General features: G+C 45.7%; 1 long non-coding RNA gene across 1 annotated transcript; it reads left to right on the top strand.

The window, feature by feature from the left end:
- The first annotated feature begins 214,974 nt into the window (after positions 1–214,974).
- LOC138578189 (uncharacterized) lies at positions 214,975–709,388 on the top strand. The gene is made up of 3 exons (XR_011303985.1): positions 214,975–215,175; positions 415,901–416,010; positions 709,198–709,388. It is a non-coding gene; the product is annotated as an uncharacterized lncRNA (long non-coding RNA).
- The last annotated feature ends 444,045 nt before the right edge of the window (positions 709,389–1,153,433 follow it).

Raw genomic sequence — 1,153,433 nt, forward strand, 5'->3', positions numbered from 1 at the left:
TTTAATACAACCATCATTTTCCAGTTCGTGCAGCAATGACCTCTTTCCCTATGTGTGTTGGCTAATGCATTTGTGCCAGTGCTATTTTCAAAAGCGCTAGTGGCATTACCACTTGCACTGTCATTTTGTCGCCAAATTAATTCTGTTGGGAACATGGAACGTCCACCCCTTACACCTATTTCTCTCCTCCTGTGGTGAACTGTCAATGAAATGTAGGCCTCCCCCCTCAAGTGCACCTTCTTCCACCTTGTGTGTCTTATTTAATTGTTCTGTGTTATTCGTGTATTCATGAGCCCAGTCTCCTCACTGAAAGATGTGTGCTCAAAATGTAGCTAAATGTACTCTCTTGTGATGCGCTATCATTATGCACCCCCCTCTGTACCGTGCACCCCATTATGCTTAAACAATCTTCCTTACTTTCAACATGTGTATGCCTGGTGTTTAACAAGTTATGGATTTCTCTGTTAATAAGGTGGTCGTGTCCACATCGCTCATGATGTCACAAATGCCTCTTCCCTAATGCATGGTCTAGTCGCCCCACTGTCACCCAGAAAAGAAAATGTTTTGATACCTATCACCACCCCTATGCAATTGTCCTCTGCATTATTGTGTGTGCGTGAGTGTGTGTGTCGGCGCGCGTCTCGCCCGCTCTGTCGGGGAGGTGGAGCATGAGTGTGTGTGGCAGAGTGAGTCAAATCAAGTTTGTCTTGGGCTGTCCTATTAGCGGTATAATGTCAATCTATGTCCTTTGAAAGGTTTGTTCCCCATCAGGAAGACCCCACCCAGTCATGTAACCGGTACCATTGCTATTGTGTCAGTGTTCTGTATGGGTGCTGGCTGCTTTGCAGTGCCCCTGTGTTGTGATTCTAGTCAGTCCTGGGGTAGTGGTGCTGTCATTTGTTGTGTCTGTACATGTAGTGGTGACAGTACCTGCGTTGGTGCTTGTGGTGTCTGCTGAAATGATCCCATCCTGCCCCATGTATCCTCCCCACATGGGCGGTGCATATTGTGGTGATTGTTGACACTGCTATTGTGATTCTTGTGCGTGTGTGTTGAGGCTGTTTTTAACTGCCTCTCCCATTGCATACTTTAATAATTTATTTTGTGCCTACTTGTCCTCATCTGCCTTTCTCTGCCCCTGTGTCATCAAATATTACACTCCCGGAGGTTCAGAAGGGTGAGTCCCCTCTTCCCTCTGCTCGCGCTGGTTCAGCATCAGCTGACCCCTCGCATCTTCCCTTTCCTTCGTGCACACATATCAACTGTAGCCATGTGCTTTTAAAGCTATTCCCGTGTAAGTGCTGTGTATGTGTGTCCTTAGCGATTGCTGCACGCTTCTGGAGAAGCCGCCTATGAGCAGCCATGGTCTTTTTTAATTTACATTCAGTACTTTTCAATCGTTGCACACTATGTTTTACTGATTTATTTCGGCATGGAAGCTGCGTGCTACACAACAGGTGAAGGGGAATCGTTTCTCTATTGTGTGATACATTTTACCTCTATTCAATTCGAAAATTTCGATAGTACGCTGTTCAGGGAGCAAAAGTTAGAAGATAATTGAACATTTTTCAACTTCTGTGAGCCTTCTTGGCTCCGCACCTTAGCCAGTGCACTCCACGTGCAGCCCATCTTCACCAAACCATTGCCTTCTCCGGCACACCCCCACAATCTTGCGCATGTGTCTTCCACACACCGCCTCTGGGTCACCTATTCTCCAAATCCAAAACCACACCACTATCTCCTCACCATCAAAACTCTGTGTCCTATGCATCAATCTGAAGGTGACGTCACCAAACTAAAAACACAGTGCAAATGAACAGACAAATGTGCATACACAGAACAATAACTCATTTCTCCCAACCCCACAAAAATCCCAAAATAAAACCCCACAATCCCCACAGCCGTCTTCCTGTCTCAACTGGAACAAGGTAAACCACAATAAAACTCTTATAATTGGACTGCACACGCTGCGTCGCCTAACGTGTGATACGCTCCTCACCAGGGGACCTTAACCAGCCAACTTTCATCCACTCACTGAACTAAAACGCTCAATTAGCAGGGAACCTCATCTACTCATTGATCTATAACGTCAATTCATAGGAAATACAGACCCCGTACATGAAATCACCATCCAGACCAATCAGCAAGGCACTCCTGTTCTATATGTAGGGAGTCACTACCCCACCCAATAGGCTCAAAAACACAAGAAGGGACCACTGCCACCGCCCCAGTCCCAACTACAATTCACGTGCCGATCACCACCAATGCGCTGAATTTTGCGACAATGTACAATCACCCACCACCCAATTTACAATCCCTCCCTCAGATTCTACCCAAACAAAAGAACTTAACATTTCTGCAACATACTGATCAACAATGCATCATAATACTTTAAACATTTCCCCCCCTCAAAGCCCATGTTGCTAGTTGACTTACATTTTCCTATGCTGCACTGGCAGTTGCTCCGCTGCTGGACACCCCCTCAAGGCGCTTCACCGGACCCCTTCTCCTGCAGGGCTCTCACCTGCCCTCAAGTGGGGTATTTCCAAGTGGCCCCCGAAGCCTTTAGCCGGTTACGCATTTTCCGGTGGTCTTCAGGTGCAGGCGAGGGTCCCGCAGCTTCCTTTAGTTGGCGGCAGGGAGTTCAGTTCAACGAAGGGCTTGCGCAGGCAGTGCTCATTCACCCATGTTACAATGAGCAATGAGCCTCACAGAGGGCACCAACTTGTTGGGGAGAAGCTGGACCCCCACCAGGGCAGTGGGGGCCAGCAGCCATACCCTCACCATCTATGGGAGACCCCAACACCTCCCATATGGCCCCCAGAAATGCAACAGAGTCCCAAGCAGGCAGCAGCATGTTCCAAACTGCGTTTATTTCTGGGCAACAAAAAAAGAAAAAAACACGCAGAGCATCGTGCACATCGAGAGTTCAGGCGCCGTCTCCCCCGGGGCTGGCTTGCAAGCCAGCTTTGTAATCACACTGCAGGCTGACCTCACAGAATTGGATCAGCTCCCAGAAACCTATCTCCTCCTACTATTGGCTGCTAAGTGGTAGGTTACCTATGTAGCCCTTATAGAGAGACTGACAATTGGATATTAGCCTTTTTGCGTCAGTGGGTTGATTTAGCTGTGCCTGCCCCCCTTACCTAATTCTAACTTGTTGCAATATGACCCTGTTCCCATAACTTTTTAGCTGAACAAGCAGTTCGCACCTGGGCTCTGGGCGCAGATTGGCTGGGCTGCGCCATTCTTGTTACAATTTATGTTTCAAATGTTGTGCGAGTCCTTGAGAAAATGTCTTTCTTTCCCGGAAAGAAAAAAAAAAGCACACTGGGTTGCCGTGATTTATTCGCATTTGTGGATAATTAAAAAATGTCTGTCTGCAGAAAGCAATCTTATCTTGAATGTGCGGCCTTGGCAGGTCGGAGATTTTGCGAGGAACATTACTGAAGGCTCCCGCAGCCAGTGTTCAGTGAGAGAAATGAACTTGGCTGTAATTTTCCTGAAACATGGCTTTACAGTGTGCAATTAGACCATGTTAATTCATATAGGCAGGGATTTTTGTGTTTGTAGATTCTGATATTGCAGCATTGATTCTAATGTAGCATGGAAGTTGCACTGTTGGTGAAGTGGGTGTGTTTCAGCATATTTGTCACCCATGGGTGCGCTGGGGCCTGGTTCAAATGATAAGTGCGTTCCTTGTTCTTCCTGCTGTTCTTCTATATATGCGCTTGGGGTGAGGGGGCATGGGTTTGGTCTCGATTTTCCCTCTTCACCATCTTCCCCCGATGGGCCCTGTGGGGTCCCAGCTGCCCCTTATGCTGCCGAGGAGTCCAACTCCGACCTCCGCCTCTTGGACTTCCCCCCGGCAGCTGCGGCCTGGGACGCGGCACCGGACTAATCTCTCCCCGACGAGATGACAACCTGGGAGGGGAGCCGGGCCTTGCATCTCCAGCTGGCGGTGCGATCCCTGCCGCTGTGCTCCACAGCACCTTCTCCGCCCTCTTCATCAGTTGACGCTGCAGACAGGGAGAAATAAATCACAGGCATCAGGGCACTGTACAATGGACACATACACACATGACAGTTGTACATGAGTGGCATTGGCAAACCTCATACATGGCATCACAGTCGACAACACACATGTCATTTCAACTCGCACACATGAGCCATACCACAGTCATATCGCAACAGCCAGCACCATCCATACACATACAACAGCATGAGCAGGCAAAGGTGAGCCAGACATCACATGCAACACAGGGAGTGCACTACACATGCACACACACCACCACACTTGCATGCATGTGTACACCTCTGCCAACTGTCGCAGTGTTGAGATCGGCATCCATGTCACATCTGCCAATAAGGGTTCCACATCCCGGTGTCACATGCATCCATGTTGCATCACTGTTGCACCCTTGTCAAATACACACACATGCACATGTACACAGTGCAGATACATGCAGCTGAAACCAACATCCATGTGTGACATCACGAACATGCCTACTTACATACACATTCATTCAAACATGTGTGCCCACACATCTGCATTTGGCATGCAAGCCTACACACACAAGCACCATCCATGTCTCACACAGGAGAGCCCTCGCATGTGTTAGCCTCATGGCCCTGTACACCCCCCCATACTTGGCCCCATAAAAACACATGTGCAACCTGCACACTACTGGCACACCACCACACGCACAGCTTACAATCAGGATGCATGTACACTTACCGCTCGACTCCAGACGGGTCTGGCTCTCAAGGACATGGACGTGGAGCGCTGGGGATATGCATTCCAGGACCCTCATCTGAACTTCCGACAAGTGGCACCGGCGCCCCTTAACATCCCTTGCCTTCACGAGGCGCCGGGCCTTGTTGAGGGTCCTGGACCTGAAGTCCTCACAGCGCTTCTTGAGATGATGGAATAGTCGGACTGCCACCCCCTCCGCGTTGATGGCAGTCACGATGTCCATCCGGATCCGAGTCCGTCCTTCCTTGTCGGCGTGCAAACTTCCGAAGAGGGCATCATACTACCCCAGGACTTGCTCCACCACGACACCAACTTCAGTGGCAGTGAAGCTGGTGCCCCTCTGCCTCTCTGGCTGGGGGTTGCCAGTGGTGCCAGATGTTGCAGTGACCGACATGACAACCCCAGAGGCAGGCGTGGGTGGGCAACTGGGTCCTGGGGCTGGTCTGTGGAGCGATGGAATCCCAGTCGGGAGTCTTCGGTTCCAGCAGGGGTGGTCACAGCAACAGCACCCGTGGCTGATGTGCAGGCAGCAAATGGCAGGGCACGTGGGCAGCAGGCAGTCAGGCAGCAGCAGATGGCAGGTGGGAGCGTGCTCGGGACTCTGGGGGGCAGTAATTCGGCCTTCTGGGCAGGAGCGTGGTCTTCCGTGTGCTTACGCGTGGCCAGCTTGATACGGAGTGATTTGGCACGTGAAAATCCAGCACGTCTGCGTGTAATTCGAGGAAAGGGCCGTAGCGCGTAAGCGCGTCAGCACACGTACGCGAATTCATTGGCCCAAAGGCCCCCAGAGTGTAGGCGTGTCTATGACGTTATGCGCACATGCGTTTTCCATGGTGCGTAGAAAAAAATAAGCACATCAGAGTGTCATAGCGTGTAATTGGTGGAAAGGGTCTCAGCGCGTATGCGCGTCTGTGACGTGCGTGCGCGGGCATTTCCCTATACATGAGTGCATGTTACACGTCCAATGACTGCACGTCAGAGTGTCAGCTCGTGTAATTGGAGGATAGGGCCTTAGCGCGTACACGCGGAAGTGACGCTGGACGTGTGGTATGTTTAAAAGGTACGTGTAGAACATCATTTCCTTGTACGTACTTTTCGTGGAGAGCGAGTGGGTGAAATCTGTACTTCTTGTCGGTTCACGCGCGGTTTACTTCACGGCGTTCCAAGTTCGTACTCCCTGTTACCTCTGACAGCTTTGTCTCTTTTTGTCTTTTTCCTGGGCCTGTTTCCTCAATCAGCATTCACTTCTTCTGTTTTCCTGTCTCCTCAGACAGCGTATAATTCTTCTTTTTGTGGGGGGTGTTGCCAACGTGCATACGCGCGTCTTTTTCACGCTATTTTTCCAGGCAGACGGTGAGTCGCGCACGTATTTAACATCTGTGCTTGCCCCGTGTGTCGCGTACCCCTTCAGAGGTCATTCTAGGCTGCGTGTGACACGCATACGTTCATTTTTGTGTTTCTGGGTGCCACAGCGTAGTGCAGGTTTATTTTTCCACGCACGTGGTCTAGGAGGAGTTGCGTGCACATTATCTCCCTTTTTTGGGGTGCCTGTGCGTTGCGTGACCCGTCATCTTCCCCCAGGGGTCACATACAGCCTTGCTAGAGCACTAGGGTATGAATTCCATCTAGTACCCTACCCCTTTCACCCCCAATTGCCCAGGACAATGGTTTACTGCAACTCCCATACGCACAACAACATCAGTGCCATGGTTGGGAGGCGAGCACGCAGTAAGGGTGGCAAAGGTGGCCGAGCCTCAAGAGGTGGGTGTGATGGATACGGTAGGGGACGTGGCCGGGACTTGCAGGGTGCCCCTAGTCCCCCATGTGTGGATGACCAGTCAGGGACACCCATGCCCCCCCCTGGTTGAGAGTAACGTGGCTGACACCATCCCTGCTCAGCCCTTGTTGGACCAGCCCATTGTGGCACCAGACCTTGCACAGGGTGACTCCATGGCTGTGTGTGTGTTCCAGGTCAGCAGGTCTAGGCCACGTGTGGCGGTGCACGTTGGTGTCACCACGCCACGTGGATCAGGGGCAGCTATGTCATCTGCTGCCCCGAGTAGGCAGGGTGGGGATTCTGCAGGGGCAGCGGCGGCTCCATCCACCCCAGCTCTGAGTCTCCCAGCCAGGACAGTGTCGGTCCCAGTCCATCCTGTTGACTTCCCCCTGACTACATCACACTTCAGCTAATGCCTGCATCAAGTCCCATGGTGAGTGTTCATTCCCACACTCCTAGTCCACAGTCCACCGGGCCTCCTGCCTGTAGTGTCCAGAGCGGTGCAGGACACTCAGGATCCCCACCACCTTCCAAGCGGAAGAGGAAGAGTGCTCATCCAGTACAGGCTGATGCCCCAGACACGGCTACACAGTCCGGCCCACCAAGGAAGCCCAATTTCAATCAGGCCGAACTTGATGCACTTGTGGAGTATGTGTCCGCACATGAAAGCAAAATGGTGATTACTGCAGGATGCAAGGCCACACCTGCACAACGTCTGGCACACTGGTAGACCATCGTGGACATCATAAGTGCCCTTGGATTTGTGAGGCTCACAGCTAATGATTGCTACAAGCGCTGGAATGACCTGCAGGGCAAAGAAAAAGCAGGCCTCAAGTCATGCCGCTACTCTAGTGACTCGAGGTGGGTCTCCAGCAGAGAACATTGAACTCACTCCACATGAGTATGTTGCTGGGACCTACGTCACGGAGGGACAGATCCAAGGCGTGGGAGACCTGCCAGATTACAAGCCATTGTCCGGTGAGTGCACATGCATGTGTGTGTCATCCATGTGCATGGTGTGTGTGTGAGGGCTTCTGATTGAGTGCCGGGTGAGGGTGTGTGTGCCTGAGTGGTTTGGGTCACCCATGTGCTTCATCCAATACATTCTGCGCACCGGGATTTGGGTATTGCAGTATCCCTTCTGGAAACAGTAGACATTTAGCCCAACCTCACGCCAGTTGCCCTTGAAGTGTCAACTTGCCACAACATTGTTGCGTATTATTCTGTGTTCATTCAGGCTGATTGTTTGCATTCCACCACTTTCACTAGGCATTTCTCAGTCCTATTGTCACATGGTTGACATGGCTATGGTACATGCCATCTGTGTGATGGCATGTGTCATGTATGTGTATTGGACATGCCAATCACAGGCCAATGTGTGATGGCACTGCTAGCCAGCATGCAGCAAATGTGTTGGTCTTCCATCTTGGTTTCATCAATGTGTGCCATTTGCCTCCCCTTCATACGCAGTGACGGTGCATGCATGGGAGGGTTATAGTCATGTGGGACATGTGTCAATGAAGTACTGGTTCTGTTGCTTCTCATCCCTAATTGTGTGCCATGGTGCTAATGCCTGTTCCCATTTTTTTTCTTTCATGTCTTTGCAGGGGATGATGCACTTGATACTGCTGGGGTTGTGGAGATGGTGCAGACCCAGGAGGGGTCTCAGGCCCGACCGGGCACCAGTGAGGGACGTGGTGTGGTGGTGGGTGAGAACCCACACTTGCTGCAGACCATTCTCTCAAGGGGTGTCTCAGGGTGCACCTCCCCCGAGCTCTATTCAGGTGTCGATTTGGATGATGAGACCTATGTGCTGGCACAGGTAAGTGTTTCTGGGAGGGATTCTGTACTGTCCAACCCAACTGCACCAGGGGTAGAACCCTCAATGGGGATGTCAGTGTTGGTAGGTCCACCTTTGTTGGTTACGGATGCAGGGTCACACTCCGCAACATCTGATCCTGTTCCTGGGCCAGCAGATCAGAGGGGGAATGCAGTCCTGCAGCCTCAGGCAGTGCCGGCACAGCAAGGCGCAGTTCGCCTTGCCCCAGACAGGTGTGGTGCCCGCCGATGCGGTGGCTGTACGCCACCTGGCAATACCGCATGGTAGCAATCCATATACAGTATGGCAAACCAACAGGCAGCATCATCTGAGATGATGGCTCAGGCCATGGATAGGGTGGCCACTTCCATTGTCCCCCAAGAAAGGCTGATGGAACAACTACAGCAGGCAACAGACTCCATTTGCCAGTCACACAGGGAGGACATGTTGGCGACCAACAGGGACAGACGGGCGGCACTGGAGACTCTGCAGGAAGCCATTTCTATTGAGTCCCAGGGCCACAGGGAAGCCCTGAGGGTGGAACGCCGTCAGCTCAGGGTGACTCTTGTTGAGCTTGAGGCTTCAACTGACACGAGGACAGAACAGCAGCTGGAGCGGCTCACACGTATGTGCTCTCAGCTGAGATGCAGGCAACTCGGGAAGAGGTCCGGGCATCCCGTGAGTTGTTGCATGGGGATCTCTGCACGATTATCCTCCAGAACCAGACCTTCCACACCCGTTTGCTTGCTGAATGGAGGACCAGACTAGGGCTTTGCGTGGGCTGCCTCCCATAGTACCACCACCTCCTGATGCAGCTGCAGAGGGTGAGGAGAGCGACAGCAGCGATTCTCTCACAATAGGGTAGCCGTGCAGGCCATGAGCCCATGGAGGTGTTTTTTTTTCCAAAAATCCACACAGGTGGGTTTTGGTGTGCACCCTGTCCTCGGACCTCCTGGGTGGCCTCCCCCACACTCCCTTGCCCATAAATGGCCATTTTTGATTTTTGATTTTTGATTTTTGAATTTTTTTAACAGTGTGTTGCCTTGTGTGGCTCCCGTGGGCATATGCTGTATTGTGGCTGGGCACATGCAGGCTTGTCCTGAATTTGGGTTAGATGCTTGGGTTTGTGTGACACACACCCCTCCTGCTTCCCGTTTCCATGGGCTTGCAAAGGGTGTGCCCAAGTGACATTGACTTACACAGTGATGTTGGACTCCCATTTGCTGTGTGGGCAGTCTGTAGTCAATACTGTGTATACATTCCTAGTGCATATTGTTGTTGTATTGTACACTGCATGGTGTATTGATATGTGCCTCTGCATCCATCTCATCCTCCTAATTTGCAGGTCCATTTCTCATGTCTTCACAAGGCGGTCTACTTTGGAAATGGAGTCCATGTTATAAGCAGTGCACATACACTTTTGCGTGGCGATAACACTGTACAGTTGGAAGTGGTCGAAGTGCTGCCATTATCAGGTATTGAGACTACCAATTTTTTAAATCCGTACTGTCATGTTTATGGTAGGTTTGAGATTGTGTAGCTGATTTGTATTATTGCTAAATATTTGGTAATGTGTGTTGTTGGTTCTGCATTACTGTGAGCATTTCATGTGTGGCCAGTTTCCATTAGGGACACTGTACTTTGTGACACTTGTGTCATGTTGTGGTGATTACTTTGTTTGCTCTCACATAGCATGACATGCCATGGTGTGTTGTGTGGCAGTGGTGGGGAGGGGTTGGGTGACATGGCACTGTTCACATGTTGTATTTTGCAAGTGGGTATTCATTTTTGCTGCATAGAAGTGTGTCTTTTGATGACACTGCATTGGTGGTGTTTGTATAGGTAGGGATGCACATATTGTGACACTTCCAGGTAAACAATCTCAGGCTGCTATGGTTCTGACAGTTGACTGTCCCTTCATTCATCATAATTGTCAGATTGAGTCATCATTGATTGTCAGATGGTATGTGCCAGGGCTGTGTGCACTCCACAGGGGTGTGATTTCTATGTGAAGTAATAAGCCACCAGCTGCGTACGGGCTGCCTCACCCCGTGCCGTTTCCCCTCCCATGCGCAGCGGGCGTGCATGTGGTTGGGGATGTGGGGGCACCACCATGTCCACAGCCAGGCCCCGGCATGTTGCAATATTGTGCAGGACGCATGCTGCCACTATGATCCTGCACACTACTGGGGGAGCGTATAACAGCTGCCCGCCAGAACGGTCAAGGGAGCGAAAGCGTGACTTGAGCACTCCGAATGTGCGCTCCACTGTGCCCCGGGTTGCAATATAGGCTGTGTTGTATCTTACCTCAGGAGGCGTGATGGGGTTCCGAATTGGCGTCATCATGTGGGTGCTCAGAGGGCAGGCACTGTCCCTTGGGGAGGTGGTGATGGGTATCATTAGTGGGGTAGTGACATTACTCTGTATCTGACATGCATGCGTGTGCAGTGGCATTTATACTCACCAAGCAGCCATGCATCGCCATGCCGCCCAGCTTCCATGTCCCGGTTTAGGGTTGACATCCTGTATATGAAGCTGTCGTGGGTGAACCGTGGATAGTTGGCATATACTGAGGTGATGATTCCCTTGGCATCACATACTGCCTGGACGTTGATGGAATGCCAGTGCTTGCGGTTTCTATGGATGTGCTCAGATGCCCTGGGGGGACGTAGAGCCACATGGGTGCAATCAATGGCACCTAGCACTTTGGGGAATTGTGCCACCCCGTAGAAATCCTGGCTGACAACCTGCCTTTCTGCAGGTGTTCTGGGCAGGAATATGTGCCTGTGGACTGATGGGCGTGCAGTGATGATGGCCAACACCTGGTGTAGGCACCGTGACTGCGTGGCCTGTGACACCCCCCCACTATGGCACTTGTCCGCTGAAATGATCCGGTAGCCAAGAAGTGCAGTACATTGAGGACCTTCTCCAGGGGGCTGAGTGCTTGGGAGCACAGGGTGGGTGATGTTGAGGTCATCCTCCCACTCACTGACCAGGTCGAGTATTATGTGAGGTGGAAACCTGTACCTCCCATACACCTGGTCATCAGGAATACCAAAAAGGCTGGTTCTGGGTGTAAAGATTCTGGCCCTGACTATCCTCCTCCTCCTCCTGTGGTATCCCATGGCCACTGCTGCTAGGAACAGTATATTCATCCTGGCGTCTGGGCTTGTTTGTTGTTTGCGCACACTTTTATGCTGCGCGGGTCGACGTACGCCTGCTTCCTGTGAGTCGACGTGCACCTGGTTCATGCTGGCGTACATGTTTCCGGATTGGACCGCCTTTTTTGGTGAGTTGTAGGCGACCGTGTAAATCTTCCCGCTCACCCCTGGAATACATGTAACACGCTCTCCCAGGCCCAGTCGCGTGTAAATCTTCCCGGCCACCCCAGGAATACACGTACCCCACTCTCCCAGGCCCAGTCACGTGTGGAAGTTCATGCGAACCCCGTAATCCACGTACCCTGCTGATATCGCGTGTGGAAGTTCACGTGGACCCGTAATACACGTACCCTGCTGAAATCGCGTGTAAAACTACCCGCGCACCCCTGAAATACACGTACCCAGGCCAAACGCACTGCTGGGGGGTGGGGGTGCAGGCGACATGAGTTGGACATGAGTGGGGGCCTGCTGGCAGGTGCCCTGCACTGCTGGGGGGTGGGGGTGCAGGGAGACATGAGTTGGACATGAGTGGGGGCCTGCTGGCAGGTGCCCCGCAGTGCTGGGGGATGGGGGTGCAGGGGGACATGAGTTGGACATGAGTGGGGGCCTGCTGGCTGGTGCCCTGCACTGCTGGGGTGTGGGGTGCAGGGAGACATGAGTGGGGGCCTGGTGGAGGGTGCTCCTGACTGCTGGGGGGTGGAGGTGCTGGGAGACATGAGTGGGGGCCTGGTGGAGGGTGCCCCTGGATGCTGGGGGTGGGGGTGCTGGGAGACATGAGTGGGGGCCTGGTGGAGGGTGCCCCTGACTGCTGGGGGGTGGGGGTGCAGGGAGACATGAGTTGGACATGAGTGGAGGGTGCCCCTGACTGCTTTGGTGTGGGGTGCTGGGAGACATGAGTTAGACATGAGTGGGGGCCTGCTGGCAGGTGCCCCACAGTGCTGGGGGTGGGGGTGCAGGGGGACATGAGTTGGACATGTGTGGGGCCTGGTGGAGGGTGCCCCTGACTGCTGGGGGTCGGGGTGCTGGCTGGGAGACATGAGTGGGGGCCTGCTGACAGGTGCCCCTGGATGCTGGGGTGTGGGGGTGCAGGGAGACATGAGTGGGGGCCTGGTGGAGGATGCCCCTGACTGCTGGGGGTGGGGGTGCTGGGAGACATGAGTGGGGGCCTGGTGGAGGGTGCCCCTGACTGCTGGGGGGTGGGGGTGCAGAGAGACATGAGTGGGGGCCTGGTGGTGGGTGCCCCTAACTGCTGGGGGTGGGGGTGCAGGGAGACATGAGTTGGACATGAATGGGGGCCTGCTGGCAGGTGCCCCTGGATGCTGGGGGGTGGGGGTGCAGGGGGACATGAGTGGGGGCCTGGTGGAGGGTGTCCCTGAATGCTGGGGGGTGGGGGTGCAGAGAGACATAAGTGGGGGCCTGCTGGCAGGTGCCCTGCACTGCTGCACTGCTGGGGGGTCGGGGTGCAGGGGGACATGAGTGGGGGCCTGTTGGAGGGTGCTCCTGACTGCTGGGGGTGGGGGTTCTGGGAGACATGTGTGGGGGCCTGGTGGAGGGTGCCCCTGACTGCTGGGGGGTGGGGATGCAGGGGGACATGAGTTGGACATGAGTGGGGGAATGGTGGAGGGTGCCCCTGGATGCTGGGGGTTGGGAGTTCTGGGAGACATGAGTGGGGGCCTGATGGAGGGTGCCCCTGGATGCTGGGGGGTGGGGGTGCAGGGAGACATGAGTGGGGGCCTGCTGGCAGGTGCCCTGCACTGCTGCACTGCTGGGGGGTGGGGGTGCAGGGGGACATGAGTGGGGGCCTGTTGGAGGGTGCTCCTGACTGCTGGGGGGTGGGGGTGCTGGGAGACATGTGTGGGGGCCTGGTGGAGGGTGCCCCTGACTGCTGGGGGGTGGGGATGCAGGGGGACATGAGTTGGACATGAGTGGGGGCCTGCTGGCAGGTGCCCCTGGATGCTGGGGGGTGGGGGTGCAGGGGGACATGAGTGGGGGCCTGGTGGAGGGTGCCCCTGGATGCTGGGGGTGGGGGTGCAGGGAGACATGAGTGGGGGCCTGCTGGCAGGTGCCCTGCACTGCTGCACTGCTGGGGGGTGGGGGTGCAGGGGGACATGAGTGGGGGCCTGTTGGAGGGTGCTCCTGACTGCTGGGGGGTGGGGGTGCTGGGAGACATGTGTGGGGGCCTGGTGGAGGGTGCCCCTGACTGCTGGGGGGTGGGGATGCAGGGGGACATGAGTTGGACATGAGTGGGGGCCTGCTGGCAGGTGTCCCACAGTGATGGGGGGTGGGGGTGCAGGGGGACATGAGTTGGACATGTGTGGGGGCCTAGTGGAGGGTGTCCCTGACTGCTGGGGGGTGGGGGTGCTGAGAGACATGTGTGGGGGCCTGGTGGAGGGTGCCCCTGACTACTGGGGGGTGGGGATGCAGGGGGACATGAGTTGGACATGAGTGGGGGCATGCTGGCAGGTGCCCCACAGTGCTGGGGGGTGGGGTGCAGGGAGACATGAGTTGGACATGTGTGGGTGCCTGGTGGAGGGGGCCCCTGACTGCTGGGGGGTGGGGGTGCTGGGAGACATGTGTGGGGGCCTGGTGGAGGGTGCCCCTGACTGCTGGGGGGTAGGGATGCAGGGGGACATGAGTTGGGGCCTGCTGGCAGGTGCCCCACAGTGCTGGGGGGAGGTGGTGCAGGGGGACATGAGTTGGACATGTGTGGGGGCCTGGTGGAGGGTGCCCCTGACTGCTGGGGGTGGGGGTGCTGGGAGACATGAGTGGGGGCCTGCTGACAGGTGCCCCTGGATGCTGGGGGGTGGGGGTGCAGGGGGACATGAGTAGGGGCCTGGTGGAGGGTGCCCCTGGATGCTGGGGGGTGGGGGTGCAGGGAGACATGAGTGGGGCCTGGTGGAGGATGCCCCTGACTGCTGGGGGGTGGGGGTGCTGGGAGACATGAGTGGGGGAATGGTGGAGGGTGCCCCTGGATGCTGGGGGGTGGGGGTGCAGGGAGACATGAGTGGGGGCCTGGTGGAGGGTGCCCCTGATTGCTGGGGGGTGGGGGTGCAGGGAGACATGAGTGGGGGCCTGGTGGAGGGTGCCCCTGACTGCTGGGGGGTGGGGGTGCAGGGAGACATGAATTGGACATGCGTGGGGGCCTGCTGGCAGGTGCCCCTGGATGCTGGGGGGTGGGGGTGCAGGGGGACATGAGTGGGGGCCTGGTGCAGGGTGCCCCTGGATGCTGGGGGGTGGGGGTGCAGGGAGAACTGAGTGGGGGCCTGCTGGCAGGTGCCCCTGGATGCTGGGGGGTGGGAGTGCAGGGGAACATGAGTGGGGGCCTGGTGGAGGGTGCCCCTGGATGCTGGGGTGTGGAGGTACAGGGAGACATGAGTGGGGGCCTGGTGGAGGGTGCCCCTGACTGCTGGGGGGTGGGGGTGGGGGTGCAGGGAGACATGAGTTGCACATGAATGGGGGCCTGGTGGAGGGAGCATCTGGATGCTAGGGGGTGGGGGTGCTGGGAGACATGAGTGGGGGCCTGTGGAGGGTGCCCCTGACTGCTGGGGGGTGGGGGTGCAGAGAGACATGAGTGGGGGCCTGGTGGAGGGTGCCCCTGACTGCTGGGGGGTGGGGGTGCAGGGAGACATGAGTTGGACATGAGTGGGGGCCTGCTGGCAGGTGCCCCTGGATGCTGGGGTGTGGGAGTGCAGGGGGACATGAGTGGGGGCCTGGTGGAGGGTGCCCCTGGATGCTGGGGAGTGGGGGTGCAAGGAGACAGGAGTGGGGGCCTGCTGGCAGGTGCCCCTGGATGCTGGGGGGTGGGGGTGCAGGGGGACATGAGTGGGGGCCTGGTGGAGGGTGCCCCTGACTGCTGGGGGGTGGGGGTGCAGGGAGACATGAGTTGGACATGAGTGGGGGCCTGGTAGAGGGTGCCCCTGACTGCTGGGGGGTGGGGGTGCAGGGAGACATGAGTTGGACATGAGTGGGGGCCTGGTGGAGGGTGCCCCTTGATGCTGGGGGGTAGAGGTGCTGGGAGACATGTGTTGGTGGGCAGTAGTGCAAGGTGACATGTGGGTTGGCTGGGGGGCATGACCATGGTGGATGGGCTACCTGCGGGACATGTGCAGGGGTGCAGGGTAGTCCCCTGTGGTGTGGGCTGCCTGCAGGGGCCGTGGAGGGTGTAGAGGGAACACCTGGGAGGACCCACATGGCCAATTCACGTGTAGTACTCCCCGGCACCCCCGAAATACATGTGGGCTGCTGGATTCGCGTGTGGAACTTCCCGCGCAACCGGAGTACACGTACCCTGCTGAAATCGCGTGTGGAACTTCACACGCACCCCGAAATACACGTACCCTGCAAATTCGCGTGTGAAACTTCCCGCGCACCTTGGAATACACATACCCTGCTGAAATCGGGTGTGAAACTTCACACGCACCCCGAAATACACGTACCAAGGACAATCGCGTGTGGAACTTCCCGCGTACCCCGAAATACACGTACCCAGGCCAATCGCGTGTGGAACTTCCCACGCACCCCGAAATACACGCACACGCTATTTTTCACACAGCGGGTGTCCGTGTTTGTCACCTACCCCTTTGCACCTCATTTGTCCTAGAGGGCCACAGTATGGATCATTCATCATAGCTGTATACAGGTGCTTTTTGTTAGCACACATTTTGGTGCACATTTATTTCAGGTGCAGGGACGCTAGCGCCTGCTTTCTTGTGGCGGACTTGTTTGGCCCTGTACGCGTCTTTGCCCGTGCGCTGGTTTGCCCTATTCGATTCCATGAATACGAGTTGTAGGCGAGCGTGTGGGCGTTCCGCGCACTTGCCTCCTGTACTTCACCCGTGACGCCCATATTTTCACGCGTTGTTCCCCATTCCGAGTGTTACGCCCAGTGTTCCGCCTACTTTTGTTATGTGTGCCGCGCTATGTGCGATTTCGCTGTGGCCGTGGTGCATGCCGTTGGAAGAGCTGTGCGCCGGCGTGCGCCGCGCTCTTTTTCAACGCACATCCAATATTTTTCTCGCGCACGGACTTCCATGAATCGATGTGCGCTGGTTTCCCTGCGATTTTCGCACTTGCACTGTGATTCGCACGTTTTGGCACCTCTGCGCCGGAATTTTCGGCGCACATTAATTCCATGAATCGGCCAGTAAATACAAAATGACTGACTCCTCAATAGTGTACGTGTACTGCAACACAAAGCTTGACAATAACCAAATGCCATCATGTGCTATCGCTAAAAACATAGCATATTCACACTTCCAAAAGCTCTCCAGGAACCTAACTTGTATGAGGGCATTATAATAATTCAAACAGTACACCGATTCAAGCTATACTATGCCTTCAACCGAAATCAGCCAAATTACCTCCATTCGAGTTACTAAAGTACATCCGTGGCAAAGTAGTATGTTTGCCATTAGATCTCAAAGAAAATGTAGAAACTCCAAGAGTAGTAATGGTGTACTAGCAAAAGACAAACACATTTGGCAACAACTAGTCGACTTAACCAAAGTTAGACAAGCCCTACAATATCTAAAAGAAAATTTTGAATACTACAAAGATATAAACGTAGAGAACAACCTAAGAGAAACCACCCAAATAATTCAAGATTCAACAGCAACTGTCCAATTTGAGCATGTAGATCCTGTTACTGCAGCCAACATTTTGGACCAGTATACAATCCACCCACTACACTCCAAAGACACCATTCAAGATGCATAAAAAACATATCAAATGCGTCAAGCCAAAGGATACCAATTAGCATATGGGAAGAAAGTGTAGAAGTGCATACTTTTCCTCTACTCATTCCTACAGAAAAAGGAAGAAGATATGATGAAAGGTCCACACAAATTAGTGCATCAGAATATCGCTCTTTACGAATGTATTCTGAAGACCCCAGATTCAGACAAAATGTAGAATACATTTTTCACCTCCTGTTTGAAAGCATACTTGCAACTCTATGTTATGAGTTGCACACACATTAAAAACAGGCTCTAATTTTTTAAACATGTCCGCTAGCCAACTGCTTCAAAAGATACAAGACAAAGATGAAGTTTTGCAGTCAAGTATCACAAATGTTTTGGCAAACATACGTGATACAAAAGAAAACTGGTTCTGACTTCACGCTGATGTATGTTGTATGCTATGGAACTTATGTCCACCCACATGGTTTGTTACGTTAAGTTGTGATGAGTACGAATGGAATGACTTGCACAACTTCATATGCACTGCAAACAAAAAAAGAGGTAAAACATTTTAAAAAAACACCAGGAGAACTTTGTTGCCTTGACCCTGACATTGTATCAAGGTACTTTCACCTTCGCTTCATTACTATTCTGCACTTTATCTGCAATAAAAATACTCCTCCGCTCAGAGAAGTGCAACACTTCTTTTGGAGAAAAGGAGATCAATCCAGAAGAGCTCCACACATCCACATGCTTTTGTATATAGAACATGCTCCTAAATGTAGCCATGACAGTGACCCCACAGCCATGACAGTTTATTGAAAAATACATTACCTGTGACATCCCTTCAGAAATCGCAGAGAATGACCTACATACACAAATTGGACACTTCTAAAAAAATAAGTGTGGCAAATACTGCTGACGTAGATATCAAAACAAAGGTAAATACTATACCAAATGTTGCTTTGGCTTCCCTATACCAGTTTGCAAAAAAGGTAAATAGCTTCATGTCTTCTATTAGACGCAGAGCAAAAGGCAAATCTTCTAAAAACACATACAACATTAAAGGGGACGAAACATCCAAGTACATCAATGATTACAATGCAATCATTGCCTTCTTGTAGAATGCTCACCTAGACATACAATACATTGCAGACAATTCCACTGCAGTTGCCACATATGATACAGCCTCGACAAAGCTGAGAAAATAGAGCTAAATGACCTCTGGGATGACATATCATCTGACTAAACATTATCACAAAAATTGTAAAGCTTCGCTATAAAAATGCTCTCCCATTCGCAATGCTGGTACTATGAAGCTGCAGCCCGTTTAACAGGTGCAGCCTTACATGGCAAATATGAACACATTGTCTGGCTAAACCTTGGTCCAAATCCATCCCAAAAATGAGTTCTGAATTCCTACCAAGAGATAGGAAAAATAGCCACAAATGATACCAACAGCCAGGACATTTCAAAAAACAATATCATACCCAAACAAAAGTACTGCTTTGGAAAACATGTGCTTATATGACTTAGCCCAAAACTACTCCTACAAAAACAATGTCACAGCAGATGAGACAACTGGGAAATATTCCGCCTCAACTTGTGAAGGAAGCCTAGTAAAATTTACCAACCCAGCCTAATGAATCATGTAAAGTTACAGTTTAAATCTCTACAACATAGAGAACTGTATTATTAAACCTTGGTGAAAACAAGAATTATTAGGTAACTATGACTCATTTGAAACTGCATTCATAGCAAATAAAAGTAGTATAACAAATGTCAATTTCAAACAATACAAAGAAATGTTGGACAATTAACGCCAACAAGAGTAAGAAATTGAAGCTGAACTAGATAAAAACACTCCTGGGGGCAGTCAACCTTCCCTTAAAGAGAGCCAAGAACCACTTGGAGAACCACTCATTCTAAATGAACCAGAAATAGCCATGACTGAGGTAGAAAATGTCATGTGACAATATTTCAACAAACTTGCTTAGAAAAAGATGGGCAACCCCTGTTTGGTGCTTGGGTCAATTTGACCCAGGCCTTTGATACCATCAATAGGGGGTGGCTGTGGGAAAAATTTAAAAACTGGTGCACACCAGATAGTCTGCTGTCAAGTCTGATTTAACTACATCAGAATTCTACACTCTGTGTTAGGCGGATTTATCTAAGATAAATATGAGTGTCCGACAGGGATGCTTAGTTGCCCCCTTTCTTTTGAACCTTTTTCTGGTGGACCTCTTTGATTGGCTTCAAGGTCTACTCTCAGTGAGCCCTAAATTGGGTACAACAAAGATAGGGGGTCTGGCTTACCCAGATGACATCACTATTTTTGATTAAACGCAAATTGGCTTATAGTGTTTACTAAATGCCCTTGCAGAATATGCTAGAATAAAGCAACTGATAATGAACCCCTCAAAATCAGGTATTGTAATTCTTAAACAACCTCAGAAAAAGGTCAAATCTTTTACCTAGCAATTAAATAATGAAGTTGTGCCAATTCTAAATGAGAGTACCTACCTGGGCTGTAAGTTCTCTGCATTTCAAACTAAAAAAATGATTCTCCAAGACCTGGACAACAACATTTTGAATCTGGGATCTCAGATGATAAAAATGTACAAGAAATTCTGTAAATTTTCTATCTTACCACTGGTTCAGTACTATGTGGGAAAAGTGGTTCCCTCCTTATTATTCGGTATGGAATGCAATGCCCAGAGTTTTGTCATTGATTGGCAGAAACCTGAGGCAAAGCTGTGGAATAGAATGCCTAACCTGCCTAACTCAGTCCTGATGGTCTCTGTGCGTTTTGAACTGGGCCTGACCTCTCTTTTAAGGTGGATGGAATGGATGTGGATTTCTGTATATAGATTAATTCTTGCCCCTCCATCTCTGTACCTCTATGAGGATATGTCGGTCCAGTTTCAGAAGGGAGATAATTGGTTCTTATGTGCCCTTAAGGAGAGAAATATGGAGATTCTTAGGGTAATGGATTCAGACGCAGATCCACTGCTACAGAACCCGCTACAAACCAAAGAAAGCATTAAAAGAGGGGACTGGATGCGATCCATTGAGCGAATTAGATTACTAAAGCTTTCCTCATCTCTCACCATCTGCGATAAACCTAGATCGTTTCTGGCTACATATCGGAGAAGGTCACCGGATGCGAGTGTGAGAATTGATTTTCTCAGATTTAGACTGAATAAACTGCCAACACTAGAAATTTTACATGCAAGAGATAGAGAAGCATAGACATCTGACATCTGCCAGGGATGCGAGCTGGGTCTTAAGCACTCAACTAAACATGTCTTAAATGAATGTCCAGGCACGTGGGCCTTGAGGGCAGCTCGATTTAGTAGATTTGTTCATAACCTACATTTCTTGGACTCCCCCATGTTTTGGGAGAGACTAGTATCTGGTAATGAGATTTTTCTCACAACTAAAGTGGTCAATCTCCTGAGGTCCATGAAACTTATGGATAAAATGGGTAGTGTCCTGAATGAAGGCAAGTTAGGGGTTTTATGGATGAGGTATGATAAAATGTTAAAGCTCTTTATCTATTTTTCTTGTGTTGGTTTTGCTTGTTTTAGGTTTTTTATTTGGTTTTAGGAATTTGAAGAATTTATGTTTATTTTAAATGTAAATGAAAGTGATCTGTTTGAGTGTTTGGGGGTCATTACGACCCAGGCGCTAATTGCGCCAACTTTACCACCATGGTGTAAACTACGTTTACACCATGGTGGATTATGGATTTACCGCCCCATTCCAAGGTGAGTGGGGCGGTAAATCCCCATTTCCCATTTTCCCTTCCCCATTCCCATTTTTGCCCCATAGGGCATAATGGGAGTGGGGAAGGCGCTAATTACGCCACCGTAAATTACGGTGGCGTAATTAGCATCATGGCTGGTTAGCGCCATGGATTTTAATGGCTGCTAAAAGCAGCCGTTAAAATCAGAATCAGGGTTAAGGGTTAACAACGGCGTGAACCCTTAACGCCTGGGTCGTAATGAGGCCCTTTGTGTGTAAAGTCAGAATTGTTTTTGGTTAATGCACCTTAAATAAAAAAAAAGAAAATATTTTCAACGAACTGAAGAATACTTGTCAGTGCTCAAATAAAAGCTAAATAATGAGCAACTCACCATTTATCTAAAAGTCACTAAAGAAATTGAACATGAAACTAAAATTTGTAACTGTAAAAATTATAAACTTCTGTTCCTGCATGTAAGTGGTGAAGCTGGTTCTACTAAAACATTCTTAATTAAAATAATCAGCAATTTCTACAAACCTTAACAAACAACAACCTTTTGGCTGTTGTGAAAGCCCCCACAGGTTTAGCTGCCTACTACATAGGAGGTGCAACTTTACACTGACTACTCCTCCTTCATGTAGAGCACCAACATAAATTAGAATACTAAGATTATCAGCAGATGCTTCTACTGAAGTACGCAGAAATTTTGAAACAAATGAAAGTGCTCCTAATAGATGCGGTAAGCTTGGCTTTAATTCACCTCAGAATACAAGAAGTCCTAAAAACCGACAATGAAGAACTGTTTGGAGAAAAACATGTTATTGTTTTCGGAGACCTCATACTGTTAACACCAGTTAAAGGTCTATCTATTTTCAAAAATACACAAACAAAGCCGCAACACACTTGGCAGCATTGGAAATGTAAATCTCTGGCAACATTTTCAGTAAAGATAGCGAACTCAAAACATGTATCAGTCGCATACCTCACCTAGGCTAAAATTTTTAAAAAAACATTAGAACTGGTCAGCTTACAAAATATGCAAAATCCATCTTAAATACTAGACTAATCCATGAGCTATATGGGTGAAACACACCTGCTCCTGATATCATGGAAAGATTAAGTCAACAAAATCTAAAATGTATGTCCTTAATGTCAACCCTTTCAAGCTGTACTCAATTCAACGAGACAATGTTAAAAAAAAGGAAATGCAACCCATACTGCATATCAGCTCTACAGACAAACTAGAAGTGCACGAATGATACTCCCTCTTTGTCAGCAAGAAACATCATGACTAAATAGCTTAGAAAGATCTATCTCCAACAAAGCTGAATTGGAGAAAATATTAACTTTCTGCCTAAACAGCAGAGTAATTCTACAACGTAACCTCAATGAAGAACAATCTTTAGTTAATGGAGCAATTGGTACAGTTGTTGGCTTCCAAACATAGCCACATGACAACATTCAGTTTGTCAACATCCATTTTGGCAAACTTGCATATGTTAACAAAATTGGCTGCACAATAGCACATTTCCTTCTTTTCAAAGACATGTACGTACACAGAGAAGAAGTTTCGCTATATCTTTCATATGTTGTCACTATCCACAAATTGCACGGTTTAACACTAGATTATGCATTAATTGACATTGGCAGTACAGTATTTACGGAAGGTATGAGTTATGTAGCACTTTCACAACTGCGTACACTGAATTGTCACTTCCTAGTTAACTTTGATGCAAACAAAGTCAACGCTGACATTCCTTGCATCCGATAATACAACAGGCTATGTGCACTGTACACCCACATCTAAATATGTTTCCTGTACCGCAAAAAAGAAAATCTTTTTTAAAAAAATGAATGCAAACAGAATCTACAACAATACAGCTAAAGTAAAAACAACCAACTCCTTCTCAATCAAATAATACAACCACAAAACTGTCTACTACAAACTCAACTGCACGTCCACCAGAAAAGAAAGAGACAAATATCTCTTCACCAAAAAAATCTGCAGGCTCATCAAACGATGCAAACACACAACTCTCTGGTCCATTTAAATTCAGAAACACAACTGGAGTAAATTGCTATTCAAATGTAACAATCAATCCTCTCTTTCAATTGCCACCAATTGTTCACAACATTTACTTAAATGGTATGGACTAGTTATGTTTGCAAATGCTTGCCCTTAATAGAAATGCCACAAATAATCCTGACACCACTTACAGTGTCTAAGGTATAAGGCAATAATTGGAATACTGTGCAGGAATGATATCATTTACCATGAACACACAAGAAGATCTGCAAGAATTCCTGCTGCACTAACTACAAGTACTGGAAATCAAAAATATCCTTATAAATGAAATCTTCCTGATTTCATACATGTGGAAACATCCATGCACTCTCCACAACCATGTTTCACAGGAGCACAGCCCTAATGAATGATTTGAATATGGATCTATACCAAATTGTGAATACATTCCATTTCAAAAGCTTCTGTAGAATGCAAATCATGGCAAATTATGTCATTTGTGAAATTCATACAATTGTTCCAGCATGCAACTCAACTCACATACCCAATATGTCATACTACAATGCACATGGTACCAAAGATAACTGTAAGGTTACTAGCTTCACGATGGCCAAGTATCTCTTGGTAAGAAAACCTTCATAACAGTAGGTATACTATACCACTCTGGTGCCACAACCACTTCAGGGCACTATACTGCATATGTCAAAAAAAGAAGTGGTTGGTTTGAATGTAACAACACCTCTGTTACTCCAAAACATAGGTTACCAGCAAATTAAACAAATGCCTTCTAAATATTCCTTCAACTGAAATGTACTCACTGAACTGTAGCACAATAAACAGTTAGCATATGTCAACAGGTATCCTAATAAATCCATAATACTACAATAATCCTTGTAAAAGTCAAGATAGTTAGAAATCGCCAAAAGATATCTAACTACCTATAAAATACCCTTCAGTACAATACACTTGAAATATGCCATCACAATTCTTGTTGCTACAAAAAACGTTTTCTAAAGTTTAATGTAGTTAGAATACACCAACAGGTATCTAACTCCTTTAAACATTCCTTTAATAAAAACACACTTGAAACAAACATACTATCACACTTACACTGACATAACTGTAGTCCTTTCATTTTATCCTCCATGGATTTTTTTCCCAATAATCATTCAAGTCAATACAACAACAGTGTAACATGCACTAATGTACCAAACATAGTACATAACATGTAGTATGAGGGTCAGAAAAAGTAAATGTATATGCAACTTTGTATGCAATTAAAGCCTTTCGACTATACTGCTTAACAAATTATACTGTTTTTTTTCTCACAGAAAAAGAACCAGAGATACCAGCTTTACTAATTTACACAACTAAGTAACCGTACCAAGAGTGAACAAATACTTATTCCATAAGCACTATCCTCAATTGTACTAGAATCTGAAATGCCACATACTTTCTACTCACGCTACAGTACCTATAATTACTATACACATATTACTATAATGGTTGTGGGCAATTGTTAGTCCAAAAATATGAGGCTACTGCAAAGAAATGAAGACACACCAGTCACATGGAACAAATATATAACAACAGTTTATTATCGCTTAAGCAGTCTCAGGTATGTCAACACATGTATACAGGCATAGAAGAAGTGAGCTAAGGCATGGGGGAGTGAGCATACTTTAAACATAACATAAGGGTGAATTCCTGCTAACCCATCATGTGATGAGGGTTCATGACCTACAGATGTGGGCATTTTACCATAGCAACAAATGCTGGAAAACTCTGCGTCATCTCGCAGACAATTTAGTGTCTGGGAGGCAAAGCGGAGTGGGGTGTAGGAGTATATTGTGTTCCTAACACAAGGTAACATTCCTTGCGCTACTTTATCTATGGTGTTTCTAGACTCAAAGGTCAGATTGTATTTCTAATCAGTAGCTCTGTCTTTCAGAATAACATTTGCCATGAATTGTGCTTCATTTAATAGTCTCAATGAACATTCACAATTAGCTGTGGAAAGGGCAAGAGGCACCTAATTTAAAGATTAGCTACGTTTGTGCCAGTACTTCAAGGCTCTAAAGTTGAAGACAAACAATGTGCTTAGAAGATTTAGCATTCCCGTGCAGGGGCATATTTGAGGAGTTTCCGAGCAGTGACTTTGTCAATCTTTACCGCGTTCAGAATGAAAACTCGGAAATGAGAGCAAAGCGACCAAGATGGCGTGTTCGGGAAAACCGTGATGGCGCAGTTCAATGTGTACCTGCTTAGGCCACCATTATAATGCAAAATGGATATGTTTTTACAAACCCTCCTTTTGGCCAAAGCCAACACATTGCTAGTATTATGTGATCATGTATCACCATCATCATCATCAGATCAACCAGAGTCATCACTGTCATCTATATTGATAGCCATAAACTGTTTGATAGCAACATCTTGCATGATCAAGGCATTAGTCATATTTACAGGACAATGAGGACCAGTTTTTTGCTTCAATACAGATCTAGAACAACAGTTACCTAATGCAGAACCTAGAACTGGCAAACATTGTATGCAGCAACAGCAAAACAGAAATACCCCAATGATAACAGCAAGTGCTGAGAAGATTTTCCAACCCAAGGTTCTAAGCATGTTCCAGGCCCATGTTTCAATGTCCCAATCCCCTTCGGGAACATGAACTTCAGTACTTAGTATATGTAATCTTTTGATTGCTTGTAACACCGTAGGAGAGGAGTAAGGTACGTACACACAACACGCGGACCCGACCATTTTGCATACACCACCACTCTGAACTAAAATGACGTCTAAAACCATTCCATTATGAAGAGCCACTAACCTAATAGCTTTTTGTTCCAATGTCATGTTGGACAGTATATCAGTAGTTTTGTTCATAGTATTTTGTAACACTCTAGCCAGTCTCCTAATATCCTGTGAATTTATGATTTGACCCCAAAAAATTAAGCATGGCTTTTGCTACATCTCCCCATACCTGGAGAGGGGTATCATCATCTATTCCCCTCTGAGGGCGATGCTTCAATATGTCGGCACTGGATGTAACATAAACTCCTGGCAATAATATCCCCAGATAACAAGTCCCCTTCCAATTTTTACGCAACCATGGATAGGCTTCCTTTCCACAAACAAAGTAAATGGGTCCCCCAATGTATAAGGGCCTATTTTTGTTTACCAGAAATGCAGTGTTCACCATTTATCATACGTGCTCATATACCGGGAACCTTCTATCCGTAAGCAAAGTGGAACTATATCTGGATCATGATTAAAGGTGTAGAACGGAGATTTTGCGTCTCTGTTTCCTACTGGTGACATTCTAAATGAGATCATGGATTGGTAGGGTCTAGCATTCTTATCAGTACTTTTAGTGGAGGCAGTATTGGTTGTACTTTTGTTTGCAAAGACAGAACAAATCCAGAGGTAACAGAACTAGTCGATCAAACTCATTGATGTTTGTGCCATCAAAGTTATCAGTGGCACTATCGTGCCCCTTACCAAAGAATAGGGTTCCAAATGATGCATAACAAGAAGTCGATAGTGGAAGTGGATAGATGTACCAGCCTGCAGCTTTCTCACTGTGTTGTGGGAGGTGAGAACATACCCAGCAGTTAGTTTTGTTAAAGATTGCGTGTTTTGAATTCATTATCTGTATGAGTGTATTATTATGATACCCTTCTCAGTGTTTCAGATCAAGTGTAAGAAGAGTGTAAGAGTGTACATAGAGAGGAGATAAAGTGGTGCTAACAGTAGGCAGCAGTACAGTAAGCGGATGTGAACTCTACAAGTACCATAATACAGGTATTAATGTGATCATGACACAGGCTACAATTGCTATTTTTATCAACTTTTCCTTTGTGGATTATAGCCCTCGAGATATGGGCTTTCCAGTGGCAATGCTTTCCATGTCCTCCATTCTATGTGTCCCGAATATAGGCATAGTTTTCAGTGTCCATTAAGAAGCCTCACTGAAACAGGCTTTATAAGTTCATCCGTAGGTGACACCTGACCACGTGAACAATCTTGCTTGTAGTCTTCTTCTTGCCCTGCCCCCTCTGGAACTCCTTCCACCGTCTTTAGGGGGATTGGAGGGAAGGTTGTTGGTTTCTTGTGGGTGCAGTATACAAACTACACTTGTCTAGTCTATAAAAATGTAATTCCCTAACTATTTCTGTGGTCGGAGGTTGTACCTTGTGATTCCAGAAACAGAGTGTTGATAAACAAAGTAACAGAATCTGGAGAAAGTGAAGAATTCTTGAGTTGTTTGGGCTCAAAATTATGCTCAGGATCAGAATGGGTGCCCTCATTCAGAGGCACACTTTTGGATTTAGCATCATCAACCCCATCCTTAACCCACTTGTCATAGGGTAAAGGCAAGGGCACTCGTTTCAGGTGCGCTGAATGTATCCAATGGCATTTGCCGTCAACTCGAACAGCCATCTGAGTAGCCAGTAGTACCTGATAGGGTACTTTCCAACGAGCTGCAAGGCAGGACTGCCCCTCGAAGTCCTTCACTAAAACAAAGTCCCTAGGTTGGATGCATTGACCAGGTCCTTCATATTTCCCGGGCAAAGCAGCTCGAACCTGTTGGTGAATCAAATACAGGTTTTGAGTCAATTGATCACAGTAGTCAGTTAATAACGGCTACTCTATCTCACATAGTTTTCGAAGTCTAGTTGCATTCCATACATTAGCAGGTCTCCCCATAATGATTTCATAGGGAGAAAGTCCTGTTCTAGACTGAGCCGCTGTACTCATTGACAGTAAGGCTAATGGTAAGGCGTGAGGCCATTTCAGTTTACTATGTGCACACACCTTTTCTAGTTTATTCTTAAGGATACCATTATGGCGTTCCACCAAACTGGCACTCTGCAGATGCCTTGCGGAATTAAACCTCTTATCAATGTGTAGCGCCTAACATACTTGTACTATGATAGCCGTTATAAAGTGAGGTCCATTATCGGACCAAATTACTCTGGGTAATCCAAATCTAGGGAAATACTCTTTTAGCATTACTTTTGCAGTGGACATGGCAGTGTTGTCTCTTAAAGGGAAAGCTTCAACCCATTTACTAAAGGAGCATATTACTACTAACACATACTTGTAGTTTTGGCATCACTCCATCTCGATGAAGTCAAAGTGAATCACTTCAAATGGTATTGAGGAAGGTCCAAAACTACCTTTGGGTGCTGGTATTCCCTTACCAATGTTGTCTTGCAAGCAAATCATACAGTTCTGAACTAATCGTTCTGCAATTTTGGGAATGTTATTATTGTACCAGACTGCATCTAAGTGTTTACAAATGTTCTTTGCACTAATGTGTGCTGGGCCATGTGCCATAGAAACTACTGCTGCTACATATGCGTTGGGCAGCATCCATCTCTGTTTCTCCCGGTCAACCCAACAACCCTTATTATCCAACCCTGCAGGTCCAGAAGCCCAAGATTCAATCTCTTCCTTTGTGGCCTCAGGCTGAATCTCTTTCACACTACTAACACCTTCCTCCATCATCCCAGTTTAAGCAACCCACGTAGCAGAATTGAACACATACATTTGTGAGTGTGGGTCAGTGGCAGTTTTCTTGGCTATTTTGTCTGCAAATGCGTTTCCTTTTCCAATGTCGTCACTCACCCTCTGGTGTGCGGTGCATTTCATTATAGCTAATTGTTTGGGAAGGGCTAACACAGATAATAGCTACAGGGGACCATGCTGAATTTTTGTACCATGAGATGTTAAGAAACCCCTTTCAGCCCATAGTCTTACAAAGTTTTGGGTGACTCCAAAGGCATACTGAGTATCAGTATAAATATTTACACCAAGCCCTTGGGATATCTCACAAGCTCTATTCAAGGCAACTATCTCCGCAGCCTAGGTGGAGTTGTGTGGAATTCTGTTTCTCTTGATAATGTTGTCTAATGTGGTGATTGCTTAGGCAGCAGTGGAAGTGCCATCGGGTAGTTTAAAACAATATATATCACAGAATAGCTTTCCATCGGGAGATGTCAATGGCGTTTCGTTCAAATCAATTCTGCCTTTTGTATCCTGTTCAGGAACATACAGGCAGTCATTCGATGCATTATTATTGCAATCCTCGTTCAGAGGAGGCAATATTTCAGCCAGATTCAAAGAACAGCATCGCTTAATTTTGATGTGAGGTGTAAATAGAATAAACTCATACCTCATGAGTCAGGCAGATGTGAGATGCTGAGTCTGTGTTCAATTTAACAGAACATCTACTAAGTGAGGTACCATTATGGTTAAGGAGTGACCCAAAACCATACCCTCACTTTGTTTCTCTGAGGTGGCAGCAGCAGCTGCAGCCCTGAGACATATCGCCAAAGCACATGCAACAGGGTCTAACGCGGAGGAAAAATAGTCACATGGTCTGCTTCTTCCTCCATGTTCCTGCGTCAAAACAGCCAAAGCACATCCATTCCGCTCATGCACAAATAAAACAAACTCTTTGTTATAGTTTAGTGTGCCCAAAACTGGCGCCAAACATAACACTGTTTTGAGCAGATCAAAAGCTTCCTAACAATCCATATCCCAAGGTAACGCTTAAGCTACGTCCGTCCTCGTTAATGCCAACATTGGCTTAATCAAAAGAAAAGTGGGAAATTCAGAATCCATTGCCTACAATACGAAGCCATGCCAATAAAGGCCCTAATTTCTTTCTGCGTATTTGGAACAGTCATGCCAGAGATGCTTTCCATTCGTTCAGGCGCAAGGCGCCTACCCTCCTTCGATAAGAGATAGCCTAAATAGGCAACCTCATGTTGACAATATTGGAACTTCTTCAAGGATGCATTATGGCCATGCTCAGATAGATTCTTCAATAATAAAACATTGCCCTCCTTGCAAGCGTCCTCTGAGTCGGCAGCAATAAGTCGGTCATCAATGTACTGTATCAGTGTGCAAGTGGAGGGCAATTCAAGCATATTGAGTTGTTCCTTAAGGTTTCTGCTGTAAATGCTAGGACTCTCAGTGTACCCTTGTGGTATGCATGTGAAAGTGAAAGAGCGTCCACCAAAGGAAAATGCAAACAAGTATCTAATGTCTGGGTGGATGGGTATGCTAAACAATGCCTTCTTCAAGTCAATGACAGAAAAATGTGTAGCCGTAGCAGGAATCATAGTCAGGATGGTGGTGATGGCGTGGACAAAGGGGAACTGTGGTGCTACTACCTTGTTAATCGCGCGAAGATCAATAACAAACTGGTATCATAATGCTTTGTCGCCTTTCCTCTAAACAGGCAAAACCGGATTATTACATGTACTACCAGAAATCTCTGCAGTAACACCTTGCTGCATTAAATCAGAAACAATACTTTTAAGTGCTTGTTCACCTTCAACAGATACTTTATACTGCGGAATGCATGGTAACGTATTACTGGATTTAATATTATGCATACAGGTTCAACATTTAGCATCCCTACATCGTTGTCGTTTACTGCCCATAAATGCGTAGGCACTTGTAACTCACTTGGTAAACGCAAATTCATAAATTGTGAAGTGAAATTCAGCTGGGGTCAAATGCTCAAATACACTCCATTTGGGGAGCAGTAGATCACTGCATTCAATTTCTTTAACAAATTTAATCCCAGCAGACTCTCACCACAATTTGCAGTCAATAAAAATGGACATGAGTCAGTGAATGGGCCCAAAGCTATTGGCAACGGTCGAGAAACCGGACTCACTACTGGAGTACCAGAAAACCCTACAGAAACATTATTCAGCCCTGACAGTGGGATATCTAGAACCCGCAGATGGTCAATGGAGCACTTCTGTGCTCAGGTGTCTACTAGAAAAACATGCAAAAAAGCTTTCATACATCTGAAAGCAGCCGCCATCGATCATATTGATGAGTCAGTCTACAAGGAATTCCATCAATTAGGCCTTTCTTTGAAGGAGTACAAGAGATCTAGGGAGACCGAAGCACCCAGAGAGATTTTGACAGAGAAATCTAAAAGTCAAATCCATTATAGATCCAAAACGGAAGATCTATACCTGCAAACCGGAAGGCTAAATACTCCGGAAAGGCAGGAGACTCATAGACGCCAATACCATCAAGGCAGGGGCACAAGATACCCCGCAGATAGGAGGGTGAGAGAATACACAAATCAAAGTAACGGCCACCACTCCAGAAAACATTCTGATTGGACAAAGCACCCGATAAGAATCAACAGAGAAGACAAAGGATCCACTGGACATCGTACAAGGTCGGATTGTTTATCCCCCGAGGTTTTCGCAAATGGAGTTGACACGCAGCAGAAAATGACGGAAGAAGAAAGACAACTGAAAGGGCCATGGAAATGGCTTATGGCAAATTGGGCAAAAAACAACGGCAAATAGCAACGACCTGGGTTAGCTTGTCGCATTGACGTTAACAAAACCTCCATCGACAAATGCAACGAGCAATCCGTTAAGGGAGCCTATAATCTGGGCTCATGGAACACAAGAGGCCATATGCACCTTACTTCACCTAGAGATGTCGATCTGGGTTCGTATGATATTCTTTGTTTGCAAGAAACCTGGCTCGTCCACCAACCTGCCCTCGATGGGTACTCTGTGCTGATTTCCCCCGCAGCGAAAGGCCTGCTAGGTAGACCGTCTGCGGGTTTACTAACAGCTATAAAATCTGGTTCGGGACTGAGTGAACCCAAAAAGTGGAAACAATCTTATGAAATGCTAGTCATCTTGACATCTCAATTACAGGGAAAGATCACAAGGAAAAATGGCCCCCAACAGATGGTGGCCATTATAAACTGCTATTGGAACCCCCAGCGAATGTCTACCAAATTATTCTGCAACAACATCGCCGAAACAATTGATCAGCTTTACGCAGAATTTGAAATAATCGAGCTCATCATTTGCGGGAATATGAACGCCAAATGTACAGAAGCCCGGGACTCCGTCGCAAGCGGGCACCGGAGAGACCTGGATCCGGCCATTGAAAGAGGTAAAGCCTTAAATGAAGTGATCAGCAAAAGAAATATCCAAAATGTGTCGTCACTGTTCCCAAACCAAATAAACTATCCAACATGGGAACGCAACGACTCTAAAGCTACTTTGGATTATATCTTCATTTCCAACGGGCTCATCCATGAGCTGATGGGTTTTGAAGTCAAAAAAACCGTTCATAGTGACCACAACCTACTCAGCTGTACATGGCGTTCCACAACCAAGATACTCAAATCATACGATTGGATGTTAGAGTTAAACCAGCAGCAGACTCGCCTTCGGCTAAGTGAAAAAGACATCGAGAAAATTAAAAGCACCTGGGAGACGAATATAAGAGACCAAGTATGGGCTGACAAGAAGAAAAGACCAAACTACCTACCGTTACTCCTAGCTTTCCAGGTCAAGGGAGCAGGGAAAGCAAAGATCACGCCTACTACCAACCATTCGTATAATAAGACGGTGGTTGAAAAAAGAAAAAGTGTACAGCGCTTACGAAGAATTGCAAAGAAATCTAACGATGAGCTTGATTGGGAAAACTGGCGCATAGAAAATAAAGGCTACAAGAATAGGCACAAACATCATAAAGCAAATCAATACCAACAGGATGCCGAGGCGATGATGCAAAAACTTCAAACTAAAAAATCTAGCGAGTTTTGGGGATTGATAAAAGAAATGAATAAGCCCCTCTCGGCCCCTATGGTAAACACTGTAGCCGAAGAAAACTGGATCCGTTATCTCACCGCAGAATTTGATGGCCCCACTAGTGTCACCCAAGGAGCAAACCAAAACCAAGCGTCAACGTGGGTCGATCTTTCCAATCCTGCGGATATTGAATTAGCGATACGGTACCTAAAAACTTCTAGAGCGCCAGGCCCAGATGGACTCACAAATACGGACTTGAAAATGTCCCCAAAAAAATGGGCTGAAATGATTAGTAAAATCTTTGCGGAATGTAGAAGAACAAACATGGTGCCGGAATCGTGGCAGAGAGCGGTAATCGTCCCGATTTACAAAAAGGGGCCGAGACAAGAACCCGCAAGCTACAGACCTATCGCCCTTCTGGATATTCTAGGAAAACTGTCTGCCACCCTGCTTCTCGTCCATTTTCGAGTCTGGGAAAAAGATAGCCAGGCCAAAGACAAACTACAAACTGGATTCCAGAAAAATGGGTGTACATTGATCAATCTCCTCATATTTAACATATTGAAAGCAAAAGTTAATGAAGGGGCGCCTAAAGTGTTCCTGGCATTCGTGGACCTGTCCAAGGCGTTCCATAAGATTGACAGACAGTCCTTGTGGGCAAAGCTAGAAGATTGGAATTGCCCTACTCAAATATTGGAACCTATAAAAGCTCTCCATACGAACACCAAAATCAGAGTGAAACTCAACACCCAGGGCTTACTTTCAGAGGAGATTAATGTAAGCGAAGAAGTAAAGCAGGGGTGCCCGATGGCGCCGGTACTGTTCACTGCCTTCCTAGGTGATTACCAGTGGTCTGAGGAAAAAGTACGATCCTGTCCCCCTAAAATCGGGAAAATGGAGATCCCACTGCTACTCTATGCAGATGACATCATTGTGATTGATCAGACGAAGGTGGCTCTGAAAAGAAAAATCTGTAACTTGGAGGCGTATATCCTGCAGAACAATCTGGAAATTAATAAAGCGATGACAAAGATCATGGTCCTCGAGAAAGTTCCCAGTAAAAAGATGAAAGATTTAAAGTTCACCCTGGCCAAGGCCAAAATTAAAATCGTTACCAGCTTCAAATATCTGGGGATTCAAGTCGACAGTTCGGGTCTGGGTCTGGAAAAGAGTCTTGTCGATCAACTCTGGGAAAAGGTGAAAAGGTTAACAACGCAAACCAGAGCAGTGGATCGCAAGTACGGCAAATTTTCCTTGATTCCGGCTATAACTTTCTATAACGCTAAAGCTGTGCCGGCTTTGACCTATGGAACTGAGTGTGCGTTATATCTTCGGCGACATATCTGGACTAAACTTGAAGGCCACCTCTGAAAACAGTCCTAGGCCTACCTAAATCTACCACCATGTCTGCTATAAGAAGAGAGCTGGGCCTTATATCGTTAGCATCGACGGTGGATCAAAGTGCCATGCGCCTTTATAGACGAATCATCATGGCGGACACTCTACCCATCTATAACACCATACGGGATGAAATTGAATTAGGCAAGTGTGTGGCCTTGAACAAATGGGTGGAAGTGAGAAAAAATGATCTGTTCAGAATTGGAAATGCAGAGAAAGACCTAAAAGAAAATCCAGAAGAATTAAAAAAAAGATGGACGATATGGATTGGATCAAGACAACAGTAAAAGCGGTGGGAAATAAACTCCTAAAACATCTCCCCCCCACCTTCAATAAGGGGAAAAAAACCCTATTGTATTGTGCCAAGTTTCCAAATAAGAAGATGAGAATGTCGGTCATGAGAGCAAGGCTCAACCTCCTCCCCACGAGAGAGATCATAACTATTAGAGGAGCAGGAACTGAAAAACATTGCCGGCTATGTAAAAACGACCAAACTATCGAGACATTAAAGCACCTCGTGATCGAGTGTCCCTACACAATTGAAAATAGAAAGGCATACCTCCCTTCTTTGGCTGAAAATATGTGGATCTATCAAGAAGATGAAATCTGGAATAGACTTATTTCGGGAGAAAAGACAAGATGGACTCAGGCTCTGGCCAAAATTATCCATTCGATTTTTGACCAGATAAATACCCTTAAGATTGAGGGGGCCTTGATACGGAACAATGATCCTCAGGAATAATGCCCACTAGGCTTCGGGATAAGGTCGCCGAACTTGAACGTCAGGCCAGGCCAGCCTTTCGAGGGAGGTATTTTATGTTTTATCTTAATACAAGTAAATTGGAATAAGAAGATTTTGACAAAACTCAGTTTTCACTGAGTAAAGCTCAAATAAAAAATAAATAAATTTAAAAAAAAACATGCAGACTATTCCAAATTTTCATTTTACGTAGGGTGCTTTCTGATCTACGGGAATAGAAATAGGTTCCAGACTCAGCTTGGGGCTGTCCTAGCGAAACAAAACATTGTCAGATGTGAAATATTCAGTGAAATTGGAGTGAAAATTGGTGTCAAAAGTGTTCATATTACCAGTATTCTGTTGCTGACCTCCCTGATTACCCACATTATTATCCTGTGGCTGTGTCTGTTGATTGTGAGCAAACTGATTCCTATTTGCACCGGGCATGCCACTGCATGCTCTCAAACTTCTACCGATCGTACCATTCGCTGCTCTCTGCTGGAGAGCCAGACACTGTGCCCTCCAGTGACCCTCTTGCCTGCAATAGGCACAATTATTCATATGAACAGGCTCTGTTTGCGGTGTGAACTGGCCTCTCGGTTTTGTATTCCCATCCGAGATCCTCTCACTATTTGTTGTAAATATAACCTAGTCTTCAAATCTCCTTTTTTCTTCTCTATTTTCTCTTTTTAAGCCCCCCATTTCATGTAGATCACTGCATTCAATTTCTTTAACAAATTTATTACCAGCAGATTCTCACCAAAATTTTGCAGTCAATAAAAATGGACATGAGTCAGTGAATGGGCACAAAGCAATTGGCATCGGTGGAGAAGCCGGACTTACTACCGGAATAACAGAAAATCCTACAGAAACATTATTCAGCCCTGACAGTGGGATAGCCTATGCAACAAGCAAAGGGTGGCGAAAGTGTTTCCCACTTTATCCAGTGTTCGCTGTGCAGACCCCAGAAGTAGCAATTGATGTAGAGAGGACAAACAGGTAAGAAGATGGGGGCGAGGAGAGAGAGATAGAGAGGCGTTAGGGGCTTTTGGGATGGGATGTGGTATGGGAGTAGCTTTAAGGGGCACTGGGCATGCTGGGGTACAGAACTCCCCATTAAGTGCACAGTTAGAGAGGTATGTTCAGTGGAGGGGTTACGGGGATAAACTCCACATTAGCTTTGAGGGCAGGGGACGAAGGATTGACCGAACCATAATTCCCTGAGTGGGACCACAAGTGTGTTTCGGGAAACCGTGGCTGGAATTGGGGTGTGGAATTCAGGGAGATAAGCTTCCATGATGGAAGCATGAAGATGTCTGATTTTCATCTTGGTAAAAAGTTTGCCCTCAAAACACACCATGATTTCTTAGAATGAAAACATTTAAAACACAGCAGCCATGGGAAAATGAAAGGGGTCTTAGTCTTTAAAAAATAAAAGACACCCTTTCTATTTGCATTGAGGGGGAACTGCACCCAGTAGGTGCAAAGTTGCAGAATGCCATTGAGGGAACTAAACAAAGGAACTTTCGTCCCTTCCGTTGCTCAACTGAGCTGTCATAAAGGCAAGCCAACCGATAATGTCCCTGTCCATCTGTAACTATGCAACATGCTGCTTGCAGGTGGATGGGGTCAAATAAACTCTTGGGGCCAGCCTGGTCTGGGTAAGCCAAACACTACGCCAAGCAACCATTGGATCAAGTAAATGATGGAGTCCCAAGCTCTGTACATGGGTAAGAAATGACCCGGCCCAGCCCTTTCCTTCAATGTTAATGTTTTTATTTTAATTACTGTGACTGGGTACGCTGGTCCGCATGCAAATTCTAATTTCAATTCTGTCCACTCCTCTCCTCGGCTGGGCCAGGCAGGCTGCACTGCAGGCAGGCAGCTCCCTCCTCGAATAAACCCTTGTTGTACGGCACATGCTCTGGTCAGAGCCTTCTTTGTGACCGTCACAATCTGCTTGTACCTCGTGCTGGGTTGTGACTGGCTGCACTCAGACCCAGGCCAGCAGGCTCACCATCACACCATGTGCATGACGGGACCTGTGATGCCACATCATGGCCACACGCATGATTGGCTGCTGCAGCCTGCCTGCCATAGAAACAACAGGCACAAGGCGCAGCCACTGCCACCACCTCACCACCCAAGGCTCAGTCAGGAACCAGGAGAAGGACTCACACAGGCAGCCCCGGACCAGCCAGCCACCCCTCCCCCCAGAGCAAACATGATGTACTGTACACAACAACATGATCTGAGGGAGGCACAAGCTCAGCCTCTCTCATCACAAACGACCGGCCCCACACACCCCACCCCCAGAACAATCTTTTGGAAATCTTAATCTGACCAGTTCACAACAAATCACTGTTGAGGAGCAGCTGCCTCGGCCTCCTGACTGAGGCCATGCCGGCAGATGGCTGGGGCACTGCCAGCACGGCCTAGCTATTGTGATATATTGATCAAATCAAATACAACACTTAGGTGTTAACTTTCTTTGATAAATGCATCCACTACGCGAGCGAGCTGGCTGCCCGGTGGGCCACAGCCCGCAGGCAAGCAACATTACATTACTTAAACGTTACCGTGACCACAAAAATCATGCAAAACGCAAAACTGTCCCCAGGGTGACTTATGAAACCGGCCCCAGGGCCATCCATTTTGGCCCCTGACCGAACATCTGATAGTCCAGTCTGCCCCTGGAAGTCCTGCAGCATTTGTCATCAACATTTGCAATATCGGCCAACATGCAATGAAGACTTTGCCCCAATATGAGACCCTTTTTGTCAGTGACAAGCCTCTGTGGAACTTGCTGCTAATTTTCCATTCATTAAGAAACCTCAAGGAAAACAAACAGCACTGGCCTGGTGACATAATGGGCCTCATTACAACTCAGGCGGTAAGGGTTTTACGGCGGCGTAAACAGCGCTGACCCTTACCGCCTGTGTACGAGGTCCCTTAGCGCCATGGCGGATTTAACACCTGCTTTTAGCAGGTGTTAAAATCCATGGCGCTAAGGGACCATGGAGTTAATTACGGCACCGTAATTTACGGTGTCGTAATTAACGCCTTCCCCACTCCCATTATGCCCTATGGGGCAAAATGGGAATGGGGAAGGGAAAATGGGAAAATGGGGATTTACCGCCCCGCCAAGGTTGGAATGGGGCGGGAAGTCCGCCTACCACCATGGCGTAAACGTAGTTTACGCCATGGTGGTAAAGTCACGGCCCAGGCGGTAACTTACCGCCTGGGTCGTAATGAGGCCCAATGTGTTTTACTTTACATTATGTATGTTATACATCACTAGTGAAGTGGCACTGTATGCCTGCTGAACTCTGAATAGAAAGCAGCCATAGGAGCCAGGTTCAAATGTCACTTCCTCCAATGCCTTTGCTTGACATTTGCTTGTTTTTTAATAGTATTTAAGTGCATTGCTTTTTCCCCTTCCACAAACAGTGCAAACACATAAATAGATGTGGAAGAACACCTGCTGCCTCCTGTAAAACAATGCTGGATAATGTGAGGTAGGCAATCCACAGATCGGAATTCCCGTTCACGGAACCACTTGACCACAATTGTAGCTTTCTTTTACTAACAAAATACTAATAAGTGACAGTAATAGATTTTGTATTATTTTTTGGGAGCAATCACACTCATTTTGCTGATTTGTTTAATATGTCGATTTTAATCTTTTCGGGCATGTCCTATAATGCACTTCAAATGAAATAAAGCCAAAGCTCTGATAGGGGGGTGAGAAAAGGAGGCATCAGAAGCAGCCATCAACAGTATATATCTCCCCACTATTAACCATCTGACATGTTTTCAATCACCTCTGCCCCCCTGACAGACATCATGCTGTGCTTAATGAGTCTTTCTGTGTATCTCATGGAGTGATGTCCTTGTCATAGAAATGCTATATTAGTACCAACCTACAGCAGCAGGCTGAAATTGTAGTCATGTCTCCTGCAAAGTACCATTTACTTAATGTCTGTTCTCTCTGGCTTTTTTATCTGGGAAATGTGTGTGTTTGCACCTTTTAAATGAGCAGTTTCTGTATATCTGTTATGCCAGGCGAGTTGAGTCTGAGAGTAACAGTGCCAAGCTCATGGTTGTTAATGCAAACTGTAGCAACTTGTGAAGACAAGCATTCATTGTCTCTTTTCAGCTCAGCCATACAATGCATAATAACTGTGTCCATGAACTGTTACTCTCTTCTCAAGTTTACTTTAAAACAGCATTACTGCGCTCCCAGCATGCCATGCCAGATGCACATTCCTTTTAAAAAAAGGCCATGTTGAATATAGAACGACACAATTTTGTGTCACACCCACTAATTTTGAATATGACTCTCTTCTATGCAAAGTGCTGTCACTGCTTCTGTGATCATATAAACGCTGGGGTGGCTGATATTAAAAACCTATTAATTCGGACAATACACTGTAAGAAAGTTTCACTCATCAGTAAGATGCAATCTTTTCTATTTTTCCAGCTCTTTAAAGATGTATTACTCCTAGACCATCCAGCCAACACATATAGTTTAGAATGTATAAAGTGCCTTTCACCAAAAGCGCTATTACAACATATTAGAAAACAGTACAATTTACATGATAATGCAAAATAAACTAAAAGCAGAAGGAGGGGGAGAGAAACAGAACATCACTAAATAGAAGGAAGGGAGAGAAGATAAGCTTCCAGGTTATATTGAAAAATACAAAGTGATGAAGAATGGTGTACAGAGAGGGAGAGAGGGAGAGAATTCCAGTGTTTATGGGCTAAGAGGGAAAAAGATCGGAAACTGGAAGAAGCAAAGGGGGATTTGGCGTCAGTGAAAAGAAGTGCATTCTATGATTGAAGAGTCTGAGAGGGAGAATAGAACGACAGTAGCGAAGAAAGATAAGGCGGAGCAAAGCTGTGAGTAAATTTAAAAACAGTAGAAATAAAATGGTAGAGAACACTTGATTCAAAAGGAAGCAGTGAAATAGACAGGAAAGAAGATTTGACAGCGGAGCAAAGGTAAATAGAAGAGAAGAGGAGCCGAAGAATTATAAAGAGATCGAAGAGGTTGAAGATGCGAGGCAGGAAGGCCAAGAAGAAGAGAAGAGCAGTCATTGATATACGAAAAGACCAGGCAGAACAGAAGAAGTTTGCTAGCATGAAATGTGAAATAGGAACGAGCACAACAGATGTTAAAAAGGTCAAAATAACAAAAGCGAGCAACAAGGAAATTGAGGGAGAAAAGATAACCCCCAAATTGTGTGCAGACGAGGAAAAGGACAGAGAGGAAGGAGGACAAAAGAGAGACAGAGTAGGAAGAGTAGATGGAATAGTTGAAGCCAGAAAAACAAAACCTCAGTCTTAGAAGGCTTGGGGTATAGAAAATGAGAAGACAGATTTGGAAAGCAAAAAGGCAAGTTGATACAGTGGAGTGCAGAATAGAGTCAAAGGAAGATTAAATGAAAAAATAAGAGAAGAGAGTGGGGCAGTGTAGAGAGAGAAAAGGAGAAGACCAAGTACAGCAACTTGAGGGACACTGTAGTGAAGGCAAAGTGAGGAAGAGGTGTGTCCAGCCCAAGTTGGAGAATAGGACAGCTGAGAAAGAAAGGAGTGGAACTATTCAAGGACAGACCCAGTAATACACAAAGAATAAAGGGCGGAAACAAGAAGAGTGTGGTCAAAAGCATCAAATGCCACAGATCGATCGAGAACAATATGTATTTATGAGAGCTTAGAATGAGGAGCAGAGAGAAGAGAGTTGGATACATGCAAAAGAGCAGTATAAGTAGAATGAGAAGGATGGAATCCAGATTCGAGAGGTGGTAAAAGAGAATGAAGTTTTAGGAAACTAACAACATGGGCATATGCAGCCCACTCAAGTATTTTAGAGAGAAAGGGAAGAAGTGAAAATGGCTGAAAATTAACAAGGGTGGAAGTGTCAAGCATTGTTTTTTTTTTAGAATCAGGAAAATAAGAGCATGCTTTAGGGTAGCTGGGAGTTTGAAAGAGAAGAATTAATCAGTGACGTAAGATAAATAAGATGTGTTAGACATGTGGAATAAGATAAGAGGGAAGAGGATCAGAAGGAGACACCGCTGGATGAGCAAGGGTAAGAAGAGCAGAAGTATCAGAATCGGTAAGACGAGAGAATGAGGATTAAGATTATGAAGATAAATTAGAAGAAGAGGAAGGAGGAGAAGTGGGAGAAAAAGCAAAAGCAGAACGAAGATTAGCAACTTCAGTTGTGAAGTAAAAGACAGAGGAAAAAAGAGATGAAAGGAGGGACCAGTCAGGAGATTTAGGAGACAGGATGTTGTGGGGAAGTTGGAAAAGACGACAAGGAAGGTGAGAAAGAGAAACAGTACAATCTTAAAAGTACAATTTTTTGAAGCAAGTAAGGCAGAGTCAAAAGAAGAGTGTAGAGATGAAAGTGGCCTCCATCCACTCTGGAGCTGCAGCGCACAACGAGGTATGCTCCCACCACCGACCGACTGCTCATGTGCAGATGTGCCATACTCCCTTTCACTACTACAAAGAGGTAGGAGTTGTTGCGAGCACGGAGCAAACTCATCATCGTTTTTCACAAATTTAAAAGAAGAAATTGAAATTAATTTTATTTTGGGCATTTTACACTGTGTGTCCTGCAACGCTGCGTGGCATCTCTTTGCTGGGTGCAACATCTCTTTTGGCCTTGAGTGGCTTGCAGATCACCTTACTGTGTGCCCTTCTTGCCATCCTCGCAGCAATTTCAAGATGGATGCCGCCATCTTGCAAGGCTTGTAGGAGAGCCTTGGCAAATCAATATTGCTTAAGTCCATCTGCAGGACCATATTAAAGATCGATGGAGACTGACAGTACCCCTGAGGTAAACATTTACTTTCAGCTTAGTCTGACGAAATGTAAATGACGTAAGATCTTGGGAATCTTTGTGCAATGGGACTGAGAAAAATGCATTTTTTCAAGTCAATCACCATAAAATATTGTGCTTCTGGGGGAATACTGCATACAATCGTCACAGGATTCAGAACTAGAGGCAACTCTGCCTCTACAATTTAGATAATCAGCCTCATGTCCTCAATTAAACGCCATGACCCACCCTTCAATTTTTTAATCGGATACACTGCAGTATTACATGGTGACTCTGCCATCTCCAACATGCCTTTCTCCATCATGACCAACATAGTCTTGAAAATGCCCTTGTCTGCCTCTCAAGACATAGGATACTGTCTTCCTCAAGGTAAAATTGCTCCTGGTTTCAACTTAATCTTGACTTCTCCCACCCCCTTTAACAGGCCTACATCATAGGGGCCCATAGTCCATGAAGACGTTTGCACTTTTTTCATGCCCTCATCAAAAAATGCTGGACGCTGCCGCACTATCACCATTCACTGAGGGATCTCTCTTCTTTCTATACTGATCCAATAAGTTCATGCTCATTTCAAACACCACTTCATCATCCGGTGGGGCATCTTCAAACATATCAGCCGGTCAAGTGGCACTGCGAGTAGAGCGCTCGCTTTGACACCCGTGCAGAGCCTGTTAACGCAGGTTCGAATCCCGGCAGGGCCAAACTCAGCCTTTCATCCTTCCGAGGTCGATAAATGAGCACCACACACCGTGGGTAATAATAAGCAGCGCTCAGATACCTGAGGGTTCGTAGCGCTATATAAAAGCCTAATTATTATTATTATATCCTCGTCAGTGACATCAGTCAATCTGTACCCTTCCCCAAAGGCAATCATTGTTTTCCAAGGCCTGAATTCATCATCAAATCCTTCGAGCCCAGCCAATTCCCCTCGCACTATAGCTGCCTGTAATTCTAGGGGAAAAACCTGCCCCCCCCCTCTTAGGTATCTGTGGCCTGAACAAAAATTCATCAGGGATTCTCATAATCTTGCCCACTAAACTAGGTAGCCATGTTAACAAAATGTGTACCCCATAGTGAAAAAATTCTGGCTCTAACGGTGTACCCCGCAGAGTTATTTGTCCTGTAAATGCCATGATAAATGTGCCCACATTTGTATCCCAGGAATGGAACACACTATGCCTTCCTCAGTGAAGGAAATCATATTATTTAAATTTGTCATTAAATCTCAGCCCAAAATATTAACTGGATCGGCCTTGAATACAACAATGGGACAGACATATCACACTCTCCTATAGAGACTGGTAATTTCTCAGTAAAAGGAACTCTACTTGTAGCTCCAGAGAACCCTTGAGCATTCATGGAATTTCCTGATAATGAAAATGTTCCCTGTCGTATACATGAGCGAGTTGCCCCAGTGTCTACTAAAAAAGAAAAGAATTTGCCTCCTGTAGTAACATCAATCCTTGGTTCCTCTTGAGGATTTGGTGTCACTGATAGTACTTAACACATCAGGTCACCCTGTGAGCGGTCCTGTTGTGGGTACATGCTTATTCCCATGCCTGTAAACGGATTTCCTCCAGCGATAGTGACACCCCTACTCTAGGAGTCAATGACTGTCCTGTGTTTGCAGTCTACTGTATCTGCATGGGTGCGTGCTGTGACTGCACTTGTGGCGGATTCAATGGTGCTTGATGTGGTTGCAAAGCCTGTTCCATTCGTGGTGCTTGTGCTTGATACAATGTCTGATCTTGGGCGAACCCATCCCTACTTTTTGGGCTATATGCTGGAGGATAAGCTGTCCCCCTCTTGAGAATTGCCCATTCTGTACATACCCTTGGCTGCTACATTTTCACGCAATGTGCCCTGTCATTCCACATGCCCAACACACAGGAGGGAGTTTCCTAATCTGCCCTCCCTGCATGCCTTGATTATCATTCTTCACATTCTGAAAACCATCTTGCTTATTTTGGAAGTTTCCCTGAGTATTCTGAAAGCCTCCCCTTCCTCTGAAACCTGTTCCTCTGTCTCTCGGCATGAATTAATTCCCTCCTTGATCTGACTGCCACTGATTATTCGCCTGCGGCACCCCCACTACTTGCTGTGTCCCCAGCCCCTCTCTGCTTGTCAACATCACCCCTTATATAGCATATTTCGACAGTTTCTTCTGAACTAGCTTAGCTTCCTTGAGCTTCCTAGCATCTTCCCTTTTCTGATTTTCTCTTGCAACAATTGGCTATGGCATGCAATGGTCAGCTGTAATTCTGGCCATGGCTTCGCTTCCATACCCACCAGCTTATTGAGCTGTCTCTGTACCTGTTCTGGCAATCCCTGAAACAGAATATGATAGAATACAGGTATTTATTTTCTCCTATGGCTCTCGAGTTTCCAAAGACCACTACTCCTGAAAATTCTGAATGTAATCAAGCGGATCCTTGCCTTCCTGCAACTTACGTGCCATAATTGCACACATATACCCGACGTATCAGGATATTGTACGCTAAGTGTTTTCCAGACTGCCACTCTGCAATTATTAAACAATGCTCCATCATGCACTGTGTTCTGTGCTGTGACATTTGAGTATCCTGCCTTCGTTCAGGTGTCGTCATCCCTTTGCCCTAGGATAGCTGCTAGAAGACCCTTAAGGTCCCCTATAGCTAAGGTATTTCCTCCGGTCATTTTTTCCAATTCATATATACATTTCCCCACCCCAGCCATTAAGCTGGTCAGTTTGCAACTTAAATTGTCTTTATCCATCTGAGGCCATGGGATATACTGTGGTCTGATCCCTCCTTTTTCTAACAGAGGGAATTGTAAAATACCAAAATCGCAATCGGCTCCCATTGTCTGCCTATCCATAGTAGGGAAAATGGTTCCTGATCACCTTCCTCCTGGTAATGATCTCAGTCTGTTCACATATGGTGGCGATTCCCCCCTCTCACTATGAGATCGCCTTTTAGGTCGCTCTGGGTATGCGATAGGCTCTGGCATCTCTGGCATCCTTTCTTTAGGCTGGTCTAAATCCAACCACCTTACTTCCTTATCTGTCTGAAAACATCACTCTGGACCACATGCACTAACACCCTCCTCCCAACGGAAGGGTTCCCTGTCTTCGTCTGACATATCTTGTCCCCTTCTGGTATGGCTGTTATCTTTCTTATCTCTGTTTAGGGTTAGCCTATCCAAAGACAAGGCTTTGTGTTCGAGACTAAACAAGCTTCCCTCCTTGCTTTGTGACTGGGCAATTTCAGATTGATTGTCTTTCCCTCTATTTCTCGATTCACTGTTTGTCCTCATCTCCTGATAAGCCTTCTCAATTCTGTCTCTGATACTTCCTATCTCGAAATTCTCCTCTAGGTTTAACCTGGCGAGTCCTGGCATTGCTTATTGCAACGGGAGAAACTCCTCTATGTCTTCCGATAATACTACTGGACTTGGTTCCATTAGCTCTTTCTCGATCAATATCGCATGCCCTCTGTCTTCTCTTTCGTTCCATTTGTTCATCAAATTCCCTTTGTTTCTTTGCTTCCTCTATAACGCTGTCTTCTTGCTAAGCTTTCGCTTCTCTCTTCTCATTTGCCCTACACACCTCTTCGTCTTTGATTCTTTTATCCTTTCATTTCTGTTCTTCCACCTCTTCTCTCTTCTTTTCTAACCTATTTTGTTCTTCGATTGCTCTTTGCCTGTTGTCATATCTTCTTTAATCTTCTTCCCTTTCTCCCTTTCTTAGCTGTTCTTCCTTATACATCTGAACTCCTCTTTGTCTATTCTTTCTTTTACACTCAATCGCTTCTCTTGTTCCCTGTCTTTTTTATCCTGCTCATCTTGATCATCCCTTTGCCTTACTCCTCGATGCTCTTCCTATCTAGTTTGAGCAGTATATGACCACCCATCCATTCATTCTGTATGAGTGCTCTGTCTTCTTCTCCTTTCCATCTCTTAATTTCCCATTCTATGTCTTGGGTCAGACTCAGCCATTCACTTTTCTCTTTGTCCTATGGGATTTTAGAGATCACATCCTTTTCTGGAGTCCTTTGTGGGCTCTCGTCACTGCTCACTGCTATACGCAGGTGGTTCATGTATCAGATTACTGTATCCTGTCGCTGCTTTAAGCTCCCTTTATGGATACAATCCATCATCGTTTGCATTATCGCCATTTACTTCAGGCGTGGTAGGGGGAGCAGAAGTCTGAACATCCCCCTCTTCACAGTGGTTAAGCAACCAGTCTTCAGGAGGCAGGTCTTCCTGTTCCTCCTGACACATCTTTCAAAGCTCAAGGCTAGCTAACCTTTTTTCCAATTTCTTTCCCGTGTAAGCAGCATGCAAGTATGTGGTCATGTGTTGCAAAACTGCTTTTGACAGCAATCCCCCTTGTGGCCATGGCATGAACATTTTATCTGCTGTGCCCTTAACCCATTCTGCAGTTTATTGCTTAAGCTTGGGTGCATGTTTTGGCAGCTGTTTACATAGGTGCATAAGTGGAGCAACATCCTCCATGGTGACAAGTCTCAATCGACTGTCGATACTTACTGTTATTTTACACAGAAATACTTTTCAGAAAAACAATGAAATATGAGCGTGCACCAATTATCGCCGCTCCAAACCTCTATGTCTCACTTTACTTCAATCTACCTATTCATTCAATACTATTAATGACTAAATAAATAATTTACTCTCAATCCTCTTAACACAATCTGTCATTTGTCGCTTTTCGACATCTCATTGTTTCCTCTATACATAAAATACATATAATACACAAACAGACAAACTAGCTGGCACCAAAATATATCTCTTCTCAGCGCTCCTCGCTCCTATTATTGGCCCTAAATTTTACTCCGATGGGAGTGTAAGTTATTTCCTTTAGTAAACCTTGTTCGCTTGTCGCCTATTTATCCACTTGGATTTTCAAATAACTTCTTCTAAACATTCTTTGCACGTGGGATTGTGGGCTTATCTGTGACGCTCCTCGTCATATATACTTCGATGTGAGGCTCTTCGTCATTTACTAAATAACTTTCTTCCCATTACCACTTTCCCCACTAAATGCTCATTCATTTTTTGCCACCTTTCTCAATCTACTTGCTTTTCAGCTCCTGACCCTCGGATCGTCTCCTCCTCAACCGACCAACTGCACATGTGCAGATATGCCTGCCTCCCTTTCACTACAACACAGAGGTAGGAATAGCTGCAGGCACAGAGACATTTCATCATCTTTTTTCACAAATTTAAAAGAAGAAATTGAAAATAATTTTATTTTGGGCATCTTACACAACATGTCCTTCAACGCTGCCTGGCGTCTCTTTGCTGGGAGCAACATCTCACCGGGCCTTGAGTGGCTTGCAGATCACCTTACTGTGTGCCCTTCTTGCCATCCTCGCAACAATTTCAAGATGACCACCGCCATCTTGCAAGGCTTATAGGAGTGCCAACCATCTTGCTTCCTGCATTCCTATTGGGCACTCGGTTTGCTAAAGTTGCCAACTGGGGACCAGCAGGCTTGAGCCAGCTCCCTCCTCAAAGGCCCACACACTAAGGCCATGTCTGCTCCCTGTCCGCTGCCTGGTCGGCACTGGGAGGTCATCCTGCACCCCCTCTCTTGAACATTGGGGCTAGTGCTCATTCACTGCTCCGAGAAGCTGGGACTGGATAATCTGGATCTATCGTGACACTCTCAATTCATTGCACCATGGGTTAGTCACCTCTACCTATGAATGCTCCTACCCTTCTGACTTCCCCAGACTCATTCCATCTCACCTGGACTCTCATTCTATTGCCAGTGGCTGTACAGTATTTTCACCTTTTTGAAAAGTTTTGAATCTAGCTGTGCACTTAGGCTGTACTGTGTTTTCCCATTTTTGCTAAATTTTTAATCTAGCTGTGCACTGTGGCTGTACTTTGTTTTCACCTTTTTGCTTAATTTTGAATCTAGCTGTGCACTGTGGCTGTACTGTGTTTTCATCTTTTCGCTAAATTTTGAATCTAGCTCTGCACTGTGGCTGTAGTCTATTTTAACCTTTCTGCTAAATTTTGAATCGTGCACTGTGGCTGTACTGTGTTTTCACCTTTTTGTTAAATTTTTAATCTAGCCGTACACTGCGGCTGTACTGTGTTTCAATTTTGGCTGTGCCCAGTGACTGCATTGTGCTACTCTGTCCTGCTATTCCTCTATTGTTCTGCCTCTTCTGCTTGCTCCCCTCCACCCCCCTCTCTCTTTCTCCTTGTTCCCCTCCTCCTCATCGCTTATGGCACTCTCTGTTTCTCCTATCCTCTCTAGCTGCTTCTCCATTGAATATCCTACCCTTCTCACTAAGTGTGATAGGAAGAAGTGAAAGAAGTATATCTTGATCTGCAACCCTGGTCTCCCTATTGCTGACACCTAGACCAGCGCATCCTCCAGACAGACCCTCACGGACATCCTCTTTGTCGTTCCTTCGCCAGACCTTTGGACTCCTCATATGGTCTCTGTGCTCTCTGCCTTCTCGTCTTCTCCCATTAATGGTGGCACCCGGTGCAAGGCCCTACTGGACCAAATCCACTCTTCTAAGATAATCATTAATGTCTATCAGAACGGCACCGTTCTGGTCCAAAGCCCTCAGGCCAACCTTCTCCTCTTTGAAAGACACTGCCCGTGCCTCATCAATTTCCTCCCTTCGCCTGCTGTGCCTTCTCTCTCCTCTCTGGCGTCCTTGTCTCCCACCTCTGCCCCCTCTTTGGCTACCTTGCCATTTCCTCCTTCCTCTTCTACCCCACCTAAGGCTCCTTCTACACCTCTGCAGGGCGTACCTCTGATTTGTACCCCTGCCCGGAAGTCTTTCAAGGTTGGCAACCTTCTCCATAATGCCACTCTCAACTCTTGCTCGGCTGTCAAACACTCCTCTAACATCTGCCGCCTCCTGGAAGAACTCGACCTTGATGTCCTCAGTCTCACTGAGAAACATTCATGGCCAGCTCTGTCACAAGCTTTGACACTCTCCTCCTGACGGCTACATGATCCTCTCCAATCCCAGATCGAACCGTCCTGGTGGGGGTGTAGCCTTGATCGTCCTGGAGTGGATTCCTGCCTCTGTGATTCCTATTCAGGCCTACTCCTCCTTCAAATGTCTTGTCTGCAGGCGTTCTCTATCTCCTGGCCACCCCCTCACCATTGCCACTATCTATCGACCACCTGGTCAGACTACCTCTTTCCTCTCTGAGTGAGCTGACCTTGCTTTCTCCCTCCTGGCCTTGACCACTCAACTCCTCCTCCTTGGAGACATCAATTTCCACTTGGATGCTTCCAGCCCCTCCTCTGGACTCTTCCACGACCTCTGCAACTCTCTCTCTCTCTTTATATTCTTCCCTCTGGTCCAACTCACCCTGCAGGGCACACTCTAGATGCTCTCATCTCTTCTGATCTTACCCTCTCTAACCCTCTCCCCACTCCTCTCTCCTGGAGTGATCACTTTCTACGTTCTTCCCATCTCTCCCTCCCTACCCTGCAGGCCAAGCCAGCTCCAGCATTGCCACCTACCTTCTCGGTCATCCGGCCCATGAAGCGTGTGTCAGTTGAGGCTTTCGCTGCCACTTTGTCTCCCCCTCCTCCACCTCTGGCTGACTCTCAGCCTGACACTGCCGTTTCCAAGCTCCACTCTGCTCTCTCTGATACTCTCAATGTTCTTGCCCCTGCCATGATGATCCGCCTTGTGCCCAAAGCCAAGTGCAGCTCTTGGTGTTACTCTGACCTTGTCACCCTTAAATGCAAGTGTAGAGTGGCTGAGAGAAAATGGCAGGCATCTTGTGCATCCCCTGACAAACTGGCCTGCTGCATGCTCTAAAGGCAAAACCGGCTCTTTGTCCACACTAAGAAGAGAGCCCACATCCTAGCCCATGTCTCCGAGGCATCCAATAACTCAGCTGAACTCTTTAAAATCTGCAAGGAGCTGGTCAATCGTGCTGCAGTCTCCACTTCTCATGTCCCCTCCCAGGCCGTGTGCACAGCCCTGGTTTCTTATTTCATCTCTAAAACTCAGGTCATCCTATCCACCCTCTTCTCCTCTCCTCCTCTTCCCTCTTCTCTCTCTGCTACCTCTGCCCCCTTGCAGTCACCTCTCCTCCCTCTTTCTCTTCCCTTCCTCTGTTCTCGCCTGATGAGAATCCTAGACAAGTCTGATCTATGTTAGTCTCGTCAAAACAGGTTCTTCCCTGTTTGTCGAAAATCATCAAGGACCATATTGACACCCTCGCTCCTGCCCTGGATGACTTCTGCAATCACTCCTTCACCACTGGAGCATTCCCCACCCCCCTGAAGCACTCTCTTGTGCACCCTCTTCTCAGGAAACCCACAGCCAACCCTTCATTCCTGGCTTACTATCACCTGATCTCTATCACTACTTTCCTCAGCAAACTCCTGGAAAAGCTTGCCATCTCCCAGTTTAACCTCCAGAATGATTGTATTGGTTGTCACCATGTCCTTCAGTCTGGCTTCAGAGCAGCCAGAAGCATGGAAACTGATCTCCTGAACATCCGTGATGACCTGCTTTCCAACCTTGACTCTAATCTCCTCTCTGTCCTTATCTTACTCTTATTGTCTTCTGCCTTTGACACAGTCAGCCATGCCATCCTGCTCAACCACTTCCGTGATAACCTGGGTATCACTGATCTGGCTCTGGCCCGGATGTCCTCTTTCCTCTCTGACCAACGCTCCCAGGTCCAACTTGGCTCCTTCCTTTCCTCTATCTCACTCTCCACCTGGGGTGTTCCCCAGGGGTCTAACCTCTCTCCCTGGCTATTAAACCAATACCTGGCACCCCTCGACCACCGCATTGCTGCTCTCTGCTCCAACTTTCAGTGCTACGTGGATGATACTCAGCTTGTTTTTAGGCTCCCCTCTGCCACCTCTTCTCCCTCTCTCAGCTCTGACTGTCTGTCTTCAATCCAGGAGTGGTGTGCCGCCAACAACCTCTGTTTTAATGCCAGCAAGACAGAGATCCTCCTCATCGGCACACCTGCAACCTCCTTTCCTGCCACTCTCTGGCCGGCCTCACTTGGCCCTCTTCCTGCTCCTACCTGTGAGGCTAAGGAACTCTGTGTCATCTTCGACTTCACACTTTCCTTTTCTCCACACATCTCAGACGTCCCTAAGAAGTCAGACTACCAACTGCACCTACTCAGAGGTATTCTTCATTTCCTCTCCTTCCCCCAGAAGCTCACTGTCTCTAGAGCTCTGGTTCCCTCCAGGCTGGACTACTGCAACATCCTCTTTCTAAGTCTGTCTGCTACTACTCTCCGCCTTCTGCAACTCAGCCAGAACAGGACTGCAACACTTGTCCTTGGCCTCAAGCCCAGGGATCATACCTCTCCAGCCCTGAAATCTCTGCATTGGCTCCCTATGGCTGCAAGGATTAAGGTCAAGACCTTGTGCATTGTTCACAAGGCATTCTGGGCTTGGGTCCTAAATACCTTCAACTCTCCCTTCGGAAATACCTTCCTACTCAAGCTCTTTGCTCCTCCACCTTCAACTCCCTCAGAGTCAGTTGCTTCTCCAAGCAACGAGTTGGTGGTAGATCTCTTTTTTCGGCTGGGGCCTCCATCTGGAACAGCCTCCCAGCCTCTCTGAAACTTGAGGAGAGCCATCTTCGGTTCCGGGACCACCCCAAGACCTTCCTCTTTGCTTCTGCCTTATCTCTTCCTCTCCCCTGCTGATCTCTGCCTGCTCCTGCACTGGTCACCTGGCTACCCTTCTGAATCCAGGCCCAGATTCCTGCCCACCCAGCTGCATACATGCACTGCCCCCTGGCAACCCTTGCACTTGGGTTTTTATCTGCAACCCTGCCGTCCCCTTACCTGCACTTAATAAACACCTGTTAATTGTGCTTAATTCTTGAACTAGCCAGTTACTGGCCACACTACCTCTTCTTGTTTGATCATGTGTTCAGCACTTTCCTCTTCTCCCGTGCCCCTTGCACTCTCCTCCTCCCCTCTCCCATGCACTTGCGCATTCTGAATGTCACTGGGCCTAGTAAGATTGTTGATTTTCCTCCTTTGTATGCCTCCCTTGCCCCTGAAACACTTGTGTATGGGCGCAATATAAATAAATATCACATCATATCGTAAGTTCAGCAAGAACAAATGGTGATGCAAATTTTTTCCAGTGCCACTCAGCTTTACCCAGATGGCGGTGGATGGAGATTAGATCAGAAGTAAGCAAAGTCTGAGGAGTTTTACGAGTGAGTGCAAAATATCAAAGAGGAGAGACAGAATGAAGTACAGACAGCGAAGTAGAATGTAGGGTGCTAGCAGCCACATCAGGAGACAGTGAAAGTAGGAATAGGTGGAAGAGAAGAGTGTAGATCAGAGAGAAAAGATACAAAGTCAAAGGAACGAAGATTACGATGAGTAAAAGTAGGTGAAGAAGGAAGAGTAGTAAAAAAGGTAAGAAATAGTGATCAGAGGCATAGAAGGGACAAGAAGACACAGGTTTGGCTGAAGGAAGTGAGGAAAATATGAGGTCAAGAGGAGAGCCAGACTGATGGGAGGAAGAGGATGGGAGCAGCTGAAGATAATATCAGTCAGTAAGTGAGATTAACTGAGAGCAGGAATGATTTGAAGAAGGGAGATTAAAGTCACCCACAAGTAGGAAAAGTGATGAAGAAGGAAGAAGAAAGGATTGACAGAGATCGAGAAGATCACCGGCTGATCTACACAACAAGAAGAGAGACTGGAAAGAGGCTCCAGAAGGAAGAAAATTTATATGCAAAAGAATTCAAGGTTGTAATGCCAGAAAAAGATGGTAAGAGAGTCCAGGAGGAATTATAGAGATCCTAACAATGTTGCTACAAGAAATCACTGGGGGAGTGCTGTCTAAGGGGTTCGCGGTGGAAAGGGCTCACAGGGCCCTAACGAGGAGACCACCGCCAGGAGGCCCACCTAGGCCGGTGATCGCTAAAATACTTAATTACAGGGATTGAGAAAGGATCCTGGAACACTTCCGCAAAGGTGGGACAATACAGAGTGGTTCGGCAATCATAACGGCTTACCCGGATTATACCCTGACGGTGCAGCAGAGCAGAATGAACTTTGGGGCAGTCAAAAGGAGATTGCGAGAAGCGGGTCATAAATACATGCTGCTCTACCCGGCCAAACTGAAGGTTTTTCATAAGCACAGAACTTTGTTTTTTGAAACTCCGGAAGAAGCCATGGGATGGCTCGACACGCACTGATGCCACCAGGAGTCGGACTTTCGGACAGGACAAGGAGCTGACGCGGATAAGTAAAGAACGAGAGGGGCACCAGGGGGTCTCAGAATTTAAGACTATGGGACTTGATTATAGTCACTAAAGTAGCCAGCGGAATGGTGTTGTCGGGATGAGATATATTCATGATCCGTGAATATTGCGATTTAGACTTTAACTAGGAGCCTTGCAGGACCAACCTGTACATCCCCCATTTAGAGTTTAGTTAGGTTACCGGTGCGGTGACGCCCTGCTGGGTCTTGCCCGGGGTACCAGGGTAGGCCCAAACGCGGGGGAGCCTGAGATCCAGGGATGGAGCTGGGCAAATGTTGGCATTGGGGTAGGGTGGAAAGGAGGGAGGGAAGGAGTTGTGTGCTGTGGTTTGTTATAGTTGGGGTAGAGTTATGGGGTAAGCCTACACTTCACGGGAAACTAAATGAACCATGGGAGACCTTAAGATAGTCACTTGGAACGTTAGAGGGCTCAATAGTTATCTGAAGCGGAACAAAGTAATGATGTACCTACGCAGAAAATAAGTGGGTATAGCCCTGTTACAAGAAACTCATTTGACGAAAGACAAACTAGAAGTGATACGGAAAAAATGGAGAGGGACAATGGTGGGGGCAACATACTCCACCTATGCAAGAGGGGTAATCACATGGGTGGCCCCGCATGTTCCGTTTTAGCTGCAGAGCTCGCAGGTAGAGGCGGATGGTAGGATGGTGATTATGAGAGGGATGGTGGAAAACAGAGAGACCTGCATTGTTAATACTTATGCTCCGAACCAAGATACAGCTGCTTATTTTAGGATCCTGTATAGTAAGCTCAGTGGCAGCGTGGGGGGCCATTTTGTGCGGGGGAGACTTCAATTGTGTGTTGAACCCCACCATTGATAGATCAGACACTAAAATAGTTAGTCCCACCCCTGCTGCAAAGGCACTACATGCACTATTGGCGGAGTTTGGTCTTACAGATGCATGGAGAACATGCCATCCGCAGGATAGACACTATTCACATTATGCGGCCCGACAGGGCCTACATACAAGATTGGACTATATATTTGTCACGCAGGAGTTGCTGACCGAAATACCGCAGGCGGAATACAAAGCTAGAGTCCTCTCAGACCACTCGCCACTGTTGCTAACATGGCAATACCGATCCCCTAGGGGAAGGATACCCACATGGCAATTGCGTGCAGAAGCTCTTAAAGACAGCGTATTTAGGGAGGATATGCAAGAGGAAATAATAAGTTATTTCGAGATAAATACTGGCAGTGTAAAGACAGCGGGCACACTCTGGGAAGCTTTTAAAGTGGTGGTGAGAGGAATCGCCATAGCCAAGTCTAAAGGACTGCAGGATGGGATTCTGACCGAATTACAGGACTCTGAGAAGGAGTTGGAGAGGGTATTAGAATGAGGCAGTAACACTAAAGCAGATATAGAAAAGGCTCTGGGCCTGCAGCAGAAATGTGCAGGATTTTGGGAGAGATTATGTAACCTTAATTATAAAAAATACATAGAAAGACAACATGCTGGAGGCGACAAACCAGGAAAACTCCTTGCATGGCTTTACAAAAACGAGACTCCTAGGCCCCCAATCAGAACAATGGTGAGAGATAATGGCGATGTAGTGGATACGCAGGAGGGGGTTAACCAAGAATTTGTAGACTATTATAGACGCTTGTACGAAGACGAGACAGGAAGCGAGAGGGGTGAAATAAGAGACATATTGGAAGATATTGGGCTACCCAAAATTAGTGTAGAAGAGAGGAGGAGCTAGATGCCCCGATCACTCTAGAAGAGTTAGAAGAAGTGGTGAGGCAGCTGCCCACATGTAAAACCCCGGGAACTGACGGACTCCCGAGTTAATTTTATAAGGCATATAAAGCAGAGATTCTCCCCCCACTGCTGGAAATGCTTAACGAAGCATATGAAGTTGGGAGACTACCGGAATCACTGCGCGAAGCAGTTATTATACCACTCCCCAAGCTCGACAGACCTGGTAGTGACTGTGGCTCCTATAGACCCCTTTCGATGTTGAACCAAGATAGTAAGATTTTAACAGCGGTGTTAGCAAACAGATTGAAAAAGGTCATCACCAAATTAATCCACCCTGATCAAACAGGATATGTCCCAAATATGAATATTTCAAATAATTTGAGGCGACTCCATCGAGTGATTGAACATACTGAAAGGAACACTAGCGAAATGGCGATAGTGTCGCTGGATGCGATCAAGGCAATTGACTCGGTCAAGTGGCCCTGGCTGAAGGCGGCCCTAGCCAGCTATGGTATGGGACCAGGATATCTTCACGGGGTAGAACTTCTATATAGCGAGCCATTAGCGAGAGTGAAGACAGGAACTGTGATTTCTGAAAGGTGGCAACTTAGTAGGGGGACCAGACAGGGATGCCCCTGGTCCCCCATGTTGTATATTCTGGCTTTAGAACCCCTGGCAATTTATCTGAGGCAGCAATATGATGCAATAGGCATTGTTGTTGGGGAAACATCACATTTAATTTCCCTATACGCAGACGACATGTTATTGTATTTGCGCTACCCAGAGGAAAATCTGCAGTATGTATTAGAAGTGATAGATAGGTTTGCTGAACTCTCGGGTACAGCCGTGAACCCAAGTAAATCCTGTGTGTTTCCACTGGGCAGATATAGAGGGCTCTTGGCGGAGAATTTGCCGGTACTCCAGATACCGTGGGAGACCACAACCTTTAGGTATCTTGGGATAGATATACATCAGACAGTAGAAGCCGAACATAGGCATAATACAGAAAGAACGGTTCAGAAACTGGAAAACAGCATGAAGTTCTGGGCAAAACTCCCCTTAGCAATGATGGGACGAGGGGCGATGCTCAAGATGGTGGCATTGCCCAGACTGTTACATTGCTTCGTGAACATCCCATACTCCATACCCCGGCAATTCTTTAGTAAGCTGGACAGTATATGCAGAGAATTCCTAAGGTACGGGATGAGGAACAGGGTAGCCCTATGGAAACTCCAAAACCCACATGAGAAAGGAGGCATCAAATTACCTAACTGGGAAGTATATTATGTAGCGAGCCAGTTACAACATGATGTATGCGGAGTCCACCTTACAGCATAAGCTGCATCAAGGAGATTGCACCCCATATTTTTTGATAGAAATGATATGGTTACCCAAGCGGGAGCTAAGAGGTTGTCCGGGGATGTTGGGTCTTGGGTGGGGGATGTGGCAGAGGGCGTGCCGGTTGATGGATAAGCCGGCCCTGTGCTCTCCGCAAATCCCACTGGTTACAAAGATGGGAACAGAAGAGCAATTTAGGTTAACGATCAGGAAGTATTGGGAACCGCTAGGAATAGCAACACTGGGGGATGTGTGGCAAGAGGGGAAAATACTGGAATTTGAGGATCTGGTGGAACAAACGGGGTTGAGCACTGGGCAATATATTACATATCATAGGATGGTGCAACGAATTAAAGATACCTGGTCCGAAGTGGAACTTGCAGAGGAACCGGACACCACACTAAATGTGATATATGATATAGCAGAAGGTGGGCATGAAACGTCTAGAGTGTACGAGATGATGATGACTCAAGTGGGCAAGGAAGTGGTGCAACTTAGAGTGGCCTAGGAGGAGGAAGTAGGAGATGTGATGAGTGAAGGGATGTGGGAAAGGGCTCAGGGGTATCATAAGAAAGTGTCGAGAAATGCTAGCCTGCAACAAATACAGTTGTATATAACGCACAGAGCATATCTGACGCCGTTAAAGGTAGCTAAATTTAAGAATGCTGGAAGCCAGGTGTGTCCCAAATGCAATGAGGAAAACGCAGGAATGGTGCATATGTTCTGGGCATGTCCACAAATAGCGAAATATTGGAGAGATATAGCACAGAAAATGGAAGACAAGGGAATCCGCATGAAGGTGGATACGGCGTGGGCTTGTTTGTTGGGAGGGTTCCCCAGACCGCGGAAGCTTAAACATGTGAGCAAATTGAAAGATCTGGCATATGTATTGGCGAAGAGAAGGATTGCAATGGGATGGAAAGCGTGCCACAAGCCCAAAGTGGAGACATGGTGGATGGACTTGCAGAAGTGGGCGGAGGCAGAAACAGTAGCATGGCAGGAAGCGTGCAAAGGAGACATGGAGGGTGAAGCCGGCGCCCTAGAGGGTTGGAGACAGCTAATAGCAGAGCTATTTGGGCCCACGTATGATGGACCAAGTGATGATGATTCAATAAACATGGCGGGAGAGGTCTCCCCACCACAGGAGGTGGAGACTAACAATGGGAGACAGTAGGCTTGGGAGGGGGGTGGGACGGGAAAAACAGTGGGTGAAAAAGTAACAATGTATGCATATTTACGAGCAAGATATGTAACCACTGTATGTTGAGTTGGGTTTGTTATTTGTTGTTTGAATAAAATCAATAAAATTGTTTTTAAAAAAAATGTATAGAGATCCATAGTAACCCCGCCGCATAAACTACTTTTGGTGAAATGCACCAAGGAATGGTGACTACTAGTCCCATAATGTGACGTTTTCAGCAAAAGTCGATTTTACAGTTTCGGTAATGAAAAGTAGAGTTATGGCTGTGGATTGCACACCCTTATTCCCATCAAATTAAATATCCAGCTTTAATATCATTCTGAAATATATTTAACCGATCCCTTAGTAAATATGAAAACTTTACATTTTTACCAAGGGTTTCACTCTAATCTGTATGAGAAGCTGTGTTCCCAACAAGTGTTTTTAATGCTTTGTTTTTGTTAAAGCTTGCTCAGTTCTTTGTCCTACATGCAGCTTTAGAATATATATATACAGATAAATCTGCCTCTGTCCCCCATAAGCCCCTTGGTCTCCCTTACAATGGGATTTATTTTAACTTCTGTTAGTGCATGTCTAAGTGTTCACCGGAAAATATATTCAAGCTTCCATCTTGCTCAATGTCAGGCAATTGCAGCCCTTTTTTGATTATTTGCACTTTTCTATGTGTATTTTTTTTTAAGTATACATTCAGAACTACAAGTCGAAGAATGTAAAATGAAAACAGAGGCTGCCTCAGCATGAGCTTTGATTTCGTTGTTTCAAACGAAGCGTGCATAATTTACATGCAATAAAAGATGTATTTTTGGCTGAAAAACAGTTGTCTATGATTTTTTGGAGGGAAACAATGGGTAAGCACTGATGAACAAATATTTTATAAAATCTTGCAAATCCCCCAAAACACCACAAAAACTGGTCAAACATAAACATTGAACACAGGGAACACTAAATATAAAACACAGTCATAATGGACACAACAATAATGAAGTCTATACCCCTAAGAACTGGTGATATGTATATGTCTTGCCATTCTGTTTATGTTCCTGAATTATACTGCCTGCCAATGTGCTTCACAGTTTCAACTGTGCAGCTTGCTATGGAAACTGTTTTACTCCCATTTTCCCAAAAGCTATATTCCTTCTGATGAGCAATACACTTTTGTGACTAGACAGTGCATGTTATAGAAAATACGCTGTGTGGTCTTTCCCTTTACTGTATGTGGCTTTGGTGGCTAGTGTGGCATGGCGCAGAGGCCTGGTATCTAACTGCACAATGCTATTCTTTGGTTGAAGGACAGATTTGTGCAATCCAATCTTTGGTTCTGCGATTGTTTTGATGACAAATGTCATCAAGCCTAGGCAGCATAGTCAATGGGGAGGGCTCATGGGAGTTGACTTCAAAAGATCTGACCAACCACAGGTTGCAGACACCTGCACCTTACACTTGCTGGCAAGTTGGTGTTTCGCCATGATTGTTTTGTTCAAAGCTTGCCTTGTGTACTCATGATGTTTAGTAATGTCAATTGACCTTTTTTAATATCCAGTCCGCCCATGAGCCATTCCCATTCTGTTAATTGATGGTGTTCATCTGCAAATGCGGCCAGACAGTGTGCATTTTACATAGAACAGTAAGTGTTTCTTTTCTCTTTATTTTACAGCAGTTTAGGGTGTATGGAAGAGGCATATTTCAAAGTGGCAGTGTTCTCACTGTACTGTGTTCTTCTTTAAGCAGTGAGAACGATTTGTACTGGACACAAACTGTGGACCACTAAATAAGTCACGATAGTCAGGGGAAAGGTTCATGGGATTTGATATGTAAAGAATCTGAATAAGTTTACGGATACGTTGACACGTTTTTCTTGCTGCAAACGGATTATTCAGCTATGTGATAATTTGGCCCACATGTTGGCAAGCGTGCCCCTGATGTCAAGTAACAAGAACTTTTTTGATTTCCTGCAGCACTGCCACCTCACATGTAGCCAAGCTCAGAAACAGAGATGTTCAGAACATGTCTTATTTCATTAACTTACATTAAAACATCTATTTGGATACATAGTATTGCAATATATGAAACAAGCAAAAAGAGAATACATCTATGACACCTTTCTTCTGGATCTTATTTTCCATCATGCCAAGTAAAGCTTTGTACTGTGCTATGTAGTCAGAAATCCACTAAATTAGTCATGCCCTTCAGTCATATGATTCTATGTAATTCCCCTATATGGCTTTGAATCTGTCCATCTGATCACAAATACCTTTTCCATGGTAGATAGCTTCGGCATTTCCACTAGATATTACTCAATCTGAAGATTCCTTTGTTCTTACATATGGTTTATGATGATCTTTTTACCAGTGCCTATTGCCTTCTTAATCCAAATGGTTTCTAGCTAAGGTACTGTATGTATTGGAAGTACATTGTTTAAGAATAATCTTATCTTGTGGAATATAACCACCAGATGGTGGACATAGCCTCCTATTCCCACCCTATGTTTCACCAGAGGTCATTGCTTCTCAGATTTAGGTTTTGCATTCTCTCAAACATCCAGTACAGACAATAACATATTTTCGGCTGTATTAGCCTCCCAGCCTTACTGATGTCTGCTTTTGGTATATCATGCATTATTCCAGAGAACATCTCTGTGGAAAGTTCTTGGCCCAGTTCATTCTACAAACTTTCTGGATTCTTACTGAAGGAGTACATGCTTCATTGGTGCAGATCTGCAAAACTCAACTCACGTAGCATTGGCTGACTTGATCTTTTATTTGATGATCAACCATGACTGAGAAGGTGCCCCTGTATTCCCTGAGGTAGATCATGCATTATCCTCTGGGCTGAAATATGGGGCCAAGCTGATGGCAGAATGTAACTGAAGCAAACAACGAACCTACAAAAACACTTTGGACTACCTGTGATGGGTCAGAAATGCGATGCAGACAACTTGCTTAAGGTTTATCATAAGATGCCTTTTTATTAACTCAAAAGGGTTTGCCTAATACATCACTGTCCCTACCTTAAAGAGGATTTCCCCTGCCTATCAAATAAATTAAAGAAATATGTGCCTCGCACTTATGAATACATCAAACTCATAAAGGAAATATATTGCAATTCAAATATAACAGAAATGACAGTTATGTTCAACATAAACTAATAACCGTGTATCCTTGCAACCTGGGTTGGACCCCCTTTCACAGATTCAAAGCAGGATTTTCAACCTACAGTACAACATAAAAAAGTCTGTTTTGCAAACAAGTTCTGATTATAAAGTTGTTCTTGCTCCAAAAGTCCTTCTCTTGGACTCTGGCCAACAGTACAACTAGACAACAAGTCTTTATCTCTCCACTTGTAGGAAAGAGTCCAACACAACTTCAAAGGTTTTCCACTTGGATTTTAAACAACAGTTCATTTAGATGATCAGTCTTTATTTCTCTACTCAAAGAAAAATGTTTAAAACACTTTCCAAAGGATTCTAAGAAACAAAGCACTTCCACATTCTGTGTCAACGAAAATGTGTTGTCAGGATGATTTCACAACAGTTCACAACATACATGTGTGGTCTTTCCACTTCTTCTTCTCCACTTTAAACCAAAACACAGTACTTCAATGACTTGTGCCCGGTGAACAAACCTGCCAGGACTACCACTAAAAAGTCCCTATCCTGATATACTCTCCTGCCAGGACACAAAGCTAATAGCACTACTACCGTTACATTTATGATGATGTTCACTTCAAAGCATTTGGTAAAGTTTTTGACTTTCAACAACATCAAACTTTAATATTTTTTCTGGGAAATCATGATACACATGTGCGCTGTTTGTTCCCCTCTTGTTATTGCCACATGCAATGCAGGTAATGCTCCTCTCCTCCTGAATACTTTCCATCAGGAGGGTTCCTCTTCTGACACTCATGTTTTCCCACTTTTACATCAACCAAATGCTGACAATGTATGTGTAGCAGATTTGCTCTTCTGTGGCTTAGAAAATGCTTGTTCAGATCTTTTCGAACTATTGCCTTTTCTTCACTCTGGCAATTAGGGTTATAATTAGCTTGGGTCAATATGACCACTTCTTGGCTTTCGCAATGATGGTTATTGTTGACTTGTTCTAGTATTGCCCTCTCTTAGCTTGGACAATAACTTTTCCTTTATAATAATAATTATAACCTTTCTTTTCTTGTCCATTCACAAAGTTGCTATCACGCCACTTCAACTTCTTTATGTCAGTTTGGTAGTCAAAATAATCATTAATGGCGCGTGGACAATTACAGAGCGTACCGTGATTACCCAACAGTGGTGAACTCCCCAGTTGCTGCTTACGCATCCGCTCTCTCTGCTGCCAGAATGTCTTCTGGTTCGCCCGTCGCCTCCTGCATGGCAAACTGCTTTGTTTTGCTTCCTACGGCCTGTGCCGGTCGGGAACGGAGCGGTCCTCGTTCCTGAAGCACTCCACTGCTCGCCTGCCACCAGAGCCCAACTCACAATAAGGAGAGCCTCTCTCTCCATGGAGAAAGTTCTTGCAATCATGCTTTGCACTGCATAAACTCTGCATACAAGGTCATTAAGAGTAGAGACCCTCTTGGGACCGTCATCTGCTCTGCAAACAACGGCATCTCCAGTGGGTCAGTTCCCCTTCTTCCTCTGCTTCCACTGCGATGTGGAGTCTCTGCAATCACACCACCTTCTACTACTTATGGCCTGCACCTGAGTGGGTCCTATATATTCAGAGGTCACACTCAGGTATGGGTCATTAGAACCACTAGACTGCATTTTACAATCTAGTGCCTCTGAATCCCTATTCCTCGTCCCAGTACTTTGGGCACTGTGGGACTTGAAGTCCCCAATGTTAAGATTACTTTTTCCTTTAAAAGTTTAAATTCTAAATAAGCCATTAAAATTGTAAGGTCTATAGGGAAGTTAGTGAAGGCTTTATCCCAGTCCTCCTTTGAGATTCCCCTACCCCCATGTGATCATCCGGCAGAACACCACCCCCAGGGTCAGGATCAGGAAGTGTCTGCCTTTGCCTGTCCACATGAGAAGGGACCCAGGCCATGTTTTCTGTGAGAATCATCTCTGATTCATCACATACCCCAGGAGCTGCCTGCCAAATGGCTATGCCATGAGCTTGGTGTTCCATCTATTGACTTCCAGATCATTCAGGTTAAAATAGGACCTCAAAATGATTAATGTGACATCACATCTTTTAGTGTAGTATATTCACAGAACTTATATGAATAATACAATATATCTTAAAACCTCTGTAATTGGGAAATTGATAAACAATCGTAGTATCTGGAACAGATGACTGATGACTGAGATTGACAGGACTAATGATAATATTGATTTGATTATGTCTGATAGAAAATGGTAATTCACTGTATTAGCATGGCGAAAACCTTTTTATTTCATCTTATTGTCCCCTCTTGACTGCGTTAAGGCACCCTAAAGATATTTAAGACCTTACTTTTAAAAGACAACATCCTGAATGCATGTCGCAGAAACAAGGTGCCTGGCTACACCTGTCTTCAGACCCAGAGTGCCCCCTTTCATCAGAGTGCCCCATTTCATTACATAGTCTGCATATTCTGTGTCTTCCTTAACAGGGGAGGGTTAATGGTGTTTTTATTAGTTATGTGCATTTCATGTTGAAATAAATACTATTATTTTGTATAGGACCGTGGTTGGACCTTATTTTATTTTATATTGGCATGGCTGGAGAACCGATTCCTCCTTGGCTTAAGCTCACTTCACCTTCATGATTGGGATCACCACGTGTTAGTAGTAGTGTGGGGCTGAGTAGAAGTTTTATCCCCTACTCAACACTACTCCTGAAAAACAGTGGTCATTTCCTCACAACTTCCTGGCAGCATATTGTTGCTGTCCCTGCAGTCAGTCATGAACTAAAGCATGCATCTCCAACCTTTTTATTAGCAAGAGTTACTTGTAGTTAATGGCCAATAGGCTCCATGGTATTAGCTCCATGGCTACCTCCAACCTCGTAATGCGGCCCAATAACTTTAAAAACATCTTTATTTCATTATTTTGTATTGGTAGCTGTCTCCTAAAAATTGTCAAGTATATCAGAATGTAGGAAACCAATCAAGACATTCAATGTGAAGGCTGACACTGCTTGCTATCCACCAGTGCTTAGTGATCTGGTGCGTAGAATGAAACAGCAACAGCACACAGATGCTGTCAGACGGGATGCAACGTTTTGATTTCATTAAGTTCATGTCTGAAAAGGCACTGATATGCAATCACATTGGCTGATAGTGCAGATACCCTTCTTGCCATAGTGTTTGCACCTAACTGCACACCGATCATGGCAGACATAAATTCAGGACAGGTTTTAAAATCTCTTACAACAGACTCAACAACGGGAGTCACTGCACCCTTCACAGTTGTGCCATCTGTGAAAGTACATTTGTATTTGATCAAATAAATAGCAACATTTTTATTGCAGCATTTAGTTTACCTGCTGTTTAGCCTCTCACTGGTACTCTTTTTTTCCCACTCTAACTTGGGCATTGTTGATTAAAAATTGCCATTTTCTTTTTACACTAGAGGAAAAAAATCTGTTTCCCATTATGGATGGAAATGGTTCATCTTCAGCCTTTTGTTGAATGGTGTGTTATAAATCAGGCCCTTTATGTCAGAATAATTGGCAAAATTAAAAAAAATGAACATGTGGAAACCATGTTATCAAGTTATGTGCAAATAAAAGTGTTAATCACAGGGTTAAATCAACATGTTGTTTTATAGCATTTACTTGAAAAGTGCACAAACCATATGACAACCCAACCATACAATATACAAATCGTAATAGTAACATTTGCAGCAAAGAGAGGATAATTGTTGTAAGGACTCATTGGGCCTCATTACGCGGTAGGTGGTAAGGGATTACCGGCACCGGCAACCCTATTTCGAGGTCCCTTAGCGGGTCCCTTCCTCAAGGCCTGGTTTTACCACGCATTATGGAAGGGACCCGTTAAGGGACTTCAGAGCTAATAACGGGCCCGCTAATAGCGGGCCCGTTATTAGCTCCATCCCCATTCCAATTGAGCCCTATAGGGGTTTGAATGAGAATTGGGAATGGTTCCCGGAATGGGGACTTACCGGATCCTCCAAGGTCTGAATGACCTGTTAAGTCCCTATTCCAGGAACATGGACCCAGAATGCGGTATGGGGGTAGCCATGGCACTAATAGCTCCATGGCTACCTCCTACCGCGTAATGAGGCCCATTGTGTCCTATATGCAGCCTAATGCAGTCCCCCGCACCATGACGGGAGGCATTGCCAATCTGTGTTATTTTACCTATTGTCCTATATGCAGCCTGATGCAGCCTGCCTGCACCATGAGATGAGGCTTTGCCAATCTGTCTTATCTTACCTAGTTTGTCCTATATGCAGCCTGGTGTAGCCCCCCGCTCTATGAGGCGAGGCTTTGCCAATCTGTGTTATTTAATCTATTGTCCTATATGCAGCCTAATGCAGCCCTCCGCACCATGAGGTGAGGCTTTGCCAATCTGTCTTATCTTACCTATTTTGACCTTTATGCAGCCTGATGTAGCCACCCCCGCACCATGAGATGATGCTTTGCCAGTTTGCGTACACTACTTTACGTCTGTAATTTATGTGGAGTTATGCACTTCTCCATTATATCATGCACTTTCTGTAACTAGCGCCTAGATGCCTCAGGGCTTTGTGCGCTGAAATAATTGCAAAATAAAAAATAAATAAAAGGACAGCCTGGGAAATCCCAAATTGCACAGATGTTCTGGAGCCAGAGCAAGCCAGAAGCAATAAAGGAAATAGACAACGTGCAAGGAAAAATCCAGCTTTGTTATCAAAATAAAGCAGGGACAGCATGCAAGCATAAAAGTCTTGGAACTCTCGATTCATTCTATACAAACAATGGATTAAATACTCACAACTCACCAATGCTGACATCACAATGTAATCTCTCAGGACAAAATTCATGGGGACTAGGCATTGGTTAAGGGGACTGCCTACATATAGGGGGTCATTATGAGTTGGGCGGTAAGGGATTACCGGCACCTTGTAAGGAGACCGGTGCCAGTAATCCCCTACCGCCCAATTCCGAGGTCCCTGAGCGGGAACCGTACGGGAAGTGTGGTCGGACCACACGTCTTTTACGGGTCCCGCTAAGGGACCAGGGCACTAATTAAGGGCCCGTAATTAGCGCCTTCCCATTCCCCATTGAGCCCTATTGGGGCTCAAATGGGAATGGGGAATGGTTGGTTAAATGGGGACTTACCGGTCCCTCCAGGGTCGGAATGCACCGGTAAGTCCCCATTGAACCAGACCAGTGCCAGACCCGGTATTGGAGGCAGCCATGGTGCAAATAGCGCCATGGCTACCTACAATCTCGGAATGAGGCCCATAGACTCTATGGGCCTAATACACAGAGCATTTTCCAATGTGGTTTGCAATTATAAAATGCTTCTTTAAATTCGGCCCTTTAAGTGTAAAATATTTTATTGGGAATGATCTGACCACCCCTAAATTTATAATAGTAAAAAGACATAGAGGGCCTCATTACAAGGGTGGCACTCCCGTAATGAAGGGTGCCGGTATGGGACCGGCACCCTTCAGTACGGGAGTGCCGATTATGAGGTTCCCTTTGCGGGCCCTGTAAGGACACCTGGTAAAACCATGCATCCTTTCCGGGTCCCGCGAGGGGAAGAGGGAGGTAATAACGTGCCAGTTGTAATGTGCCCGTCATTACCTCCCTCCCCATTCCCATTGAGCTCTATGGGGGCTGGGTTCCTGCAAGGAGGAATTACTGGGTCCTCCAATGTCTGAATGACCCGGTAAGTCCTCATTGCAGGAACCCGGTATTGGAGCCCGGTATGGAGGCAGCCATGGCGCTAATAGCACCATGGCTACCTCCCTACTCGTAATGAGGCCCCGAGGGTTATTACGAGTGTGGTGGTAAGGGGTTAACGGCGCCGGTAAGGATGCCGGTGCCGTTAACCCCTTACCGCCGCATTACGTGGTCCCTTAGCGGGTCCCGCAAAGGACGGCTGGTTTTACCAGCCGCCCTTAGCGGGAGCTGCTAAAGGACCAGGGAGCTAATAACGGGCCCGTTAACAACGGGCCCGTTATTAGCTCCCTCCCCATTACCATTGAGCCCTATGGGGCTAGAATGGGAATGGGGATGGGTATTTTGAATGGGGATTTACCAGGTCCTTGAAGGTTGGAATGACCCCATTCAAGGAACCCGGACACGAGTTTGGAGGTAGCCATGGCGCTAATAGCACCATCGCTACCTCCAAACTCGTAATGACCCCCATAATCTCTACAATATGTAATTGGTTGGCATAATACATAATGGGCAGCCTAACATTAAGGATTCTGATTGATTGGGTTCTTACATATATATATATATATATATATATGTATATATATTTTTTTTTTATTTTTTTTTTTACCACAAGTCTGCTAAATGCTGTTCTTTAAATGTTTTTCAGTGTGGCATTTCCTGACCTCTTCTGTCAACATATCTGATAAGGCGGACGATTGAATAAATATGGATCTGTGAAAAGTCCTACTAGACCCATTTTCTTAATGGGACTGTATTACATTTTGAAACAATCAGGTCCACTGACCTAGCGATGGCCCTACTTACCCATGTATGCCATGTCGACCCGCACATCATATTAAAGCTGAACATTTGCCAAAATGAATACCTACGGTTCAGATTTGTTTTCACCATTTGATCAATATTATGATTAATGATATAGAAAATTGTAACATGCCTGAGACAGATCTGGTACCAATGAAATGACTCGATTGTATATGTATAACCTTTACCCTTAGCTTCAAGAGTTCAGCGGCATCTCCCAGTTTCTGATGAGAATGCTTATTTTCCAAAGAGACACAAAAGGCTGACACAGAATATTTACTATACTGCTGCGTTCATGCCGGAGCTTAAATGTGTACAAAGATTTTTTTTAAAAAAATACCTCAATGTATTACTATAGAAAAAATAATTTAAAAGGATGCGATCTAAAAATGAAAACTAGTGTTCACTCACACCATTTAAAAAATAAATAAAAGCAATAATACACAAAGTGGTTTATTATTTTTATCAACAATGTTTAGTGTGACATTTCTACCAGGAATCAATAACAATTAACATTTGAGGGTAGTCAAATTGGATATGGTGTGCCTTTGCTGATCTTACAAACAGTCCTTTGCATTGGGGGTAGACCAATGAGGTATGGTATTGGCAAATACTTAAATAAACGTAGAGATTTTTAGAACATGCACTAAATTCAATGAGCTATAATCGTGCCATGTAATAAAGTAACCATATCTAACAGACATATGCAGCATTGCCTACACACAAACAGTCTCATTGAAATGGAGGCAGTTTGTGAAAAGCATGCATAGAATGTGAATGCATGCTTTTCATGGACTGTCTCATTTTCAGGAATCTCTATGGTAAAGCGTGGGCACAGATCTGACTTTGCAAACCCCCCACCCTCATCGCTCAGGCCTAGAACTTCAATGGCATCGTCACCCAAATCAGATGTTGAGGTGGGGGGATGCTGTGGATTGCCATGGATTCTGCCAGATACTGCACAAGCTAAAGGTGTATGGATTGCGCAAGGATCCATGTAATCTACTACAAAGTGCAAACAGTGCATGGAAACCCGGGTGTGCCTTGATTTCTGTGTGATGTTTGCAGTTCGCACTGCGAGCAATCAAATTGGCACGGAGGGTACTTCCTCCACATAAGTGGTCATGCATGCAGACCTCTGCATGCTAATTACAGGGACCTCAATAATGAGCCCCTATGGGTTTTCTTATTAAAATAACCTTATAGACCAGTGAAGAGGTCATTATCACGAGATAATCGCCCACCCCGAAGTTATGGACCAAGGGATATAGGTTTGGGAAGGGTCCCCTCCCAAATTCTATTAGGCTGTTAGCACACGGTGGTAATAGCAATAGTGGCTTTGGTGGTTGGGGCAGTCAAGTTAAAAGCAGTGAGTAAAGTACAAACCTCGTATGTAAAATAAATATCATTTATTATGCAATATTTAATTAACAAGGCTGTCTCTATAAAAGCGTTCCAAGAAATGTTCCTGGGAAATTCTGCTCTTTCACCTGCTTCCCCGTCTGCTTCTGAAGTCAAAATGCTTTTGAATGCAGTCAATTCCAATGCTAATTTACAGTATTCCGAATATTCTGATTGGCTGAGAGAAGTTCAGGAACAATCTCCAAGTGCTAAAATGTGATAATGTGTGCTACAACAGAAATCTTCGCAGCAAGTTCAGCACCCAATATTGTTTTTCTACTGTTAAACCATTATACATGCTTTAAAATGTCACGCGATGTGGTCTGTTTTATAATTGTGTAAGTTGCCATGGGGAAATATTAGATATGCGCATATTAGAAATAAAACAGCTCGCACTACAAATAAGTGTATGGATATATTTACTGATTGTGTCTCTAATGTACTGATTATTGTGCAACCTCTAGCGCCGTGATACCTCCGGGTTTCGGGCGCTACCAATCAATACAATACATACATAAACAAATAAATAAATAAAAATACTAGTAAAGTATTATTCTATAATGTATATCGCGCATTAAAGATACAACTGCTAAAGACCAACTGCACACATCAATATATGACCTGCAAAACATATGCTTCAATACCAGTTATAATACACAATACCTAAGTGCGCTCACACTGCATAATATAGCTTTGATTTAAAGCATATACTTTTGCATCCTAAGGAAGAGCTAATCACGTGTGCTGCTGGTATGCCAGAATATATTGCATTATCTCTTCGGTGGGTAAAATACAGATTTGTTCAGCGCAGGCGCTAAACCAAGTGAGATTTGAGAGCAGTACTTCATCATGCCCCACAGCTTACACCCATCACTGTTCACCGCCCGAAGAACCAAAATGGCGTCCCTATTGCTATGGCCTATTGTGCCCTGTGCGTTAAAAGCACATCTCTAACAAGCATTGCCAAAGCCAACAGTTTGGGCTTTTGTGTTGGCACGGGATTGACATTTTCCAGGCAGTGCCATAACGGTGCTACCTGCCCATGAGATGGCAACAGCTGGCAAATTATGTTAGCGCCATGGCAAATTGTGGCAGGACCCGGAGAATGCCTTTGCACGAGCAAATAGTCAAGAACCACACATAGAAAGACTCAAATACTGCGTTTAATTCAGGTGGCTGTAAACACACTTGGTTAATACATTTTTATATATCTAGTAGATGTTTTAAAGCTGCATACTAGTAGTTATCTTACAGATGGCTTCTCAGAGAGAACAGAGCTAGCTCACAGAGATGCTATCGTGGTGTGTTTTGGGTGGGGACGGTCGGGTGGTGGGTGGGAATGGCCATAGCGACTAGCTATTGGATCAATGGGTGAGTAAAAAGCCAGATACCACCAGCAGGCTGTTTGCTCGACTCACATCCCATCCCTCTTCTATCTTGCCTTCCTATGCCAAATACTTCCGCTTATGGGGAGCACTAATGATGCCACCCAATAGCCAAAACTACAAAGGTGCAACACACAATCCGTTTTATGCTGGTAAACATTAGTATATTAGGTTTATTGAGTGTATTTTAGCCATATTTGCAGCAGGCACTAAATCCAAAGGGGTGTCATGGTATTATGTTTTCCTAAGAGCTGTGGCTTTTATATAGACCACTGCATCATGTGCTGACTGCTAAAACTGAAAGGTGTGCTACTGAAGTCTACAGCAGATTCCAGACTCAGCATAATGTGCCGCTAGTCATCTGATATGTACTGTATGTGTTGTAGGGGTTACAAGCTCCTGTAAAGCAGAGTCTAACTCAAATGGATGTTAAATAAAGCCCATAAACCACGCACTCAAATACATAGTGGATTAAACTGCTATGTTAACAGGGTTCCATGTGTTAATATCCCCGCAAAAATATCGCGATACAAAAATATCACCATATTTTTGTGGCGATATTGAGCCATCGACCCTGCGGGGGACACACCCGCAACCCCCACATTATATTTAAATGTGCGGGGGACACCCCTGCGACCCCGCTCCCACAAATTATCCCCAACAAAAATATTGCCTATGGCGAAAGAAAGGACCATATGTACAGCGATTTTGTTTGTTGGGGTTATTATGTGGGGATACTGTTAAAAGTGTAGAGACAATGGGCCAGATTCTCAAACAGAAATGTGCTGCCAGTCAGGGGATGCAGGAGTGAAGCAGTCAGACTAATGTGAGCAAGAAATGTGTTCCAGAGCTGGAGCATAGCAGGAAAAATCTTGTGTTCTGGTATTCCCCTTCTTGCACCTTTTGGATTGCATTCTGGAAATATTTCGCCTTCTGGAGTTGCGTTGATCTCTTGATATTGGGATCTTTCCACCTAAATTTAATGTTGCACATGCAAGTTTTGTGGTTGATTCAAGGTGTCTTGAAGGTGATGCAAGCTTTGGATGAGTAACCAGTTCCTTAAGAGTGTCGGAAATGTGGTTGAATTTCTTCAGTCCTGAGATGATGAAATGTGCTGCAGTGTGTCAGGTAGCTTTCAGGGAGGGCAGAGTAGTAGTTGGGATACCTGCCAGGAGGGCATTGACAACATCCAGGTGGGAGAGCAAGAGGGCCTGGATGATGGATGTGGAGTCTGAGGCAGGGATGAAGGGTTTGATTTGGTGCACGAGTGAGAGCTGGGACCATGCTGTGTGTGTCTTCTTGGTGCCTTGAAGGAGAGGTAGCAATTGATGTCGAAGCCGAGGGACTCTGCACTAGGGGTACGTTAGTGGGAGAAGCCATCGAGATCCATCTGTGTCAGCCAGTTTGGGACTGGGCGCCTTCGAGAATTCATTCTGTTTTGGTAGGGTTTCATTTCAGGTATGCACTTGACATCTAGGATTGCATTTTGGAAAGGAAGTTTTTCAATTGGTCAATGTCATTGAGACAGTTGATCTTTAGGTAAACCTCTGTTTCATCATCATGCTGGTGGATTTTGATGTTGAATGTGGCCCAGAATGCCAAGAATATTGTTCACATAAGGTAAAATGTGCTTCTACAGAATGGCTATTTGGACAGATATGGAAACGGACAGCGGTAGTCAAATAACCAGTGTCTATTACGATCCTATGGGTTTTTTGGTTCAGAAGTTTATTTGTGTATGGTTTATGGTTAGGTCACAAATGCATTTTTGGTGTTCCTATTGCTGTCTTTGATAGCTCCTTGGAGTGTTTTTTGGGTCTTTGGTGTCCTGGCTTATTTCTGCCAATAGTGAGTTTTTTTATTTGCTTTTATTTGTATATAATGAGGTAATAAGGTAAACACTTACAAGAATATAATGACATTGAACAGGGCAGTCTTGAAACAGGTGCCATAGAAAAGAGGCAGAAGTAGTGAGCATGACTGTAGAGTGAGGATTAAATGGTTCAGAAATCGAGGATTAGACAGGACACAATGTATGGGGGGATTGGATATTTACAACAAGCTGTACACATTTAAGCGGTGGGTAGTCAGAGAGGAGATATTATATGAAAGTGAGTGGAGGGACGACTTTCTAGTTGAGGATTTAGTGCAGATTTAATGGAGTGGATTTTAAGGGAGTTTTTAACATGTGACGGATGGGAGATCCAGTGGAGCGGGGCAAGGAGGAAGAAGAAGACGCGAAAGCAAGCGGAAGCACCGTTCAGACAGGGAATTGAGAGACGTACTACTGAGAGATTGTGCTAGCCAGTTAGCGAGAAGACAAGCCATGAATGGGTTTGAAGACACGTAGAAGACATTTAAAGAGAGGTGGGTTTCTCATGGAAAGCCAAGTGACATGAAGACAGTTTTTGAATGTGGTGAGGAGCAGGGGAGATTATAGCAGTTTCAGATAGCAAAATTTAGAGGCGACAAAATGAGTACGGCAAGGCTCAGAATGTGGGTGTTGGCTGAGTTGTGAGAGAGGAGTGAACATATGTTCTAATGTTAAGGAGGTTAATTCTGGCTGCTGTGAAAGCTGGGCGAAGGAAAGAAAGAGGCTATTGAAGAGAGGAATTCAGGTCACTGACCTTGGAAGAGTTAGGTAGGTGAAAGCAAAGTGCCATCCAGTGACAAATCCCAGAGAGACAGGGGGAATCCATGACAATAGGTCTGGGTGAAATTAGCGAAGGATAAAAAGATATGTGTTTGGTATGGAAAAAGGTAGTAAGAAAATCCAAAGGAGGAGATCAGTTGACGAAGAGAGGAGATGTAGACGGTGAAATGTAAGGAACCGAAGATGGAATGGTGTGGGAATCTATCCTTGTTTTGGTAAAGAAGATTGAGGAGCAGTGGACCTTGCATGACAGATTTTGGATCAACTGGGATCTTTCTAGATTGTGATTTTGCAAGGTATATTGGAATTTCCTTCTTGCAAAAGGAATTTCCAGTACAGGTTATGAGACTTGCCTATAGAGTTAGATATTCAAGGCTGTCATTGGGAGGAACTTGACTTTGAATGTCATGGTTGACCTTGCATAATGCTAGCATAGATATACCTAGAAGGGCCCTGTCATTCAAATGCATGTTCTTCCAGGTGGAATGGTTGCTGGAAAGACTACTTAAGGACCACTCAAATTATCAGGGGAAATTAGATCTGGGTTACCTGAATGAATGGGTTTTTGTTTGGACACTGATCATGGAAAGCTACCCCAGTATTATCAAGAATTTTTGGATATGTAAAATGCGGCTGGGGCTGAGGAACTGCCACCTCAACAGCTGTATGACTGTAAGATCAAACTCAAGGTGGGAGCACCAATCCCCTGCAGTAGGCTCTGCACTCTAGTAGAGAAGGAAGACAACTGATATGAAGAACTATCTGAAGAGGGATCATCTAGCATTTTCAGTCCACAGCAGCCTCACCCTTGTTGTTCACGCCTATTAAATATGGAGTCCTAAGCACTTGCATTGAATTTAGAGCTTTGAAAAAGATAACCATAATGCATGGCTACCCTGCTTATCTCAGTAATATTGTACCAGATCAAAGGGAGTTGGATCTTTACCAACCTAAAATGTTGACAAGCTTATTATCTGGTTAGAGTTAGACAGGTGGAAGAATGGACAACTGCATTTCCAATTAAATGTGGTCTTTTTGAGTGCTTCATGATGCCCTACACGCTGTGTACTGCTGTGGCCTACCTCCACTTTTTTGTAAATAAGGTGCTCAGAGAATATTTGGATGTCTTCATGGTGGTATAAATCAACAATATTCTGCTTTCTTTTCATGATTCAGTGCTGCACAGAAAGCATGTAGCCAGGTTCTTCAAAATCAACATAGAATCCCTTATTTTCTAAGCTAGAGGACAGTTAATTTCACACAGAGATGGTGGAGCTCCCAGGCATTGTGATTCTACCCAGTGGGGTTGGAGATGGACTCATGCAAGATTCAAGCTCTCCAAGACGGACCAACACCCATTTGTGAGAAGCATGTATAGAGCTTCCTGGGGTTCACACATTTTTACCTGTATTTCATTTGTTTGTTTTTGCAACTGGTCACTCCAATCACCAACCTGTTGAAGATGGTGCAAAATTCACTGGGACGTTAGAGGCTGATAAGGCCTTTCATCTTCTCAAGAGACATTTCACCACAGGCCAAATTCTCTTACATCCATATGTTGAACAACCATTCTTTGTGGAAGCTGATGCCTCTAATCTGGTGTTGGGGATTCCTCTCCTGAGTGTCTCCCATATATCTAGCAATTACATCCTGTAGAATTTGATTTACTATATATTTATATTTATGTATTTATTAATAATGTGATACAGTTTATAAATAAACTTTACAAATAATTACACATTATTTTAAGTACACATAAAACACTAGTAATTCAAATACAAAAGCAAGTAAAAAAAAATATAAAACATATTTTGGGAAAAACATTAAATGTGTAAAAACCTCTCATATCTAACTGCTTCCTGATTTAAACAATCTTTATTTACAGTCCTTGATACCAGCTGAGATGAACTAAACTACTTCTGATTGAGAACTGGTGGCAATGAAATCAGCATTATAGGAGTGGAGGCAATACCTACGGGGGGGGCAAACACACAGTACCATTGTTGCCATATCACAGAAAACAGCTGTTTCTTAGATTTATCGAGCGTTTTACCTCTAGGCACCTTCACTGGTCATTGTTCTTCACTGTGTATGATTCTGTCATTACCCTTAAACAGAGGAAAGCAGATGGGCTGTATTGGTGTTTTCCTGACAATGAGGCATTTAGTCAACCTGATCCTAGTCCCCTAATTCTGGAGGAACATTTCTTGGCTGGAGGGAAAAGTTCAAATGGAGTTTGGAGTCATAATGTCAAACTGTAAATGTCCTTCATGCATTTACAGCGCTGGGCCAGTACAGAGAGAATAAGAGAGATAAAGGAGGGACTTCCTTATGTTGAGTTTGTGGCTCTATCTACCTTCAAATGAGTTGAAAGTGAGGCCTTGAAGGAAAGACATCAGCCTTCTCTGGCTGGACATCCTGAATATTTTAGGAATTTAGAGCTCTTTCTGAAAATGTTTTAGCGGGAAACCATATGTGTGCTTTTTCCCTAACTTTGTGAAACCTGAGAAGACTGTGTTTGTACCTAGATGGAAGGAAACGGGCAGGACTCTTGGTTCCACTCCCTAGTCCACCACAACCCTGACACATCAAATGTATGGTCTATATAGTAGATCTCCCTAAAGACAAACAGTAATCAGCAATCCTAATGGTGTTGGATTTCATAATTAAGGAAGGAAACATTATTCCAATTAAAGGTCCAGTCACTGATACTAGTTTAGTTTAGGTATGTTTTCAGAATGTGGTGTGTCAGGTGATTTCTGATAGAGGGCCACAGTTTGTCTTAAAGATTTGGCAAATTGTTTTTAAGGCAATGGGAATTGAGGTCAGTCACACCATGTGTTACTGTTTCCCCAATCAAATGGGCCGACATAAAGGGTGAAACGGCCTGGTACAATACCTCAGATGTTACCTTTGGACAGGAGAGATTTGGGTGGACCTTATCTGGCTTGCAGAATTGTGTTACAATACTTCTATCAAGGATTCCACAACTTGTTCACCCTTTTTAGAACTAAGGGTTCCACCCTCCCTTTCTAAGGGAATTTGCTGCAGAGGAGTGCCATAATCCGGACATCAAGAAGAGGTTCCAGGTGATGCGGGGAAACTCGCAGAGGGCAGTGTAAACATTAAATGAATGAAAAAGCTTATACGCAATGTGCAGCCCGGACTATGCATCCGACTCCCAATTTTCTTGTAGAAATGTATTTGTCTACAAAGGACTTTAAGGGTGAAAGGGACACATACATTCAGTTCAAGTTACATTGGACCTTTTGAGTATGAGTAGATAGTGACTCTGGTAGCAATTAAGTATGTTACTTCAAATCTTAAAGGTACACCTGCCCTTTCATCTGAGCCTGTTGAAACTTGCCTGCAGGGAATTAGGTTGGAATAAACGTTCCCTCTGATCATTTGGGAAGAGCAACAGGAAGAATATGAAGTACTGGCAGTTTTGGATTCAAAGATTATTTAGGGGAGGCTACAATACCTCATAGATTGGAAGATGCATGGCCTAAAGGAGAGGTATTGAGTGTGCTGACGATGTTCGTTCTGCTTGTTATATGTTAAGTTTCAGAGGTGGCACCCTCTTGATCCTGGCCCTGGGTTAGGGTATTGCAGAGGGGCAGTTCACTGTCAGGTGCTCCAGAATCAGGAAGTCACAGGATCAGGATAGGTTGGCTCAGAAGGTGAGAGGAGGGGTCTGGTTTATGAGAAGGTCATGTTAGACCCAGGTGAAAGATTTTAGGTGTGAGTAGCAAGTAGAGTTCAATAGGTATTTGTTTTTTCCTTGACCCATGTTTCTCGAACCAGGAAGATTACATTTTCTGATTTGAAGATGGAGTTAAGGAATGACTGAACCGATTGGATGTTAGTCTGCCAACTAGGCTTTAAGGGGCCTTGTGGAATGTTCCATAGCCATCTTTCATTTTGATCTTCCATCACAGGCAGGTGCTAGCAGTCGGCCCTCTGCAGAGATCCTATTTCAGGAGACAGCCCGAGGTGACAGAAGAGAACAATTTGTGAGAACTCAGTGGAACAGGTATCTGAAAGCCAGTGTGGGAGGGAGTAGTGTGTAGTAGTATAAATAGACTGTGCCAATTTAAGTTTGAATGTTACTACATATTGCCTAGAATGTATATGCTATAGATATCTTTCTCTTCTTACAATTTTTCTTATTGTTTGATTTAGTTCTGTATTGAAACTTGCTTTATTCCTGTGTTTATTTATATTTATATTTGTACATATGTTATATCGTTATCAATAAATGTGAAACTTACATAAGTGCTAGGATTCAGCACAGTGTGTTATAGCTCTTTCCAAAGAGTTAATCAACAGGATGGCACTATATAATGTGTAAATAATTAACACAGTGTATGCAGTCCCTTTGAGATATTTACAGTGACTTAATCCACTGTGATGTCAGATGTTAGTTCCTGTCGGGACACCTCACTTTACCTTTAATTTAAGCAAATCTGACATGCAAGTTCTTGTCAGGGTAGTTTTCAACAAGCACTGAGAGATTAACTATGGACAATACAGTTAAGGGATCTCATTAAACAGGCTTGACTTACAGCTTTACCAAAATAGCGCAATCTATATCCTGATGTTGTAGGGAATGATGACCCATTACTAATGTACCTTTCGTGTAAGGAATCCTGGATAGAGCTGCATACCTCCAGGTCCAGGAACATCTTAACAGTCAAACCATCCTGGGAAAATGCCAGTCAGGCTTTAGGCAGGCATATGGAACAGAAACTGTCATTTTGGACTTGAAAGCTAACATCCTGAAGGCCATAGACAAAGGTGACATTGTTAGATTGATGTTACTGGACTAATCTGCTGCGTTTGACTTAGTCGATGACACAATTCTGGTAGATAGACTGTCTCACTCCATAAATGTTTTTCCTTTGGCTGCGAGTTGGGTTAAATCCTTCCTGTCCGATCGATTATCCAATGTGTTCAGTGGAGCTGAAGCAGCAGATGCTTTAAAAGTGCTGTGTGTTGTACCACAGGGTTCTTGATTATTGCCCACGTTATACAACATCTTTACAAAGCCAATGTTCAAGCTATTGGATGCCAGGGACGTCACCAATACTAACTATGCAGATGACACTCAGTGCCTGCTCCCTATTTCAGGGGGTTATAAGCAGGCTGTCAATAAGTTGTACTCTCACATCCAACATTGAATGGCTCATAATGGATTCGCTCTCAATGACGCAAAGACTGAGTTAAGGTCAGCAGGCACTACCATCAGACTTAAGAAATTAAGTTCTGTGTATGTATGCTTTACCATCACGGGCTGTACCATCGCCACAGCAGACAAAGTCAAAACCATTGGGGTTTGTTTAGACTCAGAAATGTCTATGAAAACTCATGTTAACAATATAGTCTCGACATCGGCGTGCCATCATAAGTTGTTGAGTCAAATCAGACCATTTATTTCAAAGGAAAGCTGTACCACCATAGCAAGAGCAATCATTGGAGCCAATATTGACTACTGTGGAAGACTGTTGGACGGAAAAAGCAAGGGTAGAATCACTTAATTACAAGTGATACAGAAGAGTGCAGAGCTAGTGGCTCAAGGACTGGGAATGAGAGATCATGTCTCTCAGGCCAGGCATGCACTAGACTGGGCACCAGTGGAAGCTCAGATAATTTTCGGACTACTTACCATTAGCTATTTGGTATTAGCCCTAGCTATGTATCGGAGAGAATCTCTGGCTCCCACCAGAGAGAATCTTAAGATGTAACTTTACCAATCTGCTGACGGTGCCAAGAAGAAATCTGGTTTCTTGTGGCAAAAGTCCCTTTGGCTATGCTGCTCCTAAGCTTTGGAATGCTTTACCATTTGAACTGCGGGTTTGAGTGCCCTGCTACTGTTCAAATGCGCCTTGAAAACGTACCTCTCTGCGTGATTTCTTCATCAACGTAGCATTGTTTTCTGTGCGCTTCATTCAATATAAGTAGGCAGGTGCTTTGTTCCTTTGTATTTATGTATTGCATGTCTTTTTATAAATGCTAGCGCTCTGATACCCCTGGGCTTGTTATATGGTGCTATACAAGTAAAAGATAAATAAATAACATCAACACTTCTACCACACATGTGGTATTACTCAAAGGCGACTCCAGGTGACGTTGGTTGAGAAGTTGTGTGCATGAGCTCAGCAAAATCAGGACCCAATTCTCAGGAGCAACCTCGGCACAAACTCAGTCTATTTGTGACAGTCACTCAATTGCAGAGCAGCAACATCATTTTGGATTACCATTGCAAATTCAACCTTTAAGAAAACTCAAGAGATATGACAATATTTGCAAAAGAGAAGTAGCAAGTAGAAGTGATTCCCAAATATAACAGGTATTAGTGTAAATAAGTAAGTTTAGCTTAATGAAAATGAACTTGGTGTGGCAATAGAGGTTCCCTGATATTGGTTGAGTAGAACTCGGGGATGAGAGCCCCCTTCTTAGGGAGTCTGAACCCAAGACCTTCTGAAAAGAAGGGCAGATTCAGAAGAGTTAATACACACTGTATTCCTATGAAAGAAGACAAAGGAGAGGATCTCACTTGATACCAGAAGTTACTCTTCCCATCTCTTGGCATTTCACAGAGGTGACCATGTAATTGGGATTCCCTTGTCAAGGGCAGGCTGAGAAGACTTGATTAGTTGAGAATTGTAGAACAGCAGCTAGTTCTGGTCCTTATATGATCCTGTGCAGATCTCCAGAGGGTGAAAAGGGACTCAAGTGGTTAGAAACTGGAGTTAACTATTTTGTCTAATTAACCTTTGCCCAGGGAAGTGGTGGATGCAATTGAGAGACTCTATGGTTGCAGACGGGACTCTTAGAGGGGTATGCATGGTTCAGCTACTCCTGCGGAAACCAGTTTGCTGGGACCGGACAGATGTTGTTGAAAGGTAGAGCAAGTAAACAGTGCTAGTTCTTTAAAAGTTTGTGGGAGAAATCTGTCAGTGAGGATGCAGTAGGTGTGGCAGTCCTTAAGATAGCTGCCAATTCAGAGGGGAAGAAAGAGAGTCCAAAGCGAAATTGGAAGGTCATGGTTGTAGGTGTGGGATGGGAGATGACAGGTGGGGGTAGGAGTGCAGTGAGGTTATCATGGATTTTAGCAACTTCAGATGAAAATTTGTGTGCAAAGTTTCATCAGATAGTGAAGAGGAAATAACATGAGGCCAAGGAGGAGCAAGCTTGAAGAGTAGAGGAGAGCTCATAACGTTACTAGGGAAAATAATAACTGCATTGGTTTAAAAGAAACATTTAGCAGAGTCAAGGCATGCAGCTTATAAAAGGGGGCATTTTCCTAGGCCAGAAGAAGATTAGCTGAAGTTGTTGCACCATTTATGAAGATTATACAGAATGTACACCTTAGGGTTGATCCAGTATTGAGGGTGAGAGGTGAGGTTCTTAGAGAAATAGTGGTGATCTATGGATGTTCATAGAGGGTTGTTGAAGTCAGAGGAGGCTAATTCATTAATTGTGGAACAAGGGATAGAATAACGAATCTTATTTGGCTAAGTATAGTGCCAATTGGTCAGGTTTAAACATGTACCTGGAGGGAGAGAGATAAGTGGGGCGGAAGGTGAAACTTGAGTGGACAATAGAGTGGTCAGATTTGGAGAGGGTCAATGGAGAGAACAGAAGAGGAAAATGAGTAGAGGATGATGAGGGCAAGAGATTGCCCTTGAAATGTGTGGGGCGATTGTAGAATTAGGTAGGAGAATGGTCAGACGGGAGGGAGCCACAGATCAGGCTAAAGGTGGGTACGATATTAGGGAGGTGGACATCTCCCATTATAAATACTGGTTCTTCAGTGGGGATGAAGTAAGGAAGAGGTCAAGGTCCGAGAAGAAGTTGACAATTCATGGTGACCGATAAACAAGGATGATGGGATGAAAGAGTTAGGAGGCTGTGAACTCAAAGGAAAGTGGTGGAAAGTCTGTTGGTAGAAGGGGGCAGCAATATGTGATTTATTGATCATTAGGCAAACCCCCCTGCTTTGTGTGAAATATCAGCATATATATCGGAACAGTGGTAGAGACAGTGTTTAATACAGCTGCGGTGGAAGTGTGAAGGAGATGAGCCATGTTTTTGTGATGCCCAAGCTTTGATAGGGGGTGTCATGGAAGACTGCAAATACATATTATATGAGCTACAATAAGTTATTTTTTTATTGTTATTTATCTTTATTGGGTTATGCTTTAAAATACAAAAAGACAATGTAAACCTTTTACATTTTACATACATTAAGCAACTTATCACACATATTAAAATCCAAAAGATAGCACATAAATCTAACAATCAAAAAAATATATTATTGCATACTTCACAATTGCATCATAGATCACCATTCAATTAATCTCAACTTCCTAAGAAATGTCAGTGTCTTAACTATTAAGTTGACAGAATAATCTTCATAGCTTTGAGCCAAACCTGATCAGGGTCAAAGGAATGTGTACTCAACATATGTTTCCCAAAATAACAGGCTCTCTTCTCCCCCAATGATATACACTCAGCTACAAGATGTTTGATAGATTCTATTGAAGAAGGACACTTGCAGTAACAGCACCTAGGAGTGGAAAGCTCAGATGTATTCTGCACATATCATATTTCTCCAGTTTGATGCAGTCTGAAGCAGAACCTCATGAACAAATACCATAAATTAGGATTGATTTGGAAATGTTTCCAAATATCAGGGGATAGTGTCCAGCCTTTTGTGCTCATCCACAACATTCTTACATGATTTGCATCTAGGGACCGCTTTGAAGGTATATATCCAATCGATTTCCCATGATCTCTGTTTAACCAAGTTTGTGTTATCAATTATGTAGTCCATGGAACAGCTAAATGTTTCCAATACCTCCCTGCACAGTACTTACTGTGAGAAACCTGAGGGTATTCTCACCCCTAAAAGGCCTGGATCTTCATCTCACGTGGCCAGGAAAAGGCCATCGCTCTTGGAGCCCGAACCTGGGGGGTAGAGAAGTGAGGGAGGATCACCTGGGTAAAGGGTCTTTGGGGACTGGAAGTGGGGTAACCTTTGGAGAGACATGGTTTCCCCCTCGTGCTGTTGAAAACCAACCAAACCCTCCCCCAACCTTCATAGGTTATTGCAAAGCTGTTCTCCTTGTTTTTCAACATACAACAATTGACAGTATTGTGATGAGGAAGAGGTGACTAAGAGGAATAAACACTACACCATTTGACCACTTTAGTACTGAGATAAGGAAGATCCCTACATTAGAGATCCACACCTGCAGTCTGCAAGGGGCTGCAGGAGTATGACAAGAGACCAGTGCAGCAGAGCAGGGAGCAACAGGTGGCCTGTGTGGGAGAGACCAGCAGGGGACCTTGCTTCAGAGGAGGCAGCTGTGATGGGACTGGATAAGGAGCCAAGACGTCGGCAAATTCCCCAGAGGACTTGCACAGTCTTTAGCCAGTGTGCTGTGTAAGTATTGCAAGTCTGAGAGCCTCTGTGACAGAGGATAAGCAGCAGCAGCTGCAAGAGAGCACCAAGAAGAAAGGATGCCATCAGCATCCGGAAAGAAGCATTCCGGTTGCCGGTGTGCAGAAAGAGACACGCGGCAGGTGAGTGGAGCTTGAGAGGGTTAGCTTCTTGGCTCCAGTGGTGAAGGAGAATCAGAGAGAACCACCGGAAGGGGATGCAATGAGCCGGTGAGTGTTAGGGAGGACACTACATTCACCAGGCACTCCTACAAATACACATTGAATACCGAATTGAATGGAACTTTAAAATTGAGCGAAAGCAATGCTTATTGAATACCGAATTAAATAGAACTTTAAAATTAAGCGAAACCAATGTTTATTGAATATTGAATGTAATGGAACTTTAAATGTTGCAGTTCTACAGCAGGACTTTTTGCATAGTATAGTCTATACACAAGATGCCGTATAGCAGACTGGTGTATTGCTAACATTTTGATGTCATGCAAGGTGATTTTGCAAGAAGTTGCTGAAATGCAGGCTAATGCATGTCCTCATAGACTAGTGTGGATACGCACAGCACAGGAGTCCATGGTTTCATTCTACTTTTGTCTTTTAGTTTCACATAGTGATTGTGGAATTGTCATAAAGATTTAAAGGATTGTTGGCGTATGTTACACATTGTGCTGCATGTCCATTTGTACACTCAATGGTTTACTTGGGTGAAAGGAGCATTTGGTTAAAGGTTTGTTGGGTGTGTTTCTTCTATAAGGGTTTCTTTTGCCATAATGGTGTCTTCGACCATTTCATACTCTCGACCATTATTGTCTACAGCTATTATTTATTGTTTATTCTTGTTTATAAGCTTCGTCATTGAAATATCGTTCTGTGCTGCTTCTGTGAATCCATTCACCATCTTAGAAGTTTGAAACGGTCTCTATATTGACACAGCACATGATTAGAAGTACTTTTTGTTAAGTATTGATTAATTTACTTAGTGGTTTTATTCTGTTGAAAATTAATATAAACAATGTTCTCTTTAGTACTAAAAGCGCTGTCAATTAGGGCTTTGAGGATTAGTCTCCTGCAGTAGTTTTTAAAGGTAGATTGTGACTTTTCAGCAGTTTTTATAAGATTGTGAAGAACTCTATGATGGAACATTTTTTATAACATGCATATTTTGGATTGTTTTACCATGACTACATTAACCCCGGTAGATGCAGTGTTAGGTTTGTTAGTAGTCCTGCTAGTTTTTGCGAGAGGGGCCTTACCTTTTTTAGTCGTGCCTGGTTTAGTTTTGTTGAGTGAGGTTACTAGCTCTTTTGTTTTAATGTTTTCTATACAATTCTTTAGAGATGGTTGACTATATGGTTTGGTTTTATTCTTATCTGCTCTATTTTTCCTTTCTTTTCTATGGAGTTGTTTTTAGTAGGCATTTTGTTTTGTCTGTTGGGAAAAGAGATAGTTGGGTTTGAAGGATTTGCAATGTATATGCATGTATTGTGAATGTGTGTGTGGGTGTGATTGGAGATCTTAGTACAGTGCTGTTTGTTTGTGAGGTGGCATATGAGATGTGGTTGGGAAGATTGTGAGAGTAAAAGTCTATAGAGCTGTGATGATGTTGAGTTACTGAGTAAGAGAGTGGTGGTGTGATTGAATCAGTAGGGACATTGTGCTGTTTTTAGGAAAACAGTGGGTGTTGCAATGCTGGCATTTAGATGGGAATAGGAACAGTGTGAATGGTGGTGTATAATGAGTTAGAGTGAAATAATTGTTGGTTCAAAAAGAGTAGTCTGGGGAAATACACAGTGGCACTCTTCTGTTGTAATTACATACATATACAGGGTACATTCATATACTTACTTTGTAGGATGTGAATGGTACTTTTTTCAGTTTTTGTCTTTGGCAATGTGCTTCTTTCCAATAATTGCAAAAGACAGTTAGTGGGTCTATGTGATAATGGTGAAGTACATTTAGTAAGCAAGGTTGTTATTTATGAAGGTAGGAGGAGTTGTTGGGAAAAACAGTTGATGAAATTGCTGTATGTGTAAACATGTTTGTTTTTTAGGAGCATTTTCATGAAAGTTAAGAAATGCATATGTGCATTTATAGAAGCTCTATGAGTAACATTTTGTAAAAGAGAAGAAAAGTTGATGGAAAAGATGTGTAGTACACTTTTAAGAGGCAGTTGGTGTGTTGAAGTTTAATATGTTAGGAGTATATGCATAATTGCCAACATGATGCATTCTAATCTTTAGGTGTTTATGTAGTCCTAGATTTTTTGAAGGTGTTCTGTGATTTGTAGTTCCACTTTTCATATTATAAAATTTGGAGTACACGTTCCAGATTGTAGAGAGAAAATCAGGACTTGATAAGCACCTAAAGATTGGAATGGGTGATGTTGGGATATATGCATGTAATGGCAACATTTTAAAATGCCACACTCTAAATGCCACTTAAAAATGGTCTACAAATCTATTATATTTCCCTTTCCTTTCTTTTATGAAAAAGTGACATAGTGCTGCTAAAAATGCACATATGCATTTTTTAACATTTTATGAAAATGCTTTTAAAAAATAAACTATTTGAAAGGCACCGCATTTTATATGTTTCATTCAATCTAAATGTCACAGTTTCAAATCTTGAAGTCCAGTCCTGTTTTTTCTTTGCATTCTGGGACTTGTAGTTTGAGTATTATAATTGAAGAAGTGGAATTGGAAGTCACAGAATGCAAAGGAAACAATGAAGACTTGATAAGCACCTACGGATTGGAATGGGTGATGTTGGGATGTATGCATGTGCTGCCTACAAATTAAATTGGCACACAATAGGTTTCACCTGAAAATGGTCTACACATCTATTCTATCTGCTTGTCCTTTCCTTTATGAAAAAGTGACACAGCACTGCTCTAAATGCACATATACATTTCTTAACTTTCATGAACATGATTCTAAAAAGAAACATTTTGAAATGCAGAGAATTCTAATTGTTTGATTCTTCATGTGAGCAGGTGATGAATGCTGCAGTGCATGGTATTTGCTAGTGTGATTAAAAGAAATATGCTTATTCAGAAGCTTATTACAGGGTAAGTAGCAGGAACCCTCTATATATATTTGTGAAATAGTTGAACACAATATCTAACAAAATATACGCATACCTGTACTATGTCTTGTTAGATGCAGCTCTTGTTGAATCTGGAAATAGAAATCTTAGTCTGTTTTACAGTCATTTTGTATGCAAATACCTTTGATCAACAGGAGATATGTATTTGCAAAGTTCAAGGGTACATCTGAAGTGTTGAACTGAGATAACAGGGTAAGCTGTAAAGGTTGTGAATGTGATTGGTGGATGGATGTAAGACGCTTTGAAAGCAGCCAATGAGTGAGTGTTGATAACATGAAAGTCGAAAGGGTAGAAGGGCTGCCGCTGTGTTACGGGGTCCGCAGACACTATAGTAGTGCAAGGACAGCATGTGCAAATCTAGGTCTTTTGAGGATGCCTAGCATGAAAAGGGGACTCTGGAGATCAGCTAATTAGGTCCGCTGGGTGTCGTGTACAGGAAGCGAGGGTAGCAGGAGTTTTGTTTGCAGGAGTTATGAGAGCACTGACAAGGGCTATGGCTATGTGTTTCAGAAGGCAGAACGTGTGGATTTTGGGGGACTCTTCAATTCAGTCATTGAAGGTGTATGCTGAAAATCATGGAATCTTTTGAAGTATTGGATTGGCAGATGTGGATGTTGTATGGCATGTAGTTTGTGGCTTACACTGGGCAAGCTTTTTTCCATTTTATAAGAGTATGGCTCACTTTAAATGTTGAGTATGTGACTCCAGTGCATTTGCAGGTTGCCCTGAAGGATTTCTTTAAAAGCCTAATGGAACTGTTTCCTGCTGCCAAGATTAATTTTCTGAAATAAATCAGAGGCAAACATGGAGATGTCCTACAAACATTTGCAGTCCACAAATGGAAGAATCAAGGCAGCTTGTCAATAAAGATGTATCTGCTTTTTTATGTGCTGCAGGAATGTCATCTTTTGCGACTGACAATATAAGGTCTGATGGTGTGAATTTTATTTTGTGAAGATGGAGTTAATTTCACAGATTTCAAAAATGTAATTTTCCTTTACACTGTTAGGAATGCATTGAAAAAGTTCCTGTAAGAAAATTTTAAGGGAAGATGTAGAGTGTACCGTGCTACTGTAAATAAATGCAAAGAAAGAAAAAAAAGGTGTTTGTTAACTAACCCAAAAAAGGTTTTTTACAGAGCCACTAAAGAATAAATAACTGAAATTGAGTTTACACTCTCACCCACCCCTTTGATTGGCTGCTACGTCTGCGGACACCGCAATCGTCTGCGGACAGGCCTAGCATGGAAAGTGGACCATGGGGATCAGCCAATCAGGCTTCCTGTGTGTGCTGTACAAGAAGAGAGGGCAGGAGTTTTGTTAGCAAGAGTTGTGAGAGCACTGACAATGGCTATGGCTATTACTTTGGGAAGGCAGAGTGTGTGGATTTTGGGGGACTCTTGGGTACATTGGTTGAAGGTTTATGCAGAGCAGTGTGGATTGGTGGATAATCTTGGATTCCATGAATGTGAAGTTTCATGGTATGGAGTGTGAGGGATGAAGTAGGTGGAGTTGCTTCCATTTTGTACAAATATGGTTCAATTGAAACATCCAGACATTATTATTCTTCATTATGGAGGAAACAGTTTAGGTTATGTGACTGGAATTTCATTGCCGTTTGCAATGAAGGAGACACTGGGAAAATTGAAGGAAATGTTCCCAAATTCAAAAATATTTTTTCCTCGCATTGCTCAGAGACAGATGTAGATGCGTTTGAGTTTATTTGGTTCGCAAATGGAAGAAGCGAGGCACAACGTCAATAAAGCTGTGTGTGCTTTTCTACGAGATGTTGGCATGACATCTTTTAATAATGAGAACATTACATTTGATATTGCCCACATTTTCGGAGAGATGGAGTCCATCTAATTTATGTTGGTAATCTGATTTTTCAGAATTTATGTGGGTAATCCGAAATGAGAAAATGTAAAGAAAATCTAAAAGCCAAAAACATTAAATAAAGGTTCTTTTAAGAGCCACCATTTTTTAAAGCAAAACAATAAAAATGATTTTAATTCTCCCACCCCATGCCTAGAATTCTTTAGATGTCTGTGGACTACTGCAATGTCAGTGGACTATGCAGGTCGTACAGTGGCCTGTGAGTTTTTTTGGCTTTTTCCAGTTTTCTTTTGCAGAAGAGGCAAGGTAAGGGGGAAGGTGGGGAAGGGAAGAGAGGGCAGGTAGGGAGGGTAGGGAAATCAACCACAGAGACGGAGGGGCAGGTGGACAGGGGAAGATGTTGGGCGTGCCTTTAATTTAAGGTAAGGGACAGTGTTTCTCATGCCTCAAAAGCACTTGAAAACTGCTCCCCCCGCAGAGCGGTGTGTCGCAGTACATGCAGAACACTGTGGCTCTCGAAGGGTAAGGATCTACAGCATCCATCATCCCGTATGGCATGCGAGGCAGCAGGTGGGATCCTCTGCCCCAAAGGAGTATCCTGTGTGCTGGTAGGAGTGGTTAAGGAATATGGTGCAGTGGAAGATAGCCTTCTCCTCCCTGAGAAAGGACTAGCCTTCTCAGTGCAACTGCATGGTTAGAACTGGTGCTTAGAACTGACGAGGCGACGCACTTATGTCATCGCGAAGGAGTAGAGCCCCTATTGTCCATGACTGGGTTTAACCCCACACCCATTGCATTCAACATGGGCTGCCTTCACTTTCGGAACGCCATCCATGGTCTTAAAGAACAGCCACACCCAGGACTCACTCCAGGTGCTGAAGGTAGGCACTTCCACTACCTCATCTTCGTCTTCCTCTTGATCCTCCACTACATCATTGCACCTGTTCCCCTGTCCAGGTCCTCCAGATGTTGATGGTGGAGGTGGTGGTAGTGGAAGTGGTTGGGGAGCAGAAGTGGCCATAGCAGATGCCATGATGCTGTCCACAAAGAAAGTTCTGAAAAGTTCTGCAAAGCAGGTGCTGCAATATGCTTTCCCCTGGATAGCCAGATTGAGAATGAGGGAAAAGTAATGGGTCGTTCCCTTCAGAGGACCCGTCTGTGGACAGCCATACTGTCTGCAGGCAACCAAGTTGCAAAAAGGCCTTGAAAAGTTGTAAAAAGTTGCCAGATCAACCAAGAATGGGTCTGGGAGCTGTCAAAGGTTAACGTTTCTGATTTGAACAACCTACATTGGCTGTAAATGCAGTTTTAAACTGTCTGGGGTCATGGACACAGTTTGCGAACAGGCTGTCAATCTGCACGGGTGCAGTGACATTATGACATCCGGGGATGTCGGCAGTCATGATGGCCATCCGCGGAAGTCCATCAGGTGGGAGACATAGGGCACATGCGCTGGGAGTCTGTACACCAGGCGCTGTGTCCGCAGACTAACTAAAAGTGCATCATGTGAAACTGGACAAGTCCGGACATCACGCCTGTCCGGGGGCACCTCCATTTTGTGTGCGTACACCCAGACAGTCGTAGTGTCCATGGACTCATAATGGCGGTTTTAAGAAGTTGTAAAATAAATCACACAATGTATACAACACATATATAGTTTAAAAAATTCATTTATTAATGAAATGGATGGTCAATCAGAATGGGAAACATAAATAGGAGAATTAGGAATTTCTGTAAACTAATGATGAGGGGAGGAAGGCAGTGAGGTTTCATCAAAGCACCTTTAATTAAAATGTTTAGAATTTAATGGGGATGATTGCCAGGGACAAGAGGGACAGGTACAAGAAGGATGGTGATAGGGAACATTTTGTATAACATGATTTTTCACATATTGTAAACGTTCTTTAAAAGCATTACTTAGTTCATCCAATTTTGTAGACAAGTTCATGACTAGAATTTTTACAGTTGGGGATAAGGCTTCTCTTTGTAATTCTTGGGATTGTGTATGATTAAAATGGGGAATGATTTCTTCATGGAAAATACGTACTGTAAGAAATACAGAAATCATTATTTTAGTAAGGTGTGTACAAATTACCATTATAGATGTTATCATCACTCATTTCTTCTTTTGGGAAGTTCTCCTCTAACTACTCAAGTGTGTTTGCCATTTCTGTGAAAAAAAATGCTTCTGTTTTATAACAGATATTTATATAATGAAAGGTAATAATAGAGATATAAATGCAATGCACTTACTATTAAGTGATAATTTGTTCTCCATTAAGCACCTGGTGTTTGTCAATCTGTATGCAGAGTTCTATTGAGGAGATTATATGAAGTGTACAGATATGGTTTGTGATTGGTGCATTCCTTTGTAATGTGTGCTAAATGAAAAAAAGAATTAGTGTTTTTTAAAGAAAGTGTTTGTACAAAAATGTATATTTGTGTGTTGTAAACATTAGTAATGATTGTATGCACATGTGTGTGTTGGTTGAAGGGTAAAACTTTTTTGGGTCCCCCCTATAATTCTAGGTTTGTGAATGCTGTCCAATGTCTGTGGACTACCGCGCTGTCTGAAGACTCCATGGGCCTCATTACAAGGATGGCGGAGAACCATGGCGCTACCAGCGCCATGGTTCATGCCGGTAAAATACCGGCACCGCCTTGGCGGAAAGGGGAATTACCGCCCCATTCCAAGGTTGGCGGGGCGGTAATTCCCCCTTCCACCATTGCCCTTCCCCATTCCCATTTTTGCCCCATAGGGCTCAATGGGAATGGGGAAGGCGCTAATTTCGGTACCGCAAATTGCGGTACCGTAATTAGCTCCCTGGGTCCCTTTGCGGGTTGGTTTTTAACGCCTGCACAAAGCAGGCGTTAAATCCCCCAACCCGCAAAGGGACCTCGTAGTAAGGCGGTAAGGATTTACCGGTACCGGTATTTTACCGGTACCGGTAAATCCTTACCGCCATCCGTGTAATGAGGCCCCATATCTGCCACATTGGGGGTGAGTATAATATAAGGAACTTGTAGCAGATTACGGGTGCACTAGTAAAAAGCCATGAAATTCTCTGCAAAACATTGTTAAACGGGTGTTTTGGTTAAGTTGCACTAATAAAATCCCATGAAATTCACTGAAATAACATTGTTGAAGGGACATAATGGTTGTAAACTGAAAAACCCTTTAAATTTGCCACTTATGGTACGCTAAGCAACCATAACTCATGCCACCACAGTGCTCTGCTAAGACAAACACCCAGGACATTAAAGATTTCCTCCCTATAAAAGTCAATGAACTGTAGCCCCATGTACAATAAAATATATTTTTTGGTTATTATTTTATTGTATTTGTGTATTTATATGTGATAAGTAGAACTTAAAAGGACTGTTTTGTATTTTAGCACGTTTGGAGTACTGTTTTGATGTTATGAAGGAACACCACATTTCCTTCCTCAGTTAGCTGTACTCCATCATGTGTTTAGAATTTGACAATGTAGAACTGTATGTTGTTGCTTGAAATCCATAATTGGTTGCGGTCTCTCATGAATGCTGAAACTACTTTATTAACATTTCTCTGTTATTTCTCAATTTTACTATTAAATCTGGTGGTCCATCTCCATTTTTCCCTCTGAGTCAAATTGAAAAAGATAAAGATGGTGTGAGGAAATAGTCTGATTAGTTTTCCCATGGCTTGTTTGATTATTAAAATAAGGGACACATTTTGTACATTCTCTAAATCATTGCCTCCACAATTAACGTGGCTGCTATGTACTTCTCAGACTTAACAATGTTGGAGAAACTTGGAACCAATGCATTTCCCACAATCCAAACCATTTAACTGTAAAATCTCTCAAACCTAGGTCCATGTCAATATTTAGTTTCTGCCAAAAAATGCAGTAACCAAAACAGCCAACTGTCTCTGATCAGCCACACAGTTTTCAAACCAGCCATGATATCTGCAGTTTTTTGCTGTTTCCAGGAGAATGATTCCTAGTTTGAATTTCTAGTAGTTTGTATGAGCAGAGTATGTATGATGTGCTTGTTTAAGAGATTGTAATTGGTTGATGGTACTGTTGTAATTATCTGCAGCTATCCAGCAGCCACTCAGTGAGCAGCGTTGCTACCCATGGGTTGATGTGGCACCGTGTGCAGCCATGGCAAGAATGTGGGTAATGGCACTTCATGTGTTTGTGGACGTGTGGTAGCCGCGGCTATCAGACATTTTGGGTGGAGTACCATCATAGATCCATTGAGTGTTTTGGGGGATTGGGAGAGTCCAGAGGAGTGGAGGAGGACCATGGGTAGTGGGGGCGGGCTGGTCAGCATAATAGGGACACTTGATTGGAGTTTAGGGGAGTGGAAATACATAGTTGTATTAATAGTTTTTTAGTAATACTGTGGCTAACAGCAAACGGCCATGAAGGGCTTTTCCATATCCACGTCTATTGAAAAGCATGTGCGTAGGCACGTTGATGCTTTTCGTCACTTTATTAGTTGTACGCTTTGGTGCAGTTGTGTTTAAAGCCACGTCTATAAACTATATATTGCATGTGTAATATGTGTATCGTATTTTTATGTGAATGATTTATCACAGAATTTTCTTTGTGTGTGTTATGTTATCTGCTTAGGTGTTCTCTTATATCATTTGAAGGTTTGAAGGCCGATTTAGTTTGGTATTGTTCTGGTAAAAAAATGTACGTGTAGCCGCAGATACAAAGCAGGGACTGCAGCCGTGTCAAATAGTCAAGGCTCTGAAAGAGGCTTAGTGGGCAAAAATTGATTTCTTTGAGTTTCATTGTTTTCTAATTGGTTGTTGTTACTGTTCTAATTGTGTAGCTATTTGTGATTGGTTCTAGTGAAAAAATGCCATCAATTTTAGTAGTTGTATTGGTCTATAGTCCTCTTTTTTTGGTATTGATTTTGGAAAGTATAAAAGCTACCATTTACTGCAGTTTTATCCTTTTGATTCCAGAATTCTGGCTGTGTACATGGCAGGAGCATGGCTGGCTAATGTGAAAGTAAGTGTTAACAAATATTTTTATATTTTAAGGTGTATTTGCATTGTTGTGTGTTCGTTATATTAAACACTGCTCTCAAGTGGTGTTTATTATCATTGTTTTCATCTGATCTGATTGTGTGGCACTTTTTTCAATGTATTTTTTAAGTTTCACTAGCGTGGACCTAGAACATTAGATTTGTCAAGCAGTGGCATTTTTATGCAGGCATTTCATTTTTGTATTCATGTTAGTGATGTTGAACGTTTATTTGATTGTACTTGTAATTGTAATGCACTTTCAGCTATGAAGTATTCTTTGCTGTTTTGAGTTTTCTATGTGGTAGTACAATTGATGGTGTTTTGTAAGTTGATTTTAGTTATTTAGTTATTTTGGTATTTTTGTATTTTGTTGTAGGTGCATCATTCTCATCATCCCAGTGTACTTGAGCCAGATGTTGTATTGTTAGCTCCCGTGAAATGGCAACCTATATTCAAAACATAGTGATGCTGCTGGACATGGGAGCAGTACTATTGCAGTCAGTGAATGAAAAACCTCCTGTATGAACCTTTTTAGCATTTCTGATGATTTTTCCAATAGAGTACTCCAGTGGTGCAGGTGTTTTAAGACCCTGGCTGTTAGTTGCAGCATCTTTAATGTGTGTAGGTTGATTGTGCATAGCCACACTCACAGCTCCAGTGATGAGGGAAGACCACATGTAGGTCAAAAAGGGCTGTGGCCTGTATGGGGCAGACTAGGTAGATACATTTGAGGGTCCACGTCTTGGTGTTTTTTACACAAGGTGCATTGGACTTTCTCCATTTCTTGTTTGCCACAAAATATGATTTTTTTTTGTAAAAGTACTTGTGTTTCTACCTGTTTGGTTCTTTTCTATCCCATGTTCTACAAGTTTACTCATCCCACCATCTTCTCTGTTGTTCTACAAGTTTACTTCACCTTCCCCATCATTTGTCCTCCAACCACCTAGTATAGTGTCCTTTGTTTTTTTACCCAGTTTATATATCCCTGTTTGTTTATTGTAGTGGTATTTCTTTTACTTTTTATATTATTGTATGGGTTTTCCTAATCCAAGTTGGATTTTGTTTTCCCAGTGACCCAATGATTAGTATATACAAAGAGAACAACAGTGTTGTACACACAAATGTTATATCTTATATAGTGTATGTAATGCACTGCATACAAGATATGAGGGTCATAAAAACCTGTGCATTTAATTGTGTTTCTTAAAGTGTCTGTGTTATTTTACTGATTATGTTTTCTTTTTTCAGAAAGAAGAATATTATTATTTATTTTTAAACATAGGTTAATAACCGCTGCTACAGTGTAGCCCAATGGGTTGTTGAATATTGGAGTTGCGGTTAACCGCATCAATGACTGAGTAGGGTCGTAGCTGCAGGTTTGCTGGACCATACCCATGGATATAGGTCTCAATGAGCAAAAAAGTACTCTGCTTGCACCCGAAAGAGTCCTTTCCAAGAATGATCTTTTATGCATATATTTATTAAAAAACGATGTGACTTACCCGCAAATGTTCCATATTGTAAACACGGCTATAAAGAAAGTCAATTAACTTTAGCCGTGGCTATGAGTAATGAGTCATTTTAGAAAAAGTTTGGATGTAATTTCATTGTGTTTTTGTATTTATATGTGATGGATGTTATTTCATTGTAGTAGTATATTCATATGTGATAAGTAGTCTTTAAAAAGACTGTTTTTGAGTGTAGCATTTTAGCACATGTACTGTGCTCTATTTGTTATCATATCTTAAATAACTCCTGTTATCTACCATTGTAACACTACTGTCTCTTTTGTCTTTTACAATTGATACTCAGATAAATGTTTTTTTTAATCTAATAACCGCGGCTGCACAGCACCCACCCATTGCATAGTGTTTCTACCAGCGGTTAGAAATGGAACCCTGTGCAGACGTGGCTATATGTAAGCAAATGGGATGTTGAGTGTTTGTGGATGTATGTTAGACGTGGGTAATAACAGCCGAACAAGCAAGGCTTCTATATAATCACAGCCATAACAAGCACGTGTATGGGCGCTTCAACCCTTTTTTGCCCTTTTTGTTGGTTGTTCTGATAGACGCTGCTTCTTTTGTAGACATGTCTATTGCACCATACATACATTTTCTGTGCAATAATCATATTTTTATGTGGATGATACAGGTCAGAACTTTATCTGTGTGTGTTATTTTGTGTGCTTAGGAGGTCTCTTGTCTTCTCTGAAGTTTTGAAAGATGGCTTACTTTGGTTTTCGCGTTGTAGAAAATGTATGTGTAGCCATAGCTACAAGAAACATTTGTAGCCACGTTTAATAGCTGTGGCTACTAAAGATGCTAGGCGGGGTTATTCATGTGTTACGGTGTTTCTAACTGGCTGGTGTTAAGGTTGTAAATGGGTACTTCTTTGGGATAGTTTGCAGTGAACATGTGTTGGCCATTTTTTTAGTTTTAGTGTTCTTACAATATAGTCGTCTTTATCCGCTTTTGATTTTGGAAAGTATAAAACCCACCATTGTGTCTACTTTTCTCATTTTGACTGCAGAACTCACACTTTGCATAAATCAGTTGTTTGTCATTGGGTTGTTGAACGTTTTATTCATAAGTATGTTAATAATGAGGCTTTGTCATGTTTTTGTATCTTCCTGTATTTGTTTACAATGAAGTGGTCCAGCTGTATATGTAGAAAATGGCTTGGAACAATTGTTGGAAGTTGCTTATTAGGAAAGAAAATGAATTTCAGTGAGGTGCATGATATAGAATCACTAACTCTCTACTTCCTGCACTCAAAATAAAAGAATGATCACAGAGCAGTAGAACTGTGATTTTATTTACAATGCTTTTATAATCACTTATGGAGTGCATTAAAGTGATTTTTAGGGTGATCGAAAAATGTGTGTGTTTTAAAAAGATTTTTGTTTGCTGGAGCGGAGCAATCTAAAAATATGTGTGCTTTAAAAAGATGTGTTTTGCTGAAGTGTGTTACTGGGTGGTTATCTATAAGATAAAATACATTGTCCTCATTTGTTTGTTGTTTTGTGAAACCTAGTATTTAATTTCATGTAAAATATGTTTGATTGGTTTTTATTTTTCAATATACATTCACGAAGAATATAGGAATGGTATTCGTTGTGCAAACTCCTATTATGGAAAAAAGAAATGGAATGGATTTTTCATTTAAAATGGCCCCAATAAAGGCAGGCACAGTACAGGATCAGCAATGCAATTTTAGTACACAAATTAGAAGTTGGAACATTTTGGGATGGTTTATTGTAAGTTTCCACATGTAACAGTTTAAAATAGGAAACACACTGATTTGTTTTAATGTTGTTACTCTACTGCTACTTGATACATAAATACTGGCAGCTGTTAATGGCATTTTACTGGGCACACTGGTTCTTTAATGGAGTTAAGGTGAATATTGAGCATGCCCATAGTTACAGGTCCGACTAAGGTGAGGGCTTTAAGAAAGAGTCTGTGGCATTAACTGACACAGGAATGCCCCCCTGCCTCTAGGCTTATTGCTATTAGGACTGTGGCCCATTAAACTGGAATAGTAATTGTGTCTTTATTTGGTTGGAAGACACACCAGAATTTTGCAACTAAAAAAAGTGTCTGCCATGGAATGGGATACAATGTTCGTTCACCCTTTCAATGGTTGCTATTTAATACAGGAGGAGGTCATTTGCATACTTTAAGAACACAGAATGTTTTTAGGCAATATGTCTGATCTTGTCCGTGTCTTGGGAGAATTTAACGAATTCTGTATGAGGGATAGATGCTGCGAAATATGTCTCATACTAGCACCTAATATCTTCTGAATGTTCTGGCCCATACTGGGTTGCAGCCTTTTTTGGCTTTTATGCGGTCTTAGATCTTCACTGTAGGCATCAGTGTCAACTCCACATGTTCCAGTTTTACCGTCTGCCAATTTCTAAGTTATGAGAGTTATCTGTGATCTATGCCACCAATGGGTAGCTATAGGGGTGGTGTAAATGAGTATTGGGACATGTTAATACCTCAATACAGATTTTACTCAGGCTGCAGCCTTTTTTGGCTTATATGTGGTCTTATAGCTTAACTGTAGTTGTGAGTATGGATTGTGCAGAATCAACCTCCACCCATTAAAAGTGCTGCCAGCAACAGCAAGAGTCTTCAAACATCTACCATATTGTAACATTCTATTAGAAGAGTCATTAGAAATGCTTCAGAGGTTCAGAGAGGATGATTTTTTTTGGCATTGTCTTTTTAGATTTGTCACTTTTTTCTTTCTCATAAATTGGACATTTGAGCATGTCTAACCATGAGAACAGCAGCAGTAGTGATGTTTTTTTGCAGTAGATTCTTGTGCGCACATTATAAGCCATGCTTTAAATGGGAGGCAGAGGATGTTCAGTGCACATTGTGCAAGAAAACACTAAGACGTTGCCCTTCTAATGTTCCATCAGAAATATTTGGAACATGAATCATGATACATCATCTGGTGCAAGTCTCCTGGGATGATGTGGATGATGTGTATTGAATTTTACATGAGCACCACACAATAAAAATGCTTGGGGCTCATGTGTTATGTGCATGGATATTGGCACTGCATCCAGTAGGTGATTCCACTAGTGCGATGCCACCAACAGTTAATGAATCCTTGACTTTGGCAAAAGTGTGAAATACACATGTGCCAGTTTTACTGTCTGCCAATGTCCACGTTATGAGCGTTATATCTTGATCTATGCCACCAATGGGTAGCTGTGGGAGGTGGTGTAATTAAAGATTGGGACAAGTTAATACCTTCATACTGCTTTTTACTCTGCCTTTGGTTTTTTGGAGATTAATTGTCTTAATCTTCTCTGGAAGATGATAAATTGTTTGCCTTTTCATTACTGGATTGCTCATGCCAGCTTTCTTTCCCTCAAATGAGCTGGGTGAGAATAATTTATACAATGTATTTTATTTTATCCTTGATCTTAGTGATTTACTTTTGCCACTTTCCTCTTTTTGTGGTGTAGCTGCAGGTGTGTGGCCATCATGTGCCCTCTAGGCTTTCCTTTTCTTCCTTTTTATCTTCTATGGTCGCCTGTATTTCTGATCTTGTCCATGACTTGGGAGAACTTCATCTAATTCCGAATGAGGGATAGATGCTGTGAACTGTGTCTCAAACTAGCACCTAATGCCTTCTGAACCGTCTGGCCCATACTGGGCTGCAGACTTGTTTGGCTTGCATGTGGTCTTACCTGTTCAGTGTAGCAGTCAGAGTTTTTTTTGGCAAATTCAACCTCTACACATGCCAGCAAAGCCAGAGTCTTGAAACAGCTGCAGCACTGGAGCACTGCATTTGAAGAGTAATCAGAAATGCTAGAGAGGTGGCTTCATTTTTTTGTGGCATTGTATTTTTAGAGATGTCATATTAGCACCTAATGTCTTCTGGGTGCTCTGGCCCATACTGGCCTGTAGCCTATTTTGGTTATATGTGGTCATATATCTTCACTGCAGTTGTGAGTGGTGGTTGTACATAATTAACCTTCACCCATTAACGGTGCTGCCAGCAACAGCCAGAGTATTTAAAGGTTCAGAGAGTAGGCTTTATTTTTTCTGGCATTATCTTTTAGAGTTGTCATTTTTGTATTTATTTATTTTTTTAACCAGTTGAGAACAGCAGTAGTAGTGATGTTTTTTTACAGGGAATTCTTGTGTGCAGATTATAGGCCATGCTTTAAAAAGGAAGCAGAGGATATTCAGTGCACATTGTGCAGGAAAACACTGAGACGCGGCCCTTCTAATGTTCCGTCAATAATATTGGGAACATCAATCATGATAAATCATCTGATGCAAGTCCCCTGGGATGATGTGGATGATGCGTATTGCAACTGAAAACGATGTCTGCCATCGAATGGGATACAAAGTCGGTTAACCCTTTCCATAGCTGCCATTTAAAATAGGAGGAGGTTATGTACAATTTTTGTGGTATTGTTTTGTGAAGGGGACCGTCAAAGGAGCTGTCTATTACGCTCACCTTGTCTCCGCGGGGGCGTTGGGCACTGCTTGGTCTTATCCGAGGGTGTGCTCAATCTCCCCTGCTCTGGTGGCCCGGTGGCGGTTCGGGGTCTGCTTCCCTGGGATCTGCTGCTTCCCTGGGGTCTTCTCCTATTAGGACAGCGAAAAGGTGGTCAATAAGGGTTGCCCGGGGCCTTCTCTTTCCCCCCGTTCTTTTCCGAGGCTGTTATCCCCTGCTGATGGCCTTTGCCAGTGGGCTTACCTGGTGGGTTGAGTTGGTGAGCTCTCTGTCCTGCTATTCTCTGCAGGGACGCGATTCTTTCTTGTAGGACCTAGTTGCTTCACTGGTCGATGTGAGGAATAGCCCAGACCAGCTGTGGCGTAGTCCAGCTCAATTGCCTTGCTGGCTGCATTTGCCTTCTTGACTGTTAATTCCTTTGCAGCTGCTTGTTAAAGGTCCCTTTTATGTTCTCTGTTTGTTGTTGTATGTTCTATGTTCTATGTTGTCCGTTGGTATTGTTCATTCCATATTGTCCTTGTATTGCCCTTAATCCTTTTCAGGGCTGTTTGCCTTTTCCCTTGCAGGTGGTGATGGTGCTGCAGTTCTAGTCCTGTTGAAACACTGATAAGCTGTGATGGACGCTGGAACCGTAGTATCAGGTATGCACAGGATGACACCCGTACACGAGAGTGACTCGAGCGCTGAGCGTGCTTATTTAGTTTGCAGCATTTAACCTTCCTTTCTTATTCTTTCAGCGGTGGAGTTCCGGGAAGCTGTAGAGGCAACAGCGAGGTATCTGGAACTGGATTCCCACGTCAGATCTGTGGGGTAAGTATAGTAATGGTTCTCAAAGGTGTCCATGGAACTGCATTGCTGAGTTTTCTTGTTCTTTCTTCTGCAAGTGCAGGTGGCGGTAGCGGTGAACTTCAAGTTGCTTAAAGAGCAAAGTAACGCGAAGCACGGATCAATGCTAGGGCGGGGCTTATATAACCTGGCTCACCTGGCCACGCCTACCAGCCACACCCAGCCACACCCAACAGGCCAATTCACGTTTGCATAAGGCCTGGAAGCAGGATTGACTCAATGCCTTCCCGTTGTTACTTCTTCTCATGAGCCTGCCGCCAGAGGTGCCAGGATAAGGTCCAGCAGCCTATTCTGTGTGTCCCACTGGGTTGATTGTTTGGGACAGCCCTAAGGATCCCACCACCATACGGGGATGACTGGTCATGTGTGCTCCTGGGCATACAGCCGTAATAGTACTCCTCCCAAGGCCCCTCTCAAGGACGGCCCTCCCCTATTTCCAGGTTTGGTTGGATGATTGCGATGAAAACGCTTGACTAGCCATGGGGCATGAATGTGATTGCTGGGTTTCCAGGACCTGTCTTGTAGTCCATATCCCTTCCACTCCACAAGGTAATACAGTTTGGACCGAATTATCATAGAGTATAGGATGCTCTTGACTTCGTACTCTGGTTCTCCCTCCACGAGCACAGGAGCTGGAGGTAGGTTGATTTGTGTAGCAGGCCGAACTGGCTTTAGAAGGGAAACACGGAACACCGGGTGGATCCGCATGTTGGGTGCTAGGGCCAATATCACGGCGACAGGATTGATCATGGCCTTGAGGATATATCTTGGGTGAAACTTTTGTGGTCTTTTCATGGGGACGTGCCTGGATGCCAACCATACTGCATCACGACCTTGTAAACTGGAGGCTCCTTTTGGTGTTGGTCTGAGAACTTCTTTTGTCTTTCTTTGGCATTGGCTAGGTGTTTGGCAGCCTCCTTGAGAACAAGGGTGATGTTAGTGTGTAGGGTCATTACCGCTGGCATTTCCAACGTCTCCGGTGCATCAAAAATGGATGTTCGTGGGTGCCGACCATACACAATGTAGAAAGGGCTTTGTCCAGCACTGGTCTGGGTAGAATTGTTGTATGCATACATGGCTAACCATAGCACATCCTTCCAGGTGTCCTCAGTTTGGTGCAGCATACATCTCAGGTATTGCTCCAGTGTTTGATTCGTCCTTTCAGTTTGGCCATTGGTTTGGGGATGATGACTGGAGGATAACCGAAGTTCAATTTTTGCGAGTTCACAACTCCTTCTCCAGAACTTGGAGATAAACGGACTTCCCCTGATCCAATACCAGGACTGATGGGAAGCCGTGTAACTGGGTGATTTGCTCCAAAAATACTTTAGCCAGAGTACAGGTGGTCGGAACGCCTTTTAGCAGAACGAAGTGAGCCATCTTTGAAAATAGGTCTACTACGACTAGGATGATATTGTAGCCATTACAAGGGGGAAGGTCTGTGATAAAGTCTAGTGACAGAGTGTGCCACGGTGTGGGTGGCACCGCTAGAGGGCGTAACAGGCCCACAGGTTTTTGCTTTTGGGTTTTGTTCTGAGCGCAGATTCCACAGGTTAAGACAAACTGGATAACATCTTTCCGCCAAGTTGGCCACCAATAGCTCTTTCTGATCTTTGCCAGAGTCTTGGTTATACCCAGATGTTCTTCCACAAGTGAGTCATGGTAGATGGTGATTATTTGGATTTGCAAGTCTTTGTTAGGGATATAGAGGCGCCCTTGGTGGTATGGCAGTCCGTCAGTGATTGTGTAATGCACTCCTTTTGCTACCCATACTTGTGCCCCTTTGACAGTAAGACGCTGAAGTTCGATATTTAGGTCATCCCAGGTTGAGGTTGTTTTAAGTGTGCCTAGGATCTTTTCCTGCGGGATAATAGCCACTGGATCTGGTGTTGCATACGCTTTCTCTCCCTCGCCCATACGGGACAGCGCGTCTGCCTAACCATTGTGCACTCCTGGTCTATAAGTGATTACGTAGTCGTACTCAGCGAAGAAGAGAACCCATTGGAGTTGATGGGATGACTGCACTTTGGCCGTCTTCAGGTATTGCAGGTTACGATGATCCGTGATCACAGTGACTGTATGCCTGGCCTCCAAGAGGTAGTGTCTCCAGGCTTTGAATGCTGCCTTGATTGCCAGTAGTTCTTTGTTTGTGGTCACGTAATTCAACTCATGTGCTGTGACCTTCCGTGAACAGAAAACCATTGGGTGCAGTTGCCCAGTGTCGGGGTTTTGTTGCGATAGGACCACCCCCATTGCTATAATCAAGGCATCGGTTTCGACCACAAATAGGAGGTCTGTCTGGGGGTGCTGCACGATTGTTGCTGTGGTGAATTCTTTTTTCAGCATCTGGAAGGCTTCTTCCACCTGTACAGACCAGTTCAACTGTTTGTTTTTTCGCAACAAGGAGGTGATTGGATGGACGATTTGTGAGAATCCTGGGATGAAACAGCAGTAGAAATTGGCAAATCTGAGTACACTCTGAACCCCTTTTATGGACGTTGGTGAAGGCCAGTTGAAAATGGTGTCTACCTTGCATGTGTCCATCCTAACGCTGCGTGGGGTGAGGATTAACCCTAGGAACTCCACCTCTGTTACATGGAGAAAAAAAATTATAGTTTGGCATGCAGTCGGTGTTGCCGGAGTTTTTCTAGAACAGCTCAGACATGAGTGACAAAGTCCTTTTCTGTGGTTGAGTATATTCAAATATTGTCGATGTACACTAGTGCTCAGACATCGAGCAGCTCCCGGAGTACTTCGTTCATGAAGAACTGGAATGCCGCAGGGGCGTTACAGAGCCCAAAAGGCATGACCTGGTACTCGTAAAGGCCATACTTTGTGTGGAAGCCAGTCTTCCATTTGTCCCCCTTTTTTACTCTTACCAGGTGATAGGCCCCTCTGAGGTTCAGTTTTGTGTAAATCCGAGCATCCTTGACCTGGTCTTGGAGTTTTGGGATGAGTGGCAAGGGGTATTGGTTTTTCACCGTTATCTGGTTTAGCAACCGGTTGTCAATGCAGGTCCTCAAATCCCCCTGCTTCTCAGGCATGAAGAAGAGGGGTGAGGCTGCAGGTGACTTGGATGGCTGAATATAGCCATTTGCCAGGTACTGGTCGAGGTATGTCCCTAAATGGAGGTTCTCCTGCTCAGTTAGAGCATAAATCCGACTGCAGGGGATCTGAGCCCCAGGTACGAGGTCTATTTGGCAGTCGTAAGGCCTGTGTGGGGGCAACGTATTTGCCTGCTCCTTCTGGAAAACGTCCAGGTAGTCCATGTATTTAGGTGGCATCGAGCCTGTTAGACCCAGCATTGACCCTCTTTTTGGCATTATTCTCACTGGTCCTCCCGGGAGGGATCCCATGCTATAACAGGAACCTGCGCAGTCTTTGGAGAAGGCCAGGACTCGTGCGCACCAGTCGATCTTGGGATTGTGGACCTCCAACCAGGGCATTCCCAGAATCATCTGGAACTGAGGGGCACTGATGAGGTCGAAGGTGATGTCTTCCTGGTGGCCATCTTGACAGAGAAGAATGACTTTCACAGTGTAATGCATCACTGGGCCCGAGGAGATTTGGGATCCATCGACTGCTGTGACGTTTCCCGATGTCCGCTGCTGACGGAGGGGAAGACCTATCCTGTTTGCCAGGTCTTGGTCTATATAATTACCAACGGCTCCACTGTCTATGTGTGCCTCCAAGGCATGCAATTTAGACAGTTGTTTGTGGCTGATCAAGATCACTGGGATGACTCGGTGCGAGGTCTATGATGGTTCCTTCTCACTGCTCGACAAGTGGACCCCTACGCTTGCCGAGCGTTGGAGTTTTCCGAGTCAGGTTCTACCTCCTCCCTGTCTGTGGCTCCTACCGTTTTCCTAGGTGGTTTCACCAGGCATTCACAGAGGAAGTGGGCGGGCTTGCCACAATACAGACAAAGCTGCTGCTGTCTCCTCTTTTCCCTCTCTGCCTTGCCAATCTGCATGGGCTCTGAGTGATCAGGCTGCTTGGTTTGCATATCTTAGGGTCGCATGTAGACCGGTCGCTCCTCAGACCGAGCTTGGTCGGTCTTCCGATCCTGTATTTTATGGTCTAACTGTACGGCCAAATCAATGTACTCCGCACATCCTTCGGGCGGATTAACCACTTGGGCTAACACGTCCTTTAACTCCCCTCGTATTCCTCTGTAAAATAGCATGGTCCTCTTTTCTACAGGCCAATTGGTTTCAGCCGCAAGTCTGTTAAAGCTGGCTATGTAGATCGGCAGGTGTTGGTTGCCATGCCGAAGTGACACCAGCAAAGGCAAACAACTTCTCCAGTTCGCGCTGGAATCCCCCAAAATCATGGAGCAGTGGGTTATCCCAGTTCACCAAGGGTATTGAGTCTGCCACACTACCTCCCAGGTAGGAGAGCACAAACGCAACCCTTGACTGGTCATTGGGGAATGCTCCTGGTCTGCACAGGAAATGCAAACGTCATTGGTTCATGAATATGGCATACTTGTTGGGGTCGCCTGTGAAGCTTTTGGGTGGGGCCAGAGGAATCACCCCTGGAAGGACTACTTGTACTGGTGTGGGTGGTGAGACTTTGGTGGGGGGAGCAGCCCTGGGTAGTGGGGCTTGGCCGGCTTGTGTCTGAAGCTGCTGCCTTGCTAGGTCGTCGATGCGCTCCCAGTTCACGATCAGATCCCTCCTTAGGGCTTATTTTCAAAATAAAGACATGCTTTAAAAGTGAAGCAGAGGATGTTCAGTGCACATTGTGCAAGAAAACACTAAGATGTGGCCCTTCTAATGTTCCGTCAGAAATATGGGGAACATGAATCATGATAAATCATCTAGTGCAAGTCCCCTGGGATGATGTGTTTGATGCATATTGGAAATTGCATGAGCACCACAAAATAAAAATGCTTGGGGTTCATATGTTTTGTGCATGGAAATTGGCACCACGTCCAGTAGGTGATTCCACCAGTGCAAAGCCACCAACAGTTAATGAACCCTCTACTTTAGCAGCAATGTCAATTCCACATGTTCCAGTTTTGCTGTCTGAAAATGTCTAAGTTATGAGAGATCTGTGATCTTTGCCACCAATGGGTAGCTGTGAGATGTGGTGTACCTAAGGATTTCAACAAGTTAATGGGCCTCATTCCAAGTACGGCGCTAACGAATGGCGCTATTAACGCCTTGGTTGACGCCGTACCCGGACCGGCAACGCCTTGGTGGATGGCGGAACTACCGCCCCATTCCCAGGTTGGCGGGGCGGTAATTCCCCATTCACCAAGGCTCTTCCCCATTCCCAAATGAGCCCCAATAAGGCTCAATGGGAATGGGGAAGATGCAAATAACGGTCACCGTTATTGGCTTGGAGGCCCCTTTGCGCCCTCGACTTTAACACCTGCTCAAAGCAGGCGTTAAGGGCGAGGGCGCAAAGGGAACTCGGAGTATGGCGGTAAGGGATCACCGCCACCGGTCTCGTTACCGGTGGCCGTTATCCCTTAACGCCATACTCGGAATGAGGCCCAATATGTCCATACTGATTTTACTCTGTCTTTGTTTTTTTATAGCTTGTTTATCGTTATTTTATCTGGAAGATAATAATAATAATAATAATAATAATAATAATAATAATAATAATAATAATAATAATAATAATAATAGATATCGGTTCTGCTTTTTCGTTACTGGATTGCTCATTCCAGCTTTCTTTTTCCTCAACCGAGCTGGTTCAGGATATTTTGTACAATGTATTTTCTTTTATCCTTGATCTCAGTGCTTTTCTTTTGCCACTTTTCTCTTTTTGTTGGGTAGCTGCAGGCGTGTGGCCATCATTTGCCCTCCGGGCTTTCTTTTTCCTCCTCTTTCTATTCTATGGTCGCCTTTATTTTTGATCGTGTCCATGACTTGGGAGAACTTAGTCTAATTCTGAATGAGGGGTAGATGCTGTGAACTACGTCTCAAACTAGAACCTAATGCCTTCTGAATGGTCAGGCCCATACTGGGCTGCAGACTTGTTTGGCTTGCATGTGGTCTTACCTGTTCAGTGTAGCAGTCAGAGTTTTTTTTCAGCAAAATCAACCTCTACACATTAAAGTTGCTGCCAGCAAAGCCAGAGTCTTGAAACAGCTGTAGCACTGGAGCACTGCATTTGAAGAGTAATCAGAAATGCTAGAGCGGTGGCTTCATTTTTTCATGGCATTGTATTCTTAGAGTTGTCATATTAGCACCTTATGTCTTCTGGGTGGTCTGGCCCATACTGGGCTGCAGCCTATTTTGGCTTATATGTGGTCATATATCTTCACTGCAGTTGTGAGTGGTAGTTGTACATAATTAACCTTCATCCAATAACGGTGCTGCCAGCAACAGCCAGAGTATTTGTAGGTTCAGAGAGAAGGCTTTATTTTTTCTGGCATTATCTTTTTAGAGTTGTCATTTTTGTATTTATTTTCTTCACCAGTTGAGAACAGCAGTAGTAGTGATGCTTTTATTTACAGGGAATTCTTGTGTGCAGATTATAGACCATGCTTTAAAAAGGAGGCAGAGGATATTCAGTGCACATTGTGCAGGAGAACACTAAGACGCAGCCCTTCTAATGTTCCGTCAGAAATATTGGAACATGAATCATGATAAATCATCTGATGCAAGTCCCCTGGGATGATGTGGATGATGCGTATTGCAACTGGAAACGATGTCTGTCATCGAATGGGATACCAAGTCGGTTAACCCTTTCGATAGCTGCCATTTAAGCTAGGAGGAGGTTATGTAAAATGTTTGTGGTATTGTTTTGTGAAGGGGACCGTCAAAGGAGCTGTCTGTTACGCTCACCTTGTCTCTGCGGGGGCGTTGGGCACTGCTTGGTCTTATCCAAGGGTCTGCTCAATCTCCCCTGCTCTGGTGGGCCGGTGGCGGTTCAGTGTCTGCTTCCCTGGGGTCTTCTCCTATGAGGACAGCAAAAAGGCGGTGAATAAGGGTTGCCCATGGCCTTCTCTTCCCCCGTTCTTTTCCCAGGCTGTTATCCCCTGCTGATGCCCTTTGCCAGTGGGCTTACCTAGTGGGTTGAGTTGGTGAGCTCTCCGTCCTGCTATTCTCTGCAGGGGCGCGATTCTTTCTTGTAGGACCTAGTTGCTTCACTGGTCCATGTGTGGAATAGCCCAGACCAGCTCTGGTGTAGTCCAGCTCAATTGCCTTGCTGGCTGCAGTCGCCTTCTTGACTGTTAATTCCTTTGCAGCTGCTTGTTAAATGTCCCTTTTATGTTCTCTTTTTGTGGTTGTATGTTCTATGTTGTCCGTTCGTATTGTTCGTCCCATATTGTCCTTGTATTGCCCTTAATCCTTTTCAGGGCTGTTTGCCTTTTCCCTTGCAGGTGGCGATGGTGCTGCAGTTCTAGTCCTGTTCGAACACCGATAAACTGTGATGGACGCTGGAACTGTAGTATCAGGTATGCACAGGATGACACCCGTACACAAGAGTGATTCGAGCGCTGAGCGTGCTTATTTAGTTTGCAGCATTTAACCTTCCTTTCTTATTCTTTCAGCGGTGGAGTTCCGGGAAGCAGTAGAGGCAACAGCGAGGTATCTGGAACTGGAGTTCCACGTCAAATCCGTGGGGTAAGTATAGTAACGGTCCTCAAAGGTGTGCCTGGAACTGCATTGCTGAGTTTTCTTGTTCTTTCTTCTGCAGGTGCAGGCGTTGGTCGTGGTGAACGCCACGTTGCTTAAAGAGCAAAGTAACGCGAAGCACGGATCAATGCTAGGGCGGGGCTTATATAACCTGGCTCACCTGGCCACGCCTACCAGCCACACCCAGCCACACCCAACAGGCCAATTCACATGTGCATAAGGCCTGAAAGCAGGATTGACTCAATGCCTTCCCGTTGTTACTTCTTCTCATGAGTCTGGCACCAGAGGCGCCAGTATAAGTTTCAGCATAAGGTCCAGTATAAGGTCCAGCAGCCTCTTTTGTGTGTCCCACTGGGTTGATTGTTCGGGACAGCCCTAAGGATCCCACCACCATACGGAGATGACTGGGCATGCATGCTCCTTGGCAGACAGCCGTAACAGTACTCCCCCCCCCAAGACCCCTCTCAAGGACGGCCCTCCCCCATTTCCAGGTTTGGTTGGATGATTGCGATGAAAACGTTTGACTAGCTGTGGGGCATGAATATGATTGCTGGGTTTCCAGGACCTGTCTTGTGGTCCATATCCCTTCCACTCCACAAGGTAATACAGTTTGGACCGGATTATCTTAGAGTATAGGATGCTCTTGACTTCATACTCTGGTTCTCCCTCCACGAGCACAGGAGCTGGAAGCTGGGTGATTTGTGTACCAGGCCGAACTGGCTTTAGAAGGGAAACATGGGAAACAGTTTGCGCTGGAATCCCCTAAAATCATGGACCAGTGGTTTATCCCGGTTCACCAAGGGTATTGCCCAGTCTGCCACACTACCTCCCAGGTAGGAGAGCACAAACGCAACCCTTGACTGGTCATTGGGGCATGCTCCTGGTCTGCAAGAAAATGCAAACGGCGTTGGTTCATGAATATAGCATACTTGTTGGGGCACCTGTGAAGCGTTCAGGTGGGGCCAGAGGAATCGCCCCTGGAAGGACTACTTGTACTGGTGTGGGTGGTGAGGCTGTGGCAGGGGGAGCAGCTCTGGGTAGTGGGGCTTTTCCGGTTTGTGTCTGAAGCTGCTGCCTTGCCAGGTCGCCGATGCACTCCCAGTTCACAATCAGCTCCCTCCACAGGGCATTGGTCTCTTGTCGGGCGATGTGTACCTCAGCCCGTAACTCCCCGTTATCTAACTGGTCAGTGTCTGAGGTTTCCATAATGCTCAGGCAGAGGTTCGTAGAGGGCTCCGCGTTCTGTTATGCTCACCTTGTCTCTGCGGGGGCGTTGGGCGCTGCTTCGTCTGCTCCAAGGCTGTGCTCGATCTCCCCTGCTCTGGTGGGCCGGTGGCGGTTTGGGGACTGCTTCCCTGGGATCTGCTGCTTCCCTGAGGTCTGCTCCTATGAGGACAGGGAAAAGACGGTGAATAAGGGTTGCCCGCGGCCTTCTCTTTCCCCTGTTCTTTTACCAGGCCGTTATCCCCTGCTAATGGCCTTTGCCAGTGGGCTCACCTGGTGGTTTGAGTTGGTGGGCTCTCTGTCCTGCTAGTCTCTGCAAGGCCTGAAAGCAGGATTGACTCAATGCCTTCCCGTTGTTACTTCTCCTCATGAACCTGGCACCAGAGGTGCCAGGACAAGTTCCAGCAGGCTCTTTTGTGTGTCCTACCGGGATGACACTGGATGATCCTTCGGGACTGCCCTAAGGATCCCACCACACTACGGGGTTGACTGGGCATGTGTGCTCCTCGGCAGACATCTGTGACACTGTCGTAAAGTTTGGGAACCTCAACGTTTATTCATCATCTTGTCCTATGAAACCCACCATTTTGTCTACTTTTCCCATTTTGACTGCAGAACTCACACTGTGCAGTTCATGCTACCTCTGACAAAATATGATTGGCATTAATGAGTAGTTTGATACTTTAATGTGTTAATATGTTGATAATGGGGCTTTGTCCTTTTTTTGTATCTTACTGTATTTTTTTAACAATGAAGTTGTCCTGCTGTATATGTAGAAAATGGGTTTTATCAATTATCGGAAGTTGTATATCAGGAAGGAACATTTATTTTAGTTATGTTCATCATATAGAATCACTAAGGATAGTTACTGCACTCAGAACAAAAGAATGATGATAGAGCAGTAGAGATCTGATTTTATTTACAATGCTTTTATAATCATGTATGGTGTATATTAAATTACTTTTTGGGTTGATCTGAAAATGTGTGTGCCTTAAAAAGATTTTCTTTGCTGAAGTGTGTTACTGTCTGGTTATCTATAAGAGAAAACACATTGTTTTCATGTGTTTCTTGTTTTGTGAAACCTAGTGTTTAATTTCATGTAAAACATATTTGATTGGTTTTATTTTTAAATATACTTTCATAAAGAATATAGGAATGGTATTAGTTGTGCATACTCCTATTATGTAAAAATGAAATGAAATGTCTTTTCCAATGGAAATTCCCTCAATAAATGCTGGTGCAGTATGGGTTCAGCAATGCAATTTCAGTACACAAATATGAAGTTGTAAAGTTCTGGAATGGTTCATTGGAAGTTTCCATGTGCTTCAGGTAAACATGGGAAAAACACTGATTTTGTTTAATGTTCTTGTTACTCTACTGATGCTTGATACAGAAAGACTGGCAGCTGTGAATGGCATTTTACTTGGCATATTGGTTCTTCCATGGAGTTAAGCGAATATTTAGCATGCCCATAGTTATAGGTATGACCAACGTGAGGACCTTAACAAAGACCTTGGGGCATTACCTGATGCAGTAATGTCCCCTCACTCTGGGCTTATTACTATTTGGACTCTGGCCCATTAGACTGCATCGTGATGAAGTGGATGAATTGTATGGGAGGGCTCATGTGAAACATAAGGTGAAAGAAAGCGTATGGAGCAAGATTAGTACAGCAGTATTTATCTTTTGTGCCATTGGGCCTCATTCCAACCCAGGCGTTAAGGCCCTTAACGCCTGATTACAAGGTCCCTTAGCGCCATGGTGAGTTTAACGCCTGCTTTTTGCAGGCATTAAAATCCATGGCGCTAAGGGACCTTGGAGATAATTACGGCACCGTAATTTACGGTGGCGTAATTATCTCCTTCCCCACTCCCATCATGCCCTATGGGGCAAAAATGGGAATGGGGAAGGGTAAATGGGAAATGGGGATTTACCGCCCCACTCACCTTGGAATGGGGTGGTAAATCCGCCAACCACCATGGCGTAAACATAGTTTACTCCATGGCGGTAAAGGTACGACCCAGGCGGTAACTTACCTCCTGGGTCGTAATGAGGCCCATAGTGTTTCAATATGATTACTAGTTATTTTCTATGAACACCGAACCTCAGTCCATTCTGCCTGTTTCCGATCTTTCAAACTTTGTGGAGATGTGCAAAACTTGTCACAGCTTGATCCAGGTAGGAGGTGGCATACTAGATGCTTTGGGCAAGGCTCCTTTAGAACATACAGGCCCTCATTATGAGTTTGGCGGTAACCATGCTGCTATTGGAGGCATGGCTGCCGCCAAAATTGCGTCGGGGTCCGGGTCCTCGGAATGAGGACTTACCGGGCCATTCCGAGTTCGGAATGCCTCTCTGAGCTTGTAATGCCAGGCCACACACCGTGCACCCTTCCCTGTAGCGCCTCCCTCATAGTGTAACACGTACCCTCCAGCGGCGTCTAAAGCAGGACTTTTCCTCTGCTACAGCTCAGCCGACTTCAGGAGATAAATTCCTTTCTCCCGTGTTATTAGCATTTGGTTGCCATGACTCCGCTTCCATCACGCATGCGCGGAGGTGCAGCATTCCCTTTACTGCACCTGCGCACTAACATCCTGTGGAACACAGCTCCATTCTGGGACCCAGCCAGCTCCCGCATAGACGCATTCACAGCGGCTCCTGAACGGCAGGTACAGAAATCCCTTTTTTCGTCAGCCTGCCTGCCTGCCAGTAATAGGCAGACTACTCTTTAACAACCTGCCATTACTGTGGGCTCCAGCGGACCAATCATTCTGCATTTCATTTTTGATCTTACAGACTCGTGCAGCACCGCTCCTTCACCGCACGCTAGGTCCTTCCAGCACGCATTCCAGAACATTTATTGTCCAGTAAATACAGGTATCCACGCTGGATTTTTGTCTTACAACCTCAAGCTACCTTCCGCCTTGTTCTCATTTTCTATGTAATCACATGTAACCAGTTCATGTCCTCTGGTATTGGTGAAACAAAGGGGTGAATCACTCCTCTTAGCTCTTCTCTGTTTTCCCTTCACCCAGCTCTTCGCTGCAGTTTAATGCACCACATCCCAGATGAGGAATTCATCAGTTTCCAAATATCCATAGCTCCTGGCTCCCACTTAGGACTCAGTCCGGTGAAAGGTCAGTACTTGACCACCAATAGGAGTAAACTAGAGTTTTTAACTATTTGGGTCCTGTACCTTTGACAATAACATGTGAATGTACATGGCTTTTTAACCACTATGCTTTTACATTATTCTTTACACACCATATCTAGTAACCTTAGTTCCCCTTTATTTTCTACAGGGGACTCCTTGAAGAAGGCTGTGACCCACTGAAAGCCGAAATGTCCTGGGACATTCTCACCCCATTGTGGTGTTGTTAGGTCCCCTTAAAACCTTAGTTTAGATTCATTTCGGTGACGTCGATCCATTATTTTGGTCCCCCTTTAGCCTGGCTATGTTAGACCCTTCCAAGGTCTTCATTTTAGATGAACAATAGGTTATGTTAGTTCTACTTTTGGTCAGGTGAACTTGTTTAAAACCTGCTATTAAAAACATGGTTTACAATGAGAAGAACAGAATGTATTAGAAACAATAAGATGTCTTTGAATTTGTGTCTCTCTCTATCACTGTTACCATGCAGCATGTTCATGCATCAATTTGTTTTTGGCTTTGATCAATGCTTACCGCTTACATTTGTTTGAATTTTGGTCTGTTATATGGGCGGAATGACAGTTACTTAATAAAAACTGCTTCTCCCCTCGTAAATAAGCTAGCACATGTGGATTATTATTCTCTTTCATGTACACCTACCCTAGGATATGCATAAATAGTGCCACCGAAGGGTAGTGAATACTCCACAACATTGACTTGCAATAAATAAGTTGCAATTAGCTCTGACTCCTACAGCCAGGACAAAACCCCTTTTTGTACACATTTACTTATAGCCCTTAGACCTGGGTCTGTGTTGGGCACTCCCTCCTGTGTATACAGCGCAATGAACATCAAGCAGTGCCAGTAATGCCCCCAACACACCCCTGTGTGCAGGAAAAAGCCAGTGAACTGCCTAATACGGTGCAAGGCCCCACGCCATCCGTGGGCCAGCACACTGCCCTGTCATCTCAATCTTGTGAAAAATCAGTGCGTACCCCAGTCCCACCAGCCAAATTGCGTGCAAAGGCCCACGCGTACCCCGGTTGCACCAGCCAAATCGCATCGAAAGGCCCGCGCATACCCCTTCCGCACCCCAGCGCAATCGCGTACCCCGGTCGCCCCAGCCAAATTGCATGGAAAAGGCCATGCGCACCCGGTTGCACCAGCCAAATTGCGTGGAAAGGCCTGCGGGTACCTTTTTCGCACCCCAGCATAATCGCAGACCCCAGTCGCACCAGTCAAATCAAGGCAAAAGGCTTGCACGTACCCCTTCCGCACCCAAGCGCAACCTGGTTGCACCAGTCAAATCGCGTGGAATGGTCTGCCCGTACCCCTTCCGCACCCCAGCAAAATCGCGTACCCCAGTCGCACCAGCCAAATGGTGTGCAAATGCCTGCCCGTTCTCTTGTCGCTCCAGGCAAATCGCATGGAAAGGGCAGCGCGCACCCCAGTTGCGCCAGTCAAACTGCGTGGAAAGGTCTGCGCGTACCTTTTCCGCACCCCAGCATAATCGCATACCCCGGGCACACCAGCCAAATCACGGCGAATGACTTGCACGTACCCCTTCCACACCCCAGTGCAATCGCAAAACCTGGTTGCACTAGTCAAATCATGTGGAAAGGGCAGCCCGTACCTCTTCTGCACCCCAGCGTGATCACGTACCCCAATGGCACCAGCCAAATCATGTGGAAAGGCCTGCGCGTACCCCTTCCGCACCCCAGCGTAATCGCATACCCCAGTCGCACCAGACAAATCGCGAGGAAAGGCTGGCGTGTGCAGCCATCAGCCGTGAACACACGATGCAGGCAGCCCACACCACATGGGACCCCACATCACCCATAACCATACCCAGCAGGCAGCCCACACCACATGGGACCCCCATCACCCATAACCATACCCAGCAGGCAGCCCACACCACATGGGACTACCCCATCACCCATGACCATACCCCGCAGGCAGCCCACACCACATGGGACCCCCATCACCCGTGACCTTACCCCCAAGGCAGCCCACACCACATGGGACCCCATCACCCGTGACCAGGGCTTTAAGTGGGCCGGGGCCTGCAGGGGCTGTGCCCCGGCAGGCTAGAAAAATCTAATTTTGAGGTGGGGCCCTGCTGGGGCCCACTATTCTCCCCTGGGAGCCCCAGCCTCTACACGAAAAGGCTTTTTTTCAATAGCCTGAAGCTCTCGCTCGTGTGCAAGAGCTTTGAGCTTCAGAAGAAAATGCCTTTCAGCCATAATGGCGGCGCCGCACCTGTGAGGCATCCCTTCAAGCAAGAGATGCCCATGGGCCGGCGCAACCATTATGGAGAAAACATGAGGCCGCTGGAAGCAGAGGCCTTGTTTTCTAAATTCTGAAGGTCCTGCGCATTCGCAGGAGTTTCAGTCTTTAGGAAAAGGGCCTCTGCGTCCAGCAGCCTCCCCCTTTCAGCCTTGATGGTGGCAAGGGGCAGTGCCACTATTAAGGCAGAATAGGCGAGGCGCTATCCCTATACAGGCAAGCCTGTAGAAAATAAATGCAGAGATCAGCACCCTCTCCCCAAAAGGGAGAGGGTGCTGATCTCTACAAAAGGCTGCCTGGCAGGGGTGCCAGTAGCCCATTGAGCCGGAGCTCGACAGGGTGGGCGTGGCCTAACTGGCCAGCAGGACCCCTGCCAGTAGGCCACGCCCTTTACTGCCACTTAAGGCACTGCCCGTGACCATATTCGCAGGTTGCCCACACCACATGGACCCCTCCATCACCCATGATGGCAGCCTGCAGGCAGGCCCCGCCTCATCTCCCCCCACCAGTGATAGCAACCAGCACGCAGGCCCCGCCTCATGTCCCCCACCCCACCAGTGACGGCAGCCTGCAGTCAAGCCCCGCCTCATGTCCCCCCACCCCACCAGTGACGGTAACCTGTAGGCAGGCCCTGACTCATGTCCCCCCGCCCCACCAGTGAAGGCAACCTGCAGGCAGGCCCCGCTTCATGTCCCCCCACCCCACCAGTGATGGCAACCAGCACGCAGGCCCCGCCTCATGTTCCCCACCCCACCAGTGACGGCAGCCTGCAGTCAGGCCCCGCCTCATGTCCCCCACCCCACCAGTGATGGCAACCAGCACGCAGCCCCCGCCTCATGTCCCCCACCCCACCAGTGACGGCAGTCTGCAGTCAAGCCCCGCCTCATGTCCCCCCCCCACCAGTGACGGTAACCTGTAGGCAGGCCCTGACTCATGTCCCCCCACCCCACCAGTGACGGCAACCTGCAGGCAGGCCCCGCCTCATGTCCCCCCACCCCACCAGTGATGGCAACCAGCATGCAGGCCCAGCCTCATGTCCCCACCCCACCAGTGACGGCAGCCTGCAGTCAGGCCCCGCCTCATGTCCCCCCACCCCACCAGTGATGGTAACCTGCAGGCATGCCCTGACTCATGTCCCCCCTCCAACACCAGTGACGGCAACCTCCAGGAAGGCTCTGACTCATGTCCCCCCACCCTAGCAGTGACGCTAACCTTTAGGCAGGCCCTGACTCATGTCCCCCACCCCACCAGTGATGGCAAACTGCAGGCAGGCCCCAACTCATATCCCCCACCAACACCAGTGACGGCCACTTGCAGACAGGCCCCAACTCATGTCCCCCCACCCCACCAGTGATGGCAACCTGCAGGCAGGCCCTGCCTCATGTCCCCCCCCACCAGTGATGGCAACCTGCAGGCAGGCCCCGACTCATGTCCCCCCACCAACACCAGTGACGGCAACCTGCAGTCAGGCTCCTCCTCATGTCCTCCCACCCCACCAGTGACAGGAACCTGCAGGCAGGCCCTGACTCATGTGCCCCACCCCACCAGAGACAGCAACCTGCAGACAGGCCCGACTCATGTCTCCCCACCAACACCTGTGACGGTAACCTGCAGGGAGTCCCGGACTCATGTCCCCCCACCACACCAGTGACGGTAACCTGTAGGCAGGCCCTGACACATGTCCCCCCACCCCACCAGTGACGGCAACCTGCAGGCAGGCCCCAACTCATGTCCCCCACCAACACCAGTGACGGCAACTTGCAGTCAGGCCCCACCTCATGTCCCCCCCACCCCACCAGTGACGGCAACCTGCAGGCATGCTCTGCCTCATGTCCCCCCACCCAACCAGTGACGGCAACCTGCAGACAGGCCCCGATTCATGTCCCCCCACCAACACTCTGACGGAAACCTGCAGGCAGGCCCCGGCTCATGTCCCCCCACCCCACCAGTGACGGTAACCTGTAGGCAGGCCCTGACTCATGTCTCCCTACCAACACCAGTGACAGCAACCTGCAGGCAGGCTCCGCCTCATGTTCCCCCACCCCACCAGTGACAGCAACCTGCAGGCAGGCCCCAACTCATGTCCCCCCACCAACACCTGTGAGGGCAACCTGCAGGCAGTCCCTGCCTCATGTCCCCTCGCCCCACCAGTGACGGCAACCTGCAGGCAGGCCCCGACTCATGTCCCCCCACCAACACCTGTGACAGCAACCTGCAGGCCCTGCCTCAAGCCTGCCCACCCCACCAGTGACGGCAACCTGCAGGCAGGTCTCGTCTCATGGTACAGACCTCACCACAAAACACTTTGGAACAGTATACATTAAAGCAGCACATGTGAAATCAAATGTCACTACATGCTGCATACTCCCAGTGCACCTCAACACCCATCCATTGGTCATGTTCCCCAGTACATGCCCCATGGCATTGGAATCCTAAAATCACACATGCATGCATGTATGCACACACATGAACAACATTGGTCAACAGCAGGGACACAGAACTGAGTCAAGGAAGAGTGAAACTTGCACTAAACCACCAAGACCAGATACCACTTTGATTCCAACGGGTAAAAATATATTGATAAATCAGTATTAAAATCACACTCATTAACCAGCTTGATTTAAATTAAAAAACAAAAGAGTGTGAAAACGGAAATAAAATCGATGTTGAGAATGAAACATTCAAACATGTGGTCCATGGCCATTAATGCAAGTCCAAATAAAAATGCAAATGAAAAGAAAACCATTCCTCCATGGTGAACTAAAATTGATCCCGGAAAAATACAACTATTTACAAACAACCAGGGTCCACTGTCCCAAAACATGTCTTAAAATCCTATAAAAACAACTTCAATAAGAACTATGTGCAGAATGTGGAGCTAAGTCCAGGAACTCCAAAGTGAAAAATAAATTAAACCTACATCTAAAGAACTCTATACAATGGCAGTAGGCTAGTCATCCTCCTCGCCATGCTCCAGTGTAGGCATCATGGAACACTGCGTCCACTTCCACTAGGCGGGCCTCCGCTTACCCCTCAACGGCTTGCAGGCACTCTACCATGCTCCTCTCAAACTCCCTGCAAGTCTCCTCGAGGACCTCTGCCCGCCTCTCTGCCGGACGCAGTGAATTCTCTGCCCTGGCCATTGTGAGTCATGCCTCCTGTGCCCGCTGCCACTCTGCCCCGATCTGCCGGACCAAACACTCCAACAGAGAAGACATCTTTGTTGTAAGGTCCACGTTTGCCTCCTGCCTGAAGGCCGGAACCTGACCCTCTGCTGTTGAAAGCGCAGAGTCCTGTCGCCTCCTACTCTCAGCCTGCTTCTACCAATATGCCCGGTGCCTGCACATCAAGGACAGCCTCCGTGATGATGACAACCCATGGGCCTGTTATGCAAATGCCTTTCTCCTTGGTGCCTGCTCTTCCTCCATTGCCATAGCTCCTGTTGCTGTGGTGACCACATCTGCTGATTCCACCTAGACTCCAGACTCTGGCAGGGATGTGATTTCCACCAGACTGGCCGCCGAGGTTAGAACAGATACACAGGGGGCCCTTGTGTTATCTGGGCCGGAAGACGGCAGAGAGGATGACTGGCTCACAGAGGAGGCAGATGAGGAGGGGGTCACATAAGGGGCCAGCCCACTGACCCATTGCAAGACCATGTACTGTGCTAGTCAGTAAATGAGACGACAGACCTCATCATGATGACGTGCAAGCCTCCGATTGGAAACCTGCACGTCATCACGGATGTTGCCTGGATGCCTCGTGAGACCAGCTAGCAACGGTTCCACCCGGTCCCGAATGTCTTCATCCGCAGGTTTTGGTGTATCCGTTTGCGTGGATACATCCGCCACCTGTGAATGTGTCCGGCCTAAGGCATGCCCGCAGGTGCATACAGATGCAGTCACAGTCCCAGGGGCAGGAATTAGCACATGCACCTCCACAGCGACCTGCATTGCGTCCGGACCCTGAATCTGGACTGCAGCAGTCAGACCTATGTCATCACCCCCGCCGGGCCCCATGGACTGGGCTGATGTGGCCTCCTCCTCCCCCCCACATCCCCCACCAACCTGGATGCCTCCCCACCATCTTCCGCAGTGCCTTGCCCCTGTGTGGGCTTATCTGTCCCTCCCACTGCTGAAGTGTCCTCCACCACCTTCGCCCTCTTGGACCTACTCTCAGCAGCTGCAGCCGGTGACTCTGATGCAGCACAAGCCTCCTCGCTCCCAGAAGATGACAGTACCTGGGAGGACGACTGGGTCTTGTGTCTGTGCCTGGTGGAGGCATCCCTGCTGCCTTGCTCCACAGCGCCTTCTCCGCCCTCTTCTCCCATCGTCGCTGTGGATTTGAAAACAGAGAACACAAACATCAGGGGACTGAATATTTGTGTGTTTGGCACAATGCAAATGTTCATCAGTGGCACAACCATCATCACCGTCCACTACACACTGGGAAGTGGCATTCACACACATGCGCAATCATGTATGTCATGCGCAACAGACATCCACATCCATGTACAAGGCACTGTGAGAACTTCGAAATCATGTGCCCACCTCTCATGCATCATGGGACATATCATTCACACACATCACCTGACAGTCATGCAACAGCCCATGCAGCTATCACGTCAGAGTGCACATGTGGCCAATTTGGCTGCATGAGTCAATCACACATTCAAATGCCCATGTGTCATACATCCATGAGTGTTGGACAGTCACACACTACTTCCCGGACACATGCACATGTACACCATGCATGCCCTTGATGTTGATGAAAGCACACATGTGTAACACCATTCACATGCCCCAGTACAGACACCTGCATGCAAACATGTGCATGTTGCTACATGCTTGCGCGCATGATGCATTGAAACCCAAACACCATTGCTGTCACGCATGTTTGAACAGACTCACATGCATTACTGTCTGGGACATGTATGCAGACATCTGTACAAGAGGCATACCAGACATGACGCCAAGGTGCACACTGCAACCACATATCAACATGCACATGCACCATGGTGTGTGAGAACACATGAACACTTACCAGTCGACTCCAGACAGAGACCCAAATCCTGGAACTGGGTGTACAGTGCTGGATAGAACCTCTCCAGGACCCGATAGTTGTCGCTGGTCAACCAGCCCCGGAGACTCACTTGGTCCTCACCAGCCTGGAGGAAGCACCGGGCCTTGTTTTGGGTCCTCGCCTTGAAGTCCTCCCATCGCTTGTGGACATGTGTGTAGTCATGGGGTGCCACCCCCTCTGCATTGATGGCACCCACAATGTCCACCCAGATCCTCCTTCGTCCTTCCTTGCCGACGTGCGATGGACCGTGGAAGAGGGTATCATAATCCCCCAGGACTTTCTCCACCAGGATATCAACTTCCCTGGCTGAGAAGCTGACAGCCCTCTGCCTCGCTGCCAGGGGGTTGCCACTTGCCTCAGGTGATGTTGGGTCAGACATGGCAACCCCCGAGGCATGTGTGGGTGGGCAAGGTGGTCCTGGGTCTGGGCTGTGGAGCAGTTGTATGGCACGTCGTCGGGAGTCTTCGGAATCAGCAGATGTGGTCACAGTGACAGGAGTACAGCCAATGGCTGTACAGCAGGCACCAAATTGCAGGGCACGTGGGCAGCGGGCAGGCAGCAGCAGATGGCTCGTAGGAGGCAGCTCGGGGCACTTGGAGGCAGGTGAATTGGCTGGTAGGCAGAAGCGTGTGTCTTCGGTGTTACTCGGGTGGCCTAGCGGAAACAGAGTGACTCCTCACGTGTGGAACTAGTGCGTTAGTGTGGATTCAGAGGAAAGGCCCTAAGCGCGTAACTTACGTGGCACGTGCTGAATGTTGGGCGTGGCATTCAGGATCGGGATAAAGTAGTGCATAGGAGAGCATCACACACTTGCCGAGTTATAGCAGACAGACATGTGGACTTTGTTTTCACGCAATCTCTTCACTGCGTGCAAACCTCTTCTTTTGGTGGGGGATTGCCTCTGCACACACCCGCATGTACTTTTGAGGCTGACGGTGAGTTGCGTACGCATTTTGCAATCTGTGGGTGCCCCTGTGTGTCGCGTAACCCCTTATTTAACATCAATGTAGCTTACTTGTCCTTCACGTACATATTTTTTGTGTTGCTGGGTGCCACCGCGTACTATGTTAGGTTCTTTCTTTAAATGTGGGCTGCCGAGGGATCGCATACATGATTTTTTCATATTTGGGGTGCCTGTGTGTTACGCGGCCCGTACATTTTTTCCCCAGGGGTTACATTGAGCATTGCTGGGGCAGACTGGTACGTTTGACATCAAGTACACTGCCCCCTCACTCAAATTGCCCAGGACAATCGATAGCTGCAACTCCCATTGCACCAATCCATCTGTGCCATGACTGGGAGGTCAACTAGTGGGAGGGGAGGCAAAGGTGGCCGGGGTGGCGGAGGCGCCCAAGGTGGCAGAGGTGTGCAAGGTGGCAGAGGCGCCCAAGGTGGCGAGGTGTCTGGCCCCATGCAGGGAGAGCCATGCCCCCCACCCAACAGGGTCAGGAAGCTCCAGGGGTAGCTGTGGAAACCACCACCCAGCCTCCAGGTCACTCAGCCATGCCTGTGGTGCTTCCTGGCCTGGTCGACGGAGACGCAGGGGCAGATGCTATCCGTGCATCAAAGGGGAAGGGACATGCTGTGCAGGATCAGGGCACCGGTACCCAGGGTCCAGATGCAGCAGTGTCACCTGCTGTATGTACCCGCCAGGGTCAGTTAGCTGCAGGGGCATCTGTAGCAACCACCACCCAGCCTCTGGGTCACCCAGCCATGCCTGTGGTGCTCCCCGCCCCAGTCCACGGAGACGCAGGGGCAGATGCTATCCGTCCATCGAAGGGGAAGGGGAAGCCAGTGCCATGCAGTGTCATGGCACTGGCACCCAGGTACGGGCACCTACAGTCACACCATCAGTGTGTGATGCCACAGCCCAGGCCACCAGTGCTCCAGCCCCTACTGACCCAGGTGGTCCCAGTCACTCGGGGTGTGCACAGCCTCGTAAGAAGGCAAAGCGTGCAGTAGGCAAACAGGATCAGTCCCAAGGCACGGCTGCGTGCAGGTACACCAACGTGACATGCTTATGCAGCAAGGGAGCACACATACCCCTGCCCAGTGTATGGCCCACTGGCAGTGTGTCGCTGACCTTATTAACGCCTTGGGCCATGAGAGACGCTCAGATACTGACGCAATGAAGCAAAGGTATGACCTCTGGCGCTGAGCCAAAGGTAAGATGGGTGCCAACTATGCCTCTACTCTGGTGACTGGAGGTGGGTTACCAGAAGAGGACGAAGAACTCACTCCACAGGAGGAGATCATAGGTGCTATGAAGGCATGGGAGACCTGCCAATCTATGAGGGAATGTCTGGTAAGTGGTGATGAGTGTGTTGCTTAGATGAAGTGTGTTGGTTGTCTGGCAGTTCTGGCTGCATTTGCATGACTGCAATGGGTGAACCATGTCATGGTGGACTGAAACGTGCTTGTTGACCTGCAGACTGCATACACACAATGTTCTGCACACCGTGATGAACCCCATCATAACACCTGCTCACTCCTTCCATGTCACTCTGTCAAGGCTCTCTTGGCCCTCTTCCTGCTCCAACCTGTGATGGCGGATAGCCTGTGACAATCGTGCACTCCACACTGGTCTTCCCTCTGCACATCTCTGACGGGAAACCCTGCCACTGCACCTCCTCAGGGGGATCCCTCCTTTCCTCTAATTCCCCCAGTAGCTCAGTGTCCCTAGAGGACTGGTCATACTTATGGTGGGGTACTGCAACGGCCTATACCCAGATTTTTGTGCCTCTACTCTCTTCCCTCTGCAACTCATCCTGACCTGGACAGTGGTGAGTGTCCTTTTGTCTTGGTACCAGGTATTGTGTCTCCCTAGGGCTGTGATGATGCCACTGGTTCCCAGTGGCTATGACTGGTCATTGTCAATTGCTCTGCATTTTCCAGAGGGCCTTATGGCTCGTGGTGCTGCAGTTCCTTCAACTCAATCTTCCCAATTTGCTCCCTTCTCATGGTATTTGAAAATCCCTTTCCTACTCCCCCAGGGTCAGTTACTTCTCTGAGCACTTAGTTGGTGGTTAATGTCTATCTACGGCTGGGACCGCCCTCTGCTAAAGCCTCCCTGCCTCAATGGCACTGGAGGTGAACGTTCTCTGGGTCTAGGGGGTCTTATGATCCTTCCTCATGTGTTCTGCTTTCTCTACCTCCTCTCCCCTGCTGGAGTCCTGGATGACTAAGAGAATTCACTAGTCACCTGCCCACACTCTGATCTCCGACACAGGCCTCTGAGCCATCAGTTGTACCCATGCACTGCCTCCCTGCCATACTCCACAATCGGTGGTTGTTATCTGTATCCCTACAAACCTTCTAGCAGCTATTGACAGCTGATGTCTGCACATACACTTCCACCAGCACACCGCATTTTCATTCATGATAATGTAGTTGTATTTATTTGGTATGCCATTCCCATGTACTGCACTGTCCACTCCCACTTCCAACCCCAGGTCTCACCTTCACCATGCCTATTCACTCGTGTGATGTCAATGTGAGCTGGCCTCATATAAGGGATGTGTCTGGCTTCACTCTATTCCACCACCCTTGCATTGTTGCCCCATGTGACACCTGTATGTATTGAGTTTGTGATTCACATGTCATGTCATTTCACATCCATTGTACATGGCCCTGGGACAGTAGTCAGCAAGTCACATCTCATGCAGTATTACAGAGCAGGCATGGCTATGGTACATGGCATATGTGTTTTTGCATCGGTGATGTTGGTGGATGAACTATGTTTATTCATAAAAGAGTAGGATGATGTATTTCTTTAAACCTCTTTCTTATCTATGCTGATTAGGTGCTAGAATACCTCTTGTTACCATTGGTCCTGAAAAATTGACTTGGGAACACTTCCTTTAAACACATTCTTACAAATTTTAATACAAATTCTTTAAAACAGTTTCTAAAATACAGGACCAAGGATCATATATCATATACCTAAATTACAAACGACGAAACACATTTCACCTATTCGCGGACACCACATGGTATTGATGTTGTGTGTTGCAGCCTCCATTGTTGGGGACGTACCAAAGACTTACTTTTCAGAAGTCTAGTTAAAGAGACCAGATCTGTGGAATCGTGGGCTTGGATTCAAACCTTTAGGTATTCCACGTGTGATGGTGTGGAATTGGTGATGGTGTAGATGATGCTTTAGAACGATGTACCAAACTATTCCAAAATTGATTGTCTAAATGTGTATGGCCTTGGTTTTGTCTCCATGCTTATTACTTTGAAGTGGAAGAATGGGATAACACCCTTCCCCCGATCTGATCCAGACCATGGCCTAGGGGATCACGGCCCAGGCACCCCCCACGAGAGGAGTTTGCCTATTTACCATATGGCAAAGTACCCTGCTTCAAAAACATGCATATACAAAGACTATGCCCACTAGTACGCCCGGGTCGTTCAGAACGAATCGATCTCGACGAGCGGCTCGCTTGCGAATACGATACAATTACTGCCTCGTACATGGTGAATGTTAAAATCTAAGAACTGAGACATCTCCCCACGAGTGCTTCAAGTGTGGGCAGTCTTTTCATAACAAAGCACTTTGTCCCCTGAAAACTTTTTCCGTGAGGATCCTAACTAAAATAAGGACAAGGTGATCCTTGCCAGTGAAGCTGTGGATTAAATATCTATGTATAACTCGGATGAATTTGTATCATCGAACGAATTACACTCTCTCTAGAGCAAACAAATCCACGACGTTCCATCCACATCATATAAAAGACCAAGTGTGAAGAAATCATATGTCCTGAAGATGGCCACAATACTTATTTCGGAATGGACATTTGAGGAAATGTCCAATTTCTGTGTAGGCCGAAACATGTCGACAACCTATGCCTCAGCTAATGTCTAAAGACTGACAATATAGCTTATGAATTTGTTCTAAAATAGGGTCATTGTTTGACACATTTTTGTATTCATATGTGTATTTTATGTCTTTTTAGCTCCTTGGTATCTCTTTGATACCTTGATGTAGGAATTGATTCTGTTTTTTAATATTCACATGATTAAAAGTATTTTCTAGTATTTTCTCTGGGTGAATGCCTTTCTTTGTCTAGTCCCACATGTTTAATGGTAGTGATGTTTTGTCTGGTTTAGGTCTACGTGACTATAATATTTGGATCTCTTTGTATCTCTAGAGTTAGAGTAGTGAGGGGTAATTAATTCTCTGTGCCTTCCGGCACTTTTGTTTTCCCTACCATTGGGTCCCGTTTGAGAATTTCTCCCCCGTGAACAAAAAATTTTGGGACTGTGCCTTCTTTTTTGATTACAATTCCATTATACCGCCAGCAAGACAGGTGGAGCGCCAGCAGCAGGCATTGCGGTCCACATGCCACTCTCTCAGTCTGAAAATGGTGTCCAGCAACAGGAGCCGACGGGCAGAACTGAAGGCTCTGCGTGCATCTTGGCTGCAGAGGGTCAGGACAACAGGGAAGCCCCGAGGTCAGAGTATAAGTCCCGCATGGTTACACTGACTGCACTCAAGGCATCCAGCAATAGATGGTCTTAACAGCAGATGCAAATGATGACTCATACCATCACGGAGGAACAGCATGCATCTCCTGAGGTGATGCACAGAGACCTCCGGGCCATCATGTTGCAGATGCAAGCATCTCACTCCCACTTGGCCACTGCAATGGAGGATCAGAACAGTGCTATATGTGGTTATCCTCCCTTTCCACTACCACATTCTGATGCAGCACCAGAGAGTGGTGACAGCAGTGCCGGGTCTCTCACTCCATCATATCCTTGCGGCCCATTAACCCATGGAGATTTCTTTTTAACATCCACACATGTGGGGTTGATGTGCACCCTGCACCTCCTCCCTCCTGGGTGCCCTCTGACCCCCCAGGCCACTATGGGCATTTTTGATTGTTTTAATTAGTTTTTTGTCTATTGTGCATTTATGTGACATTGTGTTGCTTTGTGTGGCAGCCGATGGCATCCACTGTAGGTTCAAGTTGGTCCCATAGAGGTTTGTCTCGAGTTGGTGTTTGTGCCTTGGGTCCAGACACATATGCCACTCCTGCTTCCCCTTTCCATGGACTTGCTAGGATGGCAGCATGTGAAAGTAACTTACATGTGGCATTGGGCTTCCATTCTATCTGTGGGGTCAAGTCTCAAGTCCAACCTGTGTATACACCCCTAGTGGGATTCATGATTGTGTGTCCAGTGCATGGTTGCCATCATTTTATGTTCGTACATTAAGATGCATCATTTGTTCATGTTCCATCTTCATGTATTGCCTTGACTGTCTCCATTGTCGTTAGCCTTCATGCTGTATGTGATTGCCTGGCCCTCTTTGGTTAACAGTGCCACACGAAATTAGAATGGTGCAATTTAGAAGGGTGGCATGTGAAAGTCACAACACATTGAGGCACATGTGCATTTGGGTATGGTCACGGTCAGACAGATTAAATCTTGTGTCCTGTGTTTCTGGTTTGTTGTACTGGCCAATTGATGTTCCTGTGTACATGATTGTATTGATGAGTGAGTTATTTCTGGACTTTGTAGGTTGATTGTTGCACTCTTTGTGACAGTAGTGTTATGTGTTGGCCATTTATTTCTCTGTTTAGACATTGCATGCCATGGGAAGGTGTGTCAAGCAGGTGACATGAAGTGTGGAGGGTTTAGGTGGCATACCTGCATTTAGATGTGTACTTTGTCATGCCATTTCTCTCATACTCCATTTTCCATGTGTTCCTTTTGTGGACACCAGATTGAGATACTTTTAGTACTAAGGGATGCACACAATGTAGCACTTCCAAGGACACATTCTCAGGGTGTTAAGGTTGGGACAGATGATTGTCATCATTGATTGTCAACCGGCATGTGCCAGGCCTGTGTGCACTCCACAGGGATTGGATTATAGGTGAAGAATTGTGCCACAAGAAGGGTATGGGCAACCTCACCACATGCCCTTTCCCCTCCCATGTGCAGCTTCCGTGCCTGTGGTTGGGGATGTGGGGGCACCACCATGTCCACCGGTAAGCCACGCCGTGTTGCAACGTTGTGCAGGACACATGCTGCCACAATGATCCTGCACACTACTTGTGGCTTATATAGTAGCTCACCACCAAAGTGGTCAAGGGAGCGGAAGCGTGACTTTAGCACTCCAAATGTGCGCTCCACTCTGCCCCTAGTTGCAATATGGGCTGCATTGTATCTTACCTGAGGTGTTGTGGTGTGGTTCTGTATTGGCGTCATCATGTAAGTGCTCAGAGGGTAGGCACTGTCCCCTGTAGAGGTGAGATGGGTTGTCAGTGGTGTGGTTTGGTCTGTGTGAGACATGCATGCATTTGCAGGGGCATTTGCACTCACCAATGAGCCATGTGTTGCCATGCCTCCCAGCTTCCTGGGCCCGCTGTAGGGGTGACATTCTGAATATGAAACTATCATGGGTGGACCCCGGATAGTTGGCATATACAGAGGTGATGATTCCCTTGGCATCACATACAACCTACATGTTGATGGAATGCCAGTGCTTGCGATTGCGATAGATGTGCTATGTCGCCCTGGGTGGACGTATTGTCACATGGGTGCAATCGAGGGCACCAAGCACTTTAGGGAAGTGTGCCACCGTGTGAAAGACCTGGATCACATCCTGCCTTTCTGCTGGTGTTCTGGGCATGTATATGTGCCTGTGGACTGACGGGCATGAAGTCATGATTGCCAACACATGGTATAGGCAGCGTGACTGCGTGGCCTGTGAAATGCCCCGACAATGGCAGTTGTCCGTTGAAATGACCCAGTGGCCAAAAAATGCAGTACATTGAGCACCTTTTCCAAGGGGCTCAGTGCTTGGGAGCACAGGGTGGATGATGTGAGGTCATCTTCCCACTCCGTGACCAGGTCTAATATGACATGGGGTGTTAACCTATGCCTGCCATAGACCTGGTCATCAGGCATCCCAAAAGGCTGGTCCTGGGTAAAAAAAAGCATGCCCTGGCTATCTTCCTCCTCCTGCAGTGTCCTGTGATCACTGCTGCGAAATAAATTTGACATTCATCTTAGCTGTATAGCGCGTTGGTTTTTTGCATGCCCTTTTTATGGATTGTTTTTGATGCACGGTGACTCTTACGCCTGCTTTCGGTTGGCGGATGTGTTTCCGGATTAGCGCATCTTTTTCCACACGCAGGAGAGCACTGTTCAATTCCATGAATACGTGTTGTTAGCGCATGTTGCAAGTATTTTACTGTGGTACTTCCACGTAACGCCCACATTTATACTTGTTGTTCCACATTCAACGCGTTCTGCCCCCTTTTTAGGTGGCTGCGCTAGAGGGTATGTGCATTCGCTGGGCATCTCGCGCAAGGTGTTCGTGGTGTCGCAGTGACGTGTTGGACCTGCACGGATTCAGCGCAAGGTAAGCCACAGGCTATGTGTTGCACACAAGCGTCCGTTTTTCAGTGCTATTTTATTCTATGAATCGGCCCCCTAATCTCACTCTAACAACATTGTGAGTTCTCAAAGTATGCAATATTTTATACATAACAATACCACTGTCAAAAGACAGATGGAAATGATTTGGTAGTGTTCAGCTGTTCCCACTGGCTAGTGGTCTGGTAGTGTTTTAAAATGGATATTAGGCACGGCCAAAGGCTGTGCCCACTGACCAGTTGTGGGACGTTAAGGTGAGCAATACATTGTTACAAAACTTTTGAAATTCAAGGATAACATTTTTGTTGCAGGAAAGATAAAGTGAGAACTTAATGCAACAAAACACCTGAAATTCTGCTAAAGCCACCTTAACTTGTTGGGCAGGCAGACAAATAAAGAAATATAACAATTTAAAAAAAGGAACTGGCATCGCTGGGAGACATGGGAGTTGATCATACACAATCATGTGATGTGCCTCTTATTTTCTATCATTAATTCTGCATGCTAGCTTCACTTTTAACTTATAATTGAAGGGTGTTAATACCCGCACATGTACTACTAACACTAATTCACCAATAAGAAATGATTGTACTTTACGAACAAATTAATTTTGATTTTTTGCTGCATGCTCTTTCTCGTTCAGTATTTTCACATACATCCTTTTAAAATATACAGTGGGCAACGTTGAAAGCTGTAGTCAGTGGCCATGGCTAAAGGCCATAGCTAGTGCCCATTAATATGTTAGATATACAGTCGGCACAGTCAAAGGCCGTGGCCACTGGCTAGTATTGTGTTGAAGACCATGGCTAGTGACTGGTTAGTGTATATAATATACAGTGGGCATGGCCGAAAGGCCACAGCTAGTGGTTAGTTAATGTTGTATAATACATAGCGGCCACGGCTGAAGCCCATCTCGTATTGCATTTAAAAAAAAAAATATACAGAGACATGGCCAAAAGATGCACAAACTTGTCAAGGTCAAAGGCCATGACTAGTGGCCCATATATATGTTAGAATATATATTGGACACAGCCAAAGATTTTGTCCACTGGCCAGTATTGTACTAAAGTCTATGGCTAGTGTCTCATCAGTGTATATAATATACAGTGGACACAACTAAAAGCTGTAGCCACTGGTGAAATCCAAAGTCTATGGTTGGTGGTTTATTAGTGTTTTAAAAGATACAGTGCACATGGGTAAAGACTGTGGCCAGTGTCCATGACTGAAAGCCATTATTAGTACTCATTAATGTGTTAAAATATATTCGGCCATGCACTCTTACCATGGCTGAAGGCCATCCTTAATGCCGGTTACTGCTGTAATGTAATTCGTGATGTCATCAGTGATGTGATCTGTGATGTCATCATTGTGGTCATAGGCTGCACAACAGGGGGTGCGAAGTTAAGGTGGCTTTAGGTGAATTTCAGAGGTGTCGTTGTGTTAAGTTCTCACCTTAATGTCCCTGCAACTAAAGTTTTTTCCTTGAATATATTACACAGCATCATACATATTTTTGCATTACAGGGTTGGTGAAAAGCAGTTTTTGGATGGTGTGTAACTTTGGTGCCGCTGAATGAAACTGTGAGATGTCTTATGATATTATTCTAGATGTGACCTGGAATGGTTCTACAAAATTCTGGTCCTGTTTTGCCCAGAGGGAACAAAATAAGAGGGTGTCCCAAAATATTTGAAAGGTTTGTAAATGTGATGCCATTTCACAAATCTGCACATAGGTTTGCAAAAATATGTAAGAACCAGATTTGAATGTATTTGCAAAGGTTGGTGAGATTTTGTGAAGATGTGGCAAAATTAGAGGGGGGGCTTCAACATTTTTGATGGGTTATAACTTTGTTGCCGTTTGATGAATGTGCACAAAAGATTTTAGAATGCTTATAGACCGAACCCTGAAAATTTCTGCAAAGTCTGAATGGATTTTGTCAACTGGGAGCTGTAAGGGTTTTTTGCCTTGTGCTGTTACCTAACTTGGCAGCATTTTTTTATTGTGGTATACTGGTGAGCATATTCATAACACAGCCCTATATGATGAGACAAACCTTCACCCTTTACAATTACGATCTACTTTCGGTTGACTATAGGCATGGACACTCAGACTTAGCACATTTAGAAGAAACCAACTGTGGGCATAAATTGTATACATTATGCATATATTGCACATAGATTGTGCTGATTACTTATCTACACCACCAGTTTATGCCCTTGAAGGGCACTGTTCAGGCCCAGCATGCATGGCTGAACACATACATACAAACACACAGTCTTTCTGGCTTGCTTTTTGTATTGCCCCTTTTATTTCTTACTTTACCTACGGCGGTAAATGCTTTTCTTTAGCACCATGGTGTAGACACTAGAAAACCTTCCAATTACCTCCCCTCAGCTCAAGAGAAGTCAACAGAGACATAAAATAAACCTTACACCAAGTCAATATTCACCCACTTTAAGTGTGTGTATTTATAAGAACATGCCATTATTGGAATAAAATCAGAATTAATTTCACAACAAAATATGTGTCACGTCTTACCAATATATTACATTGCCGTGGTTTCCTAAGAGACAAAAAGATAAACATGCATTGCACAACTTTTTCTTATTTTTGTTAGTTTTGTGCGAAAGAAAACCAAGCAATAATTGCGTTAAAATTACTGATACATTCCTGTCTATCTGAACACAGATAATTCCCATTCATTCTGCGCTCTCAATTCTATTTGACTTACATGGGGTTCTGAAGTTTTGTGCTTATCAGGATGGCCACTCTCCCACTCCTGCCTGTCTGCGATGAAATGCTGCAAGCCTACACTGTCACTTTGCGCTCCAGAAAGATGGCCTTGGACTCCCAGCAGACTTTGCCAGGAATACAGCCTCTGAATGCTCTCCGCAGCCAGCAACAAGCAGAATCCAGCAGAAGACCCCAACCCTTCAGTTCACCCCCTATTTATTTAATCTGCCTGTCAATCAAGACTAAAACTGCCTTCTTTCTGATGTGTCTAAGCAACTTCTAAGCTCCTGATCCCACTGTCCAATCACTCACGAGAGCGTGTCTGTGTATCAGCTTATTTCCTGAGCAGACAGAGAAGCCTCAGAATGCAGAAAGACAGTCCATACATTTTTTTTTTTACAGTACATATTTCTTTTCCATGGAGCGAGCATAGAGAGAAAAATAAGACAGAATTTCCACCTGTGTTCACTGACATTGCATTGGAATGTTAATCAGGAGAACTAATTAGTTACTGGGGTGTCATTTAATAAGGGGATTTAGTTAATCTGGGTTATTTTTATCAATGCAACCTTACACAGATGGGAATTCCCATAATTTTATGTGTATGCACCATACACTTTGAATCTACTGTCTTTTTGCAAACATTCTATTTTGCCATTGAAGGCCTAATTCACTGTCATAATGACCCAATGTGGCGTTCTACCTGCTTTACATAATTTACTGGGCCACATTCTGAACCCTGGCGTTAACCAAGGCGCTATTAGCCCCTTGGTTGACGCCGTTATCTTTCCGTCTCCGCCATGGTGAATGGCGGAATTACCGCCCCATTCCAAGGTTGGCGGGGTCGGTAATTCCCCATTCGCCATGGGCCCTTCCCCATTCCCATTTTTGCCCCATAGGACTCAATGGGAATGGCGAATGGGGAAGGCGCTAATTACGGCACCGTGAATTACGGTGCCGTAATTAGCTCCAAGGTCCCTTTGCGGGTTGGTTTTTTAACGCCTGCAAAAAGCAGGCGTTACGTTCCAACCCGCAAAGGGAACTCGGAATAGGGCGGTAAGGGTTTAACGGCACCGGTCTCGTTACCGGTGACCGTTAACCCTTACCGCCCGACTCGGAATGCCCCCCACTGTCTCTTTTCTGCTTTTACACTAACCCCACTGAAAGTGCTGTCCTGTAATACCACTTGCACCCATTGAACTGGCTGCTTTTATTGAAATCACTGTCATCTGCACTCATTCTGTTGACTGCTTTTAAAATTACTGACATAAATTCTTACATATACTCTCCTTTTCTGACAGCTATGACCGCTTGCGATGTCATAGCTGGAGGAACAACAATCAAGCAATGTCTCTGAGATAGCTCAATATCAACCATTAGAAAAATAACAGTTGAAAATAATGCCACAGCAATAAAGATGAAGTATATCTCTTAGTGAATAAATGTCACAATGTAAATTAAAAATTAAATAAAGTAAAGAAAGTCTGTACATCAGTCCACATACGCATGTGCATATGTAATAGAATAAAATATGTGTTCATTCCCAACTGAAGTGTCCCTACCCAACAGTCAACATGTACTTGGAAAGTCTACACTCCATAATATCACCATCGGTTTTGAATTACAGTCTCTGTCTATATGTACATATTTTATGGAGTAAGCATTTTTTTTAACGAAATATAATGTCACAAAAGAAAAAAAGAAAAAAGAAATAAATAAAAACAACCTCCATTGTCCCCAGTTCAAGTCCAAACTGGTAGAACACAGCACAGTAATATGCTCCATCAGCAACAAATGAAAAAACAAAACAAACTGAAAATGAACCAGGCAAAATGAAGATTAATTATGTTCATTTCCTGGTACCCAGAATCACGCTATAAGGATGTCCGGTCCATCAGTCTCTGCACCATTTTGCACATAACAGCGTCATCACACGAATTTCTCCGGTCCGGCACTCCATGGAGTCTCCTTCACAGATGTCATCTATTTTGGTACCTTAGGTTTTTCATCTTCAACCCCAATCTTCAATCTAGGGGCTCTCTGGGGCTTCCTCCTGTGGTCTCCAATCCCATCATCTCAAGGAACCGGACCTGCCGGGATAATAGGTTAGTGTTATCTAAGATGAACAGAAAAGAATCAGGTTAAGTACATAGCATAAAAAATGTTCTATCCCTTTTCTACTACCAAGCCTAAAAAAACTGGATTCTCAAAACACCATGGTTCCCTGGATTTGCCACTTTGAATACCTGCAATCAAACACATATTATAGAAAAACAAGACAACATTTACACCTTGCATCACAATAATTCCCAACCAAATACACGCCCCTCTATAATATTTTACAACTCCATTCCATTTTGCCCAATCTCATTGGGTACTATACAAATATATGATAGCTCAGTCTGATTCAGCACCTCTTAATGAAAATAATTCACCATTTTAAAGGTTACATGTGGCATTTCTGTTTGCTTCTGCTTGCTCACCAAACAATATTTTTATTACTCATGGAGTGAAGTCTATACTACCTTACACATGCCCTCATGTTATTAGGTTACATGCATTATGAATCAGTCTCTGCTTAACGTATCTGCCAATAGAGATACGTACTGTGATTTAATGATTATTACCTCAATTAAGCTGTTACCTTTATTTTCATTGCATTCAGTATATTCAATTAGTCTCAAATCGCTCAAGCCTTCTCACCTCATGCTTTGGGTGGCAGGGCTTAATTTGGTTGACATGAACAAACCGCTCTGTCACCGTCTCACCCTCCTTCTTGATAATTTTCTACACAACAGGGGATATTTTATCTACATTCTCAAACGGCCCTTGCCATGCCGTGAGAAATTTTGAATTTTTGTGCATGTTCTTCCCAAAGTGGTATTTGTACACCTGATCACCTATTTTGTATTCGTTTACAGATGTCTTATTATTTTAAGAGGTCTTTGCACTTTCAGCAGCTCCCTCCAGAATCTGCTGTACAAATGCAAATGCATGTTGCAAGTGCTTCCTCCACATATTCGTGAACTGTGGATGCACTCACAAGTGTTTGCTCATGTGTCCTGTACAATACATGTTGTGGCAGTACCATTTTTCTTCCTGTCAATATTTAATGAGGGCTGATGCCTGTTGCTTTAGCAGGAGTTGACCTAATGGCCATTTATACTAAAGGTAACAGTAGATCCCAACTGGAACCTGCCTCTGCTACAAACTTTTTTAGTATCTCTGCTATAGATCTATTGCTTCTCTCTACATTCCCTGAGGAAGACGGCCTATAGGATATATGCAATTTCCTCTTTACCCCCAATATCTGCCACACCTTGCTCATCAAGGCACTAGTGAAATGACTTCCCCCTGTCTGATTCTATCCTCTGGGGTAACCAATAATGTGGCTGCTGTTTGTGCACTACAGTATGGTGCAGGAATGCACTCCACCCACTTTGACATTAGACATACGACCGTTAACAAATACTTATTTCCTCTGGCCGATCTTTTTACAGGCCCAACATAGTCGATTTGCAAATCTGACCACGGAAATGTTAGACCTATTTTCATTAATGGAGCTCTATGCATTGGTGAGGCAGGTTTAAATTGTGCAGCTACAAGACACCCCGTAGTGTACAGTTCCGAATCTTGGGACATATGCAGCCAGTAAGCATAGTCCTTCAATATTTCGAAGGTTTTTTGTGAACCCCTGTGTCCTACAGTTATTGCGTCATGTGCGTGGTGTAACAATAGCCCTCTGAATGAAAGGGGCACCACCCACTGCATTTGTACTGTTAGAGATTCACTAATCATCAAACCATCCTGTAGCTTAATTCTCTTTTTATTCTTTAACAACACTCTCAGCTCTTCCTTTCCATTGCAATCATTTTCAGATAGAGGATTTTGTTCTGGATCTACCAAATGCTTGTAAAATATATGGAACACTAGGGGCCTCATTATAACCCTGGTGCTCCCGTAATGAAGGGTGCCGGTACGGGACAGGCACCCTTCATTATGGGAGCACTGATTATACGGTTCCCTTTGCGGTACCCGCCAAGGACGCCTGGTAAAACCAGGCATCCTTGGCGGGTCCCGCGAGGGGAAGAGGGAGCTAATAACGGGCCGTTATTGACGGCGCCATTATTAGCTCCCTCCCCATTCCCATTGAGCCCTATGGGGGCTCAAATGGGAATGGGGATGGGTTCCTGCAAGGAGGAATTACTGGGTCCTCCAATGTCGGAATGACCCAGTAATTCCTCATTGCAGGAACCCGGTATTGGAGCCCGGTATGGAGGCAGCCATGGCGCTAATAGCTAATGAGGCCCTAGGTCTTCTTTTTGTGCTTCAATCAGGTCTTGATCTGGAGTATCATAGCTCCATTGTGTCAAAGGCTGTTCAACCTCTTTTGGAGATTTTGAGCATGTAACTGCATCCACCTGTATTTCACCAATTAGGTGCTCAATGGGGGATAATTCTCCCATTACAGCCCCAATCTTGGCTAATTGATCTTGGCTTCATCATTTCCCTGCTTATCCTCTCCTGGTTTCTTTAAATGTCCACTAATTTTTCTGCAGTGTATTATTAAACCATTCTCTGATACTTCTTTATCTATAGCGTAGATCATTTTCCCATGTTTGAATGGCTTTTTGTTATATGTGAGCATACCCTTCGCCTTCCAGCCAGGTAAATACTCCACAAAACTGTTTCGGGCATAATCAGAATCAGTTACTAGGATAATTTCTTTGAATGTATTTTCAACTGCAGTAAGTACCGCCTTATGAATGGCAGCTAACTCCGCTATTTGGCTACTGCTGGCTCCCATTCTCATCCCTATACTAGGAATGTCTTCACAGTTTATCCAGACATTTCCTATCCCTTTCACCAGTTGCTTTTCAGAATAATTTTCTATATGACACGCACATCCATCTACATACACTGTTGGCAAATCTTCGCACACATTTTCATAAAAAAATGTGTGTGATGATGGTTCGAATTTATACAAACTGGGCTCTATTTCTATTTCATCAGAGGCACATTTAGCTGCACAATCATGTAGATCTGCTAGCACATGAGAAATTGGGCTATTTTTAATCTGTCTATATCTTACTTCTACAGGGAATCCCTGTAATACCAATGTCCATGTAGTAATCCTAGACTGTGCCAGCTCACCTGATCTAATCCTTTTACTTTGTAAAAATTGCAAAAGTTGTTAATTTGTTTCAATGCTCACTTTTTCTCACTGAATAATAGGACGAAAATTCTGCAACGCTCAGACATTGGTCAGAAGAGCCTTTTCACATTCACTGAATTTAGTTTCAACCTGTGATAACGCCTTGCTCGCATAGGTGATAATTGTATGATTTAAATCATGCCTCTGAGATAACACAGCTGACATACACTGGTCTGGAAACCCTATTTCCAGAAATAAATCTTGGTTCTTTATGGGATAGGCCAAACATGGCACCTTCATGAGACACTCGTTCAATCTCTCTACTGCTTCAGATTGCTCTTTTTCCTGTTTCCAGGGTGTACTCTGCTTCAGTAATTTAGTTAAGGGTTGAGTGATCTCAGCATATTTTTCAATACATTTCCTGTTACATCCCGTCATCCCTAGTAAACTTTTCAATCCCTTCAGGTTAGTAGGATTTTTCAATTTCTGTATTGCTTCAACCTTTTTCTTTTGTGGATTCAACCCATGTTCTGTCACTTCATGGCCAAAGACATGTACTTTCTTTTTGCACCATTGGGCCTTCTGCAAGGATAATTTGGCTCCTGCTTTCTGTATTTGGCCAAGAACATGCCTAATCTCATCAAAATTACTCCTCAGGCTTCCATTTTTAATCAAAACATCATCAACATAAACTATTGTTCCCCTTTCTGATGCATCTGGGAGTACTTTTCTCAAAAATATACCAAATTCACTCCCACTATTGACATACCCAAATGGTGTTCTGGACCAAGCGTATTGCGTTTTATCAAATGAAAATGTGAACACATTTTGGATGTCCTCAGCCAATGGCACACACCAGTACCCAGATGTAATGTCCAATGTGGTAAACACTTTTGACCCATGAACCTGTACGAGGCTTTGATCAATAAATGGGAGCAGCCATCTAGACACTGATACTCTTTTGTTTAATTCCCTCAAGTCTGCACACAGACGCCATTGACCATTTGGCTTTAACACGCCCAAAATGGGAGTGTTTGAAGAACTATGAATGGGTCTAATAATTCCTTTTCATTCTAAATGTTTTATTATCTCTGCTAGTGACTCCAAGCATGCCAGTGGTAACCGATATTGACACACAAATACCAGATTTCTACCATATCCCTCTGGTGATGTGGCAACATGCAAATCAGTTAGGGCGCAATCATAAGCATCCTTGGAAAAAAACACTTTACATTCCATAAATATTTTTCTCAACTCATTGCTATCCTCTTCATTATCACATGCATCTGCTGCCAGAACTTTCTCCTCTATCATTTTTGAAAATTCTGGAAAGTTCTCTAATGGAGGAACCTTTGTGCTTTCTTCCAGTCGTGTGGCAGTATCTCTTTGCAGAGTTGCCACCTTTAAATATTTTGGAACATCCACATTCATTTCAATAGGCTGATTTTCTATTTTGTTTTCACTTAAATCAAATAATATGCAATTCGTCTGGTGACAGCACACTGTCTTGTTGGAATCATAAGGATACTCAGACTGAATTTTGAATATCCCTTTAGGTTGAGAATCCAGAGACTCTGGCAATTCACCCTGTGCATTCACATATTTCTCAGGGATGTTCCCAATCACTGTATTGTTGAAATCTGCAGTGTAATGTGATTTTTGCATTGCCCTTCCTAACGCTTAATTCTCTTCCAAATAAATATCTTGACACCCTTTATTATTTACCATGATTTTGATGGGCCCTTACCCAATCTCCACCACTGGTGTATATTCACATTCTAACCGTTGCTGCTTCATGGATTCATTTATGAACACAAATGCATTTGAATCCTTCATCTGTTGACCATTTCTGTGCTTTAGTATTATAGTGACTTGTCTGGTGAATGCAGGAATGGTAACATCCTTCTTCACCTGTAGCTCAATTGCATATGGCACCAACTGCACACAATGATAAGCCTGTCTCTTTTCTTCAAAATCAGGTGCAGGTCCTCCTAGTCGGGACCACACTTTTTGGTAAAGGAAATCCAACATCATACACATACACATACTCATAATGTGCATAATGTCATTTCCCAAAAAACATGTTGTGTCCCACTTACTATCCACACATTGTGACAGATAGTTTTTGGGCCAATGGTAATTTTTAGCATGCATCTACCTACAATGTATTCCCTGAGTCCAGCTCATCTAAACCAAATACGTGTTGGTTTTTAATTCTGAATTTCGGGATCTCCTCCCTTTCCATCATTTGCTGGAATATTTTCTCATTAATAAAACTCCTTTCATGTTCAAGTGCTAACGTGGCTTTTATCATTTCAGAATAACCATCTACACCAATTTGGATCCATGGCTGCTCATCTCCCATGTGTATTTCAGAAAGGGTTGCAATATGTGTTTCTGTGGTTATCTCAGGGATAACATTCTGCAGTTGGCCATTTCTTTCTAGGATCCTAATAAATATGCATGGATTGCTTCTTTTTCACTTTGCATTTCACCCTGACACGTTAGGATGACAGTGACACTAGGCACAGAGCCATTTTGAAGATACACCTCCACTGCATCATTTGATTTAGCAACAGTATGGCATTCATTTACACTGCTGTTTTGTGACTTTACATTCTTAGGCCTTAATGTTTTTTTATTAGAGACCACAAAACACCATTTACTCCATCAATGAGGGGCAACAAGCTCTTTAGACAATCTGTTCCCATCAAGAATGGAATTTCACTGATAGATGTGATGAACACTTCCTGTCTCATCCTGTGTTCTCCTATCTTCATGTCAACCTCAGTGACACCTTCGATAGGTACCACCTCACCATTGAAATTATGTACTGGGCCTTCATTTTGTCTCACTCTGATCTGATTTTGTGGGGATCCCCCTTCATTGATATTTTTTACCAACTCTTTGGACATGATTGTGGCCTATGCACCTTTTTCAATCATTGCTAATGCATTGCACTTCTCTTCCACAGTAATGGAAGTATAAAACCTGTCCTCAACTTTTTCCAATACACACAGAAAGTGTGAATTTCTGCTGATTTAAGGACTCACTTTTCTCAGGCCCCTCTCACTTTTTGCCACGTACAGGGGCAAGTGAAAGGATATCTTTCCCTCCTTTTTGCCCATCTCATTTTGGGAACCTTTGTCTATCTTTCCATGTTCAGGAGTCATCTGGAGTGTAGGCACTGTTCGCCCCTCTGTTCGGGCACCATTGGCGTTCACACTGCAGTGTTTTAACTGAACATGCTCATAAACATCACATGGTAACTTGTCATTTTTGGACTCGGAGTACCTATTTGCATCTGGCACAATATTAGTCTTTTTAGTCTCTTGAAAGATATGTGGCTCGAAGTACTCCTCAGGTGGCTGGACCGTGCCCTCCTTTTGAGTACTCATTTTTTCTGTCTGCGTCACATCCGCATTTTGACTCTCAAGGGAAGATGTTTTCACAACTAATCCTACCCCATTGTCAGGTGTTTCATCATGGCATGCGATGTCTTTTTTTAATCTGTCTCTCTGCTCTTTTGGAATTTCTTGTTTATTTTCTCTGTTCGCTTTTTCATTTGCACACACTTCGATAGTTTGATTCAATGCTAAATTAAACCAAACTTCCTTTTATGTGTGGTCGCATCCCCTGCCTCATTCTCATTTATGGTCATCTTCATGTTTAAATCAGCAAGCAATTCAGGGCTGTTACACAGAACTGGTTCATTGGATTCTGTACTTTTATCATTGCAGGGGCTAGTGTTTAGTCACTTGCTGTCAGAACGCATAAGATCACTCCTTTGAAATTCTGCACCCTCACTTTGTGGCTGCTTTGAACTGCACAGAGTGTTACTATTTGCTCAGACAACATTTTAACTTTGGCTTCAAGGCATTGAAATCTGTCTATCACCCTGAAATCTTCTCTTTGCAGCCTAGGCTGGTACTGATTACTTTCACGCTGATTGTATCTGTTCTGGTATCTCTCAGGAGATTGATTTCTATTTGAGGGGTTTCTGAACTCTTGATTCGTGGGAGGTGGTGTGGCCATTTTTTGGTTGTGATCCCCTTGTGGTGGAGATTGATTCTAGTGGCGTGGGGCATAGTTCATGTTTTGTCTTTCATTTTGTGGGAACTGTCCCCTATAGTGATTTCCATTTTCAATGAACCGATCCACATACTGTGGTCTGTCCTGAATGCCATATCCTATAGTATTGGGGTCAAATCTGCTCTGTGCTCCCAATGTCTGGTATGGACCATTCTTTCTTTGATCTTGATTTTGTCTTTGATTGTTATGTATGCCTGAAATATTGGGCCGGTTTCCCACCCTAGGTCTGTCTCCCATGTACCTAGAACTAATGTAACTCTTTCTATTGCTATTAATCAGGGATGTGGTCTTGTGAAACATGGTTGCAGAGTGTGAATATATGTTTCCACTTGCATGAAATCTGGAAGATTTCATTGATATGAATGTTTTGGTTTCCAGTACTTGCAGTAAGTACATTAGGAATTTTTGGGATCTTCTTGTGTGTTTACGTAAAAGTTACCATTCCTGCACAGTAGTCCAGTTCCTGCCTTATACTTCAGACTTTATAAGTGCTGTCAGGATTGTGTGTGGCACTTCTATGAAAAATGAGCATTTGCAAATGCAACTTGTCTGAGCCATTTAAGTAAATGTTCTGAACAATGGGTGGCATTTGGAAGAGAAGATTGATTGTTGTATTTGCATAGCAATTTATTACAGTTGTTTTGGTGAATTTAAATGAACCAGAGAGTGGTGTCTCTGCATTGTTGAATGGGCCTGCAGATATTTTTGGAGCAGAGATATGTATCTTTGTTTTCTGATGGACATGCAGTTGAGTTTGTAGTAGATAGTTTTGTGGTGGTATTATTTTATGGAGAAGCAGTTGGTTGTTTCTTTAGCTGAATTATTGAGAGATATGACATAGGTTCTGTTTGTTTTGTTTTCTTTTTAAAGGTTCTCAGAATACATATCGAGATGGGCTGTAGAGTGCATGTAGCCTGTTGTATTTTAGAATGCAAGGAATGTCAGCATTGATTTTTTTTGCATCAAAGTTAACTAGGAATAGACCACTGAGTGTACTGTGATGTGAAAGTGCGAGACTGTGCTGCCAATGTCGATCAATGCGTGATCTAGAGTTAAACCTTGTGATTTGTGAATAGTGAAAGCATATGCAAGAGACTGAGAAAATTGTTCTCTGTGTAGGTACATGTCTTTGAAAAGAAGGAAACATGATATTCTGTGGGCAATCTTTTTAACTTCGGCTAGTTTGTCAAAGTGGATGTTAACAAACTGAATGTTGTTGTCTTGCGGATATGTTTGGAAGTCAACAACTGTACCAATTGCTCCATTGAGTAAACCTTGTTCTATGCCAAGGTTATGTTTTAGAATTTGTCTGCAAATTAAACACAAAGTTAATAGTTAATATTTTTTCCAATCCAGCTGTGCTGGCGATACATTTTTCTAAGATATTTAGTCTTGCTGTTGCTTGTTGACACATAAGGAGTGTCATGCCGTGCACTTCTAGTTTGTCTGTGGTGCTGATATGCAGTATGGGGTGCATTTCTTATTGTAACATTGTCCCATTGAATTGAGTGCAGCTTGCAAGGGGTGGCATTAAGGACAAATGAATTTTAAATTTTGTTGAGTTAATTGTTCCATGGCATCAGGAGCAGATGTGTTTTGCCCATATAACTCATGGATTAGTCTTCTATTTAAGATGGATTTTGCATCTTTAGTAAGTGGATCAGTCCTAAAGCTTTTTAAAATGTTAGCATAGGTGAGGTCTGCAGACTGATGTATGTTTTGCGTTAGTTCTCTGTAGTGAAAATGTTGCCCGATATTTACAGTTCTAATGCTGCCGAGTGTGTTGCAGCATTGTGTGTGTCCTAATGTTTTGAAAATAGGTTGACCTTTTACTGGTGTTGAATGTAGGAGGTCTCTGAAAACAATAATGTGTTTTCCTCCAAACAGGTGTTCTTAGTCAGTTTTTAGGACTTCTTGCATTTTGAGGATAATTAAAGACAACAAAGTTGGACACTATGCTTACCTAATCTATTAGGAGTACTTTAATATGTTTCAGAATTCTGCGTACATCAGTAGCAGCTTCTGCTGATAATGTGTAGTGTTCTAATTGGTTTTGGTGTTCTTCTGGGAGGAGCAGTAGTCAATGTAAATTTAAACCTCATATGTTGTAGGCAGATAAACCTGTTGGGGCTGTTATAGCAACCAAAAGGTTGTTGTGTGTAGATATTTGCTGATTATTTTATTTAAGAATGCCTTACCAGAATCAGCTTCACCACTTACATACAGGAGCTGAAGATTATAATTTTTACAGCTCAAAGTTTTAGTTTCATGTTTAAAACCATGTTCAATTTCTTCAGTGACTTCTAGATAAATGCTGTGTTGTTCATCATTTATTTGTGATTTCAGCACTAACAAGCCTTCTTCAGATTGTTCAGATTGATACATGGTATTTTCTACTGACTCATGGCTATTTGTGCATCATTTAGAATGAGTCTTTCCCCAAGTGGTTCTTTGCTGCCCTCTGGAGTGTATTTATCTAGTTGAGGTTCAAGTTCTTCCTCTTGTTGGCGTTCATTGTCCAACACTTCTTTGTATTGTTTGAAATTGACATTTGTTATGCTGCTTTCATTTGCTATGAATGCAGCTTCAAATGAGTCATTGGGCCTCATTCCGAGATTGGAGGTAGTCATGGCGCTATTTGCACCATGACTGCCTCCAATAACGGGTCCGGCACCGGTATGGTTCAATCGGGACTTACCGGTGCAGTCCGACCTTAGAAGGACCGGTAAGTCCCAATTGAAAAAGCCATTCCCCATTCCCATTTGAGCCCCAATAGGTCTCAATGGGAATTGGGAAGGCGCAAATAACGGTACCACAAATTGCGGTACCATTATTAGCTCTGAAGTCCCTTAACGGGTCCCGTCCATAACGCCTGGTCAGACCGGGTGTTAAAGCTCGGACCCGCTAAGGGACCTCGTAGTAGGGCGGTAAGGGATTAACAGCACCGGTCTCCTTACCGGTGCCCAGTATCCCTTACCGCCCTACTTGGAATGAGGGCCATAGTCACCTAATAATTCTTCTTTTCTCCAAGGTTTAAAAAGGTGCAGTTGGAACATGTAATACAATTCTGTATATAACTCAGATTTAAATGATAACATTACATGATTAATTGGGCTGGGTTCAGTATGTTTCACTAGGCTTCCTTTACAAGTTGAAACTGAATATTTGCCGAGTTTCCCATCTGGTGTGACGTTGTTTTTATAGGTGTAGTTTTGGGCTATATAGTACAGACACATGTCCAAAGCAGTGCTTCTGTTTTTATAGTATGTGTCAATTCAATTGTTTTTTTAAAATGTCCTGGCTGTTGGGATAATTTGTGGCTATTGTTTCTATCTCTTGGTAGTATTTTAGTACTCTTTTTTTTTGGGATGAAGCTGGACCAAGATTTAGCCAGACAATGTATTCAGATTTGCCATATAGGTGTGTACCTGTTAAACGGTATGTATCTACGTAGCACCCGCATTCTCTATCGGAGAGCATTTTTACACCGGAGCTACACACTTTTTGTGACAGTGTTTTGTCAGATGATATCTCATCCCAGCTGTCTTTCAACTCTGTTTTCTCAGCTTTGGTGAGATAGGCTGTGACATATCTTGCCACTGCAGTGGAATTGTCTACAATGTATTGTATGTCTATGTTTGCTTTCCACAAGAAGGCAATGATTGCAGTGTAATCACTGATGTACTTGGATGCTTCTAACCTTTTGATGTTGTATGTGTTTATAGGGGAATTACCTTTTGCACTGTGTCTAACACAAGACATTAAGCTATCATTTACAGGGTCAAGAGAACAGAGTTTACTTGGTGTTTTTATATCTATTGCATCTTTATTTTTGTTTGCAGTGCGTAAGAAGTTGTGCAAGTCATCCCATGCATCCTCTCCACAACTTAAAGTAACAAATCATGTGGGTGGGCCTAAAAGGTATATTTGGGTGCGGTAAATATAAGTAATGTTGTGTTTATGCATATGTGTTTGTTGGTTGATGGGTAGAACATTTTCTGTGCTCCCATGTGCTTCTGGGCTTTGGGAATGCTATCTTCTGTCCACTGACTACCGTACTTTCTGCAGAGTCTACAGCTGCTAAATTGGGGGTGGGTGCAATATGAGGAACCTGTCCCTGCAACTAAAGTTTTTTCCTTGAATTTCAAAGTTTTTGTTACAAAGTATTGCTCACCCTAACATCCCTTCAACTAAAGTTTTTTCCTTGAATTTCAAGGGTTTTGCTGATCCATAGATTTTAGAATGCTTCCAAACCACTTTCATGGTCTTTCGGCCATGGTCAGTGAGCATGGATTTTGGCCGTGCCCACTGTCCATTTTAAAATGCTACCAGCCACTAGCCATGGCTTTCGGATTGCAGGCTTTGAGAACTCACAATATGGCAATGAAATTAAATTATTTGCCCTAGAGTACACACTTTGGTTAAGCAGCATTCTCCAAGCGGTACACCCCTTTTTGGAACCATCATTTTAGCACGGGCCGATTTGGCACACCCATTCCATCGCAGGACCCTTTTCGGCGTGAATGCCATTCTGGCGCTGTTATTTTGGCGCTAGGGATGTTTGGATGTGGCTGACATTGCAGCCACATCTAAATGCCCTCATGCTAAATAAGGTCACAGGACTGCACCACAACTAACCTCGCCACCTCCCACTTGCATTGTTTTTCTTTTAATTAAATGTAATTGTTAAATAAATAAAAACATAATGGGCCTCATTACGACCCAGGCGGTAAGTTACCGCCTGGGTCGTACCTTTACCACCATGGCGTAAACTACGTTTACGCCATGGTGGTTGGCGGACTTACCGCCCCATTCCGAGGTTGGCGGGGCGGTAAGTCCCCAATCCCCATTTACCCTTCCCCATTCCCATTTTTGCCCCATAGGGCATAATGGGAGTGGGGAAGGCGTTAATTACGCCACCATAAATTACGGTGGCGTAATTAACATCAAGGTCCCTTAGCGCCATGGATTTTAACACCTGCTAAAAGCAGGTGTTAAAACCTCCATGGCGCTAAGGGACCTCGGAATCAGGCGGTAAGAGTCGGCGCTGTTTACGCCGCCGTAAACCCCTTACCGCCTGAGTCGTAATGAGGCCCAATGCCTTGAAAGCCGATCTGCCAGAGTTCAAGGCCCAGCTTTTAACCACTAGGCCACAATGGCTCAGTGCTTCAGTGAGCCTACATTTCATACTTAGCCTATAATTTAATATGTTCAATGATAAAAGGATAGGTGTGAAACTTGTGAAAATCCAAACAATTAAATCATTGAAGCATAATGGTTAAGTACTGTGTCTCCTTAACTCCTTAAGGCGAGGGTTCTCTGATAGCAAAGTTCAGCAAAAATGTGATTTTGTTTATTTCATTTTTTCTGTTTTATAATGTTGCCTAGAGACGGTCTAGTCCTCTTTTTGAATATATGTGCAGTGTAAAGGGAAATGTGTGGTGTGGGGGTGTGCATGTCATCTGAGAGGGTGAGCATGCAATGTGTGTGTGTTTGGTGTGACACGTGTGTGTGTGTGTACATGGTGTGAAATTGTTTGTGAGGGATAGTTGTGAATGAAACACTTGTGTAAGGGCATGATATAACTAAAATGCCATATCATATATCATATCATAGTTGCATGCACTTTATAATATTGCATTAAATAAATGTGTTTCATGTTTAATACATGTTCAATTCTGCAACAACAGTGTAATACATTTCCCATCCTGTTTACTAATGTTGCAGTAAATAAATCTTTTTCACGTTTAATCCATATTACAAAATGCAAAGTGCCTGCAGGTTCATGCCAATTGCGACTTCACGTGCCAAACCATCCTTGCGCTGAGAGGTACAAAATGCAAAGTGCCTGCAGGTTCATGCCACGCCAATTGTGACCTCTCACGCCAAAACACCTTTGTGCTGAGAGGTCCCTGACCCAACTGGTTGCATCTAACTGGGTGCGCCCAAACACAACCTCCGGCGGAAAGATCATGCCATAATGGCATGCACCTAACTGGCCATGCAGAAATGTCCTGTACCATGCTCCAAGCCCCTTGTTTTATGGCCAGTCTCTTGGTGACTGTTGTTATACATCTTATGACCCCAACTAATCACATTTAAGCAGCACGGAAACAGAAATATATGGCCAGTTTCAAGAATAACATGTGCCCAGGTACTTTCTGCATCCATAGCGAAAATCAAAAGTTGGCACCCATGAATATACACACAGTACTGCTTAGCTTCAAAGTGAGGAAGGGGCCAGCACCCTCAGGCCATGTTGCTCTAAGTGGTCTTGTAATAGTGCTGAATTTGTTAGGCACCATGGCCTGAGCATCCTGGCCTTTGTCTCAGTTTGAATATAAACATTATTAGTTACTGCATGGATGAGAGACCTGGATCACCAGTGATTGTTTACCCTCAATGTAGCTGTAAAAATATCTATTTTTGTATTATGTATAAAACATTGCAGGCGTTGAGAACTCCCAATGTTTTTAGTTAATGCCCTGTGCGATAAAATTATTTGCCAAGGATCACACACTTTGGTTAAGCAGCCTGCTACAAGCCCCTTGTTTTATGTCCGGTCTCTTGGTGACTGTTGTGATACATTGCATGACCCCAACCACCTGCATTTAAGCAGCACAGAAAATGGTAAAAAATGATTGGCTGCAAGAATAACATATGCCCAGGTACTTTTGCCCCATAACCAAAATCAAAAGCTAGCCCCCATGAATAGACGCACAGTAAGTGGTCACATATTTTAAAGTGAAATATACAAATGCAGTTCAATTGACCTTCACTTAGAAGAAAGTGCACAAGACAAAATAGCATTAGATGTTTAAAAAAAGTAATGAACACCAGAAAAATAACCTGAGAATAACTCTTTCAATAAATATGCTGGCAACGCATAAAAGGTTCTCACCTTTTAAACCCAGCAATCTGCAGTGAAATATTACATGGAAAACAAAATCCCAATATGAAACAAGTGCTTGTGGTCTTGTGGGTAAGCGTCTGCACTGGGAACATGAAAACCTGAGTAAAATCGTGGTATGCAAATGCTCAAGCAAGCTTACGACCTCAAAAAAACCCAAAGGGTTGCATCGCCCTCTGAAAAAAAGTTATGCTGTCCACCCTCATGTGTCCTTTACTGGTGCCCTGAAAAGCAACCACAGTTAGGGGAAAATAACTGCACAAGTGTCCAGGATTGCAAACTTTCTCATGATTTTTACTTGCTCTGTCATCATTTCCCCTCCTCACCCCATGTCTGTCTTTCAACAATAAATACTCTGCTTTATAAAGCTAAATAATTCAAAAGTACACATATCATAGTGTCACTCAAATATATAAATCCTTAAAGAACTATGTTAGGCAAAAGTGTACAGTTTTGATATTATTCCCCCCATCTTGACTGTGAAACTACAGATACCAGAATGCAATTTAGCAAAAGGCAAAAAAATTGTTACTGAGTGCAAAACTTTCAAGGACTCACAGTAGCATGGTTTATAAAAAACATTATGTGGATGCCGTGTGTTATGAGATATTTAAAACTTTGAGAACTCACAATGTTTTTAGGCAATGCACATTGAGATTCAATTATTTGCCATGGAGCACACCCTTTGGTTATGCAGCATTCTGATTGGGCATTTTGGCACACCCTTTTCGGCACGAAAGCCATTCCGGCACCATTATTTTGGCGCAATAGATGTTTGGACGTGGCAGACGTTGCAGCCACATCTAAAAGCTTCATGCTAAATAAGATCACAGGACTGCACTGCAACAAACCTCACCACCTACCACTTGCGTTGCTTTTCTTTTAATTAAATTAAATTAGATACATTAAAAATTTAAAAAAACATACAGCCTCGTATGCTGGTCTGCCAGAGTTCAAGGCCCAGCATTTAGGCACTATGCCAGAATGTCTTGGTGTGTTGTGGGCATACATTTCATACTTAGCATATCATTTAATATGTTCAAGGATAAAAGGCTAGGTATGAAACTTGTAAAAATCCAAACAATAACATCATTGTAGCATAATGGTTAAGTGCTGTGTCTCCTTAACTCCTTAATGCCAGGGTTCTTTGATAGCAGTGTTCAGCATAAAAGTGTTATTTTCTAAATTGATGTTTTCTGTTTTATAAAACTGCAGATGCCATGTGTTATGAGTTTAAAACTAAGTAAACACACGGCATTCAGGACCGTGGACTGTTTGCCATCCATTCAGTAACCTGAACTGACCCTGCTTGTTTCAAAGCAAGGAAGGATCCAGCCCCCTTAGGCCATGTTTCTCTAGGTTTTCTTCTAATGGGGGGCCCATATCTTAGGCAACATGGCCTTAGTGGGCTAATCCCTTCCTCACTTTGAAACTAAGCCGGGTTAATCCCAGTTACTGTAGGGATGGGAAACCCACTGTTGCTGTAAACATACTTTTTTGTATTATTGACTTCAAATACCAGAATGCAATTAGACAAAAGGCAAAACATTGTCTCTGAGTGCAAAACCTTCAAGGACTGACAGTAGCATGGTTTTAAAAAAGTAAATAATTCAGATGCCCATTCGGTCGCACATCCATGCAGTAACCATAACTGACCCTGCTAAGCATCAAAGCAAGAAAAGGGTTGGCCCATTCCTATAAGTGGTCTTGTAGGCTTGGCTCATTTATCAGGCAACATAGCCTGAGGAGACTGGCTCCTTCCTCGATTTGAAACCAAGCTGAGTCTGTCGTGGTTACTGCACAAATGGGAGACCTGGATGGCAATCGAGTCACTCCTGGCCAGTGATTTTTCACCCCCGACATCACTATAGTTATAAAAATATCTTTCAATAAATGTAACTGCGGGCTACTGAACTACACATACCCGCAAATTACCTGTAGTCCATTGTAACCTCGGATATAGCTGTGAATATCGTCAAAACAGCTGGGAAGAAAAATGCTTCCCTGCCTCCCCAGGCCATCACCAAGTGCCTTCCTTATCTGTGCAAGTTCCCCCCACTCCCCAGACAGCCTCCTCACCTCCCCTGCCCTCTCCCTTTCACCTCAGAATACATACTGCTTCTGTGAAGCAGTTTGCTTCCAGATGTCGGCTATTCGCGGCCGAAAGCTTTGTGTTGCAAACTGTGTCCCTGGACCCCCTCCAACTACCAAATTTCACTCAGTGCTTTCTAACAATCTCCCCACCTCTGCCCTGATGGCATTTGTATGTTTTTTGACCTGCAAATAGCTTTTTACTGCATTTCATTTTTCCATAACCTCTGCAATAGCCGCAAATATCTCGAGAGAAAAACAAATGGCGGTCATTTGATTTCTGAAAACCATGATCCTGCAACCATTGGAGATATATCTATAATTTTTGGGGAAGGAGGCACCCCCTTCTCTGTCAAATTTTAAAATAACTACGACAAGGAATAACTCCAAACCATGCATGGATCACGAGTCAACACTTCCTGCCCAAGTTGTTTTGGTCCTGGTCCAAATCCGGCCAGCAGTTTAGGCTGTGCGCTTTGGCAAATATTGACCTTTTTTGTCTATTGGAAAATGAATAGGAAGTAGGGCGCATCTTTGAAAAAAAAGAAATGTTGACGCTTGATAACTTTTTTATTTTTTAACAAATCTTTACAAAACTTTGCATTCTGGGGGCCAGGGGGCGCAGACCTTTAATCACTTCCGAAATTTCAGCCAAATCCATTACTCGAATCAAAAGTCATTAACAATAGAATGTTGAGGGGTTCCTATGTGTCTCCGACTCACCCTAACTATAGGGCGGCGATCGCCACCCTATAATATATATCTATGTGTGATTCTGATGAACCTTGTTGGTCTAGTTCTCAGCCTGAGCTCCTTGTGATACATCCAGCCTTTAAATCCTTATCTATCACTTGCACGCCTAGTGATGGCGTGTCCAATGACGGCGGATGGAATAGGCACGGAAGCCAGAAAAAGACTTGTCACTGAATTAACGATGCAGTGTATGCCTGATAAGAAGACAGCTAACTGTGCTCTCACTGGAGCTGCACTGGGTTGAATAAAGTGGGGCATGGGGTAAAGACCACTTAACTATGGCACAGCCTCAAACATTAAAACCTGAATGCAGCCCCTTCATGAAACCATTTCTATGTTCATGGTGTGGGGCTGCCAAGTTGTGATATATGACAACTAGAACACAGCCTACAGACGATGACTCCCAGGGGTTATTTGATGAAGTAAGGGATGTTTAGCAAACAACATAATATGAGGGTCTGTTGAACTGTAGCCAATTTCCTGGCTGATAAGGTTGGAGGGGTCACCCGAGGAATTTAAAGCAGTAATAATTTCAAAATCCCCTCCACCATGGAACCCCAGTCTGCTGGTAGCACACAGATACTCATTATATGGCCCTCTGGCTGCTTGTGGCCCATCAGACTGAGTTGTTCAGGCCCACCAGGACTCGTCTGTGCTCTGCCAAAGTTGCAGAGCCGAGCACTGCCGTTCTGGGGCTGATACAGGGCCTGTTTGGTGTGTTTAGAGTTTCTCTGCTGAACCCTTGCAGTGTTATTGATTTAATCATCAACGTAGACTTCAGGTTCATGGCAGAAGGCCTGTCTATCACAGTCCAGGGTGGTAAGTGGGAGCAGCTAGCAAGAAATAACTGTATACATACCCCATGAATGAGAGGGAAAGATAAATAATGATAAAAGTAAGCAGTGACAAACAACATGCTTTGGTTTTTGAATTGAATATCTGTATTACCCCTTAGGCCGTACATGCCTCAAATGTGCCACTAAAGCCACCCAATGCTGGTTGATATTTCACATGCATCATGTAGTTCTGTATGCAATGTGCAGCCTGAAAACTCTAATGGCTGCCATCATATGTCATGGGCATTCTCAAATGCCAGCATAATAACACCAGTTCATTCCTTAAGACCTGATGTAAAGTGAAACCCTCAGATGTTTAGTTGTTTTCGTTGCTACCATCATATGCCCAGTGCAGTCTCAAATGCCTCAGTAATACCATCCAATTTCAGGTAATGCCTTATCAGTATGGCAGTAATAAATGGTGCTCTTAGATGTTGGTCTATTATTGCTCATGCTTCGGAGCATTGCAAACACAGGTGTTATTATTGTTCCATTTTATAATACGCAATGGGCCTCATTACAAGCCTGGTGGTCTGGGAACTACAGTACCGGTAAGCATGCCGGTACCAAAGTTCCCGGACCGCCATACTATGAGCTGTGCTCGCAGGCACCTGTCAGCCCACCAGGTCTGACCTGGTGGGCAGAGCGGTACCCGCGAGCACAGCACGTTGGATGCACCAGCACCACTCTGAATGGTGCCGGTGCATCCAAAGTCCCATTCACATTCAGCCCTATGGGGCCGGATGGGGAGTCCCTCATTACTGGCACCCGCAAACAAGCAATTACCGGGTCAGCCAAACTTGGCATGACCAGGTAATTGCCCATTCGCGAGTGCCGGAAAAAAAATTGATACCGGCGGCAGCCGTGCCTGTACTACAGGCTACCGCCAGCCTCATAATGAGGCCCAATGTATTAAACTCGAAATAATTAAAGGCTATAATAACAGATGTCAGTACACTGTTAAATGGTGCTCAATTTATCAACCTTAAATGGATAAAAAGCTAAGGTGTCCCTGCTCGGGATTGAAACTTGTAAAGGATAGATTGGCCCCATGTGAGAGGCAAGCACTTTCTTTTTTAGCTATCTACCTGACGAGCTCTGGTGCTTTTAATATGCCAAACTGTACTTGTCGAGGTGCAATGTTTTTTTTAAGTGCCCCAGTGCTAATACTGTGCACACTTTGCACTTCCTCCGGTGCAAAGTTTCTGTAATCTGGCCCCAGATGGTAAGTTTTGGTGTCCCTGGAAAGTAACAAGCCCACAGAGTGTCCACAACAATGTTTGCAAAGGTGAACATCCTGCAGGCGTGTTGTGAATGTCTCCCTTCCCACTAGTTCAGGGTGTCTCGTGTTCCTTTCTTTCTGGTGCTGGGCAATGGCAAGCAAATAAAAACCTGGAGGTCAGCACAAGTATTTATAATTGCAAACTGTTTGCGGGGAGGAACAGGAAGTAATATGGTGCCACATGGGCGGGAGCTGAGCATGGAGAGGGAAGGTCTGTTTGCTCCAATCATGTCTAACTAATGTATGTCTAAATAAAAGGATATGACGTAGTGTAACCAGTCAGCTTTGTGAGTACCGAGAAGACCTGAAGTTTGAAGTGAAACGGTTTCTAACTGTACACACATTGTATTAGTCGGATAAAAAGACCTGTCCGCTGTGAGCCAGTTTGTTAGCGCTCATCAACCAGTTCTATTCCACTGTGCTGATAGATTTGTGCTTGCCCAGCTGTAATAAACAGCGTTACTTCTTGCCTGGTGTGCGCTCCATTTTGAACTACTACTGGTAACGTATTAATTGCGAGCCCTAGTGGACCGCTAACACACTACCATTAAAACGGAGTTGGAGTTATTAAAGTTTTGCAAATGACCAGTGTTCAATAAAGCCTCTGGACAAAGATCATACTAAACATTTTGGAACCCTAAAAAATGTGTGTGAGTATCGCTGCTCTGGTGGAGAAAACAACCCTATGAAAGGGAAACCAGGGCCTAGAGTGGTTCGATGTTGGTCACTGTAACAAAGGGCTGTTTCAGTATCCAGAAATAATTACTAGTACTCACAACTATTCCCTGCATTAATGAGGCACAGCAACTTGTTGTTGCCTCATAAATAGGGAATTACTGGAGGGATTCCTTCAGATATTGCCATGGATGGCATGGTGAGGGACAGACAGTAAGGACGGATCAGACGTTTCCTGGGGAAAGAGGGGAACCCACCAATATTGCTGTTCACTACACCAGCAAGTTAGACTCAAGCTAAGATGGGTCGAGAGGACTATTAGAATCTGTGGGAAGGAAAGGTTATTCTAGAGCAATATGCATTCAAAATGATCAGCAAAAGCTGCACGCATCATGGATGATGCACATATAGTGCACGCCGACCCTCCATTCAGAAAAATCCCAATTTTAAAAATGTTTTCAATATTTGTTCAGAGTGGACTGACCCTCACAGACGCCTGCATGCACATAAAAACACAATGTTAAAGGCCACTATCCAATCACAAATCCTATTCAGTAAAACAATACCAAATATTTGTACAGATGAGCCAAAGTATGGTATTGCTCTGTGATTGCCTAGTTTGGACTAATATCCTGTTTTATGGAGCGGAAACATGTCTACCTCAAGCCATGAATGAGGAATCTTACCAAACTGCACTAATGCCTTGAACAACCTGGGTAAACAGGGAGCCTAAATATGTATTTCGCTTTCCAAATGAATTGTCCACTCCCTCAGGAGAATACGCACGTGTATGTTTCTTATTCCAGGAAACCGAATGAGGTGTTGCTCCCTCATCAAAAGCCACATGTAGGGGGGGAGAGGACCGACTATCGCTCTACGCGGATGACCTCCTCATATACCTCAGTAACCCGCGCACTTCCTGCCCGATTGTCTCCCGCATCCTTAGGGAATATCAGAACTTTGCGGGCCTTAAGGTAAATGAGACCAAAACTATTTACTTCCCGATCCAGGGCGGCGATCCCTGAAACCTGCCCATATCATGTCTCTATTAGAGAACTTAAATACCTGGGTATATGACTCGACCCGACACTGGGTGGGTTCCTGCAACTTAACTTACAACCAATAATTGACCGGTTCAATAGAGACGCCTCCCATTGGCAATCACTCCCCCTATCACTAATGGGCAGAGCGGAGCTATTCAAAATGATGACCCTCCCCAGACTGCTGTACATACTTCAAAACGCCCCAATTGTCATTCCCCGAGATACCTTCGCACTCATTGACAGACGCTTTCGCACACTGCTGTGGGAGGGAAACAACCCAGGATTGCCCTTGATACGCTGCAGCGTTCAGTGTGGGAGGGAGGCATCGGTCTACCATGCATACGCACCTATTACCTTGCAGCCCAGATCGGGAGAGAGAGAGAGAGAGAGACCACTGACGAGGGCAGGCGGAGCTGGACCTTGGGAGGGGGGGGGGCAGATGTTAGTTTTCAGCTGAAAATAAACTTGTTTTGTATTTTTAAAATGTATGAGGGGAATGGAGGTCAGAGTGGGTGGCAAAAGAAAATATAAACCTGGGAGGAATATTTGGCCCAAAAAACATGTGACATCAGCGGAGGAGCAGCGGCGACCACTGACCCAGGCTGCACATCGTACCAGCATGAACTGCAGCCCACTAAGCAGCAGCAGCTGCCCCTCTACTCTAGAATGCATGCAGCAGCTCACACAGAACATCGGCACAGTCGGAGCTAGACTGCGGAGAAACAGAGAAGACCTTGACGTTGCGCAGTGCCGGATTAAACCCTCTGGAGGCCCCTAGGCAGTCGAAATATCTCCCTCCCCTTGCAAATTATTTCCTAATACGTTTTTAGTTTCTGCACCGCTTCATTTTGATCCGTTGTCGCAGGGCCCCTAAAAGGAGCGAGGCCCATAGGCACTGACGGGGTGGCACTGACGGGGTGGCAAATCTCAATAGAATTGAATCTGAGGCATGGCCATATTTTGAAACTGGGATCTTCTGAAGAAAAAAATACAAAAGTAGTGGGAAGCATGTGTCGAGACTTGCTAAGATAAGACCACAAGTCCCAATTTGTCAAAAAAATACATTGGGCCTCATTACGATCCTGGCGTTAAGTGTTTAACGGCGCCGTAAAAGGCTGCTGCGCCGTTAAACACTTAGCACCTTACTACGAGGTCCCTTTGCGGGACCCGACCTTAACAGCTGGTCTACACCAGCCGTTAAAGTAGGGACCCGCAAAGGGACCTTGGTGCTAAGTACGGTACCGCAATTGGCGGTACTATACTTAGCGCCTTCCCCATTCCCATAGAGCCCTATGGGGCGAAAATGGGAATGGGGAAGGGCCATTGTTGAATGGGGAATTACCGCCCCGCCAACCTTGGAATGGGGTGGTAATTCCCCATTGAACCATGGCGGACCCGTTACAACACCGGCACCAATCATGGTGCTAATAGCGCCATGGTTTAGCGCCGGTGTTGTAATGAGGACCATTGTGCAATAACCTGAAAGGGAACATTCCAATCTTCTCTCTTGAGCCGATTCTGCAGCCGTCCTATCTACACTTGTAACCCACAAGAGAAGACTACAGCTTGCACACAAGCCCCGAGTTGCCTTTTATGAAGGCACCAGATGGAGATGTGCAGCACCTGCCATGATGAGGTGCCTGGAGCTGCTTGATGTGAACGGGGCAGTGCTAGAGTGGCAGACCGGCAGGGGTTCTAGGCTACCACATGGCAGTTTCTTCCTTTGAAAAAGACAAACAAGTACAAAATAAAGAAACTGCTTAAAAAATAAAAGGGATCTGAAACTTAAGTGAGTGAGAAACACACGTGACGTTTTTTTCTGAGTAGAAAATACAATTCACCGGGTTAAGGGTATGGCTGTCTGTTCGAAATGTGAACTGCCCATGTATGCAGCGCCTTGAAAAATTGAACAATATTGTCAAATTTCTTTGACAAATGTTCCTGTTGCCTTATGGGGGTTCCATGGCCATGCACTCGTTGCCAGTACCCCCTCCCTTTCCTTTCACTTCACCCATTTTCCATGTATTCAGACCTTTCCATTCCATACCATCATAATAAAACTCTCTCTCTCTCTCACTCTCTCTCTCTCTCTACCCGTCTCTCTCTCTCTCCCTTCCTCCCTTCCTCCCTCTTTCTTTCTCTCTCTCTTTCTCTCTCTCTCTCCCTCTCTCTCTCCCTCCCACTCTCTCTCTCTCTCTCTCCCTCTCTCTCTGGTCAGAAATTGATTAAATGAATGAAAGTGGTCCCTAATTTCAGCAATTTTAAAGCCTACATATATTCTGTAAATAGCGTGAGGGAGAGCATTTGTGACACTGGGATCCCCACTTTCTTCACATTAAGGGATTAATTGTATCCCCTTCTGACCTCTGGTGGGACCCTGAAACCTAGAAAACATTGTACCACAGCCCACTGTGTACCTGTACTGATCCCCGACAATAGGTTCATATCATCCAATTAATGATGGTGGCATGGGTTTCGGACAGGCCTAGCTGATGTGACCCTACAGTACCGGTTACGTTTCCTCTATGTAAAGCACTTAAAGTGAGGGTTACTGGCCCAGTACAGTTATCCCTTACCTCGTCTATGGCTTACACATGCAAACTTCTTAGAGCTGGTAAACCGTTCCTCTCTGACTATAGCTGTCTGATCCTGGCTAGAGCTCTTATACTCTCTAGAATCGACTATTGCAATGCCCTCTACATTGGGGCTAACAAATCCACCACTAATAAGCTCCAAACGCTACAGAATAATGCCTTAAGAGCAGCCCTTGGCATAAATAAGAAAACCCACATCTCTGCCCTGAGACATCAACACAAATGGCTCTCCACATCCAATAAAATACTTCTAAAAACACTCTCTCTGACACACAAAGCCTTGAACAACGCGGCCCCCAGTTACCTTATAGACAAACTTCAGAGAAGAACTTCTCTCAGACCCACTAGAACGGGGAACACTAACTGCCTAAATATCCCCAAATACAAACTTACTACCATCGGGGGCAACAGCTTCACTGTTAAGGCAGCCAGAAGCTGGAACTCACTGCCCCAGGAGTTGAGAGCTGACCAACCACATCTACTTTTCAGGAAAAACTTAATAAAGCATATCACTGCCACCAATCCTTAGCTCCCCATCACCCTCTCCCTGAGGACACTATCCTGCAATCAAGAAACAGTATATCTTGCTATACTCTTTCTTTATGTAAATACTGCAGCCCATGCATTTGTAACCATATAAGTTTTATATCCTAGTGCTTGCACCCTTGCTCCAGCCCTATTGTTCATATTGTATATATCCTGTAATCATGCAATATTGCTTCAGTCCTATTGTTCATATTGTATATATCCCGTAATCATGCAAACTTGCCACAGTCCTATTGTTCATATTGTATACATCCTGTCTGTAACCTGTGTATACGTAATCATGTAAGCCTTGCATTTCCTTGTCATTGCGCCCTTTTAGTTACGAGTCTGGTGCGCTTAACAAATGAATAAACAAACAAACATAATCATTGGAAATAGTTGGTACATCTGTGGCTGTCTCATCTGCACTGGGGCACAGAAAAGCACTGCTGGTGTCAGCCCAAGGCACACACCGAACCCCTGGGGTGGGTAAACCATTATCAACTGGTGATTCCAAATTCCCTCATCAGTTTGCGATGACAAGTGGACCTCATTTTGATTTTCAGGCTCAAAATGGCACAATTATGACATTTAACCTTATTCCTATTTTGAATCTAAAGTATGATTTTGATAACATTGAACTCCTTGCCTCAGCTCTACAATAGTGACAAGAACAAGACATCACCAAACAACTGTAATAAGTTATGACCGTTTGGGTTGTGTCATCACAGGGCCGGCTGCTTGAACCAGCTGCCACTGGAGCATTTAATTAAAGCTGTGACTAATTTGCTTATGTTCCTTTCTTCTGAAATATCTTTCTGTGACTCCTTAGTGCCATTACATGATGAGAACGTGTTGATGGTAGTATGCTTGTTTTGCACACTTCTGAGGTTTAGCACAGGAGAGCGAGTAACTGCTGGGCCCATATGCATGCAAGTTCCATGGCAGACCCTTACTTTCCCTAGAGAAAAGTTAGACCACACAGTTTTCAAGTGTTGGCAATAAAAGGCCGTAGGATTTTATTGGTACAGATATGGTTATGGAAACAATAACAATAAACGCATATTCTGACGATATTTTACTTTTGGGCACCGGGTCCTGAGGTAACCCCCTCTGGCACGTGCCGCCTTCTTGCCCCACGATTTGTTGTGTCACCGTACAGTGTCCTGTTTTTCTCTTCCTTGTTCTTCTCCCTTCTTTTCTACGGTGGGAGGGCTTTGTGGAAAAGAAGAAAGAAAGTGGAAGACGCTGAGTGAACAGTGAACCTCCTGACTGTTTGGGTCCCCGTTCGGGGTCCACAAACAATTTGTATTTTCTGTGAGCTCTTTTTATAAAACCCAGGTGTAGCCCTGGGTCTTTGATGTGTGGCTGTGGGGGCTGATGCCCAACCCCCAGGCCGGCTGAGCCAACTGTCTGCACCCCTAGGGGACGGGGGGCATGTCATTGTGTTCTACCTGCCTGACTGCTGGTTTCCTCTGGGTGCTTAGCACCCTGTTGCTTTGTGGAAGGGTGAGGTGATTGTTCACACCTCACCCTTCCCTTGCTTTGTAGTGGGAGAGACTGCGTGTCTGTGTAAGTGGGGGAGAGGGGCACAGGTTTGGGGGAAGGAGCTGCCCCTCTCCTGGGCCTGCCGGATGGTACAAGCAGTTACCCATTAACCAATATAAGCTCAAACTCTGCATACTTATCTCACTCAAAAAACACACAACCATCTCTCGCACAACAAGCCGCACGCACTTCACAACACTGCAACAACACATAAGTCGGAACAACAGCACACGCGGACTGACTCCGATCCGATACATGCACCAAAGCTTAGCACCCGGTGTATACTGAGTTGAAGCTGCCAACAGAACACCACTCCTCTCACTATCCTACTCCCTTCTTCACCTTACTAACCCATCCCACCTTTATCGTTTACAGATCCGTCTGAGCACCTGGGGACCAATTCCGTTGGTGACGGTGCATGGTACAAATACCTTTAACATTTAACATTTAACCCTGCCTCGCTTTGGGAGGCCCTGCAGCATTGCCCAACACTATCTGCATGTTATCACTTATTCTAAACCACAAAACAATCTATTCAATGCTTTGTATTAAACAGTTTAAAATATGTTAAAATCACTGATCGCATTAAAAATAAATCTATATATTTCAATTGTAATTGTTTATTTGTAATGCGCTTATACACAAATGAAGTGCTTCAAAGCATATCATGGAGCTCATTGCGAGTGTGCCGTTATTCCAGTGGTAAATCCACTGAACTACTGGCAAACGGAAATACTGATACCGCCACTTGGTCACGTGGCACCACCAGATTACAAGTGGTGGTTTAGCGGTGTAAATTCCCATTTCATTATTGGGGATTGTTGCTGGTACTACCTTTGCAGTAAGGTGGTGGCTGGAGTTAACTCTTACACTTTTACCTCCAGAAATCTGCAATATCAAGGTGTGGTAATACCACCACAGGTAATACTGGGAAGCGTGTAGTTGGGTGGTGTGGCAAAAATGAAGCTAAACAGAATTACCTCCCCTTTCTTCCGCACCGCCAAAGTCATAATGAGCTTCAATGTGATGCGTCAAACTAGTTTCATTTTTTTTTTTTAAACATCGTTTTGGTCTTCAAAATAAGCAACAACATGCAGATTCTTTCTCATACATGTTACATTTCAGAAGTTCACAAAATAAACATACTACCATAAACAGTCCCTTATCAGTTAATCGCGTCTAAGAAAGCAATTAAGGGAGAATGGAAAGTGTAAAGCAAGGTTGTCCAACATACGGCCCGCGGGCCACAATGCGGCCCTCCGAGCCATTTCATGTCACCCGCGAGGCCATAGCCTGGTTTATTTATTTATTTACTTGATGTTTGTCGGTCCGTGGACCCGATTGATTAATGTATTTCTGCAATGCTGGGTCCGACCAGCATTGTGGAAATAAATAAATTAATCGGGTCCACGGACCCGACAAACATTGAGCAAATAAATAAATAAACCGGCCCGTGGCAGAGCACTGTTACTACCTGTGGTGCCCCCTAGAAGGGGGCACCACAGGCAGTACAGGCCATGGCTTGGTTTATTTATTTATTTGCTTGATTTTTGTCGGGTCCATGGACCCGATTAATTAATTTATTTCTGCAATGCTGGGCCCGACCAGCATTGCGGAGATAAATAAATTAATTGGGTCCACGGACCCGACAAACATTGAGCAAATAAATAAATAAACCGGGCCGTGGCAGACCACTGTTACTGCCTGTGGTGCCCCCTGGAAGGGGGCATCAGGGGCAGTGACAGGCCATGGCTTGGTTTATTTATTTATTTTTTCAATGTTGTGTTGGGTCTGTGGACCCGAATTCTGGGCCGTGGCAGAGCACTGTTACTGCCTGAGGGGGCACCAGAGGTAGTAACAGGCCATGGCCTTGTTTATTATTTTTTTTTCCAATGTTGTGTCAGGTCTGTGGACCCGAATTCTGGACCGTGGCGGAGCACTGTTACTGCCTCTGGTGCCCCCTCGGAGGGAAAACCAGAGGTAGTAACAGGCCATGGCCTGGTTTATTTATTTATTTTTTCAATGTTGTCGGGTCCGTGGACCCGAATTCTGGGCCGTGGCAGAGGACTGTTACTGCCTCTGGTGCCCCAAGGGCACCAGAGGCAGTCACAGGCCATGGCCTGGTTTATTTATTAATTTGTATGGGTGTGGATGTCCTGTGAGTGCGCTGCTTTCCCTATGTTGCCAACCTTTGAACCCTGCCTGAAAAGTAGATGTATGCATGCTTGACATGTGGCCAACTTTGCACTAGACCTGCAGATGAACTTAACTGGTCTGCTGTTAAATCTCAGTTACCAGTTTAATGGTATCCACTACCGAATAATTGCTCATTTTACTATAGCCAATATGATAGCTCAGTGGGTTGAGCACTCACTGCTGCGATGTGTGTGCTTTCAGCTTTCAGCATTACATTTAACTTCTCTATGCTGTGGAATGCTTTGTGCTCCTTCAGAATATTTGGCACACGCCGATGCCTCTTCAGGCATAGTACGTGGAAAGGTGCTTTCTCTGAAATCATCCTGAGATACACAGGGTGTATTGTTCAATACAAGATTCTTTTCAGCCGAAAGATGGATTTTGATTCTCCTCTTCCGATCCTGTTCTGCTATTCCTTCCTCTTCTTGTCGCACATCCTACGAGAATAAGGGCCAGCATTCATCTCTTGCTATCTGAATTGGCTCTATTTGCTTCAAATGTTTTCCATTAATTTAGTTTGGTGTTTGATGGAAAATTGAAAGCTTGCATTGCTAGGCACATTTTCCCATCGCTGCATCTTTCTACTTAATTTATATGACTAAATCATTGCTAACAAAGCGGCGTGGCGTGTTGTGTAGGGGAGGCATGGTATCACAAGTATAACACATACACAATAGGTACAATATGAAAAACCTTTATTGAAGTTTTCTGGGGTTGGGCAAACTCCTACTTTGCCCTTTAACTAAGATGTGAGTAGTCTTCAATTGGGTTCACCTTTGGGTGATCAATTTTCCACATTTTATCTTTTGAATGGGATTATGCTTCTTTCATTACCACAGAAGTGATGAATGTGTATTACAGAGATAAGCTGCCATATGTATTGGGAACACTGCACAGGCAGCATCAATCATTAACAAAGAAGTAATGATTGTGTATTACAGAGATAAGCTGCCATATGTATTGGGCACACTGCACATGCTCAGGCAGCATCAATCATTAACAAAGAGGTAATGAAAGTGGGCACACTGCACATGCTCAGGCAGCATCAATCATGCTTTGTACAGGACAATGCTGTCCTAAATTGGGAACAACCAGCATAGACATGTTGCTAAAGAGGCATATTTTGGGCACAACCAGCATGCCAATGTGTTACATCAGTGACAGTGCTGTCTTACACTGAGGACACAGTGATCATTAAAATGTTGTGCTCTACAATGTTCTTGTCTGCTGTTGGTGACATGGAATGTACATGTTCCCCTTTAGAACTGATTGTAAACTTTTGGCTTTTTGACCACTTTTCCTGCTGTAAAATGCACCATTTCAGCACTCAGAATTCCGCATTGTGATGTCAACACTGAATCAAAATGACTTATTATAGAGCAGTAGTAATGTCATTTTCTTATTACAGTGTTGTAACATCTAGCCAGTACTACATTATTTGCAGGCTTTTTTCTCCAGTCAATGCAGGCTGCCATTTTTCTTATCAAATCTGCAAAACGAGTAAGGTGTGTAATGCCATCTCTGGCATCAGGAAACATTTGCAAGCCACTATATAAAACACAAATACAAATTCACGTCAAATAATACAAATAGTCGTGATTTAGTGCACAGAATAATGATAACACATTCCTCGGAGCGAGATATTTAGTCACAGCAGAACGCGACAGGGTGGGCGCCAGGCTAACTCCTGGACTGCATGGACCGCCTCAATGTTTGTAAATGAGCCCGCACTGAAAGAGACGCTAAGTACGCAATGATCGCCACGCGCGCGAGGAGGGGCGCGCGCAGCTCTCCAGCGCGGGCTGAAGGGTGTCAGCGCTGCCAAGACAGAGAACCGGGAGCTCTTTCAATTGAGTCACGGCAGGGGGGGTGACAAAATCTGCACTGATGAAGGCTGACATCCCGAATAAAATCTCTCCACGACTTCACGCAGGTCAAGAAACGACATTGTTTCCCTGAGCCGCGGTGACAGCCAGGTGACAGAGATTAATAGCTTCGCATTGACTGAGCAACTTCCAGCTCCCCTATCTTTGTCAAGTCAAGGCTCCATCCAAGAGCCGAAAGTGTTATTAGACTTATAATTGCCGAGACATTTAAAGGGTTTCCCCTTAAGGGACCGCGGAATCCAATAAACCTTTCACAAAACCTCAGGCACTCAAGTGCGAACCCCTTGTGCGGGAGACAGGCACGCTTAGAGCGCGAGCGCGGAAACCTTGAAGCCTTCTCTGCGCGTTGAATAATGCTTGATTTATGAAGTTAGTTTTAAATCCGTATCAGTCGGTTTATTAAAAATATATGAAGGAATGTTTTAAATATGAGTGAGCGGCGTTCGCCCTTGTCTTGATCAAGTGCTCTGCCTGTTCCTGCTGGAGGTCTCGCCTTTCTCGTCTGTCGTGTCGATTCATGGCGTCCCAGGAAGGTAGGATTTGTCTAGCTAATGTCTGGACTTAACATGAAATTTGAATTCCTGGGTGATGCTTGGAAAGGATTTCTGGAAATCCCTTACACACACGATACAGGGTGGGATACCTTTCATTGGATTGTTTGAAATGGAATAGTGCATTGGCATTCGCGATTGGAGAAGAAAAAAACCACACACCCTGGACAATTAATTCTCACAGCAAAGAGAAACCCGCATAGACAAAGCCAACAGGTTTGGCTTTTATGAAGGCACAGGAAAGGCCTTTTTCCAGATACTGCCATAATGCTTCTCTAGTCTCTGCTAGCACATGGTGTTAGCTCCTTGGTATAATTATGAAAGTGCCTGGCAAATGCCTATGCAAGAGCCCAAACGATTGGCTTTGCCAATGCGTCTTATTGATCAGGAATGTAGTACAAGGAACAGAAGCAAGGGCACATAGAGCCTCATTACGAGTTTGGTGGTAATTTGGCTGTACATCTGGCAAGTTACCACCAGACTCTATTACCGTAACCGCCAGTTTGTCCCGTGGATTTAGTGCAGGATTACAAGTGGTGGCAGGGTGGTGTTAATCCCCATTTCTGGAGTCCATATGACTAGGTATAGTTACCATCAGTGGAAATTCCACAGATTTGGACGATTTTTTAATTAAAATGGAGGATTTAACTCCAGCTTTTTGCTGGAGGTAAACACTACATCTTACTACCAAACTTGTAGTACAGCGGTGTGGTGAGGTGGTGATTACGGAATGACTGCTGTGTTTACCCATTTGTAATGAGGCTCATAGAGAACAATCACGTGCCTCATGGCAGATTTGCTTGAGTCATTGGGTCTCATAATGAGCATGGTGGTAGCCGTGCCTGTATGGCAGGCACGGCTACCACCATGCTCGCTACCGGCACCGCCTCCCGCGATTGGACAATAACTGGCTCATTACGAGATAAATGGGCCGTAATTGACCATTCGCAGGTGGCGGTATTGCCGGGCTTCCAATCCTCATTCTGCCCCTTTGGGCAGAATGGGGGTGGGGAGCATGGCTGGGCTGGCACCGTTAATAACAGTGCCAGTGGCATTTCGAGTTTTGCTCGCGGGTACAGCACAGCCCGCCAGGTAAGACCTGGCGGGCTGTCAGGAACCCGCGTGCAGAACTCGTAATGCGGCGGGACGGTATGAACGGTGCCGGTGCCTTACGGGCACCGTTCATACCGTCACCGCTAGGGTCCTAATGAGGCCCATTGTAATTGTTCCAGCAGCTGGTTTATATTTGCAGATTCACCATTAGTTTAGCAATACGATAGGCTTCCCCTTAAAAGCACAGAGTAAGACCAAAGAGATCCTGGGGTAAAGGTGTTTTAGATGGGCAGGGCGGGTATGAATGGTAAGAGGGACTAGCACAGCCAAGCGTGGCCAATGGGTGGATACAAATCCAAACAATTCCACATCATGTGTGTTCCCCTTCATGTCCCATCTCTCTCCTAGCTTCATTGTGGCTTACAGGCAGCACTTAATGCACACATAATTATCAAAACTTAAAAACAGTTAGAGAATCATTAATTCATGTATTGGTTTTATTCATTTATAAAGCGCACAGCAGCCCAAGAGCATTGTCGCGCTGTTACAGGAATATTAGGAATTTGATACAACGCATATACACACATTTCCTAAGTAATTTATCTCATTATTGTGTTACTTTTTACACTTGTGATTCCAGAACTCTCGTGTTTCAAGTGACCATGTGTGAGCAGGCCATCCAGCCCTATTTTTGTCTCTTTGGATGCTCGGACTTGTAGATTTTTTTTTATTTCGTATTTGAAATGTAGAAAAACTACCAGTCTCAGAATTCCAAGCAAAAACAATACTGGGTGGCCTTCTCCGGCATGGCCACTGGAAACCTGAAAGCTGTGTGATTCCTGCTCCCGGCCACACCAGGAGTGGTCACATTTGGCGCTTGCACATCAATGTTATCAGTGTTATCAGTGAGCCTCAACATACTTCAAGAAAGCATTTTCATTTGCCTCTGTCTTCAAACCAGTAGTTAGAGTGGTGTATTGTGATTACCCCCTCCATCACCCCCGCCCCAGCTACTCTTGACCCCCAGTCTCAAAACCGGGCAGACTGAAAATAAAAGGAGTCGCTGTAAATATTTCAGGACACATCATGGGAAATGCAAGGATATGATATGTGGCCATGCAAACGAAAAGGCGTGCATAGGCTTAGACAAACTAGCAATGCCACTGAACATGTCCCAGCAAGCACAGTAAGAAACCCTGGTTATCCATGGGCAACAAAAAGCGTGGGCCAGCGTTTACCAAATGTACTCATGTAATGAAGGGCATGTGTGAATACGAGATTTCGATATTTCATTGGATACAGCTAATTTTTTGAGAAACTATGTGATGGATACTTATTAAACAGTAAGATGTAAAGAATACATTCACTTGGAGGTTGTCAGGAATGACTGAACGTTCCCCTCCTTCCTCCTCACCTGAATCGTCTGTGAACCTCTCTTGTAGCTCCGGCCTCTTTCCAGGACGTCTTCGGGTCTGAGTCTTATCAGTCTTCCTTGCTTCTTTCTTTTGACGTAAGTAGGGGCGAGCTCCCTGGGATGCCACACTGTCGGGTAACTAGAGAACACGAACAGCGGGAACTCCTGGGAGCCGGCCCCTGAGCAGGGAAAAAGCCCGAAAGGGCAGAAAAAACCCTGCAGGAGTTGTTCTGATGAAGGAGTGAGTGGAAATGCGAAGTCCGGTAGAATGATCTTGCAGCGGAAGGTGGCTCAAAAGGTAGGTTAAACGGAGATTCACCAGTAGACTTGGGGAGACGCCAGAGAACCAGCTGTGAAAAGTGCACTTTAGGAAGCCGGAAGGGCGCACAAATGACTCCAGATAGATTGGAACTACCAGCGACCAGGAGGTAAGAGCTTAGCAGCAAGGGCAAGGGCAAGGGAAGGCAGGCTGAAAGTCAGAAGGGCAAGGGAACTGAGAGAGAGAGCGAGAGAGCAGTACTAGACGTACGGATCTAATCAGCAAAAGGGAAACCAACGGGAGACCAGAGGGAGACGGGGAAACAAGGGAAGGATTACAAGAGAAAACACACGGAGGAAAGATACACTAGCGTTACCTTCAAGACGCAGAGTACAGTGAAGGTGCAACGCGAGGAACGCCACAATGAGCCGGCAGTAGTAAACGCCGGCGGCCATCTTGGAAAAAACACTAGAGCGGTGCTCCCAGAACGGCCGTCAGACGTGGCGGAACTGTTAATGGCGTCTCCATAAAGAAAAGAAACGCCGCCCGACTGAAGTCATGACAGTATGCCCTCTTCTACACGGGGGACCCCTGGGCTTGCCTGGATATAGTCTGTGAAACTTTCTTATGAGTCGAGGAGAGTGAATGTGCCTCACAGGCTCCCATGTCCGTTCTTCGATGGGATAACCTTTCCAGTGAACCAAATATTGTAGAATACCGTGATGGTAGCGGGAATCTACCAGATGTGACACCTCATATTCAGCTGGTTCGGACGGCACATCATGAGGTCGCCTCTTGGATCTTCTCTTATAAGGATCCCGAAGGTAGGGCTTCAATAGGGGGGCATGGAACACGGGATGCACCTGTTTAAGGGAGGGAGGTAGCTGAAGGCGAAAAGCAACAGGGTTTACCTTCTTTATGATCTGGAAAGGTCCGATATATCTTGGTGCGAATTTCCCTATGTGTGTCCAGCGAGGTAGGAATTTAGTGGCTAACCAAACCTTATCCCCTTCCGACCAAGAAGGTGCAGCCTTCCTCTTCTTGTCAGCCCTTACCTTATAATCATGACGGCTAGCGTCCAAGGTTTTACTGGCTAGTGCATGAGTGTCATTGAGTTCCGTCAGGAGGTGGTCAAGAGCGGGAGATTTTGAGGGTTGGATCTCTGCTAATGGCAGATGTTTTGGATGATAACCAAAGGTGCAAAAAAAAGGAGACATATTGATGGCTGAATGTTTGGTATTGTTATATGTAAACTCAGCCATAGGGAGAAAAACATTCCAGTCATCCTGCTTTCTGCTACAAAAACATCGGAGATATTGCTCCAGCGTATGATTGAGCCTTTCCGTTTGTCCGTTACTCTGTGGATGGAACCCAGATGAAAGGGCTCGTTGAATCCCTATTTGTTTGCAAAGGGTACCCCAAAATTGGGAAGTGAATTGAGGACCCCGATCTGACACCACTGTCTCTGGGATACCATGAAGTCGCACTATCTCCTTCAGAAAGGTTTTGGCTGTTTCAGGGGCAGTAGGTAATCCTTTCAAGGGAGTGAAGTGAGCCAGTTTGCTTAGAGAATCCACTGTCACCATGATTACGGTGTTCCCTTCAGAATTAGGTAGGTCCACAATAAAGTCTGTAGAAACGTGGGTCCATGGTTGTTTGGGAGCAGGTTCCTGTTGCAGAAGACCTAAGGGTTTGGATGAAAGATACTTACTGGTCGCACATATGGCACAGGTAGATACATAAGATTGTACATCCTGGTTCCAACCTGGCCACCAAAACAGTCTGGACACCAGATCCTTGGTGGCACGAATGCCCTTATGACCGGCCATGGGTGAATCATGACACCATGAAAGGGCCAGTCTTTGGTGTCTTTTGTTGGACAGATACAAGGCTTGACCTTTGAAAAGGATCCCTTTTCTTTCTTCCAATTTAGAGGCCACTTCCGTCTTCATCGGTACACTGTATTGTTCACACTGGACTTCGCGTAAAAAAGTATTTGCCACAGTCCGAATCTCTGTGCCAGCTAACAATAATTCGTGACTAGAACTCGCCTCATAGTCCAAACCATGATTGCGTGACAGAGCATCAGCTAAAGTATTCAGATTGCCTGGCAGGTAGGTAATCACAAAGTCAAACTGAGAGAAAAAATATGCCCAACGGGCATATCTAGCATTGCGACATTCCATCTGCTGAAGTATACGAAGGTTACTGTGGTCGGTACGGACTGTAAACTTATGCATGGCTCCTTGAAGAAGATGACGCCATTCTTCAAAGGCGTGTTTGATGGCTAGCAACTCCCTTTCGATGACAGAGTAATTCCTTTCACTGGGTGTCAGAGTCTTAGAATAATAAGCCACCGGATGTTCGAGTCCGTCCTTCCCCTTTTGCAAGAGAGCAGCTCCTATGGCTCCACCTGAGGCATCCGTTTCCACAATGAAGGGGAAGAGTTGATCCGGTTGTACCAATATGGGAGCCGAGGTAAATACCTCCTTTAAGGCTTGAAAAGCAGTATCTGTTTCCTGTGTCCAAGAGAAGAGAACGCCCTTCTTCAAGAGAGCTGTGATAGGAAGAACCCTATTGGAGAAACCTGAAATAAATTGGCGATAAAAATTGGCCAGACCGAGAAAACGCTGTACTTCTTTGACGTTTCTTGGAGCAGACCAATGGGTAATTGCTTGTATCTTGCAGGGATCCATACGAATACCCTCATGGGAGAGGATAAAACCCAAATAAGACACCGAACAGGCCTCAAAGACACACTTCTCAGGTTTTACCATTAGTTTGTTTTCCCGTAGACGTTCCAGCACTTGTCGGACCAGTCTTCTATGTTCAGGAAGAGAGGAAGAGTAAATGAGGATGTCATCCAAGTATACCACCACTGAAGAGAATAGGAGGTCGGCAAACAATTTATCCATAAAGCGCTGGAATATAGCAGGGGCGTTTACCAGACCGAAAGGCATAACCCGATATTCGAAATGCCCTAGTGGAGTCCTAAATGCCGTCTTCCATTCATCACCCTGTCTTATACGGAGCAGGTGGTACGCACCCCTAAGATCCAATTTTGTGAAGACAGACGCGCCTTGGACAGCTTCTATTATCTCTTTGATTAGCGGCATAGGGTAACGGTCTTTTATGGTAAGGCGATTCAGACCCCGGTAGTCGATGCATGGACGGAGTTCCGAAGACCCCTTCTTCGGGATGAAGAATAGTGATGCTCCAGCGGGTGATCTGGACTCCTGGATGAGCCCGTTCTGTAGATTACAGTCTAGGTATTCCTTCAGAGCTTTCCGCTCGGGTAATGACAAGGGAAACATCCTTCCAAAGGGAACGGACGCATCTGGTAGGATCTCAATGGTGCAGTCTTCTCTTCTGTGAGGAGGAAGGGAATGGGGTTGCTTGTCCATGAAGACCTCCGCATACTCCTGATAATGTTCCGGTACTTGATGGAGTGAAGCCGCCAGCATGGAATCACACGTATGCATGGAGTCTAGAGAGTAATTATAGTTCAGACATTCATTAAGACAAAGTTGCGACTGAAACTGAATAGTATTGTTTGACCAATCGATCTTTGGGTTATGTTTACGCAGCCACGAGATCCCCAGGATAACCGGGAAATGCGCTGCTTTAATGAGATCGAATGCCATTTCCTCCCGATGTTGGAACAATTCAACCCGAAGTGGCAGAGTCTCTTGAGTAACAGGTCCTGAGGACAGAGGCTGGCCATCCACTCCTTCCACCGGAATGGGTAGATTCTTTGAGACAATGGGCACATCATTCTCCTGAGCCCAGGATACATCGATGAAATTCCCTGCTGCCCCACAGTCCAGCATGGCTAATGCCTCCCAGAAGGTAGAAGAATCTCGGGACAGTCTAACCTGAAATACCATCAGACGATTATCTTCACGGGGAAGAGAAGTCAAAGTGTTGGTACAGGGATTCATCCCAACACCCCCGAACCTATCCCTGTTTAGGTTCGGGGTGAATCGTTTCCCTGGTGGCGTGGAGGAACCTCAGGGCAGTTTCGGAGCAGATGTTTGCTAGAACCGCAATACATGCAGAGACCTAGCTCTCTTCTTCTCTTCTTCTCTTCGGCTGTTAAAGGTCCTCGGGTGGTGCCTATTTGCATCGGTTCTTCCCCAACGGATGAGGTTGAATGGTCCCGGGAAGGATTTGGGGAGAAGGTTGATGGAGAAGGTCGTGGACGTCTCCTTTCTTGTCTTCTTTCTCTCAACCTATACTCAATCTGAAGAGCGAGGGACACTAGTTCCTGAAACGTCTGAGGTCGTGCAATACGTGCCAATTCATCCTTTATATCTTCTTGCAAGCCGCGACGAAACAAAGTCTGTTGAGCAGTCTGAGGCCATCCGGCATCAGCGGCAAGCTGCATAAAGGAGGTAACATAAGACTGTACGTCGTGCGTACCCTGTCTGATATCGATGATTGCTTCATGAGAGGCATACTGTACCTCGGGTCGGTCAAAGCGCGACTTAAAGAGTTGCACAAACTGATCATAATGAGCCGTAGCTGGATCAGCCTGTAATACCAACGGCGAAGCCCATGCCAAGGCACTTCCCGTTAAGTTATACACTAGGAAACCCACCCTAGCCCTGGTGGTCTCATAAGTACGAGGGCGGAAGGTGAAATATAACTGACAGGCATCCAAGAATACCTTTAAAGTTTTAGGATCTCCGTTGAATTTCCCGCAAGGTAAAGGAAGGGGTGGTAGATCTCCACGGGCGTCCTCACGAGCTGCTACCTGTTGTCGCAGAGACTGATTTTCGGACCGGAGTGATTGCACTTCTACGGTAAGCCCCTGAATGGCTGCTACCAATTCTTGGTACTGCTCGAGAGAAGCCATGGAGGTAGTTTGGCGTTGCACTCTGTCAGGAATGACTGAACGTTCCCCTCCTTCCTCCTCACCTGAATCGTCTGTGAACCTCTCTTGTAGCTCCGGCCTCTTTCCAGGACGTCTTCGGGTCTGAGTCTTATCAGTCTTCCTTGCTTCTTTCTTTTGACGTAAGTAGGGGCGAGCTCCCTGGGATGCCACACTGTCGGGTAACTAGAGAACACGAACAGCGGGGACTCCTGGGAGCCGGCCCCTGAGCAGGGAAAAAGCCCGAAAGGGCAGAAAAAACCCTGCAGGAGTTGTTCTGATGAAGGAGTGAGTGGAAATGCGAAGTCCGGTAGAATGAGCTTGCAGCGGAAGGTGGCTCAAAAGGTAGGTTAAACGGAGATTCACCAGTAGACTTGGGGAGACGCCAGAGAACCAGCTGTGAAAAGTGCACTTTAGGAAGCCGGAAGGGCGCACAAATGACTCCAGATAGATTGGAACTACCAGCGACCAGGAGGTAAGAGCTTAGCAGCAAGGGCAAGGGCAAGGGAAGGCAGGCTGAAAGTCAGAAGGGCAAGGGAACTGAGAGAGAGAGCGAGAGACCAGTACTAGACGTACGGATCTAATCAGCAAAAGGGAAACCAACGGGAGACCAGAGGGAGACGGGGAAACAAGGGAAGGATTACAAGAGAAAACACACGGAGGAAAGATACACTAGCGTTACCTTCAAGACGCAGAGTACAGTGAAGGTGCAACGCGAGGAACGCCACAATGAGCCGGCAGTAGTAAACGCCGGTGGCCATCTTGGAAAAAACACCAGAGTGGTGCTCCCAGAACGGCCGTCAGATGTGGCGGAACTGTTAATGGCGTCTCCATAAAGAAAAGAAACGCCGCCCGACTGAAGTCATGACAGAGGTAGCCATGGTGCTATTAGACGTCTGATCCGGGTCCCGCAAAGGGAACCTCGTAATCGGCGCTCCCGTAATGAAGGGGGCCGGTCCCGTACCGGCCCCCTTCATTACAGGAGCACCAGGGTTATAATGAGGCCCATTGTGTTTCAAAGCACCCACAGGCCAAAGGGAGGGATCATGGGACAAAGGCAATAAAATAAATATTGGACAGGGTGGAGGTGGTCCTTCTAAGCCTTGTGAGCATTTCGATCGTGCAAGTGCAGAGAGAGAGAGAGGGGCAGGGGTGGGTAACTGCTAAGGCGATTCCCCGGGCAGGCGGGGGGAGTGCCAAGGAGTACGTTGCCGGGTACTGGTTAAGTGTCAGGCACAGAGGTCACATAAGAAGAATGGCCACCTGCCGATACAAAGTGCAGTCCTGTGAGGGAACACAGGCCAGTGGGTGCCCAAGGGAAAGTGCGGGGAGCGGGAGGGGCTGCAGGTGATTGGTATGACGCCATGATCCAGGAGGACACATGAGGGCCCAGGCCACCAATCTTAACGACTGAGGGGTTTAGCACAGGAGGAGAACATATTGAGGCGCTTCCAGAATTTGAGGAGGCTGTTCCAGAGGATGGAGCCGGGCCAGGCAATACATTTTAAGGTAGGAATCTGCCTTATAATAGTCAAATGAAATCATATTACTTTGCAGCTCTAATACTGTCCCATGTCAGGAGTGAGAAATGTGAGAAAGTCAGATTGAGCTCTTAGATTTATCAATGTTATTTTAACAGCACTTCAGTGCAAGGCAATGATTTAAATCCAGGGGCTGATGGCACACCTCAGTAACACATTTTCATTACACCATTAGTGCCTTTTACAGCGGCAATTAAGCCACTAACTCTCTGAAGACCACTTACAAATAATACTGGCAGGCCAAAGTCGGATATTATTGTTTGATAAAGGTAGCTCAAAGAAATACCCTGTGTTCTGGGCAGAGAGGGGCTGGTATAGAGCAGAAAAGGCCCTAAGAACGAGTATGGCCCGGATAGTCAATGGGCAGGTAAACAACAAACAGCACCTACAAGCTGTGAGTTCATCCTCACATGCCATCTCCCTCCTAGTTCAACTCCAATGCAATAGTTCTGCACTGAAGCACCACCTAATAGCCCAAACTATAAAAGGGTCATTTTAAACGTCAGTGGCTGAAGGAACAGTATACATGTAAAGGAGTCCACATCTGGAATGTCTGCCTTATCTAAAATACCATCAAAGAAAAAATAATTCTCTTTGTATGGCATTGCTTCTGATGGTCACCTATAGGAAATGTTTACAGTGTTAACGCTGTGCTGTAAGAACGCATGGTTGAATGCAGAAGTGTCTATGCTATGCAAGAATCAGAGATCTCAGCCTTTGGTGTCCTCAGGGGAGGTGAAAACAACCAATTTTGTTTTGGGCAGGAGATAGCCCATTGAATGCAAAGGCATTTAGAGGGTTTGGCGGCGTGTAAAGTTATTACAGAGCGGGTGACACCCAACAAAAGCATGGGAGTAGAGAGGCATTGTCTGCTAAACTGTGGTTCCAGTAATTATCTGATTGATTATCGAATAGGAAATCTGCAAAAGACAGCAGATCGGGAACACACCCCACGTGGATAAGTAGAACGTATCCCCCCTCTGCTCTACAACATTGTGCTAATAGAAACAAAATGAAAGAATAATTGAATTATCTAGGGAAATGCATCAAGTCGGAGCCATATAGCAGATGTAGGGTGAATGCTGGCTATGTCATGTGTAGGGTGCAGAAGTAGGTCTCTGACACAGAACGGTCACGGTGATTAGTAGAAATGTGTACTCATGTGGGAAAATGAAAAGGAAACCCTACCTTACCCTAACTCTAAGAGGGGTTTCCCTGCATCAACCAAAATAACTCATGTCAGTGTCAGAATGTCAAAAGCAAATGTCAGAATGTCCAATATCAGAATCCTGACTCTGTCCCTCGCGTTCTAAGTTTAAACTAAAATGAAAGTTCAGTCTTTCCAGGGCAAAGGGAGTGGTACCATTTTGACAATTTTGTAATCCTCAGACCTTGAAGAATTTGGGAATATCTCCCTTCCCCGGCCTTGTTCATGCTTCTTGTAAAGTTCATCAACTGTGAGGGGATATGTCCCTATCCCAGCCTTCTTCAGGCATGAAATATAGTTCAACAATTGTTGGGTAAACTTCTGTTCCCTAGTTGACCCTTATCAGGCTTGCTACTTCTCTCTCTCTGGGTCACCAACACTGATTGGCAGACCTGGTTGTTTTCACCAGTCACAGTTGCAAATTAGAGGAGTTTGGATGGGTCTTCAAACTGTGGAGGGTCCATGACCATGGTTGCCACAGTTGGTTTCTTCCTACTAACAGTATGATGAAGAATAGCTTGGATGTACTTCCAAGCTGTGGTGGGTCCCCGACCCTGGTTGGCAGACCTGGTTTCCTCCTACCATGTACTGTAATGAAGAGGAATGACTTGGATGTACTTCCAAACGGTGGTTGGTCCCTGACCCTGGTTTCCTCCTACCAGGTGCTGAGATGAAGAAGAAGAACCTGGATGCAATTCCAGGCTGTGGTGTCACATACAGACATGGTTTACTCGCCTGTCAAGCACTGCCTTCATGCAAATCGCTCTCACAGTACTCTTTGTGGTTCCTGGATTTTACACATAGGCTTACCTTTATGTGTGTGTTTGTCCGAGACCCTCACTGTGGGTTGTTAACTTTACCCTGTTAAATTTGTTTCACTCTTCTGCCAAGTGTTATTATCTCGGTTTAGCTTTCTGAATGTCTTTATGATATTCATCAGGGTCTTAGACCCATTTGTGTGGCTTCTTTGGCTTACTTGCCCCCTTGAATCGTCTCTGCCACTCTACAGGGTCCTCAGCACCTCCCGTCCATCATTGTGCCTTATTTCATGCTCCGTGATGGTCTTGGGTCGTTTCGTGTGTCTGCCATCTGTGGCAGGGTTTGAGCTGCTTCCTTCTCTCATCTCTGGGTGCCGGCGGCTCTGCCATATCTGCTTCTTCCATGTTGGTGTGGGACCGTTCCTCCATGGGTGCACACCTTCGAAATGCCATGAGCATCTTCCTTGTTGCTCGCTGCGCTGTCCTTGCACACCAGAACAGCTTCACAGCTACCTCCTTTCTCTGCTCCCTGCTCCCTGGTCTGCCTCTCTGCTTCCCTGAACATACTCTGTCTCGTGGTTCTTCCAGGACGCGCTTGAGACTTTGTCAAGTCCTTCTTCTCTTTTAACTTGGTCATTTCCAATCGACTGTTGAAAACCACTAGAATGGACAAAGTGGAGGCGAAGGAGAGGTGGGGGTGTTATAGGGATACCATGTTCTCCCAATATGGTTGTCACCTGTCCCATAGGGGTTTTTCCCTCCCCATAAGATCCACCCGCAGAGTAACACCCCCAGGGGGACTATCCGGCAGCAGCCTCACCTCCCTGGTCTCATTGTAAGGCGCTCCCCCTTTGGAATCAGTGAGGGCACCCTGGGATTCGTCACACATCCCAGACACAAGGGGCTTTTTTAACAAAAGCACAGCACAGATTGGCTGCCACAAGGGCAGCCCCGGCCTTTGCACTCCATGTGCAAACAATAAAGGCACTCAGTCACGCATATTGAGTGCCTGTAATTGGCAGCATTGCTTTGACCCACGTTAACCCTCATTTTTAGCTTGTGGTGAAAATTCTCAAAGCCATCATCACCAAAATAATGCAGATTATCATGTGTGTAAGGTTGTAGCAGTAGTTCAGCTTGCTGTTTCCTTCCTGTAGAGTATTCACCCAGTCAGGTTTATTCCTGACACTTGCATGACGATATGTGTAGAAAAAAAAAAGAAATCTAAAAAACCGAGGAAGAAATGCTCGAATTTGTTTTATTAAAATATAGGTGTGGGGTGGAGTAAGGGTATAAGTTAAGGTAGATGGTGAGGGGGCTGGTAGGGTCACACGCTAGATTATTTAAAAAAAGGTGCAAAAACAAAGTAGGTATTTTGTTTTTTCAACCCAAAAAATGCGGTCATTTATCCATTCGTTTTTTAAAATTCATTTTTTCAAACACAGACTAATACGCTGGAAAAGTGTAAATTCATACTAAACAATTGATCAGCAAAATACTCTGATCCCTAAACCAAATTAACATTGACCTGGGAAAACTGACCACCTTCTCAAAACGGTGATATATGAAATAACAAAAATTAAAATTGCCCCTGCTCGGTTTCATGATTCCCTGATCATAGCACAACACCATGCTTTAGGGGGTGGAGCTTCTTTTGGCCCCTTTTTAGAAGGCGGTGCTTGGTTTTATATGCTTATAGAGAGCAGCTCAGTGTTCATTAAGCTAATGGCATCATGTTGAGTGGGGCCATTCTGCACTCACACGCGTTCATCAGTATGATGGCCAGTTGAGGGGAGCTTGTGCCGTCTCTGAAAACATCATTGGCCTACCTCTGGTTTGGTACTGCCTTTAGCCTACCACCTGTGGCCACAAGTGCCGTCCGCATGTATTTTGCTTTAGAGGCCTCACTGAATGCCCTGCCACCCAATAGTGATAACTGGGGACGAGGTGCTACTGTGACCATTGCAGCTGAACAGCAATTAGACATGGCCGAAGACCCAAGGGATGGCCGAGCCCGGGGTCCCACCTATTATAGGTCTGGAGGAGGAAGAGGGATTGTGCCCAGAGTATGGTCTGCTGAACCTGAAGTAGGTGAAATAAATAGGAGCTTAACGTGAGCCATGTTTCACAGAAACAACCTAGGCCCAACCTCCCAGCTCCCACGGATGGTTTTGGAGATTCTCATAGTGGGAGTCTGGGTATACAGTAGTGTGACAATATGACTAATACCCTGCAGGAGTGCAGGGATGAGTAGTGGCTTCCAAACTCCTTTTGAGACCCACACTACCACTGAACCAGACATTATTTCAGTCATAAAGGTGAAACAGGCACAACCTGAATGGTACACATCCCTTTCTTAAAGATAGCATGCGAGCCAGCATGGAAGCATCCAAAACAGATTAGTGCAGCAAATTCCAAAATAAAAGAAGTGTCAAGATTATATCAAAATTAGGCTTTACCTCAACGAAAAGCACAGGCAAACTATTATAAACCTTAGTAAGCCACTCATATAATGAAAAACCCAGATAATGGAGAATTTTGAAGAAAAGGGGCACTCTGTATAGCAGGGGTCTGAAGGAAAATGGTTTTGTAGCAAGTTCAAGAATATGTCTTTAAAGGTATACATGCTAATTGAATAAGGCCACAGGGACATGACAACTATAGATTAATTAATATCTACTTTCAGGAGTTCGACCATGATGAGTCGGTCGTCTGGGTGGTTTACAATGGGTCAAATCGGGTCCAAACCGGTCAGGCTGGTTCGAATGCAGTGCAGTTCATCACGCAGCAATGGCTCAAGGCTTGAGAAGCTTGGAACAAGCACATGCTGCCTAGACTGGATCAGTGTCATCTTAAGGAAATTTGGGGCCTGGGCACTGACGCCACTGGGGCACCCCTGAACCCAAAAAATGAATGCATCCAGAAACTCTAGGCGTGCCCTCCCAATGCGATCACAACCCAGAGCTTCATATGCTGCACGACAGCAATCAAAATATGTCTGCTTACAGAACACAGATCAGTAGTCATATGAAAAAGATTCACATTCTCTTGCATAGACAGAGGTCTTATATTAGCAGAATGTAAATGTGCTCAAGCATACAGACAGATTGGAAGCAATGGGAAAAGTGCACATACCATTGCATAGAAGAGAGAGTGGATTGAAATTAGAAGTTTGCCAGGAGCATGTATGCTAACATAGAGTGAGATTAGAAGGCAGCACTGCTTTTCAAACTGCATTGATATCAGTCAGCGTAGAAATACATTACTTTGTGGTGTGCAATATATAAAAGCCACTATTATTATATATGAAGCAACACTAGTTATTTAAAGCATGAGTGACACTTTTTTTGAAGAGCATACCCTGAGAATGAAATCACTTTTACAGTCTTACAACATGAATTTCTTAGACAATGGCCCAGGGTCACACATGTTGGTTGTGAGGTGAGGCTCGGATTGGAGCCAGTCTTCAATTTCTGCACTTGACACATTGTTTTCCAGTTCTTATCATAGATCAAGATACAATTAATAGTAGATGTGTGACTTGTATGAACTAAACTGCCCTGTTTTTGTAGAACTGACTTGGAAAGTATACAAATCACATAATAACCTCACTTGACAATATTTTAAAACAAACGTTTACACAAGCTTGTAATGCAGGAGGAGAATTATTTCAGCTCCATGTCCTCCATCTTTAAGGTAAGTATACAAGTAAGAATATCAATTAGCGTGAGCTTTCAGTATTTAATCTGGGGTTTTCTATTGTATTTTAAATCTTTAAATACAGCAAACACACAGACTTCTTCAGTGTTATTTGTGATTTCCAGAAGTACCTTTGAAATGTGCATAAGCAAGTAACAGTCTATTGTGCTAAATAGGCAAACCTGAACATATTCTCGGCAGAGGTCGGTGATATTTGATCAGCTCTCTACTGTATATAACGGCTTTACTCATATGGCCTACATAAAAAGAAAGATCAGGAAATGGGCTAAGCAACGGCACCAGTATGTGAGATGGCAAGCCTTCTCACACAAGGTAGCAGAGTGCTATACAGTGAGATAAGATGATTTTTCCAGGATCACTTCGTCACCCACTGGCAAAGCCAGGATATGAGCCTCAACCTCAACACTTTGTTCCAAACACTTTAATTTGACTAATCACCTTCCCTGACTAACACTTTATGTTCTTTTTTTGTGGTGGCTGGTAGTCTTTACAACCCTCATTGGGAACAATCAAGCTCTAGACTTGCATCCTACTGATGTTATGTTACTTTTGTTTATCTAGCGCTGTCTAATGAAGTACATTGTGTTGCAGTAAAGCAGGTATTACTATCACAAACGTATATGCACATGCATGTGTATCAGTCTTAGACATTAGAAAGGCTGAGTCTAGCATGAAGGAATCTGGCACTTTGTTCTGGCCTATGAACACAAATCTCTGTAATGAGTGTTTAACACACTGAGTGACCTTCTGAAAAATCGCGGCAATCAAATGTATCAATATGCCTTTCAACTTTCAGGATTGCACAAGATCAATATATTGCTTACATATGGGTGAGAATGCTAGGAGGTGTACAAAAGTGAATGAACAAACTGGGACAGATTTTCAAAATTGAGCGCAAAGGAAACGAGTAGAGAGGATGTACTTTTTTCAATCGCGCTCATTTCAGAAATGTGCAGGTCACCTTATTCTCAAAGGTGACCTGCGCATTTCAGTGGTCTCGGGACAGTGGTGTAAAGATTCGCAACCCAGCTCCCTTAAATACATTATTGTGCTCCCCAACATAATGTTTTACAGGCTCCCAGAACCCACGTTGGTGCTTGGAGTGTATTTCAGAGCGACAGGCCCTTCTGTCACTATGAAATGCGGTACAAAATAACAATACCAGTGAGAGAGTGGAAGTTAATTCTGCTGCTCTCCCACTTCAGAGACAATGAATGAAATGAACCCATTGTGCATGTTTAGTTTAGTTTATTTATTTATACCCCGCGCCGAACCCTGGGGTAGCTGGGCGCCAGAGACTTGGAGCAGATTACAGCAGAAAATAGACATACAGGATAGTAACAATAAGTGCAAATAACCGGGTTACATGGTGGTCGAGAGGCAAACACAGGAAGCCAAAGTACAGTGTTAAGTGTGTCAGACAATAGTAGACTAACTAAATTAAACTAAACTAACTATGCTAATATTACTCAGACCTGAGGCAGAGGCTGTGGCATTGCATTGATTACAACTCATTCACAAAGTAGTGCAACCTTTATTTTCAATTCTCTGCTAATCTTTTGGGTACATTAATTTTTCCATTTTTCTGCACTTCCCAGACAGGAAGGTTGCAGGGGACACTTAAAGCGTTGCCAATATAACAGGCAGTTTCCTTGGGTAGCAGGTCCAAGAAGCAGTAATGCTTTCCAGCAGCAGACCACTGCAAACGTTCCTCTAAAGTGGCTAAGGAGACGGTCTGCACCCTCCTTGGAAATCCTTAACTTTACCCCAATGCAGTCCTATTTCGGAACAAGAAATGTAACATTTACAATACTGTTGGCCGTGTACAGTTACAGTAGATAGACATCACAAGTGTGAATGCCAATATTACTCAGACCTGAGGCAGAGGCTGTGGCATTGCATTGATTACAACAACTCATTCACAAAGTAGTGCAACCTTTATTTTTCAATTTTCTGCTAATCTTTTGGGTACATTTTTTTTCCACAAAAAAACATATCAACTGGGACTCTGGTCGGTGCAAAATGTGTGCCCACGTGTGGCAAAGTTAACATGCGATATTTTGAGAAATGGGTTATTACTAGTCACAAAGATTGGTCGGAAGAAGGGGTTGCGGGGCTCGCCATGTAGGCAATATGTTTCTACTTTGTTGAGTTGTGCTGTCAATCCACATTTGCTGGAGACACTCCAGACACTGCTGATAGCAAATCGAAAACTGATATCTTGAGGAAGAGGGATTGTGTATTTTTGTAAAGGCAACTTCTAAAATAAAACAAGAAAGGGAAATGATTTCATTGTACCAACAATGTAAACTGGCCCCTTTTGTAAAATGTTGCAATGTAATTTCTAATGACCATTTTCTGTATATAAGTTAGTCATAATAGGAATGTTAGACTACTGGGCAAAGCACATCATCAAATCCTAGAATAAGCATATCAATTATTTTCTGATATAAGGTTATCATTCCAAGATGTGACGTATTTGACATATATGACTGTGATAAAAGGGTTGCATTCTTGACCCACTAAGTACATAATGCACACTGGGCCTGGGTTTGGTGCTTGCATTTTTCACATTTACTTTACCTGTCTTGCAGCACAAACGATGCGCCTGCCAGCCCCCTTGCATACAGTAGTGTCAGGAGCATGTATGCTGCTCCCTGTGCACCCATAATGTAGGTATGTGCTATTTGTTTCCCTCAGGTACAGAGCTCATAACATTGCAATCATACCTGACTTAATAGTGTTCCTTTGAGAGACGTCAGAGTCTACATCATGAATGTTTCACATGGTGCTGATTCTGCTGCAGCCCTACCCACCTTTCTGAAGTTGTTGACCAGAACCCATTATTTAATAAAGAACCTACGTAGTTCCCATAGACGCAAACTCAGCCAGATGAAACTACATACACTTGTAAGGCATTAATGCCTCTTCCCCAGCCGACAGCGCTTTTCAGAGGTCAATGGGCCTCATTACAAGGTTGGAGGTAGTCATGCCGTTTATACCGGCATGGATACCCCCAAACTTGGGTCTGGATCCGGGTCCCGCGAAAGGGGAATTATCAGGCCATTCTGATCTCAGCGGGCCCCGTAATTCCCCTTGCACGGGACCCAGAGCCGGTACGTCCCCATTCTCATTTGAGCCCCCATACGGCTCAATGGGAATGGGGAGGATGGTAGCAGTGGTACTGTTCATAACGGTACCGTTGTTACCATCCAGTTCTGCTTGCGGGTGCAGCTCTGCACGCCTGGTCTGACCTGGCGTGTAGAGCGGCACCTGCAAGCAGAACTCGTAATGTGGTGCTACAGTGATAATGGCGCCGGGTACCACACTACCGCCACTATCGTAATGAGGCCCAATGTATGTTATACATTCCCTATACTGCAATATTATAAACCTCAATAATACACAAGATATCGACCTCTGAATGATGAAAGCCAGACCCATGCATGCCTGACATGTGACTAAGTGGCTGAAATCTTGCAATGCCCTACTTCAACATTACTAATTTAATCAACTTTGGATGAATGAAAGGCTGATTTCTTCCTATGCAGATTCAAACCTGGGACCTGCAGGTTACACATAGATCTCTGAAGTAGGTGCATTGTTCTACTGAGATATCTTACTGCATATTGTAATGAGGATAACATTCACAGATGGGCAGGACTAACTTTCCACTTGTTAAACCCCTCCTCCCACCTAGCCTTTTAAGTTATTTTGTGTGTGTATTTTTCCCAACAATCAGTCCACACCTGCCAGAATTTCCTTGAAGATGTTAGGCTCTTAAATGAGATTAATGCATATTCCTGCCGGAAGAAAATTCTACAGGAACCTGTGAGACTGCCCAAATCTCACTGTGAGATTCGTGGAAGCACATGGATCACTTTTGAGAACCTTTGGCCAGGCTTACTTAAACAGTACAGATGAGTCTGCCGCTACTGGGGCAGATTCCGGTGTTAATCAGGGGCAGAATCTGTCCCTGAGTCTCCCCAACATGTATCTGATATATCTCTGTTAAATGTTGGCCGGGGCGGCCAGCATGAGGCTACCAAGGACACATTTTAAGAGATCTCAGGACATTGTCTTGATCCTTTCCATGTACTTCCTTCTAAAGTCTCGTACTATTAATGGCTTGTAGCTGACCTGAACACAAACATGATCCTGCCACTGGTGCTGCATTTCAAGGCTGACTAAGTACCTGCAGTCTCCAAGCAGTGCAGACAAGGCCCATTCTGTTGTCCTGGTGGGTGCTGATGGGGACTGTGCTGAGTTCCACTCCCGGACACATGGTTGATGTAGTATGCTGATGCCTGGAGTGCGGGCCCCCAGTCAAATTCCCCCACTGAGGTAGGCAAACTGGGGGCATATTCCATGAGGCTTGGCAGTGTCCTTGCAGCATCTTTCTTCTCAATTCACCAGCTCCTACCAGCCTGACAAGTAGTCAACAGGGCTTAGACCAATGCCTACTTGGAGACGGCTACGGCGCCACCTGCTTTCTGTTCTCTGGAATGGGAGCACCGCAGGGTGGCAAGAGGGGCATGTTATCTTCTGGAAGAAGCCACATTCTGGCCCACTGGTGAATTGGGCCAGCACTGCATCCAGCAGCCAGCTCCTAGTACTCTAGCGTGCAGTTATACAGCAACCCAGTTTTGAGAGCTCTGGCATCAAATGTGCATATACACCTTCTGATCACTATGCGGAGAACTGGCTGCATAACATCTCCCCTAAAGACCCTGGACACTGCCACAGTTATGCTGCTGATCTGGCCATTTCTACTAACATGGAGATATACTCTACATTGTGCCTTACCCAGTTACTCTGGGACATCTTAAATCTGCTGGATTGAGGTGACCGTTAATTAGTAGACTCTGCTGTAGGCCGGTTGTTTGTGTTGAATGGCTGTGAGGAGCATATACCCTCCTGGAGATGACTAGAGTCATGTGCTCCACTGGGAACACAGACGTCTTTCAGGCTGTTGCCCTATCCCTGGAAATGTATAGTACACCAGCCAGCTGATGCTTGGTATTCCCCACTTAGATAAGCGGTTTGGATCTTTACTATGTGGCTGTAACACACAATACCTCAAAAAATGCAACCTCTTAGGCTATAGAAAAGCAAAAGCTTGAGGAAATGGGGAGAAGCTGTTGGTAAAGTAGAGGGAACGATTCTTTGATCCATGTTAAACGTACCCCTTGGGACCCCTGTGCAGGTGATCAGACTAGAACTGGGACTCGCTTCTCTGGGCATGGTATGGTCAGTAGCATCTTGCAATTTATGGGCAAAAATAAAATATGAACTGGGTGGCCCCGACAGCTTACTTTCGCTCACTCTCCAAAATGCGAGCAGATACAAGACAAGTAAATGGTTTAGCGATTTAGACACCAGAGTGACAAAATATATGGTTGATATCGGAATCACAGAAATCCCAAAGACATAATTTGAACACAACCTGGCTAAGATTCCTGCAATGCCAGGGCTCACGATATAGAAATAGCCTCGGCACACCTTGGTGCGCTAAAACGGTTTGAGGAACACCCAGGCAATTGTTTGACAAAAGCAGCCCTAAGTCCTACTTGATAAAGAAACGCTATCCTGTAATGACTAGGTTCATGTTGACAGGCTCCAAACAGTCAAGGTGTTAGAAAACACCGGAGCATGGAGAGGCATTCCTCGGCATAAAAGGCTATGCAGGCTTTGTGGAAAAATCATAGAGTCAGGAAGACATATTTTAACCCAATGTGAAACACTAGAAACCATATATAAGCGGGCCTATGAGAAATACAGAGACCCTACCTCCGATGTATTCTGGAGTTGCTTATTTGGAGCTGACTCCTTAGTATTAACAACAGAGGCAATGCACGTATGGGAGGTGGCATGTGAAAAAATAACGTTTACCAGTGGTGATAGTTTTTAAGATTGAGTCGTAACATGGTTTTTATACAATGCTAGTTTTATGAATTGTGTTACTATGTATTTTAAAAGTATAAACGCAAATGTGTATTTCTGTATGTCTATTTTGTATATTTTAGTGCGAAAAGGATGCAAGTCACCCATGACGCACTTTAAATAAATAAAAAATAAAAAATAGAAAAAAGCTTGAGGAATGCTGAATCACATCGAGAAGCAGTCCAGACTAGACCACTTTGATATGATATGATGTGATATGGCATTGATAACGTGCCTGTACACAAGTGTTTCTAGGCGCGACAAGACAAGTTGAGGGAAACAAAGGGAGGACAAAATAACGATCTTACTAGCCCTTGCGTCATTCAGATATCACAAGTGCGGGGAAGAGGCAGATACCAGAAAAACAAAGGTGGGAGAGTGCCAGCAACTTTTGAACCGAATCCATTTGGTCACCAAAGATCGATTTGTCATTAATTATACAGGAAATGTAAAAAGAGTATGGCCACTATTTATGAAATGTTATACATTCTGACCTTGAAAGTATGTGGGAAAAAACAGACACCTTTGGGGTATTTCAAATTCGACTCATACATTCCATGGAACAGCTCCTTGAGAATATCTTTCTCGATGCAAGCCTATCTTTTCATTGCATTGTAAGATGGAGCGACCTCACCGGTCCTTAGGCCCTCAACCAGCAATGCATCACCTGTCTTTCCAAATTGTAGCCAGATTGGCCTCACAAAATGGAAGACCTACAAGAGCAATCGTCTTTCCCTCACTACAGTCTGGCTGATGTCCATACATCCAGGAGGTCATTCGACATCGAAAACAAACTATTCAGAGGTAAGGGGTCCACAACTCCATGTTGTTATGGGCAAAGTTTAAGGTGACCCTTAATGGGAGAGCCCACTCTTTCCTCACACCTGAAGAGAGTCAGTCTTATACTAATGCCTTAATTGGGCACACGAGCCCTCCATGCTGATTAACTCCAGCTTCGTTGCAGGGAAATGATGCTTACTTCACTGCTTGAGAGCAAGCTTAGTGCAACATATTGCAGCAGCAGACAGCGTGTGTAGTGAGAACTACTTAGTGGCAATATTTATGACACATTTGTCCTTTTCTGTGCGGATCTTTACTGTTCCTTGATCACCAAACATCAGTGTCTATATTGTGAATGTTTGAACCTCATGGTATGTTTACAATGTGGGGGAGTGGGCGGGTAGCAGATTTCCTTCTTTCCATCTTTTCCATGCAATACCAAGGCTATCATTGGGATCGAAGTGCAGTTTCTAGTATTTGGGTACAAAGAAATCGAAGTTGGAGTCTTGACAGTGTGGGAGGGGGAGGAAAGCATTGATAGTTTATAGTTTACAAGTTTTATTATTAAAAAATGAAATGCATTGCATTGTGACCATATACACTGAAGCTTGAGCCCATAGGTTCTCAAAGGGTGGGGGTCTCGCTCTGCAAAGGATGCACCATGTGATATGTATGGGCTAAAAGATTGACTCACAAACCCATGTCCAAGCAGTTACATGGAATTTATGAAGTCCGAATAATGGATTTACTTGCCATGCTTACATGAAACTCACTTATCTGGTGCGGGCCACACCTGTGGAAGTATTGTAGGTTACTCTTATTACTCGTCATAATCTAGCTAGTTAAAAAGAGCCTACATGTATGGTGCAATAAAGCTATAACTGATTTGGAAGGAAGATAGGTAATTGGAAGAGAATTGACGGGCTGAGTAGACATTATCTTTGCTAATATCGATGCTCCTTGTATTGATAACCCACAGTTCTTTACGATAGTGTTTTCGAAAACGAAATCATATGTTGTTTCCAGGTTTGTAATTGGGGGCAACATTATTGCTATCCTGGTTTTATCTATGGACAGGATGTCGACAGGAAGTACATACCACACCAATTCAACTGTCGTCATGCAAGACACCATGGTTGACTTAAGGCTTGAGGATGTTTGCAGTGTGATACACACACCTAAGAACAAATTTGCTTTTTACTCAACAGTTCACAACACCAGTGGTAGAAGTGTACCAAAAAAAGTATTTGAACTGTGCCCCGACCCAGGGACAGAGTAGGCAGGAAGGGAACAATGCCCAAAACATTTTTCAAGGGTTGCAGCTGAACTGGAAGTTTTCTCCAGCCCTTTAAGATAAGATAGCTATACCCTTGAGATAGATGGGGATGCAGAAATTATTCAAACATCAATAATTTAAACCACTCAGGTAGTTGGCAAAGGATAACTGTTTTAATATCAATTATCCAAAACAGGGAGTACAACGGACGTTTCTCATCACAGTCACAATGCATCCTGAAAAAAAGCTTGCTTATATAACAAAACATTGTCATAGCTTCGCACCAATTAGCATATCCATCCATTATCACCTCAGTGGTCTGCCGTAAATTACGGCTTTGAACTCTGCCTTGGAAATCTTCGTTGCTCTGGAGAAATCAGGGGAGTGAAGGCACGCTCTGCCCTCGTGCGTAGGTGTGACCATCATGATCGTCCAACTTCTTCTCCCCACGTGACTGAAGACCACTAAAACGAGCTTCTAGTGTATTAAAATACTATTTTCCAATAGACCTCTGACGTCTTCTTGTTTTTGTACATGCCTCCTGAACAGGAGCTTAATTCTTTCACACGATTTGTATCCAATGTCAGCTTACTTCAGCCTTATATGGCCTTGGCTTCTTGGCTCATCCAAACTCGCCTTTCGGAGTTTCGCCTGTAATTCACTTGTTTTCTAACTACGACGTACTGGAAAAGAGGCCTTTCTTCTTTTGCTGAGCTCTTCTATTGTATGTAGTGGAAACATCCATTTGTTACTGACTTCAATATATTAATATATGTGTGTTGATGCATACCGCAATCTGTTCACTACAAAGCTAGCCTCAAGAATACTTCATCTGCTTGCGTTTCTCTGCGTGTATACGTGTAAAACAGCTTAACATCTTCATCTATCTTGTACCATAAGCTTCTTCATCTTGATCTCAAAATTATTCTTTATCTTCGATACCTTCTTGATGCGTTATAGAATATCTGCATTCTTTAGTCTTTGCATCTCTTCTATGCACTTCAGTCTTGCTTATTGTGACGTCACCATTCATCTTCGCCATTCATTTGTCCTGTTTCTTCCGGAAATTCATTCAAATGAACATTGTACTGTCTCGTATGCAGGTATGGTTTCCTCAATGGGAACCTCGCTTCCCAGATTCTCCTAGGTATCAGTATTTTCACTGGAACCGCACGTGTCTCACACTCTGGCATCCAACATATAGGCACTATGGGCAAAGTGGTTAAGATGGGGGTACTTGGCTCCTTCTCTACACAGCCATGCAGGTTGACAGTCAATTAAGTTGGAACAGATTTCAGTTTATCTGTAGCTGCTATCTGATGCTAAAGTGGAGAAGTGTGCTTTAAGTTCACAAAGAACAGGTCCAGAATGGTGAAAATGGTAATGGTTGCAAAAAGTAGTGGAACTGTTAACAGTAAAAAATGAAAGTAGTGGAATGCCACTTCTGACTGTTCCCGCTCACTTCGACCACTGAACAACACATCTTCGAAGTTGGATCTCTACAGTCAACAAACGAGCATGCAGATCTCTCCTACACCCTCTCATATAACTTCCTGCGTGTTACTTGCATAACATTGTGCAGGATAGCAACCAGATTGAGCAAATGGAGGCTCAAATCTGCTTTACTGACAGTCCGTGTGCAGAATTGGGTTCGTTGAGCTACTCGAAACCATTATGGCATCATTAGATGGCAAAAATGGCAAATGAATTATAGATGCCATTCGTGACTCTACTTCCAGCGTAGCCCCTCTGTCTGACACAATATTTATTGAATTTTACAAGACGTTTGCTCAATTGCTATGCCTGGAAGCCATGACATGTGCAATTCGCTCACTTCTACCAAGGAAAGCCTAACCACAATCCTGCTGTATCCCAGTTAGGAGAGCACTACATTTCAATACCATGTCATTACTAAACATGGAGAATCAATTTCTGGCCAGGGTACTGGCTCAGCAACCCCTCCCACTACTTCCCTCAATTGGCATCCCTGACAACTCACCTTTTGTCCTAGGTGGAGCCACTCAACCAAACCTAAGACTCCATTTTGATTTTCATGTTCTCATGATGCTTGACACGCATCTACAGACAGTACTTATGTGTTGGGGAGAAGTTGGACCCCCACCAGGGCTTCTGGGGGTCCCAGCTATGGGAGGCCCCAACACCTCCCATTTTGCCCAAAGAAATGCAGCAGAGTTCCAAGCAAGCAGCAACATGTTCCAAACTGCGTTTATTTCTGGGCAGCAAAAAAACACACTGTGGGCTTTGTGCACAGCGAAAATCCAGGCACCATCTCCCCCGCGGCTGGCTTGTAAGCCAGCTTTGTAACACACTGCAGGCTGACATCACAGAATTGGACCAGCTCCCAGAAATCTATCTCATCCTGAGATTGGCTGCTAAGCTCATAGGTAACCTATAGTGCCCTTATAGGATGCCTGATCATTGGACCTCTGGACTTTGGTGTCAGTGGGCTGGTTTAACTGCGCCTCCCCATTACCTAATTCTAAAATTGTTGCATTGTGAATTTGTTCCCATTAGTTTTAGCTTGAACAGGCTTTTCACCCCTCGGCACTCAGCGTTCATTGGCCAGAGCTGAGCCATTCTTGTTACAATTATGTTTCAAATGATGTGTGGGTCTTGCGAAAATGTCTTTCGTTCCCAGAGAAAAAAACACTGGGCCCTGGGTGTTCTGCTCTGATTTACTTGTATTTGTGAAGAATTAAAAATGCTTGTCTGCCAGAGTTCACTGTCGTTTAAGGAAAGGAATCTTTGCTGCTGGGTTTGCGGGGCACATTGCTGAAGTCAGCACGAATCCCACTGCGGCTGGTGTTCAGTGAGACAAGTGTACGTGGCTGTAATTTTCCTAAAACATGGCTTTACACTGTGCCATTAGATTAGGTTAATTCATATGAGCATCTGCAAGCTTTTAAACAAGAATTTTTGTGTTTTGTAGATTTTGGTATTGCTGCATTGAGGCTAATGTAGCATGTAGGTTGCAATGTTGGTGAAGTGGGTGTCTTTTAGCATATTTGTCACCCATGGGCGCACTGGATCCTGGTGCAATGATGAGTGTGCTCCTTATTCTTCCTGCTGTTCTGTCTGTTGATGTGCCTGGGGTGAGGGGGCAGGAGTTTGATCTCGATTTTCCCTCTCTCTTCATATGCTATTAGATGCCGAACAAACATTTGCTTCTGTGGAATTGCACTTCATGTTTTCAGTACTGGGAAGAATGGGATTGGGCATCAGATGCATATTCCTTGGTAAGTTGCTATATAGAGTCTACACCAATGGCTAATACATCAGAGCAATTCATACTTATGAGAGAGAAGATAAATTACTGAGCTCTATCATCGCTTCTGTTGGCCTTGACTATAGAGACCACAGCATGTTTTGCCTGAAAAGAATGCCCAGACGGGCTTACTATTTCCACCACAGTGTACGGACATCACTTTATGCAGACGATTGCTTCTGTTTGTAAGACACCATGATGATCATTTCCACCTCTAGTGGTTGAAGTCAAGAGCTGTGAAGACTTTTCCAGGCACAACATAAACTGGAACAAGTCACAGCGTCTACCTTTGACTGACACCACTCACAGAGCAGTGCCAGGACAGGGTCCCTTATTTAGGAATTTAAATTGGCAATATCCCAGCACACAGTATGAAGCAAATTATATACCAGTCTTGGTAGATGCTACTCTGTGAGTTGAATGTCGGATATTCCATCCGATTGCACGGATAGTAGAGAGCCCCATGTTAAAATGTTGATTCTGATTACATTCCTGTACCTATTCACTTATATTCCTATTTAAGTAATACATCTTTTATTTTCATGACTTAAGGTGTTCCTGATTAGACTGCCATTGACGGGGAAACGCCCTTGGCTGAGCTGAAATGTTTTGACTCTCCCCTGTGATTCCGGAGGGTTTGGGGTTCCCCACCTTGAGACATATTAGTTGGTTGCCTAGACTCATCATTCAATTCACAAACACTGCACTTCCCCCTACTGAGTAAAATGTGAATATCCTGCACTAGGCTAAAGTGCCATAGCAGGAGTGGGTTTCCAGCACCTTTTCTTGGCTTAAATGGCCCGTGGTCATGCTGACGCAATACACAGACATGGGATGACAATCAGGGCCCTTGTGCATACCGTGACAGAGAATACATTTGATCATCCACCACTCTTTCCTCTGCTTGGGTTTGATGGTCAATGTTGCTGTCCTCATTTGACACCATTGGAGTAAGAAGTGGTTAGGAGGAAAGGCGACTAAATGTCACTAGATAGCCAAGCACCAGTCCAGGGTTTTGATTTCCCAGTCAGGTGTATTCTGGTTGTAATCGTGTTACATCAATTGAATATAATGGCCTAAAGCACAGTTCAAGTAAAAGGTAAGCCCAGGGGTGGTATAAGACTCCACAGTGACATAAAGTCATCTGTCTACCTTGGGTGGGAGAGGAAGTCAGAATCACAAATATATTCTCCTAACACACCTAACAACCAGGTCTGTGCTTGCCTGAGTGAGTCCATGAAATTGTGAAATACAGCAAGCAGATATGTTTCAGTATGCATTTGGGGAATTCTGCATGCGTATCACAACCTGTAATCAGGTGGTCAGAAAAGACAGACAGTATCACAAATATTGCCAGTTCTTACTGTCACAGCACAAATCATAGTAAATGCCATAGAAGCCTGAAGCTTCTGCTCTACCAATTTATGGCCATTAACTCTGGGTTTACAAAGGAGCCTTGGGCACTCTGCGGGGTAGGAATCCCGAAGAAAATCCCCAAACCAGGGGATTATTACCAGGTGGCATGCCTCCTTCTTGTATTCATTGTCTTTAAAAACACACCCATCCTGCAGTTTTTGCATCACCCAAGCTGGATGAGGACTCAGGAATAATCTCCACAGTGAAACACGAGTCCCTTAATTTTCCGCTTGCCATCATCATGAGTTTCATAAATGAGAACTGGCTTTTGGCTTTTTGCAAAATTAATAATTATGATGCGGGCATGGACATGATAAAATGGTCAGATTTTCATATAATTAAGCCTTGCAAACGCAACTATCCATCAAAGTTCGAAAACTATGAAAATAGATCTGAAATCTCACCAGATTTCACTTAAACGTCAGTTATTAAATGTCAGTATATGACTTGTTATTAAATAATGAAGATATCAGATAATTGCAAAAGTGTGGCAGCCCCTTGAATGAGAATTCCCAAATTAACCTGTGGTATGGACTTCCTCCCTCACAGGAGGGTCTACACCCATGTTTTAGCTCACTATGCATTCCACATTCCTTTAATAAATCAGCCTGATGCTGTCCAGAAGCACAGCCCAGTGTTGAAACTCTATTCAATTCTCCTCTGAACAAGTGCACCAACAGCAACCCCATACAGGGGTTTCAGTGTTGTTGGGCATTATCAATAAGGTGAAGCTGTACCTCTCTATGCGCAGTGTGCAAGGGGTCCAGGTCTGGATTACCCATAGTAATTTAGGATTAAACCCAATGTTTTACTAAAAATCTACAAACATGCATGAGCCCCTCTGCTGAAAACAAGCATGGCCCAAACAGCCTGTTCTATGGGATGTTTCCCACTCAGGAGGGTCTACAACCACGATTCTCCCCTGTGAAAGGTACTGTAAACTAAGATGTGATTGTAGCCCCTCCTGAGTTAGAAACTTCCCATAGATCCGATTATTTGGGCCGTGTTCAATATTCTCAATAGAGGGTCTCCCACGTGATCTACAGTACTCAGTAGCCGGTGACGCTTTCTAAGCAATAGAGCATTCCAACACACGTAAACCGGCTCAGACTGGCCTTTAGAGCAATAGGGCAATGCCGAACTAAAAACACACAATTATAGTGTGGGCCGGTGTTTTTTTGTCAAAGAGGGCCACTTTTTTGGCCAGTTTGATAAGTTACTTCACCATGCAGCTGGTCGTTTTGACCAGTTTTACTGAATAAATATTCATTAAAACACACAATTTGCATTGCATTTAATCAAAAACCTCTCCCTTGGGTACTACTCAAGCAGTCTGTCACAAAATGAATTGTCATTTGCAAATTTGGGCACTTTTTCACTGGTGCCCGAGACATTTTCATGCCCCAGACCCTGCATGTAATGATATGATAATATGATATGAGATGGCATTTATGATGCACCCATAGACAAGTGTTTCTAGGCACCACAAGATAAGGGAGGGAAGACAGGACAATTGATCCTACTAGGCCTTATGTCATTCGGATTGTGCAAGTGCCACAATGAGAAGTGCAGGCCGAGGGGAGCGGGGGAAGTTGCAGAGGAGAGGGTAGGGGGCAGTGCAATCAGGGCTACATGGCCCTGAGTAAGTGCAGCCAAGGCAGCATGGCTCTGGGTAAGTGCAAGGAGGCAGGGGGCTGTAGGGGTTACAGTTACAGCCCCAAGTGTGCGGTAGGCCAGGAGGCAGTGCACGGAGACTGGTCATGGAAGAGCCCGGTGCCCAGTGTGACTCTGAGGCGACCAAGCAACTAGTCAGCATAGCAGACAGGTAAGTTAGCAAGGAAGCGATAGAGAGAAGGCAGAGGAGAAAAGGAGGGTCTTGAGACACTTCCAGAACTTCAGGTGGTCTGGCTCAAGTCCCAGAGGGGCAGGGAGGCCGTTTCCGAGGGAGGCACCTGCAGAGGAGGGGCTACCACCCACTCTCTGCCAGGAGAATCGTGTGACCCTGAGAGAATTGGAGGTAGCTGAGTGAAGGGCTCTAGGGGGAAGGTATTTCGGAAGATAGTGTTGGGTGTAGTGCTTTTTTAGGAGGGGGTGTGCAAGGTAGTAATGTAAAGTTTCCTTATCTAGTGCAACTGCTACCATTTTCGCAGCCTCCTGGCACAAGGTTTTGGAAGGAAATGTGCAGGATAGAGGAATGTGAGTGAGAGGAGAGGAAAATACAGAGGCAGGTGGAAATCCAGAGGTGTTGATGAATTCAGGCAGGAAGTACGTCTTTCCTTCGTGCTGGTATGTGTCTGAGTGAATGCGGGTGAATGCACTTGGGATGAGTGTTTATTATTTGGCTTCCAAGTTTTGGTGGCCTGCTCAAAGTGGTACCAGCGAGAGTCTGCCAGGAGACCGAATGGGAGGTGAGGGGGGAGGGGGGCAATGAGTAGCTGAAGATGTGGAGGGTCAAAGTAGATGTTGCATGGATACTCTGGATGAAGTGTGAGATTACGAAGGGTGCTGCTGGCAGACTTTCAACTGCAGTATGTGTGGTGAGCAGTGTATGTAGTGAACGGTGAGGCAGGAGTCTTCCTGAGTGACAGACACCGTGAAACAGCATAACACGTCCTGCAAAGCCAATGCCTCTTAAAAGTGCACATCCTTTTGCTAAATTAAGGGCTTGCCCATTTTCACAGTACAGCACTACACTGACCTTCGATAGTTGTTCAGAGGTACTCCTGGCGCCCTGTGACTAGTGCTAAATTCGTGGGGGTGTTTGCCAGGGCTCAGCCCAGGCACTTATTTCTGAGTCCAGGCACTTATCGTCTCAGGCTCAGATTGATTATGAAGTAATGATAGCCAGAGCATCAATCAACCCCAATGAGCAGGTCCGAGGTGTGGTTTAACCCCAAATGTGTCGACACTGTGTGAAGCAGCTGTGGGTGGTGGCAGCAATGGCGGGGAACTGCCCACCCACAGAGTCACAAGCATGCTAGATAATATTTGGGCCCTGGCACTTATTTTCTTACAAATTAAGCACTGGCTGTGACTGTTTCTCCGGATGCCGGGGCCAGAAATGAACAAGACACATTCTACTTCAGCCTGTGCACAGGGGTGACCATAAAGCAAAAGACAAATGAATTAGGCTCCAAAGCCCAGCTGGCCTTCTCTTGGCCGCCCGCTTTGCCAAAAAATCCATCAGTGCCACGAGAGCCGACTGCGGGCTGAATACTGATGCTGCAGCTGTTGGCGCATTTATTATGCTTTGCGCTATTTGACATCCTCAGATTTATTCATGTGGGAATTTAAGACTTTAGTTTGAATGCAGCTCAAACACGACTATCTAACTTGTTTCTTACTTTGCAAAGATGGATTCCGAGTATCCCTACATACTGATTTAAGGTGTTTCTATGCTATATATGTGCATGCCCTGCTGTGCTAAACAATGCTGTGTCTTGGAAGCAAAATGAGTATTCTTTACACTGACAGTGAAATTAGAGTGCATGCTGTTGTTCCATGTTTATTCCCAAAATAATATGAGAGTCACACATCACATAATTCCAGCCCTTCCGCCCGCTGTAGCGCCTCAAGGCATGATTGCTACTCTGGCTGGTATTCAGAGCAGGTTGGTTTTCGATCATGTGTTGCTGGTATTTAGTTATGCTGTCGACTTTATAGGCAGAAAATTCCTATCCATTACAGGCCTTCTAATCTATTTTTATTTTATTTTGTAGTTTTAAAGCACACAGGCGTGTAACTGTTGTGTAACTGTTTTTGTCTTAGTTGCAGATCGAACCTGTGTTGCTTCATGTCGTCTTGTTTCCAAGGCGTGCACGTTGCTGCTGAGCTATCCTTGTGGGACATGCTTTTAATGCTTTTTACCTTGTGTTTCCCTACTTCTTTCCCTACCCATACCGTCTTGCCTGTTCTCCTTCACGCTGTGACACCCCATACATACAAAATAATCTATTTTCTCGGTGAGGGCAGCTGTGTTCTCCCCCCCCCACCTCCCTGTATTCTGTTGTAAAGGATTCAGGGCGACATCTGGCCGAGTTGCACTTAGCAGTGCTTTGCACCTGTCACATGTCAGCCTTGGGGTCTATACTTCTTGGGTCGCCATGACAGCTGCTCCATGGACCCGAGGACTCTACAATGGTGGGATGCCAATCAAGGCAGTCTGCCGTACACCTGAGCAACTGATAGAACCGTTTTGTTCTCAGGGCCAACGAACTAGACAGATCACATGCCATGCGACCTCAGGGCCTGCGCAGATCGCCTGATGACCTGCCCACCACCCACCAAGCCAGCTATATTAATGACCTAAGTGCCAGCAGGAGGGTGCCACCCACGGGTGCAGCTTCAATGATCCCGTTGTCTGGATTACCCCCCACTCCTGGAGTTCCCGCCATGCCGAGGGAGGCTCTGAAAACACGCCATGTTGGAGCTGTGACCTGAGGCGTGTCATTAAATGCCTGCACACTGCTTAGTTCCACTAGGCAACCAGTCCTGTGGGTGCGCAGGCGCATTGCCTATTGGTTTACACGCAGAATCGGCTCTGATTCTTCACCTTCCATCTACGACAGTGGTATTCAAACTGTGGGTCGCGACCCCCTAGGGGTCCGCGGGTGCATCCCAGGGGGGCCCTGAGAGCTCAGCATGAAAAAAGATTTTTTTTTTTTTTTTTTTATTTTTTTTTTAGATTGGTAGAAATGGGCAGGGGTGGCCCACATGGGCGGGCTGAAGCATGAAACTGTCTCAGGCAACAATGAAAAAGTGGCCCACAGTTGTAAATGGATATTCATTCCTTTAGTCACAGACTGGGCCTCATTACTACTATGGCGGACCAGTAACAACGGTGCTGGTAAGCTACCGGCACCGTTGCTACCGTTCCGCCATAGTAAGAGTTGTGCTCGTGGGTGCTTGACAGCCCCCGCCAGGTCTGACCTCAGCTCGTCGGATGCACCAGCACCGTTATTAACGGTGCCGGTGCATCCGAGCTCCCCCTTCCCATTTGAGCCATATGGGGCTCAAATGGGAATGGGGATCTACCGGCACCTTCGAAAGGGCAATTATCATGTCCGCCTAACTCGGCATGACCTAGTAATTGCCCATTCGCGGGTGCCAGACCCGGATGCAACTCCAGTGGCAGCCGTGCCGGTTTTACCGGCACAGCTACCGCCAGAGTAGTTATGAAGCCCACTGTTTCAATAGTACCCAAAGGGGTGCTTTGTGTTAAAATGTAAGTAAATTGTGATATATTCAGCAACAATGGTCAACATTACTAACTGCATAGTGGCCCCTCACCCATTATGGAGGAGCTAAGGAGCCAGCCCAGTGAAACAGTGAGCACTCCCTCAGCTGCTTTATCCAGCTAATGGAGTGCTCCTGGGCTGGCTGAACTGTCAAAGGGAAACACTGTTTCCCTTTGACAGTTCAGTTTAGTTCCCCAGCCGCACATGCTCACTGAGCCATGCAAGTGCTGGGGCGTTTTGCTTCGCCAGCATTGCATAGCTCATTGGAAATGCTGGCTGGGGCACTGCATGTCTGTATGTCCGAGGGGAGCTCCTGCGCCTCCTCGCACATACGGACAGAGCAGCTGGAGCAGCACCCACACACAGGCCAATGCAGAAGGTACGTTTATGTTCATTGTTTTTATTTAAACATGTGTATGGATGCGTTATGAGTGAGTGTATGGTGATGGATGCTCATGTGAATGATAGAGTGATTGCTGTATGAATGCGCAGCGCCTTGCATATACACATAATCATGTTCATTGTGTTAGGACCAGTGGGGCCCAGGGGACAGGGATGGTATCTTTTTACCGGACATCTATCATTCAAAACCCTCTGCCTTGTCCACAAGGCTTTCTGGGGCCTCGGTCCAAAATACCTTCAGCTATTCCTCCGCAAATACCTCCCCTCTCGAGCTCTTCACTCCTCTACCTCCAACTCCCTCAGGGTCAGTCGTTTATCAAAGAAACGAGCTGGGGGTAGATCTCCGTCTTCGGCTGGGGCCTCCCTCTGGAACAGCGCCCTGCCACTCTAAAACTTGAGGAGAACCATCTTTCTTCCTGCACTTATCAGACCTACCCTGTCTGCTGCCTTAAACGTAGCACTTGCAAATTGCTGGCTGCACTACCACTGTTTGTTGCCTTTATTATTTATTTATTGTTATTTATCTGTTTCTCCTCTGCTTCGCACTTTCCACTTCTCCCCCCTTCCATGCACTTTTCCCCTCACACTTGCGCGTTCTCAATGTCACTGGGCCTAGTAAGATCGCTGTTTTATTCTCCTCTGTTCCCCTCCCTTGCCTTGTCACGCTCTGAAACACTTGTGTACGAGCGCGATAGAAATAAAATATCAATGCCTGCCCCCTGGACTCCCAGCAACAATTGCAAACTGTTTGGCTATTTACCCATTTTTTGTTAAAAGTATGCTCTACAATGCAACATTTTAACCTATTATTTAAAAAAAAATTCACAGGGGGAAACCCCCCCGAACCTCCCCTTAATGCCCCTCCACTTAAAAAAGATTCACCAGCCGCCACTGGCCCTCAGACTGTGTTGGGAACGGGATGGGGGAACCGAGGGACTATGGTGGGAGCACAATGGGCGGGAACCATGGGATAGTGATGGGAGCAGAGTGGGGAGAGCCCTGGGTGTGTGATGGGGTGGGGAGAGACCAGCGACTGGGTAGGAGTGGGATGAGGGAGCCCAGCGACTTTGATGGGAGCAGGTGACGGCGCGCAATATATACTGTCCATTTGGCATTTCTGGGGGGTCCCGACCTGCCCAAATTTTGCTCAGGGGGGCCCTGGCCAAAAAAGTTTGAAGACCACTGATCTACGAGGATCCTTTTAGTGATCTACCTCCATCCTTTTCCAGAGATCCTTTGCTTCCAAGTGGGATCTATTAAAGGAATATGTGCAGTGGGTTAGTAAAAAGGGATCTGCGTTAATTGCTCGCAGGTGAAAGGGTGGTGGTTATTTTGAACTTTTGGACGTTTTGTTCGTAACCGGAAACAATAGCCCACTCGAAAAAACAGACACGTAGTTTTGCATTGGTATTGTGGACGCACAGGTCTCCAGGCGCACCATACTTGCAATGCAAATTAGCGTGGGATATTAGTACACTAACATACAATGCAAGCATCAGTGTGGATCCCCCACCATATGATGCCCCCACCATATGATTCCATGCAAGCACATAATGGGCAGAGCGATACGTTTTTTTTAAAGCGCTCACACGCGGGCATCGAGGCGCTGTTACGGGAATTGCTTGTTTATTTTTCAGTTGTGTAATTGTTTTTTTTTCTTAGTTGCATATTTATAACTCGCTTAAATACCCAGAGATTTCTAAGCTCAGACCCGGGGATCGAACCTGTGTTGCTTCCTGTCGTCTTGCTTCCAAGGCGAGCCCGTTGCCTGAGCTACCCTCCCAGGACATGCATGCATTTCTTCTATAGATCCGCTTTGGTCCTTGATGAGCTACAGGATTTGGTAATGCACCATCCAAACAGCACATCACCCGGGAATGGCTTGGTACATAGGTAGCGTCTTCCTGATGCATATGCCCAAAGATGGCATCTCGTGTACATGGCACAGTGAAGACTGGCATGCGGCCCTATCTTTCTTCCAAACTGAGTGCTCAGCAGTATGGCCCACCTCAACACCTGTCTCCAATCAGGTGGGTGTCATGCTAAACCAAAGCCCTCTCAACGCCCCCCACTGACACTCCTACATGCACTCTGTATTCTTGGATTACCGGTATACGTCAGCCAATAATTGTGCTCACACCCATAATTCCTCTCGTGTGCCCATGCGTGTCTCTTCACGAATTACTAAACAGAAAAGAGGGAGGAGATGATGAGTGGAAAATGGATGCAGACGGTAAGTGGACAATGAGAGGTAAGTTTATAATTCCGTCAAATTGGTAGAACGTAAAGAAGAACATAGAATAAAATATCAAAAAGGCAAAACGATAAAAGAAATTCGAGCAAATTGGGTGGTACCAGTAGACAGTGCTTCCTAGTTTACCACTGATATCACAGCACGTGTAACATATGATTTGATTCTAGTGGGGTACTCATTCACAAGAAAAGCCCATTGGCACCAGGGTCGGATTGGGCCATAAAATGTTCTCGGGCACCAATGTGAAAGTGGCCCACAGTTGTAAATGGCTATTCATTCTTTTTTTGACACTGTTGGAATATTACCCAAGGGGGAGTTGTTTTATCAAATGTGATGCAAATTGTCAATTTTAAAGAATATTTATTCAGCAACACTGGTCAAAACTACTCGCCACACAGTGAAGTAACTCATCAAACTGGCCCACATTTGCTAAAAAATTGGCCCACGTTGACCCCAAAAATTGGCCCACACCAGCTTTTTTACATTTTTGTTTCGGCCGTGAGCCTATTGCCCTATTGGCCAGTCCGAGCCTGCTTGCACCGCGAGAATGACAGAGAAAATGGAATGATAAAACAAGAAGACAAGAGGTGGATGGAAAAATGAGAAACCTCAATATTGCACAAACCACAGCTGTGCACAATGAAATGCACACCGTTCATGGCTTGGTACATCTTATTGGACAACTGAAAATATTTTGCTGAGTTAGATCAATACAGTAGCTTTTGCAGTCGAAGTCCAATAGTCTTCACCAGACCTGTGAGAACCCAAGAGTAGACAGCAACACCAATCACCCATCAGATGTCAACCTTCCAGGCACAAACACATGTCTGCTGAATAGTCTGCATTCTCCAAGGAACTGGCTTTCGAAATTCCACTTGGTGTGGAGTTTGAAGACTACATACAATGCTAATCCCTCAAAGAATATTTCCATAAGCAGAACTGTGACCATAGGACTCCTCGGATTATGATGACTATGACAGTCCAAAAAATGCTACAAACGGCCTCAGCCAAAAAATTGAAATCTACATCGAGTGTCTCCCAAAACAGAAAACATCTGACATACGCTACAAATAAAGTATAACTAAGCCTGCTAAAAGAGAAGTTCAATAAAAACGCTCCAAACAAGCAAAGACATCTGAATTAAGCTAGCCGATGAACGTGACGGTGTGAGGGACATGGGCATTACAAAATGATTAATGCTCTGTGGGAATACAGGGATTAGTAGTGTATACCAACTCAGCCCAGTATTACTACTACACTAGCAGTGATCCAAATCATAAATATGAAACTGGCAGATTACCTCCTTTGCCTCAGGACAGGCTATACACTTAAGGAGTGATGTGAGATGGTAAGGAAACATCAAAACAACAATAGTACAGTGGTGCCATAATGAAAGAATGTCGACCCAAGGTTCTAAAAAACTGGCATCAACCACACTAATAAAAACACTAGTAACTCACCATTGTAAGGGAAGGCACGGAATACTCAGACTTTAAGGTCAGGGTCTGACCAGAGGTTTACACAGGTAATAGGCTCTTCAGCAATGTGCCAGTTCAAAAGGATATACTCAAAAGGCAAGTAGTGAAGTTTTAAATTGTCACCTGGCCCTAAAACCAGGCAGAGTGGAAAGAACTACTATCAGTACCTTTTTGATTCTTCTTGTCTTTTTCAACAGCGTCAAGTTGAGTTTCATGGTGCTTTCCAAAGGGTCGAGGCAATTTTGCAATGATCGATTCGGGTATTACCAAAGGATCGAGTCGGTGTCAAGAAGGGTGAGTTGATTCGATCCAGTTCAGCAATGCGATTCATTCCTGTAGCAGTGATCGGCTAAAATAGGTTAAAGAAACAGGATAGTGAATGGTCGATTCAGCATATTGAAGTGGTCGAGTCAGATCGATAATGTCCAGTGATGCGATTCAGTTCTACAGCCGGAATTCACTCAAAGACGGCTGGTACACAGGCAGGCGGTGGTCAAGTCAGCAGCTCGATGGCTCAAAGCTGGTCAAAGTAGCAGTGAGTGTCAAATGCCTTGTCTTGTGGTGGCTTGAGAACATCTGGAAGGTGATCAAGTCAACTCAAAAGTAGTTTGAGGTGAGAAACAGAGCCCACAGTCCTTGACTTCTTAGTTGCTGGGGGATCCTGTCAAGAATATCCAGTGAGTCCCTTTTCTGCGCTTTAAACCCAGGAAGGTTGTCACAGAGCACTTACAGGGGCTGTCGCCCACAGTAAGCAGGATCCTGGTTACCATTTACAGGCATCTAGCAGGCCTTGCCCAAATAGCATTTTACCAAAAATGGACTTCCTGAATGGGTTATGGGAAGGTGTTGAGCCTTCCCTGTAGTCTTTATTTTTACCAATCAATCAATCAATGTAATTTATTTTTGCCTACATAATTCCAAAAACTTTACTATACATACACAGTAAAAACCACAGAATCCATAAATGTCCCATAAAAGGTAAAATCTTAATCTCATTTCACAATACATAAAAGCCTGAAGGGAAGACCTTCAATCAAGGTACAAAGTTGTCATGTCCCCATGTCTAAGGACTTCAAGTCCACTACCACATCCTTGCGCTTCGTTGCCAGGCTCACTTTATGTAGATCGCAAAATCAAAGGCCACATTGGCTTCTGGGAAAGGAAACAGCAGCAATTCTTGATTGCTGCAAGTCGTTTCCCCTTAAACAAAACTCAGTAAACGTTTCCTAAAATCCCTATACAAAGGACAGAACAATACAAAATGAGTCAGTGTTTCTCTTTCACCCCAACAACAACATTTATCACCTTCAATTTGATCTGCTAGCCACTTACCTGTTATGGTTTTAATAGGGAGAACATTAAACTGAGCCTTGGTCAGTAGAATCCGGTGGCAGGCACTGGTCACCCCAGAAAGATACCTACTGCTCCCACTTATGGGGAAAGAGATACATACAAGCTAACAGAATCTTTCTGTGAATTAGCTTCTGCCCAAATTTGCTCCCAAATGGTCATGAGTTTCATTTTAAGCAAGTGCTCAAAGATGTTGGTTAGACTTTCTGGATTATCAAAGCAGGTTCCCAGATTTGCATTCTGCAGTGTATTCTTAATGAATGACAACCACCCTATTTTATGACAACTTCCCAAAGATAGCACATGTCTTATTAACCTTTTTGTCAATTTCCCATCTTGCATACCACAATAGAATGGGACTTAAGAATAATAAATTAGTAAAATAGGCTAAGCCAGTCTCCAGCTATATTGCAAAGGTTGATTTGGAAGAAAGATATGCATGAGAAAATAATTATCCACTCTTAGTTCAGTTTCTTTATCTCTATGGAAAAAGACTTTTGGCAGAGTGCACCCCATTAAAGTCAAAGTCAACACTTCTGCTTCTGATGTACAAAAATGATTCAGCTAAGGAGGAGTTTCCCCCCCCCCCCTTATATAGTCAATTTGCCACAGCAGAACGGTCAATTTCCAGCCTCCTTTAAAGACCCAATCCTAGCCACTGTGAAAAAGTCTTTTATTGATAGTGTTAGTTTCAGTGCATTGTCCGCAGGAAGTGGGGAGGGAGCTTGGGAAATGTGAGGGGCCAAACAAATCCCAAGATGGTGGATTCCCTCTCCTTGAAGCAACTACACAACAGTGTGATGTAACTCTTCCCTCCTGCCTGTCTGTCTTGCATCTAAGGGATTCCACCAATTACAACCCTGGTGTTAGGTTTCCATTGTCCTGCCAGGGCTTGCCATTGAAGCACTGGTTCCAAGCTAAGCCCGTAGGAATATTTCCTTTCCTCTCTAGAAGTTGGCAAGTCTTCCCAGCGAGAACAAAGTGGAGTCTCTAAGGCTGTAGCCAAATGGTTTGTTTAGGATGAATCCCAGTCTCAGATAGTGGCTACACATAAGGTCCTGGCAATGGAATGAATCAGAAATCAAGTTGACAATAAAATGACACCAACAAGTTTTGGCCTTTATATTCGTATATGTCTATAGACCACTATATCACACTGGATTGGTTTATATTTATTAATCTGCCACCAGCTCTTGGGGGTAGACAATTTTATGTAATTTGAATCAGCGTTGCCCAAGGTAAAATGCATCCCCTATGATCCACAGACCAGATAATCAGGGCCGGAGTTGGATATAAAAAGATGTATAGAACACAACACATTTCTTCTGAAACCTCTGGAGTTGGATATAAAAAGATGTATAGAACACAACACATTTCTTCTGAAAGATTACATTGGTAGAATGCATACCACCAAATGCACTCCTTGCCACATTGAATTTCAACATTTCACGTGAAGATGGAATAGTAACTCCCTACTAGATATTCCTGCAAAAAGTGAGAGGGAGGATAGAAACCACAGTTATGTCTATCATAATTCTCATCCAATTCATAGTCAAACAGAACAATGTTTGCTTCAATTGAAGTAACTCCCGAGAAAAGACTGGAATATCCATGGACAGAAAAATTGTACCTCATTATGCTAACTCATGAGATAACTCAGCAAGAGTTCTTCAGCAATAATCCTGAAACCACTAACATACCAGCAATATATTTGTGACAAATTGGATTCTGCTCTTTGCGGGAGAACAAGAATGAGTAGGGGTAAAATGGCTCACTCAGCCTTCACACCTCTGCAAACCAAAACACAAGCAATCATAAAGGTAAAAGAGGGGCAGTTAAGAGATATAGCTGCTTTGTTTTTTGTGGCAGTGTGAGCAGAGGGAAGGCTATGATCTTTAGAGGGCTGTGAAGGTGAACCAGCAGTGACCCAAAAACACAGTATCACAGTGCAAAATACAGAAAATGTCCAATCAAAGAGCTATAAAAATATATGTACTATAATCAAACACACCATCTGCAAATAGAATGAATAGCAAATACTGTAAAAAAAGGATGAAAACAGGAGTAATCGTGACTGAAGCAGTATCCAGGTTCCAACTGAATCGAGGGGGTAGTACCTATGAAATAGTACCTGGTTTAAGTTCTTGGTGGCCTGACAGAAGTCAGACCTGGTGTTGAACGTAGATGTGAGTGGATCAAGCTCAGTTCGGACATGTTGGATCATGTGGTCCCAAGCAGCAAGCGGACGTGGAGTATGGAGGAAGGTGGTCGCTCTGTGCAGTCGAAGGGCAGCTCTCAAGGATGCAGGTCAGGTTAGTTCCAGGATTGCTTTGCAGTTGGCCAGATCAAGTCAAGCTTTAGAGGGCTTTGGAGGGCTTTAGAGGCAGCTGTTCAAGGGCCAGCTAGGTTGCGCTGTGGTTGTAACCCCCAGTCATAGTAGGCGTGTGACTCACCAGTGATTGCTTTCGGGTCCTGCTGTCAAGCTGTCACCTCGGGTCTAGGTAATGATTTTTGGTTAGGACGTGATGCAGTGTTGAGCTGATTTGAAGTGCAAGTATGTTTGATGTGATTGTTGGTCCAGGTGCCGTGAACATGGAGCAACTGGTTCAGCGTAGTGGTACAGGGAGCTTTGGCTGGTCTTCCACTCTCGTAGATGTGAGGTCCAGTCAGGGAGACTCAAGGACAGAAAGGTTCCATTCAGGGTCTGCTCTCCCAACTCTTGGGGATTCTGGTGCAGACTGGTAGGTCCTAGTCCACAGCAGTGGTCACTTCCAATGTGCCCTGGGAGTGGGTAGGGAAGAGATCTTACTTCTGTATTGAACGGCTCCTTCTTCCCTCAGGCTAAAGACTTTGGAAAAAACTACTTTCCCACAGGAAGTCCAGTGATTTCTTTAACGCAAATCTGCAGCCTTAAAGGATCCAAGGGAATCTGAGAGAATCTGCAGAATGAGTGGGAGTCCCCTTCTTTTAAAGGCAAACATCCCCAGGTGATTGAACTGAAGGTATCCTGCCTTAATGGTACAATCTCTGCTCTTGAACGGAGTGGACTTTGCCGTTATGATGTCACATCCACAGTGCTTTGCTCTAGAAGAAGTGGGGGGCACAGGAAAGAGAGAGGGGCATAGAGAAACAAAATGGTGGGAGTCTCCTTCCATTGTCCAGAGCACTCTTGCCTAACACAATCCTACTGCTTCCCTTCTCACTAAGAACAAAAGCCTTTAGTCATGCAGAACCCTGTTGTCAGGCTACTGCTTTTGAATGGGTGTGCTTCTTTGATGCCCGGGCTAAGGACAGATTCCTGCTTTGAGGTTGCCTCATTCGTAGGGTTTTATTTGCCCTCACAAAGAGATAAATAATGAGGCCCGATCCTTCAGGTTCCTGTCCTGCCATTTGGCGGGCTACACCCAACTGACCAGAATACACATCATCTTCCACAGCATAGCTGTCTCACATGAGCTCACACATCTTCGTTATCAATTTGGATGTGGTGGTCATGATCATAAGTAGTGCCATGCACTATGCCTAAACTCAGGTATAACTTTATTTTAGAGATTATCCTGCCACCATCATTTATTACACATGATCATCGCAGTTTGGTACTGGGGTGCATATCTGAAATGCAGCCTCTGTGCGGCAGAGACTTATCTGTCACTGCTGCTGTCAATTGGACATCTGTGACCCCTGACCCTGCTCTTTGTCATGGGTAGAGCAGGCACTGTGAATCAGGATACTGATGCAGCAGGACCCAGACACATACTATGCTTTTGGCCTGGAGTTTATGAAAGAGGAATCTGATCAGCAGATTACCCTTTCTTGGATGAAATTACCCACATCTTTTTTATTATTGAATAGAAATCTAAAATGTCAGGGCTTTGCACCCTAGCAGATATCAGTGGCTCACAATATTGATGACATGTTCTAGCTTTTGACATAATGTGTGGATTCTCTTAAAGAATTCCATGAATTGCTAACTCACTTCCACCACTACATTAATGTCATCATGGAATACCCCAAGCAGGGCATATACATTCTAGATTCCAATATATATCTTGGAAGGAATGCCCACCTAAAAAAACGGTGTATAGAAGAAAGCCACAGCCAGAATCAAATACAGACACATCCAACCACACCACACAAAATGGTGTATTATCGCAGTCTGACCATTTAGTACAAACATATACTTTCCAACAGCAAATCCAGGGACAATTAGATCACCACACTGCATACATTCTTCTTGCAAAAGGGTCCCTCAGCTAGACAAATTGTGAGGCAATTTGTTGGTGCACTGAAAATACCCAGAGGCAAGATTCTACAATAGAGAAACAATAGAACTACAGAAAGAACACCTTTGGTGGACATTTATCATCCTGCACAAATATAACCGAATATAATTGCTACGGTGCTACAATCAATATTCAGCAAGGATAATATGGGACAATTATATAAACAAAAAACACTGGCAGGTGCTAGATAGTTTCTAAAGAGAGAAAACCCTTCTCAGTCCAAGTCCAAACTGTCCAGGGATGTCATTATGTATCTATAAAAGTATCTTCTTTATTGTTTTACAAAAATATTTGCATTATTATGCCACCATTTTGTATGTATTTGTAACAAATGGGGCATATACAATAATATACACAAACAAACAATTCAATTAATGATTAGAGACCAAGTAAAACATTGACAGCCATCACCTATTGACAGTGTATTCAAAGAGTGCGTAAATAGAGCACATGAAGACAACTGCCAACACCCCCTAGTCTAATTTAAATAATGTCGACACATTGGACTTCATTATGAGTATGCCGGTCTGGAAAAAGTTGCCAGTAACAATGTGTACTGGCACCTTTTCCAGACCGACATACTCCGGGTCTGCCAGTAGGGGCCTGTACTACCGGCAGGTAAGGCCTGCCGGTAGTACAGGCCCCTACTGGCAGATAATTCACTTTAGCACTGGCACCATTAACAACGATGCCAGTGCTTCAGTGGTTCCCATCCCATAGAAATGGGAACTTACCATTACTCTGCCGCCTGTAATATTCCAGTAACACCAGGATATCAGGCGGTGGAAATGGTAAGCAGAGATTACCTGTAAGCCGCTGGTACTATCGGCTGCTTACCAGCAATCTCTTCATAACCCCAATTGTGTTTTGGCCAGAATGGAGAGTTAAAATCTCTATTGTTTCTAAAGGCCTTCATCTGGACAAGCACAGTTAAAATTCCCCAGTAAGGGCTTCACCCATGATGGGAAATGGAAAAATAATGTGGCATCTTCTTCTCGATCTGCAATTAAATACCAGACACATGTTTGAGATTTACACCCCCCTAAAAAAGTCTTTATATACATTTTACTAATTAAATGCAAATTCTGTGACATACCTCATATACTTGTTCACACCTAAAAAGTGATACGTATGTGCTAAAATTCTAGCAGTTCAGCTGATGTGCCCTAGCGTAAATGGAACCCATTTGTCAGTGTGTCTCACGCAAGTCATTACATTTACAAGACTTGTAGTGGTCTCAATATAAACTCTTCTTCCACTGTACCTGCTTCCAAGCAGATGTTAGGTATGGCAATAGTGTGGTCCCCAGCAGCAGTATGGTGTTATCATTAGCAGGGTCTGTCCTAGTGATGCATCATTCCCAGCAGAAGGTAAAATGAGCATGGCTAAGTAAATATGCCGATGTGCAGCTAGAATTCAGAGATCTGAGGTGCTCTTTCCAGTCGGTCAACACGGGGGACCACAAGTCTCTATGACAGTATAGCAGGACTACATCTAAATCGCCGGCCGAGTGAAACTGCTGCTGGAGTGTGCGGCTCATTATTAGTAATGAGACGTGCTATGGCCATATGTCAGAAGGTGAGTTTAACCACTATACCTACATAAGTATGTGCCCAAGATTTGAAGGAACAATGCCATCTTGAAGGGGACAGTCTGTCTCGATTATCTATGATGTAAATGGATCAAATGTCAAATTATGAAGCCTATCAGTTGGGACTAGTGCTCACCGAGATATCACGCAAAATATATACAACCACCATGCCTTTCACTAATCTGCTTGTCAGAAAACGCACAAAATGTATATGCACAGACGTAGCTATTAAATGTCTTCAAGTTACACATCGGATCACAGAACCTTCTCTGTTTGTTTACAATTTGTGTTTTTCATCGGAATACATTTTCAGCTTTGGATGCAACACAATTGGCTAATACCCATAATACAAATTGTGTACTATGTGTTGTTTTCGACACCCTATTGTTTGGAAACATACAGAGAACGAAATGGTTTATTCCACAAGCCTTCCACTCAGGGGAGTTGCTAGGTCTGGAAAAGACCCGGGGCTAAGCTGATGTCAGTACTGTCGGGACTGGGGGCTAGCTAGTCTTTTGGCTGTAGCTCCTAAGATTCTATCCGGGGCTACAACCAAAAGATCAGGGGCTATAGCCCCCTTAGCCCCCCCCCAGCAACGCCCCTGCTTCCACTGAATTATAGTTGTCCTACTCACTATATTACTATTGCAGTGTTGCACTCCTACTTATTACCTTTCAGCCTGTGTAATTTTTTTATTTTTTATTTCAGTGTACATATAAAAATACATCACCGAACATTCGTACCATAAGTCATTTGCAAAATGATAGCCCCCATCCAGATATAAAAGAGAGGTAACCTAAAATGGGCTTTCATCAGTAAAAGCTTATACCAACAATTTGTTTCATCCTACACATATGTTGAGACTTTTTTTGACTGTTTTCAATCAATGTATCCATTTCTGTTCAACACATGTAAGTGACCGATCTGTGGCGTCCCATCTTGAGTTATGTGTGATCTGTTGAGTCACCACCCACGTGAGATATTTGCCTGTATGTCTTAGTTTGGTAAAATAATTTGTCAGTGGTTTTTCTGCAATGTAGTTCCAGATGCACGTCCTGTGCGCCATAATTTCCTGTTTGATAGGTAACATCCCATGAGACTTGAACTGAGAAGGTTTTTTCCTCTTTTGAAACTATCTAGCTAGCAGCACTGTTTATTGTTTTTATAATTGTCTCTGGCAAGCCGGGGCTAAGTTGCCAGGATCTCCATTTCTCATACACTGTTAAGCTGAGAGACATTTTCAAGGAAACTCCCTCAATTGCACATATGCAAATGACACATCTAGCACAGTCCAGGACCAGAAGCACATTTCCACTAGATCAAGAACAAGTAAAACTTGGAAAATACCATGCAATGTTAGGGGATGCAATACCAGACAAAACATTTGTGCAGAATCAGCCATAACAGCCCCAGAGAACGATGAAATACATTTACAATAGGCATGCAACTGCAAATCACCGACTGCATACACCCCATCAAATGTCAGAAATATATGCGAGGAAAGTATGCAGGCGAGAGTTGCTCAGAACTGGTTAAACAATGAATCTAGATAGATACACCATCTCCAACCACAAAAAAAGGAACACAAATGGATCACTGTTTCACACAGGATGAGCACAAACTGCAGGACATGCCTGTGATGGCGCTACAAGTTGGTCTCTCAAATGCCACACACAGGAGAACATGGGTGCTCGGGTACTTGAAAACACTCAACCTAAAATACAGAGTATGCCCTTGAAATGGGATTCAGTATGGGGGTTAATCAGGTACCTCCGCTGGAACAAAGACGTGGGCAAGCAGTGCTAGCGGTAGTGGTTGGATAAAATATGCAAATGTCAGATTGACACAGAAAACTAGTGAGTATATTACACATAGTGCCATGAAGCTGAGCAGGGATCAATGAGATCAAGTTCGGGAATGCAGGTTAAAAAGGGTATTATTCCGGATTAAGAAAATAGCATGTTGTGTCTTCTCTTTAGCTGGGTAAACAAGCAAACACATTTAGTCCCTTCAGGTTACTGTAAGGCCCTTGACACAAGCTGAAAAAGTAGACGTGGTATTTGAAGCTCCTCTTGCGTTGATTCTGGGGTTCATTTCAGATCCCTGAGGTGCACGTAAACCTGCAGATCACACATTGAAGGCAACATATGTAGGTAGTGGGAGCAGAAACCTTCGACCAGTTCATAAGCGATGCAGTGGGCCAACATCGGTCTCACCATCTTGGCTACAGCACCCACTAAGCCAATGACTGCCTACTGAGGTGCTCGTTTCTCCTTTTTTAGACTAAAGGAAGGAAAGCACTTCCAGCAGATTGCCCTCGGGAATGGGTATTCAATAGGAAGAGAAGTCAAAAGCAGGAACCCTGAAATTCTAAGAGGAAACTAATTGGTGTTTAAACCAACAAGAAAACAGTAATGGTCAGGTATGGGATCAATTATCAATCATCTTGTCAAGCCGATACCTGATTTCTTCTCTATGCCTAGCAACAAGCAAACATTCCCAGATGCCACTGGACCTCATCTACACTGATCACAAAGGAATGTAGGGAGACCCAGCATCTATATCTCTAAAGTGAAAAACACCAGGCAGAAGGAACATCTAATTCACAGATATACATCTTGTATCGCTATACTGTTACCTAAAAGGAAGGAACTATCTGCTATGATCATTGTTTTGGGAACCTACCAGTCATGAACGTAAAAGTAAATAGATACCATAAAGCACAGCAGGCATGCTCAAAGGTTAAACATATCTGCAAAGTTGTAGTGTATGGATATGGGAAGGAATAATGAATGGACGGACCATATATATAATTAAATATAAGTTAAGTTTAATAAAATATATACATATATTAACTATAATTAAGAGGGAGCTGGTGTCTGCTGGTCAGGTCGGCTCCTGTAGCTGTTTTCCTTCGAATCGCATTTCATCTTCCATCTGTACCATTCTAACGTGATGTCATCTACCACAAGCTCGCTCGCATTGATCACAACGAGTCTCTAGATGACATGCTCATTCAGCTGAATCTGGTACATCATGAGAGCTAGTATACTACAGTTAGTATACTACACATCTACCCCTCTTTATATTAAAACAAAACAAAAGTCACAACTCTTCAAAATATTGGAATAATATATACAAGTTCAAACATAGTCCTCCATTTGTCGTGGTCTTCGGCAGGTTCTTCCCCATCTGGACTTGCGAGGAGAATCTCTGGAGGAAACTGGCAAGGAAATACTTTTTGTTTTATCCAAACATACCTCTTGCACTTTCTTTTCTCTCGGTACCTTTCTCAAATGACTTGCTCTCACATTGACAGCACTCAGATGCATACCCTCGCTCTCACCACTACTGCCGTCCGAATATCCACCGTCACTCCTGGAAATATTATTCCTTGAAACAACACACACTCTCTCGGCATTCCATATCCTCCCATCCTCTGTTCTGACAGCATGTTTGAATGCTTCAATAACTCTGACTGGTTTGAACCATTTACATGGGCCCTTCCTTAGAGCAGGAGGCAGTTTGATCATTACCATGTTTCCTACTACAAATTGTCTATTGTTTCTATTCACAGGCAAGCGTTTGTCATAAGCAGATTTGTTCTTTACTTGGACTTCTCTGATCTTTTCAGATACAGACACATAATCCTTCTCCACCTCACTGCTTTTATCAAACCATGATGGTACCAATTTAGTGTTGCCTCCTCCCCCTGCTTAATTCAAACTGAGACAAACCTGTGGTGATATGTGGGGTAAAACGGTGTGCAACGATTCTTTCCTTAACAGCTTCTTCCCAATTTAAACCATTCGACCATGCCCACCTGATGACTCCTTCAACACATTGTTAAAACGTTCTAATATCCCATTAGTTTGTGGATGATATATTGCACTTCTTTTGTGCACTATGGAAATTTTACTGCAGAAATCTTTCATCTCTTTAGACCGAAATTCTGTTCCATTGTCGGTCATGATGCTCTTAGGAAATCCTTCTCTCATACATATTTCTGACAAAAAATCAATGACAGTTCTTGCTGTGATACATGGTGCAATTAATACCTCCACCCATCTAGTCAGGAGATCAATCATCACCAAACAATATTTTTGCATGCCATTTCTATTCACAAGGCCTAACACATCCATGCCCAAATCTCCCCACACTTTTTTCGGAATTTCCATCAACACCATAGGTTGTTTCACCGCCACACAACTCTTCTCACTGCTATTGCAAAGGATACAATCTCTGATGGAGCGCTCTATTTGAAGGACACATCCGGGCCACAAGTAATCATTTTGTATCCTCTGTTTAGTTTTTACTATCCCCTGGTGATCTTCATGACCCAGCTCGATCACTCTTTGGCGTGTTCCTGAAGGTGAAATCATTTTATTCCCTCTCATAATGATGTCACTGCTGAGGTGTGATATAGAGGGTAGAGAAGGAGACCGGGTGCAAGACATTATAGCTGAAATATTTCCCTGTGTAGAATCGGAGGCCCTTGTCTGTAGAAGCGGAATATACAAGAGAGTAATGAGAACAGGGCAGCATTTTCACTCTGCTATTTCCAAAAAAAAGAAGGAGAAAAACTCAGATAGAAGGAAACTTGAGAAGAAGTTCAGAGAATACCCTGGCTTATTAAAAGAACAATTAACGACCCTAAGGAACAACTATAAATCATGGCTCCGCAACCACAGAGACTGAAATGAAGATGAAGGGTGGAAGTTTATAAACAAACTAATCAGAACAAATGACACAAAAAAATTCTGGTATTGGTTGGGGAAGGCCAAGTGCCCACTGGGACCACAGAACGAGATTGCCATGGTAAATGAGGCCAACTGGGTAGGGTTTATTAAATCTTCCTTTCATGAAACAGCTAGGACAAAGTTGGCAATCCAAAACCAGTTAAACTCTAAAGCACATGTCTTAGTGATTTAAACGGACCTGGTGGCAAGAATCAAGACATTGAAATCATCAAGAGCCACAGGCCCCGATGGCTTAAATAACATTATTTTGAAAAGTGACCCAGAGCTTTGGGAAGAATGCTCAGACAGTTGTTTCTCCAGATCTGTCAGACGGGCGAGATCCTGGATACATGGAAAGAGGCCATTTTGATCCCCATATTCAGAAAAGGCCCTAGAGAAAGGCCGGAAAACTATTGATTACTAGCTATGCTAGACTGTACCAGCAAGGTGTTTGTTAACATCTTGCTGGAGTATCAAACTGATTGGGCTACCAATCAGGAGATCCTAACTTATCATCAAATAGGTTTTAGAAAGGGATGCTCAACAACGCACGCCATCTGGGTCCTTTTTACTCTGGTCTCAGACTTCGAGGCAAAACCGGGGTTGAATCTGTTTGCCTGTTTTGTGGACTTTTTTTTCATCCACTTTTGACAGTGTAGATAGAGGGAAACTATAGGCTATACTTGAAGAAAGGGGACTTGATCCTTCTCTCCTGTACTATAACAAAGCTTTGTACAGTGATACAGTGGTAAGAATCAGGCTCTCTCAAGAAGGTGCCCTTTCAGATAGTATACCTACCGGGAGGGGCCTAAAGCAGGGATGTGCATTTGCACCTCTATTCTAATGATAAACTATCTATACAAAATTGGAATAACCCAGGTACCTGAAACCTGGTTATAATTTTAACCTGGCTGAAATTCCCTTAAGGCAAGGACCATTGATTTGGACTCCTCCTTAATGCATCTTGGCATGTTAAAGAAATTCAGAGAGTATGTAAGGCAGGGGTTTGATAGAAGTAGGCCCTTCCCCTTCTTGGTAAGGAAACGTTACCCAAAGATGATTAGGTTCATTTTATCTCTTAGATTGCAAACAATCAAGGTCCTGGAAAATACTGGTGCCTGGAGTGGCATACCAAGAGAGGAAAGATTATGTCGCCTATGTGGGAGACATATTGAGATGGCAAGACACATGCTAACCCAATGTCAGGAACTGCAGGCAGTATACAGGTTGATCTATGGAAAATACGGAAATCACGATTCTGACCTATTCTGGAGTGACGTATTTGGGGCCAAGACATCAGTTCTAAGTCATGCGGTCTTTTATGTATGGGAGATAGCAATTAAAAGGATTGTTAAAAAGGAGAATAGCAACCTTAGGTAATAAGGGATTTGAAGTATGAGATCTTACAAACCATTGACCATCGGTCATTTTATAGACTTGATTGTTTTTATGTTTTATACACTACAGAATTGAAGTAGGTGTATATGCGTGATAAGAATGTTTGCTAAAAATTATGTAGAATTGTTTTAAATGAAATGTATAATAAATTTATATTTTAGAGGTTTGTTGTGTGTTATAGTGTGAAAAAGATGCCAGTCATCTAAAAACACACTTTAAATAGATATAAAAATAAAACAATGATGTCATTATTTCTAAGTAGTTCATCTGCAATGGACCAATACTTTTTGAGATCAGACTGTTCCAATTTTGCTCTTCTCCATGAGCTTTGACCATTGACTAACTCTTTCAATATGTTTCATTATCTCATCCTCTTTTTCAGCATCATCCCATTCCTTCAACGAAATGGATGATGCCTCTATGTTCAAAACGACTTCCATGTCACCATCTTCGTCATCTCCCACTTCAGATACATCAGTGAGACGGGACAGACAGTCAGCAGTAATATTTTTGATTCCTGGAACGCATCGCACAGTACAGTTAAATTCTTGTAGGAGCATCACCCATCTCCTGATGCGATTGGATACTTTTTCTAAACCTTTGGACATGATGACATTTGTAAGTGGTTTATGAACTGTACGGAATTCTACTTGAATGCCCCATATGAAACTTCTAAACTTTTCTGCTGCCCATTTTATGGCCAATGCTTCTTTCTCAATAGCGGCATTTGATCTTTCAGCTCCTTTGAGTAATCTTGAGGCAAATGCAATTAACACTTCTTTTCCTTCAGTCTCCTGAGTAACAACAGCTCCCAAACCTGCATTGCTTGCATCTGTGGTAATGATGGTTTTCCTGTCGCTTCTAAAATCTTTTAATGCAGGAGCCTTATCTATTGCGGATTTTATGAACTCAAATTCCTCTTCACATTCATCATTCTATTCGAATATCTTCCTTTTGAGTAATTCTCGCATCGGAACGGTGTCTATTGCAAAATCACAAACAAATTTACAGTAGTACTCTGCCATTCCAATGAATGTGCGTACTTCATCTTTGTTACACTGTCTGGGCATTCTTTTTATGGTGTCAACTAACTGTGTTTTCGGTAATACACCATCTGCAGAAATTTTACGTCCTAAATATTTGATTTCTGAGCACCCTATTTTGCATTTGTCTTTGCTTAGAGTCATGCCTGCCTCGTACAATTTGTTACATACATATCTCAATCTTTCATCATATATTTTCCTGTTTGTGGCATATATTAAGATGTCGTCTTGAAAACATATTACACCTGGTACTCTTTCAAATAGTTTATGCATTACTTTTTGGAACACAGATGCAGCGAGACCAGTACGAAAGGCATCCCCTTATATTGATATAGACCATCTGGTGTGTTAAAAGCTGTAAGATGTTTAAAGTTTTTTATGTAATTTCACTTGATGATACGCTGATGTTAAATCTAATGTCGTAAAAATATTTGATGGCCCAATCGTGGAAATAAGTTCTTGAATATTGGGAAGGGGATGTCTATCTGGGACAACACACTTGTTTAACTCTCACATATCCACAAATATTCAAAGTTTTCCCGATTTCTTCCTGAATACTATTAGCGGTGAGACCCACTCACTGGCACCGATGCTCTCAATAATTCCCTGATCTTCCAGTATTTTGATTTCCTTTCTGACTTCGTCACGCATGGACAAGGGTATATTCTTTAACTTTTGTGCCACTGGGATATGATCAGATTTCAGTTGAATTTCATGCACATATCCTTGGAGACATCCAATACCTTTCCTGAATACAGTTCTCATGCCATCAATTGTCTTGTCTGTTTGTACATCAATGTTTTTTTAATCATTTATGCCACTATTGATGGCAAATACTGATTCTTCTGCTGTGGAATCTAATTTCACTTGTAATTTGCTTTGATGGGTCCAACTCAGAAGAGGTGTTTTACCGACACTGGTTATGTATATCTTCCCATTGGCTTTCCTATTTTTAAATTTTAAAGTGCCCCAAAATCATCCAATTCTGTCAATTTTCACTCCACCATATGCTCTGGGGTTGATATCTGTTTCATGTAAATATTCATGCTTTTTCCTATCCCATAAACTCAATGGTATTAATGTGTACTTAGCGCCAGAATCTATCATCATATTCATCTCTACGCCATCCACGCAAACTGTGGCTTTGGAACTATCCATGACTTCTTCATCCTCGTCATTCATTATAACAAATACACATTCTTCTCCTTCATCATCATCACTGTGACCACTATCGGTGTTGCCTCCTATCCAATTAGTGGATGCATTGCGAAATCTGCAAGACCTGGAGTAGTGTCCTTTTCCCTTTCATTTCCTGCATATTATTTTCAATGCAGGGCATTCTGGGTCATCTGCCCAATGGTTAATTTTATCACATCTATGGCACTTGCCTTGTCTCTTCTTTCTTGAATTTGCTCTCTGTCTATCTGGACTATTTCTCTTTACTTGGCTATTAAAATTTCCTATTTGAGTTGGTTTGTTCTTTACTTCTTCAAATTGTAATGACCTGTGTGGTTTGCCAAGAGTTTTCCGTCTGACAGAAGCATTATTAATCATGGATATTGATTCATTGTTTTCAATAATATTGTTTGGAATTTTAGTGGATCTCACTATATTGGAATCTGTATGAATAGATTTGACTCTGTTTTCCAATTCTTTCACACATTCTTCAGTAAGTTCCACTCCTTTTGCTATTTGCAACACAGTATCTAAGGGTGGGTCATTTTCTGACCATAATTTTTCTCTCACTTTGGCACTTCTGCACTCCAACATAAATTGATCCCTTAGCCTTACATCTAACTGCTCCTTAAAATTGCATGTCTTGGCAAGATTTCTCAGTGCAGTGATACATTTTTCAACATGTTCTCCCTCTTGTTGAGTTCTTTTCCCAAACTTATATCTCTCCAATATGATGCTCAGCTTTTTTTTCATAATGTTTATCAATCTTTTTTTACTGTGCGTTCATATTCATTAAGGTCTACATCTTCATCAGTAGGAAGTTCCGGCAATGTTTCGTATTTTTCTTGACCAGCTGGGCCTATACAATGTAGTAGTAGTGATTTCCTTTTCTCAGCACTACAATTCTGGCCACAAACAACCCCTGCATAATGTTCAAATGACCTGATCCATCTCTTCCATGGTATGCTGGGTTCACTTGCATCAGGCATAAAAAACGTAGGTGGAGGAATGCTGCTGAATGCCATAGTCAATGTCTATATATTAGGCTCCTCTAAGTGCTTCTTTATCAACACAGGTCCACCTAATTTCGTTTATTGTGCAGCACAGTGATTGATGAGTAATGATGACTTATGAGCAGTTATTGTAGAGTTAAGAAATCAAATGAGAAAACCAATCACATGTGTGTGCACTATGCATGAATAAAATGCTAATAAATGCACTATCAACGTGGCTTGACTGTAATGCAGCATTCAATGTAATGTACAGCCTGCCAATATACGCGTATGTAGCTTTAAAAAGAAACCAGTTCACTTCCTCATTGCCATAAAATGTGTATGTAGCTTTAAGAGGAAATCATTTCACTTCCTCGTTATGTACTCCATGTAGAAACGCGATTGGAAGTTAAACGCGCATGCACGTATTATAGTTCAGAAGGGAAAAGGAAATGAATGCGAACGGTGTGCTCGTAAAGGAAAAGTCGTACCTTGCTTTGGATGTGGATTCCAGGGACCGCTGCAACACTCGGATTGAGTGGAGCGGTCTACACTGAATGAATGTATCAGTGGCCACTACAACGCTCGGACATGAGCGGAGAGGCCACAGTGATTCAACTTCACATATCTTTACGTCCAGTAACCGTCACACGGTGAGTTGAAGATCCTCGTCACCAATTTGTAGTGTATGGATATGGGAAGGAATAATGAATGGACGGACCATATATATAATTAAATATAAGTTAAGTTTAATAAAATATATATATATATATATATTAACTTTAATTAAGAGGGAGCTAGTGTCTGCTGGTCAGGTTGGCTCCTGTAGCTGTTTTCCTTCGAATCACATTCCATCTTCCATCTGTACCATTCTAAGGTGATGTCATCCAGCACAAGCTTGCTCGCATTGATCACAACGAGTCTCTAGATGACCTGCTCATTCAGCCGAACCTGGTACATCATGAGACCTAGTATACCACAGCTAGTATACTACAAAAGACATGGACTCCCTCCAGCCAATGTGAGATTCACTGCTGCACCTGAGTGTACTGCCTACCTAAACCCTGTACCACATTTTCAGTCACAATACCAAAGCTGCTGCCTGGCCCCCTCCCTGTGCAACTGGTTGCAGTTATGATTGTGTTGCAGTAATTTAATTGCTCTCTTCACCCAGCACCCTGAACCTAGAGCCATAGGTGGGTCAAGAAGCAGATGACGAACATGCTGCACCAACATCAGTGCATATAGGAAGGTAGTAGGTTCCCTAGGATCTATAACTTACTTCCAATGGACCAGATACTGCACCACTATGCATTGAAAATTCAGGAATCACCAATGTCACATATTTCAAGCCTTACATTACCATCTACCATCAATGGTTTTGGCTGCTTAAAACTCACCAGATTTTACTCGAGACACATGATCAAAATGCTGTGTCATTCAATAGACACACGTTGATCCAGTCCACCATGATTGACCATAAGAACATGGCCAAAGCTTCAATGGTAGCAACAGGACATGTAAAAGTAAATCTGACATCCAAATGTTTTATTTAATGTTATTATTTATTATCCCATCAAGAACCGAAGACCCAGAGACATTAGAGCACTGAGAAAAAGCTGTCTATCACTGTTGGACACTGCAACCAGAGAATGGAATAGTTGAAGAGGTTAGGTACTGGCAAAAGATAATTGTTTGGAAAGATTTCTTGAATCTTATCAAGCTGGATTCAATCCGCAATTGATAATCATGATGTTGAAGTGTATTATACCGAATGCTGTGATTGATCAGATCAGCAATCCTGAACGTGAGTCCAGCCAGTGTAAATTACAAAGGAATGGAGTGCTACAGGCACAAAAAGGAGAGTTAGTGATCAGCAAGAGTGTGTTGGACCACTTGCCAGCAGCATATCCACTTCAGGGGTGCACCCATACATGGCTAGTTTCTATGACATTCTATCCATATGGCTATTACATTCAGGTGAATTTCTAGAAGATAGCAATATAGGAGAAAAGAACGAATATCTCTAAACAGTCAGATGTATTTGCAAGTAGAGCAGACCGCCAAGTGGATTTGAGCCAAAATCTTCAAATAATAGTCAAAAAGGGTTCACAGGGATTAAACATGCCATAGAATGGCAAGGGCATGACGGTCAGTGGTTTATTCCAGGAGTTTGCCAGGGCATTCTATTCCTCTACAAGCATTTACTGATGGCTGCAGGCGCAGTAGCATTGCCATTAAGGCTGAGCCAATATGCTGTCATCCATCCTCTCAAGGATGAGAATTGTATTGTATTGTATGGCATTTGTAAAGCGCAACGTTCGCCCCAAGGCATCTGTTCTCTCTTGGCACTGTGCACCTGGCCACCCTCTGCCCTCCGGACCCATGTACCTGCTCACCCTGCCACCCTCTCGCACTGCCTTTGGGCCACCCCTTGCACTGGGGTCTGTATCTGTACCCATACAGTCCCCCTTTTTTTCTTCCTGCACTTATCAGACCTACCCTGTCTGCTACCTAAAACCCAGCACTTGCCAATTGCTGGCTGCACTACCACTGTTTGTTGCCTTTATTATTTATTTATTTTTTATTTATCTGTTTCTCCTTTGCTCCACACTTTCCACGTCTTCCCCTTCCATGCACTCCCCCCCCCCCCTCTCCCATGCACTTGCGCGTTCTCAATTTAACTGGGCCTAGTAAAATCGTTGTTTTGTTCTCCCCTGTTCCCCTCCCTTGCCTTGTTGCGCTCTGAAACACTTGTGTGTAAAATATTAATATCAATTGGTTCTCCTCGCAGAAATAATTTAGAAAAGATACGTTTTCAAGGCCTTACAAAAGACAGAGTGGCCACTTGTGGCTCTCAAAGAGAGAGGGAGAGAGTTCCACAGACCAGACAAGACCACTGAAAAGGAGCGACCAACAATATTACTGTATTTGACCAATGGAACAGGGAGGAGGCAGGCATCAGCAGAGCGCAGGGCTCGAGACGGGATATGAGGCTAAAGCTTGGCCATAAGATATTCAGTTACCTGGCCATGAAAAGTCCAATGTACCAAGCAGAGAGCCTTGAACTGGAAGCACTTGGGCACCGGGAGCCAGTGAAGCCTGTGGAGTATAGGAGAGATGTGAGAGCAGTGTGGGGTAGAGGTAGCCAAACGAGCCGCAGTATTATGAAGGACTTGGAGACATTGTAGAATATAAGCAGGTTGAGCAGGAAATAAAGAATTACAATCGTCAATAGAAGAGGTGACAAGACCAGAGATCACAGGGGCAAGAAGGTGAACGGGAATGTATGGAGGGATGGAAGCTGCAACTGAAAGTAGCCCTGTTGACAAACAGAGTTTACCTGAGGCTCCATTGACAAGGACAAGGTGAGTTTCCCCCTTAGATCTTTAACACGCAGGGACTGGGGAAGGGAAGGGGCCCAAGGAAACAGGCCAGAAATCAGTAGTCCAGAAAGAGGAAGTCAGCGGGGGCCAACCACCAACACCTCGGTCTTTTCACTGTTCCAATTGAGCCAGTTGTTCCGCATCCATTCCCCCACCACCTCCAGACAGCCACAAAACCTAGCTGCTGACTCAGAGATAGAAAGGTCAAGGTGCACTAGGATTTGAGTGCCGTTCGCGTAAGAATAGCAGAGGAAGTCGTTGGAGATGATAAGATTGGTCAGAGGTTGAACATAGGCCTTATATAAGACTGGGGAGATGGCGGACCCTTAAGGGACACTACAGGTGAGAGAAAAGAAAGAGAATACCAGTCCAAGAATGAACATTTTATTTTATTGCAATCTCATAAAAGGGTTATCTATGTTTATTAAATGAAAGGTGGAACAAACATGGCCCCTGTGGCACACCATACAGGAATTCAGTAGGAGAGTTCTCATTCCAAAGTTTCAAAATTCACAAGATTGGAAAGGAAAGATAAGAACCAATGCATCATGGCATCTGACACCCTGGCAACAGATTGATGTTTTTCAACATTAATCTAATGATCCTGGGTGTCAAACCCAGCTGAGAGGCCTGGCATAATTCAGTGCAGCTCCTGATATTGATTGAGGGTTTTTTCCCTACACATCTAGCACTGTGGTATCAATACATAGCCAAGGTCTGAAAGCCTATTGTCTGTCACTCAAATGTTTGAATGTTTCAACAGAGACTAGTAGCTGGATGGTCACTACTTCTTGAGAAGTTTTGCCAGAACAGGTGTGTTGTCAATCAGGCAATAATTTATTGGCTGCTTTGTTAGGGACAAGAGATTTCAGCAGATACTGTCTAAGACCCATTCACTGGTACCTTCAGAGGATTCCTAGAAGCCTTCAGATTTTGTATTATAATTTATTTGACCTTACATGATTCTTTAAAACATTTCTAAGAGGCAGCGACCAATTTCGTCCCTCAAGATGTTTTGTTTTACATGGGAATAATGTCTTTATATAGAGGATGAAGAAAGCAACCGTCTTCGATTCAATACACAACATTCTACAAGTCCATCCTACTACGTACAACCATATTAATCTCCATTTCACTGGCCACATCACCCTCCATTGCCACAGAGGTGTTTCAGTAGGTTGCTAGACCCAACAATCCTTGCATTAAGCAAAGTTCATAAGAAGCTCCACGGCCGCTGCTACTGATGGTTGATACACTGATGCTTGGCAAGCTTGGAATTTGCCCTCCCTCCCTCATCTTCAGTGCACCCTACTTGGTTTGGAGATCCTTAATCACCCTATTTGAGTTTCAGCCGGATACTTCCCACCATATTCTGCTCTCCAGGTTTAGGGACGGTGCCTGCTGGGCTCTAAATTGCATATACTAGCATCCTCCTTTGCTCACAGAGGCACTTCATATGATTGTGTGGATCCTGTCAGCTCGGCGTCTGGAACAATGCCTCTTCCGCTCCTAATGAAGAAGTCATTCATCATGCAGTGCCAGTTTCTCAGCATACGCCACCAGATAAGGAGGGCATTAGCTGACATTTGCTGTAGATGCCCCAGGTTGCTGGGACTCCACCAATGGCTTTAACTACAAGGCAACCCTGTGCCAGCCAGGTAGGGCAGCTCTCTATTTATCATTGTGTAACCTATCCCAAGATGGGCACAAACATTCTGCCATCTTTACACTCGTTTGCCCCTTACATTCAGGACTCTGTCCACCATCTAAGGTCTTAACCTTTTTCACTCCAATCCTGGACATCATCTCCTATTTTCTGTCTTTTTGACCCACAGATTAAGTCCCAGTACTAGGTCTGCACTACTTAAAACCCGGTTTGCAGTGATGTATGACAAAGATTGCAATTTTGGGCGAACCCAAAACAACAAGAGAAAAAAATAACGAATTATAGAAGGGTAATTAAATGCGGTTGGGAATAGGAAAAGTGGTTTAAGGGATGGGGAACGAGTATTTAAAAATTTAAAAAGAAAACAAAAGAAGTCTAAACAAATCTGCCTCCCATTTGCACATTTCCATCTCTTCCAAATAAAGTAAAAAATGTCACCAAAAATTAATTAGTTGCAATAAATGTAAATGGTAATTGCCTCGGCAAACATGTGACGATCACAGAGTAGACAAAAAAATGAATTGTGATTATTCCTGTCACACGTTTGTAGTCTACCGTCATCATTCCCAGGGGAGTCAGGAGAGAAAAACAGAAAGAGGAAGTGATATGTACTGGGTTTAATGTTGCCTTCCGTGGTAGGCATGACTGCCTCTATCACCCTATTAGGACTAGAAGTAATTGGTTTGTAAGAATACATGTCAACAAACTGTTTTGCAGGGCAATTTCTCGGCATCCAATTCCTTGGTTTGGCAAGTATAAGCTGAATTTCTTTGTAGGTACTAGCTTTTTGTGAGGGTTTGGGGAGCACAGAAAGCCCAGAGCACTGTTCAAACTGTTAATAAGGCATATGTGTCTGTAAGACACACAAAACCCAATTTTCGGGTATTAATGCCGCCTGCATGACAGCGTGCAAGTTTGCAGAGTGGAGACGTGCAACTTCACACAGCCCTAATTTATACACCTGCATTATCGATTTCATAAATGATATATTGAAAGACAAAAGCAATGGTAATTTGGCCGGCTGAGAAAAAACTGCTTAAGCTTTCTCTGCTGGTCGAAGATGCTGCTGTTTATCAAGTTATCAGTTATGATTAATTAGGAATCAGATTTATCGATTCTGGTAAATGGACATTCCAAATTGAAAAATCTAATCTAGCACTATGCAAATACAGCGACCTCTGGGTTTGTAAAAGAACACAGTGATTGGGCCTTGAGCCCATCTTTGACAATGTATGCACTCCAGGTACAAAGCCTTATATGGTGTTGAGGTGTACAGATATCACCCTTGTTGTATACTGGCAATTGCTGAAAATAGTATTTTTTTTAAAAAGCTCTTGGCTCACCTATGTATTATCCAATAATACTGTATGAAGAAGTCAAGACGTCAAATTAAGCTATATTCTTTCTGACATTGCTTTAAAGACTATTCTCTATTGGCTCAGAATCTGCAGCACTTCAACCCTAGGTAAATATAAGGAAGTGCTTAGGGGTGTCCTATCACAAGCTTGTGGAACCTCATTACTTTAGTGCAGATACATGAAATTGATATTAAGCCACCTAGGACACGCTTAGTTCTGGGTTCATTCTCCCATCATTATACCTGGTACAATGAGGACACCACTACAAAGAGCAAGAGCACGTTTCGAGGGAGGCTCAAAACTCTGTTCTGATGGTAAGTTACTCAGATTATAAATCACCATCAGGCTTTGAGAGATACCTGGATGAGATGTGATCAAGGTTTGCACGTTCTCTTTTTATCAAATTTAGATTTTGCATTTTGACTTTAGCATATCGCTCCAAATCATGGTCTGAGACTTCAATTGATCTGTGCCCCCTGTGGTGGACCGGAGGTAGTACTCGAATACTCATTTTGTTTACAAAAGAAAGTACCTCTACTAGCCCTGTTGCTACAGGGGTGTTCCCCACCTAAGAACGTTCATACCAAAGGTGGTCATCTCGAGGTCTTATATAACATAATACTGTCCTCTGTCCAAATATAAACTACCTAATTGGCCCTACCACTCTAAAGAAAATAAACAAAAGTAATACAGATATATGCTGTGACTTGGTTGGTTGATGGGTGGTGCATGACCCCCTCCCATTGTTTGTATTTTGAAATGTCCTTGTTTGTTTGTTTGTTTGTTTGTTTATTTATTTAGTATAGCGCGCAAAACCCAGGGGTAACAGGGCGCAACAGAGGTCAGGAAGATAGGATTGCATAAAAACTTGGTTACAGAATAAGATAGGCATGAGAAAAAGAGCATTGCATTTACAGTTAATTGTGTGGGATGTGCATATATACATATAATTGAGCGAAAGCTTACAAGTTTACATATTAATACTGTGCATAGGGGCAGTTCGGTTGCATTTACATATTTACAAATTAAGGCTGTACATGGTAGTCAGGTTATAGCACTGGCATGATCAGATTAGATGGCAGGGTTAGTCGTGAGGATCATTGTCCCGCAGCCAAGTGAGGGTGTTTCGCCTGAAGCTAAAGTAGGATTGGTCAGTCCTAATGTGGAGTGGGAGGGCGTTCCAGTGTTGGGCTGCCAGGACAGGGAAGCTGCTGCCGCCGGTTTTCTTTTGTCTGAAATTGGGTACTTGCAGGCAGTAGGAATTGATCGATCTGGTGGGGCGGGAGGACGTTTTTTTCTTTATTCTGGATGCGAGATAGGGGGGGGCTGTGTTGTTTAAGCATTTGTGGGTGAGTGATGCCGTTTTGAGGGAGATGCGGTCATGGATTTTAAGCCATTTGTGTTCTCTTCTTTTGTTGGAGATGTGTTCCTTAGAGGGTAGGTTGAGGGCTGTTCTGAGAGCGTTGTTTTGTAGTGTCTGTAGTTTGTTGGTTATGCATTTGTTGGCTCCTAGGTACATGGCGTTGCAATGGTCCAGTCTGGATAGTATTAGGGCGTTGGCTATGATGATGCAGCTAGCTTGGGTGAGGAAGGCTCTGCTTGCCCTAATTAGCTTGCATGTGTAGGCGGTGGAGGATGCTAGTGAGTTGACTTGTTTTTTTAGTGACATGGTTGCATCAAGGTGAAAGCCTAGTGTTTTCACTGTTTTGGCCACTGTGATGGTATTGCCATCAATGTTGAAGGCCTTGTAGTTAGAACTGAGTTTTTTGAGATTGGTATTGGATCCGAGGAGCAGGATTTCGGTTTTCTCATCATTTAGACATAGACCGTGTGTGGCCATCCATGCCTGAATGATGAGATATATTTTGTTTACCAAGGCCGTATCTGAAGCGTAGTTGCCTGAAAGGGGTATGAGGATCTGGGTGTCATCTGCATAATTGGTATATGAGACACCCAGTCTGTCCAGCTTGTCAAATAGGGGCTTGGTAAAGATGTTGTAGAGGGTGGGAGAGACGCAGGAGCCTTGGGGCACCCCACAGGTTATTTTAATGGGGTCTGCTGAGGCTAGGGTGGAGAAGACCCTCATAGTTCGGTTGTCCAGGAATGATTGGATCCAGGCTATAGCCTCTTTCGAGAAGTGGGCTGCTGAGGCCAGGTGTTCGCACAGGACTGCGTGATCCACCAGGTCAAATGCTGCCGACAGATCGAGGAGTAGTAACATGGCAGTGTTCCCTTTGTCGTTAATCTCATTGATCTGGGTTTTAAGATCGATTAAGGCTGTCTCGGTGCCGTGCTTCGGTCTGAAGCCTGATTGGTGGGTGCCTAGTAGTTTGTGAGTTTCAAGATATTGCTGAATCTGCAGGTATGCTACTCTATCTATTATCTTTAACAGGAATGGCACCGTGGTGATGGGCCTGTAATTGGTGGGGATAGCGGGGTCTAGGGTTTGCTTCTTGAGGAGAGGCAGGACCCAAGATTCTTTGAGGTTGCTTGGTATGGTGTTGGAGGAGAAAGATGCGTTGATCAGCTTGGTTATAAAGGGGGCTAGATCCCTAGCAGCATCCTTGATTATCTGGGGAGGGCAGTTGTCGCCTTTGCAGTTAGATGGTTTAAGTGAGGCTATAATTTTTTCTGTTTCTGGGATAGATATTTTGGTAAATCTGAAGAGATTATGGCCTGGGCGGTTGGCTGTTTTATCGTGGTTGCTGGGAGATGTTTCATTGGTGGTGAGAGAGTCTTTTTTCAGAGCGATTTTGGTTTGGAGACTTTTGATTTTATTAGTTAGTGCGTTTTGGACGCTGGTGCACCATACTTTATCCTTAATTATATTGTCTGGTGGGGGTATCGGGGATTCTAGTTCCCTTAATATAGCAAATAGTTCTCTGGTGTTGGAGCTCGATTTTTCGATTCTTTCATTGAATAGTTTCTTTTTGGTGAGTAGGATTTCTTTTTTGTAGTTGTTTGCACAAAGTTTGAGTTGTGATTTGTTCTCTTCTGTGGGGGAGTTGCGCCATTGGCTTTCAAGTTTCCTTTTGTGCAGTCTAAGTTCTTTCAGATGTGGGGTGAACCAGGTGTTCAGGTGGGCTTGCTGTTTGCTTTTTTGCAGTTTTAGAGGGGCAATGATGTCTAGTCCTTTTTTTATGGTATTGTTATAGTTTTCTACTAGGAGTTCTGGTTTTAGATTATCGGGGAGAGCATTGAGGGTTGGCAGTAGTAGTGGTAGGAGGTTGTCGGGGGTTATGTTTTTTTTTGCTCTAGTGGGTAGTGGTGGTGCCATGATTTTTCCTTTGATGACTTCTTTATTGAGAGATAAGGTGAAGTCAATGAGGTAATGGTCTGTCCAGTGCTGGGGAGTGGTTTTGGTAATGACGGTGTCGCAGTTTAGAGTGGCGATCCAGTCCAAGGTCCTACCTTTATTATGGGTGGGGGTGAGCACTCTTCTCAGCTTCCCACGCTTTGAGCGCTTGTCACAGATCCAACACACATCGAACATTTTGTGCAAAGTTGAAATTCTGTCTCTGGTCTGGTTTCTCTCAACAGTCTTCATAATCCACAGAAAAATAACTGAGGTCTTCATTTTAGACTTTCGTAACTCTTAGTCGTGACAGTTTTCATAAGGTGTGTGATTCAAATGAACAGGACAGATTGCCGGGCCCTCCCCTATACACTTGAAAAGCTTTACAAGTGAACTTACCCCTTGTTTTAGTAGGCTTTATAGCATTGAGGTAGTTTTGGTAGCCCCTTTGGCTCACCACTTCTGGCCAGTTCACCTTCTCTTCTGGGGAAGTTTCTGGTGGTCTCCTGTGCACCTATATATTTTGCTTTTCTAAATAGCTTCGATTATTTTGTTGACTCAAACATCTGTATCTTGTCTCTGTATCTCTAGTGGACAAACCCTCCCCTCTTGGGTCTTCTCCTCTGCTCAGTTTGACTCACAACCCTTCCTGGGAATATCCTTTTGCCTCACCACATGGGGTTTTATTCTTGCACTCTGCTTTCTAGAGGTCCCTTTAGTCGTGAGAGATATTGGTTTCCCCTCCTCAGGTCTTCTCCCCTGCTGTGCTGACTCACACCCACTTCTTGGGTATGCTCTTCTAAATCTCCCCCTTGGGGTATATTTCTTATTCTCTGTGTTCGAGGGGTCCCTTTAGTTAAGAGGGATATTGGTTCCCCTAATTCAGGGTTCGAGCAGGTGTCTACACTGTGCCCTCTGAGTTCTGGGATTCTGAACTTCCCATGGCTCACTGTGAAGTTCAGCATCCCTACTTTATCTCTGGTTTACACACCCCCTGCTGTTCCACAGTCCTCTCTCTGGGGAGGGGCGTTCTCTTCATCAGCGGTGGTCTCCTCCTTTTCCAGATGCTGGTTCTGTGCATTCACTGGTGGGTGCCTGTTCCCTGGAATGCCAGTCAGTCACCATTTCGGCGGAGGGGTGGCTCTCATATAGAGAGCCGGGACTGATGCTCCTGCAGCACTATTGGGCTGGCAGCATAGCACAGGCTCTCCGTCCACCTCATCCAGTGGGAGGACATCGGAGGCACCTGCTGATTGGATGGTGAAAAGTGTGATGTGCGTCATATTTCTGAGGAACGCCGGCCATGTTGGATTCACGGACTGCGCCCGATGTCCACGAACATTGTGGTAAAAACATATTAAAAAACACAACATTGTACTTTTCAAACTAATGAGGAAGGTTGAGGGTGATGAGAATGTGATGGGGTATGGCCATAAAAAGCCCAAAAAACAGGCATTTTTCTTCTCTGATGTCCGCAAACAGTCCAGCCAGTCCTGTGGTGTTCGCGGACATCAGAGATGTTCGGGGGCATCTAGGCTTACAGGGTTAGTGAAAAGCAGATTTTGGATGACTTATAACTTTGGTGTCACTCAATGAAACTGCATGACATTCTGAAATTGAATTTTAGACCTGATTCTGAATGGTACTGCAAAGTGTGGTTCTGTTTTGCCAAGAGGCAACACGATATTATAAAGGCTTATAAATGTGGTGCCATTTGACAAATCTGTACAAAGGATTGCAAAAAGATTTTAGATCTAGATATGAATGTTTTTGGAAGGTTTGGTGGGATGTTGCCGAGAGGGGGAAAAATTAGAGGAGCAGTCTCAACATTTTAATGTAACTTTGTTGACATGTGACGAATGTGGACAGCATTTTTCAGAAAGATTATGAACCCAAACTTGATTATTTGTGCAAAGCCTGAATGGATTTTGTCATGTGGGGGCTAAGTTATATCACTATTGTATGCACATACATTTTGACACTTTAAAAAAAATAAAACATGGGTAGATTTGCAGCAACCCATGTAAGGAGCATTGGCACAGACTTGAAAGCATGGGTTTGCAAATGTGTCCTTGTTTTATTAAAAGTGTCATAATGTAGGTACAAATATACTGCTGTTACACTTCAGGTTTCCCCGCGGGTCTCCTTGCAGAATACGACTTCTTTACAAGCTCCTCTTTGGACCAGATACAGGCTGCCATGGCGCCTGTACAAACTACAACGGACTCCGGGTCAGCTGACACGTCTTATACGTGGAAGACGTACGCCAAGACACGCCCCCTTACGACTATGAAACCACCGTCTTTCAAGGGGCTCGTTGCTGCTAATTAGCGTTACAAGCTGCACGCGGTTACGTCCGTTACTTCTTCGTATCTTCCCACATGACTCCTCATCTGAACTCCTGGTTTTGACCCTTGCCTGATTATTGGATTGGCTTGTCTCCTCCTTTATTCCTGTTTGTGCTCATCTGGTTTTTTGACTCGGAACGTTACTGGATCCGGTTCCCTTCTGTCTCTTGCGGTACTTCATTCCAGGTTGCTGCTTCTGCATACGGAACCAAAGCAGAGAACAAGCTGTCAACCATCCGGAACTTTTCTACTCCTACTCTGGATACATGTGTGCTCAGGTACATACTTAATTGGCAAATTCCATCTCTGCTACCTTTTCTCTCCACGACTTGTTGGGATATTTGTCTCCTGTTGGATTCTGGGACATTGAGTGACTATCCTCTGAACTTAGCTTCAAGTGCATACAAACGGTCTGCTGAAACTGCACCAACCCGGCACTAGTGCGACCCTCGTGCCGTCCGGGGCTACTTCCCTATACTAACATTCCTGTTTGTTATTTTCTCCTTTCGTTGTCTTCTGTTTCCTGGATTCCTTTCCTCAAAATATCCTTATTCAGGTCAGTTGTTACCAATTCGATATATATAAGTTGGAACTGATACTTTAAAGGCTCTTTAGACCATTCCCACTCATTTTGTGTTTTATTCCTTGTAGATCCATCCCGGGGAAGCTCCACTCCAATACCTATCTAGGTAGTTTCCCATTTAATTTAACTGTTCTGATTACTTGCCTATACTTCAACACTGTCTAATATCTTTGTGTTCCTTTGCAGCATTGGTATTGGCGGTGTGTGTTCTCCCCGCTCTTTTATTCAATTGACACCTCTGTCTGTCCCGACTGAAACAGCAGAGAGGTACATTGTGGAAAAGAGCCCCTCTTTGAGGAAGCCTGAGTCTTGTACTCAGGGGAGCTGGGATGGAAGGCTGAATATCGATTCTTGTACCACCATCATCTCCTCCGCATCTTCGGCCTATTTCGGAGTGGTGAGTAACAACTGCTTACTTTGGCAACCCAAGGTCCTAATAGCCTTCATCCCCCATTGCAAGGGCTCGAATGGGGGATCACAATCCGGAGCCCTCATTATCCACCCTTGCTTTGCATGGGCCGACAATTTGGGCTTGCCAGGTTGTTAGCGTCATTCCAGCCCGCGGAATGTGGTTAACATGTTACATTATTTCCATTAGCATAACACAAAATGCTAGTGGAAATGTTTGAAATCTTATTGAGTCTATTTACTTTACTAAGAAAGGTAAAGGAGATGTATTCTATAAGTTAATTTTTGAAAGTTTCTTTTTTTAACTTTGAAAGGTTGTTCCTAAAGGAACCTTTTTTTTGGTTGTATTTAAAAAAAAATGTGTTTTCAGGAGAGGTCAGAATGTAAGGTGGGGAAGGAAATGAGGGAAGTGGTGCCAAGTAGTAATATGGAGGGCCATGTGGAAAGGGGAAGATGTTGCGCATGTGTTACATCTAAGGTAGGGGTAAGTATTTCTCATGCTACTTGATTACAGCTTCAAAAGCACTTCGGAATTGCTCACCCCTGCCGACTGGTGTGTTGCGATATATAGAGAGTACTGTTGTCTTTGAAAGATATGGATCAACAGGTCTTTTATCACTTGCAAGATAGCTTGTGGGATTTTGTGTCATACAGAAGTAAGCTGTGTGGTTACAGTATTGGTTGAGGAAGATGAGGTGGAGGAAGACAGCCTAGTACTTGCTAAGTAAGGAACAACCTTCTGAGAGCATTGCAGTGGTTTGATTTGGTGTGGTGGCACATGGAGGTGGTACCGTAGCAGTACTGTCCAGGTAGTCCGCGACTGAGTACAATGTTGCACTCAGTGCATTTCACTTTGGTAGCTTTAGCCTTTGGTAAATTTCCAACAGCAGTAAAGAACTGCCACACCCATGATTCTTGTGGGTGCTAGAGGTAGGCACTTCCCCTACCTCATATTCTTGGTCCTCTTCGTTGTCTTTTGAAGTACTGCAGTTGTGTTGTTGTGTAGGTCCTCCAGCTGGTGGTGGTGGTGGCTCTTGGGGAGGAGGGATGCAATAGCTGATGCCATCTTTAAGATAAATAACAGTTTTGCTTATATTCTTCCAAGTATGTGCCCTGTGCCAGATTGTTAATGGATAATGAGTAAGAATAGGTGTCGGAGCTTTGCAAGGGTACATTTTGTTTGTTTGTTTGTTTGTTTATTTGATATAGCGCAAAACCAAACCCGCAGGTAGCTGGGCGCAAGCATTTACAAGGTGACTTGAGAACTTAGTTACAATGACAAGCAAAAGATATGCAATGACACACAAAAATAGGCAGTGGGGTAGTTCAGCAGTGTTACAGTCTGAGTATACTTATACAGATGATGCCATGTATCGGAGGCATGCAATGCTAGGTAACAATCAGCCACAGTTTTGTAGTTTCGGACAGAACCAGTGAAGTTCCTAGATGCTGGCAGTGGTGGACGGGTCCCTAAAGGAGGTCAAGTTAACAAAGGGCATAGTCAGGGGGTGACACTCAAGACGAGTGGTTCTAGTAGAGGGGGGTGATCCCGTTAGATGTCATTTGATCGTATCCATGAAAGAACCTTACGCCTGAAACTTGGATAAGGTTGGTCCTTTCTAAGTTCTAAGGGGAGTTTGTTCCAGGTTTGGGCAGCTATGACTGGAAAGCTGGCGCCGCCAGCTGTACTCTTTTTGTATCTGGGCACCATCAGGGTATAAGCGTTGGTCATTCTTGTGGGGCGGTTTGAAATTCTCTTGTTAAGCCTATTTGCTAGGAAGGGGGGAGCTATATTGTTAAGCCCTTTCGACGTGAGCGAGAGAGTTTTGAGGGTGATTCTGTCTTTAATTTTTAGCCAGTGGATATTCCTTTTGGAGGTAGAGAGAGAGACATGGGCTCTGTTAGGAATGTTTAAGGCTACTCTAAGAGCATTGTTATGGAGTGTTTGGAGTTTGTTGAGGATATACTTGTTGGATCCCGCATATAGAGCATTGCAGTAGTCCAGTCTGGATATGATAAGTGCATTAGCTAAGGTAATGCAGCTAGCCTCTGTTAGGAATGGTCTGCAAGCTCGGATCAGTTTACAAGTATAGGCGGTGGAGGAGGCTAGGGAGTTGATTTGTTTCTTAAAGGTGAGTGCTGAGTCCAGATAAACTCCCAGGGTTTTAACTGCAGGCATCACTTTAATGAAGTTATTATCGATGTTAAATGAGGCATAGTTTGGGTCAAGTTTTTTAATCGCTGTCTCTGTGCCGAGGATCAGGATCTCCGTTTTGTCGTCATTCAGGCAGAGGCCATGGGATGCCATCCAAGCCTGAATGAGGAGATATATCTTGTTTACCAGAGCTGAGTCTTCCAAGAAGTTACCCGAAAGGGGGATCAGGATCTGAGTGTCATCTGCGTAATTAGTGTAGATGACACCCAGTCTATCCAACTTGTCAAACAAAGGTTTGGTAAAGATGTTATACATAGTGGGGGATACACATGATCCCTGGGGGACACCGCAGGACACTTGTATGGGATCGGCAGCTGCTAGGGGGGAGAAGACTCTCATTGTCCGGTTAGCAAGGAAGGATTGTACCCAGCTTATGGCATCACTTGAGAAATGGGCAGCGGAGCCAAGGTGATTGCATAAAACTGCATGATCTACCAAGTCAAAGGCTGCCGATAGGTCAAGGAGGAGTAGCATAGCTGATTTTCCATTGTCCTTCAGCTCGTCGATTTGAGTCTTGAGGTCAATCAGGGCTGTTTCGGTGCCGTGAAGGGGACGGAAGCCGGATTGTCGTGAGCCCAGAAGGTTGTTAGTTTCAAGATAGTCCTGAATTTGCAGGTAAGCTACCCTGTCGATGATTTTGAGTAGGAATGGGACAGTGGTGATGGGTCTGTAATTTGTCGGGATGGAAGGGTCGAGGGTTTGTTTTTTTAGCAAAGGTAGGACCCAGGACTGTTTAAGGTTATTGGGGACTAGGTTGGTCTTGAAGGAGGCGTTAATCAGTTTGGAGATGAAGGGAGATAGGTCTCTCGCAGCATCTTTTATAATTTGGGCAGGGCAGTTATCTCCTTTACAATTAGAGGGCTTAAGGGAGAGTATAATTTTTTCTGTTTCTAGTATGGTTATCTGTTTGAAACTAAAGGGGTGAGGGGTGTTGTTGGGCTGGTTTAGGGAGGGCTGTGCCTTAGAGATAGGCTCCACTGGTGATAGCAATGCAGCTTTTTTGATGGCAATTTTGGTTTGAAGAGAACTGATTTTTCCTGCAAGGGCATTTTGTATATTGGTGCACCAAATCTTATTTTTAGGAGTATTATCAGTTTGTGGTATGGGTGATTCCATTTCCCGGAGGATGGAGAATAATTCCTTAGTATCAGATTTGGCTTTAGCTATTCTGTCGTTGTAGGTATTCTTTTTAGTGTTAGTAATTTCCTTTTTGTACCGTTTGGCATGGGTAGCTAACTTGATTTTATTCTCCTCAGTAGGCGAATGTCGCCAGATTGATTGCAATTTTCTTTTTTGGGTTCGGAGGTCTTTCAGTTGAGGAGTGAACCAGTTATTCAGGTGTGAGAGTTGTTTACTTTTACGGACTTTGGTAGGGGCGATCAGATCTAATGCCTTAGTCATAGTGCTATTGTAGGTTTCCACAAGTAGGGTCGGGTCTGTGATGTTGTCTACGTTGCTAAGGGTGGGGAGAAGGTGTGGAAGGAGGTGTTCTGCTGTGATGTCTTTTTTACTTCTAGTGGGAAGTGGCGGGGCCATAATTATAGGTTGAAAGGTCCTAGATCAGCTGAAAATGCAGATCCGAACTGTTCGCGAAGCACAGACTTATTGGCGAAGTGCAGATGCGTTTGTGGACACGTCATTATGCTACGCGCAAACGCGTTTTCACGTGACACTGTCCAGAGATTCTGCAATGACATCAGTGCTCTGTGAATGTCGACGGACGCAAAAACAGTAGAAACCTTGCATAAAGAGTAGACAAAAATCTTGCTATATTATGGTAAGTATGATATTACTAAGTTGTAGAAAATTAGCGTGCACTAGTAAAAACCCCTGAAATTCACTGAAAAAACTTAGTTAAAGGGACGTTATGTTTATAAGTAAAACCGAAAAACCTCAGAAATTCGCCAGTTATGGTAAGCTAAGCAACCATAACTCACGCCACCATCATGCACTGCTAAGACTAACACCCATGACATCAAAGATGACATCACAAATGGTGGTCAGTCAAAATCTCGAAAAAATAATCTCGAATAACAATAAGGTTGAAAAAAAAAGACTGAAAAATTTTTTTTAATGATATATTTATTTTGGGGTCTGGGATTAAAAAGAAATGGTTAAAAAAAAAGGGGGGGATTAGGGGGAACCCCCCCATTTCGAATAAAAAACGTCATTAAAAAGAATTCGACCTTTTTTTTCGGCCTTTTTGTTTCGAGATTTATTTTTTCGAGATTTTTAAATTCGGTATTATGACCATAAACCATCACAAATATCATTGATGACATCACTGATGACATCAGTTATCTGAGCTACTTGTTTTCGTTCACTGACATATCTATGTGAGGTGGTTTTGTTCAGTAACAGAATATAACAATAGAAAATGTGTTATATATCTAGACATTAACCATCTTGTATGTTCTTAAATGTATTGTTTGTACTAACACAAGCATGTAGTATGCCTTGCATTATTAGCTATTTATTCCATGTTTAACATTACATTACATTAACATTACTCAAAACTCTGATAAGGTACCATTCATTATTTTACTATCCAAAATTACCAGATTAGAAATGTTTTACTTCTATGGTACATGCTGCAACCATTGCCTATGTGTGTGTATGATGAGGTGCCTGTATTAACATCAACACTCAAATATAATGTTTTGTTTAGATGAGTAAATTTCTTTAATAAATTAAGCAGTTCAAAATAGGTCTCACTATCACTCCTGACATCTTGTTAACAACATTATAAACACAATCCCTTGTAGATACTTTTCATCAAAATGAATTGCATATGTGATGTTATCAATGACATTTGTGATGTCATCTTGTATGTCTGGGAGTTAGTCTTAGCAGTGCACAGTGGTGGTGCGAGTTATGGTTGCTTAGCTTACTATAACTGGCTAATTTCTGAGGTTTTTAGGTTTTACTTGTAACCATAACGTCCCTTTAACAAAGATTTTTCATTGAATTGTATTTTTATTAGTGCAACTTAAACATAACGTCCCTTTAACAACGTTTTTCAGTGAATATATATATATATATATATTGAGAAAAACGGCAGACTGACTAGCAGTTCAAAGGAAGCAGCAGCACTCTGGCAGTTTAAAAAGCAAAAAAAAAGGCAAATCCCAGGCGGCGAATTCCACTGTGAAAAGTCCTTTATTCAGTAATCATCCAATGGCATGAGGGCAGCAGAAGATACAGACAAGAAAACTAACGCTTTTCACCCTGGTCAGGCTTCATCGGGTTTAACATTATAGAGAGAGGAGTGGCATTTAAGTGGTAGGATTTTGGCCCTACTTTGATGTTCAATATATTCCACAAAGGCATCAACCATTTCCTCCTAGAATATCTTGGAACGTAATAAATGAGTGCATAGGTATATATGTTGCCAACATGCATTTGGTAATTCAAAGACACTTGTTCAAATATAACACAATTTTCCAGGTTTAAAATTTCAGATTAAAACCTTGAATTTGGGATTTGAGATTTAAACGCGCAGGAGCATAGAATGAATAATACTATAATTTAGTTAGAAAAACGCATCATTCCAGAGATGTAAATTGTGAGACACTACAGGAGGTAATAGGAGGCAGTAAGCAATGGTCAACCACAATATATCCTTTGGATGTGTACGTATACGTCTCTTGTGGGATGAATCCCTCCCTAAAGGGTTATAAGGACAGTGGGCCTCATTACGAGTTTGAAGGTAGCCATGGAGCTATTAGCTCCATGGCTGCCCCCAAACCGGGCTCCATTACCGGGTTCCTGCAATGAGGATTTACCTTGTCATTCCGACATAGGAGGAACCGGTAAGTCCTCCTTGCAGGAACCATTCCCCATTCCCATTTGAGCCCCCATAGGGCTCAATGGGAATGGGGAGGGAGGTAACAATGGGCACATTACAAGTGTCCCATTGTTACCTCCCTCTTCCCCTAGCGGGACCCGGAAAAGACGTCTGGTTTTACCAGACGTCTGACCTGGGTCCCGCAAAGGGAACCTCGTAATCTGCCCTGACAGAATGAAGGGGGACGGTCCCGTACCAGCCCCCTTAATTCCGTCAGTGCAAGCCTCATAATGAGGCCCAGTGTGTTTGTTGTACTTGTATATACAAGTCTCTTGTGGGATGGAGTCCTCCCTAATGGGTTATACGGACAGTGTGTTTGTTGTACTTGCATATACATGTGAGTCTCTTGTGGGATGGAGTCCTCCCTAGTGGGTTACATGAACAGTGTATTTGTTGCACATAGACTGACTGGTGCATGATGCATGAAAGTCCTGCTGCCAAACTGAAATATCATTGGGATAGTTAAATGTGTTATTGTTTAGTCAAATTGGATGTTCTAGTTTCACAAGTGCTTGTGTCACAGATCTTATAATTTGGCAACAAATGACATCAATAAATAAAAACATTGGCTGGAAGGGGGAAAGAAGAAATCGAACATTCGGGACAGTGCTAATTTAATTTTTGTCACGGGGAATAGTCAATCTATATGTATAGTTAGTCAGTCAGCAGAGTTATGTGCAAAATAGCAAAATAGCAGGTTTGGATCTAGGCTCGCCTTTACTCGAATGTACAAAGTGCAATATGTAAAGTGCTAAGTGCAAAATACTGACATTAAAAAGCTAAAACAGAAAATGCTTATCCATTCAGGATCCTGGCCCTCTGGGATAAGGGAGTTGCACAGGGTACAGCCGGCTGGCAGTTAACCCTTGCAGGTGCTAGTTGCCACTATGACTGAGTCCAAGAATCACTGATAAATGTTCTGTGACAACCCCAGTCGGTATGTCTATATTTTAGTTACAGAGAAACTGGCATCAGTCAGCTATTGCTCAACTGCAAAGGAATATAGCATGATCCTGCAGATACATGTTTCAAAACTATCTGGCATTGAACCCTTGCGGGTGCCAGTTGCTTATCAATGAATAGCATATTTATCCGGGTATAATTACTTGACCCAATCTAGATTATAAATGCGAGGCAGGTCAGCCATATAGATTGTGAAGTTTCAGTGTGCTGGCAGTGAACCCTTGCCGGTGCCAACGTTTGACTCAGAAATTGTAACTAAAGGTATTTGCCTAGGGGGGCACTGTCCATATAGTATATATAGTAATATAAAGTGCATAATGCTTCTAATTCATTCCTAGAAGGCTTACGTATTATATAATTCATAGGATAGCATCCAGGCTGAAATTGGTGCTAATACCACTGATGGTGACTAAAGTGTTTTGAGCTATCAATAAGGTGCTATATTGCAAACTGCTTTGATATATCAATATAAAAACCCAGTAATTCAAATCCCCATCAATGTTTCAATGTGATGTGTTAGTCCTTGGTTTACACCTTGAGGAAATAAGCTTGGTTCCTCTACTCTCTACAAATAGATGCTAAAATACAATACGTATAAAAATGAATATAAACAACAATCTAAAAAAGTACAAAAAGCTTACCAGTGAGATTACAAGAGTACAAAAGTACAAGAAGTACAAATATAGAAAACTTCAAACCTACAGACGTGCAATAAATTCACAGAAAATATATATGCTGGATATAAGACATTCTGCGACGGCCATTGGTTCTTAGTGTAAGGTGTCAATGGGGCGATGATACCAGTTCAAAATAAGGTTACAGTTAAAAAAGAGAGACTTGATGGTGAGTTTCTCGAGGTATAGCGGGGACCCCTCCTGAGGCAGTGAATGAATACTGGTTGACTCAGGATTAGTCTCCCACAAAGACATATAGTTCTTTGTCTCACTTGTGACCCATCAGAGATTTGGTGTCGCAGTCCACCATGTAGCAGGATTCTAGTTGTCTTAATCTCCTGAGTCTATCACCTCCTATTGGATGTGGATCAACTGTGTCAATTACAAAGTACTTAAAAGAGATGACATTTCCATGGTATTTGTCCTCAAAATGTTTGGCAAGAAGATAATTCATGTCCTTATTTTTGATTGCCTGCAAATGCTGTAAAATGCGTAATTTTACTTCTAATTTCGTACTACCAATGTACCATAAGTTGCACTGGCAGGTAATCATATAGATCGTCAACTGTGTAAAGCATTTGATTTCTTTCTTTATCATCACTTCTTTTATTGTTCTCGGATGGCTGTATTTTGTTGTTTTCAATCCGAAGCAACATGCCTTACATTTGGTACATGGGAAAAAGCCAGGTGTTTTCACAGGGAGCCGGCCACATATAGTAGGTGCCTGAGCATTCTAGAACATACTGGGTGAAAGTTTGGTTTGCAAGGAAGCTGGTTTCCTGTAGGTTATTGTTGCATTTGGTTTAAGCAGATGGCTAATGTATTTATCTCTTTTGAGGAGATGCCAGTATTTGCCCAGGGTTTTCTTAATATCCTTAGCTCCTGAGTTGTATGTGGTGATGAATCTAATGACCGGGTCACCTGTGTCTTCTAACTTTCTGTGACAAATTTATGCTTTGGCTAATATTTGTTCCCTTGTTCTACTACAGCTGCGATCAAACGCCTTGTTAATAGTGCATTTGCGATAACTCCTCACTAGGAATCGTGCAGCTATTCTCTTGGCATTGTCTTCCCAAATATCATTTTTGCTGCAATTCCTCTTCACTCTAAGGAACTCACCATACGGAATACTATTCTTGAGTGGAATGGGGTGTGCACTCGTTGCATGTAAGACAGCTTTGGTATTTGTGCTCTTCCTGTGTAATTCCGTAGTGATGACATTGTTGACTATTTTGATCTTAATGTCCAAATAAACAACTTCTGAGCTATGATGATGTTCCGTAAACTTTAAATTAGCTCTCTCTTGATTTAACAGATTGAAAAAAGTCATCCATTCAGTCTCAGTTCCATTGAAGATTATAAAAAGGTCATCGATGTACCTTTGCCCCATTATGACCTTGTCTGTGTGCACTTTTTTGTCTTCACTGGAAAATAGATTTGCCTCCCAATCTCCCATAAACAAATTAGCATACGTCGGGGATACAGCTGTACCCATACCAGTTCCATAGGTTTGGCTAGAATAAACCTGATTGAACATGAAAGTATTATGGTTTCAGACAAAAGATAACATTTCCAGAAGCATATGTGAGAGATCACAGTAACTGAGTGATCTGGTTGACAAATATCTTTTTGTTGCTGTAATTTATTGTTGCTGTGTGATACATGTGTATAGAGACATCACATCTAGAGTCACTAGTACAAATTCCTGATGCCATGGAATGAAAGAAATCGGATTGAGAAATGCTGTGGTATCTTTTGTATATGATGGCAGTGTTTCTACAATGGAAACAGATACAAATCCACAAATTTAGAGGTGTTTTCCAGAAGCGAAAAAAATTATTAAACATTATTTTCTAAAACATTCCCTTTAAAAATGCTTTAATAAACAGTTTCAAATTGCATGCAGTAGTAATACATTTTAAATGAACAACCAACATATCGAACATTTAGCTTCAGACACTTTTCCAAATTTTGCCTCCTTTTAGTACCGATTGTAGTGAATCAGGGTGAGCATCAGTAAATGAGGATGTCTACGGAGTAAATTCTTTTGCATCCAAACAGACTACAATCTTTCCCCAGACAAATGAGGAATCCATGCAAAATTTGATAGCAGCGGGTTCAATGGTGTGGATTTGTATAGCCAGACAAACATACACACACACACACACATACATACATTCAGATTTATAAATAAAGATTATCATTGTTATATTTTCAAATATCATTAAAAATTGTAATCAAAGAAGTTGATCAGCCTCTGCCAAAATGAAAGGCTGAGGTGTTGCCGTTCAGAATCAAACCTTCGGCCACCGGGTTTGATGCAGACGTCTGCAGTAAGTACATTAATACACTGCTATCTCCTACTATTTTCAGCCCTCCCCCCATGGCTGCTAATACAGCATTGATTTCCTTTTCATGGTCACCAAATTGTTTAAAGCCACTTTGTGCGCACCTATTATCTGCTCTCCTGTGTAACTACATAAAGGTTCCTTGAGGTAAGTTACCCCATTGCACCCATTGTACACCTTCTTGGAAGATAGTGACTACTCTGGAACCCAAATAAGGCACAACTGCTTAGTGGTCCCTTGTTACATGTGGTTCACCTTGAGGCTGTCCTGCGGTCTCAAGAAACTGAACTCGGCATGCCTTAACCTGGAATTAGTTCACGTTATCCAATCATAAGTATCTGTGTCAAAGGTACAGCATGTAAAGTGCTGCTGTTTAGGGAGCCAGCATTGTCATAAGGTGTGACTCATCATAACAGGCGGCCACTCAGCAGCTATGCCATTCGTCTTCAGTTATTCCATCACTACAGAGCACACCCTTCAATCCTGTGTTTGACAGTAATGCTGGATTTGTCATTATTTGATATAGCTCTTCATTTTCTTTTACCAGGCATGAATTCATCAGGACTAAGATTTAGGATCAGAAATATCCCTGCAGCTTTTGTTCAGAAGACAATGAACTTCCGTGAGCTAGTTTGATACCTCAGTTGGTAAACACACTCGCCTGTGATGACATATTTATTTATTTATTTAAAGGCGATTTATTGGGCGCCTTTTGTGAAATACAGTCAATTCATGGCACTTAGAAAGACTGTTCCCAATTCTTAGTGAACATCGAAAGTTGTCCCATTATGCCTAGGGCCCAACATGCCGCACAAACATTTATTCTGCAGCACTATTTCCCATCCACTGGAAACTCTTAAATCTTAAATTGCAGCACCACACCTCACTATCGAAACGGCCTCTGCCTTATAAACCATTAAAATGGCATCAGTGCGGTAGCCATTTGCTTTTCTTGCAAGGCGGAGCATTGCTCGATTGCCCTGTGCCATTTTCAGTGCCTCGTAGTGCACGTGATCTACCCGTGCACGAGGTAAACGTGTATACCGAGGTATTTGAATGCTGTGCACATTTCTCGTCTCTCCCTTATTCCACATACACAGGATTAAGCGCCTCCCTTTCCTTCGATAACATTTGATGTCTTCACGTTTTCTACCAGGCCCTCTTTTGACATATAAGATACATATGCCGCCACTATCTCATGTTATTTAGAAGATGTGTGACTTAATTCATCCGTTGTATTTTACGCATCTTTCCTCAGCTGCCATCTATACGCGACTACTTTTGAAAAGTGCCCCTCTAATGATACTTTAAGGTCCCTGAGGTCTTTCTTAACGAATGTCTGTTGCCCCAGGTGTTCATTTATTCTAACTAACGTTCTAATAAATGTCTTCCGGCGTGGTGGAGCCGACAAGGCCGATAAACTCGACAAGTTGTGAATAGACAAGGTAAGCAAGCTCAGCATAAACTGCAATACCATTTTTAACTTAAGTATAATTTATCCAGGGCTCAAGTCGAAGGTACACGCGGGTGGACGGAGTACACCCACTTTTTTCGGAGGGTGGACTCAGTCCCTGCCAGCTAAGATGAGAAACACCGAACGTCCCCTTTGAATTTATGAATTAAAGCCGACCTCGAGATCGAACCGCAGTCATCAGGTTTGCAGGCTGGACACTTCAGCACTGAACTATCTAACCTGATAAAAATGGTCAAAAGAACTAAAGGTAAAATGTCTCATTTCGGTACTGGAAGTTCCAGGGAAATCATTTGTATTTTAAACATGCACACCTTTTAACATTTTCAAAAACACTATTAGAAGAACATTTTCTCCCTTGGGTTTGTGTGTGTTTTGATTTTTTGAAAGGCAAATCCCATTCGTCCTGTGCAATTTAGGTGGTTATGCAAAGCAAACTCAATGGAATGTGCATATTACACCATGATATGCTAATTTCTGATGATGTCACATCCCATTGCATTTGATGATGAGTCTCCCCACTTTCAATTTTTAGGACTTGATCCATGAATTTATCATCTTATAAGTGGACTAGTCTCTGCCTATTTACAGGATGATGAAAACGAAGGCTACTACCTTGCCCTCTATTAGAACGGATTATAAAAAAAACACATAAGCTAGGCACATTGGACAAGTAGCAGGGGACTGGAAGCCCAAATTGCAGCAGCATAGCCTACTTTACACCAATTGGATCCATGGGACCTTGACAGAGGCAAGGTCAGGACCAAATGGGATATTAACTTAAATACGGGGGATGAACCATCCACGACTCATAGGTCAATGTTAGACTGGATTTCTACACTCTGGCCTAGTGGACAGATGTGTAGAAGGCCAATCTTGTTAAAGTGAACTAGGGACACATTCTGGAAGTTTAATCAAACCAATCAAGGTAGCAGGGAGAGTGGCCAAGGCAGTCTCAGCAGGGAGTGTGCTAAGGGGTCCACAATGAGTTCACAAAGTAAGTAATCAGGAATTACACTCAGACAATCAGTTAAAAGTTAGCAAAGGGGGGGAAACAGGGGTGCAGGTAAATACCACTGTGAATTACCCTTGTTCTCCTAATTTTCTCCAGACTTGGCAGGTCAATGGAGAGTCACCAGAAGACGGTTTTCCCACCTTGGTTCAAGTCGAAGAATTCCTGGAGCTGCGGGTGCAAGAAGGATACCGGTCAGGTCAAGGAGCTGATGCAACCTGTTCCTGTGGATGAATTCAGCAAACAAGGTACTCCACCAGATGCAGGAAAGCCAGTGTCAGTGTCAGTGACCTCACTGATGCACGGCAACAGCAGGGGGTCCAGAAGTTCTGGTCAAAGGCGTTCCTATATCTCGGACCCTGTCAATGCTAGGATGCTGAAATATTGCAGGAAGGACACTTGAAAGACAAGCTGATGGCCCTTTGAGTTCTGAGCCAAAACACAGAAGGACGACTCTTTTACTGCGGTAGCCCAAACTGGAGCTGGTCAGTCCACTGGGTGGTCCAGGGGCATTTCCAAAGGCTCCAAATTGTTGAGGTACCAGAAGAAGTCGAGAATGGTTGTTCCCACCACTGATCACTTGCCAGACATGGCTTCACTGGGACTGCAGCAAACATTGGCTGCCAGGCCTTCTCAAGATCAGTCCATAGGTATTCCGAAGTCTTCATGGCAATGCAGGATACTTGGCTCCTTGTAGGGTCTCTGGGGATTGGCTGTAGGAATCCTCTTCTTAAGGAAAAAGTGAGCATAGAAACTCAGCCCAACCAATGAAGATATGCCCTCACACACACCCCAGCAACAGTCCAACCAGGACCACTGTTGTTGACAACTCATGCATACACTCCAAACATACTAAAACCAGTCTGTGTATTGGGACCAGCCAATCCAAACCCACTTCCCGGCTTTCAAACACACATGCCCTGCAGTACCCCATGCAAAGCACAGCCTTGATGGGAAATGCAGGCAGATAAAATGGTTTCCCCTGACCTGTGAAAGCAGGAAGAAGGCAAAAAGTACAAGTACAACTTGGCCCCTTCCCCTCCTCCACCTCACTCTTTACATGTGCCATCCCTCATGGCTCTATCCTGTCACCATGGCTCTTCAACATCTACCTTGCCCCTCTGGCCCACTTGATCTCCACCTTCTTTCCTCAATTCCAGTGTTATGCTGATGACGCACTGCTCTCCTTTAGACTTCCTTCCCCTTCCTCCTTTCCTTCCTCCCTCATTGCTGACTGCCAGCCTGCTATTCAATCATGCTGTGCTACCAATGATCTCTGCCTTAATGCGAGTAAAACAGAGATTATTCTTGTTGGGACACATACTGCCTGTTTCTCCCCACTGTCTGGCCACCCTAGTTGGGCCCCCTCCCCTCACCCTCTTGTGAGGCAAAAAACCTTGGGGTAATCTTTGACTTCTCTCTATCTTTCTCTCCACATATCTCAGACCTTGCCAAGAAGTTGAATGTTCAGCTCCATCTCCTTAGAGGCATTCTCCTCAGCTTCCCCCAGAACCTCAATCTCTCCAGGGCTCTCGTCCTCTTTAGGATGGATTACTGAAACAGCCCCTTCCTCAATCTGCCTCTTTTCTCCCTTCACCCCTTCAACTAATCCAGAATAGGGTTGTAAGATTTATCCTTGGCCTCAAGCCCAGGATCGCATCTCTCCAGCCCTAAAATCTCTCCACTGGCACCCGGTGACTGCAAGGATCAAATTCAAGACCCGTTGCATCATTCAACAGGCCTGGGACCTCTTTACATCCAGCTTTCTATCCCTAAATACCTCCCTGCTAGAGTTCTTCAGTCCTCTGGCTCCAACTCTCTGCTGGCCAAAAGTTTCTCCAAGCAGATAGTGGGAGGTGGATGCCTTTCCTCAGCAGGTTCCTCCCTCTGGAATGCACTCCCTACCCCCCCTCAGATTTGAGCCATATCTTCTTAAGTTCTGGAAACTTCTCAAGATTTTCCTTTTCTCCTCTTCCATTCCTCGCCCCTCCTGTGCTAATGTCCCGCTGCCACTGCGACTGATGTCTGGTCCCTCCTGAGTCATACAGGGTCCAAACCAACCCACCAGTCTCCCCCAGCATCCCCTCCAGCTCTTGCCCCCAGGCACCTTCCATGGACTAGCCCATAGCTGGTCCCCCCTGTCCACTGCACTTATTCGGCCCCGCCCTCTTCCCCTGGCACTTACCCTCATTGGCCCCCTCAGCACTGCTCACTCCCTTGAGCCCTCAGCCCTACACACCCCCTTGAAGCCCCCACTGCTACCCTCACCCCTTTCCTTCCTGCCCCCTACTCCTCTATCCCCCGAACCTGTCATCTTGTCAACACTTGCACAGTAGGATTGCCACAAGGCCAATATAACCGCATTGTTGTTTTCTTCCTCTGCCTCCCCCACACCCATTTTTGTCTTGTGGCACCTGGAAAGGCCTGTGTATAGGTGCCATAAAAATGCCCAATAAAAAGAGAAGATGGTCAAAGAACAAACGAAAAAGCGTGTGGCGGGGTCATGTTAGGACACTAGCCAAATTTAATAGCCAAATGCCATAATAAATACAGTGAAAAAGTAACTTCTGCCACCAGTTTGTCTTTAGACACAGTTTAGATAACCAAACAATCCCTGAGTGTAGTCTAGAGTCATACAAAATACACCCCATTGCATTGCATTAGAAGATGTATTGTGCAATGTTAAAAAGTTACCCAAAATAGATAAAAAGAAAAGGTAAACATAGTTTTCCAGTTCTGACCACCTTAAAGACTGGTCAGCTTCTCCATACCATATGAGCAAAAGGTCAGTGAAGTGAAGCTGAAGCCAACCACATCCTGGGATTGCATTAGTCTGAGTCCTGCCCGGGCTTCAGAACAGAATCAGCTTTGCTGGGCCTGGAAAACCAGCTCAAAGCCCTCATGGATGAGGGAAAGCCAGCACTCCTTCTACTCCTAGACCTCTCAGCTGCCTTTGACCTGGTCAACCACAAGATCCTTTGCCATCATCTAACCCTGACAGCCAACGTCCTGCATGAAGCCATGGCATGGATTGCCTCTTTCCTGAAGGAAAGCACCATCAGAGTATTTGCTGACAATGGCAGTGCCCCTTCAGCACCCATCCCTTGTCATGTACTTCAAGGCTCATGTGTCTCCCCACCCTTTACAACATATTTACAAAACCCCTCTGTGACCTCTTGGACTATATTTGTATATCATACACCAATTATGCAGATGACACTCAAATCCTCCTCCCTCTCCCTGGCAATTACACTGAATTATCACATTCCCTAAACATAGTTTACCAGACCATCGAGACCTGGATGGCCACACACAGCCTCTGCCTCAACGATGAAAAGACTGAGATCCTCCTTGTTGGGCCGCCAGCAGTGGTTAAGAAGCATAACACCCAGTATGCATCTTTTAACACTTACAGCACTGTCATCCCAGTCTCCCTGGCAGTGAAGACACTGGGAGTTTATCTGGATGCCACACTCTCACTGACCCATCAAGTCAATGCCAGTGCCTCATCCGCAACCTACACAAGTACATTGATCAACACATCAAGAACATTTCTCTCCCCTAACACTTGCCTGACAATTGCCCCAGTGGTTTTTGGCTCAAGGCTTGATTATTTCATTGTCCTATACCTAGGCACTTCAACGCGCACTTCAATGCTGGCTCATTTTGTTTATGCATCAAAATAAGACATACATTTTACAACATGTAACAATAAATGTGTGCTATTAGATGCATCTTTTTAAAATCACATAAAAACAAATACATTCTCCAAATTAATTTACATTTACAAAAAAGGGAAAAACCTGGAGAACAGCAAAGGGGGAGGGGAGAGACAACCACGAGTAAGGGGTGAAAATGCAGACTCTGTTCTGACAGGACCTATGACTCCTGTGTTGATCTATGTTTGGCCTACTGGGTATCATTTGTGTTCTATCTCCCTGTTCCCTGTTTGTTTGATACTAAGGATATATAGAAGTCATAATTAAAGGCAAAAAGTGCTGGTCCTGATTTCTTGCCATCTGATGCTTACATCACACTGCCTTCTATTCAGGTTCCTCTTTTATTAAGGATATTTAAGAAACAATTGCTACACTGAATCCTGGTAGAGAGCTATTATTTGGCCAGCATGTAAGAAAGGTCTCACAATAAACCCAGCTAATTACAGACCAATATCGTTACCTGATAACATAGCCAACATTTTTGGGAAGCTTCTTCTTGAGCAACTGGAAAACTGGACTGATGACAATAATATCTTGACTATGATGCTGCCCGGTTTTAGGGCGAATCTGGGCACAGACTTGCAGACCTTGCATATATACCTTGAATATATATTTATTTGCAGCTGAAACCATATTCTCAAAGAAAGAAAATATGTATGTTGGATTCATGGATCTATCTGCAGCCTTTGATTTTGTAGATCGATCTAGCTTCTGGAAGTCATTGGCAAATTTGGAGGGCTTCCATGAGCTACTTTGTATTATTGATCGCCTTTACAACAGTAACTGCACTGTAGACACATATGGCAAAGCTGGCAGAGTTCAGGCCCATTTCTATAAAGAGGGGCGTGAGAAAAGGTTGTGGTTTAGCCCTCTTTCGTGTAACCTTTTTTACTAATTCCCTGTATGCAAGACTTGTGGAGTAGTCGCTGAAGTCCTGCATTTGAAGGTTTTGAAAATCCCTGTCCTCAGGCATTTTTGTCCAGAAGCATCTTCTTAAAATATAGATATTATCTGACGAGGTTACATTTTAGCTGCCTGGACCTAAAGGCAAGTTTCCCTAAGACGTCTAGCCTTGCCAATAAAACACCTCAGATGGTTTGTATTTTTGGCCTTAAAACCCTGAAATCCAATTTCATATTCTCTTTTTTTCAAGTTTATAGGTTGCCAGTTTTCATTTGTTTATTATTGGCAAGGGGCTGTATGGTAGAACGTACAGTGTCCAAGCCAGGCAAAAAGGTTCAGACTGAGAAAAACCTACTAGCGTGAACCACACAGTGTGAGCAGGATGATTGTCACTGCAGAAGGTGCACACATCACTTGTAGTTAGCTTTGACACACATTAGAAACCCACATATATCAACACAGAAGGAACAACAAATATACTAATGTTGGGGTTACCGAGGTTATAGATAGGGCAGTGTATAGACCCAGTGTTTATCAGTTGTATACAAAGTTATGTCCTTAGTGAGGTGCGAGGAAAGAGTTGGAGTAGGTGGAAGATGGAGTCACAAAGCACAGAATAGATGAAGGGCATTGACGTGGAGCTGCAGCTCTGTTTAGCTCAGTTCCAAGACAAATCCCTTTTCTGTTCCCCAGGAGAGAAGCCGAGGTCAGAGACATTGTTTTAACTGAATGGCCTGAATGTGATGGGAATGGAATGTTAGCTGCTGGGATAGTTGGTAGAGATGTGCCCTTTGAAGGATGCATTCATGAGAATAGGGCTTGAGGTTTTGTGATGCAAAATGGCCAGGCACAAATTTAGAGCACTACTGCCCTCCCCAATGAGCGGGCATCCAATATGAATAACAAGCACATACATAACCAAAGCAAATAAATTCCTGAAATTCAGATTCGAGAGTGGTGCCCTGGTCAGGTCATTCCTGGACACCTGGGGTTTGAAGGAGATACGGGGGTGCAGTGTCTGGAACATTCTGTGATTTGGGATAGGAGGAGAAGGGGTAGTGCCAATAATATCAGTAAAAGGTCAGGATGCTGTGGCATCTCAGATAATAAGAAGGCCTATTGTCTTATCAAAGCAGAGTTGGCCTTGCCAGGTTACTTTGAACATGTCTGGATCGAAGGGGTGCATATCGCGAGATGGTCACAATGTATCAGTGTGTCAATATTTTAGTAACCAATCCCGTACCTGTATTCAATAGTGAAGATGTAGTGGGCCACGTGTCTAGGGGAATGGATTTAAATAAGGTGTGGCCTATCGGTCCAGGGACAACGGGGGGGTGGAGGGAATTAGCATGTTCTGTAGATAGTAGCCAATAAGGGTGGTGGGATAACATTGTTACCTATTTATGCTTATTTTGCGGTTTTCCACTACATAACCTGTAACATCTTGGCGGGTGACGAGCTCCGTCTCAGTTCGGTTCTATGGGACCATCTGAGTCCTTTTTCCTGGATAAAACCTTGCTTTCCCTTGTAAATTGGTGCAGTAATCTTTTGGTCTCTTGGATTATTTTTATTGTTCAGGTTTTGGGATGCTGGGCCAACATTTCTTAAGAAGAAATTCAACTGAGGTCTAGTAAAGAAGAAGTAGCACCTGCTTAGACAACTTTTTCATGTGCCTGGTTCACACTTTCAATGATCTTATTTGATCTATTTTTAAGTCAAATGAATTATTAAAAGTCGAGATTGTTTTTGTATATTCTTTCTTTCAAACATTTTTGGGGGATTTTAGATACAACTGTCTTTATATGTATCCATAGGTATTACTTGTATGGCTACTTTTGTAAATATACAAAATATAGTTTATTCATTCATTGGTTCATTCATTAATTCATTCGTATAATCTTTTGTGTTGTATTGTTGTATAGTGGGTAGACTTGGAAATAGTGGGTTATATAATCAACAATGACAAGGATGTAGTGATTTCCGATTTTTAATGGCTTGAGGAGTCACATGTTGTCCATACCGATGCAGGAGAAGGGCATATCTAAAATGGCAATGGTTATACCGGGGGCTTGAATGAATTAACCTGAGAGGTATTTTGGCAGATGTGAGATTTTTCACAGAACTGTTTTACTTTTTGATAGATCCTTAGCCAAAAGTATTGGCTAAGCACATGTTCCTGAGTCCTGATCATTTCCTCATGTACTGCTGCTGAATGGAATCAGAGAAGGTCCTTTACAGTTTTCCTAAACTAAGGTGAAACCAAAAGCTGGTACCAGGTCTTTCCTACTCCCTTCAAATTATTTTCTGCACACTAGAGAAGCCCCTGCTTCTTCAGAAAGTATGGGCCATTTTAATCGCAGATTTTTAACTCAAAGCGCGGATCAGAGGGAAACATCATTGCACTGGGCCAATGCAAACTCTGAAAACTGGCGAAGCAGCTTAGAGGACTCTACTTTTGCACTGATTCCAGGCCTCAGATATGAAGAAATAAATCCCTTTTGCCCGCTTCAACTCCCTTCTAATTCTGGTGCCCCTTGGAGTTCTCATTTGAAATATATTTCACACACCTTTTTGCTGTGTGGTTTGCTTCATGAATGAAAAAAACGTCCATCCGATGGTTAAAAAACAGGACCTTAACAAGGCCTGATATTCTTCATCAACCACTCTGGCCTCTACGACCAGGCCATACTTGGCCAAACTTGGGGGCTACACTTCCAAAGAATCCTTCTCCCAGTGGAAATAAGAGCCATACTTCCTGGTGAAATGTTTTTATTCTCTATATTGTAGGTCAAGGTTGAAGACAGCCTATCCTGGGGTTGCCGTAAAGAGGATCTTAGTTGTATTGGTGACCCTGACCACCTTTAAGGTGGGACATTGTAGAACATCCATGTTGTGAATTCCCATCAGAACCACTTCTGATTCTCTATTTAATGAAGTTGAGTAGGGATCAAGGAGGCACATAGATAAAGGGGCAATTTCAAAGGATTTAGTTTGGAAAGGTAACAACAGTAATAACGTTCAACTCAAACACATGGCAATATAGCTCCTCCTCATATTCAAATAAGTGACAAACAAATAAAATTATGATTTCCCCTCAGTTGAAACAAGTACACAAAAGTCAGTTTCTTCAATAAATAGTCTCAAAGTCTGGTCCTCCTGCCCGGCAATCCATGAAGCATGATACTCAGTAACAGTCTAAGGAATTTTTTTAGTGCCTTCAACATTTCTTTCCCCAAGTGTGGTGGGTGTCCACTTCTTCTTCACTGTCTTTAAAGTCCTTCTCCAGGGGTTGCCTCTAATGTAGTCTTAATAAGGCCAACCACTGCAAAGGAGCACCACTGTAGTCCCCATAGTCTCTTCTTGGTTTTGGGAAGGTTAGCTGGAGTCTCAGAAGGAAGCATTGCTAACCCTGGTTGAGCTGTTCCCTGACTACTTTTCGATTCCCTCTGTCTAGATGCCCTCCTCATGCCCTCATAACACTCTCATACCTAATTATTCCTTCTATTCTATTCCCTTATCTTCACTACTCACTCTCTCATCTCGCTGAACTCATCAACTGCCTCGTTACTTTGTCACATTATCGTGCCTTATTTCACCTCTATTAGTCTCCCTTATGTAGGGCATATATGGGGAACCTTTGCTCTCGGTCTTTACTTCCCAGAATGTCCTTCTCTACTCCTCCTTTTTCTTTATCCTCCAGTTGCTGCTTCATAATTTCTTCTTCTTTCCCCAACATCCCATTCCTGGGAAATATCTGTTCTACTTCCTCTGACCCTCTAATCACTTTTTCTTTCTCTTTAAGTATTCCTCTCTTCATCTCTCCTTGTCCCTTCCACCTTCTCTCCCCCTGATTTACCACCTTCTCCTTTGGGTTTCCCTCCTCTGCTAACTCTAGAGGCTTCTGGGCCCCTCTCCTGTGAGCCTCCTGTCTCTCTCTCCTCTCAACCTCCAGCTGTTCCTTTCCCCAAACCAGCTTCACTCATCTCCTCCATGTCACCTGCACCGCCTTCTCAACTCTCTCAGACACATCCTTTCCTTTCCATTAGCTGCCTGAGAAATAATCTCCTTTTCATATTTTGAATGAACTCCTTAACTTCTCTCTCTTCTACCTCCCACAGCTCACTGCCATAGGCCCTCCCTTTTATAGGGCCTTGACCCCTCTTTCCAGTTGATCTTTCACTTCAGGTGTGTCTCTGTATGCAATTTGAGTGGATATTGGTTTGTAGGCATCACTCGTGGGTTAGTCCATCCCATAGGTTGTCTTCTCTTTGCTTCCCACATCCTGGCATTTCCCTCATTGAGAAGTTTCCTAGTGAAGCAGGTCTTAGGTAAATGGGTGTGGAGATCTTGTGAGATGACTGTGTGACTGCTTGATTTGTCTATCTTTGTTTGGTTCATACTATTTCCGTTGTGGTTGAGGACATCATTTCTGCAACTTTGTGAGGTGAAACAAGCATAGAAGTGCTGTCTGCTCTGCATGGCCACTCCTCATAATCGGCTCCCTTATCGGGACCATGCTCCTAGTAAGGCCCTTGTGACAAGTCTCTGCCAAGCTACTAGGAGAAGGCCAGGTTGGCCAGGGGCTCTTTTCCACACTGCCCAAAGGCCTTCTATCATGAGGTCAGAGGTGGTAGCTGGCCCCCTTGGGCACCACACATCAAAACCCTAGAGGAAGGCTGGAAACTGTGGGACACATCAATACCTACATAAATCATCAATAACAAATGTGAACATCTAGCTCATCATAGCTACTCCACTGAGTATTTCTCATTTCTACTACCATTCTTGAATTACTTCTGTATACGCAGACAACACCTGTTCCCTCTTGCTTCTTGCCACAACCCATGATTCCACAATCATCCTCTTGCCCACCACATCATCATGCACTTACTCACACTCACTCACAATCACCCATGCACAACCACCATCTTGTTCAGACTATTTGCCCACTTACGATGAAGATGCTTGCTGTCAGAAAAACATTTGTTTGGGGCAAGAAACAGCGCGTTACAGTTAGAAAATAGGCTGTTCTGGGATTAAACTACATTTCCCAGCATGTCTAGGGAATTCAGTAGTCCGGGTTTTTCGCGCGATGCAGCAGCTGGTAATTAAGGAAGGAATAAATCTCCAACCGCCCGTGACTCGGTGCAGATAATTAATGATTATGTGCACGGGCGGCAGGTTGGAGAGTTGGTGAACCAGGTTATTGTCTCGGACGCCGAAGGACTGTTGGGCGTCAGCACGAATTCCAGATCAAGATAAGCATGCATTCCGAGCCGCAGTGGTGATTTACAAGCGGCTTGGACGTGTTTTGGAAGCAACGATCTTCAGGGCTCGGGTGTCCTCGTGAGGCGCCCGGGCCATCAGCTAAGTGCATTTTCCATGGTGTTCTGTTTAATGGTTACGCAACTCTAGAAGTCATTAGTTATGTGTGCGTGTAAGGAAACACACGACCACGTTGATACAAAGCGGGCCGAATTACTTATCTCAGATCGCTCAAGTGTTTCATTCAAACTCAGGAATTTATGTACAAGCATATGACATTGTGTTTGTTTGTTGCATGTAGTTTTCTGTGCACCATTTGTTCGTTCTTTCATTGTGCTAATTGGGGCCATGAGTACAATGTGCTTCATTCCAATGTATGTTATATGCTTTATGTGCTAAGTCCGTGTTGCGCAAAGTGTTCCTTTATGTTGTGTTCATTAAGTTTGAGTTTCTAAACACACTTACGTGGGTTCAAAAGTCAGGTTAGGTGTTCTTGCTTGGAAAGATAATATGAATATGAATATACAGTTTGAAGGACAGGTCAGGTGCAGGATTTATTATAGTGTTGTATGTTGTGTTTCCCCTCTTTCCCTTTGTCATTCCACCCCCTTTCCCTAACTCCTTCTTCCCCCCATTGGCTGCCACGTGGCTCCTTGTGTAACTAGTTCAAGCGCCCGTGCTAACCAAGGTGGGAGGGTCGACTCTATTCGGCTTCTGTGGTTCGGGAGAGAGGGTCGAGACCCTTATCCCTTTGCTTGCATTGACAGAATTATCTGCCCCCGATTTCGGGATAATAGAACCACCCAGGCCAAATGGAGACGAACCCTCCTTCGTTAGCCAATGTGCTAAAAGCACTACAAGATATTCAAGTGGAGTTAGTACAAGCCAGACAAGAATCCAACACATTAAAAGTTCAAGTACAGGGTTTGGTCGCGCAAAATGTCCCGTTGGATGGGACAGGACCATCTACAAGTGCGCCTACAAATAGAGTTCCTGCCACGGTGATAGTGCAACCACCCAGTAGTGTGCCTTTAGCGGCACCCGAAAGATTCACAGGGGACCCCAGGAAATATATGACCTTTTTAACCCAGTGCCGCTTACATTTTTTATGTAAACCCACAGCCTTTGAGACCATACAGGCTAGAACAGCATTCGTCATCTCATATCTGACGGGAGGTGCGGCCGCGTGGGCAATGCCTCTAGTACAGAAGGATGATCCGTTATTATACAATTGGGATGGTTTCTTGGGAGAATTTGGAAGGTTGTTTGACCGCCGAGAAGTTTCCCTGGCACGAGATAAAGAGTTGTTGGCTTTAAGACAGGGAACGCGTGATTTAGTGTCATATGTTACCCAATTTAACAGATTAGTTATTGAAACAGATTGGCCCGAGAATAAGCAGACTGTGTTATTCTATCAAGGGTTAAAGGAAGATTTGAAGGATGCTATTGCGCAAGTGGAACCTCAACCGACTACTTGTACGGCCATGATTGATTTAGCTTTAAGACTAGATCATCGTATTAATGAGCGCAAAGGAGACAAGAAAAAACCCGAAGTAACACCCTTCGCCCGACTGGATCGGGGAAGAGGCAATAGGGGTATAGAAGAACCCATGCAGATTGGTGGAGTGAGAGGGCCCTTGTCAACTGCAGAAAAGGAACAACGCAAAGTGAACAACTTGTGTTTGTATTGTTTGTGGGCAACCAGGACACTATATTAGGACATGCCCGAATACTCCCAAGAAAGGAGTAAGTGGCGAACAAAATAAAGGGGAATCGGGAAAAGGATTGGGCCGACCTTAGGGGGAACTAAGGTGACAGGCCCGAAGGAGACTAGGTTCCCCAATTGGATAGCTAACACGACAGGAAACAGGAAGTCTCATGTGTATATTCTAGTGACTTTATTTTTTGCCTGTAACAAACAGATTGTATCGGCCATGGTTGACTCAGGAGCCACGGGTAATTTCATTGATATTGGGCTGGCCAAGAGATTACGTTTACCCTTAAGAGAAAAGGCACAGGCGGAGGGGGTACAATCGGTGGATGGGTCACCCTTGATTTCTGGGCCTATTTGTCAGCAGACTCAACCTATTACCATGAAGTGTGGGTCGGGGCATTCTGAAACAATTGTGTTTGATTTGATAGCGGCACCTCAGTTTGGACTCATTTTGGGCATGCCTTGGTTAATGAAACACAATCCTAGGATTGATTGGGTTAAACACGAGGTGAATTTTGAAGATTTAGGGTGTGTGAGTCACATGGAGGAGAAGATGGGCCCCGCATTGTTGCTGGCGGAACAAGTGGCTGAACCACACAAGGTGGGAGCGGTGGTAAAAAATATTCCAGCACAGTACCTAGATTTGTCTAAAGTATTTGATAAAGGGGGAGCAGACAGGTTACCACCCCATAGATCATATGATTGTGTAATTGAATTGGAGCCAGGGGCCAAGTTACCTTGCAGCAGAGTCTATGCTTTGACGGAAACAGAAAATCAATATTTAAGGGAATATTTGGATGAAATGTTAAAGAAGGGGTTTATTAGACACTCTACTTCACCTGTTTCGTCTCCTTTATTCTTTGTCCCCAAGAAAGAAGGAACTCTAAGGACATGTATTGATTACCGAGCATTGAATAAGGTAACAGTCAAGAACAGATACCCTTTACCTTTGATTTCTGTGTTGTTAGATCAGGTAAAAACAGCAGTGGTATACACTAAACTAGACTTGAGAGGAGCTTACCATTTGATCCGGGTAAAGGAGGGAGATGAGTGGAAGATGGCTTTCAGAACTAAGTTTGGTTTGTTTGAGTACCTTGTCATGCCCTTCGGCCTGTGTAATGCCCCTGCAGCGTTTCAGTACTTCATGCAGGAGGTGTTGAGTGAGTTCCTGGATGTGTTTGTCATTGTATATATAGATGACATTCTAATTTACTCAACTACTGAAGAGTTACACATTGGTCATGTTAGAGCAGTGTTGGAACGGTTACAAGATTATCAGTTGTATGTCAAACTAGAGAAATGTGCCTTTCATACTACTCAAGTAGAATTCCTTGGGTTCATTTTGACCCCTTCTGGTATAGTGATGGACAAGAAAAAGGTTCAAGCAGTGACTGAATGGCCAGCACCTCAATGTATCAAAGACATTCAGTCTTTTTTGGGTTTTGCTAACTTTTACAGAAGATTTATTTCTAATTTTTCACAAATTGTTACACCCATCACGAAATTGTTAAAGAAGGCCACTAGGTTTTGTTGGAATTCTGAGGCAGAAATAGCCTTTCAAGAACTGAAGAAGGCGTTTACAACAACTCCGGTGCTAAGACATACGAATCCGGAGAATCCTTTTCAGGTGGAGACAGATGCATCTAATCTTGCAGTTGGGGCAGTTTTGTCACAACGGGATGAAGCAGGGGTGTGGCATCCAGTAGCTTTCTATTCTCGCAAGCTTACTAACTGTGAACAAAACTATTCTATTACCGATAAAGAACTATTGGCCATTCGAGCAGCCTTTTTGGAGTGGCGACATTACTTGATGGGGGCCAAACATCAGGTGGTGGTTGTCACTGACCATAAGAACCTACAGTATTTCAAGACTGCCAATACTCTGAGTCCCAGGCAATTACGGTGGTCACAATACTTTAATGAATTTGACTTCTTGGTAACTTTTAGACCTGGAACAAAGAATGGGAAAGCGGATGCTTTGTCTAGGCAGCAAAATCTAGAAAATACTATAAGTGAAACTAAAACCATTATTCCAGTGGAAAGAGTAGTGGGAGCGGTTATGACACAGTTATTGAAACAAGTGAGACAGGAAATGCGGAAACCCGAAAAAGTGCAATGGGGAAAGGAGAATCCTTTAGAAACTTTTCGCCATGGTCTTCCGTATTATGCTGGTAGATTGTATTTACCCACACTCAATTTACAAAAGAAAGCGTTGCATTGGTGTCATGATTCTCCTTTGGCAGGGCATTCAGGAAATAAAAAAACACAGAGTATGCTGGAAAAGTACTTTTGGTGGCCAGGTTTGAGACAGGACACTATGAAATACATCCAAGAGTGTGAAACCTGTGTACGTAGTAAAGCAGACCATACAAAGAAAGCAGGGCTGCTCCAACCTTTACAAACACCTGAGAAAGTGTGGACACATATATCCATGGATTTTATCACTGATTTACCTCCAGAGGATGGGTATGATACCATATGGGTGGTGGTGGACTATTTATCAAAACAAGCTCATTTTGTGCCTTGTAAAGGTATCCCAGGAGCAGGAAGATTGGCTGAATTGTTCTTGCAGCATGTGGTTCGATTACATGGGTTACCTCAGAAGATCGTATCGGACCGAGGTCCTCAATTTACTTCTAAATTTTGGCGTGCATTCTGTCTGATGCTAGGAATTAATTGTGCTTTGTCCACCAGCTATCACCCACAGACGGATGGACAAACTGAGAGGGTCAATCAGACGCTGGAGCAATATCTGCGCTGTTATTTACATGATGGTCGTGATTCTTGGGTACAATCATTATGGTTGGCGGAATTCACGTATAATAATACCGAACACACATCATTGGGTATGGCACCGAATGAATGTTTGTATGGCCAAGTACAAAACATGATACCTGAATATTTACCTGATGTTGAGAATATTCCCATGCTACAGGAAAGAAAACAGTTACTTCTGAACATCAGACAGACAGCAAAAGCCAATTTAGAACAGGCTAAGGAACAGTATAAAAAACATGCAGACAAGAAAAGGAGAGAGGCTCCTCAATACAAGGTGGGGGATAGAGTATGGTTGTCTACTCACAATCTGCTGTTAAGAGGACCTCGAAAATTTGCACCTAAGTTTATTGGACCATATGAGGTGATTAAATGTATATCTAAGGTGGCGGTTCAACTACAATTGCCACAATCATTGAAGATCCATCCAGTATTCCATGTGTCTTTGCTTAAACCCGCAGCTCCGGGAACACGAGCAAAGAAACCCCCAGCAATCATCAAGGATGGGCAATCGGAATACGAGGTGCAGAAGATACTGGACTCCAGACGCAGACAGAAGAAATTATGGTATCTTGTCCAATGGGTGGGATATGGACCTGAGGATTGTTCATGGGAACCAGCTTCTGCGGTTCACGCACCCCGTTTAGTGCGTCAATTTCATCTGCGTCATCCGGAGAAAGCAAGACTTGGAAGGGGCCCTGAGAGAGGAGGTACTGTCAGAAAAACATTTGTTTGGGGCAAGAAACAGCGCGTTACAGTTAGAAAATAGGCTGTTCTGGGATTAAACTACATTTCCCAGCATGTCTAGGGAATTCAGTAGTCCGGGTTTTTCGCGCGATGCAGCAGCTGGTAATTAAGGAAGGAATAAATCTCCAACCGCCCGTGACTCGGTGCAGATAATTAATGATTATGTGCACGGGCGGCATGTTGGAGAGTTGGTGAACCAGGTTATTGTCTCGGACGCCGAAGGACTGTTGGGCGTCAGCACGAATTCCAGATCAAGATAAGCATGCATTCCGAGCCGCAGTGGTGATTTACAAGCGGCTTGGACGTGTTTTGGAAGCAACGATCTTCAGGGCTCGGGTGTCCTCGTGAGGCGCCCGGGCCATCAGCTAAGTGCATTTTCCATGGTGTTCTGTTTAATGGTTACGCAACTCTAGAAGTCATTAGTTATGTGTGCGTGTAAGGAAACACACGACCACGTTGATACAAAGCGGGCCGAATTACTTATCTCAGATCGCTCAAGTGTTTCATTCAAACTCAGGAATTTATGTACAAGCATATGACATTGTGTTTGTTTGTTGCATGTAGTTTTCTGTGCACCATTTGTTCGTTCTTTCATTGTGCTAATTGGGGCCATGAGTACAATGTGCTTCATTCCAATGTATGTTATATGCTTTATGTGCTAAGTCCGTGTTGCGCAAAGTGTTCCTTTATGTTGTGTTCATTACGTTTGAGTTTCTAAACACACTTACGTGGGTTCAAAAGTCAGGTTAGGTGTTCTTGCTTGGAAAGATAATATGAATATGAATATACAGTTTGAAGGACAGGTCAGGTGCAGGATTTATTATAGTGTTGTATGTTGTGTTTCCCCTCTTTCCCTTTGTCATTCCACCCCCTTTCCCTAACTCCTTCTTCCCCCCATTGGCTGCCACGTGGCTCCTTGTGTAACTAGTTCAAGCGCCCGTGCTAACCAAGGTGGGAGGGTCGACTCTATTCGGCTTCTGTGGTTCGGGAGAGAGGGTCGAGACCCTTATCCCTTTGCTTGCATTGACACTTGCTCTACTTAACCCACCACCAGCTCTCCTGATTCACATGCCACAAATACACCACCACCTCATTCCTCTCTTAAAATCACCTCCCTTAATAGAAGCTTTCACACTCACAATTACACTCACACAAGCAAACCTTCCCGACTCTCATCTACACACTACCTGACCATCCATGATCACATATGAAAAACATATGAACCCTTGGTTTGCCAGACCAGATAGGCTCACATCTGGAGTCACAAATACTACCAAACGGACGATACTCATGCATCACGTGGATTAAGAAGCTCACACCAACGCTCTCAGAATCTGAAAGTCTCAGCCTCAGACTACCTTGAGCCAACAATATGTTCTCATGCCCATTTTAGTGTGTTGGGGAAGCCACAATGATCTTCCCCTTGGCAACCTTGCAGAGGGTAACCTATATCAGACTGAACATCTTCTCACCTACGAGATAGCTGCCAGCACTAATGTACAATGAAAATGCTGAAAGCTTTTCCTTGCAAATGCTGCCTTCCATATCATAATTCATATTCAATATACGTTGTTCTATTGGGGAAATAATATAAATTAAATAATCCCAACATAACATTGTCAAAGGTTTTGTATCAAGTTTATTCTATCATAAGGGTCCAATTTTTCTTACACAACAATTTCTATCCGCAAATACAAAATAAATCAACCTGTTCCCTCTTCATTATAACAGCCCTTTGATGGCAATGTGCAAATTAGTCATTGGGCCTCATTACGAGTTCAGCGGTAACCCATCAGTGCTACTGGCTGGTTGCCGCTGAACTCGCAACACGGTTCTGCCGCCTGAGATCTGAGTGCCATCAGGACATTACAATTCCCAGCAGCCGGGGATATCAGGCGGCGGGAAAGTGTAAATCGCCGTTCCTGTGGAATCCCATAGGACTCCATATGAATGGGGACACAGAAGCACCGGCACCTTTGCAAACGGTGCCGGTGCTTCCGTGACAATCCCGCCTACCAGGGACGTTGCGCCTGGCAGGCTAGACCTGCCTGGCACAAAGGCCCAGGAAGGCAGAGTTGGAGTGTGGTAGTCCTGAAAGGGTGCCGGTATGGTGCGACCGGCAACCTTATCTCCAGACCGCCACATTCAGAATGAGGCCCATTGACTCCAACCTGTCAACATGTTTGAATGGGTACAGATGGTCGAAGTCACCTGTGCCATCCCTTATAGTAGGGACGAGTACTTGTCTAAATATTCTTCTCAACACCTGCATGGGAATAGAATCACGTAATGATACATTGGTGGGCACTCCTGTTGTTCAATAGGAACCAACAATAGATTTGGATGATAATTAGTCCACATGTACTGATGATGTTGTTGGATGAGATAGTAAGCAACAGAATCCTGACAAAGGCTATTGATGATGGTTCTGTTATGAGTTATGGGCCCTCATTACGATACCGGCGATAAACCATGGCGCTATTAGCACCATGTTTGGAGCCAGTATCGTAACGTGTCCGCCATGGTGAAATGGGGAAATACCGCCCCATTCCAAGGTTGGCGGGGTGGTATTTCCCCATTTCCCCATGGCCCTTCCCCATTCCCATTTTTGCCCCATAGGGCATAATGGGAATGGGGAAGGCGCTAATTACGGTACCGCACATTGCGGTACCGTAATTAGCACCAAGGTCCCTTTGCGGGTCCCTACTTTAATGGCTGGTCTACACCAGCCGTTAAGGTCGGGTCCCTCAAAGGGACCTCGTAATTAGGCGCTAAGTGGTTAACGGCGCCGCAGCCTTTTACGGCGCCGTTAACCACTTAGCGCCGGGGTCGTAATGACCCCTATGGTCTTTAATAATAAGTTTTAGTGTTTACAAACAGAAATATACACCAATTGGTGCTACGGTGAAGGTACCCCAATATGAACATCTGAACAGAGGTACTGTACCTGCTATGGTGGTAGCGAATTTGAATTTTACAAGCACAAGGCACTTAATTTTTGCACCTAATTTCTGCAATTAAAGCAATGGATAGTCAGTAGGCATTGCTTACAGGTACCGATGTAAGCAGTACCTATTGAATAAAAGATGCCGGTAGATTAGTCGTGCCGTGGGTGGTTTCAACTTAAAACTGTGATTGAAAAAGTTTTAGGAATGTGAATGAATGGTTCATTGTCTACAAATGGCCCATTTATTTTTAGTGAGAGGTGGGGACGTATGGACGGTTCTCGTGACTGTCCTTCCCCCCTGTCCCCACCTTCTTGCAATTAACTGATAAGTGCTTTGTAATGGTGTTTGAACTCTTGTTCGGTCTGGACATAGAGGACATTTACAGAATTCCCCTAGTAAGATGGTTAACATACGGTGCCATGGATACACGAGCGCATGCGCACGATGTCCATGACAACCGAATGTTTATGATTGGGCTTTGCGCAAATGGACGGCTATGGCGGTCCAGTTCTGCATGCCGAGGAGCATGCACAGAGCATCCACAGAATCTTTTTGGAAGTTAAGCGTGCACGAGTGATCTCTTGTGTTCTGTTAAACACAACTTGTATTGTTTTCATGAAACCCGCACCGAAGAGTAGTTCTGTTTATATTGCAAGTATTCGTGCGAGCATGGTGCTTTAAAAATGCCGCAGCAGTCTAACTAAGTACACGGCACCGCTACAGTATATGTGCCTAAACAGGTGTTTCTATGGACTTAGCCTAAAGATTCTGTAAAAGGAGTGACGCGTGTCACGTACACTTAAGAAAAATCATTTATGTCCCATAGGTGGTTCCTGTGTTGGGAGACTGAGGATTATTCTGACCACTCTCATTGGAGTGGGTGAATTGCGGGATCAAAAGATGTGGCTAAATTCAGCGGCATTCTTGTCCACTTAGACACACTTTAATACCTCATTTTGAGAAGGCAATGAAATGATTTTGGGATAATTGTTGTAAGTGATGATTACTATTATTTTATGTAGGTGGCACCACACAGAAATATGAAGAATATTATGTTAAGGGATTCCTGAATTATAATATTAAAGTGCTATTGAAGCAAGAAACCTTGAAGGTTAGACAATGGCCCTCATTAGGACCCTGGCGCTAAGGGGTTTGCGCCAGCGTTAGCTGCGCCGACCCCTTACCGCCAACTACGAGTTCCCATAGCGCCATGGTCATTTTTCCGCCCGCTTTTTGCGGGCGTAAAAATCCATGGCGCTATGGGACCTCGGTGTTAATTACGCCACCGTAGTGTACGGTGGCGTAATTAACACCTTCCCCACTCCCATTGAGCCCTATGGGGCCGAAACGGGAATGGGGAAGGGTAAATGGGTCAATGGGGACTTACCGCTCCGCCGACCTCGGAATGGGGCGGTAAGTCCGCCATCCGCCATGGCGTAAAGGGACTTTGCGCCATGGCGGAAAAGTCCGCCGATGGCGGAAAAAATCCGCCAGGGTCGTAATGAGGGCCAATAAGACATTGTGCCAAGAAATTCATGTTTAAATTAAACCTTGCAAACCAGATTGTAATCGAGTTTACTGTACTTGCCTTAGACATACAGATGAAGTTGGAAAATTGTAACCTCTGTACATCAGTGTTGAACAGGCCGTGATGAAGGATAAATTATCTGAAACGTGAAGGCCAGAAATGTAATGTTTGCACTCTGACTTAAACCAGCAAATGTTATGATAATGTATCAAGGAAAAGGAATCTTTTGTCTTGAGAATGCAAAACATTCTGCAATATTGCTCTATATAAAAGAAACTATTAGTATGTGATATGTTTGATTGAATGCTTTGGATGGTGAATTGCAACCATCATTACTGAAACTCTTGTTTTTACACTATGTTTTGACTTGAAGTAAACTTTACTTTATGAACATTGGAGCACTGTTGTACCGTGTCTGTGATTAGTGCAACAGATGATATCTCCTGATCTAGAATTCATTTAATGTAGACACTATAAATTATGTGTGTTTTTGACTAATTACAAAAAAGAGAAGGTCCACTTGACCCCACAGGAGTGCATATGGGTTGTCTGTTGGTGACAACAGGATGTATGGGTATTTTGTAATAGAAACGAGTGACCCAGGCAAATACATATTATAATTTCAAAACATCCTTACGCTATATATTACCCAAAAAGGTGTATGACTAATCGGCTTCTGAATCACTAATTTCTCAGTGATAAAAAGTATATGTCTAATTCTTAAACCTTTAAACATATCAATGATTGCTATTTACACCTTCACTTCTGATTAGCTTGGGTGCGCACATTACCAGTCTTCACTATAAGTGTGATCCAGACATTTAAAGGTTTGACAGAATTGGTTTAGGGACAGTAGAGTGCACAATATAGCAAGAGAAAAAGAAGAGAGGAAATAGTCATTATTCCCATCTGTTACCTATTGCAGTGAATTTCATAACCCAATGTAAAAAAATACACAAATTAAACTTAGATACATGTTGTTCTGAAAAAGCTCCATAATTACCAATTGCTATAGGGCTTCCTTAGCCCGCCTCCATACAGAGAAGGTAACTGAAGGCTGCTGTGGTATTTTTCAAAGTGTAAAAAAAGGTATCAGCAAAGTGCTTAACAAAGTACGTCCCAATGCCATAGACACCTCCAACCACAGCTATCATGGATCTCATGAGGTTCATGCTCACGCACAACAATGTCTACTTCAATGGAAGACACTTCCTACAAAAGACTGGCATGACCCTGGGCACAATAATGGCACCAGAGTATGCTAACCTTTTTCCATGGTGGACCTCGAACAGGAGTTCTTAGAATATCAAGCCCTGAAACCACTTCCATAAATGTGTTATATTCACAACATTTCCTGATTTGGACACAAGCTGAAGACACTCTAAAACAATTCCATGAATAACTGAGCAGCTTCCACTGATGCATCAAGTTCAACCTGGAATACTCCAAGAAGGGCATACGTTTCCTGGATAGAACCATCTCAATTGAAAGGAAAAGCCATCTAGCAACAGCTGTATAGAAGAAACCGACTGACAGAAACAAATATGTGCAGAGGGCAAGTTTCCACCCACGTCACACAGAACAGTCTGTTATTCATAGCCAGGTTATCCGATAACAATGCCTATGCTCAAACAGGAAGACATGAAACAACCCACCTGGTCTACTCGCTTCAATTAAAGATCTACACACTGGTACTAACGTGAAGATCCGACTGGACCAGATGGGGACACTTTCAGCCGCATTTGATACATTCTGCAGCATCAAACAAGGCTGCCCCTTAGCAGCGATTATATTCAACATGTTCCTTTCTGACATCGGCACAGCATTTGAGAATGTTCATTCTTTTCCACCTAAAATACATGGGACCCATGTTAGTTGGCTTCTATACGCCGATGATTTGATCATCTTAGACGTGACACCAATTGGCCTGCAGCGGAAGCTGAAAACAATGCAAACGTACGCTGACAAAAATGGGCTGCAATTCAACAAACAGAAGTGCAAGATTTTGGTTTTTCAAAACCTGAAGTGCTCAAAAAGAAGCAGCGGAAAAAACCCTGAATGGCAACTTGGAGGGGAAAAACTAAAAATCGTAACAAATAGACGATATTTAGGAGTGAACATCAGCAGGAGCCTAGACGACCACTCGTGGGCTGACTTAGCCAAAATGAAATGCCGTCAGTTGGCGTGTCAGGCTACGATCATCAACAACAAGTATGGAAAATTCACACTGAAACCGGTGATACATTTTTATAACCAAAAAGTAGTCCCTGCCTTGATATTCAGAGCAGAAAATGTGTTTGGATGCTCCCACGAACTATGGGCAACACTTGAAAATATATTTTGGACAAAGGTGTTACACTTATCAATGGGCATTCCGACAGCGTGTATTCGATATGAGCTCCGACTCATATCTATTAACGCTCGTGTGAGCTAGAATATGCTAGCCCTGTTCAGTAAAACAATCAACCCGGATGCCCCAACACAATTCCAAATACTGCACGATCTTGGTAGAGGGATCAAAGACAGCATACAAGTTCAATGGTCAAAGCGCTGTGAAACTGTGCTCAATAACATCGAGTGCGATAACCAAACCTTACAATGTAACCCAAATTTAGTTTAAAAAAACCTCTGGGAACATGATTGGATCACGACTAGCGAGCAACGCGCAAAACACAGAATAATGAAAGATGCTCCATTTGAAGCTAGAGCCCTCAATGATCTGCAGAATTCAGTGGCGTTATTCCCAGACGCATATCGAAGAAACATATACCTGGGATTTCGCTTGAACGCCCTGAAAACAAAAGCAAGGCTGAGTCTCTGGCAAAAAAATGAAGGGATAGATCTGGCCTGTGGATTCTGTATGCAACAAGAGGAGTCCTTAAAACATCTTGTACTATTTTGTGATGGTATTAGTAGCCAAAGAGGGAAGCACTTGTCGTTCTTGCGTGAGAAATATCCGACATTGAATGCTGAAGACTGGTGGTCAGCGATGTTTAGTGGAACTGACCGCAAACTAATCTTTGCCCTGACATTTCTCATAGAAGATATAAGAAACCTCCTTAAAGAACCACCCAATAGTGAGGATGAATAATCTTGGACATGAAGATCCTGATGTTTTTTTTTCCTTCTTTCTTTCTTTCCCCTTTCATTTTTTTTTAATTTTATGACTTGATCATTGATTTTTGACTTGAATGTTGTATCACTTTTTAAAGGTTTAAATAAACCGTATGAAAAAAAAGTAACATCCTTAATTAATTAATGCTTCCTGCAACATGGTCTCCCAGCTAGACAACTTGACAGAGATATTCATTCATTCTTTCTTTCTGATCTCTCTATAATAGAGCAGGTTTTCTCTGGGTATTTTCCATGCACAGTCAAATTATCTGTCAATTTGTATAGCTGAGTGGCCCTTTTGCATGTAGGATGTGCGAAGTGTGGCAAGTTGGTTGTCCCTTGTCTTGCTGTTGGAGCATATGCATTGGTACCAGGTGACATGGCTGTAAATAATCAAAATGAATTGGATTGTTACAGACCTAATACCAATTTTTAGCATGGATGATGAGCAAAGAGACATCTTTAAGGAACACTCCTAATTATATGCAAGCAGCCAGAAATCCTAGCACAGTCTCTGACCAGGAGTACATTTCCACTAGCTCAAGAGCAAAGAAGACCTGAAATGTACCATTGCTACATCAGGAGATACAAAAAATATGTCAACACATCTGCACTGGATTTGCCATAACAACCCCACAGAACTAAACAATACAGATACAAGAGACATACAACTACAGATCATCCAATGTTGTAAACCTCATCCAAAGCAAAAGGTACATGCAAGGGAACTATGAGACATGCAAAGAGCTGTGTGAAAGGATGAACCTTACATAAATACACCATCTCAAACCACAAAACAGAAACACCAGCGAGTTAACATTTCCCACAGGATGGGCATTCATTGCAGAATCTCTCAGGGATGGTTTTAAAAGGTGACCTCTCCAATAACACATTCAGGAGGAGGTGGCAGCTCATATACCAGAAGATGCTTAACCTAAAGGACAGCGGTATGAACATAGATATTGGTTTTATAACAAACTATGGCAACCTTTGAGCCCAAGTCCAGCAATGCAATCACATCAACAAAGTCAGAAGGCACCCTTCCAGTACAATTTCTCACCAACAGTTTTCAGACACTATTGTTCAAGAACTTTAATGTGTGAGGGGCACAGGACACCAAGGAGAGAAATCATAGGTGTCTAAGCTCAAATTGGTGTCACCCATTACCCAAGCATGAGATACCCTGAGATGACAGCAGACACGGTATCATTAAACAATGGGTAATATATTTAGCTTTGACATACTGCGTGCAAAGAAGGAAATCATTGTGAAAGTTGAAGCACAGTGAGAAAACATTTGAGACTGCACCAGTTAAACCGTGAGAGCATAATTTGCCAGGAAACCTACATTGTCCTGGCACTACATGGAGGATGAAAAACACATTTTTAGACTCTACATGAGGAAAATACAATGCTGGCTCTGCTTCCTAATCCTGTGTTTTCAAACCTCACACTTAAATTTGCCTCATAAAATAACATCAGTAATTTTAGAAAACCTGCGGGCCCACTTTAAGATTGCCTGGCCCAAACTTTACTGTAATATGTGAAAAGGATTTTTGTTTTTTCTTATTTCTTAAATGCAACTCTCGGAATGCCTGCTGTTTCCAAACCATTACATGTTCACTGCTTAGGGTCTTTTAAATAATATTGAAGTTCCAGACTCATATTCCAGTCATACTGTTCCTTCAGACAAAACATGTTCATTTTGTTTCTTCTTTTTTTAAAGAATGGTCTGTACTGCTGCTTTCTTTTACTAACATTTAACATTTAATTGTGAAACATCTGACAAAGAAGTCTGTTTCACCATAAAAGTTAAAAAATTGTTTCCATCTTTGCATTGTATTTTCAGTTAGTGCAATAAAAGGCATCAGAACCTTCCTCTTGTGTGATTTTAAAACTGGACTATCACAGTGTCCAATTTATCTTAGTACTTCCCATTATGTTACAGTATTAACATGTACATTTCACAAAAAACATATTTTTCAAGACCCCCTGACAAAGGACTATTCCCACTGGATGCACAGATTGACGTACAGACCACAAATCACACTACTCCACTAGGGTCAAAAGATGGCAACCCAAGCGCTGGATACCGACAACCTGCACAAAGCTCTGCTGCGCCGGAGCTAGGGCTGCCCTTTAAACAATAAAATAAAATACATTAAAAAAAAATCCAACTACTTTTCTGCAATATGAACCCTGAACGAATTTTAACATGGTGGGTAGAGTAGTGTTTTCTGCATTTGTAACTTCTCATTTCAGAGGGACCATGACATTAACATGGAGTAGATTGTTTTCTCTATCACCAAGAAGTTTGCCACCAGGGTTGAAAGGTGCCCGCAATTTCAGGGCTGAGACTGCTCTCCATGTGGAAGAAGCATGTTCAATGGACTGTGCAGTGCCAGGAGAGGCATCTGTACCTTGTCAGGATCAATGTGTGCCTTTCAACATAAACTGTGTTTTTTTTTTTTTTACCAAGACTGATTTTAGGATAAGCTCATATCCTGCACCTTTTAGAGCTATTTCTCTCCTGCCTATCCCCTGTGCTCTCTTGTCACTGACACATCCATCTACCCCATTCCCTGCACCATCCAGTTTCCCCAAACTGAGAATAGCATTCAGTATTCTGATGGGTCAGAAAAATGATACAATTCATAGAGCATATATTTAAGCATGCACGTCACATATTCATAGCCAACACATTTCATTCAAAGACCCCGGGCCTCATTACAAGTGAGGCGGTAAGGGGTTAACCGCACCGGTAAAGGTGCCGGCGCCGTTAACCCGTACCGCCTCATTACGAGGTTCCCTCGCGCGACCCACTCTGGACGTCTGGTCAGACCAGATGTCCTTTGCTGGTCCCGTGAGGGGACCAGCATGCTAACAACGGGCCCATCATTAATGGCCCGTTGTTAGCCTGCTCCCCATTCCCATTTGAGCCCCTTAGGGGCTCAAATGGGAATGGGGATGGTCTGGGTCTGGGTTCCCTGAATGGTGAAATACCTGGCCCTCCAAAGTTGGAATGGCCCAGTATTTCCCCATTCAGGGACCACGGACCCGGACCTGAGTTTAGAGGCAGCCATGTCCTTATTAAGGGCATGGCTGCCTCCAAACTCGTAATGAGGCCCCTCATGTAGGTTCCCTCTGACATGCACAATTTTCAAGCAGGAAATATCTCATGAAAGTACTTCAAAGCAAATCGTTTTAATGCCAGTGATTTGGTGAGTCTTGTTCATGTGTTTATGAACCTGTTTCATATCCCTCGGCAAGCATCCACATCATTGTAACCACATTTACGTCCAGAGACCATGGAGGAGTACAGACCCAGTAAAGACTGTGGCTCCCAAACGATTCTACAGCTGAGGATAGTTTTGAATCATTTTACTGCATTATTCCTAGTTGGCTAGTACAGACAATGTGCTCCTTGAATAAAGATGTGCCCGTTATCCCTTCAAAGATGGCTTTGGGGCCTGGGCCATTCCTGGAGGTACCCCTCACAGACATGAACTTTCAACATTTCCTTTGGCTGTGGTTTACTAGACAGATGAGCTCTCTCTTCTGAAATGCAATTCAATTGAACCTTTGATGCACAGCAGTTGTCTCATCCGTGAGCAGCATGTCTTTGAAGTCCTCGCCTGTCTCAATCCCCTGTTTTACGTGCAGCATCTGCTTCTCCTTATTCACATCATGGATCACCGGACACCAGAACATGACAGACACAGATCATTAACAGAATTTACAGACAAACAATGTAGCTTTAGTTGGTAGCCTCATTACAGCTCAGTGTCAAAGACCCCTACATATGTCACCAGAAACACACCATTACTTTACTGTACTGTACTAAACCAATGTATATCTGCTCAAAAGGCAGCATCTTGAGGTTCCAATTTTGTGTTGGCTGGTCCCATGAAAGGTAACCTCCACCCAAATGTCTTTGGGTTACTGCACTGCAGAAAGATTTGACAACGACATATCACAACTTCCCCTCCCTTGACCAAAAGAAAGTGTAAAGTCCAATTCATGTCACAGTCCTCCATTTATATCCCAGAGCTTGCAGAGCATGGTACATGTCTCAGCATGCAACTTGAATCCTGTGATGGAAAGTTTTGAGCTGGGATGCAGTCAACTCATCATCTTCTTTAATCACTCAGCCACTGATCTCACACAGGCACCTAAAACGACAGCACAAATGTACTGTAAGAGAATTAGGGTATGAGGATACCTCAGGAGCAACATGCGCACCTTACGAAACAGAAAAATGCCATGCCGCATTGGTTTGATAACCAGTCCCGCTCTTAGGAGCAGGTGGAGTCTGCTATTAAGTGCGATGTATAAAATATATGTCGGTGTTCAGGACCACGCAAAGCCATACAAGACATTCCACTTCCCAAGAGAGGCATCGCTACCGTACATGCCAATGCTTTATATCAGCTATGAGGGAGAATTTGAGAAGGATACTGGATGAACCCGAATTTGCCCATTGACTTCCATTGGAATGGAAGATGTTTTAGGGAGGAATAAAGTAATAATCTAAAAACATGGAAGGCAATTCCCCTCCTAAATAGGCAGAGTTGGTCTTTATGGGCACCCAGCCACCCACCATATAAAGGACAAAACACCACAGGGCTCCCACCTCCGATGGAATAAAGCACAGCACCACATATCCTTTACTCGCCTTCTGCCTAATTCTCCGCCTCTGTTTGTACCCTTTCACCTGCTACAGTAATAGATGGCAGACAGATACAACACCATCAAGTGGCTCAGGGAAAATGACCACTAACCACATTAGATCCCGTCCAGCACCAGTCCTCATTCTGACTCACCTACAGAACCGACCGGATTGTATGACCATTTATCTGATCATTATCGTAGCCTTTCTACATTCAACTGTAATAATGTAAAGTAATGTAAATGCAATGTAATGTAAATATGTAATTACTATTTGACTCTACATAAATATATGTTTTATGTACTTAATGTAATTTGCCTGTATTTCTAGTATGATCACCAATCCCTAAATTGTTCTGTATTAGGGAGTAGTGCCTACCTTGTTTCTATTACTCTGTAACTTACTCATCCTAAACTGAAAGTAATCTTTTTACCTTTTCTGTACCCTGTGCCCTGATACCCTCGGCGTGCATTATAAATAAATAAACAAACAAACAAACAAACAAACAGTGTGAGGGAAAGCCTAAAAGTTACATGCCAATGCTTGATCTCTATAATGGAATACCGAGAACCAAAATTTGCCTTCAGCTTGTGCACATCTAAGGGATGACAATTTTAGTCATCCTGCAGTGCATGATTAGGGGAGGGTATAGCAGATGAAGCAGGTAGAGTGGATCATGTGTTCAAATTCACAGCAAATCTTGATTTTCAACACGGTCCTCAAAGTTTGTCTGAATTGGAAGCCGAGCGGTGCACAAGTAGCGTAGAAGTCTGGCTTTTAACTGTTTCATAGAATACTGTGTTGGGTGCGGCTATCATTGCTTGGCCCCTTAATCAGGGTCTTTTGGCATTTTTCAACCTGGTCGACAGAAATCATCCATCTGGAAATGTAAAGGAGACCGGAGATGGTGTCAGACATGCTGCAGAAGGTTAACATATCATATCAGCGGAGCACACTGACCCCACATAAACCCCAAATTCATATGAAAGAAATAAGAAAAGCAGCCCAAACAGTAGCATACTTTTCAAAAGGGGTAACTATTTTCGAAAAAGGGAACTAAACATTGGTGTCCGAGGGGTTTGAGCCCTGGAGGGATTATGCAAACCTCACATGCATCACTGCATAGGCTATTGCAGGTCCCGGCTGTCGACAAATAAATCAAGAGACTAATTGCTTCCACAAGCATTCATAAGCTTATGCCCCATATTGTCTCTCTTTTTATGTTTGATTTGTCCTGTTTGCGATGACAAAAGGAAAAAGAAGGCCATACTGTAGAGTCAGTGAAACAAATGTGGCAGTGGTTTTCAAGAGTTTTCTGAACCTGGTAATCTGACCAATGTACAGACTACATCCATCTATCAAGTGAGCGCAGTCGTGGTAGCAGGTCCCCTGCGTTACCAAGCCACGAGACTACTTGATGCCCCAAGTGTACATACTCTTTGCACAAATATTCGCAATGCATGTTTTTGTACTGTTTGTCACAAAAGACAATACAATAAATAAACTAGGACAATTCAAAAAGGCTCTAGGAAAAGTGACATTTTAATCCATCTTTCATCAGTGCTCACTTTTCAGAGGCAAGCCTTAAAACCACTTTCCAACCAATTCCATAACTATAAAGCCCATAGCAGGGTGTGAAAGCTTTTATACAGCCAGGCATGTGATAATACGCATCTGAAAGGGCTGGCCAAAATCATGATCATGGGGAGTGCAGTTCCACCTAAAATCCCACTGTGCAGAGAGTTGAGTGATTGCAATTGTTGCTCTTAAGACCTATGGTCAACGGGGAAAAATGAATTCACGAAAGGTCACTCCTCGAGACAAAGGGTCTCATATCAGGGCGTATTTGCTGATAATAAAATGTAATCCACTTGTTCTGCACTAAGTTTGACCGCTTTGAGCCACCATGCCATCAGGGACACATTTCACCAAAATGCCTGGGGTAGCGGAAGTGACATCACATGAACTTTGACCTCTGATGGCATCACAGGAAGTGATGTCATCTGACCCCACCCCAAAGTGATATCACGAGAAGTGATGGAACATTACCTTTCACCCCTTGACAAACAGGAAGTGGCATGACATAGCATTGTTCCTAAGTACACTACTTACGATATCAATGTAATGTGATATACATTTCATACAAGAATGGATCACAATATGTATCCTTAATATCAGTGTGTATAGGCCCATATTACCAAATGACTGTGAATGCAAGCAGACATCTAAGGCCAAATGATTATGATGTGTTATTATATAGCACTTACGCTTAAGCCCTTTATATAGATCAAATATACATCCAATATCACCCAACTTGTGTTGGTACTCATTTAGCGACCTCAGAAGGATGAAAGGCCAAGTTGGCCTTGATGGGATTCGAACCTGCTGATCACACACACACATATTGCTGAAGCGAGCATGCAACTCACAGAGCTATTTTACCGGGTAGAGCTATTTTACCAGCTATAGTAAAATGAGCAATTACATGTCTGAATGTTCGCAAAGTCAGAAAGCAAATTACACTCTGTAGTGGATACAATTACACTGGTAACTGAGATTTAAGAGCAGGCCAATTCAACTGCAGGTCTGGTGCAAAGTTGGCCACATGTCAAGCCTGCGTGGATCTACTTTTCAGGCTTTATAGGTTGTCAAAATAAAACCATTGGGAGGGTTCATAACTGTGTATTAAAGAATTTAGAGTAGCGCAGGGAAAGCAGCACACTCACACGGCATCCCATACTCTGGGCACTCGTTACCTCATGCATGCAAACAAACATCACAAACAGCATGCCAAGGAGATAGGAGGGATAGCCACATTATAACAAAGCATGAATTGTGGAAACATAAAATCAAGGGCCACTTTAAGGGCTATGGTGAAGCCTGTCAAAACTGTACACAAGCTTTAAGGCACAAGAATCTTGTCAAGTGACCGAGGACACCGAGGTGGAATGTTTTGTGATGATCGTAACAGAGACAACGGCAGAAAAATTTGCTATAACTGCAACTTGTGAAAAGCAAAATACATAGTCCGAAATGGATGCTTATTCTACTCTAAATGCTTTTTAGAAGTTTTTGTCAGATTTTTTAAATTTGAAGTGTTTAAGATCAGACTAAATCAGTTACTCACCCCCTCAAGTGTGCCTGAAAAAAACCTTTAATGCGTCTAGCAATTATTGTATAGAATTCCCGAGAGAAAATTATTTGTTATTCCTATCCTTTCTTCACTGCTCAAAGTGCACTTAAGAGGCCTGAACAAGAAAGCCAGCCACTCCAGAAAGTAAGAGCCAGTGGTCCAAGTGGGCAGGAGCGGCCGGGAGCAGTGCACCTCTACTTAAAAAAAAAAAGTTGTACTGTTTGTGTACTGTTATTTTTAAAAGAAACCATTCCAGAAAGGTTTCGTTTAAAAAAAAAAAAAAAAAGTCTGGGAAGAAGTTGAAACCTGCACCTCAATGCACTGAACATTCCCCTAAACATCAGGTGTGTTTGCTTGGGGGTTTAGATTGTGTGTGGGAGGGCACGTGGGGATGGGGCTTGTGGAGAGCGGTGGCAGGCCAGCAGGGAGCTTAGTTCCACTACTTCTTTTTATGCACTTCAACAACTGCAAAGAGCCACATGGTGCTGGCAACAGCCCAGGTGCTTGCATTTAAAAAAATTATATCTATATATATATATATATATATATGTAAATATTTTTTAGGGGTAGCTAGGGAGACTACAGGGGTAGCAAGGGAGACATGGCGACCCCCAAATGACATCCCTTTGGAGGCAAACAGAACATTTTCTCATCCACGAGTGATCACTAATAGACCACGAACATGGTTGAATATTGCTTTGCAAATGATGCCTATCATGACATAACATACCCCCGTTGGACATCTTGCGCATTTACCAAACAGATAACAAGGGAAGACATGATGACATGATGTGATGTATGAGCAAGACAATGTGCCTCATTACGATGTCGGAGATAGCCATGCCCTTAATTAGGGCATGGTTACCCCCAAACTCGGGTCCGGCACCGGGTCCCACGAGAGGGGAAGACCCAGGCCATTGCGACCTTTGCAGGCCCGGTAATTCCCCTTGCGCGGGACCCGGTGCCGGTACGTCCCCAATCCCATTTCAGCCCCCATAGTGCTCAATGGGAATAGGGAGGATGGTAGCAGCGGTACCCTTCATAACGGTACCGTTGCTACCATCCTGTACTGCTCGCGGGTGCCGCTTTGCACATCTGGTCTGACCAGGCGTGCAGAGCGGCACCCGCGGCAGAACTCGTAATGTGGCGGCTAGGTATGAACGGTGCCGGTGCCTTACTGGCACCGTTCATTCCGTGGTCGCCACTGTTGTAAAGTGGCCCAATGTCCTCTTTGATTTCTTAAAGGAAAACCCCACAAAATTGCCTTTCAGACTAAAGGCACAAAAGGCTTAAGAGCCGATCAAAAACATTATGCACCAACAGAAGAAAAATGATACCAGTGGGCTACATTCACTGCCTGAATCCAGCGTTCAAAGGCTGTGGACGCCACTTGTTTCTTGGCTCTCGTCTGCTCTACGGTGACTCTTTATGGAAGACATTTTCCAATTACTGTCATACAACCAGATGAATGGAAAGCAGTAAAGGGCCAGGGGTATTTTAGGCAGAAGTAGTATAAAGCACAAACACCTCTGGACCATGTACTGGAACATTACCAGAGTTATGAGACCAAATTACTAAGAGTTAAGTTAGGAGGAATCCAGCAACAACCACATAAGGGAGATGAGTTGTCACCCAATTCCCAACTGTCACCAGTTGCCTTTTCTATATCATGTGACTTCAGGAAGTTCACATTGAGCACCTTGAAATTAGTGGCCGCAGCCAGTGCTACCTACTTCAGAGTCCTGCACCTCCAATCCTATCTTTAAGTAAAGAAGTAAGAAACAATGTCAGGCAGACAAACTAGAACGAGTGGCTGCCAACTGTCTATGGCAATACAGTCTAGCACACTGCCTGGCTGTCAGACACTTGGCAAACAAAGAACATCATGGCAAGCACCACTGGAAAAAGTAGCCCTTGACAACAAGGATGTAAAGTTCACCTAATGCCCAGAGCCACACCCATGAACTGGAGGCTGCATGATGATAGGCCACCTCCAAAGTAACAAACTGTTGTAGTGAGATGCATAAAAGCACCACTCTTCCCCGCTTCGTCCTAATGCCCCACGTCTTAATGCTGGCACTGATACATTGGTGCCAAGGCCCTTTGTCGCCAGACAGACCACAGCACCTTGGTATAACAAGGATAAGCATAGAGGAACACTAGGATACTGGTGTGCTCTCTGCATACCCAGAACAACCACAAGGTCTCTTCAGTCCAGTGGAAGCTAGGGCTATGTCAAGAAAGCTGCAGTATGGGCAGGAATGGTAGCACCACCCCAGCATAGAGCTTAGAATCCAGGTGCAGGTTAGGATTACTGCGTCAATACTCTGAAGGGAGGAAGTCCAGGTTGGCTCCAAGCCCACACTCAGGTTCCCAGCAACCATAGGGAGGGGGCACATTCCACCTAACAGCACACGGTCGAATGCCGGTCACAGATGAATGAGATCCAGTAACACATTCTGCAGTCAAGGAAATGTACAGGGACAAGAATGAGTCAGACTGGCACCTTCCCAAAGCAACAGAGACCATGAGCTCATCACAGGATCCCTCTAACCCCTCCATCTTAAAGTACTTTTAGGGGGATGTATCAAATGAGAAGACATATCAGGGGTCATGCCCCTTTCCTTAATTGTTTTACGTAATGGTGTATGTTCCAGTTTTAAAGCGCTCAGAAGGGGCGTTGGCTTGAAGCCAGGCTGAACATTCCTATGCCATCTCCTGATATCTAAAGCCCCATCTTTGTCTGAACATATTTTCAATAGGATGGTGTTTATGTTGGAAATGCTGCAAGTTTTACACAACACCTGCCTTAATCCTGCCACAAAACCTCTAAAATAAATTCTTTATTTAAATTGGAATGAAACTACTACTACAGGATGGCTATCAGCTCCCAGACATGAGTTATGATATGGTGCATTTGTATAGTGCCTTTATCATTACTATGTTCTCAAAGCGCTGTGGGTTGAACACTCTTGGGGATCGCAGTCCGTGTCAGTGGAGAGAGTGGGTGCACTTGGTATGTGTGCGACCAATGGGGTTTGCGTGGGTTGGCTGCATTCTACTGCTAGGTGTGGTGCGGTCGATGTGAGAGGTCAGTGTAATGTGCAGGACAAGGAGGGTGGTCTCTGAGTCTGCATTCTGGCTGCCGTGGGGTTTTTGTAGGAGATTATGTTTGCAGCTATGCTGATTTTACATGGGGTATAGCTGCATTCTACCAGGCTATTCAGGTGTTTTTGGAGAAATGTAGGTATGTGTGCAGCTAGGCAGAATTGATCGAGGATGTGTAGCTGCAATCTATTGTTTGTTGATGCAAAGTAGAGAGTGAGCATATTGGTAGGAATGAGTGACTGTGGTTAGCGGTCGGTATTACATGAGTAATAAAAAAGGAGTGGCTACTCGACTCAAAGGAAAACAGACACATTTTAGACAGTTAAATGCATATGCATTGCAAGAGACCACAATCTCTAGTGAAAATGATTGCAAGCAGCCATCACTATCATGGTGAAATTTTATGTCACAGCACGGAGGCTCCTATTACGCTTCTTGTTTCCTTTAATCTCTATAGCAGCAGCAGTAAACAAAGAAAAACAGATCACATGCTTCATCTCCATAATCCACAAATCAGAGTACACCTACACAATATACAATTAGCTTTTACACATAAAGGTCCTGATTTAAAAAACAAAAACTTTACATGGTAAAGTCTCATTGATTATTTTTTTGTTTGTTGGTAAATCGGGCCCAAAGTGTTTTTTTTTCTTGCTGCTCACAACAGAATAAGTAGGATTTCCAGTCTGCATATTTCACCATTTTATTTTGCAGCAACGGCATCCAGCTTATCATATGGCAATCTAGCGCTCTCTCTTGCTCTCTCTATGTATATATTCAAGGAAAACACTTTAGTTGCAGGGACGTTAAGGTGAGAACTTAATCAACAAAGCCCCTTAAATTCAGCTAAAGCCACCTTAACTTCACGCCTCCTGTTGCACAGCCTATGACCACACTGATGACAGCACCAATGACATTACTGGTGCCATCACTAATTATATCATCTATGACATACAAACAAGTCAATGTATTACAAAATTGGATACTAAAGAATACTTTTAATTGTACAGTATGTGTTTTATTTCAATTTTAACATGTGTATGACTTACAAAAGACACACAGAAAGAAATATACATCTGTGCACATATTTTCAAGCAAATGTTGAATTTTAAAACTTCATTTATTTTCTATACATATATGCATTTAGAGTAATCATCACTTTTTTCAAACCCATGTATGAAAATCTTAAAATATATCCTAATACTTAATTGTTCCTTGTTTGAAAGCACCTCTCCTGTCATTTAGAAAATTATACGTGTACACATTTTTCTGCCAATAAAACAATTGAGTATTTACATATGTTTATTTTAAAATGTAGTAAATAATTAGGGTTCAACACATTCTTTTTGTAAATGCATGTACAGATTATATTATGGTGAACATATATATTTGGCACAAACAGGAACATTCTAAGCAGTGTACTATTTATAATTCAGATATCATCTTTTACCAAAGTACTACAAGGTAAAGCTTCACAAGTAGTAATATAATGCATGTGTATCTGTTTACTGTTTCATTTATGTATTTATTTATTTTATTTTTTATTGTGCATTCAATCAAACAATAGACTTTTTACACCAATTTTTATAAAAAGTCAAATCAATTAATAAAAAAATGATTACGTCCCCAAAAAAGAATAAAGATCTAGGATGATGTATAATAAAATCTAAACAGAATAAAAATTGAGTTTTTAACAGTGTAGTCAGATTATAGTAGAAGGAAAGAGATGACTTTTTATTTCATTTAACCTTACAAGAGAAGTTGATTTCTTTACCATGTGAAAGTGTATGCCAAAAATCTCAAGTGTTTAACCACTCAGTATCATGTACAAATCAAGCTAAATATTTTGCTCTTACAGGGAATGTGGCGGTGGATGTTATGAGGAGGTGTCTTATGTCTTAAGTAAAACCTTCACCACACAGATCACATTCCCCCTCTGTCTGCTCTAAGCTGTACTATATTATCTCGTTTTTTTTGTTTTTATTACATTTAGACAAAAACGTAGGGGTTCTGCTCGCTGCCTGGGGTTCAGAAATCTTCTTAGATATGGCAATGCATATTTACTTGGTTTTTCACAAATGCTACATTTCTTAGCACTTTTTAGACTACTAAATGATGCTCTGGCAGTGATCCAGTCATTTCTTAATAAAGCATGTTTTACATGATCTGGATTCTTAATTAAAGACTCACTTGTTACATCACAAGATTGGAGGTTTTGATCAGCATTCTTTTCAGTTGGTTCGAAAATTCACTCTTATTAGAGGTTAAGTAATCTTGTATGTTTTCACACAGAGAGTGTTTACAGGGAGCTATTATAGATCTATAGATTAGAAGTAATTTCCAATTGAACTGTGATTGCATTGACTATAGGCCTTGTTCATATCTGAGTCATGCAATGGAAAGTTACATTGGAAGTGACACGTTTGTTTTCCATTTTCTACCTTCTACAGTGGCCCAATTAAATGCATGGGCACTGGGGTTAATTTCCATTCCATACAAAAGTGCTGGAATCACCTTTCCTTTTTAAAACCTTAACAATGGTAACAATGAGAATCTACACAATGCCACAAATAGTTTTCTTTAACTGGCTTATAGATTGAATGATTTTTTAATCTAGGTTGTTCGCTAGGTCCTTTAACGACTGAGTCGATCTCAGAGTGTAGCCTAGATAGTTTATCTTTTTAGCAATTGGCAAAACATGGTTGTTCGTTGCCCATGTTAGACTGTTTTGTCTGACCATTTGTTTACTGTATTAAACAATGTACTCATTGTTATGAACTATTCTAAGATACTAATATCACATTTGTAGAAACGTACAGTTTGTCTGAATACGGGCAAATACATCAATGATCTTATGTCTGATGCCATTGTCTGATGCCATTAGTTAATTAATTATTGATGTCATATATGATGCTATAAGTGATGTCACCAGTGATGTCATTGGTGATGTCATCGGTGATGTCATAGATGTTTCCCTCACATGGCCAGTGGTCATGGCCTACAGCCGTGCCCACTGTATATTTTAGAACACTACCAGACCACTAGACATGGCCGGTGGTCATGGCCTCTATATTTTAAAACATTTAGCTCAAAGACGTTCATCAATCTCAAACTGATTTTGACCGTTTTGTCAGTGGTATTGTTATGTATGAAAGATTGCAGGCTTTGAGAACTCACACTGTATTTATTCATTGCGCAGTGCAATTAAATTATTTGCCAAGGATCACACTTTGATTAAGCTGCATGCTACAAGCCCCTTGTTTTATGACCGGACTCTTGGTGACTGTAGTGATACAATGCATGAGCCCAACTAACCAAATTTTAGCAGCATGGAAAAGGAATAAAAATGACCAGCTGCTTCAATGCCCAGGTGCTTTTGCCCCATAGCGAAATGCAAAAGCTAGCATCCATGAGTATATGCACATTAATTGAACATATATCTTAAAGTGAAATATAAAAATGTAGTTAAATTGAGCTTCCACTTAGAAGAAAGTGTGCAAGAGAAAATAACATTGGACTTTAAAAAAAGTAATGAATACCAGGAAAATAACCTGAGAGAGAAAATGTTCTAATAAATATGCTGGCCATGTATAAAAAAAGGTGCTCACCTTTTAAACACAGCAATCTGTTGTGAAATATTCCCTGGAAAACAAAATCCCAATACAAAATAAGTGTTTGTGTTCTTGTGGGTAAGTATCTGCACTGGGAACATGACAACCTGAGTAAAATCCCGGTAGACAAATACTAGAGCAAGCTGGCCAACCTAAAATAAAAAAATGGGTTTGCGTTCGCCCTCTGAAAAAATTATGCTATCTACTCACATGTGTCCTTTACTTGTGCCATGAAAAGCAAACACAGTCAGGGGCAAATAACTGCACCAGTGTTCAGGAATGCAAACTCTCTTACACATTGTGGGCAAATAATCATGACTTACATGCCCTCCCATCATTTCCCCTCATCACCATGTCTGGCCTTCAACAATACTCTGGTTTATGAAGATAACTTGAAAAGTACCCATACTATAGTGTCACTCAAATATATAAATTCTTATAGAACTATGTTGGGCAAAAGGTGTACAATTGTGGCATTATTCCCCCCCATCTTGACTGAGAAAGTCCAAATACTGAAATGCAATTCAGCAAAAGTCAGACAAATGCTCTCGAAGTGCAATGCTTTCAAAGACTGACAGTAGCACTGTTTAAAACAATAAAATAATGCAGCTGCTGTGTGCTTTCTCAATGTGTTATGAGATACTTAAAACTAAGAAAATACACAGTCTCCAGGACTGTAGAAATATTTTAAAAACTACTGCATGGAATAACCCCAAACTACAAAAAGGCCTCCAGTAAATACTTCGTGCCCAAGTTGTTTTGGACCTGGTCCAGATCCGTCTAGCAGTTTGGGCTTGCGGTCCAGCAAAAATTGACCTTGTTTTTCATGGGAAAATGAATGGTAACTAGGCCGCAACTTTGATTTTTAGTTTTTTTTGTTTTCTGAATAATGTTTTTATTTCTTAACGTATCCTTATGAAACTTTGCAGTCCATGAGCGGCCTACGCGTCCCTAATTAACATCGGAAGTTCAGCCAAATACATCACACAAGTCGAAAGTCATTAACAATAGAATTATTTGAGATTCCTATGGGAGTCCGATTCACCTTAATTATAGGCAGCGACCGCCGTTCTATAATATGCGCTCTTTCTATCCTTGTTTCACTCTATGTCTCTACCTCTATCTCTGGTGCTGCCTCTCTCTCGCTCTCTCTCTATCTCGCTCTCTGGACGAGAGTCACATTATCATGTTCATGTCTTTCAGAGCCATGTAAGCTGTATCTAACAGCAGCAAAGCCTGAAAAAAAATAGATATCTTGAAGGGTGTCTGTGTTTTTTATGGATAAAATTAGATTGAGACCAGTAGTGATCGAGGCATCTCCCAATGTGCAGTCATACATTATCATTATGTGTGTCCTGCCAGAATGTTGCTTTACACTAAGGGTGCATTTTCCAACGGGGGAGATGATTGACTCATGGATAGACTATGGGTGGAGGGTGGCTGGGGTTCTGAAAGAACTTGTAAGGGACCAGAGAACATGCTGCAGAGTTACAACGGCATTTGTTATTATGTATGTTTTGGGATTTATTGGTCTGTGTGCATACTGTAACAAATGAGCAGGTTTAACAGTACTATAAAACAATCAGTTGCCAGAATGTGAAAACTAACATCACCTTCAAGCTCACAGAATAAACATTTAATTGTTTTTATTGTGAGCTTGGAAAGCAAAGCGCTTTCCAAGAAGGAACGTGTGATGAAATGACTACTGAATACCGGGATATGCAGTGATTACAAAGACTGCTCAGCCCCACACTACTATTAAACAAGCAGTGATCACATCCATAAAGTGGAAGCAGGCACAGCATTAATGGTACACTTCTTTCACCGCTTTAAGTTACCATGGGCTGAGGGCAGCCTATACTCGTCAAGAGGTGTTTGAGCTAACAAAGAATTATGCACACAACAATAATACTCTGATACCAAAATAAAATATTCAATCAAGGTTCTAAAAAAAATAGAAGACTTTCTTCAAACTTAAAGGACAGCTAGCAGAATCCTGAGTATCAGTGACTCAGCAGGAAAGAATTACAAGCAGCAGGTCGCCATAAATATTTCCCTGAAGTGGTTGAGGGGGAAGTTTGGTCCTTCCTTGAAAATTGTTTATGTTCACTGAAGTGGTTGGGTGCTTTTGGAAAATATGTAAGTTCTAGTGAAATCCTTCTTCTTCTCAAGTCCAAAGATGATTACATTAAGGCGAGAGGAGGGGTTCACACCCTGTAATATTGTCATTTTGTCACAATGAATTGGTCAATTATAAGCTTTCTGTAAAGTCCAATCCAGGCTCCTCTTTCAAGAGACATTGCATTTTGATTCTCCTGATGTCAAACCCAGAGCATTTTGTCTGCAGGAAGTATGGCTGGCCTAAGAATTTCCAAGATGGTGGAAGCCCTATACTGGCTGTAACTTCTCTTCTGTCCTGCCATCCATACCCTCTATCCCTATCTGACTTACATAAATGGGGATCCAGCAATATTCCCATTGTGCTGGCAGAGCTGTCTTTGAAGCAGTGATTCCCGCTCAAACCCTGGGGGAGGAGCGTGTTCTCCTGGGGAGGTTTCAAGCCTTCTCAGGAGAGCAGAAACTGAGAATCTAGGGCTGGACCTTAGATCATATTTGCAGGGGAACCTAGCTGAGCCAGTGACACACAAATCTGACAGTTGCAGCGGTCATTGGAAAGACAGTTGAATATACAGACAACAAATTACTTTTGGTCTTTTATAACTGCAGCTTCCCAACGACCACTCTATCAAAATCAGTTATAGCGCTATATTTATCAGTCTGCCAAAAGATCTTGGGGATATACAGTTATCATTTGAAAACTGCTTGTTTACTTTCACGTGGATTTTTCTTCATACTCAAAAAAGCCCAATGCAAAATGGATCCATAAATGTTATCAAGGAATCCTTCAGATGACTCCTTCCTGAAGTAGTCATAGATGTTGCCTCCAACTTGAGTAGACTGCTGGCTAAATTGTACCATGATTGCCAAAACCGGATTTACACTTTTTAGCTGACAAATTGTCTGGGGCACATTCTAAAAGTGAAACCCCACTTCTTTAAACATCCTACTGCCATTCTAATGACTGACGCGAGTAGCAAGTATGCATGGTGTATTGATATTGATATTGATATTTTATTTCTATTGCGCTCGTACACAAGTGTGTATTATTTTTGAATTACATTTCATTATGTACCCGATTGCTGGCAGGCTGATTTGGGTAAAAACTCACCAACACTCATTTGTAAAACAAAGATCGCTGTCTGAAAGCAAGACTGTTAGCAGATCTGACTTTCATGGCACAATCGATTTACTAGAGCTGCAAACATTTTTTAAAAATCTGGGTGATTTCCCCTAGCAAATGGAAACAGTGACAGTAGGACATTTTGAGAGACGGATTGGTGTGTATTTCTGGTAAAAGAAACTATTAAAGAAATGGACATTTTTGAATTATACTAATATTATAAAATGTGTCTTTTTAAAAATGTGTGATGTTCATCTTTAATGACCACTTTCATTATATATTGCAACCCTAACAAGAACCTTACACTGGTCTTATTACTAAGCAACTCACATTATCAATACCTAGAATAACCATTTCCATTTGTTTCTGCTAGAAGGTTATAATTCCAACGTAGTGATCCTGAGGCACTCCTACTGTACTCTTTTGAATTAAAAGTAAAGGAAAAGGGGACACATAGGAAGAATTTGCATGCAACAGTAAACCACACAAATAGGTTGCTCCTCCTGTTTCTGGCACAACAAACTGTGATGGTAAGGGGAAAGTCTAGCTAGGGCCTAATTAGAGTTTGGCAGTAATTCAGAACGAAATCTGCCATGTTACACCAAAATTGGTTACCATTACCGGTACTAGGTCCTGTGGATGTGCGACAGGATTATGAGGCGGTAGAACGAGAATTCTGCCATAGTAATGTCATCCTTAAAGTGGATGTAGCATGGTGCTGGAGGAATATCCTTCAGTTCAGGGTCAAACTCTGAATTTGGCGGTGCACTGAAAAACGGTTGTAATTCCGTTACTGCACAAAAAGTGGCAGCATGGGAATTGCTGCCTCTTTTTGAATGCACAGCAGAACTCGTAATGAAACCCAAGATTGCCTGTGCCCAAACCTGGTGCTTCAATTTTCCCTTTCAATGTGCAATGATAAAAAAAGCTCAGTTAAAGCAAACTCTTAGCTCCCTAAAATGAATACATGCTTCCGTTTGTCATCCACCTATTTCGGGGTTTCTCTTTCTGAAGAGAAGGGCATTTTAGCAGTGCCTTGAGTAAAACCTGCAAAGGGCTTTTATCCCCTGGCCGCCATGAAAATACTTATTAAATAAAGATGAGGGGCCCCTAATACCTTTCTCAATTTAATTAGGTTGACACAAATTGGAGCAGATTGCAGACGGAGGAGCATGATCCCCGCGCTCCTGTTTGCGGCATGGATTGTCGCTGCATGTGTGCTCAGACACTGCGACTTTAAGCAGAGACTTGCACATTCTGCTCGCTGCCCTTAACAAAAAACACCCCTTACTGCGCAAACATCTGCTGTTCAATTAGATACAAATCTCGACAGATGAAGTATGGCGGCAACACTTGTCGTTACAACTACAGAGGCAATAGAGAATAAAAAAAAAAATGCTATGTTAAAATTCAGGGAATTCCTGCCACTGCTTGTTATCATCATTAATAAGGCAATAAGCCCGGAGACTGCAAGCCATTAAAGGCCCGAGCATAGCGAGGTCCTTAACGAAGGGACCACGCAGTATTACCTAATGCTGTAGGCCCGCAGTCGAGGGGCTTATTGTCGTTAGTACCCCGGCCCGTTAGACCAGGGTATTAATGGTTGTTTTTTTCCGGCTACGAGACACATTGCGTTTCACAGCTGGAAAGAAAAAAAGGATAAAAAATGGCTGTCACAGACAGGAAAACAAAGTCTGTTTTCTATTTCCGGGGCAGGCATAGTAAACAAAGAAAATGGCCGCCATGGAAGGGGAGAATGGACTACACGTAGTCCATTCTCCCCTTTCATGGCAGCCATTAGTGTAAATGAAAAAAAGGTAAACAAAGAAATGGCCGCCATGGGACAAGGATAAGGGACTACATGTGGTCCCTTCTCCCTTTCCATGGCAGCCTCTCCGGAACGGAAAAGTAGTGTCAGGATTGTGGCACGATGCACGTACTAATTAAAAATAATGTTCTGTAAGTAATTCCTTTTAATATTGGTCAATACGAATCCTAGAATCTCACTGCAAGTCATTCGTGTTTGTGGCCTGACCTCCAGAGATCAAAAGCAATTTGAATCATTTGTGTCTCTAGAGAAGTATACCATTGATCAAAAAATAAGAACTTGTTTTCTGGTTATGAAACATTCACGCTCTATGCATCACTTTATCCTACATACCATTCTATCCTTCTATCCCGTCTCGCACAGATTGGGATCTCCGGCTCTATTCTCGCTTGGTTCACTTCTTTTCTTTCTGACCGCACCCAGACTCTCGCCATGCCTCCCTTTCTTTCTGCCCCTTGTGCCCTTACCTGTGGTGTCCCCCAGGGATCCTCTCTCTCTCTCCGATCCTGTTCAACATTTATATCTGGGCACTGGTCTGCCTTATCCGCTCCTACGGACTTAATTGTTATTCCTATGCGGATGACACCCAGATCCTGATCCGGCTTGATCAGGATCAATCTGAGGTCTCAGCCCATCTTCATGATTGCCTTAAGTCAGTCGGTATTTGGATGGACCAAAATTGGCTCAAACGTAATGGTGACAAAATGGAAGTAATGCTTGTTGGTTGCCCTCCCAACCCATCATTATGGACTACCGCTTTTTGGCCCACATCGTTAGGTCCACTACCCTGTCCTGTGAACAGGGTAAAGAATTTGGGGGTTATCCTCTCTGCCTCCCTTTCCATGTCAAACCAGGTCCCGGCTGTCTGTCAGTCCGCCCATCACCAGATCAGGGTACTAAAGAAGGTGCAACCTATGATCCCAGAAACCATGCGTCCCCCGGTGGTGGCGGCACTGGTTCTCTCACAGCTGGACTATTGTAACTCCTTGTGCTTATCCCAGCCGACGGGTCTGCTACAATGCCTCCAACGTATGCAAAATCTGGCAGCCAGACTGGCTACTGGGTCCCCCTATGGCGCCCACATCTCACCGGTACTTCACCGTCTCCACTGGCTCCCGGTGGTACAGCGAGTTAAGTTTAAGTCACTATGTATCGTCCACCGGGCAATTCATGGCTTAGGAGCGGAATTCCTCCAAGCTAAATTTTCCCGATATATCCTGGATCGTAACCTTCGCTCCTCTACAACCAACCTACTTAAGGTTCCCAGGTTCAATTGGGAAAGACATGGCCGTAGAGCCTTTTCTATTACCGCAGCCAAGCTTTGGAACACTCTTCCATTATCACTTAAATCCTCAGCTAACCATCTGGCTTTCAGGAAAGCTCTGAATACCACCCTGTTCTAACGTTCTGCCCTTATTGTGTTCCCTGAGCTCGCAGCTTCCTTACCAGCACCATGATGCCTCTGGGCGACCGTGCGCTTTACAAATATATATAACATAACATAACATAACTTTGACTATGGCATATCCTTATTTCCCCTGAAAGCTATGCAGAGTCTTATATTGGAGTGCTAATGCATTCTCATTCTTCTTTCTAAGTCCCCCAGTTTGGGTAAAATGTCGGCAAAGGTTTCGGTACACTTTTACCAGCATTTTGAGAGACAGCATTTACCAGCATTTTAAAGGAGCCTTCAGAGTGCAGACAATGCCCTACCATCAACCGAGTGAGCAGGCCCTTTGGACTTCCTGCTTTGTATTCTTGTACTGTACTTGCATTCTCACAAACCTGCGTTCCATTGTAGTGTACTTTTGTTGCCTACATTGTACTTCTCCACCCACGCTAAGACCTTGCAAGGTCCAGTGTTCTTGTTCTGTGTCATATGTACCTGTTGCCCTCCTGTGCTATTTAACCCTCTTGTGTGTCTCCCTCCTGTCTGCCCCTAGCATTTGACCGCCTCTCCTGTTTGGGCTGCCCCTCCCCCTCGAAACCTCCCACTCTCCGCCCGCACCCTCTATGGTGCTCTCTGTCTCACCTGTCTTCTCTAAATGCTATTCTATCGACTATCCTATCCCTCTCACTAAATCTGGGAGGTAGAAACTCAAAAGGGATATCCTGGTAACCAACCCAGGCCCCCCTATCTCTGATTCCTATACCATTGTTTCCTCCAGACATACCCTTAGGGACATCCTCTTTTTCATTCACTCTCCAGATCTATGGACCCCTCATATGGTCTCTGTTCTCCTCTCCCATTTTTGGTGGCACCTGGTGGGAGGCCCTCCTGGCCCTGTTGCACTTCTCCAAGACCATCCTTAATGTCTACTTAAATGGTACCGTCTTGGTCCAGGCCCTCAGGCCAATCTCCTCTTTTTTGATAGATGTTTCCTGTGTTTCATCAGCTTCCTTTTTTCTCCTGCGACTCTTATCTACCCCTCTCTAGCTCCTCTGCCACCTCTCTCCTCTGCCACCTCTCTGGCACCCACTGCTGCTTTCTTGGCTGCTCTTCCGCCTCCTTCCTCTGCCACCTGGCTGGCTCCTTCTGCTGATTTTCTGGCCATTCTAACTTCTCCTCCATCTGCCACCTCTCTGCTACTCACTTCCTCCTCTCTAACTACCCTGCCCTCTCCTCCTTCCTACGTTGTCCATTGTCGGGCACCTCTAACACTTCCACAGGGCATATCTCATGCGTGTACCCCTCCACAGAAGTCTTGAAATGGTGGCAATCTTATTCCACATCGCTACTCTCTCGCTCTGCTGTCAAACACTACTTGGACATCTGCCGTCTCCTGGAAGAGCTTGATTTGGATGTATTCATTCTCACTGAGACTTGGTTCACGGCCAACTCTGTCACAAGTTTTGACACTCTCCTCACTGATCGCTACAAGATCCTCTCCAAACCCAGAACCAAACCATCTTGGTGGGGGAATAGCCCTGATTTTCCACTAGTGCATCCCTCTTTCTGTCATTACTATGCAGGCCTACCCCTCCTTCGAATGCCTGGCCTGCAGTCTCTCTATGTTTCGTGGCCTCTCTCTCACTGGGGCCACAATCTACAGGCCGCCTGGCCAGGTTAACATCTTCCTCTCTGAATGGGCTGAACTCTCCGCCTCCCTCCTTTTCTCTACCTCTCAAATTCTCCACCTAAGAGAACTAAACGTCCACTTGGATGCTACTAGCCCCTCTTCTGGACTCTTTCGAAACCTCTGCGACTCTCTTTCTCTCTCTATTCTACCCTCTGGCCCAACTCACTCTGCAGGGCACACCCTGGATGCTCTGATTTTGTCAGACCTCCCCCATTCCAACTCTCTCGCCACTTTCTTCTCTCCTCTCACCTTTCGCTCTTTGTCCCTCAGCTTAAGCTGACCCCAGCACTGCCACCGACCTTCTCGATCATCCGGCCCATGCAGCATGTGTCAGTGGAGGCGTTCGCTGCTACTTTCTATCCTCTTCCTACTTCTTTGGCTGACTCACACTCTGACGCAGCCCTCTTCAATCTTCATCTTTCTATCTCTAACACTCTGGATGTCCTTGCCCCTGTCATGAGGATCCGCATAAAGCCTGCATCCAAGTTTACTTCTTGGTATAAGTCTGACCATGTCACCCTTAAACGCAAGTGTAGGGTGGCTGCGGGGAAATGGAGGACATCAAGTGCACCCTCTGACAAACTGCTTGCTCCAAAGGGAACACAAAGGGGCCTCCCTCTGGAACAGCCTCCTTGCCTCTCTCAAACTTGAGCAGGACCATCTTAGGTTCCGGAAGCAACTCAAGACCTTCCTTTTTGTTTCCCCTTTCTCCCGCTCCCTTGCTTATGTCCCTGTCTGCTGCACACTCTGGTTACCTGGCCACTGACTGAACCTACGGGACCAGGATCCTGCATGACCAGTTGCCCTTGCACTGCGTCCGGGCCTCCCAACCACTTAAGGGACTTTATCTGCAACCCTATAGTCCCCTGACTCTCTGCACTTATGAGCCACCAACTGAAGCACTTAAGAGTTATTTCCACTCTCCTTCCCCTTGTACCCCTGGCACTTCTCTGCCTCCCTCCCCCCACACTTGCACGATCTGTGTGACACAAGGCCTAGTAAGATCGTTGTTTTGTCCTCCTCTGTCCCCGCTTCCTTGTCTTGTCGCGCCTAGAAACACTTTTCTTCATTGTCGGAGATGAGATTCATTCAAGGGAAGTCGCACGCAAGAGGTAGGTTATGGTGAGATAATGACCTGCAAATGCAGTTTGTTGATTTTCAGCTGAAGGGAGGTGCATGCCCAAGACTCTGCATGTTTGGGAGCCCCACCGTCATTGCATTTAATTCAATATTTAAACTGGTATACACCGCTTGCCCAACCCAGAGGATGTCAGAGCGCTTTACAAAGTTCAAAGAGAAGAGGTGAAAAAGAAATTACAATTTTTCAGAATAAAATAGGAAGGTGATGATGGAAGGGTTTGGCCTGGATGTGGGTTACCAGGGTGTCTCAGGCTCTGGGTGCCCAATGCAAGAAATCCTGTTGTGAGTGCAGATTAGCATGCAATGTGGAATGTATTGGAGAGTTTTCTTGGCTTGCCTAGTGTTTGTGTGTGTGATGGTTTTATGGTTTTAAGTTTGTTATGGAAGTTGGGGGTTTTCAGGTGGATGGCCTTGTATATGGTGCACAGTCTTTTAAAAACAATTCTCTCACCAGTGGGATACAGTGGAGCTAGTAGAGAGCTGGGGGGTGCATGATGGTTTTGTTCAGTGTAAAATGAGCGTTGCAGGCTGAATGCACAAAGCATGAGGCCGGGAGCGCAAAGCACAAGCCCGTGCTTCCAAGACAAACCCTTTGTCCGTGAGATATGTTCCCGGCTTATGCTGAAAGCGAATGCAAGGAGGATTAGGTTTATGTAGCCCTGCTTGGTGAGGATTAGTGCCTGGATCATGGTACAAAAGTTGTGAATGGGTAATACAAGACTTATCTTGTAAAGGAGGTCTATCTGTAGGTTGTATGCTTTGGTGACGGTAGCTATGTGGTCTGTGATGGATACACAGGGGTCGATGGTGAAGCCTAGGAACTTCATTGGTGTAGAGGGGGGATTTGTAGGTCTGTGGTGTGTTCTTTAATACAGGGCATGAGGTTGGGTTCATGTCTGTGGTGATAAATAAGGAGGTATTCAGTTTTGCATTCATTCAGTTTAAGGGGATGAGTGGCCATCCAGGTGATGATGGTGGAGAGAAAGTTTAAGGGTGTGGAGTTCAGAGAGGGAGGAGATCTTAAAGTATATGTGTGTATCATCTATGCATTGGTGAAAATGTACATTGTGGCTGCTTAACGCTTGTTTGAGGGACTAAACGTATTGTTTGAACGCGAGGTGAGAAAAGATCTTTGTTGAGGGATTTTATCAGGGGTGCTTGCGAGTAAGAAGGTAAACGGTTGAGAAGAGAGCCTGACATTTTAATCATGTGAGATAGAATATTTAGGAGGATGGAGGGTCTATGGTTTCGAAAATTGCAGAGACATCAAGGAGGACTGGAAGCACTCTTAAGACTTTCCTTTTCACCTTCTCCTTCCCGCCCGCCTTTGCTAAAACCTCACAGTCGCTGAGATTGGTTATCAGGGCCCTTATGTTTCCACCTGGGCACTGCCTCCCACCCTCAATCGTCTTCAGCCTCCGCCCACTCCCAGCACTTGCCTCGGTGCCCAGTGGCCTGTGATATCAAAGGACTGCACTGATTTATTGGCAGTTGACCACTCTTACCAAGTGATCTCTGCCGGTCACTTAACAGTTGCTTGTAACTTACTCCCTAGCACTTCCCTCTGTGTTACTCCTAGCACTTACCCCCCCATCCCTCTTTCTCTGTCTGCACTTGAACGTTCTGAATGTTCAGAAGGCCTAGTTGGACCACCTTGCTCTTTCTTTGTTATATTTACCTCTCATTCCCATGTTACCTCCCTGTTGCCCTATGGGCGCTTTGAAACAGAATTTAGTTGATGTATAAGCGCCTAACAAATGCACAATAAATAAATAAATGCAGAAAATGTAAAACAGACCCACCAACGATTAAATGTAATTGAAGGAAGCAATCAACAAGCATCAACAGATGTCCCCACAATGGAAAATGCTGAGCCAGGAGATCCGATTGTATTGTGATATAGGATTCAGTGTTTTTCCACTGTTCTTCTTTATTGTAATGTGGCATAATAATCAAATGGCCAGGATCCAACCCCATAGCATTTGCTTAAAGCAGTAGTTTTCATGGGTTCCATGTTGGAAAGGAAGCAAATCCTTAAAACTGTTTTTTCCACAACGTGTTCCATGCAGTGAAGTTAAAAGTGTACATCAGTGCATTATCATTACAAGTGGATATGTCATTCAATGTGGTAAAACAATAGTATTCCCAACAGCCTTGTCTTTTACTAGGCCTATATGCAATCCATGGTAGGTGCAGTGGGCAAGAGAGGGTTTCAAGTACCTTGGTATCTGGCTGAGCTGGGAAAATGGGTAACTTGTGTGTTACTTAAGCTCTAGGTCAGAAGGCCGTGAACAAATGACAGACCTTGCAGATTCTCGGCAGAAAAGACTGCACTCTCTGAGTCGATCTTTTGTTCACGGCCCTCTTCCGGTTCCTTTTGGCAGGTCTCCCTCAGTACCAGCCCTCCACTGCCTGGCCCACTCTGCCCTACTCACCCCCCCACTTACCTAAAGGGGGCACCGGCTTCCCCTGTTCGCAATCTGTGTCTATGAACCCGGAAACCCAATGCACAGCAAATCTAGCTTCTGTGCACAGACTTTTGTTGGCCTGCCCTGCTCCCCATAAACCCAATCGCCATGCCTCCTCCCACGCACAATACAAACCCCCAAACACATGTGCATGCTGTTTAAGGGAACGTTCAGTGCAGTGCACTGAAGTGCATGTTTTAACTGTTTCCTAAACTTTTTTTAAAAAAAACAAAACCATTCCTGAATGGTTTATTTTTAAAATAAAAGTATAGAAACAGTCAAACTTAATTTAAAAAAGCAGAGGAGCATTGCTTCCAACTGTTCCCGCCCACTTCGACCACTCAGTGTAGGGCATTAAGGTCCACAATAAAAAAACTGTGCCTATCGGAATGGGTCTATTTTATTAGTTTAGGGTCTGCTGCATGTACAGAGGAAATTATTGACTTTGCCCTGTGCCACTGCAATAAAACACAATTGAAGATTGTGATGTAAATTCCCTGTCTGCTGCTTTCAAATCCAATTAGCATTTTATCTGGCTCAAACTCAGTCAATAATTTAAGTGATCAATTTCAGAACATAAGAGAATGTTTATTGTGCAAAGGTTTATTGTCTTGTGAAGCTAATGCATGTTTCGCCCCCGAGGGTCTTTATCAAGGCTTCATACATGATACAAGTCACATTACCCATCAGATTGTGTAATCAGAATAATCCATGTGCATATGATATACAGTTGAAGCACATGAAAACCAAACTTATTCAGTTGCAGTGAACAATAAGAAACATTGTATGAAGGAACCGTGTATGTTATATCATCATCATGAAAGTGAACCCTGAATAAATATAAAAATGCAAATATGCAATCATAATGGTTGAATACAAGGTTAGAACAGGGAAAGAGAAGGAGCTAGGAGAGAAGCATAGAGAAATGATATGTTTCGGTGTTAGTAGCATTGGTCATCATGTTGTAACGTATGGTTACCAGTCATTTGGTCGAAAATAAATGGTCGAATGACCATTTGAACGATGTAAAATGGTCAGAAAAAAAGGTCGAATTTTTTTTTTTTTTTTATTTATGGAGGTGTTCCCCCTCCCGATCCCCATTTTTCTTTATTAAAAAATATTTTTTAAGCAACCAAACTAAAAAAAATATATAAATAAATAAATAAATTCGACTTTTTTTTCGACCATTTTGATTCGATCAAATGGTCATTCGACCATTTATTTTCGACCAAATGACGGGACACCGTAATGTATTGTTGCATTACCTTACCCAAACATAGGCATGTTTGCGGTTGTATTTGCCTATGTGCTAATTCCAAGTAATCGCAGGGTTCTGACCTTGTGAGATATTCCTGTGAACAGTGTAAAATGGTTATTTAGAATCTTGCTGATTGCACATCTTGTTCTTCACTCGCCTCTGCATCTATAACTTCACATGGGGGGATGCCACCCTTTATCTCCTTTTTCTCCTTTCAGACTCTTTTTGATTGGTCTATAGGCAATTCTCCTGGTTCTGGTTCCTCACTGTCTTTCCCAGATCGTAGACCACAGAAGGAGTGTAGGGGTTCCATTTTATAAGAGCGAGGGCCAGAGGGGAGGTTATTGAACTGCCAAACTCCTTGATGTTAGAGGGTGGCCAGCTACTCTGCAGTCCCCTTGGTAGCAATCAAGGAAGTAACAAACATACATTTTCTGGCCTAAAACAGTCACACTACTCTCTGCATCTTTTAGTGCCCTAGTGGGAGGAGCCAGGGGAAGCTGCATGTGCCGTCCTGCCACCACCTCATGTTGCTTAAATGCAAACAGTGCTAAGGGTAAACAGTGGAGACAGCTATTGTTGGTACTCGTTTTAGTTTTAGCAATGCTCTCCTTCATGAGGCCGTTGAGGCGTTCACACATCCCATTTGATTGCGGGTGATAAACACAGGAGAATTTGTGTTGAATGCCCAGAAATGTTGTAGTGTGCTTCAACATTTCATTGGTGAAGTGAGGGCCATTGTCAGACCGCAGGACCTTACAAACACCCATCGTGGGAACACTTCCCTGACCAAATATATTGCTGCTCTAAGGATGTCAAAATGTGAACAGGGGCCTGCCTCAAACCACCAATAGACTGGACATACAACTACTATCATGTAGCGGTTTCCTTGGCAGACTTGGATCATGTCAACATAGTCGACGTGGAGGTGTTGAAATGGGTCAACTGGTCGAGGAATGGCTCCTCTCACAGCTCCCAATATGTGTGCTGCAGTAAACTGCTTGCATGTCAAACAGTTACTCAGAAATGTACTATTTCCACCAAATTAGAACAGAACCATGTTTATCCAATATGGGCGGCAAGCACCTCCTTCGCTGTATGTGTTGGATAATGTAACTGTGGCAGTGCTGTGTGGAACAATGTTAGTGGCATAACTACTTTCCCTGTGTTATTCTACCATGATAGGGCATCTGTGGGAGATACTGTACATCCCTTCCTTGTCCACTGGTCCTTCTCTTCCCTGGGTTCAGCTCCCTGCAGCTCCATTATTTGTGTAACTGACAATACATTGTACCCCTCTTTGATTATCATTGCTCAGTACCCCCACTCCGGCCCTTGCTGATTTCTGCAACCACTCCTTTGCCTCTGGATCCTTCCCCTCCCCTCTGAAGCACTCCTTTGTGCATTCTCTTCTCAAGAAACCCACAGCTGATCCTTCTTGTCCAGCTAACTATCGCCCAATTTCCATTACTCACTTTCTTGGCAAAGTCCTGGAAAAGTTGGCCATCTCTCAGCTTAACCTTCATTCCAATTCTGTTGGCTGTCTCCATGACCACCAGTCTGGCTTCAGAGCTGCCAGATGCACGGAAACTGCTCTCCTGACCATCTGATGACACTCAACTCATTTTCAGGCTGCCCTCTGCCACCTCCTCTCCCTCTCTCATCTCTGATTGCCTAACGGCCATTCAAGATTGGTGTGCCGCCAATGATCTTTGTCTGAATGCCAGAAAGACAGAGATCCTCCTCATCGGCACACCTTCACCAACCTTTCCACTCACTCTCTGGCCAGCCTCCCTTGGCCCTCCTCCTACCCCACCTTCGAGTCTAAGAATCTCTGGGTCATCTTTGACTCCACCATTTCCTTCTTCGCCCACATCTCTGAGGTCTCTTAAAAGTCAAATTTCCGACTGCACCTCCTAAGAAGTACTCTGCCTTTCATCTCCTTCCCCCAGAAGCTCATGGTATCCCAAGCTCTGATTCTCTCTGGCTTGGACTATTGTAACAGCCTCTTTCTAAATCTACCTGCCTCTACTCTCCACCCTCTGCAACTAATCCAGAACAGGACTGCGACACTTGTCCTTGGCCTCAAGCTCGGGGATCGTATCTCTCCAGCTCTGAAATCTCTCCACTGGCTGCCACTGGATGCAAGGATTACATTCAAAACCCTCTACATTGTCCACAAGGCTTTCTGGGGCCTGGGTCCAAAATACCTTCAGCTATCCCTCCGCAAATACCTCCCCTCTTGAGCTCTTTGCTCCTCTACCTCCAATTCCCTCAGGATCAGTCATATTTCAAAGAAACGAGTTGGGGGTAGATCTCTGTCTTCGGCTGGGGCCTCCCTCTGGCACAGCCTCCCTGCCACTCTAAAACTTGAGGAGAACCATCTCCGGTTCTGGAAGCACCTCAAGACCTTCCTCTTTTCTTCTGCCTTCGCTCCCCCTCTACCCTGCTGATCTGTTCTCTCTTGGCACTGTGCACCTGGCCACCCTCTGTCCTTTGGGGCCAGGTACCTGCTCAGCCTGCCACCCTCCCGCACTGCCTCCGGGCCACCCCTTGCACTGGGGTCTGTAGCTGTACCCATACAGCCCCCCCTTTTTCTTCCTGCACTTGTCAGACCTACCCTGTCTGCTGCCTTAAACCTAGCACTTGCAAATTGCTGGCTGCATTACCACTGTTTGTTGCCTTTATTATTTATTTATTGTTATTTATCTGTTTCTCCTCTGCTTTGCACTTTCCACTTCTCCCCCTTTCATGCACTTTTCCCTTCCCCCTTCCCCCATGCACTTGCGTGTTCTCAATGTCACTGGGCCTAGTAAGATCGCATTTTTTGTTCTCCCCTGTTACCCTCCCTTGCCTTGTCGCGCTCTGAAACACTTGTGTACGAGCGCGATAGAAATAAATATCAATTAATCAATCAATTGTCTTTGCATAGTCAAAACATGTGACGAGGCCTCCAAAATAAGCAGCACACATTGCTTCTGCATCCGCTGCTTCATTTCCCCTTGAGAGAGGGTCCTCCCCTCACATGTGTGCTTGGAATTTAACTATTGCTAGTTGCTCAGGATAATGTATGACATTCACTAGTCTGCCCAGTAGGAGTGCATGCTGTTCTGGTAACCCGTCAGACGACCTGAAGCCCCTCCTCATCCATAGTGAAAGTCCTGAGTGTTCTGTTTATAGAACAAAATTGAGTAAGGTCATGGGGGGAGCCAAACCACTGTAAAAATACATGTTTCCTGGAAAACAATTATTTGAGAATAAATCCAAAAAGTTTGCTACTCTATTTCTTATTAAATGTTTACTTACCTGGGTAGAGTAAGATATTAACCAGGTGCCCTTTGTTAAATACTGAGTGTACTGTTTACATCATGTATGCTGAATCTGAGTAAATTGTCACCTCCTTCTTTCTGCTGTGGGCCAATGCCAATTTTAAGGCCACTAATTGTCCTGCCTGTGCTTAATAATGTGATGGGAATTGGGCACTAACCACTACCTCGCTGGTTCCATCATCCTTTAACCTCACCACTGCCATCCTCCTGTACCTGGCGAGTATCACTGAATTCCTGTATGTTTTCAGTGCAGTCATGCATGTAGTCACCTTCCTGTAAGACCTCTGCAAAAAATTTCACTGGATTGACAAGTCAGCACCTCACTAGCTTGATTGATGGGTTTTATAGTAGCAACTCGTACCCTGATTCTCTTTGTGTTGTCAATGTGCTCTTTGGTGTCTTCAGTATTGCGTGGAGGGCATGTTGCATGTAAAGAGTGGTGCTGCACCACATGGTAATACTCACTGACCTGTCCACTGCGAATGTAGCTGCTGTCAAAGCTTGTTCACAAGGATAGTGTCCTCTCATTACTGGATCTAGCTTTCCACTGTAGTATGCTAGTGGCTTGTGCCCCAAGCTTGTCTGCTGTGTCAGGTCTGTCATCATCACTACCCCATCTGAATGTGAGAACAAAAATAATTAATTCCTTTTTATAATCAGCGATCCCTAACAGTGGAGCTGTGCATAGCGCTTCTTTCAGATCATTGAATGCTTCACTCATTTCTGTTGTCCATCATAGTTTCTTGGCCCCTTTTTGAGCTTCCTTCAGTGTGCTTAGTAGAGGCCAGGTGCAAGTGCTGTAATCAAAGACCCATGCCCTACAATAATTGAATAACCCCAATAATTGCTGCATCTCTTTCACTGTCTTGGTATTTGCTGTCCTGTGTATTGCCTCCGCCCTTTCTGGCGTCACCTGTCGGCCATTTTGAGAAATCATCTGTCCAATGTATAGCACTTCTTTCCGACAGTACTGTAGTTTGGCTTTGTTCACCTATTATCCCTTGTCAGCTAACACTGTCAACATGCGCACTAAGTCGTCTCTACACTGTTCTTCTGTTGTGCTGCAGATCAAAATGTCATCTACGTACTGTATGACCATGCTATCTGTCTGTACGTTGCCTATGTCCATCTGGAGGACCATATTGAACATGAAGGGTGACTTGCAGTACCCTGAAGGAAGTTTTGTATGTTTCCACTTCTGGTTTCTATACAGAAAGGAAGTCAAGTGCTGTGATCGTCTCATAAATGCCCTACTCCGCCTCCCTTGTGAGTGGGACTTATTTCCTTCTGGGTAAAATTGCTCTAGAGGCACTATCGTCCCTTCTGCCTCATCCAATGGTATCTCTGGTCTGAAAAAGTACTCATTTGGAATCTGCCACATCTTCCCCTGAATCCCTAGGAGCCATGCAATTGCAATCTCAGTCAACCTGTATCCCTCAGCTACAGCGATCACTGCTCACCATGATAGTCCTTTGTTGTCCATCTGGTGTACTGTTATCCACTCCTCTCCCACAATCACTGCCTGCAATTCTAGTGGCACTATCGTCCCTTCTGCCTCATCCAATGGTATCTCTGGTCTGAATAAGTACTCATTTGGAATCCAACACATCTTCCACTGAATCCCTAGGAGCCATGCAATTGGAATCTCAGTCCTGTATTGGAACAGCTCCTATTCCACTGGCAGCCCCCTCTGTACCTTCCATCCACAATATGCTTGAATGATTTCTCTTCTGTTGAGAAAATGTATCCCTGGTGTGGAGCACACTATTCCCTTGTCTGTGAATGAAATCGCTGTGTTAATTCTGCTCATGATGTCTCTCCCTAGTAGGTTTACAGGTATCTATCGAGAGTGGAGGAAAGGCAAAGATAAATCATGTTCCCCTGTAGAAAGCGAAATATTGTCTGTGAAAGGAACCACTTCTGTAGCCCCAGAGAATCCTTGAGTAGTCATGGCATCGCCTGACAACCTATAACTTCCCCCCTGAATGCAGGACTTAGTAGCCCCTTTGTTTACAAGAAAGGAAAATGTTTTGTCAGTTATCGACACCCCTATGCAAAGTTCCTCTGCAGGGATTGGTGGGATTGACAGGATGGAACACATCAAGACCGTCTGTTGGATGTCCTATTGAGGGTATATGGACATCCCATACCCTGAAAATGGGTTGTTCCCTGCCACGGTTACCCCTCCCAAGTTTCTAATGGGCATTGTTGTAATGGAGACTGTGAGTGCCTCTGTCCAGTTGATTGGCTGCACGCTGTTCTCTATCTGCGGTACCTGATGTGTATTACCTTAAGTCTGGGATGATTGCAAATACTGTGGAATAGGTGCTTGCATCTGTGGTATCTGTGTCATGGGATGGTGTGTCTGCGGGTATGCACTGGGTGTTGGTCCTTGTTGTTGTTGTGCTTGGTCCGGTGTGTACTGTTCATCCTGTTCCCCTTGATATTCTGGCTTTTATTGCACTGCCCCATTGTGTTGCATCCTCATGTTTCTGCAGACTCTCGAGATGTGCCCTATATGCCCACACAACCAACACTTTGGTGGCTCCCGTGCGGCACCTGCTGCCGATATCCTCGAAACTCCTCCTGGAATTTCCCCTTGGTTGTGTTGTATCTGTGGCCCACACCTGCATGCCCTGGGTGACCCCTCCCTCTTCCTCGGAACTTGTGCTGCATGTTCTCCCGCCCCATGAATCCTCCCCGCATGGGTGGCAGTGCATACTCTTGTTGGGGTGTTCCCTCTGCTCTTACGCTCGTCAGTACTACCCATTCCAAAGCATATTTTGATAACTGTTTCTGCACTAACTTTGCTTCCGCTTGATTTCTTTCCTCTTGATTTTTCCTCACTTCTCTTGCAATAGCCTATTATTGTGTACTATCATCAGCTGTATTTTTGACCAAGGGTTTGCCTACCCAATTTCTTTAAGCTGCTTCTGTACTGCTTCTGGCAACCCTTGGCACAAGATATGCTAAAACAAAGCTACAGTTTTGTTCCACGGTACCCATGTTTCAAGGCGCCAAAGCTTTTGGAGCACCTGAATATAGTGTAAAGGGGTCTTCGTCTTCAACCATCTTGTGAGCCATAATCGCACTAATGTATGACGTGTCTGGGTATTGGGTCCTTAGAGCTTGCCATACGGCAACTCAGCAGTTAGCAAATGATAAACAGTCATTTGCCTTATACTGGATGGTCACTCCTGGGAACCCCATCCTTTTCTATACATCATCAACAGCCTCCCCGGGGATCGCCACTAGTAGTCCCTTTACATCCCCCACTGCTAATCTCTGTTTCGCTGTCATTCTTTCAATCTCATATATCAATTAACCAGCACCTGTGGTTAACGAAGGCAGTCTACACCTGACATTTTCCTTGTCAATGTGTTTCCATGGTATATACTATGATCGCCTCCCTTTTCCAATAGGGGCATCTGTGTGAACCCTACCTCCCCGCTCGCTCATCGAGTCAGTCTGATCTGCTTGTTGGCGTCTCTAATGTCAGTGTATTCATCTACTGGTGCTCCTCTGGGCAGTCGCACACAGTTGTTAGACCCCCATGTTATCCTAGTGTTAGAACACACTATTGCACTCTCCCCCTTCTTTTATCCTGGGAGATCCCTAAGTCTCTGAACATATGGGACCAGGTCATGCATGTTGCATAAATCTTCAACCAACTGTGTTGTTCATTGGTCCATGTCATTCTTAACTCCCCCGATATCTTTCCCAAGTCCCAGGTCATCCCTTTGTCTGCACTCTTCCCCACGGACTGGGGCTTGAGTTGCCCACTTCCCTCATCCCCACTGTCCCTTGCTTCGTTGTTTGAGTCAGAGCCCATATTACTACAAAAGTCGTCCACAAAGCTCAGTCTCCTGGAAGTTGTGTCTGTATTGGGCTTCATTGTGAAGTCGATGTCAGGCAAGTCATACCTGCCTCTTCCCCTGCAGGACCCCAGACCTGTTTGATCTGATACAGCGGTAGTCCTTTCTTGTGTGGTCATGCTGTCTGGCTCTGCTCATCCACCCCCTCCTGCTCTGTCACTTCCTGTGCTCATTGTGCATCATGTATTTATATCTGTAATTGCGCGCTCCTTCTCCTTGCACTTGCGTTCATGTGCTATTCGCTCTACCTGACACTTTCTTTGTTCTCTATCTATTAACATTTGTTTTTCCTTCTCATCTGTTTCACTTCTTTTCTCAATCTCTTCTTGCTCCCTACTCCTCCTTTCTCACTGCTCATGCTCTTTCTCTTCCTCCCTCTTTCTGTCTCTGCGCTCCCTATCTAGTCTCTCTTCTCTTTCCCTTTCACTTCTGTCCATTTCCTCCATTATGTCTGCCCAGTCCCTTGCTTCACTGCTGCCCTTAAGGCTCTCTATTTCTTTAGTTACCCCCTGCTGCCTCTCCTGTCATCTTCCCTTCTAGCTTTAGGAGAATCTGTCTCCGTTCCCATTAATTTGTTGCTATGCCCTCTAACCCCTCCTTCATGCTTCACTGTGACTCGCTGCTCGCTCCATTTCTGCTGATCAGCTGCCCCATTCCTTTCTGCCCCTCTATCTTGGTATATGGTGGTGGTTTATATATTGGGTTTGAATATCCCTCTGCTGCCTTTAGCTCCCATAGTGGGTACATCCCCTCCTCATCGTCTGTGTCCTTAGAGTTTTCGCTTAAATGAGAGGGTGGGAGAGCGGTAGGTGGGGCATGTGCCCCTGTGTCTCTTGATGGCTCAGCATCCACTAACACCTCACGGCACCCCCCTCGCCCTCCTGAAACATCCTCCACTATTCAAAAATTGTCATGTGGTTTGCTAGCTTCGTCCCCTTAAAGGTACCCTGTACGTATGTCAGTAGTGAGTGCTGCACATCCTTGGAGAAACTTCTGCATGGTGGCAATGGTTTGGTCAATATACCATCAGTGCTTTGAGTCCATTCTATGCTATATTTATAAATCTTATCCTTATAAGGTCGGAGTGTCTTACACAGGTGCTGTAGGGGGTTGTCATCCCCGAACTTCCCTTGATACATTGCTTTTGCTCTTTCTTGACCTCAAATCGAGGACTTCGATGTTCCGCTTCTAGGGGAAAAAACACAGTGTAATAGCAATTCTTTCAATTCACTCCAAGCCTCTCTGGATCCACAACCATCTGTCAGACATGCTCTGCGCACCGCCCCTTCACAGCTCTCTGCCTCCTCAGACACACCCACAAATCTCACACATGCACCTTCTGCGCTCCGCAACTAGGCAACCTCCTCTATCGATCTCAAGTATCTCACCACCCTGTCCCCAACCGCTCATGCTTTCCAAGTCCCTTGCACAGATCTATGGATGACGTCACCAATTCACTAAACAAGGTAGTGCTACAAATCACTTACAGCGTGCATAATGCTAGAATCCCGTTGTCCCAAAAATATACACGACCCCAACACAAACCCCACAGCTGTCTTCCTGAAGAGTATACCAATATTTTCTTGTGTTCCATCTGTACCTGCAGCGTCAGCTTGCAAGTAATGTCGCCTAGAGACTTAATCAGACAAATCACCTTCCACAATCTAGGCCAGCTCCCTTTGCTAAACCTTGCGGGGATACCGTCATCTATGACCGAGCTAAAACACCCAATCCACAGGAAATCCACTATTTACATAATTTCTGTCATCTGTGCCCTTGAGTCAATAGTCTAGGTTGTTCACCAGAACCTTTTACCTCGAAACCAAATGTGCCCTAACCACAAAAAAAGGACATCGACCCCTGCTCCTGTCCCTGTTAATCTCAACAATGCTAGACAATACATGACAATACTCTATAATACGCAATCATGTTTGATACCACCCTCGCACCCCCCATTACATGCCCTCTCCCCGTAATTGCCACGTGGCTGGGTCAATACTTACACTCCATGGTCTGCTGATGGGTTGCCACGTTCCCCCAATGATGCCACTTCGCCCTTCTGGACCCCTCATGGACCACGGGCAGGATATTTCCTCAGGCTTGCTCCTGACAGCCTTTACAAAGGGCGTGCTTACCCCATTCTCTTGAAACCCACAGGGTGTCCCGCAGCCTCTAGGCTCTGCAGTGGGAGAGTCGGGTTTGTGCCAGGCTAACGTAGCCCAACCATCGACTACCAACTACCAACTTGTTGGGATGGTTCCCCAGTGTGCCAGAGGTAGTCTGGGGGTCTGTCTGACTCCCAAGGGCCTAACACCCTTCCGCAGAATAAACAGAGGACTCACCCAACAACAAATTAGAACGGTGGCATATTGCAAAAAAACAACAGGGATCATACAAGACAATCACGGTCCTCCAGAACATTTCAACTTTACAGTGCATGCTCCCCAGTTTTGTTGTGATATTGCATCATCACCTGGTCCCTTCCCCGAAAACCTATCCACATTACTGATTGGATGCTGAGAGTGGTTGCCCCTATAGTAAAACCCTAAAGAGGGTATTCTACTGGTCCTCGCATGTCAGGTGGCAGACCTGCCCCATCCCAAGAAACTATCTATTACATTGTTGCAGAATAGTAGGCTTACCATTGGCTCTTGCCCCTTGCCATCGACCCCTGGGATTCTGTTTCATGAATGGCTGGAGTTGGTCTCCCCAGACCTGAGACCCAACTCAGTTCTCAGCTCTCTGTGCACCTCTTCAAGGTGATGTGAAATGACTATGTGTGTGAATTGTATCTGGTAGTATGCCATGCCTAAGAGAGCATGTCTCCACATTGCAACACTTTTCTAACCCTCCATCTCGGCTGCTGGGATCAGCGTGCTTTCCCATGGGTGAATTTACCTTATCCAGTTCGGCTGCATCAAGTGATTGTGGACCACAAAAGTGAGCTCTTGGGACTGCAATTATGATGATTCATTCAATTTCTCAGCAACTGGTCCCTTGGCGTCTAGAGTTTGGAATGTGACTGTTTATCTCTGATCTTGGCGGCGAGCTTGATCTGCATTTCATGCATCCCGAGCTAGCTCATTCTGTCTTCGTTCTGTGGCTTGAGGCCTTCTGTAATTTTCCTCAGGTTTATAATGTGATATTTACATGTTCGTGTTATGCTAGGTTTCCTATAGATTAGTCACACTTGGTCCTATCGGGCTCCATATATACTTCTGTAGTCCCATAGGGTAAATTGCCAAAAGCATCTGCAAGCTTGCTCAGGATCTCGTGTTGTCTTGCGTTTCTGCATTACTGCATTTGGCTAATGAGAAAAATAATAAAAGCTTTGAAAGTATGTATATGTATCCGTTCTCTATCTAAAGAACAGTTTAAGTATGTTGTTTGTGTATACAAATGTGTGTTTGAGTAATGCGGTGCGGGGCTGCGGGGGTGCTTAATTACTAAAATTGCACTTTCGTGGTGTCACTAGCATTGTCAGCATAATGGCTTCTTGGTGCTTAATCGAGGAAGTCCATGAGGGTATTCCCATCCACAAGCTCTGTTGTGTGCCCTGTTCCTGAAAGGATATGCACTGGATTGTGTCTGTATGGTTGACTGAGGGGATACCTTTCTGTGTGCGTTTCAGCCAGTGGTGCACTTGGTGCTTGTCCGAAATAAGATGGGTGACTTTGAGCATTCCTGGCTCTTCGTCTTTTCATGTTCATAGGGGTGAGGAGGGGCATTCCTGGGAACCTCTCTTGATAATATACCCTCTAAAGCACAATATTTTCCAGTGATTGATGTGAAAAATCCATTATTTTCCATTCCCCTGGATAAAGACTCACAATATTTGACTGTGAATACTTATTGTGGAATTAGTGTGTCCCCCAGTGTCTTTAATGGAGTACTGCAAATGTACTTGGGAAATGTCCAATCTGACAGCACGATCAAACAGTATATGGATGGCCTATTAGTTTGCTGTGCAACACAGGAAGAGTGCAGGAAATACTCAGCGAAATTGCTGACAGTTTTTGATGAAAAAGGTTACAAGGTTGTCAAAGAGAAATTGCAACATTGCCAGGAAGAGGTATTGTACATAGGACATAAAATATATAAGGAGGTGTGGAAAGTGACACATGAAAGAGTTGAGGCTATTAGCTACACAGTCAGGTGAAATACCGTAAAGGGGATGCAACAGTTGTTGGGACTCTGCAATTACTGCAGGTCATGGGTCTTTGACTACAGCACATATGTTAGGCTTGTGTTAGAAAAACTGAAAGAAGTGCAGAGAGAGAGAGAAGAGAGAAATGGCATGGACATGTGAGATGATAGATGCGTTTGATGAATTGAAAAAATCAATCATCATGGCTTGCGTGTTAGGGATTCCAGATTACAATAAGGATTTTGCATTGTTTTCCCATTCAAATGGAGTTGTGATAGCAGCTGTCCTCACACAGAGAATTTCAATGGGCTACAAACCACTGGCATTTTACAGTGGGATCTTAAATCCAGTAATGAGAGGTGTAGGTGCCCTTCCCTGGCTTCCTACGTGTGATAGAAAATAAAATGAGCAGCCCCTTTTGGGGAAGAAGGCACCGAGACCCGGCTGCAAGAGTTCAAAGGATGGTTTATTTCTCCAGCTAGGAAATAACCCAAAAACTCCCACCAACATTTACATCAGTGCTTGTATATATATTAATTAAAGTAACTCTAACAAAAAATGTTAAATGGTCTCGATTGGCCAGGCGGTGTGGTGCTGTAGGTGTGGGTGGCATCTCTTCCTTCTGGTTGGCTGAGTGGCTGATGAGATGACGGACGTCAAATATCTTGTGCTCCACGCAGGTCAGGGTCCGGTCACTGTGGTCACTACCTAAGCTAATATGTTGCATTCGAAAAACACTAAATAGCAAATTATCTAAAACATTTTATGCTACTTTTCATATTTCTACACAAATTACACGTAACAATTATTGTCAGTACAATTGGGTCATTTGTGGCTTTAATTGGAGGCCTTGACCTTTATTGTGCATGTAAAAAGAATCAAGCTGTGTTTCCCATCTCTCCTAAACTTTAAACCTATTAGTATGGATTAAAACATATATTGTGATAAGATGTTTAAGGTTAGTAGTGGGTGTGTTGGGTGGATTTTGCAGCACAGGCGAGGGTCTGGCACTTGAAAGAAAATACCTTACAGGGAGCGCAGGGTCAAGATGGCAATAAATTGTTCTTAATGGGGGTGGGTGGCTTGCATGTTTGTGGGGATGAATCGAGCAGAAAGTGCTTAGCTCATTCTGGTTCACATGCTGGTTCTCAGACGAGCAGTGATCTCAGAGGAAGAAAACTGTAGCATATTGATTGTTGCAACTTTCTCTGGCTTCAGCGTGAGAAATGGAAGCGCAGAGCTTTCCTTCGCAGGGGGAGTGAAGTGTGGGGGTCAGCCAGCTGCCTGCATGCCTTGTGTGTGTTTCCATGTCTTTGGCTGCTGCGGTGAAAGGGGAGCTGAGCATTGCTGTACTATCGCAGTGAGGCCTGTTTGCCCAAGATGGAGTCGAAAGGGGGCACAAAAGATAGATTCCCCATGTCCTGCTCAGTAGTCCCATCTATGCAGCAGTCAACCGTGGTGAACTTTACATAAGGGCAAGGGGCAATCCCACTACCGGAGGCACGTGGTCCAAGCCTTGTACTGAGGAGCGTACGATGCGAGGGGGCTGAGGGACCCCTCGCTCCCATACATTCCCCCCTTTCGTTACATCTAAAGTAACTAACTACTTATCTCGTTCTTTCCGTTCTCCCTTCGGTAGCGCTCAGCTTCAGCCACAGCCTCATCCCAAGCATGTGTACCCTTTATTGGCATCCATGTTTTACACACACTTCTTAAGCTGTTACCTCTTCTTGCGTATTCTTCTGGGGTGACCATTAAGTATATCCCACCATCCCCATCTAAATCTATCCAAACCTCGTTATACCACAGCAAGTTCTTTGGTTCTTTAATGGTAGTGTAATGTAGATTATTGACCACGTCCCCATACTGCCTATAGATGGCAGTCATCCTATACTGCGATGTGGTGCATTCTCCAGTTTGTACTTGGGCATCTATCATGGTAGCCACTGTTGTCAGTCGGCCCACTGTTACCATCATCATCGCTGAATTAGGCATATTATTTTCACAGCATCTTAGTCCCAGCTGGCACACACAGAATATTAGGAGAAGAAAGACAATAATGAGAATGAGTGTCTTCGCTGCTATGTTCACCCATGATGGTATCCAGCTGAACAGATCGTCAAACCACGTGTTGTTGTCTGTTCCACCTTCTGCTCTCATTCTTTCTCCTAAATTATGCGCTGCTGTTATCACGTGTGACAGTGTCCCGTTATCAGCATCTGAAGTTGGTACGAACGTGCAACACGCCCCCCCAATTTTTTTACAAACACCACCGTCCATCGCTGTGATAAGATCTAAGACATATCTGTTTTGCATCGTCATCAGGCGCAGTGCACAGAGCTCTATTTTTATGATGTTGAATCCTTCTTCAGTGTCGTTAGCCAGCTGGATGAGCTCCCAGCGTTATCTGCAGCCATTTCACGTTTGCCCTTGCTTGAACGCCTGGTGCTAGAAATGATGCAAAGAATGTTTCTGCAGATGAGAAAAGCTTATACTGCTGTGGGATTTCAGCAAGGATTTCTGATGATTTGGACGAAATATAATTGGATCTTTTGCTGCGTGACAACTTGGTTCTTAATGTTTCTTCTGACAATAGTTTGTATGGTGGGGGCTCAGTGATTATCTCATCGGGCGCTGTCGATGGTTCAGCCGATTGCCCTGCTGCTGATGTGTCAGCCGATTGGCCTGCTGTCGATGCGTCAGCCGAAGGCCTTGCTGTAAACTGAACGTGGCTCTCTGGTATCACCATTAATGCTGAGTGAAGTGTGGCTAGGGCACAAGTGCCCCTCCAGGATGCTGGGAAATGCAGGTAGGCTTGTTTGCCACAGTATATGTCCATTAATGCAGCAGTGCCTCATTTCATATCTGGCATTATTAAAGTCTTATTGCACTGCTGTGCGGTTCCCATATTCACCTTCCCTTTTCTATGGAAGCAAAGTTTGTGCGGTATTTCCTTTTGAATCTTTATGGGTCTCTCCAGGGGTGTGACCCATGTCAGCTTGGTGATATGCTGTGACCAGATGGGGATGCACGTTTCTTTTGCCCACTCGTATGTTTTGTCTGGCAGCCCTCGAAGCCCCTCAGCTCTGCATTTGATCGTTTCATCATGCCGCTTGTCGTCTGCATACCTTGTCCCTTTTATGATGAAAAATGGCTCTTGGAGGCAGATTACTTCTTGTCGTCTGCTGGTGCAAGTTTGTTCGTTTTCCAATTTTTCCATAGTGACTGTGTGTGCTTGAAATGTCTTTTTTATTCTACACAGCATCAGATGAATCAAACATTGGGCCTCAGACAAGGGTACTTCCTGTGGGATTAACATTTTTGGGGTTCCAGTCGCATGAGGAATAAGTGAGCAAACGTAGCAACTTTCATTACTTGCTTGCTTTGCTGCGGCGCTCATGTCTGAATACCATTTATTTGATTGGTCAGGGTGTTGGGGGTCCTCTATTTCATCTAACCCCAGGTTATGATAAATATTGTATCTGTTTTTTCCCACACCCCTTTTTCTCCCCCTTTTGTTTTTTAATTGGGTACCAACTCGTTGATATTGCAGTGGGAATATTCTGGACCATGCATCATCTATGTTGTTCATGGTGACATGTGTGTGTTCAGTAGTGGTTTCTGGTGCCGTGTGTGTGTGTATGCTTGTATTTCTGGAGTTAGTCAACCAATAGTAATCGTCATTTACATTGCATCCAAGCTCTATTTCCTTGGCCACAGGATTACTCAATAATGGAATAGCAGTTTTGTTTACATGCAATTGTTCAAAGGGTGACGTTATATTTATACTATTCGATTCAATGTTATAAGTGTCCTTCAAAATAGTCGTTGCTTCAGTCCATATTAGTTTAGACCCTGGTTTTGTCATATCATTTCCGCTCCCCCCTTTGTTCATTTCATTTGCCACAAATAAAACAACGTTATACCAAATAAAATAAAACATCATTATTGCAAATAGTATGGCAGCATATTTGATAATGCATTCTAAATGACTTAATCTACTGGCCCTAGTGGCATCCCTATTTCTATCTAACATTTCAGCCTGCTCAGCCGTTTCGTTGCATTGGCTCATGTTGAACCTATGTGGGCGAGACAAATTCGTTAAGTCATCATGAAAAGAAACATGTTTGCAATTGTTCATTCTTTTTCATTTCTTTTACTCAGTTAGGCATTTAACAATTTCTTTTTGTTTATCATAAAAATAATGAAGAAAAATAGAAAAAATAATATGATTCATATGAGATTTAAAAAGAAAAAAGAAAAAAGAGAGAGAGAGAAAGACAGAATATATAAAAAACATTTTGCTTTTTTTTTACTATTCTTTCCCTGTCTTACTTGCAGTTTTCATAATTTCAGACCGTGTTAGCAATGCCATCCACACAGTCGGTTTCATTTTGGGGAAGTGCAACGCTGTGCGCCCTTCTCACATCTGAGAGGTGCACCCAGTATTTTAACCCCTTTACCTTAACTGCAGTTGGGGTGCTGTACACCACTGTGTATGGACCATGAAATCTTGGTGAATTCTACCTTCTTACAAAATTTCTGACATAGATATATTCCCCTGGCATTAATGGCCCCTCCGGGCTTTCTGCTGTTGGCATGGAGGTGTCTGTTGCTACATCCTCAGTAAATGGTGGAACAATTTGTTTTGCTATGCTGCGTACTGCGCGCGTTAGCTGTGCTAGGTATTCCTTAAACTCTTCTCCCAGCACTGTGGCAGCCCTGTGAGCATCAGACGCCCTCCTAACAGGAGAGAGCGGCGTGTGCATTCTTCTCCCCATCACGATTTCGTGTGGGCTTAAATGGTGATCCTTGCATGGTTGATTTCTGAGTTGGAACAGTGCTGGGGCAGACAATATACCCAATTTTTTTTCAACATGCTGCATAATTTCGATAAATTGCTTTTGAGCAGCCACTTGGTTCTCTCCACAACTCCATTGGCCATTGGATGATAAATCGAACATAGTTTATGTTTCACCCCCAGAAGGGAGGTTACTTCCTTGAAGAGGTCATTCACAAAGTGCATGCCGTTGTCTGAACGGATCACGTCACAGATTCACCACCACGAGAATACTTTGCACACAAGTAACTTGGCAGCACATTTTGCATCAGGATGGGGACAGGGGCCCACTTCCACCCACCGTGAAAAAGGGCATACTACCACAATTAAGTATCTCGCTCCATTACATCTTTGTCCCACATCGGCGTAGTCGATATGTAATTCTTTAAATGGACCTGTAGGGTGTGGCAAAGTGCCACACAGAGTTCGTAATGTCATTCCTGAATTGTAAGTTTGGCATGTAGTACATTCAATCACAAATTTAGACAAGTATTCGTGCAGATTAGGAACAAACCAATCCTCTTGAATATCTGAGGCAATGTGTTGTTTTGCAATGTGAGCTGGGAAATGCAGTTGTTGGAATGCTACTTCTAATAATTCTACAGGCATCACTACCTTGTCTGTCATTTCCTGTCTCCAAATGAGATCTGTGGCTGATTGTTTACATCATCGTTTGCCCTACAACACCTACTCTTCCGATGGGGCCCTTCTCTGGAGTTCTATCAATTGTGCTATGGGCGTGTTACTGTAGGCTTTTGCTGGTTGTTCTGCTGTGGATGTTTTTACAATGTACTCTAATGTTGGTGTTTTATTGAAGTACGAGGCTTCCTTCACTGCTGTGTCGGCTGCCGCGTGCCCCAATGAGACAGCGTCTGTGTTATTGGTATGGGCTTGGCATTTAACCACCGCTACTACCGATGGTTCTGCTAGAGCTTCTATTAGTTCATTTAGCAACGTGGCATGTTGTACGGGGGACCCGTCTGCTCTTCTGAACCCTCTCCTTCGCCAACGTGATAGCCCTGAGTGAACTGTGGTGGTGACGTAAGCTGAGTCTGAATATATTGTCACGGCACAATCTTTGGCTGTGTGTAACGCGCTGATTAGTGCGGTCAGTTTGGCTGCTTGTGCAGAGTAGTGTGAAGGGAGGTGCTTTTGAACAATCACTTCGTATGTGTCTTCTTCCATGCGCACTACTACCATCCCCACATATTTCTCTCCTGTCTCTGAGTTTATGGATGCTGACCCGTCTATAAAATAAATTTCTCCTTCTGTAAGGGCATTTTCTCTTGCTTTGGTAATGTCATCGCCCTCTCCCTCATACGTGCTACATTTGTGTTCTTGTAAATCCTCAGTTGTGCATGGCTCTGTAATGAATGTGGCTGGGTTCACTGTCTTTCATCTGACCACATGTACATTTGGACTTGATATTATTATTTCATAAGCAGAGGCTCTCTGTGTTGTGAGAGTAGATTTTGATCTTTCCAAGATATCAAATAATGAGTGTTCCGCATATAGCGTCACTGAACATCCCATTACGATCGTGGCACTTTTCTCAATGGCGAAGGCCGCTGCAGCGAGGGCCTGTTCGCAAGCGAAATGTCCCTGCATTACTGGGTCTAATATTCCACTGTAGTACGCTAATGGTTTGTGGCCTAGGGATGTCTTTTGTGTCAATACTGCTGTCATTAATGTTCCATTGCTGTGTGAAAAAAGGAAAAATTCCCTTTCATAATCTGGGTTTGCAAGGACTGGGGCATCTGAAATAAGGTCTTTTAATCGAGAGAATTGGGCAATTGTCTCCTGTGTCCATTTTATTGGGGCTCTGTTCTTTTGTGCTTCTTTCAGTGCTTGTAGCATTGGCCGTGTGTATGCTGCGTAATCGAGGATCCACGCTCGGCAATAGTTACATATGCCAAGAAATTTCTGCATGTCCTTTACTGTTTTTGGTATGATAATGTGTCGAATGGCAGCAGCTCTGTCTGGTAGTATTCTTTTTCCATCTTTAGATATTTGCTGACCGAGATATACAACGTCTGCAAGGCAGTATTGTAACTTTCCTTTGCCCACCCTGTATCCCTTGGCAGCCAATATGTTAAGCAGTGTTATCGAGTCTTCTCTACACTCTTCTTCTGTTTTGCTGCAGACGAGTAAATCGTCTACGTACTGTATAATGGTGCTCCCTACATCTATGTTGCCAATGTCTTCTCGTAGTACTCTGTTAAAAATGCTTGGGCTTTCGCAATACCCCTGTGGGAGTCTGCGATGTTCATATCTGCTGTTTCCTAATGTAAAAGCTGTAAGGTGCTGCGACTCTGGTGCAAGTGGCACAGAGAAAAAGACATTTTTCAGATTAATGACAGTGAAGCAAGTTGCCTCTTTTGGTATACTGCACAATATTGATGCCAGGTTAGGCACTAATGGGAACTCTTTTTGGATGACGTCATTGAGTCGGTGGAGGTCCTGGACCATTCTCCACACTCCCTCCTTTCGTTTTTTTTAATCGAAAAATCGCTGTGTTGCATGGGGAAGTTGATGGCACTAAGATACCTTGGTTTAGGAGTACATTCACTGTTTCTCTAATACCTTCCTCTGCTTCTTTGGATATTGGGTATTGCTTCACTCTGGGTGGGAGGGCACCTGGTTTCAGTTTTATCTTTATGGAAGTTACCTCATGCAACAATCCTACATCGTGTGGCCCTGTAGTCCAAATTTCAGGTGCTACCATGGCCATGTCTTCCTCAAATATTGTCAGTGGGGCCTTTATGTTAGCCATAAGTGGGTTGTGTATTTCTCTGTATTGGATCATAATGTCACATGGTATGCTTATTTCCATTATTATTTCTCCATCCCCCTCGTAATCAGTAAACAATTCTTCATCAGTTATATCTTTTAGCATTATGTTTGGCTCTATGCATAGCACATTTCTCCACTCGCGTCCCTGTGTGTCCAGGCCTATGACCACAATGCGTTTGTTGGAAACTTGAACTGCCTCAATATCTATAGATATAATTGTACCTGGCACTACATCTGTTGGTGTGATTGGGCGCAATATGAAGTCTGATGGTATTCTCCACTCTTTTTGTGTTATTTCAGGCACTACTCGGGCTAATACCTGTATTCCATAGACGAACATGTCAATGTCAGTGGCGATCCCTCTTACTGCAATTTCCTTTGCAATCGTGCTTATTATCAAGAGTGCTCGTACGGGGCATACCCCTGGCGTCGAGCACACTATTCCTCTTTCAGTAAAGGCTATGGTCATGTTTAACTTACTGAGCAAGTCTCGTCCCATCAAATTGATTGGCGCGTCTTTGTAATACAATAAGGGTGCACAAACTGTTTTTTCCCCTACTGTTGCATCAAGATCTTTTGTATAAGGTACTTTTAAAATAGCCCCAGAGAACCCCTGCGTCTCCAAATTTCTTCCCGAGAGCTGAAACTGCCCTTCTGTAAGACATGATTTTTCTGCTCCAGAGTCTACCATAAAGATAAACTGCTTGTTTCCTATCTCTGCCGCCACTAGTGGTTCCTCATTTGCACTTTGTGTGGTTGATAGGACTGGACACGCAAGTACTCCCTGTGGGCTGTCCTAGTCTTGGTATCTTTGCTGACCTGGCACTGAAAAAACGTTGTCAACTACGACCGTTACACCATGGAATGGTGCAGGGGCACCATTTGCCGCTGCTGAAAAAGGGTTATTGTTTATGTTCCCTACTGGGTTTTGTCTTGCCATGGGCTGTAGTGCGTTTTGCTGTTGTGGCTGCTGCTGTTGCTGCTGTTGTGGGGCTGGCTGTCTTTGTTGCATTTGGGGGTCATAGCAGTACTGATCTTGTTGTCTCCCCTCCCCATTGGAGCTTCACAAGGGCTACCTGGGTGCGGGCAGCACCACCCCTGTTCATTGTTCATGGGCTGCTGCTGCTGCTCTTGAAAATACCCTGATGGTCGCATTCTACAATCTCGTGAATAATATCCCCATCTTCCACAATTCAACACGACCCTTGTTGTCCTCCTCTTGGTCCTTGCCCACCATATCCTCTGTTTCCCATTCCTCCGTATCCTCCCCTCTGCCCGCAGTACCCACCTTTTCCTTGGGCCTGTCTGTTCTTCCACTGTGATCCTTGGCATGGCTGTTCCTCTCCGTTCCACTGTCCTTGGTCCTCTCCAACCCACTGCGCTGCTATCCCAACGGGTCTTCCTCCCGCGTTTTTCTCTCCTTCGTTTCCTCTGTCTGCTGTTACACTGGCAGTAATGGCGGTGACCTTCACTAATTTCGTCTGTACTAATTTTGCTTTGTCGGCCAACCTCTTTTGCGTGACCTCCGTTTCCTTCTCTTTGATCCTCCTCCAGTGGTGTACAATTATGCTCTGAATTTCAGGCCTCCCTTTGGCTTCAATCCCAGCTATTTTGTCCAAGGCCTTCTGCACTTCTTTCGGCAACCCCTTTTTAATGATAAAATAGAATGAAGCTGTTGATTGATTCCATGCTGTACCGGTTTCGCTTCTCCATAAGTCTTGCACTTGCAAAATGAATTCCGCAGGATCCTCGTTCTCCTCCATCGTGCACTGCATCACTGCATGTAAATCTGGAACGTCGGGAAATGCACGCTGCAATGCATCCCACACTTGTGCTCGAACATTGTTGAATGGTGATCCATCATGTCGATCACAGCTCATTGTTACTCCCGGGAACCCTGCTCTTTCCCAGATTGTGCATGCTTGGTCCCCGATTACTGATACTAATAAACTTTTTACATCATCTATAGCTAACGGCACGCCTGCCGTGTTCTTCTCAAATACATGTATCCACTTACCTGCCCCTCCCGTCTGCGGGGGGAGGAGTTTTTACAGGTTGGTTTTGTCCATTTGGGCCCATGGAATATAGTTTGGCCTACCTGCTCCTTTATGTATCAGTGGCATTTGTAGTTTCTGTTTCTTTCCTGTTTTGCTCGTTCTCCCTTTTTTTCATTTTACTTACCAGTATGTTCCCTGTCCTCCCTGTTCATTTTCTTAATCTACCTTGCCATAATGGTGGTGATAGGGTGTCTGGGTAACAGCAGTTTGGCAGTGGGGAACCCTCTGCGACAGCTGCCTCTTCATATTCATCTAAATCATCTGATATTTCTTCTATTTCTGACTCTAGCTCGTTATTATCTTCCCAATTTTCCTGGGGTTCACTTCCTTGTCTTTCACCCTGATCTCCACTTTGTTGACTCTCTGGTGTAACTGGGCGTATAATTCTCACTGGTTTGTTATTCAATTGGAACAGGAACTGTCCTGACTGCCACTCTTGTTCTTGTCTCTGCTGCAATGACGTCCCTTGTGATGCTTTAGATTGTCCTGATACCGAGGCTGCTGGGGTTGCATTGCTTGCTGCACCTATCGGGGGTGTGAGATCTGCCAGTGACAGCGGGGGTACCTCCCTTCCCCCTGGCAGCATTTGCCCTTTGTCACATAAAGCTCTTAACCGTGTTATTTCCATTTGTGTGTGTGCTAACTGGCGGTCTAAATCACCTGTTAAACGTGCTATGTCCACAGGAGGTGCACTCGTGGGGCCGTACAGGCCTCCTTTGTCATATGGTGGAGGTTCAGGGGCTGTTGCCCCACCCTGAGCAGTGGAGGTGGCTGGTATATATAGGGGTTCACTAAACTCTACCACTGGGCTAGTCATTAAGGGGTAGATTTTTGTTACTTCGTTTTCGGTTGTAGTTGTTGAGCATTCCCCTTTTGGTGTCCCGCCTACTTCTTCAGGTTTTTTCTGCTTTTCTCTCATTCAGCTTGTACCTACCTCTTCCGTGGGGGCAACTTCCTCGAACATTCGCCATAGATCTAATACTTCTCTTCGGTTCTGTAACTGTTTCTCTTTGTATCGTGCTAGTAAATGTGTTGATGCTAGATCCAATACTCTTTTGTCAAATGACCCTTCTTCTGGCCAAATTGGTGTAACCCTGTCTCCTTTTATCTCAGTGATCCACTGATCGTGATATTTCTGTATCCTGTCGCTATATAATGGAAGGTGCTGGCAAATATGTGCCAGTGGCGTTACTCCCCCCATGGCAATGTTTCTTTTCCTTTCTTGTGTATTCTGGTACCCTTTAATCTCTTCCCACCTCTCACTTGGTATGTCAGTTCCAATATGTGGAAAATAATATGTTCTTTATCAATGCTCACAATTACCATATGTCGCATTAGCTTTCTGAGAGGTGTTACCTGGTCACCTCTCACAATTTATTTCTTTGCTTTATCTTATATCAATCACAATTTACTTGTACTGAAATACTTTAGCGTGTTCAACAAGACATATACATAAAAGCAGACCGACAAACATATAATCATGCAACATACACATGCACTGCCTGCGCACGTTTGTTCTTTCCCTATTCCCTTTACTGTCCCTGGCTGTTCTTCTTCCCTTTTCTACCTACTATTTTGCATTCACTCCCCACCTCTTTCACCTTTATTATGTCTCAAGATTTCTTACCTCCACGGAAAAAGTATATTCTAAAAAACTACTCCGAGCCTACACGAGACCCCTACAATTTTTCTCTTTATCGCTATTCTGCACTTGGTCGGGACAAATGCTATGCGGCGCCGCCTACTACCCCATACGGGCTAGGATACCACTTCTCTTCTTCTCACTTCTTACAACACCCTATGGCCATATAAAGGATAGATCAGAAAAGCCTCACCGTCACTCACACAGACCCTATTCGTAACTACCTTCCCTTTGTTTGCTAATTCCCTTCTTCCCGTATTTCCCCTTACCTTCCTTTGGGGTCTTTGCAACCGGGACTCCACGTGTTCAGTCAGGTACTCCGAGGGTCGCCGCTCACGGCCGGACCTCGCTCAGGTCCGTCCCCCAACCACGCCGTGGCCTGCCTTGGCGAGCAGCCTTCTCGATCGGGTATTCGTCAACCGGGAACCCTTGACCCTTTCTTCTTGGTGTGCACAGTCTGGTCAACCGCGGAGGCGATGGTTTTGCTGGGGGGCGCCCTGGATCTCGCTGCCGGGCGGTGCAGTCCTCGAGGCACCTCTCTAAATCACGTTGCGGGGGTCACCAAAAATGTAGGTGCCCTTCCCTGGCTTACTACGTGTGAGAGAAAATAAAATAAGCAACCCCTTTCGGGGAAGAAGGCACCAAGACCCGGCTGCAAGAGTTCAAAGGATGGTTTATTTCTCCAGCTAGGGAATAACCCAACATTTACATCAGTGCTTGTATATATATTAATTAAAGTAACTCTAACAAAAAATGCTAAATGGACCCGATTGGCCAGGCGGTGTGGTGCTGTAGGTGTGGGTGGCATCTCTTCCTTCTGGTTGGCTGAGTGGCTGACGAGATGATGGACGTCAAATATCTTGTGCTCCACACAGGTCAGGGTCCGGTCACTGTGGTCACTACCTAAGCTAATATGTTGCATTCGAAAAACACTAAATAAAAAATTATCTAAAACATTTTATGCTACTTTTCATATTTCTACACAAGTTACACATAACAATTATTGTCAGTACAATTGGGTCATTTGTGGCTTTAATTGGAGGCCTTGACCTTTATTGTGCATGTTAAAAGAATCAAGCTGTGTTTCCCATCTCTTCTAAACTTTAAACCTATTAGTATGAATTAAAACATATATTGTGATAAGATGTTTAAGGTTAGTAGTGGGTGTGTTGGGTGGATTTTGCAGCACAGGCGAGGGTCTGGCACTTGAAAGAAAATACCTTACAGGGAGCGCAGGGTCAAGTGGCAATAAACTGTTCTTAATGGGGGTGGGTGGCTTGCAAGTTTATGGGGATGAATCGAGCAGAAAGTGCTTAGCTCATTCTGGTTCACATGCTGGTTCTCAGACGAGCAGTGATCTCAGAAGAAGAAAACTGTAGCATATTGATTGTTGCAACTTTCTCCGGCTTCAGCATGAGAAATGGAAGCGCAGAGCTTTCCTTTGCAGGGGGAGTGCAAGGGCGGGGGTCAGCCAGCTGCCTCAGTGCCTTGTGTGGGTGTTTCTCTGTCCTTGGCTGCTGCGGTGAAAGGGGAGCTGAGCATTGCTGTACTATCGCAGTGAGGCCTGTTTACCCAAGATGGAGTCGAAAGGGGGCACAAAAGATGGATGCCCGGTGTCCTGCTCAGTAGTCCCATCTATGCAGCAGTCAACCGTGGTTAACTTTACATAAGGGCAAGGGGCAATCCCACTACCAGAGGCACGTGGTCCAAGCCTTGTACTGAGGAGCGTATGACGCGAGGGGGCCAAGGGACCCCTCGCTCCCATACATTGGCCATTGCCAATGTGAACAAGCATTGGCTGCAGCAACATTTGCACTTGAGAAGTCAGCAAATATTGCAATGGGCTGTTCAGTTATATTATACATAGAACATGCTCATTTTGCCATCCTTGAGAAACCCAAAAGCACACCGACTACAGAGAGAACATCAGGCTATGAGGTCATAATCTGAAATCCATCGATCAAAATTGTTAGGTGTCGCACAGTGATTTCGGCAAGATTCATAGCAGAACCAGTGGCAGAGGGAGATTATATACATGATTGCACTACCTACACTGATTTTAATGATGCTGTGCCTCACATCAAGGAAAATGCCATAGGAGGGGTGTAAGTCTCTTCAAAGCGTAAGATTATGACATAGTGAGACAGCAGTAGTGAAGGCAATAAATAATGGAAAGTTTGAAGTTGTGAAAAGCGCATCGAGATTACAAGCACATTTTTCAGTGCAAGCAGCAGAGTTGGTAGCTATGATTTTAGCGCTTGAGAAATATGAGGATGAGGCGATGACAGTGTGCTCTGGATTTGCCTATGTGATGACAAGAGTACATCCAGGGTTGTCACGTTGGAAAAGGAGGGGCTTGCAGTGCGCAGACAGCACAACAGTACATCATTAGCCATTGTTAGAAATGTTATTACAAGCCCTTGAACGACCATCAGCAATCGCCATGGTCAAGTGCCCATTGCATATGAGAAGCACAGACATGATTTCCTGTGGCAACAAAGCTGCTGAAGCAGATGGCCAAAAGGGTAACATATTGTACTGAGATATTAAACATATTAATTGGGCCAAATAAATACACACATACGCGTAACATAGTTATGAGAGAAGCATTAAACACACTGCCAATAACGCAAATTGTGGAGTTGTATGGATGCATCCTGCACAAAGAGCAGGATTTGTGGAGGAGGAGGGAGTGCTAATGTTCCTCCTACGAACTAGTGTGGTGCCAGGACAGCACAGGGAAACCTGTTATGCCTGTCAAGTGGCACACAGTAGCGCTGGAGCAACTTGTTTATCCAGCGCACATCACCAGAGAATGCCTTGCAGCACTGATTTCATACAACCGGTTTGTCCCCAATCTGAATGAGCATGTGACCAATTTTATTATAAGCAGCATGATGTGTCAGAAATGTACTGTTGGACACACATTGAGAATGGTGAGAGGAGAATTACCCAATCCTAATGGGCCATTTCAGCATTTGCTTATAGACTATGTAAATGTGCTTCAAAGTTGTAATGGCTGCAAATATATGATAGTAGTCATATGCCCTTTTTCCCACTGGATCAAAGCAAGTCCATGCACACATCCAGGTGCCATCACAGCGGCACAATTCCCTGAATGAGATGTGTTTCCTAGATGGGGAGTATGTGAAGTGCTATGCTCCAAGAATGGGCCCCATTTTGTAAACATAACACCCTTCCTGGTCATAAGACATACATTTTTATCTACCTATCACCCGCAACCAAATTAGTTTTGTGAGCATTGTTACAGTTCTTTTGAAAGAATGCATTGCAAAAATAAAAGATACACTGCATAAGAATTGGCTGTATTGACTTCCACTGGCTTTTTTTTTGCCTTACCAAATCACCCAGGGTCTGACCACCACCTGACACCTCATGAGTTGGTGACAGGACACAGAATAACTGCCCCAATTGCTCCTCCTAAACAGGCTCGAACTGATGCATTGCTTTACTTGGTAAAACAATGCATGAGTATTTGAAGGCTATGACTACATCTCTGAAATGTTTCTCCAAGAGTCACCGAAGATTCAAACTGACACATTTATCTAGATGGCTTATTACAGCCCCTCCAGTTGGATCCAGGGGATGAATTTCTTTGAAGAAACGTTTTTAGGCGATGCAGAAACCTAGATTTGAAGGGCCATATGTTATTGATGCAGCCACATATTCCGCTGTTAAAGTAGAGGGATGGCGACCATGGCTCCTTTTGAGCATTGTCAAGAAGTACCACTGTGAAACCCTCGCACCACTGGCCAATGATATGTAGGTCATAGCTGAAGTTCAAAAACCCTAGACAAGGGAAATGACAAGAGCAAATCAGGAGCAGGAGTAGTTGCAACAAGAAGATATATAACATACAGTTTTTTTGGTCCGATAACATTATTCAACATTCTCCAAAGATGTTTTTTTAAGGCAGAGTGTGGCTTTTCCCATTGTAAGAAGAATATCAGAAATTCCCCAGCGACTTCCTGTTTCTTCTATTTTTTTCATTTTTCTGAACATTTATCCTTTATTATCCTTGGATAATGGTTTTGTTGTTCAACTTAAAAACATATATTGTACTAGAAATAAATGTCATCTCAATCTTAACTAGGTTGTTCTTGTGAACACCTATGCTCTTAAGAAACAAAAGAGTAATTCCCTCTGGCAGAACAATGAATAATTGAAATAATATCAAATATTCTCTTTTATTGCATAGAAGAGTTCACATGCATAGATACCTGCAAAAAGCAGACACACTGACTATTATGATCATTGTAAAATATTTCTAACTTTGTTGTCTGTGTTTTGTTATTTGCATTGCAGTGAAAGAGCTTGTCGTTAACATTATGGCAAGACCAGTATCCAGTGAGAATAGCACAAGTATAGCCACTGAAGTATTGGCAAGGGAAATGACACCTGAAGCACTCCATAAAGCAAGCACACTAATTACAAGAGTAAAAAGAGGCGTGCAAGAGGACCAAAATCACTTGAGCAAGTATTTTGATAATTCCCTCCACGTTACCAATAACATGTAGTTCAAACATATGAGTGACTTGGGGCGGAAGAAATCTGAAGAGAGCTTTTTTGTTTGTTCCCTCATCCTGTACACCAGTTCCTCTAGAGTTGTTATAGCAATAGAGGTACCTGCAAACACAGTATACTGCTCGACACATCTTTCCCTATGCATAACAGGAGAAAAATTCCAGGGTAAAACCGACACCATACAGTGGGTAACAAAGGTGGATTCTACACATGAGGATAGTTATCTAAAACCAATACCCTGATGATCAATGCTAAAACACCACACAAGGTAATGAGATACATACTGCCAGGCCTGAAATGAAGAGACGTTAGAAAAGAAGCCCACACATTACTGCACTGCTTTGACGCACACAGGAGAGAAGTCCCTGGTTACTGGAATAGAGGCCCGTTACAAATAAAGGGAAGTGTACTTACCACTGAAGGGTGGGTCAAAGGACTGATAAGATGCAAAGCACTAGCACTCCTAGCACAGCCTGACGAGAGTGCAGAATGCAAATGTAGTGTACCTTGAAGAGTGGCCTGAATACATGAGACTGCTCACCTGGATAGAAGACAAGGGAGGCCCAGAACCCATAATACCAGTCAAAAATGAAACTCGGTGCTTCAGAAATAATGTCACAGTGAAAGTTGAAATGAACACAGGTTGCTGACACAATTTTGACGTGCCAGTTATGAAAGTAGGCACAACTGTATCAATGGACCACTATTGGGCTTGTAGTTTAAGGGCCTGCATGCAGCTTTCTCCAAATAGAGGAGGTTGCTGCTCCATAGTGATAATAAGTGCATCAGCACTGGTGTTGCCACAGAGTGAGGTGCAGATTGGTGATTTCCCCATGATGAGTAAAAACCTCAGAAATGAAAGGTCTCTTACTCTAAAATGTACATGTAGAGAGAGTGATTTTTCAGCAAAATCAATAGAGGTCTATAATGAAATACCAGATGAGCATAAACTGATTGGCAGAGCAGCAATGCTTTTCACCTCCTATCTTGTCCCTGGCTTGCAAACAGCGGTAAATGCCAAGTGGTTGCACATAACCAGAGAGGAGCTGTTGCAAACAATAAATTCAACTATAAAGGGGTTTAATGCAATTGAGGAATAGTTGAGAGCTGTAAGATTAATTAATCATTGAAACAGGTAGGTCCTCAATCTAATAACGGCCATGGAAGGAGGCATTTGCACAAAGATCGACCCATCTTGCTGTATGTACACACCAACAAACAATGAGGAAAATGGTACCCTCACAGAGGCTATCATAGCTCTACAGGAACTGCACACCAAGATGGTGTCAGAGATGGAAGATATTGATGATGATGACTGGTTTGATTGGCTGTTTTCATGCGTACCCACATGTTGGCAAACGCATTCAAAAAATTATTGGACATGCTTGTATGATACTGACTGCTATCTGTGTCCATGAAATAGCGCTGAACCAATGCAAAAAGGTGAGCAAGAAGGCAATGGAAATGACCATCATAATAAATGTGGATATTCAAGTACACAAGCAGATGAACTACCGAGTATGTACCCCCTGGATAATCCTATTGGTCCTCCTGGGACATTGGCTGAATGTCCTGTTGACCCTGACAATTAAACCAAACATTGGGTGGATTGTGAAATTGATGTGGATTGCTGCTTGTTCTGAAAATAACATAGTACACGAAGGCAGTTTGTAGGGGGTGAGCAAAATATGGATACCCAAAAATGACTGTAATGGAATGGGCAGAGATATGGGCATGGTCAAAAAACTTGAGCAGAGGGGGGAATTTGATGACACAGATGAATACATCAGTAATACCTTCTATTCTGGCCCTGCCCCAGTCCAGCAAAAGCCAGAGACCCTACAAACTGAGACAGGCTTACCATCCCATGAACCTTGGGGAAGTTAATAGTATGAGATAAAATGAGCTCCATGAAACAATATGCTTAAAATAAGTGAATGGACGTGCAATCTGCCATAAAGAATTAGTTAGGCTGTGCAACGCAAGTAAGGAGTAAAAATAGTGTGTGTATAAATAGTGCAACACAATATAAAAAGATGAGAGGTTCTTGTGTACCAAGAAAGGGACTCACTACACCGATGGGGCAGTTGGATCATAGGTAGATAATATTCTGAATACATGGGCAGGGATATCATCGTATGGCATACAAGATGAATAGACGTGACTATAGGTCTCTAATATGGAAACAGGAAAACAGAAGCTCAGGCATTTTCCTAACACAGAAGTCACAGCAGGTCTCAGAATTAGCAAGGCCTAAGAACCCAAGATGCTAAATTTGCAAAAATACATCTATTCAAGAAACTCGTGCAGAGCCCAGACCATAGCTCACAGCCAGAGCCAAGGTCAGGACAAGGAAAGAAGTAATAGATGAGCTGAACGCAGGCACAAGATAACAGTTCTCAGGATAAGAAGTGATAGACTCCCAAATTAAACAATTTTAATAAGAGCACAAATCAACTATTCATGTCAAAAGACTTTGTGAAAAATAACCGGCTAGCACCCCAACAGACCACAAAGAACACACCATGTATGCCAGAATGAGCTAAAACCTTAATAAATAGAAGAAAATTGACTCTCATACATGGTACCCTAACATGTGTTCCAGGCATGAAGAACACTATTCATTATGAGCCAAACACAGATAGGACACCTGCAGAACTCCCTCAGTACATGCACAGACACCAGATTGCACCCAAGTACATGTACAAAGGATATGGAAGACCTCATTACTTTGGGATGATCAGGAGTATGGTTTAATTGGAATTAAGGCAGACCTGCAGAATTTTCTTCCCCCACTTATGTCTTGCTCATAGCTCGATGCCTTGTCAGAGTGTTGAAGGTTGCTAAACTAGGTGCCAACCAATATAAAGTCTCCTTGCCACACCGCCTATGACGGATAATGCCAACCAATTAGCTTTTCCTGTAGTGATGTATTAGAAGTAGTATCTATAGTGGGTTGCATCCAGGAGCAGCCATCAAATAAGTGTAGAGCAATGAAGTAAATAACCCCTATGCATCATATATGTAGTTTGAGGCCCTGACCAGCCGAACGTCCCCATAGAAACTGAAAGTGTAGTGTGACGTCATCACTGGCATAAGTTTTGTACAAAACTTGTTTGCAATCATTGAAAATGTGAGAGCTATGAGAGTGGAATTCTTGTATGCTGTCTCGGCTAGGATTTTGACATTTTGAAATTGAGTCAATAATGATTGCAGATAGTTGCCAGGGGATACCAGCCCCATGATATAGAAATTGCAACATCTCAGACCAGAAAAATAGACAGAGACAAAATATTGACACATAAAAATAAACGGTTAAGGAAGGGAATGAACCCATGCATTTTGTAACTATATTTATGCCAAAGAACAAGGATGTTCATAATATTTTGTCGAGACACTGGAAAGTTCTTAGATTGGATGACGACCTCAAGTATAATCTTACGGACAAGCCTGTTTTGGTACTCACGAGAGCCCAAAGTGTGTGCAACCATATCAGTTCTAGTTTTCAAAAAAGCATCATGATAGACCTATCAGTATATGGTTGCCCCAAGTGTTGGGCTTTTTCAGACGTGGAACTTGTAATTTTTGCAAATTTGCGTTGAATCAAATTACCAGTTACATCACATACAATGACAGCAGTATACGCATACAGGGATTTGTCAATTGTAGATTTAATTATGTAGTATATTGCATCGTTTATGTCTGCGAGAAATTTGATATTGTCAGCATGAAGTTCCGAATATGTGAGCATTATATGCAATCGGAATCAACAATACATTGAATCCTCTTGCTAATCATTAGAATCAAGTGCACATGGGTTGTGACACAAGTAGTATTAGATTCGTTGGCCTCAAACAATTCAGATGCAACATCAGATGTGACAAAAGACTGAGGCAGAAAGAAGTCAGACTGATCTTCGAGTTGCAGGCTACTAAATATGGCCTGCTAACGGATCACCAACGTCATGTATTTATCAACCCATAATATGTCAGGTACCACTGCCTACATGCTCTTTTTGTGACAGTTGGGTTTTCTTATTGCTAATTGGAATTTTGATATAAACTTACAAGTTCCCTCTCCTTTCTTCTCCCCCCTCTCCCCTCACTCCTCCCCTTTGTTTTTTACTACAAGGATTAATGTTACGTGTAGACTTTGCTGCTGTTATCTCAGATTCAGCATCTCAAGTAATGATACAAGTAATACATAGCCAGTGACCTACAGAAACACTTTGTACCTTGTACATAGAAGTAATATTGGTTGATGCTCTCCATAGCTGTGCCAATGCAGATGTAAGCAGTGGGACCTGTCAGTGAGATCAACAGGGCAATTACAGGTTCATCTCATCTGGTTAAGGCAAACATACTGTGCTATGTTCAAGATGCTGCATCAGCACACACCATCAGAGCAATCTAATTACATGCACAAATGTGATGTCCATGCAAAAGTTTGCCAACAAATCACACCATTTATGTTCAAGTGCCACACGGGGGTGCACTGTTTCCAACATACCATTTAGGACTAGGCTAGTCCCTCCACACAGGTAATACTGCTCTAAGATCCTTGGGTCATCAGAGTTACAGGGCCCAGATACAGTGGCACAACAGAGTGATGCACATGATCATACCCAGTAGTATTGGGTCTGCGACGTGTGCGGTTTGCACACTGCATTGCACACTATACTTAATGCAGGATTTTGATAACGCATGCGCACAGGGGCTCCATTGTGCCCTCCATACCATTTGACATTATCAGACTGCAAACATTGAGCCACGGGCAACACTTTCAGGGCATTATAGTTATGGGCTAAAATGGCGTCCAGTGCTCAATATAATTTCAATAGGACTCATGATAGTCCTTTCACATTTTTCATTGTCATTAAGCTTACGTTGCATGGCAAAAAACACTTTTCTATGCGGCTATCACACAGCGGGTCTCAAGTTTATATGAACCACGGAAAGATTTTCGAAAATTTGAGTAGGCCATCCACTTGCTCTTTATCAGGAAGTATTGTATTTTGTAGCGAAATACTACACACACTGTGTACTAATCATGTCACCAATCTTTGCAGTATTTATCAGGACACCAGTGAGAACGATAGCAGGAGAGTAGTGCAGACAGTGCACTGCATAGTGAGCTCCCCCCTACCATCGCATTTAATTGGTCGGGTGATTAAGGAGCAAGAACTTAATTCAATTTATGATATAAAACTGCGATAGAACCATACAATGCATTAACATGGACACCAGTGCAATGCAAGCTGTTAACTTGCAATGCAGCATTTCCCATATCATGGGAATTGCACATACGTTGGCCATCAGCAGAAGAACAGATTTCATTGATGCCCACGCAATATCCAGTAAGTTCAAAACATTTTAAAATTCAATCAGTACTGGATCAAAATGTACTTGTATTGACTTCAGCATAATCAACCTACTCATAGTACACATTTCCTAAACACAGCATTAAAGGAGAATTGCAGTTTCAGGTATGACACGGTCCTTTTGAGTTACATTTTACCAATACTTGAATTTAACATTCAATTCCGGCTCAAATACAAGGTGGATCATACGAGACTTCGTGCTCACACTTACATCAACACACAACTAAGTTACTTTATTACCTTTATTTAGATTGTTCTTGACAATTCAATTGCACCTGAACCTGCCTAACTGCACTGCATAAGTCCCATGACAGTGGTTAAGACTAACAAGAAAGAGTTAGTAATTAAAGCTTCACCTTATTAGACGCTCGAACATGCATTCCGTTAAAACGTAGGAAACAATTGCTATTACATGCATGTGTGTAACTATATATTCCTTTTTCATTGTTTCTTTCTGGTGTGTGTTTGTTCTCTAATTGTTTGTCATGTACTTGTATTATGATTTACGTGTGGTTTGGTAAATATATGTGTATGTTGTAACAATCCTGAGGAAGACCTTAGCCCGAAACACATGTTGGCTGATTACATGTGCCTTTTGGATTTAATTGTTGAACCCCAGTCACATTAGACTGCCTATATGTACGTTTAGATTTATTTTGTTGAACCACAGTTTCACTGACATATCATGTATATATTAGGAGAAATTTGAAATTCCTGAGTGCATGACCTTTAATTCTCAGAGCGAGGCACCCAGGTAGACCTTGTGCGTTTGTATTCTTGGTACAAAACTGTTTATAATTGCGGAAAATGTGAGAGCTATGAGAACTAAATGCTTGCATGCTGTCCGGGCTAGGATTCATTGTTTGAACAAAGCTGGGTTTTGATGTGCACCTGAGTCCTCTATCGTTGAATATCATTCTGACTACTTGTGTGATCTTGGGTGTACCTTTACACCACTTGTAATCAATGAGGGAGAAGTTGTTGTGCCACAACTTCCATTACTTTCTACCAGAGGTCAGCTGCGGGACCTGCTGTCAAAACCTTACATAAAAAAGGTAGCATTTGTTGGCTGGTGTCCTTGGATTTGCTGATGTCGGGGCTGACCTCAGACCTCTATGCTCAGAATAAGCCCACCTGTAAAGAATTGAATGCACATTCGTCAGCAAAGTCATTTTCTTGTATACATGCATACAAATGGCCGCAAGGGGCTAGGCGGCTCCTTAGAGACTGAACTAACAGGATTGTCCTGGGACCACACAAAAGTTACACTTTTAAAACATTGTTGCAACATTTAACACATTCCCACATATTCTGTTACAAAGTCATCCCCCCAAATATAATTGGCTAACCCTGGACAAAGAAATCGATTCCCCCTTAGTTCCCATGCTTGTATTGGATACATTTACCTACCATTCCCTTCAACATACATTTGCATTAGCTCTTATTTACAGTACAACCCCTTTTTGGGCTCTTTCCATAGTCAGATGTGACATCATCCCATGATTGCATATTTACCTACAACAATCCTAATTGGTTACAAATTCCATCTAGCCAGGGACCTCTTAACCCCAGGAGTGATGCACATGCCTTTTACAAGAACACTTCATCAATGTGAGGAGGGAGAGAACTAAACAAGTTTTCTTTGAACCAGTGATAAACATCTTATCCACCCAGACTTGCAGGCGCCCCTGGTATCTCTCATTTTATGCTAATCTATTACAACTACCATTTCAGCTCGCATGACCTCTAGCCACATCCTGGTCATTTCCCTGAGAACCTAATTGGAACCCATAAACCATTTGCCACCTCTGCCCTTAAGCAACTCTAGCACTGGGTGTATTACCTGGCCCCAAGTCAACCCTGCTATGTGGACGAATTTCCCTAGTCACTGAATAACAAACTCTCAAGTTCTCAGGAAGATTACATCTCTTATCCACATCAGCACCAAGTAGTAAACATATGACCCACTAGCACTTAATTTTGTCCTGGCTGCAACTGACTATTTGATGTATCGTCGCTGGCCGAATGCAGTTAGCCACCTTCCACCACCCTTTGACCTTCGTCAACCAACTCTGCCGTTTGCACAAAGTTTTTCTCGCTGACCCTGGTTTCTGCAACCTACACAAACCCCAGCTATAAGGGACCTGAGGTATATAACATTCCTATGTATTTACCATTTATCCCCTGTTCCCCAACTTTCCCAAACACATTTCCCTGAAAACCCCTGTGTATGTAAATGTCTATGCACATGTGTTCAAGACTACAGCATCCCATCGCGGTGGTTTCCCCATCCGTGAATATCTTCTCTCAGGTGCGCACATAAAGCTCCTCGGTTCCCATGTTTAGGCACTACATTGCATGCCACACAACTACATTGTGTTCACAATGTATCTGCATATTTGTCATTATGTTGCTAGGTGTATGCAAATCTCAAACGTATAAACTTTAGACAAATTAACACTAATAGTAACACTCATCCTATTCTCATTAACTATACTAGATACATACCAGATTGCAACATCGTGATAACATCGCGTTTACCCCAGTCACCAATATACCACGCGCAAAACACAAACCCTTCTTTCCCATTGAAACTACTATCGACCATCCCAAAACTGACAATAAAATAGATAGTGACCCAGTGACCAGCGATGGCTAGGAAATCTCTTCCTTGGACACTTGTCCACATGTCCATTGTCAGATGAACTTTCTTAGCCTCATAGTTGTCCAGTGCTATTCTCGCTGCCTACCCAACATGCTCATAGAGACGTAATACATAAGTTCATGTAAAGTAATTCTGACTCAATGGGGATCAACTAGGCTAAGGAGCCAACTGAAAATATGGCTTTTAATAAAGGAATAGAGTAGTACATCTTTTTGTAAAATTACACTGAGGTTTTACTTGAATAAACAGAAACATGCATGTCTGTTGTGATATTTTGTGACAAACTGAAAAGTACCAGCAACAGGCTGCTGGCGTACCAATGGGGAAATACGTTGTTTTGGTGCTTGGGATATGCAGGAAAAGGAAGTGTTCAGCAACACATTTTCTGCTGTAAGGGTGCACAATGGTGACATAAATGTTGTTTGTGTCTTCCCTGAGTTATGGTGGTAGGCTGGCCTTTTCTTTGTGCCAGGCATGCTGTTGATGCTGTCTCATGTGGGACCACAGGGAAATCATGCCCAAATGGGTTACCAGCTTTCTTCAGAATATACTTGTTTTTGCCAAATATTCGAATGTAATTCCATAATTCTACCTAGGCCTTATGATCAACTTAATTCTACTCTAACCTACACTATCCTCACTATGAATCGCTTTCCTAACTAGCCTCATTCACTCCCGCCTCTTCCAATGCCAATTGCCAACTGTCTTGAGTTTCTTTTCTCCTGCCTTCATATAGGTGTGAGGTCGAACCAGTAGAACTTCATATATGCAACCTTGGGGGAACCCATACATTTCAACCTGGATAAAGCCATGGACATTCTACGGGTTAGAGTTTTGCTCGATCCACCCCACACATGCTTCGGATTCACACCATTTCAAATATTTGTTAGGAAAATCCCAAGGACTCAAACACCATCAAACCCCAAGTACTTGCCCCACTGTCTTTCAATTGGAAGATACTGACACCATTGTAAACAATATGCATTGTTATGAGACCAGTGCCAGTTTCCTCTATGCCCAGTTAGCATTCTTTTGTGTCCAGTTAGCATAAAAAAGGACATCAAGGTCAGGCTTGATTCGATCAACATAGCTCGGTAAGGACAGTTATTGTTATGCCCAGTTAGCACATCCACATTTCACTATTCAGAGCTATCACTACACATTTAGATAATGATATGCCCTGTAAGCATAGTCATCCCTGATTCCAGCATATTCAGTTGGCATTTCAAGGCCAGGTTCTGTATTGTGGCTGTATGTGTACATGATGGTGTGTGTGTGATGAGGGGTGTATGTTGTAAGACTGTGGGGGCAAAAAGGTCTAAGGGATGTGTGAGTCAGGCATGCTATCAAGAGATGACACAGACAAATAGATAGATGTGAAAACCTTTATTTTTGGTGGTCAGGATGGAAAAATACCTGTCTAGCCCTAACTCTACGGTCTTCCCTAATGAAAATAAAGCTAAGGGAAGTCTATGCATGTCAGTCAAAAGTAAACTACAGTCTGTGTCAAAACCCATGCTTTCCCTCACTTCTACAAAGTAATAGGGTGTGTGGGATTCAGCCAACTTAACAGTGTTCAAAGCAAAGCAAAGTTAATGTCAACATGGAACTCTTCCACAGCTCCCTTCCCCAAGATCAAGACACCCAGGGTAAGAAATGTCCATCACTTCTTCGGATTCACTTGGCAAAATTCACAGTACCTTTCCTTGTCTGGATTCACTTCTTCACAGGGTCTCTCAGGCTCCCCTCAACTTGAGTTTAGACCCTCCTGGTTATCCTTCAAAGTGCCAATGTTCAAGGTTACTTTGTTTTCAAACACAAAAGTATAATTCACAACAGTTCCTTCGGAAAATATCACTCTTCACTTATTGCTTGCGGGACTTTGTTATCTCAAACAAGTCCTTCTTATACTCAGGCCTCCCCTGGTCATGTGTTCTGACTTGGTGGGTCCGACTTGATGGTCGTGCAGTTATAAAATGCCTCCGTCCCCAAGTACCGCTCGAGCAGAATATAAACACTGCCCGAGCAATTTTTGAGGCCACAGGAAGGAGTGTTGTCGTCAGCCTGGTATTGAGAACGCCGGAAGGACCCCTGAGTGCTATAAGGCAAAAGGTTATAATCAGGAATATACTCTATAATGGCAATGGGCAATTGATAGAACAGGGTTAAACAAGATGCAGTGACACCAGCTTACCTAGTACAGATGGAATGTAGGTAGAACACCTACGCAGGGAAATCCACGGCAATCTGGAATGATGTAATAGGCACTCCTTCCCAGTACCTCGTGGAGTGTGGCAAGATATGTAACAAGGCTTGAAGCAATCCGAAGGTTGCAAAACAGAAGGGCAATCCAAGAGCAAGTCCAGAGTATAACAGGGGTCGGATGTCCAGAAATCAGAGAGCACGCCAAAATCCAAGGATAATCCAATAGCAAATCCGAAAAGAGTTCCAAGGTCGAAGCAAACAAGAGCAAGGGTAATGCGTGACAGTCCTCCGTAGCAGTTGAAGTAGCTGTGAAGCAAAGAGTCTTGTTTGCCGGCTTCTTTTGAAGGGGCGAGTGGTATCACGTGACGTATCACGTGACTGCTCGCGTACGTTGCATGGCGCGCAACGCGGCCAGCGATTGGAGCTGCCGGCACTTCCTGGTTTTCTGACGTTGCCGGCTGTGCAAGAGGCGCCATGGCAGACGCCAACGCGGAAAAGGGCGAAACGAGGCAGAACCGCCCAACATGGTATTCCGCCTGCCGTGTTTTCCCTGCTGGTGGTGCGAATGGGAAATACTACGGCGCGAGGCGCCTGAGGAGGAGGGGTGTGAAGAGGGAAAGGTCGTGTGAGAGGGCGTGACATCATGGCACAGTTTGCAGATGGCACAGTCCACCCATTACAGGTCTCTCAAGCAGGTGCCTAACTTTACTCTTAATTTACTCACAGTTTATTAGGGTGGGTCTCTCCGGCACTCCTGGATCAGTCTCCTGCCTGGGGACCACCCCGATGCTTCTCCACACTCTTGCTTCCCTCAAAAAGTCTCTTTTAGTTCAATTCTCTTCCAGCGCCGCCCCTTATGCCAAGGAGCTACTGTAAGGATTTCTATCTTGCTCAATTTTCAGCCATTCGCAGGCTCCCTGCTGTTGCAGCAATTTCCTTTACTCTCACAGAGACTTTCAAATGCGTATGTTCTTTTACGTGACCACTTTGTGGTACCGTTTCCTTCTAAAAAATACTTTTACCATCGTCCGCTTGTTATCGGTATCCTTTTGGCATTGCTCATTGGTTAAACTGGCTACTGGAGACTTTCAATAATGATTGCTTTGACTGATGGTAACTCTGATACAATGTATACCGTCTTTTCTTTACCAGCAAAGGAGTTAACAGCCTCCTTCAGCTTTCCTTCCTTGCGTCTGAGGTCAGGGTCTCCTCACCTACCACTCAGACCCTCCTGGCCTCTTATTCTTCCCCAGTGGAACAAGCATGGACTGGGCAGCATGCAACACAGGATAGGCATGACCCTCGGCTTCCTCCTGTAGACACCTCCGACTCCATGCAGACACAGCTCCCTTGCCACACTTTCCTCAGCTTCACCTGACAGCCTTTCAACATTTTGGCATTCTGTTCTCTTTGGCCTGGTTCCAGGTTCTGCTGTGATCCGCCCTCCAGCTGGCTCTCCAACTTGCGTTCCAACTCGTTCTCCAATCCGCTCTCCTTGCCAAGCATGCGTGTTCCTTTTATATTCATCTAAATAGTTTACAGGCTGCAGGTGGGCATAGTTGAAGTCAATTGCCTGACCCTGCCTGGCCTTGTTAGTGGGACATGTCCATTGGGGAAGTTGGTGTGCTTTTATCTGCATCTTCCTCATCCCAGTACCATAGTGGTGTTTCTCATGGGAAATCTGTACTCAGATTTCCTCTTCTTCATTTCAGTATTTGAACATTGTTTAGGGAAAGGAGGAGTGTGTGCTTGAATGTACCCTATAAAGGTACATCAGGCACCCCACCAGCAAAATCGGAGTATGCCGGTCTAGATACGGTCTATAAAGGTGCCAGTAAATGGAATTGCTAGCACGTTCATTCTGAACCAGCATATTTATAAGAACGCCCAATTCGTCTCACTTGACCAAAATCACATTGCTGACAGATTATGTACTCACAGAGCTTCTTGTTTGAGCTGTGTTGGACAGCCATTTCCAGTTAGTGGTCGCTGCATTTGCTGAATGTTGGCCTTTGCCTCTGTTTTTTTTTTAACCAAATATTAGTAATCTGCAAGTTTGACGATTTGTCTCAATGACTCATAGCAATCTAGCTTGTTGTGTGCTTCTTGTTCTGCTCTCCTGTACATTTTAAATTGCTTCTTTATTGCCTGTTCTAAGTCCCTAGTTAATTTCTCTTCCAGTCTTCAGTTTACTATGCTTACATATTCTGGGACAGTGCTGTGGAACAGGCACCATTCTGTAATTGTTCAAGAGACTATTTCAAGGGTTTTACTGTCTAATCTTGCAGTACCTGGCATAGGGAGTTTGGACTGCTGCTCTTCATATGACACTGGAATTTGGGCTTTTGGATGTTGCGCAGCAGGAGGAATATCCATATTTCTGCTCTGCACCCATGGTTTGGTCAATTTCTTTGCATACAATGTCCCTGTTGGCACAGACTGGGGTGCAGAATTGATTGGTGTTGGACCCCTCATATCACTGCCATAAAGTAGAATAGGTGTGATTCCTCCTTTTCAGGTGGCCAATGTAGGCAAAGAGGTTTGTGATGCTTATTTCCTTACTAACATTGGCAACCTATCCTCTGATTCTTTTAATCAGAAAATTCGGATGGAATCTTGGCATTATAAAAATGAACCCGCAGGAGATAGACAAGAAAAATAATTCTTGTGCCCCTAGGCCGGATGGACTAAGGAGTGCCCTTCTAATATTAAATCCTGGCAGGTGGAGTGACTTGTTGAATCGACTTTTCTCTGGCATTTCTGCCTCACAGAGCCAACCTGATTCGTGGAGGACAAGTACGATTGTGCCAGTGTATAAAAAGGGTTCCCATGCAAGGCTCACCATTACAGATTGTTGGCAATGGTGGATGTTCCAGCCAAGATAATGTCTAGAATGTTGCTGCTGGAACTGTTCAACTGGGCCAAGAGGCTTGGAATTGTGGCCCCTTTTCAAACCGGTTATTGTTAGAGTGCTGGCAATCTCACCAGTCTTCTGGCCCTTGTTAATACAATTGAATATTCATGGCATGTCTGGGCTTGAGGATTATAGCACAGCCTTTTGATTCCATATCTATAAATAAGCTTTGGGAAAAACTGACTAAGTGAAGAATTCTGTTGGGTCTCCTGGGGATGATGATTGCACTGTATGTGAACACAAGCGTTAAGGTCAGGTTAACCAATACAGGGGAGGCCACAGATTTTATCAATACATATGTTGGATTGAAATAGAGCTGTATTTTCTCCCCTTTTTTATTTAACTTATCTCTACATGATCTTCCAGACTTTTTACCTTCCAGTGTTGCTACCATTCCAGGCTTGGTGGTACTAAGATCCTTTGACTCGGTTATACAGACAATTTGGTCCTTCTGGATTTATGTCCGAAGGGATTGCAGTGCTCCTTGACAACTTATTGAACTATTCAGCGGATAATGATCTGCTCTTTAACATCTCCACAACAAAATCAATGTGCTTTGGATTGGGCAAGGGCAAGGCCAAGCAGAGAATTAGCCTGAAGTTTAAACTAGGTTCTCAGTACCTTGTTATGACTATCTATTAGTTACTTTTGACGAGATGTTGACTTGGGGAAAAGCATTTGGGTAAAACAGAGGTAAATAATAATAAATGTATTGTGACATAGTTCAAATTTGAACTTTACACAAAATATACAAGTACATAAAATGACTTAATACAAACGAATTACAATCAATACATTAAGTACATTTTTAAAAGAAATTATACATATATACATAATCAAACACAATGCAATACTAAATTAATACAATGCAATGCAAAGTTAGAATATAAAAGGTAAGTAGTAAACAGAGGTAAAAGCTCTGCAGCTTATTTCTGCGGTGAGAAAATGTGCAAGGATTCATGCCGGATACTCATTGATAAGTTTGGTAAACATTTACAAGGCTAAAATTAGACCAATGATACTCTATGGCGCTGAGTTTTGGACTGGGAAGTTGCATAATAGATTGAATTTATTGAAGTGACACTGTCTAAAATTGCTCCTTGGATTCCCTATATCTGTCCCTATTGAGAATATATATCTTGAAACTAAGCTAAATGTCCTACATAGTGCCTGATATATAGAAAAAGAGTGAAGATCCTGCAAAGTACTCTGCGTGTAAAATAGATTTGCGTGCAACTACACGCAAAAGTCTCTTTACGCGCTCTGTGATTTCATGGACTTCAAAGCACAAAGTAACCAGAGGCACAAAGAAAACCGAGCTGCACCAGGAACGCACACAACACGCACCACTCAATTAAAACCATTGACCAAACTTTGCGTCTACCTTCACGTCCATCCTTTCCCCACCATCCAGCAATCTGGCATAACTGTGTGGTCCCCCATAAATCACAGCTGCACCCAGGCAAAACTGCATGTGGACGCCCGAAAGTCAAGGCTTTACCCCTGTGAAACTGCACATGGTCCCCCATAAGTAATGGCTCCACCCTTGTGAAAACTGTGCACTGTCCTCCATAAGCAATTGCTGTACCCCTGTGAAACTGCATGCAGTACCCCGTAAGTCACAGTTGGACCACAGAAAAACTGTGTGTGGTACCCTGTAAGTCACAGCTTCACCCCGGCAAATCTGCGGATGTACACCCTACTCCCAAGGCACTCAAACTGCTGGCATATACGCCTAAGTCATAGCAGCCCCTCAAGTCCTGACACCACCCACCAGCACCCCTCACCTCTACCACTACCCCCAGGTAGCACTCTGACAGTAATCCCCCCACCCCGCAGACACCTGACCTCTGCCATTACCCCCAGGTAGCCCCCTCAAATCCTGACACCACCCGCCAGCCCCCCTCACCTCTACCACTACCACAGGCAGCACTCTGACAATAACCCCTCCACCCGCAGACACCTGACCTCCGCCACTACACCAGGCAGCCCCTCATGTCCTGACAGCACCTATCAGCCCCACCCACCTCTGCCACTACCCTAGGCAGCTCCTTCAAGTCCTGACACCACCCAACAGGCCCCCTCACCTCTGCCACTATCCCAGGTAGCACCCTGAAAGTAAACCCCCATGCCCACATATGCCTGACCTCCACAACTATCCCCAGGCAGCCCCCTCAAGTCCTGACACTATCCACCAGCCACCCTCTCCTCCACCACTACCCCATGGCAGCCCCATGACAGTCTACAACTCTACCAGTTCAATGTGGAGCTGCAATTTATCTCAATCTCTGGTCTGCTTGCACCATGAAAAAGACCTGCCACATGTGTTCTACCAACTGTTATGCTCACCTGGTCTCTGCGGGGGCTTTGGAGCACGGGTGGAGCCCTCCCTCGACTTGGCTCCTCTGGATCACCTCCCTTTCCCTGTTGCTGCAGAGCCTGCTGTTCTGGATGCTGGTATTGCCCCTGAGAGAAGATGAGAGCCAATGAGAATGGCGTGGGGGTGTCGTGACTTCCCTCAACCCTCTCGTGCCAAAATGAAGTGTGCAAGCGTTTTCCCATGCAAGCTTACCTGTTGTGTTGTAATGTTGAGCTATCCGTCCTGCTTATCGTAGCAAGGGTGTGTAGAGCGGACCGAGTTGCTTTACTGGTCCATGGAAGCGTTGATCCAGACCGGCTGCAACCAAACCACTTAGAAGGTAAGTCTTTTGGTTGTGATTATAATTTGTTTATTATAATGTCTTTGTCTTGTTCAATAATAATTCTTGCAATGTCTCATCTCACTCCAATAGGTATGAAGGAGCAGATCGGAGTCGAGGAGCGAATCCGGGGAGTTCCTCGAGCCTGATGGAACTGGTAAGTTGGCCTTTATAATGGAACTCTTGTCTCTGGTAGGGCGGCCAAGCGTTTGTTATTTTTATGAATTCTAACCTGTTGTGTTCTCTTTTCCCTTGCAGGAGAAGGCCAACGGCAAAGAACAAAGTCCGGTTGCTCGATGCAGCTCTGCGGTTGCACGGTGAAAAGGCCGTGAAGAAAAAGGAAAGAAGTGGAGCTCTGGGTAGCGGCACCCGGATCAGGTGAGAAGAAGGCTCTGACTCCGGTAGTGATGGGATGCAGGTAAGAGGTGTGCACAGCAATGGAGTGGCTGGAAGCAGGTGGAAGCGCCTTTGGCGATGGAGGAGCTGGATTCAGGTAAGAGGCGTGCACAGTGATGGAGCAGCTGGATTCAGGTAAGAGGTGCACACAGCAATGGAGTAGCTGGATTCAGGTAAGAGGCGCACACAGCGATGGAATTGATGGGTTCAGGTAAAAGGCGCGTACATCGATGGAGCGGCTGGAAGCAGGTAAGAAGCTCCCTCAGCGGTGGAGATGCTGGAATCTGGTAAGCTGTCTTCAGAGATGGAGCAGCTGGAATCGAGTGGATGCACATGTACGAACAGCAGTACGCGTTACACTGCAAAAGCAGAGCAACGCAAAGCAGAGGCATGTGGATGGGTTGGCCTTGAATAGGCTGGCCCTGGCCCCTCCCTTTAGCCCCACCCAGTGGCTCCACCTTGCCCGACCCAGGGATTTCTACACATGCCTTCCAATTTTGTTCTATTGCCACGCCCGACCCTGATGCACGTGCCTTAGGCACAGAGTGTGTAAGGCACACATTTACATGAGCCTGGCTCCACAGGCGCCAGGAATGGGTCCATTTGGACCCTGGGGATGAGGAAGGACTGGCCCCTAGTTCTGTGGCCATGACACCAACACGATCAACTGGTAGCACGGTTGTTGAATTCAGGACTGGAGCATTTCCAGTCACTCCCTGGTAGACCTGAACCTGCAACACCTCAACTGGACAGCACACTGTTGCACCACCTACACTATTGCCACCCCATGTACATGTGACATGTGAATGCAATGCAAAATGCCATTTATATATTGCCCATGCACCATTGAAATGACCTCAAGGCACACAAGTGAATGTCTGTGGAGGACAGAATTACACAGAATCATAGATTGGGCATATTCACGAACAATGACTGGGTGCATTACAACCCATGCAAACATAGACAGGGCAGTAGGGGTAGTGAAGTCCCTGTCATGGAAGAAAATATGACAGGCCTGTGCATGGGTGATGGGAAGCCTGTCAGAGAGTGTGTAACTCAGTGAGACAAGAAATGTGTGCTGCCACACTGAAACAGCAATCATGGAACTCATCTGCATTCCAATGGTAGAGGTGATGAGAGCAGGCAGTCCGTGACTGCAGATATGGTGGGTGGGCGACCATGACATGACGGCAATCAAATGTCAAATTCACAAGTGATGTGTCCAGGCCACCCATTCACAGTGAGCCCACTACCCACTGCAGCACCCATAATGCCAAATACACAGTACAGTGAATAGAGTGTGGGCACATACACAATCCCAAGTATGTTCCAAGGGAACACCTGAACAACAGTGGACCTGAAATGAAAAAAATGCAAAAGAAACACCACCTCCAGTAGCAATAAAGATGACACCTGATACGACAATGAAAACATGTGGAACATGTTGCAATACACGTAAACAGGTGGCAATTCATCCCCAATGAGAGACTACAAAAACTATCATAAGATATCTGCACATCACCACAAACATACCTGTATGTACACCATCGCACACAGAACTGAAGCCTCCATGCCAACAACACCAGCACATTGACACCAAGCACGCAGTGCACACTGAATGGAATATGAAAATCATCCAATGCACCCTGAAGCTGTCTCATGGTCACACCCCCACATGTCAGGCACATTTGCACCCACACAGCATAGATCACAGCATCAACATGACACACACAATGACGCCACAATACAGATGACTGACAATGAACAGATGTACTAGGAGAACAAATTAAAAAATCAAATGTGTAGACAGACAAATAGACTGCACGAATTATGGAATTTACTGATTTAAAACTGTATTAAAATGTAATTATACACATGATAAAAATGGAAGGAATGTCATAAAAGTCTGGGCAGTCAAAGTCAAAAATGAAATCTAATCCTATATAACTATTCACGTAAGCAGTGGGCTAGTCCTCTGCAATCTCAGACAAAGCTTCGACCAGAGCTGAGTCGCAAGCAATATCCTCTTCCCTCAGACAGGACTCTGTTGTTGCCTGGAGGGCTTGCAGGGTGGCCACCATCTGCTGCACCGACTCATTTGCCAACCTGCAAGATTCCTCCAGGATGGCAGCTCGCCTCTGTGCTCGCCGCAGCACCACCTCAACCCTGGCCACCATCACTGCAGCCTCCCTTGCCCACTGCCTCTCTGCCACCAGATTCCTCTGGTACCTCTAAAACACAGATGACAAAGCCTGCATGGGCCCCTTATGGTGCTCTTGCCTCAAAGGTGCTACATGCCTCCTCGGGTGGTATCTCCTGTGACAGTCTTCCTCCTCATGGTTGCCACCTGCTGCCACTGTGCAGAGTGAAAGCTGTGTAGGTACGCCCTGCGACCAGATGACTGTTGCTAGGGGCGTACGGCAACTGCACTGCCCTTAGGGGCCTGCTGACCCTCCACTGCCTGTGTCTGGGTTGGTGCCTCAGTAGGCATAGTGACCACCTCATCTGATGTTGTAGGGACTCCCACCTCGGGCAGGGACGTTAGCTCAACCATACGGGGCTGTAGTGGTGTGACTGGTGCACAGGAGCCATACTGAAATGTGGCCAGGAAGGCACCCTGGAGGATGAATGGTGCACAGAGCAGGAAGTGGCAAAGGAGATCACTATAGGGAACAGCCCACAGAGCCCACCAAGAACAATGCTGTTGTCAGCAAGGCCATGAGGTGGCACAGCTCATTTGGATAAAATACAAGTTGACTACGAGTATCCTGTACATCATCATGTATGACTGTGGCCTGCCTCATGAGACCAGCCAGCTGGGGCAGCACATGATCCCGGACCAACAAATCGACTGGCATGTAGATGCTGGTCTGGGTGGAGGCATCCCCGGAAGGTGGGCACTGCTGCAGCCAATGGCCTAGAGACAGGATTTTGTGCAGGTTTGCCATGGAAACCTGCACAGCCTCATGCCCCGGGGACAGGGTTGCAGCATCCCCACCCTCCTCAATGCCCCCACCTGACCTCATGGGCTGGCCTGCAATGGCCACCTCCTCCACCTCCATCAACCTGGAAGACTCCAGGTTGTATTCCCCTGTGGATGTCCCCTGTGTGGCATCAACTTTTGCCAGCACTGCTGAGGGGTCCTCTGCCTCCTTCATCTCTTGGACTTACCCCCAGCATCACGCCAGATGAATGAGGTGCATCCTCAGCCACATCGCTCCCCGATGAGGAGGTGTCACGGGGATAGTGGCTGGTGTCTGCGCCTTGGTCTGTTGTCCCGGTCCCTGTGTCCATGCTCCACATCACTGCTTCTACCCTCTTTGCCAGCTGCAGCAACTGTGGGAAAGCAGACATAGTACATTAACATCAGTCAACAGTATTAAAGCATATGTGACATACACAACATTTACAGTAAAATGAAGTCACCATGGGTCAACCAGCAACAGCCACACAAACACGCCCATGCAATTCACATGAAAACTGACACTCAAGTGTACGGTCAATGATGAGCACGGTCAAAACACATTTGCATATCAACACAACACATTGACGGTGGTCCACCGACACATACTAAGAAACATGACACGGCACAATGGCAATTGCAAAGTGACCCAACTGCAACATACTGCATTGCCAGGGGAGTAATGGCACAGGGGTGGGCACGGAGTCAATTGGCAGGTTGGCCAACCACGTAAAGCATGAAAGCACAGATGGACAGGGGTACTGCTGGGAACTCATTGATGGCAAGACAACAAGTTGAATGCTGGATCTCAGTAGACACTCATGATTGTTCTATGCACAGCATGGCCATGCAAACACCTGCTTGGTCATCTGTCCATAGAATTACATGAAGCAACATGCCTCCCTCACAGCCTGACCTGGAAGCATGCAACACATACATGCACAAATTGCAGAGGCACACGCACGTTTGCTGTAGCCCCAAGCACATACAGACGGCATGATCACAAATCAACTCAGAGTTCACATGCAGTGGGATGACAGATCACATTAATGTCCCTGAAAGGTCAATGCTCCAACATGACAATCACCAGCACACGTGTCACCTCCAGACATTGAAGGTGGATGGCTACACTTTGTATTGGACCACACAACAATCTGTCCATCATGCATGTCCCTCACATGGGCCCAACATCGTAATCTGGCATCCTTACTGTCCAAGCACGTGGAACCATCAACTGACATTGCATGTGCATGGTTGGTGCAAGTCAACAACTATGAACACTGCACATACCAGCGCATGTCCAATCAACAGATGTCTGACATCACACATGGCGAGCATTGTCTGGGGGCTGCATGTCACTGTGGATCAGTGAAACACACATGCTGCCTACAGAAGGGAGTACTTGCAATCATGCAGGCCCATGCACAACACACATGTACGGTAGAGCAGTGTACCACATTGCTACTCCCCAGCAGCATCCAGATGCTGTTTCCACTCATAGGTCTGGGGTTTTACCTTAGGGTAGACTCTCTCAAGGATCTGCATATTGTTCAATAAAAACTTTTAGCAGCCTGCGCGGTGCACCTCCACTGTGGCACCGGCCTCGAGGGCTGCTAAAAACTTGGAGTGGGTCCAGGACTTGAGGTCCTCCCCATGCTGGTGCACGCTCTTCGGGCAATAGTCTGTCGGCCCCTCTGTTTTGATGGCAGCTGCAATGGTCACCCAGATATTTTTGCGTCATTCCATCCCCCGCTGTGTTGCTGTGTTGAAGAGGGTATCATAATTCTCCAGGACCCAATCCACCAGGATGCCGACTTTATTTAAGGTGAAGTTGGCAACCCTCTGCCTAACTGCCATTGGGGTACTGCACAGTGATGATGAGGATGTCCCAGATATAGAAACCCCAAAGGCAGGTGTGGGGAGGGGAACTGGGTCCTGGAAATAGGATGTGGACCAGTGATGGTGGAATGGAGAGATGGGAGTCCAAGACAGCAGATGAGGTGGTCACAGGCCAGACACAGGAACACAGACAATGGCTGGTCAACAGGCACTCCAATGCAGTGAAGGTGGGCAACAGGCACTCACTCTTGGCAGGCAGCAGCAGATGGCAAGGTGGGAGGCAACACAGGGCAGGAGGAGGCAGTAGAAATGGCACTGGAGGAAGAAGGGGTGTCGTCTGTGGCTCGCATTGGAGGCAGCGAATACAGAGTAAAGGCCCTTAACGCGTAACTTATGTGCTACCCACTGCAAACACAACACCCACGTGGCTCATGGCAATGACTCTGATACTTAAGGGGTGCAATGTGCATCACTGGTTGTGCACATAAAGGTACGTAGATGGACAAGTTTTGCAGACATGTATTTGGGGGTGCCACGCAAGCCGTTTCGTTCAAGTAATGCATACCACATTTTTATTTTTTGGGGGTTGCCTCTGCGCATATATGCACATTTTTTGTACATTTTGAGGCCTATGGTGTATCTCATATGCAATTTTTTAGTTTTGGGTTGCCACTGCCTATGTGTGCTGCCTTTTTTCACCTTTCATAAGGTTTCCGGGTATTGCATATTAACTTTTTAAGTCTTAGGGTGGCACTGCGTATCGTGTACAGCATATTTTTGATTGGGTGCCTCTGCATATCGGGTAGCACATATATTTGCTTTTGAGGTATATTGGAGCCTTGCTGGCTGGATCACTCATCTATGGCTCGCATAAGTTATATAACTAAGTTTCGAGTCCTCTTGTACTGCTGCGCCCAGATGCCCACGGGCTCGGAGCGCATTACCAAATAAACAAACAAACAAACAAACAAACACATCACGTAGATTGTTCCCTTCCTCATGTTGCCCAGAAGAACATATTGGTGTGCATTCCATTCATCCATTTCATCTGCACAATGAGTGGCCCCAAAAGGGAAAGAGAGAAGACGGGGACGTGGTGAGGACACATATGCTCTAGCCCCAGTAGGACGTGGTGCTCCTCAGCCCCGAGGTGACCTGACACCTGGACGTAGACATGGTCGGACGCAGACAGGTCAAGTAGGACCACATAGGGCCACTAGGTCCAAGAGGAAATACCCTGTACAGCAGGAAGGGGCTCAACCCAAAGAGACGGCACAGGAGAAGGGTCCACAAAGGAAGAAGCGATTCACTGATGTGGAGCTTCAAAGCCTTGTAGACTATATCACGGAACACCATTATAAGATGTACCAGTTTGCGGCCAGCACCCATACACCCACACAACGAATGGCACATTTTGCAGCAGGTCACAGGACTCATCAATGCATGTGGTGTGGAGAGGCACACTGCTGAACAAGTTCAGAAGCAGATGAATGACCTCATGTTAAGGACCAAGAAAAATCTCAGTGACAACCTGGCCTCTGCACTGGACACTGGAGGGGGGCCAGCAGAGGAGGAGCAGCTGACCCCAATTGAAGAGGTTGCAAGTACACCTATCAGCACTGAGCAGGTGCAAGGCGTGGGAGGCACAGAGCCCGATGAGGACACATCTGGTGAGTGGCATTTGTATGCACCATATTTGTGGACAATTACGGTTTATCAACCCGTATATGTGTTGTAGTACAGCTGGCTGCAGTTGTCAGCTATCCTTGGCCAATGCATGTTTGCTACCATATTCACTTCTGTGACATTTCCTGCATTCTGGGAGGCTGCTGTGTGGTTCACATGTGTTGCACATGTTTGTGTGAAAATACACATCACTGTCTACTGGGCCTCACAGCTCTGCCAGTACGTGGATGCAGTGTTGCAATCAAAAACATGTGCACATAGCAAGACCCCATGATGTGCCCCCCTGACAGACACACATCACCCTCAACGCACACCTGTGTCACGTCCAGAAATTCCTCATCCACATGAATCAATCATTGCCACATTCATGGGGCCTGTCTCTATGCATTGTACATCAAGTACATGCGACATATGTCGTCCATGGACATTACGAGATGCTGAGGTGCATGTTTGTACTGTCAGCTGCGCTTACGTAATGCCTTGTCAGGTGCATTTCAAAGCTGCCTGTAATGATACAATTTGATGAGGCCAGCTGGCCAGGGTTCCCGCAGACCACTGCCCTGTGTAGCAGGCATTACGTTCAAACAAATTAACTTGTATATTGCAAGGGCCCACACTAGTCAATTCATAGATGAAATCAGCTGATAGTGGGTCATCATTCCAAGGTGGCTAGTCTGGTACTCTCCCATTGATATGTCTGTAAACAGCCCATGTGAAAGATTATGGAAATTAATCACGCCAATGAGTCTGCCTGTCAGCACTGCATGTCATGTATGTGCATGTTCAAATAGCAAATATGATTATGAAGTTCAAGTTCGAATCACCAGTATGACATGTAAGGCCTGTATGTGGTTATCAGTCAACACTTGACAGACACATGTCTTGTTGCCTGCATCACTGTTAATGACACTCACACAAACATTGCTATGTCTGTGTCCTGGAGACATACATATTTGTCCAGACATGTGGATTCTGTTTGATGTGGAATGGCATGGCAGAAACATCACCCACTCATGTGGCATGAGGGCTCTGTTGCTCCTCATGTCATGAGATTTGCAAATGATGAAGTGATTGTTCCCAGTCTGAGCATGCCCGGTCAACAATACTGACACATCCTTGTATGAAGATGCCCATAGACATGGACTTATGCCCCAACAACGTCTCCCATACAGTAGGCATGCATGTAGGGAATTATTGTTGCACCTATATACGATTCCCAGTCCATGAATGAGCTTTAGCAGTATGAATGACAAAAGCTGCTCTTGATTTGTCATATGGGGTCCACCTTTACACTGACACTGCCACCTCACACTTATGCATGCCTCATGGATGAATCGTGCACAACAGACCAGGACCATGCTTTGACTGACAGTGCTGGCATTAGTGTCTCTAGCAAGTGCTGGCCTGCAGCCAGTGCATACCATGCTGTAGCAGTGCGGTATGTGGGTTTGGTACAGTGGAGTGTTGAATTTGTGGTGAATTCTGTGATTGATTCATGTGATTAAGCGTGGGTACAGTATGGCACACTTTTAGTAGATGAATATGTCAATGTTCCCGGTGCACTATTGTATGTACAAGTGACACAGAGCTGGCTCAAGGGACTACTAAGTTGTGCGATCACACAGGGCTAGGGAAAATATTGTGCACAGCTAACACACACAATATGTAGTGTCACTTCACATTGTCTGACATGACTGCACCCGTTACATGACAGTGCCATTCTAAGTGACACTCAATGACTGTCAGTCACTCACTCATGGACATGTATTGCATGACACTTCAAGTGAAGGGCGCTGTCATTACAAACAATGTGAATTGACATTGCATATACATGAATTTGTCTAGGCATACAGCGTGGGATTCACGCCCATGTGCAATCACACAGAGGGTGCTGGAAGACATGGTTTCATCATTGAAGTGACGCATTAGACAGTAACAGTCATATGTGTATTCACATTTCTGACCAGGACAGGGAGGGCTTGACTGTGAGGTTTGTGATTTGGCCAACACATTCATCATTGCGGTACACATATCACGGCATTGACTGTACATGAACTGCGGTCTGAACAATGACACAATGGACCCCGCTGTCCTAATGAAGGTGCAGAGTCACATTTAGGAGACATCTGACAGTGGCATTTTGTGATAATGTAGAGGATGTCCATGATGAGGGAATGCATGTGGGCCATGTCCCATTGCATCCACCTGTGAACTTTTGCAAGGACATCACATTTTGTCTTTCTCAGTCATGCGGCATATGTAGCAATGAAGCGAAATGTATGAACAGTCATCATGTGGAAATCAACATGACATGGTTTTCCAGTACATAGTTGGAATAACAGAATGTCTGTCATATATTGTTAATGGTAGAATAAGTGGATTTAGCTGCCTAACTGGGTTGTGTACTCAAATACTTCTTGCATGGCCCATCAGCCAGGAGTATGCCACATTTGTACAGCTATGTCCACACTAACAGCATGGACAGGACCCGGGGGCTATTGGGGGAGGCATATGTCAACAATATCCATACATCTGTGGTGTACTGCTCACACTGTGACACGTCATGATATCTGATGTATGGGTGTACATCCATTTTTACTCTGTATGCACTGTCAAGATACACACGACTCAAAATGTCGCTGTCTGTCTATGTGCAGGTGATGATGCAGGGGATGCAGATGAGGAGGAGAAGGAAGAGGTGGAGGTGGTATGTCAGTCCACCACTGGAGGCCGTGGTGCCCTTAGCCATGAAAATCCACAAGCACTACAGGCGATCATCAGTCGTACTCCTGCTCCTCCTTCTTTGGATTCTTCTGACTCTGCAAATTTGGATGCAGAACCAGATGTGGATGACTCTTTGAGGGAGAAGGTCAGTGCCCCAATGGGAAGATCCACTGGGGCCGTTGAGCCTATGACTGTGCACCAGGCTTCACAAGGCCAGTCAGTGGAGAGCCCCACGTTTGGAGTGGTCACGGCTGCAAGATCTCCCTCTTGTGAGTTGGTGTCAGATTCAAGGGCTGATGCCCAATGAAGTGTTGTAGACTTGCAGCCAATGACAGGGGCCCCGAAGCAACAGGCCTGGTCCCTTGCATTACACCACCATCAGCCCTGTACACGTGGTGGAAGTGTGCATAGTAGAGAGAGAGCGTGACAGCAGCATATGTTGCATGCTGCCATCCGGCATGGTGACATGTTACATCAGGTTGCTGAGGGCATGGATCACCTGGGCGAGAACATGTCCACACCAGAAGCCCGAGATGAGCAACAGCAGCAACTCTTATGCAGCCTGGTGAAGAGACTGCATGCTGAGATAAAGTCCTCAAGGCTCTCCCACAGACTGGCCGTGGAGGCCACTTCAAGGGCCAACGGGCTTATCTAAAGTGTCTGCAGGACTCCCTGCATGCAGATGCTAACGCACACAGAGAAGTCCTGAGGCAGGAGATGTTGGCATCTTGTGACTCCAATTGCCATGAGATGGACAGCTTGATGGCTTCACTGCTCGATCAATTCTCAGCCATAAGGACCCAGCTCCACAAAGAGAGGGATGCCTTGAGGCGAACGCTGTCCAAGCAACATGATGCATCACGAGTGAGCGCACATACAGACTCTGTGGCCATTCAGGAGGATGTGCATTGTGACCAATGAATACCGGGCTTTGGCACCGCATGGACACTGCATGGTCACCCCCACAGCCACCAGATGATCTGCTGCAGGTTGGCAGTCCTGGCACACCCATGCCACCTCAACCATCTCTGCCATAATGTTGATGAGCCCATGGAGTGATAGATATATAGTATATATATATATATATATAATCGCATCTTATGATGTACATATATAGGGGAAGAAGCAGGCCTGAAACACAGCTATCATTTTTGTGCGTGAATACAATCATGTAGATTATACACAGTTGCGAATGATACTGCCTCTTGTTTGCTTACTTTACTCTCCATATATAAGCCCCATATTTGTATGAATTGTAGTCTATTTATGTGTTGTGTGTATTACTAGAAATATGTAGTAAGTGATGCATTATTAGCAACTTAGTACATGTTTCACAGATCAGAAAAGTCTGATACAGAAGCATTCACCGTTTTATTATACAACTTTCAAAAGTACAAATATAGCATCTCTGTGGTGTATGCTGCAGCCAATACCTACATTTCTGTATGAGTAGCTTCCTGTACTAGAAAGAACACTGCAATGGAATTTTCTTTAGAACACTACATTGAGTGATGAAGTATGTACTTTATTACACATGTCCCGATAACCCTTGATACTTTGTTGCCAAAATTACATTCACAACCCCTTGTCTGAAAAGTAAATACACATGTGGTGTGATCAGTGATGTCATCAATGACATTTGTGATGTCATCTTTGATGTCCTGGGTGTTAGTGTGAGCAGTGCACAGTGGTGCGGGCAGTTATGGTTGCTTAGCATACCATAACTGGCGAATTTCAGGGGTTTTTCAGTTTTACTTCGAACCATAACGTCACATTTATAAAGTTTTTTTAGGGAATTTCACAGGTTTTTAGTAGTGCAACTTAACCATAACGTCCCCTTTACAAAGATTTTTTTAGTGAATTGTACAGGTTTTTAGTAGAGCAACTTAACCAAAACGTCCCTTTAACAAAGTTTTTTTTTACTGAATTTCACAGGTTTTTTGAAGGGTAACCTAATCATAACATTGCGGTAATAAAGTTTTTTTGCTGAATATACACTATCATCATGTGATCTTGGGAGATATGTAGTATAATCTGCTTACTTTATATACATGTAACATAGAACATACAGAACCACCTCGCTATTGATATTTGAAAGGCACAGACTGAGCGCCTGTCTGCGGACGGACGTGGACGAGATCAACAGTACCCAAACAGTCAGGGGGTATCTGAAATTGTACTATTGTCTTACACAAAAAATGCTCAACTTGGAAAAAGGACACATAAAGACATTATAATAAATGAATAGGGAAACCTAAACATCTGAAACAAAAACCATGCATATAATGACCATGTAGAATGAAATGGATTATACCATAACAAAAAAAAATATGCCTCCAACATAATTACCTCACAGAAACTCTGCAGCCAGGACTGACAGTAGACGCATGCACTACAACCAAGACAAATTACAACAAAATAGTAAGTGAACCTCATTTTTCTTATATGTGTTTGTACTTTTTTTGGTATGAGGGGCAGAAAAAATAATTTCTTTCTGTTGTTTTGACACAGAAATGTGCAGTACTTTGGAGTGGCTGGAGGAGAATTTTCCACATGGGGAAATGTCCGAAGATAGCGATAATAATGGTACACAGTGCTCTGCATAAGCAAAATAATGGTCATTATTTTATGGGCATTTAACATATATATATATATATTTATTTTTAACAGACCAGGAAAAAAAAAAGAAAGGCCAACAAACGACACAGAGGAAGACAGACTGAAAAGGATAGAAATGAAAATGGACACACTAAATGACAATTATAACAGTTTAAGGCAATTTGTGGAGGAATTTGTGAAAGGAAAAATATGTTAGCACGGTCACAACACATTTGCATATCAACACAGCACATTGACTGTGGTCCACCGACACATACCAAGAAACATGACACGGCACAATGCCAATTGCAAAGTGACCCAACTGCAACATACTGTATTGCCAGGGGAGTCATGGCACAGGGGTGGGCACATAGTCAATTGGCAGGTTGGCCAACCACGTAAAGCATGAAAGCATAGATGGACCGGGGTACTGCTGGGAACTCATTGATGGCAAGACAACCAGTTGAATGCTGGATCTCAGTAGACACTCATGATTGTTCTATGCACAGCATGGCCATGCAAACACCTGCTTGGGCATCTGTCCATAGAATTACATGAAGCAACATGCCTCCCTCACAGCCTGACCTGGAAGCATGCAACACATACATGCACAAATTGCAGAGGCACACGCACGTTTGCTGTAGCCCCAAACACATACAGACGGCATGATCACAAATCAACTCAGACTTCACATGCAGTGGGATGACAGATCACATTAATGTCCCTGAAAGGTCAATGCTCCAACATGACAATCACCAACACACGTGTCACCTCCAGACATTGAAGGTGGATGGCTACACTTTGTATTGGACCACACAACAATCTGTCCATCATGCATGCCCCTCACATGGGCACAACATCGTAATCTGGCATCCTTACTGTCCAAGCACGTGGAACCATCAACTGACATTGCATGTGCATGGTTGGTGCAAGTCAACAACTATGAACACTGCACATATCAGCACATGTCCAATCAACAGATGTCTGACATCACACATGGCAAGCATTGTCTGGGAGCTCCATGTCACTGTGGATCAGTGAAACACACATGCTGCCTACAGAAGGGAGTAACTGCAATCATGCAGGCCCATGCACAACACACATGTACTGTAGAGCAGTGCACCACACGGCTACTCCCCAGCAGCATCCAGATGCTGTTGCCACTCACAGGTCTTGGGTTTTACCTCAGGGTAGACTCTCTCCAGGACCTGCATATTGTTCAATAAAAACTTGTAGCAGCCTGCACGGTGCACCTCCACTGTGGCACCGGCCTCGAGGGCTGCTAGAAACTTGGAGTGGGTCCAGGACTTGAGGTCCTCCCCATGCTTGTGCACGCTCTTCGGGCAACAGTCTGTCGGCCCCTCTGTTTTGATGGCAGCTGCGATGGTCACCCAGATATTTTTGCGTCATTCCATCCCCAGCTGTGTTGCTGTGTTGAAGAGGGCATCATAATTCTCCAGGACCCAATCCACCAGGATGCCAACTTTATTTAAGGTGAAGTTGGCAACCCTCTGCCTCACTGCCATTGGGGTGCCGCACAGTGATGATGAGGATGTCCCAGACATAGAAACCCCCAAGGCAGGTGTGGGGGGGGGGGGTGACTGGGTCCTGGAAATAGGCTGTGGACCAGTGATGGTGGAATGGAGAAGTGGGAGTCCAAGACAGCAGATGAGGTGGTCACAGGCCAGACACAGGAACACAGACAATGGCTGGTCAACAGGCACTCCAATGCAATGATTGTGGGTAACAGGCACTCACTCTTGGCAGGCAGCAGCAGATGGCAAGGTGGGAGGCACACAGGGCAGGAGGAGGCAGTAGAAATGGCACTGGAGGAAGAAGAAGGGGTGTCGTCTGTGTCTCGCATCGGAGGCAGCGAATACAGAGTAAAGGCCCTTAACGCGTAACTTATGTGCTACCCACTGCACACAGAACACCTACGTGGCTCATGGCAATGACTGTGATACTTAAGGGGTGCAATGTGCATCACTTGTTGTGCACATAAAGGTACGTAGATGGACAAGTTTTGCAGACACGTATTTGGGGGTGCCACGCAAGCTGCTTCCTTCAAGTAATGCATACCACATTTTTATTTTTTGGGGTTTGCCTCTGCGCATATATGCACATTTTTTGTACATTTTGAGGCCTATGGTGTATCGCATATGCAATATTTTAGTTTTGGGTTGCCACTGCCTATATGTGCTGCCTTTTTTCACCTTTCCGGGTATCGCATATTCACTTTTTAACTCTTAGGGTGCCACTGCGTATCGTGTACAGCATATTTTTTGATTGGGTGCCTCTGCATATCGGGTAGTACATATATTTGCTTTTGAGGTATATGGGAGCCTTGCTGGCTGGACCACTTATCTATGTAGCACATCATGTAGATTGTTACCTTCCTCATGTTGCTCAGAAGAACCTATTGGTGTGCATTCCATTCATCCATTTCATCTGCACAATGAGTGGCCCCAAAAGGGAAAGAGAGGAGACGGGGATGTGGTGAGGACACATATGCTCTAGCCCCAGTAGGACGTGGTGCTCCTCAGCCCAGAGGTGGCCTGACACCTGTTCGTAGACATGGTCGAACGCAGACAGGTCAAGTAGCACCACCTAGGGCCACTAGGTCCAAGAGGAAATACCCTGTAAAGCAGGAAGGGCCTCAACCCCAAGAGACGGCACAGGAGAAGGGTCCACAAAGGAAGAAGCGATTCACTTATGTGGAGCTTCAAATCCTTGTAGACTATATCACGGAACACCATTATAAGATGTACCGGTTTGCGGGCAGCCCCCATACACCCACACAACGAATGGCACATTTTGCAGCAGGTCACAGGACTCATCAATGCATGTGGTGTGGAGAGGCACACTGCTGAACAAGTTCAGAAGCAGATGAATGACCTCATGTTAAGGACCAAGAAAAATCTCAGTGACAACCTGGCCTCTGCACTGGACACTGGAGGGGGGCCAGCAGAGGAGGAGCAGCTGACCCCAATTCAAGAGGCTGCAAGTACACCTATCAGTACTGAGCAGGTGCAAGGTGTGGGAGGCACAGAGCCCGATGAGGACACATCTGGTGAGTGGCTTTTGTATGCATCATATTTGTGGACAATTACGGTTGATCAACCCGTATATGTGTTGTAGTACAGCTGGCTGCAGTTGTCAGCTATCCTTGGCCAATGCATGTTTGCTACCGTATTCCCTTCTGTGACATTGCCTGCATTCTGGGAGGCTGCTGTGTGGTTCACATGTGTTGCACATGTTTGTGTGAAAATACACATCACTGTCTACTGGGCCTCACAGCTCTGCCAGTACGTGGATGCAGTGTTGCAATCAAAAACATGTGCACATAGCAAGACCCCATTATGTGCCCCCCTGACAGACACACATCACCCACAAGGCACACCTGTGTCACGTCCAGAAATTCCTCATCCACATGAATCAATCATTGCCACATTCATGGGGCCTGTCTCTATGCATTGTACATCAAGTACATGCGACATATGTCGTCCATGGACATTACGAGATGCTGAGGTGCATGTTTGTACTGTCAGCTGCGCTTACGTAATGCCTTGTCAGGTGCATTTCAAAGCTGCCTGTAATGATACAATTTGATGAGGCCAGCTGGCCAGGGTTCCCGCAGACCACTGCCCTGTGTAGCAGGCATTACGTTCAAACAAATTAACTTGTATATTGCAAGGGCCCACACTAGTCAATTCATAGATGAAATCAGCTGATGGTGGGTCATCATTCCAAGGTGGTTAGTCTGGTACTCTCCCATTGATATGTCTGTAAACAGCCCATGTGAAAAAGTATGGAAATTAATCACGCCAATGAGTCTGCCTGTCAGCACTGCATGTCATGTATGTGCATGTTCAAATAGCAAATATGATTATGAAGTTCAAGTTCAAATCACCAGTATGACATGTAAGGCCTGTATGTGGTTATCAGTCAACACTTGACAGACACATGTCTTGTTGCCTGCATCACTGTTAATGACACTCACACAAACATTGCTATGTCTGTGTCCTGGAGACATACATATTTGTCCAGACATGTGGATTCTGTTTGATGTGGAATGGCATGGCAGAAACATCACCCACTCATGTGGCATGAGGGCTCTGTTGCTCCTCATGTCATGAGATTTGCAAATGATGAAGTGATTGTTCCCAGTCTGAGCATGCCCGGTCAACAATACTGACACATCTTTGTATGAAGATGCCCATAGACATGGATTTATGCCCCAACAACGTCTCCCATACAGTAGGCATGCATGTAGGGAATTATTGTTGCACCTATATACGATTCCCAGTCCATGAATGAGCTTTAGCAGTATGAATGACAAAAGCTGCTCTTGATTTGTCATATGGGGTCCACCTTTACACTGACACTGCCACCTCACACGTATGCATGCCTCATGGATGAATCGTGCACAACAGACCAGGACCATGCTTTGACTGACAGTGCTGGCATTAGTGTCTCTAGCAAGTGCTGGCCTGCAGCCAGTGCATACCATGCTGTAGCAGTGCGGTATGTGGGTTTGGTACAGTGGAGTGTTGAATTTGTGGTGAATTCTGTGATTGATTCATGTGATTAAGCGTGGGTACAGTATGGCACACTTTTAGTAAATGAATATGTCAATGTTCCCGGTGCACTATTGTATGTACAAGTGACACAGAGCTGGCTCAAGGGACTACTAAGTTGTGCGATCACACAGGGCTAGGGAAAATATTGTGCACAGCTAACACACACAATATGTAGTGTCACTTCACATTGTCTGACATGACTGCACCCGTTACATGACAGTGCCATTCTAAGTGACACTCAATGACTGTCAGTCACTCACTCATGGACATGTATTGCATGACACTTCAAGTGAAGGGCGCTGTCATTACAAACAATGTGAATTGACATTGCATATACATGAATTTGTCTAGGCATACAGCGTGGGATTCACGCCCATGTGCAATCACACAGAGGGTGCTGGAAGACATGGTTTCATCATTGAAGTGACGCATTAGACAGTAACAGTCATATGTGTATTCACATTTCTGACCAGGACAGGGAGGTCTTGACTGTGAGGTTTGTGATTTGGCCAACACATTCATCATTGCTGTACACATATCACGGCATTGACTGTACATGAACTGCGGTCTGAACAATGACACAATGGACCCCGCTGTCCTAATGAAGGTGCAGAGTCACATTTAGGAGACATCTGACAGTGGCATTTTGTGATAATGTAGAGGATGTCCATGATGAGGGAATGCATGTGGGCCATGTCCCATTGCATCCACCTGTGAACTTTTGCAAGGACATCACATTTTGTCTTTCTCAGTCATGCGGCATATGTAGCAATGAAGCGAAATGTATGAACAGTCATCATGTGGAAATCAACATGACATGGTTTTCCAGTACATAGTTGGAATAACGTAATGTCTGTCATATATTGTTAATGGTAGAATAAGTGGATTTAGCTGCCTAACTGGGTTGTGTACTCAAATACTTCTTGCATGGCCCATCAGCCAGGAGTATGCCACATTTGTACAGCTATGTCCACACTAACAGCATGGACAGGACCCGGGGGCTATTGGGGGAGGCATATGTCAACAATATCCATACATCTGTGGTGTACTGCTCACACTGTGACACGTCATGATATCTGATGTATGGGTGTACATCCATTTTTACTCTGTATGCACTGTCAAGATACACACGACTCAAAATGTCGCTGTCTGTCTATGTGCAGGTGATGATGCAGGGGATGCAGATGAGGAGGAGAAGGAAGAGGTGGAGGTGGTATGTCAGTCCACCACTGGAGGCCGTGGTGTCCTTAGCCATGAAAATCCACAAGCGCTACAGGCGATCATCAGTCGTACTCCTGCTCCTCCTTCTTTGGATTCTTCTGACTCTGCAAATTTGGATGCAGAACCAGATGTGGATGACTCTTTGAGGGAGAAGGTCAGTGCCCCAATGGGAAGATCCACTGGGGCCGTTGAGCCTATGACTGTGCACCAGGCTTCACAAGGCCAGTCAGTGGAGAGCCCCACGTTTGGAGTGGTCACGGCTGCAAGATCTCCCTCCTGTGAGTTGGTGTCAGATTCAAGGGCTGATGCCCAATGAAGTGTTGTAGACTTGCAGCCAATGACAGGGGCCCCGAAGCAACAGGCCTGGTCCCTTGCATTACACCACCATCAGCCCTGTACACGTGGTGGAAGTGTGCATAGTAGAGAGAGAGCGTGACAGCAGCATATGTTGCATGCTGCCATCCGGCATGGTGACATGTTACATCAGGTTGCTGAGGGCATGGATCACCTGGGCGAGAACATGTCCACACCAGAAGCCCGGGATGAGCAACAGCAGCAACTCTTATGCAGCCTGGTGAAGAGACTGCATGCTGAGATACAGTCCTCAAGGCTCTCCCACAGACTGGCCGTGGAGGCCAACTTCAAGGGCCAACGGGCTTATCTAAAGTGTCTGCAGGACTCCCTGCATGCAGATGCTAAGGCACACAGAGAAGTCCTGAGGCAGGAGATGTTGGCATCTTGTGACTCCAATTGCCATGAGATGGACAGCTTGATGGCTTCACTGCTCGATCAATTCTCAGCCATAAGGACCCAGCTCCACAAAGAGAGGGATGCCTTGAGGCGAACGCTGTCCAAGCAACATGATGCATCACGAGTGAGCGCACATACAGACTCTGTGGCCATTCAGGAGGATGTGCATTGTGACCAATGAATACCGGGCTTTGGCACCGCATGGACACTGCATGGTCACCCCCACAGCCACCAGATGATCTGCTGCAGGTTGGCAGTCCTGGCACACCCATGCCACCTCAACCATCTCTGCCATAATGTCGATGAGCCCATGGAGTGATAGATATATAGTATATATATATATATATATAATCGCATCTTATGATGTACATATATAGGGGAAGAAGCAGGCCTGAAACACAGCTATCATTTTTGTGCGTGAATACAATCATGTAGATTATACACAGTTGCGAATGATACTGCCTCTTGTTTGCTTACTTTACTCTCCATATATAAGCCCCATATTTGTATGCATTGTAGTCTATTTATGTGTTGTGTGTATTACTAGAAATATGTAGTAAGTGATGCATTATTAGCAACTTAGTACATGTTTCACAGATCAGAAAAGTCTGATACAGAAGCATTCACCGTTTTATTATACAACTTTCAAAAGTACAAATATAGCATCTCTGTGGTGTATGCTGCAGCCAATACCTACATTTCTGTATGAGTAGCTTCCTGTACTAGAAAGAACACTGCAATGGAATTTTCTTTAGAACACTACATTGAGTGATGAAGTATGTACTTTATTACACATGTCCCGATAACCCTTGATACTTTGTTGCCAAAATTACATTCACAACCCCTTGTCTGAAAAGTAAATACACATGTGGTGTGATCAGTGATGTCATCAATGACATTTGTGATGTCATCTTTGATGTCCTGGGTGTTAGTGTGAGCAGTGCACAGTGGTGCGGGCAGTTATGGTTGCTTAGCATACCATAACTGGCGAATTTCAGGGGTTTTTCAGTTTTACTTCGAACCATAACGTCACATTTATAAAGTTTTTTTAGGGAATTTCACAGGTTTTTAGTAGTGCAACTTAACCATAACGTCCCCTTTACAAAGATTTTTTTAGTGAATTGTACAGGTTTTTAGTAGAGCAACTTAACCAAAACGTCCCTTTAACAAAGTTTTTTTTTACTGAATTTCACAGGTTTTTTGAAGGGTAACCTAATCATAACATTGCGGTAATAAAGTTTTTTTGCTGAATATACACTATCATCATGTGATCTTGGGAGATATGTAGTATAATCTGCTTACTTTATATACATGTAACATAGAACATACAGAACCCCCTCGCTATTGATATTTGAAAGGCACAGACTGAGCGCCTGTCTGCGGACGGGCGTGGACGAGATCAACAGTACCCAAACAGTCAGGGGGTATCTGAAATTGTACTATTGTCTTACACAAAAAATGCTCAACTTGGAAAAAGGACACATAAAGACATTATAATAAATGAATAGGGAAACCTAAACATCTGAAACAAAAACCATGCATATAATGACCATGTAGAATGAAATGGATTATACCATAACAAAAAAAAATATGCCTCCAACATAATTACCTCACAGAAACTCTGCAGCCAGGACTGACAGTAGACGCATGCACTACAACCAAGACAAATTACAACAAAATAGTAAGTGAACCTCATTTTTCTTATATGTGTTTGTACTTTTTTTGGTATGAGGGGCAGAAAAAATAATTTCTTTCTGTTGTTTTGACACAGAAATGTGCAGTACTTTGGAGTGGCTGGAGGAGAATTTTCCACATGGGGAAATGTCCGAAGATAGCGATAATAATGGTACACAGTGCTCTGCATAAGCAAAATAATGGTCATTATTTTATGGGCATCTAACATATATATATATATATATTTATTTTTAACAGACCAAGAAAAAAAAAAGAAAGGCCAACAAACGACACAGAGGAAGACAGACTGAAAAGGATAGAAATGAAAATGGACACACTAAATGACAATTATAACAGTTTAAGGCAATTTGTGGAGGAATTTGTGAAAGGAAAAATATGTTAGCACGGTCACAACACATTTGCATATCAACACAGCACATTGACTGTGGTCCACCGACACATACCAAGAAACATGACACGGCACAATGCCAATTGCAAAGTGACCCAACTGCAACATACTGTATTGCCAGGGGAGTCATGGCACAGGGGTGGGCACATAGTCAATTGGCAGGTTGGCCAACCACGTAAAGCATGAAAGCATAGATGGACCGGGGTACTGCTGGGAACTCATTGATGGCAAGACAACCAGTTGAATGCTGGATCTCAGTAGACACTCATGATTGTTCTATGCACAGCATGGCCATGCAAACACCTGCTTGGGCATCTGTCCATAGAATTACATGAAGCAACATGCCTCCCTCACAGCCTGACCTGGAAGCATGCAACACATACATGCACAAATTGCAGAGGCACACGCACGTTTGCTGTAGCCCCAAACACATACAGACGGCATGATCACAAATCAACTCAGACTTCACATGCAGTGGGATGACAGATCACATTAATGTCCCTGAAAGGTCAATGCTCCAACATGACAATCACCAACACACGTGTCACCTCCAGACATTGAAGGTGGATGGCTACACTTTGTATTGGACCACACAACAATCTGTCCATCATGCATGCCCCTCACATGGGCACAACATCGTAATCTGGCATCCTTACTGTCCAAGCACGTGGAACCATCAACTGACATTGCATGTGCATGGTTGGTGCAAGTCAACAACTATGAACACTGCACATATCAGCACATGTCCAATCAACAGATGTCTGACATCACACATGGCAAGCATTGTCTGGGAGCTCCATGTCACTGTGGATCAGTGAAACACACATGCTGCCTACAGAATGGAGTAACTGCAATCATGCAGGCCCATGCACAACACACATGTACTGTAGAGCAGTGCACCACATGGCTACTCCCCAGCAGCATCCAGATGCTGTTGCCACTCACAGGTCTTGGGTTTTACCTCAGGGTAGACTCTCTCCAGGACCTGCATATTGTTCAATAAAAACTTGTAGCAGCCTGCACGGTGCACCTCCACTGTGGCACCGGCCTCGAGGGCTGCTAGAAACTTGGAGTGGGTCCAGGACTTGAGGTCCTCCCCATGCTTGTGCACGCTCTTCGGGCAACAGTCTGTCGGCCCCTCTGTTTTGATGGCAGCTGCGATGGTCACCCAGATATTTTTGCGTCATTCCATCCCCAGCTGTGTTGCTGTGTTGAAGAGGGCATCATAATTCTCCAGGACCCAATCCACCAGGATGCCAACTTTATTTAAGGTGAAGTTGGCAACCCTCTGCCTCACTGCCATTGGGGTGCCGCACAGTGATGATGAGGATGTCCCAGACATAGAAACCCCCAAGGCAGGTGTGGGGGGGGGGGGTGACTGGGTCCTGGAAATAGGCTGTGGACCAGTGATGGTGGAATGGAGAAGTGGGAGTCCAAGACAGCAGATGAGGTGGTCACAGGCCAGACACAGGAACACAGACAATGGCTGGTCAACAGGCACTCCAATGCAATGATTGTGGGTAACAGGCACTCACTCTTGGCAGGCAGCAGCAGATGGCAAGGTGGGAGGCACACAGGGCAGGAGGAGGCAGTAGAAATGGCACTGGAGGAAGAAGAAGGGGTGTCGTCTGTGTCTCGCATCGGAGGCAGCGAATACAGAGTAAAGGCCCTTAACGCGTAACTTATGTGCTACCCACTGCACACAGAACACCTACGTGGCTCATGGCAATGACTGTGATACTTAAGGGGTGCAATGTGCATCACTTGTTGTGCACATAAAGGTACGTAGATGGACAAGTTTTGCAGACACGTATTTGGGGGTGCCACGCAAGCTGCTTCCTTCAAGTAATGCATACCACATTTTTATTTTTTGGGGTTTGCCTCTGCGCATATATGCAAATTTTTTGTACATTTTGAGGCCTATGGTGTATCGCATATGCAATATTTTAGTTTTGGGTTGCCACTGCCTATATGTGCTGCCTTTTTTCACCTTTCCGGGTATCGCATATTCACTTTTTAACTCTTAGGGTGCCACTGCGTATCGTGTACAGCATATTTTTTGATTGGGTGCCTCTGCATATCGGGTAGCACATATATTTGCTTTTGAGGTATATGGGAGCCTTGCTGGCTGGACCACTTATCTATGTAGCACATCATGTAGATTGTTACCTTCCTCATGTTGCTCAGAAGAACCTATTGGTGTGCATTCCATTCATCCATTTCATCTGCACAATGAGTGGCCCCAAAAGGGAAAGAGAGGAGACGGGGATGTGGTGAGGACACATATGCTCTAGCCCCAGTAGGACGTGGTGCTCCTCAGCCCAGAGGTGGCCTGACACCTGTTCGTAGACATGGTCGAACGCAGACAGGTCAAGTAGCACCACCTAGGGCCACTAGGTCCAAGAGGAAATACCCTGTAAAGCAGGAAGGGCCTCAACCCCAAGAGACGGCACAGGAGAAGGGTCCACAAAGGAAGAAGCGATTCACTTATGTGGAGCTTCAAATCCTTGTAGACTATATCACGGAACACCATTATAAGATGTACCGGTTTGCGGGCAGCCCCCATACACCCACACAACGAATGGCACATTTTGCAGCAGGTCACAGGACTCATCAATGCATGTGGTGTGGAGAGGCACACTGCTGAACAAGTTCAGAAGCAGATGAATGACCTCATGTTAAGGACCAAGAAAAATCTCAGTGACAACCTGGCCTCTGCACTGGACACTGGAGGGGGGCCAGCAGAGGAGGAGCAGCTGACCCCAATTCAAGAGGCTGCAAGTACACCTATCAGCACTGAGCAGGTGCAAGGTGTGGGAGGCACAGAGCCCGATGAGGACACATCTGGTGAGTGGCTTTTGTATGCATCATATTTGTGGACAATTACGGTTGATCAACCCGTATATGTGTTGTAGTACAGCTGGCTGCAGTTGTCAGCTATCCTTGGCCAATGCATGTTTGCTACCGTATTCCCTTCTGTGACATTGCCTGCATTCTGGGAGGCTGCTGTGTGGTTCACATGTGTTGCACATGTTTGTGTGAAAATACACATCACTGTCTACTGGGCCTCACAGCTCTGCCAGTACGTGGATGCAGTGTTGCAATCAAAAACATGTGCACATAGCAAGACCCCATTATGTGCCCCCCTGACAGACACACATCACCCACAAGGCACACCTGTGTCACGTCCAGAAATTCCTCATCCACATGAATCAATCATTGCCACATTCATGGGGCCTGTCTCTATGCATTGTACATCAAGTACATGCGACATATGTCGTCCATGGACATTACGAGATGCTGAGGTGCATGTTTGTACTGTCAGCTGCGCTTACGTAATGCCTTGTCAGGTGCATTTCAAAGCTGCCTGTAATGATACAATTTGATGAGGCCAGCTGGCCAGGGTTCCCGCAGACCACTGCCCTGTGTAGCAGGCATTACGTTCAAACAAATTAACTTGTATATTGCAAGGGCCCACACTAGTCAATTCATAGATGAAATCAGCTGATGGTGGGTCATCATTCCAAGGTGGTTAGTCTGGTACTCTCCCATTGATATGTCTGTAAACAGCCCATGTGAAAAAGTATGGAAATTAATCACGCCAATGAGTCTGCCTGTCAGCACTGCATGTCATGTATGTGCATGTTCAAATAGCAAATATGATTATGAAGTTCAAGTTCGAATCACCAGTATGACATGTAAGGCCTGTATGTGGTTATCAGTCAACACTTGACAGACACATGTCTTGTTGCCTGCATCACTGTTAATGACACTCACACAAACATTGCTATGTCTGTGTCCTGGAGACATACATATTTGTCCAGACATGTGGATTCTGTTTGATGTGGAATGGCATGGCAGAAACATCACCCACTCATGTGGCATGAGGGCTCTGTTGCTCCTCATGTCATGAGATTTGCAAATGATGAAGTGATTGTTCCCAGTCTGAGCATGCCCGGTCAACAATACTGACACATCTTTGTATGAAGATGCCCATAGACATGGACTTATGCCCCAACAACGTCTCCCATACAGTAGGCATGCATGTAGGGAATTATTGTTGCACCTATATACGATTCCCAGTCCATGAATGAGCTTTAGCAGTATGAATGACAAAAGCTGCTCTTGATTTGTCATATGGGGTCCACCTTTACACTGACACTGCCACCTCACACGTATGCATGCCTCATGGATGAATCGTGCACAACAGACCAGGACCATGCTTTGACTGACAGTGCTGGCATTAGTGTCTCTAGCAAGTGCTGGCCTGCAGCCAGTGCATACCATGCTGTAGCAGTGCGGTATGTGGGTTTGGTACAGTGGAGTGTTGAATTTGTGGTGAATTCTGTGATTGATTCATGTGATTAAGCGTGGGTACAGTATGGCACACTTTTAGTAGATGAATATGTCAATGTTCCCGGTGCACTATTGTATGTACAAGTGACACAGAGCTGGCTCAAGGGACTACTAAGTTGTGCGATCACACAGGGCTAGGGAAAATATTGTGCACAGCTAACACACACAATATGTAGTGTCACTTCACATTGTCTGACATGACTGCACCCGTTACAAGACAGTGCCATTCTAAGTGACACTCAATGACTGTCAGTCACTCACTCATGGACATGTATTGCATGACACTTCAAGTGAAGGGCGCTGTCATTACAAACAATGTGAATTGACATTGCATATACATGAATTTGTCTAGGCATACAGCGTGGGATTCACGCCCATGTGCAATCACACAGAGGGTGCTGGAAGACATGGTTTCATCATTGAAGTGACGCATTAGACAGTAACAGTCATATGTGTATTCACATTTCTGACCAGGACAGGGAGGGCTTGACTGTGAGGTTTGTGATTTGGCCAACACATTCATCATTGCTGTACACATATCACGGCATTGACTGTACATGAACTGCGGTCTGAACAATGACACAATGGACCCCGCTGTCCTAATGAAGGTGCAGAGTCACATTTAGGAGACATCTGACAGTGGCATTTTGGGAGAATGTAGAGGATTTCCATGGTGAGGGAATGCATGTGGGCCATGTCCCATTGCATCCACCTGTGAACTTTTGCAAGGACATCACATTTTGTCTTTCTCAGTCATGCGGCATATGTAGCAATGAAGCGAAATGTATGAACAGTCATCATGTGGAAATCAACATGACATGGTTTTCCAGTACATAGTTGGAATAACGTAATGTCTGTCATATATTGTTAATGGTAGAATAAGTGGATTTAGCTGCCTAACTGGGTTGTGTACTCAAATACTTCTTGCATGGCCCATCAGCCAGGAGTATGCCACATTTGTACAGCTATGTCCACACTAACAGCATGGACAGGACCCGGGGGCTATTGGGGGAGGCATATGTCAACAATATCCATACATCTGTGGTGTACTGCTCACACTGTGACACGTCATGATATCTGATGTATGGGTGTACATCCATTTTTACTCTGTATGCACTGTCAAGATACACACGACTCAAAATGTCGCTGTCTGTCCATGTGCAGGTGATGATGCAGGGGATGCAGATGAGGAGGAGAAGGAAGAGGTGGAGGTGGTATGTCAGTCCACCACTGGAGGCCGTGGTGTCCTTAGCCATGAAAATCCACAAGCGCTACAGGCGATCATCAGTCGTACTCCTGCTCCTCCTTCTTTGGATTCTTCTGACTCTGCAAATTTGGATGCAGAACCAGATGTGGATGACTCTTTGAGGGAGAAGGTCAGTGCCCCAATGGGAAGATCCACTGGGGCCGTTGAGCCTATGACTGTGCACCAGGCTTCACAAGGCCAGTCAGTGGAGAGCCCCACGTTTGGAGTGGTCACGGCTGCAAGATCTCCCTCCTGTGAGTTGGTGTCAGATTCAAGGGCTGATGCCCAATGAAGTGTTGTAGACTTGCAGCCAATGACAGGGGCCCCGAAGCAACAGGCCTGGTCCCTTGCATTACACCACCATCAGCCCTGTACACGTGGTGGAAGTGTGCATAGTAGAGAGAGAGCGTGACAGCAGCATATGTTGCATGCTGCCATCCGGCATGGTGACATGTTACATCAGGTTGCTGAGGGCATGGATCACCTGGGCGAGAACATGTCCACACCAGAAGCCCGGGATGAGCAACAGCAGCAACTCTTATGCAGCCTGGTGAAGAGACTGCATGCTGAGATAAAGTCCTCAAGGCTCTCCCACAGACTGGCCGTGGAGGCCAACTTCAAGGGCCAACGGGCTTATCTAAAGTGTCTGCAGGACTCCCTGCATGCAGATGCTAAGGCACACAGAGAAGTCCTGAGGCAGGAGATGTTGGCATCTTGTGACTCCAATTGCCATGAGATGGACAGCTTGATGGCTTCACTGCTCGATCAATTCTCAGCCACAAAGACCCAGCTCCACAAAGAGAGGGATGCCTTGAGGCGAACGCTGTCCAAGTAACATGATGCATCACGAGTGAGCCCACATACAGACTCTGTGGCCATTCAGGAGGATGTGCATTGTGACCAATGAATACCAGGCTTTGGCACCGCATGGACACTGCATGGTCACCCCCACAGCCACCAGATGATCTGCTGCAGGTTGGCAGTCCTGGCACACCCATGCCACCTCAACCATCTCTGCCATAATGTCGATGAGCCCATGGAGTGATAGATATATAGTATATATATATATAATCGCATCTTATGATGTACATATATAGGGGAAGAACCAGGCCTGAAACACAGCAATCATTTTTGTGCGTGAATACAATCATGTAGATTATACGCAGTTGCTAATGATACTGCCTCTTGTTTGCTTACTTTACTCTCCATATATAAGTCCCATATTTGTATGCATTGTAGGCTATTTATGTGTTGTGTGTATTACTAGAAATATGTAGTAAGTGATGCATTATTAGCAACTTAGTACATGTTTCACAGACCAGAAAAGTCTGATAGAGAAGCATTCACCGTTTTATTATACAACTTTCAAAAGTACAAATATAGCACCTCTGTGGTGTATGCTGCAGCCAATATCTACATTTCTGTATGAGTAGCTTCCTGAACTAGAAAGAACACTGCAATGGAATTTTCTTTAGAACACTACATTGAGTGATGAAGTATGTACTTTATTACACATGTCCCGATAACCCTTGATACTATTTTGCCAAAATTACATTCACAACCCCTTGTCTGAAAATTAAATGCACATGTTATGTCATCAGTGATGTCATCAATGACATTTGTGATGTCATCTTTGATGTCCTGGGTGTTAGTGTTAGCAGTGCACAGTGGTGCGGGCAGTTATGGTTGCTTAGCCTACCATAACTGGCGAATTTCAGGGTTTTTTCAGTTTTACTTTGAACCATAATGTCACATTTATAACGTTTTTTTTAGGGAATTTCACAGGTTTTTAGTAGCGCAACTTAACCATAAAATCCCCTTAACAAAGTTTTTTTTAGTGAATTGTACAGGTTTTTAGTAGGGCAACTTAACCATAACGTCCCTTTAACACATTTTTTTTTACTGAATTTCACAGGTTTTTTGAAGGGGAACCTAATCATAACATTGAGGTAATAAAGTTTTTTTGCTGAATATACACTATCATCATGTGATCTTGGGAGATATGTAGTATAATCTGCTTACTTTATATACATCTAACATAGAACATACAGAACCCCCTCACTATTGATATTTGAAAGGCACGGATTGAGCGCCTGTCTGCGGACGGGCGTGAACGAAGTCAACAGTACCCAAACAGTCAGGGGGTATCTGAAATTATACTATTGTCTTATACAAAAAATGCTCAACTTGGAAAAAGGACACATGAAGACATTATAATAAATAAATAGATAAGTGAGTAGTGTGGAAAAGGTGGCCCAAGAAAATGTGTGGATGCGCAACCTTGAGATATTCACAAATCACACTAAGATAAGTAAAAAATGGATACAGCTGCAGCCGTGTGGTTAGACTGGTGATTTTCCACTGTCACCTTGAAAAACATGTAACTTAAAAAGTTGCTAGCCTCACAGACTGCGCTTAATCTTGCATTTGTCACACTCTTGTGGCATTAGATAGGTGGATTTGTTCAATTTGTGAAATATATTCATTGATTAGAGACACACCTGGTAAGTGTTAATAAGTAGGGTTCCAAGTTTTAATATCAATAGATACACAAATCACTTAAAACACGTTATATCAATCTGGCAATGTCAATTGTTCATTGCTAAGTGCACCCTAGTATTCCAGAATACTTTACGCATTAGAACATATTATGCCAAAAATATATTGAACCTATTATACCAAAAACACATTACGCCAACACGTGTTTCGACCTTCCTAGGTCGTCTTCAGGGCGTCTAAATTACAGACAATTAATCCAACGTATAACTTAAGTAGATAAATCCTGATTTCCAGAGGTGGTCAAGGGAGGGAACATATACAACGAAGAGGTCAAATAATTTCCCAAAAGGAGAGCAAATGATAGAATCAGGGAAACAAAAAACAAAAAGACAAAAGAGCATTAGTATAATTAAAATGACATTGCTATTTTCAAAAATAAACTAATGATTTAAAAACTTAATCAAGAAGTTTTCACTTGAAGGAGATTGCAACTTTTCTATGAAACTTATTGCTGTTGATTTGGTGTACCGGCAATATTAGTAATTATTCTGCTTCGACAGAAAATCATGTAGCAAGTGCCGTGACTTAACATAAATATCTCACCTAATGTGAAAGTCTTTTCGGGTGCTGAGGCCGTGTATTTTCCGCTGACATCATTAACAAAGACTTATTGGTGATGAAACGTTACTATTTTAGCAGCAGTCAGATTTCCTGAAAGTGCAAGTAAGTATCTTAGTGCTGGGAGTCACATTAGACCAAATTAATTTGTTTTAAAATATAGGTAACTTTTAGAATGCCTTACTTTTTACCTGAAAATGTGAGCAGAGTTTTGAAGCGAGAAATAGTTTACGTTCGCCTCCTATACGTTTTCTTGCCGCGTTCTGCAACGAGAGAGGTGAGTTTGTTTGTGGTGTGCGTGTTGATTGAGCTCCTCTAATGGTATTCAGTTAGTTTAAGGATATTTCTAACGTGTCTACGTTATTCAAACTCACCGGCTTGGCTGCAATATACTGACTGATGTCTGACGCCTTCGGGCAGTGAATGAATCATCGACGGGTTCGTGTCGTTGCCATGGTGCCCTGGTTGCTGGTTCTGATCATGTGACGGTCACATGCTCCATCTATGGGGTCATCTGACTATGGTTGCTAAGCAACTATACTCAACAGGAAAAGGAAATCATTTAAAAATAGTGCTTCGTTTCACGGACTTCCTACATGATTTTTCAGCCGAAATGCAGACAAGAAAATACAAATAGTTATATATTCAAAGGTATTAAGAATATATTTGCACATGGTTAAGTAGTTCCGGAATATCCCAAATTTTACTGACTTACTAAAACCCTGCATCATTATTTCTTACTGTTCATAAGTTTATAAAAAGACATTTAAGTCATGATCCTTATTTAGACCAAGTGATACACAACGAAGTTTACAAATCATTTTTGCTTCCTGTTGGTGTAGCTTCAACTCTCTGTCACCTCCTCTTGGATGGGGTGGAATCTGCTGTAGTCCAACATATCTGATATCTTTTACATCGTCCATTTGGTGATGTTCCTGCCAGTGGGAAGCCAACGGTAGTCTAATATCTTGACTGTTTAAGCTGTTAAGATGTTCCCGAATACGGAAGCGAACTTCCCTTATAGTGCTCCCGATATACACTTTTTTACAAATACATTGTATTGCATATATCACAAATTTTGATCGGCAATTAATAAAATCCTTAATCTTAATTTCCAAGTTTCCATGACATTTGAATGTTTTCATTGGTGATAACGTATATTTGCAAAAATTACACATTCCACATTTATAAAAACCCGATGGTTGAGTCTTAGACGTTAGCCAATGTTCCTGTCCAGGAGGTGCAGGTTTCAGGAAAGAAGGGCATAGCACATTTCTAAATGTGGTAGCTTTGGTAAAAATTATATTAGGACATTTTGAGATGTAATTATGAAGATCTGTGTCCAAAAGTAATATATGCCAATTTTTCTTCAACATTTGGAAAATAAGTATACTGTCCCGTGAATATTTGGTGATAAAACTGACAAATTCTGGATACGGTGTTTCCTCGCCTTTAGACTTTGTTTCTAATAATGCTTGTCTAGATACTTTCTGTGTTGAATCTATTGTTTGTCTAATCAGATTTTTAGAATACCCTCTTGCCTGGAATCTTGCACCTATGGACTTACATTCTCTTTGAAAACTTTCAAGTTGACTGCAATTCCGTTTTGATCGGAGAAATTCTCCTCTTGGTATATTTTCTACGACACTGCGTTTGTGGCAGCTAGCTGCATGTAAAATAGAGTTGACTGCTGTGTCCTTCCTATTTGTGCAGGTATGTAATTCCCCTGCATCTATTGTGATTTTGAGATCCAAAAATACAATCTCTTGTGGGTCAATTTGTCCTGTAAATTTAATCCCAAAGATATTGTGATTCAGGTAGTCTAGAAAATTTGCATATTCATCTCTTGTGCCTTCCCATATGGCCAGGACATCATCAATAAATCTTTTCCAAATAATAATATGGTCTTGAAAGGGGTTGTTATGAAAAATATATTTCTCCTCAAAGTATGCCATAAACAAATTAGCCAAAGATGGGGCGTATTTTGCTCCCATTGCTATCCCTTTTGTTTGTGAAAAGTACTCTCCATTAAAAATGAACTGATTATGTGTTAAGGTGAAATCCAGGAAGTTTTTGATCATTTGGACATGCATATAATGAGAGGCAGAGAAGGTCCTGAAACTATAGTCTATTGTTTCCAAAGCCAAAGAGTGGGGGATCGATGTGTAGAGTGATGCTACATCTAGTGTCATTAGTGCATAGGTAGTTTGCCATTTAGTCTCCTTCAAAATTTGTAAGGCATGCATGGTATCCTTAAGATATGCTGGAATTTTTGGTACCAAATCCTTAATGCTACTGTCAATATAGTCAGCTAATGGCTCCGTGGCCCCACCTTGTCCACTCATTATCGGTCTTACTGTGGGCAGATGCTCAAACGGTTTATGAATTTTCAGAAGAAAATATATTGTAGGCATGAGTGGTTTGGTTACAGATAGAAATGCCTTTTCATCGTCCGTTAAGAGCCCTTGGTCATACCATTGTTGTAGTATCAGGTGTAATTCTTTTACAGTCTGGTTAGTAGGATTGTTGCTGAGTTTTTTGTAACAGCCAGGAATAGATAAATGTTCGTCTGCCATTTTGATGTAATCTGTTCTATTTAGAATGACTATATTTCCCCCTTTATCTGCCTCTTTCACAATTATAGAGTTATCATTGCAAATCCCCTGTAAAGCTTCTCGTTCAATTTTGGTTAGATTAGATTTCTTACTTTTGATGGATGATTTAATGCGATCCATATGCGTATGAATGTCCTTAGTGACTGATTTGTAAAATGTGTCAATCACATTTTCCCCTCCAAAGGGTGGCACAAATTTGGATCTTTTTTTATGTTCCTTCATCTCTAAATTTCTTGAATGTATTCCTAATTCTTGCTGTATGTCTTTCATGGTTTTGGGTTCTTCTAAGGTTAGATTAGAGAGTATCTGAATGTTTTCAATTTCTTGTATACTCGTTGTACTGATCGGTGACATTCTTTCTGGTTGTGTCCAAATGATTGGTTTATTGTGAAAATATTTTTTGAGTTTTAGTTTTCTGGTGAATTTATATAAATCAATTTGTACCTCTGTCATGTCTAGTTCTGCACTCGGTGCAAATGAGAGACCATAATTAAGCACTGATGATTGTTGGTGAGAGAGGTGTTTATCAGATAAGTTGATAACTAGGCTTTCAGTATGGGTTTCGGTCTGGCGGTCTTGAGACTTGATCTGGTGAACCTTTTTTCTATATTTCTCCCTTCCTCGCCTATTAGCTCCTCGCCCTCTTCCTCCTCTGATGACGTTGGGGTAGTAGAGGTTTTCTGTCCTAAAGGGACATTCCTTTGGAACCGAACTTGTTTAATTTGAGTATTATACAAGGCTTGGTTCCCTTTTTTATATCTTTTAATTTCTGCAAGGAAACCTCTTCTGTTGTTTTGTATAGATTCAGCTGTTGTGTCTTGTTCCTGGTTTTCAGTGTCTTTGGGTGTATCAGATTCTGAATCTGCATCAGAGGTAACAGGTGATGTAATTGGGGTAACAATCTGGGATTGGTCCCCATCAAATTTGGGTTGATAAGTGTATACTCTGTCATTCAAATAATCTTTCTCATCTCTGTAGAATTTCCTAAATTTTCTCAATTTAATTTCATCTTGATATTCCACTAATATCAGATTCATTTTGGCAAAAAAATTTTCTTTGGTACTTTCTGCATTTTTCATTGTTGAAATTTCTGCCTTAGTCTTGTCTATTTCGAGCATAACCCTTGAGTGTTCCCGTTCTGCATGTGTCACCAGTATTTTCAACATATTTTCTGAACTGGAGGTGATATTGGCTTCCCAATCAGCCGCCAAATCCTGATCGTCTTTGTTGGTAAAATCTGGAAAGATTAGAATTCTCAAGCCTCTAGGTATAATGTTCTGTACTAAATAGTTCTTCAGTGAAATTTGCTCCCAATATTTGTTTATTTCTTTTTTGCATAATCGTTCTAATTTGATAAATTTTTGTGCTAGAGTTTCAGGCACATTTGGTCTAGATTTGAAAGGATTTGTGTCTGTACCTCTTGGTGCAAATAAAGCAGCACTGTCTTCCTCTCTGTTTTTGAGGTAATCTGTCATTGTTTTGGTTGTAAATGTGTCTGTACTTAGACACTGGTGCAGCAGTCACACTTGGGCCTATGAAAAAGCAAATAAGTGAGTAGTGTGGAAAAGGTGGCCCAAGAAAATGTGTGGATGCGCAACCTTGAGATATTCACAAATCACACTAAGATAAGTAAAAAATGGATACAGCTGCAGCCGTGTGGTTAGACTGGTGATTTTCCAGTCACCTTGAAAAACATGTAACTTAAAAAGTTGCTAGCCTCACAGACTGCGCTTAATCTTGCATTTGTCACACTCTTGTGGCATTAGATAGGTGGATTTGTTCAATTTGTGAAATATATTCATTGATTAGAGACACACCTGGTAAGTGTTAATAAGTAGGGTTCCAAGTTTTAATATCAATAGATACACAAATCACTTAAAACACGTTATATCAATCTGGCAATGTCAATTGTTCATTGCTAAGTGCACCCTAGTATTCCAGAATACTTAACGCATTAGAACATATTATGCCAAAAATATATTGAACCTATTATACCAAAAACACATTACGCCAACACGTGTTTCGACCTTCCTAGGTCGTCTTCAGGGCGTCTAAATTACAGACAATTAATCCAACGTATAACTTAAGTAGATAAATCCTGATTTCCAGAGGTGGTCAAGGGAGGGAACATATACAACGAAGAGGTCAAATAATTTCCCAAAAGGAGAGCAAATGATAGAATCAGGGAAACAAAAAACAAAAAGACAAAAGAGCATTAGTATAATTAAAATGACATTGCTATTTTCAAAAATAAACTAATGATTTAAAAACTTAATCAAGAAGTTTTCACTTGAAGAAGATTGCAACTTTTCTATGAAACTTATTGCTGTTGATTTGGTGTACCGGCAATATTAGTAATTATTCTGCTTCGACAGAAAATCATGTAGCAAGTGCCGTGACTTAACATAAATATCTCACCTAATGTGAAAGTCTTTTCGGGTGCTGAGGCCGTGTATTTTCCGCTGACATCATTAACAAAGACTTATTGGTGATGAAACGTTACTATTTTAGCAGCAGTCAGATTTCCTGAAAGTGCAAGTAAGTATCTTAGTGCTGGGAGTCACATTAGACCAAATTAATTTGTTTTAAAATATAAGTAACTTTTAGAATGCCTTACTTTTTACCTGAAAATGTGAGCAGAGTTTTGAAGCGAGAAATAGTTTACGTTTGCCTCCTATACGTTTTCTTGCCGCGTTCTGCAACGAGAGAGGTGAGTTTGTTTGTGGTGTGCGTGTTGATTGAGCTCCTCTAATGGTATTCAGTTAGTTTAAGGATATTTCTAACGTGTCTACGTTATTCAAACTCACCGGCTTGGCTGCAATATACTGACTGATGTCTGACGCCTTCGGGCAGTGAATGAATCATCGACGGGTTCGTGTCGTTGCCATGGTGCCCTGGTTGCTGGTTCTGATCATGTGACGGTCACATGCTCCATCTATGGGGTCATCTGACTATGGTTGCTAAGCAACTATACTCAACAGGAAAAGGAAATCATTTAAAAATAGTGCTTCGTTTCACGGACTTCCTACATGATTTTTCAGCCGAAATGCAGACAAGAAAATACAAATAGTTATATATTCAAAGGTATTAAGAATATATTTGCACATGGTTAAGTAGTTCCGGAATATCCCAAATTTTACTGACTTACTAAAACCCTGCATCATTATTTCTTACTGTTCATAAGTTTATAAAAAGACATTTAAGTCATGATCCTTATTTAGACCAAGTGATACACAACGAAGTTTACAAATCATTTTTGCTTCCTGTTGGCGTAGCTTCAACTCTCTGTCACCTCCTCTTGGATGGGGTGGAATCTGCTGTAGTCCAACATATCTGATATCTTTTACATCGTCCATTTGGTGATGTTCCTGCCAGTGGGAAGCCAACGGTAGTCTAATATCTTGACTGTTTAAGCTGTTAAGATGTTCCCGAATACGGAAGCGAACTTCCCTTATAGTGCTCCCGATATACACTTTTTTACAAATACATTGTATTGCATATATCACAAATTTTGATCGGCAATTAATAAAATCCTTAATCTTAATTTCCAAGTTTCCATGACATTTGAATGTTTTCATTGGTGATAACGTATATTTGCAAAAATTACACATTCCACATTTATAAAAACCCGATGGTTGAGTCTTAGACGTTAGCCAATGTTCCTTCTCCAGGAGGTGCAGGTTTCAGGAAAGAAGGGCATAGCACATTTCTAAATGTGGTAGCTTTGGTAAAAATTATATTAGGACATTTTGAGATGTAATTATGAAGATCTGTGTCCAAAAGTAATATATGCCAATTTTTCTTCAACATTTGGAAAATAAGTTTACTGTCCCGTGAATATTTGGTGATAAAACTGACAAATTCTGGATACGGTGTTTCCTCGCCTTTAGACTTTGTTTCTAATAATGCTTGTCTAGATACTTTCTGTGTTGAATCTATTGTTTGTCTAATCAGATTTTTAGAATACCCTCGTGCCTGGAATCTTGCACCTATGGACTTACATTCTCTTTGAAAACTTTCAAGTTGACTGCAATTCCGTTTTGATCGGAGAAATTCTCCTCTTGGTATATTTTCTACGACACTGCGTTTGTGGCAGCTAGCTGCATGTAAAATAGAGTTGACTGCTGTGTCCTTCCTATTTGTGCAGGTATGTAATTCCCCTGCATCTATTGTGATTTTGAGATCCAAAAATACAATCTCTTGTGGGTCAATTTGTCCTGTAAATTTAATCCCAAAGGTATTGTGATTCAGGTAGTCTAGAAAATTTACATATTCATCTCTTGTGCCTTCCCATATGGCCAGGACATCATCAATAAATCTTTTCCAAATAATAATATGGTCTTGAAAGGGGTTGTTATGAAAAATATATTTCTCCTCAAAGTATGCCATAAACAAATTAGCCAAAGATGGGGCGTATTTTGCTCCCATTGCTATCCCTTTTGTTTGTGAAAAGTACTCTCCATTAAAAATGAACTGATTATGTGTTAAGGTGAAATCCAGGAAGTTTTTGATCATTTGGACATGCATATAATGAGAGGCAGAGAAGGTCCTGAAACTATAGTCTATTGTTTCCAAAGCCAAAGAGTGGGGGATCGATGTGTAGAGTGATGCTACATCTAGTGTCATTAGTGCATAGGTAGTTTGCCATTTAGTCTCCTTCAAAATTTGTAAGGCATGCATGGTATCCTTAAGATATGCTGGAATTTTTGGTACCAAATCCTTAATGCTACTGTCAATATAGTCAGCTAATGGCTCCGTGGCCCCACCTTGTCCACTCATTATCGGTCTTACTGTGGGCAGATGCTCAAACGGTTTATGAATTTTCGGAAGAAAATATATTGTAGGCATGAGTGGTTTGGTTACAGATAGAAATGCCTTTTCATCGTCCGTTAAGAGCCCTTGGTCATACCATTGTTGTAGTATCAGGTGTAATTCTTTTACAGTCTGGTTAGTAGGATTGTTGCTGAGTTTTTTGTAACAGCCAGGAATAGATAAATGTTCGTCTGCCATTTTGATGTAATCTGTTCTATTTAGAATGACTATATTTCCCCCTTTATCTGCCTCTTTCACAATTATAGAGTTATCATTGCAAATCCCCTGTAAAGCTTCTCGTTCAATTTTGGTTAGATTAGATTTCTTACTTTTGATGGATGATTTAATGCGATCCATATGCGTATGAATGTCCTTAGTGACTGATTTGTAAAATGTGTCAATCACATTTTCCCCTCCAAAGGGTGGCACAAATTTGGATCTTTTTTTATGTTCCTTCATCTCTAAATTTCTTGAATGTATTCCTAATTCTTGCTGTATGTCTTTCATGGTTTTGGGTTCTTCTAAGGTTAGATTAGAGAGTATCTGAATGTTTTCAATTTCTTGTATACTCGTTGTACTGATCGGTGACATTCTTTCTGGTTGTGTCCAAATGATTGGTTTATTGTGAAAATATTTTTTGAGTTTTAGTTTTCTGGTGAATTTATATAAATCAATTTGTACCTCTGTCATGTCTAGTTCTGCACTCGGTGCAAATGAGAGACCATAATTAAGCACTGATGATTGTTGGTGAGAGAGGTGTTTATCAGATAAGTTGATAACTAGGCTTTCAGTATGGGTTTCGGTCTGGCGGTCTTGAGACTTGATCTGGTGAACCTTTTTTCTATATTTCTCCCTTCCTCGCCTATTAGCTCCTCGCCCTCTTCCTCCTCTGATGACGTTGGGGTAGTAGAGGTTTTCTGTCCTAAAGGGACATTCCTTTGGAACCGAACTTGTTTAATTTGAGTATTATACAAGGCTTGGTTCCCTTTTTTATATCTTTTAATTTCTGCAAGGAAACCTCTTCTGTTGTTTTGTATAGATTCAGCTGTTGTGTCTTGTTCCTGGTTTTCAGTGTCTTTGGGTGTATCAGATTCTGAATCTGCATCAGAGGTAACAGGTGATGTAATTGGGGTAACAATCTGGGATTGGTCCCCATCAAATTTGGGTTGATAAGTGTATACTCTGTCATTCAAATAATCTTTCTCATCTCTGTAGAATTTCCTAAATTTTCTCAATTTAATTTCATCTTGATATTCCACTAATATCAGATTCATTTTGGCAAAAAAAATTTCTTTGGTACTTTCTGCATTTTTCATTGTTGAAATTTCTGCCTTAGTCTTGTCTATTTCGAGCATAACCCTTGAGTGTTCCCGTTCTGCATGTGTCACCAGTATTTTCAACATATTTTCTGAACTGGAGGTGATATTGGCTTCCCAATCAGCCGCCAAATCCTGATCGTCTTTGTTGGTAAAATCTGGAAAGATTAGAATTCTCAAGCCTCTAGGTATAATGTTCTGTACTAAATAGTTCTTCAGTGAAATTTGCTCCCAATATTTGTTTATTTCTTTTTTGCATAATCGTTCTAATTTGATAAATTTTTGTGCTAGAGTTTCAGGCACATTTGGTCTAGATTTGAAAGGATTTGTGTCTGTACCTCTTGGTGCAAATAAAGCAGCACTGTCTTCCTCTCTGTTTTTGAGGTAATCTGTCATTGTTTTGGTTGTAAATGTGTCTGTACTTAGACACTGGTGCAGCAGTCACACTTGGGCCTATGAAAAAGCAAATAAGTGAGTAGTGTGGAAAAGGTGGCCCAAGAAAATGTGTGGATGCGCAACCTTGAGATATTCACAAATCACACTAAGATAAGTAAAAAATGGATACAGCTGCAGCCGTGTGGTTAGACTGGTGATTTTCCAGTCACCTTGAAAAACATGTAACTTAAAAAGTTGCTAGCCTCACAGACTGCGCTTAATCTTGCATTTGTCACACTCTTGTGGCATTAGATAGGTGGATTTGTTCAATTTGTGAAATATATTCATTGATTAGAGACACACCTGGTAAGTGTTAATAAGTAGGGTTCCAAGTTTTAATATCAATAGATACACAAATCACTTAAAACACGTTATATCAATCTGGCAATGTCAATTGTTCATTGCTAAGTGCACCCTAGTATTCCAGAATACTTTACGCATTAGAACATATTATGCCAAAAATATATTGAACCTATTATACCAAAAACACATTACGCCAACACGTGTTTCGACCTTCCTAGGTCGTCTTCAGGGCGTCTAAATTACAGACAATTAATCCAACGTATAACTTAAGTAGATAAATCCTGATTTCCAGAGGTGGTCAAGGGAGGGAACATATACAACGAAGAGGTCAAATAATTTCCCAAAAGGAGAGCAAATGATAGAATCAGGGAAACAAAAAACAAAAAGACAAAAGAGCATTAGTATAATTAAAATGACATTGCTATTTTCAAAAATAAACTAATGATTTAAAAACTTAATCAAGAAGTTTTCACTTGAAGAAGATTGCAACTTTTCTATGAAACTTATTGCTGTTGATTTGGTGTACCGGCAATATTAGTAATTATTCTGCTTCGACAGAAAATCATGTAGCAAGTGCCGTGACTTAACATAAATATCTCACCTAATGTGAAAGTCTTTTCGGGTGCTGAGGCCGTGTATTTTCCGCTGACATCATTAACAAAGACTTATTGGTGATGAAACGTTACTATTTTAGCAGCAGTCAGATTTCCTGAAAGTGCAAGTAAGTATCTTAGTGCTGGGAGTCACATTAGACCAAATTAATTTGTTTTAAAATATAAGTAACTTTTAGAATGCCTTACTTTTTACCTGAAAATGTGAGCAGAGTTTTGAAGCGAGAAATAGTTTACGTTTGCCTCCTATACGTTTTCTTGCCGCGTTCTGCAACGAGAGAGGTGAGTTTGTTTGTGGTGTGCGTGTTGATTGAGCTCCTCTAATGGTATTCAGTTAGTTTAAGGATATTTCTAACGTGTCTACGTTATTCAAACTCACCGGCTTGGCTGCAATATACTGACTGATGTCTGACGCCTTCGGGCAGTGAATGAATCATCGACGGGTTCGTGTCGTTGCCATGGTGCCCTGGTTGCTGGTTCTGATCATGTGACGGTCACATGCTCCATCTATGGGGTCATCTGACTATGGTTGCTAAGCAACTATACTCAACAGGAAAAGGAAATCATTTAAAAATAGTGCTTCGTTTCACGGACTTCCTACATGATTTTTCAGCCGAAATGCAGACAAGAAAATACAAATAGTTATATATTCAAAGGTATTAAGAATATATTTGCACATGGTTAAGTAGTTCCGGAATATCCCAAATTTTACTGACTTACTAAAACCCTGCATCATTATTTCTTACTGTTCATAAGTTTATAAAAAGACATTTAAGTCATGATCCTTATTTAGACCAAGTGATACACAACGAAGTTTACAAATCATTTTTGCTTCCTGTTGGCGTAGCTTCAACTCTCTGTCACCTCCTCTTGGATGGGGTGGAATCTGCTGTAGTCCAACATATCTGATATCTTTTACATCGTCCATTTGGTGATGTTCCTGCCAGTGGGAAGCCAACGGTAGTCTAATATCTTGACTGTTTAAGCTGTTAAGATGTTCCCGAATACGGAAGCGAACTTCCCTTATAGTGCTCCCGATATACACTTTTTTACAAATACATTGTATTGCATATATCACAAATTTTGATCGGCAATTAATAAAATCCTTAATCTTAATTTCCAAGTTTCCATGACATTTGAATGTTTTCATTGGTGATAACGTATATTTGCAAAAATTACACATTCCACATTTATAAAAACCCGATGGTTGAGTCTTAGACGTTAGCCAATGTTCCTTCTCCAGGAGGTGCAGGTTTCAGGAAAGAAGGGCATAGCACATTTCTAAATGTGGTAGCTTTGGTAAAAATTATATTAGGACATTTTGAGATGTAATTATGAAGATCTGTGTCCAAAAGTAATATATGCCAATTTTTCTTCAACATTTGGAAAATAAGTTTACTGTCCCGTGAATATTTGGTGATAAAACTGACAAATTCTGGATACGGTGTTTCCTCGCCTTTAGACTTTGTTTCTAATAATGCTTGTCTAGATACTTTCTGTGTTGAATCTATTGTTTGTCTAATCAGATTTTTAGAATACCCTCGTGCCTGGAATCTCGCACCTATGGACTTACATTCTCTTTGAAAACTTTCAAGTTGACTGCAATTCCGTTTTGATCGGAGAAATTCTCCTCTTGGTATATTTTCTACGACACTGCGTTTGTGGCAGCTAGCTGCATGTAAAATAGAGTTGACTGCTGTGTCCTTCCTATTTGTGCAGGTATGTAATTCCCCTGCATCTATTGTGATTTTGAGATCCAAAAATACAATCTCTTGTGGGTCAATTTGTCCTGTAAATTTAATCCCAAAGGTATTGTGATTCAGGTAGTCTAGAAAATTTGCATATTCATCTCTTGTGCCTTCCCATATGGCCAGGACATCATCAATAAATCTTTTCCAAATAATAATATGGTCTTGAAAGGGGTTGTTATGAAAAATATATTTCTCCTCAAAGTATGCCATAAACAAATTAGCCAAAGATGGGGCGTATTTTGCTCCCATTGCTATCCCTTTTGTTTGTGAAAAGTACTCTCCATTAAAAATGAACTGATTATGTGTTAAGGTGAAATCCAGGAAGTTTTTGATCATTTGGACATGCATATAATGAGAGGCAGAGAAGGTCCTGAAACTATAGTCTATTGTTTCCAAAGCCAAAGAGTGGGGGATCGATGTGTAGAGTGATGCTACATCTAGTGTCATTAGTGCATAGGTAGTTTGCCATTTAGTCTCCTTCAAAATTTGTAAGGCATGCATGGTATCCTTAAGATATGCTGGAATTTTTGGTACCAAATCCTTAATGCTACTGTCAATATAGTCAGCTAATGGCTCCGTGGCCCCACCTTGTCCACTCATTATCGGTCTTACTGTGGGCAGATGCTCAAACGGTTTATGAATTTTCGGAAGAAAATATATTGTAGGCATGAGTGGTTTGGTTACAGATAGAAATGCCTTTTCATCGTCCGTTAAGAGCCCTTGGTCATACCATTGTTGTAGTATCAGGTGTAATTCTTTTACAGTCTGGTTAGTAGGATTGTTGCTGAGTTTTTTGTAACAGCCAGGAATAGATAAATGTTCGTCTGCCATTTTGATGTAATCTGTTCTATTTAGAATGACTATATTTCCCCCTTTATCTGCCTCTTTCACAATTATAGAGTTATCATTGCAAATCCCCTGTAAAGCTTCTCGTTCAATTTTGGTTAGATTAGATTTCTTACTTTTGATGGATGATTTAATGCGATCCATATGCGTATGAATGTCCTTAGTGACTGATTTGTAAAATGTGTCAATCACATTTTCCCCTCCAAAGGGTGGCACAAATTTGGATCTTTTTTTATGTTCCTTCATCTCTAAATTTCTTGAATGTATTCCTAATTCTTGCTGTATGTCTTTCATGGTTTTGGGTTCTTCTAAGGTTAGATTAGAGAGTATCTGAATGTTTTCAATTTCTTGTATACTCGTTGTACTGATCGGTGACATTCTTTCTGGTTGTGTCCAAATGATTGGTTTATTGTGAAAATATTTTTTGAGTTTTAGTTTTCTGGTGAATTTATATAAATCAATTTGTACCTCTGTCATGTCTAGTTCTGCACTCGGTGCAAATGAGAGACCATAATTAAGCACTGATGATTGTTGGTGAGAGAGGTGTTTATCAGATAAGTTGATAACTAGGCTTTCAGTATGGGTTTCGGTCTGGCGGTCTTGAGACTTGATCTGGTGAACCTTTTTTCTATATTTCTCCCTTCCTCGCCTATTAGCTCCTCGCCCTCTTCCTCCTCTGATGACGTTGGGGTAGTAGAGGTTTTCTGTCCTAAAGGGACATTCCTTTGGAACCGAACTTGTTTAATTTGAGTATTATACAAGGCTTGGTTCCCTTTTTTATATCTTTTAATTTCTGCAAGGAAACCTCTTCTGTTGTTTTGTATAGATTCAGCTGTTGTGTCTTGTTCCTGGTTTTCAGTGTCTTTGGGTGTATCAGATTCTGAATCTGCATCAGAGGTAACAGGTGATGTAATTGGGGTAACAATCTGGGATTGGTCCCCATCAAATTTGGGATGATAAGTGTATACTCTGTCATTCAAATAATCTTTCTCATCTCTGTAGAATTTCCTAAATTTTCTCAATTTAATTTCATCTTGATATTCCACTAATATCAGATTCATTTTGGCAAAAATGTTTTCTTTGGTACTTTCTGCATTTTTCATTGTTGAAATTTCTGCCTTAGTCTTGTCTATTTCGAGCATAACCCTTGAGTGTTCCCGTTCTGCATGTGTCACCAGTATTTTCAACATATTTTCTGAACTGGAGGTGATATTGGCTTCCCAATCAGCCGCCAAATCCTGATCGTCTTTGTTGGTAAAATCTGGAAAGATTAGAATTCTCAAGCCTCTAGGTATAATGTTCTGTACTAAATAGTTCTTCAGTGAAATTTGCTCCCAATATTTGTTTATTTCTTTTTTGCATAATCGTTCTAATTTGATAAATTTTTGTGCTAGAGTTTCAGGCACATTTGGTCTAGATTTGAAAGGATTTGTGTCTGTACCTCTTGGTGCAAATAAAGCAGCACTGTCTTCCTCTCTGTTTTTGAGGTAATCTGTCATTGTTTTGGTTGTAAATGTGTCTGTACTTAGACACTGGTGCAGCAGTCACACTTGGGCCTATGAAAAAGCAAATAAGTGAGTAGTGTGGAAAAGGTGGCCCAAGAAAATGTGTGGATGCGCAACCTTGAGATATTCACAAATCACACTAAGATAAGTAGAAAATGGATACAGCTGCAGCCGTGTGGTTAGACTGGTGATTTTCCACTGTCACCTTGAAAAACATGTAACTTAAAAAGTTGCTAGCCTCACAGACTGCGCTTAATCTTGCATTTGTCACACTCTTGTGGCATTAGATAGGTGGATTTGTTCAATTTGTGAAATATATTCATTGATTAGAGACACACCTGGTAAGTGTTAATAAGTAGGGTTCTAAGTTTTAATATCAATAGATACACAAATCACTTAAAACACGTTATATCAATCTGGCAATGTCAATTGTTCATTGCTAAGTGCACCCTAGTATTCCAGAATACTTTACGCATTAGAACATATTATGCCAAAAATATATTGAACCTATTATACCAAAAACACATTACGCCAACACGTGTTTCGACCTTCCTAGGTCGTCTTCAGGGCGTCTAAATTACAGACAATTAATCCAACGTATAACTTAAGTAGATAAATCCTGATTTCCAGAGGTGGTCAAGGGAGGGAACATCTACAACGAAGAGGTCAAATAATTTCCCAAAAGGAGAGCAAATGATAGAATCAGGGAAACAAAAAACAAAAAGACAAAAGAGCATTAGTATAATTAAAATGACATTGCTATTTTCAAAAATAAACTAATGATTTAAAAACTTAATCAAGAAGTTTTCACTTAAATAAATAGGGAAACCTAAACGTCTGAAACAAAAACCATGCATATAATGACCATGTAGATTATACCATAACAAAAAAAAATATGCCTCCAACATAATTACCTCACAGAAACTCTGCAGCCAGGACCGAAAGTAGACGCATGCACTACAACCAAGACAAATTACAACAAAATAGTAAGTGAACCTCATTTTTCTTATATGTGTTTGTACTTTTTTTGGTATGAGGGGCAGAAAAAATAATTTCTTTCTGTTGTTTTGACACAGAAATGTGCAGTACTTTGGAGTGGCTGGAGGAGAATTTTCCGCATGGGGAAATGTCCGAAGATAGCGATAATAATGGTACATAGTGCTCTGCATAAGCAAAATAATGGTCAGTATTTTATGGGCATTTAACATATATATATATATATATTTATTTTTAACAGACCAGGAAAAAAAAGAAGAAAGGCCAACAAACGACACAGAGGAAGACAGACTGAAAAGGATAGAACTGAAAATGGACACACTAAATGACAACTTTAACAGTTTAAGGCAATTTGTGGAGGAATTTGTGAGAGGAAAAATACGTTATCACTGTCCCACCTGTACCTGCCCCCCTTCTCCATTTCCTAGTGACCCATCCCCAAACCTTCAAGAAGAAAATAGACATTTTGATGAAACATTCATCCCTCCTTCCCCTCACAAATCATCTCCTCACAATCAGCCTGTGTTGAACCCTAATTCCCCTATATCCATGTCAATATCTGCTTCCCCCTGTATTTCTGTTGATTGAAGTGTGTGTGGTTTTAGAAAGGTTTTTCTATATCTGATGTAGTCGAAGGGTTTGAGGAAATATTTTTTTTTTAAAAGACTTAAAATGTTCGCAAACAGCGCGCCTGTTCGAGCTAGCCGTAAACAATAGAATGTGTATGTTCTAACGGCTATACACCTACCCGTACTAATGTCAATCAAGATGGAACTGATCTTAGAACGCACCATCTGTGCAAGTTGTGCGTAAATTAACAGAATGGGGCATCCTAAGGACATTATACCTCTCCGTACTGCTCAGAAACGAGATAAAACATGTTCCTAGGACACACCAGGGGTCCGTGATGTCTGTAAATGAGCAAAATGGGAGTGTCCTAAGGACACTATACCTGTCCCTATTGTCCGCAGCCAAGATGGAACCGTCCGTAGACCAGGCGCGGTGGCCGGCATGTTCGTAGTCAAACAAAATGGAGGTGTCCTAAGGACACTGGATATGTCCGTACAGTCTGCAGATCATGTACGCACATGCGCAGTACACCCATAAGTACTGCGAACATCGCGCCTGGCCCTAACTGTCTGTTTCACTTGTGTCGCACTTTTAATTAGTTTCAGAACCCGAACACTGTCCGTAGAACACTGGCGCGCATGCGCACATTTGTTAGTCTGAATTTGCTGTCCAGCGGGCACACATTGCCCTCGCGGATTTGTTCAGGACATCATCATGTGACCGCACCCACGCTGAGCGTGTGGACTATTTTGCGCAGTTTGTCTGCTTCCGTAACATTGCAAAAGAACTTATACATACATGGTAAATAATTTTACAGTATAAAATCACCATTTCACATGTCCCATACAATAGCTCTACCTGTGAACGTGTCTTTTAGAATTTTTGCAGCGCTTTAAAGTGATCAATATGGTCACGAGGCAATCCCATCCACCACTATAAATGGCCACACCCCCAAGCTCATCTTAATTGTGCTCTGGCTATAGCAGTTTGAGTTGTGCTGCCTTTACTGCTGTAGCTACCATTAGGCAACTAATCCTTATGGCATCCATGGCTACTGTTGCCTTATTAGCCTCAGCACCACCCCCAAACACTCCACCGCCACCACCTCCCCAAGGGCCTGTATAGGGATGTACGGGTGAGGATGTAGAGATCGAGGAAGAAGAGGAAGAAGAGAATGAGGTGGAGGAACTCTGCACTACAAACACTCGCTGGGAGTCGTGGGTGTGGCGGTTGTTTTCCATTTTAGGGAATGTATCGAAAGCACGTGCGAACCTGGTCAGGTGTAACCAGTGCCAGTTGGTGCTCAGTCGCGGGAGACCTGCTGCGTACAGTTTTGGTACGACAACCATGAAGCGACATCTAACTTCGTTTCACTGTGCAGACATTCGCAAGTTGGTGCCATGCGAAGAACGTAGTAGATTGAGTTCCTTCAGAGCATCCTCCGTGTCCGATCCTCTCACCACAAGAGACACTCCTGTGGGGGAGCGCATCCCTTCAGCTGCCTCACAAGCCATTTGCAATGCTGTTGACCCTTACTTTTCGAGGGTCACACTATTGTGCGTGTACTGTGATGCAGTACTCTGCAGGGGGGAGAGTCTTCGAGGTGCTTTTGAGGCTACGGGCACGGAGCACCAGAAGAACTACTCCCTACCTAAGTAAAGCCCATTCTATATCTTTTTCTCTCCATCTGCCCCTTCCTATCCCTGTGGTTGGTGTCCCTTCCTTACCCTCCTTTGCCCTCCGCTCCTACTGTGTCGCGTCATCAAAAGCAGTAAACTTGAAAATAACTAAAATTACAAAAAAGGCTCTTATCTTTGCCGCCTTTCTCAGTTTGACAATAGAACTATCAAGTGACCGTTGTAGGCCTCTGCGCATTTTTGGAAAAGTCCGCGGACAGTCGTAGGACACACAAAAATGGAGGGTGCAAGCGTAGCAAAACCAATGGACTTTTCCCTGGGAGTAATTGGTGGCTCTGAAAGGAGCCTTTTGGTGGTGGTGTGTGTGCTTCAAAAAATGTAGGTTGGAAAAAACGGATTGCCAAATAGGTGACTATGATTCCAAAAAAAGTTGCAATGCATTTTTTACATTGCGAAGAAAAATCTGATTGCCAGCATATGGGAGATGGACTCCATCTCTGCGAAAAATGAAAGAGCTGCGAAACAAAATGTTTTCATTGTGGAATGAGGACATGCCAACATCTCTTAGAAAGGCACAAACAGCCACATTGTGCCTCGCTTTCTCCATTTGTGGACCAAATGCAGAAGAACGCAGCCATATTTGTCTTTGGCAATTTGGGAACATGTCCATGACCTTCGCAAGTCCTTCGTTCATTGCAAATTGCAAAGAAATTCTAGAGACATGGCCTAAACTGTTTCCTCCGCAATGAATGATAAGTATATCAGGATGATGCTCTGTCTGTAAAGTTGCACAAAGAGGTACCAAGTCCAGCCACCTCATTCCACACACGCCATGCCAGTGCACTTCCACATGAGGAAATACAAGATCTGCACATAGAACGCAACTTTCTGCATGCACCTTCAACCAATGTATCCATGAGTCTCCCAAAATCCAGATAATCTGTTTTCGAGCACACAGACCCATGGCTGTCTGGTCTCCTGTCAGGGAAAAGACGTTCTCACTAAATTTCTCCGTACAGAACACACCCACTGAACTTTACTGACCAATCCCTGCCTTCGCACATTCTCGTTTGCATGCGTCTCCACCCCAGAATCCCCGTTGGTAATATGCAACGCCTGCAAACTACCACCATGTTCGCAGACACTTACAGGATCAGAGCGTGACGACTGCACATTTAAATATTATTCCCTTTTTCCCCTTTAAGGTGGGCTCTGAAAAGAGTGGTTTTTTTTTGGGCCGATGCCTTACAGACAACTGTTATTTTGGGTTTGTTTGTATTTTTTGTTCTTACTTTACTCCTACAACCATTACAGAACCTTCTCCAAAGCAAGCCTCACATTCCAAAAGAACATGGCATTTCCCAAAGAAGATAACGCAACACCATCTGCTTCAAAATAAGCCACATTACTGGGAACAATGTTCTTGTGGCTGCAAAAAAACATACCAGCGCGTAACAAAAAAGCATGCATGCCGCAATTAATGTTACACCTCCCAATATTTTGATCAGGACACAAAGCAGAACTGTTGTCCCATTTTCCTCTAGGGAGTAACCCAGAAAAAATTTAATTTGCAGTTGGAAAGATGTTCATGACTGCTTGAACCAACTGTTCCAAATCTTCCAACAAAGTGTGTGAACTCACGTAGCCCAAATGGCAAGCACCGTAGTGCAAAACTACCACATGATGAGTGGTCATCGTAGGCATCTCGGTGCAAACATGGAGAATTGCCACAACATTTCGATCAGTCTCAGCGCTCCACACCACATCCACTCCTCTCACATCGAAATGGTGTGCCACATGCCTACTTTCGGCATAGTGCTGTAAACCATGGACAAAAATATCTCCAAGGACCAAAACCCTGACTTTCTGCACCTCTGCCATCTTCAGTATATACACCGTCTTTCGACAAAAAAGAGCATTGTGAACCTCTGATTGGCTGATGCCTACAGTCCCCTTTCCATGCTGGATTTGCTGTAGAAACCCGTATGTGACACGCCCTACCCACAGACAAGCGTCTAGGTGCGGCACGTAACTCTTAGCCAGTCCTTCTACCCTTTCCACATCACTCGCAAATCCATTCCCTCAATGGACACAGCTAAGCAGTCACACAACCATCCACCAATCACATTCAATATTGCTACATCTAACTCCGTCATCAAAATTTAGCACTTCAAATGTATTAGTGATCACTCTGAATGCAAGTCGCATATCATTGCAAAGCACCTACTTCAAAAACTACTGTGCAAGTGTCGCAGATTTATACGTACAGCTCCATGCATGTGCACATGCATGCATATAAAGTACAGGTATGCATATTTTAATCAGAGAACATATACAACCCTTATGATTTCATTTAAACAAATTAATGCCACTAAATCTGCATAGTCAATACATACCAACGCTCCCCCTTTAAGTGCAAGATGTCCGATTTTTCATTGACAAACAGCACTACTTCTTACTGTCTCCCGCATAACCTATACATACGTTACAACTCTCCCTATTTAGCGCGAATGTCTATTTTCCATTAGAAAATGGCACCATTTTTTACTGTGTGCCGCCTACATAAATACTACTTCCAATGCGATCGTATGAGAAAAATAAACGCTCCCGATTGCTGTGGTGACATCTCCCCCTGAGGGTCTCCCAATTTTTCGAAATCGTACTTATAATATGAAAGTACAGACATTGTTCCCATCTACTATAATGACCTATCGCTTACAAACCTCTCTGCTATAGATAACACAGCTTAAAAGAAATAGAGCATTTTCATAACCTAAAAATTGTACTCGTTTCTGAAGCATGTGCAATTAACATACTGCAAGTAACATACAAAGGCAGCACATAGTGAAGTGAAATGCACACATGCACTGTGTTGAACTATGAAACGAGAATACTCCGGCGAAAGATACAAAATTAACGTATGCAGTAACTTCACTGCTTTAAACACACAAAGTTACTAACTTCTTCTTTTTACAATTGCAGTGAAGACTACTCTCCTGAAAATCAACAGCATCTACATTGCAAATGACATTTCCGAAGAAACCTGGTCATTCTGCAAAAAAAGTAAGTACAGTACGACCTTTATATTCTAACTATTCCTCAAACAGACTGTGTCGGTTATGTATTTAATTTGCGCACCAAAGCAAACAGTGATTTCTGAACCATTCTACCAACAAATACCCATTTATTAAACAAAGAATAACAGGTAGAATGGCTCACAAATCCCTGTGTGTTTGCAACTCAAATAACATACAGAAGCCTTAGAATGTTAGTACTAGAATACAAATAGCTGCTTCAATTTTATGCCATTACGTTTACTGTTAATGCTTCTCCTCACCACTAGCACACTTTGTACTCTCATCTGAAGCACATTGTAGTAGTATACAAACAGAAAAATAGCCTTCCCAAATCATTGTAAGAGGCCAATGCACATTCACACACCACCACAAAGAGCTTCCCCATCAAACTCATGCATGCATGCACATAGCACACATACATTGTACAACAGACCAAACCATGCCTTCTTTTTTTCAACAGACCCCAAAGAATGTCTACCAAAAAGCAAGTCTGTAGAAAGGAACGCAGAAGTAGAGCAAATAAAAATAAAAGTGTCCAACCTAAGCATCCATCTGTAGCAGAGTTTGTAGAGAACGTTGGAACAAAACATCTAATACAGTCGTTCAGCAAAACAAAGGAAGCTTCAACTACCAAAACTTTACCTTCTCCAACAAAATGTGGCACGAAACACAAAACTCTTCACAATAAATCAGCTACCAGTACTGCTAACAATGCTCCTATTAATCCTGCTATATTAACAAGAACCTATAGTAAAAACAGTATTTTAGCAAAAATGTTTCGCCACAGAGTCCTTCAGAATCTAATAAGAAGAGGACCGAAATCATCCTCAACCCTTAAAACCTATCATAGAAAATTAATCCTACAAGCTCTCGCGGACAGTGCAATCCTTCTCAAAAGGAAGTTGTTTATATTAGTGTTAAATAGGTTGAAACCACTAACAAAACTAAGTACCAAACAACAAAATAAACATATCGATAAACGCAATGTGAACAAAAAAACTTCTTGCATATTTGTGGGAGGTGAATGGAGTCACACAACAACCACACAACCATATTTTAATGAAGAAGCAACAAACAAAATCAAACAAACACAATTGCCATCCATAGCAGTGGACGAGGGTATGAAAAAATCAATAATAGCATCATGGAACAAGAAACACTGCTTAGAAAAGTATCCCCTGAAAACTCAGAATTACCTCTCGATTCAACTGAACCAGCCCGTCCAGTATACAAATGGCTGTGCACGTCAATGTGTGGCATTCCTAACAAATCTTTCAAATCTTTACGTCAGTTCCTCAATCAGTATATGAAAGGTAAAGACAAAATTAAAATGAAAGTGCTGGAAAATATGGATATCTGTCCAGTGCGCAAATACACAGGACTACAAGGACATGTATTAGCCTGCATTTCTGGACCTATTTGCAAAAGCACCTTCCATGATATCAAAAGGATAACAATACATCATTCAAATGTAAGAAATCTAGTGTATAAAATATACTATGCTAAAAGTCTAGCTTTAGAATTAGCCAATTTAAATAACACTCTTCCGCATGGTACACCCAAATATCTAGAAGAAGAAATGGACCGTATCCAGAGAAAATATTTTGGAAGTGAAAGCCACTTACAAAATGCAATATTTGTAGAACAGACTAGCAACAATTCTGCACATAGCAACCTTCTATTACACACATAAAAAAAAGAAATACTAAAATTTAAAAATGCATCGGCTGAAATACCAAACCATGTGTGTGTGTGTTGCCGCAGAACTTTTTACAAAAGGAACACAAAAAATATAGACATAGCATACAATATGGAAGATAATGAAGATTCCAAATGGTTTGAATTGGTGTCCGGACATTTCGTCGAAAGACATTTCGTCGAAAGACATTTGGTCGACGGAATTTGGTCGAAAACCAAATGGTCGAATTTTTTTTTATTTATAAATGTATTTTTTAGGTTTTAGTTTAGGGAAAAAAGGGTTTTTTTTTAGAAAAAAAAGAGGTTTGGGGGCAGACCCCCCCCAAAAAAAAAAAAAAGTGAAAATAAAAAAATAAAAATTCGACCACTTGGTTTTCAACCAAATGGTTTCGACCAAATGTCCTGTCGACCATTTTTTTCGACAAAATGCCTTGTAACCGTTTGAATTAGCTCTCTACCTTTTAGCCGAAAACAAATATCAAATAAGTGAACCCCTAATATGTTGCAGTTACTGCACTACAAAACTAGACAACAACCAAACTCCTTCACGTGCTAACACAAATAATTTGGAATTGTTCCCACTACCAAAAACCATGCAACAACTGAATTTGTATGAGAGCATCATAATTCAAACAGTTCACCTATTTCAAGCAATTATACGCCTTCACCCAAAAACAGCAAAATTACCTCCCTCTGAATTGGTGAAAGGCGTTTGTGACAAAAGTAGTTTATTTGCCATTAGATCTAACAGAAAATGTACACACTCTAGGAGTGCAACGTTCAATAGAGCATTCTTTAATTGTCTTGGTAAATGGTGTACCAACAAAAGACAAAAAAATTTGGCAACAAATGGTGGACTTACATAAAGTTAGACAAGCCTTGCAATATCTAAAAGACAATAACGAATACTACAAGGAAATAAATATTGAAGGAAAGCTTAAGGGAAACAACTCATATAACTGAAGATTCATCAGAAACTGGACAATACGAACTTCTGGATCCTGCTGCAGTATCCACTCTTTTGGACCAGTACACAATTCATCCATTGCATTCCAATGAATGCATAGATGATGCACTAGAAATTTACCAAAGGCGACAAACCAAAGGTTCACCAATGAGCATATGGGAAAAAAGTATACAAGCACGTGCTTTTCCACTGCTATTTCCTACTGGCAAAGGTGGAAGATACGATGATAGACCCACTCAGATTACAGCATCGGAATACCACTCAGTACGAATGTATTCGGAAGATCCCAGGTTTAGATAAAATGTGGAATACATATTCCACCTACTCTTTGAAAGTGAACTAGCAACCCTATGTTACGGAGTTGCACACATTTTGAAACGTGGAAGCCACTTTCAAAATATGTCAGCTATGCAATTAATACAAAAAGTACAAGAAAACGATGAGTTTTACAATCAAGTAAAACAAATTTGTTTGCAAACATGCGTGGTACAAAAGAATACGGGTTCTGACGGCACGGAGACGTACGTTGTATGTTCAGAAACCTTGGACCACCGACTTGGTTTGTTACACTAAGTTGTGCAGAATATGCATGGGAAGATTTACATGAGTTCCTACGCATATCAAACAACAACAACACCAACATACATTTATTAACACCTAGAGAACTTTGCTCTCTAGATCCAGTAAATGTGTCAAGATATTTCCATCATCGTTTCATTGCTATGCTACACTTTATTTGCAATAAAACTGTTCCTCCCCTCGGAGAAGTGCAACACTTCTTTTGGAGAAAAGAATATCAAGCGAGAGGAGCACAACATATTCACATGCTTTTATGGATCAAAGGTGCGCCTAAATTTGGTCACAACACTGATGCCACTATTTTGCAGTTCATCCAAAAATATGTCACTTGTGAAATCCCTTCACAACGGACACATAGTGACCTGCATGGGCAGATTTTACAATTTCAAAGGCACAAAGGTGGCAAATATTTTCATTGCAAATACAAAAACAAAGGGAAATACTACACCAAATGCGGATTTGGTTTCCCTAGACCAGTTACAGAAACAGGTGAAGTGAACAACTTCATGCCTTAAGTTCAACATAGTGTTAAAGGTAAATCCCCTAAGTACACGTATTACATAAAAAGAACAGAAGAATCAAAATATATCAATGATTACAATGCAATCATTGCCCTCTTATGGAATGCAAACATAGATGTGCAGTACATTGCAGACAATTCCACTGCTGCTGCACGATATGTTGAAGCCTACTTAATAAAAGCAGTAAAAACAGAGCTTCAAGACCTCTGGGATGACCTATCATCAGACAAAACACTATCTCAGAAATTGTACAGCCTAGGCATAAAAATGCTCTCTCATAGAGAATGTGGCGCCTATGAAGCGGCAGATCGTTTAACCAGTACTGCTTTGTAGGGAAAATCAGACAACATAGTATGGCTAAGTCTTGGTCCTGCTAAATCTAGACAAAGAGTTCTAAAATCATATGAGGACATAGAAACAATTTCCAGAAATGATCCCAAGAGCCAAGACATTTTTAAAAAAACAATCTACTGGACATATACTATCCGAACAGGAGTAGCACTTTGGAAAGCATGTGTCTATACCACATAGCTCAAAACTTTGCATACAAAAGTAATATAAAACCCAATGAAAGCAAAGGCAGATATAGAGTCACAGATTGTGAAGGCAGCTTAGTGAAACTTACCAAACAAAGCTTAATTAATCATGTTAAATTGTCATTAAAAACTCCTCAATAAAAAGAACTATATTACATGTCTCTGCTACAACTTTTTAAACCATGGCGAAAAGAGGAAGAGATTCTAGATAACTATGACTGCTATGAAGATGCTTTCAAAGCAAATGAAAGCGCTATCACTGATGTGAACTTTACATAGTACAAAACAATGTTGCACAATGAACAGCAACATGAAGGAGAACTTCAGGCCCAACTAGATAAGGACTCTTCCGACATTAGTCAACCTTCTGTAAAAGGAAACAAGAACCACTAGGACAGCCACTAATAGCAAATGAGGCAGAATTAGCTATGACAGAAGTGGAAAACACCATGTGTCACTATCAAGAAAATATAGAAGACTTAACTGTACAACAAGCAAAACTTAACAAAGATTAGTGCACCATTTTTGAAGACATAACAAAACAAATTCAACGTGGTGTACAACACGAAAATAAAGAATGTACCTGCCAAAATTACAAACCTATACTACTATACGTCAGTGGTGAGGCTGGTTCAGGAAAAACATTCTCAATCAAAATCATCAGCAAGTTCCTTCAACAACTGACAAACAACAAACTGTCAGCTGTTGTAACTGCCCCCACAGGTTTAGCTGCCTACAACATAGGTGGTGTCACTTTACACCGATTACTACTTCTTCCATTAGAACACCAAAACAAATTAGACTATTACAAACTTTCTGCAGAAGCTGCAGTGGAACTACACAGAGTATTAAAGCAAATGAAAATGCTACTAATAGATGAAGTGAGCATGGTCTCCAACCTAATGTTGGCTTTGATTCACCTCAGATTGCAAGAAATACTTAAAACAAACTGCGAAGAACTCTTTGCGGGGAAACACGTTATCGTTTTCGTAGATCTTCTACAATTGACACCAGTGAAAGGTGAACCTATTTTTAAAACCTTAGGACACAAACTCTGCCGTACAAATGTTGGCAGCATAGGAAATGTGAACCTTTGGCAACATTTCCAATACAGAGGATTAACAGAAAACATGCAGCAATCTGCAGATCTAACTTATGCCAACATCTTAAAAAGTATTAGAGTTGGTGTACTATCTCAAGAAGCACAAGCAATATTGAAAAACTGGCACATTCATGCACTTTATGGCGATAATGCATGTGCTACTGATGTTATGGAACAATTAGCGCACAAAAATGTGAATTGTATGGCCTTAATGCCAACTCTTGCAAACTGTTTCAAACAATGTTAAATAAAGAAATGCAACCAATAATGGAAATGTTCACCACAGACAAACTAGACGTACATGGTATGACACTACCCATGTGTGAGCAAGCCACAACAAGACTAAATAGCTTAGAAAATTCAATCTCCAACACAGCTGGGTTGGAAAAAATATAAAAATGATCCTTAAATTGTAGAGTAATGCTTAAACATAACATTGACGTGGAGCAACGGCTATTTAATGGGGCACTGGGTACAGTTTTTGGCTTTCAATCATACCCACGTGACAACAACATTCAGTTTGTCAATATTCGCTTTGACAAACTTTCAAAAGTGAAAAGGATAGGGCACTCAACTGCTCGATTCCTTCTGTTCAAAGACATGTATGTACGTAGAGAACAATGTTCTGCAACTCTTGCATATGCAGTCACCATTCATAAATCCCAAGGTGTTACCCCAGACAAAGCATTGAAACATATAGGAAACACAGTCTTTAAAGAAGGCATGAGCTATCACGCTTACGTACACTTGACAGTCTATTTCTAATCAACTTTGATACAAGTAAAGTGAACGCTGATATTCCTTGTATTTTATAATACAATAGACTACGTTCATTGTATACCCCCCATCTGAAACAATATCCTGTCCCAGAAAAAGTAAAACATGGTAAAAGAAAACTAATTGAAACAGAAATGCAACAGAATCGGACAGCAAATCCTTCAAAGAAAACAAAAGAAGGTAAAGGTTCATCAATTACCACAAGCAAAGAAGAACCTATTAGGGAAAGTAAACGAGGTACTTCTACAAAGAAGGAAGAGAAACTCAGAAAAAAGCACTCAGAAACAGAACTAGCTGGTCCATTCAAATTTTCAAATGAAACTGGTGTAAGTTAATATGCAAATGTAGCAATGAATATTCTATTTCAATTACCATCAATTGTTAACAATATTTACTTACACAGTACAGACCAATTGTGTTTGCAAATGTTAGTCCTTCATAGAGACGCAACAAACAATCCTGAGAACACGTACAATGTTCACGGAATAAGACAAAAGTTGGACTACTGTGCTGTAATGGTGAGAGATTCACTATAAACTCACAAGAAGATCCACAAGAATTTCTAATGTACTTACTACAAGTACTGGAAAACAAAAGCATACCTATAAATGAAATCTTCCACATTTCATACATGTGGAAACATACATGCTCTCTCTGTAGCAATGTGATACAGGAACAAATCCCAAATTAGCGATTTGTGTATGTATCCATACCTAATTGTGAATCCATTCCATTTCAGCAACTTGTACAGAATGCAAACCATGGCAGATTATGTACTATGTGCAATTCAGACAATCGCTCCACCTTACTGATACAAACACATAGTAAGTACATAATGCTTATGCTGCTATGTTATAATGCAGATGGTACCAAAAACAATTGCAAGCTGACTGGATTCACACACGGTCAAGTGTCACTTGGAAAGAAAACCTTTACAACAGTAGGTATAATCTACCATGCAGGAGCTACAACCAATGCAGGTGACTACACTGCATACATTAAAAAGAAATGTGGATGGGTGGAATGTAATGATGGCAACATTACTCTAAAGCAGAGATTGCCAGCTAATCTTACAAATGCGTATTTAATCTTCTTAAAGCTAAAATTTAATAACTAATGTGTACTTCACAATTACCAAAAAATGAAGTGAAAGACTACAAACAGTTAGAATTCGCCAACAGGTATCTAACTGCCCAAGAATGTATAACAACGACAGAGATAAAGGAATACCACAGAACCGTAACAACAAATGCACAGTTAGAATACGCCAACAGGTATCTAACTGTTGTTAAAAATCGGCAACACGGCAACAAACATAACATTAATCAGAAAGAACAAGGAAACACTCAAAGAAAGCAAAGAAATAGTAGTATAGTAAATAAAGTTTTTTTTTCCCCCAGACCCAAGGATTAGAAAAACAAACACAGAAACTGAGCACAATGCACAGTACACTGGTTTGTAAACTAAATATGAGGGTAAAAAAAAAGCTAAACTGTCTATTATACAATGTAATAAGACTTCATAAAATGCAAACACTAACATGTTTTTTTTATCACAGAAATTAAAAAAGGCTAGTTCCGCCAAGTACTACAGTCATGTAAGACATGTATGGATTCTGAACAAATTAAACAGTAAGAATATTTACAGTCATTTCATACATATGAAAATCTACATGGCTAATCTATGGCAGTAATGTGGTGCAGTGGCTGTAGGCTGGGCATAGCATCTTTGATGTGTAACCTACACCCTACTGCCAAGCAAGCAAGACTATAGGTCCTACCCACAACCATCGCTCCATATCAAAACCATGGTGCTTCTATTTTGATTACTTCTAAGTTTAGTTGTGGGTGCATGGTCTGCTGCCATGCAGCCAAGACACTAGATCGTGCACACAACCACTGCACCACACCACGCCCATGTTCACTTATAACCTCACATTTTATGACTTCAGTCTTGGGTGCATGGCCTTTGGCCATGAAACCAAGACTCTGGGTCCTGGCCAGAACCACCAAAGCATATTGCAACCACTGTGGCTTCTAATTTCACTACGTATTAAGTTGGTTTTGGGAGCATGGCCTCAGGCCATGCTCCCAAAACGCTACGCCCTCCCTACAACCACCTGAATGGTATTTCATAATACGAGTGTACCTATAGCTGTGATATGCTGCAGTAGTTGTGGCCACAGGCTACAGACTTGGGTGTAAGGGCATAGATTTTTCAATGTATGGGTATGCAGCATATAAAATCCATAGTGGGTTACAACTGCAGTGCTTATAACTTTGTTCTTGGGTGCATGGCCTTTGGCCATGCACCAAAGACTCTACGTCCTGGCCACAACTTCCAGACCATATCATACCCATTGTGGCTTATACTACATATAAATGTGCTGTTCGGTGCATGGCCTTCGGCCATGCAACCATGACTGCAGGCCCTCCACACAGCCACCTGAATGATGTTCAATACTACAGGTGTATCTATAGCTGTGATATGCTGCAGTGGTTGTGGCCAGGGCCTAAAGTCTTAGGTGTATGTCCATACATATTTCAATGTATGGGTGTGAAGTGGCTTAGGCTCCAGTGCTTATAACTGGCCACAACCACAACAGCATTTTAAACCCGTGGTTGCTTATAAATCAGTGCACACCCATACAACGAAACATTGCAACTGTATCATGTACTCAATTTGTAGCCAAGACTCTAGGCCCTGCCCACACCTACCAGATACATAGTCGATTGTATGGGTGTGATGTGTGAATATGATATGCTGCAGTGGTTGTGGGCAGTGTGTAAATACTTGGGTGTAAGGCATACAGCCTGCAGCCATGCACCCAAAACTCTACGTCCTGCCCACAACCACTGCACTATGTAAAACCCATCTTGGCTTATAACTGTAGAGTTCACAAGTTTTTGGCCATGCACCGAAGACTGCAGATCCTCCCCACAACCACCTGAGTGATGTGCGGTAGTACGGGTGTATCGATAGGTGTGGTATGCTTCAGTGGTTCTGGACAGAGGCTAGACTCCTAGCTGTATTTCCACAGATATTACAATGTATGGGTGTGCAGTGACTTATGCCTCCAGTGCTTACAACTTTGTTCTTGGTTGCATGGCCTTAGGCCATGCACCCAAGACTGTACACACTCCCCACAACCATCTCATTGATAATCAATACTACAGGTGTATCCATGGGTGTGACATGCTGCGGTGGTTGTGGCCAGGGCCTACAGTCTTGGAAGTATGGCCTTCGGCCTACGGCCTACGGCCATGCATCCAAGACTCTAGGCCCTGGCCACAACCACCGCAGCATGTCACACCCATGGCGGCGTACTAATCAATAGCACACCCATAGGAAAAAATTATAAGAACAGTTTCAAGGTACCTGTGCACAGCACGGATTGAAATACTACCTTTATTAAACCCCTCAATTTCTGTACGCACAAACATTCCAAACAAGGCGGGCATAGAGAATACATTCTTAACAACTAACGCCTGAACAAATACCGTTTTCCACCCATCTCTTATTGTGTGAACCTCCCCAAGCACTATGACTCAGTAAAATAGTTTTTGAAATAGCATGTTGCCGCTGGTCGCCGCTGCGCTGTCGGCGGATCCAAGATGTCGAGCGCATCCAAACAATCTGACGCAGAACATGTCTCACTGCAGCCAATCGGCAGAGATGTCGCGTGTCCGTGGTCATGACGCCAGCTCCTTAGCCAATCGGTATCTTGTCCGCGGAGCGAACAGGGAAGTGTGTCCGCGGAGCAGACATAGATATCACAAATTGTTTTTGCTTTATGTTTTCGTCATTTTAAAAAAAATAATGGATGGATTTACACCAAATTAACAAAAGCACGCTTTCGGGACCAAACCGCTGCTCCTGCCGCAAATTTGGTGAAAATCCATCCAGCGGTTTGGACTGTAGGCATGAGCAAAGTTTTTTCCCATTATGTCTATGGGAAAAAAAGACGTTTTGGGACCCCCCCATATAACTTCCCCCCCCCTGGACCAAACCTCACCAAACTTCAAGGGGGAGCGAAGTTATAAGCCATCCAAAAAGTGCTCTTCCTATGGAAACAGCAACTTAATCATAACTACATGGCCACTACCGTGGCCGTGTAATATATACATATACATATATCAATGAAAAAATATTGTTAAAGGGACGTTATGGTTAAGTTGGAGTAATAAAAACCTATGAAATTCAAAGAAAAAACTTTGATAAATGGACGTTATGGTTCCAAGTAAAACCGGAAAACCCCTGAAATTCGCCAGTAATGGTAAGCTAAGCAATCATAACTCGCGCCACCACTGTGCACTGCTAAGACTAACACCCAGGACATCAAAGATGACATCACAAATGCGGTGTCCCGGTGTAGGAAGGGAAATCCTTTTCCAGGATGGCCACCGTGGAAAGGGAAGGTGAGGATTCCATACTGGGCCTCTCTTCGCTTTCCAAAGCAGCCTGCAGAAGGCAAAAAGAGAACCCTATGACCATATTAACACGAGCACATTTTTCTTTCCTTTCAAATCTATCCTAATTTCGAATAACTTTTTTACCACAAAGCCAGACCCAGGTGGACATGGCCACTTTAATCCTATGTTTTGTCCCTTGTGATCATGGCCAGTAGCCAGATTGTCCGGATCATGACCTTATTCCATGACCCTGACAATCTGGCCACTGACCATGGCCACAGGCTACCCCTCAGTCACTAAAGGTATACCGCTATTTTTTGTAGCTACATTATGACACTTGTCAATAATTAAACACTGGCACATTTGCAAAACCATGCTTGAAGGTCCTTGCCAATGCTCCTTACGCAAGTTTTCTGGAAATCCACCCCTTTTTTATTTTTTCAAAAGTGTCAAATGTATGCACATACAATCATCATATAACCTAGCCCCCACTTGACAAAATCCATTCAGATTTTACGAAAACATCTAAATCTAGATCTATAATCTTTTTGCGAACCTTTGTGTAGATTGTCAAATGGCACCACATTTATAAGCCTTTACAATATTTTGGGACCCCCACTCTAATTTTGCTCCCTCTTGACAGAATCCCACCAAACTTCACAAAAACATGTATATCTTGATCTATTATCAGTTTGCCAAATGAAGTGTAGATTCGTCAAATGGCACCTAATTTATAAGCCTTTACATTATTTTGGGACCCCCTCTAATTTTGCCCCCTCTTCACAAAATCCTACCAAACTTCGGGAAAACATTAATATCAAAATGTAGTATCAGTTTCCCAAATTAAGTGAGCATTCGTCAAATGGCACCTCATTTATAAGCCTTTACATTATTTTGGGATCCCCCCTCTAAGTTTGCCCCCTCATGACAGAATCCCAACAAACTCTGCATACCCACTCAGAATCAGCCCAGGAATATACATGCACAATTTAATTTCTATTAAATGGCGCCAAAGTTATAAGCCATCCAAGAACTGCATTTCATTAACCCTGTTATGCTAAGGTGTTTGCAAACTTTCACAGGACTGTTCGCGGACTGTTCGCAGACTTTCGCGGCAAAAAACACCTGTTTTTTTTGCTTCTTGCAGCCATATCCCATCCCATCCTCATCACCCCTCACCTCCCCAGAGATCATTTGATAAGATTGACAAGTGGAATGCTGTGTTTTTTCATATGTTTTTACCGCGATGTCTGCGGACATCGGCCGCTGTCCGCGAATCCAATTGGCAGGCGTTTCCAAAAATCTGAGGCACTTCACGCTCCTCAGCATCCAATCAGCGAACACGTTGCATGTCCGCGGACATGACGCAAGCCGATTAGCCAATCAGGACATTGTCCGCAGACCGAACAGGGAAGTGTGTCTGCGGACCGGACATAGATATCACTCATTTTTTGTGACCTACTTTTTGGTCATTTATTTTAAAACTACTGGACGGATTTTCACCAAATTTACAAAAGCACGCTTTCGGGACCAAGCCTCTGCTCCTGCCACAAATTTGGTGAAAATCCGTCCAGCGGTTTGGGCTGTAGGCGTGAGCAAAGTTTTTTGCCCATTCAGTCTATGGGAAAAAGACAATTTGGGAACCCCCTATAACTTTGCCCCCCCCCCTAGACCAAACATCACCAAACTTTGCAGAATAATTCAGAGTGGGCCATATACTTTTTTTGCAAAGTTTGTTGATGATTCGTCCAGGGAGAGCAAAGTTATAAGCCGCCCAAAAGTGCTCTTCCTATGGAAACAACAACTTAACCATAACTACACGGCCACTTACTTGTTAAAGGGACATTATAGTTAAGTTGCGCTACTAAAAACCTATGAAATTCAGTAAAAAAACTTTGTTAAAGGGACGTTATGGTTCTAAGTAAAACCGAAAAAACCCCTGAAATTCGCCACTTATGGTAAGCTATGCAACCATAACTCGCGCCACCACCGTGCACTGCTAAGACTAACACCCAGGACATCAAAGATGACATCACAAATGTCATTGATGACATCACTGATGACATCACATGTGCATTTACTTTTCATGAAATGTCTGTACAAGGGATTTTTATTATTATGTTGAGAAAAAGTTTTTTACTGAATTTCATAGGTTTTTAGTAGCGCAACTTAACCATAACGTCCCTTAACAAAGTTTTTTTACTGAATTTCATAGGTTTTTAGTAGAGCAACTTAACTATAACGTCCCTTTAACAAAGTTTTTTACTGAATTTCATAGGCTTTTAATAGCACAACTTAACCATAATATCCCTGACTTTATATACATGTAACATAGAACATACTGAACCCCAGCTAGTGATTTTGATGTCCGCGGACTGTGCGAGTGTCCGCGGACGGACGCGGACAACAGCAATACTACCCAAAAACTCAGGGGGTATATTAAATTGTTATATCATGCCATATGAACACTTCATGAGTTCAAAAACCAGCACACAAACACATTATATGTACTGATAAATAAGAAGTGGAATCTATATATCTAGCACATCAACCATTCATTTAAATACAATATGTTCTAAAATGGAATATACCAAAAGAAGAAAAATAGCCTTCCAACATGATTACCTCACAGAAACTCCACAACTAAGAGCGACAGCAGATGTACAGACCAGTAAGAACACACCTTACCAGAACCTAGTAAGTGTATTTCATTTTACTCATATATTTCTAAAATGCCTGTATTAGATACAAAAAAAGTGATATAATTTTTTTTTTCTCACAGAAATGTCTAGTACTCTGGAGTGGCTAGAGGAGCATTTCCCTCATGAGGAAATGTCTGAAGATAGTGAACCTAATGGTAGACACTTTTCTGTATAAACCATTTAATAAATATTATTTTATATATATTTAAAATATAATTTTTTTTTGTACACACCATACAAACATTGAAATTAGTAAACAAAAAGAATTATTATTAAAGACTCTCCAGCACATGGAAGAACAAATGGGCATACTCATCGAAAATTTCAACTATTTAAAAAACTTTGTGGAGGATCACTTGAAAGAAAAAACTGGATACCATTGTCCCAATTGTACCTGTCCCCCTCACCATATCCCACTCAATTATCCCCAAATCCTCTCCATGAAAAAAAATGTTTTGATGAAACTTCCATCCCTTCTTCACCTCATATGAATCCTCTTGAAACCCCCAATTCTCCTTTTTTTGTTTCAGTTTCTGCCTCACCTTCTCTGTCATAAATATAACATCCTTATAAAATAAAGAAAAATTATTATATTGTGTCCTAATTCATTTCTTGTCTTTTTTTTTAAAAAAAAGCAGTTCAGGTGTCCGCGGACAGCGCAAGTGTCTGGAATGTCTGTAAAGAAATGAAAATGGGGGCGTCCTAAGGACACTATATCTGTCCGTACTGTTCGCATGCAAGTTGAAACTGTTCTAAGAACACACCTGGTGTTCGGGATGTCTGCAATCAAACTACCACATGCGGTGACCTGAAATGTTCATAAATAAACAAAATGGGGGTGTCCTGAGGACGCTATACCTGTCCGTATTGTTCGGAGGCAAGCTGAAACTGTCCTAAGAACACACACGGTGTCCTGAAATATTCATAAATAAACAAAATGGGGGTGTCCTGAGGACGCTATACCTGTCGGTATTGTTCGCAGGCGAGTTGAAACTGTTCTAGAAACACACGCTGTGTCATGAAATGTTCGTAAATAAACAAAATGGGGGTGTCCTGAGGACGCTAGACCTGTTTGTGCTGTTCGTAAGCAGGTTCAAACTGTTCTAAGAACACATGAAGTATCCGGAGATGTTCGCAAATAAACAAAATGGGGGTGTCCTGCGGATTCTATGCCTGTCCGTATTGTTCGCAAGCGAGTTGAAACTGTTCTAAGAACAAACGCCTGTTCGTAAGCGTTTGTTTCGCTTGTGACACACTTTTAATTAGTTTCAGGACCCGAACAGTGTCCGTAGAACACCAACGCGCATGCGCAAAACAGTTTCAGTGCCTTTGATGTCCTGCTGATACCCGCTCCCTTCGCGGACATGTTCACGAAGCTATCATATGACCGCACCCACGCTGAGCGTGTGTTCTGACTGCGGACACTGTTCGTGTTCCCGAACAATTTAAAACTACATTTTCAAGCAATCCACAATATCTTTCAATAATAAATCACCACAGCACAAGTCCCAGACACTAATCCTGAGTTTCTACATACTTTTTGGGACTTTTTGAACCTTTTTTTGGTGTTCGATCTGTCTGTAGACAGCGCGTGTGTCCACGAACCGCACACAAGTGCCCCTATAAAAGGCTACACCCTAGAGCTCATTCTCATTGTGTTTCTGGCTATCTTACAGAACACAGTGCATTTTGCTGCCAACTTTCCAGATTTTCATCTGAAACCTGATGGCATCCATGGCTGCAGTACTGCCACCTGGTGCTACATCTGCCTCAGCACCAAGCCCACCCCCTCCACCACCACCACCTCCCAAAGGGCCTGAAGAGGGGAACAGGAGTGAGGATGCAGAGGAGGATGAAGAGAATGACGAGAATTAGGTAGTGGAAGTCCCTACTACTAGCACTCCGCGTGAGTCTTGGGTGTGGTGGCGATTTACCGTTCGTGGTAATGTACCTAAGGCGCATGCAAACCAAGTCACCTGCAACGAGTGCAAAATGGTACTCAGTCGCGGGAGGTTTGGTTCATACAGCTTTGGAACAACTACTATGAAGCGACACCTAAGGTAATTCCACACTGGGGCCATTCGCAAGGTTGTACAAGGGGTTGTGCAAGGGGAGAGAGACTTCGAAGTGCTTTTGAGACTCTGGTCTCAGAGCACGAGAAGATCTGCTCACTACCCAAGTAAGACCCACTCTAAATCTTCCTCTCTCCACCCGCCCTTTCTTATCCCCGTGGTTGGTGTCCCCCCTTACCCTCCTTTTCGCTCCTCTCCTAGTGTGTCGTGTATAAAAAACCACAAAAAAAAATATATAAAACAACAAAAATAAAAAAAGGCTTTTTTCAGAGCTGCCTTTCACAGTTTAAAAATAGAAGTGAAAATAAATGAAGCAGGACCTTGTGTATTTTTTAGAAGTCCGCGGACAGTCCGTGAACATCTAGAATTTTGGGGTGCTGCCCTATCATAACCATTGAAGTTTTGTCTGGTAGGAAGTGGTGGCTCTGAAAGAGCCTTTTCGTGGTGTTTGTGTTTGAAAAATTTGAAATGCTCAATACCTACTACAAAATGGATGCTGTAATTCCAAAAAAGGTCACAATGCATTTTGTACATTTCTCAGGAAAATCTAATTGCCAGCATAAGTAAGATGGACTCCATCTCTGCGAAAAATGTATGTGCTACGAAACATAATATTTTCATTGTGAAAAGAGGACATGCCAAAATCTCTTAGAAAAGCACAAACAGCCTTATTGACATTGTGCCTTGTTTCTCCATTTGTGGACCAAATTAAGAAGAATGAAGCCACATTTGTCTCTGCGCAATCAGTGAAACAATTACTTGAGAATTTGGAAACATGTCCATGACCTTCCCAAGTCCTTCTTTCATTGCAAATTGCAAAGAAATTCCAGACACATGTCCTAAACTGTTCCCTCCACAAAGAACTACAATTATGTCTGGATGTTGCTCCGTCTCCAAAGTAGCACAGAGAGGTAGCAAGTCCAACCACTTCATTCCACATACTCCATGCCAGTGCACTTCCACATGTGGTAATCCAACATCTACAGCTACTCCACAGCTTTCTGCATGCACCTTCAACCAATGTATCCACGAGTCTCCCAAAATCCAAACAATCTGTTTTCTGAAACACACAGCCATGGCTATATGTTCTTCTCTCAGCAAAAAGAGTATCTGAGAAACTCTCTCCTGGCACAACACACCCACTGAACTTTACTGACCAATCCCTTGCTCTGCTCATTCTCATTTGCATGCCTCCCCACCCCAAAATCCCTGGATGTAACACGCGATGTCCGCGGACTACCACCATGTCCACGGACATATCGTAACATGGACAGTCCTTCTACCATTTCCATTTTACTTTCTGTGCCATTCCCTCATTGGATATCACTAAGCAATCACACGACCATCCACCAATCACATCCAAGACCTCTACATCTAACTGCATCATCATAGATCAGCACTTCAAATGTACTGTTAATCTCTCTGAGTACAAGTGTCATATCATTGGAAAGCACCCTCTACAAGAAATACTGTACAAGTCTCCAAGATTTCTACTTGCAGCTGCATGCATATCCATACATGCATGAACACAAACTACAGGTATACATATTTTCTGTATAGTACATGTACAATTCTTATAGATTCATATAAACAAATTAACTGACTTTTAGCTTGTATAACCTATAAAATGAACTTACTGTCATTTTTCCCATCTCCTATAATCAACTGTCACTTCCAAACCTATCTGCTATTTAATTTCTCTTTACACACACATTTGCAAAGCATGTTGAACTAACGTATTTAAAGTACAATATAAAGAGTTAACATACTGAAACAAAATTGCATGCACACACTATGTTCAAATATCAAACAACAATACTTGTACAAAAACATAAAAATCAATGTCTAAATTAAAATCAGTGCTATATACAAACAAAATTACTAATTTGTTTCCTTTACAATTGCAGTGAAGACCACTCTCCTGAAAAGAAGCAGCCGAATTTGAAGTACAAAGAAGAACTAAGAAGAAACCTGCTCATTCCAGAAAAAAGTAAGTTAAATACCACCATAATATTTGTACTATTACTCAAACACGCTTTAAGGTTAATTCATGCTATTTCTGCACCTACAAATAGAGATTGTGCACCATTCTGCCCACAAATCCCCATTTCTTAAACAGAGATTTACAGGCAGAATGGCGCACAAATTCCTATTTATCGGCGCACAAATGACCCAACTCAGCCCCTAGAATTTTGATATTATAGAACAAACAACTCTTTAATTGTATACCATAAGATTTACTATTTGTACTTCTCCACACCGCTAGCTTACTTTCTACTGTCATCTCAACCCCAGTTTAGTAGCACATAAATTCAAGAATACCCATCCCAACTAGTTGTAGTTGTCCAATGCACAATCACACACCATCACATACATCTTTATCATCATACTCAGACACTCATGCACACAGCACACATACATTGCAGAACACCCCAACCCATACCTTCTTTAGTTTTTTCAACAGACCCTAGAGACTGCCTACCGAAAATCAAGTCCGTAGAAAGTAACGCAGAAGTAGAGCAAATGAAAATAGAAGTGTCCAAAATAAGCATTCATCTTTAGCAGAATTTGTAAAAAAAAGTTCAAACAAAACAGCTAATACAGTCATTTAGCGAAACAAAACAAGCTTCAAGTACAGAAACTTTGCCTCCTCTATCAAAATGTAAAACGAAACAAAAAACAATTAACAAAAATTCAGCTACCACTACTGATAAAACTGCTCCTATAAATCTTGATATACTGCCAAGTAAGCATACCAAAAAAAGTATTTTAGCAAAAATGTTCCGTCACAGAGTCCTTCAAAATCTTATAAAAACAGGAGAGGAATCAGGCACAACCCTTAAAACCTATCGTAGGAAATTAATCTTAGAAGCTTTGATAGACAGTGCAATCCTTCTCAAAAGAAAGTTATTTATTTTAGTGTTAAACAAAATGAAACCACTAATAAAACTAATGACTAAATTACAAAAAAGACTTCTCAATAAACAAAATGTCAACAGAAATAACTTCTTAAATATCTGTGGAGGTGAGTGGAGTCACACTACAAGCACAGAACCATATTTTAATGAAGAAGCATACAAACAAAAGCAAACAAATACAATTGCCATACATAGCAGTGGACGAGGTTATGAAAAAGTTAATAATACCATAATGGAACAAGAAATACTGCTTACAATAATATCCCCAGAAAACTTAGAATTACCTCTCCATTCAACTGAATCAGAACATCTAGTATACAAATGGCCATGTACGTCAATGTGTAACATTCCCAAAAAATCTTTAAAGTCTTTACGCCAATTCCTCAATCAATATGTGAAAGGCAAAGACAAAATCAAAATTAAACTACTGCAAAATATGGATACCTGTCCAGTGCACAAGTACACAGGACTACAAGGACATTCATTGGCCTGCATTTCAGGACCTACTTGTAAAACCACCTTCCATTATATCAAAATGATATCAACACATCATTCAATTATAAGAAATCTGGTCTATAAACTGTACTATGCTAAAAGTCCTGCTTTAGCACTAGCCAATTTAAATAACATTCTTCTACAAGGTACAGCAAAAGACCTACTTGAAGAAATCGACTATATCCAGAAAAAATATTTTGGAAGTGAAAGCCACTTACAGAATGAAATAGCTTTAAAAAAAATAGCAACAATTCTATTCATGGCAACCTTCTACTACACACATACAAAAAAGAAATACTGAAATTTAAAAGTACATCTGCTGAAGTACCAAACCATGTGTGTGTATGTTGTCACAGAACTTTTTATAAAAGTAACACAAAAACTGTAGACCTAACATACAAAATAGAAGGCAATGAAGATTCTAAATGGTTTGAATAAGCTCTCTACCTTATAGCAGAAAACAAATACGAAATAACTGACCCCTTAATACTTTGCAGTTACTGCACTACAACACTTGACAACAACCAAACTCCTTCAAGTGCTATCACAAATAATTTGGAATTATTTCCACTACCAAAACCCCTACAACAACTCAATTTATATGAGAGCATCATAATTCAAACAGTGCACCCCGTTCAAGCAATAATACGCCTTCAACCGAAAACAGCAACATTACCTTCCTCTGAATTAGTGAAAGGTATTCGTGGAAAAGTAGTGTATTTACAATTAGACCTAAAACAAAATGTGCTCACTCTGGGAGTGCAACGTCCAATGGAGCAATCTTTAATTATCTTAGTAAATGGTGTACCTACAAAAGACAAAAAGAATTGGCAACAAATGGTAGATTTACATAAAGTTAGCCAAGCCTTGCAATATCTAAAAGACAATAATGAATACTACAAAGAAATTAGTATTGAAGAAAACTTGAAGGAAACCACTGAAATAATTGAAGAGTCACCAGAAGCTGGTCAATTTGAGCTTCTAGATCCTGCTACAGTATCCGATACTTTAGACCATTATGCAATTCATCCATTGCACTCTAATGATACCGTAGAAGATGCACTAGAAATGTAACAAATGCGACAAACAAAAGGATCACCAATCAGCATATGGGAAAAAAGTATAGAAGCACGTGCTTTTCCTCTACTCTTTCCTACTGGCAAAGGAGGAAGATACGATGATAGACCTATTCAAATAAAAGCATCAGAATACCGCCCATTACAGATGTATTCTGAAGATCCCGGATTTAGACAAAATGTGGAATGCATATCCCACCTACTCTTTGAAAGTAAACTAGCAACTTTATGTTACGGAGTTGCACATACGTTAAAATCAGGATCCCACTTTCAAAATATGTCAGCTACACAATTATTACAAAAAGTGCAACAAAAAGATGAGGTTTTACAAACAAGTATTACAAATCTATTAGCAAACATGCGTGGTACTAAAGAGTACTGTTTTTGACGTCATGGAGATGTACGTTGTATGATAAGAAACCTTGGCCCACCCACTTGGTTTGTTACATTAAGTTGTGCAGAATATGCATGGGAATATTTACATGATTTCCTACGCATATCAAACAAAAACAAAACAAACAGACATACTAACACCTGGAGAACTTTGTTCTCTAGATCCTGTTAATGTTTCAATATATTTTCACCATCGCTTCATTCCTATGCTACACTTTATTTGTAATAAAACTGTTCCTCCCCTCGGAGAAGTGCAACACTTCTTTTGGAGAAAAGAATACCAAGCCAGAGGAGCACCACATATCCACATGCTTTTATGGATTAAAGATGCTCCTAAATTTGGTCAAGACAATGACACCACGGTGTTACAGTTTATTGAAAAATATGTCACTTGTGAAATTCCATCAGAAGCAACAGATAATGATCTTCATGCACACATTTTTAAATTTCAAAGACACAAATGTGGCAAATATTGTCGTCCCAAAGACAAAAACAAAGGAAAATACTACACCAAATGCCGCTTTGGTTTCCCTAGACCGGTTACAAAAACAGGTCAAGTAAACAACTTCATGTCTTCAGTTAGACATAGTGTTAAAGGTAAATCACCTAAAAATACACATTACATAAAAAGAACAGAAGAAGAAAAATATATCAATGATTACAATGCAATCATTACCCACTTATGGAATGCAAATATAGATGTGCAGTATGCAAAAAACTATGTTACTGTTAGCTAGTATCATGCACCCTTATCATGTAGGAGGAAAAGAAAGACAACCACTGCCTTATTATTCTCCAAGTTGTAAGCTTTGAGCTTTTAATTGTGCATTATTTCGAAAAGTTGCCCTTTAAGTCAACAATCATTAAGGAAGGCGCTGAGGTCCACTGGGGTAGTGACCCAACAAAACAGGCTCCTTAATTACAAGAGAATGGATGTGCAGTACATTGTAGACAATTCCACTGCAGTTGCACGATATGTTATAGCATACTTAACCAAAGTAGAAAAAACAGAGCTCCAAGACATCTGGAATGACCTGTCATCAGACAAAACAATGTCTCAGAAATTATACAGCTTGGACATAAAAAAGCTCTCCCATAGAGAATGTGGCTCCTATGAAGCAGCAGATCATTTAACTGGTACTGCTTTGTATGGAAAATCTGAAAATATAGTATGGCTAAGTCTTGGTCCTTCTAAATCTAGAAAAAGAGTTCTAAAATCATACAACGATATAGAAACAATAGCCAAATATGATCCCAACAGCCAAGACATTTTAAAAAACAATTTACTGGACACATACTACCCAAGCAGAAGTACCACTTTGGAAACCATGTGTCTATACCACACAGCCCAAAACTTCACATACAAAAATAATATAAAACCTGATGAAAAAAAGGTAAATACAGAGTGTCAAATTGTGAAGGCAGCTTAGTAAAAGTACCAAACCAAATTTAATTAATCATATCAAATTGTCATTAAAGACTCCTCAACATAAAGAACTATATTACATGTCCCTGTTATAACTCTTTAAACCATGGAGAAAAGAAGAAGAAATACTAGATACCTATGACTCCTATAAAGACACTTTCAAAGCAAATGAAAGCACTATAACCGATGTAAACTTTACACAGTACAAAACAATGTTGCACAATGACCAGCAACACAAAGAAGAACTCCAGGCCCAACTTGATAAGGACCCTCCTGATAGTAGTCAACCTTCTGTAACAGGAAGCCAAGAACCACTGGGAGAGCCAGTAATAACAAATGAGGCAGAATTAGCTATGACGGAAGTAGAAAACACCATGTGTCAGTATGAAGATAAAGAAGACTTAACTATACTACAATCAAAACTGAACAATGAGCAACGTAGCATTTTTCAAGAAGTAACAAAAGAAATTGCACATGGTGTACAACATGAAAACAAAGAATGCACCTGCCAAAATTACAAACCTATACTACTGTACGTCAGTGGTGAAGCTTGTTCTGGTAAAACATTCTTAATCAAAATCATCAGTAAATTCCTTCAACAATTGACAAACAACAAACTGTCAGCTGTTGTCACTGCCCCCACAGGTTTAGCTGCCTACAACATAGGCGGTGTCACTTTACACCGATTACTACTCCTACCAGTAGAACACCAAAATAAATTAGACTATTACAAACTTTCTACAGAAGCTGCAATGGAACTACGCAGAGTATTAAAACAAATGAAAATGCTACTAATAGATGAAGTGAGCATGGTCTCCAACCTAATGTTGGCTTTGATTCACCTCAGATTACAAGAAGTACTCAAAACAAACTACGAAGAGCTTTTTGGAGGAAACACATGAATGTTTTTGGAGATCTTCTTCAATTGACATCAGTGAAAGGTGAGCCTATTTTTAAAACCTTAGGACACAAACTCTGCCATAAAACTGTTGGCAGCATTGGAAATGTCAACCTTTGGCAACATTTCCAATACAGAGAATTAACAGAAAACATGCGGCAATCTGTAGATCTCACTTATGCCAACATCTTAAAAAGTATTAGAGTTGGTATAGTATCTCAAGAAGCACAAGCAATATTGAAAAACCGGCACATTCATGCACTTCATGGCGATAATGCATGTGCTATGGATGTTATGGAACAATTAGCCCACAAAAATATCAATTGTATGGCCTTAATGTCAACTCTTGCAAGCTGTTTCAAATTCAATGAAACAATGTTAAAAAAAGAAATGCAACCAATAATTGAAATTAGCGCCACAGACAAACTAGACATACATGGTATGACACTACCCATGTGTGAACAAGCCACAACGAGACTAAATAGTTTAGAAAATTCAATCTCCAACACAGCTAGATTGGAAAAAATATTAAAATTATCCTTAAATTGCAGAGTAATGCTTAAACGTAACCTTGACGTGGATCAAGAACTAGTTAATGGAACACTGGGTACAGTTGTTGGCTTTCAAACATACCCACGTGACAACAACATTCAGTTTGCCAATATTCTCTTTGACAAACTTTCAGAAGGGAAAAGGATAGGACGCTCAACAGCTCGATTCCTTCTCTTCAAAGACATGTATGTACACAGAGAACAATTTTCTCTAACTCTTGCATACGCAGTCACCATTCATAAATCACAAGGTCTTACCCTAGACAAAGCATTGATAGACATTGGTAACACTGTCTTTAAAGAAGGCATGAGCTACGTAGCACTATCACGGTTACGTACACTTGATGGTCTATTTCTAATCAACTTTGATGCAAGTAAAGTAACTGCTGAAATTGCTTGCATTTTAGAATACAATAGACTTTGTTCACTATACACCTCCCATCTAAAAACATATCCTGTTCCACAAAAAGTAAAATGTTCTAAAAGAAAACTAAATCAAACAGAAATGCAACAGGATGTAACTGCAAATCCTCCAAAGAGAATAAAAAAAACTAATACTTCATCAAGTACCACAAACAAAAAAGAAACTATTAGGGAAAGTAAACCAGGTACTTCTTCAAAAAAGGAAGACAGACTAAAAAAAAGCACTCAGATACAGAACTACCTGGTCCATTTAAATTTTCAAATGTAATTGGTGTAAGTTGCTACGCAAATGTAGCAATGAATATTCTATTTCAATTACCACCAATTGTTGACAACATTTACTTACACAGTACAGACCAATTGTGTTTGCAAATGTTAGTACTTCATAGAAACGCAACAAACAATCCTGACAACACGTATAGTGTTTATGGAATAAGACAACAATTGGACTACTTTGCTGGAATGGTGAAATTCACTATAAACTCACAGGAAGATCCACAAGAATTTTTAATGTACTTACTACAAGTACTGGAAAACAAAAACATACCTATAAATGAAATCTTACAGATTTCATAAATGTGGAAACATACATGCACTCTCTGCAACAATGTGACACAAGAACAAATCCCCAATGAGCGCTTTGTGTATGTATCAATATCTAATTGTGAATCCGTTCCATTTCAGCAACTTGTACAAAATGCAAACCATGGTACATTATGGGTGTCCAGTCAAAGTATCGAAATAAAAGGATCGAATGACCTTTTTTTCGATTCCAAAAGGTTCGGAAAAAAAAAGGATTGAATGCTTTTTTTTAATTTCTTTTTTTTTAGTTTTGTATGTAAAAATAGGTTTTTTAAAACGAGAAAACTGGGGATTTGGGGGAATCCCCCCATAAAAAAAAAATGTGACCCTTTTTTACGATCGTTTTGACGTCGAAAAAAAGGCATTCGATCCTTTTGTTTTCGAATATGTGACCTAGAACATACATTATGTACTACCTGCTCCACTCCACCTTACACATACCAACATGGATTTTTTTTTTCTCCCACAGACCCAATGATTTTAGCAACAAACACAGAAACTGAGCAAATTGCAGAGTACACTGTTTTGTAATCTATTAAATATGAGGGTAAAAAAAGAAATATGTTGATTATTCAATGTTATAAGTCGTTACAAAATACCAATACTAACATGATCTTTTCTTTTATCACAGAAATGAACAAGAAATACATGTACTCCAGTTACTAAACCAAACAGTAAGTATATTATAATAAGTACAACCATCGCAGCAAATCACACCCATAGTGACTTATAACTTTGGTGCTTATAAATTTGGTCTTGTCCATGCACCCAAGACTATAGGCCCTTCCCACAACCACCACAGCATATCACACCCATAGTGGCTTATAACTTTGTGCTTATAAATTTGTTCTTGGATCCCAAAGTTATAAGCCACTATGGGTGTGACATGCTGCGGTGGTTGTGGCCAGGGCATAGAGTCTTGGATGCAAGGCCATATGGCCATGCTCCCAAGACTCTATGCCCTGGCCACAACCACCGCAGCATATCACACCCATACAGTCAAACATTTTAACTATGCCATATGGGCACTTTTAAAGTCCGCGGGCCTGATGAGTGTTCTTAGAACAGTTTCAACTTGCCTATGAACAGTACGGACAGGCATAGCGTCCTCAGGACACCCCCATTTTGTTTATTTACAAGCATCCCAGGACACATGATATGTTCTTAGAACACTTTCAACTTGCCAGCGAACAATACGGACAGCGTCCTCAGGACATCCCCATTTCGTCCATTTACGAACATTTCAGGACACTGCATGTGTTCTTAGAACAGTTTCAACTTGCCTGCGAACAAAACGGGCAAGCATACTGTCCTCAGGACACACTCATTTCGTTTATTTTCGAACATTTCGGGACACCGCGTGTGTTCTTAGGACAGTTTCAGCTTGCTTGCGAACAATTTGGAGAGGGCTAGTGTCCTCAAAACACTCCCATTTTGTTTATTTACGTACATCCCAGGACACTTGATGTGTTCTTAGAACAATTTCAACTTGCCTACGAACAGTACGGACAGGTATAGCGTACTTAGGACACCCACATTTTATTTATTTACAAACATCCGAGGACACATGATGTGTTATTAGAACAATTTCAACTTGTGAACGAACAATACGGACTGTGTCCTCAGGACACACCCATTTCGTTTATTTACAAACATTGCAGGACACCGCAAGTGTTCTTAGAACAGTTTCAGATTGCTTGCGAACAATACGGACAGATGTAGCGTCCTCAGAACACCCCCATTTTATTTATTTACAAACATCCCAGGACACTTCATGTGTTCTTAGAACAATTTCAACTTGCTTGCGAACAGTACAGACAGGCATACTGTCCTCAGGACACCCCCATTTTGTTTATTGACAAACATCCCAGGACACATGATGTGTTCTTAGAATAGTTTCAACTTGCCTGCAAATAAAACGGACAGGCATACCAACAGGGGGGTCTACCACCTAAATAAATACAACATTTAACCCATCTCTCACCCCCGATCCTGCCCAAACAGTCTTACACACCAACACACTCTACTAAATAGTATTTTTCCACCAAGTTTCACTGTGCTGTCTGCGGACGTCCACGAATCCAAGATGGCGGGCGTTCCCGATAATCTGACGTGCTTCACACTCTTCACCGTCCAATCAGCGAACACGTTGCATGTCCGCGGATATGACGCAAGCCGGTTGGCCAATCAGGACACTGTCCGTGGAGCGAACAGGGAAGTGTGTCCGCGGACCGAACATAGATATCACTAATTTTTTGTGACCTACTTTTTGGTCATTTAAAAAAAAACTACTTGATGGATTTTCACCAAATTTACAAAAGCACACTTTCTGGATCCAGCGGTTTGGCCTGTCGGCGTCAGCAAAGTTTTTTCCCCATTCAGTCTATGGGAAAAAAAAATGTGGGACCCCCCTTATAACTCTGCCCCCCCTGGACCAAACTTTGCAATATACATATATTCTTTTTCATTGGTGTACATCCTCCCCGTTCCCCCTCAGGGTGGCCATTATTACCCCCCCAGTCCTGGATCGATATGTTTGCTTGGTTTTGAACCTGACCGGGATGGTCTGAATCCCTCCCGTCCCCCCTTGTTCGGGATGGACATGTTGTACATATTTCTTTATACCCCAGTCCTGGATGGTCGAATTTGCTTTGTTTTTTCCCTGTCCAGGATGGACTATTTTATATTTATTCCCTACCTTGAGAGATGCCATGGTTGACTTGATTGCAACAGGATCACATGTGCAGGTAACAATCGGTTAATAGACTTATTGTGCATTTGTGCAGTATGCATGATTTCCTCCTATGGCTGGTGATATGCAATGTCACAAGTTGTTTCAGCAATCCTGATCATTCCAGTTACTGCACTCCATGAGAGGTCCACCCTGCACCCTTTCACCGCCCTAGTCGGCATGCCCTCTGCCGGGCACTGGCCCCCCATTCACAAATGTAGAGGAACAGTTTCCGGTCGAGGTTATAAGGGAATCACATCAGGGCAGCTCTTGCAGCCGGTAAGGTTGAGCACTGTCAATCATGTTTATGTCTGTTTTAGTGTGCACCACAATCGTTGCATGCACTCTCACACATTTGATTTTCGGCGGGTGAAATCATTTTGTCACGTTGAATGTCAGTGCAGATGTGTGTTTGTCCACATGCATGTGTGTGTATTGGTTTTCATATTGCACTTCCAAAAAGTGTAACTTACTTGTGGGAATGTCCAGAACTTATCACAACTGAGCCATGGGCAGTGTTTGCCACATTCTACAACTACACCCTCATTAACAACCTCATTTCATTATACATCTGTACTCTGCATTATGATTGTTCACCTTGTGCCTCACTGACTGTTGTGATGTCTTCTTACTGCCACCCTTCTCCCACCCCTCTGCTCCATGTGTCCTAGGAGGTACACACTACTCTTTGACCTCTGCCAGAGCCGACTCCACACCCTTATCTGCTCACATTACCTGTCCTGCTACAAGTGCACGTATTACACAGACGTCCATACAGAGATCAGCCAGACCTCGGCTGCTGCCCTTCATGACCTTGCCTCTGAAAACACAAATCTAGCCACTTGTCTCCATGCACTACACAGGACAGGTTTGATACACTTGGTGTATCTTTGTTTGTACTGGATTGCACATGTGGAGCCCTGACAGCCTTTGCCTGTGTTGCCCATTCGAGTCACTTGTTGCTCATTGTTGTTTGCTGTTTGTTCTCTCCTCCATGATGTATTGCATGACTTGTTTTCCTGTTGCTTGTTCTAATCCAGCACTGTGAGTGACTGCAGGTTATGTGTGTGCACATTGTGGACACATGCATGTAGTAGTACATCGTCCCCTTCCCTCAGCTACTGTTCATCTGTTGTCCCAGTAGGTGTAGGCAATGCATCCTATGATCCCCGGCTCCTTCCAGGGTATGTGGTCTGTTGTAGGGTGAGGCAACAGCTGGAGATTGATGTCATGCCCATTAACTGTGGTGTCCAACAGGGGGGCTGGTGGGTGGAGCAAAGTCTGGAGTTGAACAGATTTATGTGCCTGGATGTTGCGAACATGGGTCTCTTTCTGGTTTACATGCCATGGTGTGTTGTGCTTGTATTTGTTATGAGGAGAGGAGGATTGCCCTTTCACAGGTGGCCTTTGTTTCCTAGCCTGCACTTCTCCCTCAGCCCTTTTTGTCCTTCTTCGCCCCTGACATGTGCTTACATTCATTCAATGTGCTTGCCCAGGGCCCCCACCTTTGGGGGGAGCCACAAGACTGTCTGATCTAAAGAAGTAAGACTCCTTTGTTCACCAGACTTAAATAGCATACATCAGGATATTTTATGACATGGTGCTGATGCTCTAAACCTATTGCATGCCTGTTTTGGCAAGTACATTCTGCCTCGATCAATTCATCATGTAATGCTTTCTGTGTTAACTGTGGTATATATAGTTTGTGTGTTCCTTGCGGTGCAACTCCTGTAGCATTCTTTCCTTCCTGTGGGACTTATGTTGATCATATGCAATAGCTACATTTGAAATGCATATTGGTAAATTGCGTGCCTGAATGGTTCAGAAGTTAGCTCAGTGTGTTAAGCACTCATTGCAGAGATATGTGTTCCTATGCAAGATTAGAATATCACATTCCTGTAAGGCTGGCTGAGCCTTTCCTATGTCTGAAGTTTATAAACCTGCCTCTTGCATATGTACTTGATCTTGCAGCACAACAGGTGCTATTATCAGCAATGTACCTGTACCAGATAGGGGTTGCAGTAATAATGAACATGCCATCCTTATGGTGAAGGTCTAGAAATTGGTTTGTTCAGATGGGGTGTTGTAAAACCTAGGCAATCACCTCCAATGATGAGCATAAACTGTTAGTCTAAGAGATGAATAAGTATCCAAATTTAGAACCAAAGAACAAGTTATCCTGGCTTTGCCAGCAGACAATACAGTGATCCTGGTCAAATAAAATATCTTGTACATTAGTGTACTGTCTTCTGTGAAGTTTGCCTTCTTGCATGCTGGTGGCATCGTTTAGCCTATTACTTGATCTTTCTTCTTATGTAGGCCATTTGAGTGGAAGGGGTGGTAGACAGAAGGGAGCGGACCAGATGGTGCAGCAGTCGGGCAAGCACATTTTAAAGTCTGCTCATTTGACACATAACATTTGTAAAAGTCAAAGGTTTTTCTGCACGTTTATAAATGACAATTTCACGAGCCAGTGTTTTGGAAGTATGTAAAGCTTTAAAATACAAAAGACAAACCCAGATTAAATCTGTTAAATCACACTGATTGGTATCCTGCTACTTATGTACTTCCCTTGATGATGGAGAGAATGAGGCTCAAATCATTCTGTTTTACACCCTTCTATAATAATTTGTTTTAAAAAATTGGAATGTTTGGTAATGTGATTGGTGGTACTTTCCAAGTCAGTTTTATAAAATGAGATTATTTTAGTTCAGGGTAAGAACTTGTAATGAAAGATTTCAAATGCAGAAATTGCAGAGTTGGCACACATCCCAGATTCCCCCCTTAACCAGTGTGTGTAATCCTGGCCACCTAATTTAATCTTGTATTGCCTAGCCCCTCGAAATTGCGAGTCCCGAAACCTTTCAAAATTGTCAGCCCTTCAGAGTGATTTCCTTCTCAGGGTATGATTTTCAAAACAGCCTCACTCATGGTTTCACTGGCTATAGTGTTGCTTCTACTATAATAGTGGGCATTGATATAGTGTTCATATAGGAATCAACCCTGTGAACTATTGGGCAGTAATTGGGATTTAACCCTGTGAATATTTTGGACACTTTGGGCTTTAACCCTGTGATTGTTTTTGGACACTTGTTCAGGTAATATATTGGCCAGGAATTGGAGTGCGTGCATCGCCCCTGCTTTTTTGAGCATTGATATAGTGCACATTACAGGCACTTGCTCCTTTGATCTCTAATGGCAACACTATTTCTCACTTCTAATCTTAGTCTATAGGGATACAGACACATTCCTGGTAGGTTCTAATCTGCATCCACTATCCATGCTATGGTATGTGTAGCTTTCTCCTTCCTCCCAATTGGTCTCCTCTATCCATGCTTGAGCATTTTTGCATTCTGTGAGGCAGCAAATGTGAGTTCTCTGTCCATTTTGGGTTACATGTACCTTTTAGGAATACAGTCCTGCATTAATACTATAGGATGCATACCTTCTTGGACGATACTGATAAAAAGTCTCCTGTATCTATGGTGGGACCGAAGTAACCTCCTTGTAGACTGATAGAGTTGGTCTTTAAATGTACTTGTTTACCATTTTGATTAGAGCAAGAATGAAGAGTGTAAGGGGACTTAAAGGGAGTAAACATGCTTATTTTTAATGCTCCGAGGCAGCATATTAACCTATAGGTTTTGATCGTGGCGGGTGGACGGGGCAGATATTGTTGATCACTTAGTTCCTTTGATTTGGTGGAGGGGGGCCCCAAAGATGTCCGTGCCCAGGGCCCCAAAAGTGCTTAAAATGGCCCAGGTCATAGCTCTCTGCCTTTTTTACTGTCTGTATGTATCTGTCTTCCTCTCTTCACCCCTTCTCTCTGCCTTCACCAGCTGTACCGGCCAACATCTCTCTCCTCTTCTCACCACCTCCCCGACTCCTCCTTGCTCAACAATTACATTCTCTCTCGCTCTCTCTCTCTCTCTCTCTCCACAACTACACATTCTTCAGTCTGTGTCCTAAATCCCTCCTGACCTCCGTCACCCTTCACATCAGCTCTCACACTTCTACTTCCACTCCCCAGACCTTCACCTCCTGACTTGGTGTCCTTTTCCCTCCCTTGCATCCATGGGTGACTGAAAGTCACACGTGACACCTGACGGTGGTTGTACAGAACCTGAATGCCTGTAATCAATGGCCCGACATGTGCACCCATCCCGGGGCTGAGTGACACCTGTTTCCAGTGTGCATGTTGTGCTGTGGATGAAATGTGTTTACTTCACTGGCAGTGGTTGCTCTGTAAATGCGTTTTGATTTTGTTGGATTGGTAGATGTTCGCACTCTGTTATTTGGACTTCTGGTCGTTGACCTTGGGTGGTCCTTGGTGATCATGTTACCTTGCTCCATACGGGGGTTGTGAAGGCTATCCATTTTGTTTACTTTCATGCAATGCATGTCTTTGAACGCTTACAATGTTGTTTCAGGTGGAATGCTGTGGATGCGAGACAGGTGGGTACCTTGTGCAGGTAAGTTGAAGGCATGCAGGGGTGGCTAGGAGGCTTTCACTGTATGGGGTGTTTTTAATTGCATTGGCATGACACCTCATAGCTGCAGGGACACATGGGGTTGGAAGGCTGGCAAGTCATTGCTTGAATTTTTGTATTTGTCATGCTTACCACATGGTATTGCGTTCACTCACATTTTCATGGCGTGTCTATCCAGGCTGGCAGTCCACTCTTGGAGCTTTGGCTCTGTATGGGGTTGCCCTCCGCAGACTACTCCACACCCATCACAGCATAGCAGGACAAGTGGGGGCTGCCCTGTATGGCCGAACCGCAACAGGGTGGATGTCCCACCCCTGGACACCAGGCACATGCCATAGGTATGATGTGGTTGTTTGCTATGGCAAAACATACCGTGCACTGCACCCGTGCAGATGTTTTATGTCACAGCTCCCTTCAGTTCTATGGTCATCATTGCCCATTCAGTCCAGTCCTCGGCTCTGCCTTCCCTTCCTCTTGTCTACTGCCTGCTCCCTTGTGTGTGCCAGTATCTTTGCCCTCTGTTTCTCATTACTGTCTCTTGTCTGCTGGTCTCTTTTCTGCCTGTTGCCTCTGTGCCCTGCCTTCCTCTACGACTGCTGACTGTTTGCCAAGCTGCCTTCTGCCATATCCTGCCTTCACTGCAATTGATGACGATTTAATATACCGTCATCTTGGACATTCCATCTTCGGCTCCCCTGACAGTGTTTCTTTTACTGACCTGATGCCACTTTAATCAGGGGATGCCAAATTGTGGCATCGGGAGGGCTTCTGAGGGGATCCTGGGTTTCCAACCTCTCAGGGATCTGTTTTCGGGAGTCTTCTCAGTGTCATTCTGACTATAGCCTGATCTGATGTATCACAGTGACCGCTTGCCAGGACAAGTGGTAAGTGGAACCTGGTACTTCACAAGATGCCACTCAGGGGGGCAGGCATTGGAGGTGATGTGGGTGGTGATGGTGTCTCTGTGTGGGGTATTTTACATTGCATTGGCTTGAGGTGAGCTGGGCCAGCTGCATGGGTGCAGGTGTGGCATGAAGATGTTGGGCTGGCAACTCTTTGATTGCAGTTGTTGCATTTCATCCAGGGTGTGTGATTCCTGCATATCAGTGTCGGCTGGTTTTGAGACCTGCAAAGTGGAGCGCCAATTGCTTCCTGGACACTGCTGGTGCAGGCATATAAGGGAACAGATGTGAGGTAAGATGTGCATTTTTCTTGAAGTGAGCTTACTATTTTCTCAGTTCATACGACCATTTTGATGTAGATTTGTATTGTGTACATGCTCTTTGTCAGGGAATGGGGTGGCAAGTGCAACACACATAGGACATAGGTTGGCCAGGGCAGTGCTCACATGTGTTTGTTTAGGGTTGTTTTTTGCACTGTGCCATCTCACTTGTGTTCTCCCATGTGATGGTTGGGGTCTGTGTCCATTTTATTTGTTGTGGGGCATGTGTAAGTGGTAAGAGATTTTGTTGTATGTGTTGTGTGCTTTGTTGTGTGTGACATGTATACTGTTGTTTCCACTTATTAGGACTGTCAGTGGTTGGTGCAGTTGATTTTATTTATTTGATTTTTTTATTACGTGTCAAAGCCCACAGGTTTCAGGGCGCACACTAACAGTGGGGGGTGGTTATAGTGTTGCCTTCAAACATTTATGGAAGGTCAGGAGATTCCTCTCCTTCCGTAGATCAACAGGTAAGCTGTTCCACGCAATCGCTGCTTGCACAGGGAAGGAGCGTCCCTTCGCACTTGCTCTTTTAACTTTAGGGCATGTAAGCCAAAAGGTATGACTAGATTGAGTCGATATACCAGATGCATGTTGGGTAAGACTTTCTTTGCGATAAGAGGTGGCAGATCCAAACAAACACTTGTGAGTCAGAGTATTTATTTTAAAGCTGATCCTGGATGTCACCGGCAGTCAGTGGAGTTCTTTCCTGGAGGTACTAATATGCTCTCTCTTGGATATACTCTTAATGATGCAGACGCCATCATTTTGTAACATTTGAAACTTACAAAAACAGTTCTTATTGGCGCCACACAAGAGTGCATTGCAGAAATCCAATCTAGGCATAATGGTTGCCCTCACTAGAACTTTGCAGTTTTTTTTATAGTTAACGTAAGGCGTTATAGGCCTCAACAGTCTCAGGTGATACTGAGACATTTTTATTATACTATCTACTTGAACATCAGCACCAGTAGAAGAGTAAAAAAAAGACGTAAGGTCTTCACTTTGTCTTGTAACTCAATACAATAGTTCTCAATATACAAACTTGAAAAACATCCGTCCAATTTTGCCTTTGCTTGTAATGACCCAAAAATCAAAAGCTCTGTTTCAGTGCTGTTTATACACAGCCAATGTTTCTCATACAATCCTTTACTACTTTGTAAATGCTTTGAATCCTTTATGACTATGGACACACACATTTTGCCTCTCCCAGACACACATTCTCAGGGTAAGCTTCTGGGCACAGTGGATAGGGCCCAATTCATCATTGGGATGACAGCACCAGGAATGTAGCTTAACTGTGTGTGCTCCGCAGGGGCTGGTATTTATGTGAAATATGACTGCACAAGCTGATTGTGTGCAGCCTCTCCCGTTGCCCTTTGTCCAACCCAGGGCATGGGCAGTGCCTGTGGCTGAGAATGATGTCCCTCCTGCATCTCTACTGGTATGCCACGCCATGTGATGACATTATGCAGGAAACAAGTTGCCACAATGATTTTGCATACTACTGGTGGGGCATATAGCCAGAGTGGTCAAGGGAGCGGAAACATGACTTGACATCCCGAATGTGTTCTCCACTATGCCCCTAGTGGCTATATGTGCTGCATTGTACCTTACCTCGGCTGGTGTGGCAGGATTCCTGAATGGCGTGGGCAATAATGGAGAGATTGGTCAGGCACTGTCCCCAGCAAATGTGTAGACGGTTGTTATTGGCATAGATTGTCATGATCAGTTGTCCAGTGTGTCACGTGACTGCATGATTATGCATGACAGTTGATACTTACCTAGGAGCCAGCTATGGCCGAAGGTTCCTGATGACAGGGCCCAGTGGAGTGGTGACTGGCAGAAGAAGGAACTGTCAGGTGTGCTTCCATGAAAATTGGCGTTGACTTGCATGATGACTCCTTTTGCATCTTAGATGACCTGTACATTCATAGAATGCCAATGCATCTGGTTGCAGTAAATGTGCTGCGTCATTTGGGGGGGGCTTGTAGAGCAGCATGCATGCTATCAATGGCTCAGAGTAAGCATGAAAAGTGTTCTTCTCCATAGAAGTCCTGGCAAACTCTCAGTCTTTCCTGCAGTGTGTGTGGCATGTATGTGTGCCTACGCACACTGGCACGTGAACTGATGCAGCCCAAAACCTGATTTAGATACTGGCATTGCGTGGGGTGATATATGCCACCTACAATGGCAGTGATATGCTAGAAGGATCCTGTGGCTATGAAATGCAGGGCTGTCAGCACCTTTTGCAGGGGGTTAAGTGCATTGGAGCAGATGGTGGGTGATGCAAGGTCTTCCTCCCACTGACCAGGTCTCGGATGACATCGGGGGGACCTGTACCTTGCATAGACCTGGTCATCTGGCATCCTAAACAGCGTGGTGTGTATTGATAAATTCCAAAGCCTCCGCATCCTTCTCCTCCTTCTGTGTCCTTGTACGATGACTCGCAGTATAACTGCATTCATCCTGGCTGACCGACGTTGGAATTGTGTACATTGCGTGCTTTATACGCGCTGGATCCTTGGCGTGTTGTACTTTGTGTCTCATATTATGAGGGGGTCAGATCCCAAGGTTTGCATGTGATTTTTCCCGAAATCCATGAATTGGTTGGGTTTGTGCTTGGATTGGCATGTGATTCCTTTCTGTGGCGCATCCCTCAACACGCCAATGTTATTACTTATTCTTCCTCAGTGTACTGGGGGAATGGGGAATATGCATGTTATGATATTATAGGATATGGCATTTATAATGCACCTATACACAAGTGTTTCGAGGCGCGATGAGGCAGGGAGGGGGAACAGTGGGAAGAACAGGCAACAATCATACTAGGCCAGGTGACATTCAGATCGTGCAAGGGAAGGGGGAAGGGAAAAGTGCGTGGGGGAAGTGAGGGGAGAAGTGCAGTACATGGGATAGTAGAATACGTAGATAAATACAAAAGCCGGATGGTGGCAAGTGCAAGGTAAGATCAGGCATAAGTGCTGGTAGGCAGACTGTAGGGATACAGAATACATTCCCCAGGTGCGAAGGTTGCCAGTGAGGCAGTGCAGGTGTGCAAGTGGCGGGGTCTGGGCCCGGGTCAGAAAGAGTGGCCAGGTAGCCAGTGAAGATTTTGCCAGGAATTAGCCAGGGACAGGGGGAGAGAATGCAGAAGCAAAGAGGAAGGTTTTGAGGTGCTTCCGGAACCGGAGATGGTTCTCCTCAAGTTTCAGGGAGGCAGGAAGGCTGTTCCAGAGGGAGGCCCCGGCCGAGGAGAGAGATCTACCACCAACTCATTGCTTGGAGAAGCGACTGACACTAAGAGAGTTGGAGGCGGATGAGTGAAGAGCTCGAGAAGGAAGATATTTGGGAATAGAGAGTTGAAGATATTACGGCCCCAGGCCCCAGAAGGCTTTGTGGACAATGCAGAGGGTTTTGAAATTAAACCTTACAGCCACCGGGAGCCAGTGCAGGGATTTTAGTCCTGGAGAGATACGATCCCTGGGCTTGAGGCCAAGGACAAGTCTCGCAGTCCTGTTCTGGATAAGTTGCAGAGGGCGAAGTGTAGAGGCAGGCAGATTTAGACAGAGGCTGTTGCAATAGTCCAGCTTAGAGAGAACCAGGACTCTGGAGATGGTGAGCTTCTGGGGGAAGTAGAGGAAAGGAAGAATACCTCTGAGGAGATGCAGCTGGTAGTGTGACTTCTTAGAGATGTCAGAGATGTGAGGAGAGAAGGAAAGTGTGGAGTGGAAGATGACCCCCAGGTTTTTAGCCTTGCACGTGGGAGCAGGAAGAAGGCCAAAGGAGGCTGGCCAGAGAGCTGCAGGGAAGGAGGGAGTAGGTGTGCCAATGAGTAAAATCTCTGTTTTACTGGCATTAAGGCAGAAGTCATTTGCGGCACACCACTCCTGTATAGCAGACAGACAGTCAGAGATGAGGGAAGGAGAGGAGGAGGCCGAGGGTAGCCTGAAAATGAGCTGGGTATCATCCGCATAGCACTGAAAGTTGGGGCAGAGAGTGGCGATGCGGTGGGCAAGGAGTGCCAGGTATTGGTTGAAAAGCCAGGGAGAGAGGTTATATCCCTGGGGGAAACAACAGGTAGAGAAAAAGATATCAGAGAGGAAGGACCCAAGTTGGACTTGGGAGGGTCGGTCAGAGAGGAAAGAGGACAGCCACGCCAGAGCCTGACCAGTGATACCCAGGTTATCACGGAGACGGTTGAGCAGGATGGCATGATTGACAGTGTCAAAGGCAAAAGAGAGATCGAGCAAGATGAGGACACACGGGATGTTGGAGTCAAGGTTGGAGAGCAGGTCTTCACGGATGTTCAGGAGAGTAGTTTCCGTGCTTCTGGCAGCTCTGAAGCCAGACTGATGGTCATGAAGACAACCAACAGATTCGGTGTGGAGATTAAGCTGGGAAATGGTTAGTTTCTCCAGGAGCTTGCCCAGGAAGATAGTGATGGAGATTGGGCGATAGTTAGCTGGGCAGGAGGAGTCGGTAGAGGGTCTCTTAAGAAGAGGGTGCACAAGGGAGTGCTTCAGGGAGGATGGGAAGACTCCATTGGTGAAGGAGTGATTGCAGAAATCAGCCAGAGATGTAGCCAGGGAGTTGATGTGGTCCTTGATAGTTTTGGAGGAACAGGGGTGAACCTGTTTTGACGAGACTTTCATAGATCGGACTTGTCTAGAGATCTCGTCTGCAGAGAAAAGGGGAAAGGCAGAGAAGGAGGAGGGGGTGGCTGCAGAAGGGCCAGAGGAGGAGCAGGGAATGTGGGGAGGGAGGAGATAGGAGGAGAGTGAGGACAGGATGTCCTGGGTTTTAGAAATGAAGTGAGAGGCCAGTGCCGAGCAGAGGGCTTGGGAAGGTACAGGAGAGGTAGAGACAGAGGCAGGATTGACCAGTTCCTTGCAAATTTTAAAGAGTTCAGCCGAGTTGTTAGATGCCGCAGAGATGCAGGCTTGGATATGGGCTCTCTTCTTGGTGAGGACGGAGAGCCTGTATTGCCTTTGCAGTAGGCGGCAGGCCAGTTTGTCAGAGGATGAACACGTAGCACGCCATTTCCTCTCGGCCAACCTGCACTTGTGTTTTAGGGTGATGAGATCTGAGTCATACCAGGAGTTACACTTGGCTTTGGGCTTCATGCAGATTCTCATGACAGGGGCAAGGATATCAAGAGTATCAGATATAGAAGAGTGGAGCAAGGAGAGGGCTGTGTCATGGTCAGAGTCGGCCAGAGGGGGAGGAGGGGGTGAGAAGATGGTGGTGAAAGCCTCAACTGACACACGCTTCAAGGGTCGGATGACAGAGAAGGTGGGTGGCAGTGATGGAGGTGGCTTGGCCTGAGGGGTAGGGAGGGTGAGGTGGGAGGATAGGAGGAAGTGATCCCTCCAGGAGAGAGGATTGGTGAGAGAGACAGAAAGGGGAAGGTCTGAGGAGATCAGAAGATCAAGGGTGTGCCCTGCAGAGTGTGTTGGGCCCGAGGGGAGAATAGTGAGTGAGAAAGAGTCGCAGAGGTCGCAAAAGAGTCCCGAGGGAGGACAGGAGGCATCCAGATGGATGTTGAGGTCTCCAAGGAGGAGGAGTTGAGTGATTGAGATCAGGAGTGAGGAGAGGCCCGTGATAGGGAGGCCTGGGTTGGATACCAGGATGTCATTTTTAAACTTCTTCCTACCATATTTAGTGAGGAGAGCAGAATAGTCAATAGAGAAGCAATTAGAAAAGATAGGATAGATAGAGAGCACCATAGAGTAGGTGGGAGAGGCGAGAGGTGAAAGGGAGACACTAGCAAGGGCAAAAGTGTAGGTAGAAGACAGCGAGAGGCAGGCAGTTGAGCAATCGGACAAGATTACAATACTCAGGAATAAGAAGCTCGCAGAAAGCACAAAATTGTTGAGCCAGGTGAGAAGACACACCTAAGTATGGAATTACAGAATGAGGGAGAAAAGGCCTAGGTTTCAAAGCGCAAATATTATTATTTTTTAAATACTAGTACAGTACATTCAAATAGCAAGACACAGAAAAACACACCTAAGTTTGAGATTCCTGAATGAGGGAGAAAAGGCCTAGGTTACACCCCCTATTTATTTTGTTACGTAGGACCGTCCCACACTTTGCGTGGAGTGTCACCAGAGCGCTCAACTGCACTCTATTACGTGACGGGCTTGCGCAAAGCCACGGAAATGCACACAATGTCCGTTCTATGAATCGCTGAAAGGAGTTTTGCATGCTGATAAGTGTGCAGAGTCACCTTTCGGTGCACAAAACATTCTATAAATCGAGCCCTTATTAGTTTGTAAGTCCTGGACCATTTGTTTTTAATATGCTATTTGTTTTAAATAGGCTGTGTTTTATACTGTCATTGGAGCGTTTTGTTTTATTCTATATATGATGTACCATTTTAAATCTTCGAACTTGATTTTTTTCTGTGGTTTTAGTATATTATTGTCATCAAGATTTTATTAACACTTGAAATATGTTGTATCATTGTTTGGACATACCTGGATTTGTATTAATGTGTTGATGTATAAAAAAATCCCAATGGGTTGTATTGTACAAAATACATAAATAAATACATTGGGCCTCATTACAGGCACGGCTGCCGCCGGTATCCATTATTTTCCAGCACCCGCGAATGAGCAATTACCAGGTCATGGCGAGTTTGGCAGACCCGGGAATTGCCCATTCGCGGGTGCCGGTAATAAGGGAATCCCCATCCCCATTTGGACCCATAGGGCTGAATGGGAATTGGGAAAGTGGTAGCACTGGTACCGTTAATAACGGTATCAGTGCCACAGACCTGTTCTGCTCGCGGGTGCCGGTATGGCCACCAGGTCAGACTTGAAGCAAAGGCAACCGCGAGCAGAACTTGTATAATGGCAGTACGGTAGCAACAGTGCCGGTAGCGCTACCGGCACCGTTGTTGCCTTACCGCCATACTTGTAATGAGGCCCATTGTGTGGGAAATCATTTGTTTTATTTTCTCTACACTTTAACATGCATCAATTGAAATGTAGTCCAACTCAGTCAGGCCCTATACTCTTTATGACAAGTCCCCTGGTATTCATGTTATATTGTACTTTAAATTCGTTTTTACCATGCAGGGTTCAAATGGGTATTGGCAGTGAAAACAGAACCTTGGTGATGTCTGCCATCTTTCTGTGTTGACTCCACCATTCTCAATGTATCTTTAGCCAGGTCCCTTTTCTGGTGAGAGTTTTCATGTTCTTGATAGTTCGCCTCCACAGCGCTAGTGTCCGCATAGGGCCATGGTGTAGGCGTATCTATCACTTCAGTAACACTTGCCATCCACCAACTGCATTGCACACTGATCTTTGTTAGCAGTTTGTCAACTCCAGTCATTGCCACAAAGCGTAGCCGTGGTCCCGCTGCAGTTTGATGGAAAGCCTACATCTGTACGGGCTTGTCTAACCCTTTTCGTGGACACATTTACTGACCCATGTAGCAGCTCTAACCTGTATGGCACGCCTCCGAAAGCTCCAGAACTATGTGTTCATTTTCATCAGGATCCTAAGTACCATCTACTACACATTTGTAAATAATCAACGTTGACAGAATAAATAAAATGCTTATAGAAGAGAAGTGTTTCACAATGTTAATACATGCTACATACATTCCAACATTCCACATTCCATTCTGAGATACTTGTCTCCTTCTGTTGTTACTTTGCATTCTGGTAATGGCAGTGCTGAAATAATATAGGTAAAATTGGAGAGTACAAGCCCCAGAAGGCTAAGCAAAAACCACAACAGGTATCACCACTCACATTTCTCAAATGTACCGGGTAATGCTAGCTGGTATTATTTTAAAGCACTTCAATCAGCATTAGATCAGGCATAGTGTATTCACACATCCTGTTGAGTCTCCAAGGAGCACAAAATCAAATGTTTTTGGTGGCAATCCTATTGAAGTCAATGAGAACAAATACTCTGGGAGACAAAGTTTTTCGAAGACTGGTGAGCCCACTGAAGTATGCAGAGGAAATGTGGTTTTCTGTGAGGCTGAACCGAGTCAAGGGCAGATTACAACTGTCAAACAAGGTAGGCATGATTTAAGGTATGCTGATGTTGGAAGGATGGAAATTATTTCCAGATGTGTCTCAACATGTTGAGAGTTTTGAGTTAGTGGTGGGGCCCACCAGCCTCTGCATTCATACATGCCAAACCTCCCAATTCAGGAGGCACACTTCTGGCTGTTTTTGCTAGAAAAGTTGCTTTTTTCACAAATTTGCACTTGTCTCCCTCTCAAAATATCCACATCCTTCTTCTTTTGTTTGGGTTGAAGAATGTGGATATTTTGAGGTGGAGACAAGTGCAAATATGTGAAATAAGCAATCCTTTGAACCAATCAATGAGTTAAAGGTATAGATGGCCCTTCTGCAGGAGACCTTCTTAGTGGACGCTAATGCTGAACTGTTGACAAGAGGATGGGTGAGATCCGTTTTTCTGCCTCCTATGGCTTGAATTCATGGGGTGTCTATTTTTTACTTAGGAAGGTTCTGCCTTTGTCTATTCTCTCTTCAGACAAGGACAATGAAGGCCGGATCGTGTACGTAACTATTAAGATTCATGACTCTTTTATCAGAATATGCAATATTTATGCCCCAAACAGTGGTGATGGTTCCTTTTTCAGTGCACTTGCCCAATTCCTCCAGAAAATGGTCTAAAACAAAATACTGCTGGGTGGTGACTTTAATGAGACTGTGGACCCGCACTTAGATAGAAGTGGTGGATCTATATACTCTCTGGGTGTGGGGGGGACCACAGATCATGGCATGAACTGTTAGATGAACTCCAATTTGTAAATGTGTGGAGATCTACTCACCGTTCCGATACATGTTACATTTTCCACTCAGGGTGCCACAGCATTTGCTCCCATATTGATATGCTCCTGATTGCTGGTGAGTGTGCATAGAATTTTCTTCTTGCAGATGTTGAAACTATACTTATATCTGATCATGGACCTGTTTTGATCGAGGTTTCCATGCCATTTATAATCCCCAGGTCTAACTAGAGGAAAATTAATACTGCACTATTAGACAATGCTGAAACAATGGATACAATTGTGAGAGAAACTGAATTTTTTATAGCTACTAACTTGTCCCAGGAACTAAGTGTTGAATCTACTTAGGAAGTATTCAGGTGCTATATGAGCAGCCTGCTAATTGGCCTTCCAGCTAATTAAATTAAACAAAGGAGAGAGAAATGAGGAAGATGAAGTTCAAAAGTTGGAACGTGATCATATAGCAACACCATCAACCGAAATGAGAGAAGCCCTGGTGCACAAAAGTACCTCTTGAATAAATTATTATCTGAGAGGGCAGGCAGGCTCCTTTTTAGGACAGGGTGTAACTCTTACAAAGGAGGGGAGAGATGTGACAGGCTATTGGCTCACCCCTTGAGGATTCAAGAGAGCAATAGAACTATAAGTGCCATTCTGAATGCCCCTGGGACCTTGACATATAAACCAGGTCAGGTCAATAGGGAGTTTCATGATTTTGACACCAGATTATATTCATCAGCGGTGAAACCATAAATCACAAACTTGAGGAGATACCTTGACTCTCCACTCTCTGTAGATGACTAGAAGAGAGCAGCCAGTTGCTTCAACAGGGGGAAATGGTCCAGATGGTCTCCCTGCTGAGTATTAAAGGATCATGCCAAATATGGTATTTGTGCCCTTGTTGGAAACATTGCATGCTTCGAAATTGAAGAGGTCTCTTCCGCCATCGATGATACATGCCTCTATGTATTGTGGAGAAAGGGAAAACCATCTACCTCCATGATAAGCTACAGACCCATCACTCTTATAAACACACATAACAGAATATTTGCCAAAGCACTGTCAATGTGAGTGGAGTGAACGTTGCTGCAACCCAAATCAGTCTGGATTTGTTGAGGGGATGAATCCCTCTTCCAATATGCACAAATTGATCTTGAACTTGCTGGAGAGCCAGAAACAGGCATCAAGTGTAGCTGTCCTCTCTCTCAATGCTGAAAAAGCATTTGATTGGATGGAGTGGGACAACCTTTTTACATTACTGGAGTGTTTTGGATTTGGGATAGAGATAAGGAAGTGGATATCATTATTGTACTCTAAACTGGCAGCTTCTGTGAACACGAATGTCCTCTCTTTCGAACTGGGAAGAGGTACAAGACCAGGACTCCCCTTTTCACCTTTGCTATTTGTTCTGGCAATGAACACACTGGCTGTGAAAATTAGATCTGATGTGGAAATACAGGGTGTCCAATATGGAGATGCATTGCAGAAGGTATGGCTTCATGCTGATGACATGCAACTTGTGGTGTGAGAGTTGGATTCATCCCTACCCACCTTGATTAAACAGATAGAAGCATTCACTGCCTTTTCTGGATCCAAAATAAACTGGTCCAAGTCTGAGGACATGTCACTATATCACCTGGCTTTTTCTGCAATCGATTTAACTCAATGTCTTGAAGAAACATCGGATATTTGGGCACAGGCAGAGTCCCGCATGAACACGCCACTTGCTCCTGAGGCACTCTTGACATCTGGAAATGCCAGGGGATGTGCATTCTCTCCAGCGACTGATTCCTTAAGGAAAATTTGGTGTATACTGTGGGAAATGACCAGAGGAAATAGCTCCTAATCAACTAAGCCATTAATCTGGATGAATAAAAGGGTGCTGATTGATGGGAAGCATTTTTTTCAGGCCACACTGGTTATTAGTGGAGTACAATGGATTGGAGAATTATTTCTGGACCAAAAATTGATCTCCTTTAATATGTTGTCTACTATAAAGGACCTAAATGATATGATATGATATGATATTTTATTTATATCGCGCTCATGCACAAGTGTTTGCACCAACAGTGAATAAAGGACATTGAGGATACCAATTGGTGGGTGGAAATAGATAATAATGATGATCTCCAGAAGCACCTGCTGAATTTTAAAGAAAAGGGTCACTTTGCATCAAATGTGTACTGGCTTCTAATGAGCTACAGGAAGTCCAATGAGCAACTCCTCAGTTCCTGGTCAGATTCAATTGGCACAGAAATAACAGAAGGGAGCTGCCAGAACCTGTGCAGGAATGTGTCTTGGACCTCATTGAATCCTGGGGAAAGAGCGCTGCAGATACAAATTCTCAACAACGTTTACTGGACCCCGACCAAACTGTATGTAAGGGGTTTGAGTGACTCGGGTGCCTGTTGGGGTTGTGGCCATAGGGCGGGCTCCTTTGAGCACATGATATGGGAGTGTTTTAAAGTAAGGACATTCTGGCTCAAAGTAACTAAACCAATGAACAATGTTTTGTTATCTGACCTGGATTTTGATTTTCAGACCATTTTTGGGGGATAACAAACTCTTAGAAAATTTGACAAATCCCCAGAAGTGTTGGATTTTTAGGGCCTCCCTCACTGCTAAGAAAATGATATTGAGAGACTGGAAGAATGTCAACTTTCCCTCAGTCGATTTGGGTTGAAGATCTTCCAAAAATATCACTGCTTGAGTGAGTCATTCTATATAAACAGAAAAAAAATTATCTCTATGAAGACATTTGGGGTAGGTTCTTGGAGCTGACGTAAATTAATGTGTACTTTAGTTTGTTTTCCTGGCCTATCTGTTTTGTCATATTGTAAATACTTCAATATAAATGTGACTACAAAATAAAAATACAATACGGCGTACCTCAAGGTTCGGTACTTGGACCTTTCCTTTTCTCTATCTACACCTCCCTCCTAGCCCCTGTTATCTCCTCGTTTGGCATCTCCCATCACTTCTATGCTGACGACACTCAACTCTTCCTTTCTTTCTCCTCTCTCTCATCTGACCTTCACCTAAAACTATCTTCGTGCCTTACTGCCATAAAAAACTGGATGTCTTCCCGCTTTCTCTCCCTCAACACTGACAAGACTGAAGTGGTGTTCTTGCCTTCTAACTCTCACCCCCTCCCTCTCCTCTGCCTTTCATTCACTTTCCTCCCTCTAATCTTCCTATCTCTCTCTCCATGCTCGTAATTTAGGCATTAACTTTGACTCCACTCTCTCCTTCTCCCACCATATCTCTCTCACTTCTCGCACCTGTCGCTATCACCTCTTCAATATTCGCAAAATCCATCCCTCCCTCACCTTCCATGCTTCGAAACTCTTAATCTCCTCCCTTATCTTCTCCCACCTCTTCTACTGCTCTTCCTTATTCTTTTGTCTACCTACTTCTCATCTTGCCCCCCTCAAATCTATCTGCCACTCTGCTGTTCGTACCCTCTGTCTCCTTACCCCCCGCGACTCCATCTCTGCCTCCCTCTCTTCCCTTGCCTGGCTTCCATTTCACTCCCAACTTAAATTTCACTTTCTCTGCCTCATCTTCAAACCTCTACATGGTCTTGCTCCCTCTTATCTCTCCTCCCTCCTCCCTCCTCTCTTTCTACTCTCCCTCTTGTTCCCTTCGGTCTGCGGACCATTTCCTTCTCACTGTTCCCCCGGCTCCTTGTGCTCCCTCCCGTTTCTGCTTTTTCCAACTCCTAGCCCCTCTGCACTGGAACTCCCTTCCTCTTGCAATCCGCTCGACCACCACCTTTTCCTCATTCCGCACCTCCCTTAAATCTCTCCTTCTCCATTCTCCCCCTTGAAACCCCTTCCCTTTCCTGCCTCCCCTCCCTCCTTTTCTTCCCCCCTTGACCATCTCCACCCTCTCCCTTACCTCCCACCCTCACCTTCCCCCCTCCCTCCTCCTATTTCCCCTACACCCCTGCCTCCCCCACCCCGCCCTATTCCACTACTCTCCCTATTCCCCTCAGTTAATTGCTCTTTTTTCTGTTTTGTTGATTGATTCATATTGTTATTTGCTTCTTTGTTTATGTTTATGTATTAAGTTGTTCAACTGTACAGCGCTTTGGTGTAAAGTGCTTTATAAATCAATAAATACAAATACAAATACAAAAACAATATCCACATCCTAAGGCAATTGAACTGCCCTCATTCTATCTGAAAATCTCCCTCTTGCATGATTTGATGTAGCATGTTTCATTAGAAAAAAAAATGTTGTCAACATGCACCATGACATGCAGGAGATGGCTATCCAGTTGCTTTTTTTGCTTTGAATTATGGGGCTTATATTTAGGGATTTGGAATGAAGTGGGGGGCTACATGTCACAGATTGCAAAGAAAAAAAGCAGAAATTGATGACTATCTCCTGACTGACATGAAGCATGTTGGAATGTATGGAAGTTGTGTTTCGAAAGCCTCCTTTTTAAATGTATATGTGGATGATATGTTAAAGGTACTTACTGATATTGGCAGTGATACATTGGAACTTGTAGTCAATACAGAGAAAGTGAAGTTTAAAATACAGCATAATGACTAGTGTACAACTGATGCACTGCAACTCTACCCATATTATTCTTAATACACAACCATTTAGAGAAGAAGGGGGCTTTTAGCAAAATACTGCGATTTCCGTGCCAGGAAAGGAGATACCTAAAATTCAAACTCAATTTGCTATCAACTATGGACATTTTGGGTACTAGGATGGGTAGCCCAAGAGAAACTAAAATTTGTGTAGGATGTAAACAAAATTCAAGAATTGAGTCAATAAAACATCTTGTAACTTATTGTCCTTATTTTTATATTACACAACATCAGCACTTTAAGGATGTAGTGTATTTGAATTATGAAGGGGGAGATGATATTTTATAGCATAGTCTGTTTTATGGAAATAACGTGTCATCCATTTTAGAATTATGCAGATTTTTAAAGGAAATGTCATTTAATTGTGTTTATAACTTTGTAATCTTAGAAGTCTTGCTGTCTTCTTGTCATTGACATGATGTGGTATATGTTGTATGTATATTCAATTGTCCTTGAATGTTAATTAAATTGAATGTGAAAGGTTTTATTGTATTTAAACCGAAACACAATAAAACAAAGGTGGTTTATAATAATCCCAATTTCTATCAGCTAAAATACAAGTACTTACATGAGGGGACCCGGAAAACCTATAACTGAACATAAAAATGCCTGATATAGCTACCTTCACAAAACCCTCTGAAATATTGTTTGACATAATGTCCAAGAGTAAAGCAATAACTGTCCCCTTGCCACAAGGAAAAGGGAACAAGAAGGCAAACATCTCTGGTAACCCCTGTGAAGCTAAAATCCTGATAAATTAAATTGAACTATTACTGAGCGATCTTGGTGAAGCTTTCACTGGACATAGGGGTCATGTACCAGAACGGACAGTTCTAGTGCCAAGGTGAACTTTAACTGGTGTTATGCAGAAGAGTAAGGGTATGAGTAAGCCAGATTTACTGCTGGTTATGGATAAGGCATTGTTTATGAATTTGAAGAACCTGTTGCTGCAATCTACCCTGCCCTTCGCTTCTACGAGCCTAGCATCAACATCAGCAAAGAGAAATGTGGCACCTACATTTATCCCATTGTCCCCTGTTGCAGAAATATTTATTAAAATTCCCTGTTCAGAACAACAAGAAGGGTGGACACATTATCTTATCCCTGTTGTTGTGCATGATTAAATTCTTTGTGTATCGCGTGATTATCGAGACACTAGTTCTATCTTAGTTAAGGTGGCTAAAAATAGAAAGTCAACTAGATCTTCCGTCTTGCAAGAAGATAATGGATCAAATTTGCCACTACCTGATTCCCCGCAAAACACAGAGACTGAAGTGATGGTGGCAGATGATATAATCTGTGCAAATATATTTCAAGCTCTTGCTTAATGGGATGTTGATGTTGTTGCAAAGCCAATGTTTAGTGTTAATATTAGCTAATATTGTTCCATCAAGCTCCAAAACGAATTGAAACCCAGAAATCATACTTACGATATGTAGATGTTTCCAGATCTTATGCACAAAAACACTTGCCCTACCACTAGCTGTATAATCACCATGTAAATTAATTATTATCACTTAAAAAAGACATAAGGAGCATCATATATAAATCTTCCCACATTGGAAATACTATCTTGGAATGTGGCAGGATATTTAAGTAAAGCCTATGACCCAGAAGGTTAGTCCTTCGTTGAAGCAAAATACATCATTCTATTCCAAGGAGCATGGTATTTAGATAAAGTGTCTCATGAGCGTTTTATTTGCCATTCTTCACCGGCAAATACATGGGTTGGGGGACATCCCAGAGGAGGATTGATGGTCTCTGTATCTGAGGCCCTTCTGATGAAAATTGCAAATATTAAAGCATCAAGCCGAGACCTCCAGTTATTAAAATTGGAGTTCCAAAATTGTAAAACGATAATTCTCTTTGATATATATTTATGGGAGAACTCTGTAGAGCGTACTAGATGCTCCATTGCTAAAATTAAAGCATTGGTTTGAAAAAATAAAGGATTCATTTAATGTGGATGTAGGGGCTTTATTGATTGTTACAGGGGACGTCAAATGCAATTTGAGGCACTTAGAGAATTAAAAGATATTGTTGAGGAGGAATATCAAGCTTGGGGGATTCCAGACTGTAATATGACACAGGCATAGTATCACCACCCATCCGCTCAAAACCTAGATGCTGTTTCTATGAAATATGGCCTACATGCATGTAATGGCAGGTTCCCAGGAGACTCACCAGCTTGCCCAACCTTTACAGCCAGATCATGCAGCAGCATAACTGACATTGTTTCGATAGATCTGAAGCACTGGAATGTGGTTAATGATTTCAGTGTACAGGAAAGAACTGAAAGTGACCATGAGCCTGTGGTGCTTTATTTCAATGAAAAGGTCTTTGAAGCAAATAAATCAGAATATAATATAGTTCATAATGTAGAATATGTAGGTAAAGTTGTCCACAAATGGGCCAAGTTGGATCTGAATGTACTTCTACCCAATATTGTGACATTATTTAATTGCGTACTCGTTTTATCAATACTCACTGGTTAGCAGGAGAGCCATGAGTTCGGTTTTATGATATTTGGTGCAAAATATAACCCCACATTTTTAAATTCTTTTAACAGTTAAAAAGAACAAGCAAGGCTCATCATTTCCCTGGTGTGATTCTGATTGTGAAAGGCCAAGAGATAATTTAAGGACAGCATGTAAGGAAAGCTATACCCATTTGTTGAGTAATTTTAGAAGAGCATACAATTTAATTATATGCCAAAACAAAAAGGAAACAAGTGATTTGCTGTGGAAAAAGCTTAGTCATGCCTTTACTTAAAGATGTTTGGAAAATGGTAACCAATGGAACAGAGCAATCATGCAGCTGTGAGGTGTAGCACCCAGCATAGAGATTACTTGGCACAACCATTTTAAGGATGTTTGCTATTGTAATGATATGGAACTTTATTTGATGGATAATTTATTTGTATGTGATTATTCGCATTGTTTAATGTTTACTGACATAGAGGTTCAAATATCACGTTCCGCACAAAAATGTGGAAAAGCACCTGGGACAATATGCCATTTTATTTTATTTTTTCAAAGATGAACCAGATATCTGGGTAGCTATCTTAACAAACATTTTTAATTGCATAAATTCTGAACATGTGATCCCCAGTTCCTGGCATCAGGCTATAATAATTCCCATATTCCAAAAGGGGGACCATAATAAGCCTGGAAATTATAGACCTATTTATTTAATTAATTCTTTGTGTAAGTCTTAGTCTAAGGTTCTTTACGAATGAATAAACACACGGCTAGAAGAAAGTAACATTAAGTTGTGCCCAAGAGGGTTTTGGCAAAGGTGTGGTGACCATCAAGGCATTTGGATTCTCTAATTTATTGGACAAATATGTGATCTTGAATGGTGAATTCTTGCATATTATCTTTGTAAACTTAAATTCAGCCTTTGACTGTATTAACCAAAGGGAATTATGGTCGACCTTGAAACAACTTAATATTCCATTGGAGATCTTAAGAGCCATTGGGAAAAACACAGCAGCCTTTGAGGTTAATCAAGGAGTGTGAAAAGGTTGCAAACTTTTACCAGTTCTTTTATCATTGTTCATGAATGATCTAACCACAAAGCTTATTACTTCTTCTGTGAATTTTGACGGCGAGAAGTTACTGCTTTTGTTATATGCTTATGATACTGCTATAACACCATTGGGAATGAGGAAAGCCATATCAATTTCTTCAACTATTTGTGAGGAAAAGCATCTTTAAACTAACAGTAGTAAATCTAAAACCATGATTTGTCATTGTCGTAAGACAAAGAAGATACATGTTGCTAATATGGGAGAACAGACAGTCTGTGTAGAGACCTTTGCAAAAGTAGACATGAGACACTGAGGTGATATGTTTGTGGGCATAATCCTTTATCGAAAGGAAATACAATGGAAACCCCTATCTGTCCCTTTAACTCAGAGGGGGTTCGGTGCCTCAAACAAGACAAAGGATAGTCTCAGAATGTTCTTCAAAAGAAAGATAGTCCACTGTCCTATGTCGCAAACCTATTTACGTCCCTCACACTTCAAAAGAAAACTATAATACTAGCTGCACCCTGATTCCAGAAAGGTGGTTCCTTCCATCTGGACGGGATTTGGCAGTTCCTAACTATTGGGGAAAACTTCTTCTGCTGGCCGTTAATAGTCCTTTTTGGTTACCAGTCATTTGGTCGAAAACCAAAGGATCGAATGCCATTTGATCGACAGTCAAATGGTCGAAAAAAATTGTCGATTTTTTTATTTTTTATTTTATTTTTTTTATGGGGCGGGTTCCCCCGCCAACCTCCCCGTTTTCTTTATTAAAAATATTTTTTAACCAACCAAAACTAAAAAAAAATATAAATAAATAAATAAAAAATTCAACCTTTTTTTTTCCGACCATTTGACTGTCGATCAAATGATCATTCGATCTTTTATTTTCGACCATTTGACTGGACACCGTCCTTTTTATATAGTTAGGCAGTTTGTTACTGGCCTTTCAAGGTAGTTTCACACAGACAGAGGGGTAAGTCTTCCTTCCCCTGGTCTTCTTAGACAACTCTTTAAAGTTCCACAAAGATGGGGGAATACGTCTCCCTTTCTTCAATTCTCCAACCTCAGGCTCTCTTTTAGTATTCCAAATGATGTCTGTGGTTTTGCCAGATGAGATCTTTCTCCTCCCCTGGTCTTTTCGTTTCTTTAAAAAAAAAAAAGGGCATCTCTCTCTTCTTGGTACCACGCTACTCTTTCACTTGCGAGTGTCCCAGACCTCTTTCTCTGGTTTATAATACGTCTCACTCAGGCCTGGTTCACTATCTTGCCAGGCACTGTTTTCCAGATGCAATTCTTTAATCCTTTTAGCATTTGGGTCCCAGAGCATGTTCTCAGGTTTATAATGTCGCTCTATCAGGACCGGTCAACTAACCTGCCAGGCACTGTTTCAAACATACAAGTTTTCGATTCTCTCAGCTTTAGAGTTCTAGACTCCTCTCTCAGGTTTATAATGTCTCTCAAACAGGCCTGGTTCACTTCACTAGCCTGCCAGGCACTGTTTGACATATAAAGTTCTCTGGCATTCTTCCAAGTACTGGTACAAGGAAGATGACGACTCTTGTACTCAGCTGATTGTTTTCAACAGTTCGTTCTACCCTGGGGATCTCTCTGTTGTCCCAGCTTGGTTCAACTCCACCTCTCAGGATCTCAATGGCGATTTTGCACTGCCCCCTGCATCGTAGAGCACTTTCCCATACATTAACATATTTTGCTTTATAGTTTATTTCAACCCCAGGTGTTTGCTCTGTAACCCTGCTCCGTTGGCTGCCTCCCTCTCCGCTCCCAGCTTCTCTGGGCTTCTCTCACCAGCGCTTGGCTTCCTTGGGCTTCTCTCTGTGAATGTCTACTTCTCCAGGCTTCTCTCATCCCTCGAAGTCGTGCAATGGCTCCACAGCATTGAGTCCCTCACAGGTACAGCGATACATTCTTTTGTTTGCCAGCTCGCCACCGCGTACCTGCTTCTCTTGCCGTGGTCTGCAAGTTTCAGAGGTGTGCTCCGCTGGGACGCATGTGCTGGCTGTTCGGCGTCTCTGCATCCTTTGGTCCCTGTTCTCTGCACGGCAGCTGCCTCAAGCTCGTGGTTCCTCGAGGGAGGATCAGACTTTGTTAAAAGTCCAATCTCTCTATATATCTTTAGCCGGCTCATGTGCAAGCTCGTTTGTTTGCTTTGGTTCTGAGAAGTGCTCTTCACTCCTTTTTTCTTCTTCCTCTTGTCAGTAGTTTCAGAGCCATAGCTTTCCTTACTCTTCGTCATCACAGTATGGATTTTCTCATACTCATAGACAGATTGACTCTGCATAAAGTAAAAATGAGCAGAAGGAAGGGGTACAGAGGATGGGAATGTTGTGGCCCTAACAGCATGTGGGGGATGTGGTTTTGGGGGTAGTGTGGTAATTGTTATACAGGGTTCTCCCTCAATAGTCTTCATCTAGGCCACTGTGGGGGTCCCCTCCCATGGGATCCTCCCACTGAGTAGCCCCCCCAGCGGGACTTATGGGTAGCAGAATCAGCTTCCTGGCCCCATGGAAAGGTTCTCCCTCCGGGGAAAAAGTGAGGAGACCAAGGGATTCATCACATTACCTAGGTGTCCGGTTTAGCCGTAAAGGACTCTGGGGGCCAAAGCGTTATGGTGCTCATGCCATAGCACCCAGTATGGAGATGTATAGGGAGCAGGAAACACCAGCTGTACTTTATGGTGCAGAGATTTGGGAAATTAGACCTATTAAACCTCTTTCTAATGGGGTAAATATTTATTTTGTCAATCTTCTTTCCCTGCCGAGCAGTACCCCGAATCTATGGCTGCATATGGAACTTGGTTATACACGTATAGTGTACAATGCAAAGACATATGCAGTTCTAATATGGCTCCAAAAGTGGTTGATGCTGGAGTTGATTTCATACAAAAGAGCAATGCTCGCGGTGTTGTATTCAGCAAATGGTGCATTATGGTTGTGGGCTAGACATGTTCGATCAATGTTACATGTTATAGGTTATAGGTTATGAGGGACCTTTGGGATCACCCAGGAAGAATACAGCATGTCCATATTCAGAGAGTGAAGGAATTATACCATGAATGGGTAATAGTGGATGTGCTCACTAAAGGATCTGGACATCCTTTATTGCATGAATATTATTAGATGGCGAAACATGATTTCTGTTTAGAACGTTATTTAACTACTCTGGACTCTTTTACACAGACACGGCTGTATCTGAAACTGCGTTTGGGCATTTGACCACATGCACGTTTGGGCATTTGACCACATGCAAAGTTTACTGAAAAAGGGGAGCCACTGCATAGATCATTTTGCCCACTGCGCCAACTCCCCACTGAAGATCTGATGCATGTTCTAATTTGCTGTCCTTCAGTAGGCCTTATACGACGACAAAAGCGTTTACATTTGTTTAAAAAGTACTAAACCGTTCCTGTAAGAGGCGCGTTAGAACTCGGACGAGAGTCAATGAAATCAGAGGAGGTTGTTGCAGTTACTGCTAATTTAGTAGCACCATGGAAATTTACACTTATACACGCACAGTACACAATACAATTTGAGTTGAACCAATAATGTTTGTATTTAGTATGGAGTACCTTATTTACGGGTGTACGGATGTATCAGCTGTGGACCAAATGAAGTTTGCGGTGATTTTTTGAAGTTTGTGGTGATTTTGTACTAACGATAATTTAATTTGAATCTAAGATAATGGATTGTGAGCATGTACTGACTGTTCATGAAATGTGTTATTTTTGTATGCACTAATAATTGTTGCGAGGCTATTATGGATTTTTCCGAATCATGCAAATATATATAATACATTTAGAATAAGGCATACTTTCTGGTTGAGTACATCCTTTGAACCTTTGACTTTTTTTTGTCTCCCACACCTTTTATCATCCTATTTGTTTGAAAGACTGCGGCATGGTAAATGAACTGCATCAGTCTAATGGGGACCACCCTGAAAAGTTCGCGAACCTCGCTGTTTTAGATTAATATTCAAGCTACTGCATACATTTCATAGTCTCTATTTCTTGACGTCAGTATCTGCCATGCTTACATGCCGTTGTGGCTTTTCACATTCAAATTCCCCTTTAGTGTGGATCATTATTAGTACTTCTAAAGCATGCACAGAGCCTGTCACTCCTTCATTAAGAGTAGGAGACAATTATGCTTGTAAATACCAAGTACAGTACTTAGATTTACCACCTAGGGGGATTTCAGAAATCCACCCCATTATCAACAAATATGCAACGTTGCAGTCACAGGCACATATTTAGAGAATAGCAGCATTTAAAACACATTTCCACCCACAATTATAGCGAGGCAAAGGAATGGTGTATGGTCTTTGATTAGAAAAGCACATGCACAACGTCTACCCTTGTATGCACTGCAGTACATTGGATGGTTTGGGTAGATGGTGGCCTCAGAGATGGATGCCCACTCTTTCCACCCACTTTGATAGTCCACAATTGCAGAACGTGTTTTCTGCAGTAGGGGAGAGCACTTGCGCTCCCATCCATCAGGGGACATTCCAAAGTGTCTGCCTCCCACAATATGATGACATTTACTATGTAAGTGTGATAAGCTGAATATTGCACGCTGAATAATATCCACAATGTGTCAATGTGCAAAAGCATAACGTTATCGCAGATACTGCCTTTTTAGCATTGCTGCCAAATGAATCATTGTATTACATTATCTGGGAACCTTTTTTTCCGTGTTTAAGACATTTAAACTACAGCAAATAGTTATACATTATTACAAAATTAACTGTCTTAACTCCAGTAGCCCAGAACCTAGCCCAAATATTCTATTTACCACTTAGAGAGAAAATTCATCTTACTGTAATTATCTGCACAGCTAGCATATAGCTAGAACCACTGCGTCTGCGTACCTGCACACCTAGCCCAAAGCTAGTCGTTCTCATTGTACTTGCTTCCATACGTAGCACATAGCTAGACCGACCCATTGTGTCTTCCTGCATAAGTACTGCATAACTTATTGTATTTGTCTACAAAGCAAGCACACAGCTAGAGTGACTTGCTGTGCCTACACCCATGCTTAGAACAAAGCTAATTTATCTAACTGCATGTGCCTGCATGGCACAACTAGAATAACTCATCGAGCTTTGCCTGTCTAGTGTTTTGCCTGACTATCCATATGGCTGCATACCATGCAGGTAGCTAGGCAGACTCTTTGATTGTTTTTGCTTCGCAATTGCATGGCTTATTTCTTTCGTCTGCACACCTAGCACATAGCTAGAGCGAGCACATAGCTAGAGTGGCTCATCATGTTTGCGTACATAAGAACTGCATAACTTACTGTATCTGTCTGCTCACCTAGAACCTAGCCAGACTGGCTCATTATATTTCCCTGCATACCTACCACCTGCTCTGTTGACTAGTGAAATTTGCCTGCATACCAAGCACAACCCTAGGCAGACTCATTGTTTTGCTTGCATAACAATTACATTACTTATATTGTCTGCATATTTAGCACATAACAATGGCACGAAATACAGCATTCTTCCCACACCTAGCACATATCTAGAGTGACTTCCTGTACTTACATGAGTACCTAGCAAACACTAGTTTGTCTCATCACACTTACCTGCACACCTAGCATATACCTAGACTGCTTCATTATGCTTTTCCCACAGACCTAGCACATAGCGAGCTATAGATAGGACTACCCAACTAGCATATAGCTAAAGTAACCCCTTATGCTTACCTGCTTACCCAGCACAAAGCCTGTTTCTCTCAACGAATTGGCTTGCACATATAGCACACAGGTAGCCTGAATCACTGTGTTTGCCAGCACAACAATTGCATATGTGTCTGCATGCCTACTACATAGCTAGATGGACCCGTTAGGCCGACCTGCTGCTGCATAACAAGTGCATAGCCAATCAGACACATTGCACCGAATCATTGCACTCACTTACACAACAGTTGCATAACTAGACTACTATTACTGTTTGCATGCACAGCAACTGCCTAAGCTCGCATAGTATTTAACTAAACTAAGTCAGTGGGTTTTCCTGGCAGAGGTTAATAACCACTGTGCTTGCATAAAACAAAGAGTATGTATCACAACCAACCACCCCTATCTCGCTAGGTCAATTTTTGCCAAAGGTCAAGTTTCACTATGCTTGCATAAACAAAGGATAAGTATCACCCACACCACCCGCTATCCTTGCACACACAGTTGGCCCTTCCTCCAGACTCACCTCCCCATCATGAGATTTACTAAAGCCCAGCAGGAATATGCCTAGAAATCGCAAAGACGGCACACTCAGAAAGGACGAAGAAAGGAGAAGTAAAGTGATGGAAGTCTAGTTATTCATTGTATTTAATTATATATAGGAAGGATAAATACTCTTTCCATCACAAAAGAATATGCAATAGATAAGAAATCAGATATGACGGGAAGCAGTGAATGTCTTACAATAGGGTGGGTTCAAGTGACATTCTGACAAGGTTGGGAGGGGAGTAACTGGAACAGACACTGGGGAAAATACATGTCTGAACTTACATAGATTAAGGAAAGCAAAAATAGACATTGGGCCTCATTACGACCGTGGCGGTCCGGAAATAACGGTGGCGGTAAACCCGCCGCCACCGTTGTTTCCGGACCGCCTGATCCCGACCCCTGCAGGCGGGAGGTGATGTTCCCGCCAGGTCTGACCTGGCGGGTTTAACACCGCCCGCCTGCAGGCGGACGAGGAAACACCGGCAGCATTACAAGATGCTGCCGGTGTTTCCATGATCCCGATTCCCATTGAGTCCCATAGGACTCAATGGGAATGGGGATTTACACCATTCCGCCTCCGTGATTCCCGGTAAACCGGGGTTGTGATGCCCCGGTAATTCCGGGAATCACGGAGGCGGAATGGTAATACGAGTCCGGCGTTAACCAGGCGGTTTTACCGCCTCGGTTAACGCCGGACTCGTAATGAGGCCCATTGTTATGAAGTGCTGGTAGGCGGTATGGCCAGCAGTGGTAGGAATGGGACCATAATGGATGAAGTGCTAGAGTAGAGGCAGAGAAGGTGAAGGACAGAGGTAGGTTGAGGTGAGAGAAGATGTTAGCTAGAAGGTAGGTGAGAGGTAGGTAACTCAGAGTCGAGGAGGTAGGTTTTTAGTTTGTTTTTTAACAAAGCGTACAGCTTCCATCCCAATGATTCCCCCAACCCAACTATTGTGACCAAACATCAGAAAGAGAAACAGAATTCATCACTAACTCATCAGCCCTGTGTATGATGTCCTCGTCAGCCATACAATCTACTATAAAACCTCATCAGCAAGAAGCAACGCCTACCATACCTCTAGTCACTACAAGTGCGGCTCCATCCCATACAACCTCTCTGGGAGGACAAATAGACGTGCCATACCCTTAAAAGGAGCCAACCCAGCCTCTTTGAATCTGAAGGTCTTAACATAGAAACCTTGGAAGTTAACGAAAGCAATCATGAACGATCCAACAACATCCCCTCTACCAACCGAATACACCTTGGAATGAAAGGCTCCCAATGCCTCCTGATTAATGCAAACCCTGTCTCGAAACACTCCTCTGATATTTTTGAACTTCTCTTGAAGGACAAAATAGACCTGCTCTTCATGGCAGAAACTTGCCTTTCAGGTGCCCTATCCCCGGTCATCCTGGAGAATATACCTTCGGGCTTCAAGAACATATGTGCCAATCATAACTACATGAGAGAAGGGGGAAAGCTCTGGCTCACAGTGAGTCATTTACTGTCTCAACCCATTCCATCAACAGTATCCTGGAGGGTGGGTTTATCACTCTGACATGCTCCAGTTCACACACCTCATCACTACGTTTCGTCTTAATATACAGACTGTCTTCCTAAATCTCACTCTTCAAAGAAAAACTCACAGATGCAGCTGCCAAACTGTCCGTGTATCATCACCTTCTAACCATATTCAGAGACTTCAACTTCTGGCTTGAGAAAGAAGATACGCCTGCTAGAAAATCACTCAAAGCGAATCTTGATGCAATTCCCCTCAAGCAAATGGGTAAGGGTCCCACCCACCTTAATGATCACACTCTAAATGCCATCTTCTACAACAAAGATTTAGTAACCACCTGCTCTCCAGTAGACCTTTCCCTGGATGACCACCTATGTATACCTTTCACAATATTCACAGTGAAAGCACCACTCGCAGAACCATTCAAAGGACCATCGACAATAACAAGATCTTGGAAAGGCATAGACATTAACACTCTTCTGGAAAGAGTAAAAGCAAACAAACATACCCTCTCTGCAAATGGACTACCAACAAAAGCACATATGAAAGTACACAACATCCACAACTAGATCACCACCACCGTGGACAATAACGATCCAATATATCCCTTCAAAAACTCACAAAAAATACCATTGGCTACATGGCTCACCCCAAAGTAAACCACTTGAGAAAGGAAATTTGTAAAGTCGAGATAGTTTAAAGAAAAAACAAACTACAAGCCATCACTTCTGCCTACCATCAACAGCTATGCTGTACGGGGCAGAAGTCATGAAAGCCAAGAATGTACATTCCTCAAAATGCATTGAATCAGCACAACATAGCCAAACAGAACTGTTGAAGGTCACACAAGAATTTAAAAGCCTGACATCATGCAAGAACACCCCCAAACCAACACAATAACTCTCCAATTAGATTGCAGCCCCGCCCCTACATTTTACATATCCCTCATGAACCAACTAGGACTAACCCCTATAATCCTTTCCTTCCTCAATGACTAAATATCAGAACTGTCACAGCCTTGCTGAAGTCACCATACATCAGACTTTTGCTCAAAAAGCCCACAGCTGATCCAAATGACCCATTTAGCTACCACCTGATCTCAAACATGGCATTCATCGGCAAGTTATTTGTAAAGTTGTTATAACGTCAACTCTAGGACTTCATTGAAACAAACAACTTCCTGGATGAGGCACAGCATGTCGTTAGACCTGCTAGGAGTACAGAATCCTCCAAGTGCACAATCCGGGACACACTTAAAAACACAGGCAAATATGGTGAGAGCACACTCACATCTCAGCTAGACATCTTAGCTGCTTTTGATACCATCAGTAACAAGACCCTTCTAAAAAGACTCAAAGATATTGGGAGTATTGTAACATCTCTCCATTGGATCACCACAGAATACCCTACCATGGCCCCCTACATATGCATGCCTTGTTCATTGACTTGCGTAGTACTCCAAAGATCCATGCTGTCACCTCTCCTATTCAACATCTATTTATCACACCTACTCGACCTCATCAACCGACTGAGTGTCACATGCTACAACTACACAGGTGACACACAACAAATCTACAAACTGGAGAACAATCCTCAACCAAACACTCCAGATATTAAAATGCCTGACACAAGTGGACCCCTAGATGGCAGCAAACCGACTAAAACTCAAGACTAAGAAAAAATAACTAATACTCTGTAATCCAGCAACTTGTAACAGTGCACCTCTGATGCATGATATGTGTTGACAACCAATCTCTCAAAATAATCTACAACCAAGAGCCACAAAGCAACAAAACCCTACCGCACCCCTGACCTTTCTCATCTACTAAGCCCTGACCTTTCTCATCTACTAACTAACGTCTCAGGATTGAAATCTTGCAACTTTACAACTCACTCACTCCCATCAGATGACAAGTATACTTAACAGACCCCTAGCCTTTTCATCTTCTTTCAACAACCATTTCATTCAATATTTCACGATGACGGTGCAGCCATTTTGGGTTATGTGCCCCTGTATATAACCCAAACAAAAGCATATATAGTTCCTTATCGGCACACAGGTAATGGGTACTTCTAACCTGCAAACATCACCACCACCTCAGGTCTTTCGTATCTGCCTTCTCGCTATCCGACTAACACCTCCCACCCGTTTTTTCTTACAGAGCACTGCGCAGCGAGGTCAACATTATTGGCAGACGGTCGCTAGATTGGACCCCTTTACTTACCTTATCCTACCTATCATAGTGAAGGAATCTGAATTTTATACATATTTGGATAGATATTATCGTTTTGGAAAGATATTGTAATTGTTTCTAAGACGTTTTAATGTGCAGCTGAAAAGGATTAGTTGGTGAAGTGCATCACTTTTGTTAAATCTGCTTCTGATATTTTCTGTGATATCCAGGCGTTCATTGGCCCAATGCATCTTGATTAAAAAAAACAAAACTCAGTGGCACCATATTGGAATGGTAGCAGACCTATGGCAGTGCTAATGTTTACTTGATTATGCCTGCTCCATGATATTGGTTCTAATCAGCCCTACTCTGAGCTGTGGAATGTAACGGTGCATTATATTGAACAAATCAATAGAATTTATTTCAGGGGAACATTTTCAATTACAAATGTAGTGCGCTACAGATAATTTATTTGCATGGCATTGTGTGTAGCTTTTGGCATGCAGTGGCTGTGGCATGCATCACATTTGTGTAATGAACGTTTGCTATTTCTTGTCAGTGTATTGTGCTGAGCAGGCTTTTCCAAAATAAAACCAATTGTTGTGTATGGAACACTATTTCAGAAATATTTCGAAGTTAGGTTGACCATTTTTATCCTACTCAACCACTTGTATTCAAGGAAATCAATCATATCGAAATTAATGTTCTGTCCCATATTCTAAATAAATATAGATATCTTCTATTAGACCATACGTGTCTACAAATAATGCAGTACAAATGCCTGTGGTGGAGGCGATGGGGAAACATCTACATTTTATAAAATACGTAAAGCATCAATTTTTTGTGCCATTAGATCCAATCCTAGATAAGTCTTCAATCACAAGATGGCACAACTGAGCCTTACGATTATCTACTACAAAATGGATCAAAGGACATGGCCAAAAATGTCTGAGCTCCACCCTGAGCCCAGAAAACTCGCTAGGAAGGAGCAATAGGGACCCTCATTCCTAAATGTTTCACCTCTCTACTGCAGTGGTGATGGCAGGAGCCTATTTGGGCAAGCTGAAGGGAAGGTCTTGCTGAGATTGGCCGCCTACTAGCCATGTAGTGGAAGTGCAAAGATGGCAGTGGTGTCAGATGTCTCTTGGCAGATACCTTAGAGCACACAACACACACATATAGTTTAACAACTTCATTTGTTCTCCACAGTGAAGGGTCAGCGAAATGACAATAGCAGCCAGGAATTAACCAAAAGGCGATTCCTGAGAAAGCTGTGTTAAAATGGGGGAGTAAGTCAAAGTCTGCAAATGTTTATTAAGCTAAATGAACTGAGGTGCAGTGTTCAATCCCTTCTTTGATTCACACTATTATGGCATGTCAACCCCAAGTAGGAGTCCTTCAATGCACTCACACTCTAGGTTCTCCAACACACTTCTTAGCAGACCATCCAAATGATGGGCGATCATCTGGGAATTTTTAGTGTTGTGATGCCCTTTTACCAGGACAAGACCTTGCAGTTTGCCCCTCTTGCCTTGGAGTCTCTGCAATTCTTTTAAGAGGCAAGCCTATCTAGTTTCCCCCCACTTTCCCTAGGTGTCTCTCTGTGTAGGAGTGTCTCCACCCCACATGCCTTTTATTAGGCTGCTGTATTTATAGCCCCGCAGACTAGGGAATCTCTCAGGCTCTAGTAAGTGTCTCCGAGTGAAACCTTCTCTTCAGCTCTGCTCACCTTGCAGCTTCCACCAAGCTCTGGGATGGCACCCTCTCCGATCCGAGGTCTCAACAGACAACACAAAACCCTGGCCCTATAGGTCAAAGGGTATATATAACATATCAAATGTGCAAGGAGTGCAGTGTAGACAACAAATAAAGATGTGTAATGATGAAAGCACTCAAGAGTGGGCAGTTACAGCTTGCTCAATGATCGCAGTCTGCCTCTCTTTCCTTTTGCGCCCCTGCCTGACGGCCAAGTAGTGTCCAGGCACTTCTTTCTTGGCTTGCTCCCTTGTTACCTTTATGAGGATGTTGTTCTCCTTGATGTTGTCATCACCCAAGCTTTATTTTTTTTATTTTGAAAGTATGTTTTGCATAAAAGAACATAAAAAGAATAAACATTTCCAAGATATTATAAAACCAAATAATCACAAATATAAAAGTAAAATGAAATAAAATATACCAACTTAAAATAAAACAATGTAAAGTTGTTTGTTTGAGCTCTTGCAGCAGAATTATGTCCATGTTCAAATGAAAGAAATACACTCCCAATACTCATGATTAATGAATCATTCCTACCTAAGGTTTAGTGTAGAATCCCCAAAACCTCTAACCTGTACAGTCCATCTTGGAAGCTTACGGTTAATAAATGCTTCTCTGCCTCTTTTTTAAAATTGTATATGGTTTAAACATAACACTTTTACAACATCATAACAATTACTCTAAAGTCATACGTTCTGAAACCAAAAGAGAAATACAGCTAAAGCAATAATAATAAAGGTGGTAATCATGCATAAAGAATACAAGGATCATTGATCTAATTGTAACTTATCAGAGAAATCAATTTAAAAAAGTCACTTTTGAATCATGAAAGTTTTGTTTTAAAAAAACATGCAACCGCTAACACATTGGGCACATTTGGTGAGTTTAAGCATCTTTGGCACAAAGAATAAGTATTTATCCATTTCGCTGAAAGGAACACCTTTCCTACATAACTCATTCGCTGGACATTCAGAGTCGGGCAGACTAGAATTAAATGTTTTGTTGTTTCTGTGTTCTTGTGATCTTTACAGAATCTGCAAAAGTGTTTGGCCATTTCAATTTTCCCTTGCCTTTCTAAGATCTCACCACTAGGAAGGAGATTCCATCAAAAGCCTAAAAATATCGGCCTACGAGAGATGCAGGAGACTACAATGAGATATGGAGGAACAGACCTTCTCTTTTTATACTCAGGCCTAAGATGGCTCATGGAGGAGTAGCTATGGAATTCTTCGACAGTCTCAACCCAGTCACAGTCCTACAAATGATTTTTAACCTTAGCTGAATTACCTATAAGGAAATCAGTATCCACATTCAAAACCTCCAGCATTTGGTTACAATATCTGCGGAAATCAGACGAAAAATATACTCTGTACCCACTCAGGTTAACAAGCATGGCTTTACCTAAAGATTTATAGAGCAAGGATTACATAGGGGACAGCATTTTCGAACACAATTGCAGGCAGTTCCTTTTTACCTAGGCTTTTAAGAAAGTTAACCCCCGCTCAAATCTAATAGCTGAAATAGGGACACAATAAGGGGTTCCCAGTATTCTCCTCCAAAGTTTGGCCTCTATTCGATCCAACCAATCAGGTACCACAGCAAAATAAAGTTCAAGCCCATAGGTAATTTTAGGGATACATTTCCCTTCATAGAAGTTTAATGCTGGTTTAATCGAAAAGCGCCCAAATCTTTGATTCACAGTTGCCAATTGATTTGAAAGCAGTGAAGCCTTTTGATTCAGAATTTGCTGGAGCATGAGTATAGATTGCATAGATGAGAAAAAAGCCCAAATAGATCATACTAGCTGAGCGAGGCAAATTGCCCCCTCAGCAGGCCATGCTTGCCGAGTCGTTTTACTCCCTAAACTAAAATTAAAATTTGTAGTCTTTGCAGTGTTAACTAAGAGGCCGTTATCTGCAGAAAATTTAGAAAAGGCAGTTAATAGCCTGCTTATGCCCACGCATGTATGGTCAAACAACAAAAAGCAGTCCGCCTATGCTAGCCATGTAATTTTCATCACCTCACTTAGGAGAGGCCATAGATGCCTTACTTAGATACGTCTGATGTATACAAATTGAAGAGAAAAGGGGCGAGTTTGCAGCCTTGCCTTAAGCTCGATGGAGTTGAACTAAGGTCTGACATCATACCATCTCTAGTTAGGCAAACCCTCACCACTGAATTCTCGTGAAGGGCCAAGATTAGCTTCAACATACCCTTCGGCATACCCCAGGAATTCACTTTCTATCACAAGCACCTACCATCCACTTGATCGAAGGCCCCAACAACTTCTATAGAGGGCACATAGGTATTGGGAGATTTATCAGACCATGAGCTTTCTTGAATTGCTCTTACCACCAACCAGTTAATGGTGACCTCTTCGAAAGCGTGTCTGGAAAATGGAGAACCTGTTCACAGCATATGCCCAGGACTCTAAATGAGGCATCAAGAGAGATGCAAAGATCTTGCTATCGGAATCCAAGAGAAATATCGGTCTATAATTTCCTGGATTCGTTCATGCACCCCTCTTAAATGTGAGAACCACTGTGGCTGTATGCCAGGAGGGCGGAAGAACTTGTGATTCAATTATACTGTTGAATAAAATTACCAGAGCGTTCATCAAATTAAAGGGGTCAGCCTGTAATGTACTATTGGTTAGGCCGTTCGGCCCAGCCGCCCTGGAGGGCTTACATGATTTTAATTTGGCTACCCTGTCGATGTCCACCCTCATCTGAAATCCTACTGATGATTTAATCAGTGATAGAACCTCTGGGGATTCCTGTTTTGCATTCCCCAAGGAGTAGAGTGTAGAGAAATTAGCAACCCAATCCTTCTCCAAAACTGTATTAGTTTGAGAGAGAAGTAGTGGAGCATTAAAATCATTACTCAATGACCAAAATCCACATCTTTAATGATCAGTACATGGAGAATACTTTCCACATCCATTTTAACAATATCTACTTTTCTTTCGTTTGCAAAAATTCTTGTACCTTTCTTTTAATAATCTAACTCTTTCGGCCTGCAGAGGACCAGCTCGCCCTTCTCCCCTCAGTGCTTCAATTTCACGCCTCATCCTTAATTTCCTGTGGGCAAGAGTTTCATCATGTACATGCAAATGTCGCCTAGGATAATGATTTCCCCTGATACTCCCTCCTCTTACTAAACTCACCATTAATTGCTCTATAGTGGAGTCGAAAGTGAGTACGTTAAAGACCCTCAACTTCCATTCGAAAGTTGAGGAGGACAAGACGTGCTTAAGTGAGTCATTTAGAGAGGCTATGTTTCGTGGAGACGATCTAATTCCATTGCGACCTGATAGTACAGTAAGATCTATCGGTGGTCCTTCCACGTGCTGCAGACGTTTAAAGTTAAGGGTCATTTTAAATGTGGTGCTCACAATACTGTGTTCACTCCAAGAATTTCTTTCTATGCCAATATCTGAACAAAGATCATAGAGGTAATGGCTCACAAAAAGGTAGTCCAATATAGACTCACTAGAACCCAGACACCTTGTGGAGTTTCCCCCCTTCTGTTTTCAAATGTGTGCATTTAAGAGCTTCAGCCCCCATGTGACCACTGCATTGAGCCATTTCAGACCTGCCTGGGACTTTTTATCTGGCTTAGCCAGTATCAAAAACTGGTCCCACATAGTGGGCAACTTTTCAGAAAAAGGCCAAAGACATTCTGCATTCAAACCACCCCCCAACACAACCTATTAGAGCCCCTTCTTCAACTTCCAGGGCATTATCAGATCATTTAGAGTAGAAACAAACTGTTCAAGAGCTCCCATTTCAAGGTTCCAATACATGTTAACCAAAAGTATCATCATTTTTTCCTTCGGATCTTCCACTTCGGCAGCTAATATCCCATATGTAGAATTCAAGATCTCATGAGATGTTAGGCCCAATCCAATGCGGATAGCTGTCACCAGTCCACCTGCTTGGTGGCTCCCTGTACTAGGTTTTGCTGTCTGAGCCATCTAGCAAAGGGGGGTACTAAGCCAAATTTCCTGAAGGAAAATAACGGCCCCCTTCTTCAAGGTCTACATAGTTACCACATTGGTTCTAAGAAGAGTATTTCCCTGAGAATTTCAGGACAGTAGTTTTAATTCTGTAACACCCAACGTGGTAACCCCAACCCTACTGTTGTTATTGTCCCCTCTTCTGAATCCATACAGGAGCTACATCCTGTCTGGCTAACCCTTTTAGCCCTTTTTCGCCCCAGCTACGATCCATCCATTTTTATCCTTGTTGACATTAAACTGCCCTACTGCTCCTTTTATCCAAGATGGATAGGATTTAGATTCAAGTTCACTTCCCTGGACCACATCAAAGTCCAGCCTCTGTAGGCTTTGCCTCTGAGATAATATCAGGTCCATAACCACTCTTGAATCAAAGAATAAGCAAACACAGTGTCTGCTTGCACACATTGCGGGGTGTTGAGAGACCAGACATCTGCCTGTTAATAAATGTATATTATATTCTTTGACCTTGTGACTAGCGTATTTCTATTATGTGGTATTAAGCCTCTCGATATTCTTTAATCTTTCACCCCTTCCTCCAACAGTGGTGTCAGGGCCTGAAGTAGGTTCCTTCTCGGGGCACTTACTTTTTTTCAGTCCTGGTAGGGGGAGTTTTCACAAAAATGTCCTCTAGGATACATTTTTCTTAGAAGTGCCTTTCTGCTTTTTAGTTTTCTTCAGCCTAACTATCTCAGCCACTGATGACTCCTCCGGGATCTCTGTTCTACCACATTTCCGGTACCCAGTGGCTGAGGTTCATCACTCTCACTGGCTTCTTTGTTGGAAGAATTGAGGGGTTGTTTAGGATCACCTAAAATGGACTCATAAACAGAATCACTCCATCTTCACTTGGCTTATTTGTAGAAATACACAAAGGCTTCTCCATAATTGCCTTTGGACCAAAGGACACTATATGCCCCAAAAATACTTCCAGGTCTTCGACCTTTATGCTGATAGAGTTCAGCATTGTTGTATGATTTTTTACTTCTTCACAGATATTATCATAGAGGCGTACAAAATAACTCAACACCATGTTGAGTGCAGACAAGCTAGGAGAATTTAATTTAACCATGTCGTTTGCCTCTCTGAGTGTGTGGTGGATGGGTCCATCATCTGTGTGCTGCGTAAATTCTGAAGGGATAGGAGAAGCTGCACCCATTGCTCCGTGAACCATAAAGTCCATCAAATCTGTTGGGGTACCTGGGCGCAATGCTTCACAGATCTGTTGGTTCTCACCAATTTGAGCTACAGTGGTGTACATTCCAATGACCTCGTCTGCGTGTTCAATAATGTTCATGTCTGTTAAGGCATTCATCCATGTACAGTCAAGAATAGCCACAGTTCCCATTGGATTTATGGCTCGAATTTCGGTGCTGTAGCCCAATGATTTAGGAAAAAATCTGTTATTTTTTGACCTGCTACCAGTGAATGTGTGCACAGTGCTGATGATCTTTGGACCCTTTTAACATTTTAATGGGCATTAAGTTGGTGCATTTGTCCCCATATTAGGGCTGGGGGTTAATGCTGCCAGACTCCCGATTGGGCGGACCCTTAAATGTGGGGGTAAAAGCGATAATGTCGCATTTAAGGACTACCACCCAACTTGTGATGAGGCCCACCGTCTTTCCAATTGTTACCCATCCTCCTCCTTAGACCTCCTTTCCAACCTCACTGGGTAGTATCTCTCAATTCTGTCCCTTTCCCCCTCTTTCAGTACAAATGAGTGTTCTCAGTCTCCTCTGTGTTAACTAGTGTTCTTCGCACCTCCTCTCTCTGTTCTTTCAACTCTTTTCCAACCCCTACCATTCTTTATTACCCGCCCTTACTTGTGGTCTGCCTTCAACCACCTTCATCCCCGCCAGTTATAAGCCATCAAGACGATTTATAACTGCAGGCAACCTTTCTTGAAATCATGCCTATGCCTAGCCACTTCCAGTTGTGTCCCTGTATTAACTGACCATAGAAACTGACCCTTCAGATCTATATTTGTCTCCTCAGTTGTTCCCACATGCTGAACATGGTTGTGATTGGGATCACTAATAGAGCCCTCATAAGGGCCATCAGCCTTCTTGCATATCAGATCCACAGATTTGCTGCCTCGGGCCAGTCCTGAAGCTCTTGGTAACTTATCATCATAATATCCCTCTGTCTTTGTGGTCACTTAGGCTTCACGTTCACAGTTGGGCATGGTGTGTTTGGTGTGCTGGGCGACCGCTGACTAGTAAGTCCTCAAGCCAAACCAACATTTAATGTTATGGTTTTTAAAACTGTGTTTGTCCTTTCTCTGCGGTGCCCATCATTACCACTTGATTTTGGCTGGTGTTTTGTTGCCACAGGATTTGCCAGCCATTTCCAATGTAGAGTTCTACATTTTTGGTTGTTGTCTATTAAACCTCAGTAACCATGGAGGCTTGCGGTTGTCCAGATAGTTTCTTTCCAAAATCATAAGTGCTCAAGGTCTGATTACCCCAGCTGTGCCTCTGAATGTGGGTTCCTCAAACTGAAGCAACATTTCTGAAGGATTTGGCTGTCTCAGAGGCAGTCCATGTGTAAGGTAACTTAATGAAAAATGTAGGATATTTGAGTGACGAGAAGTTAATCAGGCGTAGGGTTATGGGACACAAACCAGGGAATAATAACAGGGAAATGACATAAACAACATGAACAGGGGGACCTATTGTCAAAGCAAATGGTAGTATCCATGATTACATTTTTACCTATGGAACATACTGCTGGGGCCCTTTGAAGAGAGGTGACCTGGGATAGGTTTGAGGGAGTGGGGCAGGCATGAGAGATGATCCTTGGCTGTGCAATAAGTGGAGCCTGGAGTCTAGTCGTAGATATTTCCACTATTGGGATGGCTTGTGTAGGAAGGGCTCTCCAATGGGTGTTCAGAAGAAGCAGGCGCTATGGGTCATGGGGAATAAAACAAAGGAGAGAGGAGGAACATAAAGTTACGGAAGGGCAATATGAAGGGAGGAATTTGGTAAGTAGGGAAGAAAGTACGACCAGATGTAGATCAGAAGTAGTAACATAAAGAGAGAACGATTTTGTATCAAGGGCTACCCAGCAAGGTGACAATATATAGAGCTGGCGAAGGACTGAGAAAAGATGCAGAGGATGCATTTGGCTAAGCTGAGGACTTTATAAAGGGAACCGAAAGAGTGGAGGAGGAAACCAAGGAATAAGCACAAACAGTAATCAAGTTTGTTGAGCAGAAGAATAGAGATTAGCATTTTGGCCGAGTAGTGGTTGAGGTTGGGGCAGATGTTTTTAACATTGAGAAAGTTAACTCTCTCAGCATTGATAGTAGCTATAATGAACTGTAGGGACCTAAGATTTCTGTTGAACAGGGCCACAGGAGTGAGGATGTCTGGAATGAGGAGACAAGAGATAAGAGAGTATGGTTAGCATTGGAGGCAGGGAGAAGCATGATTTCCTTCTTCGAGGAGTTCAGCATCAGGCAGTGTAATTTTCAGTGATCCGCCTTATCTGAAAAGTTTCCTGGGAATTCTCTGGGAAGAGATATGGTCAATCCCCCTGAACAACCACGACTAACTCTGATAGGCACAGAGGAAGTGGTGCTCCACCATGGGCTCTAGACCCAAGACAAAACCTCCTGCCTGGTGACACACTAAGAAATGTCTTGCAAAGGGGGAAGAGTTGTGATGCATTCGCTTACCTGGAACATGCCGCTTTAACCTTCTTGCAATGCTGTTCCACAGCTCTGCAGCCATCTTGGTATAGTCATGTGTTACACACCAGGGCGTAGGGGCCATCTTGGGGAGGGATGGAACGAAGCTGGTAGAGGAGGGTTTGACACCATGACCATTTCCAAGGCTTGTACTGCATGGTTTCTAAAGATTGCTTAGATGAAAAATTCAGAAAAAGAGAGGGCATGAACATGACAGGCCGGTTTCCAGGATCTCTCGCTAGTTGGGTAGCCTTTCCCTTTAATTAGAAATTGATTGTTTCCTCAATAACACCGGAATTCTCAGATCTGCTTCACCTCATATTCCATAGGATCATTTTTTTTTCTATTAGGCGAGGCAATCTTCCATCTGCCATGTGCCTGGCTTCTGGGAAGGTAAGCCTTCAGCAAGGATATATGAAAGACGGTATGAATGCTTCTCCATGAAAAGCGAAGACTTAGGTTATGTGGAAAAGGAGTGATTGATTTCTCGATCTTGAAGGGTCCATAATATTGAGTGGTGTGAACTTCCAAGGGACAAGATGTCCCTGCAGGAACTGGGAAGACAACGAGAATTAGTCTACTTTCTTGTACAAAGGGGTTTCTATAAGTTTCTTGTCTGCATATGTATTAGTATACTCTTGAGCAACATGTAAGCTGAGGCAGGTTTGTTCTTGAGTCCTGTGTAAACTCTGGTGTGAACCAACCACAGCCATCTAAGATGATATCCATATAAACAGTAGAAAGGGCTCTGTCTGATGGATGAATGTAATGAATTGTATACACATTCTGCATTGGGTTTGAGAGAAACCCAATAATCTTGCATAGCAGACACAAAGCAAGAAAGGTACTGCTTCAAGTTTTGATTTACTCTCTCTGTTTGACCTCTGGCCCCGGGATGGTATCCTGAGGACAAGGGCCTTTTTCTTCCTAAATTCTTCCACAGTAAGGCCTAAAATCAGGAGGTAAACTGCGATCCACGGTCAGAAAGAATGGTTTTAGGGAGTCCATGGAACTTGAAGATAGCCTGTAGAAAAACACTGTTTATTTCCAGTACTGGTGGAACCTTGGATAGAAGTGAGGCATCTTATTGTAGGTGTCCATTTTCACCATTAGAGCAGAACATTCTTCCCAACAGGGTAGGTCCACTATAAACACGGTGGTTACTATTTGCCAAGGGGTAAAAATCAAAGTGGTCTGCATGAGATTTCCTGCCAGCCGATGTCATGGATTTTTTGCTTAAGAATATGTTTCGCATATCTTGATGTGTTTCATAAAGTGGATCCCAACTGAAGGCCAACAAAAGTAGCATAACAGAAGGTCCCTAGTGGTAGTGATTCCTAGATGCCCAGACATGTATGTATCCTGAAAGAGGAAGATACCTTCCTGTGATAGGGCTCCTGAGGGTATGTATAAACCCAAATCGCAAAAGAGTAGTACCTCCTTTTCGCAAGATTCCATTGCTGTTCAAGGGTACTCAGAGGCTGATTGAGAGCTGTAGCAAGGTGGACCGCTGGATGAATGAGTCTACTATCATGATAAATGTTTTGTCAGGGAACGTCCTTTCTGCTTTCTTATTTCCTCAATCCTGGTCCGCTCCATCCGGGATAAAGAGTCAGCGACTCATTTTTCATTCTTGGAGTGTATATCAGATTGAAATTGTGCAAGAAATTAGGCCGATCAATCTTGTCGACTGTTGCAATAGTCGTAAACTTGTAACAGCTGTAGATGTCTTAATCTTGACTAGCGAGTTTAATCACTCAGAGGTCCTTTTCTAAGACTGAATCATTTCTTGCAGATTCTGAAAAAGTTCAAGAAAAATATGCCACAAGGTTTTCATCTTGATTTTTTAGCAGTTGTTTAAAAATCACTCCCAGTAGCCGTTCTGAGGCATATTTCTCCAATATTAATGCTTCTTGGGTATTCTCGAATGTGCTCAAAGGCCTTTTCAGCTTCTCCTGACCAGGTGAATTTTGTGTTTCTTCTGACCAACTGGATTAAGGACTAACACCTTCATGGATAATTTAGGAATTAACTTTCTATAAAGATTCACTAACCAGAGAAAACGTTGCAATTCTTGGGCAGAAGAAGGTAATTTAAAGTTAGCAATTACCTCAATCTCACAAGGGTCCATAAAGGTTGCGTGTGCTGATAGAAGGTATCCTAAGTACGGCACTGAGGATGAATCAAAGATGCATTTCTCACGTTTTGCTATTGGGTGATTCTTTAATAAACCAAAAATGTGTTTGTGATGCTCAAGGAGAGTTGGTGTGTAGATCAGAATGCCAACCAAATAGATCGGTTTACCATCAATTGTCCAGAAAAAAAGAATGCCAAAAGACCACATTATTTTTTTCTTCTCCCCCATATATATGCGGGGGAGATCCTCCGCACCCCCCTACACCTCAACATGCTTTATTAACACCCCCACCCCACACATATACACATATATATATATATATATATATATATATATATATATATATATATATATATATATATATATATATATATGGTCAAATTGGCCATTCCAAATTCGGTCTTTTGAGATTCTGTCTTTTTTTCCTTCATCTTTTTGGGTAGTACCAAATAGACCACCACCAAATTAATTAGTAATTAGACCACAACCAAAATGAATTGGTAAATCAGAAAATAAATGTTCAATGAATATTTGAAATATAGCTGCCGCATTGCCCAAAATGAATGGCCCATAAAGAATTTAGCAAGCCCAAAAGGCGCTCAGAAATTAGTTTCCTATTCATCTCCCTTTTTACTGAGATAGGTGATAGGTACCTCGTAAGTCAAGCTTTGTGACTCAATGTGTGTCAACTCCAGACCTTACCACAAATCATAGCAGGAGCTCCCATTGCAGTTTGATTAAACCCCTTCATCGGTAGGGGCTTGTTTACTCCTTTTCATTTAAACATTTACTGACCCACGTAGCAGCTATGATCTGCCTGGCGGCACACCTCGGAAGCTCCAGAACCATGTGTCCATGTTCTTCAGAATCCCAAGTACCACCACTACACATTTGTAAACAATTAATCAATGCAGACAGAATAAATTCATAAGAAAGAAAAGTGTTTCACAAGGTAAATACATGTTACATACTTGCCAACATTCCACATTCCATTCTGAGATGCTTGTCTGCTCCTGTTTTTACTTTGCATTCTGGGAATGGTAGTGCAGGAATAATAAAACTGCAGAGTACAGCCCCAGAAGCTGAGCAAAAAGCAGGATGGATTACAACACTCACATCTCTCAAATGGAATGAGCCATGCTATCCTGCATGATTTCAAAGTGTTTCAAACAGCATTAGATCTGGCATTGTGACTTCATACATCCTGTTGAGCCTCTAAGGTGGCCAAAATCAAATGCTTTTGGTGACAATCCTATTGAAGTCAATGAAAACAGATTCATTGTGATGTAAAGCTTTTCTAAGGCCGGTGAGCTCATTGAAGTATACAGAGGGAATGGGGTTTGCTGTGAGGGTGAAATGAGCTAAGGGCAGATTAGAAACTGTCAATCAAGTGAGGGTATGATTTAAGGAATGGCGATGTTGGGAAGATGGAAATTATTTCCAGATGGATAACACCCTTGAAAGGAGGGTGAGTTCAGAAGTATGGATCCTGTAAGTCTCCACATATTGAGAGTTTTGCGTTAGTGGCGGGGCCCACCAGCCTCTGCATTCATATCTACCAAAACTCTTGATTTAGGAGAGAGTCTCCTAACTGTTTTTGCCAAACCTATTTCTTTTCTCACATATCTGCTCTTGATTCCCCCTAAAATATCCACATCATAATGCAGACAAGGGGCCATATCAGTTGGCCCTCATTCTATATGAAAATCTGACCTATTTAGCGTGTTTTCATTAGAAAGACATTTAGGGGCTCATTTTCCATTGAGCCGTAATGTGACTGCAAGGCATAAAAAGCCTTGAAAAGCTTTCATGCCTTGAAATCAGCCTTCTGTCATTTTCAATTATTTGTATAGCGGAGAGGAGGGCCGGAACGCAACTGTTGTTTCCGCCGCTCCCTTCCTCTCTTCCATACAACTGCGGAGTGTAAATGTGAAGGAGAAAAGGCAGCATACATGCTTGTACGCCACCTTTTACCCTTTACTTTTGCACCCCGCAGTGCAAATGATGAAAATGTGATGCCAGGGGAGTTGCTTACGTTGCTGTGTAAAAGTAACGGCTTCCCGCCATCAAATTTCGAATTTAACGAGCATGAGCCCCTCTCTGTGCTAACTAATATTGTGATGTGGTTGTTCAAATCCAGACAGTAGATACAGGGAAGGAGTCACTTCGGCTCAAGGGACAGGAGCCACAGTAGTAATGCGAGTTGAGAGAATCTATGTAATCTTCCTATTTAAAAATGGAAAACCTTAGAACGCATGCATCTACAAAGAAGACTGAAACAGGAGTGCCCAGACCACCCTGGTGCATAGCTTGAGTGTGCTTCCTATTTAAAATCTGAAAACCTTAGGAGGCATTAATCTACAAAGAAGAATGCTGAAACGGGATGCCCGGACCACCCTGGTGCATAGCTTAATGGTGCTGGAGCAGAAATGGGAATGTTGGACTAGGCTAGTGAACATGTGATTGCATTACTGTATTACATTTTTGTAATTATACAAAGACATAACTAACTCAGAAAAAGCTATGATTTTTTGAAGTTTTATTAATGTGCGTTATGGTTTTATTTTAAGCCGGGTTTATTAATGCTTTAATTAAAAATGCAGCTTTTCATAAAGCAGATTTTTTCATTCTTCAACCTGCTCCATCAGAAATGCTGAGTGCTCTAGAACTCATCCTTGGTATCCATGCCTACCGCCCTTTGTGCTGTAATCAGGTATAGACTGTTTCCCCTCTAGTTATTTATGAGAACCCTGACAGGGAGTAAGTTCTGCAGCAGGCCCTTGTGGGAAGCTCGTGTACGAGGCCTGTTATCCTGTGAGCAGAACAATGGATCAACAATGGATCAACTTTCACCAGGGTCTGTTAACCCTCGTAAGGGAGATGCGTTTGGAGATGTGAGTACCTTGTACTTCTCAGGAGAACGACCAAAATGGGCTACTGTGTGGCAATTAGCAGGCAATGCCATGGGGAGGGAGAGGGAATGTAACATACACTAGTACTGTCCAGAAATAACTAAGATCTAAAGAGACCCATCATGTAACTGCCCTGCCAAAAATTCAGAGTGGGAGCTACCAAGGTGGCAGTTCAGTAAAATTTCAGTAAATCCTGACCAGGAGAGGAACATCCCTAAAATAAGCCCACAGAGCAAAGAAACCCCCACACAAAATACCTTAGCAGCAACATCTGAGTGTTTGATCTTGACAAAAGCCATTCCCAAGTGCATCCCAAGCTGGAGAGAACCTCCAAGTAGGCTTGACAGCAATGGAAGACAAAGATGAGTTAATAATAATCCGATTCATGAAGCACATTGCAACATCTATCCCCTGACATGCAAGTACTTACATCCGGGGGCACAGAAAACCTTTAACTGCCTGGAATAGCTAACTTCCCTAAACCCTCTGAAATATAAGACTATATTTAGAATAAGGAATGCTTTCTGGTTGAGTACAGCCTTTAAAACCTTTTTAGTTTTTTGGCTCCTACACCTTTTATAAAGAACTGCTGCACATGGGTGTCTTGCCAATTGAGCGCCATCAGTGCAATTGAATTGTATTGTATTTTACTTGTCATTTCTATAGCACCTTTTACAAATTATTATAGTCTCATAGTGCTGGGAGTGGGAAAGCCATAGAAGGTGCTGGCCAGGCTTCGGTAGAAACAACCCATAAAGACCAGGCTTGTGAATGGATGTCAAGGGGGGTCAGGAGATGGCGTGAGTGCTAGAGATTCGCTAGGTGTCCAGCGCGCCCGAATTTGTCATAGTTCTTTGCTGCATACATGTCAGGGGTGTTTAGGGATGGTCTGATGTAAGTTGGCTTACAAACATTAAGTGTCCAGCTAGCCTGAATTTTGTCATAGGTCGTAGCTGCATTCTACTGTGCGTGGATGGATGCAGGCATTCACGCTAACTGTGGGAAGGTACAGCTTTGCGTATGTGTGCTTCTTTGCGAGAGCCTGGCTGATAACCTCTTTTGAGGGGATGGGGATCATTATGCTTCAGGTATGTCTGAATGTTTTAGTGTAAAGGTTCACTGTCATTTGCTATCATTATGAGTGCCCCCAATGGTTCCCTGACTAGTGTTAAATGTTACTTCATTTGTTAAGGACATGTGGTTATGCTCTTGTATATGATCTGCACTTTAGGGCTTACTTTTCCCTCAGGGATACTTCTTACTGCAGCATGGTTACTAGCACATTTTGGGTCGACACAGGGAATTCAATATGCGTGGGGCTACTTTCTTTATGCTGTCAGTTTCCTCAAAGCTTGGTTTTCCTTGCACGTTGTGGGTGTTGGATTTACTCCCCTACACAGGAAAGCCCGGACCACCCTGGTGCATAGCTTGAGGGTGCTTGAGCAGAAATGGGAATGTTCGACTAAGATGGTGAATAAGTGATTGCATTACTGTATTGCATTTTTGTTATTATATAAAGACATTACTTACTAAAAAATAATTACTATTGTACTTTATGGTTTTATTTGAAGTTGGATTTATTTATACATTAATGAAAAGATGCATTTTCCATTGTGGAACCTGCTCCATTGGAAATGCTGTGTGCTCTATACTCAACCACAGTATCCATGGCTACCGCCCTTTGTGCTGTCATCAGGTATAGAATGCTTTCCCTCTAGTTGTTTAGGAGAATTTTTTCAAGGAGTCAGTTCTGCAGCAGCCCCTTGTGGGAAGCGCTTGTGCAAGGCCTGTTGTCTCATAAGCAGAATGATGGATCAACTTTTGGCCAGGATCTGTTAAACCATGCAAAGGGGGATGCATTTGCAGATGTGAGTAGCTTGTACTTTCTAAGGGGAAGGGTCAAAATGGGCTACTCTGTGGCAATTGACAGGCAGTACCATGGTAGGGAAGGGCAACATCCACACATACTGTCCAGAAATACCCAGGATCTAAAGAGACCCCATCAAGTAACTGCCCTGCCAAAAGTCCAGAGTGAGAGCTACCAAAGGGGCTCTTCAGTAAATCTGGACCAAGAGAGGAACATCCTGAAATACACCCACAGCAAGAGAAGGCAAGTAAACCACACACAAAATACCTTAGCAGCCTCAACTGAGTGACTGCTTGTGCCAGTAACCATTCTGCAGGGCACCCCAATTCGAGAGGGAGACCTCAAAGCAGTCTTAACAAAAAAGGAAGGTCAAGATGGGTTAAAAATAATCCCATTCATGAAGAGCTCACCCATGTCCATCTCTTAACATGCAAGTGCTTACATCAGGTGACCCGTAAAACGTTTAACGGACCAAAAAAACTGCCTGATATAGCCAACTTTCCGAAACCCTCTGAAATATATGAAGATATTTATAAGACGGAAGGCTTCCTGGTGGAGTACAGCCTTTAAAACCTTAGATTGTTGGCTCTTACTACTTTCATCATCGCATTAATTTAAAGAATTGCTACATGCTCTACATGTGTGTCAAGTGCCCTGCATCAGTGTAATGGGGAACCACCCTGTAAAGTTCTTGTACCTCTGCGTAAGAGTACATTTCAAGCTACTGCATACAATTCATTTTCTCTATTTCTTGACGTCAGTGTCTGCCATGCTTATATGTCGGGGTGGCTTTTCCCATTTAAATTCCCCTTTGAAAAACTACTTTAGTGTGAATCATTATTAGTACTTCCAAAGAATGCACATAGCCCTTCAGGCCCTCATTATGGGTTGGGCACAATTATGCTTGTAAATACCCCATACACGTTTTAGATTTACTGCAAGGGGTAATGTCATAACTCCACCCAATTATAAACAAATATTCAAAGTATGCAGTAAGGAACCGATATTTGTAGAATTCTGCATTTAAACATTCCGAGGTTGGAGGTAAGGAATTACCGGCACCGGTAAGGGTGCCGATGCCGGTAATCCCTTGCCTCCGTATTCTGAGGTCCCTTTGCGGGTCCTTCCTTACCTCCTGCTTTTAGCAGGAGTTAAGTACGGGACCAGCAAAGGTACTTCGGAGATAATTACGGTACCGTAATTTACAGTGCCGTAATTACCTCCTTCCCCATTCCCATTGAGCCCTATGCGGCAGAAATGGGAATGGGGAGGGCAAAAGGTGAATGGGGAATTACCGGTCCCTCCAACACTGGAATGGACCGGTAATTACTCCATTCACCATGCCGGATTTGGGACGGTTTCGGAGGCAACCATGGAGCTAATTACTCCATGGTTAGCTCCAAACTCGGAATGAGGCCCATTCCCACATACTATTTTGGCGATGGAAATGAAACGTGCACAACAACGGATTGTGAAGATACTGTATGTTGGAAAGTGTGTGGGACCGTGGCCTCGGAGATAAGTGCACACTTCTTACACCCACGTTCATAGTCCACAATGGCAGACATATGTGTCTCTGCAGTGTAGCACAGCACTCGCACTTCCCTCCATCCGGAGACCTTATAAAATAGCTGTCTGCACCCCATTAAATCGAGACAAAAGTTGGGGGAATTATTGAGGCGTTTCACCTCATACTAAGATGATATTTTCTGTACAGGTGTGTCTTGTAGAATATTGTATCCTGTAAAGACCCAACAATGGGGTCATTCCGAGTTGGGTCATAAGGGAAAAACGATGCCGGTAAAGGACTACCGGCATCGTTTCCCGTTACGGCCCATTCTGACCCACCAGACCATTATTTACGGCGCCGTAAAGTACGAGGCCGTAAATAGCGGTTTAGTGGCGCGCGCCCGACACGCCATGCCGAAATTAGCAGCATGGCGTAAACCGGAGCTGATCCCAAGTAAAGCGGACATGGAAAAAACGGCCTCCACAAGACCGCAAAGTACCTTACCGCCATGGAGTAAATACCGGCATCGCCGAGCAGGTGTAAAGAACCCTGAGCAGTGTTTCCAAGAGGAACAGGTGCACTCAATCAGCACAGGTGGAGGCAATGGAGTCTGGCACAGCACAAAAGGAGCACACCCACACACCACACCCCCTGCCACACCAAGATGATACCAATTGTAGCAGCATTCCTGGAGCTGGAGGCCCTGCTTGCAAGGCAGCAACTACAACAACAGCAACAACAACAACCACAGCCCCCACCACAGAGGATACACAGGAGGAGAAGGAGGGTGAGACAGGCCCAGCATGCCCTACCGGTGCAGCCACCATTACCACGCCGGCAGCCCCCAATCCCCTGCATCAGAGCCACCCCCTTCAACCTCACACCAGAGCAGATCCACACCCTGTACCGGCTTGACCGGGACACCATTACCACCATAGTGGACCTGATACATGACGATATAGTGAGCCGCATAGAAATCAGCACTGCCATCCCCCTCTACTGAAGGTAGTGTCTGTGCTCCACTTCCTTGCCACAGGCACCTACCAGCATACAGTGGGGCACATGCATGGCATTTCACAGCCCATATTTTCCCGGATACTCAACCAAGTGCTGGATGCCCTCCTCAACCACACAAGGGACTACATATCCCTACCCCGGACTCCCCAGGAGATATATGACACCAAAGTTGCCTTCCATGCACTGGCAGGCATGCCAAATTGCATAGGTGCCCTCGACTGCACCCGCGTTGAATTGGTGGTCCCGCATGCCGTGGAGGTGCCGTATCGCAGCCGCAAGCAATACCACTCCATCAACGTCCAGATTGTGTGTAATGCCAGTAAAGCCATCACACATTGCAATGCCCGATACCCTGGATCAACTCATGACTCCTTGGTCCTGCGGAACTCAACACTACCACGCTACATGGAGCGACATGCTGGACGACGTGCCTGGCTGCTTGGTGAGTAACCTGAATGGGCCATGGCAGTGCATTGGGGCTGTGAGTAGGTTGTCTGCATACTCCACCTGGGTGGGAAAGGGGGGGAGATGCATACTCCACCTGGGTGGGAAAGGGGGGGGGGAGATGCATGCTCCACCTGGGTGGGAAAGGGGGGGGATGCATACTCCACCTGGGTGGGAATGTTCACGCCAGTGCACGATGTTCACCTCACAGCACACTGTGCCCCAAGGCAAGTGACACGGCACATGACCACATAACCACACAGTGATGAATTCGAGCTGACACCTAACACTACATGACTAACAGGAAACCTGGCCAGATACCACAACACATGCACCACTCATCGGCGGCCCTTACACACCGTGGGGGCATCCTGCACCATGCAGTGCAATAGCACCATGTCGCTGACTCCTGCATCTCAACACACAGGACAGTCATCCATGGGAGTGCATAGAAGTGAGTCTAACAGGGATCCTACAGCGTGTCACTGGTCCTGCACCCCCATAGGATTGCTGCAAGTCACCATGGTAGGGATCCATGCAGAATGACGAGTATGCTACCAACTACAGCCAACACCCCCTTTCACCAAGTCTCGCGCAAGACATCAATGAATGCAGTCCAACACTGCTGCATGCATATACGATGCACATGCAACAAGACGTGAGTGCACACCATGACCCATCAGGGAGAAGCTACCCCCTCCATCATTCCATTGCACATGACACATAGCCGGGCCAGTGATGGGGTGACTGTATCCTGGAACATGTGTGTATGGCCAGTAATCACCTGCGGCCATGTAAGACTAGTACAATTCTCCACCATGAATGCACAAACACTTACCTTCATTCCACTCTCATGCAGGTAATGCTGGCTACCCTTTGAAGCCATGGCTCATGACCCTGGTCCGCAACCCACAGAACAGGCACGAGGAGGACTACAATAGATCCCATACCCGTACACGGGTGGTGATAGAGCAGACCTTCGGCCTGTTGAAGGCACGATTTCGTTGCCTCAGCCGGTCAGGTGGGGCACACATCTACAGCCACGAGAAGGTGTCCAAGATCACCATGGCATGTGTAATGCTGCACAACATGTGCATCCGTCGGAACGTGCCACTGCCCCCTGACGTGGAACTGCTACCACCAGATGATGATGAGGGGGAGGAGGAAGGAATGGCAGGACGGCACCACGGTACCGATGCACAGGAGGGACGTTCCGTGCGGCAATCATTGATTGGACAATATTTCTGACTCACAAGTCAGCTGAGGGTGTGAGGATGACAGGACATTGGGCACTGGGTGTGGGGATACATGTACACCATGCACTGTGCGACATTAAAAGACACATGCACAATGATCAATGTCCACTCTGTTTTTTAGGGATGATCAACCAGTGTATTGAATAATAATGTAGAAATGTGTACAACAAAACCTCCACCCTCACCTCCCTCCCCCTCTCCCCAACTCCCACACACACCCTCATCCCCCTCCCCCCAACTCCCACACACACCCTCACCCCCCTTCCCCTCCCCCCCAACTTCCACACACACCCTCACCCCCCTCCTGCTCCCCCCCCAACTCCCACACACACCCTCACCCCCCTTCACCTCCCCCCACAACAACCCCACAATAGTCCCATCAGTGCAACATAGGCAACATGGTGTGGCAGTATGGTCAATGTGCACTCCCAGAGCCAGGGGGATCCATGTCGTGGCGGCGCAATGTACGCAGTGACCGACGGACAGGGCTGGTCTGCATGGAGGAGCTTTGGGAGGGTGGGTACTCCCACTGGGGCTGTGGTCTGGGGGGTGCTGCCTCCAGGGCATCTGCGATCTGGCCCAGCACCTCACAGAGCCAGTTTGTGCTCGCAGTGATCACCTCGCCCAGAGCCTGAAGGTCATTGTGCCACTCCAACCTTGATTCGCGGTTGTCCCAGATGAACTCCTCACTCAGGCCTGTGAGGTGCTGGGAGCGCACTGCATCCATGGCTGGTGTGGCCGATGTGCTTGGCAGGCTTGGTATTGAGCCTGCAGCCCTTTCGGGACTTTCTGCAGGGGAAGTGGATCGAGGACATGCAGGTGGTACTCCTTGGCCTGTGAGCCCTGGGGTGTCACTCTCCCCGGAGTCTCTGTGTGCCACCGGGCTGTATGATGGAGTGTCTGGGCTATGTCCAATGTCATTGGGGTCCTCCACGTTGGCCACGGAAATTGATGTGGAGCTGTCTGGCACATCGAGGAGGCACATGGCAGCATTCTCCCCTGCCACACTGGACTCCTCAGAGTGCAACGTGGGGCATGTGTCCGGCGGCACTGCAGGCATGGGTAGGGGTGCGGGTGGGGGTTGTGCACCCTCCATGGGGGTTGCTGGAGCAGGTGTTGTTGCATGTGTTTTCTTCCAGCTTGCAGGTATACGGTGTCCCCTGGCTCTGCCCCTCGAGGTACTGGCCCGGGTGGCTTCCTGGTCCTCACTTTCATGCCCGCTGCCTGTGGGGGGGGAAGAGAGAGACGGCATGAGCAATGATTTGGGGGTCAGCATTTCTTCAAGCCTATGGTATCACAATGGGATTGCAGCGTTTTATTGACATTTGGGTGATGAGTGGGACAGTGATCTGGGCTTGGATGGAAAATGCATGCAGATGTCTGGGTCACTCATGTTGGCGGAGTACCGTGGTGACTCACATTGACAGCCTCTTTGTGTGGTATGGCCAATATGGGTTGCAGCCTTGCACCTGACAGCCTGGGTCCCACTTGTTATGGCATGATTTCATTGGGGGGGGGGTTCCCATACATGATGTGACAGCTTGCCTAGCCCTTGGCGGTGCCTTACATTAGGAATGCATTTACTGTCTTGACTCATGATGCTCACTTCCATCAGCGGATGAAGGAGCACCGCACTCCATTTCGCCAACCCCTTCTATGGCTTCTGTGCCCATCATGTCCGCACACGTTTGCTCCCAGGGCATCATTTTGATGGGAGAAGCTGGGCCTCCTCCTGTCTCCAGGGCCTGACTTCGGTTGGCCGATAGGATGGCCCGCGCCCTGAGACAGAGGTCATCCCACCGTTTCCTGCAGTCCTTCGTGGTGCGGGGGGTGTTTCCTACGGCGCTCACCCTCTGTGCAACCAAGTCCCAGATCTCCTTTTTCCTGACGACGGTGGGCCTACGCATGTCACTGCTGAATACTATCTCTGCATGTTCGTGCAGAGTGTCCACCAATACCTGGAGCTCGTCCTGTGTAAAGTTCTCCTTCCTTATGCGGGCGGCACCCTTTTTCAGTGCTTTCAGCATGATGCTGGTCTCTAATGGCTATTTGTCCGATCCAAATATGCCTCTGGGTCCTGTATGAAGAGGATGGCAATGGATTGTGTTTTTAAAGATGGCCGCCGCGCTCCTTCCCGTTCCTGTGCGATGATGTAATTTCTGTATCCGTTAATTAGCGGTGACCGTAATTTACGGTATCCGTAAATTACGGTCACCGCTAATTACGGATGGCGAAGCTTCGATGGCGGTGTTGTAAAGAACGTCTCGCTTCATGCCGCTAAGGGGTTTAACGGGCCCTTTAGCGGTATGCCGCTAGGGGATTTACCGGCATGGCAGAAAGCTTGTGCCCGCGAGGTCGGAATAGCCTGTAAATAGCGGCGTGGTACCAGATCGGACTCGCTCTTTCCGCCATGCTGGTAAAAACCAATACTTACCGCCAACCTCGAAATGAGGCCCAATGTGCTGATTTGTAAGAACACACTGGGGGTCATTCCGAGTAGGGCGGTAAGGGTTAACAGTCACCGGTAACGAGACCGGTGCCGTTAAACCCTTACCGCCCTATTCCGAGTTCCCTTTGCGGGTTGGTTCTCAACGCCTGCTTTTTGCAGGCGTTAAAAAACCAACCCGCAAAGGGACCTAGGAGCTAATTACGGCACCATAATTTACAGTGCCGTAATTAGCGCCTTCCCCATTCCCATTGAGCCCTATGGGCCAAAAATGGGAATGGGGAAGGGCCCATGGTGAATGGGGAATTACCGCCCCCGCCAACCTTGGAATGGGGCGGTAATTACGCCATTCACCATGGCGGAGTCGGAAAGATAACGGCGTCAACCAAGGCGCTTATAGCTAATAGCGCCTTGGTTAACGCCAGGGTCGGAATGAGGCCCACTGTTATTGCAGACACTGCATTTTTTACCATGACTTCCAGAAATAAAATGGTGGCCATAGTGATTGCCCCCTAAATGTTTTGTTTGCCATGCTTAGAGGTTTTTTTTTTCTTATACAAAGATTTTATTTGAAAGGGCACCCACTTCAATATGTTATTTGATATTAATAGCGTGTGTGCTTTGAGTCATACTAACTCATAGTCTGTCCTTTCAAGGTACCTTTTTTGAAGTAGAGGCACCTGTGCGTAATGCAAGCCTCAAACGTGCACTGACTCCAACATTTGCATTATTTGCACGATTTTTTAAAAAAAGTCGCCCATACGTCCATGCTACACTGGGAGTCACAGTTCATATGGGATTAAAGAGAACTGAACGCCAAAAGTCGCCCATACGTCCATGCTAGACTGGGAGTCACCGTTCATATGGGATAAAAGAGAACTGAACGCCAAAAGTCACCCATACGTGCATGCTAGACTGGGAGTCACAGTTCATATGGGATTAAAGAGAACTGAACGCCAAAAGTCGCCCATACGTCCATGCTAGACTGGGAGTCACAGTTCATATGAGATTAAAGAGAACTGAACGCCGGAAATGTCGAACAGTTATAAAAAGAAAGACACACTTGCACAAGTGCTCCCAAGGAGAAATTCACCAGTCAGTGAGCAAAGAAGAGACTGTGGAGCACCTGCTTCTAGAATACGATTCCACTCCTTGCATGGAGGAGTTAGGAATCCAAGATGGCGGTGAGTCCACTTAGTGGCTCTGCCTCCAGTGCTGCGCATGTAAGAGGCAGGTTCAAGAACACGATGGGAGGGCTGCAATTCAGTACAATTTATCCGTTCATATTGTGCAATACAAACGCCCACACACCTGAATCTGTTAGGCAGGGGTGTTGCTAGGTCTGGAAAAGACCAGGGGCTACGCTGATGTCGGAACTGTCGGGACTGGGGGCTAGCTAGCCTTTTGGTTGTAGCTCCTGAGATTCTATCCGGGGCTACAACCAAAAGATCAGGGGCTATAGCCCCCTTAGCCCCCCCCCGAGCGACGCCTCTGCTGTTAGGCACGGGATGGCCCTGGATACAGGGTCATATCCCGTATAAAGCCTGAACATAGACAGAGAGATGTAGAAATTTAGAGAAAGTGGAGGTGCAGACAAAGAGGCTGGAAAAAGGAGGTCGGAGAGGAGTAGAGGCTGGGCAGGTGGCAAAAAGGCTGCAGGGAGATGGTCAGAAAGGTGAATCATAAGATTTTAAAAAGCTGACTGACAGTCAAGTGTCACACCTCCACCCCAGGGATAACTGAAAAGATGCTGCGTGGGTATTTTCTCAAGTCTTTATTAAATGGGCCTGTGCGGACGAGAACATCAAGCAGCCCTGCAACCAGCCTTCACCAACCGTCGCTCCACTCTCTCACGAGCCGTCTATGAAAGTAAGAGGAAAGCTCGTGGGACAGTGGGCGATGGCAGCAGGTCACTACATATCTCCCTCCCTACAACACTAAACAGAACTAAGCATTTAAAGGCCAACTGTAACATGTCAAACCCATATAAGAACATAACCCACAGCATAATGACACAGAAATGTCAAAACGAAAATCTAGCACAAATAATCTTTCAACCACCCAGGCTCGCGTGTCACCCTCTGTGTAACCCCGTTCCACCTCCCAAACCAACACCTTGTTCACCAGCACCTTGTTCACCACCAATTCGCACACCACCACTACTGACAGCCAAACCAGATGCATCTTCAGGTTGAGCAGCTCCACCACTGCCAGGAACACCATCTACCTTCACCACCTTCGCCAACCTGCCCTTCGACCAAACTTCATCACCTTACACTATGAACATTCCATCCGTTACCGCTGAGATCCTTGTTGGGTCAATAAAGTTACTCCCAACACCCTTGTGCCCAAATGTGGGATTCTTGATCAGTAGCCACTCTCCCACTCTCCACTCACAATCACTCACAAACTCCATCCTGTCAAAATGATCTTTGTTTTTCCTTTGACTCTGCCTGACAAAGTTCATGATATTTTCCCTGTCCACTGTAACAGAGCCTGCCAAACCCAACCCTCCTGGGCACAACTTCATTCCAGGGTCCCTGCCCTTGAGAGATACAAATGGAGATACCCTAATGACTGAATGCGGAGTCGTCAAATATCCCCACATCATGTGGCCCAAAACTTTGCTCCACGGCTGCCCTGTGCACAACGCCAACTGGATCCCCCCTTTTATATACCAGTTAGCTCTCTCCACGAGTCAATTCGCCCTAGGGTGATATTAAGCTGTTAAAGTATGTTCAATGGAATAATTCTCTAGGAATGTGTTCATGAACGTAGAAACAAACTGAATGCCACTGTCAGACACAATCTCTGATGGAAACCCTTCCCTAAGGTAAACCCTTTCCAAAAACAACACAAATTCTTTAGCCGTCACCTCCCTGGCAGCCTCCCACTCTAGCCACTTGGTGTGAAAATCCACTAAAACGAAAATATACTTGAAGCCATCGCCTAAACCAGAGACTGGTACCATAATGTCTACTGCCAACTTCTTCCATGGTTGACTGGGGACAGTATTAGGAATTAACGGGGTCTCTCGTACCACTTTGTTCTTATCACTCATCTGGCAAGAAACACACCCCTTAACAAACCTCTCCATCATCCTATCCATTCCCGGCCACCAATAGCCGTTCCTCAGCTTCCTCTTCGTGGCTCTTTCCCAGAGTTGTCCCTGATGTGCTAACTCCACTAACACAATCCTAACTCCCTCAGGAGGTACAGTGCACATACCCCTTCTCACTCTCCCCTCAATGATACACAGTTGCTCTTTGACCTCCCTCCAGACTTCAAACTTCTTTTCCAGCACTTCCTTGCGGGGCCAACCTTCCACAGTCCACTTCTTAATACTCTGTAGGTCCTTGTCCACTAGCTCTCCCTGTTCGCATAGTCAAGCCCAACACAACCTACATCAACCTCTGCCACCACGCTCTCCTCGCTCTCTTCCACACTCCTTGCCACTCTTTCACCACCATCTGCAGGCATCCTAGAGAGGCAATCCACCACAATGTTTTTCTTCCTTGATAGATACAACAGCTCAAAGTCATAAGCCTGAAGTCCCAAACCCCATCTACTGATTTTAGGGGAGCCTAATGCCCACTTCCCAATGTCAAATAGTAGCACCAACGGTTTATTATCAGACCTCACGATGAATCTCCTGCCCCACAAGAAAAACTTAAAGTGGTTAATGGCCCAATACATTGCCAGAACCTCCCGCTAAATACCGAATAGTTTTCTTCAGCCCCCATCAAGGTCCTAGAGGCAAAAGCTATCACCCTTTCTGTGTTGTTATTGTCGTACTGCATGAGCGTTGTACCTAATCCCAGGAGGCTAGCATCCACAGACAGAACACTCCTGTCACCCGGATCAAAATGTCCTATTGATGGTGCCTCTGCTATCCCCTCCTTGATCTTGCAAAACGATTCCTCCCATTTAGCTGACCATTCAAATCTTACACCCTTCTTTAACAAAAACCTTAGAGGCGTGGAGATCACAGCAAAATCCTTCACAAATGTGGGATAGTACTCTGCTAGAACAAGGAAAGACCTCAGTTGGTCCTTGTCCATTGAGCACGGTGCCCCCTTAATGGCATCCACCAAACCTAGTGTTGGTCTCACCCCCTCACTTGACACTAAATGACCCAAATACTCTACATTCTCCACCGCCAACTTACACTTCCTCCTGTGTTCAGTCAAACCCGCATCTCTCAACCTACTTAACACGGTTCTCAGCAATTCCTCATGTCTCTCATTCGACTCCGCAAAGATTAAAATGTCATCTTGAAAAATCACAACATTAGGCACTCCATCCAAGATTATTTCCATGACCCTTTGGAAAACCGCTGCCGCCGAGGCCAACCCAAATAGCATTCAACAATATTTGAAGGTGCCTTCTGTTGTTACAAACGCCGTCAAATGCAGGCCATGAAAACCACCTTGTTCGCCTGATCACCCCACCTTCTGATGTGGCGTCCATCCCTTCCCTAGGGATACTGCGAATTGTGTACGCTTTTTTATGCATAATATGTATAACATCCATGCTATCCAATGCACTGAACGTATGCCTACTGTAACTAAGTCTCCTACAAGTAACAGCGCCACAATGCCCCTGGGTTATCTGTGCGCTATATAAATGTATATAAATAAAATAAAATAAAATAGGTCAATCACGGAAAACACCCTTCCGCCGTTTAATGTCGACAGTTTCTCCAAGATAATTGGGAGGGGATGACGATCTACCCATATGTTTCTGTTCAGATCCCTCAAATCTACACACAGTGTTAGGTTTCATAGCAATTACTACAGGAGACAACCACTCTGACCCTTCAACCCTTTCAATAATTCCCTTCTGAAGTAATGACTCAATCTCCACCTTTACTGTATCTCTGAGATGTTGAGGTACAGGCCTCACTTTATGCACACTGGGAACTGCTTTCTCCTTAAGTTTGATATGTTGTTCAAACCCATCCAGTCTTCCCAGTTTCTCCGAAAACACATCAGGAAATTATTTCTCCCATTTGTCCCCGATCTCTGCAATGGTGATGGGAAACTTAGTGCTGGCTTGAATACGGATTCCCAACTCTCATTGTTCACTCCACCCTAGGAGTGACAACCCTTCCAGGTTACATATACATCTGCATCACAGCTCCTTTCTTTGTATTTGATAGTTGCAGTATACTTCCCCAACACATCAATCTTGAAATGTCCATACATAGGACCAAAAGTATCAAGCACCCAAGCATTCAGGCCACGGACATGAGAACCCCTCCCTTAACATGGGCTAGGTGCTGTGGGTTAGATTCCTCCGCCCCAACCTAAGCTGACATTATTATTTTCTTTGTGGGCAGTTCAGATTTTGTGATTTCTAAATATTAGTTTCACAGCAACCTATTTTATGGAGCACTTAACTGCTTCAACTTTGCAGTATTTAAACATGGGCATTCATTTCAGGGAATGTATACAGTGTAGGTATTTGACACCTGAGCCACTAAGCAGTTGCACTTTATTATTGTAAATGTCAGTAGTCAATTAGGGCTGGTTGGCTTAACTTGGATATTTAGCCACTACCCAACCACTACCAAGTTCAATCCCGGCTAGGTGACCAATGCTGAAAATGCAACTGTCCTTCAAGACAATACCTCCAGGTGTCAAAATGGCCCTCCTCTTGATGACCAGTGCCCCTTTGCTTTGCTTTTGTGCAGCTCTTCCTTGTGAGGAAGGCCTTCGTGTTGAACACGCCCCCCCTACATTTCACAGGGACAGCAGCAGCTTCAGTAAAATATTTTTTCACCTTACGTTCATCTTCCCTTATCATTAATACTAGTGTGACTTCCAAGAGTTACAGCATTCATGTCATAAAGGGTACATATCTCTTTGCAGTGTTTAAAACTGAGGAAGAGATTCCAAGTGGCAACGCTAAGTCTTGTTATGATTTTCATCATACCATGCTTGCCAGTAACTATCCCCCCCCCCCCCCAGGCAGTCAAAACAACCATTTGTGGCTGTGTTAGGTTTTGCGAAAGAGAATAGTACTGTACCCGATGCAGGAGACTGTTGCATCTCTGTGATTAATACAAGATAATCCACAAACCCAAAGCACTTAGTAGGTTTACAATTAGACAGAATTGGCGAGCCAATAGAGAGATGAGGTTATGCCCACCACTGAGAACCAATTAAAAGTCACAGCTTCTAAGGGCAGTTACCTAAGAACAATCTTAAGCATTCAAAATTCATGGATTTGAAAATAAAATAAGTGTTTTCAATCCACCTGTTTGGATTCCATCCTTAAGTGCTTTGGTGAGTCAACTTATCCTGACCAAAGAAATAAGAAGGGAAACAAAGGTCTAAATGTGCAATGCCCATACTCATAGCATGATAAACTCAGTGTCTCACCAGCAAAAAGGATAGTTGAAATGCTACCTGAGGCTACCTGATAAAATAGATCATAGTGTCTATTAATGTTTGATCATGGATAAGAAAAAATGGTTGCAAATATTGATAGAAATGGCTTCTTTCATCCCCAAAATATTGAAGCAGCCAAACAATTTAGAATTAGTAAAAAATTGCTTGTTGTTTGACCCATGAGCAGATCTTACTGAGGCCATGTAGCCTTGTTGTTCACCTCAACCTCCCAGCCCGGCTCCTTTTGGCTTCTCACCAGGATCTGTGTCATTCTGCCTCTATGTTTCAGTTTATTTTCTAGTCTGAAATCATGTTTATCTAAACCCCTCCTATTTTCTTGCCAGCCAGTCTTGACTTGTTGCCATCAGTTTCTTAATCATTTCTTAATCATTTAGTTTGATTTTGGAAAGTGCCCTGAAGGGCCATTTGCCATTAAGTTGCAATTGATTTTTAAAAATTAACAGTGCGTAGGTCAATCATGGTCTGTAATCTTTATCTTCTCTCAAAGCTTTAATCTTCCCTCCTCTCAAAATCCAGCCTGCCCACCACCAATAACTGAAAAGAGCTCAGTGGATCTGCTTTACAAAGACTTGCAGAAATGACCATCTATGTATATATATCAGAGGCTAATCTAAAGAGACTTTCCCCCAAAAACATCTTATTCAAACCAGTTGCTTTATGTATGTTTACATAAACCTGCAATGTTAATTTCCCATTGGCATTTGGCTCACTATTTTCCCGTAAAATAGCATTAATGGGCTCCAATACCAGTTTGGAGGTATCTCCATAGTAAATCCGCTGAGATACCACCCAACGGATTTATCATTACTGCCAGTTGGTCTGGCGGAATTACTGCCAGATTTAGGGGGTTATTCATAGAATTCAGCGCACAAGTGGCGCATGCGGCTGGCACACAGTGTGCGCGTGCAAATCTCTGCGCCAGCCGCGTGCGCTAAAATCCATTTCCGCGCACAGCGTATTCATGGATTTTAGCTACCAAAACCAGACGTGGCACACAGTGGCGCAGCGCCCGTGCAGCAGCGCCAGTTACGCCCCTCGCGCAAGGAAAAGCCATCAAAATCCCCAATCCAGCACAAAGGGCTGCGATAACCCTGGACCAGTATACAGGGCCACCACACAGCACACGGCAAGCAAGGAACGTGTATTACTGGGGTTTGCGGGAAGTTTTACACGCGATTGGCCCTGTGTGAGTGGGGTACGTGTATTCCTGGGATGCGCAGGAAGTTTCACACGCGAAAGGACGTGTGCGAGTGGGTTACGTGTATTCCTGGGGTGCGCGGGAACTTTCACACGCGATTGGCCCTGTGCGAGTGGGGTACGTGTATTCCTGGGGTGTGCGGGAAGTTTCACATGTGATTGGCCCTGTGCGAGTGGGCTACGTGTATTCCTGGGGTGCGCAGGAAGTTTCACACGCGATTGGCCCTGTGCGAGTGGGGTGCATGTATTACTGGGGTTCGCGGGAAGTATCACACGCGATTGGCCCTGTGCGAGTGGGGTACGTGTATTCCTGGGGTGTGCAGGAAGTTTCACACAGGATTGGCCCTGTGCGAGTGGGGTACGTGTATTCCTGGCGTGCGCAGGAAGTTTCACATGCAAAAGGGCCTGTGCGAGTGGGGTACGTGTATTACTGGGGTTCGCGGGAAGTATCACACACGATTGGCCCTGTGCGAGTGTGGTACGTGTATTCCTGGGGTGCGCGGGAATTTTCACACGTGATTGGCCCTGTGCGAGTGGGGTACGTGTATTCCTGGGGTGCGCGGGAAGTTTCACACGCGATTGGCCCTGTGCGAGTGGGGTACGTGCATTCCTGGGGTGCGCAGGAAGTTTCACACGCAATTGGCCCTGTGCGAGTGGGGTACGTGCATTCCTGGGGTGCGCGGGAAGTTTCACACACGACTGGCCCTGTGTGAGTGGGGTACGTGTATTCCTGGGGTGCGCAGGAAGTTTCACACACGATTGGCCCTGTGCGAGTGGGGTACGTGTATTCCTGGGGTGCACAGGAAGTTTCACATGCGAAAGGGCCTGTGCGAGTGGGGTATGTGTATTACTGGGGTTCGCGGGAAGTATCACACGCGATTGGCCTTGTGCGAGTAGGGTACGTGTATTCCTTGGGTGTGCGGGAAATTTCACACGCGATTGGCCCTGTGCGAGTGGGGTACATGTATTCCTGGGGTGCGCGGGAAGTTTCACACGCGAAAGGGCCTGTGCGAGTGGGGTACGTGTATTACTGGGGTTTGCGGGAAGTATCACACGAGATTGGCCCTGTGCGAGTGGGGTACGTGTATTCCTGGGGTGCGTGGGAAGTTTCACATGTGATTGGCCCTGTGCGAGTGGGCTACGTGTATTCCTGGGGTGCGCAGGAAGTTTCACACATGATTGGCCCTGTGCGAGTGGGGTACGTGTATTCAAGGGGTGCGCGGGAAGTTTCACACGCGATTGGCCCTGTGCGAGTGGGGTACATGTATTACTGGGGCTCGCGGGAAGTATCACACGCGATTGGCCCTGTGCGAGTGGGGTACATGTATTACTGGGGCTCGCGGGAAGTATCACACGCGATTGGCCCTGTGCGAGTGGGGTACATGTATTCCTGGGGTGCACGCGAAGTTTCACACACGATTGGCCCTGTGCGAGTGGGGTACGTGTATTCCTGGGGTGCGCAGGAAGTTTCACATGCAAAAGGGCCTTGTGCGAGCAGGGTACGTGTATTCCTGGGGTGTGCGGGAAATTTCACACGCGATTGGCCCTGTGCGAGTGGGGTACATGTATTCCTGGGGTGCGCGGGAAGTTTCACACGCGAAAGGGCCTGTGCGAGTGGGGTACGTGTATTACTGGGGTTTGCGGGAAGTATCACATGAGATTGGCCCTGTGCGAGTGGGGTACGTGTATTCCTGGGGTGCGCGGGAAGTTTCACATGTGATTGGCCCTGTGCGAGTGGGCTACGTGTATTCCTGGGGTGCGCAGGAAGTTTCACACGTGATTGGCCCTGTGCGAGTGGGGTACGTGTATTCCTGGGGTGCGCGGGAAGTTTCACACGCGATTGGCCCTGTGCGAGTGGGGTACATGTATTACTGGGGCTCGCGGGAAGTATCACACGCGATTGGCCCTGTGCGAGTGGGGTACATGTATTCCTGGGGTGCGCGCGAAGTTTCACACACGATTGGCCCTGTGCGAGTGGGGTACGTGTATTGCTGGGGTGCGCAGGAAGTTTCACATGCAAAAGGGCCCGTGCGAGTGGGGTACGTGTATTACTGGGGTTCGCGGGAAGTATTACACGCGATTGGCCCTGTGTGAGTGGGGTACGTGTATTCCTGGGGTGCGTGGGAATTTTCACACACGATTGGCCCTGTGCGAGTGGGGTACATGTATTCCTGGGGTGCGCGGGAATTTTCACACACGATTGGCCCTGTGCGAGTGGGGTACATGTATTCCTGGGGCGCGCGGGAAGTTTCACACGCGATTGGCCCTGTGTGAGTGGGGTACGTGTATTCCTGGGGTGCGCAGGAAGTTTCACACACGAAAGGGCCTGTGCGAGTGGGGAATGTGTATTACTCGGGTTCGCGGGAAGTATCACACGCGATTGGCCCTGTGCGAGTGGGATACGTGTATTCCTGGGGTGCGTGGGAAATTTCACACGCGATTGGCCCTGTGCGAGTGGGGTACGTGTATTCCTGGGGTGCGCGGGAAGTTTCACACGCGAAAGGGCCTGTGCGAGTGGGGTACATGTATTCCTGGGGTTTGCGGGAAGTATCACATGCGATTGGCCCTGTGCGAGTGGGGTACATGTATTCCTGGGGTGCGCGGGAAGTTTCACATGTGATTGGCCCTGTACGAGTGGGCTACGTGTATTCCTGGGGTGCGCAGGAAGTTTCACACGCGATTGGCCCTGTGCGAGTGGGGTACGTGTATTCCTGGGGTGCGCGGGAAGTTTCACATGCAAAAGGGCCTGTGCGAGTGGGGTACGTGTATTACTGGGGTTTGCGGGAAGTATCACACGCGATTGGCCCTGTGCGAGTGGGGTACGTGTATTCCTGGGGTGCGTGGGAAGTTTCACATGTGATTGGCCCTGTACGAGTGGGCTACGTGTATTCCTGGGGTGCGCAGGAAGTTTCACACGCGATTGGCCCTGTGCGAGTGGGGTACATGTATTCCTGGGGTGCGCAGGAAGTTTCACATGCAAAAGGGCCTGTGCGAGTGGGGTACGTGTATTACTGGGGTTCGCGGGAAGTATCACACGCGATTGGCCCTGTGCGAGTGGGGTACGTGTATTCCTGGGGTGCGTGGGAAGTTTCACACGTGATTGGCCCTGTGCGAGTGGGGTACGTGTATTCCTGGGGTCCGCAGGAAGTTTCACATGCAAAAGGGCCTGTGCGAGTGGGGTACGTGTATTACTGGGGTTCGCGGGAAGTATCACACGCGATTGGCCCTGTGCGAGTGGGGTACGTGTATTCCTGGGGTGCGTGGGAAGTTTCACACGCGATTGGCCCTGTGCGAGTGGGGTACGTGTATTCCTGGGGTGCATGGGAAATTTCACACGCGATTGGCCCTGTGCGAGTGGGGTACGTGTATTCCTGGGGTGCGCGGGAAGTTTCACACGCGACTGGCCCTGTGTGAGTGGGGTACGTGTATTCCTGGGGTGCGCAGGAAGTTTCACACACGATTGGCCCTGTGCGAATGGGGTACGTGTATTCCTGGGGTGCGCGGGAAGTTTCACACACGAAAGGGCCTGTGCGAGTGGGGTATGTGTATTACTGGGGTTCGCGGGAAGTATCACACGTGATTGGCCCTGTGCGAGTGGGATACGTGTATTCCTGGGGTGCGTGGGAAATTTCACACGCGATTGGCCCTGTGCGAGTGGGGTACGTGTATTCCTGGGGTGCGCGGGAAGTTTCACACGCGATTGGCCCTGTGCGAGTGGGGTACGTGTATTCCTGGGGTGCGCGGGAAGTTTCACACGCGAAAGGGCCTGTGCGAGTGGGGTACGTGTATTCCTGGGGTTTGCGGGAAGTATCACACGCGATTGGCCCTGTGCGAGTGGGGTACGTGTATTCCTGGGGTGCGCGGGAAGTTTCACACGCGAAAGGGCCTGTGCGAGTGGGGTACGTGTATTCCTGGGGTTTGCGGGAAGTATCACACGCGATTGGCCCAGTGCGAGTGTGGTACGTGTATTCCTGGGGTGCGCGGGAAGTTTCACACGAGATTGGCCCTGTGCGAGTGGGGTACGTGTATTCCTGGGGTGCGCGGGAAGTTTCACACACGAAAGGGCCTGTGCGAGTGGGGTATGTGTATTACTGGGGTTCGCGGGAAGTATCACACGTGATTGGCCCTGTGCGAGTGGGATACGTGTATTCCTGGGGTGCGTGGGAAATTTCACACGCGATTGGCCCTGTGCGAGTGGGGTACGTGTATTCCTGGGGTGCGCGGGAAGTTTCACACGCGATTGGCCCTGTGCGAGTGGGGTACGTGTATTCCTGGGGTGCGCGGGAAGTTTCACACGCGAAAGGGCCTGTGCGAGTGGGGTACGTGTATTCCTGGGGTTTGCGGGAAGTATCACACGCGATTGGCCCTGTGCGAGTGGGGTACGTGTATTCCTGGGGTGCGCGGGAAGTTTCACACGCGAAAGGGCCTGTGCGAGTGGGGTACGTGTATTCCTGGGGTTTGCGGGAAGTATCACACGCGATTGGCCCAGTGCGAGTGTGGTACGTGTATTCCTGGGGTGCGCGGGAAGTTTCACACGAGATTGGCCCTGTGCGAGTGGGGTACGTGCATTCCTGGGGTGCGCAGGAAGTTTCACACGCGATTGGCCCTCTGTGAGTGGGGTACGTGCATTCCTGGGGTACACGTGAAGTTTTACACGTGATTGGCCCTGTGCGAGTGGGGTACGTGTATTCCTGGGGTGCGCGGGATGTTTCACACGCGATTGGCCCTGTGCGAGTGGGGTACGTGTATTCCTGGGGTGTGTGGGAAGTTTCACATGCGATTGGCCCTGTGTGAGTGGGGTGCGTGTATTCCTGGGGTGCGCAGGAAGTTTCACACACGAAAGGGCCTGTGCGAGTGGGGTACGTGTATAACTGGGGTTTGCGGGAAGTATCACATGCGATTGGCCCTGTGCGAGTGGGGTATGTGTATTTCTGGGGTGCGCGGGATGTTTCACACGCTATTGGCCCTGTGCGAGTGGGGTACGTGTATTCCTGGGGTGCGCGGGAAGTTTCACACGTGAAAGGGCCTGTGCGAGTGGGGTACATGTATTACTGGGGTTCGCTGGAAGTATCACACGCGATTGGCCCTGTGCGAGTGGGGTACATGTATTCCTGGGGTTCGCGGGAAGTTTCACACGCGATCGGCCCTGTGCGAGTGGGGTACATGTATTCCTGGGGTGCGCGTGAAGTATCACACGCGATTGGCCCTGTGCGAGTGGGGTTCATGTATTCCTGGGGTGCGCGGGAAGTTTCACACGTGATTGGCCCTGTGCGAGTGGGGTACGTGCATTACGGGGATGCGTGGGAAGTTTTGCACGCGATTGGCCCTGTGCGAGTGGGGTACGTGTATTCCTGGGGTGCGCGGGAAGTTTCACACGCGATTGGCCCTGTGCGATAGGGGTACGTGTATTCCTGGGGTGCGCGCTAAGTTTCACACGCGATTGGCCCTGTGTGAGTGGGGTACGTGTATTCCTGGTGTGCGCAGGAAGTTTCACACGCGAAAGGGCCTGTGCGAGTGGGGTACATGTATAACTGGGGTTTGCGGGAAGTATCACATTCGATTGGCCCTGTGCGAGTGGGGTAGGTGTATTCCTGGGGTGCGCAGGAAGTTTCACACGCTATTGGCCCTGTGCGAGTGGGGTACGTGTATTCCTGGGGTGCGTAGGAAGTTTCACACGCGAAAGGGCCTGTGCGAGTGGGGTACGTGTATAACTGGGGTTCGCGGGAAGTATCACATGTGATTGGCCCTGTGTGAGTGGGGTATGTGTATTCCTGGGGTGCGCGGGAAGTTTCACACCCTATTGGCCCTGTGCGAGTGGGGTACGTGTATTCCTGGGGTGCGTGGGAAGTTTCACACGCGATTGGCCCTGTGCGAGTGGGGTACGTGTATTCCTGGGGTGCATGGGAAGTTTCACACGCGATTGGCCCTGTGCGAGTGGGGTTCATGTATTCCTGGGGTTCGCAGGAAGTTTCACACGTGATCGGCCCTGTGCGAGTGGGGTACGTGTATTCCTGGGGTGCGCGTGAAGTTTCACACGCGATTGGCCCTGTGCGAGTGGGGTATGTGTATTCCTGGGGTGCACGGGAAGTTTCACACGCAAAAGGGCCTGTGCGAGTGGGGTATGTTTATTACTGGGGTTCGCGGGAAGTATCACACGCGATTGGCCCTGTGCGAGTGGGGTATGTGTATTCCTGGGGTGCGCGGGAAGTTTCACACGCGATTGGCCCTGTGCGAGTGGGGTACGTGTATTCCTGGGGTGCGCTGGAAGTTTCACACGCGAAAGGGCCTGTGCGAGTGGGGTTCGTGTATTACTGGGGTGCGGGGGAAGTATCACATGCGATTTGCCCTGTGCGAGTGGGGTACGTGTATTACTGGGGTTCGCGGGAAGTATCACACGCGATTTGCCCTGTGTGAGTGGGGTACATGTATTCCTGGGGTGCGCGGGAAGTTTCACACGTGATTGGCCCTGTGCGAGTGGGGTACGTGTATTCCTGGGGTGCGCAGGAAGTTTTACACGCGATTGGCCCTATGCGAGTGGGGTACGTGTATTCCTGGGGTGCGCGGGAAGTTTCACACGCGATTGGCCCTGTGCGAGTGGGGTACGTGTATTCCTGGGGTGTGTGGGAAGTTTCACATGCGATTGGCCCTGTGTGAGTGGGGTACGTGTATTCCTGGGGTGCGCAGGAAGTTTCACACGTGAAAGGGCCTGTGCGAGTGGGGTACGTGTATAACTGGGGTTTGCGGGAAGTATCACACGCTATTGGCCCTTTGCGAGTGGGGTACGTGTATTCCTGGGCTGCGCGTGAAGTATCACACGCGATTGGCCCTGTGCGAGTGGGGTTCATGTATTCCTGGGGTGCGCGGGATGTTTCACATGCGATTGGCCCTGTGCGAGTGGGGTACGTGTATTCCTGGGCTGCGCGGGAAGTTTCACACGTGATTGGCCCTGTGTGAGTGGGGTACGTGCATTCCGGGGGTGCGCGGGAAGTTTCACACGCGATTGGCCCTGTGCGAGTGGGGTACGTGCATTCCTGGGGTGCACGGGAAGTTTTACACGCGATTGGCCCTGTGCGAGTGGGGTACGTGTATTCCTGTGGTGCGCGGGAAGTTTCACACGCGATTGGCCCTGTGCGAGTGGGGTACGTGTATTCCTGGGGTACGCGCTAAGTTTCACACGCGATTGGCCCTGTGTGAGTGGGGTACGTGTATTCCTGGGGTGCGCAGGAAGTTTCACACGCGAAAGGGCCTGTGCGAGTGGGGTACGTGTATAACTGGGGTTCGCGGGAAGTATCACATGCGATTGGCCCTGTGCGAGTGGGGTATGTGTATTCCTGGGGTGCGCGGGATGTCTCACATGCGATTGGCCCTGTGCGAGTGGGGTACGTGTATTCCTGGGGTGCGCGGGAAGTTTCACACGCTATTGGCCCTGTGTGAGTGGGGTACGTGCATTCCGAGGGTGCGCGGGAAGTTTCACACGCGATTGGCCCTGTGCGAGTGGGGTACGTGCATTCCTGGGGTGCACGGGAAGTTTTACATGCGATTGGCCCTGTGCGAGTGGGGTACGTGTATTCCTGTGCTGCGCGGGAAGTTTCACACGCGATCGGCCCTGTGCGAGTGGGGTACGTGTATTTCTGGGGTACGCGCTAAGTTTCACACGCGATTGGCCCTGTGTGAGTGGGGTACGTGTATTCCTGGGGTGCGCAGGAAGTTTCACACGCGAAAGGGCCTGTGCGAGTGGGGTACGTGTATAACTGGGGTTCGCGGGAAGTATCACATGCGATTGGCCCTGTGCGAGTGGGGTATGTGTATTCCTGGGGTGCGCGGGAAGTTTCACACGCTATTGGCCCTGTGCGAGTGGGGTACGTGTATTCTTGGGGTGCTCAGGAAGTTTCACACGCTATTGGCCCTGTGCGAGTGGGGTACGTGTATTCCTGGGGTGCGCAGGAAGTTTCACACGCGAAAGGGCCTGTGCGAGTGGGGTACGTGTATTACTGGGGTTCGCGGGAAGTATCACAAGCGATTGGCCCTGTGCGAGTGGGGTACATGTATTCCTGGGGTTCGCAGGAAGTTTCACACGCGATCGGCCCTGTGCGAGTGGGGTACGTGTATTCCTGGGGTGCGCGTGAAGTTTCACACGCGATTGGCCCTGTGCGAGTGGGGTATGTGTATTCCTGGGGTGCACGGGTAGTTTCACACGCGATTGGCCCTGTGCGAGTGGGGTACGTGCATTCCTGTGGAGCGCGGAAAGTTTCACACGCGATTGGCCCCGTGCGAGTGGGGTACGTGTATAACTGGGGTTCGCGGGAAGTATCACATGCGATTGGCCCTGTGCGAGTGGGGTACGTGTATTCCTGGGGTGCGCCGGAAATTTCACACGCGATTGGCCCTGTGCGAGTGGGGTACGTGTATTCCCTGGGTGAGCTGGAAGTTTCACACGCGAAAGGGCCTGTGCGAGTGGGGTACGTGTATTACTGGGGTTCGCGGGAAGTATCACAAGCGATTTGCCCTGTGTGAGTGGGGTACATGTATTCCTGGGGTGTGCAGGAAGTTTCACACGCGATTGGCCCTGTGCGAGTGGGGTACGTGTATTCCTGGGGTGCGCGGGAAGTTTCACACGCGACTGGCCCTGTGTGAGTGGGGTATGTGTATTCCTGGGGTGCGCAGGAAGTTTCACACGCGAAAGGGCCTGTGCGAGTAGGGTACGTGTATAACTGGAGTTCGGGGGAAGTGTCACATGCTGTTGACCCTGTGCGAGTGGGGTACGTGTATTCCTGGGGTGCGCCGGAAGTATCACACGCGATTGGCCCTGTGCGAGTGGGGTACGTATCTTCCTGGGGTGCGCGGGAAGTTTCACACGCGATTTTGCTGTCAGAGCGGGGTACGTGAATTTCGGGGGTGCGCGGGGAGTCCTACTCGTGAATTGGCAGTGTGGGTCCTCCCAGCTGTTCCCTCTACACCCTCCACGGCCCCTGCAGGCAGCCCACACCACAGTGGACTACCCTGCACCCCTGGTCATGTCCTGCAGGCAGCCCATCCACCATGGGCATGCCTCCCAGCCAAGCCACATGTCAGCTTGCACTACCAATCACCAACTCATGTCCCCCTGCACCCCCACCCCCCAGCAGTCAGGGGCACCTTCCAGCAGGCCCCCACTCATGTCCCACTCATGTCCCCTTGCACCCCACCCCCCAGCAGTCAGGGGCACCTGCCAGCAGGCCCCCACTCATGTCCCACTCATGTCCCCTTGCACCCCACCCCCCCAGCAGTCAGGGGCACCTGCCAGCAGGCCCCCACTCATGTCCCACTCATGTCCCCTTGCACTCCCAACCCCCAGCAGTCAGGGGCACCTGCCAGCAGACCCCCCCTAATGTCCCACTCATGTCCCCTTGCACCCCCACACCCCAGCAGTCAGGGGCACCTGCCAGCAGGCCCCCACTCATGTCCCACTCATGTCCCCTTGCACACCCACCCCCCAGCAGTGCAGGGCACCTGCCAGCAGGTCCCCACTCATGTCCCCTTGCACCCCTACCCCCCACCAGTCAGGGGCACCTTCCAGCATGCCCCCACTCATGTCCCCCCTACACGAAATAAAGATGCACAATCATGGCCCACTTCTACACCAAAAAACCACATCACGCCACCCCATTCTTGAGATGCACTGATTTCCCAATGCACCCCACACTGACATGCCCCTCCGATGTTGAAGGCCCCAAGCCATCATGGCTCCCACCTTGATGCTGCTGCTGCTGTGCCTCTGCCTGTGCCCTGGCTCTTGCTGCCTGCACATCCTCCTCCGGCTGGGGTGCAGTTGTTGAGGTGGCCACCCCTGCTGGACGTCCGACTCCTGACTGTGGCAGGAATGTGTCCTCCACCAGCCTGGCCGCAAGGTCAGTGGCAGCTCCACAGGGTACCCAGGTGATATATGGGTGGGAAGATGGCATGGAGGACGACTGGTGTGTAGGGGGTTCAGGTGAGGAGGGGGTCGCAAGAAGGCCCAGCACACAGAGGAATCCAGCACTGGTGACCCGTCCCAGCAGGTCAACGCGGTCAAAGAGGCACCCGAGATGACGTGCAGTCTCTTCACGAAAAGACCGCACGTCAACTCGCATGCCCCGTTGACGCAACGATATCCCGGCCAGGGCAGGCTCAACACGGTTCCGGATAGCCACGTCCGCAGGGAGAGGAAAGCCAGTTGTTGTGCACTCATCCCCTCCCTGAAAACGGGTCTGGACGTAGGCATCCCTGCTGGTGCAAGATGATGCAGTGACAGGATCAGGGACAGGATTGCACACAGGCACCTCCGCGGCGGCCTGTGCTGCCTCCTGTCCCTGGTCCTGCACTGCACCACTAGAACCAGTGGAATCCCCACCTCCAGACCCCGTGTGTGTCCCTTCCACGGCCTCCTCCTCCACCAAACCCCCCACCAACCTGGATGACTCCATGCCCTCTTCCTCCGTCAGACCCTGTGGGGTCTCAGCTGCCCCTTCTGCTGCCGAGGAGTCCACCTCCAACCTCCGCCTCTTGGACCTACCCTCGGCAGCTGCAGCCTGGAATGCGGCACCAGACTCCTCACTCCCCGACGAGATGACAATCTGGGAGGGGAGCCGGGCCTAGCGTCTCTGGCTGGTGGTGCGATCCCTGCCGCTGTGCTCCACAGCACCCTCTCCGCCCTCTTCATCAGTCGACGCTGCAGACAGGGAGAGATAGAACACAGGCATCAGGGCACTGTACATTGGACTGATACACACATGATAGTTGTACATGAGTGGCATTGTCAAACTTCAGACACGGCATCACACTCCACGACACACATGTCATTTTTACTCACACACATGAGCATTTCCACAGCAATATTGCACCAGGCAGCACCATCCATCATCCATACACATAAAACAGCATGTACAGCCAAAGGTGAGCCTGACATCATATGAAACACTGGGAGTGCACTAGATAGACATGCATACATGCCACCACACTTACATGCATGTCTACATCTCCTCCAACTGTTGCAGTGATGAGATCGCCATACATGTCACATCTGACATTCAGCCTTCTACATATCAGTGCCACGTGCATCCATGTTGCATCATAGTTGCACACTTGTCAAATACATGCACATGGACACAGTGCAGATACATGCATTATGAACCACCATCCATGCCACAACCATGCCAATGTACATACACAGAAATTCAAACATGTGTGCTCCCACACCTGCATTTGCCCAGCATGATTACCAACACATACACCATCAATGTGTTTAACACCTGAGAGGACTCACATGTGGCAGCCTCACGCCCATGTTCATACACATCCCTACATGGCCCAACAAAAACACATGTGCAACCTGCACACTACTGGCACACCACGACACGCACAGCGTCCAATCACCATGCATGTACACTTACCGCTCGACTCCAGACGGGCCTGCCTCTCAAGGATCTGGACGTAGAGCGCTGGGCATATGCATTCCAGGACCCTCATTTTGTGGTCCGACAGCTGGCCCCGGCGCCCCTTGGCATCCACTGCCTTCGAGAGGTGCTGGGCCTTGTTGAGGATCCTGGACCTGAAGTCCTCCCAGCGCTTCTTGACATGATGTAAGTCGCGGACTGCCACCCCCTCCGCGTTGATGGCAGTCACGATGTCCATCCAGATCCTGGTCCGTCCTTCATCCGCCCTTCATAGTCGGCGCGCAAACTTCCAAAGAGGGCATCATACAGCCCCAGGACTTGCTCCACCAGGACACCAACTTCCCTGACACTGAAGCTGGTGGCCCTCTGCCTCTCTGGCTGGGGGTTGCCAGTGGTGCCAGATGGTGTTGTGCCCGACATGGCAACCCCAGAGGCAGGAGTGAGTGGGCAACTGGGTCCTGGGACTGGGCTGTGGAGCGATGGAATCCCAGTCGGGAGTCTTCGGTTCCAGCAGGGGTGGTCACAGCAACTGCATCCCTGGCTGACGTGCAGGCAGCAAATATCAGGGCACGTGGGCAGCAGGCAGTCAGGCAGCAGCAGGTGGCAGGTGGGAGCGTGCTCGGGGGTCTGGGGGGCGGTAAATCAGCCTTCTGGGCAGGAGCGTGGTCTTCCGTGTGTTTTCGCGTGGCCAGCTTGATACGGAGTGATTTGGCACGTGAAAAAATTGCATGTCAGCGTGTAATTGGAGGAAAGGCCCTTAGCGCGTAAGCGCGTCAGCACACGTATGCGTTTTCATTGAACCAAAGTCCCTTAGCGCGTAAGCGCGTAAATTACATTACGCACGCAAGCGTTTCCCTCATAGCACGTGATGACAGAGCACACATGGAAAAACTGCACGTCCGAGTGTCATCGCGTGTAATTTGAGGAAAGGGCCGCATACACGCGTATGTGACGTGTACGTGTAGGCCGGTTTAAAAGCTACGTGTAGGACGCCATTTCCTTGTATGTGCTTTTCGTGGAGAGCGAGTGGGTGAAATCTGTACTTCTTGTCAGTTCACACGTGATTACTTCACAGCGTTTCTAGTTCATACTCCCTGTTAACTCTGACAGCTCTTTTCTGATTTTTTGTTGGGCCTGTTTCCTCAAACAACGCTCACTTCTTCTTTTGTCCTGTCTCCTCAGACAGCGTACAATTCTTCTTTTGGCGGGGGTGTTGCGTATTTTTCACGTTCTTTTTCCAGGCAGACGGTGAGTCGCGCACGTATTTAACAACTGTGCTTGCCCCGTGTGTCGCATACCCCTTCAGAGATCATTGTAGGCTGCGTGTATTACGCATACGCTTATTTTTGTGTTTCTGGGTGCCACAGCATAGTGCGGGTTCATTATTTCACGCACGTGGTCTACGAGGGGTTGCATGCACGTTATTTTTTGATTTTGGGCTGCCTGTGTGTAGCGTGACCCGTCATCTTCCCCCAGGGGTCACAGACAGCCTTGTTAGAGCACTAGGGTGCGAATTCCATCTAGTACCCTACCCCTTTGACCCCCAATTGCCCAGGACAATAGTTTACTGCAACTCCCATACACACAACAACATCAGTGCCATGGTTGGGAGGTGACCAAGCGGTAAGGGACGCAAAGGTGGCCGACCTTCAAGAGGTGGGCGTGGTGGGCGCGGTAGGGGACGTGGCCGGGATTTGCAGGGTGTCCCTATACCCCCACGTGTGGAGGACCAATCAGGGACACCCATGCCCCCCCATGGTTGAGGGAAATGTGGCTGACACCATCCCAGCTCAGCCCCTGTTGGACCAGCCCATTGTGGCACCTGACCTGGCACAGGATGACTCCCAGGCTGACTTCCAGGTCAGCAAGTATAGGCCACGTGTGGCGGTACATGTTGTTGTCACCAAGCCACGTCGATCTGGGGCAGCTATGTCATCTGCTGCCCCAAGTATGCAGAGTGGGGAGGCTGCAGGGGCAGATGCAGCTCCATCCGCCCCAGCTCTGACTCTCCCAGCCAGGACAGTGTCGGTCCAGGTCCATCATACTGACGTTCCCCCTGCCAACATTACCCTGCAAACAATGCCTGCACCAAGACCTATGGTCATTGTGCATTCCCACACTCCTACTACCCAGTCCACCGGTGCTTCTGCCCCTACTGACCAGAGCGGCGTAAGCCACTCTGGCTCCGCTCCACCTTTAAAGAAGAGGAAGAAGGGTGCTCTGGCACAACAGGCTGAGACCCCAGACACGGCTACACACTCCGGCACGTCAAGGAAGCCTAACTTTAATGACCCGGAACGTGATGCACTTGTGACCTATGTGTCGGCACATAGCCACGAAATGTTGGTGACTGCAGGGTGCAAGACCACACCTGGTCAACGTAGGGCACACTGGCAGACCATCACGGACCGCATAAGTGCCCTTGGATTTGTGAGGCGCACAGCTGATGATTGCTACAAGCGGTGGAATGACCTGAAACGCAGAGCAAAGAACAAGCTGGCCTCAAATCATGCCTCTACTCTGGTGATTGGCGGTGGGTCTCCACAAGAGGTCAACGAACTCACTGAACATGAGTCTGTTGCTGGGACCTTCGTCACAGAGGAACAGATCCAAGGTGTGGGAGATCTACCTGATTACGAAGCATTGTCCGGTGAGTGGCCATGCGTGTGTGTGTAATCCATGTGTATGTTGTTTGGGTGACGGGTTCTGATTCAGTGCCAGGTGAGGGTGTGTACTCCTGAGTGTTATAGGTCACCCATTTGCTTCCTCCCATATATTCACGTGCCTTGGATTTGGGTATGACTTTATCCCTTCTGCCCACAGTTGCCAATTAGGCACACATTAGTGCACTTTACCTTGAACTGTCATCTTGCAACTACATAGTTCACATTTTGTAAGTGTTCATTCAGGCTGATTGTTTCCACTCTCCCCTTTTTGCTAGACATTTTTCTGCACTATTGCGACATATGTTCTATGTTTCGGTCATTGTTCACAGCCCACACTGGGCCACTATTTTCACATGGTAATGTTAATGATTAGACCATTCAGGCCGATGGAGTCTTGGCCTGCAGAACATTGTCATAAGGGCCTGTTTGCATCTGGAAGATGACAGTTGTTTCCTGTGATGTCAAAGGGACCAACCATTGATCGGCCCACAATGACTGTGTTATTGGACACTGGATGTGTTTCAGTGTGTGGCACATGCATATTTTGCAACACTATTCAGCATCAATCTTCGCATCATGTCGATGTGACATGGATGTGTGGCATTACTCATTCACTGACATATTGCTGTAGTTTTGTAATTTACCGTGGCTATGCCACATGACATCTGTATGGTGGCATGTGTCATGTATGTGTATTGGATATTGGACATGCCACTCACAGCCTGATGTGTGATGCCAGTGCTACCCAACATGCTGCAAATGTGTTGAATGTCCATATTTATCTCCCCAGTGTCTGCCTTTTTGACTCCACTTCCAACTCTTTGACAGTGCATGCATGGCAGGGTTATAGTCATGTGGGACATGTGTAATTCATGTACTGGATCTCTGGCTTGTCACGGCCTATGTGTGTGCTATGGTGCTCATGTCTGTTTCCATGTGTTGTCTTTCATGTTTTTGCAGATGATGACGCACTTGGTGCTGTTGAGGTTGAAGAGATGGTGCAGACCCAGGAGGAATCTCAGGCACAACCGGGCACCAGTGGGGTACGTGGTGTGGTAGTGGGTGAAAGCCCAATGTTACTGCGGACCATACTGTCCAGGGGTGCCTCTGGGTGCACCTCCCCAGACCTCTATTCAGGTGCTGAGTCGGATGATGAGACTTATGTGCAGTTGCAGGTAAGTGTTTCTGGCAGGGATTCTGTTCTGTCCAACCCACCTGGACCAGGGGTAGAACCCTCTATGGGGATGTCAGTGTTGGTAGGTCCACCTTTGGCGGTTACGGATGCAGGGTCACACTCCACAGCATCTGATCCTATTCCTGGGCCAGCAGATCAGAGGGGGAATGCAGTCCTGCAGCCTCAGGCAGTGCCAGCACAGCAAGGTGCAGATCGCCTTGCCCCAAACAGGTGTGGTGCCCGTCGACGTGGTGGCCGTGCGCCACCAGGCAATACTGTATGGGAAAACTCCATGTACGGTATTGCAACCCAACAGGCAGCATCAGTAGAAATGATGGCTCAGGCAATGGTGAGGGTGGCCACTTCCATTCTGCCCCCTGAAAGGCAGATTGAGCAACAACAGCAGGCAACAGACTCCATTTGCCAATCACATAGGGAAGACATGTTGGCGTCCAACAGGGACCGACGGGCGGCACTGGAGACTCTGCGCCAATCGATATCAGTAGAGCTGTGTGGGCAGTCTGTAGTCAATACTGTGTAGACATTCCTAGTGGATATTGTTTTTTTGTACACTGCATGGTGTATTGATATGTGATTGTGCATCCATGTCTTCCTCCTAATTTGCAGGTTCCTTCCTCATGTCTTCACAAGGCCGTCTACTTTGCAGATGGAGTTCATGTTGTATGCAGTACATTGAGACATTTGCGTGGCAGTAACACTGTACAGTTGGAAGGGGTCGATGTGCTGGTGTATTCAGGTTGTACGACTTGCACTACTTTGATTTTGTGCTGTCATATTTTGCCACTGTTTCATCCTGTGTTTCTGTATTGTGTTGCTGGTAAGTATTTGTTCATGTGTGCTGTTTCTTATTGATTACTGGGAGCATATTTTCTGTGGCCTGTTTCCATTTCAGACAATGCACTTTGTGACACTTGTGTCATGTGTTGTGTATTCATTTGGTTGCTTTCACTTTGCATGACATGCCATGGTGTGTTGGGTAGCTGAGACGGGGAGGGGTTGGATGACATGGCACTAGTTTCATGTTGTATTTTGCAAGGGGGCAGTCATTCATGCAGCATGAATATGTGTGTCTTTTTATCACACATCATTAGTTGTCTTTAAGTAGGTAGGGATGCACACAATGTAGCACTTCCAGGTGACCAATCTCAGGCTGGTATGGTAGTGACAGTTGACTGTCCCTTATGTCATCATCATTGATTGTCAGCTGGTATGTGCCAGGGCTGTGTGCACTCCGCAGAGGTGTGATTTTAGGTGAAGTAATTAGCCACCAGCTGCGTACGGGCTGCCTCACCACGTGCCCTTTCCCCTCCCATGCGCAGCGGGCGTGCATGTGGTTGGGGAGGTGGGGGCAACACCATGTCCACCGGCAGGCCCCGGTGTGTTGCAACGTTGGGCAAGACACATGCTGCCACTATGATCCTGCACACTACTGGGGGAGCGTATAGTAGCTGCCCACCAGAACGGTCAAGGGAGCGAAAGCGTGACTTGAGCACTCCGAATGTGCGCTCCACTATGCCCCGGGTTGCAATATGGGCTGTGTTGTATCTTACCTCGGGTGGCGTGGTGGGGTTCCGAATTGGCGCCATCATGTGGGTGCTCAGAGGGTAGGCACTGTCCCCTGGAGAGGTGATGATGGGTGTCATTAGTGGGGTTATGACATTACTCAGTATGTGACATGCATTCATGTGCAGAGACATTTATATTCACCAAGCAGCCATGTATCGCCATGCCGCCCAGCTTCTAGGTCCAGGTTTAGGGTTGACATTCTGTAAATGAAACTGTCATGGGTGGACCCTGAATAGTTGGCATATACTGAGGCGATGATTCCCTTGGCATCACACACTACCTGGACATTGATGGAATGCCAGTGCTTGCGGTTTCTGTAGATGTGCTCAGATGCCCTGGAGGGACGTAGAGCCACATGGGTGCAATCAATGGCACCTAGCACTTTGGGGAATTGTGCAGCCCGTAAAAATCCTGGACGGCAGCCTGCCTTTCTGCAGGTGTTCTGGGCAGGTATATGTGCCTGCGGACTGATGGGCGTGCAGTCATGATGGCCAACACCTGGTGTAGGCAGCGTGACTGCGTGGCCTGTGACACCCCCCCCCACTATAGCAGTTGTCCGCTGAAATGATCCAGTGGTCAAGAAGTGCAGTACATTGAGGACCTTCTCCAGGGGGCTGAGTGCTTGGGAGCACAGGGTGGGTGATGTGAGGTCATCCTCCCACTCACTCACCAGGTCGAGTATTATGTGAGGTGGAAACCTGTACCTCCCATACACCTGGTCAACAGGCATCCCAAAAAGGCTGGTTCTGGGTGTAAAAATTCTGGGCCTGACTATCCTCCTCCTCCTCCCGCGGTATCCCACGACCACTGCTGCTAGGAACGGTATATTCATCCTGGCGTCTGAGCTTGTTTGTTGTTTGCGCGCACTTTTATGCTGCGCAGGTCCACGTACGCCTGCTTTCGGCTGGCGTACATGTTTCCGGATTAGCGCGTCTTCTTTGGCGCACGCGTTAGCCCCGTTCGATTCCATGAATACGTGTTTTGAACGTGCGTGTGGGCGTTCCGTGCATTTGCCTCCTGTACTTCCCCCGTGATGCCCACATTTTCACGTGTTGTTCCCCATTCCGCGTGTCACGCCCCCTGGTCCGCCTACTTTTGTTGTGTGCGATGCGCTATGTGCGATTTCGCTGTGCACGTAGCGCACGCTGTTTGGAGACGTGTGCGCCAGCGTGCGCCACGCAGAATTTTGGCGCACATCCTGGGATTTACACGCGCACGGACTTCCATGAATTGCTGTGCGCGGCTTTCGATGTGATTTTCGCACTTCACTGCGATTCGCATGCTTTCGCACGCTTGCGCCGAAAATTTCAGCGCACATTAATTCCATGAATCGGCCTGTAAAAGTGGTAGGATGGCATTGTAAGTCCCCATTTGTGGAGTCCATTGGATTCCATTGGGATTTCGGTGGAATTACCGCCAGCAGTAATTCTGCCAAAATGTATGTTTTCTGGCAGTAAGGTGGCGGAACTACCTCCATAAATTTGTTGGAGGTTTTCCTCAACCCCACTGACAAAACCAATGTTGGCGGTGTGTTAAAGTGGCAGTACCTCTGTTACCACCACATTACCACTATTTGTGCTGTACCTCCCAATTGTCTTTCTGAAAATGAAAGTTCCAACCAAATGACATTGCAAAACATAGCCTTCTCATGCATTACCCAAATGTTAATTTACAAAAGGACAGACAAGCTGAAGTACATTTCAAATGGATTTTTATAAAGAAGAAATCAAATTGATTTACAAAATGTATTCCGTTCTTTTTGCCCAAGGACAATTACTTTAAACACACGTTTTACCTGCATAATGCAATCAAACCATCACTCTATCAGGCCCCACTAACATTTTTCGTTGGGGGTCAAAATGGTAATTGCATTCAGGGGATCAACAACATTGTACTTGCATATTTATTGATGGTCCCCTGAATGCAGTTTTCAATGCTCACAAAGTGGAGTGTAATTGTGGGGGGTAAATGAAGGTGAAATTGCCTTTACTCTTCACTTTTGTTCTCCACTTTGAGAGTTAAAACTCCACCTGCAAAATACACTTTACAGGCAGTTTTCCATGGAATCCATATGGTCTTTAGCAGGTGCATAATCAGGCATACTGCATTGAAATCCTTTGGGTTGAAGCCACCAAGAAAATTTCACAAATGTCTACAGTACAGATGCTCTCCCAAGACATAGGAGTAAAACAAAGCAGAATGTGCAAACTGGACTTTGCTGCCCCCTTACACCTTGGAAAGACACTAAAGAGAGCTGGAATGTAAAATGGAATTGTAAAAGCAATGATACGCCATCATTTTCCATTCCTCTGATTTTAAAATGAGCCCTCATATGTTTTATAAAGTAAAGTATCACACTCATTTTGTGAATATAGATAGATTTGTGTGTAATGAATTGTTGAACACATCATTATATTTAAAGACGCTGAGTGTCTTTTCATCAGAGCTGCAGAGAAATGTGTGAAAAACACATTGCTTGTTCAAAGGGCATCATCACGAGTTGGGCGGTAGCCCTTAAATGCGGTGGTAATGGTATTACTGCCTCATTTTAGGGCTGGCCCTATCACAAGTCTGGCAACATTACCCCCAGCTCTAAGCTGGGTGTAAATATGCTGATAAAATGCCAATTTTCAGCGAAATTACCACCAGGGTTATTAGCGCTCAGTGGTTGCGCCAAAAATACCCCATTGGGGAGTTACCGCCGTACTTGTGATCCGCCGGTAATACCGCTGGACCGGTTGGCGGTATTGCTATTTGCCCGGGTGCAACCGCCCAACTGGTGAAGATGCCCAAAGACTACAGGCCTGCATGATTACACTGTGCAATAGTACTGCTTTTCAAAGCGGAAAGCAGGCCAATGAGCATATCTATTGTTCATTGGAAATACAATGTATGTCATAACCAATGGCAAATAATTCATATTTGTTTGTATGTCTGTTTCTTGCAATAAAATATGTGTCAAATGCAATTGCAAACAATTCACATATGTTCAGGCTTGAATAGCTTTCCTTGGTTTTGAAAGCATTCAACACAGTATTCTGCATACAATAAATATGTAAATGATATACGACCGGCCCCAGTATTGTCCAAGGTCTGATCTTTTTATTACCCTGATGTATAAAGGGTGACCAGCAAGTTCAACAATAAGCGGTGCATGCCATGCAAACAAATTAAGTTGGTCAATAGACCAGAGTTGGAGAATGAGGCACCTGTGATTAAAAGGAAAAGGCTGCGAAATTAGTAAGAGATCCTCTGCCCAAAGGCAACGAAAATTCCATTGCATCAGCGGAAGGGAAAAATCCTCAGCAAATACTGAACTGTACCGTGTGACTCTTTCATGTTTCTTCTGCTTTTGCAAACCCGTCCTTTAGGTCTTGGAAGAGGTTGATATGGTTGCACTGCAATGTGTATTGTGTTCTTCTCATTTGCAAGGGCAGCATTTATTTTCTATTGACATTGGAACAGTCTACTGTGGGGGTACTGTGTGTTGTGTTCTTCCCATTTGAAAGGTGTCATTCTATTTCTATTGGCATTGTAATATTTGGATGAGGGCCTGCAGTACTGTGTGTTCTGTAGTGTTCATGGTTTATGTGTTATGTTATTTGAATTTAATATTTTTCACGTAAAGCAAATATATTGCCAACATAAGTACAAAATCAACAAGAAGTACCATAACAATTCAAGTAACAACTTTGACAAAAGTAACTAAACACAGAATGCATTAAGCGCAATGTTCATCAACCAAATGGCATCTTGGCGCTATTCCAGAGATAAGGAGCTCATACATGAAATAAACTAGAACACAAAAGGTCTTCAAGGCCAGGAGGGAAAGTAAGAGAATTCTCAGTAGCACGAAGTGCAACGGGAAGAGAGTTCCACAACTTGGCCTCTGCCACGGAAACGCCATGACCGCCCACACATGCTCAACGAACCCACAGAACTTGGATAGTAAAAGATGTTAGAGAGTGCAGGGGTCTTGGTGGTACATAGGGACAGAATTTAAGTTGAAGATACTCAGCCGGATCTTATAAAATGCCCGATGCACACTGCACAGGGACTTGAACTGTATTTACTTATTTACTGACAGCCAGTGCAGTTGGCGCAGAGTTGGCGAAATGTGTGCAGTCCAGGAAACATGAGCCGCCATTCTTGCGGCGGAATCATGCAGCGGTGAATCAAGTAGCTCTGCAAGGTAAAGTGTATTACAGTAATCCACCCCACTCATGACTGAGGAATTAACCACTGGAGCATGAAATTGAGAGGAGATGATACCTTGCAGAGCATCCTCAATTTAAAATGTCGACTCAGACATACAGAGGCTATCTGGTCTTTCGTCGAGAGAGATGAAAGCAGTTCAACACCAATATCCTTTACTGACGGAAAGGGGCTACGAGGTGGGCCAAGGGCAGTTGGTCAGAAATCAGCAATCCAGAGAAAAGAAAGAGAAGAAAAGGAGAGGGTGGTATAACTAGTCTTGTCCCCATTCAATCTAATCGAGTTTTCACTCATCCCACAGCCTCCAGGCAACCCTGCAGCAGAGAAGTAGTGTTTGGCAATGACTTGGGTGTCATCAGCGAAGTAGCAGCAACTGAGGCCGTGGGAGTGGATAAGCCCAACAAGAGGTTGAATATACACATTACAGAGAATGAGGGACAAAGTGGAGCATTGAGGGATCCCGCATGTAAGAGGCACTGGTTTGTTGCCTCTGGCCCCTCGGCCCTCACATGCATACGCGCACGCACACAGATCAATGAGGACACGGGACGCGATGTTGCTTGCTACGCGTCCCGGCGGCAACTGCCGCACGGACGCAGTTTATTCAACTGCGCATGCGCGCTACGTCCAACTGGGACGTCACATCCCTTTTCAACTTTAACCAAAACAAGGTAAACCTTCGGGGTGTGCATACCCCTGCACAACTGGTGCCCATGTGGGCGGGCGCATGAATAACTTGGATTCTCACCTTACGTTTCTCAGTTCAGTCACCTGAGTCCAGGACGTAGTCCTTGAGATGCCCTGGTAGTCTCCGCTCGCGGCGGACTGGGTACCTTGGCGAGATGGTGGCCGGAGTAGAACACTCCAGTTCAGAGCTAGCGGAGTCCCTGTTCTGCTCGCCCTCCTGATCTCCAGGTGGGCCCTCCCGACCCATGGATTCCTCTGAAGCCCCGTTCTCAGCGGGTGTTTCGATTCTTTTGAAGAACGACCGGTTGCGCGTGACTGTTCCCCGGTCGCAGGCTGCCGTCACCATTGTGCCCTTTACATGCGTTACCTTCCACGGGCGTGGCACAAATGGTAGGGACAGTTTCCCCTCGGGGTGCCGGTTTCAGACCAGCACTGTGTCCCCTACTCGCACCTCCTTTTCCAGCAGACCCCTCTGTTCACTTTCTTTGTCGTTACGCCTAGCCCGTTCTTCCTGGACACCCTTGTTGTTTATTATCCCTGGCGGACGGCCTTCCTCTTCCGGTAGCATTCCCCTCGGGCATCGTCCAAACAGTGCTTCGGCGGGAGCCACTCTCGTGGACTGGTGGGGTGTCGTGCGGTATTCTCTTAGAAACTCCACTAGCTTTCTCTCCAGGTCTTCACCGCCACTGGCGGAAATTCTTAGGACCTTATTAAGAGTCCGCATCATTCTCTCGGCCTCCCCGTTGGCTCACGGCCAGAGTGGGGACACCCTGCGATGCCGGATCCCCCTTTCCCGGAGGTAAGTTGCAAACTGGCTGCCCGTGAACGGCGGCCCGTTGTCTGAGAACAGTAGATCCGGGAACCCATGCGTGGCGAACATTTTGTCTAATGCCTTCGTCGCGAACTCTGTCGCTGTCGACTCTACCACCTCCACCTCGGGGTACCTGGACCATTGGTCAACGGCTACCAGAAAGTACATGCCACGACCAGTCGAGCCGAAGTCCACGTGGACAGTTCCCCATGGTTTGCTGCTACGCTCCATTAACCTTATCGGCGGGGCTCTGTCTCCTGGGGCTGCTGCTTGGCATGCCACACATCTCCTCACGAAGCTCTCCACTCGCCCCTCCAAGTCCGGGAACCATACTTTGTGTCTCAGCCGAGCCTTCGTTTTTGACAACCCCCTGATGACCAATGTGGGCCAGTTCGAGTACCCTTGTCCTCAGTGCCTGTGGGATAACGATTTGTCTCCCTCGAAGTATTATCCCATCGTCTGAGACGGAGAGTTCATCCCTCACTTTCCAGAGTGCTTGGAGGTCGCTCTGGGCCTCTGCTTGACGGCGCGAGTTGTTATGCAGTACCTCCCTCCAATCACCGCTCCTCACGGCGGTCTTGATGATGCTAAAAACCTCGTCCTTGGAGCATTCTGTCACAATTGCAATTCTTGAGATTGCCATTGGAAGGGACCCTTCCACCACCTGACACAGCAGCCCGTGGCACTCGTTCGCCCCAATGTCGGTGACAGAGTTTTCCTTGCTGGGGTGGCGCGACAGGTAGTCGGCCGGGTTGTTCGTTCCTGGTCGGTAAATTAGTTTCACCCCATACTCCATCAGGGCCAGCATCCACCTTTCGATCCTGGGGGGCGGCTTGGATGATACGCCTGCCAGTATGGGCAGTAGCGGCTTGTGGTCAGTCACCAACACGACAGGCCTGCCCAGAATGTACAAACGGAAATGGCGACAGCCCCACAGGATGGCCAACGCCTCCCGTTCGATCTGCGAGTATCTCATTTCATGTCCGAAAAAGCCTTACTTGCATAGGCGATGGGACGCATGTCCCCGCGTTCATCGGGTTGCAGCAGCACAGCCCCTACTCCAACTGGACTCGCATCGACCACCACCTCTGATTCCACCTTGGGGTTGAACTATGCCATGGTGTCCCCATCGGATAGGGCGTTTTTCAGGGTCTGGAATGCCTCTTGTTCACCGGCGCCCCATTTCCACGCGGCGTCGTTCCTTGTTAGCACTCTGAGTGGTTCTGCCAGCGACGCTAGCCCTTTGATGAAACACCGGCAGTAAGTTACCATCCCCAGGAATATCCTTACTTCCATGGGGGATTGTGGGGGGGCGGCTTCCTTAATGTCCTTCACTTTGGCTGGGTCAGGCGACACACCGGCTGCATGGAAGATGAATCCGAAGAAACCAATACGGTCCTTGAAGAACTTGCATTTTTGTCGATGAAGGGTGAGCCCTAAGTTCTTCAGTCTCTGGAGCGTGTTCTCCAACCTCTTCATGTGCTCCCTTTCCGAGTCCGCGAAAACTAAGATGTTGTCGCTCATGTTCAATACCCCTTTTAGGCCAGCCAATGCCCCCCTGATGGTGTTCTGGAATACTTCGGCAGCTGTCGAGATACCGAAGCTCAGGCGTTTAAATTGGTATAGGCCGTCATGCGTTGTGAAAGTTGTTATGAACCTGGAGTCCGGGTGAAGTTCAAGCTGATGGTAGCCCGCTCGTAGGTCCAGCTTTGAGAAGACTCTTGCCCCCTGAAGCTCTCCGATAATGTCATCTAGAGTTGGAGTAATGTGCCTCTCCCTCTTGATCGCAGCGTTTGGGAGGCGCATGTCCATGCAAATTCTCACCGCCCCGGGCTGTTTCGGCTTGGGAGCCACCACAATTGGTGACACCCAGGGTGTCTGCCCCTCCACTCTCTCAATAATGTCCATATTTACGAGTGATCGGAGTTCCTCCTCCACCTTCTCCCTTAGGTGGAATGGAATCCTACGGTGCTTGAGGGCTGTCGGTCTGATGGACTCGTCGATATGCAGGCGCACTGGGGGTGCTTTAAGCTTCCCTATACCCTCGAAGATGCCCGAGAACTTGTCCAACAGCGTTTCAATGTCGATCTGGTATACTCCATATGCAAAATGAACCAAATTGAGGGCCTCCGACGCAGCACAGCTGAGAAGCGAGTGAGGGCTAACGTCCGTGACAAAGAACTTTGCCTTGATGGTGCTTTCCCCCCTCGACACTGGTGACACGAATACACCCTTGAGTGGCAACGGGGTGTCTCCTCCAAAAGTAAATATCTTCGCCATGGACTTGTCCAGTGCCGGGGGACCTGGGAGTTTTAGATAATCTTCCTCCGCCAGCACGCATACTGATGCTCCGGTGTCGATGAGGATCTGCTTCGGCACGCCCATTATGTCTACCACACACCTGGGTTGTCTCCTCCGTTTGCTTTCAGAGACAATGTTTGAAATGAAAAACACTTCTTCTTCGTCCTCCTCCTCTTCTTCTTCTTCTTCTGTAAGTTACAACCTCTGCACCTCCTGTTCGAGAGCTGCGATGCTGCGTTGCCTTCTGAAACCGCTGCCCCTTGTTCTCGCGGGGCCTCTCTGAGTAGGTACAGGAGCAGGGGCGCTGCACATGCGGGCATAGTGCCCCGGTCCATTGCACCATCCGCAGGATCTCGTATTGGCAGGACACTCCTCTACATGTGGCAGGTCATATCCGCAATCTTGGCAGATTGATCCGGGTGCAGTGTGATATCTGTTCTCCGTTGTCTTCGGGACCCACTTATCCTTCAGCTTCATCCTTTTGTTTACGGCAAAAGCTTCCTCCCTTGCGCTTGGCCTGACTGCCGCGTCCATGCTCGCTCCTCTTGATTCTGCCAGCTCGTACGTCCGGCCACTATCTAGTATCTGCTGCAGTGTCCACCCCGGCTCTCTCAGCACTTGTCACCGCAATTTACCTGAGCTGCAGCCCTGGAGGACCTGGTTCCTTATTATCAGCTCGTCGTTATCCCAGCGACATGTGTTGGCTATCATTCTCAGTCTGGCGCAGAATTGATCGAGAGACTCTTCCTCCCTTTGCTTCTCTCTGCAGAACAAAAATCTTTCATAGTCGACATTCGACAGTGGAATGAAGTGGTTTTCTAGCGCAGTCTTGACAGTGTCGTACGTGACTACTGGCAGGGTGAATGATTCGTAGATGCGCATAATGTCCAGCCCGGCCGAATACAGAAGAGTCGCCCTTTTTGCATCGTCGTTGGTGGTTCTGGTCTATGTAAAGTACATCTCTAACTTCTTGACCCATAGTAGCCACCTGGGTCCTAGTTTGGACGGGGGCCCTGACGTGTCAAACTCCTGCATGGGCAGCAGCGACCCTTGTTTTGTCCTCACCGCTCTTGTCGCCACTTCTGTCTCTTTTCGTCGCTACTTGCCATCTTCACAGGTCACACAGGCACCTCTGGGTGTGTTAGAGGCTGCAAACCTGGCTGGTGTAAGTCTCGACGTACCTCCTGCTGTTGTCTGTCGCCTTATCCTTGTGTCCGGCTTTTTCTCTTTTTTTTTTTTTTTTTTTTGGATTGTCCTCAAGTTGTTGGGGACAATCAAGTGTTCCAAAAATTATCCCTTTCTTCTCCTTGTAGCAGCGCACGACCACCTTTTCAGGCCGCTACTGCTCTGAGGAGAAAACGTTCGTGCTCGGTCCGCGTCGTGTCCTCGCGTGCCGATGTGGATTGTGCGCCCACGTACGTTGGGCGAACGCTGTGGCGGCAATCCCGCCTCGTCGCCAGTTGTTGCATCTGGCCCCTCGGCCCTCACATGCATACGCGCACGCACACAGATCAATGAGGACACGGGACGCGATATTGCTTGCTACGCGTCCCGGCGGCAACTGCCGCACGGACGCAGTTTATTCAACAGCGCATGCGCGCTACGTCCAACTGGGACGTCACATGGTTTACACTGAAAAGGAGGTAGAGACAGAGATTGAGCATGATCAATAAGGAAGGTTTTAAACCATGAAAGTGGCTGAACAGAAAGACCTGCACTTGCCAGGCATACTAACATGGTGGAGTGGTCAACCGTGTCAAAGGCAGCTGACAGATTCAACAGTATCAGCACCCTCACTCCACCCTGGTTCTTCAGGCAGGCTAGGTCATCAACCACCAAAATGAACACACTTTCCGTGCCACGGCTGGGGTGAAAACCTGATTGAAATGGCTCAAAGAATTTGATAGATTAAAGAAAGGAACTAAGCAGAGGGGAGACCAGGGACTCTTAACAGTTTCAGAGAGAAAGACAGAAGAGAAATGGGGCCGAAAATAGATAGAACAGTGATATTCAGCAAGGGCTCATTTAACAAAGGGTTTACCAAAGCATATTTCAGTTCAGCAGGAAAGGCCCCTGTAAAACAGGAGTCATTTACCACCTGTGCTACCCGGGTAACAATAGTGGGCATCACCTCTTTGAGAATATTCAAGGGAATAGAATCTGAGGGTGCTGCTGATTTCAATTTGTTATTGTCTGCTAGTATGTCATCGGCAGAAAAAGAGGGAAAGGTGAATCAAGATATCTCCGAAGGGTCAGGCAGAGAAATAGAAGCATATCTGACTGTTTTCAAACTGGAGCAAGCAATTTTATCATGTATGCCCATGTGAGGGACTAAACCCTGATAGGGCAGAGGAAGGTGTGGCCAAAGAGCCAAGAGCCATAGTGCCTTAGGCTGATTAATAGCAGACTCTGCCGTATCCTTAAATATATGGGTTCTTCCGATATATGAGGTTCCATGACATTAACATGCTGCTGCCCTTAGCAGTGCTGAACATAATGTTGGGGGAGGCATTTCACTGGATTACACCATATAATGGAAGATCAGCAGGGCCCATAACCACATGCTTACAGTCCCAGTGATGCAATTGAGGTAAAAAAAGCCCAGAAGCAGGCAGCGTTTCTCAATAAACCAGTGTATGGCACCATGATGCAGGAAAAAAGGAAGCGTCAGAACCTGCCTAAAATGTCAGTGATCAGTTAGGAATGTAATTTAAAGGAAGTAAAAGAATGTTCAGGAGCTTGTAAAAGAACCCAGCACATGTGTGGCAATCCCATGTTTCCTAAATTCCTCATTGCAGAGTATTTTCACAGGACTGTGTGGCCAAAAGCAGAATTTGTGATTCCTGACCAACAATCTACACCTGTTAGGCGAGACTATCCAAAAGAAAAATCTGGAGCTGTCTTTTCATGTCAAGCTATAATGGGCAGCACAGGGGACAATGGAGTTGGATACCTATGTTGAATACACTCCACAGTCAAGGAATACTCCCAGGAGAAAAAAAACCATGATATGATATATGATATGATTTGATATGATAAGTCATTTATAACACGCAGTATTCCTAGGTGCGACAAGACAAGGCAGGTCAGACAGAGGGAGGAGAAAACAAAGCATCTTATTGTGCCTTGTGTCATTCAGATCGTGCAAGTGGGAGAGAAGAAGAGAAGTGGGGAGGGGAGAGAGTGCCAGGGCACAGCCATCGCCTTTGGATCCAGACCTTGGAGTGGACCAGTGCGGGAGGATCACCTGGGTGAGGAGTCTTCGGGGGTCTTTGGGGAGTGGGGTGAGGCAGCCGATGGTGAGACGCGGTATTCCTCCCTTTTCCGTACCCATGATCCCTCCTATTTAATAAGATTCTCTGATGTCCCAAACCCCCACTCCCTTTCTACACAAACACTGGGCCAAGGAAGAGGGCGACTGAGAGTAACACTCTTACACATCACATTAGACATGTCGCGCTAATTCGGTCAGGCAAAAGGCGGAACATAGAGACACACTCTGAGCAAGGTGGAACACGAGTAAGAGCAGACCGAGGGACAAGAGCCATGGGTGGAGAGACCCAGGAGTTCCCTGCAAGAAGTTGTTGCCTCCAAAAGGCAGCAGAAGACACATGGAGAAGGCCAAATTCCTAACCAGAAGGCTGCATTGTGTTTCAAGGATGCCAGCGACACTCCCGGGTGAACGGCAGAGTTGGGGGAGTGACGCCAAGCCTGTGGGACTAACATTGACTCGTAAACTGGAAGACAAGAAAAACCAGAAAGAAACACACAGAGCCAGTGAGTTGCCAAGCGACCTGAGAGACCGGTGTGTGCTGGAGAAAGATTGAAGTGGCAACATTATATCACCCAATTTAAGGCTCAAGCATATGGATGAGATGTAAAGAAAGGCAGACCTGCAAATGTACTGGAAGTAAGCACCCCCAATAAGGCAGTTAACCCCCCACAATGAGAGGCAATAAAGGACACACCCCAGGAGGGAATGAGACCAGGACCAAGTGTGGTTGAAATTAAAAGGTTTTTATCTAAATCAATGTAGGGCATGTAAAGGACTCTGCAAACTCCGAGAGCACTCTGTCTGACAATAGCAAAGACAGTCAGTTATATTACAAATACACGTCATGCATGAGCTAAGCTATAGGGGCCACATAGTCCTGGGGATTGGATGGCGACATCTAGCTACTATGTTGTCTATATGCTTGGTGCTCCATGATTGGTAGGGATCCACGTGGTGGCATCAGGAAGTGATTGGGTAAGCTGGGCTCGCCGGGGTAGAGCTCCAGGGCACTGGCTGTCAATGGAGATTAACCACTTTGGTTCTAGAAACTTGCCCTTGTGGCCTTTCATACAAAATCATCACACTCATCTATGCCAGGCTGTTATGTAAAACTTCTAACACATCAATCTAATACCTGTGTGGGGACACAAGAAAGCAGTATGCAATAAGAGGCTTCCTCCATACATCATCGTAAAGTTGTCATTAACAAAGGGTCCAGTCCCATGGGTCCAGGTGTCTTATCAGGGGGCACGGGTCAAGCTACCTTCATCATGTTATCCTGTTGGATGCAGTAAATGATGGCTCTGGGGGATGTGTGCACAAGGACGGATAACTGTCTTCGTGGTCTGTTGAATTTGGGGTGAACTGGAATACCATTAGGTCAGAGGGGGCATATAGCTGGCACCTCAAAGGCAGCAGGATTTAGGACCGGGTAGCTCGTAATTCACTTGGCCTGGTCATGGCAGTGCACAGTAGTTGAATGGCGGCCTCTGACATGGGGGAGGTAAATACTTGAAGCGGGTCCTGCAGGAATGTGGGGAGGTGAAGCTGGGCTGTTCGAACACCAGCAAGCCCCGGCGGGCCTTGGCGGGTGGAGGGGGAGATGGCCTTGTAACTTTGTGCGAGTCTCTTATTCACTGGACTGCACAACTACAGATGTTAGGGCTGGGGGCATTAGGTAAATTACACATTTGTGCCGTTTCCCTGTGCTTACCTTACTAGGTTCATCACAATGGAGGTTCTTCTTTGGCACATACATTACATACCGTTAATCGCTCTTATGCTTGCAATTCATGAGAAAGGTGAATTTATAACAAACGTGAGGTAGTATCAGGTTGGGTTACGTACTCGGGAGCAAGAAAGCAATGTGTTGATCTAACATTTGGGTTATACTAAGGACTGGCTCAATACCCAAGGTCACTGACATGCAATACAACATATTTCATCACATCATACACAAGTATTTTATATATTGCTTTTCCATTACCCTTTGTTATAATAGCAGCATTTTCACTTGGTCGTACACTGGACCTTAAAAAATGAAGGTGTTTCGGGGGAGGGCAGGGGTCACCTCACATTAGTATGAGTGACTTGCATTATACGTTTTAACACTTTTTAACACACATCCTTTACCAGCATGGATAAGACTGAGAGACTCGAGAGTTTAGCATATATGGTTAACACTTCATCTAGGAGAACAGGGCTGGGGGTCATGAGCATCATATATCACAAGCGCGGGGGCTTAGGCGCAGGGTCGGGATACACTTGATAGGGACGACTTTTGTTCTTTGCCAGACCTCAACTGCAAGTCCGGTCACTTATAGGGCAATGATGTACTACGGAAGGTAAATGATACAGTGTTTGTTCTGTTATTTGTTCACGTTTAGTTGCTTGTGAGAATGGGCCTTCAGCGGATCTGCCATGGAGGGAGGAAGGAGCCGGAGTGCAGGACTCTCTGTGTGCGGTCAAGTGGGGGCCAAGCTGCAGCGTTTGTACGCTGACTGTTCTACTGGGGCCTGGGTTCAGTGTGCTCAAAATGGAGTCTTGGTGTGTTACAAAATGGTGTCTATGTTATGCTACACTGCGGGCCATGCAGCCTCACGTGTCGGTCCGCAGCCACCCTGCCTCCCGGGCCCAGGTGCATGGGGGGCTGCCGACGAGTCATGAGCCTCACGTAGGTGGGCAATGTGGGGGAGGGGGGTCCTAAAGACCTGTCCTCCCATACATTTCCCCCCTTTCGTTACTTAAGTAACGAATACTGTAACTCACCCAACCTCTGACGTTCTTTTTCATTAGCAACTGCTTCATCACACGCCGGTGTCCCCTTTATTGGCATCCACACTCTACACACCCCTCAGAGACTTTCCCCCCTTCTAGCATACTCATCCGGTGTGGAGGTCATATATATGCATCCCCCCTCCCCCTCCAAGTCTACCCATAGCTCCTATACCATTCTCGTTCCAGAGGCTCTTTTATTGTTGTGTGGTATAACCTACCACTATGTCCCAGTCATAGTATAATGCCACCATCCTATATTTGGGCTCAGGATCCTCACCTGTTTGTACTTGTGCCTCCTGCATGATCTGTGCTGCTCCTCTAGCGTTGCCTATTGTCCCCATCATCATTGCACCATTAGGGGCTGTGTTTGCGCAGCACCGAAGACCTAGCTGGCACATACAAAAAATCAGGAAGAAAAATACGATGATGGGTATCAGCATTTTGACAGTCAATCCTAGCCAGGATGTTACCCAGGAAAAAATGTTGTCGAACCAAGAGCTCGAGTCCACACCACCTTCTTCATCCGTTCCCCTAAATTGTGCACTGCCGCGATAATGTGTGATAGAATTCCATTGTCCGCATCTGCAGAAGGTATGAATGTAAAGCATGCGCTCCCAATTTTTCGGCAAACACCTCCATCCATCTCCGTTAACAGGTCTAGGGCATACCTGTTCTGCATTGTCATTAACCTTAGGGCCCTTAGCTCCACCTTGATCACGTTGAACCCTTCTTCAGTGTCGTTGGCCAATTGGATCAGTTCCTAGCGCGTGATTTGCAGCCACTTGGCATTGGCTCGCACCTGGATACTAGGGATGAGGGAGGCAAAGAATGTTTCAACGGAGTTGAATAGCCGTACCTGTCAGGAATTTGTGGAGGCCTTGGATATGTAGTTGGACGACCTCTGCTTTTTGGATATCACACCTTGCGTGTTGTCCGCGGACAGGACATACATTGGTGGTCTTCTGTTGGTTGTGAATTTTCTGGGCGACAGGCGGCTTGCAGTCCTTCTCCTCCTTCGATGTGACTCTCTGGAATCACCATCAGGGCAGAGTGCAGAGTCGCCAAAGAACATGTGCCCCTCCAAGATTGTGGGAGGTGCAAGTATGCCTGTTTACCGCAGACCCAGTAAGTGTCCATAAGGGCTGCTGTCCCTTTCTTCATATCTGGGTTAATGAGCGTTCTATTGCAGTTCTTATTTGTGCCCATGTTGTTTTTCCCCTCACCAAGGAACCATAGTTCATATGTGATTTCTTTTTGCAGCTTGAACAGTTTTTCTATGGCTGTCACCCATGTTAGCTTTGTGATATGCTTCGTCCAAACTGGTGTGTGGGCTTTCTCGACCCATTGCAGTTTCTCTTCTGGCAATCCTCGTAGTGCTTCTGCTTTGCATGTTATTACTTCCTCTTTCCACTTATTTTCTGAAAACAAAGTTCCTTTAATCACTAAGAACGTTTCTTTTAAACATATCACTCCTTTGGGTCTCGAGTAGTAGGTTTCCTCATTTTGCAGCATTTTAAAAGATACTGGGCCTCATTACGACCCTTGGGTTAAGGGTTTAACGGCGCCGGAAAAGGTGTCGGCACTGTTAAACCCTTAACGCCTGATTACGAGGTCCCTTTGCGGGACCCGACCTTAACGGCTGGTTTTACCAGCCGTTAAAGTAGGGTGCCGCAAAGGGACCTTGGTGCTTAGTACGGTGCCGCAATTTGCAGCACCGTACTTAGCGCCTTCCCCATTCCCATTGAGCCCTATGGGGCAAAAATGGGAATGGGGAAGGGCCCATGGTGAATGGGGAATTACCACCCCGACAACCTTGGAATGGGGCGGTAATTCCGCCATTCACCATGGGGGACCCTGGCATGGACCATGGTGCTAATAGCACCATGGTTTAGCACCGGGGTCGTAATGAGGCCCACTGTGTGTGCCTGGAAGGTGTTCTGAATTCTATATAGGGTGAGATGAAGGAGAAACTGGGCGTCTTCAAGAGGCAATTCTTGAGGCAGTAGTACCTTGGGTGTGCCTGAGGCGTGGGGAATCAAGGAGAATATGTAACAGCTCTCATTCGTTGTTTGCTTTGCGGTGGAGCTCATATCTGCATACCATTAATTTGATTGGTGTGGGTGTCTAGGGTCTTCTATTGTGTCTAGTCCCAGGCCGGAATACTCGTCATACTTCCTCCTTCCTGCCTCCCTCCTCCTTCTGCTGCCTTTGAGGTACTTTTTCACATTCCTTGCTGCTTGCAGCATTTTGCCCTGTTCACCCGCTCCCCACTTTTCCCACTCATCATATAGGGCCAGGAATCTTTCAGTCATTTTTGCATTTTCTTCCTGTATACCTGTGGGGTATTCATGTTCTGTGGATGGATTGACTGTTGGTGTGTGCAGGGTGGCGGTAGTGTCATATAACCAGGATAAAACAGAAGGATTATGATAATTTAAACCATAGAAACTGTATTCCGAGGCATTGTACCGGGAAGTCGGGCATGGGGTCAGCCTATTGCTGGTGTCATTTGGGTGCTGTGCATGATCAGGGTGTCATAACCCAATACGAGCTGAAAGCCATCCCAGATTAAATAGGCCCCTTCGTTAACCATCTTCGTTCTGTTCCCCATGTTGGTTCTATTCTCTCCCCCCTCATTCATATCGATAGAGATGAATGTAATAACCCAATAAAAAAATAGTCCAAACATCATTGTAAAGAATATAATTGCGCACACAAACAGACCACACTCTACATATAGAGTCGAATATCTACACACATCAAAATTCTTGTTGCCATTTCTATCTGCCCTAACATTATTCCGTGCGGCCTGCCCGTTCGTTGCCATGGTTTCTCCTATATATTAAAACATAAAAGTGCATTAAGCATCCTCAAATAATTAATTATATTATTTTCATTAGAGAGAGAGAGAGAGACAGAGAGACAGAGAGAGAGAGAGAGAGAGAGAGATCTTTGTGTTACATTTTCAAAATTATATACACTTTGCATAATACACAGTTATTTTATTCAGTTATTTCTTTTTAATGTATACCACTATCTAATGATAGGATGCAGCTACATATTTTCCCGCCATTTGTTGTGACACTTCTTCTGTGTCTTGTGCTCCTTCGTCCTGTCATTGTGTGACATTATCATAGGCCTTTCGCACGTCTGTTAAATGAATCCAATATCTCAGGCCCTTCACTTTCACTGCCGTCGGCGTGCAATACACTACTTCATATGGGCCATGAAATCTTGGGGAATTCCACCTACACATGAAACTCCTTACATACACCATCTCCCCTGGCATTAGCTGGCCTTTTGGGTTCTCTTCTGGGAGCGTTATTTCCTCGCTTCCTTCCTCATTTATGAACAGTGGTGCAAGTTGTTTTGCTATCATACGAGCCGCTTTTGTGAGTTTTGTCTAGTACTGATTGAACTCTTCACCTAGTACAGTGGCGCTTCTATGGGCGTCTGAATGTCTGCGGACTAGGGAGTGTGCCGTGTGCATGCGCCTTCCTGTTATGATTTCGTGTGGTGACAGATGGTGGTCCTTGCTAGGCTGATTTCTCAGCTCGAACAAGGCCAAGGGCAAACAATGCACCCAGCTTTTCTTTAGTGAGAAACACAGTTTTGACAACCTTCCTTTCAAGGGGCCATTGATCTTCTCAAATACGCCATTACTTTGCGGGTGATAAATTGAGCATAGTTTGTGTTTGATTCCAAACAAAGCTGTTACTTCCTTGAAGAGATCATTGACAAAATGTGTGCCATTGTCGGAGCGAATTATGTCACAAATTCCCCAGCGCGTGAATACGTCCCTCACCAGGAACTTTGAAGCGCACTTGGCATCTGTATGTGCACATGGTCCAGCCTCGACCCATCGTGAAAATGGACAAACCACTACTATCATGTAACGTGACCCGTTGCACCTCTCTCCCATGTCTCCATGTCTGCATAATCAATGTGCAGCTCTCTGAAGGGGCCTGTCAGTTTTGGTATTGTTCCTCGTAATGTCCTTAGTGTCATTCCTGAATTATATATTTGGCACGTTGTACATTCCATTGCCATTTTTGAAAGTTGCTCCTGCAAACCTGGGACAAACCAATTCTCCTGTATTTCTGCGGCAATATGTTGTTTTGCATTGTGTGCTGGAAAATGTAGTTGTTGGAAAGCTATTTCTAATAGTTTGATTGGCATTACTACTTTACCTGTGTTGTTTTGACACCATAGGAGGTCTGTTGCTGACTGGCTGCACCCCCTTTTTTCCTACAATTCGTTTTCCTCTTTTGTTGCCCCGTCTTGCAGCTCCAGTATTTGTGACACAGTCATGGCATTATAGCCATCTGGGAGATCCTCATCTACATGTTTTTGTATTAGGTACTCACCTGTTCTCTCTTTTATTAAGTAAGAAGCTTCCTTGGCAGCAGCGTCCGCTGCCGCGTTTCCCAAAGAGATCACATCTGTATTGTTTGTATGGGCCTGGCACTTCACTATAGCTATCACGGCGGGGTCTTTTAATGCCTCTATCAGTTCTTATAGAAGCTATGCATGCTGTACAGGTGACCCATCTGCTCTGTGGAACCGTCTCCGTCCCCATCTTGCCAACCCCCCGTGCACAGTAGTAGTCATATAAGCTGAATTTGTGTAAATTGTAACTGCACACCCCTTTGCTGCATGCAATGCTTCAATGAGTGCTATTAATTCTGCAGCTTGTGCTGAGTAATGAGCAGGTAGGCACTGCTGTATTAGCACTTCGTACTCACCTTCTTCCAACCTTACGACAGCTATTCCCACGTGTTTTTCTCCTGTCTCTGAATTTATTGATGCTGACCCATCTATGAAGAATACCTCTCCTTCAGTTAGTGTATTTTCACTCACCATGGTGGTTTCTCCCTCCTCACCCCTATATGTTGCACAATTGTGTGCTTGCATGTCTTCCACTGTGCATGGTTCTGTAATGAATCTTGCAGGGTTCACTGTCTTGCATCTCACTATGTGTACGTTTGCACTGGACAGAATTATTTCATACGCTGTGGCTCTTTGTGTTGTGAGTGTGCTTTTTGATCTTTACAGGATTGCGAATAGGGAGGGCTTCACGAACAGTGTCACGGAACATCCCATCACTATCCTTGCACTTTTCTCAATGGCGAATGCTGCGGTTGCGAGAGATTGCTCACAAGCGAAGTGTCCTTGCATTACTGCATCCAGTGTGCCACTGTAGTAGGCCAGGGGCTTGTGTCCCAGAGATGTCTTTTGTGTCAGTACTGCTGTCATGAGGGACCCATTACAATGTGAGAACAGATAGAAGTTGCGCTCATAATCTGGGTTCGCAAGTACTATTGCGCTTGAAATGTGTTTTTTGAGTGATGTGAAAGCATCATCTAGTTCTGCTGACCATTGTATTTCTGTGTTTTCTCTTTGAGCTTCCTTGAGTCCTTGCAGTAATGGCCTTGTGTATGCTGCATAATCTAATATCCATGCTCGGCAGTAATTACACATGGCGAGAAATTTTTGCATTTCCTTCACTGTTTTTGGTCTTCCTACTGCTGTGATGGCGGCTACCCTGTCTGGTATGATTCTCTTACCGTCTTTTGAAATTAGCTGTCCCAGGTACAACACTTCTCGCTGGCAATATTGTAACTTTCCTTTATCTACCTTGTAACCTGGCAACAATGTTTAGATAGTGATAGAATCTTTCCTGCCCTCCTCCTCATTTTTTCCGCAGATCAGCAAATCATCCACGTACTGAATAATTGTGCTGTCTGTTGTCACATTTCCTAGATCTTCGTGGAGAATTCTGTTGAATATGCTTGGGCCTTCGCAATACCCCTGCGGTAGTCTGCAGTGCTCATACCTTTTTCCTCCCAATGTAAATGCTGTTAGATATCTGCACTCTTCCACGAGTGGTACTGAGAAGAATGCGTTTTTCAAATCAACCACTGTGAAGTGAGTCGCATCTTTCCGGATGCTGCATAGTATGGATACAGGATTGGGAACCAAGGGGAACTCTTTTTGGATGACGTCATTGAGTGGGCGTAGATCTTGGATCATCCTCCAAGCCCCTCCCTTTGCTTTTTTGATGGGGTAGATACAAGTATTGCATGGTGAGTTTGAGGGCACTATTATTCCCTGTGCTAATAATGCGGTGATTGTTTCTTTTATTCCTTCTTCTGCTTTTTGGGATAGGGGGTACTGTTTTACCCGGGGCAGTATGGCTCCTTGTTTGAGTTTTATCTTAACTGGTGTCACCCCATGCAATAGTCCCACATCATGGGGGCCGGTTGTCTACAGGTCACCCGGCACTGACTGTATGTCATCATTAAAGAATGAAGGTGGTGCTCCTACCACTGCCATTAGTTGCACTGGCACTTGTCTTGTCTGTATCATTATATCGCAGGGGATTGCTATCTCCATTATTATTTCCCCATCACTATCTGAATCTGTGAAGAGGTCTTCATCTGATAAATCTTGCAGTGCAATGTCAGCATTGATGCACAACACTGTGCGCCATTCGCAGCCATTTATGTCCATTGCAATTACTGCTATTATTTGGGCTGAGACCTGAACTGCATGTAAATCTAATGACATCACGGTTCCGGGCACTATCTCCGGGCATGCTTTGGGATGGAAAACAAACTCTGCTGGCACCCTCCATTCTAGGCGCTGGGTCCACTGGTATGCCGCGCACTTCTGGCGTTGTTGCTCGTGCGTGCATTACCAGCATCTCTGGCATAGGGCAAATCCCTGGTGTTGAGCATACTATTCCTCTTTCTGTAAAGGAGAAAGTCATGTTAAGCTTACTGAGGAGATCCCTCCCCAATAAATTAATCGGTTCATAGTACAATAGGGGTGCTCTTACTGTTTTACCCCCCACTGTTACATCCAATTCTTCTGTGTAAGGAACTTCGACCACCATCCCAGAGAACCCCTGCATCTCCAATTTACGATTAGATAACAGAAACCTGCCCTCACGTAAACATGATTTTTCGGCTCCCGAATCCGCCATAAAAATGAATTTTTTGTTCCCTATATCCGCCCCTATCAATGGTTCCTCTGCTGCATCGAGTGTCGTTGATACTACTGGACACGCAATTGCTCTCTGTGGGCTGTCCTATGCTGGGTGTCTCGTGGTCCCCCCTTGGCTGAAAACATTTACTGATACCACCGCCACTCCCCCGTATGGTGCAGGTGCACCATTTGCTGTTGTGGCGCAGGGGTTACCCTGGGTGTATGACATGTGTTTGCAGCATTGTGGATGCTGTTGGACGTCGTGTGGTTGTTCTCTGTGCTGTTCTGGGCACCTTTGCTCCTGCTGTCCTTGCCCCCCTCCCATTGGTAACCCGTATGGGCTCCCTGAGTGTGGGTGACCATAATGCTTGTCATCTTGGTAATTATTGTTTGACCTGCTCCTACTTTCTCGTAAGAAGTGTCCCCATCTCCCACAGTTCCAACAATGTTCTTGTCCTCCTCTAGGTCCTTGTCCCCCATACCCACCATTTCCTCCATACCCCAGACCACCCCCTCTGCGCCGTCTGTACCCACCTCTTCCTGCCCGGGGGCTCCACACTTGCCACTGCGGTCCTCCGTACTGCTCCTGTCCATTCCACTGTGACTGCCCATTGCCAGCCAAATTTGCTGCCATCCTTCCTTGTATCACTACTGATCCCTCCTCCTCCTCTGCATCCCTATCTGTGGGGAGTGCTGCTACAGCTGCGGTGACCTTCACCAGTTTCATCTGTATTAACTTTGCCTCCTCTGCCAACCTTCTATATGCTATTTCTTTCTCCCTTTCTTTGATTCTCTTGCAGTGGTGTACTATTATACTTTGAATTTCGGGCCAGCCTTTCACTTCAATCCCTGCTATTTTGTCGAGTGCTTTCTGAACTTCTTTTGGGAGCCCTCTCTTTATTATAAAGTAAAATAGGGATGTTGGTTTATCCCAGGCTGTACCCGTCTCCGCTCTCCACATCTCCGGCACCCCGTAAAATGAAATCCATGGCATCTTCCCCATCAGTCATTTTACATTGCATTACTGACTGTAAATCTGGCGTGTCTGGGAGTGTCTCTCAAGGCATCCCAGACCCTTGCACGTACTGTATTGAAGGAGGCTCCATCATGAAGGTCGCAATCTAATGTTATTCCCGGGAAACCAGCCTTTTCCCAAACTCTGTCTGCTTGGTCACCCACTGCTGATACCAACAAACTTTTGACATCCCCCACTGCTAATGGCACCCCGCTGTATGCTTCTCAAATGCATATATCCACTTACTTGCTCCTCCCTACAGCGGGGGCAATAATTTTAATAAGTTGGCCTTGGCCATCTGAGCCCAAGGTATGTAATTCGGCCTCCCACCCCCTCTATGTATCAGCGGAAGCTGCAGTTTGTTTTTACTTCCTCTCCCACTACTCACCTTTGACCCTTTCCTCCCCAATATGGCCATTCTTCCCATCCTATTCCTTAACCTCCCTGTCCACTCTTCTTCCATGGCCCTTCCCAGAGGTGTCTCATTTAACCTTTCCAACATACCCCCTGCTGCTACCCCAGCCTCCATGCCTCCAGTTCATCGTCCTCTATGTCACACCACAGCTCCTCCATTCCTCCAGTGGCCATTTCTCCCTCCCCTGTGTTCTCTCTGAGCATATGTGGTTCCAATTCTATTATTCTAGTTGGCTCTTCCCGTATTCGGAATAGTATTTCCCCTTTTTCCACCCTTCCTCGGAGGATGTGTCAAGTGCTTGTGTCTGTGGCGTTTGCTCTGTTCTTGACATGCTTCTCTCGCCTTGTTCACATATGTTTCGTATTCTAGGTAGCTCACTTCGGGCCATTGAGAGTCGGGAATCTAAGTCTTCTGTTAATTTCTCAATATCTACTGTGGGAGTACTTACCTGCTCACTAGTCCTGGGGCAATCATATGGTGGCAGTGCAGTTGGTCGTGGGGCAGCTGCGGGGGTAGGTGTGGACACATACACGGGATCACTATACCCCTCGGCGGGCACTGGTTTATTTAGGAGGGGGTACAACCGTGTTACCTCTATTGACCCTTCTTTCCCCCTACCCTCACCTTCACTCTCATTTGCTGCGAGGGGAATGGTGTTAGTGGTGGGCTGCTCTGGTGCTATGTCTTTCCTTTTGAGTGGGGCACCTCTTCAAATAATCTCCATAAATCTAGTATCTCTCTATTATGGAATTGCTTTCCCTTGTATTTTATGAATATGCATGTGGCTACCATGTCCAGGACACTCTTATCTAACGACCCTCCTTGGGGCCATACCTGGGGTAGCCCTTCTCCCTTCAATTCCGTGACCCACTGGTCATGATTCTTGGTTATGCGTTCTGCATAGCCTGGTAGAATTTTACAATTGTGGGCCAGGGGTGCTTCAGCCCCCATGTTATTTTCTCGTTATTCACCCTCCTGTGTTTCCTGTGACTATCACTGTGGCTCACGTGTGTGTGTGTGTGTGTGTGTGTGTTAGCACTAACAATTCTTAACTACTAAGATATTTCTACACAATATCTCTGCCCTGAACCTTACTGGGTCACACTTACAATGACCGTTTCACAGAAACCCCTGTTACCATTAATTTAACATTATCACTTTGCAGTGCATTTTTTTAACTGAAAAAAGCATATCATATTCAACTCTCGATAGACATCCAACAAACATTTAACATACAACACGTAACAAATAACAAAGACCCTTTTTTCCCTTGCCCTCTAATTTTCTTTGAAAAAGACCCTCTGTCCCTCACCCAGTTCTTCCCTCCAACCCTGGAAGTTTATAGAATATTCCCTAATATTAATTCACCCAGAATAAAGAAGAAGAAAAAAGCAGTTTCTAACCTATACACCATGTCTCTGTCTTCTCAGACACCTTTATTTCTATTTTCCACTATTTCACTTATTCCCAGTACTAGTCAAGATAGCACTATGCGGCGCCGCCTTCTACCCGCTTGCAGAGCTAGGTTCCCTTCTTCCTTTTTTCTTTTTTTCACCTTATTATCCTAATGGCCATATGCAGAGAAAGAGAATAGCATTAATGTATTAGAGTACTAGTCGATTTACCCCTAAGAAAAATCCCTTCTTTACCTCACTTGACCTTGTACACTCTGGTCTCTATCCCCCTCCTTTTATTGTCACTCGCACTTCATACTCACGTGCCCGTCTTGTTCCGAGACTCTCCAGACCCGGTCCGTCCAGGCGGCGCTGCCTCACACTCAATGGCCACCTCTAAGTGTACCAGTTGCCATAGGCTCTCTTGAGCGGGCACGCTGTGCGTCTCCACCGCGGCAAGGGATGTCTCGTGCCAAAAGGGGACAATAAATACAAATCACGTCAGGGTCACCACTGAAAGTAAGCGTCCCCCAAAAAGGCAGTTAACCCCCCTTAATGAGAGGCAATAAAGGGCACACCCCTGGAGGGAATGAGACCAGGACCAAGTGCGGTTGAAATTAAAAGGTTTTTATCTAAATCAATATAGGGCATGCAAAGGACTCTGCAAACTCCGAGAGCGCTCTGTCTGACAATAGCAAAGACAGTCGGTTATATTACAAATACACATCATGCATGAGCTAAGCTATAGGGGTCACATAGTCCTGGGGATTGGATGGCGACGTCTAGCTGCTATGTTGTCTATATGCTCGGTGCTCCATCATTGGTGGGGATCGACGTGATGGCATCACGAAGTGCTTGGGTAAGCTGGGCTCATCGGGGGGAGCTCCAGGGCACTGTCTGTCAATGGAGATTCACCACTTTGGTTCTAGAAACTTGCCCTTGTGGCCTTTCATACACAATCATCACACTCATCTATGCCAGGTTGTTATGTAAAACTTCTAACACATCAATCTAATACCTGTGTGGGGACACAAGAAAGCAGTATGCAATAAGAGGCTTCCTCCATACATCATTGTAAGTTGTCATTAACAAAGAGTCCAGTCCCATGGGTCCAGGTGTCTTATCAGGGGGCACGGGTCTGTTGGGTGTCCTGACCCACGTTTGAGCTATCATGCGGCAACATTTGGTGCTGTGGGCTTAGAAAATCCAAGATGACCAAAAAGCCCACATGTGCGCCAGAATCCAGGAGAACCACACAGTTTGTGCGCACACCAAAATGGTTACCTAACTTGCCACCCACCAGTGTAAAGAAAGATCTTTGATAACAAAATCCACTGTTACTGATGTCAAAAAGTTGCTGAAATCGTGGCTCATTGGACCACTTTAAAGATTCAACCCTTTTGTGGGGTTCCACATAACAATTTTACTGTAAGGAGCCCCATCAAAACAATGTTAAGCAAGGATTATTTACCACCATGTAAGAACCATTCCTGTTTGGAATGCATTAATCCAAGAAAGATCCCAAAAATGGATGCAGTACCAACAAAATCCTCAAGGCGGCGCTAGCGGTCTAAACTCTGACAGGAGAACTGAGTGCAGTTGCTGACAAAGGAATTTGACTCAGCTGACTTCAAAGGCTGCATTTTAATCAAAAATTAGCCACCTGCTGTTCCCAGAGGCCAGAAGCCTGGGAAACCCTCTCACCTCAAGAGATTCACACCACAGCCCAGGATATCACATGGTCATAATAACCAAATGCAAAGTGACCCCCTGGTCTGCTGACCTAAGCCTCCCAGAGACCACACAATAGGCTCTTGCACTTGAATAGAATATGTTGATTTTGACTGTTTCCTGTCAACAAAGGCCTGCCTGCCAGCAGAGGCATGGTCACTGACCCACCCAAGTCTTGGAGGCGGACTCCAACACCTTGAGAACTGAATTGAAAGCAAAATATATATTTTACAGAAACACTGATAACTCTTTGTAATCAAATGACAGGAATGTATAACTTTGAGAGCCTTGATTTAAAAAATGTACCTTCGATTCAAGCCCAAACTCCAATATGTGTGATGTTCTGGGGCAAAACCCCGCTATTTATTGACACCACATACTGTGTGTTTAAGCTAGAGACATGGGAATTTACTGGAGTAGGTATGGACAGCTTGTGTATATGTGTATAACTTTTAATGAAGAACCAAGGTTGCATAACCCACTAAAATCGAAAATAAGTTGCCATTTTTGAATGCAAGCCCTCAGGAAGAGCAGATTTGGGACAGAGACTACCTCATGTGATAGGTAATATGTACATGCAATGACAAACCACTATGTATTTGAGAAATGTGTATTTTGATCAAATATAGATTTGTGTGCAATTTGACAGGGGAATGTCCTTTCTGCAGGCCATATAATGACATCGCTCTGACACTCCACTTCTTTCCCCCAATCAAGAGAGAAAGGAAAGCTTGACCAATGATAAATTGAGAGAGGGGCTGGCTTAGTGATGCTGCGCACACACCCACTTTCAAAACATATAAAAAGAGACTGCTGGGACAGGTAGAGACATTCAATTCCATTTGCTGCGGAGCATGCTGACCGACGACTTCACATCCAGAGATCCTACACTCAGACTTCCAAGCTAAAGAGAGATTACAGAACTTTGAACCAAGAAGGCCCACTGCAAGCAAAAGTATTTGTCAGCAGGCCCAAAAATCATTTGCAGACTATTCACAGCCGGGCCCAGCTGTTGATTCTGGCCTGAAACCCTGTGCCAGAAAGATCCAGAAGCAGTGCTGTACCCAGAGAAAGCAGAGCAGTATCCAGAACCAGAGGCCAGAGATCCAGAGTGACCCAGACCGCTGTTAGCAGAACCAGAGAGCTGACCCAGATCACTGTGAAGTGCCGAGACCAGAACCGGAGTCCAGTCCAAAACCTGACCAGATCCGTGGCGAGGCCTATTTCAAAAATATATTGTGAGTACCTAGCAGAACTGTGCAGAACCAATCTCTTAGTTAAAATAATCTAATCCAAACTATTTTAATCTAACCAGAACTGCCTCCTAACTGTCACCTGTCATTTGTAAAGCTGCACCACTGTCATTTGTCAATTCTGCAGCTGCAAAGCTGTAACCTGTCGCTTTGAACTTTTAAAATTTCAAATCCGAAAACAACCTCACAAAATCGTTCATAACTCTGTAACCGTTTGTGCTAGGAACTTGATTTAACTTTCCTCTGAAAGCTTAGAATCTCAGATTTTCAACAAGCTTACTCCTTATACTTTTGCCGTAATCACGATTCACGCACTCGCGAATTTTGCCGCGATTTGCGATTTGGTTAAAAATCCAGGCACGTGTAACCATCAGCAGTCATTTCTTTCCTTGCTAAAAATTCGTCTGCCTCTTAATCACCATCTCTGAATCATTGCTAAAGTGAGCTTGAACTCATCCCAAGTAGCTACCACTCACCCTGAACCTCCTAAAGGGAATTAAAAGCATTTTCAGCATATTTCTCACTGCATTGTCACCATATTCAAAACATTTTGCCTGTGTTTCAAAACTCCTATCTGTTGTATAAGCTGCTGGGGGGGGAATTGAACTGAATTCTATTTGATTGCATTCCTAAGAACTGTGTGCTCTCATCTTCATCTCCTTACATTGCATAAAGGGGGGGGGTGAATTTTCCAAGAAAGTGATTACATTGTCTTTTGCTGAAATCCTATCAAGTTATTTTCTGTACTGCATTTCATTCCACATTGCATCTATTTGAAACCATAAAAGTATTGTTGCTATCTTATCCATCCTATAACCACTCATCATTGATTATAAAGAAGTGTGCTAGTGCCAGACTATCCACTATTGATTACTGCTCAGATTAAGTGTGATATTCAATTTATTATAAAGTGTGATATATATATATATATTGTTTAAATTCTCAAATAAACCTTTTAAACTTGCAAAACAGAACTACCTCTTGGCTCAGTGGGGTCAGGGGGATTCCAAGAGAGGGGTGTTATATAGGGGTAGTCATCCAGAACTCATGAACTGGACACAAAGATACATCAATAAGGGTTTCCATTCAGTATCCCAGACTAGGCATTGACTTAGCTGTAGTGTTGAATTGAATCCTCTTACAAGTTGGGGGCTCGAGCCGGACGTCTGGGTTAGAGCTATCACTTGTGCAGCTTAATACAGTGTGCTAACTGACGGGATACATACATCCGGTCGGATCACCACGCTGTTTTACGCTGTAAAGCACTCTTCAAAGGGACACTCTAAGGAAAAGGTCTGTTTTGCAAAAATAAAATACTAATTTCTGCAAGTCAGGACAGAGATCAATCTCTAGAATGACGACCTTGGTAGACATGAAAATAGCGAGGGAGCACCTCTTACATAAGCTATTTGTGAGAGGTGAGTGGACTCATCAGGACCAAACGGTCTGGTTGCAGGCCATCGTGCAACAGGTCACTGAAACAGGGTCAGACATATGGAGAGATCAGGGTCCATTACATGTGGCCCTGAGTGAACTATATATGGCTCCTAAAGCCAAAGATGAACACAATAAGATTGCCAGGATAGCGGCATACCTGTACCTATATATGGGAGACATGCAGGATAAATGTACTGAAGCCAAAATCTGGCGAGTAGGCAACTGCTGGCATTACAGAAGGCCCAATCTGATCTGGACTCTTCTGAGCAGAGGCTGCAGAGGAGCCAGGAGTCAGAAAATGATAGTAGGCAGTATATCATTAAAATAAAAGAGGACATGGATATACTGCAACAGGAAAAGACAGACCAGGATACCAGAATTCTGGCCTTGCAGAAGGAACGCCAAGACAGTTTGGACTCCCTACTGCAGAGCCAGAAAAAGCTGGAGCAACAGATCAATTTCAACAGGGCATGCACAGAGCAGGTAGCCACCCTGCAAATCCAACTAGACAGAGAGAAAGAGGAGAGCAATAAACTGATCCTGAAAGACCTGGATACCCAGGCAGAGTTTGATCAAGAACGCCAGAAAGCTGGTGCCTTTCAAAGACAGAGGGACGACCTGGCGTCACAAATGCAGGCTCTTGGTCAGGAAAGGGATACCTTAGGCCAGGAAGTCCTCCACTTAAAAAGGAAAATGGAAGAAAATCACCTGGCCCTCCAGGGACTGGGTGACCTCCAAAAAGAACACCAGAACTTGTTAGAGCACACCAGAGGGTGGAGGAGGCTCGGGCAAGAAAGGAGCAGGCCAGTAGGGAAGGGACTCAGGAGGTAACCCTCCTGCAGCAAACACTGGCCCAGTACTCCAGGACCAATCAGGAGGCACAGAGAGAAAATGAGGCTCTCTGTCAGCACAATGATAGGCTCCAACAACAGGTAGCGATGCAGGAGAGACTGATAGAGTCTAGTAAGGCCTTAACTGAGGAACTGAAAGCGCAGGCTCTTGCATTGCAACAGGGAGCAGGGGCGGACAGAGACCAGGTTCGCTGGGAGAGGGAGACTCCTGAGCATAACCTCAGGAGCCCTAGTACCAGAGGCCTTCATATCTCTCAGTCCCTGGACTCTGCCACCCCCATGTCCCCTCGCACACATGAGCCCAGGGCCACGGGGTTGGCAGATTACTATCCAACCAGAAGTATGGGGCTCATAGGCCATTACCTCCCAGGAATGGAGGGGCAGGCATCCGGGTATGGGCACCCAAGCACAGTGCAATTTAGTGGGGAACCCCAGGAGAGTAGGCCCATTAAGGGCATCCTGAAAACCTCTGCCCAGTTAGGTCAGTGGGGGGGTACCCATCAAATCCTGGCAGCAAGGAGGGATCTGAAGACTCCTCTGAGCGGTACAGGCCACAGGAGACCAGGTCCCCACATTCTGCCAGCCACTCCCAGGCTCGCAGAATCCGGGAAAACCTGGAAGATCAGACAGGAACCTCTGGGAGCAGTGCCACTGAGTCAGAGGATGAATGGACCAGAGTTACCCGAACCAAAAAGGCCAATAAGGCAAAAAGGGCCTTGCTTAAGGACCCATTGAAACAGATTAAGGCAATCAGGAGTGTCATCACGCCTTATCATAAGAACGCCAAGTATTCTGTTTGGGAACACTTGGAGCTCTATGAGCAAATGATGGAGACCTTTCATTTGAAGGACAGCCAAAGCTGTATTCAGTATGTAAAGTGGACATTCTCCCCAGAGTACTCCAGTTTCTTTGCGGGGCTGGAGGACCAAAATCATTCAAGGTGGTCCACCTATAGGGCGGCCATATTAAAACATTTTTCTGTTCACAGAAATCCCCAAGAGGCTCGCAAGGCAGTCTACAATTTGCAGTGTGGGGAGGATCAGGCCCCACAAGAGTTTGTGCAAGAATTAAAGCGTGCTTTTGCGCAGACCACCAGAAGGGTGCGCACAGACAGCAGAGAATTTATCAATACTTTTTTCCATGCCTTGCCCAAATACATCATGACCCAGCTCGTGAGAGATTTTCACGAGAAAAGATATTTAGACTGGGTCATTGAACAGGCTACCTGGATCTATGAGGCGCAGAAGCCTATCGAAAATAAAAATAACCCGCCAAAAAAAACCCAAAACCAACAGCACCCTTGCTGCTGCCAAGGTGGCAGAGGTAAAGGTTGCCCCCGTTTTAGATTTGGAGATGGGGGGGCCTAAAAACCTGCCTGCACCAAATAATTCACAGTCCAGAAGGCCCTCGGGCCAGTCACATACAGGGAGTCGAGGAGGTAGTCCCACAAATGGGGTCCCCCGCTCCCCTGACTATTTAAGTCCCCGCTATAAGGGAAACCGACCAATCCTGGGTTATGTGTGGACTCCTCCAGCCCAAGGGGGGGATCCGGCCAAGCACCTAACCCAGGGAACTTCCCTCCCAACTTCCCACAGGAGGGCAGAAATTCTCCAAATCCCGGGCAGAACTTTTTCCCCAGGTATCCACCCAATTTCCAGCCCCAAAATCATCCATCCTTCTTTCCCCAATTCCCTGAGCCCAGACAACCTAATCTGGGAGAGGGGAGGCCAAGGGTGGAGGGGTACCAAAATCTTCCCAACCAGGGGTACTACCAGAGAAGGGATAGCTACCCTTCCCGGGATCAGCCCAGGGGAGAAAATAGAGCCCCGTATCAGCCTGAGCGGGTTTCCCAGTTAGAGCGCCAGGTCCAAAATATGGCACGGGATCTGGGTCACATACTGAGGGCTCAACAGAACCCTCAGATGAGCATGCCACCGCAGAATGCCCCAAACTCTGGACCTGGTGCTCCAGAACAATGACGGGGGCAGCACCCCGATAACACACCGGTTCCCAGGGAGGAGGCACAAGGGGAAGGGTGGTGTAAAGCCTTGGAGGAAGCTTCCTTCCCAACTTGTAAACAGCCCCTGGAAAACCAGGAACCGGAAACAAAATCTCCTGCCCCTGAAAGCCTGCCTCCCCAGGAGCAGAGGGGGTGTAGGAGAAACAAAGGACTCAAACAGACCCACTTTGTGGAGGAGGTACAGGTCTTCCAATTTTAAGGAGAGGGATCCTCAGAAGATCCTGGGAAAAGGATCTTCTCCTTCAGAGATGGGGGAACACCACCCAAGGAAAAATGGGTCCCAAGGGATGTCAATTCAGACTGGGGAGATATGGAGACTGAGCTACCGCCGCCCATCATCTCATCCCAGAACCCACAATACCGAAATCCCCTGGTTCAAACCCATCCTGGTGACTGCCTCCAAGAAGGGGGGGGGCGGCCCAGAACCGGAACCAGGGGAACCCACAATGGCTCTGATCTCCAGTTGCCAACTGTTTCTTTCAGATTCCCAAGGCTCTCCACAGAATTTTGCCCAAATCTCTTCGCTAGCAATGCCCAAAACCAGAAAGTTAGCCCACCAGTTGTCCAAAAATGTGCATTATCTGTGCCCCCTTGAGGAGAAGGAGGGAAGATACTATGCCCTGGTACAAGTACAGGGGCAGGGTACAATTTTGGCACTGGTGGACACTGGATCCCAAGCTACCCTTCTGTCCAAAAGGGCCTTTGAGGAACTAAATGCAGGAGGGGAGGAGAATTACCAAATTCCTCTCACCTCTCTTCCTGGACAACTGCAGAACTTTGACGGGAAGGAAATTCCCGTTGAGGGGACTGCAGACTTGGACATTAAAATTGGGCGACACAAGGTGAAACACCCGGTCATAGTAGTGACTCCAGAGGGCACCCCTTGTTTACTAGGGAATGACCTCCTGAGAAGGTTGTCACCCCTAATAGATTGTGTAAACAAGGTCCTCTGGACCCAAACTAGCCGACCAATAAAATTAAAACAGAGTGTCAACCATGTTAGTTTAAACGGCACCTGCCACATGGTTGAACAAAAATCTGACCAAGTAGAATTTCACTCCAGAAAAACCAAATTCCATACGTGACAGTAATAGCAGTAGGACAACAGACTGGTGATGGGGGGTCCTCTCTATTTCTGAAAATCAACCTTCCTTCCAGTTTAAGGTGGTATTCCACACTGGAAGGAAACACCCTGAAATTCTTTACTAATCCACAATCAGAAACTCCCACTCCTATAGTCCAGAAAGATGTGAAATCAGCTCAGAGCCTGGCTGATATTCAGCAAATTGGAGAGCAGTTGTTCATCCCTGTCCAGTTAAATGATGGGAAGGACTCTGTTCTCGCTCGAGTGTGTGTGAACAACGGTAAGAGCTTCATCAGCAAAGCCATGTTCCGCCAACTCCCAAAAGATCCAGCCATTCCCACATTCAAACTGATAGACAAATGGGAAATGGACATGGAAGCACCTAATTGCAAACAGCTCCTGCCAAGCAGGTGTATGCTCAAAATCTCCATTGGCAACAAGAGCATAGTCCATAATTGTTGGGTCGTGTGAGACGTCACTGCCGCCTTTTACTTAGGCAGTGACATTCTCAATCGCTTTGCCATTAGTTTGGACCTAATAAACTTCAAAGCTTGGTCCCGATTAGCGGATAATCCCATGGGCTTTGTTGATCCAGAAAAAGCATTTAGGTCAGCTCAATTGCTACCTTATGCAGTTGAAATTCAGATCAAAGAGGAAGTCACCATCCCAGAAAGGACACGACAATTCTCCCTTGCAAAACCCTGATGCTTATATACATCTAAATGCTTCTCTCCAACAGCAAGGGTTGGGGGTAAACCCAACACCATTAGTCAACATAGAACATGACACCATTCCAATAGAGGTGGATAACAGAGACTTAAAGAGTATTACTCTAGCCGCAGGCACCATTATTGGAATGGCGGTTGATGACCGACATTTTTCCATTGATTTAGGAAATGAACTGTTAGGCCCAATCCCAAAGGACTGTTTTGACAGTGACAGTGATGACAATACAACACCAGACATGATTTTTACCCGGCATGGGGGGAACTTCCTGGTGTACACTTCCTGCCCTTATGGTAAGGAAGATGTGACTTGTGACTTCAGGAGGGATGAGGTGATTTTCTAGGTCCATGAGGGTTGCCTTTCCCACCTGAGGCCTCCAGTCCAAATCAGCACTCTGACCAGGGATTTCTCCACCCAGCTGGAGGAGGCCGCTGAGATAGCCAAATCAGAAGTCTTTCCAGGCTTCAGGCAGTTGGTGGAAGAGAGAGTCAACCTAGCAGATGCCTGTGTGACTCTGGAACAGAAGCAAAAGTTGAAACAAGTTTTCTTGGATTTACAAGATCTCTTTGCGGTAGACTCATATGACTGTGGTTGCACCGACATCCACACAACAACAATTCCCACGGATCTTGGAATGACTCCAGTGTTTGTGAAGCAATATCGTTTGCCTCTCGCATCCATGGAGTCCCTCACTGAAATAATTAAGAACCTTGAGTCCCGGGGAATAATTCGTCCAATACACAGCACCTTCAATAATCCGGTGCTGGGAATATTGAAGCCAAACGGCCAGTGGAGACTCTGCGCTGACCTCAGGGAGCTCAACAAACGGGTCCATACTTCCCGATGGCCTCTGCCCTACATTGACCAAGGGCTGGCCCAGATTCAGGGGTCACAGGTATTCAGAGCAATAGACCTGACCAATGGATACTGGACCGTGCCTGTCAGTAGGGAGGACCAATACAAACTGGCTTTTACCTTTGGGGGCCAGCAGTACACATGGACCCGGTCTCCCTTCGGATGCCTCAACTCCGGCAATGAATTCAACATTTTCCTACATAAGGCCATGCCCGACCTGGGTGCGAGGGGTAACCTGGCTTATGTAGATGATGTCCTCATCAAAAGTTCATCTGTGGAGGAACACATAGCGGAGATCCGTTATGTTCTGACCCAGTTGAGGGCCGCCGGAGCAAAACTTTCCTTTCAGAAAGCACAGTGGTGTAGAACCCGTGTTAATTTCTTGGGGCATGAGATTACTCCTCAGGGTCTCGGTCCCCAGGAAAAGAAAGTGGAAGCACTTCAGAAACTAAAAGACCCCACAACTCTGCGGGAACTAAGGAGCCTCCTTGGACTGACTAATTACAGCAGAAAGTTCATTGAGGGCTACGCAGAGATCACCAGACCCCTGATTCATCTCCTGAAGGGGGGGGTCAAGTGGGAATGGGGTCCAGAACAAGCTGAGGCGGTAAGACAACTCAAAAGAAGCCTCTCACAAGCGCCTTGCCTAGCTTACCCTGTCAGAAACAAGGAGTTCTTCCTGGAGACGGGGTTCTCTAATACATGCTTGACGGCAGTATTATACCAAAAGCATGACAAGGTCAATAAAGTAATCTCCTATGCGAGCAAAACTTTATCCTCTGTGGAGGTAAAATTCAACGATTGTGATAAGACACTCCTGGCAACGGTGTGGGCATTGAAGAATTACCGCCCGTTTATCCAGGGGGAACACATCATAGTGGAGACTCCACACCAGCCTCTGCAATATCTCCAAAGTGACAGAATCCGGGCCGGAAATGTGAGTAATTCCCAAATTACTTCCTGGATTCTGTCAATGCAAGGCTTTCCTGTGGAGGTCAGATATGGCCAAAACAAGAAGAGTCACCTCGCGCAAGGTCTGGCTGACTTGCATGATTGTGCCAGAGAAAACTGTCTTGAGGACGAAAGTCTAAAAATCAAGGACAACACAGAGGCATACCTTAATTCCCCACACAAAGTCTTTGAAGAGGACAAGTGTGAGGGAATGCCCACTGTCTATGTGGATGGATGCTCTTACCATGTTGACAACAACGGGGAGAAAGAACTGGTGGCCGGCGTAGGGAATGCATGGGTGAATGAGTCCCCAGAACCCTCCGCTGGATACAAAATTGGTCCCCGAAGTAGTCAGGTGGCAGAATTGATGGCTGTGCATCAAGCCATCCTCACTGCTGTCAAACATCAACTCCACGAACTGGTCATAATCACAGATTCTGATTATGTACGGAACGGGTTCGTGGAGCACCTGGTTAATTGGAAAACCAGAGGCATGTTATGTGCTAACAACAAACCCTTGAAACATGGGAAGTTGATCCAAAACATTGATGATCTGGTCACCTCGAATGAGATGACCATCTATTGGAAAAAGATCAAGGGTCATTCCAAAGTAGAGGGACCAGAGAAAACTGGAAATGACTTAGCTGATCAGCTGACCAAAACCGGGGCCATCCAAGGGGATCTAATCGAAATAGAGTCCCTGTTGGGGGAAATCCAGGTCACTGCTATCACTAGGTCCCAGACAAATGCTCACAATGATCTTTCAATTGCACAATGGAGTAAGGAGAACCCTGATGCTGATTTGATTACCGCTCAGAAGGGGAATCCAATAATTGGTAAATTTTACCAACACATTGAGGACCCTGAGAACTTTCCCCTGATGGATACCAATTACAACGGGAAAGAGGACCTTAGAGTGTTGATGAAATGTCCAGAAATGATCCGAATCCAAGACGGTTTGTTGGTAAGGAAATCCCAAGCTGGCCATGATCAGTGGGTGGTTCCTACCTCCTTCCGAAGCCTGATGTTAAGTCACGCCCAGGATGCGGCTACCGCCGGTCATAGGGGGTTTCATACAACACTTGAGATCTTAAGAGAGGTTGCCTACTGGCCACACATGGGCCAGGACCTCAACCAATATTTGAAGGGTTGTCTTGTGTGTGCACAATTTCAGCCAACATCCCTCACACACCGGGCGCCTCTCCAAAAGAGGGGAATGACACTGCCATGGTCAGATTTGCAAATCAACTTTGTAGGCCCTGTGATTCGCTCATCTAGAGGAAACAAGTATATGTTGACCGTTACATGCTTGTTTACCAAGTGGGTGGAATGTCTCCCAGCCGCAAATTGCAAGGCAGAAACTGCAGCTGCCCTGATGATTAACCACATCTTTTCCCGTTTTGGTCTACCTCAAAGGATTGAGTCCGACAGAGGTAGCCACTTCACCAGTGAAGTAATGACAAAGATGTGGGAGATACTAGGGGTTAAAAGGAAGCTACACATTGCTTACAGGCCAGCTTCCTCTGGAGCAGTAGAGAGATACAACCGAACCATTGTGAGCATATTAAAGAAGTTTGTGGCAGATTCTGGGCCAAGTTGGGATATCCGATTACCTCTGGTCCTAATGGCCATCAGATCTACCCCTTCATCTGCAACCAAAATGTCACCATTTGAGTTGATGACTGGACGCAAGATAGTGCTTCCCCAGCATTTGCTCTACAGAACCCAAGAGCAAACATTGATAAATGCCTCCACAACTCACGAGTATGTGGAGAATTTAAGGAAACACCTTCAACATGCTTTTGCCTATGCTCAGCGGAATCTAGAAAGATCAGCCGAGAGTATGAAGACCCACTACGACCTGAAAACTTCCAGGAAGGAATATCAGGTGGGGGATCGGGTCTATTTATACAACTTCCAAAGAAACCAGGCAAAACAGCGAAAATTCTTGCCTACATGGAAGGGACCCTTTGAGATTGTAGACAAGATCTCCCCTGTGGCCTACAAGATCCGCATCCCCAAAGGCAGTTTGGCAGAGGGGGAAGACAAGTGGGTCTACATAAACCAGTTGAAGTGTTGCCATCCCAGGCACACTTTGCAGCAACTGGAGGAGTCCTCAGTAATCCCAGAGGGTACCGCTCCAGAGTAATTCAATTCCAACCCTAAAAGATCCTACATATAACCTATCAAATTCTGTGTTTCTCAAGTTTATGGGTTCCTGTCTCTTAATTTAAAAAAATGTGCATGTTCATATCTGTGGAGTTCTAAAATATATATGCCACCCCACTATATCAATGGTGGGGGAGAAATGTCCATGAATAGGTATTGACGCTCTTCCTTTGTCATCCTAGGAGAAAGAAAACCTGTAGACTGGCCAAGGAGGATGATCCAGAGACAAGAAGCAGAGACCCGAGAGGCCCGGGGTACCGCCCAATCCTCCCATCAGGACGAGCAAGGAGAACTGATTGATCGACTGGAAGGAGGAAAAGATGCTGAACTGTGCCATTTGCAGAATTGGAAGAAGATTATGAGGACATACCAGTGCATGGGTCATAACCTTCTGTGCACCCGACTCCCCATCGACTCAAATTCAAAGTGCAGTCGCGTGGGGGGGCTTTGTTGGGTGTCCTGACCCACGTTTCAGCTATCATGCGGCAACATTTGGTGCTGTGGGCTTAGAAAATCCAAGATGACCAAAAAGCCCACATGTGCGCCAGAATCCAAGAGAACCACGCAGTTTGTGCGCACACCAAAATGGTTACCTAACTTGCCACCCACCAGTGTAAAGAAAGATCTTTGATAACAAAATCCACTGTTACTGATGTCAAAAAGTTGCTGAAATCGTGGCTCATCGGACCACTTTAAAGATGCAACCCTTTTGTGGGGTTCCACATAACCATTTTACTGTAAGGAGCCCCATCAAAACAATGTTAAGCAAGGATTATTTACTACCATGTAAGAACCATTCCTGTTTGGAATGCTTTAATCCAAGAAAGATCCCAAAAATGGATGCAGTACCAACAAAATCCTCAAGGCAGCGCTAGCGGTCTAAACTCTGACAGGAGAACTGAGTGCAGTTGCTGACAAAGGAATTTGACTCAGCTGACTTCAAAGGCTGCATTTTAATCAAAAATTAGTCACCTGCTGTTCCCAGAGGCCAGAAGCCTGGGAAACCCTCTCACCTCAAGAGATTCACACCACAGCCCAGGATATCACATGGTCATAATAACCAAATGCAAAGTGACCCCCTGGTCTGCTGACCTAAGCCTCCCAGAGACCACACAATAGGCTCTTGCACTTGAATAGAATATGTTGATTTTGACTGTTTCCTGTCAACAAAGGCCTGCCTGCCAGCAGAGGCATGGTCACTGACCCACCCGAGTCTTGGAGGCGGACTCCAACACCCTGAGAACTGAATTGAAAGCAAAATATATATTTTACAGAAACACTGATAACTCTTTGTAATCAAATGACAGGAATGTATAACTTTGAGCGCCTTGATTTAAAAAATGTACCTTCGAATCAAGCCCAAACTCCAATTTGTGTGATGTTCTGGGGCAAAACCCCGCTATTTATTGACACCACACTTTTAATGAAGAACCAAGGTTGCATAACCCACTAAAATCGAAAATACGTTGCCATTTTTGAATGCAAGCCCTCAGGAAGAGCAGATTTGGGACAGAGACCACCTCATGTGAGAGGTAATATGTACATGCAATGACAAACCACTCTGTATTTGAGAAATGTGTATTTTGATCAAATATAGATTTGTGTGCAATTTGACAGGGGAGTGTCCTTTCTGCAGGCCATATAATGACATTGCTCTGACACTCCACTTCTTTCCCCCAATCAAGAGAGAAAGGAAAGCTTGACCAATGATAAATTGAGAGAGGGGCTGGCTTAGTGATGCTGCGCACACACCCACTTTCAAAACATATAAAAAGAGACTGCTGGGACAGGTAGAGACATTCAATTCCATTTGCTGCGGAGCATGCTGACCGACGACTTCACATCCAGAGATCCTACACTCAGACTTCCAAGCTAAACAGAGACTACAGAACTTTGAACCAAGAAGGCCCACTGCAAGCAAAAGTATTTGTCAGCAGGCCCAAAAATCATTTGCAGACTATTCACAGCCGGGCCCAGCTGTTGATTCTGGCCTGAAACCCTGTGCCAGAAAGATCCAGAAGCAGTGCTGTACCCAGAGAAAGCAGAGCAGTATCCAGAACCAGAGGCCAGAGATCCAGAGTGACCCAGACCGCTGTTAGCAGAACCAGAGAGCTGACCCAGATCACTGTGAAGTGCCGAGACCAGAACCGGAGTCCAGTCCAAAACCTGACCAGATCCGTGGCGAGGCCTATTTCAAAAATATATTGTGAGTACCTAGCAGAACTGTGCAGAACCAATCTCTTACTTAAAATAATCTAATCCAAACTATTTTAATCTAACCAGAACTGCCTCCTAACTGTCACCTGTCATTTGTAAAGCTGCACCACTGTCATTTGTCAATTCTGCAGCTGCAAAGCTGTAACCTGTCGCTTTGAACTTTTAAAATTTCAAATCCGAAAACAACCTTCACAAAATCGTTCATAACTCCGTAACCGTTTGTGCTAGGATTGAGTCCGACAGAGGTAGCCACTTCACCAGTGAAGTAATGACAAAGATGTGGGAGATACTAGGGGTTAAAATGAAGCTACACATTGCTTACAGGCCAGCTTCCTCTGGAGCAGTGGAGAGACACAACCGAACCATTGTGAGCATATTAAAGAAGTTTGTGGCAGATTCTGGGCCAAGTTGGGATATCCGATTACCTCTGGTCCTAATGGCCATCAGATCTACCCCTTCATCTGCAACCAAAATGTCACCATTTGAGTCGATGACTGGACGCAAGATGGTGCTTCCCCAGCATTTGCTCTACAGAACCCAAGAGCAAACGTTGATAAATGCCTCCACAACTCATGAGTATGTGGAGAATTTAAGGAAGCACCTTCAACATGCTTTTGCCTATGCTCAGCGGAATCTAGAAAGATCAGCCGAGAGTATGAAGACCCACCATGACCTGAAAACTTCCAGGAAGGAATATCAGGTGGGGGATCGGGTCTATTTATACAACTTCCAAAGAAACCAGGCAAAACAGCGAAAATTCTTGCCTACATGGAAGGGACCCTTTGAGATTATAGACAAGATCTCCCCTGTGGCCTACAAGATCCGCATCCCCAAAGGCATTTTGGCAGAGGGGGAAGACAAGTGGGTCCACATAAACCAGTTGAAGTGTTGCCATCCCAGGCACACTTTGCAGCAACTGGAGGAGTCCTCAGTAATCCCAGAGGGTACCGCTCCAGAGTAATTCAATTCCAACCCTAAAAGATCCTACATATAACCTATCAAATTCTGTGTTTCTCAAGTTTATGTGTTCCTGTCTCTTAATTAAAAAAAATGTGCATGTTCATATCTGTTGAGTTCTAAAATATATATGCCACCCCACTATATCAATGGTGGGGGAGAAATGTCCATGAATAGGTATTGACGCTCTTCCTTTGTCATCCTAGGAGAAAGAAAACCTGTAGACTGGCCAAGGAGGACGATCCGGAGACCGGGAGCAGAGACCCGAGGGGCCCGGGGTACCGCCCAATCCTCCCATCAGGACCAGCAAGGAGAAATGATTGATCGAATGGAGGGAGGAAAAGATGCTGAACTCTGCCATTTGCAGAATTGGAAGAAGATTATGCGGACATACCAGTGCGTGGGTCATAACCTTCTGTGCACCCGACTCCCCATCGACTCAAATTCAAAGTGCAGTCGCGTGGGGGGGCTTTGTTGGGTGTCCTGACCCACGTTTGAGCTATCATGCGGCAACATTTGGTGCTGTGGGCTTAGAAAATCCAAGATGACCAAAAAGCCCACATGTGCGCCAGAATCCAGGAGAACCACGCAGTTTGTGCGCACACCAAAATGGTTACCTAACTTGCCACCCACCAGTGTAAAGAAAGATCTTTGATAACAAAATCCACTGTTACTGATGTCAAAAAGTTGCTGAAATCGTGGCTCATCGGACCACTTTAAAGATTCAACCCTTTTGTGGGGTTCCACATAACCATTTTACTGTAAGGAGCCCCATCAAAACAATGTTAAGCAAGGATTATTTACTACCATGTAAGAACCATTCCTGTTTGGAATGCATTAATCCAAGAAAGATCCCAAAAATGGATGCAGTACCAACAAAATCCTCAAGGCAGCGCTAGCGGTCTAAACTCTGACAGGAGAACTGAGTGCAGTTGCTGACAAAGGAATTTGACTCAGCTGACTTCAAAGGCTGCATTTTAATCAAAAATTAGCCACCTGCTGTTCCCAGAGGCCAGAAGCCTGGGAAACCCTCTCACCTCAAGAGATTCACACCACAGCCCAGGATATCACATGGTCATAATAACCAAATGCAAAGTGACCCCCTGGTCTGCTGACCTAAGCCTCCCAGAGACCACACAATAGGCTCTTGCACTTGAATAGAATATGTTGATTTTGACTGTTTCCTGTCAACAAAGGCCTGCCTGCCAGCAGAGGCATGGTCACTGACCCACCCAAGTCTTGGAGGCGGACTCCAACACCCTGAGAACTGAATTGAAAGCAAAATATATATTTTACAGAAACACTGATAACTCTTTGAAATCAAATGACAGGAATGTATAACTTTGAGAGCCTTGATTTAAAAAATGTACCTTCGATTCAAGCCCAAACTCCAATTTGTGTGATGTTCTGGGGCAAAACCCCGCTATTTATTGACACCACACTTTTAATGAAGAACCAAGGTTGCATAACCCACTAAAATCGAAAATACGTTGCCATTTTTGAATGCAAGCCCTCAGGAAGAGCAGATTTGGGACAGAGACTACCTCATGTGATAGGTAATATGTACATGCAATGACAAACCACTCTGTATTTGAGAAATATGTATTTTGATCAAATATAGATTTGTGTGCAATTTGACAGGGGAGTGTCCTTTCTGCAGGCCATATAATGACATTGCTCTGACACTCCACTTCTTTCCCCCAATCAAGAGAGAAAGGAAAGCTTGACCAATGATAAATTGAGAGAGGGGCTGGCTTAGTGATGCTGCGCACACACCCACTTTCAAAACATATAAAAAGAGACTGCTGGGACAGGTAGAGACATTCAATTCCATTTGCTGCGGAGCATGCTGACCGACGACTTCACATCCAGAGATCCTACACTCAGACTTCCAAGCTAAACAGAGACTACAGAACTTTGAACCAAGAAGGCCCACTGCAAGCAAAAGTATTTGTCAGCAGGCCCAAAAATCATTTGCAGACTATTCACAGCCGGGCCCAGCTGTTGATTCTGGCCTGAAACCCTGTGCCAGAAAGATCCAGAAGCAGTGCTGTACCCAGAGAAAGCAGAGCAGTATCCAGAACCAGAGGCCAGAGATCCAGAGTGACCCAGACCGCTGTTAGCAGAACCAGAGAGCTGACCCAGATCACTGTGAAGTGCCGAGACCAGAACCGGAGTCCAGTCCAAAACCTGACCAGATCCGTGGCGAGGCCTATTTCAAAAATATATTGTGAGTATCTAGCAGAACTGTGCAGAACCAATCTCTTAGTTAAAATAATCTAATCCAAACTATTTTAATCTAACCAGAACTGCCTCCTAACTGTCACCTGTCATTTGTAAAGTTGCACCACTGTCATTTGTCAATTCTGCAGCTGCAAAGCTGTAACCTGTCGCTTTGAACTTTTAAAAGTTCAAATCCGAAAACAACCTTCACAAAATCGTTCATAACTCCGTAACCGTTTGTGTTAGGAACTTGATTTATCCAGGCACGTGTAACCATCAGCAGTCATTTCTTTCCTTGCTAAAAATTCGTCTGCCTCTTAATCACCATCTCTGAATCATTGCTAAAGTGAGCCTGAACTCATCCCAAGTAGCTACTACTCACCCTGAACCTCCTAAAGGGAATTAAAAGCATTTTCAGCATATTTCTCACTGCATTGTCACCATATTCAAAACATTTTGCCTGTGTTTCAAAACTCCTATCTGTTGTATGAGCTGCTGGGGGGGAATTGAACTGAATTATATTTGATTGCATTCCTAAGAACTGTGTGCTCTCATCTTCATCTCCTTACATTGCATAAATGGGGGGGGGGTGAATTGTCCAAGAAAGTGATTACATTGTCTTTTGCTGAAATCCTATCAAGTTATTTTCTGTACTGCATTTTCATTCCACATTGCATCTATTTGAAACCATAAAAGTATTGTTGCTATCTTATCCATCCTATAACCACTCATCATTGATTATAAAGAAGTGTGCTATTGCCAAACTATCCACTATTGATTACTGCTCAGATTAAGTGTGATATTCAATTATTAATTTATTATAAAGTGTGATATATGTATACATTGTTTAAATTCTCAAATAAACCTTTTAAACTTGCAAAACGGAACTACTTCTTGGCTCAGTGGGGTCAGGGGGATTCCAAGAAATGGGTGTTATATAGGGGTAGTCATCCAGAACTCATGAACTGGACACAAAGATACATCAATAAGGGTTTCCATTCAGTATCCCAGACTAGGCATTGACTTAGCTGTAGTGTTGAATTGAATCCTCTTACAGGTCAAGCTACCTTCATCATTTTATCCTGTAGGATGCAGTAAATGATGGCCCTGGGGGATGTGTGCACAAGGACGGATAACTGTCTTCGTGGTCTGTTGAATTTGGTGTGAACTGGATTACCATTAGGTCAGAGGGGGCATATAGCTGGCACCTCAAAGGCGGCACGATTTAGGACCGGGTAGCTCATAATTCACTTGGCCTGGTCATGGCAGTGCACAGTGGTTGTATGGCGGCCTCTGACATGGGGAGGTAAATACTTGAAGCGGGTCCAGCAGGAATGTGGGGAGGTGAACCTATGCTTTTTGAACACCAGCAAGCCCCGGCGGGCCTTGGTGGGTGGAGGGGGAGATGGCCTTGTAACTTTGTGCGAGTCTCTTATTCACTGGACTGCACAACTACAGATGTTGGGGCTGGGGGCATTAGGTAAACTACACATTTCTGTTGTTTCCCTGTGCTTACATTTCTAGGTTCATAACAATGGAGGTTCTTCATTGGCACATACATTACATAACGTTAATCAGTCTTATGCTTGCAATTCATGAGAAAGGTGAACTTATAACAAACGTGAGGTAGTATCAGGTTGGGTTACGCACTCGGGAGCAAGAAAGCAATGTGTTGATGTAACATTTCCGTTATAGTAAGGACTGGCTCAATGCCCTAGGTGACTTACATGCAATGCAACATATTTCATCACATCATACACAAGTATTTTATATATTGCTTTTCCATTACCCTTTGTTACAATAGCAGAAAAACATTAGTTGGTACAAAGCGGATTTTTGCGTGGTCGTACACTGGGCCTTAGAACATGAAGGTGTCTCGGGGCTTGGCGGGGGTCACCTTGCTTTAGTATGAGTGATTTGCATTATACGTTTTAACACCTTTTAACATATATCCTTTAGCAGCATGGATAAGACTGAGAGACTCAAGTGTTTAGCATACATGTTTAACACTTCATCTAGGAGAACAGGGATGGGGGTCATGAGTACCATATATCACAAGCGCAGGGGGTTAGGCGCGGGGTCGGGGTATACTCGATAAGGGCGACTTTTGTTTTTTCCCAGACCTCAACTGCAATCCGGTCACTTCTAGGGCAATGATGTTCTGCGGAAGGTAAATGATACAGTGTTTATTCTGTTACTTGTTCACGTCTAGTTGCTCGTGAGAACGGGCCTTCAGCGGATCTGCCATGGAAGAGGGGGGAGTGCAGGACTCTCTGTGCGCGGTCAAGTGGGGGCCAAGCTGCAGCGTTTGTATGCAGGCTGTTCTACTGGGGCCTGGGTTCAGTGTGTTACAAAATGGTGTCTATATTATGCTACACTGCGGGCTGTGCAGCCTCACGTGTCGGTCCGCAGCCACCCTGCCTCCCGGGTCCAGGTGCATGGGGGGCTGCCGACGAGTCATGAGACAATTTAAGGCTCAAGCATGTGGAAGAGACGTAAAGAATGGCAGACCTGCAAATGTACCTGGAAGTGACGATAGCTATTAAGTCAGCAATATTGAGTAACGGAGTGGTCTGGCAGAAGGAAGTAGCCCACTCAGAAGTCTCAGCGAAAGGTGAAAAGTTTGTAGTGATAAAGTGAATAAACTGTAAAAGCAAAGTGATTGAAATTAACCCTGAGAGAAGGGGAGAGTACAAAGGTGAACGTTGAACTTTAATGCCAATACAGTGAACTACCCAGACCAGGAAGCACTCCAGTAAATAACCTAAAATTGTGAATTGGAAGTTGGAAAGTTGAAGTGTTCCTGCGGATGTCTGTAGAAAAGTGCCATGCACTAGAACCGGACAGATTCACCTATGCACAACTATGTCACTAGATCTCCAAAACACTAATTAAATAGATAGCCAATAGGGGGCTTCACTCCCTGGAACTCTCATTGCAAGAAGGCCCGCGGAGAGGCCACATCACAAAACTCTACAAATTTCTACAAGACGATATGCTAGTCATCAGACCCACATATATGGCCCAGTGGGAAGCGGACCTAGGTCACAGCATCAACGATCAAACGTGGGTCGACATCCGGGCCAGAAACAACTCTACCTCTAAATATGTCACCAATAGAGAGGGGGCGCTCAAACTTTTCTATCAATGGTACTAAACACCAGAGCATCTGCACCACTTCAATAGCTCACTAGACTCAAACTGCTGGAGACAATGCGGACCCCAAGGAACCAATTTTTATATGTTGTGGGAGTGCCAAGTGGCACAATCCTTTTGGGAACAGCTACTTAAAACGATAGAAGTTATCACCCACTGCAGACTCCCGCCGACTCCAGAGGTGGTTCTCCGGAGAATGCCACTATCAGACCACTACCCAAGATCAGGATCGACAGCAAAGCTGGTTACTCATCTCCTACTAGCAGCCAAGATCTCACTCGTCCGCAAATGGAAATCCCGGTAAGGTCCTCTACTCCCGCTATGGTGGACCAAGGTTTGGGATATCCTGGTGGCCCAGAAGGTCATGGCGGCTAAAAAAGCAACACTCCACCGATTCACAGATTGCTGGCACCCAGTCCTGGAATATGACAAGGCCTTCCCAGCACTGACCTTCCAGCCATAATAAGCGATACTCACTCTGCGGCCCTAAGAATGTTCATAGGGTCCTGTAAGAAGAAAGGGGTGCCAGAGAGAGGGAACAGGAAGCTACAACTCTTAAGGGGGTGGGAGTGGGGCAACATTGGGTCAGAATAAATGTCACCATTACTACCCAAAGTTATGGATGTAACATGCTGCAACCGGTTTTAAATAAAGTTGTTAAAAAAGTCACACACATTCGGCTGTCTTCGACATCAGGAAACGGTCCGATCCCAACTGAGGGAGACCAAAGGTGTAATAAGTTAGGGGAAGGGAACCCCTAAAGAAGGTGATTTAAGCTTGGCAAAGGGAACCCCTGCAAGTGCTTTGATTTGCTGTGAAATGTCAGAGCCCGACTGAGGGAGAGCAACGTGAACTGTTTGTTCCACTTTTACTTTAAGATGTCTGAGCCCAACAGAGGGGGACCAACGTAAACTTTTGCTTTAACAGGTCTGAGCCCGACAGACGGGGACCAACGTAAACCTTTGCTTTGAGAGGCCTGAGCCGACAGAGGGGGACCAGTGTGAACTGTGGTTTAGAACCAAGAAAGAGAGAATTTAACGTAGAAAGCCAGCCGGGCCTCAATCCACGTTTCAACTGCCTATTGTGTTAAGAGCCTGAACGAGAGTGTGTCATCTTGCCTACAGGGAACGCCTTACTCTAGTGCTGTTCAAAGTGGGGAGGAGAGCTGTCTCATCCACAATTATTCTTTACATTTGAACACTTACTTTTCTTTGCATACATATTTTCCTTTTTCACATTTTTGTACAAGGTATAGGGCAGGCATTAGGTTTTTGTTGGTATAGGCCATTTTGATTTGACGGACACAACTAGGTCTGTTTTATTTATTATTTAATGGTCGAGACTACTCCCATCCTAGTTATAGGGCAAAGTAGGAGTTTCTCCCACTCCATTACAACTTTAATAAAGGATTTATAAATGGTACCTTTTGTGTCAGTGTCATACTTGTGATACCATGCCTTCATTACACAAGGTAACCAGCGCAGCAGACAGGAACATCAGCAGGGGAGAGAGAGAAAGAAAGCAGAAGCATAAAAGGAAGGTCTTTAGTTGCTTCCAGAACCTTAGGTGGTCCTGCTGAAGTATGAGAGAGGCAGGGAGGCTGTTCCAGAGGGAGGCTCCAGCCAAGCACAGAGATCAACCCCCAACTCTGCCTGGAGAAGCGTCTGACCCTCAGACAGAGTCCTTGAGAAAGAAGATACTTAGGAAGAGAGAGTTAGACGTAGTGTGGTCCTCGGCCCCAAATAAGCCTTGTGGACAATGTAAAGGTTCTTGAACTTGATCCTTGCAGTCACTGTGAGCCAGTAGAGAGGGTTCAGAGCTGGGGAGATACAATCCTGGGGCTTGTGACCAAGGACAAGTCTTGCAGTCCCATTCTGGATTAGTTGTAGAGGGCGAAGAGTAGAGGCAGGCAGATTTAGAAAGAGGCTGTTGTAATAGTCCAGCCTAGAGAGAACCAAGGCTCTAGAGACAGTGAGATTTTGGGGGAAAGTGAGAAAAGGAGGAATACCTTTGAGAAGGTGCAGCTGGTAGTGTGACTTCGTAGAGATGTCAGAGATGTGAGGAGAGAAGGAGAGGGTGGAGTCAAAGATGACACCAAGGTTCTTTGCCTCACAAAAATGTGAGGGTGGAGGGCCGAGGGTGGGTGGCCAGAGAGCAAGAGAGAAAGTGGGAGTAGTGGTCTCAATTGGAAGGATCTCAGTCTGACTGACATTAAGGCAGAGATCGCTGAAGGGCATTCCTGAATCATGGATAGACAGTCAGGAATGAGCAAAAGATCAGAGGAGGCTGAGGGGTGCCTGAAGAAGAGCTGAGTGTCATCCTCATACCACTGAAAGTTGGAACAGAGGGTAGAGATGAGGTGGGCTAAAGGAGCCAATTAATGGTCGAAGAGCCATAGTGAGAGGTTAGAACCCTAGGGAACACCACATGTAGCGAGAAAGATTAGAGAGAGAAAAGACCCAAGTTGGACCTGGGAGGGTTGATTCGATAGGAAGGAGGTCAACCATGCTAGGGCCTGACCCATGATACCCAGGTTGCAACGGAGATGATTGATTAGGATGGCGTGATCGACTGTATCAAAAACAGAGGATAGATCAAGAAGAAGGAGGAAGAAGGAAGATTAGAGTCAAGATTTGAGAGCAGGTCCTCACAGGTGGTCAGGAGAGCAGGTTTGGTGCTGCTGGCTGCTCTAAAGTCAGACTGGTGGTCATGGAGACAACCGACCGATTCAGTTTGGAGAGTAAGCTGGGATATGGACAGCTTTTCCAGGAGTTTCACCAGGAAAGAGGTGATAGAGATTGAGCAGTAGTTTGCCAGAGAGGAGGGCTTTTTGAGGTAGGGGTGCACAAGGGAGTGCTTTAGGGGGGAAGGGAAGGTTCCAGTGGCAAAAAAGTGATTGCAGAATTTGGCCAAGGTGAAGGTGTCAACGTGGTCCTTGATCATTCTGGAGGAGCAGGGGAGCACTTGCTTTGATGAGACTTTCATAGATCGGACTTGTCTAGAAACATCGTCGGGAGTGAACACAGGGAAGGATGAGAAAGGAGGAGGAGAGACGGTCAGAGAGGGGCCGCGAGTGGTAGAGGAAAAGGAAGAGGAGGGAGTGGACAGGATGTCCTTAGTTTTATTGGCGAAGTGACAAGCCAGTGCCGTGCACAGATTTGGAAGAGTTTGGCTGAGTTGTTAGAGGCTGCAGAGACACAGGATTGGATCTAGGCTCTCTTCTTGGACAAGATAGGGAGTCTATATTGCCTTTGGAGCAGGCAGCGGGCCAGTTTGTCAGAGGATGAGCCTGATGCCCTCCACTTCCTCTCAGCCACCCTACACTGGCGGTTAAGCGTGGCGAGGTTGGAATCATACAAAAGATTTGCACTTGGATGTGGGCTTCCGACAGATCCTCATGACAGGGGCAAGGACATCAAGAGTGTTAGAGATTGAGAGATGCAGGTTGGAGAGGGCTGTGTTAAAGTGTGAGTCAGCCAGAGGTGAGGGAGGAGGAAAGAAAGTAGTAGCAAAGGCCTCCACTGACACACGCTTCATGGGCCGGATGACCGAGAACGTGGGTGACAGTGCTGGGGTCAGCTTTGCCTGGGGGATAAAGAACGACAGCTGAGTGGAGAGAAGAAAGTGGTCAGTCCAAGAGAAGAGTAGTTAGAGGGTTGGAGAGGGGGATGTCTGATGAGACAAGAACATACAGGGTGTGCCCAGCAGAGTGTGTCGGACCAGAGGGAAGAATAGAGAGAGAGAGAGTCAGAGAGAAATGCCTTTCATCCAGGCTGACATTGCTTCCACCTCAGTATCCTCAGATATTGCTGCCATGTCTTCACCTCACAACCTTTAGCCAACCCTCCATTGTCCCCTCATCTCCTCGACACCCTGCCTGCACAAATTGATTGTTTAATCTTCTTAACCTCAGCCCATGTCAGCATAATCACTGAGAGCTCCCCTGACATGTGTGCTCCACTGGGGTACTAGAGTAACCCTGATTCCACCCCGGAACTCTGCCCGTTTTGCTCCCCACGAGGAACAGGTCTTTTGACAGCTAATTTTATGTGCCCCATTGTCTAACTACCTCTTCAGGGACATTACTGAGAAGGGTGAGCAAGTCTCTGGAGGAGAGCTCAGGGGCAACGTGCTTGCCTTGGAAGCAAGATGACACAGAGCACTGCAGGTTCGATCCCTGTGTCCGCGCTTAGGTATTAAGCACGTTATAAATAACCTATCCTATCATATCATTGTTAGCATCTGGAAAAACCTCAGAGTAAAATACTTTTAATTCTATTCAGTGATTAGTTCAGTTTCAAACAGTATTGCATCAGCAATGGTTTAAAAGGTTTATCGTTTATGTGTCAGATAACAAGGCATCCCTTCCTCCACACCTGATAAACATTGTTCTGTCCTTAGTCCACTAAAGGTTTTCTGGGGATCCAATCCAGTATTGCAACTATAAGATCAATGCATTCTTCAGGATTCAGGGACGTCATCCCTGAAACACTCTTACCTTTGCAATCATCCCTCAATGCAGGCCACAGTTGGCATGGGGCTTCTTCTCATTGGGAGGTTATGGACCACCAACCCATATCAGCTTCTGGGTCTGGTGTCCTTGATCTGATATTATGTGAAGACGGAATAACCGTCAGCTGTAAACTGCAGCTGCAAACTTACTTTAAATCAGTCCTCAGTCCTCTAAGTGGACTGATAAGCTATCCAAAATAAAAGTTTTAATTAGATGGTCAACTGAAATTTTCCAAACTTACTGTTAAGCAGTCCTGTTAGCTTCCAGACTACCCTAGACTTCACAACACAAAGACCAAAGTTCTGGGAACAGAACAGGTTCCCAGCCTCCCTCCCTAGGGAGCACCTAAAACATGACTGGCTCATTTTTTAGCTCCCAGGTCCCTCCTTACCTGGTATCTCTCACATGTCTTGGGTGTCTCCTGATGCTCTCTCCCTAGTTCTTTGCATCCCAGGTCACAGGTTGTAGGTAGGTTTCTCCTTGGATCTTTTCCACCAGGCGTTGCTGTCACAAGTCACATATTCTTCAGCTGTGTTTTCTACAGTGACCTCCTCCCCAGTCCATTGTGGTTCAGTTCACTTCCATTGAACTCCAATTGCCAGAAGCACCTCCAATATCTCTTTCTCACTCCGGCCCATATATGCCAGAGACTTTGTCTCAAAATCTCTTACAACATTTCCAACTTCTCCTAGGTAGGGTCTTCTTCCACTCACGGGGATGTAGTACTTTCAGCTCTTCCTGGTAATCATTTCTCAAGGGCTTCCTTGAGTCAGGCAGCAGTCTCTGTTCCAGGCAGGGATCAACTGTATGTATATTTACCTTCTACGGGTCCAAGATACCAAAGGAGACCCTAGGAGGCCTAGTTTTATACCCATGTGGCTGGGGTTTTCTGGTACAAAGACTTCTGACTTGCTCTTTCCAGAGCCGGCTACGTTTCTCTGTTCTAACTCGGTAGTCTATTAAGGCCGACGTGATCCTACAGCTGTTATCTTATTACATCTGGTGAAGATTTGAAAAGGCTTGCAGCCTCAAGCTCCATCTTGATGTTCTTTGGACACTATTCAGCAGCCACTCTGCAGTCAACCAAAGTGCATACGTGGGTGGACTTGGCTTTTGGAAACGCTTGTGTAAGCGAGTCTCTGGTGTTTGTCTGCTTGATCTGTGACTCTCATATTGTTTCGTTTTACTATATCAGCTTGTTTGAGATGCTCAAACTCCATGATCCATGATGGTGCTCATCACTGTGGTAGCTTGAAGTTATAATTCTCCACAAGTTAAGTGATGGTGAGTGCCTCCGACTCACCACATGTGAGTGTAATGTGTCTCTGCCATGGTACACATCAAATTGAACTTAAACTACTTTAGACTGAGCTGTTATCTTGTCAAGGATGGACTGAGAACCAAAAGGGGCCCTGGATTATTTTTATTTTCTTGCCCTCATGATACACAATGCGAACGATGCCGAAGCAAGCAGGCCTAAACCCTCTAAGAAGATATGGAAGGGTTCTCCCCTCACAATCATTTGGAAAAATTGGCCCACATGTTGCATTGTGCAGCTAAATTTGCTATATAGTAATTAAAAATGATTATAGCATAACAAAATATAACCCCTAATTGTTAAGAGTGATAAACACATCCTGTGAGCCATGTAACACATTCTTTACTCCAATGCGCTGTGAGGGAAGAGGAGAGAGGGACGAAAAGAGTGTGGGATGATAGGGAAAGAGTTTAATAGGAGCAGAAAAGCAAGTAGGATCCACCTTTAACTGCTAATGTACTACTTAAGGGGAAAAGTGAGCCAAGGGGAGTTGTAGTTTCTTATAAGAGTATAGAGAAAGAGTTTTACTTCTTAATTGGAGTGGATAGTGGATTATAAGGAATCTAAGTGATTTGGCCGCGGTAGAAACTACAGCGGCCGAAACGTTTGCATGAGAAAGGTGCGAACTACCAAAGGTTTGCACCTTTCCCATGCGAACACACATACATTGGGCCTCATTACGACCCTGGCGGTAAGGGGTCTACGCCAGCGTTAGCTGCGCCGACCCCTTACCGCCAATTACGAAGTCCCCTAGCGCCATGGTGCTTTTAACACCTGCTTTTAGCAGGTGTTAAAATCCATGGCGCTAAGGGACCATGGAGTTAATTACGCCACCGTAATTTACGGTGGTGTAATTAACGCCTTCCCCACTCCCATTATGCCCTATGGGGCAAAAATGGGAATGGGGAAGGGTAAATGGGGATTGGGGACTTACCGCCCCGCCAAGGTCGGAATGGGGCGGTAAGTCCGCCAACCACCATGGCGTAAACATAGTTTACGCCATGGTGGTAAAGTCACGGCCCAGGCGGTAACTTACCGCCTGGGTCGTAATGAGGCCCATACTCACACCCACACACACAACACACACATAACACCCCCCGCCCACACCCTCAGCACACCCCCACCCACACCCCCAACATAAACAAACCCCACTTTCATTAATCTTCACGCTGTGTCCCTGCGGCGCCAGTTGCCAGTTCCCTTTCACTTCCGTGATCGGGAACCGGCGCCACAGGGTCCTTTTTATTTTTAAACAGAAGGCTGCAGGGGTGTCCTCCGCAGCCATCACTCACTATACCATAAAGTATAGTGATCAGGACGATGCGGGGGACACCTCTGCAGCCCCTGTTTTTTTTGTTTTTGTTTTTTAAACGGAAGGCTGAGGGGGTGTCCCTCGCAAACCCGCTCACTATACCATGAAGTGTAGTGAGCGGATCCATGCGGATGACAACCCCGCAGCCCCCTTACAATGCTACCACCAAAGGTTCGAACCTTTGGTGTTCAAACCTTTGGTGGTAGCATTTTTAGAACTTTTGGTCATAGCGACCATTTTTTGTCAGTAAAATCGGCCTATACCGGTTATAAGTATCTGCTAGTCCTGGTCCCAGCCTTCAAACTGAACTCAGAATGATTCTGTCTGCTGTATACCTTGCCCACATTTGCAATAGCTGACAGCAGAAGAGGACTATGATGGGTTTGAGTAAGAATGCATAATTGTGAAATAGTCAATCCCCGAGAGAAAGTGAGTGATGTCTGAGATTTAAGCAGTGTGTGCATCAGGATACACAGTATCTGTCTCACCTGTTGGACATGTTAATTTAAAGAACCCAAGTCCTTTCAAGAGTCTTGTCAGAAATCCTCCTGGTACAACCATTACTACTGCAGGAGCAGAGTGACAGTCTTCAGTTCAGGAGTGTTGCTAGGTCTGGAAAAGATCCGGGGCTACACTAATTTTGGGACTGTCGGGACTGGGGCCTAGCTAGCCTTTTTGGTTGTAACCCCTGAAGACCTGGGGTTATAGCCCCCTCAGCCCCCCACCCACCGCTCCCTAGCAACGTCTCTGCTTCAGTTCCTGCCTCTACGTATGGGCCATGTAGTGACCCCCAACCTTTGGTCTTTGCATCTTTTAGTCTTTTAGGGCAAGCATAAAGATTCACCTTGCATCCATATTGTTCCCAACTAGATCCAATTACACTAGGTCGTAGGTGTCTGTGATCAGGGATCTGACAGTTTAGGCCGTACCTTAGTTTTACCATGCCATATCCATGTTTAAATACTCTATTGACCAATTCTCTAATGCCTAGAAATATCCAATACTAATCTCAAATTTGCAAATCTAAGCTTGTGGGTATCAGTGCTTGTTCTCTCTGTAACCTGGAATATCTCATTGATCTTTAATAGGACATTGTGAGTATATCAACAGTTCCCTCTGTTACTCTAGAACAGGTAATCAGTGCTGTCTGGGCCTCCCTGAGAGTACCCCAATGTAGGGATTCATCACTGTCTCGCTGACATGCCTTGTCCCCAGAAGCAGAGATTGAACTAATGCCAGACCACAAGCAGAAACCAACTGCATGTCCCACTTAAGGAATCAACGCATTCTGCCTGGTACGAATCAGTTAGTGATAATAAATGTCTGGCTTAATAAGAAGCTCATTTCATGTATCCTTTCTTCTGGACAGCTTTAATTTGAGGTCCCCTTATTCTAGTCCTCAATACTATCAAGTAGCAAAGCTGAGGTACTTTCCTTTTGTGTGTGCACAACGTACACACAATAAATTAGCAGTTTGCAAACAATTCAAATCATCTAAGGCTAACATGTGCATGAGGTCACATGATTACATTCCATGCTAGTATTACAACTCCCATTTCCTGAGAGCAAGAGACCAAAAAACCTGCTGTCCCTCCATTCATAAACCGCGATCCGGGCACTGCACTAACTTGATTCTTAGGTATACCTCTCCCACATGGCATGTGAAATAACGTTTGTTTAATTTAGCAAGTCAGACCGAGTCACAAGATGGCTTCCTTCCTTGAAGGGTTTCAGATATCATTCCAGTCCCTGTGCATTGGAGCAAGGATACTGCCCATCTCCCAATTTCAAGAAACAAACAGATCTCTACGTACACCAACTCATCTTGAGTTCTGAGGGTTCTTTTTTTTCTTTTCCATATGATCATTGAGCGTACACAATGAGGCAATTTAAGAAATGCATAATACCCGCACAGACGGCCACCAGGACATCACAAGACATCCCTGTAGCCCAGTTCATCACTGCCTAATATTTATTTATTTATGTTGACATTTGTATAGCGCACAAAACACAGGGGCATCTTGGTATGATATTATCGTAGTAGCCATCAGAAAGCAAAAATAATGAGTCCCTACAAGCCCATAAGGAACGTGGTGCCCCTCAATGACCCGCATTGTATTCAGCACAAGAACGCTAGACTGTCTTCTGCTCGCTACACTCTCCCCTCCAAACTTTTTCTCTGGTCCGAATCCATGAGGGGTGGCACATCCTTCCTTTGCACAACCCTATCAGGGGTAGAATAAGGGGTAGAATAAGCAAAGAAACGCACCCCAAATACCTATGCTGGATCGACCTGTCGACAGAACTTTCTGGAATCAGAAGTCGAAAAGGAACACAAGAGAAAATGGGCTTCATTACGACCCCGGCGCTAAACCATGGTGCTATTAGCACCATGGTCCATGCCGGGGTGGCATGTCACGTGGGAGACTGGGGTCTGCCGCTCCCATTTCCTCCTGGCGAGTCTACCCGCGCGTTCGCGTCTGGGGACTCGCCGGGAGGGGAGCGACTGGTTACGGGGCCGGCGGCCTTCGGCGCATGCGCGGGAGACCTCTGTCTCGGTTCCGCGCATGCGCCGTGGACTGGGCTCGCCTCCTTGGAAGGGCTTGCCTTCCAGGCCTCGTTGTGGGTTCGCCGGCGGCCGGAAACGGAACGGCTTGCGTTCCAGGCCTCTCGGGCGCCGGCGGCCCATAAAAGAGCCCGCGAGTCGAAGCGGGTCGCGTCTCAACGCGGTTCGCTTTGCTCGCCTCGTTGTTCCTGCCTCCAGCACTTACCTGGGTCCTGTCCTGGGCCAGCCTGCCTCCAGCTCTTACCTGGGTCCTGTCCTGGGCCAGCCTGCCTCCAGCTCTTACCTGGGTCCTGTCCTGGGCCAGCCTGCCTCCAGCCCTTACCTGGGTCCTGTCCTGGGCCAGCCTGCCTCCAGCTCTTATCTGGGTCCTGTCCTGGGCCAGCCTGCCTCCAGCCCTTACCTGGGTCCTGTCCTGGGCCAGCCTGCCTCCAGCTCTTACCTGGGTCCTGTCCTGGGCCAGCCTGCCTCCAGCTCTTACCTGGGTCCTGTCCTGGGCCAGCCTGCCACCAGCACTTACCTGGGTCCTGTCCTGGGCCAGTCTGCCACCAGCCTTTACCTGGGTCCTGTCCTGGGCCAGCCTTCCACCAGCCCTTACCTGAGCCCTGTCCTGGGTCATCTACCACCAACTGTGTATCTGAGTCATACCCTATGCTAGCCTGCACTCTCCTGTTCCATCCTGGGCACGTTTAGACAGTTCTTTATTTGGCCAGACAGCAAGCTCCATCTGACCTCCCTCTTTCCTGTCTTGCCTGACTCCGAACTTTATCCTGTGTACCATTGGAACCATCAGCACCAGCCAAGCTCCTTTTGCCTACTGCGAATACCCTTTCTGCCACACTGGTCTATCTACCAACTGTCGCAGCACAGAGGTTCTTGGAAGATTCATGGTCTCGACAACAAGCTCCACCTGGACTATGGTTCCATCCGTCTGTGCCTAAACAATCCTCTTGTCACGCTTATCTGGAGAGTGCCTTTCGTGACATTGGGAGTTGGTCCATCCTCCACCCAGTTCCTCTTTTGGGTGGTGGACAGGCTGGTTCCTCGTGCCACTAGTTCATCAGTTCCCGGACTCCAGACTGGCGACCTCTGCGAGACCAACCACCAAGACTGCAGGTACGCGGTCCTCTCGGGCCAACCAGCTTGACAGATTGAGAAGCCTGCCTTCTGATTCGGAGATGGATGATTCGCAAGACATGAGGAACGAGTTGCTAGCGCTCAGGGCCGAGATGACCGCCCTGCGTCAGGAGAATCAAACTTTACGTCAAATGATAACGCAAGGAGCACCCAGTACCTCTCAAGTAGAGGGATCATTGGCTCATACAACACCCATCAAATTCGACGGAGACCCTAGACGGGTGGCAGAGTTTTGTAACCACTGCCGGATACATTTTCTCTTCAGGTCTACCCACTTCAACAACGATAGGGCCAAGATTGGGTACATCTTGGGGAACCTAACTGGGAACGCATTAGCTTGGGCAACTCCGTTTTTGGTTACGAACAGTCCTATTTTGAATGATTTTGCTGCCTTTGAAAAGGCCTTCCTTGAGGTGTTCCAGACGCCGAACCTGGCCTCCGTTGCACAGAATCAATTGATGGACTACAAACAGGGAAGCACTGACATCATCACCTACATCAGCCGCTTCCGACTTTTGGCTACCGACTCCCAGTGGCCCGAAATTACACAGAATACACTGTTTCGTCGAGGCCTGAGAGAGGAGTACAAGGATGAGTTACTCCACATCCCTGAACCAGAGAGCCTTCAACTCTTGATTGATCAGGTACTCCGTATTGACCAAAGGTTAGCCGAACGAAAGGCTGAGAGACGTCGGCTTGACAGAAGCAGTCCCAGGACGACAAGCTCACCCGCAGGTTCGTTCGGGTCGACCGAATCCGGACCTGAGCCCATGCAAGTAGGAGCTATGAGAGGATCTTTGACGGAAGAAGAGAAGAAACGAAGGAGGTCTTTGCGTTTGTGTCTTTACTGTGGAGCAGCTGGGCATTATTTGGGTACGTGCCCTTTGCGTCCGCAGAAGAAGAAGTCGGGAAACTAAGAGACCTGTCGTATACTGGAAGGGCAACGACAGGTCCTATCCCTTCCTCAGACCCTTCTGTTATATGTTCTATTCGTCTGCCCATGCAACCAGCGGTGCTACAGACCCTGAAGGTCCAAATTAAGTTACCAGACAAGAACCTGGAAGTATTTGGTCTATTGGACAGTGGGGCTTCTGGCAATTACATTGACGAAACGTTCGTCTCCAGACATAAGATACCACTCATTTCCAGACACACACCTCTGTCTGTGGAGCTTATCGATGGTACTCCCTTGTCTTCTGGACCCGTTAGTCAGTTCACAGTTGGACTGGCTCTTCTGATTGCTGACCATTACGAAGAACTTGCCTTGGATGTTATTAGGTCACCGACCTACAAAGTGGTCTTGGGATTACCTTGGTTGCAATACCACAATCCTTTGATAGACTGGAGAACCCAGACCTTGACCTTTTCATCCGCAGTGTGTGCTCAAGAATGCAAGCTACCGGTTCCCACCATGGCCGTTTCGACCTCTCTAGAAACAGACTGCAGTGGGGTCCATCTATGTTCCACGTCTCTGGTCCCACAGGAATATTCCGAATTTAAACAGGTATTCTCTGAACCTGGCGACATACCCCTTCCTCCACACCGTTTCTTTGATTGCTCCATAGAACTGCTGCCGAACCACGTCATTCTCCATGGGAAAATATATGCCCTAACACGTGACGAGAAGCAAGTTCTTCAGGAGTATTTGTCAGAGAGTCTAAGAAAGGGGTACATTGTGCCGTCAAAATCACCCGCAGGATTTCCCCTGTTTTTTGTAAAGAAGAAAGAAGGTACATTGAGACCCTGTGTCGACTACCGGCAGTTGAACGACATAACAGCCAAAGACCGGTATCCTTTACCTTTAATTCGCAGTATCCTTGAAACCCTGCACACTGCGCGAATCTTCTCCAAATTGGACCTACGCGGAGCTTATCATTTGGTGCGCATCAGGAGTGGGGACGAGTGGAAGACAGCTTTCAATACACCTTTTGGGCATTTTGAGTACAGGGTTATGCCTTTCGGCTTATGTAATGCCCCCACTGTTTTTCAACGATTTATGGACTACATCTTTGGTGATCTGCTAGGACTATCCGTCTGGGTTTACCTGGACGACATACTGATTTTTTCTAAATCCTTAGACGAGCAGGTGGAACACGTTCGTGAGGTCCTTCGTCGGCTGTCCATCAATAACCTATTTGCCAAAGCAGAGAAATGTAGCTTTCACCAACCCAGCATTGAGTTTTTGGGATTTGTTATCAATCAGGAAGGTATTGGGATGGATCCCAAGAAGGTGCGAGCCATACAAGAATGGAAACATCCACACGATATCAAGGCTCTCCAACGCTTTTTGGGATTCGCAAACTTTTACAGGCGCTTTATTCCACAGTTCTCGCAGATCTCGGCGCCTCTCACCAGGCTAACCAGCAGCAAGATCTCTTTCGAATGGGATTCCGTGGCTTCTCAGGCTTTCGACGTCTTGAAGTCGGCTTTTATGGCTGCCCCGATCCTGCGCCATCCCCAGGAAGAGTTGCCCTACATAGTGGAGGCCGACGCTTCCAGCTTCGCGGTAGGAGCAGTCCTTCTTCAGAAAGATCCAACCACGTTAGTAGAACATCCAGTGGCCTATTATTCTCGCAAGCTGAGTCCCAGCGAAAGAAACTACGCGGTGATTGAAAAGGAACTGTTGGCCATGAAGACCGCATTCGAGGAATGGAGACATTTTCTCCTCGGAGCTCGCTTTTCTGTGGAGGTGCGGACAGATCATCGCAATCTGCAATATCTTCGCTCTTTGCAATGTCGGACTCCTCGTCAAGCCAGGTGGGCCTTCTCCTTCTCTCCGTTTGAGTTCCATGTTACTTATATCCCGGGAACCTCCAATTTGAAGGCGGATGCTCTTTCCAGGTCCCTGGAAAACGTGGAAGAGACGTCTTGCCCAGATCTGCCACTGATTTCTCCTCGCCATTTTTTGCTGGCCTTGTCCCCTCACCTTAAGTCCATCGTGGAAGCCACTCGGTCGGATCCAGAAAGAACGACCCTTCTTAGTCGGCAATTGGTTTCAGAACGAGATGGACTGTTGTTTTTTCAGAAAAGACTCTACATACCTAGAGGGGCTGTTAGAAGGGGCATTCTACATGGATTCCATGATTCACCCATAGGAGGACATCGCGGGATCAGAGCCACTCGAGAGTTGATATCCCGACAGTTCTGGTGGCCTGGTTGGGCGACCGAGGTCCAGAAGTACATCGAAAGTTGTCCAATTTGTGCCCTGTGCAAGGTTCCTAGAAGACGACCATTGGGACTGCTAGTGCCTACTGAAATAGCACCCTATCCGTGGCATACTATCACTACCGATTTCATTGTGGATTTGCCTCCATCAGAAGGGTACACCTGTATAATGGTGGTTGTGGACAGCTTCACCAAACTGGCCCATTTCATCCCATTCCAGAAAATCCCTACAGCTACTCAAATGGCTTCAGCATTTCTGCACGAAATTTACCGGTTGCACGGCCTACCGGAGAAGATCATATCTGATCGAGGAACCCAGTTCCTTTCATCATTTTGGAGCAAGGTGTGTGGTCATCTGGGAATACATAGGGCTCTAAGCTCAGGCTATCACCCACAGACCAATGGGCTAACCGAAAGGACCAATCAGACTTTGGAAGGGTACCTCCGCTGTTTTGCCAATGCCACACAGTCTAATTGGAAAGATGGGTTAGATCTGGCAGAAGTGTCCTACAACAACACCGTTCATGCTTCCATTGGAGTCAGCCCATTCTTCTGTTCTACTGGTCTACATCCTCGATTGATGCCTTTTCAACCAGTTCCATCTAGTACTGTTCCCTCTGCTGATGGCCTGGTCTTACACATCCAGAAACAACAAGAACTAGCACGCAAGATCTTGAGTGAAGCCAAGGATCGGATGAAGAGGCAGGCAGACAGGAAGAGGAGTGCAGAACCGAATTTCCGGGAGGGTGACAAGGTGTGGTTATCCTGAAAGAACTTGCCCCTTCATAACCTGCCCGTCAAACTGGCCCCTCGATATTTGGGGCCATTTGTTATCACCAAGCGGCTGTCCTCTGTAGCCTTCCGTCTTCGACTACCCCCTTCTTGGCGTGTACATCCCGTTTTCCAGTGTCCCTGTTGAAACCCTATGTGGTCGATAATTACGGCCGCACCTCTCCTCGCCCGGCCTCTGTTCTGGTGCAGGGCGTCCCGGAGTTTGAGGTACACGAGATCTGTGATGCCCGTTACCGCAGAGGGGTACTCCACTATTTGGTTGATTGGAAGGGGTACCCAGCCTGTGATCGTACATGGGAACCGCGCCAGCACGTGCATGCACCCCGGCTGATACGTGAGTTCTATGTACGATTTCCCTGGAAACCTGGGGCCCCGGGTCTTCCTGGGAGGGGGCAAAGTGTCATGTCACGCGGGAGACTGGGGTCTGCCGCTCCCATTTCCTCCTGGCGAGTCTACCCGCGCGTTCGCGTCTGGGGACTCGCCGGGAGGGGAGCGACTGGTTACGGGGCCGGCGGCCTTCGGCGCATGCGCGGGAGACCTCTGTCTCGGTTCCGCACATGCGCCGTGGACTGGGCTCGCCTCCTTGGAAGGGCTTGCCTTCCAGGCCTCGTTGTCGGTTCGCCGGCGCCCGGAAACGGAACGGCTTGCGTTCCAGGCCTCTCGGGCGCCGGCGGCCCATAAAAGAGGCCGCGAGTCGAAGCGGGTCGCGTCTCAACGCGGTTCGCTTTGCTCGCCTCGTTGTTCCTGCCTCCAGCACTTACCTGGGTCCTGTCTCCTGGGCCAGCCTGCCTCCAGCTCTTACCTGGGTCCTGTCCTGGGCCAGCCTGCCTCCAGCTCTTACCTGGGTCCTGTCCTGGGCCAGCCTGCCTCCAGCCCTTACCTGGGTCCTGTCCTGGGCCAGCCTGCCTCCAGCTCTTACCTGGGTCCTGTCCTGGGCCAGCCTGCCTCCAGCCCTTACCTGGGTCCTGTCCTGGGCCAGCCTGCCTCCAGCTCTTACCTGGGTCCTGTCCTGGGCCAGCCTGCCTCCAGCTCTTACCTGGGTCCTGTCCTGGGCCAGCCTGCCACCAGCACTTACCTGGGTCCTGTCCTGGGCCAGTCTGCCACCAGCCTTTACCTGGGTCCTGTCCTGGGCCAGCCTTCCACCAGCCCTTACCTGAGCCCTGTCCTGGGTCATCTACCACCAACTGTGTATCTGGGTCATACCCTATGCTAGCCTGCACTCTCCTGTTCCATCCTGGGCACGTTTAGACAGTTCTTTATTTGGCCAGACAGCAAGCTCCATCTGACCTCCCTCTTTCCTGTCTTGCCTGACTCCGAACTTTATCCTGTGTACCATTGGAACCATCAGCACCAGCCAAGCTCCTTTTGCCTACTGCGAATACCCTTTCTGCCACACTGGTCTATCTACCAACTGTCGCAGCACAGAGGTTCTTGGAAGATTCATGGTCTCGACAACAAGCTCCACCTGGACTATGGTTCCATCCGTCTGTGCCTAAACAATCCTCTTGTCACGCTTATCTGGAGAGTGCCTTTCGTGACATTGGGAGTTGGTCCATCCTCCACCCAGTTCCTCTTTTGGGTGGTGGACAGGCTGGTTCCTCGTGCCACTAGTTCATCAGTTCCCGGACTCCAGACTGGCGACCTCTGCGAGACCAACCACCAAGACTGCAGGTACGCGGTCCTCTCGGGCCAACCAGCTTGACAAGGGGTCCGCCATGGTGAATGGTATTTCTGGGTTGCTAGTCATGACATTGTGCATTTCTAGCTGTCAAGGGTGCATGAGATGACTAGTCTGTTGATGTCTACAGTTATTACATTTGTTTACATGTTATGTCACATGGTGCACACATGGAATGAGTCGTCATACATATTGCTGTGTCGTTGTTGACGGCAAGCCATGAAGGGGCTCAACATCAACATTGTCACCTGTGTGTCTGCCTGATGCTGGCTGGGACACATGCACCGCTTTCACATTTCCCTGACTCCATGGCGTGCTTTTGTACTCACCCGGTTTTGATTGTCTTCCTGCTATGGTCTCTGCTGCTCCAACTCCCTCTATCCCTTCCAGGTGAAGGATGCTTACCACTCTCTCCTCGGCAAGTGCTAAGATGGGAGAAGAGGAGTCTGCGGACAGGTGCCTTAACATAATTCCACCTCTTCCTGCAGTCTTCCACGTTCTGCTGCACGGTGCCACTACCCCTACCTTGCACCTTATGTTGCCCATATTGTGCTCTTGCAGCCGACAGATGTGTTGCGCTGATTTGCCCCAAACAGATCATCAGCATTGGCCACCACCTCATCTGTCAATACCTGCAGCTCTGCCTCAATTCTGGCACCCTTGTCCTGTCGTTGTCTCCTGGCATGTTTCCATAATGTTTAGTAGCTGGATGGCAAAGGGAAATGCTGGATGGAAGATGGATTGTGTTTTTAAAGATGGCTGTTGCTGAGTTTCTCATTTGCGACTTGATGCTATTTCCACCCAAAAGTAATTCTGCCGGCATAACAATCCCTCACTAATTCCACCAGCGGAATTAACTTTTGGTAATTCCTCAATTTATTCTGGCAGTAATGGTAAATCAGCAGAAATTTGATGGATCTACTGTTGTAAATTGATTTTCAGCAGTAATACCGCCTATGGCTTGTGCATGTTCCCGTCAAACTTTCATATGGCGATAATTCCGCCAGACACTATGGCGGTAACACTGATTTCCGTCTGGTGGAATTACCACCCAATTTACGACCCAAAGTATTGTTCTGAAAACAAATATTGGGAAAATAGGAATTAAAATAAAGTATTATAACACAGAGATTGCAGAAAAGGCACTATATTGAACAGAGCTGGTATTGGAATAAAATACCCTTCACCAGATACGATATAACTCAGAGTGCAGTCAGAATATGAACCACCAAAAAACGAAATAAAAAAATCTAAATAATTGCGAGATTGTAAATCAAAAAAGGTAATGGAGAAGGACAGAGCCAAAGCTCTGCTCTGCTTACCTCCCGAGGTTTCAGAGCACATCAAGGAGTGGAGGACGTTCTGTGAGGAACACAGAATGGACACTGAATAGTCAGTCCTAGAAGAACGTTAATATGCTAGCGTATGTAGTGTCTCTGCGAATAAATTACGTGATTACATCATCATAGGTGCGTGCAGATGGCGTAGTGGTATTATCACGTGAAAATGTTGTGACGTTGTTGCATATTAACGTAGATACCGCAAAGTGGTAAAAAAGCAACCCAGAGGGTAATGGTGATAGAATTACTGCCATTTTATTAACGTTTTTAACACACTGTACTCGTAATGAGGAACTTTATTCTTTACAGGATGGCTAATATGATGCATGTTTACAGGTCTGAGGGGTCCTCCAGGAGGCACAAGAGTTACTCCTTCTCACAGTGTTCTAATCGTAAATTGTAGGAAAGGACAAACTATATAGTACACCTGAAATCTCCTGTCTGGCATGATACAGAGCCTAGCACCCTTCAAAAAAGTCTTAGGTTTATAACACCCAAAACGCTTCTTGACTCTGAGGACAATCTTGGGGTTATAGTGCCAAGCATGCTTCTTGGCACCTTGAACACTTTGTTTGTTTGTTTGTTTTGTTTATTTATTTAGTATGGCGCGCAAAACCCAGAGGTAAAAGGGCGCAACAGAGAGCAGGAAGGTAGGATTACATAAAAACTTAGTTGCAGGATAAGGCACACATGAAAGAGAGGCATAGCATTACATTGCATGGAATGTGCATATATACCTGTAGTTAATAAATTGCTTACATATTTACATATTTAGTGCTGTACATAGAGACAGTTCAGTTGCACTTACATATTTACATATTTAATGTTCTGCATAGCATTCAGGTTTGAGCAAAGGCATGGGCTGGTGAGATGGCAGGGTTAGTCATCGGGATCATTGGACCGCAACCAGGTGAGGGTGTTTCGCCTGAAGCTGTAGTAGGATTGGTCTGTCCCAATGTTGAGTGGGAGGGCGTTCCAATGTTGGGCTGCCAAAACAGGGAAGCTACTGCCGCCGGTTTTCTTTTGTCTGAAGTTGGGTACCTGCAGGCAATAAGAGTTATTTGCTCTGGTGGGGCGGGTCGAGATTTTTTTCTTTATTCTGGATGCGAGATGGGCGGGGGTCTGCGTTGTTTAAGCATTTCAAAGTGAGTGATGCCGTTTTGAGAGAGATGCGGTCAGAGATTTTGAGCCATTTGTGTTCTCTCCTTTTGTTGGAAATGTGTACCTTGGAGGGTAGGTTAAGGGCTGTTCTGAGAGCGTTATTTTTTAGTGTCTGTAGTTTGTTGGTAATGTTTTTGTTGGCTCCTAGGTACATGGCGTTACAATAGTCAAGTATGGATAGTATTGGGGCATTGGCAATGATGATGCAGCTAGCTTGGGTGAGGAAGGCTCTACTTGCCCTGATTAGCTTGCATGTGTAGGCAGTAGAGGATGCTAGAGAGTTGACTTGTTTTTTTAGTGACATGGTTGCATCAAGGTGAAAGCCTAGCGTTTTCACTGTTTTGGCCACTGTGATGGTGTTGCCATCAATGTTGAAGGCCTTATAGTTGGAGCTGAGCTTTTTTAGATTAGTGTTGGATCCGAGGAGCAGGATTTCGGTTTTCTTACCATTCAAGCATAAGCCGTGTGTCGCCATCCATGCCTGAATGATGAGATATATTTTGTTTACCAAGGCCTTAACCGAGTCAAAGTTGCCTGAAAGGGGTATGAGGATCTGGGTGTCATCTGCATAATTAGTATATGAGACACCCAGTCTGTCCAACTTGTCAAATAGGTGCTTGGTAAAGATGTTGTAGAGGGTGGGAGAGACGCAGGAGCCCCTGGGTACCCCGCAAGTTATTTTGATGGGGTCTGCTGAGGCTAGGGTAGAGAAGACCCTCATGGTTCGATTGTCCAGGAATGATTGGATCCAGGCTATGGCCTCTTTCGAGAAGTGGGCAGCTGAGGCCAGGTGTTCACACAGGACTGCGTCATCCACCGGGTCGAACGCTGCCGACAGGTCGAGGAGGAGTAACATGGCAGTGTTCCCTTTGTCGTTAATCTCATTGATCTGGGTTTTAATATCGATTAGGGCTGTCTCAGTACCATGCTGCGGTCTGAAGCCCGATTGGCGGATGCCTAATAGTTTGTGAATTTCAAGATATTGCTGAATTTGCAGGTATGCTACTCTGTCAATTATCTTTAACAGGAACGGCACCGTGGTGATGGGCCTGTAATTGGTGGGAATGGCAGGGTCTAGGGTTTGCTTCTTGAGGAGAGGCAGGACCCAAGATTCTTTGAGGTTGCTTGGTATGGTGTTGGAAGAGAAGGATGCGTTGATCAGTTTGGTTATAAAGGGGGCTAGGTCCCTAGCAGCATCCTTGATTATCTGGGGAGGGCAGTTGTCGCCTTTGCAGTTAGATGGTTTAAGTGAGGCTATAACTCTTTCTGTTTCTGGGATAGATATTTTGGTGAACCTGAAGAGATTCTGGCCTGGAGGGTTGTTGGTAGTTTCTCTAGGTTATGGCACCCAGCACTCTTCTTGCCACTCCCTATACACATTGCTAGGGTTATAGCGCAAAGTTTCCTTCCTAATGCCTCAAACACAGTATCAGGGTTATAACGCCAAGCACCCTTAATTTATCCTCCAGGAATATAATGCCCAGTAAACTTTAAGCTATATAGGACCTAATTACAAGTTCAGTAGTGTGGTTAAAAACTAGTGATAATTATGTTACCCCCCACTTTTTTTAGGAGGTAACAGAATTATTGCTGTATTTACCTCTCCGCCGAACTACAAGTTTGAACTTAAAGTGGAGAATTTTCCTCAAGCATAATGCTGGAGGTAAGTCCACCTCTTTAAGGCCAAATATCAGCAAAATTACTGCAGGGCAATTACCTGTCGTGGTAATTCGACCAAAATCCACATTGAGCTCTATGAACTCCAGAAATGAGGATTAACACCACCCTTCCACCATTTATAATCCTGTGGCAAACCCACAGCACCAAGAGGAAGTAACGGTAAATGAGTTTGGTGGTAATTCAGCAGATTTACCGGTGAGTTACCATCACACCTGTGTCCAGATCACTACCCATGGATGCAATATTCAGGTTGCATCCAATTATATGCTGTCCAGCTACCTTCCAGGGATATAGTGACCATCTCACTTCTGGGAATATAGTGCCCAGCCCACTTCCTAGGGGTATAGTGCCTGGGGCACTCGGCAGGGATATAGTGTCAGTGTCACTTCCCAGGGATATGGTGCCCCATTCAGTGTGCCATCTCAGCTCTCATTGACCATTCCCTTGTCTCTCCCTCTAAGGCAGTGGTATTCAGACCTATTTATGCTGGAACCCAGACCCCCTTGAGTAAAATTGTTTCGGAGCCACCCAACCTCCCCACAGGAGCAATATTGCTCTGCTGGCGCCCCCCAGGTGCCATACCTGCTTATATTTTCTAGCAAAAGCAGTGACTGTACTCCCTTTTGTAAGAGCCTAACGCAACCCTGGACATCCTTCAGGTCTCTATAGGGTGGCCAGCAGCACTGTTTGAATATCACTGCTCTTAGTATATCGAGCCCTGCTCACTCTGCTCTCTCAGCTCTCAGTGACCTCTCAACAGTCTAGTGTCTTTCTCTAAGAATGGAGAGCCATGCTCTGTCCGACACAGTTTCAGGAGTTCAGCACCCAGCATGACTTGCCAGTTACATACATTCTCGCCTTCTGTCTGGTTTAGGCCCATGAACAAAGCTCATACATTCAGCTGCCTCTCAGGACCTCAAAGCCCTTCTGGAACTGTATCTCCTGTAGCCCCCTTGTGTGTAGTATCTCTGGGTCTCTATGTTGTCCTAGTCTCCACAGCTCTCCTAGCCTTTCAGCTCCCTTAGGATGTTCAGCTCTCTTGCACCTCTACATTCTCAGGGTCCCTTCACTCATTCAGACGCTCACCCCCTCTAGTCTCTGAGCTCTGCAAAGCCAAGTGTAGTGAAAGATGTCAGTAAGGCAAACTCATGCTGAGCTTGCCACCTAGAGGGGTTGATCTTTCAGAATGAACAATTCCAGCACTTGCATACACCAACACTGCCCACTACTGTTGGTTTACTACCTAACGGATAGAGAACAGCAGTGTGTCTACCCTAAATTTGCCTGGCAGCTTGCCCTGTCCACCTAACTTGGACCTACACCACTAAGAAACGAAGAACAGACTTTTATTTTGTGATCTAAGGAATGATAACAAGCACAAAGCAAAACTGTATCTTTCAAATAGCTAGGATCAGTACCATCAATACATTTATGCAATAGACACCCAAATACCAGCTTTGATAAGGGCCAAATTCAGTGACCTTCTAAAGATGGAGATTGGTTCTATTTTCAGAAGGTCGCCCACCATCCTTATTGCAGCCCGCTAGGCCATTCATAGCCAGCCAAGTAGGCTCTTGGCAATCCCCATATAAAGGGCATTGCAATAACCCAAGTAGGAATTCATCTAAGCCCTCACAATTTCTGCGGATTTTAGGGAGTTGTGTCATCATTTCTTTTTACAGTGAGATTGGGAATAGACTAGTGTATGCAGTAATGGCTTTGTGCTACGCTGTTTCTCATAAAAGCACACAATAAGTAAATAGATAACCATCAGCGTGTCCATGCATAAAGAGGCAAGGCGGGGCAAATGCTTCAACTGGTTATGTGAGAAACGGCTCAAATCAGATTGCAGCTTATCTAAACAATGGGGGTTTGAGAAAACTCAAAAGATTTGAACCTTTAGGATCTGGATCTCAAAATGGTTCCACACCTTTCAACCAGAATTCGAGCCACTTTAGGCTCGTAGACACGAGTATTGGATAGTTCAACTTGAAAACTCCATGGTAATTCAGAGTTCTGGGATACTGATGGCTAAGGAAATGACACAACCGGGACAATATGTCCTGCCTTCAGCCGTTCTGTTGCATTGAGAGCCGAGAGACCTGTAGGCCTCATCTGTTTCATTTCAAAGCTACCCTTACTCAAAATCCCAATCTAGTTGAAAAACATTACTTCCTTTTTGAAGTTGAATATTGTTATTTTAAGAAAACCTTTTATTTTGGTTTACTTTATTTTAATTTGAAAGAAAAGAAATCAGGGCATGGTTCATTGTGCCAATGATCAGTCAGCAATCTACTGACTCAGTCAATTACTTGTTTTCTGACTCAGTATAGATAATTTCAGAACATTGTTCATAGAAGGCTTATTTCTGCTTTCAGTTCATTTATTTTCATCTGATTTTTTAGGTTTGGCTTTCCCTTTCAGCTGGGAGCTATTTAACAATGTTCTTCAAATACATTTTCTTTTTCTATGTTATTTTTTCCGATGAGCTCTTTTATTTATTTATTTTTTTTATTATTTTTTTTATTTTGATATAGCTGAAGACATCAACTTTTCAAAATCAATAACAATTATAAAAGAATGTCATTACAATTTAAAATTGATGAAAATCATATAGAATTACATACAATGTCAACAACCGACATAATGGAAAAGAATAAACAAAAGAAACGGAGTTAGAAAATAAGCCTATAAATTAAGATTTAAGTTCAATAAAAAGGTGCGATTAAATCTATAGAAAAATAGGAACCATGTTAATAGTGATAATTATAGTGATAATTCACAAGTATATAAAAAGGATACTCTAGGGTAGACTAGTTAAATCACTATTTTGTCAGGTAAAACTGCCTCTAAAAAGTGGATAATGGCCTTGATTACTGAAAATCTAACATTCTTAAATAAAATACTCCATATCTCGTTATCATTCTTCTCCATATACAAACTCAATAACTTATTACAATGTTTATCACGAATGGCTATTAGGTTTGGACAGGACACAATTATGTGTTGGAGAGTTTCCCTTACATTTTGTTTCTCACAAAATCGGCAGAAGTTGAGGTCCGCTTGAATAAGTTTACGTCTAGCCAAAATTTCTCTCGTCGGCCATAAATTTAACCTTGTCCGCAGGAATTTATTGCGTATGTTTGCAGATGGACATTTCATGAGATAGCCTGCCGCTTGGCCTAGACATTTAGTACCAAAGAGATTAGCATCAAAATCTCTATATTTTACACAAAGATCATAGTTTGTAATCCAATCCCAAAAGAAGAACTTTCTTTTTGCTCGTGCCGGGTGATCAATGAGAACTTGTAAAGAGATATTTGCTCCAACTAAAGTGTCCAAGACAATATTTCTCCATTTTAGCGGAAAAACAGCTGTAGACCCAGTTAGGTGAAGAGCAACCGTACTCAAGATATTATTATTGGTCAAGCCGAGAAGGCTTTTACGGAAAAAGGCACACATTCTCCATTTAACTTTACTATGGAGAGAGTTCAAACCCAATTCAAACCGTAGTATTGGGAGCGGTGTGCAGTTCGGAAGACGCAAAACCTTTTTCCAAAAAGTAGCCTCAAGTCTATTCCATATGCTATCCTTGGAATACAGTTTGGATTCAACGCCATAGAGTAAAATGGGGACAACCTTTTGTTCATAATACATCAGGATATGTTTCAGCGTAAATTTCCCAAACTTATAAAGTAGGATTTTCGCTTGCGATATCAGGCTTAGCAATTTCGAGTCTAACATATATAACAGTTTCCCATCGCTAACCGTGTTTTGAATGGAAACACCGAGATACTTATACTCCGAGACAATGTCCATAGTTTGTTGTTGGAAAGACCAAAATCCCTTGTAAAATTTACATCTAGTAGCGGGACTGCAAACCATAATCTGGGATTTGGTTAGATTTACTATTAGGTCATTTGCCTCCACATAGATTGCTAATGCGGCTAAAAGATTTTGCAGACCTATGGGAGTCTGGGAAATCAAGACCAAATCGTCTGCATAAAGTATCCAAGGGATACGTTGGCCCCCTAACTCTGGAGCGTCCACTGTAATTCCACGAAATGACAGACCTAAATCAAAGATAAAGAGATTGAACAATGAGGCCGCCAATGTGCATCCTTGCTTTAGACCAATACAAGTAGGAAAAGGGACGGACAGGAGTCCTTGCATTGTGAGCCGAACTCTCATGGTAGTATCTGTATGTAATTGGATAATTAGAGCCAAAAGCGAGGAAGGACAGCCAAAATCTTTTAGTTTGTTAAAAAGAAGATTTCGGTTTATGGAATCAAAAGCGGAACTAAAATCAATAAACGCAAAATATAAAGTTTGTTTCCTGGATGCATATTGAGACTTCAACATATTAATGGTAATAATGTTGGGGATCGTCCCCAGTCCGCTAACAAAGCCAGATTGATACGGGTCCCGTTTGGTGTTCTTCTTTGTCCAATCATTAAGTTCTCGCAATATGAGACGGGTAAAGATCTTTCCCGAGACATCCAGTAATGAAATGGGTCTATAGCTAGCCGGATTGGCGCGATCACCCTTCTTATATATTGGAATAACGATTGATTGTCTCCATGATATCGGAATTTTTTGTGAAGTGTTAATTGATTCAAACATGAGAAATAGTATATCTGCCCATATGTTAGGAAATCGCTTAAGATGTGCATTTGATAGGCCATCCGGGCCAGGTGCTCGCGAGTTGCTTGCATGATTGATGTAATACAAGATGTCTTCTTTATCGAAGTGTAAATAAAACGAATGATCAGGCTTTAGCTCAGGAGCAAAGGAGTGAGGTTGCGGGGTTGCAAATAGATCCGAATAATAGCATACCCACTCATCCTCTGTTACGTCATTTGTTTGGCAGGCAACCTGATGGCCTGCTGTGGATTGATTTATAATATACCACGACTGGGCAGAATTTTTAGATGCTAGAGATACTAGCATATTTCTCCCATCTGTTTGGTAAAGTTTAGCTTTTATTCCCCTAGCCCAATTTCTGTAGCTAGTTTGTATACGTAGCAGGGCAGCCCCACGGAGATCTGGCGGTAATTTTAAGGCTTGCCTTTTTTCGGCTCGAACCATGGATTTTTTGAGTCTTATTTCATGATTGGGAATATGCAAATGCGGTATTTGTTTATGTTTGTGAGTGATAGAGCTTGGTTGGAAGAGCTGCATAAGATCATAAAAAACCATATCTGACGGCGATTGCTCTACATCATTATTGTTTAGTTCACCATGGTAATGTATCATAAAGGCATTCAAAGAATGTTCAGACCACTTTAGTCGGTTTCTGGCAGGATTTATCTCATACGTTCCCTTAGCTCTTTTATTATCCTGTTCATTTTGCGATTTTGTGAAGAAAAAGGTAAACGTTTGTATAGACCATTGTTTTGTCATTGAATACCTTCCATGTTACTACAGTAGAGTGGAGATTTCACATTTCATTTTATTTGTTATCACATTTTCTATGTCTTCTGGTAACAGGCATTTGTTGCAGTGTTCTTTACAAACAGTTCATCTTTTTTCAGTTTTTCAGTGATGGAATATGCTACAGTTGTATTGCGCAGATTAGAGATTTCCATTTAATGTCATTTTTATCATGATTAATTCTTCTCCTGAAAACACATGTATGAGGTTTTCTATCTAAACATTTCTTTTTTAATTTTGAATTGTTTTTAAATTATTTAGCAAGCAACTGCTGTCCATGTTCCATTTACATTCCTTTATTTCAATCCTCAAGAAGAAAATATAATTCCACATAGAACATATTGTCTAATGGTTGGTACTGGCTTGCAAACTCTAAAAGAAAGTAGCGGAAGAGCATTGCAATTTTTCAGGGAGCAGTATTTCTGAGTGGGCGAGCCATCATGATTTTTGAGTTTGCACGTTTTCTGTAATCAGTAGCAGGGGAGTTGCTAGATCTGGAAAAGACCCGGGGCTACACTGATGTCGGAACTGTTGGGACTGGGGGCTAGCAAGCCTTTTGGCTGTAGCTCCTGAGATTCTATCCGGGGCTACAACCAAAAGATCAGGGGCTATAGCCCCCTTAGCCCCCCCCCCTAGCAACGCCCCTGATCAGTAGCCTTTTTCCTTATTCCGAGCGGTGCTTTTTTGTGAAGAAGAGCCATAACAAATTTTCAGGTATCAGGTAATATTATCCCCAACAATAATATCGTCATATATTTGGTCGTGGGGTAAAGCCATAGGCAATATTATTAGTGAGGATCATTTATGGGGTTATTGGGACCAGGGGTGCGGGGGTGTCCGCTGCTCCATTAAAAAATATTGGGGGTTGCAGGGGTGTCACCCGCAGGTTCCATGGCTTAATATTGCATCAGAAATATGGCAATATTTTTGTATGCCGATATTTTATTTTTGTGGGGTTGTTAACACATGGAACCAGTTTTCAGGCAGCAGCTTTTTTTTGTGAGGAAGTTCAGAACAAATTGTGTAAGAGAGAGTCGCTTTTCAGTGTGTCTCTGAGGGAGAGCCAGAACAAGTTCGCAATTTTTAAGGGGTCTACTTCTTTGCGAGATAGAACTGTACTCGAAAAATACGTTTTATAATATGCCTGGACTCACAAAACCATTATCTGCTGGTAAGCAGAAGGGCAAGAAATGTGTTCGATAGCAGAACGGGTACCAACAGAAATTGCTAAAGGATGGCCAAAAAAAGAATGCTTTACAAGCACTAGTGAAAATCTGCACGGGAAGTGTAATAATGAGGATTTCTGTAACTTTGAAGGCATCTGTAAATGAAAGGTCTATCCATACTAGTTCTGAAAAAAACAATTTGCAAATAAAGAAGGAGAACCCAGTACTGATGATTCACAAATAAAACATGTGATAATGCCCGAGGCCTAAGAAGAGTTGGAGGGAGAATTTGAATCTGGTCAGTCTTCAAATGACAAGCAGTCACTTGGAAGAGGCACAACAGGCGATCTTGGTGGTAGTGTAGAGGGGTTGCTCTCAGATGTAAACTCTGCAGTTGCTGATCCTGTGGACAGTTTGGCATACAGTGAAATCAAACTTGCCAATTGAAAGGAGAGAAAAAAATATAGCAGGACAATCTTTTATTATTTGGAATGCTGGAGGCCAGCAAAGGAAATCACCAGTAGGCTGACAAAAGCCTGTAGTGTTCAACCTCTTCCAGAGTAGACCGAAATAATATCGGAATAATTTAGAAACATAGGGCATCTTTTTCCAGATTCAAGCATTAAACCTTCAACGTCCACTGTTTAAATCCACTTTCAAATGAATTGCAGATTTATTACTATGGATGTATTTACTATATTTAACCAGAAAGGGAGCCATGGAAACCAGGCAGCGCCATCTTGAACAATGTCATCCAGTGGCTCTTTCTAAACCGTCAAAAAGAGAATGCAAAAGGCTGGATCTTCAGAATGTAGTGGAACATCACTTCACCAGCAAACTATCAATGGCATGTTAGCAAAGAGAACCCAGAGAAAGATTAGAAATCAATCAGTTGATTGGAGAGTTTTTAGCCGAAGACATAAGGCCATCCAGTGTTGTTGAAAACCTGTATTCATAACTTCACACCATGCTATAACATGCTAAGCCAGACATTTTGTTCAAGTTTCGCAATTGTACAACAACGTGAGAAAAAAAACACATTTTTCCATTAGGGTCAGTGAAAGCCATGATATGTGGAGCAGATCCCAAAATGAAGACTATACGTGCATCCCTTCAAATTGAGTGCTGTTGCAGTCTACAGACTGTCAATCAATATAAACTTTATTGCGGGCCAATCTCCTTAAAAGTACAGTCCCTGACACATAAAATTATGAAACAATACAATAATTGCATTTTATTACATCGTTAAATAAATATTTTACATAATCGACATCAATATATATCCAGGAAAGTTAAACTAATATTGTACAGTATTTGGTTTATCAATGATCAATTAGATTAAATGATTTTGCCCCGATTCACCAAGCCTTATTTAAAAAACGAAATACTGTGAATGTAACACCTTTGTGAGTGTACATGGTGCACAGCACATAACCATCAATTGTAGACCATACGTAGTATTTGAGGAAGATGGATAACGCAATCTCTTCCTAAAATGGGCAAATGCCAGGCAAATCCAGAAGAAATGCATATCAGATTCTATCTACTTCAGTAGTATAAAAAACCGCAGAGGTTTGAAGAATCATCAGACCATTTAAGAGTGAAATTTACTACAGCTAAAACATTCAACCTATATTTTATGAACAGAGCCATTTTATAGCTTGGGAACATGTTGTTAAAGTTCTGGAACCGTAAGGGTTTTAAAGGCAGATATACTGGAATACTTGTTAAATTAGCAGAATACAGAATCAATGACCCAAGGTGAAAGGTTTCAAATTTAGATTTAATTACTTTGACTATCTCATCCGTGATTGTGGTTCCTTGATTAAGAAGGTGTGATATCCCTATTGTGTCCAATAGACTATGCAAGTGTGTATACCATGTCCATGCTTTGCCACTACAAGACCCAACTACATCTTTAAACATCTCATTGTACAGGCTTATTTGATCTGTTTTAACATAGCCAGAAAAAAAGGGGTTTGCTAAGTGCCACACATCTAGGGGCTCTAACACAAGTATCCATGACTAGTTATATTGTAGGTGTGCTAATTAGAAGATTGTCTCTTTAAACAAAATATTTTTCCCTATGATCAGCGGAGAGGTGTTACCATCCCCCTAAAGTTTACTGCCATATAGGGAAGCAGAACTCGCATGGGCTGAAAAGCATCAAGGATGGTGAGGGGAGTCGGTAGCAAGTTTGGGAATGTAATGTGTTTATTAAACGATATCATCTTTTGAGGATGAGTTTACTCTAGGCAGTTTGAGAGCTCCATTTACCATGATCCTAAAACCTAACTCCAAAGTACTCGTAGAAGCTCACCTGCTGGAGACGATCCTCTTTAATTGAAATGTGTGTTTTGAATTCACATATTGAGTTACACAACATTGTCATTGTTTTGGATTGATTGATGGAGAGTCCTCGTCCCTTGCAGAAATCACTTAATAGTATTAGTTGTTTTAAGATCCCCATTTTGGGGGGTAATTCATAGAATTCGGCGCACAAGTGGCGCACACGGCTGGCGCACAGTGTGCGCGTGCGGCAGTCTGCACCACCCGCGTGCGCCAAAACCCATTTCAGCGCACAGCGTATTCATGGATTTCAACATCCATAAGCAGCCGTGGCGCAGAGTGGCGCAGCGACCCTGCAGCAGCGCCAGTTATGCCCCCAACCCCGCACTGTGCGCCATGACCAGCGCACAAATCTAGTACATGGCGCAAAGGCCAGTGGACCAGCATACAGCCTCCCAACCACAAGAACGCGTGTAAAACTCCCCGCGCACCCCTCAGAATACACGTAACCCTCCTGCGGCAGCGAAAACGCGTGTAAAACTCCCCACGCACCCATCTGAATACACGGACCCCGCTCGCCAGGTAAATAGGGTAGAAAAACCACCCCCCATGGCGTGGGCTGCCTGTGGGGCATGCCCAGGGTGGATGGGGTGCCTGCGTGTATTCTGGTGGTGTGCGAGGAGTTTTACACTTGATAGGCCTAGTGCGAGCGGGGTACGTGTATTCTGAGGGGTGCGCAGGGAGTTTTACACGCGACAGGCCTTGTGCGAGCGAGGTACGTGTATTCTGGGGGGGTGCGGGACGTTTTACATGCGACAGGCCTTGTACGAGCGGGGTACGTGTATTCTGGGGGTGCGCGTGAAGTATCACATGCGATATGCCTTGTGCGAGCGGGGTACGTGTATTCAGAGGGGTGCGCATGGAGTTTTACATGCATTTTCACTGCCGCGGGAGGTGAACGTGTATTCCTGAGGTGCCCCAACGCGAATTGGCAATGTGTCCCCCCCCGGGTGTGCCCTTTCCCCCCACCCCAGGCCCTGCAGCCAGCCAACAACACAGGGGACTACCCTGCACCGCTGGCCATGCCCCGCAGGCAGCCCATCCACCTGGGCCATGCCCCCCAGCCAGCCCACATGTCACCATGCACAAGTGATCACTGACACATGTCCCCCTGCACTCCCACCCACCCGTGACAGGCACCTGCCAGCAGGCCCCGACTCATGTCCCTGCACCCCACTCACCCACCCACCCAGCAGTGACAGGCACCTGCCAGCAGGCCCCGACTCATGTCCCTGCAGCCCCACTCACCCACCCAGCAGTGACAGGCACCTGCCAGCAGTCCCCGACTCATGTCCCCACACCCACTCACCCACCCACCCAGCAGTGACAGGCACCTGCCAGCAGGCCCGACTCATGTCCCTGCACCCCCACTCACCCACCCAGCAGTGACAGGCACCTGCCAGCAGGCCCTGACTCATGTCCCCCCCAACACGTCATGACGATCCACAATCATGGGCCTTATGGCCACCCAAATCACACCCCACGCCACCCCAGTCCAAACACACAACCAGGTATTACATCCACCCCACAATGAAATCCCGATCACATGATGCATCCCAAATGGCAAGTATGCACATCAACACATTTCCGTCACGCCCACACAATGGGTGCATGTGACTGAGAAAACACACATCGTGACATGCATGAAACCAAAGAGAGAATACCACACATTGAAGTAGGAAATAAAAATGTATTAAACACAAAAGCAAGGGAATGAAATGAAACACACAAGAATGGAAATAATGATCAAAAAGCTGTATGTGCAAAATTTAAAATAAAAATGTAGAAAAGCAGAATCCAAATCAATCCAAAAGCACGTGTCCAAAGTGTCAGTCCGGCAAAACAAATCCAAAGAGAAAAAAACATGAATCCATGGAAAAATAAAAAATAAGAAGTGAAATCCAGTGTAGAACTAATTACAAAGTACAAATCCAGGGTCCATGAGCCCAACCATTGAAATGAAACCTACAAAAAACCCTACCTAATGAAGAACTATATACAAAAAGGTGGGGCATTGTCCAAGTGCCCCAACAGAAATAAAAACAGAAAGGAAACCTAACACTAACTAACTATATACAATGGCGGTGGGCAAGTCCTACGGCTCACTCTGTGATTTCCCGGGCCAGGGCATCATCGAACTCCATGACGATGTCCCGGAGGCAGGCCTGTGCCCTGGCACCGAGGTCTTGCAGGGATGCAATCATGGCCTGTTCAAACTCCCTGCGAGTTGCCTCGAGGCACTCAGCCCGCCTCAACGCCCTGCACATGGAGAACTCTGCCCTGACCATGGTGAGCCATTCCTCTTCCGCCCGCCGCCGCTACGCATCTATCTGCTGGCCCAACCGTTGCCACACGCAAGACACTCCCATTCCAGGGTCCTCCTGCCCTCCGGCCGATGCCTGCCCCTCTGATGTTGATTGCCCCGAGCCATCATTGCTCCCACCTTGAGCCTGCTGCTGCTGTCCATGTGCCCTTCCCGATGATGCCGGCAAATCCTCCATCTGCTGGTCTCCAGTTGGTGGGGTGTCCACCCCTGCTGGACCTCCGACTCCCGACTGTGGCAGGGATGTGATCTCCACCAAGCTGGCTTTGTTGGTCGGGCCACGTCCACAGGGAGCCCTGGTGGAATCTGGGCTGGAAGATGGCAGGGAGAACGACTGGTGCATAGTCTCCACAGAGGAGGAGAGGGCCGCCAGAGTGCCCGACACATGTAGGAACCCTCCGACCAGGGCCCCTCCCAACTGTGCCACGTTGCCACGCAGCTCTTCGTGATGGCGTGCGTGGTCCCCCCAGGAAGCACGCACATCATCACGAATGACACACGTGCGCAACGCGGCACCAATCAGGACGGACCCCATACGGTCATGGGTCTCCTCGTCCGCAGGTAGTGGAGTGCCAGATGACGTGGGCCTCCCCCCTACCTGCAGATGGGCCTGGGACGGGGCATCCCTGCTGGTGCATGGTGGTGCATGGTGGTGCAGTCACAGGGTCAGGGACAGTGACATGCACAGGCCCCTCCGCGGTGACCTGTGCTGCCTCCTGCCCCTGGCCCTGGACTGCACCACTTGCACCAGTGGTACTACCCCCACCAGGCCCCATGTATGGTTCAATAGCGGCCTCCTCCTCCTCTGTGTAGACCACCAACCTGGATGGCTCAGCACCGTCTTCCGCCATCGCAAGCCCCTGTGCGGGCTCACCCGGCCCTTCCACTGCAGCCGTAGCGGCAGACGCGGCACCAGTCCTCTCGCTCCCGGATGATGGCAATACCTGGGAGGGTGGCTGGGCCTTGCGTCGCCACCCGGTGGAGGCATCACTGCCGCTTTGCTCCACAGCACCATCTCCGCCCTCTTCTTCACTCGACGCTGCGTAGAGGGAGACATAGAACACAAACATCAGGGTACTGTACAATAGTCCCCTAGACAGGAAGCAATAACACATGAGTGGCACAGTCAAACGTCACTTCCATCCTGTCCCTCCACAACACATGGGTCAAAGAAGGCAAAACACATGCAGAAACAGGCACAGCTCATGCAATCAACATCAGCATCCATGTACAAGGGCCTCTATTGACATACATGTTGTCTTCAAACTCACATGCATAATGGCTCATACTGATCCCATGCACACACATTCTCCGGAGGGTCATGCATCAGGGCTCGTAAACCACAAACACAGTGAATACAAGGATGACTAGACTGCATAAGTGAATCAACACATCGTCACGGACATGTGTCATGCATCCTTGGTGTTTCAAAGTCACACACACGCTATTCAGACACGCAGACATGTACACCATACATGTCCATGACAGCAGCACCCATCTCTCACACCCCATCCATGTCCAAGAACAGAGACAGGCATGCATTCATGTGTGCATTCTGCATGCTGCTTCCCATGTTGCATTGTAACACATGCATCATCCATGTTGTTCACGCATGACTTGTCTCACATGCAGCACCATGATGTCCCTGCACATACATATCCATACATGGCCTATGTCACACATACAGGCAAGTAGCTGACTACCAGCACACTGCAACATGCCCTGTTTCACACAGCAATGCATGGCCACTTACCGCTCAACTCCAGACGGGTCTACCTCTGAAGGATCTGGACGTGGAGCACTGGGCTTATGCATTCCAGGACCCTCATCTGGATGTTGCTCAGGCTGAACCGGCACCCCTCTGCATCCTCTGCCTTCAAGAGGCGCCGGGCCTTGCTGAGGGTCCTGGCCCTGACGTCCTTCCAGTGCTTCCGGACGTGCTTGATGTCGTGGGTTGCCACCCCCTCCGCGTTGATGGCAACCACTACGTCCTCCCAGATCCTCTCCCATCCTTCCTTGTTGGCGTGCGATGGTGTGAAGAGGGCATCATAATTCCCGAGAACTTGCTCCACCAGGATACCAACTTCCTTATTGCTGAAGCCAGTAGCCCTCTGCCTCTTTGGCTGGGGGTCGCCAGTGGTCTCGGATGGTGTTTGCCCCGACATGGCGACCCCGAGGCAAGTGTGGGTGGGCAACCGGGTCCTGCGGCTGGGCTGTGGAGCGATGGTATCCCAGTTGGGAGTCTTCTGTTCCAGCAGGGGTTGGACCCTGCAGATGGCTGGCGTGCAGGCACCAAATAGCAGGGCACGTGGGCAGCAGGCAGGCAGGCAGCAGCAGATGGCAGGTGGGAGCATGCTCGGGGCTCTGGGGGGCAGGAAAATGGCCTTTTGGGCAGGAGCGTGGCCAGCTTGATACGGAGTGATTTGGCACGTGAAAAAACTGCACGTCAGTGTATAATTTGAGGAAAGGCCCTTAGCGCATAAGCGCGTCTGTGACTTTACGCGCACAGGCTTTTCCCTGGCACGGGTTGAGGGTCCCACGTGGTTTTTCCATCACTCTGTGCGTGCTTTTCGTTGAATGCGGTATGTGTGTTTTCCAGGCGTTGGGGTTCACATGCGATTACTTCACAGTGGGTGGGTGTTGGCTACACGTTCTTCTTCTACACGCAAGGCAGATGGTGATTCGCACATGCTATTTTTCACTCTGGGAGTGTCCATGTTTGTCATGTAGCCCTGTTTTCATGGGCATACTAGCCTGCGTGTTGAACGTGTATGTTTTTTTGGGGCTCCTGGCTGCCACAGCATACTGCGTGTGTTTTTTTACACGCACGTAGGCAACAGGGGTCACTTATCTCTTTTTCTTGCTTTTCGGGGATGCCTGTGCGTTGCATGACACGTCATTTGTCCTAGGGGGCCACTGAATGGGACATTCATCGTAGCTGTATATACGTGTTTTTTGTTTGCGCATACTTTTGTAATGCGCAGGGACGCTGCCGCCTGCCTTCGTGTGGCAGACCTGTTTAGGCCTGTGCATTGTCTTTGGCCGTTCAAGGGTTTGCCCTATTCGATTCCGTGAATACGTGTGGTTCGCCTGCGTGTGTGCATTCTGTGTACTTCCCAGCAGTACATCCCCAGTTACGCCCTTATTTTCATGCGTTGTTCCCCATTCTGCGTGTTACGCCCCGTGTTCTGCCCCCTTTTTGGTGTGTGCGCTAACATTGTGCACTTTCGCTGTGCGTCTCGCGCACAGCGTTCTGGATGTTGCAATGATGTGTGCACCCGTGTGCGCCAGGCACGGATTTGGCGCACATCCAGAGGGGAACACGCGCAGGGCCTTCCATGAATCGCACGCGTGCGCGTCCGCATGCTTTTTCACGCTTGCGCCAGCTAGCGCCTGCTTGCGCTGCGATTTTCGGCGCACATTTGTTCCATAAATCGGCCCCTAAGTCTTTGAAATTAGAACAGTGTTGTCTGCATACATTAAAATGCCAACTGCATGATTAGCAATAGTAGTAGTGTCAGTACTTAAATTTAAAATTCTTAAAATCAAAATATTAATGTAGGTTAAGAAAAGTAAAGGGGTGAGAATGCAGCCCTGACACACTCCATTTGCAACAGGAAATGGGTTTGTTCTTTCGCCACCCTTGCGCTCATCTAACGGTTGCTGAATTAGTTTCATAGAGCTTTTCTGTCGGGCCCAAAATGTAATTGGGAATTTTAAGGTAATTTAAAAAATTCAAGAAAAGTTAATTTGCTTTTTGTGTAGGGGGAGGTACTTGGGCCAGTGCCTCCCCTCCAAAAATGTTGCAACTAAGTGTCCGATTCCATGCCGTTTTACTGAAGCAAATTACTTTGATGTAATTTACTTCGAAGTAATCACTTTGAATTTATGACTTCAATGTTTACATTTATTTTATTTGGGGGATTCCACACATGCCCCCATTCCCCACTTCCCCATCACTACTACCCCGAAACCCTCTGCACCCCCTTTTAACTCCTTAACCCACAATTATCTATTTAAATTGAAGTAAATTCAAAGTAATTACTTCAAAGTAAATCACTGTGAAGTAATTGCTGGCATTAAAACCAAGTGATACCAGGTGTCCTTGGTGGTTGAAAGATTGCACTTCATGATTTAATAGGGTGCCAGATTGCATATCGAAAACAAGTTTCCAAGAAGAATGTGGGCTATTGTTTGGGTAGCATTTTTTGGCAGTTCTCACTTTGATTCTTCTGCAGCTCTTTTTTTAAGTAACCCAGGTCCTTATACGTTCTTCTCAGACTAGGTATCTCTGCAGACAATCTATTGGTTTTTACTTACCATAAGACCTATTTGTCGATCAGCATTCAGAATCATATCAGGAGTTTTGAAACTGTGATTGTTTCTCGATAAGTAAGAGGTTGGGCTTGGTAACAATGGGGGTAAGCTCTGCGATCAATTCGTACTAAAAGGCTTCCATAGTCTTTCGAGCAGGGCTCTCCAATATTAAAGCTAATTTCAATATAAGGAGAACTGACTAAAAAATCAAGGGCCCTTTGCGGACATGGGATTTGATGGCAATAGCCAGATCGATAAAGAGATCCCCAAATAGTAACATGCATAAATAATTGTGGTCATTCTCTACTCAGGGTATTACCTTGAGCGATTCCCCACCTCTTCAATTGGCCACTTCCATGAAGATGTAATCATATGGCTTGACTGGGGACCTCATCTGAAAGTTGGTACAATGGGACGGTCTCCGAAAAGGCAGCCATTACAGGCACGCATGCCCCATAAGAAGAGGGTAGAATCTATCTCCTTTGCTTGATATTTGCTGTCCTTAGCGGTGCGGGTGGAGGCAATCTAGTTCTGGGACACCCAAACAGTGGTCTTCTTCATTAAGTAAATCGACTAAGGAATCTTCTCTTATCAGGACTTGCCCCTAAATGCTCCTCAACCAGCAACACAGGCAGTGGTATGCAGAAAATGGCTGGTCTAGGCATACATCTTTTTTGGGATAGAAACTCACACTGAAGATTATATTTTAGAAGAGCTGCAGCTGGCTGTAGCTGCTGAATCTACACCGCCGTGCTGTGCTGATAGTGAGAGAAGCATGGGAAAAGGCAGATTCTGCCATGTGCCATGCTTTGTCCATTGTTTGAATGTTCTGATACTCCACAACAATCAGCTGCTAGACTTGAAACCATGTCTTTTAGATGTGCTTTTCATACTCCTGCTCTGTTTGACTTTATTTCGTCTACTCACTCTTAATCCAATACTCTTTATAGGTTTAACGTTGATTCTATTGCTGAGGTTTTTCATTCTGTTATTTCATATTCTTTGTATAGGCTACATCTGTTACCTCCTTTCATGCCTCAGACTTGGCTATCTGGCCCAATATGGCTTCTTACAACACAGTTTTGCCATGCCAAAAATTAATGGTTGAGAAAAAATCCCCAGTGAATGTATATTCCTTCTCACCATTATACACATGATTTATTGGCACCATTAGAGACAACAATGCTAACTATTTCCAGATGCCAATTTTGTCTAAGGGTTAATCTTCTTGACAGATTTGTTGAACTCTTAACAAGCTGCTAACTTCTACCTCCAGTAGAACGTTCCAACAATTAGACTAAATATCTTTGGATCTTTTTTTTAATAAAGTTAAAACTACCAGTTCCATGCAAATTTAAAGCCCTTCCATGACTCTGATTAATGTCTTCACTGATACTGCTTCTGAACCTTCTGCTTTTTCTACTTTCTCAACTGTGTGTAAGTATGCAGAAGTACAAATCTGACACAGAGGTGGCATGTATGTTGGCAAAGACTTTTATTTATAAATGAAAAACGTACCTTGCCCTATATATATGAGGGGTTGCCCTACCTCAACAAAAATGCTAGGGACCCTGTCAGGATGGCCATAAAGTCAAATTTCCAGAATCCTGTGTCCAAGACTATTTCCGTCCCTTACTTTCTAAACTAACAAAGGAAAAAAACAGAGTCTCTTCTTGATCCAGAAGGAGGGCCTCTCGTTTGTGGATACAAACTCAAATGTTCAAGTTTTAATCTAGAAATCTTGAATGAATATTTAGCTTGAAGGTTCTTGAGTTTAAATGTCCTTCAAATGTATACAAAAACAGGATTTCCAAATGTCAGGGGGGAAAGCCTCTTCTCCTGTCCTTTATCTAGCTCATAAATGTAGCATCAGGCCTAGTACACTATCCTGCCAGACCTGACTGTAGACTTTCTGTTCACCAAAAACACAACCTTCGAAACAATCTCCAGGTTACCAATGTAGCCTCCCATCTGGTTCACTATCCTGCCAGGCTTGACTGTGGAGCTCTTCTTCACAAAACACAATTTCCAAATATTCCCAGGTCACCAGTGTGGCATCAAGTCTGGTTCACTATCCAGCCAAATTTGTTTGTAAACCTTAGAGTTCCAAAAGGTGTTCCTCTCTTTGGCAAATGTTCCCCAACCCCTTGTTCTGGTGTCTTGCTCCTTTCTTTTACTTCCACTTGAGCTCCAGATCCCTCTGGGCTGTTTTGGGATTCGCCTGATGGGTTCTGCTGTTGGTTCCTCCTTTCTGTAGGTTCTCACTGGATCTCCCTGACTTTTTTGGGCCCCCAGGACATTGATTATGTGTCTCTTTGCACTGGTGTGTGTTTTTCTTTTGAGGACTTTGTCAATTTTCATGTGGGTCACAGACCCTGGTATCCTGTTTCTTCTTCACTCACTGTCCATGTGAACAGACCTGGTGTACTCTCCTGCCAGGTACTGTTCCGCATAGGATATTTCAAGAAGTTCATTCACACTGCATAATTCTCCGTTATTGCTTTTACGCCTTTCGGGACCTTACTGTGTGCCCTTTTAGTCTATTTAGCTCCCTCTGTGTCCCAGTAGCCGGTCTGACCCTTTCCTTACTTTCAGGATGTGTTGTCCTGGGCTCCGGTCCACACTAGGAACATAGTGGGGCTTCTGTGCAGATACTGCATTCTGCATCCTGTCTCCGGCTGCTCTGCAGTGGTGAACTCTCTCTCACGTCTTTGGCTGTGCACCTTCTCCTTCTTACTTTGTCTTCGCCAGCCAGGTTTGCAATCTTCCAGCAACAGCCCTGTTGCATGGATCTCTTGGAGACACTTGTCCCTACTCGGCAGCGTCTCTGCTTCATTTGTTCGAATCCCTTGCCACGGAACAGGCGTCTGGTTCCTCGTTGCTCCTGGGTTGACTTGACAAAATATGAAGTCCTTCCTTGCTCTTTATCAATGCCTCCAGTAAGCTGTACTGTGTATGATGGTTCTGCGGTGTGCTTTTACCTCCTCGACTGATCTTCTTTGTCTCAGTGATGCTTTGTATTCTACCTGGGTAAGCCTCATCCTTATTAATGAAGTCCTCTACTCTAGTGAAATACATAGAGGTGTGGTCGACCAGAGGGGATTGATTGGGGTGCAAAGACAGAGGGTCCAGTAATGGAGGGGGTGAAGACTGCTTTCTCTCAAGGCTATCGTCACTGGTCCAATGGAGGGCTTCCCTCCCCATGAGATCCACCCACTGAGTACTACCCCCAGGGTGACTATTGGGTAGCGGCCTCACATCCCTGGCATCATGGGGAGGGGCTCCCCCCATGGGAGCAGTGACAATATCTTGGGATTTGCAACATGTGTTTAGAACTAAGTAGGCTACTCCTATTGATCCCTTACCATTGTTCAAACGCATCTTCTCATCTCTGTCTCTTTTTTTTGTTACTTTTTTTAACACTTCCCTTCAATCTGGTCAGTTTCCAGACATGTTCAAAGGGGCTGCCATTATTTCTCTTGGAAGAAACCCAATCCTTTTCTGATCTGTTTAATATCTGTGCCCTCTCGCTGCTCTCTTATTTTTGTAAAGCCTATTTTTCAGATATTGGGCTTTTCTGGGAAAGAGAGCCAGAACAATTTTTCAGTTAGCAGTTTTTATGTGAGGAGGAACCAAGACAAGCAGAAGCTAGGACCATTTTTCAGATTGTGGCTTTTCTGCCATGGAGAGCAAGCACTTTTTTTCAGACAGAATCTTTTTGGGAAGGCAGAGCCAGGGTATTTTTTTCAAAATAGCAGCCTCTTCTGTGAGGCAGATTTATAATGCACAGGTGTAATTCCACTCAAGGAAGTCAATGGTATTTTAGCTTATACAGAAAAACTATGATCCTCATGTTTCTCACTCAACCACTCAATTGTACTCATTAGTCAAGAGATTGTCTCTAAAAACGAAGGTGTCAAAAGCATGTTGGCGCAATCTGTGATTAATTGCACTTTCGTCTTCTTCAATATGATTCCCTCTCCTTGCACTTATGAGTCGGGCATCCCAGAAGCCTATATCAACCATTTTTCTTGGGAGTTCTGTCAATGTGGAGGGTGAATTACTACCCAAAGGCATTGCGGCCTAATTTACTCCTGCGTGCACTGCCATAACCCCTATGTCTGCACTTTTCTCGCTTGTATTATCAAAGATTTTTTTTGCTGAAGTGAAATTAAATTCTAGGCTCTTGTGGCAGACATATTAGGGAATGCTTAACTTCTCAAAGTGCTCGTCTATCAGGGAGCATGAAACAATGGTACACAATGGTAAAACAAAACAGACCAATCGTCCTGGAAACCTGTCATTACAGAGAGATTATCATTTTTCGGTGCAATTTCGGTGCCACAGGGATTGCTGTTGTTTTACAGCTATTCACAACCTGACCCCGACCTAGCCTAGGAAACTAGCATTAACAGACCATAAATACTGCACAAATTGCAGAGACAACGAGCAAAGCACAAAAACCACTAGGCATGTGAGCGTATAGAATGCTATCAAAGCTACAATGATTGCAACCACTATTTCCAAACCCTGGAAAACCCTGACCAACTTGCTATACATTCCTCACACATTCTCCTGCCACCCACTGCTCACAGTGCTGCAGTAATGACAATTGCATCTGCAGGGGTCAGTGGTCTCAATGGGCAGACATCAGCATTGTCAATAACACTATCAAGCTTCCAACAAGCCCAGATGAGCCAAACACTGCAAATCGCTCTGTGCGCGTGGACCCAACATGGTAGCAGACACGGACGCCTCTGCTGTTTTTGAGATAGCAGAGACACAGACCTCTGGGCCTTGTGTGCTTCACCTAAAGTCATCTGTGGGGAACAAGAAGTTCTACAGATGGCTTTAGGTGAAGCACATTAGGTATGATCCTGCATCCTAATGGAACCTTTGGTCAGTGTCTTGATTGACAATGGAGTGTTAAGGGTTAGAATGTTTATGTGTGACTGGGGTTCTATGTGAGTCAGTTGGAAGACCAATGTAGAATTCCTTGTTCCCCACAGATGACCATGACCTCAGGTGAAGTTCCAGTAACTTCTTTATTTAGTTCCAGTACATTATGATGGTCATATAGTGTCAGGTACATCTGGGTTCAGGGCAACATACACCTGCATCCTCCCAGGTAGGCTTACATCTCCCAACTGACTCACATCCATTAGGATGCAGGATAATACCCAATCCCTACATATCTCCCTTCCTTAGGGACATAAAACACAAGTAGATAACTTAACCATAATGGCTAATAACAACACGCACACAAACAACCCCACGTTCAATGCACTTGCCTTATCACTCCTAACTGAGAACATTCTGCTAGTCTCATTGCATATTCCAAAATAGTCCACACAGCCGTGGGACACAATTACAATCAATGCCCCTTCCTCTTTCTACCAAGTGAGGAAAAGGCACCCAACTGCTCAAACATCCTTACTAAAACTTTTACAAATAGAGGCACCCATACCTCTCTTCCTAAACTTGACTTCATCGTCCCACAAAAGAACACACACACATCTCCCTCGCACCCAACAATGCAAACCGGTATGTACCTAAATACACACCACCTCCAACTAGACTGAGTATCCCAGATACCCGGGTAACTACTTCACTTCTTGTGACACCATTACCCCTAAATTGCCCATGTTGAAAGTATTCCTAAATACAATACAGCTCCTATTAGGGAAAACAACACTTCATTCACACCAGCATCATACCAACATCAATGACTCTACTATAGTCTTTGCTGTATCATCATGAAACTCTGAATGGTTTCTAAACCAAACAACCAAACAAAAAACTTTGTTTGACACTTAGCACTCTAAACTTTAGCATTAAATAAGGTCTTAATACATCTGCATTACAAAAGTCCCACCTGTGGAAATAAAACATTAGTGCACATAACTATACTTCAGATTCCACATACCAAACTCTAGCAATGTTGTCAATGCAACCTATATTTCATTAAATGTCCATCTGTGGAAGGAAAAGCGTGTTAGTTAAACATGACCGTACCACAATTTTTTGCCTTTGCATCATAACATTACCAAGTATTTGTTGACAGAGGTAACAGAGGCCACGACTTTTACACACCATCCGTGCACACCTATCAAACATGCTAACTACCACTTGCAAGATACCTCTCATACCAATGTACCTACAACATAAATACCAAATAGCATTTCAGAAAACACTATTACTACGCATATCTCAATCTCTTTCTACTAATATGCAACTTTAACCTACTTAATAAAACCTCACATTTGGATCACTTAATCCCTTGGTTGACTAATTACAAACACCCTTGAGACCTAAATCCAATATAAAAAACTATAAACTTTGTTCTCTGCTCTTAAGCTTCAACAACTTCCATGAAGTACCCCTATTACAGGACAACCTATCCCACAAGAAACTACACCTGACAACATACAGGATCATGCTCTCATGCACTCACGCTGTCCAAATGCCATTCAGGCCTCACATGACAACATATTCTGAATCAATAACTAATTATAACTACTTAACCAATTCAATGAAGGCAAGACCAAATTGCTTCCTTTACTTATGCTCGTGAAAGCATCATCTCTTAACTTAAAAGTACCTCTGTTATTCATTCCGGCAATTAAGATCATTCACAACTTAAGCTTTTTGAAAAAAAAATTCCAACGGGCGGAAATGCAGCCGCCCGCAACAGTAATGGATTTACCAATCCATCTGCCACACTTCCTTTTGTAAATATCCCCTCCCGAAGCGTTCCTTTCCTGGTATGTTCATAATGCTGCTTTTCATTGCTGCCAGCCGCCTGCTATAAAATTGTACTCCCTTTGCCTCCTACCGCATCTCTCAGTTCTTAAGTAGGCTCCAAGCCCCTCAGGAACTACTGACAACGTGCCCTCAAAGATCCTCATCACCTCATATAAGTGATAGCTTCTACATGCACCTCCTTAGCGCTGCTGCAAATGGGCCCTTGCCCCTCCAGGCACTACACATGTTGTCTTGGGCAATATTCTTTCATCTCTGCACATGGGCTCTAAGCCCCTAAGGTGCAGCCACGGGCTACAAGTCTCTTAGGTGCAGGTATGGGCTCCAAGCCCCCTCAAACGCTGTAATGGCCCCCCAGGACCCTCCTCTGCTCCAGGCGCTTTTCACATTCGCCACCAATCTTCTATTTAACATATAGGCGCAGCTTAGGTTCCCAACCTCTTCTATTGCTGCTGCCCCAACTCCAGGCCTCAAGCTGTACAACATCACTCCTCATTGTTTCTTTTCCCGGCGCAGCTTAGGCTCCAAGCCTCTCCTGTTGCTACTGCCTTGGGCTTATAGTCCTCAGTTGCACAGCATGCCTCCTCATTGCTTAATTTCCAGGCGCAGCTTAGGCTCCAAGCCTCTCCTGTTGCTACTGCCTTGGCTATATCCCTCAGCTGCCCAGCATGGCTTCCTCATAATTTCCAGGCGTAAGTAGACCCCAGGCCTCTTCAAATTGCTACTGCCATGGGCACCAAGCCCTCCATGCTGCAGCTAGTGGTCCCAGACCCCTTAAGCAATCAGTCTCTGGGCCCTCAGCCCCTCCTCAGTCTCTTGCTTTCCTCTTCCCCTGACCTGTCCTTCTAGTGACAGGCCAGCTGGCCCCAGGCTCTGGCGCAGCCCCTTACTCTCTGCCCCTGAGCTCCATGCGCTGGGCCCTTCTGCGCCTACAGTTTTAAGCACTCGCCCTACCTGGGAGGTCTTCTTCTTGGGTTGGGGGGAGGTGTATGTGCCATCTTCAATGCTGTCCCCCAGCACAGCCAGCATCCTCGTCGCCAATGTAGAATTCCTTGTTCCCCACAGATGACCATGACCTCAGGTGAAGTTCCAGTAACTTCTTTATTTAGTTCCAGTACATTATGATGGTCATATAGTGTCAGGTACATCTGGGTTCAGGGCAACATACACCTGCATCCTCCCAGGTAGGCTTACATCTCCCAACTGACTCACATCCATTAGGATGCAGGATAATACCCAATCCCTACACCATCCTTTCTCAGAATCCACCTCTAGTTCAAAAACTGCACTTTATATTTGTAGTAAAATAATTTTCTTTAGGAAAAACCTTTTTATTTTGGTTTACTGTTTGTTTAATATATTTTAATACAAAGAAAGCAGAAATCACACTTAGGTTCATTGGGGCTCATTATAGGTTTGGTTGTATTTCCAGCAGAAATACTGCAAAACTAATTTACTCTTAGCAGCACCTGGACTGGCAGCAATACCGCTTAATTATGAGGAGGTAACAGCAGTCTTAGTCCCCGTTTGCAGAGTCCATTGGAATACAAGGGGATTTTAGTGGAAATACTGTGGTTGTAGTTCTGCCTGAGGAGATTCCTCTACTTTTTGGAATGAAAGTATAAGCTATACCTCCATCACTTGACTAGCAGCATCTCCTCCAGTTAATCACCAAACCTTGAAATTGGTGGTGTGGTAAAAGTGTCAGCATGTCCATAAATGCCAAAGAAAATGCTGGTAATAGAATTACCAACATTTTTACCAAACCGCCAAACCCATGATGAACCCCAATAAGTCAGTGTTCTGACATCACACTGCCATTTTTGTCATATGTCTTCATTTCAGAAATGTTCCTATTAAAGCCATTTCTTCTACATTCTGTGAAAAATCCAAGGAAAGTGTCCCTTCTCCCCAATGGAGAACCACCTCTTTCAGATTAGGGTTGTGAGCCTGCTACACAAAACTCTCCCTATTGGACTGGGCAAGCGGAATCTCACTGGGGGTGACCACCCCCCTTAGAGGATAAGGACTGCCCAGTGAGAAAATCTGTAACATCTCCATTACTACCCACGTTCAAAAAGGGTTATTGCATGCATGGGATCTGATAACAATGTTCAAGAAAGGGACCTTTAATTCTGCTTGGTTTGGCTGCTGGCCCCTCCCTGAGACCAATGGAAATGTATCTCTCATTGCAGGGAGACACATATAAAGGACGAGACTCTTACCTGCTGTAGAGGAGCCAATGCAGAACAAGTTGACTGCTGGGTCATAAGAATTGGAGAGAGGCCGCGCCAGATGGATGCCACTGCTGTAGCGTGGTGCTGACGCTTCTTGGAGGCAGGACCATGACGCATAGTTGGTGGGTGGAGAGCCCGTGCAATGCTGCCGAGTCCAGGAGCGCTGCACACACCCAGGAGCGCTGCACACTGCAAGCTCCAAGTTCTCAAGAGGAGCAAAACTGAACCATGACCAAAAAAGAAGACTGCCATTCCGAGACCGGGGCAGCTGAAGGAAGCAGCAGGAACTGATGGTGCGAGGAGCCCAGATCCAGCATGGAAGGAGTGACCGCCTCCCCAAGGAAGGCCCCCATGAAGAAGCAGGTACGCAGTTCTCGGCAAGGATAAGGAGGAAGGTGGTTTAGCTCTGCCGGGCTCCAACAGAGATCCATAATGCTGAAAAAGCAAATTTGATAGACAAAGACAGACAATGGGCCTATAAACCAATAGAGACTGAGAAAAATACTCAAATAGGGTGAGCTTGACAGCGATAACCCACGTTTGGTTATTAGAAACCAGAAAACGAGTAAAATACCAAAAGGAGCTGAACTTGAGAACCACAACTAGCTAGGGGCTATTAGAAACCAGAAAGGGAACAAAATACCAAAAGGGGGTGATGCTGCGAATCACCACCCGCAAATGGTTTTCAGAAGTCAGAAGGCCCAAAATACCCAAAGGGCTGCCAGCTGCAAACCACCACACACATGGGATTATCACAAACCCCAAAGGGAACAAAATACCTAAAGGGTGCGAAGCTGAAAACCACAACCCATGAGGGGTAACAAGAAGTCAAAAAGCAAGACGAATATCCAATAGCGGTGAGCTTTAATGCCACACACCATGAGAAATTACTAGCATACTGAAAGCGTACAAAGTACCCAAAGGAGGTGAAGTAGAAAGCCATTATCCGCCAGGGGATATTAGAAACCAGAACGAGAGCAAAATACCCAAAGGGGGTGAAGTTAAAAGTCACTAGCCTCAAGGGCTTCCGAGAAGCCAGAAAGCAGAGGCAATATTAAAAGGGAACACACTTGAAATACATAACTCACAAGTGGTTCAGAGAAAAGACAAATTAAGAAAAATACTCAACAAGGGCCCAGAGAAAGGAAGTGAAGAAAGAGAGGGGAAGTCCTGGTTAAGCGACCAGAGCCCAGTCTGGGCTAAAACTCCCACCCACTCAAAGAAAGTGGAAACCTACAGTATCTCAAGTAGAAGCAGAAGGTCTCCCTGGGACCACAAGAAATTGTTGTTGGTACAACTATGTGATACCCACGAGGGGTGAGCAAGGGACAGCAGTTAAACAACTGCAAGATCTAAAAACACCAGAATCTTGTTGTTTTCTGGAACTGTGTGAAAAGACAAGAACTAAAACGAGGTGGAGGGGGCATAAGTGTGCCCATTCTACTTTGTGGTGGAATCCAAGACTTTTGTTTAATTGAACTGTGGGAGAAAGCTTTTAAAGTCACGCAGTCTAATTCCAGGTACGTTGTTGGGAGAGTATTATTACTCTCCCAAAAAGGAGAGTAAGAATACTTCTCTGAGCTAAGTTTGATTTCTGTTATTAGTGGTAGGGCCAGTTAGAGGGATAGTTTAGGTTCAGACGGAGGACCGTTTCAGTTGTATCTGACATCTTGACAAGCATCTTTTGTTATTTTGTTTAGTGTAGGGAACCCCCACCACAGTGATAGGGCGAGTTGGGGGCTTTTATTTTACTTTAATAAAGAACAAATAAGATGGTGCATGTCCATGTGTTCGTGTCCTGTCTCTGACCTACCATAATTCCGTGTCTGGTACTATGTCTGGCTAACTCGGCACAGTCCAGGTCAATAAGTCCTAGAGTCCGCAAAGGTCGAAGCTGATTTCAATCGATACATGTATAGCCAATTCTAACCATAATGAGTTATTGTCTCGAATTGAATCAAGCCAATATGAGCTGCATACAAGTTGATTAGAAGGTTTACAGACTCGGCTCGATTCCAATAATGAGTCTTCTCTACAGAAGCCCAAATGGTTCAAGCCATGTTTTTAATTGTCTGAACTGGCATTCAAGTCGAGCACTTTATAACTTGCCCAACACTTGTTGTTACCGCCAGCTAGATGTGCAATGATAAACCCCTTTTCAGAAGACTGTGTCCTTTGTCAATAGCAAATAAAATAGTGTTGAAATATGTCAGTGAGATGGCTGATTCAACTTATAAAAAAGCAATACTTACAAATGTCACTGTCAAGTACAGTGTATGCTTAGTTTCAACTGCAGCCCCTTAATGTTCTTAGCTGAAAGTGACAGCAACATCTTTAAACGAAACCAAGCTTTGTATTATTGGACAGATATAAAGTTAAGTCGTTGCATTTTTAATTTTTGTATTATAATTCTTTAATTACATTAAACATTATGAATACACTATAATTACTTGAGACCAATTACAAAGAAATACTTGAGTGCATTCGCTCTAAGTGGACCCAGTAGAGCCTTATTGCTGGGTCACTATGATCGCTTGCCTTTAGAAACTACATAAAACACCCACAAAAAAATGAAAAAGGATTGACAGGCTACACAATGAAGGAAATCCTAAGAAATAGGGACAATTCATGTTATTTTGGTATAATAATGCAATGCTTGGAGCCCGAGTGACAAAGGGCTGGACATTTCCCGTTAGCAAAGACAATGCATTATATAAAGAAATTCAAAGAAATGTGGTGGTCACCTCAACAATGTTAACCCACTCATTTTGTGTGGGGTGGGAAGCTAAGTGTTATAGCTGTGCATTGGCTTTCGACATCCATGTAGGTGGTGGCCAGGGTTCTGCTGCCATCTGCAGGCCCCACCTCCATGCCCCCCCCCATGCTGGATGCCTGGTACACAGTTCAACATTATAGCCCTCATTACAAGTTATCTGAAACAATGTGGTGATACCGTCAATCCGGTGGTACCGTTTCCGGCTACCAGAGTGACGGAATCACCAGCATATTCCAATGTGTGGGCGCGCGCACACCCCAATTCCCGAAACACTGTTACTGGCGTGACGGTAACTCCGGCAAAACAGAGAATTGCCAGTACTAGCGATAAAACATGCCAGTAACAGTAGTTCTGGAGTCCATCATGACAGAAACACTGTCAGCGTTGCTTCCAATGCCGGTAACACTGACAACGGTAACACCAGCACCGGAAACAGCGGCATCGCAGGAAGTTGGAGTTTGCTGGGGGTCATTTTGTAAAACTCAATCTGATTAAAAACAGGCATTTCTTGTTGTCATCCATCGAGGGAAACACCGGCAAGATGTCTGGAGGGTCAAAGTCAAGGCTGCCAGAGGTCAGGCTCTGCAAGCCCAGCTTCACTGAGGCTGAACTTACTGCCCTGACGGATCACATTGTGGCCAGTGCAGAAGTGCTGTTTGGCGTTATTGGCGCAATTTGGCCATATTGGAGGAGGTGGCCGGCAAAGTCACTGCAGTTGGGCCCGTCCACCAAAACCCCAAAGACTGCCAAAAAAGATGGGATAACGGTGGCAGCACACCGTCGGGAATCCCTGTCCACAGGAGGCGGAACTACCTCTCCCCTCAAGCTGATGCTGTGGGACGACAGATGCAGTTCCATCATGCATCTCGAGGGGATTTATTGCATGGAATCTGCTGAGGCCGGAGATGGGACCAACAGATCAGGGAAATGTGTTCAAGGAAAGGGGTACTAAATGTGACGTCAACATCAAAAGTCACCGTGCACACATAGATACTAGGGTTCAGGCTCAAAGTAAGCCATGCAAATGCATCGTACACCAAAAGCATCCACGGGACAATTTTCACAACCCCAATGTGCAGACGATTACAAGCCACCGTGCCATAACTACCACGAAATCGACTCACACCACATACTTATGCATGCATGCGGCAGGGCACAATTGACCCCCAGACATCAGGCCAGGCCAGGGAACAGGAAAAAATGCTACACACAAGCTTAATGGTACTCTTTTTTCGGGGGCTTTGTGGGTGAGGGCCAAGGAACAATAATATCTACAAAAGTTCCACACCAGCTTCCCTCCTTCACAACCAGAGACACATAAAAGGATACAACTTTATTCACTGTTTTTGGGAGTGTTTTAGGGGCTGAAAATTACATACTCCCTGCACTATCCAATACTAACCTCACCATCCCCCTAAAAATTCTAGACAAGGGTTTTTAATGAAATATGTGTTGTTTAAATTTGCTTTTCATTGGTACACATTATTGATTGTGTTTTATCTGTTTTTTATGAAAATATGTGGTTTTGTATAAAATAATAATTAAAATATGTATCCTAATTAATGTTACAATTTGTGGCCGAAAATAAATTAAAATTTCCTCTACCTGTTCTATATGTGGTACGAGAATTGTCACGCCCTTTGGTTGTGAAGGAGGGAAGGTGGTGTGGAAGTTTTGTAGATATTATCAGGCCAGGGAACATACAATGTGGTATTTGTGTAATGCAAGTGTGTCGATGTGACACACAGGTATCAACCACTTTGACATATTACCCTAACAGGCACATGTACTGACAGCAACACTGCTGGACCGTCCACAGGCCGAACAATATCTGGCAGGACTGCCCAACGGCCCACCCCCTCTACATCCCTGGCAACGTCTGCTCCACCAACCCAGCCAGTGTCCCTGGCTGAACAGGCGCCATCACCAACTCAGCAAGTGGCACACATACTATGTGTCCATAACACATCAGCCCCCCGCCCTATGACAGCACCACCTCTGATGAGGCTGAGGCAGCAGATGGAGGCAAAGGCACCAATGCCTCACCAGACCACACCCCATATCCCACCCCCATCTTCAGTCCCTCAACCCTCTACAGTCCTCCATGCCCACCAATGCCCAGCACACAGGAAATGGATGTACAGATCCGTTCCATGGAGGCCCATCATGAAGAAATGGTGGACATTGTGTAGCAGCTACTAACTGAAACGAGGCTGATGCGTGAGTGCGGTCAAGCCAGTAACCGGTGCTGTGCCCCTACCCTGGGCCACACAGCATCAGCCCTCGTACTCCTCACACAGAGGGCCCGGGAGGGCAACAAAGGGGTGTCTGCTCTTGCAGAGTCTGTAGTGCTCTCCCTGCAAGCCAACCAGGAGTGCATGGGGGCTCAGGGATCTGCCCCCCCTCCAGTGCCGACACCCATGCAAGTTCAGTCCAGAGTAGTCCATGGCATGACTCTGCGACTTCTGGGTACACCCACCCATGGCAAGGGCCGTGTCATGAAAAGGCACTGGCAGTGACATTGTGGACAAGCACTTTGGTTTTGGGGTTTACAGGGAGGGGGAGGTAGGTGTGTGGGGAGGGGGAGGTGGGCACGGGATGTTCTATGTAGATTATGTAGATGGTAGTTTATTTCAGTACATTTAATTCTACACCTGCATGGACAGTCCTTATTAATGTGTTGTAATACATTGACAGAGCACATTGAAAGCAGTAATATAACATGGATAGTGCACAGTGTGGGGGGCGTGAGAAGAAGTTGTCTATGAGTTCTTGTCGAAAATATGCCCCTTCCTGGCTTCATGTGTTTGTGCCTGGCTGGTGCCATCTCGCTGTCATTATCATTGTCATCATATCTGCTATCTGGTGGTGGCTTGTCCAGGTCTGGGGGCAGGGGTATGTTTCGTCTGATGCAGATGTTATGTTATGCAACATTGCACAGGGCAGGACTATGTGCCCCACCTTCTTTGGCCTGTACATAAGTGCACCCCTTGACCGGTGAAGGCCTTTGAAACATGCCTTCAATTGCTCAAAGGTCTGCTCAATGGTTGCCCTGGTTCGCACATGTTCACGATTGTATGCCATCCCCTCCGGTGTCTGTGGATCCCTCAGGGGTGTCATCAGCCAGGGCAGTAGAGGATATCAGGGATCCCCTGCAAGGGGGGAACACAATGTGAGCCATGGCATGCATTTTGCAGGACTGTCGTTCTGATAGCATATTTGTGTATTCTTTTCTTCACCATGCATCTTGAACCGTGGTAAGTACGTGCGCCATGCACTGTGCTACAACCTGTGATGGCCGATATGCGTCATTCATACACACTGTGTTGTACTCCCTGGGATGGATTGCTGTGGGTGGGACTACACTAGCCTCCGACAGGCACTGCATACGTATCCCCATGGTCTGGTGTGGTAATCGCCTTACCACTGCCCCAATAGTGTCTACACACACTACATGACACCCACACTGCGGTCTAGACTTTCACTGACATGCATCAACACAGCATGACGGCTTACATGCACAGTAGGCACGGATAACCATGACAAATTTGGCATCACTGAAGTTAGCAACTGCACTACATGGATGTTTTGGCCATCTCCCGTTAAATCCTGCTGACTTACTACCCCTACGCTTGTCAGATTTCAGTCACACTTGAGCACAGAGCTTTCACACAAGTGGCAATAGTGCACTACATGAGGCACTTTGACGTTCACATTGACTATGGACATGCATGGCAAATGGTGCATGGCAAATGGTGCATGGCCGTGGTGTTGCCTGTGACTGAGGATTCTACACAGTCAGTGTATGCATGCATGCACCTCGCAAGGAAATGCCCTCATGGGCCTGGGTGGGACAGTGTACTGCTGGACTTCATTTGGTGGGGTGGCAGTGTTGCATTCTGGTACCTGTTGTCTGTTTCCATCCTCATGGTGTAGGTAAGGATTTGTAACTGACTGACACTACAACAGTCTGGTGATACACTGGTGTATTGTGGCCTGACAATTGGGAATGCGCTGGTTGTTCCCGCTAATTCATGGTGGTTGTGGGACATGCATTTGTGTCATGCCCCTCCCTTTGGCCTGTGAACCATGCAACAATAGGTGTGTACTTGTCCATATTCTCATCCAACATCGAGGTCCTTTGTCCTCTGTGCCGCGCCATGTATTCTGTCAGGGTGCTGTTCTGCAGAACCCTGGGGTCATGGGTTGACCCTGGGAACCGGGCAAAGCAGTACGTGATGGTCAGGTCGGCATCACAAGCCATCTGGACATTGAGAGAATGGTATTGCTACTGGTTTCTGTACGCCTCCTCTGTGGTGTGGGGCCACCAACTCTACATGTGTGCAGTCCAATGCACCAAGCATATTTGGAATGCCTGTAATCATGTGGAATTGGGCCTTGGTGGCATTTACCTTTGCCAGGGTGGTGGGGAGGGCGATGTGCTGGGCCACATGGCAGGAGGGCCTCCAGTACCTGTACCAGCCCTCTGGAGAAGACAAGCTGCGATATGCCATGCAGCTGGCCAACGGAGTGCTGGATGTGCCTGTTGCGAGGAAGTGCCAGACCAACACCAGCTTCAACAGGAGTGGTATGGGTGTCCGGATGAGGATCCTGCTCCCTATGTCGCCCTGGATTAGCTTCAGTAGTTGATGCATTGTGTCCCTGTTTAGCCGTTATAAGGTATGTATCTGGCTATCTGTCAGAGCCCAGGGTGTGGCCCTTGTGCGGGCTATGACAGCTCACCTCTGCCTTGCCACTTACATCCTGGCCATCATCCTCCTCCTCCTACTCCTCTCCCGGGCCTACTGTCGCCATTGGTGCTGCTCCAGTTTATTTGCTGCACTGCAGCGGGCAGCGCCTCCATGTCCATTGCTACTACTATGAGAAGTAGCATGGTTGTGTTGGGGGAGTGTAAGGGTGTGGGTTTGGGGCTTTTCTACTGGATGTATTGGGTGCACCTGGGAGAAATTGGTGCACCTGTGGCCTCATTACCCCCACCTAGGCCCATGTATCGCCTGGTCCATGGTGCTGGTGTTTCTGGCATGGACTTTCTAGTACTACAAGCATTTTTTCTGCTGGTAGTACCGGAATATCTATGCTCGTGATGTTTTAGAGAGAGGGGAGGGTGGTCGGTTGACGGGCCTCATAGCCACGCTTATCTGAGTTTGTGATTTTGTTTTTGTTAATGTGTTTTTGGTGCTGCTGAATGCAGGGATGAGTAACTCTCAACCATGTGTTACTGTGATAAAGGTTTGAGTTTTGGAAGGTTCATGCCCATACACGCAATCCAAAAATGACATATATAAAGGAAGTATAGGTGTAGAGTTTATGGTATCCAATAAACGAAACTCTACATCCAAACCTCCTTTATATATATCAAATTTTTGGTGCACATACATGGGGATGAACCTTCCAAAATTCAAACCATACTCGTAATGTCTCTGTGGTCCTGTGATGCCGGTGTTACCGGCAGTTGTCTGTGGGGGGAGAGGTGCGCTACTAACGCTGTCTGTGTTACCAGCACCGGTGGCACAGTGTGTGGTGTTACTGGTATCTGTGTTTCCAGCAACATGGCTCTGGATTGGCCGTTCCGGTAATAGTGCCAGTATACGGTGCTACTAGCACTTTATTACCGAACAGCGTACCTTGTAATGAGGGCCTATGTCTTACTAAATTGAAAATATTTTAAAAATACATTTCTATTCCTGACAAAGTACTATTTAGCACAATGGCAGATTATGTTGCTGCTGCCACAAGCTCAGCCAATGCATAACAGGAGTCAGAATGTATCCTTTTGTGAATTGTGCTTTCAGCTGCATGCCTAGTTCAAGGGCCTGCCTGCTCCTTGCTCTTTCTTTTTTCCACAGCTTTATTTAGTTTTCAAGATGGAACAATTTTTAACATGGAGATGGTCGGTAGGGAAGACATTGGATCAGGGAATTGTGCCATGAACTAACATATTTTGCACATAAGTCACTGATTGGTAAAGAAGAATAGAAAATGACATTTTAGCAAAGTAGGTCTATGAGAGTTAGTGCGTGTGGAGGAACAAACTTCTATAAATGTGGCCCAGTAATATTGACATTTTGGAAGCGACTAGCACCGTATAGCCGCCAGTCTCTCCATCGTCCAAATGTTCCATAGCTTACCTCACCAGATTGCTATGTGGGGATCTTCTACGTCTTTCTAGCACTGAGCTAGGGGGAGTCTGGCAGCATTAAGGGTGTGGGGGATGAATGTGTGCCACTGGGCTGTCACTGTTTCTTTGTTCATGTCCTTCGAGCTGCATGAATAACGGTTCTTGCGGGAGTGTCTCTCCTGTCATGCCTTTAAGTCTGCCCAAGATCTCCTGTAGAAACTCTGGGCTCTGGTAAACGCCCACCACATGTGGTCAAGGTTGCCCTGTTCACCACAGGTGTATACGAATTGTTTGTTTTACAACTGTTCGAATTACAATTGACCTTTTCACAACCCCCCCACCCAACGCCAATCCCCCCAAAACCCCTATATATATATATATATATATATGGTAAATTGTGAAAAGGTCAATTGTGACCCTTTAAATTCAGTCAATTGTTAATTCGAACAATTGTAAACAAACAATTTGGGTAATACCGTTCACCACAGCCTGCCCAAAAAAGTGGGGAGAGCTCTTGTTTGAAGCTGTGCAGACACTTAGGGTCATAGTACCATTGATGAAAGATCTTGTAGCAGCATTCTTTTATGGTGGTGCATTGGGATGATTATGCTGCTTTGCTCCATATTGTTGACCAGGCCTCAACGAGGATATTCATTCTCAACTTCTCAACTCCTGCCCCCATCATTTCATCTATGACATGATTTCCTGTTGGTTCTCTCTAGGGGGCGATATAGCTTTGTAATCTTTCCTTTCTGTATGTCATCCAGTATGGGGAGTTTGAGAGGCGTTGGTTGCCATGACCACGCCACCTTGGCTTAGGGTCGGTTATTTAGTGGCAAAGCAGAGTGTAACAGAATGTTTCGGATTCTGGAATGCAACATTTGTGTATGGCCTCCTCAAAATTTAGGTTTGCTCTAGCTGGAAGCAGTCTCCCAACCTGTGAAGGCCTCATTGGCCCATCTCTCAAAGGAACTTTGGAAGAGACCTAGGGATAAGTCTGGGTTGCCCCTCACTGGGGATATAGGGCTTAAATCTGGTTTAATCTGCTAGAGCTGAGGGCTCTGTCCCAAGAGAATCCATTGTCAAGAGGAGCGGGGGACTCCGAAATTAGCGGGATGTGTTTTCGGGGAAGGGGAGAAGTGCTAGATTAATCTGAGTGTATGCTTGTTCTAGTTGAACCCAGACTTACTCCTCAGGAGAGTGGAGCCAACCCAATATCTGGGTGATTTGAGATGCCACTAGGTTTGCTCCCCGAGATATTTAAGGCTTTTGATTTGAGATAATTGATGGAGATGCCGGCTACACGCTCAAAGCTAGCAAGCTCACTCATTACCCTGTGGAGCTAGGTTTCTGCATGCATCAGGGAGAGGAGAATATCATCCACGTATCTCGCTATTTTGTATGGGATATCTCCGATTACAGGGCCCTCAATTCTCTTGTTGGCTTTTCTTTTTGTTGAGCAGGGTTCATAAAGATGGCAAAGAGGAGTGGCGAGGGGAGTGGCCAACTGCTGATCCATGTAGATGCAAGGTGTCAGAGAGCCTGGGCTGTATGCATATTAATAATGTTTAAATCTGTTTTTGGTGGTGGTCGGATGGTGGAACTAATGCAATCAAGTCCTGAGGCAGAGGAAAACCAAGTTGCTGTAATTTCAGCTCACTGACGGTGGCAGCAGGAAAGAATTCCGTCTGGCACTCTCAGGGGTGCCATCTTGGAAGAGGACTTGGGAGAATGCGGCTTAGATGGCCGAGAGCCGGGAGTGAGGGCAAACGTGGGTTGCCGGCCCGTGAGGAGCAGAGAAGGCGGAACCCAGAGCAGGAGTCACCGGTAGGTTGCCATAACAGACAGCACAGTGAGCAGGTGCCAGGCTCAACAGACAGAGCGTATGTCAGGCGGGTAGGTGAGAGGGAGCCGACCCAGAACTAGTGAGTGGACCCCCTGGGAGGACAAGCGGTGTGGGCGCACAGACTGGCCTGTACTGCAGGTAAACACAATTCAGTGTACTATTGCGGAATGAAGCGACTGGTGGTGTGATGGTCTGGTGCATGGTGGCACGTTCTGTTTGGGAGGTGTGCCAGGAGGACACAGTGATTAGGCAACTTTTTTTGTTAAACCTTTATTTTTGACACAACGCCATCAGCATCCGTTAAATCATATGTGAGCGATATGACATGGTATAGCCCCAAACAATAGGCATACAACTCCAACAACACCACGTATTTACAGTCTCTTTCCTTAATATGACAATGTGCTTTATATGCATACAATAACCCCCACAATCCCTCCCTCGCCCCAACATCAAAGATAAGGGAGACTGGATGGCACTAACATAAATATGCTGGACATACACCTTCCGTATTTGCATTAATCTCAGACAGCGTCGCTACCTAAAGTATTATATGGAGATGCGCTTAAGCAGAGTGGGTCAATGGTACTGTTGTTCCCTATTCAGAACAAACTCACGAAAGGGGAGCCAAACATTGATATAATTCTTGTAGCTTCCTGATGCCAGCATGCCTATCTTTTCCATGGCCAGAACCCCCATACCTTCGCCCACCACCATGCTATTATGGGGCCCTCCTCTGTTTTCCATGCGTGTGCCAGCGTCATGCGTGCTGCAGCCGACCGATGCATGATAAACATAGCTCTAGATCCACTGGCCGCATCGGAATTTTCAGCTGTTGCCCCCAACAATAACACCATTGAAGAGTTGGGCAGCTCCACTCCCGTAATTTCCTTTATATGATCCAGGATCTCTTTCCAGTAGAAATTTGATTTTGGGCATGATAATCATTTATAACCGAGATCTCCCAGACCCCCACATTTCCTCCAACACAGGGGATATAGCTCTGGCTTCATTTTGTTTAGGTGCTGGGGGGTTGAGTACCATCTATAACAAATCTTATATAATGCCTCCAGAAAGGCAGTACATTTAGAGTCCTTGCGCGCCCGATCCCAGATCTGTCTTCATACCCCATCTGATATATCTATTTCCAGATCTCTCTCCCACCGGCCGATGTATGGAAGCCTGTCCTCAATCTACACTCTATCTAACAGAAGGCAAAGCCGAGAGATTCCTTTTTTTTGCCCCTCCCTCTTTCATTGCTAGTTCCACTCCTACTGGTGGAAGCCTTACGGCTTCTTTTACCTCCCTTTGAGATATCCAGTGCCTAATCTGTATGTATTTGTAATGCTCCCCCTCTCCCACATGGAAAGTATCTTTCCAGTCATCAAAGTGGAGTGGCTCCCTGTCACAATAGAAACCTCTCAACCTTAAGGCAGTATGATCTCCCCAATTTTCCCAAACACGTAACTCCACCCCGGGGAGAATTTGCTATTAAAGCCTATCGGACTATAAGGATCAAGGCCCAGGGTCATTCCCTTAACTCGCAGAGCTTGATCCCAGCATTGTAAAGTGTTTTGGGTGTATTCCAACAACTTCCCTCCCGACTTTCAAGCCCTTTATCCCAGGAATGGAAGCATACCCATTGTGATTGTCATGGCCCCCTGCTCTATATTACTCCAGCCCTTTCCCAAGTTAGTATCCACCCATCTTCACATAGGGGCCAGTCGTGCTGCCAATATATACAATTTTAACTCAGGCACTCCTAGCTCCCCCATCAGTGGGGTCCTAAATAAAACTGACCTAGGGACTCCCGGTCTCTTTTAATGCCAAATAAATGTTAGAACTGCCGCCTGCAATGTTTTTAACCATCTTGGCCGGAATGCGAATGGGGAGCATAAAGGAGTTGGGGCAGCATTGTCATCTTGACCTCCGTGATTCTAGTGAGCCATGACAATTCCTGGGCATCCCACCTATTTAAATCATCTATTCGTTTTCCCACAAAGGAGGAATATTAGCCCCATATAGCCTGTTGTAATTTTTGCGTTTTGGGTGATTCCATGGTAATCTATACCCTTCTCCTCCCAAACCAGCTGGAACTCGTTACGTAGCTCTATTATATTATACGAGCTGTCAGTTACATTCAGCGTTCAGGCCCTTGGATTTACCATAATTAATTGTTAATCCGGCAACCTCTGCGAAGTCCTGCAATCTCCCCATAACCCTTGGCAGGGTCTGTTTCGTGTCTCTCAAGAACAGTGAGATATCATCAGCGTATAACGCAATCTTATGTTTCTCCTGTTTGTATACTACTCCTGCAATCCCCTGGCCTCACTTAATCGCTGTTGCCAATGGCTCCATAGCCATCGCAAAGATTAAAGGGGAAAGTGGGAATCCTTGTCTCGTACCCCGACATATGTCTACTCATGTCATGTATCTCCCAGTAACCAAGAATTTTGTAGTGGGAGTTTGGAAATTAGCCACAACCATTCGTATGAATGCCGTTCCAGACCCAAATGCAGCCAGCGTCTGTTTGAGAAAGTTTCCAGCCCATTCTATCAAAGGCACGTCTAGCGAATAGAGATGCTCCCGAGAACAGTTGTACCATCCATACCACTATATCAATAATATCCACAACTCGCCTAATGCTATGCTGGGGTTGTCTACCCATAATAAAACCTGATTGATCCTCATGAATCATGCTTGTCAAAATTCTCCTAAGTCTCCCGCTAAGGATTTTTGCATACAGTTTAGCATTGCCATTAAGTAGGGTGATGGGGTGATATCTAGAACATTCTGCAGGGTCTTTTCCCGGCTTCAGTATTAGGGATTTAATAGATACACTCATGTCGTTAGTAACCACCTCCTGTTCTCTAATTATATTATGCAATAAAAAAGGGGGTCCCTCTGCTGGACATTAGTCCCAGTTACGAGAGCCTTACCCAGATTCTTTAGCTCACTATCTTCCACAGAGGAGAAATATCCAAAACATATCAGTCTTTGTCCTGCCCGGGGCAGTCCAGCACTGAAATGCTAGGCAATTCTCCTCTGAACAAGAGTGCCAACAGCAACCCCAGACATTTGTTTTGGTCTGGTTGGACCTCATCAGTAGGGTGGAGCTGTGACTCTCTGAGAATAGTGAGAAAGGGGTCCACGTCTGGATTCCCCTAGTAACTTAGGATGAGACCCAAAGTTAGTTAAATTATGCAAAAAACAAGGGGGGGTGTCTCTTGTTCAGAGGAGAATTGCCTAGCATTTTGGTGCTGGACTATCCCAGGGAAGGACAAAGACTGATATGTTTTGGATATTTCACCTCTGTGAAAGATAGTGAGCTAAAGAGTCTAGGTAAGGCTCTCATAACTGGGACTAATGTCAGGCAGAGGGACTCCCAGGACCTCCATCGTGTTAATATCTTATCTAATGGGGGGGTCCTTCACCCAATTGAAGTCACCCCCATTACAACTTGGTTGTCGCACCAAGCTCCTATTTTCTGGAGCAATAGGATTATGAACTGGTCTTGTCATTCATTCGGTGTGTAGATTGACACACATGTGAATATCTGCTCCTCTAGGGTACCTATGAGCACTAAATATCTCCCTTTGTAATGCTCACCTGGTATCCACCTGGATGTCACTCAGCCTGTTCTGACCTCTTACGACCTCAAACTCTTCCCTGGAGGCTATTCGACTGGAGACTGGGCCTGAAACACAGGATTGGTAGAGTTTAACTCCCTATTGTCTCTGTGTGCTTGAACCCCCTTCTTCCCCGGGGTCCAACCCTTCCCTTTGATCCACAGCTCACCTTGTTTTCTTGGATAGTGTGCTCTCCGTCCTGCTTTCAGCGCAGGGGCGCGTTGTTTGATGCAGGCTCGGTGCTGCCTAGTTACTTCACTGACAAGAGTCTGACAGGTAAGTATAATGAGTCTTTTGAACAGTTCTCTAACTTCGTTTCTTTCCTTCCTAAGATGATGGCTGGCGACTGGGGATGGTTGCGTGCTGCTGAGGTGAGTAGCGCTGAAGGTGAGTGAGAGCGCGATGCACGATGCACCCCTTTCGTATTTGCATTGAACTGAGTTCTTTTTCTGTGTCTTTTAGGTACCGTGACGTTTTCAGCGTGGATGGCGGTTATGAAGAACAAATTTGGTGGGTAGGTGCGGTATCCGGCGCCTCTAGATGTTTCCACGCTAACCTGGAGTGTCTTTTCCCTCTTGCAGATGGATGAGAAGTTCCGCAGACAGAGTTCCCCCAGAGCGGCTGGGATTCAGGTAAGCGTTTGAAGCTCGTACAGTATTTAAAAATAAGCGAAGATTTGCAGAATGCTTACTAATGCCTTTTTTCTGTTCTTTTCCCTTTTCCTTAGGAAGCGGCTTGCCGGGGTGGGAATGACACCGCCGAAGATGCCCGCAGAACAGAAGGAGCGATGAATGATGGGCAGAAGCACCGCAAGGTAAGGCTGTTCCTAACGGTGTTCTTGTTCTTGCAGGAGCTGAGCGCAGAAGAAAGATGCAGGCATACTGGAGACCGATCCGAACACAATGAGTGTCACGCTGCAGGTGCAGAAAACGCAAAGCATGTTTCTCAGCCTGGGTGTGGCTTAAATAGTCTGTGGGTATCCCAGGTGTCTCTGGGCTGAACCACACCCAAAAGACTAGACTGCACATGCAGTTCTGGGAACCGAAATATGTGGGGGCATCCATCTTGTCCCCATCAATGCACTTCAAGTCCAATCCCCAATGTTATCCTATGGAAGCGAATGAGTCTGGTGCCACAAGCGCCAAGTCTGACTCCAAGTGGATCTTTGGAGGGATGGAGAGGTCCTTGAGGGCCATGTAGGGGATCGTGGCCTGGCTCCAGCCTGACATCTTGGAGGGCTGGGGACATGAGGGGCAGGAATCATGACACCCTTCCGGGTCTTTATACAGGAATATCTTGCGAAACCCCAACTCTCTCGTCTCGGGAGGATACCTCAGGGGCAACGTGCTAGCCTTTGAAGCAAGACGACACAGAGCAACACAGGTTTTATCCCCGGGTCCGCGCTCATAAACCTCTGGGTATTAAGTGCGTTATAAATAACCTATCATGTCATGTCATGTCTATATAACAAGATTCCTACCGCACTGGTCTTCGTGCCACTGGATGCAAAATGACAGGGAACATTTTGTGGGTAATACCTTGTTCATCCCTCTGTAACAGGTGTGTTTCCTGAAGAAAAAACACTGAGGCCTGCAATCCTATCAACTGCTGAATAATCGACTGATGCTTCATTGGGTAATTCAGTCCCTGAACATTCAGGGTCACCATACACAATTCAGCCATAGTAAAGATGTGCGTCCCCAAGACTCTGAGTGTCCCGCCTCTCACCAGTGCCATCCCCAAAAAAGTTCATAGTCATCCCTCTTCCCCAAACTAAGTCCGTGAATCTCTCCCCAAATGTTCCCCCCTTCCCAACTCTACCCCACAACATGGTTGTAACATCAAACCTTATATTACCTCCATATACGTTTCCAGTGGGGTCACCTATCCAATCCCGTCCACCCTCCCACCCTGAGCCACCTAATAATCCTTATTTTATTTCAGCTATGCAATCCTTTCAAATGGACTCCACCTAATTTCCCCATCTTCAGGTGTCATTCGATTCACGTGGGTCTCTACCTCTCCCTTTAGGGTTAGGCTAGACTTGCCACTCACCAACCTTTCTAGCCATGCAGTGTTGGCAAGCTCCATCCTCCATTTGGGATGCCGTCTAGTTTGTTCCGAAGAGCTAGGTTCACTTTGCTCCATTAAGTCAGTCACCTCCTCCTCTTTGGTTACATGGTTAGTCTTGCCCTGGTACTCAAATCTGAGGCCACACGGAAAGGTCCACCAATAGCGTATCCCCTTCTTTTGTACCAGGCCGTCACCATCCCCAGTCTCTTGCGTCACACTAGAGTTGTCGGGCCACACCCTGAAACAACAGTATATTGGCATTGCGAAACCTGAGGGGTTCCTGCTTCTGAGCCTTCTTCATGATCCGCTCTTTCAGTTCAAAGAAGTGCACCCTCATGAGCACATCAGGCAACACATTTTTCTTCTGTTGTTAAGAAGTATAAACCCCATGAGTCCTATATAGGGTAATCTCCACTTCCTCCGAGTGAATCAGCAAACGTTGGAATAATCCCTGAAAATACCCCTTCAGCTCGTTGTCTGGGACCAACGCCGGTATCCCCTGGAGTCTGATGTTGTCTTTGGTGTCCTTCTGCTTGTGTACTACCCATTCCATTCACTGTTATAAAGAATCCATTCTTTTCGCCAATTCCTCCTGTTCATAGCCTTGTTCACAGAGTGTTGTCTCAGTCTCTTCTACCCTTTTCTCCACTGCTAGCATATGCTTATTCATATCTGTAATTTACTCAGATTAAAGACACAGTTTTTAAGCTCCTTCTTTACCCCAACCAGCATTTCTTGGAGGTCAGAATGCCTTGTGGGAGGGTCTTCCGCATCTAGCTGCGCTGTGGCAACTTCAGTTGAGTGAATTTGTGGCAATTTTTGTTGTTGCTGCTTAGACATTTCTTGCCCCTGCATCAATGCTTTTATATCACCCGAGTGTATGCCCTTCTGTTTGTTTTGCTGCTTGGCCATCCTCCCACTGCAAGACCCTCCTGGGGTGTTGTAGATTGGTTCCCCAAAAGCACCTCCCAGTCTACACGCCAGCTACTGCTCTGCACAGCAAAGGGGACAAGCCCACGACCTCAGGGGAGCTGCTATACCAAAAGAACAATAGGGCCTTGTGGTGGAGGACAAACCTTCATCTCCAGAAAGAATACTGCACAGCAAGAAAGCTTCACCTTTTCCAACGGGCCCCACGGCAGAGTAGTGCCTCCACTAGCCACACTCTGCTAGAGCGCCTCCCGGGGTTTGCCCCTTTATGGCCCAACCTGAATGTGGGTGTCCCACATTCCCCACATGTGCTGCACCACCTAGGGACAGTCCAGGGAACGTTGCCAAGGTTCCTCTCAGTCCTCCTTCAACCCTCTAACCTTGTGTGTCGCCGGTGACTCTCCCAGCTCCCTGGTGTGGAGCCCACTGCCAGCTGATCCCCGACTCTGGCGTCATCAATCAGGTTGTTGCCTGGGGCTCCGGACCAGAGATGTGTAGCCGTGTTACTATCCTCTGCTGCCACCTCTCGCCATGCAGTCCACGTCCAAGAGTGTTCTGCGACCCAGAGCTCTCACAATCAGCCAGGCCCCTGGTCTTCCCTGGGTGGGGTCGTGTCAAGTCCCGGTGTCTAATTGTGTGGACCGTTCCTTCGCCGCATATAGCTCACCTACAGTAATCTTTCGTCCTCTGCCGCAGCCTAGAGTCCCTTGGTCATGCGCGAGGTCTGGGCTTGCTGTATTTCAATCTGCCAGAGGGGTCGGGGACCCGCTTGTTTTCTACAGCTCCTCTGTTATGTCAGAAGGGTCCGTCCGCCAAAGTGCCATCGGGCTGCCTCTGCTGTTTTGCACTTTGACTTCCCACATCCTCCGGACTCCATTTTGCTGCTGCAGGGGGAAATTGGCAATGTTTTAAGGGGTTTTCAGGCATGAAGGGTGGCCTAGGCACTGAGCTCACAGAGGAAGCATGTCTCTCCATCCATAGCTGGCGATACCCCCAATTAGGCAACTTTTAGTGAGGCCTATTTTAACAGCTATCTCTGAAAATCGGAGAGATAAAGTTCAACATGGTTAAGGGCCAGCTGAATATGGAGAAATATGTGGACCCCAAACAGAAACAAGGCGAACACAGTTTTGTGGTGGGTGAGGAAGGCTGTGTTGCTTTGGGGCGAACAGAGGAGTCACTGTGGACAATTTGATGGAGGCCATTCAAGCCACTAGGTCATCACCATAAGGGAGCATCAGGGAGGTGGGTGTGGAAGTGTTGCAGGTTCAGGCTGACCTACGGAAGGTCTGCGGTAGGGTAACGGAAGTGGATCATAGAGTGAGCACGGTGGAGGATGACTTACTACGTCTCAAAAGTCAAGTGAAAGGCCTTTTAGGGGCAACAAAAACATTAGAAGTTAAAGCAGAAAATGGGGAGGGCTGTTCCGATGCTGCAATATACAGCTGGTGGGTTTCCCGGAGAGAGAGGAGGATCCCAGTGTTGAGTTGTTCGTGGATAGCTTTATTGTGGAGATGCTGAAACTGAAGGGCCTTTCTAAATTCCTGACAGTGGAAAGGGTGTTTAGGGTGCTGGGGCAAGCCCCACCACCAGGGAGCCCGTCAAGAGTGGTAGTGGCTAAGATTTTAAACTTTAGGGACAGAGATGATTTCCTGCAGGAATCCCAAAAAAGCTGATCCTTATGATCCTTAACATGAGATTACACATCTTTCCGGATTACACATTGGAGGTCCAAAGGCATCTCAGATCCTTTGATGCAGTGAGAAGGGACCTCAGGGAAATAAACATCAAATACATGTTTTTCCCAGCAAAATTTAAGGTTGTTGCAGATGAAAAATCTATGTTATTTACGACACCGCAGGAAGTATGGAATTGGTTGGACTCAACAGCACGGCAACCTGATTGGTGGGGAGCCGATGGGGAGAGTACCCTGCAATCGGGTGACAGATGTCAAACTTGGATTGGGTGGGTTTATTATGCTTAGTAAAAACCTGGATAGGGGACTTAGAGCTCTGGGCACACTTGAGGAGCTGCAGAATTGAGAAGAGACCATAGGTGCAGATGGTAAGGGAGGTCAATTGGGTTGGTTGCCTGACCCTTGGTCATATATCCATGGGAAGGAGGAGGAGAGTGAATGATGTGACAGCAGGGTGAAGGAGATTGAGGATGAGGGGAGGGGAGGGGGAAGTGTTATGGGTTGGTGGCTGTTGAAGTTGTTGTGGGGAGGGTTTGGGGTGAGATGGGAAGCAAAAGGGGGAGGCGACAGGATTTGGAGGAGAGCTGTTGGTGGGAGTTTTTTAACGGCATGGATGTTGGAGCCATGTTATCAACGAACATAGATGGAATGTCTCAAAAGTCATGCCAGTCTTTGACTGAGAGATTTGGCAGGGCCCAATATCTTCGTACTATGTATCATTGGGGTAGGCAGTTAAAAATTGGAACGTGGAACTCTCTAGGTTTAGTAAAGAGGCCCAAAAGTGCACGGGTGAAGGGTTTCCTGAAGCAACATGAAATGAAACTGCCGTTGCTGAGGGAGACACATTTACTACAGAAGGAAATGGATTACCTGAAACACAAAGGGGGCGGCCAGGTGTTGGGAACGTCATATTCATCCTGTACTAGAGTTGTGTTCATTTGGGTGGCTCCAGTGGTTCCCTTGCACATTGACAAAACCATAGGTGATGCAGTAGGGATAACAGTTATGATATATGAGAGGCTGAACGGGAAGGAAATGTGTGTTGCTAACTCTTATGCTCCCAACACGATGACAAGGAGTATTTACCATCAGTGATGAAACTGGTGTGGTGTTATAGGGCTGATCTGTTTGTATGGGGGAGATTTTATTTGTCTTTTGAATCAGGAATTGGACAGCATGGGAAAATTGGGACTATTGAAACACCAGGCACCCAAGTCTGTATGCAGTGATCACAGCGATGGATTTAGTGGAATTGTGAAGGGAGTTGCATGGGTGAGAGAGGGGGTACACATTTTTTTCTGAGGCACATGGCTCTCATTCCCGTCTAGATTACACTTTCATGGGCAGGGAATTCTTTCATTGGTTGTTCGACACAGTATATTTGGAAACGATATTGTTAGATCATTCGCCCCAGGTTACGAAATTAATGGGTCCCAAAGAGCGGTCGGTGTTCTGGCAGTGGTGACTGCACACAGAGGCTTTGGAGGATGGGGCATTTGGTGCTAAATTGCAGGTCGAGATAGTTACGTTTTTGCAAGTGAATGAGGGGTTGTTGGATGATGTAGGGACCCTGTGGGAAGCATTCAAGGTTCTGATGAGGGGATTATGTATTTTCATGGTTTGGGGAATATGGAAGTAATTGAATAGCTCCTTAATGAAGTTAGAAGAATTGGTGGTGTGTCTAGTTAGGGAAATGGTGCAGGGATTGCAGGTGGGAAATGGTCTGGCACAGGTGTTGGCAGATCATCAGGACATACAGGAATCTCTATCAAAATTTGATAGGAGTCACTGGAATTCAGGATTCCTGGGGCAGGTGACAAAGTGGGGCATCTGTTGGCTTGATTGATACGGCGGGAACAGCCTACATTTTTAATTACTCAGGTTCTTAATGAGGCCAGAGAAATGGTATGGTCCCAGAAGAGAATCAATGCAGTATTTCAGCGCTATTACCAGCAATTCTATAAGAGTGAGGCTATGTATTTGGAAGTGGATGCAACTGATTTATTGGCTCAGGTGCAATTACCAACATTAGTGGAGGACCTCCGGGAAGGATTGGAGGGCCCGTCAAGGAATTGGATATCCTTTTGGTTATTAATTCAATGTATACAGGTAGGTCTGTTTCCGGGGAAGAATGTTATCGTAAATACGCTGATATATTGGTTTCTCAGCTAAATAAAGCATACGATCAAGAGTTTGAAATAGGCATTCTGCTGGATTCGATGAGGCAGGCAATAATTACAGTTCTGTTGAAGAGTGGGATGGACCCCACGGCATGTGATTTTTATCATCCTATATCGCTACTTAACATGGACGCAGAAATTCTGAGAATATTGTTGGCAAGTGGGTTGTCTAAGGTGGTGCCAAGGTTGGTTCATACAGACCAATGTGGATTTGTAGGGGGCGGAATACTGCAATGCAATTGCGTCACCTCCATCATGTGATGGACCAGGTGAAACACCTCAAGGGAGAATTTGCCTTGGCCTCTGTGGATGTGGTCAAGGCCTTTGATTCCCTGCAATGGCAGTGGTTATTTGTGGTATTGAAGGCCTTTGGGTCTGGGTGAGAACGTGTTAAAATGGCTGAGGATGTTGTATAATAGACCAGTGGCAAGGATGAAAACCAATGCGTGAATCTTGTCGCAGTGGACATTGGAAAGAGGGACGGGGCAGAGGTGCCGCGTGTCGCCCATATTTGTTTTTATTGCATTGGAGTCATTAGAAAGGTTCTTTAGAGCAGATTTAAGGGAGACGGGTATATTGGCAGGGGAGGTGAGGCATAATATTAGACAATCTGTTGCTTTGCATATGCAACCAGTGGAGAATGTGCCTATTATTTGAGAAGTACTGGGTAATTTTCGTAGATTGTCTGGTTTTCACATCAACCGAGAAAAGTCAATTTAGTTTCCTTTTGTGGGTCTACAACTTCGGGAGGCTTCTACTCTCCTGGATTGGGCAGTGTGATGGGATATGGAGTTATTCAGATATTTGGAAATTCAGGTTGTTCATGATGTTTATGTACAATACGGACTGGGGATCATCAGGCATCGGGGAGGAGGTTCAACTTTGAAGACATTACTTTTGTCACTGATGGGTAGAGTGGCATTGTGCAAGATGGTAGTACTCCCCACTTGTTATATTTTATTAGCAATATCCCATGCATGATAACAAAGATTTTTTTCAAAATGCTAGATGAAAAAACGGGTGACGTCTTATGGCACACAGGCGGTAGCCTTAACGACACTGTGACAACCGTTTTCCAAGGGGTTTTGAATTTACCGGATTATGAATGATACTTTATTGCTGCGCAACTATGGCAGTACTTGATTGAAACGTCCCCGCTCGAGGAGCGATAGTTGGCTTATTGGGAAACCTTCCATGACACAAACTGGGGCTGAATTGGTATGGAACCCCATAAGAATCAAAGGTATCACAAATGCTTTTCAAGTTATAAGGACGGTGTGGAAAAGATTATTGACCAAAATAGATTTGAAGGGCTTATATTATGCACACCTGCCATGAGGAGTCGATGCAGGGATCCAGGTGGCCATGAGAGGAGTGGGACTGGACACATTGTGGGGAATAAATTGCAAGGTATTGGGGGACCTGCTTGAAGATGGGAAGTAAATGAACTTTGAACAATGGAGAACGGAATACAGGATTTTGAAGGGCCATTTTCTGTTGTATGCAAGGGTAGTCAATAGGCTGGCTAGTATCTGGGATGCTACTCTGGAGGAACAGGAGAGTAATCCGGTGATGCAGTTGTTATGATCATGGGGGACGAGAAAGGGCGAATCTCAAGACCCTATGGGGCACTTAAGAGGGTTCACACTCAAAAGTCCCTGGTAATAAAGGAAAAATGGGAGAGGGGTATTGGTTTTCAAATCTCTGAGAAGGAATGGGTTAAAGTGTGGGGGCAACTAAAGAAAGTATCCCACAATGCAAGATTCCAAACTATACACTTTAATATCCTGAATAGGGTGTATATGACCCCGGCGAGGTTGCACACCATGAAGGCCTCCGTACCTCATGATTGCCCTAGATGTGGGACTGGTCCATCATGGTTTTGGCATATGGTGTGGGGCTGCCCATTTATACTGGCTTATTGGAAAGAGGTGGTTTCTCGTGTCAATGGGTGGTCGCACTCTGATTATGCGCGTACCCCACAAGTCTGTCTGTGGGGAGTAATCCTGGGTAAGAAGAGACATACAACTAGAAAGAGAATAGGACTATTTATGTTGATCTAAGTGAAAAAACGATTGGTTATCTCTTGAAAATCCCTAAAGGGGACCTCCGTTGAGACAGAGCATCGAAGACATTTGTAGATGGGGTCTGGCAGAGGCTGAGCTCTTGAAAAAAAACAAGCTCCCGACTCAAATGAAGGGGTGGAATTGGATTGAGGTCAAGTTTTGAACAAGCTTTCCTCTTCCCCGAATCTGAAACCCCCTTGAATTCTAAAGGAGGAATGTATGGAAGAAGATGTACCACAGGGACAGAATGGGATAACATGGAGGAAGGATGTGAGTTGGTATGAATTGGGAAGGCACATATGGGTGGGAATGCATATGGTTGTGTGGCAATGAGTGTATTAACTATTGTAATCATGGAAAACCTGAGATGTATTGTTGAACTGGCATGGCTCGTTTTTCTTTGGAAAAAAAACTGAATAAAGAAAGTGTAATTTAAAAAAAGAGGACTGGGGAGTGAAGGCAGCCCCATTAGACTCCTCTCATGAGTTTCAATGGTTGGGAGAAACACCCATTTATTTTCAACCTTGTCAGGTTTTTAATGGTTGCTTTGAACCACACCATAATTCTGGGCCCAAAATTCACAACCTCCATCATTTCACATAGCAAGTGACAGTCCACTTTCCTGAAGGCTCTGTTAGCATCTAAGCCTAGCAGCACCAAAGAGGATGTGGTTGGCGGTCCATTGCTATTACAATAATGCCTCTTCTAATATTTGCATGTGGGGACCATTGGGTGATAAAGCTTGTTTGGTCATTATGGATGATGGCAGGAAGATTGTTTGCAGGCGGGTGGCTAGTCATCTCCCAAACATATTTGCCTCTATGTTGAGGAGGGAAAGGGGTTGATATGAGGAGCAGTCAGCCCCTCTTTACTTGGTTTAAGAATCAGAGAGGCAGGGACTCTCCCATGGAAGGGAACGTTGTTTTGTAAACTTGAAAGGAACTAAAAAGTGTAGCTATGTGTGGCGATACTTGGTGCATAAAGCTCTTGTAAAAGAGGCAGGTGAATCTGTCTGAACCTGGGGCTTTATGGAGCTGTAGTTGCTTGATAACGGCTTCGACGTATTATGTGGTTATTGGGGCTACTAAGGATTCGCATAGGTTAGGTTTGAGTTAGGGGAGATTCATTCTGAATAAGTAATCCCTCTGATTTATAGCAGCTGGGCTTTCTCTGGTCATTATTTGGGTGAAGAAGCCGTGGGCTACATTGATTTTAGGTTTCTCTGAAAAGTGTCTCACCCCCTCTGAAACAGTAATATGGGGATACAGTTTCGATGTCTGGTGCATAATAACTTGTGGGCTAGTAATCTCCAGCTTTATTGCTCTGAGTGTAGTCGTTTTGTTTAGTGGCTATCCGGGATTGGGCAGTGTGTTCTGTGAGAAGGGCCTCTAGTTCTGCTCAGGCGCCCCTCAAATTTTGCTGACACTTGGGGAACACTTTATCCTTTAGGGCTTTGTAGGAAGTCTCCACTTCGGCTTCTTGCTTCTTGCAACCGGTGAAGGGTGCCTTTAGCTCTCATAAAGGTTGTTGTTTTTTAGATTAACTTTCCACTAAAAATTGCATTAAAGGTATCTCAGACTATATTAGGGGCGGTCTCATGTATGAAATATGCGTCAAAATATGAGTCGATAAGGGAGGCAATATTTTGTCAAACTGCATGGTCTCTGAGGGGAGCATCTTTCATCCTACAGGATGGTTTAGGAAGGAGATTTAGGTAATTCACTCTCAATTATATCTCTACCAGAGAGTGATACGAAGGGGCCCTTATTCATATGGCTGAGATAGAGATCACTGGTACTAGGTTGAGGAGATCAAGAAAAGGTAAATCCTTAATGAGCCTCTATGGACGTGGATGTAAAAGTTAATGTCTCTCTCGTTTCTGTGTTGAAATTGCCATATGGTGATTAGAATAAAGTCTCCCATGAGCCCTAGAAGGGCTTGTGCATTCTTAAAATCTGTTGGAATATGTGGAAGGCTTTTCTCTGCTTTTAGGTTTGGTGTCATGTTTAAGTCTCCGCCAATAATGAGCTGTCCCCCAGGTAAGGCTGCCAGTTTGGGGGATAGTTCCGGCAAGTAGTTATCGTGTTTCTCGTTTGGACCGTAGGTGACTATGATGGTGGTCAGGTGCCTGTATAGTATCGCTTGATCATCAGGTATCTTCCCAGTGGGTCCCTGAGGATTGCTTGATTTCAAAAAGGGTACATCTTTGTCCAGGAGCAGGCCCACTCCTCTTTTCTTTGGTGCCCCCTGAGGCATAACATTGGGAAAGAAAACTCTGGGACATCATGCGATGTTCGGCAGACTTCAGGAGGTGTAATTCCTGCAGCAGAGCCATTTGAGTACTTTTCTGTGATAAGCGATGGAGAATATAGCCTCGCTTAGGGCGTGGGGGGATTAAGCCCAGCACATTTAGAGTGACCATGTGAAGCCCCTTCAGAGCTTTATCATCTGCTTGTGAGTCCAGCAGCAGTGCATCTCAGCCTTTCTACCCCCACTGGGAAGAAACCTGCAGGGTGGCTACTTTCCGGGAGCGATCTGATGTCGAGTGGCATGGGTGTGAGGGTTGGGTTATGACTCAAAAAAGCAGAAGTTTGTCTTGCACTCATAAGTAGCATGGGGAAGGAGTGGGGAAGTAGAGAAAACAGCAAGAGGAAGGTGTTGAGTTTATGTGCCAAGTTTTTGGCATAGCCTCGTTAATGTATAATTTTGGCCTCATATCATTGGTGGGGCAGCAGAGCTCGGCTGGTTGGCGTCTGCCCTTAGGAACACCATGCCACATCCCTCTAATTGCTCTTAATTGATAGACTGAAACTGTTAATCACCAGACTAATACAATAGAATCTGTGGAGGATGAAACAGCACAACACCGCCGCGGTTAAGAAACCTGAAGAGCAGTGCCACAAAATCTTTTCTCACCAGAGCCATTACATGTCATCAGAGTACCAGCTTATATTTAGTAAGCATTGAGCATTGATGATGGTTTGGTATCCTTCCCATCGAACAAATACAAATAAAGGTAACAGGCAAGTTAGAATGATAACCCTCATGTACAACCAGAAGCTGGGTCCAAGCCGACATCCCACTTACCAAGCACTGCCACCCAGGCGCCCCATGCACAAGATGACCAGGAGTGTCTTTGAAACACTGCTACCTGCACCTGAAAACCTTTTAAACACCACTGCTAAGCCCTTCTAATGTTCCCAAATTCTCTGGGTCATCAGAATGATCACAGTCCATTGCATCTCCGAAGAGTGATAACTGGAAGGTTTTGAATAATTCAAAAACAAATGTCAAAGCATATTGTCTGCACTTGGCTTAGCATGTTTGTCTACCATGTCCTCCTCTATCCCCAGTCCCTGCTGGCTCCCCGCCCATAGATCCACCAACATTTTTTTCTTGCTATGTCCCCCCTCAATCCCCCTCCATGCTCGTTATTGCTGCTAGATCATTCAGAATCTTGTGTGGGAGCGAGGTCCTCTACTTCTCAGTACAAAACTCGGACCAAGTGCCTCCAGTAGTGGGTTCACCCCTTGCCCTTATGCGATGTTAACTTTGGTTGACTTTCGCGTAGATGGGACCACTGAGCAGGACACAGGGCATCCATTTTTGTGCCCCCTTTCGTCTCCATCTTGGTGACTAGGCCTCACTGCGATAGTACAAAAACGCTTCTCTTCCCTTTTCTCGCAGCAGCCCACCCAGGTGCGCAGGGCACAGGGCCCCCACCCCTGTTCTACTCTGACTGGAAAACTTTGCGGGTCCATTCTCACGCTGAAGCAGGAGATGCTTGCAACACAATTATAAATGTAACATATCGCTCTTCCTCTGAGATCACTGTCCTGCATGTGAACCAGCATGAGCTGAGCACATAGCTCGTCCATCTCTACAAATGTGTCATTGCCCCTCCCGCACCCTCGCCAGTGGAAACGTACTGCCATTGTGACCCTGTGTCCTGCATTCCTTTCGTGTGCCAGACCACTCTCCATGCCATGATGCCCACCCAGCAGATCCCCAGCTAACATTAGACCCCTGCTGCAAAATATCGTTGCCTACCACTAACAAATGCCACATACCAGAGATTCTTATGTGTACGGACCTTAACTTCAACCAGTGTATTATAGCGGTCAAGACCCTTAACCTAAGACTTGTATAATCCTATGTTATCGATAGTATAGATATATGTGTGACTTTTATAAAGACATGATAAACTAGTGAAGGTCTTTTGAACAAATATTATTTAGTGCATGCATTTTTTGAGAATATATTATGTTAGCTTAGATAGTGACCACCCTGCTTCCCAGCGACCTGACCTTCACCCATGCGGAGCACAGATGACTGACGTCAATCCTCCCGCCAACCAAGCGACCAACCCGGATGAAGAGATGCCACCCCACCTGAGACATCGAGTGAACTACCAATCTGGGACCAATGTAGTATCCTATGTTAGTTGCGCCATTTACTCTATAAAACGTAATGTAATGATAACTTGTGCAGAGCGCTCTCAGATATCTCTTGAATATTATTCATCAGATAAAACCTTTTCTTGAACTCTCGCATCCTGCTCTCTTTGCCTTATTCCCCGTCAGGGGTGTGTTTGTTTTATTCTTTTGCACGTCAAAGACAGGGAGGGCACAAACATTTGGTGACCCCCTGCGACATGATTTGGAGAGGTGCCTCGAGGCCCACACCGTGCGGCGAGATCTGGGACGCCCCCCAGCAAAAACATCACCAGACCAGCCTATGCGCACTACAAGAAAGGGTCAAGGAAAGGGTCAAGGGTTCCCGGTTGATGAATACCTGAGAACGGTGTCCCTCGGATTACCTGGCCGAACACGTGAGTGCTGGTTGCGAAGTTTTCCAAGGAAAGGTAAGGGGGAAAATACGGGAACAAGGGAACAGGTGATAGTGGGTTAAAGCCAGGAGTAGGGACTGTGTGAGTGATGTTGAGGCTTTTCTGATGTGTCCTTTATATGGCCATTAGGTTTTGTGAAAAAGTGAGAAGAAGAGGAGACGAGGTATCCTAGCCTGAACGGGGTAGAAGGCGGCGCCGCGTAGCATTGTCTCATCCAGTGCAGATAAAAAAGTGAAGATAAAGAGAAAATAGTAGGGGTCTCGTATATTGAGTAGACTCAGAGTCGTTATTTAGAATATTCTTTTTCCGTGTAAGCAGGAATTCTTTGGGAACAAGTAAGAGGGTGTAAGAGGTGGGGAGTGAATGAGAAGAGTAGGTAAAACGGGGAAAGGGGAGAGGTGTTCAGTAACGGGAACAAAGGAGAAATAAAAGCTCGCAGGTAGTTCATGTGCCTGTTATGTGTTATATGTTTTTGCTTTTTGTCCATTTTGTGTCGCATATGCTGAAATATTGGAAGTGATTTGTTGGTAAAAAGTCATACATGCTAAAAGTGAACAATTAAAGTTAGAAATGCATAGGTACAAAGGTAACATTGAATATTGGTACACAATAATTGCCAATAATTGAGAAACACTTGACATTGCTGATCTGTATAAGGCGACAAGTGGTTAGAAAGGGGGGTGATTAGAAGGGAGGCTCAGGTGCAAGTGCACGTACAAGTGAAGGGAGAAATATTGTCATGGGAGGAATAACACCACTAGCTCATATTTGCCAACACCTCCCGCTAAAAAGTGATAGAATACAAAAATACCACGATCAGTGGGTGACAGAGATAAAAGGGGACAGCGTGACACCAATTTGGCCAGAGGGCGGGTCGTTTGACAAACGGGTGTTAGATTTAGTGTCCACGCACTTATTGGCGAGATATAAGGGAAAACAGTTGCAGAACAGAAGGGAAGTGCTAGAGAGGCGAATGTTTGAGGAAATAGCCCCCACAGTAGAGGTAAGTTCAGGGAAGGTAATTGAAAAGTAGAAAATGCAGGAAGAGGTAAACGGAACACCGAAGAATGAGTGCACAATGACCACAGCTGAGAATGACACAACCAAAATATTCCCCTTAATGACAAGGCCAGCAGTAGGATATAGCGAGCCTCTGTACATACCGCCATGCCCCACCCCCACTCCCTCTAATGGAGCAATAGCCACCGCACCAACGCCATATTACAAAGGAGGCCTGTATGGCCCTACGAGCACGCCCCCTGTAAATTTAGCGCGATTAACTGGAGATCTAGACCGCCAGCTAGCACATGCACAGATGGAAATAACGCGGTTGAGAGCATTGTGTGATAGGAGCCAAATGCTACCGGGAGGAGGGGAAGTACCACCCTTGACTATGGCAGATCTCACACCCCCACTAAGTGCAACAGGGGAGTTAGCCCCAACTACACCAGAACCAGTGCAGTCGGTATTGTCCCAGGGAACACCCACATCACAAATGCGAGAAAAAGAATGGCGATCAGGAGATTTCCTGTTCCATCTGAATGATAAACCAGTGAGAATTATACGCCCAGCCATCATAGAAAGCCAGCGCGGAGAAGGACAAGAGGAGGATGGTGAGCAAGAAGAGGAAGTAGAGGAGGTGTGGAGAGACCTAGATGAATACAAGGAAGGAGTGGCAGCTGTAGGATCCCCACTGCAACATCATTTCGATGACATGGATCCACGATCACCCCCACGATGGCAGGGTAGATTAAGGCAGCGAGTAGGGAACATGTTGGTGAGTAAGATAAAGAAAGGGATGGTAAGTAAGACAGGAAAGAAACATAAATTGCAGATGCCGCTGATACATAAGGGAGCAGGTAGGCCACACTACATTCTGTGGGCCCAAATGGACAAAAACAACCTGTTGAAGCTCCTCCCCCCACTTGCGGGAGGGGCATGGAAATGGATACATGCATTTGAGATAAACACGGCAGGAGTACCATTAGCGATAGGTGATGTAAAGAGTTTGCTAGTGTCCGCTGTCGGTGATCAGGCAGACGCTGTGTGGGAAAAAGCAGGGTTCCCAGGAGTGACAATGAGCTGTGACCGCCATGATGGAATGCCCTTCAACAATGTTCGAGCGCAAGTATGAGAAGTATTGCGGCACACGTTTCCAGATATTCCAAATTTACATTTAGTGATGCAATGTACAATGGAGGAGAATGAGGATCCTACACAATTCATACTACGAGTGCAAGATTTGTGGAGAAGCGAAACTGGCACGGCGTGGAATCAATCCACTGCCCTGTTCTACTTTATTATCAAAAAAGGGCTCCCGAAGGAGGTACAGAAGGCCTTGGATAAAATAGCTCGGATAGAAGCCAAGGGTTGGCCAGAAATTCAGAGTATAATTGTACACCACTGTAGGAGGATCAAAGAGAGAGAAAGGGAGATAGCACAAAAAAGGTTGGCAGACGAAGCGAAACTAGTGCAGAACAAATTGGTGAAGGTCGCCGCCATAAACGCCAGCGTAACTGCTGATAGTGAGAACGAGAGGGACGAAAGTGTGGGAAATAGACCAGCTGGAATAGCAGCGCTGTGGGCCACAGGAGAACAAGGACAGTGGAACGGAGAAGAACCACAGAGAGTACCGCAGTGGCAAGAAAGACCAAGCAGAGGAAGAGGTGGGTACGGAAAAAGCCAGATAGGGGGTTCAGAGGTATGGGGAACAGAGGTTTTGGTGGGCAAGGGATGAGAGGGGGACAGCAAGGGTCATGTTGGAATTGTGGAAGATGGGGACACTATTCAAGAGATTGCAGAATGTGGCCGTCAGGGTACTTTCAAGGGCAACCACCCATGGACAATGAACAGGTATGGGGTTGCCCACACCCAGGTAGCCCCTATGGACTACCAATGGGGAGTGGAAGGCCACAGGACCAGTGTTATAATGAACCCCAAATGCAACAAAGACAGCCACCCCCACAGCCACATCACAGTGCATCCCAGCCCATGGCACGACAAAACTCTGTAGGGAACGACAGCAATCACAGCTTTACAACGGCTGCAAACGGTGCACCTGCCCCATTCCGTGGTGTAACAGTAGTTGGAGATAATGGCCCTCATTAGGACCCTGGCGCTAAGTGTTTAACGGCGCCGTAAAAGGCTGCAGTGCCGTTAAACACTTAGCGCCTTACTACGAGGTCCCTTTGCGGGACCCGACCTGAACGGCTGGTCTAGACCAGCTGTTAAAGTAGGGACCCGCAAAGGGACCTTGGTGCTAAGTACGGTACCGCAATTTGCGGTACTGTACTTAGCGCCTTCCCCAGTCCCATTGAGCCCTATGGGGCAAAAATGGGAATGGGGAAGGGCCAATGTTCAATGGGGAATTACCGCCCCGCCAACCTTGGAATGGGGTGGTAATTCCCCATTGAACATTGGCGGACTCGTTACGATACCGGCACCAACCATGGTGCTAATAGCGCCATGATTTAGTACCAATATCGTAATGAGGGCCAATGTCTTTTCAGTGCCAGGACAAGAAAGGTACACAGATTAGGACAGCCCACAGGGAGCACTTGCGTGTCCAGTCCTATCTACCACCCTACGTGAAGAAGAGGAACCACTAGTGAGGGCAGAGATAGGAAATAAGCAGTTTATCTTTATGGTAGACTCAGGAGCAGAAAAATCATGGAAGGGCGGTATCCGCTCTCAGGCAGGAATTTGGAAACGCAGGGGTTCTCTGGGGCTATTTTAAAAGTTCCTTACACAAAAGATCTTGATATAACGGTGGGGGGAAAAACACGAAGACGCGCCAATCAACTTGCTGGGAAGAGATTTGTTAAGCAAATTGAATATGACCATTTCATTTACAGAGCGGGGGATGGTGTGTTCCACCACAGGAGTGTGCCTAGTACGAGCAATGTTGATGATCAGTACAATGATGAATGAAGTTGTAGTGCGAGGGATACCCATTGATATAGACATGTTTATCTTTGGCATCAAGGTGTTAGCCCGAGTAGTGCCTGAAATAACAAGAAAAGAGTGGAGGACACCACCAGACTTTATATTTCGCCCAATCACAAGTGTAGATGTCGTGCCAGGCACGATAATGTCCATAGACAATGAGGCAGTTCAGGTATCGAGTAAAGGTATTGTGGTCATAGGCTTGGACACGCATGGGTGCGAGTGGAGAACTGTGCTATGCATATATCCCAACATAATGCTCAGAGACATAACTCATGAAGAATTATACACTGATAATGAAGACGACGGAGAAATAATAATGGAAATAAGTATACCATGTAACATTATGATCCAGTACAAAGAGGTACACTACCCACTTATGGCCAGTGCTAGTGCCCCACCAACAATATTTGAGGAAAACATGGCAAAGGTGGCGCCAGGAATTTGGACTACAGCTCCCCATGATGTAGGGTTACTGCATGAAGTGACAACCATAAAGATACAACTCAAACCAGGTGCCATACCGCTGAGAGTGAAACAATACCCAATATCAAGAGAAGCAGAGGAAGGAATTGGGGAAACAATAAATGCACTCCTGAGCCAAGGTATCATAATGCCATCAAACTCCCCGTGTAATACGGCAATCTTCCCGATCAAAAAAGCAAAAGGAGGGGCGTGGAGGATGATCCAAGATCTCCGCCCACTCAATGACATCATCCAAAAAGGATTCCCGTTAGTGCCTAACCCGTCATCAATACTGTGCAGTATACCCAAAGAATCGACATGTTTCACTGTGGTTGACTTGAAGAATGCTTTCTTCTCTATACCACTTGATCCAGGATCACAGAACCTCACAGCATTCACACTGGGAAACAACAGATATGAGCATCGCAGACTCCCACAGGGGTACTGCGAAAGCCCAAGCATTTTTAACAGGGTACTACGTGAAGATATTGGGAACATAAATGTAGAGAGCACCATTATACAATACGTAGACAATCTACTCGTCTGCAGCAAAACAGAGGAAAAGTGCAGGGAAGACTCCACTACTAAACATGTTAGCTACAAAGTGGGTACAAGGTGGATAAAGGGAAATTACAATACTGCCTTGCCGAAGTTGTATACCTCGGACAGTTGATATCGAAAGATGGGAAACGAATACTCCCAGACAGAGCAGCTGCTATACGTAACATAATCATACCGAAAACAGTGAAGGACATGCAAAAATGTCTTGTCATATGTAACTATTGCCGAGCATGGATCCTTGATTACGAGGCATACACACGTCCATTACTGCAAGCACTAAAAGAAGCGCAGAAGAATAGAGCCCCAATAAAATGGACACATGACATGATGAGTCAGTACTTTAGACTAAAAGACCTCATTGCAGATGCTCCAGTCCTCGCGAACCCAGATTATGAGAGGGAATTTTTCCTGTTTTCACACTGCAATGGAACACTGATGACAGCTGTACTGACACAAAAAACATCATTAGGCCACAAACCATTGGCCTATTACAGTGGAACACTAGACGTTATGATGCAAGGTCACTTTGCGTGCGAACAGGCCCTCGCAGCGGCGGCCTTCGCCATTGAAAAGAGTGCCACATTTGTGATGGGATGTTCAGTGACACTATATGCCGAGCCTTCATTATTTGCAATTCTCGAGCGGTCAAAATCCACACTGACGACACAAAGAGCAACAGCATATGAAATAATAATTTCAAGCCCCAATGTACATGTAGTTAGGTGTAAAACGGTAAACCCAGCAATGTTCATAACAGAGCCATGCACAATGGAGGACATGCAGGAACATGACTGTGCAACGTATGAGGGGGAGGGTGACGATATTCCCAAAGCAAGTGAAAATGCCCTGAAGGAAGGAGAAATATACTTCATCGATGGCTCAGCATCAATAAATCCGGAAACAGGGGAAAAACATGTAGGGATGGCAGTAGTACGAATGGAATAAGATAGCTTTGAAACAATCGTCCAAAAGCGCCTCCCATCCCATTACTCCGCAAAAGCAGCGGAACTAACTGCATTAATTGAAGCATTACGCACAGCCAAAGGATGCACAGTGACAATATATTCAGATTCAGCATATGCAACTACCACTGTTCATTCAGGACTATTGCGCTGGCGTAGGAGAGGGTTCAGACGAGCAGATGGCTCGCCAGTACAGCACGCTGCACTATTGAATGAATTGATAGATGCATTAGCGGAGCCATCGGTAGTGGCAGTGGTGAAATGCGAGGCCCATACCAACAACACAGATGCTATCTCATTGGGGAACGCGGCAGCCGATGCAGCAGCGAAGGAGGCCTCGCATTTCAATATAACACCAGCAACAGAATGCATTGTAAAAGCAGCTACTACAGAACCACTAGAAGAAGCTTATAGTAACACACCCATAGCACAGTTAATAGAGCTACAGAGGAGAGCACCACCGGAGGAGCAAGAGTTGTGGAGCAAACGGGGGTGCAAGCAATCACCCACAGACCTCATATGGAGGCAGGAGACAGCGGGAAAGGTAGTGATGCCGGAAGAATTGCTAGAAGTAGCATTCCAACAGCTGCACTTCCCAGCCCATGTAGCGAAACAACACATCATAGCAGACATTCAGGAACATTGTTTTGTCCCTAACCTACAGGAGCATTTGTCAAAGTTTGTCATAGAGTGTACGACATGTCAAACATCCAATTCAGGGATGAAACTGAGGACATTGCAAGGCACCTAGCCACGACCAGTAGGGCCATTTAGAGAACTCCATATTGACTAAGCCGACATGGGGGAGAGATGTAACGGAGCAAGATATCTAACTGTGGTGGTGTGTCCCTTCTGAAGGTGGAGGTGGGTCCATGTCCCCACCCAGACGCGAAGTGTGCGGTGAAGTTTCTAGTATGAGAAGTGTTTTCCCGGTGGGGAATATGTGATGTAATACGGTCAGACAATGGCACACACTTTGTGAATGACCTCTTTAAGGAAGTGACGACACTCTTGGGGGTGAAGCACAAACTGTGTTCCATTTATCATCCGATGGCCAATGGGGTGGTGGAGAAGATCAACGGCCTGCTCAAGAGCAAGTTATCAAAGTTATGCAACACACTAAAAAAGAACTGGGTATATTGCCTGCCTCAGCACTGTTCCAACTCAGAACGCAACCATGCAAGGAGCACCATCTCAGCCCCCATGAAATTGTGACTGGGCGGCGAATACACACACCGCTCTCCCTGATTAGGAGAGCATCAGACGCACACAGGGCTACCACAGTGCTGGGTGAAGAATTTAGGGAATATTTAACTCAACATAGCGCGCCAAATAGCACCACCATTCACTTAGAATGTGGCAACTGATACTACCACACCAGCTACAGACAGCCCCAGCGGGCCACTGATGCCAGGGTCACAGGTGTACGTCCGCAGCTTTGTGAGGAGATGGAATTCACCCAGGTTTCAAGGCCTCTACGAGGTCATATATAGTACACCCATTGCAGTCAAAATTAAGGGACTGAAATATTGGGTGCACCTCTCAGATGTGAGGAGGGCACGCGATAGTACACTCCCTCAGATCGAACAGGAATGTGCAACTGGTACTACAAATGATGTCGAGAAACAATGATAATGTGATTTAATGAAGAAGGAACATGAAAGCATGTTATGCCCTCTGGTTTGCTCTGCCATATGTTCGTATCAATTTCATTTCACTGTCCTTTATATCTCTCTCTCTCTCTCGCTCTCTCTCTCTCTCTCTAACTCTCTCTCTCTCTCTCTCAGTACAGGATGACTGCCATCTACAGGCAATATGGGGACAGGGTCGATAATTTATACCACACCACAATCAAGGATCCAACAGAATTGCAATGGTATAACGAGGTGTGGGTAGACTTGGACGGGGATGGTGGGATATACTTAACATGCACTCCAGATTAATATGCAAGAAGAGGGAATAGCTTGAGAAGTGTATGCAGAGCATGGATGCCAATAAAGGGTACCCCAGCCTGGGAAGAAGCAGTCGCTGAAGCTGAGTACTACTGAAGGGAGAATGAAAAGAATAAGGTGTCATAATTTGTTACTTTAGGTGTAACGAAAGGGGAATGTGTGGGAGCGAGGGGCCATCAGGCCCCTCGCGTCCTCTACTTCTCAGTACAAAACTCGGACCAAGTGCCTCCAGTAGTGGGTTCGCCCCTTGTCCTTATGCAATGTTAACTTTGGTTGACTTTCGCGTAGATGGGACCACTGAGCAGGACACGGGGCATCCATTTTTGTACCCCCTTTCGTCTCCATCTTGGTGACTAAGCCTCACTGCGATAGTACAAAAACGCTTCTCTTCCCTTTTCTCGCAGCAGCCCGGCCAGGCGCACAGGGCCCCCACACCCATTCTCACTCTGACTGGAAAACTTTGCTGGTCCATTCTCACGCTGAAGCCGGATATGCTTGCAACACAATAATCAATGTAACACATCGCTCTTCCTCTGAGATCACTGTCCTGCATGTGAACCAGCATGAGCTAAGCACATAGCTCGTCCATCTCTACAAACATGTCGTTGCCCCTCCCGCACCCTCGCCAGTGGAAACATACTGCCATTGTGACCCTGTGTCCCTGCAAGATATTCCTTTCATGTGCCAGACCACTGACCATGCCATGATGCCCACCCAGCAGATCCCCAGCTAACATTAGACCCATGCTGCAATATATCATTGCCTACCACTAACAAATGCCACATACCAGAGATTCTATGTACGGACCTTAAATGCAACCAGTGTATTATAGCGGTCAAGACCCTTAACCTAAGACTTGTATAATCCTATGTTATTGATAGTATAGATATATGTGTGACTTTTATAGAGACATGATAAACTACTGAAGGTCTTTTGAACAAATATTATTTAGTCCATGCATTTTTTGAGAATATATTTTGCTAGCTTAGATAGTGACCACCCTGCCTCCCAGCGACCTGACCTTCACCCATGCGGAGCACAGATGACTGACGCCAATCCTCCCGCCAACCAAGCAACCAACCTGGATGAAGAGATGCCACCCCACCTGAGACATTGAGTGAACTGACCAATCCGGGACCAACGTAGTATCCTATGTTAGTTGCGTCATTTACTCTATAAAACGTAATATAATGATAACTTGTGCAGAGTGCTCTCAGATATCTCTTGAATATTATTCATCAGATAAAACCTTTTCTTGAACTCTCGCATCCTGCTCTCTTTGCCTTATTCCCCGTCAGGGGTGTGTTTGTTTTATTCTTTTGCACGTCAAAGACGGGGAGGGCACAAACAACCTTCAAGGCATAAGAATGACGTCCCTTGTTCCCTTCCCACCTTGAAGCACTTTGAAGCACTTCACTTTGGGGATAAGCGCTATACAAATGAACATTTACAATTACAAGGCTCTAGGCAACCTTCCAGGCAATCAATTCAGCTTACCATGCTATTGCGGAAAAAGAAAGACCATTTGCAAATTAGGCACGTTTCTACCCCAAAATGGGGGAGTCCATCCCTTCTGCACAATACTACAAGCAGCCCAGACATGCGCTCTGCCTCATTAGTAAGGTGTAGCTAGGGTGTTTTGGAATAGGAAGATCAGCAACCATATCTGGTATACCTGTCCCACTCGTGGGATTGGGGGGACAAAATGCACAATTGAGTGATGGCTGTAAGGTTTCGAATGAACCAAAAACCACCAGCAACCCAGTAGACCAGACAATTGGACATCCCATTAAAGAAGGTGAAAGACCGTATGCTAATCAGACGTTGTTCCATTCCAAAAGAGACAACCACGCCCGAACTGCTAGGTCACATCTCTTCTGCAGGGGACCACTGGTAACCCCAAACTTGATTTAGCCTCATCAGACCTCATCACTGAGATGTAGGTTCTGTCTCTCGGTACGGCAAGCTCAGACCCAACATCTCAGGCTAAAAAACGACAGTCTTGAATGTTGTACAGAGCAATGCCTCTGGTTTTACTTAATTCACAACCTTCAAGCCATCGCTCGTGCGAGCTGAGCCCTTCAGCACTTTCTTTCATCCAATATGCTTCCTCCATTAACTATTTTTTAAGATCTCTGAACCATTGCTCTTCTGATGACATCCTGTTTTCAATAACAACATCTGAAAAGAAATGTTCTATGTATGTATTTATATGTATATACAGGGAAGAACAATGCTCTTTTAATCACAAAAGAACATAAAAACATATAGGATATCAGAATTGATGGGAAGCAGTGAGCTTTTAACAATGGAGTGAGTACAAGTGACTTTCTGACCAGGTTATGGAGGGGAGTAAATGGAATAGTCACCGGGAACAATACATGGGTAGGCATACATAGACTAAGGACAATCAACATAAGATATATTTAAGTGCTGGTAGGCGGTACACCCACCTGTGTTAGGGATGTGACCATGATGGATGAATTGCTTAGAGTGGAGGCAGAGAAAGTGAGGGACAGAGGCAGGTTAGTGGCAAGGGAAAAATGTTAGCTTGAGAGCAGATGAGAGGTTGGTTAAGAGGGTAAGACAGAGGCAAGGAGGTAGACTCTCAGTTTGGCTTTGAACAAATTGGTGTGGACAGTTTCTCAGATGTCCAGGGGAAGAGAATGCCATACAAGTTCAGCAAGAAGAGGGAAAGAGCTGAAGCGAGAGGAATCACAGGGAGGGCGAGGTGCCACAAGGGTAGTTGACACGGTAGAGCAGATATTATAAGAAGGCTTGTAGAATTGGATAGAGGAGTATAGATACAGTGGTGCCTGACAGTGGATAGATCTGTGAACTAGTAGAAGACATTTAAATCTGGCTTTGTTTTTGCAGCCTGTGCCATCCAACCTGTGAAGGTACAAGGATGTTGGGGTGAAAATAAAGGAGTTCAAAGAGAGTCCTAGTTGCAAAGTTAATAATCTTGTCGAAAGGACAGAAAGCATAGTTGGCTAGACCAAAGAGGATGCTCTCATAATAGTCTTGTTTAGAGAAGACAAGAGTGGTTAAGAGATGCTTGGCAGTGTTAAAAGGGAGGATGTGGCTGATTTTCCTAATATTTAAAATAGGAGGAGATAAGAGCCCCAAGAGCATAGGTGTAGAGTGTAAAAGAGGAGTGGCTCCAAAACAGAGCCATGTGGAACATGAACAGTTAGAGGAGTGAGTTGAGAGGTGTTGTTGTTCCAGGAGACAGAGAAGTGGTGAGGTGCCAGGTAGGATTTAATCAAGACAAGGTCTCGATCGCCAAACCTAAGAAGAGAGAGATTATTAAGGAGATCAGAGTGATCAACAGTGTCAAAGGCAGTGGACAGGTCAAGGATAATTAGGTTAGAGGTTAGCTTGGAGAGCTTAGCAGAGGTGATGAAGTTGGAGATATTCATGAGAGCACTTTCCGTAGAATGACTGGATCGGAAACCTGCTTGTAGGGGGTCTCGAAGGTTGTGGATGTCTAAGAAATGTGTAAGATGGTTGAAGGGAAAAGTTAGCTGGTAAGTTTGTGTCACCCCTTGATTTTTTAGGAGAGAGATGAGCATGGACATTTTCAAAATAGAGGCAATGCAAGCAGAGCAGAATAACAGGTTGAAGAGTCCAGTGAGGTGAGAGTCCACTGAAGGGTCAATAGGCTTGACTAGCTAAAGAGCAAAAGGGTCTGATGGGTCTCAAGAGGGGTTAGCCTTCATCGGTAGAGTTAGGCCTTCTTCAGTATTAGTGTCACTAAAGTGGGAGATAGAGGCAGACGATGATGGAAGAGTAGACTGAGTGTAGAATATAGGAGGAGTGGGTGTGAGGAAGGTTAGGAGAGAGTCTCCAATTGCAGACATTTCTACATTGAAAAATTCAAATAGGTTATTAACTGTCAGAGTGGAGTTGATAGTCAAAGGTTTAGGAGGAGTAAGTTGAGGGTTCCGGTGAAGATGTTCAGATTAAGAGTCAGTGAGGGTGAGGTAGAATTCCAATTTTTGGTATATCAAGAGAGGATTTGAGACAGTTCAGGGCAGAGAGGTAGATTTGCAGGTCCTCATGTGAGTGGGTACACCTCAATTTGCACAGCATATGATGCATGTCTTAGCAGAGAGAGCATATGAATGGGGTGACCCATGGTTGAGGACGCAGAGACCTAGGATTGAAAGTTAGCATTGGAACGTGAGAGGAGAAATAGTCATATAGTAGAAATTGGAAGCTGGAGAAGACAGAGTTTGTGAAAGAGTCATCAGGTGTGAAGGAGGAGAGATAGATCTGTGGGTCAGAGAGAAAGGGAGGAATGGCAGAAGGTTTGCATTTCATTTTAGCAATAGGTGATCCAGTGGTGAGGAGAGGTCAGAGGGTGGAAAGGAGATGGTGGTCGAAACAATGGAGTCATCAGATAGGGATGGTATGACAGTATTATTAGTGGCCGAGAGAGAGATGGAGAATGGTCTATGGCCTATGGTCTATAGTTTCTTACAGAGTTCCAACGGCCAAGGCATTAAAGCACTTTTCCAAGAATGGACCGGAAGTATGCCGCGTGAAGAGGACAGAGCATAAGCAGTATAAGCAAGAAGAGATCCATATAAATCCAAAGAGTTGCCCCCAGTGGGAATTGGTAGGTTATGGATAGAGTAGGGAGCATGGTCATTAAAAAAATACTGAAGTCCACATTTCTGAGAAGTGGTTGGGGAGAGAAGGTTAAAGCCACCTAAGAGAATGTGGTGATGTTTAGTGTAAAGAGAATGAGTGTTTCCCAGGTTCATCAAAGAATGTTGTAGTGGGACCAGGAGGGTGAGAGATGGAGATGATGTGAACCAAGTAAGGCCGAGCAATAGTAGAGATAGTGAATTTCAAAAGGGGATGAGATGATGTGACATTGAAGATGTGTGAGGCATTGAGGTGGGAAGAGAGTGGGTGTATGACACCTCCAACTCTGTCAGTGATACGAGGAGAGTGAATAGAGGATAGTTTGGAGTTGTGTACGGCCGCCAGGTGGCAGTGTCAGATGGAGAAATCCGGGTTTCAGTGATAGCATGGAAAGGGGAGGAGAGCTGGCATGAAAGTAGTCAGAGATAAAGGATTTTTTGTTGCATACAAATTCCTGAGTGCAATGTTCAGTTGATGCAGTAATGAAGAGTAGAGAGGTTGAGTCTCAGAGGAAGAGAGGCGGGGTGGATGGCTGTTAGGGGTTCTATGGTTTGCTTGTCGACTTTGTTTGTTGGAAGTAGCGAAAAGAGAGGTGGAGCAGTCGAGTTTTGAGACATGGGCTTTATGATAGACATAGCAAAGGAGGAAGCTGTAGCGTGATTGGAGAAAGCATATGGAGAAGAGAGTAGGAGGAGCATCAGGAGTGAATGCATTATAGGTGAGCACTGCAGTGTTGAGAGACAGCACCGTAGTTAGCAAGCGACAAGTACCCACAGGTGCAGCAGGGAGGAAGGTAAAAGCAAAGGTAAAGAGGAAAAGAGGATGGTCAACAGTGTAAGATGTATGTATGTATCTGTATTTCCTGACTGCGAACCAAGACCCGGAGGCATCTAGGCGCTGACAGCAAATGGGTAAGACGGTACAGCATTATTCCTCAATATATGAATGTCTCAAAAGTTATGTCAGATGTTTTAAACAATAGGGTTCCAAAATGCAGATTTTGGGGATCACAGCAGAGTAGTCTGTAAGGTGAATGCCTTCTGGCAAGATATGCTTTTTTTTGTTTAAATATTTTATTAACGACAATAGGCATACACGACTTAAACAATAAAGAGTAGAGTGACTAAGTAATAGATCTGTAATCAAAACATAAGAACCAAACATCCCAGTATATTTTATCATTATAAAGTCTTGTATGAAATCACATATGTGATATCTTCTAATGCACATAAATGCAGTTTAAATGTAAACATATAGGTGTATAAATTACCTAATATGAACTTTAAGACCGACAAGACGAGACAAGACGCACAGGACAAACATACACATGAGGATGGGAAAGGGATGATGTTATTTAGGAATTGTAAAATCAATTAGTTGTAAAGAGTTTCCTTTCCATTGGCAGATGTATTTTGTAAATATTCTACACATGACTTCCATTTTAACTCATGTTTGAGTAGCAGCTGCGGAGAAGTACCAATGCATTTTTTCCATTTTATGGATGTTACACTCTGAGTTCCACCAAATCTTACTGTGTACTTGTTTAAAGTCATTAGTCAATTAGATGCAATTGTTTGGATAGCAATTGCGATTGAAAGGTGAAACAGGCATCTATTATTTTTATGCAACATAGGTTGTATATAAGTAGTTCCATGGAGGAGGATGGAAAAACACAAAGCCTGTTGTATATGAAAAATATCTATGAGAGTCTTCCACACCATTTCCCAAAATCTTTTAACATAAACACATTAAAAAAACATATATTTGAAGGAACCTTGAACGAATAAGTAACTCCAGCAATTGTCGTTTAAGGATAATCCACTTTTAAAAAGAGTATGTGGAGTGATAAAGGCTCTATGGTGAAAGAAGTATATGGTTTGGAGTAAACTTGCTGACACAATAATTTCTGAGATATTTTTCCATAGAAGAGGCCCTACTGTTAGAGCGTCATTTAGAGAACAGTTATGTTTCCATTCCATTAAACAGTTGTTTAAGTTAGCAACAGCTGGATCCGATATACATGTTTTATAGAACCCAGAGGCAGTAAACATTGGATTAGATAAATAGCTAGATCGGTCAATATGATAATCCTGTGTATTACATGTTAGTGAGGCAAAGTTATCTACTATAGCATTAATCAAATCCATGTATTGGTGTACCAGTAACAATGGAACATTGTGTTTAGCCATTATTTCATTGAAAGTGAGAGGTGTTCCCTGGGTAAACAGCTGTTTCACATATTTAATACCACGAGAGAGCCATGGATTCCAACAAAGGTGTCTCTTGTTAATTTTAATCAGGGGGTTTACCATATATATTGTGATATAAACTGAGATTATTTTTTTTAATTAATGGAAATAGATAGGACCTTAGATAAATTATGGAGACATTAATACTTGTATCATTAAAGTATCTCTTATTGGCTATAATATAGGGGCAGTCCATAAGAGAATGTGGTGAAACCATCACTCTCTCTATATGAAGACAATTAGGTAACCTAGGATTGGCAGGAAGAAACCACAATTCTGTTTGCTTTAAAATTAAGGCCATATGATATTTCCAGAAGTCTGGGAACCCTACACCTCCCTCTAATATGAGCTTTTTAAGTTTACTCAAGGAGATTCTGTGTCTCTTTTTCCCCCAGAGGAATTTAAGGATGCATGAGTCTAGTGATTTGAAGAATGAAGCTGGAAGTAGAATAGGAAGCATATATAGCGAGTAAAGTATAATCGGGGAGATCATAATTTTAATTGATTCAAGTCTACCCCACTAGGATAGATACAGGGGGGACCATGAATTAGTAAGCTCTTTAACTTTACTTAGAATATGTGCCATATTTTGTTTAGTTATACTTTCGATAGAAGATACTATATGGATTGTGATGCTGGAAATGCATTGGAGGGACAAGGCCTCCCTGTCCTTATCCTGTAGTCCTTTTTCATTTGTGTTCTGTATAGTTTTCTGCCCAGGAGTCCATATCGGACTCCTGGCAGTGCAGCTCTTCCTGTTTTTTGTTTGGTGTACAGACCCATGGATACCCTTATGGCACTGAAGGGTGGTGGTGCAACCCTGTGCCCCTAGTGTATGTTTTTGGGCATCTTTGTGTGGCCCACAGAGCAGGGTATGGGCTGGTGGCAGCTCCATGCTGAATTTGACAGGTGCTCTGAGTATCCTCCATTTTGGGATATGCAGGCCCTGCCATTGGAAACAGTTGATACCTGATAGGAAACAAGATGGCCCCTGTGGCCTCTTGCTTTCTATTGCCTGTTACCTTGTTTTCCCAAAGTCCTGGGAAGCCCTGACTCTGTCCCTTCCCCTGACCGGCTGTTGGGGGGGAAGTTCCATATATGGTGTTGTTGTGAAGTCCAGGCCAGACTGGCTGGAGCCTTCCCAGTGACTGTATGTTGTGGGTACACCTTGTGGGTGGGACCTGGGTGAATGGAGTGTGTGACCAATATGCACTTCTTGTTGTGGATGTCTGGTTTCTTGTGTATGACACAATGACTGAGACAGCCCTGCCCGAAACTGGTGTCAATTCAGTGTGTAGTGTTGAATGGCTGGGTACTTGTCCCAATACACATTCCTTGTTGTGAGTGTCTGAGAGGGAGGATTATCGCCTGAATGCAGTGTATGCCTGATTGGCTGACTGACTGCATGAATGCCCTTCTGTACGATTGACTGCTGAGTGTGACCCAGCAGTGTGGATGAGCGACAGAATAGTATATCTGAGGACCTCTCACTACTGGAAACTGTTCAGAAGCTGAAGTGACACTTGAAGGAACTGGTTATCCTTGATGCCCAGCTGGAAGAAGAAGAACTGCTGCTGCATTTGTTTCGACCCGATCCGAAAGCTGTTGAGTTCATCATGGACTGATCCGAGAGAGGGCCTGGTTAGGCGCCCTCTTCCCGTGCTCCGAGGGACCATCGAGCACCGCTAACCTTCGCCGAAGCTCCCTGGAAGTCAGACCCTCGAAAGGCAGCCGACTGGAGATGGGGACCGCCGAGGAGAGCGAAGTAAAGCACCCGGACAACGACGCCCTTGAAGTCCATTGCCGTCGACCAGGGTTCGGAGTATTGCCGTAACCGCTGGAGGCCCGTCGAAGCCGGGTTGCCCAGAAGAGGGGACCGCTTGATGCCGTGCCGCTGACGACCGGAGCCGCATGCTCCTTTGCATAAGACTTTTGGTTCACGGATGCTCTCCTCCGCACCGCTGCCCGTTTTATCCAACCGGAAAAGGCCAGGCCGTCGACGCACCGAGGAGCATCTGCTGGTGGGTTTCCCGCCACCTGAAGACCATAAAGACTTCGATGACTCGACGCCCTTGTCGGGCCACAGTTCTTCAGAAACTCTTTGCGGTCCTGAACTATCGACATCGAGGTGCACCGCACGCCTCATCCTTGCAGGACGTCTACGCTCCGTCGCCGACAAGCACAGCTAGGAACGAAGCTGCCACTTCACCGCCGTAGTTCACCCTGTTCTCCGTCGGACGTTTGTCGACCCGTGACTCCTGCCTTAAAGGGAGGGCCCTCAAGAAGGGCCCTTGATTCCCCGACGAGGAACGACACAACGCCAGGTACTTTGGGGTTGCTGAAATATTGGAAAGTCTCTTTTGAACAATATATGGACTGGGCTTGTAATATATCTTTATTCTACAGGTTGCCCAGGTGGGGGGATCTCCACACAGAACTGTGTCTAGGTAGCAGGGCCAGTATTCTGCCAATTGTTCTAACCAACTGCTTTCCTCTTATATCTATTGTTGGTTTCCTTTACAAACTGATTTGTGTGACATTCAACCGTACAGTTGATGCACCATAAAGAGATCTAATAGTAATTGTAGTAACACATAGAACTGTATATTTGCCATTATAGATAACCGAGTACAAAGTGAGTTATTGTGATATTGTACATAACCTTGAATATTAATTATATAAAAACTGTGTTTTAACTAATACAGTGTGTGGACATTCCTTTGTGGGGGCTTGGGGACTACACTGTACTTAAGAACCAGCCTGCATCACCTCCTGAGAAGCTAGGCCTTGACTGCTCAACTACATACCAATAATAGAGAATCTTGGCTGGGGTCCTCTGTGCCTCTCTACCATATAGAGAGCAGAAGTACAGACACATCCCTCCAGTCTTTACACAGATACCTAGATATTTCATGCCTGCAGGGCACCTATTCATTCCCGAACCTAAAATAGGTTGTTTGGTAAAGTGTATGTTCAGCGGGAGTATTTATTTCAGATTTATCTGTATTAAGTTTATAACCTGATGCCAAAGAAAATTGTGTAACACTATGTAATAGCTTGCAAAGACAGGTATCCTTTATATGCAACAGCACTAACATACGCAGCAGTTTTAATTTGAATCCCTCCAAAATTAATTCCTATTATGTTTTCATCTTGCCAAATAGCTTCAAGGAAGGGTTCTAGTGCCAGAAAAAAAGCTGGGGAGACACATTGCATCCTTGACGGGTACCTCTGTGAAGAGTGAAACAGGATGATATGTGACCGTTAAATAAATGATGTTTTAGGATTGGAATACAGTACTTTAATCATATTTATGAAGGGGTCAGGAATGTTATGCCACTTTAAAGCTTCAAACATACACTTCCACTCTACTCTGTCAAAAGCCTTTTCGGCATCAAGAGCAATAGCAGCGTAAGGAAAAGCAGATTTCTGAATAATATTGAGAATGTTAGAGAAAAGTCTAATATTAGTTGAGGACAATCGTCCCTTAACATAACCTATCTGATCATTCTTAATTAGATTAGGAATAAACAAAATTATTTTATTGGCAACAATTTTGGCAAAAATGTTGCAATCCGTATTAATTAGGCATATTGGTCTATAATTATTTACTAGTTCAGCATCCTTATTGGGCTTAGGAAAGACAACGGGCCTCATTACGAGTCCGGCGGTAACCGAGGCGGTAAAACCGCCTCGTTACCGGCGGACTCGTATTACCATTCCGCCTCCGTGATTCCTGGAATTACCGGGGCATTACAACCCCGGTTTTCCGGGAATCACGGAGGCGGAATGGTGTTAATCCCCATTCCAATTTGGAATGGAGATCATGGAAACACTGGCAGCATCTTGTGATGCTGCCGGTGTTTCCTCGGCCGCCTGCAGGCGGGCGGTGTTAAACACGCCAGGTCAAACATGGCGGGAACATCACCTCCCACCTGTAGGAGTCGGGATCAGGCGGTCCGGAAAAAACGGTGGCGGCGGGTTTACCGCCACCGTTATTTCCAGACCGCCTGATTTGTAATGAGGCCCAATGAGCATAGCTTCAATGAAGCTCCCTTTGGCTTTTCCGCTAGAAATAAAGAACAAATACAAATGATTGAGCTTAGGTACTTGTAAATCTTTAAAGTGGACAAAAAAATTAATTTGAAAAACCATCCAAAGCAGGAACCTTTTCTTTCTTAAGGGCTGTAATAGCTTTATATGTTTCACTTGCTGACAAGGGGGCCTTCAGCGTCTGAAGGTTAGTATTCCTATAAGAGTTGTGATATATCTGTTCTAAGAAGTCAGGTGCATAAGAATTATTAGATGTATTATCCAAAGATAGAAATTTTAGAAGGCTTTTAAAATGTCTTTAAATCGTTAAAAGTTCTATTACCATTGTGATCTTTAACTACAGTAATCTTAGCATTATTTCTTTTTAGTTTAAGGTACAACACTAATGATTTACTCTATTTTTTCGAAAACTGAAATATTTTAGATTTATACATCAAGAAGTCAGTACATGAGTATTGCATAGCCAAATTATTATAATGTATTCTTAGTTTAGTCATTTTTTGTAGAGTAGAGTTAGAATTGGATTGTAAGTATTCATGTTCTAGGGATTTGATTGAATTCATAATATCATCCCTTTCTTGTTTGAATTTCTTCCTTTTATTGGCAGTATATGATATAATATGCCCTCTTAATACTGCCTTATAACAATCCCAGTTATTGTCTATGAATGTATTAATGTTAAGGTTTTCAGAAAAGAAATGAGAATGCTGCTGCTGAATACATTTGGTGAAAGAATTATCTTTCAGGAATTTTGGATTGAATCTCCATCTATTAAATTGGTTGTTGTTAGGTGTATTAGAAAGTTGTATATGGACAAGAGCATGATTAGACAGGGTAATAGGTTCTATTTTTGCATCCAGCAAGCGTTTGGTCAATAATTTGGATATGAAAATATAATCAATTCTTGAAAAGGACTTATGAGGTGGGGAGAAATACGCATAATCAAGATCAGAGGGATTGACTATGCACCAGGTATCAGTCAAGCTTAATTCAGACACAAAATTTGCAAACTGTTGATGGGACTTAGTAATCTTGAAACGTACATTTGATTTTTTGTCAAGGAAGGAATCTATGATTTCATTGCAGTCACCACACACAATTAGGTTATCAGGGCTGGAATGAAAGATATCGGGGGTAATTCATAGAATTCGGCACACAAGTGGTGCACGCGGCTGCCACACAGAGTGCACGTGTGGCAGTCTGCACCAGCCGTGTGCGCTAAAACCCTTTTTGGCGCACAGCGTATTCATGGATTTATACATCCATAAGCAGCCGTGGCGCAGAGTGGCGCAGTGACCCTGCAGCAGTGCCAGTTACGCCCCTAAACCCCGCCCTGTGCACCAAAAACATTGCACAAATCCAGTACATGGCGCAAAGGCCGGTGGACCAGCATACAGCCCCCCAACCACGAAAACGCATGTAAAACTCCCCGTGCACCCCCGGGATACACATACCCCGCTCGCGCCGGTGAAATCGCGTGTAAAATTCAATGCGCACCCCCGGAATACACGTACTCTGCTCGCGCCAGGTCAATCGTGTGTAAAACTCCCCGCGCACCCCTAGGAATACACGTACCCCGTTCGCGCCCCTCTGAATACGTGTACCCCACTCGTGTCAGGTAAAATGCGTCAAAGTCCCCCCTGTGGTATGGGCTGCCTGCGGGGCATGGTCATGGTGGATGGGCTGCCTGCCGCGCATAGTCATGGTGGATGGGCTGCCTGCGGGGCATGTTCATGGTGGATGGGCTGCCTGCGGGGCATGGGGAGGGTGGATGGGCTGCCTGCAGGGCATGGGGAGGGTGAAAGGGCTGCCTGCACGTATTCGGGGATGCGTGTGCAATTCCACACACGATTGACCTGGCGCGAGCGGGGTACGTGTATTCCTAGGGGTGCGCATGGAGTTTTACACGCAATTTTGCAGTGTTGGCCCTCCCGGGTGTGCCCTTCCCCCCTCCCCATGCCCCGCAGGCAGCCCATCATACCTGAACATGACCCGCAGGCAGGCCAAATGGCACCATGCACTTGGGAGCCCCGACTCATGTTCCCACCCCATCCCCAGTGACAGGCACTTGCCAGCAGGCACCGACTTATGTCACCCACCCAACACGTCATCACAATCCAGATCCATGGCCCTTATGGCCACCCAAATCCCACCCCACAACACCCCAGTCCAAACACCCAACGAAGCATTCCATCCACTCCACATTGAAATCCCTGTGTCATGATAGATCCCAAATAACCAGTATGCGCATGAGTACAAGTCCGTCAGACCCACACAATGGCGACACATGACTGAGAAAACCCACATTGTGACATGCACAAAACCAATGAGAGAAGACCACACAAATGAAGTAAAAAAATAAAAATGTATTATATACAAAAATGAATGGAAGAAATGAAATTACACAAGAAAAAAATGATAAATAAAAGGATGTAAAGAAAAATGCCTCCAAAGTGTCCGTCCATAACACCAAATCCAAAGTCAAAATAAAAACAAAACCATTCCTCCAAGGTAAAAATAAATATTTAAAATCAGGTCCATAACTATATGCAATGAAAAAATCAAGGGTCCATGTGCCCAACAATCCAAAAGAAACCTAAGAAAAAACCTACTTAATAAATAACTATTTACAAAAAGGCAGGGTCCATGTGCCCCAAAGGAAAAAATAAATAAAGGAAACCTACAACTACATAATTATTTACAACGGTGGCAGGCTAGTCCCACGGCTCACTGTTTGATGTTCTGGCACAGGGCATCATCGAACTCCACGTCAATGTTCCAGAGGTGGGCCTGTTCCCTGGACTCAAGGTCTTGCAGGGATGCGGCCATGGAATCTCTCAACTTCCTGCAAGTTTCCCTGAGGTCCTCCGCCCGCCACAAAGTCCGGTGCATGGAGTTCTCCGCCCTGACCATCCTGAGCCGTGCCCTCTCTGCCCGCCGCCTCTCTGCATCTATTTGCCGTCCCAACCGCTGCCACACGGAAGACACTCCCAGTCCGGGGTCCTCCTGCCCCTCGGCCGATGTCTGCCCCCAGGGTGTTGATGGCCCTGAGCCATGATGCCTCCCACGCTGAGCCTGCTGCTGCCTCCGACGCAACAGCCTCTGCCACCACGGCGGCATCCAGGCTGATGGAATCCCCCAGCGCTGTTGTGCACGTGCCCTGCCCGATGATGCCGGCACATCCTCCATTCGCTGGGGTCCAGTTGGTGGGGTGGCCACCCGTGCTGGACCTCCGACTCCCGACTGCGGCAGGGGTGGGATCTCCACCTGGCTGGCTGCATTGGTTGGGGCAGATCCACAGGGGGCCCTGGTGGCATCTGGGCCAGAAGACAGCACGGAGAATGAATAGCGTATAGTGCGCACAGAGGAGGAGAGGGCCGCAAGACTGGCCGACACATGGAAGAAACCCCCAACCATGGACCCTCCCAACTGGGCTATGTTGGCACACAGCTCTTCGTGATGACGTGCGTGGTCCACCCAGGAAGCACGCACGTCATCACGAATGTCACGTGTGCGCAATGCAACACCAATCAGGACGGACTCCATCCGGTCACGGGTCCCCTCGTCCGCAGCTACCGGAGTGCCAGATGACTTGGACCTGGGACAGGACATCCCTGCTGGTGCATGGTAATGCCGTCACAGTGTCAGGGACAGAGACATGCACAGGCACCTCCGCGGCGACCTGCCCCTGCCCCTTAACTGCACCACTTACACCAGTGGTACCACCCCCACCAGGCCCCATGTGCAGCTCTGTAGCGGCCTCCTCCTCCTCTATACACACCACCAACCTGGATGGCTCCGCACCATCTTCCGCCGTTGAAAGCCCCTGTGGGGGCGCATCCGCCCCTTCCGCTGCAGCTGTAGTGGCAGACGTGGCACCAGTCCCCTTGCTCCCGGATGATGAAATTTCCTGGGAGGGTGACGGGGCCTTGCGTCGCCAGCCGGTGGAGGCATCTCTGCCGCTTTCCTCCACAGTACCGTCTCCGCCCTCTTCTTCACTCGCCGCTGTGTAAAGGGAGGCATTGAACACAAGCATCAGGGTACTGTACAATAGTCCCATAGACAGAAAGCAATAGCACATGAGTGGCACTGTCAAACGTCACTTCCATCATGTCTCCCAACAACACATGGGTCAGTGCAGGCAACACAAATGCAGGAACCGGCATGGCACATGCAACAAACATTTGCATCCATGTCCACCACACCGTAGAAACATCCAATGGTGGGCTGAAACTCACATGCATCATGGCACATGCTGATCACATGCACACGCATCACCGGAAGGTCATGCATCTGGCTCCGTATACCCACAGACACAGTGGATACAAGGATGAGTAGGCTGTATCAGTGAATCAACACATCGTCACAGACATGTGTCATGCATCCATGGCGCACACACTACTCAGACACACGGACATGTACATCATGCATGTCCATGACAGCAGCACACATCTCTCACACCCCAAACATGTCAAAGAACAGACACAGGCATGCATACATGTGTGCATTCCGCATGCTGCTCCGCATGATGCATTGTAACACATACACCATCCATGTGGGTCATGCCTGACTGGAATCACATGCAGCACCATCATGTCCCTGCACACACACATCCATACATGACTCATGTCACACATGCAGCCAAGTAGCTAACTACCAGCACACTGCAACATGCACTCAACTCCAGACGGGCCTGCATCCTGAGGATCTGGTGGTGAAGCACTGGGCGAATGCGCTCCAGGACCCTCATCTGCTGGGTGGTAAGCGGAGCCTGGTGCCTCACTGCATCCGCTGCTTCCAAGAGGCGCCGGGTCTTCTTGAGGGTCCTGGACTTGTAGTCCTCCCAGCGCTTCTGGGCGTGTTTGATGTCGCGGGGTGCCACCCCCTCCGCGTTGATGGCACCCACTATGTCCTTCCAGATCCTCTTCCATCCTTCCTTGTCGGCGCACAATGGTGTGAAGAGGGCATCATAATGCCCCAGAACTTGCTCCACCAGGATACCAACTTCCTTTTCACTGAAGCTGGTAGCCCTCTGCCTCTCTGCTAAGGGGTTGCCACTGGTGCCGGAAAGTGTTGTGTCGGACATGGCAACCCCCGAGGCAGGTGTGGGTGAGCAACTGGGTCCTGGGGCTGGGCTGTGGAGTGATGGAACACCAGTCGGGAGTCTTCTGTTCCAGCAGGGGTGGTCACAGCAACTGGACCCCTGCAGATGGCAGATGTGCAGGCACCAAATGGCAGGGCACTGTGGCAGCAGGCAGGCAGGCAGCAGCATATGGCTCGTGGGAGGCTGCTTGGGGGCAGTAATTTGGCTTTCTGGGCAGGAGCGTGGTCTCCCGTGTGTTGTCGTGTGGCCAGCTTGATACAGAGTGATTTGGCATGTGAAAAACAGCACGTTTGCGTGAATTCTGAGGAAAGGCCCTTGGTGTGTAAGCGCGTAGGTGACGTAACGTGCGTGCGGGTGTTTCCCTGGCGCGGGTTGAAGGTCCCACGTGGGTTTCCATCGCTCTGTACGTGCTTTTCGTGGAAAGCGGCGCGTGTGTTTTCCAGGCGTTGGGGTTCACACGCGATTACTTCACAGCGGCTACAGTGCGTACTTCTTCTTTTGGCATGGGTGTTGGCTACGCATTCTTCTTCTACATGCAAGGCAGACGGTGAGTCGCACAAGCTATTTTTCATGATGCGGGTGTCCTTGTTAGACGCGTACCCCTTTTTTTTGGGCATACTAGCCTGTGTGTTGATCACATATGTATTTTTTGTGTTCCTGGCTACCACAGCGTACTGTGTGTGTGTTTTTTTTACACACACATGGGCTACAGGGGTCGCTTATCTCTTTTTCTTGCTTTTTTGGGATGCCTGAGCGTTGCGTGACACGTCATTTCTCCTAGGGGGCCACAGAATGGGACATTCATCGTAGCTGTATATACGAGTCTGTTGTTTGTGCGCACTTTTGTAATGCGCAGGGACGCTTCCGCCTGCCTTTGTGTGGTGGACGTGTATAGGCCTGTGCGTGTCTTTGGCCATGCGCAGGTTTCCCCTATTCGACCCCATGAATACGTGTGGTTCGCGTGCGTGTGGGCATTCCGTGTACTTCCCAGCAGTACTTCCCCAGTTACACCCTTATTTTCACACGTTGTTCCCCATTCTGTGCATTTTGCCCTTTGTTCCTCCCCCTTTTTGGTGTGTGCGCTAACGTTGTGCGCTTTCGCTGTGCTTGTCGTGCATGGCGTTCCCGATGTTGCAATGACATGTGCACCAGTGTGCGCCAGGCACAGATTTGGTGCACATCCCAGGGAAAACACGCACAGGGCCTTCCATGAATCGCACAGGTGCGCGTGCGCTTGCTTTTTCACGCTTGCACCAGATTGCGCCATGATTTTTTCGGCGCACATTTGTTCCATGATTCGGCCCCATAGTTTCTTAATCGAGTCCAGAAGACATGATCAGCGTTGGTAGGACCATACACATTTAGTATAGCGTATTCAGTAGAATCAATAAGGAGTTTAACCAACACCCATCTTGCTATATCATCTGAGTCTGTGGAAATAACCTTACATATAAAATGTTTATTAATAAGAGTAATAACTCAATTTTTCCTTCCATTAGCTGCACTCAAAAAACCTGTACTACCCATAAGTGTTTCAGTTTAGCCACTTCTTGTGAAAGGTGGGATTCTTGCAAACACGCAATTGCACGTTTAACTCTATCAAGGTGAGGGAGTTTCCTCTGTCATTTGATAGCATTATAGAATCCCTTCAGATTCCATGACGATATATTAAGAGACATTAAAGGCAGTTGGGGATAAATATTCATACTTAAGGTCAAATTTGACAAGTGTTTCATTAATGAACATATAAGGGGGACACATAAGGAAAGAGGGAAGACTAACAAGTACAACATGGAATTTTATAACTTTTAAAGAGAGCACTGAATTATGTGAGAAGTAGTGGCTAGCAGGAAACAGCCACTCCAAACCATGTTGGAGATTTGTTGAAGAAAAAGAGGGGTGAAGAGCCAGATCCAGGGGTGCTCATCCATTGTTACAAAAAAGGTAGCAGGTGCCCCTCTCTCGAAAGAACAAGGCATGATAACCTGTTCAGTGGTTATTAACCACATTGAGAGTTCGCAGCCATTGCTTTTTGCTCACTGTACCTTCACAGATGGGAAATATCCATTTGCATATTAGTCTTTGTCCCGCCCACAAGGGCAGTCCAGCACCGAAATGCTATGGCAATTCCTCTCTGAACAAGAGTACCATCAGGAAACCCATACACATGTTTCAGCCTTGTTGGGCATCATCAGTGAGGTGAAGCTGAGCCTCTCTAAGCACAGTGAGCAGGGATAAATATTCATACTTAAGGTCAAATTTGACAAGTGTTTCATTAATGAACATATATGGGGGGACACATAAGGAAAGAGGGAAGACTAACAAGTACAACATCGAATTTTATAACTTTTAAAGAGAGCACTGAATGATGTGAGAAATAGTGGCTAGCAGGAAACAGCCACTCCAAACCATGTTGGAGATGTGTTGAAGAAAAAGAGGGGTGAAGAGCCAGATCCAGGGGTGCTCATCCATTGCCCCACTCCAGCGAGGACTTCATGTGATGTCAGAGGGTCAATAATTGATTCCAAATCAAGTATGTGGTTTAGACGTACCCATTTCTTCTTTTCTTTGTTTTTGGATGAAATTACGTAGGTCTATTGGGTTTTGAAAGGTAAACATATTACCATTAACAGTAACCTTCAATGAAGCAGGATGGATGATTCCATATCTGGCATTCAGTTGCCTTAGGGCTGGTCTAAACATCAATAGTTCCTTCCTTCTTGATGCAGTGGCATTAGAGACATGAATAGTATCATCTTTCTCTATTTTCTCCGGAAGGCCTACAATCTGTTTGTTATTTCTCCTATTTCTGGTCTCTAAATTGGCTGCTTGATTCTGAAGAGATATAACAGAATTTTCCAAGGACAACACTCTTTCCGTAACATCCTCTGCATTACTAACCCTTCTTTCAACTTCATTGATCCTTGTTTCGAAGGTAGACCATTTGTCGTCAAGTACTTGTAGTTTTGCCGTTGTGGCTTCCATGAAGGGTTTCAGCACCTTGATCTCTGACAAAATAGGTAACATAACTGGATCTTGTGTATCATCTTTTGGTGTGGGAGAGTCGCTTTTTTGTCTTTTAGGAGCACTATTCATCGATGTGGAAGGTAGTTCCTTAGTTTCCCCTTTTTTTAAGCCATATTTGTGAAAATATTGCAGCAGTGAATGAATTATAGGTGATGCATTGCTTATATCTTCTAAAAGTAAAGGCAGTTAGTTACCTTCTCAAAAAGATTCACTAAATGCGACCTTGGAACATGTACGTCTATACATTTTACTTACAGTTCAACAAATTATTCAACTTTCCATTCAGAGCACCATCCATGTATGATTATGCTATTTCCTTCATGTATTAATCCAAAGTTCTTTAGTATTGTCTCTCAGAAAAATAGGGCTTTATTTATGATGAGGACTTCAGAACATTTACCTGCCCCATTGCAATGTTTTTCCTTTAATTCACATGCACCATGTTATATTGCCCAAATAAGACTCTAATATGTTGCCTACTAGAGTCAATTATAAGCTTCACGTGCTGTTATTTATGTGTCTGCAGCAATATATTAATATTTGGCTCAGAAGGTGTTAAATTGATGAAAGAAAACATTTAAATATAACCTTGCTGTGTTTTGAAAACACTGTATAATCGTTGTGCTGTCATTATAATCGGCATTCAGCCTTGGTTGTGCAGTAAACGAGGTACCTTATTGTAGCAGGCCGACCCATAACGCGCCTGTCGTATCAGCTGACAGGACGTGTCGGCTCATTCATCACGCTACCTCACTGGCAGAAGGCCGCGCCCCGTTTCTTTTCTTCAGGTCTGACGCCACGTCTCTGGAGACAAGAGGGGACTGAAACTGCTGCAAGTCGCAGAAAAGCTTCGCTAGGACTCACATACTATGAAAGAGTTGGTTTACCTCATGTCCGCAAAGTTATCAAATATGTTTTATGTCCCCGGAGAGGGAGCACAGATCAGGCTTCAGTATACATCTGTGCTTAGCCACGCCCTTCAAGATTTGCTTTAAGGAGCCAGCCCGACCATCTGCCAGGCTTCTACTTTCATTTGAGAGGAAAATCACAGATATGTTGTGAATGGAAATGGAACTGTATCTGAACACATATCTAAACTTAACTATATCACCTGGTTACCATTTACCTTTCCACTTCTGAAAGTAATCCTTCAGGGGACATAATGCATTGCCCAAAGGATCATGGAACGAACTGGCCATTTCCGCTGCTCCAATACCTAATAGCTATAAAAGGCAAAATGCCCCCAAAAGGCAGCAGGCAGTGCAAGGGTCTTGAAAGCACGACTTAATCTGCCTCAAATGGAACCCTTTTCCATTGCACCCAATAAGTGGGAGCCAAATAACTATTTACTGTGATACTACAATGACAAAAAGCAAATCACTGTTAGCAAATTACTGGACACTGCTACGTGTCTTTGATACATTTGTGATGGACTTTGTTATACGGCACGCCTGCCTTGTTGTTCAGAGGCATTGCTGACGTGTTGCCCCTTTGGCATTGGACATTGTGCCTTTTGACACTGCCTTGGGTTTTGGACTTGCACTACAAAGGCAGCATAGGAGCAAACATATTTATTTATCAGGCTGACATTTTCATTTTTTTTAGAATCAGCATTGGAATGTCATGTCCTCTGGGGGTTTTTGTTGTGTGTGTGAAGCAAAGCCATCAGCAAACTATGCCGACCATACCCATAAATGTCAAAAATCTTCACTGTTTGTTGTGTCAGAGAACTTGTCATCACAGGCGCTTATCTGGGGACCTTCAACACTCCTTACGGATAAACTTTATTTGGTGAGGTGCAGTGCGCAGTGATCAGGTGTGCCATGTTTTAAATGCTGGTTTATGCAAAGGAGCGGAAGAGTGCCTCACCTGCCCACCGCTGTCCCTGGACACTACACTCGCCTAGTTTTGTCTTTTTGGTTCTAAGAAGGTGTCTCAGAATATTTATAACTACATGTTTAAGAAACAACACAGTTGGTGAACCAGGCTGCCACTATATAAAATGGAAGGTATCGAACAAGTAAAAAAGCAGAATTGTGCAGCCACATTGGTTAGACGGTGATTGAAATGAATAACAGTCATAGGTTTAACAGATAATGGCAAGGAAAAGGAGGCCTAAATCTGCCGCTGAAGAGGGTTAGCGAGTAATGCAATGAGAAAAGGGGGCCACCTGAGTAAAAACTATTAGAACACAAATTAGCAGCCATGAAATGGCAACGTGCTTCGGGTACAACAAAGTGCGTCACATTAAATAATTCTTAACACATTATTATTGAAGGTGTGAGAGCTGAAAAAAACAAAATGCATCTGCAAGGACCACAATGCCAACATAACATGAAACTAAATACTGTTAACTAGGCATGAGGTGGAAGTCAGGGTGGGAAGTGGCTACACGGTACTGCAGGGCTGCTCAAGTCAAAGCGTAACCTGAATATATTTATTTATTTATCTCTACCGCGTTGGAGCCCGCAGGCATATAAGAATGACGCCCACCAAGTTATTGACCCCACCAGCCTGGTCACTTTACCGACCTGGTTGCTGGTTCTTGTTCCCCAACCCTGCCTCTTGCTATCTTCCATGGTTTAAGGGGCGGGCGTTTGCTTGTCCTTTCCTTGTTTGCACCCTTTGCCCACTGGATTGGCACAGGATTTTTCCTTCGCCTACCTTCCAGTTCTCTGATGCAAGATTGTTTGTGTGCCGTCTCCTTAGTGATTTCTATAGCCTCTTCAAAATTGGGATTCGTCTTTCTCCACAACTCATCCCTTATTTACTGTATACAGAACTTTATCACGAGTTGACCCCTCTAATGCGCTCATGAGTTTGGACCACAGTCACCATTAACAGCAAGGCTGTGCAAAATGGAACATTCCGCATGGTCCATCTCTCCCTTCTTCTGCTCTCTGTTTTCAAACCTTTATCATGTATTCTGCGTGGGAGTATAACGTATATCCAGTTTCTTTAAACACATTTCAAACCCATTCACAGTCCTGCCACCTTCTGATTCCACAGAATCAGGTAGTCTTTTTAAAACATAATTGGATTTGCGGTCCTCGTTCCCATCCTTTGCAAAAGCCTTGCCAGTCCAGCCCTTATAGAAAGAGAAATACTCCCTCCTTCGCACTCCCTCACAGCACGTCTGTGCGTCTTTGGATAACTGTACTTCCGCCTTTGCCTTCTCTCACTGCTGCCTTGACACGTTTGTGATGGGAGAGTTGAAAGGTGCAGGTTTTATTAAATTCAGTAAGAGTTAGCAGGTGATCCACAAATAATCCGTGTTGTTTAAGCAAATATAATGAAGTGGATTATCTGCACTGACATTTTAATTACTTTGGGTGAGAGGTTTCACTTCCGAGCAAATTCGTGACGGGTCAGGGGTCACTTCCGGATGGATTACTTCTGGGACATAGTTTTTTCAATGCGCTACACCTTAACCCATTAGTTGGTCAGTAAGTGCATTTGACTGCCCTCTCTTCTAGGTATGGAGTGCAGTCTCGTTCTTCCTGAGGTCACTTGTCGTGTATTTGAAAGCAGCACCTCGTAGAGGTGGCGTGTGACCCCTCAGTCCCCACGCATGCACACACACGCTCGCACACATGCATACAGGATTACACACGGGACGCGTGTTGCTGGTATGGGGTCTCGACGCAACTGCGGTCGGGAACTCCTTTATTAACAACGCGAATGCGTGCCCCAGAACGAGGCTCGCGTATGCGCACAACGTGTATGCACTTCGCAACATCCCTCCTTTTTCCTCAAACAACGAACAAGTCCAACATTAACAAATAACACGCACCACCTGGGAACACCAAAACAGTTCTCGTCCTCCTAGGAGACCGGGTCCATGATGAAGTCCTGGAACCTCTGCAGGCGCTGTCGACTCTCACAGCTCGAGTACCTTCTGGACTCCTCTCGAGGTGGTCTTGTTGCCCATGGGACCTCTGGAGGTTCTTCGTCTCTCGGTGGTGGTCCTGGTCGAGGTCCTGAAGAGGACGCCTCCAGCGGCACGGGGGGTGGTGAAGCCTCGATCCGCTTGAAGAATGAGATGTTCCGCGTGATGGTTCCTCTTGCGTTGGCTGCTGTGACCATGGACCCCTTGACGTGGGTCAACCCTAGCGGCTGGGCCTCGTACGAGAGCGACAGCTTTCCCTCGGGCCTTCTGTTCCGGACCAGAACAGTGTCCCCAACCACGATCGTCTTCTCGGGCAGGTTCCTGCGGGCACTTTCCCGCTCGTTCTTGACCTCACGCTCTAAGCGTTCACAGTCATTGTCAATCACCCCTGGGCAGCGCCCCTCCACTTCCGGCAGCAATCCTCTGGGGCACTGCTTGAATAGGGCCTCGGCCGGCGCGACCCCGGTAGACTGATATGGGGTCATGCGGTACTCTCGCAGGAATTCAAAGAGGTTTTGGCGTAGTTCCCCTCCCTCATCCAGCGAGATTTGGAAGACCTTATTGAGTGTCCACATGAAGCGCTCTGCCTCGCCATTCGCCCTGGGACATAGCGGGGTGACCTTCCGGTGGGTGATCCCTCTTTCCTCACAGTACCTGGCGAATTGCTGCCCCTGGAATGGCGGTCCATTGTCCGAACAAAGTTCAGTGGGGAACGCGTGGGTGGCAAACATCTTCTCCAGTGCCAGGATGGTGTGGTCACTGGCCGTTGACTCTACCAGCTCCACCTCCGGATACCGTGACCATTGGTCAACCACTGCGAGAAAGTACATTCCTCGGCCTGTGGATCCGAAGTCGGCGTGCACCATCCCCCACGGCTGTTCACTTCTCTCCATCGCTCTAATCGGTGGACCCCTTTCCACCGGACTGGCCGCTTGGCATGGTACGCATGAGCGCACAAACTCGTTCACCCTTTGCTCCAGATCCGGGAACTACACCTTCAGTCTCAAGCATGCCTTTGTCTTCGCGGTTCCCTGGTGCCCCTTGTGGGCCAGCTGCAGCACTTTCATCACCAATGCTCACGGGATGACGATCTGGCGCCCTCTCAACAGAAGGCCGTCTTCTGCAACCGAGAGCTCGTTGCGCACCTTCCACAGCACTTGGAGATCTCTTTGGGCCCCGGTCTCCCTCCTGGCATTGTTAGTGAGCACCTCTCTCCATTCCACGCTGTCCATGTCCCCTTTAATGATCAAAAATATCTCATCTTCATTCGAAGCATCCGCAATCTCCTGGTGCGCCAGGGCCACTGGCAGGGCCGCCTCCACAACGTTGTGCACCATCTCAACGCAGTCCACCACCTCGGCCGTGTCACGGGGGCGCCCAGCCCCTGGATGTCTGGACAGGGTAGTCCGCTGGGTTATGGGTGCCTGGGTGATACTGCAGCTTAACCCCATATTCTAACAGCGACAGCATCCACCTCTCTATGGGTGGCAGTGGCTTAGAGGAGGCACTCGCCATGATTGGAATCAGCGGCTTGTGGTCCGTTATCACTACAACCGGTTTACCCAGAATGTAGATCCTGAAGTGCTTGCAGCCCCACAGGATGGCCAGGGCCTCCCGCTCGATCTGGGAGTACTGCTTTTCTGTTTCTGTGAGCACCTTGCGGGCATATGCAATTGGACACAAGAGCCCCTGAGAGTCTGCTTGCATGAGCACCGCACCTAACCTCACTGGGCTGGCATCCACAACTATCTCGGACTCCCTATCCGGGCTAAAGTATGCCATGGTTTCCTAGCCTGATAGAGCGTTCTTGATCTGAGCAAACACCTTTTGCCCCTTCGACGTCCATGCCCATGCAACATCGTTCCTCGTCAGGGCCCGCAAAGGCTCTGACAGTGATGCCAGGTCGCGGATGAAACATCCACAGTAGTTCACCATTCCGAGAAAGCTTCTTATCTCTGCCGGTGTCTCATGCTGGGCTGCCTCACGAATGTCTCTCACCTTCTCTGGGTTGGGCGATATGCCCCCGGCATGGAATATGAACCCGAAAAACTCTATCCGGTCCTTGAGGAACTCACATTGCTTTCTGTGCAGGGTCAGCCCCAAGCTTCTAAGTCTCTCCAAGGCATGTTCCAGTCTCTTCAGGTGTTCAGACTCTGACTGTGCATGGACTAGGATGTCGTCCGACATGTTTATGACTCTTTTGAGTCCCGCCAGGGCTCCCTGGATGACGTTCTGGAAGACCTCTGCCGCTGACAAGACACCAAAACGGAGTCTTTTAAACTGGTATAGCCCTTCATGGGTCGTAAAGGTGGTAATGTACCACGACTCCGGGTGGAGTTCCAGCTGGTGGTACCCCGACCTCAGATGAAGCTTGAAGAAGACTTTTGCTCCTTGCAGCTCACCCATTATATCGTCCAACGTGGTTGTCAGGTGGCGCTCCCTCTTAATGGCAGCATTTGTCAGTCTCATGTCCATGCTGATGCGGACAGCCCCTGGTTGCTTGTGCTTTGGTGCCACCACTATTGGGGAGACCCACGGAGTTGGGCCCTCCACCCTCTCGATAATGTCCAAATCGATGAGTGTTTGAAGCTCTTTCTCCACCTGCGCCCTCAGGTGGAACGGGATTCATCGATGCTTGAGGGCCGTCGGCCTTACGGACCCATCAATGTGGAGTCTGATGGGGTCGCCCTTCAGCTTTCCTACCCCTTGAAAGATGCTTTCGAACCGTTGCAGCAGGCGATCAATGTCTGTGTGGTACACTGCCAGAGTGAAGTGCACGATGTCGAGTGCTTTGGAAGCAGCACAACTCAATAGGGCGCGCAGACTCATACTCGTCACAAAGAACCTTGCCTTGATCTTGTTCAGCCCGTGCGACACCGGGGCTACAAAGACTCCCTGAATTGGCAGTGGCGTATCCCCTCCAAAGGAGTATATCCGGGCTTTGGGGTCCTCCAACTTGGGAAGACCCGGGAGGGCCTCATAGTGCTTAGTGGCCAGCACACAGACCGATGCCCCTGTTTCTATCAAGACTGGGGTGGGCACCTCGCCAATGTTCACCATGCACGTCAGCTGACTGCTCTGTCTTGACCCGGTGGCTGTGCTCGAGATGAAAAAGATTTCCTCCTCTTCTTCCCCCTCGGCGATGTCCAGATCTTGGACGCCCTGCTCAATTGATGACACACAACTCACGCGCTGGGCATTGCCCCCGACTGCTCTCGCTGGCCCCCTCGGCGCCGCCACTGGAGTTGAGGCGCTGCACACTCTCGCGTAGTGTCCCGGTGTACCACACCGTCCGCAGACTCATGTCTTTGCAGGGCATTCCCCATCGTGAGGCAGGTCATATCCACAGTATGGACACGACTGGGGATTTCTGGGCGCAGAAGGATTGTCTACTCTTCTGGGGGCCCAGCATGCCCTACCTGGGGCAGAGCGCTCGATGGCGAAGGTGTCCTCACCCTTTCCTGGGTGCATTGCTGCGTCCATTTGCGCACCTCTGGACTCCACCAGTTCATACGCTCTCCCAGTGTCAAGGATTTGCGGCAGCATCAGGCCTTGCTCTCTAAGCACCTGCCTGCTCAGCTTTCTGGAGCTGCACCCCTGAATCAGCTGGTTCCTCACCATCTCCTCCTCATTCACCCACCTGCAGGTGCTTGCGAGGTGTCTCAGCCGTGCACAGAACTGGTCCAAGGACTCCTCCCCTTGCTGCTTCTCCGCGCACATCACAAATCTGTCGAAATCGCCATTCGCCATGGGGAGGAAGTGTTTGTTTGTTTGTTTGTTTATTGTATTTCTATAGCGCTCCAGACCCGGGAGTATAAGGGCGCTTAGTACAAGTTACAAGGCACAGTACATGAAAATAATCAGAAGTAGTAGTAGAACAACAAGTATACATGATATATGTACATATATATATATATATACAGAATATACAGACAGTAGAGGTAATAGCAACCAAAATGACAGAAATTAGCCATGTGCAATATATACAGTTTATAGCTGAGGTCTAACTTGAAGGTAGACTTTTTATCAGAAGCCACCCAATGGCCAGCTTCCTGAACATTTGGAAGGATTTGGACGTCTTAATATTCAGAGGCAAGGTGTTCCAGAGTTGGGAGGCGAGGACAGTGAAGCTCAAACCTCCGGCTCTTTTAGAGGTAAATCTAGGTACTGTGAGACATGGGGTGTTGGAGGATCTCGTAGTTCTAGGGGAAGATCTCAGAGTAAATTTGGTCTTGTAGGGCCTGTTTCACTGCATCATATGTGACCATCTGAAGATTCAGCGAGTCATAAATCCTGTGCACCTCTGTGCCAGCTGAATATACTTCGCATCATCATCCGTCTCTCCTGAGGCCCTGAAGAACATTTCTAGCTTGTTCACCCACAGTAGCCACTTCGGCCCCAGCTTGGATGGTGGGCCTGTGGTGTTGAATTCAGTCATGGGCGCCAAAGTACTGTGCAACCTGCGTGGAATTGGCGCTGGGGCTCCCTCTTCTCCCTCCTCCTCACCCATGGTGGTAACTGGGTTGAGGGTCTTGCCGGCGGGACAACCCTGGATTGCATGCACTGACCTTCAGGAGTCTAAGATGTTGTCCAGGCCCCAAAGGCCTTGGGTTGAGGCGTGGTGGGCCTGCAGCAGGTGTAGGAGGCGCCTTCAGCCTTTATCTACGTTTCCTAATACTGAGCCACGGCCCTTTATCACAAAAGGGCCATGGAGAGTCAAAAAATTCTCTCAGGATGATCTGGATCACAGCCGGCGCACGAGCACCCGTGTGGGCTGCAACCGCTGTGATCTGCGTGTGTTCCAAGATGGCCACCGGCCACATGCATAGGTTCGTGACCGCATGGGGAAAGAATGCACTTTCTCCAACTCAGCAGCAGCCGGAGAAATGTCGTGTTCCCCACCGTCGCCGTTCCTTGTCGCCACTGTTAGAGGTGGTCTGTGACCCCCAGGACCTCCGCATGCACACACACGCTTGCATGCATACAGTAACACACAGGGGACACGTGTTGCTGGTACGGGATCCCAGCTGCAACGGCCGTCGGGACCTCCTTTATTAAAAACGCGCCTGCGCGGCCCAGAACAAGGCTCAGGCATGCGCACAATGCGTATGCACTACGCAACAGCACTCTATTAATTTGTTGGGGTAGCTGCTATTTTGTGCTTGGGATTGTCCTGTGACTCTGCCAGGGCTCTTGCGAAGCAAACTGATGTCCAAGAGCCCCCCATGTGCTCCCTGCATCTAACTTTCCTACGGAGCCCCTGTATGATGAGCAGAACAGGAACTTATTGTAGCTGGGAAACCAAGATCTTACCTCTCAGCATATTAGTCCAGTGTCATTTTTAGCTGATATAAGGAGAGCTTAATGACCCTTTGAGATCAGCTTGCCTGTAACCTCTGCCTCCTTACTTGCACTTATTGACACCTGTTGTCTGCACTTAATTCTTGCACTTGCCACCTGCTGGCCGCATTACCTGTTGATGTTGATCACGTGTTCAGCACTTTCCACTCCTCCCCTGCCCCTTGCACTCTCCCCCTTCCCTCTCCCCTGCACTTGCCCATTCTCAATGTCACTGGGCCTAGTAAGATTGTTGTTTTGTCCTCCTTTGTACCCCTTCCTTGCCTCGTCACGCTCTGAAACACTGTATGGGCGCGATATAAATAAAAATATCATATCATAACGATGGAGGGTATGATCTAAGTCGACATTATTTCGGCCCTCTCCGTAGGGCAGCCAGTGCCACTAAAGTACCTTTTATTTTATGGAGACGAGGGGTGCTCCAATTCCGTTCTGCTACCTTGTTAACCCTAGTCAATTACAAGTGGTTGAGGACAGTATAATATGAAAGTCTTTTTGAAAGTCTTTTTACACTGCACCCAATAAGGAGTGCCATTCCATGCCTGGTATTCCCCGGGGTAAAGTTCAAGCTATAATCTACTAGCCAGGCACAACAATTGACTTGCCCTTGTCCCCCAAGTTCTCTCCATGTGAAGAGTGCACCAAATCTTACTTGCTAACACTCGGATATTGGTAGGTGACAGCTAGGGGCAAGTGCAATTTATTTTGCTAAAGGCCTGTTCCTGGCCATTTGACATGAGTCTGAGTGAAGTCGAGACAGGGTCCTCTGGAACATTTCTGGGTTTGTTGTTCCACACAAGGAATGTAAGGGTAACCAATAACTCATGGGTGCACACTTACAGAGAGGAGAAGTAAAAGGAGTGCTCTTTAGTTAAGACCATCAGTCCATTGGATTAACCGCAGCACACAGCCACTGTTTTTCTTTTTTTTCCTGCTAGCACTGATCACTACTATAGGGAATTCTACCAGTTTAAATATCCAAAAGGAATGCTTCTGCAAAGTTCGAACCACCTGTGCTGATATTATAACTTTGTAGTTCCTATTAACCAACAGGCGTGTTTAAAGACTGTCTGGGTGGATATAACTTCATAGCTATCTCCTTTCTATCGCCCAATCTCCGGTATTCTCTGCTCAGGGAAACTAGGCCATGATGGCTGTTGTCACTGACCCCTATCTCGAGAGGTCTAGTCCAAATTATTCTTTTTTGTTTTTTTTGTTTTCCTCTTTGCCAGTGGCTGCCAGTGCAGAAACCAGTTCCTTTCAGAATTGGAGGAAATGGAGGTGCCCAACCAAGTTTATGAAGGAGCAAACCTTACTTTCCCATTTAATCTGCATTGATTGGGAAACCTTCCCCACCGGGAAGTACTGGTTGCCCATGTGTGATACAGAAGTCAGGGTCTTTGCTTTCCACATGGTCGGTCTTGGGCCACCTGACAGATGTCAGCTAGGGTGCAGCTGTCCCTTGCATTATCTGCTACGGGGCCACTCACCTATCCCGGTCCGTGGCCCTGCCACTCTCCCCTGCACTGCCTCCCTGGCAACCCCTGCACTGCGGGACTGTTTCTGTATCCCTACAGCCCCTCCTCCTAGCACTTGTCTGCACTTATCTTGCACTTGCCACCAGCTGGCCCTTATTATTTATCTTGTTCTACTAAACCTGTACTGCACTTCTCCTCTCCCTTTCCCCATTGCACTTTTCCCTTCCCCTCAACCCTGCACTTGCGCGATCTGAATGACACCTGGCCTAGTAGGATCATTGTCTGTCTCCCCTTGTTCCCCCCCCTGCCTCGTCACGTCTTGAAACACTTGTGTATAGGCACGTTATAAATGCCATATCATATCATAGCATATCCCACGAGGTTCCCTGAAGCTGTGGGAAGGCCATTGCTTCTGAATAACCTTAACAACCGTAACTTGAGTTTTACCTGGGTCCCATGCCCATAATATGCATTTGTGTATTTCTTGCTTTCCCCTCCTTTTTGGTATGCAGCAAAATCCTGGAACATACCCAAGGTCTTCCTGATGAAGGGTCCTGGAGCCTGGGGTAAGCAAGAGCTCTGCCAGTGCCCAAACATTCAGTACATTGTACCAACCCACATTGTTGGATTGTATTAAGTCTCCCTAAAGGTGTCCCTTGCGGCTTGTCGCTATGCCTCAACGGATCTTGGTACCACGTTCTAAAGGTTTCATGTAATAATGTCCCCTCAAAAATATCGCCATGCAGAAATATCGCCAAACAATTGCTGTTTTTTGTGGGGACATTATTACATGGAACATGCGGGGGACACCCCTGAGACCCCCAAACTCTCCACGCTCCCCCTGTGGCTATATATATGGTCATCTATATAATGTCGCCACAACCTTTTTCCGGCGACATTATATACGGCGACCATATATATAGGGATATTATTACCTGATACTGTTCTAAATTACTGCCTCCTGCTGTAGTACACTTGCGGGGCAGAACGTTGACAGAACCCTTACTGTGATGTCTTCTGGTGAATGTATTGCTGAGGTCCATACCGGAATGCCATCTGCTCCTGATTTGCAGGAGTAGAGATGGGCATCCGGGTTTTGATGCCCTGTTGTTGTAGGCATCAATGTTTAAGTCATCATGGTGGCAGCCCACTTGTTCCCTTGCTAGGGCTGCCATCAGCCTGGTACTGGTCTGTGGCTACCGTCTATGATGTCAATACCGCCATTGCGCTGGGTCCTCCAAGAGTGACATTAAATGCGGCAGCCAACCTGATCCAGAAAGTGCAACGCATTCTGCTAATCTGTGACACTATTGAACCCAGCAAATTCTATCTGTAGCACATGCCTGTGTCACCTTGTCATGTTAGGTATCGCTATGCAGTGCCCTTTTTTCCAATCCTTTCAGAGTTCAATAGGTTGCCTAACCTACAGAGGTGCGTACATTCTCTCATTCTGGAGCATGTCCACTGCTAGCATTGGCCTCCCTTCAATGACCAACTTGTAATTTCTAATTGAGGTTTTATGCAGCGTGACCCAATGAAGCAATGAGTGCTGACGTGTCTTTGAGGGTGACATATGAGGTTGGAAGGATTGGTACAATATGTAGCATGCGATGTCCCGGCCAGAGGAATGAGTTGTAATGGGGAAGAGCCCATGTTTTGTCTGCGATCCGCATGGGCACTCACAACCTTATGCTTCAAATATTCAGCAAGCCTTCAGCCTTGAAGGTCTCTCCATTTAAAAAAGAAATTGTGGTGCCAAATTGTAAATGTGGCTAGAGACAATCGGGTTAATCCAGGGCAATGCCCACCAGATCTGAGCAATCTCCATGCAGAGGCATTAACAGGGCAGGGTCAGAGCGGGCAAGGCCAACCCAAAGTCTGTGTGGGCATTTACAGATGTTAATGTCACTGCGGTGGGCCCAGCGCCATCAGCTTCAGGCCCCACTTGTTAGACAATCCTGGCTACGTCTCTGTCTCCATGTTGTGTTGAAGAGGGATTTTTTTCACTCGCGTTTGTGGTTTCTCTAGACACTTGCTCTTTTATATGTAAAGCTGTGCTCGAACCTGGGGGCAGCCCATTGCACTTACTATTTGTCTTGCATTGGTCTAGCTCATGAATCTTTATGCTCAAGTGGCAATGCCTTTGGGAAATGCTGGCAACTGGCCATGACATAAAAATCCTGAGGGGAAACAAGTTGATTTGCAGGCAGTGTTACATTGCTTAAATAGGGGTGGGTGTAATTGTCAGTTTGTAAGATACTAGCCACTCTAATCAGCCACTTGTCCCCACCCTGGCAAGAATGCCAATTCTCCACGGGAAAAGTGCGATCGCCTGGGCTTTTTTGTTTGTTTAAAATAATGAATGATGGGGACATTCCTGTGCACATTTTCCACGCTCACCTCACAGCAGATAAATAGTCATGTACTCTGGGAGGACACAGTTTACCAGCGCTGCCCTGTCTTGTCATGTATAGCTGACACCTGACAGCCATGGGTACAGCTTTAGCAGTTGGCCATGGGCAACCTGATTAGAATTTCAAGGCCCCATGGATGTGCATCTCCATTGTCAAACCTTGCTGGTGGCAGCAAAAACTAATGAATGTTAATTAGCAGGCCTCAGTGAAGGCCTGGGTGCAGGAAGTGACAACGGGGACCAGACACCAATACCTCTTTGTGATGCAATGTGTAAACTTGGTACTAACACCCCTCCTTTGTATGAAAGAGCAGTGAATGTCTTGTCTGGATCCACTCCTTTCAGAGCAAGGAAGTATGTGAATTGTAGGAGAAGAATGTCTGCCTGCAACCCCCTACTTCAAAGGAGGCCCATGTAGTGATGAAGCACCACATAGGGCTCAATTAGGGAGACACTTTGATGTACAGCAGACAGACAGATGGGTGGGACTTAGAAGTATATGTTGTCATCCTTCCTCTGTCTGTTGCCAATCGCCCTGGTTCTGACCTGAAGCATCACTGAAGATTATTGGTGGAGACCCAGGATTGGCTCACTTAAATTAGGATTTGCCTACACCAATCCCTGGGTGCCATTTGGATTAAAAAAGAGGGCTGAGCCCCTCACTGATCAGATCATCTGAAGACTTCACAAGGAGTAAGAAGAAGGACTTGGGTGCTGAAGGTGCAGTCTACCTTACAACTTCTGCCAGTGAAGGAAGGCCAGGAGTTCCAAGAGGGAAGCAAGATCCCTCCCCTAAACATCTCCCGGGAACAGAGGGAAATACCTGACTCAGAGGACCCATCCACGAGCTCCACAACCAGTACATAGCCAGCACAGAGTGTGCCCTGCTAGGTTCTGACAGCAAGCTTCCTAGGTGGGTAGTGCCAGAGATTCTCTGGACAAAGGACATGGCTGTTGCCTGCTAGCACCCTCCTGAGCTTTGAGCTGTTCGCTTTGAAAGGACACAAGCCCTGCAAAGAAGCTAAGAGAAATGCCACACAAGCATCATCCAGCATCCATCTTTCTTTTTAAGGACATTTCGAGACAGTCGAGTCCTCGAATGGCATTCGGCTGCACCGCTGACTGTTGTCACGCCGCAGTTGCCAGAGCCATCTGAGATGACTCGACCAGCATTCCAGATCCGTCAACCAGCACAGAGATAAAGATTCTTGGCCCCAAGCCACTGTGCCGGACAGCCCGCAGATGTATTTGTATTTGTATTTGTTTATTTATATTGCGCAGCCTGCCCACGGGCATCAGGGCGCATGTTTGGAAGGGTTACAATGAGAAGTTACAGAAAGGCAGTTACAGGAAGGCAGTTACATATTACAAAGTATAAATATACATAGGGCAAAGAAATATACATATATTTACACGGTAGTTAGTCGTCCCAATATATACAGAAGTGATAGGATTGGTACAGCATGCAGTGAGTGTTTACAAAAAGGAGGCTGAAGCTTCGTCTTGCTCATAAAGCCATTGTTTTGCTCTATTTTTGAAGGATTGAAGGGAGGGGACATTCCTGAGATCATTGGGAAGTGAGTTCCAGAGCTTGGCTGCCAGGACTGGGAAGCTCGAGCCTCTGGCAGTCTGGAGCTTGAAGCTAAGAATGATGAGTGTATTAGCTTGTGCAGATCTTAGGGGTCTGTGGGCTGTGTGTTGTGTGAAGCGCTCTGACAGGTAGGCCGGTGCAGCGTTGGTCTGTGCTTTGTAACTAAGAACCAGTGTTTTGAGGGCAATGCGCCGTGAGATGGTGAGCCATCGTAAGTTGCGTCTAGTGGAGGAGATGTGGGTGTGCCTAGGTATATTAAGAGCAGCCCTGATGGCGTTATTCTGGGTTACCTGAAGTTTGTCAATGTTTTTTTGACTAGTTCCCAGGTAAAGGGCATTGCAGTAATCAATTTTGGATAAGATGAGAGTTCTGGCAAGGATCAAGCAATTGTCAGTAGATAAGAAGGGGCGGCAAGCAGTGATTAGTTTGCACGTGTGCGCAGATGCTGAAACTACTGAGTTGGTTTGTCTAGTGAGAGAGAGGGTCAAGTCTAGATAAATACCGAGTGTTTTAGTGACCTTAGTGACCTTGATAATGTTACCATCAATGATGAAGGCATCATATTTGCTGTCAAGATTTGCAAGTTTGGATTGAGAACCTAGGATGAGTAGCTCAGTTTTCTCATCATTTAGGCAGAGACCGTGGTGGGCCATCCACGCCTGGATGACGGAGTAGACTGCATTAAGAGCTTTGAAGTCAGTTACATAGTCACCAGTGATAGGGATGAGAATCTGGGTGTCATCCGCATAATTTCTGGAGGTGACACCCAGATGGTCAAGAATATCAAAGAGTGGTTTAGTAAAGACATTGTAGAGCGTAGGTGATACGCATGAGCCTTGTGGGACTCCGCAAGGGACATGCGCTGGGTCAGCAGCGGCAAGAGGTGAGAAGACTCTCATGGATCTGTTGGCAAGGAATGAGCTTATCCAAGAGGTGGCTGCATCGGAGAAGTGGGCGGCCGTTTTGAGATGCTGGCAAAGGATTTGGTGGTCCACCAGATCGAAGGCGGCGGATAGATCTAAGAGGAGTAGGAGCGCTTGTTTGCCCTTTTCTTTTAGATCCTCAATTTGTGTTTTTAGATCTAATAGAGCTGTCTCAGTGCCGTGTCTTGGTCGGAAACCAGATTGCCTGACTCCTAATAAGTTATTTTTGTCAGGATAATCTTGAATTTGGAGATATGCAGCATGTCTGTCCAGCCTCACTTTCCGAACTGCCTGCCTCCTGGTACCCGCAGCTGTCTCCCACCACTAACTCTGTCTCAAGGGCTGCGAAGCACCCTGGAACCACCTTGACGCTGTTGAGTACCAAGAACCAAGAACTTCTTCAGCACCAGCTACATTGTGGTTCTGTCCCCCTGGTCCTTCTCTGAAGGCCCCTGGAGACAGATACGACCCTTTGCCCCTTTGGTGCGGGAACCAAATAATCTTGAACTATAAGATTGACTACTTTACCAACTACCCTCCATTCAGTAGCCAGAGTGCATCCCGTTCCTTCATGAAACTGTCTGTCCTCTGTGTTCCTTTACAGTGTGAGTTGTAATTGTAGTGTGCTATAACTGTATGTTGTAGTAATAATAAAGTAGATATTTGTATACAACCGTGGCTGGTCAGTCCCTTTTATTATTGGGTAATAATTGTATTTTTGCTGTGTTGCAACTAACCAACGATCCATGACCTTGCGGAGATAAGCCTGCCGTTCAGTCAACGTTACCAAAATTGGACAAGGAGGTCTTATAATCCACTTGTATTCCAATCTGTTCATATCCCTTCTGGTGTAATAGAGGTGTGGGGGTTGATTGTTAGTTGAGAAACCGATATTCAGCCATGGACCATTGGTGCCCCAGAAGTTCACACTTGCCTGTGGAGAAAAATGCACAAGAATACATTTCTGTGCTAGCTTACCCGTAGTGTGCTGAAAGTTTTGTGTGGTCCATAAACTGGAACCCAAATTATAGGATTGCTTAAATTTGCTGCCTAAATGTGTCCCTCCCAGCTACGTTCCTTAGCAACTGGCCCATGTCCATCCAAGCATGCCCTACTCTGTTCACAGATATTATTTGTTAATTGTGCACCGGTACCATGTGAAATGTAAGCTTATGTATTAGATTGTTGAGCTGCAAAACAAATTATGCATTCCTACATGATGTATGTTATGTTATGTTACTTGGCATTTGTATAACGCCTCATGTATCATTGGTATGATCTCAAAGCGCGGATAGGTTGAATGCCCTCAGGAACCATAGTTCAAGTCAGTAGAGAGGGAGAGAGTTGTACGGTGCGTGGGTGCACCGGATCTATCTGTGCAGCTAGTGTAGTTGTTGGATGATAGCTGCTTCCTAGCGATAGGTGTGGTGCTGAGGGTGATGGTGTTATCATGGAGTCGTGTTCATATGTGGACAGCTAGGCTGAATTAACAGGGGTACTGCCGTGTTCTAGTTGAATGATGGTGTATAGTAGAGAGTAGGCATATTGGTGTGATATGGTGGTTATCAGTATAAGCACCTGAGACCAGGCACCTGAGCAGGACAGTGGGGACGTACATAGCGGCATGCAGATATATTGCAACAGGATGAATATATGTATAAATGGGATACAGATATATATGGGGATACAGGTAGATAGCATATATAGGGGATACAAATATATGGCAATATCATGGAGAACAGGTGTTTCCTCCATCCGCAACATCTGCACCATCCGCAACACCCGCAACATCCGTGTCATCCGAAACATCCATGTCATCCGTAACATCCGCACCATCCGTAACATCCGCACCATCCGTAACATCTGCACCATCCGTAACATCCGTAATATCTGCATCATCCACACCACATCCACACCATCTGTAACATCCGCACCGTCTGTAACATCTGCATCGTCCGTAAAATCTGCACCATCCATAACATCCGCACCATCCATACCATCCGCACCATCTGTAACATCCGCGCCATGCGCGACATCCGTACCATCCGCGCCATCGGTGACATCCGTGACAGCTGTGACATCCATACCATCCGCAACATCCACATCATCCGTAATATCCGTACTCTCCGTAACATCCAGACCATCCGTAACATCCACACCATCTGTAACATCCGCACCATCCGTAACATCCGCACCATCCGTAAAATCTGCACCATCTGTAACATCCGTAACATCCGCACAATCCATACCATCCGCACCATCTGTACCATCCGCACCATCCATGACATCCGTGACAGCTTTGACATCCATACCATCCGCAACATCCACACCATCCGTAACATCCGCACCATCTGTAACATCCGCACCATCCGTAACATCTGCACCATCTGTAACATCCGCACCGTCCGTAACATCCGCACCGTTTGTAACATCTGCACCGTCCGTAACATCTGCACCGTCTGTAACATCTGCACCGTCTGTAATATCCGCACCATCCGTAACACCCTCACAGTCCATAACATCCGCACCGTCCATAACATCCGCACATCTGCACCATCTGTAATATCCGTTCCATCCGCACCATCCATTCCATCCATTCCATCCGTTCCACCCGTGCCATCCACTCCATCCGTTCCATCCACTCTGTCTGTTCCATCCACCTCATCTGTTCCTTCTGCTTCATCTATTCGATTCACTTAATCCGTTCCATCCACTTCATCCATTCCATACACTCTATCCGTTCCATCCACTCTATCCGTTCCATCCACTCCATCCATTCCATCTACTCCATCCGTTCTGTCCACTCCATCCGTTCTGTCCACTTCATCCGTTCCGTCCACTCCATCAGTTCCATCCACTCCATCCGTTCCATCTACTCCATCCGCTCCATCCACTCCATCCGTTCCGTCCACTCCATCCGTTCCATCCACTCTGTCCGTTCAATCCGCTCCATCCGTTCCTTCCACTCCATCCACTCCACCTGCTCTATCCGTTCCATCAGCCCCATTGCTCCATCCGTTCTATCCATTTTAGTCACTCTATCCTTTCCATCCACTCTATTTACTCCTTTATTTTCTCTGTTCAAGCAACTCTGACCTTCTGTTTACTGTGGGCCTCATTACAACCCTGGCGCTAAGGGATTACCGGTACTGGTAAGGGTACCGGTACCGGTAATCCCTTAGCGCCTGATTACGAGGTCCCTTTGGGGGTTCCCACCTTAACGGCTGGTTTTACCAGCCGTTAAGGAATGTACCCGCAAAGGGACCTTGGTGCTAATTACGGTACCGCAATTTGCGGTACCATAATTACCGCCTTCCCCATTCCCATTATGCCCTATGGGGCAAAAATGGGAATGGGGAAGGGCCATGGTGAAATGGGGAAGTACCGCCCCGCCAACCTTGGAATGGGGTGGTACTTCTCCATTTCACCATGGCGGACTCGTTACAATACCGGCAACAACCATGGTGCTAATAGCGCCATCGGTTAGCACCGGTGTTGTAATAAGGGCCTGTGTCTATTCACTTTGTTTACTCCATCCATCGACTCTATTCACTCCAATCATTCCCTCCAATCCATCCATTATGTCCTATCAAGTGGATGTGTATCAAGTAGGACAGCTTTGTTGTGTGTTTCGTCGTTCAGTTGCTGGGGGGTTTGGACATATCATTGGGTGGTCATCAGTGTTATGGGAAGAGCCACGTTTTCAGTAGTTTGCGGAATGACAAGTAGTCTTCGGTGAGTCGGAAGTGGGGTGGAAGCGAGTTCCATAGAGTGGGGGCCAAGGCTGAGATCGAGGATCCTCCTGTCCTGACTGAGTTGGTGTTAGGTATCACTAAAAGGAGGGCGGAGCTTGGTTTTAGAGTGTGAGGTGGGTGATAGGGTTTTAGCTTGTCTTGGAAGTATAGAGGGCCGGTCTTGTGCACTGCTCGGTGGGTGATGCATAGGGTTTTGAAAGTGGCCCTTAGTCCAACTGGGAGCCAGTGCAGAGTTCAGAGAGCTGGAGAGGTGTGGTCTCTTGGGCCCAGTGCTAGTAGCATTTTGGCGGCAGCGTTTTGTGCTCTTTGTAATTTAATGAGGGGGTATGCCCGGACTCCGAGATAGAGAGAGTTAGCGTAGTCCAGTCTCGATATTACAATAGACTGAAGAGCAGCAATTCTGTTTGGAAAGGAGAAGTAGGGAAAAATGCATCTAAGAATTTTGAGGTGGTAATGACAAGACTTAGATACGTTGTTGATTTGGCGAGAGAGGGTTAGGTCAGCGTCGAGAGAGCATCCAAGGTTTTTTACTGTGGCCGAGGTGGTGGGTGGATTGCCCATGGATGTGGGGCAATGTAAAGGGTGGGGGAGAAGCTTGGTGTTGCCGCACACCATGATTTCGGTTTTAGTGCGGTTTAGGAGAAGGTGGTTTGTAGTCCTCCAATGATCAATGACGAGGAGGCAGGCTGCAAGGTCGGGCTGAGAGTTGGAGTCTGATTTGAGCAGTATTGGGATTATTTGAGTGTCATCGTCGTAGTTATAGCACAGGATATTATGCGGGCAGATTATTCCAGGGAGGGTGGACATATAGAGGTTGAACAGGAGGGCTGATAGGCATGCTCCTTGTGGTACTCCAGTATTGACTGGTTGAGCGGCGGAAGAAATGGTGGAGAGGAGGGTTATTTGTTTCCTGTTGTTGAGGAAGGAGGCTATCCATTTGAGAGCGTTTCCACAGATTCCTAGGGAGTGGAGGTGGTCAATTAGGATTGAGTGGGTAATTGTGTTGAAGGTGGCAGAGAGGGCTAGGAGGATTAGTGCAGCGCATCCTGCAGAGTCTGCAGTGATTTTAAGATCGTCCCAGATTGAGGCCAGAGTGGTTTTGTTTCCGTGTCCTGATTGTGCAGGGTCCGGGTGGTTGTTGAATTCGCTATTTGGGCCATCCCGCATCCAAACCTGTCATTCTTGACCCTAGGAGACACACACATTGAGCCACCTGACGAGTGGTGAAGCTCCAGCGTGCTGGTTAGCTTGACGATGACTCAACACTAATACCATTGAGCGCTGCAGCCCTTGCAGACGGCATGGTTAACCTTGTATGTGGAGCTGTTCAGGCCAGTAGGTTTGAAATAATTCTCCACAACTCAAAGCACTCGTGCTGTCAAATTCCATAGCAAATACAATAATGTGTTATTACATGAAACGCTTTCGGCAAGGTATTTATGTTTTCGAAGAATTCCTTCTAATTGGCATATATATCAAATACTCCAAACATGTACTCCTGGGTAATGCCTGGTAGTACTGATTATGGCAAACTTTAAACCCAATCGTTCAAACCTCCCCCTTTATTCAACTTTACATTCTTCTCCACTCACCACATATCATGGGAGACGAAAAGGGGTTTGGGGTGCACAGATGGGCTGACCTGCTACTGGCAATGGGTAAACTGACAAGCTTTGTGTGCCTGCCTTTGGCAATAGTGCAATCACAGGAAATGCTCTCTCATTGTACGCTGGCTAAGCCCTCCCTTGCCCTATACTGGTGTCGCCAATGAGGCTATGTGATAGAAAAACCTTTTATTTGAATCACTGTATGTGTTTATCTACTTCATGCTCCAATGGCATTAGAAGAAATTAAGAGCACCTCATGCTCCCTTTCAAACGACATTTTTTTTTATAAATCAGGAGCCAAATGCATGATGCATCTGGGGGGAACACGTGAAGGCAATTTTTCGAGGGCACATTGGATTATGTTTGAGGTACGTGTCTAAATGCACATCGCCCCATGTGCCATTTTGAATGCAAACTTTCAACGGCCCATGGAGGGTAACTTGAGGCAGGAAAAATCTGTTTGAGACAGCAAGTTATGCTCTCCACTGCCATGAAATTCACTTATTATAGCATGGGAAATAACTGCTCTAGTTCAACTACCAAAAAACAGATGCCACAAAACAAATGCAAGTGAGGGTGGGATAACGTCACTGAGGGTGCAGGTGAAAGCTATTCGAGATGCAATAGAGGAGGTAGTTGGCCCACAAGAGTCCATCCAGCTGGCAAGAGTGTGCAAGGACCACCAACGCTCTAGGACCCTTAATCCTATTCACATTAAAATGGCGACCCCTCGTTGTATGTTCCTGAACTGGATGAACTGGAATGCAAGCACTGTTTTTGTGTGAAGAGACATCTCATTCTCATGATGAACTTTTGGAAATTGACATGGTAAACGCCAAGGCCCGTTATATGCCAGTATCTGAAAATATATTGAAGCCACAGTTTCCAATTATCCTTCCCCATCCTTTCAATTATCCTTTCCAATGCTTTTGAATTTAGCCACTCTAGAATTATACTGAGTTAGTTAATGCTGCTTCTGAATTTAGCCAAACTACAACTGCAGCCGCTGCTTTAGAATTTAGCCACACTAGAATTGAACTGTGTTAGTTAATGCTGCTTCTGAATTCAGCCACACTAGAATCTTAACCTGCTTTTTCGGAATTTAGCCACACTAGAAATGCAACCAGCTGCATTTAAATTTAGCCACAATAGAATTGTAACAAGCTGCTTTTGAATTCAGCCGCACTTGAACTAAAACTTGTTGCTTTTGAATTTATCCACACTAGAATTTTACTGGATTAGTTAATGCTGCTTTTGAATTTAGCCACACTAGAATTGTAACTTGCTGCTTTCCAATGTTACTACACTACAATTATACGGAGATATTAACGCTACTTCTGAATTTAGCCGCACTAGGATTGCAACCCGCTGCTTTTGAATTTAGCCACACTACAATTGTAAACTGCTACTTTTGAATTACGCCGCACTTGAATTTCAGCACGCTGCTTTTGAATTTAGCCACACTAGCATTGTACTGAGTTAGTTAAGGCTGCTTCTGAATTCAGCCACACTACAATTGCAACCAGCTGCATTTGAATTTAGCCACAATAGAATTGTAACCAGCTGCTTTTGAATTCAGCCGTACTTGAAATGAAATCCCATGCTTTTGAATTTATCCACACTAGAATTTGACTGGGTTAGTTGATGCTGCTATTGAATTTAGCATACTAGAATTGCAACCGACTGCTTTTGACTTTAGCCACACTAGAATTGCAACCTGCTGCTTTTGAATGTAGCCACATTACAATTGTAACCTGCTGCTTTTGAATTATGCCGCACTTGAATTGCAACCCCGCTGCTTTTGAATTTAGCGACACTAACATTGTACTGTACACAGAAGACCCATACTGATTTGGCATCTGTTGCTTTTGAATCTAGCAACACTTGAATTGTACTGATTTATTTGTTTAGATTTAGTTGAGACGGGCCATTCTGCAAACCATACACTGAGACCAAAATAAACACGGGACAACATAGAAGGAAGAACCAACAATAAAACTGCTCTACAGCCCAAGAACACCTGAAACTAACTAACCCACCCTCTTCTTGTCACCACACCCTCACACCTCTCATGTACTTTGCACTCCCAAAGGGCTAGTGAAACCCACCAAAAAACTTGCAAATCGCACACCCCCACTTAATCATACTACAATCCTAATACCTGCAAACAACAAACAACTCAGGCACTGTATGCCACCCTTACGGACACAAGTCCATGCACATAAGAAAGCTCACTCAGAAAGCTCACACGCACAGATGCCAGTTCCTCCTGGCTCTGCGCGCATCAACAGATCAGCAAAATGTCTATCCTATCCCTCTTTCCAGAACCTGGAGGCCATGCAAATGGCAGCAGTGCTCAGTATACATCCTCATAACATAACATAACATCCTGATACAATATATTATTTTTTTACCTACTTGTTTCCAACTATGGAATGGCATAGCTTACTACCTGTTTGATGTTAGCTGTGTTTTTATTTATTCTCTTTATTTATTTATATGCATGCTGAAGAAAGGTGGGTCTGCCCTCTCTGATTCGCCTGAACAGTGAGCAGTCCCAGGCCTTTTTTTCCCTAAATGTCTAGTAAATGCACTGAACACGTTCACCAATGTCAAATTCCCAGCATATGTTATGTTATGTTATGTTATCGGTACTTGTATAGCGCACCGTCACCAACGGAATTGGTCCCCAGGCGCTCTGGTGGATCTGTAAACAGGAAGGGTGGGGGTAGGGTTAGTCGGGAGGAGGGAAGAAGGAGAGTGGGAGATGTGGTGTGCTGTTGGCAGCTTCAGCTCGGTTGACACCGAGTGCTGGGCTTTGGTGATAGTATCGGATCGGATGAAGGCCACGAGTGCTGTGGGTGAAGTTTATGTGTTGTTGGTGCGGTGTGGTAAAGTGCGTGCGGATTGCTGGCAGAGAGATGGTTGTGTGGTTTTGTGTGGGTTTAAGTAAGCAGAAGATTGAGGATTGGGTTAGTGGGGTCTGTATCCAGGTTCAGGTACTTACGATTCTGTTAGAGTTGTATACCTGTGGGTATGTTGGATGTTGCTGTGGGTTCGGATGTTGCTGGTTCCTGGTGGCCGACTCGATTTGGTGGTGTTGCACTGGTCCAGCTGTATCCTATTGAGTATAGTATGGATTGGTGGGTGCGTCTGAACCTACTCTTCAGGTGTGGGACTGGGTGGGAGATATCTATTCTTAGGTAATCTAGTGTGACCCTGGTCAGTTAAGGCTTTGAGTGGTTCAGGGTTGCGGTCATGTTGAAGTGTTGTCCTAGTGGGTCTGTCTTGGTGAGCGTGTGTATTCAGACGTTCATATCCTTCTGTCATGACTGATTCTTTGATATCCGTGGAGCGAACATCCTTGAGCCTGTTGTTTAGTTGTAGTTTGTGTGGTGGGGCATTGTGCGTCCTGCTTTGTATTGGTGGGTGGTGTGTAGTGATGAAACATTCTATTTCTCACCCATTGCCTTGGGCCCATGATGCAGTGCTTCCTTTCCTTCTCTATGATTTTTTCTAAGGGCTGATGGGGAAGGTCATGGTTAGGTCGATGTCGTCTTGATGATTTGTTCTAGTTTTTCTGTCTTAGTTTGCTATGTTTACTGTCTTTGGTCGTATTGCAAGTGTCTCCCGTTTGGTCCTTTAGTATGCCGTTGGATAGTTGCCTCAGCTTTTCCCATTGATTGATCGGTGCGTATTGCGGTCACTCTACGTTCGTTGGTGTTTTTTGGTATGTCGGTGCCCCTGTGGCCAGTCTTTCTAGTTATGACTTGAAGATCCAGATTTTGAGTAATTTCCTAAATAATAGGTGGTTTCTAGTGTTACGTATGTACTTTGGAAGGTCGTTCCAGGTTTTCCGGGCTTGGTGAGAGAAGGAGGATCCTCAAAGTTTTCTTTTGTTGTACGGCTTTGGTTCCAGGCGGATGTCCATGCTTGATCTGAGCGTTCTTGTTGGTCGATGGATGCGCAGTTTGTCTCTTAGGAATTCAGCGCCTTCGTTGTGTACTGCTCTGTGCGTAATGCACATTGTTTTGAATTTTATTTGTTGTTTTATTGGTAGCCAGTGTAGTGTTTTCAGCGCTGGTGCAGTGTGTTCTCTTCGGAGTAGTTTCAGAAGTAGTCTGGCTGCCGCGTTTTGAATGCGTTGTAGTTTTTTTAGGAGTTGTTCAAGCATGCTTAGGTATAGGCTATTGGCGTAGTCTACTTTGGACATGACGAGGGCGATGATGGTGGTCGTTTTGTTTGGCGAACGATAGGAACGGTAAGATTCTCTCTGCCGCTCGCAGGAGGAAGAAGCATTTCTTGAGGAGAGAGTTTACATGTGGCTCTAGCGTGAGATTATTGTCCATCAGAACCCCCAGGTTTTTTTTTACAATCGCAGTGGGTGCTGGGGTAGTCCCAAGTTCTCTTGGCCAAGGGATGAATTGGTTTTCTCCTCCATTTTTTGTGACAGTCATTATTTCGGTTTTGCCTGGGTTGATTTTGAGGGAATTGGAGTTCATCCAGAAGAATACATCACAGAGGCAGTTTTCTAGCGTTGAGTTTCTTTCCGGGTTGTCTTGTATTTTGAAGATTATTTGTGTATCCTCAGCGTAGTTGTAGCAGGTGAGGCCGTGGCTTTTGATGATTCTGATAAGTAGATACAGGTAGATGTTGAATAGTAGTGGGGAGAAGGATGATCCTTGTGGTACTCCACAGGTGGAATCTCTTGTGCTGGATTTGAAGGGTTTCATCCATACAGTTTCCGTTCTGTTTGTTAGGAAAGATTTGATCCATAGTAGGGCGTTGTCTGTTATTCCAAGTGCTTCTAATCTCGTTATGAGGGTGTCATGGTCGACTGTGTCAAATGCTGCCGATAGGTCTAGAGTGTCAAGGCAGTGCTGTTGTCCGAGTCTGCGTTGGTTTTTAGATCGTCCCATATTGAGAGTAGAGCTGATTCCGTTCCTCTCAGTGGTCTGAAGCCAACTTGTGCCTGGTCTAGTAGGCCGTGCTCTTCTATAAACTCTTGGGTCATTTTTTATATGTACGTTTCGAGCAGCTTGGCTGTATACGGGATGTTGGAGATAGGTCTGTAGTTGGAGAGGTCCTCTACGTTTCCCGCTGTATCTTTGAGTAGTGGCCTGATGTATGCAGTTTTGAAGGCTTGTGGCACTTTCCCAGTTGTGATGGAATGGTTGAGGACATTCCTGTGATATTCCATGGGTGTTCCTTGTTTAAGAATTGATTTGTATATGTCTGGTGGGCATGGGTCATCGGGGGACCCTGAGTTGTTGCTTTCATTCACCAGTTTGACGAATGTCTCCACTGATATTTCTGGAAAGCTTCATAGTTTGTTTGGGTGCTCCTCCTGGGTGTAGGTTGGGTCAGATCAGACGGTCTGCTTTAAATGGTTTGTTGGATGTTAGTGATTTTGTTTTTGAAGTGGTCCGCGAGGTTGTTGCAGAGTTTTGTGGACGGAGTTGGTGTGTTGTTACATCCTGGAGGGTTTTTGATTTCGTTTATGATTTTGAAGAGCTCTTTTTGGGTGTTTGGTGCTTCGAAGATTCAGTTGTCGTAGTGTTTCCTCTTTGCTTTTTGTATTTCCTTTTTGTGAGCCCGGTTGTGTTGTAGGAATTTCAGTTTGTTTGCCGCATCGTTTTGTTTTCTCCAATCAAGTTCTAGTCTTTGGTTTTTTCTTTTCATGGTGCACAGTAGTGGGGTGAACCATTTTGCCATAGACATATGGAAGTTACCTTTGACAATTACTGTTGGTCGGCTGCTTTAAAAGGCACGGGCACTTGACCCTTGATTCCCTGTACACATTAGCATTGTCTTTAACATCTAGGGAGTCCCCTTCTTTTTTTTTGTTATTGTGTTCATTTACTGGGGAGAGGAACAGCCTTTGTATTCTTGAAATTCATACATCAAATCCATCAAACCTTTTGTCATACTAACATCTCCAGCCTACAATGCCGGTGTACCATGTATTTTCCATTATAAACTCAAAAACAAAAGCAAGTTCATTTTAGTAATCGTATATCGAATGTAACAGCTCATCAAAGGTGATCTGAAGGCGGGAATAGAACACTGAACGCAAATGGACAATGACCGGCGCTTAACCCCTGTGCCACCATCACCTGCTCTAGATATTGACATTTTCTCCTTAGCGTCCATATTACATCATGAAACGCCTGCAGTTTGTACGAGCAGCTAAATATGCTGCCTTTCATAACAGAGATAATCTTTAATAGCCCACATTTCCAGCCTCACAGCCAGACTGAGCGGTCCTGGCCCCGCCAGGGCTACCTTCTACTGACCGCTGGTCAGGGTAGTTTTTTTCAAGCTTGATTTATGAGCCTCGTCCCATATGCTGCCCTGCTAGCTGTAAATATACCGAGTACTTCACTTTAGAAATTCCTTTTCCATTCCGATAACATCACTAAACAAACAATATAGCTTTGTGGTGTAAAGAATGCCTAAAGAGCACAAAAATTCAGTTTCGGTACCGCTACCAACATCGTGCAATTAAATGTATGGTGAAGTATGTAGTTCTGTGAGCTCTGCTTCATGCCTGGCTACAATGATCTTTTTTATCAACATATTAAGTGGCATCCATAGGTATCAGTGTTGTGCAAAGACCACTATTTCGGATTACCGTTAGTTTGGGTCCCTTTTAACGCCAAATGTTCTCATTCAAAATACGAAGCCACAACTTCCCCGCATTTTTAACTGAGAACAGAAGTAGGTATTACCAGTGTGTTCCCTTTGTGCAGCAGACCCCCTTCTGACATGGAGAGCTCCTCGTTGACTGGTAGAACGTTTTTGATGTAGCTCTGGATCTTCGGTGTTTATCTTTCCACGTCTTTCTTGGCTCGCTTCCAACTCCCTGACTTGATACATTCCCTCATGATGCAGAATGCTGTGTCTTGCTCTGCCTCCTGGAGTATTTGTAAACTTTCCACCTCTTTTGGAGCAGATTGTTGGGCTCTGTAATGAATGTACCTGTCGGCCTCCGATGGTTGTGGAATTTCTGATTTCATCTTTTTTTTCGTTGCATTTATTTCAGCGCACAAAATCATGGTTTACACTCTGGTGAAGCCTGAGTATATATCCCCTTGTGCTTTTCTCATTACAGGGATAGTCTGCAGGAACAAAATGCAGGCCTCTTGGAACACAACCAGAATTATGATCGAGGGTAAGAAGATTAGAAAAATGAAAAGTCCCTAATGAGAATTCAGTAGGGGATAGATATAGTGATGTCCGATACGGTTTATGTTTCCCACTGCAGGTTTGAAACAGAAAAAGAGACATGACTTCTGGTCTATATACAGAAGAAGATTGACTAATGTTCTGCTTTTAGAGAAAAAAACAGCTTTAGGCTACACTTTAGCATAACCCGCTGAAACTGGTAGACCGACCATAAGTGTTCAGACTGATTCCCTGAACCCCTAGTACACTCACAGGTACTGAGTGCCAGGGAAAGAAAAATCACTTTTAGAATGAATGCAGCGAAATCTGCAATTTTAACACACTGAAGAGAAAGGAATAAGATTGCAAACACCCCCAAGTGTTTTGGTTTTTAGCAGACCAATAGCAGGATGAAAGTAGTGAACTAGATTAGTGTCAGCCTCTTATCTATCCTCTTTTGTAAATAGGTGGCACATCTGTGCAAGCTAGGAATAGAGTATCACCTGGGATAGGGATAGATACACTTTCCGACAGGGAGATTAAGCGAGCTCTAGTCCGCTTAACCATATAGAATGTATGAATAGAATCTCAAGATTAACTTCCTTCTGTGTTGTGTGATAATACGTTGAGCATCAGGTGGAGGTGGAGGTTGCTGCTCTTTGCCCACCCCCTCTCCCGCCCATTGTGTTTTGTTACTCCTTCTAGCGGTAAAACGCACCGCGGGTTGGTGTATTAATTAAAGTCTTTAAAAAGAAGTAAACAGATATTTGCATACAGGACTACACCATATACATTGTATACACCAAATCAAGAATGACTGTGGCTAATTATTTGGACTATGCAGAAGAGCTGTTTGAGGGCATACTAGCAAACCTCTCCATTCTGGGAACAGAATCTCTAAGAGGACCCCATATATCATGAGATGAATGGAATGAGCTGGAGATCTTGAATGAAATGAGCTGGAGATCTATACAGGGCTATCATGACCGAGTACCTCAGGTCACACACTGGCCCGAAAAGCCTCATCATACAAATTGAACCACAGATATTTCAAGACCAACTCATGTTCCGAAAGCACTGGAGTTATATTGCACATAAATGCACACAAGACTGGTTAGTACTAATTATAAACACTGCAAAAGCAGTCTTGGAAAAGATCATGAGAGAGATAGTCCAAAAACAAGATGCTCTGGCATCCAAAATGATTCTTGAAAACTACAAAAAAAGTATAGATGCCTGAGATGATACAATCAAAGAATTTAAAGAATTGAATCTGAACAAAAAAATTATAAAACTCAAAAAAGATATTGCATCATTTACACACAAGAGAATGTATCGATATGTGGTAGTTGCTTATTATGAGGAGAGTGACAAAGCACAGACCGGCATCCCAGATAGAGGCTGCCAAAATAGAGCCAAACCCATACTTGGGAACTGGAGTTTCTTCAGCAGCACCTCAGATGACACTAGAGCGGGTCAATCCTCAGATATAACCAGGGGTCAACACTCAACAAGGGGTGGGGTACACTTTGAAGGTCAAGATCTAGTCCAACAAAGTAGAAATACAGGTTTTTTTACAAACAGGAGGGCGAGGAAGGGGCAGAGGGAGGTGACAAGATAAATCACTGAGGGCTACATGCAACAGAGGCCGTGGGTGGTACCAGCAAACGCACATAACCTCTAGTTAAAATGAACCCTGAACCTATGATACAAAGCAAGTCATTAGTCTTAAATGTATCAAATTTGGTCCTCTAAGAAGCACACCTTAATGTCCTGCAAAAAGGCCTCTCTTTTGTGCCCACCACTGTAGAGGAGCAGTTGAATGCCTCTGCAGGAAGTCCCGCCCCCATGCTTTCTATATGCTGGAAGCCAGAGATCGCGACATGCATGACACCAGTGATCGTTCCTATTCCACCGAGAGTCTTCGATAAGAGGTATCCATTGAGAAAACCTATATGATGTATGCCCGTAGAGATGACAATCTCTTGGAGGAGATCCGCGAAGGAATATGAAGATGAGACAAAGAGAAGTTGGTGACATCACAAGAAGCAAGCGTGAAGCACTGAGAAGAGTGGCTAAAGGAGAGGACATATGGACCTTATGGAATCTGATGACGAAATAAAGAATCAAGTGAACGTACATATGCAGGATGAAGATTGAACGTGTGAAGAGCACTGCAGGAAATGCAAGCTGTTTTATAACTGTACAGATTTGGCAATGCAAGTGCACTAAGTGATCTTAAAGGGTAGCTATATGTAGAATTCTGGACATCAGTGTCACATGTTTAGTAAGCTCGGACCCGTGAAGAAGGAAGGATTGGAAAAGCTGTGTCACAGCAACTTGAAGCTAAAAGCATGGAAGGTCCTGGAAGAGTTGTCTGGCCTGGGGTCAAAAGATGAAGTAGCCAATAACTGGTTATCTATCTGATAAGAACAGTAACCATGAGATACTGAATCGTCTCATGTTAAGGTACAAAGAAAGAACATTATGCGTGCCAGGTTTGTTAATTAAAGACAATTAAATTCTGTAAAACAAGCCAAAATACGGTCTCCAGTCACGTGAGTCAAGGATGGAAATATGAGTTTGAACTGTGATAAAAATGTGCCTATACTCTCTTTTATTCCCAGGAGCAAGGATACTTTGAAAGGCCAAGTTCAAAGACAATCTGAATGGCAGAAGGCATGAGCGATGAGAGGTGTTGGGCTAATTGGGTGGGGAGACATGGTCAAAGTTCACCCACTGGCCCCTGGGTTACCAGCTTACATGCTGCTAGTGAGCGAATGTTCCAGAAGGGTACAAACGTGCCAACCAATTATAGAGGACCATATAATGAAGGTCTGTATATTGTGAGAGCCAATGGTATGGCATGTACCTAATAACTAATGAGGATGACTTGCACTAGGGATTGGAATAAGTTGTCCACCTGATTGTAGAAACTGAATCACAACCCATCCCTATATAGAAAGTGTACTTAGATGTTCCCCTTAAGCCAATCACAACCCTCTGTAGGTTGTTCTTGTTTGTCACATAGTATGACATCATGTATGGTGAGTTTCTGCTATAAAAGTATGATTTTTATGAACTGAGTTGAGAATGCTGAGCAACATCTGTTGATGTCCATTGCAACTCCCTGTTTTAAACAACTGAAAATAAAAAAATGAGGGGACTTTTTGCCAACTTCCTGAGTCGGTCTTATTATTTGGTGCAAGAGTTGTTCTACATCCCATCCTGAGTATGACGTCTTACTGATTTAAGGACCCCTGGGTTCACTACGAATCATGATCCTTTTCAAACAAGGATAGAAATCACACAGCTGGTGAGGAAAATACACCTAAAACAACATTTAGGGCTCCCTCCTTTTAAAAACTCATTGATGTGACTAATCTTCCCAATAAATCTAAATTTTACCCACCACCTGCAAATATATTCACTGAATCCATAATATTTGAAAGAGCGATCCTTAAAAAGTTGGTTGAACTAGAAGCCGAGAATAGTGACCCCTATTATAATTTGACAAAAGTAGAGAAATACGCCCTACGTGAATTACAACAGAATCAAGAAATAATAATAAAACCAGTGGAAAAGGGCAGAGCAACTGTGATAATGGATGTAGCTGACTAATGAAAGATGGTACAGTCTCTCATCCATGACAGGGTCATGTACAGAAGATTGGGAGCGACCAGACAGACAGACTGAGACATCTAATCAATCCGGTAATTGAGTAAGGCCTGAATGAAGGGCATGCAAATCGAAAGGAGGGAGAATTCCTGTATCCCAAGTTTCCTAGATGCCCAGCATTTAATACCTTACCCAAAATACACAATGGGATTACACCACTACCAGGATGCCTGATCTTCTCGGGAATTGGGTCTATTCTAGAAACATTGTCCCAATTTGTGGAGTTTTTTCTAAAAAATGAAGTCACGAAAATGAAATCATATACTACAGATACATGCGCGTTATTGAGATTATTAGAAGGAATTATACTCCAGCATAATGACTTGTTTACAGTTATGTTGGCCATTGAGGCCTTATACTCAAAACTCCCCATGAGGAAACTCTTAGAGTGATTGAGAGAGTGATTCTACAAAAAACTAGAAGATGAATACTATGAGCAAATAGCAGGAACAGCTATGAGGTGCCTTTTGCCCGAACTCTGGCAAACCTATTTGTTGCTGACTTCAAACAGAATGCCTTCTACAGTGATAGGAATCCGTTCCTGATAAATATATAATGAAATGGGCCGTTATATGGACAATGTTCTCATGATTTTTAATGGCAGAGAAGACCAGCTTAATAGCGTCATCACGTGGTTGAATGGTCAGAATGTCTTTTTAAAATTCATCCATGAATACAGCAAGAAAGAGGCCACTTTTCTAGACGTATTGATCTTGAGAAAAGGCGAATCTATGGAAACTGAGGTATATCATAAGAAAACAAATAGAAACTCCCTACTAGAATTTCATAGCTTTCACCAAAGAAGTCTCAAAGAGAATCTACCATTCAGGCAGTTTCAGAGATACCGCCAAAACTGAACGAATAGAAAGAAATTGGATGAACTGGCAATAATGTTATCAGAGAAACTCAAGGAGAGAAACTATCCCAAAAGAATTATATGGCATGCCCGGAAACGGGCCCAAAATCTCCCTATGGAAGTAACTCTGATACAAAATAATAAAAAGAAACAAACCAATGATCAAATCAAGGCCATACTGAGCCAATCACCTCTGGTTAACAAAATCAAACAGGAAATTAAAACACTCTGGCCCATCCTGAATGTAGGGAACAGCAATTTAGCTGTCACCCTCTATGCAATAAAGAGGAGATTCAACCTTCGAGATTCCCTCGTTAACGCCTATCAAGAAAACAGAAATGAAAAGAGTATTCAGGCTAGGTTATGGTCTATGGATAGACCAATTGAGCATACACCATGAGGTCAATGCTCTGTCTGCCCATACTGAAGCGTACCACTTCGATAGATACCAGGTGGAGTACACCATGTAAACAAAAGGCCTTCACAAAATGTAATACCTCCGTGTAATTTACGATATATAGGGATGATCACAAGAGCCATAAAAACAAGAATCTGTGAACATTGTTCCAGCATTAAAACAAAGAGACTCACAGCACCCCTAGTTTAACATTACACCACAAATATACATAATGAGAACCATCTAGAATGGATAGTCCTTGAGAAGGTGCAAAAACCAAGAAGAGGGGGAGACCTAAGAGTATGCTGCTAAAACGAGAACAATTATGGATTTTTCATTTAAACACCCACAGAGAGGGTCAAAATGAGGACATTTGTTGTCAAACCCTAGGAATGCTAGGATAAAACACAGAGTTTTTTCACATCTTCATTAAATATGTAGAATGTATGCTACACAAGAGTAACTCACTGAAAACCAGTGTTGGATAAATATAGATCAGGCCATAGAAATACACTAATCTCTGCACCTCTCCCCTTTTTTATTTGTATGGAAAAGCGGAGTGCGCAATTTACCTACTCACTATATACATCTGATTGAGGAAAAAACTAAATAGGTAACACTGTGTACACATGCCGCTATCATTAGATCTATATTTTTTGTAGTTGGGTCTTGTCGTTTACAAATATTTAAAGAACAGAATGATATATATGGCTGTGTTCTTTTCAAATATACAGTTATATTAAACATAATTACAATGGATTGGGGCAATGTGGGAACAGATCCGAAAGGTTTCGAGAAATGCCAGATTCCAATTGATACAATTTAATGTCCTGCTCAGGGTATATGTGACTCCTGTACAGCTACACGCGATGAATAATTCCTTAAGTATAGTCTGTCTGAGATTTGGGGGAAGGAGGGGAGGCAGGGTTCTGGCACATGATGTGGGGATGCTCAGGGCCAGGGTCTCTACCCAGGCACCAAAGTCATATCACTATTTTTTGTACTTATATTTCGACACTGTGGAAAAAAATAAAATATAGCCCAGATATGCATAAGCATGCTTTCTGGTTCTTGCTGATGCTCCTTGTGCAGGTTTACTGCAAAACTGTCTAGCGCTTTGGGCTGTAGCTGCAAGCATGCTTTTCTTTTCTCATTCAAGCCATCTCGATTTCAAAGATTTTACCACATAGCTGGTCCCTGGTGGCCATGTCCACTTTCAGCCATAGGTGGGCCCCGGTGGTCATGGCCAGTGGTTAGACTGTCAGGGCGCAACCACAGGCTATGCCTCAGGCCCCAAAGTTGTAATACAATTTTTTGTACCTACATTTTGACTCTGGAAACAATAAAACACAAGACAGATTTGCAAAAGCATGCTTTCAGGTACTTGCCAATGCTCCTCGCACACATTTTCTGAAAATCTGTCCAGCACTTTGCTATGTAGCCATGAGCAGAATTTGTTTTCCCATTCAAGCCTATCCCAATTTCGAAAATGTTGGAATCCATCTACAATTTTGCCCCCTCTTGATAACATCCCTTGAAACTTTGTTCAAATATTCAAAGTTGGACCTATAATCTGTTTGCAAACATGTGTGCTGATTCGCAAATGGCAACAAAGTTAAAAGCCATCCAAACATTTTGAAACCCCCATCTCATTTTTTCCCCGTTTTGATGAAACAACACCAGAATGTGCAACAACATTCAAGGTTGGGCCTATGTGTTAAATGCAAAATTGTGTGCAGTTTTGTTGAAAGGCACCAAAGTTATAAGCCATGGAATAACTGTTCTTCATTGACCCTGTAATGCACCCATATATGAATTGTGGGATGTCTTAATCCTCTAGTCGAAGCCCTGCAACATTACTGTGCATTGCTTGCAGCAGAAATATCATAATGGCCGCCGGAAAGCATGCTGCTTGCCAGAAATCACCAGGAAAACCTGAAAAATAGGCCACCATCTACTTTTGCCTATGTCAGTGGTAACACAGGAGACCACTGCCAAACCCCATCATTTGGCTGATCACAGAGCAAAATCATTAAAAAAGAAACAGAGCTGGTTTAAAAAATCCGTTTTTATTTGGTGTCACCTTTGTAGAAATCATGGCTTACAAACCACCCAAAATGATCCAACCTCCTTGTTGGGTGGTCAACATCATTCTCCTTCTGGAATCTACATAAATATAAGGTCCACAGAAGTGTATCTATATCTTAACAAAGTATACTTTTAAGGATCGCTTGCTGGAAGAAATCTGTCAAAAATGGGTGTAATACCGTTACTCACCTCTACCAGAAGCCGGCATTTTAAAACCATTTTGGGTAAAGTTGGACATGGAACTCAAATTATGCCAAACAAAGACTTGCTATCAGAAGCCTAAGAGGTGGATACAATTTAAAACCATATTCTGAAAAGGCTTGAAGCAAGAAATTGTTTAATGTATGTGTTAAAAATGTGAGTTATATTATAAGAAAAGACAATTTGTAGACATTGGGTTAAGAGTTAAAGTTTCACACACTGTGTTCAAACGAATTCCACACCTTCTCCCTGGACAAAGGAGACGTCTCCCTGCTCTTGGCTAAGAGATTGACAGGCTGTTGTGAATAGGAACTAGGAGGGGCACCCTGGCCTGTTGCTCTCAGTGCAGACAAAGGAATCCTTGGGCTGAATAGAAAATGCTAATTCGGGTATGACTGACAACAAACTGCTGGCAGGAAGGAGAGACATGTGACCTCTGAGTCAGCCCAGACCTTGGCGGTGGAGACAAACCATTGTGTGGATTTAGAAAGCACAGCAAATGTATGTTTTAGAAAAATGCTTATAAAATATTGTACCGAACTGATAAAAATGTGAAACTTTGAGATTGTTAAAATGAAAAATTCGATCACAGTTTAAGACTAAGCTGGACTCTGTGCGATGTTCTGAGACCAAACCCCGGAATTATTCATATTGTAGCTACTGTGTTTATGCAGGAACCGGAAAAATTACAGAATTGTGCTCAGATGGGGTGTGCATGCATGTCTAAAAATTGGTGCAGAACTAATATTGAGAAACCCACCAAAAGCGCGAACAAGTTGTAATTTCTGAACCAAAGCTCTTCGGAAGATGAGAGTTGAACAGAAATGTACCTTAGTTAATCTGTCATGTGATTTATGTAGTATTAACAAATTGTGTATATTGTAAATATGTGTTTTATGAAAAATAAGATATACTGTACAGAGACCAAGGGGAGTGTTTTCCCCTAAGCCATAAAGATGACACAGGATGACACGCTGATCCTTTCTCCAATCAGGGGACAGGGAATCCTATGACCTATCAGATCCTTAGAGGGTTGGGCATAGAGAATCAGCCTCCCCACCCACTTTGGAGATACATAAATAGGGACTGCTGAGGACAGACAAGACACACAGTTTCCCACTCCTCAACTGATTTCTTGGTGAAGCACCCTGCAAGAAGATCCAGACCAGATGCAGACAATATCCAGACAGAGACTCTTGAACCAAATTCTAGAACTTTGAGGCAGAGAGGCCTAACATAAAAGCTGAACCCTTCTCAGCAAGCCTGCAGAACCTAGCAACCTGATTCTAACCCCTAAACTTCCAAAGGGGCTCTCACATTCAACAGCCGGGCTGTGCTGTTTTGCTATTCTAGCCAAGAACCCTGTGCTAGAACCAAGATCCAGACCCAGAAAGCAGAGCTGTATCCAGAACCCATCAGATCCAGTCCAAGATACCGCACATCCCGCAGAGCAGTGCTGAGACCAGAGTAGCTGAGACCTGTCCGGTGGCGAGAGAACCCCAGCCAGACCCTTGACCAGATTTTTGACGGGGCCCACTCCATTCCAAAGCCATAGGAGTATCTAGTCTAGAACTGTACATAATCAATCTTCTTAGTTTAAAGTAATCCTATTCCATACATTTCAATCTGTCCAGAACTGCATTACAGAACCTCTGTTGTCTATCCTAAATTCTTCTCTTTCATAATCTCATAATCCTTGATAATTGTAGTGATAATCATTTTGGCGCTAATATATATTTTCTGGAGAAAGGCAATCGTCTCTTTCAGACAGAAACCATCGGGAGGCGCCTCTGGATAGGTGGCTGGGCTGTCGTGTAGTTTGCGGCTGCATAGACTCTTTGGTGTTAAGAAATCTTTGTTTCTAATCTTTAAAGTGCATCTGTCATTTTTGAAATCTTGACTTTGTTTCTGAAAAATCTACCTTGATTAAAATCTCTGTAAATTCCTTATAGTTTTCCCGTAATCCCGTTTCACGCACACGGAAAAATCGCTGCAAATTGCAATTTAGCTCAATTTCAACACATGTCAAAATGCTGTTTCTTATTTTCAACTGCTGAATTTCGTTTTCAATCTGATAATCCTTCATGAATCATTGCTAGTGTTGACCTGTACCAATCCAAAGTAATTTTCGCTAGTGCTGAATCTCCTTTAGTGAATTAAAATAATGTTAGCATATTTTTCCCATTCATTGCAATCACATTCAAAAGCATTTTGACCTGTGTTTAAAATCATACCTGTTTTCTCTAAGCTTGCTGGGGGAACTGGGATTGAACTGCATTATTGATTGTATCCCTGAAACCTGTGTGCCCTCATTTCCATCTCTTCATATTGCATAGTGGGGGAGTGAGTAGTCACAGGGGAAAAAGTGATCATATTATCTTTTGATTGAAATCATATCAAGTTTATTCCTGTGTTGCATTCTTTCCTATCTTGCATTTCCTTGAACTCATACAAAGTATTCCCTGCTACCTTATCTTTAATATTCCTACTCCTAACTGATTAAAGAGATTGTTGATATTGTAATATTACCCATTGCTGATCATTGTTCATATTCATAAGTGTGCAATTCAGATATTATTCTATTCATAAAAGTGTGATATATATATATTGTTCAATTCTTCAAATAAACCTTTTAATTTGCAAATCAAACCTACTTCTTGGCTCAGTGAGGTCGGGGAGATCCAAAGAGAGGGGCGTTATATAAGGGTTCATCATCCAGATTTAAAGAACTTTTGACATAAAAATATATAAATAAGGGTTTCCATTGGGCATCCCAGACTAGGCATTGACTTAGTTGGAATGCTGGATTGAAGTCATTTACAGATTGGGGTTCGTAGCGGGACGTCTGGATTAGGTCTACCACTTGTGCAGCTTAATGCAGTGTGCTAACTGATAGGATACATAAATCCTGTTGGGCTACCGCGCTGTGTTACGCTGTGAAAGCACCCCCCAAAAGGAAACGGTCTGTTTTGCAAAATAAAATAATAAACTTCTGTAAATCAGGAAGGAAATCAATTTCCAGAATGGTGACATTGGTAGACATCAAGATAGCTAGAGAGCACCTTTTACATAAGCTATTTTTGAGAGGTGAGTGGACTGAGCAGGACCAGAATGCGTGGTTGCAGGCGATCACACAACAGGTCACTGCAACTGGGTTAGATACCTGGAGGGATCAGGGTCCCTTACATGTGGCCCTGAGTGAACTATATATGGCCCCTAAGGCCAAGGATGAGCACAACAAGATTGCCAGGATAGCGGCATATTTATATTTATATATGCGAGCCATAGAGGACAAATGTGCTGAAGGCCAAGATCTGGCAAGTAGGCAACTGTTGACATTGGAGAAGGCCCAATCTGATACTGACTCTTCTGAGCACAGGCTGCAGAGGAGCCAGGAGTCAGAAAACGAAAGTAGGCAGTATTTAGATAAAATCAAAAAGGATATGGGTATCCTGCAACAGGAAAGGGCCGACCAGGATACCAGAATTCTGGCCTTGCAGATGGAGTATCAAGAAGGTTTGGACTCCTTACTGCGGAGCCAGAAAAAGCTGGAGCAACAACTGGATTTCAATAGGGCATGCGCAGAGCAGGTAGTCACCCTGCAAAGCCACTTGGATAGAGAGAAGGCAGAGTGCAACAAATTATTTCTGAAAGATCTGGACACCCAGGCAGAATTTGAGGAAGAGTGCCAGAAAGCTGGTGCCCTTTAAAGGCAGAGGGACGACCTGGCGGCACAGAGACAGGCTCTTGCTCAGGAAAGGGATACCTTAGGCCAGGAAGTCTGCCACTTAAAAGGGAAGCTGGAAAAAAAACACCTGGCCCTACAGGGACTGGGTGACATCCAAAAAGAGCATCAAAACATGTTAGAGCACACCAGGAGGGTGGAAGATGCTCTGGCAAGAAAGGAGCAGGCCAGTAGGGACGGGACCCAGGAGGTAACCCTCCTGCAGCAAAGACTGGCCCAGTACTCCAAGACAAACCAGGAAGCACAGAGAGAAAATGAGGCTCTCTGCAAGCACAATGATAGGCTCCAGCGACAGGTAGCCATGCAAGCGAGACTGATAGAGTCTAGTAAGGCGTTGATTGATGAACTGAAAGCTCAGGCTCTTGCATTGCAACAGGGAGCAGGGGCTGATAGAGATGAGGATCACTGGGAAAGGGAAACACCTGAGCATAACCTCAGGAGCCCTAGTACCAGAGGCCTTCATCTCTCCCAGTCCCGGGACTCTGCCACCCCCATGCCCCCTGGCGCACATGAGCGCGGGGCCAAGATGATGGCAGATTACTATACAGTCAGAAGTATGGGGCTCATAGGCCAGTACCTCCCAGGAATGGATGGGCGGGCAACTGGGTATGAGCACCCAAGTACTGTGAAGTTTAGTGGGGAACCCCAAGAGAGTAGGCCCACTAACGCATCCTGAAAACCTCTGCCCAGTTAGGTCAGTGGGGGGGTACTCATCAAATCCTGGGAGCAAGGAGGAATCAGAAGACTCCTCTGAGCATCCCAGGACACAGGAGACTAGGTCCCCACATTCCGCCAGCCATTCCCAGGCTCGCAGAATCCGGGAAAACCTGGAAGATCAGACGGGCACCTCTGGGAGCAGTGCCTCTGAGTCAGAGGATGAATGGACCAGAGTTACCCGAACCAAGAAGGCCATTGAACAGGCCACCCGAATCTATCAGGTGCAGAAACCCATAGAAAATAAAAAAAATGCTCAGAAAAGCCCCAAACCGACCAGCACCCCTGCCGCTGCTAAGGTGGCAGAGGTAAAGGTTGCCCCCATTTTAGATTTGGAGATGGGGGGGCCTAAAAACCTGCCTGCACAGAATAATTCCAAGCCCAGAAGGCCCTTGGGCCAGTGACAGACAGGGAGTCAATGAGGTAGTCCCACAAATGGGGTCCCTCACTCCCCTGACTATGTAAGTCCCCGCTACAATGGAAACAAACCCATCCTGGGTTATGTGTGGACCCCTCCAGCCCAAGGGGGGTATCCAACCAAGCACCTAACCCAGGGAACTTCCCTCCTAACTTCCCCCAGGAGGGCAGAAATTCCCCAAATCCTGGGCAGAACTTTTTCCCCAGGTACCCACAGAACTTCCAACCCCAAAATCATCCATCCTTCTTTCCCCACTTTCCTGAGCCCAGACAACCTAATCCGGGAGAGGTGAGACCAAGGGTGGAGGGGTACCCAAATCTTCCCAACCCGGGGTACTACCAGAGAAGGGATAGCTATCCTTCCCGGGATCAGCCCAGGGGAGGAAACAGAACCCCGTATCAGCCTGAGTGGGTTTCACAGCTTGAGCGCCAGGTCCAAAACATGGCACAGGATCTGGGTCGCATGCTGAGGGCTTAGCAGAACCCTCAGATGAGCATGCCGGCGCAGAATGCCTCCAACTATGGACCTGGTGCTCCAGAACAATGACAGGCGCAGCACCCCGATAATTCACCGGTTCGCAGGGAGGAGGCGCAAGGGGAAGGCGGCTGTAAGCTTTGGAGGAAGCTTCCTTCCCCACTTGTAAACAGCCCCTGGAAACCCAGGAACCTGAAACAAAATCTCCTGCCCCTGAAAGCCTGCCAGCCAAGGAGCAGAGGGGGGGTAGGAGAAACAAAGGACCCAAACAGACCCATTTTGAGGAGGAGGTACAGATCTTCCAATTTGAAGGAGAGGGATCCTAAGAGGATCCTGGGAAAATAATCTTCTCCTCCAGAGATGGGGAAACTCAGCCCAAAGAAAAATGGGTCCCAAGGGATTCAAATTCAGACTGGGTAGATGTGGGGACTGAGCTAGCGCCGCCCATCATTCCATCCCAGAACCAACAACATCAAAATCCCCTGGTTCAAACCCATCCTGGTGACTGCCTCCAAAAAGGGGGGGCAGCACAGAACCGGAACCAGCAGAACCCAAAACCGCTCCTATCTCCAGTTGCCAACTTTTTCTTTCAGATTCCCAAGACTCCCCACCAAATTCTGCCCAAATCTCTTCTCTCTCCATGTCCAAAACTAAAGAAATAGCCCACCAGTTGTCCAAAAATGTGCATTATCTGTGCCCTCTTGCAGAGAAGGAGGGAAGATCCTATGCCCCGGTTCAAGTACAGGGGCAGGGTACAATTTTGGCACTGGTGGACACTGGATCCCAAACTACCCTTCTGTCCAAAAAGGCCTTTGATGAACTAAATTCAGGAAGGGGGGAGAATTACCAAATTCCTCCGACCTCTCTTCCTGGACAACTTCAGAACTTTGATGGGAAGGAAATTCCCGTCGAGGGGACTGCGGATGTGGACATTAAAATTGGGCGACACAAGGTGAAACACCCGGTCATAGTTGTGACACCAGAGGGCACCCCTTGTTTACTAGGGAATGATCTCCTGAGAAGGTTGTCACCCCTAATAGACTGTGTAAACTAGGTCCTCTGGACCCAGATAAAAAAAAGCCAGGTTACCCCTTTCACCCAGGTCGGGCATGGCAACAGCAAGGGTTGGGGGTAAACCCAACAGCACTAGTCAACATAGAACATGACACCATTCCAGAGGAGGTGGATAACAGCGACTTAAAGAGTATCACTATAGCCGCAGGCAACATTATTGGAATGGCGGTTGATGACCGACATTTTTCCATTGATTTAGGAAATGAACTGTTAGGACCCATCCCCAAGAACTGTTTTGACAGTGACAGTGATGACAGCACAACAGCAGACAGGATCTTTACCCGGCATAGGGGGAACTTCCTGGTGTACACTTCCTGCCCTTATGGCAAGGAAGATGTGACTTGTGACTTCAGGAGGGATGAGGTGATTTTCCAGGTCCATGAGGGCTGCCTTTCCCACCTGAAGCCACCAGTCTAAATCAGCACTCTCACCAGGGACTTCTCACTCTCACCAGGGACTTCTCCACCCAGCTGGAGGAGGTCACTGTTACGCTCACCTGGTTCCCACAGGGGCGTCGATCGGACCCGGACAGCTGCGGTCTCCACCAACATGATGCGTAGTGAAGAGATGACAGTCTGGACTGGCCCGCCTAATCATATCTGCTGGACTCGTAGAAGTATTCTCCTGCAAGTGGAGAAAGAGATTTAGCCACCCGTGGACTTTAGTGATGGCCCCCCCAACTGTTCTCGTTCTCCCCACTAATCACCTCCGATATCCCCTCTTGGTAACCTCACCTTATGTTTTTTAATGATGAGCTCTCCATCCTGCATGGCATGCAGGGGCGCGTAGATACCAGTTACTTCACTGGTTTGAAGGTACTGGAGGAGTTCCGGAGGAATATTGACTCCAGTGTCTATAAAGTTCAAAGAGTTCAATATGTCCGATGTTCACTCTTGTTCCATTCCCTCGTTAGGTTGCAGCTGGGCCCAAAAGAATATTGCCTGGAGGCAGCTGATGGCGTTCAGGTAAGAGTCTGTATTACCAAACACTGTCCGGTAAAAGTTGCATGAGTTTAACTTGCTGTTTTCTCTCCCTTTATAGGTGCGGCATAGAAAGATGTGGCAAATTAAAGGATAATACCTCTGGTGGTAAAGCAGGTAAGCCTATGGTGGCAAAGAGATTGTATTTGTTGGTTTTCTCAGCTCACCTTGTTATTCCTTTTGTTTTCCCCCCAGGTGCTGGGTTTCGACGAAGAAAATGATGGGGGCAGCACCGAGATGAAATATGCGGTCGACTGGTGAGTATAACGCGGCACTGCTGCTGGCGAAGCGACACGTGCTGAAATGATGTCCTTTCCAGGCTCGGAGATGTGCTGGGTCCGAAATCAGTAAGGAATCAAATAATGTCCCTGATCTAACCTCTTCTCCTTTCTTTTCCTTTTGTCTAGGAGCTCCGGATTCGAGGCGGGCGTGGCAGAAGACTGGATGCTGACTTGCAGACACGGTGAGTGTTACGCTGCTGGATGCAGAATAACACGAAGCATGAGCTGCTGTTCGGGAGTGGTTTAAAAAGCCTGCAAAGTAGTCCCAGGTAAGAAGTTCCCCAGAACCACACCAGAGTAAAAAATAGTCCATGTAATAAAATAGTCCCATCCAGGCCTCACGTTGGCTTGGACTCATTTGCAGCATGGTCTGCATAAGGTAAGTAAAGTCTATGAGCCTGGCGCCTATGGCGCCAGGACTGATTTCTTTGATGAGCCTGGTGCCTAAGGCGCCAGGACTGAATCCAAACAGCCCCCAGCCGGGGCTGTTGGGGTTTTAATGAGTATCTGGATGCCTGCTCCCGGGGCTGATGGACTCGATCCGGATGCCCAGGGGTAGGCATCATGACAGTCACTGAGATAGCGAAACCAGAAGTCTTTCCAGGCTTCAGGCAGATGGTTGAAGAGAGAGTCAACCTAGCTGATGCCTGTGAGACTCTGGAGCAGAAGCAAAAGTTGAAACAAGTTTTCTTGGATTTTCAGGATCTCTTTGCAGTGCAATCATATGACCGCGGTCGCACCGACATCCACACAACAAGAATTCCCACAAACCCTGGTATGACGCCAGTGTTTGTGAAGCAATATTGCTTGCCTCTCACATCAATGGAGTCCCTTACTGAAATAATTAAGAACCTTGAGTCCCGTGGGATAATCCGTCCAGTCCACAGCACCTTCAATAATCCGATGCTGGGGATATTGAAGCCAAACGGCCAGTGGAGACTCTGCGCCGACATTAGGGAGTACAACAAACGGGTCCATACTTCCCGATGGCCTCTTCCCTACATTGACCAAGGGCTTGCCCAGATCCAGGGGTCACAGGTATTCACTGCAATAGACCTGACCAATGGATACTGGACTGTGCATGTTAGTAGGGAGGACCAATAAAAGCTGGCTTTTACCTTTGGGGGCCAGCAGTACACATGAACCCGGACTCCCTTCGGATATCTCAACTCCAGCAATGAATTCAACATTTTCCTACATAAGGCCATGCCCGACCTGGGTGAAAGGGGTAACCTGGCTTATGTAGATGATGTCCTCATCAAAAGCTCAACTGTGGAGGAACACATAGCGGAGATCTGTTATGTTCTGACACAGTTGAGGGCAGCCGGAGCAAAACTTTCCTTTCAGAAAGCACAGTGGTGTAGAAACCGTGTTAATTTCTTGGGCCATGAGATTACTCCTCAGGGTCTCTTTCCCCAGGAAAAGAAAGTGGAAACACTCCAGAAACTGAAGGACCCCACAACTCTGCGGGAACTAAGGAGCCTCCTTAGACTGACTAATTACAGCAGGAAGTTCATTGAGGGCTACGCAGAGATCACCAGACCCCTGATTCATCTTTTGAAGGGGGGGTCAAGTGGGAATGGGGTCCAGAACAAGCCGAGGCAGTAAGACAACTTAAAAGAAGCCTCTCACAAGCGCCTTGCCTAGCTTACCCTGTCAGAAACAAGGAGTTCTTCTTGGAGACAGGGTTCTCTAATACATGCTTGACTGCAGTATTATACCAAAAGCATGACAAGGTCAATAAAGTAATCTCCTCAGCGAGCAAAACGTTATCCTCTGTGGAGGAAAAATTCAACGATTGTGAGAAGGCACTCCTGGCAACGGTGTGGGCATTGAAGAATTACCGCCCGTTTATCCTGGGGGAACACATCATAGTGGAGACTCCACACCAGCCTCTGCTATATCTCCAAAGTGACAGAATCTGGGCCGGAAATGTGAGTAATTCCCAAATTACTCCCTGTATTCTGTCAATACAAGGCTTTCCTGTGGAGGTCAGATATGGCCAAAACAAGAAGAGTCCCCTCGCGCACGGTCTGGCTGACTTGCATGATTGTGCCAGAGAAAACTGTCTCGAGGACGAGAGTCTAAAAATCAAGGACAACATGGAGGCATACCTTAATTCGCCACACAAAGTCTTTGAAGAAGACAAGTGTGAGGAAATGCCCACTGTCTATGTGGATGGATGCTCTTACCATGTTGACAACAACGGGGAAAAAGAACTTGTGGCCGGCGTAGGGAATGCATGGGTGAATGAGTCCCCAGAACCCTCCGCTGGATACAAGATTGGTCCTCGAAGTAGTCAAGTTGCAGAGTTGATGGCTGTGCATCAAGCCATCCTCACTGCTATCCAACATCAACTCCATGAACTGGTCATAATCACAGATTCAGATTATGTACGGAACGGGTTTGTGGAGCACCTGGTTAATTTGAAAGCCAGGGGCATGTTATGTGCTAATAACAAACCCATGAAACATGGGAAGTTAATTCAAAATATTGATGATCTGGTCACCTCGAATGGGTTGACCATATACTGGAAAAAGATCCAGGGTCATTCCAAAGTAGAGGGACCAGACAAAACTGGAAATGACTTAGCTGATCAGCTGGCCAAAACCGGGGCCATCCAAGAGGATCTAATTGAGATCGAGTCCCTGTTGGGGGAAATCCAGGTCACTGCTATCACTAGGTCCCAGACAAAGTCTTACAATGATCTCTCAACTGCACAATGGAGTAAGGAGACCCCAGATGCTGACTTGATTACGGCTCAAAAAGGGGATCCAATAATTGGTAAGTTTTATCAACACATTGAGTACCCTGAGAACTTTCCACTGATGGATACCGATTACATAGGGAAAGAGGAACTCAGAGTGTTGAGGAAATGTCCAAAAATGTTCCGAATCCAAGGTTTGTTGGTGAGGAAATCCCTAGCTGGCCATGATCAGTGGGTGGTTCCTACCTCATTCCGAAGCCTGATGTTAAGTCACGCCTATGATGAGGCCACAGCGGGTTATAGGGGGTTTCATACAACACTTGAAATCTTAAGAGAGGTTTCATACTGGACACACATGGGGCAGGACCTCGACCAATACTTGAAGGGGTGTCTTGTGTGTGCACAATTTCAGCCAACATCCCTCACACACTGTGCGCCTCTCCAAAAAAGGGGGATGACACTGCCATGGTCAGATTTGCAAGTAGATTTCATTGGGCCCGTGATTCGCTCCTCTAGGGGGAGCAAGTACATGTTGACCGTGATATGCTTGTGTACTAAATGGGTGGAATGTCTCCCGGCCCCAAACTGCAAGGCAGAAACAGCAGCTGCCCTGATGATCAACCACATCTTTTTGCGTTTTGGACTACCCCAAAGGATCGAGTCAGACAGAGGTAGCCATTTCACCAGCAAAGTAATGACAAAGATGTGGGAGATACTTGGGGTTAAAAGGAAGCTACATAATGCTTACTGGCTAGCCTCTACTGGTGCAGTAGAATGATACAACAAAACCATTGTGAGCATATTTGTAACGCTCACCTGACTCCCACGGAGGCGCTGGCCTGGTTCGCGCTGCTGTGACCTCTTCTAAGGTGATGCGCAGGGTTCGGAAGACGGACTGGACCGGGCCCCCAAATCTGGCTTGTGTGGCTCGCAGAAGTATCCTTCTGTAGGCGAAAATAGGGGATTAACTGTCTGCGGGGTAATGCAATCAGCCTCCCACTTTCCCCTCTCACCCTCCTCGAAACCCTTCTGTGATTCCTCGTAGCGTCTCACCTTAGGGTCTGGAAGGACAAGCTCTCCATCCTGCTTCTGATGCAGGGGCGCGTTGGTATCCAGTTACTTCACTGGATTTTCAGATTGGTGAGAACCAAACTTGCTTGGCTTCCAGGTAAGTTTTTTGATAAGAGGTTCCCCTTGTGTCCATGCATTAATGTACTAATGCTAGTGTCTTTTTCCCCATAGGGACCGGGGTACGGAATGCCGGAGAACAGGCACCGACCCGAGATGAGAGGTGAAATCCTTGTAGAAATCAGGTAAGTCTTTAATGAGCGTTTTTTGGTAATGTCTTTTCATTTGCTCATTAACGCTGATGTCTTTTTTTCCCCTTAGGGGCCGGGGGCCGGAAACGCCAGGATGCGGCGCGGACCCAAAATGAAGAGGGAATGAATCAACAGGTAAGTCTTAACATGGAGATTTAGCTTTCCTTATTCCCTTCTCTCTCTCACCTTTTGTTCTGGTCTTTTTCTCCTTAGGCGCTGGGGCGTGACTGCGAATCTGGATGATCGCTGCTGAACATGGAGGCGCCCAGTAAAGGTGAGTGGAATGCGGCGCTGCAGCGATCGACGCGATAAGCTTTTAAATAAAAGTCTTCCTTTTCAGGATTGTCGGCGAAATGTCTCCGGGATGCGGATTTAGCAGGTAAGGACTTTTCCTTCTTCTGTTCTCTTCTTCTCTTCCTTTGCAGGTGATCCAGGATGCTGGCAGGCGTGGCAGAAATCAGGATGCAGGAGCAGACACGGTGAGCGTCCAGCTGCTAGATGCAGAACAACGCGAAGCACGTGTGGTTGTTCGGTTGGGGTTTAAATAGCCTTGGAAGAAGTTCCAGGTATGTATCCTTCCTCCAATCAGGTATGTATCCTTCCCCGACCACGCCCGGATGGTAAATTAGTCCCACAGGTAAAGTAGTTCCTTTCAGGCCTCAAGGAGGCCGGGATCCTGCAGCATGGTCTGCATCAGGTAAGTGCACCCAAGCACATCCATAATGAGCCTGGCGCCTATGGCGCCAGGACTGATGTTTTTTATGAGCCTGGCACCATAGGCGCCAGGACACTGTCCAAAGGGCCCCTATATGGGGTTGCTGGTTCCTTCCTTGGGGACTGGATGTCCGCTTTCGGGGATGCAGGGCTTGAACCGGCTCCCCGGGAGCGGGCATCATGACAATATTAAAAACATTTGTGGCAGATTCTGGGCCAAGTTGGGATATCCGATTACCTCTTGTCCTAATGGCCATCAGATCTACCCCTTCATCTGCAACTAAAATGTCACAGTTTGAGCTGATGACTGGACGCAGGATGGTGCTTCCCCAGCATCTGCTCTATAGAACCCAAGAGCAGACATTGATCAATGCCTCCACAACTCATGAGAATGTTGAAAATTTAAGAAAACACCTTCAACATGCTTTTGCCTATGCTCAGCGAAATCTATAAAGATCAGCCGACAGCATGAAGACCCACTATGACTTAAAGACTACCAGGAAAGAATACAATGTAGGAGACCGGGACTATCTATACAATTTCCAAAGGAACAAGGCCAAACAGCGGAAATTTCTGCCTACCTTGAAGGGACCTTTTGAAATTGTAGACAAGATCTCACCAGTCGCCTACAAGATCCCGAAAGGCAGTTTGGCAGAAGGGGAAGACAAGTGGGTCCATATTAATCAGCTAAAGTGTTGCCATCCTAGGCACACTCTGCAGCAACTGGAGGAGTCTTCTGGAACCCCAGAGGGGGCCACTCCAGATCCATAAAATTCCATCTCTAAAATATTCCATATATAGTCTATAAAATACCATAATAAAAATGCAAATGTCACCTGATTTCTCAAAATGTATATGTCAGCCCCACTACATTAATAGCGGTGGGGAAATGTCTACAAATATGTTTTTTGCTTTGTCATCCTAAGAGAGAGAGAGAGAGAGAGAGATAGAGAGAGAGAAAGAGAGAGAGATAAACCATGGATACTGACCAAGGAGGATAACCTGGGGACCGGGAGCAAAGATCCGAGCGGCCCGGAATACTCCCATAAGGACTGGCGAGGAGAACCGATCGATCCACCCCTGATGGAGGAAAAGATGCTGAACTTTGCCATTTGTGGAATCCGGAGAGATGAGGCTGACATCCCAGTCTTGCGAATTTCCATTGATGGAAGATCAACTGCCATTGCAAGAGGGGGGCTTGTGGGATGTCTTAACCCACTAATCCAAGCCCTGCAACATCACTGTGCATTGCTGGCAGCAGAAACATCATAATGGCCACCGGAGAGCATGCTGCTCGCAGAAATCACCAGGAAGTGCGCAGTGAAAAGCTGAAAAATAGGCCACCGTCTACTTTTGCCTATGTCTGTGGTAACACAGGAGACCACTGCCAAAACCCATCATTTGGCTGCTCACAGAGCAAAATCATTGCAAAAGAAACAGAGCTGGTTTCAAAAATCAGTTTTTATTTGGTGTCAACTTTGTAGAAATCATGGCTTACAAACCACCCAAAAAGATCCAACCTCCTTGCTGGGTGGTCAACATCATTCTCCTTCTGGAATCTACATAAATTTAAGGTCCACAGAAGTGTATCTATATCTGACAAAGTATACTTTGAGGATTGATTGCTGGAAGAAATCTGTCAAAAATGGGTGTAATACCGTTACTCACCTCTACCAGAAGCCGGCGTTTTAAAACCATTTTGGGTAAAGTTGGACATGGAACTCAAACTATCCCAAAGAAAGACTTGCTATCAGAAGCCTAAGAGGTGGATACAATTTAAAACCATATTCTGAAAAGGCTTGAAGCAAGAAATTGTTTAATGTATGTGTTAAAAATGTGAGTTATATTATAAGAAAAGACAATTTGTAGACATTGGGTTAAGAGTTAAAGTTTCCCACACTGTGTTCAAACGAATTTCACACCTTCTCCCTGGACAAAGGAGACTTCCCCCTGCCCTTGGCTAAGAGATTGACAGAATGTTGTGAATAGGAACTAGGAGGGGCACCCTGGCCTGTTGCTCTCAGTGCAGACAAAGGAATCCTTGGGTTGATTAGAAAATGCTAATTCGAGTATGACTGACAACAAACTGCTGGCAGGAAGGAGAGACATGTGACATCTGAGTCAGCCCAGACCTTGGAGGCGGAGACAAACCATTGTGTGGATTCAGAAAGCACAGCAAATGTATGTTTTATAAAAATGCTTATAAAATATTGTACCGAACTGAAAAAAATGTGAAACTTTGAGATTGTTAAAATGAAAAATTTGCTCACAGTTTAAGACTTAGCTGGACTCTGTGTGATGTTCTGAGACCAAATCCCGGAATTATTCATATTGTAGCTACTGTGTTTATGCCAGGAACCGGAAAAATTACAAAATTGTGCTCAGTTGGGGTGTGCATGCATGTCTAAAAATTGGTGCAGAACTAATATTAAGAAACCCACCAAAAGCTCCAAAAGGTTGTCATTTCTGAACCAAAGCTCTTAGGAAGATGAGAGTTGAACAGAAATGTACCTTAATCTGTCATGTGATTCATGTGCATTAACAAGTTGTGTATATTGTAAATATGTGTTTTATGAAAAATAAGATATACTGTACAGAGACCAAGGGGAGTGTTTTCCCCTAAGCCATAAAGATGACACAGGATGACACGCTGATCCTTTCTCCAATCAGGGGACAGGGAATCCTATGACCTTAAACAAGTGTTTAAAAGTGTACTTACTTGTGAAAAGGTTAGTTGGTAACTGCAACTCTGGGATTGAACAGTTAAAAAAGTTCTTACGTTGAATGTGTGTTGTGCTATTGTGAAAAGTATATATAAGGTAATTTACTCACCTTTGAATTTGTTGTGCCTCTTTCCCAAAGGTAATGCTGTTGGCTTCACTATTTCTTTCATAGAATAGGTGTATAAGTTTCTCAACTGGGTCTTGCTTCCCCTGACTTGCTGTTAGCCTGTCTAGAATAAGTCTGCCTTAGGTTATACTTACCTTTAAGTTGCTGGTAGCTCATTTAAAACGTATATGGGGTTTACCTGCCTTGAATAGCTGTATGCCATTCTAAAATAAGTTAGAGAGTTATTGCTTACCTCAGTCTGTGTTCCACTGAGAAAGGAACTATAATAGTATATTACAACATTAGGTTTTACCTGCCTAGTATAGCTCTGTGCTATTCTTAAAAAAGTGTTCTGTAGATGTAGCTGACCTTGATCTGCCTGGTGCAACCCTAAATTAGTGTAAATAGCTCTTGCTTATCATAGTCTGTGTTCCACTGAGCTGAAAAGCAGCTGTAATTGTATATTACACCGTAAGGTTTTGCTCCCCTAGTATAACTGGGTTATCCTAAAAGTAGTTATAGGTATATACTGTACCTTGAATCTGTGTTCCACTATTCAGAAAGGTATCCTGGTAACAGGGTTGATTGATTATGTGATTTCCTTGTCATCGTTTAACTAATAGGGTCTGCTACCCTTGACTTACAGTAAATAATCAAAAAGTAACATATGGTTTTACTCCTCATGTTCAGGTGTGGCCTATATTAAATGTGTCTGATAATGTCTGACTTCCCTTGAATTACTGTTAGGTATTCAGAAGAATGTTTATGCTTTGGTCTATGTACCTTCAAGCATTGTGTTGTGTTTTTATAATGTGTTTATGACTCTATGACTAGTACTTACCCCACGACTTATCTCTCCCAGCTTGTATTTACAATAAACCTTTATTTTTCGTAATACTTCTGGTTGTAAGTGTTTCTATTTAATCCTTGGTTTACTACAGGTTCTTTGTACCTTCCTACTGTCCTCTCTCCCTCCTAAGCTAAGCCTGGCTGCCCTTTCTATGCTACCATATTCTCAGGTGGTACTGCCTAATACTAAGAGTGGAATCTTGTACTGTCTCAGTTGAATGGTTTTACTAAGCCCTTAGTTGGACTTCAGAAAAACTGTCCTAACAGATACCAATAAACTTGTAACTGAGATTTTACGGCAGTCCAATTCATCTACAGGTTTGGTGCAAAGGTGGCCACATGTCAAGCCTGCGTGGATCTACTTTTCAGGCTTCAGAGGTTGTCAAAATACATACCATTGGGGGGGGTTCATAACTGTGTATTAAAGCATTTAGAGTAGGGCAGGGAAAGCAGCGCGATAGCACAGCATCCTGTACTCTGGGCACTCGTTACCTCAAACATATAAACATCCTGAACAGCATCCCATGGAGATAGGAAAGATAGACACATTACAACAAAGCATTAATTGTGGCACAATGAAATCCCGGGCCACTTTATGTGCTATGATCAAACATTTCTACACTGTACACAACCTTTTAGGCACAAGGATTTTGTCAAGTGACCAAGGACACTGAGATGGAATGTCATGTGATGATCGTAACTGAGACAACGGCAGAAAAAAACATTATATAACTGAAACTTGCGAAAAAGGAAAATACATAGGGCCTGATTCACAAAAGTGTCTTATATTGGTGCAATCCCATAGGAAAACACTCTGCGAATCAGGCCCATAGTCCGAAATGGATATTTATTCTACTCTAAATGCTTTTTTGAGGTTTTTGTCTGCATTGTGAATTTGAGGTATTTAGGAACAGACTAAATCAATGATCACCCCTTTAATGAGTCTAGCAATTATTGACAGAATTCCAGAAAGACAAAAACACCTGTCTAGAGAGGTAGCACTACTTATCATGCTTGCTTTTTTAAATATGCTGATTAATAAATGTCATTCCACATTAAGAAATGGCTAGACTGACTGCACCAAAAGGCCAGTCTAGCCAGGCAATGGACACACATGAAAAAAAAAAAAAAAAGTAAACAAACTTGGCTCTGCCCGCAAATACCAGGAAAACATGCAAAGTCATTAAAGGATTTGAAAAAAAAGCTTCAGTGATCCCCAGTCTCCCAGGGCCTTACACGCACATGCAAACATGCATCTCCTTTCACCCACCAGTCACTCACCCATACATCCCCTTTCACATTCATTCATACTGCATCCACCACACAGGCACACACCCAACCTCCACCCAGAACATTCAAACACACACTACCACATTCACACTCTTTCACCAACCATTCATTCAATCACACCTTCTCTTACATCCACTCATTGCATTCTCTACACAGACACACACCACCCAGAACATTTCAAAACACACCATCCCACTCATACTCATTCACCCACCAGTCACTCACTCATGCACTTTTTCTTACCTCCACCCATTACATTCTATCGAGAGGCACACACCCACCCACCCACGCAGAACATTAAAAAACACATCCTCACATGCATACTCATTCACCCACCAGTCACTCACACCTTCTCTCACATCCACTCATTGCATTCTCTACACAGGCACACACCCAGCCACAAATTCAAAAACACACCATCACATTCATACTTATTCACCCACCAGTTACTCTCTCACACCTTCTCTTACATCCACTCATTGAATTCGCTACACAGTGACAGACCCACACACAACATTCAAAAACACATTATCACATTCATACTCGTTCCCCCACCAGTCACTCACTCACACCTCCTCTTACATCCACTCATTGCATTCTCTACTCAGGCACACACCCACCCACCCAGAACATGTAAAAACACACATCAAATCACATTACCTCTCATTCACCCACCATTCACATAATTCATACATTTGACACGTCACATAGGCAAAATAAACATCATATTTAAAACAAAAAAAGCCTTCTTACCTTTTTCTTGTAGCTTCATTCTGGACTTCCTGGTTCCTGTATGTGAGCTGCAAGGAAGCCAAGGGAGAAGGGATTGGAGCTGAACGTGGCATGTGACATGTGACACATGTCATGGTCAGCTCCAACGCCAACCCCTACTGAGTACCTCCCCAGCCAAGCCTTCACCCTGATGGGTGAGGGCTGGGCCGGGGACCCACCAGACTGCTACACCAGGAGCTTCTGTTTTTAATGTCCCCCCAAAAAAAATTATGTTTTTGTTTTAAAACATTTTTGGTCACAAGGGAGACCCCGGGAGTTGCAAAGGCAACTCCCAGGGGTCGCAGTTATGACCACTGTCGACCCCTAAATTATTTCCCTCTGCATAACGTTCACAGACATAGTACAAAGCTGCTGATTAGTCAATTAAAAAACATGAGGTGAATCAAGCTTGTGATACAGATGCCATTTTGTATTAGCGTACTATGCCCCTAACATGCAAATATCACAGTAAAAACATATTGAAAAACCCAAGATAACAGAATTAAAACAATCTCTAGGGAGGTGAGGGGTGATGAGGATGGGATGGGATAGGTCCAGAAAAAGCCCAAAATCAGGTGGTTTTTTCTTCTCCATGTCCGCAAACATGTTTGATGACATTGCTGGGAAGTTTGCAAACTTGACACCTGTTCGAGGACATCCATTCTGTAAGTGACTTCAATCCAGCATTCCAACTAAGTCAATGCCTAGTCTGGGATGCCCAATGGCAACCCTTATTTATATATTTTTATGTCAAAAGTTCTTTAAATATGGATGATGAACCCTTACATAACGCCCCTCTCTTTGGATCTCCCCGACCTCACTGAGCCAAGAAGTAGGTTTGTTTTGCAAATTAAAAGGTTTATTTGAAGAATTTAACAATACATATATTACACTTTTATGAATAGAATAATATCTGAATAGCACACTTATGAATATTAACAATGATCAGCGATGGGTAATAATACAATATCAACAATCTCTTTAATCAGTTAGGAGTAGGAATAGGAAGGATAAGGTAGCAGAGAATACTTTGTATGAGTTCAAGGAAATGCAAGATAGGAAAGAATGCAACACAGAAATAAACCTGATATGATTTCAATCTAAAGATAATATGATCACTTTTTCCCCTGTGACTACTCACTCCCCCACTATGCAATATGAAGAGATGGAAATGGGGGCACACAGGTTTCAGGAAAACAAACAATAATGCAATTCAATCCCAGTTCCCCCAGCAAGCTTACAGAAAACATGTATAATTTTAAACACAGGTCAAAATTCTTTTGAATGTGATTGCAATGAATGGGAAAAATATGTTTAAATGATTTTAATTCACTAAAGGAAATTCAGCACTAGTGAAAATTACTTTGGATTGGTACAGGTCAACACTAGCAATGATTGATTCATGAAGGATTATAAGATTGAAAACGAAATTCAGCAGTTGAAAACAAGAAACAGCTATTTTGACATGTGTTGAAATTGAGCTAAATTGCAATTCGCTGCAATTTTTCCGCGTGCGTGAAACGCAATTACGGAACAACTATAAGGAATTGGAATGTCGTTTTAGGTTCGTTGGAAAGCTCAGGATCATAGCATCAAAATGACAGTTTCGGTTCTAGGACGCGCGGTTCAAAAGTTACAGAGGTTTTAAACAAGGTAGATTTTTCAGAAACAAAGTCAAGTTTTCAAAAATGACAGATGCGCTTTAAAGATTAGAAACAAATATTTCTTAACACTAAAGAGTCTATGGAGCCGCAAACTACATGACAGCCCAGCCACCTATCCAGAGGCGCCTCCGGATGGTTTCTGTCTGAACGAGACGATTGCCTTTCTCCAGAAAATATATATTAGCGCCAAGATGATTATCACTAAAATTATCAAGGACTATGTGGAGGAGAGAAGAATTTAGGATAGACAACAGAGGTTCTGTAATGCAGTTCTGAACAGATTGAAATGTATGGAATAGGATTACTTTAAACTAAAAGGATTGGTTATGTACAGTTCTAGACTAGATACTCACTCCTATGGCTTTGGAATGGAGTGGGCCCCGTCAAAGATCTGGTCAAGGGTTTGGCTGGGGTTCTCTCGCCACCGGACAGGTCTCAGTTACTCTGGTCTCAGTACTACACTGCGGTCTGCGTGGTCTCTTGGACTGGATCTGATGGGTTCTGGATACAGCTCTGCTTTCTGGGTCTGCATCTTGGTTCTAGCACAGGGTTCTTGGCTAGAATAGCAAAACAGCACAGCCCGACTGTTGAATGTGAGAGCCCCTTTGGAAGTTTAGGGGTTAGAATCAGGTTGCTAGGTTCTGCAGGCCCGCTGAGAAGGGTTCAGCTTTTGGGTTAGGCCTCTCTGCTTCAAAGTTCTAGAATTTGGTTCTAGAGTCTCTGTCTGGATATTGTCTGGATCTGGTCTGGATCTTCTTGCAGGGTGCTTCGCCAAGAAATCAGTTGAGGAGTGGAAAAGTGTGTGTCTTGTCTGTCCTCAGCAGTTCCTATTCATGTATCTCCAAATTGGGTGGAGAGGCTGATTCTCTATGCCCAACCCTCTAAGGATCCCAATCACAGAAACACCCCAAAGAAATCACAAAGACTTATGGTAACTAAATACCCCAGCCAACACAGTACCTTAGCAAGGAAGAAGAGTTCCAGCAAGAAGACTTCAGGATCTGCAGCCAAAAACCTGGTTGTTGAATTCCTTTATCATGAAGATTGAAGACAGGACACTGGAAAGGCTTTTGCAGCAGGGATTATGGGGAAGGCTCTAGGCAAGAGGTTATTTGCATGATTTACTCAGCACAGAAGACGAGGTTGCACCGGGGGACACTTCAGGATCTGCAGCCAAAAACCTGGTCTCTGAATTCCTTGTCATGAAGACTGAAGACAGGACACTGGAAGGGCTTCTGCAGCAGAGATTGACAGGGAGGGCTCCAGGCTACAGTTTCTTTGTGGTTGGATGCGGCTGTGTGGTTTTGGTGCCCTTTTCAGGAGCCAGTAGAATACTGATTATCGCTGAATTGATTCCCGTCGTTTGTAAGGTCCAGCACTCTGGTGAGTGGACTTTTCGGACTTGATTCACTTTTCTGGAGGTCCAGCAGGATGCCTCGGCATTTAGAAGATCATGCACCACATGATGGCTTGAGGTCACAGGGTATTCAGGTATTGCAGCCTTGCAAGGTCACAGCACAACGTTTTCCAGCTTAAAAATGCAGGTCTTCTTAAGTCTAGTGGATCTCAGCAGGCTCTGGGTTGGGGTCATCGTTTTCAGAGTCCCCAGGTTGCTTGGAAGGAAGGGTAACAGCAGGCTCTGGTTACACAGCAGGCTCTCCGGTCACTGGAAATCGTCCCAGCCGCATTTTCTTCATCTTCCTCTTCATATTCAGGTCCAGTGGCCGACTTGTCAGGTGCTTCCAGGTTCAGAGTTTTTATTAGGAATTACAGCACAACTTCTGCATTCTCTTCATGCATTTTACAGCAAGGGGTGGTATGCCTGTCCAAACAGGACAGCCAGCCCCCCACTGGGAGTTTGTTCCTTTCAGGCGAGATGAAAGACAAAGGGCTGTGGAGTTTTTGACTCCTCCCTGGATTCCTGCCTTTCTCGATACTCTGGAGCTTGGGCGGGGAATCCACAGGATTCCTGCCAAAGACAAAAAAAAAACATTGAGGTCGTTCCCACCTAGAATAGCAGCGGAAGACGTCAGAAACAGCAAGAACACAAGAAATGGCCAAAAAGTAGGAGCCCCAATTTTAGCAAAATGGTTGGCCTTCTATGCATTACAGAGGATGAATTAACAGCCTGTGAGTAATGGAGACGAAAAAGTCATAAAGGTAGTTACACTGGCATCAGCCATTCAAGGAAACTTATAATTGTAACAAAATGTTACCAGGTAAGTAAGAAAGGGGATACATTGTATCCCCCAGCACTCCACATAAGGTGAGGTGTGCTGGCAAATGAATTTAGCTACCCGAATTATATTTCCCGAATCCCTTAAAAGTTTCAAAAATTCCGAAAATCCCGAATACAATGTCAATTCTGGTGATTTAAGATGCGACCGACCTTTTTCACCCAGGCTTAGCCTTCAGCACTATCTGTGCGATTTCCTGAATTTGCTGATTCGTGTTCCCTCTTAAAACTGAAACTCTGCCAACAACTATTTCATTTGGAAATGGAAAATTATCCCAATTTTACGCTGAATATACTCTTTTTCTGCTTGTTCGAATATTTATAGGTTTGAAGTCAACTCTAGGGCTGCTGCAATGGATGAGCCAAAACGTGCTGGGGCTCCTTTATAGATGTAAAAAAAATGTACTCCAACCCTCACTCTAGTGTAGACAGCAGCATACTGTAGAAAAATATAAGTACAAGTTGATGCCTCCACAGGGAGCACAAAAGACAAGGCATAAAAGCAGAGCACTAGACAAGTGGCAAATAAATAGTGCAAAGTCTACGGGAGACGGATGGTTTATCCTCGGCAGAGCGTAACTTAACATCACCTTGTCCTGCCTGTAACTGCTCTCACTACCCCGTGCAGTCTGCTATTATCACTCCAATGTTAACACCAAATGCCCCTTATTCACAGAACATTTTCCAATGGGGTTTTGCTATTATAAAACGCTTCCCTGAAGCCTCAAAGCCTAAAATACTGCACAGGATTATGACATGGCAGGTGCACGAGACAGCAAGGCAAGCAAAACATGCATCCCAGCAACGCCTCCATTGCTCAATGAACTCATTAGGCTAAGCAGGTCCGCCCGGACGACAATACCAGCACACCTCCTTTAATTGCGCATTCTATTTGCCCCTGCTAGGCGTATTCAACCCGCAGAGAAGAAAGACATTTAACGATTGCCAGAGCGCGTTTGTAATGAAGCGGATGCCTCCTTGTGTGTCCTTGTGCCAACCATGGCAGAGGGGATACTCATTAAGGGGTGAATTATTAGCTTCCTACGGTGCTCTGCGGGGGCATTAAAAATGAGTGTAGTTTGCCGCTTGTCTTTTGGATGGCGAGTGGTGGTTTAATGGATTCTTGTTTCTAGGTGAGCAGCAGGGGACCGTTTTTATGATTATAATTGTTGCATAATTACTGGCCTTAGGTTGCCTATTGTTAAATAAAAAATGCTGAGATACTAATGTTTTATTGAACAGCGCAAGCTTATAAAATGGCAGTTTATTTTCACGGCGCCAAACCAGCTCGTTACTTTTGGATTTTTAACGGCAATCTCATTTCGTTGGCGGACGAAATACGGTGTTACACGTCCCGGATATGAATAGCGTAGGGGCTTTGAGTGCAAACAAAGGTGAAATGTTTAGCCAGGCTTCACGAATACAGACATGCTTTGGATAAGAACGCCTTCAGAGAATAAATCGTTCCAAAGTACTGTGTGTACATTTTATTTACTATCCCTGCTGATAAAAAAGAAATACAAGGTTTGACAGTTTTATCTTTCACATTTAATTTAGCCCACATCTAAAATCTTCAGTGAGAAAAAAATAACATCCATCCAATAACTGACAATTTGGGCAATTGTTGAATTAATGAAGGGCTGGTTCACAGTTCAATCTTATCTCGGTCCGTTTTGTGGGTCAATGTGGGCCAACTTGATGACCCAGTTTGCTGTGCAGCTAAAAAGCTCTAAAATCCCCTCAGAAAATAATGTCTCTCAGCGAAGTTGCATTTCACAAACAAAATACCGCGAATCCAAAATCTCAAATGCATGTGCTATTTGATGCAGAGTATTGGAAAACAAACCATTCAGTAAAGGTGAAATATTTTTATTAAAAAGCTGCTTGAATGAAAAGCTAATTTCAGCCTCTGAATAAAAAGCTGACGAAAAAGAGGCTAACTACAGCACTATCACAAAATGCGCCTTCACATTACTCAAGTTTTGTCATTAAAAATCACAAATGCGCTATATAAGTACCTTTCACATAACATAACGTGTCTTTGGGCACCGAGATCTATTCTTTTTTTGGGGGACTAGTACGACCAAGCCAGTCAGTAATGGGTTGCGCTTCACTCTTCTCTAACCTGAATTGAAACCTTGCCTGGGGTGGAATACACCTCGTTCATTGACTCTTTGGGTGAGTACACTTGCACACCGTTGATAGTCCACACACCTGTTTTTGGTAGCAATGCTTTCAAGCAAAGTGGTCTCGTCATTATTTGTATGAATGTATTAATATCAGTCAGCGTCTGGGTCAGACTCCAACTGTTTCTATGGCTCAGCGGCCAGAGCTAAAGGTTTTCAAAGGGATCACACAATGTCAGATGGGGTTTCCAACATCAATTTAACATGTTCATTAAGGCCTCTCACACTAATGTTTTTCGTTTGCATGCACCACTCTATATAACAGGAGCACCATCATAGAATCAGGCCCAGACTTACATTTTCACCTAACATATACAAGTAGCACATTAAAAAGCCCACGTTGAGCGCTGCATGCCCAATTCTATGGCAAGACAGGAGGCTCATATTATGCATTTCAATCTTTACTCTGAACCACAGCAGCAAAGAATAAAAAACTTTATAAACGAAATTTTTTCAAAAAACACAACGTTATAACAATGCAATGGGAAACATCCCAGTCCAATATGGTGGGCAGGTCATGCCCTGGGGGTAGCCAATAGGGAGCGAGCCAGTCCAAATATAGGTCCATTCCTTTAGTAACTCCCCCTCTTTCTTTGCTGCTGACCCACAAGCTAAGTCACACCTCTGGTTTTCTCTTAGACTGTGTGCTTTGAAGTGTTAATTATATCACTTGGTTTCAGGGAGCAGCGTTTGGGAGAACGCGTTTCTTTTACTTGATACATTGTATATGCTGTGACTTTCCTCAGGCAAGTGGAGCGTTTGTTTATCTCGCCCGCGGTGATTTATTCGAGCGTGGAGTTCACTCACATTGTTGTTGCTTTGTAGCCTAGGGAGCTCTGTGGCTCACGCAGTAAGCGTGCTGCCTTGTGAAAGGCAGGTTTAGCAGTTCGTGCCTGCTCTCCGCCACAAAAAAATTTATATTTTTATTTTTTTCGTAATATGTTCCATTTTCTTTTATAAATTAGTAATAGTGTTACCGTTGTTGTAGGTTTAAAAATGTTGCTTCTTTGCCCTCACACGCTGCTCGCGTGTTTGTCTGTGGGAATTCAGACACTGCCCATGTTCTGCCTTGGTGGCCCTTACCTGTGGTTTGTGGCACACTATTAACTTGAGTCCTTACAGCCTGCTCGGCTTGTGTGAGTGCAGCTTTGACCCGGCTGTGTTTAAATAACGGTATATATATATCTATATCTCTATTTTACCAAAGAAATTGGTGCTGTCATGGACAAAGGAGTGCTTCCCTCCTCTACGGATGCCAGCACTCAAGTGCGCACTGCCAAAAAAAGTGAGAAGGTACTTGAAAACATTGGGGATCAAGCCTGTCATTCCCAGCCTTTAGTGGCTCAAGCTATTCAGTCCTCTTTGGACTCCGCTTTATCTAATTTGAATAATACTTTGGCGTCAGCCTTTGACAGATTAATTACCCGCATTGCGGATTTTCATCCCTCCCAGGACGCTGTCCCATCTGTGGAGTCCCAGGCACCCAGAAAATGTAAGGTTAAAACTAAACATACCCAGGGACAACTCAGTCCCCTAGTGGCCATATCTCCTATTGCTTCCCCTAAGGGTAATTTAAAGCGCGGGTGGGAAGAATCTCGACCTAAGAATCTCGACCTATCTCTTCCACCCCCTGGCCGCCCCCCGCGCCTTTCGCGCCGGTGGAGCCCCCTATTGATGTCTCATCCTCTGACAGTGCAGATGATTCTGATTCGCCCCCTAAGAGGCAAAAAAGGAAGGTGACCTCGGTAGTCCCTCAAGGGGGTCCCCTACTGGATGGTAGTGGTGTTCCTTTCTTTGATCCTGCCCTGATACAACACCCCAGGTCTGCTGAGTGGCAACCCTCTGAGGAGGTTTCCTCTTACCTCCAGTTCTGGATCCGGCGCCCTATGGCCAAAGAGGATCGTAATAAGTTACGGGCGGAATGCCCTAGACCGTTGCTCGCCGACAAGGTAGTTCTAGCGCCAGAAATAGACCAGTCTATGGCGGCTTTTCTTTCCCAGAAAGGGAAGGACCCCAAGAAGGGGGTCGATAAAGCGTGGCGTAGTTGTCAAGACAGACTGTTGGACATCCTGGGTCCAGTCACGCAGATTTTTGAAATGGCAGAAGAGGCGGCGTCCTCTAATACCCCGATAGATGTTGACGCATTAAGGGGTTGGATCCAACGTACAGTATGCCTGCTCGGCAATGCTAATGCCTCCATATGTAGGGAGAGGAGGAAATCATTATTAATGAGGTTGGATTCCAAACTGGCAGACATGTCAGAGAGGGAAGGTGGCCCTGCAGCTCAGGGTAATTTGTTTGGGGATTCTTTCCTGAAAGATTTGTCAGCTTATGTTCACACATTTACAGCGCTGGACAAAGCGCAGGTTAATATAAAAAAGGTTTTTGCCCCAAAGGTTTTTAACAAGGCTGGACGAGGTAGGGCCCGCTCCTCCGGCCGTTTTTCCCAGGGCTCCTCCCGCCCCCGACAGTTTGCGCCCCGTGGCGCATACCATACCTCCTCTGCTCGAGGAGCACATAATCAGTTCTATCCGCAACAAAACTCCAGTTGGAGAGGACGTGCCGGCAGGGGAGCCGGAAGATCAAGAGGGCCAGCAGGTAATTTCCGAGGTGCTAAAAGTTTTTTCCCTCAAAAGTTTAGGTGGCAGACTAGCCAGGTTCCTTCCACAGTGGGAGGCTCTCACTTCGGATCCTTGGGTGCTACAAACGATTCAGGGTTATCAGATAGAGTTCTATGCCCCTCCTTGCCAGTTGTCCATTCCCCTTCCTTTGGTGTTCGACGAAGTCAAACAATCCCTTATAGATGGGGAGGTACGGGATCTCATCTCCAAAGGGGCGGTAGTCCCGGCCTCTTACAGGGCCTCTCAGTTCCAGAGTACCATTTTTCTAGTTCCGAAACCGGACCAGGGGTTTCGTCCAGTAATCAACCTGAAAGCTCTCAACTCTTTTGTGGTTTATCACCACTTCAAGATGGAGGGAATTCATTTACTCAGGGATACTCTTCTCCCTGCAGACTGGATGGTCAAATTGGACCTCAAAGACGCTTACCTAGTGGTTCCCGTCTTTCCCCCACATCAGGAGTATCTTCAGTTTCAGTGGGGGGGTCGAGTGTGGCAGTTTGCATCCCTTCCGTTTGGCCTGTCCTCGGCCCCATGGTGTTTCACCAAGCTCATGCGCCCTGTGATGGCTCTTCTCAGGTCCAGGGGGATTCGGATCATAGTTTATCTAGACGACATGTTGCTCCTGGCCCAGAATTGTCAAACTCTGTGTTCTCTTCTGAAATTTACTGTGACCCTCTTACAGGATCTAGGTTTTGTGATAAATGTAAAAAAATCCATATTGAAGCCTACGCAATGTATCCAATTTCTGGGCTTCAATATAGATTCAAAGCTTTGCATCCTTCTTCTCCCAGACAGCAGACTGTCCAAGATAAAGAAGGAAATTCGTCTACTCCTCAGGAGAGGGAGGATCTCCCTCAGGCAGTTGGCCAGAGTTGTAGGGATGTTGTCGGCATCCATTCAGGCTATCTTCCCTGCTCCCCTACATTACAGAGCACTGCAACGCTTAAAGGCCAGGCATTTGCGCAAGTGTCTCTCTTACTCCCAAATGGTGGAATTGCCGCCAGAGGCCAGGTTGGAACTTCTGTGGTGGCTCAGGCACATGGAGGCCTGGAATGGCAAGGCAATATTTGGCCCGTCGCCGGATGTCGTTCTGGAGTCAGATGCGAGCAGATCGGGTTGGGGAGCCAGATTGGGTCAGGTCTCCACAGGAGGGAAATGGTCGGAGTCAGAGAAACTGCTCCATATCAATTGCCTAGAGTTGTTAGCGGGGTCTTTTGCTGTTCGGAGTCTCCTCAAGGATCAGGGGAATTGTTGTGTTCTCCTCCGCATGGACAACATATCTGCGGTGAGGTACATCAATCACCTGGGGGGTGCCAGGTCCAAAGTCTTGGCGGATTTGGCGAGAGAGTTTTGGCATTTTTGCCTCGACAGGGATATTCTCTTGAAAGCGGAATACCTCCCAGGAGTCAGCAACGAGGTTGCAGATTGGAACTCCAGGCACCTGCAGGACAGGAGCGATTGGATGCTGAACAGGTCTCTTTTCGCCCGCATAGAGTCCCTCTGGGGTCCTCTGATGATAGACTTGTTTGCCTCCAGACTGAATTGTCAAGTTCCCAGGTTTTACAGTTGGAGACCAGATCCGTTAGCTCTAGCCACCGACGCTTTCCTCCAGGATTGGTCGGGTCAGTTGGGGTATGCCTTTCCTCCCTTTGCTATGATAGCCCGGGTTCTGGTCCAGGTTCGCACTCAGGCGGTGTCTCTGGTTCTAGTTGCCCCCTTTTGGCCCTCTCAAGTTTGGTTCCTGGCCCTTCTAGAATTGGCAATAGATATTCCCCGTCTTCTCCCTCGCGATCCCCAGTTGCTAGTGGATCCGGAGGGTCTCCCTCACGAGTTGGTCTTGCAGGGACACCTTGCCCTTATGGCTTGGAAGATTTCAGCTCTTCCTGGTGCTTCAGAGGACTTTCGCAAGACTCTATGGCGGTCATCAGGGACTCCTGGGCGCCCTCTACTAAGGCAGGGTATTCCACAGCATGGAACAGATGGGTTAGCTGGTGTGTGGCTAGGCACCTCAATCCGGTTTCTGCCCCTCCTGTAGAGGTGGTTAATTTTCTTGTAGAATTGTTTAAGGAAGGGAAAGCCTACAGAACTGTTAATGGTTTTCGTTCGGCTATTTCAGCCGGTCATCTTTTGGTTAAAGGAGAACCAGTGGGTAGACACTTTTTAGTGCGAAGGGCCCTCAAATCTATCCGTATTAAGGTTCCGCCACAACCGAAATATTCGGTTCTTTGGGATGTTAATGTGGTGCTGCAGCTCTTCAGGTCCTGGCCTCTTAATGAGGAACTGTCCCTGCAGCAGTTATTTGCCAAACTTGCTATGTTACTATGTCTGGTGTCTATTAAAAGGGTCTCTGATATCAGAGCTCTTGATGTGGATAATAAGATGTGCACCCCTCAAGGGGTTACTTTCTTTATCTCACGAAGGACTAAATGCATGACTTCTTCGATATCCTATCCAGCTTTTCCTGAAGATTGTAAACTATGTGTGGTCAACTGTTTGAAATGTTTTGAGATTATAACTGAAGGTTTTAGACCTCTCAATACCTCTCAGCTGCTGATTTCCTACAGGAAACCCCATAAGCCGGTCTCCCCTTCTACTTTGGCCAGATGGATCAAATGGGTTATGCGGGAGGCGGGGGTTGACACTTCCTCTTTTGGTCCCCACTCAGTCCGAGGCGCTATGGCCTCTAAAGCAGCCTTTCTGGGGGGTAGTTTGGAACAGATCCTAAAAGCAGCTGACTGGTCAAGGGAATCAACTTTTAAGACATTTTACCATAAGCGTATTGCCCATGTAGCGGTGAATGTAATGCAAGGGCTTTGAACTTGCATAATATGAGCCTCCTGTCTTGCCATAGAATGTCTAATCCCCCACACTAGCGTGAGATGGGGGTTTAGATTCTATAAAAGACAAGGAGGCGAGTATTATCCCACCCACCCACCCTTACTGGTGTCGGTTGTTGTTTCAGAGGGCAGTTGATGACTTCGATGCAGGAGGAAGTGGGAGATTGAGCTCCAGGTTGCAGAAGGTTTCAACCCCGGCGTCTCCATGGGAGTTTGTTCTTCGTTCCACGTGGAGAAGGTGTTCGGTGGTCGTGTGAGACAGATCAGCGTCAGAAAGAGGGGGAGTTACTAAAGGAATGGACCTATATTGGGACTGGCTCGCTCCCTATTGGCTACCCCCAGGGCATGACCTGCCAACCATATTGGACTGGGATGTTTCCCATTGCATTGTTATAACGTTGTGTTTTTTGAAAAAAATTCGTTTATAAAGTTTTTTATTCTTTGCTGCTGTGGTTCAGAGTAAAGATTGAAATGCATAATACTCGCCTCCTTGTCTTTTATAGAATCTAAACCCCCATCTCACGCTAGTGTGGGGGATTAGACATTCTGGTCTGCGCTTAGAGACTGGTCTCCGATATTAAGTGTGTAATGAAAGATGAATTAATTAATTGTACACCAGAAACTCCATCACAGGACAATGTTCAGTCTCACCAGCCCGTGATAAGCACCATAAACTGAGATTTACCCATCAGTGCCTCTGTATTTCCTCGTATGTCCATATCCTGCGTTGTTATGCCAGAAGAGCTTCATAAACCGAGATGCAGACTAACAGGGGATTGCAGGCTCCATAATTTACTATTTTTTGGACTTACTGTTTGAATACACAGACCCAGAGTGTGCACATAGCCATGCATCGACTGTGGAGTGCCATTAAAAAGTGATTAACCTAGGAGAGGAGCAGAAATAAGGAACATACTACAGACCATAATCCACCCTTTGACCCCCCCCCCCCTATTCTACCCCTTCCCCTCCCACCTCCCCCTTCTATCCTTTTAGACGTGGAAGACTAGTGGGTTATTTTAGGTATTCTAGGAATTTGGTGTTTAGATCTTCGTATCTTCGGTATTGTGTTTAGTGTAATACGTGTATTTCTGTATTTGATTATTGTGTATTTTAACTTGGATTTTAACTGTTTCGTTTGGTCATAGATAACGCTTTTTAAACTTTTGATGTAGTAAAATATAAATGTAAAATAGTCAAATGTATAAAGGTAAATTGTCTTCAATACCTTGTAAACAAATGAATGTGGTTTTTAGAATGTGTTTATAGATCAATTGTTCAGTAATTGTTTATCAAGTCTATTTTGTAAAGTTCTTTTAGAACTAAACAAATAACATAAATATTAATAAAATAATTTACTATTAACAGGGAGCTAAAGCAGTACAAGTTTCCCTCACACACACACACTGATCAGGTACAGCACAAACAGGAGCATTCACATTTCCCCTCATTCGCAAAATGGATCCAGCACAGCAAAGAGTTGTGCACATTTCCCTCACACACGAGGAGCAGCACAAGCAGCAACAGTGCAAGCTTCCCTCCCACTCAATGGAACCACCACAGACAGCGGCAGCTCAAGCTTAACGGCTGCAGAACAGGTAGACCGCTAGGTGTGGCAGTCTATGCATCCCTCCCACAATACAGCTTTCTTCCCGCAACATGTCTAGCAGAGGTAGCAGCAACTTTAGCGCCCTTCTCACAGAACAGATGTACGGCACAACATAGGCATCAAAGATTGCCTGCTTTCTGCCCACAGAACTGCTACAATGCAGGCAGTAGCACAAGCTTCCCGCTCACAGAACAGGTGCAGCACAGGTACCAGCAGCACAATCATTCACCACACAACTGGTATGACACGTGTACCAGGATTGCAGGCAGGGCTTTAAGTGGGGTAAGAAATCGAGGGGGGGGGGTCCTCCTTTGGGGGCGTGGCTTGTGGGAGGGGCGTGGCCTAAAAAGTACGCAAATCGTAGGGTATACACACAAATATATATAAATGTTATATATTTGTGTGCGTACCTTACTATGGTTTGTGTACAATGCAAGCCATCTTTTCTAAACATAGAAATATGTAACATATTTCTACGTTTATAAAAGGTGGCTTGCAAAGTACACAAACCATAGTAAGGTACGCACACAAATATATAACATTTATATATATTTGTGTGTATACCCTACGGTTTGCCTAGTTTTCAGGCCATCTTTTTTTTTTTTAAGATTTCGGGTTTATAAAAGATGGCTTGAAATGTGTACTTTCAAAGCCATCTTTTATAAACGTCGAGAAATCCCCAGGTTCGCCGATGGTTAAAGACGCCTCTGCGACCTGGGGAAACAAAGGGACAGTAACTGCCTCTGGTGACCTCTCGCGCGAGGGGTCACCAAAGGCAGTTACTATGACTGACAGAAGTGGCAGCCAGTCACAGAGTCGCTGTGGCTGGCTGCCACTTCTGTCGGCTCACCTGACTTCATGGCAGGCGCATCTCCCGTCGCGGCTGCGGCCGTGACGGGATAATGCATTCCGCCAATGTTGCGGTTGGACGGGGGCCCCGGCAGGGCCCCGGCTCAGTCCCACTTTTTGGAGACTGCCGGGGCCTGGTCCCGGCAGGCCCCGGCCCACTTTAAGCACTGATTGCAGGGTTCCCTCGCCCAAGTTCATTACACCCATTCCCAACCCCAGCTTCTTCTGCTGATGCACACCGTCTGTGCCCAGCTGCATGGTCCTGCACACATCAGTTAGCTTTACATCACACCCTGGCTCCACATATTCACCAACGGCATACACTGCTCACCAGGGGCCTTGGCCAGGGCCTGTTACATACTTACACCCCACAGTCTTTTGTGCTCAAGTGTGATTGGCTGGTCTTTGACAGCCTGGGCACACGTTCCACAGGAATGTATGTTTGTAATATCCAAAGGATGAAACTAACTTGGAGGCACCAAAGTGCTGGGTGCTGTAAACAGAGGGAAACACCCAGGCAGTTACAGGTAGGGTGCAAGGGCAGCAGAGATTGCTGGGTTGGGTGGCGTGAGCACGTGCAGGCGGTACCCTCCAGAGTGGGAGACATATTGGTCTGTGGAGCAAAACGCAATTGGTGAGGTGTATTCTGAAGTGTAGGATCTTCAGGTCTTTCCTGAAGTACATAATGGAGGAAGCCAGTCTGATTTACATTCGTAACGTGTTTCAGGGTCAGGGGCATTTGCTGGAAAAGCCTGTTTCCTAGTTTGTTCCATCATGTAGTTCTTGTTTCCAGTCTTGTGATGTTGTGGCTTCTGGTGATGCATTGGCTTCCAGTGATGGGGAGGTACTCAGCCTGGTAGAGCAGTGGTTTGGTTATTACTTCTCTAAAGGTGACGCAGGCTGTCTTGAACATGTTGCTTGCTTGAAGAGTGGGAGTGATGTGGGCGAACTTCCATAGTCTTCAGATGGGGCATGCTGCAACATTCTGCTTGACATTCAAAGAGGTCAAAGTGGCTTTGGGAGTCCTGCAAGTGCAAGGTTGTCATCATCTAGAGGCGATGCTCAGGACCTGGAAGAATGTTCTGAAACATGGGGCAGGGGTAAGGGGCTTAGCTTTGCAGAGGAGTGCAAGCTGGGCCCAGGTTTTTTGGGTCTTCTTTGCCATGTGTGTTATGAATAAGAGGTCACAGTTGATAGTAAAATGGAGTGATTTTACACTGTGTGAGAGATGGGGTGTGTATCAACAGAGCTTCTTTTCTGTCGGCAAATTATGCATTATGCATACCTGATGGGGTTTCCTTGGAGAATTAACTTGGTCTTTGTTGGGTTGAACCTGTGATAAGGGCCTCACATACATGTTTGTATGAGGACAAACCATGCTTGAGTTAATGGATGCCAATGATGTAAGTGATCTTTAGGGAAAGCTGTGTGTCATCCATGTATTGATTTATCTTGGCATCAGTGTTGGCAAGCAGTTTCCCCAGAGGTTCCATGTAGTGCACGAGTAAGACCAGAGACAAGGTGGAACCGTGTGGGACTTTCCAGGTTACTGGACAGGACTGGGATCTGCTCAGGCCTATTTGGACAAGTAACTATGTGCTGTAAGAACCAAACCACAGCAGCACTGTTCTGTCAAACCCAATGTGGCGGGTGAGGATCCTGAGGGGGACTTCATGGTCAATGGAATGGAAAGTGGCAGAGAGGATGATTAGTATGAGTAGGCAGTCTTACCCTGTGTCCAGGATGTGAAACGCATTGTTGATAACTTGGATGATGGTGGCCTCTGTGCTGCTTAATTGCTAGAAACTAGATTGGTAGTCACGTAGGAGATTTTATTTTGTGATCCTTTCATGCAGCTTGTAGGAGATGTTCTCAATCACTGTTGCGAGGAAGGGTAAATGTGTGATAGGGCGTTAATTGAAAAGATCATCTGGGGTGTGTGTGTGTGTGTGTGTGTAGGGCATATACTCGTTTTCTGTGTGTTTCTTGAATGGTACTGTTCATGAGGGATGTGTTGATGACATTTAGGAGTGGTACGAGTACTTCCCTTGTGAGGACCTTCCAAGTGTAGGAAGAGAAGATGCCTTTGTAGCACATGAGTTGGAGGGCTGTGTAGTGTTGGTTAGGTCATCTGGAGTAATTGTCCTGAATTCAGTCTATTTGGATGTGTTGGAAGGTGGTATTGTCTGTATGTCTGAGGTGTTTTGACTTCTCTTGTCTTTCCTGCCTGCAAAGAAGTTGCTGATGGCATTTCATTCGTCTGTGCACTAGGGAATTTCAAGGTCTACCAGGAGTTTGATGCAGTGCTTTACATCTTTTAAGATGACTCTGCTCTTGTTGGATGCTTCCTTGATGTTTGTTGTGTAATGGTTTCCTTTGGCTGTGTTGACAAAAAACCGGCATGCCGAGCAGAGTGTATGCTGGTTGAGGAGGTCCTCTTGTTGGAAGTCGTTTCTCCAGAACCTTTCTGGCCTGAGAATGTCATGCTTTCTTGCTCCTACGTGATCCAAGTCCTCATGTGGACTTAGAGTATGTGACAGAATGTCACAGAAAAATGGAAGGTAATCCTAATAAGGCTGCTGGATCTGGTGGGCTGTCAAAGACCCCCCCCTATTTGGTATACAGGTTTCATAGACATCTCTGCATTTCATCACATATCTCTGGTGGTTTTGTTGGGGGAGATACTGATGCTACATTTTTGTTTTTCTGCTTGTTCTGTTCTGTTCCTGACAAGTACTTTTAAGATGCTGTACTGCTAATTTACCTCAAACAGCTGCTATTATATCAGTCAAAATGTCCACAGTTAGGGCCACTGCCATTTCAATCCACATATGCATGCATACTGAGTGAGGGTTGATTGGGACTCCAGTTGTTGTTTTGTGTCCTCCACACAATCCAGATAACTATGTGGAGTCTTGGGTAGAATGTGGGGAAAATGGTGGGTGGTTGTTTTTGTCTTGTACAGCAAAGGCATATAGACGAAGTAAAAAGAGAATGTAGGATGTCTGTAAGGTTTGTGTCCCCAGAGGTGATTCTGTGAAGGAACAAGAAATTAATTTGGTAGTCAATAAATTAACTAGAGGGGGAATTGCTGGGGTAGATGTTTTTGATGCCAACAATGAAAAGAGGATCATACTATGTAAATTGTACTAGGCCATGGTGTGGCTGGGGTAGATGCGATGTTAGAGCTAAATATATGTTCAATGTAGTTAGAAGAATTGAAATGAGTATTACTTAGTATTTCAGATGCATACATTTTTAGAGTCACAGTAGGCAGCAACATGAGTAAGAGTGGCATGGATACAATGCATTGTGCAGTGTTCAATTTGTAGTGCTGAGAAGTATCTGGGGGGGAGCTTTATGCATGCAATAGAGGAGTTAATTGAAGGGGAAATTAACATGTAGGAATTCAACAATGGTTTAAATTACAGACACATTCATGCCATTGGAAAATGTGGGGTTCATTGTGGATACATTGGGACATCACAGAATGTAGGGTTCAATTACGTGGAGTCTTAAGTAGGCCAGAAGCGTCCCTGGATTCTCAGGGAGTTGTTTATTTTGCCTGTTTGGAAAGCTGGATGTCTGAGGTCATGCAAAGGGGGTTGGAAGCAAGCCGCATATGGGAAGTTCTGATAATATCGCAAAGGGCTGAAGGCGAGCACTGAATCCAAAGGCATTTATTTGATTCATATGGCCAGACTGGGTTCTAAGATGCACCACATAATTTCCTTGCGAGCATGAAGGCTTGTTTTTTGATGACCAGAAAGGTCTGGCTACATGGAGGGTAGTACATGGCTGTGCACAGAAGTATGCTTAAGACTGTATGACTTGAAATGGCAGTCGCAAATAGGATGTGCAAGAATGCAGGAAAAATGGTATGGGATTGCTGGAGAATCTGGGAGTATATGGATTTTCACTGCTGCTTCAAAGGCATGCTTATTTATTTCTCTCCCCATGCCTAAAAGTGTTTTTGGAAAGCCTTGCACAATCACCATTTGGATTAAATGGGTTTCTGTCACATGGTCGAAAAAATAAACAGAGTCATATATGATAACTGTATTATGTAGAGTATGTCATAACTGACGAAGGAAGAAGATCACATGTCAAAAGGATTATACTTTGGGAATGCATCCAATGGGGTTTTAGAGTTAGGGGAATTAAATTACTTTGTATTATTGTTGGCCAGTGAAGGGTTGGGGGATGACTATGTAAGAAAATATTTGTGATAATTTAAATTGTCAAACTGGATATATAAACTGTAACTTTGTTGTCATTCAGAGAGAATCAGTTTTGTTTTTAGCTCCAAGGATCTGACTAGCCCCTTCCAGTTAGCATGCAATAAATGTGCCTTCCTGGCAAGAAATGCATGTGTTTCTTCGCTGAAGCTGTTCTATCTCATTGAAAGCTTTCAGGGTACATGGCCAAATCTGACGAACCTACATAATGGCCTAGTCAGAGCAATCACTAAGTATATGCAGAAAAAAACAGACACACTCAAAACATATTTGCAAACAAACATTACATTAATTAATAAAACAGGAAATTGTTTGCACATATTGAGGTCAAGTTGAAAAATGTTGCAAAAATGAAGTATCAAAATGTCACAATTTAACCTCCAAACTGGCATCTGACAATCACCTCATGGTCCTGGATAAACAGCTAAAACAGAACATTTCAACACCATCTAAAGCTAGTAATGTAGGATTAAGATTACCAGAATACAAAATTATGTGAGCCTAAAGGTCAAGTTTTGGTGATTATGTTACATCTCTGTAAATAGTGTCATCAGTTATCTACTTTCAAGACCTTCACACACATTTGTTAAGAGGCTGCATGGTGAAATTACCTGCTTTTAGTGCATGATTTAGACAGCCAGGTATCTTGTCACGCATGATGTGAGTGACATATACCCTCCCAAGAAAACAGGTGAACACTTTTTTACCTATCAGACAAGTGGACATTATGGAATAGTCAGCATTGTAAAGTATTTTGGAGTAGAGAACGATTGAGAAGCGAGTGGGTGATTTGCGACATAAGGTTATGCAATGCCAGTAATACCAACCTACACAATATCTCTTAACATGATCTGTTACTTTCCATGTACCGCTTGTTGAACGATCTATTGAACCTGCACTACTTAAATCAAGCACAGGGACTGAGTGAGCAAAAAGTACTGTGGTATACTGCACAAGGCTCTTCTTGGTTTGCGGTGGCAGCAAGTTGAATACTCTTTCATCAACTCCACTTTATAAGGGATCTGCCCAGAAGCTTCCTACACAAAAGGTTTGACAAACATTTTTTTTAACAGGGCTGCCATATCATGGACACCTGGGATTCAGATGTGAGCCAAAGCCAAGCATTCTAAATTGAACACTTTACTAAGGAAGTGTGTACAAACTAAGGACAACTCAGAATGTAAACCATTGATCTCCACAACCAGAAAAACAAGAACAGGATGGTCTTCTTCCAATGCCTATCTCTCGCTCAGTCTTTCTCCCACCCAGGGTGAGTAGTTCATTGAGCTTCTGGGCCTTAGTAAGAGCAATTCTTGTCGGTATAGCTCACAAGTCTCTAGTTAAAACATTCCAAAGGGGTTTTATCCTATGTCTATGGCTTAGCAGGCTCACAGGTGACCCAAACCATTTTATTCTGCTCAGTTCAGTATGTATGCAGGCATTCTCTGGTCCCATACCGTATGACGAATCCAATGGCTGATGTAATGCTCTACAGGTCTCCTGAAAGATGACGTTGGAGTAAGGCAAGGAAAAGGTGAAAGGATCCTCCTCTTTGATCTTTATTGTACTTGGTAAGCCCTCCTCAGCGCCTCTCTGTGCTATCAATAGCCTTTCTGACCCCCCACTGGAACATCCCCCCCGCCTGCTGGACCATCTACTCCAACCCATAGCCTCACAGATCAGTCCCTTTATGAAATGGCAATATCATTTCTAGATGGCCTGCTTTTTCCTTCCCCACAATTCCTCAACAAAAGGCACTTCCTCATTCACCTACACCTCTTCTAGAGATGCATCTTCTTCAACCTCTACATCCCACTTCTTTTCCAGGTCACCCTCCTTTGAATCTATAGCAACCTTCTCTTCCTTAGCCATCAACCTCTCCTTAGTGATATGATATGATAAGTCATTTATAACGCACCTGTACACAAGTGTTTCTGACATTTTGGTTTGTTATTATCACCACTATCTTCTATCTCCTATCTCCTCTCTAACCCTATGGCCTGTTCTCTTAACCTCTACCTAATTTCTACCATCTTGGGCTGTTCTCCTCGATACTACCTTGGGCTGTTCAGGCTTTTTGGCTCTCCTCTACTATTATGCTTGAGCTAAAACATGGCGCTGATGCGCAGTGCATTCTGGGATTACTCAGAGCTATAAGGGATATTTAATCCATGCCTCAGTGAAAACTGCAGTTGCTTTGCTAAAAGACATGCTTTCAATGTTATTTTGATTCCATGCCTCAGCGAAAACCGTACTTGCTTTGCTAAAAGACATGTTTTCAATGTTATTCGTTGCTGAGCCTGGTATGCAGACCTCAATCAAGGACATTGTGCTGGGAAAGCTGGTTTTGTTATGTCTTGCTATGAGTTATGGAATTGTTTTCCATGGTGTTTTAGAAGAGGGAAGCTTTGCTCCTTGGGGGTTACTGTCGGTTGATCCGGCCGGCAACCAACGGTCACTTAGCAATGCGCAAGTGCTAATGCCAGAAGGTTCGAGAAATTGCCACCCCTTTTTTAGGAGGGCATGTATATATGGGAAGCTCTGGAAAGGTCAGGTGGAAAAAACACAAAGACCTCAGTCGGAGGGGGACGCCTTGTTCCGACCTTCCTGTGGGCTGTTGTGCTCTCTGCCTGGCTGTTACAGGGGTCTTCCAGCCGCTTCTGGCGAGATGAGGGATTCAGTTACGCCCATGGTGATGTATTTGCTTTTGAATTCTCTATCTTCTCTGTGATTTATTTCTGTTTTATCACTTGTTGCTTCCTAGCTATGAATAAATAGCCATATAAGTGCTCATTATTCTGCTAACTGCGTATCTGGTTGTGAGTTATTGTTCCGTCTACCTGCGTTCAAAGTATTTTCTTTGCTCTGCAAATGTACTGGTGATAAATAATTGTCCGTGCACTCTTGGCGAGCAATACATCTACCCACCAAAAAAGATCTTCACTAAATCTTCCACAAAGACCTCCTTAACCACCCCTCCAAAGCTCTTACCACTTTTACCACGACTGTCAATGCAACCATCTCCTCCCCTTCTGATCTCACTACCTCCTTTCACTCTGGTCACACCACTCCCTTAACAACTATCTTCTTATCTGCTTCAACCTTCATCACTCCTTTTACTACCACCACCTTTTCCCTTCTAATATCATCCCCTCCTTCCCTTCTGATCTCACAACCTCCTTCTCCCATGTAGATGCCCCCTCCTCTCCTGGTGCTGCCCCTAGCTCTTTCTGCCACCTTATCTACCTCCTTCTCACTCTCTATTCACCAGTCTCCCAAGACACTCTTATCTTCTGGACTCTACAGTCTTCACCCTTCTCTGAAAACAAGCCTGCAATCTACACAGAGCCGATGACATAGTTCAGTGGGTTGAGCGCTCGCTGCAGCGATCTATTTGTGATCTGCAGGTCTCAGGTTCGAAATCCCGGCAATGCCAACTCAGCCGTTCATCTTTCCAAGGTTGATAAATGAGTAAATATGTTCTATGTCCAGTGTCCAATTCGTAAGCACTATATAAATAAATTATTATCATTATACAGGGAAACTGGGACTGGTTTCATGTATACTGTTTATGCGCGTCCCGTTGGGTGGGCCTTTCACATTGAGTTTGCACCTATGAGTGGTAAATTGATAAAGGCTGGGATTGCCTATCTTCTCTGAACGCCCCTGAGTCTTCTTTAGGCTTAGAGCACGGCACATATTTATACCTGGCCTGGTGCCATCTTGGAGGCCAGGCAGGACTCCACCCGTTTTCTTCCACTATGTTTCTTGTACTTAGCTGAGAGCTTCTGTGAAATTGACATTGGAAACAGACTGGGGTAAGCTCTTCTTTCTCTTCAGTTCAGTGTATGATATGATAATGATATGATATGATATGATATGATTGTTTATTTATATAGCGCCTATACACAATGTGTTTCAAAGCGCTTCAAGGGAAAATACATTGACATTCTTACAGGCCATGAACTGTAAGGATGTGAAATTAACTATCGTACTCAGCCTGACGGCATTTCAGATAGTGCAAGAACTAAGACATAGATAAGAAAGGGAGGGGGAGAGTGGGAAGGAAATGGAAACAGACAAGCGACTACCGTAGTAGGCCTGATGACATTTCTGGTAGAGCCGGAGAAAAACAAAAGGTGAGGGAGAGGGGTGCAGAAAGGGAGGGGAGGAACAAAACAAGCGACTATCATACTAGGGCTGACGACATTTCAGATAGCGCTGGAGGGGTGGTGGGGAGGAAAAAAAACAGTAATGGGAGGGTGGAGGAAACAGACGAGGTTGCTATTATATTAGGTCCAGGGACAATTCTGATAGAGTAAGTGCATAGAAGAAAGTAAGGGGAAGAGATAGGAAAAGGGAGAAGGGAAAGGAGGAGATAACAGAAGCAGTCAAAAAGAGTGGAGACGCAAGAGTGGAGAGCGAATACAATTGCAGAAGTCAGTAGTAACACATAATGTTGCATGCCAGGATACAAGATGAAAATGGGAACAGCATGATTCAGGGCCACCATGAGTACAAGATGCAAATGTGTCTGAAATGTGAGTTTGGGGAAACTGCAATAATGCATTCTCAGCAGAGAAATAGTCTGCCAAGGGAACATGCTTCTGCGACCCTGTTTCTCTGTTGATGCATTTCCCAGTGGGAATTCAGCCGGTTTACAACAATGTACTCACGGCGGTCTCTAACTCATTTAGGCCCTCATTACAACACCAGCGCTAAACCATGCCGCTATTAGCACCATGGTTGGTGCCGGTGTTGTAACGGGTCCGCCATGGTTCAATGGGGAATTACCACCCCATTCCAAGGTTGGCGGGGCGGTAATTCCCCATTGAACCATGGCCCTTCCGCATTCCCATTTTCGCCCCATAGGGCTCTATGGGAATGGGGAAGGCGCTAAGTACGTTACCGCAAATTGCGGTACCATACTTAGCACCAAGGTCCCTTTGCGGGTCCCTACTTTAACGGCTGGTGTAGACCAGCCGTTAAGGTCGGGTCCCGCAAAGGGACCTCGCAGTAAGGCGCTAAGTGTTTAACGGCGCCGCAGCCTTTTACGGCGCCGTTAAACACTTAGCGCCAGGGTCCTAATGAGGCCCTTACTGTCCCTTTAAAGTTGTCAAGTGGCTTCCTTGATGTCCCGACAAATTGTAATAATGTTACAGTATATGCTTGCATAGTCAATGTGTCTACCTCAACAATCGTTGTGTAACACACTGCACACATCTTCCACCATCATAACAACAAAGTGCTTTGGTTCCCAGCTCTCTATTTCAGACAATCCCCCCTCAAAACTGAAAAGGCTGTACAGCAATGTGTCTCTGAAAGTCAATGAACACATCTTTCCCTTCTAGGTCAAAAAAGGACACATTTAACAAAACACAGGTTCTCTTGCTAGCAGCACTTTTCAGCAGACATGGCCTTCTGCAGGCCGCCATCTTGAGGCCGAGTTTATAGCACAGCGGCCAGTGAACATGAAACATGAGATAGCGTGCATTGAATGAAGTAGTATTATTTCTTGGTTGAACGAGTGATCAGTGAATGGGGAGGAAAACCTGTGAGTGAAGTATCGGGAAGAGAATCAGTGAGCCAAGATTGAGGAATGAGACAGACTAACAAGTGAATGAGCCAGGCAAGGCAGAGCGGGGAGTGACATGGGCAGAAGTGAATTACAGTGGGCAGGCAGAAGTGAATGAAGTAGACTTATCTTTGGTCAGGCTGAGCACTGAATGAAGCAGTCAGGGTGAGAAGTGAATGAGCAAGGCTGAGCACTTAATGGGGCACTGAGCCATGAATGTGATAGCCGGCAGTGGGAGAGTCTGCACTAGAAGCACAGGATGCAGGCAGCATTGAAAGAGACACGTTAAAGAGTAAAATTGGCAGTCAGTTTGTCAATGAACAGTGAAAGATGCATGCTGAGAAATGAACCGGGCATGAGCAGAGTACCCTGCAAGATGAAATGCAAATGATGATGCAGGCAGCGAAGAAGGTAGGAGGTACACTGAATGAGGCAGTGTGCAGTGTACGAGGCAGACTGATTAGTGAGTGAAAGATTGTTGAACAGTGAATACACGAACAGTGTGTACTCCTGATAATGAGTCACCAGCTCTATGGCAGACATCCTGATTCATATTACAGAATAAATACCTGCTCCTCGGATATAATCTCTCTGGAAGGAAATACTGCTGATGCTATTGCAATTACCCATTAACTACACATTAATTGCATGGTAAATGTTGTCAAATATTTCCCTGGAAAAGCACTTATTTTTATGAGTTAAAAATATTCTGGCAGGGATTGCTATTTAACACCAGTGGTAAACACTATGCTGGCAGCCACATCCTGCATAAAATTGCAGAACTAGGATACTTTGGGCCTCATCATGAGTTGGGTGGTAACGCCGGTGCTAATAGTGCTGGCGTTATTAGCCCTACCGCCAAACCCACTGGCGCTATTAACGCCGGATCACGGGTTTGGCGGAACGTGTATTGCCCATTCCCCATTGAGCCCATTCGGGTATTCCCCATTCCCCATTCGGGTCAATGGGGAAATTTTGCACTTTTACCACTAGCGGAAAACGTGCCAAAAATCAGCAAATTCTCAGCAGATTTCCCCCCAGCTCAGAGCTCGGGGGAAATCAGCGGAAGCTGTGATTTGGCAGACCCTTAAATGCGGCGGTAACAGCACTACCGCCGCATTTAAGGGCTAGCGCCAAACTCATGATGAGGCCCTTTGTCTGAGATTTCTGGACACTCTTGATGTAGACGAAAGGAAGTGGCAGCTAGTTTTGTTTTTACCTTAGTTAAGATCATCTTACATCCAATCTTATGTTTGGTGGTAAGTACCACCATTTCAGGCATCATGTTTTTTCGGCAATGGGTATTTCTTGTGGCAATTCTTTTACCAGCAGTGGTAATGATTTTATCACCAGAGTAAATTTTAGCACCAGCGGTCATTGTTTTTTCTTTCTGTAACAGGATCTATTACACCTCTGGAATCACACTGCACCCACCACCGGCAGCTATGATAGCGCACTTTCTGTGTTCTAGAGCACATATTTCATAACATTGATTAAGGGAGACTGTACTTAAAAACCCTTTCTACCATATGTCTTCTTAAATCATCTCTGAATACATTTTTAGCATTATCATCATGCCACCATATTAATAAAACCTTTGCAAAAAATATTTCCATTTGAACGGAAGAGTTGGAAAAATATATTCATTTCCATGAGATTTTGGGCAGCTAATACCTTTTCATGGAAATATTACGCAGTCATAGCTATTTCACAGCAATATGTGGTCAGAGTGAGAAAGGCTGCTAGTTTAAGGCCCTTCATCTGTGTAAGATTTTGACTATCTGCTGACACAGCTTGCAGATTCAAATATGATTGTGATCTCCTGTTGTCTTTTTCTCACACACTCGTGTTCATTCTCCCCTCTTTTCTCCCTCTATAAATGTACTTTCTCACCCGCATGCCACCCATGACAACATCATCCTCTGAACCTGCATCCTCCCCTGCTGTCAAAGTCAAAGGTACTTTATTAGTATGTCATGCTATACAAGTTGCTATAATGACCATGCCAGTTCTCCATTCCATTTACAACTTGCTTTCAAGAACTGCAATACTATGGGCCTCATCACGAGTTGGGCTGTATCCCGGCTGTAATACTGCCCGACTGTAATAGCCCTAGCACCGACCGGTCCGGCGGTATTACCGCCGGATCACGGGGTGGGTGTTAAGGGTAAATCCCCATTCCCCATTGGGTCCATTGGATTCAATGGGGCATTTTCAGTGCTAATTATGCGGGCTAATACAGCCGACGGTAATACAGCCGAAAACAGGGGATTTTCACCTCCAGAGAAAGGCTGGAGGTAAAACAGCCCATTCAGCACCCAACTCATGATAGGGCCAGCCTTTAAATGCGGCGGTAATACCGTTATCACTGCATTTAAGGGCTACAGCCCAACTCGTGATGAGGCCGTATGTCTGCATAAAGTTATAAACAAGGATCTTCCATAGTGCTAATGGGCCTACAGCCTACAATTCAGTGGAGCATAAACATTTACTGGAGAGACCAGTGATGTAAATGTGGATAGTGTGTTTGACCCTAATGTGAATCAACTCTTTCGTCACTAACCAGTACCAAAATATCAGCATCTAGGCAGCTGCATTTGCATCAAGAATGGTCCCATACTAAATATCCCAAGGTCTGGCCCTGTTCCCTTTCTATTCACCATTTATTTACATGTGACCACTGGTGCGGGTGATATATCAAACTTGCCCTGATGGATCCATCAAGGTGGTTAATGTTGGCAATCCTTCAACCCTAATTTGCTCGGCCCAGTCTAAAACCTTTTAAGAAATGCCTAAAATGATCATATTTACAGAGGTGTATCCAGTATCCTGATAGAGCAAAGTAGCACAATGCTTACTAATCGGTGTCATACAGTAACCAAACTGTCAACACATGACTACCTCCCTATCCCCTATCCCCCTGAGAAACCTGACCCCATGCAATATATACACAAAGACATGATATACTAAAGTGTGCCACAGGAGTTCCTAATCCAGCATAGAGCCCCATGCTGTCCAAATGACAAACATCTCACCCCTGCTGCTGTAGAAGGCCAGCATAGCATAGAAAGTGACTGCAAGGTGACATGCTGGCCAGGGACATTATTTCATGAAAATAGTAGTGTTAGCGCAGGTGACAGAGCACACCGGATGACATTAAGAAACATCCTGACTGGACCTTCCCCCCCTGATGTCATAACAGACAGTGATGTCAAACAAATGCTGTCCCCAACGGCATCCGAGGAAGTGACATCACATACGGGCAAGAATGAATCCCTAGAGAAAAGTGCAAGATAAACAAAAATTACAAAACCACAAAGGATACTTTAGTTGCCACCCACTTGAAAAACGAGGAATTTCAACTATGCTACGGGTGTTGTCACAATAGGCCTAACATAGAGTAGGGGAACTGACTGCTTTGTCAATGGTGCCTTATATAGTTGCTGACCCCTTGCCTCACAAGCCTTTATAACCATACTGGTTCTGTCTTTTTTCAAACAGCTGTTTTCACGAACCTCTCGAAAATAAGAACATTGCTGATATTGTTTACAACTATTCTTTTTATGATTCTTAATGTGGGTTCCACCCCCACAAACCTCTATGTGCTTTAGACCCTTTCGCTTCCCACCACTTACTTTCCCATACCATAACCCCTTTCTGTAGCTCCCTTTATTTTACTTCCCTCTCCATACCGACCATATATATGCATGCTCGGTATCGAAAATGCATCACCATAGGGGTAACCAAAAGGGATTTTTCATTTGTTCTGTTTTTTTTCTGGGTTAGCATCATCACACTAAATAGATCCTTACATGTTTCAGCATCACCGTAATATGCTACGTGCAGCCTCATCTACCCATGTATGTAGTGGTACCTTATGCCAGGTAGATTAAGCCTCAGAGGTTCATATGAGGTGATCATGTGTAAGGTACAGCTCATAATCCCAAGTTTTACCGTCCTATGCCAAGTGCAGCCACAATTATCAAAGTGCAACCATCTCATGACAGGTTAAGAACATGTGTTTGGTGAAAGAGTGATGGATCACTAAGGGTGCTTAGAAGGTCATACCAATTTAAAAGAAAGAAAAGTACAATGAGCTGTGCTACTGCAGCAGGGAAAGGACACTTCACCATGTTTTGTAATCAGAAATTGTAAAACAGAAGGTATTTGAGATAACACTGAAGCTCTAGTTATCACTATCTTTTGGGCAATTTCCAGTGCCATCTATAGTGGACCAATCACAATTTGCAATAATAAATAAAGCTTTCATTGTCTTCAAAGAGGACAGCTAAGGTAATCCTATGGAGCAGCAGGAGCCACATATCGTAACAGATCCCAAATGGAAGACCCATCAAAATGTTAAAGACTCCCTGCCAGTGCAGCAATGACATTAGCTATTAACCTTCTGTAGTATGTGATTGTTTATTTTTTATTTACCTAACCCTCCCTCCATCCCCATCAAACCCCACCCTTGTTCAAGTTCAAGTATTTGATAGAGAAAAGAGTTGATACATGGTTTAAACTAGCCCCACGACATGTGATACATGCATTATCTACTCAGACTTGACTTTTATATTTGTTCCGCTAACCATGCTCTGTAAATGGTACAGAGCAGGGTTGGCTAACTCCAGGCATTGAGGGCCAAAAACATAGTGGGTCTTCTACATACCGCTCAGTAATATTCATGAGATACATTTGTATGCAAGGATTCTAAATGTATGCAATGTTTTTCTCATCAATATTAATGAGGCATTGCCTAAAACCCATCAGGTTTGCGCGTCTCCAGGACTGCAGTTGGACACAATTGGTATAGAGTAAAAACAACAAAGAAGAGTTAAAAAAATACCAATAAAGAGTAACGTAAATTGCAGACTTTCTTGAAATCCAAACCCCTTTGAAATGTACTGTTACTGAAATCGGACAATGGGCTTGAAACTTGGTTGATGTTAATTTAGTAAATATTTAATAGCATCAGTGCAGCATGCACATAAGAATGGAAAGCACAATCACCCCACCATCAGCAACAATGTGTTAACCAGACCTTTATCAACCTTTATAGGTTTTCAGTTTATTGGTCCTCATTACGAGCATGGTGGTGCAGATAAAAACGGTGGAAATTCTGTGGTAATTCCGTTACTGCCACTTAACCGCACTGCAATACTACACAATCCCCTACCCATCATGAAGGTTTAACATTGAACACAGGGCACAATGTGTGCCCTGTAAGTGCTAACTTGAGTGGTCCCTTGCATGCAATTTATATTTGATGTAAAATGACCCTGAGTGTTTCCTTCTAACATGAGCAGGACAACTGATTGATGTTCAGCATAACCTGTTGGACTGTTGGACAAGGGATAAGCAGCAATGCATGCTGGATTTCCTTCATGTGTAGTCTTTCTTTTACACCCTTCGTCACGCCTTGCCGGTTGAGTGGTTGAGGAAGTGCTGGGGTGCAATTGCTTAATAAAATGCTTTGTCAAAGAGGATTAAGGTTTCATACATAACGCTGGAGACACTCATTAGATATTTGTCAATCAAATAATTATTTTGGAATAGATTTCCATGAAACACTACAATAAAAATATTTAAATTGTCAAAAATAACATTTTCAAAGTGCTCTGATTACAATTAATGTGTTAGCCCACAACTACTCGATTTCACCATGGCGATTCTAACTTTTAAGGCATCGCCATGATAGCATTGCAACGCCCCTGCAAATAAACCAGAACCAGCTGAAAACATGTCATTCGATGCAGGATAAAATGTAGTTTTCTAAGTATAGGAATTAAAGAATTCTTATGAATCAAAGCATACGCTGGGAAAATATATATATATATAATATAGGTGCAGCAGATCTTCCATAGTTGCATTAGAGTAAAATGTTGGGTTCAGCTTTTGTAAAGATAGATCATTTGCAGTAACTGCTCTAAAAGATATTACATTACAATGAGCTCAAGTGGTTAGAGCATGCCACCGGGATATTATAAGTCCTAGCAGCCCGGGATACCAGGCGGCAGAAAGTATAAGTCCCCGTTCCTGTGGGTCTGATGGAAGGAATGGGGATACAGAAGCACTGGGACCATTTATAACGGTGCCGGTGCTTCTGTGTCAACCCGACCTGCCAGGGTCATTGTGTCCGGCAGGTCAGACCTGCCAGGCGCAATGGCCCAGGAAGGCAGATTTGGAGTGTGGTGGTCCAGAAAGGGTGCCAGTACGGTGCTACCGGAACCCTTATTCCTGTACTGCCACACTCGGAATGAGACCCTATGTTACATACCCAGATATGCAAATACATTTTAAAATCACATAACTATGGTGAAGGATTTATAAGTTCCCTGGCCTCTCTATCCAGTGCATTAATCTCTAACAATGTTTCTTTATCCTAATAGTGGATTGAGTTGTGATATTGTTTGTGTTAAGACAGTAAATACAAACATTGATATTATAAAAACGTTGTTTATTATGAGCAACCAAAGGAATGATAAGTAATTTTCGTCAGATGATATAATATGGGGCAAAATAAGACTACTTAAAATTGTTTTCTTGTTATTCCATACTCTCAACCAAAAGAAAATTGGTTCAGTCTTTAGATCGTCTTCAGAAAAATGCATATTATGCTCTGTGTGCACTGCATAATTTGGTGCCAAGAGTGGAAGACCAAGAATACTGTTTAAAAAAGAAATCTCCTGCTTATACACTAGTGAGGGTTAGTGAATCCCCATCTGTTGAGCTTTGTAGCTCCTGGCAAAGTGAAAATATCTCCAAGAACTGGTGACATTATGAGAGACTGTTTTTCAGTATGTTTAATGCCATTGGAGCAACACAAAAAGGTGATACCCAAATAGTTATAAGAATCAGTAACCATCAATTTTTAATTGCCAGCCTTAAAGGTTGGTAGTCTACTTTTGGGGAGCAGCTGCATGCCTCTGTAAGAAATCCCCCCTACCTCCTATATGTTGGAAGCCTGAGATCGTGCCGTGTTTGACACCAGCAGTTGTGCACCACAGCGTATATTCAAGAGAAGATACCCTTTGAGACACCACTATCGAATGCATCACTGAAGAGATGACAATCTGAAGAAGGAACTCTCTGGAGGAATATGAAAAAGAGCAAGGAAAGAAGTCTGTGATGTCATTAGACACTATGAATGACGTCTCAGGCTATTGGCTAAAGAGGATGTATGGATCCTACAGAAACTAATGACAAAGTAAAGAATCAAGTAAACTTTTAAATATGAAAAATAAGATCACAAGTGCGCAAAGTGTTGCAGAGAATCAACCTGTGCTCCTGCCTTAGTGCCTATCATTACCGACTTCATTAATGCCTCTTTCTCCACCAACTCAGTCCCTTCCAGCATTAAAGTAGCATGGGTAACCCTACTACTTAAAAAACCAACATTAAATCCCTCCATTCCCACTAACTACCGACCCATTACCACCCTCCCATTCCTTTTGAAAATAGTGGATAGAATTGCCTATACCCAAATGCATACTTGGAAAGTCGCCACTTGCTTGGAGCTAAGAAATCTGGCTTCCATCCTAAACACAGCACCTAAAAAGCTCTTCTAGACTTAAAAATCCAGATGGATAGTATACAAGATTCTGATAACATGGACATTCTCCTCCTTCTAGATTTGTCAGCGGCATTTGACATGGTAGACCACGATAAGTTGTTCTGGACCCTGACAGAAAACTTAAACTTTTCCCCAGATGCCACCCTGTGGATTAAATCCTTCCTGTCGGAACACGCTTTAAGAGTTTTTATTGGTGATGAAGCCACCATCCCTCAAGGCTCCTGTCTGTCCCCTACATTGTATAAACTTTTGTTCGCAGCACTTGATTCTATGGGAGTCATCTATACTAATTTCGCTGATGACACGCAAATCATGATCCCTATCACAAGTCAGGCCCATTTCCTTGCACCTGCGTCTGGGCTCATGTGCTGCTAAGTGAACCGAATGTTCCAGACATGGCACAAGCATGCCAACCAATTGTAGTGGTCCATATAACGAAGGGCCTTATAGTTTGAAGACCAATTAGAAATAGTGTACTTAATGGTTTTGAAGAAGACATATTTTAAAGGTAGGCATACATTGTCCACCTGATAGTGGTCAGCCAATCACAATCCTAGTTCCTATAGAAGGTATACTTAGAGGTTCCCATTAAACCAATCCTGACCCTTAGTAGGTTTTTCATTATTTTTCAGGTAGTATGATATCACCTCTGATGTATTTTTATTATAAAGTCTATGTTTTGAGAAAAGATCGCTGAGAGAAATTGAGCGTACTTCCGGTAATGTTCGTTGTAACTCCCTGTTTTAGACAACTGTTAATATAACAGTACTTTGCCATCTTCCTGGGTTGGTTCTGTTATCTGGTACTCTGTGAACCCATCCATTGCATGCGAGTTCCTAAAGGGCCCTAAGCTCACGTGGTAGCAGTGCAGATGGTTCAAAAAGATCCAAAATAGTTTGTCTCCAGTATTCGGACGGTCGATTGCTCCTCTGCCATTAGCTGGAAAATCGCTGGGTTTCCTGTGGAGAGCAGCGAATAGAAATAAACTGAAAGAAGAACTCAGACGGTGGGCAGGTCCCACTTTGACAAAATCCCTGCCCGGTTTCCAGGGGAGCTCTACGGATGGATTGCAAAGTGGTTGTATTGGAGGAGCAGTCGATACCGAACGCCTCGAGTCGATTAACGAATAGGAAGTAGACTAAAGGTAATAGCAAATAAGGGAATGAGATTGTGATAATTTTTGAGTAACAGGAAATATTGTGAAGAGAAGAGGTAGTGCCTAGAAGCCCTGACTCAAGGGAGTTCAGAGACATCTCAAACTCGAATGGGAGTAGGGTGAAATATAAAACACGTAATCAGGATTACGTAAGTCTCAAACCCTGTATAGTGTATGAAGTAAAGGCGAGGGAAAAGATGATCACAGTGTTTTAAATGTGTAATGTTTGATTAGTCTGAAGATTGTTTTTGAGTAAAACTATCAAAGAGCGCTAGAGATTGTGAAAAATTGAAAAAGTTGAGGAGCAACAATGATTGAGTATAGCAAAGTGATTGGCGCCAATTGAAGAGAATAGACAGACTTTTAAAATAAGAGGCTTCATCACGCGATTGATGGTGCTTCCTCATATTTGTTGTTTTAAAATGTTGAAAAGTGGTGATGTAAGCCAATGTATAAGGTTTATTAACAATCTGTTAAGTATCGACAATCAAGCGAGACTTGTCATTATGGGGGATACCCCTCTCATGCACCTTTGCAAGAAACTGCCAAAGCATATGCCCAAGCTCAAACAGTACAGTGCCGAATAGGTAAAAGGCACGGCAGATCAAATGTTCATGCCGTGACCACAAGGGGGATCCTTGTTAAAAGCGATATTGCAACACATGACCACATACTTGCATGCTGCGTACACAGGGAAGAAATTAGAGAAAAGATGAGTGATTTTATAACTGTGGAAGATTTATCAAAAGAAAAGAGAATACCTGCCACCTGAGGATTGGATGCTTAATCAGCATAAAGCGGAAGGCGTCGAGCCCTCAGCTCCTCTTACCTCACCTGAAGCAAAGGGTGTTGCTACAGAAGACATAAGGGTGTATTCTTTAAAAGATCTGAGAGCGGCGACGGGGTATAGTAATCCGATGTATGAGCCCCCTGCTTATAGTAGTGATGATAGACTGGAAGAAAATAAGAGAAAGGAAGAGGTTTATAAAATCATACAAGACAAAGAGGAAAAGAGTGATCGGTCAAATTTGTTGACAGAAATAGACAGGGAGATTAAGAGATGGAAAGGAGAGAAGGATAAGGCTGATGAGATAGTGTTTGTGCAAAACAAATGGATGGGAGGAAAGATATTAGTTAAGATAGATGGGAAAAGTATTGCGGCAGTTAGGCAAAGAGAAAATAAAGACGAACAAGAAAGTAAAGATAAGGAATGAGAGAAGAGATTGAAAGAAGATGAGCAGAAAAGGAAAAGCAGGGAGTGACGAGACGAGGTATATCAGGAAGAGCAAGAGAACATAGAAGAACGGGCAGAAGAACAAAAAAAGTATGACAATAGACAGAGCGATAGAAGAAAGTGACAGAAAAGAAAGAGAGAGGAGGAAGAAGCACAATGATTAAGGGGAAAATGATTACAGAGATGAAGGGAAGGAGTAAGGAGAGAAGAAGAATGAAGGCAAGAAGAAGAAAGAATTAGAAGGGATGCGAGAAAGCAAAGGGAAGTAGACAAAGGAATAGAATGGAAAAGAAGACAGCGAGGTCTAATTGGCAGTCTCATTCGTAAAGAACAAATGAGGCTGAGCCCAGAAATATGATGGGTTAGAGTGGAAGAGGTTCTTCCAATAAAGGAAGTAACACCCGCAATATCTAGAGTAGTGTCAGAAGAAGAAGGATTTGATGCAGAAAGTATTGGAGAAAGGATCGATGAGGTCTATGAACACTTGAGGCGAAGTAGCTAGTATGGAACTTGAGCGAACAGTGATCGATCCCCAGTACCCCAATCAAGAAGTAAGGAGGGAAACCTGTTCAGTGATGAACGTCATGCATTGTCTTTGAGCAGGCTGAACCTGAATAAGGGTGAAGGGGATGATAGTCACACTAGTTGGGGACTAGATATGTCAGACTAGGAAAGAGAGTCCGGTCTTGGGGCAGAAGGAGGGAGCGCGTGCACCCCCCAAGGAAGTCTGCAGAAGGATAAGGAAGTGAGATGGTCGGATCTGGAACAACCTAAAGATAGAATTCCAGATCCCATAGCATATCCTGAGCGTCCTCAAGGATGATCACATAGTAAGAAGGGAGAGTCGCCACCATATGAAAGCATATGTAAGCAGGTTAAGGTCATTACCCACAAGGAGACAGGGATGATTATCCCTGCTATCGATAGATTAATAATGAGATCCTACTATGGGACGGGGTTTACGCAGTTTCCCTTGATAGAAAAAGGAGTAGATAGACCGCAATATATTCCATGGCCACAGTTGTATAAGGATAACAAGGTCCATAGTTTGACTTCGGGCAGTGGGAAATGGATACAGAGAAAATGACAGGAGGAAATACGGGACATAAGGGACATAAAAAGTCTCCTGGCAGCCATTCTTGGAGAGAGGGCTGATAACATATGGAGGAGAGCGGGATATTCAAGTGTGACTGCACAAAAACACAGCGCATTATGGGACGCTGTTTAATAATTGTAGAGCAGATTTTTGGAGGGCACTCGGGGTACAATATCTGAAACATCAAATATGGGTGAAATTATGACACGTAAGATAAAGGAAGATGAAGACCCTATTGATTACATTCAGGATATTCAGGAGAAATGGAAATGTGAAACTGTGAGCTGTGGGAAAATACAGTGACATTATTTTACCACATTTTATGTCAGGGGTTGCCTGAGCCAGTACAGTGATGGCTGCAAAGGCCTGGAATGATCTTCCATTGCCTCTTCGAGCTATGGACAACCATTTAGTCTTTTGTCAGTCTCTGAAAATGTACTTGTTTTAAATTCTTTTTACTGCTGCCGTCCCTCTGCTCTATTCAGCGCCATGATGCCCTTGGGCGTTCGTGCGCTTTAGAAATGCACATAATATAACATACAGAGGCAGATGAAGAAAAAAGTAGGGATGGAAGTGAAACCATGGCCTGAGATGCAGCCGACGATAATGTACCATTGTCGGTTAATACAAGAGAAAAACAAGAAGAAGGATGAGAATAAAAAAAAAGAGGAAGCCAAATTAGTTCTGAAAAAATTGTCAAGTTTGCCATAGAAGCGGCGGTATTGACAAGCAGAGAACGATTGGGAATGCAGGAAGCAATGGTGGCAAGACAGGCGAAAAATCTGTGCCTGATGGACCAAGGTGGATATGGGTTTACACCACGAGGCATAGGTATGGGTAATAGAGGAAGAGGAGGTGGATTTCAAAATAATCAAGGTGGGTTTCAAGGTACACCGAATGAGAACCAGAATGCTCAGGGAGGATATAACCAAGGAGGGACTAATAGGAGAGTTCTTCCAGTATGTTGGAATTGTGGAATGAAAGGACATATTGCATGCGTATGTGGGAGCCAAGAGAATATACAGAATGGGCAGTACTCTAGAGGGGGGACAGCTTACCCTCAAACATGTAGCACCCAGACCAGAGAAGAATTTTCCTAGGATCACATCTCTTATCAAACACAAGTGCCGCGAATACAACAGGTGACACAGCAGGGACAGGTACAAATGAATCTGCCACAAGGGCAGTTGCAACAAGTCCCTATGCAGACACATCAATATGTGAACACAGGACAAGCATTGACACCCAGAATAGGTGGTGTCACTGTGGTAGGAGGAAATCCTTTCCCTCAGATTGGGATGAGCCTGTATCCACAATAGGACTGCTCACAGGGTGACTTGATGTTTTAAGTACTATCTGTGACACCAGATCCCCAAGAGGAACCAAGGGTCGATGTGACGATAGGAGGCAAATCCTTTTTCTTTTCTTGTAGACACTGGAGCAACTTGTTCATGTATACGAGAAGGAAAATATCCAATGTCAGGTATTGCCATGAATGCTAAAGGGTTCTCTGGAGCTACGAGTCGAGTTCCTTTTACTGATAAATTACTAGTCCCCATAGGAGAATGTGACGTGTCCATTCCTTAGTTATATTCACGATAGACACTGGTTAATATTTTGTTAGTATATTTAATGAGAAAACTTAACATGACGATTTCATTTATTGATCAAGTAATAGTGTGCTCCACTCCAGGAATACACTATTTAATCATGGGAGAGTACATACTGGCATTCACAGGGCAAGTGGCTCTGCAAGGCGTTCCGGTAGATCCAGAGATTTATCTATGTGGAGTGAGCATTTTACTGACATAGCTTCCTGGCTTAGCGGGAAAGATTGTGAGAATACCTGATGAGTCCCTGTTTAGACCACAAATATCTATGTATGAGGAAGGTGGACAGATTATTACTATAGAGTTGGAAGCAGCCATCGTACGAAGAGAAATGGCAACGCTTGAAGGAGTAGACGATGAGGGTAGACCATGGAGAACAGTGATAGCTCTTGAAGAAGGGGATAGATTGACTGACAAAACTGATGATGATATGTTCGAGGAAGACCGAAGTGATGTTGAAGTGGTGTTCGTCATGAGCATTACATACTGGATAAGGCTAGAGAAAAGGGAAATACCACAGCGAATGGTGATAATGCAGCAAGGACCAGCATTTTTTCAGGAGGATCTTGAAAAGGTGCCAAGTGCCTTATGGACCACAGGCCCTTATGATGTAGGTTTATCAAAGGGGATAGGAAAGGTTGAAATAAAGCTTAAGCCAGGAGCGATTTTACCTCGAGCAAAACAGTACCCCATGTCTCGAGAAGCTGATGAGGGTACATTTCAGACTATTTCAGCGCTGATGAATCAGGGAATTATCGTGCCATCAGAATCATTGTGTAATGCTGCAGTGTATCCAATTAAGAAATCTGAAGGAGGGTCGTGGAGAGTTTTCCAGTATATGAGACTGATTGACCAGATTGTAGATGCAGAGTTTCCTTTAGTTTCTAATCTGGCAACAATGTTATGCAGCATCCGAGTGGAAGCTCGATATTTCACAGTGATCAGTTTGAAAAATGTGTTTTTCTCGATCCTGTTGCACAAGGACTCTCAAGAATTAACTTTATTTGCGTTTTGCAAAAAAAGACTGAAACATACTTGTTTGCCTCAAGGGTACTGTGAGTCCCCATCGATCTTTAACAGAGTCCTACAGATGGATCTAGGCAATATAGATCTCAAAAGTGCAGAAATACAATACGTAGATGACATATTGATTTGCAGCACCACAGAAGATGCGTGCAGACAGGATTCTCTTCAGTTGATGACTATTCTAGCAGACAATGGATATAAAGAAGACAAGGAGAACCTACAATACTGCCAAGAAGAGGTGATATACATAGGTCAGTTGATTTCACATGAAGGAAAGAAGGTGAAACCCGAGAGAGCTGAGGCAATTATGAAAACCTCAAAACCAAACACAGTGAGCGAGATGTAACAGTTTTTGGGTTTATGCAACTATGTTAGAGCCTGGGCATTTGATTGTACCACATATACGAGGCCACTTCTGCAAGCATTAAAGAAAGCACAATTTTCTAAGACAAAACTAGAATGGGCTAAAGAAATGGAGAAAGGATTTAAAGAGTTGAAAAAATCTATTTGCACAGCACCTGTTTTAGGAATTCCCAATTATTCTGAGGAATTCTATTTGTTTTTTAACACAAATGGGACAGCCGTGACATCAGCACTTACACAGAGGACAACATTAGGGTACAAACCTTTGGCATACATTAAGTTCTTGATCAACCATTGAAGCATTATGGTGACAGGACAGCACTGGAAAGTCAGTGATGCCAGTAACTTTATTAAAAGTTCCACTTGAACAGCTGCATTACCCCTCGCATGTAACTAGAGAAAGTCTTGCTGCCAGTATTGCAGAAGACTGGTTCATTCCTAATTTGTTGGAACACGTTGCCCTATTTATGGGGAACTGCATCGTGTGTTAAAAGTTTACTGCTGGACATATACTAAGAACAATTAGAGGAGTAATACCTCAACCTAATGATCCATTTCAGCATTTACATATTGCTATGCTGCAGATATGTAATGGATATAGGTATCGATTAGTGGTGGTGTGTCCCTTTTCTAGATGGATCAAGGCAGTCCATGTACACAACCTGATGTCATTTGTGCAGTGAAGTTTTTAGTGTGCAAGGTGTTCCCGAGGTGGGGTGTATGTGAGGTGCTAAGATCTGATAATGGGCTGCATTTTGTCAATGAACTTTTTAAACAGATAGGGCTTTTATAAAACATAAAGCACACGTTTTCTTGTGCTTATCACCTGCAAGCAAACAGATTATGTGAGAGACTCAACTGCCTACTCAAAGAAAAGATTGCCAAGATCAAATTGACTTTGAAAAAAGGATGGCTGGATTTCCTACCCCTAGCTTTATATGCCCTTTCAGAATCAGCCAGGATCAGACTACCACCATGTGGAGTAATATATAGGCCATGAATGCCAGAAATAAAAAGTCCAGGGTTATTTGTGGTATCCCATTGAAGTCTAAAGCCAGCAAAGAAATAGTGATGTCAGACAAGAGGCCTATTGAACTAAAGACAAGCCTAATCCTCAAATGAAGGAGAAGTATGCTTGGAAGTTCAAAATTGTGAAGATATGCGCAATGCATTTCAGCAAAGAAAGAGAAAGACATGTGGCTGAAAAGGCTCTTTTAATAAATCCATGGAAAGCTATACTTTTTACTTAAAGGGACAGATAGCAGTGTGTACATTATCTTCAATGTAGTACCTGATTCTGATCCAGAAATCCCAAGTGAAACCAAGCTTATTGCAATTATAAGAAATACAAGAACTTAATCATCCCAATGACAGTATGCAAAGAGAAGTGCCCACTTGGTTTCAAGGTGAACATGGTGTTCTCTTATAACGACCTGTGTATAGACAATCCAGAAGTGATAATCATGTTTTTGGCAACTACTATATTAAAGGAAAGACATTGCACATGGATATAAGGCCTGGATGCCTTATACAATGCTACATTTAAAATGTATTGTGTGTGAGTTTAAAAGCCATTTCTTGCAGATTTGTACATGCATCTGGGTTGAAATTATACTTTGACCTTTCCTCTGCTTGTCCCGGAGGGGGATGTCTGGTTGTCAAAAATCAATCAGGTCCATTGCTTAAAAATACAAAGAAATATACTGCCATTGATGGAAACCACAGTGGAAATAGATAAAGCCCTGCATGTTTTTTCAGCAGAAGAGACCTGGAGGTCACAACTCACATAGAATGTGCATTAAAGCTATAGCCAGTACCATAGGGAGGACAAGGAGGGATAGGCTAAGATAAACATGAGTGAGCATGTGGCTGATCACATGTTTAAGGATAAATGAAACTTAGAGGAACAAAGATGGGGGCTAGAGTGGACAAGGCCTGTGAACCTGGGTTTTGATTAATAGAAAAATACATTTTATTGCATAGAAAGGCCAGCATATATGCCGCAATGCTCATTCCAGACTTTTATTAAAGGTGACAGTAATCCCCTTTGAACCGTGCCAAAATGATTTTTGTGTGATAAACATAACAGAAGTTATTAAGGAAAATCTGATTTGGGCCTTCCCATGATTCTGAGAGATTTGGTGTGAGGTTGAAGGACAAAATTAACATGGGAACTATGAAGCATCATATTTTTCACTGATGCAGCTCCCGAGTAAACAAATATAATCTGTATCTCTGCACAGGAAGGGTGATTTGACTTAAAATGTAGTTCTTAAAAATATATCCATACATGTAAAGATTTGAAAATTTGGGTACTTGCCATGTTGATAGATTTTCAGAATTTAAACATGCCAAACCCACATGTCAGTTTGGGATGACAAAACTTTCTCCTCCCCCAGCGTTCCTAACTCACACCCCTCAACTCCTTGTCCTATTAGCACACAGGTTGGAGGAGGGAGGAGAGAACCAACCAATACCTTCAGCGGGAATCATGACAAGTTTGTGATGTAATTTGCCCTATAAGGAGACCAGTATGCATCAGTACTGGGCTTTTTCACTTTATTCTGGGAGGTAACCAGCTGCTGAACTCTTGCGAGAAACACCCGAGTAGAGAGGCCCCCAAACCTTGCATTGGAGACAAGGACTAGGAGATATAGAAGCTGACTGGTACCCATTGGAGGAGCCTGAGGGGACTATTCTTGACTGACACCCTTGCTGTCCCAGAGGTACCCTGCTGTTTCCTGATGCCCCCTACAAGGCCTCTCCTGTAAGTTAAACTATCCCAAAGTCATAGACTGTGTAGGCCCTGCATTTTTCAAAAATATTGTTCTAATTATTTCCCCATAGAAAAATACCATGTTTATCTGTGTATATCCGTAGCATATTTTATTAAAGTAAATCAATTAATTCCCCTATCGAAATCCTGGAATATGTGTTGTCAGCTTTCGAAACTAACCATCTCCTCCCAGTGTGTTTTCGAGCGGTATCGATATAAAGATTTGATTGGCTATTTGTAATAAATTCCCGGACCTCAGTACAGAAAGGGGGGTCCTGAATCCAAAAGGATTAATCCCCAAACCCTGTTTCCAAGTGAGTGTGCAGGGTGCAAAACGAAATTCCCCATTGATCCCCTGCATTGTAGATCAGAAGTGTGAAGCCTTGTATTTCCTTTGCATGTGTGGTGGGGAAAACAAAATTGCCCCTTTGTTCCCACTGTGCTCTGACCCAAACCACAAAGCCCTACCTTTTTACGTGTGGTCAAGTGCATTTTCCCATTGTTTTTCTTTCCCTCATATTGCCTCACTAGCAATAAGTGCAAATGATTTGTCCCCTTGAATCTCTGTTGCAAAGAGTGCATTTTTCTATCAGAACCCAAAACGATTTTCCCATTGTGTTCCCACTCTCTTCAATTCAGAGGGATCAAGTCTAATTGATGTTTGGAGGTTGGAGGTTGCTGGGAGAAAAAGTATTATAACCAAATCAGCAATCACTGTGTACCTTGAATTGTTCTTTTTCTGTATTGGTGAGTGATTTGAAAATAAAGCTGCAGGAAATTGTGAAAGCATATCTTAGTATTATATCTGTGTTGGTGCCATTACGGAAGTCATTTTTGTTAGTGTTGCCACAGCATTGGTGGGTGATGTTAGTCTGTTCGTCAAATTTGATTTAAATAAATTAATAAAACTATAGTATTACTACACACCGGCTTGGTTCCTAGTCCATTGTGGCACCGGGTATTTGTTGGGATTGGGTGCGAGACAGGTTGGAGGCCTTACCAAACTGAACCTAAAACAAAATAATAGTGCTTTGTTGTGCGCCACCTGGATTAGGGGGAAAGGAACTCCCTGAGTTCAGTGTGTAATAAACCGCGACAACCTCACCCCGCACAAGCTGGTTACAGGGTGTTGAATGAGAATGCCCTTTACACCTCCGTCTAGAGCATAGCTAAAACAAAGTCAAGTGCCAGGGTTGTCAGTCTAAGAACACAGAAGAATACCAATCCATATTGAAGCAGAAAAAAATGCATCAGAATTAGGCCTAAACGTCAGTTCTTAATCAGAAATTGGAAACAAGATCAGTATCCAGATTGATTTTGTGGATAATATTAGTCTTTAGTGATCAAACATATGGTACCTACCGATAGTGACATTCATCAACTTGTGGTTGCTGTCTTTGTGTTCATTCTTCAAGCTTACCCTGCTCTTGTTAGAAGAGATGTTAATATTAACATTTTCTTGCAGGATCCTAAAAACGGTCCGATGATAAGAAGACTCTTTAGTGCTATAATTGAACAGATTTTACAGTAGCATCCATAAAGAAATGTGATGATTGTATTCAAAATTAATAATGAAGAGAGTGGCATGGTTCTAGAAAATGAACAAGTGCAATGAACAGTAGGGTGGTACAAGAGATGGATGCCTATGTTCTTCTGCATAATATATGCTTACATGATTGTTCTCTTTGTCTTTCTGTTCCTCATCTTTCCCAGTCTCTATCATGTTAGTACTTCCACTGAAGGAGAAGTCCCCATGGTTCTCCCTACTGTGAACACAGCTTTTGACCTACTCTATGATTACTATACAGATTTTGGGAGACACAAAAGAGATGCAGAGGAAGATAAGGGATAAATACCTATCTTGAAAGCACAGCTCACCTGGGGAATAATATGTGGTACCAACACATGAGAAAGGTGGGGAAGAAAGCATCTAAGGAAGGTTGGTACGTCTGCTCTCTCATCCCCTTTGCCATGAATACAGTTCGAACTTTCATTGCCAGAGAGGTTCCACAGCACGATGCAAAGTGCCTCAGTCATCTTGCAACATGAAGAACTCGAGGGCAATTCCAAGCAAACTAGGTGACTTTGCGATGGAGATCAAAATGGTTGTTTCCATACCAGGATGACTATATTAAAATGCTACAAGTGGAAAAGGAGCCTGAATTGAAGAGCAAGCTGTTTGTGTATCCTGTTGCAGGACAGAATGAGATGAACATTGAAGAAATGAAGAGAATGAATTGCCCTAATGTGATAGAAATAACAGGATCACCTGGATTTTGGGAACAAACTCAACTATTGATCTATGGACGAGTGAAATCCAAGAAGGGATGGCAAGAAGGAATGGGGTCCTGTGCAGCTCACCTGCTGAAAACAGATTACGTACAAGAGGTGCAGAAGGTGAATGACGGGTGTTTAAAGTCATGGGCCAAACACTCCAAACTATTGACATGGGTAGTTGATGAATCAGGCCCAGTAGTTGTAATGATATGATATGATATGATATGGCGTTTATAACACGCCTATACACAAGTGTTTCAAGTGTTTACAATCCTATTGGTAATGCAACACTGTGCTTCCGAAGACATGGAAAGAATCACGTGGGATATAATAAAGAATGCAAAACCACAATTGACGTTCGTAGGATGGGCGAAAGGACAGCCGGCCTTATGGATCGATATTGGGCTTGCTGATCTAGAGCTTACATAAAGTTGCCCAAGGATTGGGGCGGAGTATGTTCCTTGGTACTCATCCATGCTCCAGCATTAGTGGTTGTGTGAGGTTGTTACATACCTAGCATCACGTAGAAGCAAATAAACAGAACAAAAACACATATTTTCTACCATGTTGGTACATGAATAATATATATAAGTGATTACTGCAATAGAAAATAGTGTGTTTCACCTCACTATACCCAAGCACCAAGTGAAAAGAAGTCTGAAATATGTGTATGGTCTTAAGTGTGTCAAGTGTTATTCATATTACAGCTAGGTGGTGATTTCTTTTGGCAAAAGGTAGGAACTGCAACATTCAGTTGATAGTGCACTCATATTAGTGTTGAAATTATTTCACCCATTGTGTTTGTTCATCCATAGGGAGTGTGCTATTAGCGGTAAGTGATAACTCACCCTTTCTCCTACTTGTTTCAATGTTTTCCTGGTGGAATTGAGACACGTGCATCTAATGCATTATATTGTCACATCTAATTCTGACATACCTTTTAAGGTGGTCTATTTGGCATTACAATCGTGAAGTCATGTGTGAAGTTAAAGAGAAAATGTCATACCATGAAATGTCTGTCGAAGCTGGTACAGAACAATAAGGTTATGTAGAGGATGCAACGTGAATAGTTTGCATGGACCCTCTTACAGGTACACCTGCAAGAGAAAATACAGAATATGTGAGCCTACTGCTCATCCTGTTTGAGAGATACCAAATGAAACTTAATTTTAAGTGCCCCTTACCTTAATTATACGCATTCGTGTGCGTCAGCATTAGGTAATTGTCCCAAAAGGTTTTTCGGTATTTCCGACTCAAAAGGTAGTCAATCTGTTCGCCTGTATAAAGCACTAAGGATTCCTTATGTAAATAAAACAATAGTGTTATCGTCTCCGTCACAAGTTGTGATCATTAGATAAACGACATTTTGTTCGGTATTATTGATAAATCCGCATGTGCAATTGGTTTTGAAATTATGTGTGGATTTAGCCGTAATCGTTAATGTATACATAACATGTGCACAAGAGGTACGAAGCGATAGGGTCAATAACAGTAATCTAAAATAAATTGTAGATTCCTGGGTATGACAGATAGTCTTACTGGGTGTAATGAGCTTGAAATGCAATGTATAAAAGTCTCGTCCGGTATCCTCAGTGGTTAGCAGACAATGCTTTACCTGAATACAGCAGTCCTTCTGGGTTCAATCCCTCTGACAAAGAAGATGTAACTGTATATGTTACTGTTTTTATTAGTTTGCATGACACTGTGTATGCGTGTAGCATCGTGCGTACAATAGCATTAATGTGCTTGACATCACAAGTGATGAAATCTTTGATTTTAACAGTGATTTCAGTGGGATCTGTAAATTCATCACTGTCTTTGTGTGCATGCTTGCACAAAATACAGGGCCCACATTTGTGAAAGACATGTGCAGATTTTAACCAATTGGTGCCTGTTGCTCGACTAGGGTTGCTCATATCTAAAAATGATGGACTTAACTTGTTCCTAATGGTTTGGGCTTTAGTGTAAATTAACTGTGGTTTCTCTGTTAGAAAAGGAAGCAAGTCATTATCCAAACGTAATATATGCCAAAGTCTGGACACAAGTTTGTACAGAGTCGTGAGTCGTGGCATCTTGGGAAAACTTTGTCATTATAGCCATGTTTCTCACTGGTTTGGTACCTTAGTCTCTTGGATTGAGCAAGGATTATTGGTCAACAGCTGTGTATTTGCATGATGATTTGCTGATAATATCATGCTTATACCCCCTCTCGAGAAACCTCTTGGTCAAAATGTTGCATTCTTGCTCAAAGCCTATGTGGTTACTGCAGTTGCGTCTCGCCGTGTACAATTCACCTCCACGGATGGTATTAATGTTCGATTGTTGATGGCAACTGTCTGCATGTACTATAGAGTTTACCTCAGTGGGCGTTCTATATGTATGTGTCTCTATCCTGCCATTTCTGATGGCAATATGTAAGTCAAGAAAATCTATATTAGTCGCACTGCAACTACCTGTTAATGTGATATCATAGTTGTTGTCATTGGTGCAAGTTACAAAGTTCCCAAAGGTCTCCTCAGTGGCTTGCCATACAATCAAAAATATTGTCAGTGTAACGTTTGCCTGATATGACATTATTGGAGTAAACATTGTTGTAAGTACATACATTTCTTCAAATTGTGCCATAAATCAATTAGCCAAAGATGGAGCATACATGTATATAATCTAAATAATGTACCAATGTATTACAAAAATAAATTTCATTTCTAATTTTGGCTTGTATGGAAATCACCATTGTATCGACTCTTCTACATAATTATTTGTCTGCACATTTTATTTTTTAAATCTTATTTCTTTTGTCAGACTTGAGGATGACCAAGGCCAAAACACGTGTCAGCTGACCTTATCAGGAATTAAACCTATTCAATAACAGCATATGACTCCATTCCTGAGGAACAAAGGTTTTTCAGCAAGATTTACACAATATTGATGGATCTCATGATGAAGAAAATGGGCCCTTGACATTGGCCATAGCATTGTTGACAGACCTGCATACCAAGATGGAAGATGAAATGGATGACTTTGAAGATGACAGTTGGTTTGTCTCCCTGTTCTTGTGGATTCCGCAGTGGTTGGCAAATATATTCAAGATTCTTGGAGAAATATTAGTGCTGGTGATGTTCGGATTCTGTGCAATCGTGATAGCGATTGCCCAATGCAAGAAAACGACAAAGAAGGTGGTAGGAATGAAGATCATGATCGATATCGAATCTGAGTCTAACACCAAGGAGCGGACTGAGGAAGCTGTCCAAAAATATATAGAGGCCAGCATCGTAGCACCTGAAGGAATGAAGTTCCTGTATCCAAAGAATCATAAGAAGTATGTGGGACAATGGGTCTATTGTACTCCGAATGGACAATGTAATTACATGACCTGCACTGTAGATGCACATGTCAAATCAGGGGGCACCCTTAGGGAGGTGATGAAGATATGGACAGCAAAGAAAAAATATTTTTCAAGAGAACATTCCAGAATTTTAAAACAATTGAGGAGGAGGTTGAGGACTCGACCAGAGGAGGGAATTTAGAGGAGCAACTGCATGCTTCTGCAGGAAATCCCGACGCCCTACCTCCTATATGTTGGAAGCCTGAGATTGTGCCATGTTTGACACCAGCAGTTGTGCCAATACTGCAGCGTATATTTTGGAGAAGTTACCCATTGAGACAACCCTATTGAATGTATCCCCGAAGAGACGACAATCTGAGGGAAGAACTCTCTGAAGGAATATGAAAAAGAGCGAGGAAAGAAGTCTGTGATGACATTAGAGACTATGAATGATGTCTCAGGATATTGGCTGAAGAGGATGTATGGATCCTACAGAAACTAATGAAGAAGTAAAGAATCTAGTAAACTTTTAAATATGAAAAAGAAGATTACAAGTGCACTAAGTGTTGCAGAGAATAATCCTGTGCTCCTGCCTTAGTGCCTATCATTATTGACTTCATTAATGCCTCTTTTTCCACCAACTCAGTCCCTTACAGCATTAAAACAGCATCGCTAACCCGACTACTTAAGAAACAAACATTAGATCCCTCCATTCCCACTAACATCCGACCCATTACCACTGTCCCAGTCCTTTTGAAAATAGTGGATATAATTGCCTATACCGAAATGCAAGATTACTTGGAAAGTCACCACTTGCTTGGAGTTAGGCAATCTGGCTTCCGTCCTAAACACAGCACTTAAAAAGCTCTTCTAGACTTAAAAATCCAGATCGATAGTATACGAGATTCTGGTAACATGGACATTCTCTTCCTTCTAGATTTGTCATCCTGGTAGACCACGATAAGTTGTGCTTGACCCTGACAGAAAACTTAAACCTAGCCCTCTGTGTACATGCAAGTACATTTAGAAGCCACCCTGTGGATGAAATCCTTCCTGTTGGAACACACTTCTAGAGTTTTTATTGGTGACGAAGCCACCAACCCATTTCAGTACCCATAGGTGTCCCTCAAACTCCTGTCTGTCCCCTACATTGTATAAAGCCTAAATGAAACTTCTGTTTACAGCACTAGATTCTATGAGAGTCATCTATTCAAATGTTGCTGATGACACACAAATCATGATCCCTATCACAGGACATCACAAACACAACAACACCACCATCAATGACATGTATGCTATCATTCAAAACTGGATGGCCACTAATAACCTCTGTCTGAATGATGAAAAAACTGAGATCCTCATTGTAGGTTCTCCCGCCCACCTAAAATCCTTACACTCTGACTACTACACCATTACCATTTATGGGACTTCCCTCCCAGTCCTCAAACAGGTAAAAACCTTGGGCATCTACGTAATTGGCAAACTCTCTATGGCTAAACACATTAACACCCTATCCTCTGCTACTGCCCATACCTCTGAACTCATCTCACTCAGCAAAAAATTCCTAACTCCACAGAAATGCCTCACACTAACATACATTGTACATTGGCTCCCTATCCAAGCTAGAATTCTGCTTAAGACTTTGATCACAGCACAGAAATGTATCACTAACAACGCCCCCTCCTACCTGAACAAATGTGTAACCCAAAAATTACTAACTAGGTCTCTAAGATCCAGGTCCAGCACACATTTGAATGTCCCGAGATTCAAGAGTAAAAGGGCGGTGGTTCCAGCTTTCCAGTAGCAGCTCCAAAGCTTTGGAACACCCTACCAAGTCACATTAGAAATGAACCTTCACACCAGCATTTCAAGAGGCTGATCAAAACCTGGCTATTAGATAAATTCAACTAGGCTACTTCTAGTACTGTCCTGACAGTCCCTCTAGGTCGACGCTTCCCATATTGTGCATGAAACATACATTTGTAAGTGCTTTAACCTTGCTGTACCATAATTTGGAATTAGTCCCCTTAGGTCAATGCCTCCACATTGTGCATGAAATAAACGTTTGTTAGTATTTTACCTTTGCTGTAACATACATTTTAACTAGCCAAGCCTTCAAGTAACCTACGCCGTAATATGTCTAGGGTTTTGGCATATGACAAATGCAATAAATACATAAATAAATAAACTGTTCAATAATTTTAAAGATGCTGAAACACAAGGTAGACTAAGTCATCATAGAAGCTGGCTATACGTAGTGGATATAATGCAGGTGAAGACACCATTGTATAGAAGATGGACATTCCTATCATGAATTTTAATAAGCCAGGACCCATGAAGAAGAAAGGGAGAAATGTGTTGCAGCAAGAATAAGCTGAAATCGTGGAGCTGCATGACGGAATTGTCTGGCCTGCAGTCAAGACTGAAATAGTCAATGTCAGCTATCTATTCTGGAAAGGAGTGAAGGTGCGAAGGACGAATCATCCCTTGTTAAAGTGCAAAGAAAGAACTCTAAGGGTGCCATGTTTAATTAATTTAAGACATTTAAAAGCTGCAAAATGGACCAGATCATCTCCTGTCATGTGAGCCAAGGATGAAAACACAGTTGAACTTGGAGTCCTAGAACACGATAGTGAGTGCCCGCACTCCCACATATTGCCAGAGAAATGATACTTTGCAAGGCCAAGTTCAAAGACAATCTTCATGGCAGAAACCTTGGGTGATGAGAGATGCAGGGCTAATTGGGTGGGGAGGTAGAGTCAGGCCTACCTCTTTGCGCCTGGGTCTGGGCTTATGTGCTGCTAAGTGAACTGAATGTTCCAGACATGGCACAAGCATGCCGACCAATTGTAGTGGTCCATATAAAGAAGGACCTTATAGTTTGAAGACCAATTAGAAACCGTGTACTTAATGGTTTTGAAGATTACATGTTTTAGAAGTAGGCATATATTGGCCACCTGACAGTGAGCAGCCAATCACAATCCTAGTTCCTATAGAAGGTATACTTAGATGTTCCCCCTTAATCCAGTCCCGACCCTTAGTAGGTTTTTCATTATTTTCCACATATTATGATGTCACCTCTGATGTATTTTTAGTATAAAGGATCTGGCCTCATTACGGGTCTGGTGGTAACACTGCCGGTGATACTGCTGGGTTGCCGACATGACCCAGAAATAATTACTGTCGCCTGAGTTCCCGGTAACACCAGGGTATTACAACCCCAGTGGCCGGAAATTAAGGCGCCGTTAATTCTTTTAATCCCCATTCCCATAGGCCAAATAACTCTATGGGAGTGGGGACCACAGAAGCACTGGCACCGTTATTAACGGTGCCGGGGCATTTGTGATGATCTGCCAACCATGGACGATGTGCCTGGCAGGGTCAGACCTGCCGGGCACAGCAACTCTGGCAGGCAGACCCGTAGTGTGCGGGTTCGGTAACAACAGTGCGAGTACGCTTACCGGCACCATCATTACCAGATTGGCACACTTGTAATGAGGTCCATGTCTTGTGAAAAGATTGCTGAGAGAAATCAAGCATCCGTCCGTTGATGTTCGTTGTAACTCCCTGTTTTAGATACTTTGCCATCTTCCTGAGTTGGTTTGTTTATTTGGAATCAGAGTTAATCTGTGAACCCATCCATTGCATGCACGTTCCTAAAAGGCCATGTTTCTCCTATGACCAACTGGGCCCACCATTACTGCAGATTTGTCCTTGATCCAACCTATGCCTACGCTTGGTATAGTAGTTAATAAGCAGCCGGGGTGACTGGGAAGTTCTGGCCAACAGAACATTGGCATCCCCATATGCAAGGACCAGTGAATGTGTATTTCAAGACTTAAAATAATTAAATCTATCTCTTAGATAGTTAGCCCATTAATATAATGGAAAGAAGCCATGGGGCTAAAACACAGCCCTGCCTCACTCTAGTTGCTACAGAATACCAATGAGTATAGTGACCGTCACCACCGGAGCATACACATGCATTGGTGTTATAATGCAAAATATTTAGTACATGTACCAGTTCTTCCAGACAATTCATGCACAGCAACATCTTCATTTAATTAACGTTGTCAAAGTTAGGGCAAATGTGCATGAAGGCAAGGTAGATGTTTTCCTGTTTTATGTGAATTGAGTTTGAAATAATTAAGAATAAATGTAACACTTTTTCATTAGTACTCCCATTTTTACGGAATCTCAACTGGGTTTTGAACAGGATGTTTTCCTCGTCTGCCCACCATTGCATATATCAAGAATGGCTCTACCAAAGATTATACATTTGGTGTCAAATAGTGATATAGGTCTATAAGTGGCCACTGAGTCCCTTGGTTCTTTTTTTTATGAATGGGATACATGATTGCTTGCTGCCAAGATTTAGAGTGAAAGCGCAACAGATGTCCACAAATTCTGTGGAATTCTCCCATACCTTGCACACCCGATTTGTGTTAATGAACTACATACAAAGTAAAGATCTATACAATAATATTTAGCAAAATGAGTGTTTTACTGGTTTTAGGTTCATATTAAAGGATATTGCTTCAAACATTCAATGTAATTTTCGACACAAAAATGTCACAGTTCTCATTCGGCATTTCAACGTGCAATTACCCGTGTTCTATTGTTGATACAGTTCAATTTGAATACACTAGTTACATGAACACAATTCATCAAGCATGTAAATGAATCTGTATCAATTATTTGAATAATTTCACATTTGGTCATTGAGAAAAGTTCTTGATGTTTTCTTATCCTAGTTTGCTCAATGCGTTTCAGGAATGTATTCCCTTCATCAGGAGCTCTTAAACTCGTTACAATGTTTAGTACTTGATAAGATCTAAATTAAATTGTATAGAAAAATCAAGATACGTTTTCACTTCAACTCTATTTCTCAATTTCATTCTGTCATGTTCTATAAAGATAAATCACCTGGATGGTATTCTTAGAATAGATCTCCGTCGTAGTCTTGGGAATTGCTATCTTCCTCATTTTGTGATATCAGTAATACTAATCGTGGTCACCTCCATTTTGGAGTAGTGTATAAACTGTTGGAGTTAAAAAATATATATGTATTTAAACAAATATAGAGGGATATATCTGCTTAAAGAAAATTCTAAAAATGAACAGTCACGCAGTATAAAAAGGAGAGTATACCTGTGCTTCGATATAATAGTGCCATCTAGGTTTCAGTAAGTTGCAACCCAACAGCTGCAGGAGTTCCTTTTGGGTACAGAATGTTTTGTTCTATTCACTTTTCCGCGTATGACTCTAATGAAAAGGGAAACATTTGTAACTGTATGGAGTTCTATTACTGTTTTCCATCTGTCATTCATAGTGACAATAACGATGCCCTTTTCCTTACCTACAAATCCCTTTGATATCGGGTATGTGATTCTAGATGTCTCTTGATAGTCAATTAAGGTGCTTCCACTAGTGCGGTCCAGATGTCCCAGCCTGATCTTTAAATTCAATTACAGAGTCCCGTTAGTATAGCATGTTAAATGCTTAGTTTGTATGTCCTAGGATTAGATCCATTAAAGGATTAGTTTGACTTACCTATGTGTAGAGCCTCCACAAACCACACATCTAGATTTTCGAACGGCGGCATAGAAAAAGCAAAATCAAAATGGCCGCTTTATGTTTACCAATGTCATCACGCAATAACGTGATAATGTATGTTTACAAAAAATCCATAATGTAAAAAAAAGGGGATTCTCGTAAGTAGTGGAGTACGAGAATGTGTAACCCTATTCCCTACTGAAGTAAAACTCTGTTAATGCAAAAGGATTTTAGTGTGTCAATTATAGATATGATATTCGACAATGTTGGTTAAAGTCCCTACTCTACATTATATAGATTAGGGATCCTGTCTTCAATCAAACATTCATTGCGTATGCCGATTCTACATATGACACTCAATGGTACCTAACGTTACATTTTAAAATGACAATCAATTTATCTAAGGGTACCATTTCTTCCACAATGCTGGTCAGAGCCCCTAGGTTATGATGTTGGTTGCGGGTCATACCATGAGTTTGAATGCTCATTTACAGGATAAGGTATTGTAGATTGATCATAGATTGACAATAAGTCTGGTAGTACTGTTTCATCCATCACATAGGTAACCACACTGATTTATGTTGTTGGTTCAAAGTCCTACCTTCATTAGAATGGTCATTTTCAGGATAAGGTATTTATATGTAAATTAGTCTAGTAGTATCATTCCCACATGGTTTCATAACGCCTCAAAATGTACAAATACTTAGAGGCTCAAAGGTACTAGGCCCCAAGTCACTTACAAAATATAAAGTGCAGAGTATGTGACATAGTATTCTCACATGACGTCTAAGAGCGTCAAAACAAACAATGTACTCAGGTTTTCAAAGGCACTAGGCCCCCAGTCACCTCCTGAGTGTAAAGTGCAGAGTGCATAGCACTCCGATGTGACACCACAAAGGCAACATCAAACAACAAGCAATCAGGCTCCATTCCTTTAAAACCACTGTCAAGCAGTTATCCACAAATATGAACTAAAAGTGCAAAATCAGCAATACAGTACATAAAAGTGCATTGCAAGTGCATTTAAAGTGCAAGTCACAGTTGGAAAATCCTCCATATAAACCAATTTGTGCACATAGAAAAAATCAATTCGATGTCCTTCTGGTACCCTGCTTAATTAATTGCTGCGGATATGAGCCAAAATAGAAATGAGATGACAATATTACATGTTTTGACTTACCTTGTCTTTGACTGCTTATTGCATTTAATGCCGTCTGGCATAGACCTCCTCTTGAGCACTGAGTCAACCTTTCTGTAAGTGGGATCCCTCAATGCCACATCTGCTCACATCTGGACAGCAAGGAATCTACTTCCCATGAAAAAGGCATCTTTTCCTTATCTCCTCTGAAAGAATAACGCTTTACTGTGAAGTGAATCATTGAGATCCATTCCGGATCCTTCCAATACTTCAAAATGCATCTTCTAAGCTATGTCCAGAATGAGGGGGAATCCCTTTTTCACAGCCTCAATGAATTGCCTCACCATGGAGTCTGCTGCTGTATGAGTTATCTCTGTTCTATCAAACTCCATATACTGTGAGAACTGAGAGTGTGCCTTACCCATTGATTCTCTGATCAGGTACTTGCCTTTTGGCACCTCCACATTTTCATCTTCTGAGGCGGTGAGTGGATCAAATGAGGAAGAAAATGAGGGGGAGGAAGAGAGCTGGCTTCTATGTTTGTGAGTCCAAGCGTTTGTTCTGTGTTTTCCTTCATTCTTTTTTTTAAGGAATTCTCTAATCAGGTCCTTGAGATGCTCCACTAGCTTAGATCCTATGTTTCATCCCTGCCAATTTTTATATCTCTTGGGAAGAGGAGAGTCAGAGCACTCTCAATCCAAAGACAGCGTTTCAAGATGCTAGCATTTAGACTTCTTTTTGTCTCAACTTGCACAACACTGTACTCCAGTGCATACCTACTTTCTTACCTGGCCAGATTACAGAAATTTTGCACCGGTGCAAGTGCAAAGTTGCACGGTATTAGCACTTGGGCAAAGTTTGCCTTATTTTTTAAAACAGTGACACACACTAGAAAACTACTGCACCATGACAAGGGAAGTTTGGCATAATTAAAGCACCAGGGCAAAAATTGCCCTAGTGATAATAGATACATTTTTGATGCATTTTTGCATCAGGGCAAAGTTTGCCCTAGTGCTAATACCATTCTGTATTAGCACTAGGGCAAACTTTGCCCCGGTGCAAAAATGCGGTAGAAATGCATCTTTTTTGTACTAGGGCAATTTTTGCCCTGGTGCTTTTAATATGCCAATCTGCCCATGTCATGGCGCAGTAGTTTTCTTGTGTGTGCCACTGTTTTATAAAATAGGGCAAACTTTGTCCTAGTGCTAATACCGTGCAACATTGCCCTTGCCTTGGCGCAAAGTTTCTGTAATCTAGCCGCCGCTGATGTCAGTGAATGATTCCTAGCATGGAAAGAATATAACCATAACATACTTTATGTTTGCACTTAAACTTGCTGATTCTGATCTGCAGCATGCACGCACATGGTTTAATTTATCTCTTTGACAGTGCTCATGCAGCAATATGGTTCTCATCCTTGTTTGTTCACCCACTGGTTGAACCGTGACTTCCAGGCTGCCAATTGGTTCATGAATTAAGTTTGTCTGCAGACTGAAAGCATAGCCTGATACAGCCCAGGCAGAGTTCCAGCCGCATTCTCACCCAGGGTTCCCCCATTGTCCCATCCTCAACCATGGCTACTGCCCCACAGCGACTGCAGGAAAACATCCCTTCATTTTCAACCCGATCGGCAGCTTAGAACTCATCTAAACCCAACAGGCCTTGCCAAAGAATCACTATCATGGAAGTACAGAATAATAAACAGGTACTTTGTAGGTAAGTGAGGCCTTTTATACCCAGATACGTAAAGAGAGTAAAAACAAAACTGGTTTTGAGAATCTATGGCGAGAAGGCAGATCCCCTTCAAGCTATGTAAGGATTGGGATGAGGAAGAGTAGGACTAGGAGTAATGAAAATTACCAGCAAGTAATCGGAACCTTTTAGATTATTGCCCATTTAAGTCTTGTCAACTTAAATGTGCCCACAGCATTTACAGGGTTACAGGACTAGGAGCAGGCTGACACAAGCTGGCACAAAACCCTCCACCCATGTGGGTTCTGCGTGCCATCACATATCTGAGTTTCAACCGTAGGTGATTGAACCTTCCATGTACACGGAGGGCTAGGCTGTGTCTCAGCACTGAGACTCACAGACCAGCAGTTCCTCAGCATGACCCATGAACACACATTTATTCATACTGGTTGCAAGTTGCACTTAGCAATCTGCAATGAAATTGTGTCACCAGCAAAATTAGTGATTTAGGTCCCTGGAATTTAGTCTTAGAGTTTAGGCTAGAGACTCAATAATATGTGAAGAAAGATGAATGAATAAAGTATGTGTAGAAGGTTACTGATGTTGACACTTACACAGCATCTTTACTGCGTAGAGACCAAAATCAAGAATTAGACTAACAGAGGCATGTCGTTTATGGTCCTGGAAGGTGTGTATGTGTGTGAGAGAGAGAGACTGCAACGAGCAATCATCTGCTCTATGTCATGCCACATGAGAAGGTGACCTTAACATTTGGTGATGAGGATGGATGGGATGATAGAAGAGAGGATCAATGGTAGTTGTAGCAGGCAGCAGGTTGAGGATCTATTCCAAAGAACAGGGAAGTTAGTTACTTTATGGTTGAGCAGCGGCCTCTCTTTTTCACCTACCCCAATAGCTCTTTCTCGCTCCAACAGTAACTCTCATATATCAACTCACCTCAACACAAGCATCCTGGAACCCATGGTGAACAGAATGGTGGGTAATGCTGGTGTGATTTCTAGGTCTGGGGACTGTCTATGTTGAAGTCAGGCAGCAGGAGCTCTAACAATAACAATCTTCTAAATCAAATCCGCTCCTAAGAAGGTGAGGTTTAGTGTGATACTTATTTTCAGTTCTCCTATCATCTGCCCAGCTTTCCAACTTAGGTTCCAATATTTTATTGAAATAACCTATAATAATTGTTTTGATGTAGTTAAAGTCGGATGAGACATTGGATATGACAGTAACAGATACATTATGATTAGAATTTGGGAAATCATTTTTCCCAGTACATCATAGAAAATGTAATGGCCGTCGACATCCCTTACCTCATCCTTCATTTCACATCTTGCAGATTTGTTTAAATTAATAAAAACATTTGCAGACTTGGAAATGTTGAACCCAAACTTTCCTAAGACAAATTGGCTAATTAGCAGAACAGCCAAGTCTTCATCAAGCCCATGTGTCTCATGCAAAAATACAGTAATGTCCTCTGTTTTGCTGATATAATCCCTCAGATCAATAGAGGAGTTCAAGGCCCTTATGTTACATGACATTGACCTGAGCATTGCAATGAGTATTGCTCAGGATATTAAAGATGACAAGCCGCATGGAACATAATAAGCCCCCAGTGAACAATATACTCCATGCAATTAGCCGGCCATTGGATAAAAAGACAAGCAGACAAGGGAGGGCACGCGACACACCCAAAGGTACTAGTTACCAAGAAAGAAACAAGAGAAAGTGACACAAATGTACTTAGTTCCTGACAGGCCATCAGCTGGGTCATATCACCTCCAGCAAAACATACTTTTACATACGAACAAAATGAGCAGCTCCTGCCAGAACACATCTGACATACTGGGGAGGAAGGCAAGTCTGCATACAACAAGTACAACCAGGTGTTAATAGCCTTTTCATACCACCTCAACAAAACAGGAAGGAGTAAAAGAAGTACTATAGTCAGAGCAGGTGACAAGAGTAGTACCAAGAGGCGAAAGGCTAGTATGGAGATTTGGAGGCAGCCCACAGTCTGATTTGAGAGATGAAAGTCAACCACAAGCCAGAGCAAACACAGAGGTACCCCAGACACAGATGTAAAAAAAGGACAATGAACTGAGCATAACAATTCCGTATTACATCTAATTTGTGTTAAGAACAGTATTGGTAAACTGTCGGTGTTCTGTGATATCCCAGTGGAATGAGGCACGGGAGATGCTGAGGCCCAGAGGTCCAAGCAGAAGTGTGATCCCATGACCCTTGTGCATTCTGCTAGACAATCATGTATTGACCATAGCAACATAGTCCTCTGAGCAGGGAACATTCACAAAGGCACAGCATGCAGAGTATTGGGCACAGCCACTGGGAGTCATGGAGAATGTGTCAGGGCAGTTCCTATTTTCTTGGTGGGCCACCTGATTTGCATAACCCAGCATTCATCATGTGAACCAGAGGAACTGAGCAGCTATGGTCTTCTCACAGCTTCTGCACTGTGTCACTTATAGGCGGCAACTCCATTACCAGTGACCCTTGCATTTCTCTCATCATTAATCTAGTTGAGATCAGGTTTCATGGCAGAATGTCCTCTGCGAGGTGTACTCTGCTTGTTGTTTTCTAATGTGTAAAAACGAAGTAAAGAAGGATTCTGCAAGAATGTGTTGTTTTCCACATAAAAACGCAAATGCTGCATGGATAAAAAGTGGGTTCAGTGGTTACCCCTAATATGGATTTTGGCCCATATGGTGATAACAGTATCGCTGACATCCATACAGTGGATACAGATACATTTCTGTTGTGCGCAGCCCACAAATAGTTCAGCAGCTGGAAAGTGAAAGAGGAATCGTCCAGAGAAAGTTTAATGCATCATAAAATGTTCTCCTACCTGACAATCTGTGTGGCAGCCTTTCATGATATCTTCCCTTTAAGAGCCAATTTGCAGTAGGAAGATGGTTAAATGTTATACAGATGTCTATTGGCACAAAAGGGATTTCTAGAACAAAAACATATTGGTCAGAGAAAGTATGGTATTAAGCAGGGTGACTGCTACACCTAAAACTGTTCCACGCTGCAGTGAGTTCTTAATGCAGATAGTTAAGCCACATTGGTATTTCCATTGTTTTGCCATAGCTGGTATACAAACCTACAAATCAGATGGTGGCTACCCACAAAAAGTAATATATTGTCAAGGATAAAAGTTGTGGAATATATTGAAAGTATGTTCTGGCTATATTAATGTTAATGCAGATGCCTCTATCTGCAACAGCCTCCCTCCTTAACTCCTTAAATTCTGGAAATACCTCAAGACCTTCCTCTTCTCTTCCTCTTCCCTGCTAACCTCCACTCTTTTTCTCTCCTGCCTCCCTCCTCCTTTTCCTCCCTAACTCTGTTCAGTTTTTGATGACTGGTTGCTTGGTTCAAGCCAGCACTAGACCATTGAAGTGCCATCTAACCACCAGATGAACAAGTGCCCCAATGAAACTGTGCCAACTGAACCATCGAGCCCAGCTTCATGCCAGTGAATTGAGTCAGTCAAGTCAGGCAAATTGAGGATCGCTGCTAAGACGAGGCACCATTAAGCCACATTAGAGACGTAATACAACCTGATCAAATCCTGTTTTATATCATCAAGCTGCCAATGAAACGCCCTGAGACACCAGTCTAGGGGATTGTACTACTGTAACTGAGTGCCTTTCAACTCATCAAACTCCCCAACTCAAAGACACAGCCATGGGAACTGAGAAACATTTAGCGGACTCCAGGGCGCTGAACTACACATAAGTCTTGCGTAAAGCAATATACAGTCCTGTTTGACGCTGTAGTGGACTAGGTGCCATTCCCTGTTACGATCAGTACCCTGGCCAACAGCCTATTCTTTGGCCTCTAGGCACTGGGGAATTCTAGTGCCATTAACTTGACCCCAAAAAAAGCGTTCTGAAGTCTATTTGGCAAATGTTCCTCTTTTTTAATTGTTGGCATCCCACCTGCATTTCATTTCCTAGCTACATTGTCGGCCTGCTGTGATATTCAATATGACTACATTGTGTTTTCACCAAGCATGGTTGGGCTGTTGTCTGTGTATACAGTATTTTACTTACGAGTGACATTTTGTGTGGACGTGTTTGGGTGTTTCTTTTTATTATTATCAACTGAACTGATTGTTTGATGACTCCTCTGCTGGCCTAATTCGGTGATGAGTCCAACCTCCTCCGGAGCATGGCTGCCTAATGCAAAGAAAGTATCATGTCTACCTTTGTCACACATGGAAGCTTTTGTCATCGTATACTTCGTCTGGACAGAATAGGATTTCGCCTCAAGCCTGTTGGGCCCTGCCACATAGACACTACTCCACAAGGCCCAAGGATCCTTTTCACATTCCAGCCCCAAGTATATGAGATAAACGGCGCCAGAAAGAGTTACCAGGAGCACAAAATAAAGTGAGGGGAAACAATAAAACAACTTACTTTGCGTTATATGGAGCTTCAAATAAACACTACAAAATGTGCAGATATGCAGCAAATGTAAGGGATAAACACACACTCAAGGAGAAACTGTTTACCCTCACAGGTCTACTAACGCATGTAATGCAATACAGTGTGAGAGGAATCATGTACTAGGCCATAGCTACATAGTCATTGACATTTTTCAGCATTTTCTAATTCTGTTAAGACATAATGAGTATCACATATATACATTCATTACAATTGTCATGTAGGAAACGCTTTTCTTTTGTACACAAATGCCCATTGCTCAGGTAATTAAAGAGCATAATCGTATGTCTTCTCCATTTCACCTATCTGACTTCACAAGCTGGTCTGAAAATGTAGGAACTTCAAAATAATTGGCTTTGATCTCTGACCTAGAGTTGACTTTGACGAGAGATATCGTAGGACTCTCTTATTTATTTATTTTCGTTGTGTGATTTAGTTCACATAACTTTACACAATTTCACAATTTAAATACAAAAACATACACATATATATAATAAATTACAAAACATAGGAGACACATAATATCCACCATTTTAAAATAGAAGAAAATAAAATTAAGACAATGATAATGCTCATAGTTAACTATATTATAAACTTATTAAAAAAGGAAAGTATTCACATGCACTTATGTCACATAGGCATTTCTGACGATTAGGGCTTTCCCTTTGTAACATTTTTTCAACGAAAAGGTCCCAAAAAGCTTAGATCTCACTACCAGACCCTTTATTTCTCTTCTTTCAACTCCTTAAAGATCAGCAGTCAATCTATCCGTAACCAGAGCCTATACAGAGCCATAGTAAATCTATGATCTCCAGCAATCCAACACTTTCTCCAGAACTGGTCACTTTTTATTTCCTCAATCCAGTGAGTGTATTCATACATATAATTCATGTACAAATGTCCCAATACTTTGCAGCAAGTTAACACATGCTGCACTGTTTCTATTGTTAAAAAGACTCTGCAAATTCTGCATCCTCAATGTTCCTTCTGTATTCCCAACCACGCTCCCCTCAGTCCCCATACCGGGAGCGTATTGAGTCTTAGAGACATAATGAACGTTCTCTCTTAATGGTTTTTGGTGCAGGTTTTGGATGTTGCTCCATAGAAATTCAGTGGGGTTCTTAACCCTAGAACTCGCTTCCTCTAGAAAACCACAAATCCTAACATTATTCATGCAACAATAGCTCTCCTGGACAGGAAACCTGGGCACTGTCCTCCCCAGATCTAGTGCCATTCATAGTATGAATAGTCCTGTGTATTCTCTGAACTGTCTTGTCTACAGCTCAGCTAGTCTACTCTTGATTTGTCCATGTGTTTTCTCAAAGTTTACTATTGTTTCCTCCTTGACCACATGCCAACTATGCCGATAACAACCATATCCTCATCCCCCTTTCCATCATCCATCACCAAGACACCGCCAAAATTAACTACATCTATGAATCTGTCCAATTCTGTAGGGCGACGCATGGTCTTTGTCTGTATGAAGATAAATCTGAGCTCCTTCTGGTCTCAAACCAAGCCCACCAAGCCAAATTAGAACCGAAAATTCATCAACATTGCCCAGGCCACTACCTGCTCCTAATGTAACGTGCATTAACTACAAACTGTTCAAAACAATGCCCTCTGCTCTTCCCTGGGCCTAATAAAATCAGACTACATCGCTGAAGCCAGGAGAGAAGCCCATTGGCTGCCAGTGAAGGACTGTATTTCCTTCAAAAGTCTTACCTTGACCCACTGCTGCATCAATAACACTGCTCCCCAATACCTCTAAGAGCACATCACCAACTCCTTCCAGACTCGCCAGAACTGCCTATGCCAACCTCCTGCACACAGCTGAGCTCAGAAGAACCAGAGCAGGAGGATCCAGCTACCCTACCCAAGCCACTGCTCTTTGGAACACCCTCTCACCCCACCTCAAAAAGGAGAGCTCTCTGATCATCTTCAGAAAAAATCTCAAAACATTTCTGTTTAACTGAACTGATCTGACTTGAAACCCCATGTGCATACCTGACTTGTACACATCTGTAACCGTGCCTCTTTGCTCATAGCGCCTTGACGCTGTTGGGTTTCGTGCGCTCTACAAATGCAATAAATAAAAATAAATGAAGTGTCACCAGGTGAAACCTTCTAAAAAAGTTTGGATTCCCTGCTCTCTTCACCATCCCTGCTCTCTTCACCAACTCAGAACATCCTACCCACCCTCTTTTCCTCTTCCTCTTCCTCCTCCTACACTCCTGGCCCGCCTGTGGCAGTCGCTCCTCTTCCCTTCTCTTCTTTTCCCGTAATCACCCCAGACAATGTTTCTAGACAAGTTTGATCTATGAAAGTCTCGTCAAAACAGGTTTTCCCCTATTCATCCAGAGCCATCAAGGACCACATCAACACCCTTGCTCCATCCTTGGCTGATTTCTGTAATCACTCCTTTGCCACTGGAACCTTCCCTTCCCCCATTAAGCACTCCCTTGTGCACCCCTGATAAAGAAGCCTTCTGCCGATCCTGCCTCTCTGGCTAACTATCGCCTTATCTCCTTCACCCCTTTCCTGGGCAAACTCTTGGAAAAGCTTAATCTACACATTGATTCTGTTGTCTCCACGACCACCAGTCTGGCTTCATAGCTGCCAGAAGCACAGAAACTGCTCTCCTGAACACCTGTGAAGATCTACTCTTAAACCTTGATTCTAACCTTTATTCTGTCCTCCTTCTACTCGATCTTTCTTCTGCCTTTGATAGAGTCAACTATGCCATCCTGCTCAATCGCCTCCGTGATAACCTAGGTATCACTGATCATTGCCTGGCATGTCTGACCTCCTTTCTCACTGACCAACCCTCCCAGGTCCAACTGGGAAGATCCCTTCCCCGATTCTCATCCAGACCATTGCCTATGACGTCACAACCTAAGCACCCACCGTGTGAGGAGTTCGACCAGCCTACTGCTGCCCAGGACGTCAAGATCCACCGTGGCCATACTCCACACACCCAGCCAGGCTGAACGTCATCCCAACCTCGGGCTGGGACCTCGGGTGGAGCTGGCACCGACCATATGGACCAACTCGACTAGACATCATCCACCAAGATGCCATGACGACATAGCCAGTAGACGAGAACACACGTGCCACCAAGCACATGGATCAGACACACACCAGCCCACATGAAGAACATACTCAGTACTATGACGTAGAGGACCACTCACACTCACATATGCATCATTGTTATTTTTCCCATAGACCAACTACAGCTCAGCAGAAACGCAAGACATCAGAAGAGGTTGTGTACATGCCTGCGTACGCTTCCTCGCCACTAAAGCCATGAAAATGTAGCCCTATATGTATATGGACTAACGCATAAGAACCTATGTCGCCCCAGCGACTCCTGTATTATGGACTATATACCCATGAGCTAGGCCAAGGTAGGCCGCAAACCAGAGTCCCCAAGCCGGAGCAGCTCAGACGAGGTTGCAAGATGCTGATCATGCAGAACAAGAGCCCACAGCCAATACCACGAAGTTACAATCTACACGCTGCGCTCCCAGCACCAAGGTTACACCTGCTACTGCTAAACGCTCCTCAGAGCTGAAATACAAATCAAATACTCGTAATTCTGCTCCAGCCACGGTCTCACCACACGTCATCAGGCCGACCTGATACGATGCCAAGCCCCAAGGACCAGAGAAGCTCTGGGGTCTCACGTCTGGGACACAGACTGCAACAATGAAGTGACAAATTAGACACCGACAGCGTTGGGAAAGGGACATTCAACAGCCCATAGTCAGACCTGTTCATTATACGCCACTGACACATAGTCATACATTGTTGCTAGCACCAGGTACACTGCGAGCTGGGAACGGCGATGGTCCCAGTCTTGGAAGCTCATGGATGAACCAATCAGCATACAAGGGGCTAACAACTGACACCACTATATTTTAGCCAATCACTAATTTTCCCCTTGTAACAATTTTCATGTAGCAACTATTAGGGATGACCCAAGCGTACCCTACCACTCGGGGAGCCAACCCGAGATAGCGTTAGGTTTTGGGGCTAGTTTTCCCAGGTGATGCACGTAGACGCGTGATACAGCTAGAAAAAGGGCCTGGGAGCCTACCACGGTTGAGATTTTCCCTAGGTACCTGTGATCCTAGAACCTATCCCTGTCTGTTTTGTGCAATAAACAGCAGTAACTCTTTTGCTCTTGTGTGTGTCTCATACTCCTTTGGGACATGGGAGGAGTTGGGGCCCCCTCAACTCCAGAGGTCCGGGGACGGCCCTGCCGACCCCCGGGAAATTACCCCGACAAGTTGGAGGCACTGCTGAGATAGTGAGATAGACCACCGCAAGGCCGCTTGCATCAAGGTGGCCCGGCAACATGACCCCATCTGCCGTTGCCCCCTTTGGAGGTCTGCAGGACCATTGCGGAACTGCAAGATGACCAGACAGCGCAATCTGGAGATTGGCCGTCGGGAGCTGACTTCAGAAGTATCCCGCCCGTGGTTGGCGAGTGTCCAGACGTGGTCCAGACGAGGGGAGGTGGCGAGCTGATTGGGAGGGGTCCCCGCAGTCAAGCAGCACCAGCAGGCGAGAGCCCGATGTGAGTATGGCACACACAACCAGCAGTGTAATGTTGTGCGGGTGGTGGGAGGCATTGTAATTAGGGTGGCGGGTGGCTTTTGCAGTGTACTAAGAAAAGATTTTGGTCATTGAGCGGAGATCGATGTGTAAGGCGTGGGGGGGATCGGCACGTGGGCCGTCCCCTCTATTGTCATAGAGCAGGCCTGGTGGGGCTTCAAGCACCCATGTGTCACTGGCGAATCACGCTGATTGTTCTAGATTGCAGACACCTGTATGAGGGGGTGTGGCATTCCTATGAGTTGGCGTTGTATATCAATGAATAGATGAGGATCCCTATTGATTGAGTGTTTTAGCTCAGTGAATAGATGATGTATTCCCGCAGGAGGTAGCTAGATTGTTTCTCAGTGTGGAAGATAGTTGGCTGGTTCAGTTCCCCTAGCGAGGGAGCATATCACACGTGAGGTGATGCAGCGTGTGTAGTCCAATTGTAATAACAAAGTGATTAATGAATACTCCACTCCAGACGTGGTGGGAAGACAGCTGTAGGGATTGTGGGGAATAACATTGTCGAAAGATAGCGTGCATTTCCTTTCCTGTTAAAATTGTACATACCGGTATCCCATTGTAGTAGTTGGTGACGTCACCCATAGAGTTGCATTGGGCACTGCAGTCTTTTTCAAGCGTGATAGGGGCAGAGACACGTGATAAAGGAGGGGAGAAAGGGGGAGAGGTGGCCACGCATGGAGAATGCTGGCACGTCCTCGATCACGGGGTTTGCACTGAGAGGTGGTGTGACCAGTGGGAGGGGGATACACTGCGCAGGCGGTGAAATTAGAGGGAAAGGAAGAGGAGTAAGAAGTACGTTGCAGGTGCGCCGAGTAGCGGCGTCGCAGGAAAGGCGGGGCAGCATGAAAGCACACTGCGTGGGGCACAAAGCCACAGGGGGCTTCACGCGCTACGGGTCGAAGGGTGCCCTAACTCCGAAAGGAGGAGTATATAGGAAGATGATAGTGTTGTAAAGAGAAGGAGGCGGTGGCTCCCAGCACGAAAGTATTGTAATAAAACCTTTGCTTTTCTTTGCATCGGAAAGTCGAAAGTCCCCAACCTACGGGGCCTGGTAACGGTGGTATTGAAAAATTGAACTTTTTAAAATGTCTATGTATTATGGTGCAGGGGCAGGATACAGAGTCAGTACATTAACCTCACCAATCCAGCATATCTACTCAACACTAAAACTGCACAGAGATAAAATAGTAAAGTACAGTATTGAATGGACTCAAGGGATGTATAACAGAATTTGGATACCATGGCCACCCAACAACAGCTTTGACATGTCCATTCAACATTCATTGTTAGCATATCTACATAACACATTTAGGGGGAAAAAGTTAGCAAGACACCTAGAAGTTTTAGATCTTTGGAAGATGTTTCAAGGATTTGTACCAAGGATGTTCAGCATGCAGGGGGTAAAGGAGGAGAAGGTGAGCGAGGAGGTTGGGAGCAGCGCACACCAAGCTCCTCCGAGCGCTGAAGAGAGTGAGGAAGAGGCAGAGGGTCATACCCTGCTGCAGAGATAAAAAAGGAAAGTGAGGGAGATATACCCATTACTAAAGAGGTGAAGAAAGAAGCAGAGCGGCTGTATCCAATACAAGAGTTGAGAGAAGCGACATGATCACAGCTAACTGCCGCTGAAGGATACTCCAACCCTACATACAGCCAACCGCCATACGCGCCAGCAGACAGCTACCAAAAGGGGGTGGGTACGGGGAGTGCAACAGACACAAAATTGGCACAGGTAAGCTCCGGGAGCATAAAAAAGGCACAAATAGACTTGGCAAGTGTAGGGCCAGACGAATGGATAGCAGTTGCTGAAACTTCGAGGGACATTAATAGGAGAAGAGGAAGCAGTGGTAAACAGGGTAGGTAAGGAGGAGATAGGACACACACAGAGAGGGTGTGAGGTAAGTTCAAGGAAAGGGGGAAGCATGACAAGGGAAGAAGAGGCAGTGCTGGAGGAAAGGTTAGCAGAGCTGAGGGAGACGCGGAGCGCGTTAATTAGACAACTCGAGCAGGAGGAGCGGGAGAGAAAGGTGAAGAGGAAGGAAGGTAAGGAGGACCGAGCAGGGTTAAACCAGCAAGAGGAAGAAAGAAGGAAAGGGGAACAGGACCGCATAAGGGGGATTGCAGAAAGAGTAGCACACATGGAGCAGCGGGAGATAAGGAGGAAAGAAGAGGAACGAGAAGTGAACGACAGGGAAATTACACTATGGAAGAGGAAGATTATATCAGAGAGTGCACGAAAGTACGAGGAAGGGAAAATTAAAGAGAATATATTGACAAGAGAGGGCGGGATATGGAACGACAAGGATGAAGATGCAAAGGTATTAGAACAGGTAATTTACGCAATAATGAACAAACTTTGCAGGGCAAGAGCGGGGTAAGATTATGATGGGAACAAACAAAGCAATACAGGACGAAGAGGGACAAGCAAGGAACATGGGGTTAAGACATACATGTGTGGCAATAAGCAGGCAACGATAACACCGGCACAGGGAGGCACAGAGAAGACAGGTGAGTACGCAGACATAGACTTAGAAACTGTAAGAGTGGGGCGAAAACGCCCAAACACAAAGCTGACATTCTCAGATGGATTTTGCAGTGAGGAGGAAGAGGGATCTTGCAGAGGACGGAGTGATGGAATTGGGGAGGGGCTAAGTAAATTATACATAACACGCACAGACTGCGGGTCATCATGGGAATGTAAGACACAAGAAGAAGGAATAACAGGAAAGGAGGGCAAAACACAACAAAAAGCAGGAACACAACGACCACTAATACCACAGGCACCACACACGCCATATGTTGATAGACTTAGAGACCTCCCAGGATGCAGAATGGAGGGATCAGCTACGCCACACAAGAAGAATGAGATGGGTCAACAAAAAGGACATAAGAGCATAGGAGATAATAGACTCACACAACACCTTACTGACTTTCTTGAAGAGCTTTCTGACATGGAAGAGGAGAGTGAATGCATGCACGCCAGGGGAGGTAAAAGAATACACGCTAATGCCCTTAGTAGAGAGAGGGGCGACAAGGCCACAATATGTCCCATGGAAACATGCAGACAAAGAAAACATTAAATGAAGGCTACCATCTTTGAGTGGAGAAGCCAGGAAATGGATATATGAAAAGGAAAAGCAAACTGAAGGACAAAAGCTAGCAGTGGGTGATGTCAAGGGGTTGTTAATTTCCATACTGGGTGACGCAGCAGATGACATTTGGAAGAGGGCGGAATTCCCAAATGCCACCACCGCCTCCATACACAGCCCAACACACATACGCTTCTCCGGTGGGTTCACGCAAATGGGAAATGGCTACACAAACAATGACAGGGGGAGGGGTGGTGTAGCAAGAGGGAGGGGATTTGGACCAGCAGCACCACAGCAAGGGGGAGGGTTCGGAGGGTACAACCAATATGGCTATCAAGGGTACTTAGACAGCACTGGAGGATATCCATGGCAAGCACGAGAGCCGCCAACGTGTTGGACATGTGGGCTAGTAGGACACGTCTCACGTAAATGCAGAGCAAGGCCGGCACAAGCAGGATGGGGAGAGCAAGGGCAACAGGGTTACAACGGGGAACAACAGTACTATCAACAACCACAGCCACAACAAGTGACAGAAGAACAAGCACAACAACAAGTGCCACCTCAGCCGCAACAGCAAACATACACAACGCCCCCTGAACCACAAGTGCAGTACCAACCAGCACAGCAACACGCACAACAGCAAATGGCAACGGCACAACAACAACACGTCCAGACAGTACAACAGCTCACACAAATACAGGACAGTAAACAAATACCTGCAGACACACCAATACAACAGACACAATTGGGAAAGACGACGATATTGGGTCACAACCCATATACTGGGAACGGACAATCACTATACCCCCAATACGACTGCCCACAGACGTCTTTGTTGTGTCCCATCCTGTCGGTAACACCTAACCCTGTGGAGGAACCACGCATAAAGGTGGTGATAGGTGACAAAACATTCTCCTTCTTAGTTGACACAGGGGCCACTAGGTCCTGTATTAGGGAAGGGAAGTTCAACTTGTCAGGAGAGGCCATGCACACTCAAGGATTCTCTGGGGCTCGAGGGCTGGTTCCTTTTACTGATAACATCTCCTTATCTGTTGGAGATCACAATCATTCTCTACCATTGTTGTATTCAAAACAATCATCAGTGAATATACTAGGGAGAGACATTATGAGCAGACTGAACATGACTATATCCTTCACTGATAAGGGAATAGTGTGCTCCACACCAGGCATACATATGCTCACTGCACGACACATACTCCAGGCTTACTGTGGTAAAACAGTGACAAGGTCAGAACCGGTGGACAGAGATCTTTTCCAATATGGGACAGACATGGCAATAGCATGGCTACCAGGAATTGAAGGCAAGGTGTGGAGGAGAGCAGCAGCATACCTTTTCAGGCCAGAAACGCCCACTAGTGAGGAAGAAGGGACAATAATATCAGTGGACATCGAGAGTATTGTGACAACGGCAGATTACATTGCAGTTCCCACCCAGGATGAGGGATGAGAAGCATGGAGAGCAGTAATAGCACTAGCAGAAGGATGCAGGCTGACACAGGTATCAGATGAGGAGCTGTTCTCAGATGGTGCAGGAGATGGTGAGATGGTGTTCCAGATGAGCGTCTACATATGGTTGAGAGTGACATACAAGGAAGTAGCACAGAAAATGGCAATGGCACTAGAAGCACCGACCACTACCCAAGTTCCATTCTATGAGGAAGACTTAGCAGCTGTACCCGCTTCACTATGGACTACTAGTCCCTATGACGTGGGTTGCTTAAAAAGCATTGGAGGAGTACAAATAAAGTTAAAGAAAGGTGCAATGCTGCACAGAGTGAAACAGTACCCACTATCTAAGGAAGCTGATGAGGGGATCTACGAGACAATAACTGCCCTAATAGATAAAGGAATATTGGTACCATTAGAGTCACTGTGCAACACTGTGGTGTATCTTGTGCGCAAGGCAAAGGGAGGGTCTTGGAGTTTGATACAAGATTTGAGGCCTCTTAATCACATAGTGGAGGCAGAGTACCCGATAGCAGCTAAACCAGCTACCATACTGTGCGGAATACCAACAGAGGCATCACGATTCACTGTGATCGACCTCGAAAATATATTTTCCTCAATACAACTACACTCTGATTCACAAGATTTAACAAGCTTCACATACCGCAACACAAAGTGGAAACACACTAGACTACCCCAAGGGTACTGTGAGTCACCATCCATATTTAACAGGGTGATACAAATGGACCTGGGAAACACTGAGATGGAAAGCACGGTAATGCAGTATGTAGATGATACTATTATATGCAGCACCACTGAGGAGAAGTGCAGGAGGGACTTTATAAAGATGCTCACAGTGCTGGCCAAGAAAGGATACAAAGTGGACAAGGGGAAACTGCAGTACTATCAAGAACAAGTACTTTACATTGGGCAGATCATTTCACAAAAAATGGAGGAACATTGCACCACAGAGGGCACAAGCAATAAAGAACACACCATAACCACAGACAGCAAGAGAATTGCAGCAATCTCTTGGTCTATGCAACTGTTGCAGAGCATGGGTCTTCGATTACAGCTCATACATAGGACCATTGCTAGAGGCTCTCAGAGAAGCACACAGGGGGACAAGGAAGTCGGGATGGACAAGAGAAATGACAGATGCATTCAATTAACTAAAACATGCCATTTCAACTGCACCAGTACTAGCTACCCCTAATTACGAAGAGGAATTTTATATCTTCTCACATTGTGATAGTGCAGTAATGAAAGCAGTACTAACACAAAAGACAAGCATGGGACACAAACCAGTGTCATTTTACTTTGGCCATGTGGACCCTGTAATGATGGGACACTTCCCATGCGAACAAAGCAGCTTTTGCAGTAGATAAATCCTCCTCAATAACCATGGGATGCTCCACTACGCTGTACGTGGAACACGCACTCTTTGCCATATTAAACAAGCCAAAATCCACACTGACTAGCCAAAGAGCAACAGAGTATGAAATAATACTATCCAGACCCAAGCTGAAAATAGTAAGGTGTACTAATGTCAACCCAGCACGGTTTATAGCAGAGGAAGTGGAAAATGGAGAGAATGCACATGACTGTACACATGCCATTGGAATTTACCCAGGTACCAGAAAAGTGGAAGAAAATGCCCTGGGGGGGCGGAGGGGAGATAATGTACATCGATGGGTCATCAACAATTGATCAAGGTGATGGAATATGAAGGACAGGAGCAGCAGTAGTGCGATTTAGGGAAGACTGGACTTACATTCCAGTAAAATGTGTCAAATTACCCCAGCACTATTAGAACTAGTGGCCCTTATTATGGCCTTAGAAGAGAGCAATGGGAAACGAGTAACAATGTACTGCGACAGTGCATACGTTACATCAACAGTACACTCAGCATTAATAAAATGGCAAAGAAGAGGATTCAGAAGAGCAGATGGTACTCCTGTACATCATGCTGTACTACTGGGTGAACTAATAAAGGTTGCTGATTACCCAGAAGAAGTAGCACTGGTAAAATGCCAGGCACACACTAATGGTGACGATCCCATATCAAGAGGTAATGAAACAGTGGATGCACATGCAAAATATGCTGCATATTTTGGCGACACATGGACCCTCTCCGAAAAACAAACAGAAAAGTGGGGGCAAGACAGATGTTAATGAAGGTTGGATACACACACATCCCAGAGACACAGATTATGGAATTGCAGGTAGCAGGACCGATGGCAGTAAAGGAACTGTGGGTCAAAAGAGGATGCATCATGTCCCCCACAGATGCACTATGGAGACAGAACAATACAGGGAAGGTTGTGATGCCCCTTGCCCTAATGCAAGGAGCTCTGACCCAACTACACCACTCCACGCACACAGGGAAAGAAGTAATTGCAGCAAGAATAAAAGAATCATGGTTCTGCCCCGAGCTAAACTCATATGTTGCAAATGTCATAAGCAACTGCCTGATATGTCAACAATACACGGCCGGTCACATGCTGCAAGTGATCAATGGTACAATACCCCGGCCTGAAGGACCCTTCCTACACCTACACATTGACTATGTTGACATGATCAACATATGTCAAGGTTACAGATACATGATTGTAATAGTGTGCCCATTTTCAAGGTGGATCGAGGCAGGTCCATGCTCTCATGCAGATGCATTCAGAGTGGCCACATTTTTGGTAAGGGAGGTGTTCCAGAGGTTGGGAATATGTGAAGTACCGAGATCAGACAATGGCCCTCATTTTGCCAATTAATTGTTTTAGCACGTAACTGCCCTTCTGGGAATTAAACATAAGTTCACCTGTGCGTATCACCCACAAGCAAATGGTGTCTGTGAACGCCTCAACGGTCTCCTAAACGAAGAGATAGCAACGATCCAGCAAACAACTAAAAAGAGTTGGCTGTACTGCCTCCCCTTGGCCTTGTTTGAGCTGAGGAATAGACCAGTGTCAGACCACCACCTCACACCCCATGAGGTGGTGACCGGACATCAGATGCACCTCCCACTCACACCCCCATCAAGAGTAATGACTGATTGTGACAATGCAAGTACTGTTTTTGGTGAAGAAATGCACGAGTATGCCTCTTCCTTGGTTACTAGTGCCGCTTTTATCTCTCATCACAGATCCAACGGACACAGGGCGGGTCGAAGAACAACAAACAGGGAGAAGAGACCAACCAGGAACAGGAACTGACTACACAGTGGACAGTGAAAGAAGGAGATGCAGTTCTCCTAAAGAACTACCGCAGAAAGTGGAACGTCCCTAGATTCACAGGGCGCCATACAGTAGAAAAGGTAGCCCCTAGAGCTGTTAAGTTGCAGGGTAATGACGTGTGGACAAACATTCACGCATCAATCCCTAGAAAGCACAGACCTGCCCTCACCTCAGCGAAGGGGCCAACGCTTCAGCAAGGACAACTGACAACAACTACACAACGCAAGAGCCAAATACCCGTAAAGACACAAACAATCAACACCCATAGGCCACCCCATGATCACGAGATGCTAGACAAAGTAAATAAGCTTAGCTAAAATTAACACTCACCAGCCACCAGTTAATGAAGAACATTGTCAAAGGAATTTGCAATATACACCACACTGTGTAAACACATGCATGCTCTCTTCTCTTTTGTCTCGCACATGCAGGTATTGCAGATTGTTATTGTATATGTTAGTGAATAACAAGAATATACACGATTGCCCAGGGGCAAATGCTGCCCATAGACGACATACCAGAATCTCTGTCACACCAATTTGTATATATCATAAAAAGGCCAAAATATTTAAGGCCACAGAGGATACGCATCTATTATACCGCATTTCTCCTGCTAATTGTATGATCGTTTCTACACCTCCACACAGCACTACCGGCTTTAAGAGATAGGACAGTATGGAAAGCGTGGGAAGAGCTTTTCGCCTGGGCCTTGAACGACCACTTGATACGCAGGGCTTGAATGAAAAGTACTAACAATAATAACGCACATTTTGAGAGATTTTCAGGCGGGCACCTATATCATCTAGAATAAAGTAGCTGCAGGACTGCAGAAAAGGTAAGAATAAATATGCCAGTGGTAATAGCAACTGTAATAAAGATTATAGGGATACTTTTCACCACTGGTCTAATTACTGCACTGTCTGGCAGGCCTACTATGCTTTTTATGTGGTGGCATCTCCCACTACTAACATTTCCCCTACCATGGCTGCAAGGAGCACACTGTCAGGTGGTACCAGTAGCACGGGGTCCAACATAAAGAGGGATAAACGTAGTGTTTCTATTTATATACATGGGGTGCACACGTATCTCACTGAATCAGCACACGTCTCCAATAACATGTGGTACAAGCACATGTCCAAAATTAGTAAGGACATGACAAAGGAAAACTGCCATGTGTGCTCGTTGTTCCGATACGCCATGAGCACCTCAACAACATTTGTGGCTACTGAAGCTATCATTTTTAATATATTATTCTCTAATTCAGCACAGGTAATACAAAAATAGTTACAAAAACATATACACATAACACAGTCATATACATGTTAAAAACATTCCACCTCGCAATGTAGAAACATTTATGCCGACAATTAGATCAGCATAGCACCAAAAAGGCAACTTAATTGATTTCATTTCCCATTGTGTGTCACAGCCCAACTTATATAAGTTTCTGTCCTCTGTGTTCTCAATAACCGGACATTCATCAGGGGCAGAGGTAATCATGTGCTTCAGGTAGATTCTTCCTATTCAACTAACAACTTGCTATTTCTAAGGAAAAAAGAGAAAAACATGTGTCACTGACACCGGCATAATCGGTTTAATTACTCACCACAGCCACGCCCTAATCACCAATAGGGTACCAAGTATATAATAAATCATATACCTGGTCTAAGGTCTCAAGAAATATATAACTTGGACCTCAAAAGCCAACCCATTTATGGCTCTTCACGGCAGAAGCAGAAGAGATTCAGCATCAAGTCCTACGAAATACCTCCCCCAACGCTAAAATGTAGAACTCTCTTAGTCATAATAGCTGTTCTTTTACCCTGAGTAGAGGAAAATCTATGCATCTCGATCATCTGTTGGATACTGGTACAACCCAAAATTCAAAGTTCTAATATATGGATTGTTCACCATGGGATGTGGAAGCTGAAATTTACCTAGATCCAACCAAGTCTCAGTAGTGGTCACCACCCGTGGATCCTTTCCAATTCCTCTAGACCTCCAAGTGTCTAAAAAACAGGTGGAGGAAGATAGATTACATTCGCCCTCCAAATATCCATTATTCCTCACCTCCAATTTCACAAAGTAATCTTACCTATCTAAGGCTCTATATGTTTCAATCGGAGTACCATCTGAATACGGCCTCTTCCTCTTCACGGATATGAACCTCTCGCTCTGTAATATTACGAATGCTGAATCAGCAAAATGTCAAGGAGTAGCCCTATGTAAGACTTAAGTAATTAGACAACACTCCTAACTCTTACCCACAATTAGGTGGATCCGCTCCTAGTAGGCAGTCACGTATAGAAGTTTGAGAACAGGGGCCAGCGGCCACGTCCACCGTCAGTTCTACCACCAACCGTCCACAAATCCTCATAACAAGTAAGTTGCGTACCGTGCTGACGTCACCACGCCGGTCATAGTGCAGCGACGTAAAACGTCATCACGTACCCTTCACGTAAAAATGGGGCCGGGCTCAAAAAATCCCTAATGATAGCGAGGTTGCTACGCAACCATTGTAACGGGGAAAACAAAAGGAGATCTCACACAACCAAAGGGCCCACAGTGTCCCTACCACAACAGCATAACAGGTATATATGGGGCTCAGAACTAGTAACACCCAATGAAAAATGGGGTAATTAACCAAAGTTTTTATACCCAAAGACCACCATCTGACTGAAATTAGTCACTCTTACCCTTGACCCGATTATGTCCAACGGTCATAGAGAAACCACAGAGTCATCTCTCTCAATAAGGATTTGTCCCAATAGAAGCAATTACCGATAAATTACACCATCAGGCGATTTATGCAAACATTAGTTCGTCAACAGATATATAGTTATTTGTTTCTGCATATAGAGGTTGGTATTCTCCTGCAGTTGAAAACCCCCAGAAAGTGCAACACTCTAATGATTTCGTGAATCCCATCACACTCTCTTATCTAATTTTATGCCACTCTATATTTTCATTTAATCCTGTAATGTGACTATTGGTAAGAAATATCAGCTTCTGTTCCAGATTGATCAATTTTCTATTGATTTCGTCTTGGGTTCTACCTTTAATCTTTTTAAGGATACACCATTCGAAGTCGGAGAATGTGTGTCTTTTCTCATCGAAATGTTTTACTAAAGGAGCTTTCTCAATATGATTTTTCAAACAGCTCCTGTGTTCGATCATACGAGTCTTGCACTTTCTGTTGGTTTTGCCTATATAAATTAGGTCACATGGGCATTTAATTAAATAAATTACATTCTCCGTGTTACAATTAGTATGTTCTTTCAAAGACCATTCTGTGGTTAAACCCAAATCAACAGAAGTCATTTTCTTAGTAAAAGGGCACATAACACATTCTCCGCACGGATGATGTCCCATCACACGGGGCAGACCCCACAATGTACTTTGGGCGCTCTCATGATTGACCACCTTGTGTATGTCGTTTTTCATGACAAGATTGCGGATGTTAGTGCTCTTTTTAAAGGCTATCAAAGGTACTGGGCTATTCATAGTCTTTTTCCAATTTTTGCATATAATGTTCTTAACTTTATAGGACATGTTACTAAAGGTATTAACAAACACCAATGGGGTGTCGCGGTTGGCAGTGTTTTTCTTTTTCCTTTCAAGAAGGGCTTCCCGATTATTGTTAAAAGCTTGTTTGGCAGATTGTCTCACGACTTTGGTAGGGTAACCCCTTTCAATCAGTTTGTCCATTAATATATTGGCGCCTATTTCATAATCATGATTGATGCTACTGTTACGCTTTAGCCGTAAAAACTGTCCAAAGGGCAGATTGTCCCGGACATGTTTTGCGTGATGACTCCTGTAATGCAGTAACGCATTTTTATCGGTGCTCTTAACAAACGGTTTCACCCATAGTTGGTTATTCTGTTGGTAAATTGTTAAATCTAGGTAATTTACCTCTGTGGAGTTAATGGTAGCTGTGAATTTCAGGTATCTATTCTGGTTATTCAGCCAAATAAGGAAATTATTAGCTTCATCTATTGAGCCATGCCATAACATGAACACATCATCGATGTATCTCAACCATTGAGTTATTTGTTGTTTGAAAGGATTAATTTCCGAATAAATCACTGTTTGTTCTACCATGTCTACATACAAATTAGCCAAATTAGGAGCCATGGCAGCACCCATGGCTGTGCCCTCTACCTGCAGATAGAATTGACCCATGAATTGAAAAAAGTTATTAGTCAGAGCTGTTTCCGCACACCATAAGATGAAGGCATTACTAACAGGATGATTGTCCTCACGTTGGAGCAAAGTCTCTTCTACCACTTCAAGAGTGGCTCGTTGTGGGATGTTTGTATAGATAGATTGAATATCCAGGCAGATAAGTAAGTCTTTGGTCTGGTCAAACGGCAGTCCTTCAATTTTCCCAATGGCATCTCTGGTATCTTGAACATAGCTTTTCATTTTCATTACAAAGGGACGTAAATAAAAATCTACAAATTTCGATAAGGGTTCCAAAATTGAATTAACCCCTGACACAATGGGTCTGCCAGGGGGTCTCACCAGATCTTTGTGGATTTTGGGCAAGATGTAAAAAACAGGAGTTCTTGCTGTCTCTCTTGTTAAGTATTCTCCTTCCTGTTTGCTAATCTGTTTCAAATCGACTGCTTTATCCACTTTCTCCTTTATCATTTTAATAATAATAGGACTAGGATCTTGGTCAATTTTGCGGTAGCTGATGTTATCTGACAATAATCTATGGCATTCTTCAATATAGTCTTCCTTGTTCAGAAGGACTATCGCCCCTCCTTTGTCGGCCTGGCGAATAACGATTTTTTCATTTTTTCCCAGACCTAGTTATATGGCGATTTCTTGTTGACTTAAATTGGAGTTCTTGAGAATGCCTTTATTTTCAAGTTTCTTTAGGTCATGTAGGACCTTCTTTTCAAACACCACTGATTCTGGGGAATGTGTATGATGCGGTGGACACCAAGTCGAGGCATTTCTTAACCCGCTGTAATTAATCTGTAGACCCGCTGGTTGATTTTCAAAGAATTCTCTTAGATGTACCTTGCGCATAAATGTACTAAACTCCATCCTAAATTCAAAAGGGTTGTGGTATTTAGATATGACAAAATTCAGGCCCTTGTTGAGACATCGTTCTTCATCCTTGGTTAAGGTTACGCTGGACAAATTCACTACCAACCCCAGTGGCTGCGTGTCTGCATGCGGTCTGTTTGCCATTCCTGCCGACTGTTCCCTCTGCCTAAAAAAGGTGGGCGTCTTGACCCATTTCTTGCTCCTGTATTCCGACCTCTTTGCATAGAGGTATTCTTCTTTCTTCCTCTTTGTCCAGTATTGTTGGTTTCTTCATCTTCACCTGGTGTGCCTTCTTCTTCACTCGTGCTGTACGATGTGTTTCTAAACCTCACCCGACGGTTTGGTCTCTGACCTCCTGTAGGTGCTCCAAAGTTATAGTCTTTAGTGACATATTGGAAGGCCTTCTCATGCGTGAAGTTCGTTAAATCTTTTTTCAATCTTTTTATTCTTTCTGAGCTAGATTCCGCTTTAAATGTCTGCATTTCTTTCATGTGGGCTTCTAGCTTAGTTTTGAATGCTTCGATATCAAAATTCTTTTTCATTTATTCTTCTAACGTTTTCAAATCCACCAGGATCTTCTTGGTGGTTACCTGGGCTGTCTCAATAATTAGAACCAGCCAGTCCCTCCCACATTTATTAGCTATGTAGCTCCATTTGAGTTTGAATTCTGCGTTATCTAGGAAGAGCCTAGGCTCGTTGCGCACTATGAGACCCTGAGGTAAAGCCTGATTTTTCAAATACTCCAGCATGATTATGGAATGCAACTCTGTTCGAACCAGTCTTTTTCGAGTTTGGGTAAGTTCATCCCATTTATCATCTTTTCCTATGTCTCCCAACTCATTGTCTAGCCCCAACTCTGGTATGGAATTCAAGAGTTGAAGAATGTAATCTTCAGTATAAGCAAGGCTTTTGTCTGAGGTTGTCGTCATGATGCTAGCTATAGCCTTAGATATTTCATACAGTACTTGAAACCGTGACTTCCCTCACCTGCTGGTGCAGCGGAACCCTGCGAGACAAACGTTGCCTCATAAACAGATACTCTTCTACAGGCGTAACCCCACACTATGGTGATGATCCCTCCTACTAAGTGAGGATATATAACATATATTTCAACAAAAGGAAGGAATATACAACAAACTATATAAAACAGTGAACTTATCCCCTCAGAAAGCAGAAATACATAACAGCCGCTAAATCAATATAGGCTGCATTATGTATTCTCAATACACATAAAACAGTATTATTAGAAAATATCATTTTTAATATATTAATCTCTAATTCAGCACAGGTAATACAAAAATAGTTACAAAAACATATACACATAACACAGTCATATACATGTTAAAAACATTCCACCTCGCAATGTAGAAACATTTATGCCGACAATTAGATCAGCATAGCACCAAAAAGGCAACTTAATTGATTTCATTTCCCATTGTGTGTCACAGCCCAACTTATATAAGTTTCTGTCCTCTGTTTTCTCAATAACCGGACATTCATCAGGGGCAGAGGTAATCCTGTGCTTCAGGTAGATTCTTCCTATTCAACCAACAACTTGCTATTTCTAAGGAAAAAAGAGAAAAACATGTGTCACTGACACCGGCATAATCGGTTTAATTACTCACCACAGCCACGCCCTAATCACCAATGGGGTACCAAGTATAAATCATATACCTGGTCTAAGGTCTCAAGAAATATATAACTTGGACCTCAAAAGCCAACCCATTTATGGCTCTTCACGGCAGAAGCAGAAGAGATTCAGCATCAAGTCCTACGAAATACCTCCCCCAACGCTAAAATGTAGAACTCTCTTAGTCATAATAGCTGTTCTTTTACCCTGAGTAGAGGAAAATCTATGCATCTCGATCATCTGTTAGATACTGGTACAACCCAAAATTCAAAGTTCTAATATATGGATTGTTCACCATGGGATGTGGAAGCTGAAATTTACCTAGATCCAACCAAGTCTCAGTAGTGGTCACCACCCGTGGATCCTTTCCAATTCCTCTAGACCTCCAAGTGTCTAAAAAACAGGTGGAGGAAGATAGATTACATTCGCCCTCCAAATATCCATTATTCCTCACCTCCAATTTCACAAAGTAATCTTACCTATCTAAGGCTCTTGGGAGCCAACAAATATATGTTTCAATCGGAGTACCATCTGAATACGGCCTCTTCCTCTTCACGGATATGAACCTCTCGCTCTGTAATATTACGAATGCTGAATCAGCAAAATGTCAAGGAGTAGCCCTATGTAAGACTTAAGTAATTAGACAACACTCCTAACTCTTACCCACAATTAGGTGGATCCGCTCCTAGTAGGCAGTCACGTATAGAAGTTTGAGAACAGGGGCCAGCGGCCACGTCCACCGTCAGTTCTACCACCAACCGTCCACAAATCCTCATAACAAGTAAGTTGCGTACCGTGCTGTCGTCACCACGCCGGTCATAGCGCAGCGACGTAAAACGTCATCACGTACCCTTCACGTAAAAATGAGGCCGGGCTCAAAAAATCCCTAATGATAGCGAGGTTGCTACGCAACCATTGTAACGGGGAAAACAAAAGGAGATCTCACACAACCAAAGGGCCCACAGTGTCCCTACCACAACAGCATAACAGGTATATTTGGGGCTCAGAACTAGTAACACCCAATGAAAAATGGGGTAATTAACCGAAGTTTTTATACCCAAAGACCACCATCTGACTCAAATTAGTCACTCTTACCCTTGACCCGATTATGTCCAACGGTCATAGAGAAACCACAGAGTCATTTCAAACAGCTCCTGTGTTCGATCATACAAGTCTTGCACTTTCTGTTGGTTTTGCCTATATAAATTAGGTCACATGGGCATTTAATCAAATAAATTACATTCTCCGTGTTACAACTAGTATGTTCTGTCAAAGACCATTCTGTGGTTAAACCCAAATCAACAGAAGTCATTTTCTTAGTAAAAGGGCACATAACACTTTCTCCGCACGGATGATGTCCCATCACACGGGGCAGACCCCACAATGTGATCGAACACAGGAGCTGTTTGAAAAATCATATTGAGAAAGCTCCTTTAGTAAAACATTTCGATGAGAAAAGACACACATTCTCGGACTTCGAATGGTGTATCCTTAAAAAGATTAAAGGTAGAACCCAAGACGAAATCAATAGAAAATTGATCAATCTGGAACAGAAGCTGATATTTCTTACCAATAGTCACATTACAGGATTAAATGAAAATATAGAGTGGCATAAAATTAGATAAGAGGGTGTGATGGGATTCACAAAATCATTAGAGTGTTGCACTTTCTGGGGGTTTTCAACTGCAGGGGAATACCAACCTCTATATGCAGAAACAAATAACTATATATCTGTTGACGAACTAATGTTTGCATAAATCGCCTGATGGTGTAACTTATCGGTAATTGCTTCTATTGGGACAAATCCTTATTGCGAGAGATGACTCTGTGGTTTCTCTATGACCGTGGACATAATCGGGTCAAGGGTAAGAGTGACTAATTTCAGTCAGATGGTGGTCTTTGGGTATAAAAACTTCCGTTAATTACCCCATTTTTCATTGGGTGTTACTAGTTCTGAGCCCCATATATACCTGTTATGCTGTTGTGGTAGGGACACTGTGGGCCCTTTGGTTGTGTGAGATCTCCTTTTGTTTTCCCCGTTACAATGGTTGCGTAGCAACCTCGCTATCATTAGGGATTTTTTGAGCCCGGCCCCATTTTTACGTGAAGGGTACGTGATGACGTTTTACGTCGCTGCGCTATGACCGTCGTGGTGACGTCAGCACGGTACGCAACTTACTTGTTATGAGGATTTGTGGACGGTTGGTGGTAGAACTGACGGTGGACATGGCCGCTGGCCCCTGTTCTCAAACTTCTATACGTGACTGCCTACTAGGAGCGGATCCACCTAATTGTGGGTAAGAGTTAGGAGTGTTGTCTAATTACTTAAGTCTTACATAGGGCTACTCCTTGACATTTTGCTGATTCAGCATTCGTAATATTACAGAGTGAGAGGTTCATATCCGTGAAGAGGAAGAGGCCGTATTCAGATGGTACTCCGATTGAAACATATATTTGTTGGCTCCCAAGAGCCTTAGATAGGTAAGATTACTTTGTGAAATTGGAGGTGAGGAATAATGGATATTTGGAGGGCGAATGTAATCTATCTTCCTCCACCTGTTTATTAGACACTTGGAGGTCTAGAGGAATTGGAAAGGATCCACGGGTGGTGACCACTACTGAGACTTGGTTGGATCTAGGTAAATTTCAGCTTCCACATCCCATGGTGAACAATCCATATATTAGAACTTTGAATTTTGGGTTGTACCAGTATCCAACAGATGATCGAGATGCATAGATTTTCCTCTACTCAGGGTAAAAGAACAGCTATTATGACTAAGGGCCTCATTACGACTCAGGCGGTAAGGGGTTTACGGCAGCGTAAACAGCGCTGACCCTTACCGCCTGATTCCGAGGTCCCTTAGCGCCATGGCGGATTTAACACCTGCTTTTAGCAGGTGTTAAAATCCATGGCGCTAAGGGACCATGTTGTTAATTACGCCACCGTAATTTACGGTGGCGTAATTAACGCCTTCCCCACTCCCATTATGCCCTATGGGGCAAAAATGGGAATGGGGAAGGGTAAATGGGGATTGGGGACTTACCGCCCCGCCGACCTCGGAATGGGGCGGTAAGTCCGCCAACCACCATGGCGTAAACATAGTTTACGCCATGGTGGTAAAGATACGACCCAGGCGGTAACTTACCGCCTGGGTCGTAATGAGGCCCTAAGAGAGTTCTACATTTTAGCGTTGGGGGAGGTATTTCGTAGGACTTGATGCTGAATCTCTTCTGCTTCTGCAGTGAAGAGCCATAAATGGGTTGGCTTTTGAGGTCCAAGTTATATATTTCTTGAGACCTTAGACAAGGTATATGATTTATTATATACTTGGTACCCTGTTGGTGATTAGGGCGTGGCTGTGGTGAGTAATTAAACCGATTATGCCGGTGTCAGTGACACATGTTTTTCTCTTTTTTCCTTAGAAATAGCAAGTTGTTGGTTGAATAGGAAGAATCTACCTGAAGCACAGGATTACCTCTGCCCCTGATGAATGTCCGGTTATTGAGAACACAGAGGACAGAAACTTATATAAGTTGGGCTGTGACACACAATGGGAAATGAAATCAATTAAGTTGCCTTTTTGGTGCTATGCTGATCTAATTGGCGGCATAAATGTTTCTACATTGCGAGGTGGAATGTTTTTAACATGTATATGACTGTGTTATGTGTATATGTTTTTGTAACTATTTTTGTATTACCTGTGCTGAATTAGAGATTAATATATTAAAAATGATATTTTCTAATAATACTGTTTTATGTATATTGAGAATACATAATGCAGCCTATATTGATTTAGCGGCTGTTATGTATTTCTGCTTTCTGAGGGGATAAGTTCACTGTTTTATATAGTTTGTTGTATATTCCTTCCTTTTGTTGAAATATATGTTATATATCCTCACTTAGTAGGAGGGATCATCACCATAGTGTGGGGTTACCCCTGTAGAAGAGTATCTGGCTACTGAAGCACCAGCACCAACTGCAGAATGCCTATTATATTTAGCGTTATTTCAAACACGAGGACGATTTCAGGGGAAGAGAGCAACACTAAAATGGAAATCAAGGTCGACATACCCCTATGAAGACAACTTCATCAAAACATTACCAATGTTTGACAATTCCTGGCAACTGACAGAAATACTTCAGTACATAACAGATGGACCCGACAAAGGAGAAACAAAAGAGGTTACACTGAGCTACCTGCCATGCCAGTTGAGCGCAAGAGAGATTGGGGGTAAACCAGGGTGCTGGGAAAGACCACTAATGTTGATATATGGCAATGAATACACAAAGAACAGATGGGTGGATGGAGTTGTGGGAAGTAAACCCTTGACATTGACAAAATCATCAGTAGAAGCAGTGCAAGAAGATAACGACAAATGCTACAAGGAATGGACAAAAAGTGCAGCATTGGTAACATGGTTAGATAAAGAAGAAGCACCCATAACAATAATTCCCCTTACAGCACCCACACTATGTTACCAGCATGATGGAGAAATTGATGTTGGAACGAATGAAGGATGCAAAAGAATGATCAAACTTCCTGAGGGGGGTGCAGGAATAGCAGTATTGATGGACCACTATTGGGTCTGCGGAGCCAAGGCATACAACAGCTTGCCACCGTTGTGGAATGGAGTGTGCACTACCATACACATCAACATGCGATCACTAGTAGTATCACAGAAGCACGTCAACATGGAGAACTTCCCTAAGATGGACGAAGGGAACAAAAGGAAGAAGAGATCCCTAAAGGTGATAGGAAACAAGGCACAGAGCGACACTGCACATTTATCCAGAGTAAAAAGACAAGGCAAACCACTGACAGGAAATTACCTGTGGGGAAGTCAGAAACAGCCCACGTTGACATTCCACCAGAGCACAGACTATTTAGCAGAGCAGCAATGTTCTTTTCCTCCATCATACATCCAGGTGTACAGGCATATGCAAATGCAAAATGGCTACATATAACAAGATGGAAGTTAATGATGATGATTAACTCTAAAGTTAACGGATTCAACTCAATAAAGGAAGAATTAAGAGCAATCAGAATGGTGGGCCTACAAAACAGATATGGGCTGGACCTCTTGACAGCTATGAAAGGAGGTGTTTGCGTAAAGATCGGAAGTTCATGCTGCACGTTCAGCCCTGCAAACGACGAGGACAACGGTACCATATCTGAAGCGGTATCACAGCTGGCCAAGGTGCATGCCAAGAGGGAAGAAGAAGCAAAAGGAGTGAAGAAGGACGGTAGCTGGTTCTCGTACATCTGGTCCTGGATGCCATCATGGCTCTCAGATGACCTCAAGGTTGTGGCAGGATGTGTGATTTTGGGAATGGCTTCTCTGATGGGAATGAAACTATGGAAGGCAAGATCAAGGCGTACAGCTGAGAAAATGATCGGCATGCACGTCCTCATGTCAGCTGAAGACGATCAACACACAGATATCAGGTCATGCATCAAGTCACAAATGTACCTCAGTGCACACGAGCATCTGATTCCGGTAGACGCCTGTGTCCTGGTGGCTCTTTTCTGCAGCGGCACAGACCACACTTGATCTCGGCCAGCACTCATACCCCGCAGAGCATCAGAGACCGTGCGCCGTGGCACCCCTGGTGCGGTTGGCCCCAGGTGCATTGGGGTTGCCATGCCGCCTGCAGTCGCGGAGCTTCCATCACATTTCCCAGCCCCTCACACTGCGTGCCGCGAAGGCGGTCACCTGTCCTGCACTACAGTACACATCAACGTGCCATCAGTAGTATCACAGAAGCACGTCAACATAGTGTAAAGACTGGAGGGGGGTTTCTGTACTTCCGCTCTCTATATGGTAGAGGAGAGGCACAGAGGACCCCAGCCAAGATTCTCTATTATTGGTAACGTAGTCAAGCAATCAAGCAATCAAGCAATCAAGGCCTATCTTCTCAGGAGGTGATGTAGGCTGGTTTCTTAAGTACAGTGTAGTCCCCAAACCCCCACAAAGGAATGTCCACACACTGTATTACGGAAAACGCAGTCTTTATATAATTAATATTCAAAGGTGTGTGCAGAATCACAATAACGCACTTTGTACTCGGAAATCAACAATGATAAATATATACAATTCTAAAGTGGTACCACCAATGTAATCGAATCTCATTAAAGTGCACCAACTATACAGTTAAAATGTCACACAGATCAATAACACAGAAACCAGCAATAGAGATAGGAAGGAAAGCAAGATGGTTGACACGGTAGGCAGACTACTGACCCCTACCACTAGGTACAGTTCTGTGGTGAGATCCCCCAACCTTGGCAACCTGTAAAGTAAAGATATATAGCACAAGCCCAGTCCATATATTGTTCAATAGCCTTGTTTCCTCCTATTAAGGTTTTACCCCCCCAATGTACCTGGTGGAGTAGAGTTCTTCGAAGACGCGTCAAAGGATCCTTCTTGAGTGACTCCCTTTAAAGCAGGAGCCACGGATCGTCGAGAGGCGTCAAAGATAGTGAACTTGTCGTCGATGGCGGTGATGAGAAGTTCAAGGGTGCCGAGACACCGATGTCGATCCACGTGGTGCTCGTCAGCGACGTCCTGCGAGGATAGGTGTGCGGGGCACCTCGGCGATGGATTGTTCAGGAACACAAAGAGTTTCAGAAGAACTGTGGCCCAACAAGGGCATTGAGTCGTCAAAGTCTTTGTGGTCATAAGGTGGCGGGAAACCCACTGGCGGATTCTCCTCGGCGCCTTAGTCGTCCTCGACTTTCTCCGGCGGGACAAAGCGGTCGACGTTGCGGACAAGTGAGTCCTTGGATTCAAATGTTCTTAGGCAAAGGAGCGGGCGGCTCCGGTCGTCGGGGGCACGGCGTCAAGTGGTCCCCACGGCTGGGCAACACAACTTCGACGGGCCTCCAGCAGTTACATAAACCTGCGAACCCTGATCGATGGCAACAGACTTCAACAGCGGCGAAGTCCAGGTGCTTTGCTTCGTTCTCCTCAGCGGTCCCGTCTCAGGTCAGCAGCCTTTCGAGGGTCTGACTTCCAGGGAGCTTTGGCAAAGGTTAACGGTGCTCAATGGTCCCTCGGAGCACGGGAAGAGGACGCCTTACCAGGTCCTCTCTCGGATCAGTCTGTGACGAGTTCGGCAGCTTTCAGATCAGGTCAAAGCAAATGCAACAGTAAGTCTTCCTCTTCCAGCTGGGCGTCGAGGATCAGCAGTTCCAGTTACTCTTCAAGTGTAGGCACAGTTTCTGAACAATTCCCAGTGGTGAGAGGTCCCCAGATATACTATCTTGTCTCTCATCCACACTGCTGGGTCACTCTCAGCAGCCAATCATACAGAAGGGCATTCATGCAGTCAGTCAGCCAATCAGGCACGCAGTGCATTCAGGCCATCCTCCTCCCTATCAGACACTCACAACAAGGAATGTGGATTGGGACAAGTACCCAGCCATTCAAGACTACACATTGCATTCAGGCCAGTTTCGGGCAGGGCTGTCTCAGTCTTTCTCTCTCATACCAGAAACCAGACAGCCACAACAAGAAGTGCATATTAGTCACACACTCCATTCACCCAGGTCCCACCCACAGGGCGTACCCACAACATACAGTTCCTGGGAAGGCTCCAGTCAGTCTGGACTGGACTTCACAACAACACCATACATGGAACTTCCACCCAACAGCCAGTCAGGGGGAAGGGACAGAGTCAGGGCTTCCCAGGACTTTGGGAACACAAGGTAACAGGTAATAGAAAGCAAGAGGCCACAGGGGCCATCTTGTTTTCCATCAGGAATCAACTGGCTCCAATGTCAGGGCCGGAGTATCCCAAAATGGAGGATACTCATTGCACCTGTCAAATTCAGCATGGAGCTGCCACCAGCCCATACCCTGCTCTGCGGGCCACCCACAGGTGCCTAAAAACATACACTAGGGGCACAGGGTTGTACCCCCACCCATGGGTGCCGTAAGGGTATTCCACGGGTCTGTTCACCAAACCAAAAGAGAGAGAGCTCCACCGCCAGGAGTCCCACATGAACTCCTGCGCGGAAAATATGACAGAACGCACAATAAAAAGGCAGTAAAGGAGAAGGATAAGGAGGCCATGTCCTTCTGATGCATTTCCAGCATCACAGTTGCTCCGCCCAGACTGAGGTGGAGGGTGCCTAATCTCCCACGGTATAGACACCCTCATCCAGACGGTCAACATACCTTCTGGAAAGGCCATCTCCATTATCGTGACTCTTCCCTGGTCCGTGCTCTCTGGTGAAGTCTAGCCCTTGCAGGCTAATGGACCACCTGAGCAGTTTCGGGTTTTCATCCTTCATCTGCATAAGCCACTTCAGGGGCTTATGATCTGTTTGGACCTTGAAGGTAGACCCCGTAAGGTAGGGCCTAAAACGCCTCAGGCTCCAAACTATACTGAAACACTCCTTCTCAACAGTAGCCCACCTAAGTTCTCTACCCTTGAGTTGTCTACTGATCAAGATGATAGGATGTTCCCTCCCTTTGTCATCTAACTGGGACAAGACAGCTCCAATTCTGGTGTCTCAGGCATCCGTCTAGACGATAAAGGGCTGGCTGTAGTCAGGCGCACACAACACAGGTGCCCTACACAGACTTTCTTTCTAGCCATCAAAGGCCCTCTGACAGTCTTCCGTCCAATTAACCTTCCTATGTTGTTTGGGGGAAGTCAGAGCTGTCAGTGCTGCAGCTATGGTTCCATAGTCGGCCATGAAATTGCGATAACACCCAGTGAGGACCAAAAAGGCTCTCACCTGGGTTTGAATAGTGGGAGTCTCCCAGTCCTGTACATCCTGTACCTTACTGGGGAGAGGTTGGATTTGACCCCCTCCTACCTCATGACCAAGATATGTGACTTTGCCCAGAGCTATCTGGCACTTGGTGGCCTTGATAGTGAGGTTAGCCCTTTTCAAGGCCTGCAACACCTTACCCAGATGTGTCAAATGGAACTGTAGACGGTAATGTTGTCTAAATAAGCGACACAAAAGGCTTCCAGCCCACTCAGAGCATGATTGACCAATTTCTGGAAGGTGGCAGGGGCATTCTTCAACCCAAAAGGCATGACCCTAAACTGTTAGAGTCCCTCTGGTGTTGAGAACGCTGTCTTTTCATTGGCATGGTCCGTCAGAGCTTTTTGCCAATATCCTGAGGTGAGGTCAAAGGTGCTCACAAATTTGGAAGCACCTATGGTGTCCATGAGCTCATCAGCCCTGGGCAATGGGTGCGCGTCAGTTTTGGTGACGGCATTGACTCCTCGGTAGTCCACACAGAACCTTCAATCCTTGGTACCTGCCTGGGAACTTGCCTTGGGGACAAGGACCACGGGACTAGACCAGGGAATGGTTGAAGGTTCAATAAAACCCAGATCCAACATCTTGGCGACCTCAGCCTGGATGTGGTTCTTAACAGTGTCTGAAATACGGTAGCTCCTGCTTTTGACAGGCACGCTGTCACCAGTGTCAATCTCGTGCTTACACCACGGTGTAAGGCCTGGCCTCAGTGAAAACAGAGAAGCATACTGCTGGAGCAAAGTCTTGCAGGCCCTCGGCTGCTCTGTTGTCAGATCTGGAGAGAGATGCACTCCCTCCACTGAGTCATCCTGAGGGTTGCTATACAGCAAATCAGGAAGGGGCTCACTCTCATCCTCTTCTTGCTCTGAAGCTAGCAAGAGACATGAGACTTCTGCTCGCCTGTGGAAGGGCTTGAGCCTATTAACATGGAATACCTGAGGGGCTACCCCTGGGATTCCCATGTCAACCAGATAATTGACCTCACCCATCTTGGGGATTATCCTGTAGGGTCCAGTCCATTTATCTGCCAATGCCTGAGGCTTGGTAGGCTCCATTACGAGCACCTCCTGTCCCGCTGTCCAATCCACTTGCGATGCTTTAAGGTCATGCCAGTATTTGTTCAATTCCTGGCTGGCCTTGAGATTCGCTGTTGCCTGACCCATCATCTGTGTCATCCTCCGTCTGAAGCCTAACACATAGTCCCCCACTTGCTTGGCGGGACCTGGAGGGGTGGCTTCCAAACCATCTCTGATCAAGGCAAGGGGCCCCCTCTCGGGATGTCCAAAGAGTAACTCAAAGGGGCTGAAACCAACACCCTCTTGAGGTACCTCTCTGTAAGCAAACAGCAGGCATGGCAGGAGGATATCCCATTTCCTCCTTAGGGGCTCTTCCAAAGCACCTATCATGCCCTTGAGAGTTTTATTAAATCTCTCAACCAGACCATTGGTCTGGGGATGGTAAGACGTGGAGAATTTATAGGTTACTCCACACTCTTTCGACATGATCTTCATGTAACTAGACATGAAGATGGATCCTCTGTCAGAGACAACCTCCTTGGGGAATCCAACACGGGTGAAAATGCCCAGGAGAGCCCTGGCAACCACCTTGGCAGTTGCAGCCGAAGGGGTATAGCCTCAGGGTACCTGGTGGCATGATCTACCAAAACCAGGATGAACCGATGTCCACCCGAAGTGGGAGGGTCCAGGGGACTAACAATGTTGATGCCCACCCTCTCAAATGGTGTGCCAACCACTGGCAATGGCTGCAGTGGGGCAATGACATTGCCTCCAGTCTTGCCAGACAACTGACAAGTTGGGAAGGTCCTGCAGTGTGACTCCACTTCTACTCCCATCCGAGGCCAGTAGAAATGGGCAGAGAGCCTCTGCTTAGTCTTCTTGGCACCAAGATGACCAGCCAAGGGCAGCTCATGCGCCAACTGCAGTAGGAAGGGCCCGTAAACCTGGGGTACCACCAACCTCTTGAGGGCACCAGGTTCAGGCTTAGTGGGCTCACTAACAAGGAGCTCACCCTCCCAATAAATCCGGAAAGTCCTAGGCACTTCTCCTCGTGCCTGGGACAAGGCCTATTTCCTCAGACCTTCCAGAGGGTGGCACTCTCTCAGTCCTTTACAGAAGTCTGCCCGGGAGGGCCCCCCTTCAGCTAACAAGCATTGAAGATCAGGATGATCCTCTGGGTTGAGAACCTCTCCCACAGGAGAGTCTTCTGGCTCTTCTCCCACAGGAGCTGAGACGGGGTTTACCACTGGACCCAGCCCGTCCGGAGCATGGATCCCAATGGGTGCTGTAGGAACAGCAAGAAGAGAAGGAGCTCCCTCCACAGAGGTGGCCTTCTTGTTCTTCCTTCGTCTTGCCTAAGGCCGCGCCTTTGGCTCGGGTACCTGACTCACAGCCAGATCCGGGGTCACATGTGACCTAGTGACCGCAGCAGCAGTCATGGGAAGACCATCCGAGATCAATCCCAACTCTACTAGATCATTACCTAACAGAATGTTAGCAGGGACATTGTCCTGAACCAGGACAGGAAGCTTTGCTGTCTTGTCTCCAATTACGAGTGTGACTAAGGCTACAGGTCATAATTTGGGAGGCCCACCAGCTAACCTGGTGGTTCTCAGAGGAGCACCTACATAGTCCTCTGGCTTGAACAGGGTCCTGTCCACCACTGTCATGCTTGCCCCAGTGTCTCACAAACCAGTAGAAGGCTGGCCATTCAGGAGGACACTTCTCAAAAATCTACAGGTGTTCTGTGGGATAGTCGCCAGTACTTCCGCGTACTTGTCCCAGGCCCCAAGGGACACTAAGGATATCTCTACAGGAGCACCAAATGTGATCCCTATAGAGGAGGGGAGGACAGTGGCCTCCACCTCAGACATGGGGTAAGGGTCGGTCAGGCTGACAGCCTGTACTCCAAGTGCCTTACCTTTACACGTGGAGTCACCCCTCTTGTGATCCAGAGCCCCACAATCCCAACAAGTGCTGGGAGTGCGGGGTACGGTACTGGAACCACTGGGAGCCTGCTTTGCAGCAGGTGGACCACTACTCTTATTCCCACCCACAGATGACTTATCCCCACTAGATTTTTGGGTCTTAGGAGAGGAGGTTTTAGGTTTACCCGACTGTAACTGCTTTTGGGACTCCTCAGCTTTCTGAGAGGCCCCCTTTTCTTTGTCCTTGTCCTTCCGACTGGAGTCCTTAGGGGACACCCGGTGGGAGACCCACTTGTCAGCCAGCCGAGCCAGCTTAAAAGGATCCAAAATGTTCTAGTCAGCAACATACTGACGCAGCTCCGGTCAACAGGCTTCAGCAAAATGCTCAAAAAACAACAGGTGGGCCAATTCAACAAAAGTGTTCACCTTGTAACCATCAAGCCACCCCATCATGTTCATGTGCACAGCACTCACCCAGTCAACCCAAGACACATTCTCTCTTTTCTTAAAATCCCTGAACCTTTTAAGGTATTGGGTAGGTGTCTTGCCAAACTTGGTAATTAAAGCAGACTTCATACACTCATACTGACCCCTGTCATCCACACTCAGTTTCAGAATACAGTCATACCCAGTCTGAGGCACTCTGCTTAACAAACACTTAGCCCAATCTCTTTTGTCAACATCATGAATTGCACAAGCCATTTCAAACACTTCAATCCATTGGAGGATATCAGAACCCTCCACAAACACACCAACCAAATATTTCATAAATTTGGTGGCTGGGGACTTGCCACTCTCAACTGGGTTAGCTGAAGTCTCCACTCTAGCTTTCTCTAACTGGATTCTTTGGTGCTCAGTGTCCCTATCTTTGAGTATCACTTGCTGTGCCAACTCCTCTTTCTTCAACTCAGCTTCGTTTGCCAACTTTTTGTATTGAAAGGCTAACTGTTCCCGTTGTAGCTCCAATTTTAAAAGTTCAATCTTCAGGGCTTCCCCCTGAAGAGCGGTGCTGGGGTTCGGAACAGAGGCAGCAGGAATGGTGACATTCCCAGAAACAGATTCAGTAGAACCCCCAGGGGCAGAGTCCTCATTGGTTGCATTCCCCCCTTCATCAAGAGTTTCACCATCATTCTGGTAATCCACCAGGGCAGCTATCAGCTCAGCCCTAGACTTATCCACAAAGTATAACTCCCTGGCTTCACAAGCACTCTGGAGAGCCTCTAAGCTCATCCTAGTCAATTTACCATTTGCAATAGACTCCATTGCTTGTAATGCAGTTATTTTGTACACAACCAAACCTTAATTTAATAAAGTGCAGATATTTTGTAAGTGGCACGGTTATACACTGATTCTTAAAACCATAAGCATCCCACCGCTGCCACCAGTGTAAAGACTGGAGGGGAGTGTCTGTACTTCCGCTCTCTATATGGTAGAGGAGAGGCACAGAGGACCCCAGCCAAGATTCTCTATTATTGGTAACGTAGTCGAGCAATCAATGCCTAGCTTCTCAGGAGGTGATGCAGGCTGGTTCTTAAGTACAGTGTAGTCCCCGAACCCCCACAAAGGAATGTCCACACACTGTATTACTGAAAACACAGTCTTTATATAATTAATATTCAAAGGTATGTACACAATCACAATAACGCACTTTGTACTGGGAAATCAACAATGATAAATATATACAATTCTAAAGTGGTACCACCAATGTTATCGAATCTCATTAAAGTGCATCAACAGTACGGTTAAAATGTCACACAGATCAATAACGTGGAAACCAGCAATAGAGATAGGAAGGAAAGCAAGATGGTTGACACGGTAGGCAGACTACTGACCCCTACCACTAGGTACAGTTCTGTGTGGAGATCCCCCCACCTGGGCAACCTGTAAAATAAAGATATATAGCACAAACCCAGTCCATATATTGTTCAATAGCCTTGTTTCCTCCTATTAAGGTTTTACCCCCCCCCCCCAATGTACCTGGTGGAGTAGAGTTCTTCGAAGACGCGTCAAAGGATCCTTCTTGAGTGACTCCCTTTAAAGCAGGAGCCATGGATCGTCGAGAGGCGTCGAAGATGGTGAACTTGTCGTCGACAGCGGCGATGAGAAGTTCAAGGGTGCCGAGACCCCGATGTCGATCCAGGCGGTGCTCGTCAGCGACGTCCTGCGAGGATGAGGTGTGTGGGGCACCTCGGCGATGGACTGTTCAGGACCGCAAAGAGTTTCAGAAGAACTGTGGCCCAACAAGGGCGTCGAGTCGTCGAAGTCTTTGTGGCCTTTAGGTGGCAGGAAACCCACCGGCGGAATCGCCTCGGCACGTTGGTCGTCCTCGACTTTCTCCGGCGGGACAAATCGGTCGACGTTGCGGACAAAGGAGTCCTTGGATTCAAATGTTCTTAGGCAAAGGAGAGGGCTGCTCCGGTCGTCGGCTGCATGGCGTCAAGTGGTCCCCACGGCTGGGCAACACAACTTCGACCGGCCTCCAGTGGTTACACAAACCTGCAAACCCTGGTCGATGGCAATAGACTTCGACAGCAGCAAAATCTGGGTGCTTTGCTTCGTTCTCCTCAGCGGTCCCGTCTCGGGTCGGCAGCCTATCGAGAGTCTGACTTCCAGGGAGATTCGGTGAAGGTTAGTGGTGCTCGATGGTCTCTCGGAGCATGGGAAGAGGGCGCCTTACCAGGTCCTCACTCAGATCAGTCCTTGATGAGTTCGGCAGCTTTCAGATCAGGTCGAAACAAATGCAACAGCAAGTCTTCGTCTTCCAGCTGGGCGTCGAGGATCAGCAGTTCCAGTTACTCTTCAAGTGTAGACACAGCTGCTGAACAATTTCCAGTGGTGAGAGGTCCCCAGATATACTATCTTGTCTCTCATCCACACTGCTAGGTCACTCTCAGTAGCCAATCATACAGAAGGGCATTCATGCAGTCAGTCAGCCAATCAGGCACACAGTGCATTCAGGCCATCCTCCTCCCACTCAGACACTCACAACAAGGAATGTGGATTGGGACAAGTACCCAGCCATTCAACACTACACACTGCATTCAGGCCAGTTTTGGGCAGGGCTGTCTCAGTCTTTCTCTCTCATACCAGAAACCAGACAGCCACAACAAGAAGTGAATATTGGTCACACACTCCATTCACCCAGGTCCCACCCACAGGGCGTACCCACAACATGCAGTCACTGGGAAGGCTCCAGTCAGTCTGGACTGGACTTCACAACAACACCGTATATGGAACTTCCACCCAACAGCCAGTCAGGGGGAAGGGACAGAGTCAGGACTTCCCAGGACTTTGGGAAAACAAGGTAACATGTAATAGAAAGCAAGAGGCCACAGGGGCCATCTTGTTTTCCATCAGGAATCAACTGACTCCAATGGCAGGGCCGGAGTATCCCAAAATGGAGGATACTCAGCGCACCTGTCAAATTCAGCATGGAGCTGCCACCAGCCCATACCCCGCTCTGCGGGCCACCCACAGGTGCCCAAAAACATACACTAGGGACACAGGGTTGTACCCCCACCCATGGGTGCCATAAGGGTATCCAATGGGTCTGTTCACCAAACCAAAAGAGAGAGAGCTGCACCACCAGGAGTCCCACATGAACTCCTGCGCGGAAAATATGACAGAACACACGATAAAAAGGCAGTAAAGGACAAGGATACGGAGGCCCTGTCCCTCCGATGCATTTCCAGCATCACAGTAACATGGTTAGATAAAGAAGAAGCACCCATAACAATAAGTTCCCTTACAGCACCCACACTATGTTACCAGCCTGATGGAGAAATTGATGTTGGAACGAATGAAGGATGCAAAAGAACGATCAAGCTTCCTGAGGGGGGTCCAGGAATAGCAGCATTGATGGACCACTATTGGGTCTGCGGAGCCACGGCATACACAAGCTTGCCACTGTTGTGGAATGGAGTGTGCAGTACAGTACACATCAACATGCCATCACTAGTAGTATCACAGAAGAACTTCAAAATAGAGAACTTCCCTAAGATGGACGAAGGGAACAAAAGGAAGAAGAGATCACTAAAGGTGATAGGAAACAAGGCACAGAGCGACACTGCACATTTATCCAGAGTAAAAAGACAAGGCGAACCACTGACAGAAAATTACCTGTGGGGAAGTCAGAAACAGCCCTGAGTGACATTCCACCAGAACACATACTATTTAGCAGAGCAGCAATGTTCTTTTCCTCCATCATACATCCAGGTGTACAGGCATATGCAAATGCAAAATGGCTACATATAACAAGATGGAGGTTAATGATGATGATTAACTGTACAGTTAACTGATTCAACACAATAAAGGAAGAATTAAGAGCAATCAGAATGGTGGGCCTACAAAACAGATATGGGCTGGACCTTTTGACAGCTATGGAAGGAGGTGTTTGCGCAAAGAACAGAAGTTCATGCTGCACGTTCAGCCCTGCAAACGACGAGGACAACGGTGCCATATCTGAAGCGGTATCATAGCTGGCCAAGATGCATGCCAAGATGGAAGAAGAAGCAAAAGGAGTGAAGAAGGACAGTAGCTGGTTCTCGTACATCTGGTCCTGGATGCCATCATGGCTCTCAGATGGCCTCAAGGTTGTGGCAGGATGTGTGATTTTGGGAATGGATTCTCTGATGGGAATGAAACTATGGAAGGCAAGATCAAGGCATACAGCTGAGAAAATGATCAGAATGCACGTCCTCATGTCAGCTGAAGACGATCAACACACAGACATCATGTCATGCATCAAGTCACAAATGTACCTCAGTGCACACGAGCATCTGATTCCGGTAGACGCCTTTCCTGGGGGCTCTTTTCTGTGGCGGCACAGACCGCGCTTGATCTCCACCAGCACTCATACCCCGCAGAGCATCAGAGCCTGTGCGCCGCGGCACCCCTGGTGCTGTTGGCCCCAGGTGCATTGGGGTTGCCATGCCGCCTGCAGTCGCAGAGATTCCATCCCACTTCCCGGCCCCTCACACTCCGCGCCACGAAGGCGGTCACCTGTCCTGCAGAACAACCACGCTCACGTGATCCATCATCACGCTCACCTGATTCCCACAATCACAGACGGCGGTCACGTGATGAGGAAGTTATGGGATAAAAACAGCCTACAACCGTTAACCGGTGCTTCTCATCTGTTCTGACGGCGTTTGGCTATCTCCATGTAAAGGACCCTGCTTCTTTCGGATTCTGGCCCTTGGACCTCGTTTTTTGGATTTTGCTACTCTTTGGTTTTGCCCTTGTTGGAATTGGTATACATATTTTGGGACTGCTTACTCGAACTGCTACTGGATTTAGGACTCAAGTATCAAGTACTTTGCAAATCCTAGCATCATTGTTTTCAAGACCCAGGTGGACCCTGTTGTGCAGAGGCATACTCCCATCTCCTCTATCTCACAGCCAGAGGGAACAGCTAGGTCAAGAGCTAACATTGGTCATTCCCACTGGTAGGTGTCCTTATGTGTACTTATTCCTTGCATTTACAGTCCCTATACTTGCATACCTAACCTTGTATTTTCCTTGCAGCCACCCGGGACCCGGTGTTATCTGTTCTTGCCACCAGTGGCCCCAATAATCGGTCAGCAAGTTAATTGCTCTTCTCTGGCTAGTACTTGGGGACAGAGGTATTTATATATCCACATGGACTCAGATCTTGACACGTCATCATCAAGGAACATGAACGATTGAGTCAGCAGATAATAGAAGCAGACTTGAACCCACCATCCATTAAGGTTGAGAATCCAAGGAACTTGAAATTCTATGTTGGAAAATTGGTTTACTGCAAGCCCGGTGGTGGATGTGTATATATGTACTGGTCATTTGAAGACGATGTGGACCGGTGCGGACACTTGGCAGGAATAACAAAGGTATGGCGAGTACGAGGAGATAAGAGAGTGGATAATTTTGTGGTCGACAAGTCGACCAGAGGGGGGACTGAAGAAGGAAAATGGAACAATCCCTTCCCCCGATTCTCGTCCAGACCATGGCCTATGATGTCACAACCTAAGCACCCACCGCGTGAGGAGTTTTACCAGCCTACTGCTGCCCGGGACATCAAGATCCACTGTGGCCACGCCCCACACACCCAATCAGACTGCATGTCATCCCAACCTCAGGCTGGGACCTCGGGTGGAGCTGACACCGACCATATGGACCAACTCGATTAGACATCATCCACCAACATCGCCATCGTTAGAGATGCCATGACGACATAGCCGGCTGTTCTGACTTGAGTGTCGTGTAGACCGTTGAAACCTCCGTCCTCCAGTGATGCACAGGGGAACTAAAAGAAACCTGCTGTGCGACCTTTGGGGCCACAGGTGGGAGATGTTACTTCCCGGATCCACGGAACCTCTGGAACACCAATGCTGCTGTCAAAAAGAACGAGGTTAAGTACAAGGCAATTACAGTATATAAGCACAATAACCAAAGAATCTGAATAGCCTTACCTATCCGGTGTTTGGAAAACCCAGGAAACCTAGGAGGGAGGTTTGAGACTCAGATGAGGCTGTCCCTAGAACATGAGGACCGCAGACAAGTGTGGATGCAGGATAAACCACCTGTAAGACTGAAGACGTGATTTGAATCCCAAAAAAGGGAAATGGCGTAGAAGTTCAACAAGGTACCAAGGGATGATCCGAAGGCAAGTCAGGTTTGTGTCCGAAATTCAGCAACAGGTAAACAGTTCCAAGCAAAGGTACAAAGGGGTAATCCGAAGGAGTCCAAGAGAGAGTTCCAAGATCAAGGTAAACCAGAAAAGCAAACCAAAACGTAGCGCCAAACAGGGTCTGAAGACAGCTGAGAAGCAATGAGTGTTCCGTGTCTCAAGCCTTATATACTGTGCGTTTCAGGGTCATGTGACGTCCACCAAGGTCACGTGAGGAACGCCACTCTGGATCACGTGATCGGCGTGGAGATGTAACGCCACCCCTTCTGCTGTATGTTCTCCATGGCAACTGCCAGTGCAGGAAATGCAATCGAGCCCGTAAATCATACCTGGTATGGAGCTTTCGGTCCTTTGGGTAAACCGAATCACATGAGCCTCGAACCCTGGAGGGAGGTGTTGGGGAAATGTGAGCAGTATTCTGGTGTGCAGTGGATCGGTGTGCAGAGGATCGCCTAACACCAGCAGACGAGAACACACATGCCACCAAGCACATGGATCAGACACACACCAACCCACACGAAGAACATACTCAGTACTATGATGTAGAGGACCACTCACACTCACATATGCATCATTGTTATTTTTCACATAGGCCAACTACAGCACCGCAGAAACGCAAGACGCCAGAAGAGCTTGTGTACATGCTTGCAGAGGCTTCCTCGCTACTAAAGCCATGAAAATGTAGCCCCTATATATATGGACTAACGCATAAGAACATATGTTGTCCCCCGCGACCCCTGTATTATGGACTATATACCGCCACCCATGAGCTAGGCCAAGGTAGGCCACAAACGAGAGTCCCCAGGCGGAGTAGCTCAGAAGAGGCTGCAAGATGCTGATCATGCAGAACAAGAGCCCACAGCCAAGGCGACGAAGTTACATTCTACACGCCACGCTCCCCACGCCAAGGTTACACCTGTTACTGCTAAACGCTCCTCAGAGCTGAAATACAAATCAAATACTCGTAATTCTGCTCCAGCCACGGTCTCACCACACGTGACCAGGCCGACCTGATACGATGCCAAGCCCCAAGGACCAGAGAAGCTCTGGGGTCTCACGTCTGGGACACAGACTGCAACAATGAAGTGACAAATTAGACACCGAAAGCGATGGGACAGGGACACCCAACAGCCTATAGTCAGGCCTGTCTATTGTCCACCACTGACACACAGTCAAACATTGTTGCCAGCACCAGGTACACCGTGAGCTGGGAACGGCGATGGACCCAGTCTTGGGGGCTCAAGGAGGAACCAATCAGCATACAAGGGGCTAACCACTGACGCCACTATAGTTTAGCCAATCACTAATTTTCCCCTTGTAACAAATTTCATGTAGCAACTATTAGGGACGACCGAAGCGTACCACCTGATCCTTTCTCCACCAATAACATTCTCTTCTATCTGGGCCTATACTGACCCTACCACTCGGGGAGCCAACCCGAGCTAGGATTAGGTTTTGGGGCTAGTTTTCCCAGGTGATGCACCTAGACGCGTCATACAGCTAGAAAAAGGGCTTGCGAGCCCACCACGGTTGAGATGTTCCCTAGGTATCTGTGATCCTAGAAGCTATCCCTGTCTGTTTTGTGCAATAAACAGCAGTAACTCTTGCTCTTGTGTGTTATGTTATGTTATGTTATGTTATGTTACCTGGACTTGTAAAGCGCACGGTCGCCCAAGGGCATCGTGGCGCTGGTAAGGGAGCTACCAAACAAGAAGATCAGTAAAAGCCAGAGAGCTAGAATAGAGTTGTTTTCAGGGCTTTCCTGAAGACCAAATGGTTAGAGTTGTGTGTCTCATACTCCTTTGGGACGCAGGAGGAGTTTGGGCCCCCAACCCCGGAGGTCCGCGGACGGCCCTGCCGACCCCCGGGAAATCACCCCGACAGTCTGACTGCAATTCAGGAATGGTGTGCCACCAATGATCTTTGCCTTAATGCTGGTAAGACTGACATCCTCCTCATCGGAACACCAGCTACCTCCTTTCCTCTCTCTCTCTGGCTTCCCACTCTGTGCCCTCTTCCTGCTCCTACCTTTGAGGCTAAGAACCTTGTGGTCATCTTCGACTCCACCCTCTTCTTCTCTCCTCACATATCTGTCGTTTCTAAGAAGTCAAACTATCAACTGCACCTCCTCAGAGATATTCTTCCTTTCCTCACTGTCCCAAAGAAGCTCACTGTCTCCAGAGCTCTCGTCCTCTGTAGGCTGGACTACTGCAACAGCCTCTTTTTAAACCTTCCTGCCTTTAATCTCCGACCTCTTCAACTCATCCAGAACAGGACTGTGAGACTTATCCTTGGTGTGAAGCCCAGGTATCGTATCTCTCCAGCTCTGAAATATCTTCATTGGCTCCCAGTGGCATCAAGGATCAAGTTCAAGACCCCCTGCATCATCCACAAGGAATTCTGCGGCCTGGAACCGCACTACCTCCAACTCTCTCTTCCTAAACATCTCCCCTCTCAAACTCTCCCCTCATCCACTTCCTACTCTCTGAGGGTCAGTCACTTTTACAAGCAGAGAGTTGGGGGCAGATCTCTATCTTCGGCTGATGCCATCCTCTGGAAAAGCCTCCTTGCCTCTCTCAAACTTGAGCAGAACCATCTCTGGTTCCTGAAGCAACTCAAGACCTTCCTCTTCGCTTCGGCTTTCTCTCTTCCTTTCCCTGACTGATTCCTGACGGCTCAACGCACTGGCCACCTGGCTACCCTTTGAACTTGGACCCAGGCTCCTTAATGTCCTATTGCACCTCGCACTGCCTCCCGGCTCCCCTAGCACTTGTGGTCTGTATCTGCAACCCTACAGTCCCTTCTCTCTGCACTTATGAGCCACCCGATGGCTGCACTTCTTGATTTAGCTGCACTGAGCCACACGATGGCTGCACTTTTGAGTTACGAGCACTTACCGAGCCACACACTGGCTGCCCTTTTGAGTTACCTGCACTTCTCCCTCCACCCTCCTCCCCCCAACACTTCTCCTTTCCTCTTCCCTGATCTTGTGCGATATGAATGACACAGGGCCCAGAAAGTTTGTGGTTTTGTCCTCCCTATGTTTTCCCCTCCTTGTCTTTTTGCACCTAGTAACACGTGTGTACTTTATAAATGGCATATCATATCATATCCATTATCTTCACACACCCTGCCCCATCTTAAGAACTGTAATCAGCTTTTCAAGAGTCTCATGGTTGGTAGAAGGCTTTTATAAGCCACAAATATCCCCCAAAAAGTAAAGAAAAAGTGTATCTCTCAGTATCATGGTTGGAATTCGGCTGTGAAGGGAGAGGCGCTCTGCCTCTAAGTTGCCATGCTTTAACCATCAGGTTTCGTTGTCTAACTTGTACTTCCCTTACTTCCGTTTGTTATTGATTTTTCTTAGAAAGGCCAAACTTAAGATTTTGGCATAACAACATAACATGGAAGTGCAGTCAAATCTCGTCTAAGTAGGAGTCAAGCAAAATTAGACAAGGGATTCAAGAAATATGAGCAGTGCATACAATCAACAATTGGAACTACACCCCACAATCCCTCCTCTCTTACAAGGACACAGTGGCTCATCACTCATGAACATCTTAGAGTTTTCTCCAAATATCAGTGTGTGTCGAGCATCACCTGTTCCAATGTTGTGAGACACGCCAGGCATCACTCTGAAGGAGCCTGATATGTGTACAAATGGATGATTGACCGAGTAATAAAGAATTACATTATTTTGGGACGTCTGACAACAGATTTGTGACATGTTTACCAACCTGTATTTTTCTCTAATAAGCTCCCTCTGCTGACTTACATGTATGCACTCATGCCGTGTTAGTGAAGGCAGTATTGAAACCTGATGTTCTTGAGGCTTTTTTTTTAAATCACACCTAGATTTGAGCACCAGGGCCTACTCAGATGGTCAGCCTGATGAATGGATTTTTGTGTGTCAGGGAAAGTGCCACTTTAAAAGCACCTCCTCTCTGGTGTTGGACCAGATTTGTTGTGTGTAGGGCGAAGCTGGTGCCACCTGGTCTGCTGTGCCTGAGGCACTCTAGGCCATCTGCTAGAGTTGCTTGCAGCTGAAGTGGCAGTTCACCTGGTTGCAGCACTTGCTCCCAGTACTTTGCTCTGCCGCTCTCCAGCGAAGCACAGATGTGGTAGATTTCTTATATTTCAGCGGCTGTACTCAGTTGCGCCTTTGCTGGTATCATCCGACTTTAGTTTGCCAATTAGTGCCAAAAATGGGATGTTGTGCTTGTCAGTCCAGGTGGGTGTCATGGAACATGGGCATGCCTGAGAACCGCCATAATTGTTTCCTAGAGCCGCCAGAAGGTTGCAGCGGTCGGTCCGACTTCCTGATATAAGCAAGTCTTGGATTGGTGACCTTTCAGTGAACGATCACCACGGCGACCCAACACATCCCGTAAGGTTATACTATCGCCATTAACAACACTAATTTCTCACAGCATATCACAAGATCATTAAATGCAATGCCAATGAATGGCAAGGAGCATATACTGCACATTTTCGAATTGATTTTAAAATAATTGCAATCAATTAAACCCCAGCTAAAATGAGCACGAAAACATTGGTACTGAGCCTTTTTCCAGAATAGTTTTCGATATAAAATTATGAGGGAAAACTGTTTTGTCTTCAATAATTCACTAATGTTCCCTTCCTTAGCCATGGACTGTTAATGAATCAATATCTAACTGAATTATTGCTCTAATTACGCAGTACGTCAGTGTTAATGGGGGCCATTTTGCTTTTGAGATGTCTGCTGCCGAGTTCCTTGCTGCTTTTTTGTTTTGCTCATTAATTCTCTCCAGGGAAACACTAGCATGGAGCAGCACCTTAAAGGTCCACTTTTGTAAGCCTGACTGAATCTGTCTTCATCACGCTGGTCAAATGCTAAGGGATCGCCCTCAGGAAGGTTAATCAAGACCTAAAGAGCAACTACTCAAGCAAGATGATGGGAACGCGCAAGAGCCGCCGCCCGCGTTATTTATAAACACGCAAGCTCCAAAGAGCTAAAGCAAATACATGCCTCAATGATCTCGCCTTGCCTTGACAAATCCTATCCTAGTGTCTAACTGCAGCTTCAAACAAGCATGATTCCCTGAAAAGGGTGCTGTCAGCCCAGGCATTGAGATCCGGTCCTGGGGGAAAATCAACCAAGACAAGCGCCTGACAATCATATATTCACACACATTATGAGTGAATATATGATTGAGTGCCTTCTGTAACATGAAGCAGTCCGCAATTTACGGTAGGTCACTCACATGTAATGAGTGCCATGGTTGCCATGGGTTGGCTCGGTGGGTGAGTACAGAAGATGTTAGGTGAAGGGAGCCTTGAGGACGATGTGAACCCCAAAAAGTGGGCAAAGTAGAAGATGCAGGTGGTTTCAACATGTCCCTAAAGGTGCAAGGTAGCTGCCCCATAAGCACGTTTGAGAAAAGGTCAGAATTCTTTCAATGACACGGGCGTCAAAGCAAAATTAAATGGACTGTTTAAGTGATTGTGTGCAGACCAGCACACTGTACAGACAGCAGCCTCCAAAATACTTTCTTGTGGCATGGAGTAAAGCACTGGCGTTTGTTTTCCCGAAACGTATACATAGCTAAAAAGCACTAAAAAAGGACACATTTGTGCCACCTACACTATGCTAAAATGGCTAATGCTGTGCAGGAGTACAGGGATGAGTAGGCGTTTCTAAACTCTTACTCAGCTCCCACACTACTAGTGAACCAGCAATGAACTCAGTTATAAAGGTGGAACTGGCAGCACATGATTGGCACACCTCTTTCACCTCTTTAAGGTGGCATAGGCCAAAAGCAGGCTATACTCTTCAAGAGGGAGGAGAGCCAGCAAGGAAGCATCCAAACAAACGTCATTCTATAGTATCAAAATAAAGCAAATGTCCAATGAATGTTCTCTAATGAACAGTAGTCTTAAATTAAAAAGCAAACACACACACTATTAGAAATACTAATAACCCAGCCCTCTAAAGAAATACATAGGAACACTTGCAGGTGAGTCCTGGGTTCGGCATTTGAACAGCAGACAGGCTTTGCAGAAGCAGGTCACTCCTGATGTTCCCATGAAGCGGGTGGGGGGAAAATCCTGCTCCTTCTTTGGAAATCATTATCTTCACTCTGATGTCAGGGGACTTTGGGATAACTGATACCCCCAATAAGGTTCTGGTGAAACCCTATTACTATACAATGCCACCTCCTGCCATAGAACATTTCCGGAACAATATGTATCTTGATCACTTTGTTTATTCCTAGAATTGTTATGACTGACAGTCTAGAGTCTAGTATGGGCACGGAGATGAGCTCTATCGATCATACTTTTTTATTCACCTATAGCAGCAAGAAACAAACTCTTTAGACTATCACTCCCATGAAACCCTGTGTCTCTCTAAATATCTGTGTCTTTCTTCAGTCATCCCCTTTTCGGACTTTATCCTCCAACAAATCTACCATCTTAGGCAGTACCAACAGGAAAGCTATCACACTCAACAACCAGTTGGACATTCCAAAAAAGCCAAGTTGATTCTCGAAAGAATTTCTGTCCGGTGAAATTGTTGGATGCCGACAAAGCAGGAAAGAAGGGATCACTCAGGTGGGATGTAACTTGCCTTCTTGTCATTAGTAGAATCTTGAATCTCTGCCATAATCATTTTAGAAATAATCAAAGTTCTATGGCATGGGCACAGCGGCATCCTGTTATGCACATTTAATGCATATCAATACTTGTAGAGGCTGCCTGAAACACCAGTTTGCAATGTAATGAATGGAAAAGCTAGTCATTGCACAGGTCTGCCACTCTGAGACTGATTTCACGTGTGCCACGTGCCAAAATGCTTACCATGCAGTGCCACCCAAGTAGACTTATCCTCAAAGATAGAAACGTCCACACCAGTCAGTGCCAGGACCCAACACACCCACTAAGCCAGTTCAGGAGATGGAACAGCATGGTGAGGTTTTAGAAAGATTATGAGAAACTCTTCTGTTGATTCAATATGGCTTTTGGATTCTCGAATATGCTGAGACATTGCACCACACACAAACAAGGCCCGTCACCAAATACTGGCAAAGCATTACATGCAGACCCGCTTGGTGTGCGTCCAGAATGTTTAAAGTGAGCTCCAGCAGGAGCAAGTATCTGCTGACACACCTAAAGCCCTCACATCTGGTATTTTGCGGAAAGACACCAAACACACCACCATCATTACTTTGAATAAAATATACTGAAATGACAATTCTTATCTGGTCATTCCCTGAATTAAGGAAGAACCAAGTTCACATTCCTCCACTATTTGTAATATATGGAGATCTTGAGAAATAAACAATCAATTTTGATGGAAATATTGAAACCATTCAGCCAAATGAAGATCCTGAGACCCTCACTTTGGCGTTCTGACCTTGGGTGGAATTGCTTCTGCCTCGGACCCTCCTAAAATCTTTAGATCTAAAGGATTGACCTCGCTGGGCCCAGAAGGTGGTTCTCTGCTGGGCAAAGATATCAGAGGGATACTTATCTCACTTGAGGAGCAGTAAGAAAAGTGGACGGCTGAAGAAAGTAGAAACCATTTAGAGGGTCTCAAGCATGAACTATGACACTTTCAGAAGAGTTCCAGGGAGTCGCCATTTTGAGTTGTTTTTGGTTCTGTAAGTGAATAAAGAAAAACTCTATAGCATAATAGGCAATCACTGTGCGTTGCCATTTAATTCAAAGAAATCATTCCTGAGAACAAAATGTGTGCTTGCTGAATAGAGTGAATTAACTCCTCACTTGAAAAATATATTTTACCCACCTCAGGCATGTGTACAAGAAACATTGCAATTGCTAAATTAGTGGTACTATTTGAAACTGACCAAAAATAGCTTCACTAGACATCATTCTTTATTTGAGTGACGATGGCATGGATTCAAATCAAAACAAAGACCTGGAATTAGCTGTTTGCTGAATTAAAAACAAGTGTGGTGAATTATTGGAAATCACATCTAATTAATAAGTAAAGTCCTGTCAAACGTCTCAAGAGGGTAAAAATGTTAAAATGTAAACCTCATTACATTATTGACATGTATGAAACATAAAAAATATCTGCTACTTGTATTATATTTTCTTCCTGGAAGTCCTGTGTGCTCAGTGGTACTGTACTTAGAATGGATGTTCCTCACTGGCTATACTGCAGGTTCTAATTGAAGGCTGTGATGTGGATGATTCTCTTTGAAAGAACGCCAAACTTTGTTTCAATGCTAGTTGTTTAAAAAAATAATAAACACTTGGTTTATTTAAAAGCAAGTCAGAGGGAGTCATGGTCATGCGTTTGTATCAGCTAAAACATTTCAAACTTAAGTCGCTCAAACTCAAAGCCTATTTCACAAAGTATAGTATGGCGGGAATGCTCGTGTGGGAACATTAGAGCAGGGAGCAACTGCCTGGTGTCCAGCTCAATACAAGAGGTTTCAAATTCCATTCCCTAATAGCTTTTTCAGTGAGCACAATGGAAAAAAACGAACGACTCCGTGTTCCCATAGGCTGAAGGTCACTCATACAGAATCAATGATTCCAAGTACTACCTATTCAGAATGCAAGCTTAGACTACAGAGACCACGAGGAGAAATGCTATTCATCTTCCAGAACCTATTACCCTTTCCTTTATTCTTTCAATGAGGTATATGCAGATATATATTTGTGTTCAGAAATGGGAAAGATTACAGAGAGTGAGGAAGACTTTCACCACTGTAGTTATTTCACTGTGGTGCGGCCTCTGACTTTTTAGAGCTCACGTGCTAGAGTAAGTTTCGACAATGTTTTTAGGACTTCCAGGGAGAGAGTTTACTGTCTCACTGACCCAGTGGCATGACACAAAATGTGGGGTCCTCACTGCGAGCCATGCTGAGGGGGTCCCAACTCCCCAATTGGGCATCAAATCTCAGGTCGCGCCACACTCTGATATGATATGATATGGCATTTATAACGCGCCTATACACAACTGTTTCAAGGCGCAACGAGGCAAGGGAGGGGGAACAGAGGGAAGACAGACAACGATCCTACTAGGCCAGGTGTCATTTAGATCGCAAAAGTGCATGGGAAGCGGAAGGAGGAGAAGTGCGGGGGGGAGAAATAGGGGAGGACAGTGCAGAACATGGGATAAGAAAATAAATAACAATAAGTAAAAATGCGTCCAGCAGGTGCCAAGTACAAAGCCTCTGGGCCGGCCAAGATTTCCACGCTTGTGCAATACGCATGAACGTGCTGCTGAAGGGGTCTGCTGCACACTGCACTAGGAGAAAGCTATAAATATGTATTCTAATGCAATATACAGAACACTTTCCGAGAAAAATTGGCTAAAAAGCCACAGTGTTTGCAATTGCTTTGTAGGGTAACACCAATCCAATAAATACAAGTCACCAACAGTGCACAGGAACATTAATGCTTTGCTAATAAAAATGCCATGCCACAATGAAAACATGTCCAGCTGCACAATGTAAACTAGTGTAGACATGTAATAACATTACAGTAAAGCATTCCAGGCCACAGTTAGACATACCTAGACGGGTTGTACCAAAATGCCAGTCAAAGCAATAACACTCATCAAGAAGAGAGAACACATTCAATCAAGCCTGCGTATCTGTGGCCTCTAACAGCACGGCCAAACTCTTTGAAATCTACAAGGAAGTGGCCAATCCTGTTGCAGTCTCTACCTCTCCTGTTCCCTCAACAGGACCTCTGTATGGCTTTGGCCTCTGGCTTCTCTGCTAAAACTCAGGACATCCTGTCCTCTATCTCCTCTTCCTGTCCCTCTTCCTCTCTCAGCCCCCTTTTGGCTATCTCTCCCTCTTCTCCTCCTTTCTCTCTTATTAAACCTGATGCGGTTTCTAGACAAGTCCCATCTATGAAGCTGTCGTCGAAACAGGTGCTTGCCAGCTCCTCCAGAACCATCAAGGACCATATTGACACCCTTGCTCCATCCTTGGCTGATTTCTGCAATCACTATTTTGCCACTGAAACGTTCCCATCTCCCAAACTCTTGGAAAAGCTTCCCATTTCCCAGCTTACTCTCCACACTGAACATGTTGGTTATCTCCATGACCATCAGTCTGGCTTCAGAGCTGCCAGAGGCAGAGAAACTGCTCTCCTGAACAACTGTGAAGATTTGGTCTCTAACCTTGATTCCAGCATTCCTTATGTGCTCATCCTCCTTGAACTGTCCTCTGCTCTCGACATGGTCGGCCATGCCATCCTGATCAATCGACTCTGAGAGAACCTGGGCATCATGGATCAGGCCCTCGAGTGGCTGACCTCCTTCCTCATGGACTGCCCCTCATGTCCAACTTGCTCCCTTTCTCTCCGCCACCTCTCTACCTGTGGCGTTCCCCAGGGCTCTAGCCTCTACTTGGCCCATTTGGCCCACGTGATATCTACCTTACCTTCTCCACTAACTTTCGGTGTTATGCAGATGACTCTCAGCTTTTCTTCAGGCTCCCCTCAGCCTCCTCTCCTCTCCCGCTCATTCCTGGCTGTCTATCCATGATTCAGGATTGGTCCGCCTCCAATGATCTCTGCCTTATTGCCAGTAAGACAGAATTCCTTCTCATTGGGACCCCTGTCCCTGCTTTTCCTCTCTCACTCTGGCCACCTGCCTCAGGCCCTCTTCCTTCGCCTTCCTGCGAGGAAAGAAACCTTGGTGTCATCTTCAACCCCACTCTCTCTTTCTCTCCTCACATCTCAGACGTTGCCAAGAAGTCCCACTACCAGCTGCACCTCCTCAAAAGTACTCTTCCCATTCTCCCTTTTTCCCCCCAGAAGCTCATTGTCTCCAGAGCCCTGGTTCTCTCTATGCTGGACTACTACAACAGCCTCTTTCTCAATCTGCATTCCTCTATTATCTGCCCTCTGCAACTAATCCAGAACAGACAGCAAGACTTATCCTTGGCCTCAAGCCCAGGGACCATATCTCTCCAGCCATGAAATCTCTCCACAGGCTCCCGGTGGCTGCAAGGATCAAGTTCAAGACCCTGTGCATTGTCCACAAGGCTTTCTGGGGCTGGGACACGCACTACATCCAACGCTCTCTTCCAAAATACCTTCCTTCTTGAACCCTAAGGGTTAGATGCTTCTCTACACAGACAGTCGGGGGTAGATCTCTCTCCTCTTTAGGTGCCTCCCTCTGGAATGGCCTCCCTGCCCCTCTCAAACTTGAGCCGGACCACCTAAAGTTCCAGAAGCAGCTCAAACTGTTCCTCTTCTCCTCTGCTTGCTCTCCCCCCCGTGCTGACCTACCTAACCTACCTGTCTGCTGTACCAACTGGTTGCTTGGCTACCCTCAGTCTCACTGAGTACAGGCTCTTTATTGATCATTCACCCTTGCGCTGCCTCCAAGTCTACCATGCACTTAGGGGCTGTAACTGTAACCCTACAGTCCCTTGTACTTCTTTCATTACCCAGAGCCGCGCTGCCCTGGCTGCGCTTACTTAGAGCATTGCTGCCCTGTTTTTCCTTCTCCCCTCTCTTTCGCCTTGCACTTCTCGTTGTCGCCTTTGCAGGATCTGAATGACACAAGGCCTAGTAAGATCATTTGTCTTGTCCACCCTCTTTTTTCCCTCCTTGTGTCTTGATACGCCTAGAAACACTTGTGTACATGCGCGTTATATATGACTTATCATATCATATCATATAATTTTATCACAGATGCCCAGAAAAATATGCAATGCTGCAGTAAGAAACGGGTAGACTGACAGAACCAAAATGCCATTCTAGCCAGGTAATTACACTTAGCAGGACTGCTTTATCATGAATGCCCAGTTAAAAAATGTCATACCAAACTGAGCAATGACTAGACTGGCTGCGCCAAAATGTCTCTCTAGCCACTAATAACACATATCATTCCTGCTTAGCCTGGACATGGACGACAATTATGATTTATTAGACAATCCTGCCACCCCACACATCCCCTCTCCCTCCCACCCTACCCCAACCTCCAAAATCAGCTCCTTGGCCCAGAATTACCTCAATGTCCCCCTTTCTTGTCCCCCGTCCTTTTCCCAGTGCTTACTTATGAGGCTCCTTGTTTCATAGGTAAATCCTGAGATGAGCAAGAGTGGGATTAGGATTAATGAAGATTACAGGTAGCTAAATCAGGCATTACCTCCATGTACCTCTACCTCACCTCATCCCAGTACTTGTGCATGAGGCAGAGTGCCTCATACACAAGTACTGCCTCATACACAAGTACTGGGATCAGGAAGAATAGGGCTGGGAGTAATGAAGATCACCAATAAGTAATCAAGCCATTAAATACAAGTAGTGGCACAACACCATTGAGCTGACTGCCTTCAGCACTCCCCCATGTCCCCTGATATTGTGCGCTATGTTGACTTGACCTCGCTGACCTGCAAACCAGTTGCTGGACAGAAAAGGACACAGATGTTAAATGGCACCTGGGTTTCGCTGTTAAGAAGGGCATGGCCCAGCAATTACTAACGTACAGCATTTCACTGTTAGTAACTGCATTAAAATGCCACATTTTTTAGGCAATTGAAATCGTGATGTGGGTTTAGTACTTTCATGGTAGGGGATTGATTAGAAGGGTAGCGAGGGAACAGGAGACCGTTCATTGTCACAGCAGTCCATAAGTGTGTGCTTTCAGACTTAAAGGAAAGAGCTCACTGCTTGTAACATTGAAGCTGAATAGTCTCATTCAAATGTGTAAAGAAGTTAGATGCCCCCATAAAAATAGGTTTGCTCCTCCCCACCACAAGTGAAGTTAGGGCCTCTGCCAACATTTGAAGAGTTAGCCCACAAAATGTAGGTTTTGTTGTGCCCCTGAACACAAGCACATACACCATTCATCATGTATACAAACACACACCCAGCCATCCATACACTTAAGTGTGCACTCTTTCACCATACAGGCACACCCAGGCAGCCACCCATACATTTAAGTGTGCACCCTTTCACCATACACTCACACAGGCAGCCACCTTTATATTTAAGTGTGCACCCTTTGACCATACAGGCACACCCAGGCAGCCACCCATACATTTGTGTGCACCTTTTGACCATACACTCACACAGGAGCCAGCCACCTATAGATTTAAGTGTGCACCCTTTCACCATACACTCACACATGCACACGTCATGGGGTTTAGGGGAGCCATAATACTTCAAAAATAAATTTTCTTTTTGCATTCACTCTGCCTTCATAAAGAAATTATTTCTCTCACAGAAATAATTTCTTTATGAAGGCAGAGTGAATTCAAAACAAAAAGAAAAATGTTTGTAAAAAAAAGTGAAAATGTTTCTTGCATTTCTCTTTACTCCAAGTGGGGCCCCCTCCCAGAACATGTGGTGGTGGGACCCCTGCGCTGTGTGGACCCCTGTTACGCCAGTGCACTGACCTAAAGCATAGACATTTTGCCAGGGCTCTGCTGTCAAATAGCAATTCTAAACGTTTTTACGTACTTCCTGTTGGAGTCTTGCTCATTGGCTACTGATTTGAGCCTGGGCGATGCACTATTGGTCTTCCCAAAGGATATAGAGTGTCTAAGGAGATGTAGCTCGAGGGTGGCCGTTACTTCCTTTATTATGTTGTTAAAGGAAATGCTTCCCCCTTTTGTGGACAAGCTTCCTGTTCCATGTTCTTTCTCTTTCACTTTGAACAACCCCCCACTTTGTTGACTTGCTCATGTTTACTCCTCCACTCATCCAAATTATATGGGTTGTCATGCTCCTTCAGTCAGTACTGGCAAATGACTTTGAATGTAGTGGCCATGTTGGGATAGATATATATAACTTTACCTATACAAATAAATTAACATTAGCTGTAATGTATTCTATCTATGGAATAAGTATTTGCTGTTTAAGTTGCATCTGCTATTAAGGAGAAATGGCACTGATCTCTTTCTATCACTGTAACACTCCTACCCCACAATCTGGGTCTAGAAACAGGCTGTATCAATAGGATTATTTTCATTGAATGTAAAATAGGAAATCATGGAAATGCTGGTGGTTTCCTAACTTCCAATGCTGGGGAGGTCACCTTTAAAACACTACAATGAAAATGAATTCACTACAGCCTGCCTACATTTGACTCACTTACGCTTTAATTTTATGTATAGTATCCAGTTTACTTTACATCTTCAGACAAAGATCCATTCATAGAAAAACAATTATGAATGACTGTTTTGGACGGTGTTATCTTTTGGAATACTGGGACATCAGAAGCTTGCTCTATCACAGTTTTCAGGGACTCAAGCTCACAGTCAGAATACCCTGGTTCCATGTGTTCATTAAGGAATAGAAACCAATAACTTTCTTGACTTTAGCAGACAACAACCAACGTATCTCTCATTCTACATTTCAATTTGAAATTTCTAAAGCTTCCAGAAATCCCTAATTGCAGGAGAAAAGCGCTACTACGAGGATGTCATTTGACAGTAATGGGTAATGCCCACTTACAGAAACAGAACATTAGGATGAGCCAATCTCTGGGTGATGTCTCATGATGTATGGCCATGTGCCAGGGCCAACCACTCAATGTGAAGGTCTATGAGGTGAAAACCAAGGCTGCAACCAATTACGGTACCTTGTTATGGGGCTTTCAAATGTTTATGAACTACAAATTTTGGAGAACAAATTCATCAAAAGACTCCTGGGTCTCCCAGGCTTAAGCCGCCAATTTTGCAGTGCACGAAGAATTGCGTGTCTGCTCTTGGGAGACGACTGGAATCTGCCCCTCCACCCCTTTATATTGGGTCAGACTTTGGCCAAACTCTAAGGTGGTTCGGACCCAATTCATTATCAAGAATCTTTTAAGCTAGGAATAACTGGCACACAATCCCATGGTTATCAAAGATTAAATCTAACCTGAGTCAGGTGAATGCCCTTGACCTCTTTCTCCCTAATAATATTTTCTGCACGGAACAAAGGATTCTTTAATAAACAATCCTTTTTTTCTGTAATTAAGGAGAAGAGGAAATCTGAAGAACTGGTGAACGACTCTAATAGACAACATGCAATAGTAAGTACTGTGGACTCCATATAACAATATCTTATCTGGACCCACCAGATAGTGGTTTGCCAGCTGTTCACTTGTGCCTGTTTTAATAGCCTATATTTGAAAGCCAACACTGCTTTTTGTGTGGTCATCTGGCCAATTCATGCTGCTCACTCTGTGGGACGACAGAGGAGGATCTCCTACACTTTAAGCTGTTATCCCCAGTTATCACACACTGCAGACAGCAAACCATTCTTCCTGTATTAAGGCGTTCACACAGTGTCGCCCCGACATTACATTTTGTTCTTGTGGTTGATGCACCCTATGTGGCATCAGCTTTGTTGACCTTTCTAAAAGAAGCATTGAAAACAAGGACATTTTTACTTGAACTCACAGGTTGATGCAGAGTCTTAGAGTTGTTGTTTTTGTAATCATTCATTTGTGCAATTTTGTTCTATGTTTTTTTATCCTTGTGTATCATGTGTGTAATGAATTGTGATTTGTACTTTGATATTTAATTTGATTTTATATTTTATGATGTTTTATTGTATTATGTGTCTGTTTAAGGAGCTTGTTAACAAAATAAACACATTTGATGATGATGATACCTAGGGCTTTACATTTTTAATTATAACTCACAAAGCACATAAACCTTACATAGTATTCCCTCTTTCACTGATACAGCTTTAAAAAGGACTTCCAAATTACTTTTATATTCTTTCTGAGATTTAAATATTTCTTGGGGAAAATGTCTAAATATTCTGGGGCTTGGCTAATCACTTTTTCTGTCTTTGAAAGGCCGAGGGCAGGTCCAAACACTGACTGGCCTCGAGCTGCTTGTCTAGGTCAGTTCCCACTTCAGTCAGTGCACCTGCAACAAAACCACTCTCAGACAATATGGTCCTGCTTTGGGAAAGGCCCCTCCATCTTGTCCAGTCTGGATAAGGGCATTTTAAAGATATTTACCCTGCTGCTACTTTCAGTTGGAATCCAAATCTGCTTCTCTACTGTCAGACGTGCTCTTGCTTTTGTTTCGCTAAAGCCCTCTCTTCTTCCTTTGTGTTTGAGCATAAATATCCAGGGTACTCTACCCATGCAGCATCATTTGACAGATAATTTTGGTTTGCACAAACCCTAAGATAGGTGCTATTTACTTTCTCTCATCCACTTTGATCCCCCTTCTTGCTTCTATTGGCCCATTGGATTGGCAAGTGCATCGGGCATGAACTAGCCATGTCTTATGAGTGACAAAACAATATTGAACTGGAAATATTTTTTTACTAATTATCTACCTGGACATGCTCCTAGATATCATTTAAGTTTCTGAGAATGCATTATGAAGGTATTATAATATACAAAGTAAGCATAAATCATACATCTTACTGTGTTTTTATAAGCATATGATCTTTATTCTGTTTTCTAGTAAGACAAATGGTTCAAAAATGATAACGTATAATTCTCATCTCTCCTGCATCCTTTTCATATTGCAAATTAACAAGGGGGGTCCTGGGAGTCCCTCTGCCAGACATTAGTCCTGGTTGCGAGAGATTTCGCCAGAGTCTTTAGCTCACTATCTTTCACAGAGAAGAAATATCCTAAACATATCAGTCTTTGTCCTGCCCTGGGGCAGTCCAGCACCGAAATGCTAGGCAATTCTCCTCTGAACAAGAGTACCAAGCCCATCCCCAGACACGTGTTTCGGTCTGGTTGGACCTCATCAGTAGGGAGGAGCTGTGCCTCTCTAAGAATAGTGAGCAAGGGGTCCACGTCTGGATTCCCCTAGTAACTTAGGGTGAGACCCAAAGTTACTTGAATATGCAAATTAACAAGGGGGGTCCTGGGAGTCCCTCTGCCAGACATTAGTCCTGGTTGCGAGAGACTTACCCAGAGTCTTTAGCTCACTATCTTTCAGGCCCAATTGTCTTTGGTAAAAATGAATGGGCCGTTACTTCTTTTAGACATTGATCCAAGTAGTGGGTAATGGAGTCTAGATATTTTTGCTTGACAAGCAGCTTAACTAATGGATGTTTCTGAATAAAGTAAATATTGTTTGTTCAACCTACCTTTTTATTTTTATACATGTCTGTCATATAAGTATCACAGAATGCATATGATATTCAGATTAAACTTGGTCCCTACAAGGAAAGTTCTAACTCCGAGATTAAACATAGATAAGGGTAAAATAACATAGAGACTGTGCAAAATAAATTCTGAACTTCAAACAATGAAATGTCTTTTGTCTAATTGCAAATTTACTTAGGATGATTAAAAATTGGTTCACAATTCTAATGATTATAGTGTGGTTTATCATGGATGTGTTTTATGGAAGGAAGACACGTTTATTTTATTATAGCTTTGATTATAGCTCTTATGAAATTGTCAATTCAACTTTATGAAGTTTTAGAATGAAATTAGTGATAATGTGTTCTTTTTTACTTCTTTATTTTTTTCTTGCCTGTACTCTATCTTTTTAACTGTTGCTGATTAGCAGTATGTTTATCATGAATTATGTATGCAATGAAGTAATTTTTATATGATTTGTTTTAAAAGGACTACATATTTTAATAACCCATATCACTTATAAAATAAATATACATTGAATTGATCATGTTTATTACATTTCACTAACTGTTCCCTATATTCAACAAGACTGGCCTGACTATACTCAAACACGTTAATTCTTGAAGTCAGTGATCCTCTGCATTTCAAAGTCCATTTTCCCCTGACAATCATATATTTAACTCACAGCCTCTTGGTCTATGGTCTGCCAGCAAGCTACCTCTTTCTTTAGTTGTTCTATACACAACACCACATCAGCCAGATCCTCTGTTACTTGTTCTGATTTCGTCTCTCAATGTCTTGTTTTATGTATGCTTTTCACTAGCTCTTGTCCATACACCTCCCTCTGAACTCCTTGTGCCTGTGCATGTGCAAATTATAAAGTCAGTTGGTGTATTTCTTGGACAGCAGTGTCTTTTCCTTGCCTTAGCTGGGTTCTCTGCTATTGAATAATTTTTCAATTGTGTTGTAGCTAATAAAACTCAGCATGCAATTCAATATCTTTTTATGATGGGTTTTTCAGCTGTTATTTGACTTTCTTTGAGATAGGTTTTATATTGGTTGGGGGTTCATTTTCTATTGAATACTTATTGATTGCAGGGGACCACCAACATTTGCACTTACATGTTGTTGGAACCCCTCCATGAAATATAAAACATTCACAAGGCAGAGGGGAATACTAAAATGGGTGTTTTCCTCTTTGCTCTTTAGTTTTTCTCTCCGTCCTGTGAAGAAATAAATACCACCTGCAAATTTCACTTTGTAGGCAGCATTTAATAATGGATTCCTAAGGAATTTGCCTGGTCTTTATCAGGTGCGAAACTAAGGCAGATTCCATAGGAATCCATTCCTTTTTTGCCAGCATGAATATATCATGTAGCTGTAAAATGAAACATACTGACCAGACATAGAACGTCAGCATCGCAGAGATCTTAACTCTACTCCAAACCCTGCCTCTGCTTTGTCTTTGCATCAGAATGGAGTATAGCATGTAATGAAGGAAGCATAAGGCCTCAATTTTCTGTGTCCATTACCAGTCTTCTGTGTCCATTACCCGTCTGACCAAATTAAAATGGGGCTGTTAACATCCTCTGAAAAAGCATTGGTATAAGTGGCATGATCTTTTGGTTTACTATTTAATTTCTCATGTGTCTGTAACTCTGTCCATGATTTGTTTTATTTCTTTAAATGCTTTTATTTCATCTTGTATGGCCTCATATTAACTTCACTGCCTTTTCAAAGAGGACTGGTGGCTACACAGATCCCCCTGTGATTGTTCTATTCTTGTTCTCGTTGATCATTGACTTACTCGATATGTTAATTCTGCTGATGGCTTTGAGCAGTCTCTCTGTATGTGTTCATGCAAGTTTCCCCTTTCAGCTAATATGTCCTCCGCCAAATTTAAGTGGGAAAAAAGATTGGCTGAAAGATTCACAAGTGCACGACTCACTGTTAGTGGAAATCATGCACAGCTTCTGAAATGACTGGTCTAATGGGCTCTGGTTTTCTCAAATGTTTGCTCCTACATTCGCAACTCTTTTCTTCATGTTGTCTTTCCATGACGCAAGATCCTGCGTGACCCAGTGCTAATGCTGAACATATCTGGACAGTGCATGATCTTTGGCCATTTTTAAATCAATCACAACATCGTTGGATGTATTTAGACTGAATATTTTATCTAAAATCACAGTCAATAACTACTGATTAATTATTTATATTCAATTAAAACATCTGTCTGAAATATATTCGAACTTCCAAAATATCAATATTTAATGAAACTATAGTTACACCAAAATTCAACACAACTCTCAATATGGTTGTATCTGATTGTGTACATAGTGGGCACATTACCATAAACTCCCTTACCAGAAAACCACACAATGCCCCATGCTACGAGCATGGCATTTCCGTCCATGAGTAGAAATGTTATGAATTGAATATTATCTGGCAGTCGTTGGATAAAGAGCCACGTCTTAATGAATTAATGATGCCACACAAATGAAATAATGCATGAAGAATGTGTATGAGTAGAACATTCATTGCTACAATGAAAATCATTTACAATTATCACTCAGAGCTGTTGTTTCACCACTCCGGTAGGCAACTAACTATGACGGTGATAGGATATTCTACGGGGAACAAGGAAGGCCTCTTATGTTCCATATCTATCTACCAGCACTAGCCTACCCCCTCATATGTTATGTTATGTTATGTTACCTAAATTTGTAGAGCGCACGGTCGCCCAGGGGCATCATGGCGCTGATGAGGAAACTGTCACACAGGAAGAGCAGTAATAGTCGGGGGGCTAGAATAAGGTAGTTTTCAGGGCTTTCCTGAAAGCCAGATGGTTGGAGATAGACTTGAGTGGCAGTGGGAGGGCGTTCCACAGCCTTGCCGCAGCAATGGAAAAGGCTCTGCCGCCGAGTCTTTCCCGATTGTACTTAGGAACCACCAAAAGGTTGGTGTTCAGGGAGCGAAGGTTGCGTTCTGGTATATAACGGACACATTTAGTTTGGAGAAACTCAGCACCTAGGCCCTGGATTGCCCGGTGGACAATGCATAGTGACTTGAACTTAACTCGCTGGGCCACCGGGAGCCAGTGAAGTTGGCGAAGCACTGGCGAGATGTGAGCTCCATAGGGGGAACCTGTGGCCAGTCTGGCTGCCAGGTTCTGTATGCGCTGGAGACGTTGGAGAAGGCCCATTGGCTGGGCAAGGTATAAGGAGTTGCAATAGTCCAACTGTGAGAGGACTAATGCGGCTACCACAGGAGGACGCATAGCCTCTGGGATCATAGGGAGGACCCTCTTGAGTATCCTGATCTGGTGATGGGCAGATTGGCAGACCGTAGTGACCTGGTTTGACATGGACAAGGAAGTGGAGAGAATAACTCCTAGGTTCTTTACTTTGTCCACTGGACAAGGCAGGGAGCCCAGTGAGGTGGGCCAGAAAGCAGGGGTCCAAAGTGATGGGCGGGGGGGACAACCCACCAACATCACCTCAGTTTTGTCGCCGTTAAGCTTGAGCCAGTTTTGGTCCATCCAAATGCCGACTGATGTCAAACAGTCATGAAGAGAAGCTGAAGCCTTGATATGATCCTGATCCAAACGGATCAGGATTTGAGTGTCATCCGCGTAGGAATAGCAATTAAGTCCATACGAACGGATAAGGCAGACCAGAGCCCATATGTAGATATTGAATAGAATAGGGGAAAGAGAGGATCCCTGGGGAACACCACAGGTGAGGGCACAGGGGACAGAAAGGAAAGGGGGCATGGCAAGGGTCTGAGTGCGGTCTGCAAGAAAGGAGGTAAACCAAGCCAGAACTGATCCAGAGATCCCGATTTGTGCTAGGCGAGAGAGGAGAATAGGATGGTCATACTCTTCCTCACCTACGAGTCTTCCTGAACAATCTACCCCATTCCATTAATCTACCTCATTACTCTACCCCACCCCGCAACTCTACCCACTCTATCCCCACTACCCTACCCCACACTCTACTTTTCCCCACCCCACCACTCTTCCCTACTGCTCATCCCCACCACTCTACCCCAAACAACTACTCTACATCCCCCACTACTCTTTGCCATCACTCCACCCCACTCAACACTCCACTACTCAATGCTTCCACACTATGTAACTTCCTGCATTCTATCTCCACCCATGTTACTCTCTCTCACTCAATCACCACACTACCCCCACTGCAATATTCTAACTCACCTTACTGCTTTACTCCTACCACTCTACCCCATCCCACCCATCTATCTAACTACACTACTCTACCTCCACCCCGCTACTCTACCACACACCACTACTCTAATCCACCTCATTACTGTACCTCACCAAACTACAGTAACCCACACCACTGTATCCCGCGGCGGGGCAAGGGCGCAGTGTTTGGCGCCGTCCCCGGAGGGACTCTTCCCACTTCCTGGTTTTGGCCACGCCCCCCTGGCTTTTCAGCGCCTTCCTCACCCAGCAGCGGTGAAACCCGCGGCGGGGCAAGGGCGCGGTGTTTGGCGCCGCCCCCGGAGGGACTCTTCCCACTTCCTGGTTTTGGCCACACCCCCCTGGCTTATCAGCGTCTTCCTCACCCCGCAGCGGTGAAGCCCGCGGCGGGGCAAGTGCGCAGTGTTTGGCGCTGTCCCCGGAGGGACTCTTCCCACTTCCTGGTTTTGGCCACGCCCCCCTGGCTTATCAGCGCCTTCCTCACCCCACAGCGGTGAAGCCTGCGGCGGGGCAAGGGCGCGGTGTTTGGCACCGTCCCCGGAGGGACTCTTCCCTCTTCCTGGTTTTGGCCACGCCCCCCTGGCTTATCAGCGTCTTCCTCACCCCGCAGCGGTGAAGCCCGCGGCGGGGCAAGGGCGCAGTGTTTGGCACTGCATGGTATTTGGCACAGCTGGTGTTGAAGCACGAAGACTCGTGGTACTGGACTGGCACTGGACATTGAATTTAGAGGTGAGCACGGGAGGTAGACGGTGATGGAGGTGTGTGGTGGGCCCCCCCAAAGATATCTGGAAACAGAAGCCTCACAGGATGTAACCATGGAGCAGCCGACTTCTGATCCCTTATCCCCGTTTCCCCCGCTCCTCTTCTGTCCACTAATCACTTGCCCTGACCCCCCATGCAGAAATCCCAGCGCAAGACTCTGGTGCTAAGGAGACAGCGCCCTCAGGGGGTGCCACCCCTGACCACCACTACCACAACCACTACTACAGGCACTACTATGGGGTCACTCACCGGTCTGTTTGCCATTAAGTCCACTGTCAATCAGTCTCCGTCTCTGCCCGATACATCAGAAGGGACACTTTACCGGCCCCCAATAACAGCCCAGCAGCACCTGGGGAGCCAAGATACTCTGCTTAATCTTCAGGATGGTCGGTCCAACCTGTCTCGGGTTGCCAGCGTAGCTGCTGGCGGTAAATAGGAATCAAGTCCTTCCCTCACCCAAAGCATGGTTCCGGTCCTGGCCACAACCCTCAATCCTCTTACCCATGGTACCCCCTCAGCTACTGTGACATCCCCCCTGGTTGTGGGGGACAGTTTGTCATTAAGTGCCCAAAGGGGCAAGCCCTCCTCAAGCTCCCATAACAGCTCATGTAGTGATGTACTCTCGCCTACCAGTTATGGGACTAGCCCCCCCTTCCGCTTGACCCCTCTTCGGATGGTCGAGGCCATCAACCAACTAACCGATGTCAGCAACCATGAGCTCAATTTGACCTCCAACCGATCCCCAGAGGAGGCGCCCCGAGATAGGGGGTGCGGGTGCGGGTGTGGGTGTGGGTGTGGGTGTAACAAAGTTCTGGCGGAGCTGGCCATCATCAAGGCTTTGTTACAAACTTTGCTAGAGGGCCAAAGGAAGGGAGGTGGAACTGTCCAGGAGGAGGAGCCCATAGTCACCACTTCAGCTGCCGCAGGGCACAAGATCTTACCCCTGGAAAGTTCCCTGGAATGTACACCGGTACTGGTCCCCCTGGTATTGCCTGCTCCCAAAGGGTCTGTCGTTCACCAAAACCTGGCACAAGGGGAATCGCCCGTCAATAACTGCCCCTGCGACCCCCATGCCATTATCAGAGAGAATAGCAGGGTCTCCGATACAAGCCCAATGTCTCTGCCATCGGTGGCGTCAGCCTCTTCCTCTATAGGCCTCGATTGCACTGAGTCCAAAGCACTGGGTCCGTGGAAGTCTGGGTCCCAGCACAAGCTACTGGAACAAGGAAAGCTCCAACGCCTTACAGTCTTCCTTCAGGGGGTGCCCAAACTGGCAGTAAACAAGACAGAGCCCAAGGATGCCCTACTTAATAAATGTCTATTTTGGATGAAAACCTCTGGAGGCTGCCCGTCTGTTCGTAGAGAAGCTCTGGCGGGGTGCCGCAGAATTCCCAGTTTGGGCAAGAATACCCTGGACTGTATCAAACTGACATTTTGGGATTGCAGCACAGTGAACAGGGTTTTGGGAGGCTGTGGGCGGGCGGGCCAATCATCCAAGAGTGGGATCTCAATCAGCATGCTCCCTTTTTTCAGCTCTGTTGCCCCACCCAGATCTGCCGTAGCAAATTCTGGGGTCTTCTCTAGTAACTGTCCCCTTACAGGGGCAAATTTGACAACCTTGGGCCCGAGGTGCCATGGGAACTGGTTGAAGCAAGGGGTTGGTGGGACCTGACTATCGGCCCAAAGAACTGTTTAGGGTCTCCTATGGAGGGGATGGCTTGTTTGCATTGCCCTGTTTTCTTTCCTATATTTTTTGTGGACTCTTTGTAATTTTGTATCAGAATTGTATCTTTATTTGTAGAATTGTCTTGTAGGATGTACTTTGATGGTCTTTTCGGGCCGAATAAAGTTGTTTGACTTGACTTGTGTCCCGCATCTTAAATCCATACATATAATCTACCTGATCTACCCTTACACTCTTAACCCTACTTCATCCCACTACTCTATCTCAACCAGAAGCTATACCATACCTCCCACAACTCTACCTATGCTACTCCCACACTTTTGACCCTCATCCAATCAACCCCACAACACTAGAACACCCACCCCAAACTCTACCCCCACCCACTATACCAACCCCCACTACTCTATCCACTTTCCCCTTATCCCATTGCTCTTCCCTGCCCACTTTTCTACCACAACCCATTACTTTACACCACCACAACCTAGCATACCCACTCTACCCCACCTTCATACCACTATATCCCACCCTACCTGACCCGCTCAACGCCAACTCACCCCCTCTATCCAATTCACTCTACTCTCACCCAATTCAGGTCCACTACTTTATCTGATTTAACTACTCTACCCCACTACCCCGTCCCAATACTCTATCTCCTTTATCTACATCCACTAAACCCCACCCACCTTATCCCACCACACTCTCTTCCATACTCACTATACCCCTCCTCAACTCTTTCTACTCCCAGCCATTCTACTCCACCCCACCCCATTCTAACCCTACCCATCCCCTCACTCTACTACATCCCACTCTACTCTTCCTTAATGCCTGTAATCTACCACACCTTACCCCCAACCACTCTACCCCCACCCTTCTATCGCAACCCATAGTATATCCATATGCTCACGCTACACACTCGCAATTTGTCCATTCCAACTATACTCCCACCTCACTCTACTCATCTGGACTACCTAACCCATCTCTTCTTCCATCCACTCTCCCTCAGCCCCCTCTACCCTCATCCATCCACCCTACAGCCCTCGTTTTCTGCACCATCTATCCACCTCTACTCAACCCTTGCTACCCTTCCTCCATCCTCCATCACCCCACTTCACCCCAGCCTGAAAACCCCTCTCTGCCCTAAAACCCCCTTGCTCTACCCTATCTACCCTTTATCCACCCACCTTTCTCCACCCCTCTCTACTCCTATCCCACTCCTCCTGAACTTTAAACCTCCCAAAATACCACAACCCTTTGACTTTAGTGGATGTGGGGGAAGCCTTTTTGCAACAAATGGGTAGATGCGATGGAACATCTCTTCTCTTACACCAAAACAAGTTTTGAGAATTGCCCTTTGTGTTTTATTTCCCTCATTCCATAGCAATTTGTGTTCTCTCCCCAAAGGTGTGTCATGAGGTCATCTGAATGGAATCTGACATCATTTCCTAACCTTTGCTAGGGACCAAATAAAATTGGTGAAAACATAGAGTATCATAAGTCTGACAGTAATTCACGAAGAATGTTTGTGTGCTGTAATTACAATTACAGTTGTCATATATGGAACTGAACTTGTTATTGGTGTGGAAGTAAACTAATAACAAACATGCAGCTTTTCGGAAGTACCAGAGAAAAATTTATTTCTGAAATACTTCATATCACATGTTTTATTAATCATTTAAAATATACATTTCCTTTCCTGTTAAGGGGCTGTAAATGCATTTGCTAGAGCAGAGGGCTGTCAAATAGCTTGTGACTGCTAATCACTTGGATGTTAAAACAGGCAGCATTTTAAATACTACCTATTTTTAGCGTTACCACCAGATTCATAAAGAGCTCCTACGAGTGAAAGGGGACCTCACATTGTACCTCAACAATGTTTAATCAATGCTCCTGCAATTCTTATTGTAGCTATTGTAAGGGAGGAAAGGCCTCTAAGGGCCCCCTTCATTCCTATTTGAGTGCACATGATATGCTCATTCCGCGGCTGACTGTGTGCCTCTGGCCAAGGTGTGTGGTACCCACTGAATGACACATAACAGTGCATGAGATGAGACTCCATTTTGTTGGTCACCAACTCTATTTTATATTAGTCCTCACTCGAATATTAGAAGCCAGCTTGCATCTCTCCCCTTTAGTGTTTGTGCACAGTCAGTAAGCCAACCCACCACCTCCTCCCCTCTGCTGTATCCACGGCTGTCCTGTTCTCACAGAACTTTGGGCGTGAGAAGTAACAAACTAAACACTGTATCTTTCGCCTTCCCTTTTACATCACTGCCCTGTGAAGGACCGGACCGGAGCATGGTCCTAGAAAAAAAACTACTGCCCCATCTCAAACACCAGGTTCCTTGCCAAACTCATTGATCGAAATGCATACTCCCAACTAAATGCCTTTGTCGAAGCCAATAATCTCCTAGACCACGCACAATCAGGCTTCAGACCTCGTCACGGAACCGAAACCACTCTGACCTCAATCTCGGACAACCTTAAGATCACTGCAGACTGTGCGCGATGCACTGCACTAATCCTTCTAGACCTATCCACTGCCTTTGACACAATCAACCACTCAATCCTCCTCGACCGCTTCCACTCCCTAGGAATCCATGGGAATGCTCTTAAGTGGATAGCATCCTTCCTCAACAATAGGAACCAAATAACCCTCCCCCCTTCATTCGCTTCCGCCACACGACCAGTCAATACCTGAGTTCCACAAGAAGCGTGCCTATCAGCCCTCCTGTTCAACCTCTACATGTCCACCCTCCCAGGAATAATCCGCTTGCACAATATCCTGTGTTACAACTACGCTGAAAACACCCGACTAATCCTAAAACTCCTCAACTCAAACCCAAGCTGTCAGCCCGACCTCGCTGCCTGCCTCCTTAACATTGATCGCTGGATGACCAAAAACCACCTCCTCTAAAACCCCACCAAAACTGAAATCATGGTGTGTGGCAACACCGAGCTTCTCCCCCACCCTCTACCCTGGCCATCATCAATGGGCATTGCACTGACCACGTCAACCTATGTAAAAAACCTTGGAGGTACTCTCGACTCTGATCTAACCCTCTCTCGCCAGATCAACAATGTTTCTAAGTCCTGTCACTACCACCTCAAAATTCTTAGATGCATTTTTCTGTGCCTCTCCTTTCCCAACAAACTCGCCGCTGTACATTCTATTGTAATGTCAAGACTGGACTATGCCAACTCCCTCTACCTCGAAGTCCAAGCTTACCACCTCATAAAACTACAAAGAGCACAAAGCGCTGCAGCCAAATTGCTTCTAGCACTTGGCCCAAGAGATCACACCTCTCCAGCTCTCAGAACTCTCCACTGGCACCTGGGTTGGAAGAAGAGTGACCTTCAAAACCTTATGGATCTCCCACCGAGCAATGCATAAAACCAAACCTCTATACCAACAGGACAGGTTAAAACCCTACCACCCAATGCACCCTCTAAGATCAAGCTCTGTCCTCCTCCTAGTGATATCAAAAACCAACTCAGTCAGGTTAGGAGGATCATCATTCTCTGCCCTGGCCTCCACTCTGTGGAACTCGCTTCCTCCCCACATTCAACAAACTGAAGACTACATGTTCTTCCGCAAACTAATGAAAACAAGGCTGTTCCCTTAAAAAATCGATGGTTAGATAAATAGCCACAATAAACCAGAAACCCAAAGTTGTTGAACAAAGAACACAATAGAGCAAAGAGACCCAATCAAACAAATAGAATGACTAAAACGGATAGACTGACTAGGACGAATGAACTGGATGGAACGGGTGAAGTAGATGGAACGGATGAAGTGGATGGAAAGGATGAAATGGATGGAACGGATGACGTGGATGGAATGGATGACGTGGAAAGAATGGATGAAATGGAAGGAACGGATAAAGTGAAAAGAACGGATGAAGTGGAAAGAATGGATGAAGTGGAAAGAACGAATTAAGTGGAAGAATGGATGAAGTGGATGGAACAGAGGAAGTGGGTGGAACAGATGAAGTGGAAAGAACGGATAAGTGGATGGAACGGATGGAATGGATGGAACTGATGAAGCGAACTGAACAGATAAAGTCGATCGAATGGATGAGAAGGATGGAGTGGATGGATAGAGTGGATGAAATGGATGGAATGTATGGAGGCGATGAATGAATAGAACAGATGAGCCGATGGAATGGATAGAACGGATGGAACAGATGGATGAATGAATAGTACGGATGAGCGGATGGAGCGGATGGAGTAGATGGAATGGATGGAACGGATGAAACAGATGGAATGGAAGAAATGGATAGAATGGATGAAACAGATGGAATGGATGGAACAGATCGAATGGATGGAACGGATGGAGTGGACGGAACGGATTGAGTGGATGGAACAGATGGAGTTGATTGAACAGATAGAGTAATCAGAACAGATGAAGTGGAAAGAACGGATGAAGTCGAATGAACGGACATAGTCGATGGGAACGGAAGAAGTGAATCGAACCGATGGAGTAGATGGAGTGGATGGAGTGGATGGAGCGGATGGAGCGGATGGAGTGGATGAAACTGACAGAGTGGATGGAAAGGGTAGAACGGATGAAGTGGATTGAGTGGATGGAACGGATGGAACGGATGGAACGGATGAAATGGATGGAACAGATGAAGCGAACGAACAGATGGGAAGGTTGGAGTGGATGGATAGAGTGGATCAAATGGATTGAATGGATGGAGGCAATGAATGAATAGAACAGTTGAGCAGATGGAGTAGATGGAGTAGATGGAACGGATGGAACGGATGGAACGGATGGCACAGATGGAGTGGAAAGATGGAGTTGATCAAATGGATAGAGTGGATGGAGGCAATGAATGAATAGCACAGATGAGCGGATGGAGTGGATGGAACGGATGAAACAGATGGAACGGAAGGAGTGGATAGAATGGATGAAACAGATAAAATGGATGAAACAGATGGAATGATGGAATGGACGGAGTGGATGGAACGGATAGAGTGGACGGAACGGATGGAGTAGGCGGAACAGGTGGAGTGGACGGAACGGATGGAGTTGATGGAACGGATGGAGTAATCAGAATAGATGAAGTGGACAGAACGGATGAAGTGGAAGGAACGGACATAGTAGATGAGAATGGAAGAAGTGGGTCAAACCGATGGAGTAGATGGAGTGGATGGAGTGGATGCAGTGGATGGAGCGAATGGAGCGGATGGAGCGGATGAAGCCGATGGAATGGACGGAACGGATGAAGTGAATTGAGCGGATAAGAAAGATGGAGTGGATGGATGGAGAGGATCAAATGGATGGAGCAGATGGAGGCGATGAATGAATAGAACGGCTGAGTGGATGGAATAAATGGAGTAGATGAAACAGATGTGAACAGATGGAGTGGATGGAATGGATGAACAGATGGAAAGAAGCAGTGGATGGAACAGATGGAGTGGATGGAACGGATGAGTGGATGGAACTGATGGAGTGGATGGAACAGATGGAATGGATGGAACGGATGGAGTGGATGGAATGGATGGAACGGATGGAGTGGATGCAGAGGATGGAGTAGATGGAACGGATGGAGTAGATGGAAAGGATGGAGTAGATGGAACCGGATGGAATGGATTGAGTAACTGGAATGATTGAGTAGATGGAACCGGATGGAATGGATTGAGTAGATCGAACGGATTGAGTAGATGGCACAGATTGAGTAGATAGAACGGATTGAGTAGATGAACGGATTGTGTAGATGGAACAGATGAACTAAATAGAACAGATGAAGTGGACGAACGCACAAAGTACACTGAATGGACGAAGTGGATAGAACCGATGGAGTGGATTAAACTGATAGAGCGGATAGAACCGATGGATGGGATGGAACCGATGGAGTGGATGGAACCGATGGAGTGGACGGAACCGATAGAATGGATGGAGTGGATGGAGTTGATGGGACGGATGGAACGGATGGAGTGGATGGAGTCAATTGAACGGATGAAGTAAATGAGAGGGATAAAGTGTATGGAACCGATGGAGTGGATGAGACAGATGGAGTGTTTGGAACCAAAGATGTGGATGGAACCAACCAAGTGGATGGAACCGATGGAATGGATGGAACCGATGGAGTGGATGGAACCGATAGAACGAATGGAGTAGACGGAATGGAATGAGTAGATGGAACGGATGAAGTAAAAGGAAGAGATGAAGTGGACAAACAGATGGAGTGGAAGGAACGGATGTAGTGGAAGGAACGGATGGAGTGGATGGAACGGATAGAGTGGATGGAACCGAGGGAGTGGATGGAACTGAGGGAGTGGACAGAGTGGATCTAGCGGATAGAGTGGATAGAGTGGACAGAATGGTTAGAGTGGCTGGAACAGATGGAACAGATGGAATGAATGAAACAGATGAAATGGATGGAGTAAATGGAATGAGTAGACGGAATGGATCTAGTAGATGGAACAAACTAAGTAGATGGAACAAATTAAGTAATTGGAAGAGATGAAGTGGACGAACGGATGAAGTAGAGGTGTCAAACTGGATATTAAATTATGCCTCCTATTGTAACGATTGTACGTATATTGGCCTACGCCAAGTTGCTTAAAATTGTACGCGAATAACTCTCTACGGCAAGGTCTTGACCTTAGAAATTGATGTAAGCCGCCATCTTGAATCAAGCCTCCATTTTAGGTTAGAACCGCCATTTTGGGGGTTTTGTACAAAGTCACCTTGTAATCTAAAATGGCCGTCTCGTGTGCTATTGTTCTTGCCTTAACCCCTTCAACCTCTGTAGGAGAGTTAATGTCCAACCTGCCTTCAGGCTACATGTTAGGGTCATGTAGACCTTGTCCTTTGTTGACCTCGGGAGCAGGGGATTACTTGAATCAGCAATGTTAAACTACAAGTATACAAGAACAGTAGCGCTATCCGAATATAAAATGTGAAACATGTGTTTGATCTATATTAAAACAGTATGTAAAGAGTGTAACATTAAATTAAAGAATAATGGAGTATGTTAGTAAATGTATTCAAAAGTAAACCGCATGCACGAGATATGTAAATTAGGAAAGTGAACTTGGCGCGACCCAGCCCAATGTATTATTAACTTGTAAGAGGCTGGACATCATTTTTACAAATTGTATAAATATGTCGATGTCCAGCTAGGAAATTCTGTTCACTGCTCACATTGAACCCTGCTGGTTGTCTCTGTGATGTACTGACGGCCAAATAGCTATTTGTGTACTTTGTTGAATACTGTTCAGTTTTGTAATAAAGATTCTGGGAATCTTTACAAGCCCGTGTCAGTGTATTTTCCTTTGCTTGGTGTAACAGCCGTAATATTGTATTTTTTCTGATTCCACAGATGGCGCCCGAATAGGGACCCTCAAGATTGACTTCATCTCATTGAAGGTTTGCTCGGCTATGGGACCGGGATCGGATGGTGCCAACAGAAACGGCCACTCTAGACGAGAAGCGAATTCCTTGACGAACCTGCACGATCCGATCCCTGGACGGTGAGCTGTAGCCCGAGACGATGTCTTGACGAGGGTACATATATTTGAGGTGGGTAAATTTGCCGAAAATCACCAGACACATGGGTCCTTAGCATTGTCCTTAGTTACCCGATCGGGCCTCCCAGTCCTTCGGTCAGGTGAATTGTGTCCCGATTTTTAATCTAACCCTGACAATTTGAATTTGGCGCATTGTACTCGCGAGCACAATTATTTAACCAGGTCACACCAGAACTTTGATATGCCTGGGAAATTGTCTGCCTGCTTTAGGGCATTATTCCTCAGCGACAGACAATCTTTGGAAGATAGCCCTCCCCCACCACAGGAGGGGTCGCCGGCATGTACTATGTACTGTAAGAAAGGCTTTGGTAGTATAGCATTTAATGACATTTGGCACAGACAGACCAGACTTAATTCTAATCTTCGGTGGCCAACCAATGGTAGTTTTGAAATCCCTCGTATAGAATATTTAGAGTCTGTATTAGTAAAGAAAAAGGCTAGACCTGTAGCATTTGACGCATTACACAGTTGGAAAACAGAAGCTTTGCAGCAACAAAAGAGTAGAGAGAAACATATGCGTAGACATATGACAAGTGTCAAAAAGGCACGGTTATATGATCAAAATAAACAATTGAAGTCAGTTAGGAACACGGACAGGGCGTTTCAATTAGGCATTCAGAACATCTACCCTTCAAAAGATTTTCATACATCAGATGAATTGATTAATAAACTTTTGCATGAACGAAGGCCCGATGCCTCCGTGCCACCTCCGTACGTCCCTCCTCCTGGCGCTTTGTCCCTTCCCGTTGTTGTTCCCCCTCCTATAGTTCCTCTGGTCCTCCCTGCTGTTCTTCCTGTTCTTCCAGCCGTCGCTCCTTTGCCTGCCCCCTTGCCTCCACCTGTTGATATTCAGACTGTGCCTACTCTTCTTCTTCCAAGTGATTCTGCATCACTTATAGTAGACCAGGGAGCGAGACCAAGGGTTGTGGCTCGTAATACTGTGTCCCCAGACAAGAAGAGTGAATTGATTGCCTGGGCTAAACATTGTATGGAAAAGGGTGAACAAGCCAATGTTTTTTCCACACTCGAAAATTTAAAAAGTATTCCTGAGAAAAATGTTTTTATTGAAGGATTAGGGACTCATTTGAGTATAATGTGGAATAGACTAAATGATGTAGATTTCCCACAAGGGTTACAGGACTTGAACACCTTAGCGTTGTCCAGAGATACTGCGGAGAAGGTATATGAGCATGCTGAGAGGATTTTTGAGTATAGGAAGGAGTTGGAAGAGTTACAGAATGAGGAAGCAGATGGTGGTAGTTTAGGTATTATGTACTTACAGAAACAGTTTTCTCCTCGCCGAGAATTAAAAGGAGAGGAAGAGCGAATTTGTATAAAGGCTGCAATAAGATGGATTTCGGATATGTCTATAACTCCAGATGAATTATATGACACATATAGTCAGTATACGTTGGAAATGCAAAAGAAAGTGATACAGGTGATGGTAGAGCACCTGCAGAATGGGTGTGTAAGAAGAAAGATTTGTTGTCCCGCAGAATTGTTGAGTGTTTATAAGAGAGCCTTTTCAATTGATACTTCTTCGACTGCCTTAGCGCTTGATTTGGCTCTGTTGCTTAGTAAGCGTTCGGAGTTGCCTACTTCTCAGTTGCCTATGAGAGAGGTCCTTCCGACATTTGTCCTGAAAGTTGAGATTGCGGTTGATGCTGCACGAGGTATAGTCGCCGGAGAAATTCCTGCACATTATGTATCATAGTTTGTTCACGTCCCATTTTCAAGACAGGAAGTGAACACCATAAAACAATCTATTCCCAATATAAGAAAGAATCCGACCGGATTCCATAAGGAAATAGAGTCGGTCTTACAGTCGTCAGTATTCACCTTAAGTGATATTGAGCTATTATTTCCCGTACTCCTGCCAGTTGATTTGTGGAAACAGATTAGGACTATAGTTGACATACCTGGGTTGGGAGATACATGGGATAACATGGTTAGGCTATATAGAGAAAGACCAGCTGGCGAACGACCACCTCAAGTGATATTAACCTTGCCTGATAGAATTATTGTAAAATTGAAAACTATGGTTCCTGAAAAACAAATCATTTGGGACAAGCTTACGGCCTGTGTCCAAGGAAAGTCTTAGGGTGCTACCGATTTCTTCAATCGGTTCGAGCAGGTATTCTCAGATTTCAGTGGACAAGACTTAGGCACAGAGTCAGGGAAAAGGCTGTTTGTCGACAAATTTGTACGTGGATTGCTGCCTGACATCCAGTTACAGATTATGTCTTCTGAAAGCGCTTGGCAGACGAAGTCTCAATCAGAAGTACTGCATATGGCTCAGTACTATGAAAATCGTGTAAATACTGAAAAGGAAAAACTTGAGAAAAAAAAGGGTGTCCTGAAAACTAAAGTTTTATTACAGCAGATTGTTAGAAGCCCTAGAGGGGGTAATCAATTTAGAGGTCAGTACATTCCGCAGGGAAGTGCACCCTTGGCTCCAGTAACCATTAACCAGTGTGCCTATTGCCGGCAGGAAGGTCACTGGCGCGCACAATGTCTGACCTTGCAGCAAAGGTCATTTGGGAACATGGGTAGACGATCCAGAGGTCACCCAGGTGCAGGGCGACCTGGCCGAGGTCAGTTTGCACCAGAATCACAGCAACCTCCTTCACAAGATAAGCAAGTTTCGAATGTGGATAATAGAAACATTTTTGATCACCCTTCTGCCGCGTACCTCTCTGAAGAGCTTCCTTTTGATAATATTCTGTTTCGCTAGGATTGCCGGAAGCAGGATTTGGAACCTACGCCTATTCCCGTTCATCAGAAAGGCCCCTACGTTGAGATGGTGGTGGGAAATAGGAAGCATCTATTTTTAGTAGATACGGGAGCACAGAAATGTTCCATTGATCATTCACGGGTTCCAAATATTCCCGTCAGGGCAGTCCAACGTTTCCGTAGGGTTTTCAGGCACACCTGTAGTTTGTCCGGTCTCTTTGCCGGTACCGATAACACTGGGTCCCTTGACGGAACAGTGTCCATTTCTACTTACCACAAACTGTGGGGAGAACTTGCTGGGGCTAAATACGTTGAAGGCATTGCATGCAGTAATACATTGTTCTCCGGACGGAGTTCAGTTAACAATTTCACCTCAGCAATCACTCGCCTCTCAGTTTTTGACTCGACCTTTACCGCCAGAATTCAGTAATGTCCCAGAATGCTTATGGGCAATTGATGATAATGATGTGGGCATTCTTCAAATTGAACCTGCTCAAATTATTTTGAAACATGGAGCAAAATTGCCTCGCATTCCGCAATATAAGATCTCAGTTGAAGGCGAACAGGCTTTGAAATGTACAGTTTCTCATTTTGTACATCGTGGGGTCATTGAGGAGATTACGGGTAGCATATGTAACAGCCCTATTTTGCCAGTATACAAAAAAGGTGATAATGCGATTCCCTTTCGATTTATAATTGATTTACGTGCTATTAACAAAATTGTGGCTCCTCAATTTCCTATTGTACCTGATGTTACAACGATACTAACCATGATTCCGGCTTCTGCCACTCATTTTAGCGTTGTTGATCTTAAAAACGCGTTTTTCAGTATTCCCATACACAAGGATAGCAGGTATTTGTTTGCGTTTACCCTAGGTGGACGCTCGTTTACATTCACTCGTGTACCACAAGGGTACACTGAGAGTCCAACTATTTATAGTAGGGCATTGAAAGAGCAGCTCAATGCTCTCGAGTTGCCTATTACTTGCACATTACTGCAGTATGTAGATGACCTCCTCTTGGCTGCTGATACTGAGAGCGCCTGTAAAGAAGGCACCGTGTTGTTGCTTTGTCATCTAGCAAAACATGGCCACAAAGCTTCACTTAAAAAATTCCAATATTGTTGTCAGGAGGTCGCCTCTTTAGGCTACCTCCTGTCAAAGGAGGGAAGACGGTTGACACCTGAACGAATAAAGACTATTTCTGGCATGTCTGTCCCAAATACGCAAAAGGAAGTTAGAGCCCTGATAGGTATGGCTTCTTATTGTAGATTGTGGATCCCTAACTTTTCGTTAACGATTAAACCAATGTTGGCTTTGACAAAGAAGGACATTTCTTTGCCATTGCCATGGACTTTGGAACACCAGAGAGCATTTGATTTGCTCAAATCCGCGCTGTGTTCAGCGCCGGTTTTAGGAACTCTGAATTATGACAAGGCCTTTGTATTGTTTGTGCATGAACGTGATGGATGTGCTTTGGCTGTATCAACGCAGGAGTATGGAGGGAAGAATAGGCCGTGCGGTTACTATTCCTCCGTCCTTGATCCTGTAGCATGCGCTTTGCCAAGATGTTTGCGCGCTGTTGCTGCTCCTGCTGCGTCTGTCAAACAGAGTGAGGGAATGGTCCTGGGTCATGCGTTAACCCTAATGGTACCTCACTCTGTAGATATTGAATAGAACTCAAACTACCTCACTTCTGCACGATTGACAAGATACAAACTAATCTTGTTTGCCCCCCACATTCAAATTCAGAGCTGTTGTGTATTAAATCCGGCTGAACTTTTACCTGTCTCACAAAATACTGTTGATGGTGACGATACGTCACACGATTGCCTTTATATGACAGAACAAGAGACTAAAGGCAGAATCGATCTGAAAGACGCGCCTTTGAATAGCCCACAAAGAGAGCTATTTTGTGATGGCTCTTGTTTTAAACTTCCAGACAGTACATCCACGGCTGCTTATGCTGTTACTACTTTAAACACAATTGTGGAAACTAAAAGAATTATGCAAAACTCTGCGCAGGCCGCAGAAATTATAGCGTTAACTCGAGCTTGTGAACTTTCTGAAGGGTTTACAGTGAATATATATACCGATAGTCAGTATGATTTTGGGGTGGCCCACAATTTCGATAGACTTTGGAAAGAACGAGGTTTCTTGACCTCGCACGGAACGAAAATCCAGCACGGCACTTTAATAGTGAGATTACTTTCAGCACTCGCACTCCCTGTTCAGTTAGCTATCATAAAATGTTCAGCACATCAAAAGGCTACAGATGATGTAGGAAAAGGGAATGCTTACGCCGATCAGATAGCTAAACAAACTGCCAATGATTTCAGTTCAGAAATGTATGCTGTAAAAGAAATTGTAAACGTTTGCACTTTGGGTGAAAGTATCAATGCTGTAAAAGATATTCAAGCAGATGCTACCACAGAGGAAACTAAGAGATGGATCGAGGGTGCAGGGAGATTGGATGAGGATGGGTGTTGGGTAGACAATATTGAAGGGAAATGGTTACTCCCTGACGCCTACATTACAATGATGGTTATTATGGCTCATGGTCCGACACATGTTTGTACGCGAAAATTGACTAAAATGTTACACAGTGTATGGGCCAATGATAAGATTTTCAAAACTGCTGAGCATTTTGTCCAAAGCTGCATGGTTTGCTTGCAGCACAATGTAGGAAAAGGTACCTCGACTCCTAGAGGAAGTTTCGCTCCACCTTCTGTCCCGTTCGTTTGAGGTTATTCACTCTGATTTCATTGAAATGGAACGTTGTAACAATCTTAAATATGTATTGGTTGTTATTTGTGCCTTTAGTAAGTGGATTGAGGCTTTCCCGGTTAGAGATGCAACGGCCATAACCATGGCAAAAACTCTGTTGAAAGAGTTTTTTCCTAGGTTCGGGGCTGCCGAGAGTCATCTGGTCAGATATTGGGCCACACTTTATTGCCACTGTAATCCTACAAATTTGCAAAGGATTATAGATTGCCAAGCGGTTCCATTCAGCCAGACATGCCCAAAGTGCCGGATTAGTGGAAAGGCACAACAGCATTATAAAGAACAAACTCGTTAAGACGTGTGCTGGCACCAAGCTAAAATGGCCGGACGCCTTACCGATCGTGTTACTGTCGATGAGAACAACCCCTCAAACTAAGACTGGGCTCTCTCCCTTTGAGGTGGTAATGGGGAGACCTGCTAATATTTGGGGTATGCCAAAAAGTCGCTCATTGCGAGACATAGAAAATGTGCTTCTTTCAGATTACTGTAACCAGTTGACTAAAAATCTGTTTTCAATTTATCACCAGGTGCGGGAGGCATTACCTGTGCGCTACGAGGGTCCATGGTCACAGTCTACGACCGGGGGACTGGATCCTCACAAAGGTTTTTGAGAGGTCGTCTTGCCTTGCACCTCGGTGGAGGGGTCCCTACCAAGTCCTGCTAGTCACCCAGACTGCTGTGCGGGTAGCCGGTCGCAAAAACTGGATTCATGCGACGCACACCAAACGGATCCCACAGCCCATGCCATACGATACAGAAGACACAGAATCCCTTCCTGCTGTTGTAACTAGTGTACCTGAAACAGCAACAACCAACAAGGGAGAATCGGAGACCGCTTCAGAATCCTCAAGGCCAGACAAAACGGCCATCTTGTCTCCGCACTCCCCAACAGTGGAACTTCCGGATCAATCCTTTTCTGATCCCATTTCCGTCCATTCGCCACTTCCAGGAGGAAGAGACGACACTTTGTCTTCACCAGAAACTGCAAAATATAATTTGCGCCCAAGGAAGTAAATGTACAGCATGGTCCGACTGTGCGATTGAAAAAATCATTTGAGAGCTTGCCTTTTGGCCCGACTGTACGGGAAGATTCTGTTGGCTAAGGGTTGTGGGAAAGACATTAAGAAGACGCGCGACTGGAGTCGCCAGCAAACAAAAAATTGGTGCTTTTCGGTTGAAGACAACAATGCCTACACCCGCTACCGCTCGTACCGAACTTTTAGATAAACATTTGACTAGCAGAGACAATGATCAAGCATGTAAGGGGACCCCCAAAGTGTATTGTTGCCTTTTTGTGATAATTACTGGATATTTAGTAACTGTTGGGTTTGGGTTATGGTATCTGGAGGAAGCATATCCGTTAGAGGACTTTTTACCTATTGAAAATGTATCTGTTATTCCCACTCCTTCTGTGCATTTGCATACTTTGTCGCCTGGAGATTCTTTGCACAGACGGAATCATCAAAATAACACTCTTTTGTAAATAATGAATGCCACTCATGCAATTTTTAATAAGACCAATTGCTGGATCTGCTCACATCTACCGCAACATGGGGATAAGGGGCTAGGTTGCTATATTTATCCCTTACCTTTGACAACTGCTTGTTATGCTTCTCTTAGAGCACTATTTTTTGGCCGATGGAATGACAGCATCTCAGGGAACTTTGATGGTACAAATTTAAATAGTTTTGAAAAGAATGTTTTGATGCCCCTTGGATGCTCGCTTTTTGCAAATAGAAGTAAGCCAAACGTTGCTTCTGTTAGGCCCTCTGATAGATTGTCTCGTCCCTTTCAATCTTTAATCTCTTTCAAAATGGCTCCTATAGGCAATAAGGATGCCACGCCTCCATCTTTTTCTGTTAACCAGAGCCCCGATTCAGTATCCTTCTGTATACAGAGTAATGGAACACGGTCAATGGGTAATTTTAGGAAGCGTGCCAACGTTGCGAATTTGACTAGTGAAAACAGACCTCCGTACGTAGGCGAACCTGTCTATTTTATTTGCGGTAATGTGGCATTTCCATGGTTGCCCAGGGATTGGCAAGGCACCTGTTATTTAGGGATTCTATTACCTGGGGTATTAATTGCCAGGACTGTAGAAATTTCGAAGACTCGTCCACGACGAGGTGTGAAAGGGGATACTCCAGCGCAAACTCTAGGAGATATTAAGAAATCTTTTGTGCCATTTTTTGGGCAAATTACGAATTCAGAAGATGTCATGGGACTAGCGAGAGTATTGGAGAGAACCATCAAACGGACCACTGACATACTCTATAATATTACGTAAGAGCAGAGAGCGATAAGATTAGTGGCTCTTCAGAACAGGATGGCATTAGATGTCATCCTGGCAGAGCGAGGAGGAGTATGTAAATTAGTGGGGTCCGCTTGCTGCGTTTACGTACCAGACTCCTCTCTGACGATCTTTAGGTCTATCCAAAATCTACATGTTCTTAGTTCAGAAGTACATGCTCCTGAGGGAAACTGGGAACTTAGTACATGGTTTTGGGACCTCCTAGGGTCATGGGGATGGAAGTTGTTCTCGGCCCTGCTGATTATCTTGGGAAGTTTTCCGTTTCTTTGCTGTTGTATACAGTGTCTCCCTGGTATATGCTCAGTATTGCGCACAAGCAACAAGTGTATTAGGGCATAAAATATACACCCCAGAGAAGGTTTCCAAAGAGTATGTGTTAAAAGAAACTCTGGTGTCAGATCTAATGGCAATAGATATGTCAGACAATGATTCAGGGTGTATGGACGATGACGTATGGAGTTACTTGCAAGGAGATCAGAAGTAGTGTTAGCACTTGGCATAGGCCAAAAGGAGGGTTTGTCAAACTGGATATTGAATTATGCCTCCTATTGTAACGATTGTATGTATATTGGCCTACGCCAAGTTGCTTAAAATTGTACGCGAATAACTCTCTACGGCATGGTCTTGACCTTAGAAATTGATGTAAGCCGCCATCTTGAATCAAGCCTCCATTTTAGGTTAGAACCGCCATTTTGGGGGGTTTGTACAAAGTCACCCTGTAATCTAAAATGGCCGTCTCGTGTGCTCTTGTTCTTGCCTTAACCCCTTCAACCTCTGTAGGAGAGTTAATGTCCAACCTGCCTTCAGGCTACATGTTAGGGTCATGTAGACCTTGTCCTTTGTTGACCTCGGGAGCAGGGGATTACTTGAATCAGCAATGTTAAACTACAAGTATACAAGAACAGTACCGCTATCCGAATATAAAATGCGAAACATGTGTTTGATCTTTATTAAAACAGTATGTAAAGAGTGTAACGTTAAATTAAAGAATAATGGAGTAGTTTAGTAAATGTATTCAAAAGTAAACCGCATGCACGAGATATGTAAATTAGGAAAGTGAACCTGGCGCGACCCTAGCCCAATGTATTATTAACTTGTAAGAGGCTGGACATCATTTTTACAAATTGTATAAATATGTCGATGTCCAGCTAGGAAATTCTGTTCACTGCTCACATTTAACCCTGCTGGTGGTCTCTGTGATGTACTGACGGCCAAATAGCTATTTGTGTACTTTGTTGAATACTGTTCAGTTTTGTAATAAAGATTCTGGGAATCTTTACAAGCCCGTGTCGGTGTATTTTCCTTTGCTTGTTTTAGCAGCCGTAATATTGTATTTTTTCTGATTCCACAGAGGAACAGATGAGGTGGATGGAACGGATTAGGTGGATGGAGTAAATAGGATGAGTAGACAGAACGGATTGAGTAGCTGGAACGAACTAAGTATATGGAACGGATTAAGTAGATAAAACAAATTAAGTAATTAGAAGAGATGAAGTGGACGAATGGATGAAGTAGAGGAACGGATGAAGTAGAGGAACGGATGAAGTAGAGGAACGGATGAGGTGGATGGAACGGATGAGGTAGATGGAACAGATGAAGTATATGGAACCAATGGAGTGGATGAATCATTGAAGTAGAAGGAACAAATGAAGTGGATGGATTGGATGAACCGTCAAAGTGTAAGAAACGGCTGAAGTGGATGAAATGGATGGAGTGGATGGAGTGCATGGAGTGGGTGGAGTGGATAGAATGGATGTAACAGCTGTAGTAGTAGATGGAATGAATAAAGTGGATCGAACGAATGAAGTGGATGGAACATATAGAGTAAATAAAACGGATAGAGTAAACGGTACGGATGTAGTGCTTGGTCACCGGCGCGTTACTTATAACCACCACATCACACTACTACGCTTACTCTCTCCTATACACCATCACTCAACTAGAACACAGCTATACTATGACACATTAGGTATAGCTGTTCTCATACTAACATGGCCCCACAAATTACCCATCATCCTAACTAAACACAGCTAGCTGAGCACATACTGCTAGCTTATGCGTCTCCCCAAGCCTAACGCAGTCAGAACTCAGTCTGGGTGTCCACCCTCTAGACTGAACACATCCAACTGACTTCTTCACCACCACACCTACCGCTAAGTAGCAGCTATCATCCAACTACCACACCGGCTGCACACATATCTGGTGCGCTCAAGCACTATATGACACTCTCTCTCTCTCTACTGACTCGAACTGTGGTTCCTGAGGGCATTCAACCTACCAGCACTTTGAGATCATACCAATGATACAGCGCTATATAAATGCCAAGTAACATAACATAACATAAAAAAACCATTTGTCTCCACAAACCTCCTCCTGCTCCTCTCACCCCCAACGTTGGAAGTTACTGGTTGTCAAACCTTTTGCCCCTCCATGATTTCTTTGATATATCAGAAGTGTGAATCCTCCCCAATGACCACCCTAGAGTGCCCCCAATATAACTGGTCTCATGTCATCATATATCCCGCCTTAAACAAACACCTATCAAATCACTCACTCAAACACTGGGGAGCCATGGCAAATAAATCTTAGATCAAGCCCACTGATAATGCACCTGGGGGGTAAGGCCCTTGTACCCCTCGTGACTACAAAGGCCTGGGGCCGGAATGTGTAAATATGTGTCTTCAATTTATAGGTGTCCCCACACACTAGGACATGGTTTATATTCTGTATTATTCATTGCATGTCATGAGATAGCATGTAGCTTAGCTTAGACAGAATGACCTCTTCTCGTGGAACCAACCTGACCTTCACACCACCCAGATGAGACCAGCAGACCATGTGCTGCATGAAGTAACAGCCCTGCATAAGCCAATCATGTGGAGCCAGCCTATATACTACTATACTGTAACATTGTTGTCCACCAATCCTAAAGCAACTTGATGTACCGATTCTAAAGCATATAATGTACTGTATTCTGTGTTGTTGGCAGAGCGCCCTCATAGTAAGCAGAGTCCTCTGGGTGCCTCATTTTACTTTATATAAAGACTTGTCTTTTACTTCACCCGCACTTGGTCCTGGTTTCATTCCCTATTGGGTTGTGTCCATTAGTGTTTTTTATTTGGCTATTTCATTATCCTTATGGGGAATGCCAGCTTTCACTATCACTAGCAGCTGTCCACGATCCTCCGATCTCTCTTATCCCCATCATCAACACCAAGGCTAAGTCAGAGCTAAAGGCCCACAACTTTGCATGGATTTATATGGTACTATACATTGCAATCAGATCATGCCCTGCTTCCCTGCTTAATCTTATTCCTCCTGTTTTGTACTGATTACTCCCATACATAGGTTCCCGTCTTGACACTCTCCTACCCAGCTCATGCATTGAAAATACTCTAATTTTCCAGTCTGTCAGCCTTTCCCATTTCACCTCCAATACTTTTGCTTCCGAAATGATGAAACTCCTCACCAGTCTCATACAGTACCATCTATCCTAGCATTGCAATACATGGCATCACTTGACACTTAACCTTCCTCATTCAAAAAGAGCATTGTTATGCCTATTCTTAATGGAAAATCTTGTTTGTCCTCCTTTTCCCTCTATGTGCATGCCTGTCTCTCTGCTTCCCTTCTTCTACAAACTCCTGCAATGACTAATCTCCAAAGGTTTCAGCCATTGCTTGACCTCTTGGTTCCCTTCGCCAATGGAGACCTCCATTGGTATAGAACGCAGAATATTTAACCAGCTCACCTACCTAGCTGATTATGCCTTCACTGTGTCCTGGTTGTCTTCAAACTCTGCACCCACCAGTTGAGCATCTCCCAAAATCTGCCCATCTACTCCCCCCTTTTCGTGCCTTTAATGAACACCTTCTGTAACATGACTTACCATCACCATCCCTGCCTATCTATTGCTAGACACAGGATGGTCCAATTTGACAGAAATATGTACTTCTTCTCCTTCAACATAACCACGACTCTCTCACCTACTTGGCATGTCAAACAACCACCTACACCTCATGTTCCACTCAGCCAAGGTACTTAGCACATCCCTTTCCCTAAGAAAACTAGACCATAGTGAGACCCTCTTCAGTAACCTTGCGCAATACCTACACATGAAGAAAGTGCTAATAAATTCCGCCTCTCTTCTATTCAACATCCTGACAACCACCCTTATTCTCTATTGCCAGTGCAATGCAGGTTGACTTTCATTGACTAAGATATCCTTGCATTCTGATCAGTTCATGGTGTCTCCTCTCTACCCCATCATAACTCATAATCCAACAATCCATACTGCCCACTTCACCTGCTCACTAAAATCTGCCAGGGCAAGACACATTTGCTTAATTTTGAGCGCAAAGGGAGCGGAGATTCTGGGGGGGGGGAGTTACACTAGTCAGTGTCCATCTCTTCAAGTGAGCAAGTGATAGTGTCACCGTAGGGTAACACTTGCGAAGAAGAACACACCTGATGCCAGCCTATTAGAGACTCATTCTTGGGTGTGTTTTTGAGGGAGAAAGTAGCAGAGATTCAAGGAGGCGAGTGATACCATTCACTGAGTGAATTACACATTTAGACAACATTTCCGGAGCATGCAAATGAGCCAGAGACTGGGGAGACCTGTAGCTCATGGTCTTTTGACATCAACAGCTGCTCCTCCTGTGTTCATCGTGAGTAGCAGAATTCTCAAGGTCAGCTGAAGTTATCATTCATCTCTTGTTCCAGACGGCACATTTACTAATCCCTCTGGAGTACTTGAAGCAGTGCAAATACATGCGCATGTATTGCGCCATTATCATATACATCCACCGGGATAGACAGAGGAGGTTACACTTTCAGTTCTATTCATTATCTCAAGGGCAGAAGTGGTAGGGATGCATGTTTTATCTGCTGAGGATCAGACATGAACAACATATGTTGTAATTGAACAGCGGAAGGAGTTTGAAAATTCCAGGTGTCTTTATCCACCACCCCATCTACTGATTGGTCAGTCAGTAATAATGATGAGCTGGATGATGATCAAGCTAAAGATCATGATCCATCAAAGCTCAGACAGGAATGTCTGTTGCTAACGAAAAGTAGTGATAATGAGAAGGAGGGGAAAGACAACATATATACAGAGGCTGTAGTGTTATTAGAAGTTCACCCCCATCTCTGTTTAGACTCTTTGAGAAACATCCTTCCTGTCACAGACCAGATATTCCAATACATTGTTATGTGGCATATAGAACGCCACCACCACTACCACCATTGCACACAGATGAGCTGACCCTGATTGCTCTAACACCACAATGAAAATCAAAAGTGTGGGAGTACTTCAAAAAAGGAACTGAATCTGGGCACTTATGACTGTGAGGGAGGACAGGGACAAACTTGGGTACGACATTGGGTACGACATTTATGCCATCCCATATTCTTGAGCACCATGATCAGACACAAAAAGAATTGGAAAGAACTGTGGTACAACCCTCCCCATACCATAAGACAAGAAGAATATCATCACCAATTTGCACACTATTCCTGAAATTTAAGCAGCTGTGTCATTGACTGAGACAACACGCCCTGCCATTAGTAGCCAATCAATGCATTGCAGTGATGTCTCATTTCATCATGCCAGTCTTGTGCAATTGTTTGAGCAGGGACAATTCAAGTCACATGACAGACAGTGCCTGCCTGCAAAATGCTAACCTGGCTAAAGTGTTGGCACTAGATGTGTGCCAACATTTTAGCTAAATGTTGGTCTTTCCCTTCTCTTTTGTAGAAAACCCTGTATTCCAGCAGCTGATGGAAAAAGATGACAACCGCTAGGAAGTTCCTGGACACTGTTTTTCTCCCACAAGGTAGTACCAGAATTGTACAACAAGGTTATGGTTACAGTGGTCATTGGGCCAAAAAAAACATGTCACCATGGGTGTAAAGACTGGAGTGGGGGGGGGGTCTGTACTTCTGCTCTCTATATGGTAGCGAAGAGGCACAGAGGACACCAGCCAAGATTCTCTATTATGGGTAAACGTCGGGGAGCAATCAACGCCTAGCTTCTCAGGAGGTGATGCAGGCTGGTTCTTAAGTACAGTGTAATCCCCAAGCCCCCACAAAGGAATGTCCACACACTGTATTAGTTCAAACACAGTCTTTATATAATTAATGTTCAAGATAATGCACACACAATGACAATATATACAGTCCTAAGTGGTACCACAATTATTATTAGATCCCATTAAAGTGCATCAACTGTACTCTGGTTAAATGTCACACAAATCAATTAATAAGGGTAGCCAACAATAGACACAGGAGGAAAGCAGTTGGTTTAGAACAATTGGCAGAATATTGACCCCTACCAACTAGGCACAATTCTGTGTGGATACCCCCCCACCTGGGCAACCTGTACAAAAAAGATATATCACAAGCCCAGTCCATATATTGTTCTATAAGTCTTATTTCCTTCTAAATTAGTTCTACAACCCCAATATACCTGGAATAGCAGAGTTCATAGTCGGTTCGTCGACGGATCCTTTTTGAGTGGCTCCCTTTAAGGCAGGAGCAACTGATCATCAAGATCCCACGAGGAAAAGGGTTAAATGATGACGGTGAGGTGTCAGCTTCGTTCCTATCGGTGCTTGTCGACAGCAGAGATTTGGCGTGCTGCAAGGAAGAGGCGTGCGGGGCACCTCGATGACAATAGTTCAGGACCACAAAGAGATTGTGAAGAACTGTGGCCCAGCAAGGGCGTTGAGTCGTCCGGCGTCTCTATGTTCGTCAGGTGGTGGAAAACGGCAGGACAAAGTGGTCGACGGTGCAGGCGAGAGCGTCCTTGGATCAAATGTTACTTAGACAAAGGGAGCACAGTGGCTCCGGTCGGCGACGGCGGTCGTCGACAGTGATGGACAACAGTGTCCGGGCACTTCTCCTTGTGATTCCGTGGCGGTCACCACCTCCGGTCGGCAGCCTGTCGTAGGTCTGTCTACCAGGGAGCTTTGGCAAAGATCAGCTGGTGCACGATGGTCCCTCGTAGCTCAGGAAGAGGGCGCCTAACGAGGTCCTCTCTGGGTCAGTCCTTAGAGACAGAGCAGCTTTCTGATCGATGAAGTAGAGCAGCAGCAAGACTTCTCTTCCAGCAGGGCTTCAAGGTTAAGCTTCAGTTTCAACTCCAGTTTCTCTTGAGCTTCTGAAGAATTTCCAGTGGTGAGAGGTCCCCAGATATACTATTCTGTCTCTCATCCACACTGCTTGGTCACACTCAGAAGCCAATCATACAGAAGGGCATTCATGCAGTCAGTCAACCAATCAGGCATACAGTGCATTCAGGCCATACTCCTCCCTCTCAGACACTCACAACAAGGAATGTGTATTGGGACAAGTACCCAGCCATTCAACACTACACACTGCATTCATATCAGTTTCGGGCAGAGCTGTCTCAGTCATTGTGTCATACACCAGTAACCAGACATCCACAACAAGAAGTGCATATTGGTCACACACTCCATTCACCCAAGTACCACCCACAAGGTACACCCACAACATACAGTCACTGGGAAGGCTCCAGCCAGTCTGGCCTGGACTTCACAACAACACCATATATGGAACTTCCACCCAACAGCCAGTCAGGGGGAAGGGACAGAGTCAGGGCTTCCCAGGACTTTGTAAAAACAAGGTAACAGGCAATAGAAAGCAAGAGACCATAGGGGCAATATTGTTTCCTATCAGGAATCAACTGATTCCAATCGTAGGGCCTGGATATCTCAAAATGGAGGATACTCAGAGCACCTGTCAAATTCAGCATGGAGCTGCCACCATCCCATACCCTGCTCTGTGGGCCACACACAGGTGCCCAAAAACATACACTAGGGGCACAATATTGCACCCCCACCCATGGGTGCCATATGGGTATCCCATGAGTCTGTACACCAAACCAAAAACAGGAAGACCTGCACTGCCAGGTGTTCCATATGGGCTCCTGGGCAGAAAACAACACAGAACACAAATGAAAAAGGACTACAGGACAAGGACAGGGAGGCCTTGTCCCTCTAATGCATTTCCAGCATCACAATTGGCATGTGAATCGGCACTCAGAACACTGACTACATATCCATCAGAGAATACTGGGTGGACTTTCCTTCCTCTGCCAGCCAAGAGGGGTACCGGAGTGATGCATGAGGCTAGCAAGGTGAATGCAGTGCTAAACCAGCCAACATTGCAGAGTCATGGATTTCAGGGGACAAGCAGAGGAGCCATCAAAGTGTGCGCCTGAATGAGGTTCTCTGGTGTACCTGCTTGAGCTGAACCTGTCCAACATGGTGAGGGCCCATGCCTTGCCAGGTGATGCGGAAGTGACACAGCTGAAAAGAGGCCTTCTGTTAACCTTGCACGGTTTTCCAAAGGTCATTGGATTTAAATGTAACATTGGGTACCTACTGGCTTCCTTTAGTGACCCACATTTCAGGGTAAAAGTGTCTGCTTTGGATATGCATGTTTTGGTACATCACAAGGAGATGCTCTGCTAATGTGTGAGGATACTTTGCTGTGGTGTTTGGAAGGTACATAGTTGGAAGAATGGAAACAGGAGGAAAGAACATTCACATACCCATATTTTGCCAACTACACTGGGCATGTCAAGCTCAAGATTGATGTCATCAATGGGCAGTACATCACTGAAACATGTTGAAAGCTTTGTGAGCAGTGTGGGTGAACCTATTGTAACACTTTCCTCAGTGTTGCTGGCATTACCAATGCAGGCATGTTATTAACAGGAATAAAAAGTAGACCCTCAGGATTAAAAAGTGGACCTTCAACTGCAGCGATGCTTGATTGCTAATTACTTGAGACCACATATGGGAAGGGAAGATGACCAAGCACAGTTTTGGTATAGCAAGTAGTCTGCCTGGCCAGCAACATTTCTATGAATTGCTATTTTATTGCTAGGCTGCTATCCCGTATGTCCAAGGGAGATGTTAGTGCTGCTAGGACTACTGTCTCCAACAGCAGGAGAAGCCTCTCAGCACTGCAGCCTGAACAATTGGTATTTATCAAAATGAATTGTCTAGACAACGGAATGACATCTACCCACAGCCAACACATCTTCTCGGATGATGACGATTACTTATTGATCGGACATGTCTGATATCAAAAAGTGGAGCAATGATTTTATTTTTGTAGTGCTTGTGGTTGGGGAATGGAAAGCTGTAGTAGTCACTGAGGGGCCCTGCCGAGTTGCTGACTTCTGACAACATTCCATTGCCTTTTGTGGTAGTACTGTTTTTGAGTCCTATTATTGTCACAATCTCAACCTCCACTAACAGAAATTTCACAGCCTCTACCTCAGATGGCCCCAACCCCCTGGAGTTCTGATGCTCTCCCACAGTGTGTAGGAACCCCGAATGGTTCATTGGCTCTCCCTGAAAAGGGCTGCCACCACCTGAAGTTCAAGTGGTTTCCCACCAAACTCTGGCACTCTCACATGTGAGGAGTCTCCTCGAGGGGACAGTCTCTCCTCTGTGCATTTCTCCCTCCTTCCCCCTGTGCAGCCACCTAAAGGAAGGCACATGGACGCCTCAACTGCCTCGGAATCCCGCTTCCCCGGCTTATTGGCAGCAGGCAGTGTAAGCAGTGTGCGCTTGCATGCCTCATCACCAAGTCATGAGGATACTGCTCACATACAGATACTGTCACTTGCATGCTGCCTCCAACTGATGTCCACTTTCTGTGGTTCCACTGACTATCATTGGGCAGGCTGAGTGGGTGAGGGGATTACCTGCTGCTTGGCACGTCATGGCTGATGTCAACAGCATTCTGCTCCCTTGCACTGGGGGGTAGTAGGACCCACTTTTCCACTACTGCTGGAGGCGGCTGTGGTGGCAGGCGGATCGTTGGTGGAGTCAGTGGTGGTGTGGGACTAATTTTCCGGGTAAACCTTCTGGTGCTACCAGCGAAAGTGGTTGTGCATGACCATCATGCCTGTGCTGCAGCCCTGCCTCTATACCCCTCCTCACTATCTTGCCACTACACTATGCAGAAGACCTCACACTCATCACCTTTCACAGACGTCTCTGGTGGAAGTTTAATATAATGCCACACGCAAAGCCATGGGAGCTGTGTGGGTGCAAAGTTTTTGTTTCCTGTGACTCCTGCATTATCCTTGGCTTCACTGCCCTGGCAAAAGCATAATAAGTCTCCTCTTGACCCTCCCGGAGGCCCTTTTCCTCTTCCTCTGCCTCAAGTATGTCTTTACAAATCCATCTGGGTATAATTAGGGTTTTGAATCCGACAAAATTGAAACCGCTGTTTTAACTCCACCACCATATAAGTTAAGATCTTCCTGCATAGGTAAAAGGCAGTTGCGACCAGCTCAGAAGTGTGCAACAGAATGACCCCGTCATGATTTCCAGCTAAGTAAATCACTGCAATTTAGATGCCTTAGCACAGTTAAATGTATCTTATTTGAGTATAAAGTAGATTAACACTCGAGAAAACATGGCACATTGATATCAATGTTCGTTATGTTTCAGGTGAGGACATTGTATCCCACTGAAGTGAGGACCACAGCACGGACAAAAATCCAATAGCGCATCACCACTATTAATAAGTGTGATTTCTGCCCTCTTGTACTAATCTTTTTTATATACTCAGTTGTGCCATGTGCAGCAACAAGACAGATAGCCCCTGAAGAATGTCCTAAAATATCATTCTAATTTGATGTGGAGGAAAGAAACATGTTGGAACATATCAGTACGAGTTAATAAGAATATATGAGCGAGTATGAGTTTTAATAGAATGCTAGATGTGAATTTTATTTGAGTATGTTTATTTTACACAGCACTTGACACTTTCTTATTATTAGTGTAACAAAAAACATTTGTTGTAGTAAACTCTCTATGTATTGTTGTGTGCACTTCACAAAACAAACTTTTTTTTAACGCAGATGTATAAAAATAAAATATATATTTTTGTAAGTAAACCATACGTGTTTGACTAGCTCATTTAAACACCACTTCAAATAAGGTGCCCCCCCAGTGGGAGTGGAACCCCACGTGATAGAGACCAGTAGCTCCCTGAAACATTTCTTTATCTACAAGCATTGTTGTTATTAATTAAAGGTTCAGAACGTAACCGAGGGGTTGCTTGTAGTGGCAGGTGTGCCTCCCTCACACCTCTCACAGTACTATATTTTACATTCTCCAACGCCAACATAGTCTGTTCCTCCCCCCTAGGTTCCTCCTCAATGACCTCCCCATCTTGGGCACAGTAGCCTTGGTGGGAGAAGACAACCACCTTGTAGGCTTTGCCCCCCAAACAGTCAGATATCTTCCCACTGTACCCCAGGGTGATTGTAGCAAATGGCCCCTCCTGTCAGATGAAAAGTGTGCTGTGTCCTCTTCCTGCACAACCTGAAGGCCCTCCTACTCCACCATTTTGCCACTCTGTGCCTCTTCTGATGGCCTTTCTTCTGCGTCCACTCCTCCTCCCCCAGATGCTATCCCCAATGCCTCAGCTCCTCCCACCAACTAAGAAGCCTGACAATACTGCATTGCATCAGTGCCGTAAGAACCAGCACCAACAAGTAGCGCAAGGTTACCACCCCTTCATTAATTATTAATTGTGGGGGAATCCTCCTCCTCTCTTCCAATATCCTTTCCTTCCTAGAGCTTTGTGTTTGCCATTATCCTCCGAACAAAACCAGACCTTTCAAGAACAGAGAACCAGACAACCCAAGGATCAAACACAACACAAAACAACACTTCCATACTCGACAGATATGATAACAACAAACATGCCGAAGGAAGATGCAACACATTTCTTTTCAGGAGTGTTCAGTCATTTGTTTGGGAAAGGAACTGAGACAGGAACGTGCATTTTGTTTATTTTTTAAGTGTTATCAGGTTAAACACAACAGTGGCAAGAGTAAAGGATTGTACATGGGGAAACTTATAAAACACTGAGCAAACACTAAGACAGAGTTCATTAAAATATACATTAAAATGGCTACACACAAAACCAGACTGTACACAAATAATAGGTACTTTCAAAAATGTGCTCTTAAAACTCTTTAAAAGACTCCAGACACCCTATATAACTTCCGGCCTGCTCTGAATAATAACTTACATCACAGCCAACCAAAACCCTCAAATGAACAGGAAGTGAAAAGAATCGTTTATAGATGCACAGACACCCTTTCTGAGATTGGAGTTCTTTGACAAGCTGAACAAACTTGACAAATCAACCCAAGAGGTCTCTGCTTGGCTAAATAAATCTGATGAATAAGATTCGACTTGAGATAGAAGGCTCCTCATTGGAGCATGAATCAAGGTGAGACACTGATAACACGCCATGAGTTCGACTTGGAATGCGACTGCATTCAAAAACCACTGTACACTCTTGAAATAGGATGACTCATGCCAAAAAGGTTTGAGGAGTCTCCATGCCTCATTTTAGAATGCTTGTCCAGGGTTAAGTAGGATTCATAGATTTCTTTTTTCTCTCCAATGACACTCTTTAGCCCACCCTGTGCTTTGTGGTGACCAATCGGGTAAACTGGATCATTTTTGCTGCAGTGAGAATTAAATCTGAACATTTGCTTTCCAGATTCATGTCTCTTCATTGTTGATTGGCTAACCTGAGATTAATGAACGAATGTATTACCAAATGGGTGGGTGAATGAATGAAGAAATGCCTACTTGAAATCAAGTGGCACATTCCCAAGGATTATCCTACTGCGCTTAAGTGAGAGTCCGAATATGTCACTATTTCACGCAGTAAAAAAATGCCACAATTTCACCTTTTTAACGGTACCCCGTGCCAGAAGATCAGCACTCCTTTAAAAGCGAAAAATACAGAAAGCTATGATCCATTTTTAAGGGTACAGCTAAAAGTGCTCACTAAGATGACTAAAGCTGGCTTTGATGTGTGGCCCGTCTGCCTGATAATCCGCCCCTTCCTCCTTTAGAGGCATTCCACATCCATCATTTGGTGGGCATCGACATCAGGGAATTGGGGGTGTTAGTCCTCATACCATTCCAAATAAATAGAGGCTTGAAAGGGGGATGGTTGGAGGGATTTTAAGCAGCCTCTGCCATTTTTCATGTCACCTCACCTGAAGGTAATCTCTCACTGTGTCTAGGAGCGGACAATAGGACATTCACAAACATGTAATTGCTCCAAATGCCTTGTATAAAAAAACAGCATTCTGTAATTATTCATTTCATGGAACATTTATTATCCTTCTTTTGCTCTATTACAGAAGCCATGATCTCAGCATAATCCAACCTATTTACAAAAATAGACTTTTTTTATTTACACAGATATAAAAAAAATGCAGGCACTGGACCAAAATGAAGTGCCCTTTTATGTTGATTATTTCTTTCTCCTGCAAAAAGATGTTTGTTGTCTGTAACTCAGACCAACATAACAACGCCGTTTCAACACATCCATGAAGACATTGTCAGTCTACAAAACCTCCATCCTCCACTCTCCACCGGACTGACTGTAGATTTGTCGCCAAATCTCCTTTTCATTTATTATTTTGGGAATTCAATACCACATCTCTTTCCACAGATGTTTACCACTTAGGAAATCAGTCTATGTACCATGAAAAGGGCGTTAGACTCGGTCAGAATTACCTATTTTATTTTTTAGGCATATTAGGCTGTTAGTGACAAAGAAATCCACCTGTTAAACCACCAAGTGCAAAATCCCTCAATACAGTTAAAAATACAATTAATTATTATTATTGTTATTATCATTATTATTTCGATGAGTGAGTAAAATGGTATGATTTTGGCCCAAGCTCTTCAAGTTGTGACTGCAACAAAGTCTTTTTATCCCACTACTACCTGGAGCGATCTGATTATAGTCGTGCGGACCATGCTTCGATCAACTCATAATAACTCTCTGCATCAAACCTTTCATCCCATCCCACCCGATACCATCTGCATCCCTCCACTGCTGCTCTTACCACTCCCCACCCCTTTGCACTTTCTTCTTCTGCTTCTCTCTTCTGCCCCCAGACTCTCCACAAGGCCTTCGGCTACTCTCCTCTCCTTTACACACCCTTTATTCCCCCTTAAAATCTCTCACCTCCCTCTTCTCCTTGAGTTACATATTTTGAAAGCTATCCAATCCCTCTCCTCCACCTTTATTTAATTCTAGGCATATTCAGGGGCAGATATAGCAAGTAATGATTCACAATATAAAATGTAATGCTGCTTTATAAACAGTCTCAAAAGAAGATTGGTTCTGCTGCTCTCAACGTTAGGGAAACATGTACTGTGGTGAGTAACTCACATGATATGAATAAGACTGTACCAGGCTCTTTTTGAGTTCCTGGGACCATTAAAGAGCTGTCATAAGAGGATCATGCCCGGTGTAAACCCCTTTTTATGCTCTGGACGGGTTTGTATATTTTTGCAGGTGGAGTGGGGCATGGAGCGTGATGATGACTGTTTCCACCATGCAAAACCGCATAGTTTACGCCACCGTGACATTTTGGTGCTAGTTTCAAATCAATGGATTCCCACGGATTCAGCCTGTTTTTATCCTGTGGTAAAAGCTTGCCAAAGCAGTCAGGTTCCATAAGAACCCATTGATAATGCCTCGCGCAAGCGTAACTTGCGGACACTTGCTGCACTATGAAGTGCAAATGCCTAAAATTTGAGACAGAGGAGTCCCAATTACAGTTAAGTGCATGTGGACCACCCTAGCTGGACAATCACCTGTGATTTCTGCCATCAATTATCCTCTGGGAATCTGGGAATGAAACCTTCAAGTCTATAGAACTATATAATTACTAAACATTCTGAAATTATATGAAGTTACGCCCCGAGGATTGGTGGGTTGAAAAGAAAAATGTTTGTTAAGCGTGTTTTATGATATATACCTTCTTCTTTTTTTCTGTTTTTAGGAAAGTATAATGAAATGTATTTTGATTATAATGTATTTTAATTTTTATGAATTTGTGAAAAGTCAGATAATTGACTGTACCACAATAATAATTATATATATATATATATATATATATATATATATATATATATATATATATATATATATATATATATATATATATATATATATATATATATATATAAAACTGTTAAGTGCAAAATGATGCAGTCCCCTCCATGCAGTGTACTCTTCTTTAAAATGAGAGTGTATGTATTACATTTATAGGTAATATGTTGAAGAAGAAGAAGCACCCTTTTATTTAGTGATTCAGCTGCTCGATGGGCACGTTTCATAGACTGGGGAAGTACAGAATGGCAACGTGAGATAAGTTCCCATGCCCACATAGTCATATAATAGACAGCAGTTCAAATTATTGAATTTATGTACATAGAATGTCTAACAGAGTGAAAAGAAATCAAGGGGGGTTGGTAATATTTACTATTAGTACCCGGCGGTGACATTCCACGGGATACAATTAACGTGGATTGGCTCATTTCCAAGCCATACCACAGTGTAATCCCGTGGACGCACCTACGTGCATTGTGCGCTGGGTACACTCTCTTTTTTTTTCTGGCTACCATGGAAAGGGACCAAACATAGTCCCTTCTCCCTTTTCCAAGATGGCCAGTTTCCTCCCATTCATTAGTAGGGAGCAAGTTGGCCCAAAATGGCACCCTGTTGCTCAGTACTAATGAAGCAGTACGCGTGTTCTAGTGTTCCTAGAACTAACGCGTATTGCAGCAACACCTTTTCAAACAGCAAAAGAAATGCTGCTTGAAAAGGTTTCGTCAGCGCATTAGTATTCTGGGGCTACAAACTTGGGGAAAACTAGTATCCCGAGACTGCAGACCCCGGAATACTAATCGCCTTAAGGTAATTTCCCTGGGGCCACCGTTAAGGCTCTTGCTATGCTTGGGCCTGTAACTTCAGGCCCCGGAGGCATTACCTTAGGAGGTAATGGCCCACTGGCTCTGTGTTTATTGCCATATTGGGGCCTCCTCCCTTGTACTTACGGAAACTGGTGATGATGATATTCTATGATCATTGAAATGTCTACCAGTCCTCTGATAGTGGCTTAATAGAAGTCCCTGTGTCAAAGATGCTCTACCTTGTCTAAAGAAGGATGGAAATGTCGATTGAAAACTTTACTTTCAGCCACTTACCACATATAAAGTCCCTATGGATCTCAAACGAAAGGTTGTACAACATACGTCAAACCTGAATACATTCTAGCCTGGTTTAAGACCTTAGTGATATCTTTGGCATGACATTTGAGACTGTCTCTTAATACGATTTAGATATTTACATGGAAATACCATTGTTCACTTTCTGGGAATAAAAACATGTTTCTTTTTCATGCCAGCAATCTCCAAAGAGTTTGTTCTAACTGAAGCTTATAAAAACAAGTTTACTGATGGTAAATGAGAGGTTTGGAGTTTCTTACGTTCTACAAGACTATTTTATAACTGATAGTTTGCAGTAAATTAGACTATTTAACCAGCTATTTCAGCCTTTTGGGAATACCGAATATCACAAAAGAGAGTGGCTAAACTTTGGAAAAAGGGTTTGGACTGATTCATATATAGTTGCATTGGAGCAGGTCAGATGTCTATGGCCACGTTAGATGTGCTCCTGCACCTTATGCTTGATTCAAAAAACCTAGAATATGGGAAATCCATAGCAAAGCTTCGTGGATCGCTTTTGCCAGTCAGTATCATAAAGATTCTTTAATCATCTTGGGTTTTGATCCATTTTCTGGGCCTGATTCTACTGCTGTCATATACCCTATATCTTATTCACAAAGCCTACACATGGAGCAGAAATGGTGCTGCCTGAACGTCTTTGAAATGCTCATGCACAAATTCAGCTCACATAAATGTGCTCAAGGGAATCCCAGAGATGTCCAGGCAGCTCTGGATTTACCCCAGTTTAAGTCTTTGTGAATTAGGTAGCTAGATAATTTCTGAAATTATCATGACAGTTCCTGCTCTGCCCTAGTTTAAGTCTTTGCGAATCAGGTAGCAGGAGCACATCTGAGATGTCCATGGAGGCTCCTGTTCTGCCCTAGTTTACCACATCTGAGATGTTCATGGCAGCTTCTGATCTGCCCTAGTTTAAGTCTTTGTGAATCAGGTACCAGGAACAAATCTGAAATGCTCATGGCAGCTCCCGATCTGCCCTAGTTTAAGTCTTTGTAAATCAGGTAGCAGGAGCAAATCTGAAATGCTCATGGCAGCTCCTCGTCTGCCCTTGTTTAAGTATGTGCCCTGGTTTAAGTCTTTGTGAATCAGGTAGCAGGAGCAAATCTGAGATGTTCATGGCAGCTCCCGATCTGCCCTAGTTTAAGGCTTTGTAAATCAGGTAGCAGGAGCAAATCTGAGATGTTCACGGAGGCTCCTGATCTGCCCTAGTTTAAGTCTTTGTGAATTAGGTATCAGGAGCAAATCTGAGATTTTCATGGGGGCTCCTGATCTGCCCCAGTTTAAGTCTCTGTGAATCAGGTAGCAGGAGAACACCTGAGATGTTCATGGAGGCTCCTGGTCTGCCCTAGTTTAAGTCTCTGTGAATAAGGTAGCAGGAGCAAATCTGACATGCTCATGGCAGCTCTGGATTTGCCCTAGTTTAAGTTTTTGTGAATCAGGTAGCAGGAGCAAATCTGAGATGCTCATAGCAGCTCCCGATCTGCCCTAGTTTAAGTCTTTGTGAGTCAGGTAACGGGAGCAAATCTGAGATGCTCTTGGCAGCTCTTGATCTGCCCTTGTGCAGATATGTATGAATCAGGCCAATCAGCTTCAGATTCCATATGAACTGCTGGCATATCAGTCAATTTATACCTACAAAAGTGATGAAAGAAAACCAGGCCCTCTTAAAAGAGGTAGACATGCACAAGAGCTATAGGGGCGCCTGTTCCCCGAGAACAAGATTGTCTGTATGGCTAGAATGAAAAATTGAGCCTATTCAAATGAATTCTGTTAGATTTAAAAAATACATATGTCTATCGCTAATCGTCTGCGCATGATTGTCAGTTTTCCCCCAATCCCTCCCGTTCAATTTCCTTCCTCTGCGCCTTTCTTTACTGACTCATGGGGCACTAATTATTTGGCATTTTCGCCAAGTGGCAATGACGTGCAAAATGAGTCCGTAGCTTTTGGGTAATTTAATATTGAGCGCTGCTATTAAGCGTTAATGTCTAACAGTATAATTGGACCGTGGGAATGAATGTTAGTTAAAGCATAAAAGAACAGCCTGTAACGCTGGCTTTGCAATAACAGCGACGAGGACCCGGAACATGCGAATGACAGGAGAGAAGGTGAAAAGGTCAGAATTGTGCGAAATAAAATAAAATGCATGCAGATAAATCCCACTTCTCAGAGCAGCCAAGAAATGTCAAGGAGTTTTCATGCCTAATGAGCCCGTGAAGCCCAGAGTGCACAAACTGTAACATTTTCGCTAATTGGCTGAAACAATTCTTTCCTTCAATTTTTTTTTTCCCGAAAACAAAAGAAATGAATAGATGGGGAGGACATCCAGCATCTTGCATGGACGAAATCGTTTCCCTTCAATTGTGCTGGTATTTTTAATGCAGGATTTTTTGAAACAGGACGTTCCGAGAGAATGTCAGGGAGGATACACCCAGATGCGGGAGTTGGCATTTCCTTTGACGGGTAACGATGGAGATAATGCAAGAGGAGGCCGAACATTAATAACTTCGGCTTTGTTTTATTCCCTACAAGCGCTTGGCAAAGAAACATATTTATAACCCTTCCATGCCAAAGACTGCAGCCTGCAGCTCTGTGCACATTAGCTGTGCCATTTGAAGGCTGCGCGTTGCTGCCTGAACAACCTACCTTATCGTTTAGTTGTTAAGCAATCACTTTGCATTCAAAAGGACCCTTTTGCTTTGTTGGCGCAACTGGTCACAGATAATAACTAGCGGAGATCCAAGCAGCAAGGACTCGGCATTTGCCTGATGTGTCACTGCAGCTTTTTTTGTACAGCTGCCCGGTATTGTTAGAGTTATCTTCTGTGCATTAACTCGTCCTTTTTGAGGTGAATTCAAGTTCGCAGTCATCTCATTAATGCGGTTTCCAATCAGGCATGGACCGGGAACCAAAAGAGGCCCGGGAAATAATTTTCAAAGTGGCCCCATATTATACATTTTTAGCAAGCCCATCCCTTTTCAGATGAGAACATTTGAAAATGGGTTACCGCACAGAAGAGGCGCAGGGTGCAGATACCCACCAGGAAATTTCCAGAGTTCCCTGTCGGCCAGTCCATGCCTGGTTCCAATGAAGTGGAAATAACATGGCTTCAGGTCTCCTTTCCTTTTACGAAATCCCTTTTGAAAAATACAGGTTTCCATTGCCATTCACAAATGTAATGTCTTTCTTTGGATTTGGCAGGGGCTTTGCTAGGGGGGGGGCTAAGGGAGCTATAGCCCCTGATCTTTTGGTTGTAACCCCGGATAGAATCTCAGGAGCTACAGCCAATAGACTAGCTAGCCCGCAGTCCCAACAGTTCCGACATCAGCGTAGCCCCGCGTCTTTTCCAGACCTAGCAACTACCCTGGGATTTGGTAACAAGTAGGTATCAGATAAGTTCACTATGCAAGATACACTGCCATGCTGGTCATGCAACGGGTCACTGGCATTGTGATCTTCCTGCAGAAATCGAAGATTAGCCCCCAGAGATATGGGTCGCATTACTTGAAGATTTAGTCAACACTGTAACTCCTGCTTCAATGGAAAGATAAGCAGTAGTCTCCCTTTTCCATTTACATTGGAGAGGACAGGTGGATGCTGCACGCTGCATCAATTTTTCTGTGTTTGTATAGCAGGCGCGATTCCTGTAGCTATCCCCTCTTGATCGAGCTGTGAGGAGAGACAGACAGGAGGGAGCACCAAAAGCCTTTGTATTGTATGATGTTGCTTTGCATGGCAGGAGCAAGCAGTAGTTTGTCCAGCAACAATGTGGTGCACTAGGACCCTAAGGGAACCAGGTCAGAGAGAAACCTTGTGAAAGCTAGACGTGCCACTTCAAAGCTTCCATGCTGTGTGACTGCTTGTGCAGCAGGCGTGAGCATGCGTTTTGGCAGCAACATTGCCGTGATTTAGGACCCAGCGGGAAACAGGTCAGAGAGAAGCCCAGTGGAAGTCTGAAAAACCACTTCAAAGTTGCTCTGGGGCATATCAGCATGTGCACAATGGCTTAAAGAGAGCCCCCGCGGTGCGGGAGCCCTGCCACCACTTATCCTGGGAGGGGGCCAACTTGTGCTACAGAGTAACAGAAATAATTTCTTTATGCAGGCAAATTGACTACAAAACGAAACCATGAATTTTTGAAGTCAGAGAGCTCGCCCCACCCCATGACATGGAAGCCTCTAGGCTGGAGGCCTCCATGTCATGGGGTGGAGGAGCTCTGTGATTTAGTCACTGTGCCTTCATAAAGAAATTATTTCCATTAATGTTAGGTCCATAACAGAAATAATTTCTTTATGAAATCAGAGTGACTTCAAAAAGAAACCATTTCTTTTTGAAGTAATACGGCTCCCCTCAACCCCATGACGTGTGCGTGTGTGCGTGTTGAGTATATGGTGAAAGGGTGCAACCTTAAATGTATGCGAGGCTGCATGGGTGTGCCTGAGTGATGAAATGGTGCACACTTAAATGTTTAGGTGGCTGCCTGTGTGAGTGTATGCTGAAAGGGTGCACACTTAAATGTATGCGTGGCTGCCTGGGTGTTTGTGCCTATATGGTGAAAGGGTGCACACTTAAATGTATGGGTGGCTGCCTGGGTGTGCCTCCGTGGTTAAAGAGTGCACACTTATATGTATGGGTGGCTGCCTGGGTGTTTGTGCCTATATGGTGAAAGGGTACACACTTAAATGAATGGGTGGCTGGGTGTGCATGTGTGTGTATGTTGAATGGTGTGGGTGCTTGTGTTCAGGGGCGCAATGAAACCTAAATTCCAGAGGGCGGGGGGTGCTAACCCTTCAAACGTTGGAAGAGGCTCTAACTTTATGGGTGGTCGGGGAGGGGTAAACGTATTTGAGTGGGGGCATCTAACTGCTTTTTGCATTCTAAGGAGACTATTCTAGTGCAGCTTCAATGTTACAAACAGTTAACTATTTACTTTAAGTCTGAAAGCACCCACTTATGGACTGCTGTGAGAAAAAGCTGTCTCCTGTCGCTGCTCTATCCTTCCAATCACTTCCCTGGCATGCAAGTACTAAACCCACATCAAGATTTCAATTGCCTAAAGAATGATGTATTTGAATGCAGGTACTAACAGTGAAACGCTTTACAGAAGTAATTGCTGGCCCTTTGTTAGCAGAGGGACCCAGGTGCTGTTTAACATCTGTATCCTGTTCTGTTCCGGCAACAGCCCTGTAGGTCAGCCTGGTCGAGTAAGCATAGCCCACAATTTCAAGGGGGGAAGGGCTAAAGCCCAGCCAACTCAATGGTGTTGTGCCAGTACTTGTGTTTAATCCCTTGGTTACTTATTGGTAATCTTCATTACTCATAGCCCTATTCTTCCTCGTCCCATTACTTGTGTAGGTGGCACTTTAACACATACACAAGGGATGAGGTAGAGGAGCATGGAGGTAATGCCTGGCTTAGTTACCTGCAATCTTCATTACTCCTAGTCCCACACTTCCTCATCCCAGTACTCACCTATGAGGCAAGGAGACCCATATGTAAGCACTGGGACAAGGAAAAGGGACGTAAAGTTAATTCTGGGCAGATAAGCTGATTTTGGGGTTTGGGGAAGGGGGTGGGAGGGAGAGTAAATGTGTGGTAGATTTGGGGAGGTGGGATGGGATGGGGATTGTTTTACACATCGTAATGGGCATCCATGTCCAGGCTAAGCAGGCTTGCTATGCGGTATTAGTGGCTAGAGAGGCATTTTGGTGCAGCTAGTCTAGTAATTTCTTAGTTAGTTTGGCTTGACTATTTTTAACTGGGCATCCCTGATAAAGCAATGGTAATCTAGGCCAGCCCAGAGTGTGCGCGACCAGTCATTTGTTGCCAAGTTGGTGGGGGGGGGGCTCAGCATGGCTTGCAGGGGGCACCCACATTTTGTGTTACGCCACTGTGTGTGCCACAGGACTGAGCAGAAGTGTAGGAAGTGTGAGAGATATGAGGGTGTCTGCTCCATTTGCCTAGTCACATAGTCCTGAACTTCTGCTGCGACAGCATTCAACTGAGCCCGAAGGATAACTATGTGGAGACATGCATCATATGTCAACGTCATCATACACAGTTGATCAGCGATTACCGCACCTTTTATCAGTGACTCCATGCTTCCCTACTAGGCCATCTTGTATTTGTGTATGCGGCAGACAAGATGATTATGGCTGAGGGTGTAGATTCTTTGGTGAGAGCTTTGGTTGTCTTATATTAGTTGTTTACCTTTGCAAAGAGCCTTAGTGGCACATGAATAAACTGAAACACAAACATTTGGCTTATTTGTCCTTACTGTGCTTGTTTCTTGTCACCCAGCACAGCCTTAAAGGTCTGTTATACACTGCACTTTCACTAGGGCGACTGGGAGAGCAATTGGGCTTGGGACACTAGTTCTTTTTGCGGCCAGCATTACTTTATAAAAGACTAAAGGCCTAATTCACAGAACTTTTTCCAATGGAGTTTCACAATTATAAAACACTTCTGTGAATGAGGCCCCAAATGTACAGGAGCAGAATGTTGTCTACTTCCGGCTGCAAAAAACTGTTTGGAAATGTCTTCGGTGGCAGGGACCCTCTTGGGCTTTGAGATCAAGCGACTTTCATTACTTTAGCCAATACTAGATGTATGGTACAAGAACTTTTTCTACTTCCCGCTGCCTGTACTGGGACGAATTCCATCCTAGTGATAAGACTTCGACAAACATTGCCCTGGTGCACACATGCATTTAAAGAAAACATTGACCACACTAGGATAATTTCGGCCCTAGTGCTAATGAACTTGTTTCTGTAATATGTTCTATAGTGTTTAAGTTTTAGGTTTTATATTGTCTTTTGTTTTAATATTGTTTTATTTGATAATAGGAGTGTTTTCAGTAATTTGACTACTAGCAACAGGGATGATATAGCAATCGGATTAAAATTGCAAAACACAACATATTTCCCCCACGGGTTAGTATTGAGAGCTCCCTTAACACAAGTCTTCTGCGGAAAGTGGATTGAGAGTTAGAAGCACAAACTAGGATCTACTGTTATGTTATGATGCCATTGTCATTTATACCATGCTGCCTTACCATGTGCATGGTCTCCAGGCACCCGATTGGATCTGAAAGAGAGGAGCGAGGGGGTGAGTATAGCGCAGAGAGAGGGAACAATGCATGCAAGATAACTTTGCTGTTCTATTTATGGGTGTAGACTGGAAGTACTGTGAGATCTGCTTTTGGGTAACTTTCTAGGTGTTTGGTGACAAGAGCATAGAGAATGTTCATGTCCAAATAGGATCCCCATGTGCCTTTGGTGTTAGGATGCATTGGTCAGGACTGTGGTATGTAAGTTGGTTTTATAGGTGCCGTGTTCTGATTTTTTCTGTCTATTGAGATGGTTGTTAAATTGCCATGTGTGGTTGGCTTTGTTGGCATGCTTATTTTGTGTTGGAGCGTAAACGTTGAGTGTGTTAGCAGAGGAACGAGTCAGAGTACGCAATGTGTCTGTTGTGTAGAAGTGCAGACAAACCTGAAACCACAAGATGATACCATGGCAAAGCTAGGAATGAAAAAGACAGACACGTCATGGTCATGACAGAGCTGAAAGTTATTAAAACCAAGTTACCCTGCCCATCCCTGCAGCCATCCACATTTATTTTACAAGTGTGGAGACGGTTACATTGAGCCATCCAAAATTAGCCCCAGAAAACATAATTTTGTTTGCCTCCTCCGATATGCAAAGCAATGAAGATGCTGTAAAGATAGGTTTCTCATTAGTAGTGGGAATACAAAAGAGGGGAAGAGAAGGAGCAGGTAAAGAGAAGTGATAGGTGCAAGAAAATGAGGACAAATATGGATGTTATGGCCTGTTACATCCCTCTTGTCAATGGGCCAACAGATAAGCTCTGTAGGCTTAAGAAATATCTTAACAATCTTTTCAATGGTGGTATCCCCCTAGAGAATTACACACACATCTCTTATGCTGAAACAATCCATGGTACTAAAGCTTGTGGAGCGGAGAGCTTCTATCAAAATTCTTTTAAGAGGCAAGGTTGTAGGTTATGGGCCTCATTATGACCCAGGCGGTAAGTTACCGCCTGGGTCGTACCCTTACCACCATGGTGTAAACTATGTTTACACCAGTGGATGGCGGGTTTACCGCCCCATTCCAAGGTGAGTGGGGCGGTAAATCCCCATTTCCCATTTTACCCTTCCCCATTCCCATTTTTGCCCCATAGGGCATAATGGGAGTGGGGAAGGCGCTAATTATGCCACCGTAAATTACGGTGGCGTAATTAGCACCATGGTCCCTTAGCGCCATGGATTTTAACGCCTGCAAAAAGCAGGCGTTAAAATCACCATAGCGCTAAGGGACCTTGTAATCATGCGTTAAGGGTCGGCGCCGTTTACGTTGACTCGTAATGAGGCCCTATGACTATAAGATGAGTAGGGTGTTCATCACTCAATATACAAAATCAGTGACAATCACGCATTAGTACCCAAAAGTTGTCGAAGTAGATGGATGGATTTATTTATGAATTCTGTTAGTGTAATACCCCAATTTAATGGCCCCTCTGGCATAACCCCATCCTGCAATTCTGGGTAATAAACAGACAATGTGTGTCCCAAAATTCGAAATGTATTCACACGAATTGACTCAATTTAGACAAAGGTATGCCTCATCTTTTAGCCATGATGGAGATCACTACAACAATATATATATATATATATATATATATATATATATATATATATATATATATATTCAGTAAAAAAAACTTTGTTAAAGGGACGTTATGGTTAAGTTGCGCTACTACAAACCTATGAAATTCAGTAAAAAAATGTGTTAAAGGGACGTTATGGTTTCAAGTAAAACCGAAAAACCCTTGAAATTAGCCAGTTATGGTAAGCTAAGCAACCATAACTCGTGCCACCCATAACTCGTGCCACCACTGTGCACTGCTAAAACTAACGCCCAGGACATGAAAGATGACATCACAAATGTCATTGATGACATCACTGATGACATCACATGTCTGGCTCCCTCTTTTTCCTTTACTGATATATCTAGGCCAGTAACAGAAAGTAAAAAATCATAAACTCATTATTTATATTGAAGTACTATATTTGTAGAGTTATACTTCAAATATGTTCTTACAGTAATTCACTTGGGTTTCACTCACAGCATATGAAACATATACATAGGGGAAAACACAGACTTGGAAAACAGCAATGCTTTGTATGTACAAAGATAATCAGTAAGGTTATCAACACTTTCTTGTAATTCTGGCTTTTTTTAAATTACTTTCCTTTCCTGGATATGCTCATATTTGTATACATTGTATGTACACTACTCTCCTTAGGGTCCAGTCACATTATATGATAGTTATACATAGCGAATTAATAGATTTGAAGCACAGCGATCATTTTTGTGTATAAAGTTCATCAGTTGGGGTATGAAGATTGGCTGCTAATACTGTTGTGTACTTCATTTTCCCTGTATATGCTCATATTTGTATGTGTTGTTGTTATTTGTGTTTCATTTTGAATAATGCAATTTTGTAGTAAGTGGGTTTTATTAGCTAGTTATTAAATGTTGCCTAAACTGTAATAAGAAGCAATATCATATTACTATTGAACATGGTAAGATTAATAATATTGCACATCCATCATCTATGTTGCACACAATGCCTATGTGTCTACATGAGTAGCTTAGTATACTGGAAAGAACCTGATAATAGAATGGTATTCGTAGCAATGCATTACTTAATGCACTATGTACCTCATGAAATTTATTCCAATAACCCTTCACACTTTTTGACCAACATTACTATCAGAATCCCTTGTACAGACTTTTAATGAAAATAAATGTACATGTGATGTCATCAGTGATGTCATCAATGACATTTGTGATATCATCTTTGATGTCCTGGGTGTTACTTTTAGCAGTGCACAGTGGTGGCGCGAGTTATATTTGCTTAGCTTAACATAAAGATTTTTTACTGAATTTCATAGGTTTCTAGTAGTGCAATGTAACCATAATCTCTACGAACATCTGACTTCATTGCACACCTTCTGGAGAATGCCACATGACCATATGGTGGCGCACAGCATCATGACGTGTCCGAGAACCCGTACTCACTTCACAATAAGATCTATGCTTCGTGGACAGTGTGGAAGTACATTTTCTACTGATGTAGAAACTTGCAACTTCAACATTTCGCTTTCACAGCTCCAACACCTATTCGAACTCAGCCATTAACAATCTAGTACACTGTACATACTTTTAGCAAAACTGCTATTTATCTTAAAATGACATCAGCTAAGGCCATCCCTTCTCCCCAAGAGACACCACCACTGCTGTAATCAAGGAGCATGAGCAACACTAAGCCCTACCTTAGAAATAACACATGTGCAACATTTTGCCCCGTCCACCTGGGCCTCCATATTAGTGTTTGGTGCCTCTTCCCTCAGTTCCTTCCCCAACTTTCGTTCTTACCTCTCCTGCCAAAAAAAAAGCCATTCAAAAACAAAATAAATGTTCCTTTAAAAAATAGAACTAAAAAAAATCTGCATCTACTTTATATTTCTCAGTAAAGTATATAGACGCAATAAGATTTTCCAACACTTCCATTTGCATTTTGTGCTAACATAACGGGAATATTGTGGCGGTTATCCTCCGTTTCAGGGACTGGAATGGTGGATAAAGGGCCAGCAGCCCAAGTTATCTGCCCAATCGAAGCAAGAATGGATAACGAGGTCTCTGGACCATTAACCTCCATTGCAGCCCCTAAAATGGGGGATGAATGCCATTAGCAGGCTAGGTTTCCAAAGCGGTAACCCGTGCTACTAAAAAAGAGGATTTTTCGTCTTATACCGGGACGTCTTTGCCATCCCGGTTTAGGAAGGAAAATCCTTTTCCAAGATGGCCACCATTGAAAGGGAAGGTGGGGGTTCCATGCAGGGCCCCTCTTCGCTTTCCATGGCAGCCTGCAAAAGGCAAACCAAAACCCTGTGCCCATATTACCACAAGCACAATTTTCTTCCCTTGCAAATGTATCCTAATTTCGAATAACTTTACCATAACGCCAGTCTGAGGTGGACATGGCCACTTTAATCCTAAGTTGTGTCCCTTCTGGTCATGGCCAGTAGCCACATTGTCCGGATCATGACCTTATACCATGGCCCCAACATTCTGGCCACTGCCCATGGCTACAGCCTACCCCTCAGTCACTAAAGCTATACCGCTATTTTTTTAACTACATTATGACACTTGCCAAATAAGAAAACACTGCCAGATTTGCAAAACCATGCTTTTCGATCGTTGCCAATGAGCGTTATGCAAATTTGCTGGAAATCCACCCACGTTTTATTTTTTCACAACTGTCAAAAGAATACATAAATGATGAGTCATATAAGGTGTGCACAAAATCCTAACAAACTTTGTAAACTCATTCGAATTCACGTCAGAAATATTCCACCCATCATCATCACCCTCACCTCCCCAAACATTATTGCATGAGTTTCACAAGTGCAACGCTCAGAAAATATTATTGTCCCGAGGGTTCAACCATGTATTTTTGTACATACGTTGATCTATGGCAAACATTTCCAATGCACTTTACCTCATTTTTCCTCTTTTAGAAACATTTGAAATGTGACAGCAGGGCGCATCCATCTTGTGCTATTCTTATCCATTGCTGCATCTGCCTAAGGTAAACAACCCTGACGACACTAAATCATATGCTCCGCCCCTGACCCTCACATAACAAACCCTAGTGATATTCGACATCTTTCTCGCTGACGTTCCTCTTTCGCGTAGCCAAATGCGCCCATAATCACCTACATGCCGTGACGCAGAACCCGAAAATCAACACACATCGACTAACAACATAGCATGTCACAATTCGAAATATTAAACCGGTCTTTAAAAGGAAACAATAACACTGTATAATTTGTAAAGTACTTTTATTTCACAATAAACTCTCCGAGAACATCCGACTATTCCCATATTCAATCAAATTGCAAATTTGTTTCTTCACTCGTGATCGAAAATGTTAATCGTGAGGCACAAGTTGTTCTTTTCCCATACACAAAGTGTTAGTTTTCACTTGGTGCCACTTGGGTCGCACAGTGAATTCCAGTGCGTCGACATGAACTTGGGCCTAGACCACCATAAAAGATGTTATGTTACTCCTAATCGCTAGTGCAGCGTACGGACACATGGGCCCTGGGCGATCGTCCCACAAAACAGTCATGGTGATCCAGCCGTTGACGACTACGTGCACCTGGCGAATGAAGAAGCCGTCAGTAGGCATCTGGAATCCATGGCAATCGCAGTAAGGCAGCATGTAGTTATTTGGAAAACACAAAAGAAAATATGTATCAATACCCGACCTATATTTCAATTTATTGCAATATATGTATTATTTTCTTAATTCGGCATAGGGTTTAAACTAACAATTAGCACACACATCAAACAATCTCAAAAAATACAAAAAGGACCTAGAAAATGATACATAATCATTCACAGAGCAAGGTGTTCATTATCACTAGGGTTGGTTATGTGAGGGTCAGGGGCAGGGCATATGATTTAGTGACGTCCAGCCAGTTTACCTTAGGTCGATGCAGCAATGGTCAACAATAGCACAAGATGGACGCTCCCTGTTGCCAGATTTCGTACGTTTCTCAAAGAGGACAAATGCGGTAAGCTGATGTCGAAATGTTTGCGATAAATCAACATATGTACAAAAATACGTGGTTAAACCCTTGGGACAATAATATTTTGTGAGCTTTGCACTTGTGAAACTTATGCAATAATGTTTGGGGAGGTGAGGGGTGATGATCATGGTTGGAATATTTCAGACGTAATTTCGAATGAGTTTACAAAGTTTGTTGGAATTTTGTACACAGCTTACATGATGATTGATTTGTGTATTATTTTGACAGTTTTGAAAAAATGAAATGTGGGTGGATTTACAGCAAATTTGCATAAGGCTCATTGGCAAGGATCGAGAAGCGTGTTTTTTTTTGTGCCTTAGGGGTAGTCTGTAGTCCGGGGCAGTGGCCCGAATGTCGGGGTCATGGTATAAGGTCAAGATCCAGACAATGTGGTTACTGGCCATGACCAGAAGGGACAAAACATAGTATTAAAGTGGTCATGTCCACCTGGGACTGGCTTTGTCGCAATTAGGATAGATTTGAAAGGGAAGAAAAATGTGCTTATGTTAATATGGTTAGAGGAATTTTGTTTCCCTTTTGGAGGGTGCCGTGGAAAGGGAAGATGGGACCTGTATGGAACTGGCGCTTTCCCGTTCCATGGTGGCCACCTCGGAAAAGGATTTTATCCCTAAACTGGGATGCCGCGTCCCAATATAGGACGAGAAATCTTATTTTTTAGTAGCATAGGTTACCACTTTGGAAACCTAGGCTGGTAATGGTGTTCATCCCCCATTTTAGGGGCTGAAATGGGGGGTAATGGTCCAGAGACCTCGTTATCCACCTTCGCTTCGCTTGGGCTGATTACTAGGGCTACTGGGCCGTTATCCACCGTTCCAGTCCCTGGAACGGTGCATGAACGCTACAATATTCACATTACTATAATAAAAAATGCAAATGGAAATGTAGGAAAATCTTATTGCGTCTATGTATTTTACTGAGAAATATAAAGTATATGGAGTCTATGCATTTTTTTTTTACTTCTATTTTTTAACTGTGAAAGGTGATTCCTAAAGGAACATTTATTTTGTTTTTGGATGGATTTTTTTTGGCAGGAGAGCTAAGAACGAAAGTTGGGGACGGAAATGAGGGAAGAGGCACCAAACACTAATATTGAGGGGCAGATGGAAAAGGGGGAAATGTTGTGCGTGTGTTATTTCTAAGGTAGGGGGTAGTAGGGTGGCCAAGTATCCCTGATTTTGTGGGATTGTCCCGCAGTTAGGGACTCCATCCCGCGGTTAGCAAAGTGGCTATGCAGGACGTAGGTTGTTCCAACTTGCGTCGGACAACCTGCCTCCAGCACTGCCACTCTGCAAACTGAAGTGGCCATCTGCTCAGTGGGGCGCTGCCACCTGCTGCTTTCTTTCTCTGGGCACCTCTGCAGGCCTGGCTCCTTTTGAGCCTACAGGTCGAGCTGTAACGCTCGGACACCTGCCTTAATTCAAATGCTAATGCTTTGTTCCTGGGGTCGTGATGGTCCTGCTTGCAGTTAAAAAATGTGACCATCACCTCTCCAGGACAAAGCATTTGCATTTAAATTAAGCCAGGAATTAATAGCCATTAAAATAAAAAATTCAAAAAGAGGCGGGCCAAACGTGAATCAAGTGACGTCATCACCGCTTTGTGGCCAAGTGTCCCGCGACAGACTATCAAAGAGTTGGCCAGCCTAGGGGGCAGTTTTACTCATGATGCTTGATTACAGCAGTGATGGTGTCTCTTGGAAAGGAGCGATGGCGTTAGCTGATGTCATTTTAACGTAAATAGCCGTTTTGCCAAAAGTATGTACTGTGTACTAGATTGTTAATGGATGAGTACGAATAGGTGTTGGAGCTGTGCAAGGGAAACGTTGAATTTGCAAGTTCCTACATCAGTAGAAAATGTAGTTCCAAACTGTCCATAAAGCACAGATGTTATTGTGAAGTGTGTATGGGTTCTCGGACACGTCATCATGCTGTGCACAAGCATATGGTCATGTGGCATTCTCTGGAAGGTGTGCAATGAAGTCGGATGTTCGTAGACATTATGGTTTAGTTGTGCTAGTAAATCCTATGAAATTCAGTAAATAAATCTTTCTTAAACGAATGTTATGGTTAAGTTGCGCTACTAAAAACCTATGAAATTCAGTAAAAAAACTTTGTTAAAGGGACAATATGGTTAAGTTGTGCTATTTAAAACATATGAAATTCAGTAAAAAAACTTTGTTAAAGGGACATTATGGTTCAAAGTCAAACGGAAAATCCCTGAAATTCGGTAGTTACTGTAAGCTAAGCAACCATAACTCGTGCCACCACCGTGCATTGCTCAGACTAACACCCAGGACATCAAAGATGACATCACAAATGTCATTGATGACATCACTGATGACATCACATGTCTGACTCGCTCTTTTTTCCTGTAGTGATATATCTTGGCCAGTAATAGCAACAAAAAATTCAAAAAGTACTATATTTGTACACTTATACTTCTAATATGTTCTTACAATAATTCACTTAGGGTGCACTCACAGCATATGAAACATATACATAAGAAAATACACACTTGAAAGACAGCACTACTTTCTGTGTATGAAGAGAATTAGTAAGGTTATCAACACTTTCTTATTGTTTTGCTATTTTTTTATTACTGTACTTTCTCTGGATATGGTCACATATGTATTCAGATTACTTTCTTTAGGGTGCAGTCAGATCATGTGATAGTTGTACATAGGGAAGTAGTAGGTTTGAAGCAGTGCAATCATTTCTGTGCATAAAGATAATCAGTTAGGTTATGAACACTTTCTGTTTCTACTGCTGCTTTTTTGCGTACTTCACTTTCCCTTTATATACTCATATTTGTATGTATTGTTCTGCCTTTGGGTTTTATATGTAATGATGAAATTATGTAGTAAGTGGGTTTTATTAGATACTTATTACATGTTGCACAGTATGCAAAACTCTAATAAGAAAGCATTTATCATTTCACTATTCAACATGGGTAGATTATGAATATTCCACTTCCATCATGTATGCTGCAAACAGTGCTTATTATTATACATGAGTAGCTTACTGTACTGTAAATAACTTCATAATAGAATGCTATTTATATCAATGCATTGCTTAATGCACTACATAGCTCATGATATTTATTTCAATGATCCTTGACACTTTTTTGTCAATATTATAATATGAACACCTTGTACAGACTTTCATGAAAAGTAAATGAACATGTGATGTCATCAGTGATGTCACCAATGACATTTGTGATGTCATCGTTGATGGCCTGGGTGTTAGTCTTAGCAATGCACGGTGGTGGCGCGAGTTATGGTTGCTTAGCTTACCATAACTAGCGAATTTCAGGGGTTTTTCGGTTTTACTTTGAACCATAACGTCCCTTTAACAACATTTTTTACTGAATTTCATAGGTTTTTAGTAGCACAACTTAACCATAACGTCCCTTTAACAAAGTTTTTTACTGATTATATATATATATATATATATATATATATATATATATCAAAAACCAATAATCATCGGAATATCACATGTATCAGTCCACACAATCATTAATTTCCATTAATCTCCCTCTCTCTCTCTCTCTATATATATATATATATCAGGGATCAACATTGAGATGTGTTGACCACGAGCAAAAAGCAGCTCCTAGATATCCGGCAAAACCAGTTAGGCAGGAGCTACCTCTGGAGTACCAGGAGCTAGCACAGACTGTGCAGCAAATTTAATTTTGTGCAAGATACAAACGAATGTTTGGTCCATTTCATGTTATCCAATATGCTCTAATTGTCCCTTAAGTGTCTTCCTTATCGTCCTTTATACACATCCGCAAACATACATAGTTAATCTAATAGCTATGTTTGTATGGCACCACTTGCCACAGGAGTCAAAAGTTGCTCCTGGTTGCTATTGGTTTAAAGCTAACCAGGCTCCCCTTGGCTATAACCGGGAGCTAATATTTGGCTCCTGCAGGTTTGGATTAGAAAAATGTCCTCTTCGGTGGACACATGTGTGTAGTGTCTTCTCAGAATAGGTGTGTGCAGCTTTCACTAAACATTAATATGCTGTTTGCATTCGAAATTTGTATGCTACTTTCAATCTATATATGAATACCTTTCAGTGTGATTCTGTGTGGTATTTTCAGTCTCCAGGTATTTCTAGGCTGGTGATGTAACCTTCTCCAGTTCAAATGTATAATTTGAAAGCATCCTTGACCTTTCACTTATAACATAAATCTGTATGCATTTCAAGATAAACTACTCTGCACAATTCTCTATGAATAGAATGAATTGTATAGGTTAATTTCGTTTTTCACCAGCATATCATTAGCACTAAACTCACTCTGGGTGCATAATTCGTGCATGACATCACATTAGACGATAGCAGGTCAACTAAGCTATAGCCTGTGTTAGTCAGTGTCGATGTGAGGCCAGGATTTTGTTTACCAGTCCCTAATTTAATAAAACACAGTCTGCATTCAAATGGAGAAATTATCCATTTTAAACTGCGCCTCTCAATACAAAGAATGCATTGTGTTTTAAGGAAATAACATCTCACGTTGTGTTCAATATTTTTTTTAAAAACGTTCTTTATTGGTCTTTCAACAAATTACAAACCATCAAGCCGTGCACCAGTTGCCCCGCGCGAACCCCCCACCCCCACCTCCCACTCCCCCCTGTGCCCTGCCTCTTCCGTGGGCACTCATTGAGTCTGAACTGAAGAATCGTTTCCATGTGTTATCTGGAACGGTGGCACGGTGTGGTAGTGAAGACCTTTAACTGTGTGATGGAGACGAGGTTTGTGAGTCTAGGTCATCTGTAGATGATATTAGATAGGCTATGTACGGCCCACAGATGTCGGGGGGTCGCGCGTTTAGTGGCAGTGACTTGATAAAGCTGGACTCTACATCTTGACAGTACGGGATGTCCTTCAACCAACGGTGTAGGCTCGGAGGTGGCCCCCTTCCTCAGTTTTATGCTACTATTCTACGTGCTAGGACTAGTAGGAGATTCACTAGTTTCCGGACTTCAGTCGGAAGGTCTCTGGTCAGACGCAGCATCATCAGTTTGGGGTTGGGGGGTAGTTCTGTGTCGACTATTGCTGACGCCTTTTCCAGCACTGCTTTCCAGAATGTGGCTACTGTGGGGCAGGTCCATGCCAAATGCAAGAAGTCGGCCTCTGGGAATCTACAACGACTGCATGCCGCGGATATTGTTTCTCGATGTGCGTGAAGTTTAACCGTGATGTGGTATACTTGGTGAAGGTAATTGAACTGTATTTGGTTGTATCTCGTGTTGATTGCTACATTTTTGGTTAGGTTTAGAATATAGTTCCAGTCTCCTTCTGCGATTGCGGTGTTTAATGTTCTTTCCCATCTCGCTTTAGCGCCCGGGTTGGGTGACTTAGATTCTGGCTGTAGTGACTTGTAGATGGTTGTTACTAAGCAGACGTTTCCCTGCGCTTGTAACATATTGTACAGCAGAGGTCATACTGGGGGTTGCTTAGGAAAGGTAGGAAGGTAGGTCTGTAGTGTGTGCCACAATCTGAAGTAGATGAAAATGTCTAGCACATTATTCCCTCCCATGGTTTCAGCTTGCTGGGGGAAAGAAATATTCCTTCTGGGAATAAATCATTCATGGTGTGTAGCTGTAGTTTTTCTGTCCATTGTTGGAAAACCCTTTCCCTGGTGATGGGGATTCCTGGAACTCTTTTTAGCCATCCTTTTCCAGATGGAGTACGTTGTGGAAACGATGTTCAGTGGAGTTCGAAGTGCAGAAAAATTACCAAAAATGATGGCCTGTAGGAGGTGCGGGCTCACCAGAGCTCTTTCGATTTGGACATGTGGTCTTATGAAGTATGCTGCATACCAGTGGTTGAGAAATTCAGCCTGTGCAGCCCAGTAGTATCGCTTCATATCTGGGAGGGCCCGGCCTCCCTGTCTCAACGGGAGGGTCAATGTGTTGTAAGCAACTCTCGCTACTTTACTTGCCCAGATTCGCTCCAGTGTCAAGCTCTTGATACATTGTAGGAATTTTTGTGTCAGCACTAGGGGAATGTTTGAAAAGAGATACAGCAGTTTTGGTAGGATGATCATTTTCACTATTGATACTCTAAGCGGGAGTGATTTCCACCTGTTGATTTTGTTTTGGATAGAGTCTACTACTCTTTCGTAGTTGTCACGCATGAAGTCTCCGCTGGACCTGGACATGTAGATGCCCAGATACTGGACTTGCGTGTACTGCCACTGGAAGCCGTAGTCGTCTGCGAACTCTGTGGTTGAGGCAGTTAGGGGGAAGATTATTGATTTGGAGTTGCTGACCTTCAGCCCTGAGAAGTGGCCGAACCTTAATACCGCCCGCATCACTGGGTTTAGGTTCTCTTTTGCGTCTCGAAGAAACAATGCCACATCATCAGCATACAGTGATATGATCATGTTGTGTGGGCCCAGAGCTAGGCCCCTGTGGAGGTGGTGTAGTCAGAGGTCTGAGGACAGTGGTTCCATCACTAAGGCGAACAGTAGAGAAGACAGTGGGCATCTCTGTTTTGTTCCCCTCTGCAAGTATATGTTAGTTGAGCGATTGGTTCCCAGTATGATGTTAGATGTTGCTTTTTTATACAGGATAGAGATTAGTTGTATGAAGCACTTGCCAAGGCCCATGCGTTCCAGGATTGTGTATAGAAAGGGCCATTCGACCGAATCAAAGGCTTTTTTGGAGTCCGATAGTACTGCAACTGCCTGGTGATCTGGGTTGAGGGCTTCCATCACCCCAAACATTCTCCGTATTCCAAACAACGTGTTTCTACCTTGAATAAAGCCTGCCTGGTCGGCCAGCGCCAGAGCAGGCATCAAAGGGAGTAGCCGTTTAGTTAGTACTTTTGACAGAATTTTGTTATCCAAGTTTATAAGTGAAATCAGCCTATAGGATGCGCAGTCGTCTTTGGGTTTGCTGTGTTTGTGGAGAAGAATTATGTTGGCTATGTAGAGTGTGGGTGGTAGGTGCTCATTGACCAGGGCCTCATCATACACCTGTAGTAGGAGTGGGGCTAGGAGATTTGCAAAGTGTTTATAGAATTCGCCTGTCAGCCCATCCGGTCCAGGTGCTTTCGTGTTTGGCAGTTCCTTGATTACTTCAATGATCTCCTCTGTAGTGATGGGCATATTAAGCGGTTCTCTGAGTTCAGCGTCTAACCAGTACAGTACGATTGTATTGAGATATTGGCCCTCAATATAAGGCTGGCGCTCCCGTAATGAAGGGGGCCGGTACAGGACCGGCCTCCTTCATTCCGGGAGCGCCGATTATGAGCTTCCCATCGCGGGACCCGGATCGCACGCCTGGTAAAACCAGGTCCCGTGAGGGGAAGAGGGAGGCAATAACGGGCCAGATGTAATCTGCCCATTATTACCTCCCTCCCTATTCCCATTGAACCCTTTGGGGGCTCAAATGGGAATGGAGATGGGTTCCTGCAAGGAGGAATTACCGGGTCCTCCTATGTCAGAGTAACCCGGTAAGTCCCCATTGCAGGAACCCGGTAATGGAGCCCGGAACGGAGGCAGCCATGGAGCTAATAGCTCCATGGCTACCTCCATTCTCATAATGAGGCCCATTGCGTTAGTTCTGTGGGATCTGCAGTGTAGTATGAGTCGTACACTTTCTGATAATATTGGCAAAATGTCTCAATGATGTCTTTGGCAGCATAGACGGGGCTACCTGTGCAGTCAATGATTGATTCGACCATTGTAGGCTTCCTGTCCGCCGCTATGAGCCTGGCTAGTAGTGCTCCAGGTTGTTGTCCTTCCCCATAATGATAAGTTTTGTGGTGGCTGGCTAAGAATTTTGATTCTCTTTCAGCTGTGGTTCAGCTGTGGTTCTGAATACTTCTAGTTCTTCCTTGAGTTTTGCTAGGCCTTGTGGGCTGTTGGTTGATTCTTTGAGGCGTGATTCGCTTGAGTGCAGTTCTCTGTGTATTAGCTTAAGGATCCCGTTTTCCTTTGCTAGGCAGACCCTTCTGACCAAGCACTTGAGGGTTTCCCAGAGCGTCCCTGCTGAAAGCACCGACCCCTGGTTGATCTCAATGAAGGATTTTATTTCCTTTCGCAGTTCATCAGCAAATACTTGGTCTTGAAGGGCCCTTGTCCTTCCAGTGCGGTCTGTCGTTTACCATTTGGGAAGTGGTGCATTCCAGAATCACTGCGGAGTGGTCCGAGAGGGTTCTGGGGAGGATTTGGCAGTCTCGCCACTGCATGCAATTATTTGCGGGGACAAAGTGGTAGTCTAATCTTGAACTAGTTTTGTGGACCCAGGAAAAAAAGGTGTATTCTCACTTGTCCCAGTGCTTGCATCTCCATATGTCAGTTAGGTTGTATGCTTCGCAAATTTCCTTAATTTGCAAGCTTGCTTTGGAGTGGGGCAGCGCTCTGTGGTGTGACTTGTCTTTGCTGGGTTTGAGTGGTGTATTAAAGTCATCGCCCCATATTATGGTGGGTCGCCTGCCTGTGTCCAGATGGGTCATCACCCAGTCGAAATTGTTGGGTTCATCAATCATTCCGTGTACTAGTAGCAATCTCCCCTCTGTGTCTTTTTGGGTCGATTTCAGCCTGAAATTGGTGGTTTTGTTGATTAGGATGGCTATGCCTCTTGCGAATGAGGAGTAGGAGGTGAAATATCTGTGGCCGCCCCATTCTCTGGCCCAGAGGTTTTCAGTAGCAGGGCGCAGGTGTGTTTCCTGGATTAATGCTATGTCGATTTTTTGGCATCACAGATATTGGGCCTCATCACGACTTTGGCGGTAACGCCGGCAGTATTACCCTACCGCCGATCTCCCCTGCGCTAATAGCACAGGATCACGAGTTTGGCGGTAATGTAATTCCCCATTCCTCACTGAGCCCATTCGGGAATGCCCCATTCCCCATTGGGCTCAATGGGGAAAATTTGCGCTATTACCGTCGGCACCTGCCTCCTCGGGTATCTGGAATAATTGGGTCCCCCCTGATGTTGCCCTGTCAGCCGGGCAGGAAAGAGCATCGAGCATGGTATTTGATTGTCCAGAGTCTTTGTTTGATGTCTGTAAAGGATCTCCTTTGTGCTTGGACGGCGGGAGAGAAGTCGGGGTAGAAGTGGACGGTGTCGTCATCATGTTGTACCTCTCCTTTCTCCCTCGCGAGTTGGAGAATCGTATCTTAATCTTTATAATTGAGCAATTTTGCGATGATCGGGCCAGGTGGGGCCCCTGGAATGGGTTTTGTCGCTGGTATTCTATGAGCTCTTTCTATGACGAATAGGTGTGTTAAGGCTTCTGACCCGAAAAGGGTTGTGCACATCGTCTCAATGTGGTCTTCCGTTTTTGTTTGTAGCTGTTTCTCTCTTACTAACAATCCTGGTGTTGTTTCTTCTGGAGCGCTCTTCTAAATCTTCGCTGCGCACATTAGCTGGTTTAATCTGAGCTTCTAGTGTTGACACTCTGGCTGCTAGGGCTATCGCTCCATCATCAAGGTTGGATACTCGATGTTCTACTTCATCCAGGCATTCGCTATGGTTGTCAAGTCAGTGTTGCAATTGGTTGACCTTAGAGGAGAGGCCGTCTATCTTGCTGTCGAGGTTCCCAATCCCGGCTTTTAGTTCACGGAGGATTGCCCAAATATCAATGGATTGGGGGCCGTCATCTTCTTGACTCACCACATGTGTCAGAGATTCTGGCTCAGCAAAAACAAAGAGGTAATGGCTGGAAGGTTTAGAATTAATCTTAACCACTGACGTTGCTCTGGGCAACCCTCCAGACCATCGTTCTTCACCTGCCAAGCCATTACAGAAGGGGAAAGACCATATGCAAATCAGACTTGGCCCCACCCCAAAAGGGGCAGTCTAACCCGAGCTGCTAGGTCCCATCCCTTCTGCACGAGACCACGATCATCCCCAAACATGTTTCGGCCTTTTTGGGCCTCATCAGTGAGGAGTAGCTTGGGTCTCTAGGCCCAGCAGGCACGGGACCCACGTCTGGGCATACCCGTCCCACTCGGGGAGACATAGCAAAAACAAAGAGGTGATGGCTGGAAGGTTTAGAATTAATCTTAACCACTGGCGTTGCTCTGTGCAACCCTCCAGACCATCGTTCTTCGCCTGCCAAGCCATTACAGAAGGGGAAAGACCATATGCAAATCAGACTTGCCCCCACCCCAAAAGGGGCAGTCCAGCCCGAGCTGCTAGGTCACATCCCTTCTGCACGAGACCACAACCATCCCCAAACATGTTTCGGCCTTTTTGGGCCTCATCAGTGAGGAGTAGCTTGGGTCTCTAGGCCCAGCAGGCACGGGACCCACGTCTGGGCATACCCGTCCCACTCGGGGTGACATAGCAAAAACAAAGAGGTGATGGCTGGAAGGTTTAGAATTAATCTTAACCACTGGAGTTGCTCTGGGCAACCCTCCAGACAATCGTTCTTCGCCTCCCAAGCCATTACAGAAGCGGAAAGACCATATGCAAATCAGACTTGGCCCCACCCCAAAAGGGGCAGTCCAGCCCGAACTGCTAGGTCACATCCCTTCTGCACGAGACCACAAGCATCCCCGAACATGTTTCGGCCTTTTTGGGCCTCATCAGTGAGGAGTAGCTTGGGTCTCTAGGCCCAGCAGGCACGGGACCCATGTCTGGGCATACCCGTCCCACTCGGGGTGACATAGCAAAAACAAAGAGGTGATGGCTGGAAGGTTTAGAATTAATCTTAACCACTGGCGTTGCTCTGGGCAACCCTCCAGACCATCGTTCTTCGCCTGCCAAGCCATTACAGAAGCGGAAAGACCATATGCAAATCAGACTTGGCCCCACCCCAAAAGGGGCAGTCCAGCCCGAACTGCTAGGTCACATCCCTTCTGTACAAGACCACAAGCATCCCCAAACATGTTTCGGCCTTTTTGGGCCTCATCAGTGAGGAGTAGCTTGGGTCTCTAGGCCCAGCAGCCACGGGACCCACGTCTGGGCATACCCGTCCCACTCGGGGTGACATAGCAAAAACAAAGAGGTGATGGCTGGAAGGTTTAGAATTAATCTTAACCACTGGCGTTGCTCTGGGCAACCCTCCAGACCATTGTTCTTTGCCTGCCAAGCCATTTCAGAAGGGGAAAAACCATATGCAAATCAGACTTGGCCCCACCCCAAAAGGGGCAGTCCAGCCCGAACTGCTAGGTCACATCACTTCTGCACGAGACCTCAAGCATCCCCAAACATGTTTCAGCCTTTTTGGGCCTCATCAGTGAGGAGTAGCTTGGGTCTCTAGGCCCAGCAGGCACGGGACCCACGTCTGGGCATGCCCTTCCCACTCCATTTTGTCTGGGTGCTTTGGATGCAGTGCCGGCTTCAAAGTTTAGCTTTCGCTGAGATTTTCCGTTTTTCCCATGTTGCTTTTATGGGGGAGATATCGGTGCCTGCTCCGCTGTCGCAGCCGGGTAGCGTAGAAGGCTGCAGGTACGGGGTGTAGGTCTGCGGGTCTTTACTTTGCGCAGTGTTTATCTTGCCTCAGGGGAGCTTTTTTTTTTTTTCGTTTGTTGTTTGGTATTGCCTTTATTGCGTGGCTGCCAATCAGATTTCCAGGGTGGTGCAGGGAACGTCGGTGTTTGTATCGCGGCGGTGTTTTAATATTTTGTTTGATGTCTTCCATGTTGCTCCCTTGTGCTTACTCCCTGATCTCTTGTTTCTGCCGAGGATTGGGACTCTGTGTGTTGATCGGGGGTAATACGTGACTGGCGAGTGATTCTCATTTAGCCAATGACTCTCAGTGTGTTTCTGCGTTGGGCGAGGGCTGTGGTGCAATGCTTGGTAGTATTTTCAATGACTATTAGCTGTTACTGAAACATGCTTATGACCTGGGGAGACTGTTACAATTCCACCCCCGTTAGGTGCTGTTTATTGTTTTGTTCTTTTCTTTTCTGGTGCTTTTGCAGGTGTCATGCTTTCTCCTGTCTTATGCTTGCCCATGTGCGCTGTGCGGTGTTCCTGTGTCGGGTTTCTGTTGCATTTCTGCTCCTCTCCTGCTTGTGAGTTGAGCGGGCACAGCTGCTGGGTGGAGGAGGCTGCAGCTTACCTGAGGTTCCCGCTGGTCCTAGTGCACTACGGTCTCCCAGGCCGCCGAAGGGGCTGACAGGCTGCCCCAATGCTTTTCTTTGTTTGACGAGTCAGTTCACCGCAGCGGGTGTCCTTTCGCATCTGGGCTCTTAGTCTGGAGGTCTACGGGCTCGCGCCGGGGCCCCAGTCTCCAGCCCTGTCAGTGCTTGCACTGGTCTGTCCGTGCGGTGTCGAGATCCCGCCGAGCCCGCACCCGATTCCCTCGGTTATTATAGGTCTGGCATGGTGGAAGGCTCGGGGCACGCTCGAGACACCCGCCCCACAGGCAGGGTGCTCCAGTCCCCGTTGAGCCTTATCCCCGCTGTTGGGTTGACTGTCGCTGGGTCTCGGGAGGACAGCTGAATGTTCGTGGGTCCACAGGGCCTCGTTTTGTTGCCCGAGTGCGCTGATTGTGATTCGTGGATCTGGGGACCCTGGGGTGCTAATCCTCCGGAACAGCCAGGATTAGTCATTTATCAGAGGCCACGCGGGAGCTCACAGGGGAGCGGCCATCTTGTTCGGCTCTCTAGTGCCCTCTACCACATTGTGTTCAATATAAACATGAGAACACAGGGCATTGAAATACACTGCACCTGTGTTCCTGATATCAAATTGGAATCCCCTAGACTCTCAGCCCTCTATTCTCCTAGATGTACCCATGTCAATCAATAGGGACAGTTTAGATGTATTGGGGATATATCTACCTTTTTAAATGGGGTACCTTATTTTGGAGGATCAGCTAGGGACTTAGTCAGTCTGTAATCACTCCAACAGCCATTCCTCTTTTCAAAGGACTATCCTGAAAGCGATTTCCATACACATACTGGTCACCCTTCCCTCAATGGGCTGGTTTCCATTCTGCCTGGCGTCGGTCCTTCAAAACAGTGTTAGTTATGCTCCTCAATCTCCAGTTCGTTACCAAGATGCATCTCCCCATATAAATCATAAAACTCTCCTATCTGTCCAAGCGTATTTTAAAAAGATTAACTCCTCTCCAGCCTTGTGACTAGTTGTGGCTTTCCTCAGTCTTATGACCAGATGGAAGTGGTAATTCCACCCCTCGTGAAAAGTTGTCAATTTCATTTTGTTGGCCCTATATGTGTGGGCTAAATAAATTAAAGCTCACTATAATCTGTAAATCAGTGTGCACACGTACATGCTATATGATGTGCAATGGCAGACATTATTTGTTTCTGCATTTTTCACTGAATCTTTACATTACCCCATGTACATTTTACATGTTTTGTAAGACATAATTTCTAGCTTCAAAATGCAATTTGTTTTGTGTTGATCAGAGGTTACATCACAGACTTACGTTTTTTGTTTTAAACTTGTGATAACATTTTTTGCATATGTTGATTTTGTTCCTTTTCCAGGTGTGGAGTAGCTGAGTTTGGTCCCGACTAGTCACTGTTGGCATATCCCCTTCATACTCTCCTTTAAAAGACAAACATCTGTCAACTCTAGAGTTCTTTTGCTGTGCATAAAATTCAATAACCTTTCTGTGAACGTTGGCAAATGGATTCTTTTAAGTGGCCTGGAATTTGATGTATGGTAGCAAGTTTCTTTAAAGCTATGTTTACAAGCTCGACAATCTGCAATTGTTGGACTAGCCTCTAAAACTGATTTGGACAGTCCCAAGGGCCTTATGTGTGATCTTCATGTTTTGTATTCTGCATTCCTGAGCCGCCAGAGTTTCAAAAGGGGCCTTAAACAGTTTCTAGTTCCCATAAGCAATAGAAATATGTCTGAGCCAGAATTCACAAGTGCATTTGTTAATTTACAATTGCATTTCACTATTAACAAGGGAGTGATATATTTTTTAATATCAGATGCACGTTCTTGGCACATCGTATCTGAATTATAAGGGCATGTTAGTATATCAAGTTCTTTTTATGCTTCAGAATTAGGAGAATGAGTGTTTTGGAACCTCGGCTGGGTTTTTATGTTTATAATATATTCCATGTGCTTAGTATTTATTTATTTATTTTTATTTATTTGCATTTTTAAAGCGCTCACACAGCCCGGGGGCGTCGAGGCGCTGTTAAAGGAACATGTTTCTCTTAGTTGCATAGTTATACCGGGCTTAATACCCAGTGGTTTCTAAGCGTGGACGCAGGAATCAAACCTGTGTTGCATGTCATCTTGTTTCCAAGGCGATCACGTTGCCGCTGAGCTATCCTCCTTAGGCTTTATGTTCTTATATGGAGGTTCCTGTTTAAATACACTTCATTTATGAAATGTCATCAGAGTCAATGAGGCATTAATTGAAGGAGGATGTTGGCATTGTGATGTATTGAATTTCCATGTGATCACAGTTCTCAGTTTTTCTTCAGCACTGATAAGTCAGTCTCTATGTCCAATGCACGGACCTTGGAACTGAATTTAACATGTTTACACTTCACACTTCTACAATGTTGTTGGGGGTGGTGCTCATTTATCTGCATTTTCTATTTAGTGGGGTACCCTTTTCATCATAGCAGCATGTAAAATGCGCAATCCTTTACAAAGCAAACTTCATCAGGCAATAACTCTCTCACTCTTTATGGCAGCAATGACGATATTATTAGTTTATGCCATAGAAATAACATTTGGCTACACAGTGTTGGTGAAGGTTTCTCCAGAAGTGTGTAGCTTAACAAAGTATGTAGTATTTAAGGGAGTAGAGGAGGGACAGTGTTCAAACTGTAAGGCTGTATAGCCCTTGGTTGTGGCCCCATAGACTTAGTCTTTGAACATGCCACCCTCGAGTGGCACCTTTCATTTTTGTCCCATTTGGGGTATCAAAAGGGTTTACAGGAGCCAGCAGATTCTTTAATGAATAAGGCACTCTACTGCCTTAATGGACATGATCAAGGGATGTGCTCCCAGAAAGGATCAATCAGAATATCCAGAAGATTCAAGTGGGTAGGTAACGCAAAGATCTTCCAGATGACTGGGTAGTTTGGTCACTTGTACATCCCTGGTTGTCAGTTGATTGCTAACATACCTGAAAAACTGCCTGTGCCTTCTCAGATGGCTCTCAAAGCAGTACCATAGCTATTTCTACCAAGTGAATGGCAGGCTGGCCCATTCTTTCCCAAATATTAAAGCTGGTGAATAGACCAAAGTCACTTGGGAAAAAACATTTTACAGGTGATGGATTCTGCAGTCTTTTACACAATGATCCAAATAGGAGGCAAGACAGCAAAAGTAAAGTAGGTTTATTTACAGACAGCCGTGCAAAAATGGGTCCATAAGCTAGCATTGTATCCTGGTATAAAGTAGGTGTCCCCCAAGCACAGAAACCCATAGGCATTTTAATTGGGATTTACAGAGAGCCGTAAACAGAAAAGGTGTTTATGAAATATTTAGGAAGTCATGTTAACAATTTACATCTTAACTGCATATCCCCCTGCCTTGAAGAGCATTGCTTTATAGCACTGTTCAAGTCCTGTACATTTAAGGTCACTTCCCCGCATGGTACACTTCACCCCTCTAGTATAGTGGCTCTTTCTACAGAACATAATGGTAGCTGTCTCAGCAGCCTTGTGCCTACAGGTTTCCCTGTTCAATTGTCAAGCCATTTCCAAAACCTGCATTCACAAGCCCTGGGCTGAGCCTGCTTTAATCGGTGCTATGCCTTATTGACTCATGTGTGAATGCCAGCCAATAAACACTCATTATGCGTCATCTCACTAATCATGTCAGCAGATGCTCCCACTGGTCAAAAGCATGTCTGCTGATTTAGCCTGCCCCATTGCTCATTTACGTTCAGCCCCTTACATAAAGATATAGGGCCTGATTCATGGAAAGTTTTCCTATGGGATTGCGCCATTATAAAACACTTTCATGAATCAGGCCCTCACTGTCATTTCTGACAGTCCCGCCCTTTTGGGCAATCTAGCGCAATTGAAGTAGAAGAGCAATACAAGTAAATCAACATCTTATATTTAACAGTGCTCTATTTCCATCAATACCTGAATTTTGTGGTGTCATCTACTTGGTATTTGTCTTCTGAATTCATATATATAAGCTATTTACTATGGGGGGCATCATTTGAGTGTTATGGACCTGAATAGGCTTCTCTCAAGAGCTTTTAAGAGAGCACCCGAAACATACTGAGAAAACAATGATGGTGACCACAATAAATATGGCCAGAACAGTCCATTGAGCCTGTCCATTTCAAAACATGAGACAATGGCCCTCATTACAACCTTGGCGGAGGACCATGGTGCTATTAGCACCATGGTCCATGCCGCTAAGGTTACGATTCCGCCATGGTGGATGGCGGAATTACCGCCCCATTCCAAGGTGAGTGGGGCGGTAATTCCCCATTCACCATTTGCCCTTCCCCATTCCCATTTTTGCCCCCATAGGGTATAATGGGAATGGGGAAGGCGCTAATTACAGCACCGTAAATTACGGTGCCGTAATTAGCTCCAAAGTCCCTTTGTGGGTTGGACACTTGTAATCAGGCGTTAAGGGTTTAACAGCGCCGACGGCGCCGTTAAACCCTTAACGCCAGAGTTGTAATGAGGGCCAATCTATGTATAATGATGAGACCCACACGTAATGTGATCTGCAACAGGTACTCATTTATTAATTGCAAATTGTTCAGTTAGATGGGAATGACAGTACCTCACTGCTCCAGCTCCACCTCCTCACCATCCACTCGCCCAACGATCTTTCCTAGAACCTTTCCTCAACCGTCCATACCATGTCTTAAATGTTCTCTCTTTTTTCATTTTAATTTTTTATTTTATTGGCAACTTGACGAGTACAACGGTGAGCAGATGGAATCAAGCAGGTATAGCATGTAGACAGTAGACATTAATGGTGCATAATTTGTCAGTATTTCTAAATCTCACCTAATCCAGGGCCACAATTTTGGCCAAGTAGGAGCAGAACATGGCCCATATGTCTCTGGGTCTAGATGATAGAGAAAGTGTGTCCACATATTGATGCTTCGTCTCCTGAACCCAGGTCAATGCCAACAACCATTCTTTCTCACCAGGGGCTTTTTATCCTTCCACTTCAAGAGGATGCTACGTTTAGCCACCATGCAACCCACATTCACGAAGGCTCTGTGCATTTTAACTTGCACATCAGACCACATGCCAAACAGGGCACCGAGTGGGTTATGTTCCAACGGGTAGCTCACCCCCATGAACAGAGTGTCGAGAATTTCATTCCAGAAGCCTCTTTGCTGGTGACACTCTCAGAACATATGCAAATGATCTGCTGGGGCATTTTCACATCTAGGTCAGACATATTCCTCAGTGTGAAAAATTTTGGTTAGTCTGCCTGGGGTGTAGTATAGCCTATTTAATATTTTGAATTGCATAAACCTGAATCTAAAACTGAGGGATACCCTCCTGGTATGAGAGCACATGTGTGACCATTGGGCATCCAAGAGTTCCACCCCCTTTTCTTCAGACCAGCAGCTCCGTGCTTGTGAAGTTGGAGGAACCATTTTATTCAGTACCATATTGTAAAGAGTGGAAAGGGTGTGCCTGCAATTCCCAGAATTAACAATATATGCCAGCTCTGGTGTCTCAGGGGGTTCATTCGGGTACATAGACCATATGTTAGTCACTGCAGGGCGGATCCGATAATATTGGAGCAGATCACCTCCAGCCCTTCCTTGCCCAGTCTTTCTTGTAGTGGGTGTTATGAATTTCACTTCAATGTATACATCAGCCAATGCTTTTTATCCCAAACCCTCCCACCTTGATTTCACCACTCCATCCCACATAAGAGTTAGTTCCGGGAACTTCCATAGTGGGAGCCACCTATACTATGGGGGAGGAACCTCAATACAAGCAAATAATGCTCGCCAAGCTTTCAGCATGGAGGCAACTAGATCAAATGGTCAGTTTTCTTTGTAATGTTTGTCCAGCAGTAGTGTTTTGAGATCTGAACAGCCCACTACTAGTGTTTCTAATTTAACATGGGGCGGAGGATGTTCCACCACATACCAGAATGTGGCGACCTGGGCCTGGTCAGCTATCCAATAAAGTTCAGATGGGGGGGCTGACAACCCTCCTTTCGCGTATGGGAATGCCATTTCAGACCATTTCTTCCAGACCGCTCTGGAATGCCACAGAAATACTGCGAACAGTCCTTGCAATTTGGCAAAATAAGGCTTTGCGTGCCATAATGGAACATTAATGAAGGCAGGCAGTAAAGTCGTTTTAATTAACGAAAGTCTGGCCACAGCCGAGAGTGGGAGATCTTTCCACCTTTCTAGTTTGTTTCCCACGCAGGTGTTGATTGCTTTGTAATTGTCCTTTAGTAATGAGAATCAGGTTCTGGAAACCTCCACCTCCATATACTTGATGTGTTTGGGAGACCAACGGAGCGTGAAAGCACAGTGGATTTCACATGTATTATCCGTTAGTGGAAAGACCTCCGATTTAGAAAATTTAATGGTCAAGCCGGAGAATTCCGCAATTCATTTATTATCATGAAGGATTGGGTCCAGGTTATTGTGGGGGTTTCTAACAAATAACATCACATCATCAGCATACAGAGAAATTATTTCGGTGGTGCCAGAATAGAATAAGCCATGACGACTGTGGCGTTCTCTAATGAAGTCAGACATGGACTCAATGAGTAGGGCGAAAAGGATCGGGGAGAGGGGACAGCCCTGCCGAGTACCTCTTCCAAGTTGAAATACTTCAGATGTGCAGGCATTAACCGATACTCTTGCTAACGGTTGTGTATACAGCAGTTTAATATATTGTAACATGGCAGGCCCGAACCCCATTTTCTTGGGCACCACTAGTAAGCATCGCCACAATACCATATTGAAGGCCTTTTGAGAATCAATAGTCACCACAACCGCACTGGCCTCGGGATCTAGTCTGGCTATGATGTCAAACAGCCGCCTAATGTTGAGAGCCGTAGATCTTCCAGGAATGAATCCGGCCTGGTTGCTATGTTATGCTATGTTATGTTATGTTACTTTGCATTTATATAGCGCCTTACGTACAATTGGTATGGTCTGAAGTCGCTGGTAGGTTGAACGCCCTCGAGAACCGAAGTTCAAGTCAGTAGAGAGAGTAGAGAGAGTCAAAGGTGCTTGTGAGCACCAGCTATGTGTGCAGCTGGTGTCGCATTTGTGTATTAGCTGCTTCATAGCGGTAGGTGTGACGGTTGAGAGATCAGAGGTATGTGTTTGTTCTGGCAGGTTTTATCCAAACCGGTTCTGGCTGCGTTAGGCCTGAGGAGAACGCCTGGCTGGCGGGTGTGAAAGCAGCAGTGATTAGTTAGAGTGATGTGGAGCATGAGGCAGATGTTGGTATGAGAACAGCTATACCGAATGGTGTCATAGTTTCTCTGTGTTCTAGTTGAATGGTGGTGTAAAGAGGAGAGTAAGCATGGTGATGTGATAGGATGGTTTACATGCTCTTTCAAACGTTACACGCGCTCAGAATCGTTACACGCACTCAGAACCATTCCATGCGCTCAGAACCATTCGACGCGCTCAGAACCATTCCACGCGCTCAGAACCATTCCGCACGCTCAGACCCATTGCACATGCTCAGAACCATTCCACGCGCTCAGAACCATTTCACACGCTCAGAACAATTCCGCGTGCTCAGAACCATTCTGCACACTCCTCTGCTGTGCGCACTCCTCCGCTCTGTACACCCCTCCACTCTGCGCACCCTTCCGCTCTGCGCACCCTTCCGCTCTGCGCACCCATCTGCTCTGCGTACTCATCCGCTCTGCGCACCCATCGGCTCCATGCACTCAACAGCTCTATGTAATTATTCTTTCCACGCACTCATCTGCTATATGTACTAGTCAGTTCTACAAAGTCATTTGCTCATAGGCACTCATCCGCTCCGTGCACTCATCCGCTTTATACACTCATTTGCTCTATACACTCATCCGCTCAGTACATTCATCTGCTCCTGCGTTCTAAACACTCCTCCGCACTTCAGCACTCATCTGCTCTGCAGCTACGTCCGTTCTACATACTCATCCCGCCTACACTCATTCGCCTTGCACATTCATCTGTTCTATGCACTCCTGCGTTCTAGACACTCCTCCGCACTTATGCACTCATCCGCTCTACACAAACGTCCGCTCTACACACTCATCCGCCCAGTAGACTCATCTGCCCATTACACTCATCCGCTCAATATACTCGTCGGTTCTATACATTTATCCGTTTTATACACTCATCCGATCTACACACTTATCTGTTCAACGCATTCACTTCGTTCATTCATCAAGCATTATAGATTAAGGCCATGTCACTTGTCATACGCACTGGATCCGTTCAGTGCTCTCTGTCTATTTCATGCACTACACTCGTCTCGGGTACATGAATCTTCAATGCTGTACTTTCCATTTATGCCATGGACTCATGCGGTCGGAGTCATCTGTCTGTGTACTCATCAAACTCTTGTATTCATCTTTCCATCCTTTTCTCTTTATTCATTTTGCCCGTTTTGATCATTTTGTCCATTGCACTCATTACATCTATTTCATTAATTTATACTTCATTACTGTTATTGTATAATTTATTCTTTTTATCCACTTCACATCTTTGGTCTATTTTACTCGTTCCATTCTGTTTGTCCTTTTAGTTTACATTAGGGATTATTAGTTGTCGGTTTCTCACATGGATCTTGATGTTGTATTGTTATTTGTCTTATTGTTATTCAGGATCTAGTATTTTATTGGATTGGTGTCATTGCGCTGCTGTTATACTGTCTGGATAAATTTGCGTACAGGTTGGTTATTAGGGGAAGAGCCAGGTTTTCAGTAATTTGCAGAAAGACATTAGATCTTCAATTAGGCGGATGTGGGGTGGGAGTGCCTTCCACAGCGTGGGGGCCAAGGCTGAGAATGATGATCCGCCTAACCTGACTGAGTTTGTTTTAGGTATGACTAGGAGGCAGGCTGAGCTTGATTTTAGAGGACGTGGAGGGCGATAGGGTTTTAGTTTGTCTTGAAGATATTGAGGTCCGGTTTTATGCAATGCTCGATGAGAAATGCATAAGGTTTTGAAAGTCACCCTTCGGCCACTGGGAGCCAGTGCAGAGTCTTAAGGGCTGGGGAGATGTGGTCTCTCGGGCCGAACGCAAGTAGCAGTTTGGCTGTGGCGTTTTGGGCTCTTTGAAGTTTATTCAGTTGGTAAGCGTGGGCTCTGGGGTAGAGGGGGTTTGCGTAGTCTAGTCTTGATATAACAATTGATTGGACCACGGAGAGTCTGTTGGGAAAGCAGAGATATGGAAAGATGCGCCTAAGAGTTTTAAGGTGGTAGTGGCAGGACTTTGAGACGTTGTTGACTTGGCGCAAGAGTGTTAGGTCAGAGTCAAGGGTGCATCCAAGGTTTTTTACTGAGTTAGAGGGAGTCGGTGAGTTGCCCATGGTGGATGGCCAGGCTAGTGGGTGTGGAAGAAGTTCGGTGTTGCCACATACCATGATTTCAGTTTTGAAGGGGTTTAACAAGAGGTGGCTTTGGGTCATCCAGAGCTCTATGTCAAGGAGGCAGGAGGCGAGGTCTGGTCGGCAGTTGGGTTTTAAGTTCAGGAGTTTTAGAATTAGTTGAGTGTCATCAGCGTAGTTGTAACACAGGATGTTGTGTGAACGAATTATTGGTGGGAGGGTGGTCAAGTAGAGATTGAACAAGAGGGCAGATAGGCATCCTCCTTGTGGGACTCCCGTGTCAACTCGTTGGGCTTGGGAGGAATAAGTGGAGAGTATTGTTATTTGGTACCTATCTTTGAGGAATGAGGCTATCCATATGAGCGCGGTTCCACGAATTCCTAGGGAGTGGAGGCGGTCAAGGAGGATTGAGTGATTGATTGTGTCAAAGGCGGCGGATAGGTCGAGAAGGATTAATGCGGCGCATCCCGCGGAGTCTGCCGTTATTTTAACGTCATCCCAGATTGAAATTAGGGTAGTTTCAGTTACGTGACCGGCTCTGAAACCTGATTGTGTGGGGTCAAGGAGATTCTTGGCTTCAACAAAGGCATTTATTTGGGAGTAGGTGGTTCGGTCAATGAGTTTGGCAAGGAGTTTGGCAAGGAATCTGGTCTTTGAGATGGGGCGGTAGTTTTTGTGTGTACTAGCTGTGCCATCAGTGGGAGAAGACGATTGGCCAACACCTTAGCGAATATTTTGGTGTCACTGTTCATGAGTGAACTGGTCCTATATGAGCCACATTCAGTACTAGGTTTATCTGGTTTTAGGAGTACTGTGATTACAGCCTCGCAAAGCGACTCAGGCAGAAGGGAATTGCGAAACAATTCTTCCCATACCACAAGTAGGTTGCGGGGCACCAGTGTCACATATTCCTGATAGAATTCAGTAGTAAAACCATCAGGGCCAGGGGCTTTCCCCTTGGGCAATTTGGTGATTACCACCATCATTTCTTTGAGTCTGATATGGATCTCAAATTCCTCCCTTGTCTGTGAATTAAGGTGTGATAATGGGATGTTGTGTATGAGTGATTGAATGGCTTGTTCCCCCTTTAACGATTCAATAGTATATAAGCCTTCATTACGATACTTGCGGAAAGGGGTTTACGCCGGCGTAATGCATGGCGTACCTTTCCGCCTTACTACGAGTTCCCGTAGCGCCATGGTGCTTTTTTCGCCTGCTTTTTCCGGGCGGAAAAATCCATGGCGCTACGGGACTTGTTGTTAATTACACCACCGTAATTTACGGTGGCGTAATTAACGCCTTCCCCACTCCCATTATACCCTATGGGGCAAAAATGGGAATGGGGAAGGGTAAATGGGGATTGGGGACTTACCGCCCCGCCAAGGTCGGAATGGGCCGGTAAGTCCGCCAACCACCATGGCGGAGTTGGCAGCTTAGCGCCATGGACCATGGTGCAAATTGCACCATGGTTCTCCGCCAGGGTCGTAATGAGGGCCATAGTGTTTTGTAGAAGTCTTGCAATGTCCCAACCACCTCTTCAAATGTCCATTTAGTATTACCTTGGTCGTCCAATATACAGTCCACCTGGGTTTGCCCTCTCTCCATCCGAACAAGTCTCACCAGAGTCCTTCTTGGTGTGTCCCCCTCCATGTATCTTTTAGCCACCTGCGGGCATAGGGAAATAGCGTTTTTCTCTCTGAGCGTACATACTGAATTTTTCTAATTCAGTCCGCATTTGTTCTAGCAGTTGTGGGGCCAGGGAATGGGAATATTCCATCTCAAACTTTTTAAGTATAGTTTCTGATTCCTAATGCTTTTAAGTACTCCAGCTTCCGGAAATATCCCGCAATATCACCATTCCCCTAATGTAGACCTTAAAGGCCTACCACCTAATACCCCGGTAGGTGGAATCTGCTGTATTACAGGTGAAAAAGGTTTCTATATCTGCCCTAATCGCCGCCCGAAACACTATATCCTTCAACGCATCTGGTTTAAATCTCCAGGCGCAATCAGATCTGCTCCTTCCCAACTTCAGTGAAAGTGTCACCAGGGAGTGGTCAGAAAATGTACAAGGTTTCATGCCGGCGTCCAATACTTTCCCCATAAATGAACTAGATATCAGGAACATATTAATGCGGGACAACATGTCATGCACTGAAGAATAACAGGTATATACCCTAGCCTGTGGATGTATCATACGCCATGAGTTGCACAAGGCTAGTGATTGTTTAAGGGATAGTAGACAGCGAGCTGCTCTGGGCAGGGGCAGAGGTGCAGCATTTGTTCTATCAATCGCACGGTTTAAAATCAGATTCATATCCCCTCCCCATACTACAGGCATTCTGCAATATCGAGACATGAATTTTCCAATACTGTCGAAGAACTCCGGGGAATCTACATTGGGTCTGTATGGGTTTACGAGCACTAATTCGGTTCCCTCAAGGACACAGTGAACCACCACAAACCTCCCCTCAGGATCAATGTGTATTGTCCTTTTCACATACTTAAGGGTCTTATGTATAAGTATCATGACTCCTCTAGATTGCGAGGAGTAGGGGGTATAGTACCTATTATTCCCCCATGTCGGAGCAATAGCACGGCATACCCCTTCTTTAGGATGGGTTTCGTGCAAGAATAAAACATTTGCCCCAACTCTCTGAACGTAGAACATCACCTTCCGTGTTTTGGTGGAGTTCCCCAGACCATGAACATTCCAACTCATCATTTTCAACTCTTGTACCATAGCATATGTATTATTCCATCATTTATGCTATGTTTACCAACAGACCAAATTCCTGTGCGACTTACGTACATGCTTCCTAAGTACTCAATTGTCAGTAATTTAAGTGTTTCTAATTCCCAAATCCCCTGAACTGCACAACTGGCACTTAACCGTACTTCAAGATCCAATATAAAACCAGACTAATTTCACCCCTCCTCCCCCACTGCCACTCCCCAACCTGCAGTGTACCAAACCCCCCCTCCCCTCCCACCCACTACCCCCCAGTTCCAACAGGGCCCAAACGGCACATACCCTTCAATTCGCACACAGCAACTGCAATGGGGCTCACAGTTGCCGCATGGCACGTAACTCTTAATTAGGAATGTCACATTGTTCATGACTAGTATAATGAGGCGGCGATTAACCTTGTTTCCTGCTAAGAACTTGTGTAAGGACTAAACTTGTCAGAACCAGACCTGCATTTTGAACTCCTTCATTCAGGCATGTATTCTTCAACAAGTTCAGCAATAGAATTCTTTATTGGATTCTGCGCTTCGATGAATTTCACAGCTTCGCCCGGAACTGTAAAGAAATAGAGTTTACCCCGGAACTGGAGTTTCAGCCTGGCTGGAAACAACATAGCATATTGTACGTTGCATTACCGATGCATTTTCCTTACACCCATAAACTGTCGGTGCTCATGCTGCACAGGTATTGTGAAGTCTGGGAACAAACTAATGGTTTGGGATCCCAACCTCCATTCTGTTCTTTCCTGGGCCAAGCACAGTAGTTTGTCTCTTTCTCAGTAGCTTTAAATCTTTGCTATGATGGCCGAGGGGTAGTCACCCGGCTTGAGTCTGGGGGCCAGGGCACGGTGGGCATACTCCACAGCAAAGAAGGGAGAGATCTGGGTTTCCCAGTAGATCCCTGAGAAGGTATTCTACCGCCAACTCCATGGGACACGTCAAGTTGTCCTCTGGGACACTGACTATCCATATGTTATTTCTTTGCGAGCATGACTCCAGATCATCGCACTTGTTTTTGACAGCTTTCATGTCGCTGGTAAGGGTGTCCACAGCAACCTGAAGAGCCTGTACATTGTCTCAACTTCGGTGATCCGAGCCCCCTCACATGCCAGCTGAGAGCACATGGACGCCACATTCGCCGTAATGTCATCAATCCTTTCGTGGACGGCGGCAAAGCCTTTCGCCATTGCTTCCATCATGCTTGTCAGATCTGGTGAGGATGACGTCCGGGGATTGAGATGGCGGGGCCAGGTTGGGACTGTGCTAGCTGTCCTTCTTCACTCCAAGGGGTGGATTTAGCAACTCTGTCCATCACTCTGGATATCTTCCCCCCGCCTGTTACTTTAGTCATGGTGTGCTATGGGGAACCTGCCCGAAGGGATCAGCAGGCAGCGCAGGTAGGGTAAGGGAATGTCTCCAGGCCACACTATCGCAGGTTAATTCCAGCGCCAAGGGGAGGCAGCCAAGTTGCAGAGGATATATTAGGACTGCTTCAACAGTCCAACAGAAGCAAGCTACAGGTCCAATGTCTTACACCGCTATCTGGATGTCCCCTTGCCCCTTCAGTATTAGTACATGCCAGTGGGGGCTATGGGAGCCCAGGAGGCATACAGTGTATCCCTGCACTCAGCCGCCTGCCCACAGAGCCATGCGCAATGCATCCAGCGATCTCACCCCTCAGAGCACGCCTTGTGTCACCATTGGGGGAGGAGAAAAGACCACTCACCAACTCACGCCAACATGAATAGCCCAGGACTACACATACGGCCAGGGCCCAAAGAAATCCAAGCAGGGACCCGCACAATGAAAGGGCCCCTCACTCCTCAGATAGTGTCCTGGTCATCTGGGATGTCAACTGCTATTCTTCAGCTCCATGCAGTGTGCCCCCATTACAATAGCTTCTAAAATATGAGGATCCAGGGGCCTCAACGGCCGTGCCGGACCTCTGAAATTTAGCTCTGTTTGATAGGGCGTGGGAGAGGGAATGGGAGGGGGGACTCCGGACCAAGCCACCTCAATGAGATTTCAATCTCAGTCCCTCGCTGCAGCACGGTCCATCGCTCCCGGTGCCAGCTACGCCCTGCAACGCAGTGTTACATTGCAGCTCCGACAGCAGGCCTCACAAGAGCGGATGGGCGAACCCACCTCACACACCACCAGAGCAGGGACGAGGTCTGGATAGCTCCAACAGGGCTGTAGGACCACCCTGAAAATCATGCCACTTCAGGGCACCTCAGGCAGCAACCCAGGAGTGTATGTAATGCACTTCCAGCATAGCATAAGAAGCAAATCCTGCAATACCACCTTGGACACCTCCCCCTTGCCCAGCACGGCCATCTCTGAATCGTCATGGCAGCTGCCTGGCCAGAAATAAGGCTGCCGTGGGACTCACAGGGAAACCGTCAGTATGGGGCACATCCAACCCCCTTGTAAAGCAAAATGATGACGGATGGTGCTGCCTCAGTGACAATATCAGCGCTGATGTGCGAAGCTCATAATCTAAGCAGCCATTTACCTTGGATGCTCAACAGCACCCCCGCCTTCCGCATTCTCTCAACTTGCATCACGCATGCCAACCAGAGCCATCGCAACACTGCTGTTGAGCATAATGTCATTGTGCGGTGACACCATTTAAACATTTTGTTATCTTGATCTTATTTCATTTCTAAGTTCCGTCTTGACATCTGTTAATTTGCATAGCTCTGGCAACAGCTGATTTATGTTTTCTAATTGGTAAGGGATCATAGCAGTCCAATTATAGTCACTTTTGAAATTCAATTCAATTTTACTTTTGCAACCGCAGGCCACTTAATTTCAGGCCTAGTTTTTAAGGTGAACCTGGCATTGAACTCACAATTAGCTTTGGGATACACGCATCTATTGTTAAAAGAAACATTTGAGTACCATTTGGCATAAGGCATTTGGCCGGTCCTTCTCAGGACACTCTACTCGCAATAACTCAAAATATGGCCAGCTTTTATTTTCTAAGCACATTAGAGTTGCAGAGGTTCTCTAGCCTATGGTTGCCAATTTGTGCCCATGAAGATTCACAATAATGGTTTTCATTTCTGGCCCACTCAGCACATAACAATTGGCATCTCATGCTACCTGTATTTCCCAAACATCTCTGTTGGATATCCAGTTCTATGAACAACCATCCTAGATTCTAGGAGTGAGTCGGTTAGTAGGGGCCCATCCCTTGTACAGGCCAAGGTGTTTTTGAACATCCTGCTTCCTCAACATTGAAGCACCTGGTGAACATCCACATCTGTCCCCAAGTCAACATCATTTACAGAACTCTAGCAACTTCCGTCAGAGCTTCTGGGCGTGGCTGTTGGATGACATAATTGTGGATGAATCTCATCTGGTCGTTCAGTTAGTTTTCCACGTATTCACATATGATGTCACACTCAATGTTATTTCCTGCATATATGTTGTTAAAAATAAAACTGATCAACACACTTTGAGTTTTACCACTTAGATCTTCAATTTCCTTCATGTCACTTAACCCTGCATCTACATTTGAGAGCTGCGATGCTGTAATTAATCCTTGTATCGTTAGAAGGACCCTTAATTTTTCTTCCTTTTTGGCTCCCTTATAAAATGTCCATGTTGAGTGTACGGAAATGACTCCACCTCAGATCTTCCCCTTCAGACATCTACAATTCCATCTACTCCCAATCAGCTTGTCCTTTTGCTCAGCTAGTCGAATAGGTGTTCCGGTTGCACAGTTAGGAAGGTAAAATGTTACTTGAAAATGTAAGATCTGCAGAACAAAATTCAGTAAAGCAGATGTGGCATTCAGTGCAGTGCACTTTTTAGGGCCAGTTCCATTTTGCAAATGCTTGTACCAAATAATCTGCAGTTGCAAAGTAATGACTTATTTCAAGATCCAAGGTTTGGGGGTCTGGTACAGCATTCAGTAAAATCATGTTGAAACTGGGGTTTTCTTAAAAGTTTTGCTATGCTGACACTCACATCTACTGTCTCTGATACATTGTTGCTGTGGAAACAGTTTGGCATGCACTTTGATATCAAAATTATAACATTAACCTCATGGATGCAAATATGGGGAGCTATTAGGACCTCAAACTTTCCAGGTACAGTAATGTTCAAATTCAACTCACCTCCAAAGCATTCATTCAACCACACCGGCTCCTTGACGATTCGTCTTTCTCTCTATGTTGTCCACTGCACGACTGTGCTGTACAACTGTCCTTCTGTATCCCAAAAATATATGTATTTAGAGCAATTTCAGTTAGATTTGTTTTCAAATTGGGTCTTAGTACTGCAATTTCCTGCGTAGGTTTCGATTTAATACTAGGCTTTACTTCTAGGTTTGGTATAGACATGCTCTTAATGGTCTACTCTGAATGAGGTGATTTCTTAATGAGTAGTTCTCATTTCCAATATTGTGGAACCCACTCAGCTAATGCCTTTCACTGGGAGGGTGTCTGTCCATGTGCATTCTCGGGCAATTGGTATAAATCCTAGATAATAATCAGTCCCATATTTTCAAGTGGATTTCGTGTGTGCTGCACCATTGCCAAATCACCATATTTCAATGCTTCTACCATGGCCCCACCTGTTCCTCTTGGGCAGTAGCCGACTTGGTTTAGCAATAGGAATAGTAGCATCAGTATTACTATTTGCTCTGATGCTTGCTAGCCTTGCTGTTTTGCATTGCGGGGCCTTGGTCCAGCTTGACACATTGTGACACAGGACATTAGTTCCTCTTGCCAGGAAGACTTCAAATGGGCTTGCTCACCTAGGCTGCTAACCATTTTTCCTCCAATGTTTCTAATCAGAACTCAGTCCTCAGGTTAAATATGAGAGCCGTTGCACATAGTGGCACTTGCACAGTGCATGCTGCACCTGTTGAAAGATGGACTGGAAGGTTTTCATTAAGTGCCTACAATAGTGAAGTGCTGCATCATCCAACAACTGCACTGTGCCTCAAAGCAGGGGCTGCAGTGGATTTTCTGGTAGATGCATTGGCATGCAAGTGAGTATTTCATACAGGCCAAACCCTGTTACTCTGTTAATGCTACCTCACATACTTGTTAAAATACAATGATACGACCTACGGCCACTATAAGCCTGTTTCAGCACAAAAGTTTGGAATTTCATCCTTTAGGCTCCCATGTTTCCAGGCCACCAACCCCTCTGATTGTGGACATTATGGACAAGGGAGGATTTGTTCACTATTTAATACTCTGGACAGCTCCGGTATCAATGACCTCATAAAATTGAAGCTTCTATCATTAATGTTACTCAATGGCACACCAAACCTAGAGATGGAGCTATGTGGCAACGTTTTGACTACAGCATGTGTTCCAGCCTTACAAACTGGATAGTCTTCAACCCATTTTCAGAAAATATAGACCACCACCAGTACAATTTCCAGACACATTACTTTTGCCATCTGAACATAAATGCACTGGAGCTGGGTGAAGGGTGTCCATGAGCTTGGTATGTCCACCCTTTCAGCTTTTTCTATATTTAATTGGTTAGGCATTTACATGTGAAGTGTTTCCAAAACATATTAAAAGCTGGTGCATACCAATCTTTCATTTTCTGGCTAAACATCCCAATTTTCCCAAGTGTGGCAGGCCATATAGCATTCTAGTGAAATAGAAATGGAGAGATTTGGAACCACTAAATGCCTTTAGCGCAAATGCCACAGCGTTTTGTTGTCCAGCTCCACACATTTATTTCTGAGCTTGGCGCGTTCCCATTTAACTGACAGAGATGTTACGGTATTTCATAGGGTAGTTTATCTGACTATGCTTGCTCCTGTGGCATAATTTATTTTGCCATGTTTTGACAGGGTAGGGCGTTTCCTCAACTAATTTAATTTAGATGGGATTGGTGAGCGGCACAATTTATGAAGGGCATTTCCTTGGGAGCATAATGGATTGTAAGAGTTCATTCACAAATTGAGTATTTTTGATTTGTGTCCCTGTCACTGTTAAATAACCTTTTCACAAGCTGCTGTAATCATGCACTATACCACAGGCGTAGGAAGAATCTGTATTGATATTATCCTGCTTATCCTTTATTATGTTAAATGCACATGTCAAAGCCACTAATTTTGCTACCTGCTCCCAATGTGTTTCTGGTAACTGCCTGCTTTCCAGTACTCTGAATGCAGTGCATACTGCATACACAACCTGCAAATCCCCCTGGTCTTTTCTCAAACAAGACCCATCCATAAAAAGTTCATCAGCCCTAAACTCTCTCCACTGGCTCTGTGTGACTGTAAGGATCAAATTCAAGACCCACTGCATCATCCACAAGGCTTACTGGGGACTGGTATCACGCTATCTCCAACTTTCCCTTCTTAAATACTCCCCTGCTAGAGACCCCCGCTCCTCTAACTCCAACTCTTTGATTGTCAAACACTTTTCCAAGCAGAGAGTGAGGGGCAGGTCTCTTTCCTCGGCTTGTGCCTCCCTTTAGAACAGCCTCCTTGCCCCTCTCAGTTTTGAGCCGGACCTTCTTAAGTTCCGGAATCTGCTTTTCTCCACCTCTTTCATACTTTCCCTTCCCTGCTAATCACCCACTGCCACTGAGAACGGTGGCCTCTTCCTCATGAATCTCACATGATACCAGCCCTTCTACCCAGTCGATACCGGCACCTCCCCCCATTTCACGGCCCCTGTGGGCCCCTGCTTAGCGGCTCTACTTTCCACCCTTGGGAGTTGCCCACACCAGCACTGGGCACTTAGTCCGTGGCACCCTCCGTGGCTCCCCTTGGCACTTCCCTGCCAGGCCCCCACCAGCACTTATACATTCCTTGCCCCCCACCCATCCCTATCTCCTGCACTTCTTCACTGCACTTGGCATCCGAATACTGCAAGGCCTAGTAGGTGTTCTATGAGCACCTAACAAATGCTCAATAAAATAAATACAAATAAATCATCTTTTTTGCATACCAGAGTTCCCAGCAATTCTCTTTTGGGCTTCGTTTGGATGTTTGGTACCGGATACAAATGTGTAGATCCACATCTGTTAGTCAAGGTAATGGAGAAGTTTGGTTTAACACTGAGTATTGTGTAAGGTTTACATTATGTTTCTGAAGTTAAAGGTATTAGCACATATTTTGTAAGTAAGGATGTAGAGAGCTTGGTAATTGCATGTAGCCCTGCTACAATTAGAGAAGATCGTTGCACTAGACCCAGAACATTGTCCTGCAATTGAGACACTGGCTACCTATTACAAACAGTGCACTAACCCACTGGACCATGGTCCAATGCCTCACTGTAATATGCAATTGGGCAGTGTTTATCACAGTGATTTGTGTCAATACAACTTGCACATATTGAGGTAAAACGAGAACAGGAGAATCTGATAAAGTTTGCTTAATATTTGTCTATGACTTTACTCCTTGACCGATTAAACCAATGTTTCTGGCCTGTTTAAATTAGACATTTCGTGCAATAGGTTTATTATAGCGGCATAGCCTAGTGCCCACTGGCATTAGTAACATGTGGTACGAAAAACGTGTTCTCATTTTATGTATTAATCCTACGTGAGGAACTTTTTGGTGATATCCGTTTTGATGTACCTCCGCAACCAGAGATTTTGTCGGTTTTATCAAATCAATTTTGATTTTGGTTGAATTACTCTTCTTTGAATGTGTCACATAGGTGTGCGAAGCAACGTAGACATTGAATTCCTCTACTCCATTAGTTGAATAAGAAAAGCTTGTGTGTGTGCTTGCACCTTTTACTGCGCCAACGTTTTTTTTTCCCCCAAGTAGCACCAATAGTGTTCCCTGTTATGGTAAATGAAGATTCCAATGTGATATGTAAATTAAATATTTTTATTGCCCTTTATCATTGGTGCTACTTGGGGAAAAAAATCTTTGGCACAGTAAAAGGTGCACGCGCACACACAAGCTTTTCTCATTTAATGTATAGTAGCTTGCTTGAGCAATTTTAGAGCCGCTTGTCTAGGGTGAAAGATCCAAGCATGAACGATCAAAAACAATCCCAAATAGGCCAAATAATTGATGCACCATTTTCAAGATTTAAAAAAAAGTTTATTTTATGCAAAAGTATCAAACAGTCCCATATAGCCAAATTAACACAGTTTTAACAGGAGGGAGTGCCCAACACAAGCCCAGGACAGAGGGCTGTAGATAAATGTGGAGTCCATTCTGCGTTTTTCCCAGCTCCCGAACACACACGCTGACATCAGCTCGTGTATGCTGTAGTCTGCAGATTTCTCAAGCAGCACGCAGCGGTACTGCACTAGGCATTTCCAGCACGAAATTCGAAAATTCCAGTTTCCCAGTCCAGCAGGGACTCACAGATTTCCACCTGGCTTTCCTACAACCCTAAGCTCCACGCTTTGAGGTCAACTCACCTCGACCCAGATGAGGATCACACCGGAGCTCATACGTATTGGCAGTATACTCATGCACCAATTTGTTTTGACTTTATGTAATGCCTGTCATTTAGTTTCTATTCATTTATGATTGTTAAATGTGCAGAATGAATGCACCCTTCTATACTGTATTTGCATAAAACAAGTGCTTAAGTAGATGAGGGCAGCAACTTAATAAAAGCTGTACCTCCTCTCAAAAAGAGGAAAAATGTAAGCGCATGTTTATGATCATTGTCTTTCATGTACACCTACCCATGGATATTCATAAATAGTGCCACCAATGGGTAGTGAATACACAACAAATTTTATTTGCATTTGAATAAGTTGCAATTAGCTTAGACTTTTACAGTCAGGACAAAACCTTCCTTTAGTACACACCAAATTAACACAGAGCTTGCCCCACCCAACGAAGTTAAATCTTTTATATCAGAAAACAGCAAATTAACAAAACTATGCATAATAAAGATTACAACATGATCCCATATTCCCCATTGGCTAACACCTGCATACAATTCTAATGATACCCTATAGTCCATTACCCTATCGGCCACATGTAATATAATACACATTCCCCAAGACACATGAACGTCTACATCATCAATGTAAAACTCAGGAGTTTATTGATTACCATGATACATTTCTCTAAGGAGTAAATGTTACAAATCATCACTTGATGTGTACTCCTCCATCAGAGCCTGATCAAAGTGTGAATAGCGAGGTAAACGCTGCTTGGATAATACAATGGGCCTCCCTGTTATGCCAGACACTGTGGCACACAAAGACAGCTCCCTGCCCTTGTAGATTCATTTATTGGCATCACCTCTGCTCCTGTTGTCCCAAATCATGGTACAGCACTAGCATTTCTCCCTCCCTATTTCTCTGGGATAGGGACCCATGTGCCCATGAATGATGTGATCAGGGCTTCACTCTTATATTTGAATGTTGCTTATTTATTGATCCCTAGAGTGTGTTGCCTGCAGTTCAAATAGGATGGCTGCTCTTTGGGTGAAGGCAGTAGTGCTCTAAATCTTCGCCAAGCTTCTTGGCATCACAAAACCCCATGCCCTGCTCACATGAATTCAACATTCAAAAGGCACATCCCTCCTCTTTCTCCTTGTCCCAGCTTTCCTTTCCCAGCACCTTCGAGCTCTGCAGTTGTACTCAATGAACTGTTATCGATATAGCTCAGCTGCCTGTAACCTTGACAACATAACTTCCCTTCTGGGGCAGGAACATGACACTGTACACTACCCCTAACTGCAAAACACATCACACTATCTTTAACCTGTTCAACATGAATGCATTGTTGCTCTTTCTGTATGGCTATATGGTATTTCTAAGGTGTGTCAAAGCTAACTACAAATGGACAAATGCACATTCTGCCACGCCCAACGATAACTACTAGCAGTAGGCCACCTGATAATATATTTTGACAGTCTAAATCTCTTTGCCTGCCTGGGACATTGCACTTGTATCGCAACACTCCCCCCTTCTGTTAATACTCCATTAAGTAACACAACAGCTTCCCTTCTTCTATAAACATTGTCTTTGGGCACCCACACGTTTCACACATGACATAAACGTTCCCACATCTGGGCATATCCTTCTGGGGTATACTTCATAAAGCAACATCCCCCATCCCTTGCAACATCTACCCATTGTTCTACATAATTCTCAGGGTCAGGTGGGGGGTAAGAAAGAGTCTCCGGGGGACCAACTGCATGTTCTCTTCTTTCCAACCTGTGCTCTATTTCAGCATTCCACTTGTCGGTCTGTGTGCACACATGTATGTGAGGAGAGAAGCTTTACCTGTTGTTATGAACACCAACATCATCATCACAGTCATGCAGGGTCTTGGAGCAGCACCTTAGAATAATTTGACAGGAACACAAAATTACAGGAAAAAATACCATGATAGAAACCATTATCTTTATGGCTATCCTGTCATGATCTCTGCTTCCAAAAGGTCAGGGTTTTCCCAACTCCCTTGGAAGCAGATCCATAACCCAGGTTCCGAGGGCCAACCAGTCCCAATTGGGACCTTTTGGACCCAGTCCTGGCGCCAGTGGCACCAGGCTCATAAATATGCCCAGTCCCAGCGCTGGAAGCGCCGGGCTCATAATGCTTGGGTGGACTTACCTGCAGCAGACCATGCTGATTACTTGCCTGCCAGCTGAGCCTCTGATCCTCTTCTGTTTGGAACTACTTTTCCTGTTGGGTGGGGCAGGAGCCACTCCCTAGATTCAGAACACTGGAACTCTTCTGGAAAGCAGGAACTCTTTTCTTACCTAGGCGTGGCTGTGGAAGGAGACACCTAAGCACTACAGGAGGCTATTTAAACCACACCCGGTGGATGAATCTTGCTTTGCGTTATTCTGCATCCTCTGCAGCAGAACGCTCATTGTGTCTTCTGCATCGGATCCTGGGCCTAAGGAAAAAGGCTTACCATCCTGAATCCAGTCTTCAGCAACACCTATAAAGACAAGAAAGAACAGGTTAGCATTCCGGCATCTGAAAGACAAAGGCTTACCTACTCTTTGTGCGCTCCGGAGGTCTTCACACTGCATTCCGGCATCTGAAAGACAAAAGCTTACCGACTCTTTGCACGCTCCGGAGGCCTTCGGCGCTGCATCCTGCATCTGAAAGACAAAACAAGGTGCGTTTAAAGACATTGGGGAACTTTAATACTCACGTGCCATTGCTCCTTTCCACATCAACCCCAGTGGGTATTCCGGCACCCTGCAGCCGCTCCGAACTCGTACCTGCAAAATAAAAGACAGTTAGAGCGCATCGTGAAGCAGGCAACAAGCGCTTACTTACGTGCTTCCAGGCGCTTCTATTCATCACACGGACTCCATCTTCAACTCACTTCAGCCCGTCATCCGCCATCGCCGGAACCTGCAAAACAAGAGACATCATTGCTAAAGACTTTAAAGACAATAGAATTACTCGAAATTTACCGTTCGTGCAGTAAACGACGGACAGCAGTCCTCTGAAGTCAAGAGACCTGCGCTACCGATCCAGTGAAGAAACTGGTTACAGCACCCTGCCCCGAGGCAGATGGAGAGCTCGGCATTCACTTACCTAAGGTGAGAGCGTTAACCTTTGGGGGTCTACAGGAGAGCAAAAAGGGAAGAGATAGGGACACCCCAATAACCCCAGTTCATTAATCCCATATTTTCTGTCTGCAGACATCTTACTCTTGAAGTCAGGCATACAGTGCACAGAGGTCCAGCCCAAAGAGCCAACCGGGTGCTACACATCACCTTTGAAGATATGGTAGTCGCCCAGTCAAGACCGGCGCCTCTGCGAGAATCAGGTGAGCGTTACAGAACGCAAAGCCTACCGCAAAACTCTCGCCCAGGCGCTATGGAAACCTCGGATACTGACCACCTAGCCCGGTTACTTGGGGAACTAAGGGCAGAAGTGCATGCAGCTTGTCAGGAAACAAATGCTCTAAGAAGGGAACTAATTATTTCCAAGGAGAGAACAGACGGTCTTGCTAGACAATTGCTACAGTCACAAGCCGGACAAAACCCGTTACCCGCATCAGGGGCAAATCTTCCTTCAACATCCTCTATGAATCCAGTGCAGATCAACCTACCTGGGAATGTACCTCTGGCTCCGCCCGAACGATTTTCTGGTGACCCAAAGAGGTTTGCAGTATTTATCAATCAGTGCCGGTTGCACTTCTTATGCCGGCCAGCAGCCTTTCCAACTGATCAAGCTAAAGTAGCTTTTGTACTTTCGTACCTTAGTGGCAATGCGGCAGACTGGTCGATCCCTCTAGTTAATCAAGATGATCCGGTTCTCCATGATTTTCAAGCCTTTCAGCTTAGTATGGAAAAACTGTTCGCAAGACATTCACAGGGGCAGGCCTTGGACAATGAGCTTCTTTCGCTGCGACAGGGTAATCAAGACCTTTTGGCTTATATTGCATCTTTCAATAGACTAATAGTGGAAACTCAATGGCCTGAGGACAAAAGGATTACGCTGTTTTACAGAGGTCTACGTGGAGAGCTCAAAGACGTTTTAGCCCAAGTAGTGAATCCCCCACAAGACTGTTCGGATTATATAGACTTGGTCGTTCAAATAGATCATAGACTGCAGAACAGGAAGGCCGACCGTTCCAAGTTTGATGCTCGAGTATTTTCCAAACCGCCAACTCCTTCCAAAGGAGTAGACTCCGGGGAACCCATGCAAATTGGGGGTCTGAAAGGTCCTCTAACACAAAAGGAGCGGGAAAGGAGAAAACAGTTGCAATTATGCCTATATTGCGGAAACTCAGGGCACTTTCTTCGAGACTGTCCGGTGAAACCTGCCAAGAAGGCAGTAGGAGCTGCAGTTACCAAAGTTACAATCTCTGAGCAGGGAAACGACCTCGCCCGACAAGAATAAAGGTCCTCTTGCTGAGCGTGAAAACCAGTTCCGTGACCTCGCATTTCGTGATACCTATGGTCCTCATTAGCCCTGATAATCCGGATCGATTACATGCAATTGAAGCTTACGTCGACAGCGGTGCCATCGGCAATTATGTGGATCATGAAATGGTTTTGAGGATGAATCTAACTCTTTGTCCCAAGGCTGTAAAGGACGTCATTACTACAGTGGATGGTACGGAGATAGCCTCCGGGCCAGTAACGCATACCACTCAAGAGGTGACGCTAGTAAGTCAAGATGGACACCATGAGAAGATCGTGTTCGATGTGATCAAGGCCCCTCAGTTTCAGATTATTCTAGGAATACCTTGGTTAGAGAAACACAATCCTCTGATCGATTGGCGAGCAAGAACGGTCCAGTTTCCAGAATGTGTCTCTACTTGTCACCCTCCACCTGGTGTTGCACTGGCAGCAATTTCTTCAGAGACTCCCCAGTTACCTCCCGAATACCTTGAATACCAAGATGTTTTCCGGAAGGATCAGGCTAACACTCTACCTCCTCATAGGTCTTATGACTGCCAGATAGACCTGATACCTGGATCTACTCCTCCTTGTAGTAGAATTTATGCCCTCACCGAGCCTGAGAACCTTCACCTTCGACAATACCTGGATCAATACCTGGCGAATGGGTTTATTCGTCCTTCCAAGTCCCCTGCTTCTTCAGCTTTGTTCTTCGTTCCAAAAAAGGAAGGAGACCTTAGAACTTGTATCGATTATCGCTCCCTGAACCAGATCACCGTTAAGAATAGATATCCGTTACCTTTGATCCCTGAACTCCTGGACCAAGTCAGAAAAGCATGCATATATACAAAGCTGGATCTTAGAGGAGCTTACCACTTGGTACGAGTAAAAGAGGGCGATGAATGGAAGACTGCCTTCCGCACCAAGTATGGGCTATTTGAATATCAGGTCATGCCCTTCGGACTTTGCAATGCCCCGGCCGCCTTTCAATATTTTATGAACGATGTCCTCAGAGAGCTCATAGATGTGTGTATTGTTGTTTACATTGACGACATCCTCGTTTATTCTTCATCGGAATCTGAACATCGGAAACACGTGAAAATGGTCCTCGAAAGATTGCGTCAACACAAACTTTTCGCTAAGTTGGAAAAATGTGTTTTCAACGTGACTGAAGTTGAATTCTTGGGATTCATATTATCACCTGGCAGAGTACGTATGGATTCAAAGAAGGTCGATGCAGTTCTCAAATGGCCATCACCATCCTCCGTAAAAGGTGTGCAAAGCATGTTAGGCTTCGCTAACTTTTACCGCAGGTTTATCCCCGAATTCTCTCGAATAGTCCAGCCCATCACAGCCTTGTTAAAGAAAAACAAACGTTTTGAATGGTCTACCGAGGCGGAACAAGCTTTCCAGGATTTGAAGACTAAATTTATCTCTGCACCATTCTTAAAACACCCTCGCCCGAACTCCCCTACATCGTGGAAACTGATGCTTCAAGCCTTGCCATGGGGGCAGTTCTATCACAAAAGGACCCGGTAACCAATCAGTTGCATCCCGTGGCATTTTGGTCCCGCAAATTCTCGCCTCCTGAAATCAATTACACGATTACTGACAAGGAACTTCTGGCTATCAAGTCTGCCTTTAAGGCTTGGCGGCATTATCTGCTGGGGGCCCGACACACCGTTACTGTGATTACGGATCACCGAAACCTGCAATATTTGAAAACCGCAAAAGCCCAATCCTCTAGACAACTCCGTTGGCCATTATTCTTTGCCGAGTTTGACTTCATAATTACCTATCGACCTGGTACAAAGAACGGTAAAGCTGATGCCCTTTCTCGGATGGGAGTGGAAGAACACTTGATCAACCCTAAACCTGTACCAATCATTCCCGAACAAAGAATTCTGGGTGTAATCGCCACAGAATCCATAGAGGAAGTTAAGGATAAAGCCAGGCAACTTGTAACTCCAGCAGACATACAGAATTGGCATCTGCAGGGAAAGGACTTTGCAGTAAAGGACAACTTATTGTATTTCCAAGAACGATTATACCTACCCAGCACAGATTTACAGAAAAAAAGTAATCTCTTGTTATCACGATTCTTTAATGGAAGGTCATCCCGGTATGGCCAAGACCTCAGAAAAGATCAAGCGCTACTTCTGGTGGCCGTCTTGGAAAAAAGATATCAGAGACTTTTATGCTCCGGATACAATACGATTCTAGTAATCGTGGACTTATTCTCCAAGATGGCGCATTTCATTCCGCTCAAAGGCTTGCCAACAGCAGCAACTCTGGCCCGAGAATTTCTCGAAAACATCGTCCGACTACACGGTTTTCCTTCGGTTCTAATTTCGGATCGAGGTAGTCAATTTATTTCTCATTTTTGGCGAAGTTGCTGTCGGTGGGCTCAAATTGATGTGAGACTATCGACCAGTCACCACCCTCAGACCGACGGACAAACCGAGAGGACCAATCAAACTCTGGAACAGTATTTACGCTGCATGCTGCAACAAACTGAAAAAACTTGGAAAGACATCCTTTGGATAGCCGAATATGCCTACAATAACTCTGTCCATTCGGGAACTGGGAAAACACCGTTTTTTCTTTTGTACGGCAGTCACCCTCGAACCTCGGAGTTGGATCCCCTCCAAGATCTTGAAACACCAGCAGTAGACTACCTGCATTCTACAATCACCCAAGCCTTTAAGGAAGCTGTTTCTCACCTTCAAAGGGCTAAAGAACAATACAAGAAAGGAGCAGATCAACATCGGAAGGAAGCCCCTCAATATCAAGTAGGGGACCAAGTCTGGTTATCCACCAAATATCTACCTCTAAAAGGGCCACGCACATTCAACCCAAGATACCTTGGTCCCTATTCCATCACTACCATAGTAAACCCAGTAGCGGTCAAGTTGGACTTGCCCCCTCACATGAAGATACATCCGGTCTTCCACGTCTCTCTATTAAAACCCGTGCAACCTCAAACCCGACTAACTAAATCTCCAAAACCCATCCTAGTTAATGGAGAACTCGAGTTTGAAGTCAAAAGCATTCTGGACTCCAAGATCTCCAAATCTAAACTATTTTACCTAATTGACTGGAAAGGCTACGGCCCCCAAGAGAGATCCTGGGAACCTGCTGAATATGTCCACGCTCCTCGCCTAATCAAAAGATTTCACCGAACATTTCCTGACAAGCCAAAACCCCCGGAGAAGCCCGGTTTGGGAGGGGCCTTGAGGGGGGGTACTGTCATGATCTCTGCTTCTAAAAGGTCAGGGTTTTCCCAACTCCCTTGGAAGCAGATCCATAACCCAGGTACCGAGGGCCAACCAGTCCCAATTGGGACCTTTTGGACCCAGTCCTGGCGCCAGTGGCACCAGGCTCATAAATATGCCCAGTTCCAGCGCTGGAAGCGCCGGGCTCATAATGCTTGGGTGGACTTACCTGCAGCAGACCATGCTGCTTACTTGCCTGCCAGCTGAGCCTCTGATCCTCTTCTGTTTGGAACTACTTTTCCTGTTGGGTGGGGCAGGAGCCACTCCCTAGATTCAGAACACTGGAGCTCTTCTGGAAAGCAGGAACTCTTTTCTTACCTAGGCGTGGCTGTGGAAGGAGACACCTAAGCACTACAGGAGGCTATTTAAACCACACCCGGTGGATGAATCTTGCTTTGCGTTATTCTGCATCCTCTGCAGCAGAACGCTCATCGTGTCTTCTGCATCGGATCCTGGGCCTAAGGAAAAAGGCTTACCATCCTGAATCCAGTCTTCAGCAACACCTATAAAGACAAGAAAGAACAGGTTAGCATTCCGGCATCTGAAAGACAAAGGCTTACCTACTCTTTGTGCGCTCCGGAGGTCTTCACACTGCATTCCGGCATCTGAAAGACAAAAGCTTACCGACTCTTCGCACGCTCCGGAGGCCTTCGGCGCTGCATCCTGCATCTGAAAGACAAAACAAGGTGCGTTTAAAGACATTGGGGAACTTTAATACTCACGTGCCATTACTCCTTTCCACATCAACCCCAGTGGGTATTCCGGCACCCTGCAGCCGCTCCGAACTCGTACCTGCAAAATAAAAGACAGTTAGAGCGCATCGTGAAGCAGGCAACAAGCGCTTACTTACGTGCTTCCAGGCGCTTCTATTCATCACACGGACTCCATCTTCAACTCACTTCAGCCCGTCATCCGCCATCGCCGGAACCTGCAAAACAAGAGACATCATTGCTAAAGACTTTAAAGACAATAGAATTACTCGAAATTTACCGTTCGTGCAGTAAACGACGGACAGCAGTCCTCTGAAGTCAAGAGACCTGCGCTACCGATCCAGTGAAGAAACTGGTTACAGCACCCTGCCCCGAGGCAGATGGAGAGCTCGGCATTCACTTACCTAAGGTGAGAGCGTTAACCTTTGGGGGTCTACAGGAGAGCAAAAAGGGAAGAGATAGGGACACCCCAATAACCCCAGTTCATTAATCCCATATTTTCTGTCTGCAGACATCTTACTCTTTAAGTCAGGCATACAGTGCACAGAGGTCCAGCCCAAAGAGCCAACCGGGTGCTACACATCACCTTTGAAGATACGGTAGTCGCCCAGTCAAGACCGGCGCCTCTGCGAGAATCAGGTGAGCGTTACATATCCATAACCTAGACAGGGCCCATGAAAACATTGAATCGAACCAGTCGTCAGCACTCACTCCAGCTTCCTTTTCAATGGCAATCTGCAAGCTTAAGAGGGCCTCTATGGCATGGGTTAAAGATCCATTGTCAGCATTGTTTGGGTGTAGGTGTATACAACAGGAAGCTCCTATCTTTTTGCACACACCCCCTTCCATTGCTGTAAGTAAAGAACATACCAGTTCTGGAGGGTCATGAGATGAATACCCTGCAATTCTGAATTGAATTGAGACCCTGCTCTGTCTGGTTCGCTATCTGGAGCATCTCCACCTGGTTATCTGCAGCCACTTGGCATTGTCTGCAATGGGGATACCAGGCACAAGGACTGAGGTAACAAATGTTTCTGTCTTTGTGAACAGACGTAATTGTTCTGAGATTGCTTTGAACTTATCAGAGAAATCTTGGGACTAATAGTTTGATCACTTATGTTGTCATGCTTTTAGTGAGCGGCGAGCATGCTGATGTGGAAGGGATTCAGTCGCAACTGGGGCTGGCACATTTTTTGACAGTCAAATGCCAGTCAGGCACTTTGAGAACGGTTGAATGCAAGGTTGTGAGTGAAAAGACGCCTCACCAAGATGGGGGAAGGTGGACATAAGCATATTGTATGAATACCCAATAGAAGTCCATCAATGCAGATGGGCCATTATTCAGGTAGGGCATAAGCAAAGTCTTTTTCCACCTTTAATTTGTGCCTACCAGTGCAGTGCCATTCCCTCTGAAGCAAACAGACAAGTGTGCTAATATTTGAACTTTAGCAGAATTTTCGTTCACACCGATCCAACTGAGTTTTGACACATACGTGCACCAGGTTTTAGAACATTTCTGGTTGACATGTGCCACTACATCCTCGGAGAACCCCAGTAAACCCACACGTTGCACAACTCACTAGTCCTTTCAGCCATCTATCGTTGGAGAATAGCGCACCTTCCAATTTCAGTAGAGGTCTTATTTAACAATGTGCTTGTTTTTGGCACACTTGCTTTGATCTTGGTCCATTAGAACTGCCTGGATCATGTGTCCTTGAAACAGGCTTTGTATTCTGCAAAGGGCCAGGTGCAATAAACATTGGGGGACATTTCTTTATGGATAAACAGTTTGTGTGTGCCTGTTGCAAATGTAGCAGCTCTCATTTGACTTTGCTCTTCCCATCTCCCTCATGTGGTTGTACCACATATCTGTTTTGGGGTGGTTCACATTCTCAACTGTATCTAAAATTAGTTTTTTATATTCATTATATTCAATTTCATTTTCAGTTTTCCTTTTATTTCCTGCCATCCTTATACTTAATATTTCTGTGCCATTAATATACCCCTCTTTATATGCACAACCATATACAATGACCTACAATAAAGGAAAGGAGAAGACAGACACAGAAGCATCCTATACATAACATTATATACATTGCACTACTTCTTAATCCTGGATGCTGTGGGGAAGAAGAAAACGTAATGTCATGGTGCCCGCAGGGGCTCATTTGTTGCAGATATATCATTAGAAAGCTAAGTACATTCATTATTTAATATCACTATTGTTAATGGCATTCAGGAAGTGGTGCTGTGCCAGTTGCTTTTTGGACATCAGACAAATGAATCCAATACCACAGCTCGTTCACTCTTACTGCAGGCGGGGTGGCGTATAGGACCTTGACAGAACCTTAGTGGAATCAGACGGTCATCCATTTTCTCACAAAGTAGCGGATGTAGATGAAATCTCCAGGATATAGTTGAGGTGCCTGTAGAGATGTTGGGTGGTGTTAAGGAAAGCGTCTCGTGGGCGCTGGGTACCTGAACTTCCAGTGGATGATCGTGGTGAAGTAGCCAGGCTGTCCGACTGATGGTTGCAGAATGTGTGACGCGAGGAACCAGCGCAACACCCACCCTGAAATCAAACAGGGTCAGTGGTGAACCAGCTCCCAACGCCACGGATGCGCACTTCCCTGATTTGTGTGACGTCGGGACAGTGCAAGCACTGACAGGGAAGGCGGGTCTTGACTGGATGGAAAGTCCACAGCTGATACCACTGCTAGGCTCCAGAAGTAGCGGGTGTCCGATGATGGTGCAGTGGAAGGATTAGTAGACTCAGAACTCCAGGGAAGGCTAGGCACTGAACCAACAGGCAAGAAGCAGGAGGCAAGGCACTGAACCAACAGGCAAAAGGCAGGAGGGACTAGGAACCCTGGGGCAGAACAAGGGAAAACGCTGGAAGGTAGGAAGGGAGCAGGAAGGAAATGAGGCCCAGGGATCCTACTGGCTAGAAAGGAAATGAGGCAAGAACACCCAGAGGCAGACAAGGAAGGAAACTACAGCAGGGAAGGACAAGGACAAAGAACTGGGAATACTGACAAGGTGCCACTCAAGAGTAACACAAGCGAGAACGCGATCAGGAAACAAACCGCGTTGAGACGCGGTTTGTTCAAGCAAACCGGCCCTTTATATAGGGCAGGCAGCATCAGGGAGGCTTGGAACGCAATCCGTGATGTCCCCGGGTGCTGACGCGCCCAAAACGAGGCTTGGGAAGCAAGATTGCAACTTCCCGAGTGCTCTGTGGACGGCGCATGCGCGGAGAGCGAAACACGGCCCTCCGCGTCTGCGCAAACCACGCGTATGGGAAATTCCGGAGGTGGCTTGAGCTGCAAATGACCAAGGTTCCCCCAACCTGTATCGGGGATAGATGCGCCAGGACGGGAAGCGCCGGGACCTGCAGATGCGCCCTGCACCCCGGGTAAGTGGCATAACAGGTGGACAGCAGGTGTGGCAGCTGTTTCTTCTCGACAGGGAGCAAACTGTTGAGAGATTACTTTTATAGATTTGGTTAAATCCCTCAAATAACTCTGAAACTCTTGCCCCACACTCTCAGCTGCCCTGTGTGCATCTGATGCTATGTGTGAGTGGTGTATGCAACCTTCTCCCCATCGCAATCTTGTGCGGGGACAAGTGATGGTCCTTACCTGGCTGGTTCCAAAGGCTAAACAGAGCCAGAGGAAGACAATGCAGCCCGTTCCTCCATAGCATATGGCCTAGCTTTGACAGTTTTTTGTTTCAATAGTCCATTAGGGCATTTCACCAACCCGTTGGCTTGCTGGTGGCAAATCAACCAAAACTTTGATCCCTATTAGGGATGTGATCTCTTTAAAAAATTTGTTGAAAAAGTGAGTCCCATTGTCTGACTTCAGGACATCACATATCCCCCAGCAAGGAAAGACCTTGCATACTGTAAATGTGGCCGTTAATTTAACATCTGGTTGTGCGCAAGGGCACACCTCAGTGCAATGAGAGACTGGGCACACTACAACATTAAGATAATGATAGCTACTGCACTTGTTGATCATAACCACATAATCTATGTGGAGCTTCCGAAAGGGTGCTGTTGGATGGGGAAAAATAACATGCGTCATCCTGAGGGTGCGTCCGGTGCTGTAGAGGTGACAGGTATTACAATTTGCCAGGAATTGATCAACACATTCTTGAAAGTTGGGGACAAACCAGTCCTCTTTGGTATCTGCTGCTATATACAGTTTAGACATCTACGTTGGGTAATGCAGTTGCTCAAGAGCAACCATGAGCAATTGCTGCGGCATTACTACTTTACGTGTAATGTTTTGTCTCCAAATAAGATCAGTCAGTGAAAGTGAACACCCTTGTTTCGACCACAAATCCTTCTCCTCTTGGGGTGTGTGACCCTGTAATTCAATTATCTGAGTGAACAGGACTACTGTGTACGGTATTGCTAGCTGCAATTGTTGTATGGCTATCTCCGGATATGCGGTGACATCTGGTGCCTCTAAATGTGCTGTTTCTTTAGCTGCCATGTTTGTGGCATCAATGTCAAGTGAAACAAAGTCTGAGTCCCTAGTGTGGGTGGCGTCCTTGAATGTACTGTGGCTGTGATGTATGCCAAATCAGAATATATTATTACCAGATACTCTTGTAATGCTTGTAGTGCTTCAAAATAATGTGTTGGTATTCTCTTTTTAATTTCTACTTCATACTCTGGGACTAGGAGGCACACCACTGCAGCACCTGTATGCCTTCTGCCAGTCTCCTGATCAATCATCGATGAACCATCAACGAAGAGCACCTTCCTTTCTTTGAGGGCATCCTCCCTCACGTGAATTAGGTCATCCTTGGGGCCTTCATATGTAACACAGTCATGCACCTCCTCCCCAGACTGAACTGGCATTGCAATAAATGTAGCAGGGTTCACTGTGCAATACCTTACAATGGGAATGGAAGGATTGGATAGTATGATCTCACAATCCGATGCTCTATCGGAAGTAAGGGTTATTTAGACGTTTCCAGATCGGCAAAAACTGTGTGCTCCACATATAATATTACTGAGTACCCCTTGGCAGTTGCAGAAGATTTTTCAATCGTGAAATCTACAGCTACTAACACTTGTTCACAAGGGAAGAGGCCCTACTTTACTGAATCTAAGATCCCATTGTAATATGCGGAGGGCTTGTGTCCCATAGATGTTGTCTGGGTCAATACTGCTGTCATTACTCCCCCATTGCAATATGAGAACAAAAAGAATTCCATTCTGTAATAGGGGGCTGCTATCACCGGAGCAGTGCTTATAGCATCCTTCAGTTCTTGCAAACATGTGATAATTTCTCCTGTCCATGTGAGTGAACCATTGACTTTCTGCACTTCTTTGAGTCCTTACAATAAGGGTTTTGTGTAGCTAGAGTAGTCAAAAATCCATGCTCAGCAACAGTTACACAATCCTAGAAACTTTTGCATTTCTTTCACTGTGGAAGGCTGTGGTATATTTTGTACTGCAGTTGCTCTCTCTGAGGTTACCCTTTTTCCTGCTGAGGATATAATGTGCCCTAAGTACACAACTTCCAGCTGACAATACTGCATTTTTCCTTTGTCCACTTTGTATTTCCTTTAGGCAAATAATGTCAATAGTGCCACAGACTCCTCTCTGCACTGCTCTTCGGTGTTACTGCACACTGTAAGGTCCATTATGCACTGAATGATGATGCTCTGAACGTGTTTGGTACCTAAATCCATATATAATACCATGTTTAAAATGCCGGGGCACTCACAGTACCCCTGAGGGAGCCTTGTGTTTTGAAATCTCTGCCTGCGAAATTTAAGCAGGGTTTGGACCTGAGTTCTGAATTTGCTGGTGTGGCGGTGTGTCAGTTACTGATACTGTGATGGTTGCCCATGGTTAGGCACTTGTAGGGGGCATGGGGCATTTGGGGGCATCAGCTTTGATGGTGGGTTGTGCATACACGGGTCCACTAGGATTAGCGCAGGGTTCATACGAATATACTTGTCTGCTCCTACACTCTCACGCAAAACTTCCTGTCCTACCATAGGTCCAACACAGTAAGGGTCCCCCAACCTGGGACTCATTACCCCGGATCCACCTCCTCTTGCACCCTAGAAACCTCCTCTTTCCCTCTGATAACCTCCTGTGTCCCTTCAATTATCTGGGTACTCTTGTCCATTCCACTGCTTGCCTAGTGTACTGCTGGGAGCAGTTAATCAGCATACCTTCTACACTTAACTTTGCCAACTTTTTCTGCATTAACTTTGCTTCAGTCTTTTGCATCTGTGCCGCTGTTTCCTTTTCCTGCTCCAGCCTTCTCCTTCAAAGATGCTCTATGATTGCCTGAATCTCAGGCCATCCCTTCGATTATCTCCCTACCAACTATTGTAAATACTTTTGCACATCTTTGGAGAGTCCCTTCCGTAGCATTAGATACAATGTCACTATATTCTGGTCTCAGGACCGCCCTGTCTCCACCCTCCACATTTCTTGAATCTGATTTATATACAATGCAGGGTCTTCATCTGACTTCATGATAAGGGCCATAATCGAGTTAATGTCTGGTGTATCTGGGTATGCTGACCTTAATGTGTGCCATACTCTCGGTAAGCAGTCATTCAATTGTGCTCTATCATGATTGTCGCCATATTTCTGCTCCCCTGAGTACCCTGTCTTCCTCTATTTATCATCTGCTTGCTCCACTAACAACACAGCAAATACACTTTTGCAGGGTAATTCATAGAAATTCGCACAAAAGTGGCACACGCGGCTGGCGCACAGCGTGCCCGTGCGAATGTCTGCGCCAGCCGCGTGCGCTAAAATCGATTTCCGCGCACAGCGTATTCATGGATTTTCACATCCAAAACCAGCCGTGGCGCAGCGTGGCGCAGCGACCCTGCAGCAGCGCCAGTTACGCTCCCAAGAACGCCTTCGCGCAAGGAAAAGCCTTCAAAATCCCCAAATAATCGCAAAGGGCTGCTCCAACCCTGGACCAGTTCACAGGGCTGGCAAACAGCACCCCGAGCGGGGAACGTGTATTTCAGTGGTTCGCGGGAAGTTCCACACGCGATTGTTCTGGGTACGTGTGCATCAGGGTTGCGTGGGAAGTAACACACGCAAAAGCAGCAGGGTACGTTTATTCCAGGGGTGCGCAGGAAGTATCACACGCAAAAGCATCACGGTACGTGTATTTCAGGGGTGCGCGGGAAGTATCACATGCAAAAGCAGCAGGGTACGTGTATTTCAGGGGTGCGCGGGAAGTATCACACGCAAAAGCATCAGGGTACGTGTATCTCAGGGTGCGCGGGAAGTATCACAGGCGATTCCATCAGGGTATGTGTATTCCAGGGGTGCGCGGGAAGTATCACACGCAAAAACAGCAGGGTACGTGTATTCCAGGGGTACACGGGAAGTATCACACGCAAAAGCAGCACGGTACGTGTATCTCAGGGGTGCGCGGGAAGTATCACACGTGATTCCATCAGGGTACGTGTATTCCAGGGGTGCGTGGGAAGTATCACACGCAAAAACAGCAGGGTACGTGTATTTCAGGGGTGCGTGGGAAGTATCACACGCAAAAACAGCAGGGTACGTGTATTTCAGGGGTGCGTGGGAAGTATCACACGCGATCCCATCAGGGTACGTGTATTCCAGGGGTGCGCGGGAAGTATCACATGCAATAACAGCAGGGTAGGTGTATTCCAGGGGTGCACGGGAAGTATCACATGCGATTCCATCAGGGTACGTGTATTACAGGGGTGCGTGGGGAGCACCACACGTGAATTGCACGTGTTGGTCCTCCCAGGTGTTCCCTCTACACCCTCCATGGCCCCTGCAGGTGGCCCACACCACAGGGGCCTACCCTGCACATGTCCTGCAGGCACCCCATCCACCATGGCCATGCCCCCCAGCCAACCCACATGTCACCTTGCACTACTGCCCACCAACGCATGTCCCCCTGCACCCCCAGCCACCAGGGGCAGCCTCCACCAGGCCCCCACCCATGTCTCCCATCACCCCCACCCCACAGCAGTGAAGGGGCAGCCTCCACCAGGCCCTCACTCATGTCTCCCATCACCCCCACCCCCCAGAAGTGCAGGGGCAGCCTCCACCAGGCCCCCACTCATGTCTCCCATCACCCCACCCCCCAGCAGTGCAGGGGCAGCCTCCACCAGGCCCCCACTCATGTCTCCCATCACCCCCACCCCCCAGAAGTGCAGGGGCAGCCTCCACCAGGCTCCCACTCATGTCTCCCATCACCCCATCCCCCAGCAGTGCAGGGGCAGCCTCCACCAGGCCCCCACTCATGTCTCCCATCACCCCCACCCCTCAGCCACCAGGGGCAGCCTCCACCAGGCCCCCACTCATGTCTCCCATCACCCCCACTCCCCAGCAGTGCAGGGGCAGCCTCCACCAGGCCCCCACTCATGTCTCCCATCACCCCCACCCCCCAGCCACCAGGGGCAGCCTCCACCAGGCCCCCACTCATGTCCCCTATTACCCCCACTCCCCAGCAGTGCAGGGGCAGCCTCCTCCAGGCCCCCACTCATGACCAACTCATGTCTCCCTGCACCCCGATCCCCCAGCCACCAGGGGCAGCCTCCACAAGGCCCCCACCCATGTCTCCCATCACCCCCACCCCCCAGCAGTGCAGGGGCAGCCTCCACCAGGTCCCCACTCATGTCTCCAATCACCCCCACCCCCAGCAGTGCAGGGGCAGCCTCCACCAGGCCCCCACTCATGTCTCCCATCGCCCTCACCCCCCAGCAGTGCAGGGGCAGGCTCCACCAGGCCCCCACTCATGTCTCCCATCACCCCCACCACCCAGCCACCAGGGGCAGCCTCCACCAGGCCCCCACTCATGTCTCCCTGCACCCCCACCCCCCAGCAGTGCAGGGACAGCCTCCACCAGGCCCCCACTCATGTCTCCCACCACCCCCACCCCCAGCCACCAGGGGCAGCCTCCACCAGGCCCCCACTCATGTCTCCCTGCACCCCCACCCCCAGCAGTGCAGGGGCAGCCTCCACCAGGCCCCCACTCATGTCTCCCACCACCCCCACCCCCCAGCCACCAGGGGCAGCCTCCACCAGGCCCCCACTCATGTCTACCACCACCCCCACCCCCCAGCAGTGCATGGGGCAGCCTCCACCAGGCCCCCACCCATGTCTACCACCACCCCCACCCACTAGCCACCAGGGGCAGCCTCCACCAGGCTCCCACACATGTCCCCCTGCACCCCCACCCCCCAGCAGTGCAGGGGCAGCCTCCACCAGGCTCCCACCCATGTCTCCCATCACCCCCACCCCCCTGCCACTAGGGGCAGCCTCCACCAGGCCCCCACTCATGTCTACCACCACCGCCACCCCCCAGCAGTGCAGGGGCAGCCTCCACCAGGCTCCCACACATGTCCCCTACACCCCCACCCCCAGCAGTGCAGGGGCAGCCACCACCAGGCCCCCACCCATGTCCCCTACAACCCCCACCCCCCAGCCACCAGGGGCAGCCTCCACCAGGCCCCCACTCATGTCCCCTATCACCGCCACCCCCCAGCAGTGCATGGGCAGCCTCCACCAGGCTCCCACACATGTCCCCCTGCACCCCCACCCCCCAGCAGTGAAGGGGCAACCTCCACCAGGCCCCCACCCATGTCTCCCACCACCCCCACCCCCCAGCCACCAGGGGCAGCCTCCACCAGGCCCCCACTCATGTCCCCTATTACCGCCACCCCCCAGCAGTGCAGGGGCAGCTCCACCAGGCCCCCACTCATGTCCAACTCATTTCTCCCTGCACCTCCACCCCCCAGCCACCAGGGGCAGCCTCCACCAGTCCGCCACTCATGTCCAACTCATGTCTCCATGCACCTCCATCCCCCAGCCACCAGGGGCAGCCTCCACCAGGCCCCCACTCATGTCTCCCATCACCCCCACCCCCCAGCAGTGCAGAGGCAGCCTCCACCAGGCCCCCACTCATGTCCCCTATCACGGCCACCCCCCAGCAGTGCAGGTGCAGCCTCCACCAGGCCCCCACTCATGTCTCCCATCACCCCACCCCCCAGCAGTGCAGGGGCAGCCTCCACCAGGCCCCCCACTCATGTCTCCCATCACCCCCGCCCCCCAGCCACCAGGGGCAGCCTCCACCAGGCCCCCACTCATGTCTCCCATCACCCCCACCCCCCAGCAGTGCAGGGGAAGCCTCCACCAGGCCACCACACATGTCTCCCATCACCCCCACCCCCCAGCAGTGCAGGGACAAGCTCCACCAGGCCCCCACTCATGTCTCCCATCACCCCCACCGCCCAGTCACCAGGGGCAGCCTCCACCAGGCCCCCACTCATGTTTCCCATCACCCCCACCCCCCAGCAGTGCAGGGGCAGCCTCCACCAGGCCCCCACCCATGTCTCCCATCACCCCACCCCCCAGCAGTGCAGGGGCAGCCTCCACCAGGCCCCCACCCATGTCTCCCATCACCCCCAGACCCCTGCCACCAGGGGCAGCCTCCACCAGGCCCCCACTCATGTCTCCCATCACCCCCACCCCCAGCAGTGCAGGGGCAGCCTCCACCAGGCCCCCACTCATGTCTCCCATCACCCCCAACCCCCAGCAGTGCAGGGGCAGCCTCCACCAGGCCCCCACTCATGTCTCCCATCACCCCCACCCCCCAGCCACCAGGGGCAGCCTCCAAAAGGCCCCCACTCATGTCTCCCATCTCCCCCACCTCCCAGCAGTGCAGGGGCAGCCTCCACCAGGCCCCCACTCATGTCCAACTCATGTCTCCCATCACCCCTACCCCCAGCAGTGCAGGGGCAGCCTCCACCAGGCCCCCACTCATGTCTCCCATCACCCCCACCCCCCAGCAGTGCAGGGGCAGCCTCCACCAGGCACCCACTCATGTCCAACTCATGTCTCCCATCACCCCCCACACCCAGCAGTGCAGGGGCAGCCTCCACCAGGCCCCCACTCATGTCTCCCATCACCCCCACCCCCCAGCAGTGCAGGGGCAGCCTCCACCAGCCCCCACTCATGTCTCCCATCAACGCCACCCCCCAGCCACCAGGGGCAGCCTCCACCAGGCCCCCACTCATGTCCAACTCATGTCTCCCTGCACCTCCGCCCCCCAGCCACCAGGGGCAGCCTCCACCAGTCCGCCACTCATGTCCAACTAATGTCTCCCTGCACCTCCACCCCCAGCCACCAGGTGCAGCCTCCACCAGGCCCCAACTCATGTCTCCCATCACCCCCACCCTCCAGCAGTGCAGGGGCAGCCTCCACCAGGCCCCCACCCATGTCTCCCATCACCCCCATCCCCCTGCCACCAGGGGCAGCCTCCACCAGGCCCCCACTCATGTCTCCCATCACCCCCACCCCCAGCAGTGCAGGGGCAGCCTCCACCAGGCCCCCACTCATGTCTCCCATCACCCCCAACCCCCAGCAGTGCAGGGGCAGCCTCCACCAGGCCCCCACTCATGTCTCCCATCACCCCCACCCCCCAGCCACCAGGGTCAGCCTCCAAAAGGCCCCCACTCATGACTCCCATCACCCCCACCCCCCAGCAGTGCAGGGGCAGCCTCCACCAGGCCCCCACTCATGTCCAACTCATGTCTCCCATCACCCCCACCCCCAGCAGTGCAGGGGCAGCCTCCACCAGGCCCCCACTCATGTCTCCCATCACCCCCACCCCCCAGCAGTGCAGGGGCAGCCTCCACCAGGCCCCCACTCATGTCCAACTCATGTCTCCCATCACCCCCCACCCCCAGCAGTGCAGGGGCAGCCTCCACCAGGACCCCACTCATGTCTCCCATCACCCCCACCCCCCAGCCACCAGGGGCAGCCTCCACCAGGCCCCCACCCATGTCTCTCTGCACCCCCACCCCCCAGCAGTGCAGGGGCAGCATCCACAAGGCGCCCACTCATGTCTCCCACCATCCCCACCCCCCATCCACCAGGGGCAGCCTCCACCAGGTCCCCACTCATGTCTCACATCACCCCCACCCCCCGGCAGTGCAGGGGCATCCTCCACCAGGCCCCCACTCATGTCTCCCTGCACCCCCACCCACCAGCAGTGCAGGGGCAGCCTCCATCAGGCCCCCACTCATGTCTCCCACCACCCCCACCTCCCAGTCACCAGGGGCAGCCTCCACCAGGCCCCCACTCATGTCTCCCATCACCCCCACCCACCAGCAGTGCAGGGGCAGCCTCCACCAGGCCCCCACTTATGTCCAACTCATGTCTCCCATCACCCCACCCCCTGCAGTGCAGGGGCAGCCTCCACCAGGCCCCCACCCATGTCTCCCATCACCCCACCCCCCAGCAGTGCAGGGGCAGCCTCCACCAGGCCCCCACCCATGTCTCCCATCACCCCCAGCCCCCTGCCACCAGGGGCAGCCTCCACCAGGCCCCCACTCATGTCTCCCATCACCCCCACCCCCAGCAGTGCAGGGGCAGCCTCCACCAGGCCCCCACTCATGTCTCCCATCACCCCCAACCCCCAGCAGTGTGCAGGGGCAGCCTCCACCAGGCCCCCACTCATGTCTCCCATCACCCCCACCCCCCAGCCACCAGGGGCAGCCTCCAAAAGGCCCCCACTCATGTCTCCCATCTCCCCCACCTCCCAGCAGTGCAGGGGCAGCCTCCACCAGGCCCCCACTCATGTCCAACTCATGTCTCCCATCACCCCTACCCCCAGCAGTGCAGGGGCAGCCTCCACCAGGCCCCCACTCATGTCTCCCATCACCCCCACCCCCCAGCAGTGCAGGGGCAGCCTCCACCAGGCACCCACTCATGTCCAACTCATGTCTCCCATCACCCCCCACACCCAGCAGTGCAGGGGCAGCCTCCACCAGGCCCCCACTCATGTCTCCCATCACCCCCACCCCCCAGCAGTGCAGGGGCAGCCTCCACCAGCCCCCACTCATGTCTCCCATCAACGCCACCCCCCAGCCACCAGGGGCAGCCTCCACCAGGCCCCCACTCATGTCCAACTCATGTCTCCCTGCACCTCCACCCCCCAGCCACCAGGGGCAGCCTCCACCAGTCCGCCACTCATGTCCAACTAATGTCTCCCTGCACCTCCACCCCCCAGCCACCAGGTGCAGCCTCCACCAGGCCCCAACTCATGTCTCCCATCACCTCCACCCTCCAGCAGTGCAGGGGCAGCCTCCACCAGGCCCCCACCCATGTCTCCCATCACCCCCATCCCCCTGCCACCAGGGGCAGCCTCCACCAGTCCCCCACTCATGTCTCCCATCACCCCCACCCCCAGCAGTGCAGGGGCAGCCTCCACCAGGCCCCCACTCATGTCTCCCATCACCCCCAACCCCCAGCAGTGCAGGGGCAGCCTCCACCAGGCCCCCACTCATGTCTCCCATCACCCCCACCCCCCAGCCACCAGGGGCAGCCTCCAAAAGGCCCCCACTCATGACTCCCATCACCCCCACCCCCCAGCAGTGCAGGGGCAGCCTCCACCAGGCCCCCACTCATGTCCAACTCATGTCTCCCATCACCCCCACCCCCAGCAGTGCAGGGGCAGCCTCCACCAGGCCCCCACTCATGTCTCCCATCACCCCCACCCCCAAGCAGTGCAGGGGCAGCCTCCACCAGGCCCCCACTCATGTCCAACTCATGTCTCCCATCACCCCCCACCCCCAGCAGTGCAGGGGCAGCCTCCACCAGGACCCCACTCATGTCTCCCATCACCCCCACCCCCCAGCCACCAGGGGCAGCCTCCACCAGGCCCCCACCCATGTCTCTCTGCACCCCCACCCCCCAGCAGTGCAGGGGCAGCATCCACAAGGCGCCCACTCATGTCTCCCACCATCCTCACCCCCCATCCACCAGGGGCAGCCTCCACCAGGTCCCCACTCATGTCTCACATCACCCCCACCCCCCAGCAGTGCAGGGGCATCCTCCACCAGGCCCCCACTCATGTCTCCCTGCACCCCCACCCACCAGCAGTGCAGGGGCAGCCTCCATCAGGCCCCCACTCATGTCTCCCACCACCCCCACCTCCCAGTCACCAGGTGCAGCCTCCACCAGGCCCCCACTCATGTCTCCCATCACCCCCACCCCCCAGCAGTGCAGGGGCAGCCTCCACCAGCCCCCCACTTATGTCCAACTCATGTCTCCCATCACCCCCACCCCCAGCAGTGCAGGGCCAGCCTCCACCAGGCCCCCACTCATGTCTCCCACCACCCCCACCCCCCAGCCACCAGGGGCAGCCTCCACCAGGCCCCCACTCATGTCTCCCATCACCCCCACCCCCCAGCAGTGCAGGGGCAGCCTCCACCAGGCCCCCACTCATGTCTCCCATCACCCCCACCCCCCAGCCACCAGGGGCAGCCTCCACCAGGCCCCCACTCATGTCTCCCATCACCCCCACCCCCCAGCAGTGCAGGGGAAGCCTCCACCAAGCCCCCACTCATGTCTCCCATCACCCCCACCCCCCAGCCACCAGGGGCAGCCTCCACCAGGCCCCCACTCATGTCTCCCATCACCCCCACCCCCCAGCAGTGCAGGGGCAGCCTCCACCAGGCCCCCACTCATGTCTCCCATCACCCCCACCCCCAGCCACCAGGGGCAGCCTCCAAAAGGCCCCCACTCATGACTCCCATCACCCCCACCCCCCAGCAGTGCAGGGGCAGCCTCCACCAGGCCCCCACTCATGTCCAACTCATGTCTCCCATCACCCCCACCCCCAGCAGTGCAGGGGCAGCCTCCACCAGGCCCCCACTCATGTCTCCCATCACCCCCACCCCCCAGCAGTGCAGGGGCAGCCTCCACCAGGCCCCCACTCATGTCCAACTCATGTCTCCCATCACCCCCCACCCCCAGCAGTGCAGGGGCAGCCTCCACCAGGACCCCACTCATGTCTCCCATCACCCCCACCCCCCAGCCACCAGGGGCAGCCTCCACCAGGCCCCCACCCATGTCTCTCTGCACCCCCACCCCCCAGCAGTGCAGGGGCAGCATCCACAAGGCGCCCACTCATATCTCCCACCATACCCACCCCCCATCCACCAGGGGCAGCCTCCACCAGGCCCCCACTCATGTCTCCCATCACCCCCACCCCCCAGCAGTGCAGGGGCAGCCTCCACCAGCCCCCCACTTATGTCCAACTCATGTCTCCCATCACCCCCACCCCCAGCAGTGCAGGGGCAGCCTCCACCAGGCCCCCACTCATGTCTCCCACCACCCCCACCCCCCAGCCACCAGGGGCAGCCTCCACCAGGCCCCCACTCATGTCTCCCATCACCCCCACCCCCCAGCAGTGCAGGGGCAGCCTCCACCAGGCCCCCACTCATGTCTCCCATCACCCCCACCCCCCAGCCACCAGGGGCAGCCTCCACCAGGCCCCCACTCATGTCTCCCATCACCCCCACCCCCCAGCAGTGCAGGGGAAGCCTCCACCAGGCCCCCACTCATGTCTCCCATCACCCCCACGCCCCAGCAGTGCAGGGGCAGCCTCCACCAGGCCCCCACTCATGTCTCCCATCACCCCCACCCTCCAGCCACCAGGGGCAGCCTCCACCAGGCCCCCACTCGTGTCCACCTCATGTCTCCCTGCACCTCCACCCCCCAGCCACCAGGGGCAGCCTCCACCAGTCCGCCACTCATGTCCAACTCATGTCTCCCTGCACCTCCACCCCCCAGCCACAAGGGGCAGCCTCCACCAGGCCCCCACTCATGTCTCCCATCACCCCCACCCCCCCAGCAGTGCAGGGGCAGCCCCCACCAGGCCCCCACTCATGTCCCCTATCACCGCCACCCCCCAGCAGTGCAGGTGCAGCCTCCACCAGGCCCCCACTCATGTCTCCCATCACCCCCACCCCCCAGCAGTGCAGGGGCAGCCTCCACCAGGCCTCCCACTCATGTCTCCCATCACCCCCACCCCCCAGCCACCAGGGGCAGCCTCCACCAGGCGCCCACTCATGTCTCCAATCACCCCACCCCCCAGCAGTGCAGGGGAAGCCTCAACCAGGCCCCCACTCATGTCTCCCATCACCCCCACCCCCCAGCAGTGCAGGGGCAGCCTCCACCAGGCCCCCACTCATGTCTCCCATCACCCCCACCCCCCAGCCACCAGGGGCAGCCTCCACCAGGCCCCCACTCATGTCCAACTCATGTCTCCCTGCACCCCCACCCCCCACCCCCAGGGGCAGCCTCCACCAGGCCCCCACCATGTTTCCCATCACCCCCACCCCCCATCAGTGCAGGGGCAGCCTCCACCAGGCCCCCACCCATGTCTCCCATCACCCCCACCCCCCAGCAGTGCAGGGGCAGCCTCCACCAGGCCCCCACCCATGTCTCCCATCACCCCCACACCCCTGCCACCAGGGGCAGCCTCCACCAGGCCCCCACTCATGTCTCCCATCACCCCCACCCCCAGCAGTACAGGGGCAGCCTCCACCAGGCCCCCACTCATGTCTCCCATCAACCCCAACCCCCAGCAGTGCAGGGGCAGCCTCCACCAGGCCCCCACTCATGTCTCCCATCACCCCCACCCCCCAGCCACCAGGGGCAGCCTCCAAAAGGCCCCCACTCATGTCTCCCATCACCCCCCCCCCCAGCAGTGCAGGGGCAGCCTCCACCAGGCCCCCACTCATGTCCAACTCATGTCTCCCATCACCCCCACCCCCAGCAGTGCAGGGGCAACCTCCACCAGGCCCCCACTCATGTCTCCCTGCACCCCAACCCCCCAGCAGTGCAGGGGCAGCCTCCACTAAGCCCCCACTCATGTCCAACTCATGTCTCCCTGCACCTCCACCCCCCATCCACCAGGGGCAGCCTCCACCAGGCCCCCACTCATGTCTCCCATCACCCCCAACCCCCAGCAGTGCAGGGGCAGCCTCCACCAGGCCCCCACTCATGTCTCCCTCCACCCCCACCCCCCAGCCACCAGCGGCAGCCTCCAAAAGGCCCCCACTCATGTCTCCCATCACCCCCACCCCCCAGCAGTGCAGGGGCAGCCTCCACCAGGCCCCCACTCATGTCCCCCATCACCCCCACGCCCCAGCCACCAGGGGCAGCCTCCAAAAGGCCCCCACTCATGTCTCCCATCACCCCCAACCCCCAGAAGTGCAGGGGCAGCCTCCACCAGGCCCCCACTCATGTCCAACTCATGTCTCCCATCACCCCCACCCCCAGCAGTGCAGGGGCAGCCTCCACCAGGCCCCCACTCATGTCTCCCACCACCCCCACCCCCCAGCCATCAGGGGCAGCCTCCACCAGGCCCCCACTCATGTCTCCCATCACCCCCACCCCCCAGCAGTGCAGGGGCAGCCTCCACCAGGCCCCCACTCATGTCCAACTCATGTCTCCCATCACCCCCCACCCCCAGCAGTGCAGGGGCAGCCTCCACCAGGCCCCAACTCATGTCTTCCATCACCCCCACCCCCAGCCACCAGGGCAGCCTCCACCAGGCCCCCAACCATGTCTCCCTGCACCCCCACGCCCCAGCAGTGCAGGGGCAGCATCCACCAGGCCCCCACTCATGTCCCACACCACCCCCACCCCCCAGCCACCAGGGGCAGCCTCCACCAGGTCCCCACTCATGTCTCCCATCACCCCCACCCCCCGGCAGTGCAGGGGCAGCCTCCACCAGGCCCTCACTCATGTCTCCCTGCACCCCCACCCGCCAGCAGTGCAGGGGCAGCCTCCACCAGGCCCCCACTCATGTCTCCCTGCACCCCCAGCCCCCAGCAGTGCAGGGGCAGCCTCCACTAGGCCCCCACTCATGTCCAACTCATGTCTCCCTGCACCTCCACCCCCCATCCACCAGGGGCAGCCTCCACCAGGCCCCCACTCATGTCTCCCATCACCCCCAACCCCCAGCAGTGCAGGGGCAGCCTCCACCAGGCCCCCACTCATGTCTCCCTCCACCCCCACCCCCCAGCCACCAGCGGCAGCCTCCACCAGGTCCCCACCCATGTCTCCCATCACACCCACCCCCCAGCAGTGCAGGGGCAGCCTCCACCAGGCCCCCACTCATGTCTCCCATCACCCCCACCCCCCAGCCACCAGGGGCAGCCTCCACCAGGCCCCCACTCATGTCTCCCATCACCCCCACCCCCCAGCAGTGCAGGGGAAGCCTCCACCAGGCCCCCACTCATGTCTCCTATCACCCCCACGCCCCAGCAGTGCAGGGGCAGCCTCCACCAGGCCCCCACTCATGTTTCCCATCACCCCCACCCCCCAGCCACCAGGGGCAGCCTCCACCAGGCCCCCACTCATGTCCAACTCATGTCTCCCTGCACCTCCACCCCCCAGCCACCAGGGGCAGCCTCCACCAGTCCGCCACTCATGTCCAACTCATGTCTCCCTGCACCTCCACCCCCCAGCCACCAGGGGCAGCCTCCACCAGGCCCCCACTCATGTCTCCCATCACCCCAACCCCCCAGCAGTGCAGGGGCAGACTCCACCAGGCCCCCACTCATGTCCCCTATCACGGCCACCCCCCAGCAGTGCATGTGCAGCCTCCACCAGGCCCACACTCATGTCTCCCACCACCCCCACCCCCCAGCAGTGCAGGGGCAGCCTCCACCAGGCCCCCACTCATGTCTCCCATCACCCCCACTCCCCGGCCACCAGGGGCAGCCTCCACCAGGCCCCCACTCGTGTCCACCTCATGTCTCCCTGCACCTCCACCCCCCAGCCACCAGGGGCAGCCTCCACCAGTCCGCCACTCATGTCCAACTCATGTCTCCCTGCACCTCCACCCCCCAGCCACAAGGGGCAGCCTCCACCAGGCCCCCACTCATGTCTCCCATCACCCCCACCCCCCAGCAGTGCAGGGGCAGCCTCCACCAGGCCCCCACTCATGTCCCCTATCACCGCCACCCCCAGCAGTGCAGGTGCAGCCTCCACCAGGCCCCCACTCATGTCTCCCATCACCCCCACCCCCCAGCAGTGCAGGGGCAGCCTCCACCAGGCCTCCCACTCATGTCTCCCATCACCCCCACCCCCCAGCCTCCAGGGGCAGCCTCCACCAGGCCCCCACTCATGTCTCCCATCACCCCCACCCCCCAGCAGTGCAGGGGAAGCCTCAACCAGACCCCCACTCATGTCTCCCATCACCCCCACCCCCCAGCAGTGCAGGGGCAGCCTCCACCAGGCCCCCACTCATGTCCAACTCATGTCTCCCTGCACCCCCACCCCCCAGCCACCAGGGGCAGCCTCCACCAGGCCCCCACCATGTTTCCCATCACCCCCACCCCCCATCAGTGCAGAGGCAGCCTCCACCAGACCCCCACCCATGTCTCCCATCACCCCCACCCCCCAGCAGTGCAGGGGCAGCCTCCACCAGGCCCCCACCCATGTCTCCCATCACCCCCACCCCCCTGCCACCGGGGGCAGCCTCCACCAGGCCCCCACTCATGTCTCCCATCAGCCCCAACCCCCAGCAGTGCAGGGGCAGCCTCCACCAGGCCCCCACTCATGTCTCCCATCACCCCCACCCCCCAGCCACCAGGGTCAGCCTCCAAAAGGCCCCCACTCATGTCTCCCATCACCCCCACCCCCCAGCAGTGCAGGGGCAGCCTCCACCAGGCCCCCACTCATGTCCAAATCATGTCTCCCATCACCCCCACCCCCAGCAGTGCAGGGGCAGCCTCCACCAGGCCCCCACTCATGTCTCCCACCACCCCCACCCCCCAGCCATCAGGGGCAGCCTCTACCAGGCCCCCTCTCATGTCTCCCATCACCCCCACCCCCCAGCAGTGCAGGGGCAGCCTCCACCAGGCCCCCACTCATGTCCAACTCATGTCTCCCATCACCCCCCACCCCCAGCAGTGCAGGGGCAGCCTCCACCAGGCCCCAACTCATGTCTCCCATCACCCCCACCCCCAGCCACCAGGGGCAGCCTCCACCAGGCCCCCAACCATGTCTCCCTGCACCCCCACCCCCCAGCAGTGCAGGGGCAGCATCCACCAGGCCCCCACTCATGTCCCACACCACCCCCACCCCCCAGCCACCAGGGGGAGCCTCCACCAGGTCCCCACTCATGTCTCCCATCACCCCCACCCCCCGGCAGTGCAGGGGCAGCCTCCACCAGGCCCTCACTCATGTCTCCCTGCACCCCCACCCGCCAGCAGTGCAGGGGCAGCCTCCACCAGGCCCCCACTCATGTCTCCCTGCACCCCCACCCCCCAGCAGTGCAGGGGCAGCCTCCACTAGGCCCCCACTCATGTCCAACTCATGTCTCCCTGCACCTCCACCCCCCATCCACCAGGGGCAGCCTCCACCAGGCCCCCACTCATGTCTCCCATCACCCCCAACCCCCAGCAGTGCAGGGGCAGCCTCCACCAGGCCCCCACTCATGTCTCCCTCCACCCCCACCCCCCAGCCACCAGCGGCAGCCTCCACCAGGTCCCCACCCATGTCTCCCATCACACCCACCCCCCAGCAGTGCAGGGGCAGCCTCCACCAGGCCCCCACTCATGTCTCCCATCACCCCCACCCCCCAGCCACCAGGGGCAGCCTCCACCAGGCCCCCACTCATGTCTCCCATCACCCCCACCCCCCAGCAGTGCAGGGGAAGCCTCCACCAGGCCCCCACTCATGTCTCCTATCACCCCCACGCCCCAGCAGTGCAGGGGCAGCCTCCACCAGGCCCCCACTCATGTTTCCCATCACCCCCCAGCCACCAGGGGCAGCCTCCACCAGGCCCCCACTCATGTCCAACTCATGTCTCCCTGCACCTCCACCCCCCAGCCACCAGGGGCAGCCTCCACCAGTCCGCCACTCATGTCCAACTCATGTCTCCCTGCACCTCCACCCCCCAGCCACCAGGGGCAGCCTCCACCAGGCCCCCACTCATGTCTCCCATCACCCCAACCCCCCAGCAGTGCAGGGGCAGACTCCACCAGGCCCCCACTCATGTCCCCTATCACCGCCACCCCCCAGCAGTGCAGGTGCAGCCTCCACCAGGCCCCCACTCATGTCTCCCACCACCCCCACCCCCCAGCAGTGCAGGGGCAGCCTCCACCAGGCCCCCACTCATGTCTCCCATCACCCCCACCCCCCGGCCACCAGGGGCAGCCTCCACCAGGCCCCCACTCGTGTCCACCTCATGTCTCCCTGCACCTCCACCCCCCAGCCACCAGGGGCAGCCTCCACCAGTCCGCCACTCATGTCCAACTCATGTCTCCCTGCACCTCCACCCCCCAGCCACAAGGGGCAGCCTCCACCAGGCCCCCACTCATGTCTCCCATCACCCCCACCCCCCAGCAGTGCAGGGGCAGCCTCCACCAGGCCCCCACTCATGTCCCCTATCACCGCCACCCCCAGCAGTGCAGGTGCAGCCTCCACCAGGCCCCCACTCATGTCTCCCATCACCCCCACCCCCCAGCAGTGCAGGGGCAGCCTCCACCAGGCCTCCCACTCATGTCTCCCATCACCCCCACCCCCCAGCCTCCAGGGGCAGCCTCCACCAGGCCCCCACTCATGTCTCCCATCACCCCCACCCCCCAGCAGTGCAGGGGAAGCCTCAACCAGGCCCCCACTCATGTCTCCCATCACCCCCACCCCCCAGCAGTGCAGGGGCAGCCTCCACCAGGCCCCCACTCATGTCCAACTCATGTCTCCCTGCACCCCCACCCCCCAGCCACCAGGGGCAGCCTCCACCAGGCCCCCACCATGTTTCCCATCACCCCACCCCCATCAGTGCAGAGGCAGCCTCCACCAGACCCCCACCCATGTCTCCCATCACCCCCACCCCCCAGCAGTGCAGGGGCAGCCTCCACCAGGCCCCCACCCATGTCTCCCATCACCCCCACCCCCCTGCCACCGGGGGCAGCCTCCACCAGGCCCCCACTCATGTCTCCCATCAGCCCCAACCCCCATCAGTGCAGGGGCAGCCTCCACCAGGCCCCCACTCATGTCTCCCATCACCCCCACCCCCCAGCCACCAGGGTCAGCCTCCAAAAGGCCCCCACTCATGTCTCCCATCACCCCCACCCCCCAGCAGTGCAGGGGCAGCCTCCACCAGGCCCCCACTCATGTCCAAATCATGTCTCCCATCACCCCCACCCCCAGCAGTGCAGGGGCAGCCTCCACCAGGCCCCCACTCGTGTCTCCCACCACCCCCACCCCCCAGCCATCAGGGGCAGCCTCTACCAGGCCCCCTCTCATGTCTCCCATCACCCCCACCCCCCAGCAGTGCAGGGGCAGCCTCCACCAGGCCCCCACTCATGTCCAACTCATGTCTCCCATCACCCCCCACCCCCAGCAGTGCAGGGGCAGCCTCCACCAGGCCCCAACTCATGTCTCCCATCACCCCCACCCCCAGCCACCAGGGGGAGCCTCCACCAGGCCCCCAACCATGTCTCCCTGCACCCCCACCCCCAGCAGTGCAGGGGCAGCATCCACCAGGCCCCCACTCATGTCCCACACCACCCCCACCCCCCAGCCACCAGGGGGAGCCTCCACCAGGTCCCCACTCATGTCTCCCATCACCCCCACCCCCAAGGCAGTGCAGGGGCAGCCTCCACCAGGCCCCCACTCATGTCTCCCTGCACCCCCACCCGCCAGCAGTGCAGGGGCAGCCTCCACCAGGCCCCCACTCATGTCTCCCTGCACCCCCACCCCCCAGCAGTGCAGGGGCAGCCTCCACTAGGCCCCCACTCATGTCCAACTCATGTCTCCCTGCACCTCCACCCCCCATCCACCAGGGGCAGCCTCCACCAGGCCCCCACTCATGTCTCCCATCACCCCCAACCCCCAGCAGTGCAGGGGCAGCCTCCACCAGGCCCCCACTCATGTCTCCCTCCACGCCCACCCCCCAGCCACCAGCAGCAGCCTCCACCAGGTCCCCACCCATGTCTCCCATCACACCCACCCCCCAGCAGTGCAGGGGCAGCCTCCACCAGGCCCCCACTCATGTCTCCCATCACCCCCACCCCCCAGCCACCAGGGGCAGCCTCCACCAGGCCCCCACTCATGTCTCCCATCACCCCCATCCCCCAGCAGTGCAGGGGAAGCCTCCACCAGGCCCCCACTCATGTCTCCCATCACCCCCACGCCCCAGCAGTGCAGGGGCAGCCTCCACCAGGCCCCCACTCATGTTTCCCATCGCCCCCACCCCCCAGCCACCAGGGGCAGCCTCCACCAGGCCCCCACTCATGTCCAACTCATGTCTCCCTGCACCTCCACCCCCCAGCCACCAGGGGCAGCCTCCACCAGTCCGCCACTCATGTCCAACTCATGTCTCCCTGCACCTCCACCCCCCAGCCACCAGGGGCAGCCTCCACCAGGCCCCCACTCATGTCTCCCATCACCCCAACCCCCCAGCAGTGCAGGGGCAGACTCCACCAGGCCCCCACTCATGTCCCCTATCACCGCCACCCCCCAGCAGTGCAGGTGCAGCCTCCACCAGGCCCCCACTCATGTCTCCCATCACCCCCACCCCCCAGCAGTGCAGGGGCAGCCTCCACCAGGCCCCCACTCATGTCTCCCATCACCCCCACCCCCCGGCCACCAGGGGCAGCCTCCACCAGGCCCCCACTCGTTTCCACCTCATGTCTCCCTGCACCTCCACCCCCCAGCCACCAGGGGCAGCCTCCACCAGTCCGCCACTCATGTCCAACTCATGTCTCCCTGCACCTCCACCCCCCAGCCACAAGGGGCAGCCTCCACCAGGCCCCCACTCATGTCTCCCATCACCCCCACCCCCCAGCAGTGCAGGGGCAGCCTCCACCAGGCCCCCACTCATGTCCCCTATCACCGCCACCCCCAGCAGTGCAGGTGCAGCCTCCACCAGGCCCCCACTCATGTCTCCCATCACCCCCACCCCCCAGCAGTGCAGGGGCAGCCTCCACCAGGCCTCCCACTCATGTCTCCCATCACCCCCAGCCCCCAGCCTCCAGGGGCAGCCTCCACCAGGCCCCCACTCATGTCTCCCATCACCCCCACCCCCCAGCAGTGCAGGGGAAGCCTCAACCAGGCCCCCACTCATGTCTCCCATCACCCCCACCCCCCAGCAGTGCAGGGGCAGCCTCCACCAGGCCCCCACTCATGTCCAACTCATGTCTCCCTGCACCCCCACCCCCCAGCCACCAGGGGCAGCCTCCACCAGGCCCCCACCATGTTTCCCATCACCCCCACCCCCCATCAGTGCAGAGGCAGCCTCCACCAGACCCCCACCCATGTCTCCCATCACCCCCACCCCCCAGCAGTGCAGGGGCAGCCTCCACCAGGCCCCCACCCATGTCTCCCATCACCCCCACCCCCCTGCCACCGGGGGCAGCCTCCACCAGGCCCCCACTCATGTCTCCCATCAGCCCCAACCCCCAGCAGTGCAGGGGCAGCCTCCACCAGGCCCCCACTCATATCTCCCATCACCCCCACCCCCAGCCACCAGGGGCAGCCTCCAAAAGGCCCCCACTCATGTCTCCCATCACCCCCACCCCCCAGCAGTGCAGGGGCAGCCTCCACCAGGCCCCCACTCATGTCCAACTCATGTCTCCCATCACCCCCACCCCCAGCAGTGCAGGGGCAGCCTCCACCAGGCCCCCACTCATGTCTCCCACCACCCCCACCCCCCAGCCATCAGGGGCAGCCTCCACCAGGCCCCCACTCATGTCTCCCATCACCCCCACCCCCCAGCAGTGCAGGGGCAGCCTCCACCAGGCCCCCACTCATGTCCAACTCATGTCTCCCATCACCCCCCACCCCCAGCAGTGCAGGGGCAGCCTCCACCAGGCCCCAACTCATGGCTCCCATCGCCCCCACCCCCCAGCCACCAGGGGCAGCTTCCACCAGGCCCCCAACCATGTCTCCCTGCACCCCCACCCCCCAGCAGTGCAGGGGCAGCATCCACCAGGCCCCCACTCATGACTCCCACCACCCCCACCCCCCAGCCACCAGGGGCAGCCTCCACCAGGTCCCCACTCATGTCTCCCATCACCCCCACCCCCCGGCAGTGCAGGGGCAGCCTCCACCAGGCCCCCACTCATGTCTCCCTGCACCCCCAAGCGCCAGCAGTGCAGGGGCAGCCTCCACCAGGCCCCCACTCATGTCTCCCTGCACCCCCACCCCCCAGCAGTGCAGGGGCTGCCTCCACCAGGCCCCCACTCATGTCCAACTCATGTCTCCCTGCACCTCCACCCCCCATCCACCAGGGGCAGCCTCCACCAGGCCCCCACTCATGTCTCCCATCACCCCCAACCCCCAGCAGTGCAGGGGCAGCCTCCACCAGGCCCCCACTCATGTCTCCCACCACCCCCACCCCCCAGCCACCAGTGGCAGCCTCCACCAGGTCCCCACCCATGTCTCCCATCACCCCCACCCCCCAGCAGTGCAGGGGCAGCCTCCACCAGGCCCCCACTCATGTCTCCCATCACCCCCACCCCCCAGCCACCAGGGGCAGCCTCCACCAGGCCCCCACTCATGTCTCCCATCACCCCCACCCCCCAGCAGTGCAGGGGAAGCCTCCACCAGGCCCCCACTCATGTCTCCCATCACCCCCACGCCCCAGCAGTGCAGGGGCAGCCTCCACCAGGCCCCCACTCATGTTTCCCATCACGCCCACCCCCCCAGCCACCAGGGGCAGCCTCCACCAGGCCCCCACTCATGTCCAACTCATGTCTCCCTGCACCTCCACCCCCCAGCCACCAGGGGCAGCCTCCACCAGTCCTCCACTCATGTCCAACTCATGTCTCCCTGCACCTCCACCCCCCAGCCACCAGGGGCAACCTCCACCAGGCCCCCACTCATGTCTCCCATCACCCCAACCCCCCAGCAGTGCAGGGGCAGCCTCCACCAGGCCCCCACTCATGTCCCCTATCACCGCCACCCCCCAGCAGTGCAGGTGCAGCCTCCACCAGGCCCCCACTCATGTCTCCCATCACCCCCACCCCCCAGCAGTGCAGGGGCAGCCTCCACCAGGCCCCCCACTCATGTCTCCCATCACTCCCACCCCCCAGCCACCAGGGGCAGCCTCCACCAGGCCCCCACTCATGTCTCCCATCACCCCCACCCCCCAGCAGTGCAGGGGAAGCCTCCACCAGGCCCCCACTCATGTCTCCCATCACCCCCACCCCCCAGCAGTGCAGGGGCAGCCTCCACCAGGCCCCCACTCATGTCGCCCATCACCCCCACCCCCCAGCCACCAGGGGCAGCCTCCACCAGGCCCCCACTCATGTCCAACTCATGTCTCCCTGTACCCCCACCCCCCAGCCACCAGGGGCAGCCTCCACCAGGCCCCCACCATGTTTCCCATCACCCCCACCCCCCAGCAGTTCAGGGGCAGCCTCCACCAGGCCCCCACCCATGTCTCCCATCACCCCCACTCCCCAGCAGTGCAGGGGCAGCCTCCACCAGGCCCCCACCTATGTCTCCCATCACCCCCACCCCCCTGCCACCAGGGGCAGCCTCCACCAGGCCCCCACTCATGTCTCCCATCACCCCCACCCCCAGCAGTGCAGGGGCAGCCTCCACCAGGCCCCCACTCATGTCTCCCATCACCCCGAACCCCCAGCAGTGCCTGGGCAGCCTCCACCAGGCCCCCACTCATGTCTCCCATCACCCCCAGCCACCAGGGGCAGCCTCCAAAAGGCCCCCGCTCATGTCTTCCATCACCCCCACCCCCCAGCAGTGCAGGGGCAGCCCTCCACCAGGCCCCCACTCATATCCAACTCATGTCTCCCATCACCCCCACCGCCAGCAGTGCAGGGGCAGCCTCCACCAGACCCCCACTTATGTCTCCCACCACCCCCACCCCCCAGCCACCAGGGGCAGCCTCCACCAGGCCCCCACTCATGTCTCCCATCACCCCCACCCCCCAGCAGTGCAGGGGCAGCCTCCACCAGGCCCCCACTCATGTCCAACTCATGTCTCCCATCACCCCCCACCCCCAGCAGTGCAGGGGCAGCCTCCACCAGGCCCCCACTCATGTCTCCCATCACCCCCAACCCCCAGCCACCAGGGGCAGCCTCCACCAGGCCCCCAACCATGTCTCCCTGCACCCCCACCCCCCAGCAGTGCAGGGGCAGCATCCACCAGGCCCCCACTCATGTCTCCCACCACCCCCACCCCAGCCAGCAGGGGCAGCCTCCACCAGGCCCCCACTCATGTCTCCCATCACCCTGAACCCCCAGCAGTGCAGGGGCAGCCTCCACCAGGCCCCCACTCATGTCTCCCATCACCCCCACCCCCCAGCCACCAGGGGCAGCCTCCAAAAGGCCCCCGCTCATGTCTCCCATCATCCCCACCCCCCAGCAGTGCAGGGGCAGCCTCCACAAGGCCCCCACTCATTTCCAACTCATGTCTCCCATCACCCCCACCCCCAGCAGTGCAGGAGCAGCCTCCACCAGGCCCCCCACTTATCTCCCCCACCACCCCCACCCCCCAGCCACCAGGGGCAGCCTCCACCAGGTCCCCACTCATGTCTCCCATCACCCCCACCCCCCAGCAGTGCAGGGGCAGCCTCCACCAGGCCCCCACTCATGTCCAACTCATGTCTCCCATCACCCTCCACCCCCAGCAGTGCAGGGGCAGCCTCCACCAGGCCCCCACTCATGTCTCCCATCACCCCCAGCCACCAGGGGCAGCCTCCACCAGGCCCCCAACCATGTCTCCCTGCACCCCCACCCCTCAGCAGTGCAGGGGCAGCATCCACCAGGCCCCCACTCATGTCTCCCACCACCCCCACCCCCAGCCAGCAGGGGCAGCCTCCACCAGGTCCCCACTCATGTGTCCCATCACCCCCACCCCCCCAGCAGTGCAGAGGCAGCCTCCACCAGGCCCCCACTCATGTCTCCCTGCACCCCCACCCCCCAGCAGTGCAGGGGCAGCCTCCACCAGGCCCCCACTCATGTCTCCCACCACCCCCACCCCCCAGTCACCAGGGGCAGCCTCCACCAGGCCCCCACTCATGTCTCCCATCACCCCTACCGCCCAGCAGTGCAGGGGCAGCCTCCACCAGGCCCCCACTCATGTCCAACTCATGTCTCCCATCACCCCCACCCCCAGCAGTGCAGGGCAGCCTCCACCAGGCCCCCACTCATGTCCAACTCATGTCTCCCATCACCCCCACCCACAGCAGTGCAGGGGCAGCCTCCACCAGGCCCCCACTCATGTCTCCCACCACCCCCACCCCCAAGCCACCAGGGGCAGCCTCCACCAGGCCCCCACTCATGTCTCCCATCACCCCCACCCGCCAGCCACCAGGGGCAGCCTCCACCAGGCCCCCACTCATGTCTCCCATCACCCCCACCCCCCAGCAGTGCAGGGGCAGCCTCCACCAGGCCCCCACTCATGTCTCCCATCAACCCCACCACCCAGCCACCAAGGGCAGCCTCCACCAGGCCCCCACTCATGTCTCCCATCACCCCTACCCCCCAGCAGTGCAGGGGAAGCCTCCACCAGGCCCCCACTCATGTCTCCCACCACCCCCACCCCCCAGCCACCAGGGGCAGCCTACACCAGGCCCCCACTCAGGTCTCCCATCACCCGCACCCGCCAGCCACCAGGGGCAGCCTCCACCAGGCCCCCACTCATGTCTCCCATCACCCCCACCCCCCAGCAGTGCAGGGGCAGCCTCCACCAGGCCCCCACTCATGTCTCCCATCAACCCCACCACCCAGCCACCAGGGGCAGCCTCCACCAGGCCCCCACACATGTCTCCCATCACCCCTACCCCCCAGTAGTGCAGGGGAAGCCTCCACCAGGCCCCCACTCATGTCTCCCATCACCCCCACCCCCCAGCCACCAGGGGCAGCCTCCACCAGGCCCCCACTCATGTCCCCTATTACCCCCGTCCCCAGCAGTGCAGGGGCAGCCTCCACCAGGCCCCCACTCATGTCCAACTCATGTCTCCCTGCACCCCACCCCCCAGCCATCAGGGGCAGCCTCCACCAGGCCCCCACCCATGTCTCCCATCACCCCCACCCCCCAGCAGTGCAGGGGCAGCCTCCACCAGGCCCCCACCCATGTCTCCCATCACCCCCACCCCCCAGCCACCGGGGGCAGCCTCCACCAGGCCCCCACTCATGTCTCCCATCACCCCGAACCCCCAGCAGTGCAGGGGAAGCCTCCACCAGGCCCCCGCTCATGTCTCCCATCACCGCCACCCCCCAGCAGTGCAGGGGCAGCCTCCACCAGGCCCCCACTCATGTCTCCCATCACCCCCACCCCCCAGCCACCGGGTGCAGCCTCCACCAGGCCCCCACTCATGCCTCCCATCACCCCCACCCCCCAGCAGTGCAGGGGCAGCCTCTACCAGGCCCCCACTCATGTCTCCCATCACCCCCACCCCCCAGCCACCAGGGGCAGCCTCCACCAGGCCCCCACCCATGTCTACCACCACCTCCACCCCCCAGCAGCGCAGGGGCAGCCTCCACCAGGCCCCCACTCATGTCTCCCTGCACCTCCACCCCCCAGCCACCAGGGGCAGCCTCCACCAGGCCCCCACTCATGTCTCCCTGCACCCCACCCTCCAGCAGTGCAGGGGCAGCCTCCACCAGGCCCCCCACTCATGTCTCCCATCACCCCCACCTCCCAGCAGTGCAGGGGCAGCCTACATCAGGCCCCCACCCATGTCTACCACCACCCCCACCCCCCAGCAGCGCAGGGGCAGCCTCCACCAAGCCCCCACTCATGTCTCCCTGCACCCGCACCCCCCAGCAGTGCAGGGGCAGCCTCCACCAGGCCCCCACCCATGTCTCCCATCACCCCCACCCCCCAGCAGTGCAGGGGCAGCCTCCACCAGGCCCCCACCCATGTCTCCCATCACCCCCACCCCCCTGCCACCTGCCACCAGGGGCAGCCTCCACCAGGCCCCACTCATGTCTCCCATCACCCCCACCCCCAGCAGTGCAGGGGCAGCCTCCACCAGGCCCCCACTCATGTCTCCCATCACCATGAACCCCCAGCAGTGCAGGGGCAGCCTCCACCAGGCCCCCACTCATGTCTCCCATCACCCCCACCCCCCAGCCACCAGGGGCAGCCTCCAAAAGGCCCCCGCTCATGTCTCCCATCACCCCCACCCCCCAGCAGTGCAGGGGCAGCCTCCACCAGGCCCCCACTCATATCCAACTCATGTCTCCCATCACCCCCACCCCCAGCAGTGCAGGGGCAGCCTCCACCAGGCCCCCACTTATGTCCCCCACCACCCCCACCCCCCAGCCACCAGGGGCAGCCTCCACCAGGCCCCCACTCATGTCTCCCATCACCCCCACCCCCCAGCAGTGCAGGGGCAGCCTCCACCAGGCCCCCACTCATGTCCAACTCATGTCTCCCATCACCCCCCACCCCCAGCAGTGCAGGGGCAGCCTCCACCAGGCCCCCACTCATGTCTCCCATCACCCCCAACCCCCAGCCACCAGGGGCCGCCTCCACCAGGCCCCCAACCATGTCTCCCACCACCCCCACCCCCCAGCAGTGCAGGGGCAGCATCCACCAGGCCCCCACTCATGTCTTCCACCACCCCCACCCCCAGCCAGCAGGGGCAGCCTCCACCAGGTCCCCACTCATGTCTCCCATCACCCCCACCCCCCGGCAGTGCAGGGGCAGCCTCCACCAGGCCCCCACCCATGTCTCCCTGCACCCCCACCCCCCAGCAGTGCAGAGGCAGCCTCCACCAGGCCCCCACTCATGTCTCCCTGCACCCCCACCCCCCAGCAGTGCAGGGGCAGCCTCCACCAGGCCCCCACTCATGTCTCCCACCACCCCCACCCCCCAGTCACCAGGGGCAGCCTCCACCAGGCCCCCACTCATGTCTCCCATCACCCCTACCGCCCAGCAGTGCAGGGGCAGCCTCCACCAGGCCCCCACTCATGTCCAACTCATGTCTCCCATCACCCCCACCCCCAGCAGTGCAGGGGCAGCCTCCACCAGGCTCCCACTCATGTCTCCCACCACCCCCACCCCCCAGCCACCGGGGGCAGCCTCCACCAGGCCCCCACTCATGTCTCCCATCACCCCCACCCGCCAGCCACCAGGGGCAGCCTCCACCAGGCCCCCACTCATGTCTCCCATCACCCCCACCCCCCAGCAGTGCAGGGGCAGCCTCCACCAGGCCCCCACTCATGTCTCCCATCAACCCCACCACCCAGCCACCAGGGGCAGCCTCCACCAGGCCCCCACTCATGTCTCCCATCACCCCTACCCCCCAGCAGTGCAGGGGAAGCCTCCACCAGGCCCCCACTCATGTCTCCCATCACCCCCACCCCCCAGCCACCAGGGGCAGCCTCCACCAGGCCCCCACTCATGTCCCCTATCACCCCCGTCCCCAGAAGTGCAGGGGCAGCCTCCACCAGGCCCCCACTCATGTCCAACTCATGTCTCCCTGCACCCCACCCCCCAGCCACCAGGGGCAGCCTCCACCAGGCCCCCACTCATGTCCCCTATTACCCCCGTCCCCAGCAGTGCAGGGGCAGCCTCCACCAGGCCCCCACTCATGTCCAACTCATGTCTCCCTGCACCCCCACCCCCCAGCAGTGCAGGGGCAGCCTCCACCAGGCCCCCACTCATGTCTCCCACCACCCCCACCCCCCAGTCACCAGGGGCAGCCTCCACCAGGCCCCCACTCATGTCTCCCATCACCCCTACCGCCCAGCAGTGCAGGGGCAGCCTCCACCAGGCCCCCACTCATGTCCAACTCATGTCTCCCATCACCCCCACCCCCAGCAGTGCAGGGGCAGCCTCCACCAGGCCCCCACTCATGTCTCCCACCACCCCCACCCCCCAGCCACCAGGGGCAGCCTCCACCAGGCCCCCACTCATGTCTCCCATCACCCCCACCCGCCAGCCACCAGGGGCAGCCTCCACCAGGCCCCCACTCATGTCTCCCATCACCCCCACCCCCCAGCAGTGCAGGGGCAGCCTCCACCAGGCCCCCACTCATGTCTCCCATCAACCCCACCACCCAGCCACCAGGGGCAGCCTCCACCAGGCCCCCACTCATGTCTCCCATCACCCCTACCCCCCAGCAGTGCAGGAGCAGCCTCCACCAGGCCCCCACTCATGTCTCCCACCACCCCCACCCCCCAGTCACCAGGGGCAGCCTCCACCAGGCCCCCACTCATGTCTCCCATCACCCCTACCGCCCAGCAGTGCAGGGGCAGCCTCCACCAGGCCCCCACTCATGTCCAACTCATGTCTCCCATCACCCCCACCCCCAGCAGTGCAGGGGCAGCCTCCACCAGGCCCCCACTCATGTCTCCCACCACCCCCACCCCCCAGCCACCAGGGGCAGCCTCCACCAGGCCCCCACTCATGTCTCCCATCACCCCCACCCGCCAGCCACCAGGGGCAGCCTCCACCAGGCCCCCACTCATGTCTCCCATCACCCCCACCCCCCAGCAGTGCAGTGGCAGCCTCCACCAGGCCCCCACTCATGTCTCCCATCAACCCCACCACCCAGCCACCAGGGGCAGCCTCCACCAGGCCCCCACTCATGTCTCCCATCACCCCTACCCCCCAGCAGTGCAGGGGAAGCCTCCACCAGGCCCCCACTCATGTCTCCCATCACCCCCACCCCCCAGCCACCAGGGGCAGCCTCCACCAGGCCCCCATTCATGTCCCCTATTACCCCCGTCCCCAGCAGTGCAGGGGCAGCCTCCACCAGGCCCCCACTCATGTCCAACTCATGTCTCCCTGCACCTCCACCCCCCATCCACCAGGGGCAGCCTCCACCAGGCCCCCACTCATGTCTCCCATCACCCCCAACCCCCAGCAGTGCAGGGGCAGCCTCCACCAGGCCCCCACCCATGTCTCCCATCACCCCCACCCCCCAGCCACCAGGGGCAGCCTCCACCAGGCCCCCACTCATGTCTCCCATCACCCCCACCCCCCAGCCACCAGGGGCAGCCTCCACCAGGCCCCCACTCATGTCTCCCATCACCCCTACCCCCCAGCAGTGAAGGGGAAGCCTCCACCAGGCCCCCGCTCATGTCTTCCATCACCGCCACCCCCCAGCAGTGCAGGGGCAGCCTCCACCAGGCCCCCACTCATGTCTCCCATCACCCCCACCCCCCAGCCACCAGGGGCAGCCTCCACCAGGTCCCCACTCATGCCTCCCATCACCCCCACCCCCCAGCAGTGCAGGGGCAGCCTCCACCAGGCCCCCACTCATGTCTCCCATCACCCCCACCCCCCAGCCACCAGGGGCAGCCTCCACCAGGCCCCCACCCATGTCTACCACCACCTCCACCCCCCAGCAGCGCAGGGGCAGCCTCCACCAGGCCCCCACTCATGTCTCCCTGCACCCCACCCTCCAGCAGTGCAGGGGCAGCCTCCACCAGGCCCCCACTCATCTCTCCCATCACCCCCACCTCCCAGCAGTGCAGAGGCAGCCTACATCAGGCCCCCACCCATGTCTACCACCACCCCCACCCCCCAGCAGCGCAGGGGCAGCCTCCACCAGGCCCCCTCTCATGTCTCCCTGCACCCCCACCCCCCAGCAGTGCAGGGGCAGCCTCCACCAGGCCCCCACTCATGTCCAACTCATGTCTCCCTGCACCTCCACCCCCCATCCACCAGGGGCAGCCTCCACCAGGCCCCCACTCATGTCTCCCATCACCCTCACCCCCCAGCAGTGCAGGGGAAGCCTCCACCAGGCCCTCACTCATGTCCCCCATCACCCCCACCCCCCAGCCACCAGGGGCAGCCTCCACCAGGCCCCCACCCATGTCTACCACTACCCCACCCCCCAGCAGTGCAGGGGCAGCCTCCACCAGGCCCCCACTCATGTCTCCCACCACCCCCACCCCCCAGCCACCAGGGGCAGCCTCCACCAGGCCCCCACTCATGTCTCCCTGCACCCCCACCCCCCAGCAGTGCAGGGGCAGCCTCCACCAGGCCCCCACTCATGTCTCCCATCACCCCCACCTCCCAGCAGTGCAGGGGCAGCCTCCATCAGGCCCCCACCCATGTCTACCACCACCCCCACCCCCCAGCAGCGCAGGGGCAGCCTCCAACAGGCCCCCACTCATGTCTCCCTGCACCCCCACCCCCCAGCAGTGCAGGGGCAGCCTCCACCAGGCCCCCACTCATGTCCAACTCATGTCTCCCTGCACCTCCACCTCCATCCACCAGGGGCAGCCTCCACCAGGCCCCCACTCATGTCCAACTCATGTCTCCCTGCACCTCCACACCCCAGCCACCAGGGGCAGCCTCCACCAGGCTCCCACACATGTCCCCCTCACCCCGACGCCCCAGCCACCAGGGGCAGCCTCCACCAGGCCCCCACTCATGTCTCCCATCATCCCCACCCCCCAGCAGTGCAGGGGCAGGCTCCACCAGGCCCCCACTCATGTCCCCTAACACCGCCACCCCCCAGCAGTGCAGGGGCAGCCTCCACCAGGCCCCCACTCACGTCTCCCAGCCAACATGTCACCCCAAAGTAGATCCCTGGCCCTTATGGTCAGCCTCCAAATGGCAAACACCCACCCGAGTATTGCATCCACCCACTTAGAAATTGCAAAAACATGACAGAAGCCCAATTGCAAGTTTTGAAATGAACACATGTCCCTCACATACACCCAATGGGTGTCAGTAAATGTCAAAACCCATATCATGATATGCATGAAACCAATGAGATGATACTACACATTGAACTTTGAAGAAAAAATATGTATTAAAAGCAACATAAATTGAATCAAAAATAAACAAACAATAATAGAAATTTAACACAAAAAAACAGCAGGTCTGTTAAAAAATGCTAAACCACAAATCATAATGCAAAGGAAAGGTGTCCAAAGTCACAAATTAAAATCGAAAACCATTTCTCCATGGCGAAATCATAATAAAAATAGAAATTCCAAAAGTCAACTATGTACAGATCACTATCCAGGGTCCATGATCCCAAACGAAGAAATGAAACCTATCCAATAACACTACCTAAAAAAAATAACTATATACAAATGTGGCCCATTGTACAAAAGGTCCAAAAATAAAGCCAAACCAAAGGAAACCTAACACTAACTATATAACTATTTACAAGGGCAGCGGGCTAGTCCGACGGCTCACTTCGGGATGTTCCGGGCCAGGGCATCATCGAACTCCTGCTCAATGTCCCGGAGGTGCTCCTCCTCCATGGCCCGAGGGTCCGCAGGGCCGTACACATGTTCCCCCCAAACTCCCTGCGGATTTCCTCAAGGCACTCGGCACGCCTCAGGGCTCTCTGCATGGAGTTCTCCGCCCTGACCATCGTGAGCTGTGCCTCTTCCGCCCGCTGCCGCTCCGCATCTATGGCGTGGCCCAACCGCTGCCATACGGAAGACACTTCCCGTCCTGGGTCCTCCTGCCCTCTGGCCGATGCCTGCCCCTCCGATGTGGAAGGCCCCGAGCCATCATGGCTCCCACCACGTTGCTGCTGCTGCTGCTGCGCCTCTGCCTGTGCACTGCCTCCTGCTGCCTGCACATCCTCCGCTGGCTGGGGTGCAGTCGTTGATGTGGCCACCCCTGCTGGACGTCCGACTCCCGACTGTGGCAGGGATGCCTCCTCCACCAGCCTGGCCGCACCGTCAGAGGCAGCTCCACAGGGCACCCAGGTGACTGATGGGTGGGAACATGGCACGGAGGACGACTGGCGCATAGGGTGTTCAGTTGAGGAGGGGGTCTGAGCAAGCCCCATCAAACGGAGGAATCCGGCCTGGGTGACCCGTCCCAGTAGGCCAACGCGGTCAATGAGCCATTCGAGATGACATACAGTCTCCTCATGAAAAGACTGCAGGTCACCTCGCATGGCCCGTTGACGCAACGCCACACCAGTCAGGACAGGCTCAACCCGGACCCGGATAGCCACGTCCACAGGCAGAGGAAGGCCAGTTGTCTTGAGCTCATCCCCTGCCTGAAAACGGGTCTGGACGTAGGCATCCCTGCTGGTGCAAGATGATGCAGTTACAGGATCAGGGACAGGATTGCACACAGGCACCTCCGCGGCGACCTGTGCTGCCTCCTGTCCCTGGTTCTGCACTGCACCACTAGTACCAGTGGAATCCCCACCTCCAGACCCCGTCTCTGTTGCTTGCACGGCCTCCTCCTCCACCAAACCCCCCACCAACCTGGCCCACCAACCTGGATGACTCCGTGCCATCTTCCCCCGTTGGGCCCCGTGGGGTCCCAGCTGCCCCTTCTGCTGCCGAGGAGTCCAACTCCGACCTCCGCCTCTTGGACCTCCCCCCGGCATCTGCGGCCTGGGACGCGGCACCGGACTCCTCACTCCCCGACGAGATCACAACATGGGAGGGGAGCCGGGCCTTGCATCTCCAGCTGGCGGTGCGATCCCCGCCGCTGTGCTCCACAGCACCTTCTCCGCCGTCTTCATCAGTTGACGCTGCAGACAGGGAGAAATTAAACACAGGCATCAGGGCACTGTACAATGGACACATACACACATGACAGTTGCACATGAGTGGCATTGTCAAACCTCAGACATGGCATCACAATCGTCAACACACATGTCATTTCAACTTGCACACATGAGCCATACCACAGCCACATCCCAACTGTCAGCACCATCCATACACATACAACAGCATGAGCAGGCAAAGGTGAGCCAGACATCACATGCAACACAGGGAGTGCACTACACATGCACGCACACCACTACACTTGCATGCATGTGTACACCTCAGCCAACTGTCGCAGTGTTCCGATGGGCATCCATGTCACATCTGCCAATCAGGCTTCCACATCCCGCTGTCACATGCATCCATGTTGCATCACTGTTGCACCCTTGTCAAATACACACACATGCACATGTACACAGTGCTGATACATGCAGCTGAAAACAACATACATGCGTGACATCACGAACATGCCCACTTACATACACATTCATCCAAACATGTGTGCCCACCCAACTGCATTTGGCATGCAAGCCTACACACACAAGCACCATCCATGTCTCACACATGACAGCCCTCTCATGTGTTAGCCTCACAGCCTTGTACACCCCCACGCATACTCGGCCCCATACCAACAGATGTGCAACCGGCACACTACTGGCACATCACCACACACACAGTTTACAATCATGATGCATGTACACTTACCGCTCGACTCCAGACGGGTCTGCCTCTCAAGGACCTGGACGTGGAGCGCTGGGGATATGCATTCCAGGACCCTCATCTGATCTTCCGACAAGTGGCCCCGGCGCCCCTCAGCATCCGCTGCCTTCAAGAGGCGCCGGGCCTTGTTCAGGGTCCTGGACCTGAAGTCCTCCCAGCGCTTCTTGACATGATGGAAGTCGCTGACTGGCATCCCCTCCGCGTTGATGGCAGTCACGATGTCCGTCCAGATCCGAGTCCGTTCTTCCTTGTCGGCGCGCACACTTCCGTAGAGGGCATCATACTGCCCCAGGACTTGCTCCACCAGGACACCAACTTCCCTGGCACTGAAGCTGGTGCCCCTCTGCCTCTCTGGCTGGGGGTTGTCAGTGGTGCCAGATGTTGCAGTGCCCGACATGACAACCCCAGAGGCAGGAGTGGGTGGGCAACTGGGTCCTGGGGCTGGGCTGTGGAGCGATGGAATCCCAGTCGGGAGTCTTCGGTTCCAGCAGGGGTGGTCACAGCAACAGCACCCCTGGCTGATGTGCAGGCAGCAAATGGCAGGGCACGTGGGCAGCAGGCAGTCAGGCAGCAGCAGATGGCAGGTGGGAGCATGCTCGGGGCTCTGGGGGGCAGTAATTCGGCCTTCTGGGCAGGAGCGTGGTCTTCCGTGTGCTTAGGCGTGGCCAGCTTGATACGGAGTGATTTACACGTCTGCGTGTGAATCGAGGAAAGGGCCTTAGCGCGTATGCACGTCAGCACGCATATGCGATTTCATTGGACCAAAGGCCCTTAGCGCGTAAGCGCGTCTGTGACGTGACACGCGCGGGTGTTTCCCTCATTACACGTGATGACAGAGCACACGTGGATTTCCACCAATCGCGTGTGGAACTTCCTGCGCACCCCAGAAATACACGTACCAAGGCCAATCGCGTGTACGCTCACTTCCCTCCGATTACACGCGATGACACTCGGACGTGCAGTTTTACCACGTGTGCTCGCATATGCGATTTCATTGGCCCAATGGCCACCATGCGCAGCTGTGACGTCACGCGCATGGCCGTAGATAATGGCGCACGTAAAAATGAAGAGATACACGTCCGAGTGTCAAAGCGCGTAATTGGTGGAAATGGCCTCATCGCGTATGCGCGTCTGTGACGTGTGTATAAAAGGTACGTGTAGAACGCCATTTCCTTGTACGTGCTTTTCGTGGAGAGCGAGTGGGTGAAATCTGTACTTCTTGTCAGTTCACACGCGATTTACATCACAGTGTTTCCAGTTAGTACTCCCTGTTACCTCTGACAGCTTTTTCTCTTTTCTTCTTTTTCCTGGGCATGTTTCCTCAAACAGCATTCCCTTCTACTGTTGTCCTGTCTCCTCAGACAGCGTACAATTTTTCTTTTGGCGGGGGTGTTGCAAACGCGCACACGCGCATATTTTTCACGCTTTTGTTCCTGGCAGACGGTGAGTCGCGCACGTATTTAACATCTGTGCTTGCCCAGTGTTTTGCGTACCCCTTCAGAGGTTATTCTAGGCTGCGTGTGACACACATACGTTCATTCTTGTGTTTCTGGGTGCCACAGCGTAGTGCAGGTTTATTTTTCCACGCACATGGTCTAGGAGGGGTTGCGTGCACCTTACTTTGCTTTTTTGGGGTGCCTGTGCGTTGCGTGACCTGTCATCTTTCCCCAGGGGTGACATACAGCCTTGCTAGAGCACTAGGGTACGATTACCATCTGGTACCCAACCCCTTTGACCCCCAATTGCCCAGGACAATAGTTCACATCGACTCCCATACGCACAATAACATCAGTGCCATGGCTGGGAGGCGACCAAGCCGTAAGGGTGGCAAAGGTGGCCGAGCCCCAAGTGGTGGCCGTGGTGGATCCAGTAGGGGACGTGGCCGTGTCTTGCAGGGTGCCCCTAGCCCCCCATGTGTGGAGGAGCAGTCAAGGACACCCATGCCCCCCCCCGGTTGAGGTTACCGTGGCTGACACCATCCATGCTCAGCCCTTGTTGGACCAGCCCACTGTGGAACCAGACCTGGCACAGGGTGACTCCATGGCTGACTTCTAGGTCAGCAGGTCTAGGCCACGTGCGCCGGTGAACGTTGGTGTCATCAGGCCACATGGATCAGGGGCAGCTAGGTCATCTGCTGCCCCGCGTAGGCAGGCTGGGGAGGCTGCAGGGGCAGCTGCGTCTCCATCCACCCCACCTCTCACACACCCATCCAGGACAGTGTCAGTCCAAGGCCATCAGTCTGACATTCCCCCTGACACCATCACACTTGAGGTAATGCCTGCACCAACTCCCATGCTGAGTGTGCAATCCCACGCTCCTGCCCCTAGTGTCCAGAGCAGCGTAGGACACTCAGGTTCCCCACCACCTTCCAAGCGGAAGAGGAAGAGTGCTCGTCCAGTAGAGGCTGATGCCCCAGACACGGCTACACAGTCCGGCCCATCAAGGAAGCCCAGCTTCAATGAGGCCGAACTGAATGCACTTGTAGAGTATGTGTCCGCATATGACCGCGAAATGGTGATTGTCGCAGGATCCAAGACCACACCTGCACAACATCAGGCACACTGGCAGACCATTGCGGACATCATAAGTGCCCTTGAAATCGTGAGGCGCACAGCTAATGAATGCTACAAGCGCTGGAATGACCTGAAGCACAGGGCAAAGAATAAGCTGGCCTCAAGTCATGCCGCAACTCTAGTGACTGGAGGTGGGTCTCCAACAGACGTCATAGAACTCACTCCACATGAGCAGGTTGCTGGGACCTACGTCACGGAGGAACAGATCCAAGGCGTGGGAGAAATGGCAGATTACAAGGCATTGTCCGGTGAGTGCACATGCATGTGTGTGTCATCCATGTGCATGGTGTGTGTGGGAGGGCTTCTGTTTGGGTGCCTTGGGAGGGTGTGTGTGCCTGAGTGGTTCGGCTCACCCATGTGCCTCTTCCTATACATTCTTGGCACCAGCATTTGGGTATAGCAGCATCCCTTCGGCCAACATTAGACATCCAGCCCAACACCACGCCAGTTGCCCTTGGAGTGTCATCTTGCCACAACACTGTTGCTTATTTACCTCTGTTTATTCAGGCAGATTGTTTGCATACCACCACTTTTACTCGGGATTTCTCAGTCCTATTGTCATATGTCTGACATGGCTATGGTACAGTGGACTGGCTCAGTTTCGTGGACATGATTAGTTTAGACATGTCCCTGTGCTATAGGACCATTTTTGACTGGCAGCTGCAGGTTAAACATTTCAACCATTACAATGAAAATAATCAATAATATGAGCAAACTGGACTGAATGAACAATTGGTGACCTGCTCCCCCTCTTCACTTCATGGCTAGGGTACATGCCATCTGTGTGATGGCATGTGTATTTGACCTGCCAATCACTGGCCAATGTGTGATGCCACTGCTAGGCAGCATGCAGCAAATGTGTTCATCTTCCATCTTGGTGTCATCAATGTGTGCCATCTGCCTCCCCATCACACGCAGTGACGGTGCATGCATGGGAGTGTTTTAGTCATGTGGGACATGTGTCAATCAAGTACTGTTTCTCTAGCCTCTCAGCCCTAATTGTGTGCCATAGTGCCAATGCCTGTTTCCATTTGTTTTCTTTTATGTCTTTGCAGGGGAAGACGCACTTGATACTGCTGGGGTTGTGGAGATGGTGCAGACCCAGGATGGGTCTGAGGGCCGACCGACCACCAGTGAGGGACGTGGTGTGGTGGTGGGTGAGAACCCACAACTGCTGCAGGTCGTGCTCTCAAGGGGTGTCTCTGGCTGCACCTCCCCCGAGCTGTATTCAGGTTTCGATTCGGATGATGAGACCTACGTGCCGTCGCAGGTGAGTGTTCCTGGGAAGGATTCTGTTCTGTCCGACCCACCTGCACCAGGGTTAGTACCCTCAATGGGGATGTCAGTGTTGGCAGGCACGCCTTTGGTGGTTACGGATGCAGGGTCACACTCCGCAACATCTGATCCTGTTCCTGGGCCAGCAGATCAGAGGGGGAATGCAGTCCTGCAGCCTCAGGCAGTGCCAGCACAGCAAGGAACAGTTTGCCTTGCCCCAGACAGGTGTGGTGCCCGCCGACGTGGTGGCCGTACGCCACCTGGCAATACCACATGGGAGCAATCCATTTACGGTATGGCAACCCAACAGGCAGCATCATCAGAGATGATGGCTCAGGCCATGGATAGGGTGGCCACTTCCATTGTCCCCCCCGAAAGGCTGATGGAGCGACTACAGCAGGAAACCGACTCCATCTTCCAGTCACACAGGGAGGACATGTTGGCGTCCGACAGGGACAGGCGGGCGGCACTGGCGACTCTGCAGGAAGCCATCTCCAGAGAGTCCCAGGGCCACAGGGAAGCCCTGAGGCTGGAACTCCTTCACCTCAGGACGACTCTTGTTGAGCTTGAGGCTTCAACAAACCGAAGGACAGAACAGCAGCTGGAGCGTCTCACCCGTACGCTCTCAGCTGAGATGCAGGCAACTAGGCCGGAGGTCCAGGCATCCCGTGAGTTGTTGCATGGGGACCTCTGCACACTTATCCTCCAGAACGAGACCTACCACACCCGCATGCTTGCAGCCATGAAGGAACAGACTAGGGCTTTGCATGGGCTGCCTCCCATAGTGCCACCACCTCCTGATGCAGCTGCAGATGGTGAGGATAGCGACAGCAGTGATACTCCCACAATAGGGTAGCCGTGTAGGCCATGAGCCTATGGAGGTGTTTTTTTTTTCGCAAGATCCACACAGGTGGGTTTTGGTGTGCACCCTGTCCTCGGACCTCCTGGGTGCCAACCCCCCCTCCCCCCGGGCCCATTAATGGCCATTTTTGATTTTGTTTTATTTTCTTTTTTTTTCTTTTGATTTTTTTTGGGACATTGTGTTGCCTTGTGTGGCTCCCGTGGGCATACGCTGCATTGTGGCTGGGCACATGCAGGCTTGTCATGGATTTGGTTCAGATGCTTGGGTTTTTGTCACACACACCCCTCCTGCTTCCCGTTTCCATGGGCTTGCAAAGGGTGTGCCCAAGTGACATTGACGTACATGGTGACATTGGACTCCCATGAGCTGTGTGGGCAGTCTGTAGTCAATACTGTGTATACATTCTTAGTGCATATTGTTGTTGTATTGTACACTGCATGGTGTATTGATATGTGCCTCTGCATCCATCTCATCCTCCATATTTGCAGGCCCATTCCTCATGTCTTCACAATGCACTCCACCTTGGAACTGGAGTCCATGTTGTAAGCAGTGCACCTACACTCTTGCGTGGCGCTAACACTGTATACTTGGAAGTGTTCGGAGGGCTGTCATCATCAGGTGGTGAGGCTAGCTAATTTTTAAGTCTGTAATGTCATGTTTAAGGTAGGTTGGAGGTTGTGTAGGTGATTGGTATTCTTGGTAAGTATTTGGTAATGTGGGTTGTAGGTCCTGCATTACTGTGAGCATTCCATGTGTGGACATGTTTCCATTAGGGACACTGTAGCTGCTGAGACTTGGGGCATGTTGTGGGGATTAATTCTTTCCTCTCACATTGCATGATATGCCATGGTGTGTTGTGTGGCCGTGCCGGGGAGGGGGTGGGTGACATGGCACTGTTTTCATGTAGTATTTTGCAAGTGGGTATTCATTTCTGCAGCATGGAAGTGTCTTTTGATGACAATGCATTGGTGGTGTTTGTGTAGGTAGGGATGCACACATTGTGACACTTCCACATGAACAATCTCAGGCTGCTATGGTTCTGACAGTTGACAGTCCCTTTGTTCGTCTTAATTGTCAGGTCGAGTCATCATTGCTTATCAGATGGTATGTGCCAGGCCTGTGTGCACTCCACTGGGGTGTGATTTCTATGTGAAGTAATTAGCCACCAGCTGCGTATGGGCTGCCTCACCCCGTGCCCTCTCACCTCCCATGCGCAGCGGCCGTGCATGTGGTTGGGGATCTGGGGGCACCACCATGTCCACAGCCAGGCCCCGGCATGTTGCAACATTGTGCAGGACACATGCTGCCACTATGATCCTGCACACTACTGGGGGCGAATATAACAGCTGCCATCCAGAATGGTCAGGGGAGCAAAAGCGTGACATGAGCACTCCGAATGTGCGCTCCACTATGCCGCGGGTTGCAATATGGGCTGTGTTGTATCTTACCTCTGGAGGCGTGATGGGGTTCCGAATTGGCGTCATCATGTGGGTGCTCAGAGGGTAGGCACTGTCCCCTGGTGAGGAGGTGATGGGTATCATTAGTGGGGTAGTGACATAACTCTGCATCTGACATGCATGCATGTGCAGTGGCATTCATACTCACCAAGCAGCCATGTATCGCCATGCCGCCCAGCTTCTAAGTCCCGGCTTAGGGTAGACATTCGGTAAATGAAGCTGTCGTGGGTGGACCCTGGATAGTTGGCATATACTGAGGTGATGATTCCCTTAGCATTGCATATGACCTGCACGTTGATGGAATGCCAGTGCTTGCGGTTCCTATAGATGTGCTCAGATGCCCTGGGAGGACGTAGTGCCACATGGGTGCAGTCAATGGCACCTAGCACTTTTGGGAATTTTGCCACACCGTAGAAATCGAGGGTGGCAGCCTGCCTTTCTGCAGGTGTCCTGGGCAGGTATATGTGCCTACGGACTGATGGGCGTTCAGTGATGATGTTCAAGACCTGGTGTAGGCAGCGTGACTGCGTGGCCTGTGACACCCCACCCACTATGGCACTTGTCCGCTGAAATGATCCTGTGGCCAAGAAGTGCAGTACATTGAGGACCTTCTCCAGGGGGCTGAGCGCTTGGGAGCACAGGGTGGGTGATGTGAGGTCATCCTCCCAATCACTGACCAGGTCCAGTATTATGTGTGGGGGAAACCTGTACCTCCCATACACCTGGTCATCAGGCATCCCAAAAAGGCTGGTTCTCGGAGTGAAAATTCGCCCTCACTATCCTCCTCCTCCTCCTTTGGTAACCCACGGCCACTGCTGCTAGGAATGGTATATTCATCCTAGCGTATGAGCTTGTTTGTTGTTTGCGCGCACTTTTGTGCTGCGCGGATCGACGTACACCTGCTTCATGCTGGCGTACGTGTCTCAGGATTGGACCATTTATTTTTCGGCACATCGTAGGCGAATGTGTGAATCTTCCCGCCCACCCCAGGAATACACATAGCACGCTCTCCCAGGCCCAGTCGCCGGTAAATATTCCCGCCCACCCCTGGATTACATGTACCCCACTCTCACAGGCCCAATCGTGTGTAGAAGTTCACACGCACCCCGTAGTACACGTACCCAGGCCATTCGCGTGTGGAACCTCCCGCGCACCCCGAAGTACACGTACCCAGACAAATCGCACGGCTGGGGGGTGGGGGTGCAGGGGGACATGAGTTGGACATGAGTGGGGGCCTGGTGGAGGCTGCCCCTGCTGGCTGGGGGGTGGGGATGCAGGGAGACATGAGTATGGGCCTGGTGGAGGCTGCCCCTGCGCTGCTGGGGGGTGGGGGTGCAGGGAGACATGAGTATGGGCCTGGTGGAGGCTGCCCCTGCACTGCTGGGGGTGGGGGTGATGGGAGACATGAGTTGGACATGAGTGGGGGCCTGGTGGAGGCTGCCCCTTCTGGCTGGGGGGTGGGGTGCAGGGAGACATGAGTATGGGCCTGGTGGAGGCTGCCCCTGCGCTGCTGGGGGGTGGGGGTGGAGGTAGTCATGGGTGGGGGCCTGGTGGAGGCTGCCCCTGCGCTGCTGGGGGGTGGGGGTGGTGGTAGACATGGGTGGGGGCCTGGTGGAGGCTGCCCCTGCACTGCTGGGGAGTGGGGGTGCGGGGAGACATGAGTGGGGGCCTGGTGGAGGCTGCCACCGGTGGCTGGGTGGTGGTGATGGTGGTGGGAGACATGAGTGGGGGCCTGGTGGAGGCTGCCCCTGCACTGCTGGGGGGTGGGGGTGGTGGTAGACATGGGTGGGGGCCTGGTGGAGGCTGCCCCTGCACTGCTGGGGGGTGGGGGTGATGGGAGACATGAGTGGGGGCCTGGTGGAGGCTGCCCCTGCACTGCTGGGGGAGGGGGTGATGGGAGAAATGAGTGTGGACCTTGTGGAGGCTGCCCCTGGTGGCTGGGGGGTGGGGGTGGTGGGAGACATGAGTGGGGGCCTGGTGGAGGCTGCCTCTGCACTGCTGGGGGTGGGGGTGCAGGGAGACATGGGTGGGGGCCTGGTGGAGGCTGCCCCTGGTGGCTGGGGGGTGGGGGTGATGGGAGACATGAGTGGGGGCCTGGTGGAGGCTGCCCCTGCACTGCTGGGGTGGGGGTGATGGGAGACATGAATTGGACATGAGTGGGGGCCTGGTGGAGGCTGCCTCTGCACTGCTGGGGGGTGGGGGTGATGGGAGACATGAGTGGGGGCCTGGTGGAGGCTGCCCCTGGTGGCTGGAGGGTGGGGGTGGTGGGAGACATGAGTGGGGGCCTGGTGGAGGCTGCCCCTGCACTGCTGGGGGTAGGGGTGATGGGAGACATGAGTTGGACATGAGTGGGGGCCTGGTGGAGGCTGCCCCTGCACTGCTGGGGGGTGGGGGTGATGGGAGACATGAGTGGGGCCTGGTGGAGGCTGCCCCTGGTGGCTGGGGGGTGGGGGTGGTGGGAGACATGAGTGGGGGCCTGGTGGAGGCTGCCCCTGCACTGCTGGGGGGGTGGAGGTGCAGGGAGACATGAGTGGGGGCCTGGTGGAGGCTGCCCCTGCAACGCTGGGGAGTGGGGGTGCAGGGAGACATGAGTGGGGGCCTGGTGGAGGCTGCCCCTGGTGGCTGGGGGGTGGGGGTGGTGGGAGACATGAGTGGGGCCTGGTGGAGGCTGCCCCAGCACTGCTGGGGGGGGTGGGGGTGGTGGTAGACATGGGTGGGGGCCTGGTGGAGGCTGCCCCTGCACTGCTGGGGGGTGGGGGTGATGGGAGACATGTGTTGGTGATCAGTAGTGCAAGGTGACATGTGGGTTGGCTGGTGGGCATGGCCATGGTGGATGGGTTGCCTGTGGGACATGAGCAGGGGAGCAGGGTAGTACCCTGTGGTGTGGGCTGCCTGCAGGGGCCGTGGAGAAGTAGAGGTAACACCTGGGAGGACCCACATGGCCAAATCACGTGTAGCATTCCCCGGCACCACCGCAATACACGTACCCTGCAGAAATTGCGTGTGAATCTTCTGCGCACGTCGGAATACACATACCCAGGCTAATCGCGTGTGGAACTTCCCGCGCACCCCGAAGTACACGTACCCAGGCCAATCGCGTGTGGAACTTCCCACGCACCCCCACCTACCCAGGCCAATCGCGTGTGGAACTTCCCGCGCACCCCGTAGTACACATACCCAGGCCAATCACGTGTGGAACTTCCCGCGCACCCCCACCTACCCAGGCCAATCGTGTGTGGAACTTCCCGCGCACCCCGTAGTACACGTACCCAGGCCAATCGCGTGTGGAACTTCCCGCGCACCCCGAAGTACACATACCCAGGCCAATTGCGTGTGGAACTTCCCGCGCACCCCCACCTACCCAGGCCAATCGCGTGTGGAACTTCCCGCACACCCCGTAGTACACGTACCCAGGCTAATCGCGTGTGGAACTTCCCGCGCACCCCGAAGTACAAGTACCCAGGCTAATCGCGTGTGGAACTTCCCACGCACCCAGGAACACGCGCACATGCTATTTTTCACACAGCGGGTGTCCGTGTTTGTCGGTGCCCCTTTGCACCTCATTTGTCCTAGAGGGCCACTGTATGGCCCATTCATCATGGTTGGATATGGGTGCTTTTTGTTAGCGCACATTTTGGCGCACATTTTTTTCAGTGGCATGGGGCGCTATCGCCTGCTTTCTTATGGCGTACTTGTTTGGCCCTGTGCGCGTCTTTGATCGTGTGCTGGTTTGCCCTATTCGATTCCATGAATACGGGTTGTAGGCGAGCGTGTGGGCGTTCCGCGCACTTGCCTCCTGTACTTCGCCCGTGACGCCCATATTTTCACGTGTTGTTCCCCATTCCGAGTGTTACGCCCCATGTTCCGCCTACTTTTGTGATGTGCGCTGCGCTATGTGCGATTTCGCAGTGGCCGTGGCGCACGCTGTTGGATGACCTGTGCACCGGCGTGTGCGGCGCACATTTTTAGCGCACATCCAATGTTTTCTCGCGCACGGACTTCCATGAATCGCTGTGCGCTGGTTTCCCTACGATTTTCGCACTTGCACTGCGATTTTCGCACTTTTCCTGCGATTCGCACGTTTTGGCACCTCTGCGCAGGAATTTTCGGCGCACATTATTCCCATGAATCGACCCCTTCATGTCCCCCACTGTCAATGTAATCCCTGCAGTCTGTTTTTTTAATGTGTATATCTATTTGCGTGCCCCCACTGTAAGTGAGGGTATTGTCCCATTAAATAGTTTCTATTCACGTGTGGCCAGGGAATATATTGTGCCCTGCCATGTCCCTTGTGTAGTAAAAGAAACTATGTTCCCGACTGTTCAGTCTGCATGGTTCTCCCTCCTCTCTTGCCTTTTGCTATGGCCAGTCGACCTGGTTGTGTCCTAAGCCTTGACCCCCATAGGATCTCTAGCCTCTGTGTTGGTACTGGTGGCAACTCATCCTGCTGATTCTCTCCCTGCTCCTCCTATGACGCCCACTTGTCTTCCTCCTTTACTAAACCGGAATCTCTAGCTGTTCAATTTGAGTCATTATCTACACTGACGGCACACAATGGACCCTCTAGATGCTACACAGAATTGGGGTCATCTTCACTTGTAGCTACTTGCACAACCTTAATCACCCTACGGTTGATTTGAAACAAAATGTCACCTGCTCTCCATTCATCTGCCCCTTTCGTCACTTTCCATCCAACCCCCTGCTCCTGCACGGCTTGTGCCAGCTCTGCTTCTGTCCATGGAGCACCCTTTCTAATTCTCTATGCGCCCTATTTTTCTAATTCCATAACCAATGGGTCCTGTGTAACATTAGCCAATGAGTCACATGTGGCATTCACACTGGCAGCGGGAGCTCTCTGCCTTGGTGCAGGTTGGGGTGTTTTAGGCGGAAACCTGTGCAGTTCCCTCTGGAACCACTGCAAAAGGTTTAGGACTACAGGTGGTTTGGCAGTAAACCCACTTGGTAGCAGTCTGTACCACACAGATTCACTGTTGGTAGCTGTGACTGAGCAGTCAGACTTCTCTCAAGAAGAGTTAAGCAGTATGTGGAGTATAAAAGATAGGGCAATTCTTCACAGGAAGATAAGCAAACACGCAACGAGGCTCAGTGTAAAGATATTAAGGTATTTATTTATAACGAAACATCTATATAAAAACACTAAGGTACTATCACGGCAAACAAATCAATTAGACAGAGGTGTATGCCTCAACCTAGATGGCACTCTAATATTAGTTAGGACGGGAGAGAAGAATAGGCAGGTTATGAAATCAACACAGTTCAATACTTCACGGGAAAAATGCAAGGCAAGAAGGCAAGAACCACAATAGATCATAAAAGTTCAGAGGCCAGGCCCACTCGGAGAGAAGCAAGGCGATATGTCCCAAAAGTCTCTAGTAGAAATGCGTTTGAGTCTTTGTAGCAAATTGTTATCGGCAGATTGAACCAGTTCAGAATAAAACGTGAGAAAGCTTGGAGGCGACCCAACGGAAAGGAGAGGATTAAGACACCTCACTCGAACCGATCGAAAGGGAAGCCAGGCGGACACGGTACCTTGTTGTGGAGGGCAGCTCCGGCGGGGGCAGTTGTTCCTGGTGGTGGATGCACGTCGGGTCTTTGCCAAGAGTAGAGATGTTCTCGTCGTCGAAGAAAAGTGAAGTCCGGTGCACCACCAGGGAAGAGACCAGCCGTGGAGTGCTCCGTCACAAGGCACCACCTTTTGGTCGCGGTACAGGGGTAGTGGCTATCCGGTTGGCGAAGTGCTCTGCACGGGCAATTCGACCACTGAGTCCTGAGGCGAATAAAAAGCAAAGGGGACTGGTTGTTCCCACCAGTCAGGGGAAGAGACTCTCCAGCAGGGAGATCTCCTCTGTCGTCGGGAAGTGGTGAGTCGGTTCCGCAGGGCTCCACCGGAGGTGTCGTTGTGCAGGCCGGCTCAGCGTTACCCTCGTCGGATTCTTAGGTCCTGTGGTGACTTCTGAAGATCCAGTCCCAAAAGCCCTGCTTTTATGCAGAAAACCCCCATTCATTCAGCCTAGCTGTCAATCAACACATGCTAAGTGGTGAGCGGGGAGGCTCACCACTTGGGCCAATCACTCCAGAGTGCGACCGGAGTTGGCAAGGCAACTTGGTCCAGGGTGCCTAAAACCCCTCCCACACCCCTGTGGTAACCTAGACAGAATGGCACCACTTTGGAGGGTCTCTGTACAGAGCCCGCCAAAAGTGGAACAAAGGGCTCAACCTTTGGTTTAGGAGTCACAGAGACGAACACAGACGCCATTTTACAAACCGAGTTCTGGCAGAAAATACCATCCGATAAACTTATTTAAGATAAGTAGACCGGTGGTACGTTAGAGATCAACGAGAAAAAGTATCCATCTCCAACAATGGGACGAATCCCATAGGGTTATGTTCGGGGTGGAACATAACAAGTAGTTTCCACTGCCATCAGCCAAAACTCGACGAGGGGTGACGGGACAGTGCCCCCTCAAATAACAGATCCAGGAGTAATCAAATTACCCCTACTAGTACGTCCACAATAAGATGGTTTGTACTAGTTCTGTTAGTAAATTTAGGTCTAGTAAAGCCAATGGTGACTTTACTTGCCCGGGGAGACAGTAGTCAGTCCCCAGGTATGGAGTCTATGGTGGAGGTCTGCTAGGACGCCCCAGTGTTACGGCACGTAGGGTGAGGTGTAACACACATAGAAAAACATATGAGACCCTATGGAGTAAAAGACCCCATAGCCCATAGAACACATTGACATTCAAAGGAATTACACACATACATGTCCAAGAATGGGAGAAAAAGAGTCTCACTCTTGGCAGGATGGAAAAAACAAACTCCCGAAATCCAGCAAAGCTGCTGGGGGACTCACTAGGTTAGGAAATTCAGCCTAAACAGGGAATTCTCCCTAACAGGGTGCATAATGGGGGTTTGTATGACCTGCTGCGAGTGGCAAGAGGAAAAACCCATATGTGTACAGGCTGTTGGGACAACACTAGGTGCAGGTATTACCATCTCTTGTTCTTTTTGTTCTTTTGTTCTTTTTGTTCCTCTGGGGCATCTTATAAATCCTCAACCATTGTCCAGTGTTCAAGAATACACTTTCTCCCCTTATACTTCACGGTCGAATACGTGTACATGTGTCCTAAAACATCCTTTTTGTTTGAGCCCTTGTACATTCCCCTTTTTGTATTGGTGACCCACTCACAATGGTATTTGAGAATCTTTCCCTAGAAACGTGGAACACATATACCCGACTGGGGTACTCATGACTCTTCCCACTCATCTCCTTACCAAAAAACACTAATCTCTCAAATAGGCAATCCAGTAGTACCGTTCTACCCCACCCTCCCAATGATGTGCACACTTCCCGCTTCCCTTCCCAATTCCCCTCAACCCAAACCACACACCCCATTGTCCCATCCCTGCTCACGCACACAATCACCACCACACACCCTTATTCATACAACTGGGCACCCATTGCCCCACAACCCAACAATTCTATATACACATTAAACCACAATATATACCAAAAGCATCATCAAAAAATAAAACCCACTTATTTACACAATGGTTTAGACCCTTTCTATGTCTAATTGCATCAAGATGAAGGAATTTCCCATGCTCACACCCCTTTGTGCCATGCAGAGGGATCCTGGACTCTCTATATAATCGATCACTACTCTACTGCAGTGCTGCCTTCCCTCTTTATGAGGTGATCCCTTTTTTCCTCTCTTCTATCACCATTGTACTACTTAGGACATCCTTTTTTCTATCATCGGAGGCGCTCCCTTTGGCCACTACTATAAAACCAATAAATCATCACATGGTCTGCTCTCTCCACACACTCACAAACACTCAACTTCACACTTCTTTTCCCTCATTGTTTTCCCCCTCAAAGGTGCACTTACGTCTATGCGCTCTCCCAAACGCCTCTAATGGGGGGTCCCCATCAATTTGCCTGCACAGCTGGGAGCAGCGCCCGTCTCCAAGGAACGGGGAGGCCTTCTGGCAACATGGCACACGCAAACCTCCTGAAGTCGTGCACATAGGGCTGGTCACTGCAGATGGGCAAAAGAAAAAAGACTTAGGCTAATGAGCCATCGGCGTGGGCCGCACACCCTGATACCCAGAGAGGGTTAATCTAATTCAGAAGTAGGTTAACTGTCTCTTTTTTTCTTTCTTTCTTATTCAAATTCTTCTTGCTTCAAAGAAAAAGCAATCTGTCTGATTTGTTCAACTCTACTGATGTTTAATCTCAGTTGCTGTACCACTCCTAGGTACTTGATTACTAGCAAAGGGCATCAATAGGCCTATGCATTTCAGACAAAAGTCCTTTATCGGGCCACATGCCCATGCTTTTCAACCACAATCAAAATAATGTGCATTAATAAACAGAAAATGTCAATGGCATCATTTTGATTATTGTATCATTATTGCATTCCCAAACCACATATAAACCAGGAGATGTGATAGAGGGACCCCAACTTCACAGGAAGTCTGCGATCACGTAGGGGTCACCAATTTTGTAGGGTAAATGACCCAAAGCCCAAATGATAAAAAAACAATCCCAAATAGGCCAAATAATCAATGCACCATTTGCAAGGAAAATAAAGTGTATTATATGCAAACGTATCAGGCGGTCCTGAAGAACCAAACTAACAAAGAGCTCACCCCATCCAAAGACGTTACTTCTTTTATAGTGGAAACTCGAAAATTAACAAAATTCTACATAATAAATATTACAACATCATCCTGCACTCCCCATTGGTTAACACCTAAATACAATTCTAATTATCCCCTATAGCCCATTATCCTATTGGCCATGCGTTATCTAAACATATTTCCCTAGACACATGACCTTGTACATCATCAATGTGAAAGTCAGGAGTTGATTAACTACCAGGTACATTGTTACCATATTACATTTCTTTAGAGAGTAAATATTCCTAACCATCACTTGATGAATACCCCTCCGTCGGAACCTGATCATAGTTTGAATATCGAGATCTACTCTGCTTAGATAATACAAGGGGCCTCCTCATTATTCCAGACACTGTGGCATGCACAGACATCTTCCTGCCTTTGTAGGCATGTATTGGCATCATCTATGATCTTCCCATCCCAAATCATGGTACATTCCTAGCACCTCCCCCCTTATATCTCTGGGCACATAGGTGCCCATGAATGGCATTATCGGGCACCACTGTTATGTATGAATTTCGTCTATTTATTGATCCCTAGAGTGTGGCACCTGCAGTACAAGAAGGATGAGCGATAGTTGAGTGAGGGCAGTAGTGTTCTAAATCTTCACCAAGTCTCTTGGCATAACCACACCCCATGCTCTGGTCACATGACTTCATCCTTCAAAAGGCACACCCCTGTTCTTCCTCCGTGGACACAACATTCCATTCCCAGCTCCTTTGAGCTTTTCAGCTGGACTCAATGATGAACTGTTATCGACACAGCACAGCTGCCTGTAACCTTAACAACATACCTTCTCTCTGGGGGAAGGGAGGTGGGCCTGTCTCTGGATCAACTGGACAGCTTTTCAGCTCCACATCAGGCCTAATTCTCATACTTTCACAAAACAAATCCTGTAACATGGCCTGAAATCCAACTTGGTGGTACTCTTGCTACCATAGCCCCCGGACCTCACCTTCACTGCTATCCTTCCCTGGCTCCATCTCATACTCATGCCTATTTCAGCTAACTATGCGCTGCACATCCCATTAAAACATAACACCATACACGACTGCTAAATGCAAAATACATCACCCTATATTTAACCTCTGCAACCGCAACGTGAAAACATTATTGCTCTTTCTATATGGCAATATGGTGTTTCTAATATGTGTCAAAGCTAACTACAAATGGATACATGTGCATTCTGATGTGCCCAATGAGGACTGCTAGCACTAGGCCGCCTGCTAACTTGAATCAGTGATATTTCTCAGTGATATTTCTTCTCCCTGCCATTATATCATGTCCCAGATAATGGTCTTTTTCCCCTGCATTATTGCCATTTTTGCTTAGATGCTTTATGCCTTTTTTCTGCCAAAGCAGTCAGCGTTTCCAGAGTATCTTGCTCGCAGGATGCATAAGGGGGTGACACAATTAATAAGTCATCTACATATTTCATAACGGAGATTATTCGGGGAACTTAATATCATCTAAATCCATTTTTAGGTCTTGACTAAATAGGGTGGGGCTTCCCGCTGCAGTAAAAGAGACCACTGATTTGTCACCCAGCAGGCATAAAAGCAAAAAATCACTGAGTATCACAATGTGTAGGAGAAAATGTAATGTGAGTTGCTATTTGTGGTAGGTAGGGACCACAGCAAATTATGGGACAACCACAACACTGACACAAAGATTTACATATCGCGACTGTGTTTCTTAATATGTACAATGTGAGCATTACATGTATTGGTACTGGGATGAGTATTCCCTTTTCTAATAAAGAATTAATTACTCTGGAAATGTCCGCTTCTGCCTCAGGTTGTAGTGGGAACTGAGGTTTTCTTCATAATGTCTTTGATGTGGCGACTTGAATATGCACATGTTTACATTGCATGGTAGTTCTAACTCATTTTCAGGTTGTTACTGTATTGTTTGGGTCAAGTTTGCTAGCAAATCTTTCAACTCCCTTTGCCCGAATTCCTGATCTATCCCATTCTTTTGCACATCCTCGGACTCTGTCTGAAACAATGCTAGTACTTCATCTTCCGGCTGACTAAGAATGTGCAGGAACACTCCATCTGGAGTACAATACATTGTGCACCTTAATGTGCACAATGTATTCGGTCACAATAAATTCACTGGGGTTAGGGGGCTAAACAGTAAAGCATGCCTTCATGTGACCAGGCTGTGATTGGATATTGGTGAGGGCTATGTAACATGATGAATGACTGGGTTATTGGTAATACCTAGAGCCCTGAATATTTCTGTAGAAAATGGTACATTCAAAACATCTTTAATTTTGATTGCAGAGTGGTTCGTTCTTATTTTGATTAGACATGGGATGCCTTTACCATGCAACTATGCAATCAACAAAGGGTCCATCCTCAGCAATATGAATTATTACTTCAGTTGCATGTTGGCATTCCTATTCCACAACCTAATGTTTGCTCAAAACATGGAAGCTTCTTGCATTCAAATTTGGAAAAGGAGGGTCTGCAAAGGCAATTTTGCCTCCAATGGTATCCTGGTGCTGATGCAGGTTCAGGCACTCATGGTTCCTTTGTCCCTCGTGTTTGCAACAGTAACATGCCGCTTTGCTTATCACAAAACCCCACACAGTACCTTAATGGCCAGGGGAACCACCTCCCAGCCCCTAAACCTTTCCTTGGGTCATCCTACTCCGCTCGCATCTGTTAGTGGCCCTCTTTTCCTGCCTGCATATGCACTGCCCACCCCAACCCTGCTGCTGCACACTTTGCAATTGAAGAGTCATCAGAATACATTGATTGCTATCTTGTCGTTGAAAAGAAACACAATGATTTGCTCGGAGCGGGGCGTAGTCTGGCCCCTAATAACAGTGTTTCTTAATGTATGCCTGAATCTTTGGCAACAAACCTGTCACAAAAGCAGATGCTGCAACATCTGGTGCGCTCTTTGCGTGCTCATTTATACCAGATTGCTGAACAAGCACCATGTTCAGACAATCAAGAACGTCTGCAGGGGTTTCCTCTTTATCCTGTCTATATTACTTCCCTTACTGCACTCTTTCTTTCTAAGGCACACTACAGCAATATTCTGACACAAAGCATCCCTCATCTGAACCAGTTCAAAACCATATGTCATTTCCTCCGTAGTCCTAGTACTGCCACTAGGTAACCCCTGGCACACTGTGGAGGGCATAAACACTCCCATGTGCTGATTCATACCAGGCCATGAAGGATTATAGCACTGGAGTACAGTGCAAAATTCCTCGGTGAACCACTCATGTTCTTTCTGCCATGAAAGTCTTTTCTTAAATTCCTTAAATCCCCAGATGTCCAAGGGACATGATCCATTGTTGGGGTACCTCTACCATCAGCACCCACTCCTAACAACTAATAACTATCTCAGTGGGGCTTGCAATTGCTAAGGTTCTGCACTGTAGACACACCAGCATGAGTGCGAGATGGACTTGTAGTGAAAGTGCTTCCTGTTTGCCTAGGCAGCGCTTACACGTGAGTTGTCACGTTTGTGCTACTACTTTAAGTGCACTGGGTTTGTGCTTGCGAGAGGCTCTGGTCGTATCCCTTGGCTACATACACTGATCACACCACTTGCAGTTGTTCCTGCACCCCCTAGAATATTGATGATATCCTCCTTCTCTAAGTCCTCTTTCTCCCTTCTTGATTCATCTCATTTTGAATATGATTTAGTCACAAGAGTCAGTCACTTAAGCTTTCTCCTTGACTCTGTTCTATTCATTCTTTATGTATTTTGTCTAAATTGTGTTTTGCCTCAGAGTTAGATTGTTCCAAATGTCTTAGCCTATATACCCCAATTTTAGTAGATGCTTCTGCGTACCAGTTTAAGAACATGTGCAACACGTGTGGTTTTATACTGGCACCTTTAGCTTCACATGTGCGCATGTGTACATGTTTCTGGTCAGTAATTCTTGAAATGAAGTATTCTGCCACTCAGTGGGGGTGTCCAGCCCTTTTGAATGATTTTTATCCATGTGTGCTTGTTTATTCCCCTTTTAACCTTTTTTGGTTGACATCAAATTTCTACACTGTGATCACAGGAAGTGATGTCAGTTGACCCCGCCCCAAGTGACGTGATGGCACACAGTCTTTCACACCTTGACAAAACAGGAAGTGGCATCACATAGTCTTGTTCCTCAGTACACTTAGAAAAATATGGTTACAATATCACCGTATTTTGATATACAATTAATTTAAGAATGGATCACCATATGTAGCGTTAATATCAGTGTGTAGAGGCCCATATTACCAAATGACTGAATGTAAGCATTTGCACTCACCTTGGCTTGCCTACAGTTACAGTCATCTCGAGGCTCCAGGCAAGGCTATACAAGCTGCTACTGCTTGTTGTTGGTGTGCTCCGGCCGTCCTGATCCCAGCCCTGTGTCGTAGGATGAATATGCCACTTCTCCCTATCTGTATTTTAATGCAATAGGTTTGTCTTATGCCACCTAATAGCCCAAACTGAAAATTGCACACGGTGACTGCAGTGCACAGAAGGGCACACGTTGTCTGTCCTCTCTGTGCAATTAACACATTCTAAAAATGTACCCCTATATGCGTCAAGAGTAGCACTGGGTCATGTTATAAATATTTACCCCTTATTGCACATAAACCTGGGGGGATTTATCAAGAGTCTTTATATCCGAGTAATGAGGGACGGGGTGAGACTGGTGCAAGACTGAAATCCTGTGGCTTGCACTGCAGGGAGGAGGTTGTGAGTACGGAGGGCAGACCCCACTTCCCTGATGTGTCCCGCTCACTGTGAAGTGTGTTGCGACCTCGAGTGGAGATCCCCGGATGTAGACAAAGCAGCAGTGGGGATGCCTCCAAGATTGGGCATTTATTGTAGGGCCTCTGTATGGCCCATACCCTGCCATTCAAGAGCCCCATGTGCAAGGTCTGGTACCAAGGGACACCATTGAACCGAGATACTGTGCACTCAGTGGAGCTTGCGGCCAGTCAAGGAACGCTGAGAAAGAACCAGCTCTCGCTGTGTGTGCCAGGAACAGTAACAGGTCAATATGTATTTTTCCACAAGAGGGGACAAATAACTGCTATCAAGACAGCTATTCAGAAGGGCGCAAAGGTGCATTTCCATAGTGGCGCTCCAATATTCAAGTAGGAGTGCTGGATCATTGCATGAAGGACAGAGGCGTTGCTGGGGGTGGGGGGTCCTGAGGGGGCTATAGCCCCGGGTCTTTTGGTTGTAGCCCCGGATAGAAGTTCAGGGGCTACAACCAAATGGCCAGCTAGCCCCGACATTAGCTTAGCCCCTGATCTTTTCCAGACCTAACACCCCTGATGGATGACATGAAATAGAGGTACCAACATTTCACTCAAATCATATGGGTTGGAAAAGACGCATTGTGCTCCCTTTCACCACCTGATGGCCTAGCAGTCTAGTATTACGTGTCCTTTGACCGTTTTTTATTTGATTGATCTGATGACCAACACTGAAAATCAAGTGTGTGAGGCCTAGTACCTTCTTAGACGCTCATTCTGCATGTGGTGGATGGGGACCAAAAGTGCTGAAGAACACGCCATGCTTTTGCTTGCGTCAGCCACAGTCTAGTGGGGTAGGAGAGGAGCTCCTGCATGGAATGGGAATTCCAGGGCATGCAGAAACTCCAAATCACAGTCACGGGGTGAGGCCTTTACACCATGCATAACCCTTAGGCAGATCTGAAGAACCCAATATTTTGATTCCTGCAGACCACTGTGACTTCAGCAGATTGTGCCGGCTTTTCCGGGTTTAGAAAAAGCCGGCCCAATACATTTAAATTAGGGCCGAAATTAGAGATCTCCACAGAGCAATCCAACGGAGCTCATGCACCCGGAAGTGAATGGTACGGGAAGCCAGGCATGCGGGAGTTCCCTGTGCCTTTCATCACAGATCGCAATGACTCCCCGTCCTATTGGCATGACAGAGCATGACCAAGCAGAAATCGTTTCGTGGGGGCTGTGCTCGTTATTCAGAACCTGTGCAGGAAGGGGCTTTGTCCTCGTTGCATTTGAATTGCTCTATCGGATGAGTTTGCAGAACTAATGATAAGCTAAGCAGAGCTTCTTCAGGGCCTAAAACTGCGAAACCCCGTCTGTCATGGATGAATCAGGCTGAGTCAGTGAAATGTCCCACACGGGAGGGAGGGCGGGGGATTCAAACATTTCATTTCAAATTGTTGAGCTACATTGAATCCACATTGCATCCACCCTGCTGCCAAACATCAACACAGACGGTCACGTCTTTCACTGCTGTAAGATGTGGCTTAGGCAAAGGATCTCCAAACATGCAAGTAATGGATTCTGAGCCCAGGGCATATGCAAAGATGCAGGCGGCCACCGAAGAGTCGTGATGACTCACTGATCCCACCATGAGCTTTTGCTTCCAAAAGCACTTGCATCTTTGGATAAACAGAGAGCTGCATAAGAGTATTAGCTATGGGGGGAATTTGACTTAACAAGCCTGAGACACCTACGCCCTTAAAGTGCATGTGCATAAACAATTGCATAAGCATACAGAACAACCTATAAAGAAAAATAGGGCATTTTAAAAGCAGAAAAAATTCACAATTTCCAAAATGTACAGCTTCACATATTAAAATAAATTCGACTAAGAGGAACGATCCTTAGAGCAAATATACGCATGTGGAGACAAACACATGCAAATACGCCGAGCATTGCATGAAAAATGAATCGGACCAAGCTGGTGTTTCTTGAAGCAGGAGGCCAGGTTGTCCTTCCAATGTAGGGCCATTGGTCTTAATATCTGCGTCATACAGTCTTCGTGATGGGCCGGATAGACGATTACTTTAAATCAAATCAAATCTGTTCTGACAACATCTTAGACTGGAGTCAGTAGAGCCACTGCCGCTTTTTCTGTGCCACGCCATTTCTTTGGGTTGGGACTTCCGCATTTCCCAGCTACTTTGTCCTTCCTGTTCTACTTCTCCCGTCTGGGTCTGCAAAACAAGCCTAGCACATTTGCAATTGGTTGATCTTATCTGGTGGTAGAACGTATTTGGAGTCCCTGCTCATAGTAGGTGATTGCTCGTCAGTGCTGTTCTATTTGGTCCATTATTCATCTTAATGTGATTGTAGTCTTTTTTTCGTCCACCTAAAGTAGTGCAATCCTTCTTGACTGACCACTCTGGAATTCAGAATTCAAGAAATCAGCACATTCCCGGCCTATCTTGCAATTTATCTACGCTAACGCTTTGCTCCTTTGTGCCTCAAACGGTGCCATGAACATAGATTCTCCATTCAAAGTTAGACAATACATGTAATTTACCCGTTTTGGCCAAATGTCTCAGGCTTCGGGTGCATTAAAATGTCCTGCATTTTTCACTCCTCGTTGCTAGTTATTCCACAAGATCCTTTTCTTTCATGCTCACTCCTCTGTGTTTCTGTGTGTATCTTGTGCAACTGTCCTCCTGACTTCTAGCTGCCTCTGGTTCTATATTTCTGGTTGGTTGCATTAGGATCGCCAGTTCCTGTGCAGTTAGCTCCAGTATATTGATAAGTCCTGCTTTAGTACAGATGAGACAAGAGGCTCTCTGCAGGTAAGACCTTTACTGATGTACAGGATAACAGGGCATGAGGGAAGGTATTTACATAGAGGGAGAACATCCACTAGCCCCCCTTACTCTGGGCCAGGCTCTCTTCAACTGACACAAAAGGAACCTAGGAAAGAGAACATTCCAGGCACTCACTAACATTCCACGCATACTGCAATCACTCAGGGAGACCAAGATGCAGCACACCACCCCCCTTTAAAACACAAAAGGAATGGAGGTGAAAAGGAGCCAAAGAAAACCATCTGAAAAAACGACCTGAAGTCAACATTCTACCGAACTCCAAATCAGCCACAAGAAGCAGAAGCACCCACACCAGTCTAGTCATTTCACAAGAAACAAGGAGCAGACTTCCACCAGACAACATCCCCTCCAAACTGCACCAACATGTGCAACATTCGCAAACAATCTAACAATTTAAGTCCAAGCATGCGGGCCCTGCAGTCGGACACATCACAATGGACTCGCGCCCCAATTCCAACTCTCGTAACTAACAAGATCCATCAAACACCACTCACCACACCATCTCATCACACCATCAATCTGCTCAAATACACTGCGCAACCAGAGTCACCTCTCAACCATAATCTCCAAAGATGAGTATATAAAACACCAACACCATATGTCCCACAACAGGGCAACATGAACCCTTGAACACCAATGATAGCACAGACTGCCCCCTTAAAGGGTACCAGGAGTCCCAACCAGCGTATAAGATGAGCAGGGAATCCCTCCCTTTGCAACTACTGGATGTCCAACATCCAAAAAAAACAACAGGCACGGGTCCTAGCCCCCATCCTGGTGCTGGGTCTCCCACACCCCTGGCGGCCCATGGCCAGGTAATGCTCCCAGCAGACCTGCACCACACAACAACAGACAGGTCGGGCCCTATGGCGGACACTTTCTTGAAAAACACATAACATAACGATTGTGGGCCGCCACAAAACCAGACCGTGTTTTGCTACACCAGCGGCCGGGGTTCACACACACATTACTTACAACACAGAGGCCTCTCCACAGAAGTGTAGGCAAATTGAGCAATACAGGCATGGTAAGCAAGAGTTATAACTCCTATCGAGTCCAAAGTCTTTAAAGTTAAAAAGTCCTTTAGCATAGGTGGTCCGTTTGAAGCAAACATTTAATTAAAAAACAAAACATACATAACACAAGAAATTTAGCTGGTATCATTCACTACTTACAGAGGCCACGTCAGATAATCTCCAGACTCTCATTCCGTCAGCTGACATCACTCAACAAACCACAGTCACAACCACTTCCAGCTGTAACTACAACAAAGTAACACTACAGAACAGGATCTTATTTACTGCAATTTATCATGTTAGAAAACCACCAATCAGCAGAGCGTCTCTTAAAATGATGGGAAAAAACTTGCTGGTATGGACAGCCAATCAAACACCTAGTTCACTAGTGCTTTGCCAATGAACAAAACATAGAACAGTACTTTGCATTGGGCAAAGGTTGCTGCAGAAACCAACCCCTCACGTCACCGCCAGCATCAAACCCACACAAACCCTTTCCGAAATGCTTTAACTTTTCCCACAAATACTTGGAGGTGCCTTCACCAATGCACCTGTGTAGCACGTTTGCAGGCAGGCAGCGCCATAGTCTGACACGGTGCAATCCAAAGTTCTGAGCAGCTGAGCACACAAGGAAATTGCTCTACGTAACGAAATGGAAACTCCATGTCACGACGTCAGAAACACGTGCCAAGGTTCAATACTCTGGGTGCTGGGAGAGCGCTCAGACGCCTACAGCTGACATCATGGTTCCAACAACTTTGGAACGTTCACCAAAGCATACGGCAGCTCACTGCCATCACCCCATGCATCAGGAGTGACGTCAGCATTGCAGAGTGAAGCTCAGACCAGAACGGAGCTCCTAGCTCCAACCGTCCACAATACGCAGCTCTCATCTGTACTATGCACTGTGGGCTTACTTCATAACAACACCATTTGAACACTCGCTCCTTCCTGCTGAGGCGTACTCTAATGCCCACAAATTGCTATGGCTCCAGTTAGACTGGTAAGTGGCCTCCTTCTCTTTTCCATGCAACGTTGCAACTGCTTGATTCCATACGCCCCACATACTGCTAATAAGACAGTGGCAGAACCAAGTCTCAGGCACTTATTGTCCTGACGACCCTAAAGAAAGTCACTTCCAGGCCTTGAATGCCGACCGATAAATCACTCCCAGGTCCTCCTGGACCGCCTTTAATATTGTAGCTCCCAGGCTGGGTTTACTGTCTGGCCCAACCGCTTTTGTGGCTCTCTGTCCCAGGCTGAGACAGCCGCCAGGATGCTATCTCCCCAGCCTTTTTAGTTGCCTCAGGGGCCCTCTGGCTGCCCCCTTTAGCTGCATTCCAGCCCCCAAGTGCCCTTCACTGGTCCTGGGCCAACTGCTTTTGTGGGAAAGGGGTCAGTTCACCTTAGGGGCCAGAGAGGGGGGGTGGTGGATGTCTCCTATTCCTCTGGTTTACAGCACTGTACCTCTGCTCTTCTTTCTGCTGCTTAGTCTCATGCTCCCTTCTTCTTTCCTTTCTTCTTTTAGGCTTTGTTCATGGGTTCAACGAAAAATTCCAAACACTGAATGGGTTCTTCAAGTTCCTCGTCACCAATGATAAGTCATGCTTTAGTACAGATGAGACAGGAGGCAATCTGCAGGTAAGACCTTTACTTAGGTTCAGGATACTGGTACATGATAAGAGGGCATGAGGGAAGGTAAATTACACAGAGGGAGAACATCCACCAGCCCCCCTTACTCTGGGCCAGGCTCTCTTCAACTGACATAAAAGGAACCTAGGAAAGAGAACATTCCAGGCACTCGCCAACATTCCATGCATACAGCATTCACTCAGGAAGACCAAGATGCAACATATATCTTTACTTAAATGCCTATTAAAGCCTGGTCACCAGGTCTCTCCCTCCCTGCTCTGTCTCTCAATTTCAGGCTTGACTCTCGAAAAGTGCTGTTACTGAGGTGGACCATGGGGTTTTTGTTTTTTATTTTATGTATTGGGTATTTATAAAGCACCTATACACAAGGTGTTTCAAGGTACAACAAGACAAGGGGAGGGGTTGTGGGGAACAGGGATGAAGAAAAATGAAAACGGTACAACTAGACCATGTGGCTTACGGATCGTGCAAGTGCAGTAACAAGAAGTGCAGGAGAGAGGGGATGGGGGGAAGTGCCGGTCAGGGCAGAAGGGCTTATGGGGTAAGCATGTGCAAGGGGAGGCAAGGTGGACAGAGCCAGAGGAATGCTGAGAGTGCAGGGGAAGAAGGTCCACATGCTAAGTGTGAGGGATGGGGCTGGAAGGGCTCAAAGGGTGCAGGCCCAGGAAGGCTAGTGCAGGGGGAGGGAGCTTGGAAGGGCAAGTGCAGGTTGTGGGGTCAAGGGAGACCAAGTGCAGGGGTGTACTGGTCGAGGAAGGCCTAGTGCCATGTAAGAATCTGAAGAGTCCCGAGGCGGCATCAGGGGATTCACAGTGAATATTGAAGTCTCTGAGGAGGAGAAGCTTGGAGGTGAAGCCCAGGAGAGAAGAGTTGAGGTCAGACCACTCTGAGAGGAAGGGGGAGACTGGGACAGGGGCTCTGTGGATGGTGGCCAGAGTCACCGAGAGGATAGGAGAGACACCAAGACTACAGACAAGGCAGTCGAAGGAGGACTAGGATTGAGTGGGTATGATAGTAGTAGGGACCCATTCAGGGAAGATTACGGCCACTCCGTCCCCGAACCGGTGAGGCCTGGGTTTAGAGAGGATCCTGTAGCCCTCCGGGAGGAGAGTGTCCAAACTCATGACAGAGCTCACCATTAACTACTTTGTGAGAGCTAAGACGATGAGGTAAAGCTCTTCAAGGCAGTGGCAGATGTCACAGGAGTGTTTGATGGAAGAGTGTGAGTTTAGGGTAGCTAAGTGGAGCTGGTTGCCACTTTTGAAGGTCTTCCGAGGAGGGGTACAGGAATGTGGTACCCCCGTTGGTGTTGGCAGATGGGCCAGAGGGGTGGCGGAAGGAGGGGCGGCAGGAGAAGGGAGGAAATTGATGAGGGACAGAAGATTCCTATCAAGAAGAAAGAGGTTGGGCTGAGAGCCCTGGACCACGAAGATGCCATTTAGGTAGACATTAATGATGGCCCTAGATGGTGCACAACTGATTTTGGCAGAGGGCCGAATGTACCTTACATGCTGCCTATAGTGGGCCAAAAATTAAATGTGGGAGGGGCGGGAGGCAGGGTGGGAGGCCTTTTCAACCCCCAATTTTTATTAGACACATGGAAAAAGAATATCTTTTTGGAGGTGTACCAGTCTTTGTTTGTATTTTAAACTTATATTTTGTAGTACACATTTTCCATTGCACTTTTATCATTTCTTTCTTTGCAAAGGACATATTGGCACTAGAATAAATATGCAAATCATACAAGATGAAAATACTGCGCTCAAACATTTCACAAGTTATGTTGGTTTAGATTTGCAAGGCACAAGCTCTGCTATTTTGCACAGCAACTGGCATGGCTGTAAGTGAGCAATGAAGCTTGGGTATTTGGGAGATGAACAGTGAACCAGACATACTTGATCAGTGAGAAACATTGCAATGTTTCTCAGCTGTTAGTTTCTGGATATCGGGCTCCAGTGATGTTGTTCCTACTCTCAGGATAGCATGGAGATGTTGGTCAGTGAGTCTTGTCCTTAGACAGGATTTAGGTAGTTTAATTTGTGAAAAAAACATGCTCACAAATGTAAGTATTGCCAAACTGGATTGGACATGATGATGAAGAGGAGGAATGTGTGTTCATGGTCACCGATGAAGACACACATATTGAAAGTCCCAGAACAAAAATTGCTGTGAATGGTTTTCCTGTCATTATGATGGTTGACTCAGGAGCCAAATATACGCTTATACCATATGAGATGTGGAGGACATGTGGACCGGAATACCTACATGAAGTGGATGTAAAGCCTAAAGCTTATGGTGGAGCCAGGATTGATCTAATTGGATGGTTTATTGCCAGATTAGAATTTAAAGGCAGACAGGCATGTGGTTGCATTTATGTCTCAAAGAGAGGGGAGACGGCCTTACTTAGTTGGACCCATCAGAAACTGCTAAGAGTGCGATTAGACCTGAATGCTAATGACACAGTTTATCAAGTTGATGGGACTCACATTGAGGATATCCAGAAAATCAAGGATGAGATATTCAGGGATGATGTGATTGGATGTCCAAAGTGTTTTTCAGATTGCATATTGCTCAAGACGGGTTTGAGACCCATAGCCCAGAAACTCAGGAATGTACCATTGGCTCTCAAGACGGAGGTCAAAGAGGAACTCATTAAATTGGAGAAGCAGGGCATTATCGAGAGGGTCGATGCTGCAGAAGGGGTTTCGGCATTGGGCATAGTAAGGAAAACTACAGGAAAAGTGAGATTGTGTGTCGATATGAGGGAGTTGAACACATGCGTGATTCCCGACAGGCACCCGTTGCCCAACATACAGGAACTGATATCTACACTAGGACCTGTGAAAGTTTTTTCTACCTTAGATCTCACTGCGGCTTATCACCAAGTCAAACTACATGAGGATTCCAAATGCCTAACAGCTTTCATTACACCGGAAGGGCTTTACCAATTTCGAAGGATGCCTTTTGGTTTGATCTCGGCGGCTTCAGCTTTTCAGAGAGTTATGCAGAGAATCCTTGGAGACATGGAAGGAGTGGTATTCTTTCAAGACGATGTGTTAGTTTATGCAAATAATTTGGATGAGCATAATGTGAGATTGAATAGAGTACTACAGAAATTACACCAGGCAGGAATGGTGTTGAGTAAAGCCAAATCTAAGATAGACAGAAGGGAAATAGAATACTAAGGACATGTAATTTCTGGAGAAGGTATCAAACCAAAGAAGGATTTGACAGACTCCATCAATTCTATGGTTGTACTGAGTAACAAAGAACAACTCAGAACATTCCTTGGGATGGCAGAATACTATGCTAAATTCATAGAAAACTTTTCTGACCATACGAGTGAGTTGAGAAGTCTACTTAAAATGAACAGGAAATTTGTGTGGAACAAGAGAAATGAGAAGGAGGTTTGTTTCATTAAGGAAGCTTTAGCTAGAGCCCCAGCACTTCAAAGCTATGTTAGCGGTAGGAAAACGGTAATAACAATGGATGCAAGTGAAGTAGGACTTGGTGCATCTTTATCACAATTTCATAATGGGCAAGAATTGGTGATTGCTTTTGCGTCCAGACTGTTAAAAGGAGCAGAAAAGAACTATGCTACAATTGAGAAGGAGGCTCTAGAAATTAAATGGGCCACAGAGAAGTTCAGGTCTTTTGTTTGGGGAGTGCAATTTAGTATTCACACGGACCACAAACCACTAGTAGAAATCTTCAGTACCAAGGGTCTTGATAAGGTGTCTAGTAGAATCAGGAGATGGGTTTTGTAACGCTCACCTGATTCCCGCAGAGGCGCCGGTCTTGTCTGGGTGAATGCCGTATCTTCAAAGGTGATGTGTAACACACGGTTGGCTCTTTGGGCTGGACCTCTGTGCACTGTATGTCTGACTCGAAGAGTGAGATGTCTGCAGATAGAAAATATGGGATTAATGAACTGGGGTTATTGGGTGCCTCTCTCCTCTTCCCTTTCTCTTCTCCTGTAGAACCCCAAAGGTTAACGCCCTCACCTTAGGTAAGTGAACGCCGAGCTCTCCATCTGCCTCGGGGCAGGGTGCCGTAACCAGTTCCTTCACTGGATAAGGGTGCAGGCCTCTTGACCTCAGAGGACTGCTGTCCGTCGTTAACTGCACGAACGGTAAGTTCTGGGCGCTTCAAATGTCTTAAAAGTCTTTTGTAATGATATCTCTTGTTTTGCAGAGTTCCGGCGATGGCGGATGGCGGGCTGATGAGAGTTGAGGATCGAACCCGCGTGAGGAATAGAAGCGCCTGGAAGCACGTAGGTAAGCGCTTGTAGCCTGCTTCACGATGCGCACTAACTGTCCCTTTTATCTTGCAGGTACAAGTTCGGAGCTTTAGAGAAGCTGAAGGGTGCTGGAATACCCACTGGATTCGGCGTGGGAAGGAGTAATGGCACGTGAGTAATAAAGTTGCCCAATGTCTTTAAACGCACCTTCTTTTGTCTTTCAGATGCGGGATGCAGCGCCGAAGGCCTCCGGAGCGTGCGAAGAGCTGGTAAGCTTTTGTCTTTCAGATGCCGGAATGCAGTGCGAAGACCTCCGGAACATGCGAAGAGTAGGTAAGCCTTTGTCTTTCAGATGCCGGAATGCAGCGCGAGGCGTTGGTGACAGCCGATGGACCAGGTAAGAGATGCGCTGCCACTGAAGACCGTAGTGCTAACCTGTTCTTTCTTTGTCTTTACAGGTGCTGCTGAAGACTGGATTCCAGGATGGTAAGCCTTTGTTTCCTTAGGCCCAGGATCAGAAGCAGAAGACACGATGAGCGTTCTGCTGCAGAGAATGCAGAATAACTCAAAGCAAGATTCATCCATCGGGTGTGGTTTAAATAGCCTCCTGTAGTGCTTAGGTGTCTCCTTCCACAGCCACGCCTAGGTAAGAAAAGAGTTCCTGTTTTCCAGAGGAGTTCCAGTGTTCTAAACCTAGGGAGTGGCTCCTGCCCCACCCAACAGGAAAAGTAGTCCCAAACAGAAGAGGATCCGGGGTTCAACTGGCAGGTAAGTAAGCAGCATGGTCTGCTGCAGGTAAGTCCACCCAAGCATTATGAGCCCGGCGCTTCCAGCGCTGGGACTGGGCATCTTTATGAGCCTGGTGCCACTGGCGCCAGGACAGGGTCCAAAAGGTCCCAATTGGGGCTGGCTGGCACTCGGAACCGGGGTTATGGGTCTGCTTCCAAGGGAGTCGGGCAAGTCCTGATCTTTTGGAAGCAGAGATCATGACAGCACCCCCCCTCAAGGCCCCTCCCAAACCGGGCTTCTCCAGGGGTTTGGGCTTGTTAGGAAATGTTCGATGAAATCTTTTGATTAGACGAGGTCGTGGACATATTCTGCAGGTTCCCAGGATCTTTCTTGGGGACCGTAGCCTTTCCAGTCAATCAGGTAAAATAGTTTAGATTTGGAGATCTTGGAATCCAGGATGCTTTTGACTTCAAACTCGAGTTCTCCATCAACTAGAATAGGTTTTGGAGATGTAGTTAGTCGGGTTTGAGGTTGCACGGGTTTTAATAGAGAGACGTGGAAGACCGGATGTATCTTCATGTGAGGGGGCAAGTCCAACTTGACCGCTACTGGATTTACTATGGTAGTGATGGAATAGGGACCAAGGTATCTTGGGTTGAATGTGCGTGGTCCTTTTAGAGGTAGATATTTGGTGGATAACCAGACTTGATCTCCTACTTGATATTGGGGGGCTTCCTTCCGATGTTGGTCTGCTCCTTTCTTGTATTGTTCTTTAGCCCTTTGAAGGTGAGAAACGGCTTCCTTAAAGGCTTGGGTGATTGTAGAATGCAGGTGGTCTACTGCTGGTGTTCCAAGATCTTGGAGTGGATCCAACTCCGAGGTTCGAGGGTGACTACCGTATAAAAGAAAAAACGGGGTCTTCCCAGTTCCCGAGTGGACAGAGTTATTGTAGGCATATTCGGCTATCCAAAGGATATCTTTCCAAGTTTTTTCAGTTTGTTGTAGCATGCAGCGCAAATACTGTTCCAGAGTTTGATTGGTCCTCTCGGTTTGTCCGTCGGTTTGAGGGTGGTGGCTGGTCGAAAGTCTCACATCAATTTGAGCCGACCGACAGCAACTTCGCCAAAAATGAGAAATAAATTGACTACCTCGATCCGAAATTAGAACTGAAGGAAAACCGTGCAGTCGGACGATGTTTTCGAGAAATTCTCGGGCCAGAGTTGCTGCTGTTGGTAAGCCTTTGAGTGGAATGAAATGCGCCATCTTGGAGAATAGGTCCACGATTACTAGGATCGTATTGTATCCGGAGCATGGAGGTAGATCGGTGATGAAGTCCATAGAAAGCGTATGCCAAGGGCGAGGCGGGATGTCAATAGGGCGTAAGAGGCCGGCTGGTTTTTCCTTTTGACTCTTGTTTTGGGCGCATACTCCACAGGACATTATAAAGTCTCTGATATCTTTTTTCCAAGACGGCCACCAGAAGTAGCGCTTGATCTTTTCCGAGGTCTTGGTCATACCGGGATGTCCTTCCATTAAAGAATCGTGATAACAAGAGATTACCTTTTTCTGTAAATCTGTGCTGGGCAGGTATAACCGTTCTTGGAAATATAATAGGTTGTCCTTCACCGTAAAGTCCTTTCCCTGCAGATGCCAATTCTGTATGTCTGCTGGAGTTACCAGTAGCCTGGCTTTATCCTTAACTTCCTCTATGGATTGTGTGGCGATTACACCTAGAATTCTTTGTTCGGGAATGATAGGTACAGGTTTAGGATTGATCAAATGTTCTTCCACTCCCATCCGAGAAAGGGCATCAGCTTTACCGTTTTTTGTACCAGGTCGATAGGTAATTATGAAGTCAAACTCGGCAAAGAATAGTGCCCAACGGAGTTGCCTAGAGGATTGAGCTTTTGCGGTTTTCAAATATTGCAGGTTTCGGTGATCTGTAATCACAATAACGGTGTGTCGGGCCCCCAGAAGATAATGCTGCCAAGCCTTAAAGGCGGACTTGATAGCTAGAAGTTCCTTATCAGTAATAGTGTAATTGATTTCAGGAGGCGAGAATTTGCGGGACCAAAATGCCACGGGATGCAACTGATTGGTTACTGGGTCCTTTTGTGATAGAACTGCCCCCATGGCAAGGCTCGAAGCATCAGTTTCAACGATATAGGGGAATTCTGGGCGAGGATGTTTTAAGATCGGTGCAGAGATAAATCTAGTCTTCAAATTCTGGAAAGCTTGTTCCGCCTCGGTAGACCATTCAAAACGTTTGTTTTTCTTTAACAAGGCGGTGATGGGCTGGACTATTCGAGAGAATTCGGGGATAAACCTGCGGTAAAAGTTAGCGAAGCCTAACATGCTTTGAACACCTTTTACGGAGGATGGCGATGGCCATTTGAGAATTGCATCGACCTTCTTTGAATCTATACGCACTCCGCTAGGTGATAATATGAATCCCAAGAATTCAACTTCAGTCACGTTGAAAACACATTTTTCCAACTTAGCGAAAAGTTTGTGTTGACGCAATCTCTCGAGGACCATTTTCACGTGTTTCCGATGTTCAGTTTCCGATGAAGAATAAACGAGGATGTCGTCAATGTAAACAACAACACACACATCTATGAGCTCTCTGAGGACATCGTTCATAAAATATTGAAAGGCGGCCGGGGCATTGCAAAGTCCGAAGGGCATGACCTGATATTCAAATAGCCCATACTTGGTGCGGAAGGCCGTCTTCCATTCATCGCCCTCTTTTACTCGTACCAAGTGGTAGGCTCCTCTAAGATCCAGCTTTGTATATATGCATGCTTTTCTGACTTGGTCCAGGAGTTCAGGGATCAAAGGTAACGGATATCTATTCTTAACGGTGATCTGGTTCAGGGCGCGATAATCTGTACAAGTTCTAAGGTCCCCTTCTTTTTTTGGAACGAAGAACAAAGCTGAGGAAGCAGGGGACTTGGAAGGACGAATAAACCCATTCGGTAGGTATTGATCCAGGTATTGTCAGAGGTGAAGATTCTCAGGCTCGGTGAGGGCATAAATTCTACTACAAGGAGGAGAAAATCCAGGTATCAGGTCTATCTGGCAGTCATAAGACCTATGAGGAGGTAGAGAGTTAGCCTGATCCTTCCGGAAAACATCTTGGAATTCTAGGTATTCAGGAGGTAACTGGGGAGCCTCCGAGGAAATTGCTGCCAGTGCAACACCAGTTCGAGGGTGACAAGTAGAGACACATTCTGGAAACTGAACCGTTCTTGCTGGCCAATCGATCTGAGGATTGTGCTTCTCTAACCAAGGAATTCCTAGAATAATCTGGAACTGAGGGGCCTTAATCACATCGAACACGATCTTCTCATGGTGTCCATCTTGACTTACTAGCGTCACTTCTTGGGTGGTATGCGTTACTGGTCCGGAGGCTATCTCCGTACCATCCACCGTAGTAATGACGTCCTTTACAGCCTTTGGACAAAGAGTCAGATTCATCCTCAAAACCATTTCATGATCCACATAATTGCCAATGGCACCGCTGTCGACGTAAGCTTCAATCTCATGTAATCGATCCGGATGTTCAGGGCTAATGAGGACCATAGGTATCACGAAATGCGAGGTCACGGAACTGGTTTTAACGCTCGGCAAGAGGACCTCTATTCTTGTCGGGCGAGGTCGTTTCCCTGCTCAGAGTTTGTGACCCTGGCAACTGCAGCTCCTACTGCCTTCTTGGCTGGTTTCACCGGACAGTCTCGAAGAAAGTGCCCCGAGTTTCCGCAATAGAGGCATAATTGCAGCTGTTTTCTCCTTTCCCGCTCCTTTTGTGTTAGTGGTCCTTTCAGGCCCCCTATTTGCATGGGTTCCCCGGAGTCTACTCCTTTGGTAGGAGTTGGTGGTTTGGAAAATACTCGAGCATCAAACTTGGAACGATCGGCCTTCCTGTTCTGCAGTCTGTGGTCAATTTGAACGACTAAGTCAATATAGTCCGAACAGTCTTGCGGGGGATTCACTACTTGGGCTAACACATCTTTGAGCTCTCCACGTAGACCTCTATAAAACAGCGTAATCCTTTTGTCCTCAGGCCATCGAGTTTCCACTATCAGTCTGTTGAAAGACGCAATATAAGCCAAAAGGTCTTGATTACTCTGTCGCAATGAAAGGAGCTCATTGTCCAAGGCCTGCTCCTGTGAATGTCTTGCAAACAGTTTTTCCATACTGAGGTGAAAAGCTTGAAAATCATGGAGAACCGGATCATCTTGATTAACTAGAGGGATGGACCAGTCTGCCGCATTGCCACTAAGGTACGAAAGCACGAAAGCTACCTTAGCTTGATCAGTTGGAAAGGCTGCTGGCCGGCATAAGAAGTGCAACCGGCACTGATTAATGAATACTGCAAACCTCTTTGGGTCACCAGAAAATCGTTCGGGCGGAGCCAGAGGTACATTCCCAGGTAGGTTGATCTGCACTGGGTTCGTAGAGGATGTTGAAGGAAGATTTGCCCCTGATGCGGGTAACGGAGTTTGTCCGTCTTGTGACTGTAGCAATTGTCTAGCGAGATCGTCTGTTCGCTCCTTGGAAATAATCAGTTCCCTTCCTAGAGCATTCGTTTCCTGACGGGCTGCATGCACTTCTGCTCTTAGTTCCCCAAGTAACTGGGCTATTTGGTCGGTATCCGAGGTTTCCATAGCGCCTGGGTGGGAGTTTTGCAGTAGGCTTTGTGTTCTGTAACGCTCACCTGATTCCCGCAGAGGCGCCGGTCTTGACTGGGTGAATGCCGTATCTTCAAAGGTGATGTGTAACACACGGTTGGCTCTTTGGGCTGGACCTCTGTGCACTGTATGTCTGACTCGAAGAGTAAGATGTCTGCAGATAGAAAATATGGGATTAATGAACTGGGGTTATTGGGTGCCTCTCTCCTCTTCCCTTTCTCTTCTCCTGTAGAACCCCAAAGGTTAACGCCCTCACCTTAGGTAAGTGAACGCCGAGCTCTCCATCTGCCTCGGGGCAGGGTGCCGTAACCAGTTTCTTCACTGGATAAGGGTGCAGGCCTCTTGACCTCAGAGGACTGCTGTCCGTCGTTAACTGCACGAACGGTAAGTTCTGGGCGCTTCAAATGTCTTAAAAGTCTTTTGTAATGATATCTCTTGTTTTGCAGAGTTCCGGCGATGGCGGATGGCGGGCTGATGAGAGTTGAGGATCGAACCCGCGTGAGGAATAGAAGCGCCTGGAAGCACGTAGGTAAGCGCTTGTAGCCTGCTTCACGATGCGCACTAACTGTCCCTTTTATCTTGCAGGTACAAGTTCGGAGCTTTAGAGAAGCTGAAGGGTGCTGGAATACCCACTGGATTCGGCGTGGGAAGGAGTAATGGCACGTGAGTAATAAAGTTGCCCAATGTCTTTAAACGCACCTTCTTTCGTCTTTCAGATGCGGGATGCAGCGCCGAAGGCCTCCGGAGCGTGCGAAGAGGTGGTAAGCTTTTGTCTTTCAGATGCCGGAATGCAGTGCGAAGACCTCCGGAACATGCGAAGAGTAGGTAAGCCTTTGTCTTTCAGATGCCGGAATGCAGCGCGAGGCGTTGGTGACAGCCGATGGACCAGGTAAGAGATGTGCTGCCACTGAAGACCGTAGTGCTAACCTGTTCTTTCTTTGTCTTTACAGGTGCTGCTGAAGACTGGATTCCAGGATGGTAAACCTTTGTTTCCTTAGGCCCAGGATCAGAAGCAGAAGACACGATGAGCGTTCTGCTGCAGAGAATGCAGAATAACACAAAGCAAGATTCATCCATCGGGTGTGGTTTAAATAGCCTCCTGTAGTGCTTAGGTGTCTCCTTCCACAGCCACGCCTAGGTAAGAAAAGAGTTCCTGCTTTCCAGAAGAGTTCCAGTGTTCTGAACCTAGGGAGTGGCTCCTGCCCCACCCAACAGGAAAAGTAGTCCCAAACAGAAGAGGATCCGGGGTTCAACTGGCAGGTAAGTAAGCAGTATGGTCTGCTGCAGGTAAGTCCACCCAAGCATTATGAGCCCGGCACTTCCAGCGCTGGGACTGGGCATCTTTATGAGCCTGGTGCCACTGGCGCCAGGACAGGGTCCAAAAGGTCCCAATTGGGACTGGCTGGCACTCGGAACCGGGGTTATGGGTCTGCATCCAAGGGAGTCGGGCAAGTCCTGATCTTTTGGAAGCAGAGATCATGACAGGTTTTTAGACTGCAAGAGTTCAGCTTCAAAGTTATACATATTCCTGGATCAAAGACTGTTACAGCAGATTGTCTGTCACGCCTGACTGGGTTGGATGATGTTGAGGGTGATCCTGAAGAACAAGAAGCGGTTTGTGTAGTATCAAACCAGGCCATATCCAAACAAAAGTGGAATGATGAGATGGAGAAGGATGAGACTTTACTAGAAGTAGTGAAAAATGTCAAGGAAGGAAGGTGGAGGAAGAATGAGATGATTCACATGGAAGTCAAAGCATTCTGGGATGTACGGGAGGACCTATATTTGCAAAGCAGATATCTCATGAAGGGTGACAAGATAATACCTCCTACTAAACTCAGAGAGAAGATAATGCAGATGGGCCATGAGGGACACCAAGGCATTGTAAAGACCAAGAGAAGAATTAGAAATACCTATTGGTGGCCCGGATGTGATCGCCAGATTGAGGACCAAGTCAGAAAATGTATCCTTTGTTCCAAAAGTGATAAAGTATGCATGGGTGCAAGTTATCCGATGGTGATGAGAGATGTTCCCAAAAGCCTGTGGAGTAAAATAGCTATGGATGTGATTGGCCCAGTTTGGAGTGATGGTTGTTCAACTTTTTGTTTAGTGATCATTGACATGTTAACCAGATAGGTTGAAATCACTTTCTTGCCCCAGGTTACTACACGTAAGGTTATAGAATTCATGGAAGAATTGTGTGAAAGAGAAGGGTATCCGCAAGAGGTACTCACGGACAATGGTCCTCAGTTTAAATCCAAAGAAATTAAAAGATATTTGAGCGATAGGGCCATTAATCATAAGTTTTGTGCCATTTACCACCCACAAACCAACGGTATTGTGGAGCGATTTAACAGAGTGATAAAGGACGCCATCAAGTTAGCGTGGGCTAATGGGAGAGAGTGGAAAGGAGTTGTCAAAGAAACTCTGATAGCTCACAGATTCACTACTCACAGTTCCACAAGTGTTTTTCCCTTTGAGCTGAGTAGGGCCAGAAAAGCTAATACAAAACTGTTCCCAGGGTGGATGAGTGCAGTAGCGGGGAATATGGTAAACCTAGAGGAAGTGAAACAGAGTATTGCGCAGAGGCAATTGAATAATAAAAGACTGCATGATAGCAAGTGCTTCAGGAAAAGACCTGAGTTTCAAGTGGGTAGTTTGGTGAGGATAAAACGTCCGGTAACCCTGAGACGAGATGGATGTCACTGGTCCAAACCAGTTAGAGTGGTAGAGGTATATTCACATGCGGTTAAAACCCAGGATGGTAGAGTCTGGAACAACGAGAGGGTTGTGATTCTAAGGGATGAGTGTTTGGAGAATAATTCTGATGGAGTGATTGAGGTGAGTAGAGAGAGAAGGACAGAGCGTGAAATCATAAATAGTGATGATGAAAGTGTGTGGGGAGAGAATAGTAGCAGTAGGCTGTCTTGGAGTGTGTCTTCCTTGGAAACCTGTTCAGATAACCATTCAGAAGGAGGAACCAGGGCGAGGTCTAGAACCGGAAGAAATTACAGACGACCGAGATATCTTTCAGACTATGTGAACTAAACAAGTTTAAAGAAGGGGGATGTGTAGTGTTCTTTATCTACATTACACAGCTCGTACGTCCAGCACGTGAGGAATGCACGAGGAATGGGAGTGAGGTCATGAAGGAAGGATTCCAGTTTGGAATATTGAAGGGTGTCAGTTGGAGAGATGAAGCAGAGAAGAGAAGTTGCTGTTCATGTCCCCTACTATATCCATTATACTTACTACAGTTAATAGTTATAATTTATTCTTATGAGAAATAAATACTCAACATACTATATATATGGTCCCCGTTTCTTCAAAGGGGAACATTTGTAAAAGCATCTTTTTTTTCTTTACACACTGCCTCGAAAGTCTCCATCATGCTGTCTTTTACGAAATCCCCATCTGTGAAAGGCCCTTCAGACCTTGCAATAAGCTGTGCAACCTTATAACTCGCAAAGTTGGCACATCCAGGTTCTTTTTTTTCTTCCCAAAAGCACACTGTTGCTTAGTCAGCTGTGTTTTTAGCTCCCCAGCTTTCCAAATTCTCGCTTCCCCCTGCAAATCCTTATAGTGCGTTTATTTTGTTTCACAATGGTGAGGAATATTATATTCTTCAGGGACTGCTATGCGTTCGAGAAAAATGAGACACAAGTACACATTAGGTTTGACTCGATGAAAATAAAATTTCTCAGTCCACTCATACTTAAATTGACGGTCCTCCTGGTCAATCTTTCTTTTTTTAACTGCACTAGACATTGGCAGGGACATCTTTGGAGCACAAACAGTGATGCAATGCACCCTGGGGCCTGTGTACTGAGATGGAGTACCAACGGTAAAGGGCAGGTTTGATGGTACTTCCGGGAGGATGTGAACTCCACTGTTATGCTCCCACTACGACGGTCCAAGTCTAGAGTATGTACAAAGTATATACTTTTTAGACAAGCCTAGAATCAACAAAAGAACAAGATCAGATAAAGAACATAGCCTTGAGGACATACCTTTTCATGCACTTATTGATGGATACTCCCTTCAAGAATAGCAGGCTGCATAGCATATCAAACTGCTATGTTTGATATTAAGGTGGTGAATGCAGGGATTGGCTGGCCCTACTAAAGTAGCCATTTGAAATTGTGGTAGAGCTGCGCCGTACAAATCCCACCTTTGAAACAAACATTGAGCCAGAGCACAACATGTAGAAACTGGCACAAATGCACTGTTAGGAAGCCCCAACTTTCTACAAAATTCATTTTTGCAAACCTACAACTGTCATAAGATGTACATACCCTGGAAAGTTATTGCTCAATATAGGAGGGCAGTGGCTGGGACAGTGCAGAGCAGCACTACCGCACCCTTCTGTGTTAATGCTTCAAACTTTCCTAGACAGTGTTCTTTCTAGAGGGGTGGGTATTTGTAGTTCTTTCCATTTAGTTATTGCATTTGGTCTGTTTAATTAAAGTATGTATATTGTATTGACCCTTGATTGGACATTCCGTATTTTAGACTGCTATACTTTGCTGTTTCGGTCGATCATACTCTTGGGAGTATAGCCTTCGTTCGGTCAGGTTTCAAAAAAAGGTACATCTCTTAACTTTGTCTGTTTTAGCATTATGTTGCTCAAAGAGCCATGCAGAGAACCCAAGCTACTGTAGTCTCACAAGAAACAGTTTTTACCTGGTCGGGAGTCTGAAGTCTACGTTTGTTCCCAGTTTGTTAGCTGTCTGCATGAATGTGGATCCAGGCACTTTCTTGATTGTTCCCCTGTCTGCTCCCTTGTCTATCTGGAATTGGGAGATTAGATTGCAACTTTACAAAACATCTGGCAAGTGTACTTCTCCCGCTCAGTCCTACTAATAAACCCTGTCACCCTTCTTGTATTACAGATCCATTACTAGCGGACAAGACACGACGTCGGATACGACATACACATCGTATTGGCTTTCAATATTCCGAGAGAGATGAGGTACCGGGCTTCATCGTGCGAAATGTCAGTATGACAAACTAAAACACAAGGGCAATACATTGTAGCAATACATTGTAGCCCAAATTGTTAAAATATGTAAATCTCTTTTTTAGTGACAGAGAATGGGAGTGGGCGTAGTGTGTTCAGGAACACATAATGTGGCAGAACGTGAGTATCCACATACCACAGTGTTGGCAACCAATCAAAACCATATATTCACACATACTCAAGCAGACCAAAATGTTTTTAACTCTATAACATACATGACAGCATTACTCATGGGCTTTAGCAAAACAAACCTATGAATACACTCTTACAAACAAGGATCCAGTGTCACCCTTCAATTCTCATTAAAAATTGATTGCGACATAATTGATTTCACAATGGCATGTCGAAAACTTGCTTGTTTCCAGCATCCTACTGAAAGGCAGCATGTTACTCACTCTGCCTGCCCTGAATGCAGAACATCAGCATAGCTCCTGTGGTTAATGCACGGTGTACTGCTGCTGACAGCATCTGGGAGCCTGCTGATAGCAGTGCATACACTCATAATTGAAGAAGGTTCAAATAATTATGTCAGGTTGTCTCTTGAAGGCTTAGGGTTTACGCATGTTCCCAAGGCTAAGGGTCTCTGCCCGTGTGAGTGGATAACATTGCCTTTGTGGAAATGGATGTCAATGAAGCCTAGGCAGGATGCAGAATCCTAGTAGTATCATCAAAGCAAGGCTCCCAGAAATTTGAATATGGCCGCCATCCATTGTGGGACCCATGAGAAAAGTGTTCCAAACCAGCTATCATCATCCACTTAGTCAGTTTCGTCGATCATCTGGTTTTGTAGGTTTGTCAGCATACTTATGGATTCTGTTAAAGTTCAATTTTCTTCGTCATGCGAAGGTATAAATGTGCAAAATGATTCTCCGATTTTTGCGCAAATTCCTCCATCCATTGCGGTGATCATGTCAAGTGCATATCTGTTCTGGAGGGTCATCAATCGGATTGCTCTTAGGTCTTCTTTAATCGCATTGAATCCTTTAATGGTAGTGTTGATGGTCTGCAATAACTTCCATCTGGTTATCTGCAACTATTTGGTATTTACTCCGACTTGGATTCTTGGCTTGAAGATTGTTGTGAATACTGATGAAGTGAGACTGAAAAGCCTGTGTTCATACGGGATTGCATGAAATGCTTCTTCTGATTTGGCAGAAAAGTAATTCTCTCTCTTCATTTGGGATACCAGTTCCACAGATCTCCTTTTCCTCAGGTGAGCATCTGCTTTCGAGAAACTGTCAATATTCAGGTCACTTTTCGGGATCACTAGTGCAGGAACGTGGACGTTCACTATTGTGCATATGCCTCCCCAGTTTTTCAGCAGTCTCATATATGCCTTGGATCCACACGCCCAGTAATGATCCACAATTACTTACTCTGTGAGTCATTCCTGGAGCTTCCAAGATTCGTCCACAGTTTTGATTCTCTCCCATCTTCCTTGTGCCATTGTTCCTGAAGCATAATTTCGGGCTTTGCAGTGGCACTATTTGCAAGGGTCCTCCTCTGTCTTCGACCCATGTGAACAACTTTACCAATTTCGGCCATAGAGGTTTGCATAACCTCTGTGAGTTCTCTATTGCTTCTTGGCAGGCTCCAAGGACCAAACAAACTCGGCAGATCACCACTCCTTCTTCCCATCTGTTTGGGGAAACCACTGTTCCCCAAATCTGCATTTGGCCTCTGTTCTTCCAAATTTGAGCCTCTTCTGGAGTCTTTCCTTGGATGTTCAGTCTCAGGTTTATTTCCCATCTTGTTCCTGTTCCTTTAACTTCAGGCTTCTCATACCTGATCACGTGATTCTTGGTATGTTTCTTGTCTTGATGTCCTGGACGTAACCGTTTTCATCCGGGTACTCCGTTTCAGTCGCCCATATCAATGAGGCATCCCTCCCCATAAATTGTCCTCTGGTGTTTCACATTGCCACGTGTGACATACAGTGTGCTGTAGGGACCTCAATTTCTACAGCCACAAAGGTTTTGGATTTTCCCATGCTGTATGGTATAAGTGCACAGACGAAGCATTCTCCTTCTAAATATCTTCTTCCAACTTCTTTCATGTGTTGGTACCAAATGTTGTTTCCTAAATGTGCTATGCTGTCCAGGTAATCGTTTAGTTCATTGTTATCTTCATGTGGGCTTCTCTTGATTCTGAGTGTCTTTCTGTAGTTAGCTATAACTACATCTCTAAAAGCGTCTGTGCGACTTTTCCTTGCTGGAGGAATCTCGGGCAATCTGGTCGGTGAAGCAGTTTTCATTATCTGCATTGATGTGACAGGAGGAGGTTTTGCGATTCTCTTCCTCTCCTCTTGCATTCTTTCGTAGAGTGCCTTTAACCACCATCTGTTTTCCATCAGCCCAACGTATGGCTGCATCGTGGGCCTGGTGCTTGTTCCTTGTTTTGGAACTGGTGTGCTTGTCACTACAGTCTCTGCGGTTCTATTTTTCAGTTCTTCTTGTCGTTTCCTTGCTCTAGCTATAAACGGGAATAAATGATCTATCAACATTTGTGTCCTTGCAGTGAATTCTTCCGTAGCCGCTTCTGTCTTCTTGAGGGCTTTTGCTATATCTTCTTTAGTTGGCCTTTCACTTGATTCCTTTTGGTCACCTTTACTATTTTCTGGGACTCGTTGTTCGGCAGGCAGTCTCGTACTTTCTGTTGTCTTCGTTTGAGGTTCTGTAGCTATTGACACTTGCACTGGTTCGTATGCATTCAGTTTGTGAGTGCGTGTAGTAGTCAGTGCTAGGTTTTCATTCATTCCGCGCTGACCCTGTCTCCAGCTTTTCTCTTCATTCGTTACCTCAATTGTGTATGTATCACTGCTAATTACATTCAATTTTAGCTCGTTTACCTTACCATCAGATTTTCTTGGGACTGGAATAACTATATAGGGTCTGGGTGCTTTTGTGGGAGTCATGCGTACAATATCTGGTGGGTGCACTGAAATTGGTACGCTTCGTGCATCAATAAAGAATCCAGTTCTGATTGTTAATGACAGAAAGACAATGACAATCACTATACATATGCACATAATCGTATGGTATGACAATTGGCAGCACTTCCTTCCAGGGAAGCGGGGGCGCCCCTCTGTGGGAGGACCAGGTTATTGTTCTGGGCCTCCATCTTAATCGCAACAATGTCAATGTTTTATTATTTCTTTTTTTTCACTTACTCCATTATTGCTTCTCAGAGAGTTTGTATCATAAAGTGCCTTGTGCTTCGCAAGTGTCCGCCCTCTGGCGTGTCACGATTGTCTCTGGATATGGGATACAGTTCCCTTGCTAGACTATGGAAAATAGGTTAGACTAACACTTTTGGTGAGTCACATTCATTATGCATATTCAAAATAGGTAAACTTCCAGTCCACCCCCGAATCTGCTTCAGTCCTGAGGACATGCTGGAACCTGTTCAATGCGCAGAAATAAAACAGTAGCAATCAATCAAAATCAAAAAATAAAAATAGAAGAAATAAAATGGTGAAGTTCTCGTCTCCACTCCCTCGATCTGTCCCTCGTCGGAAAGATGAAGTGTTTTGACTCTGCCTCCTGGAACTGTCACACGGCGGAAGGTTTCACTGGAAGCTCCTAATGTAGTCTCTCTGGAAGTTAGACAGCTCCACTTGCAGCATTATGCCATGTAGGAGTGTTTCCATCTATGCAACGTTAGCTGGGTCTCTGATGATGGTGAGGACGTCTACCTCGATAGGTCTCCCCACCATTTCTGGAAAGTCAGTTAGTAGGCAAAACAGGACATTATGCGCCAGTCCTCGGGCGACAGGGACATTTGTCCTGCTTTTACTGAGTTCAAGATTACACGCCTTTCCCTAGACGTGAACAGTCCTTGCACTTTCCTGCTGCGTGGATTGTTACTAAGTAGTTTAGTTTAGCACACAGTTGGCTCAAGTGTTCGGAGTTTGCTGGATCTCTAATGTACGTAAGAGTGTCAGTGGTTCTCCCGATGAGTGCTGGGCATTCCATTATGATGGGAAAGAAAAGCGTATTTCTGAGTTCATCTACTATCGCCTGAGGTGGAAGCATTTGCGTCCTTATCTCTGTAGTCTGGTAACACAGCGAAGGCTTCCGCGATGACCGTCAGCAGTTGCCGGATTACTTTCTTGTTGGCAGGATCTTGAATAAAGTCTGTGACACAGGTTACTCTCCCTACAAGTGACAGATATGATATTACTACTAACTGGAAATAGGTGAGAACATCCCTTGTGAGATTTCTGCTGGGAGTCACCATCAATGCTTCAAAACAACGTCTTGATCTTCGATGATTCAGGATACTGTGTTAAGCTCTTAAAATAAAAGTCCTTGATCACAGTCTTTTTGGGTCGTGTTGTTCAACAATGCTTAAGTGTGGCTTGGTTCAAAAGTTCGTATCACCAACATTGTTGTGGCTTTGGATGCACAATTCTCTTCTTCACCCTGCAACTAGGATGCACAGAGTGTCCGTTTTATGCCTTTACCCCCTTTTTGTTCTTCTTCACCCTGCAACTAGGATGCACAGAGTGTCTCTTATTGTCCTTATCCCCTTTTGCTTAGAGGAAATGTCCAGTTTAAGCCACAACTTTCAAAAAGAGTTCTTTTGTCTTGGCTTTGCTGCTCATGCGTCCTTCTTCCTCGTCATGGATCTTGTCTGCACGTGTTGAGGTTCTTCCCTGTTGTCTGTGATCTCTTCGCGGTGGGGGTGCAGCTAGAAGGCTTTCTCCGATATAGGGCTTAATATCATTGAGAAAGATCCATGCTCTTCTGCCTTGCAGTTTGACAGCTGACGGAGTGCAGTCCTCTATGATGAAAGGTCCATTGAATCTTGGCTTGTCCCACTTTTTCCTTGTGTGGTTTTTCACCAACACAGCGTCTCCAGGGAATATGAGAGGTACACGTAGACCTTGAGCTGCGTTTGTCTCAGTGTCTCCTGCTGTGTCTTGTGCTGTGCTGCACCCTTTTCGTCGTCGCTGTAGTTGGTCTGAAATTACAGTAAGGCTGGATGTCATGCAGTTCAGATATTCCTGCAGCTCTGTTCCCAAGACCTCTAGGGTTGACTGGGCATCACATCTAGTTCTGTCTCGGAGGGTAAGGGGGGGGTGTTAATTCTCCGTCCTGTGACTATCTTGTGCGGCGTAAGATGATGGGCGGAGCCTGGTTGGTTCCGAAGAGCATACAATACCAGTGGAAGACAGTGCAACCATCCCCACTTTAGAGTAAGCTTCAACTTGGCTATCCTTTCCTTTAATAAGCCATTGATCCTCTCACAAATACCATTACCTTCCAGATGATACGCCAACGAGAACTTGTGCTTTTTACCAAGCATCAAGCTGATCTGCTCGAAGACTGCGTTAACAAAATGACCCCGTTGTCTGATCTCATCACCTCGCACAACCCCATCTAGGGAACACTTCGCTTACCAGGAATTTGGAGGCACAGGTTGAGTCTGGGTGTGTACAGGGACCTGCTTCTATCCATCCAGAGAATGGACACACCACTACAATTAAGTACCTGTACCCGTTACACAAGTGAATCATGTCAACATAGTCACTATGTAAGTGCTGAAAAGGCCCATTTGGCCAGGGGATGACTCCTCTCACTCCTTTTAATGTGTGCCCAGCGGTGAATTGCTGGCAGATTATGCAGTTCACCATAAAGAATGCAACATGCTCAGCTAAATTCGGTATAAACCAGTCTTCTGCGAGCGTTGCTGCTAGATTTTCTTTTGGCATGTGAATTGGGTAATGTAATTGTTCCAATGCTATCTTTAGTAAGGCTACAGGCATTACTGGTTTACCAGTGCTGTCTTGTCACCACAGCCCGTCAGAGAGGTTTAAAGAACACCCTCAATGCCTCCATAGGTTCCTTTCGTCCTGTTGTGCCTCCCCTTGGATCTCCATCAGTTGAGTTTGCCCCATATTACTATAGGCTTCTGATGTGGCTCGTGCTATCATCATTGGATGCCATACGCTTGGCTTCCGCGTTGCTGCATGATTTCCTCATGATACAAAATCTGTCCCTTTGGTGTGAGCGGCGCATTTCATGACCGCTATGCCCACTGGGAGCTGCAGTGCCTTTATCAGCCTGTCCAATAAGGCTGCATGCTGCACTGGCGTGCCGTCCGCTTGGAGGTAGCCCCTCCTTTTCCAGTGTGCCAGGCCTACATGCACAGCGGACGTCACAAAGGCGGAGTCACTGCACACCGTTACTTCCTGGTCTGCATGATGGCGAGTATCAATGCCAATAGTTCTGCAGCCTGTGCTGAATAATGAGATGGCATTCGTGCACTGATGAGTACTTGAAACTCTCCATTCGCTATGTGTTTTACTACGGCCACGCCTGTGTATCTGAGTCCGTCTTCTTGGTCGATTCTCGAAGAACCAGCAATGAAAACGATCTCACCACCTGCCAGGGCATTTTCTTTTACCCTGGGGATTTCATCATAGAATTCTTCATAGTTTGCACAGTCATGTATCGGTTCTCCTTCAGTGACTGGTTCAGCTATGAACGTGGCTGGGTTTACTGTTTTACATCGAACTATTAGATATATTTACTTCATAGGCAGAAGCTCTCTGAGATGTCAATGTGCCTTTTGATTTCTCTAAGATGGCAAATAATGAGTGCTCGACGTATAACATCATGGAACATCCCATTACAATGGTTGTAGCCTTCTCTATGGTGAACGCTGCGGCAGCTAAGCCTTGTTCGCATGGGAAGTGGCCTCTCATTACTGGATCCAGGCTCCCACTGTAATACCCCAGGGGCTTGTACCCAATGAGGTTTTTTGAGCAATCACTGCCATCATAACGCTGCCATCTGTGTGTGAGAACACGTAGAATTTCTCTGCATAATTAGGAATCCCGAGAACTGGAGCTGTACAAATCACTCTCTTGAGTTCAGTAAACCCCTTTTCCATTGCCTCAGTCCATTCATTTCTTCCCTTTGTCACCTGTGCCTTCTTTAGAGCCTGGAGAAAGAGCTTGGTATAAGTGCTGTAAATGAAAACTCATGCTCTAACATAGTTGCACAGGCCTAAGAAGCTCTGCATTTGCTTTATCGCGAGCGGCTTAGCCGTGTTCATGATAGCTTCAGCCCTTTCTGGGCTTACCTTTTTCCCTTCGTGTGAGATTAGCTAGCCTATGTACAGCACCTCTTGTTGACAGTATTGTAGCTTTTCCATGTTAACCTTATATCCTTTCTTAGCCAGTATAGTCGGTAGATGGACAGAGTCACGTCTGCATTGTTCTTCAGTGGTGCTGCAGATTAGAATGTTATCACATACTGCAAGACAACACTGTCTACTGCAATATTGCTTAGGTCCATCTGTAGGACTCTGTTGAAAATGGATGGGGACTCACCGTACCCCTGTGGCAATCTTGTGCTTTTCAGACGCATTTGTCTGAATGTAAATGATGTCAGATCTTGTGAGTCACGGTGTAACAGGATTGAGAAAAAAGCATTTTTCAAGTCAATCACCGTGAAATATTTTGCCTCAATCGGTATGTTACACAGGATCGTAGATGGGTTAGGGACTAGAGGGAACTCGGCTTCAACAATACCGCTTAATGCTCTTAAATCTTGGATTAAACGCCAAGACCCTCCTTTTGATTTCTTGACGGGGTAAATCACCATATTACAGGGTGATTCTGATGTCACTAGGATGCCCTGATCCATCATGGTGGAAATTGTCTTTGCGATCCCTTCATCCGCTTCTCTAGACATGGGATATTGTCGCGCTCTTGGTAAAATTGCTCCTGGTTTCAGTTTAATTTTTACTTCTCCTACCCCCTTCAGGAGGCCTACATCATAAGGTCCTGTAGTCCATACTGAGACAGGCACTTGGGCCGTGTCATCATCAAAGTATGCTGGACGGATCAGCGCCAACATCATTCTCTGTGGCACTTCTCGTTTGATCATTTTTACCCAAAATATGAGAATTACTTTGACCCTTGTCTCTTCTAAGTCAGGGTGTTCTTCGAATAGATCGTCATCGGGGATGTCAGTCACTCGATACCCTTCTTCAATGACGATAATCGTGCACCATTGTCTGCCTTCATCATCGTACCCTTCGACCAATGCTACTTTCCCTCGCACTGCTGCAGTTTGTATCGTCAAGGGAAATACTTGTCCCTCTTCTTCATGCATAGGTATTCTTGGTTTGAATAGGAATTCGTCAGGGGTTCTCATAGTTCTATCTGTGAGGCCTGGCAATCCCACCATAAGCACAAGCATGCCATTTGCGAAGACTTCTGGTTCTAATGGTCTAGTTCTAATGGCTTTGCCTCCTGAGTATGCTCTGATCATCTCGCATATCCTTGAATAATGCATTCCTGGAGTGGAGCATACTATGCCCTCCTCCGTGAACGAGATTGTCATGTTCAAGTTTGTCATTAAGTCTCCACCCAAAATGTTCACTGGGGTCTGACGTGCATATAATAAGGTTACATTCCTCTCGCATTCTCCTACGGAGACTGGGAGATTGTCCGTAAAGGGAACTCTGCTGTGAGCTCCTGTAAAACTCTGAGTATCTATGGCCTTGCCGGACAAGGAAAACTTGCCTTCTCGTATGCACAAGCGTGTTGCACCCGTGTCAACTAAGAAGGAATATTCTTTCCCCCCTATGACGACATTCACCCTTGGTTCCCTGTTAGGGTCTGGCGTCACTGATAGGATAGAGCACATCAGAGGTCCCAGTGAGCTGTCCTAGTTCATATATAAGTTCGGTCCACTGTATACTTGTGGGTTTTTCTCCATTCCCAGGGTTGCCTCCCCTTCCGGAGTTTGTGCCCTGAGACATTTGCGGTGATGCCTGTTGGGATTGCCCTTGTGGCTAGTTCCACATGTTTGGGGTTGAACCCCTTGTTGTGCAAATTGCTGCAAGCCAATCTATAGTAATGTGCAATAGTGAACTGTATTTCAGCCCAAGGTTTAGCCTCTACCCCTACCAATTTCTTGAGTTGTTTCTGCACTGGTTCGGGCAACCCTTGGCTTAATATGTGGTAGAATACAGGTATAGATTCCGTCCAAGATTCATGCGTTTCGAGCACCCACGCGTCTTGGAAATTCTGGATATAAATCAACGGATCTTCTGACTCCTTCAATTTTCAAGTCATTATAGCTCCCATATCGGAAGTGTCTGGGTACAGTACTCTTAGCGCTTTCCACAATGCTGCTCTACAATTATTAAATGGCGCTCCATCATGGGTAGTGTTAATCATGGTTACACCAGGGTACCCTGCCCGTTTCCACACATCGTCTTCTCTCTCACCAAGTATGACGATCAGGAGGCCCTTAATGTCCCCGATAGCTAATGTGACACCCCCTGTCATTTTTTCTAACTTGGGTATCCACTTCCCGGGTCCCGATGTCAGCATTGGAAGCTTGTTTTCAGGTTCTCTCGATCCATGTTTGGCCATGGAATATATTGTGGTCTTACTGCCCCCTTTTCTAGCAGCGGAAATTGGAATGCGCAGCTTTCTTTTTCCTCTCTCATAGCTCTCCGGTCTATCGCTGGGGTAACATTCCTGCATCGCCGTCTGCCCGGCAATTTCCTCAATCTGTCTACATAGGCGGGTGCTGACACCCCCCTCTGACCATGGGGTGTTCCTTCATGCCGGTCAGGCTGCATGGCAGACTCAGATTTCCTAGGTGCGGACTCGGTAGCGTCTGACCATCGTACCTCTTTGTCCCTTGGGAGCGGCTTTTCACGCCGTCTCCCTTCTTCATTTGCCTCACCCTCCGTCTCCTCTCCGGAGTCGGACATTGATTGTTCCCAATTCACGCACCTCCTTGTGTCTTTGTCATTTTTACTAATTGCTAGCCTGTCCAGGGACAGTCTCCTGCTTTCGCTACTTCGGGCAACATCCTCAGTGTTATACAGCTGAGTGCTTTCCAAGCGCTCGTCTTCCCTTCCCCCTTGGGATATTGGCTCCAGCCCCATTTCATCGTATATTTTATCGATCGTTTCCCCGATGCTTCTGGTATTGAAGTCATCCTCAATATTTGCCCCACTCGTGCCTGGTACTGAATCGTACGCACGGTAGAATTCCTCAATGTCTTCCTATTCTACTACAGGATCGGGTTTTTTAACTTCCTGCTCCAGATATTCGAAATCGCGCGCCCTCTGTGTACGCTTACATTCGATATCATCATCGAATTCTTTACGCTTCCTGGCCTCTTCTCTGACCTTATCTTCTTCTCTTCTCCTTTCATTTCTACATTCATTTGCCCTTCTAACTTCCTCATCTTCCCGTCTCTTTATGCTTTTTACACATACTCTTTGTCCTTCTTCCAACCTTTGCAGGCTCTGCCTGTACTGGTCATAGGTTGCGCTCTGTTTACGACTGAGCTGTTTTCCGTGCTCTTCGCGATGTAGCTGTTCTCGCCTCAACCTATCCTTCCTTTTTATTCTTTTGTCCCTCATTTCCTCATCCTTCTCCTTCTCCCTTCTCTGCGTCTCATCAGACTTCTCTCTCGGTCTCACATCATCACTTTCTTTTCCATCGAGTTTCGACAATATTGCCATCCTCCCATCCATTCATCTTTTGTGAATGCTATCTCATCAGTTCTGTCTCCACTTCCTTTCTATTTCTTTCCCTCTGTTTCCTTATCGAGAGGTGCACTAATCTGTGCCTGATCCTTCCTTTCATTATCGCGCCTCTCCTCGTCCCTCGGGACTGTGGAGGTGAGATTCTTCTCCTGTTCTTTTCCTTTATGGTCGTCACTACTATACGTAGGCGATTCATATGCGGTGTTGCTGTACCCTGTGGCTGCCTTAAGCTCTTGTAATGGGTAGAGTCCCTCTGGCTTACTTCCCTCAGATTCTGGTTCAGGCGGGGATGGTGGCGCGGTAGGCATCTCACCCCCAGTGCATACGTTTAATATCCAATCTGCAGGTGGCTCTTCATCCTTCGACTGTTCGATTATTTTCCAAAGTTCTAGAACAGCAAGGCGTTTCTCTAGTTTTATAGTTGTATACGTGGCATGCAAATAAGTCGTCATGTGTTGTAAGACAGCTTTAGATAAGGACCCGTTCTGTGGCCATGGCATAAACATCTTGTGGGCTGTACCCTTAACCCACTCGGTGCTGTATTTCTTAAGCTTTGGTGCATGTTTAGGCAGTTGCTTACATAAGTGTGCCAGTGGAGTAATATCTTCCATGTTTAAGCCTGTCTTTAACAATACTGCCATGTAACTTCACCACTCCTTATAATATGAGCAAGCACCAACACCGCAAGCTCCAATCCAATCTTTTCCCGTCAAATTATTTATCACCAATTCACTCAAGAACATCAATTTATGTGCGATTCCCTCTCAATTATAGAATCGCGAAAAACCCCTACTTCGTTTCAAACAAACAATGAGACAAACATTCCTTACATGTGACATACAACAGAACACGTACAACAGACACTGGACAGACTAGACAGACACCAGCTGGACACCGATATCTCTGCCTTCTAATCAATACCCCGACATGGAGTTTAAACAAAAACCTTTAACGACGCCTTTAAACGTGGCCGTAGCCTAATTGTTCCCTATTATGTAGGACTATGAGTTCACGTTTCTTCTGACCACTATATTAAAGCGCAGGAATAAGGCGAATCCTCTCTCTTTCTCAGGTGTCTGCCCTGGTATCCTCTCTCTTTCTCAGGTGTCCGGCCGGGTTTTCTCTGTTTTCTCTCGGGGATCTATCCCTGTAACCTCTGTTTTCCCAGTTATACTTGATTCATTATCCCCTTATAAATATACAGTCTTCTCTACTTTTGACTATTTTGTTTTTTCCACCTCCCTCCGTTACCTTTCCATTACTTGTTCTAATGCCTATACGACATCTGCCAAAGCATTGCATTTTTTGTTTCACTCACCGCTCGCATGGTTCCTCTCTGGATCCTCAGGATCACTGCCTCCGTTACCTCCTTTTTTGTTTTGGTCTTTCGTCTGATCCACTGCCCATAGGAATGGAAGGGTTTCTGTTTTTAAAACGGGTGCCTTCAAACCCACTGCAGTTTTTTAGGACAGGTTTAAGCTATCATTGTCCACGGGAAGCTTTACAGTCTACTCGGCCAAAATGGCGAAGGACTTGTGATATTGCCGAAGACCTAGAGTTACTTCGTGTTGACGGTCAATAGGTGTCTTGTCAATAATCGATAATCAATAGTTGATGGTCAAAACCATCCTCTCTGCTACCAAGTGTACAGGAGGGCAGAGCGACCTCTGACGGGCCCATGGGATCAGAGCTCACCCTCAAGTACTTTTAAGATGAGATAGCTGCACCTTGAGGAGGATGGGGTGCAGGATTCTCTTACTCCAACACAAATCAATAAGGACAACTCAGTAGTTTGGCAAAGGGAAGTCTGCTTAATGACAAGTACAAAAAACGGGGAAACAATGGAAATCAACAGTGATGCAATCACCCGTCTCGCTTCAACTCCCCCCTTCTTCATTCCAACAGCAATAGTTATTGCAGTTTCTTGTCATCAATTGACGTATAACACTTAAAGTTTGTCATGCAATTCTATTGGTTGGGAAAGGTAACTTAAGAATAGGTGCTATATCTGTATATATGGTAACAGAGTGTGAGGATTGGATAATTCTTATCGGGTGGGCATCTTTGCCCATCCCTCTACATCACTCATGTAGAACGTCACCACAAGTACGACGTCCCATTGGTTCTACTATCTACAGGACCACAGATTATTTGGTCCATTGTTATTGGGTAGGTTACACCCCTAGGCATAAATCTCCACTTTAATTAGCAGCATGCAGAATGGACACCCAAATGCCTTGTGCACCAAGATTCACCCTGCCTCCCCTCCATCAATCAGTACTTTAGGGCTATGTGTCAATTAGTTGGCTGAGGATGGCCTCGAAACTGTAGCTTCTTATCAGGAAAAGTTATGGCATCCTCGGGTTCTGGGTGACATCAGACGTTGGTACCTCTTCGCGCCTGGTTGGTCACGTGTTTGTTCACCGTGAATCTGCTTCATTTTCCTTCTTTTCGTGTATTTGATTCTTCTTTTAGCCTCGCCACCTGCCTGGGCCTCCCTATGTCGACCTTCACGGGGCAGGCTGCTATGCTCTGAAGTTTCGATTCTTCGAAGCTGCCGCTTCCCTCCCTTCCTTAGGTTGACCTCGAATTCCCAGGCATGAGATGCTTCTTACTGAGTTTCGATTCTGCTCTACCTTCAGCTGGAATATGAATCTCGGCCTGTTTGACCCCGTGCATCCTGGGCTTAATTCTGCCTTTTGTAAAATGGAGTCGCACTTGTATAGTGTGCTTTATTGAGGTAGATATATAGTTGGCGCTTGCAGCTCTATTCTTCTACTAAGTATTGCAAGCAGTACCGTTTCCTTAGCTTTTTGCATTTCAAGCCAATTTACAAGCGTTAGCTGGTTGGATACTTCCATTCTGTTTTACAGATACGTTTTCTTACGTTTCAACATTGCTTCTTCTTCTAAGTCCATTACATCTTTGTTCATAACTTTTCGTCTTTGTGTGTCATTCTTTGGCCGTCGTTTCATTCATCTGTGAGCCTGTCCAAGCCCTTTGGGTCTCTTCGGGGACAGACTGTAGGTAGTCTTCATTTCGTGTCAGCTGCTGGTACGGTTGTCTCAGCAGGTACCATGCTGCCCATGGTTGTCTGGCTATGGGCACTTCAAGAGCTATTGCTCTTCTGATGGGCACTGGGCAGAGTCCTAGCGCCACTCTCTTTTGGTTTATTTGTTTCTCATACGTCACATATCTTGGCGAGTATGTTCCTGGTACCTCAAAATGGTTGGCTGTAGTGCAGGCCATATCTGGGACCTCCTCTACAGCAGTGTGACGCAAAGTGTCAAGAGGTGGCCTGCGGGTCGTACAGTTGAAGAAAACATGCAACTGCAGGTGGGACAGTTTGTAGTAAGTCTGCAAAAAGACAAAGCTGGTGCGGCTTGCTCACGCACATACTAGTGCATGTAAAGGCAAGTAAGCAAACAGCAGAATGTGCAGAGCGCAAACAATGTTAGCAGTGGTTAGAAAAGTACTGTAGCTACATGGATCGCACAAAATAAATGTCTTCCTGCTCCATGAAATGAAGCTGTGTTTCCCGTTGTTGTAAACATTCTTGTATGCCAGAATGTATGCATCTCCGTGAATGCTACTCCTAAGACTAATGGCGTACCATAAAGTGTTTGTACTGCATGTGACAACAACTGAAATGAAAGCTCAAGGGACCAGTGGGCAGTCTACCGTCCTTCCAACAATTACATAGGGTAATTTCATGTACAGCATTTGCCACATCTGCTGCGGGCAGCAAGAGGGGCACCCCTGTAGGGCAGCGGAGCTCTAAAACATCCTTGCGGACCATATGCCGCGCTACAGACCCTTACCTGTCAAAGGGCATTGTAGTGTGCATGTACTGCAATATGCTACTCTACAGAGGGAAGGTACTTGGAAGTGCGTGGGAAGGGTCCTTCTGGGAGCATGAAAAAGACTGGCGCCTATGTAGGTGAGGGCCACGCAATAATTCCATCTCTCGACACGTCCTCTATCATATCCATGCAGGTGCTGCCCCTTCTGTACCGGGCCTTTCTTCCCGTTCCTTCTGTGGCGTGTGTCAGAAGAGCATAATAAATGGGAATCAACTGGGAAAGGAAAAAAGGAAAAAAAAGAAAACACCTTTTAGAGATGAACAATGGATTTACCAATGAACGGATACAGGATGCGAGGCGTGGCACTGTGCAAAACAATGTAGTTCAATCGGTTGGAAAGGGTGTCGCTGTAGAAAGAGGTTTCTTTACATGTTGCACAGTGTTGTGAAGAGTGACAGTGTGCAATACTAAGTACAAAAATGTTTCACTACTTTCAAGAAGAGCACCAACACAATTTGGATGGGGTGTGCAGAAATCGGGATGGCAGGCATAGTAAGATGAACGTTGTAGCTGGGGAAATTCGTTCATGCTGTGAAACGTCATATGGCCATGTGTGGATTATGCCATTGGCACATGTCGTACAAAAAAACAAATGCACTTCTTCGCAATGTACCGCGCTTTCTCCATTTGCGTACCAAATAAAAAATGATGCAGCCACATCAGTGTTTGCATAATACGATATAAAGTTATGCAAGAGATCAGAAACAAATGCATGACCTGGGCAAGTGCCGCCTTCAGAGCAAACGGCACTGAAACTCGTGTAACATGCTGTGCAATTTTCCCTCCACAATGAACAACAATATTGGCATGATTGCATGTCACCAAAGTGCCACACAGACAAACCAAATTCAGTCACTTCATTGTAGGTACTCCATAGCAGTACACATCCACATGATAGATTCCAATATGAGCAGCCACTGCAGTGTTTTCCAATCACTTTCAGGCAATGTATTTCGAACTCCCCTAATACCTGCACGCTGTGGCTCATGAAACACACAGCCATAACCGCACCCTCTGCATTTCTGTCGACACATACACTGTGTACCACAGTCTGTGCGTACACACCACACCCAGAAACCTTATTGACCAATCCCGTAGCCTCTACAGGCCCATTTCTATGCCCGTCATCTGCAAAAGGGGTGTATCTAACACGTGGCACCCTGCAACTATCGCAATATTTGTTGACTTTTTGTGCTGTGCACACGCAGGAGTGGGGGAATAACTTTCAACCAGGGTAGGAAACGTCCTTAGTTGTGGCGGCTCTTAAAAGAGCCTTTTTTGATTATTTATTTTTTAAAGACGCTTCCATAGAAACATCTTTTTTTGCGGTTTTTATAAGTGATTTTGTGTTTTCAATGTCAGCTCAGAATATAGGGTGTTCAGTGCAGCCTGTAGATTGTGAAACAAAATGTCATTGCCACTGTTCACAAAAAAGACATGCCATTTCCTTTGAAAAGGTTTATATATCAAGTACCAATGTTCTCATTCTCACAAGAGAAAATCCCCGCAACACTCAAGCAGTCACAGATAATTCTGTTGATGAGACCCCTTCCGGCCTCTGGCTGACAACAGGAATCATTTGAATACTTCCACACTATTCTCAGGGGTATACATGAGAAAAGCACCTTGGCAGTGGGAAAAATGCACTGCACTGCTTTCATCATCTTCTTCAGTTGACGGTACACACTGTAACAAGCCATGGAACCCAAAAAGAAGGTTCCAAAGTGCACGACCACAACATGTACAGTTGCCGAAGAGGCCATGCGTCGACATTCTACAAGCACTCTGCTGAAACAGCACAATTCGACACTGCACCACAAAGCGTCCACTCCCTCCAAACCAAAATTGCCACAACAGCCTTCTTTGAGGGCATACACGAACAGATCTTCCACAAAGGCATCACCCAGAACGAAAACTGTGCCTCTTGCCATGTTTGCCAGCCGCACTGCACAAACTAATGCAAGAAATGATTGCCGCCCTTTCCTGTGACACCCACCCTGCGCACATGATTGGACAATGCCCACAGTCCCATTTCCGTTGGCCACCATGGTGAGAAGCTCAGAAAGTGGCACGTGCCTTTCCCCAAGTATGGCGAGGGCCCCGCCCCAGTGGAGCAGGAGGAGTCCTTCTCCCTATTGGTGCTCTTGCCTGTGACGCATACCCTGAGCACCTGATTGGCCAAAGACCATAGTCCCATTTCCATTGGCCAGCATGGTGAGAAGCGCAGAATATGGCATGTGCCTTTCCCAAAGTTCTGCGAGGGCAGCGCCCCAGTGAAGCAGGAGGAGTCCTTCTCCCTATTGGAGGTCTTGCCTATCACGCACACTCTGAACACCTGATTGGACAAAAGCCATACTCCCATTTTCATTGGCCAGCATGGTGAGAAACGCACAATGTGGCATGTACGCTTCCCCAAGTACCAGGAGGGCCGCGGCACAGTAAAGCAGAAGGACTCCTTTTTCCACTTTACACTTCAGCCATGCACGCAAGGCGCTAGGTCCTCCCCACAGAAAACACACCATAGTGCAGGCTATGTCTAAATGCTCATGTCATGTGCACTGCACTCCCCATCTGCAATTCAGCCTGGCAGCTTTCGTTCTGGGCACATATTTGCATGCATGGCTTCATAACATAGCGTTGGAAGTGCTAAATGGAATGTAGAAGCCTGTGTACGTTAGCCATAGTTTACATGTGTACTGCTGAGCATGGCCTTTCATGCTGCAATATCTTACAGCACTCCCAAAAGCAAGGGGATTATAAGGGCCAAACCACAGGAAATGCACATGGTGGCATGAGGCTCCCTATTGTTCAACAGGGGCAATGATGTACACCGTATGTTAATGTACGCCTACCAGCTCACTTCTGCTGCTGTACCAAGTCTGCAATGTCCTCCACAACCATTGTGTAAAAGTCACCAACTTCAAATGCATGAAGACACCATCGTACACGCTACGGTTAAATGTTCATGCCATGTACACTGCACTCCCCATCTTCAATTGAGCCTGCCATAGTACAGGCTATGGTTAAATGCTCATGTCATGTGCACTGCACTCCCCATCTGCAAATCGGCCTGCCAGCTATCACCCTGGGCACATATTTGCACGCATGGCTGCATAACGGTCCGTTGGGTGTGCTGAACGGTATGTAGGAGGCCATACAGATTAGCCATAGGTGACATGTGTGCTGCTGAACCCGTCCTTTCATGCTGCAATATCTTAAAGCACTCCGTGAAGCAAGGAGCTTATAAGGGGCAAACCATATGAAATGCACATGGTGACATGTGGCGGCCTATTGTGCAACAGGGGCAATGATATACGCAATATGCTAATTAATGCATAGCAGCTCTCTTCCGCTGGTTGATCAAGTGCACAATGTCCTCCACAACCATTGTGTAAAAGTCACCAACTTCAAATGCATGCAGTTTGACAAATGCATGGCTGCAATAGGTTGTGGTGGCTGTTATAAAGGTCTACGCTGTTGGGTGCAGGTGTGGTGAACGGTATGTAGGAGGCTGTGTGCATTGGCCATGTTTTACATGTGTGCTGCTGAGCATGTCCTTTCATGGTGCCATAACTTACAGCACTTCTTAATGCATGGGTCTTCTAACGGCCTAACCATAGCAAACGTAAATAGTGACAATGTAGCTCCCTAATGTGCAACAGAGGCAATTATGTACACTGTATCCTAATGTACGCACAGCAGTTCACTTCTGCTGCTCTACCAAGTCTACCATGTCCTCCACAACCATTGCGTACAATTTACCAACCTCCTGACATGCATGCAAACTGACAAGTGCATGACTGCATTACATTGTGGTGGCTGTCATGAAGGCCTAGCCTGGTGGGTGCATGGCATACAGCCTATGGCCTTCGGGCGTGCACCCAACAGTCTAGGCCTTGCCCCCACCCACCACAACATAACAAAGCCATGCACCTGTAGGCATGTGCCACAAATCAGAAAGCCAGCATAGACACCAGCACTTCTACCCAACCTCTGCACCCTAAAGCAGGAATGCATGCACACATGTTCCACTTACCGTAATGCAAAAACATACCACAGGGTTTGCCACTGCTACCCACTTCCATTCAGAAACCATTGTAATAATTCCAACCAACCAACACAATCGTTGCAACATTGGTCCTGCTCTCCACACTGGACTACATACACACTAGCAGTACTGCATAGTGCACTGCAACACTTGCTAATCCGTGCAATGCACACTACGCAAGCACATGTAAGAACCACTTGCACCATAACTTCTTCCATATTTACACTATTCTATTAGTGCACCCAGTGGATACAGTACACAACTGGTCACTGCAGCATCTCCACCCATACACCGACAACTGTACGATCTTCTACCAATCACCACACCAATGCAACCAACAATGTGTACAATGCAGCCAAACCACACACACAAAGCTACAATGTGGCTCTGACTTTCAACCAGCCCACATACCTTTTCAACCAGTGGACATACTTTTCTGTGCAAGGACTGCAGCCATGCATTAAAGGGGCTACGGACTTACCACACACAGCAAACCCAAGCACACCCATATCTGTAAATGGACATGTCTTGTGGACTGCACTCACTTTTTTTTTTTTTTAATTTTATTGGTTTAAAATCAAACCTTTAAAATATTACACAACCAAAATCAACAGAAGTAAAAACCACAAAAGTCCAGTGACCTTTGTCTTTCCCCCCCCCAATTTGACCTCCTCCCTTCTCACTGCCCAAACAGAAAAGTCACATTGCCAGATCTTATTTTCCATGATCAACCTTGAAAGCACTTAAACTCATTCAGGCATTCTCACAATTGTCCGGTTTGATCTTTTAGTTTGTCATCAATGACGGCCAGGAAGGAGGTCAAGGGCAAGATTAATTTCATATCTAATACATTCCACATTCTCCTCCACCACTCGTCTGCACATGCAGACTGATTTTCGTGATACCACCGGCCCAGATGAATTTATCTTGCATCTTTCAACGCTGAGCAAAAGAGGACTAAGTGTTTAAGGGACTCCAACTCCTTATTACAAAAGCGACAGATAGAATTTAGTCCCACATTACACGCCCAGTGGCTGGTTCGCTCTTTCGTTTTCATTGCATTCAGCCGAAATAGCATGTATAGTCTTCTGGCTTTCGAATTCGGGAATCGAGTCAGATATTTTTGAAGGGTGTTGTAACCCCTTGATTCAGCAGGAGAATTTTTCATCGCATTGGCGTCTAAACGCTTGTTACAAGTATTTATCCAGTCAGCACGCCATAGGGTCACTTTAGCAGCCGTAGGATTTGTGTGAAGAGTTTTCAAGCTAATGTTGTTAAATGCTAAAAGATCTTCACATCTTTTTATCCATTGAGAGAGAATATCTGAGCCTCCCGATGGAGCATTGTGGAATATCTGGAATTGGAATATTCCTTCCTCTGCTCTAGTTTTTCGAAAGAGTGCTAGTTGGCTCCAGCATATCCTAGCGTGCAGTGAAATTAAAGCTAATTCGTATCGGATGCAGGCTGATGCAATTCCAGGTGGTAAGTTTAAGGTGTTGGTCCAGAACATATGTTCTAATGAGTTCCAGTGTGTCGCCGGGCAACCAAAGGCATTTTCCGCGCCGTAAGCCAGAATCGGCACAACTTTTTGTTCATAGAAATTACGCAGCGGTTGCAATGAAAATCGCCCATATTTTCTATGTATCACCGAGCCCTGGCAGGCCAGCTGACCACATTTTCGCTTTGAATCAACCACCCAAGGGTCGTCACCCATGCTGGAATTTAGATTCATGCCGAGGTATTCTACGCTTTTTGAGAGCTGCAATTTCATTTGATTTAGAGACCATACATATTTTAAGTCTCTTGAGTTACGACTTGTTTTTAAATTTTCAAACACCAGTATTTCTGACTTGGTTATATTGATCTTCAATTTATTCTGGCAAACATATTTTTGAACAGCTTCGAGTTTGCGTTGAAGACCAATCGGTGTAAAATCTAGAATTACCAAGTCGTCAGCATACAACAGCCAGCTTACCTTCGATGAATTGAGTTTTGGTGGAAAAGATCACACCGATTGAATTGCGTCCCCAATATCAGAGATAAACAGGCCGAAGATTGCAGCTGCTAACGGGCAACCTTGCTTGACTCCTTTGCATGTCTTGATTTGAGCTGACAACGTCCCCGATGTGTCCAGCCGAACGGCAATTGAAGTATTAGAGTGAAGCTCTTGAATTGCTGCAAGGAAGCCAACCGGACAGCCCCACAGTTCCAACTTTTGCCACAATAATTCACGATCAATCATGTCAAAGGCCATGGAGAAGTCAACGAAAGCAAGATACACTCTCGTGTTAGTTCTCAAAGCTTCCATTTTCAGCAGATTTAGAACCAGCAGGTTTAGTGAACACCCAACAAATTTCACAAAACCCGCCTGTCTTTCATCTACTCTTTTCTCTGATTTAGCCCAAGTGATCAGTTTTACTTGCAACAGGGATGAGAAAATCTTGCCCAGAACGTCGAGCAGGGCCACCGGACGATAATTTTCCGGTGATGCTCTGTTTCCTTTCTTAAATATTGGCACGATTATCCCAGTCTTCCATGAGGCTGGCACTTGCTTTTGCAAGTTGATTTTCGTAAATAGATCAAAACACAAGTCTGTCCATAGATCAGGAAACTGTTTGATCATATAGTAAGACAACCCATCGGGGCCGGGGGCCCGCAAGTTTTTTGCTCTCATGATTATATCTCGGATATCGTCCTTTGTGAAATGTAAATTCCATGATGTTAGATTGGTAGTTGACATATTTGGAGCAAGATCTTTGAAGTATAGGGCTGTGAAGTGGTTTACTCACTCTATTTCAGGAACAGGGCAAGCTTGTAGGGCCACTTGCGAGGTTTCCATGCAGTTGATAGTTCGCCAAAACTCGCCACTGTTTTTATTCGTAAGGATCTTCATCATTGCTTCAGAATCGTTTTGATGTAATATAAATCGATGGCTTTTGATCCAATTTTTATAGGCTTGTTTGACTTCTTTGTTTTTTACTGCTATTTCACTCTTTGGGCCTTTATTATTTTTTCGAATTTCAGCTCGCATTGTTCTTTTTCGTTGTTTTACCATAAGATCAAAACTATGTTTGGTCACGAAAGACCAGTTTTTCAGACCAATATTTTTGGTTTTAAAATGAGATAAAATTGGCATATATTCAATCTCGTCTGGCTTCCACTTGAGTTGTTTACATATCTTAGCCACGTCGTGTTCTTCCAATTTTGGACGAAGACGATTTATTTCCACTGTGAATTTAGTTTTCCACTTTTTGATTTGCGGACTTTGTGAGTCTTGAAATCGTAATTCTAGCATTTCATGATCGCTATTCTTCATGGAACGAACTTTCATGGTCTTAATTTTTCCATGCAGCGTGTCAGAAACAAAAATATAATCAATGATGATGGAACTTTGACCTTCCCGCTGCCACGTGGGTTTAGCCGGTATGTCACCTTGCATTCGACCATTTAGCATTGAGAGTCCTCTTACTTCCATTTCTTCTAACCATAATTTTGACAAATGACCTTTGGCGGGACACTGGGGATTAAAAAAATCAATGTTTAAGTCGCCACAAACTATCAAAGCACTTCCACTGTTTGATTCCAACAAATTATCGAGAATTGCGGTAACCTGATCAATAAATGGAAGTGACCCAGTCCGTTGGTGATTCCAATATAAGTTGATAATATAAATCATGTCGGAAAGTTTGAAGGGAACGGCAGTTTTGCGTAACTCACAGACTTGGATGTAGGGCGTATAGTTCGTCGAGTTCTGCAACCTGTATCCCGATGACCTTTTAATCAATGTCAGGAGACCTGCTACTGGGCGGCCCTTTTCTGCCTTTATGGCTGGATTGATTGCACATTCATAGTCTGTGATTGTTGGTAATTCACAGATCCAGGTTTCTTGTAAACAGATTAGTTGTAACTTGTGTGCCCAGTTATTATTTAAGAGATGTGAAAAACCACGCGTATTCCATGAGGCAAAAGAGCATTCTTGATCCACATTAAGCTTCAGGCATTAGCTGTTCAAATTTGCATTTAGTGACGAGGCCATCCAGTTCCAGTCTTCTACGGGGACATGTTCTCTTTGAGTGCTTGTTTTTATCAAGGAGGATTTTTCAGTTTGTCTCTCATTATCTATAGTAATCTTAATTCTTTCCATTAAATTTCTTCTGAAGCTCATGACCTCTTCAACCGCCACAAAACTTTGGGGAGGCGAAGCGGCTGAATGCGCACTGCTAGTTAAACCATTCAGGTCGGACGAGGATCGCCAGGTTTTCTCACTGTGATCCAACTTTCTCACCACTTCAAAAGGTTTAGAGGTACACTTATTAGAGGGCCAAGCTTCTTGTGGCTGATTTAACATCTCTTCTTTTTTGCGTCGTTCCGGGTCCCTCACTTTATAAGTGTCAAAGCCCATTGATAACAGCTCTTCATTTGCATCCAAAATTACATTTGCGATTAGATTAGAGTTTAGATGTAAAATCACCTTATCGGTGCACCTTTCCTCTGGGAATTCAATAATTTTCAGATCTTACGACTCCAAAGAGCGAAGACGGGGTACATGATGAAGTAGTCGTAGCACATTAGTTCTGTTCAGAATAAGTTTATCCGAGCCCTCCAGTCGCTCTAACATTAATTTAATCAGCAACGATGGCTCTGCCGTTTGTCCGGCAGGCATCCAGTTCTTGTTTTTCAAATTTTGCGCTAACATTTTGGGCTTAAATAAGTCCAATTTCTGAAACATTTCTACTTTGGCATCAAGAGATGTTTTCGCGTCCGATCCCAATTCTTTCTCAAGGTACCCCTCATATAAGTTGCACTGACTTGAGTCGACAGTATTTTGTGCTTTCAACTGGCCTTGTATCCTTTGTCTTTCTCTTTTAGCTTGTAGTGTCATGAATTCCGGACTCCTTGGCACTCTACCCTTTTCCTTCTCCTCTACAACTGGCGGAAAGATCTCGCACCGTCTATCTCTCACTACACGTCTTGGACAGGTTAATGGAGCTTCGCCCTTCTGTGACTCATTCGGGGTGCAATTTTGTTTCTTGAATGATGTAATCTTATTATCGCTGCTCGATTTTGTTTCCAATGCAGATACTACAGCTTCTTGAATGACGCGTACTTCCGCAACAGTTTTAACCGGTTCAACATCGAGTTCAATCTTGTCTTCATAAACTGATAGATCCATTAATTCCGCTTGTATTGCCAAGTCCTCTTCGTTGAGCAAACTCTCCATCGCATTAGATTTTGGATCGTCTATTTCCAGGTGCACAATCTGAGTCTCCTTTATTGTGTCCGCTAATTTCAAACTGGTCGAAATAGCCTTGTCAACTATTTGAAACATATTTAAATTCCGTAAGAATTTTCGGGCTCCTTTTTGTTGCCATTTTTTTCGAGCAGGCATGTTCTTTTGCTTTTTCATTAGAGGATGATTTTTCTTTGAACCCACAGTTGAAGTCGGTTGCACTTCTAGATCTAAACTTTGAAAAATAGGAAACAGACCTGCAGACTTCGCTGTTGTCACCGACACATTCTGCGGGTCAGAAACCCCTTCTATAATTTTCTGAAGTGGAGATGAACCGGAGGCCATTTGAGGGTCCACTAAGGCTGGATTAGATGCATTTTTTGCTTGCATAAAAGCTGTATTAAACGAAATATCAAGAGCTTTTCCTAAGCAATCGTTTTTGGAATGTGATTCATCAACAAGTTTTTGCTTGCGCACCTCAATTTCCAACAGAGCAGCGCTTTCTTTAGGCCCCTCATTCGCGATGTCAATCACTTCTATTATTGAACTTCCTGGTGACTTACTATGCAGGAGAAATTGCGTGTCTGGTTGGACGGGCTGTAAATGTGGATCAGGCATCTTGGCCAGTTTTGAAGAGTTTACGCAAACATTCGAATTGGCAGCTAAAGCTTTACTTCCCAAGTCTTTCAGGTTACTGTCGTCCCGTAGTTCATCTTTTTTTTTTACTATGGCTGTGTGTGATTTGTTCTTTTGCTTTTTCATTAGAGGATGATTTTTCTTTGAACCCACAGTTGAAGTCGGTTGCACTTCTAGATCTAAACTTTGAAAAATAGGAAACAGACCTGCAGACTTCGCTGTTGTCACCGACACATTCTGCGGGTCAGAAACCCCTTCTATAATTTTCTGAAGTGGAGATGAACCGGAGGCCATTTGAGGGTCCACTAAGGCTGGATTAGATGCATTTTTTGCTTGCATAAAAGCTGTATTAAACGAAATATCAAGAGCTTTTCCTAAGCAATCGTTTTTGGAATGTGATTCATCAACAAGTTTTTGTTTGCGCACCTCAATTTCCAACAGAGCAGCGCTTTCTTTAGGCCCCTCATTCGCGATGTCAATCACTTCTATTATTGAACTTCCTGGTGACTTACTATGCAGGAGAAATTGCGTGTCTGGTTGGACAGGCTGTAAATGTGGATCAGGCATCTTGGCCAGTTTTGAAGAGTTTACGCAAACATTCGAATTGGCAGCTAAAGCTTTACTTCCCAAGTCTTTCAGGTTACTGTCGTCCCGTAGTTCATCTTTTTTTTTTACTATGGCTGTGTGTGATTTATGAAATAAGGACAAGGCTTCTTTTGCAACCTCTGCAAACAGCTTTTTGTCAATCATATCATTCTTTTTAGCCTCATTTGTTGCTAGGATGCCTGCCATAATTTGATGAGTCATCTCTTCTTGTTTGTGTCTATCTCTACCCTGCATTGATTCTAGGTGAACCAATTTTGAATTCATCAAAGCTAGTAGAGTTGTGACATCCTTCAGGTTATCATTTAAGGTTTCATATAACTTTGTGAAGGGTGTGAGAGAAATTGACATTGCCGATGTAAGAGCTATTAAAAGATCATTAGAGGGCACATGAACACAAGGAGCTGGCCAATCACATTCCACTCTCCCCTCTGACTTGGACGTGGAATGCATCTAGAGCATGTCCCTTGCCTCCTAATCTTAGGAAACGGACGGTCATCAATCGAAGAGTCCGACGTATCAGAATCGTCAGATGTCTCTTCACAAATTGAGCTTTCACTTCCAATGATGTAACGTCTCTTGTTGCTGGACTGACCAGTCTTGGGTGGAATAGGCAATCTTTTCTGCGAATCGGCCACATTTCCCTCTTGTGACGGTTCAAAACTATCAGAAGACTCTGTCACGCATGGTTTACTTCTTTTATAATTACCAATTCCCCATATATCTAGATTTGAGTTAGTGACACTCATACAAGTCCTTTTCTGTGGGGCTTTGGATAATAACTAATGAGGTAGATTAGATACATCCGACCGGTTACAAGATCTGGATTTGCTTAAACTTATTAGGTTCTGTAGGACTGCAGAGACTACCTCTAACGAGTTTCTTTTGTCATTGATTAGTAAACCATTTCCTGTAGCATTTTGAATAATCTGTGTATTTTCACTATGCAATGTTGTCTTCAGGCTAGAATCCTTAAGGGGGGTCTCTGTGGGCTGTGAAGCATAAATGGGGCTCCTAGCGTTTTGAGGGGCGGCAAAAGAATCACACAGCGAGGCATTTACAGGATTGCTCAGCGACATGAGAGAATCGGTAGTTGTACTTACAGTGTTTCCGTGTCCATCGCCCGCGCCACCTGTCCCGCTCGGCGAAGCGGTTAGCCTCATATTACACTCAGGGGGAGGAAGCGAAGCAGAGCCCACTGCAGCATCTGCCAAATCCACCAGGCGCTGCACGTTCCCCGCCTCACTCACGATCCCCACAGCGGCGCCGGGCTCGCCCGCGACCACTGGCCATGCCCCCTGGCCCAGCCCGCCAACGTCATCAATGGCCACCACGTCAGGGGATTTTGTGGCATCCTCCATTCTCCACTCCTAGGTAGCGTCCTCGCATACCGGCACAACACCCGTCGAGGCGGCGGTCTCCGCTCCACTCGGCGACAGCGGCACATCGGCCCGGCCAATCCGCGAATCAAGGTCGATATTACTGTTCTCTTCTATCTCGATACCACTTGACTTTATGTTCTTCATATTATTCATATTGGTTTTTTTGTTGGTCCTCTTCACTTGGTTTGAGAACATTGAGACCAAGCCCCCGTCCCCCTCTACTTGTTTTACTTGCAACGGAAGGGGAGGGGGCAGTGGGGACGGAGGGCTTGAAATAGCCTGCGCATGTAAGCTAAGGGCATGAACGTGCCACAAATAGGTGATAGGCCAACATCCAGTGTTTTCAGGGGTTCAAACACATCTTCCAGGGGCGTTACAGATGCATCTTCAGCTAAGTCAATATTGTCAGTTGCTGACCCACAGAAAAAGTATTGACTTACTTTTTTGGTTTTCGATTTTTTCGCCTGCAGAACTTCTAAGTTTGCTGTTTGTCTTACTTTAGCTCTAGTTCTGAACAGCGCATTAGATGTACTGAGATTAGATGGATCCATTTCTTACAGACTAATATCGTCCGATTATTTGCCTTGCGCTTTGCACCACTCGCCAAACAGCATACAGCTATATCCTCAGCCCTTTGGTCCTCAGGGCTTAGCGCCACAAGGGCGGAAGAGGCGGCCTTAAGTACCTGTTTGACCAAGGTCAGGTGACCAGGTCAGTTGGTGAATTAAAGGTACAGGCACACGCACCTCAGTTTTCCTTTCCTCTCCACCTGGTTGAAAATAACACTCGCCACAGCAAACAGCGATATCCTGAGCCCTTTGGTCCTCAGGGCTTAGCGCCACAAGGGAGGAAGAGGCGGCCTTAAGTATCTGTTTGACCAAGGTCAGGTGACCAGTCAGGTGACCAGGTCAGTTGGTGAATTAAAGGTACAGGCACACGCACCTCAGTTTTCCTCTCCTCTCCACCTGGTTGAAAATAACACTCGCCACAGCAAACAGCGATATCCTCAGCCCTTTGGTCCTCGGGGCTGCAAATGTGCCTGCCACCATTCATCACAGAAAGACATTGCTGCTGCAGCTGGCATGCCATAAGGAAGGCTGCCTGAAATGACCACAAAAGATTGTTGCCTGTTCAGATAATCGCAAATTGGCGTAGTATGCACGGATACCGCTGGCACACCACCGTCTTCTTCTAATGAGATGTGTCACTTCCAGCACTTCTCACTCCCCCAACCTTTCCACCCATTCTTCCCACCACCACCAGATGCTGTGAACTATGTTTTCCAGGCCCGTTTTCCGCCACCCTGCCCTCGGAAACAACATGCCGGCGTTATCAAAACTATTCACCACAACATGTCACTGTACACTGCAGAGCAATCAAATTGTTTACCGCGCGTCAAACAGGGAAAAGGGATGCCGGAGCGGAGTCAGATATGAGTACTTTTAGTGGCCACACAGTTACATACAAGAGGCCCAGCCATACACACAATGCATTAGGGGCTTGCCACACAAACCACAACACTGTCCTCCAATACACCATGGCAGCATTTCCCAAAACCTTTGACGCACAGCACGCTTCCCTCCAGCCTACCACCGGCCGCGTCCACTGTTCGCAACCAGCACGGCGTACCGAATGACAATGAGACTTCAGTCCACAAAGCGAACAGGGAAATGGGTCTGCAGAGCGGACCAAGATTTCACTAATATTTTGGGACGGATATTTCAGTCCTTGGCAACAAAAGTACTAGTCTGATTTCCACCAAACACACAAAAGCACGCTTTCTGACCCAAACCCCCGCTCCTGCTGCAAATTTGGTGCAAATCCGTCCAGCCGTTCGGGATGTAGCCATGCGCAAACCTTTTCCCCATTCAGTCTATGGAAAAAAATACAATTTTGGGCCCCCCCTAAAGCTTTGCCCCACCCTGCACGAAACCTCACCCAACTTGGCGAAACAATTCAGAGCGGGCCATATCCTTTTTTATACACAGTTTGGTGAGGATTCGTCCAGGGGGAGCAAAGTTATAAGCCGCTGAAAAAGTGCTCTTCCTATGAGTTTAGCAACTTAACCATAACTACACGGCCGCTACCACGGGCCGTGTAGTATATATTTTTTAATATACCCACCCAACAACCTGCTCCTAATCACAAGGTCCTACCTAATACCGACGACAAAGGCCACGCCACCCACCAAGGCCACAGAAAGGAAGGCTCGGGAGCAGCGACTGGGGACAAATGCTCGTCCTAACAGTCGCCTGCTGCCAAACCTTCCCTGCCCCCTTAAATACCACCCGTGGCGCTCTATGCGCAGGTGAGCAGCACCCAAAATCATCCTGGGGGGAAATGCTTGCGCGTTCCCCCTGGAGCCCCCCTTATAATAACACATCATTATCATTTGGCTTTGGACGTCTGCTAGCATTCACAGTAATTTTGTAATATGGACATATACACACTGATATGAACGATAAATATGGGGATTTATTCTTGTATGAAATGTGTATCACATTATAGTGATACCATAAACATATTTTTGGTTGTGTACTTAGGAACAATGCTATATGATGCCTCTTTCTGTTTTTTTCAAGGGGTGAAAGGTCGTGTTTCATGGCTTCCTGTGATGTCACTGTCAAGGTTGGGTCGAATAACATTACTTCCTGTGATGTCATCAGAGGTCAAGGGCCATGTGATGTCACTTCCGCTATCCCTGGCATTTTGGTGAAACTACGTCCCTGAAAAAATCTGAGGAATAGTGGGCTTAAAGAAGATGTCTTCCTTTACAAGTGACAGGAAGAGTTTGGGCGAGCTGATTAAAGGAATGCAGAAAGATTGTTCAGGCTGAGTGAAAACGTTTTATTACAAATCATATAGAAGTAATCATTATTGTGCGGGCAGACCAAGGCTCGGGATTCACTCGAAAGCCACACTCAGGGATTTACTGCTACCAAAACTGTGTCCTCAGATGCTGTTACTGTCCGAGGTACGCACTGCGTGTTACACTTAGGGCCTGACGTGGTTCCTCACAAAGTAAGAAAAGAGTCATTCCGTAGTTGAACAGTATTTTTCCTATTTGCTTTATACATACATACCAACATGCACTATTCCATGTGGGGAATGCTAGTTAATTTCTTGCTTTAACGTTGCATTATGGGAATTGCAGTCCTACATTTTGCCCATTATAAACGAGAGATTACATGTCCTAAAAGGTAAAGTTAAAACCAGGATTGTACTTGCATCTCCCATGTGGAATGGGCGCACGTTGTCATCTATGTCAATATTCTGAGCCTATATTTAGAAAAAGAATATAGAGTAAAGAAGAAAAGTGCCCTTCCCTCGTGGAATGACATGTCTTATCTTACATTGAGCTCAGAGTTGGAAGCTTTGTGAAGTTAAGGTATTCGCTAATACACACATGAATGCTTTCCAGTGCAAAGAAGGCACTCTATTCTGGTTTGCACACACTAAAGTGTACAAAAAAAGTGTAAAAAGAATACAACTTTAATTCTACCACATTTATATAATTTCGTAGCGGTTAATCCTAGAGTGCAAGAGTCTAACAGGCCGATTCATGGAATAAATGTGCGCCGAAAATTCCGGCGCAGAGGGGCCTATACGTGCGCTGCGCCGAAAAATAGCGAAAAGCGCAGGGAAACCAGCGCACGTCGATTCATGGAAGTCCGTGCGTAAGAAAAGCATAGGACGTGCGCTGAAAAAGTGCGCGGCGCACGCCGGCGCACAGGTCAACCAACGGCGTGCGCCACGGCCACTGCGCTATCACTCCGAGCGCAGCGCACAGCTCTAAAGTAGGCGGAACACAGGGCGGGACACTCGGAATGGGGAATAAAATGGGGCACAACACTCGGAATGGGGAAGAATGTGGGCGGCACGGGGAAGTACAGGAGGCAAGTGCGCGGAACGCCCACACGCTCTCCGGCAACACGTATTCATGGATTCGAACAGGGCAAAACAGCGCTCGATCAAACCAGCGCACAGGCCCAAAAACGTACGCCACAAGTAAGCAGGCGGTAGCGTCCCGACGCACTCAACGAAAGTGCGCCAAAACCTGCGCCAACAAATACCACCCACATACAGCAATGGGCCATACCGTGACCCCAAAGGACTAATGATGTGCAAAGGTGTACGCCATTTACACGGACACCCACTGTTCAAAAATTCGCGCGTGTGTGTACAACGGGTTGCGCGAGAAGTCACTCGCGCGATTGCCCTGGGTACGTGTATCCCGGGGTGCGGGGAAGTCCCACACGCGATTGCCCTGGCCACGTCGATACCAGGGGTGCGTGTGAAGTTCCACACGCGAAAAGCCAGGGTACGTCATTTACAGGGGTGCGCGGGAAGTTTCACACGCGAAAAGCTAGGCTACGGGAATTCCAGGGGTGCGCGTGAAATCCTACACGCGAAAAACTAGGGTACGTCATTTACAGGGGTGCGCGGGAAGTCCCACACGCGATTACAGCAGGGTACGTGTATTTCAGGGGTGCGCGGGAAGTTCCACACGCGAATAGCCTGGCCGCGTGTATTTCAGGGGTGCGCGGGAAGTTCCACACGCGAATAGGCTGGGCGCGTGTATTTCAGGGGTGCGCGGGAAGTTCTACACGCGAATAGCCTGTGCGCGTGTATTTCAGGGGTGCGCGGGAAGTTCCACACGCGAATAGCCTGGGCGCGTGTATTTCAGGGGTGCGCGGGAATTTCCACACGCGAATAGGCTGGGCGCGTGTATTTCAGGGGTGCGCGGGAAGTTCTACACGCGAATAGCCTGGGCGCGTGTATTTCAGGGGTGCGCGGGAAGTTCCACACGCGAATAGCCTGGGCGCGTGTATTTCAGGGGTGCGCGGGAATTTCCACACGCGAATAGGCTGGGCGCGTGTATTTCAGGGGTGCGCGGGAATTTCCACACGCGAATAGGCTGGGCGCGTGTATTTCAGGGGTGCGCGGGAAGTTCTACACGCGAATAGCCTGGGCGCGTGTATTTCAGGGGTGCGCGGGAAGTTCCACACGCGAATAGCCTGGGCGCGTGTATTTCAGGGGTGCGCGGGAATTTCCACACGCGAATAGGCTGGGCGCGTGTATTTCAGGGGTGCGCGGGAATTTCCACACGCGAATAGGCTGGGCGCGTGTATTTCAGGGGTGCGCGGGAAGTTCCACACGCGAATAGCCTGGGCGCGTGTATTTCAGGGGTGCGCGGGAATTTCCACACGCGAATAGGCTGGGCGCGTGTATTTCAGGGGTGCGCGGGAAGTTCCACACGCGAATAGCCTGGGCGCGTGTATTTCAGGGGTGCGCGGGAAGTTCCACACGCGAATAGCCTGGGCGCGTGTATTTCAGGGGTGCGCGGGAATTTCCACACGCGAATAGGCTGGGCGCGTGTATTTCAGGGGTGCGCGGGAATTATCACACGCGATTTGGCTTGGTACGTGTATTACAGGGGTGCGTGCGAAGTTACACACGCGATTAGGCTGGGTGGGTCCTGTCACCCTCGACGGCCCCTGCAGGCAGCCCACAAAACAGGGGACTACCCTGCACACCTGCTCATGTCTCCCACCACCCCCACCCCCCCAGTCACCAGGGGTACCCTCCACCAGGCCCCCACTCATGTCTCCCACCACCCCCACCCCCCCAGTCACCAGGGGCACCCTCCACCAGGCCCCCAACCATGTCTCCCACCACCCCCACCCCCCCAGTCACCAGGGGCACCCTCCACCAGGCCCCCAACCATGTCTCCCACCACCCCCACCCCCCCAGTCACCAGGGGCACCCTCCACCAGGCCCCCAACCATGTCACCCACCACCCCCACCCCCCCAGTCACCAGGGGCACCCTCCACCAGGCCCCCACTCATGTCACCCACCACCCCCACCCCCCCAGTCACCAGGGGCACCCTCCACCAGGCCCCCGCTCATGTCACCCACCACCCCCACCCCCCCAGTCACCAGGGGCACCCTCCACCAGGCCCCCACTCATGTCTCCCACCACCCCCACCCCCCAGCACTGTGGGGAACCTGCCAGCAGGTCCCCACACATGTCCCCCTGGCCCCAGGTCCTGACGATACACAATCATGGCAGTAATGGCCAGCATACCCAGCACAAACACCCAGGCAAGGATTGCATCCACCCACATAGTGAATGCAATCACATGACACAACCCCAATGCCAAGTATGCAAAAGAACACATGTCCGTCACACACACATACACAATGGGTGCAAGTGAATGTCAAAACCCATATCATGACATGTAAGAAACCAAAGAGAAAATAACACAAGTGTAAGATAATATAAAAATGTATTAAAAACACAAATCAAGTAAACCAATAAAACATACAACTATGTGGCAAAGTAAATAAAAGGTCCATGTCCGAGAACAAAAATGATAAACCAAAAAACAAAGGATTAAAAAATCAATATAATTTGTCCAAAGCAAAACCATGTAGTAGGAAATCAAAGAAAAACCATTACGTCATGGTGTAAACAATAAAAAAATTAAAAAATGTATCTCCCAAAATATAACAATATATACAGGAATGTTCCAGGGTCCATGAGCCCAACAGCACAAATGAAACCTAATACTAACTAATAAAATAAATATGTACAAAAAAGTGGCCATTGTCCGAGCGGTCCAAAATAATAAAAATAAATAAAGGAAACCTAGCACTAACTAACTAAAAAACTATATACAAAGGCAGCGGGCTAGTCCTGCGGCTCACTTGGTGATGCTGGCCAGGGCATCCTCGAACTCCATGTCAATGTCCTGGAGGCGGGACTCTGTCCTGGCCCCGAGGTCTCGCAGGGACAACCCCATGTGCTCACCAAAATCCCTGCGAGCCTCCTCGAGGCACTCAGCCCGCCTCAATGCCCGATGCATGGAGATCTCCGCCCTGGCCATGGCGAGCCGCTCCTCTTCCGCCCGCTGCCGCTCCGCACCTATCCGCTGGCCAAACTCCTCCCACACGGAACACACCGCCATGCCAGGGTTGCCCTGCCCTCCGGCCGATGCCTGCCCCTCTGATCTTGATGGCCCTGAGCCATGATGCCTCCCACGTCGAGCCCGCTGCTGCCTCCGACGCCACTGCCTCTGCCAGCACGACGGCATCCAGGCTGATGGTAACCACCGACGCCGTCGTGCACGTGCCCTGCCCGATGATGCCGGCACATCTTCCATCTGCTGGGGTCCACTTGCTGTGTCGTCCACCCCTGCTGGACCTCCGACTCCCAACTGTGGCAGGGATGGGATCCCCACAGAGCTGGCTGCATTGGTCGGGGCAGGTCCACAGGGGGCCATGGTGGCATCTGGGCCGGAAGACGGCAAGGAGAACGACCGGTGGATAGCCTGCACAGAGGAGGAGAGGGCCGTCAGATTGGCCAACACATGCAGGAACCCCCCGAACATGGCCGATCCCAATTGGGCCACGTCGGCACGGTGCACTTCGTGATGACGTGCGTGCTCCTCCCGGGAAGCACGCACGTCATCACGAATCACAGCCGTGCGCATCGCGACCCCAATCAGGACCTTCTCCACGCGGCCAGGGGTTACCACGTCCGCAGGTGGAGGGGAGTCAGGTGACATGGACATCCCCTCTACCTGCGGACGGGCCTGGGACGGGGCATCCCTGCTGGTGCATGGTGGTGCACTCACAGGGTCAGGGACAGTGACATGCACAGGCCCCTCCACGGTGACCTGTGCTGCCTCCTGCCCCTGGCCCTGGACTGCACCACTTGCACCAGCAGGGATGCTCCCACCAGGCCCCATGTGTGCACCAGTGTCGGCCTCCTCCTCCTCTGTGCAAACCACCAACCTGGATGGCTCCTCACCGTCTCCCGCCGTAGCAGGCCCCTGTGGGGGCTCACCCACCCCTTCCGCTGCAGCCGTGGGGGCATCCCCGCCGCCTTGCTCCACAGCGCCGTCTCCGCCCTCTTCTTCACTAGCCGCTGCGTAGAGGGAGACAAAGGACACAAGCATCAGGCTACTGTACAATGGTCCCCTAGACAGGAAGCAATAGCAGATGAGCACCACTGTCAAAGTACACTTCCATCATGTCCCTCCACAACACATGGGTCAGTCCAGGCAAAACACACACAGTAACAGGCATGGTGCATGCCATGGACATTTCCATGCATGTCCAATGGACTCTAGAAACATTCAATGATATGTAACTCACATGCATCATGGCTCATGCATATCACATGCACACACTTCACCTCAGTCACATCCATCTGGCCCCAAACACACCGAACACAGGCGAAACAAGGGTAAGTTGGGTGCGTCACTGAATCTGTGCATTGTCACACACATGTGTCATGCATCCATGGCATGCACAAGTCACAGACACGCAGGTCAGGCACACAGACATGGCTACCATATATGTACCTGGCATCAGCACCCATCCTTCACCCCCATCCATGTCCAGGTACAGAGACTGGCATGCTCTCATGTCCAAAATCTGCATAGGGCTCCCCATGCCGCATTTCAACACATGCAACAACCATGTGGGTCACACATCACTGGTCGCACATGCATTACCATGATGTCCCTGCACACATACATGCATACATGGCCCATGGCACACATACAGGCAAGTATCATAGAACCAGCACACCGCAACATGCCCTGTCTCACACAGTAATGCTTGGACACATACCGCTCAACTCCAGACGGGCCTCCCTCTCAAGGACCTGGGCGTGGAGCGCTGGGCGTACGCGTTCCAGGACCCTCTTCTGGATGGAACTCATGCGGCCCCGGCCCCCCTCCACGAGGCGCCGGGCCTTCACAAGGGTCCTGGACCTCAAGTCCTCCCAGCGCTTCTTGATCTTCTGGACGTTGCGGGTTGCCACCCCCTCCGCGTTGATGGCAACCACACAGTCGGCCCAGATCCTCTCCCGTCCTTCCTTGCTGGCGCGGGACGATCCAAAGAGGGCATCATACTGCCCCAGGACATGCTCCACCAGGACACCAACTTCGGTGGCAGTGAAGCTGGTGCCCCTCTGCCCCTCTGGCCTGGGGTTGCCACTGGTGCCAGATGTGGAAGTGCCCGACATGGCAACCCCAGAGGCAGGTGTGGGTGGGCAACTGGGTCCTGGGGCTGGGCTGTGGAGCGATGTAATCCCAGTTGGGAGTCTTCAGTTCCAGCAGGGGTGGACACAGCAACTGGACCCCTGCAGATGGCTGATGTGCAGGCACCAAATGGCAGGGCACGGTGGCAGCAGGCAGGCAGGCAGGCAGGCAGCAGCAGATAGCACGTGGGAGGCTGCTCGGGGCACTGGGGGGCAGTAACTCGGCCTTCTGGGCAGGAGCGTGGTGTTCCGTGTGTTTTCGGGTGGCCAGCTTGATACGGAGTGATTTGGCACGTGAAAATCCTGCACGTCAGCGTGAAATCCGAGGAAAGGCCCTTAGCGCGTAAGCGCGTCAGCACGCATAAGCGATTCTATTGGACCAGAGTCCCTCAGCGCGTAAGCGCGTCTGACGTGACCCGCACGGGCGTTCCCCACTCAGCACGTGATGACGGAACACACGTGGAAATACTGCACGTCAGAGTGTCATCGCGTGATTGGCCTATGTACGTGTATTTCATTGCGTGTAATTGGACAAAAGTGCGCGTACACGCGATTGGCCTATGTACGTGTATTTAATGGGTGCGCGGCCACTTACACACGCAAGTACGTCAGCGAACCTGTATCCCGTGGTGCGTGTGAATTTCCACACGCTATTGGACTGGGAACTGGATTCCAGGGGTGCGCGGGTCACACGCTGTATCCCGTGGTGCGTGTGAATTTCCACACGCTATTGGACTGGGAACTGGATTCCAGGGGTGCGCGGGTCACACGCTCGCCTAGAACACGCGCAAAGCATAAAATTGCGGACTTTAACAATAACAAGCTCAGACGCCAGGATGAACATACCGTTCCTAGCAGCAGTGGCAGTGGGCTACCAAAGGAGGAGGAGGAGGATAGTCAGGGCCAGGATATTCACACCCAGAACCAGCCTTTTCGGGATGCCTGATGACCAGGTGTATGGGAGGTACAGGTTTCCACCACACATCATACTGGACCTGGTGACTGAGTGGGAGGATGACCTCACATCACCCACCCTGTGCTCCCAAGCACTCAGCCCCCTGGAGAAGGTCCTCAATGTACTGCACTTCTTAGCCACTGGATCATTTCAGCGGACAAGTGCCATAGTGGGTGGGGTGTCACAGGCCACCCAGTCACGCTGCCTACACCAGGTCTTGAACATCATGACTGCACGCCCATCAGTCCGCAGGCACATATACCTGCCCAGAACACCTGCAGAAAGGCATGCTGCCGCCCTGGATTTTTACGGAGTGGCACGATTCCCCAAAGTGCTAGGTGCCATCGACTGCACCCATGTGGCTCTACGTCCCCCCAGGGCATCAGAGCACATCTATAGGAACCGCAAGCACTGGCATTCCATCAACGTGCAGGTAGTATGTAATGCCAAGGGAATCATCACCTCAGTATATGCCAACTATCCCGGGTCCACCCACGACAGCTTCATTTACCGAATGTCCACCCTATGCCGGGACATAGATGCTGGGCGGCATGGCGATACATGGCTGCTTGGTGAGTATGTATGCCACTGCACATGCATGCATGTTGGATACTGAGCAAGGTCACAACCCCACCAATGATACCAATCACCACCTCCACAGGGGACAGTGCCTACCCTCTCAGCCCCCACATGATGACGCCAATTCGGAACCCCACCACGCCACCCCAGGTAAGATATAACACAGCCCACATTACAACCAGGGGCATAGTGGAGCGCACATTCGGAGTGCTAAAGTCACGCTTTCGCTCCCTTGACCGTTCTGGCGGGCAGCTGTTATACGCTCCCCCAGTAGTGTGCAGGATCATAGTGGCAGCATGTGTCCTGCACAATGTTGCAACACGCCGGGGCCTGGCCGTGGACATGGTGGTGGCCCCACATCCCCAACCACATGCACAGCCGCTGCGCATGGGAGGGGAAAGGGCACGGGGGGAGGCAGCCCCTGGTGGCGGGGGGGGTGGGGGTGGTGGGAGACATGGGTGGGGGCCTGGTGGAGAGTGCCCCTGGTGGCGGGGGGGTGGGGGTGGTGGGAGACATGAGTGGGGGCCTGGTGGAGGGTGCCCCTGGTGGGGGCTGGGGGTGGTGGGAGGCATGGGTGGGGGCCTGGTGGAGAGTGCCCCTGGTGGCGGGGGGGTGGGGGTGGTGGGAGACATGGGTGGGGGCCTGGTGGAGGCTGCCCCTGCACTGCTGGGGGTTGGGGGTGGTGGGAGGCATGGGTGGGGGCCTGGTGGAGGCTGCCCCTGCACTGCTGGGGGTTGGGGGTGGTGGGAGGCATGGGTGGGGGCCTGGTGGAGGCTGCCCCTGGTGGCGGGAGGGTGGGGGTGGTGGGAGACATGGGTGGGGGCCTGGTGGAGAGTGCCCCTGGTGGCGGGGGGGTGGGGGTGGTGGGAGGCATGGGTGGGGGCCTGGTGGAGGCTGCCCCTGGTGGCGGGGGGGTGGGGGTGGTTGTAGACATGGGTGGGGGCGTGGTGGAGGCTGCCCCTGCACTGCTGGGGGTTGGGGGTGGTGGGAGGCATGGGTGGGGGCCTGGTGGAGGCTGCCCCTGCACTGCTGGGGGTTGGGGGTGGTGGGAGACATGGGTGGGGGCCTGGTGGAGGCTGCCCCTGGTGGCGGGGGGGTGGGGGTGGTGGGAGACATGGGTGGGGGCCTGGTGGAGGCTGCCCGTGCACTGCTGGGGGTTGGGGGTGGTGGGAGACATGGGTGGGGGCCTGGTGGAGGCTGCCCCTGGTGGCGGAGGGGTGGGGGTGGTTGTAGACATGGGTGGGGGCGTGGTGGAGGCTGCCCCTGCACTGCTGGGGGTTGGGGGTGGTGGGAGGCATGGGTGGGGGCCTGGTGGAGGCTGCCCCTGCACTGCTGGGGGTTGGGGGTGGTGGGAGGCATGGGTGGGGGCCTGGTGGAGGCTGCCCCTGCACTGCTGGGGGGTGGGGGTGCAGGGGGACATGAGCAAGTGTGCAGGGTAGTCCCCTGTTTTGTAGGCTGCCTGCAGGGGCCGTGGAGGGTGTACAGGGAACACCTGTGAGGACCCACCCAGCCTAATCGCGTGTGACTTCCCACGCACCCCTGTAATACACGTACCCAGCCAAATCGCGTGTGATGATTCCCACGCACCCCTGTAATACACGTACCCAGCCAAATCGCGTGTGATAATTCCTGCGCACCCCTGTAATACACGTACCCTGGCTAATCGCGTGTTAAACTTCCCGCATACCCCTGTAATACACGTACCCTGGCCAATCGCGTGTTAAACTTCCCGCGTACCCCTGTAATACACGTACCCTGGCTAATCACGTGTTAAACTTCCCGCGTACCCCTGTAATACACGTACCCTGGCTAATCGCATGTTAAACTTCCCGCATACCCCTGTAATACACGTACCCTGGCTAATCGCGTGTTGAACTTCCCGCGTACCCCTGTAATACACGTACCCTGGCTAATCGCATGTTAAACTTCCCGCATACCCCTGTAATACACGTACCCTGGCTAATCGCGTGTATAACTTCACGCATACCCCTGTAATACACGTACCCTGGCTAATCGCGTGTTGAACTTCCCGCGTACCCCTGTAATACACGTACCCTGGCTAATCGCATGTTAAACTTCCCGCATACCCCTGTAATACATGTACCCTGGCTAATCGCGTGTATAACTTCACGCATACCCCTGTAATACACGTACCCTGGCTAATCGCGTGTTGAACTTCCCGCGTACCCCTGTAATACACGTACCCTGGCTAATCGCATGTTAAACTTCCCGCATACCCCTGTAATACACGTACCCTGGCTAATCGCATGTTAAACTTCCCGCATACCCCTGTAATACACGTACCCTGGCTAATCGCGTGTATAACTTCACGCGTACCCCTGATATGCACGTTACCCGCTTTGCGTTCCTTGTTTGGCAGCCCTGTAAACTGGTCCAGGGTTAGCGCAGCCCTTTGCGATGATTTAGCGATTTTGATGGCTTTTCCTTGCGCGAGGGCGTTCTTGGGGGCGTTACTGGCGCTGCTGCAGGGTCGCTGCGATACTCTGCGCCACGGCTGGTTTGGGAGCCTAAAATCCATGAATACGCTGTGCGCCGGATTCGGTTTTGGCGCACGCGGCTGGCGCAGACTATCGCAGGCGCACGCTGTGCGCCAGCCGCGTGCGCTACTTGTGCGCTGAATTCTATGAATTACCCTGTCAATGTGGCATAAATATACCAGAAAAAAAGGTGTGCCCTTTTCATTATGAAATCGATGTGCTACATTCAGACTCTTGCCCCCTACGATTAACTGCTACCAATGAATTTGGTGGAAGAAAAATGTTGTTTACAAAAAATATAGAGAGAATGGCAATCCGCTGGTCAAACAATACAAATAGGGGCAGTGTGATAAAACCACGAAACATGTACCTAGTTGGATAAAGCAAGACCACTTAGCAACTTTTTAAGCAGTGAAGTTTGAATTTCTAAACCGAGGAGCAATTTCTAGAGATTATTTCAGATCTGACTACCTACATGTGAAACGTGTTCAGCGGGATCTGCATTTACAATTGGGCCTCATTACAAGTTTGGTGGTAGCCTTGCCGATAAAACTGGCAGGCTGCCGCCAAACTTGTGATTTTTTCCAGCACCAGAGACTGGCATGCTCTCATGTCCAAAATCTGCATAGGGCTCCCCATGCCGCATTTCAACACATGCAACAACCATGTGGGTCACACATCACTGGTCGCACATGCATTACCATGATGTCCCTGCACACATACATGCATACATGGCCCATGGCACACATACAGGCAAGTATCATAGAACCAGCACACCGCAACATGCCCTGTCTCACACAGTAATGCTTGGACACATACCGCTCAACTCCAGACGGGCCTCCCTCTCAAGGACCTGGGCGTGGAGCGCTGGGCGTACGCGTTCCAGGACCCTCTTCTGGATGGAACTCATGCGGCCCCGGCCCCCCTCCACGAGGCGCCGGGCCTTCACAAGGGTCCTGGACCTCAAGTCCTCCCAGCGCTTCTTGATCTTCTGGACGTTGCGGGTTGCCACCCCCTCCGCGTTGATGGCAACCACACAGTCGGCCCAGATCCTCTCCCGTCCTTCCTTGCTGGCGCGGGACGATCCAAAGAGGGCATCATACTGCCCCAGGACATGCTCCACCAGGACACCAACTTCGGTGGCAGTGAAGCTGGTGCCCCTCTGCCCCTCTGGCCTGGGGTTGCCACTGGTGCCAGATGTGGAAGTGCCCGACATGGCAACCCCAGAGGCAGGTGTGGGTGGGCAACTGGGTCCTGGGGCTGGGCTGTGGAGCGATGTAATCCCAGTTGGGAGTCTTCAGTTCCAGCAGGGGTGGACACAGCAACTGGACCCCTGCAGATGGCTGATGTGCAGGCACCAAATGGCAGGGCACGGTGGCAGCAGGCAGGCAGGCAGGCAGGCAGCAGCAGATAGCACGTGGGAGGCTGCTCGGGGCACTGGGGGGCAGTAACTCGGCCTTCTGGGCAGGAGCGTGGTGTTCCGTGTGTTTTCGGGTGGCCAGCTTGATACGGAGTGATTTGGCACGTGAAAATCCTGCACGTCAGCGTGAAATCCGAGGAAAGGCCCTTAGCGCGTAAGCGCGTCAGCACGCATAAGCGATTCTATTGGACCAGAGTCCCTCAGCGCGTAAGCGCGTCTGACGTGACCCGCACGGGCGTTCCCCACTCAGCACGTGATGACGGAACACACGTGGAAATACTGCACGTCAGAGTGTCATCGCGTGATTGGCCTATGTACGTGTATTTCATTGCGTGTAATTGGACAAAAGTGCGCGTACACGCGATTGGCCTATGTACGTGTATTTAATGGGTGCGCGGCCACTTACACACGCAAGTACGTCAGCGAACCTGTATCCCGTGGTGCGTGTGAATTTCCACACGCTATTGGACTGGGAACTGGATTCCAGGGGTGCGCGGGTCACACGCTGTATCCCGTGGTGCGTGTGAATTTCCACACGCTATTGGACTGGGAACTGGATTCCAGGGGTGCGCGGGTCACACGCTCGCCTAGAACACGCGCAAAGCATAAAATTGCGGACTTTAACAATAACAAGCTCAGACGCCAGGATGAACATACCGTTCCTAGCAGCAGTGGCAGTGGGCTACCAAAGGAGGAGGAGGAGGATAGTCAGGGCCAGGATATTCACACCCAGAACCAGCCTTTTCGGGATGCCTGATGACCAGGTGTATGGGAGGTACAGGTTTCCACCACACATCATACTGGACCTGGTGACTGAGTGGGAGGATGACCTCACATCACCCACCCTGTGCTCCCAAGCACTCAGCCCCCTGGAGAAGGTCCTCAATGTACTGCACTTCTTAGCCACTGGATCATTTCAGCGGACAAGTGCCATAGTGGGTGGGGTGTCACAGGCCACCCAGTCACGCTGCCTACACCAGGTCTTGAACATCATGACTGCACGCCCATCAGTCCGCAGGCACATATACCTGCCCAGAACACCTGCAGAAAGGCATGCTGCCGCCCTGGATTTTTACGGAGTGGCACGATTCCCCAAAGTGCTAGGTGCCATCGACTGCACCCATGTGGCTCTACGTCCCCCCAGGGCATCAGAGCACATCTATAGGAACCGCAAGCACTGGCATTCCATCAACGTGCAGGTAGTATGTAATGCCAAGGGAATCATCACCTCAGTATATGCCAACTATCCCGGGTCCACCCACGACAGCTTCATTTACCGAATGTCCACCCTATGCCGGGACATAGATGCTGGGCGGCATGGCGATACATGGCTGCTTGGTGAGTATGTATGCCACTGCACATGCATGCATGTTGGATACTGAGCAAGGTCACAACCCCACCAATGATACCAATCACCACCTCCACAGGGGACAGTGCCTACCCTCTCAGCCCCCACATGATGACGCCAATTCGGAACCCCACCACGCCACCCCAGGTAAGATATAACACAGCCCACATTACAACCAGGGGCATAGTGGAGCGCACATTCGGAGTGCTAAAGTCACGCTTTCGCTCCCTTGACCGTTCTGGCGGGCAGCTGTTATACGCTCCCCCAGTAGTGTGCAGGATCATAGTGGCAGCATGTGTCCTGCACAATGTTGCAACACGCCGGGGCCTGGCCGTGGACATGGTGGTGGCCCCACATCCCCAACCACATGCACAGCCGCTGCGCATGGGAGGGGAAAGGGCACGGGGGGAGGCAGCCCCTGGTGGCGGGGGGGGTGGGGGTGGTGGGAGACATGGGTGGGGGCCTGGTGGAGAGTGCCCCTGGTGGCGGGGGGGTGGGGGTGGTGGGAGACATGAGTGGGGGCCTGGTGGAGGGTGCCCCTGGTGGGGGCTGGGGGTGGTGGGAGGCATGGGTGGGGGCCTGGTGGAGAGTGCCCCTGGTGGCGGGGGGGTGGGGGTGGTGGGAGACATGGGTGGGGGCCTGGTGGAGGCTGCCCCTGCACTGCTGGGGGTTGGGGGTGGTGGGAGGCATGGGTGGGGGCCTGGTGGAGGCTGCCCCTGCACTGCTGGGGGTTGGGGGTGGTGGGAGGCATGGGTGGGGGCCTGGTGGAGGCTGCCCCTGGTGGCGGGAGGGTGGGGGTGGTGGGAGACATGGGTGGGGGCCTGGTGGAGAGTGCCCCTGGTGGCGGGGGGGTGGGGGTGGTGGGAGGCATGGGTGGGGGCCTGGTGGAGGCTGCCCCTGGTGGCGGGGGGGTGGGGGTGGTTGTAGACATGGGTGGGGGCGTGGTGGAGGCTGCCCCTGCACTGCTGGGGGTTGGGGGTGGTGGGAGGCATGGGTGGGGGCCTGGTGGAGGCTGCCCCTGCACTGCTGGGGGTTGGGGGTGGTGGGAGACATGGGTGGGGGCCTGGTGGAGGCTGCCCCTGGTGGCGGGGGGGTGGGGGTGGTGGGAGACATGGGTGGGGGCCTGGTGGAGGCTGCCCGTGCACTGCTGGGGGTTGGGGGTGGTGGGAGACATGGGTGGGGGCCTGGTGGAGGCTGCCCCTGGTGGCGGAGGGGTGGGGGTGGTTGTAGACATGGGTGGGGGCGTGGTGGAGGCTGCCCCTGCACTGCTGGGGGTTGGGGGTGGTGGGAGGCATGGGTGGGGGCCTGGTGGAGGCTGCCCCTGCACTGCTGGGGGTTGGGGGTGGTGGGAGGCATGGGTGGGGGCCTGGTGGAGGCTGCCCCTGCACTGCTGGGGGGTGGGGGTGCAGGGGGACATGAGCAGGTGTGCAGGGTAGTCCCCTGTTTTGTAGGCTGCCTGCAGGGGCCGTGGAGGGTGTACAGGGAACACCTGTGAGGACCCACCCAGCCTAATCGCGTGTGACTTCCCACGCACCCCTGTAATACACGTACCCAGCCAAATCGCGTGTGATGATTCCCACGCACCCCTGTAATACACGTACCCAGCCAAATCGCGTGTGATAATTCCTGCGCACCCCTGTAATACACGTACCCTGGCTAATCGCGTGTTAAACTTCCCGCATACCCCTGTAATACACGTACCCTGGCCAATCGCGTGTTAAACTTCCCGCGTACCCCTGTAATACACGTACCCTGGCTAATCACGTGTTAAACTTCCCGCGTACCCCTGTAATACACGTACCCTGGCTAATCGCATGTTAAACTTCCCGCATACCCCTGTAATACACGTACCCTGGCTAATCGCGTGTTGAACTTCCCGCGTACCCCTGTAATACACGTACCCTGGCTAATCGCATGTTAAACTTCCCGCATACCCCTGTAATACACGTACCCTGGCTAATCGCGTGTATAACTTCACGCATACCCCTGTAATACACGTACCCTGGCTAATCGCGTGTTGAACTTCCCGCGTACCCCTGTAATACACGTACCCTGGCTAATCGCATGTTAAACTTCCCGCATACCCCTGTAATACATGTACCCTGGCTAATCGCGTGTATAACTTCACGCATACCCCTGTAATACACGTACCCTGGCTAATCGCGTGTTGAACTTCCCGCGTACCCCTGTAATACACGTACCCTGGCTAATCGCATGTTAAACTTCCCGCATACCCCTGTAATACACGTACCCTGGCTAATCGCATGTTAAACTTCCCGCATACCCCTGTAATACACGTACCCTGGCTAATCGCGTGTATAACTTCACGCGTACCCCTGATATGCACGTTACCCGCTTTGCGTTCCTTGTTTGGCAGCCCTGTAAACTGGTCCAGGGTTAGCGCAGCCCTTTGCGATGATTTAGCGATTTTGATGGCTTTTCCTTGCGCGAGGGCGTTCTTGGGGGCGTTACTGGCGCTGCTGCAGGGTCGCTGCGATACTCTGCGCCACGGCTGGTTTGGGAGCCTAAAATCCATGAATACGCTGTGCGCCGGATTCGGTTTTGGCGCACGCGGCTGGCGCAGACTATCGCAGGCGCACGCTGTGCGCCAGCCGCGTGCGCTACTTGTGCGCTGAATTCTATGAATTACCCTGTCAATGTGGCATAAATATACCAGAAAAAAAGGTGTGCCCTTTTCATTATGAAATCGATGTGCTACATTCAGACTCTTGCCCCCTACGATTAACTGCTACCAATGAATTTGGTGGAAGAAAAATGTTGTTTACAAAAAATATAGAGAGAATGGCAATCCGCTGGTCAAACAATACAAATAGGGGCAGTGTGATAAAACCACGAAACATGTACCTAGTTGGATAAAGCAAGACCACTTAGCAACTTTTTAAGCAGTGAAGTTTGAATTTCTAAACCGAGGAGCAATTTCTAGAGATTATTTCAGATCTGACTACCTACATGTGAAACGTGTTCAGCGGGATCTGCATTTACAATTGGGCCTCATTACAAGTTTGGTGGTAGCCTTGCCGATAAAACTGGCAGGCTGCCGCCAAACTTGTGATTTTTTCCAGCACCCGCGAATGGGCAATTGCCGGGTCATTACGGCCCCGCCGGACTCAGTATTTGCCTATTCGCGGGTGCCGGAAAACATTTTTTCCCATTCCCATTGAGCAGAGCTCAATGGGGAGAGCTCAATGGGAATGGGGAGGTCGGATGCACCTGCACCATTCGTGCATGGAGCTGGTGCGTCCAACATGCTATGCTCGCGGGTGCCGATACCCCCGCCAGGTCAGACATGGCAGGCGGGACAGCACCTGTGAGCAAAACTCGTAGTTTGTCGCCCGGTAACAACGGTACCGGCAAGCTTACCGGTACCGTTGTTACTGGACCGGCAAAGTTATAATGAGGCCCAATGTCATGAATCCGGTAGGACACCCAGAAGGTGATAGACAAGTACAATGCCAACCGTCATCTTATTAGGAATGTTGTTTTAACAACACTGCACAGTGTGTCAATTATTAACTTTGCAATGTAATTGTTTTTTGTATGTATGTATTTTAGAAAGACTCAGGGACTCATTCCGGTGCCGGTAAGGATGCCGGTGCCGTTAACCCATTACCGCCGCATTCCGAGGTAAAACCAGCCACCCTTAGTGGGAGCTGCTAAAGGACCAGGGAGCTAATAATGGGCCCGTTATTAACTCCCTCCCATTCCCATTGAGCCCTATGGGAGCTCGAATGGGAATGGGGATGGCTTCTCCGAATGGGGAAATACCGGGTCCTCCAAGGTTGGAATGACACGGTAAGTCCCCATTCAGGGAACCCGGACCCGAGTTTGGAGGAAGCCATGCCGCAAGTAGTGGCATGGCTACCTCCAAACTCGTAATGAGGCCTTCAGTATTCACTTGAACACCAAAACACAGGCCTCTTTGGGTGAGCATTCATTTTGAAGTCGGTATGTTGGATTTGCATGAACTGTTCACATGTCTATTTTTTAACTGTTCCTATTTTTTGGAGGGCAAAATTATCATGTGCATGCATAGTATCAATTGACGATTGAGCTTATAAAACCCTCTGCTAATATGCATACTATGGGCGCTCCTCTATGTATGTATCGCGCTGCTGTTTGTACTCCCGATATATGTGCATGTGGAGAACAGGGTGGAAAAAAGGGAGCAGAACTTCCGGGTGGATTACTGCAGGTCATGTAGCAGTCTTCATACAAGCAGATATGATATGATGATATGATATGCCATTTATAACGCGCCTATACACAAGTGCTTCAAGGCACGATGAGGCAAGGGAGGGGGGACAGAGGGAAGACAGAGACAATGAGCTTACTAGGCCAGGTGACATTGAGATTGCGCAAGTGCAGCAGCGAGGGAGGGGGAAAAGTGCGGGAGGGGGATGGGGGCAGTGCAGTGCATAGGATAAACACTAATAAATATGACAATAAATAAAAGTGCGGCTAGCTGGTGGCAAGTGCAAGGGTAGGTGCAGACATCAGGTGTCAAATGCTAATAGGGGGCTGTAGGGATACAGAACAGTCCACGAGAGCAACGGTTGCCAGGAGGGAAGTGCAGGTGTGCAACTGGCGGGTAGGGGACCTGTGCCCGAGATCAGAGGGTAGCCAGGTAACCAGTACAGTGTCAGTTTCAGCCAGGAGATCAACAGGGGAGAGGAGGAGAGAAAGCAGAAGCAAAGAGGAAGGTCTTGCGGTGCTTCCTGAACCGGAGATGGTTCTCTTCAAGTTTCAGAGAGGCAGGGAGGCTGTTCCAGAGGGAAGCCCCAGCAGAAGAGAGAGATTTACCACAAACTCGTTGCATTCATTTTAACCCTGGCTTTTCTAAATTTTCACTCCTTATGGGCATTATGTGCAATAACCAGTGGTCGAAGTGGGCAGGAGCGGTCGGGAGCGGTGCTCCTCTACTTCGTTCAATTACGTTTAACTGTTCCTATACTTTTATTTTAAAAAGAAACTGTTCCGGATTGGTGTAGTGTACTGAACGTTCCCATAAACAGCAGGGGCATGTGTTTTGGGGTTTGTATTGTGCGTGGGAGGGGGCGTGGTGATTGGTTTTGTGGGGAGCGGTGCATGCCAGTAGGGAACATAATTCCACTACTTCTTTTTGTACACTTCAACCACTGGCAATAACCATAAATGTACACTCTCTATACCCCTATAAATGTACAGTCTCTCTACCCCAAATTACACTCTCTACACCAACCCACACCACCTTAACCCCACTCTACCTACCCCTAATTCCACCTCTCTCTACCCCCAACACCCACCATACCCCCACTCATTCTAACTTCACCCACCCACATTCTTTCTACCAAAACCCACTTTCTCTATCCCCACTCACCCCAACTTCACTCTTTCTATCCCACACCCACCCGACCCCACTCTCTCTACCACTGCCACCCTACCCACACTTTCTCTAAACCCCTACCCTACCCCCTCTCTATGTAACCCCCAACCATCCAACCGCTGCCCACTCTCCCTAATCCCACCCAACCACCACTCTCTCTACCCCCACCCAACTCTCTCCACCCCCACTCACTCTCTTGCTCCACCCACCCCACACCCACTCTCTCTAACCCCACCCATCCCCACTCTCTCTAACCCCTCCCACCATACCCCCTTCTCTACTCCCTCTCAATCTTCCTCTCACACTCTCTTTATTTCCTACCCTCTCACTCTCACCCTTTCTCGCTCTAATTTAATCTTGCTCATCATTGATAGTACCCTCTCTCAATTATGTTGCACACCTACACACCTTATCGCATCCTCCTTTGCAACGTTGCACTCTCCTCCTTGAGACCTGGTGCCTATGAATGCAAAATGCAAAGTAAAGCAGGAAACGCCCAAACTATTGGCTTTGTCATGCTTTTTTTAAGGGGCAGGGGGAGAAAGCCCCAGGGATAGTAAATCTTTATTCATGTAGACTGTGTCTCTGTCTGCACCAGGAACTGCTTTGATTTGAAACATACCCAGAAGCAGATATGGCCCGGGCCATCCATATACATTTATTATGACGAACGATGTGTATACTCCAACTTTTTGGTTTTGTACTCCAACTTTTTGGTTTTGGTGCTTTTTGGTAGTGTAAGCCACCACATTTCACCAAAATAATTGCTACAAGAGAAGAAAGGGTTTAAAAGCAGCAGTGTGTGTGGTTGGCATGGCAACTAGAAATTCTGTGCCATAAAATCACTGATGCACAGTGTTCATTCCAGTTGTAATCCGAGGATGTAACCGTATAGTAGCTTGTTTAATATATTTTCTCCCAATCAGGAGTGCTGTCACATGTCACGTGTCTGTGGGTAACGCTCACCTGGTCTCCACGGGGGCGTCGCACGAAGCTGCACAAATGACGCCTGCACTCGCGTTGCACGGGGCTGAGTGATGATGCTTGCACGCGTCTTCTCCCTCACTATCACTTCCCAGGAAGCGTTTGCCTAAAATGTCGAAACAAGATATTACCCAGCCGTGAGGAGCGGGTTTGGTCCCCACCTCCCGTAACCTCCTAGTGCCCCTCTCTGTTTATGCCTCACCTCAGGTTTTTTAATGGTGGGCTCTCCGTCCTGCAATCTCTAGCAGGGGCGCGATATGTTCAGCCTTTTCCCTGGATCAAGTTGCTTCACTGATCCGGCGGGGCTGTGGCGGAGTCTTGAATAGCTTGACTCAGCAGGTAAGTCTCTATGCCAATAGATGCTTGGTATAGTTTGCTTAATGTCGTTATTGCCCAAGTTCTGACTTTTGTTCTTAATTTCTTTCAGGCGCGGCCTTGGGTGGTTTTCTGATGAAGATTTGCCTCTTCCTACGACGCTGAGCAGATTTCCTGCGGGTGAGTATTAGCGCGAGTGCGTGGCGCTGAATGTCTTTAAATGGTTTCTTTCCCGGGTGCGACTAACCTGCTGTTCTTTTCTTTTTCTGCAATGCAGGTGCGGCGTGGTTCCGGAGCGGCGATTGGATGAACTGCTTCAATGAAATCCTAGAAGAAAGCAGTCTCCGGGTGGGTATTGGCTCATGCAAATGCCTTCATTTCTGCAGGTGCGACGATCCGAAGAGCAGCTGAAGGTGCAGCCTTTCGGATGGACTGCTTCAGGTAAGGCCTCAATCGCTGTTCTAATTCCTGTTCCTTTCTTTCCCTTCTTCACAGATGCCGATGGATCGTGATCCCAGGACAGGCGTGGCTGTTGGACTTCGGGTACAGGAGCTAAGCAGACACGTTGAGCGTTACGCTGCAGGAGTGCAGAATAACGCATGTAGGGCGTAGTTTAAATAGCCTTGCAAGTAGTTCCAGGTAAAGTAGTCCCTCCAGCCTCACCCTGCAATAGTAATCTCAGGTAAAGTAGTCCCTCAGCCATACCCAGGGTAGGCTGGAAGGCTCAGCCCCATTAGACTGGGCTGTATGTAGTCCTATGCAGTTTACCACCAGATAGAATATTATGAGCCTGGTGCCAACGGCGCCAAGACTGAGTCCAGGAAGTCCTAAGACAACCTTTTGGGGCTTTATAAGCCCTTATGGTGCCAGTAACTGGTGTACGCCCGTCAGATCCTGATGTTTGGGAGTATGCACCATGACAGCACTCCCCCCAAGAACCCCCTAACGGTGGGTTCTCCCATTGGTCCGGGTTTGCTTGGATGATTATGATGGAATCTTTTTAGCAACCGTGGAGCATGAATGTGATCGCTAGGTTCCCATGATCTTTCTTGTGGTCCATAGCCTTTCCAGTCTATTAAAAAAAATAGTTTTGATTTGATGATCTTTGAGGCCAGAATATCCTTAACTTCAAATTCAGGTTCCCCGTCGACCATGATTGGTTTTGGTGGTTTCAGTACTTGGGTCCCAGGATGCACTGGTTTCAAAAGCGAGACGTGAAACACGGGATGAATCTGCATGTGTGGAGGTAAGTCCAATTTCACAGCTACCAGATTAATGATGGCCTTTATGGTGTATGGACCCAAATATCTGGGATTGAAGGTATGGGTTCCTTTCACTGGTATGTGTTTCGAGGCCAGCCATACTTCATCCCCAACTTGATACCTTGGAGCTTCACTTCTATGTACGTCTGCCGATTTCTTGTATCTTTCCATGGCTTGCCTCAGATGGTCTGTCGCCTGTTTAAAGGCTTGAGTGATGGTAGTGTCCAAACTTCTTACAGCTGGCATTTCTAGAAGTTGAGGCGGGTCAAGATTGGAGGTTCGTGGATGCATCCTGTATATTGTATAGAAAGGACTCTGCCCAGTGCTGGAGTGTAAGGAATTGTTATAGGCATACTCAGTTATCCACAAAACATCTTTCCAACTGCTTTCCGTTTGGTGTAACATACATTTTAGGTATTGTTCCAAAGTTTGGTTGGTCCTCTCGGTCTGGCCATCGGTTTGGGGATGGTGGCTAGTGGAAAGTCTTACATCGATTTGAGCTAACTCGCAACATTTTTTCCAGAAATGTAAAATAAATTGGCTGCCACGGTCTGAAATCAGGATGGAAGGAAATCTGTTTATTCGGACTATCTGTTCCAGGAATTCCTTAGCCAGGGTTGAAGCTGAGGGTAAGCCTTTTAGTGGAATTAAATGGGTCATTTTGGAAAACAAGTCCACTACCACTAAAATGGTGTTGAATCCATTGCAAGGAGGGAGATCAGTGATAAAATCAAGAGATAATGTATGCCAAGGTGTAGGCCGAATATCCAGTGGTTGTAGTAGGCCTGGTGATCTCTTCTTTTGAGCCTTGTTTTGTGCACAAACACTGCATGATAGTACGAACTGCTTGATGTCCTTAAGCCATGTTGGCCACCAAAAGTGCCACTTGATCTTGGCTTTGGTTTTAGCAATACCAGGATGACCTTCTACCAGTGATTTGTAGTAATTTGAGATGACCTTTTCCTGAAGTTCCTTGCTGGGTAGATAGAGACGTCCCTGAAAATATGGCAAATGGTTTAAGACTGAATGGTGTGTACTTTTGGTTGGCCATTCCTGCAGAGTGTTGGTATCAATGAGATGTGTGATTTCCTCATGAATGTCATCTAATGTTAGAGACGTTGTAATTCCTAGGATTCTTCCTCCAGGGATGATGGGTACTGGGTCTGGATTTGTGTATGCATCATCTACCCCTATATGGGACAGGGCATCCACCTTTCCATTTCGACAACCAGACCGGTAAGTAATTGCAAAATCAAATTCAGCAAAAAACAATGCCCATCGGAGTTGGTGAGAGGATTGTGCTTTCGCCATCTTTAGGTACTGTAGATTGCGGTGATCTGTGGTTACCGTGATGGTGTGTCTTGCTCCCAAGAGATAATGCCACCAAGCTTTGAAAGCCACCTTGATGGCTAAAAGTTCCTTGTCCGTCACGGCGTAATTCAGTTCTGGTGCCGTGAATTTTCGTGACCAAAAGGCCACCGGGTGAAGTTGACCCATTTCAGGCTCTCTTTGAGAGAGGACCGCTCCCATTGCCAAGCTGGAAGCATCGGTCTCAACCATGTACGGTGGATCTGGACAAGGGTGTTTCAGGATTGGAGCTGAGATGAATTTTTGTTTTAAGTTCTGGAAAGCTTTTTCCGCCTCTTCTGACCATTGAAAACATTTATTCTTTCGCAGTAAAGAGGTGATGGGGTGCACTAGTTGCGAAAAGCCTGTAATAAAGCGACAATAGAAATTCACGAACCCGAGCATACTCTGAACTCCTTTGATTGAGATTGGAGAAGGCCAGTTGAGGATGGCATCAACCTTTTGCAAATCCATACGTACACCAGGAGGGGTTAGGACAAATCCAAGGAACTCGACCTCAGTAACATGGAAGAAGCATTTTTCTAATTTAGCATATAATCTGTGTTGCCGGAGTTTGTCCAGAACAGCACGGACATCTTTCACATGTTCTTGTTCAGGAGGGGAGTATACCAGAATGTTTTCGATGTATACTACGACACAGACATCGATCAACTCTCGCAGGACGTCATTCATGAAATATTGAAACGCCGCTGGGGCGTTACAAAGGCAAAAGGGCATCACTTGGTATTCAAATAGCCCACATTTGGTACGGAAGGCGGTCTACCATCTGTCCCCTTTCTTAATTTGTACACGGTGGTATGCCCCTCGGAGGTCTAACTTGGTGTAAATTCGAGCGTCTTTAACTTGATCCAATAGTTCATGAATCAGAGGCAAGGGGTAACGATTTATAACAGTGACTTGGTTCAATGCACGGTAGTCAATACAAGTCCTAAGGTCTCCTTCTTTTTTAGGCACGAAGAATAAGGGTGAGGCCAGCGGGGACTTGGAGGGACGGATAAAACCGTTTGCCAGGTATTGGTCTAGATACTTCTTTAAATGCAGATTTTCAGGCTCAGTGAGCGCATAGACTCGGCCGCATGGAATCTGTGTGCTCGGTATAAGGTAGATCTGGCAGTCGTATGGTCTATGGGGGAAGAGTGTTGGCTTGATCCTTCTGGAAGACATCCTGATAGTCTTGGTATACCTGCGGTAGCGGGTTCGTTAGACTCATGATCGTTGCCACTTCTTTGGCCAAAGGTTCTTCTGCTTGATAGCAAGTATGAGCACATTTGAGTGAGAAGGTCAGCCTCAAAGCAAGCCAGTCAATGCAAGGATTGTGTGACTCTAGCCATGGCATTCCCAGAATTATTTGGAATTGTGGAGCCTTGATTAAATCGAACACAATGGCTTCCCGATGCCCATCTTGGCACAAAAGCATCATTTCTGTCGTTGAATGTGTTACAGGTCCCGAGGAAATCTCTGTTCCGTCGACAGTGGTGACTAAGTCAGTTGTTGCCTTCTCGCAAAGAGGAAGATTCATCCTTGTAGCCAATTCCTGATCCATATATTTAACAATGGCTCCGCTGTCGATATATGCTCTGACTGCATGCATTTGAGATGGCTGTTGGTGACTGATGAGAATCATTGGCAGGGCTAGGTGCAAGGTCTGGGAGTCCTTCTTTTCGCTCGACAAACGGACCTCTACGTTTGTCGGGCAGAGAAGTTTTCCGGCAGTGGCTCTGCCTCAACCTTGCCGGCAACCACTACTGCCTTCTTGGGTGGTTTCACCGGGCACTCTCGGAGGAAATGGCCGGCTGTTACCCAATACAAGCAAAACTGTTGCTGCCTTCTTTTGTCTCTTTCAGCCTTGGATAGCGGCCCTCGCACCCCTCCAATCTGCATCGGTTCGGACATGTTGGTGGTTTTGGAAGCATTTTCCCTTGGACGCACAAATAACCGAGTGTCCATTCTAGCTCAATCAGCCTTATGGTTCAGCAGTCTATGATCAAGCTGGACCACCAAGTCTATGTATTCAGCACAGTCTCTGAGTGGATCCACCACTTGAGCTAAACGTCTTTTAACTCGCCTCTCAATCTGCGGTGAAACAGCGTTGTTCTTTTGTCGTCCGGCCAACCGGTTTCCACTATCAGTCTGTTGAAGGTTGCGATGTACGTTAACAGATCTTGGTTCCCTTGACGCAAAGACAAGAGTTCATTATCTGGTGCCTGACCTTGGGAGTGCCGGGCAACAACTTCTCCCTGTCCTGTTGGAACCTCTGGAAGTCTCGCAAGAGGGGATCATCCCGATTGACTAGTGGTACCAACCAGTCTGCAGCACTGCCACTGAGATACGAAAGCACAAAGACCACCTTAGATTGGTCATTTGGAAAGGCTCCCAGCCTGCATAGGAAATGTAGACGGCACTGATTCATAAAAACTGCCTACCATTTTGGGTCTCCTGCAAAGCGTTCTGGGGGTGCCAAAGGTACGGCTCCTGGAAGGACCATCTGTACTGGATTGCTTCGTGAAGCTGGGACTATTGACCCCAATCCCGGTAGCGGTCTTTGCCCCGCCTGCGATTGAAGCAGTTATCTGGCGAGGTCATCTGTGCAATCCTTGGCTACAATCAGTTCTCTCCTTAAGGCATTGGTTTCTTGCCGAGCAGAATGCACCTCGGCCCTGAGTTCCCCCAAAAGCTGGGCTAGCTGGTCAGTTTCTGAGGGTTCCATGATGCCCAGGTGGAGGGTTTGTGTAAGGCTTCGTCTTCTGTCATGCTCACCTGGTCTCCACGGGGGCGTCGCACGAAGCTGCACGAATGACGTCTGCACTCGCATTGCACGGGGCTGAGTGATGATGCTTGCACGCATCTTCTCCCTCACTATCACTTCCCAGGAAGCGTTTGCCTAAAATGTCGAAACAAGATATTACCCAGCCGTGAGGAGCGGGTTTGGTCCCCACCTCCCGTAACCTCCTAGTGCCCCTCTCTGTTTATGCCTCACCTTGGGTTTTTTAATGGTGGGCTCTCCGTCCTGCAATCTCTAGCAGGGGCGCGATATGTTCAGCCTTTTCCCTGGATCAAGTTGCTTCACTGATCCGGCGGGGCTGTGGCGGAGTCTTGAATAGCTTGACTCAGCAGGTAAGTCTCTATGCCAATAGATGCTTGGTATAGTTTGCTTAATGTCGTTATTGCCCAAGTTCTGACTTTTGTTCTTAATTTCTTTCAGGCGCGGCCTTGGGTGGTTTTCTGATGAAGATTTGCCTCTTCCTACGACGCTGAGCAGATTTCCTGCGGGTGAGTATTAGCGCGAGTGCGTGGCGCTGAATGTCTTTAAATGGTTTCTTTCCCGGGTGCGACTAACCTGCTGTTCTTTTCTTTTTCTGCAATGCAGGTGCGGCGTGGTTCCGGAGCGGCGATTGGATGAACTGCTTCAATGAAATCCTAGAAGAAAGCAGTCTCCGGGTGGGTATTGGCTCATGCAAATGCCTTCATTTCTGCAGGTGCGACGATCCGAAGAGCAGCTGAAGGTGCAGCCTTTCGGATGGACTGCTTCAGGTAAGGCCTCAATCGCTGTTCTAATTCCTGTTCCTTTCTTTCCCTTCTTCACAGATGCCGATGGATCGTGATCCCAGGACAGGCGTGGCTAAGCAGACACGGTGAGCGTTACGCTGTAGGGTGCAGTTTAAATAGCCTTGCAAGTAGTTCCAGGTAAAGTAGTCCCTCCAGCCTCACCCTGCACTAGTAATCTCAGGTAAAGTTGTCCCTACCCACACCCAGGGTAGGCTGGAAGGTTCAGCCCCATTAGGCTGGGCTGTATGTAGTCCCATGCAGTTTACCACCAGATAGAATATTATGAGCCTGGCGCCAACGGTGCCAGGACTGAGTCCAGGAAGTCCTAAAACAACGTTTTGGGGCTTTATAAACCCTTATGGGTGCCAATAACTGGGGTAGGCCCATCACCTCCTGATGTTTGGGAGTATGCACCATGACACTGTGTGACTTTTGAGCTGCGTAGTTATCTCTTGAGATGCAGGCCTCCCTTCTCGCCACTGTGCAAGGTCAGCCATCATACATCTCTAGCTCCACCCCGCCTCTGTAGACAGGCAGGCCATCTTTAGAGACACTCCAACAGCAGTAATTCACATTGACAGCGGTGCTCATCCCGCAGGCTGCATGATTTGTTCCCCGAAATGCTGCCACATACAGAGCCACATGACTGCGCTGCCCACTAAATCTGGTGGTCCCCACAAACCATAACCCATCTATGATGATGGTGGACGCCTACAACATTCTCTTAAGTCTGTTACATCTTTTTGAATCAAAATTTGTAGCTCTTTTTTCCATCTGGTTGTGTTGCTGTGCAGCCAGGTAAGACATGAATAAGCAACAAACTGTTCTTTTTTCATACAACAGGGATGAATAAAATGTGTAGAGGAGGAGCCAAGTACGTCTACTGGAAGTCCCCGCCCTCATTCTGCCTATATGTTGGCAGCCGGAAATTGCGACATGCGCAAAGCCAATAATGGTGCCTATCACGAGAAAAGTCCTTGAAACAAGGTATCCATTGAGAAAACCCTATATAATGTATCCGCAGAGAAATGACAGTCTCCTGAAGGAGGTTCTGGAAGAAGTGTGAACATGAGTGAAAGAGAAAACTGGTGACGTCACATGAAGCAGAAATGACGCACCCAGAAGAGATGCCAATAAAGAAAGTATATAGACCTTATAGAATCTGATGGCGAAGTAGAGAATCAAGCCATTTCACAAATGTACAGATGCAGTAACGCAAGTAGACAAAGTAATCGGAAGGCTGGCTACACGTAGTGAATAGATTGCAGGTGGTGCCGCCAATATATATATATATATATAAGTGTGTATAGAATCTGGATGTTCCACGAAGCATTTTAGCAAACATGGACCCTGTGAATGGAAGGGCGGAAAGTGTGGTGCAGTAGAATAAAACAGCTGAGGTCGAAGATGATGTCAAGAAAGCTTTCCTGGCCCAGTGTCAAAAGTTGGGGCCGCCAAGAACCTGTTTATATACTCGGGAAGATACAATGAACGTGAGAAGCGAGCCCAGCTCCTGTTTGAGGTGTAATGGAAAACACTAGAAGTGGCAGGTTTTACTCATTTAATTGTTTTAAATACCACAAAGGAACTCAAAACGTTGTCTCCAGTCACATGGTGAGATGAAAATAGACTTTGTGGCCAGCTACACCAAGACGTGAAGATAAGGCCATGCTCTCACTCCCTTTTATTCTCAGGCACAGTGAGCCTTTGCAAGGGCGAGTTCAAAGACATTAATTGAATGGCAGACCGCAGGAGTGATTATGAATGTTGGGCTAATTGGGTGGGGAGGCATGACCAAGCCAACCCCCCAGCACCTGGGGTACCAGCTTGCATGCTGCTAGCGAGTGGAATATTCCAGAAGGGTACAAGCGTGCCAATCAATCATAGAGGGCCAGGTAGCAAAGAGCCCTATAGTTTGAGAAGCCAATAGAATGTTGTGTATTAGTATCACATGGAAGATGACTTGCACTAGGGGTGGGCATAGCGGTCCATCTGATCTTAGAGATCCAATCACCATCCCATACCCCATAGAAAGTAGACTTGGCTGTTCTCCTTAAGCCTTTCACAAACCCCCGTATGTTTTCTTATTTTGCCACATAGTATGATGTTAGTGATGACACATTTTTAGCATAAGGTTGTGTTATTTCATGTGATGGTTCGAGACTATTGAGAAAGAGAATACTTGTGCGACGTCCATCAAGGTCCCTTGTACTCCCTGTTTTAGACAATTGCAAATAAAACAGTTATATTTTTGGCAACTTTCTGAGTCAGTCTGATTATTGATGTCTGAGTAAGATCTGCATCCCCAACCATCTCAAATACTGTTACCTCGTCTAAAAGGGCCTACTTGTTCACTTGGTAGCAGAAAGAGCATGGTTCAGACCCGTTGGTTAGTAGGCTTTTAGCATTTTTGAGAAAATCAGACATCCTCTGCCATTTAGCCAGAGGATCGCAAGGTTTCCTGTGAAGAGCGGCTAATATAAAACTCTTGCGAGAAAATCGATACAGGTGGGACAGGTCCCTCTTTCACAAAATCCCTCCTGATTTCCACGGGCACTGAGCTGACCAAAGTCGACGGTGTCTGATTGGAGGAGGAAACAATCCTGAGGATCTAAAGCTGAAAGCTGAATGGTGAGTATATTGAGGGGACTGGCAAAATAAGGGAATGGGGATTGTGGTAAAAGAAATAAAATGGGCGTTGATTAATATATGACCAGGAGCGTCAGAAATATATGACGAGGATTCTCAAAAAGCCCAAAGTCCTAGCTCAAGGAAGTTTTGAAGGAGTCATTTCAAAACCCAAGTGGATACTAAGGTGGCACATAAACAAGGTTTATGATAGGGAATGATTCAAACTCCAGTCAGAGTATTTTAGGGGCTGAGATAAAAGGAGTGTCATGACGAGATATATGTAACATCGACTAGTCTGTCTGTTTGTGTATTTTGAAACTAAGAAAGGTGTCGAGATGAGACAAAAGTAAAATTGTGAGGTTAAAGAAGAGGAAAAAGTTGGTATCTATCTTTTTAGTCATTGTCGGCGCCGACTGAACCGGTAGATTGAAAGAATTGAGAAGTAGAGGCTTTGAGTGGCAAGGGTGGTGCATGCTCACATTTGTTATTTTTCTGAAACATATTCTGTGTAAATCAACAGTAAGTGTTGACAGTCAATTAAGACTTGTCACAATGGGGTATGTTACTCCACTGATGCACCTGTGCAAAACACTGCTGAAACACACACCCAAGCTCAAACAATACAGTGCGGAATGGGTAAAGGGTAGAGCAGACAAAATGTTCATGCCATGGCCACAAGGGGATCGCTGTCAAAGGCAGTTTTACAACACATGACCACATACTTGCACGCTGCGTATACAGGGACAAAATTGGAGAAAAGGCTAGCTAGTTTAGAGCTCTGGAAAATGTACCAGGAGGAATGGGAAGACCCTCCTCCTGAGGACTGATGCTTAATCAGTGTAGCGAGGAAGGTGCTGAGCCTTCTGCTCCCCTTACCTCGCCCGAAGTAAATGGTGATGATGCAAAAGATGAAGGAATGTATCCAATGAGGGAATTAAAGGCAGCGACGAGATATAGTAATCCGATACATGAACCGTCTGCTTACAGCAGTGATGATAGTTCAGAAAAGACTAAAGGAAGAGAGGAGATCTTAAAGGTCTTACAAGACAAAGAGGAGAAAAGTGAATGACCAAATGTGACCCTAGATATAGAACGAGAGATTAGATTAAAAGATGTAAAGGAGAAAAGGAGAAATCTGATGAGGTAACGCTCGTACAGAACGAATGGGTGGGTGGACAGGAATTGCTCAAGCTCGATGAGAAAAGTATTGAGGAAGTTAAGCAAGAGGAATATCAAGACGAGCAGGATCATTTGATTGAAAGAGGATGATAGATAAAGGCGAGAACAAATATATCAAGAGGAGCAGCAAAAGAAAGAAGAAAGGGCAGAGGCGCAAAGGAAGTATGAAAACAGGCAGAGAGCAAACAAAGAACGAGACATGCTAGAAAAGAAGAGAGAAGAGGAAGAATTCCAAAGATTACAGGATAAAATAATGGAAAGATGGAAGGAAGAAAAAGTGTGTAGAGCCAATGAAAGGAGGAAAGAGAAAAAAGAGGAGGAAAGGATTCGACGGGAAGCGAGAAAACAAAGGGAATTAGACAAAGAAATGGAGCAAAAAAGGAGACAGAGGGAACGCAATATTGATTGCATTCAGAAAGAGTTAATGGAACCGAGTCCAGTGATATAATGGAGCCACATAGAACCGTTCCTCCAATCGCAGGGACCAACGTCAGGGCCATCTAAAGTTACATTAGATGATAATTTCGAGATAAGAAACAGTGGAGATAGGATTGACAAAGCATATCAAGATATGAGGGTGAGAAGTGAATCAGGAAGCAGAGGGAAAGGAGATTGATCTATAATCGGCCAATCACAAGGCAAAGAGGAAGTCCATTTAGTCTCGAGCATGGAGCCTTGTCCTTAGACAGGCTGACCCTAGACAGGGGTGACAGAGAAGAGAGCCATACTAGTTGGTGCTAGGTATGTCAAACGAAGAAAGAGGCAGAAAGTGCATGCGGTCCCAAGGGATGTCAGCAGACAGACAAGGAAGTGAGATGGTCTGATCTAGAGCAAACTAAGGATAGGATGCTATATCCCATGGTGTACCCAGAGCGATTTAAAGGATGATCACATAGTGAGAAGGGAGAGTTGGCACCATATGTAAACTGGCTGAGGTCCTTGCCAGGTAGAAGCCAATCAGGAACCATTGTCCCCACTATGGATAGGCAGACGATGGGAGCCGATTGCAGATTTGGGTTCACGCAGTTCCCTTTATTGGAGAAAGGAGGGGCCAGACCGCAGTATATTCCTTGGCCACAAATGAATACGGATAACTTGAGATGTAAACTTCCCAGTTTAATGGCGGGTGTGGGAAAATAGATTTATTAGTTAGAGAAAATGACTGGGGGAAATACATTAGCAATAGGGGGAATTAAGGGTCTGCTAGCAGCCATTCTTGGGGAAAGGGCTGATGACATTTGGGCGAGAGCAGGTTACTCAAGTGTCACTGCACAGAACACAGCTCATGACGGAGCACCATTTAATAATTGCAGAGCAGATGTTTGGAGAGCACTCAGGGTACAGTATCCTGATTCATCAGATATGGGTGCAATTATGACACGTAAAATGAAAGATGACGAAAATCCACTTGCTTACATTCAAAGTATTCAGGAATGCTGGACTTTGAAATGAGAGAGCCGTGGTGGAACTCAGTGCCAGTGTTTTACCACATTCTGTGTCAGGGATTGCCAGAACAGGTACAGAGACAGCTCAAGAAAATAGTATGAATGGAAGTGAAGCCATGGCCAGAGATACAGCTGACTATCGTGCATCACTTCCGGTTGTAACAAGAGAAAAATAAGAAGAAGGAAGATGCTAGAAAACTTGCGGAGGCCAACTTAGTTCAGAAGAAATTGTCTAAGTACGCCAAAGAAGGGGCGGTACTGACAAGAGGAGAAGGGCTGGGAATGCAGCTAGCAGTGGTACATAGCAGGTGAATAATCAACATCAGGTGGATCAAGGCGGGAACGGGTTCACACCACGAGGTAGAGGAATGGGCTATAGAGGAAGGGGTGGTTTCCAGAATAATCAGTGTGGTTTTCAAAATAACCAAGGCAGGTTTCAGAATATGCAGAATGATAACCAAAATGTGCAGGGAGGGCTAGTTAGAAGAGCACCTCCTACATGTTGGACATGTGGAATGACAGGGCATGTTGTGCGAACAGGTGAGAGACAAAGGTATGTAAAGAATGGGCAATTCGCAAGAGGGGGAACAGCTTATCCTCCAGCATATAGCTCACAAAATAGGGATGGGTTTGCCCAAGATCAGACAATGATCCAGCACAAGCACCGCAAATGCAACAGGTACTGCAACCACAGCAAGCACCATTGAATCCGCTGAAAGGGCAGTCACAGCATGCACCCATGCAGATACAGCAGAACGCAAACACAGGACAGTTACTGACACCTAGAGTAGGGGGTGTCACTGTGGTGGGAGGAAGTCCTTTCACGGGTATGAGGATAAACATATACCCACAATAGGACACCTCACAGGGTGATTTGATGTGTTCAGTACTATCAGTGACCCCAAACCCCCAAGAGGAACCAAGGGTTGATGTTACCATAGGAGGCACATCTTTTTCTTTTTTAGTAGACACATATGTATACAAGAGGGAAAATACCATTATCGGGAAATGACATGAATGCTCAAGGCTTCTATGGAGCTATAAGTAGAGTTCCTTTTACTAATGAATTACCAATCTCCATAGGAGAATGTGATATGTCTGTACTCAAGGCAGACACTGGTTAATATTCTGGGCCGAGATTTAATGACAAAGTTAAATATGACGATTTCTTTTACTGATGAAGGTATAGTGTGTTCCACTACAGGGATACATTATCTAAACGTAGGCACATTATAATGGTGTTTAAAGGGCAATGGCTCTGCGAGGGATGCCATTAGAGCAAGAAGTCTTTCTTTATGGGGTATGCATTTTGTTGACATGGCTACCCGGCCTAGTGGGGAAGATTGTGAGAATACCTGATCAGTTCTGGTTCAGGCCACAGATACCCATGGATGAAGAGGGGGGACAGACTATTCCCCTAGAGTTACATGCAGCCAAAGTGCGAGGGGAATTGGCCATGCTCGAAGGAACCGATGATGAGGGCAGGCCATGGAGTACGGTAATTGCCATTGGAGAGGGATATAGATTGACTGATGTCACATATGAAGATATGTTCAGAGATGATCCATCAGATGATGAAGTAGTATTCAAGATGAGTATTACATATTGGATCAGAATAGAGAGAAGGGAAATTCCACAGTGAATGGTGATAGTGTGCAGCGCCCAGCATTTTTTAATGAGGACATGGAAAAAGTGCAAACCTCTTTATGGACCACAGGCCCCTATGATGTAGGCCTATTGAAGGTGGTAGGAGAGGTTAAGATTAAGCTGAAACCAGGAGCAATTTTACCTCGAGAAAGACAGTATCCGATGGCAGATGAGGGTATTTTTAAGAATCTATCAGCCATGATGGAACAGGGTATCTTGCTGACATCAGAGTCACTGTGTAATACTGCTGTGCATCCCGTGAATAAACTGAAAGGGGGGTCGTGGAGACTAATTCAGGATATGAGGCCAATTTACCAGTTTGTAGAGGCAGAGTTTCCTTTAGTTCAGAATCATGTGACGATTTTTTTAAAGAATTTAAGAATCTTTTTATTGGACTTTACAAAGCGCTGATGTGCTAAAAAAAAATGCCAAATCTTGATTTTGAGTATGATGATTGGAAAAGGGAGCAGTTCCCTGATTCATTCCTCACTGAGTTTCTCTTTGGTTAAGACTCATGGTTCTACCAATGCGGATGCCCATAGACTACTTATCGCTATCTTTATATACTTACTTCGAGTCCATCCTTATCTTGTTCGGCGTTGTACTAACATTTGTGTGTTTCTGCAAGATCCTAAAACTCGCCCTACAATTAGAAGGTTACTTATGGAGACAATTGAGCAGATTCTGCAGCTACCTGAGCATCTAACTAGGCTGCCTGATTAAAAAGGTTTTTTCCTTCCTTAAAAGTAGTACACAGGCACAATGTGGACCATTGAGAATACTGCAGTTCCAGAAAGTGAGCAGACTCTACGACGTGTGGAGAGCCACCAGTGGTGGGGTCTCATTTATAGGTGCATAATATATGCGTGCTCAGCAACTATTATTGTTTTTCTCTTTTTGCTAATCCACACTGCTTACTTTGTTGGTCCCAAAAAGGTAGGAGTCCCCTTGATCCTTCCTACTCCAGTGACTTATGCAGAATTGTCTGTTGCAAAGAGGCCAATGCCATATGTGATTATCATGTAAATTCACCCATTTCTCTGACAAGTGTTCCTATGATTCCCCCTGTAGGAAGGACCCTTATTTATATACTTCATGAGCATTATGTATGCACTCTCCTTGCAAGAAAGAGACCCAAGATAAGCACAAGAGAAGATGATTAAGAGTTAAAAAATTATTTAGACAGTACAGCACATTTTGGGAACAACATGCAGTAACAACACATGAAAGAGGTGGGAAAAGACCTCTGAGGAGGATTGCTATGTTTGTGCTCTCCTACCTTATGCTATGGGGAAGTCCAAGATATTTATAACTATAGAAATAGACGTCCAGGCAGCTCATTGCCTGACTCACCTTGCACTCTGCCATACAAGAGGTCAGTTCCAGGGTCAAACAGCATCCTTGTTATGGTGACTCAATGGTCAGCTCCAGAAGAAGATGATTATGTTCAATATTTGAAGACAAGAGCAAGAGAACACACCAGAGATCATGTGATAAGGTACGAACAGCCTGGAATGAAGGGAGTGGGAATCAGATGGGACATAAATAAGAAGCTCAATTGCCAAGGAAAGACTGATGAAGAAGTAAGAAAATACAAGGAGAGATGCCAGATGAAGATCTGGTGAACAGTATTTTCTCCAGATGGCTGGGAAGAAGGCATAGTCATAAGCAGAGATGTGGCAGTAACAGGACATCACAAATCAGTTATAGATTGTGTGTAAAAGGGATGCAAAACTCCCTGGCCGAAGCTTGTAAAGTTGTTGACATGGGTTGAGGACAAAGGAGGTCTGTTGCAGATAGTGCCTTTGGCTAGTGCAGAGATATGCTTAAGAAACAGTGGCACAAGAAAAGTTGAAGAGAAACAGCAGTGCGGTCGAATCTTGGATGTACCAGGAATGAAGGATGGAACAGTAGTGATTATGGACAACTACTGGGCCTGTGGATCCAGAGCATACATGAAGCTGCCCAGGGACTGGGGAGGACAATGTTCTATAGTGATTGTTCATATTCCAGCATTGGTGATTCCGAAGAGTGGAGAATTTCCAAAAGCAGATGCTCACCTGAGAAAGAGGAGTTCAGTTGGATTCCTCAATCGAACAAAGAGGGAGAACTACTTCTCAGCTAAATCAATAGAAGCTTTTAATGACATTCCGTATAAACACAGGTTGTTCAGCTAGACTTCAGCGATATTCACAACAATCTTCATGTCTGCGATCGAGACGATGGCAAATGCCAGGTTGTTACAGATAACAAGATGGGAGCTCCTGCAGACGATCAGCACTACCATGAAGGGATTCAATGCTATCAAGGAAGAGCTGAGAGCCATAAGACTGATGACTCTTCGGAACAGATATGTCCTGGGTATGATTACAGCTATCGATGGAGGTGTTTGTGCCAAAATCGGAGAATCATGTTGCACGTTCATACCTTCCCACGATGAAGAAAATGGGACCTTGACAAAGGCCATAACAATGCTGACAAACTTGCACATCAAGATGGAAGATTAAGTGGAAGTCATTGGAGATGACAGCTGGTTTTCATCAATCTTCTCATGGGTTCCACAATGGATGGCGAATATCCTCAAGTTCCTTGGAGCCTTATTGGTGATGATCATGTTCAGATTCTGTGTGATCCAAATAATAATCACTTAGTGCAAGAACACAGCAAAGAAGGCAACATCGATCATGATCGATGTCGAGTCATTGTTTGGACCCAAAGAGCTGACAAATAAACAAATAAGAGACTATGTAAAAGCCAGTATTCATGCACTTGAGGGAACAAAGTTCCTGTATCTGAGAAACCACAAGAAGTATGTGGGAAGATGGACCTACTGCAGCACGAATGGACAATGTAGTCTTAAGATCTGAAGTGTTGATGAACATGTGAAATCAGCAGGATCTCTGAAATAAGTAATAAAGATATGGACTCCAAAGAAGCATTCCTTCAGACGAGGATGTCTAGATGTGAAGACTGATGGGAGAGTGTTCGATAAATCAACCAGCGGGGGGAGTGTAGATGAGGAGCCAAGTACCTCTACTAGAAGTCCTGCCCCCATTCTGCCTATATGTTGGCAGCCGGGAATTGCAACATGTGCAAACCCAATAATGGTACCTGTACCGCAAAAAGTTCTTGAAACAAGGTATCTATTGAGAAAACAGTACATAATGTGTCCACAAAGAAATGACAGTCTCCTGAAGGAGGTTCCAGAAGAAGTGTGAAGATGAGTGAAAGAAAAAACTGATGACGTCACATGAAGCAGAAATTATGCACCCAGAAGAGATGCCAATGAAGAAAGTATATAGACCTTATAGAATCTGATGGCGAAGTAGATAATCAAGTATAGAATCTGGATGTTCCACAACGCATTTTAGCAAACTTGGGCCCCGTGAATGGAAGGGCTGAAAGTGTGGTGCAGCTTCCCTGGCCCAGTGTCAAAAGTTGGAGCCACCAAGAACCTGGTTCTCTACTCAAGAAGACACAATGAATGTGAGAAGCGAGCCCAGCTCCCGTTTAATGTGTAATGGAAAAACACTATAAGTGTCAGATTTTATTTATTTAATGGTATTAAATATAACGAAGGAGCTCAAAACGTGGTCTCCAGTCAGATGGTCAGATGAAAATAGTCTTTAGGGCGAGCTAAAGCCGAGAACAGAACATAAGGCCATGCTCTCACTCCCTTTTATTCTCAGGCACAGTGAGCCTTTTCAAGGCCGAGTTCAAAGACATTAATTGAATGGCAGACCGCACGAGTGATTATGAATGTTGGGCTAATTGGGTGGGGAGGCATGACCAAGCCAACCCCCCAGCACCTGGGGTACCAGCTTGCATGCTGCTAGCGAGTGGAATATTCCAGAAGGGTACAAGCATGCCAACCAATCATAGAGGGCGACGTATCAAAGAGCCCTATAGTTTGAGAAGCCATTGTGTATTAGTATGACATGGAAGATGACTTGCACTAGGGGTGGGCATAGCTGTCCACCTGACCTTAGAGATCCAATCACTATCCCATACCCCAGAGAAAGTATACTTAGGTGTTCTCCTTAAGCCTACCACAAACCCCTGTAGGTTTTCTTATTTTGCCACGTAGTATGACGTCAGTGATGACACATTTTTAGCATAAGGTTTGTGTTTTTTCATGTCATGCTTTGAGACTCTTGAGAAAAAGAATATTTGTGTGGCGTCCGGTGATTATCATTGTACTCCCTGTTTTAGACAATTGCAAATAAAACAGTTATGTTTTTGCCAACTTCGTGAGGCGGTCTGATTATTGATGTATGAGTAAGATCTGCATCCCCATCCATCTTAAATACTGTTACCTCGTCTTAAAGGGCCTACTGGTTCAGGCCTCTGAGGGCGTGTGGGCCTTGATGCAGTAGAAATAGGGAACCAAGCTGCACCTCACTGAGGAGGCCCAACAAGGCCGAAACATGTCTGGGTTTGCTTGTGGTTCTGTGCAGAGGGGACCTGGCCTAGCAGTTCAGGCTAGACTGCTACCATTGGTGACAGTACCTTGCTGATTTGCATATGACTGAAACCCTTTTGCAATGACGCAGACGTTCTAAAAAACAGTGGTGTAGAAGGTTGCCCAGAGCAATGCTAGTGGTTCACATTCATTCAAAACCTTCCACCCATCACTTTTGTGGTTATAATCAACGCTTGCACTAGTATGAAAACGACAAACCTGTAATGCTGTGTTGCAATAGCTGTTAATATTACATCATGGCCGGTGGGGGGGAGGGGAGGTTGCTGCTACTCGTTGATAAAATACGTTAGCCAGTAAGACACACACCATTATCTTCCATCCACTCCAAACCAACATAATTGCCCACTGGATGGAACCATGCCCTCCCCTTTGAAAGCGCACTGAAGCGTCAGAAAACACTTTGGCACTATACAACAAATCATTTTAAAAATGTAGTCTCAGAAAGATTAAGAATGTTGGGCTGACAATAGTTTAAATAAATAAATAGTGGCTGTCAGCCAGACACCAGTACCCACGTTGCTTTCTCTCCACAAAGCCTTTACTTCCGGTGGGCAGAATTTTCAGCTCGAAATGCATATTTAGCTTTCGTACAATCCAGGTTCGGCCCCTGGGTTAGAAAGTAACATCAATAATTGCTTTGCACAATATAGAAACAGATGATATCACATACTCGCCTCGGTAAAATATAAACGATATTCTCATGACTGTACTTTATTTACCTGTGCACTTGTGTTGTTTCGTTAAGCGTTTTGCAATTTTCTTTTTTAATGAAATTATACCATTCTGTGTGTTTGTATATACCTTTTGTTGCTAAACTCTGCCATCCAATGAGGTGATCAAATTCGCAGTTTGATATACTTGTTTTTTTTGTAACTAGGTGGAGGCTGTTTGTGTGGCTTTGTAGTTGACACTTTTAGCCATAATTTATTGAAAGCATCTCACACCATCAACTCCAGAGTTTGTGAACAGTGAAACGAATCCACCAAATGTCAAACTTTAATTTTGGAATTTAAGATTTGTAAATCCGAGGCCATTGATGGGCATCCTATTATGAAAGGTGCCCTGCGTTCATGCCTTTAAGATGCCCGAGGGGTGTTGCTAGGTTTGTAAAAGATCCGGGCTGCGCTAATGTCGGGACTGTCATGACTCCGAGCTAGTTAGCCTTTTGGTTGTAACCCCTGAGCTTCTATCCAGGGCTACAACCAAAAGACCGTAGGCTATAGCCCCCTCAGTGCCCCCAGCAACGCCTCTGGATGCCCCTAAAAACGTTCTGCAGTCAGTGAAATAGAAGGGATGGGCTAGCGGCAGGCGTTAAAGTCCACTTTAGATTACACAACAATCTAAGCACTCCATTGAAATAAATTGCCTGCTATAACCTGACACTTTCGGTTCTGTTCTTACTGCATGGCAGTTTCCGGTTTCCTGGTTGTGGCTGGAATTTGCCAGAGAGGAGGGGGGATGGAGGGGGGTTGCAGCTATGGAAGTAGTAACCCGTGGAACCAAAATGTTAGAGACTGTCCCCCCAAAATTCCCTCAGAGACCACCAAACACATTGTGTAAGTGTTGGCAATAAAAGGCCATGGTTTTTATTGCACATCACGTAATAATACACAATCATCATAATAATACATAATGTACACTTTTGGGCACAAGGTCCAGGTTGTGTCCCCTGGCACATGCCGCCTTCCTCTTCCCATGACGACGTGGGCCCTGTTCGTTGCCATGTATCTCTTCTCTTCTTTCTCTTACCTTTTTCTTGGGTGGGAGGGTTCTTGGGGAAAGAAAAAGTATTCTGCATATGCAGACTACTTGTTTGGTGCTCTTTGCGGAGTACCAAACAGGATTGCACTTCTCTGCCGCTTGGGCAGCTCCTTATATTGGGGATGACTAGCCCTAGGATGTCTGTCTGTGTGGGGGCTATACCAAGCCCCCGGCTGCTGGCACTGATGGTACTTCGCACCTTTTGGTGATCTTTTGTTCCCTCCCTGGGTGTTTCTTGCTTACTGATTTTGGTGCTTGGCACCTTCCCTTAGGCTGTAGTACCCCATTGTGTCCCTCATCCTGCCTGGCACTGTATGTTTGTGGGAGGGGCTGGGGAGAGGTGTTGCGCTTCCCCTGGGTCATAGGCTGCTGACCTGTCAGTCTGTGAGCTGCCCCTCTCCCATCCTGGCCTTTTTTGCCCCACAGGTTACTGGCCCCGGCTTCTTTAGCTGCAGGTTGCTCCCTCCGCAGTGCTGTCTAATCCTTCTGTAGACCTGGCCCCCCAGAATCCTCCACACTCAGCCCTGGCTACTGCACAGATTCCAGCCCATAAAATTCCTGCCCCCTCCATGTTTTAAAAGAAAGGGCTGAGATGCGCTTGACGCATCCTGAGTTTCCTTTAAATGCAGATTCTCCACGCTCAAATTAAACAGGCTGGTGGGATTCAGATGTGTTCAGATATGTTTTAAATCAACAATCATATATATACCAGCAGTGCACCTCACATACATATTCGCAAATCCACTCTTCCTCCACTCCCTACCACCACTCTCTCTACCCCACCCTACCCCCATTCTCTCTTCCCCACCCACCCTACCCCCACTCTCACTTCCTCACCCACCCCCTAGCCCTTCTCTCTCTACCACCACCCACAATACCCCACTTTCCCCACCACCCGCCCTACCCCCACTCTATCCCTGACCCTGCCCCACTCTCCATACTGCCACCCACTCTACCCCCACTGTCTAGCCCCAGCTACCCTACCCCCACTCTCTCTACACACATCCACCCAACCTTAACTCTCTCCACCTCCACCCACCCCCTCTGCATTCCCATCCACTCATCTACCTTCTCTTTCTCTACTGAACCCTACCACCTCTGATTACCCCCACCACCCACCCTACCTCACCCTACTTTCTCTTACCCTTCACCCTATTCCCTCTCATCCTTCCTCTCACACACTCTCACTTTATTTCTTAGCCTATCACGCTGGCTCATATTTCCTATTGCTCATAATCGATGGAACCCTCTATAAATGGCTTGCTACCTTGCTCTCTTCCCCTTCTCATTCTTTTGCCCATCTGCGCCCCTTATCACGTTCTCCTTTCAAGATTAGCGCTCTCCTCCTTGCTATGTCTTGCAATGCTGTACCAAGTGGAACTAGAGCTGCCCTTTGCAAAACTGCACAATGGTTAAACCCATAGAAATTAGGCGTAAATGCCATGCAGTGAATTTGGTGTATAAATAGGCGTTTAATAGGGCGCACTTAGCTCCCTGTGAAATGCCCTTGATTAATAGCAAATATTGGCCCAATTGGTTTGCTTGAAGCATTACCTGGAGCTTGCAGCCTATCCAGACTCTAGTGCAAGAGAAAGGGGTATCAAAATATGAAAGTGAAAATGTACCTATCTAAAATAAAGTCCACACATTTGTTTTAGAATTGGATGACCAGGACAATATTACGAGATTGTGTGAGTGGAGGTTTATCTGTATACGTTCCGTGTATAGTAGGGGACAAGCAGAGTCGCACCTGTGGCAGGCATTTTCGCACTGACATTTACTAAAAAGTGTAAAAAAGGACATTTACACTTAGTAACTGGTGCAAAATCTAATATTGCACCAGTAGCTAAGTGCTAAAGTTGGTGAAAAAAATGCTACGCATTGGTGCAAATGTGCGTGGCATCCTGCAAGAAAGTGCCCACTGTTGCCCCCTTGGAAGGGCCAATAAGGAGGACGCGCACACGGAGTGGAAACAAACAACTCTCTTTATTCAACCGATGTCACAAAGGAACTGGCGCTCTCACGCCTTACCCAGAACTCCCCTTTCTTTCCTCCCGCACCCCGCTGCAATAGCTCCGCCTTCCCAACGGCGGGGGCCGCACTCATTAACCCTTGAGTGCCTGGCAACACCACCCCTGAACAAATATGTCCAAACATCAGAGTCAACACTCTTCAACTAATCTCACCGGCTTCTTGACGACTCTCCGAGGTCTCTCGTCAAGGGTACCTGGCCCGGATGATTCCAGAGTTCCTTCTTCTTGACTCGTTCTTCCCGGGACTCTTCACGGGGGGGGTCCACAAGTCATCCTGCGAATCTCGCGGCTCTGGAGAGACCGACCGCTGGGGCGGTTCCACTCCCTCCCGTCTGCTGTAGTGTCTGAATTGTTGACAGTTCCTGGTGACAGCTCTGTTCTGGTCCTCGGCTGTCACCATTGTGCCTTTTACTGCGGTTACCCTCATGGGGCTCGGGGCAAACCGTGGATCTGTCTTCCTGGGTGTTGGTTGCTGAACGAGCACTTCATCCCCTATGTGAAAATCCGGTATTACCGCGTGGTGGCGGGAATCGGTGTCCCATCTTGCTTTCTCTTTTGCCTCTGCGTCCCTTTGGAGTACGTCCATGTTGGGCGGCTCCTCATATGATGAGTTGTGAGGTATGTGGGTTCTCACATTGTAACGGAGCATTAATTCCGCGGGCGTCTTGTTTGTGGCTTCATGAGGGGTGTTTCTATATACCCGTAGGAGTCGGCACAACGCCTGGTGAGGGTCGACTGCCTCTACTCTGGCTCTTTGTCTCGTCTTCTTGATTGACGCCATGAAGCGTTCGGCCATGCCGTTCGCTTGCGGGTGGTGAGGAGTCACCTTCATGTGTTCAAACCCCAAGTGTTCCGCTAGTGTCCTGAATTCGTGCCCGCAGAACGGTGGCCCATTGTCGGATTTGACTGTTTTAGGGATCCCCCACTCGCTAAACACTTCCTCTATCGCTGCCACTACTTGTGGGAATGCGGTGTCGGTGACTGTCTTGACGATGGAATCTTGAGTGTTCGTCTATGAAAAGCAGGAGGTAATCACCAGCTTCCGTCGGCCCATAGAAGTCCATTGCCACGCGCTCCCACGGACGTTCTGGAATCTGTGTGTGTTGCAGTGGGGGTGGATGCTCTGGAGGGGCTGTGCACTGGCATGCATGACAGTTCCTCACCCATTCTTCTACTGCTGCGTCTAAAAATGGGAACCAGATGTGACACCGCAGCTGCTTCTTTGTGTTGTCGGCTCCTCTGTGTCCCTCATGGGCTATGTTGACGACCTCGTTCCTTAGCGTGGCAGGGATGACGATTTTGCACCCTCTGAGGAGGATGTTGTTGTCTTTGACGGCTAGTTCCCTATGTATCCTGGCCAGCCTCTCAATCTCCTCTTTGCACACCCCCTGGTGCGCCTGCATTGCTCTGCGATGGTCGTTCCACTTGTTGGTGGACGTGAGGCTGATGGCGAGGGCCGTGGTAGGGTCAGCGGCTGAGGTGGCGGCAACCCTCTCAACGGATAGCGCAGGTGGTAGTGAGTTAAATGATATGTACTGTACATAGGCGACATCTCCCTTCCGGGTCAGTGGCGCCCCGACGGGATGTCGTGATAGATAGTCAGCGGGGTTAAGTTCACCCCCAGGGTGGTGTACAATATCGTAGTTGTATTCCTGCAGGCGGATGCCCCACCTCTCAATCCTGGAGGGCATTTTGGTGTGTGGGTTCCCAAATAGGGACAGCAGGGCCTGATGGTCCGTGATTAACGTAAACTTTTTCCCAATGATGAAGTTATGGAAATGTTCACAGGCCCAGACAGCGACCAAACTCTCCTTCTCCGCCTGGGAGTAGGCGAGTTCCGGGGTGGACAGCGCCCTACTCGCGTAGGCGATCACGTGTCTTGGGTGGACATCTTCGCCGCTGGTCTGGGCCAGGATGGCGCCAAGGCTCACCGGGCTCGCATCCACGACATTTTCAGTGTGCCACGACGGGTTGAAGTATGCGAGGCGGTGCGCCTCCGTAAGGGCTCGCTTGATGTCTGAGAACGCTTGACGACAGGCAGGGGTCCACTTGAAGATTGACTCCTTTTGTAGAAGTTTCCTCAGCGGGTCGGTGAGGGACGCATAGTGGGGTATGTATCTCGCACAGTACCCCGCCATGCTGAGGAATGAGCGGACCTCGGCTACCTGTTGCGGCTCACCCAGGTTGGTAATCGTGTCGACCTTATCAGGGTCTGGAAGCATCCCTTCGCGGGAGAAGATGTGTCCAAAAAATGTCAGCTTTGACTTGCTAAACCGACACTTGGTGATGTTGAGAGTGAGGCCCGCTTCCTGAAGTGCCGCACAAGTGGCCAGCAGGGCCTTGTCATGGGACTCCTTGGTCGATCCAAAAACGAGGATATCGTCGCTGTAGTTTAGCGTGCCTTTAATGGGTCTGATCACCTGCCGTATGGCCTCCTGAAAAATCTCCGCAGCGGTTGAGATCCCGAAGTTTAGCCGCCGGTATCTGTAGAGTCCATCATGGGTGGCAAACGTTGTGATGGGCCTGGACTCCGGGTGTAACTCCAACTGATGGTATCCTTGAATGAGGTCGAGCTTGGAGAACATCTGTGTGTTGTTTAGTTGGACGATCATGTCCTCGATGCACGGTCCCGGATGTCTCTCACGCTGAATAGCGGTGTTTGCCACCCTCATATCCACGCACAGCCGGATCTTGCCCCCTTCCTTGGGCACGACCACAAGGGGGGATACCCATGGCGTCGGCCCCGTGGCAGGTTCAATGATACCGTCGGACAGCAATTGTTGGAGTGCCTCCGACACTGCAGTTTGTAGGTGAAATCCAACTCTCCGAGGGTGTTGTGGTACTGGCGTCACCGAGGGGTAGATGTGAAGCCGGATGGGGGGGCCTTGAGCTTGCCCAGCCCTTTGCATAGGTTAGGAAAGTCTCTTGCAATGTCAGCTTGTGTGATCACGTTTTGTGATTGATGGCACGCTATGGTGCCGACTGAGTCTCTCGGATTTGGGCCGTTCGAGGTTGCCGCGATGATGTCTCCCGCTTTCACGTGTATTTCAATTAGCCCCAAGCGGGATGCCGTGTGGTAGCTGAGTAGGCATCGGCTTCTGGCGAGTGACCGGATGATGTGTACCGTCGTGTCAATCTGCCGGCCGTTCAAGAGGAGACGTTGCGTGAAACATCCCACTGTCTGTAGGGGGGTTGCAGCGCCCCACTAGAAGATCCTCGAGCGAGAAAGTTCAAGTGCAGGTGGGTTCGGTATCCTGGCGTAGTCCTGCTCACCCATGATGTTAACGGTTGCGCCTGAATCAATCATGAATTGGAACTGGTAGTTACCCATTTTGACAGGGATTTTGGGGGCCTCTCTGGCCTCTTCAGTGTCAAGTATAAGATTGACAAATTCGTCCTGGTCATATGTATCATAAGGCAAATCGTATGCCCCTTCCTGTTCATCGTGATAGGCAGTCTCGTATCAGAGGTCCATCGGTGGGTGGTCATATTCATCGGTGAGAAACCTGGGTTGATCTGCCTGGTCAGGCTGCAACGAGTATCCCTGGGGTTGGTACTCATCAATGGCTCTGATGTATCGCCTTTGTCCCAGCCCTTGTTGGTTGTATCTGGGTTGATTGTATTGTGGAGGCGGCGGGCGGAACGGCGTCCTGGTCTGTGTTGGAGGCCTCATCGGCGGAAATGGTATGCCTTCTCGGCATACAGAGTGAAAATGACCCTCTCTTCCGCAGTTCGTGCACCGTTGGGATAACGCTGGGCACGACCCAGCATGGGGAAATGACATCCCACAACGATAGCATTGCCGCTGTTGGCGGGGGACTTGCGTGGGTTGCGTTCTGTATGGATGTGAGCCTCTGTCCCCTGGGCGAGATGGCTGCATGGCCGCGACGAGCTCGGCTGTGTCTTGTTTGGGGTTGCCCGGATTGCCCATGGATGTGGCTTGGACGTCGACCCTTTCATGTATGCGGGCGAGGTTCGCTCACCTCCTGGATGGTGAGAGGTTGCTTCAAGAACTGTTTCTTGAGGGCAGGGGACAGACATCCTTCGATGACTCTCAGTCTTATGGCTTCCTCTAGTGAAAATGCGTCAAATTGGCAGTTTGTGCCTTTCACCCGTAGGCGGGTTATGAACTCATCTACAGTCTCTTGTGGCATTTGGGTGCACTTATTGAACAGGTAGCGTTCATAATCACGATTGACTTCTATTATGAGGAGTTTATCCAGCGCCGCGATCAAGTTTTTGAATGTGGTCTGTTCTGCTGCGGGGATCGTCTTCACTACGGTTTTTATCTCCCACCCTACCAGGTTGAGAGAAATATCCCTGATGTTGGGAGAGTCACCATCACCAGACCCCCTTACGTAATGTTGGAAATCCTCAATCCAGTCAGTCCATCTCGGTCCCTTCGTGGATTGTGGGGTCATGGTGAAAGGCGGGGGTAGCCGTAGTTGAATTGGCTGCGTCGCACGGACTTGTTGAGGCGAGCTGGGCCCTGACCCAGAAGAGGAACCCCTTCTGCACATGATGGCTGGTGGTGGTAGCTCGTGGGGGCGTGGGCGGGATCACCAACACGTGGATGCGGCAAAAGCCAGGCGGTCTGTCGGGGCCCAACTGCGCACTTCCTTGTACTTCTGCTCTCGCTGGGGCAGGCGGCCCTCTCCCGGTGAAGCGGACGGGTGGTGGCGCATGAATACGCGTGACGGCGGCGTGCAAACGTCGCCAAGACAGGAGGAGGCCCGGATGTGGGTGGACGTGCGTACGGCGGATAGCCGTTAGGACTGCCGGGTGCGAGTGTGGCAGACTGCTAAGGAAGGAGTTCTGAGGCACGGAGGTGGTGGATTGCCAAGGAGGAGGAGGACTCCGTTGTGCGCACGGGATGGCCTCGTCGCCAGTGTTGCCCCCTTGGAAGGACCAATAAGGTGGACGCGCACACGGAGTGGAAACAAACAACTCTCTTTATTCAACCAATGTCACAAAGGAACTGGCGCTCTCGCGCCTTACCCAGAACTCCCCTTTCTTTCCTCCCGCTCCCCGCTGCAATAGCTCCGCCTTCCCAACGGCGGGGGCCACACTCATTAACCCTTGAGTGCCTGGCAACACCCACCATTGCCAAGTTACCTAGATTCCCCAACTACTGGGCAATTGTGAACCAGTGCTGAGCGATTTGCCACTGCCTGCGATTTGCATCTTTCACAAGAGGCGTTCCTTCGGGTACAAATATTATCTAACCCACCTCAAAACATCTTAGAATACATTTTCCAAAAGCGTGTTTTATGAAACACAAACATTTGAAAATGTTTGATTATTCATAGCAAAATATATTTTTCGCTAAATATCAGGGGACCAACTCTCCCAAAATGATGCATCTAGGTATAGCGCAGAGGAGCACTGTTTTTTGATGCCCCATTTTTGGAAATACGATGGTGACCTTATTCTCAAAGGTGACCTGTGCATTTCCTGGGAGCTGAATTGCAGTGCAAATGATCCGCTGTCCATCTCCCTTCAATACATTTATGTTGAGAGTGTACGGGCTCACAGCACATCTTAAAGGACCTGTCACTCTGACAGTGAAATCTGTACCAAAAAAATAATTTCTAGCCTTTTTGAGGGATAGAAATGCATGTGAAAGAATTAAATAAATGCATGACAGGGCATGGGTAGACCTTGTCTTACAATGCTTACCCCCTGTGACTACTCTCATCAGATGCAGGGGGATGTCTTAGTTTTCTGTGCATTTTAAAGCCTATTCTATTTTTGTATTCAGATACTGCTTTAAAATGTGCAGAGTAGCCCCCTGATTTGGACAGTAAGAAAGGGCATCCGAATGTGCGCATTTAGCGCATCTCAACAATTGCGCCATAAAACGTTTTTAGAATCTGCTTCATATATTTTTATACGTGACATCTCCAGTCATCCCAACCGACTCATCCAGTCCTGCCATATCCTTCACCATCTCGCATTCATTACACACCTATTTCAATTAGAAAAACATTATAACACAAACACATGTACAAGCTATCGGTTGTGTACAAGCGCAGCCTAGTGCAAAATGTCACCTTCGCACTAGCCAGTCGGAGCAGCCAGTGCAGATGTCATGTTTGCCCTGATTGGTCGATGCAAATGTTACAACAGCTCCCAGCATCGCTGCAAACTGCCCAGCCACTGCGACAGCAACAGTGCAAGCCTGGCCTCTGTCTCATATTTATGCGCCACATCCGAGCCCTTCCTTTTCCTCTCACGGCGCTTCCTCCCGTGCCTTGTCGTCCCATAGGAGCAAGTATGGCGCAGCTTAATTTCGCTAGTGTTTGCAGTGGTTTGTCTTCTATTTTCGCGTCGGAATTTAATAAAAGCATGACGACAAGGGGCTGTTGACCAGAGGCCTTCATTCACCCGAGGAACAGTGGATCTGAAGGAGCTGTAAAGCCAAGGTGGCATTAGGTAAACCATAAGACATAGCTCTCAACCATTTGTGTTACAAAGGCGGGTGAAACCACCCGATTTTGTTTTTGGCGGGTGAGACGCCCATTGGAATGCATGGGCGTGCAGGAGGCTTGGCGGGTGAGTCAGCCCTTTAAAAGGCGGGTGACACCCGCCAAAAGCTTGTGAGTTGAGAGCTATGCCATAAGATGCGTATTAAATGTTCATCATTCCGAGTGGCAAAGAAATGGCTTTGAAATTCTCCTGCTCCCTGCAATCACCGCCACGTTACTTTATGGATTCACTTCAGGAGGGACCTTCAGCAGAAGTGTGAGATAACAGAAATTAACAATCTAAATAAATGTGTAAATTAAAGTAAAGTAGCACATTATTTCCGGTATAATTAGGTGAAAATTAATAATTAAAACGGCCCAGTGTCTTTGCCTGGAGTGTTTTTGTGAGCATAAGCCGTTGTTTGCAGATGTGCTAACACCAGCAGCGAGGAAATTATCAGTGCATATATTTTAGCACCAAAGTAAAGATTTCATTTAAAAGTCACCCCAGCAGAACTGCATTGAGAAAGAGAGAAGATGAGGCAGGAGGGTGCACTCAATGGATAGCACATATAGTTTAATTTGATTGGATCCGTAAAACTGGCATCATCCCTTCACCTGACTTCTTCCTTTCAGTGCCATCTTGACCTGTGGATGTAGAAACCTTCACTAACCTGGCCCAAGACTGCACAGCAATCATTCAACCTCTTGCAAAAGGTTCAGCACTCGGATGAGCCTGGCTATCCTCGGGTAATCCCTTCAGAAATAGCATTAGAACATATTGGCGGCGGTAGGCAATCCACCAAGCAGAGTACAGAATCCGCTGATACAGAATGTATCATCTAGGTGGGCCAGAGGTGTAATTGGGGGAGGCAATCTCCAATTGGTGTGATAGTAGCCTAACCCACTCAGGAGCACTATTATATAGCCTTGCAAGCCTCTGGCACTTTGTTACTCACCAGTTCCTGAACAGGTCGGGGCGTTGCCCGACCTTGGGATACTACCGAAGAGGAGACTTACGTTTGCAGGAGAAGACAGAATTCACCTCACATGTGAGTGATATGCATCAAGTGGTTCATCCGGAGCAGGAAGCGGGATGGAGGGCAGCTACGGATGCAAGGATGACAGAACCCGCTGAGCGGCGCAGGAGGAGCGGCAGGCCAACTGAAAAGGCAGTCGCAGATGAGCCCGCTGCAAGGGGAAGAGGTTTCAGCAAGCCGATGGAATGGCTGCCTCAAGCAGGATCGCCGTGAAAGAGAGTTCGGAAAGCTGACGGAACGGCTGATATTGATTTGGTTCAACAATCCAAGGATAAGGCAAAAGAGAAGTCCAGTAAACGTACCGATATCAAAGGTGGAAAGCAATCCGAATAGTAGACTGTCTGACAACTAGCGCTAATTAGAAGCAGCGTTCAGAACTCTGGCAGACGTATTTAAATGTGTGGGTGGAGTCCGTTCTGCTGTATGCGTGGCTGCCGTGTCATGTGACTACTCGCAGCTTGGGTAGCAGAGAGACAACGTCTCCATGGCAACTTCCAGCGTTACCAGAACGGCGATGCCGGGAGGCGAGAAACACGGCGAAACAACGAGCCGTGTTTCATGACACAAATAATACACGGGTTAGATTTTGTTTCCATACAGACACTATGGATAGTTACCCAAACTGCGTGAGCTAATGAAGACCAGTACTTTATAAACAGTCCCAGCCATGACATCCTCTGGCCAGACGGTCTTCCACACTTGTTTGGTCAGAAACCCTCCAGTAAGTCGTACGACAGGAAGCACTGAAACACAGCCCATACTCACCATCTTGCCCTAAGGGTGTGTGTGTGCATGCGAGGGACGTAGGCGCATGCATGTTTGTGCATCCATGGCATATTGTATGTCCCGACCCAGTAGTACACTAGTCTGGTTCTCTGCCTGTTTTCTGCCTGTCTCTTCAGCTTTCTTCCTGACTCCTTCATCCTTCTCTTGCTGCCAGTTTACTCTGTTCTACCTCTCCCTGCCCCCTTCTTCCTGCCTTTCCTGCACGCTGTCGCTTCCTACTTGTCCCTTCCCCTCTGTCCCTGTCTCCCTGACTGTTCCTTCTGCTTTTTAACTGCCCATCTCCTCCCATCCTCCTCTTCCCTCATATTCATTTCACTCAGCTATAACCCTCACATCCTGCCTATCCCTTCTGCTTTCTTTGTCTGCCCTGCGCCTCTCTTTCCATCCTTCGCATTTTCATGGCCTATTTGCTCTACTCTAACCCACCCCTCTATTGCTGCTTGTTACTTCTGTTATCTTCCTACCCCCATTCATCCTTCTCTTCGTCGCAGCCCCTCTCTCTTTCTGCCCCCTCATCCTCGTACTCGCCATTGCCTGGCTCATCCTTGTACTTGCACATCTCTCCCCGTCATGCCTCCTTCCTGCCCATTCTCTTGCCGGCCTCTTTGAAGATAGGCTGTGACAGCCTCAATGCCCGAAAATGCAGGAGCACTGGAGCGTATGGGCCTAGGGGTGAGTGGAGGGCAGGAGTGGGCATGGGGCACATTGAAGTGTGTTCCTATAATAGAAGAGATGCCCCTCTGCACCCCTCGTATCTTATGGCCTTTTGCCTCTTCTCCGACATTGATTGTACAACGCATCTGCTGCTAGTGTGACCCCGGAACCCCACCCCTGGATTTGCATGCACCCCCCTCCATCTATATGAATAATGGGAGAAAGTGGCACAGGCAAGGTGCAAGTGGGTGGCATGACAGGGTGAACAAGAGTCCAGACAACAGAGGGATGGTAGGGGTAGGAAGAAGGCAGAGCTGTGTAGAGAGGCTGGTAAGGCAACAGGTAGAGGTCACAAACATGGGTATGTGTGGGGTGAGTAGGGTGGGGCAGGGAGAGACAAGCTCGAGTTGCTATTTGTATGAAGAGTTTGGGGAAATATCTTCCAGCCAAAAAAGAGACTAAAGGAAAGGCAGGGAAGAAAAAGTGAACGAGGCTGTAAGTAAGAGAGGGGGATCTGGGGGAGGTGAGGAGACTGAACAGGGTGATCATGCGATTATCGGAGAGAGCGTGAGTAAGGGTGAAAGTCTGAGGCCAATCAATTGCAGTGTTGCTGGGGGTTCTTGCACCTCCCCTTTCAGAGTTGCAGGAGGTGCCCTCGCCCCCCAGTGTTGCAGACCATGCCTATGCCCTTGTCCCAGTGTCACAGACGGTTCCAGCTATGGTTCCAGCTACTCCGCTCAGACTGTGGGCGGTGACTGTCCCCCCAACTGTGCCAGCAGTGGGTAAATCAACCTCCTTTGACATAATCAGCCTGGGCCAGGAGTCACTACCATAGATACAGTCAGGTGAAGTATGGGGTTTCTTCAAACCCCATGCAACAAGATGGAGGCCTCCTTGGCTCAATTAATGAGTGAGGGATTAATCAATGTCAGTACAGCTCTGTGGACATTAGCCACACTGCTGCCACTGACAAGTACTTAAAATTTTCCATGAGCCCAGGATTTTTCCAGCAACCAGCATATGTTTTATGACACTGCGTGGAGCGTGGGGGACAGAGTGCAGTTTTCTCCGCAGTTCGCTGCAGGAGAAACTGACAGAAGCTGGTAAGCCTCTCTTATATTCAACTGCTCAAAACACTGTTATTGGACATTGAGCCCCAGGCATCCAGAACCAATGGCCTGAAACTACCCATTATTAGTTCGCCTGTCACTTCTAGTGTGCTTTCAATCAAGCGAACGTAGCAACGTGGATAAGCAAAATGCTTCTCTTGCAATGTCGTAGATAATCCAAATTCGAATGAGAACACATAAGAACAAAATACTCTTTTCCACTCCTCCCATGCCATGTGGAAGCAGTGGAAAAGAGTATTTTGTTCTTATGTGTTCTCATTCGAATTTGGATTATCTGTGACACCGCAAGAGAAGCATTTTGTAAATACTCATATGAGTGCCAGCCAATTAAAAAAAGTAAGCAAAACATCAAACTCCCGTCTGACCACCCCGGGGTTAGGGCCGACTGGCCTCTGCCTCCTCCACCTACCTGCAACGCCTACTCTGACCTCGACCAAGTTCCAAAGTAAAGTGTAGGCACTGAAATTGACCCTGTGACTGCATGCAGTACAACATTGTGCCAGCAAGGTTGTTTAGGCTTGGCCGCTGCCGCTTGGCCCACGCCTGCGCATAGTTAAGGCCTGTGCAGAAATTAGAGAATGTCATTGCTCAATAATTGCACAGGCGTGGGCTAAGACTGTGCGATCCAGCCGCCTTGCTGTATGCATTGCTCTATGTTGTCTTACTTCCATGACAAATGCATTGCACCTGAGCTATCCTAGTAGTGCTGCTTATTGTTTGGTACAGCACAGTCACAAAGTACGGAAGAGCTACCTCAAAGACATCAGTAAGCCCCAAAATTGTGCATTTCCTCTGCGCCCAAACTCAGCTATGCTTATTCTCATTGCAAATGCATACGCATAGCCAACTGCGATTTTCAAAAGAAAGACAGCACATTTCAAATAGTGCGCAAGACTCACTTCAGCTCACCTGTACCCTGCACCACAAGTCTCAAAGCCCTGGAAAATCATGAGCTCCTCCAAAGCGGCCGGAATGTTGCAGTGTTCCGGCAAAATAAAATATGGTGACCATGTGCGTGTGGGCCGAAATAAAAATAACTACTGTGCGAGTAACTGCATGGCTGCGTAGTTGTAAAGCACCCAAGGACATTGACAGGCCTGATTACACAAAAATTCGGACATGCGCAATTGACTTGTCCAGAGATAGAAGCACTGTAGAGCTTCATTCCACATGGCACTGTGCAAGCTCCACACCACAGGATACCTTGCCAATCAATCGAAAGACAAAAAAAGAAAAGTGATTAGCGAATCCCCCGAGCGATGGAAAGCAGGTCCAAAGCAAAACAAGCACTGGCAATACAAACAGTTTGGGCTTTTGTGCAGTGATGGGAAGGCAATTGCCAGGCACTGCTGTAGAGGTATTAACTGGCTATCAGGTGCAAAATGGTATGAGTACATTGGTACGAGTACATTGGTACCTAATAGCACGCCTGTATGCCTACTAATTAACCCAATACTAAGCTGGTGATCACTGTGCGTGCTGTCTGCGGTGTGTGTACCGTTTTCTTTTCATTCATAAACAGAACAAAAAGAAAACTGTACACAAGCAACTCTTGGTCAAAGGCCTCCTTTCTAGGGGGGCCAGAGCAGTTTCTTGGGGGGGCTGGCCCCACTTGCCCCCCTGCTGGAGCCGGGCCTGCAGCCAAAAATGACAGAGATTAAAATAAAATCCACTGCCAAAAAGGTGATTGTTCCATTTTGTAAATTCTGCCACCACCAAGGGGAAGCATGAATTTGTGTCAAGAAGTAGTGTATTGCTGGCTGAAATCAAATTACCAAGCCACAGTAAATGTTCTGACCCAGATACGAGAAAAAAATCATCGGGAAGGACAGACGACCCCATGAACGCCAAAGAGCCCATCTAAGAATAGGAAAATTGACAGAGAAAGGAGGATGCAGAGGATCGGATGAGACACAGTGACACATCAGATTAACACTTAATGGATACAAGTAAAAATATGTCTGCAGGAAAGTAAGCACTTGGCACTGCTGAAGCAGCCAACGACCCCTGTGACATTTCTGCATTTGATAAAGTTTACTGTATTAACTGTCAACAATTTATGAAGTGAAACAATGCTAAAGAACATTACTTAGCGGGATTCAAACCACATTGCAACAACCTATTGTGTTCTGCAACAGCAAAGCTATCACACAGGTACTTCCCCCAGAAGCTCAATGTCTCCAGCTCTGTTCCTCTGCAGGCTGGACTACTGCAACAGCCTCTTTTTCAATCTCCGGGTACTTCCTCCCTTTGCCCCATCCAGCTATTCCAGCATTGGGCTGCAAGACTTTCCTTTCGCCTCTAGCCCAGCAACCATATCTCTCTAGCCCTAAAACATCTCCACTGATTTCTGGATCAAATTCAAGACCCTCTGCATCATACACAAGGCCTTCTGGGGCCTGGGACCATGCTTCCCCTGAACTCCCCTGCCTAAATACTCCCCTGCTAGAGCCCTACACTCCTCTAATTCCAACTGTATGACTGTGAAATGCTTCTCCAAGCAGAGAGTGGGGGACAGGTCTCTCTCCTCAGCTGATGCCTCCCTTTGGAACAGCCTCCCTGCCCATCTCAGACTTAAGCCAGGCCTCCTTAAGTTCCAGAAACTACTAAAAACTCAGCTTTCCTCTATCTCTTTGCCTCTTTCCCTTCCCTGTTAATCACTGCACTGCTGCTGGGACAGGTGGCCTGATCATTCACGAATCTCACATGATTCCAGGACCTTCTTCCCAATTGATAGCAGCACCCTCCACCCACTGCAGTGCCCATACGTGTCCCTGATTGGTGGCTCTGCATCCCACCCTTGGGAGTCACCTGCACTATCATTTAGCCTGAGGTTTCCCTCCTTAGGCTCCCCTAAGCACTTCCCTCTTGGGCCCTCCTCCAGCACATTTTCACTCCTCTGTACCCCCTCCTTCCATCCTTATCTCCTGCACTTCTCCTTACTGCACTTGTCCGTCCGAATGCCACAAGGCCTAGTAGGACCACAACTGTATACTTACTCTTTTGTCATTGTTAATATTTACCCTGTTCCCTTCCCATTTAGCCTTGTGGTGCTTTGAAACACAATTCTGTTGTATAGTCACCTAAAAATGCTCAATAAAATAAAATAAATAAAATAAGTAAAGGTCCATTATAGATCAAGTAAATGCAGTGGGTAAAGAAATAGTATAATTGCAGTTTAGAGAAGGTCCTAGACCCTCCATCCCCCCCTCAACCTGGATACAGGTAACACACCAGGATGATCAATGGTTCCAATATTGCAAAAATCAGAATTATAGTGCTTTTTGGAGACAAAAAGTACATATAGGGCGGCATATATTTTTATGGTCAGAATGACTCAGGAGATGGAGGTGTCTCAGGTATTACACGTCCATCATTAATATCTCAAATGTAGTCTGAAAACTGGATAGGAAATTAGTTATGCTTAAAAGTAAAATGGTTTACCGTTTGGTAGCCAAACATCTAGGCTGAGCAGGCTCAGATATTTTCTAAGATGGATGCCAAAAACAAAATGGCTTCAGAAACAGGTGTCAGAAGGGCTGACTCACTCGGACCTAGAAATTCTTTGGCAGACGGCTGGGTATTGTATATTTAGAATTTCTTGGCAGGAAAAACAGATAATGATTGATAGTAAATCAGATAAGGGGTATTGCAAGGCTACCAATTAGGTGGAACAGGTGCTTAACTAGCAACAAATAAGATGAACTCATTAGGGGTTTTCACAGTATGAGCTGCCAAGTAGATTTGGCAGGTCTCGAGAATCAGATAATGGCTGGTTTTTGACAGATATCTAAGGATTTATAATGAGGTTGTCAGACCTCATTCAAGTTTATCAGATTATGTGTCTGTGAAACCATGCTTGTCAAAATGAAGTTGTGTGGGGTTGGTGAGTGACAGATAAGCCAACCAATCACAGAGAAACAGGGGTTTATTTCAGTCTGATTGAAGGGACCAATCAGATGTGTATTGTGCAATTGTATGTAATGTTGCATCAGTCTCAAAAGTGTATACAATTAAGATGATTGTAGGAGCTCAGTGCTGTTACTTCTGGTGTCTTTTGAATCTGTATTAAAGATGACTTTAATAAGTTATTTAATGTGATTCAGTTTACATCAATAAACTTTACACATAATCTAAAATTTAAACATGTACTTTTGAAAATAAAAGAAACAAACACCTAAATGATGAATAACTTAAAACAGCATACTAAACAATGTAAACCGCTAATCAACTGAGCTAAACAGTGTCGATCTCAATACAATATAACAAAATAACATTTATCGTAACAATTCAGATACCCACGGCAAAAGTAGCCTAAAAATGTTGGCATGTAAAATGTAAAAAATGATGGTCATGGAGAAACATACTCCATAGACCAACCCAAATTATTCTTCCATCTTATTTGTATAACAAGTCTTACAACTAGATAAGCACAGAAAGCAAGAGTGAGGAAACGCTATACAACTGTGCAAGATGACTTTGAACCAAGGCCTGGGCATCTGTTTCCTGTTCTATCCTTGTCTAGTCTCCAGTGCCTGAGTCTACAGATGTCAACTGCTCAGGGAGGGCAGAGGGTCATCCTGTTCACTTGGCAACTAATTTGAAGGGGCCCGGAAGATCTTCCATGGACAAAGAACCCAGATCTGTGCCCTGGGAGAGTGGCAGGGTAAGTAAATGAATCTGCAGTATTCCCCCATTTTTGCTAGAGGAGGTCTCCCCATTGCTGCCAACATGAATGATGGTGGGCACTCTGACACCTGTGGATTATGGTATGTATTTATGGGGGACGAGACAGAGGGGGGAAAAATAAAAACCTGTATTAGTAAGGGGTTTGTGGTAGATTAGAAAGGCAACAGGGCAGTTAAGATAAGTATTGGGGTTGATTAATGTTTGACGAGGAGCTTCAAAAGTGTTTTTGAATGAGGGGCGTTCTGTAGAGCCCAGAGTCCTAATACAAGGAATTTTAGAAGGAATCATCTCAAGTGGGTAGAACTAGGCTGCACACAGGTAGGTCTGTGAGAGGAAATGATTCAAACTCCTATTGGGGTATTTTAGGGGCAAGAGATAGAGCGAAGAGTGCTGAAGATTAATATAAAAAAGTCAACTGGGTTGTCTGCCTGTTTGTTAAGTGTTTGTTTTGAAATTAAAGATGTCGAAGAGCGACAAACAAGGTGTAAAAAGATTGAAGACAAGTCAAGAAATTACATTATTTATACAGGCAAGGTGATTCGCACCAATTCAAGGTAGGCAAGGATCAGTGAAAAAGGCAGAAGGTTGAGCAAACCATCGATGAGCGTACACATATGTGCTTTCCGAAATGTAATGGAAAGGAAAAACCATTCAAAATAATGAAAAACAGTCAAAATTGACCATTTGTGTATCCTTTGAGGCAGGCAAGGGATGGTAGCCAGAGGGTTAATTTGTACATAACTGCATAGTTGACATTCTTAGTGAGACAATAAGTTTGAATGGTAAAAGTTGCACAGCACTTCAGGGAAAACGAAGACCAGAAAAAATAGGGCATGAGAGAAATTAATTGTGCTTCAGACAGGGAACTAAAAATAAAGTTATAAATAGGGTTGCAAATCAAATTGATACTAAATCCGACATCAGATTCCCCTTCCCCAGAAAGGAGGGAAGGGAATGTGATAAATCCCATGTTTTAAAAATAAAATCTCAGAGAGATATGACTAACCTTTGGACACTATACACAGCTAAACAAAGGCTAGCATTGACAGTATGTAATGGAAATGGATGATATAGACTGCGCTGCTGGATGCAGCCAGAATGTCTGTTTAAGGTTGAAGAGATAACAGTTGGAATCCTGATTCATTCATTGCAGAAAAAAACAGAACAGGGATAGTCCTTGCGCAGAAGAAGGACCAAAATGCTGTTGACAAATGTTTTCAGCGAGGTTGTAGGTGAATTAGGAAACCATTTGTATGTGCATTCATATTGGAAACAGGGAAAGATACATAAAAAGTTATGATGAAAAGATTGAAAAAAGTAGCTATTAGTAGGGCTAAAGCTAGTATCTGCGTAAGCATGTAAAAAACATGTTTAGAAATTAATTTGTGCAGTTTTTTTTAAAAAAATGGTTTGTTTAGTGCCAGGTTAAAACTGTCCGGGGGTCGCCTGGACTCATATGGGAATGTAGATTTGAACCAGAAATCATTAAGTTCACTTTTGTTTTTTGGAGGTTTTTAAGGTACAAATGTATAGTGTTTTTGTTCCTCAGTGGGGACGCTCAGGGGTCAAAATGACTGATGCCCGCTGAGTAAATTGACAAAAAAGTAGCTTATGAAAAATAGGATTATTTTAGAGCATTTGTGTGTGGTTATGGAAACCAGATACTGGGAGAAGTGCTGGATTGAACTGATATGTTGTGAAGTGATTTAACCCTGGCTGTTTAGTCAAGCAAGTTGTGTATTTTGAAAAATTGGTTGTTTCTGCCAGAAGAGCTATATATGGTTGAACCTTGTTTTGGATATATTGCTTTTTTATTAGAGGCTATCACCGCTTATTGTATATGTGTGAGCTAGGGGGCCCCTATGAGTCACTGGTTAATGCTACACAAATGAATTCCCATTTTTAGGGGTGGTTGGTCATTTACTGGGGTGGTATTGGATGCTTGCTTGATTGGTACACACTAAGAGCGCCCCTGAGTTGTTGATTTTATGTGGAGCAAATAGCCGTCCCTTGTTGAGGAGGCATGGAACATTTGGAAAGGACATGGGTCCTGGGGCATGTAATAGCCAATTGCACAGATAAAGAAAAAATGAAACATTTTTGCTAAAAAGGTTTCCAGTGCACTTTGAAAAGAAAGACATATTGCAAAATGGAAGCACAGAAGAGATATGTAGGTAACTAGAATGGTGAGAATATTGGTAGTTGGGGACAGAGAGAAGGCATGTGATATATATTGTAATACAGTGTAGAGTCATGGGGTGTTATACATGCAGGTTTAGGCATATGCGCCAAGGTTAGAGCACATTGGAGGGGTGCCAACAAGGGGAACAATGTTTCCATCACCATGCATTATATCTATGCAATACAGGGGCATTTGGAGAAGAAAAGGGAAAAATGTATCCAGGATCACACAAATTGAGAAGCATGGGACAGAGAGTAAAAATGCAATTATGAGTTCAAATTACAGTAAAACGTAGGTGAATGTATTAGTGAATTACATGAGACTAAGGGCAGTGAATATTTATGGTGAATAGCAGGTATAAAAAGATAAAAACACCTCTTTGGGGAAAATATTGGGAGGGCTTGTATCAATGCAAAAATGTGTATTTGGAATAAGGAAATAGTGGGCGATAAGGGGAAGTGCTTGCAAAGCACCCTGAGGCTAAAGAACACTCAATATAGGCACAGGGCCATGATATATTTAAACAAATGTATTTTAAAACATTAGGTCAAAGGAGTATGTTGTATAGATACACACACCTTGAATAGTATGATTTTCAACAAAAGCAGTGCATTATTTAGATTTATTTCCGGGTTGTTCAAGTAAAATGTATTTATGGGAAAAGTACAAACAGGCTGAAGTACTGACAAGGAAGAATGAGGAAGGTTAAGCACAATTAATAAGCACAGACAATCAGTGAATTATAGGCAATGTACATAAAAACACACATAGGTAGTCAGGAGAAGGAATTAAATATTGCAATGAGAAACTCACACACACACACACAGGATGCTTTTGTTTTACGAGTACTAGATAGAAACATAGAAACATGTTTTATTGAAGTGAAATATAAGAATAGGTAGTCTTTTTGAAGAATATAAATAAAAGATGAAGATTTGCTTGTTTATGTTCAGGAGCACTGAACTCTTGAAGGGCACAAACAGAGGTGAAAACAGTGGCAGCATTTTATCACATTTTATGTCAGGGATTGCTTGGACAGTGTTACGCTCACCTGGTCTCTGCGGAGGCGTTGGGGCACGGTTGTAGCCCTCCCTGAACTTGAATCACCCCCTCAGGCCTCTCCCTCAGTAGAAAAGCTGTGAGCGGTGGTACGTGGTGATACTGCTCCTGTGAATTATGGAAGATAAACTCTCTGTGCTGCTACTTCTGGCAGGGGCGCGTCGAATGGGATCTAGTTCCTACACTGATCCCTGATAAGGATTAGTCCAGTCCAGCTGCGACTATGCTCTTCCTTATGATTGGTAAGCCTATCTTGAGCTCTTGTGATGCTGTTCGTTCTGTTTAATGTCTTTATATGTTGCTCCTATTTATGCCCGCAATAGTGTCTCTCTTCTGTTTTCTTCCCTTAGATGGAAATGCGGCCTCAATGCAGCTGTGAGACACGAGACGCGGCCGGATGGAAGATGGATGCTACCGCAATGCTCGACAGCAGGTAAGTGATGGTTTAAGGAAAAGTGTGAAGTATGGTGAAGCGCAACCTTAAACTGACAGTTTTTTTTATGTCTAACCTTGTCTTCTGTTTTTCCTTGCAGGCGCTGCTGTGGACGATGGAGCGTGTCATGTTGCTGTGCCAAGATGAAGTTTTCGGTGTTCCGGAAAGTGTAACGATGAATACTTGGTTCACCGAAGAGATGTACAGGTAAGAACAGCTTCCCCCAGTTGGTAAGTATGCTGGCAGGAAGTAGGATGTCCAGGAAGCAGGATATTCAAAGGTAAGTCTGACCTCAGGCGACGGTGAGCGTTACGCTGCTTGCAAGTGCAGAATAACGCAAAGCGTCTGTCTTGAGGGTCGGGGTAGCTTATATAGCTGAGATCGTGGGCACGCCCATTAGGGCCGGCTTACCAGCCACACCCTGCCACTCCTAGAGAGTGAGCAGGTGCAAAGGCAATCCATTAGCAGCCACACCCAAGAATACACTTGGGGCTGCTTAATGGATGGAATGTTCAAGTTTAATGCATCCTGCTTAATGGATGGAATGTTCAAGGTTAATGCATCTGTCATGGGCGCTACTCCCGAGGGGCCAGGACTGGCCCAGCGCCCTCGGAAGCAGACCCGTCTTCCACTACTCCGGACCCAGCAGACCCCTACAGGGGCCCTTTGGAACGTGTCCTGGCGCCTTTGGCGCCAGGCTCATGAAGGGTTTCAGTCCCGGCGCCATAGGCGCCGGGCTCATATTGATAAACAGTGTAATAATGCTTGGGTGGACTTACCTGAGGCAGACCATGCTGCATATTTACCCAGAACAATCCAGTCTGGTTGAAGACCCCAGCCATCAGGGCTGGGAGGAACTATTCCCTCCATTCAGGAACTCTTTTCTTACCTGGGTGGAACCGGTGGAAGAACACACACTGGAAGCACTTCTCTGCTATTTAAACCACGCCCGATGGAAAACACGTGCTTCGCGTTATTCTGCAGCAGCAGCAGGACGCTCACCGAGTCGGCTCCTGCATTCCAGGTCCAGAGTCATCTTCAGCTTCCGCGCAGCAACCTGTGGATGAAGAAAGACACAGAACAATACTTACAGATCCCGGAATCCAGTCACCGGCAAAACCTGCAAAGAATAAACATAAGGTTAGAAAAGTACAACTCGCTCGCAGCCGCGCCCGCTTACCTGATCCATCCGTGATTGCAACGGAGCTAACCGCGGCCTTCTCTTCGGCAGCTTCTCTGCACCTGAAAGGCAAAGGACATAGTTAAAAAGGGGTTCGGGTGAAGGCAGTCACATTCATCTTAACTTACCAGTTTTTGCACGCGCAGAAGCGGCCGCATCAACCGCAGCATCCCGGCACCTGAAAACTAGAAAAAGGACATTATTAGAGGTGCCATTAAAAGCGGCCAACGATCATTATACTTACGTGCATCGGCACGTGCAGTGGCAACGGATATAAAGCCCGCAGCATCCCGGCACCTGAAAACTAGAAAAAGGACATTATTAGAGGTGCCATTAAAAGCGGCCAACGAACATTATACTTACGTGCATCGGAACGTGCAGCGGCAACGGAAAACTACGCCCACAGCATCCCGAGGCCTGAAACAAAGGAAAAGGGACATTATTGAGGTGCCCATCTTTTAAAGCCTAAAGACTACAGTATACTTACAGGCATCCCCGCACCAGTGCCACAACTAAGGCCGCAAAAGACTTGAGCCTCAACACTGAACTCATCCAGTGACGTAACTGGAATCCACGCACCCCTGCACCAGACGCAGGATGGAGAGCTCAGCATTTATACGCCTAAGGTGAGAGCTCGCCGAGACAAGTAAAAAGCTAGGCTGTGGGAGAAACTGGCGATTGGTTGGAGAAGGAATCCCATCAAACGGTGATTAACCCTTTTTCTTCCACCTGCAGAAAACTTACCCTGCAAGTCAGACATTCGATAAGAGGAAGCCCAGTCCTGAGAGTCGTCCGAGCTCTACGCTTCTCAATTGAAGAAACGATAGCAGCCCAGCCGGGATCAGCGCCTCCGTGGGAATCAGGTGAGCGTTACAGCATCTGAAGTGCTATGTCCATAATAAAAGATTTTTGGTGTTAAATGGATGTTCTTGTTTACTTTTGTTCATGAGCCTGGTGCCAAAGGCGCCAGGACAGTGTCCACCCAGGTCTCCTGTGCATGTGACCCCTGCATGCCTGTGCCCCTGACTTCAAGACCATGACAGGCAGGTACAGAGGCAAGTTGGAATGGAAAGTAAAACCATGACCTGAGATACAGTGACTAAGTGCAATCACTGTAGGCTGTTGTAGGAAAAGAATAAAAAGAAAGGTGATGCTAGAAAAACTTAAGGAAGCCAAGTCAGTTCAGAAGAAATTATCAAAATACACCATATTAAGGGCGATAGTGACAAAGTGGAGAAGGGCTGGGAATGCAGCAGCAAGCAGCAGGTACATCACAGGCAAATAACCAGCGCCGGATGGGCCAAGGAGGGAATGGGTTTGTACCACAAGGGAAAGGAATAGGAAATAGAGAAAGAGGTAGTTTACAGTATAACCAAGGCAGTCTTCAGAATATGAAGAATGATAATCAAAATGTGCAAGGACCACTTAACCAAGGGTGACTAGGTAGAAGGGCTCTTCCTGTATATTAAATGTATGGGATGACAGAGCACATTGTGCACATATGTAAAAGCCAAGGATATGTACACGATGGACCATTCTCAAGAGGGGAGACAGTGGGCCTCATTACGACCCTGGCGGTAAGGGGTTAGCGCCAGCGTTAGCTGCGCCGACCCCTTACCGCCAATCACGAGTTCCCTTTCCGCCATGGCGGATTTTACACCTGCTTCTAGCGGGTGTAAAAAACCATGGCGGTAAGGGAACTTGATGTTAATTACGCCACCGTAATTTACGGTGGCGTAATTAACGCCTTCCCCACTCCCATTATGCCCTATGGGGCAAAAATGGGAATGGGGAAGGGTAAATGGGGATTGGGGACTTACCGCCCCGCCGACCTCGGAATGGGGCGGTAAGTCCGCCAACCACCATGGCGTAAACGTAGTTTACGCCATGGTGGTAAAGTCACGGCCCAGGCGGTAACTTACCGCCTGGGTCGTAATGAGGCCCAGTCTATCCTCCAGTACATAGTTCACAAACTAGGGAAGGGTTTGCCCAGGATCAGACATTGTATCAGACATGAGTGCTGAGAGTGCAATAGGTACAGCAGCCAGAGCAAGTGCAAAATGAATTCACTATAGGGGCAATTGCTGTGAGCCCCCATGCAGATTCACAATATGTAAACATAGAACAGGTATTGGCACCCAGGATAGGGGGTGCCACTGTGGTAGGAGGAAATCCTTTCACGGGAACAGGGATGTGCATGCACCCACAATGTTATAGCTCACTGGATTCAGAATTATCAGTAACGCTAACCCCCAGGAGAAGCCAAGGGTTAATGTGACAGAAGGTGGAGAAATGTTTGTTCTATTGATAGACACTGCTACTTCACGTCCATGGATGACGGATGAAAGGTATTCAATGGTGGGAATTGTCATGGGTGATTAGGGTTTTTTGGAGCAATGGGTTGAGTTCCTTTTTATTGATGAATTACCAGTCTTTATGGTAGAGTGTGACATGACTGAACCTTTGTTTTATATATATATATATATATTTTAAATATACATATCCATCACACAGGTTTCAGTATAACAACAAATAATGAATAGTTACAACCAACAATACCCTATGTCACCACAACCATAATACCATTTATCTAAGTTTATAATCATACTAGACCTTACAATTTAAAACAACAACACATTACAAATGCTATGTCCAAAAAATAAAAGATACAAAATACAAAAATTCACACATAAACCCACAATACATCACATGAAACAATAAGAGAAGAAAAAAACCTCCCCTTTCCCTGCCTCCCCGCTCTCCTCCCTACTTCTCTATTAGCTATATAAGGTATTGAATGGGCCACACAGAGAAAGATAATCATCTTCTCTACCTTTGTCTTTCAAAGAGATTTTTTCATACTTAGACAAAATCTGTAGCTCTACCAGCCAATCATCCACATTAGGTTTCTTCCTTGTTTTCCAGACACCAAGAATCGGGCTTAATCGCTACTACTGTAGCTTTATCAATCCATGCATTATGCTTCCTAGTAGCGACACATCTTCCTTTATGCATAAGCAAAATCAAATTAGCAGCCGACCTCCGAATAGTTATACCAAAAATCATATCAACTCTATCTATAATTTCCTTCCAAAAATCTTGTACCCTCTGGCAATTCCAAAGCAGATATAACAGGGTAGCCCTACCCCTACCACAGCTCCAGCATCTCTCATCCATCCTTAGTTGTAACTCAAACATTTTAACCGGTGTCCAATAAATCCTTCCAACAACCTAATTAGACGCAGACCCATATCCATTCCCACATTCGTGCACACTCTAAGAAGATCCCTCCATTCCTCTTCTGATATGACCATGTTAATGTCCTAGCATCCTTTAGCTTTGTCCATGCTTCTACATAATACAACCCCATAGGCATAAAACGCATATAAGTACGTACATTGTATTCTTGTCCAACCAACAACTTGCAAATCTCTGGTGTTCCTTCCAGTGCTTTATCAACCATACTCATCCTTTGACTGATTAATTAAATCAATTCCATATGTCGACTCTCCTCCCTCCTCCCCAAACAAAACTTTTCTAGCAATTCCTCAAAGCTCAGTAACCTTTCTCCATCCAGTAAATCTCTTATTCTCAATATACCTCTTCTGATCCAACTCTGCCAATGCAAGCATCTATTATTTAGTTGTAGTGCCTCGTTATGCCAAATGAATGCATCATAACTAAAACCAAAACATTGACCATTCTCTCTGAACCAAGACATTAAGCCCTGCCTAGCCGTTACTATCGTCTGCAATTTTAACCTTTTCTTTGACAGTTTTCCCATTGTATAAAGATTATCCATGTGAAGAGGGCCACAAATCTCTCTCTCTATTTGTGTTGAAATCGGACCTTTGACATCCTATTTATCAAAATAATGTGAACTTTTCTTAAGTAAAAAATCCTTATAATATTTCATCAAATCTGGGTAACCAAATCCTCCTTAACATCCTGCAGCAAGATATATTTTGGGATACGTGGTCTCTTACCTATCTCCCACAAAAAGGATTGAAATACTTTCTCAATCTTCTGTAACAATTTCTTTGAAACCAGTAGAGGTATTGGTTGTATAGTCTATAGTACCTTAGGTAACAGAACCATTTTAATTGTGTACATTTTTGCCCATAGATTCAAACTTAACCTGTCCCTTTTTTTAATAGTCATCACAATGTTGTCTATTGTTTTATAAATATTATAATGAACAATTTTGTTAATATCACTGATTATATGTATACCCAGATATTTGACTGCATCAGGGGACCATTTGCAGTGCCAGGACTTCAATAAATTCCTATCACAGTTCTTAGACAAAGGAAAAATTTCAGTTTTGTCCCAATTTACTTTATGTCCCGACAATTTCCTAACCTCCTCAAACATTTGTTTCAATAGTGATCCACATATTATAGGATTTGAAAGAAGGATCATCATATCATCTGCATAAAATATAATCTTAATCTCTGTATTTCCAGCACAAAGTCCCTTAATTTCCCCACACTGCCTAATATATGCCGCTAGCGGTTCCAAAGCCTAATAAAAAGAAAACGGCGACAGCGGGCATCCTTGCCTGGTACCTTTAAACAATGGAAAAGATTTAGAGATCAAGCCCATTAACAAACACTTTTGCCACAATATCCTTATGGATGCAATGAATCATTCACATAAATATTGGACCAAACCCCATTTTCAGCAATGTATATTCCAGATACCTCCAATTAACTCTGTCGAAGGCCTTTTCCGCATCAAAAAATATAACTGCATTTGTTCCCTTACCACTGTGCGCACCCATAACATCCAGCACCGTCCTAATATCATCATATCCAAATCTACCTGGAGTAAAGCCTGCCTGTGATTCATCAATTAAGCCTCCTATACAATCCATCAATCAATTTGACCATATTTTAGTAAAGATTTTCAGATCCACATTTAACAAAGATATTGGCATATGGTTGCCACACTTTTTATGGCCTTGTCTGGTTTAGGTATCACAATAATCAAAGCATCTTTCATTGACTCACACATTGTCCCTGTCAGCAGAAAATCATTAAATACCTCAGACAGAATTGGTGATAACTGAGTCCCAAACATTTTATAAAATTCTGAAACTAAGCCATGTGGCCCTGGTGACTTCCATTCATTCAGCTATAGAATTCCATTATGCATTTCAGTAACTTCAATCTTGGATTCCAATTTAATTTTCCCTTCAGTTGTTAACTCTGAGACATTCATCTTAGTAAAGAAGCTGTTCAGATCCTCATCACTAGGAGAAAGTTCTTCTTTATGCAATCGCAAATAAAAGTCACGGAAATAAACATTTCTACATTCTTAAACATTCATCAGTTTGTATAGAAGTAATACATGCTTCAGTCGTTATACCCTTAAGTGTATTGGCCAACATCTTACCATTCTTATCAACATATTACCAGAATTTTTGCTTGCTATAAAACATTCCTTTTTCTGCCATTGTATTTACATGGTTCTTCATCTCTCCTTCCAACTTCTTCAATTTCATCTTATTTGACTCTGTATCAGCAATTGCACAAGTCCTCTGTAATTCCATACCCTCCTCCTCTATCTTTTTAATAATCTCCAGATTCTTTCCCTTAACATGTGCTGACCTACTTATCAACTCTCCTCTTAACACTGCTTTAAAGCAATCCCAAACAATTTTAATATCTGCTGAGTCCTCAAAAAAAATCTTAATAAACCTCTCTAGTCCTGTGGTAACTGAAGAATCCTTGAGTACTCACGCCTGCAACCTGCATCTTTTGGATTTCTCTTTCACACCTCTCATATTAAGTTGCATATCAAGCAATGCATGATCCGAAATTCCTCTCTCCTTAATATCTGTGCTAACCGTCTTACTAGCCAGTCTATTACTAATAAAACAATAATCAATCTTTGAATATGAGCTGTGAACTGGGGAATAAAAGGTGTACTCCTCCTCCCTTTGATGCATTTCCCACCACACATCAACTAATCCATACTTAGATACAAAATCCTGACATTCTTCTCTAACTCTCTCATTACCATATCTGATTTTTTGATCCAATTTTGCTATTCATTGTAAACTGAAAGAGATATTATCCTCTGTGCTGAAAAAAGGGGACGGTACAGATATAGATTTGCTGCCTATATGGCTCTGTTTATTGTATGATGGACTTGGAACAGATATATTTCCCGGCTTGCTGGACGAACCATAGGTTTAACCAGATTAATTGGACGTGTAAAAACCTGTTTTGGTGATACAATTAAACTCAAACAAAAATGAAGACACTGATAACTTTCTCAGTATAAGTATCCAACCATGGTGTTTGCCAAAGAAACACATTTCTCATAACTGCTTGCTCAGTGTAAGTTTGCGACCATGCTATTTACAAAAAAGAACACATTTCTGATAACTGCCAACACGTGTTTCAACCATCTAGGGTCGTCATCAGGGCTACATCACATGAGGGCAACATGTTTGTGAGTTCCAATGCATTAAGAAAACTTGTTTCTGTTTCTGACATGATACAATTCAATACAGGTGAAAACACAAGGTTAACAAATATAAAGCCTTGGATGACAAGAAATGAAAAGTAGGAGAAAAATGAGGGGAAACAAAGGGAAAAAGGACGGGGTGAGGGAGGGCAAGAGGTGGAGGAGGGGTTGGGGTCAGAGGAGAAAAAAGCGATAATATCCCAATTGAAATTTTTGTGAAGTAATTTTTGTGATTCACTCCTAATCTATCATACAGCGTTAACATAATCACAAGGAGTAATAGTGAGCAAAATAATTCAGCACAGCAATAATACTTTTGTGTGTGTGTTCAAATCAAATAGCAGTGTGGTTACTATTTCCCCCTGCAATCCCCTCAATCCCCCAACCCCCCAACAAGCAATGTAAAGAGATGCAAAGAGAGAGAGTAGGTATTCAAGAATGCAGAATCCAAACAAGATATCAATCCCAATTTCCCCCCAGCAACACAAGAGAGAAACAGAATTGATTGGCAAACTGTCAAAATGGTTTAAAGTTATCGGGAGAATGGATTGGGTAAAACACGAAATATGGTTTAATTTGTTGAAATTGTTCAAATTCTAATGGAGCCACTTTAGATAGTTGCAGACAAACACTAGCAATGATTTGATACAAAGGAACAATGTGAAAACTTAAAACTGAGGTCAGGTGCAATCAAAAGCTGTTTTACATGTGACAGAATTTCCCTAAACGAGAATTTGCGGCAAACTTTTCAGCGTGCGGTAATCAATAGCAGGAAAACTATATGGATTTGGTTCTATGGAAAGCTGATGATGTTAGCTACAAGCAGACATTTACATTTTGTTTCTAGCATACAAATTGAAGAAGTTATGGGTGTTTTAGTGGAGGTTGTTTTTTCTCAAATAGGCACAAAAATGGAAACAGGAATGCACTTTAAAAAGACAAATGGGATTTCTTTACATTAGATCATGACTATAGAAAAAGAAGATTCCACACATGAATCTCAATCAATCCTGGCCAGGGACCCTTCCTGTGGTGGATAATCAATTTCTTTCTGGGATTCAATTTAGTTACTCACAAAACTAATGATTTATGATTTTAGAATACAAATAAGAGAAACTCTGCGAAAGTTCTGACAAATCAAACTACTTCTAACGATATCAGGTTCTAAAGACAAGATAAGATGGATTTAGATAGGGAATGGACTAAGCCAGGTACATTGGCTAGTGACACAGTTCTATACTATGGCTTTACTCCAGGTAGATTTGGATATTTTTTTAACTGAAGCGTCAGCGATTCTGGTCAGGCCAGACTGCTGGGCTCACTGGACTGGACAGGTTGCTGGGCACACCGGACTGGACAGGCTGCTGGGCTCACCGGACTGGACTGGGTCTGCAATGGCTCAGGTCCCAGCTATCTGGTCACGGCACATCACAACTGGATGGGATCTTTTGATTCTGGTAATAATTCTTTTAGCAGGAAAGCAGTTACAGCACAGCCCAGCTGTTTCTTTTGTTCCCCTTAGGTTGCTGGGGTGAATTCTGGAATCTTAAGGCCTAGTTGAAAATGGTTTGAACTAATGGAATGGGCCTTTCTGCTTGCCAAGTTTCTGGAGTCTGGAGAAAGGAAGATGGAAGGTTCTGCTTCAGAGTGCTTCACCAGGATCAGGATGGTGGGTGAATCTGTGTGTGTCCTCTAAGTCCTCAGCTGTCTCTATTTGTGCCTATAATAAAGGGGTGTGTATGCTGGATTATCCTAAGCACGCCCCGTAGGCAGGCTATTGGCTAGAGTCTGCTCTTTCCCTTGATTGGAGGAGAAAACAGGGTGTCACCATGATGGTGTGGTTTTATGAGTCAGAGAATCCTCCCCTTGGCCCCTTGAACATAAAATCTACTTTTAGTACAATACATATTTACAAATGTGCAACCTCTATAACAATAACATATATAGATAACATATTTTGTGGAGCAAATACTCTGGAAAACCCTGTCGCTCTAGGATCTAGGGTCTGCCTTTGACAGAATTTTGCCCTTTTTGTCTGGAACACATGGTCCAATTTCGGAGCAAATTTCTACAAATGTGCGTATTGTATATGAGCATAACCGTGTGAAGTTTCATACTTTTGACACGAATACATTTGGTGTAAAACCATCATTTCCACTGTTACTTCCCAGAACAGAGTTCTGGCGCCTCTTAAAATGTGCAGCCAAAAATTAGATTCACAAGTCTGGGGATTACATATTTTTCACAATTTTACACAGTAAATTATCAATCTTTTTAAAATGTGCTTTTTGTCCTTGTGAATCAACAAATGGTTGTCTGTCCCTGCCTCCTCCTGTCTGTTTGGAGTTCAGAAGCAGTCTCCTCCTATTTCCTTCTGGCAGAGACAATTTACGATCCTTCCAAATTAGCATCTCCTTGAGTTGGAGGAAGTCCATTGTCCCCTTCCCACAGCAGCCCAAATTCTCCTCCGACCCCTTAATCATCACCTGGGTGTGAGTTCCTGGTGGAGAGAGAGGCCTAGACTCTGTGGGGGGAAGTTCTTATACTGGTTTGGTTTTGAGTCAGGCTTAAATTCAAATGTCATTCTGTTTTGAATTTTTTCTTGGTTTAAAATAAACTTGTTATTTCCAAACAAGCAGCTAAAACACTTATTTCAGATTCTAAACCATGGGATTTAAACAGTTACAACCTAGGTTGCTCTCAATAACAGGTCACTTAGATTTCAGACTTTAGATTTCAGTTGTAGAAGTTTACAGTTTTAATGCAGGCTTTTGAAAGCAGTCATTCAGGCGGCTGAGGGTACTGCGCCCAGATGTTGACAGATCCCACAGGCAGGCACTTTGGCAGTGGATGTTTTTATGAGAAATTCAGCTTTTCAGGATATTGCAATTTCACAATGATTTCTTGAACTCAGTGAATTGTGACACCCAGCAAGAATATTGGATGTTTGTGGGTGTTTTGTACTGGCATTCTGCAGTTTCAGCAACCAAGAAAAAGGATTTAAATGCAAGATTTTGGATTTCTTTCAGCAAAGCACTGCTTTTCCCACTGTGCTCCATTTTTACTTGTTGTGAAGCCCAGTGACATGTTTCAGGAGTGAGATCTCCGTTCCACCACTGACAACATGCATTGTAGATTTGGCAGCCATCTTTTCATGTTGCAAAGCGCGATTTCCATAGGTTTTGGTGCGCACAAGGGTTTTGCGGCCATTTTGATAATTCTGGCACCACCAGGACACAGTGATGCCACCGGGCAGAGCATAAGTGGGTTAATACATCCCACAGTCATAACCATCCAAGATGTCCCTGTCTCATAGATATGTCTTCACGTTTGGCTGCAGTATATAAAAAGTGAGTTAGACTGAATAACAGTCTTATTTAACCTCCCAAAACCTTCTCAATGTTTTCAAATGAATTCTAATGGTATATGCATTCTTCCAACACATACTGACAGTGTCTCAATTCCGATTGAGCAACATCATTCTTCATGATGCACTTAACCCTCCACCTTATCATTTAGCTATGGGGTTGAAGTGTCATCCCTTTCAACACCATAACAGTCCAATGTTATCTGATATCCTGTTTCCATATTTTTCCTCATTTTCCCATCTGACACATAGTCACAGATCCATCTCAACATGTGTCTCTGTTCCCTACATCGACACTTCAAGACAGGATCCTTCCATGGTATCACTGTGCTATTCCCGCCTATAGAAAACATATAGCTCCATATCCAACAGTGCCAGACGCTGCATATCGATGTCACATGCCAAAAAGAAGCAGACATATCTGTACCATATATGTGAGAGATGAAACGCAGCATGAACAGATTTCATTTGTGTCATGACTCAAGTGCCCATAAATTGATCATCCAAAATCCCAGCCCTCGAGCCATATTCCAATCTCTGTATTATACAGAAGCTTGCCACAGAAATTGCAGTCTGTAAGAGTGAACAGCATGAAGTAACACTCTCAAATCAAAGCATCTTGCTATTGTCACTTATAATGATCATGTAAAGTATAAAAGCTGAGATGACTAATATGGTGCAAGCGAATTAGGAAGTGAACCACTGGGTGAGAGGGCGTAGTAATATCCCAGGAACATATAGGAGCCATCAACCTTGCCATCTTCAGTTGAATATTGCATTAATGAACACTGCCTTCCATGCAATACCCATCATATGAACCATAATTTATTTTTAAGTTGGGTAGCATTGTTCATTGTATTTCTGCTGCAAAAATAAAGTAGACACTGTACTGTACATCCGTCCCCTTCACGTTATCATGAACTCATAACATCATGAGTAAATAACTGTGGCAGTGACTATGCAGTGTTCTTATCACGGCTCTGTATCCAAGAAATATAGCGCTAAATAGAGAAGGTGCGGTCAGTGGATGGCTTGTGAGTTGAAAAGTACTATGACAGCTATAAAGAACGCGTGCAATAGCGTAAGGCAGCCATGGAAAACCAAAGTAAAAACAGCTAGACAAGGAGGCATGTGGAGTGTCTGACTGTTACCAGCACCTCAGAAGAGGGATAGAGTAGCTGCATCTGTACCTCCAACGAAACGGAACAGTATGAGAGAATGTCACAATCGCGGGAGACCGCACAGGGGGAGGCCCGGACATTATGACTCACGTGCGTGCCCACAGATCTCCAAAGCCTCTGCTAGCTATCATACACCATCTTCCTCTGTATACCCGCGCCGCTCCCCAAGCCACTGTAATTCACGGAGCCTCAGTATACGAACACACGTTGCCATGTCATGTGTTTCCGGCTACCGCAGACCGTCGGTTTAAACGTCTGCTTAAAGCACACTCGCAGGTGCTTTCCTCAGTTCAAAGCCACAATGTTTGTTATTGTTTCTGTTTACTACCAATAGAGATCCCTAAGATTCTGGGCCTCATTACGACCCTGGCGTTAACCAATAGTGCTATTAGCGCCATAGTTAACGCTGGTAACTTACCGAATCTGCCGTGGTGAAATGGGGAATTACCACCCCATTCCAAGGTTGGCGGAGCGGTAATTCCCCATTTACCATTGGCCCTTCCCCATTCCCATTTTTGCCCCATAGGGCTCAATGGGAATGGGGAAGGCGGTAATTACGGTACTGCAAATTGCGGTCCGTAATTACCTTCAAGGTCCCTTTGCGGGTCCCTACTTTAACGGCTGGTACAGACCGGCTGTTAAGGTCGGGAGCCACAAAGGGACCTCGTAGTAAGGCGTTAAGGGGTTAACGGCGCCGCAACCTTTTACAGCGCCATTAACCCCTTAACACCTGGGTCATAATGAGGCCCTCTAAGTAGTTAATTAACAGTATTTCCACTGTGGCCATTTTAAATGTACTTTTTAAAGCAAATACGGAATAATATGCAAATAATTAGAGAAAACAACAAAAAAATAGATTTAAATAATCCATTAAGTTCAGTTCCAGTTACAACCATCACACAGCAAGTTCAATACAACATCCAAACTCCTATTTAAAGCTGTTCAAATCTTTCTTTTTTCTTCCTTGATACTTTTGTGAACTCTGTATCTGAAGACGTGCCTTCCATAGGATCTGAATCTAAATCATATAAAAAAGCTTCAGCAGATTTATGCTCAGTAAAGGAATCTAAATTGCATCAATTTCAACTCTGAAAATGGAAGGATAAATCATATAGTATATTAAGTGTTTTTCCTGAGCTTTCATCTTAGCTTTAGCAAAGGCACGCCTCCTCTCCAGGACATCTCTGCTTAAATCCACAAATATCATTATTTTATTGCCACCCCATGCTAGGTCCTTCAGCTCACAAGCTCTTTTCAAGTTAAGTTCCTTTACTGGGAATCTCAAAAATTTAACAATAAGGTGCCTTGGCCTTTCCCCTATGGCTGGCCTTTGGTAAGGTCTTTTGTAAAAAGTCAATGGCATTACCTCTCTCAGCATTTTCTGGAAACCCAGCAATTTGAAGATTATTTCTTTGGGAAAAGTTTTCCTGTTCAGATAGATGCAAAGTAATTTGCTCATTTATCATTTTCAGCTCTCTCACATGATCATTCAATCTTTGGGTCCTCTCAACCACCGTAGTCAGATTTGCCTCTGTTGAATCAACACTTTTGACTACTTCCTCAAATTTTTCTGCAGATTTAAAGAGTGCTGCTTTTATCTCTGCAACATCCAATGTCACCTCGGTCACCAACTCCAGCAGTCTATCCTCTTTACATTTATCACTGCTTTCATTCTCCACTCCTTTTTGTCTCTTGGCAGGTTGAACCATTTCAGGGGTATTTGGCACAGACATATTAATCATAAAGAGGGAACCAGCCTAGGGCACAGGAGCACAGCTTTTATGCTGCCATCCCTGGAGCCGACAGCTCTAGAATTTTCTTTGTTATATTTGTGACAGTCACCAGTTAATATTTTGGGAAGGGATTGGTGACAACCTTTAATATGATGAGTTTATTTATTGACCAAGGGACAGTGTGTTCCGCTTTTGGAATACACTTGTTAAATGCAGCAAATATATGCTGGCACTCACAGGGCAAGTGGCTCTGCGAGATGTTCCAGTTGAACTGGGGGCGTTTTCTAGTTATGAGATGAACAGTCTATTAACATGGCTATCTGACCTAGTGGAGAAAATGGTGAGAATACTTGATGATGTTTTGTTTAGACCACGAATATCTAAGGACAAAGAGGGGGACAGACTATCCCTATGGAATTAAAAGCAGCCATAGTACAAGGAGAAATGCCAATACTTAAAGGAATGAACAATGAGTGTAGACCATGGAGGACAGTGACAGTTCTCAATGAAAGGGTCGTGATTGATTGACATCACTGATGACAACATATTTAGAGACGACTAAACAAATGATGAAGTGGTGGTTCTTTAGGATCACCACATACTGGATAAAAATAGAGAGAAGGGGAAATCCTACAGTGAATGATAAAAATACAGCAGCACAAAGTATATTTTCAGGAAGACTTGGAGAGAGTGCCAAGTGTCCTCTGTACCACAGGTCCTTATGGCATGGGTCTAGTGAAATTAATAGGGGAACACAATGAAGGTACTTGCATGCAAGGGATTATAATATGATAAATATGAAGGTTTGTGTTATGATTAGACTAATTAGTTTAAGATAATAATACAAAGTTGACCTTAACAGCACAGGAATAAAAAATTCAAAACTAAGAGATTCACGACAATTCAGGGAGTGAAATAAATATATAAATATATAAATAAATAAATAAAAAACATGAATTAAAGAATTGATATTAAAACAGCAAGATGCACAAGGTAATAGTAGGTGCAACTAAAAGAATGAAGAGTAACATAATAAGACAATGGTGATGAAGGAAGGACTGGATAAGGAATCCAGATTCATAGACAATGAGCACAATTGATGGTGCTGGTTATAATTGAATAGTGTAGTGTATTTTAATAAAAGGGAATTATTAATGAAAGACCAAAGGAGTGTGGATGGCCAAGATTGATTTAACAAATAAGAAAAACCTTTAGCAGAACTGCACGAAAGAACATATGAGAGTAAGTAACAAAAACATGATTTGAATGTATATGATGGTGATGATTTATATTTTACAGATGAAGATTATTGTCATTGTTGACATGGCCTTAGCAGAGTATAGCAATGTAATGAGAAGAAACCTTATATTGTGACAAAAGGTGAGTACCAAGTTCACCCACCAAGCATGGGGAACTAATTATTGATCAATATTAGGAGTAAGAGGGCCCCTGTAAGTACAGACAAAAGTCAATAAGGGATACAGTCTTTTTTAAAACAAAATAGCATTTTCCCAAGACAGGTGCAAATAGGGGTGAGCACAGGATAGTATATAGATAAGATATACAAGTATGGCCATATCTAAAATGACAAGAATGAAAAAAACTTTAGATAGGAGGTGAGGTAACCTTGTTTGTAAATTTGGAAACAAAGAAATACCAAAAGGGTATATTTGGCAACTGTATAGGCAAAACAAAGTATTTCTTATATGTCACATTCGCATACATTTAATAAGAACAGTGCTGTGTTCCAAATAACAGGGGTAGGTAAGATTAGTGTAGGTGGAGTGGCAGGCGGCAAGCGGCGAGTGACGAAATGTGTCAATTATGTCTCAACAGAATAAAGGCACAGCAAAGAAAGAAGACCGCGGTCCCACGCTAGCAGAAGGAGGACTTCATAAGTACAGAGAACATTTTCAGCATTGCAGAAAAAAGACCAAATACAGGCCTGTTACTAGACGTGTTGGAAAAAAATAAATTTTTGGAAAGAAATAAAAATATTTGCACCAACGTCCTTTTATATTTTATGAAAAGTGAGCCCATATTTGGGAGGGCTGAAAGGGTCAAGATTTGACAGCAGTATACCTTTTTTTGATTGACAGGAAGGAGTAGGGGCTATGCTAGGGAAAAACCTGACCACTTTGCCAGGTCCAATATGACTTTGCCTCTATTTCAGTTTTCTACAGCGAGCAAGAACCCATATCAGCGTTGTCCTCTTCAGCTACGGATCCACCAAGAAGACAGAAGAGGAGCGATTAAAGAAGAAGACATCTTTTTTTGAAAAAAAGTGTTCGAATTTGTTGTTATGTTGTTTGTTTGTCATTTGTTATTTTTATTATAAATAAATATTTCCTTTAAAATATTATGCAGTTTTTGAATAAAAAAGCCCATGAGAAAGTAGGGCAAGGCCAGACAAAGGCAGATGTATATATTGTATAACCTCGACCATAGCCAAGTCCCGGTGTCAGCCAGTATATATTTAGTATAAAGTAAACCAAGATGTGTGAAAAGAGAGAAAGGAGCAGCCATTCTGTTATATTAGAAGAAGAGACAATGCAGTAGAGATTGTTTAGGAGGCAGGAGTGTTTGAAAGAAACACAAAAGTATGTTTTAAGGGTTGGGTTTCAGGAGGAAGTACTGACGATAAAGACACACTTATTTTTCGAAATAAACTCCAGTTTTATATTACAGATGGATGAGAGAGACCTATGCATCAGGTGATTGACAGCAAACAGCCCTGCGAGCAAAGAGAAAAGATTGAGGGACCCAGCCAGATACCCAGTTGCAGTAAACTTTGTTTTAAAACATTATCCTTACAAGACTCCTCCATCCTTGTGTTTCCTAGAAACAAAGCAGCCTAAAGGATGAATACAAAATGACCAGATCATGAAAAAGGTCTGTGGATGTGGAAGAAACTGAAGCAAGATGAATCGGGTGGAAGATAAACATTAAGAATGTGCATGGGGAAGGAAAGCGGGTAAATAAGGAAATGTCAACGGGTGGGAGGAAGGAAAAAGTGTGCAGTAAAAATCGCACATGGACAATTTAAGAAATGGGCTGTTGGGTTCCCTCAAGGAATGGTTTCTCTCGATTCTAATAGTGGCCGAAATCACCTGCTGTATATAATTAGTTTATATTTAATTAAGTAATAGAGATGGGATCCAGATAGAAGCAAACAAAGGTATTCTTTAAGGATACACATATATTTTAGACTAGGAGAATGTAATATGATTGAAGCTATTTTTGATTCTGTAGAAATGTTTTTATGATACCTCCGATGTTCAGACAAGTCACCACACTGAGGAGGTGACTGGGACAGGGATGCATAGGGACACTGAATATGGGGGAGGGTGGACATTGGATGCAGTAGTCGTGGATTGAATAGGTGTCTAAATACAGAACAGAGGGGGGAGTGTAGAGAAGGTCCTAGACCCCCCCTCAAACTGAATACAGTTAAAATGCCAAGATGATTGGTGGTTCCAATATTGCAAAAATCAGATATATTGTGCTTTTTGAAGACATAAAGTACATATAGGGCGTCATATATTTTTAGGGTCAGAATGACCCAGGAGATGGAGGGTGCCTCAGGTATTACACGTGCATCGTGAATATCTAAAATGTAGTCTGAAAACTGGATCGAAAATTAGTTATGCTTAAAAGTAAATTGGTTTGCCATTTGGTAGCCGAACATCTAGGCTGAACAGGCTCAGAAATTTTCTAAGATGGATGCCAAAATCAAAATGGCTTCAGAAACAGGTGTCAGAAGGACTGACTCTTTCGGACCTAGAATATTCTTTGGCAGACGACTTGTATATTTAAAATTTCTTGGCAGGAAAAAACAGGTAATGATTGATAGTAAATCAGATAAGGAGCATAGGCTACCAATTAGGTGGAACAGCTGCCTAACTAGCAACAAATAAGATGAAATCATAAGGGGTTTTCACAGTACGAGCTGCCAAGTAGATTTAGCAGGTCTCAAGAATCAGATAATGGCTGGTTCTTGACAGACATCTAAGGATTTATAATGAGGCCCGGCTGGATCTCACTCAAGTTTAACAGATGATGTATCAGTCAAACCATGTTGCTAAAATGAAGTCATGTGGGCTTGATGAGTGACAGTTAAGCCAACCAATCACAGACAAGTAGGGATTTATTTCTGGTTGAAGGGGCCAATCAGATTTGTATTGTGCAATTGTATGTAATATTGCATCAGTCTCAAAAGTGTATAATGAAGCCCGGCTGGATCTCACACAAGCTTAACAGATGATGTATCAGTCAAACCATGCTTGCTAAAATGAAGTCATTCGGGCTTGGTGAGTGACAGTTAAGCCAACCAATCACAGACAAGTAGGAGGCTATTTCTGGTTGAAGGGACGAATCAGATTTGTATTGTGCAATTGTATGTAATGTTGCATCAGTCTCAAAAATGTATAAAAGCAAGATAATTGTCAGAGCTCAATGCTGTTACTTCTGGAGTCTTTTGAATCTGTATTAAAGATGATTTTGAACCCAGGCCCAGGCGTCCATTCCTGTTCTATCCTTGTCCAGTCTCCAGTGCCTACAGATGTCAAATGCTCAGGCAGGGCAGAGGGTCTAGTTCAGCAGGACCACATCTCCAGAGTACTGAAGGTGCTACATGCCATCCAACAGAGAGTATAACTTAAGTGCCTCTGTATTACCAGGTGAGCAGCCAGGAACATCATACTGACCAGTTCACAAAATACACCCCAAGAGTGTCCTGAAGTCCGGTGCTCCCAAGAAACTGGTGCTCGATACCCTTCACTAAATAGATTCAGGAAGAGAAGGCTGGCAATGACCACCTCAGAGATCCAGAAAGGTCACCCATCTGAGCTGAGATTCACAAGAGTGTTCTTGGACCAGTAGATATAATAAACAAAATGGAGACAATGCATTCCTCAGTGGCTCTTTCCTTGAGGTGACGCTGGGTCCTGAGAACTTAATGGCTTCTTCTACGTTCACATTTTACGCAGAAGGGTTTGTACACACTTTTAAAAAATCACCATAAAAGGGATGAATTTTACTAAACATACCACAATGCTCCAACCACCTAGCTGTCAGACTACTACACTGATTAGATCTATGAAGATTTAAATGCATATGTTGTTCTCTGCATCCTTGAGAGCTGTCTGTCTTGATTTGATACAGCTTTGTATAAAATAGTGCTGCCCCACAAGACAAAGACAATGTTCTCGAGCTTAAAGCATGCATTTGAGCTAATTGCATACCTGCAACACATTGCTCAGTGGCTCTGAACTGGAGCTGAAATTCTAGTTATGGTTACTGGGCTGCACTGTGGGGTGTGTGAATTAACTGAGATGGTTTAATCTAGATTCACATTTCAGGAAAGGACTTTACAATGTTTTTATTAAACCACAGAAACAGTGATTGTGTTTGCTAAACAGCATAGCTCCAATCCCAAGGCTGTCATACTGTGCTGTACTGATGATCCCTGATAAGGGTGAAATGCATTTGGAGTTGTTTGCATCCATGAAAGCTGTTCGCCCTGGATTTTTAGTTGTCTGCAGCGTTAAGGGCTGTCTGTCTTCAGTGTATAACGCTTTGTTTAAAACAATGCAGCACCACTGAACCCACCATAACATAGATTGTGTTTAATAATATATAATACAGGGCTTACTGTAGTAGCCCTGTAGTTATGGTTACGTTGCTCAACTCATAGAAACAGCACTTTTTAGGTGACTAATAACTTTGCCTCCCAAACGGATCCTCACCAAACTTTGGGGGAAAAAAAGTATAAGACTCCCCTCGGAATGATTCTGCAAAGTTTAGTGTGCTTTCATCAAGAGGGGGAAAAGTTAAAGTGGGGGTCCCAAAATGTGTGGAAGTCCTCATAGATGCAATGGAGAAAAACAAATTCCCTGCACCTACAGACCAAACTGATGGACTGATTGTCACCAAATGTGTGCCAGGAGTGTCGGCTTGGACCCGAAAGTGTGGTTTTGTAAATTTGGTGTAAATCCGTTCAGTAGTTTTCAAAATAATTGGCAAAAAGTAGGTACAAATATATTTGTGATATCTGGGTTTTATCCGCAGACTCACTTCCTGATTCGGTGTCCGCGCACATGTCTGGGCCAATCGGGGGGCACCAACATGTATGCGCCCACTGACTGGATGCTCAAAAGCGTGAGTTGCATCATATTTTTTGAAACGTTGCAATGTTGGATCCATGGGCAGCCGCCATTGTCGGCGGATAGCGCAGTGGAGAAAATGTCTGGAAAACACTTTTGGGGTTATTTGTTAGCCAAAATAGGGTCTGGAAAAGGTGGGGAGTGGAATATAATTGATGTGGAGCTGTTTTTTATAGGTAAAAAAGGGTTTCCGGGTGCCGCTGAGTCTGTGGATTTAGCCGCTGAGCATGGACAGCGCAGTGGGGAAAAAAATCTGGACAACACATTTGGGGTTATTTGGTGGATGAAAGAGGGGCTGGAAATAGTGGGGGGGTGTAATATAGTTGATATGGAGCTGTTTTTATAGTTGAGAAAAGGGTTTGCGGTTTCTGCCAAGTCTGCAGTCACTTTTGGTGTCTGCAGGCATCATTTGGATTGCAAGGGGTTCAGGGCGAGTTTTGTTATTTGAAGGTGTATTGTATGTACTTGTTATATGGTTTAATTCTATTGTGGTGGTTGTGGCCAGTGCCCAGTTTCTTGGGGACATGGCTGTAGGCTATGCCCCCAAGAATCTGGCCACTGGCCACATACACTATAGTAATATGCGTATAGTAATTATAGGTAATGTAGGGGGATTATACCGTATTTGTAATATGGTGGAATGATATAATTGAAGTACATATGGTATTTATGATAGTAGGACAATTGAGGAGAGTGCTCATTTGGGGTTATTTGGTGGCCAAAAGAGGGTCTGTAAAGGGTGGGGGAGTGGAATATAATTGATATGGAGCTGTTTTTATAGGTGAAAAAGGGTTTCCCGGTGCCGCCGAGTCCGCGGACTTACCCGCTCAGCACGGACAGCGCAGTGGGTAAAAAGCCTGGAAAACACATTTGGGGTTATCTGGTGGATGAAAGAGGGGCTGGAAATGGTGGGAGAGTGGAATATAGTTGGAGCTGTTTTTATAGTTGAGAAAATGGTTTGCAGGTTCCACCGAGTCTGCAGTCACTTTTGATGTCTGCAGACATCATTTGGTTTGCAAGGGGTTCAGGGCGAGTTTTGTTATTTGAAGGTGTATTGTACGTACTTGTTATATGGTTTCATTCTATTGTGGCGGTTGTGGCCAGTTTCTTTGAGGCATGGCTGCAGGCTATGCCCCCAAGAATCTGGCCACTGGCTGCATACACTATAGTAATATGTGTATAGTAATTATAGGTAATGTAGGGGGATTATACCATACTTGTAATATGGTGGGATGATATAATTGAAGTATATGTGGTATTTATGATAGTAGGACAATTGAGGATAGTGCTCTGTGATGTCTCCTCTGCCTTTTACGCAGACAACCATTCTATCCTCATTAAACGGTTACATGCAACTTTTAGCATCATGGACCAGGACTGGACTGGCTGACCTGTTCTCCTCACTAATCGCCCTTCCCAGCTGTGACTGGGATGTTTCTACTCCACCACCTCACTTTCTATCTGTAGAGTAACCTAGGGTTCGATCCTATCATTGTGGCTCTTCAATATCTATTTTATCCCTCTGGCTCACCTGATGTCCTTCTTCTTTCTCATTTCCAGTGTTATGTTCATAACAATGAGCTTTCCTTAAACTTCCCTCAACTAACGTCTTCTCCTTGTTTTTTTATCCCTGATTGTTGAACCACTATTGAGGCGTGGTGTGCAGCTTACAATCTCTGTCTCAATGCCAGTAAGACAGAGATCTTTCTTATTGTGACACCTGTGCCCTGTTTCTCTCCTATACACTGGTCACCCTCTTTGGGCCCTCTGCTCTCACCATCCTGTGAGGCCAAAAACCTTGGATCCATCTTTAAGTCCTCTCTCTCCTTTACTCCTTACATTTTGGAGCGTTTAAAGAAAGCTAATTTTCAGCTTCACCTTCTTATTGGCATTCTACCATTCCTCACCTTCCCTAAGAAGCTTAACTTCTCTAGAGCCCCGTTTCTCTGTAGGCAGGAATAATGCAACATCCTCTTCCTTAACCTCCCCCTTTGTTGTTGTAGTGTGGGGCGTGCATTGCCATGTGCAATACAAGCAATGGAATGTTGGCTAGTGGTGGATCCCTGGGTTCCATCGGGGTACCATGGTTGACAGTTAGTCATTCAGGATGGGAGACACAACTGAGAGGGGGATGTTCCCTATACTCTCCCTCTTCTTACAACCTATACCCTGAAACATAAAGTACTTCTGCATTTTGTGTCATACCTGGTCCTTTTTCTTGTTCCTGGAACTGCAAACTACAGTTATCTATGTCCCCTTCGCCTAATCTAGAATAGGGCTGCAATACTTACCCTCAAGCCCAGGGATCATATCACTGCAGCCCTAAAATGTGTACATTGGCTCCTATGGGACTCCATGTGAATGGGGTCTTACACTTAACCGCAGCCTAACATCCCGGCCCGTCGCCACCTGTAATAACCCGGTGGCACTGGGATATCAGGTGGTGGAAATGGTGTTACGAGGTCAGCGCCAACCCGCCGGTAGGATCGGCGGGTTACCGCTGACCTTGTAAACTTGTTTTATGTACTTAAGGTACTTCCCTTAGGATTTGGCCTCAGATTATGGTGCACATACATGTGGAAATAACCAAGCCTCAAACACATAATGTATTTGTGTACATGATGAAGAAATCTAATGTTTTGGTCATTTTCTGGTGGTGTTGTTTCTTTCCTCCTTACTGAAGTTGTCCTGTATGTGCCTCAGATGTGTATGCATTGGAGGTCTTCATATGTATTGTTTGTACTAACACAAGTATATAGTACGTCTTCAATTATTGGCTATCTATTCCATGTTTAACATTACTCAAAACTAAGATAAGGTAGCATTCATTACTTTACTAGACAAAATTACCAGATACAAAATACTGTACTTCTGTGGTGCATGCTGCACCCATTTCCTATATGTGCATATTATTAGCTTGTTTTTATCAACAAGAGCACTCTAATATAGTATTTTGTTTAAATTAGTACATTTGTTATATATTAAGTAGTTCATGAGACCACTCCTCATAATTCCCGATACATTGCTACCAACATTGTAAACACAAGCACTTGCACACTTTGCATCAGAATTAATTTTATATGTGATGTCATCAGTGATGTCATCAATGCCATTTGTGATGTCATCTTTGATGTCCTGGGTGTGAATATTAGCAGTGCACGGTGATGGCGTGTGTTATGGTTTCTTAGCTTACCATAACTCGCACATTTCTGGGGGGTTTCGGTTGTACTGGTAACCATAACGTCCCTTTAACAACGTTTTTTCACTGAATTGCACACGTTTTTATTAGTGCAGGTTAACCATAACATCCCTTTAACAAAGTTTTTTCACAGAATTTCATAGGTTTTTACCAGTGTACCCTTAATTTGCTACAAGTGCCTTATATTATACTAACCCCCAATGTAGAAGCTCTAGAGTCCGTGGACAGTACGAAAGTCGGTGGACAGCAGGTGGCATCAACAGAGCCCAGAAGCACATGGGGCAACAGAAAATGTTGTACCCTTCAACCAACATAAACATATACATAAAACAACAATACTTATATTTACTACACCCAAATATACCTTTTTGTACAAGTCAACATTTCAGAATGTAAAAACTATTTTTTCATTTAGCACACAATATTATGGAATGCACCATGCACAAGCCATAACTCTGCACCTCAAATTATCAGTTCAGTACAACTCTTCATACAGACTCAGATACACAAGCAGCTCATTTCAAAACAACCTCTCACCATATCTCAAGTACAGTGTATTTATTTCTCTATTATTACCATTCGTTATATAAACATTTCTCATAAGCAAATACCACAATGTTTTATTTTGACAGAAATCATAACATACTTGAGAGGCTAGAAGAAAACCTTCCCAAAGAAGAAATGAGTGATGATGACATCTCTAATGATAAACAATACATCTTGCCACATAAACAAATGATGTAATTTATATACCGCTCATTGAAATAATTATTTCTTCTTTTCTAATGGTACATACTTTACTTGAAGAAACTGCATCACAAATAAATCATGAAGAATACCAACAATCACAAAGACAATACCAATCCCCAACTGTACACAATGAAATCATGATCTGGTTTGCAAAGTTGGATGAACTTAGTAATGACTTTAAAGAACTTTTAAATTGTGTAAAGAATCATGTAAAAAGGACACTGTCTACTTGCACCTGTCCCCTTTCCCTCAGCAATCAACCCCATTAAATTCACAAAATATAAATGAAAGACGACAAAATGCAAAAACACTTTAAAGCCAGTGCAAACTCACTTTTCAGCAGTGCAAAGTCAATTTGGACTGTGCAAAAAATTCCATGAATCGGGCCCAAATTATCTATATACAACACTTCACCTTGTATATAAACCATTGTTCTTTTCCAAATACTACTATAAGACACCAAACACTGCTCCAACTACAATCGGGCATTGCATTACAACTAAGCCAACATTTGCCTATTCTTTAAAAACTCTGCAACACCTTACCAATACATTGCACCACAAACAAAGCACATCTCTCGGTAAAATCACCAGCACAAAAAAACCTAGATATGCATCTTTTTTACACACCCATTTTTGCCCTGTACCTTATAATGTCTCAAACAGCACTAGTTGCAAGCCTCATTATGGGGTTGCCGGTAAAACCCACCAGTAGCTGGCGGATTGCCAACAACCCCGTATTAACATTACTGCCACCTGACATCCTGATGCTACCGCAATATCACAAGCGGTGTTGGGAACCATGAAGCACCGGCACCATTAGTTGAGGTGCTGGTGCTTCAGTGTAAAGCCTAGCGAAAAGATAGGCGAAAGGACAATACATGTGATGATCATAACCCATCCCCACTATGAGATAAATATGAATATCATTCATGTACTGAAAATAGTATGTAACTACATGAAGATAAGAATAAAAAGCATGGTGTTCCATTTCATTGTCTACTGACTATCATATAATAACACTGTGAGATTCACATATCCTATTGCACATTCACATTGGTTGTGTATTCTACCCCTAAAAAAGTATACAGTTCTTCGCCTATATTATGGCCTACAGGATTCTTACCCTCAAAGTCTATGATAAAACTTGTTTCTTCCTGCCAAAGTAACCATTCAGTGTTGCCACCTATTGGGCCAATGATTACCTTGTGTGTGCCAAAGAATGTCAAACCTTTGTGATCACTGTCATGGAATTCCAAAAAAGTGTTTTGCCATCGGATAGGCACAGTCCTTATCAATGATGGCTCTCACATGATGTGAAATGCGCACTTTGCATTTCATGCTTCCAACATACCATTTCAGGCATGGGCAGGTTAGTACATAAACAACAGATTGCTATTCACAAGTAATGTGTCCCTTGATTTGAATGGAATGTCTCAGAATTGGATGAGTGCAAGTGTTGCAATTCTGGGCATATTTACAGATTTTGCATCTAGTACATTTAGAAAAACCATCTCCACCTTTGGACAGCCAATTAGAGCTCTCACCGTTTTTTTCTGGAGCCATATAACTGTTCACTAGTGTGTCCTTAATTGAGACACTTTTTCGGAAGATGATATCTGGCCATGCATTCAACGTCCTCCCTAAATCTTTTATCAACCTTTAATACTTTCCAGCGTTTGTTTACAATTTGTTTTATGGTTTGAGAATGGCTTCCAAATGTTCGAATACGTCTGGTTGTATTTTCTTCTTGTTCACATCCTGAGTCGGATATTTGTTTTGTCAATAACATGTGTATGTCCATGTCTCGTACTTTTAAGTAAGATGTTTCAATCGCTCTCCTCAGGTATTGTTGTTGCAAGAAGCTTTGGCCCGTTATTTGACTGGCTAGATCGGAATCCACAATGTCGCTGCAATTCGATAATATTCTAATAAATTCTCCATATGGGATGCTCCATAGGAGATTCTTGGGATGTGCACTTTTTGCATGTACGGGGATATTGGCCCCTGTTCATTTTCTGTGCAATTCAAACACTACTTTTTGTGATATGATTTTAACTTTTACATCGAGGAACACTATGGAATGTAGACTGTGATGTTCTGTGAATTGTATATGGCAATTATTGATGTTAAGTAACTTCACAAATTCACACCATGATTTAGTGGTACCAATCCAGATGGCAAACAAATCATCTATCTAGCGTAGCCACAATACGATGCTGTTGGTGTATACTTCATTTTCTTCTGACCAGACCGTGAACTTTTCCCAATGGCCCATTGTCAAATTAGCGTTTGATGGCGCAAATGTAGTGCCCATGGCGGTGCCCTGGGTTTGGCAGAAAACTTCATTATTAAAGACGAAGACATTATTCTGCAAGCAAAGGTCTATCATTTTGAGAATCATTTTGAAATTTTGCAGATGATTAAGAGAACTAGTGTTGAGAAAGAATTCACATGCCTGTATACCGTCTGTATGTTGGATAGACGTATACAGGGATACTACATCCATGGTTGCTAATACGTAAGTGGATTCCCAGGGAAGATCGTCTATTTTAGATAGGAAATCTGTAGTGGCACTTATATATGACGGTAATGAGGATACAAAGGTACACAATACTTCATCTACAAATTTAGACATGTGTTCGAGAAGAGAACCGCTGAGGGTCACAATTGGTCTCCCTGGTGGCTAAATGGGATTTTTATGGACCTTTGGGAGAAAGTAAGTAGTTGGAGTAGTAGAGTGTTTGGTGGATAGAAATGTTACCATATCTTCTTCTAAGATGCCCATATTCTACCATTTCATCACAAAAGTCAACCCCTTCATCTCCAGTTCCTTCATTAGATTGGTTGCTAATCTTTCATAGTAGTTGGCATCGTTGATTTGTTTACATGCTTCTTTGATGTAGTCACTTTTATTCATTATGATGATGTTGCATCTTTTATCGGCTGGTTTGATAATATACTTAGACATTTTGCCCAAATCCACCAAGACCTTTTTCTGTTGGTTGAACAAATTGCTTTTCGATTGAAACCTCGTCTTTCTTCTTATACTTTTCAAGTCGTCAATGGCTACATTTAAGAAGGCCTCAATGTGGTAGTTCTGGGCACCATGAGGGTTAAATTTCAATTTACATTTTAACCTACTTTTGGAGGGCCAATCTGCATGTATACCTAACCGATAAAGGTACACAGAGTCTTCGCATTCTTCCATGTGGCTTTTCTTTTTCAAATTGAGAAATGTTGTTAAAGTGACAATTTCTGCAATAGTGATTTCCGTGCAACCTTCTAATATCGGTTTCATTTTTTTCTTGTAGGGGTTGATGGGAAAGAATGTTTTGAGACATAATTTCCATACAAAGCTATCCAGATCTATCCTAGTTTGAACATAGTCGAAGTTGGTCAGTGGGCAAAAGTTAAGGCCCAATTTCATTATTTTGGTTCTTCATTCATTAGTACATGGTCAGACAGGTTGATAATTTGTTGTCTATTCATAGCTTTCATTACATTATTATTCATTTGCCAGAGCGCAGCAATCTGTTCGGAGGGTTGCTGTTTAAGTTTGTTGCCCCTCTTACCCCTCCTCGTTTTTTTCTTCCTCCTCTCCCTCGTCTTTTTGTATTGTAATTGTTTCCCCGTGTTTTTTTGTTTGTTCTTCCATCTTGGCATAATAGCCTAATTATCTATAAAAAATTGAGGCATACAGTTGGTTCCTCTCCTTCACTCTCAATAATATCTGACTCTGAGGTCGGAGCTGTTGATTCTTGATTTTCTTCAATTTGATCCATGGATGGTATTGATGTCACTTTTGCTTTCTGTCTCATATGGTCGAACATGTGTGCAAATGTACACATGTGGCCTTGTTCATAATCCCCCTTATCTCTTAGAAATGTGCACTGTTTCCTGAGCTTTACCTGCTCTTCATATGTTTTCAGACTTACTTCAATACTTGCCTGAAGTTTCTTTCCCTCTTCGCTTCCTTTTACCAATTGTATTTTCTGTTCCAGCTCCACTATCTGCATTAGGGTTTTGGCACAGTCACTGCCTCCATATTTGACAAGTAGTTTCAAAAATGTGTTGGAGCAGTGACCTGTCGCATCACCCCATTCTCTCAGCATGACCAGGTCCTGTTTCTCAAAAGACGGTGTTGTGAGTATTCTTAAACCACGTGGGATCCTTCCCACATCGAGGTAATTTTGTAAGGAGTGTTCATCCCACCATTTGCTCATTTCCTTTTTTGTGCTTTTTCAAGTTTTTTTAATAGTGCAGTTCCGCTATTATCTTTACATTTGTCAATTCTTTCACTTTCTTTGTTTTTGGTTGATGGTAAAGTCTCATTAAACAGGCTAGTTGCCTGTTCTTTTCTTGCTGTCTCTTTGCTGGCCCGGGAAGCCATAATGTAAGGTATCACAACAATATCAGTTGTGTTCTTGGCTACCAAGTGTGAGGTTAGCACAATATAGTGTTGGTCAGGATTTGCAGTGAGCTCAGTACCTTATGGGCCATAGGTGTTGAAGTAATACATGTGCTTTAGAAGAGTGCAACTTTGAACCTCCCCCGGGAGAAATTCTCTTAGCAGACTGATTGCACTCAAAGGAGTAGTTACCTCTGCAGTGTTTGCTGTATGTGCCTTCCGACACATCCAGATCACACTGTCCTGGGCATTTCATCGTTTAAGTCTAATTTCCCAGGATCCGTGATGCCGGCCGGCAGCCCAACGCATTTCGCCACAAACTAGTGGCTTGTTCACAATGACTCCATCCTTGTGAAAGCAACAGTTAAAACACCAGTATGGTGAACACATTGTAGCTTGCTGGTTGTGCAGCCATGTTGGTTGGGGCTAACATCAATGCTTTACATTGGTTGTGGTACCATGTGTGATTTCATCATTCATTTATCCACGGGTATGTCCAGGCCTTCTTGCTGCCATTAACAGTTCACTTTGTCTACATAATGCATCACGTAGCCGGTGTTAGCACGTAGGGCGTCTCTGATGTGTTTGCAAAATTTGCCAACACGTGCATTCTAGTGCAAAACAATGTAAATTACAACAGTGTATGTGACAATTGTTAAATATCTGTCTATACATGTATGTTGCCTGGTCATGCTATATATGGCATTTCCTCCACCAATTATTACCACATACATTGAGCAGTTAATATTGTCAGCATATATTCCATGTTACGCCCTGACCTCAGCCAGTGTAATACATGTTAGCGTTTCTGTGCCTTTATGTATCCTCCGCCCAGACTTTAAAGTGCATCTTTGAGTAAATATGTAGACCATTTGGCCTCCCATAATTATCGATTCTGATAGTCAATAAAGTGGCTAGTGCATAACATGACTATATAAACATCCATAATGATCAATTATAATAGTCAATAAAGTGTTTAGTGCATAACATGACTATTAGGACATCGCTGCAGATCTGTATTGGTCCACTGAAGTGGTATTACATTTTATGTTCTGAGCTGCCTCATATGTTAGTCATATTGTGTTCTATCCCCCCCCCCCCTCGTACTCGGAATGATCTCATATCCGTGTTCATCACTATGCCATGATTATCAATACCGAGGGACAATAAAGTGCATAGTGCATTCACCTAAAGATATGTAAACATCTCTTCATTATTGATTCGTAGCAAATGTAATGTCTTGATGATGCCTTTTGTCTGTTGGCCAATAGTGGTCAAGTATATAATGCAGGACTATCAAGATGTATTCAATATATATATATACTATTATATATTTTCAGTTGCAAGCTTTTGTATGATATAAGCTACATGTTTAGAAGGCCTTAATGTAGACATCCTGATCAGAGACTGCTGGTTCTGCTTCAAAGCAAGGAAATTAGCTGGCATCGGCAGGAGTCCACGAGATGGAAAATGAATCACGCTGGGCGATTGATGCGATATTACTGTGGTTACTGGGCGATGGCACCAGCTAGCCCGTGCCTCATCCTGCGCGGCCGTGAATCTCGCCTCACTGCTCTCATTGCATTTCATAGGGCCAGGCCCAGGAACAAAACCCAGGAGCCATGCTCACTCACCCTATCATAACGGCTCAATATATTGCGTATAAATGTCACCTGCAGGGAGTGGAAGATTATTATCGCGTAGTCTTTCATCATCAAGCGACTGAAACGCACGGAGGCTGACTAAAGTATTTCCAAGCTGTGAGTGATCTGGTCTTTTGGCGCCGTTCTTCTGCCACCCTAGTTGGCGAATATTGATCGGTCCCTCTGTGCTGCTAACTCTCTCTAGATAGCAAAATGACAGACAGGCAAAAAGGGGGCGAAGGTGTGAAACATGTGCGGCTACTGAAGTGGCGGTGCCCCCACGCGTTTGCGCGAGACATCGATTCACGCACTATTTCGCCGTTGGCGTTTGATTGATGACAATGGCACCCGATGCTGGCTCCACTCAGGGTGATATTGCGAGAGCTTGCTGGCGCAGGCTGTCCTAAATCACAGCAATTGCTCCGTAAAAGCTACAGGCACGTTTCGCCAATGTAAGGACGAGGCTCGCCAGTTTCTATTGAGTAGGGACCACAACGATTAGCAATTACAGTTGAGTGTTTAAATCTGCGAAGTTCATCAAAGAACACGCCCAGCGAGCTTGTTTACAGCTCATGATGGGATGAGAGGAAAGGAGGGCAAACTACATTTCAGATTAGAAGGGTTTAAAATAACTAAATATTGATTGTGTTAGGAGATGAGTGTTTCTCCGACTGAAGTATGGGAGTTCAAATAATGCTAACAAATTCTTCCTGGAAAGTTAACTCATACATTTTTGACAATTCTTCATATAGCTCCTCAATGTACTTTTTTTTTACAAATGATATAAAGTTATATATATTTATATATATATTTTTTTTTTTGCCGCAGTTTCCACAAAAGCCACCAAAGATACATAAGAAGAGCAGAAAAGTAAAACAATAACAAAAACATCCTTACGGTTGACCAAGTTAGAGCAAAGATAAAACTCTATGTCCATCCTAATACAGTCTGGGAAATCATAGCACCAGTGTTCCTATCCAACTTCACCAATTAGTCGATTGTATGTACTCCTGCAAAGGTACACGTGCATAGTCAATAGCAGCTATTCTTAATGTTCATATTATTACTGGGGTATTTACTGAGTGCAGACCTAGGTTCGGGAAGCAACAGAGCGCTTTACAATTATAGGGGAAGAAGGTTAGGGGGAGAGAAACAAGGGAGTGGAGATCTAACAACAGGAGATGGAGGGTAATTGCCATCGATGGATCTACAAGTAACCAGGGGAGGAATCATTGGGCCTCAGATTACCCAGTCTCAGGTATGGTGCGGAGTGGATGGTGTATGGGCCTAGGTGTTGGAGAATAGTGATTTCTTAAAAAGCAGGGTTTTGTGCTCCTCCCTGAAGTATAGATGTGAGGGGGCGAGACGGATGTTGATGGGGAGGAGGTTCCAGAGTTTTAGGGTATAGACAGAGAAAGTTGGTCTTCTCTTCTGTTTCATTTCCTTCCTGCATCGGTGGAGTTCAAGTCTGAGCATGTGTTTACTTCTGGTTGATCGTAGGCCTCTAGAGATACTGAGGTTCTCAGTGAGGGAGCTTTGGGACTTCAGGGTGGCGGTCTTCTAGATGGTGCAGCAGGATTTAAAGATGATACAAGCATACAGTGCAGTTGGATGATGGTCTGGGTGATGTGGTCGACTTTATTGAGTCCTTTGATGAGGCATGCTGTAGCATGCAGGACACATCTCAGGGGAGGCAGGGTAGTTGCCAAAATGCCTTCCAAAAGGGCATTGCCACCATCCAGATGGGAGAGGACCAAGGCCTGGACAGCAGAGCTGAAGTTGTTTTCTGGGATGAATGGCTTGATTTTCCACTGGGTGACCCAGCCCGGCCTCCAAAACTGTCAGTAGCAACTTCCAATTAAGAGACAACCATTTAGTAGCATGTCCAGTGCTGTATTCCTAACACTTGAATTGTATTAGGTGCATATTTAAAGGAATGGTTCGGTCAGAAATTTTTATTGTCCCTACGGGTCAGCCATGTGTTTTTAAGCCTAAGTCGGTCAATATTAGAAACATTTCCTATGGACCTTACCCAAGTTTTCGTCCATTAAACACACACGAAAACAGGCAGTAGGGCGCAGCCATTTTGTGATAATCTTATCACTTGCCGCATCACCCTGTGTGACCTGCTTTTGCGGCATTAAATCATATCCCCCGCCCCTGAGCCTGACATTATCAAAACATTCATATTCCCCGCCTCTCTCCGTGACGTTAATGTGCTGCGTAGGCAAACGTGCCCAGTCGTCTTCTACACGACTTCACACAGAACCCGTAAACCAACACAGATCAACTCACAACACAGCGTGCCACAATTCGGAATATGAAACTGTACTGTAAAATCAAACAGCAAGATTGTACATTTGGTAAAGTACATTTATTTGACATTAAATGTTTAGAGAATATTCAGCAATTGGCATATTAAATCAAATGGATTTTTTTTCTTTGCTCTCGATCCGCAAATCCGCTAAAGTTTATCGTGAGTCACGCGATGTTCCTTTATGGTACACAGGGTGTTGGTTTTCGTTAAAAGAAGCACTTTAGTCACACGGTGAATCGCAAGGCTGTTCCATCAACTAGGCACTAGGCCACCGTAAAGGTTGATATGTTGCTTCTAGCCGCTGGTACTGCGTAAGGGCATATGGGCCCTTGGCGATCGTCCCAAAGATTGTCAAGGTAGTGCAGTTGTTTACAAGAAGCTGCAGTTGGCGATTGAAGAATCCGTCGGCCGGGATCTGGAATAGGTGGCAGTCGCAGTATGATAGGATGTACCTGTTTTGAAAACATAAAAATTGAAATTAGTCTCGCCAGCCGATCTTTATTACTATTATTCATTTTATTTATTAGGGCCGAGGTGAAACTATTTGCTTGCGAGGATAGTGCAATGGAGTATGTTCGGCTCTAAAAGCAATGCGAAAACTGACGAAAGAAATTGAGGTTAACACACAATGTAATGATTTATTAACGTTGAACCACTGAGAAACGACTGTTTGTCTACATGCGTGTCGAATGGGCAAATGCATGCCCATGTGCCAGGCAGAAAGACGATCCCACAAATGTTTTACTTGCTCTTCATTGTAATATGCCACACAGATCGAACAAGTACAGCTTAACCTGTCTTTATCTGAATGCTACTGTTATTATATTCCGGTATAAAATCGTATAAAGAGTTACTTACATTATATTTGCCATTTCCATTGTCTCTGCGTAATGCAGTCCGTAAATCCAACTCTGTTTGTGGCAGTGATTTTTCATATACTGAACTAACATGAAACTCGTTGTAATTTCAGAATTTTCAGCCTTATCGACTCTTACGCTATTGCACCCCTCCTTCAAATGAAGTCCTTTCGGCATGGTCCCTGTCTCTCAAGGTCAAAAAACAATAGAACCTTAAACTGCCAGTGCGAGTCGTGGGCCTCTCCAGCCCGCCAGCAAAAAATCAAAGCTGCTAACCTTCACTCTGCATGAGCATGCATTCTTACTTTGCAACATCTCGTGTAAAGCCATCTGTGAGAACTTGAATTTTCGACTCCATCTTTGTACTAGGCCTCACTGTGCTAATGCGAACTGGCTTCTCTCCCATCTGCAACGCCTCGCTTGGCGCGTTCCAAGGCCCCCAAGTTTGTCCTCGTTGTCCGCAAGCTTTGCAGCCCTAGAGAATCATAACTATGCAGACATTGACTTTTTGGGGGAAGGTGAGGAAAAGTATAAAGTACCCGAGGAGTTGAGTTGAAAGTGAGATTTATTGTTTGTTAGTTTTATTATTTGTAATGCGCAAGCCTCCCCTCAGGTAACAGTGCGCAGCATTTACATGAGATTGCGAAGCTTAGTTACAACAACAAAAATATATACATACACATATTGACAAGGTCAGCGATATGAGGTGGATAGAGAGAGAAGTCAAAGATGACACCCAGGTTGTTCGCCACCCAGGATGGCGAAGGGAGGGGTTAGGGTTAGCATACTGTGTATGTACACTGTACAATAACATTATTTTCAAAAAGACAATCAGATTATAATGATTTAAACCAGGATTTGTACTTCTCAACGAGCTCTTCTTTGGGTGGACATGGCACAGTGGCAATGTTTGGTGGCAATGTATCTGTGCTCTGCACAGAATCGCTCAAAATTCCATATGTGTGCTTCTCTAGTACATTAACAATAAGGCCTTTTACAAAGTCGAACTCCATTTCCTCATATACTGGTTTGACCACCCATTTCTAACTTCTTTTTGCAAAGACCGTAGTGTAGCGAAACATCCCTACATTTCCCGTAGTCCTAGATTGTTCACGGCACACATTCTCGTTATGGGCCAAGACCGCTAGTAGAGTCCTATGTTTCATGCCCTGTATGCCGAAATGCACTCACTTTGGCCTGTACTTTAGGCACATATTGTGGAACACCTCCAAACCTCCTGTGTGACAGAATTCTGTCAGTCTCCTCAAATCTCTTGCTGGAGTTTTATCAAAAACAATCTTCTCAATGGCTTTGTGTGTAGGTGAAGATGGAATCAACCACTTCTTCTTCCGTGCCTCCTCTGGGGACAAAGGGCCATGTTCACATTGGTGGAAATGTTGGTTTTCTGTCCAGCGGTGAACGTTGGTACTGTGGTGCATCAGTGACTGCCATTTTTCAAGTAAGATTTCCACTGACCCTTCACAAGTTTTAGGGCTCCACCACAGATGGTTGCTGATAGACTGGGACCACTGTGAAATACTTTCCAAACCTTTTTTTTCCCTGCAGCTGAGATTTTCTTATTGATTGATTTAGCAAGATGCCATATGTCAAATTGATGTTTAATATGTGGGAACTGCTCTCTCATTGTCTTGGCTATTGAAACGTGTCTGTCCGTGGCTATGAGGTCGATGTGCATTCCCCTCTATTGTAGATATTCCAATGATTTTATAAATCCTAGTTTCTCCATGGCCACTGAGGATTTACATTGGGACACCTCCACAACCACCAAACTCACAATTTTCTTACTATCCATGTCCTGAAAGTGGTAGGTGCAGTACTTGGCAGAAAATCCAGGGATGTCACACTGTCCATTGCCTTTGAATGTACTTTCTAGAGACAATTGTTCAATTTTCCAAGCATCACTAATGGCCGGAAATAGATAATCATGTTGGAATTTGTAGTACAGCGTTTTAGAAATGAAATGGAGTCCCACAAACTGAAAGAAAGACTGTAACTTTTTAAAACTGGACACACTAAAAAGTGAGGCAGCTGCACACAGTAGATTGCCTGCTGGCAGTTTCCCCAGCATCGGTTGTGCAGACCATGAGAACGTATGATGTAATGGAAAATGGACAGGCGGCATGTATTTTGACGTTACTGCCTTGTGTTTGACGAGTCACATGAATCAATGTCTTCCCACATACTTCCCCTCTAACTGAATGGCCACATTTCAGCATACTTATAATATCCATCAAACAACTGTCGAATACTATGTATTTGCCCTCTTTCATTAGACTGTCATCCTGCATCACATTTGTTTCAGACTGTATCGTTGTGTACATTTCATCAGAATTGAAACTAATATCGCTGATATCATGTTCTGATGCGTCGGTGAATAGTGCTGCTGGTTCATTCTCTGTCATTTCAACATCTGTTACTTGAACATTGATGGGAGAACACAACAATGTCGACAGCTTTTTGGGTGTCATTTATTTTGCTGGTGTAGATTGTGTGAATTGATCTGAGACTACTTCAGAGCTATCGTGAATTCATCCAGTATCATCTTCTTGTGGTGGTGCAGTCGCGCTGTAGCAATGGTCCGATAAAACTTTGCTGGATTCTCCAGACACATACAATTCATGTTCTGGCCATTGGACAAATGCATCTCGAGTCTGAACACGCCGCGCCTGAATTAATAGTTCCTCCATAGTGTAAATGGTCTGGCAAGCAACATCTCTCATTTGCTTCACTGTCTGTGTATGTATAGTCCGTACACCCACGGGTAACTAGAGGACAGATTGGAAAAGGGATGTTCAGTTGCACCACAAGATAAATTATAGTACAATTGACAGAAAAAAACCATAATATAGTCCCCAGCACAAGACAATTTCTAAAAATACGAACTGTTTGTAACTAACCTTATTTTTGTTTCTTTTCTTTGCAACTTTCTTGACTCAAACTTCAATATCTGCACGCTGTTGCTCCGATTAATTTCCTCATGTCTTCCCTTCCTCTTGCGCTGCAACGACTATATTTTCTGGATCCGCATAGACAGCATGGAAAGACGCTCCATCGACTCCCTGAAACATAGTACTTTCATTACTATGTATCACAATATTGAAAACATAAAACACACATGAGGACGACCACACAGGTACATCTCAATAGCTAAACACGATTTAAACATTGTGTAGAACAATCAAACGACAAGTATTCGAGCTCTGATGATCTAGTTCGATGGAACTGTCAGTATCCATACCTCTGGCTCTGCAAAGACTGCCATGAATGATTTTATTGGAGAGGACGCCTCAGCAACTCCCTGAAACCCAGTACTTGCATTAGTATGGTTTTACTTGGGGTCGACGACACAGGTACATATAAAGAGATAACCACAAATGATGCATTGTCTAAAAGAATCAATGGATATCTAAATATGATCCGATTTAATCAACTTATTTCTCCGATTTATTTACATCTGCATCATCTACAAGGGATGTTGTGATTGTAGAGGAAGCTCCGTCGTCTCCCTGAAACACAGTACTTGCGTTAATAAGGAAGAAAGTATAGCAAATGGAATCACGTTATATGAGCACACTCGATGGTACTGTCAGTATCCATACCTTGTGCTGCTGAAGAATATCCATGGATGTTGTCAATGTGGTGGACGCTTCAGCATCTCCCTGAAAGACAGTACTTGCATTAGTATGGATAACACTAATTATAACTGAAAACAAACACTAGGGGACGACAACTAAGGTGTATATCAATTGGAAAGCACTAACCAAAAATTTGGTAAAATAATTACACGATACATAAAAACTATTACTTGACATGCATAAAACAAGTCTGTAGCGTAATAGCTAAGTAAGATTACCTGATACTCGCTAGAAGTGGTTGATAACTGCGGGCACGTCACGGATGTAGAATGTTCTTGCTTCAGATTCAGTGGATAGTCAAGCAGTTGTAAAGGTAAATTATTGTTTGATAATGAAATGCCAATATTAAAAAATGCCATGTAAGGCGACAGAATACTTGAGAATAATGCTATTGAAAATGCGCAATATAGCACAGTTCCCTGTGCCCATAAATAGATTTCCTTTGGGGGTTATAAAATCGAAAAATAATTTATTTATAAATGTCATTATTCAAAAAGCTATACACTCATATCAATATCGAAAGTATTACAAGGGACACAACACCTAAAATATCAATTAATCCATTCGGCTACCTACACACTACCGCAAGGCCTAAAGCTAAATCCGGACACTTGACTCACCAGTGGGGGAATGTGGACGACTAGAGTGGGAATAGCGTTTGCGAGCAATTTTCGTGTCGTTCGGCGTTTATTCTTCTTTGTTACCCAAGATGTGACATACCTGTTCGAGGAAAAGTGCTGTCTGCAGATGTGGTATCGATCACCCCTCTTGTCCTCAAAGACTTGTTGGACTCTACTTTCAAGGTCTTCCTAGATCTATTGATAGCATAACAATTGAAACTCAAGTCAATAGCAATGAGACCAATGAACATAGCACTATTGAGAACTCTACTCGCAAATAGATAGAAATTTAAAAATGACCGAAATATGACTGTGATACATGGCCTTACCTTGACCAACAAACAGTTAGATTTAGTAAGCCCAGTAGTTTGTGGCAGGAGAACAGGTAGATGGCCACAGCTAGCACACTGACGAGTTTGCTCGAAGCGGTCACAAGAGTTCAAAGATAGCACAACGACAAGCAGATTAGCATCAATCTCAGTGGTTCTCAGGTAGCACGTTCAGGAGTTGACTTGCAAAGCACAAAGATGTTCTCATTAGACATATCAAGTGGTTTATAAAGTATTAGAAACAGGGGTGTGTTTGTGAATGAATGACGTGTATATGTCGTGGTATTATGTGGTTTGCAGGGGGGTGGGGTGCATGGGCCGGTGGGCGTGCAGACAAGGCACTGGAAGACTCTTGAACGGAGACACACTTATGTGGATTGCAGGGGGGGTGGCCTGCTTCAGGGGAGGCCTGCCTGGAGACAGGGGGTCTGAGGAGGCCATGTGAGCAATGGCCCCTGGGCGTGGGATACCTTTTGAAGTGTACCTGGTGTTTGGCACCCTGGCCGTTATCGCCCCTGACAGCACACCATGGCAGCGCTCATCCCCGGGTGTGAACTGCCTTTGATAGGGTTGGGTGGATGGGCCGGTGGGCGTGCAGACAAGGCACCGGAAGACTCTTGAATGGAGACACATTTATGTGGATTGCAGGGGGGTGGCCTGCTTCAGGGGCGGCCTGCCTGGCAACACGTGGTGTGAGGAGGCCATGTGAGCAATGGCCCCTGGGCGTGTGATACCTTTTGAAGTGTACCTGGTGTTTGGCACCTTGGCCATTATCACTCCTGACAGCACACCATGGCAGCGCTCATCCCCGGGTGTGAACTGCCTTTGATGGGGGGGTGGATGGGCCGCTGGGCGTGCAGACAAGGCACAGGAAGACTCTTGAAAGGAGACACACTTATGTGGATTGCAGGGGGTGGCCTGCTTCAGGGGCGGCCTGCCTGGTGACACGGGGTCTGAGGAGGCCATGTGAGCAATGGCCCCTGGGCGTGGGATACCTTTTGAAGTGTACCTGGTGTTTGGCACCTTGGCCATTATCGCCCCTGACAGCACACCATGGCAGCGCTCATCCCCGGGTGTGAACTTTGATAGGGGAGGGTGGATGGGCCGGTGGGCGTGCAGACAAGGTACAGGAAGACTCTTGAATGGAGACACACTTGATTCATTTAAAAAATCGAAACAACCGTGTGGTGTTTTATTTTGTTTCTTATTTTGATGGCACAAAAATACAAAACTTTACACATTGTACAGGTCAGGTTGCAGCACAGCGAGGGAAAATCCCCTCTACTGACCGCTGTCACTGGGGAAACTTTGTTTTATGGCACCAACGGCACACGTGGGTATTACTCTTCGAACGCGGTGTCCAAGCCTCCCGTGAAGCCACCATGTAATGGAACGATAGGCTACCAACCTGTACCACCTGTGAAAAAGAATGATACAAACTGTTTTAAAATGACCAAGATAAGTATATTAAACCTTTGTTGTCAATGACAATTCTTGTAACTAATGGCATTCTGCTCGGACAAATGCTATCTAGACACTGCACACTATTGAACGACTTTCATGCGTTCCAATGATATGTAGATGTAATTTTGAATGTAGGAGACGACTATAAAATAGTAGTGGCATCACAACCAGAGTATACTTACTCGTTACTCGGATTACGAGGACGAACAGTTGCGCAAATTTCGTGCATAAGCACCATCATTATCCTCAACACGGACCGTGTGAGGCAGGCTGCCCTGAAGTCTGTCAGCTCGGTGATGCATTTCGGCCGTGGCTCGACTTCCAAAATGTAGGCCACGCATCCAGAGTTTTCACAGCAGCAGCAGTTCTCGTCCTTGGTTGGCATTAGCTCGCACCGATTGCATGTGCACCAGGTGGAAACACGGTCCATGCGATTAGGTCCAGTGTCTTCATCCGTTGATTCTTCCTGCCAACTGCCGTCCGAAGCCCCATCGTTTTCGCATGGTCCCTTTCCAGTAGTTCCTCCTCGGTATACTCGGGCTCGTACATGTAGGGCATTATTGTAGCCATTGTGTGGTAAACAAACTAAAATAATTTATAGCGATGGTACTGGTATCTGTTCACATGGGCTACTAGCAGCGAAGGTAGCTGACCAGAGCACAGAAACGAGTCACAGAATACTCAAAGTAACACAGAGAGAGGAATGGAATTGAAAATCTGCTGCTGTGTGTTGTCAAACGGTCTGTTTATACTTATTGAGTAAAGAGGCGTCCTGCCATTTCCATGGCAATACGTCATTAGCTGAAGCGCAGCGAATGTTGACACAAGACGTGCTTTGGCGTTGTGAAATGGGTGGTACGCGTCTGCTGATGACAGGCTCAGGGGCGGAGGATATGATTTAGTGCGCAAAAGCAGGTCACACAGGGCAATGCACCAAGTGATAAGATTATCACAAAATGGCGGCACCCTACTGCCTGTTTTCGCGTGTGTTTAATGGACGAAAACTCAGGTATGCTCCATAGGAAATTTTTCTAATATCGACCGACTTAGGCTTAAAAAGACATGGCCGACCCGTAGGGACAATAAACATTTCTGACCAAACCATCCCTTTAAGTATAGCCAGTGTGTTCAATGCAAGTGTATATTGAGGGTAGCTACTGTATTGAATTTAGATGCATTTTTAGGGTAGCCACTGTTATGAATTGAAATGACCTTTGAGGGTGGCCACTACATTGAATTTAGATGCATTGTGAGGGTAGCCAATGTACTGAATTTAGCTGAACTTTGAGGATAGCCACTATATTGCATTTAGATGCATTTTTAGGGTAGCCACTGTACTGAATTCAACTGTACTTTGAGGTTAGCCACTGTTTTGAATTTAGATGCATTTTGAGTGTAGCCATTGTACTGAATGTATCTGTATTTAATGTAAGCACTGCTAACCACCCCTGCTCCTTGCTCTTCTCCCACATACATCCCATGTACCACACACACTCACATGGGCTAGCCTTAATACACACAAACACACAAGCCACACATCCGCTACAAGAACAATCTGCTGCAAACAACAAACAACCCAAACACAATAACCCCAGTGCTCACAATCAAGGTACACTTAGAAAGCCAACATGCACAGATGTCTATTTCTCCTGGTTCTGCAAGCACCAACAGACGATCCCAGTATCTATCATATCCCTCTTCCCTCACTAACCTACCCCCATCCACTTTCTTCCAGAGCCACATGAGCGCCTGGAGGCCATGAAAATGGTAAAAGTGTGTGGTATATATCAACATAACATAACACAGGAGAGAAAGTTGGCACCAAGTCAGTTGTGTCTTCCTTGCTATGCGCTGTTTGTAGGAGGGGTGTCTGTCGATGTCAAACCCAAGGAACCTGGCTCAGGTGGCCAGCTGGGATGTGAAGTCCTTGAGTTGCATAGCAGAGAGCCAAGTCTGGGTGACCGGGTGTTCAGTGTTGTTGGTCAGCAGTAGGAATTCAATCTTGTAGGGCTTGAGCTTCAGGTAAGCACTGGACATCCAAGACTGGATCAATGAGAGGCAGGCCTTAAGCCTCTGGTTGTCATCGATGGAGGATATCTTGAGGTAGAGCTGTGTGTCATCTGTGTATTGCTGGATGCAGATGTTTTGTGGAGAGAGGAGAGTTCCAAGCAGTTCCATATAAAGATTGAAGATCATGGGGGAGAGGATGGATCCTTGTGGGACTCCACCGGAGATGGGTAGAACTGGTGATCTGGAGGATTCAATTTGCCCCAAAAATAAAAAATGTAGGTTGCATATGGCAGGATAAAGATAAACTCAGATGTGAGATGCAGGTAGGAGCAAAACTGCAATTAGTCTTCTACTCTTAACGGCCTCTATGAATTTCCCTGCCATATCTTCCTTCTGAGTATTGTGGGGGCACTGGTGAATTCCCAGTTGGACTACGGTAACAGGATACAAACTGTGATTCCACGTAAACACCTGACCCGGCTTCAAAAAGTGCAAAACACAGCAGTGAGGGTGATTTATAAAGTACCAAAGTACTCCCATATTTCTACATTGTACCGTTCTCATCATTGGCTGATCTACAAATGGCTACACAATCTGGCGCCATCATATATGGTTGAAAAACTGATGAGATATCATCCACCTCATATGCTATATCCCACTGAAAAGGTTCTATTTGTGGTCCCGCATTCCCGTTGTGTCTCAAGGCTAGATAGACAGTTGAAAGTTTATGCCTCCTGTCTTGCCTGTGAGCTTAAAGCAAAGCACTCCCAAATTCGGTTTCGTAAAGCACTGAAAATGTTTCTTTTTAGATAATCTTCCATCAGTGTCGGAGAATTCCTCTTGATCTTGTGGTACGGTATTAGAGCATATCTTTGCTTTGCTGAGATCATCTATGCCTATGTGCAGTTAATTCTGCACTCTTTGCCCGATACAAATGCTTTAAAATCAAAACCAAATGTGTACAAATGGGTGTCGATGAGCAAGGTATGAGTTTCACCAGCTGTGGACAATCTTTCTGCTCCCCATGTGGCAACGTAGTTTTTTGGTGAGTGTCTGGTGGTCTACCGTGTCAAATACTGCTGAGATGTCAAAGAGAACAAGGTGGCAAGGGTTGGGGTGGTAAATAAAGGTCCCAATGGGAAAGAGTAGTTTGCATTGCACGTGTCATATTGGTGACTGGGGTGACAGCGATGTTGGCACAATATTGCGATTTAGTATGTATCTAGTGTAGTTAATGAGAATGGGACTTTGTGCTTAGTTGATATATTTTAGATTCACACGTGGGCAGCAACATAATGTCAAATCTACTGGTACAATATAAAAACAATGTAGATGTGTGGCATGCCAGGGGGCACCTAAAATGTGGTCAGTGAGGAGCTTCATACGCGCATGTGAGATAAGAGATTTGTGCATGGAGAAACCCCTGCGAGGGGACACAGTAGTCTTGAACATATTTGCACAGACATACATACACAGTGTACATGGCACATTCACAAATCTGTATGCTGTGAGTCCTCTCATAGCTACGGTTTGCGCAGGCCCAGAAAGAGATAAACTCTGTGTGACTGGAAAGCTGGTTGAGCAAGGTTGCAGGCTGAGGGAAGGCAGCAAGCAGCCGCAATAATATCAAATGGTCAGCTATGGCTAGGCTCAGGTTTTTACAACTTGCTATTATTGTGGAGAGGAGATGTAATCTTTTTAAGTACTTGGGAGCCTGTTATTCATTGTCATGGAAAGTCCTGCCACCTGGTAGGGTCAGTTCGGGGCCAAGTAATACATCTGGTGTGAAGGGATGTTTAAGTGCATAGTTGATACATTGTTTATGGATTTCTAACAGGTTTTCGGGAATGATCAGGAAGTGGCTAGAGGCCATGCATGCTGAATTGGTAGCCGTATAGATTATGTGTGAAAGGAGGATGCCATCAAGTCTTGGCAGATAAGATATTTATTGCAAATTTGAAGGGAACTTGTTGTTTCTCTCCCTCCTTGTATCATTGAAGTGTCCTTGCAAAGACCATGTGCATCACAATTGGGGTTATTGGACCTTGACCAGATGGAATGAATAATTAATTATGTTTGTTGTGTGAATATTTAACCATATAACAGCATCATGACCAAACTGCAGAAATACCCTGAGAAGGGGTGTGCTGTAGCAAATGAGATGATGCAAATCTATGTTGAAAGGGGATGGTAGTTAAATACATGTATCCAATGAGAGTGTGGGAATGAAAGGAGATTGAATTTCTTTGTATTGGTTTGACAAATCATGTATGGGGGATGATTTGTAATAACATATGCAGGAGTATTCTAACTGTTGCAAAATGTATATAATGTGAAATGTCTGTGTGGCCCGAGCAGACTCGGTTTAGTTTGAATCCACAGTGTCATGTAGCTCCTCCCGGCCATTTGTACAATAAACTTGCTTTCATCATGATCAAATACTTTTATTTCGGCATTGCCATAAAAATGTGTAATCCAACCATTACAATGAGTACATGAATAGATAAATACATTTTAAATATCCCACAATAAAAGGAGTGTGATAACATAGATCATGGAATTTAAGAGGCTCAGTACCAATCCTTCAGAGTAAGAATGGTCCAATCCTTCTTGTGCCAACACTTATGCTGTCTGTCAAGTATTCTGTCGCCTTACTTCTGTCTGGGTAGTTTTGAGGAACTTATTTCTAAGTTACTAGGCACAGTGCATATAAGTCACGAATGCAAAGGTCACCAAGTTGTCGGTTGTGCTCCTGGACAATAACAATGCTTCATATAAGTGTCTAACATTATATTTCAACAGAACAGGCTTCAGTAAATTGTTTCTAAGACACCAATAATATGGCATAAAAAGAAAAAGTGTACTTTGTCTTCCCTACCAAGGGTGCATACTTTGCAGAGTTTGGAGTCAATTGACCACCACCTAAAAATGTGCGTACTTAATGCCAACATTCCCAGAATATGCTTTGCAGACAGCGACCTCATCATAGGGGTACTGATATTATCCAGGTATTCTTCCTTACCTAAGGTTGGTTTGCATTGTGCGTATTCCCTTGCCCGAACCCTTGATGTGAGTTAGCTATCAATGTTACATTGGGATCTGAGCCAGTATTTGTGCTTGAACTGGGATTTCGTCTGCAGATGTATTCATTTTGAATTGTACCATAAATGCAGCATGCCCAGTGAGCTTAGTTCTTTCCTTACATACATAGACCACTGAATGCTACTGCCACCTGGTTGCAGCAGTAAATCATGCATGCCCTCTCTGTATTCAGACAATTTAAGTGTTACCCAGATTCGTATCCCATAGAAGGTGGGTCTACTGGCCAGTACGTCTGCCCCAAATGGCTGTGTTAATTCAATGTGCAGGGACATGTTTGGGGTGCTCTTTGGCACCCATAGTTGTTTTTTCAGGTAAGCATTCTCGGAAGTTTACAATTGTGCACACTTAACATAGGCACAGATACCAGCGCCATGAAGTCCAGCTGCCCTTACCTGGAACATTATAAAGATCACGGGAGGGAGACAGTCCACCACCACCATATGAGCTGGCTAGTTTTAACAGTGCGTTGCTTGTTCTATCTAGTGTAGTGTCTTCTTTACCTGTGCAGATCATGCGGCTTTAGCTGTGAATCTGATACCCAGCCTGGAGGTCAATGAAGATGGTATAAAGATTCAGTTTCCTCATGCCTGCAGACTTTTGGTGGAACAGAAAAAAACGAAATCCCTGGTCTACTGTGCTCATACCAGGTTGGAAGCCTGCTTGAAGATAGTTAATTACATATGACTCTTTAGCCAATGCTATCAAGTGTGACAAAAGTTTGTGTGCAAATATTCTTCCGGAAGCATCAAGCAGTGATATAGGTCTAATGTTTGCATGGTTATTTCTCCCCCTTTCTTGTACAGCTGGATTATGGTTGCTTCAGTCCAGAATTTAGGTGCTTTACCAGATTCAGTCACGCATTGCAGATAGCACATAAGGCGAGGGCCCACATGTCGACTTCCTTCTTAAAGAGAGCAACATAAATTAAGTTGGGTCCTGGTGCTTTACCTGCCTTCTGGGCTAAAATGGCCTCTTTAACTTCACAAGTGTTAAGACATAGATTGACAACAGGGCAACAAGGGGTCGTCAGAGATGGTCAATGGCAGAATAGATGGCTAAGGAACATCAGGTGCATACATATCTGTGAAAACTGTTACCCATACCTCTTTGGGAATACTCCTGTGAATGATATTAGAATGTTCTGTAGTTACTCCTGCTACCTTTTGCCAGAATGTCACACTGTCCCTAATGTTTACAGTGGCCAAATCAGCCTTCTTTGTGTTCACCAACTTCTTATAAAATTATCTCATTTATCTCAGCTTAGTATTATCTGGGGCAGTGGGATTTTTTACTTCCCTAATTAGATTTGCTTTGGCATGGCAAAATTCACCATCATACCATTTAGTGTGTTTTAATGTACCATTCTGAACTGCTTTGCTGGGTTTAGTGACAAAAGGTGCTATTCATATGTTCTTATCAGCTCACTGCTCCTTAGCTTGTGGCGGATCACCTGCTCCAGTTATGGCAGCAGTGCATGGTAGGTCTGCACCACCATCCCCTTAGTTAGGACATCCTCCCATTTAATTATTTTTCTTGAGTTGCCAGTGATTGCCACTAGGTTGGTATTACAATTGTCAATTGCCCTCTGTGTGATCTTGAGCCCGGCTTCCTATGGCCGGTGATCGCTCTCCGTGTGATGGATGACTACCATATCATCCATGAGGTACCAATGCTTAGCAGAGATAAGAATGCAATTGATATGGGATTGGCACGGCCAAGCTGAAAAAGTCAGTTGAGCTACTTGGTCACCCTGCAACAACCCATTAGCTTCCCTATACTTTAGGTTGGCTAGGACATGCGCCATCCTTGTGGCTGACCTGTGGGTTGTACTAGGTTAACTCACAACCAAGTCTGGTATGTCGATTCTGTTGATAATTAATCATTGTAGTTCCTCAAGACTACTTGGGCCAGGTGGTCTATCCTACGCTATGTTAAAAGCAAACCCAGAATTGGCTATTTTAACCTTTATTTTTAATCAAATTCTTGTGACCAAACAAATCCCACAGTCTTGGCGAACAGTGATTATTGTCCCAATCTTTAAAAAGGGCGATCGTCTTTTACCTGAAAATTATCGCCCTTTTAGATCCTCCAAGGAAAATATTTGTGTCGCTGCTTTCAACTAAGCTAACAATGAAGGTAAATGACTCCAATCAGTCAGGATTTGTTAAGGGGGTGGGTACATCAATACATTGTTTTTATTAGATGTTTTTAAAGATAAGGCTTTTAAATGCAAACCCCGCTTATATTTGGCTTTTTTTGATTTTAAGCTAGCTTTTGAAAGCGTCCCAATAGGTGCTCTGTGGAAGAAGATAAAAGCTTGGGCTTGCCTGTAAAATCTGCTCGAGTTGATTCAGGCCATGTATATAGACACTGATCACAATTCGGCTTTACTGACAGGGTAACCTATCTCCCTTGATTTAAACTTTTAGGGGATTGAAGCAGGGTTGGCCTTTGGCCCCAGCACATTTTAATATATGTTTATTAGATCTTAATTTGCACCGAGAAGCTGCTTGAGCATTCCCCCAAAAATGGGTCTTAGTGAGGTTCAGTGGCTTTTATATGCTGACGACTCGGTGTGGTTAGATTGTACCCCCATTGGGTTACTGAGGCAATTAGACGCCTTATCAACTTACGCTATAAGCAAATCAAAGGTTTAACCATTAATATAAGTTGAATGTGATGAAAATATAACCTACTAAGAAGTGAAATTTGAAAGGCTGGAGCTGGTCAGGGGAGCCTGAGCAGTAACTCCCTTTTAATAGCACAAAAGTATTGATGTATGGGGATCTGCTATATTAATAAACAAGGTGAATTGCCTTGGGAGGAGAAGCTTGTTCTGCAAATGCTCAAACTTCCATTATGAATACAAAATATGATTTATATTCTCTATGCCCTCTACTTATGTTTTATAAGCAAAAAGTGGTCCTGATAATTACTTATGGGGTGAATACCATAACAAACTCAGAGATAGTAAAATGGCAATATCTCAAAAGTATCTTTTGAAAACAACTGATAACACTCCCTAGGAGTATGCCAAATATAATTATCCTTTATCAGCTGGGACTCCTTTCTTTGCACGGCATAATCGCTTGGAGCGTCTTTCACTTTTTAGGAAATGTTGGTTGGCTACTGTTAAGCTCACCTGTTGTTGGAGTTTGCAATGGAAGGATCTCTCAGAAGCACGGTGATAGTGTGACTCAAACCCAAAAGAAAGGCACCCACTGGTAAGGGAACTAAACAATGTGTGGCTTTCCCTTGGGTAGAAGTGCTACTGGACACACCTCCTAAAGTAGTCATCAATGGGGGATACAGGATCTGTAGATAAGGGATGAGAAAGGGACCATAAGAAGCTGAATTTTAACAAGTAGCAAACATAAGGCAGTCGATATGCAATGGTTCCTTACCTAAGTGCAAAGTGATCCCCTCCTTGTACCTAGTGATTGATAGCTTCAGAAATAGAATGTCTCATCAAAGTAAACGGATTGACCACATGGGTTTAGAGTTAGTACTGAGTCTGTTAGCTTCGAGCAGTATGGTAATGTAGCATAGAGTTCTGAGCAATTGGAATAGTCTACCTCAATAAATATCTGATGGGGTTAAAAAAATAATCGTCTCGGAAAGGGGAGCGTTTCCAAGGTTTATAGTCTGTGCGCGAACAACCGGCATTGGAGTGACCGGCTTTTTTTCCTGGTTGCCGCCATCACGCAATGTAAGAGCGTGATGACGTGGTACATCATCGGGAGGCCATTGGCAGATGCTAGTGATACTGTGAGTATAAGTGACACCTTGTGAGTGCTCCAGGATGGCGGCTAGCAACCAGTTGTTTGTGTTGCAATGAAAATCTCCCTTTCTGCATTAATCCATGAGACCCAGTGTTATACTGCGGGTAGCGTTGTTTGCAAATCCTAACAGCTACCCCACACTCCTGCTTTGATAAAATAAAATTGCTACTTATGGAAGAAGCTGATATATCTATGTACATTTTGCTGACCAACCGTAATACAGCTAAAGAAAAGCTTCGGGTAGCAGACTGGCTTTCCACTCAAGCAGCATGCCAAAACTATAACATGTTAAAAATGTCCTGATAGAACCCAAAGCTTTAAATGTACTGCCTAAGTACTTAGGGAAATTCCTGAACTGACATTTCTGAAACATATTTTAAGAACAACTTTTAATGTGATGTTAACTCGATATTTGATTGCGACTTGATCGCATGACCCTTTGTTTGATCCAAACTGTAGATTTTGTTAGTGGGAGCAGGAAACTTTGATCCATCTACTAGAAAATTGTATAGCTCTGAGGGATTTAAGGAATGCCTCTTTTCATACATTTAAAGTAGAGTAGAGTATAGATTGCTAGCACCCGAAAAATGGTTGGATATTCTAATGAGTGGATGATATACCTCACTTACATTAGCAGTGGTGACATATGTTTTATCATTGAATCTAAATTGAGGTTTTAAAAATTGTATGTTTTATATGAATGAATTTGTGATCTTATTGTTAAATTGGGAAGATTTATATGCTGTGTATAGTGGATCTTAACTAATGACATGATGATTTTAATCTTTAATTCTTTTGCCTTGTATTTGTTTGTTTTCTTTCTGTATTTTTTGATATAATGGGTAAATTGTAAATTGAACTGTGAACCTGATTTAGAAAAAAAGGTTACCTACTTAAGTGAAAGTGACTATGTGCATCGGGAAGCCATCATTGCCCACCACACAAATCCCACCACACAGATAACTGATCTTGAATGGTTCTGGGTGGAACACTCAGGAGGACACATTCCATCAGTAGCATCACCCATACTCTGATATCACACACTCAGGGAAACATACATAGATACAGTAATATGGATACACCACATAATGCCGATATCAAGTCAATGATGGAAAAAAATGTGCCTCCCTCACCCCATGATATGTGCTTGTAGTAAATCCAATATTTTGAGAAGGAGAAACCTTTCCTCTACCACTTGCTCACATAAACTGCACATGTCTACACACACCATAATGTCACCATTGGGTTTAAGGACAACAAGAATGTAGCAAACCCGCTGTGCACTATGAATGTGTTCATTTATAACCGCATCTTGTATATGTTTGCATTCCTTGCATATGTCCCCTCATAAGCTTAGATTAATGCTCCTCACTTTGAGTGCGACAGGAACAGTATCTGGTGTCAACACAATCTTGTGAAAAAAACCTTTCAGTTCCCCAATGTTTTTTTAAAAATACTTCCGGAACCCACTTCTGAATCTCCTCTTTCACAGTAATTGAAATCCAGAAAAAAATCTCCATGGTGACCCCAGCCTAGCAAATGTCCCCCTAGGTTCACGGTGTACACACTTTGGTGCATATGTCATGATATTTAAATTGAACACTAGCCTAGAAAATACCATAGAATGTTGATAGATTGGTTCCCAGATGCACTCATGCATGGATCTGCTGTGAGAGGGAGCATTTCCCAAGGTCGCACTCCCAATAGTGTCGTCTGCGCCAGAATCTACAAGCTCGTTCTCATTTATGAGGAAGAGCATAGTATTTTTTTTTTTTTTTACAATAATGTAACATCTAACATTAACTTCTCAGCTATCTACCATCTGCTCAGAGCCATGTACGTCTCCTATAAGAGAGTCATGGACATTCTTAAAGCAACTCACAAAATGTCATTTGTGACTACAATCCGAGCACGTTTTGTCACACCCACAACACCATTGATAGTTAGGCAGATGGCTAGCATTGTCACAGTGCTGCACCAATAGCACTTTAGTTGCCTATGTACTTTGGATAGTGCCTCAGAACCAGCTTTGAAAGTAAGCAATCCACCTTCCACTCATTCCAATATGAACACTTTGATGGCCCTGGTATATTTTTGTGAAGTTTGCATTCTTGTTGGAGATGCTTGAATTCAATTAACAGTGAAAACCTCATCAGAAGGAATTATATTCTTAATATTAAGTAATTAAATCTAACTACAACACCTCCTCGCCATTAGACTTCACAAAACACCCAACTGTAACATATTTGACACATCACCACCCTTGCTATTGGTATGTACATAGTCCCACATCCTCCTAGGTTCTGACCTTTTTACAGGAGCGTCTTAGGCCCACTTCCAGTTCATTATCAGACCCAGAGCTCGTCGATCCTTCCAAGACCACATCCTCATGCTCCATTTGCCTGTCACCTCACGTTACAGACATTGGGCATCTGCAACCTCGTCCCAACATACTTCATCACGCTACCACCATCCATCCACCATGCTCCCCAGGTCTCCTGCACTGATATGCAGCTCTTACTTCCTAGTATCAAGTTTCACATACCCAGTAGCCGTATCCGTTTGAGGAGGGATTGGTGAATACACTGGCAGAGCCTTACCCACAAATCTTGGTTTCTGCACCCTGAACATATCTCTCAATTATACTAGCATGGACGTAACACACCACCTCACATCTGACAAACTGACATCTACCATTTTTTTTGTCTCTCTCCACTATGACCTGTACGGCGATACACGGTTGAGCCTCCCTACTCAACAATGCCGGATTTCACTTGGGCTCAGCTTTCCTGCCTCTCATAATTTCAAATGGTGTACACCCTGTGAGGACAGACAGTTTATTACTTACTGGGCCTTCCGTAAAGTCCTGAAAACCTGGCTCTTCACCTAAACAATGAAGCGCAACTCACTACTCCCTTTATCCCCAGGGATCACTGTATGTCGTTTTGTGTCTCTTGTAATCTTTTTAAGCTCTGCTCAAATGTAACTGGTATGCCACAGCGCCATAATGCCCGAGGGTTTAGACGCTTTACAAATGGAATAAATAAATAAATAAATAAAACAAATGTCCATGTGACTTGATTGCCTCAGTAAGTACATCACACTAGTTGAACCTACTCACCAATGCCAATTGCATGGCATCCATAATAAACGTGTTGGCCCGCTCTACCGATCCATTCGAGCAATATTCTCTGTCCTGCCACTGCGCTAACACTGCTCCCAGTCCCACATTGGTGGCAACAATTGTCAGTACTGTTTTGCACTTCTCATCAAATGTAGACAAATATGGTGAATGGTCTACTTCTCCGTTAATTAGTGCTAAATCTGACTGAAATTGTTCAGACCAAAAAAAAGACATATGTCTTGTCCTCATATGTCATATGATATGTTGTACCTTAATATGGCCCTTAACCAGCTTAACTGCCAGCCCTTTTTCCTGCAGCACCCTCGTCACTGCAAACACTGTCTCGTTGTTTTCATCCTCTGTTTTCCCCATCCCAACGCGTTGTCTTGAATATAACTGACCCCATGCACATCACCAGACACAGGAACACAGACAACACTAAAGTCAAACCAAGGCACCTGACAAAACCTTACTGCACCAAATGCTGCGATAAATGAAGTTAAGGGGTATTACACCTCATGCAGATTGATCTGGTAATATGCTGAAGAAGGATCAAGCGTAGAAAACCAAGGTCCTCCCCCTACGATGGCCAACAGCTTGTTCATATTGAGCAAAAGATGCCCCTCTACTCAAATGTTGGCATTCAACTTCCCTAAACCCACACATTATGCTTATGAGCTAAAACCACCGAAGATTGCCACTCAGTAGTCTAATCTCCTCCATCACCCAACATGGGCACACTCCTTGTCTTATGCACCTTTGGTATTTCCCCCCATTTTAAAACATTTTGTCGAAAAATCCTTTAAGCTTACCCAGAGTGTCAGTAAATAATGTTTCCAGGGTGACCTCAGTCTGCCCAACGCATGAATGGGGCACCTTTTTTCCTTTTGATTTCTGAATCTCCAAAGCTGCTTGCTCCTCCTAATACAACTTTATTCGTCGGTTGGAGCCACAAAAGCATCAAAACGCAAAATACAACTCATAAAAGAGCCACATTGTTAAAAAGCTAATATAGCATCACATTAAAATGATCATCATTCTATTAAAACACATCACCGCTTTTGTTGTTTCAGGTTAAAAGGAATTTGGCGAGGAGATGCAACATACTATTTCAACATATATAGGGGCCCAGGCACAAGGTAGCTAGGTTACGCCATCAGAAAGGCTTCCTACATGCTAGATCTTCTCAGCCAAGCCCGGTGTAAAAATGTTGATACAGAGACTGCAGCAGCCGGATCCTAAGCATTAGTGCAAAGCTCAAAGGCAGCTTTCAATGACCTCACATTCCTTAATTTAAATAAGGGTAACACATTTTGTGATCTAAGGTCATTGTATCTATCACAAAAGAATATAACATGCTTAACAGATTCATCAATGGCACCACATGCTACATAAGCAGGACTATTGGTAGGCTTCCATTTTGCTGTGAAATATGCTACTGTCAACGTATTAGTCCACAGCTGTACATATAATGAATGTGCATACCCAGGGCTAACAGTATCGAGGTCATCCTTGAATCCACATGACCGTACACATCATGAAGAGGCACCCTGTGTTCAGTGCCATACAATCCTGCTTCATCCGATCGGCTAGCGCTTCGCAGGAAACATTCTTAGCACTCAACTTTAGACCTGGGTTTATACTGTGGGGGTTCTCCCAGAGTAGGGACAGGTCGAGTCTGATAAGCTATGCACCTACAGACCTGAACCATGGGAGTGAATGTGCCCCACTTATTGTTAGAAAGGTAGCTAGCGCAAGTCGATAGGGCGCTATATGCTCATTGAATCAGAGCCTGACCCAGTAAAGCAAAGTTCTCATGGACAAAATGCTAGCAATTTGGGGCAGGTTACACTCCCATCGAAGGCTGGTTAATGGGGCCCCCTTTGACTGCATCAATAGGGCCTGTAAAAAGTCATTTTCCACAACACTAAGGGAAAATGCCTTTTGGTGGCCCCAGAGCTCGGCTCCATATGTGGCCGCTGGCAGGGGCTGCAATCTATAAAGTTCCAAAGGAGGGGAGACAGCTCTCATTAAATGAGTGTTAAAGAACCTCTGGATTCCCCTGCAGTATTTGTCAAGGGCTGCTTTGAGCTGGTGGTTCGATGTAGATACTCCATCTGAATTTGTGTTAGATCTTGTAGACAGAATCAAAATAATTATATGTGTTAGGGATAGTCTGACACACTCACATTCAATGGAAGAAAACTCTGAAAGTGTTTTTTTTACTGTGTGGTTCCTCAGATAATATGTGTGTCTTGCCATCTCTCCGGGGCATGTGCATTGGCTGATGTATAATGCAGTACTGGGAAAAGGGCACAAGTGTCATTTACCCACTGCAGCGTTGTCATGGCCAACCACCCAATAGATGACTCAAACACAAAATAAAAATGAGGACACAAGCACACTGCAGTTTATTTAGTTTATTGCTATCTTTGTTGGGATACTGATCAAATGTTTGTTTTCTTAAATTCTTTAATTGTATATTTCCATGGTCATCTCTCATCTCCTGGCAAATGTCTGAAAATGCAAAGCCTTCCTTGCCTATGCAATTGAGGAGTGACGCCTCCTTCTGATTATCCAAGTAACTGGCGCCAACAACTGCCCGTAGGTACACCTTAACGGTATCGATCCAGAGGTTCCATGGCACACGCGGTTTCTGGACTTACTAAGAAACATGGTGAAGGGTTTGCACTGTTAGACTGCCTATCTAACCCAAATTTGCATTGGTGAAGTTTGCATTGGCTACCCATTGAAGCCAGGATGCAATTTCGTCTACTATTGATGACCCATAAGTGCTTATTCAATGTAAGCCCACTGTACCTGAGTGAAGCAGTAATCTGAAACTAAGTGTCAGGTCTCTCAGGACTAACAATACCAATCAGCTTGAAACACTGACATGTAAGTTTATGCGTGCTTGTGAAAGGTCCCTTCTTCATGGCAATGCCAAAGTCCTGAAATGCACCCCCCACCCGGACCTACGAGCCCTGACATTAACTGTCATTTTTAGATAAAGATTCACGACTCTACTGTTTCGATAAAGGGCTAAATTGTCTGATTGTAGGGATACGCCACATTCTATACTGTTATGGTTCATAAGGGATTGGGAAACCCAAAGGGGGAGTGTAGGGTTCATATGGCTTTAAAGGGATGGGGACGGACGGAGGGCCTAAGCGGGACAGCAGGAAGCCAATTGATTTAGATTTGTTGAATAATCTAATTGAGGCATTACCTGGAATATGCTTTGATGGATTTGAGGCAGCACTCTTAGGGGCCACATTTTCACTGGCATTTTTTGGTGCCTTTAGGATCAGCAAACTAGTGGCAGCAGGGAAGGGGGATGTTTCAAGCAGGGCAATAGCAGTGGGGGATGTCCAAATCTGTCCAGAGGCAGGCGGGGTCAAGCTAAGGAACGGAATACACAAAAGTAAGACGGACCAGGCAGGGAAGGGGAAGATGGTGGTGCTCCACCAATGCAACCATAACAGCAGCTGTCCAGTGCGTTTGTTAAAGAGGTACCTGACCATGAGGCCCCAACAGCCGGGTACGCTACTGGTGCACCAAAGCGGTTCACCACTGACTAACTACCAATTTAGAAAGGTCCTGTCCACAACGTTGGGGGCTCTGGGGATAAGGGAACAGGGCTGGTCATGCCACAGCTTTCGCATAGGGGCTGCCGTGGCGGCATTTTTACAGGGCATTCCAGCACAAGAGTTCATGAAGATTGGGATATGGTGGTCAAACAGGTTTCGGCTTTATGTAAGACCTCAGGGGGCCGTGGAGCACCCAGCAGAGGGGACATAGGTTGCCGCAGCCATGTGAGAACTGGTTTACTGCATGATACACTGATTTCGGTTTTTCTTCACAATTCAGTTTTTATTTCTCTAACAGATGACACAGTATAGATTGTAGAACATTAATTTGTAACACGGGCTGAGGTTGCAGCCCGGCAATGGCACTTGGGTTCCAACCTAGGGATGGATCATAATAAAATAGTGTGGTTAAGAACATCAGGGATGTGATGTCACTCTCTTTTGCCGGCCTTCCATAGGTATTTACAATGGAGGCCTGCCCCTAGGGTGCTAATTGGCCATTTGGGTGGCAATGACCTCGCAACCATGGGAAGGGGACGATTATGGGGACAGATCCAAGTGGGCTTACGTGTACTCGCTCAGGAGTTACCGGGCACAGAGGTGATATGGTCTGAGTTGGTGCCCAGGCTGCAATGGCACGGGGGTGAATCACAGAGGGCCATGGAAAAATCTAGGCGCAGGCTCAATAAAGGCATTGAAATGTTTATGCTAGCAAATGGCTTTGGCTTTGTGAGACACACATTGCTAAACTCAATACCTTCCCACTATATTTCTGACGACGTGCATCTGTCGGAGAAGGGATGCAACTTGTTCCTTACGGCCATCTTGGGCACCCTCTTGAAGGTCGGGTGTAAATGAGTGTGATGGTAAGTTGGTATGTTTTTGGAGCATGGGGTATTGGGGGTAGTCGGGGGCCACCTCCAATGCAAGGCAGAGTTAGGGGCAGTCCTAGCCGGGGAGGAGTTCGCCACAGCTTGTACCGTGGGCGGTTTCCCGATGGCCGTACCCGAGCCAAAGTCGGATGACGGGCATTGGATCCCTATGGCCACTGGAGACTCCTCACCTTCATGCGCAGTGACCCGAGGGAGAAACACTCTGTGCACCAATCTGGCGCATATGCCCGGTGTCTTGCGACATGCATGGAGGCGGCAAGGGGACACCAGAACAGTCAGAAGCTACCTCACCCTTTTTGGGGGCTAGGCGTTTTTTGTGGTATAGATGGTCATGAACCATGGTGCTTTAGGGCTGGGACTGCCCTGCAATTTTGTATGTATGCTCCAATAAACTGTGAAATGTGTTTCCAAAAATGTAAAATGTTGTTGGACTATTATTCACTGACTGCTCAGGTTTTGGTTTCCAAGATATGTCATTTTTACACGACAAGGAGGGGGGGCGCCAATGGGGGCTGACACCGCTAAGGGGATGTACCAGCCCCTGCAGGGGGCGCTAGAGGGACGTCCCACATAGCGTGGGTGCCCCTCTGGCAGTCCTCCCTCCCCGCAGAGGAGGTTCCTACCCCTTCCGCTTCATCACGGTGGGGGGCGGGCGTCCCCAGGGCAGGCATTTCCGGCCAGCCCTGGGGACGGCCTACAAATACAGAGGAGGACTGCAAGAGCAGCCTCTGTTTTCAGTCCTCCTCCGTCGAATTGCCCACCCACCCTCACCCAATGGAAGGTTATGGAGCACAATTGGATGGAACTGGGGTAGGAGGATCCAGGTAGGTAAGGACGGGGAGGTAGGAATTGGGGGGGGACGGAGGACCGGAGTGTAAGAGGCGGTGTGGTAATCAGTTTCAAGGGTTTGCTTTCTTCGTAGGGGTATTAGTGGAATGATTTTAACCGGACAGCGAGGGGCAATGGGGGTAAAGAAAATGGTTTCAAATGATCTCCACTGCAAATGGTTTTTAATATTACATTTTCGGATTACAGCGAGGTGTAAGTTCAAAGGAAGGTGGGTTAAATTGCTTGCTGCATATGGTACAAAGTTAAATCTTTCAGAGGAGTGTAGGGTGGGAGTAGCGAAAAGATGTTAAAAAAGACCTGTGGGCTTCAATTCGTATTCAATTTTCATTTTTCAGCGGACATCGAGGTTTAAGTGGGTGCAAAGGACAGGTTTTTAAGGTTTTGGTGGCAGGGGGTATAGTTGTTTCAATTTTAAGCATTGACTAGGGGTGTGTCGGGGGAAAAGGTTTCAAAATGTTTTTGCATGCTTCAATTTGTATTAATTTTTACGTTTTCAGTGGAGATCGAGGTGTAAGTGGGTGAAGGGATTTGTGTGAAATTGCTGGCTTTATTTTGTACTAATTGTTCCTTTCTTGTCACAGGCGGAGTTAGGGGCAGTCCTAGCTGGGGAGGAGTTTGCCACGGCTTGAACCGTGGGCGGTTTCCCGATGGCCGTACCCGATCCAAAGTCGGATGACGGGCATTGGATCCCTAAAGACACTGGAGACTCCTCACCTTCATGTGCAGTGGCCCGAGGGAGAAGCACTCTGTGCACCAATCTGGTGCTTATGTCCGGTGCCTTGCGACATGCATGGAGGCGGCAAGGGGACACCGGAACAGTCAGAAGCTGCCCCACCCTTTTTGGGGGCTAGGCGTTTTTTGTGGTATAGAAGGTCATGAACCATAGTGCTTTAGGGGTGGAACTGCCCCCCAATTTTGTATGTATGCTCCAATAAACTGTGATCTGTGTTTCCAAAAATGTAAAATGTTGTTGGACTATTATTCACTGACTGCTCAGGTTTTGGTTTCCAAGCTATGTTTATTACGTTTTTTGCTATCTGTTTTTGTCTGCGCACTTAAGCCTCCATTGGAGCGCATTACAAATGTATTAAAGCAAAAGTAAAGTAAAATATAACACTCCTAAGGTTTCTTTTTGTTTTAGTAGTGTAATGCTGCATGTGTCATTATTGTGTCAAAGTTGACACTTCCGTGTTCTGTTATCACCTGGTATCACGTTGCTACTTGAGGGTGGACAAGCACACTGTTTACACCTCTCTGCACTTCGCCACTCCACCAGGTGATGTCAATTGCATTTATGTGTGGGCTCACTTCTGTGTGAGCTGGCAGCATCAATTATCTGTAGGCACGGACTCATGCATGCGCAAGCAGTCTGTTTCCTCCTCCCTGAACCGAAGTACCTCCGCAGCATACGCAGAGTTTCGGGACACATGCTTCCGGTCCCCGCTCCTTACTGGCGTTTCCTTGCAGGTGTCCTGGTTGGCCATGGCATGTGAGGGCTAGGTCGCTCACGCTCTCAACCACTCTGCTTCTGGTTCTATACATGCCTTATCTAAAAAGTGAAGAGGTAATAAGAAGTCCAAAGGAAGCCCAAAAATCCAAGGCCTATTTTTTCTCAGCCCCGAGCTGGCTATCACACACATGCATTTCAACATACACACTAAACTAACGAAATGTGCCTGTGATGGCCTAGTGTCATTTCCTCATAGGGTGACCCTAAACACTGTTTGCAAACTGACAGTTACAGGAACAATGCTCATGCTTTTAGTGTTTGCTATGAATGCATATAGTGTACACTACATGTATATTATTACACCTGTACTCGTGCAAACATATGTGTCACATTCTTGGCACTACCTTCCCAGTGCTAGTAAATGGCATACACAATCAGAATGTATTTACTAGTAATTAGGATCAGCACTCCAGAAAAAAGCATGCTGCGACAAACACATTAGCATACACACTAAAGATGAGCTAGCCTGTAAATGAGCTAGCCTGTAGATGAGCTAGATTGTAATGTCCAGCGCCAGCTTTATATTCCATGATCCCACGGGCACATTTAGAGTTTCACATAGGACAGACTGGCCAAACCCCTCACATGACACTCATGCCACAGAAATTGTACATTGAGCCTGGCTCTCTCCGCTATTCTGTGCGTGTCAATGTGAAAAACATAGACACATGAAAAAAGATGAAGACATATATCTTTCAATGCATTGTGTCCTACTGACGAATGATATTTATTTGTTTACAACAAAAAGGTATGTACTATGCCTGTGGAGACCTACTAATGGTCACTGTCACAGATCTGAAAAATGTCTGCATGCATAGGAGCAAGTGATAATTCAGCTATGAGTTCCACAGCACAGAAGGGGACACAACCATGTATTGAGTCCATAATTTTGTAACCGCATACTTCGACATTCATCCCTCTTATCGTCACAGAAAAAGGATGTGGCTAGTCGTACGTTTTCATTCCTCAAATGCATTTATTTCAACATTTATCTCAACGGAAATTCATGAAAGGAATCGTTTGCCCTGCTTCCTCAGCAGGTAATTTCCATCCACCAACCCATAAGCATGCTGCTTCCACTATTTTGGGGGGATATGTCCTCGTGTAGAAGCTCCGACTCATCCTATCACAAACTTTGGAATAGTCTTCCTCAAAGGAACAATTCCCTCATAAGCACAGAAATCCTCCATATGAAATATTTTTATATTGTGTGGGGGATGTGTATATTTAGACTTGTTTTCTTTTGTGCAACACTACATAATGTTGGAATGACATAACATAACACCTAGACCTACAGAAGCATGTATCTATGTGCTCTATGTTTTTGCCTGCCATCTGGATATCACATCAAAAACACACTGCATTTAGCCATTCATCTGGGTAGGACCGGTATCCCTGCATTGCCTCTGAAATGTGCACTATTGTGTTTGCACGAAGGTATAGCAGCAAAGGCAAATTGCACTCTTAGCACTGTGCTAGTTGGTCCTCACACCTAAGTATCCCAAAAAACCGACTAACAAGTTCGTATTTAACCCCACTCACTCACTCCATGCTGACCCAGCACGCTGCACACATAGCCACACAAAAAAATTCTATTCTGCCTAAACACTCCAAAACCAACCATGTCCCTAATCATCGTGAAAACCTGACCAACAGACTCAAACACCCTGATAATCCAAATACTGGATTTATACAACCTGGAAACAACACACCTCTGGAATACACACCAAAACCCACCCAGAAAGCACACCCGAGCAGATGCAAATTGCTCCTACAATGCCTTGTCTTTTCCCTCTTCTCCCCAACCAACCCACTCCCACTTTCCCTTTCAGGTCCACGAGAGTGCCTGGAGACCATGCAAATGGTAAATGTGCATGGTATAAATCAACATATCATAGCATAACATGTAACTACAGGTTTTGACTGAGCCCATGTTATGGGACAAATGAGTCATGTGTCTTTATGGCTTATTTTTCTCTCCTCTCTGCCCAGTTCAGACCCATCTTCTTGGCAGCAAGGCAGTCACCCACAGTCTCTCCTATTTATATTGTCTCTCACTTCTTTCTTGGTTTTTGTTGTGTATGATAGGCCCAAAAAACGATTTGAAAAAACAAACCAAGGAATCAAAAACAGAGTGCATGTTTTGCAAGAAAAACAGGTTTTAATACATGCAAATACATCCGGGTGCATCAGTCAGCTCTGTAGAACTGAAAAACTGAAAACGTTCTCGCCAGGCCCGTATCAGTTTAAAATCTGTACAGAGGAAAACCACAAAACAAACAATATTTGTTACAAATATCCAGTGAATGTTAATCCAACACTCCCCATTGGCTAATCCATGTACAAAAATCTAAACTGAATTTATACAACTCAATACCACCGGTTAGTAACCTACCCTTGATCATTTAAATGCCACCCCCTACAAATGACCTAATTGTGTGTACAGCAAAAAAAAAATGTTGATTGGACAACATTATAGTTATTACTGTTGCTACAATGGCTTTTCCCAATTGACCAGGACAACTTCATGATGTACATGCCCCCTGAGACGACCCCATCCTAGAGCGAGTGTGAACAGTGAGGTCAGTACTCTGTGGCAACAAAATGAACACAATACTACTTTACTTTACTTTAATGACTTGTATAGTGCTGCATCTGACCCGAAGGCTTAATGGTGCTAAAACAGACAAGACACAACAGACACACAGGAGACCCAAGAAAGAACTGTCAGTGAGAAACATTCAGCAGGGAGACTCCTTAGTTAAACAAGAAAGTCTTCAGTCCCTTCTTGAACACCGTAATGGATGTCTCTTCTCTTAAACCAAGTGGCAGTACATTCCATAATGTGGGTGCGGCAGAGTAGAAAGCTAAATTTTTCACCTGCGTTAGCTTACAAACAGGATTTTTGATTTGAGAGCAGTTATTACTGGCTTAAGTACCAGTTCATCTTCAAGATAGGTTGGTGCTGCATTTTTCAGGCATTTGTGTGTGATTACTATAAGCCAAAGCAAATTCTTTCAAAAATAGGGAGCCAATGTAGATCAAAATAGGGAGAAAATGTAGATCACTTCTTACATCCGATATGTGGTCCCTTTTCCTATGGTCTAGAACGACTCTAGCTGCATTATTCTGCATAATCTAAAGCCTAGTTACCTCACACTTGGGTAGGCCAATCAATAGGCTGCTGCAAAAATCAATTCTCGATCCCTATTGAAGCACAAACCAAAGTTTCCCGGCTTGCTTTCGAGAGAAAAGGCTCTGCGTGGGATAAAAGCTTAATGTAGTATGCAGCTGAGATTATCAGACTGCTAACCTGAGCTTTCATGTTCATGTTGCAGTCAGGTAAACCCAGAAGGTTTTAACCTTCCTTTTTATTTCTATGGTACAGCCATCTATCTGAAGTTGGGCGCACTGTTTTTCCAACTGACGTGTTTTAACTGCTGTTCCTATAAGCATCAGTTCAGTCTTGCTCGTATTGACCGCAAGGCCATTGGTGGACTTCCAATCCTGAATTAAACTATAGATCCTATTAATGTTTGCTTAGTCCTCTACAAAGATGCCTGTAAGAGGGATGGCACATTGAGTGTCATCAGCATAGTTGGTGAACTCAATGTTAAACTCTCATGAGACCAGACAACTGGGAAGCCCTCAGCGATTCTAAGGCCATGCAGCTGTACATTTTGCAACACATCAGGTGACCCTATCTTTAAATATGTTGCTTTCCTAGCACACATCCTCCCATATTTCTATTGGGAACTATGTGATTTTGTTGGGTTAAATGACAGCCAGAATGGCATGAACTGAAAGGTCAAATTAGGCCTCTGCTGCGAGATATATTGCATCCTATGAGAAGGCACAATACAAATATGACAGGCCTAAAACCGTAACACAGAAAAAGGACCTGGTGAATAGAAGGAGGTGTCTTGCTGAAATAACACAATGAACAGCGTATCACAGAATAGATGGGTTTTGCTGAAAATAACACAAGGAAAAGTGTATTAAGAAAAATAAAATAAACAGCCTTGTACTTTCAGCTGTCATACTTTGTTACTCACCGGTGGGATGAGTGCGAGGAACCAGGAAGCATCCAAACCCAGAATTTTGCTTGAAGGAGCTTAAGTAGGGCCTCTACCTAAGCCTCCTCTCTGCGAGGGAAAATAGACCTTCAAAATGATATGACCACTTGCTGTAGTTAACCAGACAAGGGGACTGATCACCCAGAAGGGCGGAGAGAATTCGTACCGCCACGAACCAGGCTGAAAAGAAAAGAACAACAAGTAAGTAATACAAAAGGTAACGGTTGTCCCTTATAAGCCTTACTAACTGAGGAGTACCTGGGTTCTTGTTTTCCTCCCCCCGTAGGATAGATGAAGGAATTAACCCGGGAATCACCTAAGAGCAGGACAAGATTTAGTATCTAACTGGTTTAAATAATTACACAAACAAAAAGGTGGGTAGGATCTTACCAGTGGGAATTGACTTAGTACTTGAAATGTTAGAACACAACGACAGGGAGAAAATAAGAAAAAGGTAAGGTTAGTAGGGTTCTACTACCCGGGCGGCACGAGGGTCGCGCTAGATTCGGGATGGTGCACTGCTGCAGAGCGTCCTGAAAATGCACAAACCCAATGTTCCGTTTAACACCAAAAGTCTTCCCACTGATGGAAAAAGATTAAGGACGATGACAGTCGGGATGGTATTTCCAGGTGAATGGGTTTTAAGGAGGTAAATTCTGGCAGGATACAGAGCAACCAATCGGAATGATGACTCTTGAGACAGGTAGGTCAAAAACAGGCAAGGTCTGGTACACTGGCTGACAGGAACTATAACAGAACGTGGAGAAGAGGAGTCCAGGAGGAAAGCAGGATTTTCGGTACACGGGAAGGCAGATCAGAAGGTGAGGGAATTCCAAATAGAAGGTCCAGTAAACAATCCGAGTCGAAAACCGTAAGAACCACAAGCACATAGCAATCGAAGAAGGAACTTCTAATTACCGGTAGTAGCTGTAAACAGAAGCAGCGTCTTGGCCGTCTCCGGGAACTAAATAATGGAGAAAGGCGGGGCTAGCCAATGTGAGGCTCTTCCGGTGAACTACCGTACGGAAGCAGGTTTCCTGGGGGGTGTAGTCTCCGAGCCGCTAACTTCCACGGCAACTTCCATCGTGCATAAAACGACGCGGTTTGATGCCGAATCCTTTTGGGGAGCGCTATAAATTTCCTACTGCCTCTGGTAGTAGATTTGGAAACCCGAAGCGCCAGCGGCGTAAGTGACCGGGTTTTGCTGATAGCCGGGGATGAACGCCGACTCATAACAGTATCCTCCCCCAAAGGCGGCGGCAACCCCCTGCGGGCATGGAAGCGGCGCAGAAGAACAGGCGAGTGGATATTGCCCAAGGGCTCCCAAGACCTGTCCTCAGGCCCGTATCCCTTCCAGTCGACCAAATAAAAGGGTCGACCCCTACGGAGTTGAAAGTCCAAAATATCAGCCACTTCATATTCATCCTCGCCATCCACGCGAACAGCACAAGGCCGAGTTGGAAGACGCGTGGTAAGAAGGCATGGTTTGATGAGGCTGACGTGAAATACGGGATGTATCTTCCATGAAGGCGGCAAAGAAAGACGCATTGCCACTGGATTTAACACCTCCGTAATGGAGAAAGGACCCACAAACTTTGGTAGAAGCATACGTTTGCTCGGAATACGTAGATTACGTGTAGACAGCCAGACTTTTGAGCCTACTTTGTATTCTGGAGCGGTAAGCCGATGTCGATCAGCGTACTTTTTAGCCCTCTCCTGTGCAAGTAGAAGGTGGGATCGAACTTCCCTACGGACTGAATCCAGGTCCCGTACACAAGCCTGAGCAGCCGGGTTGTCAATGGGGAGCGCCGGGTCTAAAGGCAATGAACGTGGATGGAAACCATATAAGGCAAAAAACGGCGATACCCCTGAGGCACAATGTACCGAGTTATTGTAGGCGAACTCGGCAGGAGCAAGCGTTTTTAGCCAGGTAGACTGGAATTGGAGACATAAACATCGGAGGAATTGTTCCAGTGTGGCGTTTGTCCTCTCAGTCTGTCCATCGGTTTGTGGATGGTAGGCAGAACTGAAACGATCATCGATGTTTAGTGAAGAAGTCAAAGCCCTCCAAAAGCGGGACGTAAACTGAGGACCACGGTCCGATACAATGATAGAGGGAAGTCCAAAGAAACGAAAGACATGTTTGAGAAACAATGAAGCCAGGACAGGGGCCGAAGGCAAGCCAGCACAAGGGATGAACAAAGCCATCTTGGAGAAGTAATCAATAATAACCCAAACGGTATCATAACCGTCGAGAGGAGGTAGGTCCACGATGAAGTCCATGGAAACCATGTACCAAGGTTTATGCGGTACTGGAAGGGGATGCAAAAGACCTACAGGTTTGGATCTAGAAACCTTGCATTGGGCACACACTGAGCAAGACTTCGCATAGTCGATGACATCCCTAGACATCGAAGGCCACCAGGCCCAACGGCGTAATGACTCCAACGTCTTTTGCTGTCCTGGATGGGCTGCCATCAATGAATCGTGTGACCAAGTTAAAGCTCGAAGTCGTGCTTCACCAGGAGGAATGAAGAGACGACCCTGGATATAAGGCAGATCCTGAACAATGTCGAGATTCAACGATTCGCATTCCTCCTTGTTTGAGGTCACCCAAGATGATATAAGGGCACGGAGCGAAGGTTGAGGAGTGCAAGCACAAACCACCCTTTCAGGCAACAACAAGGGACGATCAGATTTAGAAATACAAGAACTGTGAGGTAATCTTGACAGAGCGTCGGCACATGCATTGAGGCGAGCCGGTCGATATGTGATGACAAAGTTGAACTGGGAGAAGAAAAGATGCCAACGAGCTTGTCGGGCTGTAAGGCATTTCATGGATTTGAATGCAAGGAGACTGCGGTGATCTGAATAAACAACAACCTGGTGACGGGCCCCCAACAGATGATGACGCCATTCCGCAAAGGCATCCCTGATAGCTAACAATTCACGCTCTGTGATGGGATAATTGCGTTCATACGGGGTCAATTTCCTGGAAAAATATGCCACAGGATGGATTTCTCCCGAATCAGGACACTCCTGCGACAGAACCGCCCCAATAGCTGAACCGGAGGCGTCCGCCTCTACAAAGAAAGGGAGGAGAGGGTCCGGGTGTTGCAGTACCGGGGCCGTCGAAAAGGCGGTCTTCAGGATTTCAAAGGCTTGTTGTGCCTCAGGATTCCAAGCAAATGGTTTTTTGGAGCTGGTGAGTGCCGTTAAAGGAGAAGAGATCGACGAAAATGAATGGATGAAACGTCGATAGAAGTTGGAAAACCCCAAGAAAGACTGAAGTGCCTTGACTGATGTAGGAACGGGCCATTCCAGAATCGCTTTGACTTTAGATTGACTCATACGAATGCCACGATTGGTCAAGTCATAGCCAAGGAACTCAACCTCCGGAGAATTAAATACACATTTCTCTGCCTTGACGTACAGGTGGTTCTCCCTTAACCTCTGTAACACAAGACGCACGTGTATAAGGTGTTCCTTCATGGAGGATGAGTAAATGAGAATATCATCTAGATAAACTACAACAAATTGATCCAGATAATCATGGAAAATGTCATTCATGAAAGCCTGAAAGGTGGCCGGGGCATTGCAGAGTCCAAATGGCATTACTAAGTATTCGAACAGACCGTAACGTGTCTTGAAGGCAGTTTTCCACTCGTCCCCGGCTCTAATCCGGACGAGATTATAGGCCCCCCTGAGGTCAAGTTTAGTAAATACCACTGATGAACCAAGTTGATCCAGAAGCACTGATATCAACGGAAGAGGATATTGATTTTTAACTGTAATAGCATTCAATGCCCTGTAATCTATACAAGGGCGCAGGTCCCCCTCCTTTTTAGGGACAAAAAACAACGGTGATGCAGCCGGGGACTTTGAGGTTCGAATAAAGCCTGTGGCCAGGGCTTTATCGATATATTCTTTCAATACCTTGTCTTCTGGTATAGTAAGTGAATAGACCCTTCCGGTTGGTATTTTGGTCCCTGGTATTAGGTCTATCGGGCAGTCGTAGGGCCTATGAGGCGGCAATCGATCTGCCCTACCCTTGTCGAACACGTCCCGAAAGGATTCGTATTCAAGGGGAATACCTGTACTAGGATCCCGAATAATGGCGCCTATGAGAGACACGGAAGCCACAAGAGCCTGGCAAGAAGAATCAGGGCAGACATATGTGTCCAGAAAGCAGTTCTCATTGCACTCCGGAGAAGGAAAACGAACACTCTTCTTTACCCAATCAATAGCAGGATTGTGGTGTTGTAACCACGGAATTCCCAATATGACTTGATATTGTGGAGCTTTGATTAGATCAAACGAGATTGATTCTACATGACCATCTTCGGTTTTCATGCTAACAAGAGTGGTGTTTTGTGTGACCAAACCGGATACCAAGGTTGTGCCGTCCACAGTATGGACCCTCTCAGGTTGAGCCTTTGGTAGAAATGAGACATGGTTCTTTGTAGCATAGTCGAAATCCATATAATTCCCTGTAGCTCCTGAGTCTATAATAGCCAAAGAGGAAAATGTGGCGTCATCGGCAGTGGTAAAGGACACAGGTAGACTAACAGGGGCGGATAAGGTACTCTGTGAGCCCAAAGAAGACACTCCCGGCGTAGGGACTCTATCTACCGCCGGGATTTGGCGTTTCCCGCCTTTTTAACGGGTCTTTTAGGACAATCTTTCAGATGGTGTTCCGAAGACCCACAATACATGCATAAGTTATGCGAACGTCTGTATTCCCGTTGTGCCTGAGTCAAGGGACCCCTCACGGCCCCTATCTGCATGGGTTCGGGATTCGAAACAGAAGGAGGAGCTAAATCTGCCGGAGTGGGTGTAGGGATGGCTGTTTTACGTTCTCCTCTTCTTTCAGACCTTCTAGCATCTATTTGTAAGACTAAGTCTAACAATTCACCAAAAGAGGTTGGGACAACCGGTACTGTGGCTAGGATATCTTTTAATTCTTCAGATAACCCCTGATAGAATACAGCTGATTTCTTTTCTTCGGGCCAGTCTGTCTCCGCAGCCAGCTGATTGAATCTGGTAAGAAAAGAAAAAAGAGAAGAATTGCCTTGTCGTAGACCCAGCAGCTCCAGATCCGAGGCTTGGGATTTATAACGATTGTCAAAGACCCTATTCATGGCCAATATGAGTTCGTCACAGTCATAAAGAACATAACTGTTGGACTCAAGCAAAGGGTTGGCCCATGCAGCCGCTGTACCTCCTAGATGTGAAAGAATAAAGGCTGCCTTGGTTGTGGAGTTTGGAAAGGCGGCGGGCCGACACAGAAAGTGCAATTTGCATTGGTTTATAAAGGTTCGATATTGTTTCGGATCTCCAGTAAACCTTTCCGGAGGGGCCAACGGGAATTGCGTGGCCATCAAAACCGGTGTCGCAGAAAACCCTGAGGCTGAAGCTGAAGGTAGACCAGAACCTGAGGCGGTTGCACCTTCCATGTCTACTCCGAGTGTCTGGGGATTTTGAATATTCCGTAAGCTGTCGATCCTTTGATGCATGGCGTCATGGGCCAATGTCATGTCTGATCGTAACTCAGACACTAAACGAAACAAAGCAGCCAAAGGATCCGCTTCTTCCATGGCTTCTGTTTTTGTTACTCACCGGTGGGATGAGTGCGAGGAACCAGGAAGCATCCAAACCCAGAATTTTGCTTGAAGGAGCTTAAGTAGGGCCTCTACCTAAGCCTCCTCTCTGCGAGGGAAAATAGACCTTCAAAATGATATGACCACTTGCTGTAGTTAACCAGACAAGGGGACTGATCACCCAGAAGGGCGGAGAGAATTCGTACCGCCACGAACCAGGCTGAAAAGAAAAGAACAACAAGTAAGTAATACAAAAGGTAACGGTTGTCCCTTATAAGCCTTACTAACTGAGGAGTACCTGGGTTCTTGTTTTCCTCCCCCCGTAGGATAGATGAAGGAATTAACCCGGGAATCACCTAAGAGCAGGACAAGATTTAGTATCTAACTGGTTTAAATAATTACACAAACAAAAAGGTGGGTAGGATCTTACCAGTGGGAATTGACTTAGTACTTGAAATGTTAGAACACAACGACAGGGAGAAAATAAGAAAAAGGTAAGGTTAGTAGGGTTCTACTACCCGGGCGGCACGAGGGTCGCGCTAGATTCGGGATGGTGCACTGCTGCAGAGCGTCCTGAAAATGCACAAACCCAATGTTCCGTTTAACACCAAAAGTCTTCCCACTGATGGAAAAAGATTAAGGACGATGACAGTCGGGATGGTATTTCCAGGTGAATGGGTTTTAAGGAGGTAAATTCTGGCAGGATACAGAGCAACCAATCGGAATGATGACTCTTGAGACAGGTAGGTCAAAAACAGGCAAGGTCTGGTACACTGGCTGACAGGAACTATAACAGAACGTGGAGAAGAGGAGTCCAGGAGGAAAGCAGGATTTTCGGTACACGGGAAGGCAGATCAGAAGGTGAGGGAATTCCAAATAGAAGGTCCAGTAAACAATCCGAGTCGAAAACCGTAAGAACCACAAGCACATAGCAATCGAAGAAGGAACTTCTAATTACCGGTAGTAGCTGTAAACAGAAGCAGCGTCTTGGCCGTCTCCGGGAACTAAATAATGGAGAAAGGCGGGGCTAGCCAATGTGAGGCTCTTCCGGTGAACTACCGTACGGAAGCAGGTTTCCTGGGGGGTGTAGTCTCCGAGCCGCTAACTTCCACGGCAACTTCCATCGTGCATAAAACGACGCGGTTTGATGCCGAATCCTTTTGGGGAGCGCTATAAATTTCCTACTGCCTCTGGTAGTAGATTTGGAAACCCGAAGCGCCAGCGGCGTAAGTGACCGGGTTTTGCTGATAGCCGGGGATGAACGCCGACTCATAACATACTTAAAAACAAATGCTGTGTGCAAAGAAATAAGAAACCCACTGATGCAAATGCAAAGTGAACCATGATAAGTAAAATACACAGTATTTCCAAGAATAAAGGCAGACGTTTGAAAATGCAACATGTAAGTTACATCTCAGCCAAGGACAATGTGTGTGTCTCTGGTCAGAATTTGCAAATACCTTTTCCCACTGCAGGCCTGTTGGCCTCCTTATCTGGAAAGGGGATCCCTTTGATGCTCATGCATACCAGTTATTTCCAACAGCAACAAAGTGGCTATTAGCCATGGCCAGAGAGCAAGCAGCTAATGGAATAAATGGCAGACTATGTAAACATCAGGTTTGGAGAGCAGAGCATGGCCTGCATCACATGGCTTGTATGAAATAGAAACCAGCAGGGCTGAACTGGACTGTTTTTGGGTAAATTAAACTAAAGATCATATATATTAGTGAAGTGCATATAGATATATATTGAACACCACCTTATCCTCCAGAACTCTAGAACACAAGGATGCGCAGAGTCCATTTATATATCATCTGAAACTAAAAAAACAGAGGTTGTGATTCTTCACTGGAGCCATAGAGGAAGGATTGCTGTGGAATGTCATTGATTGAATTGCTAGTCAGAATCCTGTTGTTCCCTAAGAGTGAATCCTTGCTCAGCCCCATGAGTGCCAAGCCCAGAGATGTCCAAAAGCAAGAAGTAGATTGTCCAACAAAAGGTCAGCTTGGGTATCTATTTAATTAACCCATTCCTTTCATTAGTGGGTTCCCTTCCATTAGTGGGTGGGGGGAGAATTGTGTAGAGCCTTAGCATATTTGACTGTATATTAATTCAATTACCTCCCAAATAGTTTGACGCCCAAAGAATATACAAGATAGTAATTTAAAGTAATTGGGGTGCTTGATTTTCCTGTTCACCCCTGAATTTCTTAATGAGAAGGGTGCCCTTTCCTAAAACGAAATGCCCAACTGATACCCTTACCCACAACTTGTGCAAATAAAAGATATACTTGCTACCAAAATGAAATTGATAATTGTCATCATCCCCAAACCTTGCCTTTCAACCCAAAAGATACTTGTCCCAAAAACTTCTTTTTGAATAAAAGGTACCCATATTTTAAAATGAGATTTCCTATTGTCACCACTCTTTCAAGATTGTATTTAAGTAAGGGGGGGCTCTTGGCCCCACAAATGAAAATTCACAACTGTCCAACTTCCCGACACAGACCTTTAAGTGAAGGGGGTCTGAAAAACTAAAACTAAATTCATAATCATCCCCATATTTACTGTCCAACTTCCCCAACACAAGCCTTTTAGTAAGGGGGTCTGAAAAACAAAACACATAAACAGTCCCCACTCCTTAGACCAGGCCTTTGCACAGAAGGGTTCTGCATGTCATTGATGCTTTGCAAATGCGAGACCTCATGTATCTAACACTGAACGTGTGATGTATGTCTTGTTTTGAAATCAACCATGTGCTTATTTCTAAGCTAACTTTTGATGAAGATAATATTTGCCACAGGCATTTTTACAATCTGTAATTTCAACTGCTTAGATTTTGAGTGCGCAGGGAACTCCAGATAGCAAGCCTTGAGGGTGTACTAGTTTCATAAAATGAAAACTGTTCCCATACTTCAACACTAAATCTTTCAGCCAGAAGCATTGAAGATGATGTTCTAGTATTATGCCCCATTTTATTATTGAAATTCAACATACAATGGGGTTCATGGGAAAATAGTTTTGACCAGTTTATTTAGCCTTTGTTCCATGTTTGTGAGACAAAAGTAAATGCAGAAAAGGTGTTTTTAAAAGTAACATCCTACAGAAAAGTGTGTCTTGTAATTGAAGCGGTATTTTTGGCCCACAAAGAAGGTGGCGTGTGGGATCAAATCAACCTGTTATTCATTGAGTTTACAAGGGAAATAAATATATATTCTTTCTATACCCCGGCTTGGTTCTTGGCTCTCTCTGGGCAGAAATGGGGTAGATTTAGGTGCCTCTATATGAGACTTCAATGGGGCCAATGCTAAAAAAACATATGTGAAGTGTTATAGAGCTCCTTGATTGGGGGGAATAACTCCCCATGTTAAGGGTGGTCTCTCAATATAATGCTACACATTGGGGGTTCGTGCACCGGAATCTGATCTCTTATTTTTGACTCATAACAAGTGCTTTGTTGACAGGATATTCATTTTGGTGTAACTGCAGTGAGGTAGATATAAGGCTGCTGTGCATTGTTAAAGGACCACTGTAGCGCTTCACCCCTGAGTTCCAGGGAGGTGTATAGGTGTAAACAAATAAGACTGTGTAGAGTTCTAAGGCAAAGGGGGATTGAGTACGAATTGGTTATTGATTTGTCATTGTGTGTTGAAATCAAGCAGGAACAGGGTGATTTTTTCCCCTGTGCAAAGGAAGTTTTACAAAACTTGCAAAACATCATTTTAAAATGAGTACCATAGAAGTGTGTGAGGCAAGGAAACGTCTCTTGGCTAAGCTTTTCATTCAAGGAGAATGAAGGGAGGGCAAAGCTGGGAGCTAGCAACCCAGAATGGTGCAACAGATGATCTCAGTGAGCACTGACATTTGGCTTGAAGGTGGGATTTTACACAAAGCATTAGAGGCATTTACATGACCCAAAATACTTGTGAAGAACTGATCCAAATGGCTCATCTCACAGCTCACTTGTATTTTCACGTACAATGACTTGAGGAAATATTGCAGAATAAGGAGGCTGATGTGTTGAAGCAGACTGAGCCCTGGAAAAAGGGTCAGAAAGAACTCACACAGCTTGGAGATAAAGTGTAGCAGAGCGAGCATTTTGAAGTCTAAAAAAGAAAGGCTCATTGAGCAACTACATGATGAGCTGAAAACACAACAGCAAGTCAGTGCAGAGAGAGGGATTGAGTTTGCTGCACTCCATAATGCACACTCCGAAGGTGCAGAAACTGTAAGCCTCCTGCATTCCCAATTAAATGACCAGACTAGTCATAATAGAGGGTTGTTAGATGACATTGTGGCCCTCAATCAATAAATCAAGACATTGAAAAGGGAAAATGTTCAGTTCATCATCCAAGAGATGGACTCAAAAAAGGAGTTTGATGAAATGCAACAGAATGTAAATATTCTGAAACAATGGAATTTACAACTGGTCAAAGACCAAGATGCATTCAGATGAAAGTGAAGGCTGAAAATAAAGTCAGGTTCTCAGGAACTGACCAGAATTAAAGAAGAAAGGAATTAGCCAGTAGAGCATGTGAGATGAATTGAAGCTGAACTATCGGAGGCAGTGAATTGAAGAGATGTGCAAGAGAAAGAGATTTCTCTCCTGAAGGAAAAGCATCTGGAACATGCACGCAGCAAACACGGCTCACAGAGGAAGAATGAATCACTTCAGAATGAGGTGCAGCAGACAAAAGATTGGTTGGTAGCTCACAGCAGGGTGCTTGAGACTGATCAGGCTTTAGTGTCAGAATTAAAATGCCAGTTCTATGAACACCAACAGGAAATAAGGCAAGAGAGACACAGGTATGAGAGTCTCACAAAGGAAATTGAGAATTATAAACAGGCTCTGAGGCACGCTGACTAATCAGGATATAGGACAATGCCCACTGATCAAGGTGAGATGCCCCTCCCATCAGGGGCTTCACACCAGTCATTTGCAACCTCCCAGGTACAAATGGGAACTGACCTCATAAATGCCACTGATAAAGGACAGGGGAACATGAGGCAGTTGGACACAGGGTTAGCCAAACTGATCCAGAAGGCCAGTCCTTGTCTAATCCTGATGAGTATTCTTCTCTACCATACAGATAGGAAGGGGGGAAGACGAGTGTGTCCTGGTAGACGGAAAGGAATAATGTAAGTACTTCAGACCATAAAAACTCCTATGTAGAGAAAGTTAGGGAGTTAGATTGGCTGAAGATGAACCTACAAAGAGACCACCTCACTTGCTTTGCTGAAGGAGAAAAGTCAGAGCTTCAGCCTAGGAAGGGCCTTCTAAAAACCTCTGTACATTCAGGATAAAGGGGGAATTTCTCCAGACTCCATGGAAGGAGGCATAATGAAACTGTGTTCTATCCTAGGCCTAAAAGTAACTACAGGGAATGTGATTCTGAGAGTCTACTGCAGGCCAGGTGAGAGGAGTCCAGATCCTATAAATCTGGGAGATATTCCTGATCTCACAGATATAGGGAGCACCTAGAGGACAGGGAATGGAGTACACAGAACAGCTCTGAAACTGCAATGAATGGACTCTGGTGCAGGGGGAAAAAAAACAGGGAAACAGAGCAAGGATTTTGTGAAAGACCCAATAAGACAAATCAAAGTCATAAAGAGCTTCCTGGCCCCATACTACAAGAATGCCAAGTTTTCGGTATGGAAGCAGCAGGAACTTTATGAACAGATAAGGGCAAAATTCCAGATCAGAATCTATGTGAATTGCATCACTCCAGTTTCTTTGCAGGACTGGAGGACCAGAATCATTATTAATGGTCAACTTGAAAGGCGGCCATTTAAAAAAAATTCTCCTCACACAGAAACTGACAAGAGGCCATAAGGTTGTATATAATTTGCAATGTGCGGAGCATCAGGTGCTTTAGGAGTTTGTGCAGTAATTAAAGCGTATATTTGCACAGACTTCCTGGTGGGTGGGTGAACACACATAGTAGGGAGTTTGATACCCCCTATTTCCATGTGCTCCCCAAATACATAGCAACTCAGCTGGTGGGCTATTTTAATGAGCACATGACCCTGGATTGGGTAATTTAACAATCCACCAGGATCTATGAGGTTCAGAAGCCCACTGAGGATAAACCCCCCCCAAAACCCCATTCAATCTAAACCACCTGCTGCTGCAAAGATGGTGGAATTGGAGAAATTCCCCTCCACTGGACCTGGAGAAGGGGGAGCCTAAAAGTAAGCCTCCTGCCAACAAGCAAAATGGAAGGCAAAAGAGACCCCCATTCTGGCCCAATGGAATGGTAGTCAGGCAGGGTGTTAGGTCAGGAGAAGTTCCTAGACCAAGTAACCAGAATCCTGACTTCAAGATTTTGAACTCGTCGTGTAGAAGACAAATTCTTTTTGTCAATGTACCAAACAGAGAGGTATAAAAAACTCTCTGACCAATCAATTAACCAAAAGATGGTTTTGAGATGAAAGGACGTCACAGGAACCAGTCAACCTGCAAAGGAACAATGCATTAGTGACACAAGACAATTGCAATAGCTATGCTCAACCAACCAACCAAACTGCAAGTACCTGAGAATAGATTTAGTTGACTGACTGGCAAATCACAATGGGAATATGACGTCAGTATTCTGAGGAGAACAAAGAAATAATCCGTAACTAAGCAGGAACTTCACAAGGAGCAAAAGCAGGATAGAAGAATTAAAGGAACAGTCTTACCGGATGATAGTTTCCAAGGAAGTCCAAAATGGAAGAGTTCAATGAAGAGTAGGAAATCCGCAAGCAATGAGTGATCCACCTACCCACCGACGGCACGCGGACGCCTGGTTAAGTTTCCAGTTCCCAGTGAAAACAAGGAAGTCCGTAGAAAAGTTCCAGTGGCAGTAGAAGGAAGGACGTAGATGACAAGAAAAAAATCCGTGAGCAGTTCCAATAGTCAAAAACCCAGCGGGCCAAATCCGAGCAGACGTCCGTAATCCGTAACAGTTCCAATAAGCAATTCCGAGGGTCGAGGCACTGACAAGAGGGACAAAACAGGAGGAATCCAGTAGGCAGTCCGGGTCACAATTCACTAAACTCAGCAGAAGCAAGGTTAGAAACTTAGCGGCAAGAGAAATGACAATTTCAGAAGCAGCGAGTATCGGGGAAGGCGGGACATAAGACGAAAACCAAAAGTCACGTGATTCTAACCATGCGTGAAGACACGTGACTTCAAGTACGCAGAGTGAGAGCGTTTCCATGGCAAAGACCAATGCTTCCTAAAGAACACGGAACGAAGTGGCTGAGCATACTTCCGTGTTCTGAAATAACGTCTTCGTGACAAAAGTGAAGGAACCACACGTGAAGAAACCAAGCGAGTCGGGAAAGAAAGATTGCGTATTTGCCTCCTTGACTTACGGATCCTGACAGCATCCTCTCCCAATGAAGCCTTACCCCCACGAGAGGCCATAAATTGAAACATGAGATCAGGAGCATGGATATTGGAGGCCGGTTCCCAGGTCCTGTCTTCCGGACCATAACCTTTCCAGTCCACTAGAAAGATCTGCTTGCCTCTGACCGTCTTGACGTCCAATATAGCCTGTACCTCGTATTCTTCCGTACCCTGGACCATAACAGGTGGCGGACGAGGAAGAGAAAGAGCTGATGAGAGGCATGGTGATGAGAGGCATGGTTTGAGCAAAGAGACATGAAAAACTGGATGGATTTTCCAGGATGATGGAAGATCCAGTTTCACCGCAACTGGGTTAATCAAAGAAAGCACAGGAAAGGGGCCCACAAAACGAGGTAAAAGACATCTGCGACCTGGTATGCGGAGATTTTTGGTGGACAACCAAACTTTGCTCCCTGGTGCATACTGAGGGGCTGGTTCTCTATGCCGGTCAGCATACTGCTTAGCATGGTCTTTCGCTATTTTTAACTGACGAAGGACAGCCTCATGAACGGTTGTAACGTCTCGTAGGCAACCCTGTACTGCTGGATTAGCAATGTCCGTGACGAGATCTAGTGGAAGAGTCCGGGGATGTTGGCCATACATAGCAAAGAATGGCGTAGTACCAGTAGAAGTATGAATAGAGTTGTTATATGCAAACTCGGCATGGATGAGTACCGAAATCCAAGACTCTTGAAATTGCAACATTAGACAGCGCAGATATTGCTCGAGGGTGGCATTGAGTCTTTCGGTCTGACCGTCAGTTTGTGGGTGATAAGCACTGGAAAACCGGTCGTCTATACCTAATGAACTGGTAAGGTGCCTCCAGAATCTTGAGGTGAATTGAGACCCTCTATCAGATATAATAATATCAGGGAGGCCAAAATCACGAAAAACATGACGCAGAAATAGATCCGCAAGAACAGGGGCAGTAGGCAAACCCTGGCATGGAACAAAACGAGCTAGTTTGGTGAAATAGTCCACTATGACCCAAACCGTATCAAAACCTTGAACTGGTGGAAGCTTGACGATGAAATCCATCGATATCATTGACCACGGACGTTCGGGGACAGGTAAGGGTTGCATAAGTCCCATAGGTTTCGTGGTGGATCCCTTGCACTGAGCACAAATAGAACAAGCGGAGACATAAACAGAGACGTCTCGCTGTAATGACGGCCACCAACACCAGCGACGTAACAATTCCTGGGTCTTGCGTCTCCCTGGATGGGCCGCCAGCAAGGAATCATGGCACCATTGCATAGCCATGCGCCGTGTAGCCAAATCGGGTAAATATAGGCGACCTTGAACATAAGGCAAGGAGTTGATGATGTCCATGTTATGTTCTTTTACCTCAGTTGGTTCTGAGGCCACCCAATCCCGGATGGAGGAGACTAGTGAGGGTTGTAAGGTACAGGCGCAGACTACTTGGTGACTCTGAAGTATAGTACCCCCCCGAGAACGTAAAGGGTTTCCATGCAGTCTTGACAAGGCATCAGCCTTGGAGTTTAAAGGTCCAGGACGATATGTGAGTGTAAAATTATACATGGAGAAGAACTCATGCCACCGGGAATGACGTGCCGTGGTACACTGTAAGGATTGTAAGGCCAGAAGATTCCTGTGGTCCGTGTATACTTGCACTGGTGAGACTGTCCCCAGTAAATGATGTCTCCAAACAATGAAGGCATCTCTCACGGCCAAGAGCTCCAATTCTGAAACAGTATAATTCTGTTCATAAGGAGTGAGCTTGCGTGAATGATATGCCACTGGGTGGAGCAAACCCGTATCCTTACACATTTGAGACAGTACTGCGCTGACCGCAACTTCAGAGGCGTCTGCATCCACAAAAAATGGTTGGGTCGAATCCGGATGTTGAAGTACCGGTGCCGTGGTAAAATCTTGCTTCAATGCGTCAAACGCTTGTTGTGCCTCGGTATTCCAAACAAAAGGCCGTTTACTACTGGTCAACGCAGTGAGCGGAGCTACGGTTTCAGAGAATGAATGAATAAAGCGACGATAGAAATTAGCAAAGCCAAGGAAGGACTGTAATGCTTTGATGGTAGAAGGAGTTGGCCAGTTCAAGACGGCTTGAACCTTGGCATGACTCATCTTGATGCCAGTATTAGTTATTTCATAACCAAAGAACTCCACCTCGGTAACATGGAACAAACATTTTTCCAATTTGGCATATAAGCGGTTTTCACAAAGACGTTGTAAAACCGCAGATACGTGTTTTACGTGTTCTTCATAGGACGAGGAATATATCAATATGTCGTAGAGATAAACAACGACGTGAAGGTCTAGCATGTTGCTGAACACATCATTGATAAACCTTTGGAAGGTAGCCGGGGCGTTGCACAGACCAAAGGGCATAACTAAATATTCGAACAACCCATATCTAGTTTTGAATGCGGTCTTCCACTCATCTCCTTTCCTCATTCTGACCAGATTGTAAGCTCCACGTAGATCTAGCTTAGTGAACAATTCTGAAGAACCCAGTTGGTCCAGGAGAACAGAGATCAATGGAATAGGGTCTTGGTTTCTGATGGTAACAGCATTCAGTTCGCGATAGTCTATGCATGGTCTCAGATCTCCCTCCTTTTTAGGCACAAAGAAGAGGGGAGACGCGGCAGGGGAACGAGAAGGACGGATAAAACCCATTGACTAGGGCTTTATCCAAATACTCCTTCAGAATGAGGTTCTCCTTTTGAGTAAGTGAATATATTCGTCCTGAAGGTATTTTAGCGCCTTCTATTAAGTCTATGGGGCAATCGTAGGGACGATGAGGTGGAAGGGTATCGGCCCCTATCTTATCGAACACGTCCCTGAATTCCTCGTATACTTTAGGCAAGGCGGAAGAGACGCCACCAACCACTGCGGCCGTATCCAATAAGGAGAGGCAAGGCCCACAAGACTTCGTAGGTACTGAGAGACAGTGTCTCTTGCAATAGTCTGAAGAGAACGTAATGCAACCAGACTGCCAATTGACCAATGGATTGTGGCGCATCAACCAAGGTAAGCCCAAGATAATCTTATATTGGGGTGCAGTAATAACGTCAAAAGTTATTCGTTCAGCATGGCCAGAGTTCAATGTCATAGTGAGCTCAATGGTGCGTTCCGTGACCAAACCTGACAATAAAGAGGTGCCGTCAACCGCGTTGACCATCTCTGGAAACTCCTTGCGTTCAACAGGGATTTTCCATTCCTGTAAATACTGTCCATATATGTAGTTTCCTGTGGCACCGGAATCCAAGATAGCATGGACAGTCCATGGACTGGCAGACTGGAAGGCTAGAGTAGCTGGAACAAAATAAAGGGCGGAGGGTCTGGAGTCCTGACCTGGTTTGCTAGGCAATGGGACTCCATCTATTGCCGGGCTCTGGAGTTTCCCTGTTTCTTGGGCTTTTTTGGGCATTGTCTCAAGAAATGCCCGGCAGAACCGCAATAAAAGCACAAATTATTCTTTTTGCGGTGTTCTCTTTCCTCCGTGGTTAATGGACCCCGTAATGTGCCTATCTGCATAGGTTCCTCGCTGCCTGGAACAGGGGTGTTATTGGAAGCGTCGGCAGGAACGGGACCCCGTTTTTCACCCTTCCGTTCTGCCCGACGGGCATCAATCTGGAGGACCAGATCCAACAATTCCGGAAACGTAGAGGGTACTACAGGGACTGTGGCTAGTATATCTTTCAGGGATTCAGAAAGACTTTTGTAGAATAAGGCAGCCTTTTTCTCATCAGGCCAACCGGATTCCGCTACCAACTGGTTAAACCTAGCCAGGTAGTTCAATAACGTAGCGTCGCCTTGTTGCAAGGATAGTAGTTCCAGATCGGTGGCCTGGGTCTTATATCGGGTATCAAAAACCCGTGACAGGGCTTTGATTAACGCATCACAATCATAAAGGAGATGGCTTCCCTGCTCCAACAACGGATTAGCCCAAGTTGCCGCTGTGCCACCTAAATAAGACAATACGAACGCTGCCTTGGTAGTGGAATCAGGGAATGATGTAGGACGACACAGGAAATGCAAACGACATTGATTTATAAAGGTCCGGAATGTTTTCGGATCCCCGTGAAAACGCTCCGGCGGAGCCAAAGGGAATTGGGCAGCAAGAACCACGGGAGCGCTCCCGGAATTGATAGGAGCAGATCCCGAACCGGCACCAGAACCGGAAGGGAAACCGGAAGTGCCAGCCCCAGCAGATTGAAGACCTAATCGTAACTCATGGATGTTACGTTGTGTGTCTTCATGGGCTGCTGTCATGTCAGCCCGTAAGTCAGCCACTAGTTGAGCCAATGCGGTTAACGGGTCTCCTGAGACGTCCATGATACGGCTTCTGAATATGTTAGGTCAGGAGAAGTTCCTAGACCAAGTAACCAGAATCCTGACTTCAAGATTTTGAACTCGTCATGTAGAAGACGAATTCTTTTTGTCAATGTACCAAACAGAGAGGTATAAAAAACTCTCTGACCAGTCAATTAACCAAAAGATGGTTTTGAGATGAAAGGACGTCACAGGAACCAGTCAACCTGCAAAGGAACAATGCATTAGTGACACAAGACAATTGCAATAGCTATGCTCAACCAACCAACCAAACTGCAAGTACCTGAGAATAGATTTAGTTGACTGACTGGCAAATCACAATGGGAATATGACGTCAGTATTCTGAGGAGAACAAAGAAATAATCCGTAACTAAGCAGGAACTTCACAAGGAGCAAAAGAAGGATAGAAGAATTAAAGGAACAGTCTTACCGGATGATAGTTTCCAAGGAAGTCCAGAATGGAAGAGTTCAATGAAGAGTAGGAAATCCGCAAGCAATGAGTGATCCACCTACCCACCGACGGCACGCGGACGCCTAGTTAAGTTTCCAGTTCCCAGTGAAAACAAGGAAGTCCGTAGAAAAGTTCCAGTGGCAGTAGAAGGAAGGACGTAGATGACAAGAAAAAATCCGTGAGCAGTTCCAATAGTCAAAAACCCAGCAGGCCAAATCCGAGCAGACGTCCGTAATCCGTAACAGTTCCAATAAGCAATTCCGAGGGTCGAGGCACTGACAAGAGGGACAAAACAGGAGGAATCCAGTAGGCAGTCCGGGTCACAATTCACTAAACTCAGCAGAAGCAAGGTTAGAAACTTAGCGGCAAGAGAAATGACAATTTCAGAAGCAGCGAGTATCGGGGAAGGCGGGACATAAGACGAAAACCAAAAGTCACGTGATTCTAACCATGCGTGAAGACACGTGACTTCAAGTACGCAGAGTGAGAGCGTTTCCATGGCAAAGACCAATGCTTCCTAAAGAACACGGAACGAAGTGGCTGAGCAAACTTCCGTGTTCTGAAATAACGTCTTCGTGACAAAAGTGAAGGAACCACACGTGAAGAAACCAAGCGAGTCGGGAAAGAAAGATCGCGTATTTGCCTCCTTGACTTACGGATCCTGACACAGGGGCCCAGAACAATGATTTCTCTGACCCTGCCACCTATGTAAGCCCTAGGTAAAAGGGTACCAAGTCAATCCTGGCGTGTCTGCAAGGGGACCAATCAGGTAAGCACTGCCCCAGGAAACTTCCCTCAGGAAAGAAGTATCACTCCACCTCCCAACCAGAATATTTTACCCAGATACTCCCCCAATCAGAACTTCCAAAATAATTCTCCTCTTTCTCCCTGTTTCCAGGACTATAGATCACTCAACCTGGGAGAAGAGAGATTCAGGATGGACAATTATGGGGCAAATATCCAGTATCCAAATTATTCTGGGAGAAGGAACAGTTACCCTTTTTAGAAGCAGCAGAGGTTTGACACAATACCTCCATATAATCCAAAAAAGTCTTGCAGTTGGAGCGACAGGTCCAGCAACTGACCGATGACCTGGGGCACATTCTGAGGGCTCAGTCCAACCCTCAACCTAACCCTGCTCCCAGAATTCCCCAACAACCAGGTCTGATGCCCCGGGGGGAATCGACCGGAGGAATTGTCTGACAAACCACAGGTTTCTGAGGAAGGGGCCTGAGTGAAGGGGATATGCCATGCCCTAGAGGAAGCTTCCTTTCCCACCTAGACAGAACCCCTAGAAACATCTCAGCCTGAAAGTGACTCTTCTACCCCCTTAAAGTTAGAACCCAAAGAGCAAAGGGTAAGTAGGAGAGGTCAACAAGAACCCACTTTGTGGAGGAACTCAGGATAATTCCCTTTGAGAGAGAAAAGTCCCCAGAGGATTCAGGTAAGCAGACCTTCTCTTTCAGAAACAGTGGGACCCCCCAAAGAAAAATGGGTCCCAAAAGACCCTGAGTGGGACAGGGTAATTATGGAGACCGACCCAGAAGAGGAAACTATTCAACCGTAAAACTGTGATCCAGACAGAAGAGAAACAGGAGAGGTATCCTTCCCCAACACAGGTTCTGAGAACTGCCTCCAGGTAAAGGGGAACAGCAAAGAATCGGGGGAGAAAGTGGATTCCCCAAATCTGCCGATTATTAGCTGCAACATTCTCCTTACAGATTTCCAACACAGACAATCACCCAAGATGACCCAGTGTTGAAGTTCAATGTCATGAAAATGACCACCGGGCTGGCAAAGAACTCACACTTTCTTTGCACCATGTAGGAGAAAGAAGGCGATTTCATGCACCGGTCAGGGTGCAGGGTCAGTGTCAACTATCAGCTCTGGTGGACAATGGATCCCAAGCCACCCTCCTGTCCAAAAAGGCCTTTGACCAAAAAAACTCAGGACGGGGTCACCAAATTCCCCTCATACCACTTCCCGGACAACTCCAAAATTTCGACGGAATGACATTTCCATCAAAGAGACTGCGGATCTGGTTAATAAGAATTGGGTGACATCAATTCAATTATCCTGTGATAGTCGTGACTCCAGAGGGCACACCTTGTTTACTAGGGAATGATCTCTGAGGAGGTTATCACCTCTGATCGACTGTGTAAACAAGGTTCCCTGGACCTAGACTAACCGGCCTATAAAATTAAAAATGAGCACCGATCCTAGGGCCAATGGGCCATGAAGAATGATAGTCCTGTTGGCGGACATTAAAACAGAATTCCAAAACTGCATGACAGAAGTGGCGGCTAAAATAGAAGGGCTGGACAACCGAATGGAGGAAGTGGAACACAGAGACGGCGACACAGAGGACCAGGTCCTGGAGCACTCGACGCAAATTGCTCATCTGCAGCAGAAGCTCCAAACCCTGGAGGAAAACAGCAAGAGCATGCAGTGTAAGCAGGAGGATTTGGAAAATAGGGCCGGCAGGAATAATATTCGCATTAGAGGGGTCCCAGCCTCGATATCAGACGGGACCCTACCGGCTTACATCAGTGACCTCTTCCAAACCCTCCTCCCCGACTGTGACAAGTTATTACTTATGCTGGATCACACCACAGACTATGAGGCCGTAGAGGCTCCTCAACAACGGACACACCCCAAGTAATCACCAGGGTTCATATCTTTTCCACAAAACAGGAAATCATGTCTGAAAGCCGAATTCGAAGGGACTTAACATTCGAAGGGGCCTCCCTACAAGGCCTGGCACCCACTACAGTCCAGCGACGTAGAGCCCTCAGGCCGCTAGAGACCTTTCTCCAGAACCAAAAAATTAAATACCGATGGCACTTCCCGTAAGCACTTCAATTCTCGTTGAAGGCCAAACCTGTATAATCCACTCCCCTGAAGAGGCTGGGGGAATCATGGGAGGGGGACCAGCGACCCCAGAAGAGGACTTGAACCTGTCACCAGACAAACAAGGCTCGACCCTGAAGTCGCAACGGCATCACTGGATGAAAGTCCCCATGGGAGGAAAGCCGCCTGCCACCTAGAGCTAGTGTAACTCCCCCCCCCATACAGGGGAGGAAGGGGAATAGGAAGTAACCTGGACTCCGTGCCGGAACACACGCTCGGCTCTTGGGCGTCCCACGATATGCCCCAGCCGATTGGATGGACACACACTCCGGCCCAAGGCCCATCAGGCCCAGTTTGGTTTGGTTTTGGTTTTTGATTTTTTTGGACTGGTTTATTGCGGCTCAGTCCAGTTCCCGGGTCATGTTTGGACCCAGTTTGAATAAGGTTCAAACCCGGTTGCAGCAGGACAGAACTCAAAGCTCAGTACTAGGGGGCAGCAGCCTTTCACAAGCAGCTCACCCGCCCACATGACCATTGAAGAGGAACGACAGGAAGCCCCCCAAACCTGAAACTATGCTACATCTCACTGAACGTTAGTGGCCAGAGAAGTGTAAATCCACCCTCCGGGACCCAAGTAACCTCCACAGCTCAGTGGTGTTCCTCCAAGTGAAACACTTGCTCTCAGCGGACTTCCCACGGCTGAAAGACTGAGGATTCCCAACACAATACCTGGCAGCTCGGGACAGCAAGAAGGGTGGCACAGCAATTCTGCTAGCAAAGGGAACAACATTTAGGGAATGAGAGGTCTTGCGCAGCCCAGAGGGTAGATATATTGCAATAAAAGGAGACCTCTTCGACCAGCTGCACATGCTAATCGCAGTCTATGCCCCAAACGAGGGCCAGGAAGCCTTCTACGCAGAATTGGAAGCAACACTCCTCCCCTTTCTCAAGGGCCAAGAAGTTATAGGAGGAGACTTTAACAGGTTCCCGAGCCCTCTAGCAGACAAATCCAACCTTCCCTCACCTAGAGACTTTAGAATCGTATTGAGCCTCTGCCATCTATTTAAGACCCTAGGGGTCGTGGACACCTGGAGGGTTCTCCACCCGGAAACCTCTGACTTTTTGTCTTTATCACATGTCCACCGCTCTTCCTCATGGATTGACATGATACTGGCCAGCCCACAACTGCTTTCATTCACAGATGAAGTGGAGATAGGAATGAAGGTCCTTTCCAATCACGCTCCAGTACTGCTGACAGCCCGAGTCTTTGACCCCGACCCCCCATGAAGCTTCAATGGGATCTCTACGAACCAATTCTGCTTGACATGGCAGTCCGGGATGCCATAAATAAAGCGATTCACAACTACTTCAAAGAGAACCAGCCATATGTCACCTCCACAGCGATAAAATGGGAAGCCATGAAAGCGGTGATCAGGGGGGAACTGATTGCCCAAACAGCAGTATACAGGAAAAGGCGCAATGAGAGGAGGGAACAGCTGGAAGGGTAAGTAGCAATAGCCAAAACTCTCCATAAAAAGAAATGGTCACCCAAAGCGGCCAAGCTCCTGCTGCTGGCCGCACTAAACTGGAGGCACACTACGCAGAGGACACTGCCCAGACTCTGATCAGAACAAAACAGAGCTACTATGCTAATGGCAATAAAGCTAACCAATTTCTAGTCAACAAGCTAGTGAAGACTTGGCGGTGAAGTCTCATCACAGCCCTGAGAGACCAGGAAAGCGTGACCCTATATGGGGAAGAGGTGAAGCTGGAAGTAGTAGCATCTCATCTCATCTTACTGGCACAGTAATGGCCTCCACCCGGTAACAACCACAACAGGAACAATTCATAGCCCAGGCTCAACTCCGGCACGTATCAGAAACTGACAGATCCTCTTTGGAATGCCCGATCACAAATGACCCCGGCCTGGCCCCGATGGCTACCCACTGAAATTTTTCAAACTTTTCTGACCCCTTCTTCTGGGCCCAATGATGGAACTCTTCAACTCCTTCCGGGACACAGGGGCCATAACTTCCTCCATGCAGGAATCGGTTACGATCATGCTCCTGAAGCCTGGGAAAGATTCGAAGGAATACAGGTCATACAGGCCCATATCCATGCTCAACGTGGATGCAAACATCTACTCCAAGGTACTGGCGAACAGACTGGCGTTGGTCCTGTCAACCATCATAGACCCAGATCAAACAGGCTTTATCAGAGAAAGAAGCACTGGAGACAACATCCGGCGAGCCCTCAACCTCATCGAAGTAGCTACCCAAGATCGACAGGAACTGGCAGTACTAACCTTGGATGCCACAAAAGTCTTTGACAGGGTGGACTGGACCTTCATGCGACTCACGCTGGAATCCTTTCGGTTCGGCCCTACATTTTGCAAGATGATACTGCCCAACTACCAAGCCCCGAAGACCTCTTTAAGGATGAACCAAAAACTCTCGTCCCTGATCTCTCTCTCATGTATGACAAGGCAGGGTTGCCTGCTCTCCCCACTTATCTTCGCCCTCATGATGGAACCGTTCTCACAGAGAATGTGCTTGAATGATAACATATCAGGGCTGGACATAAACGGAGAACAATTCAAGATATCACTATACGCAGATGACGTGATGATCTCCGTCGCCAGCTGTCAAACCTCACTCCCCGTTACCTTAGCAAAGCTGGAAACTTTCGAACAAGTAGCAGGGTTTGTGGTTAATTACACCAAATCGGAGGCACTGGGAGTGCATATGTGCGAAGATCGCGTGAGAGACCTCCAGATGACATGCCCACTGAAATGGAGCACTACATCCTCAGCCTACCTTGGAATACATCTTGTTGCAGACCCTAAATAGCTTTATGTAGCAAATCCCCCCCACCCCCTGTTCAAGCAACTAGAGGCAGATCTGAAGAGGTGGGATGGTCAAGAAATCTCTTTGCTGGGCAGAATTACAGCATGTAAAATTAATCTTTTGGCAGATTCCTGTACTTAAGCTCGACCCTGCCAGTCGACCTCCCGAAACAACCGCTGATGCAGCTACAGGAGCAGCTATCCAAATTCGTCTGGAAAGGAGGTAGGGTGAGAATCCCGGTGAAGGTTATGACTGAAGTGGCCACGTGGTGAGGCATGGGTCTGCCTAACATTTCAAATTATTATATAGCAGCTCAGCTAGCAAACGCAACTGCCTAGGTGGAACATGCAACCCTCTCAAAATGGACTCGAATCGAACAGGCCGGATGCCCCCTCCGGCTGGGCTCCCTGCTACACGTTCTGGGCATGGCACGTAGCCGTTGGCCGACTATCCTATCATCCACCAGAACCACCTTGAATTCGTGGGCATGGGCCCTGCATAGAAAGAAACTCCCCAAGGGTCTGGGCCCTCTCTCGCCAATCCTCCGGAACCCAGACTTCTCCCCATAAATGGACACAGCAAATGTTAGCAGATGGTCATGGGGGGACTTCTAACCCTCTTAAAGCTGTTTGAGAATGGTGCCCCGCTCTCCTTCGAAGAATACAAGAACCGTTTCCAGCTGTCAGAAACTGAGAGGTTCACCTATGCCCAGATCAGGCGCTCATGGAACCTTTTTTCATATGTGGTGGGAATGCCTGAAAGCACAGGACTTCTGGGAGGAGGTCATACGGATCATCGAGCCTATAACCCAGCGTAAACTGCCCATGGATCCAGAGGTGATCCTGCTGGGAGTGTTGAATCCGGAATACTACCCAAAGGTGTGTCGCTCCGCCAAATTGCTTACGCAGCTGCTTTTAGCAGCCAAGATTACTTTGGCCCATAAATGGAAAACACAAGAGGGCCCCTTGATATCCCTTTGGTGGATAAAAGTCTGGGAGATTCTGGTGGCCACAAAAGTCCCTGCGGCAAAGGAGGGAACTCTACACCGCTTTACGGACTGTTGGGCCCCGGTCCTGGACTACAATAGCCAGATTATGGCATTGACCTTCCAACCAATGCTGGCGAAACATTTTTGGGAGGAGCCACGCGAACACTGGAAGGCCCAGAGAACGGGCAGCCCGAGGAGGGTGCGGGAGAGGGGAGGGGTTAAGTTAATCTGCTCAATGTGACATAAGTGTTTGTCCCTTCCACGAAACTGCTTTGACTATGCTGTAACTGGAAATAAAGTTGTAAAAAAAAGAAAAATTAGCACCAATTACCTAAGCATGAATGGTACCTGCCATTTAATTGGCCAATGCTCAGAGAAAGTAGAATTTCATTTCAAGAATAGCCAGGTCCCAGGTCCCAGATATCACCATCATCTCTGTAGGAGAACAAACTGGTGATGGGAACCCTTCTCCATCTTTGAAAATCAACCTTCCTCCCAGTTTTAAGTGCCAATCCACACTGGAAGATAACACCCTAAAATGCTACACCAGTCCAAAATCAAAAGAAACCTTGAATCCCGTAAAACCAGACAATTGGCAATAAAAGCCTAGAACATAATTGTTAGGACGTAAGAGATGTCCATTCTGCCTTTTATTTAGGCAGTGACATTCTCAACCAGTTCGCAATTAACTTGGACCTAATTAATAATAAGGCCTGGTCATGACGGGTGGGGTTAGCCCCCATGGGCTTTGACAACACTGAAAAAACATTACAATCAGCGCAATTGCTACCCTTTAACATTGAAGTTCAAGTGCGATGAGAGGTTACCATCCCAGGACAGCTGCAACAATGTACTATTCCCCTCAAAATTAAGAGAGGACATAACCTCAAACATCAGGCTGCCTTTATAAATTTAAACTCCCACCTCCAAGAACAAGGTTTGCATTTAAATCCAACATTCTTAGTACACCTAGAACATGACACCATTTGAATATTGGTGGATAACAGCAACCCTCGAAGTATCACTTTGGTCGCAGAAACCTTTATTGGAATGGTGGTTGATGCCCAACATTATTTTATTGATTTAGGTAATGAAATCATGGGACCAACCCAAATGACTGTTTTGACATCATTACTCCAGAAAATATTATTACTAGGCATGGGGGAATTACTTGGTGTACTCTTCTTGCCCCTATGCGGTGAAAGAGGTGACCTGTGACATCAGGAGGGAGGACATGGTGTTCAGAGTCAAGGACCACTACCTCAAATCCATGGAAACTCCTGCCAGGTCAACACCATCAAAAGAGATCCCATCCACTCAACCTTTGGATACCGCTGAAATTGCAAAGCCCAAGGTCTTTCCCGGTTTCAAGCAGATGGTTGAGGAAAGGATCAATCTGGCTGATGCCTGTGAGACTGAGGAGCAAAGACAAAAGCTGAAACAGGTCTTCTTGGAATTCCAAGATATCCTTTCAGTGGACTCACACAACTGTGGACGCACAGCCCTTCTCTCAACCACTATACCCATGGACCCTGAGATGACCCTGTATTTGTGAAACAATACTGGTTACCTGTCCCATCCATGGAGTCACTCACAGAGATTATTAAGAACTTAGAATCCCGTGGGATAATTCTCCACATTACTTTAAGCAATCCGGTATTTGGTATACTCAAACCAAACAACCAATGGAGACTATGCACAGACCTGAGGGAGTTGAACAAACGGGTCCACATGTCAAGAAGGCCACTTCCTTACATCAATCAGGGTCTGGCAAAGATCCAAGGGTCAAAAGTGCACACCGCCGGACGAGAGGAGTCGGAGTTGTCGGGGCCAGCGGTGAGCTTGACTCCCCCCAAGAGTGCTTGAGGACTTACTGAGCCTCCCGCCCCCGGGTGAGGGGCTGTCGGGCGGGAGCGAAGGACAACCATCCTCCGTGACAACACCTGAGCGCCCTGGAGTGAATCGGAGCGGGGGCTCCATGGTGGTATGCCGGTGCCGGGCTGTGGAATCCCCCCAGAGCCATCAGGAGACACTGCAGAATCCCTGCGGCTTTCGTTTGACGGGCCGGCGCTGCAGTGGGCCGCCCCCTCTCCCGGTGTCGCGGCGGATGTGGGGGCCCCGGGACCTTGCTGCGGGCCGCAGCGCTGACCTGCCGTGATGTGGGGGCCCCCCTCCTGGCTGCTGGCTTCGCCTCTGGGTCCCGCGCCGATTGCACAAAATAACCTGAGGCCCCCAGCTACCAAGACACGCCAGGTTACATCAAAGAGGCTGGGCATAAGAGAACACACTACTAGTAAAGTCAGAGCCCGTCCCTTGGAGATTGCCATTTGTGTAGGGGGTTGAGTGGCTTGTGCCCGAGGGACAAACCCCCCGCTTGCAATCTGATTGTGGTTGGGTTGGATATCCCCTTCCCAGCGGCCGCCGTGTGCGCTGTGTTCGAGTGGCGGGCCTGCTGGGTCCAGGGTGCACCCTCCCCCCGACACCAGGTAGGTGGAATTTTACATGAAAAGGACTGGAAGCGTAGTCCACATGCGCATATATTAAATTGCATTGGTCAGCAATCGGGTGGGGTGTTCGCCCATCAGCATTCACCTCTAAGGAAGCTGCGCTGAGCGTAGTGAGCGGAAGAGATTGAGTAACGCAGATAGCGTTCAGATCCTGTAACTACTGCCTGACAACACCAGCATTATTTCTAAATTGACACGGGTTTGACTTTGGGTCGCTGACAACCTGATTCTCCCTTCACCGAGGCACATCTTGATTCCTGCAATTGGACCATCGCAGCACCATTACAGAAGGCATGACCAGAGACAATAAAACCAACAGAAAAGGCCCAATGGATGCTTTTACGAACACAGCACAGGAGGGCAGGAGTGAGGAAATCCTACATGACAGTCAGCCGGTGCCCCTGGGCCCGGCTGTTGGCACGCCAGACCCATATATGGCAGCCATCCAGGCTGGATTTGCAACAGTAAACTCCAAGTTAGATGAAATGGGGTCCACAATGGCATTAATCAAGGCAGACTTACACAAAGTGAGCACGCAAATGACCGAAGCAGAAATCCGAGTTGGTACACTGGAAGATGTGACAGCAACCCATGGCAAGGAGATTGATTCCATCAAGAAGAGCCTTTCTCAGGTGCAAATGAAATGTGATGACTTTGAATCGAGATTGTGCCGCAATAATGTAAGAGTAGTCGGGCTGTCTGAAAAGCAGATTAACACCCCAATGGAAGTGTACCTTGAGGAGGTGATTCGCACCATCTTCCCAGAGGCCCAATTCTCGCAACAATTCTTAACTGAAAGGGCTCATAGATCTCTGACTGCTCCTCCTAAACCTGGGGCCCCACCACGTACAGTCATTGCTCGGTTCCTCAATTACCGCGACAGGGACATGATTCTCCGCCTCTCTAGGGAGAGGGGCAAGTTGCTGTACGATTCAAATAAGATACACATATATCCCGATTTTTCCAACAGTGTACAAGCGGCACGCCGCACCTTCGATCATGTCAAGAAAGCTCTCAGAGCTCGTTCCATCCCATACGCGATGCTCTTTCCTGCCGAATTACGACTTCAATATGAAGGAAGGGCCCAATTCTTTGAATGCCCGGAGGATGCCACGAAGTATATTGAACATAATATCCCGCAAACACAGGGAGACAAGAACGCACAGCCACCCAAATATCTTTCTCAAATATTGAAGTTAAGTTTGAGGTTTACACTGTCCAGTTGGGGGGATAATGAGGGAGGGGGGAGGGGATACCATAGGGCCTGTTGCCCACGAGTTGGAATCCACATGGCACAGCATTACGTAGTGAGTGACTCAGAATACAGTATCGCACAGATTGACTCACATCAAGAACAAGATCTCAGCAGTATAAACATGGACATAAAGAATATAAATAAGTCAGTGCTACGTTCAATAGTGCTTAATCCTTGGGGGATCAAAGACACCGACCCAGATGGCAACTAAGGGACAAGGAGTTAAATTGCTCACCTGGAATATCATGGGACTAGCACACCCAAAGGTACTGCCATACGCAAATCGACACAAGGTGGATAATCTCCTCCTGCAAGAAACACACGCCACAAAAAAGATTATTGACACATTTGCGCGAAACTGGGGACCCCTGAGGGTGGCCATGAACTACTCTATGATGGGTAGGGGAGTACTCACTATTGTTCACAAACGCCTAAACTTTCAGATGACCAATTCCATCATATATGATGAAGGGCGCTACGTGATCCTATGGGGACAACTAAATAATCAGGAGGTTATTATTGTCAATACCTATGGTCCAAATATGGACACTATGGCATTTTACCTGCGGATAGTGGAGCTTCTGTCACCCGTTGGCACCGCAACAGTGATGTGGGGAGGAGATCTGAATCTAATTATTGATCTGGGTCTTGATCGCTCCACGGGATACTGCAAGCACCATACTAAAGCGGCATTGACACTGAAGCAGGCGATGGCCACTCTACCACTTGTAGATACTTGGCGTTAAGTGCACCCACTAGAGAGAGAGTTTACATTCTATTCCGTAGCTCACGGCTCCAGTTCGAGAATTGACCATTGGCTATGCTCACCGGGGTTGATTGCTGAAGTGGAGCATTGTGAAATCCTTCCCAGAACATTGTCGGACCATTCCCCGGTCCTCTTACGGCTGACGTCAAGGAATGAGACTCACTCCATCAGAACCTGGCGCATGCCCCCTAATATACTGAGAGATGAATCAGCTGCAGAACCTCTCCGAATTGAAATCGAAGAACTCTTTCTCCGTAACGAAGGGTCAGTACAATCCTTGCAATCGTCTGGGAGGCGTTCAAGGTATGGCTGAGAGGTAAGTTGATGGAGTGCATAGAGGGGAGGAGTGTGTATAGGGGATGAGTGCGTAGAGGGGAGGGGTGCGTAGAGGGGAGGAGTGTATAGAGGGGAGGAGTGCGCAGAGGGGAGGAGTGCATAGAGGGGATGAGTGCGTAGAGGGGATGAGTGCATAGAGGGGATGAGTGCGTAGAGGGGATGGGTGTGCAGAGGGGATGAGTGCGTAGAGGGGATGAGTGCGTAGAGGGGATGAGTGCGTGTGGAAACAGAGAAATTGATATGAGGCCGGGAAGCCCAAAAGGAAACACACCAACACAGGTTACAAAGGACATACAAAGCGCTTTATTTTAAAGTTACAAAGTTACCAAAGTCAATTGACATACGGATAGCTATACGGCCCTCTGACTAACACGCGAACCTTCAACGTAAGGTTCGCACTGAAAGTGGGAGAGAGCGATCATCGGGATGCTTGGGTTTTTATACGTTTTGTCCTGCATTGGCCAGCCCTCTCGTAAGTTAACCATTCTTGGAACCGTGGCTAGGGTTCGTAGCCAGGTCGAACACACAATTTACATAATTTGATCGGTTCCGCTGATACAGTTACATATTTACACACAGGTTAAAGAGAGGACAAGGTCTTAGTTCGTGACCCTAACAAATGGCCTGCGGGCATATTACTTATTCACGTGTGCGGAGGTCACTATGGCCTGAGTCTTACACAAAATGTCGCTCGGCCTCCATTTTGTGATTCAGGGTGACTTCCACACTGCAAGAGTACCTAAAATGGCGGCTAAATTCAAGATGGCGGCTTACACAATACATTAAGGTCAAGACCTTGCCGCGGAACCAATGTACATTGTATTCTTTAGACAGCTTGGCGTAGGCCAACATACATTTAAACAATGCGATTGGGGTCACGATATTATATCGATTTCCACAGACCCTCCTTTTGGCCTATGCCAAGTGCTAATACATCATTTCCTAATACTTTCGAAAATAACTGAAGGCATTATCATCCATAGGTTCCGCATCATTGTCCGAAAT

This window comes from Ambystoma mexicanum, chromosome 1p, assembly GCF_040938575.1.
Source record: "Ambystoma mexicanum isolate Mex_15411 chromosome 1p, UKY_AmexF1_1, whole genome shotgun sequence".
Classification (NCBI taxonomy): domain Eukaryota; kingdom Metazoa; phylum Chordata; class Amphibia; order Caudata; family Ambystomatidae; genus Ambystoma; species Ambystoma mexicanum.